The sequence below is a fragment of the Coturnix japonica genome, chromosome 1 (genome assembly GCF_054131305.1).
Source record: "Coturnix japonica strain WE chromosome 1, WE-NBRP24, whole genome shotgun sequence".
Lineage (NCBI taxonomy): Eukaryota > Metazoa > Chordata > Aves > Galliformes > Phasianidae > Coturnix > Coturnix japonica.
In genome coordinates, this window is record NC_140663.1 from 4467349 (window position 1) to 5549635 (window position 1082287).

Genomic DNA, 1082287 nt, shown 5'->3' on the forward strand with positions numbered 1-1082287 from the left:
CCTTCCTTTCCTTCCTTTTTTCCTTCCTTTCCTTCCTTTCCTTCCTTTCCTTCCTTTCCTTCCTTTCCTTCCTTTCCTTCCTTTCCTTCCTTTCCTTCCTTTCCTTCCTTTCCTTCCTTTCCTTCCTTTCCTTCCTTTCCTTCCTTTCCTTCCTTTCCTTCCTTTCCTTCCTTTCCTTCCTTCCTTTCCTTCCTTTCCTTCCTTCCTTCCTTCCTTCCTTCCTTCCTTCCTTCCTTCCTTCCTTCCTTCCTTCCTTCCTTCCTTCCTTCCTTCCTTCCTTCCTTCCTTCCTTCCTTCCTTCCTTCCTTCCTTCCTTCCTTCCTTCCTTCCTTCCTTCCTTCCTTCCTTCCTTCCTTCCTTCCTTCCTTCCTTCTTTTTTTCCTTCTTTCTTTTTATTTTTTTTTCTGTTCAGATAATTACCAGTGAATTAGTTGCATGCATTTTTTTTTGTGGAGGAGAATTTGGGGATGGTAAGGGTGTGTGACAGCAGTTCATGTGCTTCAAGCTAGCTTCACAGAGGGGTAAGGATTAGCAAGAATCTGGTACTGAAGCTGCCTGATATACAAAACAAAACTGTTTGCAAAGGATGCTGTGAAAGAGTGGAGAGAAGGGGGAGATTGAAGATGTGGCTTACTGTATATCCTAAATCTGGCTGGAAGATGGGCTTTGAACAAGCTGTTATTTTCCACATGGGAGTAGCATTGCTACAGTAAAATGCCAGATTTCATCCATCATAATGTCATGGCTCATATTAAAATGTCTTGAGGGACCTGAGGGAGGGATGGGCAAAAGACATCAAATCAATTTTCAGGCAATTGCTACGGTTTTCAGAACCTAAGCCCTATGTGATGGCGTTATGGTTGCACAAAGGGAGGCTATAAATAAGGTCCATGTATCAAGAGAGGAAGTAATTTAGAAAAAGGCAGTTGATTTGACTTTTGCATGAGGCTGAACATATGGTGAAGTACAACCAGGTTATCATTCTTTATATTCCACACAGAGACAAGCACTGACTCATTATTTCTGCAAAATTTGCACATCAGTGCAGTCCTAAAAGTGACAGCTTTGGAGCAGGGCACTTCTTGTTCTTTAAAAGAAGTAATAATTGTAAATAATATTAATAATAAAGAAATGAGTGCCTCCAAATAATTATGAAGAAATTAGTGCTTCCTATTCTGATGAAAATGGGAAGATTCCGGAAGTTCCTTATAAAGATTATTAGATAAAGAGTTTATTTCTTAGGTGTTTCTGGATATTTGCCTCCTTTGTGAGCTGTGCTGAAGAAAGTGATTAGAAAAACATTTATTAAAGTAGTCCTACAAAGCTATTCTTTTCCTTAAGTGGTCAATACCTACTGACCTGCAATGATCTTTAAAGAAATTCTGTCTTTTGGAGTTCAGTATTAATCTTAGGCAAACAAATCTCAAGCTTTTCTATCCAGCAGCTGTTTGTCTTGTATAAAATTAGCAACTGGTCTCAATCCTAGCCAAAATAGACATATGGTTGAATAAAAAACCTACAGTACTTAACACTAATTGGCATACTTATTTGCACTAGAGCTGGGTGAATTCAGTTCTTTTTTTTATTATTGTTATTAATGTTTTGTAGCTAAACCACACCAAATAAAAGTAAGAAAATTTTAGACATTAAAATTGTTTCAGGAAATATATATATAAATATATCTATATATTAATTCATTTTCTTTCCAAGTTTAGTAGATGCTATTATTTGATCTTCTTTCAGCACAGATGATTTATTTAAACACAGAGACCTGAACATTTTATTACAAGAAAATTTCCAGTCAATGGCCTGCTTGTACATACTTCTCAGAGTGATAGAAGTACAGAACCAGGAAGCCAGAAACTCTTTTGGGCCATACACTATTAAATTTAACAGTTCAGATTATCTTTATAGTTGTAGATATGAATTTGGGGTTTAAAGAATGAGTACATCTAGTACAAAGAAGTTTGGCTTTATTATGAAAGAAAACATTGTGGTTTTGTCTGGCATTTGGCTCTCTGATCTTGGGCAAGTAGCATCATTTCCATCAGGGCATCTGTCCTCTCCATTTGTAATCAATAGATAATTATTTAAGCAGTGATTTGTGCTGTGATAATTATGAATGAAAATTTTACAGCTCCAGGTGGGGATGTTATACAGTAAAAGTCTGTAAAAGCCAACAAGAGTTTTATGGCTTTCTTTTTTACTAGGTACAGGCCAAAACTGAATATTTCACTTTATTGCATTGATGAATTTATCCATCAGCTTGATTAGCTGTGCAATAGAATTTTGTTCCAAAAGACAGATACTTTAGTCATTCCTTCACATTATCAATTACTTTTCTAAGGCTAATTTGTATATTTTCTCCACCTTGAATCCTTCTTTGATCTCATATCATTAATACAAGTAACTCTGTTGATTTCTCAGATCTTATTAAACAAAAAACAAAACAAAACAAAACAAAACAAAACAAAAAGCATTTGTGGTTACTTCTTTGTAGGCCTGTTAATATAGTATTAAACTAAATTCAGATACCTGGACATAAACATCTGCCAATCTCCAGCTGCCATTCCAAAGGTCACAGGTTTCCCTTAGGTCCTGCATCATATTTGTCAGGTCTGTACAGATGTCTTGGGTACCCCCAGGCATCTCAAATAGCACCAGATGTCCATGCATAGGTAAATGAACTTATCTCTAAGGATAGGATTCAGTTCCATACTCAGATATGTAGCATGCAAGGGTTTACAATATTTCTTTTTCCTAGCTTTCCGTTATTGTCCAGAGAGTTTTTCAGTCTGCAAGAATAGGACTGTAGCACAGGAACCACCTTAATATCTCAGTCTCTATTGAACTGAGTTTAGTTCTCCATGCAGACATCTAGAGTAACCCTAGGAGCTTGAGAGTATGTAGTACATTTATACGGTGCTTGGAAGGACACATGACATACGGTATTCTATGTCTTCTGGAGTAGTAGATGGTATCTGTAAGAGGTTATTCTTTTACATCATTGTCTCAAAGCTTGCTTCAGTGGCAGTACGTACATAAATATAGACAACTGGTTCAAATCCTTCTGACCATAGCACCAAGGACTTGATTTAGTTGCTAAAGTAGACATTTACTGCCTTTTAAAGTGCCTTGATTTCCACAGAGTTGGTAAATGTGACATAGATCTCAAGAAGACTCGGGACTCTCATGGTCGTGAGTGGAGATTGAGACAACTTGAGTTATATACGTATACTTCATACATACATATATGTCTTTAGGCATATAGAACTGTTATATATATACAGCTGATTAAAGTCCTGGGTGTACCCTGTGTAGAAAAGGAGTAGCAAGCGTTTTAGCTCTCACAGAAGCTCCTACAGCACCCAAATTAATTGTCAAAACCTGAAACAGAATCCCACCTGGACTGTAAAAACACTGAAACAATAGAATGTTTAATTATGCCAGATATCATAAAAATAGCCTTGTAGGCATGTGTTAAAATGCACAAGCTTAAGCATAAGCTGTGCATTAAGTGTTTTCACAGCCTCTTCCCTTTGCAAAACTTTTCTTTCTTTCTTCTTCTTCTTCTTATTTTTTTATTTTTTTTTTCCCCAAGGTAGGAAATAATTTCTCACCTTTTTAAGTGCCACTTGGCTGTGGGTATTGTAAAGATTGTTACATCTTGTGGAAGTTCCAATTAGAGACAATAATTACTTGACTTGTCTGTTTTAGCATGAAAATGCCTAGAACATTTTGTCCTTGGCAGTAAGAATTTTTATTTCTACAGTCATCTGATTTAGGAAACATACTTTTTATGAATCCTGATTTAATGCTTCCTGTCTATGCAGCATATGTGAGGCCATACATGGAGTGCAGAGTCCAGTTCTGGGCCCCCAGTACAAGGGGACATTCTGGAAAGAGTCCAGCAAAGGACCACAGAGTTGATCAAGGTACTGGAGCATCTTTGCTGTAAGGAAAGGTTGAGAGAGCTGGGACTGCTGAGCCTGGTAAAGAGGAGTTTCAGGGATATCCCATCACTGCCTACAAATATCTTAAGGGAGGATGCAGAGAGGACAGAGACACACTCTTCAGTAGTGCACAGGGTCAGAACTAGAGACAGTGGGGACAAATGGGAACACATAATGTTCCTTCTGAATATCAGGTTGTGTTTCTTTACTATATGGGTGATAGAGCTCTAGCGCAAGTTGCCTAGAGGGGCTGTGGAGTCTTCTCTTTGGAGATCTTGAAAACCCAGCTGGACATCATACTAGGCACAAATCTGGGTGTCCCTACTTGTGCAGGGGTTGGATCAGGTGGACTCAGAGGTCCCTTAAATCTCAACCACGCTGTGTGTGATTCTTTATCATCAAGAAGATTGCCCAACTTACAGAATTCCATTCTTTATTAAACAAGTATTTCTAATCTGTTTATCCAGTTTATTTGTTTTTGGGATTCCTTTTCAAAGCAGTTTGTCTGATGATTTTGTATCATTTAAATAATTCACATTTAGTCTAACGGTAATGTAGATTTTATGAACGATGTACTCCTAGATTAAATATTCTAAAATTATATTGAATTTTCCCATCCCAAGAAGCATTTTCAAGGAAAATTAAATCAGTCTGCACTAATGAAAACCTAATTTACTAGAACTATGTATGTGTTAATGAAATGGAGTGCAAAGCAGAATTTTTTTTTGTATATAACTAAGTTTTCTGACGTCGAGGATGAGTAAGTGGAATAACACCAAATCATCTAATGCATTCTGATGTGTTTCTGCTTTTTAACAGATCCCCTATAATCTTTAGGATCATAAACATATGTTTATCTGGAATGTCTTTATGGGCTTTTAATAATTCCCATGTGTAAAATAGAAGCTGTGTTTTAACTGCATGTTAGCTATTTTCACTGGAAAATGCTTCCAGCAGGGTTTTTTTGTTTGTTTTTTGTTTTTAACTATGACAGAGTATTTTACAGATTTTTTTTCAGAACTATTCAAAACCACTTCTGACTAAAAAAAGTGTATTCATAGGTGGGTGTTGATTAATGGTGCTAAAAACACTTTGTGTAGGATCTTATGCTAATTACCCTTTACACCCTAACCTGTGTCAATTTTAACAATCTAAATTAGCATTTTCTCTTAGGACCAAGGAATGTGAGAATTGTGAAATTGGCTCAGTAAGCTGAATTAACAGTGCGAAAATTGAGATGTTCTGCCTCTCTGTATTAACATCTGCTGCTTGTATTGGATGTGATGTTCTAATCTAAGTGACAGAGATGTTACCATACCTCCATGGGGAAAAAATAAATAAATAAATAAATAAATAAATAAATAAATGGAAGAAAAGATGGGGGTGGGGAAGGGGAAATAAAATTCTTGCTGCATTGTAAAAAAATGTAATTGGTGACAATTGTTATTGGCAGTTCCGGGTAATCGTGTCTGGAATAATGGACTTTTGACATGCAAGTCTTGAAAATTGGTTGCATTATTGTTAATGCAAATAGTTTAGTTTCTTTCCTATTACTGCCGTTGTATAATGGAACACAATCTTATAGGCACTCGGTGATACATACAGAGCACTGCGCAGATAAAATCCTGATTACAAATGGTTCCATTTGGTTTATTTCATATTCTAATAGTAACATAAGTCTTTCTGGGTTCATTACATTATTAAAATAAAAACCTATGCTTCTGAAGGGAATAGGAAGTTTTTATTATTGTTTCTTCCACTAAAACATTGCAAGGATTATTCAGATTTTAGGTTGGAGACATTTAGTTGATAAACAACAGTAATCAATGGCAGTGAGAAGAAGCTTGTGTGTTCAAAATATAATGAAATCTCCCAGACTTGTGAACTGCCCATTGTTGCTCATTATTATCATAATCAGCAGTGCCCAAAATATTTCTAGGCAGCCAGAATGGCATCTGTGCAAGAAGTACATCCAGGCAGCAGTGACACGCTCCAGCTGAGTGCAAGTCAAACTGCAACATCCTATATGCTGTACTTACTGCTTCTGGGAGCAGGAGGCTGCAATTAAAAATAGATAAATCCAGTCAGCACTTAAAGATTTTTCTTTGTTCCCAGAATTAAAAAAAAGTATTAAAAGTAACAATAAAAAGTAAAAATGTAAAAACAACTGGAAAGGCATTCTGGGTATTTGGATGGAAAGTAGAGAGGTATAAGCCAGACCAGTGAGCTGTTGCCATGTTAATTTGGCTTTAATGGGGCTGAGCTTGCTCATGGCTGGCTGGGAAAAGCCTGCTCCAGAAGCCCTCCAATGGTATGCCTAGGCAAGGCATAGAAAGATGTCAGTGACAGAGCTTGCTTCCAGCTCACAGATATATCACCGTGATGCTGACAGCCTGAGCTCTTGGAAAGGTTGGAGAGCAAGTATGGGGCCTCAGCACTTATCCTTCCCTATTTGGCAGGAAGAAATGGGAAGGGAAAGAATTTCCCACTCCTATCTTCCTCACTACTTTTGCTCAAACTTGTATGAAAGATAGAAATAATGAGTTTGGCCCCCAGTCATCACTTCATTAAAATAAAAATCCTTCCTGACAGCCCAAACGTGATCTTTAGAATCTTATTACTTGTCAGAATACACTTTTGTCCTATTTCTAGCCAGGAACATTTTAAATGATTTCCTTTCATTATTATTTTTTTCATCCCCATAGCATTGCTATATAGAGTCCTTCAGAATCATTGTATCAGTTTCCAAGAATTCAGTTCAAATTGAATTTCCAGATCTTAAAGGGAGTCCAGACAAAACAGCTTACAAGTAAAAAAGTAAAGAAGGAGGTATAGTTACCCTTGGTTATGGAAGCTATATACTTGATTCTTGTAAACTTGCACAGTCCAGGAGATGGTTTTGAAAAGACTAAACGAGTGAAAATGTAAATGATTTATCATCCTAAAATACCTACTTGATATTTTTACAGCCATAAGACACCTACTTAAGTTTTTATCTGAAATAACATTTCATAACCCAAACATAATCATCGTGATTTTTTCTTGCTAGAACCAAATTTTTGTGCATCTCAAGCAGAAGCTAATGTTTGCACTCTGCTCTTGACTTGCTACTGTAGAATGCCAGGCAATGAACAGTTTTCTGGGAATCCTCAATTTTACTGCTTTTTCAGTGAGATGCTAAGTGACCCAGGCAGAGCAGTGATAACGTCAACAGAAACTGTGTGTTCCTATTGATGAGTTACAGGTCTTGGCTTTGATCTACATAAGTTGCACCATTTGTGCCAGCTAAAGATATAGATTTATGCACCACGACTTTCAAGCCGCCACCCATCTGTATCTCTGAGTTGCTCACTGGGCATGCTATTAACATTTCATTTTAACAATCCTTGAATATCTGCAGTAAGGATGCTGTGATAACCTAATAATCAGATGGTCAGATGGAGACATAGAATTGCTTCTTAAGCACCTGCAAAATTTATCTGGTTTCTTCCACTTTCTCTTAAAGTATGATAAAAGTGATGAACTGCAGCTTAACTTGTCACCAGAAGGGAATGTTTACCTAACAAATTATCATGTGCCATTCCTAATCCACAATCAAAGACAATCTTCCTGACCTATTTTCCTTCAAAACTTTTCCTGTTGTTGAACATTGCAAACCACACTGACCAGTTATTGGTACTGTCAGTCTACTGGAAAAACGTTTTTTGGGGGGCCAGTATCAGCTCATCAGGCTTACCTGCTTTCTCCTTACAAAGTTTACCTGCTCCACTTGGAGTGATTTTTGCCCCTGAAATTAGCTCTGGCTAACATCTCTTAGGAATGGGATCTTTAATCAATTATGTTCAGAGCTGTGACAGAAAAGATGGTTCTGTCAGTGTCACATTGCATGTGCCTGAGTGCTGAATATTTTTGGCAAACTCAACTTTTATTAAGCATATCTGATTTATGTTTTACAGACTCTTGGGGGCGAAAAGGCAAATTAATTTAATAATAGATTCACTTTCTAGCAACATCTGTTTGCAGTCTGCCTAGGCTGCTATGAATATCATTTCCTTGTGAAAGGAATCAAAATGTACTCTTGTATTACTTCAACCCAAGCCATTCTATGATTCTATGATTCTATGATTATGCTGATTCCAGACCCTTTCTCTTGGGAGGGATTTCTATTTATTTATATATTTATTTATTCGTTTATTTATTTTCTAAAGTTAAATAGTATTGTGTTTTGACCTGCAAAACAAATGATATACTATTCCACAAATAGTATATTTGTGCAATAATATTATGTTGCAAAAGGCTGAAAAAACTGGGAGATGGAATGGGTAGAGAAAAAGTTGCCAACCAGAAATTTTACATATTTTCCTTCTATTTGAAACCAATGGAATCTTGTTAATCCAGTTGATTTATTTTGTTGTTGTTTTATCCTTGTGGTACTTTGGAAAGACCGATATGTTTAGTGATAGAAGTAGTCCAAGCAGTGGAGCTAGTTCAAACAGAGATACCAAGAAGACAACGACCTCAGTACTTTCAGATGTGGAGCACTGCATTTCAGCAAATCACATCAGCTCATTTTGACAGTACTAGTCAAAAATATGTGCACAAACATATTGTTGGACTGAGACCACAGCCCTCATATCTTTGAAATGTTAAGATATCATGGAGTAAAACAGGAAGAGCCACAGCTAGAGAGAATATTAAAAACAGGGAAGAGCACTTTGAATTTTGGATATTGTTTCATGGTGGATGTTCTGCATTCTTTCAAAATGACTGAAGGGATATCTGTGAGCATTTAATGAAGAAATTCACCTGTTGGTATTATTTGTTATTTGTTCACCAGTCTTTTTGTTAGTGGATGTGCAATGAGTGTTACTTAGTGGGTCTGGTATTTTAGAAAGATGGCTTTGTCCTTCATACAGAGGAATGTCAAAACAAAGTCAGAGAGTAACAGTGCACAATAACTCTGGGAGAGCTCATTCCATAGCCCTTATTCCACACCTCCTGCCTTCTCTTCACCAGTGTAGCAATGTTCCATCACATGGTGATGGTTGCCTTCCATCTGCAGTTAAAATACTCTGCATTTGAGCCATTGAGCTGGCAATGGAATGGGGTCTGAATTCACTGGGAAATCACTGGAGAAAAACAGTTGAGGAAAACAACCCGAGATCTTTATCATCCCTTTGAAATACTTGCTATATTTTTTATATTAATTTCTTGGGTTTTTTTATATATTTTATATAATTTATAATTTCTTGGAATTTACAAGGAAATACGGAATTGCTACAAGGTATGTGGTCAGGTGCTGGAATGGCCTACCCAGGGAGGTGGTGGAGTCACCATCCCTGGCAGTGTACAAGAGGCGGCTGGATGAGGAGGTATGAGAAATGGTTTAGTGGTTTGCTGTAGCTATGATAATGGGAGGACGGTTGGACTAGATGATCTTGTAGGCCCTTTCCAACCTTGTGATTCTCTGATTCTATGATTCTACTACAGCAGAACAGTTTTGACATTAAACGTGGTAAATTACTTTGGTCTCTCAGTTTCTTTCTTTGTCCTCTTTGCAAATTCCCTCATCTGATTTCTCTATCCCCTTAGATAGATTCTCACCTCTAATTGTAGGAGAATTAGAGGTATAGTTAGGTCACAGCTTGAACTGCTGATTGAGCACCTGGCGGAGAGGTGTGATTGGCCTGGAGAGCATAGGCAGACTTCATGTGTGGTCCCCAAATGACTAGGAGTGTACCCAAGGTGGAGCCACCCTGGGCTTATGTAAGGGCCAAAGGGAGAACAACACTTGAGTCTAGGCTGCTTTCTGTGATGAAGTGCTGCATAGCTAGAGATTCCCCACACCAGTTGGGTGAGGTCAACTCTTTTTTCTGTATGTGACTATTGGCCTGTATATGATTATTGTGAATACCTTGCCTGGTATTGCCAAGAACCTGTCAGAAGCAATTTTGTTTATTTGTGAGCAGAACACTCATCATTTGATGCTTTTCTCTCTATTTTTTTTATTTTTTTTTTTCCCCCAATGTGAAATTCATGTCCCTCTTCCATCTATTTCAGGGTCTGGAGGAATCAGCACCAGACAAGGTAATTGTTACTCCTAATTCTCTTTAAAGTTGTAAATGTTATCAGTTCTTTAAAATATTTCTTTCTGGACATGTATTTGCCTCTCATACAGGCAATTTCTTGTCAATTTTCTTTCTTTTTTTTTTTTTTTTCCTGAAAATACTTTTCTATTTCTTCAATGCTCATGACGCTTGACTGATTTGAAGGGAATCTTTCAATTTATTATAGTAACAACAGTGCTTTCAGTGTTTCTAAGGTTCAGGTGAATGTTCAGAGCTACCTCATCTCCTAACTTTCATTGTAGTTCTTATTTGCACATTTTAACCATGTGCAAACTAGTATAACACTTGCCTGTGAAGCTCTTTCTTTTCTGATACCAACTTTCCTCTTTTATCTTCTTTTATCTCAGCATTGTGTTCGGTGTCTATATGCTCCCATCTGAGTTGCTGATTAGGCAGCATGGACAGTGACAGAGACAGAAAGACAATCCTGCCAGTTCTCATTGACATGGAAGATTGGGACCATCCTTTTCCATGTCTTTGTCTTGTAGTGCCAAGTCAAAATTAACACCTCAACAAGCGTCTCAGACCAAACCCTACACAAAAAGAAGCAAAAGAATAGGACCACGATGCACTTTAAAACTTATGATTTCTTGACTCACATCTCAGTACTGAGATGAATGAATGGTTTTGTGCTGTTAACATTATGTGCTATTTAAAATCTTTTTTCCATTTTTCTTATTCCTGAATACTCAGTTGCCTTGTCAGCAAAACGTATCCCAACATGGGGCTGACCACTGAACTGCATATGTCTTACCAAACTCAAACTGAGTATGGTTTTCTACCTCTGAGAGTAAAATCCCAGAACAGAACAAAGCTGCGTAGATTACTGCAAAAGCTGAAAATAGCAAGAGAGAAAAAGATGAAAGATTATTTAGTTCCTGCAAACTTGATCTTCATTCCCACATCATAAGGAACAAGAGAAAGGAAGGAAGTAGTTGTTTTCTTTGAATCAGAAAAGGAGCATATATCCCAGGTTAGTTTCTCTGATGAACTACCACAGTGAAAAATCTAACTCTGAATGAGCTTTCATAAGGTTATCTCCTTGCTCCTTTCCTCACAATCTTTCTTCAGGGCTACACTGCACTTCCAAATACCTTTCACCTGACAGACTGGAAGAGAACAGAGGTCATAAGATTATGAAGCTGCAAGATCTGTCTGTAAGCAGATAATATTAATTGCCAAATTGTTGAGGTATGTCTCTTGACAGGTGCTAACCCGAGTTTCTCTCTCAAACAGTAAGATTCCAAAATGCAAGGATCTCTAAAACCCACCTACCTCCTGCAGCCCATCTGCTTAGCAACAGTGAGCACTGAGCTCAGTGTTTAAGGTTGTATTTAACATGCATTTGAACAAAAGCAAACTCCTAAATTCATGCTATCAGAACTGGGCTTGCTTATTTAGGGTTCATCTTATAATCTTGAAGAATGTTTTATCTATAAATGATTTTGCTCATGACCACGAAATGTGATGCTGATTAGTAATGTAACACCAGAACTCTGAATATTTTGTGAAGTGTGTAGAGGTGTAGGAATACACTTTTGTTGTAGAATTCTTCAACAGCCCCGGCTCTCTCAGCTTGGAGAGGTATTCCATTCCATGGATCATTTCTGTGGCCCTTCTCTGAACATACTCCAACAGGTCTGCATCTCTCCTGTACTGAGGACTCCACATCTGGACACAGTAGTCCAGGTGAGGACTCACCAGTGCTCAGTAGAGGGGCAGGATTACCTCGTTGGCCGCACTTCTTTAGATGCAGTTCAGGTTATCATTGGCTTTCTGGGCTGTGAGGGCACAATGCTGGCTTGTGTCCAGCTTCCCATCCACCAGTATCTCCAGTTCCTTCTCAGCAGGGCTGCGCTCAATCCTTTCATTACCAGTTTGTATTGGTAGTGAGGGTTGCTTCAACACAGGTGCAAGATCTCACATTTTGGATTTGTTGAACTTCATGAGGTTCACCTGGACCCAATGTTTAGGTCCCTGTGAATGGCATTCTTTCCCTCTGGTGTGTTCACTGTTCCCCACAGCACTGTGTCATCAGCAAACTTTTTGAGTCTGCTCAAGCCCACTATCACTGTCACTGATGAAGATATTAAAGAGTATCGGTTTCAGCACTGACTTCTGTGAGATGCCACTCATCGCTGAACTCCATCCAGATATTAAACCATTGACCACTACTCTCTGACTCAATCCTGCAGCCAATTATTCATCCATTAAACAGTCCACCTGTCAAATTCTCATCTTTCCAATTTGGAGAGATGGATGTTGTGGGGTATAGTATCAAAGGTCTTTCCGAAGTCTAGAGAGATGACATCAGTGGTAGATGGCCTAGCTGTGGAGACATTCAAGGTCAGAATGAACAGAACTCTGAGCACCTGATTTAGATGTGTGTCCCTGTTCAATACAGGGGAGTTGAACTAGATGAACTTTTAGGATCCCTTCCAACTCAAATAATTCTATAATTCTGTTTCAGTTTATTTATTATTGAGGTAAACTTTTCCTGTGCAACTTTATTCTTCATAAGATGATCTGACTTTGCCATAGCCAAATGCTTTGACTTGAATTTCCTTCCTCAGTATTTCTAGTCCTCACAGACCATAATTCTATAAGATGCAACCTGACTATTCAAGGCTAGAAAAATGAATGTGACCTGAGAGTGCAAACACTTGGAAACTGATGGAGCTTAATTACATGGGATTATGAAGAAGTAGATGAGGAACTAATTGAAAGTCAACAGACATGGATTTGACCCTCATTTCCCTTGTCTGTACAGTCTGTAGTACAGGTAGTTTCAGTGTTAGTAGAAAACAAGTGGAATTGCAAGAATAGTAATTATGGAGTCTTTGTTTCCTGTTTCACAAGACCTTAATGAGTTAATAGAGAAGTGTCAGTATTAATATTAAAGAAAGGACAACAGATTCAGCCAGCAGGGGATTAAAAAAAGAACTTCAGTGCCTGAAAAATCTGTAGTAGATGAAGAGTTTCTTGTGGAGTCTGTTTTATTTAGACAATAAGACATTTGTTCAAATTACAATAGACATTCTAACACTTCTTATTAGAAATCTTAAAATCCTGAAGGAAACTTTCCTTCTCTTTTTTTCCATTGAAGTCAGAGAGAAAGGTTCTTGCTTTCTTGTTGCTCTGCTAGAGACTTTTGTATGAGCAAGTGAAACATTTGCTAAATATAAGGTTTTATGTTTTATTTTGTCAAAGTCTTTTGACTATACTCATTGTTTCTAAACAGTTTCCACTTTCTATAGTGTCCTTCCATTTTTCTAAAATGCCACAGTAATTCAGATTGGAAACTAACAATGGAGCTTTGAGCAGTGCAGTGTGTCAAATGCATTGTACAGAATATGTGTATATTTGAGAATGATGAAAATGATAGAACCCAAGTTTGTACTGCTGAAAAGAATAGCATACATCTGTGCAATTCTATTGATATAGAAATGTTCCTTGAGTTCACAGGCTAAGCCTGGTGATGGGGAATGAATGTGTTTACATATCTTAATTTCTTTGAAGCAGAATGTTTACCATTTTAGCTCCTCACTATGAATAGGAAGCAGGGCTTAAATGGTCACTGTAAGCAACAAAGGAGTTTGTAGCATAATTTCCCAGAGGTTTCAGCACCAGCAGTAGAAAATAGCACAGCCAGTGCTATTTTGTAAGGAAATGAGAGTTAGGAAGACATTGGTTAGGAGAAACATCCTGTGAATACTGTCTGTGTAAGTAGTTCTAATTCTTTCATGGTTCAGGGCCAGTAAAGTATAAAAGCAAGATGAGTTTGAAAAGTTCAGTTCACTTCAGATGGACCATGGAAGTGTTTGCATTAGATATGTGTTTGGTATATTGCTGGTCAGTGTGCTGAACCTGATAATTGCTGTGAGAAAGGAGGAATGAATTAGATCATCACAAAGGAAAACAATTTCTAGGCAAATGAGATTAGATGGAAGGAAGTGCCTATGCTTGTGGATAAAAATTAACTTTAAAAGTCTCAAACAGCAGCATTTTCAACACAAGAGTGCAGTGAGGTCATGATAACTGTTACAAAAATATTCTTCTCTGCCGTTGTCTCTGATAGCTTTCTGCACCTCAGACAATATCAAAGAAGAAATATTTTTTGAGATCCACTTCTGAAGACACATCCATGTCATGCACACATCCCGCATTACAAAATAGAGTACATACAAGGTTCTACTACATCTACCTTTCTCCTTCTATGGTAACTAAATAATGCCATGTGATTTATCTGTTGATGTACGTTGCATTTCAAAATACAGGTGGTCATATTAATGCACTGACTTGGAAGAGTAAAAGCACTGGCTTGTAAGAGTAAAATAGATGCTTGGGCAGAATGAGAGTGCCCAGACTTTATAGAGCACAGTCTACTTTCCCTCGCTACCTAGGTTATGAGATATCTAAATTAAAGTGCTGTTCACATTATAGAGTTTCTAGATTATGAAGATATCTCAAAAGCATAGTTTCTTGAAGTTGTGGAAAAAACCTACTGTAAAGCATTTTGTGTTTGCTTTCACCAGCACTTCCAGCCCTAGCATTGCCAAACTGCAACATCCTTGTCATACCAAGAAGACTATGCATGCATTTGCCCCATTATTTACTGAACTGCATTCAACATAGAGTCAGAATTGGGAATATATGCGAAGTGTCATACCTCTTGAGTATTTTCTTAGTCCACAGGGTAAGTAAAAACTACTATAGATTGATGTGGAATGTCCACATATAACCACGCTCCTGCATTCACCTGTGCTTCTTTAGTGTCTAAGCTGCTCCTATGGGCAATTGCTCTGAAGAGAAAATTCAATCGGATGATGATAAAATCTGTAAAGAAAGGGGGCCAAAGCTTGTAGGCTTGACTCTTCTCCAGCAGTGTGTATGAAGACAAGAAACATTCATGTCCTTTGGTCCCTGCCCCAGATTTTCACTTTTTATCTTCACAGAATCCCTGAAGCATTTGTGCTAGAAGAAATATTCACTCAGCTGTTAAGGCTTATACCTCCAGGATGATAATTTAGTGATTTATTTTCTTTCTTTTTTTTTTTTTTTTTTTTTTTTTTCTTTCAAAGGCATGTAGCTTTGAAATGCCAATCCTGCATGAACAGTTAAGTGTCCTATGTCAGTGTAACATGCTGGAGATCCTATAGTATGCATCCATGGTCCTGTTCTCTTACTCTCCTTCACAGAATTGGAGAATGAAGTCTGCAGGTAGTTTTGCTTTGGTTTTTAAAGATATATAAATATATATATTAATTAACTCTATCTGTCTGCAATGCATTTTGGAAAAGCAATTAGCTTCACATTCTTAGACTGTTCTCTACAGACATCAGATGGTAAGAAAAGAGTTGTAAGAAAATTCACAAAAGCTATCCTGCAGAGCACCTGGCTGAACAGATAGAGGGTTAAAGTTTCTTTTTGGAAGTGGACAGGCCTTTGAAGTCAATGAAATAACTCTCCTGGTTTAGATTCAATTTTCAGTCAATTGCTGGTTGCATTAGTTGTAGGCCTGCTAGTGTCTCGCTGGTGATGAGCTAAAGCAATTAGATGCCTGAAGCTTGTCATCTCCTTGTTAGCAGGCTTCTGGGTATGCCTGCAGCCCCCTTATTTGCAGAAGACTGTAATTCAAATGACATCTGTGAGTTATTTATAGAGACCCAGTGCAGGAGCTGTAACCCATATAAAATCAGCTACTATTTTAGTTCCTTGACAGACATATATTTTTCAAGATTCCTTAGGCTTCAGGATTTTCCTGATTTCAAATATATGGTCAAGGCAGACCCACTATTTTTTTTTTTTTTTTTTTTTCTAAATTCAGTCTTTTCTTCTTCTTCTTCTCCGTTTTTTTTTTTTTTTTTTTTTTTTTTGGAAATCTTTCTACTACTCTGTGTAACTTCTGTTGAAAGCTCAGTTCTAGGCACAAGCAATTAAAAAGGGTTTAGAAATACACATTAGTCAGTGAGCAGCTTCAAGACCAAGCGATACGAAAGTTTCTTGGAGTATTTTCACAGACTGAGGACACGGCAGAGCTCTTATGGAAAGCACTCAGGTATATCTGCTTAGTCAGCTGCAGAGATGGAAGCACTGTGTAAAAGCAAAATTAACTCTGAGGAAGGAGCTTCATCTGCCCTGTCACTCATAAGCATGCACGTTTTCTCTGCCTGCTGAATTCATCCACTGTTGTCATTATTCTGAGTATTTTGCCTGTTACTTCTCCCTGCAGCATTGCCAAGTCAAACCTTTGCCCTGAAACATATAAGAATCCATCATACCAGTTCAATGCTGTCTAGTACAACACAACACTTTCTGGTCCAAATTCACTGAATCACTGTGGTGAATTTGGTTGTTATTACTTATCAGGCCCTCTTTTCTCAAATTTCCCTAATTTCTACTTCATCTTTCCTTTCCTTGCAACAACAACAAAAGAATAGACATATGGGGAAGATATACATATGGGGAAGAATTTATCTTTAATCATAGAGAGAGGTTAGAGATCTCATTAAAGAGATTAGGACTGAGCAAATTTAATTAATGTGTAGAATTAAGAATTAGAATAGTGTCAGTCCCTTGCGATTAATATATGTTAAAATTTTTATTTAAGAGTATATGTAATTTAATTCAGAGTCTAAAATTGACCAGATCTGTGTGTAGCAAAATGATACATGGATGCTGAGATTATGGTGATTAATCACTTAAATGTATGTTTAAAATGGAGTTTGATAGGTAAGAGCCTGAAAGTTTTAAATTAGTAGTCTATATAAAATGCAAAATATTTTCAGCATTGTTTCTGTAAACATTTTGTAATTCTATATGAATATTAAGAAAACAAATGTATTTTGACTTCAGAAAATAACCTCAAAAGCATACTGGGCTCCATTTTCATTACCACACAGCTATTCCAAGGATAAATGTGTTTCTGTTATGCTTAGCAAGATGCCAGATTGACACATCCATTCAGGAGTGCCAAACTGTGCTCATTCTGACTGTTATATTGCTTCTTGTGAAAGGTTCTGTCACCAGATCTTAATTAAGCATGCTGTTGATAAAGCTCAAACCAGATTACACACAACACATTTTTTGTTGCTACAGTCATTCCTCAGTGATATTAGAAATCAGAATTACATATAATCTTGATTCTGTAAATGAATTCATCTTTTGCGATAAGATATGAATACCATAATTTACCACTTCTACAATTATATTTCATTTCCCATATTTGTACAAGTGGGAATTTATATATTTGTTTTGATGTATCCATGCATTTATGTGTAAATATGCGCTCTGTCTCTAACCTTCTTATACTATAGAAATCTAATGAACGTTGGGGTTAGAACTGGATGATCTCTGAGATTCCTTCCAACCAAAGCCATTCTATTACAGTCTGGAAATGAACTTTGACGTGGAGTAGACACTTATACTGATAGCTACATAGGTTTCTAGTCTATGCTGACTGCATCATGTGTAGGTTCACTGACTGTAAGGAGAGCTGAGACATCTAGCTCACATACACAAAAGTCCACCTTAATGCATCTATTGAAACTTCTCAGTATGTTGAATATCACACTGACCCTTCAACAGTGACATTTTTCTCTTGATATATGATAATATTGGTAACATTTTCTTCTTTTTCATAAACGACAGATCCTAGAATCTGAACTTGACTTATGCATATATTTCTTTTCTGGACATGAAGTCTGAAAAGCACAAACACAGAAATAACTCATAGCTGAATATGTGATGAACACATGAACGTACAGTAAGTTATAAGAACTCAGATGCAATAAGACTAAAAAGAAATAAAACAACAAAAATGACTTAAAAATAACTAATTGGGAACTTCTGAATATTTTTACCTACAAAGTAGATAATTATTTAAAGTTTTTGATAAAACACTTTTTTTCCCATCTGCTCCTCACAAAATGACCATGGAGGAGGTCTGGTTAATGCATTTTCAAATTCCAGGAGAAAAATTCCTCTCTGTTCATTTCTCAGAGAAGTCCATATCACCATGTGTGTACAATGAATAAACAAAAATAGTACATCACAGGTGTTATAATAATCCCAATATTCTAGATGACAAGATACAGGTTTTGGAAATTCAGGTGCCTTAGAACTGCATTCTCAACTCTCCTGACAGACAATTGTGAACCATTAAAAGGTCATTCCATATTATGAATGCAGCCGTTTCCCAGCTTCAAAAGTCTTTCCTTTTATTTTGGAAATCTTGTCTGCTTAATCTGTTAATTCTCCAGCGTAGAGACTACCTTGTTATGCACAGAAAGAGGTCTTGATCTCACAAGACCTCCACATTTTATGATAATACAAATAACATTAATCTCATACATATTTGCCCCTGTTTAACCTAGTTATGTGAATGGGCAAAGCATCTTACTTGGTATGTTTTGAAAATGAGTTATTTTCTAAATTGCTTTCAGGAAATTATTTCAATCCATTTTATGGTCATTTAATGATAAGAAGTGAGCTTCCCTTTAAAAACAGAACTGTTTCACTGTCAGACTAGTGCATCTAGAATGCAGTCACTAAGTTAAAATATTTATAATTGTCTCCAGTGGACAACTTGGTGTGGCCAACATATTAAGGATCAACACATTGTCCACACAAGTACAAAAATTAAAGAGATCCATAAAAAGATTTTTACATAGCAATGCTGACATCCTCTAAATACACCTCTTCAAAATACACTTCTACAGCTTAATATATACAGTCCTGTCTGGCTGTTTGATGAAAAGCTAAATGTTTAATTTGACCCTAATAGTTCTGTTTGAGTCACTTGGGTCTGTCATATTAATAAGACCTCATAAATCACTTGGCTATAACTCAGAAGTCATAACAAAGATGAGTTGTGTATAAACACTGCAAAGCAATGTACAGAATGAACTGTAAGCTTTCTGGGGTATGTTCTTCCCTTGTTGAAATTGTACCTCATTGTGTGCAGGCAATGAGTGGCAGAGGACTAGTGGTAATTTGATACTTTTTATAACCTCAAATCTCAGTTCTCTAGCCAGTTTACTCACAACAGCCCTGGCAAAATGAAAATTCAGGCTTTCTGCTATAGATGACAAATTGAAGATTTGATGAGCTTGGTGCTCACAAAAGGAAAAGAAACAGTAGTTATTCCATTGAATATGGATGGTGATTTGATAGCAATGTGCATTGGTAGTCAAATGTTGGAGCCTATGATTAGAGTATATGTATTGGAGAATGGACATCTCCATAGGAACATGAATAAATTTGATCAAGGATTGGAAGAGATATTATACAATCTCATATACAGATATATTTTGCATGTGCATTTATGCATTTGCTTATGAAACAGAATAGAATAGCGTGTCTACCCCCCCACCCCCACCCCAGAATCATTTTTGTCATTGGTGCTGAGCTGTTTAGTAAAGTCATTGAAAATAAAATGTAAACAAAAAAATAAAATTAAAAAGGTTGAAAGATTCATTCAGGCACCATATTTCCAAGGCAGTGGAATTCAATATTTCTGAAGATTTTACTGCTGCCCTCTTACCAGCTTAAACTATTGTCTTCCAAAATAAGAATTATCCCAGACTATGTAGCACAGAAAGAAAAAATAATGTTAAAGCATAAGTGATAAAATAGCAGACAAAGTTGATGCCAGGAGCAGGGTCATGTAAGTTGCCACCATAATTATAAAATTAAACAAAAGATAACTTCCCAATTTGGAAGTGATTATTTTTTTACTTCATTAAACTACAAGGATAATTCATTCATTGCCCTTTTCTGCTCCCATTAATTAGCATTTTCAACAAGTCTCTTCTTCATCATCAAAGTTGTTATGAAGATTTTTTCCTCCAATTCATTGTAGATAATTTTCAGGTAACTGAAAATATTCCACCATTGAGAATCTCACCTTTTTTTTCCTTTTTTTCTTTTCTTTTCTTTTTTTTTTTTTCTTTTTCCACATCTCTATCCAAGATGATGGCAAGTTTGGGGAGGACAGGATAGAATTTTTCATGCATATATAAAATTACATAGTGAAAAAGGCTCTAGCATATTTTCAAAGATCTAAATGTTTATCTGGATTTATTTATTGCCCACAGGTAAGTTAATAGTAATGAATGAGTGAAAAACAATAAAAGACCTGGGAGTCAATCATAGATGTCTAGAGTGTCTAAACTGCTTCTAGAGCAATGTAGTGCTTAATCACAGGTACATTCATGGATCTAGTACACCTTAAGGTTTACACCTGCTGTGCTGATTTACAAATCTTCTCTCTTTTAACTTGATGCAGTTAAGAAACACACAGCAAGGTCTAAAAAAAGTTCTTGTGAGGAATCAGAAATACCCTGAACCTCATGTTGAGGGGAAGTAATTGTTTCTTTAGCTGAAAATCTCAATTCATTCTAGCTTGTTGCAGCAAATGTTCTCTTGGAACAAAAATATATCCAAGGCAATGGTCATAGTCATCCCTGCTGCTTACATAGACTTTGTTGGGAGGGAGAGTACAACCTAATCTAGAGAAGAGCACCTGGAATCCCTATTAAAGACAAATTACTCAAAATTCAAAAAAATGAATGAGTTGAATGAAATGTCTCCTTCTAAATGAGTCAAGTAAAAACACTGTAATGAAATTATTAAGAATGTGATATATATCTGCTTACTTTTATTAATTTGTTTAATGGAAATATTTTTCATGCTATTGAATCTTGGCACTGAAAAATAGGTAATGAGAAGAAGAGCAGTGCTGGTATTAGTTTCTGGGTTGTGTTTCTTTGGGGTTTTTTGTTTTTTGTTTTTTGTTTGCTTATATGTATGTTTGTTTTGTTTTTTAATAATCTATTACTTTAGTGGACAAATAACTTACTGTATTTTCCCCATTCCCCCTAGATATTACAAATATAAGAAATTACCTCAAATAACAAATTGTCAGAAATATTGCATAGGATTATAGGGAGAAAAATTAGTCTAGGTATCTAGATCTATCTGTAATGGTTTATGATATGTAAAACCTGAGTGCCACTACCATTCTGCTATTATTGCTAGAGACAGTAAACCATTTTCAAATACAGACAAGCTCCCCAAATATCTAAAATTCCTATATTTTTTCTCAAATTCGAAGTCAGTTAGCAAGTATACCATATTCTAGCTGAAGGAAATGTGTATTGTGAATTTAAAGAACATGGTCAGACTTTAATTTTTTTCTTCTGTTTTCTAATTTTCTAATTGTATCCAAAACAAATCATTATGGTGTTCTTTAGTCTGAGGTTCTTACCCTTGTAAGAATGAGAGAATGCTTTCAAATTATTAAACATAGGCCATGTTTATATATTTCAGTGTACATCTTTATGTTGTTGGTGGGGGAAGAGTAAAAAAAAAATCCCAAATGTCAAAGAAAATATATACACATTAAAGCTCAGTATTATTCTGCTGGTAGGATTGTTCTGGAAAGCTGCAAGTTAGTCAGTGATCATAATTCCAGTCCACTAAATAAGAAAAATGCAGAAAAATCTAACTTTTTATGTTTTCAAAGAACATCAGGTCGAAATACTAGTTCCTCTACTGCAAATTAGAAGCATGCTAAGGAGTTGGACTAGATGATCTTATAGATCCTTTCCAACCTTGTGATTCTATGATTCTATGATTACACGATAAATTTGAGCCTAGTATTTGAGTTTGCTGCCAATGATCCTGTGCAAAGCCAAAGCTTTTTTCACAGTATCTCTGTCAGTGTAAAACAAGCTGTATTTTGTACAGCAAAGCTAAAAATGCCCGATGTCTGACAATTTGGTGTCCTGCCTCTTGCCAGTTCTCCACATTGTAATGTGGTGGATACAATACAGTATAACATCTTTTTTGCAGTACCTCCAGCCTTCTGAAGCAAGAACTGTCATAGCTTCATGGTGTTACTGATTGCTCAGTAACAGGAATGGTTACTGCTGAATTTAGCCCCTGTCAGCTCTTCTTTGCTCTATGGAATTTTGTATTTGAGACTGCACTAGGCTGTCAAATTCCAGTGGGTCTTGAGTTATTAGATAAATATAGACGGCGGGATAGTTCTATAAACCTAGTTTTTAAGTAAATCAAACTTTAAGTGCTAGAACTTCATCATTTTTTCTGTAGATTTAAGAGATTAAGATATTAAAGAGATTTAATGAAGTATGGACATCTAAATCATTGAAACATTTAGACATCAACTTTAGATTAAATGCATCCCACCTTGATCCAGTTTTGCCTATTGACCTTATGTGCGAATAAGGCAGTAGTGAAACTCACACTGTTCTCAAATCATATTTCTTCAGAAAACTCATAAACACGTTTTCAGTGTGGTTAGTACATAGAGAGGTAGAATTTATACTCTTCCATCCATTTTTTTCCAACCTTTCTTTATATTTCTCTTCATCTCAGCACGAGAAAGCATTTGAGACATCAGAGATGCTTTAACTCTTGCCAACACATTAATCTTTTGTCTTCACTGCAAAATATTCAGCAGAGTCCCGTCAGTTCATTTCCTAAAACTGCATTTATGTAATGGTTGAGTAATAAAAGTCAGCAGAATGACTAGATGGTATTTCATCCTTTTGCATTATCATTGAAAAAGACATTACTATTCCCCTATCAAAAATATCCATCAACCAAATTACATCCCTTTCCTTCACAAAGTTTTAAAATAGGATATCTAAGTATGATAGACAAAGTGCAGTTATTATTTAATGACCATAAGGGAGTTACATTTTGATTCATTTTCTTATGTGTTAAAAATTTATGACAAACATAAAACCCTGATATAACGGCTGAATCATTTGTAATGGTCATAATTTTATTTAAATCATATATAGATAAAACATTATGTACATTTTAAAGCATGCCATCCTGAAGCACTGAGGGAAGTAGATGGGGAGATTCGAAACGGTAAGCATAACCTAAGCTAAAAAGAAAAAAAAAAAAAATTCCTTTGAAACTTGCCATCTAAAATAATTATATTTTTGCATTTTTTTAAATCAATTTTAATTGTCTTTCTGAAAATGTCTACTTTCTCCCTGTCCAGTATAGAGATTTAAATACTGATTTTGTTATTGCCTTGCAGTATTATTTTGTTGTGTTTGTATATCTCTCCACCAGTTCTGTTTGCCTTACCATGAAATACCAAATAAAAAAAAAGAGAGACACTAGGGGAAAAAAAATAATAACAAAGAAACAGCAACAGTAGTTGAAAAAATTGAAGCAGATTTTTGAAGGGCACAGATCATCTGAGAGCAAAAGATCTCAGTCACTCCAGACCAGGGGGAAAATGGAATTGCAACACTCTTCTCTGCTTTGTGGGTGTTCTAAAAGATTTTAAACTAGACCCTGATGCTGTGAAAAAAACTCTTTTATTGCAAAAAAAAGTAAAAAGTAAAAAGCAAATTCTGAAAAGAAAGAAAAAAGAAAGAAAAAAAGAAAAAGAAATAATTTTATGAAGTAAAAGACATTTATCCTGGCATCCTCCTATAAATGGTGGTTGTAGATATACTTCTCTTTCCAAATTATGGTTTAATGGCTTAGTTCTGGTTAAATTGTTTATGCTCATGGCTACTCTTCTGCCAGGTAATTGTGGTTCCAAGTATTTTCTATATATAGTTTTTATTTCAAATGAAAAGCACTTCCTCTCATGGAGTACCTCTCATATGAAGATGTACAGCAGGAGCTGCTCTTGTTCAGTCTGGAGAAGAGAAGGCTGTCAGGAGACCTCATTGCCAACTTCCAGTATTTAAAGGGAGATTATAAACAGGACATACATAGTTTTACATAGTTAGGTAATGACAGGACAAAGGGAAATATAGAATAGAATAGAAGAGGGGAGATTTAGGTTAGATGTCGGGGAAGTGAGATGTTAGATGAGGGAGTGGTGAGGTGCTGGCACAGGCTACCCAGAGTGGTTGTGGATGCCTCATCCCTGGAGATGTTCAAGGACAGGCTGGACAGGGCCCTCGACAGTCTGTTCTAGTATTTTAGTATTTAATCTAGTGGTTGGCAATCCTGCCTGCAGCAGGAACTTGATGATCTCTGAAATACCTCCCAAGCCAAGCCATTTTGTAATTCCGTGACTCTATGAAAGCAGGGAACAGATTTTCCTCTTAAACGTACTTGAGTTTCCACTTTAAAATAACCAGTTGACATCGATGGGAAATAAACATGTATGGAGAAATCAGGCCCTATAAGCATTTTTCAAGTTCTATAGGAGAGCTATTTCACTAGAAAAATTTGATTTTTTTTTTTTTAATTTTTATTTTTTTTAAGTCAAATTAGGCAGTGGCCATTTATGGTTAAAAAGATCCTCTTTTCTGACTTAGATAAATTATTGTCCTCCCCTATAGTTAGTTCTGGTCAATTCTGTAGTGTCATGGAAGCTGTCATGATGACTATTTGAGAGGTCTTTCTTGGAATCTGTATCACATTTTTTTTAATCTTACTTTAAATAAAGAAACAGCAAATTTATTAAGAAATAGTAAGCTGTACAATAAATCCTTAAAAAGCTCTTTCTCTTCTTTTAGAGACAAAAGAACTATAGTACAGATGATCCATGATTTCTATTATAAAAGTAAATTATCACAACTAAAGTCTTCACACAGTACCTTTCATTTTTAGAATAAAACAAAAGCATACCTTTCACTTGCTTCATTCTTTGATTATATAACATTTGACAGCTGAAGGATTTCTTTTTCTTTGGGGATTATCCCAAAATGAATGTTTGGGATCCAATTTTTTCTTTATTTTTTTATTATCCTATCACAAGGTTCCTTAGGAAATACTGGATCTCTAATAACAAGATCTTTTTTTCTAAGACAGATGATAGGATTACATGTCTGTGATTCAGGAGAAGTTTTTTGTGTTATCAAAGGAATTTATTTTGATGACATTTATATTTTTTATGTATATATTTCAGAATTAATTACATGTAATTACCTTTAATAGCTATGACAAGTGTGAGTTTGTTTAACTAACAATAACAAGAAATAATGATCAGGAAATTAATTGCATTTCCAATACTTATCTGCAATACATATGAGTAAAATACGTATATTACTTGTATCATTGCCATCAATATTAATTACAGAAATAAAACAGACTCAGTTATTGCTGTCCTGAAAAGATGTTAATGATGTGGTCATCACTGAAATAGCTAAATTGGCTAATATGATGGCACAATAAATTTAGACTATAATTGGCTTGATTCTCTTTTCTCTGACATCTGTGTAAATTAGGAGCTCCCTAAACATAAAACTCATGTAAATGAGATAAGATTCAGATCTTTCCTTTATAGCTGTTGAGACCTGTTTGTAACAGTTAGGTCATTTCAGTTAGTCAGTCTGCACTCTTGTGCTGCATTAACTGGCATTTATATTCCACATACATAGCCACCTGTATCTTCAGGCTGCTAAGCCCCTGTAATATCCAACTTACTAATGTATTAATATTCTTGCAACAGTAATATTTTTCAGAAAATAAATAAATAAATAAATAAATAAATAACTTCATGATGAATAAATATAATCATAAGAAAAGTAAACTTATAGCTTGCAGATATGAATTATCATGCAAAATAAACTAAATTCATAATTAAAAAGATAAGTGTTTGTTTGTTTTGTTTTGTTTTTTTAATCTTTACTTGCCCCTGCTGTCTCTTTTATTTTCTCTACATGATTTCTTTCCTACAAGTTCTCAGTCTCGATTAAAGAACAGACTGGACAGTCAGCTATTAATGAACCACCAGGCAATAACTTTGTTTTTCCATTTTGTTCAATGTTCTCAAGCTTTATTTACTGTACAATATTCAGACTTAGCTCTGCAGACAGAATGATTGATTTCCTCCTAGCATTTCCACACAGCTTGTCTTTTGTAACATCCATTGGCTTCACAAAGATTATTGAATTTTTATGCATAACACTTCTGTTAGAGAAAGAGATTATTCCCATTTTGGATGAGAAGGGGAGATGGTGGTTGACCTGGGTTTACTCCACTTACTTTAGTTGCATAACTCTGATACCTAACTCAACAACCTACTGACTTCAGATTTGACCTATAATCAGTGGAAAGAAGAAGAATCTTTACAGAAAAACACAAGCTTCACCTTCCTTTCTGTGTTGTCTACCAGTAAAGCATAAGGAAACTGTGACCCTAAGTCTAATAAGTATGCAAAATTATCTGGGGTAGATGCAGCCTCCCATTTACCATTGAGTTATGCAGGACTTAATTTTTCATTCGAATCACAGAATCACAGAATTTTAAGGGCTGGAAGGGACCTCCAGAGATCACCTAGACCAACCCCCGGTCAAAACACGCTCCCTAGATCAGCAAGCAAGCCCATCAACAAGCTCTTCTATTTCTCTTTTTTAAGGTTCTGACCACCACTGCCTGCAATTTCTTTGATGCCTGCAGAGCAGGTGAAACCAGATCACACATCATAAAACTGTTTGAGTTGGAAGGGACACTTAAAGATCATCTAGTTCAACTCCCTACAACCAACAGGGGCACCTACAGCTTGATCAGATTGCTCAGAGCCCCATCCTGCCTGACCTTGAGTGTCTCCAGGGATGGAGCATCCACCACCCTGCTAGGCAACCTGTGCCAGTATCTCACCACACTTGTTGTAAAAACTTTACTGATATCCAGTCTAAATCTCCCCTGTTTTAGTTGGAACCATTTCCCCTTGACCTATCACAATAGACCCTGCTAAAGAATCTGTCTCTTTCTTTCTTGTAGACTCCCTTTAGATCCTGAAAGGCTGCTATCAGGTCTCCCAGGAGCCTTTTCTTCTCCAAGCTGAACAACCCCAGCTCTCTCAGTCTGACCTTGTAGGGGAGGTAAAATGACTACAGTGTGTGAAAGACGCATATAAATGGACAATAATTGGAACTTTGGTTGAAATTACTTGCTAAAATAAAGATGGTGTCCTGAAGAAGCAGTTCAAGATAGCTCTGTCTGCTGTCTGCTCCTTAATTTATTATACATATTAAAATTTCTGCAAAGCAATTAAAAAAAAAAAAAAAAAAAAAAATAAAGCAAAACCTCACCACTTATCCCCTGGACCAGGCCCATTCTTGGGTCTTGGTGCTTAAGAAATTTAAATGTAGAATTCAGCTCTTAGCACACAGTCCCTGAAATACTTCGGCACTCTGCAGTTTTTCACCACTTGACGCCCCTTGTCAAAACATTAAGGGGGATGTAGAGAAGCAGCATGTCATTATGTAACATTTTTACACATCATATTTATAAAGAGTCAAACACATTTTATTCTTGATCTAGAACTCTGCTAATTAGATGCTGCTGACAGTTTGACTGCAGGCTTTGAATCTGAATTCTGTCATGCTGTTCCCGGCTGGCATTTATAGTTGGCTGGTCCATAGAAGCATGGGCCATTCTGCTCGGGTTTTCAAGGCAAGACAGAAGCGTTGAAACTTTTCACCACTTGTTCATCATCTCTTGCTTGTTAATTAACGTCTGCAGTGTTTTGAGCATGTGCTGTCAGAATCTGTCTTTTATTTCCTTTGCAAAATATAAAAAATAAAAATGCCTAGAAAATGCTATCGTAGTTTCTCTACATACAGCTTAACTATCCTAGCCGGGAAAAGAAAAAATCCAGGACTAAATTGCCTGGGACTAGAATATTTTCTAAAGCATATAGACTGCAGTATTATCATAGCAATGTAGTTTATTGCTATCATGATTATAGAATAAATAGATCTTTGTAGCTTAACTGGTTGAAGTTCAGCAAAACTGGGAAAATGCAGAGTTCAGCAGCCAATTTAAAACCCCTCCCAAAGTATGGAAAGATAATGGACAGCTCAATGTGTACTAAATTAGACCCCAAACATGTCTTAACTTTTATTCTTGGAAATTACATCTGGAAGATCTCTCGAGACATACCTCAGGCAGCTGAAATTTGTGCTTCTATGAATTTGTGCCTCTGTCTGCTATGAACATACTACTAAAAAGACTATGCCCTGACCACCCTCTTGGAATACATACCAGTCAACTAAACATGGCAGGCACTTTGAGGGGTAGATGCGTCTGTCACACTTGTTAATAAAGGAGTCTAATAGATTTTCATTCTACAAAATCATCATCTTTCTAGATTGCTGGTTTTATTTACAGTCTACTTGTCACATGTCTACATAACAAAGGGATTAAGTTCTCTTCAAGGAATGTAAATAGAGATTTAACTATGTATAGCCCTAGTTTGTTATATATACTTTACAGAACTATCTGCTCCTAAATTTACTGTGATTTTTTTTTCTATTCAAATTTTCCTGCCAAAATTTAAGCACAACTATGTAGGGAAGTGAATGCCTCTTAATGAAAACACCATTGCAGTACATACTAAAGGGAGAGGAAAAAAGAAGTAAAAGATGAGTACTGGGAGAATGTCTGTATACAGTGTTTTCTCTTACATGGTTATCATTTGTTTACAAAAGTTCATGCAACAGGCTTTTTTTACTAATTATCTATAACTACCTCTGCTAAGATTCAGTGAAGAAAAAGAAACGGGATAAAGAAAAGGAAAACAAATGAAAAGAAGAGGAAAAAGAAAAAGAAAATGAAGAAGAAAATAGAAAAGAAAAAGAATATAGCCATTCCCGACTCTTTGAAAAATTCATAGTGTTTCATGCATCTTACTACCAGCCAGGCATACTTATGAAACTTCTGAGACAGTATACTTTTTACTTATGAGGGCTGTTCTGAAAGTAACGTCTCCTACTTTATTTTGTTGGTCCAGACTATCAGAGGTTAATGTTGGTATGGCAGTAGAGGCTGAACCTTCCCACCAGTATCCTGTCATATTTTGTTGCCATGTGACAGATGGCAGCAGATAGGCAGTATGGCAAAATGGTATTAGACACAAAAGTGCATGCGAAGTAAAGGTGTGTCACTGAATTCTTCCATGTGGAAACAAGTGGCACACATTGACATTAATTGACATTTGCTGAATGTTTATGGAGACCAAACAGTGGATGTGAGCACAGTGAGGTGGTAGGTGGTGCATTTCTGCAGGGATGATAGCAACAGTGGATTACCTTCACTGTGCAGACATTTATGAGCGTGGCTTGCAGGGTCTTGATCATCTCTCATGAAAATGCATACCTAATGGTGGTGACCAGGTTACAAAATAGTGTTTTCTAGCTGAGAATTTGCTCCACCAAACAGTGTAATTTTGCTCTTTGTATCTATTGTATTTTGCATGAAAATAAATAGAAGGCATTACTTTCAGAGCAACCCATGGAGATGTCCATGTACACACAAGCTCTTCAAAGCCATGGAAACTTACTGACAAGCAAAGCTGGCTTTTAAAATGTGGAGTTTTGTTTGTTAGTTTGTTTTCCCCATTCTGTTCTGGTATGAATTACTCCATGACCCCAGACAAAAGGATTACATCAAAAGCTCAAGGTTATCCACTGTTTGTGAGGAAATGACCACCTGCCTCAGAACAGCAAATTACAGCTTTATATAAAGGTATACTTTACCCTTTTCTGTTCAGCAGTCTTTATCTCAGTCTCCTCCTTTGACGACCTGTGGTAAAGGGGGAGGAGAGAAAAAGCATGGGGGGGGGGGGGGGGAAACAAGGAAGAAAAACAAAAGAAAGAAAAAAAAACGTGGACATAACTGGAGGGGAAAATGACAGTCTCTTAGTTTCACTGTCTTTGCTCTTTATAAGCAAAAACGACATTAACTTTCCTCGTCATAAACCAATATCTCCCTTAGCTGTGAAATTCTTGCCATAGAAATCTTACATAACAGTAGTAAATAATGCACTACAGTGTAATGACTGTGACACATTAGAGCTTCATTTGAATGTGTGCATGATGTAGAATTCGAGGAACAGTGATCCGAAGCAGGGGAAGAGCCCTGTTTATGTTCAGATTACATAATCCACTTGTCTTTGTTGTTACCATTTTAGGCATTTTGTCCCAAGCTGTTCTACTTCTCATGAAGTGCATTCAGCCTTATCTTGAGCTCAGAAGCCTCAGGCTTTGTAACAGTAGTTATTTATAACTTAACTATAAAATAAAACAACAACAACAACAAAAACATAAACATAGCTGAACAAGAAAACACTCCTTCAATCATAAATAAATTGCTCATTTGTACCTAGGGAGGAGAAGAATGGCTTTCAAAGAACTTCCACTTCAGCTGAAGAATCACGACTTCCAGGTAGAAACTATTAGAAAACAGCTTTCTAAAACTAGTTTTGTTCTGTTTGGTTCTGAAAGTTTATATCTGAGATCTCCAAATGACTCTGGAATTTTAGTAACTGTGCATTTTTTAGGTTCCAGTTTGGCACGTCTCTGAAGAACTCCTTTATGATAGTAAGCCTTTTTAGCTCCATGAAACATTTTTGTCAATAATAAAAGATTAAACATATAGGAAGGGGAGAACAATGTTTTTTGTCTATGAGAAGACAAATGTCAGCTGCACACAGAAGTACACATTCATGTGGCATAATTTAGTCCTGAAAAACAGACCTACAGAAAAAAAATATTGAAAAGTTTCCTAACAAAAAGTTAAATAATAATTTATGAAATGTCTTAAATATAAATTTTGTCCCCAGAAGCTTATTTCAGATAGGGGCCTAAGTCACCACTGAAACAAACGAAAAAAGAAACCGTGCAAATTTATGATTATATTGGTAGATTGACATCAATTATAATGATTGAAAATAGAATCATAGACCCATAGAAACATTACTGTTGGAAAACACCATAAAGATCATCCAGTCCAACCATCCACCTACCACCATATTTTCCCGCTAAACCATAACCCTCAGTAGAAGAGCAACCTTTCTTGAGCACCTCCAGGGGCAATGACTCCACCACCTCCATGGGAAGTCCATTCCAATATCTGAACATCCAGACAAATACAACACAGTATTCGTATTGTATCAACCATGTTGATGGTGTAGTAACAGTACAATGGAAACACAGAAAATTGATATGCTCGCAAGATCTTACATATTTGCTCCAGTGAAACAGTGGTATAAACCTAAAAAAAGAGTTTATATTTCAAAAATCAGAAGAAAATCCCAATTGTATTTTCTCCCTTGAGTGCAGCTTAGAATCATAGAATCACAGAATCACCAAGGTTGGAAAAGACCTAAGAGATCATCAGAAGTCCAACCATTCACCTATTATTGATAGCTCCCACTAAACCACGTCCCTCAACACAACATCCAGTTGCTCCTCGAGCACCCACAGGGTCGGTGACTCCACCACCTCCCTGGGCAGTGCATTCCAGTGCCTGACCACCCTTTCTGAGAAGTAATGTTTCCTAATGTCCAGCCTGAATCTCCCTTGCCTCAGCTTGAAACCATTCCCTCTAGTCCTATCACTAATGACACAAGAGGCCAACCCCCAGCGCATTACAACCTCCCTTCAGGAAGTTATAGAGAGCAATAACATCTCCCCTGAGCCTCCTCTTCTCCAGGCTGAACATTCCCAGCTCCTTCAGCCTCTCCTCATAAGGCCTGTGCTCCAGACCCCTCACCAGCTTTGTTGCCCTCCTTTGAACAACTTCCATGGCCTCAATGTCTTTCTTGCAGTGAGGGCCCAAAACTGGACACAGTACTCAAGGTGCGGCCTAACTAATGCTGAGTACAGGGGAACAATCACCTCTCTGCTCCTGCTGGCAACGCTGTTTCTGATGCAAGCCAGGATGCCATTGGCCTTCTTGGCCACCTGGGCACACTGTCGGCTCATGTTCAGCCGAGCATCAGTCAATACCCCCAGGTCCATTTCCTCTATGTACATTTCCTCAAACTTTTGCAGATATGTTTTTACTTTTCATTTCAGTAGATTTCCTTTAGTTTTACAGAGTAGAAAAAGGAAAATCAGAGTTCTACTGATTTGAGTTTGAACCACACATAAGCAAGGTTTGTTACTAAATTCAGGTTGAGGCTGGTTTTGCGCCTCCTGCCCTGCTTTGTTGATCTCTCTGATCATCATCCCCGTTACATAGAACATTTGCAAACCTCTCAAATAAACAGTTCTCTTTTTCTTTTCCCTTTGTGATTATGCTAGAAGGCTACACCACCAATTTCCCCAGCAAATAAGATTTCTAAGCAGCAACAGAAAAGCCTCCTGAACTCTCCAAAGCACATGCTGAAATGCAGCATTTCTCTACTTTCAAATTCCTTTCAGTGGGAGTTGAAACCTTTTACAGTAAATTGCATTTTGCATTTAGGAACTTCAAAAGAAGTTGTGAATATAATTGAAACATGATAAGTTTGACAGCTGGTGTCATTATATGAGTTTTACTCAGCAGCTTTCTGAAGCAAATATAACAATAATAATAATAAAAACTACCTAAAGGAAGGAAGTTTATGCTGTAATGATGAAATAACTCCCTAATAACCTGCTTTAATCCATAAAGCACTTGTCCCACTCCCAATATTCAGCATTTTAAAGTAGATTAAATGTAACTATTCTTACTCTCATAGTTCTGATATTATTTTTAAAATTGATCATTGGCAGCTGTAACATTGTATTCTGTGGTTATTATTCTGGCTAATATTTGTATAGAAGTACTGATGAGAAAAATATATTGTAATTGGCTACTGGGCACTTATATTAAATTTCACTGCCCTTCAGTGTGTATCCATTGGATGTAGTTCTGCTCTAAATTACTATTCCTATAATAATTTGAGAGGCTGTAACTATTATTAAGTATGTTTCTATGTTTGTTGAATATCAAGCCAAATAACAAAGAAAGGCCTGGGGACAGAACAGAGCTGCCAGAAATGTTATTTGGAGAGCCTGGAAGCCGGAGAGACTCAGATATAATTTAGTTGATTCATTTCCTGCTGAAATCTTGGTCATTTAAGTGATTTAGTTTATCAGCCAGTGTTAGGATTCAGACTGCTAAAAACGATAGGGAGATTTTTTGGCTGCTTGAGGCCTTTGAGGATAACCTACAAAATTGATCAGAAAAGTTAGAATGATGCTAGATTTTCAAAGTTCACATTTGTTAATGCATGATGGAACTGAGAACAAATCCGACCAATAAATCCTTGGGGATATTCTTGGATTGTCCTATATGACACTGATACCACTTTACAAAAAGCTCCATGAATTTGCAAGGTTTGCAACATCTCTCCATATTCCTTGCTGAAGCACATTTTGCTGCCTAGTTTGCCCCTCTGTTCCTTCAGACCTGTCTTTTTATAGATCACTTCTCTGGAGGCAGTAAGAAGTTTTGTAAATTCTGAGTATAACATCTTTTATGCAGTCCTCTCATTAGACTCCTAACATCTAATTTGTTACACAATCATCAATTGTAACACCGAAAAGGTGTCTGCAAGAGCTAACTGGAAATTTGTTTTCATAAATGTTGGAGTTTAAATTCCAAGTCAATCACATAAACAAGGACTGAGATCCCTAATGTCCTATTAAAGCTATGTGACACTAGGATGAGTCTTGGTGAACATCAGTTTCTGTGCAGGCTGAGGCCTTAATAGAGAAATCTGGAGTCATTGCTTCAGAGTGTTTAAACACTGAAGTGTATAAGCAGTGAAATATTTATGGAGAAGAAGGTGTACAATTGTGTTCACTCCCAATTTGACCATGAGCTGTCATGTTTGATCTTCCTATGGATCACAAAATCACATCCCTACTGAAAAGGGATACTGGTAGATGGTAAGCCAGACATGAGCCAGCAATATACCCTAGCAGCCCAGAAAGCCAGTCATAATATGAACTTCATCAAAGGAAGCCTGTTCAGCAGGACAAGGGAGGTGAACCTGTCTCTCTACTCTGTGCTGGTGAGACCTCACTTGGAGTACTGTGCCCAGATGTGGAATCCTCAGTAAAGGAAGGACATGGACCTGTTGGAGTGCATGCAGAGGACAGGCAAAAAAATAATTCAAGGAATGGAACAGCTCTCCTACAGGGACAGGCTGGAAGAGCTGGGACTATTCAGGCTGGAGAAAAGATGGCAGTAAGTTGACCCAAGTGTGGCCTTTAAGGATCTAAGGGGGTCTGTAAAAATGAAGGGGACAGACAGACACTTTATCAGAGTCTCTTGTGATTAGGTAATGGGAAATGGTTTCAAACTAAAAGATTCACCATTCTTGGAGACTTTCAAGATCAGGCTAGACTTTGAACAACCTGATCAAGCTGTAAGTATATCTGTTCAATGCAGGGGAGTTGGACTACATGACCTTTGGCGGTCCCTTTCAACTCAAGAGATTCTATGATTCTGTGATTCAGTGATAATCACATCATGGTTAAGGCTGGACCTCTGGTCCAGTGCTTCTAATTTAAAAGACCCACCTAGTGAAGGTTGCCCTGGACCATATTTAAGTGGCTTTTGAAGATCTTCAAGGAAGGAGACTCCAGAGTTTCTTTCATAAAAACAGACATCCAGTTAAGTATTGCAGACACCTTTTACAAACAACAATTATTTGTACTGTATCCATCTCTGAAAAGGAGGACAGTATCTATATTATAAATTCTACTTTTGAACAATTTGAATCACAAAGAGAAGGGATATTGTGTACACTTGAAACTGAGGAGAAGTATAGAGACTGAATCAATTCATCCCAATACATTTCAAAGCATTTATGAACTGCAGGTCATCTCACTCATTTTAGATGTCTTATCCTTCATGTATTACAAATGAGTTATGCTTCAGTATCTACAGGTGTTGTGCAAGTCTGTTTTCTTAATTATCTGCTGGTAGTGGAATCAAGTACTATGCAAAGTGGTGCTATATCTGGGCTGTTTTGCATTCTTATTACTTAGGTTAGACACTTCTACCTCTCTTGGACAGAGAAGTCTGCTACTGTAAGAATTCAGGCCATGACAGGTCTTCTTAAGAAGTTCAAAATAAAAGTTTGTAAACTTTAATATTAAGAGAAGTAAAAACGTTTACTTTACACAGTTTAAGTTTTGAATTAGTCTAGGAAAGAGGAGAGTAGAAATGCAGAAAGATTTTGAGATCATTATCCTGAATCAGGTCTCTGGGGTAGTCACAGAGTTGGGGAAACCAAGAAGGCCTACAGAGACTGGTGGAGAGAAGCAGGGACAAGAACACTTATCTAGTGTCAATGATGGCTGAGCAGTCAGGATTAGAACAGTTTTGTAGATGGACTTTATTGATAAATGGGCTGAGGACGTATTTGATGGAATAATAGCATGGATTACTATTCTCATAGCTCTCATACTTTGTTCTTTAAGCCTCACCACATCAGCACCAAAACTTACTCAGGCTCCTCTAAAAATGTGATTCAAATATACCTCAAGTACTTCAGACAATCTCATGCCTTCCCTTTCTTGTAATAGTGTTTGAACTCACATCTTTCCAAAGACCACAGATAAGAATGTACTAATCTTCCAAAGAATTTTCCAAGGTTTGTCTGGATTTAGGAGTGATCTTTAAGCAGTATTTTCACCACAACCAACATACAAGTCCTGGAATACACACACACAATGTCAGTCTTTAATATATTTGACATTCACCAACACTTTCATGAGGTTCCTAGGCTGGTCTCCAAAGTTCATGACCTGCTATAGAACAGCTTATGTACTTATCATTGCATCAGTCCACCTTCCTAGAAATAGTTTTTCAATAAGCACCTTTGCGTCACTTTTTTCGGTAGGTTTCCTTGCAGAGGATTTTGTATCGATTCCCACAAAACAGCTTCACATAAAGTACCACAAGTGACCTCATCCTCTTGAATGAATATCATAGAATCATAGAATGAGTGATAGACTGCCTTAGGTTGGAAGAGACCATAAAGATCATTGAGCTCCAACCACTCTATTGTGGGCTGCTTGGCAACCACTAGATCACACTGCAGAAAGCTGCAGCCAACCTGGCCTTAATATTTTAGCCCTGCTTGATCTGCTCTGATTCTACCATCTCAAACCCTTTTCACTTTTAGTAGAGATTAAAGCTGACTTTTCCAGTCTTCATTTGTTTCATCCAAACCTGAAGATATAGGAAAATCAGAGTACCACAGGGAGAACAGACTCCATCCACTCTCCATGTGAGAATATGAGGCATAATCAAATTACAGCAAGAGTAGCTGAAATTTGATGGGAGAAGGTCCATATTATAGCACTAGTAAATTAAATGTACTTGTGTTGCTCTTTGCATCTTACACAGCCTTGTAGGAATGACATGAGGGAAGATGACAGGCAAGCACAAGTCTCAGTTAGGGAGAAGGGAAAGAGGGTGAGGAAGCAGGAGGTGTTGATAGAGCATGAATAGTTTCACAAGGCATCCCCAGACAATCAAGTTGACAGAAGGAGTGGGAGTTTGCAGGCAAACTTTCTGCAGTCTCATTAGATTGAGAGCAGGACGATGAGAACCGTAAATAACAGGTGCTTCATTTAAGAAGAGGGAGAGAACATGAGAATGAAATGAAAGAAAATGTCTTTTATTTCACCAAGCGTGTTGGAGGCTGAGGATGTGACAGGGAATAGTGTGGAGCTCTACCTTTCCCTAGTCCTTTGGCTCAGAGGCAAGAGGCCTGAAAGTCTTCCGTAAGTGTAGAGATTTGCAGTAACATGCCCATCCTTGTGAGTATCTTTAGCTTTCCATGGTTCTAATAGCAGTCCTTCAAGTGTAGTTTAGTACTGTCATAACAGAGCCTGGGATAAAGGCCATTAAAGGTGGAGCTACTAGATCAGGTGCCCAGTACAACATATTATGACCTCCATGTTGTGACCAGAAACCATGACTGGCCCTCTCTCAATCACTATGTAAATACAATTTGCCATGTTGTTCTTTCCAGACAATCAAGGAAATTCTTACCAAAGATAAAATGAAAGTGTTTTCAGAGACAGCAGAGCAGAAGTATCCAGGAGGTACACAAGATGTGCAGTAAGTCATACATTTCTTTGTATTTCTTATTCTAACAGAACAAGAGTGACAGTCTTCCTTTTTCACATATTTAATTTCAATACAAGTTAAGAAATAAATAAATTTTAACTTTCCAGTCTTCATTTTCAGAATGGGATGCACATAGCAGACTAACACTTTGCCTTACTAAAATTTCCAGTGGCAGCAATTTCTTAAGCTAACCCTGAAAGAACTTGAATCTTTCTCTGCTTGTTTTCAACACCTCATAGTTATCACTTTCCAGAAAAATTGAATTTTGTTATTACAAGAGACAGTTTTTTCAACAGCAAGTTGAATAAGTTGGCAGTAGGACTGGCAATTATACCCTGTGTTGGTATTTGGTCAAGAAAGCCGCCTGGAGACTGTTTCCTCTCTCAGAGTCAGAGTAACATTGCTAAAACTGACACAAACTGACAAACACTAACTTGTATTGTCCTTAATAGCATCCAGCTCCCACATCTACTAGTATGCTGAAAACAAAATAAAATAATAATGAACAAATCTACTTCATACTGCAGAAATTTGTGCCTTTGTGGTTGAACAACTGAATTTTTGTTTTGTGGAGAGGAGAAGAAATTAGAAATAATTTTTAAATCAGTAGATTTCATTTTCCTGGTCAAGATTACGTACATACTGTAAGACATACAGATGCAATTATTCATCTTCTCTAACTGAATTTATCTCTTAGTTGCTTTGACTACATTTGGATCACCTTGTAATCAGTTCAGAAAAATAAAAGTCCTTATGGTACAAATCATTTGACCTATTTTAGACACTGACTACCCCAGGAAGTAAATTTCACTCCAGAAATTTTCCCTTCTCTACAAAATGAATTTCTGGTGACCAGTTCAACCACAACTTCCCATGCTGTGGCTGTCTACAACTTTGCTAAACCAGTCCTACCGGAGAATCTCATTCAGTGCTTAAATCCAATGAAATCAACTCTTTTAGTCTTTGAGTGCAGTTCTGCCCCATTTCATCTTTAATAAGTAGGAAGATCTGCTTGCAGATGTTAAAACACAAGGTGGTCTTACACTTTCCTAAAGATTTAAGATAGCTTTTTAAAGACTCATTAAATGTCTGTATTGAGTTGCTCCTGTTCACTGACCTGTTTGAAATTAAAATTAAGTTAATGTGATAGGGTTGAAGTTGTAACATTCTTCTGCAAGTTTGAAAGTGTTGAGGTAATTGTATTATTAAAATATTTGCTCTTTTGCTCCCTACAAGGTTTTTGATGGCCTGGAAGTCATTGTATAGCATCATGCTAGCTGTTAGTGCTTTGATTTCCACAATGCCTTTCTTTATTTAATAGGCCTGAAATATTGATTAACATTTACAGATTCAATTCCAAGCGTTTGCCAGGGGTTACAGAGAGCCAGAGAAAGCTGCTTGTGCCAGTCAAATTCTGAGGTGTAATGAAATCCCCTACTGTGCCTGTCAACTTATCCAGTGTACAGGTCATTTCCCACAAGGTCTGCAATGTTGAAAGAGGCAGTTTTCACTTGAAACATTTTATAGGCAAAGGGAAAATATGTCTCCAGTATTGTATGCCTTATCCCTTTGTCTAATATTGAATAGGCTCATTGCTTCACACAATTTTTGCCCCCAAAGCTTTCTAAGTCAATAGAAGAAGAATGTTTCAGGTAGGCACGAGTCAAGACTCTCAGTGTAAATGCTTTATTACTGTTGTCAAGGAATTTCACAGTAACTAAGGCTAGAGATAGACAAACCTCAAAAGAACTGGAATGTCATTTCATTTGGTTCTTTTATTCTTTAATTCTTTTATGTTTCCAGTTATCACAAAGCTCCTTTTGAAACACACTTGCATCCCTCTTCCAACACTGTTCTCTTTCCTCATTTGATCCTAGGCCACAACTTCTCCTCAAATTCAAATCTCTTTCATATTTCAATCCAGCACAAGATAGAATTTGTGCTATTCCATCCATGCATTTATCTGATTTGTTGTTGTTGTTGTTGTTGTTGTTCTTTATTTATTGCCAGTATTAGAATGCTTTTGTCTTCACATATCCTACAGAGAAGATAGAGAATGTGCAGCAGCACTTTTTTTTTAGGATTATTTTTTGCTTCTTTTTTTTTTTTTTTTTTTTTTTAATGATATTATTGTGAAGTGTTTTGTGATGTTCTATGGTCAAACTCATTATCTAGGTTGAAAATAGTCCCCAGTACAGTAATGCCTCTCATAGATCTATTTTTAGATAGACTATAACAAATGTTGTTATGTTAGGAGAGTAAAGGTGTTGGCTGTAATTTCTCAGGTGAAACCCTAGTATCACAAGATCAAAATGTCTGAGTGTTTTGTTTTGTCTTCTTTCTCCTTACAGGGAGGAAGTGTATATTAGTAACAGCAAATGCTTCCACTGCCAAGATCTGACCTTACTTCAAAATGTTGGCTTTTATTTACAGGTTTATGTGACTAGTATTTGGCTACTACCAGCTTCATTTGCAAAAGGAAATTTGCCCTTTATGCATAGTTGAATAGAAATATTCATGGATTCAGTTTCTTCAATGCTTTCTGAGTATACTTGAGAGAACAAAGACAATATCTGTCTGAAGATAATGCATCAGGTATTTCAGATGTGAGTATCAATGATTCAGAAGGGATCAAGTCCACCAGTTTGATTTAAAACTTTAGCTACCTAAATGCAATGGGTATCACAAAAGCCGAGAAGGCTTTTTATCACAGATGTCTGATGAGCAAACTTTTACTGTTTGTCATTTCACAGAAAGTACACATTTTCTCCCTCAAATATGTTTTTATTTATTATTTAGTACATTTGCTCTAAGGTAAGTTGCAAACATGTAGGACTGATAAATAGTTTACCACGGGAGCCTTGTTTCCAGTCATCAAGAATGACCTTCAGTGAATCTTTGGCTACAAGGTTCTTTGGGCCCGCAATAAGTGCAATAGCATTTCCAGTCCTGTTGCTGAGAATCTCACTCTGGTCTGTATAAACACTTACGATTTTAAATTCTTCAGTAAGTTCACATTGCTACAAACAAGGTCTTTGCTGGAAAGGAGAATGAAAAAAATCTTTTTCTGCTCAAGATTAACACACAATTTTAATGATTCATCAGTGACTCCTAGGGATGTATTACATCCTACTCATGGGAAAAGTGGAGTGCCTAACATTCACAAATCCCTTTGGGCTGTATTAAGGTGAAATAACACTCAAGTCCATACACAAACATCAACTTTAATGGGAAATTTACATAGAACAGCTATCTTGGTAGCATACAGGGGTGGGTGTGTTGAGAGCTTCTCCTTGGCTTGTATATACACCTATTTATTGGCCCCAGTTCCTTGATTTTTGAAATCCTCTCTTGTTCCTCTTCCAGGATTGGCTGAGTGGCACCAGAACCCTCTTGATGACTTGACTGTTTCAAGAACATTGTTCTGAACCATTCTTTTGCTTCATTTCCAGGAGTGGAGTGATGAGGCATAGGCTAAATCAAGGGAAGACCAGGTTTTTCCCCAAACTTAACCATCTCCCAAGGAATTGTCTGGAATCACAGTATAGTAACTTGGTGTAGAATCACATTTAAGATTAAAGTACCCACATATAGGTGTTTAATTTCCTGATGGTTAAAGTCAACAGCCATTGTAGCTAGAGAACAATTTAGCTGACAAGACATGAAGAGCAGAATTCAACTGTTTAAACTTTCTAAAGCTTAAATATCTGGAGCTTTTTGAAATGCCTAAGGCATTCCTACAGGACTGACATATATAAGATTTATGGCAGACAACACTATTCTCAAGCAGCAGCTAGATTCCAAGAAAGATATTTCTCAGAATATAAAATGACCCAAGACTCTCCATTTGAACAACTGAATGCTTCCCTAGATAACTACTTTATGGTGAGTTGATAATCGGAGCAATACAAGTATCTCTGCTCTCAGACAAGATATCCTAGAGCATTTCAGATATGTAACATGTGCATCACCTAGACAAATGACACAGCCCCAGTGCAAATGCAACTGTTAGCCAAGTGGCATACACAAGAGAACTTTGAATAGCAAAGATCACATTAATATAGGTAAATTAACTTAGTTCTAGAACCCCCTGACTGACTTAATTACACTTCCTTTAACTGTAACACTTAGTAGTTGAGTAAACACTCAGAGACAAACTGTTCTGCAACTTTCTTGGCTCATCGTGTCAATACAGATATTGAAATTTCTTAGAGTAACACAGATGAAGTGTCCCAGAATAAGTTTAGCAATAAGAAGTGGTTTTATGGATTGGTGAGTTTATAGTAGCTCTAAATCAATATAAAATCCAAGTTACTTTATCACCATTCTCTGTCAAGACCTGAATTAAACTGAACAAGTTGTCTTACCTTAGGCTCATTTTTTCCATTTGATGTTTTCAGGAAAAAAATTATTACAATTTTCCTCTTAGCTGTAGATGGCTGTGTAGGAGGAACACTTCTCTATTCCTTAGATGTACTATGTTCAGATTTCATGTGCTCTGCTTCTCACTAATGCAGAGATGATGTAGCAACAGATAATCTGTGAATTTTGAATTCAGGGTTATCTTGTATATCTATCAACAGAGAAAGCTGGATTTCTCATTTTGTAAAAACTACTGCAATATTCCTCTACTCTTCATGTGTATTGTCACTCTTTATTTCATAGTCTAAGTAAACTAGATCACAGAATCACAGAATGGTAGGGGCTGGAAGGGACCTCCAGAGATCATCGAGTCCAACTGCCCCACCAGGTTGCACAGGTAGGCATCCAGGAGGGTCCTGAACATCTCCAGAGAAGGAGACTCCACAACCACCCTGGTTGTGGAGGAGAGCAATAGTTTGCCCTGGTTTTGTTATTCCTGATCAACCTGATCAATGCTTCTTTGTCTCCCTGCTAGAGGTTTAATAGCCTTATCCAGGATGGATGGATGAAACTTATTCCATCTACTGTTCATGTGCTGTGGACACCAAGCCACTGCAGGGCTTGTAGAGCCTGCTTATTGTTTTGAGTACCTTACACCTGAGATAACTTTCATCTTTATTCTAGGGTGGTTAATTGTCTTTTGTTCCTGATTCCCAATTCTCTGCTCTCCTGATCTCTAAAACAATGAAGAGAGAGTAAAATTCAGAATGCATTCTCATCTTATGCTGACCCAAATGATTTGTGATTCAGTATCCTCCTCAGATGAACTGAATTTCTTGATACATGCTATTCTTTTGTCCAGGAATGTTGATCTTTCAGTACTGTTACCATTCTGCTCTATATGAAGTAGTTAAATATTAATTAATATGGGACTTGTGACACATACTTCACACCTCATGAAAGTCCAACCAGCAGTATGATGGAGGTCTGCTTGTTTGGTTTTGATTGTTTACTCTGTTGGATTTTGGTTATGTTTTTTGTTTTGTTTTTGTCTTTTGTTGCTTTTGGTTTCCTATAGTCCACTGAAAAAGAAAGTCATAGAAGGAGACAAGGCCAACAAGAGATTTTGCAACAAGAGACTTCAGCACTCAGCTACATTGCTGCATGGGTGGACCATTTACCTAAGTAGATTAACAGACTTAATCAGGTCAGTGAAAAAGGAAAACAAATAGAAATATAGAATGCTCTGTGTTTAGAAGTTGGGAGAGTACTCATATACTTTCCCTCTCCTGATTCAAGCCTTCATTTTAAAAAGAAAACACTGTTTCTCAATGAAGTAAACCTTTTTAACCTTTATTTATTTATTTATTTATTTATTTATTTATTTATTTTTACAAGAAATAAGAAAGCAGAAAAGAAAATGTACCTCGGTTCATATCAACTCAAACATGGTTCTTCTAAAAGAGGGCAAAGAGAAAAAGTAATAACTTAGTAGATCCCTAATGAAAAGAAGATAGCCTTATGACGTTGAATTTCACCAGAATATCTGTGTCTCCTCATTTAAACAGTCTATGTCAGACCTATTCTATCCTGATATTACTATGCATTGGCTTGCAGTTATCACTCCCAAGTGTCTTCAACACCTCCCTACACCATCCCATTCTCAACTCTGTACATCACAGAAACTTTTCAGCTACCTACCTCTATTTCCTCAAGTGTCTTATCATCCTCTTGGTGAAGAACCTTTTCATGCTATTCAACCTGAACAAACACATCACAACTGTTCTTTCAGGTCCTGTCACTATCACCAGTGCTGCTCCTCCACTCTGTGAGGAGTTGTTGGCTGCCATGAGACTTTCCTCAGTAACCTCTGCTCTGTGCCTAGAAAACATAGAGACCTCAGCCACTCCTCACACATCTTGCACTGTAGCCTCTTCACCTTCTTTGTAGTCCTCTTGATAAGCTTCATGTGCTTGGTGATTGCCCAGCCCTCTAATTTGTCAAGGTCTCTCTGCAAGGCCTCTTTACCCTCAAGGAAGTCAACAGCTTCTAACTTAGCATCATCAGCAAACTTGCTCAAAACACCTTCTAGTCCTCTATCATAGATAAACATTTAAGAGAACTGGCATTAGAATGGACCCCTGTGGAACCCCGCTAATTACTGGTCACCAGACTAATGTGACCCCATTTACTAAAACCCTCTGGACCTGACCTGTCAGCCAATTGCTCACCTGTCACATTATATTTATGCCCATCTGTATGCTGGACATTTTTTCCAGAAGGATAATGTGAAAGATATCTGAAACTTTACTGAAATCCAAAAAGCTGACTTTCATCAGTCAACTAGATGGGTGACCTTGTCATAAAAATAAATTTAATTAAACAGGACCTCCCCCTTGTGAATCTATGTTGGCTGTGATCTAAGATCACATTGTCCCTCATGTTTTTAAATTACTCCCAACAAAACTTTCTCCATAATTTTACCCAGCTGTGAAGTGAGACTGTAATTACCAGGGTCTTCTTTCATGCCTTCCTTGAAAATGGAACAACCTTTGCCAGCTTTCAGTCAACTGGGACCCCTCCAGATTCCCAAAAGCATTGAAAAACTATTTGGAGAGATCTTCTGACATTGGTCAGCTCTCTGAATACCCTGGGATGGGTCTCACTGGGTTCCATAGGCTTATGCGTATCCAAATGGAGCAGCAAATTCCACACAAGTTCAGGGTTGGCTGGTAGTTGGTCATTACTTCATACACAGTCCTTCAGCAGGGGGCCTTGTACTTTGCTTAGGAAATAATTTCTATTGAATTTTATTAAGCATGAGCAGGCTCTAGTGCTTGGAAAATTAAATTGTATATTTAATATTTTTTTGTTGTTTCAAAGCTGTACCTGCTCTCTCAATTGCGTTTCTAGGTTCCTACTAATTTTATCACACTACTGCCAACATGAATATAACCCCCTCCAGAAAAATCATTTGCTTTTTACAGTAACTTTACAGTATTAAAGGCAAATCTGAAACACTTTTATCATGTTGACATAACAGCAACCCAAGATACCTCCGACTACAGCAATGCTGGGGGCATGAATTCTAACATTTTGCTCTAGGCTAAATTGTAAAATAAGCTTTAGCAGCGGTGGTTGACCATATGTAGGGTGAACCAACTATGTTGTATTTTAACTCATGGCTTTTAATTAGTCATATGAAGGAGTGGGGAAAGAACTGAATGAATGCAATAAGGAAAAATCTCTGTTGCAAGTCAGAAATGATGTTGACATTTGCATTTCCTCATATCTGATTATGACACCTCTAACTGGCATCTCTGTTTCTGCTTTCCATATGCTATCCACAGTATATCTCACTGATCCCCTCTGCTGTGAATCTCTTCTTTCTTCTGTGGCTTTGCCCTATTATTTTTAGAAGCCTTCATCTTTCATTCCTCACGTTTAACAGAGCTAATCATCACCTTTTTTGAATTAAAATAAGTTAAACTAAGTATGTTACTTTCACACTTAGAAAATTATTTATGTATTTATTTATGATTTTGTCTCAATGTAAGTCAATCAGAAAATTAGAAGCACAGATCTTACTGACTTCTGTGATGGCATTGTGTTCACATATAAAATAAGAATGCTTCTGAAAGTCTCCCTCTGGGTGCTTCAGCAAATACTTAGACTGTAGAAACTTGTATGGAAGCAAAGATGTAAAAACAAAAAAGGCTGAACGCTCACAGATTCCTCCAGCTTTGCTAGTAATGGAAGGTGCTATATCACTTCCAAAATTTGTACATTTTTACTCAGTTTGGAAAGGCCAATACATTTTAAAGGTGAAATCTCTACCCTGAAGTGTTTTTTGTTTTGATAAACATGCTACCAAGGGAAAAAGAAGACAGAAACCACAACTTAGCTCAGTAATTTCAGCCTCCCATCACAGGAGCCTTTGCTTTAATGCTCCATGACAAATTCAGTCTACCATTGATCAATTCCTAAACCAGAAGCAGGGAATCTATATCTTCTGGACTATACGCAGCTTGAGATTTCATTTTGCATGACTCACGGTCATTTTACAGAGTGCGAATGTGAGGTGCATGCAAGGTGTTTGTCAAATCTATTTCTCTCTGAATAAAGGAAAAGTTCTCACGTCTTGTTTAAAAGCTCCACTTGGGATTTTTCTACTGACTTCCATCAGATTAAATTAAACAGTGAATCCTGTTGGAGATTTCGAAATCCAATACGGTTCTATGGATTCGATTCATAAAAATGTTGAGGATTCTATATCTTGTGAAGAGCTGACTCTTTAGAAGCTCAGTAATCTGTGAAATTAACTGTCATTTGATAATCCAGTTTCCAGTGCACACAGAAAGCCAACCTTACATTTAAACATTTACATAAATTGTTTCCTTGGATTGGTTTTCTTTTGGACAATTAGTATATTAGAGCATTTTGATTTTTGACCATGTGGATTTATCTTTTGAAAGTCAAGCAAGAAATCTAGAAATCTAGAAATCTGAGAATACGTCATAAGATTAAAATGAAGATAGAACAAATACCAAAAGGCTCCTCTCCAAGTGGGAACTCTGGACTTATTTTACAGTTCAGGGAAATAAGAAGTCTTTCCTTGAGAAGACATATTCTAATTGGACATGAGTGAAACACATCTTTAGGAGGGCTCTTTAGTTTTTACCCTTTATCTTAATAAAAAATTACACATATTATCCAAATTGCATTAAAGAGTTGTCTAAATGAATGTTAGACTTAATTATCTTAATGGCTTAACCTTCTCAAGTGCTTGTTCACAGTTTATGGAAGTTTACATGTTCTGTATTGCAGAGCTAGGTGTTCAGTCATTCCATAAAGATTAAAAGTGAGGCCTAAACATAGCCAGTATGGAACCCTTTGATTATTCATTTGCATTGTTCAAGTTGGTACTGATGTGTAGATCCAAAAGTTAGAAATTTAGGATCTTTATGTGCCCTTCCAGCTTGGGATATTCTATGATTCTATAATTTCATCATTGTTGAGGATATAGGAACTCACATTTTACAGATTTTCCCTACATCCAAGAAGGCCAAGAATCCTTTGAGGTGAAAACTGAGATGCAATAGTGGATGTAAAAAAATAAATAGAAATAACCACAGCAAAAAAGATGTTCAGGATGAAATCTTACAATTTAAAAGTAGAGTGATCTGGACCATCACAACTACAGCTGTTGATGAAAGATTTAAATTTTCCAGAAGAGAGTGTTTCTTTAATACTATGCCTTTAACAGATACAGTGGTGAGGGTGATTCTAACATAACTGTAAAATCATATAATTTTTTAAAAAATAGAATTTCGTTCAGAACTAAAGAAATTAAGAAGTTATCAAAAAAGTGCCTCAATCACAGAATCACAGAATCACAGAATGATCCAGGTTGGAAGGGACCTCAAGGATCATGTAGTTCCAACCCCCCTGCCTGGCAGGGCCACCAAACATACACATTTACTAGGTCAGATTGCCCAGGACCCTGTCCAACCTGGTCTTGAACACTTCCAAGGACGGGGCATCCACAACCTCCCTGGGCAGCCTGTTCCAGGGCCTAACCACTCTCCTAGTGAAGAACTTCCCCCTAACATCTAACCTAAATCTTCCCTCTTTTAACTTAAAACCATTTCCCCATGTCCTGCTATTGTCACCCCTTTTGAAGAGTTTACTCCCCTCGTAGGAGTAAGTTCCCTCCAGGTATTGAAAGGCTGCAATGAGGTCACCCCACAACCTTCTCTTCTCTAGGCTGAACAAGCCCAACTCCCTCAGCCTGTCCTCATAGGGGAGGTGCTCCAGCCCCCTGATCATCTTCGTGGCCCTCCTCTGGACCCTTTCCAAAATCTCCATGTCTTTTTTGTACTGAGGGCTCAACACCTGGACACAGTACTCCAGATGGGGCCTTACAAGAGCAGAGTAGAGAGGGACAATCACCTCCCTATCCCTGCTGACCACCCCTCTCCTGATGGAGCCCAGGATCCCATTTGCTTTCCATTCTGTCAGATTGCACTGCTGGCTCATGTTGAGTCTTTCGTCCATCAGGACCCCCAGGTCCTTCTCTGCCGAGCTGCTCCCAAGGACCACTCCTCCCAGCCTGTACAGGTGCCTGGGGTTCTTCCAGCCCAAATGCAAAACCTTGCACTTTGCCGTGTTGAACCTCATTAGGTTCACCCGAGCCCAGCTTTCCAGCCTGTCGAGGTCCCTCTGAATGGCATCCGTTCCCTCCACCATATCGGCCACACCACTCAGCTTGGTGTCGTCAGCAAACTTGCTGAGAGTACACTCAATTCCCTCATCAATGTCATTAATAAAGATGTTAAAGAGCACCAGTCCCTAGACAGACCCTTGAGGGACACCGCTCGTTACCAGCCTCTACCTGGACATAGAGCCATTGACCACCACCCTCTGTCTGCAGCCTTTCAACCAATTGCTTATCCATCTAGTTGTCCACCCATCAAAATTAGACCATAGCTGAGGCGATTTTGAATTCGTACATCTTCTTGACTCTTACATATTTGTTTTGCTCTGATGTACCTGTGGTCATCAGGCGATATTTATAAATTGGGTGAAATTTCTTTACAAGGTGATAATTTGCAGACATAAATTTACATGGTTTTGATATCTGTGTTGTTGGTTTTCTTCACTCATCATATAGAAATGTTAGTTTCTCTATGTACTTATGAAAAAATTATAAAACTTTTGAAAAAATAATGAAAAAATTGAAAAAAATATGAACTTTTCCTAATACTTTTTTCACATTTTTTAAGGTGAAACAATGAGGAAAAGCAAAAGGGTACGGTAGAAAATTTGTGTGGAAAAGGGAGAAGGAAACTATCTTTAAACGTTCATAATTTCTGTACTGAACTTGTTTCATACTAACTTTGCACTTTCTTTCAGCCGTTTATTCTACATCTAGTTTTAATTCCTAAGTATGGGTCAAGTTAAAGAACATGTATACAGCATTAATATTCAGCATTCCCTTTTTTTTGCAAAATTCAAATGAAATATATTTGGTAATGAAAAGTATTTATATGCAAATAATGAGTTCAACTATTTTTTCATTCAAAAGTTTGAAAGATTAATATTATAACAGAGTAAAAGGTATTGCTAATCATTTTGTCAGCTCGATCATCAGAACAGCACAACTTTTGCTGTTCTGTTTGGTAGATCTGGAGTAGATCTACCAAACTCAGAAATCAAAACATCAGCCTTGAACTTAAGAGTAAAGCTGAAATCCAACTTCAAATTCATTGCTTAGCTTTAGCTTTACTCTTTGCCATGTCATAACTTTATAAATATTTGTTGAAAGAGCTCTTGGGAATTCTCATGTTTGTTGCAAAAGACTGGTCATACTTATTCCAGTAAGGGAAAACATTGCCCTAGCTGTAAACAAAAAGCAGCTGGACTTTGCTGATGAGCTCCAGTGAGAGCGCAGTTTATGCACGTTTTGTTGTAGGCAGGCATTTGTGTATTGTCTGAATCTCTAGCAAAGTTTTTTTTTATCTTGGAGGTGGTACTCTGTGCACCAAGATGCATGCAAATAATCTTCCCATGAGCTCTTTGAAAAGTAAATGCACCACAAATAGAAGTAGTTGCAAACATACTAAGATGCCTGAAATTTGGTCTGAGAACTAGTTGAGGACTGAAGAACAGCTGGACTGGGCAAGTGGTGGCCACTAAGGCCCTTGCTGGAATCTGGCATATTTTGTTTCCAAGAGACACTTCTTGTCATCTTGTTCATGATTTGCAAATGGAATCGCATGATTTTTATTTATTTTTTTATTTTATTTTATTTTTTCAGGAAGAAAGAAGAAAAACAAAGCAAAACAAAAGAAAACAAAGCACTAGCAATCAAAGCAAACAAGCAACAACAGCAACAAATAAAAATAAAAAGCCTTTCATATATCATTTTTACCGTACATTTGATGACAAAAATAATAAGGCCAACTCAGTCTTCAGAGCCAAGTGAAGCCAGGAAGATAATTTTCTTCATCATTTTAAATGAATCTATTAGGCTGTCTTCATTATGAATCTTTCTACATTGTTCGCAGCGGGAAACATGATGCCAGAGTAACTTGTCTGTCAGATTTGTTCTGGCTTAGCAGCATGAAGATCAAGTCTTTAAATTAACGTAGGAACTAGAACAGTCCAAATTTATGAAAAATGCTTTGTTTATTACAAGTCTCTGCTTGTGAAACAAAATCTTGATGTATCTTGGCTTTATTTAGACATATCTAATTGTTGAAGCCTTGTGTTAGCACAACTCAGATCTGACTTGCAGTCCTAAAACCTCTATTGTCTGTAGCAGAGAAGTGCAATTACTGTCCTAACATGTTTGCCTCAGTTAAATTTGAAAAGATTGTTTAGATGAATCTGTGTATCTTCATCCATGATGACTATCCTAATAGCATTCTGAAATGATGAATGTGTATATTTCAGAATAAATCCTTTTAGTTTCCCTGATGTGACACTTTTTTCTCAGTAGGCTACATGGTTTTTCCAGGGGGCAAGTTCAATCACCAAATAAACTGTAGACTGTAAGAATGCTTGTGCTTCTGATTTCTTGCCTAACTGAAATGTTCTAATTTAAGCAGTATGAATGCACAACAATATGATCATTTGTTGTGAAAAAACAAACAAACAAAAAACAGTCAAAGTTATGGAATATGGTTTTAAGGTATTATTTTTACCATTTATTTTCTGATCTGAAGCTAATATACAGGTATTGCTAGACGAAGGCATTGATTTTGAGGAACAAAGCGAAGAGATACTATAATGGTATATGTGAGCTACATTTACCCTGAGGCATTTACCATAAAGAGCAGTTTACTTTTTATTACATCATTCTGACAGCTGTGAATAGGAAAAGTGAGCATATTGGGATTGTTACTGGCAACAATAATTTGTGTCTTTTGATCCGTGTGGTAGAGGGAGTAAAGTAAAAAGCTAACAGGATTTGTGACCACATGCACATACACATACATATATACATACACACACAGAGAGCTCCTTTGTTTCCATTTCATTTGTAAATCAAGGGAGACTAAGTATTTAAATGAAGTGCTATTTTTTTTAATAGGGGAAGGAGAGAGGGAAGTATGCTGGGAAGAAAGAAAAGGAGGATGAAGGAAAAAAAGAGAGAGAAGAAAGAAAGAATACAGGAAGGAAGAAAGGGAGAAAGGAATGAAGGATCGAAAGAACGAAGGAACAAGGTGAAAAGCAGAGGAAACTAGAGGCTGAGCTTTTTCTACATACTTGCCTGGAGAAGTACACATGGGTATGTTTGATGTGCAGACACAATTTAAAATGACCTTCTACAAATGCCCTGGTACACAAAACAAGAAAAATCCATCACTTTAAATGTCTGGAAAAGTTCGTTATGATTTGTCTAGTCTCTGAGGAGCATCTTTCAGCTAAAGAATGGTAAATAATTGATCAATTTTCTATCGCCACCTATGAGTGAAAATATAGAACTGCAAATTATCCTTCCATGTGTAACAAAGAAGATATATGCGCTGCCTGTAGTTCACGTATTTGAAGACACATATACATCTGTTTGAGATGAAAATGACAATCTTTTATCTTTGAAGGAGATATGTCAGTTTTCAGCACATTCAAGCTTTAATGTCTATTTATCTGGGTTTATTTGTAATATGAAGTTTCAAACCTAATTCAGTATTTCTTCTGTCCTCTCCTTACTGTCCTAAGCTAAAAAGTGGGTATTCAAAGAAAGAGAAAAGCTTCTGTTTTGGGTAATTTACAAAGTAGGTAATACATGACAAATAGCATAAAATGTAGAACCCAGATTCCAACTACCCAAATTCTGTTTCCAGAATGTGAAGTCTAAGAAACAGGTAGGAACTCAACAGTCACCATTGAAAGAGGGGAGGAAGAAACAGAAGGGAAATATGGGTGAAGAATTGGTAAAATCAGTGGTTGTTTAAGTGGGATAAACCAGAAGACTTGAGAGAATGTAAAATTCTTAGAGTGGTTGGACAATGCAGATAAAATACATCTGGAGATGGGGCAGGACAAGCAGAAGAAAAATGGGTCTTGCTGCTTAATGTTAATGGTTCATATGGTCACTCTGTAGAAAGGACTGAGTCCTGTGATGTTGCAGCAGCAGGACTTTTGGAAGAGCTGTGTATGCTTAAGATAAGTCAGGACTGAACCACTCCTATAGAATTCAGAAAGCCTGGATATAATACTGAACCACAAGTTTCCTGTGTGATTCTGAATGAAATAAAATAACTGTGGGCCCAGTTAATGGAAGAAATCTGTCAGGATTCATTAACTGAATGAAACATCTACAACAGAGACCTTTTTCTGAGCTAGTCTTCCAAAGCTCTTGAATGCTCATTGAGGAAAAGAAGATGTAAGTAGGGGATGAATCATCTGTATACCTTTGGGTAGATGACTTGCTTTTGAAAAGCGCCTATTTTTCCCATTGTCTGTGAAGGACATAAAGGGTCATGGGCTCACATGGAGACTCCTGAAGCAGTCATTTGGACACCTCTTTTCACAAATGGAGAGAAAACAGCACTTTCCACATATGATTCATTTCAGTTATTCCAAGCATTCGCCTAAATTGCCTTCTAAAGTTGTCTTTTAATTCTGCATTTAAAGAAGTCAGTCTGCAATCCCTGAGTGAATGAAAGACTTTGTTAACTCATGCTAAGATGTTAAAAGTTAGGTGAGATTTATTCCACCCATGAAATGTTAACTCCCAGTGAATTCCTTCATTCAGACTGGATAGGAAGCTAAAAATCAGCAACACTGAAAGTTTTTATGTTACAAATTCTGTTCAGTTTTATCCCATCTGTTTTAGGCAGGTTGTCATCTAACACAACATTACTACAAATGGAGGTCTCACTGCCCATCTCAACATACCATATACAGAATGTACTATGGAATCCATCCTGGAAGGTGAATATCTAAATGCTCAGTGTTTTGGCAGCTCAGGAGCTATTTCTACTGCAATTCCTGCTTGTTATGTCCCTGTGACTCAGTTCATGGCTGCAATACTGCCTTACTTCATAGTAAGGTTATATACAGTGCAAGAAACGGGAGCTCACTGAAGGACATGGAGAAGCTGAAAATAGGTGTATAGTAATGATGACTAGAAAAGGTGTATGCATATGGTTCCAAATTTTTCTTGCAGTAAGCATTTTTTAATGAAATTTATTTTTGTCTCAAGTCTAACAAATGTTTCCAAAATAGAAAGAGAAAAAGTGCATTTTCAGAAATCTTGGGTGGAGAGAATTAGATATTTGTCATTTCATAGTGTAACAACAAATATTTGTAATAAAGTAAATATTTCATTTAAAGAATTCCACAGAACTGACAAATGAGATTAAGAAAATGTTTTTTAATTTTTTCAAACTTTATTCTTATTAATTTTTTTTTACCACTTTCTCTTTACCACTAATTCTTAAGGTCTGTTTTGAATGACATATATTAGCTCCTAAAGGTTGGAAGTAGAAGTGAACCATGGAAGAAAAAAACAGTACCTTGAACAAGTGCTTATTTTTAAACGCTGTAGAAATACATTTAGGATATGAACTTCAGCAAATCATTTCATCTCTACAGCTTTAATTTTCTTGCCGTTCATTCAGGATGTTTCACAATTTGGAATATAAACTTGAGGTACCTTAAAGAAAATTTTCAGAAATCCAGGACTTGTGTCCTTTGAGACAATAACTCTTCAAATTACCTGACTGAACAATTAAGAATTTATATTTCCAGGCGTTATTTTTACTACTGAAAAAAAAAAAATAAAATAAACATTAAAAAATTACAATTGTTTACTTGAAAAAAACATTCTTTTGTCATTGGATATTCTGATAAAACAGTGCAATTAATAATTGTGCAGATCTTGGAGGATTTCTACTGCAGTGAAGATATAAAGAACTATATTTTAATTTGAGTGAAAGGATGTTAAAGATACAATAAGAGACTTTGACAAGTTTCCCAGAGAGAAAATGAAATTTAACTCTGCAGATCCTACAGGCAAAAAGCAATTGATTTCAAAGATCTTCTGTTTAATATGCTTCACTTCAGAAAATATGGCCTTATCACTAATCCAGGTAAAATAAAAGCAATATTTTAAATAATCACTCTACAGTCTAAGTTGGTTGTCATGGGATTTTTGAGGATAAAATAGTATATGGAAAAAATTTACTCAAGTCAGATATGATGTCAATAAAACCTTCAGGGAGGAAGTGGGAAATTCACATGAAGGTGCATTAAAAAAACGATTATTAGGCAGTTTAACAACTAAAATTGATGCAACTATACATATTACTTTTGCTTTTCTTCCTTTAGTATCTATCCATATATAATATTGGAATTACTGTGTGCTGTAGGTAGCATTTGCTATGAATTGTATTTAAAGCTTATGACTAATGTAACAAGTCATCCAAAACCAAACAACAACAACAACAAGAAAATTGACCTTTGGCAATCAAACTGAAAAGGCAACCCAGAGTCTGGAGATTGTATCATTTATTTATTTATTTATTTATTTTCCTTATTTCATATTAAAAAGTAAAAATAAATAAATTTGCAGTGTGAAGAGGAAGAAGGCTCAGAAATTAGGCGTAAATTTGTTTTAACTGATTTAAATCTGGGTGTCATGGTTATTAATTGATTGAATTAAATATCTAAGTTAAGGGCTAGCTTACAGTCTAGAAAAGTGATTAGAATTAAATGGAAAATTATGATTCGACAGGGAATCCATGGAGCCAAATATAAGTTGTCAAAATCATAGAAGTTTCACTTTAAAAATCACATATGGCCATATTTTATACATAGTTACATGGCCATGACAGCATACAACTATTAGTTAAAGTATCCAATACCTTTTAACAATACCTTCTGGGAAAATGCTTGTGTCTCTAATTTCCTCCTAATGACAAATAATTAAACATATTTTTTCACTGTTTTCATGAGCAGAAGTTAGTATTTACGGTTTTGGGTTCCCTTGAAATATTACCTCAAGCTCCAAGCTGACATGAGTTTAATGATATTATATAATGCTCTTGATGCTCACAAGGCTCAGCATTTACCTTATTATTCCAACACACTTAGCTTCAGGAGTCCTGATAGGCAAGGATCAATTTTTATTTAGTGAGAGGTTAGCTTCTGGTTCTTACTATACAGAAAGAAGTCTGAAAATGTAAAACAACTTTTAAAACTAAATGGAAAACAAGTAGAATTTGTTCTGTTATCACATTATATTTTTAGAAAATCTTTTGATTTTTTTTAACACTGTACATTTTTACAAGGAGGAAACAGACAAGTGACTTCTCAGAGATTATCAAGGCAGAGCTCTCCTGATGCACAAATGAAACCCACAAGTAGTTCTTACTGAGAGAAGCCAGAAAGGAGAGGAATAGCCTAAAAGAACAGATGGGCGTTTTCTCCTGCTTTCTCTTGCTTTTTTTTTTCTGGATGGGTCTTTTTCTCCCTCTTTTATTGTCTCAGTCCTGACTTAGGCAGGCAACTTGCTTATCAAGAAAGTAGCTAGCTTGTCTGAGGAATGTAGTTAGGTAAATTAGGTAAAAACCAGGACTGAGAAACTCTTGAGAGGCAGTGATCAGAGATCTAAGAATACAAATGAACAACTGCATTTTCTGATTTAAATATGTTGTTATCATTATTCATCTTCCAAAAGCTCCTGAACAAATGTCTCACTGAGGTAAACCATCATAGCCATAAACATTCATTCTGTCCTAAATAACTTCCATTGTAATTGAATGTTTGTAATTTAAAACACTTATCAGGAAATGGGGCTGACTCATACAGAGAGTCAAACCATAAAATGACACATTGGTTCCAGCTTATTTTCAAAGTTGAAAAAATGTTCTTTGTGTTGATGCTGGGTTTCTTGAAGAGAGGTTGCTTTTTTTTTAACACTCTCTCATGCAGTTACAGCTGCTAGAAAACTTGAATTCCAATAAATGTTCAGCTGTTCAACAGCCATCTTCAAAGAGCTTTCAACAAGAGGAGGAAAAGTTTGCAAAGCTTTCTGATTTCTCTGAAAACTCATGTTTCTGTACAACACAGGAGATGAGAGCATCACTGGGACTAAGATCTGTTGCAGCAGCTGAATGAAATCTCCCTAAGTCCATTGCCCTGCCCATACCACTGTATTATAGTGCAGTGCAGAAATCTACTGTCTTTGCTACTCAAAGTTAACATGGAGTTTTACCCAGGACCCACAAAGCACTTTTGTAACACAAAGCATTTCAAAAGATGCCTGAAGCATCACTTTAAAAACAGGCAAACACACAGTATCTCTGCAAGGCAGAACCATGCTATTATACTAATTTCACAGATGGATGAACTTGAACATGGTAAGGTAGAGGGCTAGATCCTGTGTGGTGATGTGCTGTGATATTTTAGGGGATTAAGCAGCAGAGACAGCCTTTTTCCCCTAGCATCTGGAAGACAATCTTTGCAAGATTGGAGGAGTGCGACTGTAACTGTATTAGCTCATAAAAAAAAAAAACATCCACAAAGGAGTGTTGTTTGCCAGCAAGAGGGCATGCTCATCTGTTCTAATGAGCTGCACAGGTAACAAAGACCCCACTGCACATTTTCCCAACATTAACACTTTTTTTCCCTTTTAAGCAGCAGTAAAACACAACCCATCTGCCTCCCAGCCTTTCTTTTATGTTCTACAGGCTGGGATGAGTTCAAGGCAGATGTTACCTCTACTCCACTCCTTTCACCCTTATCTCACCAGCAGAGCAGGATTTGCCCATAATAACCATATTCATACACAGACAACACCCAGATGTCCTCATGGTCACACCCAGTTATCTCACCAGACCTTCCTCTGATTATTAATGTCCATCTTCTTGCATGTTCCCTGCAGGAGACTACACTTTGATGGGCTGAAGGATCTTTTGGCATCTGATGGGCAAAAGGGATGAGGAGTTTGATCCTATGTTTTTATTTTGCACAACATCAAAATTATAATTGTCTACTTGAGAAAGCATGGCAGCTGACAATTATTTTGGCCAGACTCTGAGAGCTGATAACTCTCTGTTCATGAGACTGGAGCTGTTAATGTTTCATGAGTTGATATCTCCTCACACTTGACCGTGCACTGTATACTTCATAATCTGACCTTGTCATTTTCATTTTGTGATATATTGTGAGAGTACACTGTTTTTATATCTATGGATACTTTACACAGGAAAAGTGTTTTTAAAGCAAAGAAAAGTTATGGACGTCACTACCTTCAAGACTACTACAGAAGGAATTGACTTTCTATTTCATTAAGTAACTGTTCATGTCCATGCCACAAGGATGATAGCAATCTACTGAAAGGAGTCTTCCAAGTGCAATAAATCTTTAATAATTTGGCCTTCAATGTAAAGTCTAGTTTCAAGGTCACACAATAATAAACAGTTCCAAATCATGCATCACCCATCCACTGTTACTGTGGCTGGATAAAATAATGACTGAAAGACAGAAGTTACTGCCTTTTAGGGCATTTTGGGTTCCCAGAGGGGATGGAAGGGGCGACATCCCTGGAGGACTTGGCACGAGAAGGAGGCGGGGTGAGACTCCAGAATGGACCCCAGCTGCACATGCTTCCCCCGCACTGTCGTGGTTTGACTCCTACTTTGGGTACTCTCGTCTATCTCGTTTTCTTTGATTTGGTTACGTTTAGTAAATTCCTGTTCCTCCTCAGATCGTTATATCGATATATCGAAAAGATATATTAATAGGAACACGCACACACTGCAATAAAGCAGCATCATATTAAGATGTATTTCTTAGGTATCAGCTGTGGTACATGTTCTGAAAGTAGTGTGACCATCATTATTGTTAGCAAATCTGCACTAAATGCATAACTGATGCTCACTTCACTCCTTTCTCTGCCAATGTTATGCTCTTGAAAATCAATCATGCAAATATCATTTAGATGATTTGATTTAGCAAATCTGATCTGCTATGTTTTAAAGGTAAGTCGTGGAGTACTTTAAAAATCATAAAAGACAATAATCCCTGTATCTAAGTGAATGCATTTCATTACACAGATGTAGTTATGCGCTTTTGGATATCCAATGGTTCCTAAACTTGTCTCAGCTATTAAAAGCACTGAAATATTCTAGATTAATTTCCCACAGTACTGCAGCTAAACCACCATTAGATGTAACTGCTATATAATAAAGAAACACACAGAATACTATCTCAGTTTAATACATTCAGATTTATCCATTTAAAACTTAGACATCTAGTATGCTTATCTCGTGGTTTTCAAAAGCCAAAGAAGAGAGAGAGAGAGAGAGACTTTTCCAGAGTGTGATATATCCATCTATCTTAAATACCAATCTCACTTTGGAAGCTGCTGCATTTTCTCTTAACTCTTAAGAAAAGATGTCTTATTTCTAATCTGAATCTGTCTGGTTTCAGCTCCCAGCTACTGGATCTTGACATGTTAGATTAGTGAGCTGTTTACTGTAAAAAAAGAAAATCTTCTCTGTGTTCATGAAGAGGGCAAGTAATCTACTCTTCAAAGAATTAAATAGATGGAGATTCCTAGTTTTCCACTATATGACATTCTGGCTGAACTTCATATAAGTCTATAGAGATAATATTTCTTATCACCCCAACTGGCAGCTGGAAAAAACAGACAGGTTTCTGTGCACATAAGCTCTTCTTTAGGTCTCACTGAGCTCAAAGTTTCTTAAATAAACATAAATTTATTTTGATTTTTGTAAAACCATTTAACGTGATAAATTAAAGCTTTGCAAAGGAGAAAGGAATTCTTACATATAGCAGACATCTAAGGTTTTAATTCAACAGAAAGCATCACAATAGTAAGATAATTTGCCTTTAAGTGCTACGAGCCTTTTTTCAGTATGTACACAGCAAATTTAATACATAAGTGCAGTGATTTAAGATCACACTCCTCAAGTTTACAAGAGTCAATGGGAGCTTTTCCACAAAATGACTTTCATTCAGGCTTTTGACTCAACTTTTTAAGCTTATAGAGACTGAAAACTTTCATGGGCATTGAATAGTAGTCATTAGGAAGCTATAGTGTACTTGCAGGAATAAAGTTCACATAAATGGTGGGAGAAAGCACACTGGTAATTTGCATTTTACTTTAAAACTCAATGTGTATTCTAGAAACTCATGACCCTATTATCAAAGGCTAGAAGAAGATAATGAGATTCTAAATAAGGTTCTGAATAAATGAAGGTTTTTTCTCAATTATGAATGGATACAAGCTTACTATTATAGAGGTGCTCTCATGTCACTTTTCTGAGGTCCTTGTCACAACTTTCAGTTTGTCAGATGAAGGTCAAGAGGACATTTTTATTTTCACAATTACAAGATCACTGTGGAAATAATAATAAATAAAAATAAAAAAAAAAAAAAGGGTCTTTAATACAAATCAAATTCAGTCCACAAGCAAAGAGATTCTGATGACCACAGCTTGTGACCAATTGAAATTCTCAACCACTTGGAAATGGAATTCAGTAGTTTATTCTTAGTTTCCAGTTTGAGCTTCAATAAATTGATTAACTTAAGACAGGTTTCTTAGAATCCAACAAATTAATCTGCTAAAGAAAGTAAATGTGAAGTTGTTAGAAATTTGCCAACTTTTGGGATTCTGAAAAATGATTCACCTCAATTTCACTTTCATTTTAAAATTTCTTATATTTCACAACTTGGCTTTAATATACATATATATATATATATATATATATATATAAGTATCTGTTTGAGGCAGCTAAAATAATAACAAAATAAAATAATGCATTTCAAATGTCATACACTTCCTGATATGAAACAGAGAATACTGATTCAAAATCTAAGAACTAATGATAAAAAGCAGTATTTTGTTGTTAAATATTTTAATTAATTCTATGAGATGCATTTTTTGAAGTAAAAATTTTATAGATGTTTCAGTATTCAACTGTTCTGGACAATATCCAGTATTTGATGCTTCATAAAGTTGCCTGTAGTCTACTGATAGTTTTTCTGTCCATATTACAGTGAACCAAGAATTTGGATATTAAGCAGTGATAACATTCTGTACCCATAGTAACAACTAGGTTTTCCTAAAGCAAAAGATCTCTTTACTCTTTTGTCATGGCATAAATAATATAATTGCCTCATTATTCCTTAAGTCAACATTGGGCCTTCCCTAGGGCACGTCAGATGAGACATGCTTGATTCCCTTTACATTTCCTGTCACTTGTCAACAAGCTAATGCAATTAAGAATTTTCATTCGTGGTGGTCTGTGTGTGTGCTCTGAGTGACTGACTATATTCATTTAAAGATAGACCAGATTCAGAAATCTTTCCACTGAAGAGCTTCCCAGTCTGAAGAAGTGAGTTGAGTAAGAGTCCAGTCAATACCAGTTTGAATTCTGTATTTCTTTGAACCGGCTCTCTGGTGGAGTTATGTTATTTTATAAATGGAAACAGGCTGTTGGATTGAAATAGAAATACGTAAACTTCTTATGAAGAATGCCTACTCTGAATAAAGGTTCATATCCAAGAGTTCACAGGAGCCGTCTTTCCACCTGAATGCTTTTTTTTCTCTTCTTGATCATACAACACAAACAAGAATGCTTCTTCTGAGTTAGAAACAAGGCTAACCTCTTCAAGTCTGCCAGTTTTAGCAAAGAACAAGCCATTCATTTCTATCCATTTTTATTTTTTTAATACAACATTTATAACTCTGATGAAATACTCAGCTTTGTTCCACTGTCAGTTACAAAGCCTTTTTGTACTGTTATCTTACTCTTTGTATTGGTATATCTTTCTTTTTGAAAGATAACAAATGACAGATTTTTAAACTGTCTCAAATCTTTTATACTCTCATGAACATCAGTCACTGGAAGCTGTAAAAACTGGAACTAGGATTCATATTTCAAGTTTACCATCACATCTTGAATTTCTGATTTACATTAGAAATTACATTCTGGCATCAAGATGGGCTTCGTTGAATGTAGCTTATTGTAGTCAGAAATTTATTTCATTGGTTTCTCAAGGCTTAGGTGCAACATCTTAACCATATTTTCTATTTCAAAGCATGAAAACAAAATCAAAATCAAAACCAGATTTCGTTCATTCACAATAATTCTTGTTAATTCAAGATTTTTAAATGTAACATTTTTATACAGTCTTTCTTAGATATGTGGTTCATTTCTTAGGACAATATTTGTAGTACAATACATGAATCCCTAACTCCTTTTTATGATACTTGAATGTTATCTACAAAACAGTAAGTAGGACTTCTTTTGTTTTGGATGGAATTAAAATTCAGGACTAAGGTAACAACACTTTACTTTGCAGAAGTATGTGATCACCATTATTTACTCAATCTCAACCCCTCAAGTTATCAGATATCTGAGGAAAATGTTCACAAATCCTGGGAGTGCCTTATTTTTTCCATGGGCATTCATGCAGTTATGCATGTTCTGTCAGATATAGACTTAGCCTCACAGTAATGTTTGCCACTTATAATCATTCTGTTGATCCTCATGCCACTTAGGCAAGACCTTGATTTTCCTAAGAATGTTTTAAATGGCAGTAAATGTCAATCAGCAGTGAACCAAAAGGTGTTTGGACATTAGAGAAGAGGGACAAAGAGCAATGAAGTTATTTGCCTGTAGTTATAGTATGCATTATTTGTATACATGAAAAGTAGAGCAGGGAAGAACACAGTGTTGCTCATTTCAGGAGACAGGAATAATCTGTGCTCCATTCACACCATCTGGATTGCACAAAGGAAAAAGAAGAGAAAAAATATGCTTTTAAAATATTGCTTGGGTTAATTGTATATTTCTGTGGACACTACCAGTGAATCAAGCCATCCATTCCAGATAATGAACATGGATAGAGGGAAGGAAGATACAGAGGAAAAAACAAAAATGCCAGGTGTGAAAAGCCGACCACAAAACACTCAGTGAGAAGTGAAGTGTGGGGAAGCTGAATAAGGCTTGGGTAATAGCTCCCAATAACACTGACTATGTCAAAAATAATCAAATAGCAGAACTAACTTCTGCATGAGACAAAACAGTGCATCTGTGAAGAAGCTGTCATTATTTTCCAGTGGAACACTAACATAGCATTCTGTCATTTCAGTTTCGAACAAATTAATTTTTAAAAAATAATTCCACATGTGTAAGAAGAGGGTTTTTGTAATACTTTTCTGAACTGAATTATTCACTGCCTTGCAAAACTTCTGCTTTTTCATTTGGAAAATATCTCCTTTAAATATTTAGAAAAAATATCCATAAACAGCATGTAGTTTTAATTACAATTTACACGCTTGCATTTTAATTGCCTTTTAAACTAATTTAGCTTGTTCTTAAAGTTAATTAAACTCATTGGGGGGAAAATGTTCCTTAATTCAGTTGTGAGAATGGAGCAGATGCAGAGATGTATTTGTGATTGTGTCTATCAGTCTGAACTCATAAGAACCCTTTTTTATCTTAAACTCCCTAATAGATCTCTAAAAGAAATTGTTTTCCATGTGAGTAAGATCTCCTGTGCATTTCCCCTGTTTTTTCAACATTAAAATTACATGTGTTCAGTACATAGTTTTTAAACTGATTTACCCCCTCTAAAATACCATGAACCAAGATATAGATGAGGATGCATCTATGTCTTTATTGTTCAATTTTAAGGATCTTTCAACTCTGAGTTTACACGTACTTACATAATTAAAATTCTGACTTTTGCAACAACCTTCTGGGAGGACAGAAAGCATTACAGAAATTAGTAGAGAGAAAGCAGATTATTAAAAAGGAAAAACATTAGGAATACACATTGATTGAATTAGGGGTCATTGTGGCAGATACAATTCATTGCTTGACATAGCTTTAAAGTGCCTAACTTAATGCTCACAGCACTTCAGTTGTTGAAGAAATCATTACTGGTTGTCTGCAGTGTCAACAAATCAAGAAGGCTGAGAAGCTAGTTCACGCTGAATGTAATATTAAGCCATTTGTTCACAGTTGTTTCATGCACCAGGTGTACCTACAGCTGTGAACACTGAAAATGAAATTATTTGTTTAACAAATTATATGGGAAAAATTAACTTCATTAGCATCACTTTCTCAAGGGAAATGCCTTCCAGCAAGTAGCCCTACAAAATGGTACTATACTAGGAGGAAAGACAGTGCATAAGTGTAGCCACCAGACAGCCAGAATGTTGAAACAATTCGACGAATCCCAGCTTTCAAAAACAAAACCAGCATTAAAATGGTTAATTTAGTTAGAAGTGACTACCCTTCAGTGTTCATTACAGCAGATCTTGAATCGCGTTTAACAAACACAAGCAAAGAGGGATTTAACACTAGGGCTAAGGAAGAAAAATAGCCAGTGTTTCAGACACTTCAGGATGGAGTGTAGATACCTAGAAATTCAAAAAGAATGAAAGAATAAAGGGGTGAAAATAAGCATCTTTCATGCTCACTGTATCCAGCATCTGTGGGTCAGTGATTCTGAGGTCACTAAAATAGCCTTACAAGTTTTAAAAAGAAAGCCTCAGTTAGCCTATGGTTCTGTTATTGCAGCAGAAACAAGCTCACTGCTGGTTTGTTAACTTGTTTTGATTCTGCTCTACTCTTGTTTCATTGACGTACACAAGGCTGACATCCAGAGACACTCTTCTTGGGCAGTCATGTGTATCAGGCCCGGTACGCTCACTGTCAGCTTGATAGGACTACTAAATGACTGTGCGCTGATCCAGAAGCAACTATTCCTCATACTGTGCAACTTCTTGGAGCTTATATGAATACTATACAGTGTGTGACAGCTACTTTTGTGCTTGTGTAGCTAGTCATTATATGCACATTTAAATTCCTCTGCAGTAGTAGGATTTTTTTAAAGCTGTTTCTTTACTGAACATCCATATTTGTAAGAACTATTTCATTAACCGTTGCTGCATACAATCCTCATTAGTCTGTTCTTTCAAGTCCAAAAAGTGAACTGAAGTCATCTTAGCAGCTTCTGCAAAATGTGACTGAGCTTGTACTTTTGTAGAATATTATCATGCACGGAGAGGTGTGCATGCTCTGTTGTAAGAGCTGCAAATTTCCACAGGCAATATTCTTTTTCACCTTTATTCTTTTCTTCAGTCTTTCTTCTCCAGTACTGCAGTCTCAGTCACACACACACAAACAAAAAAAATATGATAATGACTATGACAGTGTGCAGCTGTCTCTGATATAGCCAAATGCGACTGGGATGTTAGGTGGGTCCCTAAGCTAAAGATCTTCTGGAAGCAAGGACGACACAGTCCCATGCGTGATAAAACACTGTCAGGTGCTTCGAATCATAGAATCACTCAAGTTGGAAAAGACATTAAAGATTATTGAGTCCAACCATGACCTGACCATACTACCTGAACTCTAACAACCCTCTGCTAAATCATGTCCCTGAGCACCACATCCAAATGGCTTTTAAACACATCCAGAGATAGTGACTCAACCACCTTCCTGGGGAGCCCGTTCCAGTGCTTTCTGGAACCCTTTCTGTAATGATTTTTTTTCCTGATATTGAGCCTAAAGTTACCTTGGTGCAACTTGAGGGCATTTCCCCTCATCCTGTTACCTGTCACCAGTGATAAGAGACCAGTCCCACTCACGCTGTAAGCACCTTTCAGGTATTGGAAGAGAGCAATAAGGTTTCCACTCAGCATTCTTTCCCACAGACAGTGGGACAGTGGGAAACAGTTCACTCAGCTTCTCCTCATAGGGCATTATTCTCCAAGCCCTTTACAAGCTTTGTTGCCCTTCTTTGGACCTGCTTCAGCACCTCAATGTCCTTTCTGTTCTGAGGTGCCCAAAACTGAACACAGTACTCAAGGTGAGGCCTCACCAGTGCAAAGTACAGAGGCAGGATGACTTCCCTAGTCCTGCTCACCACAGAATCACAGAATGACCCGGGTTGGAAAGGACCTCAAGGATCATGAAGCTCCAATTCCCCTGCCTGGCAGGGCCACCAAACTTCCACATTTACTAGATCAGGTTTCCCAGGGCCCCATCCAATCTGGTCTTGAACACCTCCAAGCCAGGATGCCATTGGCCTTCTTGGCCACCTGGGCACACTGTTGGCTCATATTCAGCCGACTGACTGTCAATCAGTATACCAAGGTCCCTTTCCATCAGGCAGCTTTCCAGACACTCCTCCCCAACCCTGTAGGGTTGCCTGGGGTTGCTGTGACCAAAATGCAGGACCCAACACTCGGCAATATTGAAACTCATACAGTTTGCCTTGGCCCATCAATCCAGTCTATCCAGGTCCCTCTTTAGTGCCCTTCTCAGCTCAGGCAGATCAACACTCCCTCCCAACTTGGTGTCATCTGAAAACTTATTGAGGGTGTACATTCCCCTCATCAAGATCACTGATAAAGATGTTAACTAGAAGTGCCCAGCACTGGCTGCCCATCCAAACAATGGACAGCCAGCTTGTCCACAAGTTTGGTGTGTGGGACAGTGTCAGAGGACTTAGCAAAGTCCAGGTAGACCACATTGACAGCCTTACCCTCATGCACTAAGCTGGTCACCTTGTCATAGAATGAAATCAGATTTGTCAAGCAGGATCTACCATTAGTAAACCCATGCTGACTTGGCCTGATCCCCTGGTTGACCTTTAACTGGTCCATGATGGCTCCCAAGATTATTAGTTCCATAAACTTCTCAGGAACCAAGGTGAGACTGATAGGTCTGTAGCTACCAGGATCATCTTTCCAGCCCTTTTTGAAGATGGGCGTCACATTTGCCAGTCTCCAGTATGCCGGCACATCTCCAGTTAGCCAGGACTGCCAAAGAATGATGGAGAGTGGCTTGGCAACCACATCTGCCAACTCCTTCAGCACTCCGGGGTGCAATCCGTGCTTCATGGATCACACCAGCCATATGTAGATAAATATACATGGATGCCCAGAGCAGGATGTCCAGGACCATGTCCATGCAGCTTTTGAAGATCACCAAGGAAGAAAGCTCTATATTACAACCATGAGTGGTATTTAATTCAGTCAATCATGTCATTATAAAACTAGACATATGATTTAATAATCCAGGATGCTTCTATAATAAAATTCACGAATAAGCACATCTAGAAGTTATTAATCTCATTTAATTTAAGCAAATTTGATTTTTTGTACCTCTGGGGAGATTTTCTATGGTGCATTTAGATTTCATAGGAAATCCAATTCAGGATTGTAGCTTTGCTACTTAATGTTTATATTTTAAACAGGTTTGCAAACTTTCATTATCCTTCTTGATCTGGAGATCAAGAAGTCCATCTAAGATCAGCACAATAGGGCAGTTGTTTTCTCAGGTCCCTAAACAATGTTAATTGTCTTGAATATACTAGCCAAAGGTTCCTTTATTTTGTTATCATTATAGGTTTCTTTACAATCTTCTCCAATTCCATGCTTCTGACATCCACATTTACCCTTGGAAAAAAAGTTTCTTAACCTTTCTAATACCCATATCCCAGAGCTGTCACAACTATGCAAGCAGTGAAATAACCATAAAGTCTCTGTAGTGTTTTAGATTATTCCTTGTTTGCACATAGTTTAACTGTGTTATGAAAGAAGAGAGGAAAAAGTGAAGCTGTTCTGATATATAAAAGAACTGGTAAGAGTCAGGAAATAAGCCTGCACACTGCTGAAAAACAAGCAGTATAATATTCTTCTGTCATAGTTTAGTAATATCAGTGAAGTTTCCATTTTCTCTTCTATTTCTGATCACGTAAGTTATAAGTGAAGTTAGCAGTTCATGAAGTACAACAGTTAGACTGCTGCATAGGGCATTCTTAATGGGAAGGATTGATCTCATTTAACTTTGGGTAATCTACATCTGAGTTATACACTTATGCTGATTTCTAACAAATGAGATGGAACTGAAGTTTTTAAAAAGTTCATTCTCTTACTAATATGTGTGCTGTAATGTCATATAAATATTATCTGAAAATGTGGTGTTGTGTGAGCAGTAAATGAAGTCTGGACATTCCCCAAGGGTTCCACTGATCTTGGGACCAGTATTCTTCAATATCTTTATCAGTGATATAGACAATGGCATCAAGTGTACCCTCAGTAACTTTGCTGATTACACCAGTCTGAGTGGTGCAGTTGATATTATAGAAGGAAGGGATGCCATCCAAAGGGGCCTGAACAAGCTTGAAAGGTAAGCCTAGGTAAATGTAATGAGGTTTGAAAAGGCCAAGTGCAAGGTGTTACACCTCAGATGAGGCAAACGCAGATGTGAAACGTAGAATCACAGTATTATAGAATTGTGAAGATTGGAAAAGATCACAAAGATTATCTAGTCCAACCATTCACCTATCATGAATATTTCCCACTCCGTCATGTCCCTCAGTACAACATTTAAATATTTCTTAAACATCTCCAGGAACAGTGACTCTACCACCTCCCTGGGCAGCCTGTTCCATTGCCTGACCACTTCTTTGGAGAAAATGGTTTTCCTAATGTCCAACCTGAACCTCTCCTGGAGTAACTTGAGGGAATTCCCTTTCATCCTATCACTGTGTGATAAGAGGCCAACACCCACCTTGCTACAGCCTCCTTTTAGACAGTTGTAGAGAGCAATGAGATCACCCCTGACCCCCCTCCTCTCCAGACTAACTAATCTCAGTAATCTCAGTTGTTTAGTTGAGCATCAACAGATAACCCCAAGGGCTATTTCCTCTACACAGACCCAGTCCTGTAGCATTGCCTGGGGATGTGATCAAAATGCAGGACTCAGCACTTGGTCTTGTTGAACTTCAACTCATTGGACCCAGCCCAGGTATCCAGTCTGTAGAACCTTCTTACCCTCAGGCAGATCAACATTTCTTGCCAACTTGGGGTCAGAAGAGGCTACAAAGATGACCAGAGAACAGGAGTATCTCTCCTATGAAGACAGGCTGAGAGAGCTGGGCTTGTTCAGTCTGGACCAGAGAAAGCTCCAGGGAGACCTCATTACAGTTTTCCTTTTCTTAAAGAGACCTTATGAACAGGAAGGAAATTAAGCTTTTATGTGGGGTAGATTGTGACAAGACAAGGGTAGATTGTGACAAGACAAGGAGGAACCACTGTAAACTAAAAGAGGTGAGATGTGGGCTAGATGTCAAGGGGAAATTTTTCATTGGGAGTGTGGTGAGTTGCTGAAACAGGCTGCCCAGAGAGATTGATGAGATATGAGGAGGGACCGAAGGAACTGGGGCTGTTTAGTCTGGCAAAAAGGAGACTGAGGGGAGACCTTATTGCTCTCTTCCAGTATCTGAAAGGTGCTTACTGTGAGAGTGGAGTTGGTCTCATGTCATTGGTGACAGGTGACAGGACAAGGGGAAATGGCCTCAAGTTGCACTAGGGTAAGTTTAGGTTGGATATCAGTAAACAATTCTTTACAGAAAGGATAGTTAAGCACTGGAATAGGCTCCCCAGGAAAGTGGTTGAGTCACCATACTTGGATGTGTTTAAAAACCATTTGGATGCGGTGCTCAGGGACATGATTTAGTGGAGTTAGGGTAGTACAGTTAGGTTGTGGTTGGACTCAATGATCTTTAAGGTCTTTTCCAACCTGAACAATTCTATGATTCTGTGATTTCCCCATCCTTGGAGATGTTCAAGGCCAGGTTGGATGGGGCCCTGGGTAACCAGATCTTGATTTAGCAGTTGGTAACATTGCCTGCGACAGGGGTGATGAAACTAGGGGATATTTGAAGTCTCTTACAACCTAGGGCATTGTAGATTCTGTGACATAATGATTAAATTATTGTATAATCTAGTTCAACTGTAGGTATGGGACAATTAAATTTAGCAGAAAGTAGTTCTTCAATGACTTATTAGCACAAAGGAAGCAGCATAAAAGACGTAGAGAAGTAATTCAGAGAACAAACACAAGGGTTTGTTACATACTGTCTTTGTTCAAATGAAGAAAATGTTGCCTGAGCAGAAAATACCTGAAGTAGCATTTTCATCAAGCTCATATTGCATAACGTGCCCTGAGTCACACAGGAAATGTCAATGTTTTCTCTCTCCATTAACTTTAGAAGGCAATTAGAGGACTAGTTTACACTAGACATTTCCCTTTTTGAAAGTGGGAAGTAAAAGAGATTAATTATATCCTATTTATTTGTTCTGTGATTTTTACTTTTTTTTTTCCAAAAATCAGGCATATGCTGTCACTCAGTGCATAATACGGCAAGATCTATATCTTTGAATAATACCATTAAGAGTGTATAGACAACATGAAATTCAAAGGTCCAGGTTTCCCTGCTGATGGAAGTTGCTACCAATAAGAGATGCATTTCTGCATATTCTCTTTGTCATTCTAGTAAATGCCAGAGCAGAGATCAGAGACACTTCCAGTGTTTCTGGAGCCAGTAACTAAGCAGAAAAGATATCTACCATCTTCAGTATATTCTACATAATCTATCTTTATGGCCACCACTCTGCTGGTATCTGGTAGGGCACTTTCCACAGGCATACGTTAATTCAGGCTTCAGGCAGCCAAGAAAGCATTATAAACGCATTCAGCAAATTTCTTTTTGGTGAATATGAAGTCTTGGTTAGTAACAATTTTCCAGTAGAGCAACAGCAGACAACTGATAATCCAGTATTTCAAATATATTGTTGTTAATTAGTTTCATAGAGGAGAGAGACTTATTTGGAGTTAGGCCAGAGCTGATGTTAATATTTTTCAGATGTTTCAAAGCAGACTGCAGAATTCAGTTCCTCCATGTGTAAAAAAACTGTACCTGTTGACATTCATCAGAACTTTCTGAGCACTTATGGAGACCATACAGTTAATATGAAAACAGTGAGGCAATGTTATTGTGCTCCTTGCATCTGTTCTATTTTCCATGGAAATAGAAAACATCACTTTCACAGCAACCTACTTTATTATAATATACCCATCTGCTCATTATTTTAATTCTAATTTTGATTCTATGTTGTTATTGTTGTTGCTAGTATTTCCTAATGTCTGTGCCACATTACTTATTTTTCATTCTTTACTTTAAATTAATCAAAGGATCTGTTTGTGACCAAATACACATATAAAATGAGTGCTTTGTTTTTGTTGGGTTCAGTGGAAATCACAAGTGGTGTTCCACAAATTGGGAACACTGGAATAAGGCCCTTAAAATCATAGAATCATAGAAACATAAAAATGAATATATATATATATATATAACTGAAGTTAGAAAAGACAGCCAAAATCATGTAGTCCAACTTTTTACCTACCACCACTACTGCCCATTAAACATGTCCCTCAGTACAACATCTAAAAGCTTCTTGAACACTTTCAGGAACAGTGATTCTACCACTTCCCTCAGCAGCTAGTTTCAATGTCTGACCACTCTTTCAGAGAATAAATTTTTCCTGATATCCAACCTGAACCTCCTCTGATAGAACTTGAGGCTGTTCTAGTTCTATTGCTAGTTACATGGGAGCAGAGGCCAACTCCCATCTCGCCACAAACTCCTTTCAGTTACAGAGAGCAGTTAGATCTTCCCTGAGCCTCCTCCTCTCCAGACTAATTAATCCTAATTCCCTCAGCTGCACCTTATAAGACTTGTGCTTCAGACCCATCACAGCTTCCTTGGGTCCTTCAAACAGGACCTGAAGAAATGGCCACAGGTTGTATCAGATGAGGTTTAGGCTGGACATAAGAAGGAACTTTTTCTCTCAGAGAGTGGTCAGGCACTGGAATGGTCTGCCCAGGGAGGTGGTGGAGTTGCCATACCTGGCAGTGTTCAAGAGGTGTCTGGATGGGGAGTTAGGAGATATGGTTTAGTGGTTTTCTGTAGGTATGGTAAAGGGATGATGATTGGACTAGATGAGCTTGTAGGTCCTTTCCAACCTCGTGATTCTTTGCTTCTATGATTCTATGATCATCCCCTTGTCCCTGCTGGCTGTGCTATTTCTGGTACAAGCCAGGATGCCATTGGCTTTCTTGGTCACCTGGGCACACTACTGGCTCATGTTTAGCAAAGCATCAACCAACATCCCAGATCTGCTTCCTCTAGAGTCTTGCAGCCACTCCGGCCTAAGCCTGTAGCATTGCCTGAGGTTGTTGTGGCCAAATTGTAGGGCATGGAACTTGGTCTTGTTGAACTTCATCCCATTGGCCTCAGTCGTTTGATCTAGCCTGTCCATATACCTCTGAAGGGCCTGTCTATCCTCAGGCAGATTGACACTTCCTGCTTTGTGTCATCTGCAGACTTACTGAGGGTGAGAAACATGTTCAAAAATAAAGCAAACTTTGAGTTAGGCGAAAGTGGGTTTATTTCCTTTGTTTTCAAGAATGCAAACATTCTCTTGCCCTCACAGTCTTCCTACTAACTGGGTTAATTCTGGGTTGTAACTGATGCACTAAAGTTAATCTCCTGTCGTAATACAAAATATTGTGGCTTCCTATAAGTTGACCATGCATTGACAGTTAATATACATCCTTGTACTAAATTCAGTAGAATATAATAAGAAAGTCTGCAGAAAAATGTACTCTGATTTACACACTATTTCACTTTTTAGTTATACAAAATTGTATAAAATGTTAAATATTGTTTTGAACTGTTATTCATTTCTTTCAACTTTATCAGCATTACTAGTAACTATAAATTTCACCACACCGCTTTAATAAAATTGTTCAAGGACTACTGTACACACACTTCCAACATTATCATTTTAATTATCATAATAGGTAGTCATTAAATAAGTTCATATATCATTAATGCCTAGATTCTTTCTTTAATATTTCTTCTGTATTAAAATAAGGCTATCCTGTGTCATCTTTCTGCATTAACTTCTTACAGTTTGTAAGTGTTCTGAAATTGTTCTAAGCAGCAACGATCCAAAACAAAACATATTCATTTACGTATATTCAAAATTTAACTAAAACCCCAAGGCTGCAATTGAGCTGATTACACTAAGTGGAGAATGATAATCAGTTCTGGTGGGAATGTTTGCTACTTACAGCTGTCCACTGGAACAACTTTAACTCCAAAAATGGTAATTTCAATTACTTAGCAGAAACACATGGTACAGTGAAGACATGAAGTTCTTTCTCACAAATGTTATAAGAATTACATAAAAGCAATAAATGTTAAATGAAACAAGTTGAAAAAGAATGCCCCAGTTATCATCTGACCCAAACACCAAATGTCTTTTACAAGAAAAGGAATGAATCAGAGGATTTCTATTCCACGTTTCTACTTAGAAGTGCATGTGGAGCCTTTAGACTGTACAGTGTTGATGGAGTGACAGATCTTGAAAGCTCATCCTGGCATTTCAGGTCTGCACATTTTGTTCTGTGGTTGTCTATTCATAATTTTTTGCTTTGTTGGTGCTTTTCATTATAAGTGGTCAAAAGCATAAGTATATAATTATTTTCCATTGGAGAGAAAAAACAAACAAGCAAATAACAACAACAACAAAACACAAAAACAAACCCTGATCTAACTCGCATTGGGAACTATTCCTTCCATTGACATCAGTAGATTTGGATAAGATCCATACTGCACCATTTAATACAGCAGTTAAAAGTGCAAGAATCTCATTGACTATAGGAAGACCTTAAATATGTTCTCAACAAATGCCCTCAGTACTGAGATGTTCTTGCAAGAGAACATTTGTTGAGGGCAGAGTGCTAAGGTAAGAAACAGAGGGAAATGAAAGTAACAAATTGGTGAATTTCTTATGATGTTCCTCTAAAACCGAGAAGGTTATAGGTCTGAGTGGGTAAGTAGTAAAGTTCCTAAACAGCAGAAATCTTTTCTTTTTGTATGAGAGTTTCTTCTGCTTGGGAAATGCACATTGGAGTGTTCAGAAACTTGTGCTTGGTTCTGTATTCATACAGTGTGTCCAGGGATGTATGGTGCCCAATACAAACTGTCAGACTCATTCAATTTTGGGGATTGGGCCTTACTGGATAGGTGTACATTAGAATATTAGCACTGAGATGTTATTAGGAACCACATGGCCTTTCATTTCTGAGTAGTAATGTAAGACTTTGAAAATAAACAAAATCCTCCTACATGCACTAGAAGTTGTATAAAACCATTAGACAGCAAAGGTATAGTCCTATGAAATCTCGTTTTGTGATTTGAGATACTTGGTCATGTAAGTAACCCTCTGAAACAAAATCAGGCAATATGCATGAAAATCAATTACACAGTGGATGTCAGGACCAAATCTGTAAAATCCCAAGAATTGCGGTTGCAGTGTTAGTGGGAACTGGATATAGTCAGCCTTTGGATAGACATCTATCCACGCTGACTATGCAACCCATGAGAAGAAGTGAGTGCTCAGAAGGGTCTCCCAATAGAAAACACAGATATTAAATCCCACATCTATCCCACATCAGTTTACTTTAGGCTGCTGGGGAGGATTTTCAATCTGCACTGGAATTTTATGTTTGACATGTGCCTTTCATAAACATCTCCACACTTCAGTTCCACTTCTTCATCTTCGTACTTTACACCACTGGTCACAACAATTATACACTTCAAGAATTTAAATTCTTTGCACTCTGGATCTTGCTTTTTCACTGCTTGGATTTATATTGTTGGCTAATTTCATTTGTATGTGCAGAGGGAAATCGCTGCTGTTTAGGGGTGATAGACATCCCTGCATGAAGCAGTTAGACAGAAAAATAAAACACTGAAACACACACCAAAGTGTTGTTGCTTTGAAGTATTTAATAAACTGGTGTTTATGAAAGGTAAGACTTGGGAAATTTACTTCTGTCTCCTTCCATTAGTATTTTAATTAAATAAATCTCAGTCTGACCATAGAATTCTCAAGTAGGAAAAAATCAGATTTCTCTACAGATGGTTTTAACAGAGACTAGGGGAAAAAAAGCACTAACCTTTTATGAACTGTTAAAGGAGAGAAAATTAAAAAATGTCTGATCAATAGCAAAATGGATCTTTTCTGAGTCTCACATCTTCTCTTCCTTAAAGACAAAGAAATGGTAACGAGTACACATGCATGCACAAAAAAAAATACTGAGGGTTGTATTAACATTACTTACACTATAGAAAACTTGTGCAAAGTATCTGACTCCAAATTAGTTCTGTCTATGCCAAACTGGAAAAATGAACTTAAAAATACATCTATCCTTTTAATTCTTCTTATTATTGCATTTTGTTTTCTTCCCCAAATCATCAGGGTTTAAATACAACGCAAGGAGACAATCCAGACACAAACAGAAGAGTGTCCTCAGGAAAGTCTGAGTCACTGAAGGTTTGAAATCTAACTCCAAAAAGTAAAAAAGAAAAAAGGAAAAAAAAAAGAGAGAAAAAAAGGGTTTTGAATGCTTACTATTTTCAATAAAAAGTATCAAAGGTCATCAGCTGTTTCAGTTCTACTAAAATATTTACAAGAGAGCAATCTGTAGAGATGTACACATTTGATCACTTCTCAGGTTTGGTTTTGAAGCTGCCTATGGCACAAAGAACATTTTTATCCTTAACATACCTATAAATCTGATAAACAGCTGGGAATGTGACAATCATCTTTAAGTCACAGCCCCCAATGGACTCCATGTATTGAGTGGAACCTTAGGAATTTTTCAGTGGGGTTATCACAGGTTTCAGAAATGCTTTGCTTTCTCCTGGGTCTTTCTAAACAGAGTGTATGTCATCTATATGACCTGGACATAATAAAGTGAATATTTCTCTTAGGCCTTGATTGGAGCAGTTGTTTGGACAATGGTAAATCATGTAAATACTGATGTCTTGTCACATTCTGACATAGTTTTATACTTCCTCAAAAATAATAAATATTCATTAAACATTAGTGAAATGTTTCCAAAATCTCATGTACTTTTTCTTTTCTTGCAAAGCTACAGTAAAAAGACTCAAAATGCAATTTAGTGTATTAATATTCTTTATTACAGTAGTAATCAAGGCCCAGCAATCACTCTCTCACACGCAAATCATTCTGCACTGATAAATGACCTTTATTTGGCTGTCACTGCAAATTGTATCCAGAGATGGGAGCAGCAGATGGTCCAGCACAGGCTTCAGAATATGTAGATGTGATAACTGCTGCTAACTCATGTTTTCTTTGGTAGTGCAGTGCATCTCTCATGATTAGAATGGAGGATGACAACGTCATGCTAGGGAAGCTATTTGAGGTCCCCAGTTGCCTCCTTTCTATTTTCTCTGAAATTTCCTCCTTTCTATTTTTTTCAGAAGATTCTCCCAACCTACAAGGAAAATACAGTGTATACAAAAATCAGAGTTCATATTGACTGATACCTTGCCTGAACATTTTTTCACCTTGAGTTGTTGCAAATTAGGCCAGGCAATGATTTAACCTGTGCTCTCCATAGATGACTGCTGGAGACTTTAATGGACCACTCCTTCCTCCATTAATGCTCTGTCTTTTCTCACTTCTTTTCCCTTATATCGTAGACAACAAATATTCTATAGAGATTAATTAACTGATTTCTGTGCTTTACTTAATTGTTGCTATTGATGAGAAACTGAGAAGAGGTCTGAGGAAGTACATGGACTGGTGGCTGAAGCAGTAAGCCAGGTTTCAAGGGACGAGATTTGTTCAATTCCTGGATAAATTGGAAACATCCTAAGCATTACTATTAATTAATTGTTCTTTGTCCTTTTCCTCACTCTGAAAAGTAGAAAAGAAACAACAAAACAAAACGAAACAAACAAAAAAACAAATGACCTTGTTACCTCCTATAAGTTTCTTTATTGATTATAGGGCTGCTTCGAAAATAATATCTCCTATTCTATTATATTTGCCCACAACACCAAAGGCAGTTGTTGGTGGTATGGTAGTAGAGACTGAAACTTTTCAACAGTATTCCATTGTATTCTGTTGCCATATGAGAGATGTCAGTAGAAAGGCAGTCTGACAAAACAATGTCTGACGTGGAAGTCTGTATGAAGCTAGGGCATGGAATTGGATTCCTCCATGCGGACAAAACTGCACTCATTGACACCCATCAGTCTTGATGGCAATAATAGATCACCCCTACTGGTGCAGATTTTTACCAGCATGGCATCCAGACTCAAATAGTAACTGAGAATTTTCTCTATCAGGTAATGTTACTGTGCTCTTTGTATCTGTTTTGTTTTCCATGGAAATAAATAGGAGGCATTACTTCTGGAGCGATCAACACATATGAAGACATTTGTGAAGTTTTTGTTTATTGACATGGTATATTTTCTCACATGGAATTTAGTAAGTAGAGTGAAGGTGGTGAAGGAAACAAGATCACCGGGGAAGATTGTGGTTGTTTAACTCAAGAGGGCTTTGAGAATCTACTATAATAAAAAAAGGGAAAGGATCAGCTCCTTAATAGAGGTGTTTCATGCCATTTAACATTCCCTGGGGGGCTGATTTTGTAGTTTTTTTGATTTTTGTAGTCTTCGCACTAAAAAATACAACTCATCAAAGGAGACCCACTGGCTGGTCAGTTTGTCTCTTAAGGCTACTGGTTGTATTGGCTTTATAGCAGTGAGGAAAGATAAAACTCAGCTTATCAATATTCAAAGGAAAACACATAGACACATAAATTCCCATCTACTAGTCTGGAATGGAATCCCACACCATATTTTTAAATAGCTCTATTTAACACAGGTAAGCTTTAAAACTAATCCCTTTAAAAGAGAAGATCCCACCAGCAGGTTTGGCTCTGCTCCAGTGTTTTCAGTCCCTCTTAGGGACCCAGGCTGAACTCTGTGTTTATAAAGCCAGGTGAGTTACAATAGCTCTAGGCATTCACATGTCATGCTGCTTTACTAATTGCTTAAGCAGCTGTACTTCTCTATCTTCTATCCTTTTTGAAAAGATAATCTATTTGAACTTGTTTTTTTATACAAAGAAACTAAGAAAGCAACAACAGAGGAGAGTAGACAGGTGCAGAAACAATAGACAGTGACAAATAAGTAAACAAAGTTCCCTTCTTTCATATTGGAATGATAAAGAGCATGGGCAGCAGAAGCTCGAAACAAACACTGATATTGGCATGGTGAGCAAGGTGATTATATTCCACTGAATTGCTCATTGCTACTCTTGTTCAGCTCAGTAGGAGTTTATATGAAGGTAAAGGAAGAACAGAAGTGAAAAAAATGGGATATAAATGATATAGAAAATTTGATGGAGGGAAGTGAATAAGCATCGCTTTGAAAAGCAGTATTTATATTTCATGGTATGAACTCTCAAACTCCAGAGCATAAGATGGATTTTGAGTAATGAGACCATCGAAGGTTGGAATGAACTTACAGAGAGGTTCTGACACCTGGGCTCCTGTTCCACTTCACTACTGCCATCATTCAGAATTTCATTTGAGATTTGCCAGGAAGAAGCCCACTGCTCTGACCATTAATTAAATACAGGTCTTAGCTAAAGATAACATTTTCAATATAATTTTATTCTATTTGTTAATACCCAAACCCCTTTAAGTACAAGAACTCAGCAATAAGATATCATGGAAATGGGGAGATAGATTTATTACAGAAAAAAAAAAAAAGAAAGAAGGAAAGAAAAGAAAAGAAAAGAAAAGAAAAGAAAAGAAAAGAAAAGAAAAGAAAAGAAAAGAAAAGAAAAGAAAAGAAAAGAAAAGAAAAGAAAAGAAAAGAAAAGAAAAGAAAAGAAAAGAAAAGAAAAGAAAAGAAAAGAAAAGAAAAGAAAAGAAAAGAAAAGAAAAAAGAAATTAAAAAAGAAATTAAAAATAATCTCTCTAATCCATACAAAAGAAAAATAAAGGTGTGTTACAAAGTTTCTGTGCTTTTGCCTTTATAAATGGCATTTTTTAGTATTTACTGTTTTGTAGGTCATTTATATAAGATGCCAACATCTTAAAGAGTCTCCTGCACACCTGATATAACAACTAGCATTGCTTGCTGGTTTGTACTCGTTGGGGAACTTTTGGACATGTGGCAGAGCAGCAAGGGATAAGTTTAGGTGTTTGGGGTTTTTTGTTGTTGTTGTTTGGTTTGGTTTTTTTTCTTTCCTTTTCTTTTTTTTTTTTTCTTTTAGTCTTGACTAGCCTTGACTCCTAAGAGAGAACTAGCAATGGTTAGAATGGTTCAATAGCATCCAAACAATCTACAATTGGATAGCAAAGTACCTATGCCTGCAAATTGACTAAATTAAGTGCTCAATTTCCATTTTAACAGGGAACATTAAGTATTTATTTGTGGAAGTATCCTTTGGCTTATCAAAAAGAAGGTTGACAGGTGGCTTGAGCTAAGAGCACCTAAAGAGTGGGTAGAAGAGAGCTCTTTAATCAAGTGGTCAGACAGAAGCCAAGATCCAACAGCTAGAAACTGAAGATAGGAAATAAATGCAGATTTCTACTCTGGAGCATAATTAGCTGTTATTTCCTATTGGTTATTAGACTAAAGAAAGAAGTGGTTGATCACAGAAATACAGTATGGTAGAAGTTGGAACTGGCTGCTGGAAATACACTTTGTCCAATCCCAGTGCTTAAAGCAGGGTCATTGCAGAAGGCTGCTCAGTTCTTTGTCCAGTTGGGATTTGAGTATCAAGGGAATCTACCAACTTTTTGTGCATGTTTTCTAAGTATTTGATCACCCATACAATAAATATCTTTAAATGAAATGTCTTGTATTTGAATTTGTGTCTCATTTCTGAGCAAAGTGTAAGAAAGCTCTGGGATTATCTTTTATAATCATCCATCAGGTGTCTCTAGACATTGGTAAGACCCTCACATGCCTTGTCTTTCCAAGTTATACAAGAGGCCAACTCTCTTAGCCTCTACTCAGCATGTCAGTTCAGCATTTTACATAAAAACTGGAGACATTCCCAAGAGATGTGCTATAGTTCAGCAATAGAAGATAAATCTTAAGTACAGGGATTATAAAGTGATATTTGTCATGTAGGAAGTCAGATAACTAGAATAACACTTTTTGCTGTAAAAATCTTTTGAATAATACTTTTTTCTTTCAGAACGAACAACCTTCACTGAAGACCTGATAGATATTCTTTCTACCTCAAAGAACAGTGATTTTCAGTTATAGGGGTATAAATTTAAATACTGAATTTTCTTTTGGATAAAAAGTTTTCTTGGGTCAAACCTTTAATGACTGGTAGGATTGTGCTGTACTAACGGTGTACCCTTGGTCTACAGTCACTTGACAGTCTTTTATAGGCACTTATTTCCGTCCTGGAGACACTGACATTTTGGATTTTATGGGTCAGCAAGAAGGCAATGACTTGGCAGGAAATCCAAGACAATTACAGCCTTTACCTCCCATTAGCAATGTGGCTGCATCAGGGCTGCACAGCTTGAGATGCTTTACAAAATGGTTCTCAAATCGTGGATTTTTTAATTTATTTTTTTTATTTATTTTTACATGACTTATTTCTTTGCTTAAATAGGAAATCTCTTTAGGATCTATAACTTTTATTGGCACAGGGTTAATGCTATTTTGCTTCCAGTCTTCCTGAGTATTTTTTTATTTTATTTTCTTATTTTTGAAACCTTTCACAGGAAATCAAGTTGTAGGTGTGGTTCATAAGTATGTTTTGCTAAATCTCTCTCCCTTTTTACTCCCAAAATAGCATAGAATGAATTGAGAAACCAGATGACAAAGGGCTTGTTACTTATATTGAATTCAGGTAGACAAAGATCTGGGCATGTAATGGGAAAAGTTTACAGTCTGTGTTAAACTCCAGCAGAGCTCCAGCTGGTGGGATCATCATGGATGGAGGAAACATGCTTCTTCCTCACCCAGATCTTTCACCTTTTATGGCCCTCTCAGATATTTTAAATGAGAGAGTGAAACCAAACAAGTTGTCTGGGTACTTCAGGACTCTCCTACACAAGAACAGATAGAAAAGGTGATTCAAGGAGCTGCAGTGTGCAGCACATCTGCTTGTGCTGACGATACCTATTGTTTGCGTTCAGACATGCTCACAATCTCTAGATATGTACAGTTCTCTGTCTGCTTGCAGGTATCCACTCATAAGTAGCTTGTATTATTCCTTTTCTTAGCTTTGGGCTGTCTATAATAAACTGGTCCTGAGAACCTTTGTTAGAAATTAGCTCATCGGGAAATGAATTACTCTACCCGCCAGCTAAATAAAAACACAAACTGGACTAAGAAAGTTGTTTATTGATCTTTCTTTAGTTAAAGTAGATTTCAGGGTGCAAAATACTAACTTGGCTAAATCAATACCCCTTTCATGATCAAGTCTGTCTTTTAGATTACGGACTGTTCTAAAGAGTGGAGTTTAATTTCAAGACATGTCCCTTACAGCCATTGTTTTAGTTAAGGCTATGGGACAATTATTGTGTATACATTGATGGGGAATTCTAAAAGTATATGTGGCTCTTCCACAACCAATTCCTTAAGATCCCATTTGCATCTGAAGGCAGAACTGGGTATATTACTGAAAGCTGAAATTGCTTCCAAGTACAAAGCAAATTCAAAGCCCGTATTAAAGACTATAGTTGCAAAATCCAGTTTAATATTTTTTCTTGATATGCATCCTTAAGTGGTATATAGCAGCATAACTTCACTGAACGTTGTTGAATCTCGTAGGAAATATGGCCCTCTTTTTCAATATTGAGGAAATATTTCTTATTATATCTGTGTAAGCTGTCAACTAGATGATAATTTATAAAAAGTTTACATTTTAAAACAGTATTTTATAAGAATCTAAACAAAAAAAGAAAATATCTTAAAAAATCATATACATAAACATTATTTTAGCTTTGCTAAGAAATCTTTAGATATCAACTGTGACTCATATCTTACACTTATCGGCATAACTGCAAAGTGTAATGTAATAATGCAGCATTTATCTGGGAAACAGTCAAGTAAGGAGAGAAGAATAAGGAGGAAAGATGTTTTTTGTTGTTGTTGTTATTTTGTTTTGTTTTTCAGCAAATTATTCTACTTTACCTAGAAGAATTAAGAGCAACCTAATCACCCCTTACATTTTATTCTTTCCTAACCCACAATTTAAGAATTCTCTGCTTTTTCTGCTCTTTTTCCTTTCTCCCCTGCAAGGAAAGTTTAATGAGGCATATTTGCTTGTTTCCATGGTATTTCAAAGAAAGATTACTTGCTGAAGGCAAAGAAATATATAGAATAAAGCAAGGAACAAATGTCTGTTCTTTAGTAACAGATTCAAACCTTACTTTCTGAATTAATTATATAGAAATATTTTTCCCTACTTGTAGCGAGTGAAATAATCTCAGTCATTTTTTACATTGATGTAAGTTCTGATGTTTCTTAGAAAAATAAATAAATAAATAAAAATTGTTAAATAGTATTTCTCAGTTCCCCTGTCTGGAAGACATACAAATGTCTGGCTCTAAATAGCCATTAAAACATCCTTTGCTGCTGAAATATTTCATAGCTAAGTGACAAACAGGATTCCACTTGCACTATTCATACTGCACAGCATTGGTTATGAAGTTTGAGTTTATGTCTGTCAATAACACCTGACTGAGAAAGCCAAGAGCACTCTCGTGCACCTCCCCAGTGGGCCCATGTTCTTTATGCATTATGCAACTACTAACTTCCTGTGCCTGGTACAACAGTTGCACAAATGTAGACAGGAAAGGGCTGTTGCAATCAAATCCAAGCATTAATAAAATCAGAAACAAAAGTTAATGCATATTGGGATCATGCATATTGCTCTCATTCACAGTCTGAAAAGAATTATCCTTCTTTATTATTATGCTGTTAATTAATCATCTTATTTTTAATTGCCACAAAATTTCAGATGAGGGATAAGATCTTGACCTGCTGCACATAAGTCAGTGCTAAAATATCTATTTATTTCATTTCTCCAGACTAAAAAACACATAAAATAATTAAATTACAGACAACACACATGCACACAAAATATTTATAAAAGTATCACATTTACTGCAATAACTAAGGAAAAATATAGATGTGTGAAGCATGAATAAAAGATAGATGTTCATCAAGAACCCATGACTTGTATAACCATGAGCAAGCTACTAAAGTTTAGATCTGTTTTCTTTAAAATGATGTACCTGGAGTAGGAGTCCCAGCTTTTCTCCTGCCCAATAGAAAAAGATCAGCAACTTCAGAGGACACTTTAATGCATCTAAGACCTGAATTTGCCTCATGACCAGCAGCTTAATTTAAGTGTCTAAAGCTAGGTGAGATGATATAGGAAGAAATACATAAAATAAATAGTAGCAGCAGTCAGGGCAAAACTGCTGAGGGCTTTGCAAATCCTCTTGAAATCTAATGTACCGTATGTTTTACCTTTAAATCAAATTGCAGTTACTGCAGCATCTCCAGAGATTTGTTAATACAATATGCTTTGTTAGCATAAAGCCAAAAAAAAAAAAAAAAAAAAAAAAAAAAAGAAAGAAAAAAAGCCTTCTATATTCTATTTCTCTTTGCAATCCTAGGAATAGTATTATGTAAAGCTCTGGTTTACTGTTTGAGGTTTTGTTAAACCTTTTCAAATATCTTTTTGAGCTACATGAACTCCACTTGCTGGTGCTTGCTTTGTTTAGGTTTCAGTGGGGGATCAGTCTGTCCTTGCAGATACAAGTTACAGCCATTAATTATCCAGATACTATAAAAATTGTTAATTCTACTCAATCTCTATTGGTTAACTAGATCTAATCCTCAGTCTTTTTATTTGAATTATTCTGAATCAGTCAAGAAGTCATCTTTTAACATGAGGGTCTTTCTACATTAATACAACCCCCCAGACAGAATATCAACTAAAGCAACATATTTCATAAAGTATTTTTGTTTGAATATGTACAAATGAAAAACAGGCACAATTTGCCTAGTATTTTAGTGAATATATATACATTTTTTTTCTTGCTACCTATGTTTCAGAAATAGCTGCTGCATCTGTCGTTCATTCAACTTCATACATAAACTTATAATAAAAACACTACTTCTTTTTCTTCCTACCAGTTTTTTCTAGCCAACAAGAAGGGTTTATTATCTTCATCTTATAGGTGGTAAATTATTGTTCACAAAAATTAAATGATTTTCTTCAAGTACAGAATGTTGAGAACTATTGGAACCTGCTTTAGCAGGATGCTGTACTAGACGATATCCAGGGGTCCCATCGAATCCCTACAGTTCTGTGATTCTGTGAACTGAGTTCTCTTGAATTCCTCCCTACTACTCCAGAGCTCAGATATGAATATTCTATAATCTTGTACCTTGTGAATATTTTCATTTTGCATATCTACATGTCTCTGTGTTATAACAGCATATATATTGCCCGTAACAGTCAATGTGAACATGAGAGTGTCACAAGGGCAATACTTTCCCTTTAATAGAGGCTGTTCAACACTTTGTGTTTCTGTAGTTTAAATAAATTCACAACATCAGTTTCAGCCTCCAGGAGGAAATTCAGTTCTTCAGTTTCCAGCTATAATGTTTAAACCACATTCCATAATTAATATAGAATTCAGGTACTTGTGCATAAACAAACAAGGGTTGATAACAAAAGAAGTGATCATATCCTATTCTTGCATTCACCACGTTTTCAGAACTGGATCACCTTAGTTTTTAAAAAGATTAAAAAGTCTCTGCTCAACTAAAGTGTTAAAATATTATCCCAAATATTCCTCCAGCCAGCAACTTCTCGGCATGGGTTAGGCTCTACTTTAAAAACTATTGTCATCCAGGAGACAACCTGTAGTTTTAAATGACTAGCCTGTCAGTTCTTTAGCTCTCTGCACTTGCTTTTTCTGCTTTAGTGAATAGTAACAATTACACGACAAACAGTATGTTATTTCCAACTGCGCTTTTTGGACAGAAATTTTTGTGATACAAATATTGCAAACTTACATTCATTTGCACGATTAACTTTTATGTAGATTTTTAAAGCCTGAAGAGCCTTTTTTTTATAAATCCTGCAGCCTTTAGACTTTGCTACAGAACTGAGCAATCTTTTGTAAAAGCCTTGTATTAAAGTGAATTAAAATGAACTCCTTTCTATAATGCAAATTTGGGATCTTTTTAATCATTTTGCTATATTTGGGGTGAGATTTCCAAGTAGTTTATTTCATAGCATGAAAAAGATGTTGGAAATAATAATTCTACCCAAAAAATTCAGACAAAATATGCTTTTTCCCCCCCTTTATTTGTTGATGAGCACGTGATGTTACACTTAGTAATTAAACATGGAAATATTACGATAAAGTAAAGCTCAAGTGTCATTCTTGAAGGGTGATAGCAGCCATAGACCCTCTGGTTTGGCAGAAAGTGTTCTTAAAAGTTCCCTCATGTACTTAATTTTTGACAGGCAAGTATTGATTTAAATCATTCATCAGTGTCAGATTTGAAACATATATACATGCATTCCTTTCCTCTCTGCTCTGACTTTTCTCCCAACTGGAACATGAAATGTACCTCAGGTGCCATCTTCTCCCAACCTACTGACAAAGCTGAACCATCATGTAGCTCTGAAGGAACCCCCATCATTTCAGGTGCTGCTACCAGAATGATGATCCATAAGTCTCCTGATCCCCAACATTTTGTGACGTCTTCAGTCTCTCATCAAAAATTTCAGTGGTTTAAACAACTAACTGAGAACTAAGGCTACCATAAGGATGTCTGTGAAGCTGTGGATATTGACAAAAGTGAAATTGTGACCTCAGCATGGGAGTTTATCACTCACTCATAAGAAGATCCAACTTCAGCATAATTTTGCAGTTTTGCTCAATTTTTATTGAATCTGCCCAACTTTCTCTCACTGTGCATCCATTAGACTATGCATGAGAATTCATCGTTCCCCCCCCCCCTCCTTTTTTTTCCTCATAATTTACTGTCTTCTCTTTCCACAATCCAAACTATTCCAAATGAGAATTTTTCATCTTTTTTTGTGCCTGTCATAATCTGCAGCAGCAGTTTTTACAAACTAAAGTATTTTATATTACAATTGCATGCATTTTATAAAAAGATCTTTTGACAATACAGTTAGTGGATGTCACAGCCGTGGTAATGGACTTTACATGGAGGGCTAGTTTCCTTATTAATAATCTTCTGCTTTTATGGATATATTTTAAGCAATAAAGAGGAGTCTCTGTTTCTGCTAAGTTTGTTTGATTTTCTACTTAAATATTAAATTTATCTCATTTTTTTCAACATATGCTATTAGAGCATACATCTGATATCTTTGTATACTACCTCTTAAACACGCACACTAATTAACATTTTTATTTAAAATGAAATAATAATTATCTTGCCAATTTTAATGACAGTTTCCTAGCAACCAAGCCTTCTCATATGATGACCCTTACAAGATGCCCTTTATCATTCACAGTCCCCTTTTCTGTTTGTTTTCAAGAATTTATTAAAACCTTTTCTTTTAAGACTATACTTCTGTATTTGCTATGCTTTTGTTTTATTAATTTTCTCAAAGAAATTGGAATTATAAAATGAGAAATTCAAAAAAGAATCATAAGTTTAGACATCAAATTACAACAATCAAAAGAAACTGTAACATTCTGATAAAGAAGCCAATAGTTTGAGGTAATATTGTCTTTCATATTCCACATTGTATGTAAAATACTATGATGGTATCTCAAAATGAAATGCTTTAGTCTAAAATAACACTTGTAATTAAAATTAATGTCCCCAACACAATCTATACTTTAAATGTTTTATTCTGGGTTGAAACAGAAAAGTGAAAAAATTAAAAGAAAAATCAAAACAGCTTCAAAAGTTATTGTGCTTTAAGCTCAAACAGAAATATTTTGGTTAGGTGGAAGTTTCAAGCAATTGATATTATTTACCCAGTTTCTTCCTGTTTTGTCACCTACTTCTTTACTGGAAAAACCGTGGAAAAGATAAAGAATGTATATCTGCAAGGAAAAGTTGTGTGGTTTTTTTTGTTTTATTTTTTATGTCTCTGTTTTTTATGAGGCAGAAGAAATCAGTGTGTGAAAGAGAGAAAGAATAGAAAGAGAAAGGAGAGAAGAAATTGAAAGATATATTTTTAATTCTAATCTGAATTCAGAAAGTCAACAATTAAGTAATTTACTGATAAAGCTAGGCAGTACTTTTCAATCCTATCACTGTAAATATAAAATTTACTAAAATTGACTGCTTACTGTAATATCCAGCCCATTGGGCTGAATCAAGAGATACCATGTTGCTTGCATTGAGCATGCTCAGTTCCATGTAAAGTGTGTTCTCTGAGTCCCCGTAACAGGCAACATGCAATGGGGTCTCAAAGAACACACTCAAAGAGACCCCATTGCATGTTTTCTGTTGTGGGGACAACTTATGGATGCATTAACACCACTGAAAAGCAATAATTAATTGAACCACATCTTCAGTCAGTTGTTCTACTTTACATCATTTGAGCTGCAATAAGGATATTAAGGGAAAACTATCATTTTATTGGAAACAAGAAAATTTAATGATCACAGTCAACGTGTTAAAAAATAAAAATTATCCAATATCAAGGGAAAAATGTCAGCCAGCAGTAGTCTGACATTAGCAGGAGAATAGCTTCTTAAACACTGAAATTCCCTCATCCATGCAGCATTGCAAATGTTTTCTGTTATTTGTATGAACTCAGCTAACAACACAGAAAAGACCTTTCTCCAAACAGCTTTCCGCAGACAAAGGAGAGATAAAGGGGTACTGAAGAATAACTCACAGCATTCATACAGATAATGCGACAGAAGCATTTTATATATCAACACAGGCTGGTCAGAACAAAGTGTGATACACATCTCCTATCAGTGAGGTTGGAAGTGTCTTCTATGTGTTTTGCACAAGAATCAAGTAGGAAATCAAGGAAAACTGTAGTTAAGGGTAGGAGGGTTTCACCTTCTGTCCACAGCTCAAAGGAGTCTAAGTCAGAATAATGCCTCAAAAAGGATATTAAAGTTTGAAAAACTGTTTGCACCCATAAAAATTCTTTAGAAGAAACTGATTGTCAAGGTCTGTGGCAGATATCAGTGAGGAAAATACATTCCATTGACTCCCCTCGTGTCCTGCAAGTGCACTGTAGTATTTGTTCATTCTTTTCCCTTATTTGAAAACTCCATGCTGTAAAATGGAAGGAAGCAAAGAGCAGAAATCTCCTCTAAGCTTATACTGTAGATATATGGACCTGGCTGTTGACCACAGCATGGCTTCTCTGACCTGAAAGTTTCATCTGAAGACCTCTTGCCAGTCAGGAGAATTCGGTCTTTAAGTCTGAATTTTTGGTGACTACTCAAACCTTTCTGCATTGCAGCAGTCCAGGATTCTTTCAGTTTATTTATAGCAATAGAACACAGAGTGCATTAGGTATTTCAGATCTTAATTAATGAAAATACTGTTATTGTGCATAATCAAGCTGCAAAATATTTATTTATTTATCTATTTATTTATTTATCTATTTATTTATTTATTTATTTAAAGGCCCTATTTGGAAGCGGAGCAGAGATCAAAAGATCAAGAAACCAAATTAGACCAGAAAAAAAGTAATCTATCAATTATCAGTTACTAAAATTCACTTTGCCATTTGTCAGTTTGAAACTTTCTCCCCCTTGAGAAGTGCTGCTAATAAAACAGATGTAATTTAATTATCTTTAAACGTTTTTTTGTTGTTTTTGCTGGTAAGTTACTAGTTCATTCCTATGTGCGTTAGAGGAAGTTTAACTCTAGCAGATTGTTCAGTAAAACAGATGCTGTTTATCACTTTCCCTTCCTTTTCCAAGGTGGCACTGGTCTCACAGTCACAGAGAAACATTAGCTTAAAAAGACTACATCCTAAATCAAATAATTGTGGCTAAGAGAATACCAGAACTGCAGGAGTGTATTAAAGTGCATCCATCCATTGGCTCTTACTCTTGACTGGCTGTAAAGATCTCACTACTTATGAATGTTCCCTGTTTGCTTACTTTGAAATCTATAAAATATATCCATATCTGTCAGTTTGACAAATGTTTTAGCCAATATAGCAAAGGAAAATTTGACCAGTAGGAATTTAATTGTAAGTATTGAAACACACAGAAAGAAATGCATTAACAATCTCTTTTTAATACTCAGTATTGTTTTAAACAATATAGAGTACTACAACTGAAAGTACACGATCAGTATCTTCCTTTATAATTAGATGCTATTAAAAAAGAAATACAGAATTACAAAACTGAAGATACCATTTTGAGGACTTTCACATGGAGTTTTTATAGACTGAGTACTTAACATCCACAACAGCGTGAAGAGAGAATAATATTTTATCTTCTAAAATGGCTATAACTGTAACTGTTTGTATCTAAACATAGAATCACTGCACTTGAGTGTTCAGCACCAATTGTATTGAAGGAGTATCCAAAAAACCCATTTGCTTGCAATTTTCACTAACACAGATTATGCCAGCACGAAGGAAAGAAAATTCCAGTTAACTCCTGAAGAGTATGATTGTCTGTTAGAGAAAAATTGGTAATAAAAGAACATCTACCTATGTTAAATCTCAACCAGTTCTAAAAGCTATAAGGCATGTTTATACACATTAAAATGAAGTAATAACTGTAGTACATCTACAGTTAATCAGATAATTAATCAATTGTTTAATTGTTAGCTAATTGGATAACAGCAGCAGAGAAAACCCAGCTGTCTGGGTTTTGGCATAAACATGGACAACATCATGAGTCTTGGGGCTGTTATCACTTGCATTTTACCTATATAATATGGAGTAAAGTTAGTACTGATATGCCTACAATCAAGCTAATCTTTTACTGTCTGTGCCTTAAAAGGAGATTAGCCAATTAACACATCAACTACCACAGGAAGGAAAGTCCTAAATCCTAAATGAAGGAGGAATTTTGAGAGCTGGAACATGCAAATGTATAAAGTACGGTTTAATAGCATGAATACTTCTCATCCTTTCTAAAATATGGTGCAGCAAAATTCTCTGGGTTGTTATGCCAAATGTAAAAATGGTTACAGATTTGCAAATTATTGCTTCTGACAGCAAGTTGGCTCTATCAAAGCCACCCACTCTTCCACCAACACTATTGTTCAGTTGAACCACTAAAGTTTGCTGGGCATTTTACAAAACAAATAAATAGTTCTTGGCTCAAGACCTTGTCAAATAATTTTATCAGTACTGTAATGAGTGACAGCAAGGAGCAGTAAAAGAGAAAGAAAGGACTGAGCTTGAGCCTTACAAGTATTCCTATGATTATGCAGCCTGAGCTGTACATTCAGACCAATGTTCAGTATGCGTATTTTTACTTTTACAAGGCAAGACAGAATTCAGAACAGTCATTTTTGTAAGCATTTGCAAACTAGATTTCCATAGTTTTTAGTAAAAATCTGGTAAGATGAAGAAATATCATGCAAGTGCCCAATTTTCAAAGTTTATGACAGAAAAATACCAGAAAAGAAGGAAAAAAACAACCATCCAACCAAACAAAATAACCCACATAGTTGAATGTATAGCATTCAAATGAAAGTCCACAAATAACTGCTAAGGAAAAAAAATAAATAAAAAAAATAAAAATAAAAATAAAAAAATTATATATATATTTAAGAGTTAAATGTTGAGGAGTGATTTCTTTTTTCCACATCAAGAGAAGTGCATAACTTTTGAGCTGGTTTCTTTTACACTGCATTAATGCAATGAATTTCTGTTCAAGATGATATACAGCAATATGTCCATACTGTGTCCTGTGGGTCATGTGGGGCCCATCACAGCTTGCTGTGAGTCCCATGCCCATTGTTGCCACATCGTCTTGGTGGTGGCTCATTACTACCAAGTAGCCTGGCCTAGATATTAAACATGAGAGGGTGCAGTGCTGTCAGTTAAGTAAAACACAGTGATTGCTGATACTGATATTCCTACCTGCCTAATGGCATCTCAAAAGAAAATAGAACCCCAAAAAAGGAAAATCATGGATGAAGAAGAGGTGTTCAAGGCAAATCAAACAGATGAGTATTCCTTTAGAACGACAAATAATATGGCATTATACTTATTTGGCAAGGAAATCATGCCAGTTTTCAAAGATTACAATACAAAAAGACATTGTACACAGAAACACAATGCCAAATTCAATGCATATCACAAAATGCTTCATAAAGTCAAAATAGCTGAACGGAAAGAGTTCTGTCATCTTAAGAAAATCTTATTTAAAAAGTTAAAACTCAAACTGTTATAAAAGCTAGATTCATGGTAGCAAATCTGACAATAATAATAAAAAAGGAATTAATTAAAACCATCTACTGATGGTGAATTTATTAAGCAATGTATGAAAAGAATGAGATATAATGTGTCCTGATAAAAAATAGATTTTTCTAAAATCAGTTTATGTCAACATAATGTGGCCAGGCTAATTAAAAACAAACAAACAAACAAACAAACAAAAACACACAAAACCCCCAAAAAACAGGAACATCTATCAAAAGAAATTTGGAGAGTAAAGTTGCTAACTTCAAACTTTTTGCACTGGTGATAGATGAATGTATTGATGCTATGGATACAGCTCAGTTTGCAATCTTCATTCGAGTTACTGATAACAAATATAATGCCATTGGCTTCCTTGTGCCATTAAAAGACACAATAAATCTCTTGATTTGCATGAAGCAGTTAAAAAAATACACTGAAGAGATTTTCTTCTACTGTTTATATATATGGTATAGCTATTGAATGTGCCCAAGTGGTGGTTGGTAAAAAAAACAGGAACTTAGAAAATGAATAGAAGACTTGCCACTAGCAGCTCACATTTGATGAACTGTCACTGCATTGTATATCAAGAAAATTTATATGCAAAAGATTTAAAAAGGGATAATGTCATGCAAATCATCATCAAAGTTGTGAATTTCATAAAGTCCAAGGGATTGAATCATGGCCAATTCCAGGAGTTTCTTAGAAGTATAAAGAAGAATAGAATGCTGACTAGGAAGACATCTTTTACTTTTCTGAAGGAGGGTGACTGAGTTGGGTACAACACTAAAATGATTTCACAATTTGCAAAGTGAAATCAAGTTCTGTAGAGAATTAAAAGGAAAATTTGTGCCAGAATGTGAAGATTAAAAATGGTTCAAAGATTTAGCATTTTTGGAGGATGTGACAGCTCATTTAACTGAGTTAAACATTCATCTTTGAACCAAAAATCAACTTATCTGTGCAATGTTTCAAATCATAGCAGCATCTGAAATGTAACAAATTATGGCAAACACAAGTTATGGCAAATAATTTCATACATTTTGATGTGACGGCTTAACAGTTATGTGATCAGTAAAAAGTATGCAGCTGCGCTTTCTGTTTTGATAAAGGAATTTGAGAAAAGGCATCAAAATTAAAAAATTTAAAAAATTAAAAAAAACAAAAAAACCCACAATTTTAAGTACATTTCTGACTCCCTTTTCAGTTAACATAAATACATTAATTGTGATTTTTCTGACAGAATATATTGAGTTGCAAACAGACATTCAACTCAATGAAAAATTTGGTCATGTCTCTTTACTAGACTTTTATAAAGCCTCCCTTAACAGAGAAAAATATCCCTTGCTTCACAGTCAGTCTTTATTCATGCCGTTACTTTCTGCCAGTATGTGCATTTGTGAAAAATTATTGCCAAGGATGAAGTACAGGAAAAATAACATTTCATTAAAAACCTCTGATCAGCACCTTGAGAACCTGTTAAGAACTGCAGCTACTTCAGTTGAACCAGATATTGACGAATAAGTATCACAAAAGCAGGACTGAATATTCCACTAGTTTCAGACATTTGTTGCTTTTTTCACATTTTTATTAACAAACAAAACAATCAAACAAAACAAAAACAAAAAAAAAGTAAGTTTTATTGCTTATATACATTAACTACATATTTTCTATGTGGCCCAAGACAATTCCTGTTTGCTCACTGAGGCTCAGGCAAGCCATAAGTTAGGACACCTATGATATACAGTAAACACAGTGTTGAAATATGTAGATCCTGTGAGGGGAGCACGCAGACAGAAATCAATGTTCATTAACTAAGCATATGAAGTTATATCATAATAGCTATTCTGCACCAGTTCTTAATGCAGAAGTAGCCTTTGCTATATCTCCCCTCATGTACTTGAGGGAATTAAATTATAAACACAGTTGTCTTAATTTCTTCATGTGTGAATGGGTGGAAAGAAGTATGTCCAGGAGACCCAGATGTCAAGTGGGCTGTTTAGATGCTTTGATCTCACTACTGCTTTTACAGGGAGAAACTATACTGAACCTACTTCTAATAAGAATGCACTCTTTTTAAAGGGATAAATATATATATTTTTTTTTCTTCAGGAAGTCTCAATTTTGATAAGACAAGGAGATGTGTCTCACCTGCCTATAGACATTTGGGATTTGAGTTTGATAAGACTTTGTCATACCAAGGACAGTACTTTTTCATCATATTTTTGTTATTATTTAATTCCAATGATACTGGGATCTGAGGCCAGGGAGTATAACAGTGTACATTACCCACACAAAACTTCTAAAATTCTTATCTTTCGATTTTGAATTTATTGTTGACCTCAGCCAAATGTGAGCTTACATTTAGCCTGTTCTGTTCAACATCAATACTGATTACCTGGATGAGAGCATTGAATGCACTCAGTGTGTTTCTTCTACACATTCTTCCAGACCCCCTGCCCCAAGTCTGTAGAGCTGCCTGGGGTTGTTGTGGCCAAACTGTAGAACTCAGCACTTGGTCTTGTTGAACTTCATCCCACAGGCCTCAGCCCAGCTATCCAGTCTGTCCAGATCCCTCTTTAGGGCCTTTGTAACTTCAGGCAGATCAACACTTTCTACCAACTTGGTGCCATCTTCAAACTCCGCCAGGCAAATTAAACCTGATATCATACAATATTTTAGGCTGAGATGACTTCTGTAGATCATATAGTCCACTCCATAGACATAGTCCCATGCACATCGGAGAGTTAATTTCAACAGCGCATAACGTTTGTGAGGATGCTTTCAAAAACACTGAGACATTGGACACAGGAAAAATGTCCCAGAATGAAGATTCTGTAAACCCATTCAAACTTCTCCAGTCTATATCTATTCTTACTGTGACTATTTCTCTCCATACATCCAAAAAGTTCACTTATTTTCTTTAATGCTATTTACCTACTTTATTTTACTATGGAGAGATGGTTTTATATCAGAGGACTCTGAGAAATCAGCCCTCACATCTTGCTTGAGTAGAATCAAGGCAATTTGCCAGTGAGCTGTGAAGATTTTCTCTCCTTCTCTTGGGCTAACATGACTATTGTGGTTTGTCATGAGTGTCTAGATTATGGCTAGATGTGGAAATACAGTAATAGATGCCTTCACACAAAGATGGAGGGTTGTGACATCAGTGTCAAACCAACTATTTCAGCATTCCCCAGCGATGCATCAAAATGTCAAAATAGTGACATAAGTTGAAAAGCATCTCTAACAGAGGAGGACCCTGAACACACCTTCCAAAGGAAGAAAAAGGCAAGGCAGTTTCAGTTGTATTCTGAAACAGAGTGTTCCCTTAATGATACAGCATTGGTTCTGGTAATGTCTAGTTTAGAATGGCAATCAGCTGGGCATGCAGCCATGTGCAAACTGCTCATTTCTTTGTGGACAAATAATCAGCAGATGCAAATAATTAACTATTATATAGTTCGAGCAAAATGAAAGAGGGTTATGGAAGTAACAAATATTCTGGAAGAACAAAATAGAATTTTGGAATCTGGAAGAATAAATTAAAATTAAGAATCAAGAATGCCTGCTGATATTTAGTCTTCTTCTGGGGACCCAAATTACCTGTAATTTTACTGTTCTTTGCTTATACTGTGGTAGTACAGTTATGGTCAAATGTGCCAGATGAAAAGCATATAATAATAATTAATCCCTGCATCACAGAATTTGCAATGCAAAGTAACAGCAATTAATGAAGAATGGAAGATTTGCTTTCGAGATATGTAATCTTACTTAGAACTAAAACAAGCCATAACCCCAGTTACACTTATAGACATTAAGATACAGAGGATCAAATAAACAGCTCAGTTTTGCAGAGCAAGAAATGTAGAGATTCCAGAAACTGAGTATATATTTCTCAGTGCTATAATGGGTTTCAAACTGAATGTCATTTCCTACTTTTTCTTTCAATGACTACTGCAGAGCATGAAGCTGGATTTTATTTCTTTAAAATATTCAAATGTAAAGAAAATACTTGAAGTCTTAAGATTCCTGTTCACTGAGGACATGTTTCCTAATCAGACTGCTGATGCACAGCTATGCGCATCTGAAATAAACAGGGTGCTAAGAATTGAATTTACTCTTCATGTGACAACTCACAGTTGAAAGTATGTCAAGTATTTTTTTGGGAATCTACATATCAAGAATAATAAAAATATAAGTCTGTATTATCTATCAGTGTAGATGAAGGTCTGGATACCTCCTGACTAGGTTTGCTTCAGATGAATCATATTGGAACCAGCTTATAATTCAGTGACATATTTATGTAGTGGTCTTTATTGAGGAGATCCACGTAGTTTTTTAACCTGTTTATCTTATGTTTTTTGTTGTTGCTGTTGTTGTTGTTTTTAACGTGCCTTTTCAAAAAGAATTTCTTCATATAATTTTCCAGTATTTTAGGTTTAAATTATGTTAATTACTGCAATTAATTTCATAGGCTTACATCATCACTTATTATTACTAGTGAACACTGGAAGAGATCTATTGTTAAAATACTACTACTACTTACTGATGACCAAAGACAGCTCTAGAAAACAATTGAAGGCTTCTATTTCATTAGAATTAGCACATTTTCATTCTCCTTTTCAACTAATAAGAGAAGGTTCATCACAGCCATGCTGTTAGCAAGATGATTACTATACCAAGTAGTCACTGTAATCCACTTATGCCCAGAAAGCTTCTTAGGTCTACAGTTTTCCTAGTTATACTTTTGCAAAACTAAAATACTTCAGTAAGATGTCAAATTAACAGTCTCAAAAGAGTCTTGTCAAAGTTAACAGTAAAAATCCTGTTACGTTCAATGTAAGGAAGGTATTTTGGAAGCTAAAAAGACTAACCTAATCTCAAATACCATACAGGTACTTGTATGTTACTGTTTCCTACAATTATTTCAGCTAATCACGAAAGAGTGTTTTCACTGATGGAGTACTAGAAATTCATTAACATTTATTTTTGACATGTGACATTGCTCAGTTCTCTATTGACAGATTCCATTTCTAAAATGTCTGAGTGTTGCTATATGATGCTATTTGCATTAGACTGGATGTTTGACTTATACAGCCACACAGGAGACAAATCAAACATTTTTTTTATTGGAAGAGCAAGCCTCTGTTGGGCACATCAGGGGATGATTCACTGTGCAACCACCTTCCATTACTGAAAATATCAAAGGTCTATTTCAAAAAGAGGGCAAAGAACTTTGTCTGTTTCACAGCCAAAAACTACTGTGAGATTAATTTTCTTCTGTAAAGGTATAAAGTTCAAGTTGCTAAAATTAGTAGTTTTTTCACCTGAGGCTCTTCTCTATGGTCCTATTCAAAGCAGTATTGTTTGGTGTTTTAGTGCCTGCTGCTTAAAATGTGATGTTCCCTATTTAATGTGTCAAAAAGCTATAGTTAATTATTCTCATAGCAAAGATAATCGTACCAATTATGATTCTTTAAAAAGAATCCTGGAAACAAAGTAGAGATAAGATTTAACAATGACAAGACAAATGGGGGAGGCAGGAAAATCTAATGCTTGTATCATATGTGCCTTAGTCTAACAGGAGACTGAATTTCAGTTACAGTGTACTGAAGGAATTTGGGAATTCGTCATTCCCAAAGCAAGAACCTAATTTCTCATAGTGGTGCATGAAGAGAAGCAGAAAGACATAGGATTGTCTGTACTTCTTGAGACCATAATTTGCCCCAGGAACACAGGTATTTCTATTCGACAATTCAAAGCACCTAGGTTAGATCTATTTAACATTATTAATGCAGAATGTAAAGACGTTCACATGTTTTTAAATACCAAAAAAGAGCATATCCAAATCTTGTTGAGAAGGAAAATGGAGCTGACAATGAGATTTATTGCCCCTGCTAAAGTGTATAACCAAAAACTGGGAGATGAAGGTTGCTGTCGCAAAATGTGAAGAACTCTTCTCTATGACATAATAAATAAATAAATAAATAAATAAATAAATAAATAAATAAATAAAAATAAAATAAAAAGGCAAAATGTAAATCAGATACCCAACAATAGGATGTAATACAGGTACACAGGTACAGGGAGAAACATTCTGCAATCTTGGTGAAAATGACAATTTATTATTAAAATGACATAGGATAAACGCAGCAGAGCAGTCAGGTCTGCCTCCCTGCCAGAACAAACAGGTAATATGTTGGCCTTTCAGCAGCCAGTGGTCTGCTCATGCAACTATTATAGAATCACAGAATCACGAAGGTTGAAAAAGACCTACAAGATCATCCAGTCTAACCGTCTACCAATCACCAATAGTTCTCTCTAGATCATGTCCCTCAACACATTGTCCAAATGTTCCTTGAACACCCCAGGGTCAGTGACTCCACCACCTCACTGGGCAGCCCATTCCAATGCCTGAACACTCTTTCAGAGAAGATATTACCCAAGGAGCAGACAGCAGGTCTGACAGTAATGACTTTTATCACATACTTATGGGTATTGTTAATCGCTTGAAATGGTTTTGCTGCACATTTAGATTTCTCTGAAAGCAGTCATAACTTTGGTCAAAATATCACAGAGCCCATGGTTCTGATCCAGATCACACAGACCTTTGAACATTCTGTCACGTTTAAAAAAAAAAAAAAAAAAAAGTGAAGAATAGCACTGTACAATTGTCCTCTTATACCTGATAAATTCAAAGCCAGAGATTGAGTTCAAATGAGTGATGCCCTGTTCTGCAAGCACTGATAATAAGACTTTGACACAAAGGAAAACAAGTCAATATACACATCCAGACATGACAAAAGATACTGATTCACTATTTATAACCTGATATTCCAGCACTCTTGGTGAAATCATGTTAGCTACAACCAGTTCTCCAACTGTTTCTCAAACAGAAAATATTGTCTGAGTGTTAAGGAGATATTTCACCATCAGGATGAAGCGTGGCCCTCTCTGAGAGGTGTCACAGTGAACCCAGTTCTCCTTCTCCTGTATTGCAAAATCTGAAACATTCTCTGCTGTTACCAGGCAGCTTTTATATCAGTTCCAAGGCTAGTGAAAGAAGTGGGTGGAATGAAAAGAAAATCTATAAGTATAAACGCTGCTGAGGCATCCAGGGAAAAAAAATAAAAAAAATAAAAAAATAATTAAATAAAAAAAAATAATAATGATAATAATAACAATAATAATAAATCTGAACAGACTACTGAAATGAAGTTTTTTGCTTAGTAAAGTTTAAATGAAAAATAGTCATTAGGGGCCATCTCATCATAAGAAAGACTGGTTTTCCAAAAGAACAGTGGGTTGAAAACTTACTTAGCAATTGTCCCAGGATATTAATTGTGGTGAGGGTTATTCCACGTTCCTGCTTCCAATCACTAATATTGTTTAATTCCTGAAAGACAAAGACATTCAAGCAGTCAATAGAACTTGAACTCCATAACCAGGTGCCTGTTGCATGAGCTATATCTACAGACTTTGAAGCAACAGCACTATTAGATTGTTCTTTGTTGTGCAGTAAGATGTGTACCTGGGAGTAAGTACTTTGCACTGAGAGAATCAATGATGTAACAATGAGTTTTGGATAATCAAAGGCATTCAAAAACATCTTAGGTTTCAGGATCCATTTCTGCATGACTCCACAAAGCTCCAGCCAATAATTCCCATTATAAAATCCATTTTTTCCAATGGATTTTCCACCTATTATATAGAGACAAAGCAGTACCAATGAGACTAGTTACCACTGCTTGTGAAATATTTCTTTGCTTGGAATTTTCTTAAGATGGTTCTGTAAGGCAGAAAGGAACTCATGGTTTTGAGAACTTATGTATGAGTTTCATTTAATCTCATTTAATCTATGCAAAATTTATTCATCTCATATGTGCCAATTGTCTGCACTCTGTCTTTAGGAAATTGAATGAGATAAGCACTTCCAGAGGATAAATGTTTCTGCTCATGCTGAACATTTATTTTATATCAATACATGTACTCTGGAATGTTATTCTCCCTCTCCATTAGAAAGGTCTAAGCAGCTTGGACCAAATGTATCCCTTCTTCAGCTAAATTTAATAAGAACTCTGTGAGACTGAACCTGAAAGCCTTTTTATACTAAAGCTGGTAAACAAAACACCTGACTGTGAGGTTACATGCGGCACATCCTCTTAACATTTCTTTAGAAGCACTGTTCTCAGTATCCTCCATAACACAGCTCTAACTCTCACAAGCCATCATGCACACAGCAGAGTAGGCAGTTGGGTGGTTATGAATGATTCAATCACTGGTCAATTTATACGTTCTTGGCAGGATTCAGGAATATCACTTTTGCCAGTAGCATACCTATTTTGACTATGCTAATAGTTTTGCTGAATTACTTTAGGTTTGCTTTTGCATATTGTCCTTTGGGGTCCTGTACTAAAACCCAAGGTGAAATCAGGTGACTGATGAGAGAAGCATCTAATGATGCCATGGCATGGATATGGTTTTGCAGGGACACTAGCCCAAATGACTTTATGGGACTGTTCAGAGATTCTACTCAAAGATGTGAAGGTTAAAACTAGAACAGAGGCAAAGTCTTCACTTGTGAGAAAATAATTTGGTTTCCCTTCTGTTCCCAAAATGAGAAGCAATAGTCCATTTCCAGTGTTTCCTTGCAAAAAGCAAAACATAAGGAATTGACGAGGTGTGAGATGGAAGTTTCAGGTCATTACTAATCTGGTTGACATGCAAAGTGCTGAGGTAGAAATTGAAAGCCCCATTGCACATCTCAGCCCCTGGAGACATTTGGTCTCCCAGGAATCATTATTTTCTCAGTACAAACTATTGTTTCATAAAGAATATCATGTTTCAGCAGAAAAGTCAAATGTGTCCTCTCATAACTCCATGTGGCTGTTAGCTTACTGCTGAGTTAATACTTTGCCACATAAATAAAAATGTACAAAAAAGAGAGAGCAAACTTGCAAAGGAACACGGGGAAAAATATAATTCATTGGTGCTCAGAGCTGAAAAGCTGGTGAGCTTTTCCTTTCCTTTTTTCTTCCCTTTACCCTTACATGTTGATGTGTATCCAAACAGCTTGAAAAGTGCTTTGAAATCCAACTTTAGTCAGCTATGATGAAGACATAAGAGGAGCTGACTTTTCCTTTGTGATGCTTTGTTTTCTTCTCTCTTTTATTCAGTGTTCGCTTCAGCGCTGGCTGCAGGAGAGAAGCCAAGTATTTTTTCTTAGAACATTTTTTTCTTTTTTGGTGCAGCTAAAGATATATTTCTTGAGTTACACTGAACAATAGTCACTAGCTATTGCTATTAAGCCAGGTCCAGCTAGTGAGCTAAGTCAGGGCTTTAAGTAAACTGCAAGACTTCTCAGAGAAGGGGTATCACAGAATTTTTCTGGAAAGAGGTTAAATAACTTTTTTATTACATGAATTAATAAGTAACACTATACCTCTTTTTCTTTTTAAATAAAAACTATGATGAAAATATCAATTCTATAAACTCACTAAGGTAAGTAAGCAAGCTTTTTCATCAAACTGTATATTAAGTCATTGGGTTTAAGAGTAAGGCTTCCATACAGGGGGATCTTGACAGGTTGAAGGACAAGGACAACAAGATCTTCATGAAGTTTAACAGGGGAAATTCTACACACTTGGTGTGGACAAACTATATAGGTAAGGAGCATCCCTGTTGCAAAGGCCATGGAAATTCTAGTGAGCAACTAGTTGAATATGAGCTAGTAGTGTGCCCTGACAGCAAAATACAGCACTATCCCAGACTTCTAATGCAAGAGGAGTGGCAGAAGATGGAAGGGAATGATTTTCCCCTCTAATCAGTAGTCATCAGACCACAGCTAGCATACAGTATACAGTTTTGAGCTATCCAAAACAGAAAGACTTTGATCAGTGAACATGAACTCAGTGAGTGGGGATGGAGAACTTACCCTTTGACAGGGTGCTGAGACATGTAGACGAAATGGCTTCGGGAGTACTTAACAGCATTCTGCCTGTACCTGCAAGGAAGTCATCAGGAAGATAAAACCACGGTCTCATCAGAAATGCATGGTAGAATGACAAAAGGCCACAGGTGTATCGATAAAGAGATGGTACAAATATACAGAAAACAAATAAACAAACAAACAGAACACTCAGACACTTTAAAAGGTCTTGGAGGTTTTCAGGACCTGAACGGTCCGGTAAAGTTATGAGCCATATAGTCAGATCCTCATGTCTAGCCCCTGTTCTGGGGGAGCAGTATTGGTGTCTGAAACCTCCTGACATTCTTCCCAACCTGTGCTATTCCCAGACCCTGTGAATTTTCTGCTATCAATTCCAGTGTTTTTTGTCAGCAGATTTGAAAATGTAGGCCATTAGCTTGCCATTCTGCTAGTGATATGGTAATTTTTGGAAAAAGTCCATAAAAGCAGAGAAATTACTAATGCTTTTTAATACAGTATTGGTAGATTGAAGATATGCAGATAATGAATTTCCTGAAAATTAAAGTTAACACTAAAGACATAGTTAAGGAAAAAGTACTTAAATTCATATTTAAAATCAATCATATCTTTATTTCCTATTTGTTATAATCTCCCTGCTAAATTTGGATATTTTTCTTATTAAATTAGATATTAGGAAAGGTGAAGCACAGGAACAGATTGCCCAGAGAGCTGAGGAGGTTCCATCTCTGAGCGTGTTCAAGGCCATGCTGGCTGGGAACTTGAGCAACCTGCTCTAGTGGGAACCATTAGTTCCTATCACAGATGGGATCGAACTCAATGGTCTTTAAGGACCCATCCAACCCAAATCTTTCTATGATTCTAAGATGAAAAGAGAAATTAATAGGAATGTCTAGCCAGATTCTCAGCAATCAGTTGGCAAATGACGAATGAATCCAAAAATACTATATAACTTCACAGTATTAGAGAGTCTTATACTCTTGAGACAATCAAAAAGCAAAAAATAAAAATAAGCATAATGATGAATCTTAGTCCTGAAATACTTAAAAATGTTATATGGTATTAATACATATTCAGATAACAAGAAAATGAGTGTTGTAATATTGAGTGAATGCAATACTGAACAGTGTGAGTTAATACTAATTACTGTTTTCACTATTAGTCCGTTGATGTTCTAGGAAAAAATCTAATGAAAGACTAACAAGATTTTTTTCACTTACAATGATATACAAATTACTTTTCTATGTAACATGAATTCTCATGTGGCAAACTTCATTCTTTATTCTTCTTCCATCACAGCAGAAAAAAGTACTGAGAGCCTGAGGTACGCAATCAAAACCTGTGACCCATTTCATGCTTATGAATCATAGTGGAACTCTGAACTGTATCTTTCATAAGGGGCAATTATACTCTGTTTTCATGCTGTTTTCTGTTTTATTGTTGTTCTTTAAATAAATATATATATATATCATATATATATGTATATATGTTCCTTATAATACTTTTAATTATTTCTACAATGTACTTTTTGGCCATCACTGTTAACTAAATCTGCGTTTTGGTAGGGCTATGCACTGTAATTTCAGGACCACATACCTCAATGGCAACAACTCATTTCAGCATTGTGTGTGGAAAAGTTAGAAAAATTTTTTCATATATACCAGTTAACATTTACTCTTAGTATCATTTGCCCATTCATTACCTGCTGATTATCAGGTGTTGTACATCACTTGTATCATAGTGCTAAAAGGTACTAAGGTGTAGAGCTGGAGGTCAAGGTAAGGTTTTAGTTTCATTTAAACACAGTTTCTCAGCATTCAGATCCTAGATATCCCATAGATCTTCTCTGTGAACCGTTCTCCTGTGTGATTTTCCTTCACAGAATCGTGAGTATCAGAACTTCGATACCTCTGAAACTGAGTCTTTCATACTTTGTAGCTGTGTTCTCCATGTATGACCTCTGATATTATTCTGAACCTTGGGTAACATTTTTCTCCTGGAGAACAGAAACTATAAAGAAAAAGATTGTTGAAGTTTTTTGGTATCTCAGGCAGAATTCAACTCACCCAGTTTTAAATGTCTACAAAGTAACTGTCTGCACTTGAAGGGCGGTAGGACTTTTTATCACTTCAACATCAGGGAGAGAAATGGACACTTACAGAATCTGATTAATCTCATCCTGTGTTGTATCTCCAAAATAGGTTAGATAAAACATGTCATTTAAATGCCTGTTCTATTAATAAATCAAACCTAAATAATGGGGGAATGATTTCAGAAATACATCAGTCTTTAGCAGATAAGCAAAGGTTCAATTCAAGAAAATAATTGTTATGGGATGAGGAAAACAGAAATCTCTCAACAATCAGTGATGAACTAAATGAGGAACAATAATGAATCACTTCCTACAGGATAACTCAGTACTACCTAAATATTTTAAAAACATTAAGTTTAGAAGAAAATTGTTACATTTTTACTTAAAATCAAGCATTTTTATCTGCTGGTGTCTAAAGGGCTATCCACAGCTATGTCCCATTAGTCTTCAACCCATGGGACAATTTTCTGAGACTTATCCATATATTCAGTCAAGCTTACATACAAACCCCTAGTCTGCTGTTCCAAAGTTCTTCTAGAGGCAATTTAGCTTGATTCAATAGAATTAACCTTAAAATCACAGCTATTTTCCAAAACACCTCAAGGAAGTCACACATTGACTCTTTCTCTATTGAATGTTGATGGTTAAATGTCATATTTTTTCTCCATATAAAAAGGTTTAATGGCCTGCTGTGAAAATATGTTCATCCTAGAAAGCTCTGATCTCAAGTTTTCTAACCTGCAGATTTTTACATTTCCAGTTCCCTGTGGATTGAAGGGGAGCAAGGAGTTTAGATATTACTAGAACTACATCTGCACTGCAATTACCAAAGTCCAGGCTTCCTTCTTGCTATACCTTTCAAGAGCTTTAAGATTAGGAACCTGGAAGGTTTTTCTGATTTTTCACCTACTTCTTCCCACAAGTGGCCAGTGAACTTCCATTCAATTTCAGTGTATGAAGAACTTTTTTCTTTCTTCTTTGTCTGGAAAGAAAATTTCTCTTCATTTGATTTTAAGAAATTACTCTGGACTGTAGATTTTCTAGAGACGAGTCTTCTTTTTCCAGCATGAAGTTACAGTGATATTTCTGTCTATTACTGCACATAAACAGTTATCTAAAACTTATCACTACATCAGTCTTGCAACATGTCATATCATGATTACATCATAGAATGGCCTGGGTTGAAAAGGACTATAGTGATCACCTAGTATCAAACCCCCTGCTATATGCAGGATCACCACCACTAGACCAGGCTGCCCAGAGCCACATCCAGCCTGGCCTTGAATGCCTTCAGGGATGGGGCATCCACAACTTCCTTGGGCAACCTGTTCCAGTGCATCACCACCCTCTGAGTGAAAAACTTCTTTCTAATATCTCACCTAAACCTCCCCTGTGTCAGCTTAAAACAATTTCCCCTTGTCCTATCACTATCCACCCCCACAAACAGCCATTCCCCCTCCTGTCTGTATGCTCCCTTCAAGTACTGGAAGGCCACAATGAGGTTTCCCTGGAGCTGTCTTTTTTTCCAAGATAAACAAGCTCAGTTCCCTAAATCTTTCTTCACAGGAGAGGTGCTCCAGCCCTCTGATCATCTTAGTGGCTCTCCTTAAGACCTTCTCTTAGAGCTCCACACCTTTCCTGTACTGGGATCCCAGGCCTGGATGGGGTCTTACAAGAGCCAAGCAGAAACGGACAATCATGTATGTGGACATTCCTAAGAACCTACTTAGCCATCCTCTACTGAAAAACAATAAATGAGGAGCCCAGGTGGGAAAGAATGCAGTCTTAAAAGGTGTGCGCAGGTTCTGAGCGGAAAGGAGGAAGAAAGAAAAAAATAGATAATAACTGTGATTATGCTGCATCAACTCCCTTTCTCACAGATAACATGGTCTAGCAGTTTAGGAAAGCAAGACTGATGCTTTTACAACTATTTATATTTTAAAGTAATAACCTACATACAGGCATAAACTCTTTTCTATGGATATTTAATGCCATTTGAAAGGAAGACTTGAGGTCACCGCTGCCTTGGTTGCATCAGCTTCTCTGTCACTGATCCATGCAGCCTCTTCCAAGGAGAAGGAATAGTGTTTTACAATATCTCCAGCTAAAAGGAGTCATCCTTGACAGTTAGACTTCTATCTTTTGGGACAGAGTCTCAGCTGTGAAATTGCTTGAAGATATCCAGGAAAAATAAGAAAGCACAGCATGCACTGAGGAGGAAGAGGAAGAAGTAGACCACAGATCTCAGACCTGTTGATGTAGCTTACAGGAAATATTCTGCGTAAACCTGTGGGAAACAAATTTACATTTTACTTCTAGATGTAGCTATCAGTGATTTTTTTGAATTTGAATGTTATTACTGTTAAACTAATGACTCATGAAAGAATAAATATAAATTTCGTTAACTGGAGTGACTGTTGGTTCAGTAGTTGTCTCCAATATAAGAATCTGCCAATGAGTTACTTCTGAACATCTTTTGGTCACATATTAAATTATACTAACTCCTGGAACAGTATTTTTTAAATATCCTTACAAACATTAACAATTATTTTCAAAGTGCTGTCTTCTGCAAAGATAAAATGAAAGGGTCCTGGCTTGCATAAACTGTTACATACTATGGACTTAGCACATTTTAGATTAGCTGAGCCTCTAGTATTAACCAATATTATTTCCAATTTTAAAAAAAAAAAGACACTCTAAATTTTCCCAGTTATTATTCATACAAACATTTAAATCCTAAGGGGTCTAAACTAAAATATTTTAAGCAGCTCAATCTTCAAATAGAAAACAGAGACATTTCCATTTCATAAACTTTTTTTTTTTTTTAACAGCGTTAAAATACTCTTTCTATACATGTCAACAAGGATCTGTAAAGATGGAAGCCAGAAGTTCCTTCTAAAATAAATTTAGATTCACTTTTCATTTTTGGAATATCTACGATCAGAGTTTGTGTAACAAATGAGAACTTACCCTTTTAGTTTTTCTATTGCTAAAGTGCAAGAAAACTCAAGAGGGAGCGCAGAGAAGAAGGAATATATGAACAAGTCTCTGCACAGCAAATATCACCTCCAGTCATATTCATACAAGATAACGAGGTGACCCCTCTGCCACTTTCCTTCAAATTTGAAAGAGAGGTTACATTTTTGAACATTTAAAATAAATGTCTGCCTTCTGTAAAGAAAAAAAAAAAAAAAAGAAAAAAAAAAAAAAAAAAAAGGTGTTGCTCAAGGGAAACTATCAGTACTTGAGAGAACCATAATCCCCACCATCTGCTACCACAGAGACAGAGCAACTATTCACAGCTTTTGTTGCAGTCCTCAGGCTGCAATTGTACTGCAGCTGAGGGTGGTCACAGTAGACCTGAGCAATTTTATATCTTTACTGCTTATTCCCATGCCTACTGCTGCCTTTCTTCCTCTCTGCTCTGCCCAGTTTTTCACTGTAATAGGCAAAATGAGGGCAGGGAAGAGATTGTATCATTCTGATCTTTAGGCCACCTGCTGCCACCAACAGAAACATGAAATACGTATTGTATTTGGGCCTGTAGGAGGTGCCCCCTAAGCTGAGATTCATTTCCTTTAATTATAGTCATCTAAGAAGTATCCAGACTAAGCTAAATATCAAGGCTCCTCCTACAGACAATAAAGAAGTGGCACTTCCAAAGGGTGAATCATTGTACCCTACAGTTGTTATTAATCCCCAAACAAATGCTTTGAAAAATGAATTGTCCTATAAGCTACAAAAGGAGCTGGATACCCAATTCAGAACAAATATTTAGGATGAACTTTTTGGTGAAGCAAATAGAGATAACTCCAAAGCAGATGTACTTACCTGATCCAATCATTTAGACTTTTCTAAAGCCAATGTAAAGAGCAGGAACTTTCTACTCATCTCCTCTTAATGCAGGTACATAAAGAATGATAAGATATTGAAAAGTTTTCCTCTGCACTAATCATAGAATCATAGATCATAGAACCATAGAATGGCATGGATTAAAGGTACCTTAAATCCTATTCAGTTCCAACATGCTGAAGTGCACTGACTGCTTCCCACTCAATCAGGCTGTCCAGATCTGGCCTTGAACAGTTCCAGAGATGGAGCATTCACAACTTCTCTAGGAAACCTGGAACTGCCTGGAGTTGTCCAGTGTTCCATTCCCTCGCTGTCTCTTCTGAGTAAAAAATTTCTTCTTAAAATCTAGCCTAAAACTCTCACCTTTCAGTTTAAAAATGTTCCCCCTTGTCTTTTCAGAATTTTCCCATGTTAAAGACTCAGTTGCCACCTTGTTTATAAATTCTCTTTAAATACTATTGCCAGTGACATAGACCTTTCAATAAGGATTTATATAGCTAGAAGAAGTGACTTAATTCCTCCTTTCCAGATGACTGAAATTATGTGTGATGAGTCTAGGCTTTACTGTCTGACCCACATAATGAGAAATCATACTTTGAGATCACTGCCAGTGTCTTCAAAATAATAGCTGACCTAAGGAGTGTGTTTGGACAAACAGCTATTGACCAACCATAGCACTTTCTGTTTCTGGACTATGAGGCTTCTCATGAGCTTTCCAGAAAACTTCACAGTAAGCTAAAGACTGAAGGTGCTTCCTTCCTCTACTACACCATCGCCACTGTCAAAGTGACTCCAAAATCTTGAGTAATAGAAAGAGAAGACAGTAAAATTTAATGCTACAGGTAAAATGTGTGCATGTTACATGAAATGCCTGCAAGTATTTGTAGATAGATAGTTCACAGAACTTAATTTTTGTAGACTTGTTAGTTTATGATAAATATATTACACAAGCTACCCATTCATAATAATGTTTATTTACCACAGTGTGCATTTAAGTAAGTACATGTTCATGATAACATTTATAACACAAGCATCTTTACTTCATTGGCATTTAAGCATTGTATTGAGTTTTATCTCAATGAGCTTATTAGAGGGAGTTGAATGTATGGGAGGATAGATCTTCAGACTCATTTCATTGCAATTTTTGCAGTTAATTGCTGGAACAAAACACTAAATAAGAACACAATCAGTATTAAAACTTAAAATGGAAGATTAGGTGGCAGATATGGAGATATAGGTTTATAAAAAAGTTTGAGTTAAATGCTAAGAACTCATTCATAACAGAAAGTAATTTCCCAAGTATTATGTGCTATCTCCACTATGGTTAAACATCACAAATTAGCAGTGCACATTCCTATTCCAATGTCTTGTGTTCTTCAGTATTCTTAAAAATCAGTGGAATCAAAAGTCCGCTTGTGCTTCAATAGAAGTAATAGAAGACAATTTAATTGTCAGAAATGTGCTTTAGATAATACTTCTTATCTTCAGGCAACACATTTTATTACCTAAAACTTCATTACTGTGTAGAAAAAAAAAAGAAAAAAAAAAAAAAAAGGAGAAAGGGAAACATATGTTTACTTGTGGTGAATCATACATTTAAAATGATAACAAAATTGATTTCTTCCTTCATTTTATCCTTGCTGCATCCATCATGAAATACATGTTGAAACAAGAAAGCTCAGAAGTTTCTGACACACTATTTTTTTTGTTATTTTCTAGCAAAAGAACAAATATGTTTGCAAAGTAATGATATTTTTGCATTTTTATAATGTGCATTGTTTTCCTAAGATAAATCTGAAAGAATACTGGCTCCTATATCACTCAGTGTAGTGCTTCTTTCAGATCTTATAGTTATATTTTCTGAATAAAGATTTTTCAGATTTTAATGGAAATCCACTCACTCCCAAAAAGTTAGGAAGTGGCAATGTTAGCTCTCATAGGTAATTACAATGTGTGAAGTCTACTTTAAAAATAATAGGGTGACATCAGTCATTTTGAACCTGTAATCAGTGGGCGACAGAATAAAAGATCTGAACCCACTGTCAATGAGTATCTGTAGATTTTTGTCATTGCTTTCAAATGGAACAAGCTGTTGTTCACTTCCTGTACTGTCAGTTATTATATAGCCTTTCAGTGCTCCATGTCAATACAGTAGAGGGACAAAGGATTAAATGGCATGTTAATAGTCAGAATGAGGAAACAAACCAACAGCTCAACAATCTAACATCCACCTTTTCCAAGTTGCTGCTTATATTGCTTACAATCCAGTAGTTCTGTAAAAATGCTTAACATTCTTCAAAGTATTTGAGTTGGGTAAACCATGTCCTCTAAAAGCCATTGGAAAAGGTTGAGTACAAAAGAATGGTCTAATTATTAAGACTGTGAGTCAGTCAAAATCTGTTTTTGTTTTACAAACTGAAGCTTGAATAAACAAGTCCAAATTTCCAATTCGCAGATGGAATCAGGATACTCGATCCCTTTAGAATCAATTTATTATGTCCTTCTTACAAAAGCCTTTATGGATCTGGATGTAAATTCTTATAATTAATGATAGCAGGACCACTCAGAGTCAAATAGATGGTCACTAATTTTGACTGAGAATAATGAAGAATTTCAGCAATCACTAACGTAATGTATTAGAATTGTTAATAAAACATAAGTCCTAGTTTGTATGGAAAAAGAAAGAAGCTATTGCAGATAAGACTATAAATACTCATAAAACACAGAGGTGACCTAGATTGCTTGGAAAGCTGTGCAGAAGCAAACAACATGGGTAGCAGCACAAACACTGATCTGTGAAAAAAGTATAAAGCTTCTGCATAACTCAGTCTTATAGTGGGAAGCAATGACTCTGGAAGCACAGCAAATGATCATCTGTTTTATTATAGTTAAAAGATTAGTACAATCCACAAATTGATAGAAAGAAATACAGAACTAAAATAGATTGACAGTTCTATAAAGACAAATTGCAAACTCCACTACTTCCATAGTTCAAGAAGCCATAGAGAGAAAAAAAAATGCCTGAAGTTTATAAAAGGTTAAGAAAAAACAATTACAATAAAAGGACTGGAAAAATAGTGAGAAATTAAATTCCTATTATGTTTACAGTGCATTTACCTATTTACAGTTTTTGAACTAACTGATTCCAGAAGCAATCTGATTAGGTATGCTCCTGATTCACGATTATATGCGTTATTAAACATGTTGGTTATTTGGGTTGAATTCTGTTTGCTTACAAGGACTGCCTATTTCTATGTGATTGCAGGATAGTCTATCTGGTTGACATCAACCATGGAACATTGCAACAACTCTTCAGGCACAACAGTAGAAAAAGTGCATGAAAGCAGAGACTACTCAACATTTATCCTTTGTGATTCCCCTCAGGTGCAGTCTCTATGCTGCTCAAATGTACTCTTAGGAATAAACACTAAGAACTATTTATCCATTTGAACTCAAGCTGCATCTTAAGGACCTCTCCAAACATAATGTCTCTAAAGGAAATGTGTTTAATGGGCTCCCAGAGTGCTTGCTTCCATTGGCCTAAAGCTCTAATGAAGGCTGGGCAGTTGATCTGCAGAAAATATAGTTAGGAGAAATGAATCCTGCTCTGAGTAAGCAGTTCAGTTTGCTTTATTTTATTTTCAGGTCAGTATTTTTTTTTTTTTTTCATTTATGTATCTTTAATTTGTGGCATTCATTCCTCTTTTTTTCCCCCTTTTTTTTTCTTTCTTTTTTTTCTTTTTTTTTATTTTTTTATTTTTTTTATTCTGATTTTTAATTTAGTATCTTAGGAGAGATCTAAGAGAAAATAGAAGAATATCAATAAAACTATTTATTTTCTTTCTCCCAACATGCTTATTCAAATGTCTGGAAAGAGTCTTCCTATCTCTAATATGCATTAATAGTCCATTCTTTTTCCTTCTGTCCTGATTTCATCCTCTTCAAATAAATGTACTCCTTGTACATATTATTACTGGGATGAAAGAATAACATGAGTTGATGGAAAAACAAATAAGTAACTGTAAAATGCTAGCCTTGCAAAGCACTGTGCAAATATCAATTAATTCTCATTGCAAAAGTCCTATGCAGCTGTTAAACTTCCTTCCTGTAGATGGGAGTTCTAAGGCAAAAAGTAGCAAAGTAATTTATACCGTGCTGGGACATTGATTCAGCCAGTTTTGAGGCAGCTCTGCTTGACTCTTTCCTCAGAGTGCTTTTCCAGAAGACTCTGAAAGCTCTGGAATTACTATTATATTTTTTAATGACAAAAAGTAGATGCAAGATTTTTTCTTCTTCTCTGAAAAAAAAAACAACCAAAAAACAAAAAACTCAGATTGTGACAGAATACAAATACCTGAGTATTAAATAAATCCTTCCCTGCCACTGCTGTACCTATGGAAGAAGTGATTTGTTTCAGGCTTTTCAGCAGTTGATATGATCCTACCCTGTACCTTCTGAATCTCCTATATCTGCCCATTTGTTGCTAAGATTTCATTGTTCGTGTGCAACTCCTTTCCCCAGCAGCTCACAATCAAACAGACTCTGTGTCTTCCCCCTGCCTTAACAGCCTTTTTCTCCATCATGTGAAAATTCACTTCCCTTGAAGCGCCCAACTTTCCTCCTTGAACCTCCTCTCCACAGCCCAGGTGAAGCCAAGACATTGCTTTCTGTTCTCCTTGATTCTTTGTTGCCGCCTTTTCAAAGAACAGAACATCTAAGGTACAATGGGCTGCAGGCAGGCAAATAACCCAGACACCATCCATCACACTAAATCACAGAGCTACTCTCTTAATTCTGCTTGTCCAGTCCACTTTGGGGACAGAAATAAGGGATGATGTTCCTAAGGAAGTCTGAACAATTTTCTTTCATATAAACTGGGTATGTTTACAGTTGTTTATAAAAGTAATTTTACACTGAAATCTATGCTAGAATTGGTTTCTGTATGTGCAGCTTATTGCTGATGGAATCATCATCGCAGTGACCTGTTTAATTTACTGAATTGGAACAAATCATGTCTTTCTTAGCAGAAATAAACACTTGTTCTTAAAGGACAGATGTCTGCTAGTTGGGCAATGTTTCTGGTAGTGTTGAAAATTACTGCTTGGTGCTTCCTCTTCTTTCCTTCCTATTTCATAGTGAACATGATTTCCTTCTCAATGGGCCCACAGCCCACTGTGGATGGGGAGAGGCAGCACAGATCTAGGACTTAACAGTAGTCGTGATGAACAGAGAAGGGGCAAGCAAGGCTAATGCACCCAAAGCCCAACTCTCAAACCAAACATCTCCCTAGAAACACCCAGACTCAATCTACATGTGTTAACACAGCTAGTGAATTAGTGAACAAGCATGTATTATTAACACAGTGGTATAATACGTAAGCTGAAACTGAATTTAATGAAAAGAAAGTATTTGAAAGCTTTTTGTTTTTCCTTTTTTATTCTTTTTGAGAACAAATCTTCCTTTCTTCTAACTTTTTGTCCCCATGCTGTCAAAATGAGTCAGTCAAATACCTAATTTTCTTACAGATCAAGCTCTCTTCAATAGGACTAAGCCACATCCTGCACCATTCTGCACAGCAAATGCTGAGGGGGCTGGAAACAAGCTCAGCACAGAGAACATTGGAGCCTAGTCCTACTGAAAAAATTTCTTTCCTATTTTGCACCTGGTATGTAACTGACTCAACCTGACATTCAGCTACCATTAAAATGAAAAGTGAAGAGGTACTATAGATAGGAGTTTCAAACCAAAGCTGAGATGAAAACTTTGGTCTCTGTACATTATTTGCATATATTTATACATCCAGTACATGATTTAGTTCATATACATATTCTCAAAATGTTTGATTTTGTGAGGTAACCACTTATTTGAGCCTTTTTAAGAGTTAAGAGGTTTTCTATGGTTATGCCATGCTCAGATTACACAACTTTCTGTCTTCATAACTATTATTAAGAAATTCATCACATGAAATCTCCAAAGCAGTTTAATCATACTAGTAGCCAATTGGAAAACTTTATAATGTATATTTCATCATTACCCGGAGTTAATGTTTCTTTTATTTTATTATTATTATTTTGATACCAGAAGTATCTATTTATTCAGGCACAAAAAATTTGAAATAAATGCCAGTAAACAGCCAATTGTGCTGCCAAATATTGGGAAAAAAAAACAAAAAAAAACAAAAAAAAAAACCTCTTCTATGAACTTTGTAGCAGGACTTAAATCTTCACATCACCTAAAGTTAACGCTAAGCATTAAATGGAGTTATCTATGTGCAAGGAATTTAGTTATTAGATTTTCTGTTTTTTTCTCTAAGAGTGGATGTATTCTTCATTAGGGAGTAATTCAGATTTCATGGTGCTCAGATCAGACCCTGGAAGAGCCACTCTCTACATGAACTTTACAGGAGGCCTAAATCTACTAAACTCTTAAATTAGGTCCCTCAGTTGTAGTCCTTAAATTAAATTGAATAAATCGGAGTTCTTTGGTTGGTTTTTCATTGTTTTTTTTTTTGTTGTTGTTGTTGTTGTTGTTGTTTTTTTCCACCTGTTTTTTACTTCCCGCGTCTCTTCCATAATAAATAGCACAATTTTTCAGTTTGGTTGCTTTTCTCACAAAGCCCATACACTATCCATCATTACAAGCTGGATTCTGAAACTTTTTCCCTAATGAGAACATTTTATTTAAAGTAATATATTACACACAAAGGAAGATTGGACCCTACATACAAAGGCATAAATTTGAAGGAGAATGACTGTACTCAAGAGCAGCTTACCTTCCATGTGCTTGTGGCATTTGAGATCACAGGGACAGTGGTACTGAATGTTTTCCCTTCATTTTTGCCATGAACTGGAGAGAAAATTGCCAACTGGTTAATGCCATTAGTGAAATACAGCAAGCGATGAAAAATATAGAGCATTAAGATTCTGACAAATGTCTTCAGATTGCAGCTGGCAAGGTCACAAAGCCTGAACTGAGCAACACAATTACAAGTATTTACTTCTTATAGAGATAATATGGTCTGAATTTTTAAAGAAAAGCTGTCTGGTTTTGGAATCAGAATGTCAAGGCACCACAGAACACAAAGGCAAGCTTTTGAGCTCACTTTGAAGTGGTTTAAGACATCACTGCCTCTTTTAGAAAGGTACCATTCAGTGGGTGATTACTGCATATCTTGGCGCAGTGCAGGAATTCATACTGACAAATACTACTGGTCTCTGTTATGCTGAGCAAACAGTGAATGTGCAGAACATCTCAGCTGGCAGATGGCAACTCAAACAACTATAACTTATCAGGATGTTCATATTAGATGTGCAGAACTGTACCTAAGCTTTCAGCAACCTGGATGCTAAAAATTTGGTTATACGTACCAGGAGGCTTCTTGTTGGATGTCATTCTTATTGCCATATTTTCTGTCCCAATGCATCAACCACCATAAGTACAAAAAACACATATGAGAATGCCCTTTTTAAAATAAGGTGTTATATGGGAAAAAAAGCAGCTCAGTCTGAATTATCTGAATTGCTGATGTATTCAAGTCCCTGTGATATTAAACAGATCATATCCTCTACATCTATTAATTACATTGCAATTTCCCCTGATTGTGTGACTCTCTAACATATTCAGTGTCATGGCTCTAAATTCTGTTAATTACAATTCTGCCAGATGGGTGACAGAAAAGAGAACATACTCCAAAATTTTGTAAAAAGTTAGAAAAAAAGAAATGTCATTCTGTTTTTCACATAGCTGAGCCAGATACTGGTTTATGTAAACTGACCAGCTCTTTTGCTGGACTCTCTGCTGGACTGATTAATACCAGCTGAAGATATGACCCAGTGTTAAATGAACAGATGATTCATGCAGTTTTTGTGTTATACTTAAAAATGATGTTCTCTAACATAGTTTAATAGGTACTTATTGAGTGCCAAGTTTCCACTGGTGCCTTACAAGTATACTGACTAATAATAATTAACAGATCTTCTTGGAAAGCAGTAATTTTCATATTTTCCCCCGAGAAGATTTTTAACTCTTAATGCAATAGTAGCTGTTGCTTTAAAGAGATCTACAGCCCTTGCCTTTTTCCTTTGTTTTCTCCTCCTTTTAACATGGCAAATGAACACTCCTGAGACACTCTAGTTTCCATCACAGGGGAAGCAAAGACTCCCAGGGCGGACTACAACAGGTACTTTCTTGGGTACAGCAGCCCACCGTTTTTTGCTATAGCAAGATGATAAAATATGTTGGCATCTTAGTTCATGATGTTTCTTGCCATGCTTTTACTTCACTCATTTTGTATTCTATGATTACAGAAATCCATTTTAGAATGTGTGTGGACCCAGAATCACTGAGGATTTTTCTCACAGTGATGATATCTCCAGGCTGGCTGCCATTGAGTCTGAGCAACCTGGCAGAGGATGTTGTATAAACCTGCGAATTAAATCCTTAGATTGCTGTCTGCATTGCACTGAACATGGGGATAAAGCCCTCAGGACAACAGAAAGGATCTCTTATGAATAGGCTTCATACTTGGGCATCACTTGCTATTTCTGCAGCATCTGAGAGCACCATCATTTGAGCAGAACTATCCTTTCTCTAGCTGTCAACCTTCTGTCCTGAGATGTGTTGACAGCATGGAGGCACACTTGAAATTTTATGACAGTGAGTCAGAAATCACTGGTGAAACAGAAAAATGTTAACAGGGAAACTCAAGGGAAATAGTTCAAAGGAATTCCCCCATCCTTGGAGGCCTTCATGGACAGAGTGAAAGGGACCCTGGACCGGATAATCTAGTGGGTGATGACCCTCCCCACAGCAGGGAGGTTGGCACTAGATGATCTTTAAGGTCCCTTCCAATCTAATTCTATGATTCAATGAACTAAGGAGTTATCCTCCAAGTACGCTTAAAGACCATGTGACCTTCTGAAGTGCCTCTAAACTGAGAAGGAAGGGGAAGAGGAGCTGCTCTCTACATCAAGGATGGAATAGAATCTGAAGAGCTGTCCCTGAAGAATGGTCCCAAGCAAGTCAAAAGTTTACACGTGACACTTAGAGACAGAGGCAACAAAGAGAACCTTGTGGTTGGTGTCTGTTACAGGCTGTCTAATCAAGCAGAGCCTGCTGATGAAGGCTTCTTCCTCCAGTCACAGGAGGAGTCATGATCACAAGCGCTTGTCCTTCAACTACCCTGACATCCCCTGGAAAATTGACATAGCATTTTGTAGTCAAGCCAGGAGGCTCCTGGAATGTATCTAGAATAATTTCTTTAGCCAGATGATAGACAGCCCACCAGTAGGGATGCAAAGCTGGACTTGTTACTCACCAACAAGAGAGAACTGATTAGTGACACCAGGATTGGAGGCTTGCCTGGGCTATAGTGGCCATGCAATACTTGAGCTCATATTCCTGAGGGATATGGGACAAAGAAAGAATTGAGACAGTAAATTTTAGGAAAGCTAACTTCCAACTCTACAGGAAATTAGTTAAAAAAAACAAACAAACAAACAACAACAACCCTGGGAAATTGTCATCAGATGCAAGGAAGCAGAGCAGAACTGGCACATCTTTAAGGAAGCTTTTCTAAGTGCATAACAGATCTTTATACATAGGTGAAAGAAGTCAGGAAAGTAAGGCAAGAGAGCAAGAGACTGTCAAGGATGAACTAGGGTCTGCTAGTCAAACTGGAAAGCAAGAAGAAAATGTAGACAATAGAATTGGTGGTAGATACCCTGGGAGGATTATAGGGATGCTGCTAGACTGTGTATGGTCTCTAGAGTGCAGTTAACTTTATACTATATAAGGGTGGTGACACAGTGGAACAGACCAACCAGAGAGGCAGTGAGTGCTCCATCCTTGGAAACATTCAAAGTCAGGCTGGACCTGGCTCTGAGCAACCAAATCTAACTGTAGATTTCCCAATTCATTGCAGAGGAGTTGGACTAGATGACCTTTAAAGATCCCTTCAAATTGAAATGATTGCATATTCTGTGATTCCAGTGGAAGTTCTGTTAGTTCAGCCTTTCCCATGAACAGTTCAAATTAATGTTTTTGTTTGTTGTATTTTTGTTTTTGTTTTTGTTTTTGTTTTTGTTTTATTTTATTATTATTGGTGCTTTCATACCTTGTGGTCTGCAAATGCATCAGAACTTTGCATATTTAGGGTCTGCAAGGTGCTTAGTGTGCTTATAATGACTTTTCTCTTATGTACTATTATTGCTGTTTCTACTGGGCTCTAGAATTGCAGGATAATTGCACGGTTTATTGTTTAAAACTCTAAAATGCACATCAGCAGAGCTTTTTACAATATAATGGTCACTGATTAGCCAGTGCCATTTAATATGGCAGGAAAAGTTTCACCACCCAGTGTTTGCTTTTAGTTCAGGAGAATTCTGAATGTAATCCAGGAATAAAACAGAAACTTGTAGGTTTTGTTGTTGTTGTTGTTGTTTTGTTTGGTTTGGTTTGGTTTTTTTTTTTGTTTTTTTTTGTTTTTTAATTGGAACAAAGGATTTAGAAATCACACTGCGTGAATGTATGAATGATCTCTCCTTCTCACTCCATTCATCTCTCTGTCACGTTTTACTCATTTCAACACCTATTCCATTGAAAATACGATTTGTCATTTAGGTTGTCCCATGTTAATGGTGCCTCAGAATCTTTAAAATCCCATCTGAATCACCTGCAGTGCAATCCATCAAATAAAATTAAGGTTTGATCCTTCAAGATGAAATAAATTCACTTGCATAGTCTGTAAAAATATGTAGCCCCAGTTTTTCAAAATCCCGATGGCAAAACTATGTTAATGATGGTTGCAGTGGAAATATTCAGATGACAAAAAAATTTAGATCTCAACTTTACTTGAATCTAGAGCTTCCCCTCCAAAAATTCCAAGAAGGCTAATGCTGAATACATGAGGGAGGTGCTCTGATACTAGATGGCAGTATAAAACCTTAAAAAAAAAAATAAATTCGTTTTAATAGTGATATTCCAAATAATCACACAGAGCACTGTCGATATATTCACAGGCTTAGCAAAGAAGCAAATTTAATTTCACTGCCATCTTGTATATTGTGGACGATGAAGGATTCTTTTACGATGGTGATGCTAACTTTTGCGTAATTAGATATTATCAAAAACCTTCAGATAGACTCCGTCTTCTCCCTAAGTTTACTAAATTCTGTCAAAAGAAAAACAGAATGCTACTTTATATATTTATGTAAAAATAGTCAGAAGAGTTACTACTGCTCTCTAAATATAAAACATCTGAATTATTGCCTTCTCAGAAATGCTTTCTACTACAAACTTGAAGTCATTTCTATTTTCAACCATTTTTCCCTGCTTTGCCACCCACTGTGAATAGAAGTAGCATAGAAAAGAATTTGCCCCAGTAAATCCAACACTAAAATAAGGATTATTGGTAATTAGTAATCTTACATGTTTGTTTGTTTGTTTCTCATTTATACAACCCAGTTTTATTTCTCCAGTTTGGATAATGCATAAAAAATCCAAGAATTATTTTTAAACACTCATAACTGAAAGATGTATAGAATTCAACAGATATCTCTTAAGTTATATAATAGAACTGTGTCTCTGGTTAAAGAGATTTGCAGTCTGCTTTTAGTTTTCATTCCAGGGAATGCAGGCATTCTCCTTTTATGTTTTTCTCATGATAACATCCATTGTGCATAGATTAATTCTGAAAGCATTGTTATGGTTACCTAATCCAACCTCCTACACAAACAGGTCAGGGCATTTCATTAAGGGTTCCTTGCACCTAGAAAGATACTTTTATAGCAGCTATCAGAGCAACTATAAACTGTCAGCACCTTTCTATCAATTTATGCTCTGTTACAGTGAACTCTCATTGCCCCAGCCCAAAATGCTACAGACTGCCATTTACTCTACACAGTTTCTAGTTGCACTTTCACTCTTCGAGACTGCTTATTCTTTAGATTTATCAGCTAAGTCTATGTAAAAGGGCAATGATAGAACACACGTGATGCTAAGTTCAGATACATATAGAGTAAGCAGGAGGAAAAAAAATGGTATAATAAGTAAGAAATATAAGACCAACAAGCAGCAGTTGAAGGGCTCTTGAGCATTTTGCCAGGAAAAGTTCTTTAATCTTTGTGTATAGCGGATTGTGTATTGTGCATTTCAATTTGATGTCAAAGCCATCTGGACCATTGCTCAACTGAACACAAAACAGTCAACTTGAAAATTACATTAATGTAAGTACTTATTATTAGCATTGTGGGTTGTCTGGTGGATCCCTTGTTAAAACATCTAGATGCTATTGGCATACAAATAATAAATGACAAAAAATTATTCTGATGAGTCCAGTTTCTCTCTGTCTTACCAGATCAACGTTCACCATTGTACCTGAGCACCCCAAGATCATTCATCTGATATCTGCAGAAATGTATTTTGTTTTTCAATGAATGATAAAGGTTTTAATTTGTAGAAAGTGAATTTCCATGTTCTTAGACCTGGAAGTATCTCCTAAATCCAGATAAAGCATTTTCATTGTTCTTAAGTGAAGTTGTTCTTAAAATGCCATTAATAAAGGGCTGATTTCAAAATATTTAGGGTATTCTTAAGGAAACAGTCTTTGTCTTACCAAATGCTGGTAGACATTGCCAAACCTCATAAAATTAAACTGAAATGGACAATTTGAGTGAGTACGTTTGGACTCCAGCACAAGATATGCTGGATTTCATTCTGAAACCTCTCACAAATACAAAACTAATGCCGGTGTCACCTTCATTTCCATTCACCTGTATATAATTTCAGAATGATCAAACAGATTATCAGCAGGAAAATATGTTTGATTTTTTTTTTAATTTTTATTTTTTTTATTTTTTTTTTCCCACCAGTGTGTTCAGTTAAGTTTATCCTCTTCTTTTAAATGCATTGTGAAGAGGTAGAAAGAAATAATTGCCTTTACTTTTTTTTTTTTTTTTCAGTTACATGCCATTAAGCTTACCACATCAATGCATTCTCTTTCAGTTTGTTCAAGAAAAGGTAATTAACATAAAGCCCAAATGCTAAATGGGCAACCAAGGCATATTTTTAATTGCTTTTGGTCCATCACAAAAATAAATAAATAAATAAATAAATAAATAAATAAATAAATTCCTCCAAATCCTTGCCTAATCAGATTTTAGATTTTCAACACAAATTACAGTCAATTTGTATGCAATTTTGACTTTCCTTTTTGAGACAGCTGGACAAGACACTGTTAACAAAGTGAAGCCAAGTAGTCCACACTTCATGCTGTATGTGGTTTTCAGGTTTAAGAGAGGAACATAAAAGGGCGAAGCACTCCATTTTCCATTTTCACCAAGCAAGCTTTGCTCACAATGGCAGAAGTGATCTTCTAAGACCCTGTAAAAAATTTGTGCACTCACAGAGAAGGTGACAAATTTTGCACTTCAAAGATCAGTGCTATACGACAGCCTCTGTAAATATAAATTTAATTTAATACTCAAGGTACAGCCAAGTCCCAGGGCTAGACATAGAAATAAGACAAAGACAACAGAGGAAGGGCAAGATTTTAACGATAAAGCTAATTAATCACTCAAATGCCTACCTATGGAAATTGTTAGCTTTCCCTCCCATTGAAGAACTTTAAAATCAAGCATCACTATCTTTCTGAAAGATTCTCTCTAGCTCAGCCAGAAGACATTGATTAGTCTTAACGCTGAAATTATTGTGTATGTTTTTGTGTTATGTAGGAAATTGGAGGAACCAATCAGTTTTGGGCCATAAAATATAGTTTGTGTGTGGTGTTGTCAAAGTCTTGGTTCATTAAACCCAGCTGTCTTAGAGTGGTCGATGGGATATGGGATAAATAAAATGATTTAATGTGAGAAACCTAAGCCATGGGATCTAGTGATTAGCTAAGCTCCAAATGACCTCTGTCAGGGAAACGACTCTGATCTTCACATCTGACCACTCTCCCAACCAGGGCTGAATGAGATGATGCTTTTTCTATCTATTTAGCATAGTTTCTATGATGTTCATCTGCTGAGCTGTTTTCCAGTGCAATTAGGTGCTACAAAGAAAGCCTCATATGGCATACAGTCACAAGCTTCTAATAACTGCTGCTATTTGCTTCAGAAGAAATACGAATAAAATAGGAGATACTATCAGGTTCATGCTGAGATTTAGAAGTCCTCCATGTAGGCACAGTCTGAGGGAAGTGGGAAGAAGAATAAGAGACATGATAAATAACTATTCAAAATTAGTGCTTGATTGGACTTGGGAAGGCCAGTGGTCCATCTGACTGTGTGTCCTGATTTTTGCCACCAAAAATAATTTCCCTGAGAGTAGATACTTTATGATGATATTTATTTGATTCTAGACCTCGTCCCTGGCTTATTGGAAATCTATATTTCTTACAGATTGTCTGCTTTGTGTCTTGACTTCCTCGATGTCATAGAATCATAGAAACATAGAATGGCTTGGATTGGAAAAGACCCCAAGGATAATCAAATTCCAACCTCCCTGCCACAGGCAGTATCAACAACCTCTAGATTTGGTACTAGATCAGGTTGCCAAGGGCCCCATTCAACTCTGGTCAGCCTGTTCCAGCACTTCAGCACTCTCTCTGTGAAGAACTTCCCCCTGACATCCAATCTAAACCTTCCCTCCTTGAGCTTAGAACCATTCTCCCTTGTCCTATCACTGTCTATCTAATTAAAAAGTTGATTCCCCTAACGTGGGACCTCATGAGGGCAGAAAAGAGGAGGATCTACTCCATGATCTTCCCAGGAACAGAGGTGAGGCTCACTGGCCTATAGTTCCCTGGGTCCTCCTTCCTCCCTTTCTTGCAAATTGGAGTGATGTTTCCTTTTTTCCAGTCCCCAGTGACTTCACCCAACACTCACAACTTTTCAAATATTCAGCAATGACATCAGCCCGCTCCTTTATGAACCTGGGATGCATGTCATTCGGCCCCATAGACTTGTGTACATTAAGTCTCATGAGATGGTCTTGGATTTGTTCTTTACAGTTTGGGGGACTTACTCCCCCAGTTCCTACCTAGAGGCTCAGGGATGCAAGCTTCAGGGACAGGAGAAATACAAGAATCCCGTCTGCCAGTGAAGGTTGAGGCAAAAAACTCATTTAATACTTCAGCCTTCTCCATAGCTGTTGCAGCCAGTTCTCCTTTCTCATTTACCAAAGAAGGTATGCTCTCTTTGGCCTGCCTCTTCTGGCAAATGTACCTACAGAAACCCTTCTTGTGTTTTTTTAAATCCCTTGCCAAGTTCACTTCCATCTGTTCCTTGGCTTTCCTAATCCCTTCTCTGCATGTCCATGTGGGACATTTAGCATTTGTCTACAGTGTGAGCAAAGCTGGACCAATGCTGAGAAGAATCTCTCTCCCATATGCTGTAATGAAAGGCCCCCTTGTGTTTATGTGCTTTTAAGTAATTATGACAGGGCAAAAACTTTTAGTATATACATTTGTAAAAAGTGACAGAACATTTCAGAAACCTCCTGAGTGGGTAAGAATCCTGAACCAACTGTTATTTCTTATTTAGTCCCATTCTTTTTCTCCCCAGAAACAGGAAATCCTGATTAGGCCCTGCTTTTTAATAAAATAACAAATGTAAATAACAAATGCACGTACAGTAGTGTGCTCCATGAAATTTACATTAGACCTTTTTGGAGGAAAGCTTTAATGCTGTGTTTGAAGTCATTTTATTTTTACAGAGTGCAGCTCGTTAAAAGTTGTAAATCCGTTTCTGTGTTACCAGGGATGTGTCTAGCTCTTAGATAAATGGAACTGTATAATCTGGTTCATTCATTTGCTCGACTCCTGATGCTCTTTCTGGGCTCAGTCCTGGAAGGTGCTGTGTCCTCCCTCATTACCAGTCAGTAAGAGCAAACCACAGCCTAATTATCTAGGTTATATTTCACCTTCCTGAAGGAAAATCATCCCTTTTGCCCAATTTCACATTGTGTCTTCCTGTAATTTGGGGCAGACCTATGTTTTCAGTCCTCCCGTTGTCATGCACTCACCAAGCAGCAGAGCTGAAGCTGCAGAATGTGTATAGGCACATCTCATCTGGGTTCAGAGAAGAACATGAGGAAAACTACTGGAGGGCCTCAGTTTCCTTCACAGCTTCTTCTCTTCTAGAGACTGTGCCAGTGGGTGTGCCTAAAACAAGCCTCAAATCTCATATTTCACAGACATTTAGCAGCTTGCTCTCACTGTGGGACTTTGGTGCCTAACTACTTCAAATCCCACTAAACTGTGCCTGAAAATTAGTAGCAACTGGATCCTCCCATTATTTGTCCCTTCAAATTTCTACTGCAAAAATAGAGCAACAGTTTAAACAGAAGAAAATCACAAGGGTAAGGTGACTCCTTCCTTACTAGCCAAATCTCTTTAAATGCTGAATGCCTCCTGCAGTTGCATATTTCAGACTCATACCTGTCTTGAACATTGCTGGACTGGTCCTGAGGCTTTGGAAAGAAAAAACTGTCCTGTAAACCACAGAAGCCATAATCCTTAAAGGGATCTTCCTTTTTCTGAAAGGATCAAGTTCCCTCCTAGTTGCATTTTGTCTGAAGACCAGACAGCATAAAAGCTGAGTCTTCTAGGTTAATGTGACAGGTGTCAGAAGTCTGATTGGGCCCTTATGTGAATATCCAAAAAACAAAACTCCTTTAAAATATGCCCTCTTTGCTCAACAGAACCAACATCTTTGTATTAGTCCTTCAGGTCTTTCTTTAAATGTAAATTAATGCAAGGTTATCGCATCCCTTCAGCATCTCCCACTTCACTGGAGTTACTCTTAATTTACTTTGATGAAACTTCCAGTATTAGTTTTAATTAGAGGCCTTGGGGACAGACCTGTGCAGGCTCATTACACAGACACCTTGCACTCCTGTTGGAACTTATCTTTTTTGTAATTTGGGATCTAGGAATTTGTCTCTCAGCAAACGATAGCTCTAGTATTTCCAACTAAACTGATCAGTTAAGTGGTTCATGTCAGAGATTTCTGGATAGTCTCTGACTTACACTTAAAAGGATTTGCTGTCAGGGGAAAGACAGTTCTAGTTAGTTGATCTCAATGACCAACTCATGTTATACATCCATTACATACCTATAAGCAAAACAAGTAGTTAGAAGCTCAACAGAACTGGCCACTAACACAATGAGTAAAACAGACCACAAAACCTTCTGGTTTTTTGTTGTTGTTGTTTTGTTTTGTTTTTTGTTTGTTTGTTTTTGTTATTTGTTTTGTTTTTTGTTTGTTTGTTTTTGTTATTTGTTTTGTTTTTTGTTTTTTTTTTTCTCTCTAGTATATATTGCATGAAGAAAGGGTCTGCTTGACAGGCTGCCTTTGCTGTTGTTGAGCACAGGCATGTGACATCCTACTTGGCATCAGTTACAAATCTGCTGGTTTCCTTCCAAAAACTGGAGTAGAAAACTGGCATTCAATCTGCTGCAGCGAAATATCACTGTATTTCATTATCTTTGAAGAACAGATTTTTTTTTCTTTATTATATATACAGGTATAGATCAATTGCAAAAGATGTTGGAAGAGGCAAAATTGGTATATGAGTGGCACAAATGTTACTTGGTGAACCTCTTCTTTTGAGGAAATTAAAAGACTGCAGCTCATCCTACCACTGCTCATCAGCAAGCTTGAAGATATAATAGGTGGCTCTAAAGAATGTTTAAATTGATCTCTCTACAGCTCTCCCTCTACAGCTAACACTCATACAGCCACATGTATCAAACCCCAGATGTTTGAGATCTTGGCAGGTGTGCCTCGCTCCTGAACCTTTGCCATCAGCTGTAGCAAATGGCTGTTACTCAGAGCAGTTGTTGACCGAAACGTCTTCTGACAGCAGCTCGAGCCTGCTCCCATGACTGGCATTTCCCAGAAAGCTGATGTGTTTGATGGACTGTATCAGTTTCAGTACTTCATGTTTCAGATTCAGTAGATGGTAAAATGAGTTCAGTCCTCACTGTGCATAATTCAGGAAATGCTGCATCAGCTTTAGCATGTTCTGCATTTAATTTATTAGCAGAAGAGTTAGTTTTCATACACACAGATTGATCATTATTTTACTAGGTGATGTGTTTCAATCAGCAGGTGATGTATGTCATTTACCGCATTAGATTGTTTCAGTGGGTAATGATATATGGTTCAGTGAGAGACGTACTTGATTTAGAAACATTTTCTAATGCATTTCTCAGCACTTTTCAGTAGCACATCCATTTATTTTTTTTTGAATTGTGTATGTTTGTCAGATTTCATTTTTTTTTTAATTTCTTCTTTTTAAAATATGTGATTTATGTATTTTCTCCTTCATTTAAATTTTTTATCCCACCCTCGTTCTGTCCTGCTTATTTACACATCAGAAATGCTTGTGCCTGTAAGCTCTTACACAAGTAAATGGCAGTGTACAAAGTACATTATTAATTTCTTAGAGACATAGCCTTAGAATTACAAAATGTGTATAACAAGTGAGACCTTAAAATCATAAATGTGTATAACAGGGGAGACCTTAAAATCATAATATCATTAAGATTGGAAAAGACCACCAAGATCACCTAGTCTAGCTGTCCATCTACCACCAACACTGCCCAATAACCATGTCCGTCGGTACCTCACCTACGTGTTTCCTAAACTCCTCCAAGGGTGGTGACGCTACCACCTCCCTGGGCAGCCTGTGTCAGTGCACTACCAGTCTTTTTAAGCTGTTTTCCCTACTATCCAACATGAAGCTCTCTTGGCACAACGTAAGGCCATTGCCTCTCACCCTATCACTGTAACCTGGAGAAGCTGTAGAGAATGACGAGGTCTCCCATTAGCCTCTTCCAGACTCACTTCCCTCAGCTGCTCCCCATAGGAGTTGTGCTCCAGTCATCTCTCAGCTTCATTGTCCTTCACTGGACACACTCCCAGGCCTCAGTGACTTTCTTGTAGCAAGGGGCCCAGAACTGAACACAACACTTGAAGAACAGCCTCACCAGAGTTGAGTACAGAGGGATGACCACTTCCCTGCTCCTTCTGGCTGCACTATTTCTGGTACAAGCCAAGACACCACTGGTCTTCTTGGCCACCTGGACACACTGCTGGCTCATGTTCCACTGTGCATCAACCAGCACCCCTAAACATTGCTTAAACATCACTGAATTTATAACCATTTCCACCACCTTTCCCACTGTGACTTCTGGCTTTCAAACTCTGCATGAATATAAGTAGAAAAACTTCTGTGCTGAGTCTTGCAGACCCAAGTAACTCTATGTATGTTTACAAAGAGCTCACAGTCTTGACATAGATATTTAGGGAATGGCTTGACTTCCATTTGTGTTGGAGCAAGATTTTCTGTATCTTGAAGGTAATAGCAGACCTACTGCTTACAAACAAATACTCTTGCAGAGGGTGAGAGCATTTTTTCCTTGTAAAAAATGGGCTGTGTTCCTCAAGATGCATCTGTATGCATTCAGTAGTAGGCTGCGGATAAACATTTTCTCTGAAGAAAGATGAAGCATCAGATTAAGCTACAGCTTCTTAGAGCGCGTTGCAGATGGAAGTTCAAATGAGATTCAGGCAACTTTAGTTCTGTCTTTTGTTATTCTAGAGTGGATGCTATGAGAGACATTTTACGTGAATCATGAGGCTTATCATCCTAACTACACTCCAGTACTTTATGAAACATTTCACAGACAATACCGAATCCTTAAAACAACTTTCTTAAAAGCCAAGACTGTCACTATTCCACGCAATTATTGATGATCACATGACATTCTCAAGAGCAGCAGAGATTTAGTCCAGAAATAGTTGAAAAGCTTGTCTCACCTTTGTGTGCTTCAGCACTGCGCTGCAATCCTTCAAATTACAGCTGCAATTCACAATATTCTTTAATGTTTTTGCTGTGAATGATTTTGCTAATGTATTCAGGGTGCTTAAACTACGTTTCTGCTCTGAACTGCTCTCAGGAGAAGGCTTTCTCACCCCTGCAATCATAAAGGGAGCCAAAGTATACAAATCTCCTAACACAGGTATGTACATCCTAAATACCCTCTGAGGGACTGTTGCCACGGAATGCAGCATTAAGATGTGTAGTGATACCTAGAAGAATTACTAACGTGTTGTCACAGGCAGGCAGCTACCTATCATTTTTCTGTCACAGAGCACCTTTAGAGCATTAAAAATGTTTTAAGTGTTCAAGCTATGTGTGAAGTGAATTTATTGTAAACCAAGCCAGGTAGCACAAACACTAACATTTCTGGCTTTTTTTCTTGTTTTTTTACTTATTTTTCCCACATCAGACAAGAAGCATTTGTGTGGCTGTAAAATGCTGGAACAATAAGACAAAACGTTGTAGCAGTATAAAAACTGTTCTTCTGGAAGGATGAGGCATATATGTATATATATACATATAGAGAGAGAGAGATGCAGTTTAGGTGTGTTTTTTTTTCTTTTTCACATCGCTTTTCTGACTCACAAAACACTTTAGCTCATTGAATTTGTTACCAGAAAATTGTGTGCCAGTGTTTGTGATCCAGCGATTGGCTGAACTTGTCTCTTGAGAACAGTAGGAGAGAAGAAATCTGTATGCTTTGTTTTTGCGATGTCATCTCAGGAGGTAGATTGAGAATATTGACATCAAGAAACTCTGCTAAAGCTTATTGAAATCAATAAAAAGACTGACCATGGTGATAATGATACATGTGCTAGACACAGTTTTGGAAAATTCTTAAGCAATACCCTTATACTGCAACAGGAGTTGATTAAGCACTTTACTGCATTGAGATTACATCCTGGAACTTGGGTTTATATATCTGTGTTTATCAAACATGGCGTGTATATGTGCTTGCAGGTGTGCCTGTGTTTGCCCAAATGAGGAATACATTTAGAGCTACTATGCCTTTCGCATCCAGACAAGCTATCTGGGAATCCATCAGCTGGATAGGATCATAGAGACCTGCAAAATCACACTCGTTTCTACAGCTGCATCCTTCCCACTGTCTCAGGGAGCCTGCTGTGTTGTCACATTTGCCAGGCTGTCACTGGCTATTTCTCCAGTGTGGGCAGATCCTGACACCAGCCATCAATTTATCACATTTAACCTTTGCTGTGCTGAACACTTGTTATGATTTTTGAAGTTAGTTCCACGATCTGCATTAGATGAGAGCAGTAGTATATCTGTAGTAGATATACACCATGTAATGAAATGAATTACAGTAATCAGAGAATTTTTATGCCTAAATTTCTAAAGTTAAAGCTTTCTGCTCTTTTCTTCAGACCTTTAAGTTTCATGGAGATATGAGCTGATCTCTCTCTTTATCCAAATAGGATATTCAAAAAAAAAAAAATCCACCATTTGTAAGGATAGGGTTAAAAATTAGTTTGTTTTCAGAAGTTTTCCCATCCCATGTCAGCATGTAAGTCATGAAGAAAAAAGAAAAGTAATCTCAGTGGTCAAAGAAGGAGTTCTGGTAAATGCTGTATAACAAAAACTGCCAGTGCCTATGGGTCTGAGAGAAGCTGGAGCATGTCGATCTCAAACAAAACTAGAGCAGGAAGCTTGAGAAGCAGAGTCCAAAGCTGATTTAGATCTTTTTCATGTGTTTGTTGTTTTGGAACTGTGAAGTTCTTGACAGTGATAATAGGGATAAAGATGTTATGTTACTCCAGAGAGTTTTTCGAGGTAGCATTACTTCTGAGTTTATTTTGTACTGCAGATATGTATTGTATTATGAGTAGTGTGGAGATTCTTTTCTTTTCTTTTCTTTTCTTTTCTTTTCTTTTCTTTTCTTTTCTTTTCTTTTCTTTTCTTTTCTTTTCTTTTCTTTTCTTTTCTTTTCTTTTCTTTTCTTTTCTTTTCTTTTCTTTTCTTTTCTTTTCTCTTCTTTTCTTTTCTTTTCTTTTCTTTTCTTTTCTTTTCTTTTTTTCTTTTCTTTTTTTTTTTTTTTTCTGTGGGATTTAGTTTGTTTTGTTTGTTTGGTTGGTTGGTTGGTTTTTTGTGGCTGTTCTGTGCCATATTAGTGCAGTACAAAAATTTTGCAGCTCAATTCATTCAAAAAATGCTACTTCAGTAACCAGCAGGAGGTAACTTGCTGATGAGTCCTATTTTTTATTTATTTGTTTGTTTGTTTATTTTGGTTTGATGGTTTAAAATAAACAAATCCTTACTAGTTGGTATATAATTGTTTCCAGTAGCTGTGGCACCACATTGCTCTGAAATATTTCTGTCTGAAATATTAGATGTGTAAGAAACTGCACATAAATAAAATAGATTTTGGTGGAAAATTATGGGAAACTGCAGGACAACAGGAGATTATTTTAGAGATAGAAATGACAGACCAACCCCAGTATTTATCTATGAATGTCCAGATGGTGAAGTTTTGCAATCTGAGCTTAGAAATGTATGAGGAAAACTTGTGATTTCTAATCTGGGGTCTAACACTACTTCCCTCTGTGGCCTAAGGCAAACCACCTAACTTCTCCAAGCCTCAGTTCACCATTTGCCTCTAACTTGGAGTTTATAACTGCAGCTGTTTTCACTTATTTTGGTAGTTATGCACGTAGTCTCTTGCTTGAGGCCTGACATTAAACCCCATCTTACCTGTATAAAGAATATAGGAGATTTTTGACATTGGTCTCTCTTTTCTCAATTCCTCATACTTTTTAAAGGTTTCTCTTGACATATATTGCATACAGTAATGTAATATTTTCATTTAGTTTCCTGTAGATGTAGTACCTGAGCATCCCCCACTCGCTGGTGCATTACATCTGCCATTCCTACAGCCCCTAACAAAGTGAGAGAAATGCAGTAGAGGATTTCAGGTCTATCATCAAGACTCTTTTGTCTGAGACATCAGCTACTGGATTTTGTGCAAGTATCTACATATCTGAACGAAACAGGGAAGGGACTATTCTCTGCTATCAGGAAAAAGCATGTGCCTTGTAATCATACAGATAGACTGTTTTTCTCCCCACACAATAGAATGGTTATATCCAAACTGATATCCAACTGGTCCTGTTCACGTACTGTCCCTCAGACAACTGGATATCATCCGGGAAAATGTTTGTTTGAAAAGGCCTACAAAAAACTATATGAGGGAGAAAGCTGTATGCTGCTTGATGATTACAGGTCATTCTCAAGCCACAGACCTGTTTTGTTGGCCCAGACGGATACAAATATGTACCAGGATAGTGTCCTGACTGCTAGACGAGAAGATAAAGAAATAAAATATTTTAGATATTTTAAGTAAAGGTTACAGTAAATTCTCTGGACGTAACCAAGATACTTGCATTTTTTTATAGAAGTAACAATACCTAAGAGATTACTCTTTACCAGCAGACCTCAACAATGTTTATTAGGTAATAAAGTATTGTTATTTCCACATCACATATGTGAAATCCTGACCAAAAGAGAAAAACTCACCCACGGTCCATCAGACCTACAAGAGGGAAAAGACTCAAACTCAAACCTCCCAAGACCTATTAGTTGTTCTGTACTGTAGGAAACACGACTTCCCAAATTCAAACCATGGTTTATCTAGACACTTATGTTGCATAATAAACTCTTTTTTATAAGAGTTTATCCAAGAGTAGCTGTTATTAAAACAGTTTTAGAGCAAACTAGTAAGTCCCAGGATGACTGGGGACTCAATTACTCAAAAAGCTTTTCCCAGACCTAAATATCCTCAGATTTCCACAGTGTTCCTGTAATTGGGAAGTTTATTTCTTGTATACATCTTTTTGAGAATGCTGCTAAAGTTCAGCAGTGCCTTGTTCAATGGCATTACCTAACAAGCGTTTGAGTAACTGTTTATTTAATTTTTTTTGTGGCCACATCAAGTTACAACCTTGTCATAAACAAGTATATCCAACAAAATCCTTCTCCTCCCTCGTCATTTTTAACTGAGCACTTCATTTATGGAAGAATTTTTGTTATTGATCCCCAGACACATGCACTTGCCCTCTGTACTATTGAATTTCATCCAATTTCTATTACACCAGTTTTCAGACATCCAGAGCAGATGCTCTGAACATCTCTGTATCACCTCCAAGCTTTATTAATGTACTTTCACTTTCCATGCCAGGATTGTTAGTGAAAGTATTAAGTAGTATTGCTCCCAGGGCTCCTCCATCAGCCTTCCTCCTAGCTGATAGCTTCCAGACTCAGCAGTACATTTGCTGTCCCACTGGTTAACTGATCTATAGGCAAATCCACGTGTCTCTGTCCTCTTCCCAGTTCAACATATTCCTGCTTTATACTTCACTGTTGTGCTGAATTTCATGTTATTTTGCTGAGGAAATATTTTTTTCTTGTTTTCTTTTGTTTTTATCAATGAAAATCAATCAGACTGCTCCAACAGGAGCAACTACTTGGCTTCCCAAATAGTGTCTTTACCCTGTATCCATTTTTCTCTATATTTTTAATTATCTTTCTTTTCCTTTGAGAATAGTTTCAGAGTTGTGATACTGTTCAGGTAGGACTAACTTCTGTAGAGTGTGTTTGATCATCCATCTCTTTCCCTTCTGAAAATAATCTCTATAGCTACAGCTACCTGTGTCTTAGAGATTTAGAGCTATTAGCTCTGCAGCTTCTTGATCTTTTGTAATTCAGGCATATCAGATCACCCTAACTTTTCTTAAACCCCGCAAGTTTCACTTCTTAATAATTTCTATTTCTTGGAGTATACTTGCCTCTTTTACTGTGATCTGCAAGCTCCAAACTAACAATTTTGTGTAGGGATATTCCCCACTCCATTCTTGATTCATTCACACTGAATGCACATGCCCAGCTCAGGGATTGATCCCATTAAGCAATCTGTGATGTGGGACCATACTGCTTTGGGAGGTGTAAAAAGTTTAATCATACTAATGCCCACTCAAATTTATTTTAATCATATCATTGTTCACCCAAATTCAAGATTTTACGTTCGTTTTATTCATAAGCTCCTCGTTATCACAGCTGTATCCACTGAAAACAAGGCACAGCATTCATTTTTAAATCTTTCCTCTCTCCACAAATACATTTGTGCTGAAAATAGAAATGAAGACAGATATGCTCGGTAAGTTCTGCACTGTCCCCAAAACAGGGTGAAATGAAACAGGGCTAAAAATGCAAAGGGTGGATTTCTGTATGCCTTTGTAGGTGGCTTTGTTTGACAAAACTCTGGCACTTAAGCACCTCCCTGCTTGAGGCTTTTTTATTCACTCCGTGTGATTTTATCTATTTTCTTTTCTCATTCAGACAGTAGGCTATTTAACTTCTCCCCACCCTTCTTCCACCCCATTCTGTTGGCTCCCTTGTCTTTCTATAGCTTTGTTTTGCTGATTAGGATTTGCACAATTTCTCCCTCTAATAACCTCTTCCTACAAGGATGACAGGGAAGGTGCCATGGAGGGTGGAAAACTCCTTTGTTTTCATCTCCTGTGCATCTGACAGGCTGCAAGAGGAACACAGAAGTGGGAGGGATGGAAATGGGAGGCACTGCAGCTGCCAGAATTCCCTCCCCCCCCCCACCTCCACCCTCTCCCCCTCCTTTTAGTATTTCTGCCAGGTTTTCTGGAATTGACAGGTTCTTCCACCCTTTTGTTCAAGACATTCAAGGGGAGAGGGTGGGACTGAGAGGCAGCAGCATGAAAGAGTGGTTGGAGAAATAAAATAGGTGTGGGCTCAATAGATTTTCAAGGGCTTCACCTCAGGTGGGTTTCTTTTCATGCTCTCCAAACTAGTGATGGTTTGGCTTTAGGTGCTATTTAATTCGGAATGGTTTGTTCTAGGGGACTGGGGCGAGAGGAGGGCTCACATGGCTTTTCTGGTTTATGGTCTATTTGGTCTCAGCAAGAGAGAAAAGACTCCAAGAAAGGACAAAAAGGAATGAAAATAACACTAATGTTCATTCTTCTGTGGCTAAGAAGATTCTGAGCTATTACAACATCAAATATCACAGCCAAGCCCTGTCACTGTTTTTAAGCCAAGCACAGAGCAGCTGCAGACCAATGGCCTGTTCAACTACTTCATAGCAGCTTTGTTTCACCTCCACACTGAAAAAGAAATCAGAGCCTTCATTTTCCCAGTTATATCACAATTTTTTCCTCATTTTCTCTTTTAGAGCTCCTCACTTCATCCATTTGCTGATACACTGCTTGCTTTAATATTCTGTTTTCTTACCTCATTACTTTCCGCCACTCCCATGGTGCTGCTGTTCTTCAGATACATAGTTTTTTATCACTTTTTTTTTTTTTCCAAGAATTTGCCCAAACACACTCTGGCTCAGCAGAGCCACTCATCTGCCAAACTGGCTACTTTGACTTGAATTCCATGGGAATGTTTATAAGCTTTTTAAGTTAAAAAAGTTCGCTTTCAAAACTGATTTAAAACCCAGTACTTCCAGTAAGAATGAATTTAAATCAGTTTTAGGATTAATAAATAAATAAATAAATAAATGATTAAAATGAAGACTATATGCTGGATTTATAACACTAAGGATTTTTATTTTTTTTTTTCCATGTTACCATCTCAATCTGTTCTTGCAGCTCTATTTTCAGGGACAATGCCGTCTTCATTCAATTCCCCTCTTCTTTTGTTTTTGTTTTAGAGCAGATAAAGGTGTTGTTTTAGCAGTGACCATTAAGTCTATCAGGTCTGGTTCAGTTTGCCTTCTCTTTCTTCATCCTCTCTGGCACTTAAATGGATGTTCATTTCTGGACCCTGTCCTTCAATAGCTGCAGGTAACTTGACTAGTTCATGGGAGAAAGGAGAAAGCACTCTCCTGAAACTGCAGTGTTCTGCTCTGCATGGCAGCTACACCTCACAGACATTTAAGATGTATATAAGATAGGCTCCGTGTGGCTTTTTATCTATTTATTTGCATAGTGTAAGGCCCACTCTGCCTTCTGTTACAGGTAGAAAGAAAACAGGGAGAAAAATATTCTTCTCAAAAGAACCTTTCATTGCAGACTACAAAAGCAGAGTTTGTGAGATACTAGAGACATAATCAGAAACATCCTTCTTTTGTTTTCCAAGTATTTTAAAAAGTATGTTTGGGATGTCTCATTCCACTTCTGAATCCATAGTTCTCTGATGCTTTGAAGTTCTTTCTGTCAAACTGCAGAATATTACCCATTAAAGTAATTTCTAGAATACTTTTTTTTTTTTTTTTTTCTAAATATAGCTCTGGCTCTGACTATGATGTGATTCGATAATAAATTCAATAATAAAACCTCAGGTTATTGGAAATAATTCAATATTGAAGTGTAGTTTTCTATTCCATAATAAGTCTTGCACAAGCCCAAGATACTTATGCTCTACACTGGAGTCCCATATCCCAAGATAGTAAATCCATCAGTCTGCAAGATGATTCAGGAGTCACTCCTGTTGACATTTGATGGGTGTCACCACCTGACTATGAGCTTGATGTTCTTTGGAGACATCCGTAGGCGCAGGGGTAAGGAGGCCTTTCTCTGAGTAAAATACTGCAGATCTCTGCTAGCCCTACTGATTCAAGGATCCTTTGTGTTTGTGGGAAAGAACCTTCAGTCACATAGTACAGCTATCTACAGCTCAGCAAAACACTTGGTGTTTTACATTACTCTCTAATAATGAATCATACCAGGTGGCAGCCTTTGGAGCTTGTGATCCAGTACCTTTAAGTACTACATCATCAGCTTCAGAAAATATTGTTTGAATGAATAAGATACAGTGAACATATTCTGTAATTCCTAAGCCATCTAACGAGGATAGACTTAAAGATTTTCTGCAGCATCTCACTACAGTGCTTGCAAATTAATTCTACCTTGTTTCTGAGACTAGATAATTATTTCTTATATTTACATTATTACATTTTCTTGGTTTCTCCAAGTTGTACACTCTCTGATCCAAACCTGGACTAAACATATTTTTATACACAATATTGTCTTTATACTCCTGTAACTCTGAAAGACTCAATCAGTTCCACTTAAAGATAAACTTCAGATCACATAATCCTTTATTCAGTTTCATGCTATGTGTTCTCAATTACACTAGTCTTTCTTCTACATCTTTACATTTTCTATTCATTTTTCTTTTTTCTAACAGAAAGCTTTGTATAGTTTATAATTTATAAATACTTTGTTATTTTTAAATGAAAATAAAGTAATTCTTTGTTTTAACATCTTTCAGATAATCACCATGCAGAACTCCTCCACACTGCTGTTTTGCTCTGTCTCGTAGAAGGAGGCCTGGTGTGCAAAAGAGCTTGTCTATTTTTCTGGCACTGCTGGCCCTCTGAAAGGTACTACCTGTCCCTGCAAACCTTGTCACTTTCTGCTCTCCAGATCAGTGAGTCGTGAGATGTTCTTTTTTGCTCCTGTTGAACTGGGCTGGAAACTCTCACAAAATGGTTGTGTATATTTTTAAACGCTGGATGTTTCCTAGGTTTGCACATGTTTCCACTTCTCAAGTACCATTTTTCTTTGACATTTTCTTCCTATTTATTCTACAGAATCTCATCCAAATACCTCACTTTGCTCTGACCTCCTGCTTTCCAGCTTTCTCTCCTGCTGGTCATTCTGTCGAGAATAGCTGCAACTAGATTTCCTTTTAACATTTTAATTCTGCCTTGAGAATTTCTGCAGCTTGGCACATTGTGAGAGCTTTTTCCCTAAGTCTAAATCTGTGTCTTCATGCAGACCTTTCTCACAGCCTTGGAACTTTGATGTTTGTCAATATCTGATCTCTTTTAATGCAGTCTGACAAAGTACTACAGATGTACACCTGACTCATTAGTTTAAAAATCTTCAGAAATACTTCTTTTTTTCCTTACAGACCAATGAAATCTCTCCCTTTCCGAAATTTCACTTTTCTTGGGAATTTCAGTGTTCCTCAAATTTATGAAGCTTACCCCCTATTTTTTTTCCTCCTTACTTAGTTAAATATTACTGAAGCCATCAGTACTTTCAGGTTACACTGTACCTCACAATTACTTTTTTCCCATTCTTGGTCAATACTTAACACTCAGTCTCCACCTATTCCAGTCACCATATTGGCTGGGCACAATTTGCTCTTGGTGAAGTCACAATGGCTGCCTTGAATCACATCCTTGTCTCGCATGTATCTTAACATATGTTCCAGAAGGCCCACCCTATTTCATTATCTTCCCAGGCTCAAACGTGAGGCTCACCTTTGTGAACTGACCTTTCATAATAATATTTGCCCCTTCTCCCTAACTCATGTTTGTACTATTAAAGCTTCTGTTGCATTTCTTGTTGTGCTATAACATGGTAGAGATCAATGCTCTGGATTTAGTTCACTATGAAATATCTTTAAGAGCAACTAACACTGCTAAAGAAGGACTATTGTGAGCATTTTCAGTTCTTGTTTGAAAGTAACTGAAAATTAAGGATTTGGGGAAAGCAAAACTGTTTTCCCGATTTCTGAATTCATGACAGAGGAAACTGCAATATATAACCAAGTTCTCATCGGAAGAACTACTTATTTTTTAGGGAAGTTCTTTGAAACTTGCGCTGCAAACCAGGCAGTTGGAAAAACAAACAAACAAACAAACAAGGCAGAAAAAGAAATAAATATGATGAAAATAAATATAAACCAAAACTGAACCAAGTCTAATCTCCCAAATTGTAGCTTATAAAGAACTTCAGAAAAAAGCAAACAAAGAAAGAAAATGGATAGAAAAACAAAACAGTTCTGATTACATATGGGCTTTCGACTGCAACTGATATACAGATAAAAATACTTTCTATGATTCATAGTAAAACTGTGATTCTAATTTTAAGGTCAGAACTGGAACCTGTAGTTTGCTTAAATATGACGCAAGTTAACCACAGAAAATACTGCTCAGTTAAATACTTAATAACATAATTTCACCAAAACAGTATTTGAAAAAAGAAAGATTCCCAATATACAAGTTCTGATTCTTTGAGATAAGACTATTGAAGTAATCAAACAGAAAGCACAGAACAGACTGTTTCAGCCATGTTATGTTATGAACTACGCTGGGGATCAGTTAGAAGTCTGGAAAATTGTGACATCAGTTTAGGCTGGCTGAACTTCTTGTATCAAAATTGATAATTCATAGGTTCCCAGCTTAGATCTGGACTCTCCATAGGAGCTAAAATGCTGCAAGAAATTGCTTTCCATGCTATTTCCATGCTTTCACTTTCTAAATCCAAAGAAGATTCTGTTGTGAAATAAAAATGCAAAGAAATAGTGCAGGCAAGCAGTTTTTGGGAGGACTTCAGTAACCTTCATGCTTTTCATTATACAGTGCTATCTAACCAAAAGAATATCTCTTTGGAAGAAAAAACATAATTTTGATTATATTAAGAGAGATTTTAAAAAGGTACTTAAACCATCCTTTTAAATATACATTTTAAATGCATGTTTTCTTGACTAAAAAACTGTGCTTGTGATTAAATTTCAACATAATTAAAAAAAAAAGAGGAAGAAAAAGAAAAACATATCTAAAAATAAATCTGTGTGCAATTACCTCAAGCATATCCTTTTTAGTGGCTATCTATATGCTGTTCATCTTTCATGCATTCATTGTTTGTTAATAGGACTGATAAAGAATGAAGATCAATAGTACATGCTAAAGATGATATCCATACCAAAGGAGCATGCACACTTGCTATCCATACTTAACTACAGTCAATAAAAATAAAATAATACAAAATAAAATGGCATTGAAATTTGTTAAACATACTCCCTTAATTAATAACAGGGGACAGGACAAGGGGAAATGGCCTCAAATTGCGCCAAGGTAAGTTTAGGTCGGATGTTAGGAAACAGTTCTTTACAGAAAGGGTAGTTAAACACTGGAATAGGCTCCCCAGGGAGGTGGTTAAGACGCCATGGATGTGTTTAAGAGCCATTTGGATGTGGTGCTCAGAGATATGATTTAGCAGAAGGTTGTTAGAGTTAGGGTACTATGGTTAGGCTGTGGTTGGACTTGATGATCTTTAAGGTTTTTTCCAACCTGAGTAATTCTATGATTCCATGATATTTTAAAAATCCTTTACCTATGTGCTGTAAGTGGCACTGATAGTTTTGCAGCATGTAAGATGGATAGTTAAAAGGAATAATAACAATAGAACACAATGACTAAGCTTAATTGTTTTTATTTTTATGATGTTCTTGAGAAACTATCATCCCAGTAGATGATTTTTATTGATATATTATATCAATATATAATATATATTGATTGAGTTGGTGTTTCCGAATAGAGGAGAGTTGGTGCATGGAGGTAGCCATATAGATTTACATCTAAACTTAAACATTCCTGCTAATTGTGAGGTTAAAAAGAAAAAGTTAAGAATTCAGAACTGTGTTAAATTGTTCTCAAAGTCCCATTTTGAGCTTTTCTGTATGAAGTCTGACACAGCCATTAGCCAGATGATTCAGAGAAGAGGTGAAACAAACTGGTGAAATGGTGGAAAAAAAAAAAAGAGCCTTTGCCTTCACTAGTTTGAAGCATTATTTGTTTTTTGTTTGGTTGGTTTTGACATAGGGTAGAGGATATTTGAGAAAAGAGATATGTAACAGAGACGACTCAAGCTGGAATAGCTTAGAGAGCTGAGATTATTAACTGAAAGGGATTTAACATAATATTTCTGAGAAGCTGAGAGTGAACCACAAACATCCCAAGGGAAATATGAATGATTACCTCACTGCCAGTAACTCAATAGTATGGTCCAAACTGACACTTAACATATGGATACAACAGGAAAAAATGCTCATGGTATGACTAAATGCTAGAGGATGGAGGATCTCAACAAGAGACTAGATCTAAAGGAGAAAAAGATCTAGCATGACACGTATCCCCATACAAGATCTGCAATAAAGCGTTTTCTCATAGCCATAGAGAAAGTGACAACTCTCTGGTATGATTTTTACCTGACCCTAAATCATTTTCCCCCATTCAGTTTCTCAGCTTGGAATAGGATGTGGAATTATTTTCATCAGGCAGTTTGTACAGGTATATTGTTTTGTGGATAGTGAGTTTAAGTTCAGCTAAATACACAGAGAACACATCCCTGATCCATTTAACTTTCTATTAAAGACACAGACACTAACACTATATTTATGATCAGTTGCTATCTCCATATATGCACCAGACATGCAAACCTGGCTCCAGGCACAGCTGAAAGTTGCCTTCCAGAGCAAATAGGCTCCCATGGTAAGCAGAGAGTGTTTAACGAAGATGAACGTACTCAGAAAGTACATGGTTAGTGATGTAGTCATATAAAGCCTACATCTACTTTTGCATACAGATATCAAGTTTTCATTTGAGGAAAACAAATAATTCTAAATGGGGAGAAAAAAACAAAAACATTCATATTTGAAGGAGATCACAAGCCTAGGAACAAAAGAGCCTAAAAGCTAGGAACAAATACATAACTTCTTGTAGCATTTCAAATGTTGTTAAAGGATGGACATAATCTACCAGAAAATGTAGGGCTAAATTCTGCACTTGTTGCATTTTAATAATGAAACATTCATTGATGACAGGAGAGGTTTTGTTTCAATCTTGGTTTCCTTCTCCACTTTTCTTTCTCAGTCATCCCTCCTCATCTTGCCATTTGGTACCTGCCTCTGTTTAATATATGTTCATGTATTGGACTCAGGCTACTAAATCCTCACACTTCACTACTGCACCTCTGATGCTGAATCAGTCAGCAGTGGGAAAAAAAGAGAGGGGGAATTAATTATTCCTGGAAAACTTTAAGCTTCACTGCAGTGCCCACAAAGCCTCTCTCATAACAGCAAGTTTCTTATAGGTTTTATTGCAGAAGTGAGTTCCTTTTCAGTCTTACAGACTTCCTCCTTACCACCAAAAAGAATAAAAACCAACACTTGCCAAATATATATATATATACACGCACACAGACTTAGGCTTGTAAGCCTCAGAAGTATCAACACATCACATTTTATTTGTTTCACCTGCTTATGGTATGTAGACACCTGTGACTTATTGGCACATAAAAACTAACTTTGTTCTCATCTGGCTTAATGTATTTATTTTGGATTCTCTCTTGAATATCTCATATCTGTTTGATGTAATTCTACATGTTTAAAATCATAATACTTCAAAAAGAAAATCTTTCTTTGGAATCTATAAAAGCTATGTACAGAAAAGCAAATGCAACTTAAAAATATGTAATGATTCATTTTTCTTACTGCACTGTAGATTCACTTGTGGCAAGTGGAATTAGCAATGTGCAAACCGAGCAAGAGATGCTATTAAATGGTATGAGTTACTAATAAAAAGACATTCTAGCAGTGGTTACTAGCAGTTGTACCAAATTAAATTGATACAACTGGTAACTGGGCAGAATAGGCAGAGCATTCCATAGCTGTAGGAGATACCAACTCCCACTGTTTCTTATAGAGTTCCACACCTGTGTCTCCAGCAGAGTACAACCTGCCTGTTAACTCTGAGGTACTAGTTGTGCACCTACTGAAATTTTCATTTGGTCTAAATATTTTGAGTCCTTAATGGATTAAAAACTTGAAACCAACTTCTGGTTCAGCGTCCAAGTCATCAAACTTATTTTTTATTGCTTAAGAAACTAAAGTGTTTTATGCAATTCAAATGGCTCCAATAAGGACCACTCAGATAATACATTTATATATATATATATATGTACACTGTATATATATAGTATATATAATACTAAACTATATATAATACTATTATATATATTACATATACTATATATATATATTATATATATATATTCCAGATCTTTTGTTTCAAGCAATATTCTGAGTGGCATAAAATGTGAATAGGATAAATTTTAATCTCAATGTTGTTTTCCTTCCTTCTGAATTTTTATTGCAACCACAGACAGATCTATTTGTCAAAAAGACCTACCACCCGTTCCCAGCACTGTTTTGCTAACCTGTTTCAAACTGATATACCCCATCCAGACAGACATGGCAAGTTCAGCCTGAATTTGGAAAGAACATTTACAAAGAACAGTTGCATTTCTTATGCATGTGTATTCATCAGCTCTTCTTTCAGGATAATGGTGCAAAGACAACAGTGTGATCTTTTTGTAGCAATGCAAATGAGTATTTGGAGACATAATTGGATTTTTGGCTTAGATCCATACATTGGTGATCATTAGCAAAACAGGTCAGAAGGCATGTAATCACTTAAATAGGTAGCAGAGGGCTAGGAATCTTGGCTTGTAAATGTAATTACAGAGCCTGTCAATTGCCATTGATATCCTCAGATGGATCACTTGAAAGCATTCAGAAAGCAGGGAGAAAATGCTACAAGGCCTGCAGCAACATAAAGGAGTGTAAATCTTTTTCCCATCTCTTCCTCCTTTTACGTGGTGAAGCTTTCTTCAGAAGTATTCTTTGTGTATTTGGGTGAAGATGTTCAGCATTCCTTATGTTTTCCTGTATGTGTGCAGGGGTATTTTTGTGAATTTCACTGGACTTTGAGTTTAAAAAGCCTGAATGAATTATCTAATATAACATGATTACTAATTTCTGCTTTTCCATTCTCATAAGTCCATCTGCTCTCTCTTGGTCTACTGTTTTGCCATCATTATCTAATATTTCTTCATATCATCATTGTTGATACTGCCCTAAAATGAACCAAAAATTTACTCCTGCAGATTTTCTCTGCCCTCTTGTTTCTTCCTTCTTCAAACCTTGTGTCTGACCATAGAATCATAGAATCACCCAGTTTGGAAAGCTCCTCCAAGATCATCCCACCCAGCTGTTCACCTATCACTAATATTTCCCACTAAACCATGATTGTCATTACAGCATTTAATGTTTCTTGAACACTTTCAGGGATGGGGACTCCACCACCTCCCTGAGCATTCCAGTCTCTAATCACTCTTTCAAGTTTTTTTTTTATGTCCAACCTGAATCTCTCTTGGTGCAACTTGAGACCATTCCCTCTTGTCTTATCCTTACTTACATGGAAGAAGAAGCCAGTACGCACAGTGTCACAGCCTTCTTTCAGAGAGCTGAAGAGAACAGTTAGGTCTCCCCTGAGGCTCTTCCAGACTAAATAATCCCAGTTTCTTCAGCCATTCCTCATAAGGTTCATGGTCCAGACCTTCCACAGCTTTGTTGCCCTTCTCTGGACATGCTCCAGGGCCATTGATGTCTTTCTTGTAGTGAGAAGCCCAAAACTGAACACAGTACTCGAGGTGCAGATTTACCAGTGCTGAGTATGGAGGGGCAATCATTTCCCTGCTCTTGCTGGCAACACTATCTCTAAAATACTAATTCTAATGTAAATGAATCCTATTCCATCCACTTGGTGCTACTGAAATACAACAACATGGCTGAATATCAGGTGGAAATAACCAGTGGAAAATTACCTTCCCATAGAAGCTTTTCTCTGTTGACATGAGGCTGCTGTGAGCTGCTTCACTCTCTTGCAGCACAAGGCATTTGGAGGGTAGGATGAAAGGGCAGATGGTACAGCAGGTTCTGCCAGCACTTCGTGGCTTTTCTTCTCAGTGGATGAATTAAAGTAGACTTTGGACTGCTGTAATTTCTTGTAGGTGAAGGTTTAGAGAGAGCTAATAATGCAGTTATATAGCTTAGACATAGCAGCCTGACCCAGTTCCATCCCTTTCTGAGGTCTAATAGCGAGTATATGAAAAGTTGTATGTCAACAATCAAGAACTCAAAAACTGCCTCATCCTGAGGAATCAGTGAGATCCCTTTTTCAGATAATTCAGTGATGTCTTCTGAGCTGTGTTTAGAGACATCCAAGATTCTGTTCCTTGCATTTCTGACATGCTTCATGGCATGAAGCATTTCTGACATGCTTGATGTTTATCTGCTTTTAAGGAGTTTCTGCTCACAAGTCAGGAGTAGAGGAAGAAAAGAAGAACAAATGCTTAAATTAAAATCACAGAATGAATCATGGAAAGGCTAGGTTGGAAGGGACCTCAAAGATCAGCTAGTTTCAGCTGCCCTGCAGCCTCTGACATGAAATAGCATCCAGGACAGGAATTTTATACTTCAAATTTACATATAAAGCATGAAGTTGTCTGGTCTTAATAGTCTGGGGCAAAATGGAGATTACCACTATATTTTGGCTGGTGGACCAGGTATATGAACACACTGGAAGAAGAATTCTTTGAGAGCAACCATTTGGAGTAGGACCTGGGGGTCCTGATAGATGAAAAGCTGGACATGAAGTAGCAGCATGTGCTTGCAGCATAGCAGGCAAACAGCATCCTGGGCTGTGTTAAAAAAGGAGTGGCTCTGCTCTGCTCTTTTGAGGCCCAACCTGCAGTACTGTGACCAGGTCTGGAGCCCCCAGCACATGAAGGACATGGAGCTGTTGGAGTGAGTGCAGAGGATGGCCACAAAGATGATCAGAGTGCTGCAGCACCTCTCCTGTGAAGAAAGGTTGAGGGAGTTGGGTTTGTTCAAAGGGAAGAGATTTAGATTGGATTTTAGGGATAAATTCTTTACTCATATTGTGAGTTGTGAGGTACTGACCCTGGCTGCCCAGAGAAGTGGTGGGTGCCCAATCCCTGGAGGTGTTCAAGGCTGGGTTGGATGGGGCCCTGAATAGCCTGAGTAGGTGTTTGGCAACCAGCCCATGGCAGAGGGTAGGAACTGGGTAGTTTTTAATGTACCCTTCAACTTAAGCTATTCTATCATTCTTTAAACAGTCTGGGGGAAGATTTTGGCAACACAAGTGCTATAGAGGTAAAGCAAATAATTGAAATGTGGTCAAATAGGGTGCATGGACATTCCTTTATTTCAATAACTTCTGTAAAATAAAAAAATTGGGGTTATATGTCTAGGAAATAAACAAAGAAATACCATGACCCTGCTGTTCTTTGTATAGATGAGAATGAACACTTCCAGAGTGCCAGGTGCCCTAAGATTTCAGCTGTTTTCAGGCATGCTCTTTGAAGCAGAATGTTTGTCGTTGTTACTGTTTATGAAGTTCTCTTCTGTATCAGGCATGCAGAAAGCAACAGAAAACAGCAATATACTGAATGTGCCACCCATATTTGGGAACATGAAAACTAGGGAAAAATAAACACATATATACAAACAAAAAGCAATGAAAATAAAGCTTATTTTCATTCTCCAGCATATTTCAAATCTCTGTAAGTATGGAAGCTGCATGGTCATGGATTTTTCTATGGATTTCTGCAGACTTTGCAACCACGGTGGGTTTCAGGAGGGAGCACATGCTTTCTAGCTGTCATCAGTGAGTATTGCTAACCAATAATGTTTGTGTTTCTCAGCACCTTTAATATTTTTATTCAATTTATCATTTTCTCTTAACTTCTATTGAGCTAATAGTAGCTTTGCATTTGCCAGCCTGATGGACTTGAAGACGCAATTGTTAAGTAAAGCAAGCTTATCCCTTGAGAGATTCTCTCACAGTCAGATAACAATTCTAATAATAATGGTGATATGGGGAAGGGAGGAAAACAATAATTTGGGCATTAGAATATAGTGTTCATTATGTTAATTTTGTCCATAGCATTTATACAGTGTTACTTGCACTAGGAAATGAAATTCAACCAGTCTCACTCACGTAAGGAATATGTGAACATCATGTGAAGTGTTTAGGGTTTCATTTAGGGAAGGCCGTGAGAAAGTGAGAATGAATAGTGGTTTAATCCTTTGTCACATAATACTTACATTCAGAACCTTGCATGCCACAAGTGAAAATAATGACCCTTCAAAACTGATATATGGAAACACTGTGGTGGTAGTAGTTTAGCCTTTGACTTTTCAGTTGTTTTTGTTGTTGTTTTTGTTTGTTGTTGTTTTTGTTTGTTGTTTTGTGTGTGTATCTCTTATCTGATTCTCTTTGGTGGAGATTTTGCTCTGTCAGTAATCACCAGCATCCAATACACTGGACAGTTTCTGGATAACTCATACATTCTTCTGGGACTATCTCACAGTGCATCAAGAAGTGAGATTTCACTGTTTTATTAAGCTTTGTGGAAGTATTCAAGTTTATCCTGTATATAAGCGTTGACATGCCATGAAAGGTCTTAGCAGTAGAAGACTGTAATTCATACACTGGAGCAAAGAGACTCTCCTTTAAGTGGTATGTTTGCATCAGAAGGATTGCAGCAGATGCACAGGTTAAATGGAGTTATATGAGGGTCCTCCGGGTATGAAAAGAATGAGTCTGCCCAGTCAGTGAGAGGGAAAAGTTTTCCTCTGTGTCTTTCTTTCTCTTCTGTTGGTCATAATAGTGTGACATTACAGAATTTCAGGTTTAAAAGTGCCAAGGCATGGCAGAGGTGATGAACAAATTAATCTCATTCTTACATAGTGCTGGATCACATTCCACCCTGCTACACTAGTATATTCATCATGGTGGCTTAGAAGAGCATGCAGGACTACTAGCCCTGCCCCGTGGTCCTATGGCCTCAGGCAGATGCACTTCACTGCAGAAACAAGGGGTGAATATTCCATCCGAATTCTAGGCAGGCTTTAGGAAGGAAGTAATAGAAAGAAAAATAGGAGAGAAAGAACAGGAAAAAAAAAAAAAAAAAAAAAAAGAAACATCTTTCCTTCATCTCCCTGTCCCCCCCATCAGTTTCCAAGAAGGAACTGAGCAGAATCTTAATTCCACTGAAATCAGTAGGAGTTGATTACGCTCCTTTTGACTGCAATAAGTCTTTACTGTATAATACAGATAATCCTTTTTTATTTTTTTCCTTCTCAAAATTTGAAGAGGAGGAAAAAAAGTAATCAAAAGGTGACATAATGCTAGGAGAAAGAGAGTACTGATTAACTACTTAACTAAATGAAAAATGTCTTCTGCTGCCTAGAAAAACAAACAAACAAAACTACAGACAAAAACAAACAAACAAACAAAAAAACCAACAACAATGAATAGAGCAAATCAAACAAAATTACAATTAATAAATGTACACAGCAGAAAAACAAACCAGTCTATCTGGATCTACACTTGATTGTATTCTCTCTACTAAGAAGATGAGAGAAGACCACGTAGGACTTCTCAAAAAAGTATGCTAAATTTTTTTAAGTGATGTAGATTTAAAAATGGGGACTGCTTAGAGGACTGTTGCATTGAAATACTGATGATGACCATACCAAATTGTTTGTTCATTTGTACCTATACTCATAGGTGCTTTATTCAGATACTGGACCTCAGAATGTTGCTATTCAGCATACACAATATTAACTTGGTCATGGTGTTTTATAGGTGCATGGACATTTGGTTTGCTTTCAGCTCCATAGTGCCACAGCTCCACTGCACCTAAGCTAGCTAATTGAAAGCAAAGTCAAGCACATCTGTGGTTGCTACAATTGCTGCTGTTCCTTGCACCGCAACATCTGCTCAAATGGAAAAAATATGGGGCTGATCACTGCAGGTGATTGGTGAAATCTCAGTGGTGGTACTGGTTGGATTTCAAGATTGCCTGGATGATTTCAGTTATATTTCCACTGATAGTCTGCCATTATAAATAAAAAAAGTAAAATAAAATAAAATAGCGTAAAATAGATCTTTCCTAGAACCCCAAGAAATGAATGTTGGGGCATCTGAACTCCCTAACGTCATTTCAATTCTTGAAATTTTATTTATTTATTTAAGTAGAACATTGTCACTGAAGTTATTTTCAACACATCATATGGATTTTTCGTTGAAACATCTGTGTTAACTTTTATCATCCTTGCTCTGCTTTGTAATTTTGGAAACAGATATAAAGAATGAGCAACCCAGAGCACAGTAATATAGTGGGAAGCATCCTTCATAAGTCAATTGAGGAATTTAATAATCTCTTTAGAAATAAGCTCTGCAGCTATGAGAAAAATGTGTGGGTTAAAGGCCTTCCAATTAAGAAAGGTTTCTCTGTGGATTTATAGGCTGGTGGTTAGCTCTTCCTGTTCGTGTTTCCATGGCAACTGTCAGGTAGATTTTCTGCTACTTGCTAGGAAGTTGGAAATGTTGAGTCTGGTTGAGCCTTTCAATTCACTGAAGCTTAAATGAAATTCTTTGCAAGGAACTGGCATTTAGCCTGGGTCATTTATTCATATCTGGAAGAGAAATCAATTACAGTAATCAAATGTGCAAATTTATTTTTTTTTTATTGGAATTATTTTGGGTACACGTTTTATTATTATTATTGTGCCACAATCTATTTTTAATGCTAGGAGAGGGAAGGTTTGAAATGCTGCAGCTGGCCTCTTTGCTACCGATGGCTTATGGCTTTAATTATAGCCCAAGACACACACAGGCACGTCTCTTCCTGGTCTGCTTTTACAAGCTATAATCACTCCCAGTGATATTCATGGTACCAGCTTGAATCTTGTAGACTCATTAAAGTTGAGACACCTGTATTGCAAGAAACACAGCTTACCACCTTTTCTCCTTTCAATTTTCTTGTCTTGTTGATTTGTTTGAATTAGGAAAGCAAATACCTTGTACGCTGTTATTCAGACGTTCTGTGTACATCATGTGTTAATTCCACATCAGAATCTCAGTGTGTTTGCGCATTTCATTGTGCTCCTTATATTTCGCATCCCACACTGACTGCTGCTTGACAGCTCCATGCAAGTTTCATTCTTTTAATTCTCTAACATCAGATACGTAGGTGTACACGGCTTGTACCAATAATTTCAACCTTTCTGTAAAGCATAATCTGTACCAACCAACGAGCTATGTCCTGCAGGCTTTATGTGAATAATACTGGGTAGACCTCATTGACTTTTCTTGCAAGAATAAAGCCAGCATGGCTTGGCGAAAAGACCACAGATTATCTAAACAGAGGGAGGACTGTCTTCTGGGTAAATTAGTTAAGACCTTGGAAAACCTAGGGGTTGACTTCCTTGCTCTTCCCCAGCATCCAGCGAAAAGGAAGATTCATTTAGTGGCAGATCCTATACTGCCACAGCTCAGCTGAAGTTCTCTCATCCCAGAGTTAATGGAGCTGTGACAATTTATGCCAGCTAAGAATCTGCTCCATTACCCAAGTCTCACTCCAGCTGTATAATAGAAATAATAGCACTGCCCTGCTTCAGAGAGGTGTCGTGAGGATAAACAGTTAGATGGGAAAGTGTTGTGATACTATGATAATGAGGAACAGAAAAATACCCACGATAGACAGAAATCAGCATAACTGATCTGACATTTACTTTTATTTTTTCAGTCCTTCTGCCACATAGAGACAGTAATAGCTTGACGAGGGAAAAGAGATGCTCATCCCCAGTTCTCCTGTCTCTGCTATGCTTGTTTTGGTTGCTTACTTTCATTCTTTCTTCCTTGGGATTTCATTTAACATTCCTTAAAAGCTTTTAAAAACAGCTGACAAATATTTTATTTCATTTTCACTCTCACCTTTTCCAAACTTACCTAATTGTTCCCTTTTGAGCTTTTCTGCTTATCTCAGTTTTCATGAATTAAGTCAAATCCCAAAAATTGCACATAGAAATCCAAACAGGCTTAGTTAACTTTCAACAAAAAATCATTTCATTGTCATTGATATAAACAGAGTGCTGTAAATTCTAGCAGTCACCTCTGGGTAAAGTTACTCTCTCAGAGAAATAATATATTTGGGTCTATGGAGGCATAGAAACTTGTGCTAGGGTGCCCTACATGAGACATTGAAGCCATTTTTAGACTTAAGACTTCGTGCATTACACAACTGGTTGCTGTAAGTGGTGTAGGAAGGTTACACAAGTGTCTGGTTTCTGTAACTGCCTGCTTCTCACAGGCAGATTTAGTACCCCAGACTAATCTAGGTTTTGAGCTGCTACATGATATAAAGAGCCTCAATTTGTAACTGTCTTTAAAATCTCAATATGTATCCTTCCTTTCACTTAGGTCTGCCCAGTTGCTGGCCTTAGCCTTTCTGTGCCTTCCTCAAAAAGGGTGTATCACTCTGACCACCACTGTGAATGGGTTGGTGCTATCAGAAATGCATCCATAAGGTGAGAGCCTGGATGAACTCCTGCATGTGCACATGGAATAAGTGTCCTCTGTCACACAGATTTCAGAGGCCACTGAATGAATGCCTAGTTCTTAACATTATAAGGTACACTTGGATAAACCACTCTGACCTTCTGCAGTAGTTTAGGATTGAACACTTCACCAGAATAGGGAGCTGGTTCTAATGCCTGAATCATATTACAAATTATCTCAGTCCTGAGAGACTGAATTGATTTGCACCACAGAAAGATAAGCAGAAATCTACTGCCAGTTCCACCAGAACATATTGACAGTTCTGATCTGAGGTCTGAATCGACAGCCCTTATAATCAGGATTTCAATACTAGTTTTAACCAGCTGTGCCTGCTCAGAGCACAACCTCCACTACAAAACATCTCTGTTGGACTTCTAAGATTATGGCCCTACTCCAGTTCCCCAGCAAAAACCACCTGGAATAGTCAGGACTGATTTTTCATTGTCATTGTAAAACATGGCTCGTGTGATCATGAATTTAGAAAGGTTTGAAAATATTCCTTTGTTGCCATCATAATTTAACAGTGCTAAGCAAACAGAAGACAGGATCTCTCCATTATGTTTTGGCATATTTCAATACATTAGAGATCACAGTTCCAAGATGTCTGGGTTACAACCTGGATTTTCACTGCTTTTATTTCCTGTGTCTATTCTGAGTTAAGTTTCACAGTGAAATAAGCCAAGTACCTACTTAACCTCACTCTGGCACGGCACATGGGCAAGAAGAGGCTGGGCAATAGCTTTATTTAAGTGCTCACAGGTAGTGCATCTGACCCAAGAAATGGTGATTTTACAAGTATGGTGGTACTGCTGTGCTGGAAACTTTGGTTCACCCCAGCATGGTGCAAATAAGCAAGGAATCAGGGAGAACAGTGACTGCAAAGCAGAATGTGTCTTGGGTAGTTATATTTATGCACCGGCCTTTGCTGACAACTGTGTATAAAACAATTGTTTTAAATCATCTTTATGAATTCATGCAGAATACCTGACTCTAAAGCAATGCTGTGGTAAACTGCAAGTGTCAAAGTGGCAAAGGGCTGAAAAGCACCTATGCTTGTTACATAAAATCTGAAGTAGTACATTCCTTCACTGCTGTGTATAGACACTTCTGTTTTAAATGTAAAGGCTGCTGTTGCAAGTGACCTTATATACTTTCAAGCATTAGGGTATGTTAGCAAGTGTGTTTTGGAAAGGTTAAAAAATATGTAGTTTCTTTTTTCAGAAGCTATTAGTTGAATACAAGCTGAGTTTTTCAGCCACATGTTTTACTGCAGGAGATTTGGAAATCACTTCAGATTCAGTAAAGATTTGTTCTTCCTGACATTGTGGCAACTAATTAATGACTATAAATTTCTGTCATCATTTGAATATAGATTCATATTTCTATATGTGTGTGGGCTCAAAGGATTATCCATACACAATTCCATTCTGTGGCTGTTCTCAACCATTCTGTTACAAGGAGAGGTGAAGATTTACCAAGTCATTCTCTTTCTCCCAGTAAACAAAGCAAAAGAATGAAGAAACAATGAGCTTTTCTTTAGGTGCACCATTTAGACTTCTTTGAGGAATGAGGACTGATAGCTAAAGATAGGACCAAAACTAAGAAAAGTAAGAAAAAGCCCCACCAGATATCTTTCCAAAGAGCTGGTGAGGGCTTTAAGCTTTGTACAGAAAGGGACTGTGATAAAAACTTTAATTTGGACTAGCAGGGACACAAGGATGATTCTTCCCTGAATAAGTGCTTTTATTAGAGCTATCTTTTAATTCTTCTCCTATTTACAGTAGTATAAATCTCAAATAACTCCCTGTAGACCAGTGCAGTGATCCAAACTTACATTGCTTTCACTTTTGTGGTTCAAGAGCTTTACAGACTGAAGGTTTAGAAAGATGGCTGGGGTGGCAAATCATAAAGCTAATCTAAGATGCATTTCATATTCTCTATATGGAGAGACCTACTTTTACAGCCTGGAGAACATCTCATGAACATTCAAATGCTGTCTGGACACTGAAGGGCTACTATTTCTTATTATTGCATATGGGATCAACGTACTCCCTTTCAAGCTCTCCCTCTCTACATCAGCAGAAATGGGCCCATGCCACATAATTCCCCTCTCAGGGAGAACAAAAAGAGACAGCTCAGCCAAACCACAAATATGACTATTCCTTATCTTACACCCTTTCAAATATTAGCAAGCACGCATCGCCAGGAAGATCTTTACACTGCATAATTTAAAACTGTGAGAGAAATTTATTTGAAAATGTTTCAGCCACTGCTGATTGTTCTTATTATTATTAAAAAAAGGAAAAAAAAAAAAAAGAAAAAAAAAAAAGAAAAGAAAAAAAAGAGCTAGTCTTAATTGTTGCTATGGTAACTGACACATCTGCCAGGATATGTTGCAGTGGGAAAAAGAGTGTGAATTCTGTGAACATTTCCTGTTGTCTTTCCATGGAAAGACTTAGAGCAGGGCTCCTCAGTGGCAACTTTACAAACTCGACTAGAAGGCACTGTGAAATTGAAAGGCGAGCAGTGTGAAATGAACGGAAACGAGCACTCTTGTTTAAGTAAGCGAGCAGAAAGTACACAATCAACCAGTAGAATTCATTGTCTTATTGGGAAAAAAAGGATTTGTACAGTTTAAAATCCTGTCAGACATTTTATATAGATGATATCATCCGCACTTGGTTAGAATTCAAATACCTATATTTTCAACACACTCCACAGAATTACCCCTTTTTGTTGAGGCCAGGAAGGAAGGAAAGAAGGAAGGGAGCAAAGGAAGGAGTTCGGATCCTTTTGAGTTCCCATCACTCAAATGTGGCCTTACACAGCATGAGTGAGAAATGCTTGTGTGGATGTTTGTTTATCCCATATTGAACAAAATAAAAATAAGCCAAATATTTCTCAACATTTATCTGTTGTTGTCAAGAGGTGACCTGAACCTTCTCTTTCTCACCCTGCCCACTTACCCACATTTTTGTGTTCCACTCTGAAAGAAAGTGATGCATTGCTCCTCTATTTATAGTTCAAACGATTCAACTGCAAGGTGGCTGGTTTCATTCAAAGATAAACAAACTTCTAACAAAACCCCACTGATTCGGAAATGACCAACTCTGCTGACACTGCAGGCTGCAGGGGACTTAAACAACCCTGGGAAGTTGGTCATTGGTACTACAGAGGAAGAACCCCTGTTGTTTCATTGGCCAGGGAACAGCTGCTTTATTTATTTATTTTTCTCTCTTACAAAAAAAACAAAACAAAACAAACAAACAAACAAAAAACCATCAATTTCTGTATTATTTTATAAAATGATGAAAATCTGAGGTTCTGTTGCTGTTTTAATTTAATGTATAAAACACCATCGCTTCCACCATGTCCTTTGCCTGGTACAATTATTGATTTCAAACTGCTTATTTGGAAGATCGTTAACATTTTTTCTCCTTTTAAAATATACCTCTGAATCTAATGGATTATTCTCTTGTGTTCAAGACTTCTGACCTTTAGCACTGGGATTTCTTCCCTTGATCTTGCTCTTCTTGATGCCTCTTTCTCCCAGAATTAAAGCAAGTTTCTGTTCCATTTGCTTTTTTCTATACAAGGGATTGGAGAGACATACATTTTGTGTTCTGTCCATCTCCTTTCAGACTTGAAGGCTTCTGGCTGACAAATAAAATTATCCAATATTCCAAAGCTAAAATGAATGTTTGTCAAACACTACAGTTGCATGTTCAGAGTCTTTATGGAAATGGCTTAATATCAATGAAATGTAGCTTCTGTATTGCTTAGAGAAACCAAGGAGAGGAGATGACTACATACACAGTCAACATTTCTAAACGTCAGGGCTGCTTCCAGTGCAGATGTGAGCAATATCTGAACTTGTTCTCTCTCCCAGTGTGTATTCATTTCCTTTATTAAACTCACACAAATTGATTATTCTTTTACACTTTTTTTTTTTTTTTTGACCTAGAGATATGATTGATTTTTCCAGTAAAGACTTTGCACCAGCTACCTCCATCTGAGTTTTCTTAATTGTAGAACTGACTTGAAGAAGTCATTGCTTTATCAAGAGAAAGGTATTTCTTTTTTTGGGGGGGGGGTGGAGGTGGGGGTGGGGGAATGAATAAAAGTTTTTAGCAAGTTTGAATAGCAAAGATCAGCATTTTTCAGTTTTGAGAGTTGTATTCTTTAATGGAGAACTCGGTAAGATCAACTATATAACTGTATTTTCCTCACAGACTATATCTGCATCTGTAGTCATTTTGTACTACCCTTTGTCCCAGCGTCACACAGCATGGACTGAGATTTCAAGCCTTTCCAGTTCCAGAACCTTCTTAGTCAGGATGTGATTTAGGGAAAGCATGACAGATTTATGACCTTAAGTGTTTCTATTGACTTGTTCATGAGGATTTTCATTTTCTCAGTTCTTAATGCCTGAAATAATGGAACAACTACATACATCACAGTGCCTCAGAGAGCTGTTTCTGTAAAATGACACAAGAACTGCACAGAGTTGTAGGCCTTGAATATAGCATGAGAGCTGTAAAGGAAGTCTAAGCCTTATGAAGTAATAAGGCCATGAAGAGAAGAGAGCTAAATAAGGAGCAATTTCATCTGTATTTCATACAGGACACGATCTGTGGAAGGAAAAGTCATCTGAATAATATCTGGGTGTCATCTGTGAGGCATGTAGCTGGTTTCCTTCAGAGGAGAAGTCCAGATGTGAACTAACTGATGTTTGACATAGAATAGAAATGGACAAACGTTACAATTGAAGAGCACATATAGTTCAGTTAAAAATAAATTGTTGGATAAAACCAAACCTATTTACATTTTTTGTGTTATCTTTTCCTGACGATGACTCCAAATTATGTTAGCTGGTTGGTAGCACATGTTCTTTGGGATATACATTTAATTTAAAAAAAAAAAAAAAAAAAAAAGAGGAAAAGTAATAGGACAAACAGAAAAGAAGGAATTTTCTCTGAATTTCTGGGTTTCATATTCAGCATCCCACTGTGTCCTATGCAGAACCTCAGAAGCTAGAGATGGTAAAGAGATTAGATTATCCAGTCTCTCTTCCTTAAAATGCAGAATTCCATTTGCTTTGATTTCAAATAAAAAGAAAATGAAATTGAACTATACATAAAAAATTAAACCATTTGGTCCTGGCCTTAGAATTCAGGTTACTTTACTATTTTATATTTCATGTCTCTAAGGGAGGATTTTCTTAAAACACAAATGGGAGTTGGATTCCTGAATCAATGGAGACTGGATACCTGGTTCCCGTTTTGTGCCTTTGAAAATCTTTCTTTCATAAATCATTGTGGAATTCCTACACTATGATAGAATGTAAAAAAGGAGAGAAGGCTTAGAAGTAATGCTTGAAGTTCTGAAGACTGTAAGGATACACTTTCTACTTTCTCGCCTTTGAAACCGATATTCTTGGTTAAGTTACTCTATTTAAATATAGCTGTTCCATTGCAAAGAATTATGGTTTGCAAATTATGATAACCAGCTTTCCTAGTGCTGGTCATTCAAAATACTGTTTCACGATCTTTAAAAAAAAAAAGAAAAGAAAAGAAAGAAAAAAAAAAAAAAAAAAAAAAAGAAATCCACTATTGTATGCACTCATCTTTTACTAATAATCTGAAAAGCACAGGGAGATGAAAGCGTTCTGTAGCTCTCTGGGCGACTGATTGCTGTAATTATTACAACACTTTTAAGTTACGTCTGTTGCTTTCAATTTTTTTTCCTTTAATTTAGATTCTTTCTGACCAGTTATTATGCTATCCTAACAAGAATGTACAGAAAATCAATGACTTGAAAAGGTCAACATACTGTAATATGACTTAACTTGGAAACATTGTGCAATGTGGTGTTCTTCACATTCTAATCCTACCTGAGCTTTTTTTCTTTGTTGTAACAAACCTTCCTCACATTTTAAAAACCTGATCAAGTGTAACTCCTTCAAAGTAAAATCATTTCTGCTAAATACTGAGTAAGCAACACCAAGGGATATTCTTCCTTCCCATCACTTGTTTTTTTCATCACATTGAAACCCAAGAGAAATGTTATTCTGTCTGATTTACAAGAAGATTTTGAAGGTTTGTTTGTATTTTCCCGCAAGATAAAATGTGCAAGGTCTTAAAACCAGGCTGGAATTCATTCATAAGTACAGGCAATATGTTCAGGGAAAAGGAAGATATGGAATAGGAAATTCAGTTTGAGGAAGATTAAACATTTATGAATACATTAACAATTGAAGAGTACATAAAATAATACCTAATGGATATACTAATTTTTATACAACATGTTGCATATTTTACAGTTCTTTAAAAGCTATTCAATTAGATATGACTTAATTACTAAGACAATCTTTATAGATCCTGGAATAAAAGAAAAAAGTTCTGAAGTCTGAAAGAAACACTAGCATGAATATATACAGAAAGGACATGAAGAATCCTGCCTGGACGCCTACCTGTGCGACGTGGTGTAGGGAGCCTGCTTTGGCAGGGGGGTTGGACTCGATGATTTCTAGAGGTCCCTTCCAACCCCTAAAATTCTGTGATTCTGTGATTCTGTGATCATGTAGTAAGCTTCAGGGTTGTTAGAGTGACATGAAGTTGCAGAAAATATGTAGAAAAGAAAGAGGAATTAGCTTGATAGAAATTCAAAGAATTAAGTATCAGCCAAAACTAATTTATGCAAAAGAATATCTTTTGCAAATTTGAATGTCATCTTTGATGAGATTATGAGTTTGGTGAGGATAATTGAGATGAAACATTTTACTTTGAGCATGCAAATTAGGTATTACAATGCCTGAAATGACCTCACATGGTGATTTACAACACCTGCTTAAAATAGTACTTCAGCTGGGCTTAGGCAGTACATAAATACTTGGTCCATGATAGCTGTGTAAGTGCACTGTCAAAGGTGCCCATAGTTGGGACCTCTAAGTTAATCTAACTGTTTCCTGTTGCTGAAAGAGGTAGTACTGGCTCTGTCTCCCCTCTCTTCTACTCTTTTATATTTCAGGCCATTCCATTCTGCTGTCTGCGGTACAGCTATAGCAGCTTACTTGACTTGCAAACTACATGAATTTATTCACTATTTCATTGGGCTGATTTTCTTTCTCATTAATAGGTAAAAGTGGCTCATCAGATAGTCAGGCAAACATCAAAACCTGCACATGGAAAACATTTGGAGCACAGGGACAGAAGACAGCTATGGGAGAGAGAAAAATGGGAAATGTCAGAATGCCTTCTTTAGGTGAAAGACCTGCTGAGTTCACTCTGGCCAACCCATCCAGCTGTACTTTGTGACTGCTCTTCCCTAACAATCTCACTGCTGTGATGCCTACATCACACAAAATTCTGCCGAAGCATAAAGTGAAGCATCTTGGAAGAAGCTCCATCATCTGATACGTTTAGGTAGATGAGTTCTGAATTTCTGCCCACTCTACAACATTATTGAGAAAAAGAGGGGATGGGCCTAAAATCTACCCTGGAAATCCACTTTCATTCTTGGAGATCAGATTTAGTAAATGCAGTCACCAGGATCATACCTAGAAAATAGGAAGCAGTGGGATATGTTTGTTCGTATTAATGATTTTAGAAAATAACCAATATTGTTTAAATAAATAAAAACAAGCAGAAACAAGAAATGGAGATGATGGTTTGTGATTCAGTAGTCTTGAATAACAGACTGAGCAGCTCTCTTGCTCCCACATGCTTAAAAGTGATAAAGTTCATACTGGGTATTCAAACGGTCATATAAATGCAGATTATAATTTTGAGATGTAACAACTCATAATTAAAGAATAGCTTCACAGAAAATCATTAAAATGTTGAAGATTAAACTCAACATCAGAAAAAGTACTTAATGGAAATGATTTGCTCTGTGAAAGTATTTCTAGTAGGATTCTTCAGGAATCTATACTAGCGCTGAGACAATTCAGTGTTTCCATAGTGATGTAGAAGTAAACAGGATACAGCTGCCAAAAAAGATAGGTAATTATTGTCGGAATGATAGATAATGACAGTGACAAGGAAATCCTGCAGAACAGTCTGATGAGCTGGGTCCATTCAGAGAAACACCTACAGATATTTGCATCTGTATTGCTAGCTGCACATATAAAAGTGATAACACTACAAATTCAGAGATTGCATCCTGGTCAATCAGTAACCCTAAAGTTACAAAATGTTGTACCCTAATAGGAACCTAATATGAAATCCTAACAAGTTATTGTTCAAGAAGGACAACTGTAGATCTTGGAGGAGCAGATTAATGCTAAATTGCCTTGTTTTCATTTAAACAATAAATTATTATTATTTTTTAAAAAATAATTAAAAAAAAAAAGTTGTTTAAAATAGATATGGCACAAGCGAAGATACAGTGGTTATTTAAATGCTCTAAAAACTGGTGGGTTTTTTTGTTTGTTTGTTTGTTTGTTTTCCCTATTTAAAGACATTGGAGTGTCACTTCTCTCTAAGTCCACACATGCAACGAAAGTAAAGGTTTCCTTGCCATAAGAAAAAGGTTGTGACTGCAGGACAAAATTCCTTGAACTGTGGAAACCTACTTTCATGAAGAAAATATTACTTTGTTTCAAATTGAAGGTAATTTCTTCCAGAGATGTTCATCCCTAAAACAGCTTCCTGGGCTAATTTGTGTATGGCTGTCCTATCTCGATTAACTCCATGCTCTTCCCTTGGAGCAACTCGACATGCACAGCCACAGCCTGAGGGAAGGTTGAGAGGCGACCTGATAAGGACATCCAGGAACAGAAATTCAGAGGTTTTAAGCTCTTTAAGCTAGCAGAGGTTGTATTAGTGGAGATGAAATACAACAAATTCAAGTTGGAATGTAGGTACCTGCTGCAAACAGTGAAAAGGAGTAATCTCTGGAACAAATTACTAACTGAAGTGTTGGTTCCTTTCTCCCTTGATGTCTTCACATCAAGTACAGATGCAATTGTGGGAGTCAAACAAAGTTTTCTTTTAAATCAGACAAAATTAAATGGTTTCTGATATACAGAAGGTCAAAAAATATGAGATGAAGGCTTTACATGTCTGAATAAAAGAAAGATATTATGGAATTATTACATGATAATTATTTTTATTTATTTGTACTTTCTTTACATTACTGATACATTTATATATCATATATGTATGTAAGCTAGCAATGTAATGATATATATATCAGAATCAGATATTCCATAGCTGACTGAACATTAACATAAAATTTAGTAGGTTTGTTTCATTTTTGTAGTTTGTTTCTTTTCTGTTACTTTATGGTCAAATCTATTGGAGTTCAGGTTACTGCAAAGAAGCCAATGAAGATGTGAGTATCATAGAATTTTGCAAGACTATGTTTTTTCTCCTCTTCTTGATGCATGTGGTACATGAGTGAATGCCAACTTCAGTCTTTTCAGTCTTTTTTTTTTTTTTTTACCCAATATAAACAAACTCTTAACACCTGTTCTCATAAAATCAGCAACAAAACTAATATTTGCATCCTGTAAGATTATTATCAAATTTAAGTAGAGAGAGAATGACTTCAAAAGAATCTAGATATGTGTCTAGTCACCTAATTCATATGAGAATTTTCCAAAAAAATTTTTGCAAAAGGGGTTAATGAAGAGTCAACAATAAATTAGGGAGCAGCAAATAAATACTCCTTCAAACATTTATGCTTGACAATTTTAGGATTTATAAGGATTCTGGCAAAACATCTGGCTCGGTAAATACTCAAATAACATGACCCCTCAAGAAGCAGTAGGTTGATGAATTGTGTTCATTTATGAAAATATTCTTGACTGTTTTTTGTTTGCTTTAGTTTTTGAAATCAAGCATTTCTAAGAGAGAATGTAAAGAGATCTTAATTAAAACATGTTGAAAAAATCAAATGGTCTTTATTAGAGTATGGTAATACAGAATGCGTAGTGAAAGTGATTTATAATGTTCATTTGCTCTATATGTCTTTCCACTTGAACCTTCCATCTTTTTCTCTGAAATTTACTCAAATCCTGATGAAATTTTATACCGCTTGAGAGCTTTCAGATTCTCTGAAAGACGGTAGTGCGTGCCAGCATATGCTTGTGCTTAACAAAATATTTAAACTTGACTTTGAGAAGAAATTTAATTAGGGTAAGTCAATTAAATGTCCCCTTTTCAGCTATTTATTTTTTGTGAAAAAAGCTATTTACCGCTTTGATTAAACTATGATTTGACATGCAAAAACCACAGGTAATCATCAAGGAATCACTACATGAAAAGCCATTTTCAACTTATGGAGTGATTTGGGTGGATTGGGTTTTTGTTCTTTTGGGTTTGTTTTTTTTTTTGTTGTTGTTTGGTTTTTTTTTGTTGTTGTTTGGTGTTTTTTTTGTTGTTGTTGTTTTTTTTCTGAGGGATGGGGTAATGGTTTTGTTTTTTGTTGTTTTTTGTTGTTGTTTTTTTTTCATTTACTTACCTGAATCATTTTAAAAAGATTGATAATTTGTTCCTCAAACTTTTTAATTATAACATGTAATTGAAACACATTTCAATTAAAACAAAGCAGCTTAAAACCATAGGGTCTTAGAAGCTTATAAGCAGGGTATAATTTATTGCCATTTTGATGAGTTGTAAGACTTCAACTTAAATCAATTATAAATAACTCATTTGAAAAAAGATACAGGTGAAATAACTAATTTGGTATGTTTCTTTTTGTGATCTGAAAATATATGCATGAATGCAAGAAAATGTTAATTGACCTTAACATTTTCTGTGACAAGGCTCTTTGGCAATGTAGTAATGCTTTGCACTTACATAGTATAGTACCTCTTATCTTAATATCTCTAAGAGCTTTACAAAAGTTAATCAAATCTCACACCACTTCTTTGACGTAGGAATATTAAATATTAAATAGGTGATTAAAATGTGGAAATTAGAGACAAAAGACAACATTTTCAAAACTGGGCTCCTAATGTTAAGAATTAGGCCCTATGTCTGCTTATTGTGCTGTTTTATTTTCATTAAAATTACATTTTCCACTGATCCCATGCCTCTAATGACACACAACACACTGAGCTTTGGACCCACAATATCTTTGATATGTCTTTCATAATGCCTGGGAAATCACAGATCAGGTACATTAAATCAATGCACTAAATGATGGTTGGTGGAAAGAGACATCAATTTGTCCTTAACTCTCTTGATTCTGTTAGCTCACCACACAAGAGAATTTACCCTCTTGTGAGGGTAAATTGTACTGAAATATTACCACTGTTTTAGACATTATTGAATATGCTTCTCTCCAACAGCAGCAGAGATAACTAAGAATCTAGCTAACAGAAATGTCTAATTTTTAGACAGTTTTATTTCACTCTAATTTGGGGAAATTCTTCTTGTGTGGACCTGATTAACATAGCAATGCTATAATTCCAGTTTTAAGAAAGCACACTGAATGGGTAATCTAACAGATAACTTAAGTAGAGCTCTTTAAATAGCGTATTTATTTTTCACTTTGAGACTCAAGACATATATTTATGGTTAACATATGTTACAATATGGATAACCATATAAACTTGCTGCCTAACAAAGTTTACAATCACAGATCCTGGAAATGCAAGGTGTTTTCAAGCAATATGTAGCTACATATTTTCAAAGATTAACATGATGAGGCAGTCAGACATGGTACCTAATATTGAAGGTTTTCTTCCTAAGGAAGCAGAGCGGTGTCAATTCAAACAGGTACCTGTACAGGGTGGGCTGTCCCTCTCATTTAATTCATTAGTGACGAAATTAAGAAGGATGCCTTCTTTCCACTACCCAAGTATTCCCCTTAGAATTAATCAGGATTATGAGTGGTGAAAAAATGTGGTAGAACAGTCTTCTAATTCCTGGCTGCCTTCTCAGCTATAGTAAGTAGACACTTGAATTCTAGGTTACAAGTATATTATACCAGGTATTTCCAAAACAGAGAACAGAAAACAGACAACAATTTCATAGGAGAAAATCAAACAAGAAAACAAACAAACAAACCAAAAAGCAATTACAGAAGTTTTTAATGATGTATGGATTTTCACGGGAGGCTATGTACATAAATTCTTGGCAATATTTCCTGGGAAGATTTTTAGCTTGTATACTTTTATCCGCTATATCTTTACTACCTGTCTGTCTTCTTGGTTATAAGTTTCTTTTTCCTTTACGTTAATCTTGAACATAAGTGACTCAGACTAAAGCAAAAGCGAGAAATCCATATCTATACAGCACTAACCAAAAATATAATCATTTGACATCCAATCTCAAAAGCACTTTACAGGAGTAGGCTGCCTATATGTGTTCCATGTAGGGCATCAGTGAAAAAAAAAATGCAAGAAATATAAACATGACTCATCTTCCCTTTCAAGCAATGGAGCTATCTCAGCTTATTTCATTTGAAGGGTCTCTAGACCTACTGTGTGACCTTGTTGTACCTAATGAAGAAATGAAACTATCAGCTTTTAAAAGGTTGCATGTGTTTGTGGGTGAAAGTCACTGAAGTGAAAATCTTTCCAAAGAACCAAATTTTCAAGTTGGTTCTAACTATTGGTTCTAGTTGGTTCCAACTATTTTCAAATTATTTATTAAATTAGCAAAATGAGAGTTCAGAAAATACATTTTGTCTGCCTGACACTCTCAAATCCTTGAACTGGAGGCTCCCTGGTAGAACAGAACTAGCTGCAGGTATTGAAAGTAATTTTGGTTTAGATTACTGTTTTTATAGCATACAATGCAAATTTGTCACCACTAAAGACAATATTTAAGCCCATTTTTTTGTTTAAAATATGTGTATATATTTTTATTCAGCGCATAGACAGCCAATGCTTTTTCTTGGTGTCTCAGGTACACAGTCATGATGACTGCATTCCACATTATTTAGAATTTGACTTTTTTATTTTTTAAATAACAATTTATGTACTTCTGCTCAAGCTAAGGGCCTATCCCTGGAACAGATTAAAGAGAAAAGAGAAAGAGTGAAAGAGTCAAACCAAATGTAGTCTTTTCTCCCCAGGTCACTTTTTCTTTTCTTGTTCTTGCAGTAAGAGTAGAGTTGGAGTATGTTGGCAAACTGAAACTATTGTATTTACCTGTCAGATCTTGAAGGAGATTTTTAAAGTTAGACAGCTTCTCAAATGGATCAAAGCAACTTCTATGCACCACACAAGTATACTCTTAATGTTTACAAAAGATCATTCTCAAATGAAATCTTGAACTTTTTAGAGAAGATCTCATGAAATGCTACCATCTGTACCAGATGCCAGTTAATAATTGCAAACAAACAAACAAACAAAACACGTGCTGGTTTGGTTATTTAGAAAGTTTTGTTTACAGTCTGAGAATGACAAAATCCTGGGTCTTAGTTATGACTTCAGCTAGGTTTTGCATTGTCCATCCTGTTGCCTTACAAGCAAAGTCATTATCTGTGCTGATTATCAGCACCTATCTGCAGTAGCAGGCTCCTCTGCTCTGAGTAGCTCTGATTCTGCTTGACTCCAAAGACCTTCACAATTCATCTATGTGTCCTACTTGTGTGGGCCTGATTAGCATAGCAGCAGAGTGCTTTACAAACCATATCTGTTACCTGAGATACTGCCTTCCTGATACATTCATATATCTTCCAGGGAGTTCTTTTTTTTACCTCTCTTTACAGCTGCTTCCAGTTTCTTTCTGGTCCCATCTAACTTGTGTTTTGCATTGCAGTGTGAGTCTCTCTACAGCTTATATCCTAATTCTCATTTCACTGCTTTTCTGTGTGCATTGTACTTGCTTCACATTTACTTTGAGGAAAGTAACTTTAGATTTCAACAAAAATAAGCTAAGTGAATTTTATGAATATCTTAAATAAGCAACATTTTTCTGCCTTCTGTTCAGCCGTGAGATTTGCACCTCAAATGGGACCAGACCTCAGCTGACACAAATGACCCTACCGACATCAGTGCCGCTTGGTAGACTCATGTCAGCTAAGGAACTGGCTTTCCAAGGTGTGCTGAAGGCCTGTACTTTTACACAGGCTTTAACTTCTCAGATTGTCAGAAAGACACTGAGATTAACCTTCACTGCTGACTTGACATTTAAAGCCTAGTCCCAGGTGATGCTCCTCCCCATCCGAAATGAAGAGCCTACTCAAGTTCCTTCAACCTGAGAAGGGCTGAATAATATCTCCCTCTGTACCTTGAGCTCTGGCTCTTACACAAGACCAGGGATAACTGAGGCAATTGCAGAGCTCATCTATGTCCAGTGGCATCCAGCAAGAGGGATTTGACTTGAACTACAGACTTATACAGCTGGATTTCTCTTCTTTTTCTTTTTACTGATACATAAAAGCCTTTGGCTGATAGTTCTATCTGTACGTATTGATGTGTTTTTAAGTAACTGTAAGGACACTGTAAGCTCAGGGAAAGACTATAAATAGGAACATTTAATTTTTTGCTTTGATCTTAAATGTCCAGCCTTAGAGGGATTTTGTGATCACAGATTGTTTAATTTAGTGACTCAAGTGGAATGACCACTTCTTACACTCCACAGTAATAAAAAAAAAATATGGATTATTTTCTCTAATATTTTTCCTCATGCCATTTTTAATGTCTATGTTACATATCCTTTTTTAATGTTCAATACATCCCCTCTGATGGTTTTAGAGTTTAGACATGGAGTGGTACATTGCAGAAACTTGGAACCAAATGAATAGGAGCCTTATTTTTTTTACTGCTTGCTCGTCTCTACTTGCAGTAATAGAGAGAGGACAGTAAACTTCATCAATAGAAATAGCAGTTTTAGGCAACCATCCCATACAATCCCATTCATAAATCTATTAAAATCTGTTATAAACCAGCTAAGTTCCTTTTCCTAACTCCTGTTATTTGAGACACTGTACCAAGCTCCTCTTGTCATAATCTTGCATTTTATTCTAGTCTAAATGCACTTGTTTCTATATCACATACATTCAGAGTTTGTAGTGTCCAGTATTGGAAAGTAACAAATATATATTGATCTGCTTTGTAAAGTTCGTAACTAAAAGACAAAAACCAAAGGATGGGTGTGCTGTGTGCATTAAAAGCATGAAAGGAAATACATAGCATGATGGTTGAAGAGAGCCTAAACTCATATCAACTGCAGAGATAAATTTGCTGAAGTATGTGGCAATAATCTACACAATTATCTAATGCAATAATGTACTGTGCAATTTCTTTAATTTTTAAAATTTTAAATTTTAAATAGCATGCTCTGAAAATTTCTCATTTAGCCTTCTCAAACATCTGTACAATACTATTAACAGTTTCCTAAATTCCAGTAAAGCCCTACATTGCTCTTTCTGAAGCACACCTTAGTCAGGTAAAATTCCCTACTGATGCATGAAAAGATACAGTTTAAACATTACCATTTAATTTAATCACATTTCAATTAATTCTGTCACATATTTCATGTCATATGAGCTTTCTTCTTACCCCTTAACATGTTCTGTCAAAGATTACAGTTGTTTTATTTTTGTTACAGTGCTATTATGCTTTCAGTAATAGCAACAGATACATTAAATAAATCTAGAAAATGCAGCATATGTGGGCACCCATCATCACTTGTAAAATATAGTTGTCATGTAAAAGAAACAATCCTAAAATACTTGGAGAGTCAACAAGCAACCTTGTACTGGGTTTCCTGGGTTTCGCTTTTAGTTATAAGCTTAGGGAAGGAAGTTGAGTCTCATAAGTGGGGTGCTAGGCAGGGAACTGAATTGCTTGTTATAATCCTTGCTCTTCTGCTGGCTTGGAAGATAGTATTGTGCTTTCATTTGTGAATTTATGCTGAGATCTTTCCTTGTTGAATGTGTGGGGCATCACCTTTGACAAGAGTCTTTCAGTATAATACTGATATGGACAGTGATGTTTAACACTAAAAAATGTTTTTCACATTCTTGACAAAAAAAAAAAAAAAAAAGGCACTATAGTCAGCAGTATGCAGCCAGTAACACACAGCATAAAAGTAGGTTGATACTTAGATGAAATGCAATGGACTGTCAAGTATTTCCAAAGTCCTCAGTGTTTATTTTCTGCCAATGAATTTCATATGCCATGAGGTCTTTGCTAAACTCAGCTCAGATTCACATACTAGGTAGCTTTATTGCTGATCACACTAGAAATAGACCAATGCTTTTAAACATCTTGCACCAAATGGGCAATAACAGAATAAATCACTGGATATGAAAGCCTCTTGGCTTTAGCATGAAGTTGGATTGAAGCTCAGCACTGGTTCTCTATGAGCATCATTAACCTTTCCTTCTGTTGCTGAAATTCTGAGTCTGTGGTAGAATGTTTCAGCCTTGTTTGAATTTGCAGACTCTGAGCGAGTACTTTGCAAATGCCATAAATTACTTTACTTAAAATGGCTGAGATCCTTATAATGTAATGAGGTTTGCCTAGAAAACATTAATGGTGAGTCCAAAGATTTAGATCAAGGCTTAGCTCCTTTTAGGGTAGGGTAAAGAAGGTTGTTTAATGTCTCCTAATATGTCTGTAGAACTTAGCAGGGGAAAAAGATCAAGGAAATAATCTTCTTTTCCTCTCTCTTATTTGTCTCCCTCATGTTAACGAAATAGGCCGTGCAGCTGAAGAAGGAAGTAGCACAATGCTACAGGGACCAGAACTGATATCATAAGAGCAATTAGTAATAATTTCCTTTGAACAGAATTATACACAGCTATGACTTTCCAAATACACAACTGAATATACAAACTGAAAGATCACTTCTTGGAAAGCTTAGATGTAGATTTCAGTTACTCATTTCAAGCACTGATCTTCTTTTAGTACTTTTACACTTATTTTTCCTCATACTGCTGTCTACCTCCAGCCAAACATATCAGCAGCTGTCCTTGTAGAAATAGATAGATGGCACTTGACACATGGAGAAACCAACAGGTATCCAAGGAAATAATTATAAGAGTCTTTTGATTTGTGTGATTCCACCTACATTCCAGTCCAGAGGTAGGTGGCTATACTGTGTAGAAATACCCAAATTAACATCAGTCTAGCTGTGTCTCCATGGTAGCAAGGACTTCGTGATGTACAGTCATGGAAGACGAGGGGTGTGCAGGAAAAGTTGAGCCTCCTAAGTTTCACAGCTAATACATTAAAGCTCACCTGGATATGTCTACACAAGGCACATATCAGGACCACAAGATTTTTGAGTGTGTTTTTTTTAATGTTGAACACTGTTGAGAGATGTCTATGTTGCTTTTTGAGTTGATGATTCAAATCTTTACAGCTTGTAGATGGAATAAAAGTTGGAAGTGCTGACTCACTGGGGGAAAACCTTAAGAGCTCTTACTGGTTCTGACTTTCAGAGAACTCTGTGGAGACACAGACTTCTGTAGCCTTCATTAAGGTACCTAATTTAAGAAGAATTTCACAGAATGGCCTGGGTTGAAAAGGACCTCAAAGATCATCTCATTTCAACACCTCTGCAATGTGCAGTATTGACAACCACCAGACCAGGTTTCCCAGAGCCACATCCAGCCTGGCCTTGAATGCATCCAGGGATGGGGCATCCACAACCTCCTTGGGCAACCTTTTCCAGTGCATCACCACCCTCTGAGTGAAAAACTTCCTCATAATATCTAACCTAAGACTTACTTGTCTCAGTTCATTCAGATCATTCCCCCTTGTGCTATCACGATCCACCCTTGTAAACAGTGGTTAAATCAAGTTTAACACTCAGTATTTTCTTGTGAATTGGTCAGATCAATGTCCAGGTTCTAATCATTGCTTTTTAAAGTTACTATGTCTTCAAAGTCATTGCATGGCAAGACGTATCTAAATCCAAGTCGGAGGGTTTACTTTTCAGCCATATTACATTAAAACACTGATGTTGCAGGACTTAGAAACATGAAATTTTATTTTATCATATCGTAAATTTTCTCCATGCTGCTTATCATCAAACACTGATATATTTCATTGTATGCCATGCTTTTTCTCTCTTCTCAGTCAGGATTAATTCATATCCAGTTCTCTAAATAGCTGCAACCTGACTAGCAAGGGTAAGATTCGCTCTCAGAAAACTTACCGGGCTGAGGATAATATAGGTATTTCACATGTCACTGTCTTATCCTTATCACAGAGATCTATATAAACGAGTTTCTGGCATTCCCGTACTTATCTGTTTTGCAGCATTATAGATTTGTAAGATTACATTTTCTGTGGGCTCTTAGATTCCCTCTTGAATATAGATATTCAGCATTGTTTTCATCACACTTGGACTTCCTTCCACTTTAGTAGCAGCATGATGTCAGTCACATTTAAATCAGATGAAAACCTGAATTTTTCGTATTAATTAAATTTCAATGGATTCTTTATAAAGAATAGATGAAAGGAGCAGCAGTGACAGGGGAGTCATGTAGGCCGGATTTTCTGCAGATTAACTAAAGCTGGTATGAACTTCCTCCCTGGCTTTCTGGAATGTTTCCTGATATTTTGAAGAGATTGACAAATGAGGTTTTGCATAATAGCAGAGGAGCACATTTCCAAAATGTAAAGAAGATAAAGAAAGAAAGAAAAATTAAAATAATTAAGCAAGTAAACAAAAGAAATAGGACTGATTCTCCACATTTTTTTTATTGAAATGCTGTTAAATGCACAGAAAGCAAACTCATCTCCCTTTCTATTTCTCTAATCATATGGGATTATAACAGTGAATTTGACTTTAGTGTGTTTAGGTGTAGTGTCCTGGAAAAATCACTAGCAGAATCCCTTAGAACTGTCAGCTTTTGGAGGGTGCTCATGACTGTGATTTACAAAGGAAACACCCCACCTGGTTGCCCACACTCATCCCTTAATCAGCTCTCCAGAGGACAGCAGCTCATGACACTGATGGCATTTGGTCACCTAGAAGACTAGGAGCTACTATAAGCTACTTTACTTTAGCAGTAAGGACAGTTTCCTCACCTATCCAGTGTTAGTCTGAAGCCTGGAACAATGGACACTCAAGGCTAGGTTACTATGGTTCACTCTGGACTTTGCAGATCTATTAAATTGAGTCATGGGGCACTTAGTGGACTGGGCTGGGACACCTTTAGAAGAAACCTTACCTATCACAGCCTCTACAGAATTCCCCAGAATAAGAATTTCAGGACTATACTAATACTGAATCCCACCAAAGAAGGCCACATTACTACCTTGTTCCATCTAAAAAAGTAAATCAAGAATGAGATCTACTTCATGTCCAAAATGGTCACTGAGAGGAGCAATGTCAGGCAACCAAATTTTGCCCTTTCAAAGAAGTGAGAATGGCAAAGACAGACAAAGAGCCAACCTAACTGAAGTCCCCTAGAGACTCTATTTCTTTAGAGGTACAGATTTCTGATATACATTCTAGCATGACAATTTTTAGCATATTAAGAAGTAACCCAGACTGCTAGGCAAAAAATCAACAAGGCAGTGATGTTTCTAAGTAGATTAATTTCTTCCTCCATCTCTGCCAGAGCTACATTAACTTTACCTTGCTATAGACAACAAAGCTAGGCTGAAAACACTGCTGCAGTGATTCTTCACTAGTATTTCTGCAAAGCAACTGCTGAAATAGCATCCACTAGATCATAGTTTTAGCATTTACTATCACCTTTTCCCTACAGCTGTCCATGCAACAAGGTTTAGCTGGTGTAAAATTATGGAAAGCATGAAAAGATATTCTCAACAGGCAGCTCACATCATGCTCCTACATTTGGCTGTCCCTTGTTCCCAGCCAAATCCTTCCAAATTGCCTTTTAGGTCTAGCATCTATTTTGAGGAGGTAACTTGTCATTTCACAGACTTTACATCTAAAAGGGTTAAGATAGGCTAGGCCAGGGTATAGACTGAGGTTAACCTATGGGTCTGATCTAGCTCTTTATGTAAAACAGCTTGCCCAGGATCCTCTCAGGCATCAGAGGAAAGTATATGCAACATCAGTCATGGTGTGTGGGCAAAATAACACTTCCCAAAATTGAAGAGTCGGCTCACTTTGAGGATATGCAGATCCACAAAGGCATATAACTGCTGTACAAAGTTTTAGAAAGTGTTGGAAAGACACATCAGACTCAAGCAATACTTCTCTCATGTATGTGCTCTTCAAAATTGCCTGAAAAGACTCATTAGAGTGCACTGTAAGCATCAGGCAATCACTACATGCTTCTCTCATTCTTTGTACAGTGCAATTATGACATTGCCATGTGCATTCTAAGGAAAATACAGCATGGACTATTGGGAATTTACTTATTCTGTGTCTTGGAGGAAGGTTTGGATCCACAAGAACCATTCAAGTAACAAACTTCAAATTCAAGGTACAGGTCCAGGAGCTCCAGTAACTCTTTCTATAGCACAAAAATTCAAATCTCCTTCAGCTACATGGTAAACACTGACTATTTATATGTTACTATCTACTAAAATTATACTTGAAGATTATATAAGTAAGCATTAGTGTCACACATTTCAAAATAATTTGGGAAGAATGTTCATTTTCTATCCAGAAAGAGAATTCCTGCAGAGATGCATTTTAATAGACATAGCAAGTTATCTACTATTCTATTAGAGTTTTGGTGGTTTTAGTTTTACCTGTCAATGTTTATAGTAGGTATTCTAAGTCTGGAGAAACTGATTCATATTGTCACTCACACTGAAAACTATCTAGAGGCTTCTAATAATGGGTAATGAAAAATAGATTTGAAAGTTGCTAGGAGGTACCTAGCAGGAACTGCAGTAGTCGGGTCAGGCCTTAATGTCTTCATTTTGGTGCAGGGGAAAAGAGTAAACAGAATACTAATGGAAGTTGCAGATGGTACTAAAATCAGCCAGGGTTATCACCCCTGTGAAATAATGCAAATAATCTGAATAGGTTTGGAATATGGGCTTAAAGTAAAATTATGTTTAACCTGGAAAATAACAAGATAACCTCACTAGAGAAAAAATAATGTTGCATAGCAAAGAGGAGAAGGGAAAAACGAGCTTGAAATGCAGGGTTATTGAAAGAGATCTAGGGTGAAAGAAAACTTAGAGATAAATTTGCAGAGTGAAGCAGCTAAAAAAAACCAACAAAAAACAAAAAAAAACCTGTCAAGTTAAAGACTTAGGCAAAAATCACATCATCAAACAAGATGAAACATTCTAGTTGTGCACATGGATATATCTGGCAAACAATCTGTAAATGAAAGCATCTCAGTAACAGAGTGTAAGGTACAAAGTGTGATTTTTTCTTTTTTCTCCCCTTTGGGAATAATAGTTTTAGAAGGACACAATAAAGAAGTTCTTGAATAAGTAATGTGAAAGTGAGCACATCCCTCCAGAAATAAATATTTTCCCATTCTGCTGATATCTTCATTGTAATTGGACATAGAGAATTAGATGAAATTAAAGACATCAAAATCAAGATCTAGTAGCCAGAGGAACAGCTAAGTATAGAGAAATTATAGCACTCCAGGCATCTGAAGGAAGGCACAGGCAATTTTAGAACTGTGCAATAACAAACTTTGATAAAATTGGAAAGTAAATTAGATAACACAGAAGATCTTTCCCACTTGTAACCTGTTCTGTTTCCTACAGCTTCTGATAAAATGTAATTTCTGGAAAAGCATATCAAAAACTCGTTGGTTCTCCTGGTGACACCTGCTTCAGTGTTTTCAAGTAGGGTAGGGATTGTTTTTATTATCTCTTAGGAAAAGGTTCTCACCAAAGGGCAGTGGACATGGAACAGGCTCCCCAGGGCACTGGGCATGGTCCTGAGTTGCCAGAGCTCATGAGGCATTTGGACACCACTCTCAAAAATATGTTTTGTTTTTCATACAGTCCTGTGTAGAGCCAGAACTCATCAGTCCTGGAATGTCCCCTCCCAGTTAGGATATTCTATGATTCTACAATTATATTTGATAGTTTGGTTTGGTTTATTTGGTTTTTTTTTGTTTGCTTTTGTTTTTGTTTGTTTGTTTGTTTGTTTGTTTTTGTTTTTGTTTTGTAATTGTTCACAGAATCACAGAATGTTGGGGTTGGAAGGGACCTCCAGAGATCATTGAGTCCAACCCTCCTGCCAAAGCAGGTTCCCTACACCAGGTCGCACAGGTAGGCGTCCAGGCAGGTCTTCAATATCTCCAGAGAAGGAGACTCCACAGCTCCCCTGGGAAGCATGTCCAAGTGCTCTGTTACCCTCACCATAAAGAAGTTTTTGTGCACATTCATGCGGAACTTCTGATGTTCCAGTTTCTGGCCGTTGTTGGTTTGTCTGTTTCTGTTTGTCTGTTTTGCCTTATTTGACTAGTCTAATTAATAGGACATGTGGCAGAAAGAGCAGATCAGCCCTAGCATTGGGTAATTCCTGCTCCATCTAGTCCACACTGGAAATAAAACTGTAGTAGTATTTCCTGTGACTGTATTCTTCACTTGGAGATATGTTCTTCCTGTCCCTGACTTGCTCTGTATCTGTGGTGATATCTTATGCAGTTTCCTTACTTACTGACAACATGCAGTGCAGATTTTCACAACTAGCTATGAAGATAGAGTTTCTTGTATCAGTGAGATATATCATGAAATATTATATCTGTATATATGACATTTTATTAAAAAGTAACTGTATTTTGCTCAATTAAACTACTGACATCTGTTTCCAAGAGCTTCATTCTGAACTGAAAGACTTTTGATTAAATACATTTGAGTCCTGAAGTCTTCCTCAACCAAAAGCAGTTTTCAGATCAATCTGCTTTACATGGCAATTTAAAGCAAATTCATAAATTTGCACTGGAAACCTAAACAATACACTGTGAAGAAATATTGCAGGAATACCTGGGAATGTCTGTGCTTAAGTTCATTGATTTTTTTTCTTCAAGGAAAACTATCATTTAACATCTTACTAAAGGAGTAGTCTGACATTGCAATGCAGGCATGAGGCAGGCTGGGTGCTGATTAACACACTTGTCCTCAGGAAAATCTAGTCCTGCTCTTATCTCATTAGACAACAAAGGGATCTAGGAAGAGAGTTTGGCCGAAATCCTGGGAGTATTAAAGATAAATTTTGTTCAGACAGACAGTCATGTTTTGGCACATATTTTGACCCCTGGGCATCTCTCCAGTACTGTACAGGAGACCATCACAATACTACTGGAGGACAATTCTTCAAGCAACCAACATACAGCCATTCTGGCTTTGGGAATGTGCCTGTAGCATAGGATTTTTGCAAGGCAGAGATGCACTGCAGCCTGTTAAGTGACAGCTAGGGAGCACTGATACATAAGTGCCTGGCAACTGTTCTGATTTATTGCAGTAGCTGTTATGGCCCTCTGTGAAGCCTAAAATAATCTATGAGCATTTCACATTTTAATAGTATTCATGTTGAGGGCCTCTGTTTGAATGCAGCTATATGATAACATATGCCCCAATTGGATCTGCCCTTAGTGTACAAGATGACACAATTTGTACATAGTTAGCCATGAGGGAGATGGAGATTATCCATTTCCAGTTCAAGAAATGTCTGGTCTCCCAGCCCTTCATATATTAAAATAAATAAATAAATAAATAAATAAAACAGAAGCATTTTCCTTCTTAAGAGCATTTACAGCCTCAGAACTCAACAGATGGGATGTTCTTGACCTTCAAGGCAAATCTCTGCTGTCAGAAGAGAAACACAAAGGAAAAACGTAACTAACAGGCTCAGAAACTAGCTAAGAATTGAAAGGGATTTGACTGGCTATTACATACATTTCATTCATGATTATTATCTCAGAATTTTTAGTAACACCGAGGACCTCAAGCAAGGGATACAATTAGGAGTGCACTCAGTTCCTAGAGAAGTAAAATTGTCCATCACCATTTACAGAAGCTGAGTGCCAAAAATGTTAGAATCAAAGAATGAATCACAGAATTATAGAACAGTTTGGGCTGGAAGGACCTTAAAGGTCATCCAGTTTGAACTCCCTGCCATGAGCAGGGTTGCCACCTACTAGATCAGGCTGCCCAGAGCCACATCCAATGTAGTTCTGGATGCTTCCGGGAATAAGGCACCTCACTCACTTTGAGCAGCCTGTGTCAGTGCCTCACCACCCTCTAAGTAAGAAATTTCTTCCTAACATCTGACCTGAGAATCCTCTCACTTAGTTTAAAATTGTTCTCCATTGTCCTATCACTGTAAGACTGTGGAAAATGTCTGTCTCCAGCTTGTTTATAAACTCTCTTTAAGTACTGAAAAGCTGCATAGAGGTCTCTCTGGAGATTCTTCTTCTTCAGGTTGAACAACTCCTGGTACCTCAGCCTTTCTTTGTAGGAGAGGTGCTGCAACCCTCTTTCTTCAGGGTTGGAGAGATGGCACTCTTGACCCACTCTAACAGCTCCATGATTTCCTTGCCTGGGATGATCTGTAAGGCCCAAATAGTAGGGCAGAGTAGAGGAGGAAAATCACCTCTCTCACTCTTCTGGACAAATTTCAATTCTCTTTTAGAAACCTGGAAAAAACAAAACAGTTCTCCTGAAAGAAAATACTATTGTAATCTTAAGATGCTTTTCCCCCAGCCTGGTTCTCAGCAAAGACTGGGTTGATTTGCCTGAAGTTTTCCAACAATCAGCTGCACACCTTTAGCCAAGAAAATCCCAAAATACACTGTGGTAAAAAGCCTAAGCAACTGAAAATTGGCTTTTGTAAAGGGAAGAAATGGGAAACTTTGGTAAATTCCTAATCCTGCTTATATTACTTTTTTAACTGGTCTGCTATTGCTTGATCCTCTGATGATTACAAAAGATAAAGAAGATTTTACAGACAGGCTCAAAAATGCCAATTTGTGGCTTTGTCTATGTATATTCATACTTCTTACCTGCTAAGTTTCTAACTAGAAAGCAATGAAGGTGCTACTGGTTCAGGAGCTGCCAACTCACGCTTTCTGAACTTATCATGCTGGATCCCTCCCATACCCACACAGTAAGCTGTGAACACATAATTCAGATGTCAGGGTCAGTAGATACACAAATGCCTTCTTACCATGGAACCCACAGAGCACACTCCTATGGTGTGTCAGGATTTACTGAACACATTTAGGGAAGCTGCCAAAGTGTTTGGAGTGCTTTGGCAGCAGAAGAAACAGCTGGTCCCATCAAAGTGATCATATTCTTGGGCACTAATTTAGAGTCTGAGAGGATGGAGTGATGCTCGCCAGGGGATAAGCTTCATAATCCTAAAGGGTTCATGACTCAGAAATCATAGACTTGTAAAGGTGTGGTTAAAGCAGTTGCAACTGCTTTATGAAAAAAATCCTTGAAGAAAAGGATACTTCAGTAGTGTATAGTCTCCAAATTGACCAATCTTCTGAATGGCAGAAGCTATAGATGGACTGAATTGTAAGTCATCAAACTCTGAGAAGTGGGAGCTGTTTTATGGAGTATCAGCATAACAGTAAATAATAAGTCAGTGTTAGTGAAAGAATGAATTATTCATCACTATGAGAATATGCCTGAATATGCCTGGAAGGTTTGCTTTGGAGGAGCACATGCTGTAGTTATGTGGAGAAGTGTATCAGAAAAAAAAAAACATATGTCTTCAGATTAGATAAGAAATTACTCTCCGTGAGGGTGGTGAGGTATTGGAATGGGTTGCTCGAAGAAGTTGTGGATGTCCAATCCCTGGTAGCATTCAAAGATAGATTATTTGGTAGGTTGAACAGGGCTTTGGGCAACCTGCTGTAGTGGGAGGTGTCCTTGCCCGTGGTTGGGGTGGTGGAACCAAATGATCTTTAGGGTCCTTTCCAATTCAGTCAAGCTATAGTCCTATGATTTTTGGTAGCCTGCATTAAATTGTATAAAGAACAATTACTGTCTGATTATGGCATTTCCTAAACACAAAATCAATACTTCCTGTGAGGTTTTGGTGTTGAGCTCATAATGGCCATCAGACACTTTTTTATTCTTCCAATCAATATCAGTGAGAAATGTCTAAATACTTTCTAAGACAATTTATAAGCACCTTTCTGATTACAAGAAAATTTAACAGGAGTCAAGTTTTGGCTGCTCTGATTATCTTTTTCACTTATTGTGTTTAACACTAGTATAGAAGACATCTTCCAGCTCAGAGCCAAGGCTACTATCGCACAATCACAAAAACATTGAGTAATTTACTCTCTCTGCTTAACTATTTCCAGATTTAGCACAAGGAGTTTTTCACCAAATAATCAATTAACTGTCCACTGAATGTAAACAAACAGCAAAGCATGCCCCAAAATGCTTAATGGACAGAGATGGCACTCTCATCTTCCACATTGTTTTTCCTGTGAAAAAAGAGATAACTTGGATACACCATCTCTCTCTCTTTCTTATCTTATTGTTTTATTTCTACCCCACAAACTGTCTTAAGGCATAAAGGTTAACACACAAAAATGGCTTAATTTATCAAAGCACTGAATTCTGAAGAGATATTTTTTATGTTAGCCTCCTTTGATTGTAAGGACACAGGAGGATGTACAGAGAACAAGGCAACATAGGTATGAAAAATGAATTCAACCATAGGCAAGGTAACTCGAAGGATTAGGATATATAAATGTTATTTACCAAATCACATAAATTACATAGATTTTTCTTTCTCAATAACAGATTTTGGTAAACAAAACCAGTTATAAAATGATGCTCTTTTAAAAGAAATGTAGAAATGTGGTGGTTTTGGTTTTTTTTTTGTTTTTGTTTTTTTTTTCCTGCTTGGAAAATAAAAAATAAAGCCATGGTTATTATTCACAAGGCAATCAGAAGTTTACAGTCTTACTTTTTACTTCACCAAACCATTTATTTTAGAGGGACTTTGAAGGGGAAAGCTGAGGTCTTCTGCTGTTCTGTTATTAATCTTTTTTGTTATTTCCCCATCATACAGTAATTTAACATATATAGGTCAGCGTATCAAATGTAGAAAGCCTCCAACACAACACTTCAGAAATAATGCACCAGATTCAAAGACTGTACATAATGGTTCATAAAGAAGTTCACTTAACAGCAGGTGCTGTACAAAAAAAAACCAAAAACCAAAAATAACAAAAACAAAAAACAAAACAACAACAACAACAAAAACCCACCAACAACAAAAAAGCTCTCTTTAAAAGTGCTTTTAATTACTGTATATCTTTGTTTAGAAGACACCTTCAACACCTTTTCCTTGTGAGCTGCAGGGAAAGCAATTAGCTGTATGAGAAAGCCACTCGATTTAAAGCTGCAGGAGGAAGCAATTAGTGTAACAGAAGTCTTAACTTGTACACAAGGTAATACGGTACACGAAGTCGCTGGATGCTGAGTATTACTTTGACATAATAAATACAGATTTTAATACTTAAAATGTGGGAATGCAGAAAGGTGAGAGTTGCAAATAAGACCAGAAACATACATACAGTCTTATTTGCTGTTTTTTGTGTTTATAAGTCTTGATTTTAACATTGGACTACATCCCTTTACTCAGCCATTTTCCATTTTACAGTACAGCAGGGTCTGCTTAGACATAGTGCAAAAAGATTGTGAATGTTTGTGAATCTGGGTTTGCTTGGGATGCTTTTTTGTTTCTATGGGTTTTTTTTGTTTTTTTAAAGGAATAGCAGTTTCTGAAATGATTTGTTTTTAGGACCCAATCCTTGAGCATCAGTGACAATAAAACTTGTGAAAAATCCCATTCAGTATGAATTCCATTGAATATAAGGGCAAAAATATTACTAAAATGAGATCAGAGAACATTTTGCTTGGTGGTATTTCATAATGGATGCACAGGTTAATTAGAACTTTTATGTTGTATTATGTGGTAGTAAACCTCAATTAATTACCACATCTTTAACAAATTCATTAAGAACTGATTATAAAAACACAAAGGAAGTGTTGATCATAGTATCTGAATTGGTTAATTTGTAAAGTTTGAAACCTATGACATTTAATAAAAATTAAATTTTAACAGAGACATGGGATGGTTAATAGTAACATACAGCATTATTAAATTCGAAAATGAATGAAGCTTCCAATGATACCAACCATACACTTCTAAACAACTTAATGTTAGCCTCTGTGTTTTCTCATGACGTACATTATAGGATAAACGACTGATATTTACAGTTTACTTTTCTACTACTTTTATTTAAAGTTAACAGTACAAGTGAGATGATTTCTATAAATGTTTGATTTTATGAGCTCTTGTGCACTTTTCTCAACCAATTAGTCAAATTGCATTCTTGACTCCATCTCTTCGCTAAATCTAGGTTTGTGGGGTTTTTTTTTCTTCAGATTTTGTTATTTAGTGCACTACCCTAGTCCATTAAAGGCAAAATTCAATTATTTGTCTTTTGAAGCTCTAAGTGCCTTGTTTAAAATGCCAAGTGCATTAAAAACAGGCCACCCTTGACTTTTGCGGGGAGATATAGAAGAATAATAAGTTAGTTGGATATAACAGTATTTTGAAATGGACTATGTGTATGCATATGCACATGAGTATGTGCATGAAAATACCAAAATAGAGATGAAATGCTTTCAAGTCATCAAGAACACGTTTTTGTTTATTTGTTTGTTTGGTCCTGTTTTCCATTCTTTCTCTTAACAAGGAGAGAAGGAGAAAAGGACAGGGGGGCAGAGAACAATGAACTTGGAGAAAAGGCTATACTGAATCATTTTTAAAGCTAAAAAATAAGTATTCATAGCCACAGATGCTTAAACAAGCACAACATTCTAGTGGAAAAAAATGCAGCATTTTTCTAAGAACGTGGGGAATCTGCCATTGTACCTCTTCCAAATTCTGTTCACTGTTCTTATCTATTCATATTTCCATTTTGAAGACAACTCTCCATGCTGCCTTTTGCCTCCATACTGAGAATGAACACACAGGGGATAACAAAAATTCTTGTCTACAGCATGAGACTGCTAAGAGAGCTTAGTGACTGCAAAGAAATGGAACTTGGGTATGTCAGTTTTATCCTCATCTCTGGAATGGTGAGAGATTTCTAGCCTCTGTAGAAAAGGTTTGGTATGGTAACCTGTTGAAGGACTCTGGGGGTTATAGAAGTGAAGCAACTTGAAAGCTGAATGTGGTAATTTAATAGGGTAATCATCAGTTAATGAATACAAGTCTTATGATGGCTATAAGACAGACCCTATGCACTGAGCTCTGTTACATAGCTCTTTACAGAAGGAGTCATCCAATTGGAGCTACTTTGATGAGTAAAGGCTGAGGAACATGTGAAGCAATAGTAACAATATTTTTTGTGAAGTTTAAAAAGATCTATTTGGAAGACAGTTTTTCATGTCAGACATGTTCTTTCTGTGTAAATGGCAAACTTTGAGTAAAACAGAGATTAATTTAATTAAGTTTAAACATTTCAGCTTTTTATTTTATGGCTACACACATAAGTGGAGCAATCACTGAATAAAAATGTTGCATATTTACTGTTGCATGATCCAAGCAATTACTACTAAAGTATTAAGGAAAAGCATCATTTCACTCTCTTAATTTTATTTTATAATTAGGTGGGAACCATATTTTGGTGAATACAATTACAGTTAGAAGTTATAGATTATGTTTCTCTTTGTTGTGGAAGGATGATTTTAGCCTTGTTGCTAAAAGCCTGTTAGCAACAATTAAATTTTCAATAAAAGTGCATTTATAGTTTTTGTACTTGATTTTCATGTTGGTTTCCATCAAATGTTTCACACTCTTATAATGTAAGCAGACTGCTAATAGCCAATAACACAGACATTCAGAGTGATTTTAAACATCTGTTTAAAGACAGAGCTTTTTATGTGCTTTTGATTTCAGTTTGTTCATTTCACATAAGCATTGTGCAAGTTGTTCATGCCTCTGACTTCTGTTACTTTGTGTTCTTAAAATACGATTTTAAAGTATAGAGGGAAAACCTAAAAGCATACACACACACAAACACACACACACAATTTAGCAACTTTTTTGTGTGCCAGAGTTTTAGCCTGCTGAAAGCCTTTCCTGACTTCCTATTCAAACATTTTTTGCACACAGTATTATACAAAGGGCTGAAAGCAGTCTGCTAAATGCAACGTGGCAAACGCCTGTATGTATTCTACATATATCGTACTACTAAAATCAATCTGTTGAGGTTAGTTTCCATTTCAAGGAGAGTAGAGAATCACAACCACCAGCTCCTATCATGTGCTGCATCGTATCAATTAAAATTAAATTAAATTAAATTTCATGCAAAGAACACAACTTAAAAAAATCCCAGCAAATAACAACAGAACCTTTCCACTAATGATTTTCAGTCATCGGAAGTAGAGAGAGACTCAGACAGCAGACAGCATGGTCCCAGCATGCTTTTTGCCTTTTTTTTTGTTTGCACAGTAGCTGTCAGTTGCAGCCCTGCAGGTAGTAGAACCCAGTGGGAAGAGGGGCGGGACAGAGCGATGCTGCCTGAACTGACAGCAAATTTAAATTACTGAGCTTTCTTTTTCTATTATTTTTTTCTTTCTTTGCGTGATTTTTTTTCCTCTTCTTCTATTTTTCTACTCTGCGACAAACTGAAAAGATTCTAGCACACGCTAATTTAACAACACTGCTTCTTCGTCTTCTTTTTTTTTTTCTTCCCCTCTTCTGCTTTCAGGATAATTAAAAGAGAATCCTGTAAAGGCAACATTCCTTCAAGCAAGTTGGTGCTGTAACGTTCTGGTAAGACAAATTTAATTTTTTTGTTCCCTTTCTCATCTTTTCTATTCCTTTTTTGGAGCTGAAAGCTTTTGTATATCTAACGCAGTCATAAGTGTAGTTCCCCTGCTGTGGAAGGTTAGGATGTAATGAAAAGGTGCAACTGCTTGATATGTGACCTTCTCCTATTACTTAAAATGGATAATAACAGCTTTCATGTCTGTCCTCATGATGCTTTTCTCTCTGAGAACTGACTATTTGCTCAACAGAAGCGGTGCTGTGATTGTCGCACTATGACAATGAGGACTTGATTGTTTTTTGGGTGCTGTTCCATGTTCCTATCAGAAAAGATATTTGAGTTGGGTGTTTTGTGTGTGTGATTATTTTCCAAATGCTGCCTTTAGCACTGATACGATGGGGGTGGAGACGGGGGTGGAGGAGATGATCTTGGGCATCATTCTGCCTGTTCAGCTGTTTACTCAGTAGGGAAGAGCAACACTGAAACTTTTCAAAAATAAATAAATATTTTTTGGTTTGCATCAAGTGGGATCAGTGTCTCCAGGATTTATTTTATACTGGGTAAAGTTCTTGCTATCCCTTGCATTGTTCTTCTGGAGAAACAGGGAGAGGGCTGTTTTACTTCTTACCTTGACATACCTTTCTAGCAGCTAATTGTAAGAAGGTGACAAACTTTGAGATGAAATACTTGGCATTGCTTTTGTAAAGAATTAGTCTGATGCTCTGGCTAATCTCCTATAAATGCAAACCTGCCAGAAATAATCAGATCTGTGTTATACACGTTGCTGTTACTGCCTTATAAGTCCCCTGATTTCTGAGATCTGCCTTCTAGTCTTTCTCTGACATTAATGCATTTTATAAGGAATTAGAGGTGTTCTGTTTTTGATTTATTTAAACCTTTATGAAACTTGTGATATTATATATATATATATATATTATATATATATATATAATTTGGTTTTATTCTCGAATGTGATTTTGAAAAGTATGAGATGCTACAGCACCTACTAAAATCAACAGGAAGGCTGAGTTTGTTCTGTATTTAAGAGGAAATTGCTGAGTATTCCCAGGACGGAATCTTATGTTTGTTAAAATCTCTCTCTTCCTAACTGCAATTTGTTGCCATTACACTTAAGATCTGATCATGTAAGCTTTTATTGAATTATATAGAGAAAACTGTATGAATAAATACTGCTTTTACAGTTGGTTGTTGAAAGCTTTGTGGCTGTACTGAGAAAAACTTTTTGTACACATATAAGGATTTTTACAAGAAATTGAGTGGAGTTGGAATGCCAGTGTGATTCAGTCCTCTAACTTCCTGAAAACTTTTTTCCTTTATTTTTTGTAAGAGGTGTCTTGAAATTAATCACCTTCAATGTGACACTCAGAAGTCTGTATTTCAACTGTAAAAGAAGATCACAAAGGGCAAAACTGTGCAGGGGAGAGGGGTATAAGGGCAGTAGGAGACTGAGCACAGATTCTTTTTTGTTCTCCTGAAAAGAAGAGGAAGATGTGGCAATGCCATGTGGATAGTCATATTCTTTCCCAGGAACTTTGTTAGGATTCAGGGTTAAGGGTGCCACACTTCAGGGGTTTGTCATTCCCTATTTCAGCCTCAATTCCAAGCACTGTGATACTTTTCTAAATATTTAGTTTACTCATGCAGAAAACATTGGTATCTTGTTAAATGAGGTCATTGTAGCTCTCACACCTTGCTTTTGCCCTTATAACTTGCCTCCCATCCTCCCCCGACACCAGGAGCCAAAAATTTAGGCTTTGTCCTTTGTAATCCTAAACTCCCATCCATTTATAACCAGAGAATAAAAGGATTGAATTCAGTGTTCTTGTTATGGAAATAAGTTTTTATTCATTCAGTATCAACTGACACTTAGAAGCGTATCTGATGTAATATGAATAAACTGTAGGCTGTTGACAGTAAATTATGCAGCTATAGTCTCACTTTATCTTAGAAACAGTGCTTGTACAATGCTCAAGTGGCCTAAAGAAGCGAAACAGCTGCCAATGTGCTCATTTGAGTTTTGTGATCACCCAGATCCATGAGAAGTCCTTTGTGGTTGATAACCATAGCCCATGGTGGGCAACACAGTAGTGGACAGGGCTGCAAGGAACAGGGCTTGGGTGTAATCAAGGGTATATACAGTATTAGCGGTGATGCCAAATTTACTGTAATGAGCAACAGGACAGTAAAGTATAGCCACTGTGAGATTCTGAGTTTGACAACAAAAGTTAATTTCTAAAGCATTAAAACATAAAATGTCATCTGTATCTTTAAAATAGTAATAATCAACCAGCATCAGCATCTTTAAAATAATAATAATATTTTATATTTATGTTTACGTACTTTATATATACTTAAATATATATACTTAATACTTTATGTTTTTTAACTAATCTGTACACTTTGCTGTTGGCTTCTAGCAATACCAAAAGTTTGGAAATTTCCAGTTGAATAGAATTACTTTCAGCGCAACACAAAAAGGCAAGGCAGAAAACTTGCTGTAATTTCCTGTCAGTATCACTGAAATAAGAAAACACTAGGCTAATAAAAATGATAATCTGAGTTTACAACTGTTAACAAGATTCCTGAATAGAAATGGTGCCATTATGTGCAGAGAACTTCTATCTTCACTAGAGGAATATAGTATAAAATTACGAGTTTTATTATTAGGGCCTTGTCATCCAATCAGAAATCAACACATAACCTTACTCTGTGAAATGCCATAAGTTTTGGCATCTTCCCTCCCCTCTGATTAATAAAATATTAAAGGCATTTTATAATTAGAAACTTTGATAACATAGCTATGAATTTCCTTTACATAATTCAGTATTTCTTCCACATCCCCAGCAAACAAAGTCACTGCAAGTCTCTGCTACATACAGTAGCTACTATCGAGGCAAATTCCAAACTTGTCATGGACTATAATAATGGGTTTTTACAGGCTTCTTAAGAGAGATCAGATTCTCAGATTTTTCAGGTCTATTCAGAAGAATTTACAAATATGTTACAGCATTTCTTTCACAATCCATCCATCCACAGAACTGTATAATAAGGATAGGACATAAAAGATGGTACAGTTCCAACTCCCTGCTATGGGTAGGAACACCTTCCAGAATATCAAGTCACTCAAAAACTTCATCCAACCTGACCCTGAACAAATCTAGGAATCAGATATTATGTCTGGATAACCTGTTCCAGGGCCTCACTGGGTGAAAAGTTTCTAGCTCATATCTAACTTAATTCTACTTTTTAAAAATTATTATTATTATTTTTATTATTATTGTTACTCCTTCTCCTATAATTACACTCCATTAGAAACAGACTCCCTCCTTCTTCTGTTTAGGCCCACTTTATCAGCATTACATTTCTGGTCAAATGAATTAATGCATTATAGAGGCATGACAAAACTCTTAGATCTTAACCTTTTATGATATTTTATTTCATTCTAGTAATAATAGACTTTTACCTCCCAAACACAAATAATTTACAACATTATTAGGGTCTTGCTGTATTTCCATTTAATGAATTAGCTATGGTCTTATTTCAGTAAGAACCACTCTGGAAGCTCCACATCACCAAATCAAGCAAAACAGCTGTATCTTTCCTCAATGGCCCAGGTCTCCAGTCCTCCCCGATTCACTGATTGACAGCAGATTGAGCCAACACTGGCCAAGACACACTCCTTCCACAAGGCTGGTAGCCAGGAACAAACCCTTCATCTCCTGATGTTGAGTCTATGATTCACTGTAGACTTCCAGAGAACCCTAAACCTGTGCATAATACATGAAACCCTAAAAATAATCAAATGCCTCCTTTCATTACTCCCAACGAAATACAGCATACAGTATTTATGAGGTCACTAGACATAAATTAAGAATATAAATAAATGCCTTATTCCAAGGTAAAAATTAAAATATTAGAAAAAGATGAGAAATGCTAAGGGAGAAGCAGAGCCCCATAGAGTGTGGTTCTAGACTAACACAATCACATAAAGACATCCCTGCCTGGTTTGTGCCTCCCATGGTCTGTGAGGTTGATTAGCTCCCATCCTAAGGGTGATGTCCTGAAGGAGTCCTTGGGGCTAAATCTTTTCTCCTTCTACTTTTCTACACTTGCTGTCTCTTCCTTGGGGAAGGTAACAAAGGGGCAGAAAGCCAGAAACTCTCATTTTTTTATTTAGTTTCACAAATAGGAATCTCAAGATGCTTGTATAACCCCTATATAAAAGCCTGCTCTCTGTTCGTGGTGTTCAGACACCAGAGGTAGGATTAATTATATCCAAATTTAGATACTTATGCTGTACACACCTACATCTGAGCTAATCACCTTGTGCCCCCCAAAGGAGATGAGCAGGTGCTTACAGGGAGTGATTTATCTGACCTATTTTATATAAATGTTTTGTTTGATTCTCACTGTAGGACATCACATCCAAGACTCAGATCATTTAACCTCCTCTCCTCCTCAAATTTTCTTAATTAACTGCACTGTTGCATTGCTTAATTTAGACATCTTTTCTTCATCCACTTGGAGTCTCGAGTAACTGCGCCGTGAAGACACTGAGCTGAAAACTGTAAATTACATACCCTGAAAAAAAAAAAAGAAAAAAAAAATCATAGTATTTTTGACATACTGAGCCTAATAGAACTGGCAGTGTACTTAAAACAAGGCTAATCATAGTGAAATTAGGATTGGATTGCATAGACAGGGCAAAGTTGCTCACGTATATCATTAGTCCTCAAGGGCTGCTGGGGGATGCTGTCGCAAGTGCATTCCAGGCACTGTGTTTAATGTACAATTAATCTTGTTCCTCATGGTTTTATTAGGCTGAACTGATCTAGTGAAAGGAGCTGCTGTGATTGTTTTATTTGTTCTATTTTGCAGACCAGTGGCATTTAAAAGTTATGCTGCAATGCTTTAAAAAAATGAGAGATTCGTGAAACACCATGAGTACGCTGAAGTCCACCTAATTTAGGCACAAGCATTTTAATAAGCTGATGCTCCAGATATAAGTCCCCTTACCCAGGGGAAGATAAGTGTATTTGAAGGCTTCCAGAAAGAGAACGTGTCTTCCTAAATCTGTACAGCTAAGATTGCATTTACACTGCTAAAAGTATCTGCTACAGAGATATCCTTTGCTCCCAAGTGTTATGGCACAGCTCACTTCCATGTCACACCTGGCCATCTGTTGAGGGGTTTATTGCATCCACTGAGCCCAGTGCTGGGCCCCAGCTTTTTGCTTTTGGGAAAAATGGATGTTGTGTGTGATGCTGATGGGCTCACACTGGAACAACAGGTTGAAATGAGCAGAGGTAGACAGGGATGAAGCAGTCTTGTTCATAAAGCCTAGAGAGAGTTACCTCTACAGATGACCACTGCCAGCATCACAGTTTTCCAAAAGGAAAACTTGTTTAATTTCAAAATAAAATGTGTCAGCACAGAAATATATATTCCTAAAAATGCAAACAATGAATATGAGTGTCAGGAAACCGCACTAGATAGCTGTTATCCAGCAGCATGGACACAACACAGATCAGTCTCCATTAGGATTCATTTCTTCATTTTCCTAAAGACTAAGTGCACATTTGGTTTAAGTCAGGAAAAACTGGATTCTGCCATTCATTAAATATGAAACATTTGATCATTAGGCATGACTGAGGTAAGTCTATACTGAAACTGAGCTTGCGTCTACAGTGCTTTGCAAAAATAGTCTTTAGTTAGGCAAGGACATTGAACATACTTTGAAACATGAAGAAAATGTGACAATAACCAGTAGAACTGCTCATAAAATAGAAGAGCTCCCAACATCTGATTTTATCTATTATACTTATGCTATATTCCGTGATTAATTTATAGGCACTGTGCATACCATTGACACAGTAAGCAATCTGGAAAGCCCAGCACCTGCATTTTGGATAACAAAGGGCAGAAGTAAAGATTAATAGTGCCTCTTAATCAATCTAATGTAGTCAGTGTTTTCCATAGGCACTCCATAAATAAGCTGCTCTGGTAAAGCCTTTCTTTTGCTATATCCTAGGTCAACAGCAATTACGAAGGACATATGCATACTCAATGATGCTTTTGCTCTTGTGGGAAGAGGAATAGCAGCCACTCAGTGTCAAGAAGTAACAAAGACCACATTCAAAGGACATGAAAGGCTGGGTACTCTTGCTGAACAGGTTTACACATTTAAGCCTTGATCCTGCAAGGTCTTACACACATGCTTAACCTTGCACACTGTGATTGAAATCCTGGGCCTCTCAAAATCAATGACAAAACTCCACCAACTTCAAAGGGCTACTCTGTGAATGGCCTTTTTGGCTTCACTGCAGCCATACAGAGCATAGACATGCATGAGCTGATCTTCCAAACCTTTCTGCTTGCATAAAGCTTTATGGGATTGAGGAAGATGCAAAATGTAACTTTCAAACCACTTATTCTGTCTCACAACAAACCACAAATATTCTAAGATGTTTTCTTGATCTTTGTGCATAGTCAGTTAAGTCCATCTTCCAGCTCCCTACAGAGTCCCACTGGGTCTACAGGCAGTGCAACACACACTGAACCTTCATGGCTTTACTGGCATGGTCAAGTTGCCAAAAAATTGCTTTTGTTAATGCAGCTGTGAAAACATATGTCACCTGCCATCTCTTAGCGTAAAGATTTTAAATATGGCTAGGAAGAGTTTAAGAATGCCCATAAAATGGGGTTTGGCTGTATCAGTTCAGCTTTAGAAAGGAGACTGCTATAAAATCCTCACCCATAATTGGACACGAGTGACAGATTAACTTGTGTTCACAAATGAAGCAGTGAAAATGCTCTGCCTTTCTCACCCCAGAAGAATGACCATGGCAGATGTTAACACTGTTGAGAACAGCTTTAGTGTAACTACAGGTGAGACAAATGGGAGATTTATTAGACTGGGCATTGAGGAAAGGGGAGTGAGTTGTATCCAGCCCTGTTACAAAAAAAAAGCAGTGCACATTAGCAGACACGTTGCATGGCACACACAGTGGACTATAACACAAGCTATTATGTGTCTATGAATTAATGAGCCTGCCTGCTTTCTTGTTTGCTTTTCAAGCACCCAGAACCCAGAATCAAACTACTCATGATTATACTTTCTTCATGGCCCACCCATTTAAATTCAATGGCAAATCTCTAACTTCATTGATGATGCAATAAAATCAATGACCTCAAGGCTGGGAATTCAGTGACCTACAAGTGAGTAAACAAGGGAGAATGAATTTTCTGTGGTGCAAGTCCTGAGACAAGGCTTGCTCCAGTATAAGCTTGATCCTTTCTGTTCATTTTAATGAGCTTACAATGGGTCCCTAACATAATATGTACTCAACACAAATCTGCACTGGTTGTTCAGGCATCAAATAAAGCCCTTAATTATGTGCTTAAGAACATGGTATTGGAATAGTCCCATAGAAGCCGCTGCAACTGCAGAAATTCTTTAAGTTCAGTGAGTGAAGGTGTTGCTGCAAAATGATTATAGTTCTCTTCAGTCAATGCCCTCCTCCAGGCAAATGAACAATACAGGTCCTGTGAATCCAACACCTTGAGATGCCATAAATGTGTTGGTATTTAGATTCTTTATATTCCTTTATTCCCAAAATCATTTACTGCAATGATGATAAAAGTAGGAATATTTGCTGCTTCATATTCAAAGGTCCCTTCCATACATGATTTAAAGTACACTTGCAAATGGTGCTGATGCCTGTTCAACAGTCCCACTTCTAAGTAGAATAACGTTTTAAAATCTAAAAGAAAGAAATAAATAGTAAGCTGTTTGCAATGCAAGTAGGAAAATATTATTCTCTGCATTTAAAGTAAATTATATTTACCCCAAACTCTTGAACCAGGTACTTAGAAGAGATGCTTAGTAGTAGTGCCACGTAGAACAGATATTGTTCAACTGCTTCCCTGCAGCTCATCCCATTTAAACAGGGGGTATAGTATTTCTGCATTATCTTGCTCTCATGAAACCTGCGATATTCACCTTTTCTTTTTTTTTTTTCAGGCAAAGCTGTTTACAGCAAACACAGCTCATGGTGTTTCCAAAAGTTTCCTGCAGTCAGAAACACAAGGGCCAAATTGAAAATATTGGTTTGGGAGAATGTAATCTTTCCAGTACAGACTTTGGTCAGTGTGATTGTATTCAGTGTAAGTGCCCAATAGTAATGATGTCCAGGCATAGGGCCAAATGCTAAAACTGCCCCCAGAGTGGGTAGACTCATACTCTGCAAGAGAAGCAGTAAAGTGTGTTCATATTCTGGCCAGCCACATCCAAAAGCACTGCTCCCCATGAGGATAATTCTTGCCAGAAGTATGAATAAGCTGCATCAAGGCTATGCATTATGGCAACTGCTGCACTGGGGACTGCTAAGTAATTCATAAATAAGCAGTCTCTGCTGCTCCCAATTCCTGAATCGAGCTTGAAAATGTACTTATGTAGATCCAAGTAGGAAAGACTTGCATAGTGGTCTCACTGGATTTCAAGTGCCAAAACAGAGGTGGCTACTTTCCATCTCCTGCTCCTTTGACTGGCCATAATTTTTCTGGCAAGCATATATATACAGTGCCTAGAAGGATTTGGCTTCTGTTCTTCAGCTCATATTCATCGTTTGGGTTGCTTCAGTGAAGTTATGTATCCAGAAGCTCCTGTTATGGTAGGATAAAGAGTCCACCACAGCTGAAATCTCTATTATTAAATGAATTATGAATAAAACCAGAAAAAAAAAAAAGCAAAACAAAACAGACACACTTTACAAAACCCATCAGCCATGTTTTGGACACACAAGCATATTTATGTCCACATAAAAACTGCAGTATTATATAGGACTTTTGCATTTGTTTAACAAAAGCAAGTGTAGAGTCTTACACCTAGGGAGGAATAACTGCATGCACAAGTACAGGCTGGGGCATGACGTACTGGAGAGGAGCTCTGCAGAGAGGGACCTGGGTGTCCTGGTGGATGACTGGTTGGCCATGAGCCAGCAGCGTGCCCTCATGGCCAAAAAGGCCAATGGCATTCTGGGGTGCATTAAAAAGAGCATGGCCAGCAGATTGAGGGAGGTGGTTCTCCCCCACTACTCTGCCCTGGTGAGGCCTCATCTGTCCAATTCTGGGCACCCCTGTACAAAAACAATAGGGATCTCTTAGACAGAGTCCAGAAAGATGGTAAAGGGCCTGGAGCATCTCCCCTGTGAAGAAAGGCTGAGTGAACTGGGTCTCTTAACCTTGAGAAAAGAAGACTGAGAGGGGACCTGATCCAGGCCTATAAATATCTGAGGTATGAGGGGCAGAGTGGCAAGGACAGACTCTTTTCAGCAGTGTGTGGAGACAGGACAAGGGGAAACAGGCAGAAACTGGAGCATAGGAAGTTCTGCACGGATGTGCGCAGTAGCTTCTTTACGGTGAGGGAGATGGAGCACTGGAACACGCTGACCAGGGGGGTTGTGGAGTCTCCTTCTCTGGAGATATTCAAGACCTGCCTGGACGCCTGCCTGTGTGACCTGGTGTAGAGAACCTGCTTTGGCAGAGGGGTTGGACTCAATGATCTCTGGAGGTCCCTTCCAACCCCAATGATTATGATTCTGTGATCCAGTGATTTTGTGATGAGTACTCATTTCATTTTGGGGATGTTTTGTTTTTTTTTCTTATTTTGAGAATGATCGAAGTTCCACTTGTTTAATGTAAGACTTCCAGATCTTTGGCTCATAAAAATCAGTGACCTCTTGAAGCCTTTTCGGCACTGAGAACAGCACATGATATTTTCTAGAGCCTGAATAGCTCTCAAAGGCAATAGAAGTTACTGATCCAGCATGTGCAACACTTTTAACAACATACAAAATAATTTTAATCAGGAAGTCCTATATTAGCACTAACCATATTCTGTAAGTCTGTAACAGAGGTAGACTGTATTATTACAGAAAAGCATCCTGTCTTGTTTTGGAAGTTTCAAATTTGCTCATTTGAAGCATTAGTTCAAAAGAAATTTTTGCGAACATGTAGTAGTCAATATTAAAAAAGAATGTAATTACTAGATTTCTATTATCCTTTATAAGGTATCACTGCACTGGAAGTCCCAGCTCCAACTGCTGACCTACAAAGATCTAGATAATACTTCTTTGCAGAAGAATCACAAATTATGCATTCTAATGAGCCAGTAAAATGATTTCCTGGAAGACAATGCTCTATCCACATACTCTTCTTCTTTAGATACATATTTTTGTCTTTCAGGACAATTTATAATCTACTTCACAGATGTTACTTCTTGGAAAATTGTAAAAATCTTGTCAGCTGATATATTTAACTAAACAAAGAGCTATATAATGCAGAGCAAGGATAATCAACCATTTCTGCGTGTAAAAACAAGCTGATCATCATAAAATAGAGCAATATTGTCATAGTTTATTTTTTTCTGATTTCTTCTTTCAACAGCAAAGAAATATATTTTAATGCTGCAACTGCTTATCTTTGCTTGAATCCAAGAGTGAAAATGCAGAAGCCGTGATTTTTCCAGCTATTTCCTATCAATTTTGTACCTCAGACTACTGAAAACCTCAGACAAATCTTTCTCACAGGGTCAGAATCAAGTTTAACTAGAATATGGTAATCTGTGGTCTGTACTAGTGGTTTGTCTTATCTAAATTTATATCTCTATACAAGGTTCACAAAATACATTAGGGGAAATCAAATGATACTGAAGCAGGACAGAAAACTCTTCAAATAGAACTAATTTTCCCACTTTGCAAAATTAGTCAGAGGAACTCTCTTACTCAAAGCATTCTGTATGCCTCAGAGTTTCTTTACAGAGCTTCATTTTCTGCCTTAAAATTAATTTTCCTAAAAGAGAAAACTTGTTCTCAGAACTGACAAGTAAAACAGCAGGTAATAAAATAGTTCTGAAAGTTCTGGTGACAGTGATCTATGCCACAGCATTGTCTATATCATGCTTGTGGGTACACATCTCTGATTACATCAGTAGTACGGAATAAAACAGTCAAGAACTGTCCTACAGACACAGAATCTCAGAATGACCTGGGTTAGAAGGGAAGGATCATGAATCTCCAACTTCCCCTGGCAGGCAGGGCCACCAAACTCCCCATTTACTAAACCAGGTTGCCCAGGGCCCCAGACAACCTGGCCTTGAACACCTCCAGGGACGGGGTATCCACAACCTCTCTAGACAGCACCTCACCACACTCATAATAAAGAACTTCCCCCTGACATCTGACCTAAATCTTCCCTCATTCAACTTAAAACCAATTCCCCTTGTCTTGCTGTTATCCACTCTTTCAAAGAGTTTACTCCCCTCTTGTTTATAGGCTTCTTTTAGGTACTGCAAGACTGCAATTAGGTCACCCCACAGCCTTCTTTTCTCCAGCCTATCTTTGTAGACCCAAGGACTGCATGGCAATCTGCACACATTCCCTGTAACCCTAGACAGACCGGCAGCATCCAATCTTGCTGCTGGCACAGACCTTATAATTACTGTCTCTCAACCCAGGCTTAGGTATTTTGAAGAAGGGAGCTAGTTGGCACAACCCAAAGCTCTGCAGGGGTGCACAATATCCATTAAACATCTAGGAATGATCAGGTAGTAGTGCTTGGACCCCAACCATGGCCTTGTTGTGGGTTTTTTGTTTATTTGTTTGTTTGTTTATATATTAATGTATGTATAGCTAGTACAAACACAGAACAGAGGAAACCTCTTCAGAGAACTCAGCTGCTGAACTTTGAACTTCTGGTGCTCCCATTCACAGCTTGTCAACCCTAATATATGGAACTTGAAAAGAGGACAAGGGAACAATTAGTAGTGGGCAACTGTACAGATTAAGTAGAACATTTTCAAATACAAAAGAACACCACTAAGCTGAGCAATAGAAGAAATGAAATGTATGGATATATCTACAGGACATCCTTGAATGGTCAGTTTTTGAAAGATGGGAAAATACTGCTTTGCTCTTAGAGCCTGTTCTAGGTTTACACTTTTGGCCACTGGTGGAAACGGGGCACTGGGTTAGATAGGTATCCATACAATCTGTAGCAACTCTGGTGCAGAATCCTTTTGTTACATGAAGGTAATATTCAGAGGAAACTAAACTTTCTTCCTTCTTTGGTACTGAGCTATGGATACCTGATGATGGCTGCTGGAATAGAGCTGACTTTCAAATCAAGCAAGCTTCCATGCCTGTATCTATCCAACTAAGCACAGCAGGTATTCATCAGTACATCCTTGTCTAGGAGAAAATTGGATTCTGAACATGCATCCAAAGATATAAAAGTGCAAATATACTGATGCAGTCCCTTTGGAAAACTTATCTGCATACATTTAACGAAGTGGGGGAAAGGAGGTGTTATTTGACTCACTTGAAATGTCAGTTTAGATAATTTTTCTAATTGAGTCTTAATATTTCACTGCTTCCCATATCTCCCAAAATGATTATTAACAAATAAACAGATCTTTCTCAGTTGTCTCAGAAATAATAATAGAATAGGCTTCATTGCATATGCAGGAGCTCCAATTTAGGTGAAAATTATTTCTGGTAATTCAGCGTGTGGCATCATGCAGATACATCTGCTAACAATGCTGCATTGTTCAGTAAGTGTTATGCAAGCAGCTATGGCAGGGCACGTCTGTAGCTTGGTTTTATTAAATGAACAATACACACCACCAATGAGTGCTACCACAGAGGAAAATAAATATATACACTATGCATGTGGTATGGTGTGAAAACTCGTGTAGAAGACCACATCCACTGTGTTTCCCTTCCATGGGACTTTGGCAAGCTTCTTCTGTAGCTGTCCAGTTTAGATCAAACAGGGTCAGAAGAGATGTGCCAGAATTTAATATAATTTGGATTTATCAATACCAGGCTCCTCTGAGGAAAAAATAAGTCCTCTTTCCACAGGTTGTAAAAGTCTTCCCAGAATATTTCCCCAGACAGATTCTCTCTTCCGCATCCCTTTGCCAATTGGAACCTTTTGATCTCAACATCCTTAACGCCAAATTCTTTAATGGTGTAAATGAGTAAAACTCTACCTAAGGCAGCAGAAAAGATCCCATTTACACCTGCAGAGAACTTGGCTTTGATTCTGTAGCCAAGGAGAGATTAAAACCATTGGTTCTAGCAGATTAGTTAGCCTGTAAAAAAAAATGCTTCTCAGTTCCTGTTGCAAATAGTTCTGTTATCCAACCCAAATCCTAGAGGGAAACACAACAGAAAATGCTCTTGAGGGACTGAGTGTTGGGCTGGGAGGATGACACATTGGAAAATTTAAAAGGATTTTTTGATCTTTATCATATGATCGAGTATACATTATTAGCATTTTTATTCTGATCTCTTCACTTGCTCTCTATGCCACATTTTTTTTTTTTTTTTTTCCCCAGATCTCCTAATATGAATCACTTATTCCAGACTGCTCTTTGAAGAAGGCATCCACTGATATATCTGAGATTAAATGAGTCACTCATGATGGATTGTGCTTCATGGCTTTATATACCACAGAAAATTATGCATTTTACACTGCCTTGTAAAATAACCATTTATCTAAGTAAACATATTGACTCCTTTTGGGTTCATATGAAAACTATCCTGGGCTGTGAATCTTAATTTAGCAAGCTCATGACAGGCAGGAAAAAGGACAGCTAACAATGATGGAGAAGAATCAGTTACTTAAATGTCAATAGAGGGAGTTTAAAAAATGAACTCAAAGTAACAGATCAATTTGTTCCCAAGTGTCCAGTCAGAGATACAGGACTGGCAACTTCTACCACCTTTATATGCTGATATGCTGATATGATGTCAATTCAAGCTCAACAACAGCTTGTGATGGAGAAAGAAATGAGGCCAAACAGAACAAAGACAACTGGCTTGATATCACTTTACACAGACTCTATCTCTTTCCACAATTGCTGTAAGAGAGATATCTCATTTCTGAAATACATCAGTTAACACATGCAGTATGGAAATTATGCTTCTCAGTCAAATTCTTTTTTGGAGTTGTTCCATATTGGTGCCCATAATGGTTAAATAACTGAATCTTTGGTAATGCTGGATCAATATATATGCCCTCCAGTTCCTGCACTGAAAAGTGTCAAAAGGTGAAAGTGTTGTGCAAGAATTCAGGCTCAGTAGCATATAATGGCCTTGTCCCAGACAATTTGGAAACCCCATATCTCTCTGCTTAGGAAGCAGGAGTACAAATTAGCAGTAAAAGAATGTGATTAATCTTTCAAATAATAACAGGTTAGATGTTTTTGTACCTGACCATTTCTACTTGCTACCCTAGATTGCACCTAATTGGTGCACCTGTCTGATTTTATCCTCTTCATTTCCTTCTTCCATGAAGTATATACACTCCTCTCACTCATGATAGGGTCAAAGAGGATGACCGTGGCATTGACTTCAGCAAGTTCTGGATCAGAGCAGTAATCACTTAAAACCTTTGACTAGCAGTCTCTACGTATTTAAGATGAATGATCTCAGAGACAAAGGAGCTTATCATAGCAAGATATTTCCTTGTATATTCCTGCATCCCCAAAGCTTTACTCTTCAAAAACAAAATCTGTTGTCCTATATGTAGTGTAAAATAATTCACCATGGAACAAAGCATTGTATCATGGTACAGATCTGGGCAGTGATTGAAATAATAACAGACTGTTTAATTGCTAAATTGCAGTGGTGATATTATGAAATAACATATTATATCCGCATTTATAATAAATTAATCCATCATGATTAAAGGTCTCTCAATGAATACCAAATGAATTAATACATGATTGGCCTTTATAAGTATAAGCCTTTAATATTATGCAGCGTTCTGCAAGCAGCCCACAAATTAAAGCTGCAATGAGAATTGGTGTCACAGAAAACTTTTCTACATTTCAAGTGAAACACCTTTCCTTTTGGAACATGTTAGTGTTGAATTCATTAGTAATTGTGACAGATAGATCTTTAACAGGAGAATCCATAATCATCCAATGTCTGGGGGAGAGGAGAAAATTACCACAGTATGACAAATTTTATGAAAGACATCTGTCATTTTTTAATGTTGCAATACAAGCTGTTTATTAAGTAAATTTAATTAACCAGATTTCTCATTTAAAAAAAAAAAAACAAAAAACAAAAAACAAAAAACAAAAAACAAAAAACAAAAAACAAAAAACAAAAAACAAAAAACAAAAAACAAAAAACAAAAAACAAAAAACAAAAAACAAAAAACAAAAAACAAAAAACAAAAAACAAAAAACCAGCCTGCCAGGAGCACATCCCTTGAATACAGTTTATTTAATGTGTACAATTAGGTTGAATCATCAAATTTTCTGAACCTTAAATATTTCAGATTAATTTGTCTCCACACTGTTTTGCTATTTGCTACATTTGCAGCCATTTGTATTGTGAAATAGATGTTGTTGATACTACCATTATGAAGACTCTGCTTTGAAATGAGGCTTTTGTGGGCACAGTGAAGTACACAAAGAGAAAAGTCTCTACCAAAAAGTTTTCTTTTGAAAAACATAGACATACAAAGAGTGAAAAGGGAGAAAGGCAGAGAGAGCAGGTGTGTCTGCCCAGGACTATAAATAATTCAGCCACCATCTGAGTCTTGGTCTAGTGTTATATCAACCACTAGAATGCACTGTCCTTTTGGTTTATAAGGGATATGATTGGAAGTTAACTGTAAACTCCTGCACAGGAGTTTGAAAATCCACTTGTAACTCTGGCAATACTTTATTACCCTAATCTCATGGTAGATTTGGGAAGTTAATTGTATATAATATGTGTCTGGTATTCAGAAAGCATCATTCACTTAGCTATGTGAATGAAATTGTTAAATGTGAGGAATAAGGCAGCCTAGAAGACAATAAATTGCTTACTGCAGTGGAATAATGAAGAAAAGTGGACTGGGAAAACGGAAGGACTTTATTTGTTCTCATGTAAATACACAAGGTGTAAATCTGCTAAATCTGTAAGCCAATACATGGCATGTAGCTCTTCAGATCAGGGTATTCCTAAACATTCTGTTGCAGAAGAATAGATGAATAACTCCAGTAAATGTCCCCTGTCTCCTGCATTTGAGCCTTTAGGTGAGCTGCAGTGGGGAACAGTCAGAAAGCTGGAAGAAAATTACCAAGCTAAGTGTTGATATTTGAATTTAAGCATTGCTTTTGGTGTAGATTAATTGTGTCATCATAATCAAGACACTCATGGCTATAGTCAGGCAGCATGAAGCACCCATATTTGGTCAGATGAGAGAGCTGGATGCTTGTGGAGAACTACAGTGACACCTTCATAAGGCACCATATAGGGAGATGCTTAGAGAAGCCAGGAGAAAATATGATATCAAAAGCCCTTGTTACAATTCAGGCCATTTTAATATGATTCTTAGGTTCCCTTTGCTTTAATTCCTCATTAATAAAATAGCACTTTCTAAATGTTCAGAACACATAAATACAATAGAGGTTAGTATAAGGGGGCATGAATATCTGTGCTATGCAGATAGAAGATATAGGGGCGTGCACACATAAAACAAACCCACCTCTGCAGGGTCAGCAGCAGAGGAGGTGTTAGAAGCTCAGGGGAATTTTATCTCAGCAAAGGTGGCAGGATCAAGCTCTGAAACTGATCAGCTTTTAAGTGAGCGCAGACAATCCTGCAATTAATGGAGACATATCTACTCAATATTACAATACAGCCGACCTGCATCCTTGGCTTATTAATTTCTCCCACTAGTACAAGTAGGTTGACATCTTCTAAATTAAAAACAGTTCTGCCTTAGGAAGAATTGCCAAAGAATTTGTACATTTGAAGTCTCAGGAGATGCAACTCTTGCGTGCTGCCTTCACTGGGGAAGAGTACATGCTTATCCTTCAGGAGGTGTCATCTGCCAATTATGACAGCTACCCATTTGCATTCATTTATGAATTCAAAATTTACAACTGTGGCTATTTAACACAACAATTCCCTGGAAAATCCTTGGACTCTATTTTTGCATAATAAGAAAAAACTTAGAAAGAAGAAAGAACAGCTCTTCTCCTTCCTTCCTTCCTGCTTTTATTATTTTGTATCCAAATAATTTTACACATGAGAATAATATAGGACAGCACTTGTTGGGGTTGTTCTGACCTCTCTGTACATAGCATGCTTGTGAATCTCTTGCTGTTGAGGACAATATTTCTGATTCTAGAGAGCTGATGTTGTTACTCCATAGAGGGAAAGAGTAGGCTGCCACCAGGGCAGATATAACAGCTAAGTGGAGCAGGACTCCAGATACCCAGACTCAGTTCCTCACTCATCTACAAGTGTTCTGAGTGATGCTAAATAAATCACTTAATCTAGTGATTCTTCAGCTTTGTATAATGGCAAAATAGGACTAGTATTTATTTTTCTCCCAGGCACACTGTGGGAAAACAAACTGTCCATAAATATGAGATGTTCAGGTACGTCATGGTCAACTCCATCATGTGTTTGGTCTACAAGATGCATTACTGAAAGTGAACCATAGCAGATGTGAGTCCATTGAGGCTCTTTCTCGGCTGCTTCCAGGTGTATATCCTCTTGACAGCTGAGGTGATCTGAGATACTACCTCATTGAGTTTTTAGACAGACAGATTAAGAATGAAACTAAAGGCTGTCTAGCTGTCTCAAAACAAAAGAGGTAAGAATAAAAAATACTTACTCATGATGAGGAAACAAAAACTAAATTTGTATCTTTGTAGCACTGAACTATTTCAGTTGATTTCAACAACTGTATTTAGATACCTATATATTGATCCAAGGAGGATATTTCCTAGAATCATCGAAGCATAGAATGGCTTGGGCTGGAAGGGACCTCAAGGATCATCAAGCTCCAACCCCCCTATCTAATAGTAGACCAAGCTGTCCAGGGCCCTGTACAGCCTGACCTTGAACACCTCCACAGATGGAGCATCCACAACCGCTTTCTATTAGACAGATAATTTTTTTCTTGACTTCTTTCTCGTTCATTACGACATATAGTGAGGAAGATTAAAAAAGTGTTGTAAAATTTTGAAGAAAACAAACAAACAACAACAACAAAAACAACAAAAACCTGAACACTTGTGAGATGAGAAAATTCAGCAAAAAGTCTTTAATAAATCCTGAAATCTGTAAGTACTGCAGATGTAGTGCATGCTGCTGAAGCCTTCCACACAGCTTGGCAGTATCTTAGTAAGACAGATTAGGCTCATCACTAGCCATTGGATTTTATTCTGCATCTGAATTTCTTTGCCTTAGTGTACTGCAAATATTAACTCTGTTAATCTACGATTTTCAGTTATTATTAAAAATATATTTGCAGTACTGAAAACTCTAAGCAGATAGGGATCACAAACTCAATGGAGTCATTTTTCTTCTACAAAGTAGTAGCACTGTCACAACAGCAAGATTGTATTCTATCCAGGGAGTAAATATATTGATTGCTTACTTAGTAGAACTAGTGCACAACACACATGACACCTATTCTCAGCAGCTTACGCTGACTTCCAATTTGCTTTTGGATGTTGGGTTTGATGTATAAAGCCATGGGTTTTTGTGCCTGTGACTGTATTTCTTATTTTTCTCCTTCCTGCATCCCACCACTAGAGTTCAGCTGGAACCCATTTGTTAACACTCTCCTTTAACTCAAAGGTGCTCAAAATTCTGCCATAGAAAGTACCATCTCATATTTAGTACCTGATACAGAAGGTATTTACACAGATGTTTGCCTGGTAAATGAGTGAACACTGAATTGAAAATCACATAATAACTGAATGGTTAGAACTGGGAGGGATCTCTGTGCATCATTTGGTCCAAATTCTGTTCCAGAAGGGACACACAGAGCAGGGTGCCCAGGACCATGGAAAGATGGCAATTGAAGATTTCCAAGGAGAAGACTCTGAACCTCTCTGGGCGCTGAAGCTCTGTCACCCAAGGAGCACAGAATCCTTTCTGATGTTAAACAGAACCTCTTGTGTTCCAGTTAGTGCCCATTGCCTCTTGTCTTGATACTAGGCATCACTGACAACAGTTGTTCTCCATCTTCATTGTATCCTCTCTTCATTTTTATACACGTAGGTGAGATTCTTCCCTGAGCCACCTCTTCTCTAACCTGTAATGTCACTCTCAACCATTTCTCACAGGACAGGTGCTCCAGTCCCTTAAAAATCTCTAGGAGCTCATTGTCTGACATCATTCTTGTTTGTGCTCTATGTCCATGCATCTGTAATATGGTAGATTTTTGTTTTGTTTCCCAAAATAAAATGAATATTACAGGGTTTATCAGATAAACTTGAATTTAGGTGAGAAATGACCATATGTTGTCCAGATACATGGTTCCTCAGTTACTGCAGTGAAAAGATTAAAGTTCTTAATCTAAAACCAACATCTGTGAAATCTTATGTGACTGGTGGTATGAGCAAAGAATTCCCAGATCTAAATTCAAGATAAATCCCTCATCTGAACAGTCTTTTCAGCAAAGGCATTGGCTGGTCACTTTGGGGAGTCTTGGAGGTTTTCTGCTAAAATTGCTGTGCTCTTTGTGGAAATTTAGAGCTTCAAATGCTCTGTGCTGCAGTACAAACATTTAAATATGCAGTTGTCTAACTAAGCAACATACACTAAAAATTTTATTAGGTTTGCCTTGTCTTCATGAGTTTTGTTCACTGTAAGTATGGCTTCTTTCATGAATTGATATGCCTACAAGACGGGACTGCTAATCTGTGCCTGTCTTGAATTTAACATACACGGATAAAGAAATCTTAGTAGGAGTACAAGGTTTGGTATGGTGTTTCTGATTGTACCACCTACCAAGCTGTGGTTAGCATCCATGAAGAACCCACCCAGTTCTGCCCATTTATCTCATTCTGATGAGCCAGCTTCTATACTACCCTGTAAGCTTCAAAGTAATTAGTAAAGTCAATATTATTTAACATTTATTTCATTCACAGGTGGATGCAGATTGTGATTCTGGGGCTTCCCCATAGTTTGCAGTAAAGCCAATGTGTGTGTGGCTGCACAGACTGTACCCACTCCAGCCCATGGCAGAGCTGGTTACTTCTCAACAGTGTGAGTTTGTGTTAGCAGATGCTACACTGCAAAGTAATCTCTTTCTAAGGTTGTATATAGATTTTGACAGAAACTTCACTGAAAGTATTTCATTTGGATAAGAAGTGGTTGCCTCAAAATAAGAAAAAGAAAAAGAAAAAAAAAAAAAAAGTGTCTTGCTTCTGCAATACTCACTTGATTGTGGAAAACAAGACTTTCAAAGAAGAAAATGAGTTCAGGTCTCCCTCAGCAGGAAAAACTTAGACTGGTCATGTTATGATCCTAAAGAAGCCAATTTTAACCCTCAGTATCTTCTGAAATGAAGAATCAAGCTATTCCACTGCTTACAAATGCTTGTGTAAACTTAAAAACAAATAAAACTAAAACTAAAAAACTTTGCTGTTGAGCCCATTTCTTCCAGAAAAATAGATTGTATTTAGGTCTTGCAGACAGAGATAACCTTTATCTTGGTCTTCTTAAGAAATAAGTCTTATGTGATAACAGTATTGTCCTCTGAGCCACCCTTCCTAATAGCTTCTGAGCCTATGAGCATAAGACTGCAGTCTGGTTTGCCAGTCACTCTCGTTTACACCAGCAACTGGTTCTGCATACACGAAAGTCACGTCTTGTCAGAGCTCTCAATGTCTCTTGCTTGCTCGGATTTCACAGGGAGGACGAACCTAGGCATTAGAGTGGACAAACTCTAGTGACAGCAGGTATGGGAACTGGTGGGATGCTGGACTTCATTAATTCCGTGACTCACACAACATTCTGAGGTGAAGATGTAGATAGGTGAGAGAGGATTAAATATTTTGCGTTTGGAGAACTCCTTGAAATGGCATGCAAAACAAATCCTCCTCTGCTCTGCAGAGTTTCCTAGGAAGTGCCTGCCCCTGTCTCTTTATCGCAGCTTATCTCGCAAGCAGTGTCCTTTTAGCACTGCACACCAGGCCCAATCAGACAGCTGAGCAGCTGCGTTATCACAAACGAGAGCCTTCTCCTCCTTATTCTGCAGGAACAGATAAATGGGAAGCAGGTGCGTTGTATCCTGCATGCTAACTGAGTGAGTGCTCCCCAAATCTGCTTCTTCAGCTCTTGCTTTTATCTTGTCTTTAACACCAAGCAACCACCACTGATAACAAGCAGATTAGAAACACTATCAGATTAACATTTTTATGTAATAAATGGTCAAGAACCTCACATTAAAAGAGTATCTTCCCTGGCATTAAGCATCCTTCGCTCACCCAGGAAGCCTTTATCAGCCTGAACCTACTCTGCTCGTTGCATAATAAATCTCCTAACCCTGATTTCATCGTAAGGAAATTCTTCATGAGGACAGCAGGGAGCTAAATGGATGACTGTGTTTAAAAGGAAAATCAAGCAAAAAGATTAAAGTGCTGGTCTTCTTTAGCTTAAAACTAACTCTCTGTACTAAATCTTTTAGCTGGAGGATTGGTTCATTTGGTTGTTTCATAGTGTGACACAGTTTTTTCTTTCTCTGAGGCAGTTCAAATTTAGCTCAGGTCAGATTTACTCCAGATAGGTCTGGTTGTTTTTTGTGTGTGTGTGTGTGTGTTTCTTTCTTAATTTTTTTTTTTTCACTCTCTCTCTCAAAAAAAATATTAGCTTTCTTTCATTTTTCACTCCAGAATCCTACTACTGCTATTAACACTTTTGTTTTATTCTTCATTTTAATTATGTTACATTAGAAAAAGTTGAAAAAGAATCATAGCTTTTTTTTAATGGGACCCTTCATGGTTATCTAGTTCAACTCCCCTGCAATGAGCAGGTACACCTACAGCTAGATCATCTTGCTCAGAGCCCCATGCATACTGACCTTTAATGTCTTCAGGGATACAGTACCCACCATCTCTCTGGGCAATCTGTTCCAGTACTTCACGTGCCTTACTGTAAAATACTTTTTATATCAAGTTGAATTCTTCACTCATTTATTTTGAAACCATTTCCCCCTGCCCCTGGCAACAGACCCTAGAAACGAGTCAAATAGCCCCTTTTTAGGTACTGGCAGGTTACTATTGGATCTCATAGTTTCTTATTTCCTTTGTTAAGTAAGGAAGTATATCTCAGGGAAAAAAAAAAAAAAAGAAAAAAAAAAAGTGGAAAACCTAAAAAACCTAGTTTGATAAACATGACCATGATAAATGATTCACTGAAAAGCCGGTGGAAACTGAGCAGAAATCACTTAACACTCTGTCAGATGGAAATACCCAACTTAGTTAGGCCTGATTACATCTGGGACAAGACTGACAATAATACTTCCTACCAGTTTTCCTGGAAAAGTACATTTACTGAGAACGTTCATCCTTTTCTTTTGATGGTAAACCCTAAAGAAAACATCACAGCTGTTGTCACTAATTTCCATTTTTCTGGTTGCAACAGAGGTTAAGATTGGGGATAAGATTTATGAGAAAAAGGCTCTAAACACAGTCCCGGGGAATGAGGGCAAGAAGTGATGTTGAAGGACTGACATCCATAGAACACCTGCTGCACTTCTCATGGACAAACAAGGTTCCCATAGTCCAGGCACCTTCTGGTGAACACTCAGTGAAACATAAATGAGAAAAAGCTTTTTGACTGAAATTGTTTTGCACAGAAGCACTGATTTGTTACGTAGTGTTTCCATGTTAAATTACAATAACTTGATGAAGCTTTCAGCAGCTCCTGTCCCAGATACAGTTTTATATTCATTTAGTGCCCAGTTGCACTTCAATACATTCCTTGAAGATAATTTTCAGTCTACTTTAGCTATACTTTAAAACAGGCTGGCTGACAGGGTCCCAAGCTGCTCAACTGGTATTTCTTGATAGATTTGATTTTCAATCCTGAGATTACTTTTGAAAAACATATAGTGCCTGAAGGAATCCAAGCTGAGTTTTCTCTTCAGGTTACTGGACAGCCTCTATCTTTTATTATAGAGCTGTACAATACTCAGACTCAATCATTAATAACTTTCCTATAAGATGTCCTTAAAACTGCATGTAAACTCCAGTACAGTGCCATTTAATATATATATATATATTTACTTTTTTTTTTTTTTTTTTTTTTTCCCCAACTCAAATGTTCAGAGACACCTCTGGCAGAAGAATAAATCCTCATCTGTGAAGAGACTCTTTTTCCATTTGGTTGAAAACACCTCCAGGAATCCCTGGATAAAACATTATGTTTGGCTGCACACCAGTCATAACAAGGGCAGATGCCCTAACCAGTACAGTAAAAAATGGTTTAATTTTTTGTTTGTTTGTTTGAAGTAAACTGCCCCTAGGATCATGTCTAAATTAGTGAATTGCCCATATGCAACTTAGCATAAAAATGTGGAGGGAGCCAAACAAAAGGTTGTTTAGGTCTTTTGAGCGAAAGATAGGCTGCCTTCAGTTAACAACCAGTAATTCCTACAGCAGTGCTCCTAAGTCTGGGTTTCGTAACCCATACTCACGCTGGTTGAAATGTATCTTGAGCTAAAATCTGCAGCTGTCCTATAAATGGAAATTTTGTCCTTGATTTAATAGCATTAGACAGACTTGACAGTATTTTAACCCTTACCATTTCAGAATAAATGGTAAGGAGTTAAGCTTTTGTTTGCAGAGCACCTTTCATAAAACCAGTTACTAAAGTAATGGGCAAACATAACTGCCTGTCTGAACAATGCCATGATTCACTGCAGCCAAGAGCCAATTTCAGCAGCAACTGATTCTGAAGAAAACATCCACATAGAAAAAAAATAAATTAAAAATGGCATGAGGCAATAATGGTTCAACAGAGGAGGCTTTTGATTTTTAGCGTGAAAGAGTATTGTGGGTGGAATAGAAAGATTAGGCATGGAGATTTCAGCAAGTCGGAAACTAAGAGGTGACATGACCATAAAAAAGCAATGATTGGGCAGGAAGACCAAACAGTAGAAGTGCCCTCAGCATCAGATGCCAATTTCCAATAAATTCAAGCATCACACGGGGTTTTAGCCACATGACTCCTGTTGACTTTAATAGGAGTCATGCAGCTAAAAACACTCACTGCTTGGAAAGTTGCTTATTAGAAAGTGAATACAAAAAAATAATTCAAGACAAAGAGGCTATTCTGAAAGACCTGACTTGGAAATACTTTGAGTTATGTTAGCAGAGAATTTGGGCTGATAGTTATATTTTTTTCCTGGACACTTGATATTGTACTTGTGCCTTCCTCTAGAATTAGATACTGAACAAAGGGGAAAGCAATGCTTTGGTCAAATGTCCAATACAACTTAATACAAGTCAATAGAAACTAATCCAGATTTAGAAATTTTCAGGATTTGCTCCATCAATTAATGCAGCCAATGTATCTTTAAATACCATATTTCAAGAGGAAGATATAATAGTACAGGCAGCTGAATGCACTCAGGTTTACACTGCCTTCTGTAATCAGTTTATCTGTATTCTTTTTAAGATGTGCAGAGATATTCTATATTTTTGAGCTATTTTACCAATAGCTCTCATCCAGCAACAAGTATTGTCCCATAGAGAAGATGCCCTGAAAACAAATTTGCACTTGGTTTTGATCTCTGTTTGCATTCCCACCATATTTATCAAGTCACATAGAAGAAAATGAAGTGGTTTGGACTCAGGATCAGTAAAACATTTTAATTCAATATGTTTGGTGATAAAAATTGTACAAAAAAAAATTAGAGAGATGGCAATTTCCTGAAGATGCAATAATGAATCTTTAGTATTCCATCAGACCATTCTCAGAGTACCAGGTCTGAATGATCCTCATGAGGAAAATTAGCTCAGGTCATTACTGAAGATATGATTGTTATATGTGAAGCTATTGTATCAGTTTGTTCTTGATAAACTGAGAAGAGGAAAGTATCCAAACTCAGATAATTTTTGTTTCATGGGCTAGATTCTCCTTTGGAGGAAGAAAACATTCCCAGGAGCAAGAGCATATTTTACCAGCAAGTGACTTTCCACAGATAGAGTAGCCCAGCGCAACCTCAGCTGTTTAACATGCAGATCTCTTACATGAACCCCTGCCTAATCATTTTTTTTTTGAGGAGAGTATTATGCATTGGGTATCAAGCTATGATTGCAAAAGGCAGCTGCAATACTGAATATTCCCATATTAATATGGCCATGCTATATGTCAGACAGTTCAGTTTTTTAAGGTGCAAGCTTTACACAAAATGCTTCCTCTTATAAATACAAATCAGGGACCATAAAAATGCTGAATTCTAACATCTATAGCTCAGTACATCTGTCAAATACACCCCTTACTAAAGTTATATGAATCCCAAAATATAAAAGGTTTCTGTATTGAAACAAAAATTTCTTAAATTTTGCTCTCCTTAAGTGAATTCACCTGTTCACTTCCTTGGCAATAACAGGTAAAGGTCAAGGCAAATTTTAGAAACTTTAGCATTTAAGTCAACTTTCAATTACAATATATATATAAGAAAGCATACATTCCCTTACGTATAGGTGTAATTTCTATTAAAAAATAGAAACAGAAAGCTTCAAAAAGAAGCCATGTGAAATACACAGAAATGTGTGTCATTGATATTCTCATGTCCAATAAATGGATAATTCACTTATATTGGATAATGCACTACCAGCATATACTGACATTTCCAGCAGCATAAACAGTCTTTCAGTACAGGATGTAGGAAATCTGTTAGATAACTGCAAACTGAGAAAAAACACAACCTACATCACCTGTTTATATTCTTAAGAGACACATGGGCAAAATTTTAACACCTTGATGCATTTCCATTTGTACTTCTGGTTATGCTTTACAGTAGCGTACTCTGCTGAGCTGAGAAGTCCCACCTCAGAGGTATTTGGTGTTCAAAATAGGTATCCTCATGCCTGAGTCCAAGGCAGAGTGACAGTACTAGAAGGTGGGAAGGCACCTTACTAGTTTAACCACCACAGTATTGAGCAGCAGTGGAATCGCACATTTTTTCCACAAATGTCATACATATTAAAATATTTTCCATAAAATCTGAGCAGAACATTTCTCTGACTTGTAGAATGTTCTGGGATCAGAGTGCCTACTCTCTGTCCCTTCAAGTGAGATAAATAGGCCAGTATCTATGAAAGTGGCAAAAATCAGTGTCAAAAAGAAAAGGAATATGTAACCTCATTGTACAATACAGAATTCAGAACAACCATGAGAGGCAAATTCCCAATTTCCCTAAGCTATTTTTGCTCACATCCAAAGCTAACTATGCATTAGACAGTAGTTTATATAGAATGGGATTTCTATTTCTTCATAGTTATTAAGTTGAATCACAATAAATTATCTTCATGTGACACAGCCATACCACTCTGTTTCCAGGGTTTTTTGATAATATGTTGTCTTCTGTTAACATTAACTCTTTCTCCTCTTTTCAGGATCTTAGATGACTGAGTTACCTCCTTCAAGTAGGACAACTAGCTTCTTAACATAGAAATGCTAAACATCTGTGTACAAACAGCCTCTCTCATCCAGATTTCTATTTACTTCCAGGACAGAAATAATTACCTGGAAAACTCTTTCCAGATCTCAGTTATTTTCTCCACTTGTCCCATTGTTATGAATGCAAGAAATACAAGACCACTACTTGTATTTGGAGAAGGCTTTGAGCTTCTTTTCTTTGCTTCCTAAACTTGAAAGTCAAGGCAGGAGCTCCATCACATTACCATTTCTCCCTCCTCTGTAGCTCTGCAACAGAGGTAACCAAGAGAAAAAAAGAGGCAGCAGGAGGGAGTCATAGAATCATAGCATTGTTTTAATTGGAAGGGACCATTAAAGGTCATCTAGTCCAACTCTCATACAATGAAACAGGGATACCAACAGCTAGATCATATTGCTCAGGCCTCCATCCAGCCTGACCTTGATTGCCTCCAAGAAGCAGGCATCCACCATCTCTCTGGGCAACCTGTTCCAGTGCCTAACTACCCTTACTGTAAAGAGTCAAGAAGGAAGAGATGATGTCAGAGGATTGTGTTCAACTTTGCCATACTGGATTTTCCTATGGTAGCTGTAGCAGTTTGGTTCCATGTTAAGCCTGATCTAGCAGATGGCAACCCAGCCCATGGCAAAGCATTGAAGCTAGACGGTCTTTACAGTTCCCTCTAACCCAAGACATTCTGTGATTGTCACCTAGGGTGCCCATTCAGGAGAATTCAGGAGACCTTTAATGGTCTTTAACATGGGCTGCAGAAAGTTGTTGAGATAGGTAAGCGAACACAGTGTATAAGTGCTTATTTTTCACTTCACAGTCATTATGAGAAGACTGAAATCTTTTGATTCTTTATTTAAGATGCTCTCCTCCAGTGATTTTGAGGTCTTCAACTTAAAGATAAATGTGTTCTTTAAAAGCATAGGGGGAGAAGCAAATACACTAATATGCCATCCCTTGAATGCAGCAGATTACTTTCCTGCACTCAGACATCTTTCTCTGTGTCACTAAGCATAACCTTTAAAACAAAAGAGGGAAAAGAAGTCAAACCACATAAACAACATGCTGATTCTCCAGGGTCAATATACAGAAGTATATCAGAAGTCCAGAAATATGTTAATTGCAAATCAAAGAAGAGAGCACAATGCACTGAAGAATTGATCCTCCGCAGGTTTCAGCTGACACCTGCATTTAGTTTACTTGTTTTTTTCCACTTTAATGAACATATGGAGACTGCTCTATAAAGGGAGCAACATGTCATAGTCTCTGTAAGTAGTTTTGCACAGTTGCTGAAATGAAATGAAATAAGTGGCTGTGAAAACACCTTTCATTAATCAACCAAATGCTGCTATGACAGTTAAGTTAGCAGTCTGATTATGAAAAGCCCATATTACTAGTTATCATGTACATGCAAATTTATGAAATTCCAACAAAATATTAGGAAAATAGTCTGTCAAAAGGAAATTAATCAATCAGTTAATCAATCACTAATGACTGACTTGTTTTCCTTATTTATTTCCTTTTTCAGCTGAAATTAACATATTCAAACATCTACCTAAAATCGAACAGTGGAATAGGACTGAGTGTGCCCACATTCCCTGTGCACAACAGTGCGGAGACTCAGAGATTTGGAGATCAGTTTTGGGCCCCTCACTACAAGAAAGACACTGAAAAACCAGATGCAGTGGGGGAGTTCCTTTCTTACTTGCACAGAGTGGTGACATGACAGATCTTCTTGGGCAATCTTAAGATAACATCAATGTACTCTTCATGAGTGACAGTTTTGAAGTACTGGTTCTCTAATACATTAAATCAAATGCAAATATTTAGAAGGCAGGTTACAATAAGTACATGTCACTGGTCACATGTTCCTCAGTGCCAATAGGAGTCACAGATGAGTTGGTCCTCCCGCACAGTTAGAGCTTTTGTTTTTTTTATTTCAAGCTGCAATTGTAATTTTGGGTTTAGCTCTGCTGATGTAAGCACTTCTAAACAGCAAATCTAGCACTTTGAGGACCTTTTTGTAACCTCTGTTATGTGAACCCTAAGGCAATCAGGCATTTTGACTTTCAGAAACAATTGTTGCTCTAACTCAAGATCAAATGACATGTAGATTGAAGTTCTTAGGGCATTTACCAATCATACCTTAAGTGTTTCAATACTGAATCATCTGGGCATTTCTTGTGGGCTGTTCACCTAAGTGTGCAGATGATCACACTCAGTGTCCTAGAGAGAGCTAGCTTAGCTAGGAGAGGTAGATTCAAAGCTATAGTTGACATTATAAGATTTCCGTTCCTTTCCTTGGGGACTGTAAAGTATTTTAACCATAGTGTATGTAATTCAAAAGTTCAGACTTCCAAGACAGGGTAACTGATGTACTTTCCCATGACTTGTACCAATGGCAGTATTCCCATTAACAAGACCTGCATGCATATATTGGAGGTAATGTATGTAAAAACATTTAAAATAGTGTTTTAAAGCATTGTCTCCTAATTTGTCTTGAATTCAGAGGGAAAAAGAAATTCAGGACCAAATCCAATCAAATCCACCTCCCTCCAATTTGGAGATGAGGATGTGATGGGGGACCATGTCAAAGGCCTTGCTCAGGTCCAGAGGTCCAGGTAAACTGATTTATGCCATCTAGATTGCTAGGAAAAAAAAAAAAAAGAAAAAAAAAAAGGCTATGACATCTAGCAGTCACTGCTTGGCTTTCTATATTTCCTTGTTAATACAATTAACTCCCACACAATCCTTCATAACACTCCCATTAACCCTGTCCAAACAAGAAGAATAACATGAACTTATCCTGCCCATCCTGTCTTTCTAGCAAAACCCTGAGATATACTGGCACCCATTTAAAATCAACCCTAAAGCCATTCATTCCTAATGAGTCAAAACTGACAGATTTATTCATATACTTCACCATATACACTTAGCCCCAGAGGGGCATTGTGTATTTTCTTCCTAGGTCCTCGGGGAATTGATGCAAATGCTAAGTTTTCTGCTTAAGAGAGTTTTGGGAGTGAAATAACAAGGATAGTGTGGCTTGGGACTGAGGAACTCTGATGCTGGGGAAGATTGCATAACACCTGCTAATATTAAAACTGGATCTTTCTGGTATAATGAGCATCCACATTTATGACAGTGAATTTTCACTAGAGAGCTTTGGGGGTTAGGTTATGTCAGTCCTCCACACACTTGCTACTGAAAGCAGGATAACAGTTCCTCTTGTTGACATCAGGGCTGGGCATATCATATTCTGAGAAATATTTTATGTAGTAGAGCATTTCACCACAAATTTTTGGAAGAGCCAACTTGAAAATTTCAAGTTGCCATTTTTTAGGTACTTAGTCCAGGATTACTTGATTAAAATCAGATTTTTGTAAAAGATTAAAGAGAACCTATTTGGGTCTACTAAGGTGGATTGTACATTTGCAAGGCAGTGTAAAGGCAATGCATTGAGAAGATGCTCCTGATAAAAAGCTTGGTTAGAAATTGTAACTTAAGAATTTGTCAAGAATCTAAAACTGGGAAAGACAAATGATGAAAAGCTTCTAATGCAACTGGTGATTTAAATCTGGAACGTAATTCTCTAAAACTCTCCTTGAACATCAAGCAAGACAAAATAAGGTCAACCAACTGGCAGTATCGGTTGTGATCTAGATATAAATGTGGGGGAAATCTTGTAATTACGTCTGCAAAATACAATAGTCTGTAAGTAGTGAGGAAGAAAGAAAAGATACCATAAAGAAAATGGAGGATCACAACAGAGAATATAATGTAGAGGACTTCTGAAAGATTTTGAGAAGGTAGAAATTGCAAAATATTGGAAGCCAGTCCTCATGTTATTTCTACAGTTACAACAAACACATCAGTCATCAGAGATAAAACAGAATCTGAGACAGCCAGGAAGTTCTCTGATTTCTCTCAGGGAGGACACAAGGTATAAGTATTTCAAGATAGCTTTAAAGAGAAGTCAGAAATTAAAGCCTCTCCTGAAGAAGAATATGTAAAATACAGGTGAGCTTTCCTTTTATATTTATCTCTTAGGTCATGAATGATAGAACATCATAAAATCAAGCAAAATTTGGGTTTATATAGTGTCTGAACTTTTTAGGAAACCATGTCACCCACAGTAGGGTTCATCTCAACTGAATTTAGAGTACTACAGTGGAGGTATTTTCATTCAAGTTAGTCATGCTTTGTTCCCTTTTATAGTCTGTAGAGAAAATCAGACATTCTTAGGTGATTATCTATTTTAAGCATCTACTGTAGATGATATTAATTGGTCCCCAAAAGCACCTGCCTTTGACTAAACTGAGAGTCTAGACTTCTGGTTCAGGTCAGATGCCTGAGCTATAAATATCTGCCTTTGTTTGAATGAATCTCATGCAAAAAGGCAGCATTTTACTATCAAATGCGATGTTGTTAAAGCCAGAGTTTTGCTTTCAGATTTTTGAGTCCGGAGGGGCTTCTGTTCCTCCTCTATTTGTATGGCTGTTTACATGGGACTAGTAGTTTAATTCCATTCTCTGTCATGAGGAGGGAGAGAGGTAATTGATATAAAAATGCCTAACTTTAATCTACTTTCACAGAGCTTTGACAAACAAAAATCTGTTTGAATTAATTGGAGAGCTAGACCAAGTCCTACATTCTCAGAAAAGCCAAGAGAGTGCAACACTATGTTTCTTGAGGATTCACATGGTTGGGAAACTGGACTGTGGAAATCCTAAAACAAAGCTTAAGGACAAGCATCCAGCCTAGACAGAATCATAGAATCAGAATCATAGAATCAGAATGGCTTGGGTTGGAAAAGATCGTAAAGATCATTTAGTTCCAACCCCTGCTGTGGGCTGGTTGCCACCCACCAGATAATGGCTGCCCAGAGCCCCATCCAATCTGGCTCCAGGTATGGGGAATCCACAACTACTTTGGGTAAATTATTACAGTGAACTGGCTTGTTAAAAGTTCACTGTCTAACTAGAACTTATAAATGCATACAAGCAATCTTGGTAAGTGACTTAAATGTAGCAAATGAGCTACAAAATAACCTAGAAAATCTTTTTATGTGTTAATGTTTTGTTGTAGTTGTTTTTTTTTCTTTTTGTTTTTCATCATGATGGGCTATCTATAGGAAATTTTTATCACTGTGTTTGGTATTAACTATAAATTCAACAATATAATATAAATATTAAATATAACTGTAGATTCAACAGTATCATGAAGATCGAAGGTGACAAGAGAGGAAATAAATATATTCTAAAACAAAACAAACAAACAAATAAAACAAAACAAATAAAACAAAATAAACAAATACAAACTAGAGTCCATCATATCTTATTCACTTTTGTAAATAAAACAAATCAAATAAAAACATTTCCAAGACTATACATAGACATTGTACTCAACATTCAAAGTTCAGGGAGTTGCCTGATTAGTTACATATCTGCTCTGTAAATTTATCCTTGAGATTCTTCGGTAGAAAATCTATCTTCTTCAGACAGGTTATGATTAGCAGAGTAAAGACTGACCACAGAAGTAGCGCATGTGCTCTGGGTACATATTACCGTACTGCTCCTACCTGGCTTGCCTCACATAGACAGAGTCATCTCATTGAAAGTACTAAAAGATGGACAGTGACACGAACACAGAGCTGTTCTTTACACAGATGATGTATACCTTTTCAAATTAGACCTACTTTACTCCTTTGAATGAAGTAACATGGAAAAGGTGGAGTGAACTTAACTAACAAATATGAAATCATTTTTGGGTAAAGCAGTGTTACCAGTTTTGTTTCTACTTTAAAGACTGTAGAGTTCCTCCTAACTGTAACTAATTTAAACATTTAGCTGCGTATTTGTGTTAACCTTACTGAAAACCAAGAGGAACTTTCAGAAGTTAATTATATATCACTCTGAGCTAAAATAACATGCCTGTTAGAATGAGAAGAAATAGGAATCTCTCAGAAAAGCAAAATAGATATCATTACAATGAATTAATTCTCAAAATATACCATCTATATCCTTAGATACAAGACACTATTATATGAATTTAACTAATTGTTTTAATGAAGGTAAGTGCTATGATAGTTTTCTAAAAGAGGATGTTTCAAAGCTGCCAACATATTGGTAAGCTGTCAGCTTGTTCAAGCATGTTATTAACTGCTAAGAGTGAAGCCATACTCAAAGATATTGATTTTTGTACCTGCTGAATGGCAGAAGAAAAGGACTCAAGGAACTGGCATAGAGCTACATCATGAAAAAGTTAAGCTGAATACCGGGAAAAAGTTATTCACCAGAAGGTGATCAGACATGGGAACAGGCTCTACAAGGCAGTATGCACTGCCCTAAGCTGTTGGAGTTCAAGAAGGATTTGGACAACACTCTCTAACATAGGATTTGAATTTTGATTGTGTTGGGTGGAACCAGGAGTTAGACATGATTACCTTTCCAACTCATTCTGTCATTCTATGACTAATTTTATCAACTAATTTTGTCAAAATAAGAAATTGACTTCTATGTATGAAACATATATCTCTGTTTCTGTCACTGTAGATTAAAGTTGCCAATTAACACAGCTCATTTTAAAGGAGGATCTGAAATCTTGACAACAAATTTGAAGTTGCGAAGATGTGAAAAAACTTTTTTTTTTTTTTTTTTTTGTAAAATTCACAAACCAGAAATATTATAATAAATGCTAATAAAACATTTCATAATGGACATTTTATCCCTTCTAAGCATATGAACTCAAGAGAAGGCAGCAAATTTCTAAAATAAATACCAGTTAAGTGATAGAAAGAGATGTAAGATAAGTAAGCAAATTAAGATTTGAGAAAGGCTGAAAAAAACACCAAGATGATCTGGAGGAATGGAATGACAGAAGGCAAGTGGCTGTTCCATGTATTTTTATATTGGCCTTTTTGAGAATGAAATGCCACACAAATGGCACAGACTTCAGCTGATATCCATTGCTATCTTAGAAGTGATGCATTATGGCAAAGAGGTTTTAAATATTGGTGTACCCAATAACCTTTTAGATTCACCTCGTACTTTAATATTTTGTCCACTGAATAGTCTTTAGAGGATTTTTTACCTTGTACACACTCAGTGAGATTCATTTTTATTGTTCTGAATATGAATTCAATGAAATGTACCAGGTTTTGTCTTTATAATAATGAAGATCAAAAGTAGTTCAAAGGGTAAAGTGGTCCATTCTCAAATTTCTTTGCAGTGAATATTTCCACCTCCATGACAATCTCATGTGGATGTGAGAATGAACCTGACCATAGCCACTCACCTAACCAGGCTTGCATGCATGAAAATCTTTGTGCCCCTGCATTTTTTTATCCACCCTTCCATTCGGTCAGGAGTCAATAACAGTAAGAAAATGAGCAAATATCATGACATAATGGGGAAACAAATTTTCCACCTTAACTCTTTAAGGACTTGAAAGAAAAACCTCAAAATAAAATAAAATAAAATAAAATAAAATAAAATAAAATAAAATAAAATAAAATAAAATAAAATAAAATAAATCTTAAATATTAGACAGGTTCATTTTACCCTTAAAGACCACCTCCTCTCAATTTTCTGGTCAACATAAGTAGAAAGATATGAACTTAAAAAGAAATAGGAATAAAATAAAGAAACATAACTTTCTGATATTTTCTGTTAATCCTCTCCCTCCCATGCTGCCTCTATTCAAAATAACCAAAATAACTTTCTTGGAACATAAAAGCCATTTGCTGCTAAATAAAAAGCATCAATGGTTTTAATATCTAACTCATGCTGAAATTTAAAACTAATGCTAATATTTAACTGAGTTCAGCAGGTTTTATTGAATGGGAGCCAACCAACACATTATATTTTTCTTCATCACTTCCTGATTCCACAAAGACTGATATTTCTGCATCACCTTAAACATAAGAATTATCTCACTATGTCAATAAAATTTGTCTTATGTTTAAATTTATATGAATACATGCAACATTTCCACCTTAAAGAAGGATTCTAGCAATGTCAGGGACAAAAGTTTGGGACATTATTACTATTATTATTATTATTATTATCATTATTTTTAAACACCGTGGTCTTTCTATTTAAGTAGTTCTTGTCCCTAGAATTTAGCTCTCTTTTTTTTTTTTTTTTTTTTTTTTTTTTTTTCTTGCTTATTGCGCTCACTTGAGGCAGCTATCATATCATAGCCAGGAAAAGATAATTGAATGAAGAATTGATTTTTATTGCCTGTAATAAAAAGCAGTTCTTATTACTTTTACAAATTATTCATAATTACAATTGTCTAAAGAATGGCTTATCACCCTGAGTGGAGCTGAAATAGGCTGGATGCACAATAGTACTTCTGTGTCTGTGATTTAAAACTTGTGTTCTCATTAATGGTAGTGTAAATTAATACTATGTCAAATTTACTTCACATTATTTTACTGGATGGATTCTAATGTTGTTGGGGAAGAATCTTAAGCAGATGTGTAATGTATTTCTGAGTGGCATTATTTCTGTTGGAGCATGTGTACTGAGTTTTAGAGTTTCTTTAATTATTAAGGAATCGGAGTTGTGCAAGTTACAGTTCATAAAACATTTTGATTATATGTTAGAGCCCAAATGCTGGAAAATCTGAAGTGTTATAACTAGGTATCAGATTTGCTACGTCACAGACATGCAAAGCTGATTTTATCATTAAGGTTGTACTGATTAGGTTCAGCAAATATATATTGAATAGACTTTCCTAAAGCCTTGTCTATGATTTTTCAAGAAAAGCAAAAGCAAGCTTGCATCTGCCACATCTGAATGCTTTTTTTTTTTTTTAATTGTTTATTGTTTATCATTCAGTAAGGCTAATACAGAATATATCTTGCTTTCTTTCCTGATTATTTATTTATGTATTTATTTTTAAAGTAGAGCAGGTAATTCTGGGTAAATTTCATACACCTGATCTGTTACAGGACAGAGGAGGAAAAGCTAGAATTAATCACAAGCTCTTTTACCTCCCTAAAGAGAAAATGAATTGTTAAAAATCCCCTGGGAAATCAGTCTTCATTAACTTCTTTTACAGAGTTTTGCGCCTTGCTTAAATGTGCCATTCTGATAAGTCAAGTTATTGATCTCTCTTGATTATAAAGAAAGTGTCTTTCAAGAAGAATGAGGACCAGTTCTGAGAGAAGTTGATTTTTTTGCAGTGATGAGCTGGTATGTGGCTGGGACCCATTTGGCTTCCCCTTGTTAAGTAGTGTGAGCATGGAAAAGGGCTTATTTTCTAAGAAATATCTCAACGCTAAAGAAAACTTGCTATTTTTCTTCATGTTATACTTCATATTTTATGTGCATTAACATAGTCATTTAAGGCAAATATTTATACTTAGACAATACTGTGTAAACTAAGATTCATTATTATCTTTACCACTCAACAAGTGCTATTAATTCACTAAAATCTGCCTAAGGATATAATCAGCAATTTAAAGAGCAGTTCATATACTCAGCTTGCATGCCAGATACCTAGACATATCCTAAGCATACCATGCAACAGAAACTGGCAGTTTATATAGGCACGTGCTCGGCCTTTGCATTTATTCAGTAGTACAATGAAATTATCAAGCTGTTTATTAATGTATATGGTATTTCTAATGCTCTTTGCCTGAAGCTTTCTTATGAATAAAAACCTTTCATTTCCATCATTTCCCAGAAAAAGAGAATTTAAACTGTCAAACATATTCATATATAAACACATTAAAAACTTGTAAGGCTACTCTCAGGCCATCCTTCCTGAATTTTCAGTGAAGAAATGCATATTTAGACCTAGCTAATAAAATCTTGAAATGTCATTCTGCACTCAACAGGAGGATTTTTGGCTGCTAATTTTAAAGCAAGCATGAATAACTAGCCTCAGAAAGGGGAACTCTTCTGGTCTACATAGTCTTGGGAACCCTGGACAAGACAAACTGCTCCCTTGCTGGATCTAGCACTCTTGTGGATTTTGCAGCTTTTTCTGAGGTTTCCTATAGCAACCACCCACTCTGCATCCCTGTCACCTGCAGCATCTGAGAAGACAAACCTTTCTTGGCCCTCATGAACAAGTGCCACCAGGTTCTCAAGTATCATAGGTCATATATATGTGAACATGTATATTTAGATTTCTATTTGCACTACAGTCTGGACAGCTCATTTTCTTTTCCTTTCTGCTTGAGCCTGAAGTGGCCTAGGCAGGCAAGGTAGCAGAGAAATTTCTTCACAGTGTTGTCAGTGTGCTCACATACTGCTTTCATATGTACTGTAGTTGTAATAGCTTCATTGTTCTTGTCTTGCAAGTCACCCCATCCCAACAATACTTTCAGGAGGTCTCTGCAGTAGAACTATCATGACTGTGAGGCAACTGTTCACCTACTGTTCTTGCTAAAACAGCTCACAGGCAAGGACTGTCACTGACAGTTAGGTGTAACCATGGTATAGGTTACTATCTGAGAAGCCCTATGGAAAAACTCTCTGGGAAACCCTTTGAGATGCCAAGATGTGTCTGAGTCTTGTGTCAATAGGGCAGCACTCAGTTCAGAAATAAAAGGTAACAAATATTTTACCTAAGAGAAATGAATGAGCCAATTAGGATTGTAAGATGTACTTTTCCTTTTTAAGATGATTTTCACAAGATAATTGGATGGCTGGTCACCAGGGAGTGCTTAAGTGTTCCCAGACTCTTGTCGGCAGGGCAGAACAGAGCATGCAACAGAAGTCCCAAGACCAGCTCTGCAAGGGCTCCACACCAAACTGCAGACTGAACCCACTTCCAAACTCAGACCTGGTGGCATCCTCCAGGATATGATCTTCTCAGATCTCTCCAGACCTATTCTACAGCCCAAGAGCTGTCCTCTGGTGAGTAAATTTCTGCTGGAGGGGACAGGGCGTGGGAGCATGCAGATGGGAGAAAGATGGATACTGCTAAAGGGGCCAAATAGTGCATGTGGCACTCTGGGCATTCCTCTCCATCAGTTCAGGAACTGATGTCTTCTCTAATTTGCCGTGGATCTCTAGCCATAAAAATCCAGAAACTCCTCTTAAATCAGACAGCAGAGTAACCTGTTAGAAGTTCTCCAAGCAGGCAGCTATGTCCTGACTCGAAATTATATTTCCTGATTTTGCCAGCCCTGTGCAGTTAAGTGTTTGTACCTGTAAAATAAGTCTGCTCTCTCTGGCCTGTACAGATGACCCGAGCCTCCAGTGTCTTCCTATCTCTCCCTCTCTCAACAACAAAAGTTTGTCTAATCTGAGCTGAGTTTGTCTGGTTCTGCCTGTCAGAGCTCCTAAGAGACAGGAACCTAGGATCCAGAAGTCCACAAAGTCAATTAGCTGTAGAATTAGATCATCACCCAGTGATACATAGCAACAGCTCTTTCTCACTCCATTTTCTCACTCTTCTGTCATGTACAATGGAGTCATCTAGCCCATCAAATTCCATCTTATACTGTCATCCCCCAGGCCAATAGTGACTGAAGTCCAGTAGGAGCTCATCCCATCTCAGATCACAGTCTTGCATATTGTTCCCTTGACAGGATCCAGATTTGTTCTGAAGTCTTGGCCTACTTCTGCATATTCCCTGAACAGGACAGTGGTTTTACTAAGCAACTGAAACGTAGCATGCCAAGAATGGGGCTGTGGGGATGTCTGTTCCACCCATTTGTTTCATGTATTTCTCTGAAAACACAAAAGCAGATCAGACTCATCACTTTCCACTCTAACCCCAAGAACAAAACCAACAAATTAAAACAGAGCGAAAGGTACACAGCCATTCCTACTAGAGTCTTAGACATTCAACCATAATTTTCTGATGTCCTGTTCTTCATATGGTCTCCAAGGTGACACATTCAGATTAGGGCTACAGGTGGGAAGTTACAAAGTTTAAACTGTGGATAGATGTCTGAGTAGTCCATGCCTTGATATTTATGTATTGTGCTATCTTCTGTCTTCCTGGTCATGAAACAGAATGGCACAGTGTTGTTTTTTCTCTTTTTCACACAGAAATACGTAAGGAGGCATTGACCCCAGAGGACCACGCAATATATGAACACAGTCTGACTGTTGAAGTGGACAAAGATTAGAAGTCATGGCAGAGAAGTGGCAAGAAAGGTAGAAGACTCAAGTGAGAGGCTGTGCTCAGAAGGACTGAGACGACTGAACTAAAGTCACGCAACAGCCACCAGCTCTCAGCCTAACAGTCAAGACACCTCATCAAAAATATGTCTTGTAAAAAAAAATACTAGACAGCGTAGAGCTGCCACCAGCTCACAGTACAAAAAGGGACAAAATCCCATATCCACCAAAGTCTTTTTCACTGCATGTTTTATACCATATCTTCAGTACACCTTCAGTCATTAGCAAGACTGATGGTAGTCTGGTTTCTCTTTCAATGACTGTGATGGGTGGGGACCACATGCACATTCTCAGAAACTTGCCATGTTTGTAACGTTCCCCTCAGTGATGTAATACCTCTGTGAGCATAAACATTTCTTGCTCTTAATGTTCTCATAAGTTACCAATATTTATGTTTATGAAAAAATAAACATATTTTAGCTGATGATGTTCTCTGTAGAGCCTTAAATATCTAAGATTTTCTGGGCCCTATCAAATTTTCATTTCATTTGGACCTCCTTGCTAACTAGAAAGCCATCTGTCCTTCCTAAGTGGACAAGAGGAATTGCAGTTGTTAGAAATATATTCAACACATATAATTGCATCTTTAAATATTTTTACATCCTACATAATCTTTACATTTCTGTATTTTGAAGATAGCACTTTATCACTGTGAAAACTGAGAAACGGTTTTCAGATTTTCAAGTTCTCAGTCTTTTCAAGATACCAAGTCTTGCAAATAAGAAGTTTAATCTTCTTTCTCTTTACCTCAACTCCAGATCTTCATTTTTTTCTCTCTAACATGACTGATTTTTTTTCTCCCTAACATGAGCCTTTCTCTGGCTCTTATCACTGTGCCCTCACAGGACCGATCCCTCTCATGTGAACTCTTGTGCTAATTCATCCATGCTTTTGTTCACTCACAGTTAACCTGAATTGTGGCACAATGAACTGGCTCATAGATGAAGTCTAGAGTTTTTCAGCTTTCATGCAAAATAAGGCATGTGATTCTCCACTATTCCAAAATTTCCCACTTCCCTCAGTGATGGCATTGTCTTACATACACTGGGATTCCACAGATTTCAAAGGAATGAGAAATCTTCATCTTGTTTCTTTAATGTCTTTAAAGCACAGAAATAATAGAACAGGCTAATAACTTCCTTATCATGAAAAGTCAGTCTGGCAAAAACCGTCATCATTTTTCCAAAATTTCTTCTCCACCCCTAACCATCAAAGTACCTCCTTTTAAACATGAATCAATTATTCTTGCAAAGTAAGCAGGTAGGATGTTAAAACTAGATGTCACTTTTAAAAGTAGTCTGAACTATCTGGCAATACAAATAAAAATAAAATCATAGGAATTATTCAGTTAAATTCTTTATATTGTTTATTCTTACCTTCATCCTCACTGATGCCTTGAAGGAAAAGTTCTTCATAAAATGCTTATCTAATGCTTACCCAATTATTTTACAAATACTGTTCTGGAATGTATTTCATGATCAGTTGTGGTTAGCGTTTTAATTAAACTTCTACAGAGTGTCTGCATGAAAATTTAGCCAGTGAGACAGACATACTTGTTCTATGGGAGTTGATTGACAGAAAGGAACAGATTGACTTGGCATGTTAGTAAGACTCATTAATCTTCTTCAAGTACATACTGGGAAAACATGGAGTTCTCTCAACAAGCTGTTACCAAAACAGTTTCTGTCTGAACAGTGGGAAAACTAGCAGTATGAGTGGAAGCTTTAAGCAAAGCTGGCTTCTTAAAAAGTGTAGATAATGCATTTTTCTATTTACTTAATGTGACAAAAACAGGGAAACATAAATACCTTAAATAAGTATGACAGAATCTGCAGTTATCTGAACAGAGTCCTGCAGAAGCAAATTAATTAGGGGTACAAGAAATAATAGTTTCATAGGCGGATTTTTAACACGCCTCATATGTGACTTGTATCAGGATAATTTTTCATGTTTCATATGCTGTACACCAGTGAGGTGTAATTTTTAATAGAGATTGTGGAAAGTCATTCTAGCTGAGCTATATCAAGCAGAACAGTATAACAAAGTATTTTGAGGGAGATGCATACACAGGCAAACATAAATTTCTGGTCTGCTCCAGGAATTCTTCTCTGATCCAGATGGAAGAAGTGTAAAGATGCTAATCTGTCAAGAGGCCGTGAATACCTTTTTTACTCCCTTGAAACTCAACAGGATATTTAGTACATGACAGAATTCCCTCAGGACAGAATAATACTCGAGAGCCCATCCAGGAGTGGCTATGAAGAGGAAATGAAGTTAAAGTTCTTTCCAAAGGCCTCCTTTCCCCATTATAATTTTAATTTATGAACATAAAGGTTGAAAAGCTAAGATGATCTGAAAAGGTGATTACAAGGAGTCTGTCAACTGATTTTTTGTATAATTCATTTTTACATTGCATTTCCCTGAAACCATGAAGGGGACTGAACTTACAGAATTCCCTGCTATTTCAAACATAGGACTTAGTTCTCTGATTTATTTTTCCATTTGTAAAATTATGGACACTTTTTCCTGATGCTGTAAATAGCATAGGCAAATTAGATTCAATTAAAAACAAACAAACAAAAACGACCCACAAATCATTCAGAGCAGCATCAGCAACTGCTTTTCATACAATGTATTATAAAAAGGATTTTCTGCTTCATTTTTACAGGAAAGAATTTTTATGTATATTCATTGTATTTGCAAAGATTTCTTTTGCAGTGCAGTGTCAATTGGATGGTTATGCACTATAAATCTTAGTAGACATACAAATATACACAGAAATAATGCAGACTGCAATACACTTAAGCATGGGATATGTATATTGGCGCAAAATTGGACAACCTTAATAGAAGTTTCCTCGTAACAGAGCTGTTGTAATATGAATTTTTATTTCACATTGATTTAGCAGGCGTGCTCAGTGCTATGCTGAGTTCTGCAATGTAAAGCTGACAGCAAGATACAATGTGCAATAGTGCCATATCTTCCTTGGTCTTCTGTTAGCATAGCTGTCTGTGGTTCTTTACATTGAACTTACCCTTCTCCCAAGAGGAGTAAGTGTCAATGGAGCAAAATTTATAAATCAGGAGAAAAACATGGATTTTTAGTGATGTTCATCAATACTGGCTACCTCCTTTGGGAACATTCAGTTGAGTTTTTATATCCTGAATATCATCAAAGGTCTTCAACTGTCTGTAATCACCATGACTGTGCAGGTATTCATTACTTTCTGAAATTAGGTAAAAATTTTCAGCTGAGCAAACTCATATACATTTGGTAAGGGCAATTCAGATTTGCTTACCAATGAGAAATGAACGATATCAAAGATGTTCTTGAACATATTTGATTATAACTTTCTGGACAATGTTGAAAAATGTGTAATCTACTTGATCCTAAATCTTTTCACAAATGTGTAGATAAATTTTCCTTATGTGGGTTTTATAAATGTGCTATACTTAAAAGGGGGGAAAGAGTAGGAAAAAAATGTAGTCCATTGTTGCTCAGAAGTATATGTCTATGTGGACACTTTTATTTTACATGGCAACTTAGTAGACAGATAGTAATTGATGCTAGATCTGTTGACACCATAGTCTGGATAAAGGCTTGGAAAGAATAAAAGACAGTTTGCAGACCCAGCACTGCCTGATTTGGAAGGGTTTATTATTTCACATCTACTGCCAATGCCTAATCCTCTACACCACACTAGACATCAAAATCAGAGCTGTTAGGAAAATGGTCATTGCCATCCAGGAAGCTTCATCACAATTAGAAAATTAAGCAGTATTTGAATCTATCCTCTCTGCCTCATGCCAGTATCTCATCTTAAGTCCAGTATTCATCTATTTGGATTTTGTCCTGGATCCTCTCATCCATTTATTATGACAAATGTTGGATCATTCCCTTCCTACCTTCTCCTTTCTGAAATATAACCATTTCTTCCTTTGATAATTCAATGTTAGTCTGCCACAAAGCAAAGAACAGAAATGCCACATGCATTTTGTAGCACTGATCCAATGCATTTTGTTGCACCTACAACCAGCATTTCATACAGGAATAAAAAAAAAAAAAAAAAAAGCCCTGTTGGAACTCAAGATCCAGAGTTAAGTTTCGATGAATTTCCACAGAGTTGAAAAAGGAGGTTCATTATTTTGGTTGCATTTCAAGAAATGTAACAGTGTGCTATAGGCACAAGTGTTGTAATTCAAACCCTTCAGGACAGAGGTTGACACTGATACCAATCAATGAAAGAAAGAAAGAATGAAAACACTTTAAGACAAGATCCACGTCAAGAGCCCTTAGCGCTGTTAACCCAGCCAAAACACCAAAAGCTCCGTACATACCAAAAGTTCCAAAATACACCAAAGCTCTACCAGCAAAAGTAGTGCTGTTGAGTTCTTACAGCATTTTCACAGTTTGATGGTACAGCCTGCTACATTAATTCAGAAAGTGCACTGTAATGGTTTAGTTATTACCAGATAATTCCTGTATTGCTAATTCCATGGAGTATTTTGAATAAATTATTCATATGCAATTTAACCTTTTAAAATAAATGTTTTTAATCTGTTGTTTTTTGTTGTGTTTTGTTTTATGTTTTTTTGTTTTTTTATGGAAAACTGCCTGTTTAGGTGCTGAGCACTTTTGCAATGCAGGACAGATTATCTCAAAGGCTTACCAGAGGTTTACATATATATTTACATATGGTTGTTTTTCTAGTATTCTGACTTTTGAATTTGGGTTATTATTTCTTTCCTCATATCTGCAAGAGAAAGCAATATTTATTTCATGTGGTTGGAAGCAATCACAGAGGCTATCTAATCTATCCACATACATCCTACACTAAGCGACATGAACAGCAGATGCATTAGACCTGATAGATGTTTATTTAATGTCTTCTCATAGATTTCCAGTGATGGAGTCATAACTTCTCAGAAATAAAGTTTAGTGTTTCCCTCACCTCAAACTTCAATGCATGTTGCTTTTTGGTTTTTTTTTCTTACTGTATATACATTAAGTATCCTTGCTTTAGTCTAAATTCATTTTTGCTAATCCTTTCAGCATTGTCCCAAGGAATAGTTTTGTTTTAGAGTCATGAAATCCTTTGACTTGGAATGGAACTTTAAGGAGAATCTAGTCCAACTTCCTGTAATTAAGTGGGTCACCTACAACTAGATCAGGTTGCTCAGAGCACCATCCAGCCTGACCTTAAAAAAAAAAAACAAGAAAAAACCCCTTATATCCAGTCTAAATCTCCCCTGTTTTAGTTTGAAACTACTCCCCTTTGTCCTGTTGCAACAGACCCTGCTAGAGAATCTGTCCCCTTCTTTCTTACAGCCCACCTTTAGATACTGAAAGGTTACTGTCAGGTCTCCCCAGAGCCTTCTCTTCTCCAGGCTGGACAGTGCCAGCTCTGTCATGTTTTATGCCTTTTCCATGTGGTAGTAGTCCTTTGAGCACCTGAAGGCTGCAGTCATTCCAACATTAGGTTATTGCTTCATTCAGTCCCTTCTCAGAGTCCAAGTTTTCTGATATTCTGAAAGTTCAGCATTTGACCCAAACCTTGTGAGCAAAATATGGACACTGTGTGGTATTACATCATGCTTCTTTCCACTTCCTATGGTGCGCACCATTGTATCTTCTCTCATCAACTTCTGAGACATCACAGCTTCCATTTATTCTCACCAGAGAGCTGGTCAGTTCCTTAAAATCAGTAAAGTTCAATACATAATTTGTCCAATCCCAAGGCAAGTATTTGCTTTTAGATGAATTTATTCAAGACTTCATTGCTTATGTTGGGGAACAGTTTATTGTGTACAGCCGCTGTGTACACGGCTCATCTCGTATATAGGAGAAAATGGAAAATGATCAAAATATGATTTCCCTTATCATCCACAGATGATTGCTTTTAGTTGTGTGCAGGGCACAGGTGCTCATTTAGTGCTCATAGAAGTAACATTTTACACCTTCCTCTCTAGAAAGAGTTCCTCTCTGTTACCTATTTGTCCCATGCAAAGTTGTTAGGTACTCCTCAGTGTCTAAAATAAAACTACCTGTGTACATTTAGGCAACTAATTCCTTACAGCCATGTCTTGTGAGTTATGTGCTTATATTTCCCAGGGTAACAAAAGCCAAACTCCTTTGCTATGACAAATCTAGATAGCCAGTTATAATACATATAATTATGTATTATATACATCCATGTAATATTAATTATTCCTTCTGACTTATTTTATATTACACGTGTCAATGCCGATTATGTCAAACTAAATGTTTTTGGGAGTCTAAATGAGTATATTTCTATTGCTTCTGACTGAATAGGTGTATATTTTAACAATATATTTTTAATGAACACTGTGAATTTGTTCTTCAGAGCCATAGACCTTGATTCAGTGTCTGTGCTTCATAGTAGAGTAGCACAAAAGGCTTCTATGAGTCACATGCAGAAAAGTGAAGGGCGACAGAAAGTCCCTGGAGACCAGGATGCACAGGGTCTCACCCAGCCTCACTCACCATTTCAGATCTTGAACAAATCTCTTTATGTTTATTTCTGTTTTCTATTTACATCCTGGCAGGTCTCTGAGGCAGAGATTATCCCTTCTTTTGCATTTCAGTCTCTGCTGGGACTTCTAAGTACTCCTTGAAACCAATTAATAATAACATATTTGTGTTTATAATGAACAGGATATTCACAGAATTTACTCCCTTTTTGTTGCGGAAACACGCTGGATATAAGGCCAACTGTATCCTATGCTATGAGTGCTTTTGAAAAGGGAGAATTTCCACCCCATTGAAAGAAATAAGATTTTTGCTACCAATATTTTCATTCTGCTATTAAACTCAAACAGAGCAAAGTATAATGGCAAGGTGCAACACACCATGCTTTTTATAACTGCAGAATGAGAGACAGATTGGACTTCTGATAGGATTTAGAGGATATTTTTAATGGACTGTTACTCTGGCTGATTTGGCAGTATGGTATCCATTTCTCAGCACTTTGGAGTTCATCTTGTGTCATTGCTTGTGTCTGCCTATGTTAAAGAATTTTTTACACTGTTTACAGATGCTGGGCTTTTTTTCCTTTATTCATGGAAATGCTCCATAAAGTTTCATTTTTAAGGATTCTCTATTGCAGACAAACTAATGCACTTTTCTTTCTCCAGCATTTGGTATTAAATGCAGATAGCAATATTTGCTTTTTTTTTTTTTTTTTGTAGAAAAGGTTATTATTTATCTTTTTATCACACAGATAACCGTAAGTAACGTGTAAAATTATCTCTACTTTTCTCTTGTAAGATTGCAGACACATAGTGCTTTACTGCAAAGCTCTGTAATTTTCATGTTGTTTTTTTTTTTTGTTTTTTTTTTTTTTTAATACCCTGCATTTAAAGTTTCGCATCTGCAGATCTGAAGAGGAGGATGTAAAATAAAAAGCACACAGTGTTCTCAGGAAAACAAAAGAGGAGTGGGAGGCTTTAGATAAAACGATTGCCTTGTACCTCTGACACTGATTATTTTGTTTGGTGGTGCTTAAGGCTCTAAAGGAAAGAGTCCATTTGAGAGAGGCATGTACACATTGAAATTGCCCAGTACAATGTGATACAGGTTAGTCTTTGGCTGAAGAAACAATTCAAATAAATTCAGATAGAAATGAATGTTCAGTGTTAAGCAAAGAATACTGCATTTCTGAATGGATGTTAAACGATATGTCAGGCAGCTCTACAGTATGCCCTTTAAAAAGAAAGGATAGCATTGCCTCTATGTCCTAGTTGCTTATTTGCACTGAAGCATCAATGACAAAATATGGATTGTTTCTCTGATTTTATCCAAAACAAGGTTTTGATTATCCATGCTGCCAGGCAAACTATTCTCCTGGTATTATAACAAGATGGAAATATTTTCAACATAAAACCTAACTTACACAGAATTCGTCGTCAAAACATTTATAGCTGACCTGGGCATAGGCAGAATCAAAACTGAGGCATACAGGGTATTTTTCAAGTAAGAGTAAATTTTTGAATTTCTTGCATATTTCAATCCAGACTTTGAAAGGAGTATTTTTCTACATCATAAATTACAAGGAGTTCCCAGAGAAAAGGGGATCATTTAACATGTAGAAATGAGGAATTATGAGATTTCATTGTAGTAAAGCAAAAATCCTTTTTTTTCTTACATGTCAGTGAAAACAGGGTAGGTAGAATTTCTTGTTGAATAACCAAAAAGCAGTATACAATATACATCCACATAAATCTTGTCTGATTCAGTATTTACTTTAATTAGGCTTGCTGCAGCATTTACAAAGGATAGTGATCCCTTCAGAGAACCAGCATTTCAGATTATGATTCCACTGAAAGACTTGCCAAAGTTGTCAATTAAAAGAAAACTCCCTCCCCCCTCTTCTCCCATCTTTCTTCCTTGCAAAAACTGTGGTAATATATTACAGTTTTTCACAAATCTAATCTAAGAGACAGAGACTTTACGATTTTATCTAGGTAATGTATGTGACATATTAAAGGAAGAGCAAGGACTTCAGTGTAAAAAGTTAGCTTTTTAAATACTGGGAAAAAAAAACATTATTATGATCATACATTTGAGAATAGATTGAGAAGTGTCTGCTGCTTTTTTGGATTTTTTTTTTTCCTTGTAGCTCCAAATGGAATTTAGACAGGAAGCAATGCTTCCAACTATTGGAAAAAAAATCTTCAGCTTTCAAAAAAGATTGAATTGGTCTGAAAATGCCTTGCACCAGAATATTCTACAGAGTAGAAGTTCTCAAGAGGCATTGAAATTGGCAGTCTGGCTACATGCATTTCTAAAATGATATCAGGTTTACGGAGCTACAGAAGGGATTTCATAAGTTCCCCAGCTTTAGGGAAAATCACTCAGAAGTGTGGACCTTATATCTCCAAGGTGTTCAGCCTTCAGTCCTGTTCTGGCTCACAGCTAAGCCAGATCAGAGGTGTCCCATTGAGGAGTGCATTTGAAGCTTCAAGTATATTTTTCTAACTTTGCCTAAAAATTTCTGATCACTGCAAGCATGAAGGATAATAAAAAACCTTCTTCCTCTTCTTGGATTGGAAATGACAAGTGAATAAGCACTGAAAATATTCAGCAATTTACCTTACAAAGATTCCTGTCACCCCAGTGTCTGATGAAATAACATTCATATTTAACAACTTTAAATGACACAATAAGCTTCACCATGTTGATTTTTATTAATCTTTTTTTTTTTTTTTTTTTTTTTCGTATTATTGTTAGGACTTTTAATATTTATAGTTACAATATCAGACAGCAAAGAATAAAATCTATGGATATGAGTTTTCTAAGGTTTCCAATGCACTACACAGGAAATGTATATGCTACAAGGTAATTATTTCTGCTTCTTTTGGGTGAATAAAAATTCTGCTTTAGAATTAAAATCATTGTCCCTGTAGATATGTAGATATTTACAGGTCTGACATTGAATAGTATCCTTTGGGCATGTTATTCTTTGCATTTCCCTTTCTAAACATGCTGTGTCAGAAATACCAAGGGACTGGAGATTTTCCTGGTGGTTTTAAGCAAAGAAAATACCATAGACATTGTTTGTCCATTCCCTGTCACTACTGATGCATAGCAAAAATCAGGTAAAGCAATGGAGATAGAAACAAAATGGGAAAGATATAAAGGGAAAGAAAAAGAGAGCCTGAATAAAAGCCAAAGATTTGGAAAACCACTGACAGTAAAAATAAAAAATAGAAGCTGAGCTAACAGCTCAAAAGCAGAAGAGAAAGAAAGATGCTGATTATTTTCAGTGTGGTAAATGAATGGCAATTTTAAAGTGTAAAACTTCAGGAAGATACATGAAACCAGAAAAAATAAGCCAAAAAATGATGAAGAAAAATACAACTATGAAATGCTGTAAAAACTCCAAGCATCTTATTTACAGGAAAAGGCTTGTAAATATTCCTTCCATGTGCTTATAAATATTAATGTTGCATGTCGGACATATAGTAAAAGGGCAAACAAAGAGAAGAATCTAGCTTTAATGGGATTGTGATTTTTTAAGCTGTGACATTTGACACAATACACCAGGAACCTAAGTGAGTACGAAACTTAAGCATATACTGAGTACAGAATTTAAGCATTTCAAGAATTCCCGTCACTGCAGTACATGATTAAAACATGTATATGCTTACGTGTATTGCCAGATTAGGTCTTCTGGGGGCTGCTTACCACATAATGCCACTGAACGATAATGTTTTAAACAGCTTTAATTTTTCTCATTCAAAGCCCTTCTATGGTAGCATAGGTCTTCATGCAGATGCTCTGGATCTCTTTTCAATGGCTTCGCTTTCCACATTCATTGATTTTAACTGAAACTGAAAATGAAAATCAGGTTCCTGTTTGCAAATTTCTCAATTAAGAAGATAGATTTACAAGAGAAAACTGCAGTAGACAGAGAACATTTTCAGCATTACACACTGAAAATGAATGAGAATGTGAGGCTGTATTGCAGAGATGCAAAACTTGGAAAACACAGAGTAAAATTGCACATACATAAGACTATTACTCCAGCATACCCACTGTAAACATCCATAAAAACAAGGAGATGGCAAATACCAGATTTCCTAGTCTCTATTCTTGTTTGCTAGCAGTTATCTCCTTAAATCCCGCTTATGTTATGACTTTTTTTGACACCGCACTCAGTGATACACCAGCTGCATCAGTGCCAAATTGCACAATTAATCTAAGGTGACCTGAGTAATTCAGCTAAATGAAGCATGATCTGAATATGACAAGGTAGAAGATACACATGGAAAAAGAGAGCAGAGCATGAAAGGAGAGAGCCTTAGCTCAAAACAAGACAAAAAGATTCTCATTCACTGTTTCCGTGCACTTTTTATATTTATTTGCATCCCTTTGCAAAGTGGATGTTACAAGTAAATGAAAAAAGCATCTCAGTGGTAATGTTCAATGGTAAAGTAGGACAGGGCTATAATATCACTTACAGGGATGAGACTATGCTAAAAAGCACCAAGAAACTCCTGCATTTTAGCAGCTCTCTCTCTCTGCTCTCTCAGACCTCTTCACTATAACTTCAAGCCTGACTCTCACAGATTTGTATAAAGATGACACTCACTCAATTGAATTTCCCTTTCAACAGCCCTAATAGCTCATCATCTTTTTTTCTGTCTGATTCATTTATGTCGTTCCATGATACATTTTCTCCTGCTGAAAAGCCTGTATAAGACTTTCTTACCCCATCATGCCCCAGGCACCTCTAGCCCATGTCTCACCAGAATAATTCAATATCTCTGTTCTACCAATGCAGCTTTAACAGAGCTGCACTATAACTCGGATTTCTGAAACGAGTTGAGTTAAAAGAATATATATTAAAAAATAGTCCTACAGTTGTATGGAGAAAAATGTGATGCATGGGAAGGGATAAGGAGAAAAAAAAAAAAAAGAAAAAAAAAAAAAAAAGGGGTGGAAATTGGGGAAAAGCCGAAATTACGACTAACTTTACACAAGGCAGAATGTTTAACCAGCTGTGTAATATCTATAAAAGTCTAATTTTGTGAATCATAGGGTCCTAATAAAAAATCACCATTCTTTCAAGGAAACAAAAATTCTTGGGTTTTTATGCTTCAGAAGCAAACATGTCCAAAACCAAAAACATTAAATACCTTTGATGATGTTGGACAGTTTTCAGTTGATTGTCTCTTTTCACATCACTGTTATTATGATCACAGTTTAATTAATTAGGAATAATTTTGAAACTGTCTATCTCCTTGTATCTCTCCAATAATTCTTATCTGCTGGCTCAGGGGATGGGAGAGATACCTGGTTGTGGTCCAAGGTAAGATTTACAAGTTAGAATTCATACAGTTGCTGGAAACATGCCTTTATTCACACTCATTTCAGTAAGACTTTTTTCCAATGTTTTAATTTATTTTTAATGATGAGAAATCTTGCAGTCCAGTATAAGCTACTACCAGAATCAATTAAATATGGCACAGTAAAAGTGCATAACAAAAAACTAAAGCTTTGCAAGATACTGTGTGTTCAATTAATTATTCCATTGTGAATTAGAGGCAATTAAGATTGAAATCTTTTTCATTGATTTGTGCTAGTTTATCTGTGATTGAACCAGTTGATGAATTGCATAAAATGACATGAAGGAAAAGGAAAATTGCATCAACTTTTAAGGAAGATTTAGCTTCTTTGAATTACCTTAAGGTAAGAAGCTGTATCACACTGAGTTGAAGAAGGGTTTGGGAATGTCTGAGATGGAGAAGATGGCTAGCTCTTAAATACAGAAATCTAATGCATAGGACAGGAGTGGGACTGATACAAATACAAATAGGGAAATACAAGGTTCTTCTTGTGGCGCTTTGTGTTCTGGAGCCTATGAGGGTAACAATTATTTTTTCCTGCATACACTCCCAATGTGGAGAACATCTAGTCTGTTAAAATGTACCTTCATGTGTGGTATCAAATGCTTTCAAGAAGATTGAGACAGCTCATCTGCAGCTTAAAACTTGGAATTTTTTCTTTCAGCTGGAAGGAAACCATGAGACTGACATTAGAAAATGTTTGTAATAGTCTTGGAATGAAGCTAACGTACTCTAACTTGCTTTTATTTCTTCCAGAAGCACGCTGTTTGTCAGATTAGTTATCTCTGACCTGTTCACAGATCTCCAAAATAAATATTCTGGATAGGCTATACTGATAGGCTTAGGCTGATAGGATGAGCTTTAACAAGTCCAAGTGCTAGGTCCTGCACTTTGGTCACAATAACTCCACGCAACACTACAGGTTTGGGGCAGTGGCTGAAGAGTTGCATTGAGGAAAAGGGTCTGGGGATGTTAGTTGACAGCCTGCTGAACATGAGCCAGCAGTGTGCCCAGGTGGCCAAGAAGGCCAGTGGCATCCTTGTTTGTATCAGAAATAATGCATCCAGCAGAAGAAGGGAAGTGATCGTCCCTCTGTACTCAGCACTGGAGAGGCTGCAACTCAAGTACTGCATTCAGTTTTAGGCCCCTCACTATAAGAAAGAAACTGCAACGCTGGAGTGTATCCACAGAAGAGCAACAAAGCTATGAGGGAACTGAAGCACAAACATTATGGGGAGTGATGGAAGGAACTGGGATTATTTAGTGTGGAGAAGAGGAGGCTCAGGGACATTGTAGTTCTCTACAACAACCTGAAAGGAGGTCATGGCAAGATACGGACTGGCCTCTTCTCCCACATAATGAAGAATAGAATGAGAGGGATTGACCTCAAGTTGTGCCAGGGGTGGTTCAGTTTGGATATTAGGAAAAATTTCTTCTCCAAAAGAGTGTTGAGGCACTGGAATGAGCTGCCATGGAGGTGATGGAGTGACTATCCCCGGAGGTGTTCAAGGAAAGGGTAGATGTGGCACTGAGGGAACTGGTGGTGGTGTGCTGATGGTTGGACTTGATGACTTAAAGGTCATTTCCAAACATTATGACTTTCTAAAAAGAGATTTTTTCCCTTATAAAACCTTGTTTTGGTAAACTATAATTTATTCAGCTGTCCTGTCCTAGATCCTGAGAACTGGAAAACAAGATCAGGATTCTGCTCTTGATGAAGATACATGCACAAAGGCAGTTCTCAAAGACAGCTACTCTATCTCCAGAGAAGGAGACTCCACAACCCCCTGGGCAGCCTGTTCCAGTGCTCTGTCACCCTCACCATAAAGAAGTTCTTGCGCACATTTGTACAGAACTTCCTATGCTCCAGTTTCTGGCTGTTTTTCCTTGTCCTGTCTCCACACACTGCTGAAAAGAGTCTGGCCTCACCACTTTGCCCCCCACACCTCAGATATTTATAGACCTGGATCAGGTCCCCTCTCAGTCTTCTTTTCTCAAGGCTAAACAGACCCAGTTCACTTAGCCTTTCTTCATAAGGGAGATGCTCCAGGCCTCCACCATCATTGTGACCCTCTGCTGGACTCTTTCCAAGAGATCCCTGTCTTAATGTATGTGTAAAGCACTCATATTAAAATGCCATCATAGTATATCAGGCTTTTTGTGGCCCGTGTAATCGTTTGTATGTAAAAGGAATTACAACACTTCCAAGCACTGGAATGCCCCCAGTTTTACATTCTCTGAGAATTCACTAATGACAAGGAAACAAATGTTTTAGGAAGTATTAGTCACTTAAACAATACAATATTTTTGAATGCAGAAGGAACCAGGGTACTAAAAAATTTATAGTTGGCCCTGGAAAGCTATTAATTAGACAGAAGTTGTTGCTGTCTAGCGATTCATTAAGAAAGTAAGTGAAATACTCCCCATCACTGTAGACAGGAAAACATTACTAACCTTGGTCTAGCCTCTGCTATTCCTCCTGTTACAATTCTCAAAGCTCAAACATGGAAATGATGTTAATTTCCTTTTATTTAGGCCATGTCTTCAGATCAAGTATGAGCTGCTTTCATGCATCAGTGTGGGAATCTGTGCACTTGCCATGATATATGCAGCTCATAGAATAGAGCAGGCATTTTAGGCTCCAAAAGTTAGCAGCATGTTATCTTCTACAATCGCTAGTATCGCATACAAAAGAATCCCATCTTTATGGATGTAAAATGTGTTTATCTACAACTATAAGTTTGAGAAGAGATTTAACACGGAAGATTTTTAAATAATCTCTGCAACTGCTTTTTCACTTGCCTGTCTTTCTTTCTCTCTGCCTCCTTATGTGTCGGTTCCTCATCTCTGAAAGCAATGGGTATGAGTATAACATAGATGTCAGAGCAGCAAAACACAGATGGATCCATTACAGCTTGAATGCACAGATCCACTCAGAGATTCTGAGTTATATAACTACTCTGCACACACTTTTTTGGATCATGGCAGGAGTAAAAGCACCATAACCTCATTAACATTTTAAGTGAAAAGAGCAATACTGTCTTGCTGAAAGACAAAAGTGCAAGCATAATGAATTGTACTAAGCTGATATATTACTGCTCCATTATGCTTTTGTAGAGATGGGGTTTTTTTTATGTTAGTTTTTCATAAGTCATAACCATTCTTACAAATATTTAGACCTTCTATACATACACCTGTATCTTTTTAAGTAGCTCCCATCTGTATGATCATATATAGATAGGAATATCCACAAATGATACATCTAGATGGTACATAGAGCAACATCTAACAAATAAGTGGTTTTGTTTCCTAGATGACAATACATTTTTGTGCATTCTAATTTGCTTTTATGTGTTTACTTTTATATATTTGTTAGATAACAGCATTGCAATTGCAGAGTATGTTTTAGCATAAATAGTGTTTTCATTTCACAGACACATTATGATACTCTGACTAAGAATAACAGGATTTAGAACATTTTCAGCACTGGTCTTTCTATGCACACTGATGTAGCTACAGCTCCTACTGGGAAAATAGAATATAAAGGAAGAATAGAGTAGAGTAGAGAAGAGTAGAGTATCACGGAGTAGAGTAGTACACTTGGAAGGGGTCTACAAAGATCTAGTCCAACTGCCTTATCATTTCAAATATTAATATTAACCAAATATTAAGCATGTTATAAAGATCATAATCCAATGTTTCTTTAACAGTCAGATATGGGACATCACTCAGCTCACCAGGAATCTTTTCCCACTGTTTGACCACCCTGACAACAAAATAATTTCTCCTAATGTTCAGTCTGAACCACCCACTGTGCAGATTGGAGACATTCACATGTGTTTTATTTTTGGTGACCAGTGGAACAGGCTGTCACTTCACTCTGTGTTTCTCTTCTTCATGAAGCTGCCTCTTGTCCTCTTTTTCTTCAAGCCAGACAACCTAAGTGCCTGCAGTTGATCCCCAGAGTGCATGCCTTCCATTTTTTTTATTCCAGGCTCTCACCAGAGTAGCCATAGCCAGTGGGATACACTTAAATTCTTCTGTGGTCTCCAGAGTGGCCCAAGAAGGCTGGATAACAGTCAGGATCTCCTCCTCCAAAGCCCATCTCAATGAAAAAGAAGTCAGGCAAAAATGTGTGTGTGGGGTGTGGGGGCTTTCATTGTTGCTGTTTTGTTGCTTTGTTGTTTTGTTTTTGTTATTGTTTGGTTGGTTTTTTGGTTGTTATTTTTTGACATGTGTTTTGTATAAAACACAAAAAGTCCACAGACAGAGGATGGAAGCAAGGAGTCCTGAGTGGAGTACATGGACATTTTTCAAACATTCAAGATTAAGTTAGGAAAGCTAAAGACCAATTTTGCTGAGTATGTCAAAGACACAGAGAAGGACTTCTATGAATTTTTCTGTGACAGATGGAGGACTTGGAAAAACATGGACCCACTGATAAACAAAATGGAGTCCTTGTTACATGGGATAGAGAAAAGGCTGACTTCTTTAAAATGCCTTCTTTGTCTTTCTTAACCAGCAGGACTGGCCTTCAGGAATCTCATGTTAGAAAGTTTGAACCTGGGTGAAAGAGAGTCTGGCCAAGGCTAAAATTATGATAAGGTTGCAAAAGAAAACAAACAAGTGAAAACAATGCATTTATATGAAGTGGTTTGGTTTTTTGTGTGTTTTTTTGGTTTTTTGGGTTTTTTTGTTTTTGTTTTTTGCGGGGGTGGGGTGGGGTGGGGTGAGGGCTGTTCAATCCTGGAAGTGTCAGTTTGACACACTTCCCATGAACATACCACCCTGGGCAAATAAAAGAGCTCTCACATTAATTTGCATAGATGTTAGTAAACTGATGTTCAGACTCCAGCAAATAACTGCACATGATGTCTCTGGTTTAGTTCAGAAGAACAATTACAATTAAGAAATCACCTTGGCAAAAGTAATTTTCTGCAAATAGTGGGTTTAGACACGGCTAGATTTAGGCAGGCACTGAACTATAACATCCCAGAACTTTAATTTTCAGATGTAAAAAAAATAAAATAAAAATAAATGTAAATATCTATTTCATTTAACTTTGATTTTAGAATTCTGGGGGAAGATGGTTCCCAAAAAAGACACTTTTAAAATCAGTTCCACTTCAACAGCTATGGATCTCTGACATCAGAATGAAGCCTTGTGTCTTCAGTTAATCCTTTGCTTAAATAGAGCATTCTTGAGTCTGCTTTCATTTCACTGGAGGGAGCTAATCGTTCTGCAGCAGGAAAGGCAGCTTACCATTTTTTAGTGTTCTCACTATAAATCTCAGAAATCTTATTTTGAAGCATCTTAATTGTGGTCACTCATTCCATAGCAGAACGGCCCCACAGAGTGTATGTTTTATTGGATCATTCCTTCAAGCTCTGACTGCAGCTCCCAAAAAGTGCTTGTAGTCTGAAAACTGACAATAAAAATGACACTGTGGGTTCCTATATGACTTTTCCCAATGGATTCCAGATCCAATTTTCTCACTTTATGAGTGAAAAGATGCTTATTTTCTTTTTCCCACTTGCAAAAACAACTGTGTGATCTGAAAACCAAGTGAGGTCCTTTTGCCTCTTGCCTCATTATCACTAATAAAGATTCTGCAAGCAGAGCTTTACCTTTCTAATGATGAGAATAAATTCTAATTTGGTCTTCACTTTTGGCTTTGTTCTTCTAATCATACTGAGTCTTTTTCCTGTCAAAAGGATAAACATAGTAAGAGACATGAATAAGAAGAGGTCACAATCACAAAGCCATGTGTCATAGTACAACAGCATTTCACAGAGATTTGTTAATGTGTCAAGAGAAAAATTGTATGTGGAGGACATCAAAGTTTGTTTTTGAATTTCTAGGCTTGAAAGATCGATTTGAAATAGCATCAGAGTTAGATTCTAATGCCAGCAGGGAGTCCCGCTAGTTTGTGAGATTATAAGGAAACAAAGATCTGGAAGAAAAAGTAATCCTTTTTTTTGCCTTTTTATTCTCCCCATTTTTTATTTATTTATTTTTTTTTTTAAGAACACAGGATAGTACAGTGTTTGTCTTTAAACAGTTGACAGCATCATTTTTTTATTGAGCCACTCATCATTTTTCCCCCTATTTTTCGATGAACTACTGTGGAGACGAAGAGCTTCCCTTAGGGCAGCGTAGGGTAGCCAACCAGAATAGCTCTAATGGGATTACAAGTGACATTTCACTGGCCTTCATTCCAGGTAGATGTTTCTGCATCAGCAGGCTCTTTTCAGTCCTTCTCTCATCTCTCAGAAAGCCAAGAAGCTGTTTCCAACAATTACCTTGACCATAACTGAGTAGGCCAAACAGTAGTCAGTTCATATTACCCTGTCATCTTGTGAGTACATGTAGGTGAAATATAGATTTGAGAGCAATAGAGGTGAGAATGCAAACATTAATATATTGTATTGTTATTAACAATGAAATATTGGCCTAGTATAGTGATCATAAAGTAGTTGAGAACTATTAACAAGGTGGTGTAAAACGAATCCTGTAATCTTCTCTCTTTGCATCACAGCATCATGCTTTTATTTTATGGTAGATTTCACTAAATGCTCTTTGTGCTCTTGCAAATGTAGGATATTTTTATTTTTAATGTGAGTATTGTTGTTAACCTCACTGACTCCAGAAAATTCCATAATTCATTACAAAATTTACTGTAATGTTCCTCACTATTCAGATTAGATATGGGTGATTATAATGAAATAATTGTGAGCATCTGCTATACATCTATATGATGAAGTCATTCTTTTTTAAATATAAAAAGGCCTCTTGGGGCAAAAAGTAGGTTAATCAAAATAATGCTGTCAAGTAGCGAGTACAGACCTTTTTTATAAGAGAAAATTAAGTAGAATTGATAATTATAACCAGTGTACAACCTTTCTATGTAGTCAATAAGAAAGTCAATTTGCTTAAAATAATGAGGCATTCTGGCAGGAACAATCTGTTCATACTTTGTTCCCAAGAGCCTCCAGTGGGAATCAGAGCCCTAGCTGACATTTGATACTTTCTGTCAATTTATCAGCTCTGTGTCAGTCTGAGTTTGTAAGATGGTAGTAGGAGGATGCTTGGGGACTGATAGAAAACTAGGAAAGCGCAGTTGGTTTCTTGTGCCTGAACATGTCCTTATTAAAAATAAATAAACCTCTCACATTTCCATCCACCCTCACTCCAAAATTTACTTGGGGTGTTTAGAAATGATATCAAACTAACAAGAATAACTAGGGTAATAATAATGATAAATTCTTGCTATATTTGGGAGAGTTGAGGTTATCATAAGCTTCAGATTTTACTAATGGAGATTTATTTGAAAACTAGTTAGCATGGGAGAAAGCAGACTACTTCCAGTTTGTCAGTTAGCTCGGAGTTCATTCCTATGCTGACAGGGAAGGTGCTAAGTGCTGGTCATGGTAAGACAAGATACTTGTTAAGGTCAATTTGGTGTCAAGCTGAGAACGGCATTTTCTATATTTTGCAGTTTCTATGAATTTAAGCCCAAATTATGGAGGCTGGAGTTCCTTTCTGCTACCTTCCCTCCAAATGCATTCACTTTAGAAAGTTTTTTTTTTTCTTGGAGGATAAGGTGGACAGTCAAATAATTTAGGAAAAGCTCAAGGTCACAAAAAATATAGGTTTTAATTTTTTTTCTTTTGTTTTGATACATTTTTGACACTTGGTGTTGAGATATTCCCCCTAAAAATCAATGAGGCTACATTAGTAAACGGGCTTATTAGTATGTCCCACATATGACGTAGAGATCACAACTAAATAATGGGTTGTGGTTTAAGGAGAATTCATAATGATTTGTACAAAAAAAAATACTGTTGATTGTTGATTGATTGGGACGCCTGTTCAAACAGTTAGGAAGTTTGCAGAATCATAATCTGCAAGTCCTCAGATCACCAAAATCAGCCTTTCAGAAGATGAGATGCAACCCTAGATTTTGTTGAGACTGATAAAACAGCCCCCCGTTTATTATTACTGAGCAGCAGGCCAAAGGAAGGGCAGTAGCTGGTCCAAAATCTCCAGTTCTGATCAAGAAGGGCCAGGTGAGAATGCTATATTATTTGATGCTAAAGGAACTCACACTGAACAAGAGAAGTTATTACCATCATCACATTTTAAAAATTACCCCTGTGAGACCAAAACAAGTAAAGCTGCATTCTACAGAAATGACAATATTACAACAGAAGAAACCCATCCAAACAAAAAGTCTTCAGTATTGGTGATCCTACTGACATTGACCCAGAGTGTCTAATAGCACAGAGATCTCACTCAGGGCAAAAAAAAACCAAAACTGCTGAAGGAAGAGATGAGCAGAAAATCATCAAAACTGAGAAGACAGTAAGGTCATATATATCCATTTCAAAGGCTGTCTAGTTAACTGAGCAATTGAAGTGTCATTTCCAGAAAGGCTTGTACACATTTGTAAACAGTTCTGGGAGAAGTGCCTGATAGCAGGTATCCAGGTGCAAGATAATTCACTTTTGGACTACAGAGCCTTACCCAAATATGCCAGGTGTTGCCAGCTTGCATGGTGTACAGGGCAGAACCAGAGACCTGGGGAAACAGAAATATCTTTGCTTTAATGAGTGCCCTGCCATATCTGCAACAAAACTCTGCCCAATTTCATTTGGCCTCTGACAAGCAGAATGTAGAAGGTTTGATTACCCTGGCAGGGTAGAAGGTAAAAGAAATTGTTTCCCCAGGCCTCCACACAAGGAAAGAGAAGGCTCCGTACATGCCAAGCACTCCCAGGAATGTGCTGAGCCATGGAAAATATTACTGCATTTAACCCTCTCTGAGTGGATGCATAAAGTCTCCCTGAGACATCCCTTCATGAAATCACAGGCACATTTCTATGTGTCTTCTGGATACAAATATGGATGTAGCTTATTTGATAGGACAAAAGGGAATGGCCTCAAGTTGCACTGGGGAGGTTCAGGGTGGATACTAGGAAAAACTCTGAAACAGTGGTGAGGCCTTGGAACATGCTGCTCGAGGAGGCAGTGTGGTTACCACCTCTGGAGGCGTTCAAGAAACACAAACATGTGGTACTGAGGGACATGGTTTATTGGGCAGTATTGGTGGTAGGCGGACTGCAGCCTAGTTGATCTTACAGGTCTTTTCCAACTCAAATGATTCTATGATTCTGTGTTCATTGAAATTGAAGTGCTCTGTACAGAGAGTACACCCTAAAAATATCCCTCAAGGAAGCCTTTAGAAACACCCTATCTCCAGCATTTTCAAGATTATTTTGAAGAGATGTATTTGCTTTTCTGAAGGGGTTTTAATGTCTTCTAAATGTGACTTCCATTTCAAGAAATGCTGGCATTTTGTCTAAAGATGATATACATGTAGTGTATCTATTACAAGTTCTTTCTAAGAATGTTCTTCAAGTGACTGACAAAGAAATTCCTTAAAATAAAGTAGCAGGTAAGTTAAAGAATGTTTAGAAGATTGAGATTTTGGAAAATGAACTTGTCTAATATTCCAGATAAAGGAACATTTGCAGTCTGCGTATTCCAAAGTAAAGTGGAATTAAAATACTCTTGAAAATGTAACATTACTTTTTGTCAGCATTCTCACATTTTTTTTCAGGAGTGGCCAAACACAGAAAGGAGCAGTTAGAAACTTATTTTGTTACTGCAAATATGAAAATGTAAAATGATTTGATTTGTCAGATAATCCTTTAAAAGCTTTCCACATGAGAGAGCAAGGTAATATTAAAATGAAAAGTGAGTTACAGTGGGAAACAGAAATTCCTGATGCTGTCAACAGCATACATTGCTTCCAATAGAGAGCCAGATATTTGTCTGCATCATGATGTCCCATCTACAACTGCAGTCTGATCATCTCCTATGAAAACACGCTGTCAGGATGCAGCAAGTCACACACTCTCTCCTAATTAATTCCAAGGAGAGGCTGAAGTTTGACAGGAATTGAGGTGATAGTGGGAAATATTTCCTATGTTCACTACCATGGGGAGATAAAGAGAGAAAAGGTTAAACCTTTCCGCTATTCTCACAAGTCGAACATGAACCCTGAGTTGAGCAAATGATGGAATTATTTTCTACAAACACTTGCTCAGATATTTTTAAAATGAAAAATGAATCTTTTTTTTTTTTTTTTTTTTTTTTTTTTGTGTGTGTGTGTGTGTGTGTGTGTGTTATGAAAGTTCAAAGGGAAAGTTTATTTGGGTAGGTAAAACTGGATTTCCAGGGGAAACCATTATGCACTACACAGCTGCACAAAGCTGGTAGTGGATTCAGATTCCAGCAATTAATCTGATGGTGTAGTTATACTCATAAGTGAGTTTATGTCCAAATCTAGAAGTGAGCAAAATAATTCTGGAGAGCTTTCACCTGTACCTGCACATATGATCCAAAATGGCCATTAATTTAGAGTTGGAATACTTTCTGAAAATGCCTTAGATGTTTTTATTTCTTAATAACAGGTCTCCACCATTGGTGACTGGGTCTCCCTGAAGTGTCTCAGGTTGACTACAATAAATACTTACTGAAAAGTACAAGCAGATCTTAAAATGTTTATGGTATAAGCTAAAAGAAAGGAGAAAAAAAAGGTTTTTTGTCTTTCATTATGTGTGTGTGGCACAGGGAGGATTTCCTCTGATAAGACAAGAGTTACTGAACATGAGCAGACACATGTAAAATTTCAGTCCTAGCACTTCAGCAGTTAAATATAAACTCCTTTTTTAGAGCAATAGTCAATGCATGTGAGAGTCTTAGTCTACTTTAGAAGGCTACATTTCATGATATACATCTCCATCTAATCATCTCCACACCTTCTGTCACAGATCACATTCTCATAGCTCTGACACCTCAGTTCAGGCATATTCACTCAGCTTTAGTTACACGATTCCCAAGTCACGTTTCTGACTTTTGAACTTAGTATTTATAAGATGTCAAATTTTTAACAATTATTTTTCCCTCTTGCTGAAGTTAGAAATTATACCGTTTCCCAGGGTCAGGATTCTCCAGTTCCAAGAAAACACAGAGCTCAATCTGTTACCAGGGAATATTTTGTGCTGTCAGGTGTAGTTGGTTATGGACCACAGTTCTAGTGTGTTTTGAGCAAAATTGACCCTATCTTTTAATATCAAGCAGGCTGATTTCAGCCTCTTTCACCTCTTCACTTTTTCTATTCCCAGTACATAACTTCGTATGTAATTCCCTATAGGGAATTCTGACACTGGCTTACATAACTTCAATGTCTGCTCATACAAGTTTGTTGATAATAATAGGTTAAGTGGTTTCACATGTTCACTTACTGAGACTGTACTGTAAAGTCTACATATCTCCATTCTCCCTCCTATGCCTCTGACAGCTAGTGAACTCTGCTTCTTCACGGTATGATGAACACAGGCATTCTGCACTAAGAATCATTAACTACGTCCACAATCCTCTCAAAGAATGTCTTTCACTTTGCTAGATCTCATTGCTCAATTATACCCCAGTCACTTATATTTTGCAGTTCATCTTCAGAGGTTTCTTATCATATGTGGCATTTGCTCATTAAGGCTGAGATGTTATTCCCAAGATTCAGGCAGGGGTTAAAATCAGTAAGATTTGCATCCTTGTTCTCCAGAAAAGTCTTTCAGAAGCATGACTAAAATTATCATCTCCCATTAGAAACTTATTTCTTAAAGAAATAAAAGACATTGTCAAAAAAAAAAACAAAAAAAAACCCTTCCTAAGTTTCCAGTTCAGCACATATACCAGGTATGCAATAAATCAATTAGCTGTAGCACTAAATAAATCAAACTATATTACTTTTTTTTTATAAGGACCACAGAGACTCCCCTTCACATTTTCTATGTAGTCTGAATATTTATTATACTAACAGTGCTGAAATACCTAGTGATAGATTTGTGAAACTGAAGATAAAAGGGGGAAAAAAAAAAACCAAACAAACCACATGCACGTTGTCATGAAATATTTTTTACAGATTTGTCAGTCACCCCAAAGACATTCACATTTAGCATATTTCTTGAGGGACTTAACACTGTGCTGCTTGGAGGAACTTTGACTTGTGCTGGACTGCTGTAAAAATCAATATCAAAGCACTGAATGTACCGCAATGGGAAATGCTTATTAATATGCAATTGAGGGGAGAAGTGAAAATGACCTATCTTAATGCTGCTGACAGCACATTTGTCTTGGTGTCTTATTGGTTTTAATTTGTCATCTGATAAATGTCCATTTATGTAATGGAGAGTTAAGTGCTCATTAGTTTACGTTTAACTTTGTGTCTAGAGTCAGGTCAGGCTGTTGAAACTGATGTTACAGAAATGTTATTAATAGCCACAAAAGGTTATTTCAATAAAAACAACAGGAAGGAAATATTGTATTTGTAACTGTTTAAATAAATTCATCATTTGGCTACTTGATTAACTCTAATGTCAACACAGTATTTTTTCTTGGTATTTCTAGCAGATGTAGAATTTCACCCCTTAGTTTCCAATAAGTTTTGCATAAAATTTCGATCAAATCAATTTTTAGATATCTGAAGATAAGTCTAGAACCTTTCATACAATCAAGCTATGGAATGCAATATAGTATACGTGCAAAATTATTAATTTACTGTGGTGGTGTATGATCTCTGATGCTAAGCCACCTATCTTCTTCCTCTCATCTCAGTTCCTCTTTGTGTTTTCTCAGTATTTCAGTGGAGCCATCAATGCCACTGAGAGTTAAGATATTACGATAGAAGTGGTTATTCCTAGGGTTTTATCTCAGACCTTCTGTACCTGATGAACAGCAAGAGATGTATAAACAATGGGACAAATTAAATTCATTCTTCAATGTTCAAAATTGGGCAGAATTTTCTCCCCGAAGTTTTTGTATCTGTGAATATTTTATTATCTTTCCCTAAATACCTTAATGAGATACACTCAGCTGTTCTTGTAATGTTTTGGCATGGGTTAAGAATGTGGATAAGATTAATTTACATACTGAACTGTAGTCTAGGTGGCAACTGAAGAATTACAAGGTCTTTTAAAACCAGCCTTCCAAAGTGTATCTGTTCAGAACTCAGCTACTAAAGCCACTGAATCTGTTAAGATCCTGTAAAGTCTCTTTGACAGCATCTCCCTGTAAATTTTTGCTTCTTCCACCTTGCAACAAGTTATGATTTTGCTGTACATGTGAACTCTGACTTTTGCAGCTGAAGTTAAAGTAGATTTAGTCTCAAAGCCTTTAAAACACAGAAAGGCATGGGAGAGCTTAGTGTGTGTTACACACTACTAACACTTTAATACAATACATGTTTTGCTTTCAAAGCAATCCTAGGCTAAGCCACACACTGACTTCAGAACCATTCTGCAGCTGTGTTAATCATACAGAAAAAACCAAGATACTTCTTTACATCCTTGAAAGGTGAAAAATGAACAATGAGAACAGTGAACAGCAAGGATTTTACTTTTGTCTCTGAATGTCTAAGAAAATAATTTCATCCCAATAGGACCACTGCAATAAGTACCATACTGCTGAAATCCTAATCTCAACCTTGACATATATTGAAAATGGTTGACATCCCCCATAATGTCTTGTTTTTCATTAGTGAAAAACACAGTGTAATAGTTGCATAGTGTTATTTTATGTCCCACAGATTAGCAAATGCAACTTGTGCCTTGTGCAACCAACCCACACTTACACAGCTTATACACACAATACAGTACCTGTATTAGCTTTCAAATCTGTCCCTTTGACTTAATTTCTCTGCTCAGAAGGCTTCTTAATTCTGTTCCAAGTGAGGCGAAAACTGCAGTCATTAGGTTTCCAGTGTCTCAAGCTGCCAAGTTTTCTGTAGTGTCACAAGTATCATTTCTTTTTTGAGTCCTGTATTTTCCAGACAGATATACTGAGCAAGAACAGAACAACTGAGGAAAGCCTGGACTAACAGAGAAGAATAGTATGAGAGAGTTCTTTCATGAATTAGTCCATTATGTTTCAGAGATGGAGAGTATTCAGACAGAGGACAATTTTGGAACAGTATTATGTTGTCGTCCACATTTCTTCAAAATAAGTCCTGAACATAGTTAAACCAAGATGCAGCTGTGATATTTTTGTTTAGTTTTCAGTAGAGAGGGATAGGTGGAAATACGAGAAATCAATAACCATTTATCATATTCCAGTGCTACACAGAATTACTTGACCTGGATTGCAACACTGAATTAAGGGGCAGTGGTTAGGGGCTGATCTGCTGGAAAGAAGCTCTGCAGGGAGGGACCTGGTGGCCATCAAGTTGGCCGTGAGCAAGCAGTGTACCTGTGTGGCCAAGAAGGCCAACTGCATCCCAAGATGCATTAAAAAGAGGGTGGACAGCAAGTCAAGGGAGGTGATCCTCCCATATACTCTCATATGGTGAGGCCACATCTGGAGTACTGTGTCCAGCTTTAGGCTCCCCATTTCAAGAGAGATAGGGAACTTGTAGAGTCAGGTGTAGGATGTCAAAGATGAAAGATGATTGGGAGCTTAGAGCATCTTCCTTATGGGAATAAACTGTGAGATGTGTGACTGTTCAGCCTGGAGAAAACTGAGAGGTGATCTTATAAGTGCTTGTAAATATCTACAGGGTGGGTGCCAGGCAGATGGGGCCTGGCTCTTTTCAGTAGTATCCAGCAACAAAACAAGGTGTAGTGGGCACAAACTGGAACACATTCCATTGGGGATGGGGGGGTGGGGGGGGGGGCAGATGGCCTATATCTCCATAGGTTCCTTATAACCTCTGCAATCCTATGATTCTGTGTTTGAAATACCTAGCAGTAATCAAACCTCAACTAGTCCACTGATTATAGTTTGGCAAAGTAAACTTAATTATGTACATCAAATTCTTCTGAGAAATATCAAAAATTAACTGAACTCTTGTGATGCAACATCCAACTTCAAATAATGACTATCTTCAACATATTTTGCTGTATATAAACTGTGCAATTTCCTGGAATCAAGCAGTCATTCTCCTTCCATGAATTTGTGAACAGGGTGGTATTTCTTAAAACAGACTTTATTGTTTACCAGCTACAAAATATCAAATGATTTTAAGAAGAAGTTTCTCTAACTTCTTGTGAAAGTTAAAATGAAAATGATCTTATTAGAAAATAAGTGCTCTGAAGCTGAAAATTCTTGATGCCATGAGTAACAACAAAATCCAGATCATATGTAAGTTTCATAGAATTTAATTATCACACAGAATCACAGAATCACAGAATTACCCGGGTTGGAAGGGACCTCAAGGATCATATAGTTCCAACCCCCCTGCCTAGCAGGGCCACCAAACATACACCTTTACTAGATCAGGTTGCCCAGGGCCCCGTCCAACCTGGCCTTGAACACCTCCAAGGACGGGGCATCCACAACCTCACTGGGCAGCCTGTTCCAGGACCTAACCACTCTTCTAGTAAAGAACTTTCCCCTAACATCCAACCTAAATCTTCCCTCCTTCAACTTAAAACCATTTCCCCTAGTCCTGCTATTATCAGCCCTTTCGAAGAGTTTACTCCCCTCCTGGGAGTAAGTTCCCTTCAGGTACTGAAAGGCTGCAATGAGGTCACCCCGCAACCTTCTCTTCTCCAGGCTGAACAAACCCAACTCCCTCAGCCTGTCCTCATAGGGGAGGTGCTCCAGCCCCCTGATCATCTTTGTGGCCCTCCTCTGGACCCTTTCCAAAATCTCCATAGTTACTATGAGACAATAAATAAGCATTTCATAGAATAGGGTACTCGGAGAAGAAAGTGACAGAAAACTGTGAGGACTGTCAGAGTAACAAAACATCAACTGCAAAAAATTGTAAATGGTCTCATGGTATTAAAAAAAATGATAATAATAATAATAAAAAAAAAAAAAAGCACAAAAGCAAGGCTAGACAAAGAAAGCAATTATGTTCTTATCTACCGACAAATGTGTAAGAAGTCAAGTGTAATACCATGAATTAGGAGGCAAAATTCCAAACATGAGGCCACAGCCATAATTTTTGTTTCAGATGTGTAATTACATGAAGTCATAAGAGAAAACAAAACAAAACAAAAAAGATATATATACATATATATATATATATACAGGCTCTGTGATTAATTCTTGTTAAATCACTGGGTTTCTTTACGTTCAATTCTGAATGGAAATAATGTTTCATCAACAGCTATGTTTCTTAGTTTTCGCTCTGCAGAGGTCTGATTAGTTTTCCACTTATCCATGCAACAAATAAAAAAATAAAATAAAATGTAGAAATCAGCTTAAGAAAGATTTGCTCACTCTGAGTGGAATATGAGTTTCTTCTTTTTTGAATAAGAATTCCCATGATATTTTGAGTACTCTGGAGAAACCTAGCTGCTATGAATTTAGTGTAGGCTTGTTGTTCTTGTTATTGTCCTTATTTTGCACTCTTTGTTGAATAAAAAAGTTCCAGAAATCATATAATTATCTGACACCTATTTCACAGAATCATTAAGTCACCATGGTTGGAAAAGACCTCAAAGATCATCCAGTCAAGCTGTCCACCTATCATCAATATTTCCCAGTAAACCATGTCCCTCAGTACAGCATTTAAAGTCTCTTAACACCTCTGACTCCATCATGCTTCCAGGCACCCTGTTCCAGTGCCTGACTGTTCTTTTGGAGAAGTTTTTCCTAACGTCCAATCCTGGTGCAACTTAAAACTATTCCCTCTTGTTCTATTGCTGTTACATGGGAGAAGAGGCTGACCCACTGTGCCACAACTTCCCTCAGACAATTGTGAAGAGCAATAAGGTCTCCCCCAAGTATCCTCTTCTCCAGACTAAATAATTCCAGTTCCCTTGGCCATTCTTCATGAGGCTTGTGCTTCAGACCTCTCACAATCTTCTTTGCCTTTCTCTAAACAAGTTCCAGGGCCTCATTGTCTTTTTTGTAGTGAGGTGTCCAAAACTGACTACAGTACTCAAGGAGCTGCCTTGCCAGAGCTGAGTACAGGGGGATGATCACCACCTTGCTCCTGTTGGCTGTACTATTTCTGATACATATGGGGATGCTGTTGGTCTTCTTGGCCACCTGGGCACACTGCTGCCTCATGTTCAGCCAATTGTCAATCAACACTCCCAGGTCCATTTCTTCTACACAGTCTTCCAGCCACTCTGTGCCAAGCCTGTAGTATTGCACAGGGTTGTTGTGACCAAAGTATGGGACCTGGCATTTGGTCTTATTGAATTTCACCTCACTGGCTTCAGCCCAGCTATCCAGTCTGTCCAGGCCTCTTTTTAGGGCCTTCCTACACTCAGGTAGATTGACACTTCCTGCCAGCGTGGTGTCATCTTCAATTTCACTAAGGGTGCACTCAATGCCCTGATCCAGGTCAACAGTAAAGATGCTGCACAAGACAGGCCACAGTACTGAACCCCTAGGGAACACCACTCGTGATCGTAACCAACTAGATTTAACAATATCCAACACCGATCTCTGGGCCCAGTCATCCAGTCAGTTCTTTACCCGGGGAAGAGTTACCTGTCCAAGACATGGGCTGCCAGCTTCTCCAGGAGAATATAGTCAGAGACAGTGTAAAAGGCTTTGCTGAATTCTTGGTAGACTACATCAACAGCCTTTCCCTCATCCACCAAGAAGGTTACTCAGTCATAGAAGGAGATTAGGTTGATCTGCCTTTCATGAACCCCTACTAGCTGGACCTGGTCCCCTGGTTGTCCTGCACATGCCATGTGATCTCCCTCAGGAAAGGGATTTCTTTTCCTGTCACTGAGGTCAGGCTGATGGGCCTGTAGTTCACCAAAAGCCAAGAAATCTACCATTTTGTGGACACTCTGTCTTTAGCTGGACTAATATCAAATTGGTCCCTTATGGTCTAGCTGACAATAATTAATATTTTGATGAGTATGATTGCTGCTTTTAAAAAAATAAATAAATAAATAAATTGTTGTGCAACACTATTTTTTTTCACATTTTCTTGGATATGAAGAATATATTTCCTCTTCCAAGCTCCATGCTGTACAAGATCCTAATCTGAGAGTTCCTATATAGTGATTTACATTCTAATACAGTGATTTACATAGATACCAAAAGTCTCCTTGACAAATTCACAGGATATCTCTGACAGCATCTCAGAGACTGATAATCAAGTTGACAAATGTGGTCTTCTAAAATGCTGCAGTAGAACAAAACATTTGTCAGATTATATGTGTGTTATGAGAAAATATTAATTTTTACTTGGCATTAGTAATAATGGATCGGGATAAACATTTGAACAAAATTATCATGGAATAAACTGAAAGACAGGAAAACAGGATTTTGTAGGAAACTGACATAAGGTGGCACCTGTGAACATGTAAAATAACCAAGAAATATCAAGACAGTTGCATCAACTGATGTAGTTTTGAGACCATACTGTGCCACTATACCAAAAAAAAGAAAAAAAAAAGTGAGAGAAAAATATGTAGTAATGCCAAGGCCTTTGATTCTATTAAATAACAAGGAAGTCATTTTTTTGTGTGTCTTATTACACCAGGGGCCAGTGACAAGGACAAGACTTCAAAGCACTAGTCTCAGTACAAACACAGGAGATAGAGACTGCCTGGGTGAGGAATTTACATTCTAAATATATGTCTTGATTATGAAAGTCAGGGTAAAACTGTCCAAAGTTCAGTCTGGCCAGTACTAGTTTAGCATGTGCATCACATTCTTTTCTTTCCATTCTGCTTTCCATGACCAATCAGGAGGGATAAACTAAGAAGCATTGCTTGGGCAGAATACACTTACTATTTTCATTTTCTTCTACGTAAATAATGCAATGCTATTATGGAAAGGAATAGAAAAAGATTATCCTCTTTTTAGTTCCAGTCTCTGGATGAAGGCTGAAAAAATATATTATTGTAGTTTGCAATGTTACACTTGCAGAAAGAATTTGAATATCAATAAGCAGTGAGATTTTTAAATGGATATTTACATATAATATCACTGTATGTTTACATTTAATATCATATTGGATTTAATTTTCTTATGTTGAAGAAAGCAATTGGGTGAAGAATAAACACTGTGGGATGTTATCTCATTGATATGCAGAATCAATACGATAATCAAGTTGCTGATATAAACTCATAAGAAAAAGCTTCTGACATTTCATCTAGGAACCCTAATTTTGTATTTACAGTGTGGTATGAAACTAACTACTGCAGACATATTGTTTAATTATGAAGATTACTCTTGTATCCTTTTTTTTTCTTTTTCTAATTACTTTTAGTTTCCTTTCCAATGACAGAAGACTAATACTGGCATCTACCAAAAATCATGAATATTTTTTCAAAAAAAAAAAAAAGTTTTAATTAACTAGTATAATGTGAATATGTAAAATAAAAGATCATTCTAAACCTTTGCCATAATTCTTCTAAGAACTATATTTGTCTTTACAAGATAGAGCCGTTAGCATGCATTTCAAATCATTGAATCATAGAATTGTTTGAGTTGGAAGACACCATTAAATGTCCCTTAGTCCAGTTCTCCTGCAATGAACAGGGACACCAATAGCTTGATCAGCTGCTCAAAGCCCCATCCAGCCTGACCTTGAGTGTCTCCAAGGATGGGGCATCCACCACTATTCTGGGCAATGTTTTTCCAGTGCCTCACCACCCTTATTGTAAAAAACTTTTTTCTTATATCCAGCCTAAATCTCCCCTATTTTTGTTTAAATAATTTCCTCTTGTCCTGTCACAATATATTCTGCTAAAGTGTCTGACTCTTTCTTTCCTAACGCCCCCTTTTAGATACTTAAAGGCTGCTCTCAGGTCTCCCCAGAGTTTTCTTTTCACCAGGGTAAACAGCCCTAGCTCTCTCAGCCTGTCCTTGTAGAGAAAATGTTTCGTTCCAAGGACTGTTTTTGCAGCCCTCCTCTGCACAAGCTCCAGCAGATCCATATTTGTCCTGTAACTGAAGACTTCGCATCTGAACACAGTACTGCAGGTGAGGTCTCAGTGAAGCAGAGGAACAGGATCACCTCCCTCACCCTGCTGACCCTGCTGATACTTTTGGTGTAACCTGGTATATGGTTGGCTTTCTGGGCAGCAAGAGCACATTGCTGGCTCATGTCCAGCTTGCCATCCACCAGTACCCTCAAGTCTTTTTCAGCAGGGCTGTACTCTATCCTGTCCTTCTCTAGCTTGTATTGATAGTATGAGTATTGACAGCTGGGTGGGCTCACCAGGCTTGGGTGTTTCCTAGTGACTTCCACCTGAATTCCTAGCATGCTTCTCCAAGGAAAAGGTCTGCTCAGCATATTGGGGCCCCAGTGTGCTGCAGGGAAGAGTTGCCTACTGTTGTTCTTTTTCTCTTCTTGGTGGACATAGCCTAGATACTAGGGGAAGGCTTTTTCATTCTGTTTTGTTGGTTCCTCTACTGTAAATGGGCCATTATTACACAAAGATGGGCATTCCTGAGATGGGTGAAGTGGGCAAGGGGGGTTTTCATTTGTAGCCCCAAGCATGAACTTTCAGCCATTCACTCCATTCTTTTGGACTGTTGCCTTCAGCCCAACAATAAGAGGATATAAGCTGCCTTGGATCTTGTGTTTTCTCTTGTGATTGACCTCCTTTCAGAGACAGTTCCTCTGTTCCTTCTCTTTTTTTGGTCGCTTGACACTTTTTAACTTATCTGTTTTGTAGTGTAATCTTGTCATCAGGATGAGCAGATCTTCCATCTGCTTGCAGCACACACTCCTGTTCTCATTGCTGCCCTACAGTGCCAGTGAAAGGCTCTGCGTTGTCTGCAGCCAGGGGCCTGGATGTTTACAAGTTTGCCTGGGAGTTTGGTCTGGGTTCCTAAACAAATCTACATTAATCAATGCTAAATAAGTGTGAATTAATGAAAAAGTCAGATTCAGTACCTTATATTCAGTACATTTAATTTTCTTTCTCCTCTCTCTCAAAGAAGACATTATTGCCCTCTACAACTACCTGAAAGAAGACTGTGCAGAGATGGGGGTCAGCCTTTTCCAAGTAACTGCAATAGGGCAAGAAGAAATGATCTGAAGTTACACCAGGGGAGGTTCAGGTTGGATATGAGGAAAAATTTATTCTCAGAAAATGTAGTGAGGTACTGGAACATTGAACTCAATTGTGTCCATTGCCTCTCGTACTGGTACTGGTTATGACAAAAATGATCCTGACTCAGTCCTCGTTGCACCTTCCCCTCAGGTATCTATAGATATTGATAATACACTGATAGATGCTGATGAGACTGAACAGCCCCAGCTCTCTCAGCACCCCTCAGAGCAGAGATGCTGCAGACCCTTTATCATCTTGGTGGCTCTCTGTTGGACTCTCTCCAGTATGTTCTGTTGTAATGGGGACCCAGAACTGGGCATAGTACTGCAGGTGTGGCCTTATGAATCCTGAGATCAAACTTATACCTGCCAAGTAGCTCACTTTCTACCTCCAGATAATCCCATAGGGCAGTATGACATACTAGGCAGAAGTTTAATCCTGTTACAGACTAAGTAAAGATGACAGTGACAAACTGTCTTTCACACACGTACTCAGAGATGTGAGGGCACCATGAAATATGTTTCTCTATCTGAATTAAACAATTGTCTCCTTTTGCAAACTGTTCTGTAAAAAGTTATGAGTTGAATGTCTCTAAAACTGATATATCGTTAAAGCCTCTATAACATTCCAGGCATTGCCACTAGTAACTTTGTGGGTTAGGATTGATTTGGTCTCTACTCAAGAATAAAAATTGAGTCGTGTGCCAAGAATGTTGATGAGTAGGGATATGAATCCAGTCTTATCTCAGTGTTATTGCTCTTGCCAGTCACTATCTTACTATTAAGATAAAGCAAGATACCCTGATGTGTTAGCTACTGATTGAAGGCTGGATAATGATTTCTGGATTTCTCAGCACAACTGCTATATTGGAGAGAGTCTGGAAGAAGATGGATTGGCAAATTGGAAATTTATGTTTCAGGATGTGCACATAAAAAGCAATTTAATGAATTTATATTATATACCTGTTCATATATGTACTTCTTCTTGTCTTTTATTGTCATAAATAAACAGCATCTACTCTTCATAAGAGGATGCACATAAACATGCCATTTCTGCCAGTTTGTATAGCATTTTAGGTGTACAGGGATGTTAAAACATATATAAAAAAAGACATTACTTCCATTCTGAATTGTTCTGTTAAAGTGATTTATACATCAACATAGGGGAATACTGATGCTACTTACAAATCCATAAGCAATGTCTGTATATGTGTGAAATATATATGTGGACAATTCAGTCCCTTAAAATGTTTCATGTGTTAAGTGACATTTGGTTCAGTTCCCATATGTATTTCTTCTCTAGCTATAGGAGAATTTAATACCTCTTTCTTGTCTGCTGTCCAGTAAGTTATGGTTACTACAAGCAGTAGTTACTCTAAACTGTACAGAGGGAAAAGAGCTTATGAAATTCCAGAAATTTATGTGTTCCAAGCAAGAATGAAACTAAGTCTGTAAAGATTTTCCAGGAGAGAGAGAAAGACTTCATATAACAAAGAATTCCATTAGTGTGCTAAAATCTGATTCCTCTTATACATACAAATCCAGGAATCCAAAGCTCGGTTTCCACATCTAGGGTTCAATCTCTAACCACCAAGTTAAAGAAGAGTTTTGGAGTGACACTTGCTTTTACTTCTTCTTTGAAAGTTTCTTTCCTACCAAAACTGCTGTGTTTCAATAGCTCAGCATTTTTTCAGGAAAATTCCACAAAACAGCTTTTAGTTTCAGTTGAATCTCACCCAGGTTACTCCAGCTTTATATTACAAGCTATCTGATGAAGCACGGGTGTGTTCAGTGTCCCACACATCTTTATAGAAACTATGTAACAAAACAGAGAATGGACTGAGTTAAGCCTTCAGGTCTTTGCATAATACTTGCAATCTTATAAACCCTGGTAGTAATGGTCTCACTTTGTATCCAATGGACAACAATGGGGAACTCATTGGGCTAATTCCTCTGAACTCCTATGCTGAGATAGAATCAGTCTTCACCACAGAGTCACAGAACTCTTCTATAAATACATTTTGGGGAAAAATATGACCAGAAGTCCAATATTCCTTAAAACCCTCCCACAGTTCTTGCAAAATTCATAAACCTCCACAGCTGCTTTTCCTTTCTTTTTGTTGTCTTAAACATACATATGTTGAGTTATTTTTAGTATTAGAAATGGTACAAATGTTAACATACTCAGAGGAAAAAAAAAATAAAAAAAATACAAATGTCTTCAATGTTCAGTATATACTGAATTAAAGAGAGAACAAAAAAAAAGTGCTCATGATTTATGAGTAATTTGCCTCATCCTCCTGTTATATTTTTTCAGGTAGTAACTGTTGCTCTTGTTTTATGGTAAACAGATTAGTTACTTTTTTTTTTTTTTAAATAATGATTATTATTTTTTACTATTTTTATATATGAGCACACACTATGAATTCCAGGAAAAAAAATAATAAAAGGGGGGATTTTATTGTTTGTTTGTTTGTTTCTAGTTTTATCACCTAGCAATGAAATCAACATATCGACACTGATCTACATGTTAGTCTTGTGCTTGGTAGGTGACAGCATTACCCCTTCACCTTTGTTTAACCTGTCTGAAATAAGTTTTAGTGTCAGAGAGCACTTGTTAAATCAGAGATGAAAAAAAAGTGAGTATACCATATGGTATGAAAGAATAAATAAGTAATGATTGCTGCCAACTTTTATAATTATGACAGCTTTTGGATTTATTTTATTAATTGATTACATTATAATACTGCCCAATCTCAATCTTTTCCAGTTTTTAATTAGTGTTTAATGAGTTTCAGTCAAAACAATAATTTAAACTGCTCTGCCAGTGATTATATATAGTTTGGGGTGAAAATGAGAAAGGTAAATTAAGCCACAAACTACCTGCCATATGCAGGTCTAAGTATTTCATAAAGTCTTATGCAGACTTTGTTTGCATTACATATATCGTACTTACAAAAACTGGCATCCTCTACAGACCTCAAAATCCCTTGTAGACTGTAAGCAAGAAATATTATCTCATTTTTTACACTTGGAAATTTAGGCATAGAGGCTAATCTGAAGTTCTGTTTAGCATAAAAGCTTTTCATCCAGGGTTTTATATTAGCTGCATCTCTCTAGTGTGTTGGTATTTCTAAAGAATAATACATACATTATACACAGAACACAAGGATGAAATTTTTTCTTTGGTGTATACATAACTGAGGAATAAGGAAGAAAAGTGACTTTGTTAAAGTTGGGCAGATGATGTGTGGCAGACCCAGAATTTAAAGTCTCCTTCTCATCTCACATGGAATCCTGGATTTACTCTTACCTTTCTGCTTTAACCAAGGGCTTTCTATTTACTTGTTAAATGCTGAGATATGTCTTCACATCTGAATATCACTTCTGCTGTGAGGAGCTTATTCTCTAAGTAGACAGTGTGAAATGGAATGCCTAAATCCCCGTTACACATAAATTGGGACTAAGGCTTCAAAAACGTAAATCCCGCTCAATGATCCAGACTGCCTCATTTCCAGGAGAAGCTACTGGTAAAGATACACACATTCATTAAGCATCTTTTTACTCAGTACATGACCTTAGTTACCCAAATACACTCAGAAATACTTGCTATGCAGAACTGGAAAACATCCTTCGCTGTACTTTCAGTGTTATCCTGGTTTAGTTAATCATGCAGACTGTGCTGACATGTCCAGAGAAGGAAGCCTGAAGGCTTCCATAATGTTAGTGTATGAAACATTTTGAGTGAGAATCCCTTCCATTCTTCCTGTTGTGTTACCGTATGAACAACAAATACAGGTTCAAATAAAATAAAACAATATAAATATTATGTATAACATTCTCAAGGTAAGGTCTGAAATCCCTTGGCTATCCGCTTTTAGCTATCTCTCCTCAATAGCATGTATTCTCATTTCTGGTTCATTGTTTATATTTATAGGCACACAGTGATTTACCCTCAACATGTTCTTGTTCAGAATACTCCAAAACCTTCAAACTGACCATTCAAAGTTGAACTGAAGTCTGCTCTTTACCAAGTAACTCTTTGTCCCCACTGACCATATGCAATGGGTACTAATTAAGGCAGACTCAGTTTCTTCTCTCTTCCTATTTCCTTTTATCCCTGGGTGTAGGTTCTCAACTTTTAGAAAAACAGTGTTAATATTTGACAGTGTAAACCTCCCAGCAAATATCTGTCATGAGACTCCAAAGTCTCATGTTCCATCATCTGCTATCTTCTATGTTTTTCTCCACTGACACTTCCTAATTTAATGATTTGGAATAGCTGTTTTGAAAGATGAGCTTTGGGTAGAAATTCTGAAGGTAAGAATGTTGTTAAGCATCCTCAGCCTGAGGGAGTTCAAACCTACACCACAGAATGCCCTAATTAGTCAGTTCTTGAGTAGTACAAGGAATGAAATATCAAAATGGTAAGTGATGAAAAAGCAAGTGTTTTAGGCAGTCCTACAAAATGCTAATAAGAAAGGACAAGAGAGACACAAACAGCTCAGAATCTGAAGAGGTAAAATCCAAACATGAAACCAAGAGAGACACTGAGGGGAGGAGACTTCATTACCCAGCCTAGATCCCATTGATGTTTTCTGTTTACTTTATTCCTTTAGAATTCGGAAGTATAATATACCAATACTTCACAATGCTGGCAGTTTTCTGCTCAAACCACAGTCTACTCTTTTCAAATGTGCAATGACTTGTAAACTATTGATCATGAAAATGAGATAAATGAAACATTAATGCCAAGTTTTATCTTTCTGGACCAATTTTTATTAATCTGGCATACTCATGTGCCTATGCCAAATTATAAAATATACCAGTTGTTTTACTGATTTACAATGTGAATTACAGAATGTCACAACTTAAATTACTTCAGAATGTGCAACAGTGCTTAGACTCAGTTTCATCATTCAGGATTAGTCATTAAGATACTGAGATAATGTTAAAATTCCAATCCCCCATATGTGCTGAATGACTTGTGTAGTGCAATGTGTGATATAAATGAGGTAAAACCAAACTAAGGGCTGTAAATCTTCAGGAGTTTAGTATGCAGTTAACAGCATGTAGGTCCGTGAATGTGATTAACTGTCTCATGCAAGTAAGGCAGCTCCTCTAGCTGTCAAGATTTTCACAAAGCAAAACCCAATTACACATAAACAGATCTTGAATTCTCCCTCTGGGCTTGTGCTTCTCTTAGCTATAGATTTTCATTTTTACTTTCTTTTTTTTCCAAATGTAATATTTAATACATCTAAAGGTTGCCATTTTATTGAGGAATTCAGACAGTGTAATCCCCTGGGTTGCTTTCTTTGATCGTATGTGGTACATTTAAAATTGAATATATTGACAGCCTATTATAACATGCTTTGTCTTGTAAATTAATATTCAGTTAGTTTTTAATGTATGTCAAATACAGACTGCAATCACTTCTTGTGTTTGTGCTTTAATATCATGACAGCTTTTCTCATGAAAGGACAAAAAAAAAGCTTAGGGCTACTTTCAAGAAAAGCAAGTAATTTCATCTCAAAGGGCACAAATGTCAGATCACTTGGGACAACGTTCTTGTGCCTTCAGTTAGGCATCTAATGATCTCTTCTAAATCTGAACAAGATACACTCCCTGCATAGTCTATGGAAATTATTACCTTTTAAAGGTTGTTAATTTCCTGCAGAGTAGTTAATTTTATTACGACAAATGAATTATCTTCTGAAGGTGCCTATTCCTCTCTAGTAACTCCAGAGAAAGCCTGTAGTCCAGTTCAGACATCAAAAGCTTGCATTTTGAACATGGAAGGTACAATTCAGTTGCCTAAAATATTCGCAGGGTCATTTGAGAAGTTCTCTGGTATCCAAGTCATGTACATGGGGCAGCAGATATGACACTGGGTTTACAGTGGGCTCCAGATTTTGCAAAGTATCAGCAAGAGGCCCTACAGGATAATCCACAACATGAATCTCATTTGAAATGTCTATTAGAAGCAGATGAATCTTATCCTTAGTTTTAATGAATGCTATATTGTGTAACACAGACTACTTCTCTTCTAATCCTCTGTAGACAGGTAACTCCATTTCTAAATATTTAGTCAATATCAGTATTAGAAAACTGAGAAGATCAAGGATTCCTCATTTGGCCACTATGACACCTCTGCTGAAAGCTGTGGGTATAAATCTGACTGCTTTCAAAAAGTTTAATAAATGGTGCCTCATTCTGTCCCCTGAAACAGTATTATTTTGACTGCAGTATGATTGAGAAAAATCACTTCTTTCCATAGCACTGAAGAAACCAGTTCAACACTGGCAGCAGCTTTAAAGGAATTCTCTTTAACTCTCAAATGAACAGATTTTAAAGTAACTTAAATCACAGCCTCTATTTGCACAAGTACTTATGTGGAGTCTGGAGGGGCCTTTAATCTAGCATACAGTGGCAGGATAAGGTCTAATAATTGCATGCTAAATTCAAAAAAAAATCCAACTAGAAATAGAAGGAAACTAATTTATTTCTTAATTATATAACAAGCTAACGTACTGGGGCAAATTATTAAGTGTCACTGTAGTCCTTAAATCAAGATCAGATGTGCTTGTAAAACATACATCTTAGTTTAACAACATATAGTTGGGCTCCCTGGATGAAGTATAGCCTGTGCTATGCAGAAATTCAGACTAAACAGAGGTTGAACTAGTTAATCATAATGGTCTTCTCTGGGTTTACAATCCTTGAGCTTATTCATTTCAAAAAAGAGGCAAAATGTTCAAAGAAACCTTGATTTCCACAGGGTCTTTAACCCCACCGTCTATTGTACATTTGCTTCTACCCCTATTTGCTTTGTAAGAGGCTTTAACACTTTAACAAATAGAAGCCAGGGTTTAACTTATCCCTCACTAGAAGTACTAGGATTTATATTCATTTGAAATTGTAACTATGTGGAACAGCAGACAATTTCACATTTACTTTCCTTAGTATTTCATGGCACAAATCTGGGTTGCTATTTTTAGCAAGAAAGACATCTTCTCTTTTAACATAGATAATGCAAAGTAGCACTGTAGAAAGACATGCTGACCACACACAGAGTCCTGGTTCTAGAGGTTCAGGTGACTAAACAGTGTTTAGATAGCGCTGGACTCTTCTAACTCCCCTATCCACACCTTACAGAGAAGTATTGTTTCTGTGGGACAAAAAGTCTACCAAAGGCTCAAACCATTGTGGACACATTACACACAGAATGGACATACCCATTAAAATGAAAGTGGCTATGTATCTTCTCAAGTCTTCTGGTCTCTCTGGCTGTTCTGTTGTCAGAAAGAATTGCCTTTAATAATGAGCATCCTAGTGCCAGTAACCTAACAGACACTCAGAAAATCACATTAAAATTGGTATACAGTGAACACTACTATTCCATGTATTCTAAAGACATATGTCATAAAAAACTTCAGCATTGACTTATGTCAGGAGAACAGTGTATTTTGCCAAAAATAATATGGAAAGAACAAGAAAACTGAGTAATATTCTACTATACACCTCTTTTTATATGAGCTCTACCTTGGAAAAAAGAAAGTATGCAGAAAATACATAGAATCTGCCATTACCAATGTAAAAATATCTTACCAGTGTATCAGCTAGGATAAGTTGTCCTCAGAAAGAAAAAAATCATCATTTTTTTTTCTTCTTTCAGGCACCCTACAGTCTGGTCCATTTCTGCCTGTGTAGTATTTTCTATCATCATCAGTAGACTGCAGTTTGGAATGTGGATGCACTGTGAAATCACTATGCATTATATTCATGGTTTTGGATACAGTACTTTTGAATTTTGTGAATTTTCCTGCAGAATACTCAAGAATGATAGTTTTTCTATAATGGCAATTGGAGACCAAAAAGAGGTCTTTTTCACTGCATGTCTTTGATCTTTAAAACATGTATGTGCAGGACTAGGAGAGTGCATTTGTCACTATAATCTCTTTTTATTTTCTGGTGAAAACGTGGACGTGAAGACAGCACATCAGTTCTTGTTAATGTCAGTGGTCATGTAGAAGCAGTGACAGCAGTTTTCATTGCAGACAGGACTAGAGTGTGAAGACAGCAATTTTAACATCTTCATTTTCAATATTTGTTTCTTACAAAAATAAAACACAAAGTCTTTATTATTTTTTTCAGTGATTTATGCCAGAAATGCTTATCTTTTTGTCTCCCTTTATTTGATCCACTGATTTCTTACTGCATTCATAGCAGTTAGTTAAAAGCTTATACCAGTAGGAATATGAAGCATCTATGACTTTTAGGGGACAGTAATAAGCTGAACCATCATCCACACCTCTCAGCTTCCTCCTTGTAAATAAATCTTAGATTCTTTAGGGGTGAGAATGTTTATTCTTTTTTGATTCATTACAAACAGTATGCAAACACCAATTTGCCACTCTGCCATATGCAGTTCTGGTCACTCAGTTGTCTTCATGGAGGATGCTGATGCAGAGCTGAATCTGATTATGTGCAAAACATCTAAAATGAGATGAGTCAGACTTAACTATTTCAAACTTTCCTTTCCTAGGAAATCTCTTTATATGGATTATTTCACATTAGAAGGGCTCATCATTTATGAAATCTGATTAGATCATGGGGAGACAATATATAGCAAATTCTAATTTCAAATTAGTTCCCTTAGATTCACTGAAATACAGATACAAGAATATTATTGAACTCTTTGGAGCATTTAACCATTTATCTAGCAATTAACTCCATACAAATCTTAGTACTTCATGCCAGGATTTCAGAGGAAAACTAGTAATTTAATGTTCAACCTTGTCTTGAGTGTCAATGGACTTCAAAACCCCTAGGAAAAGATGAGCATTTTAGTTCTAACCAACACATTTGTAATCTCAAATCTAGCAAAGCTTTCAATCCTGGATTCATAGAAGTGTCTGGAATCATAAGTTCCATGGAAATCAATGGGAACTAGCTGTCTAAATGCCTCATGGTTTTAGGCTGCATGAGCATATCACTTTCATCTTGTTCAGTTCTCATCAACCCCTATAGACTTTGATTTTGTGCTTATAGTTGGGCAAATGGTAACATTATTTCCCTTAGACCAATTTTATTTTTTCTTCTAAAGATTGCTTTTAATTGCTTTTGAATTTTTCCCTGCCAGTTATCACTATCCCTAATTTAAATGTGGGCTGAAAAATATTTATAAGAACTCCATCCATCATCAGAAAGACAATTTCTAAAGGTAAGTCCACATGGCTTGCTGTGATACAGACCTAATAACTGGCTTTTCAACCTGCAATAAATATTCTTTTGCCTGTCCTCTTCTGATTTCTCCATAATTAACACTAGGCAGACACAGATTTAACTATCTGACAGATATTTATTTAAAATACCTTCTGCTGCATATATTAACATTTCCATATCTACATTTTTAAAGCAGCTTTGAGTTTTGCAATAAAATCAGATCCAGAGTTTGGTTATGTTAATAGCTTTGCATGGCAGTGGCATACATCAATTTGGAAAAAGAGATGAATCAGTCATCTGCAATATAATTGTATATGTTTACACTGTAGAAATGTTTTTAGCATAAAAACACAATAGAAACATATGACTCACATCCGTATCACTTAAACTAGATAAATTGTGTAAGGAAGTTTGGTGAAAATGAGGATTTAATGCTCTCCAAATACACTTACTGATAGCATAAGGATGAATTAATTATGTCATCCTCCCTAACCTCTGCAAAATAAAAGGTAGAACTGAAAATAATTGCTACCTATTCAGCTCTGTGGTCAATGAGTGCAGCTCAGCCACTCAAAAAGAAGACCTCAGCTCCCACACATGAGGTCACTTTTGTCTGTAGCTCTGGCTATCTGAATTATTTACCTACTAAATGTCCAGAAAACAACTGATTGATAGGATTGTCAGTCTCCTTTCCCTTTCATTCCCATTCCCTTCCTTCTTTATGTCAGGACTTCCCTTTCATGGATAAACCAACTATGGCTTTTCTCTTAATTCATTATGTTTTAAATACCACATTACTGATCGCAACTACAAATACTGGTACATATATGGAAAACTAACTTTCTTTGCTATTGACAGTTCCATATAGTCACAACCTGATTCTCAGCTGACCATTGAGCTGCACAATTGATGCTGTTATCAACATGAACCACAAAATCATGGAATCATTTGAGTTGGAATAAACACTTACAGGTCATCTAGTCCAAACCCCTGCAATGAACAGGCACACCTACAGCTACATCAGGTTGACCAGGGCTCCATCCAGTCTGATCTTGAATGTCTCCAGGGATGGGGCATCCAACATTTCTTTGGGCAACCTGTCCCAGTGTACAATGTGAACAGTTTTTGGGTTGCTTTTGTTGTTGTTGTTTGTTTGCTCATGTAGTTTTCATTAACATTGTCCAAGCAGCTCTGAATCATTCAAGCTGTGGCTGCTGAGCAATCTAGAGTACAGGAAAACCCCACTGGGATAGCCACTGAGGTCAGCACATGGGTATTTACCCCCTGTGGTAACTCAAGGTTCAAGAAATTAGTGAGAAAATATTTGCACTGTTTGTGCACCCTAAAGCGTATGATGGTGAAGCTGTAAACCCAGCCTAGGTGTGCCTACATGAATCTCTGCAGATTAATGCTATCCAAAACCTGTAGCTTCTGGGCAGTGAATGGTACTGGGACAATGTCACTGTTCTTCATTTCACACCTGTTATACAATGAATCTGTTAGTGTACCTGTAGGAGCCAAAATCATAGTATCATGTCAGAACATAAATGAAACATAAGGAAAATATAAGTTACTGATGCCAGGGTGCATAAAACCCAATCTTGCTGATTTGGGTCAATCTGTCACTATATCTATCTAGTGTAGTTAATTAGGAAAACAGTAACAGATTTTATGTTCCTGAGCAAGTGACTTAAAAAGCTGACATAGGTTAAACACTTCTAGAAATGTTTTTTGTGCTCATATATGTGTGGATGCATCTGGAATGCAAGCATCTCTTATACAGATGTTCTAATGCTACACCACAATAAAATCCAGGTACTTTCAAAACAAGCCTTAAAATCCACAGTGGAGATCTACAATTTGTAGCTCAGTTTCTCCCAGGGAAGCATTGAGTGTGAAGTAAAGTGCATTGTTTTGAGAGGATTGTATTCTGTTTGGGGTTTATTTTCAGCATATATGCTGAGGTCTGACAAGTTGAACGCTGTTTTCTAAAATAGCAAAGTTGCAGATGGAGGAAATGATTTGTTTATGGTATTCTCTATCAAAAAACTGTCACAGATAGATGGGTTTTAGTCAAATATTAGAGTTTACAACCAGTTCTCTGATTTTGCTGGATAATAAGTACATATTCAGGCAGTAAGACAGCTTGCTGTTGGCTACATATATCATGCTCAAAAGTACAGGGGAATCACAACAAATTCATTTGTAATTTGCACTCACTAAATTGGATACAAATCCACCTTTTTTCAACAGTAGCCCAGAAATAATAAAGGCTTTGGGCTGAACATTTTTTCTTGTTGGCTATCTGCCACCACAAACACAGAGGGGATATAATAACAGTCATTTGGAGTTCTGTAAACCTTGTCATCTAAGGACCTTAGAATGCTTTCCAAGTGTTAATTAAAGACTCACAACATCCATGTACCCATGCATAGCATAGTTTAAGGCTGTTAGGCTCTCCCTGTGACTACAGAGGCTCACTAACTCTATTGCTCTTGGGAGACTTCATACCCTTTCATACCAGAGACACAAGCAGCATCGCAGCTGCTGCTCTGCCTAACCAAGCACTTGCACTTCCGTTTCCACCCTAGCTCTTTCAAAGCCAAATTAGGTAAAATCTGGGGGGAAATAGAACTTCAAGACTGTAAATACAGCCAACTTTTAAAAGATATTAACGTGTTTTTGGAATAATGCTGTATTAGAAGCTTTAGAGACAGCAGCTCATAAGAGCAATAAGATCAGTATAAGAGAAATTGTTCATATAATCATAAAGGTTTTAGAATCATGGCCTGGGTTGAAAAAGACCATCTAATTTCATCCCCCCTGCTATCTGCACAGTTGGGAAGACCACCAACATCATCTAGTCCAACCAACTAAGACAACAGAGTCAAAGCCATCCCCACCATGCTCACCAACCATGTCCCTCAGTGTCACATTCCGCCTGTTCTTGAACACCTCCAGGGACAGTGACTCCACCATCTCCATGGGCAGCTGGTTCCAATGCCTCATCACCTTGTCTGAGAAGAAATTTTTCCTAATGACCAATATGAACTTCCCCTGGTACAACTTAAATTACCTCTTGTCCTATAGTTCCTATGTTATGAAAAAAAAAAACAACAAAAAAACAAAAAACAAACAAACAAACAAAAAAACCAAAAAAAGAACACCCTACAATATCTTTACATGCTGTTGATTCCAAGTTTTAATACTTCTTTTGTGAGTAAGCTTTCTGCTCTCTGAGCAATTTCTGAGATACTAAAGAGCTTCAGGGTGAGAAAAGATTTCTCCTACAAGAATGAAGAAATTAAAACAGATTTTCTTTTCAAGTTACATGAGGCATTTAGCTAGAATAGAATAAATATTGCAAGTCTTGATATATAACCTTGAGAATTAGCAGTGCTGTTTACCTAACATTGTTTTCTCTAAGCAGTTCTGAAGACAGTCTGAAACTTTGTGTAGAACGAGCTCTTCCTTATTGTATTCTCATAGACATCTTGCAACACATTTCTGAATATATCTGGCCTGATGATCTTACAGAAAATTCCATCAGAATGCTGTTTTCATATATATTTTTTCTTGCACATATTTATTTAATAAGTCCTGCACTGATCTCTAGAAAGTTGTTAGAGTGAGGATGTGACAGAACACACAGGAAGCTTCGCTTTGTTACTGCCTCTTGGTGCAATTCTCATTTGTGATCACTGGCATAAGTCCCAGTGAATCACCCGTGGGGACAAGTCATAGGGACATGCCAGTGACCCATAGGGACATGCCAACAAATTGTAAATACTCTCCAGATAGTCTGGTCATAGAATCACAGAATTGTTTGAATTGGAAGGAATCTTTGAAGACCACCTAGTCCAGCTCCCCTGCAGTGAACAGAGACTTCTGCAAATAGAAGCACTTCTAGAAATGCTTCTTCACCTTGAAATACCAATGTACAGTGCTTTATGTCAGCACTCCAAAAGGCTCCTCTCTCAGCCTTATGGCTGCAGAGGAGATCACTGTGCTCTTAGTGACAACTGTATTGCACAGAAACATTACAGGTAGATTTACAATGGATCATCTGAATGCCATTACAGCTCCACCATGGTAAACTGGTGCACATTTTTCATGCATGAACTCTTCAAGCTATATTGCACATGTAAATCATAACAATATTTCTTCTGTGTTCAGAACTCTGTGCAGCCTAAGAATGGTGTGAAGTGGTTATATAGTATACTTTATAGCTCATGACATGCTGAATAACAAACTAAATTTACAGAAATTGCTTCCTCTGACATTGTTATGTTGAATAAACTTCAGTTGTGCTGCATACAGCACCTTTTCTAGTTTATAATTAGTCAACCACTAAAAGTTGCATTTTCGACAAACAAATATTGCTTTCTTTATATTATCTCTTGGTGATTGGCATGAGAGTTATGAAAGTCTCACTGGGTAGCAAAATGTAATACCTAAATATCTTGATTTGTTTTTAATGGCTAATACCAGTTGCAATTCATGACATGCTGTATTTCTAATTATGACAGAGAGGAGGCCTTCCAAACTGTATTAGGCAAGGCTGTCTAAGACAGTTGTGAAATTTATTGGTGATTTCTTTTTCTGTGAATACTTACTTGAAAAATAATCTAAACTGCGCTCCTCTATTCTATACGTCTGTTACACTACATCCAACATTATATCTGACAGACTTTCAGACACATATCCAGTAGTACTATTAACTTTTTTCATATATTCTGTATTTAATACTCCTGAATTAAAGGTATATGCAGTAGAATGTTTGCTTTGCACAGTAAGGGTACAGAAGATAAGGGTGGGGTTTTTTTTTCTGATATATTTGTTAAAGAATGCAAACTCAATTAAACTTATATAATACATAGAACTGTTCTTGCTCCTTAGATCAGTGATTCACGGTTAATAAACAGTATCTGGACCTCCACCTATTTCATGTAGCCACCAGCCCTATCTTTCCAGAATTACTAAATCTAGAAAATCACCATCTTTCTTTTAACATATTCTTTATTTATCATCTTTCAAATAACACTTTCCAGAAAAATCAAGCAGTTTCTAATTTTTTCTCTTGAACTGGTCTGAAGTATGTTTTCTACCATCCTTTTCCCTGCTCAGCTTATCTCAGGACAAATGGAAACCCTCTCTTATCCTGTCATTCTGCAGCACTCTTGCCTTACCCTTCCAATTTCTTTTTCTCCTCCTGAATAGTTTGAAAGAGATACAACACCCAACTGCTGAACACAACATATAAAATATTTCACATGTTGCTTATGCCTAGGAAGTCCTTGTTTGTATTACGAACACGCCTATCATTTCACCAAATGCAAATTGTGTCTGAAAACATATATGCCACTCTCCAGAGTGAAAAGGTTTGTGGACAGGAGGGAAGCATCTGAAGGCACAACATTTGACTTTTTAGTATATTTACTTTTTTAGTATAGTTTTTTGGCATCTTACCTGATGTCCTCTCAAGGAAAATGAGTAAATGTTCAAAAATGTTAGAATAAATATACAATTTTAATTTGTTAACAAATTAGAAGGAAATAACAGGCAGTGATTCCAAGGAGCTCAGATCTTTCAGACTGTGTTGAGAGTCTCCACCAAAAGCTCAGCAAGGAAGTAAAGGTTATATTCACTAAAACTATAGATGTCTCAAATCCCGGAGGTACAAAAGCACACTGAGTGACAGTAGAATACCCATAAAAATCATTGTTCTTTGGCCAGTTTTAGATCTCCTGGAGAGATCCCAATGGATAGTAACAATAACATCTTAAAAGTATGATCTGTGAGTCTAGTTTATGAGGATAAGGTTGATTTAGCCTAAAGCAAAGTATTCTAAAGGGAATATGAGAGTTGTTCAAAACATGACAGGCTATTTAATGTGGAAGAGTAATAATGCTTCTCCTGCTAATACAAAGGACACAACAAGGTATCACAGGCTTAAACTAAAGCAATAAGAAAGACTTAGATTAGACATTGGAAGTTGTTCCTGAAAATGAAGACAGCAAATCATTGAAATAGATTTACAAGGAAAGGGGTAGTCTCCACAAGGTTAGACAAACATCTACTAGAAATGAAGTAAGGGGAAGCTGGCCACAACTCAGACAAAAGACATTTCCCACTCAGTTTTATTTCCCATTGTCTCCAGTACTGCAGATTTTGAGTGCTTATGAAATCAATACTTCATTTATTCTCACAACATAAAGGAATAAATATTACTCATTCATTTTAAATTGTGTGTCATTGACAGAGGCACAGATTCAAAAGGTACTTAGGAATCTTACTCCTGTTGACTTTCTCATGATCCCCTAGTCTAGATCAGTAACAGGAATTTACTTAAGTCTCTTCTGTTCATTTTAGAATTCAAACTGCATCACTGTCTTTTGTTCCATTTCAATCCCTAAGAGAAAAAAAGAACCAATTCCTCTGCTCCTGACCTACAACACAATCTGACAGGTTAGAAACACCATGTACAAAATAACACATCTAGTAAGTACAGTCTATAAACCAATATATAGGTCTCTCGGAAACTTTACAGTGCATATCAGCTTTGATCATAATTTAAAAGGTGGCATTTATCTGTATTGTGACTACTCTCTTTTCAAAGTCTTGTTTCTCAAGTAAAATGGAATGAGATGTCTTTGAAGCAAACAGCTACCAGGATATTACATTAATGTTATATTGACTCAGTCTTCAATCTTCTAAGGTGCATAAATTGGGTTCCATACAGGCAGGTATGTGATGAAACTTTTCAAGGGAGATAACTGTGTGCTAATTATCATCGCTATTACTCCATGTGTCCTAGAAAGGCATCATTGCAGGCCACAGAAAAGCACAGAATTGTGAAACCTGGAAGATCAGTCTGATGTTCTTATCATGACCTTGGACATGTAGTTTTCCCTACCTGTACCTCAGTTGCTGCTTTTAGAAAATTGGAATAATGATAATTTGCCGAATATATTAAGATTTACAGATGAAAAAGCACTGCCTGAGAGATAGCTATTACCAATGTTTTACTTAGGTAAAATGTTTTCCACCATAAAGTGCCAGGAGTTTACATCTTAAAACAGGTGAGCCAGAAGAAGTGGGAAACAGGAAGCTTTAATCATCATTACAGAGAAGTGCAAACAGCAATCAACCATGATAGCTAGATCAGGGATGCAATTTGCAAATCACTGATTCCACAGGTTTTTCCAAGTGTTCTCCCTGGACATTAATGATTCAGTGCAAGGTTTTATGAGAGAGAGGGTCTGTGCCAATATCCATGGCTAATACTTTTCCCTTCCCTTCCAGAAGAAAACAATTTGCTGATAGCTATCTGGTCTGCCTAACACCCAAATGGTCACCAAATAGCAGTAAAGTTGCACAGATCATGCACACCTTTTCATTCTATCAAACAGCAACAGTTTTTCCATCATTTTTTCCAGTCATAAAAAGTGCAGCAGAAGGATACTCAGTAGTTGCTTCAAGGTGTGTGGGATTCAGAGGAGAGGTTGAGAAAACTGGAACTGTGCAGACTGGGAAATAAAAAAAGAAGGCTTTTATCAGTAAGAGTAAGATCTGATGGAAGGTAGCAATGAAGAGAGAGCCAGGCTCTTCTCAGTTCTGCCCAAGGACTAGAGTCAAACGATACAACATGAAATACAGGAAATTAATTTTAAACACAAGAGAAAAAATACTTTTGCGATGAGTGTCACTGAACACTAAAACAGGCTGCCCAGATAGATTGGTGGTCTATTATTACAGATATTCAGACCCTGAATAGACAGTGTCCTAAGTAATGTCACGTAGGTGACCATATTTTGGACAGGAAGGTTGGATGAGCATTTCCAGAGGTCCCTCCAGTGTCAGCCACCTTATGATTCAGTGACTCTGTGAAGTAAGATATTTTACTGTGAGGAAAAATAAGTCTTATTTTAACTGTTTACACTGGGAATCACTGTATGTTATGATATGGGAGTAGGTAAGGAACAGAGATTTACAGGTTCAGAACATCACAGAAAATGGATCCAATGGGACCTGCATCCAGAAGACTCATCCTGAGCAACTGAGCTCAGTCCCCCACTACTGCAAGTCACTGTGTTAGATAACACCTTTTATAAATGTCTTTATTACAAACTAGATCCAAGTCTACCTATGAAAATCAAGCATTACCAAGCTGAAAGTGGGAACCCAGTGTGGATGCTTATGGAATGTTCTTCCAGTCTTCCTCTGACTTTAGAAAAAAATGTCCCTGAATCAGAATGGCTTCCTATGCGTACAGTTTTTCACAGAACCCCAGGTCAAACTGAAGGCACCTTGGAATTTGACCCTTTGAACTGATAATAGCTTGTAAAATAAAGTAATCTGGAAAGCTGGTAAATGGAGTTCTATGCATGATATCTTCTTTCTTGGTTAAGATGGCAGAAATATTTGGCCTAGCGGATTAAAATTGTGCTTTACTGTAAAATGCTGTGTGGACATTCTGTGCAAGTATAAGTAAAATCTCCTTGGTCCAAAACAAAAAAATTGCAAAATTAGGAAAAGAACAGGAAGGAGTAAAGAATGTTTACAGGCTGTTCATAACACAGTGTTGCAATTTAGACTTCCTTTACAAAATTGTGCCCAGTATCTACTGTCTCATGATAAATAGAAGCTGTATCGTGTGACACTTGTGAACAATGGGTGAAATGGATATTAGAAAAATCTCATTTATCTTCTGCTTTATTTCTTGATAGAGGTCCTTGTCACCATAGCTATTATGTGACTAGCCCTAGAAAGGCCACCTCATTAGTTTTCTTTACCAAGATAACAAGGTCTCCTTTAAAGGAGCAGCACTTACGTTTTCAATTCAAATGGAGAACAGACAATACAGTTATTGTGTGAATGTGTTGCTACCTCTGTTTTCACTACTTAAAGATGTAGGTTATTTGTATAGCTACAATACAAATGAAATTAACACCCTTGTGATGAAGGCAGTATCACTGGAAAAGAAACATAAAAATGGAATTTGATATGTATACTGCTTCATTTGCCACCTGCATTTTTTAAATGCATGTGGTATTTCTTTACCGAATAAAACATAAAACAAGTAAGAAAAAGAGCACCTTTCTAAAATCCTGAAGACCTATTTTCCCCTTTGTCTCTTCCACTCACAAATACATCTTCCTTCTGTCTGACAACCACTTTGAAATTTTTTCTCTGTTGCCACCAAATCAACCGTGTGCATGTCAACAAATCAGTAATGATTTACAATACGTCAAAGGAAATTCAACTTTTACTCTCATTCCAGAAATCTTAATGACAGGCATATAAAGTCAGACAACAACACCTTGATCAGCTTTCTCTTTTTAATGTGTATTTTTCACAGAGTACAGGAGCTTGCTTCCCTTCTGCAGCAGGCAGGGAAGGGGAAGAGTAGCATTCTTGCTGTTGATAGTGCCAAATAGTAGTGTAAGCTTAGTCTAGCTTTATGCATAATTAAGAATATTTCAGATGTGGGGGATAAAGAAGATCAATTATTACTAAATGCTTTAGGTTATTTTGTTTGTTTATTCATTTGTTTGTTTTTAACAGCTCTGAGTTATGATATAATAGTAATTAACTCCCTGAATGTACTGTTAGCATTTGACATCTTACAAGAGAAGAGCCTTAGTATTAAGAGGGCACTGTATGGATCTGACAATACTATTAGCTTATTGTATAAATCACAGTGACTTATCCCACTGCATTTTAAATGAAGATAAAATATTAAAATGGAAAAAAAAATGCATTAATACAATATTGAGGATAGGAATTTTAAGACGTAAGATCAGGAAATGAAAAAGTGGAGGACTGATGCATATTTTAAGTGACCAATATGAGTAGTAAACATTGTATCTGAACACATGAAAAATACCATAGAACTATGGGCCAAATAAATTTTCTAGATTCATGAAGAAGGAATTTTTATTTATTTATTTATTTATTTTTTGCTTCATATTTACAATTTTGAATGGGACAAAACAGCAATGATAGAGTGGATTTTTCCTTATGTTTGTTGCAAGTCTTTCAGGAGTAATTTCTCCATGCATCATGCTCACTAAAGAAATGTAGCAGTCATGTTCGAGGAACTCTTTGTGAAAATGTCATCAAGAAAGGATAGGAAGAGACTCTACTTCAAACAATTTGCAAGTTCAGTGACTGAACTAACAGATGTTAGAGAGAGTTCAGCAAAAGAAGATAAAGTAGATCATGATGTTGGATGGATAGTCGTTGGCCATATGACTGTCCCACAAGGAGGAAATATCCCTTAAGGAAAATAGCTTTAGATTCATTGGCTAAAGCACCAATTTAGCGTTCCTTGATGAGTTGCTTTCATCTAAACTGGATTTGTGCCCCTTTGATGCTGGTTTGCTGCTTCTCTGCTCTCTGATTTTCTTCTTGGAATTTTCTCAGTGCTTATGAAATAAAGGCAACTTAAATAAGAATGAAAAATGAACACTCCCTTGAATGTCCTTTGTCAGTCTGTCCTACCTTTCTAGTTATTCTGATTTTTTTATTTTTTATTTTTTCTCTAGGAGCTCCTTTTATTCTACAGTCACTGAAAGTCATACTCCAGCATAATCAAGCATTATCACTCCCAGATAAACTTTGGGCCATAAAAAACTATATCACATCACTATACATATTACATTGGTGACTATATTATGTTTCTCAGCACGTCACTAGTAATGGATGCATGTGAGCTGAAGAAAAACCTGAATTTATAACTACCTTTTAATTCTTAATGGGAATAGACTATCAGGGCTCTGAACTCTAGTTTACTAGTTTTCAGGTCAAAGTTACAACAGCAGAAAATGATGAGAGACAGAGTCAGCCTCTTGGAGTTTTGTAGGGGGGAGAAATTTTAAAGGTCATTATTATCTGCTGTTGCATATACTGATCATCCCAATTATCTGGATAAAGAGGTGAACCAAGAAACGATACCATAGGCACTTGTAAAATAACAAATCTTTATCTGTTTACCTCTCAGACCATTAAATCGATCTCCTTTGAACTTTGGTCTTTTCACAATCATAACTATTATTGTTTCCCATTCATTGCAACTGCAGAAATAGGAGGGGTATTGCTGATGGAAAGATCATGACCTTAGTTATCGCACCACCTGTGTACTCTTGAGAGCCCTATAATTGAAACATTACATGTTGACTCACCTTTTTCTTATGATGTATTGTAACTTCTCAAGGCTAATGTTTTTAGTTGTGGATTTTCAGTTCTATGAGTGAAACAAATTCGAAATCTATTCTGCTCTGAAAGAAACGGCTACTTTTCGAGAAAGTCTCCATCCTTCCATGTCTTGCTATTTTTCTTTTTAACTTCATTAAAACAAACATTCTAAATTTTAATTTTGTTTCCTATTACAGCCCAGATAATCTTGAATGATATTTTACTAGGAGGTTTTCCATTATCCATTAGAGAAATACTCAAAAGTACTCAAAAGTATAGGTGAGCCATTTAGGACTCTAACTTATCGATACTGCACTCCCTATTCTTCCTATACTTTTTGCACAGCACATATAAATAAAAATATATTCTCCCACTTTCTTACATTTCACAATGTTATTCCCTCTCTTTCACTGCTTTCATGCAAAACAACCCATGAAGCAAATATCTTAATCTCCATTCTGCTTCTATCCCCTAAACAAAGAACAAAGACTGTGTCTGAGATACTCTGACAGTGGACGTACTACATACGTAGTGGCAGTCCATGCTGCTTATGTCTACTGGAGATATCTCCTGATTGAAAACAGTCTGACTTTCTGTAGTCTGTCCTCCAGGACATTCATCCAATATGAATGACAGATCTGGAACTGTGACCTAATAAAGTCCATTAATCTTGTTGGGTAAAATCACTATGGAGAGCAAATATGTTTCTAGCTTAACTAACATGCTTGCCTAAATAGATTTTTGATGTGTTGTCCTTGTCCTATCAAATACTTGAGGGACACTAACAAGCAGATGACCTTCCTCCCAGTGAACACTGCTCACATAATGTCTGCTGTAGCAGTTAAATGCAGCTGAGAAGTAAAGGAACACTGAGAAAGGCACATCTAGATCCAATAGCTTCTAACTCCCATAAAGGAAATGATCTTTCTTTGCTAGCAGAAAAGCGACTAATGCATTTCATACATAGTCTCTTCAGCAGTATCCAGAAGGTGGGAGGGAGTTCTAAGCACTGTTGCTTCTCCAATGTGGATGATCTGTAAATCAATACGTCAAATAGTCCTAATGATAATAAAGCAATGCTTCATATCTTCTGATCACCCTGGCCATTTCTATATTCCATCACCTTATGCTAGATAATAACTTGCAAACTGATGAAAAGTATGTTACCTTTTTCTAGAAATCTTTTACAAGAAAATTTGAAGGAAGCTACTTACAGATGAGAGAACACAACTGAAATATTATCAGATTTCTGACAGCTTGTTCACCAGATAACTGGATAACTAATGATAAAAGGAGGAAGAATTGTTGATAACTGAGTGTCTGGAAGGATTTCCAGGCTTATGTGGATTTTTTTGTGGATTTCCAGGCTTTTTTTTCCTGTACTCCCTTACACAAATTCTCCATGTTGTGACAAAAGTACCTTCTGGATATTTTGTGATCTAGTACTGTTCGAGATTTCAAGAGGCATTCCAAAGACATTTCAAGAGGAAACTAGTCAAAAGTGGTATAGAAAAACTCCTGGCTCTGACAATTGCCTGACCGTTAGACTGGCATAAGTTCTACATCCTCACATATACTTACGTGATTAGCATGTAGTAGTTTCACAATGAACTTGATATCTAGATGACTGAATAGCTTCAAGGACTCTAGATTTACTTATGATAAATGGGACACTGTTACAGATCTCAAACACTTTGAAACCCACTAAGTCTCTAGTAATAATTTAATTTTGATAATAAATTTGAGTGAAAATATTCAATTTCCATAATTCTTTGGGAAATAAAATATAGATATATATGTTTTAAAGGAGAAACGAGTCTTCCCTTATCTAAAATTCCTGGCATCATTTCCAGATTCTTTCTCCTTCATAGAAGGATATTCCAGAATGCTGCTTTCATACTGTAAGTATTTTAAATGTTATCCTCTGAAAGAATAGATTATAATTAAGCTTGAGCTTTGGTTACCAGAGAAGTTAGCATGAGGTACTTAGATTACCATTATAAAAATGTTTCAATGACTTTTATTCATGTAAGTCTATACAGAGAGCTTGATCATGAACGACTTTTGTTCTTCAGGTTCTTTTTAACCTCATAAACCTTTGGCTTAAATTTTTCAGGAAAAATAAATGCACATTGAATAAATCATGCCCTGTATACAAATGATTTTTCATGGCTTGCATAATGAAGGAGTAGTCTTCCTGTTATGCATTGCTTTCTTCTTTTGCTGAAACATTTGTTCACATAAAAAAATATATTTGGCCTTGGATCAGGAAGGTCTTCAGTTTGACAGTGTGTTAAAATACTTTCATTGCAGTAATCTAAAATAGGCTGCACAAATTGCTACTTACTCTGACAACCAGAAGATTATAATAGATTTGCGAAGTGAAAAAGGTCTACCTTGAATTTCTTTGAAGGCCTTTGTACTATTTCTTGTCTAATTTCTACTTAAAAAAAGAGTGAGAGAGAGAAAGTACCAGAAAGTACCAGAAATCCACTCTATACTGTAAAGGCAGCAGCAAAAAAATTCAAATTTTGAAGAATACTGTTACCATAGTAGCAAAACCTGACTCAGGGAAGGGAGGAGACATCTAGTTTAACAACACGTAAGTGCAACGTAACTCACAATGCCTCAGTATGGCTCATTTCCTCCTGTAGAGTTTAACCCATGTAATGTAGTTGGTGAAACTGCTGATGAAGTTAATTGTGTTGGTGTTACTAGTTCATCAGTAGAGATCACTGCATTCAGGTAACCTAGTATTCATTCTCACAGATTATGCTCAGGAGTATTATTATCAGTTATAGTAAACAGCTCCTGGTAATTATAGAAGAAAATATTTCAGATGAAAGAGAGATGGAGAATGAGTGGATTGAATTAAGTCAGTACAGTAATTCTGGAATTACACTATCCAGTTTCCCTCTCATCCCCCAAAGATATTTATCTGCATAGTGTATTCTTCCCTTGAAGATACAAACCACAAATATTACTGTGATACTTATCCTTTGCTGTGGGAATATGGTGGTGTTCTGCTACCCTCTGCTGGAGTAGACATGGTCCAAATAATTTCTCCTCTGCCCCCTGTCTGTTTTGAAACACTATTGAGTTGTGCCAAATTGTCTTTTCTGGTACAGGAGAAAACAAGGAAAATGAAGGCTGATTTGATTTCATGTTAAAAAAAAATAATAATTTAAGCAAATTTCAACCAATTTAAACCCCACCAAAGAGAAATTAGGTCAGTTACAGTTCGTTCTTTACATGAATTAAGTTCTACTTGGATTTATACATGCCATAACCATAAATTTTCTGCTTTGTGGAAATTAGTGTAATGTGACAAAGACTGAGCTGTAAAAGCAAACAAGTAATGTAATTAAATGGACAGGGATACATTATTTATACTGAATCAAGAACTTTGCCTATGTTTATTCTAGAGAGGAACTGTAAGGCCTACACTTCTGAATGCAAATTATTTAACTGAGTACCTCCATTGCTGCTACCCCATTCTGATGTTTTGAATGGGACTGATTCATCAAGGAAAAGATGCTCTCTGACGAGCAAACACCTCCAAAATATTTAAACCCAATACAAAGGAGCTGAAAATCACCAATCCCCACTGAAAACTTGGGTTTATTTTTCTATCATCACAAATACGCAGGATGAGTTCAATTTCTATTCTAAATAAATAAATAAATAAATCTATTAAGATGGAATTCTGACCATATGGGAGTTACAAGAAGGTCTCTGTGCAGGAATATTCCATTATGTTAATTGATTACTGCAATATGTTGCACATGAGGAGAAGGAAGGAAAAAGAATGTTATGAAGATGTTCCAGCAGGTCCCATCTTTGAGTAATGCAGATCAGTGAGGATTTATTGCCGACAAATTTACTGCTTTTATTCACATTTGGCTCTGATTTAAGGATCTGATCCAGACTCTCCAAGCAAATGGCAGACAAAACCTTGACTGTACTTGAGATTGTCGCTTTAGAGAATGAAGTTAACCATTACAAACTATACATGGCTTATCTAGGAAAAACTGCTCTTTTCAGCTAGCTGTATGTAACCGTTGTACCACATTGAGTTATATGATAATCTGACAGGTACTGTGATACTTTCATGATCAAAGTCCCTAAGACTACCAATGTTTTTTGCTGATATCTGATAAATTGGATTTATATTACATAAGCAAAAATAGGAGATTAATGTGAGGTACTCAATAATGTATAATTCACCTTTATTCCTAATCCAGTCTTTATTACAAGTTCTGTTAAAAAAATCTTCACTCTCTATGTTTGATCTTTAGCGGCATGCAACATAAAAAATCAAAGTAGTAGAAACTACATTGTAAGCAAGAGAAGAGCATAGCAGTTTTAGAGATAAAGTATAGCACAATTTGAAAGATGGGTTAAAGCTTGGTATTTCATCATCTTCACAAATAATTTGGAATATGAAATCCATTCAAACTACTATCATGAGAGAAGTTTTTATAAAATCATGGTGACTGGATTAATGAGCCATCTGTGCCATGTAATGAAGCTTAACCGAATTGCTGTGGTAAAAGTGCTGAATTAAAAGGAGTCATGAGGGGGACAAGAGAGGAGAGAAAAGGTATAACCTCTGAAACTTTTATAAATATAACCTACCTCCTTCATTCTACAGTCATTAGATTCCTACTCTGCCACTGAACAATCTCAAATAGGACTTTAGCATTTGACAAATGAAGGCAATTTGAGGATTTTATACTCATGGATACATTGTGGGACTTACTGCAAGACTTAAAAGCATTTTTCTTGTAAATCAAATATTACCTTGGAAAATAACAATACTGGCGAATGAAACCAGTGAGGTGCCACTCAAGACTACAGTTCTGCTTTAATCATGTTTCTCTTTGAGAATTTAAAGCTTTTAATCATACCAGGCTGCCACATTTCGGGTTAAAATTCATGGGATTTGAGAGATATTATTTTGGCCACTGGAGAGATCACTTACTAATACAACAGGGACTCAATTGAAGTCACGGGGGAAAAAAAGTAAAAAATTATATTATTATTTTTTGAATGAACTGCAATGACTGCAAGGTTCAGACCTACCCGAGTCTATGCATGACAAAGTTAATGAAAAATAGGTTTAATTTGCAATGACTTTACCTCTTTTGTTCTTCTGAATTTTGTCTGTGTGCTACATGCTCACAGTTAATTTAGCATTAAAAAAGTTTATATTGAATGCTGTAGTTATGACAGCTGACGTTGTATTAATTCTCTCAGTTTGAAATAATAGCTGTACAAATGAATTCTTATTTCTATGCTTCTTTCAGTATCTGAGCAAGGCCAGTGTTCTCTTATGATAGGACACACATTAACGATAAACAGAACAGAGTCTCATTTAATAAGACAATTCTTTATTTTTCAGATAAATTACCAAATAAACACCAACAAAACAGCAGTTTAAAATGTAAAATTGAAACCATTAAAACTGTTTTTTTATTGTTCTTTTTCTCCAAGGCTTCAGAACAAACCTAAGGGTTGGCAAAACACACATCAAGGATAATGCCTGTCTCTATCCCCTTCTCTGTATATATGTGGATGTGTAGCACCGAGAAGGTTCAGAAACCTTTAGGGGCAGATAGTGTAAATAGCACATCATTATAAACACATATCCAAACAAACTTATAAAATAGTACCCAACATTTAGCAGAAATAAACACTGGGAAAATGTGCTTTAGTTTTATGAGCATGTAAATCTTATTTTACAGAATATATTGCATGGAAGACTAAACCTTTTGCACCTTCCTTCAGCAGTCACATTCTTCCTGTTGAAAAATCTTCAAACATCTTATATAAGCATCATGTTATGCAAATCAGACTTTCAAAACTACCATGTGAGAATATGTGCACTAGGTCCAAATCCACCAGAATGCCTAGGATAAACACATTGATGAATCATGGGAAGATCAGAATAGTTTTAAAGATCAGCCTTTCTAGAATTTAGATTCATTTCTTTACAACGTCATTCTCCAGACAGATTATTTCTGAGTACTCAGTTTTGAATTCATCCTTGTTTGTTTTTCTGAATCCAACACAGTTAGCTAGAAATATGTAACTCCATCAATTTTTTAGACCCTGAAACTAACCAACTAGCTATTCAAGGATATGTATGGCCTACATATGCATATGTAAACCTACTTCCATAAACCAATATCTAAGAAACTGAGTTCTACAAACTTCTAGTAATGAGCAAAACAGTCTGATTTTGTGACTCTGGTGTGTATGATTTGAATTTGGAAGAGATTTGTGCATTTCTCTCTTTCACTTATGCATCTGTGAAATAGTTCATATTTTGTATGGAGAAACAAAGACTTAAATCAGTAGTAAAAATACTTCAATCTTCTTTAATTTCTTGGACCTCATACGTTTGTGAACATAGGCAGCTTGCTCAGGTTCCAGTCAAGAAGGCAGAACTTTAAAAAGGAATAAATAAATAAATAAATAAACAACAAAAAACAACCAAAACATACTCCTGTTAATATGGAGCAGAGGATACATATTAACATAACCCATCTCCAGTGCCAACACGATGCCAAGCAGCACAGTACATGTTATTTTCTCTCAAGATGTTGAAACTGTTAAATTAACCAACTTCAATTAGTTAAGTAAAGCATAAAGGGATGTATCACCATAATTCTAACTGCTTAACCTTTAACAGCTATCAATTATTAGTGTTGCTTATATATAGCCTTAGAGCTCATCCTCAGAATCCCTAGGTGCATGTAATGGATATGCTTGTACAGCTGCAAGCACTACAGTAACTGCAGTCGGGTGGCATACTTCTCAGCTGATGCTGATCTGATGATCTGACGAGGCTACATGCTCCAGTCTTAACGCATTTGTAAAACAGACTTAACTTAACATCGGGATGGCTTAAGATGTTTTACTTGACATTTACAGGAGGTGAGGAATGTGCTTAGTCACATTAGGAGGAAGTTTATCAAACGAGTACAATTCACAATGAGAAGTAATATGTGAACATTATCACACATTGCTCAGGTGCAATAGTTGCTGTGTGGATGTTACGATGCAACTCACGTGTAGGAACTTTCATTTAAATGGAAAGGGAGTTCAGCTACTAATGAACAAGGTGCCCATACCAAAGCATTATTTGGAAATGTCTGTAGCCTAAGCTAGCTAACCAGTTATGCCTCTGGACTGTATGTAGCTTTTATGGCTGTGAAAGAAAGACTTAAATCTTACCTGGTATAAGAATAAATTGTTGAAAAAAAGATATGGGAAAGGAGATCTTACAGAATTCACTGGTCAAGTAAAGCCTATAGGAATGTAGGTTATAGCCCTAAGCTTTATAGGTTTAAAGCTCCTGGATTGTTATTGGACAATTTATATTTTGTAATGACATACTGCTTTTTTATTCCCAGACTGATGGCCTCATCCAGTTTTGAGCAAAACCTTGATCCCTGCCGGACTATGTAGAGCTACCCCAAACTAGAATTTGTCAGTCATAGAAAGAGTTGAAAGCCCCCAGAAACAAATCATAATGCTGGACAATTCAGTTTAACCTCCACTGAGTTTGTACAAAAGAGTCCATTTGATGATCTGTCTCTTTATGAAGAGGCAACGAGGAGGATGGATTTGCATTAGATGGCAGGACAAAGACAGAGATGAGACACAGGGGAAAGGTCAGAAATGAATATACATGAAGTGAACAACCTGCAGGAGAGGAAAAATGTGTTTTTTGGTTCATAGCTTGCTTAATTAATAAAGGAGGAAACAACTTATTGACATCACACCCAGAGTAGTTTACCATTTCTATTATTTGTAGCTTATGTGAGATGAATAAGAATTGTCTTCCTTCTTAACAGTTATTTATTTTTACCTAAATACCTTTAAAAAGAGAGAGAGAGAGAATTTTAAACCAGTCTAAGAATCATTATATGCAATAATTTTGAAGTTTCAATTGACTGTTCAGAATTTTTAGCTCAAGTGTTGGTTATCAAATGAGCATAAAACCACTTTCAGTGGTTATATGGCCTTTTTCTTCTAGAATCAAGCCACAAGTGGAAGAAGAATCAAGTATTTTAGATCAGTTTCATTCCTTCAAGAAAAAGCAGAGCATTGGAAATGTTACAAAAGAATTCCTTGGTATTCTCACTTTTGTTTTCACATTTTCAGTCTGGATCAGTTCGAAAAACAAAACACCAGACATTTGTCAGACTATTTTGACCATTTTTTGGGTCAAAAATGCCCTAGCATTTGGCTGATGTTCAAGTAGGTTGTTGTTCCTTATCAGAAATCCACTGCTTGTGAGTAGGGCAGCCTGAGAAACTACACATCACTATTAAACTTCTTCATCCTCTGATATGAAGCTGGAGAGCAGGTGCAATGCTGTTTTTCTGTTGTTATATTAACTGCAGATAAAGTCTTTAAAATAGTTTGTGTTAACCAAACAACAGTGGTTTTCAGTCACCCCTATCCAAATGCAATTAGATTAGAAATATTACTATGTTATAGTAATAATCCCCCAAAATGACCATTGTAAGAGGTTTAATCCGAACTCCAGTTCTCAACTTCAAGAAAACACAAGAGCTGCTCCATAAGTCATGCCTTGTATTTTATTATGTCGACACCACAGGTGGATATTTCTGATACAGCAGTATTATTAGCTTCCTAAGTTTGGAGTGGAAATATTGAGTGAGTAGTAAATGGCATTTGGAATCTGCAAACGTATAAGTCTTCCTTTGAGCATGTAAATAAACTTTTTGAAGTTGCTGAGAGAATTTGTGTCACACTGTACAAATGCTTTAGCATTGTGCTTTACCGAAGTGATAATAATCTTTACCTTGGCCATTATTTAATGAATATTTCACTATCTGTCATTCATGAACTTCCTTTAACTGACTCGCTCACATGGATAGTTTGGCATTTAACTCCTGTCTTTTCCAAGTCAGGTGCACTTTGCTTTCACCTCTATTCTAAATTTTTGTTGATTACATTTTTCATTTTCCCTGTACTAAATTTCAGTATACTCATTGACTAAACTACACTGTAAACAAACAATTTGGTACTGAGTCACCAAATCTGAGATTCTTTAATCTCAAATCATTATCACTTCAGACTCCCAAAATACAATTTAAGGATCAGAAGATGAGTTTTTGTCATTAAAGCCATTTTTAAAATCAATTCAAAAACAAGGAAGATATGAATGATGCATTAAGTCAGTGTAAAGCTATAACCATTTTTCTCACTTGAGTATTTAGTTTTCTTATGTACTTTTCTTTGCTAGGTCTACAAGTAGAAAGATTTCAAGGTGTTAACCAGTTGCACAGGTAAGAGCCAAGTTTTTTCAAGGACTTCTTAATTTCAAAATATTCTATTTTTCTGCTCATTATAATACAAGGTTATAATAAATATATAAGATCACAATTTAGTTACCAGATCTTGTTTCTAATTCCTGTTCTTATTTTTACTTATTTTTTCTCATTCTTTGCTATGTGTTTTATCATCTTTCAGATAATTATTGTATTACTGATTTGTTCTATTATTATTATTTGTTTTCCTTGTTTTATTTTTGAAACAGGTTTAACAATAAAATATATGGAGAAAATAAAATATACAAAAAAATAAAAGAAAAATAAAGAAGGAAGAAAGGAAGGAAGAAAGGGAGGTAGGGAGTGAGGAAGGAAGGAAAAAAAAGGAAGGAAGGAAAGAAAAGGAAGGAAGGAATTAGAAAGAGAAGAAATCCTGGTTTTATTTTATATGAATTTACCTGTTGGGAAGTAATAAAACTAATATAAAAACCCAAATTATATTGTCCAGGCTTTTGAACACACTTTCTGAGTTCACTCCTTCACCTAAAAATGCACAAATGCACACTTTACTCCAGTGTTCCTGTAATCATGCAAATATTATCAATGCAATTTAATCAATAACTAAAATGTAACAGCAAACACCCAAACTGATCTTAAATTTTTTTTTCTCTTTCTTTCTTAAAATAAACAAACAAATAAACAAATAAATAAATAAATAAATGATTTTGATTACTGGTTACAAAAGCTGAAAAGCTAGAAGATGAATAGCAGGTGGTATAAATATTTATTTGACCATCACTTAGTTGATACATAAATCTTTTCTTCTTTTGTCAGATATACAGCTCTTCTCATCTGAGTAAAAAGGAGTGGGTAAGTTAGAATGATTAATGATTCTTTTCAGTTGCATATTCTATTTATAACCTTTTCATTCATTAGAGTTTTTAATTTGTTTGGGGTATGTTGATTTTCATGCTCGCATGTAATTCTTAAGAAATAATTTATTACAATTCATATTTCTTTCTTTTCAAAATTATAATCCAATTACTTTCTCGGTAAACAAGAATGCCTCCTTTTTATGTGAAATGAACAACCAGCAAAAGTGGATTCTGATTAGACAAGCTAATTTTGAAAGGACAGATGGAATCAAGCAATGAACTGGATAAAAATAGTAATTGAGTATACTTTGTTAAGTAACAAATGGAACAAATTTTAGAGACAACTAATGCAGGAGATACTTAATGTTAAGATATATTAAACAAGTTTTGTCTTACTTATTAGCTGCTATAAATCATAGTTAATTTCCTTAAATAACATGCTAGTGCCATGCTAAAAATATGACGTTGCTATAAACACATGCCATTGTAAGACTTTTTGTTTTCTCCTAATTTGCCTGGAAACCCTAGCATTCACTGCAGGAGTTTTTTGGACCAATAAACCTTTGTGACTCAAATTCAGTCACAGTGGCACAAATACCCCAGACTCATATTATGAATGTTGTTATCAGAAATGGACTCTCAGATGTAACTGTGGTTGTCCTGTTATAAATTCCACAACCACTTCCACCAAGCACACAGTATCAGAAAGACTTGCTTTCGAAGGTTGAAGGACTATAAAATGAAGCATAGCCTCCTGTGTTGCACAAGAATCTGAAAAAACATCACGTTAGACATTACAGAATTCTTCTGGCAGGGTCATCTACAGCTACCAAATTGCTGAGGACCATGTCCAGACATCCTTTGGATGAACGTGACCTTTTCTTTCCACTTATATATTTTTTTTCCAGCATTATGGCTGGAGATCAGCATCAATATTTTCTCTTAAACTATATGTATTCACATATATGTTTGAGCACATGCTTCCTTTCAGAACAATGCAGATGCTAATAGCAGAGCATGTCAATCTCAACTACAGTCAGATGAGGGTATGGAAATTTGCCTGCAGCCTTGTGGTTTCAACCTGCATGGGAACAGGAATCTGTCCAATCACCTGATTTCAGGATTATTGTTTCAGTTATTGACTGTTGCTAAGAGCAGCAGAGAACTAAATAAATTCCAGAAGAGCTTGTCACTTCTTTTGCATAGGAACTGTGACCTGGATGAATATCATGTACATCTTTGATTGTCAAGCTAATGAATTCTGAATATTTTCCTATCTTCTTGTGTATGTTTCTTTTGCCAATTATACCTCCACAGCCTATTTACCACATATATTGCTGTATAACTTTTCTTCCATGGTTCTGGGAAATACACAGCTATATTGCAAGAAAATAGCAAAGATAGAATAATAACTCTGTAGAGTCATTTCAAAATCCACTTAATTGTGATTTATGGTTCTTTTTTTTCACTTCATTATGTTCTGAGGTCAGATTTCTATGTATGTAACTGAGATGAGGAGAGGATAAAACATACAGTCAGAAGATACAGGTCAAGGAGCATTTTATACATATAAACCAATATGGAAAAGTGATCTAATAATATTCAGTATTGCGAGAAAGGTTTTGGTAACTTCATCCTAGTTATAAACACTGTATCTTTTACATTGGTTCTCAGAATGACTTAATTATGCACCTGCTGCAAGTCCCAAGTTGCTAGGATTGATTTTATTTAAAGTCTTACAGTAAGGCAGCCCTTTTCATTGTGTTGATGGAAAATGTGTCAGGTGGTCTCAAAGATAATTTTATGTGTTTACCTATTGTCTGTTTGCTGAATACATTTAAGTTCTGTTTTTTAAGAAGTTTAAATGAGGAGGGCTTTTTAATAAGTACTTTCTGGAGTGGTAGACTTCTGAGAAGAAAAAAAAAAAACAAAAAAAAAACAACAGAATCTTTATTGTTCTTATCCCTTCACGTTCTGGAAATAAGTATTTGTGTATGTATTTCCAAAGAAAGAAGCAAGTTTATATTAAAAAATATCCCTGACCCTCATTAATGACTTGCTCCCAAGGAAGTCAAAGGTCAACAGTAACAGTTTTCAAGAGCTTTAATACAAATATATGCATTGTGTCCATTCAGTTTTGTTTTTTTCAGATGTTGAGCAATTGGCAATTTGGTTTGGAAAGAATACATGAAGTTATCTATCCCTGAATAGTGAGTCTGATGTGTTTTGTTTTATCTAAATCTAAAGTAAATTTTATGTAAGACCTATTTGTCTTACTTTTAAGAAATAGGAATACATTTTCTTCATCCTCCCTTAGCAGTAGTATTTCCTGGGCAGTTTTCAAGGCTGCTTTCAAGGCTGCTTTAAAATAAAAATAGTCAAATATTATGTGCAACTATTAATAAGTAAGTTTGACGTCATTCTTTAATAGTATTATTGCATGATTCCATTTGGTATCCAAGAGTAAAACTTACTGCTGTGAAATACTCATTTGTGGTTCTTTCTCTTTGTCAACTGCCACTGTGTTGGAAGGTTGCTGAAGGTAGCAGGTGATACACAGTGTTTTAGTAAGGAATAGAACAGTAAAGATGCATTTGATTCCTGTTGCCTGGGAGGCAAGATGTATTTTGTCTAAACCCACATCTATGGATATAGGAAATGATTCATTTTCTCTGGGAACTTGAGCCTAAGTTGTGAATTTTATCAGATAATTTTGAGAACAAATTATACTAAAAAGTTAACACAGGATTTCAGAAGCTGATCTAGGCACCGTAGAAGCTTAAAGATACTGTCTTCATGGCTATCTGTTCCTTCCATCCAATATTACTGCCAAATTTCTCCCTCTTCCTCTTTCTGTGGCTTTATCTCATCAGCAGGAATTGTATCTCTTCCACGTTATCTCATGATCTGTGAATGTCTCACATGTGTCACATGGAAAAACGACAGTATAAAATACTTTCAGCAATTTCATAGGGACAGTTCTGTTCTCCTGGCACCATTTCAGGCTGTTTTCTTATTCTGAAACAGAAAAACAAATGAAAATAGCATCCTCCTCCATGTAACATGTAACCACCTTTTTTTTCTTTTTTTTTTTTTTTTTTTTTTTTTTTTTTGATAGCAGCATTCCTTACAATGAGGGACCTCTATGAAAGGTTTTTTTGGTTTTTTTTTTGGATAGAGATGAGTCAACCCAGTGTCCTTCATTGAGATCAATCCTGTCAACTTAAGTCTGAGGAGCAGCTCTTCACAACTTAGTCAGAATAACAAGATAGCATAAATATATTCACCTAGTAGCTTAGTATCTAACTCAATTTAAGAATAATCAAAAAGACTTAATGTAAATAATCTGCTGATTTTTAAAGATGATAGTAGAAAGGTAGTAAATATGACTAGTTCTATAAAGAGCCAGCTATTAGACTTTCAGAAGGAATATATGGGTTTTTATATCTTTCTATCAAATATTCTAAATGAAGTTGATTGGACATAAAATAGGGACTACACAGGGCAGCAGTCCCTGTGGAGAGTACACATGCTGCAACTGTACATAGAATAAACCTTTCTTTGCTCCAAAAAATTGTATGAACCCAGCCTTTTTATTCTATTTGCGCAGTAATCTACAGTTTTACTAAATGCTTGAATACACAAAATGCTAGTTTTATTTTTTAGCACATTAGACTTGTAGATGCTTTATTTTCTTGGTGATTGGTAACTTACTTCTAAGCACTACATATACTAAAACTTATTTTTATTTACTTCCTTACACTTCCTCCCATCCACTTCCTTTATAAGATATACTGCCAAATCCCTCTTATCTCTCATGTCTTTATCTAAAAATCATCACTAACTGTTTTTTTTCCCACTTACTAAGCCTATGCAGTCAAACTTCAGAGTTTCAATGTCTGAAATCTCTTCAGTCTGTTTGTATTATCCAGTCACCAAATCCACTGCTTCCATGTTGCTGTTATTAATGCTGCACTAAAGCTAGTTGCGGACATTCTCACTTTTCTACTCATATGCTACCCTACTACATCAGCTTCTCTTTTGCCATGGTTTTCTGCATTCATGCTGACAGATAAGTACAACATACAATCACAGAATTACAGAACCATAAAATGATTTGTGTTGGAAGAGACATTTAAGATCAACTAGTTCCAAGTCCCCTGCTATAGACAGGTAAACTTCCTATGCTTTCAGGGAGGGGGAATCCACAACTTCTCTGGGCAACCTGTTCCGTTCTACAGAGTGATGCTAGGAGGTAGATCCAAGCCAACTATATGAGCCTTATATTACTTTAACATGATTTACTTTAACATGATTTGTAACGTGTGATGTCAAGATTTTGGTATAAACAGTATCATAGTTTCCTGCTCATTAACTCTTGCCTAACTTTGTTTTTTCTCATGTCTATTCTCAATTTTGTGATAAGGACCTCCTTACTGAAGAGCTTCTCACTTACAAGAAAGTTTTTTCCAAGTGTATTACCCTTCTGGAATCAAGATTTCTCTTTGAGTATGAACTCCAATCAGTGACTATCCTTACTTACTAATAGATATTATTTTTACATAGATTGAAGTCCTGCATTTCAGAATTCCTTAAATTATCAGAGAACCTCTTTCAGAGAATCACTGCACAAAATGGAACTACAAATGAATGCTGCAAATCTTAGTAAATACAACTGTCTGAATTGTACCTTGTCTGTACCTGTTCACAATTATTATATACATACATATTCAGTAAGGAACAAAAGTGAAAAATCAAATAGTGGCCTAAGTATGGAGAAAGACAGGCTTCAGTAAATATTGTTGTTGCATATGTCTGTATATTTTATTTGTAAGCTGTCTTTTCATTTCTCATGGGAGATTCTTAAAACAGCTAACAGTGGATTCAGATGTGAGACGTTAGTAGTTGCTGTAATATTGCCTTAGATTTGAATGCTGCTTTTGTCCTAAGTTTAAGGATGGGTTAGGAAAAAAATATTGAACACACAGTTCTGTTTTCAGCTGACCAGGATACAAAAAATAAAGTATATAGGAAGGGATAGAGGCAAGTTTTGGTGCATATTTCTCACACAGTCTGGATATAACACATAGAAACAGATTGAGAGATGTCTGCATTTTTAGCACAGTGCAGGAAACTCAGTGAGGAAGAGTAAATATCATCCTGGGAAGGAAAAAAGCGTCAGAGGCAGGTTGTAGAAGGAATCAATTGTAATTTCAATCACTCATTGAATCAAGCCTCCATTGGTGGAGAACCAGCCCTGTGATGGTGCTCAGGGACCATGGAATCACAGAATCATAGAATGGCCTGGGATGAAAGGGACCACAATAATCATATAGTTTCTACCCCCCTGCTATGTGCAGGGTTGCCAACCACCAGACCAGGCTCCCCAGAGCCACATTCAGCCTGGCCTCGAATTCCTCTAGTTCAAGTATTGGAAGGCCTCAGTGAAGTCTCCCCAGAGCCTTGGAATGACAGTGAATGACCTAGCCAGGAGAAAATGAAGAATTCAAGGTTCACCTGTATTTCAATAGCAAGTTGAGCAAAATCAACGCATTTCCTGGGAAAAAGTTCTGTACTGATGAATCAACGCCTTCCACAAGAAGTTAAATACTCTGTTGATAGTTTTGACCAGCTTTATTTTCAGCATGAAGGGATCCTGTGCTACTCCCCTCTGTCATATCCACTCTGGTCCTTGATGCAGGAATTGTCATATTTAGTTACATCTGCACATTGCATGCAACAATAGCTGGAGGCATTAGATCACCGTACAAACTGGCACAGAAATCAAAAGAGATCTAAGGTGTTTTCATCTGAATGCCTATATAATTGATGGCCTCTTCAACTAATGCTGCCATAGGTTGATACTGTCACATCACAGATCAAGTCCAAATGTAACCATATGCAAGATTACAGATAATTTTTGGCATTGTGACACAGAAATACAATACAATGAAGCCTCAGGTTACCAAAGGTAGATAATTTGCATCTAAGCAAAAAGTGTAATCACAAGCATTGACACTGCTTTCCTCCGTTTTTTGGTGAAGCTGATTAAAATTTAAGTTTAGTTCACTCTTTAATTTATTTCTCCATTTAATTTCCTCTTTTCATATAGGGGAAATTATGATCTTACAAAGCTGACATTAAATGATCAAATAACATTGAACAACCTAATGAAAATCTTAAGAAAAACTCATTGTGAATTAGGTATTTGCTAAACTGACAATACAAGCCTTTGTAAACCTGATATTGTTCTTATGTAAACTCATGAATAGAGACTTTCTCAAATAAATTACTTAATAACATCAGGGAGTCATTGGCTGTGTAAATATATCCCAGGGGTATATACTAAAATTCCTGGATTTAAATGTTCAATAGAACTTCATATTTGTCACCTCTACTAACAAGTTTTTCTTTATGAAATCATCATTACCATGAAAAAGTTAAATTTTGTATCTAATTTCTTGAATTAATGCTGTTTGTTGACCCTAAGGGCTTGAAAGTTCTTTCACTGGAATGCATCATTTCATAAATTTCATAGCCCCAACACTTTGCTCTCAACTATGAATGCACATTGTGATTCTTTTTAAAAATTAAGGTAGCAACTTCTATTTTTCTCTACACAAAACAATTAACAGAAGAATAACAGGCAATAAATATTTTTAATGTTTAATGTTACATTAGTAGTGAAAAGACATTTCAGGTCTTCCAACACTGCCTATTGAACAATGCCTTTCTGGTTCCTCACTCTGAAGATATTTGATTAGAAAAGGAAAAACAATTGAATTATTTGAAATAAGTGGAGTTTTCCATCATTTCTTGCTTGATATACTTGTGAGTGCACAGCAGCGTGGCCAGATTTTTAAGCAGACTAGACAGTGTTCTCTCATCCCTATGTTATTATAGTTCAAATAGTTCAAATATAATCTATGAATGGGTTGTTTTATTGACATATTTCTTACTGTTGTCAATGTATCTTACTAAATAGGATTGTCATTCTTTTCATAAGACCAGAATTTGGACACCAAAACAACACAGCTTTTGACCAAAATATATCTTGATGTTAACCTCTCCTCTGCCTATTATTACTAATAATCTTTTTTTTTTTTTTTTTTTTTTTTTTTATTGTTGATCTTTGTGAACTCAGTGTCATGGACATATGTTAGGTGTAAGACAAAATATAGGACTGATGGAAATGTGAAAACTAGTATCAGATGAGTAGCAAAGATAGGCTTATCATTTGGGTACAAAAATCACAATGGAAACAGGACTGTTCAGACAGTGTTCCAATCAGAAAAGCTACTTAGGTTTGTGCCAAGGCAAATTTGTGCTTGAAAACAACTTCTTCCATCCAGTGTTTTGCAATAGACTACAAATCAGTTTTACATTGTAGGCATATCTACTGTTCCCCAGTTTAACAATGTGCATGAAAATTTTTATCATTATTATTATCATTCCTGCCTGTGCACAGTGAAAACACTAAAGTGAATAATTAAGTCTGTTTTGTGGCAAGATTTTGATTAGAATTCAATCTGAAATGAAGATTTCACTTTTATATATATTGTTTCATCCAGTTGCTAGTATACAAAAAGCTATTGCACCCATGTAGTAGTCACTGATTCCCCTGATTGCCTCTCCTCTGGCTGTACTGGGAAACTACATACCTAATGCACCAATTACTTCTGTGTTCGCGACATTTAAGGTCTAAGGAGCTGACTGTAACCTTTTGAATTTGATTCATTTGCCCATATGTTCATGTCGAGTGCTACCTGAGAAGCCATAAGTTAACCAATGAATCCTCATGAGATCAGTGTAGATTGTGCAGGATGTATGGGAGTCCCATGGTTTTCCAGAGTACACAAAAAAATCCCAGGTCCTGCTGAAACTCCCATGGCACTAGACCTAAACATTAAGCAAGCAAATTAAGATCTTATGTCTAAAGTGTTATTTTCTTTAATATAATAAAGAATTAGTACCTCTGAAATTATTCCAAAAGGAGGTACAGCCTCATCAATTTTAAACCAAACACAATTTATTCTGAACAGCTAAATATAATGCAGTTTGGTGAATAATGTGTGCCTCTGATTTTTCCAGTCTTTTCCAAAGTTTCTGAAATATGCACTCAGGTTTTTATCTGTAGAAGGAAAATCAAGTGTTTGATTTTTTTTCTCTAGTCAGAAATGACTAGAAAGTTTCTAACCGAGATTCCAACTGTTTTCCAGCACAAATTTTACATGTCGTGTTCTATTTTGAAGTTTTAACTTTACCCAGCCAGGACACAAATAGTTTCAGGGATTAATACCAATATAAACAATCTTGAAAATTTTGTTAAAAATTAAATCCAAATATTACAACTTTTGGTGATCAGTGCTTGTTGTAGAAGAGGGCTTGAATCAAATACTGAAACAGAATGAAGCAAAATAAAACCATTTATGTCTATCTTCTGGCCACCAGAAACTTCCCTGTAAACCTTGTCCCACATTTTCTCTATAGACAAATGACCCTGCTTGACCTAATGGAGCAAATCCAGTATGTGTGATTAACCGAGTACAATTTTAAATTTCCTATAAAACATTATCTGCTAGAGAATATGTGAAACTGTAGGAATTAGCTATGCTAAAGTTATTCATTTTTTACTCCAAATGAACAACCTCAGAACAGCTTGTTGGAAGGTCTGGTACTTATTTATAATCAGATTTGCTGATGACTTGCAATGTGCATGTTGAAATGAGGTCAGCCATTTGAGCTGCTCACCACCAACCTTGCCTTTCCACTAGCCAAATCACTGCTCAGATGCTCATAGAGTCTTGTTATTACCATAACGCCAACATGTTATCCAAGTTAAAATGTCCTTTGCTATTGATCCAAACATATACTTACCCACTGAAAAATTCTTGTGTTGTTCATGAATAACAAAATTTGGCTCAGGATTTCTAATAGGTTATCAGACATTTGCTGCAACCTAAATGACGATGCTGTAAACTCTGGTTTGTATGATATTAAATGAATCCAGATGTCTTTATCTTTACCCCTTGCTTTTGCATGGCCATTTCCAATAGTCAAAGTCCCAAACCAGCACTATCCAATGACTCCCACTGATTTCTGTGGCTTCTGGAGGCAGCCATTGGAAAGCCTGTACTTGACATCTGTCACCCTGCTGACATGCAAGCTGATGTTCCCACTGATCCAACATAACTGTATGATTCTGAATTACAGGACCTCTTAGTAACCTGGGCACCCTTCTCCCCTAGTCATTCCAGAGACACTGGGCACAAACTGAAAAAAAACATTTACAAAACTCAAATTTAAACATGTAACTCAGATCTTTGTGCCACAGTGAGGTTTGACTGGTTATAAAGAAAAACTGCCTGGAGTGATTTCAGGACTTTATGAAAACACATTGTTGCTCTATAAACCAAAGCTCTGAATAATATGTCTAATAGAACCAGAACAACAGGGGCTATATATTCCATCTATTTATCTGTTCTTGCCTGCATAAGGGACACATATTATTGCTGTTAGTGTACTAATTTTATGTTCATGGACCTAAGCTTCATCTATCCATCAGAAGGTCTTGAAGAAATGCCAACTTGTTTTTCACTGAATCATGCTTCAATTTTCATTTATTTTTATTTTTATCTTTATTTGTAATGTATTAGACCTGAAACTGGGAAAAAAAAAAAAAAAAAAATTGTACTAAAATTTTTCTTAATGTTGTGGTTTTCTGTAATACAAGGGGAAATAGCTTTAAGCTGATAGAAGCTAGATTTAGTCTAGATATTGGGAAGAAATTCTTTACTTTGAGAGGGGTGAGACATTGGAACAGGCTGTCCAGTAAAGTTGCAGATGCCCCCTCCCTGGGAGCATTCAAGGCCAGGCAGGGCTGGGCTATGAGCAACCTGGTCTAGAGGGAGGTGTCCCTGCCAATAGCAGATAGGTTGGAACTACATGATCTTAAAGGTCTCTTCTAGACCAAACTATTCAATAATCCTGCAACCCATTATCTTGTGATTTTACTTCTGAGCTATATGCAATCTTCAAAAATATTTTACTCCTTAGTACAGAATTGGGTCCTAGCGTGGAAAATATTCATAAAGAGAAAAATATTTGTTTTATTTCTTTTTAGAGTGTGTTATCTGCCTAAAACTTTGACTTTCTTTTCTTAGAATGCACACAAAGTTTTCCATGCTGTTTATTGTCACCATTGTGACTGCTGTTTTATGACATACATTTTCTATTTCTATTATTCAGAAAAGAAAGAAAAAAAAAAAAAGGTGAAAAAGATTTTTTTTTATTCTTATACTCTTGTATTTTGTTAGTGAGGAAGGTTATATTGTTTTTATGTTGCTGTTTTTTTCTTGATTTGAATTGATGTAACAGGTGCTTGGTGCAAAGAATCAGCTTGTACATTAATTAAAGCAGGACAATCTCAAGTTATCTAACTCATTAAGGAGAAGAACTAACTTGATCAAAGATACTTGCAGAGGCAAGAATTTGTTATAATCATTGACTCTCTAATTTAATGGAAGAAGATATAACAAGACCAAAGCAATCGAAGATTACGCTTGAGAAATTCAGAGGTAGAAATAAGATACTTAAAGTGTAATTAACCACCACAACTTACCTTTAAATGCATTACATTCTTTACTCCTTGTGGTTTTGAAGTCTTAAAGGTCTTCTTGCAAAATCATTATATTCTAACATAATCTGCTGTCTGGCTGGAACACTAAATTGAAGTTCCTAATGTTTATTATGTAGAATAGAAAGACAGTAGTTATACGAAATGTTTGCTGGACTTCACCTTTGTGACGCTGCCAGCATCCTCAGTTGTTTCCATCACATTTTCTATATGGTAGAGCTTCATTCTTCTGCTTTGTGTGTGATGCTTCCATTAAAGTCTTGGTTTGAATTATTAAAGGATCAAATGATTCAGGACCAAAAATTATATCAGGTAGAATAAGTAGCCTGGAATCACTTGGTAGTATTGTGCAACATTTGTGTCACTTTTTCAAAGTATAACCTCTACTGTTTGATTAAAAATGAGGCTACGAATGTGCATTTCACTCATAGATGGAAAGGCCTTAGTAATAAAAGAAAAAGAAATAGAAATAAAAAATTTAAAACACTGCAGAACATTTCTCCTGACTAAATATTTAAGATGAAAATAACACATCACATATGAAGTGCCATCAATAATTCTGATGCTCAGAACATGCTGTTAATGCTTTGGAGTGCATGCGTGTCATATGAGTATCTAGCTGACATTTTAAGTGATTGAATGTTAGGGAACCTTCATTCCATCCCTGTTGCTGCAAATGTGCTCCCAGGGTTCGTACCCTGGAAAAACCCTGGCTCATAGGCAGAACAGTAAATAGATGAAGAGAAAGGGTGAAGATGTTATCCATAACGTCATATAGCTTCTTTTCATTATGAGAGAATAGGTTTTTAAAGTCAGCAAAGGATTTGGAAGATAATGTCAAACCTTTTAAGGCAGATATTTCTTTTTCAGTAGGGAGCCAGAGTAGGGAAAAATGGAGGTATTATACCGTGTTAGGTTTAGAGCCACAGGCATTGCAACTGTAGTTGGTACGATGATACAACCAAGAGGAAGAAAATGTTGCTGAACAATGAAAAGGAAACACAAATGTAGTAGGACAAACTTTATTATTCATTGTCTTTATTACAAAAAGAGGTTAGGGCCAGTGACAACAATCCCAAATGCCTTCAGCTTCTCATCAAAAGAAAAACAGAATCACATATTCATTCTTTGTTTAAAGTACAGTTTTGTTCTTTTTCCGGACTGACATCAAATGCTTCTTTCTATGTTCTACATTGTTCCAAAGGTCAGTGAGCTTAAAGGGGTACAGGTGACAGTAATGTCAGATGTATGAACAGTAGTCACGTTTGTACCTCAATAGCAATCATAGCAAACTCTTTCCCATGGTGAAACTATAATGCAAGTAGATACAATTACATCAAAGTGTGACTGACTCATTATGCTGAAACTTTAAAGATCTTTCCTTACTCATATCTTGAAAGCAAATTAATTTTGTTCAACTCTGCAATTCTGATCAGGTTATCAGTAGTAAGTAGCTTTGAATTTTAGTCTTTATACAGTTGTAGAGCAAAAGCTTCCTAAGGGTTGCCTCTACCAAGTAAACAAAACATGAACTCCAGCTGTGAGTTTCTCTGTAGGTTTGGCTGTTTGTAGAAAATATCTTTTGAAGTTTCCAGATTCATACCCTATCACACTAAAAAGCAACACCAGGTAACATCTCCTGGCAATGTTCATGTACTTGCTAATAAGGACTCCAATGAACTTGCTAATAAGGACTCCTGGAAATTGTGAAGTTGCTACATACAACTCTCAAACGGTGGAAATCTATACAGTAACTATTTGCACTTTATTTCTACAAACTCATGATAAAATTTCACAGTTAGGATTTTTTTTATCTAATCAGGTTGAAACAGAAAAAAAATAAAATGTCTTACCGTGAATCCAGTCATGGCAATTTGAAGTTGGCCTGTTTCTAGGTTTTATTTTCCATTTCTTAGAATGCATCAGAGCTACTAGACTAGGACATATGAAAATGTAATTGAGCTTGAAATGTCATCTTGATAGTAAGTGATACAGTTAATTTTGTTGGTAAATGTTGTGCAGTGCTAATTGCTAAATCTAAATTTAACAACTAGTTTAGAAAATCTGCAGCGTAATTTATAATGGGATATAAGCTGCAGGCTTCAGCTTCTGCTGACTTTTTATTATTATTACTTACACTAGTTTATGAAGATACCACTAAAGAGTTTTAACCAAGAATCAAACTGCATGCCTAATATAATTCCAACTAAATTTGACTATATACCTACTAAATTTCCTGTGGGTACAAAATATGTTCTAAAAAATTAAGTTTGTGTGAAGTCTTATGGATTGTAATTAGAAATAAATACATATTTTCATCCTAGCCTTCATTAAATTATTCAGAATTTTCATTGACACTGTTAGAAAATTTGGTTGGTACCTGTCTGTTTCCTATCCTTTTGAAGATGAACACTACTTCTGCTCTTTAGAAATCTTGAATTAGTCACACAAATTTTACATTGGACATTCTACAGTATAAAAATTTTTAAGGTAATAAAACATCAGAAATAAGAAAATAAACTGGAGATAAACAATGAATTCAAATCTTAATTATAATTTATTTTCTAACACTATAACATTTTGTACTGCAGAATCAGAGGGAAGTTGTGAAGTTGGAAGGGACCTTTGAGCCCCTGATGGTTCAGCAAGTTTTCAGTTCACCTTATCTAGCAAATACTCCATCTGAGTATTGTCTCAGATGGAGACTGATTGTCTGAGAATGTTATGAAAGACTGTTGAAAGTCTTATGAAAGTTCAGATAAACAACATCCACTGCTCTTTATTCACACATTGAAGAAGCTATATCATTGTAGACAGCCTTCTTGCTGGTTAAAGATCCCCCGCAACATCCATAAGTGGACCCATATTTTGAATAGTTTTGCTGATGATGTACTGCTAGGAATATCAACGTGGGGTTTCATGATAGCTTTTCTTAGATGCCCCCAAGCAATTTGGTAGCATGGCCTTGTTTCTTGGGTCACAACTAAAAGCCATGGTAGACAGGAGCTACCACAACTGTCAGGAGCTTCAGCTTCTGAAAATATTTTAGTAATCAATTTAAAAGAGAGCTATAACCTCTCTTCATTAAACATTAACCTTCAATCGCCCAGTGTTCCTTCATGTTTATTTTGATGTGTGCCTTTTAGTAAACCCAATGTTTTCCAGAATTCTTTGCTTTATTTTCTGTTTCAAAACTAGCATGGAAAATTATGTGCTATTTTGAATCTTTCAAACTCATCAAATTTCCCAAATCGATACATGCCTGTGCAAGAAAAAAGCTTTCCACTAATTGATGATATAGTCAAGATTCAGCTATGTCTCTGGAGCACTGTTAATTTCTAAAAACAAGAAAAATAATGAAAGTTGTCACTCTTTAAATATACAAGATGCAAGATGTACTTTAGTTTTCATTCCAGGCATGCTTACCCTTTTGTTTTGTTTTGTTCCACTTATGCTACATCTCTTCTGATTTCTATCTCCTTCATGTACGCAAGTCTGTGGTTAGTCATCATTTTCTGTTCTGTTTTGTTCAGATCTTTAGATACAGTAGTTGTAGAGATACTTCAGTTTTGTCATTAGAAATAAACACAGCTGGAGTTATGGTGTTACATAACCCTGAAAAGATTCTCTTTTGAAAAAGGCAAGATCCTCAGCTAGTATAAACTGCCATGTTTTACTGAAGTATGCCATGCCAGATTTGCATTGGCTGAATATTTGGCTCTCAAAGTCCCTTTTGAAGTGGGGCTGTCACCCATGTGGAATGTGGTGATCTGCACCCATGCCTTAATATTTTTGGTAGAGTTGAGATATAAATTTTCCTCACCAAGACTAATTACAATATACAGAGAACTTGCTGACTGCTTTATAAGATTTAAAATATAGTTACAGAAAAATCACAGAAATAAAAGCAAATAATTTTCCGTCCACTGAAAGAGCATTCTTGCTCTCAGCACAGTCCAAAGATAACTCAAAAATGTGAGACTGATATTGATGGCTTGATTTATTTCTACATTATCCTGAAGTTGGAATGTGCAGTTTTCCTATCATACAACAAAACCTAAATTGCAACAAAGGAATACTGCAGTTCGGCACCCTGCATAGGACTGATTAGGTAAAAATTGCTTGTTCAGTACTGAGAGACGCCAGTCATATGAACTATTTAGCTTCTACTTAGTCTTTCTTTCTTTGAATCAATATTCAGATATTCAATATTCAGATATTCAATACTCTCTGAGACCAACTCTGAAACATATTCCCTATGCCTTACACCGAAGCACAGTATGCAAGGCATCAGAAATACTCAAGCGACGTTAATGACAACTGCCATGTGTTCTCAAGGGATGGGAAAGGTGTGAGACAAACTGAAATGTGGATTAGACAGTCACAGTAGCAGTGGTAGGTAAGGGAGGGCTTTCCCCTATTTATAGAATGGCATGGGTTGGTAGGATATTAAAGATTGCCATTCCATAACTTTTAAATAACAGAAAGTGATTAATAAGTTGAACATTTTTTAAACCAACAATTATAGTGACTGGCCTAGGCCTGTATAGTTTTCTTTCAGTGGTAGGCTTGCAGTCTGACATTTATCTTTAAAAAGAAAAAATAAAATAAAATAAAAATAGGTTAAATAAGTCAAAATGTTTCTCGGCCACAGGTATGGATATTTACATTTCTGACAGTGCCTCTTTCATAGCAGTCTTACATGTGATTGCTGTGGTGTTACCAAACCAAGAATCACATCACTTATTGTAGACATAGTGACACCTTGCCAGACCTCCATAACATAAGCCAGGCAGATGAAATGAGCAGTGAAATAAAAGCAATAAGCTATATATTTTACCTTCTAAGGATTAAATAGAACAGGACTGCATTTCCAGCTATTTTCAGAGATTAAGGTTAGCTCCAAGCATTAAGCATGACTTTTAGTGTTCTCTGCATACTGTACCAAAGGCACAATAAATTAGCTAAATTAGTATGGTCTATAAAATCATTGTAAATGTAATACACCTCAGTTGATATAAATGAACTCAGTTAGGATTTTATATAATAAAGATGAGCCTTTAAATGATAAGTAGTATTTCTGTCGTTTATGAATTGAATTAAAGAAGGTTTTTATCTTGAATTTGTGAAGAGAGAGTTGAGACCCAGCTCCCATGAATCCCATCAAATGGATTTAGAAAGGCAAGGGAAGCAGATGGTCAGCAGAGTTTATCAGACTAATGATGTACAGGTTACAGTAAAGCTTTAACATCAAAAATTAGGAATGTAATTTTCTGTATATTAAAACCTCAGCAAGAGTTTATATTGTTGATATAGAAGGGACACAAAATGTTCAAGACAGAGCTGCAAAACAGGTAGGTGGCAAGTAGTTAAGGTAAATGCAACTGCCATCTTCTGAGCAGTTCATGTATAAAAGAAAATACTGAAAATATTTTCACATTTTATCTGTCAAAAGCAATGCAATATTAAAAATATGTGTTCAATAAAGCCAGAGAGAAATCACAGCTAATAACATACAGTTTGTTCAAGCCCTGGTATGAATCCTGTCACTACTCATTGCTAAGCTCTTGTGCCTCTATGTATACTTATTGCTTTTTAAAGCAATCTGGTCTTGAAACCAATACAAAGTTACACTCTTACATTGTAAATCGATGTATATCATTATATAGCGTTAAAACAGTCATTAGTGTGAAGGGAACTGGGAGAAGACAGAGAAGACATAAATTATTCAGTATAAGGGGAGACCATTTTTTCTATATGCGTCCATTTTTTTAATGTAAAAGACAAACGTGTGCACACATACATACAGATACTTTCTATGAACCTTTCAAGTCTGAGTACCTTTGAAAGAAGTATTACACAGACATAAACCAAATGTCTAGTCCAATTCTCTGCACAATAACATTATAGTAAATAATAAATCTTTTCTGTTGGGTGACTGGAAGGACAGAAAAATACACTCAGACTGGCTGTGACTACAAGTTACCCATGATGACATTTTCAAAAGCTCTCACATTTTCATCTGTTGATTTTAATAAGAACAAAATTTGTTTGAAATGAAATATTACTCACAATATTAGCCATCATACACAGTAGTAAGAGCACAGAAACCAGTGGTGCCCTATCTTTTGTGTCTTCTAATTGTTATCTTACATATTAAACAAATAAATGGCAACATTGTTGATTGAAAAAATAGTTCTGGTGCTGGTAGCTCTTAGTTTAAATACAGCCTGATGTAGATCTGGAAAGTATCAAAACTTTGTCTTTTAAAAGGGCTGTCTAATCTTAGGTTGTATTAAAAGATTTTAAAAGTTTCTTCCATTGTAAAGAAATAGGAAATGTGATTTTTTTTTAAATCTTATTTTCTTTTACTGTTTTACCTGTGTTTAGCAAACAAGCAGCACTGAGCAAAAACTTAAGCTGATTATGTTAAAGTAGGCAATGTAGTTTCCTAATTTTGAATCAATCATAGATTTTGTTTTCTATGTATTTTTGTTGCTACAATGAAACATTTATTAACGTCCATTGTCCACTCCCATTCGCCTGAAATATCTGTCAGCCTACCACCAGCCACAAACTTCAGAACTTAAATTTGCACAGAAATTTAACAACTGTCTTTAATGATATATCTGTGTTCCTAATCAATGTGAGTGAAATGTTTTCATAATTTAATAATAAAGTTGGTACATTCAGAATTTTGAACAGGTGAGGATAAATCATGTTTGCCTGTGAATAACAGCTTTTATCATTTACTCAGTGGGATCGTAATGTATTCTTTCAATCTCCACCAAAGGTAGTAGCAGGAAGCTATTTTATAGATTTCTTGGTAATCTGAGCTGATGTTATACCTGTTACAGGACACTTCCAATAAAATAGAATCACAGCGGGATAAAAAAGATACAAATGGTGTTTTTATACCAGTCAATAAAAGCATGACTCTGTAGTAACAGAAAATTTGTTCATGAATTGTGAAGTACCGGTGGCTCAGTTGGTAAGATATTAAAATAATCCATGTCCTGCTACTGTAACTTTTTCTTACAATTGTATCTTTAATTTGCTATCTCATTTTCATTGTCAATGAGAAAAGGTAAGTCAAGTACATTTATGGCCCATATCAGGCGGGTTTTTACTTTGCAGATAAATTCCTCTAAGAACAAGGAAGTCTAGCACTTTTGTATGTACGAATTTATTTCTAATGAGTCCTTGTCATAGAAGGTGTATTTTAATAAAGCAATAAATTTATTTCCATTTTGATTCCAGACCCACTTAACTAAAGGTACAGAACCACTTATAAAAGAATTAAAAAGTTTAGGATGCAAGCTGCACTGGAATGCATGTTAGCATCCACTTTCCCCCTTCTCACTGAAATGCTGAAGATTTCAGGACTGCTTTCAGGAGGTGTAAAGGTGGCTCAATTTGAAGGACAGAGTCAGTAACACGAAAAAGAAGATCACAGTTATGGAAGTTAATTGGGTGAAAAAGATTCTGACCTCAGTCACACAGCTTAAACTCGAAGTCATTACAGAGGGGGGTAGAAATAATTCCACTTTATGGTTATAATTCATGAGCTGTAATTCTTCTCAGTGGGGATTCTGCATTTCTTTGAAATCTGGAAATAAAAAATTAAATATATTGAACAGAAACAGGAGTAGCCATATGCATCTGAACAACTATTTTGCTGGCTGGCTGAAGAAGATTTTTATAGCTGTTATCCTTTCTGTTCCAGTAAATAGGTGTTTTAACACATTTAGGTGTTCAGCCTCCATCCTCTTATCTGTGGATTTTGCACGGATGTTGTTTTCTTTTTTAATGCCTAGAGGAATATTGCTCTATTACTTTTCTTTCACCATGTATGCAATGTTAATAGCTTCCTGGATAGGGAGTTCTAATTTTTGTAAACAAGTACTTTTATAACATGTGATGCTAAGCACATTCAATAAGGGAATGGTCTTTTTACCTTCCATGAGAAAAAGAAAAAAGAAAAAAAAAAATAAGAAAGAAAGAAAGAAAGAAAGAAAGAAAGAAAGAAAGAAAGAAAGAAAGAAAGAAAGAAAGAAAGAAAGAAAGAAAGAAAGAAAGAAAGAAAGAAAGAAATCACGAGTGATATAAATTTTGCATCTTAGATCTCATTTCCTCTTAGAATATAAATCTTGTGCAAAGGAAATACAGTCTCCATTATCTCTTAAAGATGAAACAGTTTCTAATATGGATAGCTGCATTCCCTCTATCATGTTCCTAGGGGATAGGTTAATAAATAATGAACTAAATGTCATATTTTGAAGCCTCTTAGTTCATGGTAGTGTGGATTTCTTACATGTTTATTAAATTTCAATCTTCATTAGGCAGGGTTAGTGGAGAAATTAGGTCCCTCTTGTATTAGCTTAGTAATACAGAGTTATAAAACAAATAAAAAGCAGACAGTTTTTTGCTTTTTTATCATTTGTGTGTCTTTCCTCGATCCTGAGCATGCCAAGGAAGCTCTCTATGACTGAATAAACTGAAGCATTTAGAAAAATGATTTTAATACAATCCTTTTATAATCTGTAAAATGGATTGAATTGAAACCATTATTCCAAATGCTTCAGTTTATTCACAGAATCATTAAAAATAAATACATACATACATACATACATAGAATTGAATTTCTGGTCCTTACCTCCAAAGGTAATGCTGCAATCTTTAGTGTGAAGTGAGACATTACAGTCCCACTCTCTGGGCACTGAGATCAATGCTTGTAGTGAACTTTAAACACTCTGCACTCTCAGGGAGTTTAGGCAAAACCTTTCCTTCAGCTTTCTTTTGTTTGCTGGGAGCTCTCATTTGCAGTTCACCTCCATAGTATAACAAAAATGCTGATAGTCAGGAGGAAAGTTTTATATATATATATATATAAGTCATATATATATATAAATGTATATATGTATGTATGTACACACACTTTACCTTCATAGAATCCTAGAATAACTCACGTGGGAAGCTACCTCAGGGGTCTCTAGCCTAACCTCCTACTCAGAGTAGGATTGATCACAAGATTGCTTAGAGCTGTGTCAAGTTAGGTATTAAGAGGCTGGATGATGGAAATTGATGTTGTCACATCTATACAAGATTTAATAGAATAAAAATACTAAATAGAGGGCCATTTTTTTATAATTACTAACACACAATTCTAATACAGCAAACGTACAATCACACATGAGAAACTTGTAAAGCCAGGTGAGTATCATATACCTAGAACCTAGATATAATTAACCCAGTAATTATGAAATTGATCTTGGAAAACTATACATTTTGAGATGACACAATACTTTAGAACCTATTCTGTGGAAAATAATTATCTCTTTGATAATATGGATACGGTATTCTCAGTGGCAAGGTAACTCCATGTCTAATTTAGAGAAATCTGGAATTTTCTCTGGTTATATACAAAAAAAATATTTGTCTATCTTGTTGCAAAAAATGAGAAACAATACTGAAACTGGAAGGAAGGCCAGCTGAAAGCAGACTAGATTAGTAATAAAGTGGTATAACAATGGGAATGGAAAGAGGTTACAGGTGAATCACAGGATTATTGGAGTGGTTGGACGCAGCTGTGAAAAAGGATGTGAGGAGTATTTCTTATTAGTGATATTTGGCAAGTATGGTGTTAAAAGATAACTGAGTAAATAAGGTACATTGCTGATTACTCCTACATTAGGAACACAAATGGAAACTATTAGGATGTGCACAAAGACAATATTTTCTTTGCTGAAGAACATAAGGAGAATTTGGCTTGTTTAGCCCAGGAAAACCAGCAAAGACAGGATGTGATTGTTCTTTTTATAAACTTATAAGGTGGATAAACACCAGGGAGAAGAACTACTTAAACTAAGGAACAATGTTGGTTCAAGAACAAATAGATACAATTTGCCCATGAATAAATTTAGGCTGGAAATTAGATAATGTTTTCTAGTCATCTGGGGAATAAGGTTCTGAAGCTGTCTTCCAGTAAGAATAATAATGGAAATGGGAAATCCAGTTGTTTTTTTAGAAGGGCTTTAAATAGTCACTGAAAAGGATTATATGCTGTGGGTGTCTGTTATGAGCAAACTGAATTCAGAAAAGCATTGGACTGTTTTTCTCTTTATAAGTAGATAGCCTCGTTGGACTGATTGCATTGCTTCCTATCTAGCTCTTTACTCAATTGTTTATGGTTTTACTGGATAGTGAAACAAAACTTAGAGTCTTTTCTTGTGGCCTGAAAACAGAATAATTTAACTTTTTGGCATATGTTATGTTAACTTGAAGGCAAAACAAGTATGATGCTCAAAACAGCTTACCTGCTTAAACAAAGCAAAACACAAAGAGAACAAAAAATAAGACACTTGTTGCCCGCAAGTAAATGTGCTCTTCAAAAATAAGGAAACAGCCAACAAAGGAAAATAAGGAAACAATAAGGCAGTATTGGTCAGCATGATAAATGTCGGCTACGTTCACACTTGCCAATTTGTCAGTATGTTAAAGGAGAGTTTTGAGGGGGAAAATGAGGTATCAGTGTTTATGTGAGTCTGTTTTAAGGCTTGTATGGTAGTGAAAATAGAAGGGAGAAGGGAGTGCTTACATGTCAGTGATGGACTTGGAGTTGTATTTGTTCCTAAATCAAATACAAGAGTCAATTTTGTGATAGATGATAGATGGAGTTGAAGCTTCATGAAGAGAGAGAGTGATTCCTGTTTAACAGAAGTTAGGAAAAAAAAAAAAAGAAAAAAAGAAAAGAAAGAAAGTGAAAGTGAAAAGAAATTAGTGTCCAAACTGAAATTAGAAAGGAGTATCTGTAGCAGTGTTCCAAGTGGACTCAAGAAAATTAAAGTCGTGTGTGCCAAAAAATTGGTGTCACAAAAGCAGAGATGCTAATGAAAGATCCAGGTTTGCTGGTGGCAAATAAAATCTACTTGTACAAAATCAGCCTGTAAAACTTGAATGGAAATGAAATTTGAGCCCAAAATTAGACTTTAGCTTGAAAATAATGTTCATGCTGGAAACTCAGGAATTCAGATGGAACGGATAAATTGTCTAGAGCTGTATGACACGGATGATTACAGTCCCTTTTCCTCCCAGTGAGACTCCAGCTCTTTGAGAACTCATGCTGACGTTTTTGAAAATACTGTCCTGTCTTCAACCCAGATCTAAAAATCGTCTTTAATAAAAGACAAAATATTCCAAAGATAAGTCTTTGTTTAGTTTTCTGTACATTTTTCCACTTGTTCTGGAGTTAGGTATTAAAGTATGAACAAGGAATGAACCTATCTGGACAATGACACATTACTTATTTGTTTCTTTGTCTTGGACAGCAAACAAGACATTAACATTGATACTACAGCAAGCCTGAAGTTCTATTCGTTTTCAGGTACTATAACAACATGCACAAAGATTAGTGCTTTCTGTACAGAACTTATAGCATGGGTAGGAAAAGTAGGGGGGGAACAGGAAAACATTTAATTATTATTCTTTTAGAGAGAGAGAGAGATGAAGATGTGAAGATGAGGTCTTACTCTGCAAGCCACTGACTCAAGGAATGCTGAATAATCTGTTTCATATCCAGGACTGGTAGACATTTTTTTAGCATCTTCCTACATCACAGCCTACAGTGGCCTGTCCCAGGATAGAGAGCAAGAATGAATCTTATGAGAGAGGTAAAGGGCTCTTATACTCCAGTCTGGAGTACACACACCCTGAGGGACAGTTAAGAGGTTATGGGCTGAAGGTAGCAGCTATTTATGAAACAGTCAAGAACAGCAAAGCCAAAATCTTCTATTTCTTCAGTGGTCTACAACTGCCACTTATTCATGTGTTATTTAGATCTTAACAGCTTTTCTTTCTCAATTATTTGTACTAAGTAGTATACTCAGAAATATCTGTCACTGTTATTAATTAATGTTGTGTTCCAAAACCACTTGTACCAAATAGTTATCTATAATTATCTACACAAGTGTACACATCTAGTTTGATCCAGGGACATACATATGTAAGATTTTCATACATACACATGACACCATGAATGTCAATGGTGCCTTAAAATGAGAGAGAATTGTGACATTGTAAGAACTCTCTACAAAGCAGTGTACAAGAAAGGGTTATATATTTAAAAAATATTTTCCATCCACTGATCAATTGTAAATTGTGTGTGCTGCTCCAACCAGTGAGCTCAAACTCCACTGAGGACAATAAGTGAAGGCAACTTCTGTCTTAGTAGTAGGAAATCAGCTAAAATCCTATATCCAACATACAGCGTTCCACACAGAACAAGCTGTGCCTGAATTTCTGTTCCATTTCCTCTTCAAAAAACCATTTTCAGAAGTCTCTGTTTTCCAAATTTTACTTTAGGTTTGACACAGAGAAAAAGACTATCTTCTAAAATCAGCCCTTCTGGTACATTGTCTTAGAGAGAGCACTACCGTGCATATGTTGTCTAAGCTATGTATCCTATGCCCTGCTAAATTAGGAAGATTTCAGGAGATAAATCTTGAGTAGCTTCAGGTGTTAGGATACAACTGAATGTAAATGAGGAGATAAATTTGAGTAATAAAATCTTATTTGTGAATCACCACCAAATCCAAACAGCATGATTTATTAATTTATAGTTAAATGTTGACTTTTTCCCTATGAATGCATGCTTCAGCTTCTATACTAGTGCAGTTCATTAGTTAGACACTGTGGTTGATCCAGTTATTGGTGTGCCTTTGATCATTTTCTATCTAACTGAGGACGTTAGAGTGAATACCGAAAGCCTTTGTACTTTTCTTTTCTTTTTTTTTTTTTTTTTTTTTTTGTAATTGCAAGCAGAACATCTACTTTGTATACAAGGAATGGCATTTTCTCAGCTTTAGTTAGTGCTTCTAATGACAGTCCTCTTATATCATTGAAAGTGCTGAAGAATTCTCAAAAAATCTGTTTTGTATCATGATGTTTTCTTTTCCTGGCAGCAACCACACCAGCAAGGAAAAAAAAAAATAGTCTCTTTATCATTGGACTACCCAGTGAATCTTAAAATGAGCAGTTCTTTCTAGTGGAGATGAAAAACAGGTTAAAATAAAACCACCTAATATAACATGTACGCTACTGGTGCTCTAAATCTGAAAGTACTGCAGATAATTATATTTCTTTGCTAAAATACACTGCACAATAAAATTCCTGTTCTTTATCAAACCTTTGACGATAACAGTGTTTACCAGAAGATAATAATGAAGAAAGCCTGAAACTTGTGAAAAGCTTGACCAAATTTAAGTGTCCTTGACCAAATTACCAGTACAGTGTTCTTTACCTTTTTGACTAATTGACTGAATTTTCTTACTCAAATTAGAAGAGGTTCTAAGTCTTTACAATATGTTTTCCTACATTTGTTTTCTTAATTTTTAGTACAAAAAAATACAGAGCTGAAAATACTTTTTAGTGACATTGTCAGTACTGATAATTTGTAGACGATAGCTTGTTAATATGCATCATCAACTATATAAAACATCAATTTCTCTCTTAAATTTCTCACAAGTTTTTCTACACTTAACACCTAAGACTCCCATAACTGAAGGATTAATGTATTTTTAAAACCTGCCTCTTTAATCTTTCATCATTTCTTTGAGCATTTGTCAGAACTGTGTGCTTACATACCTTCATTATCTCCCTTCTATAGTCACTCGGTTAGGATTTGTTTAATCTAACTTCAGCCATCTAGAAGACAGTATCTGGAGTAAACAAGCAATCTAAGCTTTCTGCCAGGACAGCTGATCCCTTGCTAGAATACGTCTGATACAGATGGAATTATTTTCTTCTGAAGTTGTTTGTCTCTCTCTATCAACTATTAGGGAAGCCTATGCAATTACCTCAAAAGAAACATCAAATATTTTAACAGCTAAAATGACAAGATGAATTTCTCAGTCTCCTCATTTGTATATGTGGCTCAGCTATGGTAGTGGAAAACACACTTTTCTTTCTTAACAGGATATCATGAGTTTAAATCTAAGAGTAGATACAAAATTAAAAACAATTCTTGATTAGTATTTTTAAAATAACGGCAGTAGAAATTAAGTCTCTCCTTGGTTTGTGCAAATTACTGCAAAGTACATCTATGACTGTGTCATAGAATCATAGTCTGGCTTAGACTGGAAGGGACTTCAAAAACCATTCAGTTCCTGCCATGGGTTGGTTGCCTCCAACACAACTGGCTGCCCAGGGTCCAATCCAAGCAGGCCTTGAGCATCTCTAGGGATGGGGAATCCACAGCTGCTTTGGGCAGCCTGTGCCAGTGACACCTGTATTGAATATTTAATTGCTGTTTTACACACCTAAGATATTTGACCATTGCTAGCTTTTGTTGTAGTATGACACTGTGGTTGGCTGTGGTAGTGTAGCAGAAATCCTAAGTCACAGCCTGAAACAGTGACTGAGCCTCTGGTGTGAAGTCAGGGCCAAGCCAAGGGAGCTGAGGTATATGCAGAGCACCTGAGTAACTGGAAGGGGTGGAGCCAAGATCTACCCCTTCCCAAACATCATTTAAGGGTTGGCAGTGGAGGTGAAGGTTTTTTGCTGGAGTTCTTTGCCTATCTGAGGCCTTCCAAACGTAAGCAACATTTTTTTTTCTTTGTTTCTGTATCTATGGCTGTTGCATTTGGGCCTGTCCTCACATGCTGTAGCAAGAGACTTTGCTACCCCACTATTATTGCTATACTTTCCATCATGTTGTAGTATTATGGGTGGTAACAAGAACAAAACGTTTCTCTTTCCCATGAGTAGTTCTTCACATGCAATCCCACACAGCTGGTCTACACTATGGCATTGCACCTGGGTTGGCCATGGGAAGAAGAGCTATGCTGTACCTATCTGTGGTCCTCAGCATCTCTAGACGAATGCTAAATCAGATCCTTAGCACTGCTATTTTCATGGCATGCATTGCTTTGAACTTGCATGCGAGATGTATGCAGAGATGTAAATATAAGATTCAGCAAAGCGTTCTTTCTCTTATGTTTTAACAAAAACAAAATACTTTGCAATTTAAAACATTCAGAAGTCTGTACTGACCAAGAAAACACCTTGAAAAGAAGCTCTCTGTAGTCTGGACTGTGACAGCTGACCAATGCAATAGCATAACATGCTGCTGTCCTGCTTTGGGTGTTATGATTCAAATCAGTCTGAGGGATGGAAAACCCAATATTTCTTTAGAAATGTTGGAGGTATAAGAGTGAGCTGTGTGATTTGTAATCAAATTGGTAAAAACCTATTGTAAATCTCAGACACTATTTTGAAAGTTTGGCTATGCTTATGCTTGTGCATTGTTTCAAAGACTTTTATTTTTATTTTTTAATTACTACTGATACTGAGTCTTATATCAGTAATGTTCTATCTTGTTCTTATATTACTTTTTACAGCTTCCATTCATTTCATATTGACTTTTTTTTTTCTGATTTATTAAGGATCTAGACTCAGACTCCTAGACACTCTGCAAACTTAAATTGCTGTATGTAAAATAAAAATGCTAAAATCAGTTCGTGCTTGCCAAGTCCTTACTCAGTAATATCTACTGTTTAGTGAAAAAAATAAAATAAAATAAAATACTCTGTAATATCTACAATAGCTTCATAGGGCATAATCTGTAAATGTTGTAACCACTCCCTGTTTTGATGCATACTTAGTTACTACAGATGCTGGCAGACTTTCTTTTTATAAGCTTTAGTATAAACCTGCTGATCAAAGTAAATCTTCAAAGCTTCCACATACCTAAATACTTGCTGAATGGTGGCTGATCTGCATATAATCTTGCCACCATACTTCAGACAGTTTGTGTTAAACTTCGCCTTGAATATATAAACAATAATGTGTTGCTGTGAGAACCCTGAGAAAACATGGCAGTGTGTAGAACACAAAGATGAGTGTGGAAGACAATCTAGAGGGTAGATTGTCATAGGAAGATGGGAGGGAGTAAGCTGAATCTGACTAGTCTTTATGAACAGTGTCTCAGATTTATGAATAAATTGGTCCAGCAATAGCTTTTAGGTTTTTGTCCCTTATCTGAAAGCACATAACAAATTTTCATTCTGAGTCATTTCATTATAGGTCACCCACAGATAAAAATTCACAGAATCACAGAATGACCCGGGTTGGAAAGGACTTCAAGGATCATGAAGCTCCAACCTCCCTGCCTGGCAGGGCCACCAAACTTTCATGTTTACTAGATTAGGTTGCCCAGGGCCCCATCCAACCTGAAATTCATGTCATTGTGTTTTTATTCCTTATGGATATGCAAATAAATATATCATTTATCATTTTTCCTACTAATTTGGAAGATTGCAGAATACTTTTCTACAAAATCCACTGGTATATGTAAAAAACATTTATATCCCAATATGTAGTAGCCTTACATCAGTTTGAGTTTACTTTGCATAGGAAATATGAGGTATGATGTATGTGTATTATAGTACAAGATGACTCTTTAATTTAAGAAACATCCTAGAATTTAGATAATGGCTGACATATGAAAATGTATAAGGAATGTAAGTATATCCATGAGCTGGAGAACTTATCGTCTACATGGATTTCAATATTGCGAGGAATAACACTAGATTTCCTTAGCATGTCCTACAGGTATTAATCCATCTTGATGCTCAAGACATCTTTTCAATTTACTTTTAGACTAAGAAGGTCGTGTTTAATGAGCATTTAAATTTACTGAAAGCAATTTCACTGCGTGTTTCAGTGGTTAGTAAATGGGAGGAAAACAAGTCAAAGAATCATTTAAGTTGGAAGGTTCCCTTAAAGCAGGAACAAAAGAAGCACAGGATGATTTAAAAAAAAAAAAAAAAGTTGATAGGAGCTGGGCACCAACTGCGGCCTTACACTTCCCACATAGATTCAGACTAGATAGGAGCTAAGAGTTTTTGGGAAGGCCAATCTACACTGATTCTCGTGGGACTCAGGCTGTGTATAATAATATTATTCCCTTCCAGAGGAATGGGAACCCATGTGCGACTCATAGGCAGGCTTCCCCCTTCTGTCCATTGCAACTTGTTTTTCACCCAAGGGATACTACAGTTGGGAAAGCAAAACAAAATGCCAGGAGGTTTTGGGTTTTTTTCACCATGTAGGTGTGGATATATGTTTTGGTTTCTGCTCGCATCCTGTTTCACTCACTAAATTCTTCTGCCTTTACCAAAGTACCTGTAGACCAAGAGCAGTATGTCAAAGCAATTCGATTTCTTGTCTTAGTGTTGATTTTGGCAATTCTTTGGACTGTGATAAATCTGCAGACAAATCTTCCATAGGAACCAACACTGTAATCTATTTTTGTTGGGTTTTTGGAAAAAGTTCTTCTTGGAAAGAGTGGTGAGGGATTGGAACAGGCTGCCCAGGGAGGTAACGGAGGTACTGTCCTTAGAGATGTTCAAAAAACATGGCACTGAGGGATATGTTTAGTGGGCACACAGGGATGGATGGATTGATGTAAAATAAGCAGACAAGATCTAATCTGATCTTTCTTGGGCTGTGCAACCATCGCTGCTAGATGTGAGTTGATGGAACAGCTAGGACATTAATCTGTTAAAGACAACCCTGCTGGATCTCAATTATAAGTTTTTTCCAACACCTCAGGGAACACAAAGAAAAAATCTGATGAGGGGAAAATAAAATCACTTGATGTGAAAACTGACTTATTTGTGGTCACTTAGAAAATATGTAAATTAAAGCTTTCGTTCAGAAGGATTTAAGCACACATGTTACAGAACTTTTTGATGGGCTATAAAGGAAATCTTCCACTTTACAAATATAAAATATTACAAGGAAATGTATAAGTAAATTAAAAGCATTCTTCTGCTAGTGTGAGAGCCCTCTTGCAGACAGACTAAAGTAGCAGAGAAACTGTCAGTGAACCCCAAAGGACAAAGTAGTCAAAGGACTGGGCAAGTGAAAAGTTGTATTTGTGTCATTCTCTAGGTATATAGATGCTTCACATCAAATGATCCACACTGATTTAAAAAACAAAAAAAAAAAACAACATCAACAACAAAAAAAAACACTAAAAGCTTATTTGTGAGTGCTTGCAATTTTACATTTGTCCCTAGCCATACATGCAGTCGTGCACTAAATCTAGTCAGCTGGATACTCAAACTCTACTTACAGCTTCAAGTGACTGGCAGAAAAATTGCACTCAGGGTAAGACTCAGTCCTGCAACAGAAGGGCTCACTTAAAATTCCTTCTCACATTATTGCACTTCTTCGTATCAGCCAGGAATGTGTAAGGGGTAAAAAATAAAAATAACAAATTTTCAAGCATTTACATCTTTTTTTTTCAGCTGCTCCTTTTATTCTTACTAGACTCTTATCTAAAAGGGATCTGGTCTCAAATTTATCTGGAGAAACTCGGTAGATCAGAGTTCAAATTGATCTGACTGTAGATTTCTAGTAAAAAGCACTCAGATAAGGTGATTGGAACTAAGCACAACACAAGAATTTGGCTAAGACCTGAAGTAAAAATTTGAGTTGTTAACTTTTTTTAATGAAAACATGCTTTGTCTGAACTGTTTCATGGAGGCTGACAGTCTTTTAAAAAGTCCAACCAATACTAATTTTGCTGATAATTAAATTTGTATGCCACGTGATCTCTGGGTGAAAGTTATCTACGTGTATATTAGCCACTATTACGAAAAAAAGGCATGTCTTGAAATCTGGAGAATCTTTGAGCTGGAATTGTAGGTTTATCGCAGGAAAAAATAAATAATCAGTAAAAGGTTATGCTTATTCATTGCTATCGTCTTGCTAATGTTCTTAAGGAATTTCTGCGCAACACATTCAAATTCATACACAAGATCTCAAACTGAGGTAGATCTGTGATACAAATGCACCACTTGCCTACCAAATGAAATCTATGCACTTCAACTATGACTCACAGAGTGGCTTACGTTGGAAGGGACCTTAAAGGTCATTGAGCTCCAACCCTTGCCATGGGTGTGGTTGCTAGCTACTAGGACGTAGATGAAATGCATTGATGATGTAGATGCTTGCATCTGGTTGTTCAAAATCCTTTCCCCATCAAGCTGTGTTCCTAATCCCCAAATAAACTGTCATTTTGCTTAGGTATGGGATCTGCAGTGATCTGAGAAGAGAAAATGTTGTTTGGCCAGTGTACAGCACTGGAAAGAGCAAGGAATAGTTGAGGGGGAGAGAAATGAGAACTTGCAACGTTTGGTTCATGGTTTGTGTCTTGAATTTAGTACTCTGGTTCAGCAACTTAAGTTAGGTAGGCAGAGTTAGAGCAGCATTCATATGTCAGTAAATCATACTGCTTAATTCACTTATGCATATTGAAAGTAATTTGGGAAGCAAAATCCTTCTCTGAGGTGTGGTTATTCGAACAGGAAATATATATATATATTCTTCAGAAGTGTTTTTTACAGAACCCCAAGGATAACTTTTCTCTGGCAAAGAGTTTGCTGTAGACAAAGAGGGGGTGGATGCCATCAGGCAGAAAAATCACACCGACTCTTGAGGTGGAGGAGGATTTCTTAAACCAGAGCTCCCAAGAGCCCCCTCTAGCACTCCATTTTATATGTTCTTTGAAGATACATGATGGAGACTTGGAGCCATATTCTTCAAAGTGTAATGAATAGATTTCCTATTTAGATAACTTCATCAAACAAACAGTAAGCCCATTGAAGAATTTTTCTCTTTCTATAAAGATATTGTTCAGTGAAAGAGTTTAAACAAGGGGTTCCCCTGACTGGTGATGGGAATTTTGTGGCTTTGAAATCTAGCATGCTTTGAAGGGACTGCAATATTATCTCCTATGATGAGATGAGAGAATCAGATGACCATAATATCCTAGATGAGTCTGTTTTGTAACACACCCAGTAGAAAATGATGGCATCTCAGGAGAGTTCCAGCAAACATTTCTGAGTATAGTTGTCCTTCTGCTTGACAAAACAAATATCTATGACATGAAAAAAGGAAGACTCAGGATGTTTCAATAGTAAGACTACTATGAAGCTGTTAAAGCCAAAGGCAAGAAGAAATGTACCACTTTGCCAAATAAAAGATTACTTCTCCTCTTGCTTGTTCTCATTCCTGTCTTCAAATCATCATGGCTGCAAAAGGCCACCAGTGCATCACCAAAGTGACCATATGCTTTTAAAGCTGGATGTTAGATATTTTCCTCAAACTTTTTTCACCGAGCCTGAGCTAATACTTCAGTCTTCAAGTGAAAAGCAAATTAATCTCTAGATCCATTTTGTTCACTATTTAGATTGCAAATATTAGTGTATTTGGTATGGGGAATGCAATTTAGTGAAACTCATGGTAAGTGCATTAAACTCATTTTACACAGAACTCATTGACAGGTTTCAGGTGGAAATGCATCCTGTTCATTATCATGCCAAGTTTTAAATCAGTTGTCTCAGGGTAAAAGGCTTTGCTGTACCAAATTTTAATCTGTCTTCCATTGTAGTGTTTGGTCTGCAGTAGAAATTGGGAATTTTACAGGAGAATTTAGTGTACTGCAGATAGATTACAGTGCCTGACACAATGCTTTCGAAAATAACATGCTTTCATAGTTCTGCTGCTCTTCTATCTGAAACAACAAGAAAGTTTTAATTTGTCTTGTACAAGCAGTAGCATCCATCTTGTAAGGTTAGGTTGTAGACTTGCAAGAGCTCCAGTTAAAAAGAATCCAAGAGGAGGACCACAGATCCCAAAGTACTGTTAAGTGTTTTGGTAATTCATTAAGTGTTAGTGTCATTCAAAAGGGAGAAACTGAGGCAATTTGCCCATTACAATCTCATACAGATGGTTTTAAAATTTGTAATGGAATGTGCTGTCCATTAAACTACAGCATCATCAATCTGTTACATCTATCATTTTTGTTAAGGAAAAAGTATTCGTTTCCCTCATGATGAACTCTGACTCTTCAGATACACCTGAAGAATGAAATCATTCATTTTTACCTGTCGTTAAGTTGTATTTTAGCTCTTTATTTATTTAATAATAATAATAATAATAATAATAATAATAATAATAATAATAATAATAATAATAATAATAATAATAATAGGCTAGCGAAACTGTATGCTAATACAGAGAAGCCAAAGCCAGTTCAACCTCACATACGGTATCTTTTGAGAAAAGCAGCTGCCCAACTGAAAAGTTATTAATGTCACCAATGTAATCATGTTGTTAGTATGGCAGTATACCATATCTCGGGAAAAACTAAACCCTACTTACTGGTAGCTAAGATTTTACATATATAGGAACCCAGATAGAAACAGGGTTTTTTTGTTTTTTGGGGGGTTTTTTTGTTTGTTTTTTTTTTTTTCTTTCAGATAAGTTCTCTTCTGATTTAAACTAAGAGAGAAACATTCTGTTCCCAAAAGTCTCATCTTTACTAAGGCGAAGAAAGATTCTTTACCTGACTAAAAAAAGATAAATTTGTTAGAAGACTGACCTGTATTCAGTGTGAAGAAAAAAAAAAACAAAAAACAAAAAAAAAAAAACTGTCTTGTCCCTACAAGTTTTTGCTTAGTTTTAGCTAATACAGAGTAAAAATGCTTTTTTGTCCTTTCCCCGTTCCACAAAGATTGTCATTTGCTTTCTTTGTAAAGAACATTTTATCTTCATTCTGGTCTAATAAAATGCTTAATTTCAGAGTAAATGTAGAAAGAAATCTCTGTTTTATTTATTTTTGCTAGTTTTTATAGTTGGCTCTACACAAAAAGGACAGGTATGGCCTGCATGTATTTGGCTCTCTTTTTATCTAGTGATAATATCTTCTTATATACATATTTATAAACTTTCTATTGAAAAAAAGAAAAAAAAAATAGAAGGGCAGAAAGAAAAGAATTAAAATTTCAATGAAAAATGATATTATATACTTGAAAACTGATCAATACGAATAATGTGTGAGAACCTATATCTGGATAAATATTCCCAACAGTATTTGCTACTAAACCATTCAAATGCCATTGCTAAGATCTGAAAATTCTTAGAAAAAAACTTAAAATTATTCCAGATGGTGAATGAAGCATAGTCCCAGTCTATTCCACTTACTAACCACCCACTTACAGTGAAAATGTAGCCACAGAGGAAAAGCGTTCATGAATATATAAAGAGATTTTTCACATATGAAGTATATTCCAACACTGATCCTTACAAAATTGCTTGGAGGGAATTTGGATGTAGAAAATCAAAAGAGGAATTCTTTGGTTGTGACTTTTTTTTAATGCATGTGACCACAGGGTGATTGGGATGGTCAAGATCAGAACAGAGCTCTTAGTTCTTGATTCTTGACACTTGACCTATGGATGAAAGTGATCTGCAGAGGTCAAGCATGTTCACAACATGGAGGTGACATCTTTGTTGATGAGACTCCTGACTCATACCTCTTCTCAGACCTCTACGCTGAAATAATTGCTCTCTCTGGTTATTTTTAATGTGGACTCTTATTTCAAAATCAAAGTAAGGTTTAGCTTCCTGTTTATTATTACTCCCTTTCTTTACATTCTTCAGTAGAGATCGGTGCCTTTTTTTACTTAATTGAATTATAGGCTTCAGTAACTTCTGTAGTGATTTGTAAAGTATTTCTAAAATACTTTTGCAGCAACTGAACTGAGATTCTGGTTTAAAGCTTCAGGCTAATGTTGAACTCTTTTTTTTTAACAGATCAAAATATAGTCAATTTGTGAACACTTTGGGGGAAAGGCCCTACACCAGTACAGATGGCAGAGCATTCAAGTACCTCTGGAGTCTATAAAAATAATTCCTTTTTATTACTCAGCTGTTTCAGAAGTAATATGAAAATAGGTTTGTTTCTTCATAACTATATTGCAGATAATTGGAAGAAAGTAATAGGGCATCTTCTCATTATTGTCTATGAATTGATGTTCCTCAATTACATTATTTTTATGTGCATGGCCTGTATATATTTTGTCTCTTTTTAAGGCAGCAATTTTGTCTTCCAAGTGTCTTTTCCAAAGGAAATTAACACATATCATGCTTTTAGACACTGCACTGTAACATAATTCATGGCTGCACTATCCTTTCCTAGCAACCCAAAGTAGGAAATATATGCAGCCAAAGTGTAAAGCTAAACAGCTAGCAGGTTTCTATATTTACAAAAATCAAAGCAGTTAAGTGACTCAGCTGGCTCCTAATGTGGGTTATATTTGAATTTGGGGAGGGTGTAGGGAAGAATGGGACATTATTGCTTTAACAAGGTTTACTGCTAAACTGAACATATGTTGCTCATAATGTCACTTTCTAAATCAATGAAATTATCATTATAGAACATGTCGACAAATTAGACGTGTAAAGTGCAGGCTGTATGTGGGAGAGATGTAATTTGGCTCTATAAAAAGAAATTAAACAATAAAATATCAATGACAGATGTAGTTAGCTAAAGGTTTTGAGGTTTAAATACCAATTCGTGAAAAAAAATTATGCAGATCCAATCACGGTACGAGTTAAAAATACCAGCCTTCATGCAACAAGATGATTAAGTATTTGGACCAGATGTTTGGAGACCTTAGCTGTGCCCTTTATTTAACTGGCAAGCATTCTGGCAGGTTCTTAAATTTGTAAAATCCAAGTAACGAAGGTTAGTTCAGATGGAAGTAATAAAACAATCAAATATCAGGAGTCGTCAATGTCTGGGCACAATAGATCGTGCTACAATTCTGAGCTCCACATTTTAACGTGCCAGCATAGATTTTAAGGAAGCAGTCTTTTTTGGCTGATATCTAAGTAACTTACAGATATATGTATTTCTGTTCTAACTTTCAGTTCTCAAAGCAAATGCAAAAATTGAGTAACTTTTGATACATTCTAGATCATTTTCCCACAGGTTTGCAGGTTTTATAACTCTCAAGTTTCAGCTAAAATTCTGTGTCATAATTCCTGGGTTATAGCTCTGTCTCAGATGCAAAATGGTTGTGGGCAAAGTGTTTAATACCAAATAATAAAACATCTGTACATTCAAGGAATGTCTTGCAGGTTAAGATATTACCTCTGTTTCAGACTCTTCCATTGACTTTGTGGGATGATCAGTCACTTTGTGCCTTGGTTTTTCCTATTCACAAGTAGTAGTGGGACACAATCTGATCTTTTTGCTTACTCTGTTGGGGATGGTCTCATTTCTAATATTGGAGCTGCTGTTCACACCTGTGTTGCAGCAAATCAACGTTGTTACCCTCAGCCACAGACATGGGTTCTTGCCTGGGAAATGTTACTCTCCTGTATGACCTGTGCACCAGACTTTCTTTTCTATGGGAGACAGGGGAGCAGATGTGAAGAAGTGCTATTAACAGTGTGTGAAATTGGGGACATATCCTAAACTCAGAAATATTGGATCCTTGCCTTTGATGCACCCACTCTGCTTGGGCAGTGCCTAGCAGAGATGGCCCTGATCTTGTTTGAGCCTTCAAGACATTCCCATAATGTAATCAGTAGCAATTCAGAGGACATAAATAAAAGATAACATTCATGAGGTTTTCAGAGGGATGACATAGTGTGCATAAAACATTTGAATACCACAGACAGAGCAGATGAAAAGGGCTTGAGCTGCAAAGAAGAAATCATGCCTTGATGGGCTGATATAGTTTGGCAGTAGAGGATTGGATACATCTGATCGGTGTATTCATCTACAGTATACAGAAAGTATCTGAGCTCTTCAACTCTACTCTTCACCACCCTTATAGAAAATGAAGGAAAAGATGTTTCTTGGATGCAATTTCTCTCTTCTGAAAATAAATGTTTAGAACAGATTAATATTAGCTGCAGCCTAATAGTGTCTGTACCTCACCATTAAACCTAGGGAGAGTCTATGGTAACTAACTCAGATGTGGTCATCTACTCGGTAAATATGGAAAGGTAAATAAAATCTATCCCAGTAGTTGTCTCTGTCAACTGGTATATTTTCAGCCTGCCTTGATACAAAAACCCCACCTTACATAGCATTAAAACCAGTTAGAAAGTTGGAGGAAATAAATGAAAATAAAGAAAAATATTACTAACATGTAAAGTTTCCTGTTTCTTATTGGAATCTTGATTTGATCTTCCCTACAACTTAGGAAACTGAATCAGCAACGTGAGTAGGAGAGTATGCTCTTGTGTGCCCTGTTGTTCTTGTGTAACATTCTTTGAAATATGAGTTTCAGCATTTCTGTTACCATGGTGTCACTTGCAAAACACTTGTAAGGCTGCTAGGGACATCAGAACTTGATTAATTAATCTCTACAAAATGCTTTGAGTTTCTCTGGGTGAGAGTAAGGGTTACTTTCTTTGGCCTTCTCTTGTGAGGAGCAGCACCTTCAAAAGATGAATGAAGGTATGTGAAAATTATTATTTGCCTAGAGGAAAATAAACTCATCCTGAAAAATGAGTTTTTGTAAACTCACTTTGAACCTGCTTTTTTCCAATTGCTTTTCAAAGGGCAGATCCCAGCCCTATTCAAGAGACTGTCCTCACTTATTACTCCAAGTGGAAATCCTTACTCATTCTTTGCAAGCAGAGAATGCAGCTTTCATTATTTAAAAGCACTCAAATGAACACAAATATCTTGTTTTAAATGATTGTCTAAGCATAGAAGAGAGATAGTACTTGTGGGCAGAAGCAATGTTTTTTTTCCTAGAAAACCTGGTAGAAGTGAAAAGAAACAGACAGTCTTAAACTGTCTTTTGTCCTGGAACAATTGCTGGGGCTTTTTGCCAACACTTTTGATTATTTTAATAAAGGATATTACTTCTCCCTATAAACCATGCTTCTTACATCTTACGTTCTTTATACTGGCCCTTCTTTTAATTCCTGTTAGATTTAGGTGTCCATATCCATCTTCCGCAGTTTCCAAGCGCTTAACATGCTCTGCCTGTAGATCTTATACTGTATATGGAGAGTTCTAAAAAAGCTGCACTTACATAACTGCATTTGATTGAATGTCTTGTTTTCCACATCGAAGTCCAACAGGCTGGGAATCACGTCTGTTGAGAAATACCTGCTTTATGAAAATCGTGAGTCTTTTTTTCCCCTCCCTAATTAATTGCTTTGTACCACCAGAGAGATGCACTAGAGGTGCCAAGTTGCACCAAAGTATATCAGTACACCTAAAAGTGAATCCTGCTCTGTTGAAATCTGCATGTTGCTTGCAGATAACTGAGATCCCATGCTCACTGTTAGGGGGGCTATATATTAGCTTGGCATGTTTTTATTCCCACAATTGTGCTGAATGCATGGAATCATAAAGGCAGGAGGGATCTCTAAAATCATCTAGTCTAACTGCCAGCCCACGCCCACCATTCCCGCTAATCATGTCCCCGAGTGCCACATCTCCCCTTTCCTTGAACATCTCCAGGGTATGTTCCACTCCACTACGTCCCTGGTAGCCTGTGCCAATGCCTCACCACTCTTAATTAGAAGAATTCTTTCCTAGTATCCAACATGAACCTCCCCTGGTGCAACTTAAGCCTGTACCCTCTTGTCCTATCGCTATTACATAAGAGAAGAGGCCATCTCCCACCTTGCCACATGCTCCTTCCAGGGAGATGTAAAGAGGTCCCCCATGAGCCTCCTCCAGACTGAACAATCCCAGTTCCCTCAGCCACTTCCCCTAAAAGTGGTGCACTTGTGCTTCAGACTCTTCACCTGCTCTGGTCGCTCTTATCTGGACATGGTCCAAGGCCTCATACATAGTTAATTTGTTCTTTTCTGGACATGATTAGAAGTATATTCACCTTTGTGATGTGCCAAAAAGAGAAAGCTTCTGAGTCTTCCTATTAAACTTTCCATTCACTGTGTTTATCTGTACAAACTGAAAATTAGCCACAATCATTTGGAAGAAAACAAAATTACCTTGCCTATTAAAATGATTTAAGGAACTGTTCTGTTTTTCCCAACTTGAACTACTTTTCTACATGACAACTGAGATTGGTTATTGTGTCCTCTTTCCCAAACTGTCAGGGCACTGCAACACCAAGCAAAATTAATCTGTAAGAGCTATAACCTCTGTTTTCACCAATCTCCCACAGAAAGATTAGGCCTGGAAGGCAACTACTTCCAAAAATTGAGTCTGCTAGTCCTAGTTTGGAGAAAAAATTAAGCAGAGAGATATCTGCCATCATGTCTTGGAAGCCATCCAGTTAGAGATGAAATTTGCCTTTCAAGCTATATAAAATCTCAAGACATCATATCTGTCTCGCTGAAACATTCAACTCTGGAGTACAGGAGGTGTTCTGCTATTCTGTCATCTCCTTTTTTCATCTCTGGTTGCTGACTGGAGGCCACTGGATGCTGGAGGTCAGATAGACATTTGGCCAAAAAAGTCCAGTAGCAATTCTCAATTTCTAACTGCATTTCCATGGAATTTTTTTACAGTACATTTTGTATACATAAGCAGTGTATGTGACAGAATATATAAACTTATTCTTCTTTCACTGAAGATCATCTGATATGCTTCTTATTTTAGGTGCACAAGAAGGATTACAGCATTTAAGCATCCATTAATGTAGTTTTCTGCAGCTAAAAAGCAGCTTTTTCTAAAATTATTCCTGGTGGAGTTTAATTAAATCAGTTAAAGCATTTTGAAACGTTTTCAATAGAAAGTTATTTTCAGTGAAATGGAATGCACCTATTTGGTAATATTTTTTTGTATTATGCCTGAAAAATCTGTAAAATACAGCAAACAGTTCCCAAAAAATACTTCAGTTTCTGTGGTTATTTTTCCTTAAGGCAAACAAAATCACTGACCAGCTCTCTTTATGCTATGAATTTTGCATAGGAGGTTGTACCAACCTTTTCTCCAATAAGAAATGTAGGAAAATGTAAATTCTTGGCACAAATCCAGGCAGCTGGCCTCAGCAAGACATCTTCCTTGGTCATGCCTTTGAATCTAAATGCTGTGGATAAAAGGCAGTGGTGAATAAGTCACCCTTTTCACACTGGGCTCCAATTACATCCGTTGTTTTTGAGGCAGGGTGTTTGAATTATGTAGACGGTCCTTGGGCAGCTGTTAAGTTTATAGTCATATCTGAGTCTGAATTCTCATGAACTGAAAGTGCTTAAACACAACTATGGTTCCCATATCCACAACTATGGGAATTATGAGGAAACTTAGGCCAATTGATTGGACTCTGTGAGTCATCTTGCTTCTGTCAGGGATTTGAGTTGAGAGAGCCAAAACAAGCTTTCTTCAGACAGGAGTTCACTGGAGAATTTTCTGTGGTGTTTAATGATATGGCTATGCCCAAGAAAATAAAAAAAGCACATGCTTCCTCTTGACTGATATTAGTAAAATTAATTTGCCTTCAGAATAATAACAAAATGTTTCTCCCATGAAACTTATTTTACATTTATTTGTTTTTTCATTTTCTAAATAGATTTTTTTTTGCATATCTTCTGGTTATATTTAAAAATGTTAAACTGAAACTTAAATTAAATGGTTTTCAAGCATAAAAATGTGATATCTGATAATAAGCTCTTGATCCATTTTTCTCTCCTGCAGCCTTAGTCCCATGAAACAACAATATAAGGAGTTATTAGCTCCTTTTCTTTATTGGTTATTCTTATTGTGGTATCTTAATATATTAAGTATTTTTTGTGGAAGTAATGTTAATGTCACAGGCAGAAGGTTTCAACACATGATTTCTAAGGAAACAGAGATCCTACTACCAGATAATTTCTTACAAAAGTTACAAATGGTACAAAATGACATTGACTTTAGTAGGACTATTCCTGTAATAGGACGAGATGGAATGGCCTCAAGTTGCACCGAGGGAAGGTCAAGTATATGGAAAAAATTCTTCTCCAGAAGAGTGGTGAGGCACTGACACAGGCTGGTCAGGGAGGTGGTAGAGTCACTGTACCCGGAGGTGCTGAAGAAACTTGTTATACTAAGGAACAAGATTTAGTGGTCAATATTTGTTGTAGATGGACTATATGATCTTAGAGTCTTTTCAAACTGTAATTGTTATGTGGTTCTACAATTCCTGGCATGTAAAGTTCACTACATTAATTATCATTATTAATTGATTGTTTTTTTCAAGTAAATAAACCCAATATGCAACCCGGACCTTTTAACTTTTTTTATACTCTTTTGCGAGGACAGAAAAAGTACAACTTTACTGCAGAAAGTGAATTTGTGGTGTGAAAACATCTGTGGACTTTGAACATGACCTATCCATAAATTGCAGGATTAATATGGATTTAGTTAACTTCATAATTTGGGGCTGAGTGCACCTCCGTCCCAAAGAGCTAGGAGACCCTCTCTAGTGGGAAGGTAACTTAACACATTCCAGCATTCAATTTTACTACAGTGAGGAAGAAAATGTAACATAAATAATGAGTAAATGAATAATGATGTAACTGAAGTCTAATTACCTTGTGGCCAGCCTTCCTATGTTAAATATGTGAATTGTTGCTCATATTTCCACTGGAGCAAACAGAGGTTTGGCTGTTGCTGTACCATTGTGCCTTATCCCTTCACAGAGGAGGTGTAGGAGGGTATAAGGTTGTACAAGATCCTCAAGACGCAGAACATCCTTGCAGAATGATCAGGGGAAGGAGTGGCACATGATTTTCCAGTGCTTAGCTAGACTGGGACCTGTATGAACTTATTTCCAGGTGTTATTTTCTCAGTTTCTCTCACATATTACCATATACTGGATTTACCAAATCCTGCTATATTAGATTGCAGATGATGTCTTAAATATCACTCATGGTTCCCTGAAGTATATTCTCCGTTAAAATGTTCAGTTTGATTTAAATGACCAAAGCTACAGAGCTCCCACCAATGGGATGAAGAACACACTTTGTGTGATACACCTCACAAGATTTTCTTGTGACTGTAAGATACTAGTAATTTTTTATACCTTTATAATACTTTACAAAGCTATCATAAATCAAAAGTAGTTTCTGCGATTTCAAGCTCTGGTTAGCTTTAAAAGAATAGTTTGGAAGAAGCACCTAAGTAAGGAATTGTGAGACAAAGATAAACTTCTGCAAAAGGCTAAGCTTCCATTGAAGTATTCTCATATGTATTAGATCTGTGTTTATAGCAAAACCAAGCTGCTGGTCTTTGAGACAGAGACATCAACATTTGTTTTCTCCATCTCTTCACCTTAATGGGATCCATCTTGTTGTTTGACGTGAATACAGTATTTTTCATTTTCTCTATTTTACTTGTTGTTGAAATTTGGGAGTGGAAGACATACTTTTTAGGAAGGAACAAGCAAGATACTTATTTTGCTACTATTGGACCATCTATCTGGTTTCTGTTGCATGTTCTTGATTAGAATCAGCATATCCAATTATCATTAAAATCAATATTTGTTATACAAAGCATAGCATGTGATAAAAATATTGAAGCAAATATTGTTATGTTAACTACTAAAAAGTTTATATCAACATGGGGAATAGCAAAGATTTCTACCAAAGAGCTGCACACTACAAGCACTTTCTGGCCATGCCTTCACAAATATAGTGCAACACTTCAAAATCTCCACCTGCCAATTATCAAAGTTCATTAGACTTGCCATAGAGTGAAATGCTGCAGAGAAGTAAAGCTAGTAAAAAAGACTGGAAGGCATCTCCTATGAGGAGAGTCTGAGTTTTGGTTAGTCCTGAAGTGGTCAAGCAATTGGACAAGATGGTCTTTGTAGAACCCGTCAAGATGAACTCTAAGATGGAACAAAAGGAACAAGGATAAACCTGGAGACATGAGAAATTGCTTTGTATTCTTTTCATATTGAAACCAACTCTTTTCAATATTGCTACTGTTCTTATTGTTTTTATTACTATCTCTATGTGTTCTGCAGGGCATTACAACTAAGAATTTCATAACATGTATAATGCTGTACCTGAAGAATTGCATGGAAGAGTTATACCATAACAGACATCTATTTCTTACAGGCATCATTTTAAATTTATAGTTCCATTACTTCCAACTAGGTTTGCAGATTGACTACTGGTTTATGAAGTATTAATTCTTGTTTTATTTTGAAAAATATTGCTTTCTTAGTTTTTAAAGTCAATAAATACAATAGCAAACATTTTCCCACTTGGTTACAAGTAATTAGAATCCACCAAGAGAAAAGTCATCTGTCAGTTGCAAACACTGTACTTAAAAACAAATCCTCTGTGCTGTCTGACTAAGCCAATGTTTAAGCAAACAAATACATTTCAATATTCAAAGATATAGTTGATGTGATAACACTTTTAGCAGAGCTTAATTCAAAAATCATTACAGTGTAGTAAACAGAACAGCCCCTAAAAACAGAGATTAAAACAAGTGATGGTAGAACTGCATATAAATGACAAAATAACCACAGGTATATGAATCTTCATTGCTGAAAGCAACCACATTTCACAGTAAATACAAGAGGCGGAGGTCAGATGGTAGGGAAGAAAATAACGCAGAGTTGAAATAAAAAAATATGTTGATCTGTTGCATGGTTGCAGTGTTTGACAATGCTCAGATCATGCATCAGACCAACACTGTCTCCTTCTAACAGAAATATATTATAAAGGTGTAATATATACATACATAATATACTGTACTCAGCCAAGTCTTATTGAACATGAGGAAAAGAATAAAATTTACTTTTCTTTCTGTTTTTTTGAGTCAGTTGGGCACAATTGAGTCACATTTTCATACTTTTCTTCACAGCCTTATGGACCTGAAAATTCATAGCTTTAATAAAAGATGAGGGGTTTTTGTTGTTGTTGTTTTCAGATGACTCTCATTAAATCACAGGCAATATTGCTATGAATTTATAGGCACAGATATTAAGGATTAGAAAAAAGGACCCCAAAACTGTTGTTTTGAATACATCTTGTACTTCAAAAGCACACACATTTATTTGGAGATATCTGCATTAAGACTTTATTTTTTTCTATTGTGTTTGTTGTTTCTTTCCTATCAGAGTGTCAAACCCAAAAATCCCAGTCCCCAGACTGCTGTTAAGTGTTCAGTACTTAAGGCTGTACTGAATGGTCAGATGCTAACCTGCCTTGCATAATCTGTATGCAATGCAGCAGCTCGATAAGCAGTGGAAGAGAGGTTACGCTGCCCACTGCTTGGTTTAATTGGAGTTAAGTAGATCCATTATGTCCATGTGCCCCATACACTAGCTGTTTGTTTTGATTAATGCATGCATCCCTATGAGTGAAATGTGTGTGTGTGAGTGAGAGAGAAACTTTTAGAAGAAATAATGAACAGTAAGAAGATGCTATATAGACTAAATTTTCCCCAAAGCTCAGTGTATTTTAATGACTCCCCCTAGTGGGGATATCCATTTTCAATCTCTTTGATAGATTTGCTGCTCAGGATGAGAAGTACTCAGCAAATTTATTTTTCTCCAGCTGGGTTGGTAGGAATTGAGGCACGCAAATCACCAATCTTGCTAAATTTTATTACTTCTGTGCAGGACAAAAATAATAGTGATTAATCTATGAGTGGGCACTTGGCCAAGAGAAATGTGAAGACTTGAACTGTGCAGTTTAAAAGAATAAGTTTAGAAATACGGCAGGAAATGAAAGCAGCTGGGAAGATCTTTCTTGAATTTTCTCAGAAGGACATATGGGCTGCAAAGTTACTGTGAAGGGGGAAAGAATTAAGGTTAAGGCATTTGCTGGAGAAAGGAGGAGAGACACTTTTTGCTGTAGGTATCATATTGACAGACAGTGATGTAGTTTCAGGGATGTCATTTTTCTTGACTGTAACCAAGAAGAAAGGGGTTTTACTTTGATAGTCTGACAGGAGAGAAGATGACTTTCCTATAGAACACAAGGAGTAAATGAACCTAATGGAGAGGAAAATGTGAGAATCAGGATAAAACCTTTCCAGATAAGCTCCATAAAGGTCAAGTAAATTCAAGTCCCTTCCAGTGCAAGCTGAACTTTCTTGGCAGTTACAAAGAAAACCTAGATGACTCACACTAAATGCTTTAAAACAAGGCAGCAACTCTCCACCACCTCTGAATGTTAGAACATGTTTGCTGCAGGAAATAGCTGTATTGTAGCCTTGAGCTGAAGGCTATTTAGAGAAAGTCCTTTGGTGGTCTTATTGCACTGAAAAAAATGGTGAGTGTCAGTAGCCAGGATCTCCTCAGGACCTCATACAGCCATATAAGCCACGTCATCTCATGAGAAACAGGGAGATTGTTCGGGAGGTTAGGAGAAAAAGAGACAAGTTCTTGTTAGAAAATAAGTATAACAACCCAAGTTGCGATAATGGCTCATAAGCTTTCAAAGTTTCTAGATTCTTATCTAAATGAAAATTGAACTTATGAACCTTCTGAGGTTAACTTGTCTCGACTTGTAACATCATTAGGAGAGAATGTCAGTGAAATGGAACATTGTTACAGGACAGCAGTTTCCCACTGCTAAGAAAACGCTGAGCGAAAGCCAAGATATTTATTTTCAAAGTGGGAGATATTTACCCTGTAAACATGTTCTGTTCCAGTGACTTTATGTCTATTACACCAAATTGTTAACGAGGTAGATACTGCATGATACGTGTGGTTAAACTAATAAGAGTTTCTCCAGGTCCTCCTATTGAAAAGATGTTTTTTTATTGGATTAGAGAACTGAGTGTTTCAGCCAATATGAAAAAGTTGATGCATTCCAGTACGGTTTTTGATATATATATCCCACTTAAGTGGCTCCTTAGAATGAACAGCTGGAAAACCCTGAGTCATACAACAGCTATAGAGCTGTAAATTACTTGTCTTGCAAGGCTAACAATGTGACATTTGTGACATGGCACTAGTACAGAAGACATCACAGAAAAGAGTGAAGCATCTCATTAATTTCAATAAGGTTTGTAAAATGGTGCCAAGGGAACATGAACAGGTTTTTGGTGATGGAGAAGGGGGAGGATGTCTGGAGCAAGGAACTGCTCTTTGTGTGAACCTCAGCATTCCCATATCCAAGCCTCAGAAGACATAGGAATTTGGAGAACAGCACATGTCTTCAATCAAGCCTAGGTAGTATGGGTCCCAGAAGTGGTAGATGGTTATAAGAGTAGGAATTCTAGATAGTTCTAATAATCACTTACAGTAAGCCAAATATCTGAGCTGTAGACTGATTTTTTACCCACTTTGACAGTCACAGTGCTTCATTGTGGACCACCTGGAGAAAATACAAAAATGTTGACTAAAAAGTGATGTTTTTTTAAATTGTGCTTTTGTTAAAAGAAATCAAACCTCAAAAGAACAACTTCAAAAATTCAAGAAGTTTATCCTTTCTGTTCATACACTAAGGAAAGCCCAAATATTAGTTTATAGGGAGAAAAAATGTCCCATTTAAGATGCTCATTTTCCCATAGGGACCGAGTTTGTAAGTCACATTGATACTAACATAATATTTTTTATTTTAGAGGTTTAAGGCTGCTTAATAATTCTGTAGAACTGGATCCTCAAACCATGAACTTCAAGTTTCTTCAAGAATTAGAATTGAATATTCCATATTGTGAAGGCATGAACTGGAAACAGTAATAAACACTGACTGTTATGGTATACTTTTATACTGCAGTGAAGCAGCATCTTATTATTTACACCTATCACTCACATCCTTTTTACCATGAGGTCTGTTCTCTGGGCAAGAAATCAGCGTAGAATCACTTAAAATACTATTAATGTCTTTCCTATCCATTTGCAGATAGATATTTCAGGTGTTTCTGCTGAGAGCATCTCTGCTCCTTGGTGAGAGTAGAAGATTTATTTCAGAAATAAGCCAGATTTGCAGCATTAAACAAAAATGCAAACTTTTCTCATTCATATTCTATCATTTCTTGCTTATGTTATGAAGTCTCTCAGTTCTCTATTCTGTTCTGAAAATGTTGAAAATAAAAGGGGGAAAAAAGGACTTCCAGGAGCAATCCTAGGCAATGCTGAAGTGAGTTTGGAGTCTGAGTTTGCATTTCTAGACAGGTTTTTTTTCAGCATATAACTTAGCTCAATGACCATCCTTCCTTCAACAGCATAAGACAGTGGTGATGAGCTCCACAGTGTCTTCCATATTCAGGTGGCCTCCACATGTATTTTCTGTAGGTTTGTTTCAATTCATTTTAATATAGCCCTGGAGCAGATGTCATCAGGATCCAATAATCACAGTTTATTGGGTGGACAGAAAGCAGGCAGTGAAGACTCTATTGGGATCTTCAGTGTCAATTTATGAAGTGCTCTGCGAAACTAAAACCCATCTGATTTCTATCAGCCTAGTCATAAATGTAGACATAATGATTCTGTCCACTTATTTTCAAATCATTTAAACATAACTACCTCCCAGAATTAGGAGACATGGATCACTGCACAGTTTAGGCACTAATATAGTGGTTTCTACTCAGCAATGTCCAATAGTCCTGATTAGTTTAGTGTCCCTCTCCTGTATCTCTCCACATCATTAACAACTGTCAGAAAGTGTATGCTTTCACTATTCCGATTTTCCTACACAATCTCTGAGATTTAGAGCAGAAAATTTTTAAAAAAAAAAAAAAAAAAAAAGTTGACTGAAATAGTGAGATTTTGAAGTGAACAAAAATGTTGACTTCGTAACCAAAACCGAACTCTGTTTCAGTTATGTTTTCCTTCCTCATAAGTAACATCAGCTTTGCTATAGGTGGTTTGCATCAATGTAGTTAAGTTGATGGCTGAAATGGGGGCAAATCCTCAATTAGACAATGTTTTTAGTGGAATTTATATGAACATATAAATATGCATAGCAACATTTCAGTGTACACATTATTCCAGAGAAAAATTCATCTCAGAACACGTACAGAAACAATTGAGACATAAAGTTGGATGCATTTTAACATGGAAGTTTAATTTGTACTTTCTGTTTATTTACTGAGAACTCTTTATTATGAACAGGATGTTCATCTGATCAAATGCATTGATGCAATTAAATTGCTGCTTGTTGCAATAGGTTTTATAGAGCTTATTATAAATAAATATAAATAAAGAAATATGTTCAGAAACACCTTTTGATATTAGATGGAAATACTTTAGTGCATGTATTAAGTCTTTAAATACAGTGATGAATGTATTTAACATCATCAGAACAGAGCATTTATTGTAAGCACAACTGACACAACTTCTTTGGCATTTTCAAAAGGTTTTGTCAGAGACCTCATGAGTAATCATGGGCTTTATCAATATTGTCTGGGTCAGAAACAGAATCCAGTGTGATTCCAGTGTATACAGTTGTTATACAGTCAGGCAATCCAAGCCGAAGACTTGTTCTTTGCTTGCAAATGGAGTAAAAAAGATATAGGCAAAAACAGCAAAACATGCCACAGTTTTAATGGTTATTTCATTTTCTGCCTTCTATAAAAAGATTTATACAATCAAATGGCTAAAGTCTTTAGAAGGATGAACAAAGAATAAAAGCTGGAGCTAAAGAAGAAAAGTACTTCTATTAGTTGAATATTTCCATGGCCACTGGGTCTTGAGCAATCCACCTGAAGGACAAGAGAAGAAGAGGGAGAGAGAGATGTGTCAGGGCAATCCCAGAGCCATTACTGGTTATCTTGGGAAGCTTCTGGGGAGGTTCCAGAAAACCAGAAAGTCCAATTATTGTGCCTATCTTTAAAAATAAGGGGAGGGAGAAGAAGGACAGATTTGTCAGCTTAACTCCAATTCCTAGAAAAATCCTGGAGCAAATAACCAAGCAAACAATTTGTAAGCCCTTAGAAGATAGCAAAAAAGAAGAGTGACAGCCAACATGGATTTGTCAGAAACAAATCTTGTCAAAATAACTTCATTTCCGCCTACAACAGGGCAATTGGCTTAGTAGATAGGGTAGAAGCAGTAGATGCTATATGTCTTAACTTTGGTGAGTTGTCTGACAGTGTCTCACCTGGCAGTGTGAGAAACATTGGCTATATTAAACTACTATAAAATGGACAGATAAACATCTGGAATCTTGTACTGAAGGACTATAGAGGAAAATAAAGTGTATTTATTAGGATAGAAGATGCCAAACAACTGGAAAAAAAAAAAAAATGCTTGGAAGGGTGACAATTCATAAAGAGCTTCACACTTTGTAGAAACAGACTGAAAGATCTAAGGTGACTTAAGAAAACAACTGGCTGATCAGCATTTCTGCGGGAAAAATAACTCTCATGGTGAATACAATCTGAGTGGATCCCTGAAATGAATATGATCAATGAAGTGACACTTTTGCAGAAAAGCCAAATACTATTCTGGGATGTGCACGCAGGAATAATATCTCTAAGATGCGTGACAATCTTTCTGCTCTATTTGGTATGCATGAGGCCATAGTTAAAGCCCAGAGCACCCTCTGCAGATCGTGTTTCAAGAAACATTTGAGTCAGCTGAAGGCAGAGCAGAGTGATTAGGGGTGTAGAAACTTGACCTACTAGAAATCAGAAAGTTGAAATTGCTTGCTCAAGAGAGAGGACAGTGTAGAGACAGGATAAGTAGTCTTCAAATACATAAAAGATTGCTGAAAAGGGGAAAAGATTGAATTGTTTCACATGCCCATTTTGTATGTGACAAGCAATAATGAGATCTAAATTGCAGAAAAAGACATTTATGTTAGACACTGAAAGAATTTGTTAATGGTAAGAACGATTAAGCGAAGAAATAGATGGCCAGAGAAGATTGTGAATCTCTATCACTGGAGACCTTAAAAGCAGTTTAGATAAACATTCATTATGAATAGTTCAGAGAAAGCTGCTCCTTTCTGGGGCAAAAGACCTTTAGTGTTCCTTGCTCCCGTTCTTTCTTTAAATCTCAGAAACCTTAACATCATGGTTCACGCGGTTTACTCTTCAGATTTGCAAAAATGAATGCATTTGCTAATGACGTGCATAATGGATAAGCAGGGCATTGGCAGATGACAGTATTTTCTCCAGTTAACATTTACTTGGAGAAACTTTTGATAGTAATAAATGGAAAGAATGACAGCAAACGTAGCTCAAAATACTTATTCAAACATCTGACTAAGACAGCAAACCAGAAGAAGATATAGGTGATTTTATGAAGAAGATATATGAATGGCCTGTTCAGGCCTCTCCAGTGGTAAAAATAAGAATGAAGTAAAGATATCTGCTGTATCACTTAAATTCAGTTACATAAAGACAAATAATTTTATTGCAATTTTTTAATGTGGATTATATATGAATTTGGGTCATTCTTCAGTAGAATTACAGAATTCCAAATATGTATTGCTTCCTAATTACATAGAAACTGGATGACTGGTAAGAGATGAGAAGGGAATATTTAAAAAGTTAACAAAAATAGTTATAAACCAGAAGTGTATTCTGTTTTTGAATTCAAGATCACATAAGCATACAACATCATTCATGACATTTAAAATGATGATGGAAACGTAGCCTTAAAACATTCTTAATTGGAAATTATCTTTTATCTCAAGTAGTCTGACTTGGAGATAGAAGTGTAGAAGCAATATAGCAACACTCATAAATAGGTAGTATACCTTGAACTCTATACATTTTTCTCAGCTCTTTGTACAATATAGTCTTCTACTCTGGTAAAGAGATTCTTCTTCCTTAGTTAATATGCACCATTATTTGCTATTAGAGCCTGCCCTGGGAAACTATTCCCTTACAGATACATAACTGATTTCATATCTGTTCCTTAGCCACTGACATTTGTTGCCAGAAGTACGATTATGTAGGCAGGTTTTACCTAATGGCATTATGTTCTACTTTTCAGGGAAACTCACAGAACCAGATACAAATTTGTTAAAACTTTTTGAATTGACCAAGACATGACTTACCATCATGACAGACCAAGGGAAATCCATGTATACCCAGATACCAGGGAATCCATGTAAAGACTGCTGTCTTCCAAATAAGAAAAGAATGTACCTATTCACAAAACATTATACAAGACTGCTGGGATTGCTTGTTTGTTCAAGATGAAGAAGCAAGACCTTCCTACATGCCTAGAGTGGCAAAGAGAGAAGTCTCACTTTATTTTTCTTATCAAAATGCATTTATCTCATATCAATACAAAATGATTGTTGTATTTACCCCAGCTGCAGTTGTCTTTGCAAAGTGGATAATTGTGCCTCAGTCTCTACACAGTGTTGCTGCTCTTCAGGATATAAACTGCTACACAGATAACTAAAAGATTATCTACTTTCATGGTTTAGTTTAATCATAGAGGAAAGAAATTGCTTGCACAATATTTTTAGGAGGAAATGTTATTAAGAGAGATTAAAGGTGTTACTTGTTGGAGTACAGCAATACAGACTTGACAATTTGAAATTACTCTAAGTGTCACTAAATAAAGTAATGGGGTCAAATCTCCTGTGCATCTAAACTGGTACAGGTCCATGGAGTTTAACAGCACTGTTCTGCTAATTACATCAGTAGAGAATTTGCCCTACAGTTTTCTAAGGTCCACCATAGACAAAAATGCTTTGCACACAGACATTTATTCTCTATTTGATATCCTTGTGAGTGTTTGTTTTCATAAAGATGCAGAAAGTGATGAAAGGACAGCTCTGTGCAGCTCTCTAGCTCCAGCATGGCTACCAGCAATCTGTGTTTTCATTTTGAACTCTGGCACCTTGGAATAAGCTGGAGAAGAACTAATAATTCTGCCTCATGTCTCTGGGTCTAGAGAGATCTGAAATGCCTTTATTGATAGACGATGAACTCTGTTTGTGACAGAGGAGTGTAGGGAGTTTTGCAGAGGGGTTCCACTGCTCAAAAATATAGCTATTGAACTACTTCTATTGAGGAAGGGGGAAAAGTAAGCAAACAAAACAATTGTGTACTGTGTATTAGGTCTGAAATTACCTTAGGCCCTTTATCTACTTTTTTCATTCAATTTTCTCTCCGCTTTATTCCCTGCTCCAACACATAAGAGTTTGACAGCACTGTGGCCCTTTAGCAATCATTACATCAGATGGCAGAAAAATATTAACTAGCTTAATGTCACTCACTGGCATCCTAGAAGAGAAGCATTCATCATCATCTCTTAAGGAAACACCTTACCTGATGTAGACAAGCTCATGCAGATTATTACACCTACTACTATTTCAATGTTATAGAATCTACACAGAGGTTACCAAGAGTCAACATACATTTTACTACTACTTAGCTGAGAATTAATGTATTGAGCCATGGTGCTAGCTAATTATCTATACCACTGACCTCAACACTGTAATGGAAAATATTGTTCACCAATTGCACAGTAGCTCACACAGAATTGGTGTTGCATCAAATATATTATAATTAAGGCCTGAAAGTATATAAATGGTTGGAGAGAGGAAAAGAGGCCAACCAGTTTGTTTTATTTTACTGAGCTGCTCTTGATCTACCTCACTCATCTCTTCTGCTCTTCCTTCAAGTACAACTTCTAATTGGGATCTTAAGATCATGAGATTGTAGGATAATTCAGGTTAGAAGGGACCTCATCTAGTCTGACCTCCTGCTCATGATCAGCAACAAAGGCTGCTCACATCTTTAATATCTTTGGGTAATAGCTTCAGTGCAGAGGTGCAAGCCTGATGCTCCATCTCTCTACTAGATTTTTCCTGTTGATCGCGGTGTATGAGGCCACTGCACTGCTCTGAGTACTGTAGTTCCCCGCTTTCCTGTGTAGTTCTTATTTCATCATGTAGAGCTCGTTATTTGTTCTGCCTATTTCCTTTTAACTATACTCCTCACTAACACCCTATCATTTTTTCGCCACACTCATAATGTTGAGGTAGCAAGTTCCAGAAAGTATGAGGGCTTCCCCAAAAGTAGTGCCATCAAAATTCATTGATGCTTGCTGAACATTTATGGAGACCAAACAGTGGATGTGAGCACAGTGAGGCAATGGGTGGTATGTTTCAGCAGTGACAACAGTGACAGTGGGGCACTTCCTGTGGTGCAGATTTTTACAAGCACAGCATGCAGGCTCTGGTTCATGCCCACTGAAAATGCATAGCTAATGGTGGTAAATTGTATTGAAAAATAATGTTTAGCAGCTGAGAATCTGTTCTATCAAATAGTGTTATTGTGTTTTTTTCTATCTGATGTATTTTTACATGGAGATAAATAAGAGGCATTACTTTTGTAGCAGCATGCATAGTTCTAAATATATAATTATTGTGGTTTCCCAGTCACTGTCTATTTTCTGTGTAGTTGTTTATTTTTTTCCGTTATTAATTTGCTTCCTCTTTGCTTACTATTTAGTTGTCTTGAATATTCTTTATTTCAGTCTCTATGGTATCTGGTGAAAATGACTTCTGAGTGTGTTTTCAGACTTAATCTTGCAATTATCTTCTTCATATTGTTTATCATTATGTCCAGGCTCTCCTTACAAATATTATTTGGCCTGAGTAAATGCCTCGAGGTTTGAAAATTTCATTTAAATATAGGTTACAGAAGTCTTGATCTTTACCAACATTACAAAAACTTTGGAACTGTGATTTTTTAAACGTAGTGACATCATGTCTTTTGTAGACTTGTAACAGCACTTTTGTCCAGGAGTTAACCCAACTGTACCAACTGTTTCATCTTTAGTTTGATTCTTCTTCATTGCTTTCACTGGGCAGTAAGACGTAAGAAAATGTTAAAAACAAAAATCTGAAAAAGGGACATCTGAGTATCATATAGCATGTTGACGGTGGCTGTAGGTCATTCACTAAAGATTTGTTGCCCGGACGTTTACTTTTTGGTGTTTTAAATGTGGTAGCATTTCAGTCTTTACATGAAGTAACTTCAGGCAACCTTTGAAAAATGCTCACAATTTTGAAATCCTTGAAAACTGAATTCCTAATCCCACTTTGAAATGAGAAAATAAATAAATAAATAAATCCTCTTTCTTCTGGCAAAGCAGTCGGATACAATGACGACTTCAGAAACTGAGATTCCTAAGAAAACGCACCATGATTATAAAGCATGAATGCACAGATTTGCACAGGGTGCAGATGACTGTCAACAGCAGGAAATTCCCAGATTTGAGCCTTCATCCAATTATCAGTATGAAGCTTTAGGCACCAAAACATTTTCCACTATGTGCATGTGTGGAAAGGTAAACCTCAGCTGACATGGCATTGTGCAGATTGAACTAAGTGTTTTCTTAGAGTCTCTTCCAATTTTAATTTTCTCGTGATCCTATAAACTGATATATCATGAATAAGGGTGCTTTTAGGGTATACTCTAACATATTTAATTGCCAGCTTTTGTTACTGTTACTGTTGATTTAAAACTGTACAAATTTTCTGAAGAAGGGGACTAAAAAACTAACAAAAGCAAAGTTGTAAAATGAAATTAAATATTACTCTTTAATATCTAGGCCACGGAATACATTGTTTGTAAGGCAAATAGAATAAATCTATGTACATATTTTAGTGGATTAGATGTCTAAAACACGTGGATGACTGTCCTATGCTATGTTTTATTTGCTACGCTGAATGCATCGTATCTTACAGACCACAGAGAATTGTGCAGCTGTATTAATTACATTTTTAAGTGATTTTCTAATCTTTGGTCTATTTTAATATCTAACAGTTGCAGAGAGAGTATATTAGAATTTCACACAGCACTGCTATTTGAAAGAATTTAAATAGTAAGCAAAAGCTCTCATTTTTTTGTGTTCTTTCAGCCATTTATTTCTATTAGTATCAAAGTGGTAGTTTTATATTATGCAAACATTCATTGCAAAAGCAAGCTGGATAGTAGGTTAACTCTTAGAGAAGAAATATATGCTCTGATAACATTACCCAGTGCAGATGTGTTACGCTTAAGACATTAACTTCAGTATAAATCATTCTTCATGTGAAATAAGAGTGCTTTATTGCATTACAGCAAGATCTTTAAACAAGGTAGATGGATGTAGCAGGATGTATTCCAGGTGTTGCTCGTTTTTTAAAGTAAAGGTTGGAATTGCAGACAATGATATCCAAACCAACATAAAAATCTGATGTATGCCCACAAAATCAATGTCTATTGAGAATGAAGCTTGAAAACTTGGTATAAAACATTATCTTTATCTCATCACGCTAGATGTACATCTCGTCCCATTGAGGGGATTTATGGAGGCAGTATCACAGTATCTTTAAAGGAATATGAATTCCCTTATTCCTTGAGATCTAAGGCACAGAGCAGAACATTATGACCTGTTGAGATTTTTCTGAACTGCAGCAAAGGTAATAACAGCTTCACTTAACAGGGATATGGGAAGTCAACTACTCATTCTTTACAAGATTCACTTTGAGCGTGAATAATATATTGAAAGTATGTTTAGCTAAGCCAGGAATTAATCTGTTTTCAGAGCCTGATAGAAATTTTCCACGAATTTTCTCTTTGAGGAAAAGAAAAAAGAAAGAAAGAAAGAAAAAAAAAAGTGTTGAGAGCTTTTATTTTCTGGAAATGTCATTTTTTTTACGAGAAAGTCTTTTATTCTGCCTTAAAAAATAGGGTATGTATTTGGTCTAGAAAGCATATTTACTGTTCTCCATTTTTCAGTCAAGAATTTCTACTCTACATTTCTAACTAATCCTTAAGTAGCTGTTTTCATCAGTAGCTTTCAAATCAGTACAAAAGAGAGAAGTGTCATGGTTCCTTCTGAACCTAAGGCACAGTAAGGGGGAGGAAGGAGATGCTAAGTGGCTTGCATTAATCACTCAGCATGCTAGTGCAGCAAAACCCACCTCCCAAACGCTATGTTTTCTACCTAGTTCTGTATATCTCACCAGTAATTCCTGGATGTTCGGCCTTTTGGCAAAAATCCCAATGAAATGCTCAGTCAAAAATACTTTCAAACCATGGCAGGATGTAGATTTAACCTTCATAACTAAGTGGTTCATTTGCTGAAGGAGGAACTCGATTGGAAGTTCAGTTAGAAAAAATTATTTCCTCCCTTCTCAATTCATCAGTATTTGAATACAGGAAGCCAAACTACATGAATTTTTGTGCCTTGAATGTTATTGTTTTTACTTGGTAGCTCAGCAGATAAAGAAGAGAGCAGGTGTGGAAGGCAGGGAAAAACAGTGGGACTCCTTCAAGACAGGAAAAATGCTCTCAGTCATAGGGAGAAAAAGAAAGAATAAGTTGCTTTGTGCTGCCAGGGCCTACAGTGGAGGAACTAAGCTTCACATTTTTGACAGCAGTTCTGCCTCTTTCTTCCTGTACTTCAATTTTCCAATAATAAGGAAAAGTTATAGTTTGTCATGACATGATAAAGATGATTATCTCCTGCATCCCTTGTGGTTTTTAATAGGTATATAGTTAAACCAGTTACAGTTCTTGATATTTGCACAGCAGCAGGTTTCTTCTATCTCAAAGATGAAAATATTTTCCTGTCCATTTTGTTGTTGTTGTTGTTGTTGTTGCTGTTCCTGAAGTACTTCTTGTTTATCCATTGCTGATCATTGAGTCAGGAAAAGCATGGCCAGATTCAGGAGCTTTGAAAAGCTATAGTCAAGCCTTTGATTAGTTTATATTCTTTTCTTCTTTCTATTCTTGAAAAAGGTCCATGTGGTAGTCACTCAAAATTTTAGTGAGCCACATCATGAGCCAAGCGTTGGATTGTTGATAAGGGGTTGCATAGATTCTAGTGGGAAATCTTTTGTAGGTGACGCAAACTTCTAGGGGACTTACTCTGGAGGTAATGTTAGGTCCAAAATCCTGCAAATCTGCCAATGTGTCTGACAATAGCATGGTGCTGTTGGTGTTCTTTGATACATCTGAATGGATGGCTAACAGATCAAAGTAAGTCACTAAGTGGGACCAGGAGTAGGGCTCAATGATTCTTATGGATGCCTTCCAACTCAGGATATTCTATGATGCTGTGATTCTATCATGAATTAAGGCTTACTGCATGAAAACCACAACAATGAAAGAGATTTTTTTGAAGGAGAACAAAAGCTAACTATACATCTACTACTGAACACAGTGTGTTGATCAGTGGATAATGTAGAAAAAAAGGAAAGCAGCCAGTATTTGAACTCCTGAGACACACAGATCCATTAAAAAACTTAACAGGTTGGGAAATACAAGCCCTCATGCTCCAGCGCTTAAGCACGCAAAGGCTTAGCTTTGCCTGCAAGCCAGCGTGGGTATCATCTTTGTCTCAGAGATTTCTTTCTCAGACTTGCAGGAAAGCAGAGACACATATGATGATAGCAAACATAGATCAACAATATATCTTTTTACCTTATGGAAATATCTAAAACATCAGCTGAAGTTATTGTGCCACTGCGCTAGTCACCATACCAGCACTATAATAAAGTGAAAGAGTCTCAAGCTGCCTATCATTTAAATAGTTGACAGAATGGGAGAGTGTAAATATAATTATTCCTGCTGAGCAAACAAAGGGTTGATATCACTAGAGGGGGGCGGGGGGTCAGGCAAATTAAGGAAGAAAACAAAATCTCTTGACTCCCAGACCAATGTTTGTGCCACACGACTACACCTGCACCTTCAGCAGAGCTGCTGTCTCTGGGTTTTGATCCACACATATTCACAGAATCACAGAATCACAGAATTGTAGGGGTTGGAAGGGACCTCTAGAGATCATCGAGTCCAACCCCCCTGCCAAAGCAGGCTCCCTACACCATGTCACACAGGAAGGCGTCCAGGCGGGTCTTAAATATCTCCAGAGAAGGAGACTCCACCACCTCCCTGGGCAGCCTGTTCCAGTGCTCCGTCACCCTCACTGTAAAGAAGTTCTTCCGCACATTTGTGCGGAACTTCCTATGCTGTACTTTCATCCCATTACCCCTAGTCCTATCCCCACGCACTACTGAAAAGAGACCAGACTCACCACTATGGCTCCCACACCTCAGGGTTTGCTTCAAGCAGTTATATTTCTGATTTCCATATATCTGTTAAATTTTCTATAGATGATGTAAAAGGTCAGGGATATTTAAAAAAAAAAAAAAAAAAGGAAAAGAAAAAAGGTAGGAAGGAAGGAAGGAAGGAAGGAAGGAAGGAAGGAAGGAAGGAAGGAAGGAAGGAAGGAAGGAAGGAAGGAAGGAAGGAAGGAAGGAAGGAAGGAAGGAAGGAAGGAAGGAAGGAAGGAAGGAAGGAAGGAAGGAAGGAAGGAAGGGAGGATATGCAGATGTGTCAAGAAAAATGTCATCCCTTTTCTGAAAGCTTATTGTGAAATAGATAAATAAATAAAATAGTATTAAAGAATGGAAAAATTGCCAAGGGAATCATAAAAAGTTAGCTTTAGGCCAGAGAAATGTTGCTTTTCATTTCTATATAGTACATGAGAATATTTTGTGGACTAACAGTGCATGAATAATGTTTTATTAAAATGTATATCTTTACAGCTTTATTTTATCAGGTCCTTCAAGGCTTGGCATAAAAAAGGTTTAACAAGTTTGACACATGCTGATTTAGCATTTATACCACAAACTGAATCTGCTGCTTTGTGAGGGAAAATAGGCCAGCTTTCAAAATACAAACACTGTGAAGTATTCAAAGTGAAACAAAACAAAAGCAAGAAGAGGAAAGAGGGGAAAAAAAAAAGAAAAAAAAAAATAAAGAAAAAAAAAAGAAGAAGAAGAAGCAGAAGAAGAAGAAAAATGCAAACCATGATCTTTTCAAACCCACTGTGGAAAGGTTTTGGACTAACTTCAAACTGTATTACTTTCGAAGTTGTAACAGATACGGTCTTAACATGCAAGTTTCATAATAAAAAATAAAAGCTTTATCTGTAGGATTCCTCAAAAAATATGTTTTTTTCCTTCAGTGAGCATTTAATTGGGCCTTTCCTGAGTAGCCTTAACACTCTCAGCTACTTTAGCCAAAAGAAATGTCTAAAAGGCAAAAGAGTTTGGTCAGATCATCAGTTGTAAAAGCAGATATTTTAGAAATCTTATGTTTCAGCATTAGTCATCACCCCAGAATCCTGAGTCTGTTGCTTTCAGGTTGATTTACAAGGCAATAATGTATGTATTGCTGTAAACCCCAACATTTAGGAGTACGGAAAAAAAACAAAATGACTTTGGTTTGCTTTGCTAAACTGTGACCTACATTACTGCAACATGGAAGTTCTCAGTCAAAACCCAGCTGAACTCGAATCTAACCTGTCTTGTACAGGAAATTGTTCTGTGTTCTTAAACAGAGTATGTATTTTTGCACAAAACCTTAACAGCTGACACATTTTGTACCTTTGCAATTCCATTATTAAAAATGCCAGATGGAGACTGGCTAAAGCAATTTTTTTATTTGGTTTCTTTGATATTTTTATACTTCTGCTTTTAAAGTAACCAGATGGGGGTTGGCTAAATCCTGAGCCACTTGTTTATCCAAATGGGCTGTAGGGACAAGTATTTAAGTCAGTATATACTAAGTTTGTTTGACTGTAATGATGAAACAAAAGTCCTTTATTTAAGTTCATCTACAAGGAGCGAATGGATATAGAAAGTATATACCAAAAAATCAGTCTTTTAAGTTTTAGCTATCAGTTTTTACCTTAACTGTGTCAGACACTATAAATATGTCCTAAACAGTATCCATAGGCAATATCATAATAGAAGATGGAGGAAACATGCAGTTTCTTGGGGTAATAGGTGTAGTAACAGCAGTAGAAATGTTAGACCTTTTTTTTTTTTTTGCCTTTTAATAGCATTTTAGTATGAGAAAGATTCACACTTTTTCTGAATAAATAGTATAACTCCATACAACAATTACAAGTTTCTTTCTACTGTAGGCTTTATCGTTGGGTGATTCTAAACTGCAACAATGGTGAAGTGGTTATAGGAAAAAAATAGTTATACTGGGTAATGAGGCTAATAGAAACTGATAGCTGGGGAAAACTTTAAAAGCTGGGGAATTTCTAACCTAATGTTAGAGGAACAAATGTTAATTTTGACTGTTTTGCAGTAATCTGTGCAAAGGAAGACTTGCATTGTGAGAGAAATCTGATCAATGAAGAAATTGTCTTGAGATTTTCACTCAAATTCACAAACTCTGCAAATCTGCATTTCCCAGTCACATATTATCCTGTTTGTTCAGTTGCCACTCCAATGAATTTCCATTTTAAATTTAACTTCTAAACCTTTTGTGAATATTGTAAGGTAAAGTTACAACAGAAGAGCAGCACTCTGGATCCTCATATCAGTTTCTAACCAGACCACTGTGTAATTTTGGTGTGGTAATGGCTCCAAAGCATTCTGATAGATTTAATTTACAGTTAACCTCTCTACAGCGTCACCTTATTTGTAATGTCATCTGCTTTATAACATCACCCTATTCTTTAATTTAGTCTTCTTTATTGTGCGGAGACTAGAAATAAGGGCTAATCATTGCAAATGCTCATTGATATAAAACCAGCTGATAGCTGTTGATGAGTGTGTTCTAGGAAACACTGTAGAGCATGTTGTTTTTCTTTGTTCCGTGCTAAGCATCGTGGCAGTCCAATCTTCTCTGCAGGCCTCTGCTCCCACAGAGCTATCCAGATGGTCTGGCTCTGTCCCTCTTCCCTTTCATCTGAGGTGGGAAGGTGGTGGGGGAAGGTTTGTATCTGGTTTAAATGACTCATCCCTTCAGATCCCCAGGCCTCAGCTGTTGTACAATCCTCAGAAGAATGCAACATGTGCCTTCCACAACTGTTTTTTTCTATAATCCTATCACCGCCTCTTGCTCCTTGATCCTGGGAAGGATGCAGGGGAGCAGATGTTGCCCCCCTCTTAGCTTTACTTTGGAAGACAAGCTGGACAGTGGAAAGCAGAGCATGCTGGGAGGGCATTAACTGGCTACTGAAAAAGTATAGCAGATACTTGAGTGATTTTTGCTGGAAAAAAAATCCAGTTTTCTACATTTGTGGAAGTCACAAACAAACTCAGATGTATGAGAAGTCGATCTCACCCCATTCTCCAATGGCCATACCTGTGTTTCAGGCAATCTAAAAGCTATCTGTGCTTAGCACAGCCTGACCCCTAGTTGATTTCCCATACAGTGCAATACCAATTTTCAATCAAATTAATAGGTGGAGCAAACAAGAAATCTTCTTTATTTTTGGGGAACTATAAAGATCCAGACAGTCTAAAATTAAAATTAGTGATTAACATTCAAAAGAGGGGAGATTTAATTTGGATACAAGGAAGAAGTTTTTTACAATAATAGTGGTGAGGCACTGGAAAATGTAGCCCCAAGAGACAGTGGATGCTGTATCCCTGGAGACATTCAGGGTCAGTCTGGATGGGGCTCTGAGCAGCTGATCTAGCACCTGCAGGTGTCCCTGTTCATTACAGGGGAGCTGGGTCTAAGGATCCTTTCCAACTCAATCGATTCTATGATTCTGTGAAAACTGAGTTTATGCAGCAATGAACATTAAATAAGTGCAGCGTCTTATTGCTCACATATGAGTGTCAGCCTTGTGTATTAAAGTCGAAGAGAAGTGGGAATTTAGGTAGCACAATCTGATACATTTATCTTGCTGTAACACTGATTATTTGAATAATCAGGAATAATATTTTCACTACTAGCCAAATTTAAAAGTGTGGACTGCGCAAAAAAATGAATAAATAAAGTGAATGGAGAGTATTTTATGATCATAGGTTGACTGAGGTAGGTGGTCTCAGGAGATTTCTAGTCAAATGTTCTTAAAGTCCGGTCAGACATGAGGTCACGCACAAGTTGCTCAAAGGGAAGAGTCTGCAAAATCAGTCTGTGTAAAGCATAATATATACTTTCTAGAGAGAAAATGCTTGGAATTGACATTTGTGGTGCTAATGTGTGGATGGAAAAGATTTACAGGGACTCAGTGCAGTGGAGTTCTGTGCATATTCATAGGATCATGGACCATAGGACAATAGGAGAGGCATTGCTGTGTACTAAAACTGCTGACTGCATCTATGTTAGTGGGACTGAAGGTATACATCAATTACTGCTATTAACTAAATACTATAAAGGCAGCTCCACTTGACTACTTCAAACACAAACCAAACCTCAGAACCATAGGTGTTATTCCATAAGCACCAGTCAGTAATTCATGGAGAGGAAATGCAGTAAGATGGGAGAATTCAGTTGCTGAGACATAGGTGCTACATCCATGCAGCTAGTTGCAAAATTTAAATGATGATTTGTTTGTTGGTTTGGGGTTTGTTTTTTAATGATTTCAAATATAAATGATATTGTGCTTAATGCAAACAAAGTCTGTTCTGAACTTCATTATATTAGGTAAAGATGAACGTATCACTAGACTAGAAGTTATTTGTTGCCTAAGGACAAATGATCATGACATGATTACATTCAGTGCTGCAAACTGAGTGCACATCCCTGCTAATCATATACATACTGGTGCTTTAAAAGAGATTTTTTTCCAGAAATAAAAGACATGAATTAAACTCATTGGGAATTAGGAAGTTCTTTATTCGTCATTTATTAGATTGTTATAATTCTACTGTTAGGAAAGAGGACAACTTTGGCTAAAAGTTTATGTCATCTCAGCAGCATGGACAAAAATTATAGATATGTAGAGATATTGCAATATTTAAGGAAAATAAAGAAAAAGAAGTAGATGATGAGATGTTATAAAATACATAAAATTGTTATAGAGAATTCAGAGGCATAGTTGGAGGCTGGGAGTGCTTGTCAGAACTCCAAACAAGAGGAAGAAGCTGAAGGTGTACTATGAGAAAACATCAGTGTTGAGGGAAATGTGAGCATTTAATGCCACACACTGGCATTGTTGCTGGCACGGCAGTAACATCTTTTGGCTCTGGGACAGACCACTTTCAGAGACTTGAAAGTGGTTCTTAAATCACTCTTTAATTTGGGAATTCCTGCCTTTAGGAACCTTTTTCTTGTGTTATTGAAAATGACATAATTTCTAAAAATCCAATGTATTTTTCATTCACTAGGTTATTTTCTTAATTATATTTGCTGGAGATAGATTCAATTGCAATTTTGTTCACCTTCAATTTATGTTCTTATTTCTAATGCCTTTGGCAGTCTTTCAGAGAACGTCCATACACACTGAATTTCATCTCTTAACACTAGATGATAACTTCCAGTAAATCCACAAGCAGTGCTTGTAGAGGCAAGAGCACCTTGTCTTTTTTTTCTACCACTGAGGAGAGCTCCAGAATAAATCATAGAGTCATAGAGTCATTTGAATTTGAAGGGACCTTTAAATGTCACCTAATTCAACCCACCTGAAATGAACAGGGACACCCACAGCTAGTTCAAGTTTCTCAGAGCCCTGTCCAGCCTGACCTTGAGTATCTCCTGGGATGGGGCATCCACCACCTCTCTGGACAACCTGTTCCAGTGTCTCGCCACCTTTACTACAAAACACTTCTTTAGATGCAGCCTAGGTTATGGTTGGCTTTCTGAGCTGCAAGGGTACACTGCAGGCTTGTGTCCAGCTTGTCATCCACCAGTGCCCCCAAGTCTTTTTCAACAGGGCTGTTTTCCATCCTTACAACCCCCAACTAGTACTGATAGCAGGGACTGCTATGACCCAGCTGCAAGACCTTGCACTTGGATTTATTCAACTTCTTGTTCACCTGGTCCCCCTACTCAAGCCTGTCTAAGTCTCTCATTCTGTCCCTCAGGTGTGTCAATCACACTTCACAGTTTGGTGTCATCTGCAGACTTGCTGAGGGTACTGCCATTCCCACTGTCAGTATCACTGATGAAAATGTAAAAGAGCACGAGTCCCATTGTTGATCCCTGAGGGACATCACATGTCACTGTGATGTCCATCTGGACACTAAGACAATGACCACCAGTCTCTGGGTGTGACCTCATAACCACTGAAAATCCATATCCTTTAAGTTTGAAGAGAATGGTGTTATAGGGGACCATGTCAAAACTTGAAGTCCAGATAGATGATGCCAATGGCTCTTCCCTTATCTACTGATGCAGTTACACCATCATTATTCATTATCTTCTCTGGGACAGATGTGTGGTTGAAAGTTCAGTACTTCCTGGGTCATCCTTTCTACCCATGATAAAAATGGGTGTGACACTGCCTTTTTCCAGTCAACAGGGACTTCACCTGACTGCCGCGGCATTTCAAATGTCATTCAGAGGGGCCTGGTGACTGTGTCAGCCAATTCCCTCAGGACTCTGGGATAGACTTATGAATGTTCAGGGTTCTCAGGTAGTTGCCTGGTCTTTACTTACAGTAGGAGGGGCATCGCTCCCCAAGTTCCCACCTTCCAAACCACCCACTCAAGGGCTGTATGTAAAACAGATGCTAGTGAAGACTGAGGTAATATATTGCCATGATCCTCAACACTTCATTGATCTTTGTAGAGCTCTTCTTTCCACCAGATTAAATGGCTGATAAAGTTGCAGCTACTGTTTTTCCACTCCTGTGCCAGATTTTGATACATTTTTCGGAGCAGAAATTAAAGTCTGTTAAGGTGTAAGTGTTGCTTTTCCATTCCAGGTGTCCAAAAGCTGTCCTGCTACCCAGGTTAAGGCAGCTTTATGTGACAGCAGTTTTACTCAGACATGAGTCTGAACTATGACAGACATTTCAGATCAAGTGGCTTCACTAAAATGTTTCTGACCTTTAATGGTTAGGGAGAGCTGCCAGGTGGGAGCTGGGAAGGAGGAATTTACATCAGCAAATGTTGGCCAACTTTCAGTACATATGGGTAAGAATAAAAATGGCAGTGCTCTTCTGTGTTGGTCTCCTGGATATGAAATACTGATATAGGACAGTACAAGCTGGAGATAAATTTACTGGTGGTAGTCCAGGAAATATGGAAGGGTACAATATGCTTTTCTACAGGCGATAAGACAAGCTAAACAATTTGAAATATTTTAAGATGATTATCTCATATAATAGAATCATATAATCACAGTCATAGAATTGCTTAGGTTGAAAAAAAGCCATAAAAATTATCAACTCCAACCACGACCTAACCATACTACCCTAACACTAACAACCCTCTGCTAAATCATGTCTCTGAGCACTGCATCCAAACAATTTTTAAACACAGCCAGGGATCGTGGCTCAACCACCTCCCTGGGGAGCCTATTCCAGTTCTTAATGACCCTTTCTGTAATGAAATTTTTCCTGATATCCAGCTCACCTTGGCACAACTTGGGGCCATCTTCCCTTTTCCTGTCACCTGCCACCAGTGAGAAGAGACCAACCCTGCTCTCGCTGTAATCACCTTTATTGGAAGAGAGCAGTAAGGTCTCCCCTCAGCCTCAGTTCCTTCAGTCTCTCCTCACAGGGCATATTCTCCAAGCCCTTCCCAAGCCTGGTTGCCCTTCTTTGGACCTGCTCCAGCACCTCAATGTCCCTTCTGTACTAAGGTGCCCAAAACTGAACACAGTACTCTAGGTGAGGCCTCACCAATGCCAAGAATAAGGGCAGGATGACTTCTGTAGTCCTGCTTACCACATCATTCCTGATACAAGCCAGGATGCCACTGGCCTTAATGGCATCATCTAAAAATGATGACATTTGTTTCCAACTTATTAAAAATGTGAGTTATGATAAGGATCTCATAGAAATGCATTATTTTAAATGTGTAGACCAGGTCAATCAGCACAGAGAGGGAAATATTATTTACCAGACTGTGATCATGTTAATGTTATTTGGAAATCAAAAATAATAGGTTGCCTATACCCATGGGCTGCTCAATCTGTCTGAAGGGCAAATAATAGAAAAGATATGGAGCATTTGACTAAAAAGATTTTGACTAATGTAATTCATAAAAATCAGGAATTTGATCAAAAATACTCATTTCATTCCATTATATTTTATTAATATATTATTGTAATGCACAAGAGAAAAGTAACAACACAGCTTTGGTACACCTAGGTTCTACACTTAGTGCTCCTAGGGAAGATTATGACTTTGTTTCCAATAAAGGACAACTTAATTGATTGAGTTCAAGGCAATTAACATCTCAAAGCAGGCCTCAGATGAAAGATAGTATTTGTGAAGAAGTACTAGGCCCAGTTTTGTGATCAATAATGTCAACATGAAGCCTGAACCCACTACTGATGTCATAAAATACACATGAATTTTAGATGCAGCGTTTTTACTTTGAAAAGTAGGTTGTCTGGAAACAACCTTTGAGGAAGAAAAAAAAAAAATCAAGTACTGAAGAAAATGCCTTTAAGTTGGCAATAAAAAATTCAGTCTGTTTGGAGAGATTTATGTTAGAAGTTAGAAGGAAACTCTTTACTCGAAGGATGGTGATGCACCAGCACAGGTTGCTGAGAAAAGCCATGGATGCTCCATTCCTGGAGGTGTTCAAAACCAGGCTGGATGGGGCCCTGGGCAGCCCTGCATACGGAAAAGGGTTGGAATTAGGTGATCCCTAGAGTTCCTTCCAGCCCAAGCTATTCCATGTTTCTATGATTTCAATTTTTCTATTTCATTACTGGAGCCAAACAAATGTTCAATTGAAGGCTAAAAAAAGAGAAACATTTCCTAGCAAATGTAGGTCTGTTCATTGTTCTCTCTCTTTTTACTTTCCAATGTCCTGGTGTTCAAAAAATTGTGAAAGAAAAAATATGCAAGGAAGGAAGGGAGAAAGGAAGGAAGGGAAGGACGGAGGGAGGAAGGGAGGGAGGGAGGAGGGGAGTAAACCAAGGGAGGGAGGAAGAGAAAGGATGGAGGGAAACAAAATGATAGAAAGGAAAAAGTGTTCAGTATCTGAAAGTAGACTTAAAAATGAGTAGACACAAGCAAGAAGAAGATACTGAGTCTTCAAAAGCTATTTCAAACTGTTGGATATGGATAAGGAATAATTAGCAAGACCTAGGATGTGTCGTTCATGAAAAAAGCCACAAAAGATGGGAATAGAAATCAATTGAACAAAGTATTATGAAAAACAGCAGTGTGTCCACCTTCTGATCTCAGCTGAAGACTGATCATCTTCCTGAATGATATGGAACAGCCAAAACAGATTTGCAAGTCCTCTACAAGCTCTGTTCAGGTGGCAGAGCAGTGAAATTCAAGCAACTATGCATGATAATCCACTGATATGTTCTGGCTTGACACACCAGGAACCTGTGAAGTGAAGAGAGTATGCCAAATACCCCATGAGATATGAGCAAACAACCTAATCCAGGCATAGAGACTTCATCTAGTGTTAGCTCCTACAGCTTCCAGACTGAGAACTGTTCTGCTGAAGCTACATCAACTGAATACCTGAATAAGAATACAAGAATATTTTTCTTTCTAATCTATGGATCAAACCATTCAAAAATGTAATTTTCAAGACATCCAGTGTCTAGAGGGCAGTATAATGTTCTAGAAAGCTGCTTCTATAAATCTAACTCTTTTTGCCGTCTTTATTGGTTGGATTTTGTCAGATGAAGAAATGAATGTTTATGCCCCAGGTTTAGAAAGTAATAAAAATGTTTTATTTTCAACATGGGGACCGGTGCTTGTCTTTATTGGAATCACATCCCAGGCCTTGTCTGGGAGAAAAATCACTACAATGCTATGGTTTTTGTAGAAGAGATCAGCATAAAGGAAAAATGTGACATGAGATTTTGAATAGTTTTGAACAGAAGGAAAGAATCTGTTGTAAACAAACTGCATGTGTGAATACTAGTTGTGTATATAAATAATATAAGTGATTTGGGCTGCAGTAGCTATTAATGCTTTGAAAGATATAAAATTTTCATGAAGATGAAGGAAGTAATGGATTAGCCAGCATGGTAATGAATGATCATTTATGTGACGCTTTATTTAAAAAGTGCAGTCCTCAGTGGTCAGAAATAGAGAAGAAAAAAAAAAAACATACTGGTTTTTTTTCATATTTCCTTACAAGATAAGAGGAAATAATTGTATTTAATTAAAAAGAAAAAAAATCCAAATTAGGAATAAGGAAAATAATGATTTTTATTAACTTTTTATATGGATAAATTGCATTTTAGACCTACATTAAACTACAGCCCTCTACTGATGAAATAACACCACTAGGAAAACTACCCTGTACTGTTTTCATAGTTGACTTTTTTTCTAGGAAAAGCAGAAGTCCAGAAAACCTTGAATCTTGACCAGCGTCAAACATAAACTCATCCCATACTAGTGCAGTTCATACACAGGGTAAAGGAATGCTCCTTCATGCCTTCACATGAAATATGTATGTGATTGCTCAGGCATCTAAAACATTTTCTCTTTCCCTACTTACATGTCACCATCTTTAGGTCAATAGCAAAGCATGTTGTCACTGGGGACCTTGTCTCTCTTTCTCCCTAAGTTTAAAGGATAAAACCTCCATGTACAAGGTACGTGTCTGCAGGTCTGCTGCTGGTACTTTCAAAATTACATCTTAAACTGTAGTTTTGTAAAGATGAAGTTCTTCATGAAACTGAAGATTTATTTCAACATTTTCTTCATTATTCTCATTACTATTTTCCCCTTTATTGCCTTCTAGCACTTTGGAGCTTTGAAATTACTTATATTTGTAAAGACTGTGATATAGGTGACCATTATTTAAAGCTTCAGGGATTTCTAGCTTGGCTACAGCAACTCTTAAATTTTTGAAATGGTAGAAGCCATCTGTCTCAACAGATCATGTTCTTTTACACTGAATGATGAACTAGTATTTCAGTTGATTTAGACTTAAAACAATCTTGGAAAGGAGGGAATTTCATAAAGCTGCCAATTTTTTTTTGTCTTCAAATTTCCTCATGTTCTGCTCTATGGATTGCTAGGGTGGTATCCGTCTCTCCCAGATGGGAAAGTAGGACACACATAAAAAAACAGTTTTATCAATGTCAAGAAGACTGAAAGGAATTAGATAAATATCTTCATCTAGTCCTTTACCAATAAACATCCCTTTTTCTGAGCTCCTGTAATGGATAGAATACCAGAGGTAAATATTAGAAGAGGCTATTTAAAACACATGCAGATATGGGGCAGTAATTGTCCTTTTTGTCATTTGAAATCTCCCAAACATTTTACAGTATACATTCAGCATAATTAAATTACTCTGAGATTTATTCTTCAGCACTGCATGAGATGAAATTCAGACTGTATAAATGCAGCTGTGGTCCATGTGAAAACACAGCCTTCACAACAAAGCACTTATTAAGGTCATTACCTCAGTTTTTGTTTTCTGGACTGCATTATGAAGGCAGCATGAACAATAACCTTTTCATAAGGATTCATAAGGATCTCTTGGTGCTCGCTGTATGACTTGACACCAAAAGAATGGGAATAAAACGACAGCATCAGCTTTGGCATTTCAGTCTACTGCAGCACTGAAAGGGTTAACGACTGCTATTTTCCTCCTTTCCAAATTTGACCCATGACTCCCCTGAATGGAATGAAAGGAGCAGATTGGGGTGTGCAAGTAGCTCTCTTTGAACATGTCTGGCAAGTACAAGGAGCTTTTCTTTCCTTTTATTCTTTCCTTTGGGTTAGGAAGGGCAGCCCCTGCCTTGGACTACAGAAGTGCTCTTGCTCTGCCAATGCTACAGAATGAAGAAACTCTCCTGCTAGCCAATAAAGGGAAATTTACCACAGGACATAAATGTTTGGCTCATATGCCATTTAAAGTAAATTACAAACACCTTCAGAAATCAGGATGATGGGAGTTTGTGGAAGGCTATCTCTTCAAAGGGGCTGGAAAGCATTTCTCTCATAATAAAGCGTGCCATATAGTCATTTTCTGCTAGGTGAATAAGCACAAAACACATCTTTGCTCATAAGACTTTTTATTGTAGCAGTTGTCATGAGCAGAATCAGAAAGTACTTGAAAATCCATTAAAATCACAATCTGTGTACTTAAAACAACAACAACAAACCACAACTCAGAAAAGTTTGTCTCTAAGACTTTGTAAAAGTGAGAATTCGATCAGTATGCAACACATTTATGTAATTCAAGATTAATGATTAACTGTTAAAGTTTGGGCTTTGTACAGCCAAGCCAGCTGTTTAGCAGAGAAACAAAACCCTTAAATCTCTGCAGCTGCTGGATGAAGCCAACTTGTGAGTTGCTCTGTGTGATAAGATGCCCCAAATCCCATACTCTGGCCATTGATTGGCTGTGAATCAGAATTACTGGCTGTCTCCGGGGTGTTTCGGTTACAGCACTCTTTCCCAAAGGGCAATTGTCATTTGGATTTATGCCTGCTTGTAACTGCTTTTTCTCCGGTTGTGTTCAAGTGCTAGTGCATGACTTTGTGCAGTTCTTAAACTTACATTGTGTCCCAGATCATGTATTTTGCCAGGGAAAAATGGAGTCGCTTTAAAGATATGTAATACTCTTATTCAAACCAGTTCTAGCAGTGGGAATTTTTTTTTTTCTTTTTATTTTTCTCTTTTTTTCTTTTTTTAAAACAGAATTTTTATATTCAGCCAGATTTTTTTTTCATCCATCCAGACCCTGAATATGTGCCTGAGTTCCCAAGTTTAAACATCATCTTGCCAACTTTAAAACATTTGGCCGGTCAGCAGAAAAGGAAAAGCTGCTTGTAAAGCACCAGAATGCGTATTCAATTAGTCACTACACTGCTTAAAAGGAGAAGCATCAGGCACAGGGAGGGGAGGCAGGGGGGTGGCAGTGCTGGCGGAGAGGGACAGCGTGAGACAGTCTGGATAAGAGGCTTTATCAGCCCACAACAGCAGTCCTGAAGTTTGAGGCCACTCTTTAACATATAAGCTTTTGTTTAACAACAGGCAGCCGTGGGACAGTGAGGTTTTCCTGGTAAAAGAGCAGTATTTCTTTCAAATAATTTAATATTGCTTTGTATGAAAGTGCAATAGAGATGAGATGATGAGCAATGGAAACTATGTGTTGGGAAGCAGTTAGAAGTTATTTAGTTTGCTATTATTTCCTGATAACTTGGCTGTTGGGCATCCTGACTAAAATACAGTGCTTTGGCAGATCTTCCTTGGCTCCTAAACTATTTTGAATGAGATAACACCTTTGAAAGAGGGTTAAATAACCAACCCAAATGACTTACTACATTTGGTTCTTAATCCTGCCCTACACTACAAAGTCCCCAACTCAATAGGTTTCTGATAAAGAAACAGCTAGAAAAAAGCCTTGTGACATAATAGAATCTCTTTAATGCTCAGTAGTCATCATTGCTTATGCTTTTTTTAAATGCTTTGTCCTGTACTTGACCTTCAAATGTTTGTAGCTAGCTGATCTGGAACTTTTTGGCTCTGCAGCTGTCTAAACTAAGGATGATGATATTGCTTAGAGATTCTTTTGTGTATGTGTGTGTATATACGAATACTGTTTTCAGAAGTATATATATATTTACTTTAACATGACTCAAAATCTTGGAAAGCTTGTACTTCTTTATCATATTAACTAAGGATTGCTAAGCTCTCACTAGTGGGATACGTTTTGGCATGTGAGACCCAAGTTATACAATACGCTGGATTTCAGCAGGTAGAGGAAACTTTTAGAGCTGTAATAAATTTGCCTAAGTAATATTTCACAGATGTGCTGCCTTTTTCTTGGCAAACAGGCTAAAGATCATAGAAAATGTCTTCACTTAAAGTATAAAATAAAAGCTTGGAAGACAAAGTCCTTAACCACAACAGAAAGAAAAAAAAAAACAAAAAACATTTAGCTAAAAGATGAGAGGGAGTACAAGAGCACAAGAGTTAAAATAATCTTACAGTGGGTTTCTGTTTCTGTTTTATTTGTTTTCTCCTACTATAGCTACATGCTATAAGAAATAAGTGAGGCTGTTTTGGAAAATCCATTGCCTGTCACAAGTTTTTCTGTGCTAAACTTAATCTTCCAGTTTTATTTTTAGAAAGCTTATAGTTCCTTTCTTCAATATGGTAGAAAGGCTGGCAAAATGCAGGCCAGGTCCTGCAAGATGAAGGCTTGGCCTTCCTTCCAGAGATGGTAACTTTATGATAAAAATAATTTTAAATAATGGTAAATAATTGCAAATTAGAAAGCAAGAATCCTTGCCCCTACTTTATTGTTTTCATACAGATACATTGGAAGAAAATAAAGGAACGTTTTCCATGGGATAGCTGTGAAAAAATATGTCTATATAAAGTATGAAATATACTTGCTAGAGAGAAAACTCTTAACATGGAAACAGATTATTGGATTTCTGAGAGAACAGCTAAAATACACAGCATCTCAATGAAGTGGAGCTCTGGCCAAGTTTTACAGTGTCCTGAAGTAGGGGGCAGGGACAAGATGTTTATATTGGCCTTGTTTTTTCCATCTACATTACTCCTTGTGGTCCTCCACCATGTGTGTCTACCTTTTTAAGGCTACAGATGTAGGAGCATCCAGCCTTCGTGTCTCTCACCCTTGCAGCTCTTACCCACTCCTTTTCAGCACAGAAACTGAAATAAATATATCCCCAAGTAGGTGTAAATGGAGAACAGCATTGTCCCCTTTACATCCTGATGTGCAACAGCATCTGGACAGGATGTGACAAGGACCTTAAAAAAAAAAGCATAGATAGAGTACAATAACTAATCTCATCCTTCCTGCCCTCAGGTAAGGATTAACCTGTGTAAAAGATGGCTTACAAACTTCTGGGAGGGAAGGAAGGAAGAAACACTGGCCAATCTGGTTTTGTTGTGTTCCAAGCTGACAACCAGTGTTTCATCAGCTCCACAAAAAAACGTATGACAATTGGCAATTGAATTTCATTTTCCATGACAAGTATGCAAGCCATTTATTGTAGGTAAATAAATACAGATCCCCAACGTGTCCACAGGCCGATACAATCCTTATTTCTGAAGAAGTGCTCAGACCTGTACCAGGTGAGAATCACTCTGTGCCACGATGGTTTTAAGAGAGTGGTGGAGTATCTGTAACCCTGGCTATCCCCACCCCCAGATCGTACCAGCAGTCTCACCAGCAGCATTCCCTGCTGTCCTTATCCTTACTGGAGACAAAGCAAAGGTGCTGCTTGGGAGGATGTAAAATCTAGATATCTGAACTTCAAGCCTTGTTTGCTAAAATCTGCGGACAGAGCCCCATACTATTATGTCCTGGCAGATAAAATGGTCACAAGGTGTTTTGGAACAAGGTCATCTTTTATCAAGGGCAGACTGTGCTGCTTTGGTACCATAGAGACACCAGAAATGGGAAGCTCTTGTGCAAACAGCAGCTGAGGTCACCCTGAAAGCAACACCTCAAGTTCCATCTCATCAAAGGAGGTGATGGCAGAAGACTTAATTTCTGCTTCATTTTTACATACATACCTGCTTTTAAGAACTTGTGGTCGGGAAGAACAAAGAGCATATGGTTACACTGTAAATAGCAAAGTGGAAGTATCTGTAGTTTGGGGTAGTTTGGTTCGGATTGTACAATTTAGAAGATACTATTCTGCTTTTACTTTTTTTCTTTTATTGTATTTTTCCCCGCCAGAACATTTAAATGAAAAAATGCAGAAGTTTTCAAAAGCAAAGAAAACAATGTCAGAAAGTGTTACTAAAAAGGGGGGGGGAGGGTAAGCAAATCATGTAGATTTTTCTAAATAAACAGACTCTGGCAGAGCAGTTACACAACTTTTCAGATCACCATAGTGATCTGGAGGACGCTTTACTATTTATTTTTTAAGTAGCAACAAAAAGAAGAAACGGATTTAATGGAATTATGCAGCCACCTTTTCCCCTTTCAGGCACACTGAGGTTATATCTGCCCTCGCATTATTATGCTTTTTATTATTCCACTATAATAGCAGTCTTGCCATAAATTAGAGTGCTTTCAGTCACAGCTTACAAGTCTATCAAGTCTATTAGATTTTAAAGAGAAAAGAGGGAGGGAGGAAAAGACGCTGCTGTATTCAAAGGGTTGTGAACAGCTTTTTCTGTGGGGGGAGGAGGGGTGTGTAGATTGGGGGTGAAGACAAGAGGAGGAGGGATGGGTGGTAGAGGAGTTGCATTCTGAAGTCCCTCCTTTAAAATAGTCAGAATAGGAAAAGGGAGACCCCCACCAATCTTCTGGAAATAATATAAGAGGCAAACCTCAGAGGTAGAAGAAATACCCAAAAGGAGATGACTGCAGCTTGCAGTAATCTGTAAATGATTGCTGGCAAAGACTGGAGGCTTCAAGCCTGAGCTGTGTTTGTTCCAAAAGAAAGCCAAGAAGGACGGTGTTAATAAAGAGAGATTTAACTGAGGGCTGTGCTTGGAATAAAGTGGGCTACAAAAAGGTCACATTTGATCAGTTGGAGCAGATTACAAGGGCTTTAAAAGGTAGTGGTGGAGAAATGAAACTGGGACTGTGAAGCAATATAGCACAAGATTGATTTTGGGGGTGGAGAGAAGCTGGGACAAGTGCTTATCAGCTCGAGAAGGAGGAAGAGCTGTGCTGGGTTTGTTGTCATTCCCACACTGAGTAGAGTCCTTGCTGCTGTTGTGCTTAGGCTTCCTGCCATTTTCTTTTTTATTATTATTTTTATTTCTATTATTGATACGATGGTGTCTATAATCTCTGACTTGGATCCTCTGAAAAGCTGGAAAGTTTTAAGGTAGGCCTATGTTTTCTTCATTGTTTTTTTGTTTTTGTTTTTATGGTTCAGCCCTAAATTAACTGGAGCTTGAGTTATAATCGAAATGTGAGCCCCGGGCTTAAGTAAGAGAGGAGCTTCTGGTAATTAGAGCCCTTTTAAGATACAGCAAACCTTTAAGCAGATGTTTAGAGAGACTCGAGGGAGATTTTTAAGATATACTTCTCAGTGTTACAGTGTAGTGAGGAAGTGTGGATTTTTTTTTCTTACTTTTTTTTTTCTTCTTTGTAATTTAAGGAGGGATCGCTCTGTAAATTCAAGTTAATAGCAAAGGCTCACACCAGTTGAAACTGCTGCATGAACTCGCTGCTTTCTTTGCTGTGCTGTTGCAGCGGAATGGGTGGAAAACTTCAGAGCAGCAAAAAGCAGCATGAAAGGAGAGGGAAATGGTGTTGGGGGGTGTGGAGGGGAAAATGTTCTTTCTGTTCTTTAATTTTGTTGCTGGAATTTCCACTTTTCTTTATCTCTTCTGATGAATGCATTTGATACTTAGAAGTTGTTACTGATTTTTCTTTCAGCAGTGCTGTTGGTTGTTTATCTTTTTTAATGTGAATAGTGATTAACATTAATTCAAATCACCAAAAGCGGTAAATAACCAAAAGCACTGTTATTACCTGCTCCAGATATTAAAAATGTAGTGTCAAGTGGCAGCGTTCAATGCTGCTGTAACTGCACCGCTTTGCTGACTGAGTATCTTGACGTGTAAAAAAGTTTGCAGATGGTTTGCAGAAACTTCAGGGAAGCAGCTGGGGATGTAGTTGGTTAAATTAGAAAGTGAGTTGAATACAAAGTTTGTTTCTCTTAACTGAGATGCAAAATGTGAAGCTGCACCTAATAACTGTTTTGTGTTGCTTTTTGTTATGTTGTTTTTTTTTATTATTATTATTTTTAAGGGAATAACTGCAAAGATTTTGAAGGGGTGTTTGAGTTGCGATTGTTTTAATTTATTTTTTTTTAATATTTATTTATTTATTTTTTTAATGCCTAAGTATAAATGAGGGTCTTGCTATAGTACTTATGTGGCTTCATGCACCACACACCTTGAGCTGAGCAGGCCCTTAAAATCAAACCACAGTATCTACTTACAGGCTGAGGATGTTTTCCCTTACATTCGCAGAGTGTTTAACTTCCTTTTTTGAGAAGTTAAATATTCTCTGACCATCTTCTGAGCCTGTGCACAGCAGTGTGTGCGAGGATCCCTTATGCTCGTCTGTGCCATGTGAGAATTGGCTGAGCAGTTCTACTACAGATTTGGCTTTTAATTTTGTTATTAAGACTGTCAGCACATAGTTTCTGTTTGGCATCTGAAACCTCAGCATAGAGGTTGGCGTGCTGCAAGCAGAGGGGTCTGAGTGGCATCAGGGGAAGGGTGGTCATGTCAGGGTGATCCGCGCTCAGAGTGACTCCTGTGAGTCATCCCCTGCAAGCGAATGCCAGGAAAGTGCTTTTGCAGAGCTCCATATGTGTTGTCTGCTGCGTGTGTGCTCCAGAAGAAGCTATTCTAGGAATTACTTTAAAAGTTTATCCCATTCGGAGAAAACTTCTGTTTCCTCTGCTGGGGTAGTCAGGTGATAGCAGGTTTTTTGCTGACGAGAGGGATGACATGGAGAACTGGAAAGCTGAAGTGATTTAAGGAAGAGAGACTGCTGCTCTTTCAAACAATCCTGTTTTCTTAAGAAAGTGACACGTTTGTATGATTGGAACAGACTTGTCTCCCTGGTGCTCTTTTCCCTAAAGTATGACTGAACAACTTTGTGTGTGAACCTGGAAATAGGAGGTGTACAGACAAAGAGCAGGTCAGGTATGTGATTAAATTAATTTACACAGCACTTCTTTATGTAGTTACTGTATATGATCATGGAAACAACTCTGTATGTAACAAATTAATTTACACAGCACTTCTTTATGTAGTTACTGTATATGATCATGGAAACAACTCTGTATGTAACTGTGGGATGCAGAGGGTTAAAAGCCCCTTTCAGTATCTAAAGGGTGGCTATGAGGAAGAAGGAGACAGACTCTTTGGCAAGGTCTGTTGTGATAAGACCAGGGGAAATGGTTTCAAACTAAAAGAGGGGAGATTTAGATTAGATATAAGGAAAAAGTTTCTTGCAGTAGGGGTAATGAAGTTCTGGCACAAGTTGCCCAGAGAGGTGATGGATGTTCCATCCCTGGAGATATTCATTGTGAGGCTGGACAGGGCTCTGAGCAACCTGATCTAGTTGTAGGTGTTCAGTACAAGGGGTTGGACCAGACAACCTTAGAGGGTCTCTACCAACTCAAGCAAGTCTACAATTCCATGAAAATGCAGGAAGAGGCAGTGTGTAATGTAAGTGAAATGATCATTGATAGCAAAAAAAAAAAAAAAAAAAAAAAAATTAGTAATCAGCTGGAAGCCAACATAAAGGTCATGACTTGAGATGCCAACTGTGAGACAATTCCACCTTTCCTTATAAATCTTATTTCCTGCAGACCACTTTCCATCTAGTTTAGCTTGATGCCTCTGAGCATACTGGCTACTTTTATCAAGGGAGAAGGTTGTTAATATTTATAAGAAATAGAGGTGGCATGAAGTAATTCCTTAAGACCCAGAGTGCAGCAGCAAATATTGCAGTCACCTCAACAATAGGGTTCAGTGGTGGCAAATTCTCAGTCTGGTTTTCGTTCTGCACACCTATTAATTTGTCCTGTGACTTGGTCACAGTTTGAGACTTGGTTAACTGGGGGAATCACAGAATCATGAAATGGCTTGAGTTGGAAGGGACCTCACCCCACCGTGGGCTGATTGCTCCCCACCAGCTCAGGCTGCCCAGTGCCTCATCCAAACTGGCCTTGAGCACCTCCAGGGATAGGATACCCACACCTTCTCTGGGCAGCTGTGCCAGTGCCTTGCCATCCTCTTAGTGAAGAGTTTTCCACTGATATCCAGTCTAAATTTCCCCTCTTTTAGTTTTAAAGCATTAACCCTCATGTATTAAAAGAAATACATGGCATGTGTATAGTTACACCAGACATGCCTCTTCTGTTGTTTCTGACTGGGGTAGAATGGCAAGAGGTGTAAATGCTTTCTGGAGAACACGGCACCCAATAGATTCATGTTAGGACTCAACACAGGTTAGTGTTCAAAGCAACAAAACCCACTTTGGAAAATATCTTTCTTGTCAGTGATCTGAATATTAAAACTATTGGAAAGTAAGTACATGAGAGCTTGGATTTTTTTTTATTTTTTTTTTTTTCTTCTTCTCCTTTTTCTCTTTAGATAAGTTCCCGGAATAACACCTATGCTTTCACACACTACACACTTCTGCCTGATCTTTCTTTGTCTCTCTATAGTGTGACTGGAGTTATTGTGGTGCCTGTCAGGCTCCTTGAAGCTGGGAGAGCATGGCAAAACTTCAGGCCTTTTTAAAATATTTCAGAGCTATACCAGCAAATGGTTTACACTCTGTGGTCAGAAATGCCATATAACTGACTCCAAAGGGATCTATAAGGTGGGTTCTAGTCCCACTGGCATGCAGAAGAGACAGAGACCATCTATTCTGAGGTATCTCTACTCCATGCCCCAACCCCTCCCTTTACTTCTGTGACATCATCTTGGTCTGCATGGCATGGCATAGCATGGCATGGCTTTGGTTCCTGCTTTTGAAGCTGGAGCCTATGCTCTGAGAACAGAGCAAGAACCTTGCAAGGACTGACACAAAAAGGAAATCCCTCTAGGCCACATCTCTGCTTTTGCTTCTGTCCCTTTAATTTGGCTCAGGTAAGGCTAAATACAATGCTATAAATCTCAAGTTACCTGCACAGGGAAGATCTTGCCCCCCTTTGCATTCCTCCCTGAAAAAGTATGTGATGTTTCTGTGGCTTATTGCTTAAATTAAATAAAAATGTTATTTTAAACTTGCCTTTGCAATCTCAAGGTGAGATCTGAAGAGCAGGAGTGAAGGAGCAAATCTTACTGTAATGCTCTCCATGCAGATTTCACCAAAATTTCTCTCAGTTTCACAAGTCCTGCTGAACAAGTGGATACAACTTGGCTAGTGGAATTGGAAATATGTCCTTATGTGGAGTAGATGACTCCAAATTTCCATTTCCCACCGCAGATATCAACCCAACAGCCTGTAGATAGTTTGGCTTTTCAAGTATAAAAGTGCCTTCCCTGCTTAGCAAGTCAGACTTGAAGGAGCAATTTCAGCCATCTTGTGTTGGTGTTATGAGTTTGCTGGGGAAAAAAGGTCCTTCCCCTTCCACCTGTGAAATTACTTGTGAAATTAAATAGGATAGGTAGCTTCAAGGTACAGAGCTGGGGAAGTGGAGAAGAAGACACATGCAATGGCTCAGATTCAATTACTGGCTCGGAAAAACCTCAGAGAACTGTAGCATTGTGAATTCAGTTACTGATTTGACTTCTGGCTTTCCATCTCAGCAAAACTACAGTGAGGCTTCCTCTGCTGAATTCTGTGTCAGAGAAGACTGCTTCAGTACATGGATCTTTAACACCAAACTGCTATTCAGAAAAGGAACAAAAAAATGTTTTCACATGCTTTACTCCAAGGACCCAAACAATGTTGTCTCCACCCATTCCTCAAAAACAGCTTTATTATAGAGTCCCAAAAGTTTGGTTCTGGGACATAATGCTGGACTCCGTCACCACAATGAAATACAAATAATGGAATTTTAGACATCAGTGGAGAACAAAAATTCCCTAATAATTGCCAAAATATGCTTGTTAAAAAAAAAAAACAAAAAAACAAGAGGGGTGTATGATTTTTATTTTTTTCATAACTAAAAGCACATTTTAGAAATAGTTTTTCAGTTAACGTCTCTGAAAATACAAGATTGCACTGAAAGGAATGTTAGTGAGGGTAAAATAAGCCCCAAGTCATCACACAAATGAAAATGAACAGGAAGATGGAGGGTGTGACTAAGTTCTAATATATAAAATATGAGCAGCAGAACATAGTCTGTGTTCCTCCACTTCCAGTCTGAACATGCAACTCCTCAGTGAATAATACTGGGATGAAAAAATAGGGCCAACAAATTTGAAGTACAGGTTTTCAATAACTTTTCCATCTAGTGTTTTCTCTGTGCTTTGCAGAAGACAACATTGTCAGTTTTTCTTATTGCTTTTGATTTGTTTTTTTAGGTTTATTTTTGTTTGTTTTCTTTTTCTTAGAAAGGCACGATATGTGGAGTGATCAAAAAAGTAAAGATAATAGAAAATAGCAGATTAGGGTGTAACACTCTCAAGCGTCATTGTTGATGACTGAGAAAGTCATCTAGTCCTTCTCTAAGCCTTTGCAGATTTATTCTTGCATCTTTATTTTCCTCTGATTAAAATTCAATATAGCTCTTTTCAGTAAGAGGTTATTCTGTACCATTTTACTAAAAACAATCCTCTTTTCATATTGAGCCGGTATACAAGCTCATTACATCTTGTTCATTTGGACATGAGTTGATAAATCTTCCAGGTGCTTCATCGGGGATTTAACCATCCAATTCAAATGAATGCTCTCTTACAAAGAGGTTTACTTACAACTTCTGCTGTACTCCTTTGTCTAGTTGTTTAAAGTGACCTAACCCCTTTCCCGTGTAATATAAAATTACGAAAGCAGTAATGCAAGTGTTTAGCAAGAATGTAAGATAGTAAATTTGTAGTCATACTCATCCCAGCTATCAGGGACTTGCAGTTCAGGGACTTCTAATGTTAGCAGTGTTGTTTTTTCCTTGATGAACAATTCCTCATTGAATTCATCTGAATTTTTTGCAGTTTTAAATTAGAATCAATCCACAATACCTTGCAGCAAAGAAATTTTGTAGTTTGACCAACTGTTTGCACGTATGTTAACAAAACAGTGTGTTGGAAGGGCTCTTTTTAGGTGCAATTTTGTCTTGCTTCTATATGTTGGGACATGCAGTAGCTGTTTGAGGTGTGTTCATGGAGTTCTGAAATGGCTGAGGTTGGAAGCTACATCTGGGTTTACCTCGTCCAACACCTGTTCAAGTAGGGACACCCAGAGCGGGTTGCTGATGTTCAGTTGACTTTGGAGATCTCCAAAGAGGGAGAGACTCCACAACCTCTCTGGGCAAACTGTGCTGGTGCTCAGTTTCCCTCCTAAGACCTTGAGATGTTGAATTCATTCTTCTTTCTTTGAAGGGCAGAAATATCGTGTTGTTTCTACATCTGTTATGCTTCAGAATTTAATTTCTGACTAGTGATTAACAGTGCTCAGTTACAAGGATATATATATATTATGTTGGAAAAAAATCAGGATCCTTCTCTCCTACGTGCATTATTTTGTTATATTTCTTTTCATCTACCATTTCATTGTCTTCATCTTGCAAGTCAATCAAAGTACAAACTACTTCTCTGCATCAATTTGTAACTAAGCCATTGTGAATCTTAAGGTTTGTCTAGTTCTGTGTTCTGTGGATCTACAATGAGGAAATTGCTCTGTAGAAAGGAAAGGTTGTGGAGAACTTATATTATGCTTCAAGAGATAAGGCTGTAATTCAAGCTTTCCCCAAACTTTGAGACAGTTAGGATGAGTTACTTAATCTTTGTGTGCCTCAGTTCCCACCAGTAAAATGGAGTTGTTAATACTTGGCTTATCTATAAACTTGTCATGGCATACGGCTCTATCCACAGAGAGCCCACAGCAATGAAGGTTCACTCTTTGGCTGGACGTTTTAGTGCCTGCCCTCCTAAAAATAACTTCTGAATGAAACTAGAATTTAACTCTTTAGAGAAAAGTAATTCCATGTCCTTCACTCAGTATTTCTGCCTTTGCTAGAAAACTCCTTAAACAATCACTCAAATAACCCTATGTGCAACGTGCAACAGCTTTCGATTTTTCCAGAAGTTGTTAGGCTGAAGCTGGTGGAAGCATGGAATATAGAAATGAATGCTTTGTCTGAGATTTACCCAATAGCAAATTACTTAGTTTCTCTCTCTTTAAATTCTTCTGTTCACTAAATCTTTATCACAATTTGTAAGCTCACTGTTTTGCTTTTTTAATGCCCTCACCATCCACTCATCCAAGTTCTATGTCTCCTCTGTATGCATTTCGTTTTCTACATAGCTGCTGCTTTCTGGTCTCATAAATGCCCATGCAAATAACTTGTCCTAGTTGTATTTCTTTCTCTCCTTAATTTTCATACTCTCCATCCCCCCACCCCCCGCTTCACCCCATCAGTGGAAATGCAGCTCTACTTATCTCTGGTTCATCACCTTCTTTCAGAGATACTCAGGCTACATGGCACTTTCCTGGCCTTTAGTAGGATAGATAGCCACTGTGTCCTGTGTCTGTGTCAGGTATAATTAAAGCAGCGAAACACTTTTAGTACTTATTTTTCTAGCAGTTGTTCTTACAGCATTCTCTAAATAGCAGGCTTTGTTCTGTTCAACAGGGATTCAATAAAGAATAAGATGCTGTACCAAGCATGGACCAGAAGCAGGTGATACCAGGGATATTTGTAGTCTTTTTGCTGGATCTCTGCAAGAGCCAGAGGATTTTCTTTTGATTGACCTGAGCAGGAGCTGAATTTCTTGTGTGTAAGGAAAATGATCCAGCTGTTCCCTGTGGATGTTGTCTGATGGGTATCACCATCTCCCAGGGAAGCTGTTTAGACTTCATGAGCTCTATTATTTGTAGGGGGAAAAAAAAAGCTTCCTGGAACTGAAAATAAATAAACAACCTCTTAGTGTAACCTAAACGTTACCATGCTTCCTCCTTTATTTGAATAGCTGGACCTGCTTATACTGATAGTACACTAATTTTCCTAAATTTAAACAGCAAAATTTTCATACAAATTTTATGTAACTTTTCTTTGATAGTTTTTCCTTGATTGTATGTATCCCTTTGCCTCATCATCAGTGGAACAGACTCCTTAGGTTTTTTTATTCCTCATGATAAAGTCAATGCACCTACTGTGTAGAGCTGACAACTCATTACAGGGCACTTGCTTCCAAGCTCTTGTTAATGCACCACTGTGCTTACTGGACCACTGTTAATCAGCAGATACTGATTTCTATGTATTTATTCATTTAAAACTAATATTTAAATATTAAGATCTTCTGAAGGTAGAAATATTGAGAAGCTCAGCAATTATCATAATAACCGTACTGTCTCTCTCTTCTGTTGAATGTGTAGATTTCAGATTGTTGGGAAAAAAATCTATTGTGTAAGTTCTGCTAGATTATTTTAAAACAGATTTCAAGCTAAATTGTCATGCAGTTATTCTCTTAAAAAGTTTTATATTTGTACCAGTAGTGAAAGACTGGCACAGTGGAAGATTCCAGGTGAACATGCCTGAACTGCAGGCAGTGTTTATCTTACAGCAGCAGATCAGTGGAGCCAGAACTTAGGTGGAACTGGAAATTTTATCTTCTAACAGTTTGTGGCAAAACATTCTTTTAAACAGATTAAGTACATTCCACACAAGTTTGCAAGGGAAAGTAAAGTAGGGAGGTGTTAACTTTTTCTTTAGTTTTAAGATCTTTAGTTTTAAATCGGGGTCTCTGTTTACAAGTCCCAAAGAAAATGGTGATGTGAAAAGGCTGTAGTTGAATATTTTTAAAGCTGTGGATGTTGCAGTTCTGAAATATACGTGCATCTAAAGGTCTTTCTCCATACAAAATATATTGTAAATATACAACGGAGTTAAAGTACAGTGGTCACTCTGCCACTGCATCTCCCATTACGCTCATCCTGAATGAGGAGATATTGGCTGATCCATTGGAAAATCTCAAGCTGAATCTATCTGGGTCTGCAAATAGTAACTAAATGCACCTTTAGGCATTTTTAGAACGGACGTAACATCACTTCTCAACCTTTAGCACTGTAATAAATCTTTACTTGAAGAAATCAAGGGCTTAATGCATGTTAATGGCAGTTGGATTCTAATCCTTGGGAGGTTTGCTTGGCTTTGCATGAGAACCCCTTTGATAGGAAATGTATTACTGATATTATCAAGTTGATCATTAGACTCAGTAGAGCTGCTGGGTGTTTTTGCTAATTTGGTGGACATCCCTTCCATCACTCTGGTTTTAGGGAAGAATTTCAATCCTATCAACTACAAGTACTGCTGTGGCTGGTGGATTTCCTTGTAGACCTTAGACTTGTTACTTCTTGGAAAAAAATGGCCTTGGCAAGATTTGTAGAATGCTGCTGACCAGTTTCAAGTTTCATCTGGATGTGCCAAAATAAGGGATTTCTGTAGGCAGAGCCCAGAGAAAAATTATGGACTTGGAAGGGGGTAAGGTATTAAAGGCCTCAAATAGGATGATGGGGAGAAAAGCATTTAAACACTGACGTAAACTTTCATTGATTCCAAGAGGAATTAATCGAGACAGTATTTTATGTGACTTGGAGTTGGATTTCCAGCTGACATGAACTGACAGTGTTCCTTGGAGCAAGTTGTACTGGCTTAGATGATCTGAGAGCTGGGACCTGTGTGTTTTGGAGAAGACTTGACATCTTTCTTCTTCCATGGAAAATGTTAAGATCTAATGGGTGAAAAAATGTCTTGTTCAGAGCAGTTACTGTATGAATTACTTCCAGCGTGCTGATGACCAGATTTACTCTGTCTGAAGTCTAGACTCTGTAAGGCTCTTGGGAATAAGATTAACTTTGGCTTTAAATTTCTAGTTATTTTTTCCCTCTATTTAAAAGAAATAAATGACCTATCTCTTTGCTCTTTCAATCAGCATTCAAGTAAACTAATAAATTCAGCATAATCTTCTAACAGATCTGACCCTATAACATCCTAGTTTGCAATCAGGCTGTGTAAACCAACTATGTAAGCTGCACAGCAACTTTAAGTCACTGGAAAGTGGTGATAGAGAAAACCAAATTTGCTGCATCAGACTAAAATATCTCTGGTGCCCTTTAGAGCTAGTTGTGATTTTTGCAATTTTTTTTTATTATTCCTGATAAAGCAGTTTGTATTTTTAACCCAGAGCAATGAGGCTCCTCCACAGGGCTCTGGGACTGCTCTTGAACTGAGTTCAGATCTCCTGGCTGTTCGCTGAATGTTAAAGCTACATCTGTGGTCAGTAATTCACTCGCTTTGCTGTGAAATTCTTAAAATCTCTGGTTAATGAGAGATCACGCTGTGTATACAGGCATTACAGGTGCATCTCCAGAATCTAGTTACATGATTCCTCAAAACCGGCAACAGCACTGTTTCACGTGTTCTTCAAGGTCTTTGCTTAAATCTTATGAGAAAAATACCAATGAGATATAAGAATTTAAAAGCAGTCTCTGTTCTCTCTGTTCTGTGATTCTCCATGCCAACTATCTGGAGAAAAAAAACTCAGTTACTCTTTTACTAAAGAGGTTCTATAACTTGAATATACATACTCTCCCTAGCAATATTTTCTATAATAAGCTACAAGAGCTGCTTCAAAATTAATCCCATTTCTTTGGCTCACCATATCAGAGGCGGATGTTGGTAGTATGGCAGTGGAGTCTGAATCTTCCCACCCATATTCCCTTACATTTTGTTGCCGTGTGACAGATGGCAGCAGAAGGGCAGTCTGACAAAATGGTGTCTGACATGGAAGTGCATATGAGGCAAATATGTATCACTGAATTCCTCCACACAGAAAAATTGTCACCCACTGATACTTATCAATACTTGCTGAATGTTTATGGAGACTGAACAGTGGATCTGAGCACAGTTGTGATGACTGCTGATCAACGGTGATGACAACAACATGAAAGACAAGCCACATTCTGAATGGCCACGTACAGCTGTCACACCATGAAATACGGAGTGTCTTGATCAGCTTATCCATGTGAATCAGCTAGTGGTGGCAATTAAGTTGAAGAAATAGTCTATTGTATCTGTATCTGTGAATTTGCTCTATCAGTTATTTTATTGTGCTGCTGTAGTTTCCATGAAATTTAATAGGAGGCATTACTTCCAGAGCAAGGTACATCCACCCAGAATTTTCCCATTGTGGTGTGTCTGCGATGTGGTTATTACACTTCTATATCCTTTTTTCTTTCTGTGATGCATGGACACTGCATAACAACACACAAAAGAGCATCCAACAACAAAAAGAGGTAATTATTCATATGGTGACAAAATAGCAAACAGGATTTGACCTGCTACCAAAAACATTCATGTTGTTCACGGTGGTGTAACTGAACTGAGGCTGAACTGAAACAAGGAGAGTGAGCAGAGATAAAGTTGCAGGTCCAATTCCAAGAGTCACAATTTTATCCTATTACAGGAAGATAAGAAGTTACGGTTGCCAAAATTCTTTTTGGTGCATTTACAAACATTCACTGTATAGACATCATAGGAGAAAAGTACTAAGCAAATGCTTCACTTATGAAAAAATAAATCAACATTGTAGTTGCTGTTTAAAAAATAAAACATCTTGAGATCAAAATGCGCCATAGTGTACAGAAACATAGCTAGAGTACTGCATTAATCTGACTGTAGGAATCATTGTCTTGCTTTCCCATTGAACTCTCTGCAAGTTAATGCAGGCTTGTTTGGTTCTTATGTATTTGCGATTCAGGTTACGGATTAAATTTAAGCAGATATTATGAAAATGCATTTTGTAACAACAGGAAAACAAACAAACAAACTGCAGTGATGAAAATGAGCCATGTACCCAGAGAAGTTGTGATGTGGACATGTAAAAATGTTGGACTCCATGTTGCAACATCGCAAAACATGACAATTTGGAATGCAAAATGAGTTCTGCTTTCCCCCTCCCTCCCATTTGTTCTTATAATACACAACAGCAGTCAGACCACACAGGAAGTTTGCACAAATGTACACGGAGAAAGTGGATGAGAAAGCAGAACTAGTTCAGCAGCAAAAGGCTGGGCATTTCTTATTCCTTCAGCAGCTGGAAGCTTAGTGTGGCACTGTTGAATAAAATCAGCTTTCCAGGGAGGAATCCGTATAATCAGTATGTATGATGCTTTCTTAAGATGTGATGATCTGGAACAGAGTAGTTACCTATATATGGTAGCTTTGTATCTTCTCAGCAAAAGCAGCCAATTCTGAATTCCTTGAGGAAGATGATAAAAAAATATGCTTTGACTGAGGGGTTCCAGCAGTAGTTAGCTAATAATTTCAGACCTATAAGGACTTCCTTATGAGGAGCGTTTAATTACAGAGGCAAAGAGTCATCCAGAATAATGAGCTCTTCTCAGAAATGGCGATTTAGGCTTTTGTTCTTTGAATTTTGTAATAACACAAAGGGAGGGGAAAGTCTTGCAAGAGATTGGAAAGCAATAACCCGCATGAAAATGAGCTTGGAGGATACCATGCCAGCAGATACCATGGAGGCCATATGCTTAGAATTGGGGAGATGAAACTAAAAGAATTTTAATGGGTGATGAGGGCATCTACAATTAGATAGAATTAAAATGGATGGGGAAGGATCTAAGTGCTCACACTTCAGCCAACTATTATCTGAGGACAAAGAGAATCTTTCCTTTTTTGGGAACATATCCCTATCCATGTAGGCTCTTTGTATCTCTCAGGGATAGAAGGTCATATAAAACAAACTCCTGTCTGATCCCATGAGACAGTTCCCATGTTACACAAGAGTGTTAAAATCCTTCTAATTGAATTTTCTCTCCTAATGCTGAATTCTAGCAGTATTTACTTTATTGATGCAATGCATGAGTCAAAAAGCAGAATAAATCTTTCAAGCCACATGTTACTGAGGAATATACATTTATTTGGTGGTATTATATGTGATATCTTTACCACTTTCTGTACCAACGAGTTCCACAGAGTAATTTTGCATTGCATTAAAATAATTATCCATCACTATCTGAACTTCGTGTACTGTCACATAGGTAAATTGTATACTTTAGCAAGCCAGCATGCATTCTGAAATTGTTATGGGAAAGATTTGCATTAGGAAAACATAGATTTCCTCCCCCTCCTTTCTATGACAAAAAATCTCCGTATACAATAGCATTACTGCCACATGTCATGGGGACACTGTGTAAATTACAGAGTTACAAATTTGTCAGCACAACCAAATGTCTGAAAGAATAATGTCATATTAGTTATATTTCAGTTGTAAGCCTGGTCTGTTTTAACCTTGATTTGTGTGGCAGCTAGCCATACCAACAGCTTGTGCATGGTTGATAATAAACAACTTTGTTTTAATGTTACAAGATTTTCATTTAACTCCTGGGAGCTTGATGCATTGACGACCAAAGATAAGATAAATTCAGATGTATAAAGCATCAGATTAGGCTAACCACAAACTACATGGTCCTGAAGGTTCCAAGATCATAAGATCTTTTGTATGTTGTAAAACAAACCTTCCCAAGTTGGATAATGCACTGGAAAATACTGAGACAGCAAACTGCATTATGCACACAGCAAGCCTTAGTATAACTGGTTCTGTCTTGGTTTTCATTTGATTTTACCCTTGTGTGGGAAGATCTGCATGTTCAAGCTAGAAAATTTTTAGATAGAAAAGCTGTATTAATTTGCAATTCTGCATTTTCAGTCCTGCACTATAATGCCATTTTAAGAATGAACATTCATTGTGGAAGAGCTGGAACCATTGAAATTTGCTTCTCTTTGTTTTGTAGATGGGGGAAGGCAAGGGAAGGCTAGCTGTTGTTTTATTTTTGATGGCTTCAGTATTTGGGGAGGGGGGGTTGTTTTGTATTATTTATTATTACTTTATTAATTTCACTTGCTATATGGCTTTGCATAGGTTGCTCCAAAAGTAATGCCTGATATTTATTTCCATGCAAACTACAACTGATAGAAGGAGCACAATAACGCTACTTGGTAGTGCAAATTCTCATCTACAAAACACTATTTTTCAACATAGTCACCACCATTAACCATGACATTTCACCAGCAATGATCTAGAGCCTTTATGCTGTGCTCATAAAAATCTTCGCCAGTGGAGGTAACCCACTGTTTCAGTGTTTCATCACCCACCACCTCACTGCATTCATGTCCACGAGTTGGTCTCCATAAACATTCAGCAACTGTCAGTAAATGTCAGTATTGCAGTTCTTAGCACATGGAGGAATTCAGTGACATACCTTTGGGGTCTGTCAAATGGGATGCAGGAAACTGGAGAAAACTGGAGAGGGATGCTTATCAGTGTAGTATCAAAATGTAGTGTAAATAGGACAAGGGGTAAAGTATTTAAACTAAAGGAGAGTAAATTTAAATTAGGTTTCTCAAAGACATTCTGTATTTAGAGGGTGGTAAAGCACTGGCACTGGTTACCCTAAGAAACCATGGGTGCCCCAACCCTGGAGCTGCTCAAGGCCAGGATGGATAGGGCCATGGGTGTCCTGATCTGGTGGGGGGGCAACCAGCCTATCACAAAGCATCATAACTGAACAGCCTTTCAGGTCCCTTCCAACCCAAACCATTTTATGTTTTTGTTTGTTTGTTTTTTAAATGATCAAAAGTCAGCTCCACAGATATTAGGGATTTGAATAATTGAGCATCCAGATGTGCTGAATCTTTGAGTGGTTCTTTGAATTTGTGGTGAAATTGATCAAATCATAGGAGTGATTCTTAATTGTACAACAAACTCCTCCTTCTTCACAGCTTCTTATTCTTTCTTTGCCAAATGGCTGAGCATAGAATCTTAGAAAAGCTGAGGTTGGAAAAGACCTTAAAGATCATCTAGTTGCCCCCCCCTGGTCTTGAGCACCTGCATGGATGGGGTATCCACAGTTTCTCTGGGTAGCCTGTGACAGGGTCTCACCATCCTCCAAATAAAGAATTTATTCCCAACATCTAATCTAAATTTCCCTTTGGTTAGTTTAAAACCATTTCTCCCTCTCCTGTCACAGTAAGACCACGTAAAAAGTTGGTCTCCATCCTGCTTATAAGCTTCCTTCAAGTACTGGGAGGCCCCAGTGAGATCTCCCCAGAGATTATCTCCAAGATAAGCAAGCCCAGCTCCCTCAACTTTTCTTCGTAGATGAGGTTTTCCAATCCTTTGATCATTCCTATGGCTATCCTCTCATCTCTCTTTTCCTCTCATGGGAAACAAACAAACAACCAAAAACAACAACAACAACAAAAAACAAACCCAAGAAACCAAGCATTGGACATCAAATAGATTCCTGTGCACAAACATGGCTGGTAAGACTGGAAAAATGTTTAGTCTTCTTTTCTTCTTTCACTTGACAAGTTGTTATTTCCTGATTTTTAAGAAAACAACAATACTAGTTATGAAATTTCATCATATGCATGGTGTGGATTTTCTTAATCCCATACTGAGGCTTCCTTTATTTCTACCCAATGATTATTGCAAAATCCTAGACTTCCATAGAGACTTACATTTCTTTTGAGGTTGTCAGTTCAGGATTTTCTGAAACAGGAACATTTCTGCCCTGCTAAGGTAAGAAATGACTCCTCTAAGTTCCTCCTCTAAATTCAGACTAAATGATCACTTCTGCTTCAGCTATGATTATTTTAATTTTCCAGTCCATCTAAACTACATGCAACACAAGCAGTTCTCGTTTCATGACTTCAAGTAGCAGTATCTGTCCTATTTTGGGGAGAATTTTCATGTTATTACAAGTTACAGAAACTAAGGCTGCTGCCCAGCATTCGTAGAAAACATCAGATTGTGAAGTTTTTCATCAGCACACTTCAAGAAAAGACTGGAAGTCATTTAAGTGTAGTCATTCTATATTTTCAAGCTTATGGCTTATGGCAGTTCATAGTTTTAAGACTTCATACCTATAGCGACCCATCTTAGTTGCGTGTTTCCAGTTTATGTGTGAAGACAATGTATTTATGTTTTTATTTGTTCTGGAAGACTGAGCCAAACCAAATGCTTTATAATCATAGCGCTGGGTGGGGATCTTTTTTGTTTAGCTGTGTTTGCCCTGGAGATTGTTAGGCTGATCTATTTGTTTAAAAGAAACAAAATGAAAATGAGACATCTATGGCCAAGTTTTCACATTATTCTCTTGCTCACTGGCCCTCACTAAGACAGGAAAAGTGATGGCTAGTGCTCCGAAATCTTTCATGCTCTCATTTTTTGGAGTTCAAGCTCCTGAGAGAGTTTGGCATTTTGCCCACATCCTGAGTCTAGCCAAAGCACTAGATTTTTCCAGATCTGAGCAGTATAAAATTGAGACATGTATTTGGAACTTTTAAAGCCAGTTCTTGTGCGGGCATCTCATTTGAGGTATTTAGCCACATTGAACTGCTCCTGACTTAGAAGACCATTGATGATGGATTTTATGCTCAATTCTCAGATATTTGGAAAAGGAACCCCAGTTTTGGGACATACACTTCCATTACATTTTTGAGTCTCTCCCAGTATTTCTTCTGTGTGAATCTTAATTGTTTCTAATACTGTGGTAAACTCTGCTTAGAATTTTTGTTTGGCAAAGTAATACATTTGCTTGCTTGGGGCAGGCCGAGTTTTACTGCTTCACTTCAGTTTTCTGGTGTTCTCCAAAATGACAGTGGTTTACCTGGGAATCTTGCCAGTTATAGACTTGAAATAGCAATAGTAAGATTTGTGTGCTCATTCGAGGCTTACATAAGGTTAAAACTAATATTTGTTGGCATGATTAAATGCGTTTGGTATTTCAGGGGGAGTGATGTATCTAGCTTATGTGATACGCTTGCTGTCTTGTGGGTGTTCATATGAAATGTAGCAGCAGCTCAACAAGTTGAGTTATTGCATGCAAATCAGTAGACTAGTGCCTGCCTAACACCTCTTAATGTAAATAAGAGTCATACCTTTATATACATACATGTAATTAGTAAAGAAAGGATTCTATTCTGATGCAAAATAGATTCTGTCATTCCTCTGCTTCAAGCCACGCCTCTTTGCAATTAGACACTTGCAGACGAGTTAATAAGTTTGACAATTCTTACAGCAAAATAAATAAATAATAGTAAATGATAACATGTAGCAAAAATTTGGGGTGTTGGGGGTGAGTATCCACTTTTGAACTGTGATGCAAAAGCCAGCTACATATCTGCAACTGTTGCAGACTGGTGGTAAATGTTGACAACACCAGCACTAAGCAAAAGTAGTATATCCTAAATCCTCTAGTTACTAAAGAGATGTGGCATTGATGCACCCAATAGCAGGCTGGCTAAATGTTGTCCTACACGCAGATTGTTTTAATTGATAAATGGGTACTTTGAGGGCCCAGAAAGAAAAGGAGGCTGAAAAGACAGGTTCCCAGAAAGAAATGATTCTGGAGAGCAGAAGGCATTTCTATGTCTTTCTAGGGGAAGATGATCACAGTTGGAGAAAAGATGAGGAAAGTGGGCCAAATTCTGGAGGTAAAGGATATGTGGCAATGAATGTTGGGAGAAGTCTGGAGATGCTGGCTGGTGTGGTTTAACCCCAGCAGGCAGCTGAACAGCACATAGCCACCTACTACTCTCCCCAAGTGGTAATGGGGAGAGAATTGGAAAGGTATGAGCGTGAGAACTCCTGAGTTGAGATAGCAGACATTAAGTTATCCATATTAGCATCTGTCCTTAATAGGCATTAAGAACCTCATGAAGAAAAGATGACCCATGTGTGACATGATCCAGTAGGGTACAGCTTAATGTCCTTAGTTGCTAAATAGCTCGTGGCGCCCCTATGATATCAATAGATATTCAAGCCGCCATATACAAGGACACTCCTTAGATGTTGGGATGCAATTTTCACAAAGTAAAACATGAACTCTGGCTTCTGAATGTCGTAAATTTAAACATGTCAGAGATACATATGCATGCATGTGCAATCCAGGCTCAAAGATGTTGTGGAATTACTGTAATTCCCTAAATAGTATTTACAGTAGGTTGCAGGACAGTAAGCAGCATTGTAATCATGGGTTTTTTCCAAAAGAGACAGTGGTTGTCATTTCAGTGCTAGTTCACTTCCAAAAAAGCACAAATAAAATATGTAATATCTTGAATTATCTGGTACCCTGTGAAGATTGAATAGGATCCACTACGCACCTTTTGTGCACTTCCTAATTAGGTTTTTGAATACAAATGAGTTTATGTGGTATTAAATAACATATTTTGCTTTGAACTCAAAATTTAATCACCTTCTTGCTTTCTTTGGTACTCCTGGGTACAAATTACTCCTCTTTCCCCCTTGTTTTCATCAGTCTCTCATGGATCATTAGCCATTGGAAGAAGGCCCTTGGAGAAGGGAAGCAAGTCTGTGACATAATTGATTTCCCCTCAAAAATGTGTCTGAATGAAGATTGTATGTTAGTGTAAACTTTCTACACTTTGATTAAGTCTTTTAATTCTTGTGTATACATTTTGCAGCTAACCCATTTTAAGCACAAATTTGACTGAATATGATGTCTGATCTTCATAAAAGTGAGCTCTTCTTAAGTATTTTAAGTAACTGGCTTAACTTTGCAAAAGAAAAACCTGACAAAGCAGGTTTAAAACCCTGGTCTGCATCTTGAAGCTGCAATAAGGGGTTACAGCTTAGTTGGTATTTGATTGTCTTCCTACGGAAAGTTAAAAATCATTTTCCACATGATTTCTCAGGGCTTTGAAACTCCTACTGTAGGCACTTCTCCTTCTTCCCTCCTTCTACTGTAGGCACCTCTCCTCCAGCAGGTTTCCCTGACAGCCTTCAATGCTGAATGCTTGCAAAGTAAGAAAGTTTTCTCTTTTCCCACAATCCTTAGTGAAATTAATTTAAACCATAAATGTGAGCAGAATGCAGGTGTCAGACCCCAACCCCAAAATCTCATTCTTGATGGTAGTTTAGATATATGGTATCTATATGAGCCCAAGAAGGGGAAAGCAATAAAGCTTGCAAGCATGGTTTGTGCACTGAGAACCATTCAGTCTCTATTCACATCAAAGGAGTTCTCAAATTATATTATTAAAAAGATTCAAGTTGTAACTTCAGCTTTTCTTGGTGGAGCTAAAGGAGGATGGATCTCCTGTAGTCCAAATTCCAGTGTTGACTGAGATACCTGACTCCCGAACCAAGGCTGCCACTAAAAGCATACCAATGTTGACCCTGAACAAAGTAGATTAGATTCTGAAGTACATAAATATGCCTGTCTATCAACTGAGATATTTTAAATTAAGTCGAGTGAAGCTATGTTGTAACCACAGGCTTGTCCTTAGAACAGTATTAGGGTTGGTGGGATTTTGTTGTATTTAAGCAAATCTGTCAGACATTGCTCCACATCCAGCTGCTAAAAACAAGTGAGTGATTCTTCCTATCAAATGATTAACTCACTCAAGAACACTTAAATTTCCTCTTTTTCCTTTTTTTTTTTTAATTTTTTTTTTTTTGACTGATTTTATTTTTCTTTCTTTGTATTTGTTTGTTTGTAGTGGTTTTGTTTTGTCTGTGTATGTGGCTTTTCTTTTTTTTCCTTTTTTTGAGGTCTGAGATCTAAACAAGATAAGCAGCCCATTGCTTACAGCTGGGCCCTTAAAACTGATAGACATGGCAAACTGCAAACTGCTCTCAATCACTGGTTGACGTGCAAATATATCCGTGCTGTTACCATTTTCATGTAGTCTGGATGCACTCAGATCTACATAAGCTACAGTCAAGTCGTGAAGAACTAATGGATAGGATGTATATTGAACATCTGTGCTGTAGCTGCTTATCTGTAGGAGTCTGACCTTTGTGATGTGCAGGTAGATGTATTGTTAAACTGGAGGACAATCAGCACCTATACCACGACCATTCAGACATATATACCTGAGAGATACTCCACTGCACAAAAGGATCTTTTATTCTATTAGTGCATAAAATTGGTGCATGAGTGAAGTGTTTGAAGTTTTCAGTATAATTCCATTCACTACTGGCTGGAAATAAATCTTTGTTAACTCCTTGGCTTACAAACCACTTCACTGTGAGTCAGACTAAGTGTGAAGTGTCTATAGGATATACATGCACGCTGATCTGTAATGGTTAATTGATGGAGTTGCAGAAATTCTCAACTTTTCTGCCTACTGTTTCTCCTTTGTACAGAGAAAGTTATAAGAGAAGAAAAACTACTGAATCTCGTTGAGTTGCTGAGGTCATGGAAAACATTAACAGAGACAATGTATGGGTTAATGTGCCTCAAGTGTTGTAGAAAAAACAACCCTTTCTCATGCGCATATTTAGGCTAGCAATCATACATTCCAGAGGATACTCGTAACAAACACCGCATGCACTCTCTTCCTAACCCCTTATTGCCCCGGGGTATGCCCTGCTGTTGAGTTGAAATCTTTTTTCATCATGCCTCGATTAATACTAGGTACTAAAAGCAAATTGGTGATAACTGCTGGTCATGACAACCATTGTGAACGCTCCTGCCAATGGCAGTGCAAGTTCTTTCCTGTTCTTACCTGCAGCTGCCATCGTATTTTAATCATGAGCCCCAAGCAGAAATTGTCAATTAGATTGAGCCTTGTGGTGGTCTTTGAATAAATGTTCTTTAGCAGATAGATTTAGTGCCTTGCTACTCTATTCCCTGGTTTCTATGTGCAATATACCTTCCATATACACTAAAATGAAGTATCTTCCTGGGGAAAAAAAATCTATCCAATCACACACCAGATAAAGTGGCTACTCTGCTGAACTCCAGAAAGAAATGAGAGGGCTTGATGAATGCCTTGAGGCCAAAACAATGATTCTCTTGCTGCTTTCTCTTGGAAAAAAAAGAAAAAAAAAAAATAGTAAGATGGAAAATCTGAGTTATTTCAATTTAAACAGTACAGAGGATTGTGGTGAAAGAGGCAGTCACTTCTTTTATCACATCTACATTTGATCATTTTTTCTTGAACAATTTTGTCCCCACGTGGGACAAGGAAAACTGGGATCTTCTGTGTAACTGGCTACAAATTATTGATTAATGGGACAGGATCTTGGAGGATGCAGTGTCATTCCACTGACTCACGAGAACTCTGGAGGGATGCTGGATGCAAATGCAGCTCAGTTGTGCTTCGAAGTATATGATTGCATAGTGAGGGACTCACCCATCTGAAAAATCGCAGACAAATTGCATGTAATTATATCTTTTAGACTTGAGTGGGCTGTGGAAAGGTAAGATGGAGTGAATGTGGCGTTTGACTGTGTCTAAGAAAAGTCTAGTCCAAGGCAAGGAGGGGCAGAACACCATCATGCATCAAACTAAAGATGTTTTTGTGGTTTCTGATTCTTTTTCTTTTTCTTTCTTTTTTCCAAATAAGTTTTAGTTATATCATTGATTCCACTGTGAAAGGTATGCAAGATGCTCACACTCTGATGCAGGTGAGGGAAAACGACCCACCTGAATGGAGTGTCATGGCACCAGGAGAGCATTGAGGTGAGTTCAGGATCAAGCAGTACTATGGAGCAAAAAAAAGAGGAAGTAAGGAAGAAATCTATCTAACACATGAATCAGTAATTCTCTACCACTGGCAGGAGCACACACGCAGATTGGAATTGCTGACCATAGCAACTTGATGTAGGGGCTTAGAAGGTGAACAGCAGGATTTGTTGTGCTTGGCAGCATTCATGCACCTTCTAAAGCACTCTTTATGTGTAAGTGTATGGCTGGAGGAGGCAAAAGATAAAGGCAGTAGTTGTTGCTGTTATATGAATGGGTATAATTAGGTGCCTTGCCCAAGGTGACATGGAAATCCTCTGTCAAAAATGAAAATGGTAATCCAGGTCTCATAGAGAAAAGCCCACTGCAATAAACACAGTGTTATCCTTCCTCTTCGAGCTGCTGCTTTCCAGCTAAGCCCTCTCCTCCAGGGCCCTGGCCTCTGGAGTAGCAGGCTTTGGTTTTTACCTCTAGTAATGTAATGAGTGAAAAAAGGTGTTTGGGCACAAAGGATTAGTATCTGTAAGCTCCTGACCACAGGCGGTGCATAGAACAAATGTCTCTTACTGACATGTAGTTCAAAGGTCTGTCTAAGGTTGTAGGTTTGTTTTGTGTGTTTTCAATGATAATTCATTTTTTAATTAATATTTGCACTTTGGTTTGGTAAAGTCTCCTCTGTGATGCCAACTCTGGCAATTTTACGCGATCTAAAATGGAGGCAGCATTTTCCCATGTTTCCTTTGCAATTACAAAGCAACTCTCTTGTTTTGTTTGAATTTTCCTTTGTCGTTATGAAACACAATGGGCTGATGGCTTGATATTAAAAGCAATTGTGTTTCCATTCATGCAGATGCCAGCCTGTTTAGGTGAATTTACTAAGTCCCTAGACGTACATTTTTATATTATTGCTGTCTGTGGGCCGTGCTGAGCATTTTAATTCTCTGAAAATAACCTCTGTTTTCCTTTCATCTCTTCATTAGCTCTTTCATCACAAGGACATGAATTTAAATATATATATATATCTTAAAATTGTATGTAATAAAGATGTTTTTATCATTCCAATTTGTTGAGCTGTGCTTTTACAGTTGCACGGCGTTCGGAACCGTAAAATGGCACAATTATTTTTGTGTTGTATTGCTTTGTACCCTGCGGTTCCATTTAAAGCAAAGCAGAGAGACGTGTTTATAGGCAGTACTGAAAGCAATGTATATGGATCTTGATGTCAAGCATATTTTATTGAAGTAAGATTACAAAGAGATCTGATGACAAGTTCTGCACTGCTGAAGTGAAATCAGAATGATCTGCGTGTTGTTAAATCAAAATTAAAGTAATACCAAGCTGTGTTTTTATTTCTCTTTCTTTTATATATATAAAGATGAAACTTATAGCCAATTATGATTGTTTTAAAGTAAATATTCAGAGCTTTTTGGACATGCTGGCACTCTGCAGCATACTCACTCCTGCTGTACCAGCCAGACCTTGGATTTGGGGTAATTGAAGTAGATATATCAGATATCTGAACACAGAAGTATCCTGCTATGTATTGTGTATGCGCGCTCGGGTTTTTAAACCAGATGCCTGTAGATGAGGGTATTTAATATCTGCAATGCAGAAGGAAAAATTGGGAAAGTTCAAAGTTGGATGTTTTTGGTGGGCTTTTTTTTTTTTTTTTTAATTTTATTTTTTGATCAATTGGTTGGATGGGTTTTCTTTTGTATACAGTTCTGAATTTTGCTGGAAGGAGCTTCCTTATAAACACAGTTTTGCTTTCAAATTTTGCACTTTTATATTAATAGAAGTGATTCCCAGCTTCAGCCTTTCCTACACTATTTATGCTTTAGGATGTAAAGGAGTTGCCTATTAAATGATGATCAAGTTAAATCTCTTCCTTCTAAACTTCATGATGAGCTGCTCTGAAGGAACACCTTCCTCATATCTGCACTCAAACTTCAGTGACGTTACAGCTTCTGCAAACTATGGGTACTTGAAGTTCTTTTAAAAGTGAAGCTAGGAAATAGCATGACTCAAACTTCTTTATGGGATACTGCAAGAAATTTGAGTCTATAAGGGAATGCTAGGTTCCTGTTTTAAATGGCAACTAAGCATGTTCAGCCTGGGCTCTAAACATCAAACTGGATTATTATTATTTTTTTAATGGTCACTGGTTTTATCATGTTTTTCACCTCTCTTTTCCATGAGACAGCAATCTTAACAATATATTATCCGATAATAGCAATGTTTTAAAACTCAGGTACCTTTATCTACATATGGTGCAGTCAATGCCTGATATGTTGCATATAGCAGTTGTCTTCCCCTTCTCATTTTGGCTGTTGCCCTTCTTACAGCTTTTTGCTTCCTTTCTATGTAAACTGCAAAAGACAGACACTTTCCTGCTAGTTTCATTGATCTGATTTCCCATTTTAGACCTGTAGATGTTGGCATTTCAAAATTATTCCAACTTTCTTTTATAAATTCTCCAACGTGGAGTTTTATAGCTCAGCCCCAGTCTCCCATCACCCCATAGAGTGAAAAATATCCAACACTGTTCAACAGACTCTTTAGATCAAGTGGGATTTCTAGTTCCAAAACTTTTTTTACTCATTGAGCAAAGTCAAGAAAACACGATTTTAAATAATAATGCGTTCTGTTGTATGGATGTATGAGTTTTGTCTGTGCCCTGCTTAGTGCACTGAAATGTCTTGGATTTGGTTTTATTTTTTGTTATGCTTTCACTAAAGTATTAAATAATTAAATAAATAAATAAATTCAAACTCCTAGGTGAGGACTTGTAATATTTAAAAACACATTTTCCAAGAACATGATTATCCAGGGGGAGGAAGGAAGAAGAGTTGCTTTAATTTAGTTTTACATTCCCAGTTGTTTGGGTGGCACAGCAAAAATGCGTCATGCCAAACTGAGGAGGAAAATGTAGTAAATGACTTACTGTTTTGTTTCAAATTTTTGGCAGCTGTGACTTTGAGTATCCTAGGCCCACAGATTGTTAATCTTTGGAATTTTGCCTTTTGTTTCGGTTTTTATGGAGAAACTTAATATGCGGGGAAATCAAGAAATTTACCACCCAGAAAAGAACCTAGCTAAATATGCTGGTTAATCCCAGCCCCTGCAGTTGGTTTGTCCATTTAGAAAGGGTCGTGTATTGCTTGGGCTCAGAAAAAGAATCAAAAGTAAGATTATATGTTTTGGGGAAATCTCGGCAGACAGACATGGCTCTGAAAGCTTGCTGTGGCCTCTGTCCAAAAGGCACCACAACTGTGCTGTTCAGTGTTAATAAAAACATAAGAACAAAGTGTTTGGGAAGACACTGTCCTCAAAATAAGGAATGTTTGTAAGCAGTATGGGGGGAACGAACAGGACAGCCTCTGAAATCAAATTACCAGCTGTAGCTGAGTTGTCTGTCACCTACTGCAGGCAATACACAGCAAGGAAGTCCTGAGGGAAATGATGCTCTCCATTTTTGGTTTCATCTCTTCTGACAACGGCATGAAAGCAAATGGGCTTTGTAAAAGCTGGGGGCTTCTGTCTCTTCGTTTGCTTTTCAGTGCCAAGTGACCTCTACCCTTGATGCTGAGTACAGTTCTCAGTCAGGCATGTGAGTACAGTACATGTCAGCCATTGCACTGCACACATACATATTTTTTATTTATCCTTGGGACATGCAGGGTGAAAGACTTCTCGAGCCCCTGCTGCAATGCAGCATGTCAACTTGGCAGCCTCTTTCTTACCTCACCCATACAAATGCTTCATTTTGGCACGTGTGTCAACAAGTGTGATCAGGTGTAAAGAGGCATGAGACACAGAAGTGACGTACCTGTCACATTGGATGGACTTCCCACAGCCACAATGGCACCTCCTGTGGCATTGTACTAACTGCCTGTATGAGCCCATTGGCACCCCTGCACTTGTGAGATCTGGCTCCCCTGGTAGGAAGGAACATTTATGTTTTTCAGTAAATATTTATATTTTGACCCCGAAACTGCAATGGCACTGCTGCATTAGCTCAGCGCCTTTCTTGCTTTGCCCTCTTCTCGGCATGGGACTGTACTGTTGTTCATCCCACTTGTATTTCAGAGCAGTTTGGAAGCCAGCCAGCCATAGGTGACTCGATTCCAGCTGTCAGTGTCAAAATCTGCAGAGAACGAGACATTCCCTGTTTTATTGGCTGCTGCTAGGAAATCATCCTGGTAGAACAGACCCTGAAACTAATTGAATGGGACTGCGACATTCCAGACTGCTTAGAAGGCTCCACTGAAGACACGGTCAAAGAGAAACTTCATAAAGCACCGCATAAAGTTAACAGCAGCAGGTACTGCTGCTTGTATTTGCCTTCCCAGCAGGTGAGGAAGCAGTACAAGTGCTAAATGTTGGAAGTTATCAGAGATGAATGAAAACAGGGGTTGATCAGTGGGAGTCTGCTTTGAAATCATTAACAGTCCAGTGAAATCATAGAATCACAGAATCGTTGGAGTTGGAAGGGACCCTTAAAGGCTATCCAGTCCTCCTCCCCTGCAGTGAACAGGGACATATACAGATAGATCAGGTTGCCCAGAGCCTGGTCCAGCCTGATACTGACGGTCTCCAACAGTACCATTTGAAAAGTAGTGTATAGTTGTATTTTAGTGTCTGGGGAGAGTGACAGCAAAAAGGTTTTTAAAGTTAATCATCCTGCTCTGCTCATAGCACATTGGCTGGAGTGGTTTTGCCCTCTTTCACAAACTGATGGATCTGAGACAACTTCTCAGAGGCTGGATGATGAGAGCCCAGGCTGGAAGTAACACACTTTTTGAAATCTGTTCTGTCTCAGTCCTGGGGGCAGATAATCACAAATCAAGCCTGTGTACTGCAGAAGAGGGTTGCTCCCAAAGACAGGTTTTAGCTGCTTCTGAACTGTCAACATTTCTCCGCTTTCTCATTACTCTGCCTGTGATGTACCTATGGAGGACTCCATTAGTAACTTCCAGCCATTGAGCTGTCAGTGTTTCCCCAGCTCAAATTCAACTTGAAAATAAAGTCAGGTCTTCTCTGTAGATATTCAGGCTATTTTTGCTGGCTTCTGCCACGACTGAAGTGTAGGCAGATGTCTGTGTTTTTTTCCAGTGCCTGGGACAAAGCTTTGTGTGTGATATGGAAGAAGGAAGTGAAGAGAGGGCACAATAGGTTTGCATTGTGCTGGACTTGCCTATCCTCTTTCTGAAGTTACTCTCCCTTCACTGAACACAATTCTTTCTGACTTCCATGATGTTGTAAGTGATTATGGGTAAAAGTCCAGAAATCTTGGAGCATAAAAGCTCAGAGAGAAAGTTCAGATCAAATGGTATGGTGACTAAACTGCAGGCAAAGGGCACAGAGCAAAATTCCAACTATAACTGCTGTATCAAGCAGTTATTCGATGAACAATTGAGAAGTTATTCACATCACATTTGCTTAGTCATGTGGCTAGCATGTCACTTTGTCTATTGTCAGTGGCAACCAAAAGCACTGAATAGTCTCTACTACTTGGGAAAGAATTTAAGTCTGGGTAAATGAAAAGCTCATTGTCAGATGCTTCTTACCACCCTATGTTAGACATGGAGAGAGAACCCTACCTGTCCCCTACCAAGTGCTTCAGTCTGCCCATTGCCTGTGTGGAAGGCCAGGGAAAATTAAATTAGAAGGGATTCATCTACTTTTTTGCAAAGTAAAAGCTGAGTAAATTGGATTCAAGCATGACAAAATCAAGGTACAAGATGACATCTCTTGACAGGAGTCTGTGCCTCTTGGGGGAGATTCTTTTCCTAATGTGGATTCAATTCTTTTATTTCTAGCCTTGGATGCAACTGAAAGAAAAGAAATGTTGACTTTGCATTACCTATCTAAAACATGAACAAAAATTAAATCAAACTTCTTCAATCAAAAGAAAGCATCTGGTTCAAATATTTGTTTTGAACTTCATTTATTCTATAGAAACTACCAGCCTTTCCACAGGTCTGACATAGGTCTTCCAAAGTCTGAGGTTTTCTCTCTTCTTTGCTGCAATTGCTCTAAACTCTTATGTTTAAAAACCAAAGAAACACAAATCCACCTACAATAGTAAAAGCACCCAAGTGTCCAAAATCTGTGCTATAGGCAGATAATGTACTGCAGCTTTGTGGAGGTGTATAAGGGAAACAAACTGTTCATGAAAAACTTCATTTGGCTGCTGAGATTTGCAGTCTATGCCAATGCGATTGTTTGATTTTACTATTTCACTCTATGCATAGCAGGCAAGTAAAAGAAAGCTGTTGATAATAATGTCTCCAAAATGCTCTGCTCAAGAAGGATAATTCCTATTTGCTGAAATTATTGAGATGCAGCATACTATGTGATATATTTTAAAAATGGATTTCCATGTTTCTGCTGAGTGAAAATTGCATGATGCCATGCTTTGGGTATGAATGTTAAGAGCCTCTTCTGTAAGGATTAATATGTGGCCTGACACAATGGTTAGCACAAAGGTAGAACATGTCTGGTTGGCTAGAGAAGCTGCAGATGCCCTATCCCTGGCAGTCTTCAAGGCCAGGTTGGATGGGGTCCTGCGCAACGTGACCTGGTGCCTGGTCTAGCGGTTGGCAGCTTCGCAGGGGGGTTGGAACTAGATGATCTTTAAGGTCCCTTCCAACTCAAGCCATTCTATGATTCTGTGTCCCAAACCTTCTACTGTTGCGAGCATTCATGACTCCCCTGGGACAAATAATCAAAAGTAGTAACTAAAAAAAGATGGGAAGCTTTTTCCTGCATTGTAAGAACCAGAGCTTTGTTGATTTTCTTACTAATAAATATGCAGTGTTTAATAAATAGAGCAAACAGGGTGAAGGCAGAGGACTCAGATGCCATAGGTATCAGAGATCCCACCCCAGACTGGTTGTAGGTATCTCACCTGGTCTCGGAGGACTTGTTTAATACCTAGAGAATTTAGCATTAGTAAAACAGGTTGATGGTAACTTAGGTATTACAAAGATATAGCTCTTTAGCAATTTCAGAAAAGAAGACACGTTCCTGAGGTGGTACTGACTTCACAGCTAGAGCCTGTTCTGCGAAATTTTACTAAGCCCACTTCTATAAGTGCTTTTTAAAAAAAATCTAGGTGTGTTTCTTGTTGGTTTTCCTCCCCCTCCACACCCCCAGTTTCTTCTTGTTCCATTGAGAAGGTAGGAGCAAAAGGTTTTGGAAACAAGGGAAACTGCACTTGGTTTGAAACACAGTGTATCGTGCAAGCTAAATTACTTTGTATGAATAACTAACATGATTATGTTTTTATATTAAAAACAGTAATTCACAGTCACAAAAATCCATTCCCTGAAGACAGCTTAATACAAAAAGGCTGATTTGGCAGTTGTATATTCTGCCAAACTGTTTTGTAAATTAGATATTTATTTTGCTTTTTTTTTTTCTTCTTCAGGGTTCTTTGGAAAAACAATAGAGAAAATACAAACTGGGTGTCTGATTCTATAAATTCCTTTGTCAACAGCTAGACTCAGGAAACCTGGATAGACCCATCTGTGCTATGCTCTGCACAATAGCAGCTAAATTCAGTCCATACGACAATTTAATTGAAGTAAACTGCAATGATTATAAGGAAATCATTGAAAAGTGGAGGGTGAGAGTCTCTGGAGATTAATCATGTTTGTCACTTAGGAGCACTTCCAGCACAAGTACAGGGTTTGGTGTCTTTAAAATAAGTAAATCCATGGAGGTTATGAAGTTGCTAGCATCTTCCTATTAAGAAGTGATAGTTCCCATGTCACAGTCACAGAGAGCTTTGTAGCTGGAAAGAGTTTTCTAGGAACGTGTGTTGGGTATAAGAAAGAGTCTAGTCACCCTGTTACAGGCAGTTACATCTCTTCCCAGAGGGCTAATTTGAAGCAGATACTGCATTTTACAGTAGGAATGTGCTGTGATACCTACATGGGAAATACACAAACAGGCAGTGAACACCTCTTCTGATGGAGTGGAGGACATACATGAAGCTTGAAAATGAAAGTGAGGATTACTGTCAGGGTTCTGCTGTTATAGAATAGCTCTCATTTCCTGAACTGAAGCGCTCAAAGTTCAGGTACAAAAATCCATTATTTCATAATATTGTGTTGTTTATGTTCTACAGGATTTTTCATTATGTATTTTAAAAAAAATAAAAAAATAAAAAATCTTTATTATTAGGGAAGAAGGGATTAAAAAAGAATCACGCTGAACTCTTTAATAGCATCCTTGTCTGCTTTCTACCTGCAGCTTGCTTTCCATTCAACAAGGAATTGTATATGTTTATGGAAAGGAAATTAAATTCCTTATTAAATTATGTTTTTCTGCTTTTGGGTCTAATTTAATCAATGTTGTTATATTGGAAAAGTGAAGTTAGAAATACTTACGCTACTACCATGGATGTTCAGCCTTTGTTTTTCAAGGCTGTCCTGTGTGCTTGCATTTATAACATTGAGCATCTATGATCAAGCCACAGGGGAAACAGTTTAAAACGTGTTGCAGTTTCAGAGGCTGCTTCTTTTTTTTATTTTGCTTTAAATTGGAATTGTAGCAGTAGATCACAGACAAACTGGAAGACTAGTGTTTTTCTATCCCTTTTTCTTTACACTTCTTGTCTTTTCACTTCTTCTCTACACTTTAGGCTCAACCTAAACATTTGCTTTGATTTCTTTGATGAGTCTTGGAACCTCCAAGTAGCAAGTCCATCCTAGAAAATTGTCACTGCTATCTACATGAGACAGAAACTAGGGAGGAATCTAAGTCATCCAGATGATCTCCAGCTCTGATGTCTGTTTAGTGTTTCAGGGAATGGAGAGTGGTGCACAGATCTACTTATCCCTGCATTAGAGGAGCCAAAAATGGCTCACGTTATTTGAGACTTGAGCCTGTGGAAACAATTTAGAATGAAAATGCAGGAGGAAACTGCTTGCTTAATCATCATCTTTCCACTTCTTCACTGAAGAAGAAAAGTCAAATAAATCCAATTTGCATGAGGTTTTTCATGCGTGCAGCTCCTGCTGTGAAGTAGAAAAATATTTTCTCTGTATTTAGAGAAGCCACGATAGCCTATCAGTGGCTAGTTTAACACCTGTAAGTCCACCAGCTCTTAACCAAGTCCTGTGAATCCAGGCAAATAAAGCAATCTTATTTCAAAGATAGTAAGTTAAATTCTGGTGGCTGCACAGTGCCTTTTATCTTCCATGCTCAATCCGTTACCATGTTCTCAGCACTTATTTCCAATATCATGCCCAAATACTCTAAATTGAGATATGTTTCACTATAGAGAACCTTTCCAGAGTAGCGAAAATATCTTATTAAATAAGATTAAAAAGAAAAAATTCTATTTTCAGGGTTGCTTAAAGATTTTTGTTTATCATATACTGAAGAAAAAAGTATGACGATACCTGCTTTTACTGACTCATCTCATGAGCAATTGCACAATTGTAGTTTTTCTAAATACTGTCCTTTAAGGACTTCATATGCTTTAACTTAAAATTGTTGCAGTCTGAGGGAGGAGGGAAAGTTAAAAGGGAAAAATTGAGTGTTTTGTACGGAAGTCATCAGCACACCTTTTAGCTTTACCTGCTGCTGGGACTAGAGTGTATATTATTGTCATGGAAAAAAATTGTTTTCCTTTTCCAGAGCTGCAGAGTTTGAACTTCTTTCTTTGTGGGTTCCTACAAAAAGAGTCAGGTTAACCAAGAAACGTTATTATAAACTCAAAGAGCTGGAATTTGTCAGACTTACCATGAATTGGTCATGATAGGAGCTGAAAAGCAAGTCCTTAACTGCAGTTAATTTTGAGATACTGTTAAAATTAGTGACCAATTGTCAAAGCAAACATTGGTCAGAAAGCTTTTTCTACTGGTGGGAGAGGGAAGTTCATGTGCTATGTGACATTTTCCAAAGGAAGGGAAAAAGTACTATTTAAAGACCTTGAAATACTGCTTCAAAACTTGAAAATCATCCTAATATATCAAGGTGAGTTTATGAGAATTTAGCTGTGCAAAGGACTGGTGCTGCACAAAAGGTGATGCTACTTTTGTGGTCAGCAAAAGCAGAGAACTCCTGGAAACTCTCAGAACCTGTTCTCAAACAGTAACCCAGTTGTTTCTTGCCAGTGCTAATTTTCTCTGAAAGGCAAATAAACCCTCCAAGAAATGGAATACAGAAAAACGCAGGCCCTCTGCACGACTTCATCTAGCAATGAGAAAATGTTATTATCTGGAAGTGAAAAAATTGAACTTTGGGAACTTTGTTTAACAATCATTTCTCTTCCTGATTGAAATAAATGAGACCAAAGATTTAGCCCCATGTTCACTCTTCAGAGAAAAGGCTTTTACATTGATTTCTTTCAATGAGCATAATTTTTTATTTTGATGTGCAATTAGGGCAAATTCAGCTTATTTTTTCCAGCTTTTTCTTTCACACAATGCCCCTTAATTAAGCACACTATGCAGAGACGGCAGGTAACTCAATGTGCAAGGCTAAGAATCTGCTGTGATCAGAACTAGAGCCACAGCTCACAGCAGCCAGCAGCACTTTTAAGAGTGTAAAGCTGCAAAATTGCAGGTAAGAAAGCCAAAGCCCATAATGGCTCATTTTAGAGTTAACTGGTGAAAGCCAAGCAAGGGCAAGCCCTTGGCTGTATGTGCAAACTGGTGGATATAGCATCATGTTGACTAGCTAGTGGTTGTGTGTAGCAAAGGATACATCTAATTAGCAACATCCAAAACTTGCAACTTGCTGTTGGAATGAAGCAAAAGTTGTTCCTGCTTGTCAGCAAGAGCTGTGCTAATCGTGTTTAGAGTACTTTGGTTTCCTGTTCTGGATCCTGGGCTGAGAGCCAGCGGGAACCTGCAGCGCCTTCTGCAGCTTTGGGCATTCTCAGTTTCCTTTGCCCTAATAGGTGAGTAATTCTCGTGTCCTGTAACAGTGTGTTAATTCCTCAAAGCACTTTGCAAATCCCTGCTTGCCTGGTTCCAGCTGGCCACTGTTGAAGCATGATGGCTTTGGCAGGGAGCATTTAGGCATCCACCTGACCAAGTGACACTGTAACACAGCTGGATCAGAAATGGTTCCTACAAACTGTGTCCTGAAGTACTTTCTTTGGATAATGAATTCCGTTTTAGAGAAAAGCAAGTGTAAGAGAATATGGGTAATACAAAGCAATAACTGTTTTTACTACTGTGCTTTAAAGAAGATGCAGAATTGAAAAGAAGATTGACCAAGGAGCCATGTCCAAGTAATTCAAGGACCATCCTTTGGCTGAATTCTGCCTGCTTCTTCCAGGCACTTAAATTCCTGACCAGGTCAGGATTTGAGGGTTTTTTTTTTTGTTTGTTTTTTGTTTTTTTACTACAAGGGCTGCTCCAAAATCAGTGCCACCTATTTTATTTTGCATGCCCATGATGTCAGAGGCTGATGTTAGTGATATGGCAGTAGAGGCTGAATCTTCCCAACAAACTTCCGTTGCTGTATGTTGCCAGGTGACAGATGGCAGCAGAGGGGCAGTCTGACAAAATGACATCTGACATGACAGTGCGTTTGAAGCAAAGGAGTCACTGAAATCCTTTGTGTGGGAAAAAATGGCAGTCATTGACATTCATCAGTGCTTGTTTAAGGAGATGAAATGGTGGGTGTGCACACAGTGAGGTGGTGAGTGGTGTGTTTCAGCAGTGGTGATAGCAACAGTGGATCACCTCCACTGAGGCAGATTCAACACAGATGAAAATGTCTAGATAACGATAGTGACTGTCTTGAAAAACAGTGTGTTGTAGCTGAGAATTTGCTCTACCAATGTGTGTTATTGTGCTCTTTGTATCTGTTTTCGTTTCCATAGAAATGTATAGGAGGCATTACTTTTGGAGCAACCTACATGCATAAATAAATGTTTCTTGACACTTAAGAAAATATTCAAAAACTAAAAGGAGATCAGTGTCTGGGAAAGGGAAAACAGGAAGGTAAACCAAGCTCAAAAGAATGGGCTTTAAGAATAAAACCAGGCAAACTTCAAATTCTGGGATGGATTGAAATTCCAGCAACAACCATTGTCAGCTGATGGATGTTTTGCTGAATCTACAGCAGTGATAGTTGTAACACAGGGACAAGAGGAGCCCTGGAGGAAACTGTAGTTGGAAAGACTTCTGAGTTTGCAGAACTTTTTTTCCCTCTCTTTAATATATCCTGACTGCCACAGTCTATATTTTCTTTGTACAAAACTGTACAATAGCTGTCTACAAACTGCTGTAAAGTGCAGTTACCTGTTATTGCCCTGTAAATAATTGAATAACCTCTTCCAGGCAACATGGTCAAGATGCAGATTTAATTTACTTCCAGACCAGGGGTAAAGATGGTTGAATCCATGCTGCTCACTATCTGTGTCTGGAGGTGTTGCGTACAGATACATAGTTTACTGAACCTGTCAGATTCTATGCCAGAAATGAGCATGCCCTCTGGCTTGCTACATGTGCATATATGAAATAGTTCCCCTTCAGTTCTCAGGCATTAAGGGCTAATATATTTTCCAATACTTCTGTGGAAGTAGATAAAAGACATATTGCACATATTGTAGCAGAAGTCAACGTAGAATTTCGGTTGGCTGTTGGGGGTTTTTTGGAGGTGGGAGTAGATAATGAGAAAAATCCTGCTTTTTGTTGTTGTTGTTGTTTGTTTGTTTGTTTGTTTTTCATACCCCTGTGCTCTTTTTAAATATTGTAACCTAATTGTAGAGGTAATGTGTAACTGTCTCTGACAAAATTTTGAAGGTAAGGATCTTGTTTCTCCTTATTGCAAATATCAGTAATGTGGATGGAAAATAGGGTTGAAATGCCCCCTAATGTAACATTCAGGTTGTAAAATCGAGCGTAGCAGAATCCAAACTCAAATTAGTCACCAGAAACACACAATCAGATGCACATGGTCTGCAGTACTTGTGCTGGGAACTAGGTGGGCACTTAGTACCAAACTCACTTTTACAAATGTGCTAAAGGTGCTGCTCTGCAGAACCAATCCCAGTACACAAAGGCACAGGTTTGGCACATTGCTGCTGAGGATGTCACAACAATACTGCTGTATGGAGAATTAATACCGTAATAAGGAGTGTGATTAAAACAAGACCAGCTTATGTTTTATTTAAAGCCAAGATCCAAAGTCAGTAATGTCCCTTGAGTACCTTACCTGAGCCTTTCAGAAGCTTTAATCTCTGATTTTCAAAGTTCTTATATTGCTTTCTGTTAAAAGGAAAAGAAAATGCTTCCGACTCTGATCTGCACTCATTAGATAAAACTTTAATTTATATAATTTTCTCCTCAGGTTAGTATGTTTTGAATTCTTTATTATATTTATTAAAATAAAATTAAAAGAAAAAAAAAAAAAAGAAAGAAAAAGAAATAAAAAGATAAGAGAGAAAATCCCTAAAATAGGGGTGGGAGGTTTGTGTGAGAGGAGAGAGAAGAAAGAAACCTTCCTTTTTTTTGAAGAGAGTTTTAAATAAGGTAACATCCTCTGCAGATGTCCTGTCCTCTAAATTGCTTTTTCAGGATAATTAATAAAACCTTGATGCCGCTGCTTCTCCATTAACACTACCCCTTTTGGAACTGTAGATGCTAAAATCATGTTGACAGCACAACTTTTTCAATTGTTGCCATTAAAAAAGTCCAAGATAACAGAAACAAGAACACTCAATTTGCCTGTCAGTCTCTGAGATGCGAATGCTTTAATGCCTGGTCACATGTATTCAGTAAAATTCCTCTCTGTTTTGGTAAGATGTTGGGTACCTACCACACTGACACACACACACACATACACACACACACTTATACTCTCCTAGTAATGTTCCTGAATGGATAATGATTTTCCTATCACAGTTCCCTTGCAGTTTGGATTAGATGTAGTATTTTTCTGCTCTTGCTGTTGTAAACTCTTTATGTAAAGCATGGCTGCACACTGCTAAACAGCTGTTATCTTCCTCTCTAGAGGTGGATGCATTAAGCTGTTCTGTTTACAGAGATACTTTTGCGTGACTTTTAATGAAAATTGAGTTGTGCAGCCACTGTCCAAAATTATGATCATTGCTTGAAAATTGGCCCTCTTTGAAAGTCATTCAAGATATTTTGATATTGTGAATCCATAGCCACTTAGCATATCTCATTCATGACTGCCTTCCAAGGACAGTGCTTTCATAGAATTATTAAGGTAAGATTGGAAAGGACCACTAAGGTCATCCAGTCCAACCACTGACCCATCCCCATCATGCCCACTAAGCCATGTCCACTGGCGCCACATCTGCATGTTTCTTTAAAACCGCCAGGGGCATTGACTCCATCAGTTGTTCCACTCTTTTGGAAAAGAATTTTTTGTTAATATCCAATCTAACTCCCCTGGCACAATTTAAGGCCATTCGGTCTCTTCCTAAAAGTTGTGTTGCTTCTGCAAGGTTTATATCTCCAGCATGTACCCAGGTGTATAGCCATCACACAAGCAGTTTGCTGTAATTCTGATACAAACATATATTTATATTAGTATATCTGTAGCGGTAGACAAGATAAAAGTGAAGCCCAGTGCTCATATCATAGCAATGTCATAGCTGGCGACCATATCACTACTTGGTGACAATTACTGTGTGACCTGTAAGCTACAGGAGTTGCTATTGCTGCATCAGAGGCCTATAATCTGTTAGTTTTTGAAATAACACTCCTGTACAGATAGAAATAAGTAAAGACGCTGTATCAGTGCATAATAGTGTGCAGCTAGTATTTATAGAAGTGTTCCATGCTGCATAATAGTTTGTCACTTTTGTTGTGAGCTCACATAAAATCTATGGCTGCTGTAGGGCAAAGGTATAAAACTTTCATGAGTAATATAAAATATACAAAACGTTGCTGTTAATATTTAATACAATTTGCAGCAGTCAATGAGCACAATCAATGTTTATTAATTAAGATGTTCAGTTGCAATAGCAATTTCTTCTTTTTGGTGTATGTGTGTCTTCAGGGAGTATTTAGTATGTTTTTTGACCCTTTTGGATTGAAACACAGGGTGCTTAACAGTATTGTTGGTAGCATTTTACATAACATGTTTGCCTTTTCTTCAGCAAGTAAACACAATTCTTTTAGTGACATCTATTTAAATACACTTCTTGATAAGAGAACTGGGCTTTGGCCAAGGTATTTAATAAGATGTGTCGCAATTTGGGCTGTTTGTCAGCCATACTGACGCACTGCAGATAATGTAGTGTTTCAGGGGGAGGGTTGCTTGGCTAGATTTGTGGTTTTTTTGTTTTGTATTGTTTTTTAGTTTTTTAACACTGTTTTTTATACATTATGAGGGTTGCAGATAGCAGTATGTGTGGTAGGAGATTAATTTACTCGGCTGACAGAATGATATGATCTTATGATCCCTTGAGGTATGTCTTGCTCTACTCATTGAATCGTGTCATGAACTACTGAAAGGTCCTGAAAAGGCGCTTTGGCCCAAGATGCAGATATGCCCATTCTGGAGATGCTTTCCCTGGAGCCTTGTGTACTGTTCCCCCTGCAATCACAGTCATTGCTCCCTACGAGGAGATAATTCCCAAACCAAATGCTCTTGTAGATTTAGCAATTAGTTACAAGTATTTTAACTAACCCACTGAAGCCTGGCTTATCAAGATTGCATGAAAGCCATTATCTTTGTGGTTTCTGTAGGTTGCAAGTGAGTAGTTCTGGTGAAGAGGAGCCAAGGGTCTGTTTTGGCAGCAGATGTAGAGTCTGATTTAGGTGGAGGTGGGAGATTTTCTGTCACCTGAAGTAGGTGGTTGATCTCCCACCACAGTTATAAACTTTATCATCTATTTTTCTGTGTTGTGTTTCTCTTAAATAAAACTTGGCAGCTTAAAGATCGCTTCTTGCTGGGAGTCACACTACAAAACAACCTGCTGGACCCTAAAGATGTCTTCTAGCTAAGTGTCACCCTAGAAAACAGCTTAGTGGATTCTATCAGTAAAAGTCAGTGACCATATTTAATGCCATCACCAAAGCTGTGTGTAGTTTTAAGGTTTACCCTTCCATTTTCACACCTGTGCTGAACCAGTTGCAGGTAGCTCAAGTATATTTTATGGTTTTTGCCCCTCTCAGACATTATTGAACTCTCATTAGAACTGGAGCACTTATCACATCGTTATGATAGAATGGCCTGGGTTGAAAAGGGCCACAATGATCATCCAGTTTCAGCCCCCCCTTCACAGTTTGCTGTCTGAACTCTTTGCAAATAAAAGAGGTTTTAAAGAAGAGACTTGAGGAGTAAAATAATTGTTCCAAAGCAGCCAAAAAGTGGTTAAGTAAAATTAATTTATTTGTCTAAAATCATCCCTACAGTAAACATAAAAACCATTATACTTTATTTAATTTGTTCTCTGGGCTAAAAATGTCTTGAGATTACCAATGGTCTTAGATGTAATAACTTTATACATATACATATAACTGTGCCACATTATTTTGAACTGTAGTGCTAGGGATTTATTGAAATATATCAACCCTATTGCTAATATTTCACAGACAGTTCTTCATTTCAGCAATATAGAATTCAATTTAGCAGAAATATGATATTCCTTCTGAAATTTTAAATTCCCGGCAGATGTATAATTCAATTAAATCCAGAAGATTAAAAAAACTGAAGTCATTCTCTATACGTACACTCTTTCTGCTCAGTTCCAAAATAATGAAAAACTACAGCTGTTCAGTTTTGGTTCATCTATCGCTTTGTACAGTTTTTATGGGTTTTATGTGTAATCACATTTGCAGAGAGAATTTTTATACAGTCTGCTCCATTTTGCACAGTTATTATCTTTCCACATTAAAAACAGATTGTAAAAACTGATATACAAGCCTTGGGCCCACTCCTTAAGGAAAGTAAAGCACGGTCATTAATCATAGAAGGGTACAGGGGGAAGAGGAGCTCATAAAACTTAATTGTTCTGTTTCCTTGCATTACAGGATGGCCTTTGTTTTCTCATCTTCCTTCCATCAACACATTTGTTTATTTTGAACTGCTTGCAGTCTGTATATGTAGAACTAAAATTGTCATTTATTTGCGCCTAACCAACTTCAGCAGAAATTGGCCATGTACAACTACCTGAACAGCAGTTTTCCAAAAGCAAAGGGGTCCTTTTCCGTAAGCACTAGCGTGCTGAGGGCCCTGACAACTCCTTCAATTTTGGCTCGCGTTCCTAAGCCAGAAAACAAGGTCAGGACCCACGTTAAATGCTACAACAATGCCCATGAACTGTGTAGATTCCTCAGCCTCAAGTGGTCTGTTTTTGAATGTGGTTGCAGAACAGACCTGCTTGACGGTACTACTTGCACCCAAGGAATAATGCAGTTTGTTGAACTGTAATGCCTACACTCTTGCTGCTCCACAGGTACATATGAGGCAAAGCTTGAATGTATTCCGTATCACCTGTGCCTCAGAGTTCTCATTTCTCTTTTTTCTTATCAAATCAGTTTATTAAAGTATTACCTTGCTCCATCTGTCTGAATTGTATACTTCAGCTCGGCTTTTCAAATAGATATATTTTTATTCTACATTCCAAAGTGTAGGGCATCAGAAGGGTATTAAAGATAAAAAAAATAAAAAAAGTTTACCCTATGATTCCTTCCAGCAAGAAAGCGTTTGTAGCTCTCTCCCTAAGCAGTCAGTCAAAGGTAAATAGCTTAAGCATCAGTGATCACCACTGCATCTAATCAACTACCTGATTGCCCAGACGAATCCTACACTGCTCAGTATTGACCTCATGAAGTAAAAATTGATTCACTGACCCGTCACTAGATTGTTTTCCAGAAAGTGTAAGGGACTTACCCATGCTTCCTAGTGTTGAAGGTGCTTCTTATCTGTGTCTGCCTTTGGCAGATGACAGAGTGCTTTTTTTTCCTCTTCCCCTCCCCCAGTAAAACTGGAATGTGCAGCTGTTGAAATGGGAGAACCCAATTATTTTTTGTTCTGGTTCCAGTTTAGGTTAAAGGAATCTGGCTTTCTGTGGATAAATCAACTGAGGAAACATAGCTAGCAAAATAATTAATGTTAGATGGAGGAGAGCTCTTGGATGGAAGGGTGAGCAAACTCACTAGGTGAGATAGGATAGAGACATTTGCTGTAGCACATGCAATAACAAAAGCGTCTTATCCAGGGTGACTACCTCAACAGATGTGACACTCTGCCTTCATCTGTATTACAAAGTGGTAATCAGATCCCCTTAGTGATTGTAAAAGTAAGCTAATGAAGAAGAAAACAGTATCTTCTGTTGACTTGCAATTTTTACGCATGTTAAGATCTCAGTCATCATTTGGGTAGCATACCCAAATTAACATTCTTCCTTCTGTTCCTCTTAATCTGTGTTTTGCAATTTGAAGTTTGTAGTGATTCAGCCACCACCTGTGTTCATTTTCTGAATGGAGTGGTGGTGGTGATGACCTTTTTGCAAATCCCATTGAGAACCTTAAGAAAAATGCCTGTGCCTTCATTAAGCAAAACTTGTTATTACATAATGTAATTTATAATCTCCTTCTGAACCATGACCTATAAAACATGAAAATCTTTGAGTTGCATGTGGTTACTGACTGCTCCCCTTTCTCATGCAGTCTGTCTGCATTGTGGATACCTTCCTGCATGTACTGAGCCACCAAACGTAAACACTATCTTCTTCTGATGCTGCTGTTCCTTTCTATTACAGTCCAGCAGGCTTTTCTTGTATGCAGCAGATCCAGCTTCCTGCATATCTCACAGCAACTGGAATGTGGACAACCCTTGTTGTTGACCTCTGGGCTCTCTTTAGCTGGCTCATAGCTCTGTTGTAATTTGGTGCCCCAAACCTCAGTAATAGCTGTTGCTGTAACAGCTACTTCTATGAACAAAAATTCTCAGGTTCCACTGGAAAGTGTAAATGCAGTGACACTGACTTTCTGTTTATCCTTCCTGTGATCAAGGTCTTTTCATCCTTCTTGTAGCATCTCCACATCCCTCTCAAAACAAAACACTCTCTTCCCACCATGTCCACACTGTGCTGGTACACCAGGACTTAACTGCCCTGCAGAAATGATTGCTTCAGCCTGATCAGTCTAATCTGCAACAAAAACAAATAAATATTGTCCAGTAGGCTGATAATTTATTTTCTGTTTCCTTGTCAGATTTTCTGTATTGCAAAACCTTGTGTTGTGCTTTCAGTGGGAAGCTGACCCTGTTGGTGCAGGAAAGGCTCAAGACTAGAACAGAAGATGCTGAGAGATTTAATCCATCTGTCTGACTCAGGAGACAATAAAATAATCTGCTTTTTCTCTATTATTATTTTTTTCCTATCTGTGTTTATATATTATCTGCATATCCAGACGTTGTTTTTTTTCCTAATAGCTCTCCATGAGAGAACATTTTCAGTTTCCCCATTGCACTGCAACTTCATTGTCCAGGTGGATGGCAGTACTGAGGTGCTTTTTCTGTATGTGCTGAATTACTTGAATGAGTATATAATATCCATTGGTAAATACTTCTCAGTTTTTGTACAAAATCTGAACTTTCTTCACAAATGGCTTTCCTTCTCATAAATTATGATACAAACAGCAATTTAGAATCATTTGAGTTAGAAAGGACCCTTAGAGGTCATCTAGTTCAACCCCTCTGCAATGAACACCATTATAGTAAAAAACTTCTTCCTTATGTCCAGTCTAAATCTTCTCTGTTTTAGTTTGAAATCATTTCCATTGTCCTGTCACAACAGACCCAGAGCCCGTCCCCTGCTTTTTATAGATACTGAAGGTCCTCTCTCAGAACTCCCCTGAGCCTTATCTTCCCCAGGCTGAACAGGCCCAGCTCTCTCAGCCTGTCCTCATATGATAGGTCTTCCATCCCTTGGAATCTGATTTGTGATTTAAGTGGAGAACAGACTGTGCAACTGGAGGCAGGAAATGGAGCTGGGTTTCTTCCTTACCAGCCTTTCAGTCTGGCTCTTAGTATTGCAGAGAGCATGATTCACTGTCAGCTTACAAGGTTTTCATGGATGATGCCCCAAAACAACCACTTTGTAATTTACAGTTTATCAAGCTTAGTGTAATTTCCTTTTTAGAAAGTTGATAAAAGTTTTTCAAAGCTTGTGAACCTCTCATTGAGTGGACACAGGCATCAGCTTTCAAATAGCCCTCACAAGCTTCAAGTAAGCAACAATCTGGGTTGAGTTCTGAAGTATTTCTTTTGCAAATTCCTGTGGTTAAATGGGACTCAGTAAATGATGAGAACCTTCAGGCAGATTCAGGAACATACTGCCAAATTTGTAATCGCCACAATTTGTAAGTGACTTTCTCCTTTGTTTTAAAATGTTAAATCTTTTATCTCCGCTAACTGGAAAGAATGAGAAAAGGTAAGGTGTCCCGTTATGGGCTTAGTGTTTCTTTCTTCTTTTTTTATTTATTTCTTTACTCCTGGGTACACATCAGGTTTTCAATTACTTTCCAGTTTACACCACGAGAAAAAAAAGAATGCTGATTGTACCTACAGGTAGTCGGCCTTTAGGTAATCAAATGACAGCAATTAATTCCTTCCACGCACAGCAATGCTCTTCCTCCTAATGAAAAATAAATACTGTCCCTTTCCAAGGTGCAGCTGATGGGGGAAGGAAGGATGGGACCTGTCTGTATTCCATCTTTCCAAAGATTTGAGATACATTATAAGCTATTATGGCTTTGACCTGAGTAAGCAAGAAGTCCTACTCACCCCTAGCTTGAAACACTTGCAGGTTTTGTTTGTTTGTTCTTCTTTTGAGTTGCATAGTGGATGATTTGACAGTTCACATTTAGATTTACTTAATTGGCTTCAGTGTTTTTTGGACCATTTAAAAATGAAATTTATTGTATGCTACTATTTTCAAAGGTCCTGAATGTGTTTTCTTATGAACTGGAAAAAAAAAATATCCTCCGCAGGTCATTCTCATTTGGTCTATTTGTATGCATAAATGATGAGAAGGATACAAAAATAGAGATTCCAGCCTATGCATGTACTGAAAAATTCTTTTTAAAAGAAAGTTTAAAAAATAATAATAATTAAAAAAACTCTCAGTGTGTGGCTTTTTTTTTGTTTGAATCTGGGTTTTCTGTTTGTTTTTCTTGTTTAGTTATGTTGTTTCTCCTGGTTTAAGGCAGGAATAGTGTGCTTTAAGTAATACCTTGAAAGAGATGTGAATTTAATATAATCCTTAGTTTAGCGGTGATTTAAAAAAAATAAATAATAATAATCCAACTCCTAAAAAAATCAAGAACAACAGCAGAAACAGGCAGCAAGCAGAGCTCTGTGAATTTATGAGACCTTCTTTTCTATGCTATGGCTAATTTAGTCTTACGTGCCCTCTTACACAAACAAACTTGAGCATGGTATGCTTAATAATGCAAAGAATATTAGTGCTAATCACTTGGTAGCTTCAGTAGCTCTCCGCCACATTTGTCTTCATCATATATATTACAGTGTAGTTTACTTTTTTTTTTTCTTTAATCCCTCAACCTTTAATCTCTGTAGCTGGACAACTGAACCTCCACTCCCAGCACTCTGGCCATAACTAATGTCTGCATTGAGCTGCCTGCTCACCCTATGCCTATCTCCAGCAAGCTTAAGAGAAAAAAAGTTGATTTTCCGTGCAACTTCACCCATCCTGTGTTTAGTTTAGTGTAAAGAGCATAATTATTCTTGTGCTTCAAGTGCAGCTACGAGTGACCAAAGCCTCTAAGTCTTTTTCTCCTTAGCAGGAAGACTGCTACGGTTTGTGCACATTAGCTTTGGCTGCTGCTATCTAATGCATGAGTTGTAAATGTGAAGTGTCCTGACTCCTTCAAGTGGCTCAAGTGTTGGGAATCTGCCTTGAAAGCTGTCAAACCAGCCAAAGTGCTGCTCCTGAGACATGATGTGTCAGTAAAAAATCCTTTCAGTCAGAAGTTGTCTCGAATAGCAAACTTGTTACCTGGGCTATCTGACCAATTTCTATTCATAGCATGGGAGAAAAGGACAGTACAACACTAGGAAAATTACTTGCTGGTAATTTTTTGTTGTTATCCTGTTCTTCTCTTATACTGCTTTCCTTCTTGGGAAGATTATGGAAGATTATGGAACAGATCCTCCTGGACAACATGCTTGATCACATAAAGAATGAGCATGTGATCCGAGACAGCCAGCATGGCTTCACCAGGGGAAGGTCATGCTTAACTAATCTTGTGGCCTTCTATGATGGAGTGACGGCGTTGGTGGATGAAGGGAAGGCGACCGATGTCATTTACCTGGACCTGAGCAAGGCCTTTGACATGGTCCCCCATCACATCCTCATCTCCAAATTGGAGGGAGGTGGATTTGATGGGTGGACAACTAGATGGATAAGCAATTGGTTGAAAGGCCGCAGACAGAGGGTGGTGGTCAATGGCTCTATGTCCAGGTGGAGGCCGGTAACGAGCGGCGTCCCTCAAGGGTCTGTCTTGGGACCGGTGCTCTTTAACATCTTTATTAATGACATCGATGAGGGAATGGAGTGCACCCTCAGCAAGTTTGCTGATGACACCAAGCTGAGTGGTGCAGTCGATACGGTGGAGGGTACGGATGCCATTCAGAGGGACCTTGACAGGCTGGAAAGCTGGGCTCGGGTGAACCTAATGAGGTTCAACACGGCAAAGTGCAAGGTTTTGCACTTGGGCCGGAAGAACCCCAGGCACCTGTACAGGCTGGGAGGAGTTGTCCTTGAGAGCAGCTCGGCTGAAAAAGACCTAGGGGTCCTGATAGATGACAAACTTAACATGAGCCAGCAGTGCGCTCTGGCAGCCCGGAAAGCAAATGGGATCCTGGGCTCCATCAGGAGAGGGGTGGTCAGCAGGGATAGGGAGGTGATCGTCCCTCTCTACTCTGCTCTTGTGAGGCCCCATCTGGAGTACTGTGTCCAGGTGTGGAGCCCTCAGTACAAAAAAGATATAGAGATTTTGGAAAGGGTCCAGAGGAGGGCCACAAAGATGATCAGGGGGCTGGAGCACCTCCCCTATGAGGAAAGGCTGAGGGAGTTGGGTTTGTTCAGCCTGGAGAAGAGAAGGTTGCGGGGTGACCTCATTGCAGCCTTTCAGTACCTGAAGGGAACTTACTCCCAGGAGGGGAGTAAACTCTTCGAAAGGGCTGATAATAGCAGGACTAGGGGAAATGGTTTTAAGTTGAAGGAGGGAAGATTTAGGTTGGATGTTAGGGGAAAGTTCTTTACTAGAAGAGTGGTTAGGTCCTGGAACAGGCTGCCCAGTGAGGTTGTGGATGCCCCGTCCTTGGAGGTGTTCAAGGCCAGGTTGGATGGGGCCCTGGGCAACCTGATCTAGTAAAGGTGTATGTTTGATGGCCCTGCTAGGCAGGGGGGTTGGAACTATATGATCCTTGAGGTCCCTTCCAACCTGGGTAATTCTGTGATTCTGTGATTCTGTGATTCTTTCTTCCCTGCCTGGGATGTTGCTTGACAGATGTTTCCTCCTTATCTCACTCTTCCTTTATTGCTCTGCCAGTAGTATCTGATTGATCGAAAGTGGGCAAGCTGGTACTTACAATAGCATCCCTGGCTGATAACTCTTTTGCCACTTTTCTTAAGAGAGTAGGAGTCATTGCCCTGTTTTGACTGATTTCTGGACAAATAAAGGAAAATAGGATAAGCTGCCTTTTGGTGACTATTACTCTTATTTTGCATGGAACTTTAGGATCATCTGAAAAACATTAGGTAAATCCTTGAGCTTAAAGTCTCTGAGTGATCTTTTTTGTAGTTTAAAAACTGAACTAGATTGGGACATGGGTTGAGCTCTGATAATAATGTAAAAAGATTTAGGGCAGAAATTGAAGACCTTCTGTCATATCTGTATATTCCAATTGCTGATCATATTGGAAATGTAACCCTTCTGCCTGGTTGCTTCTTCCTGTTCATGTGAGCGCTTAACCTAGCAAAATAAGTGCTGGATGTCTGTGATGCTGATTGTAGTTGGATGAAACATTATGCAAATTGACATCACAACTCCTATGCAGGAGGATTAGTGAGGATACAGACAAGACACAGTGGTCCTCCCAGACATGTTACTCCACTGCAATTCAGCGGACAGTTTCTGTCTCAATGGCTCTCCAGACTACCTGGAAAACACAGTACCTGTGTGGGGAAATTTTGCTGTGTAAAGGATGGAGGCTGGTTCAGATCACCACAGTGATGCACTAGAAGTGATCCCTGTGAGGATTTTTGTCAGTGTATTTATTTTACCACTTTATATGCTGTGTATCATTGCCAGTACACCTCATTCATCTGTGATTAACAGAATAATTTCATTCTTGACTTAACCAGGACTTGGCACAGTAAGAAAAATGTAGTGATTGTATTGCTTTACGTGATAAGAGTTGTGTCATGTAAGCAATTGGGGAAATGGTCTTACTGCGTGTGTTTATTACAGTGCAGTACTTTGTAAAGTCCATTTGAATTGAACCAGGCTTTTGAACTATTGATTTAGCTAGCACTTTGTGCACTGAGAATAATAAACAGTTGTACTACATAGGCAGCAGCCTGTAGGAGGTGGGAGTCTGTCTGCTTGTGTATGTAATGCAGCAACTGGTGTCAGCTGCACTGACGGGAGGTAGAAAAGAATACAGCAAATCATGAATTAAAAATAATGATAATAATAAAAAAATACTTAATGACAAAGTGCCTAAGCAGGAACATAGAGGGCATTTTGTCCTGAGGCCAGCTTTAGGAAATTCCATAATATGGTTTGAAACGATGTATGCTTTGCTGAAATAATTCACACTGTTCAAATAGAGTTAGAAATTGATCTAATATAAGAGTACAATATATGTATTTCTGTTGTGTAGATATGTGCTTGTATAGGCAAACCTTCTTCTGTGGGAGATGTCTTAAAATAAAGAACTACAAAAAATATTATCTGGAAATTTTCTAGACAGCTTAAGTATCTGTAGGTTATTTATGAAGCTTGCAGCATGATAACAGAGGATAACTTAAATCTTTTTGTTTACTAGAAGAATCAATTTTTCCCATCTATGAATGTGTGGAAGGGAAGGGTGCAAGCCCAAGGATGGAGCAAACGTAGGAGGTGGAAACGCAAATCTTGTGTGATGCTAAGATCACCAGCAGTATGGAATAATGGGGACAGTATCTTCGTTTCTGAGACTTCCAGCAAGTAATGAATGCAGATCAAATTGTCATAATTCTGTTCACCTAGCTATATTTTCCTTTCTTGCTTTAACCTAAAAACCTTCCTGAAACCACATCCATTGAAAGTGTAGCCACCACTTTGAGGATGACAATAGGCAACTCCATGCTGCTGCTTTGTAGGCAGGGCTCCCGTGGGTCTTGTGAGCACTGCTTGATGACAGCTGGCAGATCTTCACCAGAGACATACAAAGCAAATCACATCTCTTTGGGTAATAATTTTGAAACTGGAGCAGATTTTTGAGGTTTTCAGTGATGTAGCCTTGATTCCAAATAGCAAGATTATTTTTTTTTTCTTAATTCTGTAACACCAGCAAAGCTTTTTTTAGTCTTGCTGATCTGTTGTGACCAGCAAATGGTGCAAAACTCTCACTTTTCAGCTTCATCGCTGCTTGGAGAGTTTGTGTAGTACCTCCATGAAGAGAGTGGGTCCTCTGCTCAAGTTAACTGCAGGTGGAGGGGACAAGCCTATGTGTTGCCCTGGCAGCTATTGCACATGTACATAGGTCACCTTGAAAGCGATACCTCCTATTTATTTCCACAGAAACTACAACAGATAGAAAGAGAACAATAACACTATTTGATAGAGCAATTCTCAGCTGCAAAATGCGATTTTTCAACATAGTCAATACCATTAGCTATGCATTTTCATCAGCGATGAACAAGAGCCTGCATACTACGCTCATAAAAACCTGAACCATCAGAGGTGACTCATTGTTTCACAGTTGCTATGACAGCCTCATTACTAGGAAAACGTCACGTGTCGCCACTTTATGGACTTCTATTTTGACTCTGGGTCATAGTTGTGACATCATGTCTCATCACTGGTAATGATATGATCCAGGAAACTATCACCTTGAGCCTTGTATTGGTCCAATAGGTCCTACAAACTTGCATACAGTGTTCTTTCTGTTCCTGTGTGACCATTCGTGGAACATATCTGGCACAAACTTTATGATATTCCTACATTCTCACCATCATTTCCAATGCACCGAAGCAAATATGCAGCTCCATACGCAGTTCCCTGGTAATAATGTGCTGGTATAGATGGATGAGCTGATTGAGATGCTCTTCATGTTATGGTGTGACAGCTGTGCATGGCCATCTGGGATGTGGCTTGTCTTTCATTTTGCTGTCACCACTTCTGAAAAACACAGCCAACACCTCACTGTGCTCACATCCACTGTTTCATCTCTATAAATGTTCAGCAAACATCAGAGAATGCCAATGGGTGCCATTTTTTCCACGTGGAGGAATTCAGTTCCACACCTTTACTTCATATACTCTTCCATGTTGGATACCATTTTGTCAGACTTCCCCTCTGCTGACATCTGTCACATGGCAACAAAATGTAAGGGAATATTGGTGGGAAGATTCAGACTCTGCTGCCATACAGCCAAGATCAGCCTCTGCTGTAGGGGCCAACATAATAAAATAGAAGACATTACTTTTGGAGCAACCCTTCTACCCTTCTACTTTTATAACTATTTACTTTTAATGATTTATATCCATTCCAATCTTGTGTTAGAATTTGAAGTAACTGATTCTATGTTTGTAGAGAAGCTCAAAATTAACACTGACTTTTTTTCTCTCTTAAATATTTTTTCTTCCCCTTCTGTGAAGTTATGAGCATTTACGTACAGAAACTTTTCCTTCTTCATTTGGGTTTGCCATGTGCCTACATTCAAAAATGTGCTTAAAAGCTTTCTTGAATCAGATTTGGTATCCAGATAGTCTGTCACTTCTAATATCAGTTACAGAAATTAAGGGTTTTTGGTGATCTTTTGGTAGCCAAGGTGTTCTGTGGTTCTGGAATCTCTGTGTGAAGCTGTTGAACCATACTGAATGTGCAGAGTTCACAGTTAACTTGTAATAACTACTTAAAAAAATATTTGATAATATAGCCTCCATCACTGCACGAGATGGTCTTCATTTACCCCTTTATATGTAGCACAGATGAGACCACACCTCACCATTCAGTTTTTTTCCCCCTCTGTTTCCCTGCAGTATAAAGGATTACATTGTTGAATTGTCTGTTGGCCCGTATTTTTCCTCCCGCTTTTTCATCAGCTTTTTACGCCAATGAATGCTTCTTAACTAAATTTGACAGGCAGAGTGGTCTAAGGTATACTTAATTTCTACCAGTCTCATGAAAATAGCAGGCCTTACAGAGGAGAAAAAGTTGTTTCTACAAGGACAGGTCAGAAGAGCAGCCTTTATTAGCTATTCAAATGTCTGTGCAGGAGCACAAATTTGAGACATAAATCAATAGGAAACCGGGCCATGTTGGGTCTGCCACTTACCAAACCACCCACCTTCCTCCCACCTCTGCCTTCAGATGGATCATTAAAGGCAGACAGGGCACAGTTCTCCACTGAGACACTCTGTGGGGTGACAAGAATTGAGGGAGTCTTATGCTGAAGATGAGTGGCAGCTGGGGAAACTCATTTTGGAGGAAACATTATTTTTGGATTGACTTTGAAGCAGGGTAGGGCAGGGAAGTGTCTCTGCTTAAATGGCCTGTGCTGCTGCCTCTGCGCGTGTGTGCATGCTGATTAACTGCATTTCTTTGTAGCTTGGTAGTGACTTCATCCAGGGGAAATGGAAGGACATGCAGTTAAATAACGTTCTTTGTGTATCTGTAATTTCTGGAGCTGCCTGTGAATGCTAATGCTGTTATTCAGTAATCTGTTTCTCAGCTGTCATAGCAGGACTGGAAGTTTTGTGAACTTGTAGGTGAATTGCCCAGTGAAACCACTGCAGATTGGTAAGGGCACTATCTGGTTTTGTACGTCTCTTGGAAAAAAAACTCCATTTACTTGCAGGGAAATCTTAGGGAAAAGGATGGCCCTAAAGCAAATAAATCTAAAGATAAAAAATATTCTCACATATAGGAATTCAACACTGAAGAGAAGTCTATGGCAAGGAGATATTTTTTTTCAGTCTTAAATCTGTGGATTTGCTTTTTTGTTGTTCCCTATTTCTGGCTGCCATTCTGCGAGATGGAGGTGTTAATCTATACATAATGAAACTTCAGAGCGCTCACTTACTGTATCTGTATATAGCTCCAACCGTTCTGACTGTTCTTTGAGCTCCCTGTGAATGCATCTCACATAATAATCAAAGGAAGTAGCAGAAAGTCTGCAATTAGAAACCTAGCAAGTAGAACTTATACAGTGATAGCTAAAAAAGCTAGCATTCACACGCATTGACTTGCTTTACACAATTCAGTGAGAAATATCCATGCCTTTGCTAGGGTAGAAAGCACTTTAAAACAGAGTACAGGAATTTGTGATGTGCATGGATCACTTTGAAAATCAGTCTTTTATTCTTTTTTTTTTTTTCCTACTGAAAGCTGTCCTGAAGGTGAAAGAGCTGTTACACTCTCCAGCTTTTTGGGTTTTTTTTTGTTCTCCTCTATGTAAGTCAGTAAACTGGAAATCTTTCCAGCAAATAGACTGTGAGATTAGCACGATTAAAGACTTTGCTAATACCTGTGTTGAGTCAATAATGACACAAGTTACATAAAGGTACCAATCATTCCTTATAGACCAGCTCCACGCTTGTTCTTACTTTCTGGCACACTGTGTGCTTGTCACTTGCTAGACAAGAGAGAAGCGTAGTCTAGGCAAAAAGTACCTTGAATTTAACACTCAGAGGCACATACGTAAGTGTAATTGAAGTGGCAATTGGCTTTTAGCGTAATATTGGAATATAGTATACACTGAGTTGCTGCTACATACATACTCCGGTTTCACTATTCTAAGTGGCTCAGGGGAAAGTTTGACTTTGTGATGCAGGTCTGCTAAGGGGCCTGAACACCAGTTGAGTGTTTTCTTTTTTTCTGTATCTTTGAAAAGATATGCAAGAACTTATGCATGATGATAATATTGGAGCTTGAGGGGAGAACTTCAGTAGCTGTCATGATAGTGCAACTGTCAGTGTTGTGTATAGGGGTAAACAAAGTGTTTTTAATTCCTATCCCTTCCTATTTAAAATACAAAGCTTTTAGGAACCAAATATCCTCAGCATTACTGTGGAGTGTGAATTTGGCACTGAGCATTACTCGGGTGAGTCACCATCAAGAACATCCTGAAGCAACTGGGGTTCCCTTAGAGGTGTCTCCCATGTTCCCAGCCAAACCTGGCCACATTTTGCTTATGAGACTTGACGAGAACTTAGCCTGGGGTGGGAATGGTTTCTTCAGTGAGCTCCATAGATTCAAGGAATAGGACAGATTGGGGTCAGGCTGATGAGATTTAAGTTGACGTACATTTCCTGAAATGAAAAGGTCATGTTGCATTGAAAAATAAGTGGGTTTTTTGTTTATGGGGTTTGTATATTGGCTTGAACTTCACTGATGGGTAGTACAGTCCTCCAAGGTAAGGGGTGGGGTTATCTTTGAGTACCAGAGCTTGTGTAAATTTTTCAGGTGGTTAAAAATCATTCATCTGATATGGCCCAGTTATTCAGATAACAGTCCATTCAGTACCTCCCTCATCTTCAGTACTTCCATATTTCATGATCCCTGCCCCTGGCTTCAGTAAACTAATATGCAAAAAAACACTGTGCCTCTCTCTGGGATGACTGATCAGCTCCATTACCACCCCCCTTCTTGATGGACCAAGGAGATATGTGGAGATATGACTGAGAAAATCTCATTTTGTCTCTGCTTAAATATAGACAGATGAGGATTTTTAATGGTGTAAAACTTCAATGAAGTTTTGTTGTTTGTTTGTTTGTTTTTATCATTGTTATTATTTATATTATTACTTTATGTTATGATTGATGTTTGTTTTTTTTTTTCCATTGAAAAAATTACAGCATCACCTCAAAATCATAGCTGTGCTCTGTGCTGACTGTAAATGCAACAAGAAGTAGCTTCTAGCACAAAGAGAATATAATGTGCATGTGTGTATATATATCTATTTTTTTTGTGTGTGTGCATAAATATTTATTGATAGGTATATATGTAGGTGTACATATGTATATAAAATTATGACATAAGTGGAGAGAGTTATCACTAAAACTGGCTCCACAGCTGGAAATAAACTGTCTCTACTGTAGATAGTTGGGCTAGAACTTTCTGGTTGTGCCTTTGAGACTGTTTTTTAAAGGACTTCAAGTGATAACTATTTCTGTTCTTCTCTGTATTTTTTCTCTATGTCATTCATTTGTTAACTTGCTCCCAATTTCCACCTGTCATAGAGGTGTGATGACTTAAGTCAGATCTCATATGTAATGTGTCCCTAACATCAGTTCAAAATACAATATATTCTCCCTGGGGCATGTATATTAAAAACTCTAGCAATTGTATTCAATATATTGCTGCATTTTTGCTTGTGCTGTTGGCGAGGTCGCTCTGAGGAACAGAGCAACAGAAAGATAAATCTTCAATTTTCATAAAAACGCCTACGTTATGAACTATTGGAAGCTGTGTAACCAAATGGTACTATTGGCCAACACTGCAGTATAAATATATATTCACCTGTTCTGCAGTACTCCTCCCTAGACAGGAATATAGCCTTCTCCATTTTTACCTTCTTTGATGAAAGCAATTGGAACACAGGTAGCATCTAAAGCTGAGAATATTCCCACTTGAGTGAATGTGAGAGCAACAAATCTCCATTCAGTAGGCAAAAGAGTTGTGCCAAGCATTTTAACAACAAGATAGGTTAACCAGGTTATAATTGTCTTTAATTTGCACTTGCAGAAGATGTAACGTTTACCTGAACCTGCTTGGCATTGGGAAAAGTGCAAAATTCTGCCACTCCTTTGAAAAGAATCAAAGAAATAACTTCAGATCTCACATTTGAAACAGAATATCCTGCTGATTGACCACGCATATTGGTATCAGTAACATTTTTTGATCTACAGAGCTGAATGATCACTACAAGTAGTGAACACGTACACAAAGAAAGATCAGCTGCATGGCAGGGAACATGTAGTTTTGCGTTTTTGTTGTTTTTTTCCTGCTCTTTTCCAGGAGTATTTCAGAAGGCTCAGCCCTTTTCCCTTCTGTATGCTTGCTGAATACTTGTTTTTCTCTCTGTTGTCCTCAGAGACCTGGAAAATTTTATAACTGAGGTTATCTGGGTTTTTGTCCAGTTTAGTTATTCTTAACAATGGAAAGAAGATGCTGTCCTTCCCATCCCACCCACTGTTGAACCCTTTTACTGCAAAAATCTGGTTTGTCTTAAGAATCAGAAATGGATGAACAGCACATTACCTACCATAGTCCTGTGCACTAGTCCTGTTGATTAGAATTACAGAATCACAGAATAGTTTGGGTTGGAAGGGACATTAAAGGTCATCTAGTTCCATCCTTGCTGCCATGGGGAGCAATGCCTTTCACCAGATCAGGCTGCCCAGGATCCCATTCGTGACCTCCTTCAGGACTGGCACATCCACATGCAATGTGCCAGTACTTCACCACCCTCTGAGTAAAGAATTTCTTCCTTACATCTAACCTAAGTGTCTCCTCTTTTAGTTTACAACCATTTTCCCTTGTCCCATCTCAGTCAGATCATGGAAAAAGTCAATCTCCCTCCTGTTTATGTGCTCTCTTTAAGAACTGAAAGGTTGCAAAGAAGTCTCCCCAGAGCTTTCTTTTCTCCACACTGAACAAGTCCAATTCCCTCAACATTTCTTCATAGGACAGGTGCTCTAGCCCTCCAATCATCATTGTGGCGCTCCTCTGGACCCACTCCAACAGCTCCACAGTCTCATGCTGGGGGTCCACTTCTCCTGAACTTGTTAAGTAAGGTTGCATTTTCTTACTCCATTGTGTCCTACAAACTTCCATCTTTCTTTGCAGAAGTTTTTGCAGGAAATACCCGCAGGCTTTAATTTCATAGTTACTGCTGCATTTTTAAGTTATTTTTCAGCGGCTGCAGTGAACGGCTTTTGCTTTCAGTGTTTCTGTTCTGTAGGAGGAAACTGTAGGTGGTTACAGCTGTAACGTGTGCTCCATAATCTCAGAGCATTTGTTCAAAAAATTTCCCATTTGTTCTGTTTCAATTTTTAACCAGTTGAGCAGCATATTCCAGTGCCTTGCTGTTTCAGTGCTGTGGGCTCAGTTGTACCCCACCAACCCTTGGAGCAGTTGGCATTTGTGACAGGACCTTACCAGACCCACAGCCTCCAAGGAGATGGTGGGATGGGGGATGATGGCTATGCTGTAACCCCAGCAATCACTGCAGATGGGATTGCTTTGTGTTTGCTTGGTTTAATTATTTTCCCCTGAGCTTCTGGCCAGCCCATCCACAACCCACATTTCTGCTGAAGCCCCTGGGGCAAGGCAGGTGTCCTTTTGAGGCCGTATTAGGGAGCAGTGTGAGTCTTCATGTTGGTAGCCAGCAGCAGAAAAGCCAAAATATTGATTGGGAAATGTGTAACAAAAGGATACAGCTTCCTAAGAGCAAGCAGAAGGCATGAGCAGCAGGCAGTTTGGATAAGAAGAGGGACTGTGGAGAAGGAGCAAAGAGGGAAGAGACCACCGCTTGTCCTGATTTACATCCATCCTGACTATTTAGGAGCATGTGGATGTTAAGTCCTCATGCTAATGCTCTCTGCAGGTTTATTTTTTTTCCCCTCTTGTTGTGATGATGTGGTATTTGCAATGTAAGTTTACTTGATACTGTTGTTATAGAGACATTTCTCCTCGTGCCAACTATTAAGAGCTATCGTGAGCAATAGCATTTGAGCTTATTCTTTCCCTGGCATTAGGAGAGAGATTTATTCTCTTTGTAAATGTTGAAATGTTTTGCAGCTTAGTTATAAATATAGTGAAATCATGTTGCTTTAGTTCCAGCATCTGGTAGGATCACTTTAAAATATAATTGAGTAAAAATTAGACTTTAAACAGCAATTTTGTTCCTATTTTGCTACTTCAAAACCCTGAAATCCAACTTTTTTGTCTCAATAGCTATAAACAAATCTTTCTTTCATGAAACTAAAAATAACTACAAATGCAGTCTCTTTCCTAAATTACTTGCAATTTATATTAGCAGCGGCTTCAAGACTTCAAGCATAGATCTGCCTATTGAACACTGCCTGAACGGAGGGATTCAGATTGTGGGCTTTGTCAGGATGACAGCCAGACACAAGACTCTGGTTGCCTCTTGTTTACTATTATTAATGTTCAGTTTTGATTATTTGGTAAAGAAATGAAAGCTAGATGAAACATTTATGAACCTTGTTGCTGTACATATAGGTTCCTGCTCCTTAGGGTGTGTGCCTGGGATGCAGGGGTCCATTCTCTGAGCTTCCAAAATGAAGTATTCAACCTTTCTCTTAGGGAAGTACACAGCAGGTCTGTGGTGGAGTCCGAAATTGAAGTAAAGGATCTATTTATTCTCTCCACATCTATTTATTTTTTTAACTCCTTCCCTCCACCCCCCTTTTATTTCCCTCTTTTTACTGTCTTATTAAGGGGAGCCTTTGGACCAAAAGGCTTTTGAAGTTCTGTCCCAGGCTTTGCCTTTTCAAATCTGCTCGATTTTTGTGCAGTTTTGCTCAGTGCTAACGACAGGTACAAACCTCTGTTCAGGAGAAGAGGCTGCTTGGAAGTAGGCCGTGAGCTGTGTTTTTCAGAGCACTTCCATGAACCAGTTCTGAGCTCAGTATCTCAGTTTAACCTTTTCCCTTTTACGAGGTAATTCAAGCTTCTAAATTCCCCACGTATTTTAAACCAGTTGAAGAAATTCCTGTGATTTCTCTGCAAGAAAGAATTTATACACAGAGAGCTGAAGAGGAGAATTGCTTCTCTTGCTGCTGTTTCAGAGATCCTTGTTCATGAAGTTCATTTTTGAAAGAGTGAAATATTTTGAAATACTAAAGTGGAGTCACCTTCCCTGGAGGTATTCAGGAAAAGGGCAGACGTGGCACTGAGGGACGTGGGTTGGCAATATGGCAGGCACGGGCTGATGGTTGCCATAGATGATCTTAGAGATCTTTTTCCAACCTTAATGATTGTATGACTATGATTTTCATTAGCTCGTATTTGCAATTTGTATTTCTGAATAAAAGTAGTAGGAAAAATATCTGAAAAATACCTGAGCTTTAGGTCATTATTTTTCTTTCTTTTCATAACTTGAGGGAGACTGAAGCCAAATATGGGAGAACTGTGGTTTTGCCTTAAAATGCATTTCTTTAGTCCCATTTGGTAGTTTATGTACTTTGGGGAAGGCTCTTCTTGACAAACCATGTCTCTCAGAGGATTGTGGCTGTAGTCAGAAACCTGTTACATATGTTAAAAACACATAAAATATGGACCCTGCAACAAACATTTCCTCTAAACTTAATTTAAAAGCAGATAAAGTGGGCAAAGGATGAATAAGGAAACAGCTCAGCTGTGATCCTGCTACAGGTTTCCCTGTTCCCATGGTTTAGATTACACTGTTCGTAATCTATGCAAAGACTTCAGCCCTTGGAAGACACAGCCAGAAGAAAAATAAAACTAACGTAGCTTAGCAGTACCAGTTTGCTATCTTTTTGCATCACAACACTTATTTTACAGCATTCAGAAAAGATGCGTTGCACAGAGAATTTTACGTGCCATATCTTCATTTAAAAGCTGTGGCACACGTTAAATTTAATTACTCTCCTTCTATGGCTTAAATTGAGGGCAGCTTCAAAAATGAGGGTGGCTTCTATTAAACTTAATTACTTTTCCCTGCAGTCTGCATGGTTAGTAATCATGAGTAGATTCTAAACAAAGATACAGCAGAGAGATTCTTTTATGAGAATAGGGTTGGAAAGCAGCCTATAAAATACAGAGAGATGCCAAATACCTTTTATATGCATCTTTAATTTATTATTGTTATAGTTAGATAATATAATAATAATAATAATGTTGCAGTGTGATTAAGAAGGGATTGTTGGGGAAGGGGTGTTAGTTGAATTTGGCCTTGAAACATTTAAGCAATGAATTCTTCAATTTCTTCAAGTTCCTTTGCAGATTTATGGGGTGAAAGAAGGTTAATGATAGAATTTTTTTTATAATGTCTTCTATTGACTATAGATGGCAGATCTGACAGTTAAAATGAAAATTGTTCCAGAAGAAACTTGAGTCAAACTAATTATTGGAGATGTTATAGGGATGTATAATTATATTCACCTTTAAAAAAAAGAGAGAGAGAGGGGGGAAAAAAGTTTTATTACAACTGTGCTTTTTAAAGAACAAGTGGAGAAATAAAAGCTGTAATTTTTCTTAATTATAGCTAACTGTAATTGCACACGACTGCAATATGCAGCACATCAGCAGCAGATTAAGAGATCCTGGCATATGTGTAATGTACAGAACAACTTTGAGCAGAGGTGTAGTTTTATGAATACAGTTATGTATAATTTCAGTCTCTTACTTTGGATTCCATCCATGTTGATTTTATTTTATTTTTATGGCTATTGTTGCAAGATAATTGTCACTGGCACGGTGCTTCCGCGGTGATTTATCTGCTCCAAATGAATCAAAAACCTTCAAAAGGAAATCTTGTTTTCTTCTACTCCGATGATCTGATGTGACCAGCAGAGATTTTCTGAAATATCCTTGTGTATGTATTGAGGCAGATAGATGGCTGGTGGGATTTTTTTATTATTATTTATCTTTTTAATGCATTTCAATATAACAAGCACCAAACTCCCAGGATTTCACTGTGTGGTCACAAATCTTTGTTACCTATATATCCACATGTTTTGAGATTCAAAACCCTCAAAAATGTAACCCACTGAGTCTTCAGCCTGTGCTGCTTTGAACAAAATCTAGGGATGAAAATGCCTAAAGGTGGTAGAGTGATTTCATCTCTTTGCTTCTTATTTATAACTTACCTTTTCCAGATGTGTGCACACAGCTCCTAGTTTTGGCTGCAATTTTGCATGTAAAACTTTGAGCCTGAATTAAAAAGGGAATGTGGATGCGTGAAGGAGTCTCTGAGCTTCTAGACCGCTGATTGTATTTCCTGTTGGAAATCTGATCATTGCTGAAAAAGTGAGGATCAGTGCATGCTATATTATTGATGAATGTGTGTGTGTTCTTGTGATGGTAATTTCTGCATCTCTTGAGCACTTCAGATACATTCATACTTTGTCTCAGTATGCCAGGATCCTCTGTTCTCAACCTGTTTTAAGCTGTTCCTTTTACCCAAAAATAAACAAAAACCATCTGTCACTGAATGCTTTCCTTCCAGAACATGGTTTTGCAAAATGTTTCAGTCTTGGACCAGAGGCAGGTTTCAGAGTTAATTCAGCTTAAACTTTGAGGACCAGAAGGCATCTTTTGTGCTATTGAGTAGACTTGGGTGTTTGCCCTGGCTTGCACAAACTACTTTGCACTGAATGCAAAGAGTTGTACATCTAAGCTTGTTCAGCAGCCTTGTACTAAAGAAAAATCATATATTTGACTACTGTGTTCAGTTTTAGGGTCCTCACTACAAGAAAGACATTGAGGCTCTGAAGTGTATCCAGAAAAGGGCAATGAAGACGTGGAGGGTCTGGAGCACAAGCCTGATGGGGAGCAGTTGAGGGAACTGGGATTGTTCATCTGGAGGAGGCTCAGTGGAGATCTCATTGTTCTCTACAGCTCTCTGAGAGACTGTGGTGAGGTGGAGATCAGTCTCTTCTCCCAACAGCACGATAAGAAAGAATGGCCTCGAGTTGTGCCAGGGCAGGTACATGTTGGATATTAGAAAAAAATTATTCTCAGAAGGATTGGTATTGTATTGGCACAGGCTGTCCAGGGAGTTGGTGGAGATACCAGCCCTATAGCTGTTCAAGAAATGTGCAGATGTGGCACTGAGGGATGCGGTTTAGTAGGTAATATTGGTGGTCGGTGGACAGTTAGACTAGATGATCTTACATGTGTTTTCTAACCACAATGATTCTATGATATACGTCTATCCCAAAGGAATAGGAGAAGTCTTTACAAAAGAACATCATGCTTTAGAAAAAGAGGTTTCATTAAGAAGAACATGCATGAATGAGAAGTGAGAAGAATCATACAGAAACTGGATAAAATGGGTGATTTGGATCATATCAAAACTCAGAGAAATGGATGGCAACATACACAAGCAAGCATGCAAAGATGTAGTTATAAGAGAGGTTAAAGTCATTCTTGCAAGTATCAATAAGAAATCAAAACTTGTGGTTTCTAAAGATTTAATGCATGGAGAATCTCCTAGTAAGTGCCACATTCTAAATAGAGCAGTCACTTCAAATGGCAGCACCAGAGCAAAAATGTATCTATTACAGCGCTGCTAATAAGCAAATGTGAGCAATATTTTTTGACAGGAGGCTGTGGGTGTTTTCTAATAAATCCATGTTAAGTAGCAAAGGGATAAAAGCTGAAACTCAAATAGCAATCCACTTCAGCTACCACTTCCTCGCTTGAAGTATAGATAGATGCATTGACCCCGATCGGAAATTCTTTAAGGATAATCCTGGTTAGTAGAAGCTAATGTGAAATTAAATGTGTATACATTTGTGCATGTGTTCCTGGAAAAGGTAAGGTACAATTCTGAATGCTGAACATGTTCCCCACTCTGTTGTTAATACAGTGTTGCTTGTGCTCTGCAATAAACTATTATTTCTGTGCTACTTCTGTAATTACATTTAATAATCAGCTCTCACAGTCCAATAGTATTAAACGTAGGAGTCTTTTCAACAAACTATGATAAATAACTCCGTGCAGAACTGCTGTACTTGAGGAAGCTTTATGGCTCTCTTTGTAAGATTTGTCATTTTCTTAATGCTGCTTCATAAAGCTTCAGAGCTTCGCTCCGGACCATCACTATATTTTCCCTTCCCCCTCTCCCTGTGAGTGGAGCTGGGTAAATGAAGCTTAATGTGCCATTTCCAAGCACTGTGACACTCCTCCAGGGCTGGTTACATTTACCATTGCTGAAGTCTAAATAAGCGAGTTTTAATGAGTAGGAATGCTTGCTAATAGCCGATTCAGGTACTTAGTAGTCCATGTTATTTAACTTTGGTGGAATTACAGTACATAAATGGTTGAATGATTAATAGATGTACCTGCTATATATTGCAGCCTAATAGTTTGTGCCATTAAAGAACTACCGTAAAGATCTTCTGTTTTGGATGTGGCTAGGGAGAAAAGAACTTGCTTGTATATTTATTTCCCTGCTAACATACGCCTTAAAACACCTCAATAATTTCACATCATCACCAATAGTTTGCTCAGTAACATGAATAAACTCATTGGAGAAAGTTGGTGCATGTATAATTTGGCTTCCCGAAATGGCCAGCTCAGCAGCTTTACTCTTTGCTTAGGGCTGACAGAAATAAATTTTAAGCTGGCCTTTTAAGGTCACAAATAAAGCAGTGGATGAGATCTGATTTTCTTTCTTCTCCTGTCCCACTGATTTTGGGCAGTGATAGAGGGACCAGCAAGTGCAACTGTTTTTTGTTTTTTTTTTTAACTCTTCTAATCTGTGTTGTTTTGAACTGAAGCTAATGGGACAAATGCTGTCTGGCTGTCTTATTCCCAGAGTCCTTTCTGTATTTTCCTGTTCCATTACACACTTCAACCTGATACTGCTGTTTTTTGGATCGTGAGGAACAACTGTAAAGCAACCAGTAGAGAGAAAGGCAGTGACTCTATCATCAGGTGGATTAAAAGACAATGTAGGCAGACTTCTGAAGGAGACATTGGCAGTGCTACAACACTGATGCTCCAGCTATGGAAGAGTTGTTTGCAGTACCTTCTGAATCCAGCAAAACCTCTTTTAAACATAAGTATCCAAAAGGTGGGCAGGCTTTTCCAAAGTCATCTAATACTGCCTCAGAGCTGGTTTAAGGAGCTGCAGAATTTTTTGAAGCTGCTTTCTGGTTTTATATCTGAGCACATAGGCAGAGTTTGCATCTGCCCCTGGCCCAGCATGCGGCCACATCCAGCATCCATGTTCTGTTGCAGTGCATCAACAAGGGGTAGACTTGTGAGTTTTCCAGTATTAGGAAAAATCTTTTCTCGGAACGAGTGTTGATGCATTAAAACAAGCTGCCCTGGGAGGTGGTGGAGTTACTACTGTTCCTGGAGGTATACAGGGCAGAAGTGGCACTGAGTGCCATGGTTAGTGGGCATGGTGGGAATGAGCTGATAGTTGGATTGGATGATCATAGTAGTCTTTTCCAACCTTTATGATTCTAAGATTTGATGCCCTTTTCTAAGTGGAAAAACAAAGGGAGGTGGCTGCTCTCAAAATGGAAATTAAGAAGTCCCCCAGAACCTGGAAAGCTGTGGTTTTCTAGTTGGCTTTTTTGTTTTGTTTTGTTCTGTTTTGCTTAGTGGTGGTGGTGTTTTTTTCTAGTAGCATGAAGGTATCGTCTTCCTAGATCTGAGTTGTTTTAAGGTGCCTTTGTTTTAGCATCTCACTTTATATCAAAAACCCTCAGCTTCACAAATCTTCAGAGATTTTTACACTGGGTAGAAACATGCTTAAGTATGTGAGTTCTTAACAGCTGAAGTATCCAAGTTGTTCTTATTCAGCTATGCATTTTGGGTCAAGCATGAGATGCCATTTCCAATCTTGGCATCTTCTCTGGGTTACTTCTTTGAAATATGTTTAAATAAAGCTTCAAAATTCTTTGAATGGCTTCAGGTCTGTATTTATTAGTGACAACATCCAACATCAGGAAATCCCAAAGTCTGGAGCTGATAGCATGTGAAATTCAGGGCAGCAGGGTAGGGTAAGGGCATTCAGTGAAAAGCAGTCATTAGGATTTATTTTTCTTTTTTGTCATTCATCATTAAACTGAAAAAGATCAACATTTGACCCAGCCAACTGCAGCTGCTTGATAGAAACCACTTTGGGAGATGACAAATTGAATGGTTCCCCACACCCTACACAAATATGAAGAAGTCTTAAGTATCAAATGTATTTACAGCAGCCCTGCACAACTAAGAGAAGAATCTATGCCATCCCTATCATTCCCAAATAATTGATAAATTACCAGTTTCACAAAGTCATAAATAATTTGTGTCTTTCTTTATATATCTCATGCATCTTTGTGTTCATATGACTTCTGTAGAATCAACATCCTTCAGATCTACATCTCTACATCTGTACAGCTGAGTATGACTGTGAATTAATGCTGAGATTTCAGGCATGATTCCCCTCCCTTTCTCCTTGTACAGTGGAGATGAGGTGGTGGCCAACTACAACATAGCAACTAGTAGAAGAGGTGCCATGAACTACATGTCAGCCAAAAGCCCAACCCCGACATATATTAACTTTAATGGGCATACAGGGAGGACCATATGCTGTTTTAGATAGTCTTTTTTCCCCATTTTATTAAGAGAGAAGGTATATTTCTCCCACTGAGCTCTTACAGCTCCCTGGGGCAGGAGGAGCCTGTGCATCTCTTCTTTCCTTCCCATATTAACAGGGTGAGGATGTAGGAGTTAGTACCACAGAAGATTTCATCTGTGTTCCTCCTGTTACTCACCATACCCCAGAGAGCCAAATTCTGCACCCCTGGTGCCTCCTCCCTTCATTTCCATGTCATTAACTTTCAAAATGCAGCACTTTCCTGAGAAAACACACAACAACAGAAGTCCCTGTGCTGCAGCAGAAATGTACACATCCATGACAGCAGGAGCTGACCTCGGAGGAAAGCAACAGAATAGGCATTTTTTCCCTTGTGCCCATGAATAAATTGGATCCCTTCTGCATCCCTGTCTATGACATGAGTATGCAGATGTTGTAGATCTACTGCCTTGTAGTTTTTATCTTGCTTTTAAACACCAGGGAAGAAGTCGTGAGAGTGAGGCCCTTTCATCTAATGTCCTTTCTGGGTAACTGGCCAAGAGGCCAATCTTGACCTGGGCTTTATAACTACATTGTAAGGAGTGAGAATATGGCCTGAATTATCCTTTAGTTTCTAAGCTATAAGATTGCTGACTTCATAGATTTGGGGGGATGTTAAAGTGAAACTTAAATCTTCATGAAATATAGAAAATAGTCACAATGAAGAGGGCATGTGCTAAAGCATTATTTATATTTTGGATGCCCCCTGGAATTCCATCATTTTGATGACAGGCTGTTATCACTGAATACACAGAGTTTCTATCCTTTTTACCTAAGGAGGAATGAAAAATTCAGAAACAGAGAATTGAGAATAGTGAAAAATGCAGCCTTTAAAAATAATCATGTGAGGAAAGCAACAAGCATGTTTGCTCGTGTCCTTTATCTCTCAGCTAATCTTGCAGAATGTCAGCTTGTATAGAAATAGATTTTTACATATGAACTTGTTACATCACTTCCTAAAAAAAGAGTATTTAGCTTGTACTTAAATAGCACATTCAGAGACTGTTTATGCAGTATTTCTGCTGCAAATGTATGATACTTTTTCATCAGTTAAACTCTGTACAAAGTCTTAAAACTCAATGTATTTATTTGACGTGTGTCATGTAAAAGAACAACATACTCTCTCTTTTTGAAGATTTTATTTTATGTTTGAAAACTATTTTTTTTTACTATTTTAATCTTTGCTGGTTATAAGGTACAGTTCTAAAAATTAAATATATGTATCACAGAATCACAGAATTGTAGGGACCTCCAGAGATCATCGAGTCCAGCCCTCCCCACCCCCCCCCTTTCCCCCCTCCAAAGCAGGTTCCCTACACCAGGTTGCACAGGTAGGCATCCAGGCGGGTCTTGAATATCTCCAGGGAAGGAGACTCCACAACCCCCCTGGACAGCCTGTTCCAGTGCTCCGTCACCCTCACCGTAAAGAAGTTCTTGTGCAAATTCGTGCAGAACTTCCTATGCTCCAGTTTCTGCCCATTTCCCCTTGTCCTGTCTCCACACACTGCTGAAAAGAGCCTGGCCTCATGTCTTTGACCCCCACACCTCAGATATTTATAGACCTGGATCAGGTCCCCTCTCAGTCTTCTTTTCTCAAGGCTAAACAGACCCAATTCACTTAGCCTTTCTTCATAGGGGAGATGCTCCAGATGATGCTGAGAAAGCAAAACCTGAAATCCACCAAATTTGACATAAAACCAGACTTGAGGAGAACATCTAATTTCATGTTCTATCCTAGCAGAGCTTGTTTATTTTGACGTACTCCAAAAAGGCAGGAAACTATCCAATTTAAGAGGAGTGAAATATGTTGCGTCTCGTAATGGTATTTCAATAGGCACTATTAATTCTTCCAAGTCAACTCGGACACAGTGCCCCATGTGATTTGGAGAAGAGCGGAGACAACATGCCTTTGCAGATGCCATTTTTCAGCTGAATTGTGAAATCGATGTCCTGACCACTTGTGGTCATTAAAAATCCCATGGCAGTTTTCTGCAAGGGTAGAGACATTGACTCCCAAGTCTTGGTGAAATTCCAGCTAAGTAATTATATTCCTCCTGATACAACTTTCCTCTTAAAGCTAATTTAATGTTCCTCTTCAGTTGTTCTCCCCTGCTTTAAGTGGAAAATCTTTCATTTCCCTTTGTAAACTTTTCTTTAGTTCTGCTTTATACTGACAATTAATAGCCGTCTTTTCTCTTGGTGCATCACTGATGCATGTCTGAGCAGTAGCAGTATGCATGCAAACAGGTACACATGCAATTTAAAATACTTTTTATTGACAGTCTGGTTAAAAGCCATTGAAATTAACGGGATGCATCCTTTTGAGCTGGTGGTCACAGAATTCATCAGCACTATGAGTGGAATCAAATCACACAGCTGTATGTTGTGGACCCCTCTCAAACCCTGCTCTTCTAGCCCTGATGAGTGTTACACGGACAAACACTTGGTACTATAGAGTGTGCTTCCTCTGTAGACAGGAAAGAGTAACCAAAAGCATCCAGTGCATCAATTGCTCTGGCAAACTGGATTTGCCCATGGGGTAAAACAAAGAACAAATTACTGGTTATGCAACATTTGGAAGTTCAAAGTTGAACTTCTCAGTTATCAACTTTATTCCTGTTTGTTAAACTCACTGTGTCAGTATGTGGCATATCCAGCTACAGCCACAGAGGATATTTCTGGAAAAATATAAGAATTCTCAAGTCTTCCTCTAGATTACCCTATTTCTATTAACTCATACTTACTTGTGTTCACAAATGTATCTTTTCTGTTTTGATTAACAGTTGTGCAACTTTTAGTGTTCTGTTTAGAATCATAGAATCTATGAGGTTGGAAAAGACCTCTAAGATCATCCAGTCTGACTGTCAGCATATCCCTTCCTTGCCCACTGACCATGGCTCTCAGTGCCACATCCACACTTTTCTTGAACACCTCCATGGACAGTGACTCCTCACCACTCATTTGAGAAGAAAATTTTCCTACTATGCAACCTGAACCTCCCCTGATACAACTTAAGGCCATTCCCTCTCTTCCTGTTGCTGTTACCTGGGAGCAGAGGACAATCCCCACCTCACCACAACCTCCTTTCAGGGAACTGCAGACAGTAATAATGTCTCCCTTGAGCCTTCTTTTCTCGAAATGAACAATCCCAGCTCCAGACCCATCAGTGCCTTGTAGCCCTACTTTGGACATGCTAATAGGTTTAGTAAAGGGTTGGAAGTTTCATTCAAGAAAGAAATATCAACTGATCTTTATTGGGTTGAGGGTTTTTTTGTTCGTTTGTTTGCATTATGAGCTTCACAGAAGGTGAGTATAAATGGCAGGAAATAGCTGCTGCAGCTCATACCAGGGAATAAAATGTCCTGTGATCTCTTGTTATGAAGAAGACAGGACCTTCAGTGACTACTGGTTCAGATGCTTTAGACCGTGACCATAGAATATGGACATTTCTCTTCACTGGAAGTCTCTTGTATTCTGCTTTTTGGGAGACTTCTGCTTGCATTTGTGCTGCTTTCTTAATAGCACATCATACAGATCGCTTCTTCAGCTTTGCTCTTATCCTTATGTCCTTATCCTTGTATGCCTCATGTGCCGTGGGTGGGCTTTATCCGCTCTTCAAAGTGTGAGATCTTGAAGGAAGAACACCGACACGATTGCAGAGATGTGTTGCTGCTTTCTTTTTGCATCTTCCTCAGCACCCTGATATGCTGCTTGGCTCGAATGTATATGTTTTTCTTTTCAGAACAAAAATTGTTCTCGATAGAGATGTAAGGCTTTGCAAATCTCTAAGGGCCGTGATCCTGAAGACGCAAAAATTGTTTCTAAGCATAGTCCTGACTCACTGGAGTTGAGCTGAGTGTTTGTTAAATTCCCTGTCATGCATCTAGGAGGATACGTTAAAGATCACCCCTGCCCTGCCTCTTGTGCCTCAGTTTACATCTCAGCAGAAGCACATCTTAAAGCATTAAATCAGACAAAAAACATTCCACTGTTAAAACCTCAAAGCTATGTTGTGCTAAACCCAGCACGTAGGTGGGTAACAACAGCTGCCAGTCAGCCTCTGAGAGAAGATCACCATATGATTTCTCAGTGAACAAAGCATTTAATACAAACACCACACTTTCCAAATATTCTGAACAGTTCTCCTGAGCAACTTTCTCTAAACAAGACCATTAGGCAGCAAAGTCTGTTTGCTCATCTTTATGCAGATCTTCCCACTTCCACTTCAGTATAAGGTTTTGACTAAAATATTTATACTTTTTTGCTTTGGTACACATCCCACTCAGATCCTATGGGAAGGATTTTTCAGCCTGTGGAGAGAAATGGCAAAATATGAGTGTGGGGTGGTATTTCATTTGCCCACCCTGGCTTTCTGGCTTTTGAGATTATCTATGAAGCTCTCTCTGGAGGCTGCAGAGCCTCTGCAGTAGAAAAAGCTCCTTGCAGATCTATAGAACAGTTTGAAAATGCTCATTTTTACTTCAGGACAGCCATGGGATATGGGGCAGCATTTTGAGGTGCAGACCTCCCACCTGGCATCCTCCTAGCTTCAGCACCTTCCATAGACGGGACCATCCTGCCCCAGATCTGTCGTACATAGCTGAATACAAAATACCTGGAAATTATAAATGACCTTCCTGGAAATTATGTGACTGTAATCTCATCTTCTACGTAACAGCTTTTCCAGGCTCTTTAGCCTTGTCCTCTTCTGTCCTTAGCACTGTTATGCATTAGCTCATCCCATTTGCATTGGTACTGATTTCAGTCGGATTTGGGACAGTCTGGATGAAGCATTTAGGTTTATGCCTGCACTCTTTTTCAAGGTTGTCCTTGCATATCGCAGGCAGGGCATGAAAATACATGGTCTTATATTCATTGTCCTTTTGAGTGTAATCCTCCTGTTTTTATCAAGATTTTTTTTTTTTTTTCACTGGTGTTTATTTTATGTGTCATTTGGTAGTAGGAAGGAATCTGAAATTTTGTTGTATAAGTCTAGCTTCAGTTTCTTGAAATACTGCAGAATGAGTACCCGTTATCTTTAAATAAACTTTAAGGGTATTCTTGATGAGTAATTTGCTCCGTAAGATTTTCCTTTTTCAACTCCCATGAAATATATTTATAGAGTAGTGCCGCTATTCCTGATATTTATAGCACACTCACAGTGGACATTAACCATCTTCAGCAGTCAGTGTGCTATTTATTTCCAGGATCATTATGTTTGTTTTCTAGGAAAATAATATTTTTAGCTTATTATTCTGAAGTTTTGGGTTGGTTGATTGGTTGGGTTGTTTTTTTTATGTCTTAAACACTGATGAGTTGATGAGAAACTGAAAACTTTGAATAGCTGGGAAGTAATCAGGCTTCTGCTCTTTTATGTGCAAGTTACAGTTTTATTTGAGCTTGATCTGTATTTGAAAAATCGTTACCTTACACATCTTTGCTTAAAATTGGAATTTGATCTGACTAAATGTGAAACTGGCAATGCAATTAATTACATTAAAAATTTATATGCCAAAGTCCTGCAACCTCTTTGTTTAAGATTGTGGTCACATTCAGATATTTTACCAGAGTATTGACCATTGCATAATTATTTTCATAAGGCTGGCATGTCTTGCAGAGTGGGTTGTTTAACAAAAATGAAAATCTTTAGAAATTTAGATGCACCAATCACTCACTGCTCTGCTCAGAAGCTGGCAGTGCAGTTCCAGTTTAACATCCTCTTTTGAATGTGAATTCTTCTGCTGCTTGCTGCAACCTCTGATTTGCCTGGTTGCCTTTTTAAGCTGGATGACCAACTGCTATTTTATGAACTGGGGTCTCATTTCCTAAAGCAGTAACATTTGTGTCAGTCTGTTACAAGAGTAATAGTAAGTGGCTAAGAGCTAGATAGTCACTTTAGGGGAAGAAACAAAGAAATGCCCAGCCTCACTTTTTAGTACAAAAAAAACATTCAAATGAAAGGAGATGGTGACTGTGGTTAGAGGTGGAAGGGAAAAATTTCCTGGATGTTGGAACTGTTTAGCAATTAAGTTCATTGGTAGTTCTTTGTATGTACAGCTTGGAGAATAAAGTGATACCAATATGCGTGAAGATTTAATGACAGTAACGTGTCTAATGGCTGCATCAAATTCCCCATAGAAACCCAGTCTGTACCGCTCCTCTCTAATTTTATGTTCTTATCTCTTTCCATTCTCTTCCTCTTTCTCCCTTCTCTCACCTTTGATGTCATTTACATCGTGGAGTTTGTTCATCACTAGTGCCTTCTGGGAGCTTACCTGGCAGCCCCTGCTGGGCGAGAGCTGGCACTTCTCATAGGGCTTGTGTATGTGTTGGTCTGCTGCTGAAGGAAGCATGCAGAAAAATGGTGTAGACTGTTTATTTTCTACTTATTTATCTTTGCATCCACTGAGCACCTTTCTGATCTGTACTTTTTGAAGTAAAAATCTAGGATGTTTAAGGAATTTTCTGTGACTAAACTACACAGCTGAGACGTGACGAAAAGTTGTTAGGTAAAGGTCTCAATTTGTGCCAGGGGAGGTTTAGATTGGGTATCAAGAAGAATTTCTTCAGGTAGAGAGTGGTCAAGTGTGTGAACAAGCTACCCAGGGAGGTGGTCGAGTCCCCATCCCTGGAGACATTTATGAGATATGTGGGTGTAATAATAAGCATCATGGCTTAGCGATGGAACATAGTAGGTCAGGTGGATGGTTGGGCAAGATCAGTTTGAAGGTTTTTTCCCACCCAGACAATTCAGTGATTCTATGATTCTGTGTTAAGAGTGGTGACAGGGACAAACCCTGGTGGTAGATCTGCAGTGCATCTTAAGGGTTCTCTATGTAGGTAACGATAATATATTCAGTTGTGCTTTAATATGGCACACCGGTTACAATCGCTCACTTTTGATATCTCACACTTTGTTTCCCCCTAGACATACTGCACACCCACAAAGTAGATTGACATGAGTACACCGGATCAAAAACACATCATTTGCAAAATAACTGTTGCCTAAAACCCAAGATAAGAGGTTCACACATAAGTGCAGCATTTTCTGAGTGCATGACACCATCATAGATATGTCTAATCCCTTGTTGTTGCTGCAGAACTGAAAAAGGGAACTTTTTTCACTGGAAAATTGGCCCAGTGCTGCATTTTAGCTATGTAGGATATCACGCAGTGCTGGCATTTGAAGGAGTGATAATTTTATGCTTAAAAATGAGTAATTGAGCTATTGAGAATTTTATTCTGAGGAAGTCCTTAGATCACACAGCATCGTCTGTTTTTCACATTCCTGTGTATATGATCATACAGACTGTATCCGTCAGTGACGCATTTGCATATAAAATTGAGTGTGTGTGCTTACACTCCTATAAAATACAAATGGTATAAAAATGTTTTTAAAAAATTATAGCTGTTTTAAAGAGAAAATTAATTTCTCCTCACTTTGTGTCTTTCAGGGAGACTGCCACAGAGTTATCTGGAGCATTACCAAGGTAAGCAAGTGGCTCTAAACTGACTCTGGGTATCAGTGTCTGGAAGCTGCTGGAAGACCATATGACATTTTGGGACAGGACACGGTCCTTTTCCTACAGGAAACTGCTGGGATGTTGAGAACTGGGTGGAGAGGGAAATATGACCATGAAATACTGGAGCAAACACACTCCATGGCCTACAACAGGTTGGAGTTTTTTCAAGGCTTAGCGCAGCTGTGTACCTGAGAAATAGAAACCCCAGCTGTGGCCCTTTGCCAGCTGTGCAATGATACCCACTGCAGGTGGTTTGCCTTTTGCTTTAAATTTCACCTGGGGGAAGAGGGGGGGAAACTTGGAGGTTGGGGAGAAAAAAACACTGTGATCTTAAGGCATTTTCATTTGGAAAGCAGAACAGCTTAGATCAAATTCTTCTGTGCTGGGAAAGCTTTTCATAATATAATAGAACTAGACAGGACTCCTAGGCTGCAATCGAGGTTTTCAAAGAGAGACTTGCCTACATATTGTCAAAGGATGCATTAAAATGCAGTTATCATGCAGATAGAGAAGAGGGTGGAGAGAAGGGGGAAAAATCTGATGTGGTAACCTGTCACATAATAGAGATGCATAGTGAGCTAAAAATTATGGTCACATGTTTCTTGCCTCTTCTGCCATCAGTTCTGCTCAGTGTACTGTGGTGGTGTTTAATGAAGTGATGATTTGGGATGCTTTTATATCTTCTGATTAGCAACAATGTTGGAGTTCATATAATAGGTAATGATAAAGGAATAATTCAATGGAAAAATCTGTTTTCTTTAGGCATGGTAATACAAGTGATTTATTTCTGCTTCAAAGGCAGAGAAAAATCATCTACCTTTATGGGACGTGGGGTTTCATTAGTTGACTCATCTGTATTGATAAGCTGCATAAATGCATATCTTCCCAGACTTGGATGTTTTTTCCACCCTTCTGTAATGTATCACTTTGTTTTGTAGGTTCAAAATTTATATCACTTGTTCATTCATTAGGTTCTTTTTTATGACTTATCATCATTTGTGCAAGCAGTTATAATGGTGAAGTTTCACCAAGGATTCAAAGGGCTGCAAAATGACCAAGCCTATTTAACATAAGATTTTATTCATCTTCCATACAAAAGAGACACAATTCTTCATATAAAAAGAAAACAAAAATAGAGATTCAACAGAGTAGCTGTCTCCTTGGTCTGGAATGTCTTTTATTGGCTTTAGTGTTAAAATATTTCCAGTTTGCCTCTATGCTCCTAATCACCTTGGTATTATATGACTAATATACTGGAAACATGCAGTCCTTGCACTGCTGAAATGAATTTCACTTTAATTTAAAGTTAGAATGAGAGATCCAGGTGCCTGAATAAACATCCAGTTTCATTCTTGCCATTAATGATTGCCTAAATGTGTTTTTCGAGTTATTACCACAAGCCTTTAATTTCAACCATGGCAAGATGTCGCAAGTAAAAATCAGATTATACAAACAATGTGCAGAAGGCAATGTAATTATGTTATAAATATTAAAACCGATGATCTTGTCTAGATTTTAAACAAATGTTTGTGGCTGCATGCAGACTGGCTGGTCCTTCTCTGGCCTTCACCTGTTCCTGCATTTCTCTAAGCAAGAGGTTCCTTGGGGCTTTTAATCTTCTGTTTTCATGTATTAATCTAATACTTTATGTTCTTCATTCAAACTTAAAGTGAACCATTTTGCTGTTATTAATTCACAACTGTGAAACGGTCTAATTTCTCCACCACCAGCACATCATTTCCTACCCCATATTCTGAAACTAATATGTCATGACACTGAACAATAGAGTTGATGAACATGGTGGTGATAGGCTGATGGCTGGACTAGGTGATCTTTGTGGTCTTCTCCAACCTTAATGAGTCTGTGAAATCTTAATTTCATTTCAAGGTGCAACAACTAATAACTGCTTTCCCATAGGTATTCTGCTAGTTGTGTTTGATTCAGTGGGGCAGAAAAAACACAGTATTTCTAAAAATCCAGTTTCCATTTATGCAGCAAAGCACCATGCCTTTTCTCAGGGCAGTGATGTGGATATATTTGTTCCCAGGATTGATCCAACACACTTCAAACAGTTGTAAAACTGGAGATAGGACCTTCATTGTAAGCTGTGTGTGTCTGTACTTGAGTTTTGTTTGGCTATCAGAAAGATTTAGGCACTAGCAGTATTAATTTGTTGCTGCTATTAAAAAACAAAAACAAAACAAAAAGCAACAAACAGAAAAAACAGGCAACACCAAACTTCTGATTTTCACATAGTTGAATTTCTGGAGAGTTAGGGATTTTTAATTTTTATTTTTTCCCTAGAAATATAAATAGTAAGAATTTACAGGGAAGAATATTTTCTACAGTAATCAAGACAAGCTCCTTATGTGCCTATAACAAGGTGTCTGTGTAAATGGTGGTTTTTTAATGTAGTCATTTTCTACCAAATACTGCTCCTTGGTTTCTAATGATTAAATTAAAGAGGAAGTAAAAATTACCTTACTTTTTGCCAATGAAGAATGTTTCATTCATAGAAAGAAGTGGGAAAATCTGAGTTAGTGAACATCTATTAAGGAAACTTAATAGATTAACTTTGCCTGTAGAAAGATACAAGAATATTCTGTATGATTATATTGTGTCAGTTCTAATTTACCAGTTATTTCTGATGATTTGGAGAAGCTTTGAGCAGGAATTGGAAATTTCAACTTAAAATATGATGAAGAAGCTTTACCATTTTTATATTAAATGACATTATTATGTCTGTGAATGTATATTGTTTTTTCGAATAAAGGATTTCTGTGTGCAACAGCACATCAAAGAAAGGATCTTCACAAGGAAAACTTTATAATAATATTAAGTTGTTCGTTGCATGACCTATTTAGAGTACTCAGATATTTCTTGTTGTAGACTACATAATTAAATTTTAAATGGAACATGATAAAGAAATTATACTGGTGATCTCTAGAGATTTGAATACCCTATTTGGATCTTTACAAGAGTGTAGCAAAGGCATACTTTAAAATTTAATAAAGGTCTGGCCTATTTTTTTTTTCCCTTTTAGATGTGCTATAGCTACTATGGCAGTCCTATTTCAGACTGTGTTTGCTTTCCATATTATATACATGATACCTATGATAAGAGACCAAACTAAAATTATTAAAAGCATATATATCTTAAATTGAGAAACCCGCCATTTATGTATGATGCAGAATAATTTATGAATGAAGATAATCTCCTAAAGCCTTGTGGTACCCTAGATTGCAACCAGCCCTTCATAGACCATCATTAGAGCTAAGCTGGTAACATTTCCAGAGAGATGTAATTTGGTGAGGTAGAGTGCTCACGAACAGTGCAAAGCCCTGCGGGCACGAGGGAGATGATGTTTGGAGCTTAAAAGAGAAAATACCCCACTGCAATATCAAAGAAATGGCTTCAGTTTCTAGCCCCTTCTGTTTGCTTCTGTGAAGGGTACTTTATATTTAAGAAGAACAAATATTTTAAATACAGAGTAACCACATAGATTATTTATTGGCTTAATACTAGTTTAGTTAGGATAACAGAAGTAAAATTTGTGTTTTCATCTTACATGTAGTGGCTTGATTTTGCTGTTTACTCGGTCAGAGTAAAGTTTAAATGGTCGCTTCCTCTTGGATTTTGAGATGAAGGCCATCTTAGAAGTATTATTTGAACTTTTTGGAAGAGGTGGGATGAAATCTGCAACAAAGTATGACAGCAAAATTGTACATTGGTGTGCTAAAAAGATATAATCACAATTTAAATCTTTAGCTTCTCTTATAATCACAGTAGTTTCTGGAGCTCATGTACTTTAAACCAGCAATCTGGAGTAGGGTACAAACTGTAAGCCCTCTTGATTTAAAGTTTCCGTACATTTCTTTGATGATGTCTAAGTTTCATTTAGTGTAAAGACATGTTCCTGTGTGTCTACAGCATTTTGAAAATAGAATTCGAGTACTGAAGTTACTTTAGTACTTTTGAAAAATGTTAACCTGCAACTTCACCATTATTTAAATCTAATGCAACTAAGCTTTTATCTAAAGGGAAAAGAAGAATTGACAACCCACCATATGACAAGCAAAATGAAATCTCTTGATCACTAACTGTCAGCAGTCTTTCTAATACCATTGTGTTAGAGAATGATATGTCTTCCAAGGAGCTAAGTACACAAGGTTTTGAATCATTTCTGTCTTGACAGCCTAACCCAAGTAACTTGTAAGTGCTTGGATGAATTATAAAATCTGTGTGGTTCTGTAGAGTGAGTTAGTAAAATATCCATGAGCATTTTAATTACTATGAAATGAAAAGGATCTTTTTTTTTTCTTTTTTTTTTTCTTTTTCATTTTTTTTTTTTCTTTTTCATTTTTTTTTTTTTCTTTTTTCTTTTTTGTTTTTTTCTGACAGTAGTAAGGATGTAGACTACATCCAGGTCGGCTGGTATCTTCATGGGTATTGCATAGACCAGGTAACTGGGGCTGACCATCTGTGTTCCTCTGGTCCCCTTCTGAGTAAAGTCTTTTAACAAGCAATTTCTCTCACTCTAACACCAGTTTATACCTTTCCCTGCTTGTGCTTCATGATGGATGGATGGATGTCCTTTTATGACACCTGAACTGCTTTACTAGTAAAGTCAGGCTTGAATACCTACAGTATACATCTCTTTGTCCTGGTGTACAACACAATTTTCCTTACCTTTATACAAGACTTAACTGAAATTTATTCTTCTTTGTATAAAGCAGGGATTTGGTATAGTCCACTTCTGACCCCCTCTTTGAATGCAGACATTCTGCTTTCTGCCTCTAAATCCCTTCATGAAACTCACTTTCATTTAAAGGCATATAAATAATGGGTCATGAAAACTGGGAGGCAGGCACTTGTAGCTGATAACATTAAAATCTCTTGAATGTCAAACTATATGTAGCTAACCAGAGTTAGTCTTTGGAAATGATATCATCATGTATCTTTTCTGAAACTACATCATTAAAAGAAAAATAAAAAGATTTCAGCCATCGATATTTAATGTTCTAAAGTCAACTGTATGAAAGAGCAGGTTTTTCACAATTTGGATGCCAGCCACTTTCTGTAGAAAATGATTATTTTAAATTGAGACTCAAATTTAACTAATCATTTTAAAAGATCTTACATTTGACACTGTCCGTGTCTCAGATGCTTATTTCTAAATTATACTTTGTTTCATCCATTTTGAGCTATTTATTTATTTATTTTTGCAGTGCAAGCAGGACTGCCTATTATCCATTATATGCACTGTATTGGAATACTCTGACACTGTTTGGTCTTTCTGAGGGGCAGTACTGTAACAGTAATGATTTGAGATGGCAATGAGTTTGCTGTGATTGTGAGGTGAATCTGTTTCCCTGAAGAAATAATATTAAAGTTCTCTTGGCTATTCTGATTTTTATTTTTTCAAAGAAAATCTTCAATACCATTAAAATGTGACATTCATCATGGCAGCTGTTGGAATGTATTTTTTTTTAATTTTTATTTTTTTTACATCCCTTTCAAAATATGGTTTTTACAGCTGATGTAAATGTTAAAACGCACTTATGTGCAATCTGATCCCTTTCTGGGGAGATATTTTTAAAATCTTAAGAGGAGTCTAAGGAGCACAGAGGTGATTATCCATATGTGCTTACTGATGACTTGTGTTCAAAAATTACAAAGGTATACCAATGGTATGATGCACACTGCCTAAATTTAGCTATCACAAACACACTCTGTGTAAAGAACCAAGGGAGAAATGAAAAGAAATAGGTGCATTATCTCAGGACAGGGTGAATAACCTTGGGGAATTGTTTTTCTTTCTCTGCTGCCTGAAAGTAAAGCCTGGGGGAATAGCGTTAACTAGATGCTTCACCTGATGATAGCTTTAATTTAAGGTGAGTACTAGCAGGCTGAGTTTTAGAAGTGTTAAAGCAGCAAATGATGTAAGCCAATGCCTGCTGGAGTTTTGAGGACATTGGCATGCTTAACCTCAAAAAACTTTCGATATTTGGTACTTAAGTGCTAAATATAGACTCTGGGAAGGAGGGGGAAAGTCAGACAAAAGTGATTGCTGGACTTGATACAGCTCTGACCCAGAAGGCAGATAACTGTTTTCACCATGCAGAGCCCTCAGAAATCACTCCTCACAGTCTTGAAATGGTTCCTAATTACTTGTAGCTTTTGAATCTTAAAATGAACATAAGTGATTTTGCTCAGTGACCTGGGTTTTGAACCGACCACCATTTCTCACCAGCAATCCTGAGCATCTCTCATAAACATTAATGGATTTGACAGCAGATCTTTATTCTAAAAGTCTGGTATGGCTTTTATTTTTAATCCCTACTGTAAAACTCTAAAGCTAGAGTCATATTCTCTTCTCTTTTTTTTTTCTTTTTTCTTTTTTTTTTTTTCTATTATTCACCTTTACCAGACTTCCAAGAATCTTTTTAACTTGTCTTACAAAGACTTGCCATCCAGATGTGCCCAATGAGGATAATGTGCATCAGAAATGAAAGGACTCGGATCTCTTCATTTCCATTCCTGAAGGTGAATTCCAAGATCGTGATTATTTTTATTTATACAGTGCCTAAAGAGTGCTAAATACTTTATGGAACAAATAAAAGACCTCTTGTAAAAAGCACGCATTCCTATAATCTAATTTTAGTCTCAAATCAGGCAGTATGAATGCTAAGCAGCAAGGCTTGAAGTAAAACGGAAGGTATATAAGGGCTACACTAATAAGATTGAGAAGTTATTTAGGTTCATTATCTGTTCCACTTAATAGTTCTGCAGTGTCTTACTGGTTAAAGTTAAATTTACATTGGTCTAGGGAGATGATTTGCCTGTAGTATTTCTTGGGTTTCTCAGAAAAATGAGCCTCTGAACAGCAGTTTCAATGAAGACAGAGAAGGGATCCATTACTGGTGGGTACTGAGTGGTCAGTCCCTTATAAGAAACAGTAAAGGGAGCAATCTTAAAATACAAATAATTTACCAAGCTTTATTTTCCAGTCAAAACACTTGTTAAAAAGTTAGTCATTTCTGTATCTCCCTTGCTTAAACATTGTTTAAGCATTGAAGATCATCAGAGTAAAGTTATGTTGAAAGTCAGTGGAGAGAACTATACTTTCTGAGAATAACCTCATATGTATATATATACATTTGGGGGGGGGGGGGGGGGGTGTTGGGAAAGCTAAATAAAACCACTCAAAGCACACATCTGTTTCATCTGTTTCTATAGCAGCTTCTGAAGTCTAGGAGAGCTTTGTTAATGTGGAAGAGCTTTGTCTATGCCATAGGCATGTGATTGATATAGAACTTTATCACAGAATAGACAGAGGAAGGGAACTCTGGGTTCGACTCATCCCACCTCGAGCAGGGACACCTAGAGCAAGGTGCTCAGCACCACATCCAGGTGGCTTTTGCTCTCTCCAAGGAGGAAACTCTATAACCACTGTGGGTAACCTGTGCCAGCGCTCCGTCTCTTGTATAGCACAGAATTGCTTTCCAATGTTCACAGAGAACCTCCTGTGTACCAGTTGTTCCCACTGCTTCTGCTCAGTGGTATAGGTCACCACTGGAAAGAGCCTGGCTCCATCCTGTCTGCACCTACCTTTCAATTATTTATAGACCTCAGTGAGATCCCCCTGAGCCTCCTCTTCTGCAGGCTGAACAGTCCCAGCTCTCTCAGCCTCTGCTCTTTGCAAAGGTGCTCCAGAGGTGGACCCGTGCTGGACTGTGGTATACCCAAGTCTCTCTTGTACTGGTGGCCTAGAACTGCACCCAGCACTCCCAGTACAGCCTCACCAATGCTGAACAAATGGGAAGGATCACCTCTCTTGACCTGCTGATGACACTTTGTGTAGTGCAGACAAGAATACTGTCAACCATCTTAGCCGCAAGGGCTCACTGCTGATTCATATTCAACTAGATGTCCTCCAGGATACCCAGGTCATTATTTGCAGTGTTGCTTTCTAGGTGGGCGCCTGAGCATGTCTTGATGCCACGGGTTGTTCCTCCCCAGGGGCAGGACTCCACAATTCTCCTTGCTTAATGAGGTTCTTGTTAGCCCACCCTTCCAGCCTGTCCAGATCCATCTAGATGGCAGAAAGGCCCTCTGGTGCAGCCAGTCTCCCAGTCATGTTCTCTGTGCATTTAGTCTTACATCATATGTTTAATAAATAATTATAAATGAATTGCTGATACACAGTATTTTCTAAGACATGAATGGATAATGTCCGAATACCTATACTAATACTTGTAGGACAGAAAAGATACCAGTTTAGTCCTCTCTTCAGTGTCCTCTGCCTTCTGAGCATCACTTTTTTAATGACACAAGCAATATTGTATTATTTTCCAAAAATTGCAAATATTTGAATGATTTCAAAAGATTTGTTATCTTAGCAAAACTTAGACAACACTTACTAAAATATGTAGAGGTTAAAAACAAAAAAAACCCAACAACAACAACAAAAAAAAAACCCACCAAAACTCTTGCACATTTCCCTCGTGTTCAAGGTTAATGGTTTATACTTCATCTACATTATATTAAAAACATTTTTACTGGAGTCCATAAATGTTAAACATTTTTAAAAGGCAATGATCGCAGTGGGACTAGATACATTACATAAAACCAGGCACAAGACCTGCAAGCAGTAATTGGTGACTGTTTTTTATTCTTGGAGGGCACTGAGTTGAGATTCCTCCCATGAGGTGATGCAGATTTTCACATCTGGAGCTTGCCATTATAACTAGGTAGTACCTAAAGGTTTTGCGGTCAGCAAAAGTCAACCGTGATCCCCAATCTCACGCATTCAGAACAGTCTCATAGTGACTGTTCTGTTGCTGTGACTATTACTAGTGATGATGTTTTACCGGTTCTGAGCCACTGAGGACCTACCCCACTTTCTCTGTATGTCCTCCCAGTATGTTTTTCAAGTTGTGCCCTGTGCAGCACTTCTATTACAGCAAAGTGCCGGCACAGCTTTTCTCCTAGCTGGGCTATAAATGATTCCATATTTTTCATTACAACCATTGGAATTTGTAAGTTTTTTGCACCCTTTCCTGCAGGGAGCTCTTAAGCATCAGAAACGCCATGATGCTGTAGAGAAGATGTCATGCCTGTTTGCCATAATCTGTTTTTAATGAATGACTGTGGAGAAAAGATGAGAGAAAACAAGGTACCAGGCTTCGCTTAGCATAAGAAAATACAGAAGTGACTTTCAGCCCTGTCTGCATATTTGGCCTCTGGACTTTTATGTACTCATCTTGCAACAGTTCATGTGCTTAATTTTCAAAAGAGTCCTGCTGATATCAGAGTAATTGCACCAGTTAGTGCAATGTTAGTGTGAGTATTGCTGCCCACTGTTGGAAAATGAGCATTATCTGATTTTATTCTGGCTTTGTCACTAAGACTACAGGCAGCTGTGCCTGATTAAGAAAGAAGAGGAATTACAGAATCATTAAGGTTGGAAAGACCATGAAGATCATCTAGAGCAACCATCAACCCGTGCCTGTGATGGCTTTAAGCTATGTCACTCAGTGCGACGCACCAGAAACACTGTTTTAGTAGCATATACCTGAAACATAAGAATTGAGGTTTATCTCAAACTGGAAGCTCAAAATATAAACCTAGATAGCTGCTACAGCTATTTAGATTGGTGGTTTGCGTTAATCAAATGCACTGGACAGCTGCAGGTGTTGCCAACATAGGTTCAAATGGCAAGTGAGTGAATCTGACCCAGGCTATAAATTTGGGCTTTTAAAAGGCCATTGTGATAGTTAGGAAATCTGCGAGGGCTTGGAGGTCAGGAGCCCATCTTTCTCCTCAAAAATTATTTACTTTGTTAAGATTTTCTGTTGGAGATGCAGATATAGCTGCAGTGATGCACCACAGATGCTAAAGGGACCATGGCTTCCCGTGTCTCAGTTGTTGTGAGCTCTCATTCCAGGACCACATGGAGAAGGGAGCAGAAGTTCCTGCAACTAAAAACTTCTATTTAACAAAAATGAAATATTATTATTCATGTCATGAGTAATTGAATCCCCAGATGTTCTCATTCTGTATCAATGGCTGAGGACAATATGACTCTAGATAGACTGTGACAACATGAATTGATTTCTTTTTCTTTTTTCTTTCTTTCTTTTTTTTTTTTTAAACCTGCAGAGTGACTGTGGATGGTTTTTTTTTAGCTGATTGCTTAGAGCTGACATTACAAGCTGTGCAGCTGTAAAAAAGATCTTCTCATTTTCATCGAGAATAAATAAAATAAAATATTGCAGAAATAGCTTTCCTTTTCCCTGGTCCTGCCTTTGCAGAAATAAACAGATAACTCGGATCAAGCAATTGAAATTGGAAAGGCATTCACAAGAAGGAATGGCTGCTGCTAACACTGAATATTCAGAATGAAATAATAAAAGTAATCATGTCACTAAAAAGCCACCTGTTACTTTCCTCAGTTTTTCTCTAAAGCAGGGAGTTCACTTTTTGTTTCTGAATTTATAGCAGAGATGGGAAATGTTGCTCTTATAAACCTTATTATATGCAAGGTAGTAATTCCTTGTTAAGGTAGGAACAGAAACCATCCCCGCTAACACTTCTAAAGCTGTTAAAGATGGATGTTTCCACGAAGGAACAGAAGCAGAAAAACTTTAAGTGCTTGTTAAGGCACACACACACGCGGCGCATACAAGCAATAAGTCTGTTCTGCTGAACTGTGAAATTGCACTGAGTAATTTCTCTAATAACAGAACAGATATTGCACCTCTGACCCCAGTGGAGCCACGGGCAGCAGCCAGCCCCACATCAGCACAAATGGCTGCAGCCAAAGCTGTGTGATGAGCAGCAGAAAGAGGAGGAGGAAGGTGGCAAAGAAATGTGGCATACAACTTGGGGTATGCAACCCCAGGATCTCTTTTTCAGAAGAGCTGGACGGTTTTATCCAGAGCGCCCAACTTCTGAAGAAAGCATTTAGTGAGCTATAAGTGCAGAGTACCAGAAACCTCTAATTGGTGTTTCGCTGTAACTTTTTCTTGCAGAAATGATGCAGAGTTGAAGTTTTTCCTCTTCTTTATAGAGAATGCCTGTGGAAATAACAGTTCAGAGTTGAAGCAGGAAAAAATAAAAAAATAAAAAAATAAAAAAATAAAAAACACTCCAAAAAAACCCAGCAGCATCCCTCAGGAAAATAGTGCACATGCTGAAAGGGGAGAAGAAATCACGTAAGAAAAACATTCAGTTAAAGCAGTGGCTTACATCTTCTATTTCAAAACTTGCAAGGTGAAAGGGAGTGATGTGGTTTAAAGGGGATATTGATTTGGTGAAGCTGTAGATGATCTCATGCCAGAACCCCAGACCTTCATCGGTCTCCAAACCTCCTAAAATTAATGCAGAGTTTTTAAATTGACTGCTTGAAGTTTTTCAGTTAAAATAGTGATGAATGGCAAATACTCAAAGTGATTAAAAAAAAAAATGTTAAAAGTTACTTTAAGGACTGAGAAAAACTTTGTCAGTTCTTTCTTCAGGTGCTGCTTACTTTAGAGCAAGGCTCTGCCTTTCATTTCATCTTGTGAGTGATTGACTTTCTTTAGCAGCTCCATCAGTTAATGTGACATAAATGGGAAATAAATTCCCATCATGAGTTTGTCTCACAGTGCCAGAGACATAACAGACATTTTAGAAATTCACCCATTTGAAAAATTCAGAGCTCAGGCAGATGCTGACTTACTGGCAGTCAGGTATTGCTATTCTTATGCAGGTTTTTGAATTTTGGCCTCAAGTAGGTGATGTTTTATTAACCTGCGGAATGCAGCAGAGGCTTGGTAGTGGGTGTTGGATAATATAAAATATGTGGCAGGTGCTGTGCATCTTCATAGCAGCATGAGAGTTGTTGTTCAGGAGGAAGCTGGTGGTTCATCTGGCATTATCTACCAGATGCTTTGAAAGACAAGCTGATAAAGTCTAGAAGAGGCAGATCTGGAAATAAATATCTGCAAGAAAATTTCCTCCTATGCAAGCCAGTTTTCACAGCAGTGAGATTTTTTATCATCTACTCCTTTTCTATGGTGTTCGGAACTTCTATAACTTCTGTTATTCTGTTTTCTTGGCAGATACAGGTGTCCAGTTTTCTTCCAAATTTCAGCTCTCATAATTGATTTGGATGAACAAAAACCAAACATGTTTCCTTTTGCACATTTAACTTTGGATTAGCTCCATTTTATGAGACAATCTTTAAAGAATTATGGTTAGAGTTCACAAAACTGATTACCAATAAAAAATGAAAATAAAATCTTTTTTTTTTCCTGTTTCCTGCATTCTGCGTGCATCAAAAGCAGCCTCGTATGACTCTCTAAAGGCTTATGAGATTCATAGTCTCTATAAATCTTAGTGTGAAGCATCAACTCTAAGATAAGAGAAAGAAAACAGTCCCAGGCAAAGATAAAACCAGGCAAATCTCCCAGCCTGCCCTCAGCACGATTCGTTCAGTGTAAGAAGGTCTCAGAGTAACTGAACGCAGATTTCTTGGTTGATGATTTTTCTGCATCCAGAGCTGCCAGCACAGTGCTCACTGTGCTGCTGCTCTCAGACACACAGTGCACCAGGTATCTTCTTCTCTCACCATCTTTTCTCATCCTTCTTTATAGAAATTCTCAGAATGTGTCTTCATGAAAAATATCTGCACCAACCACCAATGTCTCAATGATCTTTAAGGTCTATGACCTTTATGGTCCATTCCAAACTAAACTGGAGGTGCTCAAGGCCGGGCTGCATGGGGCCCTGGGCATCCTGAGCTGCTGGGGGCAACCACTCCGTGGCAGGAGGTTGGAATGGTCCCATTCTATCCTAAGCTGCTCTGTGATTCAATGATTCTATGTTTCTTACTGGTCCAGAGTACTGGTTTATTATGCTGAGCCTTCACAACTGAGATATTATTTTATAATGAAATATCCCCCCGGGAAGTGTGCAGATGATGTGCTAAGGAAAGATACTGACATTTTGTGTTTTATTTGTAGAAAGGGTATGAACCCTTTCTCTCTTTTTAACATAAAAGAATACTAAATTAAAATAATAAGAATAATTAAAAAAAATAGACTTGTGTATCTTGTAAAGCACCTGAAGATATTCCAAGTACATGTGTTAAAATGGTACCCTCTGATATATCAAGCTAAAATTTGGAAGAGATCACCGATGGTATCAAAATTTTCTTTCTTCGAGCTAAATCTGTAACCTTTTGAATCTGAAGAGAATGCTAGGAAAAATTCAGGAAGACATGAGTAATGGGGGCTATTGATGGCACACTCCATACTGGAAAGCTGTCTTGTTATTGAATGCAAATGTGGCTTAGTTATGTAAATTTTCATTATTATATTCAAGATTTCATCAGTACGGCTTTAATGTATCTAGAAACTATCTTAAAGCATTTAAATAAAATGTTAATTGAAAGTATGGAATAGTATTAGCAAGCTCTTTCAAAGAAAGCTTCAATTCCAGGCACGTAACAAGGAAGCAAGTGCTAGTGGAACAGAACCTCCCATGGTAAAATCCTATAATTGTTTTAAAGTTCTCTAAAAACCTACATCTCTGTTCTCATCTCATCCCACACACTGTGATATTCCTTATGTTCCTCACTCTCTTCTCTGAGCTGACTTTCTTTGTAGCCTTCTCCCACTCCCAGCGTGCTGCCTTCTCTCACCTCCTACACATGGAGCTGCCTCCTGCTGCCCATACAACAAGCACTTTTCTACCCATCCTAGCCCTTTCCTATCCTTGGGCTCATCTGTGCCAAATCCCCCATGATGCCATCAGGGCATCTTGCCCTGCATCAAAATCCAGAGGGTAAACTTTATTTCCAAGCTCAAGGAAAATGCAGTAATAAGCCAAGTGGTGAATTTAGATTTTTTGAACCATCATCAGATGGTGCAAATTACTGTTCCTTATATTAAAAAGTAAAATGAAATCAAACCTATTTTAAAGAATATAGAGAGAGTGGTTGAATTAGATGACATCATTCTTACGGTTAAGTCAGTGCTTTCATAAGATTCAGGTCAGTTCTCAGCAACTGAGGCACTGTGGCACTGAGAGCCATGAGCTAAAATGCATGATGGGTATGTGTTGATGGCCAGACTAGGTGATCTTAGAGATCTTTTCCAACTTTAATGATTCTATGATTGTATGACTGTGATTAATCCTGGGAACTGCTGACTTCTGCCAACCCAGGCCTAATTTCTTGAGTCTTTGAAATTAGTCTTAAGAGCTAGCAGTGCAGGAACAGAGAAGCATGAGCATCTCTTGCTGCTGCTCTGATTTTGATTGTGCCTCCTTACCTACTCATTAAGCAGTGGAATTTTAGAAGTATTTGCTAAGTTACCTTCCTATCTGCAGATGGTCTGCAACAGTGACAGCAGCTGTTCCAAAAGTGAGCATGAAGGGAGATATTATCAGTGCTTAGCTATGTTTACAAATTTATAACAAGAGTACTTTTTAAACTATGTTCTTTTGTGACTAAATGCAATATGTTGTCATCTGAATGTTGCTGCATTGATTGGGGGGGGGGGGGTGCATCAAAGAAATGCAGCACAGAGTTTTCTCTGCTTTGGCGTGCTTTTCTTCTTGCAGAACTTGTGTTGATCTCATAGGCTTAGAGGTTGCATGGATTAGTGCTATTGCGTGTACTTTGTGCTCCCATGACTGGGGAAAAAAACAGGGCAGCCATATGACAGTATTCAGCTGTTGGGAGATCACTGGAAGGATGAAGAAGTGACTGAGCTTGGGAAAGACATAGTTCTGTACAGCAAGGCTCGGGTTGAATGGGGCCCTGGGAAGCCTTTTCTAGTGGTTAGGAACCAGCCCACAGCCAGAGGCTGGAACTCAAAGATCTTCAACCCTTTTTATGATTTTAACATTTTGAATGCACTTTGGATGATAGAGGAAAATTGCAGAGTAGGAAATATTGTTATGGGTTTTTTTTCACAAATCACTATATTCATAGACCTAAGGAACTCAACCAAATGTTGTGCCTCAGGGAGGACAGGAGGTCCTGTGCAGCTTTTAGCATTAGGCATTAAGGAATATTTTGGTCAGTGAAATATAGTTTGCTGTCTTTCTGGAAGGAAGAGATTATCAGTTCTTGATATTGATTATATGTTGGGAGGCAGAACAAGAAAAAGGCATTTAAGAATTGCACCCTGCAGAACTGGTTTATCTAGAGGTCAGTAAAATGTAAATTGGAGAAAAATAGATGGTGCAAGTGTTAGAGTTTGCTTCATTTGGGTGTGAATATTTACACAGAGCTCTGTAATGAAGGTTATAATTGGGTCTGATCAAAGCAAAAGGTGTATACTAAGCGTATTGTCTGCTGTATGGCAGAAAAGAAAGATCTTTGTTCTCTGCCAAGACAAAGAGTGTTTGCAAGTCTGCCTCTGCATGTATTGTAGCTTACAGCTGCTCCATGCAAGTTTTCCTGTGCTCAGGTTTGCTGTCATCCCCCATATCTTTGAATACATCTATGCAATCCTTCCATCATTTACTTCTGCTAATACTCTGGGACAGATTGCTATCTCCTTAGGAAGATTCAGCAAAGTAATTCAAGAACTGTAAGGTGCTAATAAGGCCTGTCTTTAAAAATAGATTGGCTGAGTGGAAAGTCTGGCAAGTCCCCAGGATGGATATCTGGTCACGAGCTGGACTTATTTCTCTGCAGATCTGTGTATCTCTGCTTGCTGTGTTCAGAGGATTCACTTCCATCTTGCAAAGCAGGAGGTTTGATGGCTGCTGTTCTATGAAGAGTTCCGTCTGTGGATTTGACCTGCTGCAGTGATGTCTGGAGGGAGGCTGAAATGCTTGCCCTATTCTGCGAGTACAGTTCATGGGCCAGGGCATAGCCTCATAACAGAGGCATATTCCTGATATGCCCAGCCCTGTGCTGTATTCATATTTCACCAGAGTGACTTATAGGCATCTATCTGCTGTGCTGTAATGCGCTCTCTGAGCTAATCACTGTAAATGTATTATTTTCTATGCATAGTTGGGAGAGGAAGCTTTGGATTTTAAAAAGGGAATGGCAAAGAGAGCTGACAAAATCAGATACTGTGCATTTCACTGAAAAGTGACTGGGCACAGCTCTTTAAAATATGGGATTTGCAGTTGTATGGAATTTATTTGAAGGAGATGCAAATTCCATCCAAGCTAAATTCACATTTAGATTTAATGCTGCTCACATGTGCACCAGCCCATCCCAGGCCAGAGTTTAGCTAATATACCAGCCAAATTCACTCAGTTATTAAGTTAAGAGACTATCAGGTAACCCCAGTGCAATGTATTTACATAATGTCAATAATGAGTCCTTTTTTAGGAAGGTGTTGAGGAAATGCAAGCAGAGTTTGTAATACGGTACCACGCTTCCAGTCTGGCTTGTTTTTCATTTCACAAAGCTTTATGTGATGGATCCATCTGTTCCCAGGAGATGGGTGTGTGTTGATGCCATTTCCATGGGAGACTTTCTAGGCTGAAGATTTCTGAAATCTCTCAAAGTTGCCTTGGACGTGGTATTCAATGCCTGGGGCTAACTATTGCCAAAACACTCACATAGCTATCAGCAGTCATCCTCACAGTCTGGGTGGGGCCTTCCTTAACTTGATCAAGGCTCATTAAAGCTTCAAATCTCTGAATGCACATTCAAAATTGAGTGACAGGAACTTCTGGGAAAGTTTTGTTAAGAAGCCTGGCATAACTGAGTAATTAGAATATAGCAGTTCTTCATATGCAACTTGATTGTCACAGCCTCTGTCAAGAGAACTCATGATTTCTGAAGGATAAGACCATATGTTCCAAAAAGAGCTTTCAGAATGTGACATGCTTGTTTTCCAAGTTTTTTTTTTTTTTTCCTCTCTATAAAAAAACAAACTGTTATGAAAAGTGTATTTCATACTTAATTAAACTGATTAAATTTAAAAGAAGATAAAAAGAGGCCCCGAACCTCTTGGATAAGCGTGCTGGATAAACTGTGGTTTCTAGTTTACTTCAGGATGTAGGTGAAACAAAATGTTGCAAGGTTACCTGAAAAGACACTGTTATCCTAAATATAAATCCAATAATGTTTATTTGTTTTCTCATAATCTAATGTGCTAGTTAGGGACCTCTTCACATAAGATGGCAATCACCTATCCACTTATAATTGGCCCCTGTATCAAAATATGGCAAGGAGAGTCCACCAAATGTCCAGACAGATTTGTGTGTAGCTACTGGAAATGTTACATGCTCTGGATTACATCATCGTCGAATTTAAATGTCGATGACTTCATTGTCTTCCATTTTAAGCTGTATCTAAATCACCTGCATTGTCCTGGAAACTTCTTGCTTCCTGAATGTAATGTGAAAAAGCAGTTAGGGCATTACTGGTATATAAACATCAGCACTGAACCTGAGATGACATTTCTGAGGACAGCCAAATTCTGTTCCAACAGGAAAGAATTGTAAGGAGTAACAAGATCTCAGCCTGCTTTCAGAGTCTCTGAATGTATGCTGTGGTTATATTTTTAGAGTTTAGACTTCATTTTCATTAGCAATAATATTCCAGCAATGGAATAGTGAAAATGAACTCGGGTCAGGTTGGTGGGTTGGGATATTTTTATTCCCCATAAGGGACAAGCACATAGGAAAATGTGATTATAGCCCTGAGAGATTACAATGTCCATAATCACAAGCACATCTTTCCCGTTAATTAGCAATATTCCTGTAAGATTTATTAGTAGACTTTTTTGTATTTGCTATTGAAAAAAAGTGCCACATTGAAACCAGTCTTTGCTTGCCTCACCAAAAAGTTTCACTGCTTGTACTGTTGTGATAAAATGGGATAAATATTTTCATGACCTAGTTTGGAGACCATCTTAGCTCTGCATGCTCAATGTCCTCGTGTTACTGTTAGGTCCCTTTAGATAAGGATGGCTTCAAATAAAGTACATTTTAAATATGTATCAATATCAACTCTGAAAATGTCCTGGATTGGTCTGCTCATACTGCATTTCATTTATGGCAAGTAGAGAAAAGCAGGAACTTTTCCAAACAATTTTTCCCGAGGTAAACATTTAAAATAGATTGCATGGATTGTGTCCTCGGTGGGGAGAGAAACTATTTGAAGTGAAACGTGGGTGGGTACGTGGTTCAGGTGTGGACATGCTCTTTGAAAAGTTCTTAAATCATACAGAATGGATTGTACCAATCTGTCCTTTAACAACTCCTTGTGGAGAGGAAAACAGTCCTCTCCTTAATCCTTTCCATTATGCTGTTTCACAGAATAACTTCTCATGGACTGAGAGATGCTTAAAATATCACTCATATTTCAGATTTTGCCTAAATTCTTTTTATGGTCTGAATCCCATTGATTTGGTTGCCTGAATGTTGCCTGGCCAGCTTGCAATGTCTGCAGCAAACTGTCTCGTCTGTAAAAGGCTTTGCTGGTGCTAAGGAGAAACCTAATTCTGCAGATTGTAGGCATCAGACAGCCCTCTGGTAAATGCTAATGAGGAAGTTGAGAGAGGTGTTCCAGAAGTGATGTGAGCTTCCTTCGCATAAGAAAATACCCACCTTTTTCTTAGTTTTAGCTTGTCCCAGTCCTCATTTCCTAATCTAGACAAACCACAAGAGAACTGTTTAGCTAATGAATGATTGAAAAGTATGAACACCGAATTCAATAAGTCAAGAAGAAAACAAACATAAAACCCCACAGAGATAACAAAATGTATGCTTAAATGCATCATTCAATTGCTCTGCTCACTCTTTGCTTCCCATTACACTCTCCTTTGTCAGTACACAGTGTATCTAAATGGCAATCTCTATGTGACAAGAAGCTTTTCTTCCTGCCTTTACCTGCTGGTGCAGAACGTTGTTGGTACTTTGGAAATATCAAAAAATAAAAAGAATTGATTGCAGGCAATGTATGAATTGTGTGATGGTTAGTGAAGCTTCTCAGAGTTTTCCCTATCCAGTAGTGAACCAAAATTTGTAGATCTGGGCTGTGTTTTTCTTTATGAATGAGAAGGGCAGTTTCAGGTCAACTACCAGTAGGTAATTTAGTTCCTTAAGTCACCGAGGGCCATCCAAGCTACAGAGGGATGGCAATTGAAATGGCATTACTCTTTGTTTTTACTTTCAGGATAAGTCAGCCAGGAATTGTATTGCCACTACTCACTTAGAATTGCTTGTCCCTGAGGATGCGAGTTGTATCAGGCGCTCTCCTAGGGCTTCTCTTCCTTGTGTGTTCCTAGAGAGCTGGTTCAGAACCTGGCACAAATAGAGCAAACCAGATTTCCACTCAGGCCACCCAAACTGTAGAATACAGAAGTTCCCTCTCCGAGTGCTTTGTCTTGCGTCATTTTTAGTGGGGCTTTTTAACTGCTTGTAATGTGAACAAGTCAAAGAGAGAATTAAAGTGTGTATTATTAGGCTGTATGCCATTAATACTTCTTGGGATATGAAAATCCTCATTTTCAGTGTACTAACATCTGAAAACGATTGTATGATTCTCCAGAGACTTTCTTGGATATTGTAAGCAGATGTTAGGAAAAAAATCTGAAAATGGATCGTAGTATTGATGAGTCCCGTCATAAAAAGATGAAATAAAAATGTCATTAGCTTTGCATTGCTGTATAGCTTGTGATGATGAAATGCATCGGTTGTTATGAAAGAAATGGTCTTTTTGCATCCTCCAGCTATAATCTATTGCACATGATTAACACTGAGTCTTTGCTAATTAGCTTTTATGGTCAAACAGATTTTGTGAAGTCAGTTTCAAAGAAATCAAAATTAAACTACTTATATCTCTGAAAGATGGAATTATGAAATATGAATACACAGATAATGTTTACAAGCTAGAGGAAAGTGATCACTGAGCAACAAACTACATAAAAAGACCCAGTGATATCTCAGGTATTGCAGTGTAGTGTGTCTGGATAAATGATGGCGCTAGGATTTTATGAATACTATCTTAGTAAGGGGTGGAAAATACACAGTTATCTTTCATCTCATAGCATCCAGTGATGAAACTTTACATATTGATGCTGTGCATGCAGGTGGTGCATAGTCCATCACAGCAGGATGCAAGACTTTTTTTCCCACTTTACTGATCCCTGTAAAATTAAAAAACGTAAGAATGGGCCGGATGTCTCCCATGAGAATCACTGCAAATCAGAATGAATAATTTCCCCCATGTCCCCCTTCCACTGCTTAGCTCCTTAGTTTCTCTTTGCATTGTTTTGCTAATTTTTCATACCTTATGGAACACTGTCATGCCACACAAAACACTGCTTCCACTCACTTTATCCCACATTGTGCTGCATCTTCTGTAGTGAATATAACAACAAAAGGGTTTTTAGAAGATGCTTGCACTAAAACACAGTGGTTATTTTCCAAGTCAAACTTCCTTCATTTACCTGTGTTCTTCCACAAGTAAGCATTATTAAATGGTGGACCTCCCTTCACTGAGCCTGCAGCAACTATATTGCATAGAAGGAAGATTAAGCACTGAATTTAACACAGATTTCAAAATAACTTAGGTTTTCAGCACAAAAATGCTCAGGTGTTTAGGAGCCTTTTCCCAGCCACTACCAATAAATGTCAGGTTTCTAGAAGATTTAGCAACACAAGTATTTTTGAAAAATCTATCTTTTGCTCTGTGAATCTCACATGTGAATCACAACCATTTAATTCCTTCATGGAATTAAAAATGGGGGAAGATTTGTGGTTCTTTGGCAACATCCCAAAATCAAGACCTTTGCAACGATTCCTCAATCAATGGGGACAAAAACATACAGACCCAAAAGCACTGGATCTCATAACCATGCTCATGAAACCTGGCACATTGGTGCATCATTAATCCCAGATATGATAGCTTTATGCCAAAGTGATCCTTAAAAAATTATTAACTTTAGAGACATACACAAGAGGAAAACCTCTCACAGGGTAACTTTTTTTCAGGATGATTGCATACAAAGGCTTTATTTTATTAGTTGTATTGTGAAGCCGTACAACAGAGATTTTTGCAGTATGTTTTATACATTTGAGATTCCTCAAATGCTGTTTTCTTTGGTCTCGTTGTTAATGTTTGCCTAATTAAATAACAGGGTGAAGCAGAGGATGATTCTGCCCTAGGTGAGATTATTCCAGCTCTGAGAATCTGCAGAAATTTAGTGCTCTGCTGAAGCAGCACAGGATAAGGTTGAGACCCTTACATTCAAATCTCATCCTCTCATGCCAGGAATTTGGTTTATTCATGGTTTTTGATTGTTTGTCTGTTTATGTTTTTATGTGATTTTTTTTCCCCTACAGATATACCCCATCATACAAATTCCCTGTAACATCGTTAAGAAATAAACATGGTAAAATGGTAAACTGAAGGCACTTGAGGCAGAAAGTATATGTAGGCAACATATTTTCTAAGTGACTTACTGACCCCATTTCACACTAGGTGAGACTATCTCTTGGGGCAATGTATTCTCCACAGTCTCAAGGTCTCTTGATTTGCTTTTTGACATTACCAATACATGTCTAATTGATGTAAAATTTCTTTTGATTTTGAGATGCATCTTCTAGAGTGTAAAGTCTGAAGATTTAATACACACTGATTACTGCCACTTTTTAAGTGAGACAGGCGATCTGGTAATAATTGCATCCACTACTACACCAGGTTAAAGGATGTCAGCCCTTGGGAGTGCAACAAAGGGTTAAATTATGTAGTGACCCAAATGAACTCCATTAATAAAAGAAAAATAAGCACTATCTCAAGTGGTGGGAAAAGTTTCTGCAGTGCCTGTAAAATAGATTCCATTGCTCAAGAGACCTAACACAAGAAAAGGAGCTGGCCCCATTATATCATTAAGAGAATCCACTTCTTATTTACACGTAAGGACTAATTTTTGCTGAGGCTGATATGCTATAAACCCCTGTCGTGTGGCAGGGACTGTTACGTTCTGTTACAGGTTAATTTCTCTCCTTGCAAATTAGAAAATTGTGTGACTTGCAAAACAGCTGAGAGAAAGGGGAAATATGCCAGCAGTTCTGCTTAGACTTTTTGCCTTTTGGCTTCGTCTTTCATTTTCTAGTCTGCTGCACTTCTTTTTTCAGTGATCTGGATGCTGGATGCGAATTTAAATTTCCAGTGCATTTAGCATCCTACAACACCAGGGGACTGAAAAGAGAATTAAGAATGTTCGCATATATATATATATATAAACACCACCAACAACAAAAACCAAAACACCGTATTTCTCTCCACAGTCTTTTTTATCTTTCCACCTTTTTGTGATTGCAATGATAGCAGAATCCAGTAAAGTACATCCACGAGAAGCCAGGAGCATATTTATCTATCTGGCAAAGGTGTGTTTCTAACAGGAACTAGACAGGGTTTGCTCATTGCTCATGATCTGTAGAGGACTTTTTCACAGATCAACAGACTATAAGATTGCTTTCCTGGATATGAGCCACTGATGGACCCACACAGGCTAGTAAGAGTCATGTAAGAGTCTTTTATCCTGTCTCAGCAGGGACATCTTCCACATGGGCATCACGAGAGAGTGCTTTCCTAGAAGTGGATTTAATAGAGGGGGAAAAGGGGATGAAAAGAAGATTAATGTTTCTGCCAGCTCCTCACAAGTTCACAGAAAATATTGGCTGGAGCAAGAGTGGCCTGACTCTGTTGTCTTCCAGCCCTTCTATGTATCTGGAGTTGCATATTTTTAATCAAATGTGGAACGTAGCTTTAGCAGGTCGGATGGATTAGACTTCTCCGTAAGTAACTTTGTATGCTTTAGTCAGGAGTGCAACTTTTATTTTTTTATAATGTTTCACACTTAAGGTTTTTATCTTTTACTTTATCAGTTTAATGGGTCTTTGAAGTTTTCATAGAAATGCAGAATCATTTGAGTTGGAAGTGACCCTAAAAGGTCACCAAGTCTGCAAAGAGTGAGGACGTGTGCAGCTAGATCACGTTGGTAGGAGCCTGGTCCTGCCTGGACTGGTTTTGATTGTTAAAGGTGTGAACTCTTCAATAACCATACCCAACTGAGCTTCAGAATGCATGCAGGGGGACAGTAAGGCAAGAAACTTCTCAGCCAGTCTCTTATAAACAGTTGGGAATGCTTGAAACAAGTAAGGATTCTTCTTCTCCTTTTTTAATAGTATATTGGGATTACAGCACTTGTAAATAGTTAATTTTTCCTTGTTTTAGGCTTTCAAATCTAGTTTCATTTAGAATGCCAATGTCCTTGTATGAAAAAGGTGGGTAATCTGTTCATGACAATGTCCAAGAGTGATTTCATTTCTCTACCAATGGTTGTTATTTATCGGCATTGCATCAGCCCGCTGCTCCTACACAGCACTGGTGTTATCCAAGACCTGGTCGCTTGGTGTTTTTTTTTTTAACTGCCTTATTTCTGGGCCTCTGAATTGGCTGTGCCTTTAATAAAGTTAGGCTGTTCATATCAAACCTTAAAGTAATGTGTTTTGAAAGCTGTTCTATCTGGTTAAATCCAAGTGAAATAATAGACTTCAGACCAGTCACATCCTCAGGCTGTTGCAGACTGTTGTTGCTCCACTGAAATAAAGAGTCCAGGTGATTTCCATGTGACAAGATATTGAAGTAAGTATTAGAAATAATTTTTAAAACAGTCTGATTTTCAGAGCAAGTTTCTTTATATATATATATTAGTCACTGCTTTTTTTACATGCAAGATACGGTTTGAAATCGCTCTCAGTTTTGCAGACGCAGACCTTGAAAACAAATTTGTTTGGTTTTGATGCTGTTTGCACATTGCCTTTTATGTTTCTGACCTGCATTTTAATCTGTTTAGACAAGTTTCAAGGGGCTTGTTCATTTTTCTAAGCAAGGTTATAAAAAGGTAAGGCTTTTTAAAAAAATCCATTAACAACTCAAACAAACAGTAAAAAACCAAACACATTTAAAGCTGCTTTTATACGAATTTATAGGATTTGTAAACTAAGGAAAGATAGTAAAATAAAACTATATCTAAAGAGTGAAGGTCTAGGACAGGTCTCTGCAATGATCTAGAGAGCCATTTAACTGAAGATTGGAAAATTTAACTTTCTGTTCAGAAGATACCAACATCACTTTCTTTGAAGACTCCATCTTAGATGACCATCTTCTCATCATTGCTACAAGGTTGAAATTCCTCTTCCCAGGCTGCAGTGTGAGTGCAGATAGCAATTTCTCCAGCATTCAAGATACTCTGTGCAACCTCAGGCAGCGAAGAATGGGATAACATGATAGTCAGACCATATACCATTTGATTAAAAATGTAAGAGATAGTCCTTTGATTCCTACAAGGTTCGTCTTCTAGTCATTGCAGTGTGACAGAATTCATTACTTACCGTAATAGATTTAGATACCTTTATTTTTTTTAAATGAGTGGAGCCCAGTGGTATTGTGTATGCTGGCAGTGGATCCTCTGCTTCCTATTTGTGACACCTTTCTTATTCCCATTCCATTTAATTCTGTTCCTATGCCTGCCTGTCCATTAAGCAGGAGTGAAGCTGAAAGGGTGCTTGGTGTTTTATGAACTTTTTTCTTTATTTAATTTGAATGTTGGTTCAGAGCCATATTTCAGCAAAGCATGACAGCATTTGTTTAACTCTCACCGACTTTAGAGATGAGCAGTGTTTTGAGAAACAGGGTCCTCTGAAGCTATGGGAGCACAATATAATATTTCTTGTTTTATCTGATTAGTGCTGGGCTATTGGTTTGGTTTTTTTTTTCTTTCTAAAGCAAATCCCTATATTTATAACTATCCGAGGACCAATTTGGATAATCAGTGGACAGAAAACAAGGCATGAATCTGTTGGAAAAATCATTTGGCTCGTGTAGTCCTCTCTAAATATACCTCTCTGATCAAAGCGCAGAGTGGCTTTTGTAAGTCCTATCCAAAACAGATCCCAGATGAAGAATATACTGAAGCCTTCAGATTTTTGACTGTGCCTTTTCAAAGGCATGCCATCCTGAATGCAGCATCATGTGATGTTGTTTGAACTGAACAAATGTTTTTGCCTTCAACTTCTTTCTCTAGCATTCATGCCACACCACAGAGATGACTGTATATACAGCTGAAGAATATAAAATAAAATAAAAAAGCATCTTCAATTAAAATGCTGGGGATCTTTGAATGCTGCTGTGGAAATGTGGTTGCAGTGCTGTTTTAGAAGTATTTTTTATATATGTGATATATGTGTAGAAACTTCTGGACATAAATAAACATAAATTGTTTCAGGGTTTTGTATTACATTCATAAACATAAAGGTCCTTGTAAGACCTAACTGTTGAAACGGTATCCTTCTAAAATGACAGCTAATAAAAGTTGTTTGTGATTTAGATGCAAAGCAGTTTATATTGTCACAGTGTCTTTCAGGTGACTTCCAATGTCCTGGGAAGAGAGGCAGGACAGAAACTGGAAGAATATGACTAAACCCTGGGGAATCTTTCCCAACTGTTAGCTGAACATTCAGATTTCATTGCATTCTCTTCATAGAGTCATCGAACAGTTTAGCTCAGAAAGGACTTCAGAGATCATCCAGTTCCAACCCCCTGTTGTGGGATGGTTGCCCCCACCAGCTCAGGCTGTCCAGAGCGCCATCCAGCCTGGCCTTGAGTGCTGAGGCTTGGGGCCATGCATGGCCTGAGAGAGAGCCTAGGAGTGGAAGCTGAAGCTCCAGCAGTGCTAACAAATGCATTAACTTACAAAGTGATGTAGGTCCCACGGAGACAGAATTAATTACTCACATCTCTTTCTTCAAAATGCTACCTGTTTCTAACACTGTGTGATTACAACATGAACCTGACCTACAAAGAAGTGACAGATCTGAGTCCTGGCTCAGGCACCAGGCGTCTGCATTATCAGCAGTGTGAAGATGAGTGTGTACCCACCTGGTGGAATTGGGGAGCCTGCTTCTGAAGGATGTGCCAGGGTCATGTCCTGGAAAGCCCAGCATAGTGAAGGAAGTCGGTGTGCACTGGGGAAGGTAAAACTTTTCTGTGTTAGGCACAGTACAGGGGACTGCTCCCTCGCTTGTTAGTTATTAAAATATGAAGTTTGGGTATTTTGTAAGTTATAGCAACTTTATGATGTTCTTTTTAATCAGAATGTAGAGGGATGCAGTGAACGAACTCATCTGATTTTCACAGAATCAGAGTGGCTCAGGTTGGAAAGGACCTCTGGGTCCCCCTCATCTAATGTCCTGCTCGAGGAGGGACAGCCAGAACAGCGTTCCCAAAGCCTTGTCCACTTTGCTGGACCTGTACTCTCTTGGTGCTGGATTTAGTCCTAAACTACCCACAATAATCCACAGCAGCTATTCTGTTGTATGGATTTTCTTTTTCTTTCTTTTTTTTTTTTTTTTTTACAGATACTTAACTGGGGTTCATGCTTCGAAGACCTCTTTTTAGAGCAATAGTGAACATCAGACCTTGCAGTAGAGATGGGTTTGTAACAGACTAAAGGCTAAATTGTTATTTCTAATGCTGGTTTTATTCTTTGCCCTGCATAGTGATGCTCCTCATGTCTGGAGCACAGATAAAAATGAGATATTGATGATTTTCAGACTCCAAAACCCTTTTGCTTGTCTAGAATGCAATTTTATAAGTGGCAGTAAGTGATGCCTGAATGAAATTAATATGAGCTGCCTTGCTCCTCATTGCTCCAGGTAGGAATGAGAAGATCTAGGGAATGACTATTGAAAGTATTAAACAATTAGGATGGGTAGACTGACTAGACTTTTTTTCTTTAACTTCATGAAAATTCGAAGCAACGAACAGTTTCATTATATAAACCATCAGGAGTGATGATGCATTACATATACTCTTATTTCATTTAGAAACAGCTTCACAAAAACCTGGTTTTAAGCAATCAGAGAATATTTAGTGATACAGATTTATAGCCTAAATGTTTAGATCCAGCTAAATTAGTGAAATTGAAAAGCAGAGTTTGTGCAGTTAGAAAGCAATGTAATCTACCAAATAACATGAGTGTTCAGAAAGCAACTTAGCCTCTGTTTTTAAGGACATGACTTGGTACTAGTTAAGTCTTGGGCAAAATCTGTTCTGTCTTACACCTCTGCAAACTGACAGTGATTTCATTACTGCCATTATACTTAATCTGTGTAATTCAAATAAGAATTGAGACCCCAGAGGTTGAGAAGCACAATGTCAAACTGCAATAACGTTGAAGTCAATCACTGTATAATTTCCCTTAGGTTTCATGGATAGTGAAGTCTCTGGATACCTGAGGAAACTTTGCAGTACTGGGAGAACATATATTCAAGAGTTTGTGCTCAGGAACTGAAGTTTTATGGAGGGGGACATGGGTTTCCTTGTTAGTTTGTTTTTTCTTTTTCCAGAGAAAAAGTTGAGAAGATTACACCGATTACATTGTTTGTAATTGATGTGTGGCAGCCCATTTGCTACCAAATAAAACACCTCAGAAGAAAAAGGATTGCTCCTTTCTTACAAGCATAATATTAAAATCTATTGAACTTAAATAAATCCATTGAATTTCATGGCAGAAGAATAACTTGTTTGAAAAGTTACCTAAGCTGACAGTAACCCTGTGCTGGGAAATGAAGCAACAGAACCAAATTCTGATTTCATTTATACTGATGTAATTAAGGAAGATTGTAGGCCCTTTGGTCTTTGAGGTGGTTCTTGTGCATAAGTAGGGCCAATTGGGGCTGCAGTAATAAAACCAATATATCTGAGGAAATGGCTGACACTGGTATAAAGCTGCTGTGTGCTAAGAGTAAAGCTGATCAACACATAAAAGTATACTCAGGAGGTTGTTCACATGCACTTGCAATACACATACAAGTGTGGGAATGGGAAGAGTGATTATCTTTCATATTAAAGTCTTGTTATCTCTCTCTGGAATATAAAGCAGCTGTGGGAAAGATTTTACCCCTACATTCAGCAATCTATGCATACAACAGTGGACAGACAGATATGAGTGGGAACAAGGCCCATATATACCATATCTCAGTGCTGACAAGGGTTTTCTGCTTTGCAACATTCATAGGAAAACTTGGATCGTAGAATCATAGAATCATTAAGATCTGAAAATATCACTAAGCTCAGCTAGACCAGCTGTGAGCCCATCCCCACCGTGCCCACTAACCATGTCCCTCAGTGCTACATCTACTCTGTTCTTGAACTCCTCCACAGACAGTACCTCCACCACCACCTTGAGCAGCTTGTTTTATTTGAGCACGCGCCTTCACCCATGTGACCCCAAATTGCTCTGGTGCCTTTCCGAGGAGAGAGTTCACTCAAGGCAATACAACCTGTGACCCAGTAACTTCACTTTTACTGAAGATGGAGCAGTGAAGGTGGCCTCCCTTTCTTCTGCAAGCTACTCAGCCCTGCAGAGAGGGATCTGGGGTGTTGTGCTGCCAGATGCTTCTGTAGCAGGTGCAGCCAAGGATGCTGCGGGGGAAGAACTCTGATTGAGGCCAGAAAGTGAGCATCAGGCGAGATAGTTTCTGTGTGTGCCATGTCAGGCAGGTGGTGTCACTGAGCTCCCATGGCATTTATGACTCTTGGAGCCCTATAAAAATATCTAATCTATTGTGTTACATAAATACACAAATAATTAGTCTGTGTCTGCAGTGTTTCTACCCAGAGCAGCACCCTGATAGCCACTTAACCCTTGACTTCTTTAGCACAACTAAAATAGTTTTTTCCCCTTTTCTCAGAAGAAAGAGAAGAGAGGGAAAAGAGAGAAAAGGAAGGAAGGAAGGAAGGAAGGAAGGAAGGAAGGAAGGAAGGAAGGAAGGAAGGAAGGAAGGAAGGAAGGAAGGAAGGAAGGAAGGAAGGAAGGAAGGAAGGAAGGAAGGAAGGAAGGAAGGAAGGAAGGAAGGAAGGAAGGAAGGAAGGAAGGAAGGAAGGAAGGAAGGAAGGAAGGAAGGAAGGAAGGAAGGAAGGAGGAAAAACTGTTTAAATGTCATTATTTAATTTTTGAATATTAATTGTCTTAATTACAGTGTGGCAACTGCATAGCATGCACACCCAGTCCTTTGGAAATACCTAGTTTTTTTGGAAATAGACACTAACTATAACAGTTTTGACCTGATATTTCATACCTTCTGAGTGATTGTTGCTTTCATCGATCTTTAACAGGAGTGGATGGTCAGAGCATCTGAAATTCTGCAAGGCAGGCAGATGAATGTTGATGAACCAGAGGGAGAGTGGGGAAATAAAATGCTTTGTTTGACATTGCTAATTGTTTTGTTTTGGCAATTAAGTACTTTTTGAAGCAAGTGATTGATTTGGTGAGTGATGAAAAGGGATTAAGTGTGACCCACTGAATCTCATTTCTAGCCCTAGCTGCTTATTACAAAATTAGTTTTTGTTCCAGAATAAAACACACAGACAGATTTGGTGGTATGGAAACTAACAATTAGCTGAATGTACATACAAGTGCCCTTCTGTAATATGTCATCTTCTTATGTGAGAGTCTTCTAAATATATTTTTCCAAATAGATAAATATATCTGAGAGATATAATTATTTGGTGATGTTTTTAAAGAGTGCTGATAAGGAAGGTAGATTATGATGAAAAACAACTGAAAATGTTTTCTTACTCCTTCATTTTCCCAAAAGCAATGCTGACCAACATCTTACGGCAATTTCAAAATAAAGCTGTTGGTTTGGCCAAGGGGAATATAATCTTCTGTCCATAACTTTGTGATACTGTTACCATGAAGTATAAACTTCAGTGCCTTTGAGTTAAGTTAATAATACCATATTGTTTGCTTCCTGCTTGTCCCAGCTGAGGAGAACTTACTAAAAAATTAGGTGATAAGACAGAGACTGAAAGTCTTAGCATTGCTGTGGTCATCACATGCACAGCATGAACATAAGAAGACTGTGCAGTATCCTGCCTTTTTCTTTCAGTGCCTTTTCTGCAGTAAATGTCTGCATGAGATGATACACCTATAAAAATCTGGGGCTTAATTTTCCATGCAAAACAAAATTCAACTCAAAATCTTTCTGACTTTATACATTTCTTGTGTTAAAGGTATGATGGAAGATCCCAAATGGCTTAATGATTTAAGGAAGAAAAGAGAAAGGAGGGAGGGAGGGAGGGAGGGAGGGAGGAATGGAAGAACTGAGAAAGGGAGGAAGAAAGAAAGAAAAAGAAAAGAAAAAAAGTACCCATGAACTAAAAATTGCGTAACAGGTCTTTAGGAACACTTCACCAATGGATTTCACAGAGGGCATTGCAGATGTATCTCTGTGTATAAGGACCAGGTAGGTTCCCAGCCACCAGCTCCAGCCCCATCATTTAGAAGATAATCTTTCTTTGTTGCTGCAGCTTTCAGTGCAAAGAGGAGCAGCAGAAGAGCACATACTGGAGGATGCAGTGAAGAAAGAATAGAGAGGAAGGGAACAGGGCTCTTAACAGTACAGCTTGATTTGATGTTTTGCTTGAATCTGCAGAAGTGTAAATATTTGACTGCAGTTTTGGTGCTTCTTTTAATTCCCCTTCAGGTAGAGTATCTGTTTACACAGTATTGAATTTCCTTCTTCCTTTATTCTGTGCCTTCACTCCACGAGTGAAAATCTGCAGCTTTTTGGCACAAGGTTACAGCTGATAGCAGCAAGTGGGAGCTCCAGTTGCTCTTGAAATTGCATAAATTGTTTTCTTTTCACTACAGGCTCATGTGGAAATGGACATTTGAGCTTTGAACCTTTTACTTTTTCTTAAGCTTCACCCTAGTAGAATTGAAATGGGTTTGGAAAGGTTAGTTAACAAAATCATCAGATTTTTAGCCCATCCAGGCTTCAAGTTTTTTCTTGGGTGAGACTTTCTATATGAATGAAGGGCAATCGAGGAGCATATGCTGGAAGTCTTGTACTTCACTGCTATCTACTCCATTCATCTGAACTGATGAACAGTGCACACAGGAGTCAATTCAAGAGTCCTATCCCTAGAAAAAAAAAACCCAACATGATTGTGTTCCTATTGTAGGAGTCATGTTCATGATTTACTGTTTCACCCAGACACGGTTGCCTCCAGCATATGCCGCCTAACATGCACGTGACAAGATTGCTAAAATTCATGAGAGTTTATCTTCTTACTGGAATTTTTTTGAAAAAATAAGAGTGACTACCATAGGTTTCTATCTATGTTGTTTTTTTGGAGGGTGGCAACAAACAGCTAAACATATGTTCTTTCAGATGTGCATAAGCAAGAACATTTGTTTATGAAATTTGACTAATGCTGTATGATGGTTTCTTCTAAATACCATATAAGAAAAAAAAAAAAAAAAAGAGAGAGAGAGAGAGAGAAAGAAAGGGAGCTTAAAAATCCATAAACAAGAACACGTGTTGACATTTGGCAAGTTCATACCCCATTCCTCGGATCTGGAACAACAAAATAGTCACAAAGGAGAGTTATCACTGTAGCATTTCTGGCATTAAAAGTCTCTCTCTTCTCAACAACTTTGCTGAAGTAAAGCAAGTAGCTTAATTCAAGCGTATTGAAAACTGATGATGGAATGAAATAGCTTTTCCTAATGAGTGCCTTCTTTCCAAGATGTAGAAGACAACCTGCATTCTTTTCTTAATGAAAATGAAATAGCAAGGCATTAGGTTTCGAAGGTCTGTTTCAGAGGTGCTAGTGCAAGAAGCAAATCTGTAATGAAAATATAGGTGTTTTTGCTGTGTAGAAGAGTGTTGCTGGACACCTAAAGACTGACAATAACTGGTTTTCGAACTGCTAACAATTTGAAGTGTTACATTATGAAATTATTTGGCACTTAAATACCTTAATAAAATTACCAGGTTTACAAGACCAGCATGGGAGAGTGTAGAAGATGTCATGCTGTCATCAGTGCTTGTTTTCTTTAAAAGATTTAATCCTGTTAATATTGATTAGTGAGTAAAGAAAGATCTTTTCTAGAAAACCTGCAAACACCTGGCAATTAGTTGTTCACTCTCACGACATCTCCAGAGCAGAAGGTACCCTTGAGGTTAATTATTTTTCTGTCATATGGTGGTCATATTGCTTGACATGCAGAACAAAAAATGATTCAAGATAGTAATTTTCCTTTAAATGCAAAATGCAATCATTTGGGTAGCAGTGGAGAAGATGTGTGATGAAGAGTGTAGTAGAGAAGTGGAAACAAATGGAAATTATTTAGGAATGGAATTCCTGGCACCCAAAAATATTTTCTTGAACCTAACTAACTGTAGACGTCACAAATGTTAGGAAGATTTGTTAAGCTGTATTTGGCTGTGCTGACAGGGCCAGCTATCCACGAAACACTGTTCTTCATCTGTGGAGACAGCAATCTTTGAAAGCCATATTTAATGTCCTTTGTTTTTTCATACTGAATTGATCCTTTGGGTGGTGATGTCATTCTCACTTCAGTTCACCATCTCAGTGCTTGGTTGATTTCAGACCATCGGAAGAACTGAATCCAACTTCTCTAACATTGATGTACTTGATACCGTATTATCTTACATAAGGACTGCCTGGAAAATAGTCTATAGCTAGACAGAAAAATGGACAGTGTGGGTTCCCATTAGCTGGAATACCTAAAGAATTTGTTATATTTAGAATTTTGTTCGCTTATGCTTAATAGAACTCCACTTTAAGTTAGGGAAAATTGGCTTCATTTTCTCTTTCTACCATTAATAGCTATTAGAGTTGAAAATAAGGCTTTAAACATATCATTAAAGTACACTTAAGTAACTTGCAATTGACAATTAACTCAGCATGGTAATACATTATCATAACATTTTCCTTTGATAGATTTGTCTCTTAAAATATACAACAAAAGACAAAAGATGCCTTTGTGTGATCCATACTGAAGTTATTTCAGTTTTAATTGCCTGTATCTTGTGTATTTTATCAGTAAAATGAACTCTACCATATCAGTTCAAAACCCAAGTATTTAGTGTTTGATGGAGGCGCATTGTGATAGGTTGTGTTGAGAGGTGCCTGGGTTTTCTTGGTTTTTTTCTGAATTCAGATTCAGTTCAAGCAACATGTGGCTTTCAGCTTTTATTAAAATTCTCTTCAGCAGAAGGCATGATAGGTTCTGGGAAACAACCTCTGATTACCAATGTTTCAGCCATGTGTGTCTTTCGGGACAACAGTAAAATACAGTTCTGCACTTAACCTGAAAGCACAGTGTGTTCTGTCTTTTAAGACATGGCACGGTGCCCAATGGCTGCTGCCTCCCAGAGCTGGGTCTGAACGTTACTATGACAATGGCAGCACTGATGACATTCCCCGTTCTTTGCAGAGCCAATGGGCGCTGACCTTATCCTGTCAAAGCATGTAAAAAGCAATGTGGGCAACACTGGCTTTGTGAAAATTGGACACATTTATCTAGGCCGTTTCATCACATTATCATATATGGAGTTGTGGAAGTGCAGCTAAAAGAGCTGCTGTGTTGTAAGTTTTTTTGCCGAGAAGCTAGAAATGCAACAAAGGCAGCCGTAGTCTGAGCCAGTGTTTCCCTAATCCTTTAAAAGCAATGCCATCAGTGCCAGCCATGCAAAATCCCGTCGGTTCTATGCCCCAGATCTTTTCCTCACCTGTTTTCTTGTAAATCCACTCTCAAACATATCAGTTTGAAAACGGTACATCTTAGGGCTCTGTAGCCCAGCACTCTCAGCAGTTTGTTTTATTTTGAATGCTTTCTGCCATGCTTAAATCTGCAGAACTTAAAGAAATCAAACTGTTTGCATGCATTCCTCTGAAGTCAATAGCAGTGTAGCACTCAAGCGTAGTATTTCCTAGCTCCCTCTCTTCCCTTTTCTCTTCAAACATTTCTTGAAAATTCCTTCATAATAACCTTATCCAAACCATAAATATGAAAGTCAAATAAGCCCAAAGGAGATTTATCATCCTCTGACTCGGCACTCCTTTTATGATTAATAATGACATTGATTCCTTTAGAAATGAAACAAAAATTAATTTAAAGATTCTGATTGGTTTTAGTATTAGGTAAACTTAACATATTGAATGAGCGTAAAACAATTATCAGTCTTATTAACAAAATTAGCTACAGCAAATTTACCAGAAGGAAACTGTTGCTATTTAGCTTCCTAATTATGTCGGTATTCTTTGTGACCAAATGATATAATGAAAATAATTTGATCTACTGGTGCTGCATAGAGAATTTCCTAGGAGCAGCTGAATATCATAATCTATTTTGAACGTATGTTTTCCTTCTCTTCTTCTGTTTCAGAAAGTAGAGGTCAAGGGCTTCAAAGAACATCTCAGTGAAGTGAAGTTGAACTGTGCTGGGAAGAATATGGAATAGATTCTTTACTATTGTAAAATATAAGATAACCCTTTCTTTGAGTCCAGAAACCCTTGACTTCTCCAACAGATTTGTGGTGTATGAATTGCAGGCTCAGGAAAAGCAAGGATTGTCTTTTATTTATTCTGTCTGACATAGAGGCCAAGAACCAGCCTTCCAGTTCTTGCTATTGCCTACAACTTCTTCGCATTGTGTCTCAGTGTCTCAGCTTAAACTAGGAGACTTTTTCTGTTCTGAGAGTTAATGCAGCAGAGAGCTGTTGGATGCCCTCTAGTCACAGGAATTTCAGCCCAGAGGGCCAGCCTTGAGGGCTGATAGGCAGACCTTGGGTTTTGGGTTGCTTTGGTCAACTAGGAGTATCCTGTGCTCATGAGTGAGTAGTACCATGGAGCAGAAGCACTGAGAGCTGATGAAGAAATTGAAAGAAATCACTGGTTGTCTTGGAAGACTTCTCTTTGCTGGTATTGCTGTACCTCCATCCTAGCAAACATTTAAATGCTGGGGTCTCAGAGTATTTCCTTCCTACCAGACCTGTCCCACTCCCTGGCTGCATCCTGACTCTGTCAGGATACGACTCTTGTATTAAACAAATACTCACATTTCTTTCTCTGGTTTCCCATCTGTATCCTCTGCATCGCCATCAGTGAAACTTGGGTTTAGGCACATTTCCTAGTACAGTGTCTCTAACTGCTGTTTGGGGAAAATGGTGTCATTTGCTGGTAGTCACTTTCTCTGTCTCCCTCTTTGTGTAGCTTTATGAACTGGAAATATAAGATGAAGATATTTTGGTACAGTAAGAAATCTGAAGAGCTAGAGCGAGCTGCACATTATAATGTCTTAGGCTGTGACAGTGAACTTGAACATGATCAGCTCTAATATTAAAGGACACTAAAGAAGTGAATGGGAATAGAAACTCCCTGAGTGCATCCCCTGGCTGCTTGATTAACTCCTAAGATGCTCTGAACTACACAACTTGCTTTCTTGCCCAAACTGCAACTTTCCACCTTTACTGTTTGTGTCCTCTGGAAAGCATTTATTTATTTATTTATTTATTATTTAAAGCAAACCTAATATTAATGATAGGATTGCTATACATTAAAGCACTGTGCTACCAATCCACATCAGTGCAAATATTTTGGCTAGGATTTCTGCATAATTTATGTTTGACGGAGCATATGCTGACAAGAATTTGGGGATTTAACCATGTTTACTGCAATGATTAGATCTTTTTATCCTGAAACTACTAAACAAGTATAGCAAGGTGGACCTCTGAGTAACTTAAATTTCTGCTGTTCTTGTAATTGATAAAACATAAAGAGCTTGAAATGTGTTTTGTTGGCTCTTCTTCCTATAGCATAATCAGAAAACCTAAATGCTTTAGAATAAGATATGTGAGTACCATCAGATAGACCAATGGCAAGAACCAGCACTCAAAAATAATGTCGGAATCATAGGGTTTGCCTACTCGTGCCTGTATCTCTTGGGTGTGTAAAGCTTCCTATGGTATTTCTTTACAGAGTTGTATATCAGCTGTGTAAGGCCCCATAAGATGTTCCAAATATAAGGCAATCACAAATTGTTGACATTTTCAACACTTCTAAACATGACTGGAATAGAAGGGGCTTTAAATGAGAATTTGAATCCACACATGCTTTTGTTAACCTCTGGTTGGGCACATTTCAAATCACTACACACATTTCTATGTGCTGTTCCTTCAGCCACACTCTGGCACCTGGATAAAAGTGTTTTTCTGAAATATATGGCTCAGATGGCTCTGAAATAAATTTGAAATAAATAATAAGAAGAATAAAATAATGATAATAATAATAATAATAATAAGAAGAAGAAGAAGAAGAAGAAGAAGAAGAAGAAGAAGAAGAAGAAGAAATAAATTTGTGGAGTGCATGCTTTCAGTGTAAGGAAAATCCAGAAGCTTGAATTGACACCTAGTCCAAATGAAGTATAGAAAGATTATTATTGGGGAACAAAAAGGTAAGAAAAGCTCATACATGCATATTTCCTAAAATCTAGTATTTTAAGTGGAAAACATAGACAATTTTTTCTTAGTGATAGATTGTGATAGAATCATAGGAAACAAATTCACACTCACGCAAACTCATGAGATTTTGCAGAGAACAGTACTAAAAACTTCAATTTCTTGAACAGATAAACTGTAGAAACATTCACTTCTTTGCTTTGTAAAGCATTTTACAGCAGTCACTTGTTCTTATGGTTCCCTCTCACCTTCACGCTCTGTCATTTAATGTTTGACATCACCAAAGCTCTTAAATCCAGAATGGTTCCATCCATCTTTAAATAGCACCAGCTTTAGTAGCAGGTCATTGAAACATAGAATCATTAAGGTTGGGAAGACCTCTAAGAGGGAGACAGTGTCAAAAGTTTACTAAAATCAAGATAGACTATATCCACAGCCTTTCCCTTACCCACTAGCTGGGTCATCTAGTCATGTCAGGAGATGACACTGATCAGGCAGGACCTGACTGGGCCCAGGGCCCATGTTGGCTGGGCCTTATTCCTGTGCATGCTATTTGATCACGCTCAAGATGATCTCCATAACCTTCCCCAGTACTGAGGTCAGCCTGACAGGCCTGTAGTTCCCTGGATCCCCCTTCTGAACCTTCTTATAGATGAGCATCACTTTGGCAAGTCTCCAGTTATCTGGAATCTCTTTGGCTGACCAGGATTGAATGGTGGAAAGTGGCTGGGATAGCACTTCTGCCAGCTCCCTCGGTACTCTTGGGTGAATCTAATCCTGCCCAATGTGACAGCCTAGATGGAATAGCAGGTCATTAACTTTTCTCCTGAGTTGGGGGGGGCTTGTTCTGCTCCTTAACCATGTGTTCCAGCTTAAGGGGCTGAGTAACTTGAGGATAAGTGTTCTGACTACTAAAGACAGAAGATTTCCTTCACCTTATTTCACTTTAGACATCCTCCTCCATGTGTGGGAGGTGGACACTTGCTAAGGTTCCCTTTTATGTGGGTTGGCTTGGGATGCCATTTTTGAAAGACGGATGTTCACTGGTATATGCCACAGATTTCAGAAAAGCCATGCAAAACCAAACAATCTGTAGCATATACCAGTGAACATCCATTTTTCACTTGCATCAGGATATAGAGTCTGCAGAAGCCATGACTTGATTTTGCATCACTGATGCAAAGTGATTAAGAAAAACGGAGTTCCTGCATATGTTACTCCTGTACTTCATTTCCATTTTGTAGTCATATCTACAAGTGAAATGCACTAAAATGCCAAAAAAATGTAACACTTCTGAAGCTGATTGTTATTAATATTGTTCTGTTTGGGATTTTTTTAACTGTAAGCTTTTTTGAAGTGCCTAGTGAACAGCCAGAAGAGCAGCTTTGGAGGGGAAAGACAACTTTGAAATATACAGAGCAAAAGCTTTTATCTCAAGTTGTGACTGGCATCAAACAGAAGTGCAAAAAACTCCCTTTGTTCTTGAGCACAAAGGGTGTGTTTGTTGTTTGTTCAGGGTAAGTGAAAGGCCCCCATGAAGTCCCAGTGAAGATGTTTAATGAATCTGGCAGCCTCCAAGCTCTCTCTCCTACAGAGTAATCCTAACGACAGACCCATCACACATAATTTAACAGCATGTGACATGACAATCTCTGCTCAGCAGAGACTTTGGAAGGGGAATACTTGTGTTATTCGATGACACAAGCCCCTTAGGGTCAAAGTTGTAGAGCAAAGCTCACGTTGGTGGTGGTCTCACATGCATCTTGGAATTGAAGAGATTTGTGTACTCAGGTATCTGTTATTAAGCTTCCTAAAGATAGACTTTGAACTCGTGTTTAAAGCTGAGTGAATTGTGCTGCCGTGATTATGTAGTGTGGGTGGCCTGGATTTTGGCAGTCTTAGCTTGTAGTAGAAGTCGAAGTCAAGAATATCTAAGAAAAGGGGTATGCTACCAAAACCAGGTCAAACGGGGACAGAGGTATAACAGAAGGAAGGGAGAAACAGCATTAATTAGTAGGAAAATGATAATGAAAAAGGCTATTACAAATCATCTTAGGAATCAGGTCATTTTAGGATTACCATATCTATATATGTCATCTTTTTATCAGCTCATCCTACTTGATCAGTAGGATGACTAGGTAGGAGACTTCAACATTCTTGTCCTTTCTATGGTCTGATGTTTATAGTCGTTTGTGCTGTGGCTGTTTGCTGCCACATCTCATGTTTGGTTTCTGAGGTAAGGACATTTTGTGTGTCTGGTAGCATGTGGAGTTAGTAGTTCGTGTGTTTTAAGGTCTGAGCATTTATTGGCCATGAATGGGACAGAACGGACACGAATACTCTGGATCTGAGTGCTCAGTCAGGAGTACAAAATGAGTGCATTGCTCTTCTCTCTGTAAAATCTGTTTTCAGCTCTGCATCTGCTGCATGTATAATTCTGAGCAATTCATTTCTCTTTGTCACAAATTCTTCTGTAAAATGGGCATAATCTTCTTTGCCCACTTTGGGATAAACTATGAAGGGGAACACAACTTCACTAGAGCCTGTGAAGAAGAAACTACTGTGCTCTTGAAGAACAGCACCTTGTTTATTCTTTTTCTCCTGTTTCCTCATGACATAAATCAAATTTTATCCCCACTGCTGGACACAAATACAAAATGCATTTGTACTGTAAACATCAGCCACTCCAGGGATGGCTGAGGAGCTGAGCATTACCTGCTGTTGCATTTGATCCCCATGCCAATTGCCAAGCGGAGCCTCAGTAAACCGTCACACATCAGGTCTGATGACCAGGATTCAATTTCAGTGCCAAAACGACACTGATACCCTGGAACACAATACACTGCCTGTTTCTAAGAGCTTCTCTGCCTGGTATCACAGTTTGAAATAATTCCTTGTTCTCTTGAATTGCAAGAATATTGTAAGATCTATCTAAAATAGCTATCCTTGTTTCCCTCCCTATTTCCCCCACTCCTTATCAAGTCAGACGTCCAAAATCAAGTGCCTGTGTACTCTGCTGACAAGCACAAGGGGATTAGGGAGTGACGGGTTTAACAAAACTGGCTCAGGGTTTTGTAAATTGCATCTTGGAGCTTGAGCTCCGAACGAGCCATAAAATTCCTCCCACGAGGTCGAAGTGAGGTTTCTGCAAGACAGGATCAGAAGTTAATAATGCTTTTTTAGCTTATTTTAGGTTTTTGTGTTTTGTTTTGGTTTTTTTGGTTCTTGCTTTCCAAAAAGTACTACCAAAAAAAGAAAAAAAAAAAAAAAAGAAAAAAACCCTGATTTTAGAAGATGCTGCAAGACTAACAATAACTTAATACAGCCATTGTGTAAAAATCACAAATGTGTTTTACCACCAGCAAAAAGATCTGATTTCTGGGCTGCACGCAAACCATTTGGGGCAATTAGCATGTAATTTAATTTGCATTAATCAGCATAAGGTCAGCAAGAAATTAACTTTGGGTGGAGATTTTACATATAACAGCATGTGAGAAGAAGGGAGGAACTTCTTTTACAGGGTGCTAATTTAGAGTTAAGTGCACTCAGCAAATTTTGCAGGATATGGCCTTGCAGAAGATATAAATGATGTGGATTTGAGAACACCAAAATGATGTGGAGATTTACCAAGCATTTAATGTTGCAATATGTAAGTGCTTTAACAGATTTCTTGGCACTTGTAAAGATCAGAGCGCAGGTTTTGCTGAAGGTTTTGCTAGCACTGAAGAGCTGCATGCAGCTGAATGTGGAAGGGATCTCACAAGACTGTGAGCACTGACCATGCTTTGTGCCAGACAGTCTAAGATGGCTGTCCCAAAGGCAGGGACCAGTGTTAGAAAGAAGTGTACGTAGCACAGCACAGCACTTTCTGAAACAGGACATGATTGCCAAGCCTGAACCTGTTGCTCAAATGTGCTTGAGGAAGCAGGATTTGTGAACAAGAGAGACTTGGAGACTTCTCATTCAGTTATGGAAGGACATGCTAAGGTTGACAGTAGTCAGCTGTACTTGTGTATTCAAAAAGAGCTCTTAGGTGAGAGCAACTGGAAATACTAGGGGAGAAATTTGGCTTTTTCTGTAGACTATAAAGGAAGCCAAAGGTGAGTACCCTCTTGGGCTTCTCCTTTAAGTGCCTAAAGTTTAGTACGATTAATCAGGCCAGAGTACATCTGAAGAAACCAGCTATATGACAAGTATGGTCATGCAAAGTGTGGTCACTTTGGGATTCAGAATAAGGATCCAATTTGTATACGTTTGTGAGTTGGGATCATATATTCATCAGATAACTTGGTTTAGCTTGTACTTTCCTCCCTCAGTGGCTTAGGATAAACATACATCTTCCACTGAAGCATTCAAGCTGGCAGATGCAGTTTACCTTCCACAGGAAAGAGCTCTTGCAAGTGCATATATGCTGCCTCTTACACCGTCTCCATTAATGTAGCAATTTTGGCTTTTAGCAGTGTTTTTCCTGGTTAGGTAGTTCACTACTAAAAAATAGGTACTTCATTTTAAACTTTTATGTCAAGCCAATAAAACAACTTTAAACTTGATGTCTTTCTCTTCAAAATCTTACACTGTGATGTTTTAAAGGAATCATTTAGACTAGAACCTCAGTTTGGCCAGGTTTTACATCAGAGAGTTTCAAATGCCTCCATATTCAGGGTGCTATCACAGCATGATTATTTCTTTCTTCTCACAAATTTACATTCTAATTCTGAAACACAGACTTTATGACTGTGAATCTAGAAACTAAAATCACTAAAAATCACTATTTTTGAGCATCTTGCACAAAATTTTCAAGTGTTGGATGACGACAAAGACCAAAAGATGTACTCTATAGTAAACCTAACTGAAGATTATTATTCCAACTCTTTCTTTTTAATCAGTGCTAATAGACTTTTGAAGAAAATAGAAGTGAAAAGGAGAAGAGTGTCTTCTGTATATAAAATAATGGGTAGAGAATTTGAAGTATGAAAGAAGCAACATGATGTTTTTTTGTAATGCAGTAAAATTAATTATGGAGGGTAAAAGCTGCTGAAACAAGTGTTCATTCTAATTCATTGATAAAGTAATGGAAAATACATTGTAGCTATTAGTTTCATTTTTATGGCAACCAAATAGTAATCAATCCATTATTTTCTTCCCTTCTGAGAGTATGTAGAAGAAAATATGGAATTTGTAAATATTCCTTCCTTCAAAGTCTAGGTCTAGCACAGTATTGTTGGGTCAAACGTTCTCAACCACTATTTGCAACGAAAGATCACTTTTGTGATCTAATTTCCCTTGCATACAGGACAGTGCTACATTAGCTACCTTTACAGCCAACTTGATGAATGATGAGTTGACACAATAAGCTTACATTTCATGTTGGACAGTGTAGGAGTAAGGTCTTTTTCTCACATCACATTCATCGCTAAAGGTTCTCTTGGTAGATGGATCCACACATCTAGACACCAGATCCAAGAAATTAAACCTCTTCTTCATTTTCACTTGTGCATCAGTTTATGTTAAACTTTGCTCTCTCTCCAGATACCTTGTTTTTAAATATCCATGGTCATCCTCAGTGCTAGGTATATTTTATGGATGTGTGAAACGTTCCCTCCACACAAAGCACCATAAGGTCATTTTAAAATAGTCACAATAGAATTGTTAAATGTAGCTTTATTTCTAGGTGTAATTTAAGAGGATGAATAGCCATTAAATTCTCATCTGTAATTATTAACATCGTTCTCATTCCTTTGTGTATGTGCACGTAGACAGCTTATACATCTGTATGTACTGTGGAAGTTCACTTTCTTTAGCTTTTGCTTGTAAGAATACAAGGTCTTTGATTTTCCACATGGCACATCTAAAAGTGATGATCTTGGCATTGCTACAAGTCTGAAATAAAGATATTCCTGTTTAGACAAAGCAGGTTCTACATATATCTCAAATAAATGTTAAATTTAAGCAGAAAATAAAGGATTCTGTAAGCATCTGTGTTCATTCTCTCTGCCGTCTTTCTCTCAGATCTGCTGCTCTGTTGCCTTCTCTGTTTCTCTTTGCTCTTTTGATCAGCTTTCTCCTCCTTCCCTTTAGTTGCTGGCCAGATGTTCTTATGACATGTAGAGCTTTCCAAATAAATTATTTGCTTTGTAGAGTAGCCATGTCTGCAATCACAACCTGGCCGGTTGTAAGTTGTTTCAAGTGATGTATTGTCTTAAAAAAACACACTGATTTGCGTTTATGTGTTCGACTCTGTGATTTGCACAAGCTGCAATTTCTGTCCCTCCTTTGTCAAGGGTGGCGGAAGCACCAGAGCGGATCGTTTAAGTAAACAGAGGATTTTGTTCCTTCTGTGCCCCTGTCTTCCAGATGCTGAGATGCTCTGAGTCAGCGCTGTTGAATGCTAGGGGGAGGCAACACACACCTTTTCAAACAGAAAGAGGCAGTGAATACCAGTCTTGCTTCTGCTTTAAATAGGAAACTTTTTATTTCCCTGCTGCCCAAATATTAATCTTCAGCATTTATACAACATTTTGAACTTCCGTGTTTTCTGTCTGTGATATTTTATTTTCACGATGCTCCCTGGATGTTGCCAGGTAGAAAAAGTAAGGCTAGAAAAGACCTCTTGCATCATTCAGACTGACTTGCATTTTGTAGGTCTGTAAGTAATTGCTACCCCTCATGACTCAGATAGGAAAGGTAGGCATATCATCTAAAAGATCTGCCAAAGCAGACAAAAGAAGATGCTGGCAAATGTTAGACTGTTTTTATTGCATACCTAAAACAACAACAATAATAAAAAAAAAAACAACTATGATTTGCTGCATCTTTACAGCAGGAGCTTGAAAATAATTTTCCTTTTCCTGTGCAGAGAGATGACACCTCCAGATACCATGGGCATGATTAACGCATGTAATGCATATAGTTAGTATCTGTCCAAAAGACAGCATGATGTGCATGCATACAGCTGCCCCTAAAATTGATCAATATGTTTAACTGTGACATTGTATTAAGATACATAGTAGTGAGAAATGATGCCTCTTCATCTTTTGTTATTCTGTCCTATAGTAGTAAAGAAGCTTACCCATCTGTGTATACATGCAGACTACAACTAGCAGGTGTAGTAGATCCATATGATTGTTGATCTCCTAATAAATGGTAGACTCCTCTTGGACCAAATTCTATCTCCCTGTACAGCTGTCTAGGATAAGACTATACAAACAACAACAAAATGAATAAATAATAAATAATCAGAAGAAGAAAATGGAGATAAACACATGATAACTTGTTCTAGATAAAAAATAAAAAACAAGCAAAAACCTCAGGAAGAGCAGAAGGGAGGCTTAATGTGACATGGCCGACAGAGTTAAAGCCCATTTCTTTCTATTCACGTTCTCTGGCAAAGTTTTTGGAATGCTCTGGTTCTAGAAACAGTAGGTCCTTCCTGGTGATGCTGAAGCATAAATGTGGGATTTCTCACCTCAGCTTTCAGCATGTAGGTGGGCTTCATCTTGCCCCATGTGTGTATGTAAAAGTTAGGCATCTAATCCCACGGGAGACAACGGATAGACATGGTAATTCTCTTTAGTACAATTAATCTACCTGCACCAACCGTAGAAAAACCCCGTATGACTCACTTGACTAATTGCTCAGTGTCGAAGGTGGGATTTCAAAAACAGCTTTTCACCGACTTTTTTCATAGACTCCTCCTGTGGGGAGAAGACACATTTTAAATATTTGTGTGACTCTCAATAACACACTGTTTTAAATAGGTGTTAATGTTCTGTGTATTTATTGTCACAGTGCTTTATGCAGTTCATTGGATTTTTCCATTGTAAAGATGGAGGTGTGAGTAAGAGGTTAATTGACTTGCAAAAGATTTGATACAGAGACAAGTGGTAAAATGGGAAAATGAATCAAGGCTTTCTATTACTCTAATGATTGCATTCATAATTTTCAGGCTGTTGTCCACCATTTTTCTGTCATGAAATGTAGTTCATTGCTTGGCTAGAACTATTGCTCACTTAGTGTAGCAAAGAACTATTGCGTTTTGGACTTCTGAACACTTTACAGAATGGCCAAGGAATATTCTAAATTAGAAGCAGAGTGCAGAAGATGGATTTTTAATTGATATAAATCACTCATGTGGCTACTGGTTGCTACAGAAGTTTTAACCATTTTCCCCTCTGTAAGTGACTTTTATTCTTATGCTCTTTCAAGGTTTTGCAATGCCACACAATTAGTTGAACAAACTCGTAGACCGTATGTGGAAGTCTTGGGTTTATCTTAAACATGGGACATCTAAACTATTAAACTTCTAAGGCCCTGTACGTAATTCATGTAAAACATTCTGCAAAATATATGTATCAGTTACAAATCCACAATCAATTTTATTGTTAAATGTTGTATTTAAACTCCACAGCTGGACTTTCATCTTGAAAGAAGCCAGATAGCCCCGTGCATCTGGTTTAATCTTCCCTTAAGCCATATTATTTTAAAGGCACTCCTGCTTAGTATATCTTACAATTGAAAAATAATACTCATATTCCCTCTCATCCTCAGCAGCTGTGATCCCTCTGCAGATGTTGCTCTGTCAGACATTTCATTATGTGTGATAGAAAACGTAGGTTCTTTTTGTCTGCCTGTGTTGCTGCTTTGTGGGTTTTATTTTCTTTTCCTTTATTTATTCCTTTGGCCATAGATAAGTCCTTCCTTAATACTTCACTTTATTTCCTATTGCTGCTGCTTTGACTCCTTTCTAAGTACAGAAACGATGGAGAACTTGCAACTGTGCAGAGCTGCCCAACAGAAGCCCATTGATTCCCCACCAAAGGGCTCTGTGGAAGCCATTCTACTTCAGCCTGAAAAGCAATCTTTGTCCCTGCAGCCGGTGGTGCCTTAAGATGCCGATACTTGCCATATTTTTGGAAAACTGTAGCAGTTTATCAGACCATTTGACACTTCCCATTCAGCTGTATATTCTTGAGCATTCTCTAGTGTTTGCTTCCTCTTTTACATCAGTCTCATGAGTGTTAAGCTGGTCAGAAGCAGCCTGGGCGTTGTGGTGAGTTATGCTGGGCGAAAGTCATTTGGAGGCAAATGCTGAAGGAGGAGAAATCTGGAATGCTGGTGGCTATGCTTGAAAATGGTAGAAATGGATTTAGCATTTGGGGCAGGAGGTATGGAATTTGTCATGCTGGTTTAGTATTTTCCTGGCTGTATTCCAGGACTGTTCAGATATTTTTAGTATGAAGTACAAGCAATGTTGTTTCAGTTGGCCTTGGAGCATGACATTTGAACATGGTATTGGTTTGAATTGCTAATCATTAAAATGATAAGTCATTTTCTTTTTATTACAAGAGGAACTAAAATCCTGGCCATGTTTTGCTGATGAAAAGCGAAGCAAACTGAAACCTGCCTTCTCTTGACTTGCAGTCCTTCACGATATTCGTGTTTCCTAAACTACTGTCCTCATCCATTTGTATGTCATTAAAAGTAGTTATGCCTAGCTTTGTTTTTGTCACTTGTCTTTTGGTCATTTGACAAATATTATACCAAAATGACAGAAATTAATCCCAGGGTCTCACAGCGCTAAATGAGAAGCACAGAACAAAAGGATGCTGCAAAAAAAAATAATAAAATAAATAAAAAAAATTACAACCTTAGTAGACATTTATAGCTGTTATCTGGAAGGCAAAAAGTTGCTACCAGTATATTTACGCCAGTGATTTCTCCTTCTTTGCCTCCATTCCCAAAGTAAAGTTTACCAGAAAGATCAAGCCTCTAAATGCCAAGTTCTGTTCAGCAGATAGAAGCAGTAACACCACATCAGGATACCGCAGTGAGACGTTTTAAGACACTAATGTATAGGGAAGGGAGGAGGGTCAGGCCAAGCACAGACACAGCTGAAAGTCTATGGAAGTTTGTATTCAAGTTTTCGTGTCCAAATCTATTTCAGGCTTAGTATCTTTGACTCCTGATGGTCTTTTTGAGTAGCTTTAATTTTTGGAGACTGTGTTCATTGAGTATCACGTTTGCCAATGTGAACAGGACCTTAGAGAAAATGAGAATCGTTGTTAAGATGCATTTTACTGCCTCTGGTGCAGAAGAGCCTTTGGCTGAAAAAAGCATCAAGGTCTTGTTGACATTTTCTGTCTATTAAATAAGCACCAACTCAAGTATCTGATGTGGATTCAAAGCAAACAGAAACACAGACACAGAAAGAAAAAAAAAAAAGAAAAAAGGAAAAAACAAAAACCCTTCTTGCATGGTTTAAAGATTCACCAAGCAGCGCCAGAAGCTGAAACCAAGATGTGAATATAAACCTCTCTTTGACTGCCCTGGCAACTGAGAAGTCCACAACCAATTTCTAAATCACATGGCAGATCTCCCAATTAGGGCCCAAAAGGCTGTTTCCTTGAAATCAGTGTCATGCTATAGTTCCTTTCATACATCGGAAGTGAGTAAATCATTGAATAATGCAACCCCCTTCCTGTCTGCCAGAACTCTGCCAAACCAAGCGCATGGGGCTGGGTTCAAGCTAACTGTTACTTCTTAAAGCAGCGTAAAGGATTTGTGTTTTGGAGGGGTTAAAATTGCATAGATAAAGGGAAAACTTACAGAACATCCCCAGGTGCTTGCATGAATACTCCCCAGTCTCTCTGATGCGAGCTGGCAGGTCCCATAAAGCCACTCAGCCTTGAACAGGGAAGGGAAGGGAAGGAGGCAGGGAGCAAGAGCTCCAGCTGCGACACCAAAGCCCCAAAAAGAGCCTCTAACCCAATTCCCTTCAAGTGCACAAGCCTCGCAAACTGCAGCATCTGTTTGCCACTGTATTCACTGAGTTCACAGGGCAAACAAAAGATCCATATCAAGCATGCATCCTTCCAGGGGGGGAAATCCTCCCTTCCTTCACCCATATATTTTCCTTTCTTTTCTTTCCGTTTTTTTTTTTTTTTTCAGGGTAGGTGAGGAGGGGGGGGGGTGGGGGAGGTTGGGGTTGTCACTAATTATTTTTTTTTTATAGTAATTAAGAGAGCTAACACCAGCTAGGCTAGAGTGAACGCAAACAAGACCCCTATAGGCAGCACAGTGCATTAATGTAAAATATGCCCAGACAACATAACTTGTCAGAGAGGATTATTTCTGCTTAGTGAATCTGCAGGGGCCCCTTTGCTCCACCACTCAGCGTCTGCCTAGAGAGAGAAAGAGTAGCCATTAGTGAGTAGCTACTGTGGCATTGATGTTTGAGCGCACTTCTGAACTGGCTTTTGTTGAGAATATCGGTGCAGAAAGCATGCGCTGTCCCAAATCCGCTGTTACTATGAGAAATGAGGAGCTGCTTTTAAGGTATGTTGTCTCCTTTGTTTTAACGCGTGCTTTCGAGTTGCCTGGGCCCGCTGCAACTATAACCGTGCTGGGTATTAAGTAGTTTCCCTATTTAAAGGAAAAGACAGGCATTGCTGCGTGCAGGGAGTGTTTCCATGAGTTAGAACCGCACATTTCATGTATGACGACAAATGTACGGAGAGGGCAAGGAGGGAAAATATAATATGTATGTATCTTTGGGTGTTGTTTTTTTTTTCTTGGTTTGTTTTTGTTTGTTTTTTTTTTTTTTTCCCCTCTTAAATGAAAGCTGGTATTTCTTTTATCACCTCCTTTGCAATATTTCTTCCTGCTTCATTATTATGCACTGGGCATGGAATAAGCGTGGAAAAAGCTCACGGAGACTCCATATTAGAGCTAGTGCCCTAAATACCACTTTAATTTTTACTTACCCTATGTAAATAGTTATTAATGCTCCACCACGTACTCTGAACTTGAAGATGTTTAAAAAATATGTAAATACTTCTGCATGTGAGATGATACATATATTCTTTATGCTCCCAGGTTTAGCGGGGGGCCAGCACCGAGTTCTCTTTTCAGAGACACACACAGACACAGACACACACAGACACACACACACACACACACACATGGAATTATGCTGGAATTGGCACCCCGCTTTGAAAAATGTAGTCTTTTGTTTATTTGCTAGCAGACATCATAGCACTGAATACATCTTTTGGTCTGACAATGGGACAGCTGAACAATGGTGCTGTCAAACTAGCTTAATGTATGTCTGGCGATGGGGTGTTTTTGTTGTGTTTTTTCTATCCTTTTCTCAGCCCCTTTTTCATTTCCCTTAATCTCTTAGTGTATGCAGTATAATATGAAGTCTATTGCCTAATTTGTGAAGGTTGTTTCATCTGAGATCCGCTGCTAATAGTGCAGGGAGGGGGAGGTTTGCATCTTACAATAATGTCCATGGCATTAAGTTAGAGATTTATTGGTACCAACCTGTCCTTTAACTGTGAAGAGAAAACTTATTGATTCTGAAAGCTTACAATACTGCTGTCAATCTGGCGAATGCATAGTTGCCAAATGTGCCCTTGCATGATTTTATGCCCGATCATATCAACTTTAACTGCTGTTTTGAAGATACTGCTTCTAATTTTGTTTAGGTAATGAAAATGCAATAAAAATGATAAATCAGATCTCAAAGTGGGAGCCTATGCTACTTTCCATTTTTATATTCCAGCTATTAGCATATGTTAGAATTTTTAAGGTCAGGCAGAATAATTTACCTGGATGATTTCTATTCGTATCCCAAAATCTAACAAATTATTCATATGACATTTCATGAATTATCTATCTATTTTGACAGCCATAGATTAGGATCCCAACAGTTAACACTTTTTGTTTTGCATCTGGAAAAATGTTCACGGACATTATGCATTAGGAAAAGAAACTGTTAGAAAGCTCTTCAAAAATCTGGAGTCGTTACTTGGACAGCAGCCTGTGCCTTAAATGAAATGAATTGTCATCAGTCTCATGGAGTTTCTAAAGCTGTTTAAAGCCTTTAAATAGTTTGCATCTTAAGTAAATGAATCTCTTTCAGTGTACCTGTAATCTTTATTTCCGAGAGAACAGGTAGATGGTTGTCAGTGGGATTTATTTTTTTGGCTTGGACCAATTAATCATAAGGGCTTCGTGATTTATTTTTTTTTTAAGCCAGATCCTAGTGCATGATTTATACAGGGTCAGGACCCCTTAATTTAAAACAAAACAAAACAAAACAAAACAAAACATTAAAGATTTATCGGTATGGATCAGAACTTTCTAAGCATGTAATTTCAACAGCAATGTTTAGTGGGGAGACTCTGAGTGCTTGTTATGCTTCTTTGCATTTTTTCTATTGTTGTCTCATCTCCTTCCCTTGTGTGCTGAGACAATGTAAATCAATAGGAAAGAGTTTACATGAATAATAAGGTAATATCACATAAAACACGCCTGAAGCGTAGAGGTTATGGATTATCAGGTGGTGCCTGCATGCCATGTGCTGTGCATAAACATGAAGAGTGCACGGATGGTGTTTAATACAACGGGGCCATGCAGTAATTCACTTTCTTGGGAGAACTTCTTTGGAGCCAAACATTAACTAGTTCACAACTGCTCTCCGCTGCCAGCACCAAGTGCGTTGTGTTTTACCAAGTTATCCTCCTACAGCTTGTGCTTTCTGGCAGCTGATGCCCTTTGTGCTGGGAAGCCCAGCGAACAGCTTGCTCCACTGACATGGAAATGCCCTTTTGGTGACTGCCCAGAGTAGGGTGGGTGCCACGTCTGTAGCAGACACCCAGAGACACCTGGGCAGCACACCCGCCCTCCACTTACAAGGACTGTTCAGTACAAAAACTCTTTCCCAAGCGCTCTTCTCACAGGTGAGTTCATACTAAACTTACAGTAGCTCCTATGTTTTCAGTTTAAATGTTGCATAAAATCCATACAATCCAGATTTGTTGTCTAAGATTGCCAATTACTCTGTATTTTTCCAAAGGTGTTTTCTGACATTCCGTTCACATTAAAGACTAATTTTTGAATTGGTCTGTATGAATCCTGCTTAAGAAATAAAACAAACAAACAAACAAAGCCACCTATGAATATTTACTGAAATACTGGTTTTTTTTGAGCCATAGCAATTATTATTAACATGAAAGAAAGTGAAGCAAATCTGTAACATATGCTATTTCTTAGCATGCCTGAACAAAACTGTTGGCTTTTGAGAGACTGTATAGGTTTAGAGCTCTCGTGCATTAACATCACAGGTGTCCTCAGCCTTACCTATGTTGAATCTCACCCATTCACAAAGCAATGTGGTGCCTAGCAGTTGTCAAACTTGGTAACATCTGTTTCCATAACAGTGCTAAGAGAGCTAATACAGAGACTCTGCATGAGTTGTTATTTGTTCTTGCAATGACCAGGAGTAATGCCAAAAAGAAATACTGTCCCTGGTCTTACCTGGCAGAGCAAGGTGCTAACCTGGGACTTGCCTTTCCATTCTGCCATGGGAAATGGAATTGAAATATATTTATTTATTAGCCTGGAGTCTTTGTCTATATTTTTTTCCCAGATTCATGAAGCAAAATATGCAACATCAACATGTTAATATTCCCTTTGTTAAATGAGAATAAAACTGAAGTGTTTCTGTTATCAAATTGAAGTATATAAGATTGCAAACTATACCTTTGGGGCTGAAAAACAAAGGAGAGCATTCAATTAATATTCATATCTAGAAGTTTTACTGCAAGTGTAGATTGTGCTTGAATACTTAAGAAGTCATTCAGAAGTGAATCAATACTAATTATTGTAATCAGGAGGGTTAATTAGCTGAAGATGCTGCTGATGGAAAGTTCACTGCTTACACCCCTGAAAACACCTAAGTTGATGAAATCTGAAAGCAAGATGTCGAGGAGGACTCTGTATAGAAAGAAAGGCTTGGCTTTCGTTTGACAGTTGCTCCAAAGGGGAAGCGTGCCTTTTACTTTGTCTTTTGCATGTTTGTTTAGGGAGTATTAGAAGATGCAACTAAATCTGTCTTGATGAAATTCTGTGGTAGTTTCTCATTAAATGCAAGTACCATTTTGGATAACCTGTACCGTCTCCACAGCATTGATTTGCAGATTACCATAAATTAATGTGGATAATCTTATGCATTTGAAATCTTGTTCCAGCACTGTTATGGAAAGCGGATATTTTTATTTTATTTATACCATTTATGTGCAGGCATGGGGTCCTTCCATGTTCTTCCATGTGTACATAAAATGCCATGTGCTCTCTGTCTAACATGCAGGTATACATTGGTGCGTATGTACACACATGCACATTTGCACACAAGTTTAAAATTCTGTTTATTGTGGCTGTTTATTTCTATAATCCTCTTCCCCGAGATCTCCCAGTTAGTTTTCATCTGCAAAAAATTATTCAACTACACATAATTCAGGGATGAGCTACTGAACAAGTAGTTCATGAAATTTAAGTCAGATTATAAGGGATAAAAGCTGAAAACAAACAACAGAAGAAAACCATTATCTTTTCCCTTAATTAGAGAAGTTGTGTTTCTTAAAGTGAGCGTTACTAAATTCAGGAACACCAAACTGTACCAAACCATATCTCACAGGTGAATCGTGGCAAGCTGTTTTCTCTAATGATGGCTAGGCTTTTTGTGTTGAATTTTCTCCCTCTAGTTACATCTGCTAGGGTTATAACCATGATGAATGTCTGGACATTTATCTGAGCACAATGTAAAAAAATAAAATCTCTCTCTTTCACACACACGCTCATGTAAACTCCCTGATGTAAAGTGATGTTTTTAAAAGAAAGAAATTCTGTTTCAAAACATACTCTCCTTCACTCTCTAATACATTACAGATTATCATGTGCAGGTGCTATTTGTCTTTGCAACTGCTTCCCTATGACTGTTTTACTGCTTCCAACACGTTTACTTCTATGTCAGCCTTATAAAAGGTAACTGAAAATGGCAGCTGTTGAGAAAGCATGTCGCCATGCCTGGAATGACATGCATTATCAGGGCAGCAGGAGTTGCTGGCTCCACAGCCCATTCCGACTTGACCTGCCGAATGATTGGCTGCCTGGGATAGTGATGAATCGCTGGAGTTTATGAAACAGGACTGCTGGCATCCTCACAGAGGAAACAAAAACTGGATTTTTCCTCTAACACTCATGTCATGGCAAAAACACAGCTTTTCTGTTATTGTTTTGCTTTTGTGTTATTTCACCCTGCAGCGGAAGCAAATGCAGCAATTAAACTCACTTTAATATTGGTCTTGGCAAGTAAATGCTGCACTGAAGATTAACTCTCTTTCTGGGATGGATAAAGGCAGTGAATATCTATGTAGGAATTTCCCCAAATTTAGGGAGAATCTTGTTTTGGGCCCCAGTTTTTTCATCCCTCATTCCAATCTGGAGACTTACATACCCTAAGTACTAATGAGCTCAACAGGAAGCAAAATGGATTTTAGCTACTCTACAACTTTATTCTCTCTGCTCTGCTGAGGAGCAGTGACCATTTCATGGGCTAATACCAGGCAGATGTGTCTTCAGGCTTTCTCAGCTAATGACCGAAGTGACACTGCTGGAAAGTGTCGGCTCTCAAATTTGCACTCAGTTTCTATGTGGTTCATGAAATTATATTATGCATTAAGACCACATTACTGGATTAGGCTCTTAAGAGTCAGTACATGTAGGAGAGTATTGTGGTCTGTAAACCTGCACTGGTGCGCCAAGGATGGATGACACAGTGTGGATCACAAGCTGCCCTGTAAAACGCAACCAAGTAAAAATGATCCTTGTATTTCAATTAAAACACCCAAGATTGTGTTTGGGAGTGGGGAACAGAGAGGATTACTTGCTTGTCTGTCCATGCAGCAAACTTGGTACTGGTGTGCTAGCCTGTGTCCCTCATTCTGGTAGAATGAACTAATTTTAGGTCAATTCACTGATTCAAAGGAATAGGATTACCAAAAAAAAATTTTAAAAAATTGCTTAGGAAGTTTTAAATATGGCACTTATATGAAGATAATGCTTTCTGCTGTTACATTAGAGAGGGTTTTTCTCGAGTCTAACGCTTTGCTGCCTAAGCTTTTCTCCACCAGTTCTAAAAAGCAATTTGCATGCTTGCATTCGCTGTTAGACTTTTTCACCTTCCTCCAAATAATTCAGCAGTAGCTGCTGCTAGATGCTGGATGCTAGAGAGGCTGAATCTCTTCTGTTATTTAAGTCACAGACATCTTGATGTCCCTGCAGTGATTCTGAAACAGAGGAGGCAAACTTTTACTGTATGGGAAGTGGTGGCATCGGAAACTGTTGCATGTGCCTTTGGGTGCACAAGGGGGAAACACTGTCCTTGCTTCCAAGTTCCCATGGCAGCAAATCAGCAGGTCATCTTCAAGAGCAGCCTTTGAGGATGCCAGACAACAGTCTGTCACGAGGAGGAAAACAGAGCAGAGAGCTGGAGGGGAAAAAATTATAGAAAATCAGAGAGGGAACATGGGAATTTGCTATCCCTTTTAGACAAATAGGGAAGTGAAAAGCAAGGGCACCCTGACGTAGATCATCTGGAAATTGAACCTTGTGAGTGTAGATAGCTGTGGATGATGCGATGGCTGTGCTATGGAATGAATTTAAGATTCAAATCCTGCACCTGCTCTCCCTGGAAGCTGCAGGTCAGCATCTGAAGAATTGAGGCCCTCTAGAAAGGAAATGGTGAATTATCAGTAAACTTAAATTCTCAGAGACTCTATTTTCAACTGTAACAATCTCTGGGTTTTGTTTTCCTTTTCTTCTGCCTAAAAAATTATCTATTTTCAGTTAAAATGAGAGGAAGAAGCTCACTCTAAAGCTTGAAAATTTGCCTGCATCATTTCAGCCCACATTTAATTTTAATGAGAGTGTTATATAACCCCCTTTAAAAATAACAAAACACTAACAGAACTGCATTGGCAACATCAGGTGTTCTGCAGAACTGCTCAGATGAATCATATGGAGATCTGCCTGTGCACGGCTGATGAACATACATTTAACTTAGTTAACCCCCACGCCTGAATGTAGCAATCCAAAGTGACCAAATTTTTTTCTGATGAGTTGTTTTCACAAAAGGATACCAAAATAGTTGCCAGCCTTAGGGGCCTCATGGCTAATCATTTCTGTGTTATTTAATGGATTCAAAAGTTCCAGATGAATTACTGTGACTGTACAAAAGTGAAATATTTTATGATAAAAACTGACCTAGCTGGTTTTTAAAGTCTTTCTTCAGAACAGGAAGCCAATGTTCCTATTTGTTGTACTGAGCCTGAAGTCGCTGAAATTGTTAACAGCATCCCATTTAACAGGCAGCTCTGGGAGAAATAAACATTTGACTTTATAAATGTTCCTTTGGGAGAGAGAACACAGTGAAAAAAAAATATATATATATATCAGAATCAGTGATATTGAACCTGTTAAACATCTTGCTCTGGATTCAGTCTTTGACTTCAGAATGTCCTTAAGCAACTGGTTGCTGAAAGATAGAAAGGATGACAGTACACTTGCCCTACTCATTCTCTATCTCTGCACATCCATTACAAGCTATTATCAGTGACAGGGCATGGACTAGGTGGACCTTCGGATCTGACCTATGTGGCAATTCTCACAATGTAGGTTTAGGGAAAAAATAAAAATACAAACAGGCATGGTGCACTTTTCTGCACGTCTGAATGCCTTACAGTTGCTGAAGGAGCCTTTTCTTTCTTTCCTACATGTCTGATTTAATGGATTCTGTCTGCAGGAAATAACGATGTCAAACAAAGCTAGTTACTTTACATATTATCAGAGTGATTGTTTGTTATTTCTGAGGACCAAGATGCATGCTAGGCACTTCAAGAATAAATGAAAAGAGACCTTAAAGATGTTGCAAATTGAGTGTAAGGCGAGGGCCAATTGTTGGCGGTGAAAAGGAAAGAAAAACACGTAGCAGCAGTGAGTGGGAAGGAACACAGAGGTTAATGTTATGAAGATCCTGCAGTTACTTAAAGGTGCATGGCAGTAGGTTATTTTAGATCCTGTAATAAACCCCACAAATTTGATTCCATGTGGTTTTTAACAAGATGTCTACTTCTGGCTCCCTGTCTCTTTTGATGTTCCTTATCCATCCTTTTGCAACAGCCTTTGCCTGTTGCTTTGGGAATTGCTTCCCTTAGCACTAACTCCAGTTCCAACCCTTATCTGTACCCAGCCTATACCACCCTCTTCCCCTGTCTCTCCCACAACAACCAGCCCCCAAGCTGGACAAAAACCTTCAGGAGTCTCAAAGTGGTGATAAAACGGGGGAGTTTTTATTGTCTCCTAGTAATTGTCACAGTGGGTTTGGGCTAGGATAAGAAATGTCTGGTTATGGTGGGCTTTTCCCCTGCCCAGTGAAGGCATTATTAATGAGAATGGAGCTCCACACATATGAGCACCAGTGTCTGATCCCTCCCATCTTGTCATACAAGCTTATGCTTCTTCAGCTGAAGATACTATAACAGCCAAATCCAACCATATGAACTCTCCATTATCCATTATTATTGGTCTTCTAAGGTTGTCTGGAAAGGTTTTGGGTTGCTTTTTTTGTTTGTTTGTTTTGTTTTTTGTTTTTGGGTTTTTTTGGGTTTTTTTGCTAAACTGCCCATTATCTAGAAGGAAATCAGATTAGCCCAGAACACGCAGAACCCTTTTTACTTTACTGGTTGGGTTGTGGTTGGTGCTGGAATCAGGGAGTGATAATATAGTTCATAAAATACAAAAAGAAAAATAAAAAAAAAAAGTATATATAAAAAGAGAGTAAAGGGGGAAAAGGGAACAGGAAAAAGAAAAAGAAAGAAGAAAGAAAAAGTCAATGCCTGTTGCCAAGTTTGCAGGAGGACTGACTGGGTTGGTCTTGTGTACCTACGCACAAGGCAATACACAAAGGCAACACATATAGATCAAAAGCAATGCTCTTCTATAGGGTTGTAAACAAACAACAGGAAAGTGAGGCTGGGTCCTCAATTGGCCACACAGAGACCAAATAGAACACATGGGATTGGCCAGATGCTCAGCACTAGCCCCAAACAGGATTTGACTCCATTAGTTATAAGTGACCATCCCAAGTATTTGAGTGCTGTTAGCAAAGTTGGGTGTTCCTCCAAAACTCTGTAGAGTTTGTCCATCTCTTGCCACAAAACCTTCCCCCAGTGTTTCACAAAGATTGAGTTATTACCTGTGAAATGGAACAAAGGCCTCATACTCAGAGTGTGATGAAGTCACCCCTTTGGTGGTATAAAATAGAAAGGAAAAAAAAATATATGAGTAGGAAGTTTTACTATAGCAACCAAGTTTACATAATATCAGTATGCTTCAAGTGAAAGCTCTAGAAATGCTTGATTTGAGGTACCTTTTTTTCCGGGGCTAATTTTAAATGACGTTTATTTCTGAAAATTACTGCTTAGCTGCCACTGAATAGCCCATAGGTTCCTCCTCACAAGCAACTAAGATTTTAGTACTCAAAATTCATTGATCACTTCTAGCCAATAATTTAATTTCCTTTTAAAAGGCTTTTGGTTATCTGCAAAATGTTTGATATTTCAAAACATGACGAAGGGAAAGATGTTATTTGTTCTATTTCGTTTCAAGAGCAAACGTAAGGCAAAGAGAAATTCCTTACTGAAAGCTTAATGGTTTTTAAAGCAAAACTTTATTCCAGTGTCAGACCTAACTGCTAAAGATGGACAAATTCTCAAAATACTTGCAAAGGGTAAAATTGTGCAGAATTGGGTCCATTGCTTTGGCCACTCAAGGAATTTTTACTGCTTTTCACATTAATTGCTTACTGTTTTCATGCAATTGTGCAGCTCTGCACAGATGCTTTGTTCAGTTTGTGCTTGTGTGCTTTGCTTTTCTTTCCACTGCCTTTCTTGAACCTCCAGAAGTTTAGCCCATACACTTCCTGGCTCACTGATAGGCAAGCAGGCTCATTTCCTACCACAAAAACAAGATGCTCTATTTTCTTCTATTAGCCATGCTACTCCTTCCCAGCTCGTGGCTTACCCAGGAGGTTATTTCTTTGTGATAGAGAGCAAACACCTGATTTGCATTCACTAGTACTATCTGGACCAGAATTCCTTTCCATTTGCATTAGTTCAAGATCCTGAGTTATTCCACCAGAGTCATTTGAGCCTGCTCCCAATTTGCACCACCGCTGCTGAGATCTGATTCTGCCTCCTCTCCTAGAAACTTGCTTTGATGCCAGAGATAAGCTGAATCCAGAGCATGTTCATTGGCTTAGGGGAGAATAAAGCAGAGGATTTGAACTCTCTTCGTGCTGCCTTGCAGGCTTGGTGGAGAGTGAAGTCACTCGGAAACTTTCCCTTGAAGTGGTTCCAAAGGTAGCATTTCCTTGGTGCAACACTGGGGGGCAAGTTGATTAAAAGAATGGCAATTAAGGAACGAGTGAGGAGCTGGGTTTGGAAAGGTGAGCACTATGCTAGATTTGGCTGTGGAACATGGACAGCAAAGGATGGGAACAGTGGTGGTGACGTCAGAGTGAGCTCATATACTTCTGAGTGATCCGACAAGTCCTTTGTCTTTCTCCAGCCCTACCTCTATTGCGTGGGTTTCTTTTTGCTTTGAAGAGGTGTTCGCTTTCAAAGGCTGAATTGTTTGGAGAATTGCATCTAACATTATCAGTTTGAAAAGCCATTTAAATGGTGACTAATCTGCAAACAGGAGGTAGAACTGCTCTATCTGCTTTGTTAGATGCATGGAGAAACTGAGGCACTGAGAGTGCAACAGATGGGGTCTGGGCCTCTGAAATGAGGGCAGGTTGTGGAAGAGGCATTTATAGCTGGAACTGAGTTAAATTCCCCAGGCTGCTGGTTCCAAATTCCAGGTTCCTTCCTTAAAATGACCATATGCTCCGCTAGCTGAAAATGCTGAATACCAGTGGACAGTGGTTGCACAGCAATAATGAAGCTCCTCTAAGCTCCTGTTTACCTCTATTGTCTGATATATACTATGGAAATTAAAGCAGCTTCATTTCCTATTACCCTTCTTCATTTCCCTCTGTACTGTAGTAACAGACCAAAGCTTTATTTTATTTTTTTACCTCATCAGTATTCCTTCATTTTTAATACAACTTGCTATTTTGCACACCGGTGCCCATCAGGAATGTAGCAATACCATTACAGATAACAGAGCCAATATGCAGAATTTTGTAGTTGATTTGTTTTATTTTATTTCTTCGTGTTTGAGACTTAATTCATACATATGCACTACGTAATTTATGTTTGAGAACCATATGATCAGAATGCAGTTTCTCCCTACAAGCTTTCTTTGAGTCCTATCTCAGTATCTTTTATAGGCTGGGTTTCTTTTTGCATTTGACCCTGTTCCTGCCTCTAACTTTTAAATGGCAAAAGCAAATGTGCTTTGAAAAGTGTGTTACACTGTAGTTGTTAAATAAAGCAATAACCTATGCACTTGTAATGCTTTCTCTATGACCTACTTACATACTACTTCACCCTCCTTATAGTATGATTAAAAGCTGCTTTGAATCCACTATTCCCTCAAGGGATTTGAGGCTAGAATTTAACAAACTGCTGAGAAGGCTTAAGTCAGTAAGAGGGCTTCCCTACAGCTTCTTCCAGCTAATTCACATGTAATTAAAAGGAAAATAAATATTTCAAAAGAACATACGTTCTAATGAAGCATTTTTAAGCACTTACACCTTGTGAAATGGTGAAATGGTAAATTTATAAAGATCTCACTATCTCAGAGTCAGATTTCTAACCAAACTATTTGTGATGCTTCCCCCCTCCCCGTCCTTTCCATCCTATGGCTTTTCAGCCAGCAGCGGTGGAAATGTAGACCTTGAAAGTGGCTGGGGAGAGTGACATCTCTCAGATGTAGCACCAGCAAAGCGATGGAGATGTATGGATCCAGCCACACGGAGTGAAGGGAAGGTGGAAACTTCTTGCAGGAATATCTTCATCCTCACAGATCTGTCTGCATTTCTCCCAAGCTAAAACCTGCCCCTTCTGCAGTGGCAAGATTTTAAAATTGAAAGTTAATCCAACTCTGCTCTGGGCTGGATTAACCACCATGGAGGCCTCAGATCAAAACCCAGGTGGCTGCATCCAGCTGGAGAGAGCTGTGCTGGTTTCTCCTTTTATTTCCACTTTGCACTTATTTTTTTATCCTCTCTCTTAGGCCCACGCTCTGGCGGATGGCTGGCAGAGAGGTATTGTGATCAATGGAGAAAAGGAGAGGCATAGCTTGGCTTTGTGTTTCTCTACAGAGATGTTTAGGTGCCACGGTGCTGAGGACAGTATGCAAACATATAGAACAGAGCAGATTAATAACACCATAGATATCTGTGCAGGACTGCAGCTGTCCTACGGGGATTACACCGAGGGCCAAGCAAACCTTTTCTTTCTTTAGACTTGCAAAGTAGGCAAAAATTTTAGCAGCCTGAGGGGTTTTTCTTCCTTTTAACTGTTTAAAATGGAGAAGTACCTTGAAGAGTGCAATAAACTGGACTCTGAAAACTCACCTAGTCTGTATTTTTAATCATCAAATCGATGATGGTCAAAATGTAACTAACACTTGGTACGATTGATGGTGTGATTGATAGTATATTCATGCACTGGACCGCCTTAATTTTATTCTGAAATACTACTGGAAAGGTTTAAGTGTAGTAGTGCTTAATCAGTGTTTGTTGCTTTTTTCAAGTGCTGATTATCTGGAACAAATGGAATTATGAAACGTGGAGAGAGATTCAGAATGAGAAGCAAATACAATGCAGATAAACATTTTGTCTGTCTAGACTGCTCAGATCTTTCAGTAATCTTTGCAAATATGCTAATATTCTTTCGCCTGGAGCTGCTATGTACTGAAGCAAGGAGATTTTGGAGAGGCAGAGGAAAATTTATACAGATTTTCAGGGGGCGGAAGCGTGGGGGGGTGGGGGGGGGAGAAGGAGGGAGGCTGCTTCTCCTGTTTGTATGTGTGGAATTGGGTGTATGTCTTAGCAGTGTCACTTCTGGGCCTTTGCTGGGGACAGTCCTCAGTGCAGCATGGCTGGGAAGGGGCTTCTGGCGTGTTGTAGATGTAAGGGTTTGGTATGTAGAATCCACCAATACCTACTGAAATCCTGTTTTTTTGAGCAGGTGGGGTCATTGCCCCAGTGTCACCTCACGAAGCAGTGCACCCAGTTTGGGTGCTGAGGTCTAAACTGTTTGGGTGGGCAGAGCCCACTTATACATCCCCTGTGCCCTTTAACGTGTGTCGAGATGCCTTCACTTTCCTACCCCACTGTGACAAACTGGGGAGGGTGGGGAGGAAGGGAAGACAGCACTGGGCTTTTTAGGCATTCAGAATGAGGGCTTCACCTCAGTGCCATCTGCAGCTCCAGCAGGGCAAGGCTTAGCACGACCTCTGTGCCTGATTAAGGGGCAGCCGGCGGAGGCCCCGCTTGCAGCAGCCGCCCGCCTCAAACTTTGCCCCGGTTCTCGGAGACCCGGTGCTCTCCGCGTTGTACCCCGGGGCTCCTGCTAGGCCTCTTCCCCGGTCCGGCGGGGCCCACCGGGGGCTCAGGGGTTAACGGAGAGCTGCAGCGGGGAGGTGGCTCCGCCTCCCCGCTCAGCACCTGGCGCTCCACCGACAGTTGCCTCAGCAGTCGATTTCGGAGGGGATTGGCGGAAAAACCAAGAGGGGGAGAGAAATGTGACAACTGCCGGGGCTGGCGGCTGCTGCGGGGAGGCCTCCGCACCTGTGCCTGCCTCTCCGCCGCCCGGCGCAGTTGTGGGATCCGGCGAGCCCCCGCCACATCCTCCCTGCAGACCGCCGCCGCACCCGGAGCCCAGCATGACTTCTTCGTTCAAGCTGGATTTCCTTCCGGAGATGATGGTCGACGGTCGCTTGCTGGTCTCTGATAGAATGTAAGTGGCACCGGGTTTCTTCCCTCCTCCCTGCCAACCCAGCCGAGTGCCTCGCAGTTGCTTTGTGCTCCCCAGAGGGCCGGGATTGGGGCGGCCGAGGGGGAGCTGGGCTCTGGGGGGGGAGAAACGTGAGCATCGCTGCGTGCTTTGGAATCAAACCCCGCTCCTCGAAGCCCGGTCCCGCTTCCCACGTCCTGATGGAGCGGCAGCATCAGCTGCGAGCGCACGGGACCGAGAGCAGGCAGAAAACAGGGCTCTTTTCCTCTTCTCTCCCTCTTTATTTCCTAAGTTCCGACAGCTGTCTGGTGCAGGCAGTGTTAATTAGCACGGGGCTGTGCTTTACGTGCAGTTGGAGCGGAGATAAGGTTTATCAGGAGGTGCCGAACGCTGGAATTTCAGGCGAAGAAGCGTTTCCCTGTCGCCTGCCACTGCTCTATTAATCTCGATCTGAAAGTTTCTCTGATCATCCTCTTGGGCTTTGCCAATTGACAGGAATTTTCAGGTAACCTCAGCCTCGTGGGGGGGAAAAGAAATACAAGGTAGGAAAGGGGGAATGTCGAAAGATATGAATGCTGAGCGTCGTGCTGTGTTTGTATCGATTCTAGAATACCTTTTATTTTGTCGCTTTTTCTTCTTTCATCAGGGTGACAAATGTGGTTTGAGTTGCATGAGAATGAAGCCAGAGGCTTTAGCGTTGACTCTGCACTGTAGTTATTCCGGTTGAAGCAGCACTTAAGTTACAAACGTAAATAAACCTGGGCATGCAGCAGGGACTGTCACCTGCGATTTGCACAAAGCAGGTTGTGTACTGTGCCCCCATCCAAGAGGATTCCAACTTTTGTTACCTCTTCTGCTGGCAACAAAGTTTCTTCTTAGGTGGAACACTTCCCTTGATGTCTTAGCAGAGACATTCGGTAGTAGGCAGTTGTTTGGGCAGCTAGGATTTAATAAGTGTGATGGAGAGGGGAAAAGGGTAGGAGGAGAATCTCCTTCATGGGAATGGCAGTTTTTTAGTCTTTGGAGGACAGCACAGTGTAAATGCTGCCCATTGCCTCTGGTTAGTGATGTTAATTCAAACGTGTTCTCTGCTGTTTTCCCCCTCCCCCCTTTAAGGTCTGTGTTTTTATTGGTATCGGTCAGCCAGGCTGAGTAGGAAAAGGTGCTGTATTTCTCTCCTTTTGCATAAAAAATAGCGTAGGTTTGCCTGCTAGGGCACCAAGTTGCACTGAACATTCAGTTTGCTTGCCTTGCAGCTCTCCATAGGGACTTGACGCAGCCACACTTTCCCTTGTCTTCACCGTCTCTGCTTTGATTAGACTTTCTACCTGCTGTCCTTCCAGGCAGTGAGAAAAGCTGCCTCTAACAGACATCTGCAGGCTCAGAGGCATTATTAACTGCATCCGATGATGCCATGTTATTACTTGGGCTTATATAACTTTATCTCCAACTTGCCCCTGGAGGGGGGAGTAGCATGTCAGACTCTTCCTTCTGCACACTGTCTGTGATCTTCTTCTCTGGGAGACATTTGTGATGTATTTTAACACAGGTTAAAACACAGTCGGTGTTCATCATGCACAAGTCTTCACGTGTGTCCAAAAAACAAAAATGACTGTAGATCTATGTAATCTTCAAAGCAGGTCTGCGAATACTGGGGTGGGACAGTGAAACTGATGGGGTATTGCTCCCATGTAAACATCCTTGTTGGATTTGATGATGGTTCCTCTTATTTATTGCAGAGAACACTTGTGATTTCTTGAGGAAAAAAACTTCACCTCCTACATCTTCAGTGGTTGTGTTGTGTTGTTCTGGAAATGCTCCCTCGTTGTATTAGCCAAGCTTTGCTTGTCTGCCAGTCAAAGTAATTGTGGAGATTGTATGATTTCAAGGGATAATGTGTCATGCATACAAATTAATGTTGAGAGTAAATTGCTGTTAACTAAGGGAGCGTCCATCCCGAAAAAATCTTGAAACTAAATGCTCTCAGTGGAAGCTTTCCAATGCCACCTTTCTAAAACTGTGTAATTTGCTGTTAAAAATGTTATTTCATCCCTCTAGCAACATGCATTTCCGTGCCAGTCCCCAGCTCTCTGGACTAATCAGTGCTGAAGAGAATGCAGTTTGATTACGCATTAAGGGTCAGGGGCATGTTCACACCTTGCCCTTTGGCTGGCCCACCCCAGACGTGTAGTGAGACACCAGCAGCGTGCTGTGCTGTGACAGTACAGCACAGAGCATACTTGAAGTTATGATGCAGCACGAAACTTTTAACCTCGCCATCTGGTCTAGCCATTGAGTATAGCTTCGTTCAGTCTTTAGCAGAAAGGAATTTCCTATTTTAGAGTGAGGCAATTAGCGAGATGCATGTAAAAATCTCTTCTGTTTTGCAGTGAAAATTTGCAGGACTGGATTTTTTTTTTTCTTTCCTCTCTCTTTTTAATGCCAGTGGCAAATGAGGAATTGGTGCCATGCAGTATCACTTGCACTTCACGTTGTTTACACATTCAAAGGCTCTGCGCAAAAGGGGTTATTTTCAGTATAAGTTCTTTCAACATGCACTAGGGAAGGAGAATTTTCTTTCATATCTATTTTGCAAATCCAATGCTGGCTTGATAATGAAAATACCTCTCTTAAATTAATTCCTCTCAAATGTTGCTGCCTTCTTTGCTTTGCTGCTGCTATCTAGACAAATATAAGTAAAGCAACATCAGATACTTTGAGCATGATTATTTAGTGTAATTAAACTATATGCATAGCATTACTGTGCCTGATTAGTAACTGATTGGCAGTTTTACTGGAAAAAAAAAATCATTAATGGAAAATAGCATTGGAAAAATAGACACTCCAGGATATGAAGCATGAACTTCTTGTTTTTGAGGGAAGATGGCAAGTTGGGTGCTCTGTCCATCACTAAGTATTGCAGAGATCATTTAATACTGTAATTGAAAGATCAGAAACTGTTTGATGTTACTCATAGCTTGCACGTGTTTCCGAGGAAGAACCAAAAATGAAGGTACAAATGGAAGTGAATGTGTGTGTATTTGGGCAGGTTTGGAGAGGGTTAATTGTTCCTAAATACAGTTACAAAGCATAAGTTCATTGTAATTTGCTTAGTAATTTCACTGAGTTATTTGTAGATGACAACAAGATGGTTGTAAAGCGGTTGCTTTGAGTATTAGCTATTCATCGTTGTGAATCCCTACATTGATTCGTGTATTGGTGCAATGCCACAAAAGATTTTTGGTTTTATGATGTGCTTTTTGCTACCTGGGATTTCCTTTAATGTAAATGAGAAATAGCCTTTTTTTCTTTTACTACCAGGGCAAACTCAGTTTTTACTTCAGTAGTTCATATCTGGGTATCGTGTCAATAAAATGTGATACCCTTGTCAGACGGCTTACAGCAGTTCACATGCAGCTGCTTGGGTTCTGTGGCAATTATGCACAAAAGGTATTCACTGTTGAATTTCTCTCCTTTTTTTTTCTTTTCCCCCAAGATAAGTCAAAATCAGATAAGTGCAGTGTGCTGATTTAAAAGGCAGTAACGATCAATCTTCAATACTCTTCGCATGCACTGTTTAATAAAGAAAGGATGTTGTCATTCATGGGTTGCTCTTGCTCTTAACAAACAAACAAAACCTTTCCCCACTAAACGTGCAAAACAGGGACTTTCCCAGCATAAACTGGAGGTCATAACATTTTTTTTTAAACTTCACCTCAGGGGAAGCTCAGCGTACTGTCAGAACTAATTTATCAGCTACCTGTTCCCTTTGTATGTAGAATGTCAAACCATGAGTCGCTCACTGAAAATGGATATCCTGCTATCAGCTGTTTTGAATCCATACCCTCACCTTTGTACTGGCATTTCACTTTACCTTTGGTTTAGCAGTAGCTTTATTGGATGTAGTTATTTGAAGCTATATTTAGGTATTGTGGCTTGTTACTTAACCATAACTTAATGGACCACGATTCCCTGGGTCGTTCTTGAGAGACGGCACAGGAAAAGGAGAGGAAAATTCTCGATCATTGACAAGGAGCTTCAGGAGGGAACACAGATCTTTAGGTATCAACTGAATGATTATGGTTCTGGGCTTCCGTCTCCCTATCCTCTTGCCTGGTAGCTGACTAGAGTCGCATTCAGTATTTAGCCTACCATAACTCTTAGCGCATTAATATTTAAATATATCTTCCACTTCCTATGATGTGATCTCACAAGTTTTTAAGCCTCCCCCACATGTATTCATCATCCAAATTAATCATCACTTATGATTGCTTTAAAAACTTTGACAAGTCTAAATATTTCATTGGCATTTTAGGATGTTTGATATTTTATAAGCATATGGACTATTCAAATTTCATAATTAATTCATAGGTTAGTATAAAAATACTTCACCCAACTGGTATAGGAGAAAGGTGTACAAAATTTAGTAGTTTTTAGAAACTCCTGGAATAAAAGGAATATGTTCTGGCAAGATGGAACCCTCTGGAGAGTATCTTATAACGTAATCATAAAAAATGTTTTCCATACAGATAGATGAATTATTTTATTGTTATTATTTTTACTTTCTTCATTCCTACAGACAGTTTCCTATAGTGGATTGTTTCTTGTGTGCACATATAATTGCATCTTCTGACACTGCTTCCTCTGATTATAGCAAACTTGTGGCTGGGTAAGGCAAACCAGAGGCTCAAGTCGCAATGTACAGAATAAATACGTAGAGCGAGGATCAGCTTCACTTAGCGAAGATGTGGGAAGACAAGAAAAAAGCCTTCATAGGTGCAGAAAAATGCAGGACCTGGAATTCTTATTTGGAAAATAAAAACTAATTAGAGCAATAAATGTAATGTTCTCAAATAATTGTGAAATAATTATTCCCCTTTAGAATCTTTGTACTTTAATTGCTTTTTCTCCTGCATTTTGCATTCCCCTGTAAAGGAATAGAAGCATTCGTGTTCCCTCCAGGATTTCATTTTTCATTTGCAGTAAGCTGCTGGCTTTCTCATAAAGGTTTTCAGAAATATGTTGCCTTAAACGGTGTTGTTCTTCCATATGGTGTTAAATATTATAGGTGAATGGCAGCTGTTGAAGTGATAAATTCTCTTTACTCGTCCAGATAAAGCACCTTGAGATTTAGTTGTGTAGTTTATCCATCCAATGTATCACAGATTTATAATCAATTCCTCATTTTCATTGAAACTGTATTACATAAATAGGGCACTTCAGCAGTGTATTCTCTTTGCTCACAGCTTGATCCTTGAAAAATCAGCTGACAATAGTTTAAAATTATAATATTAATAAAGAGAAGATCATCTGGCCTTCAAAATGACATCTGAAAGCAGCTTCTGTTTTGTGTTAAATCTTAATTACTGTATTTAAATGAATGCCTAAATGAGCCGATTCACAAAGGAATTGCCTACTGTACCAGTAGTGCCTGTTTTTGGTGATTTCTTTATTTTTATTATTATTATTATTTTCCTTTGGATTTAGACAAGTTTAAAGAAAAGCTTATACTGAAGCTCTGTATTCTTGCATCCTACAACTCAGATGAAGTATCCTGAGTCTGGTCCCTGCTATGGGACAGTTTCTCTTGTCTGGATCCCCTTGCCTATAAAATGATGACAGTGGTACTTGAAGCCGAGCTCAAGGCAATGTTTCTCAAGAAACCCCAAGTTCAGCCAGAAGGACTCTTTGTTGACCTCCTGACCATTGTGAGCTCACACACTGCTCCGTGTAAGGGGCAGCATATTTTTTTGCTAGAGGGATAGAGATTTTTGGCTTAGCACCAGGGAGGGGCTTCTATGCCATGCCTGTACGTGTGGCAACCCTGCTGGATCCCTCACCCTGGGAGGAGGCAGCTGTGTCCAGCTGTTCTCCACTTGTCCTTCCTTCTGCAGCCACCTGGGATACTCCATCTGTTGTGAAGAGGTATGCAGGGAATTCATGTCCTTTCTTCCCCTGTTGTGCTGCATAAGTTGAGCCATTTCACTTTGCCAGAAGAACAGCAGCCCAAGTGTTCTGTTCTCATTTTTTTTTTTACATCCAGGTTCAATTCTTGGATTGTTCTCTGAATCTTACTCTGAGGTTTTAAAGTTTACAGCATTAGTTATTTCCATAAATGCAGCCCTTGATCTTAAATGAAATTGTGTTAGTGATCTACTGATCTTTATTTTTTATTTCCTTTCTCAGTGTAAATTACCATGCTGAAGCAAATACAGCTCTGAAAAAAGGGCCTACCACAGAACGTCTCCCAGCAGGGTGATAACAGGTCATCACAATGCTAACCTACAGCTTTTTCAGTTTCTTGCCACTCAGATATGATGGCCTCTATGCAGAGGGGTTATGTGTGGGTAAGATCTACCCCTGTGGCCCAGGTGTGTGCAACTCATTACCCCCTGAGTGTAAGAGTGTAAGTTCAGTAATTCCTACTGAACCAAACTTGAGCCTTTCAGCCATAAACCACACTGCTTTTATTGCTCTCATTTACTCTACCAGTGTTCTTCGAAGTGGTTCCAGACTGATTGCAAGTCACAGCTGACGAGCTATTTTTTGTTTCATAACCTTGAAAATGAATGAAAAGCCTTCATCTTCCTAATCCAAAGGCGTGATGCTGTCTTCTTGTTTGATACATGCTTGCTTTTTCCATTTCTTGCTTCTCTGTGGCTTTGCACTGCTGATTTGATCGGAGATGCAAAAAATAGAAATAAAAATCAGCAGCTCGCTTGACCCACCACCACTCATGCCATTGACTGCAGACCTCGCTGGCACTTGGTCCAGTGGCACTGGTTGGCCTGGCGTCACATAAGTGCACTTCATTTCCCTGAAACGGACCCAGGTAATTGAAAATTATTAACTTCTGGCAGAGGATAACTGTATTTGAAAATCTACAAAATCAAGAGGTCTATTCTGCTCTTTATTTATTTATTTATTTTCTGGCTCATCCAGTTGCCTAGCTCTGTCAGCTTCCCTCTGTAATTCATTGTTAACGAGAGAGACATCTGGCAATGCCCTTTATCAATAAACACTTTTATTTTTATTTTTAATATTTTACCACCAGATGGATTGTAGAACAAGCACTGGGAGTCTGAAACATTGTCAAACATGCTGCATGCCCAGTGGCTATATCTTAAAGAAAAACTTATTTAGTAACTGGTTTTCATACCAAACACTGCAGAAAATCCAAGTAGATGTCTGCATGCCTACTTGATTTCACTACGCTTTTAAGTCAACTTGGTTGCCACATGATGCCTTCTAGGAGGGAAAGTGTATCTTATTGTATCTTATCTGTTGTGTATCTATAAAAACATACATAAAAGCTGGTTTTCATTAGTTGGAAAATGAACATTCAATAACTAAAATTTATACTAAATTTCTTCCAAGTTCTTATTCTCTTTTTTCCTTCTCTTTTATTTCCCTCTTTCCATCCCCCCCGCCCCCCCCCCTCCCCCCACTCTTCCCCCCTTTTCTTCAAACTTCCTTATCTAAACTACTTTTATCCCCTGGTGCCTAAAAAACAATGTACTTAAAAATAAATAAAAGGGTTGGGGGACGGTGGTCTAGGGTTAGAGTTAGGGATGGGGAGGGAGGGAGGCAGGCAGGGGGTAACGTTTGGGGGATTACAGTGCCTATTTGAGATTTGTTGTGGAAATCCCCTGTCCTTTTGGATTTTTTTTTTATTTTTTTTTTTAAAATTGATTCTTAACAGTGTCCTGATTGGAAGTTGTTCTGGAGATTTTTACAACAAAAACCTAAGTGTCCAATTAAGGGATAGCTATAGATCTCTAGGGGGAAGAATACAAACATTATTCCCGTTGTCCTAAATAGATACATGTAATGAAACTTCTTCCTTTAAGCGGTGCAATTCTAGGATTGCAACCTGAGCATTGGCTGTGGCTTCTACAGCAGGTTCAGAGTTGCCAACTCCTTCTGGAAATGAGCATTGAGTGGGAGGTGACCAGGGGGAAAAGGAAGAAATAAAATTAGTGTTTAATTTTGCAAGATGTGGAAAAATACATGACAAGTGAAGCAGTTCTTAGAAAAGGAGAACGTCTCTAGACACGTAAAGCAATATTATCTGATATTTAGTTACAGACTATAGCCTGCAGTCTGTGTTCAAGCCAAACTTCCAGTGCGTTTACAGGAGCTTGGCTTGAATGAGGAATGCATAATGCTCTGCTTTGCTTCCAGTGCCAGGCTGGCAAGCTGTGAACCAGGAATTGCAGCACTATAAATGTTTTTTGCATTCTTTCTTTCCCTATGCTTTACATCAGAGCAAGCTTCAACTCAGAAACCAGAGACAACTAACCTAGGAGATACTGTCCTTCCTTGCTAGCCACACATGTTGCTGTTGTGATAGAAGGTAATCAATTCTTGGGAGGGATGCTCACAGAGCTCAAGTCAGGGTGGAGAGGGGGGGATGTTTGTTCATTTTAAGCCTTTTCACCTTGGCCAGAGAGAAGGATTCTTATCAGTGCCTGAGGGGCTCTCATTTCTCACTGATGTGCATCTCTCTCATTTGGCTGCGGAAGACAGAATACAACTCCTTTTAAGTTGCTTTGCTGCCTGTGAAAGAAAGACCAAATGCAGCAGCTTCATAGCTGGGCTCTGATGTTGTGAAGGGAAGTTCCACAGTGTATTACTGACTTTTAAAGCAACTGTTTTTGCCTGATTTCATTACTGCTTAAGAGTAGCACGCTGGACCATGTTTATTTATCATTAAGACAAGGCAGCGTAGAATAAGTCTTCAGAGTTTCAATATCTTCTCCTTACCATACTCTTGCCTGTGCAGTTCTGCAGTGTGTTACTGGAATGAAATGAAGGTTTATATGCCTTATTATATACTGTAGAGTGTAACATCTTTGAGGCAGGTTCTCTGTATTTTTGAGCTCTTTTTCTGCAGTGACTGTTACAACAGGGCCCTGTAGACCTTGACTTAAGGTTCATGCATTTCACAGTAACAAAGAGAAGCAACTTTTCTGCTTGCTATATACAAACCCTTCACTTGGAGCAAACACACAGTAATTCATAGAGGAGTGTGTTTTTTCAGCCAGAAATATTGTTTACAGTACTTAATTTGGCCCAAGCAGTCTCCAGCAGCAGTGACCCATATCTCTGTTTCAGCATGTTACTCCAGGCTCTTTTAGGTCATTTCTTTTTCCTTTGTGTGTACAGTTTATCGGATTTGGGAAAAGGTCCTTCAGAAACGCCACTGCCCGTGTATCTTTGCCTAGGAGCAGCAGGCTGCTTGTAGTGAGAGACCCACACAGAGATTCAGAAAGGAACAATTTTCAGCTTGCCAAGATGCCTGCATTGCTACCTGAAATCTCTGCAGGAGCTGGACTCTTCTGGGCTGCTTCTGTGCCTTTTTGCTCCCTCTCTCCTCACCTCCACATCAGGGGACACTTAAACTTCTTTACTCTCCTGGCCTTCAGAGGATTTGAAGGTCTCTCAGCATCCCCATGCTCTTGGTTCCTATACAAGTGAGAAAGGAAATGGAGAGGACTGCAGCTGCTTCCATCAGTCAGGTCTTTGATTTTCTTGTCAGATTTGAAGACATAGATATGGAGTGAATTTGGAATTGAGAGATGCCAGGTTCCCATCTAGAAAATCTGGGGAGAAAGGTATGTTTTTAAATAGGCTTTCATAAAAGATGCAAACTCAGGATTACTTAGGGAGAAAATCATTATTTAAAATGAATGTTATTTTTAGAAAGTAGAGCATCGTTTATGTTAACAGGAATAGAGATTTGATTTTTAAGCCAAGCAAAGCCTCAAATCTCAGAAAATGCAAAATTGCTGCTGATAATTTTTGAATGCAAACCTGGAAGGCTTTGCTGAAACTTAGAATGAAATAAATAAACGCCCTTCTCCTTCTTCAAAACTCTTTGGGCAAAAAAAAAAATATCTGTAAATATTTAACAGCAAATAATCACATTGCCAAGAACCAGCAAACAAAGCCCTTTTATCCAGTCCTATAATATGTTGTAAATAATGAAAAACCTAGCTGAATCTTTTTTTTCTTCCTTTTTAATCAGTGAAGAAGCTTAGCATCTAGCTCTTTAAAAATCCATCAACATAGCTAAGACTTTTTCCAGTCTCTTACCACCTCATGTCATATTTTTGTCTGTCCTTGACACATGCAGTTTGCCCCGCTGATACCTGTTTAAAATGCTGGGAGCCTTCAGCATGCACTGCTACATGTTGTGTGCCTGCATGAAGCCTTCCCCTTTTCTGCCTTTCAAGGTATGAACTACCCTGTTATCTGCTTTTAGCTACTGCTGAAAGGTTGCTGTGACCACTGGTTCACCCCGTTATCACCATCCATTAAATATTCAAACAAACACCTCTGTGCTTCCTACCCAGCTGCTGTGGTGGAAGAAGTTCCTATAAATATCTTTATTTTCCTTCTTATTTGATAAGAGGAGTAGGAGGAACCCACTGAACTTAGATATCCTCTTATAAATTATATCAGAACTATTTAATGATTTTATATTCTTAGTTTCCAGCCAGTGGCTCATGTCTTGAGGTTCCCTGGAAGTATGACCGTCCTTTGTAGTCATTGCTCCATTACCCAACACACTGCAATTATCAGCACTGATGATGTTTTTCCAGGTCTTCAGGAGATATGGATTTTTGCATTGCCAAAACAACATTTTTATAGTGGCTTTTTTACTATCAGGTTCTCTCCGCTCATTTATTTATTTATTTATTTTTAAATAGCCTCATATAGGAGTAATCAACCAAATGCTGTTCTACTGTCTGGTGGCTTTTCTTTTTTCTTCTCATAACCACAAGTTGCTCTACTTACCCAATGCAACTCATTGTATATACGTATTGTGCCTTTCCAAGGGCATCTGTTAATTCCAGATGATAAGCTGAGAGTTTCAGCCAGGAGATCTTTCCAATGAAAGAAGACCTGGTTAAGCTCAGTAGGACTTCAATGTAATCAAATGTTAAGGAATCTGCTCAAATTAACTGTGACAGATTTTCTGTGTTGGTAGGTGCTTGAGTGCTGAGGTGTTAGTGAAATCTCTGTCATTAGAGGGAGTGGTATACCTTTATAGAATAGATGCATGAATTTGGAAGTTAGGGGATGCAGTAGAAAGTCATTTAGGGGCTGTAGTAGATGTAGCCCTTCTTAAAGTGCTTGAGTCTAGATACAGTGAAACTGATGGTAAAACTTGGCTAGCGTGAGTGGTTTGGAATCAGGTCAGAGATGGTGATTCCAGAAAGACTGGTTCTTATGTATAACTTGAGGACTGAAGCCAAGGCTTGCTGAAGTTGATGTGAAGGCTCCCTTTGATTTTAAAGGTGTTCTGTGTCTGTAATCCAAATGTACCATGTATAAATAAAGACCAAAAATTTATGTGACTCGGACAGATTCAGTGTGACAAGTTTGGTTGTGTTTTTGTTGTTGGTGGCTTTTTTTTTTTGCTTGCTTATGAAACACAGCTGTATGCTTCTCTCTGGGGCTAGTGGTAGACAAGTATTTTGGTGGCTGTATGTTAGCAGTCCCTATTAGTACAAGTTCTGGCTCCTAAAGCTCAGAATCACAACACTTCATGAGATGGAGACAAAGTTATGCTTGATAGCAATGTGATTTGATGTTGTCCTGATTGGTCTTCAGGGCTTTCATTCCTTCCACTTTTTTCTTTTTTAACAAAAAAATTATAAAGTCATCTACTTGATCTGATATTTTATTAAGTTTAATGGTGTCAAAAGACTTTGCAGCGGAACTGTGGGCTACAGAGAGATGAGAGTTACTGCTTCATTCCTATGCTGGATGTGGGATACTTTACAGCACTGAGAGTAATGGAAGTAGAAGTAGAGTGTATGTATAGGCTAGTATTAAACACAATCCTTTTCGTACTGAATGTTAGCTTGTTGAAATGCCTCTACTCTTGGCAGAAGACAAGCTTCATAACCTAATAGGATGTGATTTGAGTGGAGTTTTCATGCCCCATGTGCTCATTGTGTTCTTGCCACTGATGCAAACATTATCTATAATTACATTTTCAAGAGACTGAAAATTGCTGCCTTTGTGGAACAGAAATGCAGCTGAAGAATGGAATGTATATCCTCTCCACCCTCATTATAAGGCTTATAAAAATCAAACTATAAGGCCCAGTACTGTAGCTTTCAAATGCAGGAAACCAACACAGTTAGCCTGTGTTACAGCACATTTTTTTTCTTCACTGAAATTTATGACTTTTTCATGATAAAGCTATTGTTACTTTCAGTAGTGTGTGGTTGAAGCCAGTCAAATTTGTAATTGAGGTTGATATAAATAAAATAATTAGTCAGTTGATTGTTTATTTATAGTATTATTTGCATGGATCTGCGATTTTGTTTCCAATTGGTAGTATGGTCTATTATGTAAGCCCTAACATGGGTGTTAAAACTTCCTCTCATACCATGTTGTGGAACAGACATATTTTTCAGGAGAAGAAAAATGATACAGAAAATGCTATTTTTTTCATGCTTTTCTTCTTTACACAAAAGGTTCATAGTGTTGCAACTTATTACAACTGACTGAAGTACCTCTTCTTTGCATCAAAATGTTACCATTTTGTGCTTCAATTGCTGAAGAAATGGGAATCATAACCAGTGGGGAGGAGATAAATGGCCTTGATTTCCTAATTATACGGAGCTGGCACTGGAAGCTTAGTCAGAAACTTGGGGGGGGGGAGAGATGACCAATCCTGAATTGTTGCAATGTGATTTTTTTAGAGTAGGAATCCATGAAATCAAATATAACAATTCCTGGCATTAGCTATAGTTTATCTTCTGCCCACCTTGAGTATATTGGACATTGGAATGGTCTCTGAAAGTGGAACTTGCCCTTATGGAGATAACTACAGACTGAATTTGAATAGAAAATAACATGCCGTTGTTGGTCCTGTGATTCACTGCATTGAGCAGAGTGGGTAGAGATGTTTAATGATCACATGAATTCTAATAAATAAGTACAGGATGGTCCTGAAAGCCTATGCACCCATGAGCAATTAATGAGTGCATGTGGGTAGGTCGATGAATTTACTGCCAATAGCACAAACAGTCTGAACTAAAATTAGTGTGTTCTTACTGCTATCCTTTCATTCTGGCTGTTGGTTTTTGTTTTTATCCTGTAGAGAAAATTTGGGTGCTTCTTTTACATTCATTGCTTTTTGTCTATTTTTAAGCAATTTTAAAAAATAACAACAGAAAAATAATGCTAGTCTCATTATATTCATTCGTATGGCCACCTAGGTTTCTGTGGAAGGGGTTCCAGGCCATGTTACACCCAGGGAACACAATAAGGGCAATTAGATCCCATACTTCATGCAGTTACTGCCCATACTGATAATTCTGCCTGCAACTTCTGCTGCCTGATTGCTGCAAGTTATGCACAAGAACACTGTGGTGATTGAGTGCTGGAGATCCCAGGACAGCTTCTATTCTTAGTGGTCCAGCGAAACTTATTAAGAAAAGTAATTAGAACAAAGCTCGAGTACATTAGCCTCCTTAATGCTCTGAATTCTCAGAGCTATCTTCAACACTGGCAACAGCTGTTTCTAGTAGCAAAATTAAAGTAACTTTGTTGAAGTTAAACCCTCCTTTGGTCTGTGCATGGTAACAAAAGTATCTTCTATATAACAGTATCAAGACCCAGACTGATGTAGGGATTCTTCAAAAATCTTCTTTTCTTCTTCCTCATTTCTTAAGTGTGGCAGGCTAGAAATGTTTTCTCTCTGCTTGTACCACTACCCAGTGTTACAATGCCACAAGGAATAGTCTCTGCTATCTTGCCAGAGATTTGTTTCTCTATTGGAATCTGAAAGGCATTTTCAGAACTATTCAGTCTTGCCTGATGAATCAAAATTTTGTTTCTTCAAGAAGTTTTTGAGGGAGAGTTTCTTTAGTCTTTAAACTACTTCAGAAATGCAAGAGGATGCCTTCCTGAGATGGGAAGATTCAATAGAGATGATGACCTTAAACCAAAAGATGGGCTCTACTGTAAAGACTACAGGGAGAGCTCCTCCTGAATTTCCTCATCATATACCCAAGCACATTCAGCTTGCATACTTATATCTTTCAAAGGGTCTCTCTATGCTAATACTGATATAGGTAGATAAGGAGTTAGTATCTTTTGGCTGTAGGATGCTCAGTCAGGTAGGTATAGAGAGTTCAAACCAGGCAGGAAGATGGATTTCTAGGTTTTACAGGCCTGAACTACTCACAGTCACTTACTGATCAAACAGTGTCTGTTCTATAGAAGGAACTACAAGCTATTTTTCTTTCCTTTTGCCAATTAACTAACAATTTTTAGGTCTTCTACCACACTGAGATTTTTTGTCTTTGTTCTCCAGTTGCCTTAGAGAGGTCTTTTGACTGTACTGTTGCTCAAGGTCAGGCAGTCTTGTCTAATGTCAGTCCTGGCAACGTGCAATCTGTCCAGTGAATTTAACTGAATAACACGAATTTGTTCTTTTTAAAAATAAATTCCCACATTCAGGGAAAGCTGATGAATTGCAGGAGTTGCGTGGCAGCTCATATGTCTGTGAGCACCTGGAGGACAGGTCAGAAGGCCCATGGCTGTGACCCACTGGTGCTTTGGTGTTTGATTTCCCTTCCCAGCTGCCTTTAGATCTATGAGAGGGGTGAAAGATTGTTTTCAGTAAGTTGGATTGTTCCCGTGTTGCATTAAATGTGACTCATTTCAGATCTTTTTGTCTTAAGTTTCCAACTACACTGAAAATACCACCTTTATTAATTTTAGATTTTCATTGACGCTTTCTGATAGATCGAGAAGCATCGTCCCAGTACTCCCAAAGCAGGCTGACTTTTATCTGGTACTATAGACCAAGATTCATGTTAGTTTCACAATCAACTTTTTAATAAAATACATTGTTTAAATATAAATATTTCAGTAGTCAGAAAAGATTCTGCTGCTACATGCCTTAAAGTGGCTGCTTCCCCATGCTGAAGAATAGAGTTCCAATCCTCAGGCTATTTTATTCTGTAATGCTAATAGCACTAATACAGTATCATTGTATTTGAGGCTTCAAAGATACTATACAAGCATTTTCTTATGATTCCCTGATCTTTGCATTTATACCCAGCTGTTTGTTATTCAGTTCAGCCATCAGCATCTAAGTCTCAATGGACCATGTAATATGCAGCTGTAGCCAGATGTAATGCTTCCTATTCCTAAATGTTTCTGTTAGAAGCTAAGAGTGGCAGGCTAAAGACTACTGATAAGGGTGTTGCTTGCATTAATTTAAACTCTAGAGCTACACTGATTCTGTTTGGCAAATTCATTCCATGGCCAACAAGCAGAGCAATATTTCCAATCTCCATCGTTGCTAGCAGTGTTGACATTAAATACATCGAGTATGTCTGCGCTGATACAGAATGTACTTATAGGGCTAATTCAAATAGGAGAAGGATGTCCAATCTGCATAAACAAATATATTTTCAGATACAGTTCTATTTAAAAGAGATAAAGACAGAAAGGAGCCTGTTCTAAACAATGACTCCCTATAATGTACAACAGCTCAACAAATCTTCACGCTCTTTAATTTCTCATTTTCTATGGATAGCTGGGAAACCCCTACGATGGCTTGCTTAAGCTGTAGTCACGGCTTGCTCCACTCAGCCTTTTTGCCTCGGGTGCTGGTGCAGTAAGGAACTGGTGTTCAACTTTCCTGCTGTGGCTGACTTTGAAGCATTTGGTTGGCTGTTTTAGTTGGTGACAGGGTTTGTATACCAGCTCAATAGATTTTGGTGCAGTCCTTGATGTTAGTGTATGAGGAACTGTGAAATGCCTGTGTTTTGTTTACTGCATGCACCTCAGGACACTGGGTAATTCTCCTAACCCAGCCAGGCTGCTCGGGTGAACAGCAGTGTCTTGCTTTGGGTTTAATGTGTGCCCAGGATGCTGCAGAGCTGCAGTTTTCTGATTCCATATGTGTTCATGTTATGATTCCAGAGCATTGCACAAAGGATTTGATGCGATTGTAATGAATTACATAGGCAAAATGCTTGTTTGAAATCAACTCCATTAACTTGGAGTACAAACCATTGCAAAGTCAACAGTTTTTCTGAGTGGCTACCGCCAACCATCTCTTTTGAAAACACTAATGGGCTGTTTAATTAGGTGATGAAAATTGTTTACAGTCGGCGATCTCAAGTTTTGTCACTTTAATAATGCTAAAATTCAGACTCTTCTTTGATTCTTGGCTACTCTCTCCTTGTTTCATAACCTGCTTATGTCTACTTTAATTCATTTTTGGGTATTAAAATTGAACCTCTTTCATGCAACAGTGTTGTTTACTTAACTGCACTGTCATTGGAATAGGTGGAGAATTGCACAGCGATGGTTGTTAAACAAGTATAACATTGCCAGAGAATATTTGTATTTGTGGAAGATGAATAGTCAGCTCAAAAGGAACCCAATTACATGAGACCTAAAGAAAATCTTGCCAGTAACATCTGGTTTTCGACTGTTCCTCTGCACCTCTTGATCTTGGGCTGTGCTAGCTTCTGTTCAGCTGCTGGGTTGATAACATGTCACTGAGAATCTGAGAAGGGACAACATACAGAAGTATCCTTGTGTGCTTGATTTTAGTTTTGGTGGTTGCTGTACAGTTATGGCCAAGAGCAGAAGTTTTCTTTTAATTTTTTGATTTTTATTTTCTTTTTTTATTAATCCTTAGAGAGGACAACTGGTAAAATAGGAGAGGCTGAACTCGCTGTTATTTTTTTGAATGTTGTCATCCAAGTGTTGTCTGAGAAAAAAATATAAAGTTAAAAGTGAACTGGAAGTGCACCAGGAGATGCCTGGACCCCTTTCTTCTGGTCCTGCACCATGTCAAATGAACTCAAATTTTGGTTTGCTTTTCAATAGCATTTGCTTTGTGGCATGTATTTTTCAGGTGCTCCCTGCCAAACACAGACAGATAAACTAGCAGGGGCTGTAGGAGGAGTGCCTTTTAGGGTTGAGTTTTTTTGTTGGGTTGGGGTTTTTTGGGGGAACATGATGCTTGGTTTATTCAGAAATCAGTGTTGGTGCTAGGCTGATACAGGGGTATGAATTCCTACAGCAATTCTGAACTTCTCATGTGTGACTGCAGTTAGGTAAAGGTTGTGCTTCAAGAGACCCAGTCCCATTTCCAAAATGTGCACGATGGCTTTTAAGTCCCAATTACTTTCAGCAAGTCCTAATTTCCTAGTATACAGCTGTGCAAGTGTTCTTTAGACCTGAAAGCCTACAGCTAGGGCAAAACTTCAGCTGTGATATTAGAGCAGATGTTATTGTGGCAGTTGTTTATGAGTGACCACCTCAGTATGCAACAACAGGAAAAGTAAGAAGGCTGTATGCAATGGAGCAGGCATTTTCAAGCATGATATTACTCTTTTTAGGGTGTTTTCCACTGCTGTCTTGTGTATTTAGCTTTCTGAAATGGAGGTAAATAGTCAAGCTGTGAATAGTTTTACTCCAGTGTCTCTGACATTCCTGGATGTCTGGAAAGCATTGTGATGCTGGTGTAATTTAACAGGTGGTTTACTGTATAAATAAAATAGGTGAGGAAGAAAGAGTGTTTATGTTCAAGGATTAGGATTGCATAAATAATTCAAAGGAAATGTGCATTCTTCCATCTTCAGGCTGCTGTATTCTTGGGAAGTTCTCTAAATATGCATAGAAAATGCAAGCAAAATGTTTTTTAAAATTTCTAACTGCATTTGCAATTTTCTCCCTAGGGAGCAAACAGATGAACTGAAATAAATAAGGTTTATTTTACAGCTGTAGTGATAAAAAAGCTTGACTTGAATAATAGCAGAAAGTAACGAATGCCAAAGTTTGCAAGAATCTGTCACGTATCTTTATTATATAATCAAACCAAACAGTTGGGAATATGTTCAAATGCTAATGTCACCCCCTACTGAAATGCTATAGTTCAACATAAGCACAGTTTTAAGAGTAGCGCTCAAACTCATTATAAGAAGGGATGTTTTAAGAACCTTTTCCTCCTTCCCTCATGTCTTAGTTGCATGTCCAGAAAGTTTTCTCTTTTCTTAGAACGTTGTTTACCAAACTGCATGAAAACACTTACTTTGTGAAGTTTCTTTTTTTGGCCAATGTAGTCTTAGTTTTGCTGTTTTCAAAGCTGGAAAACAAAGGATGAAAAGGAGATTTTTGTATTTCTCTATTCCCAAAACATCAATTAAATTGAAACATAATTTTACAAACACTACATCTGAATACCATTTTGCTTTACAGGATCTTTTACCTCTGGGACACTGGATTGGATCAATTTTTTCTTCCCTTGCAACAGCTGTTCAGTGCATGAAATAAACTAGTGGATGTGGTCCAGTTTATAGTGGGAAAGTGTCCATGTCAAAACCACCATCTCAGTTGGCACTGAGTAACATCCTTGTCTCAGCAAAACAGCCAGAAATTGAATGAGCATGAATAATGAACCCTTTGCAATAGTCCAGGTCAGGTTGACAGCAATTTTGCCTCTGTGTATTGATAAACTTGGCTAAGGCTCTGTGTTTCCAGGAGAGCAGAAACGTTTCTTGATGATTAATTCCTTAAAACAAAATGCACCAAGTTTAAAGCTGCATTGGTTCTACTGCTGATGAATACCCTGATACACTTTTAGAAACATGCTAATACAGAGGAGATCTGCTTCTTACTCTGAACAGTTTTCATTTAAAAACCACAACTGAAGGAGCAAAAGAAGGCAGTTTTTTTGTTGCAGCAAGCCAGGATATGGGATTTGAATAGCATAGATTGTCACATGACCTAAATTTTCAATTTTGAGTATCTAAAGTTAGACACTGAAAATCAGGCCAATTATTTTAGTCTTCTTACCCATTTTTTTGCAAGCACAGAAATGTGTTGTAAAGCCTCGTACTCATTTTCTATGGGAGTAATGATAATTTAGTTTTAACTTTGTGCTTTTTCTCTGAGGAGCTCAGAGTACTTTTGTGAAGTGTGTCAATGTCTTGGTAAAGGAAGAAAAATTGATACTGAGACAAAGGAGGTTGAGTCTCTGTTCCCATCTTAATGTATAACTGTCCTTTCAATCCAGCATGGAGTCTTTGTTGATATTTGCGAGGAGGATTATTTTTCTTGGCTTCTGTGATTCATGGAGAGTGAGCAGCTCGTTTTGAGATGTGCTGTTGGAACCAAATGTTGATGCCTTATATAAAAGGCATGAGTAGTTTTTTCTGTGGTGTATGTAGTGAGAGCGTAGGGTGTTCTCAGTACCTTCTTTTGTGGGATTAATGAAGTGTAAGAGGATTCTTACATGGTTGCAAACTGGAGGACTTGCCTCCTCTCGGGTCCTGTTTGGTTTTTTTTTCCCTTCTCCTTTAATTGAATTATTGAATCAGACTCCGAAGTCCTCAGGTGGGGCTGCTTCATCTTGATCTTGTCAAGTATTTGTTTGGTAAGAACTAAACTTTTCCCACTGAAGGACCAGGAGGGAGATCCTTCCATTGCCCAAAAAAACAAGGTGATATTTTTCCATCAGATTTGTCTTTGTGTGTAGTCTGTCTTGACCCAAGTCAAGTTAAGTGAAGAATGCTTTTTAATTAGCTAGTCCCATGTGAGCCATTTGTCCAGGCTGAGTCCCCATCCAAGCTATCCAAATAGGCTCAGAGAAAGCAAAAGAGGTGTCCCAAGCATTAGGTTGTCTCAGAAGCTCTTCACCAAAAGCTGAAAGTGAAGACATAGTTTTAGCTGTGTGTGGTTTGGAAAACTTCCAGTGAAAATCTTTTTATTTGCAGATTCTCATGTCTTCGTTATTTTGGTTGATTTAATAGAAGGATGTCAGATTTCTGTCAAGGAATAAACTTTTGCTGAGCAGTAGAAGAGATGAATTAGCAAGTTACCAGCTGGGCTGCCATTTATGCTGACCTGATTCAAGTGAGGAATTTGAACACTGTTATCTTTGTGTGAACCAAGTTCTCTGGTGGCCAGCTTGGTTAGTGGTTTCCTATGTGGTGTTGAAAAGCCAGAATCTTTCCATCTCCCCTTCTGAAACTGAACTCAGGACTTGCAGGGACAGAACACAGTCATTCAGAACTTTCACATTGAACGTTTCCTGGCATGTTGAGCTCAAATAATTCTTATGTGTGTAACTCTTATCCTATGTAGTTCTCATCTACCCTCACTCCAGAGTATTAGCTATTTTAGGATGTCCCGCTGTTCTGTTCATATCTTGACTAACTTAAATACTGCTTCATTAAAGGCAGGCTGTAGATCCACTTCTGCTCTTCTATGGTTATCAGTAGTTACCTTACTATTTATTTACACGCTATGCAGTTCAAAGTCTGCTTTGTTGTGCTCAAACATAGCCATAGAAGATGGCCTATAGACCAACTGCTTACAGTCAAGAGTTTGGCTCTGTCTTGATCTATTATTGAATGAATTTGCTTCTCGTTTCAGACTGTAGACTGTGCAAGATCTTTAGAGAAAAGACCTTTTCCTTGTACTGTGTTCTTACAAAACCTAATTCTGGAAACCCTGATCCATGAAAGTTCTAAACAGTTTCTGCAGTGCAAATAATCATTTGGGAAATACTGATTCAGCCCCTACAAAAATGAATGTATTTGCTGGTTGCTGAAAAGCAGAAGGGGGAGCAAAAAGTGTGCATAAAAAAAATGGCATGTAGTAGGCTGCTGGAAAATTGATCTGTCTATTAGAAATTAGTGCTAACAGGATTCTAAGTTTCTTTCATCAAGATTACTGCAGTCAAAAAGAAAAGAAAAAAGAAGGAAAAAAAAAAAAACTAAAAAAACCCACTTCACATTTGTGCTTAATTTCACCTCTGTTTATTCTCCCCTCCTGTTCCCTGAAGAATGTAGATGAGGTTTAAGTTAGTCTTAATAGTAATAGGTTTGGAATCTAGCACACTTTCACAAAATTAACTTTGCTTCTGTTGATCTGGGAATTAAAATGCTTCATTAATTTAGCAAGTCCTGGTTTGACAGCCAAATAATGCATTTTGTGACTTGTACTCTTAACTCTAAAATTCTTATCTGCAGTTCTCCCTGGCTGTCTGTGAAATTCAGGGCAGCTGGAGAGCTGCATGGCCTGGAAAGCAGGAAAGTGTAAGCAGATAAGTACAAGTAGCGCTTTACAGTTCAGTGTGAGTTACCGTGCTGTGTCCAAGCATTTCTTCATAACTCTGCGAGTTGCAAACTAACAAGAATTCCTTGTTTCTCCCTGCCTTTGCAATGCACGTTGGTTTTATCCTTTTCTTGGTGTTTTGTTGTTGTTTTTTTCCTTCCCTTACCAATGCAACTGTTGATGTTCTTGGTGAAGGGAAAAAGGCTTTGAGGCATGATGGATTGCTGCAGTGTACACTGGCAAAGGGGGAAGGGAACAAAAAACAAAGATGCATCTCTGAATTAAAGAAATATATTTGTCGTCTCCATACTGAACATGATGTGGTACTGACTGCTGGGAAAGCAAGGAGATCATAGAATCACCTAGGTTAGAAAAGATGTAAATGATCATCCATTCACCTATTACCAATAGCTCCCACTAAACTATATATATGAGATATCCTTCATAATTGTATGCCTGAGAACTTGGCGACCATTCAGAGTATTTTTATGTTGGTAGTTCCAGCCTCTCTGCAAGATGTTCTTATACTAAAGACATCACTAAAAACTTCCAGAAGCTATAAAAACTGTGCTATGATCCAGGCGTGCAGACTGTGCTGTTCTGTCATACGCACCTGCAGAGGACTACCATGGTGCTTTGGAGTCTTCCCTCTTGAAGAAAAAATTGTCTTCACATCTCTCATAAATATATATGGTGCTCCTAATCACTTCTGTTTATATTGTAAATTCTCATGAATTACTCTGGTTCTGGGTTGTAGGACTGCACTCAAACTGCTTGGGCCACATCCCATGCAAAGGGCTACTAAACACAACTACAAAAAGACCCCTGGAACCTCAGGGCTCCATAAAACTAATCGTAAAGAACTGAAATATAAAACGAGGAGAAATAGTTTTGTTTTATTGGTGTCTAGGAATGCTCTCTTTTGTCTCACCTTAAAATTGAGTGGTCCAGCAGCTTTCCAATGGTACGATGTAAAAGTAGGTACTGGTTTCACAGCACTTGGCATCCCTGAATTCCAGATTAGGTGAAAAGGTTCAGGCAGTTCAATAACCCCCCTGGATGAATACCCTTTGGTGTATTGTTAGCAAGCCAAGAGTACTGCGGTATGCCAAAACCCAGTGCAGTAGATGCAGTTTAATTTGCACTTTGTTTTTCTGCAAACTCCTATTTCTAAAGTCTTCCCCACCCCTACTCAAATGTCACACAATGCTGATGCAGTGCAAAATTCTGTTTGTGTGCCCTGCTGAGGAAGAGAGATTTTTACCCACACTGAATGGGTGAAATTTTTCAGATTTCTGTTCTCTGTTTTGAATATCACAAGATGAGTCTGTAGGCTCTGCAGCTGAAGCGAGTTGTGTTTTGTTTCGGAAGGGACATGGAGAGTAATGCAAGGGAGGTTTTCATGACACAGCAGCATGAAATGTGTTTTGCCATGCATTGCTTTTTATATATATATAATATTATATTTATATATATATTTAGCTATAGGTTTTCATTAATATGTTTTTGTTAGCAAAATCAAACATCACTGCTTGTTTTGGAAGGGGTGGGAGTTGAGTTAATTTTGCTCTCCTGTTGTCTAGGAAACAGTGGTAGTACTTATTTCCCTTTTGAAAGTAGTGAATTCCACATTCAGGGAGCAATGAATAAGATAAAAAGCCACAGATTAGAAACTTGAATTAGACACCATTTGAGAGACCACAGATAACTTGGTGCTCAGCAGAAACTTTCAGGTTGCACTAAAGTAAGAATGGGGCTAAGATCAGTTTTTAAAGACAGAACTCAGGTTTTTAATGGAGTTTAGGCATTAATTCAGTGAAGCATGTGACTGTATGCTCGTTTTCATGATAAAAATGCTGCCTCCACAACTAAGGGTGTTGTCCAGTTTGTACATTAAGTACTTTGTCTCTCATAGCTCAGAGAATTCAGCTCAGTGCATTTAGTGCATGAAAAGAGGAGAGGGAGAGAGACTAACTGCAGTTTGGGTGCCTGCACTTCAAACATGCCATCTATCTAAGTCGGGGCTATAAATACTGATACTGGAGACGGAGTTAATGATTGGGAACAATGGATCTGGATTTTAAGAAGTGTTGACAGCTGATGCGATGGGCAGTAAATGACAAGTGCATTTTGGTGCAAGGCTGAATTGTTTGGAATTATACATGGAATAAGGAGCTAAAGCATGGGTGAAAGCTGTATGCAACACTGCACGTTTGACTGGAAATGTAGGTTATGTACTTGGTACTAATTCATGTCCCAGTGAACAGAAAAAAAAACCTCTTCAATTCAGACGGGGCTTGCGCTGTAGATTTTTCTGACTAAAAAGCTCTGGATAATTCTTTTCTTATGTATTATTAATAGTTCTATTACATTAAATCTTAGGTGCTCAGAATGATCCTCTGGAGGTGTTCCTCCTTCCCTCTCTCTGCATTGTTCCCAGCTGAAGTCTGTGCTCCCGGGTAGGTGAATTTGGGCTTTGAGAACAGGCAGGCAGAGGCCAATGAGAAGCACAATCCGTGGGACTAATTTCTGGTGAGGTACTCAGCAGGTGTGTTTTCAGGAGGGATTTTTAGCATAGTCAAGGAGGTGCTGCCCTCCAAAAGGAACAGTCTGAAAAATTACAGAGTCCTGGCAAATAAATGGTACAAGAAATGAGTGGAAAGGGAGAGAGTGATAGAAAAAGGAATGCTTTGGAAGCACAAGGAAGGTGTTACGGAGCAAAGAATGGATGTTCTGAATGTGTTTGAGGGTGCAAAGAAGGGCGGTGTCAGAAACTAATGCAGATGAGAAATCTCCTGTTAGGGTTTGTCATTGCTATGTTGTGATTAAAAAGGAACTCCTCTCAAACCCAAGACAAAAAGTAAGTAATGGAAAATCTTCTTGGCTGTTCTTTTGTTCTGCTGTTAATGAGCAGACCCTTGTGAAGGAAGTCAATACTGAACAAATACACATGCCATGCTTCTGACCAGCAAATTCCAGCCCATCCTGAGAGATGTTTTGGAAAGATAAGTGCAAAATTAAGAAAATAAAAAAAAAAAAAAAAAAAAGGAGAATGCTCAAGAGTATTTGTGATGGGTTTGCAGCGTGGAAGTAGGATACAGGCTCCTGGGTTGGGAGAAGTTTGTGAAATGGCGGTCAATTAAAATGATAAGTGTTAGGGAACTGACAGCCTGCATGTTTTCAAATGATCGAGCTATAGCTTGGAGTGCAGTGGTGAGCTGCAGCATTTATTTGGATGTCCTCCTATAGTAGTTGTTAGCCACCTCTTCCCTATCTATAGAGCAGGGAGAGCCCTAATGACAGTGAATATAATGATGCCTTCAGGGATGCTTAAGGAGGAACATGGCTCCTGTAGCAAGGTGCAGCCTGCTTCCCTTCATCTCCTCTGTTTCAGCAGTGTGCAGAGCAGCTGAGGACATGCCTCAGAGGGGCTGTCAGCCTCCCCAGAATCCATCTTCCCCTGAACTTCCAAGAGCTGGTAGACAATTAGCAGTCGCTCCTGGGCACAGTGAGAGAGCTCTACCCCCTTGAATAGGACCAGCAGCCATTTGGCCTCCACTGTAGAGAAAACAGAAATGTGTGTAACCCTTCAGCACCAGCAGGACATTTTCCTGCACAGGGTCGTGGAGCAGGTCTTCTGCAAGAGGCATCCATGCCCATGACAAGCTTCCCAATGCTGCTCTTGCAACGTTTCACTCTGATGTCAACTTTCTTGGGCTGCTGCAACCTCGTGTTACTGCTTCAGTTGTTTTTCAGGGGAAAGCTGCTGATAGACCCTGCACACACATGCAGCATTGCAGCTTTGGTTGATGCTCTCAGGTTGGACAGCACTGAACTCCTCTCCTGGGCAGAGGTGGGAAAGGCAAAGAGGCTGGAGATTGAGGAAAGTCACCCTGCAGCATCTGTGTTTCTGCCCCTCCCTTAGAGATGCTTGCAGGGAAAAGACAAGCTTGATGGATGGCTGTATTTGCAAGAGGATGGAATGTGAAACAGGTAGTACCTGGCACTTAATAGAAACAGTTTTTGAAGTCAAGCTCCCTCATGGACGCACTTGCAGACTTTTTTCCTTTCTGCCACAGGTCATGTTAACAAAACAGGTGGGGTGGCAGAGACCGCAGAATAAACTGCCTGCATGCAAGGTGAATGCCAGTATTGCCACCCTTCCGCTGTTGCATTTGATGTTGTGGTGTTAATTAGCAGAACTAAGTGCCTTCCTCAGCCAAAATGCCAACTCCTATAGTGGTATCAGCATTCACCCTATGTAGTGTTCAGTTATGCTGAACCCAGCAGTAGGTTTTGATATATGGGTCCCTAAATATCAGGTTGGTTGGGTGTTTGTTTTTGGTTTTATTTTTTTTGTTGTTGTTGTTTTTCCTGAGGAAATTAAAACAGGAATTATCTGCCCTTACTCAAGTACCCTTAGAAATATGAGGTTGCACCCTTATGTGTTTGTTTTCTCTGGAGAGGAGTAAGTGGACACCGGGGAGATATGGGGACTATCCAATTCTTTTAGATGCAGATGTGAGATCAAACAAATGGCCCTGAGGTGTCTGCTTCTGTTCATGTATTACAGAGACCTATTATGCTGAGACTTATATAGTCTGTGGCACTGGGACTTCAGGCATCTGAGATGGGACAAGGTGATATGTGGAGATTTCTAATGCTGTGATTAGACACCAGAAAAGAGAGGCAGCTTTAAAATGTGCTGCTTTAATAAAAGGTTTCAAGGCAAACTAAAATTGAAGTCCCCGCATAAGGTGATCCATGAAGGCGCTGGCTTTTAAAAGCTCAGGAAGAGATGCATGGTTGTCTGCATACAAAAAGGGCAATGTATAAGAGTATAGTTTTTTTGGGTTTTTTTGTTTGTTTGTTTGTTTTTTTATATAGAGACCTCTAAAACTTCAGAAATGAGAGTCAATAAAAAGAAAAGAAACAGAAGATGGGCGGAGAAGGAACAGAGAGACTTCAGGGTTTTCTTTGTTTTGTTTTTATTCTAGAGGTCAAAGTTTCATTCAGGGCATCTTCCATCCCCTGCCTTTATGACACCATCCCATACAGTGGCTTATTTCCCAGGGATGAGCTGTTTGTTGTGAACATGCTAATTTCTGGTGATAGTTCTGAAAGACCGTTTCCATCTACATTGATAGAGACTCTATTAGCCAATAAAAATAATTAAATTTATATTATCCAGATCTAAACGGTGATTGTGCCCCCTAGGTAGGAAAGAATGTTTTCTGATGAAAATAAGCCTATATCCTCTATTCAAATGAGTAAATTTCTTTAATTTCTGAAAAAGTGGACTTATGAGAAGGAGTGGTACCTACCAAGCCCCTCAAAACTGGACATCAAAGCCTTTTCCCAGAGTAATTTATAATATGCTTCTCTGTATTTTGCCAACTCTAACAAACTTTCTTCTACTTTATGGCCAGCATGACTGTAATTGGAAAGCTAAATGAGTTATAAATTTTTAAGAAGTGGTGAATATACCTAATCTAAAGGAATATGGGCTCTTTCAACTTGTGCACCTGCTGTCTGGGCAAGGACAGTGCTGCATCATGACTATCAAAACTGGAAAAATCTGTCTGCCTTTTAGGGCAGCTCATTTTAAGTTAGTGTTGATGAGAGGTCATCACCCCAACTGCCAATTGCTCTTGATTTATTCAAAAATTGGTGAAAGCAAAGGTAAGGATTTTGTAGCAGTGCTTAGCATTGACCTCTAAATCTGAGCAAGCTGAATGCTGGTTCATTTTCTTCCTGCAAAAGGATAAATCTCCATCTGCAGAGGGATGCAGAATTTGTTCTGAAATCATGGTAGGTTTTAGTTAGGTCAAACTTCTGAGTTGCATCCTTCCCCAGCACCCTTTCAGCCTGGAAAAACAAAGTCATTCTGGGAAACAATTTGCCAATAGCTGCTTTCCTTCCAGCTGGGACTTCTGGGCAGAAGAGAGCTGGAGATAGAATGCTGCTGGGTGTATTCGTCCCATGGGAGTTAGGTATCCTGAAATGCAGGGACAGGGCATTGATTTCCAAAAAGCTACGGGTGCTCATGAAATTCATGGAGTCATAGAATGGCCTGGATTGAAAAGGACCATAATTATCATCTAGTTTCAACCCCCCTGCTATGTGCTGGGTTAGTAGGCCAGGCTGCCTGGAGCCACATTCATCCTGGCCTTGAATGCCTCCAAGGATGGGGCATCCACAACCTCCTTGGGCAACCTGTTCCAGTGCATCACCACCCTCTGTGTGAAGAACTTCCTCCTAATTTCTGACCTAAACCTCCCCTGTTTCAGCTTAAAACCTTGTCCTAGCCACCCTCATAAATGGTTGTTCTCCCTCCTGTTTGTACACTCCTTTCAAATATTGGAAGAAATTGAAAAAAGATTAAATGATTGCAGGAACATAAGTTGCAGAATGTCAATGAAAAGAATTTCATGTTAATCCATTCACCCATAGTCCTTGCCAATGTCCAGATAAGAACTTCTGTGTTGTTCTCACTTCCCTGGCACAAATAGCACCTGAAGCGGTAAGGAGATCGAGGAGAAGCTGCTCTCTGTCCTGCTTTGGTTGTGTGTCATCGTTGCTAGAGAAACACAAATTCTTGGACTGGGATGCTGGCAGAATAAAAGCAATTCATATTTGATCACATTTAAAGGAGAGAGAAGGAGGGGACATTGTAAAAACCCTGTTCATCCACTAGAGAGCATATAGGCAGTGCTTCTCCTTGGAGAAAATAAAAATGTCAAGCTCTTACTATACAAAATAATGCGACACATTTAAAATGTTTACTGTAGTTCTACCATTTGTTGTCATGTAAGTGAACAGAATATGTGAAAGCTGGAAGAAGTTTTTGTAAATGATATAATGTCCATGTTCCAAAGCCTCTTATCTCCTTGTTAGCATTTAATATCTTCTTGTTAAGAGCTTTCCTATCATTCCTAACCATTTACAAAGCTCACGAGGAATTCAGGAGTGGACTTGAGAAGGTGCAGAACAGATCTTTGCAAGGGAGGTTCATGGCTTTTAGAGGACTGGTGTTTCAGTTTGAGCTGGTGTGGTTGGAAAGAAGCTCCTAAGAACAACCCAGTGTGAGCGCTCACTGCAGATAATCAGTGCGATAAGCTGGTGCTGAGAAGGCGATGTCCTTTGAAGTCTCATGATATTAATGTTGATTCGTAAGTGTTTCACTAGCTGTTACTCTTCTGTAGTGATTTTAGTGCACCTGAGTTATGGAGCACAGTTTTTCTCCCTGATCTGATTTCAGTTTTTATCCTCTAAACTGCTGCTTTGTTAGTATACAATACAAATATGTAACTTTAAATGCAGACCTTAGGGTTTTGCATGCATTAAATGCATGGTGGTAGACCCTACTAATTAATTAAACTTTTTTTCCCCCTTGGGTATCAAATTTATTTTTTCCTGAAGCAATAGTACTGTTTGTTAATGCAGTGCATGTTATAGGCAGTTTCTTCCAGTGGAATAACCTGCTGACTTTCTCTGTTGCCATAGTTAACCTTACTCTGGTTACAGATCACTTTGCTTATACTTGTAACATGTTGTGAGGGCTGGGCACGAAAGACTGCATATATCAACCAAGTAACTCTTGTGGCATATGCACTTTTCTCTGTTTTCTTTCTGTGTGTGTGTGTGTGTGTCTTATTTTGTGAGTGGGAAAATCTTCCATAGTAGATTTGAGATGTTCCTATAGATCTGCATGGTTTTGGTGCAGCACAGGGGTAGGTTCATTCCATGGCCTTTCCTACTATAGGGTAAAATGTTACTCTTTTTCTCTTTTTACTTTTTCATGGACCTCAAATCAGAGCAAATAATTTGAGTGGTATTTAGACCATGAGTGGATTTGTACTGAAAATAATTAGCGGTCTGGTCAGAACTTTATAGATGTGGTTTGCCCTCAGCATCAAGCAAAACTTTGCCTTTTGCAAGTGATCAATTGATCCACTTACGTTATAACCTGCAGTTAGGAGCAGAATTGTTTGTTAATATCTCTCACTGCAATAAAATGATTGTTAAAGTCCATTACTCTTCTGGGGGGGGGGGGGGGGGGGGGCAGGGAATGGGATGTATTCAATTTTAGCTGCTTCGGTAGCATACTGGTGCATATATAAATCCTGATGAATGAAATCAAACAATTAGGATTGGAAATGAATAACATAAGGCATACACTCGTTTCAGAGTTTGCATTTTGATTCTGATTGATTTTTCTAATACTTACTATGTGCATATATGCCAGTAAAGGCTCTATATCTGCTGTACTTTTAAAGTGCCATCGTGTTGACTTTGTGGGATATAGCTCTGTTATTTGACAACATATTCTGATTAAATTTCACTTCTCAGAAGAACTGCACCATTACAACAGCTGGTGTAGAATTGAAGTGTGTCTGTTCACTCTTAAAGTTTGTTGTATTGTTGTTGTTGTTGTTTGTTTTAAATTATACTTGATTCCTAGCAACGCATGGTAAGTTTGTTTCAGACAAGGATATTTTTTCCCCTCTGAATGACAGCAAGCATTATGTGTGCATATATACAAGTGAAAATGTGAAGATATTTGCCTTATGCTTTTTTTTTTTTTTTTTTTTTTTTTTTCTTGTGGTTGCTTTAATTGATATTTGGGTGATATAAAGCAAGCATATAACAATAAAGTAGACCAGCTTTCCCAGCTGGATGTCATATTTTACAAAGTATGTAACCAGAGAAACTGTGAATTATGTAAACTGCTAAATAGGATTCTGGGTGTAACATATTACCAGGCTGACTGGAAGATACCGCAGATCACTTGCACTTTCTGAAACAGTGTTACTCTGTCTGTTTCTCAGAAGTGCTAAACTTTGCTGCTGGGGGGGAAAAGAATACAGCAAGTGCCGTACTTCTGCTTTCATATGGTGAAGAAGTGGGAAGTTCAGGAAGGCTGAAAGCAAGTGATATGGAGTACAACTGAGCAGCTGGTTGCTGTGTGCCTGCTCTGCTGTCTGCAGGTAGAGACGGGGTGAGCAGGCTGGCCTGCTCACAGGTGCTGTTGTCCCAGGCTGGTGAGATAAGTACTTGGTGAGTCAGTTGGGGGTGATGGCTTTGTTTTATGTGCTTTGTTACACCACCAAATAATTCAGTTTCACTTAAAAAGGCAATCTAAATACTATCCTTGATACAAAAGTTTTTGCTTTTCATGCTGCGTCTGTGTCTCCTGCTGTGCTGGCCCTGCTGCTGGATCACATGTAGCACATTGTTGTTTCTTGACCACTCTGTGTTTGTTAGGTGCTGTGTGAAGGAACATAATGCAGCAGCGCTCATATTCTGTCAGAAGATTGTATCTATTGGAGGGGTGTGCACGTTGGTTTAGTTCTGGGAGGAAAGATTCCCTGCAAAAATCAGATCTGGAGATAAGCTTTGCTCCTGTTCTAAATGTGTTGCCATGTAGCATGTTAGGCTGTGCTTGCACAAAGCTCCCTGCTCAGAGCAGGTCTGTTGGAGTCATAGTAGGTATCACTGTTTCTCCTTGCTTTGTGATTAGGACCCACGTCTCAATAAAGCAGTCATGAAGAGGCGGCAGAGGCCAGTCCTGGGACAGGTCTCTGTGCTGTCACTGGCCCTGGAGATGGGGAACAGGCTGGGGAATGACAGACAGGCCTCTCTGTCTGTAGGCATTCCAACTTGCCTGGCTCTTCATTAACTGGAGAGGACACAAGCTGGTCACAATATGTTCATGATTCTTTCTGGGCTTTAGTTCCCTTTTCATATTTTTTGAGTCTCTTTCAAAGTTGGTGATGCCAGGCGTTATGATGACAGTTCTCTGCTCATCAGATCTATTCAGCATTTTCTTTCTAGGTCATGGTTCTCCACACTTCTATATGTGTGCAGTAAGGAAGGTACAGAGAGAAGCAACCCTGCTCACACCTTAGAATCATAGGATCATCTAGGCTGAAAAAGACCACTAAGATCACCTAGTACAACCATCCACCTTGACCTCAGTGAATGGCAAACTTCCTTTTCCCTATAGAGCAAGCCAGAGTTGTTTGCTATTTCAAGTTGCCACAGGCATGTTTTTTACAAGCCCATCATTTTCATTCCTATATGGACCTAAATCTTGTTTTAATGTATGGAATAACAATATAATAGTATTCAGGCACTGCAACCAAGTACTTGAAAATCCAGAAAGTTTGAAATTAGCATCAAAGCTTGTATTCTTCTCTCAGTATTTGGGAAACATGGATTGCCAGTCATTGTGTACCAGGAATTGTTAGGCAGTGGAAAGCCATCAGGCTTAGCAACATGGCTTTAAAAATACAATCAACTTGAATTTTCAGTTGCTCCCATGATTTTGAGCTGGTAGAGCTCAGTATGAATTCAAGTATTTCTGTCTAGGGCTCATCATTTAAAACCTTCCTTCTTATAAATGTAAAAATGTGTTTTCACTTCATTTCACTGTAAGATTATAGGCCTTTATTTAAAAACAAAAACAATAATAAAAGTCTGAGAGATTTTGTTTAATTTTTTTGCTTGCTTCCAGAATTTGGTCTGCATCAAAATTCAGCCTTCTCAGCTTTTCCAGGTTTCCTCTCCAGTTATGTTCTGCAGTGAGTTCAGTACCGCCTTTCCAAATTAGTCAACCTTTTGCCCTATAAATATTCTTTGATGGAATTTTTTGCTGTTTGGCTTAAATATCTGATTGTCAGCAAATGGAAACTGATAATTAAATGCTGCTGGCAGCATGTGGAAGAGAACATTAAACCCCAACTGTACTCCACACCACTCCCATCTTTACCTACCCCTATCGCATACCGTTGCACTCTATTTATCCAGTGTGACATGATCATCATATGAAGCCAAACCAGGCTGTCATAAGACCTTTCTTTTCTAGCTGCCTTCTTCCCAGTTCAAGAAAGAATTCAGATGCAAATCTTGCAAAGTGGAGCCGGTGCTCAGGGTGGGCAGTCTGGATTTGGTTGGGAAAAAAGTGCATTTTTTTTGTCCTCCTACTCTTCAGACTCTTGTTTTCTGTTTGCCTTTATGTAATGTTAGCTGTCTTGGTTATCTGAATACTGGAGGAAACCAGCAGTGGCAGCCAGGCCTGTATGAGCATATCCTATTATCTACATATTTCTTCATTGGCACATGCTCTGGGTCACTGCCTGCAGCATCTCAGGCTTTCTTTTGGGGGAAATCACAGGGGAAAGTTGTGAATTTCCTTGAGGCTTATTATTTAAGAGCTGGGCAAGATATGCATGCTTTTTCCATAGTAAATCCCACTTTCCTCTTCATGAACTCTGGCGTAGAACAGCTCTTGTCATTAATCTTTGTGTTTTATCAAGCTTACAGTAAGTTAAGCAAAGAAAAATATTCACAGGACTTATAGAGTACAGTGAATTGCACCACTGCGCTGCTATGTTCAGGTCATTAAAATTAATACTGTACATGTAAAAGTGCTGAAATTGATTGGGAAAATGTAAGATTTCTGTGAAATACCTGAAACCCTAAAAAGGTGCATATTGGTTTATCTCAAAATCCACAAACCTTTAGCATACTTATTTCATGTGTTAAACTTTTAACTCTGAAAACTTGACTATTTTCTATTTTTTTTTCTTTAAGTAGAGGGTAAAGATTCCTCGTCCTCAAACTGTTTTATATTCTTTCAGTTTTGATTTAGATCTGTAGTTTATGTTTTGGATGCATCAAAAGCGTGACTTGCCGTCAGTAGGCAAGTGTCCTTGTCAGTGTTTCAGTAAGTAGAGGTCAGAACAGAACATGAAAACTTAACTTACATATTCATAATTGCATAAATTATCCCAAAAGAAGGTCTCCTATTATACTTTGTCCATCTACATGCTTAGTTAATAATTTTCTGGGTACTGTGGAGATGGCAGCTTTTGAATCTTTTTTTGCTGGATGAGAGTATAAATGTACTCTTTTCTGTGTAATAAGGGACGTGGGTTTAATACCTAAAGAAGGGATACCAACATTATTTATCTTTTGAAAAGGAACAAATCCTAGAAATACTCCATCCACCTCTACACGTGGACTGACCAGAGACTCAAACAGTCCTCCAAACTCAGGTGCCATTTTATATCATCATCTGTCCAGCTATAAGCACCTGCCACCAAAAGAGAGATGGTGGGAAGGAGGAAGTTTACAAGGTTTAGAAGAGATTTTTTGGAAGTATTTGGAAATGTGGAAGAGCTCTAAGCAGTTAGAGTTAGCATGTTGGATAGGTAGTTACCTTACTGAATGTAAGGAAACTTCATAATGGCATAGAGAAAAGAAATTGAGCATGAAAATCAAACTGAAGCCGATATAAACTTAAAAGCTTATTGCATTTCCTTGAAGAGCTTCAAACCTTACAGGAAAGCAAAATGTTGTGGTAGGGAAGTTCAAAGATGCAGCCATCTGAAGATGAGGATAATAAGGCATGATCCAGTATCTCCCAACTTTCAGCGAGACCTTTTTACTGATATGGGTACAGTGGGAATGTCTGAGACACAAATGAGCTCCATGTTGCCCTGAGCATGGTGTTAAAAATGCTCTAAGTGGCTTAGTTTATAAACAGCAAAGCTTGGCCTAATGGGTGCAGCAGTTATTCATGTCTGTTCCTGAGAAGAGATTAAAAAGTTGCAGAGAAGACAATTATGGAGGTGGAACAAAAACAACTTGGCTGCTTCCTGATGGAAACCAGGCTGGAGGCTTTGCTACTCCTCTTCACTAGGATGGGGTTCAGCAAAATTGCTCGACCTTTGCCACCACGTCTGCAGAGGTGATGAGCCTTTGTGTGCTGCAGCGCTTGCAAACAGCCAAGCTGCACCAGGCATGTTATCATCTACACAGAAGATGACATACAGTTGCTCTGGGGGGAAAAAAAAAATCAATCCAAGAAGCAGCATGTAACTACTGTGAAACACAGGGCTTATGCCAGACTCCTGTGGCCCCGAGAGGGCAAACAAAATGGGTCAAATGCAAATTCAAAGGAAACAAGAGGCAAGCACTGAACTGGGAGCAAGTGGAAGCCTGAGGGAGGGGTGTGGTAGAGCCCAGCAGGGCTGTTACCTTGGGATGTTAGGCATCTCAAAGCTGCTGTCCTGGGCTGGTGGCTCTTTCCCCCAACACGATCCCTTGCCAAAGGGAGCTGTGAGGTTTATGAATGCCTTGAATTGCAGCCAGGTAATTACCTTCAGGAAGTTTTCATTTTGCTAAATATTAATCCAGAGAGAGAGAGGAGGAAAAGGGGGGTTGAAAAAAGAAATTTAATAACATGATAAACAACCATTTCTATTTAGGAGCCTTATAAAGGAAGCTCTAGGTGTGATCTTCAGGGAAATATTTCATTTCTGTATGTGCTAATCCTAGGAGGATACTTTCACTTTGGAGGATATACACAATGTCCACATAAGAGACTAACGCACTGCTCTACCCAAAATTAGCTTTGAAGAGCATTGGCTTACTGTAACAGTGATGCTTGCCAGATCATTGCCTGTGTCTTCTGAAGAATCAAAAAATAACATCTCTGCTGGAGAGGCTGTTTCCTCAAGTTTACTTTCAGGTTTATGTTTTGTTTTTTTGTTTTTTTACTTCTACTATTAATTTATTTCCTGCATTCTGTTAAAAGTGGCATTTACAGGTCAGGGAGCATTTGGAAAGCAAAGCAAAACAAGCATACACCACAAACAACAGCAGCAAACACCCCTCTACCTTTGTTGACTGAGTACTTTACCAAAGATTTACATTTTTCACATCTGCTGACTTCCCTTTTTGATCTTACATGCAGAATCCTCCTCATCTGGAGAAGGAGGCAACATTTCCGATTTTTTTTTCCTCTTTTTCCCCCCAAAAGAATACTAAAATAGTCTTTATTTTTATGATGCCACAACTAGTGGTGAGTTTGACATTATCACATTAAGTGCTAATGTATAAATGCAACACTAATGTACTAGAATTAAAACACTGTATAATGACCTTCCCTTGGTTCAACCATTAAAAATGCATTAATATCCTTTCTTTCAAGTTGGACCTAATGCAATTTATTCATCAATAACTGTTTTGTTGTTGTTGATGATGATGCTTAATTTATGAATATCTGTTTATGAAAAATTATTGTGACTTTGGCTTTTATTTCACAAGGGAAATCAACATATCAGGCTCACTTACATGGCCTTTATTTTATTTAGAAGAGCAGTAGCCAGAATAAGGAAATCACAGAATCATAGAATTACCCAGGTTGGAAAAGACCTTGAAGCTCATCAAGTCCAACCGCAACCTAACCAGAACCCTAACTCTAAGAACCCTACACTAAATCATATCCCTGAGTACCACATCCAAATGGCTCTTAAACACAACCAGGGATGGCGATTCAACCACCTCCTTGGAGAGCCTATTCCAGTACCTAACTACTCTTTCTGTAAAGGAAATGGAGTCTCCCTCATTCTAGTGCATATTCAAGTGGTCATGTTGGCCAGCTTTCCTCCAGTATTGTGTGCTTCGATGTACCCATTTGTAAAATGAGTATATCACCCATCTCACATGCAAATTGAGACTTCATTAACAGATGTTTGTAACTGCTTTCACATCCTCCTAACAGGATTTTTATTTGTTCCCCCTTTTTTTTTTTTTTTTTTTTTTTTTTAATTTTAGCTACTTTTGTACTTTTTTTGTAACTCTTTGTTTTGAAGTGGGTGGGGTATAAGATAGTTTTGGTTTGGTTTGGGCTTTTTTTTTGCTATCTCTTGTATAATAGCTGCTACTTCACATTTTCCCTTCTCAGCCTCTCATGCACTGAGGTTTTAAAGCCTTCAAAAGCAAGCTCAAGAGTTGAACAAAAGGACTGCTGGTACAGCAATAGGCATGTCGCAGCACACTTGAAGATAGCAGCTGTCAGGACACAGGATCTCAAAATGCAACCACATATGCAGGCTACAGGAAAGGTTGGCCTTGGGCGTTTTGCTTTCACTTCACTATTGGTAACCCTTTGTGTGCTGCAAATGATTTTTAAAGTTGGGGGAGCCCAGAGTTGGAGAAAATTCTTTGTGAACTATTTCTGGAAATAGAAAAGCAACTGGTAATAGCTGTATGGGTCACGGTTGTGAAGTATGAGCAGCTCTGCATTTCGGCAGCTTGGCTGTTATCTGATTGTGAGCTTCCTCAGATGGGAACTGCTGCCGACCCAATTTTAATCAGTTGCAATTTTGCCTTTACATCTAAATTAGAATAACTTGGATTGCACAGGAAATGAAATGTCTGCTCAGAAGTGTTTCTGTAAAGCAGTAAATTTCTTGCTTTAGTTTCATAGAGCATCTCCAGTCTGACACTCCTCATTTTATCCAGATGCCACAGGGGCTCTAACTCAAATGTATTTTACGTCATTCTCCTGATTGTGGAGTTAAATAAACTGTCCACAAACCATATAAGAATGTCTCCCCAAAGCCTTCTTTCTTTAAAATATGCAAGTACAAGCATTACACAGGAGTCTGGAGCTAGAGTGGAAACTTTCTCTCCCCTTGTCTCAAATCCACCTTCCTTTGGGAGCAACCACAACTCACCCTTGCCGGTGGCTGCTCAGTGGGAAGGAGTGAGAGAAGCTGATGTATCAGTTACTGCAAGTAAGCAGGCATATATTTGGCACATCCCAGCACTGCCCAATATACCTCCTGGCTGTGCTGAGTTTCGTTAGAAAGACCGGTCTCAATTTGTTGCTAAAATCTGACCTGCGACCCAGAATGCCACTCCTCAGCAAGCTGTTGCTCCCACGCTTTCCACCTGTGTTAAATCCAGTTAAGATGCAAACAACTGTCTCCAAGGTTCAACTAACATCTGTTTGCATGTTTGCTGTCTGATACGAAGGCTAATTATCACAGCTCCTTCTTCAGTGTTTTCTTCTGACTTCACAGATTGTCCACAGTCTTGATATCTAGAGCATAAATGCCAAGGCTGAAACGTGCATTCAATTAGAAGATGACTCTTGACTGACCTACATAACAGTTCATTCATGAGATAATGTGACCTGCAGTCATAGAGATAAAAGTCAGTTGATTGAGCTGGGCTGGCTGTGTATACCGCAAGCTCTCCAGTGATTGAGGAATCATCTAAAATTAGACTTACGCTGTATGTTATTGAGAACCTTTCAGATCTGACTCTGTTTCGGCAATATTTCTTTTATGAGATGGGCGTATAATTTGTCACATTGTAATCCTTTAATGCTTAACTTTATTAGCATGAAGTACTTGGGCATCAAATAAAATGAGCAATTAAGTGATTTATATTTAAGGTCTGCTCTCGGTTCAGGGCTTAGGTATGTAGCCTCCCATGAAGAGGAGAGATAGAGCATTTCCCAGCATTTACTACTTCCTTCGGAGAGCCACAAAATGGTGCTTAGGTAGTTGAACCTCCTTATGTGTGTATTCCAATTGGCTGCTGCCACACCACAAGTTACTATGCATGTTTATATGTTTATACCAAATGTTATTGATTGTCTGTAATAAAATCTACAAGGCATTTTACCCAGCTTTTGCCAAGTAGATTTACAAAAGGGAGAGCTCACTGCAGAAGTACGTTCACCAGTGAGGAAATGGTTTAAGTGTAACAGTGAAGTGATGCTATTGGTATTGCTAATAACCACAAAGGAAGCTCAGATGAAGGTTTGTAGGTCTGACAGAAACCTTCCCGCGCACGCTCACAAAGTAAGACAGTTCAAGAGAGTGCGCGGCTGTCTCTTCCAGATCCAAGGGACGGTGAGGTATTTCATTCTTTTTTTATCCTATTCGTCGTATTGTCTTAAAGATTCATTTACAGAATAATGCAAAATTATCTTTTGTCCTCTAGGACATAAGTTCCTCTTTTTTTATACTCTGTGTGCTAGAAGAAGCCTGTACTCTGTCACACGAGTCCCCAGTTCCTCTCAGATGAAGGCACTCCGGAGCTGACTGCGCATGTCACAAGGAGGAAGAGGGGGACATTTTGTGCAGGAGACAGTGTGCTCTTATAGAGCTCAGTAAGCACAGGATTAAGGTTTTCTCCATTATCTCCAGTGGTTTTCGTACCACTGTGCACATTTTGTGCCATTTTCTTTCTTTCTCATCGGTGTGCTTTCATTTGGTTCATGCCTGTGCCATTCTGATCCTCTTTTGCAAAAGGTAAAACTAATCAAAAAGCACAGGAACTTGCTGTTGGTTCCACCGTCAGGAGTGTCGGCGAGAGTCTTTTGTGAGTTTATTTCTCTGTTTTCAATTCTTTTTTTTTTGCTTTGAACTGTTTAACAAAAATTAAGTAAGCGGTTACCTGAACAAGAGTAAAAATTGATTTAATTTAAATTTTCACTTTGTACATCCTGAAGGGCTTTTGCCTGGCCCGTCTTTCTGTGCTGAATATACGTGGTTTGATTTTACTAGTGGAGGAACCCTTGGATAAGCTGGTAGAGGGAGGTAAGCTCATATTTTTGAGGCAGTTTTGGTGGTGTAGCCAGACCACTTGATATAAGATGTGACTGAAAGTGCACAGGACCCAATTAGTGCCCATTTTCTGTTTTCTCTTGATTGGCTGCAGAGTCAGCAGTTTAATTAAGCAGAAATGGGGAAGTAGAGTTAATGTTCATTATAACTAAAACCAAAACAGCTGTTTACCTTGCTGAAGCCTTGTGAGCTAACATCTATAAATCTTACCCCGAGGAACACTCTCCCTGTAAAACATGCCTTTCCTGCTATCCTCTGATATCATTTTACATACTCATTTTCACAACATTTCCTAATCAGATTAATTAACACATTAGGGTATAATTCTTATTGTCTACAGAAATTACTTCAATTAAAACTATTAACATATTATCATAATTGTTTTATTATTACATCTCGCTTTGTTACTACTCAAAAACTACTCTAGCAAACCCAAATGCTTGCAATTAGCATAAAATTGTCATATCTGCACTTCTCATCTTAACTGAGGGAAAAGGTAATTGCAAACTTACTGAATAATTTGTATTTCTGTGCTGGGGTTTCTGCAATGAGAAGAGAGGAGCAGTGTCTGTCCCACACGATGAGGCTAAAAAGATTTTATCTTGATTGGGCCCTTCCATGCCCAACAGGTGCAGGGACATAAGAAGGTGTACAGAGGAGCAGAAGGCATTGATGGGTATAAAATGGCTATATTAATGCTGAAAATCAGTATATGTTTCTGAAGGAGGTCAGTTTTTGGAATGATTGTCTTATGTGAGAAGTGAAAGCAAGAGGCGTAGCTAGCATTAATATTGAGCTTTGGTGTGCTCGGTCTTCTTGCAGGCCAGATGGAATAGGCTATCTGTCTAAAAGCAAAAACCTACTGTTGATGTAATTAAAATGTTAGCATTTTAATCAATGAATTATTGCCAGTCCAGATTTACTTCTGAAGAGGATGAATAGTGTTACAGGTGTAGCAATAATAATAGGTTTAAAAACAATATGCACACATGTCTGAGTTTCCACTTCCTTTTGTGGTGTTTTGCTGACCTGCATTCTGTGGGCAGTAGCTTTATTTTTGGAGCTGGGGAACTGTCAAAGGGTCTCAGGCACTGAGGCCCTCACTGGGAATGGTATGTTGATGTCAGGGCTTCTTCCTCTGTGCTATAACGTGCACGATGCTGATGTTGATGCTTTCTTCTTCCTCACTCTGGGCTCTACTCAGGCTGTTGCTGTTTTTTCTAATGTGCTTTTACAGCTTGTTTTCTTTGTTGGATTGCAACACTGCCTTACTCCTGAATACAGTGTGGATGCAATGCCTCACATACTTTTTCTTTCTTATCCCTAAAATCAAGGGCTTGCATTTGTTCAGCTGTCTGGGGGTGAATTTTTATCGCCATCACTCTATACTCCATCTGATCATATCCCATGCCTCAGCTCTTCTATGCTGCATCGCTTGTCACCTTTCTGAGGCAGCTATGCTATATCCACGCTCCTCTGCGCTGTGTCATTATATGGTTTTGTAAATATTTTATCCTACACAGGCTAACTACTTGTTACTACTGTCTGTATCAAAATTGCACCGAAACCACATGATTATGCGAAGATAAGCAAAAGTAAAATAAATTAGGCAACAGCCACCTGGTCATTAGGAAAATTGCTGCTACAGCTAAAGCAAAGCTCCAGGCTGGGCTGCACAAGTGTAGGCAAGCCTGATCCAGAGGCTGTGCAGGCTCAGCACAAAGCCTGGGGCTATTTCTGGCAGTGGCAATACAGTATTTACTGGGCTACAGGGCTTGAACTTGATGAATGAGATCATTATTTGGGTTTACCCATTTTTGGCCAGGGACCAAGCCTGGTGACACATAATGTCCTTTTTGGTCTTAGGATCTTATCGACACCTTGAACTGCTGAAATAGGAAAGGAACACTTTACAGAGCCATTTTATATTGCCTTACCAGTAGTAGACAGGTTGAACAGAAAACAAGAAAGTTGATCTAACTGAGGTAGGTAATTGCTGCCATTCTTCTAAGCCATATGTATTCCATTTGTCTTCATGATATCGCTGTGAAAAAGCTGTTATCCTCCTTTGCAGATAGATGGTATTTATCTACAGTTGCCCTAGGATGCCTCTGTAGTCAATGGAGAGACATTGCTGCCTCCATTTTAGTCCACCTGAAGTCTGAATTGCCATCTAAATTGATTATTTCTTTTCACAGGCTAAATAGGAAATCCTGGACACACAGATTTAATAAATCTGAGCCAAAGAGATTAGAGATTTGTCTACAGCAGATGAGTTTCAGAGCCTGTGCTTTCACAGCTGTTATGGGTAACTAGCTTAGCTTAAATTTGTTTCATGTATGTTTTATATAGGCGGCTGACTTAGTTTAGATTGTAGTGTTATTATACCCCAAATGAGATGTGTCCACAGGAAGTCTATGGCTGAGCCTAGAATTCAATACTCGTATTTTAGATGAGAAGATAATGCCCTAATCAGTTCTCATCCATGTAATGTGATGTCAATGGCACTACTAAATTCTTTTCAATTTGGCTATCACTCTAAACTGTTAAACCATCTGCTGGTGGCAGCCGAAAAGATGACGGTATAATAAATTACTAGAAAAAGTTAAGATGCCTAACATCTGCTCACCACCAAGCTCGAGCATCTTCCTTGTATTGATGTTCTGTCATCTCATGACACAGTCAGAGAAGATGCCTGCTCTGAAGTTCCTGCACATTCAAATTGCTTACAGCTGGACCTGCATTCCAGGCATCCATCCTTTTGTAAATTCTAGGACAAAATAGAGAATAACAATAGAAAAGGGCGAAGGTGGAGGGAGAAAAACAAATAGTTTCTTAAAATATCCCAGAATGTTCCCAGCTCAGGTAACAGTCTGTATCTACTCAGTTTTCATTATGATTGATGAAGAAATATCTAATGATGGCAAGCAGAATTTTGCAGGACAGAAATAGAAACTGCTGCTTCTTCAGAACTGCATGACTGTGTGCAATATTATGCTCTACATAATATTTTAATCAAATAACAGTTTGCTTAGTAGTGTGGGCCACGCCAGTTAGTACAAACAGAATGCAAACGTATTTTAGGTGAGATTATGCAGTTCTGAAGGTGCTGGTTGGCAGGCAGAGTTGAGAAAATATACACATAATATTTACTTAAAACATTCCTAGAACCTCCTTTGGTGTTATTAGTCTGTCTTGAAAATCTGCAAACACACACTTATCAAAAACTCACTGCAAAACATCATGCATTTAGTGGAGTCAAATACAGAGTGGTGGATGCCACAGCAGAACACAGTTAATGGTTAAGCAGTGACTTAACTTACATCCAAGTGCAAACATAATTAAATTAGAAGTCCTGAACCAAATGTAGATGAGGCCTGCTTAGAATGCAGAGAAGAGTCTAACTCCCATCCTACTGCTTCAGTCTTCTGAAACAAAACCGTCGAAGTCCAGAGCTTGAGTGAACCAGCCTAATGGTTGCTGTGCTGTGGATCAATAACGTTCTGCTCATTATTGTGACACAAGCTTGCACAAAATTGCATGCTCTAAGAGATAAGACTGTAGGCCTATGAGGCTTGGGAAGGTTGGTATGGCACTAATTTAAGGAAATTTCCTTACATTAGGTAAGCAATATCAGTTGCTTTCCAGTTTCTGCTTCTAAGTTTATTCTGCTCCTCTTTAAGACATAATTTCTGCAGGCATTGTAATTGCTTTCTTCTGTATTCTGAACTGCTCCCCCATGAAGTGTTAGGCCCATGCAGTCAGGAGAGGGGTGAGTACCCAGCACACATCCCTCCATAGAAGACCTCCATGTTAGGCTAGTTCAGTGAAATTCCACTGGTGGTGAATCCACTTCCTGACATTAAGCAGAAGGATAGTCCTTGTCAGTGAATTGGAAGTAATACAATTTAGTTGTGATTACTTATTAAAGAATACAAACATAAGCAATGTAAATACCTACATGCTGTTGTGACCACTTTATTAGTAAAACTACTAGATTTAATCGTGGTAATATCTGACTGGAAATGATCTTCTAGACTGTGTTCGTATGAGTCTTGTGCTGATGCATTTCTCTTTAATAAAAATCAGTTCTTGCAGGTCTAGAGTTAGAAAGTATTCTTCCCTGTTGTTTTTTGTTGTTGTTGTTTTTCCCTTTAGCAGCAGTGTGCATGTTTTGCTTCTCTACTTCTCCTTATCTCTTTCTATCTTGTGGGTAGGGCTTGGAATCTGTGGGTTTGTGTTCCTTAGGTATAGCAAGTCAGCAAGCTACATTTTAGTTATCATGTTTTGGCAAACACCAGCTGCAATGTGGTGACGGCTGAAACAAGGAGTCAGCGGGTTAGCTGTGCATTCATAACGTATAGAGAGCATGATGTGTTGTGGTTGGACTGAAATTCCAGCAATCACTGGGCCAGGAAATGGGCATTCAAGGTCCTGTGACTATTGGGGGATGCTGAGTTGTCCTGAACAGGCTGCTGAGGGAAGTGGTGGAGTCACCAGCCCTGGAAGTATTCAAGAAAAGGGCAGATGTGGCACTGAGGGACATGGTTAGCAATATCCAGTGTGGTGATGGGTTGATGATTGGACTAGATGACCTTAGAGGTCTTTTCCAACTTTAATGATTCTGTGAAAGGATGGGTGGGCAAAAGACACCCCATATAGACCTGATTTATGTATTAAATCTGCAGAAGCAGAAAAAGGAAACCAAATCTGTAGGCATCACTGGCTCATCCCAGGGTGACTGTGGCTGACAGCTTATAATAGGCAGTTAGTTTTCTTTATTAAAGGAATTAGTGATAGTGTGCCTTCTAGAAGAGGGTGTGAGCTGCTTTATTTAGTGGATAGGAGTGTCTGTAGGTATGTCGGCCGTATGGGAAGGATAACATTTCTAAGTGAGCTGGGGTGGAATGGGCCTTCCAAGAGGAGTGGGCTGAGGTTGCTGAACAGCTTAAAGGATTTGTTCAGAGCAGTCATTAATCTGTCATTAGAAAGTGATTGCAAACGCCATTACTTTCGGTCCATCTATAGTGTTTCTCAAGCATGCTCCTGAAAGCCAGACACCATTCTGGAGGTTTAGCAGTAATTTGAATGCAACAAATTGTACCTGGAAAGCACAGATGTTGAAAGCTGAAAATCTGAAGGTGCCGTATGTTTCCTGTAATTGAAAGCAGGTGCCCTGAAGGAAGCAGAAATTCTGTTTCACTTTATGAAGTATCTAGTTGGCAGAGCTGGCAAAAAAATACCCTCTAAAGCTTCATTCACAAGGACTGGATAAGACAGATTAAAGCTGTTGTTTTCTGATAACTCTAAGGGGCTCCAGCAAGGGATTTAGGTCATATAACGTTGGATGCCATAGACAAAAGGAATAAAGTCCTTGTCTGTAGAGTTCAGAGCAGTGAATTAATTGAGCTGTATGTATTTAAAGGATGGGGTGAGTAGGAAGACTATGATAACCATATCATATGTAGCATTGAAAACTGAGACCAGCATCTCCAGCAATTTGTGCCTATTCCACCTCACCTCAGGACAGATGCTCAGTCCCAGGTCTGCAACAAAAGATATATGTTAAAGTTATTCCACTTCTGAGTACTTCACTGGTTGCTCATCTGGTAGGCTAGAAATCTTTTACTTTGGTCACGGTATACAAAGACACCAGTCCTGAAAATGAATAAAAGCTATGAAAGTTTGTCCTTCCAAGTTTAACTCTTTGGGGAGCTGTCTGTGATGTGAAGCCTACAGGATAATGAATGGCAGAACTCTGCCTCATTGCCCCAACTGCAGCTCTGTCTGCAGGTTATACAAAGCTTTAGGAAAGCCTTTTTATGTTATTAGTTTAAGTCTGTGCCTTAGTTTACCAGTGGATGAAGAAAATGACCCGAGGGTCCTCTGCAGATTATTGACTGTGTGTTTTTGGGTTTTGATAGTGGGTATTGTCATAATCCTAAAACAAGGAAGAAATATTAGCACCCCACTGAATTTAGCTGAATTGCATTCAAGCTGAGTACAGCCTACGGGTGTAGGTTGTATTTTAGTTAAGGAAAAGAAAAAAAAAAAAAAAGAAGAAGAAGAAAACAAAAAACACCACACCAAAATGACAGGAAAGCACCCCAAGCTTTCAAATTTATTTACTGCTTCCAGCCAATTTTGTACTACCACACGTTTGCAAAGCCAGGGTTATTTCCACTCACAGTCTGCACTATCGCAAGTGTAGAAAAGAGAAAACAACTTTGATCAAAGTATTTTTCAGCTCTTTCTCCAACATTTCATTCAAGAAACTGTTTCAGCTGCTGCCTGGCACTGTGTCCTTGTGCAGTTATTTCATCTCCCCAGAAGAATATATGTCAGGTTCTGGAAGTGCTGACTGACCAGTGTGTGCAATGCTCAGAACTCTCAGAATCTCCAGCTTCCCTTTAAAGACTTTGCTGCACTTTTTCTCTTTCCTTTTGGATTCCCCGCTATTTTGTTGTTTTCCCTCTTTCAGTAATGGCAGACATTTTCTAGGGATTTTTTCTTATCTTTGCCTGTTGCTCCACCTGAAAGAAAGAAGAAATGTCTTTTGTCTGCAGTGTGACAGAGATCATAAATTTTGCTGAGAAAATTGAGAATTATGTTTACTGCCTTTAACTAATGAGCAAGATTAGATAAGAAAATTTCTGCTTGCAACAACTGAAACAAAAGGCTTGATTTTCAATGGGTATTAGTTTTCCATTCTTTCTTGTTTAACTATTTAACGCCTTTGTAGTGGATTTCACTCCTTGCCATGATTTTAAAAACTAGGAGTTCAGTGTGTACTGAAATGACCGTCCCCACCATTTCTCTCTGCATAGCTTCCTATACAGAAAAGGTCAAAAATGTCAGTCAGATGGTACCATTTGGCATGAAGATGAATATAGAAGCTAAAGAGGATTTAAAAAATACATGATCTGGCATTTGAAACAGAGGGCTGGCAGCTGAGTCCTGCTTTTATTCCTTTATCTGCTGGTGACCTAGCACTTTGCCTCTTATGGGTATATTTCCAGATTTAATAGTCTTTTTGTCTCAGTGTATGGCAGTGGAGAAAGTTCTGCAAGGTCAGAGTCAGACTTTCAGGGGATGAAGGGGGTGTCTGGGTGATGCTACCGCTCTCCACAGAGGCATCTGTGTACACTGAGGGCAGAAGATAGGGTTTGTGCCCTCTGCGCCTCACAGATACTGAAAAGCTTACTGTAAAGTCATGCAAATATCAGGGGAGAGGTAAGTGTCCTTGAGAGGGCAGTCTGGTCCCCTTGTTTCTCATTCTTGATGGTAGAAGGAAGAGAAAGTGGCTGGGTTACTAATGGGACGCTTACTGAAGGCTCAATGAAACCAGCCTGAGCTTTAGTGCCTTAATTTTCCCATTTGTGAAACACAGCTGAGGGCTTACAGAGAAATCACAATCCATAACACTTTCGTGTTCAAACTGCCTGCAGAAAGAAGGCAAAGTTAAAAGAGAAGGCCGTATTCTGATCAGTGTGGTGTTTGCTCTAAAAACTGCAATATATAGTGTGAAAGTAGAGCCACAAACACATACCAGGAAATATGTGGTATGAGAGTGGAGCAAAAAGACTTTTTAAAAAAGGAGTATTGCATGTCTTATGAGCCATATTTATGTGTGCAGTAATGCCTTTATGTATTGTTCTTAAGCATCTCTAGAAAGCAGTTGAATATGAGGGCAGTTTCAAAGGGGACGTGGGGTGTGGTGGTAATGAGTGGTCAGACTAGGTGGTCTTAGAGGTCTTTTCCAACCTTACTGACTCTATGATGCTAAGTAATGACTCCTCTTTTATGTGTTGACCCATGGCATCGGACCAGAGGCAGGTGTTGGTGGCATGGCAGCACTGGTTGAACCTTCCCACCAATATTCTATTACATTTTGTTGTGTGAAAGATGGCAGCACAGCGATAGTCTAACATAGAACAACAATGGCGTCTGACATAGAAGCGTCTATGAAGCAAAGTTTGTGTCATTGAATTCTTTTATAGGGAAAAAAGTTCACCCATTGACATTCTACACTTGCTGAACATCTGTGAAGGCCAAGGAGTGGATGTGGGGGCAGTGAGGTGGGTGATGATGTGTTTCTTCAGAGGTGACAATGGGTACAGGTACAGGTTTTTACAAGTGCAGCATGCAGGCTCTTGTTTGTCACTGGCAAAAATACATGGCTAATGGTGATGTCTTTGTTGAAAAGTGGTGTTTTGTAGCTGAGCCTTCACTCTATGAGGTAGTGTTACTGTGCTCTTTAAATCTGTTGTAGTTTCCATGAAAATCAATGAGAGACATTACTTTTGGAGCATCCAGTTGATTCTGGAACTACCCATTTTTTAATGTGTATTGTAACGGTAAAGGGACCTTTGTTTAGGATGCGACTGTTTGCAAGCAGTGAGGGCTCTATGTCTATTCCCTCTGTATCTGTTGACTCACCATTCTCTGGTTCTAATTGCTCACTTCTACAAGAGGCAGTAACCTGTTAAAAATATGTAGAAATTTCAATTAAGCTTTGTCAAACAGTCAGAAGCCATCAGCAGTTCACCAGCCTGCCAAAATGACCATCAGTTCTTACAAAAACTATAACAAATGACAGCTTTCCAGCCTCCAGAGCATGGAATGAAATCAAGTCAGTTTGAATAACCCATGAACATAATATGAATAATCTTCATATCAGCTATTTGTCTTCTTCTGGTGTTACGCAAAACTCCCTTGTGATGAGTGTGGGCTTTCTACACTTTTAGTGTCATGTGCTTTACATTTTCCTTTGTCCATCTTGCCAGCTCTGTAGTCTCCCCTTCAGGTATGAATTGTAGAGAAAGCATTAAAATAGTCAAATAGGTGGCTTGTATCATGGTGATTAGATTTCTGGGAAATCTCTTTAAGGAAATCCAAGAAGTAGTTTGTTTTTACCTCTATCGACTCATATACCTGGAGATTAGCTGTAATTTTGAGGTTATATATATTTCTGAGGATTTGTGCATTTTGAAGCACATCATTTATTATATCAGTGGTCTGGTGATGTCTGATCATCTCATCATAGTGCTGAAAATATGGAGAAAACTTTGGAATTAAACTGTCAAACAGCTACTAAATTGTATATTTTGTTCCAGGTTGTTTATAATTTGGTCTCAGTCTTTCAAGCTGCATTAGGGCAGGAAGTGGTTCCTAACTACATTTAACATTCACTACTTCCTCTTTGCAGTAATTTCCCTTACAGAAGCAGAGCTAAGAGGTCTGTGAATGGCTGACTTCACTGGCACTTACAGATCCTCCAGAAAACTTACACTTTAATACATTCAAGTTTCATCCCCTGTCTTAGAGGGTGGAGAGTGGAGGATATTTGAGTTACCTCATTTTTATGGTCTTTATTGTGCATGTGTAATACCAACTCTTATGTAAAATGCAGAAATAATTTCCATGTATTTAAAATATGAGCTGAGTTTGCACTTTGGTGTAAATTATACATTCCTTTTTTATTCTGTTTTCTGTTCAGAGAAGTCAAGTATTTGCTTTTCTAGGATGCCTAGGTCATCAGCCATTATAAACTGTCCATCACTCATTTCTACATCCACTATTTTGCCATACGCAGAGAGCAAAAACCTCAGTCTCTAATTGATGTAAATCACGAGTTGTAGTGAAGCAGGACAGTTTTTCTGAATGAAATCTCAGACATGTCAATGACATTTTGCCTCTGCATGGAAGTTGCTCTTTGCTTACTATTAGGTAATTCATAATTTATCAGAACCAAAAGACCTTGATGCTCTCTATCCTGTCACATGAGACTAAGCTGCTGCTGTGCTGAACAGGTAAGGTTATGCTGACCCTGAACTGACTGTTTACATATGCTCTAATATTTCATTTTCTTCCCGTCATGATGTTAAGGCTCTCCACCGTCAGATCTCAATTTTGGAAAGTATTACTAAGTGCTGCTGCAGCCAGTAGTAATGGGACAAGGTGATAACTCAGGGTGGAAGGTCCTTCAGGAGGTCTTGAATCCAGTGTGCTGCTCAGAGCTGGGACAGCTGGAAGATCAGATGTTGTTCAGGGCTTGGTGTAGGCAGTCCTTGAAAGCCTCCAAAGAGAAGAGGAGAGTCTTTCTGGACAGCCTGTTCCAGTGGTTGAATGTCCTCACAGGGAAGTTTTTCCTTCTACCCAATAAAATCTTCTTTTATCAGTGAAAGATGCTTATTTTAACTTATTCATATTGCTTTTTGTCTTCTCACTTTTGGGCTGTGTGAGAGAATTGGGCTTTATCAGCCTGGAGAAGAGAAAGCTCCCCTCTTTTCATGTTGCCTATGGGAGGCTCTAGAGAATGCAGAGCCCAGCTCTTTGCATGGCAGATATTCCCTTACCATTTTATCAAGGATGGTTGGTTTGGAATTATCTCTGAAAAACATTTGAAAGAAGATGTTTTAAAGAAAACAGCTATAGTTGTTGCTGTTATGTGGGAATTAAAGGGATTCTTGCCCTCCTTTTAGCCTTTGACTTGGGGTATCTGGCATTGCATGGCATCTTGCCCTTTTGGTGTTGCCTGTGTGATTGTGTGATATTGCCTTGGTCTTTTGGACATCCATAATTCTTTGGCTGTTTGCTAACAGATGCAGGGAGACTTGCTGTGCTCCAGTTTCCCTTAACAAGTATAAAATGTTTTTCCCCAACTTGTTAACATGTACACAAAAATAAGAACTGATTGTCTCAGTTTTTGCATATGTCTGAATCTTCTCTCCAGTAGCTGCCTCACATTAACTTATTCCCTGAAGTTATATGAATTACTGCTACAAATGGTTAACACTTAAGGAAATGGGGAAATTGCTGTTCAGACAGCACCTATCAGTCTGGTTAGCAGGTATACAAAAACTTATTTCATTGCAGAATAAAGTAACACCCAAAGGCAAAGAATTGCATCCATGTTCTGTAGCTGCTTAATAACACATTTTCTTGTTTAAAAAAAGTCTTCCAATAAATACTCATCTATTTGAGTTGACTTCTTCAAAAACATTTGGGACTGTGCTGTTATTTCTTTGTTGCAGATCTGCGGGTTTCTGCATTTTTTTCCATAATGTTGAGAGAAATAAAAGCAGATTACTAGTCAAGATGGAATCCCTCATTTGTATTTCTAAATCCTTCACGACTCCGTTCCCCCAAGAATGGCAAATTACATGAGCACAAGCTGCAGACCTAAATGAAACAAACTTCTATATTTGATTTCTCATCAGAGAAAAAAGCAGGTGCATGTAGTTATTTAATGAAAAACATCTTTTTTCAGTCCGATCAAAGGAACTGCTACATTTATCACTTTGGGGTGATTGTTACTATTGCTAGTACTACTGCAGAGCCTCAAAAACATACTTGAAGACTTTGTAAAGACAGAACAATTACTCCTCATTCAACAAAAAGTTGGTATGCCTTCTGAATATGGAGAATCAGGGAAGTAAGAAGTGGGGAATAGGAAGAGGGTGTGGGACTTGAGTTTTTATGGTAAGAGTCAGTGGGTTTCAAGAGTAATGCTGACTAGGCAGGCTATGATCTCTTATAACTTAGCATATGGCTTTAAAAAGAAGATTAAATCTTGTTTAAAGCTATTTAAACTTCAAGGCTAGCTATGTAAAGGCATATGAACAGCTTAACAGAACCGTACTGATTGCCCATCTAATCTAGTGTCTTCCATAGAAGCCCATAGAAAATATGTAGGTAAAAATAAGTGTAAGTATGGTGAAAGAGCTCAGGGATTTCTTTTTTTCTGTTGGCTCTCCCAGGTTTTGTTGAACTCTAGCACAGTGACTTCTGAACCTGAAGTTGTACCCAATTTGTCTTAACTAATAGCTTTCATTGGATTTCTTTCCCACCTGTGAAGAATTTGGTGGGTCATTTCAGGTCCTTACGTACTATGCTTCTTTGAGAGAGAAAAGCTACGTTTATTTTGATGATATCACTGCTTCCTGCTGTGTTATTACCATTATTATACCCTCCTGTACGTTAATAGAGCTGAGCTATTAACATCATCCCACACATTCTGTGTTTATGCCAGCGTGGTGAATCAAAAAAACATCTGCCTGGAAGGTAGAAATGTGTTTCAATGTATGAACACATCAACACAAAAACTCTACAACTTCTGCTCTGAGCTCACACTGGAGAGCATGGAAGAAACCGATGGATGTCTGTGGTTAGGAATTGGCCCTTGTGCAAATCCTATGGGGGAAAGCTCAGATGTCGAAGGTGCCTGTCTCCATCAGGGGTAATGAAGAAAGCTGGTACAGTGATCGCTTCCCTCAGGAGTAAAGCTATAGACTTTGTGACACAGGGATGCACACACTGTGTATTTTGTTGGCATCCACAAGGTGTTTTGTCATTAATTTAGGTCAGTGTTGCATTGCTTGAACTCATGATTCAGCGCACGGAATATTTAAGGTAATATTGCAACATGTGTTGTTTGTTTGTTTTCCATAAGTCTTTCTTGGATTTTTGAAATAATTTAAATGTATGCTTTTAGGATGACTGGTAGTTGTGAAGTGTGGTCATACCTGATTAGAATTCAGCTTGAAGAAATTGGTGGGTTGATAGAATAGAGGGAAGAGAATACACTCAACTTCTACTGAATAGCTTAATAGGCTCACAGGTCACAGTGATCCTCCTGTTGATACCATGGAGTTTGGCAGCGAAAGCCTCTCTGGATAAACAGGAATGTCAGACAGTGCAGAACTATCATCCTGACAGATGCATGTCATAATGGCATCCACAGACAGGTCTGATAGCAAAACAGAGCTCACATGTTTCTTAAGAAACTTATCTCATTTCACAGTAACCAGAGGTTTGAAAAGTCTTGTTTTGTAATGCACCTTGCTTGAAAAGCCCAGGGATCTCTCAGGCCATTCTGTCCATAACTTTCATTCTTAAGAGTAAGATGACACAGAATTCCCATTCCTCTTTAATCCCTCCCACCCCCTTTATGTTTTTAGGCATGAAAAAAACTTGCAATGTATGCCAAAATAGAAAGTCATAAAGCAGGCAGATAAGGAATCTCACGGCCAGTGAAGATGCTGTGGGAACAGCAGAGTTGCAAGTATTTAGTAACATCACAGCAGCCTTGTACCACATTTGCAATTAATACACGTCTGTGTTTGCATTTGTTATAGGACTCTTGACAGCACCAACATAACAAGAAAAACGAACAACCTGAGTAATAAATCTCTGGAGGCATTCAGTGAGTGCCATAGGGCTCATTAATCTTGATTATTCCCCATAATAGATAACTTCACAAATCAGCTATTCTCCCCAATCACGCACATAAGGATAATGTATATATAATAGCCTCCCATACTGTAAAACACCAAATAGAATTTCATTTTTTAAATATAAGTCTTGACAAATGCAAGACAAATATTTATAGAAAAGAGATGGGCATGAATAACAATGAACTGGACTGTAACAAGTAGAACAGAGACTTGTGAAAAGAAGGTGGCATCTTTTCTGATTACGTTTTTGTTTTGCTGTGTTTCTCGGCATTATGATGTCTCTATTTGAATCGAGAAATTCATTTATTTATAGCCTTAAGAAGATGGGATTTTCTTCCTGAGAGTTTTGGCCAGGGAGATAAAGGAGACTGCAGCTGCAGCCTTCATGCTTGCTCTGTAAGGAACATAGATGGGAGAAAATAGAAGCAGCTGAGAAATATCCTGAATCCCAGACATCTTAGTATTCATAATTTATGCTACTAATTCCCTCTTTTTCTTGCAGCCTTCCCAGAAATTTCCTTTGAAAAGTGCCAAAATCATCAGAGGAAAGCACAGTTCTGATCTGATCTGTTTATCAGTTTTTCTCAACTACACCTTAAAGATGCTATCAAATTGTAATACATCTGTGAAAGACGTTGCATTTGGAAGAAGAATGTGTGTGATTCTTTTGGTAAGAATAGCAGAGCTGCTCTAATACCCAGAGCAGGTGCTGGACTGCAGGCTGTGCTTCAGCTCACTGATCAAAATACCATGATTATCTTGAATTTAACTCTAAAAAAAATGTGTAAAATATACCATTTTGAATGCACTTGACATTGGAAGAAGATAAACAAAGTTGTGGGAGGGAATAGATGACTTAATTTTGTAGAAGACCAGTACTTTCATATCTTCATAATCACAGTGATCTGAACTTGCTGCTAAAGAGTAAGTTCTGCTGATTGAAGTTTTGCAATTGTAAAGCCGTACTCACAGTTGATTCTTTCTCTCATCCAGGATAAAGCATGAGACGTGATTGCCCTCATCTTTGCCTGCAAATCCATTTCGCCTTCTTTCTTTTCTGTCCCCTCGTGTCCACATGCTCTCAAAACCCGGGATTTTGTTCTGTGACCTGGGGCACCAAAATAGCAATTCTGTGTGAGCGGAAAGAATTTAAAAGACTAACAACTGAGCTGCTTTAGGGAGGGTTTCCTCTTCTTGTTCACAGCCTTCATTCCACTCCTTATAACGAGTCCTGAGGTTATATTTTCTTTAATAGAAAAGAGAGTGCGTGCATCGTCTTTCAGAGTTAGAACAACTTGAGTTTTGGATCCTGCTTTGCACACCACTCCAATTCTACTTCTTTAATTCTTTTGCATGTGAATGCAAGACAGTCTATAAAGTATCACATGCATTTAACAGACAGCATTGCACTCCAGTGCTCTGTCTCTGTTCCTAAATATGTACGCATTAATAACATCCACAGGCAAAACATATTCTGGCTCAGAGATGAAGAATGAGTTTTAACTCATTAATGAGTTTAAAAAAAAAAATGGAGTGTCTTCAACTTCTTTAAAGTTTGGTTGGATGGATTCAGGATCATTTTAGTTTGGCATTTGTGTTTAGACACGTTTGTCTTCAGTCTTCTGCAAAGAACTCACTGAGTGTCAAACAACGGTGCCTTTTGGCTTGAAAACGTTCTTTGATATCTGCACAGTTTGGTAGTTTGAAGCATGGTTTTAGAGTAACTGAGGATAACTGAGTTCTATTTCTAGCTGCCTGACAGAAATTCAAGTAACTCCCTTAATCTCTTTTGGACTCAGTTTCTCGCTATATAAAACTATACTGTTAATACTTCACCGTCTTTATAAAATGTTCCACAGTCTTTTGATGAAAGGAATTATTTTAAGTTCAAAGTGTTTCTCTTAATGAAAGAATGAACTTGCTTATTCTTGAAGAAATACATTATGTAAACATCAAAGAGCTGTTTGCACCATGTGGTAGTCTGCCACAAGGTGCTTCTCCATCTCAATTAGCAATATTTTCTCTTTTACTTTTCCATGTAAAAGAACGTGCGTGGTGATATGGATGCCATGACATACAATTCCATCAATAGAAATGTATGAAGTTGAAATACCTACAGCAATTGGCATCAGCCCTGCCTGGCTCATGGGCTGATTTCTCCGAGGATCAAGGAGCCAATGCTGGAGAGCAGCTTGAGTTTCACAGTTAAGCTTGAAACCTAAAGAGTTCCTGCTGAATTTTTGTTTAGACTTGGAATAATCTTCAAAAGTAGGGGCATCCTTATATCTTGTTGGAGAAGTTATCAAAGTACAGGTATGTTTCTTAGAATAAAGTCATGGAATAGAATCACAGAATTGCAGGGGCTGGAAGGTCCCTCTAGAGTTCATCTGGTCCAACCCAAAGACTGGCTTAGGTTGCATCATAGACTGATTTAGGCTGGAGGAGACATTGAAGATCATCTTGTGCTACGCCCCTGCTTTGGGCAGGGCAATCTTTCACTATAGCAGTTTGCTTAAAGCCCCATCCCATCTGGCCTCAAACACCCCAGGGATGGGGCATCCACAGCATCTCTGGGTGCCTCACTGCCTTCTGACTAAAGAATTTCTGCCTAACATCTAATCTGAATCTCTCTTTTTTTCAGTTTAAAGCCATTATCACTATGTGCCCTTGTCACAACTCCCTTCTTTGGGAGTTAATGCAAAAAGGCACCTTTCCAGATGATGATTGACACTTCAGTCAGCCACTAACAAAAAGAGTTTAACCAGGTGGAAAATATGATATATCCTTAAATGGTTTAACAGTCATTTTTATATTTGTTTTCCTTTTTGTAGTGCTTTTTTTTTTTTTTTCTTTTTTCCTTTTCTGTCAAGTCTCAGTTCTGAGCCTTGTGATCTTGGTTGCTTTGCCCATTTCTGTTTGATAAACTGCAGAATGGCATCAGTCTGTCCCCTTCCTGTGATAACCCAATACAGCAGATGTCAAGGTAGTGTTTTTTTTAGAAGGCAGTTGGAGGAAGCTCTGCATTGGGAAGTTAAAGTGCAACCAGACAGGAGGGTGGTTTACAAGGCATTGCGTTTGAGCAAGGTGCCTGCTCTGCTGGGAGAAAGAACTGTGCCCCTTTGCCTTGCAGATGCACTCTCAGTCTATTGCTTCTCCTAGAGATGTGGAACAGGACAGGGATATGAAAGACAACTAATACAGCAGAGAAGTTGGCCCTGATGGAACACGCACCTCTGGGTTAAAAAGAAGTAAGCCGACACACCAAAGAGGGTGCATAGTAACCATGGGCAACACAAATCCAGAGGGACAACACTTGTGTTGCTTTGAACAGCAACATATCTGGCACTGATACTCTTATCTTTGTGCCTTATGCACTTGGAAAGGTATTAGAATTTATTTATTTGTTTTTCTTTTGAGTTATTGGAGGGGTTAAACTGGAATTGGTGAGTTAAATTGGTAAGGAATGGAGCCAGTCAGTGGTGGAATATAAATGTTGGGACATTTTAACTGATTGGCAGAAAGAGAGGACAGCACTATGTTAAGGCATTTTGAGTTAAAGGTTTACAAGGAAAAGCTGACCGTCACCTTCCCCACCCCCCTTATCATCTAGTATTGTAAGCAAGCAACACTGATCTGCTTTTATAGGTGCAAATATCTCCATAAGCCAGTGAAAAATGTCCATGAGTCAGTACTCCTATGCCTGTTTGTGCAAGATCAAGTGACAAAAATCTGTTCCCAGTGTAAATAGAAAAACAAATTAGCTGGTTTATTTTTAAGTTGTTTGGAAACTTGACTAGTGAAAACAGTTCTAAAAGACATCCAGTTTCAAAAACGTGACTTTGAGTGTCTGAAATAGAACTTGTAGTTGTGACAGACTCCCAGTGCTCACATAGCTGGAGCTCGTGAGATGAGAAACATGTGTTTAAACCTAGATGTCCAATTTAGAAATAAATGCATACAAGTCTCTCAATCTCTAGGCTAAGACCTGTGTTATGGAAACGAGTTTATGTAATGCTGTTTCCATTATAAGTAGAGACTAATTTTCTCAAAAAGACTCTTAATATTAAGCAAACAAGTAAGTTTGTTACTAAAAACATTCTCAGTGCTTCATTGCCTTGGGTTTACAATATCATTTACACGTCAAATTATATTTCATCTTATGATTTAGTAATGCCAGAAGAATAGATCTAATTCTGTGTCTCATGATACCCTTAAAGATGGAAGATTGCTTTCCATGGAGTGTGAAACTCAATTTGTAGTCATGTGTATAAAACATGACTTTATGGCAGATTAGCTTGCTGTAGATTTAGTTCTCTCTGACAGTGAACTGAAAAATATTAGCATTTCACTGAACACAATATTAACGCCAAGAAGAGAGTATTACTGTAATTCAGGAAGTAGAATGACTTCTTTGAAAATAGGGCCAATATGCAGAAGGAAATGTATTTAGAGATTTGCAAGGAGTTTAGACAATGTTGGCCTCACTTTTTTCCTTTCCTCCTCTTTTTCCTCCTCCACCATGAGTCATTTTAAGAAATCTGTGTGTTTGCAGTTGTCCAATTTGACCACTCAATGATTTTCAAGAAAACAACAATTGCAACATAGAAGGAGGCATCTGGATGGTACATGGTTGAGATGACTGTAGGAAACATGAGGGTGGTTTTTGTTGTTTTTTTAAAGGCTTCCATTTTTGATTTGCAGAAGTGTTGCTTTGAGGTCAGATATATTGTTTGCAGTACAAGCAGGGGATCAGAGCATGCGTTCTCTGCACGGCTGGGATGGTGCTGGCATTTGGCTGAACCATCTCTCTGAGTGTCCATTGCCTCTCAGAAATGAAATGAAACAGACACTGTAATTAAATGCTGTTTAAGAAAAGCACGCTATATGGAGATTCCTTCTACTGTTTTGTGTCCTGCACTTGAATTTTTGCGGCCTATCTTGTATGTATCTGCCAGAGTGATCCAACATGTTTGCACATTCTGCTTTTATAATGTGACGGATAATAATGTGATTCTTTGTGCCTGACTCAAAGTTAATATATTCAAGATACAAATGATATGTGAGGGTGTAGAAAGAACTGCAACATTTCAACTGCAGTTTTAGGAATGTACCCCATGCTTCTGTGCTAACTGGATAAGTTTTGTTCATTAATTATGTTCATTTGAATTCCTACAGTCAAATAACATTATGTGAAAACAGCATAATGATTCTTGGATATTTATGCAACAATAATAACTGAATTTGACCTGTTTTTTGATCTTTCAAGCTACTCACTGTATCTGCCCCGTATTCCTATAGTAATCTTTTTTCTCATTGGGTTCTTCAATGATTAGCAGGCAGTGTGGAGCTGCTTGTTTCCTTGGGCCAAGCACACAAGCTCTACTTCCTTCTACAAAGGATTTCAATGTGATTGCTGTCTCTTTGTTTTTATTTAGGAAAGCATTTAAGATTGTAAATGATGTGCTCAATTGCCCCATTCTCTGTAGAGCATTTTCCACATATTCCAGAGGTTGAAAATTATGACAGCCTGTTTGTTCTTAATTATGCATGCTTCTATTAATTCAGATTTTTTACTAATTTTCTTTCATTTTTAGCTACAGCTTATACTGTGTGGACCCAGTCCTACAAATAAGCATACAATTAATTCTGCTCGCCAGAATTATTGTCGTTGCTGTTGCTTTTTGCAAGCTCTGTAGAACTCACTTTACAACATACACTGCATACAGCAGTGCACTCTGTGGGATGAAGGTTGGCACACAGTCACAGCATAGGGTGCTAAAGGATGAGAGAGGAAATTGGCTGTCATCTCCCTACATTGACTGGTTTGTAGCTGAACTGTTTGGAAGAGCAGGGGAATGCCTAGTGACACAAGGACAAGCACAGATGAAGCTCTGAGGAGTCTGAGGAGTTGCTTCTCTGCTGATCTGCAAGTAGCTCTTGAGCTTGTGGGTACCACAAGAGCACTGTCAGAGCTGCTTGGTGGAAGCCAACCCTATGGCCAGGCAGCCCCAGAGGAACAGAAGCAAGTTTCAGTGAGTTGGAGGCAAAGATAGCAAGGGCACCGGGCAGCTTCCTATGGTACCCTGTGGCGATACTTCTTTTAGAAGCTACTGTTAAATATATTGCTAGTAGGTGGATTATGAAATTGTATCATCTTATTATGGTCTGTTTGGTGGTTCTGTAAGAGGATAAATAGATTTGTTTTCTCTAGGAGCCAGGCTCTAACTAGGCTGGAGAATCTGACCCTAGAATTTTATCTTTAAAATAGTTGTTTTTCTGCCAACCAGTAGGAAACTTGTCATTCACCATTGTAACTGGGGAGAAATTCTGGAGGGCTGATGGAAGCTCAGGGATCTGTCTCGTTCTACTTCTTTCTTCTGTCCCCTTCTCTGTCCCAGCAGCTTCTCCTCCATTTCCTCAAAATAAAAGATACCTGAGTTAATGACTGAGAGTTAATGACATCTTATCCTAGATGGGACCATAGTGATATCTGTTGTTAAATCTCTCAAGCAGAATGGTACTTGAAATACTGGATGCGAGAAAGTTGAGAGCAGACTGGGAGAAATACGGAGGGCTGCCTGTGATTTTTCTGCCTTAGAGACATGCTCAAAGTACATCAGACAAGCCTACCCTGGGACTGCAATTAGGTGGAAACATCAAAGTACATCTTATGTCAGTGGTGTCTTTATCCCTCAGCTTTACATCAGAAAAGCTTATACCAGTAAATACGTTGCTCTGTGTTGCACAGCTTACCCAGAAAAGTTGTCTTCATTTTAAAAACCATGCTCTTCAGTGCAGGAAAAGATATTAGAAATGGTTTATCTGCCTACCCAGAGTGAGGAAACATCTCTTAGCAGCACAGTTCTAAGCAGAGCAGCTTAGGTATTGTTTCTGCAGGGTGCAACTTAGCTGTTGTTACTGTGTGTGTCATTTTTTGCATTGAAAAGTGTGATCCTCGCATGCATAGCAGTATTTATAAATACATGCACGTATGCATGTCATGGGTCTTACCATGGCTGACACCAACACCTGTCATCCTAACCATGAATGAAATGCTGGCCTTTTTGTTAAGCACCTACAGATCCCTTGAAGCTTTAACGGATCTTCTTAGGAATTGCAAGAGGCCTTCCAAATGCTTTATTTAAATAATAATAAAAAAAAGACATGGGGTTTAAATAGTTAATGAACACACATCATTTACCTAAACAGTGTTTTTATAGATCTTTGCAAATATGACATTAATTAAGAAAAGTAACTAAAGCTGAAGTGCCACAGAATGTTAATCTTCAGCATCAGTAATTAGCTGAGGATGAGGATTTTTTTTTTAATGTTTCCAGTTTGTACCATTTTGTTTGGGAAGAAACTCAACTATGCGGGTTGAATTATTAAGAAAACAAATGAGCCCTGAAAAATTCTTACGGAGTGATTGTGTATGCACTACTGCAATGAGCCTTTAGTCATCTATGGTTGTTTCGCCTCTGTGTCAGAAAATAAATCCGGGATACCCCCGCCACATCCCCTTCCTATTAATTCTCTCCCTCACCCGTTGCATAGCATTTGCTCCATGTCCTTCACTTGTCAACAAAGGGATTGATGGCCTTGACCAGTTGCAGACAATTGTGTTAAATTCTCATCTTTGCCCATGGCCAACGAGAGCAGGTAATGCAGACGGCCACTCCGTCATTAGCTTGATTGTGTTTTTAACACCCTAGTAAAGGCAGCTCTTTGAATCCATCCCTCCCGCATGCCCCGATAATTGTTTTGTTTATCAGAACAATTTTGCGCTCTGCAGCGGGCAGTGGAAGGTCTGTGTGTGTTGTTTGTCTTCCTAAGTTGTTAAATGAAATGACTCAGAAGATGCAGGAAATTAATTTTGGTCGTCTGGATTTATGGCAGAAAAGCAAGCTTTGAAGTGGTGATGTCAGTGTAGCCGCTCTGAAATTCATGAATGAGCCTTCACAAGATTTTCAGAAGCTTAGAAATTGAGGGTTGCTTTTTTTGTTGTTGTTTTTTAAATAGTTGCATCCTTTTTAGTTAACTATTGATATCTGAACCCTAAGAATTTGTGTCTCCAAGCCTTTATTCAACAGGCATTTCCTATGAAAATGAAAGCAGAAGATGTCTGTGTAAATATGACTGCAAGAATCAGGGCTTTTAAAATAAAGCATAGCCTTATTGTTAGACTCATATTAAAAGTGTGATAATCGCCAGCATTACCCATTCTCGGCTCTCTTTTTTAGGATGGTTAATTTAACAGCTACTATTGAAATAGCCATAAACAATTTAATAAACCTGGTAAAACTTCAGCTGCTTCTTTATTACACATTCAAATAGGGTTCTCTGCCTCTTGAGTCCTACTCTACACCCTTGAATGCTGTTAAATAGTGCCATTAAAACAGCAATACGAGGAGACCATTCTCATTTATGGAGATTGTAAAATAGGGACGAGATGCTGGATTTTATTCAGTTCAAGGCATATTTCCACAACAAATGTTAGATAAAATAAATAATATAGATATAGTACGGGTAGATAAAGCTTTCTGTCTCGTGTTACCAACTTTCACTGCCCTGTTGACATGTGATATTCTGTAGCTGGCTTTTCTATGTTAAGCTTGAGTATGTGTTAGCAAGTGGTAAAAATGGATCTTCATGCCTTGAATACGGACAGAATTTTGGCTAAAAAAGGGATGTTGTCTAAATGAAATATCATTAATTCTTTAGCAGTTGACTTTGAGACTGGCAGGGTGTGTTGGCTGAGGTCATGTTTGGGGGAAGAATGTTAACACTGGTATTTTATATTGTGTGTTATGAAGGAGGATAGCTTCTTGAGGTTCTTGAAATTTATAGTTTCATCTGTGGAAATCTGGGCCTTAAACACATTCCTCTGGTTGAAGCACATTATGCAAGTCCTTACACATTTTGCTCTCATTTTTGTGATTTATATTTTACAAGTAATGACTTAAGCTATGTGACAGCTAGATGAAATGTGTGCCTGTGGTTTTCTCGCCAGGATCAAAAAAAAAAAAAAAAAAAAAGAAAAGAAAAGAAAAGAAAAGAAAAGAAAAGAAAAGAAAAGAAAAGAAAAGAAAAGAAAAGAAAAGAAAAGAAAAAAAAAGAAAAGAAAAGAAAAGAAAAGAAAAGAAAAGAAAAGAAAAGAAAAGAAAAGAAAAGAAAAGAAAAGAAAAGAAAAGAAAAGAAAAGAAAAGAAAAGAAAAGAAAAGAAAAAATAGTGAAGCAGCGAGCCTCCACTTTCATGGTTGTTCAAATATGTAGATGCAGGTGCATCATTCAGAAATGGTATTTCCAGCTGTAGAGATTAGCACAGTGCGTGTCCTGTAACTGAACTTTGTACTCTGGGGACTAAGGGCGGAGGCTACTGATAAAGAGCCATTGGATGCTGCTTTTCTTTCCAAGAAGTCTGTGATTCCTTCCTACCATTTGCACTGTTGCTTTGCATTTTACAGGATTTGGATTTTTTTGTTGTTGTTTTGGTGATGCACAACACATTTTGTAATCAGAGAGTGCAGTACAGCCATGGGCTTTCTACTGCCCAACAAGCAGGTTATGAGTTGATTAGGTCTTCATCCAGAAGGCAGATTTTTAGAGATGGTTTTTGTAGATTACTTATGTCTGCTAAAGCCCCTTCCTTTGTTATGAAATGTGTTGTTCTATGCAGTGACAAGCTGATTAGGAGCAATTTTCTAGAGAGGAAATAAAGCTACCTACTACTGTAGGTGCAGAAGAGAAAAATATTAGGCTCTTGTTTGAATGTTCTTATGTCAGTGGTTGTGCTCCAGTAATTAAATTCTGACAAATAGATGAACAAACAATCTCCGGGGGTAATGAGGCTCAGTCAAGGAACCAAAAGTGATCACAAGTACTAAAAATAAGAGAAAACACAGAAGAAAACCCTGCACATGTTTAACTCAGAAAGTAAGTAAGAACTCATTAAGGGGATTTTTGATACCTCTGCATTTAGATACAGATGTACAGAATATATTCTCCAAACTCCCAGATTCTTTGATATACGCAGGAGATTAAGTTTTATACTTCCTTTTAAGAGGAAAATGCAGTAAATGCAATGAACCCCTTGGCAAAAAGTTGTCACTAGCATTGCAGGCTTCTTTTCAATGAACCTAAAAGCCTGTAACCAGTGAAATCCCTCAAATGCAGTGTGCTTACACTTGGCTCGGAGTGCATGAAATGCAAACTTGTGAAAATGTTGTCATAGAAGTTGAATGCATTTCCTTCTAACTTTAATGACTTCTTATTTCACAGGCCTAAACGTTAAGTATCTTTTCTTCTCTTCAGCAAAAATGATAACATATGCCATCACCTTAACTATGCGGTAAAGCAACTCACAATAGCCGTGTCTGAATAAAACTGTGTCATATGGCATCCAAATTTCTAGGATTTTTAATGTCCTTTTTCTTACAACGTGTGGCAGAGGATTCTCCTCCCACCATCAGAACTGATTTTTCTTCTTGAAGTACGGTTTCTCACTTCTTCGAAATAAAAAAAAAAAGATTGGCAAAATGACAATTTCAAGTGACAACTACAGATGGGGTGTTGACAGTAAATATCGACCTCTCCTTTTGCTGCTGCTGTTGGGCTGAGAGAGTTAATCCCATCAATAATGACAGTCGTGTTAGTCTGATTGATATTTTGTAATCTGTCTTTCTTTTGTCTCCCTGGTCTGCTGCAGTCCCTTCTTGGTTAGTAACCCTCCGTATGTTACTGGGTTAGATAGAAAGTATATTTTCCTTAGCTCTCTTAGTGAAGCTTGTGTTTGAACTGTGGTCATGATGCTGCTGTTCTCTGGTTTCTATAAATGACGGGGATCGGACAGCTGAGGCTTGCAGTTGCTGCAGTGTGAATGACACAGGATATGGAGATATGCTAAAATGCATCTGTAGCCACACAGGAAGACATGGTAATCCTCTGTCACCAGTGAGGAATCTGTAATGGCTACAGTGTGCGACTTTATTTTGTATTGCTCTTTTTGGCAGATGGCCATACCAAGTACCAACCTCTCCAGCAAAAAAAAAAAAGGGGGGGAATTCTTAAAAGAAAAAAGCCAAATTGAGGTTGGTATGCAAAATGTTGAATGCAGTTGACATCCCCATCCAGATCTGTATCTTTGGGATAGTTTCATGCTCATCCTCCCTCTCTGTGAACAGGAAAAGTACCTTGAAAGGAAAGGGAAGATGCATGAAGGTTGGCCTGCAGATGTGGAACAAAATAAATGGGCTCTTTTTTCCTCCATGCTGTAATGAAAGGCCTGTCTTCCTTGGGTGGAAGATGAGAAATTTTCCAGCAGCCCTACACCCTCAGCCTCTTGAAGACTTCAGCCACACTTTCCTTAACACCGTGAGAGCTTTTGTAAGCCTCTTTCAATTGGAATGATTTTGTCTTTGGCCAAGATCAAGGGACTGAAAGGGGCGTTATGATCACTATCTTCATGTTTCCTCTCCTTTCATCCAGAGATGGCAGAACAGAAGGGAAAAATTTAGAGCTTCTGAGATGAGACTTTTTTTGTTCTGCTCTCTATTTTAGGCCTCTTTTTATATGAAAGGGGGAAAAAATTCTGATGTTTATATGTAATTCATTTACACAGGAAAAAGATTACAATGTATGTAATTTTGGCCCTGTACATAATCACTGATGATGTATACGACGTCTCAAATCAGTGCTATTCCTAATCTTAGGTTTAAATGTTATCACTGTGTTGTGGGCTGTGGATTCAGGACATGGACAGATCTGGTAGCACACAGAGATCTCAGAAATGCAGAACACATTTAGGAATGTGGTGTTCATTGATCCAATCACTTTGAATTTCATTTTGTCTTGAGGCTTTCTGCAGCATGGAACATTGCCAGAAAATGAATTTTTAGAAGCAGTATATAACTGGTAATAATGACCTAAGATCTGACAAATTGAATTAGTGCTTTTTAATAGAACCTTACATTTTAAATGTGTGCACTTGAGTAACTTGTAAACTTAGCAATAGATACATTTTTAATAAATTATAGCAACTGTAGTTGCATGGTGTTCGTAGTTCAACTACACAAAATTGTTCTTTAATTAATTTTAATAATACTGGTTGCTATTGTGATGCTGTTCACACAAGAATCTGAAGCCCTTCATTAAATATTAACTAAACCTCAAAAATCCCCTAATGTGGTTTTGTAGTCATTTTTCACATTATTCTGTTGTGGCACAGGGAAATGAAGTAATTTTCCCTTCCTAAGAGCCAGAAATAGAAGTAGGATTCTCCAGCCACCAACCACTTTACTGATGCGTTCCATCAGTTAAAATATGATTGTGTATTGCCTTTGTGTATTCTAAATGCTTTAAGTTTTTTCTGAACTGCTTGCTCTCTAAGGATTTAATTTTCTGCTGCGTCGTATGGTTATGAGTATTTCTTGATCTGTGGAATGCTTCTTCCCTTTTCATTTGTTTATTCTTCCTTTTTCCTGCTCCCTTTTCTTATCTCACAAAAAGATTGTAAACATAAGTCATGTCCGTATGTTTGTCCTGTTGACATTTATACAAGGATTTTAATTTGGCAGAATTCATTCAGAACAAAGTATTTTCTCGACTTCTGTCTCCTGTGCAGGCTGTCCCCTAACCTACACCATTTTATCATCACTCAGAAGAGGCGGACCTGACAGATAGCCATCTGAAGTCTATATACTGGTGCTACATATACCATTTTTTGACAGCCAGAGAAACAGTTTGACTGTAATAGAGCAGTAATTTATGTACAAGCAGATCCCTCTCTCGTACCTGTCAGTGCATGCAGGCGTGTGGGCACAGGCTCCTTTACCCTCCTGCCCTCCCACTGCATTCTTCCTTTGAAGAGCTCTCTGTAGCTCAGAAATTAAGCCTCATTACCTTACATAGTTGTAGTCAATCCTGTTATCATTAAACTCTTGTTATGGGATATCTAAGCAAACTAGCTTGTGTATAACATGTTGTTTTCTCAGCATTAAACAGTCCCATTTGTGTGGTTTTTCTCTCTCTTGGAGCCATAACCAAGAAAGACAAACCTCCCTCCTACAGAACAAGAACAAAGCATTGTTTCCTCTTTGCCTGAAATTATTTTTCTTGAGATAGTCCTACAGGGACCAAAGCCACTTTGCCATTACCCCTTAGTGCTACTTTATGTGGGATTTATAATGAAATTGCTTTGACAATTTGGATAACGATGGAGCAACACAATAACTGATGAAACACTTTGGGGCAGAAAAATTTCCTTTGGGAGCCATCAGCTTTTGTGTTAAAAATACAGTCCTAATGTAATACACCGAAACTTTAAATAATAATAATTAAAAAAATAAAATGGAAAAGTCTTTGACTGCATTACTTAGTGTCTCTCACTGATTTCAGTCTCTGATAGTACTGAAAGGGAAATTGAAAATTGCTCTGGATCAGTAAAAGTCACATAGCTACAGAATTCTCTCCCTGCTAATCAAACGATCAAGGAATTGCCTCGTTTCTATTAGTTCCAAGATGGACACTAATAACACGAGTAATAGTTTTCTGGGATTTTCACTAAGCCAAATAAATTAGCTTGGTGAGACAGTTTTACATTATTCTATCAGAGAGGGGGAGAGTTTTATTGTTTTTTAATAATTTTCCCCAAAATTCTTAATTTAAAGCTTATTCCCTGGGATATTAACATTTTACAATGTCTGTATGCTTTTTTAATTGTCAATCTAATAACTTCTATTTAAAGATCTTAAAACATTAACTTCAGTTGCTTTAGTGATTAGCCTCACAGAGCTCTTAGTACAGATGACAGTGACACATGCAGTTTCTGGAATATGTCTTCATCCATTTGTAGATCCAGAAGACCAAAGTATGTTGTTCTTCATAGCTCCACCTCGCAAACAGGAAAAGAGAAATTCAGAGAGCTCGAGCGCATCAGCCAAGACCATAAAACAAGTCACAAGCACGATATACACTTGCAGTATACGTTAAACTATAGCCACTTGCTTTTGCTTTAGTAGAACAGCCAACCTCTTTCAATTACAAACAGGTTAAAATAGGACTGTTTGCATGGATGGATGTTGCCATGCTAATTCCTAACATGTCCCTTAATATAAAGTAAACTGATCAATTGCTAAAAAAAACCTTTTTACTTTACCTTAGGATATAATATTATATAATATATATATATAATATATGTATATAATATATATATATTATAGCTCAGATGTGAATTTCTGGAAAAGTAAACAGTTGTTGGGAATACAGCAGCACAGCCCAGGAGAATTCCTCAGGCATGTGGTTGTGGGTACATCAAGTCATAATACTTTGGCCAGGAATGCTTTAAGAAGCCTGAACTTCAGGTGTAGCTTTGACACTGTTGTAAAAGAGATGTTGAGTTAAAAAATGTGACATTACACCAAACAGATATGTTAAAAATTGTACTTAAAGGTTAATATAATAAAAGTGTAGTTCATGTGAGAGTGATAGAAGTATTGATCATAAAAATAAATAGTGGCCCAGAAATTCAGCTGAAAAGGAGGAAAAAAACTAGTTGATATATGAAGAATTTGAGTTGTGACACTAAGATCAATGGCTGTATTTTCACCCAGTGAAGCATGAGAGCTTCAGATAAGGGCAGTTAGTCAGTGAAATACTGACTGACATACCCTTTTACTGTTGGCATTTGGTCTCCAATATTGATCTCGCCTGTCACTGCCAGCAAAGTATACTGATGCTATGTTTATGTTCAGATAATGTTGTGATGGCAAAATGTTAAGGTAAATAATGGGTTAATTCGAGCATCTGCCCACATTTGTTTGATTGCACCTTTTATATTACTATAATCCATTATAACCTTTTGCCAATCAGTCAGGAAACAGCATGCTATAATCTGCACAGACTCTAAATTCCAAGATTTCCAATTCTTTTACTGAGAAATAGTGTACAGTAAATGATAATTCAGCACACTTGCTCTTTGACCATCAGGAGTGGGAATATTGTTCCTGTGTGTACATACGGTATCAACTAAACTGCTTAAAGAATAAATCTTTAAGTGAAATGCCTTTATTGCTTCTGTCAATTTGGTGGAGCTTGACAAGTTAAATTCATAGCTTTTCAAAATAACAGTGATATTACAACAAAACATGTTTGCTGAGAGACTTGCATCAAAAAGTTTTCCCACTTCATTTTCCTTTACCTTTCTCTGCTGGGTCCAGCAGAATATCGTGTGTGAACAAAATACTTGCTTCTATTCTGTAAAATCAACAACTTGGCCTTTGAAAGGCTGAGGCAGCTGGGAGCTTTCATGCCAAGCGTGGCGATTTTCAGCTTTGCTTCAGACACTTAAACTAGATCAAGGGTAAAGCTTTTGCTCCACTGCAACCAGGAGCTTTTCCATGTTATGAGTTAGTAGTAGAGCTTCAAAATGAGGGTGGAGCAAACTAGCGAGAGAACAGTAGAGCCATCCAAATTAAACCGTTTTTCTGTCTTTCTCACCATCATCCACAGAGCTGTAATTTCTGGTTTACTTCTTCTGTAGTTGGCCATAGCTACTAGATCCCTTATTATTTTATTTAGCAGAATCAAGACAAGTTTCTGTATTTTATCTCGACAAGTTTAAGCTCCAAGAGACAAGGAAGCAAAGTAGGGTCTAAACAAGAGGTTTTTTGACTGTGGTGTGAGTGTGGTGTGAGTATGATGTGCCCTGCTCCAAGGTAGACAGGGGAGGGAGAGGTGACTTTATCTATGCAATGAAAAAAATATTTATTATTAATCTTAGCCTTTTATCTCTCATTCAAGTTCTTTTGCTCTCTTCAAGCCCCCCAAAATAAAAAATTTAAAAAAGTAAAAAAAGTAAAAAAAAAAAAAACATTCTAGAACAGTCCTAGTCAGTAGAATAAATATCACGAGAGCAATTTTCAGGCAAAATTTTACAGCAGAAGTAAAGAATTCTGGCAGATCACCTACATACTAATAATGAAACAGTGGTTAAGCCACTGCTAACTGCCAGCTTCACTTCTCAACAGCCAGTTAGAAAGAAAAAGTAATTTGAAAATTGAAATTCAGTGTTGTTTCTATGTCTTTCCTTCAGCTTTTGTCTTCTACACCCCATAAAATATTGTGCTGAATAGCAGGTAGTGTCATCACAGGTGGTGGATTTTGAGTTAACAGCTTCTACCCACTGAGCAGAGACTACCTGGTTTTTGAGTAATGGCTGAGTGTTCTTCTGATGGGGTCTTTGAAGTTATTCCTCCTGCTTTGACTATAACAGTTTTAGAGATGCTGAAAATGCTGAAAAGCATAGCAATTGTATTTAAATATATATATATATATATATATCACTTTATATAAGTAGAATGAGGTACCACAATTAAGATGCAGCTGGGATTTTCAAAGTGGATTGTAATGGCATTTGAGTGAATGTAGGTGTTGGTAGCATTGATGAAGATAACTAACCTTTGAGCTTGAAAATGGTGAATGAACATGAGGATGAAGTGCAGTGCCCCATATTACAGAGAAGCATCCCTATTGGATGAAACCAGCTGATGCTCCTTATGCAATCCCTACGTGGACATGATGAAAAACAAGTTAAAACTCAGAATTGTGATTCTTTACTCATTACGGCTTTTGGAGGTATGATTGAGTTTGGGGTTACAAGGGATGTCTTCTGAACCATCAAAAGCAATTCTTTGCACTTTGAAACTTAACCTCTTCCTGTAATGAGGAAATCATTTATGCATATTACCAGTTGCTTCCTAAAAGACAACATGTTTTTCTGCAGTAGGCTTGAAAAATGAGACCTTTTCAAACTTTTTGTTTCAGTCAATCAGCTTTGATTTTAAATTGTGAAATTGCGTAGATATGGTTGAGCAAAACCAAACACCTGTGAAATGCATCTGTTGATGGTAGCCAACAGACTCTTAGTTCAGTACTAATCTAATGCCCCAACTAATGTGAGCCCAAGTCAATCAGAATCTGCCGGTTGTCTGTTTAGACCAAGCATTTCTAAAACACTAATTTTTATATCCAGGGAAAGATGCTTTTATTAGAATGTATATTCAAGAAGGATTTGGACAACGCTCTCAAACGTGGAGTTTGACTTTTGGGCGGTCTTGTGCGGAACCAGGAGTTGGACTCAATGGTCTTTGTGGGTCCCTTCCAACTTGGGATAGTCTATGATTCTATGACTGTTTTGTCTCATCTCTGTGGTATCCAGGGATGCTCTTGTTCTCCCAGATAGCCCTAGTTCCATGTGCACAGCAGTGATGTCACCTGCTGAAAAGGTGAACCACTCTCCCTGCTGGGAACTGGGCTCCTTGGTCCCTGAACACAGCCAGGCTTGTTCTGCTCCAGCCACAGTGCCACCTCCAGGATCTCCACCCAGTGCTTACCCTCTGACTTGGCCCTTTTGTTGAGTGAGATTTTGAGTGTTTGCAGAAGTCTGTAAAGCCTGTAAGTCATGGGAAACCCTATTTCTACAGATAAAAAGGCTTTTTGGGGAGTACTTTGCTTTCAGACAGAAAAGGGGAGCAAAGGGGTATTTATGTGGCTTTGATTTCTGTATCATTTTTCAGTAAGAGCCCTTTTCCTCATATCTGTTCAATGCTTTTCCAAGCTCCTATGCAGCAGGTGCATCTGTGGACTTTGTTTCATTCTCCTTCAATCCATCTTTGTCATGATTTACAAAAAGAACAAAGGTGGCTACGGGTGAATGAAGCCAGGCATCCAAAAAGAATGAAGGTGAAGCACGCTTGGTAATGGTTTGCAGTGATATGATCAAACAAGCTCCTACACGACTACTGACATTAACATGATGACAATTTAAAAGCATTAATGATCTGTATCAGCATTTTCATCAGCCTGCTGAAAAAAAGCCAAAAGCAAATATTAACATAGCGTGTTGCAAGCTGAATTCTCTTCCTGTTTCCCTTGATTTTAGCATTCTGTGGCCCACTGTGATTGTTTGCTATCATCGTACCAAGTCCATTTAAACTTCAATTATTTTTTAAATGTGGCAATATAAATAATTCTATTAAACTTTTGGAGGGTTTAGTGGTTGTTTCCCTTTGTGTATATATATAAATACATGTTATAGCAGTAGCCAGTTCTAATGACTGTTTATCTTTTTTTTTTCTTTAGATCCCCCAATAGGTTTTGATGACTGTCATGTTAGAGGATGATTGTATTGCCATAATTTAGAATCTGAGTCCTGGTGTAAATGTATATACATACACATGTAATTTTTGAATGAACTTATATAGCGATATACTCAGAGTACCCCATGGCTCCCCTTCTAAGTGGATCTGGGGATATAGCCTTAGTTCGGAACCCATCATTTCCATTCTCTGAGGTAATGTCAAAATCATTAAGCTAAGTAAAAATGATAAATTATTTGCTGTTGTTTAAAGATACAGAAGTGTATGTGTTTGATATTGACTCTTGTTTGTGTTTCTTACTGAGCAGCATTGCCTCATATTAGAAGGGTTGTGGTTTCAAAAGACTAATACAGCAAGTCATATTACGTGTGTGTATTAGAGTGTAGCAAAAAGCCTTTGTTCATTTTGACTGCAATGGAACTGACTTAATGCCCTATTTTGCAGCTGTTCTCTAACTCTCACTTCACTAGTTTTTCCTTTCAAACACCAGTTTTGCCAACACTGTGGTTTGGTTTGAGAGTATTTGCAGTAATGTCTTCAGTGGTTTTGCTGGCTTGCAACATGTTTAATGAAACATTTGGATACTTCCTAGTATTTCTGCAGCTGAGAAATATTTTCTGCCCATGAACTTAAGAGAACAGCAGCAGTTTTACACCAGGGTTTGATAGATACTGTTATTTGTGCAGATCAGCCCTCAAGGTGTTTAGAGTGCAGAAGCATTCATGAGTTTACTCTTTGCATCTCCTGCTCCCTTGTTACAACTACAGAAATGTCACATCATTTCTCTAAGGGTTAGAGAATGAGACTCAAAGGGCTCGACTTCAAAAGAGCCTGCCATTTGATAGTTTGCATTTAGGCATCTAAATAAGCAACCTAGCATTGCAGATTCAATTGATCTTGTTGGGATTGTTTGTGGTGAACACTTCTGATAACTCAGCTGCATCTTTTAGATGGCTAATTGGGAGCTGAGTGCTCTGGATCTAGCCTGGGCTAGGAGTGCTTATCACCACGGAAAAGCCATTCCAGGATCTCTGTTTTCCAAATGCAGCTTGTCGATGCTGCTGTCAGCATGCCTGGCAGGCTTCTGGGCTTTGCACATCATCCTGATCACCATCAGCCTGCTCAGCGGTTGCTCCTAGCTCAGTAACTGATAGCAGAGGCTAAAGGTGAAAATATGCTTAGACCTTCTCCTTCTCCCTCTTCATATGCTAAGCAAAGCTAAGTATAAGCAGCTGGCAAGGAATCTATCATTTGTCCTGCGTCTGAAGCCTATAAATAGGCTGATCATTAAAGGTGTCGCTTACAATAAGCCCTTGTCCAGAGGCTATTTGTGGTGTGGGCCTTGGCTCTGCACTGTTTTCTAAGGGTGCCAGAAGCAATGTTAATCTGCTTGTGGCACCGAGGCTGGAAGAGCTGTGTGTAGTGCTGAATCTGGGTCAAGTTTTCTCAGACCTGTGGGGTAATGAAAAATTCATTCAGGTGTAAAGGAGACCAAAATGTGGCCACGTAGTTTTATCACAAAATAGAAAATGGTCCAATAACTTTAAAATTATCTTTAAGAATATTTTAGGTGTGGAGATAAAAATATTCCCTGAGTGGTTTAGTGTTCAAGAGAAAAGAAGAAACTGCACTTCTTATTATAAAGATTTCAGTGGGATCCTGCTTACTGTCTAGGGAGCGGAGAGTGCCACAATCCAAAGCCAAATACATGCACTTTAGATTAGCTGTAATAGAAAGATATAGGGTCAGAGTGTTTTGTGGTTACAGGGCTATTAAGAGACTCAGCAGACCCAGATTAATTCCTTTCCTCTGCCACAGACCTACAGTATTACCTTGGTCAGGTCACTTCATCTGTAAAGGGAGAATTATACTTACTCTTCTCTAAGGGTAACACCAAGATGAATGAATCAAGCTCATGAGACACCAGTACTGAGCTAATGAAGGCCTTTTGGTTTGGATATGTGAATATGTTTCAGGGATGTGAGCACCAAAGGAAAAGGAAGTAACAGAGAACAAAATGTGGGGCAAAGTGAGTGTGCTGCAGTTCATTTAGGGATGGAGTTTCAGCCGGGGAAGCCCTCAGATATGCTGGAATCCTCCAGTGTGCTCTCAAAGGAATACGGATTAGGGGCTGCTATTATTTCCTTATCTTTCTCCCATAATTTCTCTGCTAACTGCACAAACATCATTTGATTTCACTTCAGCCAACGTTCTTTTCCAATCGCCAAAGCCAGTTAAATTGCGAAGATATTCTCTTCAAAAACACAGAAAGAAATGTTGCTCCAATCAATTGTTACCGAAAGAAATGCTTTGCTAATTGAGTTAGGCCAGGCACTGCCCACACCATTGTTTTGATAATTCATTGAAGATGACAGGCTGCTTTGACTAGAGTCAGCCCATGTGTGTGTGTGCGCCCGCGCGTGTGCACAGCACAGCTGATGCTCGCTGAAAGCTTCTGTGCGGTGAACCATGACATATTAATAGTGAAATCAAGGTTCACTAGCTGACAGACATCAATTTGCCAGAGGCCTTCCCTCTTCTCCACCCTCCCTGGCAGATTCGGGTGCTCACACACAGATGTGTATGTATAATCTCATCCACTGTTTTTCTGGCAGATCCTATGGATACTTGGAATCTCCGTTCTCAAGAAATTCGCCAGCCAGCCTCTCATTCATAATGTTTTGTGTCTATTCCTGCAGGCAGGAAAAAGAAGTGAGAAGAATTACAGATGATTCAATTAAACTGATGTTGTGCACAACAAAACTGAGAGCAAATGCAATTTGGGTCCTGTTCATGTGACTTAATTATCTCTTACCTCCCCACTCCACCCCCTATTTTAGAATTTAAAAACAATTATGATATAATTGCCTATCTGGAGATCCCCAGATATGCAGTAAATACCCTTTGTCTCACTGAACGCTCTTTTCCTACATTCAGAAATGGGACTATATTAAAAATTCACACACTCACAAAAAAAAAAAAAAAAAAAGCATAAAGTCATCAAATGACCTTCAGGAAATAAAATTCTGTAATGCTTTATACCCAGAAATGACAGAGCCATATTAAGTGCGTGAATCAGCCGAAGTCATTGAGGATAATTAGCTGTGTGCATTTATAAGATGCGCACACTTTCAGCACTTGAGGCAAATCCCTAGAAGTCAACTGAGACCTCCTCTGATAGGTTGGAGGTGCACTTGAAGACCAAACATGCCTTTTTTTTTTTTTTTTTTTTTTTTTTGCTGGAATTAGTAACATGTTTCAAAATTTACTAACAGCTTTTTAATGTGTAATCAGCTTGACGTAATGGGGAGGGAAAAAATCACGATCATTAAGAAGCCCATATCAAGCTTTTGTATTCACACAGTGGGAAAATGCCTTGCAGTATACAGTAGTTTGGAGTAAGTAGGATCCATTACCCATATCTGCTGAAGTGCTGTCAGATACAAAGTAAATTTAGAGACCTGCTTGTCCCTTCAGCTATTCGTCACCGCTGAGTGGCTCCAGCAGCAGCCCGTGGTATTTTTAGAGAGGAGAACGATATGGAATTTCTTCATGTGCCGAACATTCTGAGCGGCTCTGAGTAATGGGATCAGCTGAAGTCACAGCTGACACTTTGGGTTGGTGGCAAAGAAGAGCAGTTCATTCGGAAGGCGAAGCACAGAAATGTCCAAAGCGAGCACAGCACTGGGGAAACTGCCACAGTGCTCCTCATTGGCCACTGTGTTGTATTGCTTGAAGTCGGCAAGAAGGCACGAGATCATTTTTCAAGTCCACATTTTCTCAGGATTCAGCACCAGGCGTGCTTTCACATAATGGACCAACCTTCTCAGAAAGGGTGGTGAGGCACTGGAATGGACTGCCCAGGGAGGTGGTGGAGTCACCGACCCTGGGGATGTTTAAGGAATGACTGGATGTTGTGTTGAGGGACATGGTTTAGTGGGAGCTATTGGTAATAGGTGAACGGTTGGACTGGATGATCTTTTAGGTCTTTTCCAACCTTGGTGATTCTGTGATTCTATGATTCTAATAGACTGAGTAATAATGACAACTGTGAGCTGAGGGGTGCTAACATTGAAACAGTTTTGTCCTGAGCTTCGAGATATTTCCAAAACAATATGGGCAACAGACTATGTATAAGCTATTTTTCAAACAACCAAAGTTGTCTGTGTTATTATTTGTCATTATTTCATCAAAGAAAAACCATTTAGTTTAATATTCATTTGAATTGCTTCTCTTTAAGACCTCCAAATCCTAATAATGCATTGAACGCACTCCAGAATGTCAAAATAGTAAATTGTATGTAATTTTCTTTGACAGTAAGTGGATGAGTCCTTGCCAGAATTTTTCCTCTTTACACCCATTGTGAAGTCATTGCTTTTTTCATTAAGTGATATTTGACTTTTTAAAACCCACTAACAAGCTCAGCGCTGACCTTCATATAACAAATCCAGCAGAAGGTGAGCAGGGTTGGGAAGCCAGCAGTACATGGCCGTTCTGCTGCAGCCCCAGCTCCACTCCATCCAGAACTGAGGGTGGGCATTTGTGCTGAACACTTTAAAAAATGGACGATTCTCTCAAGAATGTGCTTTTTTGTGCTTTTTTTTTTTTTTTTTTTTTTTTTTTCTTTTTTTTACTAGCTCCAATTCTGACCCCCAAGCACTGTGATACTGAACTTCCAAAGCTTTGGGCTTACAATGAATAGCATTCATCTTCGCTTCTGGTTCTGATCTTGTAAAAGCTAACTCATGCATGCACAACATGATAGACCATGTTACGCCTCAGAGCCTTTTTCAGAGCTATCATCTAATACATTTTTTATAAGCCAGAGTGCATTCATAGAATTCTGCCTCAAAAGGCATTCTGCTTTAATGGCTACACTGAAATGTCTAGTCTCAGTGCTTGTGCTTTCTGGAACAAAAGGGTAATGAAAATGTTGAAATTTTTTTTTATAGTAGACTTTAAATTTCAGGGTTTTTTTATTAAAGGTATGATGTTTAAAGATGGAAAGATGTCTAGAAAAAAAGCCGGTTACTGCTAGTCCTGAATGAAAAGGATAAGAATTTGGGCTGCCAAGAAAGTGAATGCTCTTTGTGGAAATGCTTCTTGTGTATATTTTATAACATACACACACAAATGCATATGTGTATCTGCAGAGAAGCTGATCTTGAAACAAATTAGAATAGAAGAAGTATGAGGAAAAGCCTTCTGTTGTTTTCAGTCCTTTGACTTAGCTCAGGTTAGCTGCTGGCAACAGAAGTGAAAAGCAGAAATGGTTCCTGGATTTGATTTTGTAATGGGTATCAAAGTATACAAACATTTTGATTGAGAAAAGAATATTTCAAAGTATATATTTATGCTTAGGGGGTTCATTCATAGATTTGTCCTCTCGCTGAGAAGTGGATTTCCTAAACTTTTGTAATGTGAAGTAAATAACACTGCTTTTGAAGTTCTGTAGTGCTTCCCAGGCAGCAGGCTTCTCATTTGGCTTGCTTTGGCCCATTTTGACCATTTCCCTTTCAATCAGAAATTGGATTTAGCAACTGGAGTTGCTCTCAGATTTGTCCATAACTGGAAAATTTATTTATCGTTACAAGGTAGAAGAAATTTACTTGTAGTGCTACAACAATTGAGAAGCTTTCTTAGTTTTTATCTTTCAAGATAAAAACTCTACTGAAGTATTTAAAAAACAAACAAAAAAAAAACAGACAACAACAACAACAAAAAAACTTTGTCTTTATTTTAAGATACTTTTTAAAGGCTTTAAGATGAAAAATTCTGCTAACAGTTGGCTGGGTTTGAGTGACTCATTGTAAAAGCAGAGCTTGGATCTGTGTTTGTCCTTTGAAAATCTGCAAAGATGGAGTTTGTCAGAATCTGGGCCTTTGATTCACTTTTGTGTAAGAGATGGAGAGCGTCTTTTGCTTTGTCTTAAAAAAGGATCATTTGCTGATGCTTTGTCCTCAACAGAAATGGGGGGGAAGATGTATTTCTGAGTCAAATTGGTGCTGAAGACAAGATAACCGTGTTGTGTTTGTTCTGGGTGAGGGTAGGGCGTTTGTGTGCTTTCTAAAAGTTATTTATCTATAGCCCTGTTTAGCCACCAGTCCTGTAGGTTTGCTTTGATTCTAGGAGTGATTGCAGTCAGTCTAACCTCGTGTCTTGTCATGGGACTTCAGTATCATTCATTTTGCACAAATGGGATGGGGGGAGAGGGTATTGCTGGACATCATGTTGCATAGGCGTCAGCAATAGGCCCTGAAGCAAAGAAGGGCAAGCAGGTCTTCAGGAGGGCTATTGAAAGGGTATGCAGTGAGCACAAGTTGTAAGGAAGGAATTGCACATATTGATTAGATTTAAAGATTTTCACCGTGGTGGTGGTCAAACAGTGTAGCACACACTCAGAGGAACTGCAGGTCAGAGACTGAAAAATCAGCACAACCCTAAGCAACCTGATCTAGTTTGCCCTGCTTTGAGAGTGGCTTGACCAGGTGACCTCAAGATGTCCCTTCCAACCAAAATTACGCTGTGAATCTTATACAAGCTCACTCTTTAATGTTGTCGTGAAATTTTAATGCTGACAGAAGCGAAGAAGCTTTAAGAACCATTCATCTGAAGTTAAACAAACAAACAAAAAAGCATTGTGTACAACTTGTGGACAGAATTAAGCTAGCTAGGGCTTTTCATGCTACTTTCTGCAGAAGCAGAAACTGCACAATAATGTTTTCTCCAGTGATCGCAGTAGTAATTCAGAGTTCTTGCACCAAATTAGTATTTCTGGTTCACCTTCACTGCACTTTGATTTTGTTGAAGAGTTGTTGGCTATTAACAAGGAGGAACTTCTTGGATCCCATTAGATATGGGATGATCCAGGGACTATGTATGACTTCAGAATCAACTAAATGCCCACATCTTTTCCTTCTTCTAGGTGCAGATTTAACATATCTAATCTTGTAAAGCTATAATTAGCATTAATTTCTATTGCAGCAATATTCAGAGAGCTCAGTGAAGGTCAGTTGCCAGGTGAACAAACACATAAGAAGCTGTCCATGTGTCTCGTGATGATATCCACCCTCTACTATGATAACCCATCTGAGACTCTTCCCCACAAAAGCACTTGCTAAAGACCAAACTTCTTGTACAGTAGCAGGACATGGAAAAAGAGCCAGTTTGTCTTTTGAGTCTCACAGTCCAGTATAAGTTATTTTTATTTTCAGTCCACCATGGTCCTGAAGATATCCCTCTGCCTGCACCACACTGTGCTATTTCATGGCATATTACTTGGTCTGTTTTCTTCAGAAAGTGTATTTTGCACACCTGTATTGCTTCTGAAGCAGTCTGTCATTTTAGACATTTTCAAAAGCAGCCTGCAGCAGCCTTGCTCAACATTTCTGCAGTAATGATGACAACCACTGGAATAATATAAACCACTTACTAATCAGTTTGTGAAGGCAGGACATCTGCTTTACACAATACAGAGGCAAATTAAAGAGGCTTTCACAGTAGTCTGAAATTGTGTGTTAGAGTTTAAAAAGAGAAGAGAGAAACAGAAAGAAACGAATGGTAAATGAATTGAACCATGGAGCTAGTTTTCATCCAGCTGTACGCTGCTCTAAAACAGCTATGTCAGAAAGGTACCTGCTACTTATTAATTCAAGATGATTCCAGAAAGCATTTCCTCCATACATTTTTTCCAACTTCCTAATCTCAGTAATTTGTTGGCAGACATTGTGATGGGAGAGTATGTGATCAATCACAGTCTTCTCTGCTGTAGTTCCAAAAGGCTCTTACCTGGAGACAGTTGGCTTTCAGAACATGTGATTTTGCATCCAGCCTTATGTATTAGATGTGGAATCTGAACTCCTCAGTCCACTCTTGCATTGCAGACAAAGAGGGATTCTGGCTTTTGTGACATCCCAGGTTTCATGGGTTTGGTTTGTGTCTCTTGATCAAGGTTCCCATTTGCACCTGCTTTTCCATCATCCTCCTGGTAGTAACTCCAACTCCAGTTTTCAGTATCTTCGAGAAACTCTTATCTATCATCTCCAGAGCTAAAACTTCTAATGTTTTTCATGCATGGAAGGCTGTCAGCTTGTGTTCAAAGGTCTACTATCTGAGTTGTAATACGTGAGTGTGGAAAAGACTGACTCAGCTACCTTTGGGGATTGTTAGAGTCAGGAGTAAGACAACTTAGATGTAGATTTCATTTAGGATATCCACTGAGCTTCACCTTAGGAGGAGATCTCTCTTTTTTATTTCCTTCCTTGGACATCTATGTCTAGCAAGGTTTAGAATGAACATGAACAGAAATCCTAAGATTATTTTTTATCACTGTCCAGTCCATGGCAGTATGCCAGTTTAGTTGTTCCCTGCTCACTCTGAAGACTGGAAGGGTTGGGATCTCGGGCTATTCTTGAAGCAGTTATCTGCATCAACACTGTTGGGTTAAACGTATTCATTTAGAACTGGGAGAGTGCAATTCTGAACTACATCTGACTGCATGGAGAATCCAGTGGTGGAATATATCCAGTACTGTGCTTTGAATGTTTAAGATGGCACAGCATGTAACAAAAGTCTGACATTCTGGAGAAAATGATTTCTTTGGGGAAATGCAGATGTTAAAGATTTGAACACTTGCAGCCTAAAAGTAGGAGAAAAAATGCACTTTGAATTCATCAATATTTCCTTTTTTTCTTTTTCCTTTTTTACTTGAAGGGAAAGTACTCATTGGTTAAATTTCTGTAGAATTTGATATTTTTGCTAATGTTAAAAGAAATGCTTCCCCACATAAAAGGGAAGTACTGAATCCAATTGTGGAATCCATGTATGTTTTTCCTTTTACTTTTTCCTGAGTGTGCAGTTCCCACACTCCTTTCAGAGCTGGTACATGTGAGAAATACAGCAGAACATAATAGCATTACAAAAGACATTTAAAGCTCTTAAAGAGTTGTTTCTCATTGAAGTCCAAAATGATGTGCAGGTTTTCTTTCATGCATTTATTTTTAAAGGTGATGAAATATTTAGTGCACAGTGTTTCACTTTTCCCCTTTTGAAATTAAGTAATGCAGATAGCATCTTTCGACTGAAATGACACAAGTAGTAGTGAAGTGAGACTCCATCTGCTACAGTCTTATTCTAAACCCCAAAATGTGAATAAGTACAGATGTGAGGGAGCTGCATGGTGTTTCATCCAGGTGATCCTTTCATTAAGCATGACACCAAAGACTGTGTTCCTCTGAGAAACTATGGCCTTGTCTGATATTCTCGAGTCTTTCCTTTGTCTGCTTTTAACCCATAATGGTAGGTTTACTCAAGACCAGAACTCTCAGTACTTCTGAAATTAAGCAAAAATAGGAGGTTCCCTCTCTTATTAGTGTAACAGCTCACTTGAATGTTCTTTTGTCTCATGGCTATTCTAGCATTCGCTGAAAAGTGTGGTTTTGTTGGATCCATTCAGACTTGTTACTTACATGAAATACCACTGGTGTAGCACAATACTGGCTATGACCGCCTTAGGACCTGCTGCATAATTTAGGCTAATGATTCTTTTTATTTCATTTTGTGCAGCCCTCTCTTTCTGCCTAGAAGCAAAAAATACTGAAGCACTCCAAGAGCATCTCTGAGAAAGTCACCATTCCTCCAGACACTCATAGCATCCCTATTTGTGAACTCTCAGGTGCACAGTACAAGATCAATACTTATTTTTAGACTGAGGTTGAGAGCAAGCCCCTGAAATAATATTTCAATAATATTTCTGTAGTAATACAAGACTGAGCTCTGCGTGATTGGGATGCGCTAAGATATTCAAAAGTTGGCTGTGATTTGTGCCTTCTGCAGAATGTTTCTCTAACCTCAAAATGTCTTTCCCTCAGCAATTTAAAGGTTGCCGTTAGCTGAGACTGCAGGCGAGAAGGCATTACTGTTTCTGTGAAGAAGTTAGTTGTAAACATTAGAAGAGCTTCAGTAATTTCTCTAAGGGGAGGCAACAAGCCTCATAAAAATATTGACTGAGCTTAGGCATAGCTCTTCTGAACCATTTTCATTATAAACAAATTTAAGGCACCCGGATTGCATTTCATGGTAGAAAGGAGGTGACCTGAAAAATTTATAAAGGTAAGAGATAATTAAGAATGATAATTTTCAGTTAACATTTGAACAACATGGCTCCATTATAAACTATTTAATGTAAGATGCTAATGACTGCATCTGGAAAGAGAACATTATATCTGTTGGTGTATTGAAACAGTGCAATATGTGTTTGAAGGAGTTTTTAGTAGGTAAGTAAAAGTTTAAGGTTAAATATGTCTCTTTTTCTTGAAAACCCCCAAAAAATTTGATAAGCTAGCGGGAAAAAAAAAAATAAATAAAAATGTGCCTCACAAGCCATCAGCATCCATGGAAAACAGATGCCAACAGGACCTAACCAAAGCAACACCCAAAGCAGGCTCTCAGCTTGTCATTCCAGAGGCAGTATACACCCTATGTCCTGTTTGCTGAGATCAAATTAGCATTGTTTGAGGGACAGAAATGGCACCTATTGTCTGCAGAGCTGTGAACAGAGCAGTGAACCTAAAAGCCCTTTAGAAGTGCCTCCCACAGCAAATGAAATCAAAAGGAACATAAAATCATAGAATCACCAAGGTTGGAAAAGACCATCTAGTCAACCGTCCACCTATCGCCAATATTTCCCCACTAAACCACATGCCTTAGTACCACATCTGTGCATCTGTTGAACACCTCCAGGGACAGTGACTCAACCACTTCCCTCAGCAGCTCATTCCAGTGCCTCACCACTCATTCAGGACATAATTTTTACTAATATCCAACCCACAATTCCCCTGGCACAACTAGAGGCCATTCCCTCTCGTCCTATCACTAGTTATGCTGGAGGAGGGGACAACCCCCACCTCGCCACAAACCTCCTTTCAGGCAGCCATAGAGAGCAATAAGGTCTTCCCTGAGCCTCTTCTTCTCTAGATTAAACAGTCCCAGTTCCCCCAACTGCTCCCCATCAGACTTGTGCTCCAGACTGCTTGCAGCTTTGTTACCCTTCTCTGGGCATGCTTCACAGCCTAAATGTCTTTCTTGTAGCGAGGGTCCCAGAACTGAACACGGTACTGAGGTACGGCCTTACCAGGGCTGAGAAGCAGGAAAAGCAACAGGCCAGAGCAATGGGAAATTAATTAATTAACCTGACAAGTGCTATTCTGACACAGAAACAGCACTGTCCCTCCTACTAGGTGAATCTGGGAGATAAATTTGCCTGGCAAAAAGGCTGTGTAAGAGCTTCTGTTTGCAGATCCAATGAGAGTACTTCAAATCCAAACATTTGTGGGGATATATTTAAGTGCCGGTGCTTTCCTCCTTTCTGGGAGAAGACTGAAAATACTATTTTCTGGCTCAGAACCACTAAGCAGATGTAAGCAGTTGCAATCTATTGCTATTATGTGTTAAAAGATAAAATCTGTATCAGGCAGATGACTAGAGATTTTAAGTTGGATATTATTGAACTAGCGGAGGTAAATATACAGGAATGGATGCTTTGGTCTTTAATTTGTATCCAATTTTAATATCATTTAATTGATTCTAAAGTATTTTTGGAGCTTCCATATAATTTGTAATGGGCTGCCAGAGCTTTAGATACAGTGCATCGTATTTTCAATTAAATAATCCTTATTTAATTGATGTGGCTTGGTCAAGTCCTGATAAATATGGGCACCGTCAGAGTTATTTTTATTTCTGATTCATTTCTTGATCAGGACTGAGGAAACACTGCCTTAAACTGTGTCTTTAATGGTGAACTAATTTCCTGCTGAACAAATACATTGAAGAAAAACATTATTTACATGTATTCTACTAAGGATTCCTTTGCGTGATACAGAGATAAATCACTGCACTATATTTATTCCTCCTAAAACACCTGACTTGACTTTAATAAGCAACATACCTTACAATAGAAAGTCCAACACTGAACATAATGGTAAATATGTAAAAAGTGGAATAAGAAATGAATAAGAAGAATATTGCTTTGGGCTGTACTGTTGTCATAGCATCAAAAGCAGCCTTTATTTCTACTTGACTTGTGTGCTGTTTGGCTATTAGCATTGCTGCCATTCAAGGATCTCTCCCTTTCCTTCTCTCTCCTCCTTCCCCCAGTATTTCATTTTTATACCTGTCATGAAATGGTTGAGGTCGAAAGTCAGCACAGAGTGCATCATTTGTACATTGTGTCTCTTTTCCTTATGTGCCTTCGCTGCCAGAAAAATTGAACTTTTGTCCATTAAAAATCCATTTATTGTGTCTTGACTTCACTGAACTAAGGAACAGGACATTTCATCAAACAGTACAGTTTAAAATCAAATTAAATTGTACTAGGGCCCAGAAGATGTGACAGGATAAAGATCCCAGTCATTTAAAAAAATCTTTGTAAAGACCTCCCTGATTGCACTTATTGATACTTCTACATGTCCTGTAAGGTGAAAACTGGTCAGCGATGTGAGGACTCAGCATGGGACAACTAGAAGGATATTATTTTATTTTTTCCCTCCCATAAAACAGTTGGCGAGTGCTTCTAAATTTGCGCTCACTGAGGTTTGACACGTGAAGCTGAGGTGCCAGTCATTGTTTGTTAGTTTTCTAAGAGCTTTGTGTAAGTGGTCCCCAGCTATGACACTCTTCCCTGTCCTTCCAAGTGAGCCCAAAGTGGGACATCTGCTGCAGGGCAAGGATAGCACAGGGCTGCCGTCTGCAGAAATGTCTGAACCACATGTGTAAGTACACAACTCAATAGCTAAACCCATGGAAATCAGAGGAAGTGTGTTAGATCAGTATACTTACCTCATACCCTTTCAACTTGGTTAAACGTATCCCAGAAAAAGGGGGTTGAAGCATGTGTTCTACTGACAACCTCATCGCTTTATTGCCCAGTGTAACCATAGCAAGTGGAGGAGAGCCTTATTAAATGTTTTTTGTCCTAGTTACAGCTTCCAGAATGTTGATGTGCCACTGGAGTCAGAGAAGTTGGTGTCTCACAGATGGATTGCAGAATTAAATCATGAACTTACAGGGCTACATATGCGCAGAGTCTCTGGAAGTCCAGAAATGAAACAAAGGGCAGAGAAAGCACCCTTCTTCCAGACCCAATCACATGGGCAACAGCTGGATTTTGCACGGCTCTTTATTCAATTAATATTCAGAAGCAACTATTGCATTTTCCCAAGTGCAAAGAGACAGTAAAAGCAAGCTGCTACATCTAGCTCCACTATTTGTCCTCCCCCTTACACAGCATTTGGTTGTCTGCTAGGTTGTTGGTAGTGTTTTCTTTCTTTTTTCAAATTCTTATAAATACACATTGCATTTGGCAAAGAGGAAAGTAGGGACTGAGGGGAGAATGGCAAAGTGGTGCTACAGAAGCCAAGAGAGAAGCATGGTTTAAAGTGTATTGCACCAGCCTTTTCAATTCCATGTGGGTGATGCTTGTATTGGTTTTTGTTTGACGTGCTTCAGTGCATAGTAAACTGCTGAGATGCAGTATACAATTTAAGTCTTTGTAAGGTATGATTTGGCTTTACATGCTAGCCAACAAGAGAAAGGTTTACTAGAGTAATAAATATTTATTTGGATATCATGCTAAGAAGAATCCTAAAATTTATTCAGTTGATTAAATGCAAATATGTTTCCAACACAGTTCATTTTTTTTAGATTCAGTATAGCCTTTCCCTTTTGGAGTGTGCTTTATATTCTAAGTGGAACCAGATTACAAACTGATATTTGGAAACCATTGTTTTGTAACGCCTTCTTTTGTTTGTGTATGCATTGAGCAGTGTCCATTTTGCTTGTGTGTGCAGGAGGAATAGGGCCAGTATGATGTTTTCCTGGCTCCCAAGATGCTCTAATAGAAGATCAGGCCATGGAATGTATTCCCTTAAGGTGCTGTTTCTGGACTGAAGCACTGGCTGGCCCTTCAATTGCTTGTACTGCACAGGCTGCAGAAGAGTAGACTGTCTGGCAGCTTATTGTTTTTTCTGCTCAAGGCAAACGCTAGAGAAAAGGAGGTGAAAGAGAGTTGCTAAGTTGCATAAGTTATTACTTACTGGTATCAGCCTTTTCACTTCAGAAATCGTTCATCAGTTCTTGTGAAATACTGACAAATGACCAAGGTTGAGGAAGGTTGAGAAAGTCAAGTATTTTAGCTTGCAATCAAATCATAGGCTTTGGGGAATCTAGATTCCCTCTTTATCTGACCCACTGATTTCAGGGCAGTGAGAGGTGGAGCACAGCTATGTTTTGTCTTATACTTGGTTTTCCAGTATGTCAGCTCAAATACAACCTTTTAATCTTTCATTCCAATACAGGCCACGGAGATGCAGATTGATCATCTTTAGTCTTCAGCTTTTTGATTTCAGGTTTTTCTTGTTCAACTACTCAGTTGCATCATCTCAGTAGAAAGCTACTTCTCTTTGGGTACCCCATCATAGTTTAAATAATTGATTTTGGTTTAATTTGTACCGTATTTTCCATTTTAACAAATTACGATTATAGTGTGCAGCTTTGTCATTGTCTCATAAATGATACAACTGCTTGTGAATGCCCATAAGATTTTATTGTTGTGTGTGTTAATAACAATATTGTGGAATGGCACAAAGATATTTTTAGCAGGATGATGTTTGCATTTTCCCTAGTAAAATATAATGCTACAGTAGAGTTGCTGTATCGTAAATCCACGTAATCTCTTATCTATCTGCACAAGATGATGATATAAGTACAGAGCTTCTAAACAGAAGCAGTATGTAACACTGGTGATAAGGATAGATAGTTTGGGTTTGAAGCATTGTTGCTGGGATGGAGGGAGCCTTTTCATTACCACCTTTTGTGGGCAGAACAGTCATAATGCCATCTGTAAGGGAATAGTAGATGTTATAAAGAAAGACTGATGTTGGGCCCTATTGAAAAAGGGTGGAGAATGACTCCTATCAGAGTTTTATCGAAGGGCATATAATGCATTTCCTAAAACATTTCCTCTAGTTTCAGCTGTTTTTCTTCTGAGTACCAATGTCCCAGGACAGAGAACACCTCTTACTACGCTTGGACCTCTGAGGCCATCTGCTGTGCCCCTTACCTGAAGCAGGTCCCATTGTGCCAGGGTGGTTAAACAGGGACCTTGCACACAGAATTCTAAGAGTGAAACATGAGCATAATTCTAATTCCTTCTTTTTAGTTGTACTTCACCTCTTCTTTTCAGTTTGAGAGAGTATCAGTATGTGTCTAAATGGGATTAAACTTGTAGAAGCCTTGCAGAGACTAGTGCTTTGGGAAATAATAGTTGGAATGACCGGATGTTGTATTGAGGGACATGGTTTAGTGGGAGCTATTGGTAATAGGTGAATGGTTGGACTGGATGATCTCTTAGGTCTTTTCCAACCTTGGTGATTCTATGATTCTATTTCTTTAGCTGGAAGCTTTGGCTTCTGTGAAATGCATCTAGCAGTTTTTGAAAGCTTTGTCAAAAGCTCAGAGCTAAAATCAGGGAGTGATGTAGGTTGTACTCAGAATTTACCCAGCACTGATTCTAGCCATTTTTTAGAACACCAATGCTTCAGTGAGACTGTTTAGCAGAAGTGAAGTAACAACTTCAGGCACATAATGTGTTTAAATTGGCAGCTTAGTTTGCTGTGGGATGACCGATGTGGGATGGATGAAACCTGGTTTAGGAGATAGGCTTGAATGCAGGGCATGAGCTAAACGTATCTGATCCTACAAGCTCTGCATGGGGATCAACCACTGCATTGCTGCTTTCCTTCCTCCTTTCCCTAGAAAGCAAAAGCAGTGATATAGTGCAACCTAAAAAGCAAAGGCACAGCTGATGGCAATGGCACCCTACCTGTCACCCAAGCTCCTTTTTGCTTCTCAGTCCAGCTGCAGGTACATCAGAGTCCGGCATCAGGGTGTTGATTTCTTTCCTCTCTTCAGAAGCCTCAGCTGTCTGGGAAACAATCTTTGTGCTTTTAACACTAATGAAAGTTGAAAGCAGTAAACAAAACCACGGACTAAATCATCCAGTGCTGATATGTCTTTTGGACAGCAAAGAGCCTTTTGTTCGAAGATCTGAAATAACAGTTCTGTCGTGTTTTTGTTAGCATCGTAATTAGAAGTGATTTAGGATAGCAGTGAAGGTGCTTCTAATGGGCACCTTGTGAGTGTTAATAAAAGGCAGAATACATTAAACATAGTGATTTGTGATAAAGCTGATGGGGTTAATATTTTCTTAGAATATAGCTGGACGTTTTTCTTCCAAGTAACGGTATAATGTAATTATAAGTACCTTAGTAGATGGACTCAATTGCTCCTATCATGGAAATTAATTTCAAGATCATGCTGAGGCTTTCTTTTTCTTTCTACTTTAGCTTCTATGCTATGCAGGGGGAACGCAGACACATACGAATGAAATTATATTAGATCAGACCTACTCATAGCAGCCTGTCTGATTCCCATGAACTCCTTAAATTGAAATCTATGGGAAAGGAGTGCATTTCTTGCTCTATTCCCTCACATTTTCTGTACCTACACCAGTCTCAGTTTGTTCACATGCTGTTTTAAAGTACTTGACAAACGCAGACAGATGTTTCCACTTTATAGGAGAAAACAGTGAAATATGCCAGTTTACCCAAAAGTTAACCAGGCTATGATTAGAGCTTTTCCAAGAAGTTTTGCAAAGCTTTATAGTCAAGCTGCCCCTTCAGCACAGGTAAACGTGCTTAATACAGAGTTTATAAACACTGAAACAAGACCAAGAATTTAAGCTTTTATGTTTTCCATTTTTTAATGCATGGCAAAGTACAAAAGCCTAGAAGTTATAGTCTCAGGATGTACATTCCTATTCTTTTGTGTAATAAATGAAAATCCATTATACAAATCTACTACAAAGGTTTTTAAGGAAAAAGACCAACATCTGACATAAAAAATCTATTCTTAGCGATATTTTGAGCTCTTGCGAGTAAATTTAACCTTGAAGATCTCAATGGAATTAAATCAAACAGGACTTTCAGAAACAGCTCTGAAAATATACATGAATTTAGAGAGAGATCAACAACAAGAAAGTGTTGGATTTCTGCTGTGTGGTTTAAAAACTTAATTACCAATACTCATTAGCAGATACACATCTGACCTATGTTGATTTGAGCCAGATGAAAATAAGTCCTACACCCAGAAAGGAGAGGAATGTATAATACGATGAAGCACTGAATCCTGGTCTCTTTGAAAGCATTGTATTGCATGCTTTTAAGCCCAAAATAGGCACACACAAGGTTTGGGTTTGTTGGAGTGAAATGCGGTACCAATTATGTAAGGTCCGTATTTTATTTCAGTTTGGCAGAATTTCATTGCAAAACTATATAAGTTGTTGACTTTCCAACTACAGGGAATCAGCTGTTGTATGTGTCTGTGCTTCCTCCCCTGGCATGAGCATTCTGGCTTGCCCGTAGCACAGGCTAGGAAGAGTTAATGAAAGAACATGAAAGGCTGGAAATTCCTTCCCTGGGAATCCTTTGCTTGGTGAAGGGGGGAGAAGCACTAATGTGCTTGCAAGTCCAGGCAGAATCTGCACTGTAGTTCATCGTTTCCTTTCCTTCTGTCTTCTGGAGAGGTACTTAATGGTGTTTGAATATGACTGCATACTCCCATTAATGTAACAATTTTTATTCGTACAGTGCAACACCAGAAAGATAATCTCTGTGTTAAGTACTTTTCCTTTCTAACCCCTGGAGAGTCAGAACTCTAAAAGCAAATATTGTATTTACCGTAGACTGCAAAAGGGAAGAAATTAGGTTAAAATGCAAAGCAGCAAAGATAAAATAGAGTTGCTTTTGGATGTCTGCAATGGTGCTATGAATATATACATGCACATTGTTGTGCTTTTTATATTATCTCTAATTTGGGAAAAAAAAACCAACAACAAAAAATAACCGACACCATGATTACAGATTAGATCAATCATGACTTCAGTATTTCTGGCCAAAGCAAGAAAAGACTCCATGTGCCAGCTAACCACATAATTGAAGCAGAGATTGTTTCACTGTTGGTAATTTGTTTAAGGATTTTAATTTACTGTAATGGGTATTCTTTGCTGCGTTGTAACCTGGCTCCCCGTGTCTGCCTTTGGAAAGCAATCACTGCTTGCATACACCACTAAAAGGATGATGCAAGGCACTAACCACCAAACTGGAGCAGTGGCATGCTGCTGCCTGACATCTCTTCTTCAGGCTGTAACAGAGGGAGAAAATTGTGGGCTGTCTGTCTAGCTCTTGGTTTGCACGGGAGCTCTATTGGGAGCTCAGCCATTGTTGGGAACAGGGGAAATGGAAGTGGAGTCTTTCAGCAGTCATCAGGTAAGCGGATAACCAGCGCACCCCAGAGGACAGTGCTGCCTTGGCTACTGGAACGGCCAAAGGATGGATTTCTTCTACATCTGACCTGCGTGTTTCTTACTGAGTTAAGCACATGAGCAGCAGGCAGTGGTAGATGAAGAATGTCGCAGGTGCTTGAAAGCAATTGACAAAAACAGTAAAGAGCAAAATGAGTGAATGTCATACACAACATGTTTATTTTTGTGGATTGGAAGAGAGCTGCTGGGAAGCCAAACTGTTCCCAAATGTTAGAAAATGATACTAAGAGTACTAAATTCATACGCTTAGAAGTTGTTGCTCACACTGCTTTTAGAATATTGTTCAGGAACAAACTGGTAATGAGGGCAACTACCTTAGCTGCTGTCCTTATTTATGTGTGTTTGATGTATGGTGAAATAATGTGTTTAGTCAAGAGAGGATAAGCTAAACATAAAGAAAAGGTGCCTTAAGGACAAAGGACAAAGGACAAAGGAAAAGTGGTAGGAAGAAGGCTGAGGACAAAGGGCAGTAGAGGAACAAAGTATACAATTATGAAAAAATTTGATCAAGGTTGTAGGCAGTTATTTGAATGTCCAGAAAGCACAGATTTGGTTGCCTGTTTCAGGTGGACAAATTATGACTTCTCCTTTGGAAGGGTGCCTTGTCCCCTCTAGGAATACTATCTGTGCTTTCTGTATACACATAAGATGTTCTTGGCACACTCTCTGGGGTGTTTGGCAGCTTAGGTTGTGTGTTGGTTCTTCTTCTGGGCAATTCAGTCAATATCAAAAGTAAGTATCTGTTCAGTGAAAGCTAATGGCACTGTTCCTTTAGTTCAGAAGTGGAGATTCTGTGTCTCGGTTGAGGAACTCACGCAATCAGAAGGATTGTTGTGCTTTTTTCAGGAGGCTTTTATTTGTACCACTCCTGCTGTAAGGTCATACTTAGTTTGCTCATGGATAGTTCAATAATAGGCATATTTATTGTTCGTTTAACTGAAAACTAATCTTTCTGTAGTGTCCATGGTACAGTTCAGCTCCAGCATATGGATTCACCATTCTGTTGTCTGGATAATCCTGTCGCAGGTGGGATTTATGTCATCTGGACAGGAGATAGGAGGAAACCTGTTCTGGAAGTGACATAGAAAAAGAATGGGTTGTATGCTGTAGAAATGTGGATTGTGACCAGAGCCTCAGTTTTGTCCATTCTGTAACAGTAATCTAAATGTGAATTTGTATAGTGTAAACATTTATTATACTGTATGCATGTAGTTGCCAGAAGACAAGAGATATTGATTACAGAAGTCAACACCAGTGTGGCACATTACTGGGAAGTGTAATAAATGACACAGAAAGCTGAAATCTCCAGGGAAATCCAAGTACCTGCTGTGTTACATCCTCGCCTTTAACTTTTAAGTGAAACACCTGGAATGACATCTTTTGTTTTATGAATGCCAAGGACAAGGATTTTATTAGAAAACACTGCAAAAGTTTTTCCTTTCCCAGACTTTTGCACCAATTAGGAATACATGTTGGCTTCTCCAAGAGAAGTTGAGCAGATGAAGGAAATCTTCCTTTAGTTGCTGTTGAGGCTCAGCAACTGAACTTTAATGCTTTTAAATTACAGTCCTTAACCTGGCTAGTGAAAGGGGTTGTATTAAAGCACAAATACCTTAGCATCTGGGACTTACTTGTTCCAAAAGGAGCACTGTCTCCCTTAATTCCCTATTTGTCTCTCTCTGCTCTTATAATATTTGCTTTGTACTGATTCCCCTTGCTAATTGCAAGCCATCCAGCACTGTATCAAAAAAGCCATTTTAGCTGCATGATTTAATGCTTTTAAGTCATCTTGGCTTTGCTGATTCATTGGTCAACCTTGAAAAATCAGAACAGTGCAAACACTGCAATGCCATCAGAGGGCTAGCAGGTTGCGCAGGGGACTCTCACTGATTAGTGTCATTTTTTTTTCTGAGTTGAAAGAGCTATTGTGTTTAAGGCCATGAGATTTAGAATTAGGAGTAATTAAAAGCCAAGACTGCTGCCTTTATATTTTTTTAAATATGAAGGGCCCCGGGAGTCTCTGTAGTCATTAGAAAATCCTATTCTCGTGCTAAGCTTGTCCTTATAAGCAGTTGTTGGCTTTCCTGAATGTAAAGCAGGACCTTGTTCAGAGTGGATGCTGAGAGGGGGGAAAATATCATAAAGGCAGGGAGAAGAAAAGTATGTATGTGTGTTTGGGGGGAGATAGTGGTTGCGTGGTGGCTTTGTAATGCGTCCTTAGCAACTAGCTTACCACTCTGAAGAGAAAATAGGTGGTGGGAAAGCATTCAAGGAAAATGGGTCACATTTGATCCATGACCTAAGAAAAGAAGTGGGGGGAGGGGATGAGCATTTCAAATCATTAATTTGGTCAAAGCATATTCCCTGCAAAGCTTGTTCATCAAACTAAGCAAAACTGCTCCTCTTATGACTTGGTTACGTGCTGGAAAATACAGCTCCTGCTCTCCCAAACACAATTGTTCCACAGCTTTTGTGTTGGGTTTTGTTTTGTTTTGCTTTTTTCAAAGGGAAAAAAAAATTGTTTGGTTTAAGCACGCTGAAGTAACACAGTGATTAGACATGACAGTTTGGCTGTGGGGCCTTCCTTTCAGTTCAGGAAAATATAGAACACAACTGAGCTGTCCTTTCCTGGTAAAAATGAGGTCATTTGTAAAGCTTTGTGTACATTTCTGCGGCGCTCACACGGCTGAGCTCGTAAAGCTTTTCTGCTCAAGTCCAAATCTCGCTTCCACGCATATACCCATTTTTAAGAAACACGAGCCCATTGACCATGTAAGATTAGGAATCACAAGCTGTGATTTAGGCTTAATGACTCCTGGAGGATGCATAGTTTGGATGTAGCTGTCAGTGGCCCGGCTGCTGCAGCCCTGAGTGCGCTGCCTTTGCTGACTGCGAGCTCCTCACAGCTCCATGCGGATAAGGGAAAGCTTTTTGTAATCCTCCTTCCTTTTCCATGTGAGCTGCGTATCTGTTCTGAAATATACGAAAGTTCACTGTCAAGGTTGATTTTTTCTGTTTACTAAACATAGGAAAGCATTGTATATACTGTACTCATTAATCCCCGTTGTTTGCAAAAATCCCCCGGGCAATTAGAATTTATTAAATAATTTATTGTACGTAAAAGCTGACAGCAGTTTTCATATCCAAACTATTTTTGTTACACCAATCAAATGTTATATAGCTGCTAATATTTCAAGGTAGTTATAATTAGCATCTCAGCCTAACACAACTCTGTCCCAGAATGCATCGTCAAAATAAACAGCAAAGGATAGCAGAGGGTGTCCTCAATAAATGACTGGGAAACAGGGAGTAATGTCAGATGTGAACTGACACATCGGATTTTTGTTCCCATCCACCTTCAGACTTCATGGAATATATGCCCATTCGGACAGAAAACTCTTGATACTGACCTCCAGATTATCTGACTATTTTTAGTAAAGCATTGACTATTTCAGTCAACTGTGATGGCATTCAGTCTGGTCATGGAGAGATGGAAATACAGGAAAGTAAGAAGCATTCAGAATGTTGAGCTATATAATAAAACAGCTTGGTATAAAACAGTAGATTAAATATCCCTGACTTTATAGCAGAAGTGAATTTAGATGTGCTTTGTCTCCTTCTCCCCATTTTTTCCTTAACCACCTATTGAAGTCCTCTGGGAGTGCATCATGTTTCCTAACATACGAAAGTAGTAGGAAAACATCTGGGCTAACAAATAAAATTAGGTCTGCTACTTAAAAAGCAGCCAACATTGTTTGGGGCCTTGGAGACGCTCCTGTAATGCAAATAATAATAGTGGCTTTGGAAAGTATTCACTTCTGCTGTGTTGCGTAATTTTCAAATACTGCTTTTAAAAGGGAAATTAGAATTGCATGAAGATAAAAGGAAAAGTATATCATGGAAGGTTGTTTTTAGGTTGTTGGGGTTTTTAGTCTTTAATAATAAAACAGTTAAACTTGTATATAGTGCTTTCCTCTGAATGCTTCAGAGTACTTCACTGGCATGGGAAAATAATGCACTCATTATAAGGTGAGGGAGATGAGCACCACAAGTGGAAGAGACTTATGAAAGACTGTGGCTGACAAGCCAGTTTTGATGCTGCCTTGTTCTCTGTTCTGTACCACTAGAAATGCTTCCCAGTTTCGCTCTTCTAAAAGATTTTGTCTCCCCTGAAGGTGGTTATAGCCTGGAAACAGACGTGCCTTATATCGAGATGTTAGTAATATCCTTCTAGATGAATCTGAAATTGTTTGAGTACAGCTGACCAGTCTCATGGGTGTGAGGCACAGATATTCCTGCTTGTGTTCCTCCAAAGTAAGCATGAGGCCGCAGCTCTCTGTTGTTGGGATTTGGACTAAAAAAACAATCTTCAGGGTTTTTCTCCGTTTGTCTTACTTATGATGACAAGCTCAGCAGGTTCAGGCCTCAAATTATTAAAGCAAATGTTCCTATATTAAAATCCCATTTATGATGCTTGGATTCCCCTGTGTTTCCAGCGTCAAGCAGATGAGACCTGGGAGCTTTGGGTCTGTGTTCTCCCTTCAGCAGTGTCCAGGTGCCTCCACCTGCCCCAGGGCAGGTTTCTTCCCTTGTTCCATCTGCTGAGCAAAGGTGCCAATGTCTGTGCAGAGAGGGCTTGTATGGAGAAACAGTTGGAACAGTGTTAGAGATCTTAGGCATCCACGCGCCTTTAGTAGTCCTCAGGCTTTCCAAAGACTTGTCATCACAAATAAGAGCTTGTCTACTTTCAGGAGGAGAAGGAAAAAAGAAAAAGAAAGAAAGAAATTAACCCTGTGGTGTGATGACAGAGATTTCTCTAAATCATACTACATTTTACACTGGTGATAACAGCCAACCAGAGCTGAGATGGCCCAATTTACACAGGTCGAGAACACTACAGAGAGCTTAAAAATACAGCCAGAAGTCTTTACCTATCTTCTCTATTGCACTAAACTGTTGGAGTTCAAAGGCTTTGTACATCACAGGATGGCCAAAGGGATGGGGATGGTATTCCCATTTTTTCTCATCACCTTTTCTGTGTCTTCTGAAGGGTGCCAGCCAGTCCACAAGACTTGGCTTCATTTTTCATTTGTGAGAAAAAACTCCATGGAAAAAAAACTAAATAACCCAAAAGGATAAGCTTTTGTCCAAAACACACTATTACAGAAGTTATCTCATCCTTTTACATTTATCCTCTGGCAAGTATTTGCTCTGACCTTACATCAGTTTTCACGAGGATGCATTTTCCTGTTGGTTTGGCAAGAGGCTTTAGAATGGCAGTACTTGGATGGATTCTCACCACGAAGTTGAGCAGAGCTGCCTGGCAGCTCACAACAAGAAAATGGAGGTCTGCCTTTGAAGTCGGCAGTGACCCCATAAATGACTGCCACATGGCTTCGGAAGTGTGCGTGTTAGGGTGTGGTTATGTTGGGAGTTTTTACAGTATGTTTATTAGGAACAGTTAAACCAGTTTTCCTGAGACTTTTCATTACTTTGAATGATGCCTTTAAAAGGAGAGTGGCTCCTTTCTGAATTACATGTAGTTTATTTTTTGTAAGCCTCAAAAGAACATTGTAGCCACGTAAACCAGGGAAGCACAATAACTTGGTAATATGAGGGAAAATACAATAAACTAAATATCTTGCACTTTAATATTCTCTATTGACTACTTGTGCACTGGTGCATTTACATAACCACTCTCTTTAGCTTTTAAAGAATATGCTGGCAACTCAAAATACACAGAACAAATCATGTTTTGAAGAGTGTAAAGCGTACAATGTAATGGGATGTAGACCTTTCAACAAGTGAGAAATGGAGACAGTGTGACCCATTTTTGTTATATGCACAGAGCAATACTTCCCATTCTGCATGCATAGTGGTTTTTCTATTAAAAATTACTTAGAATTCTGGATTTGAAGCCAGTATCTCTTTTGTAATCTTTGCATCACAGTTGCATGTGTTGGTTATAGTGAATTTGGTGGGACTTGGTTCTGGGAACATTTGACACTAGCAGTACTGCATAACACTTCCCCAGCTGCAGCTGAAGGCAGGCTCCAGCTTAATTTGTTGTTCTGTCTTCCATGAAGTTATCATGAGGACTCATGCTGTAACACAGAATCAACTACCAGTCATAGTGAAGATTTTGGTTGCTTGGTTCATCTGTGGGTTGTTTTTTTTGCTTTTTTTTTTTTTTTTTTTTTTTTCCCCACAAAAAAAAAAAATGCACTAAGGTGACTTATAATAAAGGAAGTTGTAAGTACACTGGAAATCACTGGGGAAAATAATTTTCTAACTATTGACATTTTAGCAGTAACCTAATGAGGTACTTAGGTTTTTCTAGTACGTAGTATGGAGAAGTGGTTATAAAAGATTCAGAAGTTTGGATTTTTTTAAACTTCTCAGTAATATGACATGAAATATATATATATTATATATAAACATATACTTTAACTTTGTTGTCAAGCAGGCTGATCAGAGCTGATGTCAGCTGTATAGAAAGACTGGGTTCTTCTCGAGCTCCCTTTTCTGCTCCCACAGCCTGGCTAGACAAAGAGATTTCCATTCCATTTAAATGGTAAAATCATCTTGTTTCCTGCCCTGCATACATGTTCAGAAGAGCTACATTTTCATAAGTTTATTCATAAGAGCAATAGTTTAGAGCTTTTCACAGTGTGCACAGTTTTTCCTGCCCATGTGCTTTACCATCTAGTCTTGAGAGGGATAAAGATTTTCTTCGTTTGCCTGTAGGTTTAGGATTTCCCTCTTCTCTGCCACCCTGATTTTCAGTGTCATCGCTTTATCTGTTGCCACTCAACTAATAACAGAACCCAGTTTTCCAAGACACCTCACTCTTAAACAAGATGGATTCCACCTGAAAGAGTTTTGAAGGCCAGGTAGTGATGTAAGAAGAGACAGAACAACCTCTGCTACCTCTTGTCTTTCCAGCCAAAAGCAATGTCACTTAATGGATAGGCAATGAACATCTTAGTACCTCTCATCCATCTGCAGAAATTCTTAGAGATCTCTGGGACAGGACTACCCTATTCCTGCCACACTCCTCCTGGCTTCTAGCAGATTGCCGGAGTGAAACCTTAGGTACCATGGTAGGCCATCCTGCAGCACCCAAGAGCTGTGTTTGTATATATACCATTTATGTTCCCACTGAGGTCTGCATTTTGTCACACCATGCAGAAATGCATCTGCACATGTCAGCTGAGCACTTTTGCAGTGTGATATGTGCAAAATATTTCAAAGGGAAGCAGGCAATTAAATTTCAAACCTACATCTCTTCAGTTTGTTAGAAATTCATCATTTCACACAGATGTGATGTTTCATTGTGTGTCGTGTGTCTTATATGTACACAATTTCATTTTAATTTTTTTATATTGTCTTTCCCAGCTATTGGGAATTTTTCTTCTTCTTCCGGACAGGTTATACATATGCTAATAGAAATATGCCTATTATTTGAAGCACAGTTCTGCTTGTCAATGAAGCTTCATTAACACCGTTATCACTGCCTGACATTTATCTTATAATTTTCCTGAGTTGACTGTTACATCTCCATGGAAACCCAAATTGCAATTGAAACAAGTGAGATAATAAAGGCATACATGGAGGATTGACAGTATTCAAGCCCACAGTGTTTGCAGGCTACATTTGTTTATAACTCCTCAGATAAATCTATTGCAGTGGAGATTTTTATTACCTGTCTCCTGTCCTTCTATGCTGCTTATTGCAAGGTTTAGAGCAAAGCTATTTTTTATTTTGCTTTTTAATTAGAGCAATAAATTTTATTGGGCTCATCAAGGGAAGTTAGAGCATTGGCGATATAAATTCTGGTGTGATTTTGGGGGGGGGGGGGGGGGGGTGAAATATGAATGGTTTCAGGAGATTTTGACACTATATGGACTAATTCATTCTGAGGTTGATTTGGGGGGTTGCTTGAAGCAGCGAGAACTTACAGTTGCAGACTCCTGATTTGCTGACTCTTTCAGTATGCAAGAAGGATCTTTTTCTTCTATACCTAAGGACTTGAGCTCTTTAAGTTCATGACTCTAAATCAATTTAGATGGTGCCTCAAAGCATAGAGTCATGAAACTGGAGTGGGTCCAGAGTGAATTAATCTGAAATTAATTTGATTTTGAAAGGCTCCATCTGGCTGTGTTTGGAAAAGGCATTTAGACAGATATATAAACAAATGATCATCTGTATTCTATATGCCAGATGTGGTGTCAAAAAAAATGAAGAAATGGTTTAAAAAAAAATCAGCTGAGGGGGATTTTGCTATAATGATGCTCAACTTCTTAAAATTACAATTACATCATACTTTGGACAATAATCTTTTCTTATATTGTGATTTGTAGATGGAGGCAAGAAGAGCAAGCCTGATAGGCTATTATGTTTCAAGAATACTGAATACCTCAGCTTGCTTTATTTCAGATCTGCCATAATTGAACAGCTGACTGAAACTAGCTCTACCCTTAGTATGGGCAGAGCTGGGATCTTCCATTCCCTTCATAAAGAAGCTATTTAGATAAAACAGCCCTGTTGGAAGTGAACTGCTGACCTCCCTCCATTTTGGGCACTATGGAAATAGCTCTGAGCTCTGTGAAGCTCGGCAGTGAGTGGGTACCAATGTACACGTACACAAATGGGTGCCAGGCTTGAAATATGTTGGGTTGTAAAGTAGTTACTATATGTGAAGTACAGTGTTTGGTTTTAGTCTGCCAAAACTGCTGATGTGTTTCCGCACAATTGCTTGGAGGACTCTTGCCCATCTCCTCTATCCCTCTTCAGCTCCAGGACATAGTTGGCCATGAATTAGGCAAGTCTTTGTGAACCTCAGAACTTGCAGATGACTGCCAGGCTGAAGATAAGAATGCTGAAATGGTCATGTCATTAATTACTACATTGAAGTTTTTGGGGGGAAATTAAGAAGGGAGTTGCACAGCAACTAAATACGTTTTGAGCAGCGTTTGGGATATAGAGAGAGAGGCTGAGGTTGTTGACAAGAAAACAGATGGTCCTACGTGTCCTGAATTTTAAAAGCCTGATACTGTTCTAATTTGATTGTTGGCTTGTCACAAATATGTGTGCATTTGGGAGTAATCAAATACTGTTGTTTTTTAAAGTAATACCAATAAATGTTTTCTGCCACACAGAAAAGAGTATGCTTCATTGCAAATATGTGTAATCAGTAAAGAAAAGCATTAATAATCCACCTTGTTAATACTGAGCAGTCAGCTAGTTCAGATGCAACTTCATAGGAGAAATCGTGTCAATCGTTTCTCCAAACCTATAATGTCCTTGTGCAAGTGCATGAGTGCTCCCTGTGGAATTGTCGAGCTTTTGGTAATGAGGAGTGGTCCCCTCCGCAATATCAGTCTATTTTACATATAACACAGATATTTACACAAAAGGAAAGCCTCTGCCCAAGGAGATTCCTGTGGGAAGAGACAGTGAAGTGTATCATAGAAGTGAAACACAAAGTCACAGTCATTGTTTGTGAGCATCAGAGTTGTAGTAAACTGCCAAGGTTCTCCTCTTGCCAAAGTAGAAATTCAATGATGATAAATGAGAACCCTTTGCTAATGCTGAACTTTTGAGGTCAAAACCAGATGTGCAGATCTCCACCTGTGAGTTGGCCAACAGAAAAAATAAAGAAGATTTTTAAAAATCACGCCTTTGGTATTTATTGGTAATGTTTAAACTCTTGTGTTATTCTTTTTTATTGCTGCATGGAGCTAGAAATCTTCCAACCTTAATTCTGACAGGGGCAGACCCAAGTTAGTCTGAAGGTTTAATGGCCAGGGAAAATTCTGCTCAGGGAGCAAAGCTGACTTCTTGGGTAGTTCCCTGAGCAGAGCTCTGTCTTACAGAGCGGTGATGCCTGGAGGACATCATCCAGACTTGGATTAATTAGCTCCCAAAGCCTGCAGGAAAGCCTTGAAGACCGGAGCTGGGCCTAATACACAGCCTTTCCATAAACATTTCCAAGCACTGTTAATCATTCTTGTCATGTGTCCTTAGAAATCAGCGATCCCCGTCCATAGGAGGACAAGATGGGGATCAAACTCAAGAAAGTAAGGGGGTGAGCTCAGCTTCGTTCAGCCATTAGGGGGTGGCTGTTTCTACTGAACATTGAGCTTCTACTAGTTCCAATGTAGTAAAATCTATGGGCCAGTGTAGGCAAATACTTAAATATACTGAAAATAGACCACTGTAAGTTTTATCAGCAGGAAAAAAAAGATACTACCCGGTTCTGACCTGTACAGATGGTGCATTTAATTGTTTGCTGCCACTATTGGATGAACTAGTAATGATATTTTAATTTGTTCCTAAAATAGAAGACTTTATAAGCAGCTCTTCCTCTCCCTGTTTACATTCCCTTCTGCACACGTTCCTTCCCTTGTTTTTATACATATGCACGTGCATGCATGTAATCTAAAGTAGGTATTTTAACTTGTGTGAGTTACTCCACTTTCATCTGTGTACAGCACAAGCACGTCACAAAGCACTACTGCATGTTCTACAGAACAATTTTCTAGCTATAAAGCAGGCCCATACACCAGTGGGAAGAGTTGAAACAGTTTAAAGACTCAACACTGAATATCTTTTTTTTTTTAGCTTGATTTTTTTCTTAAAGTAATTTTGAATGTGTATTTTTTTATTTTTTTTTTCCTGTAGAATGTATGCAGAGCTTTTGCGATATTACTGCTGCTTGTCTCTACAGTTCTAGGATATGTTATCAAAAGTACAACATTAAAATAAAGTCATTTGCTTTTAAACACCTATGCAAGGGATCTTCATGCTTTGGTCTGAAACCCCAGGCTTAAATCAAACTGTTTTGGAATGGAGGTGATGCAGTGACCCAGAGGCCAGAACCAGAACAGACAGAAGCCTCTGGAGGTACATAGTTAGCAGTGAGCATGGGGAGGTGACAGCCAGGTCATGATCTCGCTTGCTTTGGTGAACACAGCTCTTAGGGCTTCTTTCAGCAAGGCAACAAGCCTCAGCACAGTGGAGTGAGTGCATGTGCTTTAACGTGCACTGCAAGTGCATGCAGCAGTTGCATTTTAACACAGATATTGTGATTTCCTTTGTATCCTCATTTCCTTCCTGTAATACTAATGAGGAATCTCTGAAAGATAATTCATTTTATCTCAGGTGTGCGCTGATGTTTTTCTTGTATGTGTGTGGTTCAATACTGTACCCAGTTCATGTTACCCTTAGCAGCACGCGTTCTGACCCACCTGTTTGAAACAGGACTTCCCACTGCTTCTCCTTCTCCCAGCCTGAATGTATTCACTGCGAAAATATTTTTCAGCATAGAAAAAGAATTTTTTCCTCAGATTATCAAGAGTCCTCCTCTGTGACATGGTGCCACTTCCCCAGCCTACCAAAAATTTGCATATAAGGCATGAAAGTGATGGCATGTACTAAATTTGGAGCTTATTGGAAAGCAAGTAGTTCTTTCTAGGACCTGTGCTTTACCATGGTTTGTTATACACAGAGAGTTAGCAAAGCTGAGCTGAACACTGACTCCACCAGAAAACAAATGAATGTGAATTTAAATTGCTTGTCAGGACAGTAAAAAAACCCGTGTTTTCTTAAGCAACATTATGCTTTTACAGATAATTTCCACAGGCATAAAGGCAATGCAGGAAAACATCTTTGCATTTACCATTCAGTGCTTATGTGAGCACTTGAGTATTATTAGCTATTGACGAGAATAAAATCTCAGCGTTGGATGCCAGGTATTAAAAGCCATCAGAATCGTTTGTGTAGCTCATGTGTGTGAGTGCAAGTGCTGTTGCTCTCTGCTGGATGGAGGAAGAATTACTTCTCTCTTTGTTTCAAGGATCTACCAGTCTGTATGATGAAGTAAAGGAGAATGTTCTGTGAGCTCAGAGTTTTGGATCCCTCCTGAAATTGCAGTTGGCCTTCAGTGTAGCATGAAGCCAACTTTGCGAGTTGTATAGACAGTAAAAGTTGTCACCTTGCCTATGGGCACAGAGAAACCTGTCGAAAATTGCTTTGTAGACATCACTACAAACGCGGAACCGGTCCCACTGCGCGCTTCTACATTAATTGGGTATGATGTCAGAGTCATTCAGCAACTGCCAGTATGGATTGGTGTAACTTAATAATAATTAGTGGTAGTGGTGGTTTATAGTTCAGCCAAAAACTGTACAAGACATTACAGTGGGTGCAATGAATGATTTATGAAACACCCTTTCCTACAAGCTGCCGTTGAGCTACTGCTCTGTGAATACTCTTCTGGAGGTGACTTTTTTCCTCCCAGACACAGGTAGTTTGTCATTCAAAGCTTACAAAAATAATAATAATATATAAAAAAAAAGAAGAATGGCTTCTATTTTACATTATTTTTTGTCAGAGGTTCTGGCCCTTTTTTTGCTGGCCAAAATCCAATTTAGGTAATTACATTCTGTGTCTCTAAATCCCCAGCCCCCTGCAGTTTCCAATGGAGTATGGTATTGTTCTACCCTTCCTGCCTGAAATTGTTGTGCGATAATGCTCCATGTCATTAAACAGCTGCCGTCTGTCACCTTACAATGAAGTCATTCCTCTCTAAACAATGAGCTTATAAAGCCCTTTTGAGTCTTTCCAGATAAAATTTGCTCGTAATCCAGCAGTTTGGATTTTCAAGCATGGTAAGGTGATGGTTTTTCATCTCTTCTGCCAGCAGTTGAAGTCCTTCAAAGTGATGGAGTCCCTTTGGTGCTCATCCCATATCCTGACAGTGATCACACAGCTCAAATGTAAATATTTGGTACTGTAAAACCCTGATGCCTGCAGATGTCTTTGTGCTAGGCTGGATTTAGTAATCTTTATACTTCCAGCTTCTTTGTCATCATGCTCTTCTTGTTTTTTGGTGCTTAGGTGTTAAATGTTCTTCCAAGGGATGCTGTTCAGTTGTGTACTGTTAACTGCGAAAAGGGAAAATCTCTAACAAAACAGCAAAACAACCAAAGTAGGTTGAGGACTGCAAGAGAAACTGACCAAAACAGGAGACTGAGAAGCAATTTGACTAGGTCTGAAAATGGGTTTGAAACATAGCATTCATGCAAACCTATTCAGTCCCCATAACAACAGGTTTTCAGCACCTGGCTTGGCATTTTGTTCATGAATGTAAGTGAGCGGGGATTAATGCTAAATATATTAATAGTGATGAATTTAAGAGAGTTCCTTTCGATTCAGATTTTGTTCTTTAAGACTGCCCTCCTTAGCAGTCATTGCACTCTAGCAGTCTTGCCATAATGACAGATATGAATGGGAGAGGCAGAGAAGGCGTCTAGTGGGTTTTGCCACTGCCCCTGCTTAAGCAGCAGTGATATTAAAACAATCTCCAGCTCCTCAAAGAGTGGCCCTGTCAACTTGCTGAAATGATGGAATGGTAGTTAGGTTATTAGAAAGAAAATTGGCACAAATTGAGAGAGACGATGCTCTGGCAGCGACCACAAGCAGCCAGCAACTCGGTGGCTTAATCTCTGCCCTGAGGCTGCTCTCTCCAATACAGATGACACCTTGTCAGCAAGGATGATGTGCTGGGTCATCCCATAGTCCAACGGGCTAAATTGGCCGCAGAGGGAAGGGTTGCTGCGGTGTAGAGACAGCAAGCCACATAATCTAATTCCTCCCTTTCTTTATGTATGTCATCATTTGGATACTGACAGTAATTGTCAAGGGATTCTCTTCTTAGTGTCTCCTAGCCACAGCTATGTCTACACTCATGCTTGCAAGAAATGGTCCTAAGGTTTCACACAGACTGCTAGAAATCTCTTGCAAGTTTAATGCATGATTTCTTTTTTGTGTTGTTATTAAAGAGTGTCCAAAGGAGGGGTATGGAGGTAGTGAAGGGCCTAGAGAACAAGGCCTATGATGTGTGGCTGAGGTCCCTTGGTTTGTTTGGCCTAGAGAAGGAGGATGAGGAAAGGGCTCATGGGATATTGGGATATTCTATGGGATATTCTATAGTTCTGTGGTTCTTTTGTGGGTAAATTGGGTGAGGAAGATGGGGGCAGGAAGGAATTGCTCCCTCTGGGAGTGACTGTAGCAGGGAAAAGTGACAAAAACTATATGGCTGTTGGCCACTACAAGGTCTTTGTCCAGAGCAGTTCCTGCCAGAATGGTGAAGATGGAGACTGGGAGAGAAGAAGGGAACTCATCTCTAGCAGAGAGAGTTTGTGAGGGGGTTGAAAATATGTGATTGGATTTTGTATTCTCTTGAACATGCTCAGTGAGAGCTGAACTCTCAGTCAGGTGTGCTTTATACTTGCTGTTCCTCAGTGGATGATTTAAGTATGCAGAAGGGATTTAATCCGTAGACTGTATAAAACTGTTCTGTTTTGTTGGATGTTATTTTTTTTTCATTGTTATCTCCCAATTATCTGCTTGTTCAGTTCATTCAAGTTGGCTGTAGTCCTCTATCTACTGTCAACTGTGGATGAGGATGCTTCTGCAAGTGCTGATGCCCTCCTTAAAACCCCAGCAAAAGTGGGGAACCGTTCTTCCAAAACCTTCAGTAGCATTCATTTGCACTGAAGTCAAACGTAACTTAATGAGGAGCCTGACTATGCTGGCAGAGCTCACTGCCCTCCCTATGGGCTTAACTTGCTTGTCGCCATTTCCAAACCGTTGGCAGCTCGGTACAATTTCAACCCTCTGGTAGGAAGAAATTATAATGAAAAACCTTGAAATTGTGCTTGTGGGTTTTTTTACTCTTCCCCTAAATCTGCAACAGTTAGCAGACTGGCAGAGCTGTCAGAGGATGGTGGAATTAAATCCAGAGAAGTTTTAATGACTTGCCCAAGTTAATTCAGGCAGCGAGTGACAAAACCTGTCCCCTGGAGCGTTGTGTCACAGCATACTATAGCCTACACCTGCAGTCAGAGCGTTCAACCATCTTTATCCAATAAAGCATTTAAGGAATATGATCAATGTAATTGCTCTGCAGCCCCACCAAAGTAAAGAAAGTGTGTAAGCACTGTGTTGAATTAGAAGAGATCTTCGCCTGTGCCTGCACCTTTAGCTAAAAGCAGGAACTTGATGGTAATGGAGCAATTAACCTGAATAAACAGTTAGAAGTGTTAGGTTTTGTGGTTTCCTCAAAATTGTCTTGTTAGCAATGGAAATTGTAGTAGTGCTCTCAGTGGTAAAGGTGGTTTGGGTAAAGGACAAAGCAAAGGAATAAACTTATTCCTTATTAAATACGACCTCTGCTGTAATTTGGGGCTAACACAGTAATTACATGTGGATTTCTTAAAGAAGAGATCCAACAGAGAGAACGGATGAAGGGCATAATTTAAAAAGGAACTCGGCTCATTTTTTAGTGTAAACAAAGCAGAGCACAAATGAAGTGAAAAGTGAAGCGGGTTTCTGAAGGAACACAGTCAGTCACCTGAGCACAGCACAAAGCTGCACAGCACAGCTTCTGCCTTTTCTTGTATTTGCAGGTACAAAATAGTGCAGGAGCATCTTCCACTATTTTAAGCTGTAGGTTTTATTTAATACAGGATTTAATTTTTCTTTCTTCTAGGGAAGTTGTTATGCACTGCATAAACAAATAGAGAATCTGAAGGAACAGCAAAGTGTGTTTTTCCAGAGCTCTGCGTGTCATGTGGGTGCTCGGCACTTCATGGCAGCCTTGAAAGTTGCTCCCATTGAGTGTCATTGGAAAGAGTCAGGAGCTGTTTGTTTCCTAGAGTCTGAGGTGGGGATTGTTTAGGGTATCGATGGAGGTGTCTATTAGTTTGGTGTAGGAAACACAGCTTCTAATGGATAAATCACTATTGGCTGCATTGGTGTTCTTGAGACCTGCAGAGAATCCTCAGAGAGCATCGGTAAAACAAGAAAGAGCATTTGTGCAGGAAACACGATAGAAAAGGCTGGGCCAAATGTTCTGGTCTGTTTTTCAGGCAAGACTCTCACTAGGATCAATGGGAATTTTGTCTAATAATTGAATGTGATAAATCCCATTGCCTGCTGGTCTGTGTTAAAGGCACTTCACAAGTGACGATGCAGCTTCTTGTTGTTGGTTTACAGTCTAAAATAATTTTCTACTTCCTGTAGTAAGCAGAGCAAGTGCATAAGATATTAAGGGCATATTAATACATTTGAGTGCGATGCACTTCCAGGGAGATGGAGCACAGCAGACTAAATAATCTGTCCTGGCACATGTCCCAGCTGTGATGCAGGGGAATGACACAAAGTAGTGTCTTCCTTGCCATTCTTAGCATTTCTTTTTATCACACGTGAAATGATTTTGGTCTTGTTGTACAGATCCTGGGCTCTTCCAAGCCTTCCTGTGGGCATTTTCTCCTGAGCAACTGTCAAATGAAGAAAGTGTAATTGAAGCCAAGTTTTTTAGTAGTGGCAGGTGGCTCTGAGATTCACAAAGGTTGGGATGATCGACTCTCAGCTCTGCTGAACACGTGCCTTCTCCCCACTTCCCCCAGTGGGAGGCTGGGAGGAGTGCACTGAAAGTCGCATCTCATTGGTGTTGCTTCTTGAAATTCAAGCATCCAAATCCCATATCACTTACAGAATCTCTAGCCAAATCGAAATTATCATCCTTAATTATCAGTAGTAGGTGAAGAGTTGGGAGGGTTATTTTTACTTTCATTTAGTAATTAAAATTCCTTGTTTTCCTTACAAGGATGGACTCCTCCTAAATCGTAACACGTCACATCTCAGAGAGCAGGGGATATTTTGGTTTCTAAGTTCTTTCTCCCAGCAGAAGCGTGTAGTTGTTTTGAAGTTAGCTGTACATCTGGAGATCAGATAGGGGAACAATTTACAGGGTGTGAAAAATTTCAAACGCTTCACGTTCTCTGCATGGAGAAAAACTTTCTGAAGCAGCATTTTAATTTTCTGAGCAATTTTACCACTGCTTTCTCCTTTTGAATGGTGCATTTTTGCGTGCCAGGCTGCCATAAACAATGTGCTTTAGACTGGCACTCTCCAGACTGCTTTTTCCTTTTTAAAGAGTGTAGGCAACTAATCGGCAACAACCAGCCGCATAGCTGGAGTGTTTTCCATTCTAGGCAATATCATACTAATTTGATGCACACATGGATGCTTCACACAATCTGCAAATTCATCGCTGGCATCTTGCATTAGTCATCTGACAGATTGCCAAGTGTTTCATATTCCTTTCATGTGACTTTATTACAAAACACACAGACACACACACACACACCAGCACTGCCTTATTCCTGCCAGTAGCCAGTTCAGTGAAAATTCGCAGCAGTTCTGTTTACAACGGCCATGGAGAGAAATCTGTACTTACTTGCCACTCTCCTCTGCTTTAAAATGCAAAAGTACTGGCTTGCGTTGTGCAGCTCTCTTCTTATATAATGACATTAAGCAGCAGCCTGCAGAGAAAACCAGACTCAATGAAAAATGTAATCGCATTGTTTTTTGTACATAATACTTATGCTATTAATTAAATACCGATTTTTTTTTTCCTGCTCTGTGCCAATTGACATCATCTTTTGCATCTAGTGCACATGAAAACTGCGTAGTCTCCTAACTTGCCTTTTCTTTTTCATCTCTTCTTCCACTTTCTAGTAACGGCACAGCTAACAAGATGAATGGAGCTTTGGATCATTCAGACCAACCAGACCCAGATGCCATTAAGATGTTTGTTGGACAGATTCCCCGTTCATGGTCGGAAAAAGAGTTAAAAGAACTTTTTGAGCCTTACGGAGCTGTCTACCAGATTAATGTTCTCCGAGACAGAAGTCAGAACCCTCCCCAAAGTAAAGGTACAGTAGTTGTACTCTGTTTGCTTTCAGGGATTTTTTCAGTGATCTTGCTTGCCTTTAGAATTTCCAAAGAGGCTTGCATCTGGGCTGCCTGTTTTGAAGCATACTGTGTTGAGCTATGCAGCATTCCTAAGAGGAGAGAACTCCTGAATACCTATCGATTGCTGTCTTCCTCTTCTTCTTAAACTGCAGTTTAAATGTCTGTTATCTGGAAGCGAGCATTCCAACTGTGCGAAAAATAACAAAAGATTGCCATCCTTGTTTAAATTATTATTGCCAAGAGGCATGGAAACCTGAGCGGTCACTTTCCCAGGATTAGCTCATGAAAAATATAATTTTCTACTTCCTTTTGTTTCCTCTCTTTGCACCCCAGGTGGGAATGATTTTCAGGATACAGAAGGAGAGAAAGAATAGCAGTGGGTTCTTGCTACGTCATTGCTCCAGAGGCAATAGCAATTAAAAAATAGAATTGCCCTGCCCTTTCTCAAAAATCTGATTTCCTATTTTTGTGGTCATGCTAAAGATTGATTTTTGGCAGTGGTATTTTTCTAAAAGAAAAGGATGGGTTATTTTACTTTCTGCAATTTTTCTGCCACATACAAAGCATTTGTCCTTAACTGTATTGCTTTCTTTAGCTGTATGTCTATGCATATTTAGGCATGTGGCAATTCTGTGTATTATATAATTATAACATGGGCTTATGTGTAGCCTTAGAGTGAATATTTCATCTCACAGAACATGTTTTTTTTTTTTTCTCTGTGTATTTATTTTCACTTACGCTTTGAGATCATCGAGTTTCATATATTAAATTGTTGCTGGCATTGCAAATAATTGGCACCGCTCAGAAGCATTTGTGCTTGGTTGTGAAATGACTCGATAGTTACTCGTTTTCAGTCCTTTCCTACCACTGCATTTAAAAATCCTTTACGGGGAATCTCGCAGAGTGATTCTGTGGGCTAGCAGCTAGCTAATGGTGCAAAGCAGAACCCTCGAGATTTCCAGTTCAGTGAGAGGTGATGGCCGTCACGTGCAGCACACAGCTCAACTCCGGGTGCTCCCATGCTTTGTGTGCAGCGCTGCTCAAGCTCAGCATTTCCACCTCTTTGCTGTCCCAATTTAAGCAGTCTGGTGCTTTGAGTGGTATCTTTTGATATGTTGTTTCTGGTTAAAAGAACAGGTATTTTGTCTCAGTATCACAGTGACATTGGGTAAAAGGCTCTTTAGGGTATCCTGCTGCTTATCAAGTCCCATACTAAATTGCTGTCTTCCACCAGTACTGCAGAAGCTGAAGGTATTTGTTATTGCAGTGTTTCAGTTCTGCTTCCACCTCCTTCCATTCCCTAGATGTGATGCAGCTGAGCGTGCAGCCCCCCCCCTGCTCTGTTAGCCCAGTGCCCTTACCAAATATCTTTTCCTTGGAACACTGCATAGAAGGCAGCATTAAAGGGTCAGGCAACTGGTTTTTCAGCAGTCCGGGCTGCTATGGATGAGCAAACTCTTATTTAGCTTATACCACTAAAATACTGAACTTTGAGACTTGGCCATTTAGGAAGAGCTGATTCCTGGGCCACAGAAATGCCTTCCCACTAAAGCAGTAAATGAAGTGAGAATGATATTGTGGTTAGACAGAGAAAAGTCATTGATTCCCATTTCTGTAGTGTTTTCCATTGTACGGTATCTTGTCCATCAGGCAGCTGAAAGGCATTAGGATTAAGCACAGGTCATGCAAATCATTGTAGACTAATTATGAACCCTTGCAGTCCCTGTATTCAATATTCTCTTTGAAAAGTGTTTTGTTGTTGTTGTTTCGCTAGGATTCTTTTCAGCCACTCAGACATGATGCTTTTATGTCACTTCAGGCATGATATGTTTTAAGAGTAATTGAAATGAATCCCCCCAAAACGACAGAACAACCTCCAGACTTATATTTCCCTGACACAGCAGTGAGGTCCTCCACTGGTCAGCTTTTCCCTTGGAAGCTGTGGAGCAGCCTATGTCCATGCTTCCTCATGGCTGAGACTGCCAGCAAGGCTGCCAGATATAGAAACCTCTTGAGTTTCATGTGGGGTATCCCTTGACCGGGAACGATCTTCATTTTCTTAATCTAGTAGCACAAAGGATTCTTCAGGAGATATCAAGAATCTGTTACAAACAAACAACAAACAAAAAAAAACACCCTGAAAAATATCTGATAGTTTTGTTCTCATCACAGTGCATGAGAAATGCTTTGCCTGTGCCGTATAATTGATATTTAATGACATGAATTGCAATGATGAAAATGCAAGTTGCTGTTACTACGTATTTGGGGTTGGGCTTGTCTCTTTTCTTTGAAGAAGGACATTCTGATTTCTCAGAGATTTTTCTCATACTGGATGAGGGCTGTGTGTTTGTAGCTCGGGCCAAAGGGGCTTCTGCCATTTGCACAGACTTTCCCTCTGATGAGCTGTTTATGAAGCAGCAATCTGAGTGTCTCCCAGTTCTGTCAAAAATAACCATCGGCTGTTTCTGTCTCTCCTGCTGTTGTTAAGGCTGCCTTTCATACCCTCGAACGACAGACGGCCTACTTCATTGCTTTCCTACTTCTCGTATTCCTTGCCAGCTCTGAAAAGCTGAAGCTGAAAGAAGAGAGATGGAAAGCCAGGTTTGATGGATTTGGTAAAAATAGAGAAAAACCATATTACTTCCACAGAAATGCTGCTTCTGTGCAGCTTTGTTAATTGGGTCTTATACCACAGGAATGGCTGCATTTCAGTGGCTGATGGCTGGAATATCCTCTGTAAGTAGGAAGCTCCTCACTGTCCAGAGCTTGCAGCCCTCCAGTTCTTTTCAGATGTGCAAAAGAGCTCAGCACAGTAATTTGACTTCATGTGTTTATCCCCTGTTGTTTTGTAAGACTTCTTCCTCTTTCTGCAACAAGAGAAATCCAGGGGATTAGGCAAAAACTATACACACACATACAGAATAAAATAATTGTCAGGAAATCCTGTAGCACTGAAATAAATGGCACTTTCAGCTTCTGAGGGCTAAGGGGATTGAAAGTCTCAGCAGATCAGCTGTCTCTGCTCCCAGCCCATCTTACCTCCTTTAAATAATTTACTCTGGGTGGATGGATGACTTTTTCAGACCAGTAGTTAAAAAGAGCTCCTGTAATACCACCATCTCCAATGCAACGAGCTCAGTGTGAAGGTAGCATCCAGCACCACCAAGGCTTCTCTTTTTCCCCACTGCTCTCATAAGATGGAAATATTTCTCTCACTGCTTTTGATTCAGAGTTGGAGTTCTGAAGCAGGCAGATGGCACAGGGCTGCTTAGGCTTTCTGAGATGTAGCAGAAGAGTCTTGGGTCTGATCTGCAACACTGTTCTTGTACCTTGCCCCCATTTCCATACCTGTTAATTCTTGCAGGGCTCAACGATCCAGGGAGCATGAGGCTGAGCAGAAATCTCTCTCCAGGAAGCAAGTAAAGGCACATGTGACAACCTTGCCTTGTAGCCTTTTGCGTACCCGTTATCAGATTAGAGGTAGGATGCTGAGTGAACAAGGACGTGCTGTAGTCAAAGGCCAGTGTTTATGATTATCCTATTTAACATGGTAATTTAAGTCTACTGAGAAGCGAGCAGGGGAATCTGATAATGAGGCATTCATCTGCTACATACAGGTGAGACAGGATAGGCAAGGCATATTGAAGGCTGGAGTTATCTGATTGCTTGGGTGTAGTTGTGGCTATAAGCAGTCCCTTCGGAGATCCTCCTGCCTGCAATGCATCCTTCTCTCCATAGAACCCCACACTTCTGCTTACTGCCCCATTCCCTGTGGGGAAGGAGGATATTAGGGGACTCGGGCAGTTCTACACAGGAGTGGAGCAGAAGCACCCTGCTTGGCACACAGATCTACACTAATTATTAATAAAGTTGTTAACCAAGTGCTCCTTGCCTGCCATTTCCACACCACTCAGCTAATTGCACTCTGCCTGCTCCCAGGAGCAATTTCAATGCATTGTGTTTTGCAAAACTATTTTAGAAGTTCTGTTCAACCAGCATTGCAGGAGTCAGGGTTTCTCTATGTATTTTCTATTGACTTACTTTGAGTTTAGGATGCTTTCGCACGTTCCCATGAATGTTGTTTAGCTTTTGAGATCTGATGAGTTGTGTCCTGGGCATGTACACTGCAGGACTCAGGACTGCAGCCACTGTGCACACATATTTTAGACTAAATTTTAGTGCTCACAGCTGAGAGATCTTATGTTACAATCCCAGGCTTGAAATCTGTCATACACAGCATGAAAAAGTATCTGCCTTGTAGTATCGTGCAACAAAGACTGGCAAAAGCCAAATTCAGCTGTTGGATGCAAGCACAACGGGGAGGGAGAGCAGGTGATGAAGTTGAGTTCTCAACTTTTTGGTTTCTGACCTTGGGGTGTTTAAATTTAATCTTTTGAGAGCCTTAATTCTCAAATTTTATATGGGTTATAAGTAGTGTTGTAAAATATACTGTAGATGTGAGCTGATTTTTATAAAAGGTAATTCTTATTCTACAAGTCTGCTGGAGTTTTCAAGAGGTTTTTCTGAGGGTGGACAGGTGTGAAATTGTGTATATAATCAAGCTGGATTTCCCAGGGGCATTTCACACAGCGTCACACAGGAGCCTAATGCACACGGCTGCTGGTGAAGCAGGGAAGGGGGCCCATTTTCATACAGAGAAAGGAGCTGGTGAGATGATCGAGGGCAGATTAGAATGGGAGAAGGTTACGGGCCAGGGGAAGAAAAAGGGATGATGATTGGAGAACCACAGGGACTGGTATTGGAGATCGATACTTTTTCACTCTCTATGTAAATGGATTTGACAGAGAGAACCACTAAGTTGTTATCCAACTTTTTGGATCGCGCAGAAGGCGCTGGATGGGGGAGAAGGTAACCTGGAGAAAACAACCTCATACAAAGGAACTCAACTCGGGTAAAATGAACCATGGGCAGGAAGAGTAAATTTGAGTTTTGAGTGAGCACAGATGTTGAATGAGTACCTTTTTTCAAAGATTCAAGAGCAAGAGAGGATTTGAAGAGTGCACATACCATAAAAGTACTAACATGATGTTTTGTGTCCATGTGGTTAAAAAGGCACAGAAAATGTGGAGCTGTATAAATGGGAACATTGAATATAGCTTTCAAGGAAATGCCATACCACTTAAAGAAGGATTTTTTTGATCATGTTTTAAACTACAGTTACCAATATTTAGCACCATTCTATAGAAAGGGGCAGAGGTCCAGAAAAGAGCAGCATGATTTTGTATGAAGTCAGGAAGGGTTAAGCTATGGTGAAAGGTCTAAGAAGGTTAACTTGTAAAGGGCTTCAAGCACTGACTTACAAGAAAGCTAAAAGAGAAGAAGCTGTGGAAGAATACAGGACTGTACCGTGGTCTGGAAAGAAAAAGTTACAAGGAGATATGATTGAAGTATGTTGAAGTGCAGACCAAAGGCAGGAATAGATCAGCTCTTTCAATTAATATCGAACCCCGGGACTGCACAGCATAAACTTAAGACTGAGAAACAGCAGGCCAAAAGGAAAAGGTATCTTCTTAAGTCAAACTTTTTTCTTCCACATGCAGCGTAGAGAATGGTCTTCCAGAAGCAGCAGTAAGAAAAGTTTTGAAATAATAAAATTTTCATGCCTCTTATTTCATGTTTTGACATAGGCATGCCTGGAGTTGTGTTGGACTTGACTGCTCCCCACATCCCAGCACAGTTTCACCCTGTAAGCAGGGTGAGCTGCCAGGGCTGCGTGCCTGGGTTATCTACAAGCTGCTTGAAGAAGGGCTGAGGTTTCTGGTGACCCCTGATATTTTTGGATGGCTTTGAAGAGGAGGAGCAGATGAGGTTAATGTCCTATTGCATACTTGATTGCAAACCTGTTCTCCACATAAATCAATCGCACTGTATATTCCCATCATTGACTATGGCAAAAAAGTCCTCCGCTGCAGTAACAAAATGTATCCCAGCAAATCCCATGTAGTCAGACTGCAGAAGTCCTGGAAGGTCTTCATGTAGATCCTGTAATGAGAGCAGGGGTTTTGTGTTTGTGTGTTTGCAAAACAGGAACAATAGAGGAAGCTAGTAGAGTTGAGTAGAGAGTGCTTGTTTGGTTATGATATTTAAAGAGAGAGAGAGCACGTAAAACCTTCCATATCTGTGATGTTCCTGTGTGCAGCAGTGAATGACGACAGAATTAAGCTTTATTTTGCAGTACTGTTTTTCTCTGTGTTCTTATGGTATTTATCATAGAGGAAGCTTGGTCCAGAAGTGAGGACTCGAGTTGTTGCTGTAAGAAGTTTTAAAAACATAACATGTCTCTAGGGGCTTAAAGTAGATTGCTTTGGGGCTCATCAGCTGCACTTCTTTATTGCAGCCTAACTGTGATTTGTAACTGCCTGTGAATTTTGAAGACATAGCTAATACTGTATAAGCACATTGCTAATTAAATCTATGCTGAAAAAGTGCATAAACTGGAACGAACTTGAACAAACTACATGAATCAGTTTAGTTAACTAGATAGAAAACCAATACCCAGGCAAGCCCTTAGAAGCGCAGAACTTCATAATCAATTGCAGTTTTCTTAATAGATCTCTAATGTTCATTTCTGATAAACACTTGGAGAAAAGATGCATTATGTAAAAGGATACTCGAGCTTTAGTTCAGACGTTAAATTAATTCAAGCACTTTCAAGGTACCTCTGAAAATGCCAGAGATGCAGCTGAAAATGTGTGCACAGTTTTTCTGATACTTCAGGATAAACAACAATAATAATATTTTTTTTTAAAAAAAGCCACATAAAATAAGGTATTTGTCTTTTTTGTAAATATATCATTATTTTTAAAAGCAAGTAAAGGCTAATGATTGAGAAACAGGGAGTGTCACATATAGTGATTATTTGTTAAGATACTGATGGAAAAGAATATCTTGCATGATCATTAAAAAGGCAGGCAGAGCTTTGTTATAATGTTCACTTCTTCAGCACACCATCCAGCATTTACATATAGAATATTTTAGAACCTCACCAAAATAATCCCCAATGTCTTAAAATATAAACGAGTAATCTGTTTTCAGAGATGCTGTCATTGTATCAGAATGGACAAGTGGGGAGGCAGTAAAACAGCCCGAACTTTCCATAAAATTGAAAAACAAAGCTAATCAAATTTCATTCTTGAATCTGAACAACATGCCCAACCTCTCTCTCAAATGTATAATCTCAAAGGCAAAAATTGTAATACATGGAGAAAATCTAAGTCAAGTCATGCACGCATTTGCACGGAGGAATTCATCAATGGGTATAATCCCCAGACATAAAATCACATACATGTTTAAATATTGTTAAGATTGATGCATACATTTGACACATACACGTTTCAATAACGCAGGGCAATGTCACTGTGTAATTCATGGCATCCAGTTTCTTCAGTTGCATAGTAAATCTCATATCAATGAGTTTTCATCCCAGCACCCAAATTCCCTCTTTCATTTTTTCATTAATTGAATAAACATACATTACTTGTCTGTTACCACATGAAATATGATGTGTGATTTTCTTAAAGAGTGATGGTTTCCAAAAAGCTCTGTCTTCATTATATATTGTTTCTGATTCCATTCACTGCCAACACTTGAGCCATTTGCTCACGACTTTAGTAGGAGGTTTTACGAAGGATATGAAGGTGAGTTTGAAATCTTCACAGACTTTGACATGGAGCTCAAAGAAAGAAGGTGTGCTATAACTGAACAGTGTCAAAATGAGATGCAGTTGTGAGCTAGCCTTGTGAGCATGCATTTCAGCTTCCAAGACTCACCTCCATCTCATTGCTTTCATACTGTACTCCTGTCACACCACAAAAATAAGACACTGGTGCACACACACACATACGTACACAAAAAAAAGCGTAAAATTAAAAGCCACATTTTGAGAAGTTTTGCACATGAAAAGAATCCAGAACAGGAGGAATTTTTCTGTCGCTGCTGAGATGGTGTGAACAACACTTCAATATTACAGTGCAGGGTAAAGAGCCAAAAACCATGTAAAATGGCTTAGTATAAATATGTCATCGATTTTCCTACTTCTTGATGTGAATTTTAAATCCCAGGAAAGCCTTGAAAGGATGTCTGTTAATCTTCGACCTTTTAAAATATGCTACAGAATGGATGGTTGTGTAGCATTTGCAGTGTGATATAAATGCAAGTTCATTGCTTGAATCCTCACTGCGCTGGACCTCACTGCCCTGCATTTTCATTTGGGGCAGGAGACAGAAAACAAGGTCCTGAGTGTGCTACAATGCTGGCTGAACCCATAACCTGCTTAGTGCCTGGTGTCTGTGGTACAGGAGCCAGGAAGAGTTGGGCAGTGCCAGTGGCAGTATTGTGGAGCTTTTTAGACATCTGTCCACTCCATCATGCGCTGTCAGCATCAGCATGTTATTTCAAAGGAGTAGCAAATAACTTCCTAGGGACCGAGTCTGTTAGTGACTTCTAAACCAGGCTTGAGCTTAATTCCAGCCAGCTGTATTATGGGTGGAATGCTGTGCGTGCCATATAAATCTGCTGGTCTGTCTACCTCCATGAAAAAGGCATTTTCAGGAATCTGTGATTCCTTTCATAAGCAATTTTTAATTGCTTATAAAAACACTCAGAAAAGCTTGTGAATAAATTAAACTTGAATGTTTCCAGTGGATCTTTTCAGGTTTTCATTGAACCTAATTACTGTCTCATCTATGCCCATGAGTATGCAGTTTTAAGTGGGACGTTAGACTTCCACTCTGCAGATTAAACTTTGTGATGCATAAATTCGTTATTATTTGCAGTGGAAAAAGCTCCGGTGTCTATCACCTCATGGTTTTAATTTAAGATAATGACTGCGTCCCAGTTATACATTCTTTCAGAAGAGTGAGATGAGCTGGAAAGAGGTGGAAGAGGTGGTTTTATAATAAACCACATCTCTTATTTGCCTAACTGAACTGGGCAAATTTGTTTGAAACAATAATTATCTTTCCTAGCCGCTCAAGATGTCATGCTTTCAATTGCAATTTTCAGGAGCTGTACTGCAACAGGGAGTGGATTAATATAGGGTTCTGCGTGAGTCATTGGGGCTGTACGGCTGTGTGAGGCACCATGTGGAGCAGCACTGCTTAGCCACACTTCTTGAGTGTTTTGCAAAGGGAGACAAATATCATCACACAGTTGTTACCAGCTGGAAAAAGTGAGATACACAGGGCTGTGGGACGTTTCCCAAATTGCTGAGTGACTTGGAGCAGGCAGGCAATGTTCTGCCTGTGCTTGGATGAAATCTGCTGCCTTTGTTTTCAGCACTCAAATCTCTGAACTCTTTCAACACAACAATGTGGTGATGTTAGCACTGCCCAGGTGAACTCATAATTGGTTTGATCATGTATGAAGAGCATCTAATTAAAGACCACTGCCAGAAAAAAAGCATGTAGCAAACACATAGGCACTGAGCCCTGCTCCTTCTATGTCCTCCTTTGTTAAAATGGGTATTAAACAGTAGGCCTCCTTTTCATTTGCAGATCATGGCACATAAAATCATTGTAGATTTAACATGGACTGCATTGAGTAATTCCTCTGGGGATTCATCTTCTGTAGTGCAAAGGGTTTTGTTGTCATTGGCTCAATTAGATTTTTCTCGTTGTCACTTTTAATTCACTTCATGGGCACAGGGGTAATTCTCTAAGGAAGGGAAAGTGCTGAGACTGAGAGCCTCCTCTGTCATCACTCAAATATGAGTTCTCCCCTGATGTCAGCTGTGCCATAAGATCTGTACAAAGTCACTTGATAGGTCCTCATCCAATAGGTCTTGGGCTCAACCAAGGGGATGAAAATCATAGAATCCTAGAATGGCTTGGGATGGAAGGTACCTTAAAGATTATCCAGTTCCAATCCCCTTCCATGGGCTGGTTGCCACTCACCAGATCAGGCTGCCCATGGGCTCATCCAACCTGGCCTCAAGCACCTGCAGGGGGGAATTAGTGAGAGTATTTATTCCCTTTTCTTATTTAATGATGAAAAAGCAAGCTTTGTCATACCTTGATATCCAAAGAGACATGATTACATCAAATATTTCTCATCCTTACATTTGGTTGCACTTAGAGAGATGGAGAAACTAAGCAAAGTTTCCTTTTGCAGTACTAGAACTTAGGCACAGAGAGCTTAATAGTTGTGGTGGAAGGTCTGCCATACAAAAGGGCCTGAAATGTTCACTCTGTATATGTGGGGCTTTCCAGTATACTCCCTTCCATCATGCTCAGCAGGTTTCTCTTTGTATCTCTGTGCCTGCCCTTTCAGTATTGCGTTAAACTCTCCAAAAGGTTATTGCTATTTGTTCACATTGAAGTCTTGCTTTGTTTTAGAAGTCGATTATTTTGTTTTGGAGTTTGGGTGTTGGTTTGTTGTGTTTTTCAACTGATGCCAGTTTCCAGTTTTGCCAGTCATTCTGAGTGCTCTCCTGTTGGAAAGCAGCTGGGAGTGTCACCAACCTCAGTGACCGTGGGTTTTGTCTGTAGCTGCACTCAGTCAGGTGCTGATAGCTGTCACAGAGTACGGTTCCTCACCATGACACTGACATGCCCCATAGCTATTAGTAATACCAACTCTTGTGTGAAAAGTAGATACGAAATTGTCTCAGTGCCATAACCCCTTCATGTCTTTTGGAAGAACTGAGCAAAACACTGCACCAAAATTCTTCTTTCAGAGTGCATTCATTATCTCCCAGCCCTTACATTCTCCATGTTCCCAAGTGTTGGTTTTCCTTTCCAGTCCTCAGCTACTAGCATGCCTTTCTGTGCCTCGTTGCTTCCTAACTCTCACGTGGGTATATATTGAGTTAAAAGGTGCTGTGTGAAAGAGGGGAATTATTGTTATCATTATCATTATTATTTTAGATGCTGCAGTCTAAGTAGTTCAAAAAAATCTCACAACTAAAGGTCAGCATAGCTCGTAGGTTTATACATGCACAGTACAAGTAACCTTCAGAAATTTCCTCATGACAAGATAAGTGCAGCAATTATATTTAAATGAGTGCAGGAGAAAATTTCACTGTAAACTACATTAGCTGAAGAGTGTATGCCGTAAGAGGATTTAATTGAATTAATGTTACTTATTATCAAATGCTCCATCTAGTGTATTGCCAGGTCTCCTTATTACTAAAAATAATATTTGGTTCCTAAAGACCCCTGTTCAACTAAGCACACAGCCCTGATGACTTCAGCAGGTGGTTAAAGTTGAAGCATGTTCTTCATTGCTTTGCTGAATAGGAATAGGCTTGAAGGTAAGAACAAATATCAGTGTATGTACGTAAAATGTAATCACCTCGCCTGCTACAGATGGTTTTCCATGCATCTAATGAAGGAGTGATTTTTGGCAGTTTTAAGTGGCCATCCCATGGCAAAGCATGAGTGCATGTGTACTACAGGAGTGCGGCTGGGTGGTGGGTGCTGACTGCACAGGTCCTGCTAATGAGAGCAGAGATTGGTCGTGGTGGGGAGGGGTTTTGTTGAATAATACTGCCAGTATTTTTACTGCTGCCAGGAATACAGGATTCATACTCTTGCATTATACAGAGATGCCACAGCGACATTCAAGAGGGTATTTTCTGTGGCTTCCTAAATAAAAGCAGAAATGCAAATAAGCCGTGTTAACATATTCACGTTATAGGAAAGCTCAGATGTGTGGAAGCAGAGTGACATGGCCAGGGACATGCTTCCAGCCAGTGATAAAGATATTCACAGTTTTCTCACTCTGCTCCTCTGCTTAAACCATTAAAGAGAAGATGTGGTATATTGGATGTTCCTGCAAAATGTGTTTTAACAGGACAAATATAATTGAAGTATGCAACTTCTTTTTGTTTGATATTACCCATTTTCCTTTCATATTCACTCTTTAAAAAGAATATATGGAATTCTCCATGCATTCAGCAACAAAAAGATAAAAAGTGGGTTAGGACCATTCTCAATGGAAACTGAGAAACAGCGGGCTGGTTTCTAAAGCAACTTTCTTTATCGTTGGCCAAATGAAATGGCAAAAATTTTTATTAACCTACGCATTTTTCATTATAATGATCCATGTTTCACTCCCAAACTTCACCCACCCCTGTTTGTGTATGCAGTTGACATTCTGCTATAGTCAGTAGGGCACATGCCATTCAAAGGAATTACAGTCTCCTCTTTGTATTTGTGTTTTTGGCTTTTTTTGTGTGTGAAGAAATGTAATTGCCCATGTCAACTGATGTTCATTACACAGAATTGTTTAGCTCTCTTAAAAAATCATTGATCTGCTTTTCCCTTGTGAAAATATTCAAGGTCTCAGTTCACAAAAGAGAAATCAGCATGTAAAGCAGGAGAATAACAATCGGTGCTGCAAGGAGTGGGAGAGCAATATGCAGTGTGTCTAATGTCAGAAGCACTTGCTGGCTTAAAAACAAAACAAAACAAAGAAACATGATAAATAATCGGTAAGGATGAGAAACATTATCATCATTGTGTCCAGATGTGATTTTTTGGAACATTCTTGTGTAGAAGAGAGAGTAGGGATTCTTTTCAGACATTTCTTTGTTGTGTTTATGATTGAGCGTTCATTAGGTAGTGCCTGGCATCTCTTTTTTTCCCTAAGTTTTGTGGCTTTGTCTTGAATTTAAAGAGGGTATTGCAAAAGGTAATTTGGCACTGTGATCTCAAGGATGTGGTCATGGCTTCAACTTCTGAAAGCTTCCCTAGAAACACATTGCTTTGGGGATATATTTTTTAGGGATTTTTGACTCTTGGACTATTTTGACCCTAAAAAAGAAACTATTTTATGTGGAATTTTGGCAGTTTCTGGACTCACATAGTGACACATTGAGTCGTTGTGTGCATGCAAAATGCAGCCGCCTCCCCTGTGCCAGAGTCACGCACTGCACACAACAATGGGACCTGAAATCAACGGCTCCAGCCTTGACCATGTGCTCCTATTAACATTTACTATATGTGTTGCAGATGCACTTAACAGATTGTAAGACACGCTACAAACAGATTGGTAAAGTGATTTTCATCCTGAAACACTGATGGCACAAACGAACAAGACGGACTGAAAGCTGCCGTGAGGCTGCAGAGTGCAGATGCCAAAGTTTTGGGCACTTGTCGTCAACAAAAAGGGCTTTGTGTATCTTTACTGAAGCAAAGATCTGTTCCTGCTGATCTTACTGTACAAGGCTGAAATTTTAAGTAAGATTTAAAAGAGAATAACACAAAGCTCGTTAGAGAATGAGTGGGAGAAGAGAATGTGCCTACTTCTGCCTTTTCTTTCTCATCTAACAGCCCTTTTCCTACAGCTGCCAAATTGAGCGTGCCAGAGGAACAGACTTAGAAGTTTGGGTGGTGGATCACAGCATTGGAACAACTCCCTGAAACAAGTCTGGGGCGTGCAGAGCTGAGGCTTTGGTGACCCGAACATGGGATGTACTGCTCATGGAAAGTCTGACACTCTGGAAATGACAACATGAGCAAGACTAAAAACTTGGCTCTGCCTCACTGGGCTACTCAACAGGAAAAATTCCAATACTTAATGTCTTGTTCGTCATCCAGAGCATGTAAAGAGATCATCCACTTAGGCCCTGGGTGGTTAAAAAAACCAAGAATTGCTCATCTTACTTATTGAAGCAGCTAATGTGCATTTCAAAGTGCTGAGATTAGATGTTCGCTTATGGGGGAAGGAGGAGTAAACGCGATGATTAATTTCAGTGGGACAATTTTTGTAGGAATAGGTGTCTCAATGACTGCAGGTCATCTGCAGTTGATATAATAAGGATTTTTATTATCTGCTTCTTTATTAAGTCAGTAAACCGTTTACATGAAAATGGTGATGTCTGGATTCTGCAAACAGCCCTTTCAGAGGAGCTGTGCTTTGGGATGGGATATTTTAGCCATTTTGGGGCACTTCTCTTTCAAATGAAAGCCCTCTCTCACTAAAATGATAAAAGAAAACATTTTTCAACTCTGAAGTATTGCTGATATTTTGGCAGGGGATGTGGCCAGTGCTCCAAGTGATGGGAACTCCTGAGCTCTCATAATTCAAACAATTTGTTTTGACTTTGTGGTTATAAAACAAAAAGTTTTACTACTGGACAGAACACAAAACTTGGAAATAAATGTTTTGTGAGGCCTCAATAAGATGACCGTGGTTAGAAAATGAGAAGGCTGCTGTGTCAAGGTAACCATGACCTGAGTGGTTGGATGTATGATGGAACCTGAACATGCTGTAGCTTTCAACCATCCCAAGGCAGAGCTGAGCCCTCCATCTCCATCTGCTCGTGGCTGGGCTGCTTTCTTCATCAGAAGAGCTGGGCATGAGATCGGGCAAAATGTCTCCCCTTCCAAGATGCAAAGGTCCCATGCTTGGAAAGCTATCTTAATAGAAAAAAAGCCTGCTAGCCCATCCAGTTCTCTTGTCTGCCAAATCCACGTTTGTTCCACTTAGCGCATTCCTAAATGTTTTGTCCAACTTTATTTGGAATTGGACCACGGGATGCTATTTCCAACCCCACCCCCTGCCAATAAGATAATATTTTGTTATTGTACTGTAAACAGACACAATTAGACCTTTTTTTTTTTTCCTTACTTTTGGTCCCCCCACCTCATTTATTTTCTGTTCGTTGTTTTATAATCCCCATTCTGTGCTAATACCAGTGAATGTGAGGGACGCATTTTCTGCCATGTAAAATAGTACTGGGGATAAAGTCTGCCTAAGATTTTGGCTGACCCCATCATCAGGCTTAGCTCAAAAATTAATTTGTCATTACCCAGGTGCTATGCTCTAAGCTTTATTGGCATAGAGGACCTACACATACTGTATGTTCCTTGGAAGGAAAAAAAGTAGTCATGTAATCACTGAGACAGTAAACAGTCATTTCCAATCTAGTAATATTTTATGTGAACTGGCACTGTATGTTGTATATCATCCATCTTGCTAATCCGTGTTCCACATTGCCTCCCACTTGAGGCCAAGAACATTACAGCTGTGCCAGAGAGTGGGTGGAAAAATAGCCTTATTATTAACCTAAGTTGAAAACATAATGGCTTTGTGAATGTCTTCATTCACAAATGCAATCATACTAAAATATTAATATTCTTAAGTTTAGAGAAATAGAACTTTTATTTAAAATCCACTGTCTGTGCATGCTGCAAAAGTGAAAGCCTTAGGAAAGTGTTGTCAGTGCTGTGTACCTTTGATCTTTTCTGTAATTCCAGTATTCTGTAATAAAAGAGCCAAAGTATCCTTCAGACAAGGCTCCGAGCAGTTTTACAGCCATCACTGCCATACTCTTGTAACTGAAAGCACTCTCTCATATCTTCTGCTTCTCCTAAGACACAAGTTATAATCAAATGGATATTGAAGCTCTAATAATGACTTTTTAGTTCAATGCCCATCCAGAGCAGCATTGCCAGTGTCAGTGTTTGTTTAAATCTCCACCCCCGTAGGATCAGAAGCAGTTATATGCATGTGTTTTCTAGGAAGAATTATGAGGAACAGAGGAGAGAATTGCAAGCCTCTACATAGCACTTCAGAATTCTTGGTTTACCAGCAGAAATTAGGAACCTAGAATTGAAAACATAGGAAATTGGTACCAGACATGGACAAAAAAAACATTAAAAAAAAATGATGATGTTGCTCTTTAATTGTCTGCAGCCAACCTTTGGGAATAAGAACCTTCCACAAGTGGCTTTAGGAGGTGTAGGGAAAAAAAAAATCCTGATGTCACTAATTTAAGACTAGCATGAAAAAAATGTTCCCCTTTTCAAAAGCAGGAAAAAAGGATTCAAACCTACAGTGTATCAGGCTGCATGTTGTAAATCAGCCTAATTGTTTTAGAATTCGGAAGTGTTTCATCATTTTAAATTGGGCTTGTCTGATATTTAGTTCCACGTTTTTGATAACTCCACAGGACTAATCTGAAGCCTGCTGTTGCACATGAAAAGCTTTTTTTTATCCTATCTTTTAAGACTAATGGAATAAGAGGAAGTTGACAAGTAATCGCTTAGTTATCTCTGTGTCAAAGCCTATGATATGTATTATAGTGAAAACATGCGATACGCAGGTTCAGAAATAATTTCACTATACATTAAGGTTTATCTTTCTTGCATGCAAAATGTAAAAGTGAACGGTGCTGCAGGCTGATAGGGAATTGTGAATTGCTTGGCAATATCTTCAGATTTGCCTTAATAGTACTTAATGGCAGCTGGCACGTGGTACAGTACATGGGTCCCAGTCTTACCAGCACTTGTCTTCAAGTACCTCCTAACTCTCCTACCCTCCATCTTATCTGGGCAAAGAAACTTCATGTTTCTTGGACATAGCTTTGCAGTTTCTCTGTAGATCTGCTGCACTTCGTGGACAAATAAAAGTCACCTATTAGTAGGACGGGGTTTCTGTTGGAACCAGCAAGAAATGCTTATAAAATCTGGTGGTTGCAAAGCTCTTTCAACAAGCTGACCCCTAACCCATCATTCCTCAGTCCTCCTTCAGGAAGTTTTCTTAGATTTGCTTAACATAGATGCTTCTAGAGATAATAGCACTCTGAAATAAAAGACAGAAGTACACCACAATTTTAAATAAAGGGCAGTGCTTCCTAAATATTATGGTTACTCAGATTGGTCTCCATGCAAAAAAAAAAGCATTAAAAAATCCCTTTGTCAGTGATGCTGAAGACAAAATACGCTACAAGGACCCCTTGGATTTTTTGTTGTTAATTGTTGTTATTTTTTAAGAAGATTTCAGATAAAACTTTGGACTTTGTTCTAAAGCGGTATTAATTTTTGGTAGCAAAGAACCTTTAGGCTGGCATTTTGTTGGATGTGTTCCTCTAACAGCCATGGTGACCTGTGGGGAACTCTGTACAGCATCGTGCTGCACCAAATGTGATTAGATACATTCAGGCTCTGCGTGCTATTGATGCCAAGGAGCACTGAATAGTTTCATCTACTCTGCAGACAAGCTTCAGTGTAAGCCCTCCTGCCACTGCCTGCTCAAGGCCACCTTTGACAGCTGCAGGAGCCAACACAGAGCTGTTTAGGAACTCCTTTTGTTCCTTTTCTCTGTTTTTCTTTTTCCTTCTGATTAAGTTGCCAATCATTCTGCTCCTTTCTCTTCTTGTTCTGAGAAGTTGCCAATCATTTCATACAGCCTTTACCTCTCCAGCCAAGAGCTTGTCTTTTCATAACTTGGAAACAGGCTGCTGGAGATTTATTTTAAGTCTTGATCTGATTAAATGCCACATCTGAGATACAGATATTTGGAGAGCCACAGGGACTATGTATCATGGTAGCATCTTGTTTGAACTGCTTCTATACAGTAACAGAGGGCTTGAGAGGCACCTGTTGGGTGATCCACTATGCACCCAATGTTGCATTCCCTTAATAGATAATAAATATTGGTGAATAGATTTTTAATCAGTTCCAAATCATACATGGTTGCTAGTAGAAAGAAAGAAATCATCTGTAGTGTTAAGACTTGACCTTATCGTTTCCTACTGCTCCCTGAAAGGAGGTTGTAGCAAAGTGGGGATTGGCGTCTTCTCCCAGTTAATAGAGACAGGATGAGGGATCATGGCCTTAAGTTGCACCAGGGGAGGTTCAGGTTGGATATTAGGAAAAATCTCTTCTCAGAAAGAGTGGTGAGGCATTGGCACAGGCTGCCCATGGAGGTACTGGAGTCAACCATTCCTGGAGGTGTTCAAGAAAAGGGTAGATGTGGCACTGAGGGACATGGTCTATAGCAGTGACGGGCTGGTTGATGGTGGGATTAGATGATCTTAGTGGTCTTTCCAATCTTAATGATACTATTACTATGGCTGTATGATTTGAAAGGGGAGGGGGCAGTAGGGGGAAGGGAGATAATATTTATTTTCAAAATACATAGGTTATTATTGTTTCACTCTCTTACTGAGTTGCAAAGTAGTCGTGTTGTTTAGGAAGCTTCAAGAAGTAAATAGCAAGGTGAAATTAAGTGCTTGCTATAAATAAATGTTTAGATGTTTAAACAAGTTTAAATGAATGCTTGTGAGACTGTGAAATAGTTTTATGGGAGATGATGGGAGTTCTGATTCTGGGAAACAGAAAACTTTGGAAAAATTACATATGGAAGCCTAATGTTGTCCTCTCTGAGACACGCTGTCCTAGCTTTTTAAGATAACACATTCCACCTTCATTAGTTCATTTTCCAGCCACAAGAAAAGACTGCATGAGTCATCATAGCTTTTGTCTCTCGTTTTGGAAGCATGTGTGTTACACACGTATTCCTCATCTTCCTTCATTGATTTAACATTAGTTAAATCATCACACACACAAAAATAACAATAATCATAATCAGAGATAACAATCCCTCTCAGCACAAGTGCTTTTCTTGCTTCTCTGAGGCTGTGTAGGTGATATGAGCTATGTGTCTTCTTCAGTCTGTGCAAATCTAGGAGCTGCAACAGCCTCAGTGCTGTACAAGGAGCTGTTTCCAGAAACCTCTCAAACGTCTCTGAGCTTCAGCTTTCGGATACCCCACATGAAGTGTGTTCTTTGCTCTCGTTGCTTGTGCTCATTAAGAGCTGCCATTTATTCTTGTGTGTCTGCACAAATATATGGCTTTATTACTAAAGTGGTTTGTTTATCTTTGCTGTCGCTGCGTTTATTTTCGTACTCATCTAAACAATTAATTAGGGAAACACTTGAGTGCCGAATACACTTCTTCAGATACCACTCAATTGTGGTTTGTTGTTGTTTTGTTGTTGTGTTTTTTTTTTATTTCCAGGAGCATCAGGCATTTAAAAAAGAAGAAAAAAACGTATTTTGCAGCTTTTCTAACCGTGCCTTTTCCCCTCTTGTTTGAAGCTTCCACAGGCAGAATATATTGCTTTGAAAGATCACGGGCCCTGTTGAGAGTTCAAAGCCAAGTAAAGATGCTACTTAAAGTTCAAAGGCTCTGTGGAGTTGCATCTTCATCTGCATAAAATTGTTTCAACCAGCTGGAAAGATGGAAGAGTTGCCAGAAATTTCTTCTGTGTCTTTACTTTTTTGTTGTTGTTGCTATAAAAAATATATATATCTTAATTGGGGAACAAATGTGTCACTGCTAACAAGTTCAGGGAAAGTGAAGCTCCTTAGATGAAAGACTGCTAGAAGGTGTACACAGCGTAGGAAAGATTTGACATGTGCTGTGACCCTGTGAATCAATACGAGATACAGAAGAGTTTATAAAGTTGAAGTCAAGGAAGAATTGCAAGCATTGCTTTGCCACATCTCTGGTGAACAGAACCAGGAGTACAGCTAGTTCAGACCATGGGTTGTAAAGATGGAAAAGAGCTGCACATTTTTAAGAAAACAGGTTTTCAAGCAGGTGAAAATTCGCTCCCTGAAATCAGTGTGTGTATTGTAACATGTCACGACTCAGAGTGGAAGTTCAGTCAGTTCTTTAACCAGCAGTGAATGGAGCCCCTATTAGGCAGTTTGGGTAAATGCATTAAAACGTGAGGTTAGGTGCTGATGGGTGTTGGGAGAAGAATAGGTCTGTGCTGAATGAAGCTCAGGGCAATATGCCGTACTTTAAGGCAATATTTAAGCTAGACTTTCTTCCTACACTGCTTAATTGCCCCTTAAGCCAGCTTGAATGTCTTGTATTGATTTCTTCCATTTCCTATAAGCAAACTTTTGGAGGGAGCATGCCAATCCATAGCTAGTTAGACAGAAGCAGCGCTTGCAAGCAATGCTGTACTGTTACTCACCTCGTTATTATTGCTGTATCTTTTCACTTCTTTTTTTTAATGGTTTCTTCAGAATATTCCTTTGAGCTCAGGACATACTATTCTTTCCATTTTACAAGAAGAAGCTGGGGCACAGGGAGATTAAAGGCCAGATTGTTCAAAAGCATTTAAGCATCTGAAGATTCAGATGAGCATTGAACATTATTTTCAGAAGAACTTCAACACTATTCCTAGAAATGAATTACCCAAGGTCAGCTTTAAATTCTGTTGCAAAAATGGTGACCAAAGCTTCCAAACAAGTGCTGAAATGAACCTGTGCACCGTCCTCTTAACAAGTTTCTGGGTAAAGAAGAGGATTGTTTTTAGTCGGGCTTTTTTCATTTTATTTTTATTTTTTTATTAAGTGCCACCAGTTGACTTTCTACACTGTGCCTTCTTCTACAACTCTTTCTCTGTGGACAGCTTCTGTTTGTGTTACCAGCTTTGGCCTTACCTAAGGCATCTTTACAAGACACAGTCTCGGGGCTTCAGAGCTGCCAGAGCTGTGGGTGAATAAATGGTCTTCTAACATTGAAAGCCTACATTGAATTTTAAAAGCTTCATGATGTAACAAATGAAACAGGACTGGATGTCTTTAGCTTAAAAATGCATCTTAATGATTCTGAACTGATTAATTTCTTGATGTATTTCTGAAGGCAAGATGTGACACACAGCATTTTTATGGTCTTCTATGTCTGTGGCAATGTGCACCATGCTGAGATTTCAATGTTTCTGGTTCTGTTTCTAAAGAAAAGAGTGGCTTCTGACTTGCTATGAAGAAACCTATCTCGTGTGTGAAATTTGCTAGTGAATGAGAGCTGGTTCCCAACTGATGAGTGCAACAGTAAAACAGCAATTTAACTGATGTTGTCTGCTGAAGTTAAGTAAGCTTGCAATATATTTCTGAAGGAGTTGTACTGTGTAAGTAGGGTATTGTGAAAAAGCCTCTTAAATGCTTTCATTGTTTCACAGAATCACAGACAGAGGCTGGAAGGGACCTCTGGGGCTCATCTCTTCTAACACTGTTGCTCAAAGCAGGCTTGTCTACAGAAGGTTGCTCAGGGCTGTATCCAGGCAGGTTTGGAAGATCTCCAAGGATGGAGACTCTACAACCTCACTGGCCAACATGTGCAAGTTTTTTATCATCCTCACATTAAAAACTTTTATCGTTATGTGTAAATGGAATTTGTTGTATTTTAATTTGAACCCATGTCTTCTTGGCCTCCTGTTAGACATCTCTAAGAAGATCCTGGCACCATCTTCTTTACTTGCCCTATCACCTGCTTATACACAATGATAAGACCCCCCAGAGCCTTCTCTTTTCTGGCTGCACAGGCAGCTTTGTCAGCCTCTGCTCTCGAAAGCTTGATTTTGCTACTGGTGAATATCAGGGCTGGAGAGTAAAGGGCTTTTGAAATGTCATTTGTGAAAGATATGTTCCTGTCTACATTAATTTCTGTAAACATGATCTTTTTTGGAGTCTTTTTGAATTGAAATACTGTGTCTCTCCAGTTATCTGCTGTAAGAAAGGATTAAAAAAGGAAGACATCTCAATTTTTCATACCCACCTTTTTGAGCATCTATGCCCTGAACCCTGTTTCTGTACTATATCCTGAAACACATCTGGCAGATAAACAGACCTAGGAGTTCACTTGTACAATGGCTGGGGATGTGGTAATTCATTTCAAAACCAGTAATTTTAAATCAATAATTGTTACTTAGAGAAGGCAAAAAGGAAACAGTGATCATCTTCTGGCAGAAAAGAGTAAGGATTAATATAAGAAAAAGAGAATGTGAATTGAAGATTAAGGAGAATTAATGTGAGAATATGAAGGAGAGCATAAAAGAAGCGGTAAAGGGGAAATGAAGACAAGGCAGCATAGGAAATAAGTGATTATTTGTGTTGTAGTTTCATGTAGATGTTTGCCCAAAAATTCAAAATGTCTTTGTGATACAGTGTACATGCATAATGACATACTTTGTTTAGAATGATTTCCAGTCAGAACAAAAAATATTGCTTGTTTCTCCTACATATATTATTTTCTATACTGTACCAGTACAATGACCACCCAAGAGAGAACCATCACATAACTGGCGACTGGAATGCTCTCTCCTCAACCTTTCCTTTTGCTGTACTACTTTCACAATAATTTTCTTTCCAAAAGCTGTGACAAACAGTTCTGTTGTTTGTTTTTTTTTTTACAAGCAGTTTTTATTGAAAGCAGTATTTTTAGATGCTTAAGATCCCAATTAATCTCTGCCTCCAAGATGCAGAAGTACGAACAGACCAAATGAGAACTGGAGAAGAGGTACTGAGCAATGGCTCTGATTTTCTGACCACTGTTGGTGGAGAACCTTCTTCCTTCTGGTAGAGCACAAGAAATGTCTCTCCAAGGGATATGCACTGAATGAGTGCTTGGAGGGGTGGCAAGGAATGAATGGCCCCAGCCAGAATGGTGGCATTTCCAGCACCAGCAGGCAGGGGCGCACACCTAATGTGTGGGTATGGTATGACTGCTCACAGATATCTCCACAGCACCTTCAGAGTTTACAAGTTTTGAATCTGGTAGAGTCAGTCCAGAGGAAGACAAAAGAGGATGCTCAGAGAGCTGGAGCAATGCTCTCATGAAGACTAGCTGAGAGAGCTGGCATTGCTCAACCTAGAGAAACATCCAGGGAGACATTATAGTGGCTTTCCAGTATTTAAAGGGTGCCTGCAAGAAAGATGAGAAGAGACTCTTTATTAGGGAATGCAATGATAGGACAAGGAAAATTTGTTTTAAAGTAAAAGTGGATTTGGATTAGATATTAGTTAGAAATTCTTTACTCAGAGAATGGTGAGGCACTGGCACAGACTGCCCAAAGAAGTTCTGGATACCCCATCCCTGAAGGTGTTCCAGGTCAGGTTGGATAGTGCTTTAGGTAACATGGTCTAGGGATGATGTCCTTGCCCATGGCAGGGTGTTGGAAGTAGGTGATCTTTCAGGTCCCTTCCAACCCAAACCATTCTATGATTCATTGGCTTGCAAGCACAGACCATTACAATTCACATCTCAGCATGCCATGATGGGTTCTTTAAGGACAGATTAGGTAGTAATGGCATGAAGTTGCCTTGATGCTGTAAACCTGATTTGTATGCATTTATTTACCCTGCCACAAAGTATGTAATCTTATTCTGAACCTGCATTTTTTCCTGACTTTTATAATCATCTACTGCAAATTTTGAACAAGCATTCCCAAGTTACAGATGTGGAAGTTGGCCCCATCCTTCAAAAGGAAACCAGAGAGTCCCAGTGTGCCATACCAACATGCTGGCTGCTCATTTCCTGGTCATTATGCAGGCAGTGTGAGAGCTCAGCTGTCATTGTCCTTTATGAAAAATGAACACTGAAATTCTTCCGATAGTTTTATAGCTATTAGACATTTAAAACTGTTTAATATAAGTGGTTTATTTTGGAGAGCAAGAAAAGCAGATTCTGGCAATTTTGCCTGTGATATCTCTTCTATCTGTGTCTCACTTTAGTCAAGATTTACATAATAATGGGCAGGGAAGTGTTGTGGCACACAAACCAGTGCATATTAGTTCTTAGTTGCTTTCCCAAAAGGCTTGAAAATGCAGCAGATTTAATCTAGGTCAAAAAAAAAAAAAAAAAAAAAGGAAAAGAAAAAGAAAAAGAAAAAAAAATGCCACTTCCATTTCGTAGGCAGAGGACATTTATAGAGAGCATTTGTATTCACAAGGGTGTGGGAATGACAGAGTGTGACTCCTCCAAAAGAGCTCCCCGGTGCAGCTGAAGGCTGACAGCAAACTAGGACTTGTGGCCAATTAACAGAAAGGCCGTCATAACTTGCAAGGCACAGGGAGAAAAAATTGAGCTCCATGGGATCATTTTTCACTGGCCATTTACAGGGCTTTTCCAGGCCGGCAGCGTTTGTGCTATAATGCAACAGGGGTGGTTTGGGGCACACTGGGGCTGCTCTGTAGCCTCCCTGGATGTTATAGGCAGACAAAAAATAGGGCATAGAGTGGAATTTGGCACATCCCATTTGTGAATCCTTCTGGTGTATGAGCCCCTGCCTACCTGCAGCTAATGCATTAATATTAGAAGTGGCATTGCTCTAATATGTGCTGTCATTAGAGTGGCGTTTCAGGTTCCTGGCTGGTGACAGGATTGGTAATAAAGTTTCCATCAGGGTGCCAATTATATCAAACTATTAGCAAACCTGAGCTAATTGGGAGGCGGCATCGTTAAAGGTTGATTTCTGCAGCGTATGGCAATTCTATCAGGGATTGCTTCAGGAGTGAATCATTGCCATCATGCTCAAGTGATTCCACATACAATAGAGCAAGAGGTGTGAGTAGGAATCAAAAATGCCTTAGCTACCTAATTTTTCTTTTCAGCAGAATTGCAGAAACCACTGGATTTTTGTTTCTGGAATGGCTTTTTGTCGTGAATGTCTGTATTTCCTATTCAGCCAGCCCCAGTTTTTCTCCATTTCTGTACAGAACCGCCAAACCAAAATCTCCAAGGTTGGAAACGCCTCTCCTAAGATTAGAATGGTGTCTTTCCCTCAGGTTAACCTATTGCACTAAAATCTATAATAGAGAGCCAGACAGGGCTTCCATTGAATGCAGCAAAATTAATGAATGTGAGATGCTCACTGCCCAACGGCACCTTAGCTCCTGCAGCAGTAGGTCTTCACAGTGCCTTTGGTGCAAGAGGGTTTTTGATGTCTTCATTGCCTTTTGGAAAAGGATGGTGTAGGTCGTGGTGTGTTTGGTTGCAAATCATTCCATTTAGGCAGCTGTTTGTGATTTACAGAGCACTTCTTTCAGTATTGGGAACAGCTGGAATGCAAGAGACCCTTTAGAAATGCAGCCCTGTTAAATCATGGGTGTAATGTTTAGATTTTGATAGTGGAAGATTGAATGTGAAAATCAGGAGAGGAACATTTGGAGGGGGTGAAAGAAAGCAAAAGAAATCCTCCTTAACCTAAAGTAGCTTGAATAGTGCAGCATAGACAAAAAGCTACTGTCCCAATTGAGATTCCAAGTTTGTATGAAGCCAGCACCTGTTCTGCCTGCAAATGCACACACAAAAGTGAGCTTCATTCACAGAAAGAAAGAAACATAGCGGGACTTCATTCATTTAGCCTTCCAGGGCCTTCAGTCCCTTGATCTGTCAGCCCCTTAGAATTCAAACACAACCTTTAAAGGAATTTTCAATTCACAACATGATGACTTTGTTGATGTCCTGAATGTGAATGTATTTTGAATTGAATTTGTCTACCAGGATTCCATTACTTGCTAAAAGAATACAGAGTTCAATCATCAGATAATCATTATAGCTGTTTTGAAGTGTTTATTTTATTAGTCTAGAAGGTAAAGCAAATTTCATACTTTTAAGTTGTTGCAGGCTTTGCAGACGCACTGATAAGCTCTTGTATTGCTATACCCTATGGTTAGGGTTCAGATACTGGCAGCAGGTGATAATACGCACAACACAGCAGAGATCCAAACTGACAAATTTTGTCAGTTGAAAACTACAAAACCTCATAAATCATGCTGAAGAATATCAAGGTTTTTTTAACCTACTTTTTTTTTTTTCTTTTTTAACTCTCAAAAGTTTAATTTCTAGGAAATTGCAGCACATTTTTTCTTAAAGCAAATCAAAAGCACAGAGCACTGCATACGATGATGGCTTTTAATCCCCATCCGCATCTGAGCGTTATTTTGTCCTATGGATTCACATGGATAATTGCTGGTAACTTTAAACTAGGACCCGTTTATTTGTACTGGAAGCTGTGAGGAGCGTTTTCACACTCAAAGCAAGATGGAGGTTGCCGTATTCATTCAAGCATAAAATCCTGGCTGAGGGATTAAGCCTCTTACACAGATTTCAGTGCCGTTAAAAGCTGACACGGAGCACATCCACCACATCTCCAGGCAGAGGAGAGCTTCCTTTTGTTCACTGCTCAAAATTAAGGATGTAAACAGCTCTCATGGAGTAATTAGTCTGTGCTTGAATTGGGAGAAAGAGATAAAAATACCGGTGTGGCTGAGCTCCTAGCGGTGTCTGTGCTGGAGCTTGCAGCCTAACAAAGGGGAGAGACTCTGTTAGGGAGTGCAGTGATGTAGGACAAGGCACAGTGTCTTTAAATTAAAAGAGGGTAGATTTAGATTAGATATTAGCAAAAAAAATAAAATTCTTTATAATGGTGGAAATGAGGTACTAGAACAGGTTGCCCAGAGAGGTTATGGATACCCTATCCCTGTAAGTGTTCAAGGCCAGATTGAGTAGGGATTTGGGCAACCTGACCTGGTAGAACATGACCCTGTGTGTGACAGGAGCTTGGGACCAGATAGTCTTTGAGGTCTAAAACCTTCCCAAATCATCCTGTGATTCTCTGAAGGCACCAGTACAGCTTTGCATGTCCACAATGATGGGTGAATGGAGATGTGTGTTTCACCAGTGCTTAATTCAGTGACAGAAGTCCCAACTGCAGGAGGTCACCTGCAGTTCTTTGAAAGAATTGCCTTGTTCATCAGTGGAATTTCTGAATTGTAGAACCACAGAATCATTAAGGCTGGAATAGAACTCTTAAGTTCATCTACTCCAGCCATTCACAGCTTCATTGCCCTTCTCTGAACACAATCCAGGGCCTTGATGTCTTTCTTGCAGTGAGGGACCCAAAACTGAGCACAGTATTTGAGGTGCGGCCTCGCCAGCACACAGAACAAAGGGACGACCCACCTCCCAGCTTGTGCTGGCTGCACTATATCTGATATAAGCCAGGATGCCATCGGTCTTCTTTGCTACCTCAGCACACTGCTGGCTCATGTTCAGCCAGCTGCTGACCAGTACCCCCAGATCCTTTTTCTCCATGCAACTTTCCAGCCACTCTACCCCAAGCCAGTAGTGCTGCATGGGACTGAAGTTTACTGGTGAAAGCTCTGCAGTATGTCACAATTACACAGCATGCACAAACGTCTTCCAGAAACCCAGTTTTTCTGTCAACAAATAGTGACACATATGGATGTGGTGTAGTGAGAGTCCTTGCCATTTTCTTTCTTTTCTCCACACCTGATTTCTAAACAGTTGTGTTAGTGAAGCTAGGGCTGCACGATCCCCATGCAATCTGTTGCTGCCATCTTTGACAGTGACTCAAGCAAAACTGTTTCCAGCCATGAGTGAGGCTGTTTACCCCTGTCTTTGTCTTGCTAAACAGGTTCCTGTTAAAAAAAGTAAAAATAAAAAGTCTCCACCTCTGGTGTTAATTGGTGCCTTTGGCAGACTGAGCAGGGGCTTGTGAATTGGATGTGTCATGGAAAATTGAATGTGTCAACTCTCTCCCAGTGGCTGGGGACCTCAAGGTCTTTTACTGGCACTAAATTTCCTTTAGGGAAAAAGAAGAAAAAGAAAAACAGAAAAAAAAAAAGAGAAAACATACTGAGACGAGATCTTTTTCCTTTTTTCTAATGAGGTGTTGAAGTTGAGCATTATGGTGTACATAGCACTGTGTTTTATCAGCAGAAGAATTGAGAAGCAGGGCTGTTGTCTACCATCATTTTTCGGACCCCCCACCTCTATCAGAAGCTGCCTGGCACTGGGTGGCAGCTTTTGTTCAATCTATTCAAGCATCTGGCAGGATAGCCATGGAGTTGTTGCCAATGTCCTTAAGGAACTGTAGGGATCTGCATGATTCATTCACTATCATTTCTAGGTACAGAGCAAAGATGTTGTGTGACGAAGTAAATACAGTTCCAGCCCAAGTATAACCAGCATTACAAAAGCAGAGATTTGCTGCTTTGGCAGTACAGGCTGTCAGCATGAATTCCTGTTCCTTCAGTCAAGAAGATTCTAGCTCACGTGGAGTTAAATCAGAGTTAAACTGAGCTGATTGAGACTAGACAGAACCATGTCCACAAACCAATTCACCTCATAAGCCATCCTAAGCAGGAGCAGAGAAGGTTATCACTGTCAGGTTTTGAGGTATGTGGATGGCAGAGAAGTTTAGCTAGGGTTCAAGCTGCTGTTACATTTGCTGGTGATGAAGCCACAATTATGTGTGCAGGGGCCCGCAGAGAGGAGGGTTCAGTTTGGTCTTTTTCTTTTCTCTTAGGAATATACTTTTTAATTTCCAGTGGTGTCATTGATTTGTCTCTGGCAATATTGCATTTTCTTATGGAAAACAGAGAAAAGTCCTAGTTGCCCTTCAGCAGGGGCTACTAACTACCAGTCAGACAGCACACATTAGCCCTGTTTTTTTACACAGCAGTACTCCCTTCTGGTATTTCTGCAGAAACAGCTGAATTTGGTACTTTCTCCTATGGCACGTGATCCTCAGCCAAAGGGATTTTACACTTGAGGCATCTTCAAAGCTGTTGTTGGAGCTGCAGTAGTGTGTGTACCGTGGCAGCAAGCACCTCCATAGGCTGAGCTGCAGCATTTCCTTTGGGACTGTGTGCATGTTCGCCTTTCATCTTCTAGGTTTTCATATTTTCTTTTTTCATCCATCCACCCCAACCTTGTTGTCAGAAAGCTTCAGAATCGAGTGTCCACAATTGGTGTCCATGCTCTCCCCAAAGCATGGCAAACTGTTTTCCTGTGGCTGTGTAATATGGTACAAGCAAAATGAGCACAGGTAGCGATTTTATCCGTGTGCGTTTTCAGATGTTTCAATCTGTGAACCTAGAGGCACCGTCTTTGTCATGGGCTGATAACCCACTGGAAGCATCTGCATGTTTCCCAACATGCTGCTGTTTGCTCCAAGTCTTCATTCAGAGATATTTTTCTGTCCTGCACTATTACCTCCCAAAACTGATTATATGAAGGGTATTTCACCACATATTCATCTTTCAGCTACAGTTCTTTCAAGTAGTGCCAAGAACGATAAACCCAAAGATATCAAACTTCTTAGCAGAATAAACCCAAGAGCTCAGAGCCAAAATGAAACTCTTCAGACCCATAGTAAGGACATTGCAATTCCAAGGTCATGTCCACTACTTGATATTTTTTTCCTTGAAATCGTCTCTCCTGTTAAAAAGCTTTATATTAAAGAGCTAATAAACCAAGTGGAGAGAAAATAGTAGAAGACAGAGACTTTGGAGACAGTTGGCAGGACAGAAACACATTACACACTTGTGTCAAACTTGTGCGATTAAACATCACAAACTGATTTGTTTCACATTTTAATTTTTGAGTCCAATAATCACAATTTGCAGAGTTTACCGGTGGAATAAGAAGCTTTAGAAGTCTTCACAGGAAGCACAAAACCTGCAGGCTCTGTCTGTCTGTAATAGTCATCCCTGCCAAACAATGATCAGTGAAATAATTATCAAGCCTTCTCTTTCATGAACTGTGAACTTTTAAGGAAACTATTGGTATTATGGGAAGTGTTTCTCCCAGCTGTGTTAAGTCAGCATTACCTGCCTGCCCATGTATTACATTGCTTGCAAGTGCTTTTCTGTTACGGATAAACTCTCTGCATTCCAGCTGGGAATACATTATTACCTTTGCTTGTTATGAAGGTAATGGTCGTCACTGGCCCTGCTGCAAAGCCAGAGGGAGCATTCACAGTGCAGTACACAGCTTGAGCCAAACAAGAGGCAGCAGAGGGGGAAATCTGGATTCAGTTTTTCCTTCCAAGGTGTGGGGTGAGCCTCCTCCACACAGACAGACACTTGCTAGCTGTGTTCTGCTGCACGCACATTCTCCTTGGTGCCCTTTGCTGTTATGGCAGTGCTTAGAGGCAGAAAAAAAAGCTGGCATAGCAGGAGTGACATGGTATTTCATGTTGGTAAGCATCAGGGAGTCAGCGCAAGCAAAGGAGAAAGTGTTGCACCTGTGTCATTATCTGAGGGAGCAGGGATGGTGGTGATGAGGCGAGAAAGCCGCACTTTCTGTTTGGTTTTGGCATTTCCCTGCAGTTGCAGCACACGTCTGTCAGTGATTAATACAGTAGGGTTGTTTGCTGGTTCATCAGTAAAATCGGCATCATTCTGTTTGATATGAAATAGGTTTTTACTTCAACAGCCACTCCTGCCTCCCAGCAGGTTTTCTCTGTCCCAGCACCAGGTGGGTCAACTGACTGCAGCTGCAGAGCTCCAAAGGAATTCGAGAATCACTTCTTAGCATAGAGGCTGCCCATGTCTATGGGAGAGGGGCTGCACTCAGCCCAACCTGTTTCGCTTACAGGGTCGCAGCAGAGTGGGTGCTAAGTGAGAATTCACCTTGTTTTATTCACTGAAGTGCACCAGGGATGATTTCAGGGTGGTTTCCCTCCTGCAGCCCTGAGCTTTGCACTCTGTGACAGTGACAGGGCCCAAGGGAACAGCATGGAGCTGTCAGGGGAGGGGCAGGGGGTGTTATGGAAGGGTCTACACCAGAGGGTTGTGGGCATGGAAGAGCCTGCCCAGGGCAGTGGGCATGGCCCCGAGCTGCTTGAGTTCAAAGGGTGTTTGGCCAATGCTCTCACATACTGGGTTTGGATTTGGAGTGGTCCTGTGTGGAGCCAGGAATTTGACTTCATGATTCTTAGCTCCTTGCTTATAGGTAAGGCAAACCCTCTAAATAAGGTCCTTCTTGAACCTGATTTTCTGCCTGGGATGTAACAATGAATGCCTGCTGGTTTGAGCTTGCCTTGTTGTTCATATTCAAAGCATAATGGGGAGCCTACAGAAAAATATAACCTTATTTACACCGTACAAAGCCAATTGGATTTTAGTTAACTTAATTTCTAAGTGATTACAGTTCGCTAACAATGTAGGTGTGCTATAGATGCAATGCACAGGGGGTGACTTTTTATTTTAAACCATGCAAGCTTTCTTTTATTCATGTCATTCAGGCAGCCTCGTGATAATTCACATTTCCAGCTTTCATAATGTGTTGTTCAACCACTGTTTTTTCTGCCTCCCTATTGTACTCTCACAAATCATACTCACTAATTTCTGAAAGCTTTTCATTTCTCTCTATAGGTTGTTGTTTCGTAACATTTTATACAAGAAAAGCTGCTCTTGAGGCACAGAATGCACTGCACAATATTAAAACTTTACCTGGGGTGAGTACATTTACTTTTTGATCCTAAGTATTTTGTTGCCAGAAAATAACCCTTTTGCTTGAGATGCTGATTAAGTGGCCCACGTGACCTTGGGCAAACCTGATGTCCTTACAGAATCACAGAATTACCCGGGTTGGAAGGGACCTCAAGGATCATGTAGTTCCAACCCCCCTGCCTAGCAGGGCCATCAAACATACACCTTTACTAGATCAGGTTGCCCAGGGCCCCGTCCAACCTGGCCTTGAACACCTCCAAGGACGGGGCATCCACAACCTCACTGGGCAACCTGTTCCAGGACCTAACCACTCTTACAGAAGTCCTGTCCTGTAACAGTGCCAGTCCTGTAGCAATGGCATTATCTCTAAAGACAGTTGCTGTTCTGTAGAAAGTCCCTTGGCTGGAAACACTGCTGATTCCTGCTGACTAGAGGCAGTTACTGAAGTGCAAGGTAGATCCAACTTTTTTTTTTTACAGGAGAAGGAGGGGGAGAAACATATGGCAGAAAAACACTGCACCACTGAGGATTCTAGATCCAAAAGGGAGAGGAGAGGAAAAGACAAAATACAGCCAATTTCATTAAATGCAGCCTTTGTACACATGGTTTCTAAGCAGCCAAGCGTATTAGCGTGGTGACTGCACATCAGGGGACCACAGAGCACAGTACCACATAGCTGCTTGCACATAGCCATCCCTGCCACCACCTCTGCTCAGCGCCCTATTCCTGCTCCTACATTGCACTGGTGGTTAAATCAATTGTGCTCGTGTTACTGAGCTAATCGTACAACCTGTATTGTATGTTATCCCATGGTAGTTCAGATGTGAGTTATAGGTTTCAAGAGAAGATTATCACTGGTAATTGCATGACTTAACTCTGAAGGCCTCTTGTTCTAATGTTTTCATTTGTTCTGCTGTTTGCAACCAAATACTTTGGGGACCAGAATGGAAGAGTATAAAGAGTGGGGATATATTCCCCCTTGATGCATGGCAAATGTTCCAGTATATGCATAGAGTGTGTTGTTACAGACACAAGAACAAATTATACAGCACTGTATAAATAAATGGAATATTGTTTGGACTGGCAGTTATGATGGATGGTTATGGACTGATGGCCAATATCTTTTTGAGTTCATAGATGCCATATGTGAAATCAGACAACACGTGTTTGAAAACTTCATGTCTGGCTGGTCTACTTTATGCAGGTCCTGTTAGAACAGTCACCTCTTTTGTCATGGAAATGACCAGCATGGAGATGTTGGATAGTTACCCATGAGCCGTGCTAATTCACATAGGTAGAATGGAATTCTTTCATCATTTGGAAATGGAAATGGTGGAAGGAGTGAGAGGAAATCTGCAATGACCAGCTAGCTACAGGAGAATCTATGAAAAATTGTGCCACTTCAGATTTCAGTAAATTTTTCCAGGATTGATGTCAAGTCTCATAGTGGCAGGTTCAGCTTTTGAGGATGTACAGGATGATATGCTATCACTGGACAGAAAGAAAAGTGTTGAGGGACCTTCAGAGCTCCAGCTACATCACAGCATCCCTTGGCTCTGCAGCTCCAGTTGTTGGTTCCCATCCCTACTGCCAGAACATGATGAGCCCTTGGATGAATGCTCTCCAACATGCTTTCAGTTAAGCAGCTGTGCTGAGTGGGATGGGCACAACAATGGAGGGGGTCCTGAGCTGTTTCAGCATCTCTGAGTGTGTGGGCCCTACCCTGGAGCCCTATAGTTGATCTGTACATCACTCATTTCTGCAGCAGGGAAACTCCTTTTGCTTGCACCTCTCTTCTTCCTGAGCCCCAGAGCTGGCTGCTCCGTTTCGAAAGGTCTTGGATAAACCAGCAGGTGACTCAGAGGGGAAGCCTCTTTTCCTGACCTGCCCATGTACAAGTGGCAAAATGGACTCAGCGCTGCAGAGCTTCTTACTTCAACAGAGCAGCATTTTCTCCTCTTTATGGTGAAGGAGCATGCCACAGTTAAAGAGGTTGCTGCACCTTTATTCTTTTAAATAAAGACCAAAACTATAACATTTTTTTCCAATGAGGCCTCTGGCTCTTGGTCTTTTAAAATGTATCTTTTTCAAGCTGTTTTTTCATCTTGAATGTGAAGTAACAAACTTTAAGAAAGTGTGAAAATTACATTCCCATGACTCTGGGCTGATCTGATCCTGATGCTTCCTGAGATGTTAAGATTTTATTTTGAGAGGAGTTGTTACACCTAATACTTAAAGGCACATTTCTAATAAGGAGAAAAGCTCAAACAGTTCATCACACTAAAGAAAATTAACCATATATTAAATAACAGATTCCATATTTTGAATGTGCTATATGCTGACATTTAGCGTAAATTGCAATACTGTTATGATGCAGCAGTATATTCCCAAAACAACCTTGTTTATAATATATAATATATAGTATATAATAAAGTTGTGGCACTTCATTTGAACAGGATTCTCCTTCTATGAATTTTAGTGATTTCCATGCTGTTAGATCTGGCCCACTAAGCAGCTTTCCGTGAGCTAGCAGGGATTGGTAGTGGATAGCCTGTGTGTGAAACAGTCTCTTTCAGAGCAAATGGAAGCAATCATCTGTCAAGGCTACAAGGGATGAATTTGGATCAGGTTCATTTGGGCATCAGCTTGCTTCCAGTAAACAAGATGTACTGTGTAGGAGCTTCAGAACGGAGGTGTATTCAGAAACAAAACAATCTGTGCCTTCCACTTCTGCTGAAATACAACCATGCATCAGATAAGAAGCATCTCTGAACAACCCAGGATAAAAACGGAGTTACAGGCAGGTGGTTTGTTAGTTTCAGATACGGAATTATGGCAGACACAGAAGCAGGGGTGCAGCAGCTTGCCTGCATTTCATGTGTGCAAAGGTATCACTCATCCTGCTGCAAGGCTGCATGCACTGAACAATTGTGAGCGGCATGTTTCTGGTTTATCTCTTTGTTTCTGATATGCAGACTTCCTCCATGTTGCTCAGTAAGCAGGTTTAGCATGAGCACTTACAAAGCCAAAAAAGCATTTTTCTAGCATGAAACTGCCATGCTATCCCACTTCTGCACGTTCTGTTTAATTTGGGTGGGTGTTTGAGCAAAGTCTGCCATGCTCAGATTCTGTATCTACTTTCTGTGCGGACCTCATCCTTAACAGAGACATGAAAACACTTTATCTGCTCCTTTGAACTGCACCCTTTTAGTGGACATGAAGAAAACAAGACCAGACATAAATGATTAATGCAGAATCTTGGAAGAAAATATTGCAGGGTGCCTTGCTGTTTGATTACAAGCCTTGGAATTAGTCAACATTTCCATAATTCTAAACCAATATACACCTGTTTTCCCACTGTGATGTGAAGGCACAACTTAATTTAACAGAAACCCTGCTGTGCTAAATCTCTCATTAAATACCAAGCTAGTTCTGTAATTTAAAGTTGCAGCACCACTATTTTAACGGAATTGCCTTTGTATTATGAAATTAATAAGAAGTTAATGATGCACTTTGCTGTATTCTCTCAGCTTTGCTTTTTTTTTTTCACAGCAACAACAACAAAAAAGAAAGATAAAGAGGAAAAACGTGTCACCAGCTGACATCTCAAGGCTTTTCTTGTTTTAATCATTTTCCTGAGGATAAAATTCATTTAAAGGATTTTTTTTTTTCTAATTTTTAAAACTTTTGGCATAAGTGGGATCAAACATCTTCTTTTTACTCGTGATTATTATAATCTCTCTGTTAGACATAATATTCCTTGTCACACAAAGGAACTTTTATCTTTCCCCAAATATGTATTTAGATATCACTTGTCACAGTAGCACTGCTGCTAGGCAGAGAAAATGATGCACAGAGTTTGAGAAATGCAGGCATATTGATATATATGATACATATCAATGAAATAAGAACAATTCTCTTCTGTTTATTTGGCTTCACAAGTAGCTTTTATGTCTTGTAAATGAGCAAAATGAATTTCTAGATATGTCTTTTCAAATATAGCATGCAAGCACATAGCTCATACCCTGGCTCCGTAGGGATGCGGTTGGTATTATTCAAGTTACAGTCAGGTTCTTCCTGCATGAATGTCAGTGTGGATTCTATTTTAAAAGGCAGAGGAGAGAAAAGGGAAAACCTCAATATGAATACAGTAATTGAGATGAGACATAGAACCAAGGTCTTAACTAGTCTCATCTTCATTAAGAATCTCTTGGCTTTGCTGGAGATGCTTAGCTTCTATTCCCTAAACAAAATAATCCAGTGAATTCTTCCCATCTAAATTTATTCTGTACCTTTAGTTAGATGTAATAATCACAGTCCCCTCACGCATAAGCACACTAATATGCTGCTTTGTGAAAATTGGCTTTTATGCAGAGGCTGTATGCAGACACTGCTCTCAGCCATGTTGGCGGCACTGACATATTTTGGTTTAGTCTTTAACACGCATGCCAGTTAAAGAACAGAATCTACTCGATTTGGCTAACTAGTTCATTGAGTAGGATTTCATGGCAAGAGATAACATGGCAGGTGAGTAATGAGGACTGGTTTGGGTTCTTGAAGCCCAGCAGCTGAATAAATGGACCTTCTCATGCAGAAGCTATTTGAGATCAGGAATCAATTGGAATCATTTAGTAAAATCCTTTTGGTAAAATCTAGGCCTAAGTCTCTTCGTAGTCTGTTTTGCATTTAGAGTTAGATTCACCTGACATGACACGGATCATTTGTTGCCTCAGTACCTTTGCTTATATCCTCATAGGAGAAGTTATCACAAAAATAATTAACAGCCTGCGCTGATTAAGGTGTCAACACTCCTATGCATTTAACAGGCTAATGGTTTACGTGGTTCTTATTTCAAGTGGTTATACATATTCCAAGTAGCAGCAAGTCCATTGTATTGAAGTTGTAGCCGAAAATAGGGACATCAACTGCACCAATCGATTTAATTAAGAATGTAACAACAGAGAAATACAGTTTTAAGAAAGCTCTTTAAATTTTAACAGCAAGGTGGAGTTTGTAGGATATAACTGTCTTGTAAAATATTAATGGCCCCCTTTTTGCCAGATGTTGTCAAGGAAAAGATTTTCATTTTTAGCCGTGTAAGAATCACTACCAGCTTTATGAAATGTACTTTACGTGACAGGAAAACAGGACTGCCTTAGAGAAGGCTGTTCCTTAAGTGTTCTTAAAACCACAAGATAGCTTGGGTTGGAAGGAACCTTCAAGTCCTCTGCCATAGCCAGGGTTGCCATGCACTACATCAGATTAGATCCAACCTGGCCTTGAACACCTCCAGTGATGGGGCATCCACAGCTCCTCTGGGCAGCTGTACCAATGCCTTGCCACCCTCTGAGTAAAGAATTTCCTCCTCACATCTAATCTTGCTCCCACATCTAATCTAACTCTCACATCTAATCTAACTCTCTGTTCATTTCGTTGAAAACCATTCCCCTTTGTCCTATCGCTGTCAGACTGTATTCTGTGCTACCTGTAAAGAAACCTTAGCGGTGCAGCTTTAGGGGTGCAGAATAAGTGCAGCTCCATTTTAAAGAACGTAAGTCACTGTCCTGTTTCACAAGAGCATTCCTTCTGTCCTATGGTGGGCTGATTGCCCACTGGCAAAGTAAAAGCTACTTTGGAGCTTTCTCTCTCCTCTGTAGACTGGCTCGCGTTTCATACTGTGTGTAGAGTACAGGTTATTTAACCTTAATCACAATAATCTATTACAAAAGGCAGGTATCTACAATGGCTTTGTTTGCATCCATGTTCACTCACTGATAAGACAGTTTGTCCAACAAGAAGCAAACAAAAAAACCCACATATATTTCTGATTTGTGCTTTATGTCGTGAGTTCCGTACATTTCTAATGAATATTGCACTTTCCTTTCTTAAATATCATTTTAATAACCAGCCCATTTCTCTGCTTTAGGCTTTATGAGTTGTCAGTATATGAACATTATGTAAAAATTACCTGTAATAAAAAGGTAATCATCCAATATGACTTGAATTATAGCCTGAATATGGGATATCAATGACTTTGAGAGATTTTGACAAACAGAAAGGGAATTCAGAGAGTAATTAAGCTAGTTAAGGACTTGGAGTGATTGATTTATGATGACAAATTAAACTAATTCAGTGCCCATATAGCATGGCCAAATGCTGTTTAATGAGGGATCTGAAAAGTGTAGAAGTTTTTCAACGATAAAAATAACCAGATGGGAAAGGGAAGAGTCCCCAGGGAGCACCTATTTCTAGGAACTGGGCTATAAGACATTGAGTGATGTTGAGAAAGTGAATCTGGCCTATTTCTTCCTTTAAAATACTTCACGAATAGTACCACTCAGTGGTAGATTTTGTTAGTTCAGAAGTTATTTTTTGTTATGCAAATACATCACTGCCACCTCTGCCCTCCAAAGATAAGTTGCGCTGACTTTGCTGCTTAAATAATAAATCAGTATTTGCACCTAATTCAAATACCTTAATAGAAAGGTTGGATTTCTGTTTACACATTATTGTGAAACACAGAACATAGAATCAACCCTAAATTCAATTTTACCTAAAATGGTAAAAAGTGACAAATTGTCTTAGAAGCATAATGAAATTCCCTGTAAGCAGCTGACCTTGCAGCTGAATGGCAAAATGATAGGTGTTGTGCAGGCACAGGGAGAAGGACATGTTGACTAAGTGAAAATAGCTTCTCTAAATTGAGCAGAACATTTCATTCATAATTATAGTCTCTTTCTCTCAATGAGGGATGGGGGCCAGATTTACCTTTTGTCACAGCCTGACCATCAGGATAGCTTTCTGGCATGCAGGAGAAGGCAGTTCACACCTACACTGAATTACCTGTTGTAAGTGTTTAACTTCAGTTGACCCAGAAAAGCCATCACTACTGGACTCAGCAGAGATTGGAGGTCTCCTTCTATCCTACTGAATCTGTTCCTCAGTGTGTGAAAGCATTAACCTCTCATGGGACTGAAAGAAAGCAAGTGAAAGCACTTGCTTGCCTAGTACTGAGAGCAGGGACTCAGGAACTGTGATATCTGTATAAGTATTTTTATTATCTGTTTGGAAGATACTCACCCAGAATGGGGAAGTGCATAGAATAATAAACTGGCAGGAGTATCCGTTGACCTGAAGTTCTGGTGGGAGGACGTAAACATTGGTCTGCCTTATTCAGGTGGTGATTTAGCTGGGAAGTATTGGTAATGGTTGGACTAGATGATCTTCTAGGTCTTTTCCAACCTTGATAATTCTGTGATTCTGTGATTCTGTAACCTTGGGGAATGTCAGGAGGACACAAACCTGCAGACTGTGTGGGCTAAACTATTGCCGATCCTAGGTGTTCAAATCAGAGACTTGCTTTTCCCAGAGAAGCAAAAGCACATCAGCCCAGCTGCAAATGCAGTTAGATGCAAGCTAGCTTTTTCAGATACCTCTTTTGGAGTAGCTCAGGGTTTTTCCTGCAGTTTTGCAATAATAATAATACTGGGATGGAAACCAAGTAACACATAATATTGGATTAACCTCAGCAAGTTTTCCTAATGCGAAGCCCATCCCTAAAAGGCCAAACTGTAATGACATGTGACATTGCTTTGCCTCTATTTCCATAACTCTGGACAGCTGAGGTCAATACTCTGCAAAATACCTCTGGGTTTTACTGTCCAACTTAGAATATCATACCCTACTTTTCAGTGAGGCTTGAGTATCTGTTTGCAGGATATCAATTTCAAGCTGGGTACCCCAAAACCACTGGCTGGAGAGCCTTCAGAATGGAAAACTGCACAAAACTGAGAGACCATTGCAAAGCTCACCAAGATTTAGGTGGGATGCTTAGCTAGGGATAATAGCCCAGGCACTTTCTTAAGAAGCAATTTATCCTCCTGCTAGTGTTAGCTGTTTTCTGTTATCCAGAACAGAAAGTACAGGTGCTTCAGTCAGCCTCATTAGCACCATGACACAAGCTATTAAAGTTGTCTTAGTAATGAAAAAATAGTTCAGGGAGTCTTCCTAGCTGTCTGACTGCTCCTACAGCAATGAAATTAGAAAGGCAAATCATAAACAATGTTGCAGGCGTCAGGAAGTAACATCATTAGAGATGCCCTTGGATGCCATTTACCTGCCTCAATAGCAATATTTGGTGTCCGTGGAACTGAGTTATGTTATGACTAAAGAGCCAGAGCTTCATGGCATGCTTATAACAGAGAGACTGTTTGTTCTGCATCCTTTCTGCTGTTGTGTCCAATCCTGTGCACTGTGCTGCTTCTTTCTAAAACCTGTGCAGTGTGCCCTGTAGCTCCATGCATTGTCATCAGAGGGTTGAAATGTCTCATTTTGTGCTTGTGTTCCTATGGTGGTGCCAGGAGCTGAGGCATCCTTACCTAGTTTTTCCCCATCTCAGATGGGTAATGAACCATACAGTTTAGATGCACAGTGCTTTTGTATGTGCCAAACATGGGATTAGAGGGAAAACATGAGTTTTGTCTTCTTTGTGGTCATTAAAAATCCTATAATACTTGCTGAAAAACCAACTGAAAATGGATGGCTTGACTGAACCTCCTGCTCAAAGCTTACTTTGGGCAATTAAATTCTGCCTAATTAAAAATACTCTTTGCAGATCCAGAAGGATAATTGATACTTTACTCATTCTCCTAAATAAATCATCATCAGCTCAGATGGGAGAGCCACTGCTTTGTCTACTGTTACTCTGTGGTGTGCAGAGCAGTCCCGTCTACTTTTCCAGTCTAGAAGGCACTCAGGCACCTTTTTGCTGTGCAGACATGTTCATAAGTTTGTTGTGGTAGACATCCAAAACCTTCATGGGCACTGAAATGTGCTGTGAATTCATACCCTCAAAAGTTCAGGAGACTGCCCCGATTGCAGAGCCTGTATTTCAGACTGCCAGTCTGAAATAGCATTGAGCTATTGGCACCCTCTGAAGCAGAGAGAAAATATCATTATATGTTATATAGCTTTTAACTGGAAAGCAGTACAGAAGTGGACAAGGCTAAAGTTTGGCTGACTTTTGGAATAGTGCATCTTTTTATTTGCAGCTTTGCTGAAATCCGTAATGGCTTTGCTTTTAGAATATAGCCTGAATATCTTCAGAAGCAGAGAGGAGCAGTCACTGAAAAACATGCCGCTATAACTCTATCTATGCACAAAAGCCTCCTTCTGTTGCATTGTGCCAGTAAAGTTAAAAAGGCAAAAACTGCAAAAGAAAAAAAAGCATTGGACTAAACAGAGTCTTAAAGCAGCGGTAAACAAAATGTGGTTTCCTTTGTGGCTGATTTTTATCCAGCTGCAGCCAAATATCAAAGTGATATCAAAGGAAAGATACCCATTAATTAATTCAGACTGACTTCACAAAGCAAGCTGGAGCTTTTGCTGATATCTGATTCTGACAACTTCCTAATCTTCACAAGTTGTCATTAAGAGTGGCATTAAAGCAGTCTGCAGTCAATCCTGGCTCTCGCCCTATTGTAGCTCAGAGATGGGCTATCTCTCAGCACAGGAGGGGGCAGGATATGCAAGCGAGGGTTAGAATAAGCAACTTTGCTTCTTTGCAAATGGAATTTGCAATGTATCAGGGAATCTCATGAATACATTGCCTCTGTCATTCATGCTAGGAACGCTTGCCCAGTTCCACTTGCAGCCCTTACAAGAATCTGTTGCTGTGAATGGAAATTTTCACTTCTGAAGGAGAAACACTGAGTGGGGGGGGAGGAGAATGAAATAGAAAGAAAGAAAAGGAGTTAGTGTTTAAAAGGAATAATTGGAAGTCTGTAACGATTTTTTTTAAAGTATGAATAGAGCCTTATCATTGATTTCAAGATAGAGAGCATAGTGAGTTGTAGAAAATAAGATTGAGGAAAATAAGACACTAATCAGAGAGTAAGATTAGTTTTTAACTAAGAACTGAAAGGCAGGTACCTCTGTAAGTGAAGCTTGTAATGCCACCGTGAAAATAAACAAAACACTCTAGTGTTCCTTACTGCTGCCAGCAGCTCTCTATGGGATTACAGCCTCCTGTCGAGACTGGAGGTACGTGATACCTTTGTATTTCCATTCAGCTGTGAATGGCTCCGATGATTGAATGTGGTTTGTGTTCTAGACCATCACTTGAGCAAGTATCCACCAGACAGCGACTAATACTATTTTGTGGCCAATTCGTGACAATACCTTAGAGGAAAATATGCTGTGTTATTATACAGTAGGTTCATTTCAAATACTGCAAGAAAAACAGAGAGGATAAATGCTGTTGCGGGAGTATGTTGCCAAGCATCCCCAGCAGTGTGGATGTTTCGGTGCATTTATTTCCTCCAGGGCCAAGTGTTTGTACTGCCCAAATGCCAGTGACAAATGGGAATTATTTTTGATTGTACACAGAATTGAGGATTTACAGTCATAAGAGGTAAAATAAAACTTAGATCAAGTATCAGGAAAAGCCATATCTCTCCAATTAGAATAATCTTCTAAAGGAAACAAAGTTAAATCCCAGTCCTTAGAGGCGTTTGGAGTAGGAAAAAAATTAGAAAATATACAATAGGCAATAATCCTATACTGGCATTAAGTCATTTCTGATGAGTTACCGGATTTTTTCATTTCTAATTTCTACAACTGCTAAGAAGTGAAAGAAATTGCTATGCTTGTCTTGATATAGTGTCCCCCTGTTTGTACAAAAAATGTATGATTAATCAAAGAAAGCAATTACTAAGTAAGAACTACAGTCAGTTTAATTGCTGTGCTTATATGCTCATGTTTGGAGGGCTCTGTTGGGCTGCTCAAGCAAGCATGTCCCTTGCCTCTAGTGACCCCATCTATTTTGTAAAGAAAACAGAGATTGATCCCAGTTTAGAAGGGGCATGATCGCTAACAGCCCTCATGTCTGGCACTTTTCTTCCTCCCTGTTGACATGAGAACCAAAAATAGAGGGTGTGACTTGGTGAATATTTCTCTTCTTCATCCATGCCATCTTCCCCTCTGCTTTCATTGCCTTCTGCTATTTCATCAAGTCGCAACAGCACGTGGGCTGAATTAGCCCAGTTCAGAAGAAACAGAGTAGACTCAGGAACTGGGAGTTCAGTATTCCCAGTAGCTCAAAACACAGCCTCTGGAGCGAGTAGGATGAATGATGAGAGAGCTTTTAGCTCCATTGGTTTTACCAGAGGACCTTCCTGATAGCTCTCCTTGGACTCCAGCTGTTCCACCTGAAGCCATCTCTGCAAAGAGATTTCTTTGACCTTTAGGCAATTTGTGCATGAAGATGTTACTCCTGGGGCATAATGCAGAGAAAACTTCTAAATGAATAGGAAAGCAATATGAAGAACAAGTAAGGGAAGACAGCTTTTCACATACTGGCATTTATAGTCACTAAATGAAGCGTGATGGTGGGATTTTTTTCGAGGCAGTCTAGGGCCCAACCTCTGGAAAAATACATGAAGGTTCATATTCAGGGTGAAGCGCTAATATAGAACTTTACAGATGGGTGGAGGCAGGTTGATTTTGGACTTATTGTTCCTGTTACTGTCCCTTTTACTAATGAAAACTTAATCACAGCTCTGTCCAAATAGCACAGCCAGCTGGAACTGACTCATTCTTCAAAAATATATGTTTCTGCTAATGTTGCCCATTTAATATTTTAACTTCCCAAGCACATATTGAAAGAAATATTTAAATACATTATAATTCCTTAGGATTAGCTGTATGAGTACATAGTGTCTGTTTAATATTGGTTAAAAATATTGTCTTTACTCCAAACAAAGCACAAGCAAAATACATTATGTATGTAGGTGCTGAGAAATTGGAGGGAATGAGTTCATGCAAAGAATGGTTCAAAATGACATTGTTACTTGGCAGAGTGTTCTTACTGCTTTTTGTATGTATATACATATATATATATATACATATTTATTATTTTCTTTCACATGGACGGTGTGTGTCCTTGCAGCTGGAGACTGCAGTAACGTTTGTTTTCATATGTGGATAAAATATTGAGCTATCTCTTTCAGTCATTCTCCACAGCCAGATTATTTCACCACTGCGGAGTATTGGCATAACATTGACAGCTTTTATTTGGATGCTGATACTGGAGAGTTGTGGAAAAATCCTGTAACTTCAGCTCATGGACAACTTAAATAGAATTTATGAGCCATGTCCTCATTTGGCATAAAATATTATGGCTCCGCTGGTTTAACAATAAAGCTGTACTATTTACCCAGCTGATCTCAGTCAGGAGAGCAGAATTTTTGACATCTTCATTCAAAATTGCTTTTCTACCTGAATGTTTTGGCTGTTTTCCACAATATTTAAATAGACGAGTAGTTTGGAGCCCATAGGTGACCTCTGAAGAATTCTGTATTAGTTTGCATTTGGTAACAGGGAGAAATGTGACCAATGGGCTGTGACTGCTGGAGAAGTGGGAGTTGTGAATAAAGAAATGTATTCTGGACCCAGAACTACCCTGAACTAAATCAAATACCTCTAAATCAAAACTGCAGCAGCACAGCATCATTGACACCAACTCTTTCTATAAATTGTCCTCTTTGCTCTAATTTAAAAGGTAGTATTTCAATAGATGCTATAATTTAGATCCTTTGGAGGCTTATTTTAGACCTACCTCAATCACACTTTTTAACTATAAGATATTCTTGCTGTTACATTGTACTGAAAATATGAAAGCTTTCCAGCAAGAATTTTAAAAAAGCTTTACATAAAAAGTCTCATAGCCTAGAATTTGAGTTTTATGCCAAATAATAGACTCTAGTTTTTATAAGAAGAAGAGACCAAGTGCGTTGTTGGATCAAGGTGACCTTATATGCTGCAGAAGGAGTCAAGCTGAAGGTACACTTTTTAAATGAACAGAAAAATCTGTGATGTGAAACTGGAGGAGCAGTAAAAGCCGATTTCTCTCCTGTTGAATGAAAGCCAAAAACTGAGGACCTAACTGGAGATGAGATAAAGTTGTGAAAGAAGTGGTGGAGCCCCTGGCTTTGCTTTCTTGCTTTTCTAAAGCTTTGCTGTTGCTGGTCATTCCCTTTAAAGGGTTATTTCCTGAATTTTGTCTTGGCAAAGGTAGAGGATATTGCTGAGCATAATCACATGGTGTTTTCCCAGAGCATAGTTCACAGAGGAGGCAGTACACATGAAGTACAGAGTAGCATAAATCTTAAAATAACACTTCTGCAAAACAAGCATTTAATATCCTGGTAGCCATGCTCTCAGTCACAGCTGAGTTTGTGTTTTGCTTTACAAAAGATACTGCATGTTTTTAACAACCTTTCATTTAAACTAAGTTTCCTCGTGGTCATCAGTAGCCTTAAAGAGAACTTATTTCATTTCAACTTTGTTTGGGACTGTGTTTTTGAGGGGAAAGGAGAAGAGGGAAGAGGTCTGTTTTGTTGATGATTTTCTGAATGTCATTCTAGATGTTTATGTGGAATCAGAGAGACATATTTGGAAAGAGTGAGTTTTCATGTGGACCAGACTCAAACTTTAGCACCCTAAATGGTGTTTGTAGCCTGAGCTGCTTGAAGGTTCCAATTCAGCAACAGGAAAGGTTTTGTAAGATGGAAATTTGGAAAGTTGAAATTGAAAGCCTGTGGCAACATCATCTTGAGTCTTCGAAGTTACTGAAGTCATAACTGCAAAGAGTAAATGTCCCTGAGCAATAGGAACCAGTGCATCCTAAGCAGACAATTTGACTTGTACTAGGGAAAGAGAAGTGAAATGTGCCTCTCCAGACCACTCAAGTAAGCAGGAGCTTCTGCCATGCTGCTTTCCCACCTGAGGGGCCTGTTTCATTCTCATTCAGAGGCTGGGAGGTGATGAGCTAATAGGTACCATGTTTTGGCTTTGCTCTGGTTCTGTTTTCAAATACTAATACTGAAGAGTGGAGGTGTGTTTGTCTTACATTTGAAGGAAAAAAACTTCCTTTGAAGTCTCAGCCTCCTGTTGGCTTGTGAAAGACATGCCAAAACCTGAATTAGGAAAATGGAAGAAAGTACGACTGCAGAACACTTGAGTCATGTCCAGTGAGACATTGACTTTAAGACTCATGTCATTCTGGGAACTGAGTCCTGACATCTTAAGTCATACTGGGCAAATCTACACAATGCAGTGCAAGGCAGCATTAGTTATTAGCTCAGATCTCCAAACTGTGAAGGCTTGGCTGATGTGTGGTTCTCCCAGCTATCCTGGAATATTTCTTCAGGTTCTTCTGTTACTTCTTGGGCAGAATATCTAGGGAGTAGTAATGTAAAAACATTTGCATAAATTATACCTGCTCATCACTACCTTATGTACACTTGGTCACAAAACTACAAGATTTTGTTTTGAGATATTTAAATTTCATCACAGAATAACTCTAAGTGAATCATATACAGCCTCTCTGCTTTTTTTTTTCCCCCATCATCTTCCTTTCTGCTAGAAAGAGATAGCAGTAGTAAGCACCTCACAGTTTTGTTAGGAGGAAATATCAATTAGAGCGTGAGGAGCTTGGGTTCTGCTGCTGTGAGGCCAGCATGGCTGCTTCCTTTCATTCTAGTCCACACCAAACCACGCTGCATGGCTCCAGGCAAATCACTGCTTTGCTTTGCTTCCTTTCCTGCTCCGAAACATGGACAGTAATTTGACTTCTCACAGTTTCCTTGGATCGGTGTTAAAACTCAGTCAAATAATGTTGTGGAAGCACTTTGTTATGTTCTCATGCCTTATCGCTTTAATGCAAAGGGAAAAAAAAAATGCTGGCATGCAAACTTCAATTGGCAAAATGTCAACAAAAGTTATTGCTGCTGCAGATGAGATGGATAACTCTTGCTGTTAAAATAATATCTGGTGTTTTGCTCAGATGTTTAATGGGTTTGCTTTTTAAGCATGGATGATGCAAAATATCCCCAGGGCATTATTCCAAACAAGATGTAGAATCCCACTTAATGTCTATTTTTAGGACTGAATAGGTTCTGTAAAGGCTCATTTGTTTGAAGAAAAGATAGTTAATCACTCCGGTTTGCATGTGATTTTGAGGAGAGAATTTTTGCTGTACCTCCCCTTCTTTATCTCCATTCCACTTGGCTTGGATGTGTCCTAGAATTGTTGCCATTTGTGTGGGTGGTAAGAAATAAAGGAATTAAATAAATGGATTAGAACTGCTAACTGAGCAACAGTAGTTACTTGCACCAAGTTGTCACTTCTAAGACTGACAACTTATTCATTTCTATGTATGATTACAGTTTTTAAAGAAGACAGTGTTACAGGCCAATTAGTAAACTTAAAGGAGGAGGAGCAGCAGCAGGATGTGGAGGTGACTGTGGAAATAATTGTTAGAATATTATTATTTTAAAGTGTAGCATTGTTTTTTACTCCCTTGAGCTAATGTGCAGTTTAACTTGAATGTAAAAAATGGAATGTGGTTGCATGCAAATGACTGGCTTGGAAAGCTTCCAAAAGTTATTGAATTTCAGCAGTTTCACTGTTCTCCTGGAAAAGGAACAACTTGTTTTAAGCAAGCTATATGCTTGTTTCTGTGCTCTGAGCAGAAAATAATGATGTTATGCATTACCTCAGGAACTATATTTGGCACCCAGTAGCAGTATTCATTTTCTCTTGCTTCTCTTCATCCCTAATTTCCTCCTTCTCTTTCTCCTTCTCTCTAAAAACATATATATATGTATGTCTGACAGTAGTCTAGGAGACCACATTCTTCTATGACTAAAATCTTATAAATACCTAACAAGATTTAAATCCCTTAAATTGGAATTCATGAAAGAATGACAGAAAACAATCTTCAAGCTATGCCTTCACTCAGGTAGTTACATCTCCTGCTTTGCATTTGTTTGTTAGACTTTATATGATGAAGAATGCACATCTAAACTCCTTCTACAAATGAATAAACTAAGGCAAATGATATAAAATGGTACTGGGAATACAGAGTCCATCTCTGCATTGGTCTCAATGCCAGTTAACAGTTTCCCACCCAATATGTGGGCATGTCTGGGAGAATAACGTGGATTGGGCACTGTTCCCAGCAGGCAGTGTTGACAAGAACATCCTACTTGGAGAGGAAGGAGAGTTATAGCTGTGCAAATGCAAGCTGTGTCACACCACTTCTCTTAAGAGCCAGAGAGCAGTCCCTTGCCTCTTTTATTCAGCAGAATTTATTTGGCCTAAGAGACTGTCCCCAGTTCCTGGAGAAACCCCTGAAGCTGTAAGCAGATATTGACTGTGTAATTCAAGTTAGTTTGACCCTAGAGAAGTCATTCTAAAACAGTTCTCTGTGATAGGAAAATACACCTCTTTCACTTCTGGAAAACTTGTGTTACTTGTGAGTCACAAGGCTTTAAAAAAGCAAAACAAGTTTCTGTTAAAGTGATACGAGAAATATGATCAAGAATTCCTCCAAAAGGACCCTGCTGAGATATCTGGGGGCCAAGAGCTGAAATGGGGGCTGGGAGGCCAAGGTGTCTGCACATGATAATCAAGAAAGACAAAGATGCTGGAAATTATTTAATTTTCTGGTGCTTGTGAACCATTTTTCCTTTTTCCCTCAGTTTTTTGATAGGTTTGTACTTTCCTTTCTGACCTCCAGATTTAATGAAGGTGTTCAGGAAAGTGGCAGGTAGAGATGAGGCTTCTCAGTTTCCTTGCATTATTGGTCTAATTCAGCTGTATGCACTAATTGGATCAACCTGGAGAAGTTTTTGTACTCATTTCTAGCCTAGAGTTTTTCCATCCTCTTCAGTGCTGGTGCCTCTTCAGTCACTTTTCTTTCCCTGTGCCCTTAGCTTGTCTCTGATGCTCCTTCTTATTTTCTTTAGCATTCATTTTCCTACTGGTTCAAAAAAAATCTTGTTGCAGGTTGTATGGTTTGAGTTAAATCATCCAAGTACTTCAAATTTACCCTCAGCTTGGTAGAAGGTTGAGCTTGTGTTGTGTTTGTGGTCTGTGATGTGGTCTGTGTCTGTGGCAGGTAAGGGACAAACTGAGCTAGGGCACAGCTAGACACATACAGCCATAGCAGATAGCAGAGAAGAGAAGAAGTGGACAGGTCTGAAAAGGGCTAAGGGCTCCAGAAATCTGGAGCTCTGTAGAGGCTGGCAAGAGGAAATGTCAGACAACTTCAGTGTGGAGTTGTTATTGGCATCCTCCCCACATACTCTCTAGGTTCCCTTGTTGTTCAAACAACTTTTAGGTCATGATAATGAATGAAGTGCTAAGGCACTGGTAAAGGTGCAGGCAGGTTTATGTTCCTCCAGAGTCCTTTCTTGATCAGGGCTTTTCTTCTCTTGAGGCATCTGGAATGATGCAAGCGAGCTGGCCTGTGCAGTCTGCAGTGGCAGGAATAGATAATCAAATCTGCTAATAGGTGCGCTAATCATGCATGAAGGTGTTGTTGTAATGGATTGTAAAATACTGATTTTTCATAGTTTAATTACGTGGCCAGATTTTCTGAGGTGCTGAGGGTACTGAAATTTCAGAGTCAACACAGCTGCAGCAAACCGAGCCCGTCTGCTCCTTTTATTTCCCTTAAAGGTATTTCCCGATCTTAAATCATCACCGTCCTGTGTAAGACAGCCATACTCACATAAATAACAAAATACCTCTCATTACACCAACTGCAGATAATTTAAAGCGTTGACTTCCACAGCTTACAAACCTCACTTGTCTCACATCAAGTGCTGTTCGCAGGGAGCCTTTGGCCTGCCTAGAACATCTGAGTGCCCATTTCCCCTTAGAAAATGAGTGGAAAGCAGGTGCCCATTCTTCCACTAAGCATATTGACAACTGGAAAATGAGATTTAGGCAATCTCTGGTAAGATGGTGGTGGCTCAGTCCTTGCCAATGATGGCCTTCCTGGGCAGAATTCTTCCCAACTCACCCCAAGAGCTTGGTGCTTAAGATTGCACCTGATTCCCAACATCCTCTGAATAAATAAAATGAGCTGTAAGCTGATGTTGTTGTGCAACGTGAAAGCACACAATAGTAATCACAGCTAATGACTCTGCTAAATGCTAGGCTGCACACACCTCCTTGTTTGGTGTTTGTTTTGTATACAGAAGGTAACATCAGCTGAATAACGAGGATGCCAAGTTACAGATGGGGTTGTGGAATCATATTTGACAGCCGATTAGAGTAATCTGACAGAAATGATGACTTAATCACCACGACAGACTCCAAATTCCCAGATAGAATTCCACCCAGGTTAATCTAATTTCCTTGCAATATTTTTGCCAGAAATAGGCTCTTAGCTGGCTTGTTTTCTCCCATGCAGATGTCACATGATTTTGACAAGAATGCAAATAGGTAGCATTATTGTTGTTCAAAAGATGATGGTGAGGCTGTGAAGCTGGAGAGGATCCATGCCTTCTTTTGGTTTTTGTTTTGCTCTGTTTTGGTTTTCTTCTCTAATGAATTTACATTTACGGACAGTGATATGTATTCAGAAAGAGGTGGAAAAAGTATATATAAGTCCTCAATTATAGTTGTAGGCCATAGACTGGTTCAGCTGCTGTGCTGGACGTAGCCACTGGGTGAATTTCAGGTTTTTTTCCTATCAAGATTTCATGCTTTACAACTTTTTCTTTCCCTTTCGAATTTTGGTTACCCTGTGAGCCATACCAACACCCCAGATTGGGGTGAGTCCATGCAGCAGTGGTGATATGCATGGCCTTGGGCTTCACATGACCTCCATTATTGCACCAGCCTCACATGGAGCCTCTCACTGCTGGTGCTGCACCAAGGCACTGCCAGGCTTAGCCAAGGCATCTGCCCACTCTGTTCTGAAACAGGGCAGAGGAGAGCTGGGCTGTGCTGTTCAGGGTGTTCGACTGCATCCAGTAGAGCTCTCTAACAAGTTGCCAAGGAGAAATTCCTTGCAGCATGTTCTCCAGCTGGGATGTGATAGCCCCATGCACAGTGCTTTCAGGGGAAGCTGGTCACTCCTGAAAAGAGTTTGCCTGAGAGCTGTGCTTTTCTCTTCCACTGTTGGGTCTGAGTTCCTGAAGATGTTCATGTCTATTTGCTGCAGTTAGTTTTCTCACTTTTCCCTATTTGCTAATTGCAAATACACATTCTCACATGCTGTATTTTTATAAGCAAAGCTTTCTTCAAACACAGAAATAAACACTTCCTGTTGGATTTTGGGTTTTGAATTTTTTTTATTTTTTTTTTTATGAAAACATGACACACTGAGAAATCACTTACCTTGAGATCCATAAGTGTACAGCTTTGTGATGTATAGCTACAATAACAGCTTTCTGATAAGACATGAAATCCTTCATTTCAGAAGATGACATGATTCTAGTGGGTGGCATCTAATTTGAAACAGGTTTATATCTTCTATAATCTTTTGGAGGGGCTGAGAAGGCACAGCTATTTTATTACTTTATAGCCTACAGTTATACAAGCAAGATATAAAACGCGCAGATTATTTTCTCTTTTGCTCAATGTAGAGTGAAAGAATAGTACCCTTTTAGCCATTGTTTCAGCCCCTTTAATTTTCTTACTCACTGCACACCTTGTGATTCTTTTCCCTCCCCTCCCCTCCATTTCCTTTCCTTTCCTTTCCTTTCCTTTCCTTTCCTTTCCTTTCCTTTCCTTTCCTTTCCTTTCCTTTCCTTTCCTTTCCTTTCCTTTCCTTTCCTTTCCTTTCCTTTCCTTTCCTTTCCTTTCCTTTCCTTTCCTTTCCTTTCCTTTCCTTTCCTTTCCTTTCCTTTCCTTTCCTTTCCTTTCCTTTCCTTTCCTTTCCTTTCCTTTCCTTTCCTTTCCTTTCCTATTTTCTCTTCTCCTTTTTTCTTTTTCTCTCTTTTCTTTGTTCTTTTCTCAACACCTACTTTTAAATATTTTATGGCTAGAGTGCTTATAATATGTATTGTCACGGCACTTGTCTCTAGAGGTCAGCAATGAGTTCAATAATGAGATGCGAACCAGTGACTCTGTAAAACCCATTTCAGGTTATAAATGGCATGTTTTATTGAATCTAGTGTTAAAGGTTGTTAATATATCAATTGGTGATGGTCAGGGTTAAACAAGCTTCAACATGAGCCCTCTCATGTTATCAAACTGTCAGTAACATATTTTTCCACCTTCTTCTTGACTGAAGCCATGTTTGTGTATCACATCCATTTTACCATGGGTATTCTGCGGTTTAAACCCTTCAGGCCTGACCTGAATCTTTTATTAGTTTTGCACTGCTATAATTCTGTTAAGCACAGTGGCATTCCTCCTGACATAGGCTTACTGGGGAGAATTTGGACCATGATTTTTTAGCAGGAACCTCTGAAATCAAGTCAATGTCCAGTTGAAACATCTTGTTAAATCTTCCTTCTTTCCTTGCAAATGTATCAGCTTACTGATTTAATGAACTTGAAGTAATTATGCAAAACAGAAGAGGATAATTTCTGATGTGGTAACTGTGCTTGCCAGGTAACACTGATCTTTGCATGGTAACCATGGTACTTCAGGAATAACCCGTGCACATGAATTTGGCCCAAAGACCTCCAGCTCAGGTGGTTTGAAAAGCGAAAGATTGTTAGCATTGTTAAAATTGCATTTCTCTAAAGTCTGTCTGATCAGGGGCATAAAATGCAGGTATGCAGAGTGACAGATTCTATCTAAGGCCTGGATTTGAGTGGATTTCTTTTCTATAGCTTTCATATTCCCAAATTTACAGTGAACGAAGAAGCGATGTTTCTAGTAGTCACTGGAAATTATCCTACATCCTTCTGAGCCTCCAGTATCAGGAGGCATGTCTAACTACCTCATTTTTAATTTATTTGCTGTTCTTAATTGCATCTTCTTACATGCATCTGAACAACTCCATTTTATTTCCTTGATTTCTTCAACTTTCCTTGGTTCTGCAGAAACGTACCAGCAATGGGCTCACTGCAGCAAGTGGCACCTTCTTTCAGCTTTTGTTTTCTCAGTGGACATAGCGCCTCACATTCCATGAATTTAAGGTCTCCTGCAGTGCCCTGCGTATTGCTGATGCCAGGATAAATGTTAAGCACTAGTTAAAACTAGAGTACAATCTGAGTTCCCTTTTTTTCTATAAATTAGATCAAATAAGACTGGTGGCAGACAAGTGCAGGGCTACTTAAGTCCGTTTGGGAAACAAATGATTCAAGGAGAGCAGAACTGTTAAAATTGAAGCAAATTTATGCATCCTGGTGACTACATCAACCTTGTGGCTTTGTCTTTTTCCTTAGGGCACAGTAGAGAGTTTTGCAAGCAGCACGAGGAATACGTTGATTTGTAGGGGCAGAGAGCATTATGGATTTTGAATAAATCTTACAAAGATATTCACAGCAATATTTTATGTTTACTAAAGAATCCAGCAACTATGTCCCTGGAGGTTAAGTGACTCCACCAAAAGCAATGTAGATGTGGTTTTCTGTGGTGCTTTGAAAGTGCATTTGATATGAGTGCATGGATGCTCATGCTCAGCTGTTTTTGTTTTCCAACATCAAGTTTGTCATGATACTCTTTTATAAAAAATACAGAATTGCCACTGACATTTTCAGGCAATGCTCAGCTTTACTGCACTGAAGGATGTTACAAAAACAGAAGGAGCATAGATTTTTTTACATGCTTAGGTGAAATGGAAAAGAATTTCTGAAGAGAGAAAAGACAGCAGCCTCAGTACTGCCTTAAGGTTTGTGCAGTCAAAGACTAGCAGTTCTGTAGAGCTCTGCAGAAGAAAGTAAGAGTTGGGTTTTTTCCAAGCCTAACCATCTCCCACATTGAAACACAATGCAGGGTCCATTCCGAGGGTATCTGAGAGACTATAGCAAAATTTCCATGAGTCCATCACACTGGACACGTAGCCATAACCAATGTCCAGTAGAAATCGCCCTCTAATCAGAGAGGACTCATCTGTTGTTGTGTCAGTGTCACTGAAAACACTGTTGGTGAAAAGTCTATTGGAGCTGCCAGCAACTGAAAGTGGAGGGAAGCATCACTTAGCAATGAGAGTGAAACAAACACCACATCAAGTGTGTGAAGGTTGGATGTCATGAGTTGTCCAGCACATGGGAATTGATTTCATTTCAGTATAAAGGAAACAAATGGAGGAAAAGATAGAAAAAGAGAAAATGTTAGAATTCTTCATGTTGTTGTTTTTTTTTTAACAGAAGACAGAATTGTATTGTGCTGCAATGGAAGCTTTATGAATGAACGTGCAATTTACTCTCTCAAAAAAAAAAAAAAAAAAAGAATGAAAAAAAAGAAAAATTAAAAGAAAAAGAAAAAAATATATTAAATATCTATAGCAAGCTATTAGAAGAGATACAATTCTTCCTCTTCAGACCTGGAAGAATCAGCACGTGTTTTTTTTAATTACATGCAAAGTTCATTTGTCAACCTAAAGTCCTCTGTGTATATTTGAAGTGCTTGATAGCTCTTCAGTTACTTGGAAGTTGCATCTCAGCCTCAGCAGTGGTAGAGCTGGTAAAACAGAAACCAAGCATGCCATAAAGTAATGAGAGCTGTAACTTTAGAGGTCTTCTGAAACTAGATACAACAAATTAAAGTTTTATATGAGTCCTGTGGGCACAATGATCTATTTTTTTTAATCTTCCTCGTTATAAAATGCTCCTTTACCATTTTTTTTTCTTAAAAGCCTATTATATGGTGTCATTTTGAATTTATACCATTGCAATGTGTTTAATATTGACCATGTATCCTTTTAGCCCCTCATTAAAACCATGATTCTTGATTTTTATGACTATCCAACCTGCCTTACTCTTTTTCATTTTTGTTTTTAGATGCATCATCCTATTCAGATGAAACCTGCAGATAGTGAAAAGTCCAATGGTATGTGCTTAATTTATTTGTACGTAATTGTGGATCTCTTTTCACTAAAGAAAACAAAATGTTGTGGGACTTTTTGCTTTATTCCTTGTGTGGTGAAAATTATATGAGGCTGTTTCGCTACATCTGACAGATCAGGAAAGATGTTGACCTATTCTCAACTCCCATTTATCTTCAGCTTTAAAGAAGGAAGGAAATGTTCTGAAAAACAGTCTCTCTTTGTATCTGTTGTATGTTGTGGCCTACCGTGCTATAAACTTCTTTCACTTGTGTTCTGACAGTGAAGTGATCCAAAAGCACCTGATATTGGTGAGGTGGAGATGAAATTTTAATAGCAAAAGGGATTAAAAAAAAACAAAAACATTCTAATGTTAGTATAAGCAGCTGATGGACCTTAAACATTTGCCTAAACCTGCTTTTTATAGAATGATGCTTTTCTGAATATGAACCAAATTTAGGTTTAACTGATATGCTTAGTTCTGAACTGGGAAACCTACCTTGCATCTCTCTGTATGCTTATTCCTCTCAACGATTGTAAAATGAATGCCATAATGACAGTAATATCCATTCAGAATACTGGGTTACTGCCTAAGTGGATGTATATGACATGCAAAATAGACAGCATACTAAATCTGTTAAACATGCCAGGTTTGTATTCAAGGAAATAAGATAATCGGGTGGTAACACAGCCTGACTGTGTGTGATTCTTTAAAAATATATACATGTATATTTTGCCCCTTGATTTGTTCCTGTAATTTTCTAAAATATATGTTAAAGATATCATCTGCCTTCTTAGATTGCAAGAGCTTCTTTTTCCCATAAGGCCCACATAATCAGAGCTGGTTCCTCCAACAGGCATCTTTGCACCTCATTAATTAGTAATCAGGGCAGAAGCCGTGCACTTAGAGATCTACATACCTGCAAATGTAAATTATGATTGGGCTCTAAATCTCTCCGCAAGGCTTTTTTAAGGTTTCTTTTGTGCTAATTGTAGTGCATCCCATTTTCAGACTTCTCCAAGGATTACAAAGTTTGGAAAGAAATTAAAACTTCACACGATACTAGCTGTCCTAAATGACAACTTTCAAAACAAAACTGGCCACAAACATGAGAGATTGGAGCCATCATCTGTATGCAAAGGAGTGATGTTCTTTCTCTTGAGTTGTCCACAAATAGTTTTAGCAAAAATTAGTTGCTGTCTTTGAATGCTCAGAAAAGAGGCAAAGGAGGACCAAACTTTTCAGTCTTCACTCTAGCAAGTGAGATGGTTGCTGTGGGAATCAAAATCTCATTCCATGGTATTTATTGCACTTAGAGCGGGCAAAGTTTTCCTTTAGGGAAAACAGAGCTCCTTATAACCTCTATGGATTCTTCTTTCAAGAACAGATTTCACCTCAAGTACCTTGGCAAGTTAGAAACCTAAGAGGCAATGGGTCAAAGTAAACTCCAAAAGAATTACTAGCTCATTCCACATTTTTCTTCCTACAGAAGATTGAACATATCAGCAAAGTATTGTGGGGAATTGTGCAAGTCCTGTCCTGCTCTGCTGTACTTACAAAGCAGTGTACATTAGCCCCTTGCTACTGCTGTTAGACCAAGGTTATCTTCGTGATACTCCTGTCTGCACTGTGGGATTATTAATCTTCAGAGTATTGTCTTGCACCTCTCCCCATCTCTAGCATAAAAATCATGAGGGACTGGAATTTTGTTGGTTTTTTTCTTGACTTTCTTTGTATTTTAAGAAAAACGCATCAACAAATAAAAGATAATCAGCATTGTCAGATCAAATACCTTTTTAAATTTAGACTTCTGGAGATCATATCTGCTTCTGATAGGCATTTTCTGGGGGAGATGAACTCTTCTGTTGACTGGGGAAACAGACGGTGAACTAACACCATGATGATGGGAACAGCAGCGCAGCTTCTCAAAAGGACAGGGCGTAGGAGTGGGATCCATGGAGGAGGTGAGAGTTTGTAATCTTGGAGGATGTGGAGGCCTGTGTGGCATATGTTTGTCATATGCTTCAGGCTATCCATCTGAGATACATTATCTGCCAGGTTATCTGCCAAATAGCAAAGTGATAAGCAGTTCAAACCTTCAACAAGACCGGTAAGTTCAAAGGGGAAAAGAAAGTATCTTAGTTTTCATGATCCGTAGCATTCGAGCTTTTTAGAAATGCTTGAAACACTTTGATTTCTGCATAATGGGGGAACCCACTACAATTTACAGGTTAAGTAGTGTTTTCATGTTTCAGAGAGGTTAAATTAACTATTTTGTCCAAATAACTTGAAGAAAGATATGTGAAAGAGGGTGAACACTTGTTGCAATTCTGAGATCACACACACATTTCTGGAAGACTAGATAGCTATGTTCAATTTCCACAGACAAGAAGGAGGTACCTGTCATTCAGCTTGCTGAGGTTTTCAAAGAGAACAATTTTCTGGGTGATAAGGTGCCTGCTGTACATCCTGAATCACTTGCAAAAAGATTGTAATGATCATCCAAGGCCAGGAGTGCTAAGTGGAAATGCTCCCTCATTCCTCATCACTGTTCCTGTTTTTATTAGATCAATTTATTAACCCACACCTTAGCACAAAAGGCCAAGTTTACCGTATGGAAACGGGGAGAGGAATTTAGAACAGGCATCTTCTGCATGTTTGACTAAGTGTGTGGGTTCTTTTGCAGTATTAGGACTTTATTAGCAACCTGAAGATGAGTTTTCTTCTGGGTAGGATTTATGTGGCTGATGGATCCATGTAGTCATCCCTGTTCCTTCCCTGCATTGAGGAGTGAAGGTGGAGAATGGTAGCTTGTGTATCTGAGTCATCTCTGCTCATGCAGATGAAGCAAAGCTTAATAGTTCCACTGAGCTTTTAGCAGGTGGAGTTGATGGAGGAAGACTTTCCTTTAGATCTAATTAGTTTGTTTGCCCTGGAGGATTCTGAAAAGGCTTTCCTTGTTGAGAAATGTAACATTTTCAGATGATTAAATTTGTAGCGTGTCCTGTGCTTCTCACCCATCGCATCGTCTCTGATCAGCTTTATACTGCTTGACCCACCTACAAACTTTCAGTTAAGGAATACCTACCAGAAAAATATGGCTTCAGTATTTCAAAGACTCCACTATTGATAGATTAATCTTAACTGTTAATCACTCACAATACTTGGCTGCTTAAGGATATTTTTTATTTTTCAAAAAGGAAAGAATATCTGCATTCTAATATGAAAAACACCTACATACGTGCTTGGCTTTTAGATGTCAGTGGCCAGTAAGATGCTTCTAGTTAGCAAATGCTTAAATGTTTCTTGGATCAGCATTTGAATACTGTTAATACTATTGGGCACATATCCTGCAGACAGAATAGTCTCAAATGGATCAGCACTTCAACACTTGTGGGAAAATTACAAAATTTATCATAAAAAAAAAAAAAAAGAAAGCAGGAAAGAAAAGAAAGGCAGAGAGTTAATCGTGTGATCGTATCATTTATTTTTACTTATTTTATTAGTGAAAACCTGAAGAAATAATTTTGAAATTCTACATGGCATGAATTTGCCGGTTTGGAGGGAGTAATTAAATGCCATATGTTAGCACTAACACATAGAAAAGTTGATAATTAATGCAGGCAGCTCCAGATCCAGGTGTGACTTTGACAGATTGTGCATAAGGGTTTTTCACAGGCTTACAAGTAGGGATAAAAAGTCTGTTTTTCCCTCTTCCCTTCTGTGTAAAAAATATATATATCTAACCCTTTGCACGTAATTAACTATTTCATGATTTGCTCAAAAGAGAGGCAACTTCTGGATAGAAAACATGTTCTTTAACTGACTGAAGCCCTCACAATATGTAATAAGCGGACTGTACAATCATGCAATAGAATTATGTAATGCCTTGGGTTGGAAGGTACATTAAAGATCATCTAGTTCCAGCCCTCTGTCATGGACAGGCATATCACCAGCTGTATGAGGTATGTAACTGATTTTTCAGGACAAAATTTTTGGTGTTTGAGATGGAAGAAAAGTTTCCGCAGTCTTAGGAGAGATTTCCTATTATTATTACAGGATTTAATTCTTTTGTACCATGCAGGAAATATCCCTATTCCTTTATTCTCCCAAGTTAGCACAACTGATCTAATATAAACTGCAAACTCTGAAATCATAGAATTATAGAATCCTTAGTAGGAAGGGACCTTTAAAGGTCATCTGGTCCAACTTCTCTGCAGTGAACAGGGACATGCGGAGCTAAAACAGGTTGTCCAGGGCCTGATCCAGACTCACCTTGGAAGTTTCCAGGGATGGGGCATCAATCTCATCTCTAGGCAGCCTGTTCAAGTGCCTCACTACCCTCACTGTAGAAGACTTTTTCTTTATATCCAACCTAAATCTACCCTCTTTAAGCCTGAAGCCATTTCCTCTTGTCTTTTTACCACAGACCTTGCTAGATAGTCTGTCCCTTTGTTTCGTGTAGCTCCCATTTATGTATTGAATGTCTGCTCTCAGGTCACTTTGCAGCCTTCTCTTCTACTAACTGAACAGCCCCAGCTCTCTCAGCTTGTACTCGTATGAGAGGTGTTCCATGCCTTGGATTATTTTTGTGGCCCTTCTCTGGATGCAGTCCAGCAACTCCATGTCTCTCCTGTACTGAGGACTCCCCATCTGGATGCAGTACTCCCTCACCAGCACAGAGCAGAGGGGCAGGATCACCTCCTTGCCCTGCTGGCTGCACTTCTTTTGATGCATCCCAGGATACAGTTGTCTTTCTGGGCTGAGGAAACATTGCTGGCCCATGTCCAGCTTCATATCCACCAGTACCTCCAGATCTTTTTCAGCAGGGTTGCATTCAATCCTTTCATCCCCCAGGTTGTGTTGGTAGTGAGGGTTTCCTTGACCCGGGTGCAAGATCTCACATTTGGATCTGTTGAACTTCATGAGGTTCACCTGGGCCCACTGTTCAAGCCTGCCTAGGTCCTTCTGAATGGCATCCCATCCCTCTGGTGTCTTGACTGTTCCCCACAGCTTCATGTCATCAGCAAATTTGTTGAGGGTACACTTGACCCCACTGCCAAAGTCATTGATGAAGATATTGAAGAATATCAGTCCTAGCACTGACACTGGTGGGACACCACTCATCACTGATCTCCATCCAGACACTGAGCCGCTAACTGTTGAAATGGGGAGTGATCTGCTCAGGCAAAATGCTTATTAATGGAGCAAATGGAGTAAAGCTGCTGTTATTCTGCAAGTGGAATGTAGTGCTGTCAAAAGGCAGGAGGCTCTGGTTTGAAAGTAGCCCTGTGAGCAGAAGCAGACTTGATATCTGCCAGCTTCTGATGGCTGCCATAACTCTCTTCAAGCATATTAGCAAGACACCTTTGCAAGTCACCATAGAACTAGTCTTAATGGAGCTAAGAAAACAACTTGTCTGCATTTAAAAAAGATTTCTGCCATTTGTCACACAGGATTCCTTCATTCAGAATCTCACCTCAAAGCCTGCAAGAGATCCACCCCAGATGCAGCACTGCTTATGTCACACTAACTGCTCAGGTTGTATAGCTGACCTGCATTCACTGTGTGTCTGGATGGATCAGAGGTGAATCCCATAATTATTTGATCAGAATGCTCAGCAGTTTCACACCTTCATGTAACTGGAACTTCAGGCCTTGTTCACTGTCACCTTCTTACTGTTTCTGCTCCATCTCATCGTACTCTCTGCTATGGCCAGTGGGATCTACTTTGCATCAACACAGAGGTGTGAAACAGCCAGAAGGTACAAGTAGACCTCTGAGAAGAATAAGAAATGTGGTGATATCAAATGATTGCCAAAAAATAAAAATTAAAAAAAAAAAAAAAATTGCATTTATTTTCAAGATTTTTAATTATTGAAATCATCATTGTGTGTGAGTATTCCTTCCTTCCCCGAGGCCAGAGCTGAGGATGTGTATGTTAGGGTTGGGAGTCAGCTGAAGGGTTAAAGCCCTTCATGGTAGGCTAATGGTAGGCTCCCGTGAAACAAGTCATCCTGCCTTGCTGTGGGAAGAGACTTTGGGGGAGCTGATCTCTTGACCCTGGTAGCAATAGAACACATTTTAGCTGAGACTAGGACTAGAAGCTTTAATTTTAAGTGAGTAAATATAGGGGAAATAGCTTCAGAAACTGCTGTGTCTTCTCCAGCCAGCAGTGAGTAGCACGTTTCTAATCTCCATGCTTTGCTGCCTTCCATGGACTTGATGAGCTAACTGTATAGTCTATGGGTTCAACACAGTGTGCACAGGCAAGGCAACATGCTCAGAATACACTTGACCCATTCTTCTTTCAATCCTTTCTCTGTTTTATTCTCACACCACACCTGCAAGACAGGGAAGTATTCGTTTTAGGAAGAAAGGGGAGAGAAGTGGCTGACCAAGGATGCAGAAACAAATTCTGACAGCCAGTCATGTGCAGCTAAAAAAGCATTCCTTTCTCCATGTGAGAATATATAGTTTAAAACTATGTCAGCCTAATAATATCAGATGTTCCATGAGGTGGAGTGAAAACATGTCATTTTGATGCCGACAGTTGTCCCTTTAAATGTTTTTTATGCTGGGCCCCTGGCCAAAACAGAATAGCAATTTTCTTAAGCTTCAGTGCTGATCAGCACTGACTAATAGCACCAAATGCAGGGCACGTTATCATATCAATATGTTTTCTGTACTCTGAGCATTCTTTCTGAAATCTGCATTTTTGCAATGTAAAGTACACAGGAGCTGGATGTTTAATTTACTGTAAAATCACCCTGAAGCTGAAAACCTGCAAATCGTCTTAGTTCAACAGTGTACTTATGGGTTTACTAGTGATACTGAAGGAGGCTGGTGGGGAGTTAGTTCTCTGTTACTCTTTGGAAAATTAAAACAAAGCCTTCCCATTTACTTTGGAGGGGGAAAAAGAAGAGGAGCTCCTTGGCACCCTGACAGCTTCTTCTTGCTTGTAATGCAGGGGGAAAAATCTCTCCTTAATTTCGAGTCTCTATGAATTTCTTTAATTTGATTTTTTTGTCCTTGCACCCAAGCAGAACCCTCAGCTCCTTACTGCGACCACATTGCACATATTTTTCCAGCTCTGCCTGAATATAATTCTAAGAGAACACTGGGATCCAATCACTCTTTGAGAAGATCTGCATTGGACTTAATGTCTAAAATTGACTCAAATTTTAACTGTGTGTCTACTAAAAGACACAGGCTTCTGTTAAGAGATCCAAAAGGCAGAACAGAAGGCACTGTTTGTGCCTGGATTTCCCCAGACCTGGCCTCAGTTGGTAGTATAAGAAATCCTTAAAATTCAATTCAGCCCAAGCTGTCCAGGGACCTTCCTTAAAGAGATCAGTCAAGTAAATATGGGCATTTTAAGCAGCCAACTTATAAGCACCTTCTCACTATCAAAGTACCGAGACTCTCCTTATGGCTGCAAGCAAACCAGTTCAGTTCCACCATCCTCAACATAATTATCTATACTACCAATAGTAATTATGCATTATGAATCAGGTGTAAAGTTTCATTGAAAGACATGCATATATATGGATCCCAACTTGTATGTCTTATTTGCAGCCCCATGATTCAGCTTCTGGTGTGCGCATACCTGGTTCATCCTGTTACATTCATCATCTGTTAGCTCTTCCTAAAAGGTTAACCTGACAGTGGAACTCCAAAGTAAAGTGTGAATGAAAATGTTGAGACTTGAGGAATCTGCTGAGAAAAAAACTTCTCCCGGGTACTAAATTCACACCAGTTTCCTTGCAGGCTTCTTGAGTGTGAGGCTGAGAATGTAGGGGCTGGTCTTTTGGATTCTGAAAAATGCATGGTCTCAATGCTTGCTTGCATAAAAGCTACAAATATTTTTTTAAAATTCAGCCATTCTAAGGAAAAATTACTTCATACACCTCTCTCGTGATCAATAAACATGAACCTCTTCCTTTTATTGTTGAAATTATTAAATGCACTTAAAGTGTTGAAGTATAACATGAATAAAATCCTATGAAAATAGATGCAGTTTCTTCTTCCTCAGCTGCGGTTTCTTCCATTTGACAAACACACTAATACAAGGAGAACAGGTTGGGGAGCAGAGGAAGATTCATTTTTATTTTTCTTTTTTTTTGGTAGGCCCAGAAATGAAAATACTTCATTACAAAAATAATTTGCACAATAATAGAAATAAGTAAGTGCACTGCAGACTCTCTAGAGTAAAGCTTTCCTTCTTTCTTTGCATCCCTGCAAACTCTGACAGTCTGTTCATTAACAGTGAATTGGATTTACATGCCATTTCAAGAGAAGAAGAAAGCACTGGTGTATATGCTGTATAATAAGCACTTAGATTTGGGATTTAATATAGATGGGATGGTGTGTTAACATTTTAAGTCTTTCCAGGGTGCATTAAGTTTTGATGACCTATTTCATTTTTGACAAGAGTCTGCATCTTTAGACCTGTGCATTTGGGTTTGATTAAGAGGACCGGCAAGTCCTGCCACTGCAGTTTAGCTTGTACTGGTTTGGGTGACAGTACAGAGAGAAAATATTCTACCAATAATTCAGGTAAAGCACCTTTTTCATGTGTTATTTTTTCATGCAAACTCAGCACCATTACAGATCAAGGGGGTTGCTTCTTGGAAAGCACTGTGCAGCCTCCTTGATGAAGTGCTGTCCTAGAATATGTCTTGTGTCCCCTTGGAGGGTAGAGGACAGTGTCACTCTGAAGAATGCAGGAAAATGTAATGCATTCCTTTTCCAGAGCAGTGGTTACACATCTGCCTTTTGAGTGCCATGCATTAAGTTGGATGAAATTGAAAGCAAAGATAGGAGCCTCTCTCTGAAAACATTTCTCAGGAATATTTTTCATTAGCTCATATCATTACGTGCACAATCCCCTCTTTACCCTCACCCCTGTCATGATTTCTTTCATACATGAGGGAGGTGAGGGAATTTATCTGAATTAAAATCTATGCAAAGATATTTTTACTCTTTCTAGCAGAGGATGCTTTTCTCTTAAAAGCAGCGATGAGGAGACATATGCAGAATGACGAAGGCAGCCAATTAATCTGTTATATAAACAGCAACCACCACTAAAAAAAAAATAAAAAAATGGAGAGAGAGAAAGAAAAATGAGAGATTTGGGGTGGGGGCTGGAGGGGGGGAAGGGATGTTGTAAGTATAAAGTGTTTGCCTTAGGACTTGTCTTCAGTTACAGAGCCAGACTCACATGACTGGAGCTCGGTTTGATGTGGTAATGAAGCATTGATCACAGGAAAAAGATGAAATGGCCTTTGCTCATTCATTATTTTTATCTTCTAGCTGTGGAAGACAGAAAATTGTTCATAGGAATGGTTTCGAAGAAGTGTAATGAGAATGATATCAGGGTGATGTTTTCTCCGTTTGGCCAGATAGAAGAATGCCGAATCCTTCGGGGACCTGATGGGCTGAGCAGAGGTGAGTGTGCAGTCTGTAAAGTCTCTTTCCTTAAGTGCTAATTGGGAGCTCTGTGTCGCAGTCAGGGTAGGCACAGCCGCTGTCTGCAGCTAGAGGTTACGCCGTAATACGTCCCACGTGATGAAGGTATCCGCATGAACTTTTCACAGCAACTGAAATTATCACCTTTTATTTCCAGTGTCAGAAAGGTCTTGGTGCCAACATATTAACTTGTGTTATCGCACTGTTTGTCAGCTGGAAAGGTTCCTTTGCACCCTGAGAAAACACCCTCCGTTTTCTGCTCTCACAGAATCAAAGATACTTCCCTGACCCCATTTCTGCTTTGTACCATAAGGCCAAAAAAAGAAAAAAAGGACTGTAAATGACTGGTTGAAGACATACAGGGTCATGGGAACTGGCCCGCGCTATGGCACTATCTCCTCAATTCCTGTGTTTTTTATAACACAATGCAAAACATAGGTCTGCTGATACTCAGAAACAAAGAGGTTAGCTTGAACCTGAGAGCTTTACCTTGACAAAAGTTTGTTAAAAGAGCTTGTAAAGCTTGTGCCTCTATCACAAAGCAAAAACCAGGGAAGAGGTGTTACACAGCACCACCGAGAGTGGTCAAGCAGCTGACCTGAACCTTGGAAATGGAGTGCATCACAGGCTTCGATAGCTGGTGACCCCTTCTGAGTGCAGAAGTGCCTTTTGGAAAGGCTCTCTGAAAACATATCGAGAAGAAAAATAAATGTATATTGATGTTGCAGACTGTGTATTAAGTCTATGGTATGTGGACCTGAAATTATTCTCAGGCTGTGAACCTTTCCTCAAACTCAGCACCGTGTGGTACAGAGTGGAATAGGGCATAGACCCATCTTCAGCACGGGAAGCAGCTGTGGCACAAGCTGCTATCACGTAGTGGCACAGGGAGTCAAGTAATTTCAAGTGCGGAGCTGTGAGGAACATCACCACTTCTGTTTCTGTAGAAATAAATAAAAGAAACGTAGAAAGCACAGTTTATGCATTTTATTACATTTTCAAAAGTCACAAAAGAAATAATTGGATCCATCTTGCATGGAAATGTAGATATATATGTGTGTGTTTGGTTTTTTTTTCTTCTGGATTTGCTTGTTTCCTTCAGGCTCTAGAATCCTCACTATTTCATGCAACAATTTGTGCTTAGATTTGAAAAGCAGAGGGTTTTGTGTGCAGCCCAGCTTGTTTGAAAAGCCTATACATTTCAGCAGGGGAAGCTGAGTGGATTACTGTGTATTTCACAGCACTGAATGAAAACATATCCTATAACATTTCTGAAGGGCTTGTTGAATGGATATTCTGGCAATAAATAGGTAGCCTCAAGAAAATCCTGCATTTGCATTTGTACACAATTAGACTGCAATCCCAAAACTTTTGGGGCTGGCATACAGCAGTCCCTTCAGGCAAGAGCAGCATCAGGATCATGGCTTTTGCCTAGGGGAAGACCAAGATAAAGGTCTGAGGTTTGTTCCTGTGGCTCAGTAGTAAATGTTAACTGATGGAGTCCAGTACTGTCATTATCTGCTAGACCCTACACTGAGGGAAAACAAATAGTTCTGATTTTTAGTTATTTTGATTTGTGACTAGCACAGAGAAAGGATGATGGAAGGCACAACTGGGAAAGGTGCTAAGTAAGTGCTAAAATTACATAGATCTGGGCATGAGATGTCTTGAGTCCCAAAAGAGTTAATTGACTCTTTGGAATCACCCACCAAAGAAATGGATCTCACCTGGGATCTGTAGAAAGTCCACTGCATCATTTTTTTTATTCATTAGGCACTGAATACACTCCAAGCACAGAAAGATCATTATGAAATTGAACAGTGTAGAGTAGTTTTATTCTACCGTAAATAGCACTATCACAGTAATCAGAGGCTGAGATTTTGAGCCATGTCACCAGTGTACCAGGCAGAGCACTGTTGTCTGCCAGCCAGCATAACCGTAGAGTTAATGTGCTGCTCTCTCCTGCTGGAGGGTGAAGATCTTAGTGCAGGTAGGTCACACACCAGTAGTCTCTGCAGTGCTGTATCCTCCCTGCCACTCGGATTTATTTCGGTCACCATCACAATTGATATTCTGTCATGCCCTCATGCATCATGGCTTGTTAAACTCGAATTGCTTTCTACACACCCATGTTCACACTTGAAAATGAGTTCAGCTGCGCCAACCAGGTTTTCAGGCAGATGTTTATCAGCTTCACAAAACCACCATGCCATGAGAGAAGGCAAAGTGTTGGTATTGCAAAGCTGAAATGAGAAGTGCTAAGGGAGATCTGCAGTGGAGAGAGCTTGGCTGAAAAAGCACAGGGTGAAAAGCTGCTTCGCTAAAGCAAGGAGGAGAATTATATAGTTAAATCTTAGTAATGAATTCTGATACTTAACGAGCTTTAATTCATGTTACCATTTTCAAGATGTTAGTTCCCTCTGTCATGAACAATGTTTGTTCTCCCAGCACCAGTCCGGATGTGTTTCCCTCCCAGACACAGGGGGGTGGATGAGACATAGTCACTGTCTTAGGAAAACACTGTCCTTATGATGCCAGAGCCTTCGGGAACTCACAGTGCTCACAGCAGTGAGATGGAAATATGGTCCAATAAACTCTGTTTGGCATCTCTTTTTCAGTTGCATAACGAATGTACATCATGGTATCTTGGAAGAAAAGAGCTTGAAAAGTATACTCATTGGTATCTGTGCCAACTTTTGAGCTTTGTTGAAAGATTCAGGCAAATAATCTTCGTTACCCACAGATAATTGCAAGGAATAGCTCGAGGTTACAATGTTCAATAGAACAATTTTGGTTTGTGCTGCTAATTTTTGTTGTTGTCTTTTCTTTCACCAGAGTAAAAAACTTTCAGCTGACTTTTTGGTCTGCACTACAACAGCAACCATACCATTAGCATGATAGAAGTCTGCATAAACCCATAGGCAGGATGTAGGATCTTAGGGTACCATGTGGTTCCAGTAGCAAGAAGAAATCCTTTCCTGCAGCAGCAAGAGGAAATGTAACACTCGTGATGAGTGCAATATAAGTGCTAAGATAAAGTGAGGAGCTGAACTGGTTGTTTCTGTTGTAGCTTATAGCCAAGAGCTGACAGAACTTTATTAAAGTCGCACCCATTGCTGTCACTACTGAAAATGGACCATCAGCATTTCGTTTCCAAATTCCTATTGTCAACTATTTGAAACTTGTCTGTAAAACGAGAGTAAAATAATGATACAAAGCTCCAGAGGTGGAGAAGTTTCTTACTGAGATTTTTTTCCTTAAGCCATCTTTTCTTTTTTCCCAGTGCTTGAGTTGGGTTTTTTCGGGGGAGGTTTTGCCCCTCCATGTAAGAAATAATTGTTTATAACTTCTTATATTCTGACCAGCTACAAGAAGTAGGCAGCCACCAAGAGGCACTTCCTTCCAAAGGCTCTAAGGTAGTCCCTGTGGAATTAGTTGGCTGGTAAGGAATAATTCCTAGCTGTGCAAAGTATTAAAAATAAAAATTAAAATTTAAAAAAAAAAAAAAAGCCCTGTTGGCTGTGGAGATAAAGAAGCCACGAGCAGCCATGCAGGCTGGCCTTTGCTTTAGCGGGGTTCATAGGACTATCTAAAGAAGCTGCAGCTGCCTGTGCTATATTCATTATTCAAAGAGAAGGATTCAGCCTGCAGGGTTGTTTAATCCAGCACTTTTTCTGAAGAGCTAAGTATGCTTTACAGAAATTCATGATTGTGATATCATGTGCTAAGCTTCATTATCATGAAAAAGCAGGAGTGAACTGCCTCAGATGATTAAGATTTTAAATCACTTATTGTGAACGGCTTAAAGAAACTTTCAGACCTCCTGACTTCTAGCACATGGCTGCATGACCACAGATGCCAACACAGACAGCATTCAGTCCAGAAAGCATTCAGATAGCCGGACTGCGCAAAAAGTAGCCAGAAATACCTCCGGTTGATTTGTAGCTGTGCTACTAGTGTGTAATGTGACTGTAGGTTGATTTCTCAGCATCTATTTATCCATTCCTTAAAATAAGGATAGCAGCGCTCCTCAAGCTTTATAATTATCTATTTATTTATTTATTTCAGATAAGTGGATCAATATCTCTGTATCACTCGAGGAATTATTACCATCCATAATGATGATGAAAAAAAAAAATCCTCTGATCTTCATCACAGGAGCACTGCACAGCAGATTATTCGGTTGTATTGCTAAGAGCAGATTTATGTAACAGATAGCAGAAACAAGTCAGCTGGGTTAATAGGGTGCTCTGGAGAAAACCTGCTAATAACATGTGCAGAGGACTGGATATACCATGAACATTGCGGAAAGGCCCCAAACATACATTCGTACACCTCCCAGGTTCCTAATTGTATGATTTTATAACAAAATATCACCAGGCACACGGGACAAGTAAATGTTTCTGGGCTCACTGACTGCAGGGTATTGTTTTTCTTTGTTTGCCTTGAGAGCAGGATGATATGGAGAATTATACCATGGTCAGGCAATTTATTGTCACAAAAAAAGCCATTTATAACTTTCAGATTTAGGGATTTAATGAATGAATGAATAGAAGAAAATTAGTGTTTGCATCATAGCTAGCTGCACTGAAGGACAGATTTCATGCCTGTTTGTTTTTCCGTTTGGGTATTTACTGCTGCTTGGTGAGCTGAAGTAATGCAAAGTGCCACCATGGAAGCAGCCTGGGTTAGGGGGCACCTTTTGACTTCTGTATCAGTAGGTGATGGGAAAAGAGCACCGTGGAAGTGCTGCATTTTTTACTTCTCTATATTTTACTTCCTTACTAAATAAGGCACCCCCATGCCTTATTTATTTTGCTGTAAAGTGGTAACGTTTTTCAACTCATTATGTCGCATTTCATTTTCTTCCTCCAATGAAACCTTTCAAGAGCTGGGAAGGATTGAACACATCCAGCTGACCAGTGTCTGCTGACCTATAGCCAGTAACCCTCAGTCTCAGATTTCCACTACTGCATCTTCTCAGCGATCCTTCTCCAGACTGAGGTCTGAAATGAAATAATTCCAGTGATTTTATTTTATATTTTATTCTGGCAGGAAAGACACTGAGGCTGTTAGAGAATGTGGTCTTCAGTACCCGTTTGACTCCGGGTTTCTGTTAATTCCATTCACTGACGTCTGCTCTTTTCAGAGCGGTTAATTGACTGTCCAATTAGAAATACTTGGAGGAAACCTTGAACTTATCTAGAATCTGTCATCTGGATGACAGTCAAGAAAAGTCAGTAAAGCTAAAGGGATCAGGCATGTTTACAGAATGTGCCTGTTAGTGTTATGTGCCTAATATGTATAAACTACAGAGCTTTACTGTGACTTCTTCAAAATGTTTTACATTGGGCTGAGTTGTTGCACTTGTTCTCAGACCTGCCACTGTGTATATTCAGCAGTCATTAACAACGCAGTGTCTTTGTAGTAAAGTGTCTGAGGATTTCATTTGTAACTGAAATGTGTGTAAGCCACAGAGATTTTTGTGTGATCAGTTTCAGTAGAAGGCTGTCTCCCACACTGGTCCTTCCTGCAGGCTGTGCTGTAGTATCAGTGTAGAAAAGGGAAAGTCTACTTCACAATCTCAGCTGGAAATATTTTTGCCCAACCAGAACTTATTTTTATCACACTTCATTTCCATAGCCTTTTCCTTGAGCCTTATCTTTTACTTTTCATAGCGACATCCAATGCAGAGGATCCCAAATGCTTCTTGCAGGAGTATTTTGGCAGCTTTTCACTATTGTTTCTTTGCAGAAAGTGAAGAAAAAATTCATTTATGGTTAACTGAGAAGTTGTAGCAAAACCATTACACCACCAGCTGTGCAGCCTCCATGCATCAGGCTGCAATTGCTTGAATGGCTTTGAAAATCTCCTGAGCTGCCTTCTGTGTCAGAGGGGTCACTGTATATAGATTTATTTATTTATTTATTTATTTTAATTGATTGTTTCTGCCTTTCTTTCATCTCCAGAATTCTAATACCATGTTTTTTAAACCTCCATTTTTAACTCTTGGCCTGATTCCATATTGCTTTAAAAGCTCTGGTAGATGCTGGTAGCTTTATCTGGGAGCTTTCTTGTGCAGGTATGAAATCAGACCCCTCACCTTGAGGCCTGCATCCTTTAAAATGTTCTACTTCACTGACAGCTGTCTAGTATTGATGTTATGTTACTATGTGCATGAACAGGCAAACATTTCAAAACAGCCTATGAAAGCCTGAGATGAGAAGAACAAAGTGAAGCAGGAGCTAAAATGGGGTAGTGCTGGGCATTGTAAAATATTTCTGATAATTCAGTTGCTCAAGCATCAGACCCTAGTTAATGGGGTGGCATGGTTCATGAAGGAAGCCTTTTCAAAATTCTCTTTAGCTTTAGAGATAAAAGAAGACCAACCCAGTATATCTGGATTTTGCTTTAGCTGAGGTGGCTGATGCAGTAATGCACTCCAAAATTTGCTCTGTAATGGGGCTGGGTGCCTCCCTCCAGTTCTGCCTGAAAGGTGGAAATTACTTGAAGAAACCTGTCCCAAGTCAACCACTTATCTGTTGTACAGGGCAAGAACACAGCCTTGGAGATACAACTAAAGCTCCTAGCCCTCCTTTTTCCATCCCTTTTGCTTCTGTTAGTGATCCCTGACATTTTGAAACCAGAGGACATAAATAATTGGAACGTGACTTTTAGGTTGGTTGTATTTACAGAGAGATCTTTTTCACAAAACAAAAGTAATTTCAAAGCATTAGCTATAGAAATATCCCCTCTCTGTGTTTTTGCTCTCAGTCTGAGCTCCATAGCTCCAGAAGGAAGGCAGAAATTGAAGTAGCATGACTTGATATGGTAGAACAGAAATAGTTTGCTTGTAGCCATTGATGCAGAAGAGCTTGGCCTATGGCATTACAATTAATGCAGTGTTTCAGGTGATGAGGTAAGAGGCCATGGAAATCCTTCTTGTTTCCTTGCACCGTGAGGCATGGAATCTGATTAGACTTGTCCTGTTATAATTGTGATCTACAGTCCTAAAGCTGCTGGCATTTTCCCAAAACACCACCTGGATCCATGAGATAGAGAGTGAAGTATGCTTAAAAGGGAATGTTTTCCCAGCCCCTCAGATACAAGGGTGCGTATGGGATGGTTCAGGGCTGCCAAAGCTCATCTAGCTGAAAAATGTGAAATACAGGGTGCTTAAACACCAACTTCTGATGAAATTCAGTGTGCCTAAGAAAAACATCCTTCTAAAATGCTTGTGTTCCCCATACAGAAAACATAAAGGAGGCAGAGAATACAAGCATCCAAGAACAGCTTTTCTCAGTAGCTCAGTTGCACGTGCAAGTCTAGCAGTGAAGTGGATCGAATTCTGTTATCTAGGCTTAGCTCCTCTCCAGTGTGGCGGTCTGATTGTGTAGAAGGAGGGGATTCCATTTTTCATGGACAATAAAATTCATAGGATCCCATGTTTCCCACATATACACATGTGCACACATAATATATACAAATATTTTATATGATTGTTTGGGTTTGGTACCTGGAAAAAGAAACCACAACCTTTAAATGTGAATATACATAGCATTTTAGTCTAGAACAACATCTGGAATGGAAATTGCTAAATTTGGACAATGGAAAATAATAATAAACAAATAAAATAAAAATAAACAATGGAAATAGCTAATTAAGCTACCATCTGATTGGAATGCTTGATGGTAATAACTGAAAGTCTAGGTTATCAGATGATTTAGGAATGAAGTTGTCTACTTAATCTTTACCATGATTATTAAAGCAAATTGGGTATTTACTGTGAAAATGGCCACTGTCCATTGGTGGGAAATGCTTTGCTGACCAGAGATAACAAGGGAACCTAACCTTATAGCCTCTGGATGGCAAACCGTAATTAAAATGCAGTCCTGTCTTCTCCATGGAATGCTGTTTTCAAATGCTTGTATTCAAGCTGCATAACCTCATTTATCAAGCATTTCCCTTGCCCAGAGAACAAGTTTCTTTTAACTAGGTAGCTTGCTGTACAGCACTTTGCGGAGATCAGCGACAAGTCTTTTCTCTCTGCAACAAAGGAAAACGGGATCCAAGCAAATGAATTTGGGCTGGGCGATGAGGAAGGAGGTTTTGCCATATCATTGGGCACTGAAAGTCCCCAGCAGCTGAGCTTTGTGCTTAAAATGAGAAAAAAGCCTAAGGGAAGGAGGAGCCAGTCTCCTTTGTCTTGAGAAGAGTACAGCTTTATTTCTCTGCTGATTCACATTTCTTTTGAGACCTGCTAATTGCAACATCTCTCAGTAAGTTACTTACAGCAGTACCGCTGGGTAGAAATTGTGATAAATGCATAAACTGTGTCTTATTGATTTTTGTTGACATTTTACATGTTTTTTATGCATTCTAAGCCTCCAATTCAGTAATTGTCACTATGCTACACACTCCTGGATAATGAGAGCAAGAGAAGTGAATGGAGTAGATTCTTGACCGTTGTAAACAATATTACTCAAGGCTCTATGGGGTTTCTTGCCTGTTCTCTGGTATATCACTATTTGTACTCACCCCCCTTTTGAATTTGCAAGAAAAGAAATGCAAACCCTTGGTGATATTTCCTCTTCTAATGATAATAACAAAAATGTTTTTGTTGGAGAGATTACTTCAATGGTAAATTTGGGCCTCTTTCATTTTAGTGCACAGCAGCATTATGGAAGCTAGCAGAGGTACTGTAATTTATTTACCCTTCTATGCACATTTGGTCTAGAATGCCGTACAGAAAGCCATTCATTACATCATTTTCTTTGACAGGACTTTGTTGCTGAATAACGGTAGTACAGTAGTTGTGTCTGAACAGCTGTAAGACATCATCAGTAGAGTCATGACACTGCCATGATGTTTGTGTTAAAAAGAATCCTTCTTCTTATTTTCTAATGCTGGTCTATCAGACAGAGGTACATAAGCCAGTTTAGGTTGTCCTGTACCAAGGGCTTTGACATTAATGAGAAAAAAAGTATCGCATGATGCAAAAATGCATTGACTTTATTTTCATGAGTAGATGTAGTGCTTTTGGGTAATGATCAGGCATTGCTTTCTCTTACTGTTGTTTGATTAAAATGTGAATACAGTCTTGACTTGATAATCTCACCAGGTACACACGGAGCTAAAAAGAAAAGGTATTTTATGCCTCAAATTGATTTGCATAAACCAAACAATCTGTTGCTTGTTGGATTGCAAAATTGTTAATTTTTCCCATTGGCCACAGGGGCAACAACATTGTATTTTTGATGCCAGAATGCAGCTTTCATGTATTAGCTCTAAAATGACAATATGCTTTAGCCTCTCAGTGCTTAGATTTGCTTCATTTGGAAATCTTTTAAGTAGTAATAATAATAATGTTTTGAGGAAATTGAGTGGAACACTAAATTATTCTCTGAAACCTAAGTTCAAACTGTGCAAGGCTAAGGGAGCTGAAAATCAATGCACTTTTAAAGTCATTAGAGATCACAAGTGAAATAAGTCTGTGTTGCTTTAGCTAAGCTTTTAGTGTGCCATGGTATTATTACAAAATCAGCCCGAATCTGCATTAATTTCACAGTCTTTTTCTTTAAGATGCCCAAGGGTGCATGAAGAATAAAATGTAAATCTCAGAAGGCACTGTTTTTATTAGTCAAAAGGGCAGTGAGTCATGCACTAAGAAAGTTGACCCATACCATGCCCAGTATAGGTATGACTGACAATAGTAAAAGAGTGGAAAAATAGCCCAGGCATTCGCCTACTGGCTTTTCATTATGATTTAAAAGGCTATAGAGGAAGAAAAGTGATTTTTTAGTTATTCATGCACACAGCTTTTGAATTGTTCAAGCTCTTGGTAGCTTTCATAGATCAAAGAATTATACTTGTACCTAGGACTCTGAGAAGCAAAAATCATAAAGATTTTTATTCTTAATATGTTATTTTCTTAAATGTTGAGATTCCACCTACGTTACTGAATTTTGTCTGAGTCTTTTTGCAATTAGTTGCAGGGTACGCAGACGAGCTTTTCTCATCCTTACTTGTACGGTTGTTCTTGGTGCATCACAGTAATATGTAAGTGAAATTATGCTCTCCTTTAAATTCTCAGCTCAGCTGCCAGTGGTGCCAGTTGTTTATTAACTGTCTAGTATTTACCTACAAAAGCCATAGCAAGCAGCTATTAATGCATGGCCCAAATGGACTAAACTATGCAATCCAAACTCTGCATTAAAAAAAAAAAAAAAAAAAAAAAAAAAAAAGCCTTAAGTGTGTTAAACCTGTGGCTAAAGAACAAAAACAAACAAACAAAAACAAAAACACCTAAATTAAGGAAATAAATCCTTTTTTCCTCACCCATCCCCACCTAATTTTGTTTTTTCTTTCATCTATGGTCGGATTAGCAAGTCAGCACTGTCGATAAATAAACTAGAGAAGTTGTTTATTTTTATGTACTACTGAGAACAGTGTCGTCTTGTGGCCGTTCTCGTAGACTGTGTTGGTTTAACAAGCGTCCAACCCTTTTGTCTTGTTGTTTTTTGTCTTTCCTGCTCCCTGTCCCCTTGTTCCCACAGGCTGTGCGTTTGTCACATTTTCTACAAGGGCAATGGCACAGAATGCAATCAAAGCCATGCACCAGTCTCAGACCATGGAGGTACAGTACTGTATCATTTGCCCTTTCTTTGTTTTCTTTGTGCAAATGATTGCGAATGGTAAAGCCATGCTCTCCTGGACCAGATCAGACACATGACAATCACAGATTTAAACTTTTTGCCAACTCACTCTACCTCTCCGTGTGAAACGTGTTTTTCTTAATGGCCTGGAAGCACACAATCAAGCTGCAGTATCCAAACACGGCTCTGTATCCAGTTTTCAGTGGCATTCAGAGAAAATAAAATCGCTGTGAATACCACACTTCACTCATACTCAAGAGTGTACCTAATGAGTAAATTACAGTTAATATTAGCACCTTCCCCCCCCCAAAAAAAAAAAAAAATTTTTTTTTAAATCTTAGTTTCCTTTAAATAGATTTTTAAGTGTTCTGGTTTATGCTGCTCTGAGAAAATGCTCAAGAGATTTAACGTGGCCACACTGAGTTACTAGTGCATGTGTTTTCCTGCAAATAGAATCTCTTTTTAAGCTAATATAATTTCTCCTTCTTCATATAGCCAATAAAAATGCTAATGATGACAGAGCATATCTAAGCTTCCTACAGAGCACCACCGTGCCTGGCCCCTCTCAAGCTCTATCTCCTCCCACATTGCCTCTACGGCCTCATATTTTATAACAATGAGCAACATGAAACTTGAAACCCATTCACTTAACGTGAATCCAGCAGCAGGCTAACGATCCGGTCATTGGAGTGGTGATCAAGTGCCACGGCTTGTCTGGCAATCTCAAACTTTTGTCAGTCTGTGATTTTTGTCATGGTCTTTCAGAATTTTGCACAAAAAACCGCACAAGTATTAAAGTCTTTACTTACTCTGGATCTTCTAGCTTATCATTGGAGAGTGCATGTTATACTGTATTATGTATATTGTATCTTTGTGTAGTGATGATTTTTCTCAGAGGTGGCATTGATGTTATGTGCACTTGTTTCTTTTTATTTATTTTTACACCAGGACCTTTCGATTTCTCTCAGTGATTTTTCTTTGCAATGCCCTAGTCTCCCAAAGCATGCGGGGTGCTAAACAATCATTATTGCGTCATGTCGTTAGCTGCTTTGTGTAACAAGCCAGGGGGGGAAGAGCAGGGGTGGGAGGGTGGAGAGAGGAGGAAAAGGAAAAGGAACAAGAAGGCAGTGCATGAAAATGTCACTAACTGTTTCCTGTATACTACAAGTAATGATGCTGGCATTGCAAAGCTATTGTCTCTCCAAGCATCATGTTTGAATTTGGTTGCGCTTATTTTATAATTGATGTGTTTTTCTTTTCAGTGCAATGCATTTTTAGACCCTAAGTATGCAGTTTTAGATGAGAATCCTCCAATGGAGACAAGAATGTTTGAAATTACCTTTACTAGAAAGCCAGTGCTATACAACATATGCAGTCTGACAGTATATTGTGAAAAAACTGCCACTTTGAGTCCTTGGAATAACACTCATAGTAATTTGTCTGCCATGCACTGCTCCATTAATTCAGATCTATATATTCGGCTGGGTTTGATTCCATGTAAAAAGAAAATGTTTATTGGTAATATTGTGTTTTACCTATATTTTTTTCTATGTGCTTTAATGTATTTTTCTGTCTAGCAAGATGAATTTTACACAGGTCTACCTCAGAAGATAACATTAAAGAGATAATACATCCCAGACAAATTCACCTATTCTGTTAAATGCAGTACTCCAAGTGAGGCTGTATTTTGTTTTAATACTCCTGCTTACTTCAGTTCTATAGAATAATTACTCTTTGAGAACCCCAAACTGGCAAGTCAAGGCAGTTACAAGTATTTTGCAATTGGATCATCTGGGTCTTTGTGCTAGCTGAGCTTAGGCTGGGAGTTCCTTCTTGGAGAGAAGCAGTACACCCTTCAGCTCCAGAGGTGATGGGCTGAACAGTGTCTGTACACCGTATGGCCAACACAAAGAAAAATACGAAGGCAGGACCAGCTGTCAGGAGTAAAATTGCTCTAGATGGGGTGCAGATGCCAAGCCACTGCATGAGAAAGGGGGGTGCACCTTAAGGATGGAAAATGGAAAAACGGAAAGCAGAAGTCACTCTTTAAGCAAGACAATTTTGCCAATGCTCTTCTAGCAAAAAGTTTGCTTACATTACCTAGTGTTAAATCTTGCCTCTCAGCCTGAAACTGTGGTCCTTGGATGCATTTGTTTCACACTGAATGCAAAAAAAAAAAGATGGGCTTTGGGGAGAATACGTATTACACAGTCACATCTCAACTCAGTTACTGCAGATTTTTTTTTTTTCTGATTTCATTATTTTTGGTTTCTTGTCACACATCATTGACCAAGATGTATTTTCAGAATGGGTACAGAAAGAACAATGGGGATGTTAATGTCCAGATGAATATATCTCTTAAAATAATGAGTTATTTTACTACTTTTTGCATCTGACTTTCTGGCCTGGTTTAATCAGCTGATCTTAAAAACATAACTGCTGTTCTTCTGTCTCATTTCCGTGGGTTTTGTTTGTTTGTTTAAGGCATTGAAATGCAGCACCAGTAGAAGACACTAATTTGTTATCGTGGAGTGAATTTGATGCAACAATAACAACCCTTTGCTCATATAGAGCCACTTGCTACATATAATTTCAGTCTTCAGAATGTTTGCTCTCTTGAAAATGATGAAGTGATGAAATATAGAGCAGACAGTGAAAAAAAATGAATTATAGATTCATAAATTGCAGAGATATTGTTTTTATACAATTTACTGACATTTAAGCATTCATAAATATGTCAGCTGTAGTGTCAAGTGCTGAGCTGCTGAACTGAGAACTGAAATAGCCATAAAATATTTCTTCCTTTAAAATTCAGTTCTGTTTCTTTGGAAGTAGATTTGATTCTCCTGTACATCTAGGTAGCAGTCAGTAAGTTCTGGTTTTGATTAGCCCAACACTACCAAAGCTCATATTAAATACGGTACAGCTTGCTTTTTTGTTAGCTGAAGCAGAAAAATTTCTTCCACACCCTCCCACCCCCAGCTCCTTTTCTTTCTTTTTTTTTTTTTTTTTATTAAAGGAGCTTGTTTTTAATACTAATATAAAAATCATTGAAGAGAGGTAATTTTGTAACAAGCTGACACTTTCATAATCTTTATTTGATTGCTGGAGAGGTACATTTCTCTTTTTTTTCTCGCTGAAACACCGAAAGACAGTATTACAATGAAACACACAGAGAAGGAACTGGAGGTGGAATAATAAATCAGAAGTGATGATTTTCTATGATAATTCTAAAGGAAGAGTATTGATGGGAGATCTTCATACGAGAGATATTATTATTGTGGTTTATTTCATCATTTTCTTGTTGATTTTGAATGTTCTTAGAATTTGTCCTGGTGTGAGGTACTTCAGAGAAAAGGTACTCAACTGTTCTCTGTAGATTATAGAGGACATAAACTTTGCTGCAGATGTTCCCAGTGTTGCGAGAGCAGCCATGGGAAGCGTTAGCTAAGTATAGCCGCCCTCCCCATCCCACATTGTACACGTTGGCTAAAATGCTGCTGTCTTTTTTGGACTTGAGTCATCTTTCACTCCTACCATTATGTGCAGATTGAAGTTAGACACAAAATTAGTATAATAAAGCATGGCAGGTGGAGGGAAGTTATTCATTGGTTCCTGTAGTTAGAAAACAGTAAGGAATGGATTGGCAGCTTCTGTGACTCACAGAATGCCTGAATTAAGAACTGAATGACTGCAGTACAGAGTTTGTTCTCTTGATCTGAAAAAAAATGAAGTCTAAAAAGGTTAAAATATGAAAGCATTTGATAGTGGGGATAAAAAAAATAGGGTAAGAGTAATAGGGACATCTTTCACATTCACGTCTCGTTCTCTCAGCGACTTTGCCCAGGAATACCCAACTTGAGGTCCAAGAGAAATGTTTAGGTGCCTCAACAACCCACCCAGTCCACTGCTTCTCAAGGATCCCTGAGACGGGTGAGGAGCAGGCTGCAGACCAGATCTCAAGTTCTTTCCTACAGCCTGTTTCCCAAGGTGTCTTGCAGCCTTCCTGTATCATGTAACAAGAGGCTCATTGAAGCAATAGGAAAATAGAATAAAACCTTAAAAAATGGTGTAAATCAGGAATGGGGTGCTTCCACCAGAAGTAGTCACTTTTGGTTTACATCCTGCCTTTTGTTCACACCTCAAGGGTGCTCAACACAAAGTGTGCCCAGGAGCAGGCTGCAGTTGGGTGAGTTGTCCTCATAGCATCGCCCCTGGTGTTCATTCGAGGTCCTTGATATGGAAGGAATCAATGACCCATCACGGATGATGCTGCAGTAAATCCAGTGCTCGCAGTCCTATTTATTTTGGGTAGACAAGACAGCTGCACCAAGCACAGGGAGCCTGTGTGACAGGGCTATGTTGGCTGTGTGGTCACTGGCAGCAGGGAGGTTGGACACCTCTCCCTTTGGCGATGCCTTGAAAACAGACTGCAGACAAAGTAACATGTCCATCTCATCAGCTGTGAAGCTTAATTAAAGAGGACTGGTACACTTGCTGTCTCTGGCAGCAGTTTTGATAGCTGGAAGGAAAAGAGAGCCTGAGGAAAGGTGCTTTATAAAAAGAAATGGGGAATCAATAATTTCTCTACAGCCTCTTTTCCTGAGAAACTGAAAATCTTAGTCCTCATGGTCCTACACACGTCAGTCACAAAGAGAGAAAAGCTATCAGGTCGAGCCATTGCCAGCGGCCCTAGGGGATGTGGCTGAGCTCATGGTGCAGGGTTGGCTCAGTGTGATTTAACACTTCTGTTTCCTGATCTGTCTAACCACAGGGCTGCTCTTCGCCAATCGTGGTGAAATTTGCTGATACCCAAAAGGACAAAGAGCAGCGGCGTTTGCAGCAGCAGTTGGCACAGCAGATGCAACAGCTCAATACTGCCACTTGGGGAAACCTCACGGGTCTCGGAGGACTCACACCACAATATCTAGCTGTAAGTTCACATCAGAGGCGGTGCACCTATAGCATGCTGTATTTATTTTATACCCATGAAAACTAGCAATAGTAAACTTCCTTCAGTGAAATGCTAAATTCTGCAGGACGTTTATTATGTTTACTTCTACATTAAGAAAACTTTGCATGTTTATTGCATGATTTAAAAGTAAATAGCAAAGAATAAAATCTGAATAACATTTCAATGCATCACTGCTGTCCAAGGCAAGCATTTAAAGTTTACTCATGCTGAAAAATAAAATTTTACTCCATTAGTTTTATTGTTCTTTTTAACATTATATTCTGTTATTCATTGCGGGAATAAAATTTAAGTTATTCCTTAGGGGAAGACAGATAGGCATCTGAACACAACACTGAACAGTCCATATCTGTATGATGCAGCTTCTAAACTAGGATGTTGTGGTTCAGTGCTCTAATTTTACATATTTTCATCTGGAAATTACTTCTACTTTAATGCATGGTCCCTTCAATGCTAAACACGCGTGATTCATACTATCTTTAACAGAAGGGAAGGTGGCAGAGGAAAGCAATTTGTCTCTCATAAATTTAAAATGATATTTTCTTTGATCTATATGTAAGATGAAAAACATGTGCTAGCTGCTGCCCCTGATGGAGAAAGCTAAAATACACAGCTGTGGGTCTTAGGTCCTGGATTGCCAAGTCTCCCTTGCAGCATTGCTGTAAGGGATTTTCTGCTTTTTATGGAGCTGAGTGTACAGGTTGGGTAGTTTTTCCATAATTTGGGGAGTTTCTGATGATTCTGAGACAAATAGATGCATCTGTATCTGTACTGTATACGCATAAGTGCATAATTTGTATGCATAAAATTTGTTGGTATAGTGATATAATGATAAACAGCAATTTACCTGGCAATTAAATATATATATCGGTATTGAGGTAGGCTAATTAATACTGAGGTGGGCTAAATTGCTGTATACAAATACCTGTCTAATGAGTATCTGTGCTTGATTCATATAGATAATAAAGAAAAAACTGAATTCAAGAGGGTGGTGGAGAATGGACCGTGATTGACAGAGATGAGTTATAGTAACTACTAGACTACAGAGGGTTGTAATTAGTCATGCTATGTTGGTTTAAATAGATTTAACACCTGGTTGTTAAAAAGAATAAATTGATTAATTGTTTTAAAGCAGCGATGTTATTGAGTTTCCCTTGTGCCTCTGTGTTTCTTAATAGAGATTAGACATTAATATGGATTTACAGCATTGACTCTAGGGATGTTCATTCCAACAGACAGAAGCAAGAGACTATATAAATGTAAAGGAAAGCATAAATACTCCAAATGTGAAATGATTGCTCATTTTACACTTATCTTCATTTGTTACACTGATGTCAGATAGATTGCTGTTTTGTGTTGTTAATTTGCAGCTTCTGCAGCAAGCAACTTCCTCCAGTAACTTGGGTGCCTTCAGCGGCATTCAGCAAATGGCCGGTAAGTTAAAAGTCATTTCATTCTGTTCCAGCTATGTTTTGTATTCTTTAGCCATCAAATTCTGTATCTCTAATAATCACATTGTCGGGCAGGGGGCTGTTGTGTATTGAACGTGGCAGATGTACTGGCAGAGGACAACTCACAGTTCAACATCAATAGAAACACTTTCTCCCCTCTTTCAGAAACTGAAATTAAACCCAGTGCTCCCAGGTTGAGCAAACAGTTTGTCTTGCATTAGTCACCTGCCATTTGTCCAAAGTAACCAATTGTAAATTGCAGGAGAGCTCTTGGTCCCTGCAGCTGTATCCTTCCCTATGAAAAGTGTCAGTAAAGCAACAGCAGGATTATGTTCTAATTTCCAGCGAGATTTCTGTGTCCTGAAAAATCAAATTAATGGCAGTCCTCAAACATTTTAATAATAGGTGGTGAGTAAAAACGTTCTGACCTTTTTAATGAAACCCAAGATTACAGGCCTACCTTCAGTATGGATTTTCAGGCTCCGTTTATAATGATGGAAAATTAACTGGGTGCCTTTTTGACTTTGGAGCCCTAGTTGACAAAATTACACAACAGAAGCTTTTATGTAAAAGTACAATCTTTAGTCTGGGGGAAAAAAAAAAAAAAGAAAAAAAAGAAAAAAAAAAAAAGAAAAGAAAAGAAAGAGAGAAAGAAATAAAAGGAAAAAAAAATCAAAGCGTGAGCATATTTGAAAGCCAGCTCGTTGGAGGGTTTCTTAGTAATGAGCTGCGTGCCAGTAGTAACTGATGTGTAGTGATTAGCAAAAGGTCGCTCCCACTGTGTGACCTACCATGCTGATACCCTAACTTAACATGATGCTGGAGAAGGCAGCATGTGCAGTAAATCAGAGCACAGATGCACATTATACCCACCGCGAGAAACTGTTAGAAAAGCTTTTTTTGTTGTTGTTGCTGTTAGAAGGGGGAAAAAAAGGGGAAGCACAACCCCCCCAACCCCCCAAACTGCTGCATTAGTTTGTTTTAATTGTGAACCCACTGAATCGATAGCATACAATATTATGCTTGCTTCATCATCACAAAAGACTAAAATATTCACAAGTCTTTCTGAACGCCATTTCTCACTCTTCTTCTAATCCTGGTCTTCTGCTTCTTCTGATTTGGCTTTGAATGAATTCTGAAATACTTTTAACAGGTACAGATCTACCACACAGCATTGCTGTACCCCACAGGTATCCTTTGCTCAATCGTTACATTATGCCATTATTGCAGCAACATCAGAGACTAATGCGAACCTGCTGTCTGACAATATAAATTGGCCTACAGATGACAATATCTCTGAATTATTCTCTCTTCCTCAGACCTGCTGGCAGTGCTTGCTGGTTCTATTATGTTATGCTTGCAATCTAGCTTTTTTTTTTTTTCTTTTTTTCTTTTTTTTTCATCTAAAAATGTATCTTAATATGATAAACAGAACAGAGCAATTCAGTAACAGTTTTATACTTGGCAGTTTTGGAAGTGGCTTTGAGCTCAGAGATTGTGTTTAATGTTTTCATATTTGGTTAAGACTGTGAAATGAAGGAACTGAGACACTGAAGAAAAATAATGCAATCTCTATTGCATTATGTGCACCTTAGAAGTTTTCTGTTGCCTTTTTCTGCCAGGTAGTGTAGATTCAGCTTTGTCTCAAACAACTGTGTGAAAACTAAGAATTTTAGTCGAGTAACTTGAGGGTGGGCTTTCGATCCAGGATTCACTCTCTGAAAGTCATATGGTCTTGATGCTAATAAAGAAATCGTAGCAGCACATCACTTTTACTTGAGGAATATACCTTCTTGACTAAAGATTAAATTGCTAATGTGTTCAGATACAGGGTGATTTAATGACTGACTGCCTCTCCTGGAAAACAATTTTAATTTATAATTTCATTATCAACACTGTTCTAAATTGACTTCTTCCTTTCCCCAAAACATGTAACTCGTAAACCTTACTGTTGGAGATCAAATTAGTGATATTAAGTTTTCTCTCCAAGTTCTACAAAGAAGCACAAAAGACTAAATGTTATTTCACTGTTAGGACCAAGAGTTCATGTCCTCTCCCTGGAAATCAAAAATTCTTCAGGACTTTATCTTCAGTGCTGTGTTATTCTGTGCACTCAGTACTGAAGACTCACATAGTGTGTTTTATAGAAGGAATAGAAAATGCTCCTGTGTCTCCAACAAGGTCTCGGCTGCAGAAGCTATTCTTGAATGTTTGTTCTCACAGCCCACAAAGCAGCATAAAGGCGCAGTTTTTTTACATAAGCTATTTGCATTCATTTTACAAGAAAATGAACCCAGTATGTATTTTTCACATTGTGTATGGCTTGCTTATTAATAGAATATTTCAAGTTGAAGACTGAAGTCTACACACGACTAAGATGCTTAGAAGATAGGTTATTGATGCTTGCATGTTCTTTGAGCTAAAAAATGTGCTTACAGTCAAATATTTGTTCTGGTTCTTGTGCTGAATTTAATGGGCAGGCTTAGGCATTCCTCGGGATAAGTAAAGACAGAATCTGCATGCTTGAGTAGTTCTGCACGCCAGAATTTATTCAAGCACGTGCAGCGTGTTTGAGGGGTCAGACTTTTGTCTTTGAAGTCAGTGAGTGTGCTTACCACTGAATCCAGGCACTAAAAGTTTGATCAAAAGCCGCAGATCCTGTGGAATTCTCACTTTTACTTATGTGTCAGGCCTCTAGTGCCTTTTGAGTGCAGAAGTCCCAATGAAGTCACAGTTTGCTAAATTGGGATGCTTAATGTAGCTGCTCCCTCATCCAAAATTAAGGACCTCCAGATCTACAAGTATTAACTTGTACTGCTAAAGCTCATGTCTTCTCTGAGCTACACAGAAGGTATACAGCACACACTCTATACATGTATATAAATATACATGTAAAGAAGTATTTCCTCATCAACAGTATTTCTTAAATAAATTTTCTTTGCAAGCAGAAACTCAGAGTATTTGAATTATTTTTTATTCTTTTATAGTTTATATCTTTGGCTTTACTGGAAAGGATGTTTGCATAGGCACTTTTAGTAACACAACTGGATCTTGTTTAAAAGACAAGGATCTGATCCAAAGAAAAATGAGGACTTGTCTCAAGAACTCACTAGCATACAAACATTAAACACTCAAAGCATCAACTCCAAACGTGAATCCTGTTCTTGCTGTAGCAGCCCACTAGCACTGCTGTGTGTTCAGTGTTTCCTTTGTCCTGTGTTCATGAATTAATTTTAATGTCCAAGTAAATCGTGATTCTGGCCTTGCTAAAATTTGTGATATTTGAATTTGAGAGGCAAAAAGCAGTAGGTTGCCATTTAGCTTTCCAAACCTTAAGGTTGCGCACTCAATTCCCCAGCTTAGATGTTCACATTTTTATTGAAAAATGATATTTTCATGAAATCATTTTATTTCAGGAGCCAAACCAAAGAGAATTTGCAGTTTTGCCTTGACTATTATAATCCCCCGGTCTTGATTACAGGAGCTCTCTCTACCTTGCCAAACTCTGCTTTATCACTCTTTGTAAAACATGTAAGTGCATACCATCACTGGGTGTATATTTTATAGTGATTACTTCCTTGCTTTTCTTTCCTCCTCCAATATCTGCTAATGCTAATTTAAAGACAGCGTTTTCCCTCACACGCCTTGCAAGCTTCAGTGTCTTGCCTGTCTTTGTCTTTGGGGAAAGCTAATAATGTGGATGAATTTCATTATATGATTTGATTGTCTTATTTAAGAAAGACAATGTAAGCTGCATTAAGCACTAGCAAGCTTTCAAGAAAAAAAGATTCCTTCTTCAAATATATACAAATTGCATGGAAGGTATAGTTCAAAGGTGATGGATGTCGCTTGAATGCTTGTATTGAATTTGTCTGGCACTGAGTTGGATCCAAAAACAGAAGTTTTTTAAGCAAAAGTGCCTGTGTAAGAAGAACCTGGGAAGCGTAAACACGGAGGCTTTTATATTCTACTGGATTACTGTAGAAAATTTGAATGCCCCCAAATTATATTATCTATGAAGATTTTCTGTCATTTATTAATGCTTTGGCTGGAATAAACATTTCCTCGTGCAGCAATATTTCAATGTATATGACTGCTCAGAACACATAAATTTGTACGGTGCTCATTAAAAACACAAAGAAGTTCTCTTAATTTTAGTAGACAGCCAGTGTGTTTTGCTTTCTGAAGTCATGCAGGAGAAGAATCCATGCTTTTGGCTTTTCAGATCCCTAAATCCTCTACAGATGGGGCTTTTTATATTTTTTCAATATATCTTCTTTTTTTTCAATTACATTCCAAACTCTCTTACAGTTTGGTTGCATTTTGGGATGAACTTCTGGCCCATTCTGAGCCCTTTTCAATTCATTTCACCCTTCTTCTGCAACCCAAGCCAGATTTCCTCCTGTTGCAGAGTCTGTAGGAGCAGATGGGTGAGAGAAACTCTGTGAGATTCTGCTTTCTGAATATTTTCCTTTAATTGTTGTATTGGCTCAGTGGATCTGGAGGGACCAGTTGGAAGCCAAGGGCCATCTGCACAAAATCTCTATACTTTTGCATTGGCCCAAGGATCCTTTATATCCTCTGACTCGTTGGTGGCTTCATTCCAGCAGAGCCATACTGAAGGAGGACTTCTCCTGCTATGACCTCTTTAGGGATATCATATTAAAAGTAAAGGTCAGCAAGAAACTCTTTCCAACTCAAGGGAGATAGCTGTTTTTTAAAGATAACTACCAGTTTTGAAAATGTTGACCTCAGGGACTGAAAGCATTGAGCTTTTCTAATACTAATTCCATCGAATGTCCTTAATTTAACCCCTACAATTTAAACAATTTGATTTAGCATTCTTGGAGAACCAGAGTTTGAAGCAAGTGAGGCTCTTACCAATCCACACGTAGCTCCTATTCATGGGAGAAGGAGAAGCACCCTGAGAGGAAAGCCAGTGCCCAAAAGCTTACGAGATGTGCTTATTCAGATGGTGAAAGTGTGTGATGTGGAGTTTGGCCAAGTCTGGATACAAGATCTGTAGGTCTGGCTGGACTTTCAACAAACAACAGAAGGAGGGAGAGAGGCTTTTGATTCCCTTGGCCTCTCTGAGGTTGGAAGTCATCTCGCTGACGTGCAGCAGCTTGGAAATCAGGCATCCAGACTGCCTACAATGTCAGTGAAGAGGATTCATTCCTAGGCAGCAAGTCATCCTACCAAGGGCTTTGGTTAGTCTTACCTACTTTAATTTAATTAATTTTAGGACCAATCATCCAGGCTCTCTCCCCTGACTGTAACAAAAGCCTGGGTGAATAACTTTAATTCTCATAAAGTTAGATCAGATGGATCTCTCCAGCTAAGACAGGGAAAGTTTCAATTGAAAAAAAGCACATTTCTTGCCTGGAATGTGTTAAGAGATTGTGTAACTTGGAAATGGACTGAAATCCTGTACAAGTCAACTGCTGGTTCTAACTTTCAGTTGGATTTAAGCATGTATTCTTAAATAACATGATTACCAAGGTGGAATCCAATGTGGACTTATAAGTTGTTTTAGGGGATTTCCTAAGTCAAACAGTGAGTAGTCAGGATACCTTAAGCACTTCTCAGATAAGCAGCTTTCTGAAGGTAAGCACACCATATATATGATTTAATGGAGTAACAGTCTCCCGTCCCCTTTAATTCTTTAAATATTGTGGGAGTAACATTGGTCTTTCAGACTCAGTCTGGAAAGACTTTCCCCCAGTTTTTAACATGAGCATCCAGAATGGTTGGCATCAGTGCCAGCAAATGGATGCTTTTTGGCCTAGAAATGATGTATTATTTTACCTTATCCACAATTTTTAAGCTGCGATCAGGATATAACTCAGAAGGAATAAATCCTATTAATTGGGATATACAATTTCCAAAGGAAAAATAGGCAGTGGCAGAGGTCATGCTATTGGAAACTGCTTATGAGTGATTCAGATTCAACTCTGATAGTCACCACCCATTCTGGAATTCTCTGTGCATATCTTGTCACTAAAATGCGGTCAGTGCCTTCCTTTATCACCATTTGTTAAGCACGCAAATTAAACTATTTCCTAATATGATTTTACTATGATATTTGGGAACCAAGACCTGTAGAGATCTTGGAAGACTTCAGGAACAGTTTGTGATTCTGCTGCCTCCTCTACAAATAACCCAATAATTTCAAATTTACAGATATCACAGGAGAAAAGCTGTGGCAACTGAAACGAGGCAAATTGCCTCATTGTATGGGAGTTTGCGACGGAGGCAGCGCAAGGAGTTGTAGAATGTAAATCTTGTGCTCTCAGATTTCCCCGTGTTTTCACAGAGCTGCATCTGTGACTGTGCAGCACTACAAAAATTTCCTGCGAATGTGCTAATAGGCCTTATGAGAATGTTCTATCACCATCCATCTGTCACTTTTTAACAGGCCTGATTGGCAAGCACTTGTAACAACTGACATCTGTTCTTGCTTATTGATATGTAGATTTATGGTAATTGCTGTGAACAATAAGACACAAAATTACCTAAGGTGAACATTAAATTAAATTTTCATGCCCCTATCCTTATAAATAATTTTTTAAAAAATCTTAAGTTTCAAGCAAGGCATACTGTGCATCTGTTTTGCACATTATTTAATTGTTTTTTTCATCTGCCAAATAGCAAAATGAAAGTTGAGTTTCCTTGCAATCTTGAATATTTGCCAAGCTAATAGCACACTGGTAAATACGTGTTATTAAAAACGGAATCAAACTGTATTGTGATTCCAGTTGGTTTTTTTAATCATTTCACTTTAATTCCCAACATCATCTCTATCATGAAGATCAAGAGTTATTCCTTGCCCAGAAATGTTTTTTTCCCTACAGGGGGACTTCCATTTTTCATGTGTGACTCTGCCTATCCAGCTGCTCTTCAGCGTTAAGCAATTTGCATCTCTTCAGAGAGAGGTGCATTTGCTGAGTGAGCAGCACTTTGAAATGAGAACGATCTACTCATTTTTGGTCCAGCTCCGTTGCAGGATTTGGGACTGTTTGGAAAAAGTTGTAGGATGTGAAATGTGTGAAGACAGAGTGTGAAAGAGGAGAGAATGACCGTGCAGATTAGTCCTGCAGAACTATACCTTGGCTGAAGCTCAATTGAATCAAAATCCCCATTTGAAAGTATGTTTTGGGTTTGGAGCTTGAGAGTATTTGGTTTCCCTTCTCCAATTCTGTCCTAGGAAGTGGGATATTGACGCACTTGACAAGTTGATGGGCAAAGCCAATGAAAGGAGAGCAGTGTTGATAAACTGCCTAGGGAACATAAAACTGTGATGACAAGAGTTGGGGTTTTTTTCAGACTTGGAGCAAAATGGGTCCTAAGAAGGTTGTGCATTAAATGATAAACTGGTTGACACAAACAAATCCCAAATGTGGGATTTGGTTTGAGGAAGCTCCTGTGCTGTTCTGTGTGATTTGCTCACCGTTATTTAATTGTGCTGTATGTGCTGTTTAAATGTTTGAAGTGGAAACCTCACCACAGAAGAAATATAAGCTGATTATGACTGGTCCTGCTGATGAATTACTTAACAGAGGTTGATGGAAAACCATGCTGCCATGGTGAAGAGCCAACCCATTGCTTTATCAAATGCTCATTACAGAGACGCATGAAAGAGGGGCTCTGAGATGATCAGCAATGTTTGCTAGACATTCTAAGGTGTATTACATATACGTCTTAGAAAAGAGGAAAGTAAAAGGTAATTAAGGACCAAATATCAATCCAGGATAAAAATGGATCCATGTCTCATTCTGAAAACGTGTTGGGTTTTGAGGGTTTTTTTGCAAGCAGCAATGCCCTGTGATCACACTATTTAGTTCTTACATCTAATTCTCTAGATTAACAGTGACTTGTGACTGGGTTAGCTTTACTGTGCCTTGTAAAATAATTTGGGTTGTGTCATGGTTTTGTAATTTTGTAATTTTGCTATCAGTATTCCACATCATAACATCATGTCAAGTATGGATACTTCTGTTGAATGTGCAGTCCACAGAAGAAGACTACATATCCCAGAGAACAACAGGAGTAACAATAAGTCACGGGACCAGGACTCTATATAATCTCGTTTCCAGGCTGGAGTGCCCTCCTTCTTCTCTCGAACTTCTCGGAGAGTGGGAAGCGTTCCAGCCGTGTCGCCTAGAGTTCACAGTAGGCCTCTCGGTTTTCGGAGACTCTCTCTCTCTCTGTTTCGTTCGATTTTGTTAGCCTTAATTATATTATATTGTGTTATCTTGTATTTCGATATCATATTTAGTAAAATAAGTTTTTCCTCCTTAGATTGTCGCTGTTTTATCCCACTCCCCTTTTCCCCCTCCTTTCCGGGCCCCGGGGGGGGGCGTGGGGTGGCTTCCCCTGTCACGGGCATAGGTAAATCTAAGTAACCCGTGACAGATTTTTTGGTGGAGAATGCGGGCATAGAGCTTTTTAGCTTTTAGAACAACTCTCTCTTTGCTCTTAAAGAGCTTCGTTACGGGAGTGTTGGGAGTGTTATCTTTCCGTAGCTGCTCACGGAGAACGTGACCTTGAAATACCAGACAAATTGTCAACATTAAGGGCTGCTGCACATTCTCAGCACTGCTATCTAATTTTTGTGTAGAAAACAAAGGGATTTCTTTCTCCCTTAGAGCAAAGCTAGCTAGCTCTGACTTTTACAGAGCCTGCCAGCTATGAATCCACTCTTCATCCCAGTTGCTCTGTTTAAGGGATTGAAAGCAATTATGATCTTCTTAAAGTATTGGTCAACTATTAACACCATAATTTGGTGTTGTGGAATTGTGCAGATATATAGCCTAATAAGGTGGATACTGATGGAGACACCTGCCTGGTACTTTTACGAGATGTGGTATGGTCAGAATTTTGGCATCTACACCCCAGATGGAATTGTGAATCTTACAAACACTTGCATCCCAGATGGAACAGGCAATTTTACAAATACTTGCATCCCAGATGGAACAGGCAATTTTACAAACACCACCATGTTTAATTCATTGTACAGGCTAAAAAAACCCTTTTTATTTAGGTTGTACTCTCAGATTTCCACACGCTTTTCAATAACTGAGATAGGGTTCATACTTGCATTCATGTTATCACTATCAATGCATGCATATATGTTCCTATGCATTCGTTCTATGCGGAAGTCTCCTCCAGAACCAGAGAATGATGACTGGCAGGGAATATGGAAAGGTTTAGGAAAAGTCTTAGAAGCATGGGGACCCGCAGTGTCATGGGATTTCACTCTTGAACACCTAAGGGACCCTAAGAAATTAAGTGAGTATTTGGGTCAGAGATCTAAGGAGGTAAACCTTATGTGGGGTTTGGCTTATGCATACCGTGCTTTGTATCATACTATTCTGGAGAGAGAGAGTTTCCGATCTGAGATTCAAGCCCAAGTTAATTCTGATCAGTCACAGGAGGCATCAGTAGCAATATCAGTTGCCCCTGTGGAAGGCAAGAAATGGAAACGGGTGTCCACGCGTCTAGAACGAAAAGAAGGAGAAGCACAGGGGGGGGCTGCAGAAGACCCAGGTGCCGGGCATGGAGCAGTACCAAAAAAAGCAAAGGCAAAAACCAAGAGGCATGAAGAAGAGACTGATGATGAGGAGGAAATCACCTATTGTCGACCTCTGAAGCTGACTGAAATCCAAGGCTCAAGAAAGGAGTTCACACGGCGTCAAGATGAAGGTATCCTTGCTTGGTTGCTTCGCTGCTGGGACAACGGGGCCAACAGCTTGTCTCTAGATGGTAATGAAGCTCGCCAACTAGGAAGCATTGCCCAAGATGCAGGTATCGACAGAGGGATTAGCAGATGTTCGGATGGAGCTGCCACTCTCTGGTTGCGGCTGTTAGAAGCCGTGAGAGAAAGGTACCCCTATAAGGATGCTTTGAAGCCTAAATTTGATAGTTGGAATACCGTCCAAAAAGGTATTCAGCGCCTGAGGGAATTGGCCATGGCGAAAATGTTGTACAGCCCTGATCCAAGCGAACTTGACCCTGAGAGAGTGAGGGCCGATCCTGACATGTGGCAGAAAATCACAAGTACAGCACCAGAGAGAATTGCACAGTCATTGGTATCAGGATCTAAAGGATTCGTGGACAGATGGCCCCGAGTTGTTGAGCTGATTATAATGCTTCAAACCACCGATCAGCAGCTCCCCCAACTGCATGCCGCAGTTTCTGCCATCTCACGGCTAGAAAACCGAGTAGATGAAATGTGCAAGAAATTGTTTCCATCAACTAATTGTAATGATCCCGTAATAGTATCAGAAACAACTGATGAAGGTCAATCCTCGTACGGGCCACCAGGTCTAATGAAGGATCTGATCAAACTAGTCCAGTCCTACTCCCCACCTGCATCATCAAAAGTCTCAGCTGTTAAACGCACACGCTTCCCAGCTCGAGCAAAGAACAACAGTACGATTGCACCGCGTGTTTCCATGTGGCGCTACCTACGTGACCGTGGAGAAGACATGAGGAAGTGGCATGATCAGCCCACGTCTGCACTACGAGCACGGGTGAAAGAACTACTAGACATACCAACCACCAGTGGAGTTGCTCCAGTCATCACAGGTAACCAATAGAGGGGCCCTGCCCTCAGTCAGGGGAGGGAAAGGGATAATAGAGTTTATTGGACTGTGTGGATTCGATGGCCTGGCACATCAGAACCACAGGAATATAAGGCGCTGGTGGATACCGGTGCACAGTGCACCCTAATGCCCTCCAGTCATGAAGGGACAGAATCAATCCATATTTCTGGAGTGACTGGGGGCTCTCAAGAATTGACTGTGCTGGAGGCTGAAATAAGCCTCACTGGCAAAGACTGGCAAAAACATCCTATTGTGACTGGCCCAGGGGCTCCATGTATACTGGGTATTGATTACCTCAGAAGGGGGCATTTCAAGGATCCTAAGGGGTATCGATGGGCCTTTGGGATAGCTGCTGTAGACATGGACAACATTAAGCAGCTGTCTGTTTTGCCTGGCCTGTCAGAGGACCCGTCTGTTGTGGGGCTGCTACGAGTAAAAGAGCAGCAGGTACCGATTGCTACAAAGACAGTGCACAGACGGCAGTATCGCACCAACAGGGATTCCTTGCTCCCCATTCATGATTTGATTCGCCAGTTGGAGAATCAGGGAGTGATCAGTAAAACTCACTCACCTTTTAACAGTCCCATATGGCCAGTGCGTAAAGCCAGTGGAGAATGGAGGCTGACAGTAGACTACCGTGGCCTGAATGAGGTCACACCCCCATTGAGCGCTGCTGTGCCGGACATGTTGGAACTCCAGTACGAGCTGGAGTCAAAAGCAGCCAAATGGTATGCCACCATTGACATTGCCAATGCCTTCTTTTCTATTCCTTTGGCCGCAGAATGCAAGCCACAGTTTGCCTTCACCTGGAGGGGCATTCAGTATACTTGGAACCGTTTGCCCCAGGGGTGGAAACACAGCCCAACCATTTGCCATGGGTTGGTCCAAACTGTACTGGAACAGGGTGGTGCTCCTGAACACCTGCAGTACATTGATGACATTGTTGTGTGGGGCGATACAGCAGAAGAAGTTTTCACAAAAGGAGAGCAGATAATCCGGATTCTCCTACAAGCCGGCTTTGCTATTAAGCGAAGCAAAGTAAAAGGACCCGCCCAGGAAATTCAGTTCTTAGGTATAAAGTGGCAGGATGGACGTCGTCACATCCCAGCAGATGTGATCGACAAAATCACTGCCATGTCTCCACCAACTAGCAAGAAAGAGACACAATCTTTCCTGGGTGCAGTGGGCTTTTGGAGGATGCACATTCCAAACTACAGCCTCATTGTAAGCCCCCTTTATCAGGTAACGCGGAAGAAGAATGATTTTGCATGGGGCCCTGAGCAGCAGCAGGCTTTTGAACAGATTAAACAAGAGATAGCCCGTGCTGTAGCCCTGGGGCCAGTACGGACTGGACAGGATGTAAAGAACATCCTCTATACTGCTGCTGGAGAGAAAGGCCCCACTTGGAGTTTGTGGCAAAGAGCCTCAGGAGAAACCCGAGGCCGACCCCTGGGATTCTGGAGTCGATCATATAAGGGGTCTGAAGAGTGCTACACTCCAACTGAGAAGGAGATCTTAGCCGCGTATGAGGGGGTTCGGGCTGCTTCCGAAGTAGTCGGGACTGAAACACAGCTCCTTTTGGCACCTCGACTGCCAGTGCTGAACTGGATGTTCAAAGGACAGGTTCCCTCCACCCATCATGCTACCGATGTCACCTGGAGCAAGTGGATTACGCTGATTACACAGCGAGCGCGAATGGGAAACCTCAATCGTCCAGGAATCCTAGAGGTAATCATGGACTGGCCTGAAGATAAAAAGTTTGGAACATCACCAGCAGAAGAGGTATCACGTGCTAAAGAGGCCCCACCATACAACGAATTACCAGAAAATGAAAAGAAATATGCCCTATTCACAGACGGATCATGTCGCATTGTAGGGAAGCATCGCAAATGGAAAGCTGCTGTGTGGAGCCCCGCACGACAGGTTGCAGAGGCCACTGAAGGTAAGGGAGAATCAAGTCAGTTTGCAGAGGTAAAAGCTGTCCAGCTGGCCTTAGATGTTGCTGAACGGGAGAGGTGGCCAATGCTGTATCTTTATACTGACTCATGGATGGTGGCAAATGCCTTATGGGGGTGGTTACAGCGGTGGGAACAAAATAACTGGCAACGGAGGGGAAAATCTGTTTGGGCCGCTGAACTATGGAAGGACATTGCTTCCCGAACAAAGAATATGGTTGTAAAGGTGCGTCATGTGGATGCACATGTGCCCAAAAGTCGGGCTACTGAAGAACAACAAAACAACCATCAGGTAGATAAAGCTGCTAGAATTGAGGTGGCTCAAATCGACTTGGATTGGCAGAATAAGGGCGAATTATTTCTAGCTCGATGGGCTCATGAGACCTCAGGCCATCAAGGAAGAGACGCAACATATAAGTGGGCCAGAGACCGAGGGGTGGACTTAACCATGGACGCTATTGCGCAGATTATTCATGATTGTGAAACATGTGCCATAATTAAACAAGCCAGAAGGATGAAACCTCTCTGGGAGGAAGGGCGATGGCAAAAGTATAAATATGGGGAGGCGTGGCAGGTTGATTATATCACCTTGCCACGATCTCGCAGTGGTAAGTGTTATGTACTCACTATGGTAGAGGCAACCACTGGGTGGCTTGAAACATACGCAGTACCCCATGCAACTGCTCGAAACACCATATTAGGTCTTGAGAAACAAGTCCTGTGGCGACATGGCACCCCAGAAAGAATTGAATCTGATAATGGGACACATTTCAAAAATTCTCTTATAAATACTTGGGCCAAAGATCATGGCATTGAGTGGATTTATCATATTCCCTACCATGCACCAGCTTCTGGTAAAATTGAACGATATAATGGGTTGTTGAAAACTATGTTGAAAGCAATGGGTGGTGGAACATTTAAGCACTGGGAGAAGAATCTGGCAGAAGCCACTTGGTTGGTCAATACTAGAGGATCTGTCAATCGTGATGGTCCTAGTCAATCTAGCCCACTACACACTGTAGAAGGAGATAAGGTCCCTGTTATACATGTAAAGAACATGTTGGGAAAAGCTGTTTGGGTCCTTCCAGCTTCTGGAAAGGGCAAACCTATCCGTGGAACTGTCTTTGCCCAGGGACCTGGATGCACTTGGTGGGTAATGCAGAAGGATGGGAATGTTCAATGTGTGCCACAAGGGAATTTGATGCTGGGGGAGTGCAGTCAATAATTTTATGTATCTATGTATATATATATATGTTTGCATGTGTAGTGTATTTTAGTTATTATAGTTGTACATTTAGTTATGTTACATGCAATTCTACTATTTAGCTATCACAATTTTACATACGTGTATATATATGTATATATATGTATATATTAACCATGATGTAATAATGTAGAATAAGGGGTGGAATGTCATGGTTTTGTAATTTTGTAATTTTGCTATCAGTATTCCACATCATAACATCATGTCAAGTATGGATACTTCTGTTGAATGTGCAGTCCACAGAAGAAGACTACATATCCCAGAGAACAACAGGAGTAACAATAAGTCACGGGACCAGGACTCTATATAATCTCGTTTCCAGGCTGGAGTGCCCTCCTTCTTCTCTCGAACTTCTCGGAGAGTGGGAAGCGTTCCAGCCGTGTCGCCTAGAGTTCACAGTAGGCCTCTCGGTTTTCGGAGACTCTCTCTCTCTCTGTTTCGTTCGATTTTGTTAGCCTTAATTATATTATATTGTGTTATCTTGTATTTCGATATCATATTTAGTAAAATAAGTTTTTCCTCCTTTTCCCCCTCCTTTCCGGGCCCCGGGGGGGGGCGTGGGGTGGCTTCCCCTGTCACGGGCATAGGTAAATCTAAGTAACCCGTGACAGGTTGGTGGGGTTTCAGAAAAACATTATTTTTTGATGTGGTCTTTAGCCTCTGAATGAAGCCTGAAAGAGCATTTATGCCACGTACTTCCTCAGAGTGCATTGTGCAGATTTTAGAGAGGTGAGTCATGGTTGAAATATATTCCTAACACTGTTCTTGTGCTACATTTTTAAAAGCTCAGACGTGTAAGCTGATTCTGGACATGTAACTGAGGCACAGAACTTAGAACCACAGCAATCCTGCATGCTCACCTTGGATCTCGCTTACTTTTAGAAACAAGCTGTGTCTAAATCCAGGCTTTTATTCACAAATAGATGCTTAAATCAAGGTTCACCTCAGAATTCCCTGTGCTATGACAGCAACAATACCTGTGCATTCAGCTCTTTGGGGAGCTTGTTTGTTGCACACAGCAAGTCTCTGACATGTGTTCTTGAAAGTATTGTCGGTCTATTCTTGAAGAAATTCACCAAAAAATATCCCTCTGTTTCATTTTTTCCTTCTCAAACATATGTACAAAGCCTTATGTTTGACCTTCTTTTTTTCTTCTTCTCCAAGCTGATATGAGGTTCACCTGGTATGAAAAACAAAGTGTGCACAAAGAAGTAATAGCTTTCTCTTGTTAGGCTCTTGAACTCTTCTCTGAATGTTCCCCAAAAGTCAGGTAGTCTTCTGAGCTCTGCCACTTGATCTAAAAGAAAGTATTACTCTTCATATAAGCTTCATATAACTCATATTATGAAACTGTTGTAGTATTTTATGGCTTATGGTCTATTTTATGGTCTATGTCTACTTTTTCAATTCTACCGAGGCCTTAAGCATGTGGAGATCTCTCATGTCCAAACAAACTTAGTAAACCCACATTGCCATCCAAAACATCTCTTCCACAACAATATGTTAACATTCAGCCTTGTGATCACCTCTTCGGACAGCTGTGTCTTATCCATTGGATTCTGAGAAGGATCCAGTCTGGTTTATATTAGCACCTGACTTGTATCTGCATTATAGTCTCACACCAGAACAGTTCTCTGTAGAATAAGAGCCTAAGTACTTGGCCTAGTCCAATCTAAAAGGTAGGTACCTTAGAAGAGACTCCCAATTGCTCTAAGTCAAATGAACATCATTTGCTGTTCCTTGTTCTTCTTTTTTTCCGTTTCACATAATTTGTATTTATTGTTTGTCCTTTGTAACTCGCCATCTAAGTTAAATCCTTTGCTGTTTAAATGAATGCATTTCTTGAAGATGTTCATTGAAATGCAGGTGTACCTCCCCCATATCTTCTGAAATAATGAAGTAACAGCTGGCTGAGTACTCTTGCTATCACAATGCAGAGGTTATGGTCTGAAAGCCTCCACTTCAGTGATGGTCCTTTGATCAGTCTGATACTAATTTGATGCTCTTAATACATGCCTGGTTTTAGAAATGAACTATCCAAAGGAAAATCAGTGCAGCTATTGGCTACTGCTCAGTGCAGTCCTAGTAGATACATTCAAATGGGACATGGGAAACAAATTATATTCATCCTAATTATATGACCCTATATTGAATGTGTTTTAAATGTTAAGTTATCTTCATTACACCCCCTGTTGTGTCAGGGAATAGTATTGCTCCTGGGATTCACACAGAGCTTAAATGGCTTCTAATTCCACATTTCCCTTATCAAAGTGACACCAACTAGACTTAATTTTCCTAACTGTAGGCTGGTGCCATTGCCATATTTTCTCACTCTGAAGGCAGAAAGGTGAGAGATGCTATCTGGGGGCTTTAAGTGGCTCCCAGAATATAATTGTTTTGGGAGTAAAAGGAACTGAATCTCATGGTAAGGTAAACCCATTGAAAATAGTTTCTTGGGTTTTGGGGTTTTGTTGTTGTTGTTGTTTTTTATGACACCTTTCAATTAACTCTATTGCTTCTCCATGCAGGCATGAACGCTTTACAATTACAGAATTTGGCAACTTTAGCAGCTGCAGCAGCCGCCGCCCAAACCTCAGCTACTACCACCAATGCAAATCCTCTCTCCACAACGACTGGTGCTCTGGGAGCCCTCACAAGTCCCGGTAAGAGCAGAATGCTTGCTTTCAAAATGCAAAAATGAGAGCAAATAGGAAGTAAATATTTAAAACCGATACCGTGCTGTGGCTAAGGTCTGTGCTTGTGTAAGTTCTGGAAACCCTTTTAATAACTGAACATATTTCTGTTGCTGTTATTTTAAAGAAAATAACTTCTTTTTCAAGCTGTCAAATATGGACTTGTTCTCTGTTCCAGATACATTTCAGGGGTCATCAAAGCCTAACAGACCTGTCTTGCAAAACTCTTCATGAAGTTTACAAATGAGTGATGAATTTCAGCTAATTTTAACTTTTCAGAAAGTGTTGAGAACATGATCTAATCCTTTCCATCCTTCAGAAAGTTCAAACAAGGTGGTACTGCTTAATCCCCAGGAGACAGATCTTTGACTCTGAGCCCATCGTGCACTTTTTTTCTTCACCCATCATAAATTTTTATGCAGTCCTTCTCTCCTTTTTTTCTTCTCTTTTCCTTGCTGTAGCCCCTATGGAGCTGTCTTGTGGTCCTAACTGAGAATCAGAATTGATATCAGGTGCATAAGGAGTGCACAGCCACAATCTGACTTAATTACCCCAAACTGTGGGGAAATAAGGAATAGGCTAAGAGATAGTGGTGCCTCCATTATCATCATGTAAACTTTCATCCATGAACTTCCCATGCCTGCAAAGCCTTTGTGACTGAGGCAGGGCAGATCAAGAGTTTAGTAACACTTCAGCATCTCTGGAGTCCATGGAGAGAGATGTTGATTCAGTGTAGTTATACTGGGTTTACAGTGAAGTAGCTGAGTGAAAATCTGGCCGCTTATGTAAAGATAAAGGCTGTAGGGTGTAATTATTTGCATCATGAAGTGTGTTTATTGCTGTTCTAAAGAACATTCATATTATTTTAGACACCACTAAAGAACATTTGTGTTTAATCTTGTTTAAGTGTGTATTTATTCCCCATGAAAAAGTAATTCATGGCAGACGGTTTGAGCACATCAGTAAGGAAAACAGCCTTCACTGCACAATAGAAATGGGACCGAACGTGGTGCCGGGTGTTAAAGCTGGCCAACACTTACCATTATATTACAGTTTTATTGTTCATTTGGGGGAGAGGTTAAATGGAAGGCAGCTTGGCTGAATAGTAAGTTTGCTTAGCCTTTTGCTGTTTCTTATGTGAGCCTCATACTGACCTAGAAATAATCTGTCACAACAGCCGTGAGATGCAGACTGGGGCAAAATGATTTGGTTTTGCTGATCTTTTATTTTTTTTATTTTTTTTCTTTAAAGTCTGAGCTTACTCTTGTCTCCATCCTGAAGCTGGATCTTAATATATTGCAGAAGGGTAGCCTGAGTGTCTGTGCTTCTGCTCTACTGTCTTCATGTCTCCTGTTTAGAGAAATGTTGCATTTCCTGCATGCTGTGTGATATACCTGCAGTTTATTTGTTAAGTGTCTGGGCAGCATGTCCTCCCAAAGCATGCTCAGCATCTCTTGAGCTATGCGCACTAGAACTCTCAAAACAACTAAACATACTGCAGAGCAGCGCAGAAGGTCTAGAAGTGAACTTTCTTATGAGTTCTGGGGCATGAAAATCTCAGGCAGCAGCATGCTTCTGTTGTGGCATTTCCCCTTACCATGTTAACACAAGACTTATATTCACACTTCAGGTCCTTATTTTCCTCTCTTCCTCTCTAACACAATCTCCTCATCCAGCCTAGCTGAGTTCATGGTCCCTCCTAACCCAGGCTCCTGAATGCCTGGATGGATGGATGAATGATTTTAGCCAATGTCCAAGCTTACAGAAGCATCTTCTTAGGAAGATGCTTTGTTTGGGAAGGTACTTTTTTAAGATAGGAGCTCTTGGAGTACCATCCTAGAGCAAGTAGCAAGGTTTTTCCAAAGATATTAATGTTTCTGACTCACACTTTAAAGGTGTGATATTTTCAAAAAATCTAGGACATTTAACCTCTGAAATGGTGTATTCTGAATGACGGTTGCTTCTTGTGGACAGTCTTATAGACAGGTTGGCATACCATAATCCAGATCTAGTAGCCTCCTTAACCTGTTTCTATTGCACAACATGCCTAAAAACAACCCCTGATAAAATGTCTTTCAGTTTGAGCTTTCCTACCTGGTTCTACATTCTCTACCCTATTAAGCATTTTTTAAACCTAAACAGTATCTTCTATGGTTCTTCTCTGCTCTGTATGAAATGAATTTAGTTCAATAAAGCTTGTAACTCAAAGTATTTCCCTTAGATCTTGAAATATGTTGGCAGAAAACATTTAAATGTGCCTTTCAGAGTGTGAATGTTTGGAGGCCTTGAGGATATTTTTTTGTTCTAGTTTTCTTTTAATAGAACACTTCAGCTTGTTGTGTTTCAAAAGTGTAAATTATTTTGTCTGATTTCAAAGCTTTCACAAAGCTCGGTAAGAAATGTTTGTGTCTCTCCAGATAATGCATTAAATTAGTATTTCTCAGTTCAGAAAACTACCCAAATTTAGGAGAGTGTAAAGGTACGTGCTTAAATTAAATCATTTCCTTGATGCTGTTAGAGCCAAAATGCTACTCTGAACAGGAATGGACTTGAGCATGTACTCTAATATGCCTCAAACTGTACCAGCCACATCATAAATCACATCCACATTTTTACCCTTATGTAACTGCATCCCTCCTGAAGATCTCTTGAATGTGTCTTCGACCAAAACTTAGAATCACAGAATCATAGAATAGCCTGTGTTAGAAGGGACTCATAAGGATCATTGAGTCCAAAACATGGCCCCACACAGTATCCCCCGAGCTCTCATTTTGACTTTTGTCTGTGTCTGTCATAAGAATCCCAGATCACTGTTACTTCCATTCAAATTCAGCTTGCAGCTTAAGTTTACATAGATAAGATTAGCAACCTTCAACACATCAAACTGTTAATGATCGAAGTCAGACCATCTTTGATGCATTCGCAACTCAGAAAAACAGGCTAGGAGGTGAGAAACCAGCATGGTATCTGATGTTTGAGCACGTCAAATTTTGCTGCTGACTTCTAAATGCAACGTGCTTGCAAGAAAAATATTCACTGTGATTCAATACCAATTGTTCAATTTGTATGAAACTCTTTCTTCAAGGTTCACATATTTCCAAACAAATTAAATTCCAGTGATCTTTCTCTCATATGCGCTGTATACTTACTAAAAAGCTTTGACCGCCACAGAGTCTAAGGACACTCATTCGCCTTCATGTACTAAATACTTTCTCTTAAGCTTGAAACACTATTCATTCAGAAGGAACAGAGACAATGCAATCCCCAAAACTATTAATTTTTTTATAATTGTAAATTTATAATTTCAATTTTGCATACCCATGGAAGTCTCTCCCTACAGCATTGTTAGAAATGATTTTTTAAAAGCCTTTGCTTAAAAAAACATAAAAGATTAAGCTTTCATTTTAGTAAAAATTCCCTCAGGCAATAAATAGGTTCTTTTGTCTCTTGGCCCTGGAAAAAAAAAATTAAAATGGTTTAAATTGCCCATGGTTAAAGTAACTCTTTCTTGCAATTATCAGATGGTATTGAATAAAAATGAAAATGAAATCATGAAAGAATAAAAACCAGGTAAATGCATATTATGTCTTTCATGAGTTTCTCACGGGTCTTTTGAAGACTCATTTAATCATCTTCCTTGTCTTTTATTTTGATATGATAATTGTTTCCTTTATTTACTTTAATCACCTCTATTTGGTTAATTAATTCTTCAATTTCTTTTCATTTCACTCACTTAGAATATTTTCTTGTTTTAAAGGCAAGCGCCTGTAGTACTTCTTAACGTAATGGTATGGCCTTGGGGTAACTTTTACCCAACTCTATAGAGCCATGAATTTTGTCTGAGCCAGTTTGTCTCAACTTAGCCCTGGCTTCTTCCCAGAAGTTTGTATTCCTCATTATATCAATAAGGAGTTTGAAGGAACTATGTCAGTTGTAGATACTGGCACTTAATTTGGGCATGACAAATCGCAGCTGAGTGTTAAGAGACTTTGTCCTTTTCTCCAGAGAATATTTTTGTTGTATCCTGCAGAAACTCTGACTAGCACAAAGCCCACAGAAAATCTGCTCCTGCAGGGGTGGACATATGAACTCAGGATCAATGCATCTCCCTCTAACACTGTGACATTTACTTTGCTTTACTTGACCCATTACCCTAATTTTACAAGGATAATGTTTGCGGTTTTTTTTCTGGCTTTTGTGGGTAGTACAACTTTCATACTGTAGAAAATTTCCCTCTATCTAGTATTAAGCAACAGCAGAACAATATCTGCACTCTGAAAAGGAAGAATATAGAACTTGGGTTTCAGATGTCAACTTATATTATCATCTTGTAGCTTTCCACCATTGCACAGATTTTTACTGTTGAATATCATAGCATGAAATACACAAAATCACAGAGTTTGGAAGGATCTCTACCCAGAGTCTCTGCTCCAGGCTCCTGTTCAAACCAGGTCCACTTAGAGCAGGTTGATGAATGCATTCCAAGCAATGATTGAGCATCTCCAGAGATGGAGATTCCAATGCATTCATGGGCCTGAAAAGACTGAAAGTCTTTTTTTTCTTAAAATTCATATGTAACTGTTTTCCAATAGCCAGTAGGGAAACTCTTCTATGTGCAAGTGAACAGACAGAACATCTGATTATACATCCAAATTTGCCTGCATAAACATAGTTGCTTAGTGCGTAGTAACGGTGATAGGAGGATGGTTGGACTAGATGATCTTGTAGGTCCTTTACAACCTTGTGATTCTATGATTCTGTGATATTTAGAATAACTTCTGAACTGCTAAACCAGAAGATAATTCAGTTGCAAACTTAGGAGCCTTGATTTTCTGTGACATTTTCATGATTATTTGATTCTCTAAACTATTATTTATTCACACCACTGAACTAGCTATTCATGCTTCAGTAACAGAACTCTTCAGGTTTATCTGCTGTGTAAACCTAAAAGGAAATCTGTGCAAAAAATGCTGTCAGTGTAAAAAGACGGACTTTTTCATTTAACAACCTCTTAAAATCAAGCCCAGCTTTTGCCACGTTCTGTCAGAATTCACCTGTTAATTCTTATGTTGAAAAAAGCCTTCCTCACATTAAAAGTGTAAAAATACTCATTTTGAGACAGATGCTGACACGGAAGTATTATTGCCTCCCCACTAAGAAAAGAACTCTGTGAAGTATGGGATAATCTGGAAAGGAAAAAAAAAAAAGAAAGAAAGAAAAAAAAAGAAAGAAAAGAAAAAAAAATATTACCATTAGTGTCTGTCCTGGAAGAATTACTTCAACTTTTCCTCCTGCTAAAAGCAGAGAATTATAACTCACAGTTAACGTCTGTGGTTCATTATTTTTTCTACCCCCTAATATGGCACAAAGATTGTCTTTGTTAGTTGAAGGTATTCATGTTGTGAACACAATTGTTGAAATGTTAGCGATTTTATGGAATATACAAGGTGCTTCAGCTGAGAAGCAGTGGAGAGTGTTCAAATAATCATTCTTAGAAGATTCTCTTTTTGTTCACTTCAGTACAATACCTTTTTCTCCAATCAGCAGTGCAAGGCTGCCGCCGTGACATTCTGTTAGAGGCCAGTACACCCACTGAGATAGCTGTGATTTGCTTCCAGGATGATCCAAAAATAACCCTGCCAGTAGGTGTGTAGGAAGGTCTGACAGTTTGCTGAAGAATGAATTGGAGTATATGTTTCATGTTGGAAGAGATCGGTTTAAAATGCAGAATGGAGCCCTTTATACTGTGGTACAAATTGATTATTTTTGTACCATTTCATGTGGAATTAATGCAGGTTCCATTGTTATAAAAACATTTAAACTAAGCTTTGTTTGATTTGAAGTACACGGGAAAGTTAGCTCTCAAAATGTTAATTGTTTCTAGGTTAAAAAATCAATTGTTAAATGTAACAGGTATCTTAAATAAAGGTTTACTTGTACAGCGTACCTATCAAATGGATGCCTCAGGTGAATGGCTCCTTATACATCCCAAATATATACTTTTCATTGTAAGATGTAAGTGTAGTTTTATTATTAGCACCATTATCTTAGTACTCTGAAACAGAGCAGTTCAATGTCTTAACCCTGATCTCAGCACCATTTATTGTTTTTTTACAAATTATATATTTGCAAGGAAGACAGGGAAGAAAATGTTGCCTTGGCATCACAACCACCCAGTGCCCATCACTTACTTAACTGCATAGTTCAGTAAGATTGCTGTCTGTGATGGAGTATATCGTCAAACTATTGTTTATGATTCAGTCCTACATGCATTGTGTTAAGTGTCTGAGTCTGTGCATGAGTTTCTAAACAGATGATTGTGACAGCTCTTAGTGCCCAGAGATGATGATGCTCCTTGCAGAGATACACTGGTGCTAAGTCCATCTGCTAATTAAGTCACCCTTAAGTAAGGATCCAAGCTTACGTATTAGAGCCAAAACTAGGGAACTGGACACGAATTTTTGACCTTTATTTGTATTTTTAATGATGTTTCAAAACATCTAAAATGCCTAAAAGAGTTTGAACTGTGTCCAAAATATCCTTGAGTCTCGGTGCAGTAAAAGGAGAGGAGAAGGGTAATTCATTCACATGGAGCATCCCTGGAACAGTGATGGCTCCTCATTTGGAACAATGAACCTGAAGGATGCAGGTGGCAGCAGGCTGGTGAATGACCTGTTTGCAGATTTGTCCTGTAAAATGTATCAGGTCATTGTATATTCCCCTGGCAAAGAAGTTTCTAAGCAGGAGTGTATTAATTCAGCCCAAGGGATATTAGGGAAGTTCAGTTATTGAACAGCTGGGATTAGAGTGGGGCAGAACCTGTCAGTGAAGAAGTGTGAGGCTGCTGGACAACTTCAGGAGGAGACCATTTCAAAAATCACCTTGATTCTTTTTTAAAATAAACATCAAATATTGTAAAAATTCTGGGCACTGAAAAATATCTGTTTCCTTAGAACTGTGTGATCTCCAAAGCTGAAGGACAGAAACACATGTATATTTTTCAGCAAGTAATTCTGCTGGTTAATTCTTCGGAGTTGTTTTTAGGAAACCATGTACAGTACTAAACCATGGATTAGTAGGATCTAATTCAACAGGAGACATGTTTGTTTTTTAAACATTAGTACATTATCATCTTCCTAAAGTATTAAATTCATTGCCTAAGCACCTTTTTGGATTTACTTTGCTTGCAGTATACAAATAACACTTTGTAATACATTACATTTTGAAAGTGTTCCTCTTCCCAACTCTTAATCTTTATTGCAGGCCACAAGAATCCCACTTTGTAAAATGCCTGTTTTTCTCCTTTTGTTAGAAGTATTATTTCAAGCTCATTCAGGGCTATTTTCTACTAAAGAAATATGATACTACCAGCTTGGCTACACAGGTAGATATGTGAGTTTATATGCTGTATATCCTACAAGAAGTCCAAGCCAAGAAAATGTTGGAGTTCGTAGTATTCAGGAAACGATCCAAGTCTTAGCAAAACTCATGCAATCAGAGGAGCTTTCAAATATCTAACATTTACTACTGCCAGCACTGCTCCTGCAATCCTAGCAAATTGTGCATATGTCCAAGCTAATTATGGCCTGTTTTCCTGAAGCAGGATAGACTGTGGAATACAGTGGGAATTGGAGTTCGTGAATCTTACTTTATCTGAAAAGATCTAGTTAACTGTTAATATGGAGTTCCTGGTTTATTTTATGCATTGGCCAAACATGAGCATCTTCAACAACTGCATGAATTTGAAACCAAGTAAATTAAGTCCTTGACTGCCTTACTAATGGCCTTTGCAGTTTGTGAAGTAAAAACGTGTCTTCACCCTATAATGCATTTCAACAAAGCAGAAGCATCAGTGTGGAACTGGCCCAAAAAACTCTTCTTACTCTCTTCTTCCATCTTTATAATTTCAAAGGAAAATGTACCCTTAAACACAACATAGCATAGATTCATATAAGCGTGCTCAGCAACCCTGCAAGTACACCTGAAGAGTATGGATTTAGGAGTCTGACTGAAGTCTCTACTTTGCTTCTTCTGTCTTTGCAAAGAATTTGAATGAATTAGTTCAGTTCTCTGTTTGGGTCAGTTTTGTTTCTTTTTTCTTGTATGTGAACATGCATGCACAGGACACTGTGAAATGTAATGGCTGAAGTCACCCTCAGCCAAAAGGATCACCATGGGGAAGAACTCTTTCCTCTTCCTCATTCCTGCTTAGTCTCACTCGCACATGCATGCTTGAGACACACAGATGTGACTGGGTGTTGAGAGGCTGCTGTTCTGCCTTCCTCCATTACTCTGTAGCGTTTCTCTTTTCCTGTATCCTGAGAAGTCATAGATAATCTTTCGTAGGTATTGTTCACCTGTGAGTAATGAAGAAATAGAGGGACACTGACTTATTCAGGAAAGGCTGTGATATCGGTATATGTCTCTCTATATTGTGTATTGTCATTCTCATTTCTGCCAGCTCTTCCTCTCTTGTTTTTCTGGTTCTCTGTCCCTGGAGTACATCTGTCACTTTTATTTTATTCTTTCCAAGCACAAGCAGAGCACTTAAACTTACTAGAATTTTCCTTTTTGGCACGTCAGACAGCACTTCCTGATAGCAGAAAATGATCAAGTTTCTACTCATCCCTCCACGCCACGGGCAGTATATTTGTCAGAGAACTTCATGGAGAATTAACCTCCCAGACAGAAAAATCCACATTTCCTCTGCCAAAAATTGCCCTGAGAAGCAGGATGAGTGCATGATGGCACTGTGTTAGTGACTGGCAGGCCACCAGTTTGTATGAGGGTGGATACTCATATTGGTTGGAGATCACCATAAAGGGCAGACAATTTAATGCCAATCACAACACACTAGTTAGATTAGAATACTGATGAGCCCTTTTGAAAGGCCAACTGCATCTTCTTTCAGCAAAAATATTAAAATGCCCCCTTTTCTCTTACTCCCCCCCCCCATCATCCACAAGAATAAATTAAAACTTGGAGGTGTGGTTATTATCACAGAATAATTAGACCCCATGGGATTAGAGACACTCAACGTTTGTTAATGCCCCTGGGTTGTGATTATCTAATAATGATGATGCCTCTGTCATCGCTTAATTATTCTTCCTCTTTAAAATGTTCCTTGTGCAGTCGGAGCCCTTAGAGTGTGCTCATTTCAGACAGAAGCACAACTGCAAATTCCTGAGAGCAGTGTCACATGGGCAGTGTGACTGGCTTCCCAATTCTCTCCCACACCCATGTTTATAATGCTCATTTCATAAGCTTCCTCATCCCAGTACTTCAGTTGCTTAGCTTTTCCACTGGAGGCATTTAAGTCACATTTAGGAGTGAACTTCATGGCTTCCATCTCCTTAAACCACCCAGTTATTGTTAGAACTATGTGAAGAATGCACTGACCTTATACACCTAGTATCAACTTTGGCCAGAATCCTGCATAACACCAGGCTGGTGGTGTTGATTCATTGCTACACAAGGAAATCCTACAGCCGAGTGCCCTTTTTATCTGTTTAAAAGAGTAACACAATCAAAACAAGATGCTGTAGATCAAAACAAAGTTGGAAGCTTTGCACAGACTTTGTTGAACACAACTAAACTGTGGCCAGTATCCTTGGGCTTTCACTCAAGTCAGCAGGCGTTCATCTTGTTTAGATAAAGTTTGCATGACATCATTGCAAACATCATTCTTTTTTGCAACTAAAGCTTAGAAAGGGAAAACAGAGCTGTAATCTGATTATCCTTAAATCCTGTGTTGTCTGTTGGCTTTATTATTCCTCTTGTACTAACAAAGGGACAAAGAATATTCTGTTTACCCAAGTGATTTTGAATAGTAAACAGAAGATTTTAAATTCAACTTGCTAAAATTAGAGATGTTTTTCTTACAGTTAATATTTCTTTTCCATTTGTCCTCAACTCTTCGTTGTTACTGACTGGGGAGATGTTAGAATAATTTTGATTTTCTTTTCTTATTGCTTATATTCTCTTTTCATAGTTTTTTTCTTTGGTTGGTTGGTTTTTTTGTTTTTTTTTAAATCCATTCTTTGCACATTCTGTTGCACATTGCTAAATCAAAAGGACACTAAAATGAATCTAAAATCCATAGGAATCATGCAAGGTCATGGCCTCCTCTGGTTAAATGTAGATCTAGCCCTGGAAAGTTTACATAAGAAATACTTTAGAGAGACCAGGATCATAAACACAGTGTTATGTTAAGTGTTAAACACAGAGTTAAGTGGCATGTTCAGCCTCACCCTCTGTGCCTTTAAACAGGCCTATAAACAGAAGCCAGATCTTCTGTTCCATTTTCTCCCAATCCATATTCATTTCTCATCTTTCTTTTATTTTATTTCTTTTTTTTAGGATCATAGGATATTGGAAGTTAGGAGGTCCTTGATGAGGTCTCTTGTCCAACCCAAACTCAAAACATGGTCAAGTGTGAGATCAGATCAAGTTACTCAGAGATTTACTTGAAAAACCTCCAACAACACAGACTGATTAGTCTGGGTAATCTGTTCCAACGCATGACAAGCTTCACATAGAAAAGGTTTTTCCTTGTATCGAGACTGAATCTATTTTATTTCAATTTCCCTTTCTTCCTCCTGCCATATACTGCATTGAACAGCCCAGCTCATGAGTCCTGCACGTCATAGGTGCAGAGGTGCTGCTGTGCCCCCCTGAAGCCATCTCTTCAGCATGAACAACTGCACCTCCACTGGCATCTCCTTGCAGGATGAGTCCTCCAGTCTTTGACCACCTTGGTGGTCTCCCACTGAGCTCCATTCAGTTGATCAACATTTTTCTTGCAGTGAAGAGCCAAAAACTAGATATAGTACTTAGATGAGATCCAACAAGTGCTGACTAAAGGATCGGTTGGATCTCCTGTCGCTGCTCCTTTCTGTTCAGCCCAGGACACTGTTGGCTTTCTTACCTCCCAGAGCATACTGCTTAGTTGTGCTCACCTCCCATCAGAACCATTAGGCTCTTTACAGCAGAGCTTCTCTCAGCCTATCCATCCTATGGTTGTGTCATTGAAACACACTGCTCCTCCCCAGGTGCAGGAGTTTGAATTTGTACATTCATGTGAAGAGCCTTTAATAAGCTACATGCTGGCCAACTCTGCCTCTATGGGTCCCTTTGAATGTCAGCCCTTTAGATGTCAGCAGAAAATCACAAGGCAGCCTAATTCACACCAAGAGAGAGGATTCTAGATTCAGAAAAATGCCAATATAAATTTGACGGGAGACTCTCCAAAAAGAAAGTATTGTGTTCTCTGCAGCTTCTCATGGTTAGAGTCACAGAGATGCATAGCCTTACATTTTTCAGTAGTATTGACCCCTAGCACACAGCTGTATCATTTTAACTGGAGCAAAGTACTTCCAATGCTGAATTATTTTAACTCTCCATTAAGTATCTAAAACTAAGTTGTGTTTCAAAGCTGAGTGGTGCTTTTTAACATATGCATGTCCTCTACAACTGACTAAGCAGGAAGTGAACAGAAAACAGATTTGCAGGTAACTGGTAGCAAAGTACATGTTGAGCTTCCTGTTGTGCTGTGCATTAGAGAGTGACAAGCAGTTGTGGAGTGTAACTGAGAGCTGAACAAAGGAAAGCTGTCAGTAGGGTTGTCGTTGTGGATCACTATTTGAGAATTACTGATGTAGTTAAGCCAGTTTTGGAGCTGCCCTGAAGTCCTACAGCACCAGAAAGCTAATTCTGCTCCAGAAGTATTGTCTCTTCTCTTGGGTAGACTGGGTGAAGGTCTACAATAACCCTCCATGAAGGCAATGAGAGGAAGCCAGCCTTCCTTTTTTTGGCCAACCTGCCCACAGCAGGGAGTTGGAAATAGATGATCTTTCTGATCCCTTCCAACTCAAGCCATTGTATGATTCTATTATTTTATTTGCCCATTCTCTCTCATAGTCTTGCCCTGAAACAAGAACAGTGTTTCCAGAAAGAAACCTTACTTAAAATCTTGGAAATGTCTCTTCTGATATCTTCAATACTTAGTACCAAACTGGCAGTGTGTGTATCATTTTCAGACAGTATTCTGGAAGGCAGGAAAGGAAATAGGATGAGGCAAAGAGGAATGGAGGGAGTGCACAGCCTAGTGGATATCACCACTCAGAAAATAACACCAAGTTAGCAAATATCATTTGAAGTTTCCTAGAAGCCCTTTTATTCGTGGAATATGGCTGTATCTCTCACATATTTACCAAGTAAATCAAAGAATGGTGTCTAACTCACACTTGAAACAATCTCTTTGCTAAATCATGGTATTGCATGTGTGATTTAAATAGATCCTTTTATTCAGAGCAGCAGTGAGAGGATGCGTTCCTATCATATCCTCTTTTCTCAAGTGCCTGGACAGCTTTTCTGGTCTCCTCTGTTGGGAAACAGGATTTTATATGTTGGCTCAGAGATATGGATGAGGGGATGAGGGGTTTTCCCAACTCTCTACTGCAGAGGTCTCTGATTTTCTTACTTTAGTATACCTAGAAGACCTGTCAAGAGTGTTCCTTGGCCTGAAGAACAGGAAATAAATAGGCATAATAGAAATATACCTGCACCTCAACGATGCAGCCTTCTATAAAACAAGCCAGCAAGTGGGAAGCAGCAGAATCAACCCTATCTTCCGACAACAAAAACAAAACAACCACAGTGAATACTTTATCCAAGGAAGCACAAGAAGTCTGACACAGAACCAGAGAGGCATCATCAGCATCTAGTAGTCTAGCTCATTGTGCATGCTCACATGTGAGGCCATCCTGCTTTGTATGACCTGCACTGTGACACTGTACAAGTCCCTGCTGTCTTGGTGTGCTTTACAGAAATATGCACACTCTCTGCACATTGGTTCAGGATTGCTCAGCATCAAACTATTCCATGAGCTCTAGATTTGATGGAGGTGATTACATCCTGCATTTTCAAAGAATGGCACCAGTTTTGTGCAAAGGACAAAAGCAAACCCTTCATTTACAGATCAGTAAGGGCAGGATCCGACCCCCTTCATGTGACTCATCTGTAAGGCCTATGTCTACCTCTGTCTGTGTTTATGGTCTGTGTTTACCATCTCAATTGGTGGAAATAGGAATCATAGAATCATAGAGTCATAGAATTACTTGAGTTGGAAAAGACCTCCAAGATCATCAAGTCCAACCAAGTATGTCCAGAGCACAGTTCAGCACATCCAAAGGTAGTACACTGAAGTTAGATGTCTCTTTATCTGAGAGACAGTCCAAAAGAACAGTTTTGGCTAGACTAGCTTAAACTGACTGTGAGACTGCCAAAGGTGGAGAAATTAATCCCATCCACAGTGTGCAATGCAAAGCCAAAAAATATTTCCACATCATTGACTTTCCTAGATGCTGTTATCGTGAATCTAGTTTTCCAGCTGATGCGAATCCAGATGTAAATCATCCCGACTCTATAGATTTAAGCTTGCCAACAGAATGGCCAAAAGTTTATGTATTAGTACTGCCTGTTTTTCTAGGTTGGCATGGTTTTTAGGAATTGTGTTGAAATGCCATTTAAATAAAAAGGGAAATGTCTCATTGCTTACTTAAGCTTTTTGTATAAGAATCTCTGGCTTAGAAGTTGCTATAATCTGCTACATGCAGAAATTAAAATGCTGAGAATAGATGAAGAATAGATGAAAATACCAGATAAATCAATCCTTATAAATCTCCACAAAAACAACAGTGGTAATTAAATAACTGTACCGTGTACAACATTCATTCCAAATCAAAACATGTTCACTATATCAAAGGGAGCTCTGTTAAATAATATGTTAATCAATGGCCAAGTTTCTTTATTTATAATGAAGGTCATTAAAAACTTCATTTAGTAGGAGATCAAATTGCTGAGGCTGGAAGGGTTTTGGGAGTGTCACGAGGGAGTGCTGCAGCTCTTCTCTATTCCTCAATTTCTTAATAATATTATTTATATTATTTGGGAGTGTTTGTTTACTAAACCAAAGTTGAGTAGTCTGGTAGAAAAAAAATAGGCAGAAAGTTATGAGGCTGACCCAGAAATATGGGAATAGGGGGATCAGTGAAGAAGCATCTTTAGTCTCTAATAGTTAAAAATACATTTTGAAACTTACCTTTCATGGTTGAAGATTCTAAAATGTTCTGTAAAGTCTCTGGATGTGTCCTAGATGGAGGAAGCAACAGCTGACCAGCACATAGCATACCTTCAGGAAATAAAGCAGACTTTTCTACAGGTCACCAGACAATTCTTTATTCTTGCAAGTCTTCATTGACCTTTTTCCAAAGCTGGAATATTATATTTCACGTATTAATAGATTTTTACGGTGAGTTGAAGATAAGGTGAGCATCTGGCCTGAACTCTTGCAAAAACAGCCAAAGGATTCAACCCCATAACTTCTCTACTAGGGCCGGGCAGTGCTGCTGTCACTGAGCAACAGTCTCTTTGAGAAAGCTGTCAGCTTATTCCAGTGACTGATGGTGGAGAGGAAAAAGTTCCTTTGAGCAGACAAAATCTTATCTGTTATATTCTGATGTTTATCCAGGGCTTAAAATTGTTAGGGAGTGGTAGGTGCAGCAGATAAAAAGCAGCTCCGTTCTTCTCTGCCTATTGTATATGCAGCTACTGTATAATCATCAGGCTGAATCTCTCCCCCTGACTTCAGTATCAGTTAATTCACTTAACTCAGCCCCTGGAACATCACCCTGCCATAGGGTTTAAGGAGGCAACTATAAAATTACCAGTATAAGGAGAAAAAATATATATACCAAATGTTGTGGAAAAAAAGGAGTGCCATACAGGGGGACTCCAGAAGCCTAAGTCATAGGAATTGGACTTGATGATCCTTATGGGTCCCTTACAACTCAGGGTATTCTATGATTTGCACTTTTTCGTGTGTTTTGATTTTCCTCACTGTTGCATTTAACAGTGGTGCACCAGTGGGACAAAGAGGGTGATTCCTGGCAGCATTACAGCTCCATATACATCAAGCTGTCTGTGTATCTGGAAAGATACCTGGTGTTAATTAAGCACCACTATGAAGTGATTCGATTCAGGGCAGCTATGTGCTGGTCTTGAGGATGGAGAGAGCTGTGAAATGTTTTCCTTTGATTTACATGGTGCTAGAAGAGCCTGGTAAAAATGAATTTATGAATTCTGTAGGTATCCAATCTGTGTTTGTCATGTGGAAAACGAAAAGCCATAAATATAGAATAATACTGTTCCAACAGTGCATTATACTTCCTTCGCCATTACACTGAGCAAGTTGTGGGAACCCAGGAGCTTTGCTGACATGAGAGAAATATACAGGTTCCCCCAAAATAGTGCAATCAACTACTGTTACCACGAGGCATGTAATTTTTCTTTTTTTTCCCCTTCGGTTCAGTAGACATTAAAACTTTTAGTTGAAAGAAACTAGAAAAGGGCAAAAGACAGGAAAGGCATAGTCCTTGCCTTCAGATGATTTTCAACATATTCTGGGAGTTCATAAGGTAAAAACTTTCAGCTGGCCTAAGCCTCCACATGTCTCTTGTAAGACTTTCAAAGTCTTGAAGTCTTCGTTTCATCTTCCTATAAGTTTTTTGAGGACAAGGAATACCATTACTTCAACTATTGATTTTTGCAGCATTTTGTGACAGATTTTCAGCTCTGTCTAAGACTTGGTCCCATTCATAATAATGTCTTAGCTCATCATTGTCTTCATTTCATATGCACAGGATGCAGTAAAAGAGGAGAAGGTGTGGAGTCTGCCAGGATATTTCATCCAACAACTTGCTGGATCTATCACTTACAAGTGCCCTAATGAACAGAACTTCTTTTATTTCTGTTCAACACACATTCAGTAAGATAATGGAAACCACACAACTTATTCCGTTCCTTTTTCCTCAAAGAAATAATAAGCCAAGGAGTAAAAAAAAAATGTTGTATCAGTGGATCTGTGAGACAGATAGCTGCTAAGCAGAAGAAATAGCCACAACAACAAAATGCTGATTTCTGAGGTTCTTCAGTGCTCCAACTAGTATTTTACATTGATTATGTGCCAAGTCATTATTTAGGCAAGCTAGATAATCTGCATTTCAACTTCAAATGGGAGAATTGCTGAGGCACCTGCTCTGTGTTTGTCTGATGAAATAGAGAAACTTAAAAAGAATAAAAAAGTAAATGTTGGCCCCAGATATTGGCCATCCCCAAGGCACATGTTTGAGCAGTGAGCCTGATAAGAACCACCACGATGAGCTTTGGGCTTCGCAAGAGGATTTAATCAGATTTTTCTCCCTTCTCCAACAGATGTGTTGACAATCCATAAGCGTATGGCTCTCACTCACAGGAGTCATTTGCCCCCAAGGGCTTTAATGTAATTTTAGGCAAACAATTTGCTAGCCCCCATTTCTCTCATTTCTTAAATATATGTGTTTCCTCAAGAGAAATGAGTAATATAATCCTCTGAAAGAGAAATGGGTGGAATTCAGACCAGTCATAACCAATCAGATCCTTCAGATGTAAGTGCTTCATTTAAATGATCTGATAACGAACAGAAACACAGAGATGTGTTGGTCACAGGGAATTCACTGACATTCATTCACTTTGATTTTTTCTCTCTTCTCTGCTGGTGTTTGCGTTATCCAACTAAAGAGGGTTTTTTCACTTGTTTCTTGGATTAAGTTTTTTGGTTTTTGTTATAATCAAAGACATTATTGGCTTATTGCTTTGCAGAAGGTGATTGATCAACCAAGCAGCTTCCATCTGCAACATATACAATTATTCAAGAGAACACTGCAGATGTGGTGGAAATAGGGACATGGAATGCTCCAGAGTCAAGAAATCTTTCCTTACTCTCATCAAGAGAGTCCTTTGGACTTTGAGGCCCACAGGGGGAAGACTTGTCTTTGGTGGGTCTTGAGGTTGTAAAAATTGGTTCTTTGTAGATTAGGCCTTTGAAGTTTACCCACAGCTTCTTTTTCCTTCCTGGATGCTGCAAACTGTAGATATTCCACTTTCTTGAGGGTTTGCTGGGTATTCTGATGTGTTCAGCAGCCCAAAAGATCAAGATAGAAGTCATCTTAACCATTTCTCAGCTATGTAATGGGTAGGAACAAATAAACGTGGTGTAGACATGGTGTGTGTACAGTAGATCACCAACAAAACACTGACTTTGAAAGTTCACTTTTCAGAACAGAGTGCAATTTTTAAAGAAAAAGAGTCTTTCCAATCGGTGTACTAACATAAGGCTCCAGAGACAACCTAAAATCAAGCTAAAAAGTGTGATTTACCTGATATAACTTCTCATATCTGTAAGTTAATGTTTTAATTCATGCAGACTATTCAAGGCCCTTCTACAGGTGAAGTACACCTTTCTAATTCATCCCGCCTATCCTAAAAGATAGTAATTTCTACAGTGCCTTATTTCCTGTGATAAGAGATTGAGTCTCTTTCACTGCCTGAGCATACAGGTTAGATGGATTTATCTCTCTCCTACCTTCAGAACTGTCTCAACATCACAGCAGCAAAGACTTTTTATCTACCTGAGCCTCAGCTTTCCCTCTGACTGAGCTTTGGTAGAAGCATACAGTATCATCTATGTATATGACTGCTTGCATATACAGACCAGATGAGAAGCCTGAAATAAGTAGTTACTTTTAGTGTGTGTCCTCTAATTCTTTTTGTAAACTTCAGGCATTCTGATCGTGTTCATACAATGCCCTGTAACCATAACTGGAGAACAGTGTCTCACAGAAGATTTTAAACTTTACTTGAAGGGTCTGCAACTAAAATCTGTTGTATGACAAAATTGCTACAAGGAATTCTGTTTTTTCAGTGATGGTGTTTAAAAAGTGGCAATATCTTAGCTGGTTAGCTGATCACCCTGGGATGCTAGCCTGGCTGACAAACTTTTGAAGAGGTGACTGTGCTCAATCTTACTGTTTCTGTATTATGTTTGCAAATAGCACAGCGCTAAATTTTATCATCCAGACTTTGCAGTTCAAGGCTCATCGACACTTTCCATGAACAGCCAGAACAGTAACATTTTGAGCAAGGTTGGTCTATTGGTCTGATGTTTTTACTTTCTTTATTGCAAGTAGCCTTGTTGTTCCACTTAATGTTATTGTAAGTAAGCTGTTTTGTGATCAACTAACCTAACCAAGATGTGGACTTAATTTTGACTACTTTTTTTTTTTTTTTTTTTTTTTTTCCTTTTAGTGGCTGCATCAACTGCTAATTCCACGGCTGGTGCAGCCATGAATTCTTTGACTTCTTTGGGTACTCTCCAAGGACTGGCTGGAGCCACTGTTGGACTGAATAATATTAATGCACTAGCAGGTACCGTAAACAGTGAGTATTTATTGCTGTGGTGGACAGCCTTTCCCAATAATCTTGCCACAAAAACTACCAATCGTAAAGTGATTATACAGTTATTTTTAATCTATATGCACAAGTGGTCAAGCTGGTCTAGTCCCATTCATGTTACATACGCAGTCCTGGAGTCTTTAAGTTTCACGTAATTTGCTCTGCGAAGTGAAGTCTTTTGGGTCCCTGCAAAAAGATTCCTTTTCTTGCAAGCAAATGGAAGGTAAAAGAAATGTTACCAGGGAATTTGGCTATCTAGGCTATAGGAAGGGCTCCTTCTTCATTTTGGGAGTCTGAAAACATACCACATGAGTGCACAAAACCTTGTTCAGAAATGTCATGCTAAGAGAGGCACACTTGCCACAGAGGTGGTTCTATTAAAATGTTTGTAGGAATTATCAAATTGATGTGAGATCAACATACTTGGCTTTTAAAATGAAGGCAACTTTTTGACATTTAATTGGCAAGTATAAGAGAGCAGTGACATCAGTCAGCTGTAATACCAGAACATGAGTATCTACCCTATGGCATCTTAAACCCTGACATACCAAGCGAAGTAGACCGCAATAGCTGTTAGAACATCCTTGTTCACAGCCTCAGTCAACTTTTTCCCTAAGAAGAATTTTTTAATTGTATCTGTTATGACAACTTCACCTTTGCCTGAAATGGAAGAAATTGGTTCAGCTGCATTTCCCCCTCCCTTTTTTTAGTTGCTGTTGTTCCTTGCATTTCCTTCAGCAATGCAAGGAATCTTCTTAGTCATTGACGGTCCATGACCCATCATAATGTGCCCCCAGGAATGGATGTCCTCCTCAGTATCACTTGCTCACTCTGATGCTCTGCATGATGTCCTTTTTGTTACTGTTATTTGGCTGCTCACCCAGTCCTTTTGTTCTGTGATCTCTGGTTGTCATTGTTGGGAGCTGGGAAGGAAGGGGGCTAATGGCTGTCCATGTAGCAATGATGAGTGATTGCATGGGGCCTTGTGTAAAACAGATCTTGCTTCTGGCAAGGACATGCATATTTCACACAAACAACCTTATAGCAAAGATGACTTCAGAACAATTGAAGAAAAGTATGCATATTAGGTCCCAGAATGCCAAAGCTAGCTTTTTTTCTTATTCTAACTTACTATTAAAACAAGCCACTAACAATGGCATGCATGAAAAGCTAATTTATCTCCTCTTATGAGCTCTCTTAATAAGAGAATTACACGGTCATAAGTAAGAAAACATTAAATGTCCTTTCCCTGATAAGCATTCATTGTGCTTTCCATCGTTTTCAAGAGGTCACAATATCAAGAGCAGCATATAGCATCCCACTGCTTCCCTCCCACAAATACACACTGGAGCACTCCAAGATAACATTCCCTTCATCAACACTGAGCAGGAATGAATCACCAATGAGCTCTTGACTGCACATGGAAATCCTTCTGTTGTGTTACTTTTAACACTTATTGCAAGGCTGGAAGATAAGAATTGACATTTTCTCGACAAGAATTTTCAGGTGTTGTGTGTGCGAATTTACCTGCATGTGCCGTTTGAAGTATTAATTTCAGGTACTAAATTCTAGCTTGTTAGAAGCCACCATTGCTTCCATAGACTCATAACAACAATGACTTCAGTCCCAAATCTTCATGGATTACAGAACATGTACGTGACTAGAATATTTCTATGTTTATAGCACTCGTACATAAAAAAATGTATGTGGGTATGTCTGTCTATTTATATACATAAATATATTCATCTGTGAGAGAGATATAAAGAGGAGAATCATTTTCCTCATATGCTGTGTTGTGGCATGTGTTCCTTTCAGGAGAACACAGATTATCAGTTTCAGTTTCTTGCAACACTGATGATAGCAAAATGCTGTCCCAGTGCTAACAACCTCCCGTCTGTTTTAATGATAAGCCAGTGCATTTCGTAGTGACCATTTCTGATCCTGTTTTTCACATTCTGTCTTCAAGAAACCCAGAGCACAGTGGGTTTGATGTTTCACAATATGCTGTGTTCAAGAGCAAAACATTGTTTTGTTGAGAAGGTTCCTGAAATAATTATGCAGAAAAGTTGGAATTAAATGATATGCTTTCAGCTGGAGAATTAATGAGAATGACCAAAGCACCAGTCAAGCTGAGCATAAACCCAGAAAGAATCAGAAGGTTGCACTGATCTTGCACATTCATTCACACATATGTTTTGAAGGAGATGTTCTTCTGTTAAAACCATGTCCACGTGTGTAATATTCACTGGAAAAACATCTTCTAGGCTAAGTCTGGATCCTGGCTGGGTCTGGGGAAATCAGACTGAGCTCTGGAAACTGGTAGTGCTCACGTTGTAGAGAGAAGTATTGTAGAAAAAGTGGAGTATGGTGAGTCAGATGTCTCCAAGGGTTCTGCAGCAGTTGTGCATACATGGATTGCTCCAAAAGTAATGCCTCCCATCTATCATCTATTTCCATAGAAACTACAACAGATACAGAAAGCACAATCACACTATTTGATAGAGGAAATTCTCAGTTACAGAGCCCTATATTTCAACATTGTCAACACCACAGCCAGTTCATGCAGATGAACTGATGGAGATGCTCTTCATTTTGCAGTGTGACAACTGTGCTTGGACATCCAGACCGTGGCTTGTCTTTAATGTTACTCTCACCACTGCTGAAATATATCACCCACTGCCTCACTGTGCTCACATCCACTGGTTGGTCTCCATAAACATACAGCAAGTCAATGAATGTCAGTAAGTGCCATTTTTTTCTGCACAGAGGGATTCACTTCCACACCTTTGCTTCATACACACTTCTGCGTCAGACATTATTTTGTCAGACTGCCCCTCTGCTGCCATCTGTCACACAGCTACATGACGTAGTGGAATATTGGTGGGAAGGTTCATCCTCTATTGCAGTACCACCAAAATCTGCCTCTGATGTCATGGGCCAACATAATAAAACAGGGGACATTACGTTTGGAGCAGCCCTTGTACATTTGGTGATTCACCCAATCATCTTTTCTTCTGCTTGAAACAACTAAAAATGACAACACATTAGGCTGTCTCCTTTGAGACAAATAAATTTAAATAATCAAGAAAGAAGACCATAAATTCAGCACACAGGACAGCTATGACAAAATATTTGTATGTGAAACAAGGACAGTTAGCCTTTCTATCCCCATATTTACATCTGTAAATTGGAGGTAAAATTATTTGTGATAGATTTGAAGGTGCTTGGAAGGCACTTTGAGAGATCTTTGGACTTGCCAGGCATTGTCATTTCTGTGTTATGCGGCTCAGAAAAGTAGAATGCTATGGATGAGAGACTTGAAATGATTATTTCACAGAAGTGAGGAAAAGACTAGAGTTTAATATCAGTCTGAGGTGCATTGGTAGATATAACAGAGAGATGGCAGAAATGTGTAACTGCAGCTGGACCTTGAAGATCTCACAACATGTGAAAGGGGAGAAGAGAAAAAAATCAGAGACCTTTGTGCAGATTTGCTTTGCTGAGGAGGGAGGCATATTTAGACTGTGGTAGTGGTAGAACTGCCCTTCCCAGAAGCAGTGTGCTGAGTAGGAGCTATCTGCTGGCTGATCTGAAATCATTTGGTGTGTAGGGGCTATTGATTCTGGGTGAAAGAAAGGGGGAGGATGCTGCCCACAGCAACACAAAGCATGTTAGTCTAATAGGCTGATGACTCACAAAAGATAACATGTTATCCTAATGCTTCTGCTATTATCAAGTTATTTCAACACTATAATAAAGGGAGAGATACAAGTTGTTTTGTTTTTTTCTTTTTTATCAAGAGACTTTACTTCAATCAGTGCTGTGTGTACACAAGCAAGCCTTGACACAAATTAAGTATAGAATCATCGGAGTAAGTTAAAGTCAAGCTCAGAATCAAATTATTGCTTTATCACTATTATTAGTTTGAACTTTCATTTTCATAATATCCTGTATTTTAGACTTCTTAAACTATATTGGTTTGCAGGTTTTGTTTTACATCTGGAACCATTATATAAGATATAGTTGGCCCTGCTCTGGCAGATTTTTCTTCGTAGTGGCAGACCGTATCTCCTATCAGGATACAGCAATGCTCTGAAGTGTGGTGGAGGGGAAAGAGAAATCTTCAAAGTGCAAGACATTTTATTAAGCAAAGCTAGGAATATCACATCTCTGTCAAGTGTTTAGTCACACAAATTACAGTAATATCAAAAGGTATAATTTATGCAGTATGATTCTCTTAATTGGCACAGACTCTGGTGGAGCCAGAAAGGTGCCACTTGAACAATTGTCCTGATTATCAGAGACTTGTAGGAATACACTTTCTGAATCTACATAAGAGAAGGAAGAAAACGAGTGGGTCAGCATCTTTATCCTCCTCTGTCAATTCAGAATAATTCCCTCCAGTATTTTTTCTATCTCCAAATTACATGTGATAAGGTTTATACCACTTTCCTTGAAGAAGATTGTTTCCTAATGTAATAGATTTCATTTTTCATTCACTATAAAGTGTCTTCTGCTTAATTTCCTTACTTTTCTCCCATTTACATAGAAGCCCTTTATTGTTGCTCTGAAGTTAAGCCCTCTTTTCCTTTTCAATATTCCTATTTCTGGGTCCCAGTACAACTCCACCAATTACCTCCACCCATCATTTTGCCAACAAAGACTGTATGCAGTCAATGACTAAGAAATTATTGGTCGTGGTTCCAAGTGCCCCATTTTTCTGGTGACTGTGTTCCTTGAGGGGCCTGATTAAGCCCTAATAAGTTGTTTGTGAAGCGTTCTCCTAAGAAACGGAGGGTGCAGAGTAGTTAGTCACACACAGAAGGTGGACTCTCAGACTTGCTGAGCACTTACTCTCTATTTGACAGAAGTCAAGGTGATGAGGAGGTTTCTGAATCTTGCTACCCATTTGACTGACAAAGGGGAAAAATAGCTTTTTCTGGAATTTCTGTGTAAAATAAATGTTAACGTTGTTAACTTCGTTGTGGCTCATCTCAGAGCCATGACAATGCACGGAAGTATTGAAAAGAGGCTGTAGTCCAGGAGTTAGTCAGAGTTCTTTTGCAGACTGTGCTGTTTGCATGGATGAGGGGTGTCGTTTTATGCACAATCCTGTCTGAAATTTCTTTCTTGGCAGACATCCTGGTGAAATTATTCTGTTATTTATCAGGATGTGGAATCGTGTTGAAGAAAAAAAAAATAAAATAAGTTGTTCTGCCTCCATTGAGGAGTAAAGAAACACACTGCTAGAACCAAACACCACTGTTACTCTGTAAAAGATTCTTGGTTTGGGTAAAGCACTTGTAGTCACTACAGATGAGCTGCTGTTCATCCATTCTGCCCAAAGAGGAGTAGGTGTGGGAGAAAGATTGAAATGCAAAGCATCACCATCCATCTTCTGACTGCAAATCCAAGAGAGAAAGCCTAGAGTTGTGTGGATAGTTGTTTCAAAATGTTGTGAATCAGGGTTCTATACTGATTCTGCATGAGCAAAGCATCCTTGGTACAATATGGTCACCTCCTCTTGATAAAGACCAGTTCAGAGAGAGCGGGTTTTCTCCCAGAATGCTTTTTCCCATGTGGCCAGCTCATGAAGATGGAGGATGAGTGGGTCCTGCTCTTGGACATCCCAAGAAAGTTGGAGGTTGAGGATGATGGGCAGAAAGGGTTTGGGGAGCACAGACCTGTAGTACTTGCCAGTAGCAGGCTGCATGTAAGTCCGTTTGACTGTGCAACCATTGTGCTGAAGTGATCCTGATGCCAAAGTCGTGTTTCTTTGTTTTCAGTTTCATTTGGTGCCACGCCGAGCTGCATGCACTGCCGTCTTTGTCAGTGTCAGTATATTACCAACAACTTTCGGAAAGCACTAATGAACAAGTGCAATTTCTTTTCTCTATTGTTGGGTTTTTTGTAAAGTTGCTCAAATGCTCTCAGGTATGGCGGCCCTGAACGGAGGACTCGGCGCAACAGGCTTGACGAATGGTACGGCCGGCACAATGGACGCGCTCACCCAGGCCTACTCAGGAATCCAGCAGTACGCTGCCGCTGCGCTGCCCACCTTATACAGCCAGAGCTTGTTGCAGCAGCAAAGCGCCGCGGGCAGCCAGAAGGAAGGTAAGCATCTGCCCCATTTTAGGATAAGCCATGCTCCAACAAGCATGCGGTATTTCCTGGAAGACCCAGAAGGCCAACAATATCCCAGGCTGCATTAACAGAGGATGCAGGGAGGCCAACAGGAAGAGGGAGGGGAATGTCCCCCTCTACTTTACCCTCATGAGGCCTCATATGGACTGATGGGGCCCCAAACACAAGAAACACATGGAGCTGTTGGATTGGGTCCGGAGGAGGCCACGAGGATGCTCAGAGGTCTGGAGCATCTCTCCTTTGAAGACAAGATGAGGAAGCTCAGTGGAGACCTCTTTGTGGCCTTCCAGGGAACATCTAAACAGAAGGGAGACCAGCTTTTTACACAATCTGAGAGTGACAGGACAAGGGGGAACTGAGAGTGGTGAGGTGCTGTAACAGGCTGTGCTGCAGATAGGCTGTGGATGCCCCATCCCTGGAGGCATTCAAGGCCAGGTTGGATGTGGCCCTGAGAAGCCTGAGCTGGTGGGGGGCAACCAGCCCATGGCACAGGGTTGGAACTAGATGATCTTTAAGGTCCCTTCCAGCCTAAGCTATTCTATGTTTCTATGGTTCTGTGACTCTGAAACAGTCATGTCTTGGGTGTATTTTTTCACAGTGGCTCAACAAAAGATCTCAGATAGCCTTGTCTTTAAAGTTAACACTTTCTCCTGCCCTGATTTAGTGTTTTTCATTTTTTCAGTCTCTCTGCAACTCTCTTTTCTACCATCTCTTCTTCCAGCTATACCTTACTGACAGTTCTGCTCTAAAAATGCCACTGCATAAAAAGGCATCAGTAGCAAAATTCATCCCTTTACAGGTGACCCTCACTCACACTCTGGGCTGGTTTCCATTTTCCATGATAATGGATTTAATCTGATGATGTTTAAGTTTTCTCAGTCAATGACATGAACTGGCTTTGCTCTGAGTGGTTCTTAGCTTAAATCTGGGTTTTGCAAGGATGCAACTTAAGGGAGTGATTGCCCCTCTCCCCGCACCAGTAGAGCAAAACAAACCTCGGGAGTTTGCTGCTAAGAATAAATAAATACTAATTAATAAATTTTTAATAAAATGAGGTTACCCTTTTCCCCTCTTCCATTCTCTTGCACTCATTTTGGGGTTTTGATTCTGTTTTCATTGCTTCCCCTCCTCTCATCCTAAATTCCAGCTAATTCTAGAAGAACAGGAAAATACTGCATGCTTTCTAAGATTGTATCTGTGCTCCCACTACTGCTCTTGCCAGAGATAAGCTTTGGAAATAAACCCACTGTAATATCCTCAAGAGAAAGATTTTTATCCTCTTTTAATATTGTATCTTGCACTGTTATGGGATGTGGTGTTTCCTAGGAAGATAAATTTGGCATTCCCACAGCTGGTTGTTATATGAGGACACTGTGGAGTTAAAAATGCATATTTCCTCTAAATTTGTTGTTTCATTTACTGCTAAAAGCTTGGACTGTAGTAAATGAAAGTTGAGTTTTTTGGTTCTTTGTTTGTTTGTTTTTTGTTTTTTTTTTTCCAAATTTTGTTATGTTCTCTGTTCTTGTCCTTCATCTCACTCACTTTAGTCGGTGACAGTCAACTGACACCAGAAATTGTTTATCTGGTGTCATTCTAAGATACTTACTGAAGGACAGCTGGATTTTCTTCTATTTGTTTTCATCAGTATATGAGCTATCAACTGTAGTCTTGTTTTTTCTTTTTGAATTGGCAGTGTATTTTTAAAAACACAGCCTGTTTTGTTGTGTCTTCGTTCTGTAAGTAAGGAGTTAAGCTAAAGTGAATAAATTCCATCTTTGTATACTGACAACTCTGTTTTACTTCTTACCATGATTTCCCATGGCATGGTGAAGAGTGGTCAAGGATAACAAAATACCAAAGCAAAACACAGTATCAGCACTCAATGCTGAAGCAGAGTGAACTGCCTCCTGCACATGCTGTAAACCACTGTTGAATAAGTTCTGCTTGTTATTTAAAAGAAAAAGAAATAGCAGTATTTTTAAATAGTATTGTTTAAAAAATGGCTTCTTTTTTTTTTTAATGATATTTTACTTTGTGTCAGAAGAAATAAGCTGCAGGTGAAATTCTTTTTCCATCTTTTCTCTCACCACCAAGACCATTTTCTTTTTTTCTTTCTAAAAACATTTTTTAATAAGCCATTTGTACCCCATGTTGGGCAAACACTGCAGCCTTTTCCTTCAGGCAGACAGAGGGCAGCAGCCTGGTTCTTCTGTTATGAGAGGTGGGTCTTTGTGACTGCTGCAAAAGGTACTCCATGAATGTGGTTGTGCTTCCAACTCCAATCCCGAAACCACAGACAACCCTTCATATACACCCCTAGGCTCCATTAAGCAAGGGAACATTTAAGTGAGTTACTTTATACATGTTTTTATCAGAAATGTTTGTTCCCTTGTGCTCCCGGAGTTTGTGTGGGAAGGTCACGTGTCTGGTTCCATCATAGGTCACATTAATGGCTCATTCCCAGTATATGACTATAAAACAGAAACTGAGCTGAGGAAAAATAACACTATAATTGCTAGGGGGGATGCTTAAACCAATAGCATCGATAGTATTTATCTCAGACTTAGGCTATAAGAAAAATATTCAAAGCACCTTCAAGCTTGTACCTTTCTTTTCACATTCCATTTGTCTAAAGCCACTTTAATCTCAACCCAGCAACTTCAGATTGCACTTCTTAAAAACAATTATTTTACAGAGTTTTTTCCAGGAGGCAGAGCTTTCTCAAGGATATTTGTATTTTAAAAAAGGCCAAGCTCTTTAGTTCTTAGCATCTTTCCCTCTCTGACTTCCCTGATTTCCAAGTCAAAGGTTTCCTGTGTCTTACCCTTTCTGTTTCCACCCCCACCAACTTCCTACCATTTTTGTTTAAATCTGCGATGCACCAATCTGAGCTCTGCTCACTGTGTTTCCCTAAATTCCTGCTACTGAGAATTAAACCAACAAACCCATGTAGGTGTTTGAGGCAGCAGAGGGCTCTTTGTGCAGATCTGGGAGAATTGTGAGAGAGTAAATACATTGTGTACCTGCTTTCCTAACCCTAATTTTACTGAAAGACACTCGAGTAAATTGAAGAAAGAGTCTGCAGTTTAACTTCTTTTGTAGTAGAGGTATCAAGTGAACACTTTGCAAGATAGGATGCTCTAAAGAGCTCCATTTCAGCTCTATTCCTTTGATGATCTACTTACTTTTCTTCCTTCAGAGTTGGAAAGTGAAATGCTTTCTGACCATCACCTTCAGTAAGTACTATGGAAAAACAGATTAAATCTAGCTCTTGTAATAGCCATTTTCGTACTTGTTTGTTTGTTTGTTTTCCTAAAGGTCCAGAAGGGGCAAACCTCTTTATTTACCACCTCCCCCAGGAATTTGGAGACCAGGACATTCTGCAGATGTTCATGCCTTTTGGAAATGTTATCTCTGCTAAAGTCTTCATTGACAAACAGACCAATCTGAGCAAGTGCTTTGGTATGTCAAATTTAATAAATTTAATAGTAAGAAGCACATGCACTGTGCTGAAAAGGGGTCAGGAAAGAAAATTAACAGCAGTGTGAGAAATGTCATACTGGAATCTCATTCCCAAAATAATGGACTCTTAATCCTCAAGTGAGTGGAAGGATGCACAGGCAAACTAGTTCTAACTAAAAACTGGATGTGAAAAAACAATAATAATCTTCCAGTCTGACATCTCGCATAAATGTGTCAAGTACATGAAACTAATTACACCCTATGTGGGGGAATGTCATTTAGTATACTATTAAGCTGCCTTATTATGGATAACTAATTATTCTCTATTGTATAGCTGAGCCACTTAAGAATGCTCTATGTTTAACCCATTACTTCTACATTACAGGAATTTCTTTCTTCTGAATTAAGTACAAGATTGTGCAATTAGTGCTTGGATGGCTTGCACATGTAGTTCAGAACACTTTACATACAGTTGATGTCTAGATATGCTGCTTTAACTGCTTCAGGCAGGTGCCAGTGCACTATGGAAGGTAGCATATCCCCTTACCCTAGGGAAGGGATGAAGGCAACACCGACTGATCAGTGTCAAGTTTCCCAAGGAATGCTCTGAGCTACCAGAAAGCTAGATTGCAGCAGAGGAGAAGGTGATGTGTTTGTTGTTATAAAACAAATTCTAAGGTTAGTCAGGTAGGCTGATGTTCTTTGAATGACATAGGTGCATCAGTTATAGTGACTTGAAACCTGAAAACAGAACGTTAGCAAGTGGTAATCTGTTAGATTGTAGTCTAATAACTGTGATCACAATGCAAGGCATGAGGAGGGGATGGAGGAGGACAGAATATCTGAAAGATAAATGTGTGAAGGTTTGACCCAAAATACTGACGGCTCTTTCCCAGAACATAGAAAAATGGCTTTATGTATGATAAATTAGTCCCTTTAGTTTCAAAAACTCCTTTGTACTGGCACCATTGCTCTTTGCACAGCACCATCCCTTAATTTTCAGGTTTCCCAGTTAACCATAATACATGTTCCTTAGCTTTCCTATCATTACATTTTTCTATCTATGTTCTATTAAAATGTGTCTGTCAAAGGTTTTGTCTACACAAGAGCCATTCAGGAAAAGCTGTTGGACTTCAAACCATTTTGGAAGGAGATGAATTTATCTAAACACGCAGTACCCAAACAAAAGCAGCATTTATCACACTACTCAGAAATACCTACTGCACTGGAATTCAAGTCATACCACGATCTGAGTGTTTTTCACCAAAAGACAAATCCTTAGTACACCTGGAAAGTTAACTCACATTAAAGAAAGGGTGCAACATTCTTTCTGCATTTTCCCACATATTTTTTGGTCCCTGTTTATGCTTTACCAAAAATTGTTCAGATTTGGACTAATATAGTCCAGCGTATTTCTGCAGTGGGTTAAAGCAGTCCCTGAGGCTGTAGCAAATTTAAAAGTGGAATTGAAAATGACTCCCTATTGATCTGGAACCAGTTCAGTTAGTATGTTGGGGTGACAAAATCATTGTTGAGGTCTCCACGAATCTTGATGAAATGTCAAATCAAGCTGTGTTAATCGAAACGCAGCAATTGTGATCACTAATGAAAAAATGTAGATTAGTTTGAGCAGGCAGCTCAATTCATCAACTTGCTTCCCACACTAGCTTTTTGTGAGTTTCTTTTTACTGTTTGATTACCTACCTACACATTCGTCTGGATTTATGGGACACAATTACCTAACTTAGAATGATGAACTGAGGCAATCTTGTTTGAGGGAAAACAGAGGGGTCAACACCCAATGGATGGAGCGGTCCTCTGTCTTTTTGGCATTCGTCAGGTTTCACTAACATAGCAATTTCTCATTCTTCCTTCCCCAGATATTCTGCCACCAGTGAGAAAGTTCTGCTTTAAAAGCAAAAAGTACTGTGCTGGCAGAGGAAGTTGAGATGTTCAGATTCAGTAGGTGACTACCTGTGTGATGCTGCTAATCACGGGCCAGAATTAATCCTGCGAGTTTAGCATATTTATCTCTGTCTGCATTGTCCCAGTTTTACTAAGCAAGATTCACCTCATCTCTTTGTTGTTTCAGCTCCATATATGTATTTCAGAAGCTCTTTTATTTTCTCTCTCTTTGTACCCCAAGCCAAAAACCAGGACAATATTGCATCTGAATTACCTGTTTCTGACTTGTAATGACCATTGCTCATAGTACAGTTTGGGTTTGATTCTTTTTTGTTTGGCTGGTATGGTTGGGGCTTTTTTGGAAGTCAAATTACAGATGAGGACAGACTGAACACTAGAATGGTAAAAAGATTGTCCAAGGCCATCCACTTATCAGTGGAATTGGAAAGGGAAGGTACATTCCAAGTGAATCTCGGGGTAGTGATCCAGAATGATAAGCTTTTATGTAACACTGCCTCACAAAATGAAAAATTACTTTTCTTTGCAGAAAATGAGCTTTGGTATTATTTGCTTTCTTGTCCAGCTCAGATGAATGCTCAAGACATTAAATGGTGATGAGGATGACAGGACAGTCCCTCTATCCCTGAAAGTACTCTTCTGTGAGCTCTCATGAGCTGCAGTTGATTCTGCAGACAAAGGATTTCACTCTCCAGGCTTCTCTCTCATTTTTCATAAATCTTACAATACCAGAAATGAGAAAATGTAAAAGGCAGGGGAGAAGGGATCCAGTGACATCCACGTGTAAATGCAGTCTGCCAAACAGCAAAATTGCTACTCCAGTGATTAAAAATATTTATCCTGGTTACAGAGGTACCAAGAGATTTAAAACAAAAATCAGAATCATTGTGACATGTGCTTTGAAAATTGGTAAGGAACGTAATCCCCACCTAACCTGCAATTTAAGCTTCAGACAGAAAAGAAAATGATAAACGGTTGCAATCAGAAACAGATAAATAAAAGGAGAGAATGCCAGACTCCTCCACGAGCTTTAGAAGTGAAGGCTGATGATAAGGGACAAGATGAAAGTGTTACGGGTTAATGTAGATATAGCATTCTATGTATAGAGACAAATTGTGAATCAGAATAACAACTGAATGATAAAGGCTGATTCCACTGGTGCAGCACAGAGGATGTATATTTGAATTTGTGGCTGTGTCAAGGAAACTATTAAAGAGACACTGAATGAAGTGACTTATTACATCCCTCTGGAAGGTAAGCATAGGCTGAGCTTATTGTTCTTCTGTCAGAAGGGGAGCGTCTCATTTTGTGGCATGAATGGTGAGCAGAAAAGCCGCCTCTGGGTGTACTTACTTTTCTTTATTCACCATTCGTAGATGCCACCTGATGACTGGTTTAGATCAGTTGCTTAACTTTTAGGTCACTAAGACTAGCTAAGATAAAAAGGAACTAAGGTAATGGGAATTTGGTAGCTGAAGACCATTCCTGTTGCTCTTAAGGGAGCAATGTGAAGGTCAGGAAGGCTGTGCAGGAAACTGCTGAACTGTCAAGGAAGGTAAGAGCTACTACACCTTGGTTATGGAATATCTGCCTGGAAGGTGCTACGGCTGCCTTTCAACTCATAGTAGCTATCTCTTCTGTCCCTAAGGAAATTCTAGAGCTTAGACTGAGGTCTCTGAGCTGATGGAATTAGACAAGAGAGTGCAGTGCTAAGGCAGTGAGTGGAGTCGTGTGGATAGATAAGATCTCCTAGAAGAAGGCAGGGGAAAGAAAGAAAGCGATTAAGCTCTTCAGGATATGGCAATGATATTAAAAGGTAATAATCAAGGGAAGAAAGTGAGGAAGTGACCAGTTACTAGAACCAAGGAAGGTATCAAGGAACATTTGTTATCTCTTAAGTTGATGACTAATGAAACACATGAAGCAACTGTACTGACTTTGGCCAGGAGAGGATTTGCAGAGATTTAAGTGAGAAGTGTTTTTTGAGTGGAATGACCAGAAGTGAACCTGAATTGTTACAGGAGAGACGTAAGTAAATAGTTTGGTGAAGGTGATTTAAGGTGAACTAGAGGGAAGGTCTGTGAAGGAGGGAGGGCAGACAGGGACAAAATCACTTGTTAAGAGGGGTTCTTTTCTTTACACTGAGGAAAGTGTATCTGACACTGAAGAAGAAAGAGGGCAGTGGTGTGAGGTAAGTAAGAGCCATAAAAGAGCAGGTTAAAATGATGGTAAAAAGAGGTTTTAAATCAGAAAAGGATGCAGGCACTAAGCACAAATGAAGAAAGCTGATAGAAGAGAGCAGCTGAGAAGCTTCTGTGTTAGTATTGAAAACAAAGTGTATGGGAGACACACTTTAACAGAGTGAAGGGATGCGTATTAAGGCAAAATCAAGTGGAAAGAAGAGGGAGCATTGTGAAGCCAGTGCATAATAGCAGGCTGGAATGCAGAAGTAATTAGCCAGAGCAGAGACAGAGCAGCAGTTAGACAAGCTTTGCAATTACAAGTGGGAGGCCCAGATATGAAAATGAATTTGGGGCTTCCGGAATCAGGGAGATTTGAGACCATTATGAACAGAGTTTTTTGAGTCTCACAGGGAAAAGAAAGCTGAGCCAGGCCAGCCATTCTGAATTACCCGAGCAAGCATTATCCCCTCTAGTTAGTGCTGACAACTGAGGAGCAGAAGATCTGGAGTTCTCATCAAGCCCTGCCATCGTCTTTATGATGTTGCTTAATTTCAATCCTTGCATGCCCCTTTTGGGACCAACAGGCTGAATTAATTAACATTTAATGTACCTTGAGATCTTGAACTGGAAGGAGCTGCAAAAATACAAAATATTAACATTGCAACTGTCCTAGCCTGGGCCCAAGGAGATGGCTGTTAAATACCACCCAGGACCAGTGCTCATGAGCTTACATTCAGAAGTGCAAATGCACACAAGCATCCAAGTTTGGGTTTTCGTTCCATAACCAGGTATTCTATTTCAGCTTCAGATCAGCAGGCTGGGCTAATACACCGGGATGTATGTAGATATTACAGTGAAAAGTGTTACAGTGATAAATATCTACGGTCTCTAAGGTAGGTGGATTAAAAAGAAAAAAAAAAACAAAAAAAACAGATTGGGAAACTGCATTGCACCAAAACAGGACAACCACATCCGAAATAGAAAAGAAATATTATAAAAGTAAAGGAGAAGGAAAAGGAAAAGAGAGAGGAAATAGGATATAAACTGTGATCAACTAATTGAAAGAAAGATGAATGTGTTGAACAAATAGCAATAATAAAATCCTAACAAAAGCATTCTGAAATTTGTTCTAACCTACAGTTCGCTTTCTCTCCCGCCTCCGTTCTGTGTCTCATAGGTTTTGTTAGCTATGACAATCCAGTCTCTGCACAAGCTGCTATCCAGGCTATGAACGGCTTTCAGATTGGCATGAAACGCTTGAAGGTTCAGCTGAAACGCTCCAAAAATGACAGCAAACCTTACTGATCTTAACCCCAGATGCTTACTGCTCTTATTTTAGCTTTCTTAGGGTAAGTCCCATGAGCAAACCTGTCCTCTGCAGGGGGGTTAAGAGAGAACATATAGCCAACCTTCACCAAGAGACAGTTATTTTTACAGTTACCACTTCCATTTCCCCACTTGTCCTTATTACACTTGGCTCACATTTCCTCGCCAAGTAATTACTGAGTTGTGTTACTGTATTTTGTTTTGCAGCATAATTTATCTCCTTTTTAAAAAAAATAAAATGTCTTGAAATTCAAAGCAACACACACACTCTCTCAAAAAAAAAATGTGCAATTTAACTCTGTGAACCCTGGTGCCATTAGCACACAATAAAAGTTGTTTTCTATGGATGGATCCTATTTTACCAGGGTGGCACCAGCAGTTTATAGGTTAAAGAAAATGGCCTCATGCCAGTTGAAGCACTTATTTTGCAACAAAAAAAAAACAAAAACAAAAAAAAATTGAAGCAAGTCTTTCCACTACATCAACTTGTTTTTTGAGAAGATTTGATTTTTGTTGTTTGTTTTTTTTCTCAGTTCAAAACAACGTATTGTTATATATTAGTCTGATTTTACACTGGTCGTCTTTATATTTCACTTTTTTTTTTAAGTTCTGTTTTTTGGTGTTTTTGTTTGTTTGTTTTTTGAAAGGATTAATGTAAAAAAAAATACAAAGATTTAGAGATCTGTTTCTAAAGCTACAGGGTTTAAAATAAAAAAATAAAATAAAAATAAAATAAAACAAGTGACAATACTTGATGTTTCTTGAGAGATAAATTTAATAATAATAATAAAAAAAAGAAAGCCACAGGCCTGTAAATTTTATTTGTAAAAAGCATTTCTATTTTTATACAAAATTTTTACTGCCTCAGAAATAATGGAAGTTATTTATTGCCTATTGTTAACTTATTGGATACCTAAAGAGCAGCTCTCTATGCTAGCTAGATCCTTTGAAGTAGTCTCTAGAGTAATTGTGCCAAGAATGGGCGCTTTTTTCATTGTTGAACCCTACACCCTTTACAGTTCATGCTTTTATCCTCTTGTTTGTATTTGTCTGGTTATTTTGTTCGTAGTTTCCATTACCGAGTTTATAGTTCAGTCGTCTGGCCCTTTTTTTCCCTCCCCGTACCTTTATGTTACGTTTGTAGAAACTGGTTCTTTCCTCTCCTTTCTCCCCAAAGATGAATCCATTCTCTCTGACTCCTCTCAGATGGATTCTTTTGGGGTTCCATTGTGCCATTGTTGACAAGTATTGTAAGTTAATGCAAATTGTGCGAACAACTCCTAGACTCTACTGATAAAAGATTTGCATTAGTTTTCTCCTGCACCCACAAAAGTGATTTTCTTTGTGCTGCATAGATTCTGTGTAACTTTTTTCCTCTTCCTTGTTTTTTCCCTAGACATCTCCATGCCCGTTAGCCCATCGTTTGCCTAGCATGTCCCTGTGGCGTCTCAAAAAAAAAAGTTTCATCGTCCCGTCATTGTTTCTGATGTCTTTCTGACCTCACATCACATTTGGTTCTCCTACTGACCTTTGATCTAGTTTGACCTTTGAAATTTGCATGTGACCTCATCTAGCTATGAATTCTGGGAAGTCAATGTGAAAACAAAACATTGCTGCATTCACGCAAGACTGAAATTTATTATTAGATAAATTAACGATAGGATTTAAAGACAACCTGTGGCAAAGTGTTTTTTCTTTCTTTCCTTTTTTCTTTTGCTTTCCTCTCTTTGTTTGTTGTAATTTTTTTTTGTTATTCTTTTTCCTTTGGATTTCGTTTTCTTTTGGGTTTTTTTTGTTGTTGTTTTTTTGTTTTTGGTTTGTTTGTTTGTTTCCTTTTGTTTTCATTTCGTAAAAAAAATAAAAGAAAATAAAATAAAAAAACAGACTTGAAAGTATTATACAGGGATTGGCATTCTGCCTGGTCACTGGTGACAATAGCAATATGTGTCCAGAGGCACAGAATGTTGGTTTCTAACAGACTACTTCCAAAACAGTTTGAGAAATAAAACTGTCTGATTTTAAGTCTCTAGAGGTCTGTAATAGTTTTTACATTTTTCAGGCAGTGTAAAGTTTTTTGATAAGGCCATTTTAGGTGGCTCACTTTCTCATTAAAGTATATATATAGAACCACTTTTTGTAGATTAGTATAAGAAAATATTTACCCTGTTTTAGGGCAAATGCTACCTACTTGTGTCACCTTTTGCTGAACTGACTCACAGTTAGACAATCCATGGTTTAATGCACATGAAATTACCTATATTTTATACTGTTTCAATGTACAGAAGAAAGGTTACTGTAAAATGTGTTACGTTGGTGCTTCTGTGAATTAAGTTGTGGTTTCATCATGAGTCTTATGGTCTTAAGTGTTCTATGTTTATAAAAGACGAGTTTAAAATTGGTTTACTTGAAGAAGGAGAACATAAATGAGATTCAAAATAAATAAAAAATAAAAAACAAAAAAAAAAAAGTTGTTTGCTTAAAAAATAAAAATAATTTTAAAAAAAGAATTTCATGTGAAAAAATAAAAAAAATTACAAAAAAAGTTACAAACTATTCCAGAATAAGTTTTGTGTTGGCTTGTGACGCATTGATGTCATTTTTTTATTGTGGACAATTTAGATGTGTTTGTGTTCAGCAAAATGTGATCGGTTTTTCTTTTAAAGAAAAAATAATAAAAAAAAAAGAAATCAGTGAAACTATAGTGCCAAATTCCAAAGGTACTTTCTTCCTAGAGCTTCAGTGTGTTTCTTGTGTGAAGTAATTTGATAACATGGGTATTTTATTATGTGTTTTGTATAAATCCCTAATATTTAAAGAAAAAAAAGAGGTTAAAAAGTTTGTTAACTTGCTATCCTGTGGTCTTGTTGCCTGAAATTGTTATTGTTTGTTATTTCTCTTTGATGTTTTTTGTAAAACATTGTACAAGTGCCCATGTTTCACTTTTTTAACCACTCTGCACACATCAATGCTGTGAAAGCAAACCTCACAATGTATTTTCTTCATATTGTATGGAAACCTCTAAGGTGAGAAAGTTTTGAACTTTTAACCCTTTCCACCCAGAGCTGTCTTGAGTGTTGATACCTTTTATACATTCACCATTTTGCTGTTTATTTTTATATATATATATATATATATAAATATATATATACTTAGTTTTTTGTGGTTTATTTAATACATGGTTGAAATCAGAACAATGCACAGGGCAGATCTGAAGGACAAAATTATTTTACTGCTGTCTAAATTTCTTCTGTATCTATAACTAAAATTATTTAAAACGATAATTAACTTGTGGTTTTCCTTTTTAGATTTTGGGGATTTTGTCTTTTTCTTAAAGAGCTTTTAATATGCTGCTGGAATATGCTATTCAGTATTAATAAAATAAAAAGAAAAAATAAAACAATTCTTTAATTATCTATCGTGTGAACTACTCCCAGAAAGGAGTGGTAAATCCACCATTTGAAAACCTTGAGGAGAAAAAGAAAAAATAATAATAATAATAGTATTTTTGTAATTTAAATAAATGAACTTTTGCTTAAATCAGATGCACTAGATCTTCCTGGGTGAAAATTCAGCGTGCACTGCAGTTAAACTACTTTTTATGGATAAAGTTTACATACACTGTAATGTTTGATGTTATCTGCCATTACCTGTAACGGCGATATATCGGCTTGCTCCTGCAGACACTCATGTAGAGAGGAGTAACTTTACTCAACCAGTAGTCCGTGGGAATACAGTTGTGACTGATGTGGGTGTTTGCTGGAGGAAGCTGTGTGTAAGGAACCAGAAAAGAGATGCTGGTTGCCCTTTCACGGCCTTGTAAGTCTAATAAGATTGCATTTCTACCGCACAAGTAGTGACCAACAACCAAATTCGGTTCTATGCTACCGGTGTAGTGAATTTGTTGCCAATCCAATGTGTGTGAACAGCAGCACCTGCTAATGATGATAAAGTGCCATGCCTTCTTCCTAGCTCTATCTGATTTTATTCAATGCCATCTCAATTTAAAAACAAAGCCCTATTTGAACAACATCAGCTGGTGCACTCTTGTCTCTCATCCCCAAATTAAATGCTTCTTTATGTAGAGCCCTGGGATGGAAAGGACTAGCCTCTAGTGATGCAAAAAAGTTTCCTTCTTATAGCACATGCACTTATAAATAAATGATCTATACTTTTCTCACATGTTTTTACTACTGCTGGGGCCTTCCTACACCCTTTGAGGGCTATTTTGTACTACTTGCAGCAATTTTGCATATTCAAAGTTATCATCTCACGTACGTTATATTATATATATGTACATATATATATAATATGAGATCATCATTTGGATTGTTTAGACTGTTTCACTAATTTTTACTCATTGTACCCATCATATAAATTTCCAAAGCTTTGTTAGATGCCCTGGTGTGTCCTGCAGGTTTACCAGTCCGCTGAGAGCGGTGACATCTCTGGTCCTTGGGCAGTGCAACTCAGCATTGGCTGCAGACCCAGGCAGGTGCCCCCAAATTATGCTACGTGAGATACTGGCTTAGCAGTGGGAAAGGAAAGACAGTTTGGTATTTCCAGACAAGTGAGATGGGTCCATATTGAAATATTGATTTTTATTTTTATTTTTCAAAAAATCAGGTACAAAAATGAAAGGCCAAACATATGCCTCTTTGGAGACAAATTATCTACCAGTTCTCTTTCAAAATATATTGAATGGAAAAAGCTGCAAGGGTGCAAGGGCCTAATAGGAGAGGAAGAAAAACAAGGGAAATTGCTTTACAAAATTCTAATCAGAATACTAGACTAGTTGCTTTTTTTCCAACAAATTAGCTGATTGCAATGAAATGGCAGTCCTCAAAGGAGTAACAAGTTCATCTTTCTTTCACCATAGGGGTTACAGTTCCTTGGCTTGTGCTACTCTGGAATCATTTTACTGTTTCTGTTTTTATTATCTTAAGTGCTAATTAACAAAAAAAAAAATAAAAAAACTATCCTGTAGTTTCATTACCTTTTTGGATAATGTCATACAAAAATGAGGAAAAAAAAAAAAGAAAAAAAAAGGAAAAAAAGGACAAAAAAAAGACAAAACTATGTATTCGTGTTTTTTTTGTGCTGTGAGAATTGTTGTTTGTAGATTAATGATACTATCATTTTGTTTAGAATTTCAAACTAGTTTTTAAGTATTGTCTGAGAAAAGCCAAAGTTAATGCAATCTAGTGGAAACTGTAAGACCATTTGAGTATTGTTTCTGTTTTATTGATGCATTTGAATTTTGTTGTTTGATGGAATTTGAGCCAAAAAAAAAAAAAAAAAAGAAAAAGAAAAAAAAAAGCAAGCTTTCCTATTTCTACAACCTGATTGTACTTAACGCATTTTGTACCAGTGGAACTTTTTATACTGGAGATTAAAAAACAAATGGAAATTTTTGTGGCTTACTCTCGTGGGCCCCCTCGATCATGAGTGATTTTCAGGTTTGATTTCTGGAACGGTAGAAAGAGAGTTGGTTTTGTTTAGAGAATTAAAAACTTTGGCTTGGTTTCTTTTTTTCCCTTTGCTTATATCTAGTGTTTAGAATTTTGTCTTAACAGAAGCGGTAAGTTTCACTTTTTATTCTGTATCGTGCAGTTACACAATAAGGTAATTAGAATTAGGAGTACTCGGTCACTTTGCGTGGATAAATGTATTAGTTAAAACGTTAGGGGTTTGCTTTTTTGCTGTTTAGATCAGAGTTTTTTCTGATTCTTCTGTCCTCATTGTGAACATAACCGTGTAGTTGAAACAGTCAGACTTATTTTTGTAACGTATGTTATTGTGTGATGCAGTTTTTTGCTTCTGTCTCCAATATTAAACCATTTTCCTAATACTTGTCTCTCTACTTTGTGTCTTGTATTGTTGGTGGTCATTATGTGTTGGTAATACATCTACACACCTCACTGTTTCACGTTCCTGTTTTTTTTATTTATTTATTTTTTATTATTTTATTTTATTTCTCCTCTATTTGTTGGTTGTGTACAAAAGATACAGTCGATTCCACCTAAGTGAATATCTGATTGGGGGGGCAAAAGAGGATTTGTACATTTTTAGCCATGTTACGGTTCCTTTGATTTTCTTCTCTCTCCCCCTCCCCCAATAGTCATGTCTTATCACTTGGATAATCTGAGCAGGAAGCACCTTAAATGAGCTTCCTGCAAAGTCATACAGAAGATAGCTTTTGTGAGCCTTCTAACCGTAAAAGCTTATGCACACAAACACACGGAGAAATCAGAAGCCATGTGAAAAGCTTTTTGCCGACATGCCAGTCAGTCTGCAAAATGCAGATTATGGACATCAATTCTTCTCAATCATTAAAAAAAAAAAACAAAAAACAACCAAAACAAAACAAAGATTGTGCCGCCGCTTCGCAGAAGCGTATGAAACATTCAAGAAAAGGAGAATATAGCCCTGGGATTCCTTCCGAACTGCACAGTAATCTGATGGCATATGGTGTTTGTCAAACTCCTTAGCAACTAATCACATCTTAACTAGGGCTGTGAGAGCCTGCCGAAGCCCACCAGGTGAACAAGCTTGTTACATGCAGTTATACATATCGTAATCTAAAAAATAAAATCCAAGTGAGCACAGAGAGACTCTGTTAAAGCCAGTGGGAGAAGAATAAACAAAACAAAACAAAACTCAACTTCTCCTGTTGTTCGAATGGGTGATGATGTTTTTGCTGTGGGCTTACAAAGCAGCTCATTCCCAGCACTGGCTAATAGCATTACAAATATATATATTTGTTTGTATATTTATTTTGTAAAGGTGGCTTTCAACTTTTTTATTCACTTTTTCATTTCTTATAATCTTTCTTTTTTATTTTCCTTACGAGAATCTCTCTGCTCTTCCCCACGTCCGTCACGATGGAATAAAAGACACGACAAATTCTCTGTTGTTCTGGTTTACAAAGTCTCTCTTCTCTCCTCTGTCTGATCACAAAGTTTATAATTTGGAGAGGGAGAAAAAGATAATAAAAAAATAAAAATTAAAAAAAAAAAAACAATAACAAAAACCAAACCCAAGGAGGAGAGAGAAGCACTGACAAGTGCTCTCTGGAATTCAAGCCATATGCCCACATCCCTTTCCTTTGTCCCATTTTCTGTGATGCTCAGGAAACGAAGACCACTTAAAAGTGCTCTTATGAGACCCAATGGACACTCCTTCCTCGTGTCTCCTGTCCCCTGGTCCCTCTGGCACTCTGGCTCTGGCTCACACACACACACTGCCCCAGGCACGGGGTATGGTGCTGGGTGCTCTGTGGTTTGCAGCCGTGACCTTGGCTGCTGTGTTTGGAAGAGTTTTGGAATTTTTGGGTGGAGAATTGGCCTGGTTGATATTGCTAGAACTATTTTTTTCTTTCTTTGTAAGGTTGGCAGTTGTTTGTTTTTTTTAATTAAAAAATACCCCTTTTCTACAGAAGGCATAGAGGTGATGAATCTGGCATAGAACCTTCTAGCCCAACCGTCAGCCTGACCTGTTGAGTCCCATCACCAAGCCATGTCCCTTGGTGTGTCCCAAGCAAGCTCAAGTGTAGGGCCTGTTCTCAGGAGTCCAAACTAACACCTTCCCTGCAGCCCTAGGTTTAATCCAAAACCACAGAGGCCTATAGAGGACAGGGGAGCAGGACGTGACAGTCAGACTGTGTCCTGGGTCTTTTACACCTCTAGATTTTGTGATCCTGGTTCTGGTTGTGTTGATGCCAGTGGATTAAGTTAAGTCTGGATTTGCATGAATGATAAATCAGAGTTGATCTCTGGGGTTTTGTCGTCATTGCTGTTGTGGATGTTTTAATTTATTTTTATTTTTTTTCCCCAAACTTGATGATTTTAGGAAAGAAATCCGAGATTTGTGAGGGGTTCTTCTCCCCAAAAGAAAAACCAAAAAAAGAAAAAAAACTTTTGCCATAGTTGAGTTTCTTTCAAACACTCAGGGCTAGAAGAGGCAGGTTTTTCTTTTATTTTTTCCGTCTTTTTTTTTTTTTCTTTTTTTTCTCTTTTTTTTTTTTTTTGTTATTTCAACAATGGGGAAAAATGAGTTCCTTAAAGCGATGCAGCTGAACAGTTTGTCCTGCTTAAATGCATGCTTTTAATTTCAATTATGTAAGGCACCTTGCAGTGTTAGCAAAATGTCTCTTTGTTAGCTATATGTGTATCGCCATGGGAAATTACCAAACTGTCACCAGACTTGCTGATTAAAGAATAGCCTGCCAGAGCGTGTGTGCCTTTGCCCAGTGTGACTCTTAGGTATTAGGCTAAGGAAAACAGTTTAACAAAATGTAGTGTGAATCATTCCTGATAAGTGAATAAAGCATTGTGACCAAGCAATCAGATTATTCACTTATCAGGAATCGACTGTACTGAGAGTTTGCCTGATTGTTTCTGTTCCTCATCTCTGTTGTAGTTTCACTACTTTGCTGTGTTCTGTTTTTTCTCTCATGCTCTTAGCAAAATCACTGGGAATATCCCTTCGTGTGATCATGAAACATGCTACTGAGTAACAAAAAAAAAAAAAAAAAAAGAATTACAATATAAAAATGATATCTTAAAATCTATGCACTTGCTATCAGGAACACAATACTGGATGTGTCTTATATATATTGAACTATAATAGTATTCGATTTCTTAAATAAAGCTTAAGAAAGGATTCTGTTGTCTGTAAAATTTTATGAGCATTAAATGGAAAAAATAATAATAATAATAAAAATGTTTATAGGGTTGGGCACGTTTTTGTTATATGAAACCTTACTGGGTATGTGGTCTTTAACCATACCCAGGCAAATGTTGTATAATCCACTTAATATATTTCATTGATTACTGAGACCTTGAAAATTAGTGTGCGGGGAGAAAAAGTCTTACCTCTCAGTGACCTTCAGCAAAAGATGCTAAAATGCAGAATTTTCTATCCTTACCAAACATGCTTGCTTTTGCACTAATTTATTTATGAAATAGCTAAAATATGTAAATTGGAAAATATAATGAAACAATACTATATTTCTTCCACAAACAGTAATATGCTTCTTTTTGGTACGTGACTTTTTTTCCTCTTGGTTCTGGATAGGTTTAGAGTAAAAAAGAAACTTGGTATTCTCAATCAGAGATTCAGCACTCGAGGTCAGAGCATCTTTTTGCGGAGGACGGGTGGTTTTACTGTATCCTGTATCTGAGCCTTCTTGTAGGAAAACATTTCCGCATCAAAACCCATGCATTAAAGTGGGAGCCTAATAGCGAAAATTCGTTGGGTACAATGAAAGAAAACATTTCTTCCTTTCCGGCTGTACATTTGCCACAGAATTGTACTTTTTTGCACATTCGGATCTTCATGGAAATGCCTGGACTGCTTGTATTTAGTGAACTTACAGTAATGTCAGCCTTTGGCAGAAAGATCCAGGAGAGCAGTGGGGGTTGCTTTCCTTTTATTTTTTTCCTTTTGAACTGCATTACTGCCTCACTTTTCATATGCCATTATATTATCTGGAAAAAAGAAAAACAAACAAACAAACAACAAAAAAAAGAATATTAAATTGTGGAAATCAATCCTCTGCTTGTATCATTCTCTATTCACGCACCTTGAGACAATGGTATTGACATGGGGTGGCCAGCCTTGCTGGACGAGTAACCCTAAAATACTGCTCCCAGAAAAGCCATGGGGGAGAACTGACAACTGTGGGCAGCAGGATGCTCCTGTCCATCTCACCTATGCACTGAACACAGATGGGGACCACCCAGCCCTGCTGATTGATGCATTACAGATACTAACTAATAGCGGTGATTAGTTGGCCTATTCATATTCCCCCTGATTTTCCTCATTAGCAGACTTTATTTCTTGTCCATTAAAGGAAGGTGGAAAGTTGCAGTCATTTTCTAAATCATTCACCCTGTTTATAATCTAATTGTTTTACATGAATGCTAATATTTCTCTCTCACATGTTTATATCTATCATCTAAATCAGCAGTAATGTAAATTCTTCTGGGATGCATTCCTATATCAATTAGCAAGGATTTATGCTCTAAAGCACCATTAACATTAATGAGAGTGTGCTCTTTAGCATAAACAACTGGCGATAGGTCTGGTGGACTTTATTTCATAAACAAAGAAACATTTGAATCCCAGCGAGTTGTTTCCTGAAGACAGTCCTTGAGGGAGTGATGTCCCAGCCTCTCCAGGCTGCTCTGGGGACATCTGGTGGGACGTGCATCAATTGCAAAAGGAGGAATCGTTGGTTTGGAAAACAGGCTAACGTCTGGTACAAAGTTTAGCTGGCCAAGGTTTAGTCTTCTGAAAACCTGCCTGAGAACACACCAGGTAAAATCTTCAGCATTATCTCTGGTCCCTACAGCTGATGGCTTCAAGATTTTACTCTTGGCTTGCCCACACCACATGGTGCCACAGGGTGGAGTCCATGGGGAGAGGGATTTGGGAAGGAGGCAGAAGGAAGACCAGAGGTGAAGCCCCATTGAGCCACTGGTGGGTTTATCAGCTCCCTAAACTAATGTTTCACAGCTCCATCGCTTTTAGTACTTAGTGAGAGACCCATAAATAGAATAATAGAATCACTGAAGCAGGGAAAGACCCTGAAGATCACCAAGTCCAACCATCCGCTAACACTACCAAATCTATCACTAAACCCTGTCCCTTAAAGCTGCATGTCACTTAAATACCTCCAGGGATGGAGGCTCCACCACTTCCCTGGGAAGCCCATTCTAATGCCTCACTACCATTAAATTCTTTCAAATATCCAGTCTAAACCTCTCCCAGTACAACTTAAGGCCATCTCCTTTCGTCCTATCACCTATCAGCTGAGAAAAGAGACCAACATCTTCCTCCATGCAGTCTTCTTTCAGGGAGCTGTAGAGAGTGGTGAGGTCTCCCATCAGTCTCCTCCAGACTGAACATCCCCAGTCCCATTCAGCTGCTCCTCATGTCTTGCCTCACCAAGTCTCACCTTTCACATCTAGGATATTTTCCCCTTGCTTGATCAAGTCAACAAATACATAATAAAAAGTTTTCAGTCCTTTTGGTCCCTGAATAATTTTCAAGACATTTCTACAAAATTTTTTTTCTTCTTTTTTTTTCCTGACGTTCTTTCTAGATTTCAGGTTACTGACCTGGAGGCATCATTTCAACGTGAAGTGTAGTGATGCAACACACAGAAAGTAAAGATTTCACCCTTATTCCTCTGAATTACAGTCAGAGATTGCATCAGCCCTTGCAAGGAGTAACATTCAAAAGCCACACAATATTGTCTCAGAAGAATTACTTTGGGTTGCATCTCTAGTATGCATAAATCCCTGTGCTCCAGGACCCTGCGTGCGTGATCTGCTTGCTTGTTTTTGGATATAAAAGCTTGCTTACAGTGGTACTAAGAGCACTTTTGTGTAACTCCTGCTCCTCTTCATTATTTTCCAGTGTTATCAGCAGTTTTAATATTTACTTTCAGGTCATTAGTGAAAACACTCAATAGCATTCAGACCTATTACTGATCCCTGCAGAACCCCTCTAAAAAATACTCTCCTATAGTGATTCCTCTCTGACAGCTTCTTTGTTGACATGTCAGACAGTTCTTAATCGATTTTATGTGCTTTGTATTGGTAGGGTAGAATGTTAATATTTTAATCAGGATCTGCTGTGCTGTCAAACATACCAAAGTCAGAATATACTCAATCTTTTCAATTACTTTTATCAGCCAAAACATACAATCACATCAAAGAATGAAATCAAGTTTGACAACTTTTCCTGCCTAAAAAGGATGTTGATTGGCGTTAATTGTTTACCTCTTCTTTAATATCTTCTATTCCTTTACACCCATATTAGTATTTCCTTTGTTTTGCCAAAGAGCAATGTCAAACCAGCCTATTATGAGCTGGATTATCCTGTTTGTCTTTTATGAATGTGAGCATCAGAACAGCACATCCCTTGTTGTCTGGGATGCTGCTGCAGCGCTTAAGGGGTCCTTGAGTTTTCCATGAATGAATCAGAGCACTCTGTTCCATTCCCAGTCCAAGGCACCCAGGGCAACGTGCTTGAAAATACCATGTCTTTAACAGCACCAGTAGCTAATTAAATGCTACAAAGTTGGTCCAGAAGATATTTTATCCTTCTCCTGAAATGTAGGTATGTAAAAGAAGACAATTCTTTACATTTTCTCTTTTCCTGCATTAAGGCTAACAGTTTTCCCATCTACATAAGCCTAAACTCAATGCTGAAGAGACCATACTGAAAGAAATTCTGGATCATATACCCACTAGCACTTGGGGAATACCTGGATGTGGAAATCATAGAAAGCCTGAGCTTATCAACTGACCCAATGCTTGCCTTATTACAGAGGTAATATGATGAAAACAGATATGCAGCAGCAAGAGAAGGAAGGCAATAAGTTGATGTAAGCTTAAAGGCAAAAGGTATTCTTTCATCCCACAGTGCTACCACATAGGTTCCCAATCCCATCTCTAGGATGTAGACCATAAAGGTCTGAGGAATCAGTGTAGCTGCTCAGGAACCTTAACCTCAGTGCAGCATCTCTACCTAACTCCATAAATGTCTCTGCTGCTTAGGGGTAACATAAATTCATCCTGCCCTATGAGACGTGGCTAAGACAGGGAGGGGAGGAGATGTCTGGAATTGTTGCTGCTTGTCCACAGGCTTTGAGAAGTGAGTAGGAGCACTTCTGCTTAGGCAAGTCAGTCAAACCCTGCATGACTACCCAGCCTTCCAAGACAAGACACCAATTCAGAGACCCTTCCTGATGTGTTTATAGATTCAGCAATCACAGAATCATAGAATCAGACAACAGTCTTAGCTCTTATGTCAGGCAGTGTTAAACAGAGTTATTCTGCTTGCCTTAAAGTGGGCAAGTATGGCTCGATTTGTTGGTCACACTGGAGGAATCTAGTGCTGTTTGAGATGTCCTGGAACATCTGTGAGGGGCTTTGAAGTGATATAGGCTAGGACATTCCAAATAACTGGCTAAACACTCCTAAGGTTAAAAGTATGTGTTTGTGTGGTGAATCCCACTTTCAGTCCTTTATTCGATTGCTTGAGCCCATCCATGTTGGATGCTCCAGGGCAACTCAAATGGCATTGGTGCCTGTGTTTAGAAAACAGAATTGGGCTCTAGGGGGTCTCATTTGCAGGTGTCTGAAGCTGAAAATCTACTGTTAACAAATGAGTCCCAGGTGATGTCCCACAGGTCCTAAATGGGAACTGTACAGAAAAGAACCACTATCTGCACTAAGACTGCTTTCCAGGGAATAGATGTATGCAGAATATCCCTATGGCAGAACAGCTAGACCCCAAAGAGTTGTGCTTACATGATTCATAGAGCACCTCTGGAATTAATGCCATCATTATTTGACTTCAAGTGCTATGGATCTTCAGAAAACCCTTGCTTGCCTCAAAAGTAACCGAGGTGAGTTGCTTTGCCACCTGGGTGTACATCTGTCCCCACACAGAGGCTGGAGGTGGTAGAGGAGTTTGATCCTCTCAGTGAAGAGCCAAAAATTAATTAGCTGTGTGTTTTTTATTAAGAATAGTTCTAAATTAGGTTGTGATCTAGTGACTGCACTCTAGACGAGGCTGGAGACTCTCACCATATCACTTTTGCTACTCCAGCCTTGGTCTCTGAGCCCTGTACAACTGTGCCAGACACTGGAGCATCCCCTTAATCTTCTTGCTGAGGAGAAACAAACTTGGGAGCTTCCTGCTCAAAGGAATAATAAAATAAAAAGCATGAAACTTCACAGCCTTTTGGGGCAATTTGTTACACTGCTTGATTATCCTCATGGTGACAACTCCTGCTTCAAATTATGTCTCTTGCTTCTCATACTCCTGCCATGTGTCACTACAGAAAGTTGGGCTAAATCTTCTTGATAAGCTCCTCACAGACCCTGGGGCTGCTGTTATGTGCCTCCAACCTCCCTCCAGTTTTTCCACAGCTTTCCTAAAGTGAAGGACACCAACAGATGTAATATGTGTCTTGTGGTAGGCGTCACTTCCCTTGTCCTGGACTGTTCAAGAACTCCAAGATACTGTTGGCTTCCATTCCTGCGGGGGCTGCTCATGGTCACTTCAGTGTACACCACAACTGCTGGGTCCCTTTCAGCAGTTGATCCCCAGCCCGTCCATCTCCAGCCTGTATCAGAGCAGTGAGGTCTCCCTTCCCAGTTGCAGGTCTCTGCATTTGTCTTTCTTGAGTTTCACAGGGTTCCTGCTGATCCCATTTCCTCCACCCTTGAGGTCCCTCTGCATGGCAACTCTGCAGTTGGTGTCATTTTCCATCATTATCCCCCCCCTCCACCCTCCTTCCCCCCCCCCAGTTTGATGTCATCAGCAACTTTGACAAGAGAGATATGGATCAGTGAACAGTAGATCTTGCACTTGCCTTGGCTTGCATTTGTCCTTCTGCAGGTAGCTGAACCCAACACGATTCCAGTCTGAGGAGACAGACAGTACATTATGGTATTCCACCCACTCATCATCTTATTTTCATGACAAAATAGGAAAAAAAGAAAGAGGCAAGGACTTTCCAGAAGGTGCTAAGAAAGATGTTCTCCAGAAGATACAAATTCTTGCCCATTTAGTTTATGCACATTATAACTAGTTACACAGCAGTCTCAGGATATACCCTGGGGGGAGGCTTGTATTTGTGCTCATATCATGCTCTGAAGCACATACTTGGACAACATTCCTGCTGGTATAAAGGGCTACTGGTGCTTCTGTATGTCCACCATAATGACAAAGCCAAAGCAGTGACTGCAGCAGCTCCAGGATGGCCAAGATCCTTCCACTTGCAGGTGATAGGAATTCACCACCCACTCATTTTTTTCTCAACCAGGTGTCAGTCTGATGCCAGCAGCCAAAGACATGGGCTTTCCTTTCCACAGGCATGAGCACACCCTGTGGCACAACCCCGAGGACCTCATCATAGCTTGTTTTGCAGCTCACCCTTCCCCAGCAAACCTCAGATTTCCATCAGCCTTGTGGGTAGGAAAAGGGAAAAATTAACATTCGTGCTTTGTATGGTCTGAGAAAATGATAAGAAAATTCACAAAGACTTTGATCAGCATATGTGTAGGGAAAAGGAATGGGTCATGAACGACCCTTTCTCCTCCCCCTTCTCATGTCACAGGCTCCTGTCTCAAACCATGGCCATACATGGGTGGAGGAGGGGAAACAAACCCAGCAGATGAAATTACATAGGCAGGTTTGCTTTCTGTTACTCTTTCTTTCCCCAAACACCAACTGCCAAGCCAGTGGATTCTGTGTTCATCTTCAGTTCATCTTCATGGGCCAAGTGCCACCACAAAATTCCATGCAAGATGTTCCCCTTCCCCATCCCTTTCCTAGCACCTTCTGTGTGCCTGGGGATGTTTGCTTACAAGACAGCTCTCATTTATGCTGAAATATTTCCCAACAGAAAGAAAGCCCTAGCACTGTCCCATCCAGGCCCACATGATCCCTTTGGGTGTATCTGTCACCCCACATTGGAGTAAGAGATACAGGTGCTGAGCAATGACTTCAACAGCTCAGAGAAGCTGAGGATGCCCCATTCCTGGAGGTATTTAAGGCCAGGATGGATGGGGCCATGGGCAGCCTGAGCTGGTGGGGGCACTCAGCCTATGGCAGGGGATTAAAACTTGAAGATCTTTAAGGTCCCTTCCAACCAAAGCCATTCTGTGATTCTGTGATCTTGGCTGGGTATTCAGCTTGTGGCAGTTGGACACAAAGTGCTGGGATCTGCCTTCCGCTGGGAAGGAGCCCTTGCATTCAGGAATGCACTTCAGGGTTCACCTTTCAAGTTCTAAGGCAAGAAAACAAACAGAGGAAAAGAAAAAAGAAAAAAAAAAGAAAAAAGAAAAAGAAAAGAAAAAAAAAAAAAGAACAACATCAAAATAGGTTTTTGTGCAGAAAAAGCCAGCCTTGCCTTGTGACAGGCCTCTGGGAAAGCAAAGCAAGCTTGTGATGAATAGCACTATTGATGCTGGAAGTTCTCGAGTCCTGCTTGTGCATATAGGCAGAGCTGTCTTTCCCTGAGCAGCTTTCTTCTGCTCCCAGAGACTTGCAGGGCATTTAAATGACTGCAGAGCTGATGTTTGTGGTGCATTCACCAGTGTTTTATGTTCTGTTGCCCAGCTAAGCCTGGGGAACCATTTGATGCTGCACTGCTGCTGTTTTGGACTGACGGGCATCTGAGAAGATGCCTTCTTCTCAGCAGAACATTTCAGGACCCCATGAGGAGGTGAATTTTGCCTTCTTAAATTAATATGCAAAAGCAAGCAGCATAAATCAGGCACTGCAGTGCTCCTGTATCCCTTCTACTCTTACCAGCATCCTGAATTGTATGCTAGGAGCATCATTTTCTCCCCATTCCTCACCTTTCCACTGGTCCTTTTCTCACCCAGTTCCCTTTTCCTCCTGGGAGTAATTCTTGTTCTCTGCTCTGTATGCAACAAGTGTCTGAAATGAGTGAAGGAAGCGATTAATTGTTTAGGCTTGTACAAGGGAGCCTAACTGGGTTCGGTGGGGAGGAATTAAACAAGTGAGACATAAAGGCTGAAGATCAGAAAAATATTTCCTTACAGTGAAATGTAATAGAGGGCAAGTCTGCCTCGGGGGCAGCATGGGAAGTTTCTCCTCCCCTGGGATTTAGGACTGCAAGGAGTAGAAAATGGTCTTTAAGAGTAGCCCTTCTGGGACAAGGATCCCCAGAAACTATAGTTGTCTCTCCCTTCTAGGCACAGTGGTGGGACACTGTGTGAGAAATCACTCAGCACAAAGAGATTTATTTACACTGGAAACTCAGAATGCAGTGCACAACTTCAGTGCAAACAACTCTTTTTATAACCCTGTTCGAAGATTTCTGTATATGTATATATATCCTTATTCCTCAAGTAATTAATTTTTTCAACAGTGGATGTAAGAGGACAGTGCATTAGCACAGCAGGTAAATCTGGGACTGCAAAGAAAGAGCACTGACCCTTAAAATGAAAATTATTTGTGAAAACGACATCTAAGATCTCTAATATTACCCCAAGCAATATCAAGGTTTTCTACTTTCATTTGCTGTGCTGTCTTCTTTCATTAAAGAATGTCTTGGTAAAAATCTATCTGCCACACTCTTGAATCTTTTTATCTCTTCCTACCTCTACTGTTTCTCAGTTGATCACTTCCTTCTCATGCAAAGACTGTTGATATGTTTAACCTTCATCATATTCCTGCTTTGCAGTCACAGGTCTGTAATTATAGGCAGTGTTTAAGGGCTCACCAAGCAATAAATCATGTTGTGCTAGTTGAACAAAAACTTGTCCAAAAACCTTCTCACTGAATTGATCATTTTGCCATTTGATGAGGATTTTAGACCTCAGAAATAGCACACAAACTTGTTGTTTACATGAAAGCTTAGGTGAGGCAGGAGTTGGTCTGTTTTCCCGGGCAACCTGCGATAAGAGTGAAAGACCTCGAGCTGAACCAGAGAAGGTTCAAGTTGGGTATTAGGAAAAACTTCTTCTCCAAAAGAGTTGTCAGGCACTGGAACAGGCTGCCTGGGGAAGATGGTAGTCACCATTCAAGAAACGTGTAGATGAGGTATTTAGGGACATGGTTTAAGTGAGTAATATTGGTGGTAGGAGGATGGCTGGACTAGATGATCTTAGAGGTCACTTCCAACCTTATTGATTCTTTAACTCAGTGATTCTAAGGATCAGGATGATTTTAGCAACTCACAGAGTCCATTCTGGCTGTAGATGAAGTGATAATCTCAGCCTGGCTAGGCTGTGGGCTACGGGCAACTGAAGGAAGCTGTCAGTAGCCAGATGGCTTGGGTGAAGCCCATTGCTAGTGGACAATTTGGTTACACACAACAGCAGAACACCCCAGTGCTGCACACATCCATTCTTCCAGTGCATCTGAGGACCTTGCAGCTTAGCTGGTTTAGCAAACTTGCTAAAATTTGGCTTCCTCCTAATGGCTTCATTAACTATGTTCAAGGCTTAGAATTACATCTGAGACATAACATTGTCTCTGGAGCAATTCCCACACTAGAACTGAATTATGTACCTTGTGTTCTGGAAGCTGCTGGAGTATCATGTTCTTCTTGACCTAATTAGAAAGGCAGAGAGCTTGATCATCTCACACAATAAAGCTGACACATCTGGACCTGCTGTTGCACCTTCTGCAGAGCACACAGAGCCTGCAGATGGGGGCTTGAGCACACATGGATCTTGTGAGTTTAACGTGGCCAAACCTTCTGTCAGCATTGATGCAGTCATCAGACATTTGCCCAAGTAGAGGCATGCATATGGTGATACTCACAAGCCTTTAAAGCTTTTGAGAGCCTGTTTGCTGAGTTGATGGGAGATGATTACTGCCAGCACTGAAGTTCTTTTCTACATTGGATTCCAGAGTGGTAGCATCTAACTAATGCTTTATAATTTTCTGGTAACACCAAAGTAGTTTCTCCTTGTTTTCCTTTGACTGTCACCTTGCGAGGCACTGCATGTCCTTCTCTTTAATTTATCACTGCTGAGGTGTGCTTTCAAACATTCAGCACTCCAAAGAGCTGACAATTATTTCAGATCACCACCAACAGAGGCTGAGGAAGGAAGAAAAATAATTTTACAGCAATTTTAGAGTACAAGACCCCGATGCTTCAGAACTGTTTGCAGACATGGCCCCAAGAGTGGGAAAGTGTAGAAGTAAGGGGGGAGGTTTTCATCACTGCTTTTCTTCCCCCTCCTCTGGAGGATAGTAGTTGCACATTGATGCCAAACAATATTGTGCATGTTCTTTAGTTTGGCACAATAGCTCCTGCCTTGCTCTTTGTCTGATCTCCTGGATAAATCATTTGACTCATCTTCTACATACTCAGCTGGAATTTCTCAGTGCACCAGTAAACAAAACAAAGCTTGTTCATGTCCCAGTGGCTTCAGATTCTTTCCCTCCCACTTAATTAGTTCTTGTAGTAGTTAAAGGCCACAAAGTCTTCTCTCCGTAGGTTATGAGAGTCTCATTTAGAAATGATCTTGGGAGGCATCAGGTTGAAGAGGAGGGGCTTTGCCACTCTGGATCTCACCATTTTATTTTCTTCTTTTGCTGAATATTCATTCCCAGGCTGACACCAGGGGAGGATAAACAAGTCAAAGCTTTTCCTGCATAGCGCCATTTCTGAGGAACAATTGGAGCTTGTTAGGACAACTGCAACAAATTGACTTTATTTGTCATTGGGTCTGGGTCTCCCACATCTGTTAAGCTCCTCGCTGACCAATGCATGGTGCACCTCGTGAGGTCAAATACAGAGGGACTTGTGGCCACCCTGGAGTTGAGCAAACAGCCATAAGCTTCAGAAAATGGCTACATCCCCTGGTGTCCCCACATATGCTTGAGTGGCATTTTCACTCACAGAACATCAAGAAATATTAGTGGGAAAATTTGTGCATCTCTGCAAAGACTCCTTGTTGCAGGTTGGTAAGCAGACTTAAGAAAAAATGGCTGCAAAAAACGCACTGGCAGAACTTCACAGAACTGAGATTGTGTCCATATAAACATTTCAGTGAGCAAAGTCATGTCAGCAGAAAGAAGAGGGAGAGGACTAGCAGTGAAAAAATGGCAACTTTAAATTGTATTGGAAAGGAAAAATGAGGAGTAGATTTTGATGAAAGCATTCCTATTTTTTACAGGGAAAAACTTCTAATGAGTCTTTCCCAACTGGTGGTTTGTTAGTTTTTTTTCATCACTAAATAAGCATATGATTATTTTTTAATGTTTTCCCCATAGGATGTTAAAGTGTTAATAAGTGATGCTGCTTCCTCAGCCTCTATTTTTAAGACCTCACCATGATTGCTTTACAGCAAAGATATGCCAAGGCTTGCATTTGACTCTGTAGTGCTCAAAGACTTCAAGTTCTCATTATCGCTATGGCAACTATTAATCACTAGTTTGTTGTAACATGATAAATACATGCCCTCAACTAGAAAGTGTGTTATAAATCACTGGTGTACCCTCAGTGCTGCTGTGTGTAGCACTAAGTCACCCAAAGGAAAGCACAAGTACAACATCAGTGTATGAAAGCAAACCATCTGATGTGGGTCATCTGAAGAACAAGGTAGTAATTGAGTTCTCAGATTTTCATTTGATTTCTGAATAAGAGCAGATGGTCTTAGTGTAACGGAAGAATTTATTCTAAAATATAGAAGCTTAAGATTGTGATAGCCATCCATGTCTCCGCCATGCACTGTTACACAGCATAGTGACTCATCCCATTACCTCCTTGAAGCAGGATCCACCATGCGAGAATGCACATTCTGGTCTTGAAAATAGTATATGCTCACCAGTAGGAAACTCCATCTCCAGACCAAAGCTGATCAATCTTTTCTTGGGAACAGAGCTACATTGACACAGCTACTGAAAGTGTCATCTTGGTGTTAACACAAGAAAGCCTTCATTTTGTTACTCAGCATAAATACATGGGCAGGCTTACAACCACAGAGCCAACTTTTCTTCTCCTTCATTTTTTCTAATCACCCTCTAACCCCTATTAGTCTCTTTCCAGTCATTAGTACCAATCACAGTGACAACATATGCAGAGAAACTTCAGCAGCAATGTCAGCATTAAGCAAGACTCAAATGTTGCTTTCTTGGCCATAGTACCATGTTGGTCACAGCTTCCTCAGACATTCTAAATTTGACTGTCTATGGCCCTGAGCTACCTGACCTAGCATTGAATTTGGTCCAGCCCCGAGCAGCAGATTGGACCTCCTGAGGTTCCTTCCATAACTGTATTATGATGCTGTGATCTTTTACTTTGGTGATTCCTACCTAGCTAATCCCCAGCAGCATGCCACTGCAGAATGTGCACTGCTTAATCCCCCGCTCTTTGATCTTTAGGACAGGAGTTGGTGAGGAGATGACTGGATGAGCCGAGCTCTGGGAAGATCTTGTCTCCAGAGATTTATGACAGCTAACTACATTCCTCACTCAGCCTACATGACATTTTTTTTCTTTTATCATACCTCCCACATCCCTGTGCCCAGTATAACAGTTCTCTGTGTTGCACAGAATCTGAAATAAAGCATTCAGGGATAGAATTAGCTTGTGGCTGAATGATTTATATTCAGATTCATCAGGAAAATAACCACATACAATGTTCATAAATAGACAGATTCCATACTTGTAGGACAGGAAAAACATATTAAAAATAATAATAATAATGATCAAAGAATGGTTTGCATCCAAGAACAGCAGGCTTAGCGGATGGAGGAGGAAATCTCACAGCATTTCTATTCCAGTCTGGCCTCAGCATAAGGTGATCACTTTCTATTTAAAAATGAAAAACTCCCATTTTCCTGAAAGGAGCTTTACCACAAGGATTATCTACAAAGGCTGCACAGAGAGATGTCACAGCAAGGAATAATGTGCCATTCTGGACAGGAGCAGCAATAAAGGGTCTCCGTGATGCCCAGCACAGTCAAGATACAGAGATAATGGCCTCTTTGTTCCATAAATGTTTTTCCATAAAGATCATTGCTGAACTACCAGAGCACTTTCAAGTCATGCACTAGGCAATATGACTAACATCTGTCATGTGTTTTTTTCCTCTCATGCCACCCCCAAGGGCAGATGTCTGTGCAGTCACGGGGAGAGGGAGCTGATTACATCATCTATGTAGGTTTATACACACATACATACCCATAAACATGGGCCCATATGTGCCAATGAAATCTCTTCCTCACACACATTTCTTTGTGTCAGCAATAGGAAGAGCCAAGAGATGTACTTTCCACCACAGTAGAAGGAGGGGAAATTTGCATCACGTTTAAGCCAACAGAGATGCTTTTCTTTGAAGCTTTGAAATCTAAAGGTAGTGTGCTCAAAAATACACCCTTGAAGTAAAAGACAAAAAATTATCTTCAAAACCCATAAACAGAGTCTCCGCTCCTCCAAAACCTCCAGCTCTCCCTCCTCCCTTCCCTCTCCCCAAAGCAATGTGAATGGCTGCAAAATCAATGTGGGATGTGGCAATGCAAGAGCTCTGACGGTGTTCTCTTCCAAAGGAAACACTCGGTGCCTTTATTACAATGAAAAATAATAATGGGAGACAGAGTGAACACGGTGTAAACACCTTTAATGCAATTCTAATTTTATCGTTGCTTCAAGATCACAGATTGTTATGGCAACTAAAGAGGGAAGGGGGGGAAACCTGATCGCAGCATTAATTTGATATCAGATTCATTTGTTCCACATTTGTGCTTCAATGCATGCATAATAAACAATGCCAGTTAAAGAAAAACAATAATACTGAAGCTGTAATAATGGCATAATGTAGTACCCACTCAACCCCCAAATCTGTTAAAAAATGAAACTAAAAAATTCTTATGAGTCTATTATAGTTCCAGCTGCAACAACGTTCACATTATAACCATTAACACTTGAAAAGCGGAACGACCAGTTTTCACAACTGCAGTCTATCAAAGCACTGAAAACACCTTCAGATGGGATGTGGGCATTGCAGTACCAAATGTGGGGGTGAACTCCTGGGGCTGAGGTGCCTCCTCCCATGGAAGGACCATAAAAGCCGTGATTGAAGCCCTGTATCCTGTGTTTTGTCCAAACCATGATGTTTGAGCCTGAGATTTGGTTCCTCAGGTCAGACAGAGCTTGAGAAAACTCATTGCAGGTAAGCAGCTCCCAAAGGTGGTTAGATAATATGTCACAAGGTAATAAGCCAGGTTCCAAATTTGTCATTGGCCATTAAAGCCAGGAACTTGAGTATGATACATCAGGTCCCCATTCACAAGGATGGGACAGTTTCATCTGTGACAGAAGAAAAGCCTTCTGCATGGGATGTGCAGGGGGCAGGAGAAGACACTGAACACCCCAGGATGAACCTGCAGGGCTTCTCCTAATAAGTTTTGGGTACTGCAAACTTTACTCACCAGCAATGCTGGACATTTAAGTTCTCAGGTCTTTTTGTTAACTGACAGGTGCTCAAGGAGGCAGAGGGTATCAAAGTACTTTTGAGGTTCTGAAGCATTTTCATTGTTAATTTAAAAAGTTCTGGAGGAAAACAACATAGAAACAAACCTGATCATGGGCTGTTCAAAAGCATGGAGTCATTTCCTACAGCCACACACAGCAATACCCACACAGCTGATAAAGAATTGTTTCAGGAGGTACTCCCAAAGTGGGCAATGAAGACCAGGGACAATGAAATAGAATATGAGATCATGTGAGCAATAACCCCAACTTCAGCCAGTGTCAAATCTGGAACCAGCACAGATGTTGCGGTTTATTTTATTCTGCACATAGTAGTGTCTCTGTGACCCACCACATACAGAGATAGAACAGGTGAGAAATGGGTTGTGTAAAGATACTCACACTCTCTGTCATCAGGAAATTTTCCAAAAATCCCATTTTCATCTTTCTGAGAAGAAAAAATAACTGCAAAATCCTAAAATTTTCCACTTACCAGAAAATCCGTCCTGCCCATAATCAATAAGTGTAAAGCTGGAAAGATTGAAGCTGCTTTAATGAGGATTCTTAAGGGAAGTGGATCCATCTCTGATACAGGTAAAAATAAAAACAGCATCAGAGAAATAGAAGGTACAAGCTATTGCCCTCCAAGGAATGTGATGTCTGCAGCTTATCCAAACATAATTCCAGAGGCTTTGGGGCATGAAGTGTGGCATCACTTTCAAAAGGACCCATTATTAATAGTGTCATGGGTTTGTGGGATTACAGTGTCTCAGTGGTTTATTGTATGTTCATTCTCTCTGTTTACTAGCAAAATGTTTTTCCTCCAGATTCTCATCTGCCAGGGCTGTAAATGCAGCTTAAGATCTGAAAGTCAAGATGAGCTCTTCCAGGCTCATCCATCAAGAGTAATAAAGTGTCTCCTGGAGGTGACACATCAATAAGCAAGAGCGCAGTCTGATGGTGGTGGGGTTATACTGCGTGTCCTACGATTAGAAATTAACGATCAATTCTTTTGGATAATGCAGAAGATAGAAAAGGACTGAGTTCTGTTAGTAGAGCAGACTAAGAGTAGTAAAAATTCCATGTTTTTCCTCAGCCAGAAAACATAACTTGACACACGCCAAGTATCCAGGCTTACAAAGGTACGAACACACCATTTTTATGTCCACCATTTTTAGAGTAGAAGTGTGCTTTACTCATACTTCATTCTTTGAAGAGCTAAAAACCACTAAAGTAAGACGTAACCTGAGGGTCGTAAATATGGACATTCAATTAAGGCAGACTGAATTAATAGGTGAAAAATGGTTTCACACACTTGGCTAATAAACAGAAACCAGAAATTAGTTAATTCTGTTTCCAACCAATAGCCTTGTTCAAACAAGAGCCTGTAGTGCAGTGTTCAGAAGCATCCTCCTGTGCCTGGGACTGAGGTAGAATCATGCTTTAGCCCGGTTTTCCCAAATGTGTCCATATTATTCTTTTAATGACAAAAGGAAAAGCAATAGGTCTCTTTACAAAGCTTTCCCAGAATCAGCAGCACTTGCATTTACGAACCATAAGTGACCAGTCTCAGTTCAGCAGAAGCAGAATCACATCACAACTGGCTTCTGCTTGTTATTTAATTATTGTCAACATTGTTCCATTTTATTATTTTTTTAAGCTGATTTCTGGCTATTCATAGATGACAAGGAAAATCAATGTCAGAAAGTAACTACATATTATGTTCACTGTCCTCGGCACTTAGTGCTTAAGATGCAGCAGTAAATTCTTAATTAATCAGAGCTACAGACAGATCTTTTCATCTCCTGCACTGAACTGTCATCAGGCACTCCAAAGTACAGAGACAAAGACATTGCATTTCTTCAGTGATCAGTTGTGACTAACGTGGGTTGAAAAGGCTCCCATCTTTCCAAGACAATACAAAAGTGGCTCCTGGGCTTAAGCCCTGGCACAGACACAGCTTTTCTGACCTGCCAGAATAATCTTTATTAAGAGAAATGTCATCGTGAGTTGTAGGAATTTGTGTGCATGGTTGAACCAGATGGGGAGCTGAAGCCTGACAAAACCTCAAACAGGAAATAGGGTGGAAACAATGGGTTTCCTACAGAGGATGCTAAAGCAGATAAGACAATGATCATTTCTGGGCCTGTAGGCCAGGAACTGATTATTTTTTACAAGCAAACATGCAGTCTGTGTTTTGTTCATCCAGGTACTTGGATAAAGCTTTTTTTTCCCTTTTCTTTTTGCACACAGACCATCACCCCAGGCTAACAAGGACAGGTTATTTGTGCAGAAATGGAAATATTTGTCCTTCATAGTTCATTTCTCATTTGGCATTCTTTATTCCTGATTGTTCTGCTTTAAAAGATAGAAGCATCCAGCCATGGAGAAACAATAATACCTAGTGACAGAGGAAGCCGATGACACAGCACAAACCTTGTACTTGGTGCTTGGTGCCTGGCACTCAGCAGCGCTGCAGGAGCTGAATCCCAAGTTGTTGTTTTTTTGCACAAACATCGTTAGCAGATTCTTCAGACTGACAAACCCACTTAAGTGAGGATTGGCTGATAAGTAAGGGGTAAGCAATTAAAAAGAAGGAAAAAAAAAAAGGCACACTGACATCCACTGGGAGTTTGAAGATATTGTGTCATGAATTTTGGCCACACGGCCATGAAGGGAGACACCGAGTCTTCAGATACTGTTCTTTCTCATCTCTGAGAAACAGACCTCTTAGGACCTCCCATAGTGCCTACAGAATCCTGTATTCTTTGGACAACCTGAAAATGCCTTGCAATACAAAATTCATTAAAGTGGCCAAAAATAACAGGCATGACACATCCTCCCCCTCTCCTATCCTCCAGGGACACTTCAGCATAAAGGATCTATTTATTTGAGTTATAAAGGATATAGTTTCTATACTGCTGTTTCCCATCCTGGCTTATATCAGAAATAGCACAGCCATCAGAAACAGAGAGGTGATTGTCCCCCTGTACTCAAACTGTGGTGTTGTGTTCAGTTTCGGGCCCCTCACTACAAAAAAGACATGGAGACCCTGAGTGTGTCCAGAGAAGGGCAATGGAGTTGTGAGGGTGCTGCAACACAAATCTTATGAGGAGTGACTGAGGGAACTGGGATTGTTCAGTCCGGAGAAGAGGAGGCACAGGGGGTACCTCATCATACTCTACATCTCCCTGAGAGGAGGTAGTGGTGAAGGGTGGATTGTCTTCTGCTCCCAGGTTATAGTAATAGGACAAAAGGGAATGGCATTAAGTTGTGCCAGGGCAGGTTCAAGTTGGGTATTAGGAAACATTCCTTCTCAGGCATTGGCACAGGCTGCCCAGGGAGGTGATGGAAGTGTTCAAGAGACGTGTAGAAATGCACTGAGGGACATAGTTAGTGGGCACGGTGGGGATACGCTGATGGTTGGACTAGATGATCTTTGATGTCTTTTACTACCTTAATGATTAAATCATTCTACGAATCTATGTTGTCACTGATCTTTCCCAACTATCCATCCCTACTGTGACACAAGCCAAAGGAGAACTAATCCTAAGTGAGGGTTGTCAGGCAATTTGGGAAAACTAATCTTTCTGCTGCTTCACTGTGGATATTCAGACTCCACTCGTGTTGGCATTTTAAGGTATGGATGACCAGACCTGAAAATGTGAATTTAAACAAGGGGCTGGGCTTGAATTTGGTCACTTTTGACCACAGTGCAACCTTCAATGTTTTTATAGTTGTATGTCTTGGATGACATTGATTTCACAAGAGTGAGAAATGAGGTAAATACAGTGAGCCAAGACAGCCTCTATCTGTTAACCTTTATCATTCAAGAAATCCCAGTCACAAGCAGCGTACAGTAATTATACCTTCCAATTCTGAAGTTGATTTTTTACAGCAATTTTGAGCTTTCCCCGTTTAAGTTTGTAACGTTAAGAGTATTTTGCTCTTTCAAGTGCTGTTCTGCCTATGCTCTTTCAGCAACTTATAGTGATTAATGGAAGCTCCAGTATACTCTCATATGATAGAAGAGACACAGTATTACTGCAGTTTCTTCTTCAAGAAATGAAAATTGCACTCTCTAAACCACTATAATAAGGTAACTGCTGATGAACGTTGACTTTAATGGCTACTGGGATCCCTCTCTTCACTACTAAAATTCAGCCACTTGCAGTATGTGAGTGCAACTGGCACCCAGCCACCCACAGCCACAGAGATCAGCAGTTCCTGCCTCAAAATAAAACAGAAACGGTAGCAGAAGGTTGTTGAAATTCCCTAACCAGCAATTTCTTTAACTTGAACATAAATTTTGTGTGAAATAAGAAAAAGGAAAAAATAATTTTAGAAGGAATGACCTCCTTCAGATGGGAATGGTTCAAAGTGAAATGTTCTGATCAAGCTGAAATTAATTATTTGACAAGATTATTTAAATATAGCAGTTGGGTTTAACAGTTGTTGATCCATCTCAGAAAATATTTCCAGACTTGAACAATTTTCAGTGCAGAGAAAATGTTGCTTATGACGGTAACAGCTCCAAGGCAGTGTGCAAATGAATGGGGAGAGATATTCCATGTCCCAAAGAACTTGGAATTCAAAGGGAGGACTCAGGCAAATGCAAAGGAGCCAGTGGAAGCTGGCCTGATTTCTCTCAAGTTTTCAGGAGCCCAGTGGCTAATCTAGTCTTCCCAAATCCCACTCCAACGTCTCTTCTATTGAATCCTAACCATCTCATGGTGTTTCCATACTTTTTTTCTCAGGAAGGGTGCTCAGAGCTGTGCTCCCTCCCAGACTACCTTATGCTGCCAGACATGAAGGCAGAGTTTCATCTGATCTTTCATTCTTTTTTATAATTAACTCAGGCTTAGATTGAAAACGAGTAAGCAAATGATTTGTATTTTGTGTATTTGGTGTTCATTATCTCACCCAAAAGGTAGCTCAGGTGAACTTTCTGACACATGCAACCTGTTTTCTTTAAAGGTATAAAAGCCATTATGCAAATCTGAAGCCAGAACTCATTTCTCCCTCAGCCCATAGATACAGCCAGCTCTACTGAGTCCTCAGCACTGTGGGATGCCTTGTTATCATGCTGTTCATGCCCCAAACCAGCCACATGACCATTATAATGAGGTACAGATTAAAGGCATCCTTTGCTAGGCAGCTTTCAGCCAGCATGGCAGAGCTCACGTTGCCTGAAGACAACAGTGCAAAATCACCTTTAGTGACCCAGGCAATATCCATCTACCTCATGGACTTGCATGAGCCGTGGCCTAGGGAAAAAAACTCTTATCTGTGAACAGTGCACACAGTTGGATCAGTTTTAAATATGCTAAGATCCCTCTTAACATAACTGAACACAGCTTGAGCCCTTTGGCCAGGATTTCTAGGATCTCCAAACATCCAGCTCAGGCAGGGTCTGCAAGGAGGCAGTCCTTCCTTACCCACCTGTCAGCCTTGCACCTCTGTGTGTTGCAGAGGGTAATCATAAGTACACATACTGAAAATTAACCAGAATGTGCCTGTCCCTCCATTTATTCCAGTCTCCCCATGCCTGCAGAGATGCTGGATGGCCTTCAGTGCCCATCTGCCCATCCTTGACCATGAAGGGTATATAGGGCACCCCTGATGTGTCTTGCATCTACATGCCCATCTAAATTCAACCCAGTGCTTCTGTGACTCAGTGCACGTCAGCATCTATCTGCCCCCATGCTACACAGTGACGTTGTAGAAACTGCACCATCACTTGTCACATCACTAATGAGATGTCATTTGAACTTGTCATTGAACAAGGAACACGTTCCCAAAGCTCCCATGTCTTCAGGAAGGCTCAGGCTCTGGGAAAGAGCAACTCTCTGTATGGATGGGTTGTTTAAGCTGAATGCATTTATTTGTTGCAACCAGACTCCCTGTGGACACTGCTGACCCAGGGCAGTTTGAAATAAATGGTGTATATAGGAGCTGCATGGGACTTACACGGTATCTGTGGCTCTACAGCTCATTCCTCCCCACTTGTTTTGGAAAAGTGCTGTTTCACTTCCTGGTAACAAGAAGCAGAACCCAATGGCCAGATACGGGCTAATCTTGGATCAAAGAGAGATGAGTACGGTGGGAAGAACTTCACTGTCCTTGGCCATTGCAACTGCAAACAAGCAACAGCTAGCAAAAAAAAATAAATGCAAAAAAATGACCTGTGACATTTGGGATAGCACGTTTCCTGACAGATGAAAAATGTCACCACCAGCATTTTGTACATCAATGACAGATGAGCTGGCAACTGCTCCAGGTCACAGCCAACCTTTGCTGAACTCATGCTGGCCGCATGAAAATGACACCCCCGGCCCTAAATGCCTTCCTGCAGTTCCCCACCCACTGTTCCTTCTGTCAGCCCGTGAGCTTAAGGGGGACAAGTTGTTCCCAGAAAGTGCAGCAACAGGCAAAGCAATGGCACGATTCAGATTTGAGTTGAATTCAACAAATGGGTTGGAATCAGAAGGGAAAATTTTAAAAGAAAGAGGAAAACATGTCCCAAAACTTGCAATAATTTAGTGTTTCCTTTTCTGAGATTTTCTGAATGAAACCTTCTAGTTTTCTGTTGTGAAATGAAAAGACCTCAGGCTGATGTAATACTGTTGGGTTGATGAGAAATTTCTGCGTGATCTCTAACTATCTAAGAAAAGAGTGAACTGTTGTGGTGAAGGAAGGTAGTTTGTTGTTGGTTGGGACAGACCTTGGAAGAATGTCATTTTGAGTTATTGCTTTTGTCATTCAGCTGGGTGAAATAGTTGAAAGGGAAGTCTATTTTTTTTAAACTTGCCACCTGTTCTTTTTGCAGCTTGTTGGTGTCAAGCCAATGAAACTATTGAGAGACGTATCACAGCCGTAGACAAATTTAGAGGAAATATTTTGTATACGAACTAATGACATGATTATGCAACCTTTTAAAATGGCAAATGACAGCTATTGGAAGTAAATTTTACTGAGAGTTCAGGCAGAAGAATAGGATTACAAAATCAGTAAGGTTGGAAAAGATCACTGAGACCATCCAGTCCAACCATTAACCCATCCCCACTACGCCCACTAACCATGTCCCTCTGTGCCATATCTATTCTTACCTTAAACACCTCCATGAATGATGACTCCATATATTCCATAGACCATTAATAATGGATTTTAAGTGAAGTGAGAGTGAAAGATCAGTTCTCCATTCACACACTGAGTTCTAGAACAAATTAGAGATAACTATTTTTAAAAGTAACATTTAATTTCAAAAAGTAATGCAGCATTGTTCTATTATAATATATAAATCTGTGTATACATAGTGCATATATAGACATACATCTGTGGATATAATTGCTTATATATATGTGTAAACAGTCACAGACACACTCATGTAACATAGAATAATAGAATCATTAAAATCAATGAAATCATAAAATCATCTAATATCCAACTCATTACAAGCAATAAAATCATCTAATCCAACCATCAGCCCATGCCTGTGATCTCTCTGGGCTATGTCACTTGGTGCAACAAATATCGTATTTAAATGATGTTGGTGGAGGCCTGCATCTTGTGCACATACAACTGATCATATTTTGACATAATAGATTTGTAAAACAGAACTAAAAAAATGAGCCCTGCTCCAGGGAAAAATCAGGATACTCTGAGATCCCTGCAGAGGAAATTGGCATCTACGCATTTCAGCCTACTGCTCCAACAAAGAGATCTCTACAGATGCCTGCAGCTGTATTTTTAAAGATGAGTAACTAATTAACAACTTTATCAGCATATCTTTATCAAAAATTCATTATCTTCTCTGGGTTGCAGATTGCTGTGCACATGGAAAGAGTTGTTTTTATTAACATAATGAGAGGACATCAGTTGGCTTTTGGTCAAATTATAATGATAATGATAGCAACAATAATAACAACAATAATAATACAGAGATAAGATAGGTCTCCCTTTTTATATAGTGGCTGACATATAAGCCATAATTTTCATCCTGATTCCATACCTTTACAGACCTGCTAAATCAGCCCAGTTCAGCACCATGAGCACTAGGAGTCAAGATGGAAGAGAAACCAACAAGATTTCAATGCTGCCTCTTTACTGCCTTGCTCCTATGTCATCCCTGCAAAGGAAGGCAGCAGAACAGATTTCACATCATTCGTACACAGTGCTTCTCACTAGATCTCAGTCAGGGCACTTAAAAATAAATCAATAAATAAAAGCAATTAGCAGCATGGTTCCCAGCCACAGAAGCTACACCTTAGACTACAAAATGACCCATCGAGTGCTGTCCATAGTCAGTGACAGATCTCAGGTCAGCGATATCAGTTCCTCTTTCTTTGGCAAGAAACACAAGGGCTTTAAGTAACCCCATCCCAGTTTGAGATGGAGCGTAGGGGTATGAAAGCATGAAGGTTGGCTGGAAAGAAAGAAATGAATAGGGTGGAGAGGGCCAGGTTTTGTGGAGTCAAGAGAAGACTTGAGAAGGAACTCTTGGAGACACCTTTAGGGCTGCACGCTGGGGAGGATGAGCTGGCTGAAAGTCCAGGAATTAACTTAAATTCATGCACAAAGTACAGGTGGACCAGGGGCAACTAAAAAATCAAACACTGTGCTGATGCACCTACAGGCTGAAAAAAGGGGTCTTTCTCTTTTGCTTCACCATAATAGAAATGGAGAAAACTTCATAGTCTGTCCATTGAGACCCCGCTTAGCAGGAGTCACCCTCACTCTTTGTATGGGTCCATCAGAGAGTTACCCCATCTACATTTTCACAGTTGAACAGAGATTTTGCAATTACATGTCATTATTCAGGCCACGGAACTGTAAACAATGTTAATATAATCAGAAAATCAACTGTTTTAATGTAGTTTGCATTTGCTGCTCAATGCTGTCAACTGCCATGACTTTACCAAGAAAATTACAGTAAAGGTTTTCATTAATAACCACCATTCCTGGAGCTGTAGGCATCTATTTTTTGTATCAATGAAGCTTAAAACATTTAGGCCTATATTTATCTCTACCTGAAAGGAAAAGTAGTTTTGATTTTCATTTTAATCTTCATTTTTAAGCTATTGTTGAGATTTACAGGGGTGAGAAAGAATGCTGGCGCTGAGCACAAATGACTGGAGTTTCCACTATGGGTTATGAAGTTTTACACAAGGAACTTAACCCCACATGATGCTTGCCATGAGCTGCAGAAGCCAATGTATTCACTGCTGAAGGTCGAAGGGCCAAATTATCCCTGCTGGGATGTGGTCTAGGGCAATGTAGATACTTGAACCTGAGGCTCCAACAACTAGACTTGGGAAATGTCACTGAAGCCTAAAGAATAGTAAAAAAGTGGAAAAACTCCCCAGGGAACGTGTGTCGCTCACTGCTCCTGTCAAGGAAATTGCACAAAAATTTCAACTGACAAACGTGCATACCCCGGGAGCTGCACTACCACAAATGACAAACCCATCACGCAGGGAACAGTAATTGCTGTACCCCTTCAAACAGTGTCCTCACTGCTCCAGGACAAAGCAATTTGTAGGAGAAAAACAACCCTCAGCCCATGCAAATTGCCATGCTCCCTGCAAAAATATCCTTCCTAAATCCCAAAGCAAGGGATAGCCCTCCCCTGCCAGAAGAGGAACAATGTGCTCTTACCCTTCATCTCCCACTCAGCTGCTACCCAGAGAAAGTACCCAAAACTACCATGGCATTTTTCCATCCAGAGAATATAAGACAACTAATACCATTTATTGAACAGTGTTTTGAACTTCTGGGTGTTATGTCACCTCTGAATGAAATGAAACAGGTCCAGAGGGTGCTTGTATTGCCAAAAGTAATCATAATCATCATGGTAACTCTGTGCTCACTGTCACATGCACACACAAAGCACTCTTTCCTCAGTTTGGAGGCTACCAGGTAAAATGAGCCCACCGTGCTCCCTGCAACATGGCCAAGGAAGGTGCAAGAACTTGAGAAAAACACATAGATTTATTCACCTACCCCTGTGCATTTTGCCCTGTATTGCAGCCCAATCGTTGGCCAAAAGCTGAGTCTGGAAGTGTGCCTGGTTGAAGGGCTGCAGCAGGACTACAAACATCACTAGACACATACGTAAAACATATGTCGTACCTAAAAAGCTTTCAATGTGGATATATTCAAAGCATCCTCCAAGAGCCACACATTAAAAAATGAAGTTGGTAATTTGATGCCTGGGATGCATCTCACCTCTGAGTCACCAGATTGAAATGACTTCATGAATTTGGTGCCTAGGCTCCCATCAGAGCCAGTGGAGACCATGAAGCAAGTCAGCTCTGCTGAAAGCAGAAGTTAGGCACAGGTGTGGCAGATATGATACAGATCCTAAGCGCCTAAGCTCTTCTGGATTGACACCTGCATTTGGTCAAAGAAATAAAGTCTTGAATGTCTGGTCTGCTCTTCTCTAGATTGTCTTCCTCTCCACTGAAAATAATGGGAGATTAAAAGCTTAAGCCTAAACAAAGACACCAAATGTAGGTGTCCCTTCAGGCTGAATCCCACCTTGAGTGCTAGAAATCAAACAGCAACCCAGTATTTGTAACTTACCTGCTTCATGTTACAGATTTCCATTTTGTTTATTCCCAAAGATAGGAAACCAGCTGACAGATCTCATTTGGATGGCCACAGTCCAGCAACCTTACAGACATAACAGATAGACAAAAAATTGTTCACGGTGCTTCCCAAACAAAATCAGCAAGTCCTGGAGCTGCCTAGAGCCTGTGGCCAAAGCTGAGACAAAGCTGCTGACTTCCTGATCCAATTTGTGACTTTTGGTGAGGCCAAAAAATGCTTCTGATGCAAAGATTGATCAACCAACTTCTGCAAGTGGGTGCCAGTATCTGTTACATATCATAAATGTTCTTTTAAAACATGGTGTAGAAGCAAAAAATCAGAAGCTTGTCTAAGGGAAGACTGTATAAGGAATACTGAGAACCCTGACTTCTGGCACTCCTTTGGGTTGAGAATGATCCAGCCAATGGCATGTAACTACAATGTCATAGAGTTGTCAAGGTTTTACATATTGCAATAATGAGTCATAAACAAGCTGCCTGGTTCTTTCTGAAGCTATGAGCTATGAATTTTTATTTATCAAAATACTGTGTACAAGATTAACACCAAAGTCTGAAATAAAAAATAAATCTGTGTGTTCCAAGAGAACACGATTCAGTCGGGTCTGAGATTCAGCCAAAAAAAAAAAAAAAAGGCAACTTCTTATGCAAACGCTGTTTGAGGGCATACTATGTGAATAACAGCAGCCTTGGGATATGAGATCTTCCAGCAACCTGCCCACCTGCCCCAGTGTAATTCTTCACTTTGGTAAATCTTATTTCCTTTACATATAGATAGAGGCACACATATATGAATAAAGATATTTGATGTCAACCCCACTAAGAGGAAACAAAGAATGTTATTTGAGATGAGCCTAACAGATTGGATTAAAAAAATAAATTAAAACAGCAACAAACAGCCCTTGAGAACCCATGTGCCAAGTTTAATCCCCTCGTTAATTAAAAATGGCCGAATTATAACCCCTTTCAAAAATTAGGTTTCCAGTGGAAATGCCAACTGAACAGACCCTTCACTGTAATGGCCCTGCTGGCACCCGCAGAACACAATTGCAGAATAGCAAAACATATTGGCACCTCCTGTACGTGCAATTGAAATATTCGTTCGGTGTCGTCTCTTCCTGTTAATTGCTGTGTGGGAAGTGGTCCCCATACAGCCTCTTTATCTATCTGTTTCAGAAGCATTGCCTACAACTACGGGCACTCTAGGGGCGCGCTTGGCCAGGCTGTTGGGCTCGCGTGCCAAGCATGGCAAAGTCTCTGAGTCCATCCCTCCTCCTCCTTCCCCAAATGTGGCAGCTGGATCTGCGCTTGGCTCCCGGGCTGGCTCCTTGGCTTCTTTCACTCTTGGCTGGTCGCAGGGCTGTGCAGCAGCTTGCACGCCTCGCTGGGTGGGATGCAGGATGGGATGCCTGCTTCTGTCACTGCAGCCTTGACTCCCTGCTCACCCCCCCTCAGCTCTTTAATGCTTGCTTTTCAGGAACTGAATTCTCCAGAGGACCCCACTTCAAGCACTGTTTTCTCCCCTTCCAATACCAGCAGCATAACACCATAAACCTCACTTGCATTGAAAACCAGTTTGCTTTTCCATGCATGGCATCCTCTCCCATCCAGTTTCTCTGTTTTCCACTTTAACCGTGAGCTTTTTGCTCTTTATTATGAATTTCTTCAATGCCCTGTAGGATGCAGCAGAGCCCTGGTGTCAGCCCTGAGAACCCATCACACTGACTATGTGCAGGGTATAAAATAGCTTCTCCCTTTGCAGATGGATTCCCTGTGCAGATTCATGACCATGAACCAGATCTCCACTGGGGCCACCCCAGCTGTCAGCACGACCATTGACAACCACATATTTCCAATGCACTTCATCTCCACAGCTATCTGTGGCCCACTACAGAATATCTACTAGCAAACAGGAACACGGATGCTTAGGCTGAGTTTTGCAGTCAAAGCAATGAAACAAGTTGGGAAAGATAAGGAAAAACCTTTGGTTGGGCTTAAGGGCAGGTTGGCTTTTTGGTTTAATGAAGGACTGGCAAATAACTTACAGTGCAAAGAACCTGACATCTTTCTGACCTGCAGGCAGAATTAGGAAACAGAACAGTCTGTGAGAGCGTGGAAGTATGGGTGTGTCTGTGGGTCTGATCATGTAGAAGTTAGAAAGTTATGCACTGAGGGTTCCTCTGTAATGAGAGACAGTATAAGTCTGCATTTGCATACCAGCTGTCGTCAAGGAACAACCAAAGTCTTTCCAATTCCCTTTTATTGTACTTTGCATTGGAAATTGAGTTACAGATCCTGCAAGTCTATGTGAAAAAAAAGAAAAGACAAAGACTGAAATAAGCTGCAAGCGGAATTTAGGTGCTTAACCATTCAGAAAACAACAATTAAAACTCCCTGCTCTGCCGCTGTGTAGGCTCAGAGATATCTAAGCATCCAAAGCAGAACTGTTCATTGAACATTCCCTTACTTCTCTCCTATAAGACACTCCAAAGCATCAACAGTTCTCACAGGTGGGCACTTGGTCCAAACCCCCACCAAGCACAGCCCTCACCATCCTGCCCTCACCATCTCACAGCACCTCACTTTCCTGACACACTGGGATCAAGTCCAAAGCAAGAAGCAACAGACTTCCCATATCCCTGTCAGTGGGCCATTGCTGAACAGCACTGACCAGTGGCCAGTGGGCCAACACTGATGAATGTGGCCCTCTGCAGTCCCTAAATCCCCACACAAATAATGGGGAGTGGAGACCTTTGGGTTTCCTTCTGTGGGGACACATTCCAGGCACCCCATTTGGACCACATCCCCATACACTCTGCCTTGGGCTGCAGAAGCACCCCATGCTGGGGCTCATTGCAACTGACTTCTATCCGGGGTTGTTAATAAGAACTCCCCTGACTAGGAAGCCAACATTTCTGAAAACAAAACCATCTCCTGCCAAACTGATTATATTTACTGTACAACACGGAAGCAAATGAAATCTCTGATTGAAAGAGAAGGAGAAAGCTTTTAATCCTGCTCTGCGATGCTTGCCAGATTGACAAGTCTAGGAATATAAATGGAAGAGTAATTATACAAGGCTCGCTTATGTCGCTGCTCAGATTTATTTTTTCGAATGTAAGAAAGAGAAAGAGACAGAAAAGGCCTGGCTTGTTATATTGCTTTCCATAGCTATTAGTGCAAATTGATTAGAAATCTACATTTATGACGCACCAAACTACTCAGAAGATCTCTTTCTAGCTGTGGTGTGATCCCAGCTTTACAGACTGACATCAAATGAAGAAAAGAAGGGAAGAAAATATGAACTTAAAGCAAAGTCATATTTTCATTGTTACATGTCCCATAGAGGAAGGGGGAAATGTGTGCACTGCCTGATCCCAATGATTACAGAGTAATGGGAGAAATCTGTAAGGATTTAAATCTGTTAAATCTTCGAATCAACAGAATTGTAAAATTGTTTGAGTTGGGATGGGCCCTCATAGGTCACCTAGTCCAACTCCCCTGTAATGACCAGGGACACCTACAGGTAGATCAGGTTGTTTAGAGCTCTGCCCAGCCTAACCTGGAGCATCTGAATGGATGGGCATCCACCACCTCTGGGTGCTGAATTCAATCAGCAAACAAAAGTGATGGAGGGGACCAAACACAGAAATGATGGTAATTTATAACCACTGAATGTTAGGAAAAGGTACATCAGAGCTTTGGGTTAGGCTGTATCTCAGCACAAATATGCATTTCCTCAGGAGCCTTAAGGACACCATACTTTTAAATTGGACAGGTACTTCCAATCAGAGGCCTGCTTATCCATCACATACAGCATTTAAAAATAAATATATTAAAAAAAAAAAAATGTACAGCATAGACAGAATTTGTCTTGCTTAATTTAAAACATTCACACCAGAGACATTTGCATCTTACTGAGCCTCTGATCCTCTGTGAAGAGGAGCAGGCACTTTTACAGCGTACTCATTTGACCTATTTTAGATACCTTCTTCGGGGCAAGATGAATCATGCCTTGAATGTGCCAATTTCCCTGCGGTGCCCAAGCAAGACTAGACAACCAGTTTATTTGCTCAGATGAATCCCACGTGGCTGGGGCTGATAGACTTGTGTTATGATCTGGCTGAACATGAACTGTCTTTGGTCCCAAGTCTGATATCATTCTGCAGAGAATCCTGTGAGTCGGATATATTAACTCAGAGTCGTACGCTAATTCTGTTATGAACCAGAGCTGCCTTGCATCTCACCAGATAAAAGTTAGGTGGTGGAAATCAGCTCTGCACCTACCTACCTATTCACATACCTTCACTGCAGCAAGGAGATGATCACTCCTTTGGTGTTGTCATCCAAATGGGAAGCACCGTGGGAAGCTTAAGCATCTTGTCCAAAGCCTGTGATCAAACAGAAAGAATTCAGAGCTAGAATCTCCTTTTTCCAAGCCCCTTTTTGATGAGTTTCTTATTCGTTAGCAGGAAGTTGGATTGTTTTTTAAATGCTTTCACTACCTTAGGAAATTCTTCATGCCTCTTGGGAAATGTAGTTCTTCATCTTTAAGAGCAGATCAGCTATGAAAAGCCTTCAGGAGCCTTTGGGCTTCTTGGAACGATCACATCCCTCATCCACAGCTTGCAGTGAATGTGTGGCTGCATCTTCATACATCCTATGTACAAATTCTACAACCCTTTAAAAAGCAGCAACTATCCCCAGATATTGTCATTGCTGCAACGATAGTGCTGAGCTGACAATTACCGTGTTCTGCTAATGAATATAACTGCTTTCATTTGAGAAAATAATCACCATAAATTTTTAGGTTGTTCCCAAAGCCTGGAGAAAACAGTGGCAGATTCAGCCTAATTCCAGCAATGTCAGTACAGATGTGTAGTAGAAATCACCTGCATTTTAGCTTTCAGTTTGTGGTGGATGGATATGGATGTCCCAGATAGAAGTATCGAGAAAATAATTTACATTCTAGTCTTTCCTCCTTTGGTGAGGACTTTCTCTGAAAGGCAGCTGTATAGGTGAAGATTCAGATTGCACAGGGACATTGAATATTGAACAGGAGCTTTCTTTCCAAATTTTGTTTCCAGCAAGGCTCAAGAAAGATAACAAGAGTTTTATACGTCTGATTAAAAAGCCAACACTCCAAACTGTGCGTGTGCAGGTTTTTGGCATGATTTCCATTATGGTCATAATCAGCTGCTTGCCCATTCCAGCTGCTAAATCACAGTAGACAAGATTTGAATTCCAAATATTATTCTCATCACCATGGTATCCTGTGCACAGATCCCTGAAGGTACTTTAAGACTTTTGAGGCTCTGACTCCGAGGGCCAGGCCCATAAATAATTTCAGCTCTCACAATTAGCTGACGTTGAGTTTTGTTTTGAGGCTTTTGCACCATGGGGACCGAATCCAGAATCTGCCTCACCTCCAACAGGCTCAGGGAGATCAGAACACTTCAGAAAGGGAATTGAAAATATTCTTCCCAAACACACATACACAGCGGAAAGTTTAGACTTCAGACCAAGTAGACGATAAACAAGGTAACTAAGGACTTCAGATCCTACCTTTTCATGCTTTCACTCAACATATGAAAAACCAAAGTGGTGACACTGAACAGAAGCAAAACTGTAGGCACGGAGGACTCTCTCAAGAGAGAATAAAACTACCTGAAGGAAGTTTGTAGTGAGCTGCGAGTCTGCCTCTTCTTTCGTGTAACTATTGATAGGATGAGAAGGAATGGCCTCAAGTTGCACCAGGGAAGTTCAGGCTGGACAATAGGAAATTACTTCTCTGAAAGAGTGGTCAGGCACTGGAATGGACTGCCCAGGGAGGTGGTGGAGTCACCCTGGAGATGTTCAAGGAATGTTTGGATGTTGTGTTGAGGGACATGAGAGCTATTGGTGATAGACAGATGTTTGCACTGGATGATCTTGAAGGTCATTTCCAACCCTAGTGAGTCTATGGTTCTAAGAGACACATAATCAAAAGTCAGAACTTCCAGAATCAGGTGGTGGTAGTTGGAGGTGGATATGACATACTGTCATATTGTTTTTTATTAGCCTCGTTGTCGCTTATATTTTACTTTACCACTCAGTCCCTTCTGGATGTGCCCCTTGTTGCTTTGCATGCTGTAAGAACCTCTTGAAATGAACAATCTAATATTCAATCACAAGAAGATTAGCTTTTGACTATACTTCACACTACACCAAGCCCCTCAGCATGGAAACTGTTATCCAGCAAGAGTTTAGAAAGAAGATGGAAGACCGGGTAGTGCTGGAGACCTAAATGATAAAGGTTTATTCTCCGTGAAGCATTACTTTTATTTTCTTTTAACTTCAGGAAGCAACATGCCTTGAGACAAAGCGCACAGCGTGAACTGTTCAGCCTCGTCATGCTCGAGGGCAGGCATGCTGCTGAGTCACCACACACAGAGCTCCCCTCACACTGAGCTGGGGCAGCCTGTGAAGAGGATATGGGAGAACCGGGATTAGCTTGGAAAAGTTAATTCAAAACTAAAGCAGCATGCCCAGACCATGTCCCAAGTCTCTGCCCATGAAGGCAGGAAATGAGGACAGAGTTCAGGTGTTTGAGTATAGAAGTGCAATCCACAACACATTTATCACCTGCGGCTCCTGAAGGGACATAAACACATAATTTTTGCCACTGTAATTACCCAGCTGTCTGGAGTTTTGCAACTGCTCTCAGTAATGTTGTCTTCTCAGCAGGACTGCACGGATAGCATCTATGTCATGTACATACCTGTTGGGATCTACAAATTAGGGCTTTCTGTGCAGGAGTTCCCTGAGCAGCCTTGTTTATTTCTCAGTGAGGCCATAGACACATTGCTTAGGTTTCCTCTTGTGTCCTAGATGCTAAGACAATTCTTTTGGAACAGGAAACAGGATCCCACTGCCCCTCCACAAACCACCCCAGCACAAGAGGAGCTCTAAGGCTTAAGAGAGAGTGAGAAAGTTGACAAATGCTCTGACTCAGCACAAAGGATGTGCCTTGTCCAGTTTCTTTCATTATGAACACATGGCATTTTGCACTGAACACCTCCAGGGACAGTGACTCCGCCATCTCCCTGTGCAGCCCATGCCAACACCTCATCAGCTCTTTCTGAGAAGAAATTCCTCCTAACATCCAACCTGACCCTCCCCTGGCACAGCTTCAGGCCATTCCCTCTCATCATATCATTGTTTCCTGGGATCAGAGGCCAACCCCCATCTCACAAGGGCCTCCTTTCAGGCAGTTGTAGGGAAGGATGAATTCTCTCCTGGGCATCCTCTTCTCCAGACTGAACACCCTCAGTTCCATCAGCTGCTCCCCATCAGATCTGTGCTCCAGAACTTCACAGCTTTACTGCCCTTCTCTCAACACGCTCAGGGCCTCAATGTCTTTCTTGTAGTGAGGAGCCCAGAACTGAACACAGTACTGAGGTGCTGCCTCACCAGAGCTGAGTGGATGATTCAGCAAGTAATGTACTGATTCTGCACATTTGCTGCCTTGGCAGTAGAGGTGTGATTTCCTACAACATTAGCTGCCCTCTTAGGATAAAGTCATCACATTTTGCGACGTGCACAGTCACATGCCTTCTAAACCAACGTTCACGTCTCTGGAAAACAGAACTAACTGATGAGCATCATTAAATCCCCAAGTAACTCCACCTGCTCCACAGTGTCCTTCCTGAAGCCACAGAGAAGGGCATCTGATACACACACGTGTCACTGCGACTTACGTCAGTGAGCTAACAGACGAGACCGTGAGATTGACACGACGGCCACAGGGCCTGAATTCAGGTCACAGACAAAACAAATTAAAAGATTCTCTTTATCGCAGTGCAATATCACTCTCTCACTCATACCCCATGTCTTTGGCACAGCTGTCTGTATGCAACACAGGCAGGGAAAGCTAACCCACTGTTTGCCAAGCTGCTTCTCAGCACAACATCTCCTAAATCAAGGTACCGCAGCTGGGTCCAGGCACAACAGCAAGGCTCTGTACTGTTTGTGCCTGTGGAAGGCTGTCATAGGTTTGTGGAGAACATTTGCAGGTCAGGGAGGACAGGGCAGGCCAAACCTGGGGCTGAAAGATGCCCACAGAGGCCAGCAAAGGCAGCAGGCAAAGGTGATGCAGGAGGAAGGAGAAGCCATTGAAACTTTTGGTCTCAGCTTCATGTAATGCAGGTCATGGTCAATAGGACATGCATACAGACAACAGGCATACAAAGGATTTCTCTCCTGCATTTGAAAGTTGATTAGACCATGGATTAAGACAGACAATTTAGTCATGCCTTTTGTGGCACTTTAGCCTGTTTCGTAATCACTGTAAGATAGAATTTGGCTTTACACCCCTCACTTCTCACCCCAGGGACAAAGCCTGTTTTCACCCAGCGTGCCAAGACGTTCTATGAGATTAAAATTATATCTTTTGCAAGATTGTCAAAGCTCCTGCCCTCAAGGGCCTCTTTGTAACTGCTTCTGGAGACTGCCAGCCTCGCAGGGAGTAGAACTAACTTCAGAAGATGTGAGGTGGGAAGTAAAAAAAAACACTAAAAAATTATTCTTAAAATCAGAGACAGAGGGAAGGACTACTTAATTCCATACAGAAATCATTTCTCCTTCCTGCCAAGCAGCAGTGGGAGCTCAGGCCTTGGAGTTCACGGTTCAAGAGTGCAATCATTTGACGCACAGTCGTTGCCAGGAGGGGAGGCCAACCTAGGCAGACTGTGCAACTCTGAATTTCCAAAAGAAAATCCCAATTTGCAGAGCTATCCTTCAAGGACCTGGCTCCACAGGCATTCCTTGTGTTAGCCTTCACCAAGGCAATCTGAAAATAATGATAACAAAAGCATCAAGGTTGAGAAGTTTGGACTTAAGCTTTGCGAGGCTGAGGAAAGAAAAGAGGGATATTCCCCACCACCATTTCTAACACAAAAAGCTCTTGTCAGAAATGGCACATGGATTTTGGAACAAGGAAATAATAATAAAAATAACCCTGTTATTTTTCAGTCTTAATATTTAATTAGCCTGCTTAAAAATGCAGGGAATCAAAAAGACAACAGCAACAAAACACACGCGCGCATGGGGATTAGTCTGATGTTTGGCATTGAAAAAGCCACCAAATGACAGAACATACTGTGGTAATTCATGCCCGTGACATTACAGTGATTGGCTTTTAATGCACTCACCAATAAATTACCACTATTCAAACAAAGCGTTCTGATGAGACAGATGGGCAGAGAGGAACATTCAAGGTTCTTGATTATTTATCAGTTGGCTGAAACATTCGGAGACCAAAGGGAGCATTGTATATCCTACCCCATGAATCACCTTGCACTGAATAAGTTTATGTTCACATAAACGCTAAAGTGACATTTCCACTGCAGGACAGAGGGAAAGGATGAGCAAACTGCAAGTTAGCCAAGGCAGCATTACGGGGCCCCATGATCCAGCTGTGAGAGAAGACAGCAGGTTTGGGACAAAGCATTGCTCATCTTCTCTGCAGACTTTGATGCACCTCCACAGTTGACATAAACCTAATTCAGAGAAGGCCTCCAGTTTGAAAAGTCTGAAGTGTACCTGGTTTCCACAGATCCCAATGGAAACCTGGCACGTGCTTATAGTGTTCCCCCAAATCTGGGTCCTGGATCCATCAGTCCAGCTCATAAACCAATTTATGCCAAGCCCCACATGACACAGCTTTCAGTAGTGCAGAAAATGAACTCAGATTCCCAGAACCCACAGCAAAGATGCTTCGTTAGAGGGAAGCTACCAGGCTGAATGCCTTTCAAATTTCAGTGCTACTAACCTCAATTTAAATTAAGGGTATTTAAACCATCTAATTTATTCTACCTCTTTTCCCCGTACTTTTTCCAGTATGCTCTATGTAGCCACCTAAGCAGCTTAAAGACTTTGCCTTTTGTGAGCTCTCAGCTTGGCTCTGCTGCACTTACAAATACTGAGCCATGAAAATATCACATGAGAACAGCTGAACAGAACCTGGTCTCAGATGACATTTTAAACTATTTGGGAAATTCTGATTCCAATTAGATTATTTTTTTTTCCCAGTATTCTTTTAAGTTCAAAATACATAAATAGAATCTGTGTTTTTGCCACAAAATATGAGGACTGCTCTGAAAGTAACGCCTCCTGTTTTATTATGTTGGCCCACAATGTCAGTGGAGCTGAATAGCAGCTTCAGTGCATTGGAAACGATGGTGGCAACATAAGAAAATAGCAAAGTTTGTGCCAGACGGATCCCACAAATGCCCACACAGGAACTGAAAGAACACTGTATGCAAGTCTGTAGGACCTACTGGACCAGTACAAGGCTGAAGGTGACAGTTTCCTGATCACATCGTTACCAGTAATAAAACATGGTGTCATCATTGTGACCCATGAATCACCAAGGTTGGAAAAGATCTCTGAGATCATCCCATCCAAGCATCCATCTATCACTGTCCTTCAGTACAACATCTATATGTTTCTTGAACACAAAGGCAGTCCATGAAGTAATGACATGGGAATTCCCCATTGATGGAAAAGTTCAAAATGCAGCCCTTGGTGAGTAAGGTGATGCACACTGTCTTTTGGGATAGGAAAGGGGTGATCCTTGATTTCTTGTGCCTGGACAAACTATCAGCTCTGACCACTACATCATGATGCTGTCTAAGCTGAAGGCTTGAACTTCCACCATGAGGCCAGAGAAGATGACAACTTTCCTTTTGCAATGCAATAACACCAGGTTCCATACCACTTTGAAGACCTGCTGAAAGCCACACCTGGTACCACACTTCTTACTGACGCCAATGATTGCAGCAGCTCAGGCTGTATTTGGTTTGCTCTTAATGACAATATATGCAACAGTTTCTGCATGAAAAATAGGAGATAAGGACCCCTGGAGCTCTGAATTGCCACCATAGTGGACTGCATTTGAGTGATAATTCAGCGCTAGCATTTCTGGACAGAAAATTATAGCTTATTTTTACTTTTTTTTTGTAACCTCACCTCCATCTTAAACTGTCTTTCATATGATAATTTGAAATATTCTCCCTAGACTTCTACCTTTTATTAAAGTGAGATAAAGCCTGAAATATCCTGTAAGCTTGGTAAATGTTTTGCTGTGGATGCATTTTTAAATAAGCATCATACTCAAAGATTCCCAGTGCGCAGTGCTGAAGTGGGATGCTGCTGTTGTTCTGCGTATTTCTACCCAAATATCTCACTATGTTCGTGATGTTGCTGCATCACCTAACGTTAGCATGTGTGATGTATGGGCAAGAAATTGAGATAGAAAGAATGTGTTGAAATAACTCACCTATAGCAACATGCAGCGAGAGCCAATTTGAGAGTTGGGAATTAGGGCTCAGTTTCTGGTATCCAGCCCCTTGTATAATTCAGAGGGTCACAGTGGCAAGGTTTAAACGTGGCACTATCCCTGAGCAACATTCAGCATGAGTAGCTTGTGCTACATAACAAAGCTCCACTGAGCCTCTTTGCTGCATACATAAGTGTACATACACTATCAATATTCCTACTTCTCCCAACAGGAAAGTCAGGACCAGCCTCAGACTCCTGAGACCTCCATCATTCTGCAGGAACTAACTTCACCACCTGCCTTGTTCCTATGGTTGAGCCCCAAAGCAATTGGCCAGGTCTGATTATACACCTCTGGAGCCCCTGGAACGCTCAGAAAATGTTCTTCCAGGTATGTTTCCCACCGTGGAACCAGCAACAACGCTGGTTTTCCTGCTGCACCATAACAGCCACCCATCTTCCATCTGCTCCCCTCTTTGGATCTGGGCTGTCTACTAGATGCTTCAAAGCAATACAGCAGGGAACAAATGAGGCACATAAGGAGGTCAAGGCAATGCAATGCAGTTGGCTTTCCAAAGGTAGTCAGAACTTGCAATTGATTCTCAACAGCTCAGTTTTCCAGTAGCCCCATTATCACTCCATTACCACTATCTTCCTAAAAGACCAGTTTTTTCCAGAGAATCCCCTTTGATGGACTGCCCTATGTAAATACCCCTAAATGAACTCTGACAGGTAAAAAGTGCAAACCACAGTTGTTCCTAAAAGCAAAGGTGAAGGCTCAGCTACCAGTGTGCAAGGCCTATTCCAACTCTGCAATCCCCATATAGAAGTCTTAATTCAAATTGTTCAATAATTAAGGTCAGGGTTAAAAATGAAAATCCTCAGTTTCCTTTCCCCTTACCACACCATAAAGACTCCTAGTAATGCTAACCAAAAGCATGGAAATAAATACATATGTGTATATATGTTTAAAGAAAGAGAAATGTTTTTGGTATTTTCCCTTGCAGCCCTTAGAATCTTCCTAATCCATCTGCCCAAATGCATCCATCAAGATCATTTCAGAAAAACCAAATTCAAAACTTTGGTCAGACCAAATCCTTTTGTTGTTGTTGCTTTTAAAAACACAAACGTATCCCTCAGAGCCAGCAGGAACGAGAGGTGAATGGAAGACACTGCTTTGTGTCCTAATTGTGTGCCACCACTTCGTGTCCTCATTATTTGCTACCACATGGGGTGTCTGCCCTTTTCCCAGCCTTTCTGAACTATGACTTCTGAACTGTGGATGCACCAGTGGGGACATCCAGTTCTTCCAGATCCTTCATGATCAGATGCTTTCTGAAGGTGGTATCTGAGTATGGAAATGACAGTCCTTTGGCTTGTTTACAAAATGACTCCAAGTGTCTTCTTAAGACACTGACCAAAGCCATTACAAATCATGCTCATCTTCACAAGGTTATTTTGTGATGCACAGACACAGCTTGCCTTTGGGCTGTAGCTGTAGCAATATTAATAAATATGAAAAATAACTTCTGCTTTGCACAACACCACAAATCTACAGTGCCACATCTGGAATTAGCCTTTTCTTGGTGACAAATTTAAACCATAAACATCCATAATACGACTGTAAGAGACAATAAATCCTTCAGCAATGTGAAGATAGGAAAAAGCTTCCTGGTACAAATATTATTAGCTCTGTGCATTAGAATGATGAGCTAAGCTAGCTCTAGTTAGCAAACACAATGAAACCTTTTATATAAAGGGCTTTATAGAAAGGGAAAATGTTCAAAATATAATGCAGGGCTATTTGTGACAATGAAGAAAGGTGAAAAACAACATAGTGGAAATGTGCACAGGACTGTTCCCAGAGCCAGCCAAAGGAGAAACAGCAAGAGCCTACCTATATCCAGACATGGGATCAGCATTGGTTGAGACACCACAGCAGGGAGCAGTGGTAGATGAGTACTTTCAGCAGCAGTCACCTGGAGCTCTGAATGCTGTAAGGGCACTGGAATCAATATACCAATAGCTCAAGTTTGCACGGAAACTCTGATTAGGGTTGAAGTTCACCCAGCAATTGTTATGAAAAGCATTTTGGATAAGTATTAGTTGAGCCACAAATCCACATACAGATGCAAGTAGTTTTAAAACAGAAATTGATAATTATCTTTTCTAATATCAAATATGAGGCCTCTCAAATTTGCGTCACAAATTCATTATCATTCAGCCTCTTCGTGTGCTGGTGTCTACCCTATAGCACTCAGATTTCTAGGTGTCTGAATACTAAATGCTATAAGAAGTAAAAGGTTGGCATCCATAACACAACTGTTTATCATGAGAGAATAACCTGAATTATTCTTTAGAAATTGGTCTATAAGGTAGAGAAAGAAAAGCTAATCTATCACAAGGAGGCACTGCTGGACATAGCCTGTGGCCAACTAACAACATTTAGAGTTTCTGGAGGAAGAGGGGGGAAAAAAAGGTTTCATGATGTGAAACTGAGGGACAGTTTGATTGGATTACATTCCCAGGAGTAAATCTTTTATCGAGAAATTAGAATTGGCCGCGGTGCTGGGGACTGAAACTGAGCGCTGCTCATTTCGTGCGGTTTGGCACACCACTGACAGGTGCACTGGGAGCTTCTAAAGGACACGTTTTTCAAAGCATGAGGGAATTGTTGGCGTACCTAACTGGGAACATAGCTTTTAGAGCAGGAGATGTTGGAAAAACCCGTAAATTGTTCAACGTCTTCTATCAGACAGCAAGAATAAACAAAACCAAAACCAACCAAAAGGACCCAGCAGGTACATCGGAACACACGTTCTGCAAGAAGTCATCTGGTTAAAAAGAACAAATGCTTCAGTAAGCAGAAAATGATAGAAAACTAAGAGAAGTGGCAATGAGTGGCAACCAGGCTTAAAACATAAGACAAATAATAACGGAGACTACGGAATTCAATCAAAACACTGTGAACTCCAAGAATAATCAGAACTTGCTTTTACAAAATAAACTGGATTTTTTTTTCTAAAAGATCCTGAAACAATCAAATACGTTTGAACATAACCAGACACAAGGAAATCCTTCTGGGAAGTTGGAGATGTGACTTTGGGATATTATCGACCAAGAATTAGAAGCCAAACCATTGTGGATTCTCTTCTCTCATAGGTATCTCCATCCAATTTGTTTTGTTTTGTTTTCTGTGAGAAAAAAAGTGTTTAGTTTCCTGATTACTTAATATTAAAATAAATAAATAAAAAGCACTAAAAAATAAACAGTTAAAAAGGACAGGAGAAGAGGCAGAGGTTTTGAATTGTAAGTGGGAGGAGGATAAATTTATGATGGTTATAAAGAAATTCTTCTCTTTGAGAGTGGTAAAGCACTGCAACAGGTTGTCCAGAGAACTTGTGGGTGCTCCATCATTGGAAGGGTTTGAAATCAGACTGTATAAGGCTTTGACCAATGACACGTGGTCAAAATGTATCTGCCAAGGCAGGGGCGGGTTCCTCCCAGCTCAAGCTGTTCTATGACTCTATGGTTTTAACGCACTCATTGAGCCAAAGGAGTGCGTTGGGGATTAAAAGTAAAATGCTGAGGGAGGAAATAATGAAAATAAAAATCAGTTTTAATTACATGTCTGAAAAGAACAGCTCATAGGTATAGGAAAGAAAACATCCTGTACCTTCAAAAATGTCTAGAAGAAGGAGGGTTGGGAAGCAGCCTTGAAGCGTGCCCAGGTGAACCTCAACAGAGCTGCTCTCTTTAGGCAGTTACAATGCACACGATCAATTACTCTCTTCTCAAACATCCACATACCCACATGAAAAGCACACACACATCCTCAACTTTGCAAACCACAGGAACAATAAACTGATCATTAAATCTCACAGCCACGAGATACCTCTTTAATATTCCTTTGTTTTAAAGGAGTAGGACACCATATTCATATCTGCATGTGAGAAGCAGCTCTTTGCAAGTCAGTGCCTTTGTACATTCGCTCTGTCTTCTGGAAATACATTATCCAAGACTACGTTTAAGATCTCTAGCAATCAGTTTCAAGATGCAGCAATTAAAAGGAGAAAAGTGGAAGATTTCTAAGCTCCCTTGACTTGTTCCCATTTTCACAGCTGAACAATAGATCTTTTCTTCAAGGATTTCATTATCCATAAAAGTAACATCAAATACTGCTGAGAAACAACTGATACCCATGGCAGGCCAATAATTTCTGTGTATGCATATACACACAGCTGGATCCTGCCTGTACAGCATCAAGTAATGGAATCTGCAGACTACCGAAGTCACACGCTCTACTCATACAACTGCCCATGACTATATTTAACTGTCAATGAAGAAATCCTTTCAGTCTTGGAGGCCAGAGAGTTGCTCAGCCTTTGTGATTAGAGATGTTGCTGAGTGCTGTTCTCATTATTACCGTTATTTCTCTGAAAGAAGCCTGAATGAAGAAGTCTCACTTTCACAGGTCTGGGTCCGCTATCTTCCCTCAGTCTTTGTTGGCATCTTCGTCCTTGATTTCAATGCTCCTTTATACCTGAGACCTCTGAACCAAAGCTGTAAGGAATTTTTCAGAGATATAATAAGTTTCTTGAAGTTTGTCAGAATTAATACGATTCATTTCCCTTCTGCTACATCTTTGCATTATTCTGCCACTTCAAAAGGAGCCCACTTAGCTTCTTCTGGAAGACTTCAGATGTCAAGGCTACGAGGTTTCTGAGCCTCTTCGAGCAGTTACAATAGCAATCTCGTTTCAAATATACGCTTTCAGACAACAACTTTACAAAAGAAAACTCCTAAAAATTGTTCTTCAGAGTGAATTAATAAGTCACAGAGTGGGGGCCTCATCTAACTTGAAGAGACGGAAATGTTTGATATCAGGCACAGAAACTCACAGAGAACCAACACTTGGCTCAGCGGTTCTGAACAGACAAAAGCATCATCCCAGATCTGTGCCTGCAGAAAGTAAACATCTTCCCTCAAAAAAAAAAAATAACCAACAAACCAAACCCAAAAAACAAGCAAGGAAACAAAACCCCCCAAATACAAACCTGAACAAAGTTAAAGGAAAGGGAATTTCAAAGAAAAAATGTAAGTTTGTTGTATAGTGCCAACACAGCACAAAAAAAAAAAAGGTATGAAGCCCTCTGCAAAGTGTCTTATCTTGAGACCAAACAGGCAAAAACTGATGGATTTTTCACCTTGCTGATGAAAAATTCTCTCACACACAGTGAAGTTTTGGCTTGGCTCCTACTGATAGCTGTTCCTGTTCTGCTCTCAGTGGGTTCAAGCACTCTGTATGTAGTCCTGGAGGATTGCTGATCCTTCAGGAAGGCTTCTTTCCCCCCCCCCCAGGATAGACCAAGCACAAGCTGAAAAGCAGGAAAGCTTGGACAGAGATTAAGAAAGAAAAGCCATTCTCAGAGCTGCACTTACCATGGCTGTGCACTGATGGTTTCTCAGTTTGCATGTTTAAGATGAGTGTGATCAGGGCAGGCAGCAGAAGGGCCTGAGAGTGAAATCTCAGCAAGAAAAGACAAGGCGGGGATGCTGAGAAACCACAAGGCTGCTTTAAGTCATGGTAGAAAAGCCCTGCACAGGAAGAGACATCGCAAGCAAGGGCAGGGAAGACACAAATGTTAGCAGTTCTCTTAGTCACTCTGAATTCTAACTAAAACAACTAAGCATTGTAGCTGATGTTCTAGTAAAGCTTTTTGAACTTAGAATGCCATTCTCATCTTGTTGTGCAAGATCACTGTTGTGAGAAACTGAGGGACACCCATCTCATAAATAAAAATCTCGTAAATAAAAATACAGCAGGATTTTGGTATTAACAACACCAGAAAATAAGCAATGGACAGACGATGCAGACTGGGAAGGTTTGGTGAAGCAACACATCTATAGGATAATGGTAAAACTGAGCATCTGTTAAATGTCAAGGATATACAGACAGGATTTCTTTCTTGCCTTTGAAGTAGTTTGGACCTTGGCTCCTCAAATTCCATGAAGAATAGCAAGTGCTAAATCACTTGAAAAGTTGGACAGAAGCTCTTTCCCCCACTTCAGTCATTTGAAATAATTAGACCCAACTTCCTTATAGGAGCACTGACACGGAGAGCTCTCCTTCAGCGCTGCATCATCGTTGAGTACTTGCTTTATGGCTGGAAACAATTCCAACCTTGTGACAACTGACTGCCGCTGCCTTACTTAAAGACAAAGAGAAAAGAATTGCAAGTTCAGGAGTTCACCTTCCTTACTCTAAATATAAAGCCCGTAACAAATTACATATTGTCACCCGGTGACCTCTGCAGCTTGTGGCTTAGGCTTGTAGATGGAAATACAGTCTCAAGCTTACCTCTGGAGACATCTCCTGACGTGGCCAACATACCAGCTAAGATTTGCTGAACCCCCTCTAGCAAATGATGCACACAAGGACATCCTTCTGCATAAGGTTCTCAGAGGACCATACAGTCCAGGACAAATTTAAAAGCCACTAAGTTCAGCTGTGTTGTTAGCAGCTGACATGCAAGTCTTTTTGAAGTTATAACTAAATCTCCATCTGTGGATGGGTAGTTAAGTAATTTTCTTTTATTAATCCAATCTGATGGTAATTAGAAGCCATGGAAGTTTGGCTTCCCTCCTACAAGCCCCATCAGACCAGCTGGAAATCTGGAGTCTCTGTTTAGGGTCATTGTAAATAACAGAACATGATTCACTTCTAAAAGGGGAGGTAGACGAGGGAGTCTACATTTAGAGCTAACAATAAAGTAATCATCAAGGTGGCATGAAATGTTGTTTTGGAACTTGAAGGTCTCTGTATGAAGCCACTTAAATGAAGAGGGAAAAAAATATCACCTGACCATTCCTATTGAGTATAACAAGAGGGTTACCAGAGTGATCCGCTTATGTGCCCAAAAATCGCAGGATTTGAAAGCGTTTCAAAGCATTTCAGGCATAACATTTACAAGGGTAAATGTGTGCACAGTGTGACACCCCACCCATCCACTGAAGTCGTGTGTTCTTGTTGCTTTTTTTTTTCCTAATAATGGTATTTAAAGAGCAACACTATTTTTTTCCTGTCCAAAGTTACCAGAACTTTTCTCTGGGGACAGCAGACTGAGTGCACAACTTCCAGCAGCCTGACTGCAGATGTTTAAGCCAGAAAGAATTTACACTCTTCCCCTTTTCACGAGTGTTTGGTGTCATTTGGACACAGCATGGGGAGGCTGGGAGGCAGTTGTGAAAATCCTTCCAGGATACAAGGGAATGGTTTCATTCACTGTAAGACCAGGGCATGCTCAACAGAAATTGAGCACATCAGTAAAAGTACTGCCAGAGGCAGAATGTACGCTGCCAGCCGCGCTGCAGAACTGCAATGGAAAGAGAACACCTGAGGTTAACGCTACATTTTTACACGTTACAGAGTGAAATTATGATTTACAGCATCAAAAAGGTTGAAGGATAGCTTTGAACAATGGGTGAACTCCAGCAGCTACAAATGACTTTCTATAGCTGTGAGCATACTAATTCTGTGTTTGAGAGACTGTTTCTCCTTTCTTCAGTGGCTTTGTATGATTAAATATTTACGGAGAGCACCGAGTCCAGCCAGCCAACAAAGGTGGACTGGTTCCTATGTGCTGGCCAGCAGAGAGCTCTCAAATCAGGGGCAGAACTTCCCTCTCGCACATGGTATCGCCTAAAGATAAACACAGCAAGCCACTTAACATCCCAGTCCTTCAGATTCAGCAGATGTCACTCTCCATGATGTAGTTACTGCATACAGTAAAGCACAACACAACCACCAGATAAGCCAATTATAAGTGCTTTCAGAAGGCCTATGATACTCATATTGCTCATTATCTGCTTTACAGCCTCAACTACATATGCTATATATATTTTTTTTCTTTTTGTGATTCATTTGAAGGAAAGCGACAGCACTACAAAGAACAGACTTTGAGATGGATTTGAGAATGCTATGAGATGATACAGAGCAGGTAGCCCATGACAAGATGACATCAGATAGAAACGTCATTCACTGAAGTAAGCAAACAGGTGGACACCTCTACTGGAAGTGAAATATCAAGGAGTTACAGAAACAGAATGAATAAATGAAGGATGTCTGATGGCCTTAATATTAATTGACATCAAATGAAGACTCTCAACACAGCCATGTTCTTTGTAAGTTGACTACTGTGTCGCCTCCAAGGAAGACTGAAGTCAGTGGCCTGTTTTAAAATCACTTTCAGGAAAGACATCCAGTTTGCTCTGGGTAACTCATCCCAAGCACGTGTCCAGTAATTTGAGAATGAGTGACCTGCACCACTGACGCTCAGAAGAGGAGTGAGATTCTCACTGGATTCTCCAGCGTTCCTTAACTTTCAGAGGAAGAAACGCATTACACAGAACTCCCACCTCCATTCCCAAACACAAAGGCAGCAAAGTACCACCACCTTCAAGAATCCAAGCCTTTTGCTTGAAAGCTTTGAGGTTTTTTTAACATAAAACCCACGCATTTCTGACGGATTCAAGTAGACTCTTCAGCAAGTAAAGCTTCCCACTTACCCATACTGCAAAACCTCAGTTCTCATAGTTGGGTGCCAACTTGCCTAGAAACGCTACATGACCCCCCTGATGCTGGCACTGCACATCCCTTATTGACTTCAGCATCACACTCAGGGACACACGGCCCATGCTGTCAGTTATCACTGGGGGAAATCATGGGAATAGAAAAGCTAAAATAATAATAAGGCATGGGTTGGACTAAATCATCTAGCAGAGCTCTCTTTTCTCCGTTCAGAGAGCTGCTTTTTCCTAAGGGACGATACTGCAGATGATTCAAGAGGATACTGCTGAACTGTAAAATGCAAAGCTTTAAGTCTGGATGGCGTGAATGAGAAAGTTTCACTTCCAGCCTTCCTAAACAAGAAAGAGAACTCAGATATCCTGGCTTAAAGCACCAGCTTCAATTCTCTAACTCATTTCAAATAGAAAAATCTGACAAAGCAACGTATCACTAAGAAATCAAGCCTGTTGTGGCTACATCTGACCTACTGCCAGTCTGAGCTGGCACACTCTTGTGGCACAAGACAGCACTCTGCAAAAGCTTGATTGGTCCTGAATGTAATACAGCTTTTGGTGCTCGATGCTGAGCAAAAGCAAACTATGACTTCAGAGACTGTACAGGTATCTACACTACTGCGTCCTTCACCTACCGCTAAATTAAATTGCTTTCTGTAAGAAAAACTTTCCTGGAGACTTTCTGACCAACTATAATATTGAGAACACAAATTATTATTGTTTTTTAATTTGCACATTGTCTGGAGAGAGGCAAGAGAACAGCAATCTCTGTTATTAACTGCTTCATCATGTTCCCAATGAAGAGCAGCAGAAAAGGCACCGCAACGCTGCTGAAAAACAAGAGTTGGCACAACATCAGAGGAAGGAACCAGACAGTAGAATCAAGAACGGCTCACCTTGACAAGGCTGACAGTAAAATCTACACTAAAATAAACATATTCCACTCTCTCAGAAAAATAAAAAGGAAAAAAATCTAGAATGAGTTATGTTCATTCTCAGGTTATTCAAAATGCACATTTCTAGAAGCACCATTGATTTTCTATTAACTCCATAAGCACTAAGGCATTTAGTGTAGGCTGAGAGAATGAAATCACTCAGGAGAGGGATCGCTGTGTTCCCTAACATGGCAGGAAGTCCTCTTGGCACAAAGCAGCCTAAAAATGGCATTTTTCCCTAGCTCACCAGATTTGGAAGCCATTTGAAGACTACACAAACAATCACAATTATATTCCCAATTTCATTTGCTGGCCTAGTCCTCTTCTCGTTGCAACTGGGCCATTCAAAGCATTTGGAGTGTCTTAATATGCCCGCAAAAGAAAAATAAACCTTCAGCAAACTAACTATGCAGTAACTTCGTATCATCTAAACAGAGCCGAACTCCACTTAGTCAAGTAACTGCTGAACTGTAACTATGCTACATTTACAGAGCTCTGCAAAAAATGCAGCATTTCAAGGGCTACAAAAAGAAAATGCACGCTTTCCTCTCAGTGAAATACTGAAAGCAGAATGTACTCCACTGGAGATGGAACAGTGGGCGTTCGATGGCATATTTTAAATAGTATTCCTCTTTGTGAATGCGATGTAATGCCACCCAAGGGGGAGATTAAGAAAAAAAGTCTGTAATTTGCAAGTCCATTTCAAAGTCATATCGAGGATGATGTGAAATTCAAGATAGGATTCTTGAGAGAAATCTCCTTGGAAAATGTGTACGTACCTCGGGGAATCTTTGGATTTGCTTCTTCACACTGGAAGGCTGTTCTGTCTTTTGACATTTCAGTGTTGTTTACACTATGCATCTAATTTTGGAACTAGCAACTGGTTTATTACAAAGGTGTATCTTTGCCTAATGATAAAACAGTTCTCTTCTGCAACCTCTGAGGTTTCTAAAATCCCTTACTATTAAGACTTTTATTCGTAGTGAGGATATAGCAGTTGCTTTAAAGTTAGGGATTAATCCTGCTGTCAGGTGTTACGGAGGTAACTGATATTTACATCTGTGAAAGACCTTCCTTTATGGCCCTGGGTTAAAAAAAAAAAAATAGAATTGCCTGCATTGATCTGATCGTTCTCAAATAATTGCAAAGAATATCATGCTCTGAGGCTTTCGGTAGTCATCAGCAGGGATTAGGAGGAAATACTCTCTTTAATAGACTTCTGGCGAAAGGGGTTTTTTGTTTCCTCTGTGTCACCTTCCCTGAAGCATTACAGGCAGGCCACAGCTGGATCTGGGGAGAGGAAAAGATTAAGATCATTTTCCCGAAGTCATATTTTCTTCCTTAGATGCCCAAGCGACAATGATTCAAATTCATCACCCAAACTGATGTCAGGAAAGAATCTTCCCTGGGTCACAGCAGGAGTAGGAAGGCTTCTGTCTTTGCTTATACAATGTACCTGGTTTGATTAGAGAGAGAAACAGTTTGATCACATAATCAAATCCCATTCAAGGAAAAGCTTAGGAGTGTCAGCAAGACTGCAGTCTCTCCTAACTTCTTCCCAAGGCCCCAGTAACTCGAAGGATTTCAGTCTTCTGCTGTTCAGGTCTGCCCTGGACTCTTTGTATTTATTCTAGTGTGGTATCAGTCAAAGGAAAAGCAAACACAAAAGTCAACAGCATAATACTCACTTCCTTTTGCTCTTATATTCTAGTTAGCTTAATTTCACTTATTTTTGGCCTTGCAGAAGTTAGGCATCCAGCCTTATTTAGTCTTCTGCATTCCTCTGTGTTAGTGGAGAGAGATTACTTGTTCTCCAAAGCCCTGCCTTGAAGCTGCCTTGCTAACCACAGAGAGAGTCAGACAAGAAAACTATGGTTTACATGGCACAAGGCAGGCAAATGTTTTAAAATTCTTACGAAGAAACTATGGGAAAGAAAGGTCTCAAGTATTTTATGCTGGTACTTACTGCTCGACTGTTTTCAGATCAAAGCAAACAGTGACAGAAAAGCTCTTAGGAGGATATCTAATCCATTATGTGGGAATGATTCTCTCCACCATCAAGACACAGCAAGTTACTGGCACAACACTGCCTTGCTTCACTCTACACCAAGGGTGTCTGTTACTGGCATCAGTACCTTCAGCTTGGTAAGCCCAGCTAAACAAAACAAAAGCAGACTCTGCACTGCAAGCATGTGACACCAGGCTTTTGTAAGCTGAAAACAGGTCTCTAAACACGCAACAAACACCACAGCCACAGTCAGGCAATCATTTTGCACTCTGATCAATGCAACATCGCAAGTCTCTCATCCCAGTAATTCTCTTCTTTTGAATTGATATTGGGTGAGATTATTAGAACACAGCCAGAAAATTATGATCGCAGTTTATACTCCTAGCTTTCACAAATGATAGGTTAAGGTTTAGCAGTGCAGTAAACTATAATCGATAGCCTTGTTACTTCTGTAATAATGCGAAAGCGCTGTATAGATTGCATCCATATTGCTCAGCCTAAAAATAAACGTGTACAAACAAATGAAATGCACCAGGTAGATATATATATACACACAACTCATTTATGAAAAGCCATCATTTGTGCTGAGAAGAGAAAAACCGCAGTTCTGAGCTAACGAGACAATGAAAAAATAAAGACAAAGCAATAGGAGCTTAATTATTATTATTTTAACATGTTAAAAATACAGTCACATCAAAATAGGATACACAGTTATAAAACTGTTGCGGATGACATAAGAAAATAGTGTGTATATATTTTATATATAAAAATCTACAGTATTTACTACCGCTGATACATATTTTGGAGCTTCGTGTTGCTTGCACAAATGAATTGTACAGCTTTGTTATGAATTACAGAACCATCATTAAACACAGAGATTATTACACTTAGCCACAATATTATATACATACATTTCTAAGCTGCTGTAAGCAATCAGTACTAAGGTAAGCCCAAGTTGTATTTATCTTCACAATTTTAGAGTTTCAGTGTAGTGCTTTGCTACTGTTACTTCGCTGCAGTTTGCAACCCTTAAAATATAAAATTGCCCAGTTCATTAAAAATTACATCAGACACATCATATACACAAAAAGGTTTTGAAATATACTAAGTAAATATTACTTCCATTTGTAAAAATTGTTTTTACTTCTGTACCTTAAAACTTACAGAGCCAACCTGCAGCAATAATAGGCACTAAAGCTCATCCTTTAAAGGAAAAAAAAAATAATAATAATCCACTTCTATGTCTTTAATTAGCAAATCTTACGAAACAAAAGATAACAGGACAACCTTCTAAACCATCCAAAACTGATGGCGATACCAATGCTTGGTCCTTAAGCATCAGAAAATCTCTGCTAAGCACTCCAAGGACCTCTTCTGGCAGGATCCTTATCTGCCTCAACTCCCATTGGCTTCAATGAGACCTCAGTACATCCAGCGCTTCCTACCCAGAGCTCACCCTACACGGGCCACTTTAACCTGCGTTTTTGTCACCCCCATTTCACAGTCAATGAAAGGAAAAGAAAACACAAAGAAGAAGAGGCTGCAAACAATCAGTAAAAACACGTTACCAGGAGTCTAAGCTTCCTATTAACAGTCGGGTTGGTATCAAAGTGAAAAAAATAAACACCCGCATTCTCTCAGCAGCCCACAGCCAATCACAGACACGAGTCTTCTGGCTCTTTGGGGGGGAAGAAATGAAACAGAACTGACATGACAAAGCTTAAGAGAAAGGACACTGCATATGCACACAGCTCAGGGGATATCAAATCACAACCAAGTCTCAGACTCCTGCATGTACTTCTTGAGAGCGTCAAGGAGCCGGTAATTCTCTGATACCTATGAGATTTGGCCTTGCAACCGATTTGCTTAGTTTGACAGCACAGCATGGCAAAAAGTGAAGGGTGCAGCACCATTTCTGGATGTGGCATTACTCTTACTGCGCTCCAATGTTTTGCATATATGACATTCTGAAGGTAGATTTAGGTGCAAAGGTAAAAATTATCCACTTTCAATTCACCTAGGAAACTAAAGACTGCCCTGAATTTTAAGCACCATTTCTTAGCCAGATTATTGAGATGTTTTTGGCTTTCTGCTCTTGCCTGTCTGCTCCTTCTTGCTGAGGAAAATGACAAACAGTAGTCAAAGGAGAGGAAATTAACTCTCACATAAATTTAAATTAATAATCCCAAAGTATCTCTCCTGCCCAGAACAGATACTGGGATACTGAGGCAGCTGTATAAAAATGACAGAAATTCCCATTCAAAATGAATGGCTTCTCAAATAAATTATAAAGAAAAATTAATACAAAATAAAAGTACTTCACATCATCTGTCCAAAAGTTAAATGCATTTAAACTCTTTAGTTCTTCTCCATATGCATTTGTGTATGTAAGCGCACACTCACACACACATACTTAATACAGTGCATTAACAATGTCAGTCAAAATAAAACTCACAATTGTGTTAGGTTTTAGGCAGAAAGATCATAACACAAGTTATTTCAATTTGAGGAAAAATGACAGTATTAGCCATACTGTGTATATGATCTTATTGCTATTGCTCTGTCTATGTGCATCAGATCACTTTCAGTAGCTTCAATGCAAGCCTAAGAACTCACCTATCCTTCAGTGATAAGTCTGAAACACCTCTAAAATAGTGTTGTTATTTTTGATGAGTCACATGGACTGTCCACATTTCATAGAAGAAATGAGGTGGACTACTACTAACACAGTAAGGTATAACTGGGTTTAGATCTTGCCATTTTAATAAGAGCAGACATACTTCAGAGAAGCACAGATTCATGCATAGATAATCCATCATTTCTATTTCGGTAGTGTTGAACTTGAGCTGATGGATTTGCATATTGGTATTGTGGTGAACCATGCTCTTCAAAGGTTGGTGAAGTCCTGTATCTTATCGGGCTATCCACAGAAACAGCAGGAAGACTATGGTCTTGAAAAGGTGTTGACTGAAAATGCTGGTATCTCTGGAAATTATCCAAGTGGCCCTTGTTAACGTCTTGGCTCCAGGGCTGCCTGTACGGTTCATGTCTATACATGTAAGCAGCATCTGGCCACTTTCTGTCTTCTGGTAAATAATCCACTGGAGGCATTATAAATTTGACACCTGTAGGGGACCTCAAGTTGCTGGTGTAAGCATCGACAGGGGCTACATCTATCCGAGTAGGGGCTGGTGAAAGAGGATTTTGGCGACCGGCAGGATAGGAATTCATTTGTAATTTATCAGGAGAATAATCTGCTGAAATAAAAGTGCCATATGGCCTACCAGAAGGGCTGGTTCGATTCCCATGATAATGAAGAGGTATAGAACTTGTATTGCTTATGCTGGAGATGTGCTTTGGAGAATTTCCATGGTAAGTAGGAGGATTGCTATAAGAGGGCAGCGGCTGCTTTGCGTTTAGTCCACGAGGTGGTCCGTCAGACTGCAATGAATATTTTGGAGATCTGGGCTGCGAAGTAAAGGTGTAATTGTTGGGCATTTTTAATGGAGCAGGTATTCTTTCAGTTTGTTTTCTTGGACTATTAGTATATGCTACATGCCTAGGACTCTGTGGAAGAACTCTCTCAAGCATCTCTTCTACAAGATTCTCACTCTCATGATCAGCTTCTGGAACGTTGTCATACTGTGATGCATTAGACCCACGCTTACCTTCATCAGCATCCAAAACCCTCATCTTTTGTTTTACATTCAAAGGCTGTGTTTCTGTAGGACTTGGGGGTGAGCTTGAAACAGAATTATTTATTGGCCTTCCTTTTACTTCTGCAGTAAGTTTCATAGTCTTTTCAATTATTTTGATATCAGATGGTTTATTCCACTTAGGTACAAATTCCCTTCTTGTATGTGAAGTAGCATTAGAATTTTGGTTAGCAGCTGCATTATCATATTGTTTTGAGTTGTCTTGCCCTGTTGGCTGAGGTTTTCTTCTGGCATCAACCTCATTTTTAGACTGAATACTCTGAGTGTCTGTTGGGCGAGACTTCTGCTGTTTTAAGGAAGGCTGTTTTTCCAGTGAGTTAATTCTTTTTCGGTTATTTGGTGAATTTTCTGGTTCTTCTACAGGAGACGGTCTCCTCTCTGTCCTTCTTATTGTTTGTGTACCAGTGCTATTTTGTCCATTAAGCATTGGAGTGGAATTAAGTATAGCAGGCTGAGGACCTGATGGAATTTGCCCCAACGGCTTCTTTGGAAATTCATCTTCTTTACCTAAAATGAGAACAGTAACAACATAAATTCACATTTGAACTTCTCTGATCTATTGGTCATGCAAGTAAAAATAACTAATTCAATTATCTAGGCCTCCCTCTGGGTCACCATTCTGTCAAATCTCAAAGGTATTTTACTGAGATTGAACAAAGATTTTGTTTAGGCTCTCATCTTAACCAGTTATTCTATTCTTTCCCTCTAAAGCTGATGCACTATTGGCAAGCTTCTGCTCATTGACAACACTGTAGCAAAAATAAGTAAATAATAATCATTTCCCTCCACAATATTTTGGCTGCATTACCTATTCTGTACCCTCCCTGTCACTACAGAAATTGATAAAGATGTGTTTCATTGCTGAATTTTGTTTGTAGAACAATTTACATTGAATTTTCCACACCAGACTCTCCTTAGCAGGCAACACCTTTCCTGATCTTAGCCAAAGTCTTTTATCACATCTATTGCACACAACTTCTTTAATTGTATAATGCACTACTTTCCCCATTACAAGTAGAAAAGGTCACATACTTCTCATTACATTTATTAATCTGCATTTTACTTGATGTTCAGCATTTCCAAAAACAAACAACCTTTTAAAGTCAGCACCGCAAAACAAATCCTACTGTGCACCCATTAGCAAAAGCTCTGCTGCAAAGAAGAAAAGAAATATGGCTACCCTTAAATGTTATGTGAATTAAATGACATAAAATGGCTATAAATAAGTTTAATTTCTTCTCCTTCCTCCTATAAAACAAAAACCATCAAATCTTCCTCCATCATCGAAGACCTCGAAGTTACTTAATTCTTGAAGATTTTAAAAATAACCACTTTTTCTAGTTATTTGTAACTAAAATTCCCTTTAATTGTCTATAAGGGTTAATGTGAGTGAAGACACAAACATCTCAATCCCTGATGTAAGTGCTGCACTAAGAAAGAGAGCCATATTCATTTTTGCAGTATGAGTTCAATCACTGGTGACTGGTTCGTGCTAGAGGTACACAGAGGAAAGCCAGCAGCCAAGGTCAGTGTTATTTATTATAGCAGCATAACAAATTATCATCATGGATCAGTTGCTATATAAACTAAATGAAAACTTACAGTTTGTGCCAGCTAGGATGTAGCAAGAAGACAGCAGAGAGAAATACAATGATGCTATGTGTCATGACAAGATAGCTAAATAAAGAGTACTTTAAAAATATAGCCTCATTTAGCCAAACAATTAAACTACCCTTCTCTTGGTATTCAGAGTCTTCACGGGAGGACAAAGTTCATATGGAAACATCCTTCCCTTTAGAAAAACACAACTTCAGAAACTTCGTTTTATGTATAATAAATCCTCCCTACCCAGGTTTTCCATAGAATAAACTTTCCAGTCTTATTTTCCCCAGGCTACCCTCAGCTCAATTAAAAACATACATATATTAGGATACACAAATCTAATCTCTTACATTGGAAGTACTCATGGTCTACCTTGCTATGCCTTAGCAAACAAAATGACTCAAGAAAAGCCCTCCACCCCTCCAAATGTAAGATTCTACATGTTAAATACTCATATAATTACACACCTGGCATACTATTCTCTGTAATGCACAAGATACACAAGAGTGCTAAAGTTTACGTGGTAGGGCCAGTGAGGCACCAGTGAGTGGGTCTTGGAAATAAAGCATCACAGTTTGTTCTCCATCTCCGTGGGGGCCCACGATTCTCAAATCAGGCTAAAATGTGAAGCAGGGATCTGTAGATTTGCACTCCCCAGCAGTGCATCGCTAGCAAAACAGAAGATGAACGAGTCGCATGGATGCTGCGAATGAATGATTTAACAGCTCTGCAACATACTCTCTTCTGCACCAATCTCTTCAAAAATTGTCCATTACTGTCAGTTTGGCAAAAGGCATTTGCACTATTTAGGTTCCATTTGTACTCGCAAGCACAGTGGCAAGCAAAACTGAAGATCCTATCTTCTAAATAAAAGTGAATTTTATCCATAATAAATATTCCCAATGCTGAAACTGCACGTTACATTGCTTTCAACCTCACTAATCCTAGCTGTTAAAATAGCATGAAGCCTGAATTAAGAAACAATACTCAAGGTACACACCAGATATTTGTCATCTAAATTACACAGAATACAGCCCTTTGTATGCTGCTATGTGTGCAACCTCCATGGCACTTACAGTATGCTATTAGAAAATGGCTCCTCAGCATCTGTACTTTATTTAATTTCTCCCTGTGTGTACCATGACTATTTTAGTAAAATGATTTTTAATTCCATCCTTATAATTCAGCTATTCAGCCTATATGAGGAAAAAAAAACACACCGAACAAACACGAACACAAGATCAATAGCTCTAGTTCCTGCAATGCTTCCTTCGTTTGTACAAAGATATTAAAGGCATGAACGGATTTCCTTTCTTCCAGCTTTTACTCTCTGAAAAATGCACACGGAGCAACACAAGATCCTTTGAAATATACTTGGTCATACAATTAAGGGGTTTTGTGGGAGTGTTTCGTTGTTGTTTTTTTTTAATTTCACACACTTAAGGTTTCTTAATTACCATTAAGCTCTAATAAAACCCAAGTGAGAACACTGCAAATGTTCTTACTGCATTCTACCTCGGCTGCTTTGAAGATTGCTTTCTGTCATCTTTCCTTTACATCTGAAGGTAAAAGGACATGTTACAATTAGGTACACGTGGTCCACCCTGTTTAGACAGCATATGTTATAACATGAATTACAGGTGTAAAGTACATAACAGAAGTCTTAGCATTTCTGCTGTGAAACTTTTAAAGCCTGGAATTAATCCATGTACTGAGCAATAAGCAAAGCATTCCAAGACAACAACAGATCATGTAGAAGAAAACCTTTGCACTCTAACAGCACTATATCAGGCCTCAACCTTTTAACAGGCTGGTAATATCGGAGCTTGGAGCTCTCGTAGAAAGCGAAATTATGGCACAATGCTTATGTGTGGAGGGAGGGGTCAATGAGAAGAAGGAATACAGCTCTAAATCCTAGCTGCAAAGCTTCCACAGAATTTCTTTCACCTTGACCTCAGATTGAAGCAACTGAGAAAGGTTGCTTAATCAACCACATTTGCATCTGCAATGTTAGGAAAGACCACGCTGCTAGAGATGCTCAGTTGAACGGCCAAAGCTACAAAGCACATGCTTAAGTCTGTTTCAAGAAATGCTTCAGCTCTCACCACCTCCTGCCATAGCAAACATTGGAAGGAAAGAAGTGGTATAAGGATCCATGGTGCTGCAGCACAAAGACATCTCCCAAACTGGTCACCTCCTAAAGGAAAACCAGTTTGTTTTATTAAACTGAAAGGAAAAAAAAAAAAAAAAAAGAAAAGAAAAAAAAAGATATTTAATTCTAATTTAAATATACGGATACATACAAATGTCGAAGCATGCATGTAGCTGCTACTCTCAGAGGAACTACCAAAGTACTTTATTCTTTAAATCTCCTGAAGCTTAGAAAAGTCCACACAATTAAACAGATAGAGGATAACCACATCTACAGCATGCACATTAATACAAGGAGACATTCCTCAAATGCACAGAACAGCATGCAGTCTATGTCCATGAATGCTCTAAGCAGTCTGTTATAACCCACACTGGGAAGAAAAAAAACATGATGCTGCATGGAGGCAAGAAAGAAAGAAAGAAAGAAAAGGAATTGAAGCAATAAGCAGAGGAAAAGAAACCATGGTACAAAAGTAAATGTAAGAAATTAAATCACAACAAACATCTCTACTGTTAAGAGGTACACAGATACCTTGCCAGAGAAGCATGCAAAAGCACCAGTTCTTCTGACAAGCTGCGTATCTTTTATCTCCCCATTTTCCACTCCAAATATGTCTAATGCCTCTCATGCAGCTCTCAGTCATCATCTTTTCTATGACAGCTAAACCCATTGTTCACATTTCTGAGATCTGAACATGCAGAAGTTTTATTTGGATGTTTTCAAGGGCATTAAGTTGAATCTGTTTGTGCTGTTAACCCCTAAGTGTGTGCTAATTCACATTGGAGGCATACCTCCCTGTCTGAAGCCATATGAACAGAGGGACGTCTGAATCCAACTAACAGAACTTCTGTAATCTTCTGTACAAAGTCTGATGTTTACATACAGAACTTAAAGACAGTTTAAACTAGAATATAAGACAAAGTAGTCCAGCTCAGCCGCTGGTTGTTTTGACAGCAGCCTCCACAATCAGACGTGCCTTTATCTTTTGAAGCTAACTGGGCAACCAGTTCTTTTCCCAGGCTGACAATATTAGGACAAGATGCAGAACTGCATCATCTGTCTGCATATTCCTTCAGTAAAATAGCTTCCTAGATGCCGTTTAGTTACTGGCTTTCCCCAAAGAGAGACATAATAGCTTCTATTAGAATTCACGGAGCTGGCACGACAGGATTTTCTATTTTTCATTCAAAAGAAAGGTAGTGATTGAGTTGGTTTGTATGTAGTATAGTACAAAATAAACAAATGACAAAGAAAACAGGGCAAAAATGTGGGAGAAAGGAGAAAAAAATGGAAGTGGAGGGAATTTAAATGGAAAAAGAACAATCAGGTGCTTGTTTGCTGCTGATAAATATATTGCCTAACATGAAAAGGAGCAAAGCAAATATAAACAGATCTGACTGTTCCCCCAGAAGATACAAATTTCAAGTCATATTAAAGAAAGTTTTGGTCTGCTCACTCCTGCTCTAGCAAGCCTTGGTCACCACCCAGTGGAAGTCGATCACAACTACAAGACTTTTACAGATAATTGCTTCAGGAGGCATTAACAGCCTCATGCATTGAATAGCAGACATATAATTGGAGTAAAGTGCTTTAAGTGCTCTCTCTGGTGAATAGCAGTCTAGTCCTTAATTTCAGGACCAGAATACATGCACTCTGACTGTTCTAACACAGTTTTCAAGGCTGGTAATGGTCATAAAAACAACTCTTAAAATGACATCTTGATATTTTGCATTTATTTTCCATCAGTGACTTCCCATCTTACTTGTTCAGTTTACAAGTCCAAGTAAATTTTAAGGTAATGTAAGTGCCTGAACCGAAAGCTCAAACTGCTGCCTGAAAGTCACTCTCTCTTCCTCCTCTTTTATATGCCAGGAGGAGATGCTCAAATGAAATCTTGCTTGACAACTTGATAATGGTAGAAACAAAATACACTCCTCGCCTTTCCAATATGAGGTCACTTTTGTAACACTGACAATAACAAATATGTATATATACATATATAATAAACATCTACATTTAGAGAAATAATAGAAATGTCAACAAACTTGGTCACTGAGGTGACACATTTCTAAGTGGTCTCTCTAAAAATATTATTTTAAAAAAAAAAAAAAAGGATAAGTAATCTCTTCAATTTTTATTAACCCTGACTCCATGTTTCTTCCAGAAAACACACTTTTCTATGCTATGAACAATAACCAACAGAATTATCTGCATCATATCCAACAACAGCATGCAAGTTTTAAGCAGTAAGTATTTTTTAAATGATGCAAAGTTTGTGCCCAAAATTGATGAAAATCATATACTAACTATATTAGTATAATTCTATAAATGCCATTTGCCTTCATAACACTGCGAGCCCATATCACACAAGAATCAAGGCAGAAAAATTAGTTGATTAAAACATGAAGTGCATTGCATGAAATGCTACTTGTCTGTTCTTCAAGAACAAGTGAAAAATCCAAAATTTCTCTGAAACAAAACACAACCAAAGGAGATTTACCATCAGAAACACAAGTCGACTTACGTATTTGCAATATTTTGGCTGTCAAAAAAAGAATTAAGAGCAGAAAACCAACATTATTTAACAGAGCATTCATATATTTCTGCGCTGTCACAGGTGAATATTTAAATTAGATAAATACCTGTATAAGAAACACTCATAACAGATTTACTGAAACATACCTCTAAAGATAAGTAGCAGGTATACATTTACCAAATTAAGATGTAAAATCCAAATTTTGCTAATTGCCTCCAAATATGGAAAAGACTGGGAGAACTAGAAGAATGTAATCAGTTGAATGCAGGTGTTTCCAGGCACTAAAATAGTTCAGATGATCAAAAGAACAATGGCAGATTCCAAATTAGGCAACATTTCCTTAAAGTTAAGATGTAAGACCTTTATCTCTGACTTAAGACCTTCTCCATCGCTGTAAGGTCTATTAAACTTTCATTTAACAGAAGAAGCCCATCTCAAGATCTTTCTGTACTTTCTTTCCAGGACACCTTGTATCAAAGACAAGAAAAGGCTCTGCATCAAGAAATTCAGAAAAGCAACAGTATGTGACAGCGAAATTCTTTTCACCATCTCTGAATGAAGGGAGAGATTTGTCTACTCTGCCTCAGATCTGGCTCCTTGAGAAGATAGAAACTGGAATCATGAAGTTAAGTAATTGTGCTATTCAAGAACCTGCTGTGGACACCCTTTATAGTGTTCTAGTTAACCTAGAAAATGTTTATTGTCTTTTCTCCTAAATCTGCTTGAGAATATGTCAAAGTATCTTAAAGGACTGTCTACTGCATAAATGTCACAGCCTACCCCTCTGAGGGCCTGACAACAAGCAGCATGCTTATCCACTCAGATTTCTGTCTCCATATAGTCACTGGAACATAGATGCCTACCTTGGGTTTTGAGAAGAGCAGGTAATGACCCATACTGTGAAGGTTGCAATTGCTACGTACACACCATCCTACATAGATCAGTACTTAAAACTAGAAATTAGCAGAGAAAGGCATGAAAAAAAATCTGTGGTCTGCTTTATGTAGAACAGTCCCAGTGGTGGCAAAGGCATTTAGCTGACATCCAAAATCAGGCTGATCAATACAGCTGTGCTCCTGGAACATCAAATGTTCTGGCAACGCACGTTAAGCGTTTTATCAGTGACAAAGTGTTTAATGAAGTCCCTTCTCTCCTCTGTGCTCTGAAGGTAAAAAGGAACTCCTTAATACAGTGGGAGAAGCCATGGAAGAAGCAAGGCAGAGAAAGCTACATTAGATATAAGCAGCCATCTATTTTAAAGTAACACAAAAATTACCTCTTTTAATACTCTACCACTGTTTATTAGGGCAGGAAAATCCATACAGCCTAATAAATGATGCCAGATGGAAAATTCCACAGAGCTCAATTAGCTCTCTGCTATTCCAGGATGACTGATACTGAAGCAACTGTAAGATGGATATATTTTTTTGATCATTTGTTTTTACTTTAGTTTTAGAGATGTAGTTGTTGCTCAGTGCAAACGAGGCAGCTTCACCTGACCACAGATAACAGCAGAAAAATCAACTAGATTTCCAAGAATTAGGATAAAGTTATTTCATACTTATTTTGTGAGGCTTTCCCAGGATAATTGTAAATGGAAAAAAGAAAAGCGCTCACTTCCTCATCTAGCAGTAGAATATACTCCACTTTAGCACTGTTTTTCTTATTTTTATTTTACTACTCAACCTTCCTCACTCATGTTGGGAGAAAAAAAAAGACATTCTTAAAGCAACTGATGTTCCTTTAGCTTTCCAAAAGAAAGAAACAATATGGGTTAAAACAATGACTGTCCTGCCAGTTAGTCATATCAGGACTCACACATAAGAAATATGAAACCATACAAACCACATTCAGCTTCAAGAAGATGTATTCACTATTCACTGACTTTCACTTTTGGCTTCCATAAGATGACTCCCTGTGTCTCACACAAGGTATCCATCCACTTTGCAGCCTTTAACATCATGAACAGCTTCCTTTAACTGTTTTGCTAAGACTCAAAATTCTCAATCAAAATTTCACTTGAAGGCTTTTTACATTCTCCCAAAAGAAAAACCTTAAAACATAAAACAGGAACTGCCTGCATTTATTTATTTACATTTCATTCAAGAAAACTTACAGCAAATTCTGTATTTCCCACAGAAACTCTCACCACAACTCATGTCTATGTAATTTTCCAAGCTGGAAAAAACATGAATTACATCACATAGTAAACTACAAAATCTCCCATAACTCTTCAGCTACTGCATTTTCAAGTAGAAAACAGACAATCCACACCGGTGACATTTACTTGACTACATCCATAAACTAAAAATAACCTGAGTTTCTGAAAGGCAGAAAAAAATCTTCACTGTTCACATGCAATCACTGATAACTCAGTATTTACATTTTAACAGAGAGCACTCCAATGCACCTATCTTCCTCTACCACTACGGATGGGAATTGAAGCTAAAAGACAATGTTGTTCATTAACATATTTACTCACATCTAGTCACTGTGATCAAGCATCAGCTGAGACAAGATGTCTAACAAAATCTGACAACTGAAGAGCAGTGCTGAAAAGTGCAACTTGCTCTGAAGAATAAGAAAACGTTCCAGCCTAGCTTAGGAAAATGGAGAGAAGCAGGATGGGAAAGTTGTGATTAGAAAGGGGAAGAAGCAGGACGAGTAGTAATATGAAGAGCTGCAGAGTCACTAAAAAAAATAAGTGTATGACTAGAAGAAATGAGAATGACGAGGAGACAATGAAGAGCAAGACTTACACCTCTAATCTGGGTAGGAGAAGGCATAATGGAAACTGGGAGAAGAAGCTGAGGTGATGGGAAACAAACACACAGAGTGTCTGACTGAATGTCTAAGAGACAGATCTGGTAAGAACCAGGAGAAACATATATATCTTTTCCTGATGAAGAGCCCTGAAACTCCAGTAGTGCATGCAATAAGATGCACTGAAACAGAAAAATGAAGTTCCATAATGAAAGAGCTTCAAAAGGAAACTGTCACCAGACTACATAGGCAACCTTTACTCTGACATTTCTTAATTTCTGAAAATTAACCATAACAACTTAAAAGTTAAGGCTGCTTCTGTCTTTTTATTTTTATTTATTTTAAAACAGGTTTCTTTCTCACGTACTATTCTATGAACTGACAAGGATAAAAAAGAACTAAGCATAATCACAACAAAACTCAGTTCTATCCTACACTGAGGATAGCAAAGTGATAGAAAAGATGATAGAATCTCAGTACAGGAAGAAGAGAACCTATAGACATTACTGAAGTAGTGTCCTAAGAAACAATACTCACTGCTCTGCAACTGAACACAAAGCATGAACACAAAAGGAAAGCAAAAATGAAGACAATAATTCACCTAAATGCCCAGAGAGGGTGTATCACTTGCAAAGAATTAAAAAACTGGATTGGACCAACTATTTGACCTGATTTATAGCTATCCCAAGCTACAGAATCATTTGTCTTCTCAGACAACAATATTGCTTCAAATAATCGGAAACTGTGATATTTATACATCAAAGTTATCAGATCAGGAATGTTTTATAGTGCTGAGCCATTAGCTTGTAACCCGTAAAAAAAACAATGAGCAAAAAAACCCAGCAAACTCATGGAATGAAGGTTGTTGCTTCTCAACTGTAAAATATTATGGAAGAAATAAGTATGTAGCAATGAAGAGACAACCATTCCCAGCCTTTACCAGAATGAATTAACACTTTAAAAATGGACAAGGTGTAAAAGCCTACAAGTATCTAAATCTGCATCTATGTAAGTATCTTACCAGCTACTGGTAAATCCAATTTTGCTCGTTTCAATTCTGATATAGAATTTTGGAGCTGTTCTATTACATAATCATCTTCATAGAAGAAATCCTTAGCTAGCGTCTCCTGCAGAAATTCTACAAGCTCTTCCATTTGTAATTTCATCAGATGTTCTACACAAGAAGAAAATATTATTATAAATAAAAATATCTTGATTATGAACATAACATTTCAATTATGAATGTACAATATCAGATGTTTCTGTTGTTAAAATAGAACAAAAAAAGGCCTATTTGTTAAGCAGAAAATAGAATTCTACACTAAAAACCGACAAAATGCATCAGAAATTCACTTGCAAATTAATACAGAAATGCTTTCAATTTAGAACAACGTTTTCCAAAAAGGGGCATCTTCTAAAAGTCACCTGCCTTTGGTCTGCTTACGTTACATCCAGCAGTTTCAGCCTACATCCCCAACTTACAAAACACTGCTACAATACACATCATTTATTTAAAAGCTTTCAAAAGCAGTAAAACAGTTTAAGATTTGACATTTAAGGTATCCTCATTCACAACTGAATTAACTTCCAATGAAATGGTTATGGCAGTTCAGAACCATTGCTTCAGGCATTATTTGCCACTTCAATTAATTCAGGTCATATTCTGAAAGCCATTTTAGAGTTATCAGATTCTTTCCCATTTTACACAGCTGTAAGGCCATGTTTCCCACATAAACGTTTTGCTTTCAAGGCTGTAACTGCATGCTTATACAGTTTAATAAGGATAAGCTAGTGAGCAAGTGAAGACATCAATTCTGCAAAGAGTTCCACATAGACTTCCAAATTTACATAGAATCAATTGATTTCACTAGGAAAATGCAAAAGTACCACAGGTAAATTGTATCAGACTACAAGGTATCACCCAGAGAAATGTCTAAGGATATTTAGAAGCTAACATTCATTCTCAGAATTGGAACTTCATGTGCTATGAGGGCAGGCACAGATGGGTAGGCACTATGGGCAGGCATAAATGCTTTGGACAATGCTTTTGTTCAAAACTCCAAATCTTAATTTTTTCAGCTGGAAAAAGATGGAAGAAAAGACTGTTCGGTCACACTACTGAAATTCTGAATTTTAATGACATTCTTGGACAGACAGCACTATATAATGAGATATAACACTGGTTGTTCATTGTTGCTGAATTGCTTGCTGATAAGAGTTTCAGGTATTTACAGGCACAAGATATCAGCCTTTTTCTCTCTGGATTCTTTTAACACATTTTAAAAACTTATGGTGGATAGAATGCAATTGACAAAGCATGCAACTAGAACATTTTTGCCCATTTTATAACCAGCAACAAAGCTCAACCCAGCCTGATGTTTAAATAACTTCCTTATTTTTCTGAGTAACTTGCATTAAAACACAAATACAGCAGAACATGCGCTGTTAAATTTGTATGGTGTGACTCTATTTGTCTAATTATTTATGATTAAGTAAATCAAGTATGATTTTGGGGCAACTGTAATACCATCTGGAAGCCCACTTTTCTTTGACAATCACTCACGTTAATAAAGGAAGGATTTTGCTCTGCTTGTTCATAAGGAGAGAAAAACACTTGTCATGAATTGCACAAGGCAAAGAGGAAACTAAGATTTTTCACACAAAATAAGAACAAAGCCTATTTAGCATTCAAGCACTCAAGAGGTTTCTTACTTCTATGTATCTTCAGAATTGTGTACGACATAGCAGTGAGAACCCGCTCTCCTTCAAGTATGTAGATATCCCATATCCTGAGGCTCAATGTAAAGGGAGTCTGCAATGAAAGAATCAAGAGTGAAAACAGTTTGTTCAAACCCATAATTAAAAACAGAGAAAGAAAATGGAAAACACACTCACGCGATCAAGGAAACACTGGAAAAACCATTTTGTGGTGTAAAAGCTAGTGGACATCTCCTGAGAGTCCTGTAAAAAACACAGAATTTTTAAAAATAAACATAAAAATCAAGTAACACTTTATAATATCCATGAAAAAAACATTTTATTCCACAGCCTTGTGGGCAATGAAATCAATATTTTTTGGCTACATGAAATACTTTGTTTTAATCAAACAAACATGATTTCTATCCTTACAGTTTTTCTTCATCAATTTCCAACCTTAAGAAATGCTGCTCTTGTGAGTACTCACCAAATGCTGCTTAAGTTTGGACAAAAACTTATTCAGTATTTTGTCATGATGTTCTTGAAACCTCATCAGTTTCGGAAAACCAGGAATAAAAAAACCTACGAAAAGAAGCCAACCATGAAATGTGTTTATTTACTATAAAGACAGTGACATGTAAAAAAAAGGAGAGGTGGGGGTGGGAAGAAGGGAGAATTCAGAGCTCTGAGGATATTGTTCTTCTATAGACCAATGGATCTGAACAGATATTCATAGCAATATTCTCATGTCCATGTATGGATATGCACATATTTCTGCTTAAGTGACTACAGCAAAACATCACTGCCTTCCCCTAGTGACTATTATTAAGTTAGTAATGGTAGATAACATCAGTCTGAACCGATCCTATGCTTGTCTCCCTGTATGTCTTCAAATCTGAAAAAAAAAATTGTGTTTCATTGACTATGACATCTTTAAACTGTTGCCTATGCAGAGCTCCCTCTCAGGTAGCAAAATCAGACCCACTGATTCAACACAGAATTAATTGATTTAAACTCATTCCTCAAGACACCTAAAATTTTCTGTGATCACTGAGGAGCTCAACGTTCAACACAGCTGTATTTTTATGGCTTTTGATTACTACTAGATGTAGAGATACAGGCTTATGTAAGATTTTCTTAGTCCGTGTTATCATTGCGTAAAAGCTCCAAGCAAGTCTTTGATTCTTTATAAATTCAAATTTCTTGTATGACATTGATCCCTGTTTCAGATAACTTTCTTTTTTTCCTCCAAAAAGACAATGGCTTTGTAGAAGTACAAATAGAACAAAAGCCAACCTGCACACTGGGTTAAGAACACTGTGAACAGGATAGGAAGCTACCACGGTATAAGAATGTCATAAGGGAAAAGGAGCCAGAGCCTGCTGAGAATTTAATAAAATAAAAACCCCACAACTAATTTCTAGATACTATTTTCTTTTTCAGGTGTTCAAGTATTACAGCTTTGTGAGCCACAAGGTCATTAACAAAAGATGCTGGAATTCCTGTTGTTGTTCTATCTCTACGGATATGCAGTATGCAAAGGTGATACTAAATCTGACATGGAAAGAGAGAATAAGCAATAATAGTAGTGTAACAACACTGAGAGTGCAGGAAATGCTGTGTGAGGCAAAGAGAAAACCCAGGAACTCAACATTAATGCTTACAGTGTGATTTTTTTTTGTTGTTATTTTTTGTACTATGGATTCCTGTCCTGCCATGTGATAGAATAGCTGCAGAGTTACACATTCTGTATTAGTTTTCCAGTAGTATTTTATTGCTATATAGACATGTACATAATCAGCTTTCAACTAGTTACATGCCTTTAGAGCTAACTGGAAGGGTAACATCTGATTTTCATTAAGAACTACTTAAAACCACATAGAAAAACAATTATTAAAAAGTATGTGAACTTCGGTAACATCCAATGGCATCCCAGTATAAAGCTCCAATTATGTTTTATACTGAACATACACACATAGCAGCATGGTTCCATTTTCAAAAAAATCACAGCCTAAATAATCAGGTTGAAACCTCATATATATACACTAAGTACTGTGACACACCATACCATGCATAGCATGCTTGGGACCAGAGAGAAGTTTCACCAAGGCCCAGAAGGCATCTTCTTCATTCATGTACATTAGGAGTAAAGCTGTGATCTGGCTCATTCCCTGACAGTATCCAACTTCCTGAAAATTACACAGTGAAAAATATTAAAATTAATATTAAAATCCCAAAAGCAAAAACCCCACACCCATGAGCTTATAGCTTTTCTTTGAGTTAGCACAGCAAAGAAGCTGCCTGTCTTGATGGCATGCAGCGTTCCCTAATTATGGCACCACCACAAGCATCTGATTTCTGAACATCTAAAATACTGACAGATAGAAGGGATGATGCTCAACAACTCATCTGAAAAATAACCAGGAACTCTCATTAGAACACTCTACCAATGCACTAAATCAGGTTTAATACTAATGATTTCAATTAATTAGAACATCTTATTCCAGAAGGGATGAATTTTCCATTTAGACACACTTGGCTCTGGAGAGGGGAGATATTCTTTTGTCGTCTATTACAATCAAGGCACCCTCTGATAAACATGGCAGTTTTCAGGAGAGACATGAAACTATAAACCTGTTCAAGTTCAGCAGCACACAGAAGGGAGATGTAATTAAACATGAAGGGAAAAGTCCTGTTCCAATGCTAAATCTGAGCAACTCCTCCGCTATTCATTTTGACTTTCATGGCAGGAACCAATTGTCACCATCATTTCACTGCTCAGGTAACTCCGTTGGTAAAATATTTAGGAGAATGAATTAATAATTGAATAATCGTTTTCAGATTTAAAAGTTCTTTTCAGGAACTTTGCTCCAGCAATAAAAACAAAGCGTAAGAACTGTGACACATTAAGAAAAAAAATATAAAAACATTAAAGCAAATTAAAACCTCACTGCAATATTCCCTTCATCTGTATTGTAACAGCTGACTTTAAACAATACTTTTCATACAGCTGGCAGACATTAGTCTAATGCTACACAAAGAATATACGAAGGAGATCCTCCCTTCCAGAGTTTTCTCGGCTGATACTTAAGAAGAATAAGTGCTCAATTTCACTCTTACTCACAACTTTGGATATTTTCACATTGAATTGTAAGGAGTTGCTGATGGATGTAAAATGAAAGTTGTTCAAAAGCGATCAGAACAGGCACAGCGAACAAAGGAACAGAGCATAAAACAAAACTAAGTCTGAACCTAATAGTATTTTTAGCATGCAGTCGAAGGACATTACAAAGTAAGCCAGACCCTAACCCTTATGATGTGTCCAGAAACTCTACTTCAAAAAATCCTCATTCAGGACTACAGTCAAGACCGAATTTAGCACCAGAATGTATTTCAACATATACATTGGAGCACATTTAAAATAGGCGGTAAGTGAGGAAGATGCAGCCTTCAAAACCTTCCATTTATTAGAACACTCCAAGTTATTTAGTGCCTGCTTACTCCTACATGCACTTTTCTGTAGTTTTTCCTCCCATTATTCAAATGATCTTAATTAGAAGCAAACAATATAATGGAAAGAAATACCAGTATTATGAAACTCCAGCACAGCACAAATTCATTATTCTTACTGAACACTATACCTAATCTCAGTTAAACTCTATGTACTGTTCAGTCTGTCCGGTAAGACATTCCTAATCAAGATGCTTTGTTTCAACTTCAGTAGCTGAAAACATATCAGCAGACAAGTCATTTATTTCTCTGTGTTTCCAAACGTCTCTGAAATGCATTGTGGGTTTTGGGGGTGGGAGGAAGAGGATAAAGAATTGCAAATAAACTTACAGCATGTTCAGAGAAACTGTACATGAAAGTACACAACTTACCGTATTATATATAGAATATGCAGCTAAAACATGGAATAAAGATTGTTGCCTGAAGAGACAAGAGTGGAGAAAGAAAGTGCTGTAATACTGGGTATTGTAAAAACAGAAAACATAAACTTAGTTAACTGCATTTTGGGAACTTGTTTCACCATTTTCATTTGTTTGGTTCTAAAGAGCAGTGATATGTGCTTCTGATTTCAAATTAACATTATATTTCACACTTTTCTGATTTTTGCTTGTTTAAAAATTACAAAATATATTTAAAACAATCTGAGATGCCAGTGGTGTCAGACCATTATTATTACAAATAAGAGATTTGAGCCATACACGGTATATGTGTCGAACACTGATTTATTCAGAATGACAGACTTTAAACACACCAAACCTAATTTCTGTTTGCAGAATGCTAACAGCTGTTATTGACTGTAGTAACACAGAAGAGACAAAACACAAAGCAGGTACAAAGATCTTAATCTTGGCACCCAAATTAAAAGCTGCCTTGGTGACTGCTACTGCCAAACAATCACATATCCAACACCCCATCCTATGCTCAGTCCTTCAGAGCATATCAAACCCTGCAATTCTAGAAGTGAGGTACATACATACGTATAAAGACAGCTTAAGTCATCTTGTACCAAGCTGTGAATGTAGCAGGACAAAAATATACAAGTTCCTTCTCAAGCTGGGACATCAAACTAATGGAGAATTCTCATAGGATGTTTTTAAACTCACACCTACTTCCTGTGATTTGCTGGGAAGGGAATTTGCTGCTTATTTTCTGTTGGGAAGGAGGATGCACATTTGGAGAATTTTAACCAAAATATGATTTTTTTTCAGTCTCTTGCAGAAACTGGAGCTTACTTGTTCTTAGGTAATTTTTAAAAAAATGTAATATGAAGTACAAGTTATTAATCTTCTTTACTAGGAGAGTGGTTAGGCCCTGGAACAGGCTGCCCAGGGAGGTTGTGGATGCCCCGTCCTTGGAGGTGTTCAAGGCCAGGTTGGATGGGGTCCTGGGCAACCTGATCTAGTAATTGTGGAAGTTTGGTGGCCCTGCCAGGCAGGGGCATTGGAACTTCATGATCCTTGAGGTCCCTTCCAACCCAGCTCATTCTGTGATTCTGTAATCTTCAGTCTTATTTTACAAGGACAAAATGAGATTAAACAGTTCAGTTGCAGATACCCATCCATGAGAGCCTTCTGTGATCAGTTATGGGAATTTGAACTATATGAAACCCAACACAAGAGCAAATGTCATTCACAGTATGATATAAAAGTAATGGTAATCTTAGTACGATTTACGATTTTACTAGATGGTACCACTGAAGACTTGTAAAAGAATGACCCCTCAAAAACGTACAGTCCATTGAGAATTCAAACAAGCTATTGATTTACCCGGAAGACTATTTCATTGCTATACAGAATGATTTCTCAGCTTTCATCCACATCACTGGAAATGTATAATGCACATACAGCAATTCCAAGTTCTATTCCAAGTGTGAAATTGGTACAGTCAAAGGCCTTTCTGTACACTCTGAGGACATGCTCACAACACAGGCACAGGGAATGAAGCAGGTTCTGCCTGTGTTAACCCCAAACCTATGGGGTAGTGAGCTTCTGCTTAGACTTAAAGTGTGTGGGTTAAATCTAGCTGAGGCTCAGATGCAATATAGCCATTTTTGCACGGCACTGTGGCAGTAGTACTGACAGGCAAGGGCACATCAGCTCCAGTGTAGATAGCACAGCACAAACATATCCAAACTATAGTGTCTGCATAGATTAGAGCTCTCAGCTTTGGGAATTTTTGCCTTGTACTCCATCCTGTGTTGCAGCCATCACAGAAATTTCCCATGCCTACTTAGAATTTGTCTGCAAAATACCTAGAGGAATAATAAATGAAAATGTTTCTTATCACATTAAAGTCCATAATTCTTTGAGTACTGCTTTTTGAAATTAGCGCACTACTATAGATGACGTCACAGAAAGAAAGAGACTAAAAATATTCCCTATCCTTTCCATCAAAGCAGGGCGCTGATGTGGCATGCTAGAAACAATCACAGAATGGCTTAAGTTGAAAGGGACCTTAAAGATCATCCAGTTCCAGCCCCCTGCTGTGGGCTGGTTGCACTGGGTACACTGGTTGGTTGAAAGTAACTATTTTGCTTTGAAACATTAATGGTGACTACCTCTATGTCACACAGACAATTCTGCTTTGAAAGTCGGGAACTCACATTCAACATTCTCTTGCAAATCAAAGAGGTTTGAGGCAAATCAGAAACCAATTACAAAACAAAACTTCTAATTTACTTACTTAACACCATATCTGTCTCGAAACATAATATGATCTCTGTACGTTCGATTTACATCAAGATCAATTTGCCTAATATCTGGTGAAGACCCTCGTGCTTGACATTTCAATTTCTAGAAAAGAATAAAAAACGTTAAGTTACATTTTTAACCTTCTGTTCCTTATTGTAAACTCATAAAAAGGAGAAACCTACCAAACCATACACTTAAACTCATGATTTAAAATCTTTAACATAAAATGGCAACTCAAAAACTCATTCAGAAATATACGTGTATGTATATATGTATACAAATATATATTATATATACAGTCAAATGAACATTAACATAGTATAAATGTAAAACGACCAACCGCACAGCACACACTTTTGTGACAACATTCACTGCCAGACCCCTATGTTTCAGCACTTAAAATTTCTAATTGCCATTTTTCATGTAAGTACACGAGTGGAGAAAGACAGCAAGTGAATTTCACTGCTCAGAAACAACAACAGCTCCAGTCTGAACTCTGCAGAAATGACAGAAGGTGGATTTCATGCTTTTGTCGTCTTTTTCTTTAGGCAGAAGAAAAAGTTACATCGCTGCCAGTTTCTATCTAAATACAGATTATGGATGTTTCTGGACACTTCCCTAGTCATTTCCTCTGGCCTTCTGTTTTAACTAATTGAATGGTAGAATAGCTCAGGAAGCCTGCAGTGGTTGGACTGTCTTCTTACTTTTCACACCTGAAGTAATTTTTTCTTGACATTCACTCATTCATTCTTGCTTCTGTCCCTAAAAGTGAAGTACATGAGACACTTCCATCTGTATTCAATATGGTATTTTCAAAACATTATGTTGGTAAAGGCACTTTTACAGAATATCATGGGTATTCATAAGGAAGAATTGTACAGCTTCTGGTTGGAATAAAACAGAAGGTTTGAAGTATTAACATCCAGAGTTTTCTCCTCCAGTCAGAAAAGAAGAGATAAGGAAGTTTTTAGATGGTTTGAGGACCCAAAGCCCATGATTTATCTGAACTACAGGAAAATTAGTACCCCGAGTCCTAGTCATGATGAGAGCCTCTAGACTGGGCACCTGGAGTCTTGGAATCAGAAATGTTAACTAAGAACGTTAAGTTAAGAAGGGTAACTTCCTTGCACCAAGGACTGCAAGAAGCTGTTTCACCTCCCTCAAAAAACAGGCATCTTCCTTCTAACTTTCATGTGTGCAATTTGTAAATGAGAATTATTATGAGCATTAATATAATTTCAGGAAATGGGAAAAGTGGAAAGCAATTAAATGAGCTTACTGCAAATAAACAAGCTAGGATTATGATGGAAGGAACTCTTTCTACTACCATATTTGAACTGAAAAGACACTTTTTTGTTTTGCACTAAATGGCATCAATAATCTCTTAATATGAATTAACATTTTTAAATGCTTTTAGTTATACTCAGTATTCTTTCCCACAACTACATTACTCAGCATGAATTCCATTCTGTCCTTTCTGGATTTGCCTCTAGTCTCTCTTATGAAGTTAAAACAAAATCTAATAGTCAGACAGAACATCCTGTCAGACTGAGGAGTGCTAAAAAATTCAATAAGAAGATCACAGAGACCAAAATTTAGATAACATCAATGCCAACATCGATCTTCTTTCATGACCTTACAAGATTCCATGTCTGCTCAGATCCAAAGTGTTGGCTCCTGAAGAGTGCCATAAAAATCAAACCTATGCATTTCCTTGAAATTCTGGACATTTTTTTCTTAAAAGGCAGTGAACATTTCAGTTCCAGTGGGAAAAAAATTAAATACTCTACAATGTTATCTTACCTTTCTGTTAGCTATGCTGTCTTCCTATAATCTCCTAGCACAGAAAGATTGATAGGAAAAGACAACATGACAAGATTCAGTTCCCCTTCTGCCTAACTTACTGGCCTGCTTACAAACCTCAGTCTACAGTTTGGGATCTGAAGTTGAGCTCAGATGGCAATCAGCACATCCACAGAAAAAGCAGAGTTAGAGAAGAAAAGTTTAGAGGAACATGACCAGAATAATTCAAAGATGGCTTTAACTGCTACCCAGCGTGTGGGTGGGGACTGAGGTCTAACACTTTTTCTTCGCACGCTAAGTAGGAATAGGCTTAAGTGGTCAATTTTTGCCTGCAGCTTTCTGTGGGTAATACATTGGTATTAGTTACACCTCTGAGAATACAACAAACTAAATGACAGTACTTTGTAACAGGTATCTACGCTTCAACCCGGAGATAACACAGCATAAAGTTTGCCAACTTGCTCTCCCAGAGGCCCTCTTGGCTTTAACAAAATGGAGAAGGCGACGATTCCTCACCCCCTCGAGAACACTACAGATTCCTCTTACTGATATTCAGCTGATATGGCACTTCCTTAATAGAAATTTCTCAAAGAAGAGTTGTCGTTTCAGAGGAGAAGGGTTTTGTCTTATGTTGTTTCACTCCGCTTTTAAGGGGGCTTTAACAAGGATTTAGGAATGAGAAAAGAAGAGGAAAGATCAAACTAATTACATCAGTACCAGAACCAAAAGATAAGCTGGTAAAGTGCTTTCCAGTACATGGGGAAAAAAAGGAAAGAAAAAAAAGAAACAGTGAAGTTCAAAGTAATTTGTAATCTTTTGTGTTTTTATTTTAATTTTAGAATTAAGTGGAAATTCTAACAACTCACACTGTACAAGTCTTTCATTTCTTCTTTCATTTTAGGGACATCAAGTAGTAAAGACCAAACTTGCCCTCTGAACTGCAGCGGTATTCCTTTATAAATTCTCCTGTGAAACTGTAAAAAGAAAAGAAAACATAAATGCATCACAATTCACAAAGTTCTGAATAAAAGAAATGGTGAGACAAAATGTGCTAAAGACAAAAAGGCAATTTTGTCATTATCCTGGCAAAGGGACGACAGGCTGGGGACAAACCATCTCAGTCTCTTAAGATCCAGCGATACCTGCATTGATGGAATCAGCAAAGGAACAGAGAACAAAATGAACACAAAGGCAATGCTTACAAATCAAGATTTCAGTAAGTCAGAAGGCCTATCGAAATTGTAATGCCTTTGCTATGTAGTATTTATTCTAAAAGTACTGGAAAGAGAACTCTAAATTTTATAATACACATGGAAAAACAGATTCTTAGCAACACAAGGTTTCAAGACAAGCCACAAATAACTCACTGTAATTATAAATGGGAATGGTAAAAGGCAATCAGCAGTACTGCAAAGCTCTAAAAACTAACAGTACAAAAATGCATTGCTGATTTTTGCATTCTTGTAAAACAGCAATGTATGTATGTGTATCATGAAAGTGAGCTTGCTGCAAACACAGGAAATGCCAAAACTAAAGACTTCAGACCACATTTCTGAATTAACAAACAAATGTTTAAATATGCATTTAGGAAAAAAGTGCTTGCACAAGAACAACACACAAAAGATATTCCAGCTATAACTTCTAAGACTACAGAATGACATTACAACACCACATAGAATCCTTGGCTGTGAAACTGAACATCAAATGCTCTGTTCCTGACACAGTCTATACTGACACACACAGCTTGTATTAGAAATGGGTCAGAAGGGGACAAATCAGTACCTGTGCAAAGCTAGAGTAGTTATATAAACTATCTCATGTCACTGCTCTTCCATTTTGATTCAGTGGCTTGATTCTCACTGGGTTTATTTGAGAAATCAGGAGCACTGACAGCTGTCTTCCTAGCTTCTCTTCTGATTTGCATTTCTTTTTACTGCAGCATTTAGGAGCACAAACATCTTTTTAAGCAGAGAAGGACAGACTTCTTGTTTTCAGTCTTGGCTTTATGCAGCTGGGAGAGACCCAAGGTAAGCAAAGCCTCAGACAGTCAAACCTTACTCACTCTTTTTTTAGCCACACACAAAGAAAAGGTTATCTTCTTAAAAACATTGCTGAGCAAAGGAAAATCAGAGAACTCAGAAAACAAAGGTATCTCCAGGCCAGAGAAAAACCATGTCTGGATGTAAGAATGCCTCTCTCTTACACAGGTATTTTATGGTCATCTAAGGGAAACACAACCTGGTAAGGTTACATATCTTTTCTGTTCCTTATTCATTTGTACAAGATAGATCCTGGAGGCGACCCACACAGGAAACATCAGATGTGGCCCTTTTAAGGAAAACTTTGGTGCTTTTAACGCTGTTAAAACTGTTAAGTAGCAGAATGTCCAGCAGGAGCATAACAACACCACTCCAGCTTTTTCCTGCAAGCATGAAGAAGCCACAGTGCTACAAAGCAGACTTCTACAGATGCACATCCAGACTTCAGCTCGCGCTGGGGATTTCAGTGTACGTCAACCCAGACACAAGGGTAACTGCCTGAGAGAAAGGATAATTCAGTCTTTTGAAAGCCAAACAGCACCAATTGCAGTGGTGTCATTCTGCAAAAAGATTAGCCTGTCTATTGGAAACCAGAACGAGCTAAATTTGCCAACCTTATCTGCTAACCTGAAAGGAGTGTTACAAGTCCCCAGTGACATTTAGCTGTATTCCTCAGGCCCAAACTACAATAGTGTATCTTGATAACAAGGCTTTTTGCCAGACCACTATCATTTTGTGACTCATTACCAAATGTCTCCAACAACTGTCAGGTTGCTAGTGAACAGAATAGGATGAAAAAGAAATTCTCAAGAAGAGTTTTGTTCTAAAAGAATATTTTGGGAGATGGCTGGGTAGACTTTAAAGGCCAGAAATAAGGATGCTATTCCCAAAGCTAGGGACTTTCACTGTCTGACAGATATAAGATGAGACTCTTTCATGGCACAGGCTCCATTATACAAACAACCTGGAAACAAGCATTAATAAGTTTTTTATGTAAGAGCAAACCACACTGCAGCACTGTGTCTCAGGGCCAGAGGGGGAGGAAATACAAGCTTCAGAGCAAAACTCGTATCTCACCATCATTCAGTCATCAAACAGTTAAAGAACATACCAATGAACAAACTGATTATTAGCCAACTGAAGATCTGTACCATACGCACCATACTACTGCCCTCTGCTGTCTTTTATTTCTATGTAAGTTTAATTTACGTTGAGAACTGAAGGCTAAGTCTATATACTTGCAGAACCCTAATCAAGTCTCTGCTTCCTCTGAATTAAAAATTAAAATAAGTAATAGAACATTCAGCAAGATACTTTATTTCATCTCTCTGGAGGTAGAAGAAAAAGCAAACAGTCTTCAACAAATTCATTAAAATTAAGGCTTTCTTAAGATAGTAGCTCAAAACAAAATACAAGCATATTATCTTGCAATTCAGATAAGCGTTCAGTGAAAACAAGAGTCATAAAGAGAGTGCTACTGTGCTGCCTGGAATGCTTCCATCATTAGAGGACACTGAGGTAAATATAGTTCTGTCTACTGAGGATATCTATGTGAACACAACTTTAAAACATAGGTTCAAATTCTTTGTCACATCAAAGCTAATATTCAGCTAAAAACACTCACTATAAACTCTTAAAATTATCACTGATGTTGTTGATTCTGGTAGATAGGACACCAGGGCACGCGTGGTGAGGATCCATTACTTTGAATCCAAAGGAGCTGCTCATGCGAAAAGAAACTGGTGCTGCACATTGTACTTTCCCACTGTGATACTAGAGAATAAACACAATACATTTTCTAAAGTTTATAAAGAAAAGATAAATGATTAAACAAAATGACTACCAGATTTGAAATACCCCAAATCATAGCCATCATCTCAAATAAAGATGATGTTATCATCCAACGTTCGATATGGCCTCTATGCAAAAATAACTGGAAAGTCTACAACTGCCCCTTTATTCCTATACCCCAGACTTTAAAGCTCATAATCCAGTGGGTACCTGGCCAAGAAATGAGGCCACCACCACACAGTTCAGGTTTAAGAGCAGGGCCTGGCATTCTAGCTTCTGCTAGATAGAAAACTGGCTTTCCTGAAGATAAAACTTCTTCAGTTATGCTAGGAAGAGCTGCACATGACGCAGAGGGACTCTGCCACCTCAAAAAGAATCAGTGATGAGAAGCATCAGAATTAAAATCTGAAGGCCCACAAGAAAATATATTTATAATGAAAAGAAAATATATTTATAAAGGCTACTGCCTTTAGAGGTTCTTCAGCTTCCATGGATTGCATAAAAGGAAGAAAAAGCACAAATTCAAGAGCTGCTAGATCTCATTCAAAAAAATCTGAGGAATGCAAAGAGGGTTCTTCATTAAGGCTCTGTGTTCAGACTCCAAACTAAGTGGAGACTTGATTATTATATTCTGTGTGAATGCCAGAACAGCTGGAAATTGCCAGCTACCCTGATTGTTTCAATTCTTCCTTTTTCTCTCAATTTAAGTGACTTCAGTCACAGCTAGATGAAGGTAGACAGCAAAAGACAGAAGTGCTTTAGTTGAAATACTCAAATGGGAATGTAACAGTTTTATTTAATCTTTTATGAAAGTTATGATCATACTAAGCAGGAAAGATTCAATATCCATGGTGGTTGATAGTACCCTGGGCTATTAAGCACTAGAATACAAATAGAAAATAAAAGCATAAGCTAGAGAAATACAACAATGAAAGACAAACTCTGCTACTCTCTGGTACTTCCTGCATAAGAAATGACTGATGGGGAGATGAAGGCTTTGTGTGATTGATATTTGTCAAAACAAAGACACAAAGACAGGTCCGTATTTCAGAGGCTGGTGTCTGTAAGAATTACGATCACTCCACAGAAAAGATGTGTAATAATCACACAGGAAGCAAGAAGCTCACAGTTATGAAGATGAGCATGTGCTTACTTCCATTGCGTCTTCATTCATTACATCTAATTTATTGCTCAAAGACAGAAGAGACTGACACTTTTCCGGTTCAGCCTTTCTCCAGTTTGTTGTGGTCACAGGCTGCTGCCCTCCCCCTACATTTTTGTTGTGAAACTTTAAAGCACAGAAGTTCTAATGGGAAAGCACGATGAAGTCTCCAGAGTTCCCACTTCTCCTGAGATATTCTTCTGCAATAAAGATTAAGGGAAGATGTAAATTGAAGCATCTCACACACACGTACAAACACATCAGTGCGCGAATATCTTCTCATTAATTCTCCTTGCAAAGTTAAGAAGGAAAGAATTAAGGAAGCAGCCTCCAGGCAGCTCTGCATAAGAGAATTAAAAGAAAACTGTATTCTGCAGTTAGGTATATGACAGCTTTGGATAATGTAATCAATAGCACAGATTCATTTATAGTATATGTATGATATGAACAGGTTCCTTCAAGCCCAAACTAACATAGTTATGAAGGCTCGTTACAAAAGGGCTTTCTGAAGTCCAATACTTTGTAATACCTGCTCCAACCCTGAGACCACTATTTTCTCTGCCTCTTCATCTCACAAGTATGCCATTTCCACAACCAAGCCAGTATTACAATTATAATCTGTAACTATAAAACTATTACTGTTCTTTTCATCGTTGCAGCAATGTTTCTTTCAGTGCCATTTCCAAATAGCTGTGATTTCAGGAGCAGTCTGACTGCACAGAAACCATGGGAATGTCAGGTGAAGTGAATCCTTTAATGACAGGCTGTTTGGGGTTATTTTCAGTAATTTGCTCCTCTAGTGTTAACCATGTTATCCAATCAAGTGAAGACAAAGCAAGAGTCAGGAACTGTTCTTGCAACTCACAACTTACTGCTTCTGCTCATCAAAAAAATGAGGCTGGAAATTGGTGCATTCTTCCAACATATTGAAGTAAAAACTGTCTTCATTTGCAAACTCTATACAATCATAAGAAAATCACTTTCCATAAAGAGAAGCAGCAAATAATGTCTGATTTTCCACTGCATGCTGGCTGGGAGGAGGGGTTTGATTCTATATTGTTTATGTTCTGATGCAAGAAAATAACAAAAATATCCCTGTTTGAAAATATCTCGTGTGCTTCATCAGGGCCCAACGACCAGTGAAAATTCCTAGCCTGAAGCAAACTTTATACCCTTCACAAACATACTGAATTATTCCTGCCACTATTTATAGTTCAGTCTATAATTTGTTACATGAACAATGAGCTCTTTCTGTTCAGCTGATCTGCTTTACCTTCCACATGCCTGGTGAAGAGGATCATTCAGTTAAATCAATGAACAACGGACTGATGTCACTGGCAGCTGAAAAGGAAGACCACTGCTTCTCCGACAATGCAGAGCTGTTTGTGTTTCCTGAAGGGTGGTATTTGACATACTCACTGCAAACTAGGTTGCTGTTCTACAGCTTTGTTTTTTGAGCATCCCTTTGATTTGCGAACATATCTTCAGATCAGTCAGTCACCTCAATAAAGAAACAAAGCCAGACCTGCTATGAACAGAAAGAATAAGAAAAGCTTTGGGAAAGAAGTTAACTTCTTATGCATTCGCTTTGGATTTAAAAAGTGATACCCTGAAAGACAGCAACAATTGCTTTTGGTATGTTTAAGAAAAGCAAAGGAAGGCACTTAATAGCCTCAAAAACAAAGGACTGCAGACATGAGTAGGGGACAAGTAAATTCCTTCCTGTCTCAATAGTACTATCTCCTATTTCTCTGCTTATCATTGTAACAGATATCCTTGTCTCAATCTATCCAACTGAAGTCTTTCCATTTTGCAAAGAATAACTTAGTGAAACAACTGGATGTAAGGGAGCAAGCTAACTCTGTAGCACATTCATCCAAGCAGTAACCTGGAATGTGGAAAAGTTATCCTCTGTCCTCAGCAAAACACAGGCAGATCAGCAGCGCCAGAATCTCCTCAACAAAATATAAGTTTAAACAGATCTAAGATGGCCAAGACTACATTTATTGCAAAGAAAATATGCACAAGCCCCACTTACCTTTTAAAGTGAGTAAAAACACTTGCTGCTTATTGGCATGCCTAGCATTGCTAGACTTCTGTTACCCCCAAACCATTACTTGTTGTCCAAGTAGGTTCAAAATAATTCTGTAACTAAAAATCTCCAAAGCAGTGCCAAGAGCCTTAACAGGTAATTCATTTACTTAAAAAATCACCTGTACCTTCACATAGAAAATCATTTTACTCCTTTTATCTGTTTATTTCTTTAAATCAAGAAATGTTGTAGCACTGTTGGGCATGGTTATATAGCTGTAAGCATATTTCAAGGATTTATCCCTGAATGATTCTTCCATATTGATCTCAAGACAAAAGCCCATCTAGCCAGCAGGTATTCTATTAAGAAGCAGATCCCATCCATACTATCAAAAAATGGCTTCTCTTGGAGACTATGAAGGGAGTTGCATGTTATATAATGAGGTAAAATAAAAATAAGGACTTATCCCATGGAGGACAAGGCACAGAAAAGCTTCCCGTACTTTCAACTTGAAAACTCACTCAATGAAATTCTCCTCTTAGCAAAGAAACCATGCGTTTTGTGATATTCTGAAGATATCTTTGCTGGCAAGCACGATAATTTAAACATCAAACTGTATGCCCCATGTTATGACTAATCAGTTTCCTTGGAGAGTTATTCAAGGCGGTTTCCACGGAACAGTGACTGCAAGCCATCCTAGGCTGTTCATCAGTAAACTCGGGTTGCAACAACATTAAGAAAAACAGAAAATAGAAACCACTTAAGATTAGTTAATAAAAAAAAAAAATCCTCAGATATAAGTACCTCAAAAGAACAGCTTTACATTTAAGTATGTTGAATGTATTATGGTTTTTTGGAAGAAAAAAACATTTTCCTTTCCATGTGTAATTTTTCTGATCAAATATAAACCTAACTTAAGGTTATACATTCATTCTAAAGTAATAACTAACAAAAAAGGATGCTTAACTTTACCTTTTCAGTATTCTTGTATTTTTCCCAGCTTTTCAGCATCTTAAGCCATTTTGTGGTTCTTTCAATTTCAAGGTGTTTTTGCTGAAAATAAATTACAGTATGTTAATCTTCTCAAAATGAACACAGTTGAAATTATTTATTTAATGTATTTCTGAAAACACTGAGAAAAAAAGTTAAGTGTAACATTTACAGAAGTTTCTTCTCTATAAATAATTAAAAAAAAAAAAGTCATTTTGATCTGTTTTCACACTGATTGATTTTTCAGGCAAATAATTTCTGTTGCAAACATTTTAAGTTTGCTGACTCTGCAGAGATATCTGTCCTTAAGCAGACTAACCTAACACACAATTAGCTACTGCTTTCCAGCAGCCATACAAACCATCCCTTCCTAAAAGGCACAACTTAAAAATGCACTATGTACCCTGAAAGAAACAAACTGGTTTACTTCCACTGATGCAGCAAACCAGTATATGTTGACCTCAGTAACAATTAATAAGCTTTAAATAAAGCATATGCATGAGTATATGCAAGAAAATGTATGGCAGCAAAAATGGGACTATTTCTGGTCTTGAAAAGCAATAAAGTTTTGCTATACTTCACTGTTGGAGGGATTACTGACAAGAATATTTCAGCAATAAAAGTATAAAATAATTTTAAAAATACTATATTTTCAAAATAAGCAGCTGAAGTAGAATAACATAATAAATGTGATTTTCACATTTCTATGTTCCACGTGGCTTTAAAAGCACAGGACAACGCTGTAACCTTAAGGATAGCTACACTTGCCATCAATTTCTTGAATATAGGAACCAAGCAAGCACTTGCAGTTAGCCATTTTAATTCCTGAATTCTGGCTTTTCAAAGTCACAAATGCACATTTAATTGGCTCTGACGATAAGATGATTCACAAAGCGGCACTTTTACAGCCATGTTCTACATGTTGTAAAGTAGATTTTGTATCTCTGATTCTCCTAGAAAACTATTATCTCTGTAATGGGGAGGAGGGGAGTGTTTGGGTTCTGTGGTTTTGTTTTCATAATGCTTTGAAGCTGAGGATCAACACTGAAAAAGCCAAAGCAGAAAGGTCATCTGTGTCTACTGCTTTCTCTTCAAACATGAACATAAGCAAATACTCAGGTTTTTCATAAAGGCCCGTCCCTCTACCTCCCACTTCAAATTCAGGTCTTGATAAAGACAGGGAAGATCTTCTGTTTCCTACAGGTAGTGATTAATGAATGTAAGAATATAAGTCTAATTTCAAAGCTCTGCAAGATTCTGGAAACTTATTTGCACTTTCATTAACTGTATCTGAAGTGCCGGGGAAAATAAACATGAAAATTAATACTTATTGTCTCAAGTGAATCATATTTCTGCTTCCAGCTTTTACTCCTTGTCGGATTTTATGCATTCTTTCTTAACAAGATAAGCACAGGAATTCTTTAATTCAGGGGCCCAAAGCATTGCACTGACAGAAGTGCAGCTCGGTAACTGCTTAGATCCATTCCAACTGTGATTCAGTCCATAAGGTGCACAGGAAAGAAGGGGTTTGGTTTGGTTGTTGTTGTTGTCCTTGAAAAGTTATTTTGAATTCAACCCATCTGACAGAAGCTTATGCTATTTGGAAGTAAGTGCTACTCCTATCTTAACCTTACTTATCCAACTCCTCATGTTGCAATCAATGGCCCATGTTCTTGTTCAGGTTCCACACCATATTTGGTAATTCCTAAACCACCTTTTAAACATATATGTTTACGTATGTGTGTGTATATGTATATATACACACATATATGTTCATATATATATTTAACTCTTAAGAAAGTGGTTGATTTTATTTTTAAGTAAGAAGGAAACAACAGATAAATGACTGCTTCCCAAATTTCTTAGGTTTCACATTATTGGCTCTGATTCCCCGCCACACATAGAACCTCCTTAAGAAACAAACATTTTCAACACCTCAGAAGCAGATGTTCTCCAAGAATAGTTTATTCTCCTGAAATAACACTGCTATTAAGTTAGAAAAGGTCTCTGCCCTCAACAGGTTTTTCAGATAATTGCTAAGAAAAATGAAACCCCATCTGCTCTGAAGTCTTTTTGTTTGTATGTTTGATCTACTTTCAAGATATCTGGTCTTTTGAGCCAGAAGCTCACTTCAATTGTATGTTTGTTCAAGCTTTTATGTCTCCTGTGTCAATTTATCCCAGTTCTCATGTGAACCTACTGCAGTCAAAACAGCAATTATTTCTGTGTTCAATTGTTGAACTCTTTTTTTTTCCAGTCAGAATTATGTTCACTTTCATGTTTAACAGGTGCAACACTGGAAACACGGATGGATCAGAGGCAGCTCATTGCAGAGTAGAGGGATGCTGCTGCTGCTCTTCTAGACAAATTCCACATGGTTGTCACAAAAATACATTTATATATATCCATTTATTGGTCTTCTGACTATTTTTTATACTTTGAAGCATTTTTGCCACTGGGACTAACAGAATCCTTAACTGTAAAAGAGAAGGTCTCTCACTCTGGTGTCAGTAAATAATTCAGTACAGAAAAGAAGAAGCATGAAGCTCTGTTGGCAGGTATCCACCTTGTGTGCAGCACTCTGCCTTCAGAGACAATAAAGTGTGCTACAGCCGAGGCTCACAGCAATGCCTCAGCAGAAGCTTCAGACAAAACCAGTCTGACAGAGACTCCAAATTTCCTGAGGTCTGTTTTCTGTCCACTTTTCTATTCTGGATCATCTCTCCTCCTTTAGTTTTATCGTAGCTGTACTGTGCAATATGAAGTTCATACTGTAAAGACAACTGCTTGATGCATTTAAGTTATCAAACATCCAGCAAGGTAAACAAACCATTGAAAATACTCTGTAGTCACAGCAAAAATGCCTGTGCAAACTTTGCTTGAGCTTTACATTAGAACACATATGAAAATAGACTCAAAATTCACAAGGATATCCAATGCTTTGCATAAGCTGCAAACTTCAAAGGGTGACTTAAGAAATTTTATTTTTAAATTCACAGTAAAATCAAAAGGAAAGCATATGTAATTCTGCCAAATATGTGACTTCAAAAGATCTTGCCTAGAAAGCTTCCAGTGTTAGCCTACATTAATGTGAAGCTTTCATTGTTCTGTAAACGGTATCCTGAAAACAGCAAAGACTCAATCACCACTGATAGAACTGATACACTAACACACTGATAAACCTCAAACCAGCAGAGGTCAGGATATCATCAGAAGTATAACCAGGAGTCTAACACAGGAATATGTAGGATAATAAAAGTAAACTAGATCTGCAATTTAACACTATTTCAATAAATACAGTTTCTACACTAAGATTTTGTCTGAGACAGCATGAATAAAGTATGAGACAAAGAACTGAAGCACCATTTTCATGCAATAAATTAAAGTTTACTACATAGTCACAGTGAAACAGAGCTCCAGAATACATATACCATAATAACTGCAAGTTGTCCAATGTTTACGCTCATAGGCTTGCTACCCTGCTGTGTCCACCGGATGGAAATGAAATTATATGTTGCTTGCTATGTTATTAAACATAATGGAACATGGAAAGAAAATGCAACTACTTCATGCTGCAAATGCAGAAATATATATGCGAACTGACACAAAACAGAAACTCAAAAGTTCACTTATTTGATGAGAAAGACTTCTTGCTAGCCCTGTACTGACTCCTTAGTTTCTGTGGAGAAGGAAATTGTATTTAAAACGCTGCTGTTAATATTCAGAGTTGAACCTCCTTAAGATGAGTCACTCTTCCACATCTCTCTTCCATGCACTCTACTGATTCGTGCAGCCAAAAGAGATAACTTTAAGCTCACAATTTTAAATATTTCAAGAGTTTTCTGATGATACAGAAGATTGGTATGGAACCGATAGTCTTGGAGACAAAAAGGGCCTGACAGAAAAGGTCAAACGTATTGAAAGGATCTCATCTGGGCCAATACAAGCAGAAATGCAGTTGCAGTGGTTTTAGTAAAAGATTTCCACATTATTAAAACATGAGTTCCTAAAATTGCCCTCCAGCATGCTCCAATAGCAAGAGGCTTTTTGAATGAGTGCCTGCATTGGCTGCTGGCATGTCTTAGAGTTGTAGAACACACCTGGCTTGTCAACTCAGCACTACAACGGAGCTCATCATACCGCAGTGAGTGACAGCCTGGTTATCCGTCACCATTTACCACAGGAGAAAAGCATGCTCCACTTGTCAGGGGAAAGCAGCAGGTGCCACCTCACCTGGACACTGCATCCACCCTGTGCTGCTGGTGACAGCCTGTGATACAAACAGGTCATCTCAACCCAGACACAGGCCTGCCAGCTCCGTCTCTTCCAGGACAGACCTGGGTGTGTTCTGTTAAACAGCTCTATTTGCTTTACAGAGTCATGAGATGGGTGAAGAAAGCCTATACCTTACTGCAATGAGTAATTAATTACACTATTGCATGGGATCCCAAGGGATCTGCGTGTTCGTTAATATGGCCTCAATGACCACATTCCTTCTGGGACTTGGAACACACATGTTTGGGAACGCAAATCGCTAAAACATTTCATCTCTTGATTTCACAATAATTCAGATTAAAAAGTCATAAATCTTTAAAAGTAAACAAAAAACCTGGAAGACACTGAACTTACTTTTTCTATTGCTGCATCATGGACAGGAAGCTCCTCTGGACTGAAAACAAAGAAAAAAAAATCATGTTACTCTGGGTTTATCTTGGCACAAAATCATTTTTCTATAGGCACTTACAAGTAATCATTTCCAGTAGCAATATGCTGTAGGGAGTAAAACAAGAACTTCCAACATCAGATCTCTATCACAACGGTATATGGAAACCTTTGGGATTTCATTTTTTAAACACAATAAAACTCACATTTTAAGTAAGAAAATGTAATTACTTAATATTAAACCTTCTAAATCAGAACAGACTGAATAAAAAGAAGCGTGGCCAGCAGGGCAAGGGAGGTGATCCTGCCCCTCTGCTCTGCACTGGTGAGGCTTCACCTGGAGTACTGCGTCCAGATGTGGAGTCCTCAGTGCAGGAGAGACATGGACATGTTGGAGTGCATACAGAGGAGGGCCACAAAAATGACCCAAGGGATGGAACAGCTCTCTTATAAGGACTGTTCAATCTGGAGAAGAGAAGGCTCTGGGGACACCTGAGAGCGGCCTTTCAGTATACAAAAGGGGGCTGAAAGAAGGGGACAGACTCTTAGCTGGGCCTGCTCTGATGGGACAATGGAAATGGTTTCAAACTGGAAGAGTGATTGAGATTTAGATTGGATGTAAGGAAGAAGTCTTCTACATCGAGAGCGATGAGACACACTGGCACAAGTTGCCCAAGGAGGTGGTGGATGCTTCATCTTTGGAAACACTCAGGGCCAGGATGGATGGGGCTCTGAGCATCTGATCTAACTGCAAGTGTCCCTGTTCAGCACAGGGAGGTTGGATCAGATGGCCTTTAATGGTCCCTTCCACCTCAAACAACACTATGATTCTATGAATAGCTTCAAGAGAAAACGACTTTACTAAAACAAACAATCTTTTTTCCTGTTAAAGCACCCCATACTGTACTACTGACATGAAACAAACTTTCTTTAAATGCACAAAGCAGTTTCAATGCTTCTTTAAATGAAGATTTTTCACGCTACTGCACACTGTATATTTTTACTTTAGAAATCCAGCCACTTCCAGAGTGAAGAATCCTAGCTCCACTCCACGTTTATTTGACCATACAACTGAAATACCCCTAAGAAAAGATCTCCTTCCTTACTACAGTACCATGTAAAAGGTGGAGACGCTTCATTTGATCTGGGAAACTTACCTTTTAGGTTTCAAAAAATGTAGATATCTCACTGATTAACAGACAGAAGGTAGTAAAAACACACTCCAACTTTTATTAGTAGGCATCTAATATTTTAAAACAGTTTTCCACTTCTAAGCGCAACTAAAAAGACAGGTTATGAAGTGAACCCTTGAAACGCAGCCTTTAAACACATACACTTTCAGATTCATTTAAATTCCATTCTGAGGGCTCTAACTTACGTTTTTCCTTATCAAAGAAAACTTATGTTTTTCATATCAAAAGTAACTGGGCCACTTTGATGCCAAATGAGACTTCCTTCCTTTGTATGCGTCATTTGCAGCTTCTGAAAGCACAGCAGCTCATCTAAGTAGCAAGGTTCCCTTTTTCTGCTCTACAGATCAGATAAATAAATAACTCCACAAAATCCTTCTTAAAAGGGCCTTAGAAGTGTTGTATGAAATTCTTCACAGAAAGAAGAAAAAATGAACAGTTCCTATTAAGTCTTAATATTTTTACTCACATCACCATAGCTATCTATGGTGAGGACACCAACACCCTCCAGTTTAGACCAGTATCAAATCTGTGCAGGTGTGGAAGAAAATAAATCCTTACCAGGAAAGACTACAATAGTGGAAATGGAAACTGAAATCCACCTTCTCTTCTTTGTCACTGCTGTTTGCACAAGAATGGTCTGATACAAAATGCTTATGTTATATTTCATCTCATTTATTTTGTTTAAAGACTTCAAAGATGCCATTTCAAAAGCAGAAGTTTTGTCTGAATCATTAAATACATTTGAATTACTTTGCCTAATAGAAAATCATGCTCCAATCAACACCTCTTTGGAGACATCCCCTCATTCACCCCCCAACTCTAAGCTTGCAGCACACACTTTAAGAACTAATTTAATAGCCAATATTATTGGCTCTGCTGCCAAATGATTGAAGTAACAAACTGAATGTAAGTCCTGCATTTGCCAAAGACCATCTAAAAAATCCCTGAAAAATAATAATAATTAGCAAAAGGGAAGAAAAAAAAAAAAATCAATTTGTAAATCTACTTCAGCTTTTTATTGGTTTGTTTTTAACTATGAAGATTACTAAGCCTTTCAAATTTTAAATGTTTGGTTCTTTAGCAATCCCTTCTTCTCTCCACACAGCAAATTTCTGAGCAGTCTCCCCAGCTGCATGCACTTGCACTTGGATTCAGTCTCTTAAGGTCCCTTCCAACTGAGCTATTCTATTCTGCTCCATCTCCCACAGAAGTGCCAGCCTCACTGCCACAGCATGGGGAGCATACAGTCACTGCATTCTTTGTGGCCCTGCAAGAGATCTCACAAGCACTTGGCTCCACACACAAGAGACTTTTTCTTTCCCAGTGCTGTCAGCAGCACATCAGACAGCAAAACTGATGGCTCTGTAGCTCCACAAGCTCCCACAAGGCACAGCTGAACTGGTACCACTTGACAGCTTATCTTCACATCTTCTAATCTGGCATGGAAACCCATCACGTGAAAGCTTAGTCAAATTTCATTTTCCTCACAAAGGAGCGGACAAGACACAATTTATTAAGGACACGTTCTCTGCCAATTTTGTGAATAACCACTGATGTACAAACAAAAGGCATCACTGCATGTACTGAGTAATGGAGGAAGAAGGCTCCTTTGTGCTGGGAAGCAGATACCTAACTGCCTTGCTCAATTATCCCAGCAGCAAATCGATGATAGCCTTGCTTGTTATTTCTATAGCTACAGAATAATCATAAAATCATTAAGGTTGGAAAAAGACCACTAAGATCATCTAGTACAACCATCAATCCATCCCCACCATAGAACCATGTCCCTCAGGGCCACATCTACGCCCTTCCTGAACACCTCCAGGGACGGTGACAATTTCATCTCAGAAAGAATGGTGTGGCTTTGGCACGGGATGCCCATGGATGTGTTGGAGTCACTGTCCCTGGAGGTATTCAAGAACCATGTGGATGTGGCGCTGATGGGCAAGGTTAGTGGGCATGGTGGGAATGGGTTGATGGTTGGACAGGATGATCTTAGTGGACTTTTCCAACTTTAATGATTAATTTAATCATATAATTCTATGATTAGTGAAGTACAGAGGAGAAAACCATAAACTTACTTTGTGATACTTTTGAATAGCAAGGAGAAAGGGAAGAATTCAGTTATTAAGAAAGGCCTGAGTATAAATGGAAGAATTTTGCTGTATAACTCAAATTGTTGGTTTACTAATTGATACAACATTTCAGAACTCAAATGTATTAGGAAAAAGTAAATCTGCCCAAGCATGAACAGTTATTAGACAGTCACAATTAGTCAAGAGTGAGATGTAGGAGCATATAGTACTATTAGACAAAAATTAATATCTTCATGTTGGGAAATGAATTCTGACTAGCTGTTCTCTTAGGTCTGCCTCTCCTTCAGCTTCCGATACAGTGCACATAAAACTGCCAAAGCAATAAATGATTTTATGAATACATAAAACAGTGCATTGCAATAGAATGCAACCTTATTCTATGTTTATACCTATCATTTCCACGTTATTGCCTTGTGTCATATATTATATCTATTGTATCTACATCAAAAGTTAGGTTATCTGTGTTCCACAGTCTTATATTAGGAAACATACATAAGTCCCTGAGAATCAACAGATACATAACGTTGTTACTTAGACTGATTATTTGCCTGTGTGCATGAAATTACTGCCACAAAATGGGCTACAAAGCAAACTATTTTCTGAAGTCAGCTTAAGAAAATAATTAACCATTATAAGTCCACATCAAACAATATTTCAATTTTACACCTTTCTTTAGATGCAGGATTTAATTATTCTACTCCTTAAAGCACAAAACTAAAGCACAATTCAGACGCACTGAATTCAAATCTTTCGGTCCTAACAAGTAAATTTTCAGATAAGTTCTGATTTCAAACAACTGATTTCATCTCCCAACCCTGAGATGGAAATGAGAGGTAACAGGATAATCTTCAAACCAACAACATGCAGAAAAATCTGAGAATATTAAAGAAAAAGCAAGCCATGTTTTAAACTAAATAATGAATTTTCCACAGATAAAACTCTCTGGATCCCTTCCTTTTTCCTTCCATTAGATATTTTATTTATATTACTTCCAGTTTTGACTGTGTGTCTACCAAAATAATTGGAGCTCTGCTACTTTTATCTTCCACTGAATTTCAGGAAATAACCTTTGCATAGTTTGGGGGTGGTGACTACAGCAGATTAAAAATCAGATTTCAGAAGTTATGTTAAAATTCATAAGCAAGCCAAGGCAATTAATGAATATACAGGGTAGGCCAGTGTGATATTCTGCAATATAATTATCAGGAAATATGCAAGAAATAATTCTGTGCTAGCAAAAGATTGGCTCAGATGTGATTTCGTGACCAGATTCTTGATACAATTGTTAGTTGTGGATCCTGTTGATGTTGCTGCCAATACACACAGTGCAATGCCATGAATATGTAGCCCCTATCCACAAGTCTGCAGTATTGCAGACTCTCAGAGATGAAAGATCAGATATACCAAATTCAATGAAATCTTAAAGTAGTGACTTTAAAAGTACCTTTCTGCTTGGGATGAAACACTACAAAGTTTTTGTTGCCAGTATAAAAATTGATCAATTTATAGCAAAAAAAAAAAGGTACCTGCATTCCCACTGCCATACACAGAATACATCCCTGTACCATCAGCAAAAGCTGTATATGTAAGCTTAAAGTTTTCCTGGTTTGGGATCAGAAGACCTTTGATGAAATCCATAATCCACATAATTGAGTACAGCAGTATCTGTAGTTATCTCTGATGCCATCTTAATTAAACACAAACACTGAGGTCAGAAAAGTCTTCTCAATCACATTCCAAGTATCCTTTAAAAAAAAGGCTGAAAGCTAAAAACCACTTTACAACACTAAAGTGGTTTAAAGACTGGTGAAAAAAATACAAATTTCTCTGCCTTGCTTCTGAATTGTACTCAATACACAAACACATAAACTCATTTTCCCTTTTAGCATATACATGCAGATTGCTTCTAAGTATTGCTTAAAGGGCAGTTACTGTATAGCTCATTTAAATTATGTATTAATAATTGCACAGGACTTACATTTTAGCAGCCTCATCTGAGCCAAAATTCACATGCTAAGCAAAGTACATTCCTATAAATTAAATACGGTGGTAGTCTTCCAGCAGTTGTACTTGGTGAAGTTTATTGCTTTATGTACCTGCACATGCTTCTCCCTATATAATTATCTTCTGCAGTTTAAAATTCCATGTTGGTGGGTTTGCCACTTGGGTCAAGATCAGCAGCACCTCTGCATTTTATAAAGCCCAACAACCTGTCATCCAGACCTCCCTGCAGCATTCTTAATAGTCAGTGTCAGTGAAGCACACTCAGGCTATTCCCTGCTTCCTTTAATAAATGCTAAATATAGGGGGAAGTAAGTATGGTGATAATGACTGTGCTAAACCCTTATGTTTTAGAGCTTAAGCAGTAGCTTAAAACCAATTCATACAACTTTATAATGTATTATATGAATTAAATCCCACATTACCATATTCAAAGAGGTGTGTTTTTTGCAATTCTGCTCTCTTACTCCCCTTCTCATAAAAACAAGTAAATGAATTCACAATATACAGTGGGCAATCTTTCACTGGAATCAGAAAACAGAAGCTGCTAACAAAACCACGCTGTTTGTACATAGATGGCAGATTAATCCTGCAGCTTTCTTTCGTGTTTGCAATTATATCTGCCAGGTTGCATTCACTTCACTCCCTTCTGAATCTTCAGAGAATTGTGGAAGTGACAGCCTGCACTAACTCAATTCAAGGCAAGGATTTAAAATTCTAATTTCAACTCCAAGTCTTAAGAATAAACAGAAATAATGAGCACATTTGTGATACAGTTTTATGGGGGAAAAAAAAAACCACACTGTTCAAAAAGCTGAAAAGTAAATAAACATTCCTTGTTTCCTTGCCAATCACCTACACGCAAAGCAGCAACCACATACCAGATTGCCATCTTGATAACAGAAAGGAAAAAAATACACAACTTTTCAATCTTCCTTGAAAAAGCAAAAACAACAACAAAACACATTCACTAAGATGAACCTCAAAATAACGGTCCAAATGCATGCAAGAACTTAGCGGTAACTTCTAAACACAAACATATTAAAATGCTATTGCAACACAAAGAATGAGGGCATAGGCAAAGTTGTCCATTTTCCAGTGGAAGTTCAAATTAGAATCCAAAAATATGACTGAGAAAGATGCACAGAAATTCTACTGTTCTCCTTTTGGGTCAAGGAACGCAAATCCAGTAGTTAAGAGCTTCAGTGCTGTTCCAGTTACAGATAGTTGACTGCTTCTCTGCGAGGCTCACAAATGATCACCTGGGAGAGAAAGCCCACTTTCCCCTCACCTCTCTCCTAGGTCAGTTCTATACATTTCCATGGAACAAATTTTGAATAAATGATAAAATTATAGAATGGCCTGGGTTGAAAAGGACCACAATGATCATCCAGTTTCAACCCCCTCTGTTACGTGCAGGGTCACCAACCACAAGTCCAGGCTTCCCAGAGTCACATCCAGCCTGGCCTTCAATGCCTGCAGGGATGGAGCATCCACAGCCTCCTTGGGCAACCTGTTCCAGTGCGTCACCACCCTGTGTGTGAAAAACTTCCTCCTACTATCTAAACTAAACCTCCCCTGTCTCAGTTCAAAACCATTCCCCCTCATCCTATCACTATTCACTCTCATAACAGCCATGGACCCTCCTATTTATAAGCTCCCTTCAAGTACTGGAAGGCCGCAATGAGGTCTCCCTGGAGCCTTCTCCAGACTAACCAAGCTCCGTTCCCTCAACCTTTCTTCTTAGGAAGAAATATTCATCAGACAAAAAAAGATTCAACCTTTAAAAAAAAAGCATGAGAAAAAGTGCACAGCAAAAGCATTGAAGTGTTCTTCATAGTAACCACAAATCTTAAAGCAATGCTTTTGACCATGATATTGCAAAACATGGCACTGACTGAAGATGACCATTTCTGCACAATGCTATACACACACTGAACTTCCAGAAATGATTCCAAATGCATCAATGGCATAAAAAGAGGTCACGGTGCAACCGTGAATGGACACTGGAGATCATGTCCATCACATCTCTTACAGAGCTGTAAGCTCAGTGTGCTGCTCAGCTGCCAGATCTTTTTAAGTAACATTACTGACTTACTCAGGTCTCTGACACGGCCCCATCACTCTGCAGCTGTATAGCATGTAAAGATCCACTTCAACTTATCAGGTGTTCCATAACTGATAAATGGTACCAAGTCCCAAATCTGTAAGATTTCCTCATTAATGTTAACTACATATCTATTTTAAAATTCTGTCATGTTTTCAAGCCAGTTAACATATGGAAACACCACTAGTGTATTATTTTAGAAGGAGCTCCCTGTGAAAGAAAACAAGGGAAAAATATGTATTGGTTTTGCCTAATGCTTGGAAGATTAATCTAAATATAGCATTCTGAATCTCAGTTACCAAACTCAATAAAACTCCATTTCTCTCCTTAAATAAAAAAAGAAAGTCCTCAGTGTACATCAGGGCAAAAGGGGAAGAAGTTGATTTAAACAGCAAGTCCTCAACATCTTGATTAGCAATGAATATTCCAGGGCAAAACCAGTCCAGGGAAATGGAGCACATATTAGAGAGGAATCCATCGTACTCAATGCAAGACTATAGTAGAGTTTTCATGTGGTCTATAAAGATTTACTATGGAGAAAATTTACAGACAAAATGAGGTATATTCTTCTGTTTAGTAGAAATCAGCAGAAATGTTACTTTAACATTTGATACTTGAATGTTTTTATTTTAGCTTTTTAATAGCAATTTGTCTTTGCCAATAGGCTGAATCCATCACAGCTCCTTCCCAGCAGAGGTAAGGGTACAGCCACTGCCCTAACAAAGGTGGGTCTGAGCCCAGCTCAGTTGCTGGGAAGGGGAGAACAGAACAACGCAAGTCCCTGATGAATGACCACAGCATGTAGAACAAAAGAACATTTGCATTTATAATTGAAATGCTAAGAATAAATATTTCATTGCTTTTCTAATGCACCACTGCATTAATTGATGAGTTTGGCAGTACTGACTGTGCCTAGAGAATTAAGGATACCGGCTGCGTGTCAGTAGGAACAGTACTTTTCTAACCTTCCTAACAACCTCAGTACAATCTGGTTAAGCCTTATGCAAACTAAAAAATACATTAAAAAAATCTCTACTTTTTGACTACTTATTTCATTATTGCCAATTATATTATATATATTATTATATATATATAATATATATATATATTATAATATATATTATATATATTGCCATGTTTCTCTGATTTCCATTCCCCAGAATGTTTTGGCATCTCAGTAACTCTTATTTTTTGCTGCTGAAAATAGCTGGTGACCTGGCCTTAAACCCCTTATCTGAAGACACTTCACCTGTGTACCTACTCAAATCAGCAGGGTCTGAGAGCTGTTCTGGAACATGATGTTCTACAAACACACTGTAACAGCTATTAAGGAATGCATGGAGAATATTTTAGAGACATAGTATTATTTTCCAGTGAAGCTCAGTATAAATGGCCAAGGACTTGAAAGACATTAACTTGTTGCTCATCCTATTACTCCCTCTTGAAAAGTTAGGGAGAAAAACAACAGTAACAGCAACAACAAAATATCGATAGCTTCATTTGGAGACATTTAATGGAGTTTCTCAGAGTTCTTCATTCAGCTCTTAATTTCTTTGCTCTGCCACCTCCTTTTTGCAGCATGCCATAGAAATGCATTGCAGAGCTAATAAAAACGTAGTGCAATTGAAGAATTGAGTTTGATGGAAAAGAGCAGGTAAGCTACATAATCTTAGTGAAAGAAAGAATGAATTCCGCTATTTGAGATTATTGTGCTGCCAGACGCACATTTCCAGCATTAGCACACTCTTTGGAAAGTCAGCTCAAAGCTTTACTGGACCCACGGGACAAAGAATAAAAGTATGAGTCAGATTTTCAGCTGCTGTAAATTGGTACAATTCCATGAAAGCCACTGTGGAGCTACTGCAAAAGTAGCACAAGAACCTGACTCAAACTATTAAGAGGGCTTTATGATCAAAGGGGGAAGAAAAAGAAGTGTATTTTCTACCATTAAGGCTTTTATTGTACTCGTTATCCTTTGCTAGGAAAAAAAGTACTAAGCAGAATAAACCTCAAATCTACCCTACATCACTATAAGGGTCCCTGCAGCATTGATCAGGCCACACAGACATCCTCAACTTCTATCTATTGAAGAGTGAGGAAGATAAAAACCTGTCTAACCTAAATCAATCAAGTTACAGCAACAGTGAATATTAACAGGTTTTATGGTCTAAGACATTTATCAATGCAAATTAATTTGCTAAAATCTTAAAATAATTTGTATTATGTGGGTTAAAGGAAGGAAGAGTCTTTAAAATAATTCATTTTCTTTTGTGTTGTGACAGCTTATGCTTTTCACAGCTCATTATCAGAAGAGCAACAGGACCAATGAACAACAAAAAGGTTTCTGAAAAATCTACAGTGATAAAACTGTTTTTACTCCTGTTATTTCCAATTTGTGCCTTAAGATCTAACTTACTATTACGCTTTCCACAGTGCTAGTTGACATATTAGTCATCATTTTGTTCACCAACTTGGTTTAGTAAAAAGCAGCCTTGAGTTGTATATGCACTAAATGCCACAAAGTAATGACGGTTTTCTTGCCAAGAATGAAAGAAGTGCAGAGTCTTTAAGAGCTTCCTGATAAAAGACAATGGTAATACATAGAGACAGATACATAAAAGAATCAAAAGAATATACACACAAGCCTGCTAATACATACAAGACTGAATAATATAAATTGTAACTGCTTGCTAAAAACACGTGATTTTTTTTTATTATACCTTTGACTTTGTTGACTTTAATCTTTCATGTCACCCTAGGAAGATGTGAGGCTGCTGCATTCACCCTACTCTGACTTTTGGCCTGGAGCTGAAAGGCTCAAAACATGATCAGCTACTGCAGGAACCGGGGGGTTGAGCTTTGGAGTTGCAATATGCTGCTTTCAGCTTCTCTCCTATTTTGAGAGCAAGCACAAAGTTCAGACATTTTGCAAACCCCGGTTAGTCAATGCTCACAAGACCATTAACCTTAACGTAATACAAGAAATAAAACAAAAGAAATTAAGTTATTTCATCGTTTTAGCTAGTTTGAGAGCTTTGCAAAAAGTAAATAGGAGAATACATTCACAAAAACAGATGTTTACTTATTTCTTTTAAATGTTCTTAAGAGTGATAGAGGATTCACCATTGCCTCATGAACACCATATTAGTTCTCTTTCTTAATTTAAGCATCCCAAAGCAGTAAGAAATGACCTGAAGAATTCAAGGAGGAGGAAGGGGGAAATCCTAGATCCCAAAGCATTACTGGAATGTCTGCTATTCACCTCTAAACAGGAAGAACTTCTTTTCAGTTCTTTATTGAAGCTATTACCCTCTCAATGATTGCAAAAAGCAAATGGAAGAAGTATGTGTGAGGTGATGTTTCTGTGACAGAAGAGATCAGAGTGAAAAGACTAAGAATACTTTAATGTCTAGCCAGATTACAAGATAATAGAGAAAGGAATTACTTTTTCTGCTGGCTGCATGGTGTCTGGAGCTTGGTTTCCTGGGGCTGAGTTCTTGTTTATGTTTTCTGTTCAATCTTTTTCTTATTTTCTCTTAATTGCTAAGCTCTGGTCCCTTAATTTCATACTTCATATACAATTAATTTTTTCCTACTAAATCTAGAGATCAATAATCACATTCCGGCACACAGTTGATCCAAAATCCACAACATATCCCATGACAAATATATGTACGTGTGTGTATATATGTATATATATGACACAACCTTCTTCTATTCCATTTCCAGGGCTTGTGTGTGAATACCTGTGAAGACACATGAGATGTTTTCTCCCCTTCCTAAACTACTTCCTTGAAAAAGACATAGATTGGAGTCTAAGGTTTATCTGAGTACTGAGGTGGTCTCTTGAGACAGTATGCTAGATTTGTATTCCAACCACAAGTACAGAACAAAATATCAGTCAGATACAATCTCAAGCACAAGTTTTATAGCCAAGAATATCCAGTATTATCTAAAGACTGGCAGACTGCATATAGAAACACTGGTGCTAGACTTCTTGGAGGAAAAAAGTTCTTTTTATGAATGACTGGTATTTTTCACGACAGTCCTCCTGTTCAGCATTCTGGCACAGTTAACATGAAATCAGGAGTCTAGGAGAATTTACAGAATGGGGACTGTGGCTGCAGTTTTTTGGAGTAGTCCTTCTAGGATTACAAGCAACCAGATCACACCTAAAAGAAATGTACTGGTCTGTTCTCTCAAGACTAAGATAAGCTCCCTGACACAAGTTTCCATAGACAAACATGATGTACCTGAACAATGAAGCTGCAGTTGGCACCAATCCACGTACACCAGATGACACTGAGAAAGACCATAAGCACTTGATGGAAAACAGTCTCTATTCGTTTCTATGATGAAAAATGCTACTGCAATTAAGACTAAATTTAAAAGTACTACAAGGAACCAATGTTAGTTCACCTTTCTTGTGCTATTCAAACTGAGAATGTAACAGGACTGGAAGTGTTGCACTGTAGCGCATGAAGAGCTACTGACCAGGTTGAAATAGCACATGTGCAGTATAGTCCCAGCTATGAAAAGGGACATAACCTCAACTCCCTCACAGTCAATCGAAGTCATTGGGGAACTCTGAAACAGCCTTTTTCCCCTGGAAGGCAGGCACTGAAAATATATCTTTACAAATATATCCTCAACGTTACAGAGCTAAGCAAATATGCTGTCAGGGTGTACAACAGACAACTTAGTTCATACTAGGCACCAACACGCCTAGAAAACATCAACCCCATTGGTCAGTGCCTCAGTTTCCATCCTCACAAGCGACTTTCCAAAGCTAGACTGTACTCAGAACATGGCACATCCCTGTATGTCCGTCCCACTGACCGCATTCCTCTTCAGTGCATTGCTCTGCTTTGTACAATCTGGTGTTAAGCATCTCAAGAGAGATTCCTTCAGCTTCTCAGAGTGTTATGTCACAGTTTAGCATGCTTGCTGGAAATCTTTCTTCACATCCAACTTCCCATTATTAATTTCAAACAATCCACACTTGTATCTGCACTTTTCACTGTACTTTGTTTCTTGTTCCCTGAATTCACAAGGCATTAACTCCATTTTGTTCTCTTTAACAGTTGTTTTAATAGCCTGTTCACACCAATTTCCTTTTACTATTCAAGGCCAAATACAACTTCCACACTCATTTGTGGAATGGCACTTCAGAGAACAATTTAAATTGCATTCCTAAGGCATATTTATAAACATTTTACAGCACATTGTTAAGTGAAGACTGCAAACATTAATGCCACAATGGCCATTACAAGTGACCAAAACTGCCCAACACAGATTTCATCGGTGGGTCTTACAAGGTTAAGGCTACCCTTAAGTTAAGGTTAGCCCAAGCACAGGAAGACAATAAAAGTGTAAATGCCTTCAGACTCTCTAAGTTTACCCCATCCTACTTTGAGGCACAAATGAAGACACCAGAACAACCAAAGAATCATAAAACAAGACCAAAACTGTTTTTTTTAGAAGAAGTATCTCATCTTCGTTTTCTCCATCATCTTCTCTGTCCTGACAGCTCAGTAAGGAACTGCTGGCAATACACACCAAGGAAACGGCTGAAGATTTTATAACTCTCTCACTAACTGCTCACTGTAGTGCTGATTTGGCATCTTCAAGGTTGCAGTGAATAGTCTTGGATGAAAACCACTGAGGCAATTTTTGAGGCTTTTGGTATGTGTTGCATTCATGCTGTTTAGTTTCAAAATCTGTTAAAAGCATGGAAGATCAGTACTACAGGGGGGTCCCTGCCATGCAGTAGGGTTGGAACTTCATGATCCTTGAGGTCCCTTCCAACCCAGGTCATTCTGTGATACAGTACACGTAAACTCAGACCATAGTCAGAGTCTATACTTGTAATGTAGATCATCTTTCCCTGAAAAGACATCTGATATGCTTGTCCTAACTGTAATTTTCCTATCAGGAGAGATTTTATCTCTCAGGAAAACAGAACTGTCGTTTGCATTGAATTTGCTTTACAGATAATAAAGCAGCCCTTAAAAGCACTCTCAGGAGAAATCTGCCATATAAAGAGACACAGGTCAACATGTAAGCATGAGTATCACAGAATTAGCAAGGACATGGAATATCCATATACATCATTAAATTGTGCAGTGTTCATGTATCATAAATCTTTCCAAATTCAACCCTTGTAGCTGGCTATATGAATACTGCATGGATTTCATATTAGTGACTAATTATATTAGTGGAAAGGAAGTATTGCCTAATGACTAAGGTACATCTACATTGTCTAATCACAAAAAAAGGCCATGGTGTGATGTAAATGTAGAGTAGTAGTTTAAATTTAGCCTTAATTTAAAGCAGTCTGGAAATTGCCATATGTTATTTTGCTAAGCAGCATGTCCATCGCTGCACCTCAGATATATGACATTGGAGCCACAAAATCCAAGACTCCTAAACAGACCAATAGCAGTGGCAATTGTAGCAATCAGTAATAACACTCTTCCATGCTTTGCTTATAGAAAGGGAAATACTGCAATACAAGTAACAGGGAAGTTTCAGGAGTCGCTACCTAAGCCAAGAACTCACTGGGAAATCTGAAGGTATACCTGTTCCCACTGAAGACAGAGGTGAACTTAGCAGTGACTTCTTTAACTGCGCACAAGAAATCATTCTAATGATTGATTTTCTAATTCTAAATCATTGTCTACAACAGGAATGCCTACAATGACAGCTACATTACCAGATATGTAGTAGTAGAGCTATAGTTTACCAACTATTTGCAAGTCATACACCAAACTGTACAAAAATGTTTAGTTAGAAATTAAGTTTTATACTCATCTCTGCTTTCACTGGAGAGCCTCACTGCACTTCATATACTCGAATGAATGCCAAATACCAAGAATAGCAAACGCTCTCAGCTGGATATTACCAGCAGTGGCAAATCCATTTGAGTTCAGTTTCTGCTCATTGGATTTTTCCATTTGCCAGACACGGAAATTCTAATACAATTTAATGCTATCATCTTTATTTGCAAAAAGTGAGATCACTGGGAGATTAGCAGAGAATCTGACCAGATTGTGGTGTTTTCTCACTTTTCTTAATGATGCAATGTTTGGTCCAAAATCAGCAAGAGGTTTCAGTAGGGTTAGTTAGAAAATGAAGTCAAATGAGATTCATCTTTGAAGGATATATAGTTTTTCATTTATAGCTATTATGTAACCTTTAAGTTCTTTTTAAAATTAAAGGTCAACGTATTAATTAAATTCTAAAATTTCCTTCCAAAAATCTAAAGTTTGTAACACAGTTACTTAAAAACAAACTTGATCTGCAATTTAATTGAACTTAAAATTTCTACACGGATAATCAATTTTTATCCCCAAATAATTAAAAAACATTTCAAGTCCCCAAACAGGATCACATCACAGAACTAAAACAGCTAAAACTGGAACTAAAAAGTACAGTGAAAGATTGCACAGCAAAAAATCTGCGCAGCAAAGTTTACAGAAAATTTACAAAAAGGTGTAACAAACACTTTCACTGAATAGGCATTACAATAAAGAACACAAACAGTAACAAACTCTTATTCTCTTTTCAGTATAGCTACTTACTGTAGAAACCCAAATCTATCTGTAACCTTGTACAGGCGGTAGTCAGCATCTTCCCATGGTTCAATCTGTGCACCATCCCGTCCCTATTAGGAAGGGGGGAAAAAAATAAAAGAAAAAAAGAGCCAAATTAAGTTCCAAATTAAGTTGCACAATACAATAACCTAAGACACAGAAAGACAGGATTGAGCCATAATGTTTGGGACGCTTGGGTAGTAAGCTAGAGCAGTAGGAGAAGAACACTAGTACTAAACTGACCAACCAAAAACAGCAAAGTAGCACAGCTCTATCAGCTGCTGGGAGCAGTATTTTCATCACAGGAAGCCTCTCTCTGACACTGCTGTATGCATTCATTCCTTTTCCTTTCTCCTGCTCCTACCAAACTACATACAGGTTGCTGAGCATGAAGAGAGGCCAGCACTCAGAATAAAAGTCACATACACATAGTTTCCACATCAAAAAAATAAAGCTACTCTAAGTACACGCTGTGCAGGACATCACACCAAGTCCAGCATTAAAATCTTTCATCCACTGTACAAAGAAGTCTATGGCACAGCTCTCCAAGGACACTTACAAAGCCCACAAGCGTTACTGGAATATATGAACATGGTGCAGGCATTCCAGACACGTGGTGCATCAGGCTTTTACATGACAAGCAGTTTAAGAGATAGGTTATGCCTGGGATATTTCTTTAATTCCTTGTCACAATTTGACAAACAAAGTAAGTCACTTATCAAGTTTTCTGTAATGATGTGTTGCTATAGCCATAAAAAGAATAAAACAAAGAGCGTGGTGAGAGTTCCTCTGATCCTGTAGATACACTCAGCAAACTCAAACACAATGCTTTCATTACATCTAAAAGCATTACACTACCTTAAAGTAGCCCCAGTGCAACTTGCCATGCACCTGAAAAATGAGTTGGTTAACCAGAATATCCCTGTGGAGGGAGAATTTAACCCACCCACAGGCCAGAGCATCCCAAAATCACGAGATCAGAAGTACAGAGGGTATTTTAACAAAATAAACAAAAGCTAGTGGGAAACTATGATTCATTTTTAAAACAGAAATATTACTAAAATTAATTATAATATATCATTATATTATTATTAAATTCACTTACTCTGTCGTACTTGGCAACTATGTCTGCTCGTTCTTGGGCAAGTTTGACAGCAGCATCCTGCTCGGCATCTGCGCCTGTGGAGGATTATAATAAAGCTGTTCAGATTCTCTCCCTTGTGAGCAAAAAACTGCAGTTAAGTACTTAGAAATAATCTTGACTTCAGAGCAATTATTCGTATGGAGAAATGCCAAAACAACTGTATCAAAACAAAATACGATCGTGGTACACCTCCTGAATACTGATCAGAGTAAAATATCATTATTGGACAATAACAAACTCTGAGTTCAGAATGTTCCCTCCTTTCCATTAAAAAAAGCAATTAAATAAATTTATTTAAAAAGGAAAAAATACCCCACAGCTCACTAACTGAAAGACTGAAGAGAAGGGCCTCACAAGAGCTGAGCAGAGGGGGAAAATCACCTCCCTCTCCCTGCCAGGCACCCCTTTTTTAATGCAGCCCAGAACCCAGTTGACCTTCCAGGCAAGAACATACTGCACTTCAATATTCCAAATTTTAAGGGGCAAAACTGGAGATGACATGAATGAGTCATGACAATGATAAGCCCGTAAAAGATTTTTTCAGCATATGGCATTAGCAGGTTTATTTGTTCAAAGGGGTCACCTACATATTTAAGTTGCTCCTAAGTGGCTTTCAAAGTTGCCTGCTAGTGAAGTGATTGAGCACATTCTCTATGTGTTTCCCCTTGAAGTTTCTTTAGGGGAATGCAAACAGAACCGCAGCATGCCCCAATCGCAGACACAAGCCCCAGTGCATGGGCAGCAATTATGTTTGTCCCAAATTTCCCCTATTGAGATGTCTGACTGCTTCGTTAACTACCAGATATCATAAATACACACTCCACACTTTGCTCTCCTCATTCTAGCTCCCCTCTGCTTGTCACTATCATTTCCAAATCATACTGCTCCCATTTATTAGTGAGGACATCTGGCTTTGTCATTTTTTCCCCAAAGTACACCCAAACCAGCATGCATTTATTTATGTAACCATTTAAAATTTAAGAACTGCATCTGCTACATTTTGAAGCTACGCATCTCTATGCCACATCACTGATAAATAATTTCCTCCCTGTAAGGCGATAAGTGAGTTGCTTCATTTCATGTTGTCAGCCTCTAGTGCTGTCTGAGCACAGTGATGTTCCTGCTGCTCCTCACGGTGCTGGATCCACCTTCGTTCATTCCCAAGCTTAAATAAGACAGCAAGAGATGAAGCAGTTTGGTTTCATGCTTGGTTTTCTCTGACAATTCTATAGTTACCATGGGCCACTTCCCAGCTAGCTGCCTAACAGCCAACAAAAATCCCCTTCTGGAATGTCCTCCCCAGCAACATCACCACACAAGGACACAAACAGAACTCCATGCTACCCTGAGCACAACTAAGAAATATATATTCCTGACACAGTTACACCAATCCATTTGTTAATCCTTTACTCGTTGACACACTATGCTTACCAAACTGCCAGCACCCACACTTAAGCCACTAATCTACACTGACAAAGTAGTACATGAAGCCAGGCATTACTTCCAAAGCGAGAAGCTAAAGGAATCATAACCAAAACTAAATTGTATTTTCTTTTGTAAGTCACAAACAGATTGTGCTTACACTAATTCTTTAGAGAAGACCAATTATGAGTTTTAAAAAGTAAACATATACTTGCAGAGCGAATTCTAAAGTTGAGCTGTCCTAATCCTTACTTCTTGTCATGGTCTCATGGGCAGATTTGGGGAAAGCCTATTTATTTACATTATGATTACTGCTGAGAAATGGGGAAATACTTCTATCACTCGTTTCCCAGTAAAGGAGAGATGAGATCTGATTAAGAGAATAGCAAAATAAGTAGCTAGCACCATGGTATTTTTTCATTAATAGAATGCAACAAAATGATTATTGCTTGCGTTCAAAAATATACTCAAAAGGAGAAGCAGAGCTCTTCCACAACACAAATGGATTAAACAACAGAAGTTGAAACTGAGATTAAATATAGGATTAAAACTGTATTTGCGCCAGAAACGGGGTCCAGATTTATGCTGAGTATATCTCTGTGGGTTACCTTCCTGTTCTCCACCTAAGTAACACATATCGTTGTTTGACACGTTCAGTGCCTCATGACAATTCAATTACATTTAGTGTGGAAATTATCATATTCATTGCCTTTAAAGTAATCCTCTTCACTTCCTGCCAGAAACATCTTAACCTTCTAGCTGCACTGACATACTTGAACATCACGTTAATCCATTCACAACAAGAACTCAGAGAACAGCTTCAAACAGGGACAAGAGGTTATATTTCAAGAAATAAATAGATCCTATTTTTTCTTGCAAGGAGAATTATTTAAATAACATCAAGTTAGAAACTACACACTGATTCCTGATTAAGTAAAAGCTAAATACGGGAATGAATTCTGCCTCCTTGGCAGAAAAATACATAGAATCTTGGAATGGTTCAGGTTGGAAGGGACATTAAAGCCTTACCTCAATGGAAGTAGTTAAAGCTGTGAAACTAAACTGGTTACCTTTCCTAGTTCGAATCAGCCTTTACAGCTGGTCAACAGCACATGATATAGCAAAGACTATAGCCTAGTCTCAGGTGAGGCTGATACTAGCATATGATTCAGGTAGGTAGTACAGAAAACTGATTTTGGCTAAAAACTGAGGAATTATTAGCAATCAGAAACACAGTATAATCAATGATGATAGAAACTACCAATGGCAGCTCAATCAGAGCATGCAGTTCCCTAATATAACTGGAAAGCGTAACAGGATATAGCAAGTGTAATGCTAGCAGCGTCATGCATCTAGCATGCAAAAGAGGTAAATCATAGAAAGAGAGGCCAGGAACAAAAGGATCAGGTGATGTTACTTTTCAGCACTGCTGGGATGACCAGTAAACAGCTGGATTTAAAGGATACTTGAGTTTGGGGTAAGATTTAGCCTCATTTTGCCATTCACTTATTTTAAACTCATAACAGATCAGGTCTGACAAATTAGACATCCGTGCACTGTCATCAGCCCCATAGCGTGAGAAAAAAGCACTATGTATAAGCTTTGCTCCTTTGTCACATCTCCTTACCTCACCGGTTGTTCAAGAATTGAAAACAATCTCTTTGGAAACAGAAAGATGTGATGGTATGTAAAAAATGTAAGTGGCAAAGGCAAAAAAAACAAGCTAGCCCTACCTACTGCAAGCACTCAGTCCTAATTTGTCTTCTGTATTTATCTTCTGATAAGGGAAATTGGTCATCTGGAGATGCCAGAGCTACTTAGAAGCAAGAAATCTACAGAAGAATTACAGATATTACCCCGCTGTTCACTATCAGGTGATGTGCATCACAGTCACATCGAAAATAAAACCCCGTATTTTCAGAGGTTCTTCAGAATTTCAAAACCCTTGTCTGAGCTTCGGTCTGTTGGTACAAGAACTGAAAAATATCACATTAAATTAAAAATAGCTCCTCAGTTGGCAATAACCAGGTTTCTTTAAAAAGCTTTTATTAAAAATTAACTAGAAACAATCTGTTCTACTAAGCAGCTACAATTCTAAGTATCTTATGCAGAAGTGTTTGTTTTTCCTGAATTCCACATTCTTCCAATCCTAAGGAATTAAGTCAAGTATAGTGAACTTACAGGAAAATGAACTAATTATAAGATCTAAAAGGCAAATTAAAAACCATAATATTCTGCTCCCTTTTGTTCCACGGGGAGAAACGTTAGTTGCCAGACATGTCACCTACAGGCAGCGCAGAGCCTTAAAGCTGAGCTCCCTGGGCTTGCTCAGAGCAGAGCAGCTGACGGGAGGCCTCATGGTGGCTGTAGATCCTCATGGGGAGCATAAGCATCAGCAGCATAAGTTATAGATGTACCATGAACTTCAGTAATGCCTCTTGCTGTGGGGACCAGGGTTAGTTAGTGGGTTAGTTTTAGTATACTGCTACTGCCCTGTGCAACCTCATCCCTTATTCTGAACAGGAGATTTCTCCCTGCTTCGTTGTCTAACCCACCCTCAACTGCAGAGCAATCTAAAACCCCCCAACGACTTGGAACACAATCATTTGTTTTCCATTGCTTCACTCAAATTCTTGCTTGTTTGCACAGTGCACATTCCACTGCATGAAGAGCTGCACTGGCACAAATTCCTGTCCGCAGGCACTACCAACAGCTGCTGTGCATCTACACATTCAAGGCACATTATCAGAGCAACAAGCAAAAGTTTCAAGTCTGTGGTCATATCAGAAGGTCCCTTTCATAGCAGTGCTGTTTATTTTCCTTCGAGTCCTTCCTCACAAACAATGAAGGAAAAGCCATGACCCATGATGTATGCTGAACAGTATTTTGTTGTGGGTAGACAACATTTAAAAGGAAGAAAAATGTGGTAAATAACTACACGCATATCAGATATTCTACTTTGCAGGAAACAAAATAAACATTTACAATACTTTATTTCTCTTCCCATGCATGTTATTTTTAGGATGTGAAAGAAGAGTTAAATAGTTAGAAAACACTACGCCTTTTACATAGTAATAGCTTCACATGAAGAAAATATCACCAGTAATTAAGCGAGTTATATTTCTTCCGCCATTAAGCATAAACTCATAACTTAATCATACTGGGTATTTGACACTCGAAGTTGACACTATACAGAAATTAAAGAGAAGGAAATTAGTACATGATATATCCAGCAAGTTAAAGTTCAGTATATAAAATAAAATGACGTTTTACCATTCTGTAGATCAAGGTTTTCTGCCCAGTCCTTGTAAAACTCACTTTTAGTCCTCATGAAGTAAAACTGTTTATTTCTAGATCACATTCTAAACTGCTGCAGCCGAAAGTAAAAGGGGAAAGTTCTCCTCCTCCGCTTGGAGCAATTGCTGCATGTAACTGAGCTATTTGGCATCAGTTCGCTGTTTTTCAAGGCATGGCCCCTCTACAGCTACACGAACTGCAGATACTCGAACAAAGATGCTATTTGTTAGCAAGAAGTGTCATGCAGGCAACATAGCAGTGGTATCCATTGCAGCCTACAGCCCGGCTAATAATAAACAAGAGGATTTGAACAAACAGCCTCACAGGACGCTGCTCCTGTGCACATCACTGTTATGGTCTGGGGTAAGAATTCAGACTGGTATTTGCCAAGGAGCTGCGTGAAAAGCATCTCAATGAAAGAACTTACTGGAAATGGGGCTTCAAGTATCTGCTCCTGGCTTAGTACTTGAGATACCATGAAATGAAACCTTGTTAAAATACAGTTTATGTTTCTGAAACTGGTTAGGTATTTCTTGGTTACAGGGTGGAAAATACTTCTTTTATGATTATTATTTAGAACTACTTTACTGTTAAAGATAACTTAGGGACTTAAAATACTTTGGATGTCAGGAGGTGATAAGAATGTTTTCCTGGATGAAAGCAGTACAAACCTAAGATTTAATATTGTTGGAATTCATCTGCTTTCTGGGCAGCAGTCAGCACCCCTAACACTTGAAAAACAAATCTCCATATCAAATATGCAAGGGCACACATACCAACCTGTTCTCCTGCTCAGTGTCTAGGCCTCACACAAAGGCTCTTTTCAAGCAAAATGCTACCTGCTATGAAATGAATCAGCCAGGACCAGCCCACAACTACCTATTTAACTTCTTAACTTTAACAAGTCAGAAGCATGCACTGTGCCAAACCTGGCTTGAAAGACGCGTGGCCTCCCAGACTGCTGTAAATCTGACTGTCATTGGGACTCTTCAGGCTAAAGAAGGTTCAGGGGAAACTAAATATATAGAAGATACCTGAAGGGAGGCTGCAAACATGATGGAGCCAGCGGTGACCAGTGCCAGGACAAGGGGCAACAGGCACGTATGGGAACTCAAGAGGTTCTTTGTAACATCAGGAAGCATTTCTGTGCTTGCAGGTGCCAGAGCATTGGCACAGGTTGCCTAGAGGAGCTCTAGAGTCTCCTCTATGGAGATCTTCATGAGCTGCCTGGACATGGTCCTGGGCACCCAGCTGTGGGTGTCCCTGCTTGTCCAGGGCTTGGGCCAGACGGACCCAGAGGTCCTTGCCAACCTCAACTTGTAACTCTGATTTCCTTGCACTCTGTAAAGCATTAAAATGCCAGGAACAGGAAGACAAAACAACCTACAAGCCACAAAGAGAAGCACTCACCCCAGGCTGACTCTCCCAATAAATACCTTATGCACCTGACAACAGTCATAGTTTTTAATGGCACAGATACCCTCCTACCACACTTCCTTCAGGCAGCAATAGGATAAGAGCCAATTTATTCTGGTATTTTTCTTGCATCTTTAACTTCTTTTCATGTATAGAATGTATATTTTTCTGGATGTGTTGAAGTAAACACCTTCAGAAGAAGGGGAAGATTTTGACTAGGAAGCTTATCTCCACCCAGAAGCAAAAATTAGAATAGCAAAATCTAAAGATAAAGCTATTAGGAAAATCAATGCACACAGCCACACTTGGCACACACATGGAAAAATCCAACTGCAAAAAACATACACTCCTTCCCCTTCAGCGTTTAAAAGTCAGCATTTCTTCAGAGTAGAACTTGTTGCAGTTGTATTACATGAGGAGTAACAGGTGGAAGATAGGAAAATAGGGACTGAACTTGACTAAAGAAATATAATTGAACTCACACCTTAATGAAAACTCATGGCTTCATTGCAGCAGAACACTCACAGTTCTGCAGGATCCCCTGTGAGATGCTGCACAGTCACCAATGGAAAATGGTCACTTTGGAGATTAGTAGAATTAACTGCTACTAAAAAGCTATCTCAAAGCAATTTCACAACCATCCTCAAAGGACTCAAAGTAAGAGCAAGGAAACCAAGGCAGCCCATTAAGTAACGTTCCATGGAGAAAGCTTGTGTCAAAACATGAAATTACAATCGAGGAGCCTTAAATATACTGCAAAGAATTTTAAACAACCATTCTTACTATCAGCAATCAGTAAGCAGTAATTGACTACGAGACTTACAAGAACTCCACGAACATTAATCAATCTTTGTAATGTGGCTAGGACCATATTTTTAATCATATGGCCTTATTAAAGCTTACTAGTTAATAAGAGCACTGTAAGAATAAAATTCAAATAAAAAGGCAAGAAAATTAAATAAGTATATAATCTAATAAAACACATTTGGGCCGTCTGCTTAGATTTAATTCACAATTACTTCCACATGTTTTGCTTATAATAAGCACACCTTAAAATTAAATCATCTTCATCAGCCGTGCGCACGGCCAACCCAGCTGGAAGCTGCAGTCTGAGTGTGATGTCACCTCCATAGCACATCCTCAGAATGTGACAAAGCAGAGTGACAGGAACTGGCAGGGCGCTGCAGTAATTCCACTTCACTAAGTGTTGTGTGTGCAGCCATGAGCCATGAGATAATTAATCTGATGAGGGTTAACACAATTAGTCGCAGAGCCAAAAGAAACTATAATCGCTAATTTCTGACAAGCAACAATTAACAGAGTGTGGCCAATTTTGAACAATGCTCCTTTCTTGAAAGGGGGGAAATAAAAGAGCACAATATTCTATGGCAGCTTTTAATAAACATAATCTTAAAGGTTTGGGCTGGGTATAATTTCAGGCTTGCGAATATCTAATGACTGGTTTGACTTGTGCAACAACTGATGTCTTCTGTCTCAGCTTAAGTCATCTTTTGTTCTCCTCCTTCTCTTTCCCTAGTTGATGTCTGGCTTTTTCAAGCGTTTATTACTGTTTTTTCCCTCCTCACCATTCCGACCATTATGAAATGGTCACTCACACATTTCTTCTTTAAGGAGGTGTAAACACAAGTCTCGCTTTGTGAGACAGGGCCTATAAACAGCTGTTCAAGTGATGATCAAAGCAGATTTGCATTCTCACTGCTCAACAAGACAGAGTAAAGCCTCGTTTCTGTAACGCATAGTTTCTTTGCTGCCAGTATTAATAAGGACACGATATGTCTTCACCAAAGAGCACAGGAGGATTGCTACTACATGAAAGTCATTTTACAGACTGGCAGCCAAAGATTCTATCTTCTGGAACTCCTACTCTGGCTACAACTGACTGCTGTGCTGTGTTATGTTTCAATTACAGCCTATGTCTATTACTCCCACACTCTCCTTCAAATTCATGACCTTTCCCAGCGCTAGTCCCAGTCTTTGCAATTATGTCTTAGAATAATATTCTGCAAGTCAGCTGCTGTATTAGAAGGTAAAATCAGATATGTGGCTGTAGCAACAGTATCAACAGACAGAAAGCAGAAATATTTCAGGAACTTTAAGCATGACCTAATGTAAGTCATCCTCTACACACTGTTGAGAATCCCTCATACCTTACTACAAAAGCACGCGTCATTCCGAATGTACTACCTCCTATTTATTTCCATGGAAACTAGAACAGATACAAAGAGTACAATAACGCTATTTGATAGAGCAAATTCTCAGCTACAAAACACTTGTTTTCAGCATAGCCACCACCATTAGCTACATGCTTTGAGCAGCAAGGAATGATGTAAAAATCTGTACCAGCTGAGGTGACCTGCTGTCGCTGTCACCATTGCCTCACTGTGCTCACATCCACTGCTTGGTCTCCATAAACCTTCAGCAAACATCAATGAGTGCATTGTACATCTTAATTTGCAGTATGAATGTTTTAACAGCACTAAGATATGCAGTATCGATTTAAACAGAAAAACTGGTTGTAATATTTTAGGTTCTGACACAAGCAAGAACATTTCCTAAGAGTTATGCTTATCACTTTTAGCAGACTTATATTTAAGTAGTCTGATGCTACACTGCGCTAATTAAGTCTCTCCATTAATCATTTTTATCTCTGCATCAGTCAGAATTAATGGAGCAAACAATAATGCTATTTTAAAACTCATCATTAATGATGTGATGTCTGTTCCCAGCTCCACCAAAACAACATTCAGGCACACAATGGAGGAAGCTTTAAAAAGAGGCTCTGTTTTCATGGAAACTGCACTTCTTCACTGTGTCTAGTTACAAAAGTCATCTATATTTGTATCGTTTTACTCAGTAAAATATAAAGTTTTGTTCCTCTGCACAATCCTTGAATACTGACGTATCTACTCACAGTGACTCAAAGGTACATTGGAGCAAGTCCACCCAAAGACATCAGGCAAATTCTGATACCTGCCTGCTTTCAATAGTTGTGTCTACACAACACAAACCTACTTGGAAAAGTTCGAGTTCAACCAGCTTCTTACAATATCTGTCATGCATTTTATTAAGAAATAAACTGCACTTTGGTAGAGAGGAAAAAGACTAAAATTCCCTCTGAACATCTGAAATTATCTTCATTGCCTGCATCCATGGTTTCTTATGTTTATAAAGTAGTCGTCTTACGAAAGACAGTCAAATGAAGGGTAAACCAGTTTGTTCAGCAGCAGCAGTAACTGGGGAAGAAAACACCATCAGTCTCTTCATCTCTGCTATGAGAAGAGGAAGTCAGGGACACGGAGCAAGTTGCTGTTATTTCTAGTTTCACTTCTTGAGGACTGGTAAACACAACACAGCACAACAAAACAAAGAACTGCAGAACTTCCCAGTCAAGATCAGAACATTGGCTTGAAGGCTACCCTGTATCCCCAACCTCCAGCTCATGGAAAACACAGAGGAGCAGCTGCAATAAAGCCTGAGATGCATCTCTACCAAATTTAAATCAGATTATATTGATAGTTACCAGCAAGGAGTACTGATGTGTTGGTACCCATTTAGTTTGCATCAGCTAAAATATTTACCGATGTAAAAGCACTCCTGTTTGGTTAAATCAGCATAGAGCAAAAAAAGAAGATTCATATTCATCAAGCCTGTAGCCTTTTATCCACCAAATACAGTACCAGTAAGATAAACCTCCCAGCTATGTTCTATCCATCGCCTTTACTCCAATTCAGTTTTGACTTTTATGCTTGCCATGTGCAACAACTGATTAGTCTTTGGATGTAATCTGTGTACCTTAGGACAGTGAAGCAAAGCAGTTTTGTTTTCCCCCATCTCCTTCTGAGAAGAGAAACAATGATTTCAGTAATCAATACAACAGCAGGTACGTAATTAGTAATTTCTTCTTACATGTTTATAACCTCTTTATAAACCGTATAGTACCTAAGTATCACTTAGAAACATACCAGCAAGCTTTCATTGCTACTTCTCTCAAAAATCAATACTTATATTTCAGTATTAACTCAAGACGAAGAGCTGCAAACATGCTGCAAAGACCTTAAATCTGTTACAACACAAACATGAGGTTAATTGTAGCCCAGGCCTCACGCACAGGCATTAAACAAAGAATCGATGTAACAAAGTCAATGATGCAGTAAACCTACTAATGAAGATCAGTTTCTCACCACTATTCTCTGCTTACAAAACCAAAGCAAGATCTGACCATTTGTCATAGACTCAGCAGACTTATAAGGGCAGACACAAGCAGCCCAGTGACACAAACACTTCCATGACCCTTTACACTACATCAAGAAACTCATCAACTTTGCATGGATGTTCAACAAATTAAAGTCTGCAAACTTCATTAGTAAAATTAAATCCAGAATAACTTGGGAGAGGAAGTATTCTAAGAGATTTTGGCTACAAATTGTAGTTCCCTTTGTACTTTACCACTACAGGCAATTTTTAAGTACACGTAAGAATCCAAACTTCTATTTCTAATGTTACACTAAAGACAGACATTTATTTTAATAGAAACCACACTAAAGCAGACAACTTCATTGCGTGCTACCCACAGGTACAGGAACTTCTGCATTCAGTCTCAAAATGCAGTTCAATTTATTTCCCCTTCCCTATCTCAGTTTCATCCTTGGTATCGGAACGACCAATGAACTCTATAAAGTTAATCGCACATCATCTATATGCCAACAGCTGTTTTGGAAGAGCACATCAAATCTCAAACATGACAACTGGGACCAAACAGTTCACATTATTTTGGTATGGGCTATAAAAAACAGAGAACCAAAAATGAAATAATACTTTCTACCTGATGGTACAAAAGGTTGTTTAATCACAAGGTAACACCCACACTTGGTCAACAGGTTTCTTGTAATAAATGAATCAGATGCACCTCCTGTGCAATGTTATCTCTTTCATTGCAGCAGCATCACCCAACAGCCATTCCTCAAGTGTTAATGGGTTGAGGTGGTGGTTCATTGAAGAAAATGAAGTAATTTTTAGATATTTTACAGATAAATGACCCCATCTTTGAGGACTTTAAGAGGATGTGCAAAATGAATGCATGCATTTGTCACCCATCTAAACAGGTCTTACCAAGTCAGAAGTCTTTGGTGGGAGTGTAATGAAATGCAATTACGGTTCTGGAAGGTCCAAATCTCTTCTAAAGCTGTGGAGGCAAGCAATAATTGTACAACACTGCCGCAGCATCCAGAGTTTGGGGGCTGATGGAAGTACAGCCTGAGCTCTGTAGTTTAGCTCCAACAACACAAGCTGCAAATAGCCACTGGCCATAGCAAAGCTGCTTTCTGGTAACATTAAGCCTTCCCAGAGCAGAAGAGCAACAATTTAAAAGTCATGTCTAACCAACAGCACAAACGTGAACAATATGGAAAGAGGATACGGAAGGGGTGGGGGAGGAAGTGTGACGCATTACTTAGGGAATGGTAGTTTAAGAGGATGAGGTACAAAACCACTAGAATACAATTAGCTGCCAAGTTAAGGTATGCAAGGGTCATCATACTAAGGGATATGGGATTGAAAGCAAAGGGGTTTTACAACTGTGTGTGCATCATAGGTATTTTAATGCATGAAGCTACAGGTATGCAACAGTCAAATTAAATTAAACATAGAAATTATGGAGCTGTTCCAAATTTCCACTAAGTTGTTACACACGTATTTCCATCTTACACAAGTACCAATTTTCCTATTACCTTGCACGTGTTTTCCTCGTTTACACCTGTACTTTAGATCAGCAGCATTTTGCATCACCCTGCATACACAAACAGTGCTGAAACAGGGAGGGGGAGGGAAAAGCCTGAAGGAAAACTCATGAACATTTCCTTTTCGTGAACGTGAAGGAAAAACAATTTCATTACTTAAGAAAAAGAAGCAACAGGACACGAGATTGTTCCAGAATTTAGCCCAAATCGAGTCTACGTGTGGAGAACCTTCTGAATGATGGAAGTCCCATAAAAGGATAGAATAGCACAGCTGTTCTCCAAAGCCCACACGACTGTGAAAAACTTACCAGAATGAAAGGGATATACATATAGTGAAACTACATGGTTTCAATTTGAAAACATAAAAGCCACCTTTTACATATCTCGAGTTAATTGATTAGCTCTCCTTACAAGTAGAGAGCTACTGCAATGGTCAGGCAGCAAGATAAAACTGCTACATGGCCACTCTGGGGCAAAAAAGGTACATATAATATTCTTAGACTTGAGAAGGAACTATTCAGTAAAAGTCATTTTAAGACTTGTCTCATAATGAAGAAAAATCTCTGAAAACAAACTCATCTGTGGTTAATTGTGGGGAAAAAAAGTCAGAATAATGGAAGAACTGAAACATTTTTCATTTATAGTGGCAATTCTGTAACATCTTTGGATTAAAATAAATTCTCAAATCTGAAGCTTGAAAGATTTTAATTGGAAATGAATGTTTTCCTGCTAGTAATAAATCTATAAATTCAAGTGATGGAAGCTGTATGACAGACAGAAGGCAAGCAAACAAGAGACTGAGGAGGAAAAGCTTTTGCAAAATGAGACAGGAAAGTTGTTTTAAATTAAAAGGGAATCAGAAATGGCCTAAGTCTGCAGCTAAGTCAAACACAACACACAGACCAAATCACGATTAAATTACACTTTTGAAGCAAGTTAAGATATGTTAAATAAATGCTGTTTCCTCTGTGCAACCCTGATTGCTAACCCCACCATTAAAACCCCTGCACGTTCCAGTGTATTTCCATTCAACTACTTCTTCTGAAAGCTTCTCATATCACTGCATTTCTGTAACTAGGATGCACAGGATAATCTGATTCCTTAATGTCACTGATGATTTCAATATGAGTTCAACATACTGCCACGTACCAGATCTACACTTATCTGGCAATGCAATAAATCCCATTTCAAAACCAATTACTACAGATGGGTAGTTGGAAATTTCAAAGAGTGTTTGGGAAAAGCCCATTCATTTTTTTTAAACATGAGAAGATTAGACATAGTAGCACATGAAGAGAACAGAAAGTAAGATGTAGAAGGATATCATGCAAGCAACCTGTTCTGCATTTACAGTGATTGTTGAACACGTCAGCACTCTTTTTCTTCAGCTCTGCTGGAAGTTATTGCTCTGAGCTGTGTTGGTAAACAGGATCGTGTGAAGGGAATGTAATCCAAAAGAAGAAAAAAGCAGAACTGTCAAATTAGTTCATGCTCGCATTGCTGGCAGTTTAAGGGAACTGGGACTGGAGAGAATTCACAGGAACACAACTGCAAAGTTCAAGTTTGTTCATTTGTTCAGTATTGCTGTGGTGGGGAACCTCAGCTCAGTGTCAGACCCCACCCAGCTGCTCCTCACACTCCCCCTCAACAGGAGGGGGGAGAAAAGGAGAAGAAAAAGCTCCCAGGCTGAGATAAGGACAGGGAATTCACTCACTGATTATCATTACATACAAAACAGGCTTGAGTTGGAGGATTAATTTACTGCCAATTAAAAATAATGTAGGATGATGAGGAACTAAGATAAAATGAAAGCCATCTGATGCCACCCAACCCTTCCTCCTGGCTGAACTTCACTCCCTTGGCTTTCACTCCTCTGCCTTCACACACAGAATCACAGAATGAGCCGGGTTGGAAGGGACCTCAAGGATCATGTAGTTCCAACCCCCCTGCCTGGCAGGGCCACCAAACATACACCTTTACTAGATCAGGTTGCCCAGGGACCCATCCAACCTGGCCTTGAACACCTCCAAGGACGGGGCATCCACAACCTCCCTGGGCAGCCTGTTCCAGGGCCTAACCATTCTCCTAGTGAAGAACTTCCCCCTAACATCCAACCTAAATCTTCCCTCTTTTAACTTAAAACCATTTCCCCGTGTCCTGCTATTGTCAGCCCTTTCGAAGAGTTTACTCCCCTCCTGGGAGTAAGTTCCCTTCAGGTATTGAAAGGCTGCAATGAGGTCACACCTCCCCAAGTGGAGCAGCAGGGACAGAGAAAGGGGCTGCAGTCAGTCTAGAGCAGTTTTCCACCACTCCTTCTCCCTCACGCTCTTCCACAACTCCATTGTAAGTCCTTCCTATGGGCTGCAGCTCCTCACAACCACTGTTTCAACATGGGTCTGGTACAACAGGGCCATCTCCCAGAACCACAGCACAGATCCCCCTGTGCAGCAGCTCCCCCAGCCCTCCTGCCTCACCACATGTTCCTCTCCACATCTGTAGTTCAAGCCCAGGCCCTGCTCCTTCTCACTCCTGCAGCCTCCATTACTACAGGGCCTTGCTGCGTCCTGACATGGTCTATAGGCTATTGCTGTTAAACACACAGCACATCCCAGCACAACCAGTCTTGCTCTGATTTGCCTAAGCGTATTTGCTCATTTTTCCCTTCAGAGCCTATATGAACTATTTATAGAATGGTTTTACATTCTTATTAGTTACCAGACAATGATTTTTGATGCATGCTCCGGCATTCTAAATACTCTTCTCCAAAGCTTTATACATACTGTAAAGTAGGCAATTATCACTGTGCAGTTTAGAAGGTCATTCCAATGCCTGTAAGCTAAGTAGTAATGCAAACTTGAATCTCTGTAGCTTTAATTTCTGTGTATATATTCGACAAGCTATGAACTCGTGTTCGTTCCACTTTTTTAAACCCTAACCAGGGCAGAAATTCATAGCACAGAAGTAGCAAAAAACGCTTCTATTCTATATTCTATATCCACGTGTCTTTGCGCTCCACACAACCATCTGTGAATGTAACATTCTCCTTTTAGTGAGTGCTGAGACAGTGTCTCCGGGACTTGATGCAGCTGTAGCATAGATGAGCACATTTTTTCAGTACATGTTAAAGCCTTTTCAGTGCACAGCTGGCAGGACAAAAAGCGAAGAGCTGGTTGTCGCCTTTTATTTTTCTTGAAGGAGAAAAATGAGGACACAGAGGAACAGCGGTGGCACATTAACTATTAGAGTGCAGCGCCTGCAATCAAGGGAACGTTGAACACTGGGGAGCCCTGTGAGCAACCCAAGAAAAGCCCGTGTTTTTAACAGGTCCTTCTAAATGGCAAAGAATTGTTTCACTGAGCCAACGGTGGCTTTAAATGAAATAGAAAATATTTATTGCGGCACTTTCCTGTTATCAAAGGCCTCCCATTAGTACAGAGTATTTCCTTTCTCACAAAGAAATGAAGTCTTGGATCGGGGCTACCTCTCAGCATTCCAGTTGAGACCTGTGAACTGTACTGTAATTCCTTCCTTCAAACTATTGCTGTTTCCCACCCCAAACTTAGGCTTACAAAACAGAAGCCGTATTTCTACGTTAATCATGACATGAATCAGTGAACTCAAATTATTAAACTTAAAAAATAGTTCTGCACACAAGCCAAAACTTAGCCTTAACCTCTAGAACATACCACTGACCAAAGAGAATATGTTATATAGACCATACTGATATAGATCATACTGATCTAAATAACAATCAATATATCAATCATATCAATATCATATCAGCGGCAAAGGAAGCAGATACATCAACTGATACTCACAACTTGATCTCCCTAAGGACAAATGGTCTCAGTTTCATGCATGAAGATCATTCGTGCCTTAAAAGGAGTTGGACTTTGTGATTCTTGAGTCCCTTCCAACTTGGGATATCCTATGATTCTATGACTAAAAGCCCCCAGAGTCCTCACAACACTCTGAGACTAAAGGCACAATTAAATTCTACACCAAACTTCAAGTTATCTCCTATAAATTGATCGCACAGGCTGAAAACTCAACATCAAGCACACACTCGATTTATTTCCAAGCAGCAGTAGAAAACACCTGCAATCCAATGGAGATACTGCAGTAATATTTGGCAAAGAAATCTACCAGAAGAATTCTGCAAGATGAATATCAATCAGCTTCTCCATATGGACAGTCTGCTTACGAGCAATGTGGTGAGTGAGCCTGTATTCATTTTAAAACGAAGCCCTTGCACGCACACAGATCCCTGCAGCTGCCAGGTTGTGGTGTTTATATCGCACTCATCGGCTGCAGCCTGCAGTGAAGAGTTAAGTGACCGTGACTAATAACCACGACATCTGATACAGGTGTCTCCTGGAGAGGACTGTGAGCAATCAGGCATCTCCGTGTATGTTTTTCTTTTGTTTGGTTGAATACGTTGCCATATAATAATGTGATAGGAGATAAGAGCAGCAAAACGAAACCTATCAGCTGGGACCTGACGTACAAGGGAGAAACTGCTCCCAGCTGGACCCGCTCTTTCCAGGTACAGCCAGAAACTGCTTCGTTAGCTGCTTTATTAGCAAAGAGACAGCAGCAGACTTGGGCATCTGCGTAGTTATTTTCCCATTTCCACCAAGAATTTAATTAACTGACATTAATTAAGTTTTCTGTTTGATCTGGAAATTCAGTTCAAATTAACATTTTTATGGCTAGTTTAATACTAACACTGACAGATCATTTCAGTTGAAAGGAGCTGCTTGTGCTTGCAGTGAAAGGGACAAGACAGCCTATTCCACTGGGAAGCAAATAGTTTTATTTGGTGTTAAATATAACTAATTTAAGGTGAAATAAAAGTAAAGGATATGTTATCTCACTTGAGAAGTCTGGATGCTTTGCTTACCAGTTATGCCTACACATCTAGAAGCTCAAGAAGGCATAAAGAAATACCTTACAGAAACCAGATAAAACGTCCAGGGAATCTGTGAGTAGTGAATATACACCAAAACATTAACTGAGCCACCAGCCTGCAGTAATTACCTCCTGTAGAACATGTCCAGCTCAGGCCTTGTCACTTAGGAACATTCACTGTATTTTATGTTACTAAAAACACACAAAGTTCCTAGCATCCATCACTGCACTGTTTCTTATCCCCATCCACTGCAATTCAACAAACAAAACTGTCACCTTTTTAAGCTGTAAGTGGATTAAACATCTGTAATAAATAATTCCTGTGCAACTGATAAGCATAGAGGCTAACACTTGTTTAATGTTATATTTATATTATATTTATAATTTATATAAAAATCCAAACACGTTTAACAATAACACAGCACAACGGACACATTCTTACCAAAATCAGGGTAAAAATCAAACTGTATTTGCTTGAACAATAAAAAATGCAAGGCCAAAGGAGGTTTGTTTTTCTGGACCATCCACACAGAGCAAATGTCAGACACTGATTTCTCAGTTCTTTCTCAAAAGCCTCCACGCCCCAGAACCCCATGATGGGAGGACACCACTATAAATTCATGTCACGGTAAGAACAGAAGAGCTACAGAAGGAAAGGTACACAAACACCTTCCCACCAAGTTCAGATCCAGGCTGCAGATCTCTCTGCTCTTAACTTACTAGACAAATGCTGCCAGCAGTGCAGAATCGCAGCCTCCACTGCAGTGTCACTGGAACAGAAAAGCAAAAACAGCCCAGCAGCTCAAGCTCAAAAGCATGTAACCCATTAACCTTTTAAAATGTTAAGCAAACACTTGCATAAATCACTAACTCCACAGACACAGCTGTCCTCTTCTTTCAAGAAAGCCAATAAAGCCACCTTGTTTCCAGCTGCTCTTCAGGCTCAGCCGCCAGGTTTCCTCAGCTCCAGTGGAATCATGAAGAAGAGTTCTGTGTTAGCACAGCTCCAGGCCAGCAGCTGCCCCACAAGTTACCACCTATGAAATCTAGATGGATTTAAAGATGAAACTGATTCTCCAGGCCAGAATATTCATAAGGAATTGAACAGGAGGCTTTGCCTTTCTTACCCACAACTCAGGCAGCAGCTGTAACCAAATCAGTGAATAACAACTGCAAAAGGCTCTGTAGGGCACAGAGGCATCCCACTGCCTGCATGATGTAAAACCACACGACAGCCTCCTACCAAAAGAGGATAAATAGCAGCTTACAGCAGTATATAATCACACAGTCTTTGTAGCTTGCAGGTAGTTCGCTTCCATTTATTTATTTTTTTCCATTTTTTTGTCAATAAAAACTTAAACTAAAGCAATACCTTCACTGGAGGTTTTTGACATTAACTAAAGAAGAAAAATTTGATAGATTTACTACATAAATGAATATAGTCCCTGGCTCGAAGCTTATTTTTACTTTACATTTGACTATTCCAGATACAGTGCAGAACAAATGATAGAGAGGAGGGAAAAAAGGAAAAACAGAACCACAGCAGTTGGCACTTAGAGCAAGTGAACCAGAAATCCAGCTCTGACTGTAGTTCCAGGCAGACATCCTACATTCAGTTTCTAATCACTACTGAAACTTGCTCCAAGATGAAGGGCAGCCAGCGCAACCAACTAAAGGCATTGCAGCTCACCCCAAAAAAAGACTGGAATCAAATTGGAGATGGAACCACAGAATCATTACGGTTGGAAAAGACCACTGAGTTCATCTGCTTGAGCAGAGCAGTTTGGTTTTCTTCTTCCCTTTTGCCCTTTTGGCTACATAGGACTGTAGTTAACTTGATAGGCATAAAAAAAATGGGTAACTTCACCATCCTCAAACAACTTCACATTCACACACCTTTGGGGAGTAAAGGAAGAAGAGGTGGCAGTGCCATGGATTTAGGAACCTGCCTCTCCACCCCCCTCCTCCCCCCCCCCACAAAAAAAAATATATCAATTCCATATTGGAATAAAAATTCAGAACATAAATCTGTAGAGCAGCCTTCTTTACTTCAATTCTTGTACATTAGCTCATTTCAGTTAACTGACATTATTACAGAAAGGAAAATGTACCTCATTTTTTTCTATAGTTCCTCTATTGCTAAATCAAATTCAAGCTGAGTCTATTTTGCTAAGTCATAGATCAATTCCCAAGATACAACATCTAAGTACTTTATTACATGATGCTAACTAACTAATAATCAAAGACCAAATAAACAGACACTAATATCAGTCATTAACAGCTACATGCGGCTAAGTATCACTGTGACCTTTCTTAATCACTGCATCTGGCACTACACAAATGAGACATTTTAAGCATTTTTAAATGAAGTAAAAACAACAATAAACCCTCAAGATAAGAAGGGAAAGAAAAAAAAGCCACAATATATGTATATCTCATGAAAGTTACTAGTATTCAAAGTAGGAACAGTGAATGCCAGCTTCAGAAATAGAGCATATCTGATAAAAATCATGCTGATGAGTGTCCAGCTGTACTAGTACAACTGTACTACTACTTGTATAGGCAACATTCTGAGGCAGAACACCTCGTACTCACAATTGCCTGTCAAAATTCAGCAGTAATTTGCCCTTGTACGAGTCAGCATCAGTGTGAAGGAAGCTCACCCCCGCGTTTATTCACACCCCTCCTGGGAGCTGGCATGCACATTTGTGAGCCTGCCTCAGCAATTAGGGTGGTAAAAGACATCAAGATTAAAAGTGTCTCAACAAGAAAGAAATTTATGGTAACGTTCAGACCACTTTCCCAATTTAAATCAACATGACTATCCAAACTGGGATGAGGAGAAGCAGCAGAAGTAAGGCAGGACTACATCATTACGAAGAGCCGCTGGTGCTAGTGTTAATTACCTGTAAAACCATTGCCAAAAGGCATAACTTCAACACAAAAACTATGAAGTCAGTAGATCTTGTTGAACTACAGTCCAATTTTGTCACATCAACACAACCTTATTGATGGTAGATAATGAATTAAAACTGTTTGTACGTATTGATGAGGTGTATAATATTATATGTATATGAGAGGCAGAACTTCATATTTCACAAGAAATACACAAGTAAACAAAGTCACAGTCACAAGGGGCTGGAAGCGACCTCTGGAGATGGTGGAGTCCAACCATCCTGCTACAATTAACAGCAGCTCAGTCTTTTTTGTTACTGTTATTTATGATCCGGATGAATGGACTGCATACACCAGCAAGAGGTCATGCTAAAAAGTGTAGTTGGGATCAAGATAAATGACTTTCACATCAGGTTCTTAAGGGCTTTGCAAAGAAATCTTAACTAATAGAAGGGCTGGGCAGTCACCAACCTGGTCAACCAATGAAGTTTAACAAGAGCCAAGATCTATATTGAGCACCTGGGACAGGAGAGAAGTTAACACTGAAACCTCCCATAAGAGACAACCATCTCAGCATGCTGAGCACCCAAATACCATGCAATTAGAAAAAAGAAAACAAAGAAAATAACACCACAGGTAGTTGCTTTATTTTCTTCATCACAACTAATCAACCAATCAACCTGCAAAAGAAATTAACCAATAGAAAGACTGCAGTTTTCTTGCCAAGTCTTGGTCTGGAATATAAGGTTCTACCAGAGTACCATCTGCCAAGTGAATTCAGGCAGAATCTTCCGAAGCGTGAACTATTATTATTGGCACATTTATACACAATTAGCCTCGTCTAGTCCAACATTTACATACCCTGTATGCCCACATTTCCAGAATGAAAATTATCTTTGAATATGAAGGTATTTATAAGCTTTTTCTAAAGGCCTAAGAAGACTGAGATAAGATGTACACCTCAAAGAAACACAAGGGATTCCCAAAGAGCATCACTCTCTTTGGCTTCCGGCCTAGTTCATTGCAGTGATCAAATACACACACCCTCAAACCCAAGTTTTCCATTTAGCATCTCTTCCTCTACAGACTGCATGTCATTGCAACACTGTGACTTTGATTTCTTTATCATCTGAACACATTTCAGTGCAGTGCCTTCATTATATTCTAACTAAAGGCCATCTGTGAAAAGAACAAGGGGAGGAAAGGTAGAACAAGAATACGTCTTCATTATTTTAAAACAACTTTGATTTCAAATAGGATTCCAATGGTAGAACAGATTTACACATTGATTTCTCCAGAAGAAACAACATGCAAACCATTTTTCTTCCCCCAATTCAAACAAGTCTCAGATCTTGTGAAATACATGGCATTAAATTAGAATGCTTATCAAGAGAATCTTATATGGATATGATTCGGGACTTTATCCAATGCCACGCTTTCAAGGTTATGATTTGTTTAAGAAAGCCAAGCTTCAAGAAATAAAACAGTGACGGGTCCTTTAGTATTTCTCTACTTTCTTTACAACTTCACGTTTACCCTAATCAACTAAATTACACACACAGCTTTCACTGCAATTGGAAGCTTATGGAATGTCACTGTAGAGGATTTTGGTTACTGGAAAATCTTGGCATTCAAGTTTTAAGCAATGCATTAAGAGAGCATGAAAGTGTACCTTAGACATTACATACCAGAAGTTACTGTTTGCTTACTGCATGCCTTGCTAACAAGAACTTCACATGGCTACTGTGGAATTTTATGATGCGAGCCTTTGCAACAGCCAAACGCTACATAGAGAACCATAACCTAAGGACTTGCAGCTGGGAGACAAGAATAGCACTATCTGCAAGGAGTTAGTCTTGTATTCATAAACTATTTATCACATTCTTCTGATACAGTAAATGAAATCTAATTTAGCTACCGGTCTGGGTCACAGCTACAGTGAAAACTAACTCTGGCTGTAGCAAACAATTAGACTCAGCATCTTTGGCAAGCTGTTCAACTACCCTATTAAATCCATATCTAAACCCATGAAATGCCAAGAATGGGTTCCTTTAAATAACATTCTGCAAGACTTTCTTCTGCAGGGATTGAATTTTCCCCTCCACAGTAGCTACGCTTTCTTGTCTTATAATAAGCTTCTGTTGTCGAAGCACAGATGCAAATTGACATTTTCTTGGCTAACAACTGTGTTTCTAGGTCTCAACTGAAAATAAGCTTTGGTTAAATAGGAAGCTAGGGCAATCCTTTCCCCCACAGCCCTGCATACTATTTATAAAAGTCATTATAAAGTTAGAACGTTCAACTTCAAAGAGGGAAATGTTTAAACCAGGTAGAACACAAGAAATAGGCAATTACTACATTATACTGCTGTGTAATATTTGTCTCCTGAGTGCCAGTTAAGACCCTAGTGAGGAATACAGCCATCCTCCACCCCACACGTGCACTGGCTCTGCAAGCATCTGCCCAGGTTATTTTTTAGGTTCCCAGTTCTCATGACAAGGGATAGATTTTAAAGCAAATTTAGATCTTAGAATTTTACACATTGCTCAAAAACACGTTCTAATGAAAAGTGCTTTTTGTAACAGGAAAAAGAGGCTGCACCCAAGGAAAGAGATTAAAAACCTCTAAACTTAACACTAACTCGAAAGCACATTTGCAAATACTTCACGTATCATCCTTCGTGTCTGTATGAATTCACCTCACATTCACACTGGGCTTCCTAGCAACTCTTCCTTTACAAATTCATTTTTCCATTTACTGAAAACAATTTTGAGAATGAGTCATCTCTGTAGCATACAGTCCTTCCCATACACCAGATGCCTAACATTGCGTGCTGGGTGAAAGAAACCCTGCTGCCTACTCTGATTGCTGTACTTATTACAGAAGTCTGTCAGCACTTTGCATCTTTTATTGATGTTTTCTTCCATATGTTTGAGATTTTTTTAATGTTAGGATCTTAATATTGTCTGTAAAATTTTACAACCGAATTCACTAAGAGCTTACAGCTAATTAGCTCAGTTACTAGCAGCCTGAGAATACTGCCCCAACAATGACCAAAAAGGGTCCGAAATAAAGAGGGGAAATCAAACAAATCCCACAGCTTTACAGTCCATTTCTGAGTATTTCGTTACGTTTTTCAAGGCTTTTGTTTCCAATTCAAATGCATGAGATTGAATAAACATTATTTTATATTTTTGCTGGTAGCTTTTTAAACCAATTCTCACACGCCTCCTATGAAAACCAAGCCTGACTCGCTAGCTGCACTCAGAACAGGCAGCAACTACTGACCGTCCCCTTCATTCTTCTCTGTAACAAGTGAAGCATAAGTAAACAAATCAAAACAAGAAGATGTATGGAGAACTGATAGCAAGCAATTCACTGTGACAAAATTATACAACTGTTGGGTGGGATGTTCAACCACTCATTACAGAATTTAAGGAAGCAATTCAGAAGTGTGACTTCATGAAATGAATGTCTTTTATTCTGACCAGAGATAACACAGTGGGCTCCAGTTCTGCCTTTAATCATTTTGTTTTCTTAGAAGTGTTTCGTTAACTAATTCCTTAGAATTACAGCAGCCTGATATTTTTAGATCAGCGATGTAAATTACAGATACTTGCCTTTAGCCGCAGATTACATGTAAGAGCAGGGCAGAACATCGGCACAGCAGCAGGCGCACACAGATGCTATAGCCTCTAAATTATTCATGACCTATTCACTACAAAATGAAGTGGACCCTGAAAATTAAATCCCAGTAAGAAAGGAATGCAGTTACAGACAGCTTTATGAATTAGTTTATTCCTCTACAAACTGTATATCGAGCAACTGCAAATAATGGAAAAGTAAAAATGAACAGTAGAAGAAAAAAAAAAAACTGTCTAATGAGTTTCTAATTAGATAAGCATGCGAGATAGCACAAAAGATGGAACTAGTTTATGAAAGGAAAAACAACAAACATCCGGCATGCTGAAGAGAACAAAAAAGCATTTAACATCAATTCATTTCAAACAATAAGTATTAAAGTAATGTTTTGTACACTCACAAGAGCCGTTTTGGATTTTGAAGTTAGTTGTAATCTCAAAATAATCTAATTGTAAAACCTAAACAGCAGAGCAGCTGTGGACTTTCAGTCCGTCTCATTTCCATAAGCACTGAAGAAGTCTATTTTTGGTTTTATTCTCATTTAGAATACTTAAGATTCTAAGTGTTGTTCTGATGGTAGATTATATAGAATACAGTTGCTATTTTCACAGCCTGAGCAATCCAGATACAAAAAGCATTTTTAGTACAGAAAAATAAGGAAAAGATCTTCAGAACAATAGAAGCAGTTAGAAATGCTGACAAAAACTCCATCCTCAGCATAATAAACGTCATCGGGATTCTCTTTGGGAAAGCTGCAGTTGCAAGACGATAAGAATTAGGCTTAATAATTCAAAGCCAAATTACAGCAGCTCTACACACCACAGAATATTTTAAATACGTGTCTGAGTATATCAAACTCCAAAAGATTTCTGACCTACAGCAAATCACTCACAACACTGAATATATCCCAGTGCTGCTCTTACCTTTCTTAGCAGCATCTGCTCTCCTTCTTGCTGGCGACACTAGATCTTTCACAATCTGAAGCACTTGAATCATTGCTCCTCAGCAAAATCAAAGAGACCAGATACCCCCCCTACAATTCCAACAGGTTTCATCACTGCATGTCATTAGGGGGCTGCCCTCAGCGTGCTCAGGCACAACGGATGCAGGAACAACTCCTCTACCTTCAGAGAAAGATTTCTGCCTGATGACTCTACAGGCTGGGGGTGATGGATTTAAAGTGACTTCAGCACAAGGAGACAAAAACCTGCAAGCAGTCCTAAATGCATTTCTGCAGAACACGTTAAGAAATTATCTGTAGAACAGAATGCACACTGATTTCTCTAAACAACATCCTATATGTTCTCTAAAAAAAAACATCCACGCTGAAATTAACTGAAGAAAATACCTCTTGAAATGGATTCTGATAAAAGCAATACACGCTCCCCCTAAGCTTAGTATTTAAGTATAGTGTCTGCTTCCTCTTTTAAGGACTGTATCAACTCATGAAATCTCATGTAATGTTTTGAGAGAGCTACTGGTGCACTGTAGAGCCAGCATCAGACCTACTAACAGAACTCAAACCTACCCTGCTAAACACATTCGGGCATAAAGAAGCACCTGCTAAAACGAGTCTTTCTGTTCCTTGCACATGCACCTCTGACACCCCGGTACGTGACTGGAATCCCCACACATCAGGAGCTTGCTGGAAATCCAGGGGGCATTTCAGGCATCCTTCTCTCTCACCACCAGAGGCCCAGAGAACAGTTCCAGCTAAAGTACTATCATTACTTCTGGCAGGTAATTTTAAACAGACAAATTGCAGAATGTGCCCCGTAACATTTTTAATGCCATTTGGAAAATGTACAAAGGCACATCAGAAAGCCCTTCTGTCAAAGGCACTACAGAGCTAAGGGAAAAAAAGTCATCAGAAATTGTGTTTTATGCTGTTGCGTTAAATAACTGTCAGCCTCTGCGAATGTTTTCGGAAAGTGAATTCCTACAAAGCATTTTAAGGCCTCATCGATACAAAGCAATTTAGGAAGCCAACTACATCTTCCAAAACACATTAAATTAGAACAAACAGGCCCAACCAAGGCTCAAAATGTATTCTCTGGCCTTTAGACCTTCTGTTCCCATCGCTTAAGTGTTAGATGTGGGAGAGGTCATTTCTTTCCATTCCAGCTGCTGATCACAAACATCTTAGATCTTAACATTGCTGGCATATTTATCCACATTCATGTTGGTCTGCTGAAACACATACAGGGTAGGCACAAACTGTTTCTATTATGTTAGGCTCATTTACATCCTGCCCATTAACTCACCCCTGCCAGAAGTAATAACATTCTGGAGCACTATTGTATTTGACTTGGCAAAACAAAGATGACTAAAAGCATCATCTCTGACAAGCCATCCCATTTCTTGTCCCACCCTAAAAGTATGTCCACTCAATTGAAAGCTTGGAGACAATTACTGAGCAACTATCAATTATCTCTTCCCAAAGAAAGGATTCTTCAAGTCATCTGGAATGGAACATTAACTCTTTACGAAAAGAATAATTTCCCAATTCTGTACATAAACTTAAATGCCAGGTTTCTAACAAATAACTTCATGGTCATTTTTTCCTTCCATTTTTATATATGAAAAGGTATTTCTGGGAAACAGCTGTAATTTCAAAACATTTAAACAAAACTTAGTGTAGAATTGTCTAATTAAGTTGACCTGCCTGTTCTTCAGATATACCTTCAACATACCTACTGTAAGAGCTTTCCCATCATTATCTATCCAGGATGTATTCTTTAATTTAGTTGGGTTCTCAAACGACTTGTCTTTCAGTTAAGGATATAAACTCAAAGGAACACCATTGCTTACAGCGAAATTGCACTGCAAATTTATTCTGAAAAGTTGCCTAACTTTACAGTTCACATAAGCATACAACTACCTTTAAAGCATTAAAAAACTTCTGGTCTTTGATATAAACGTACTAAGGACAGAAATTAAAAAGAGGTCCATTCAAATCTTCAGTAACAACTTGGTTGGTTAAGTGTTTACAGCATGAGCACACCTTATAGGTACTGAAGGCAATGATAACTGAGGCAGATCATCTCCTTTCTACAGCAAGGTTCTCAAGTGTCAGTGTAATGAGAGGATGGCGAACTGACAGAGTAACAGCAGGGAAGAGGGAGAAGGGCAAGAGAAAAGCAAATATATGATGCACCTTTTCTACTGTTGTTTTTATAATTCAAGAAATGAGCCATACTGATAGTAAATAAGAGAAATACCACACTTCAAATGCACTGAGTTAACAAGTATAGAAGGGTTACAGCTAGTCACTACTAGGAATAGAGAAGTTGCTCCCTTCTCTACAAAGCTATCCCCTCTCATTGGCAATTAAGTGGAAAAGGTTTCTTGCACGATTTCCAGGCCAAATAAAAAAAAAAAAAATAAAGAAACCTACCTACTAAAGTCTGTAGAACTGCCCTTAGAAACACTTCTATCCCATGGTCACCAATATCTCCCTTTCCCAAAGGGAGCTGTGCAAGAAGTCCAGGCCTAGAAATCATTCTTACACATAACTGCCCTTCCTCGGTATGAAAAAACTGCGAAGATGCACATGCAGTTGTTTTCCTCTTGTTTCCGTTAGAAAAACTGTGATTTATAACAAAAAAAGCAAGCTTTAAAATGAACTCGGGAAAACATAAACAGGATTATTAAGCATCTTGTTTACAAGACAACACTGATAAACAAGATAAGTTGTTACACTAGAATCATAACACATTGATTTAAACAGATTCTCTTTGAGTCATGTTGCAATACTCAGTGCACACCGTGTGGATTTCCACTAATCACATGCATTTTTAGCATCCAGTTGGGTGAGCAATGGACACTTCTTAATGTTCTTGCATTCTGCTTTTCTCCCTTAGCTTCAATAATTCAGGGCATACAGCAATTGCACCCATTACAATTCATTTCATCAAGGTGCTAATGAGAAGGAGCAGTTAACCAGCATTAGATTTTATGGATCACTGTGCGCAGCCCTTGACCTCTCTCAACCATAATATAGAGTACAACTTGCGACCCGATTAGTTGGCTGCCATCACTCAAAATAAAAACGTGTCTATTAACGTAATTATAATTAACTGGTGCTTGAAAGCAGATCGTTTTAATAAAGCACACTGCCAGGAGGTAACACATACACAGCACGAAGGATGCTACAAAAATTACAGCTCAGTGGATATACGGATTAGCTTGAGCAAAACTTAATTCTACTTCTCTTATTATAATCTGGAGTGTTTATATATTCATGGCATTATATCCAGGCTTGGAAAGAAATCATGAACCCTTGAGGTAACCCCAAGCAGCACTGCAGCTATCCCAAAAGCCACCAGTTTGTTCTGCCCTCATTTGCAGAAAAGAAATTGTACAAGCTAGGAGAAAAAAAAAAGCAAAAAAAAGAAACCTCACCACCCAGACAGCTCGAGGGCATTTATGCATATGAACAATCGCCCTGCACACATTTATTTGAGATGCAAAGTTATCGTGACCATTCTTTTCCTATCTCACATCAACCTGACCTGGTTAGAATTCAGCCTGCATACAGATTATTCTGCCTCATCTCTGCAGGAACACAGGCAGTTCTGTCTTCATAATCCTAAACTACGCTTTCAGTACAGAAGACCAGAATCATGTATGTCCTTTTCCCTACCTGCTAAGCTCTAAACATGGTTAAGATACTGAGTGTTAAGGGCCAATAGACCCAAAGAAGCAGTTAATAACACAAAGACAGAGGGAAAGCAGCCGTGGCAAGGTATCAGGCTGAGCTCCATCCTGATGCTGCCTCCTTCAATAAATGCAGAATCAACCATGAAGTTCAGGCACTGTTATCCAAAAAGAAGTTAAACGTATCTATGAAACTTTCTGATATCTCCCTAGTACTGCAAAAAGTGCAGTCTGATGTTATGGGCAGTAGATGGGGATTTTAGTAAATGGGATCCGCGTGCTCTTTGAACCCATCTTTCTACACCTGTAAAATACACAGATTAAATAGCTCACACAGTCAGCAGGACTATTCATAACAAGGGCTAGAAAAAGTCAAGCACCAGAAACAGCAAAGGCAGTTGCTGCAGTTTAAGAAGCTACAAAGTGCAGAACTGCTTTGCCTGCCTTCCCATGAGCAAAACAGCTCAGAAAAGGAAGCAGATTCTTTCAAGTACTAACAGTAATTTTATAAACAATTTTTAGCATTAAAATAGCTTAAAAAAATTAAGGAAATGCAAATAAAATATAGTATTTGGGAAAAGACTCTTGAAATATTAAAAAGAAGGAAAAATACATTATAAAAACATCTGCATCGTGAATTCCCAGTATGTACTTGTAAAAAGTGATACAGTTGAGTACAATCTACTCAGCAAGTAAGTCACAACAACACCTCAATTATCAATAGCGTTTTGTTTTACAATTACTCCTCCCTGACTTTTCCTGTCACAGTTGGTCTTCAAATGAATAACTCAAAATAACAGGCATTGAGCTCGAGGACAAGCAATATATCTTCCCACAAATAACTGTTAAAGCAGCAGTAAAGTAGGTTCTCCATCCTTTCTCACTAATATTTTAAATTAATTTTCCAACCCGTGAAATGAAGCCTACAGTTTTCATCCATCAGGTATTAAATAATCCACTCTAGTCAGAACAGGAGAATTCACATCGATACATCGATAACTAAACACCCCCCAGGTCCTTTTCTCCCAGGCCACTTTCCAACTACTCTTCCCCCAAGCCTGTACTGTTGTATGAGGTTGTTATGAGCCAGTTATGAGTTGTTATGAGCTGCAGTCCTCCTATACTCAAGGTCATCATTCCCTACCTATTTAGGATTCTACAGAGTAACAGAGTCAGTAAATGTTGAATCCTATTGAATTTGCACCGTTTTGTTTGTTTTTTCTGAAGTTTTAAAGAAAGAAACTACACATTACAAAGCCCTGCAACAGCACAATACTCCCACTGTTCTCCTTGTTACTCAAGTCATGCTTTCTTACCCCTTAGCTCTTGCTGAAACACGCTCTGCTTGTGGATCCAGATGATAATGAGCGGACAGCAACTTTCACAGGGAGCTACAATGAAGAAAAGGGGACTATGTGTGTAGATCACTTTTATCATCTTCCTGGTAAATGGACACCACATGGCAATGAAGATGAACATTAGATATCTGTGTTCAAATCACAGAATGACCTGGGTCGGAAGGGACCTCAAGGATCATGTAGTTCCAACCCCCCTGCCTAGCAGGGCCACCAAATATAAGCCTTTACTAGATCAGGTTGCCCAGGGCCCCGTCCAACCTGGCCTTGAATACTTCCAAGGACGGGGCATCCACAACATCCCTGGGCAGCCTGTTCCAGGACCTCAACACTCTCCTTGTAAAGAAGACCTCGATGCACTGTTCCAACAAAATATGATTGTAATAATCAAACAGAAGAAAGATATCAGCACTACAAAAGTAACTGAAGGAAGTTACCCCAAAGGTCACGTTACCTGAAGTGATGCACCTTCTGCAAGGAAGTGTATCTGGATATGTTTGCTTAGTGCAGTTGTGTTTTAATGCCTGGCACCATTACCTGCTGCCTTTCACTCTCCTTGTACATCCACTCAGAAAACATGCTTTTAAAGCATATTTAAGCAATGCATTTTAAAAGCCAAGCACGGTGATTAGAGTTGAAAATGACAATTACATTAACCGTGACTTCTCATAATCCTAGAGTTTTAGTAGGAATATGTATTCTGGCTAAGTAGCTAACTTTGTTTTGTCTCTGTTCTTAAGAATGGATTTAATTTAGTTGTGCACGGTAACTAGAACGTTAAACTTGCTTTGAATCCAATCCTGTTTCCTACTAACTACATATACCACAGCAAACCTGTACTGATGCATACAGTTATTCCTCCTCAGGTATAAGACTACACTTAACTTGTTAAATCTCATCAGGCTCCTCCCTCCCCAACTGTCCTGTCTGTCCAGGTCTTGATGAATGGTAGCACAGCATCGTGGTGTGTCAGCCAGCTCTGTATCATCACCAAACTTGCCGAGAGTAGACTCTACCCTTTCATTCAGGTCCATTGATGAAGATGAACAGGACACCGACCCCCTATGGAACACTGCTGATATTAAGACAACCACACTATCCAACTGAAGAACATCATACCTACCTATTACAAGAGCAAAACTAAAGAACGGTACATCACTTAGTGCCTCTACCAAGTTCAGAAGCCTGAAGACAGCAGTATATTTACTGTTCTCCATGCCCTCTCAATTTAAAATCATGCCAACAAGTTTTAGCCAACTGGTATCCACAGAGTGAGCAAGAGACAGACCTTCAACACTCAGTGCCATACTTGTGAGGCAATCTGATACATTAACTTCCAGTGATACTACATCAGAGCTGTAGGTACAGAAAAAGCAGTACAATTTACCCTCAGTTTAGCCTTCAAGTTGCTCTATTAGGTCTCACTGGGCAACACACAGATAACACTGCCTTGGCATACCATCGAGTAGGGCCTCTGAATTTCATGTGCTGAATGTAAATCAAGAGTTAGTGCTCTGACTTTCACGTTACACTTAATAACCAATGGAAGAAAGAAGAAAAAACAACCTCCAAGAGTTTCACAGTGAGTTTCATATTGTTTCTTTTAGTTTATTTCCATGAATAGAGAATAAATAGATCTTAAAGTAACTAATGAGCCTTTGATATAGGAGTTATTTTCCTACCTCTTAGCTAAAGGCCAATCTGTGGACATTTTTGTCACTGCTTCTGGCACAGAAAATAATATATGGGGGGGGGGGGGGAGGAGGCGGATTTTTGATAAAAAAGAAAAAAAAACAAATAAACCAACAACACAGAATTGACACTCCTTAGCTTACACCTAATCTTTTCATGACTAACTATAAACCAGTGTTTCCTCTCCCATCTTCCAGACCAGCCTTTATGTATTTCAGGTACTCTTGTGGTAACCAGATGTAACTGGGGGGAAGGGGAAGATGCTAAAAGCTTGTCTAGCTTCTACAACCAGAAGTAAAGAAATGCAAGATCCATCATCTCCTAGGAATGCGAGGAATCAGGATCTGTAGAATTGCATGGCTTCCAAGTATGGCTACAGCACAGCAACGCTGATAAGGACAGCTACACCTGGTGAACTCACTGCCAGGAAGTCTGGGGGAGAGCAGGGAAGGAGGGCAGTGACATTGTAGTGTTTGTACAACTCAGAAACAGCAGCGTCACAAAAGAAAAGTTCTCATACAAGGCTGTAAAAATTCTGGGGGAAAAATAATATATAAATAAGCTTCTTCATGAAAGCAGCAAAGCTGATTTAGAGACTTATTTTCCTGTCCCTAACAAATTCCGGGAAATCCAAGTCCTGCTCAAAAAAAAAGAGCTCTGAGTGAACCTTTCAGCACCCTGCCATGGAATTAGGCAGATTTTCTAAGAGCTTTTCAAGGGTAAAACAGAAAGGCTGCATTCAAGAATACTCTCCTATAGCAAACCAGAGCGCTTTATTAAAACAAAGTGCCCTTTTATATTAATGTTCTTTCAGATTGATGAATGTATTGGCCAAAAGCACTGCAGATTCTTCAGCACATTGATGTGCTTTCTGTTCCAGATATTAATTGATTATGTTACACAGCTTATAACGTGGAAAGGGGAAAAAAAAGAGGAAAAAAAGCCCCACAAGGCATCAACTGTGCAAGTCCTACACAGCTCCTTTAATACTTGAGCAATCTGGAACAGGGTAGTACATGGATACCAACAGCCTGGAAAAAACACCAGCGCTATCTTGTCCAGTTCCAATTTTAAGAATGAAAAGCTCTTAATTACAGAGGAGTGCTTTTGCAATGAGAGAGTAAACGAACCTTATAATCAGCTGCTTGATATCATCTAAGCACAGCTACTTTGTTTACACAAACATCTGCAAATACCCTCTGACTACTGAAGAGACAACAGATCAGATAGTTTAGGGAAGATCTTAAATATAAGCCCACTTTGCCAGTCACAGAGCCAGTAATTCTGCAGGGATCGCTCACATTATCACACCCACGACAATAACCCAAAGGATTTTCCATCCCTGCTACAATCCAAAGTTGTTCCCTGTTAAAAATTACGTCAGAGCAGCTTTTTAAAACACCATCAAATTAGTTTAAAATAACTGCACATCCTGCCAGGCATGTATTTTGCTTCTTGAAAACAAACATCTGCACCCATAGCTCTTCTTTTTTGGCTGTATTTTAGCTCGCGTTCCTCCATGCTTTTCCTTCAGAGTAGACTTCAACACCACACTTGACTTATCACAGGAATGAATAGGATTCCAGACCTACGAATTGCTTACATAGTGATGGATACTTGATACTCACTCCAGAGAACAAGGTTGCAGTGTTCCTCGCTACTTGCTCTTTCTGCTGCAAGAATACCAACAACCCGCAATAAAGGCATCATTGTGTGACATTCTATTTAAGGAGAGACAGACCCAAAAGAGACTAAGACTTAAATCTACAAAAATAAAATTAAAATCTGCAACAGAGGAGTATTGTCCCGCCAAAGGCAAACATTCTGTATAAAGCAACTTGTCATAATTCAGTAGCCCTCACTGGCCAGGAATGAAAACAGCAAGAGGCAAGTTTAGAATTAGGACTCTCTCCTTTCGTATGTGCACAGATATAAAATAAGCTGTATGTAATTTATAAACAGGACATAATGATAGGACAAGAGGGAGTAGTCTTAAACTAAGCCAGGGGAGGTTTAGGTTAGATATCAGGAGGAATATTTCACACAAAGGGTGGTGATGCACTGGAACAGGTTGCCCAAGGAGGCTGTGGATGCCCCATCCCTGCAGGCATTCAAGGCCAGGCTGGATGTGGCTCTGGGCAGCCTGGGCTGGTGGTTGGTGACCCTACACACAGCAGGGGGTTGGAACTGGATGATCATTGTGGCCCTTTTCAATCCAGGCCATTCCTTGATTCTATGATATCAAAGAATATTGTATATTTAAACATCCATTACATGTTAGATGTTTATAATATATGTATATGTATTACTGCAAGTTATATTTATCTTGGCTATTTTGGGGGCACACAAAGTTAATTTTGAAGTAAGTTTTAAATAACTTAACCTTGCTTTTCATTGATAAAAATGACAAAGAATACATTTAAACAGCAAGTAACTAAGAGGGAATAGTAGGGAGCAGCAAGTGGCTTTCTCTAGCAACATTACACAATAGGATTGAGGAGAATTATTTTCAATTGAAAGAGAGGAAATTGATGGTAGACCTTAGGGGAAAGTCTTTCATTCAGAGGTAAGTGAGGCACTGGCACAGCTGCCCAGAGAGAAGCTGTGGATGCCCCATCCCTGGAGGTGCTCAAGGCCAGGTTGGATGGGCCCTGGGCAGCCTGAGCTGGTGTGGGCACCCAACCCATAGCAGGGGTTGGAACTGGATGGGTTTAAGGCCCCTTCCAACCTAAGCCATTCCACAATGGTAACTCTTCTGCCACGGCTCTCCTGTCAGTTCATAGCCAACAACAGTTTACTGACAGCACCAACAACTTGGTTTACAAACAGAAATTATGTTGGTTTAAGAGTCGGTGTCACAATGCACTGACTTATTATAGAAGCCCCATCAACCATCAATTTAAACCCACAGGGAAAACAATGATAGATGCCTTTTTTTGCAGCCTCCTGCAAAGTTTAACAAAAGAAAATGACTTCACTCCAATCTGGGGAGACCGATGATGTATTTCATCTCATTTCAACTGATAGAAGAGCCCGACAAACTCAAAAATGTTTGTCTTCCTCTTCCAACCTGAAAATAAGGTCTAAGTGCAAGGAAAGCCACAAATTAGCAGTCCTAAGGATCCTGAAGGGATCAAAAATAAAAGGATTATGGAAATATTAATCCATGAAGGCTGTTTAAGTGCAGCTGGATTTCAAGAGGTTTTCTCCATTTGCATTTAAATAACCAGACACTCCACCAAAAAAAAGAAGTGACATAATGATGCAACATTAGAGACCTCCGTAATGTATTAAATGAGCCAATGTCACAAAAGGTGAACACTGAGGAAACAAGTTGTTTCTACATCACACCGATATTTCCTCAATACTGTGCATCAGTTCTTTAAGTGCAAAATATTGTGGTTTATATTTTATTCTGACTAGTGAACGCTGTATTTAGACAAGAGGTTTAATTACAGCATTGGTGAGAAACTGGGTCATCTAGGATCTGATTAGCCCTCTGGAGATGCCTCTCCTCGCTCAATATCCAGGATGATTACTGCATTCCTAAACAACTCAGTTCTGCACACACTACAAGGGAATAACAGCTACTACTGGACACAACCATTCATTCCCACTCCTGTACTTCGCGCTCAGTGTTGCAGCAGTACAAGCATTTCTGCAGCTGTGTGGTAAGCAGATGTGGGAGCCCACCCATCCCAAACCAACCTCATGTGTTTCACCTTGTAGCTGTGAAATCAGAACAATTGTCTCTTCAAGATTGTACTTTATGAATGAGCATTTATGGTTCTTAGTTGAACGAAAATAACCCTAACAGTCTTACCTTGCAAGGTATTAAAATAATCTGACATCCCTTAGCTATTTGTTATAAACATATTTCTGCTTACTTTTGCATTTTCTATCCCCAGCACGCTATTTTCTCTATGAATCAGAACTTATCCCTTCTCTCAATCTCAGCTCATTGAAAACAACCCATAACTACTAACCAGCTTTACAATTACTTGCAACACCCTTTGCACAGTGCACAACCACTTTACACTTTGTGATGCCACAGAACATCACCCATTCCTCAGCATTTGTTTTCTGAACTCAGTGCTCAGTCACTACAGACCCATTCTGGCACACAAGGAGGGCAAACTGGTTCCATTTTTCACCCCTCACTTCCAACCTCAATCAGACTTTCCTTAGTCTAGGAAGTTCTGTGCGAGTTCTAAAGTCTTTTCTCAGTTGGAAAATCAGAAATAATAATGCACACTTACATCACAGAATCACAGCATCACCAAGGTTGGAAAAGACCTACAAGATCATCCAATCCAACCATCCAACTATCACTGATAGTTCTCACTAGACCACGTCCCTCAACACAACATCCTAATGTTCCTTAACACCTCATGGGTCAGTGACTCCACCACATCCCTGGGCAACTTATGGATAGTTGACCTTTCCGGGTCATTTGTTTTACATCCCAAATTTACTACTCGGAACAGAGAAACCAACAGCCAAATCTATTTCTTTACACACTCTACAAGAAATCAAAAAAGAAGGGAGAAAAAAGAAAAAAAGTGTTCCATTTCTTGTTTTTCAGTGACAAAACCAATGGTTTCCTCCATGAACACAGGGTAGAGAGCCAGCTCTAATGAGAGGTCAAGAGAGACAACCTGCCATCAAACAGAGGCAGCCTTTAATCACACCATCGTGGTCTAGACTTGAACTGGTAAAGCAAAGTTTCCCACCTCATTACCAAACCACATTGACCGATTCCAAACTATAAGGTTACGCTGTACAGCGTCTCTCCAAACACACAGAACGTGTTCCTGCCCTCAGACAATCACAAAGAAAACAAATTACATTAAAGCACAAAGAACAGCAGGTTTGGTGCCTAGCGGTGAGCGCTGCGTAAGTTTTTAGGGTGTGAGAAATAAAACAGAAGAAGTCAGAAAAGAATTATTATTTAGAATTGATTGTGACAGCAGAATTAAAAACAGAAGTTGGCATCGCATCCTATGCATTTAAAGGGAAAAAAAATGAAGATGTCAGCAGCTTGTTGCAACAGTATACGCTAACAATTACTTCAGTTGTCTGCAAATTGAGCTCATTGCAGCAGCTCAAACAAGTCCATTGCACTGACCTTTCTTCAAAGGAGGAAGCACAGGATAACTCCCAAACATGAAGAGCACAGTTTATAATCATAAGAATTTATCACGATACCACAGGGTTTCTAGTAGCTAAATGTCAACAACTGGAGAAAACAGGAAAGATTAAAACAACTCCTTCTACAAAGTGACATTCCTGGTAGGTCAGACACAGCCAGGATTGTTCTGACAATATATATTTAAGTATAAAATAAATCAGGACTATTTAACTTGGCTACACTCTATACTCTCACCCACCCTTTAAGCACGCGACCTCATTGTCCTACAAGGCACAAAATGTCACAGTGTAATCTGAAATATGGATTAATCTTAGTGTGATTTATGAAAACAGGCATTTATAAAGGCATTTAGCAGAAATTAAAGCTTTAAAAGAGTCTACACCTTTGTTTGAGCACTTTTGAGATTCCATGTATTGTCCAAAACAAAAAAACAACTACCATGAATGCTCAACTGCACAACTGGATCAATGAGCTTCTCTGATACTGAATAATATAGGATAGGGATAATGTATGCTACAGGGAAAATGTATGCTGAATCAGATGAAGGAAATGGAAGACTTGAATAACAGAGGTAAGACACCATCTTCATCAACAGCATGGGCAGGAAGACCAAGTGCATATATTCTTAAGATGATAAATACTTTGTAGATTGAGGTACTTAGTAAAAAGGAGCCTATAACTACGCATGCTGAGCTCATAGTTCAAGTTTCTCTAAAGCAAACTTAAGTTAGGAAGTCCAAGAGCAGCTGAACATAAATACCTGTTATTTTTAACCCATGTTTTTAAAAGGCAGCATCTTCTGCTGTGTCCTTGATGCCCACCAGTGAGGATAGACTTAAGGATCCAGTCTAACACAGGAACATGACATTTTGCTTAACATTATTATAAATCACCATGAAAGCCCTGCTGTATTGCCATCTTCCCTTTCAGCAAAGGTATTCATTCCTCCTAACACAAAGCAAACCCTCCATTCTGAAACCATGTCAAAAATCTCATCATAATGAAAGGCGTTTTACACAAGCAATGACAGCATTTGTTTTGCTCCATCATCACGGCAATACCTCTATGAGTCACACATAACAAAGCAACTATGACTTAAAAGCTAAAAAGACCCAAATGTATTTGTTATGTTTAAGACCATAAGGCAGTGACAGCACATGAGACACTCTACAAATGAATTATGATTAACATAGCAGTGTTTGGCAAGTCAGGATATACAGGTACGTGAATAAACTGCCTGTAAAGAGGTCATTTACGCAAGACTGCAAACATTAAACATCAGGAAATAAACAAATGTGAACAGCCATATGTGAAACAGAATTCTATTTGCTCTCAGCACGAACCCTCAAATTCAGCAAACATCAAAAAACACTACTGAAAGAATTGCTAATCACCAAGATAAAAGTAGTTTTACCCCATGACTTTCTTCCTTCAGATGTCAAGTACAATTATTTTCATTTAGTTTGACAAGAAACAAGCTTCTTTGAGTCACTTCCATCCAGACAAGCAAATTGTCCTTATTTACTAACACAGGATAGAATCATCTCACAGACATGCTCATTCTTTAACAGATTCAGTATATTTGTGTTGAAACTAAGCTGTTATTTACATATAAACCCCTGTGCATATGGAGTTAAAGCATTATTCCTATGTGATGCAAGGCCAGGTAACGCTCCTCCCAAGGTTTATATTGAGTTCTCAAATCCACAAAACTCATGAAGTACGTTCAAATACTTAAAGCAGTTTGATAAAAGGAAATCATCTTAACCATCAGATACAGCCAAAACAAAACTTCTGGTGTCTTTCATGCTTTTTTCAATCAGAAGGATCTTAAGTCACACTTTTCTAAGGCTCAAATCTTTCCAGCACGTGCCAAAATTCCTTTGGAATCAGAGCTCCATACTGGAATTTGAGCAATATATACTTTCCCATAAAATGAAACCCATTCACTTTATGTTGGATTTTCACCAGCTATTTGAATTTATTGGATGTTTACATCTTTTGGAGATTCTAAGAAACCCAAGACATTCCCCACTCAGAGTTGTATGCTTTATTTATATTGAAAAGAAAGAAAACCCCACACACAACAAACATCAGCTTGTTTTAGAACTCACCTTCATGAAAATGACACCAGACTACCAACACACAAGCCTTACAGAGCACGTATTGATCAAGGTTTTGCAGGTTAAAAATAGCACCTGCCAGATCTCAGCTTTTATTACTGAATAAATGAAGAGGCTGAATAAATTCACAGACTCTTTTTAATGCAGAGCTACCACCCAAAGGCCATAACAGATGCACAATTCTTCTGAAATGCAAACTAACAGTTTATGTTTTCCTTAAATAAAGGAATTTACTCACTCATGACTGGAAACTTCTTCGCATGTAATCCAAACCAGGTCTCGAAGCAAGGTATCTTGTTGGAGAAGGTTTCTCAGAGGTATACATGTCCTGGTAATGGTAAGAAAATAAAGAGACTAATCACTTTTCAACTTCATATAAATAACACATTTTTATATAACAAACAGACTCTCCCATTATCTTTTCACTAGTCCAGTTGTTTTTCTAAAGGAACACAGATGTATTTGTTACGATTGAGGAACTTCACACTAATGGATAAATTGTGAAGTATCAACTCACAACGTGTACTTCCTTTAACATTCAGATTATAACCTTGTTTGCATGGGCTGGTTCATGAAAGCTTCCACTTCCAAAAGATACCAAAGGTTCTTAAGATCAGAAGAAACTACACCGTGGATGTAGTAACTGGAAATAGCATCAAAGGCACATTTTCCTTCAGCAGACCTTTCCTCAGCTAGCAAAAAGATGCAGAGAAAGCCAGACTTATTGATATATATAAGAACTACAAACTTATTAACGAAACAAAAAACACAGATAGGCACCAGCACCCAGCACTTCCTTGGAAACAAAACCTGCTACTAACGGGAAACCATCAGATCAGTCGGTATCTAACCAAAATGAGACAAAGTAGGTCAGATATGGATTCACTAAGAACAGGCCTGGATTTCCCCAAAGTGAAACATACAGGGCTTAATCTTCAACACTGATAACCCAGCAAGTACATTTTTAATGTTATTACGTATCTCCATCCTGCTGCTGAAAGCCATCGGGTAGAAATGTTACATTCAAATAACTTCTCATCGCAGTTGTGATTAAAAGAAACAAACTTATCTATCATGCCATGAAGTTCCCCTCTAGTATCAGCACAGATATCATTTCTGTAAATTAAAGAACATGACGTGACTTATTTCCTCTCTTCAGGCCAATGAGAACTTGCTGAACCTGACCACCTGTGGCAGCCAAGCCAGATCACATCGATCATATCTTCTGCTGACTGAGATTTCAAGTCTCAACACTTCTGATTTCTTAAGGCTTAAAAAATAAATTCACACACAAAAAGACAGAAGAGAGCTGACTTCAGCATCCTACAGCACGGCTTAGCAAAAACGCTGCCAGGTTTGCAGCCAAACAAACAGAGGACCTATCATAGGCCTGGATTCACATCACAAGAAAACTGCTGATCAATTGCTACAACATGCAAAAACAAAAGTTCTGAGAGCCAAAAGGAAGGCATCAGTAACACTGCACACTGCAGAGTGAAAATTACAAACTACTTTTCTGCACTGATAAAGTAGAGGCACAACAGGGGAAGAAAACCTAGACAGGCTCAACCAGAGGGCCCAGGTGAACCTCATGAGGTTCAGCACATCAAGTGCAAGGTGTTACAGCTGGGTTGCGGCAATCCCTGCTATCAGTGCAAGGTGGGGGATGTAATGATGGAGCACAGCCCTGCTGAAAAGGACTTGGGTTACTACTGGTGGATAGCAAGTTGTACACGAGCCAGCAATATGCCAAATATGAGCCAGAAAAGCTAAATGTATCCTATGCTGCTTAAAAAGAAGCCAGCAGGGCAAGGGAGGTGATCCTGCCCCTCTGCTCTGTGCTGGTGAGGCCTCACCTGGAGTACTGCATCCAGATGGGGAGTCCTCAGTACAGAAGAGACATGGAGCAGCCTTTCAGTATCTAAAGGGGAGCTACAGAAAAGAAGGGGCAGACTCTTTTGCAGGGTCTGTGGTGATAGCAAAAGGGGAAATGGTTTCAAACTAAATCCAGGGAGATTTAGATTGGATATATGTAAGAAGTTTTTACAACAAGCATGGAAAGGCACTGGAAAAGGTTGCCCAGAGAGTTGGTGGATGCCCTGTCCTCAGAGACACTCAAGGTCAGGCTGGACAGCTCTGAGTATCCAATGGAGCTGTAGGTGTCTGTGCTCACTGCAGGACAGTTGGACCAGATGGCTGCTGGGGGTCCCTTCTATAAGAATAGTAACATAAGAACATAAGAACTATAAGAATAGTAACGTGAAGTAACATGTTTACAAACATTAAATTTAAAGAAAGACAAACACAAGGCCATGACATGGTTCAATCACTGATGAACAACAGTTGGAGCTGCAGGCCCCAGCAATTCTCTCACAGTAGTTGCTAAATTAAACATGGATGCACACACAGCTTAATCAAAAATTAAGTGTCCGGTTAAAATGTGTCATTAGAACAGCATTCTTGTCAGTTTTCATTACTGATGTCAAAATTAGCGAATACAACTTGCACAACATTTAATCATTTACTGGACTAATGGCAGTTATTATATTCAGAACAACAAATGAGTGTTACAGACAGCACTCCACCCAGGTCCAAAGCACTTCTGGCCAGAGTTCCATATACCTCCTGTGCTCAGGTTGTTCTTCAGTGTTATGTAGAATCAACTGGCATCTCCAGCTCAACATGTTTTTCCTAAGGCATCGTCTCACCTTGGTTTTTAAGTATGAGCTCAGCATACCTTGCCTCAGAGACATCGCATTATGTGCTGTTTTATTGTTTGTACGTACAGGAAAAAGGCTGTTCATGAGGAAAAAAACAAAACACCAGCTCTGAAAAGCACTTCACGCTAATGACAGCATAATCATCCATCACATCACTTCTAAGATCCAGTCACACGAGACTAAGGAAACAAGGTGAAGAATACAGCAGTTATATCCCTAAATTTAGGGGAAAAAGAAAAACTTGCACACATCCCTTTGATCTTTCCCTTTTCCTGGAGAGCTAACCCTTGTATCCAACCCAGTATCTCACCTACTAACAAGACCATTAATGGCCCTTAGCGCTACTCAACTGCCATGGCAGAAAAACTATCAGCATTTGGACTAAGGTTTGAATGGAATGTCTGAGGTGGGAGGAGCCCTTCACAAATCTGAGCACACTAGAAACCTATTCAAGTTTCCACACCTAACATCGGTCCTCCTTTTTACCATCTACTCTGTCTCATAATAACGAATGTAAACCAGGTTGAAAGTAAGTTATAGCATGTAATAACTCTGTGCAGAATGATTCTAGGCAATGAAGGATTCAAGTCTCACCTGTGATTACGTTATTGTAGTATCTGTTTAACTTGGATACTAAGGAGTTTATGCTATGGATTTATATCCCCAGTTCCCAAGACACAGAAGTTAAAGGACCATCATAAAGCCAAGCATGTTTGATATAGGATATATCTAAATAGAGCCTGCCTGCACAAAGCTGTGTTTTGTTTGTATTTACTTTCTTCTTTAAATCAAAATGTTACTGTCCCCCAAAGAAAAGAGCCAGAGATTTCAGAAGCATGGTTTAAGGTTTTGAAGATAGCTGGATTGCCATCAGTGTGTCTGGAACGATTGGTTTCCATGCTGTATGCTTAGAGGGCAGCACAACAGCTGCTTAAAAGGCACTACTAAATCACAGCAACCAAGCTGAATTAATTTCAGAGTTATAATCAGCAACAAGAGAAGTTACAAGGAAGCAAAACTAACCCGTGTAACAGCACAGCTATTAACAAAACAAAACATAATAAAAATTCCAAACATAGCACCTGGCTTCCAAACACATGTCCACCACAGCAAGAATGTAACACCAAACACCAGTACCAGATGATCTGTGCCGTCCCTTCCAACCCAAGCCATCCTATGATTCTACTTCTTAAGAGGCTCCACCAAGCCATGGACTGGCCACAAACGAGGAAGCACACGGAGGTACAAACGAAACAGCACACGGCACACCCTCTCCTTTGTTCGGAGCAGGAATATTTACACTACAAAGCGAACTGCCTCAGTTTCAGGCAGTGCTGATTGGCCGCTGCCTGCACTACACACCAGTTTGAGTTTCGGCTGTCACACAGCAGCTCCAGCTCCCAAGATAACACAGCGACCTCAAAACCACACCGAGCAATTGGTTTAAAGGAGCGTTCTGACCGAATGGAGCCTCCTCAAAACGTCGTGAACGAGGCTTACAGACTCAGTTTTGTCTCACTTTAAAGCTACAAACTTGGCCGTGCCTTAAGGGCAGCCTCCTGCTCCAAACTGGGAGCTGCACAAAGCAAGTTATTATTCGTGCAGCCGCCTGGTACAGGAGCTGGGATGAAGTGTTGTATGTCAGCACTTGGCTCTGCCTGTCCAGACACTTGGGTGGTTTCCTGCAGACAGAGGGAAACACAACACGGGCTGCTTTGCTGGTCGTCCCCGTTGGGATGGAAGGTGAAGAAAGGGGCTGTACAGGACAAAGCACCCGGGGCTGCAGACCCACTGCCTCGCACTCCGGCTCTCAGGTCGTTGCCTTTCAGCTAAAACATTACAGAAAGCGCAGGAGGGAGCAGGTACAAAACGCACCAGCGCCTGCAAGTCTGATAAAAACAAGTTGAAAACATCCAAAGCTCCAGACAGGAGCCATTCATCGGCCTTACCCTGACAGGGAGGGGGGCCTCGAGGAGCCCACAACACACAGCACTGACCCCCGACCCCACAGCGGCGCAGACCCCACGGTCCCTCTTTGGAAGGGCCGGGTGCCCCTCCTCCCCCACAGCCCCTCTTTGGAGTTCCCCCCCACCCGCCTCATTGGAGAGGTCCGACGCGGCGCTTCCCCCCACACAGCGCCCCGAGAATGGAAGGATCCAACCCGCGATCCCGGGGCTCGCTCGTACCTTTGCTCGCCGATCCTCTTCTCCCTCCTCCCAGGGCCTCCGTCCGCCTCCTCCCCAGCGCCACTTCCCCGCTCTGCTGCCCCAAGAGCGGCGGCCTCCAACCAGGAAGTGCCCCGGCGTGACACCAACGACCGCCGCTATGGAAACCCTGCCTACCCCCGCCCCTCCCCGCCTGGCTCCGTCCCACAGGGCCGGCCCGCCGCCGCCGCCATCTTGAACTCACACCGGGACGAGGAGGTGCCCGACCCGGCCCCGCTCCCAGCTGAGCCCGCCGCCATCTTGGGCTCCGAACGAGGGCTGGTGTGTTGGTGCTGACACACCGACAGTAGATACTGGAAGGACAGTAGTAGTTCAGGCTGGACATTAGGAAGTATTACTTCTTGGAAAGGGTAGTCAGGCATTGGAATGCACTGCTCAAGGAGGTGGTGGAGTCACCGACCATGGGAGTGTTCAATAAACGTTTGGATGTTGTGTTGATGAATATGATTTAGCTGGCTAGCCCAACCATTAGTAATGGACTAATTTCATTAGTAATGGTTGGACTAGATGATGATCTAGGTCTTTTCCAACCTTGATAATTCTGTGATTCTGTGAAGGTTGAAACACAACTTGATGGGTGGAGTTCGTAAGCTGGTACATGGAAATACATATAAAGGGACAGACCGGATTGCTCATTCTAGCACATTGCTAGAGGGACAGCTTTGATCCCAACCCTGCCCCTTAAGCAGCTTCCATGTCTGAGTCCTCCCACCTACAAGTAACACATCCATATGCATGGCTGTGCTTTGCATTGGGTGCTCACCTTGGTTACAAACCAAACCAGAAGGGAAGAAGCACAGAAATGTGACAAAACAGCTGTTTGAGGATATGAGACATCCCCGGTGCCACAGTGATGTCATTACCAGAACGCGGTTAGTTTGGTGTAAAAAGAAAACCATTGTGGTTACGAGGGAATGTGAAGTAGCAACATGGTCCAAAAGGATTAGATTAAAATAAACAATCTCGTCTCTATTGCATACATTCACAAACTCTACATCATTGGGTTTGTTTCCCATATGCTCATTGTTTCCTGTTGTAATACTATAACTGGGCTGTGGAACAGATCTAAAATCACAGCTTCCCAAGTGGTTGACAGTGATGTTCTACTTGTTTTATCACTACTCCCACATACAAATCCGGCAATATCATTTCCAGCAACACTCCATTTTTGTTGTAGTTCTTAGTCTGGGGAATCTGTATCATTATTATTTATAATGCTTAAAAAATCTACATGGCATTTCAAGGATACACATGAGATGTTGCATGAGATGTTGCACTTAGGGTGGATGTACTGCAGAAGATAATGAGCCACTGTTATATAGTGTTTCCAGATCTGCTCGCAGATCACTTTTAAGGCACACAAGTCTCTGTCTTTATTGCGTCACTCAGAATACAAAGCATTTATGCACAGTCATGTACCCTAGAGAGTGAGAGGCTCTGATCTGCAGGTATCCAAACAAACACAAGCCTGTCTCAGTCTCAGATTCAAAGAGTTCCACCTTTGAGGCCTGTCACATCTAATCCTTACAAAGGATGTCACTCAAAGCTTCTGATTTGATATGAAGTGTTCATAGGACTAAGAACAATAGGTGCCAGATGGCTATTCTTTCCAGTATTGTGTGGTAAATAACATCAGTATTTTAAAAGATTAGCTATACTCAGCTGCTACACCGCCTGCTGCTTTTGCCTGTGTTTATTTTCCCCCAAAGGAAAGTTGTGAGTGACTGTGTTTCAGGTGTTACTTTCAGTCCATCACTTGCTTGATGTTGTCATCGACGTTTGCAGGATCTCAGCATCATCCAGTCCTGCAGAACCGATGATTGAGGCAGCGGTTTTCCTGTACGTGTATGGCAGCTTCAGCCCACCTTGTATTGAAACGCTGCACTGTACTGAGAAAGAGACGTGTTAAATCTAGGGATGGAAGTCTGACTCTAAGCAGGAGGGTTTGCACTTTGCTGTAATTCTTCTGGCTGCCAAAAATACTGTTTTCTGTTCCTTTTGGTTCTGATTGTTCTCTTGCCCTCATTCAGTCCCATTGCCTACCGGCTCTTTGTTTTCAGAGTCTCAAGTTTCATTGATTCAAGCCTCCCTTCCTGCTTTTGGCGGCTCCTGCCATGTGAATCAGGTAGGAATGTATACAGTGCCTTCTGTCCCTGCCTGATGAAAGGGGCTATTTCTGTCCCCTGTCTGTCAAGAGAGATTTTCTTCATCCCTTTCTTTTGCCCCCAAATTTTCTGTCTCCTCTGGCATGTGCTTGCCTTTTTCCACTTGTCACCTTGTCTTATTCTTCCCATTGCTTCAACAATTCATTTCTCTCTCTGTGTCCTTTGTAAGCATTGATCTAGCTTTCACTATTCTTTAGTTACCCATAAACACACACAGAATAGAATGAAGTATCATATTCTGGCACACCACAACTTTTTAACATGTCTCCTTCATACCAACTAGTTTTTCAATGAGATAAAAAACGACACAGTACCAAAAGTGTCACTTACCTGTACATACCTTGTAGTAGAACCTTCCTGAGATCCCTTTCTAGATTGAACAGATCAGATAGACTGTGCAAAATGGCTTCATTTAGAAAATGCAAGAATTAGCCTGACTGAAGAAGCTGTGGTTGGATGATGGGTCTGAAACATGAAATCGGGCTGTTTTCATGAATCAGTGCTAGACTCTTGTTAACCAGATTTGATCCTGCTCTCAGAGCAGAGGGGATAGGATCTGAAAAGCAAAAAGAAAAGCTATACTCAAGTAATTTACTTTTCAAACCAAGGATAGAATACAGTCAGAACAGAGAAGGAAAAGGAACAGATAAGAAGGCAGAAGATGAAGTCTTACTGGCAATGATGCACAACAGAACAACACATTAGCTTCATCTTTTCTTACCATTTATTAAATACCAGCAAATTCAAAAACCTCTTAAAGCTACATGTAGTAAATGCAAAGATGCTCTGAGCTGTAATAGTGGATCCCGCAAAAGGTGTAATTACTTGTCTAAGGTAGCGTGAAAGTTAAATGTTTATGACCTTTTCCATTTACTGCTGAAATAAGCAGACAGAGAAGTGTAAATGTCTGATGGAGAAGAAACATATTCCATTTGTTTAAGAAAAGCTCCTTATAGAAGATCAATATATATATATATATATATATTTTCAACAGTGAAAAGTATTTTCTTCCATGTTATATAGAATGTGTATAGAACAGCACAAAATGGGGGATGTTTTAAAGCATGTTATTCCATCCCTGCCAAGCTCTCTCAGGGCGTTTAACAACAGTGGCATCCAAGCTCATTTCTCACGGTGGGGCCATCACGTGTGGGCAGTAAGTGCCCAAATATGGGACTGTTGGGTAATTCAGGCTCCTGGCTGATGAAGAAAGTGCGCTTTTTGCTGAGGTCGGTGTTTACACCAGGCCTTACTAGGAACCAGTTGCTCAGTTTCATCCTGCAAAGAAGCTGCAGCACTCTCGGGACAGGGAGACTGTCAGAGGCTGCTGTTATTGAAGGCAGCCCTCAGCTCTGGCAAACAAAGCCAGCTTTACACTGTAAAGCAGTGTGAATCTTCAAAAACCTTTGTCAAGTGCCTGTGGAGCGCTAACAAGCTTTATCCTGTCACTAAATTATTATGCGAAGAAGAGTTTTAGGGAAGATGAGGCACTAAACATCACATAAAAGGCTTTGTTTTCCTTAAAGGAAAGTTTCTTATAATCCAATTATTTACTATCATACTTGGAGGTTTTGCTCCATCCCTAACCTCAAAATGATACGCAGGGTTCAATACTACACTTCAGATCAATCAACACCATTAAAGGTGGATTTTCTTAAATACTGGGTTGAGGCGAAAGTGAATTTGTGCAAGGACACACATACCTTGAGATATATGAGTCAATCGGCTTAAAATGTTGTTTTGCCCTGACCTGACAGGGCTTGCTGTCTCTGGCAAGGCATAATCTCTTTTAATATACTACCAGGAAGGTGATGGCTCTTTGAAAATACTTCTGAACTGCAGTTTATCTTGCAGGCTGACACCTTAATAGAAACTGTGCCATCTCTTTGGGAACCCTGTTACAAGCAGCTATTACTGAGGGTTAATGTTGATTCAGGGGAGAAATGGGAGACGTGGGTGGGGAAGGACTGAATCCACATGTTAAAGGTTTTGTGCAGAAGTTATAGAGAACATGTCAAGGTTTTTAATGCTTCTGAAGGCAGAAACTGCCAATGGAGATACGTATTTTACTTGATCAACTCCTAAACATCGACATGCTTTCATACGACCGTGCTTCTTTTATTCATCGCCATCAGCACGATTTAAAGTTGTGCATTTAAGACTCAAGTAAGCTTCTTTGCAAACACTCTTGAGAATGGGATCAAAATGGGAAGAGATTACTTGTAATCTAATTACGTTCCGTTCCGTTTGAAACCCTTCAGTCTAAAAATTAAAAGAATACGACGCAGCTTCACGATGTGCTGTAGTTCACGTGGAAATTATTTGAGCCCACATAAATGAGACAACATGCAGGAAAATGCCCCGTGTTGAGCATTTGCTTTAAAGAATCTTAATCCAAGGACTAGAATGGTTTGAGGGACTAAAAATAAATTATAAGAACTTGACACCCGATGCCATTCATGTGAAGCTAGCCTTCATTTCTTATTATCAGGCTACGGCTTATGTGAAAAAGCTGGTGATCAAAAGTTCAGTATCAAAAAATGAACACCAAACGTGCTACGGGTCAGCAGGGTTGTGGCTGGAGCAGCTGTGACACAGAAGATGAAGCATTCGCTCATGGGACAGACAGTGCGTTTCTGTTGGTGAGTGGCTGTAATTGAGAAGACAACATTCGCTGTACTGTGAGTGCTGCAAGGAAACTCATAATCACCAGAGACTGTTTTGACTCATTCTGCACTTTCACAGTCTTCTTAACAGCAGACAAGTGAATTAAATGAGCCCACAGAATCTTCTTGACTGGCTGCACGTCCATTACTCTGAGTTACAGTAACTCAGCAATTAAAGAAAAAGCCACAGGAGTTGGATCTGTGAGCTGAGGAAATTCCTGCAGAGTCCGTTTATGCAGGAGAACGTTGGATTTCTGTTCATATTCTCCTCTGATTTCAGAAAATGACTCAGGCTGCAAAAATCAGTCCTGTGTTTTGCTCTCCACCACAGGACCCACCTTCCAGTTCTCTGTGGGACTGATGGTCATTTTCCAAAGCTGTTCGCAGCCCAGTTCCAAAAGTTTGGGCACCCCTTGACGTGATGTTGTAGTGTGGGTTTGTCTGATCAGAACAGCACTGAGGGAATCCTCACCCTATGTGCTCTGCAACCAAAACAAACACACTTGAAACAATGAACGTACAGGACCTGTACCAGTTACTGGCCAGATGGTATTGTGAATTGTTGTAATTCATCAGCAAAACAGAGGAAGGAAGTGTTTTAAAGCAAGATTATATTATTTTCCTTAAGTTCTTATGATGAAATCTTCCTGAAGTGAACTTTCAAAACTTCAGAGGGGGTGAATGAAACAGGGCAAAGCAGAACCTCGCTGGGGAGCTGTTAAAAACAAGGGGAAAGTACAGCATGCCATTTAAATAAAGGAAGAACTCATTACCAGTTCTCACTTTAGAAAGGCACGAAGAAGAACAGAAGTAACAGGAAAAGAAATAGCCAGTAAATTCAAACGTGTTTGTGTCTTCTCATTGATTCCTGGGAAGCAACCAGGGTCTTCCCTCACAATGGAGGCTGAAACCTGAGAAAAGAGAGAAGGTAAGCAGGGACTAGATTGGGATACAGCAAGATATAGCAAATAACTGCCAATAAATTGCCTGGAGATACTTAAGAGAAGAATGCATTTTATTTTTACTGTCATTTAGGAGACAAAATACGTTTGCAAACCATGAGAGAAAAAAAAAAAGAGTCTTAAATGAAAATGACCCCTGACCATTGCGCTCACAGCAGCCAAATAAAATACATCCTGTTTTTGTAACTCTCAGACAGGCAGAGCCTGGTCTGTATACACTCTTTCAAGGCAAAGCTTTGAAGCATTTCAATTAGAAGCAGGGGAGTTGATGGGGAATTCAAGGCGCTGCTCCCACTGGAGTTAAGATTAAGGTGCAGTGTGCATTTGGGAAAATGAGTCAGTTCATTGTACAGTCTCTCCACTACAACTGGATGACACAGAGCACTTAGAGCACTCAGGATACTCTGACAAGGCCAATGTACCCACTGTATCACTTAATTGAATGACGTACAGTTTGGCACTTAAAATACATCCTGGACTTTCCAGACAACTATGAACATCTGTCACGCAGGCTGCATCAGATTGTTCTTGATTGTTTTATGCTAGAACATTTGCACTGAGATATAAAGGCATAATAATGCTGCGTTCTGGATCCGTCCTCCCCAATTCCTTTAAATGGGAAGGAGGGATAGTTGGGGCACCTCACTGTGCTGTGCAGAAAGGAATACTACTGCTCTATGTCTAGACTAGGTAGAAGAGCTTGGACATGCCTGTAAGGGCAGAGACTCTGAGTTAGCCATAGGGAAGTGGAGTCACAGTGACCACCTTCTTGTAGACTGCTGAACTCAGCTGCACACCTGCCTGGTGCAGAAAGTAGGAGTAGATGATCTGATCATCTTGTAGCCACCTGGGCTGGGCTGATCTCACAAACTTAAGTGTCTACAACGTCTGAGCCCGTGTGTAAGCCAGGTGTCTGGGCGCCCATCATAGTAGCTGCAGAGCCAGACAAAGGAGTTCAGGTCATGATTCACTTCATTATAAAACACTCTTATTTGATAAGATTAATCACGCTCTAAGCTCTGCTGACCAGCTTTTCATTGATTATGCTGGGAAGCTACTCGATAAATACCTGCTAAGATTTAGCTGTCTGCTTTATAAATACCTGAGCTCAAATTCCATTTGCATTTTGAGGCTCCCGATAACACATTTTCAAATAAGTATCTAGATGGAAGTCGGGTGTCTAAGCTGCCTTTACATAGTGGTGATCTGATCAATACTCAGTGAATCCCAGGTGCTATTAAGCTAACCAGAAGCAGGTACCTCCACTGACTGCAATGGGAGCTGCGACAGCGAGCTCACAAATAAACACCTACGTGCAGACATCTAAATTTAGGCATCTTAATCTGCGTGCTGAGCCGAACCATCACATTAGGTAAATGAATTTGCTCCCAGCCAACTTTGTAGAAACACAGGTTTAAAATTCAGATTTGAATAACTCTGATGAGGAGCAAAGGGTTTAGAAATTATAATCTCAGCTGCACTGAGAACTAAGTAAATTCTAGTATAAGAGCCAAACCGGAATCTGTTCTGTGTGTCTGGTCTCTTGTCTTTAAATATACAGATACCTCCTACTCAGCTGTTCAGATGACAGAACAGGATCTGCCTTTTTAGAAATAGATCAGGATCATTTGTTGTTCTCACAGTTAAAGCTGATTACCTGTTTTTGAGTAGATAAAATACACTTCGTGATCATCCATCCTTATTGAAAAGATGCTTACCTTGTATTGAAAGACTCTGTAGGGTCGATACTTTCAGTTAACAATTAATCTTAATGATTCTTAGTATTTCTGTTGCAAATGAAGGTCAGGGATTGATGGGTTCTGATGTCCTCAGCTGATGATCCTAGAGCCTGTGTAGCACTAAAGCTCAGCATTTGGTGCTGTAGAAAAAACATCATCACCACAATCTACTTTTGCCATAGATAGACCATGTAACTGCATGTTTTCAGTGCTCATTAAGGCACGCTCATACAGTGACAGTGAGTGTTAGACAAATACCTTGTAATCAGGCAGCACTCCAAATCTGCTCCTGTGTTCACACTGGATATTGCTGATAATTGTCCTCTTCCCCATCACATTACCATAGAAAACATAGCTGGAAGGGATACTGAGATGGGCTCATTGACTGCATTCTCCCACCCCCCAGCTGGATCAGCTCTACCTAAAGATTCTAATGATTTTTACAATGTATTAAAGCAGTATATTCTTCTTTTCAGTTTTCTAAGCAGGCCCAGACATTGTTTTATTTCCTTTTGGGACAGAAACTATTTAGGTCAAAGGAATAAGGAGAAAAAAAACACCACCTTTTTGGTCTATTCTGCCTCTTGGACTGAATGCAGATACAAATTACATCTCTATACAAAGAAAATATATGAGTTTTGTTTTGTTTCCAGCAATCAAGTTTGGAATAACTAAAAGGTCTTAAGGATATGAAGAGAGGAATTCATTTGACAAAAGCCTGTCCTAATCATAGCAACAGGTTTGCAAAAGCCAGAAAACTATTTCTGAGCAATGCCATGCTATGCAGATCTGGTAATGTAAACAGGGCCAAACTACCGCCTTGGATGCACATCAGTGTTCTATTAGCAGTGAGCAGAGCTGTAGGGGTACAGCTGAGCAGGGTATGATCACAGGCTGCTGCAGTTCTCATACCTGAACCCCTCACCATGGTGAATCAGCACAGCTATAAGAAGAAAATGGGGATTCCTCAAGGCAAATTCTAATCCCCGCACTAGAAGATACGAGCAGATGGAAGAAACAAATAGGCAGCTCAGTGTGTTACATGAGAGCTCCCTCTGCGTAGGATAATATGTGAGGTGGCCTAGAGCTGATGGAGTGCAGGAACAAGGGACAGCAGAACACCTGTCTGTGCCACATGAGGCCGTCTGCAACCATGTCTGATTTAACCAACATTAGACTTGCTCTAGTTTAGCCTCCAGATAAACCTTAGGTCCTAAAATTAGAGATCTGGGCCAATACTTTCAGTCTATTACTGGAAATATAATATGCAGATAGCCTGCTTGGATAGAAACTTCAGACAGAAAAAATAAGTAAACAGCAGATGCTCCGGGTGACATCTAAGATGACAGCAGACTCCTTTTCTGGTGCAGCCAAGTCTCAAATGTGAATAAAGCAGCTCATGAGAGAATCTGCAGAGACAGGAGTGACAGCCATCCCCACAACCTTCCTAGTTTGGGCTCAGCGTTCCCTCATGTTTATTGGCTGTTTGTTACAGCCTCTGCCCTCAAAATGTCTTTCCGTCAGCCTTGCTCCACTCCTGATACTGCTGATACCCCTCATTATCTCTTCTCCTCTCTCTCTTCCATTTACATTCTCACAAGTAGTCTCACCTCACCACAATCCTGCATCACATGCTTATTACTCAAATCGCTGCCTTCACTGTGTACGTGTAAATCAAGCTGCTTTCTCCACACCTGAGATGTTTTGGAGCTGGAATCAGAGCGTCCTGTATGGAGGAGCCGCATCCTTTCCCAGGCACATGCACTCATGTAATAGATATGTTTTACCTTCCTAATATCCCTGTAATTGCTCTTCTATAGATTGATTCAGACCTGTGACTGCACAGTTTTAATTAGCGCTGCACACCCAAAAGCTGAAAACACAGCCTTCCTGGCCTGCAAGGCAGATCTGTTCATGTCCTTAGCAGTTAAAATGAAACCTCATGCCGCTGTTAACAGCCAAATTTGTATTTTCATGCAAAACATGAAGAACCTGGAAAACCTTACAGCCATAATCCATTTGTATCAACATACCTGCGCTACCTCAGATGTCCAAATACACGCTGTTCATCTCCGTGAAGGTTCTTGCTGAGGCCAGCAGTAGCAGTTGAGATGCCCAGGTTCCTAGAGCTGAAATGTGCCAGAACCATAAAAGTCATGTATGTAGATAGCACAGAAACACGTTGGCAGGTGTGTTAGTGATGGTGATGGGGCAAGGAGGAAGCCAGTCTATGGTTCTATGAAATAAGAAGAAAAAAACCTGGAATGTTTTAAAATAAGAGATATAATAAATTACACTATTTTAAAGATAACTAGCCAAACCCCCATCTTTTGCATACCGTACAGGACGCCCAGGTCCCTCTCAGCTGTGCTCTCAGCTTCCTCCTGTGCCCCCTGTGAGAGCAGGGCTGTGCCTGGCTCTGAGCTGTTCATTGACTCGAGATGGGCCGTGGATCTCAGTCCTCAGAGCAAACTTTCATTTCTGCCTTTTTGTTCTTCCCAGCAAAAATTGTCCAGAAATCATCCGGTTTCTCTCCCAACCTCCCTGTCTGCATGACTGGCAAACATCAGAATTCACTGCAGCTTCTTTTTCCTTCAAAATGAAGACTGAAATAACCCTTCCTCATTAAAACTGCCCCCTTTTAATTTGTGAGTTTGCATTCTCTAAACACAGAATCATTTTCTTTGCTCATTATGTATTAATATTTCTTCTGCCTGGAAACAGGAACCATCAGCACTTTGACACAGAGAGGTACAGGATGTTTCCCCACGATATCAGACAGCTGTGTTGAATCACTCGCCCCTTTCTTAGTGCCAACACACTGTGAATTTAACATGTGTGGCCTTGAGAAGATAAAACAGCGCAGCAGTTCCAGGCTCAGAGCACTGAAGGCACCGGGTTGGACCACATCACTTCATTTGGCACTGGTGGGATATCACGTGCCCAGCATCACAGCCAACATCTCCAGCAGCAGGGCTGGGTCTCAGCACTGGGAGCTGAGGTCCCCATTTCCATTTCCCCCTAGCACTGTGCATGTAGGATGTCAGCGAGGGGAAATCAGACACAGCACAAGGCAGGGAGGATGTACAGCAGGTTAAGTTGCTTTGCAAGTGGTTAAGCCCCTTGCAAGAAATGTTTTGCCTGAGGACACCTGAAAGTAGGCTCCCCCTCCAGCCCCATCTAGTACTGATAGACTACAGCTTCTCACTGAATTCATTGGGTGACTCCATCAGCTGTAGAGCCAAAGCAAGTGTTACCTCCACGGAACATGCTGGCAGTGCCTACAGCAACTATTAACCACTAAGATTCTGTTGCTTCTCCCATACATCTGTAAAAATGTTGATATTCTTATCAGATAAAAGTCCTACTTCACTGAAAACAAATGAATACCTTCCCTGGTTATAATGCGGTATCACTGGTGGCTTTTATAGAGAAATAAGAAAAAGAAAGAAAGAATACGCAGAGCTGAAATCTGGCCAAGGGACAGGAAACAGGTGAACAGGAAGAGTCCAGAAAACTGAATGCATTCCAGTATGGAAAAAAGTCTGGCAGAGCGGAGGACGAGGTGGGCAGAGGGTGTAATTTTGCAGTGAGAGCTGCTGCTTGCAGAACTGGATGGGAACAAAGCCAAGCAAGCAAAGCGGCTACTGCCAAGGAGGGAGAGGTTTTAGGTCCTTAATGGCAGCTCCAATTCATGTCTTCTTTCACAGCATCTGAATGGTTTCCCTCGGCTCCCTGTGCAATCCACAGAGGGGAGAGGCAGCTCTGAGAGGCTTTGGGAGCACCAGGTGCAGGTGCTGACCAGCTCTGTCGTGTTTAGGGAGCTTTGCAAGATTAAGTATCTAAATCCGGAAACAAAAGTTACATATTCTTAGGACAGGAATGAATGCTTTCTTTTCATCATTTGTTACTGCGTGCCACCTATTTCACAGTTCCGATCATTGCTCCATCTTAAGGATCTCATAATTGGAAGGCACATAAGAAAACTCTAATGCTAAAGCCAGGGAAATATGAATCGCTTAAAAGCCTCTGAGGGGAGGACAATGAAGGATGAAAAATGAGCGTGGGGAGGATGAGAGAAAAACAGCAAATAAAGAGGAGCGGGGAGAGGTCCAGCAAAAGGGCTTTGATCGCTGCCCTGGTCTGCAAGCTGGAGGCTACAGACAGGCGTTGTGTGGAGCAGTGCTGCCACACAGTGACAGGGAAATGAAGCGCTGCAACAGAAACAACACCAGCTTTATGTCTGACGCTAAAGCCTGGCAGGACACACTGCCTTGTTCGCTGAAAGAACGCGGAATGGAACTACAAGAGGCAGTGTTATCGCCAGGCAAAGAACTCCTAGCTTCGTGACCTTAGAAAATCCCAGCCCAAGTGAGACCCTCAACCAGGACTTTCCAACCAATTCCTCATCCTTCGAAGAATCCACCCTTCAAACCCATCTCTCTCCAATTTAGAGATAAAGATGTGGTAGGGGAACATGTAAAAGGCTTTGTAGAAGTCCAGGTAGGTGACATCAGTTGCCTTCCCTTTGTCCACCAATGCTGTCACTCCATCACAGAAGGCCACCACGTTGGTCATGCATGACCCTCCCTTGGTGAAGCCTTGGCCTGGGTATAAGAACAGGGCTTTCCTCTCCCTCTTAACCCTTATAAAGAGAGAGGCTCTATGTGCTATTTTTGTTGTCTGTGCACCTTATCTAGCAACATTTGAATGATGATCCAAGAGTGTATTATGACACCGAAATGCGCTTGAAAGTCAAAACATCTTTTGCTAGCGCTGTGTGATACCCTGCAGAGTTTCTGTCACGATCTAACAATGAAGCTGCATTGTGGCCCTTATCATTTTCATTTCATATGAAAGATCAATAAAGATAACGGTTAGAAAAGCCCTGTCCGATGCTTGCAATCCCGGCTCCTGGTTGTCTCCAGTCAGAAGTGTGAGCTCAGTCATAACCTCAATGCTGCTAATAAATGCTATAAAAAGGAAAGCTGCCTGAAATGGGGGCAAAGAAAAATCAACACTTTCTCAGAGAAGGCAGTAGCAGGTCTGCTTAAAGCAGAGTTTTAGGTAATGAGGGTCTGCAGAGGGTTTAGGTACTGAAAGGCTCAACATGAGCCAGCAGTGCACTCTGGCAGCCCGGAAAGCAAATGGGATCCTGGGCTCCATCAGGAGAGGGGTGGTCAGCAGGGATAAGGAGGTGACTGTCCCTCTCTACTCGGCTCTTGTGAGGCCCCATCTGTTGTACTGTGTCCAGGTGTGGAGCCCTCAGTACAAGAAAGACATGGAGATTTTGGAAAGGGTCCAGAGGAGGGCCACGAAGATGATCAGGGGGCTGGAGCACCTCCCCTATGAGGACAGGCTGAGGGAGTTGGGCTTGTTCAGCCTGGAGAAGAGAAGGTTGCGGGGTGACCTCATTGCAGCCTTTCAGTACCTGAAGGGAACTTACTCCCAGGAGGGGAGTAAACTCTTCAAAAGGGCTGACAATAGCAGGACACGGGGAAATGGTTTTAAGTTAAAAGAGGGAAGATTTAGGTTGGATGTTAGGGGGAAGTTCTGGTGGTTAGGTCCTGGAACAGGTTGTGGATGCCCCATCCTTGGAAGTGTTCAGGACCAGGTTGGATGGGACCCTGGGCAACCTGATCTAGTAAAGGTGTATGTTTGGTGGCCCTGCCAGGCAGGGGGGTTGGAACTACATGATCCTTGAGGTCCCTTCCAACCCGGGTCATTCTGCGATCTGTGTGACTCTTGTGAAAGGGCTGCTGGCTCACTCTCTTTCAGCCCTGAGACGCCTCCAACCTGAGCCCCGCGGCTGCAGAGGCAGCGGCTCTGGCCTAGGGGTCAGCATCGAGCCGCAGCCGCACGGAGCTGATGGCGGCGGTGGCCGCGCTGTGGCGGCGGAGCGGGCTCTCGGTGCGGCCCTTGGCCGCGGCCTGCAGCAGCGCGGCGGGAGGAGCGGCGCTGACATTACGGCGGCAGGAGGGGGGTGTGCGGTGAGACGGCGGGGCGAGGTGCTGGGCCGGGTGTGAGGGGACGGCGGGGGTCGGGTCCTTCAGCGAGGCGCTCGGTGTTTGCTTTGCAGTAACATCATCCTGAACAACCCCGGGAAGCGGAACGCCCTGTCCCTGTCCATGCTGCAAGCGCTGAAGGAGGATCTGCTGCACGACGTCAAGAGCAAAGAACTCCGAGTGATCGTCATTTCGGGTATCGCCTCGATGGGAGCTGAGGGAGGAGGAGGGTGGGACGTAGAAACGGGGTTACGTGAAGTTTATTGTTGATAATTAACACGGGTACAGAGAGGCGCTGTTGAAACACTTGTCAGAACGCTGGTGTGTCCGTCAGGTCACAGACTGTGTTTGCAGAGTCAACAAGCCGGGGTCTGATGGACCAAAGGGAACAAACATTGTTGGGTACCGAAGAAATCTCAGCTGACCCCTCAGGGGTTGCTGTCAGTCTTTACAGGCTTTGCAGCCGATTCCTCTTCAATGAAGCTCAAATGCAGATGTGATCAGTCCCCAGATGGTGTCGCTGCGATGCAGTGAGCTGAGGGGTGCTGAGCGTGTGGTTATTGCTGAATGCTTCGTAAAGAGCCTTCTTTTTAACAGTGTTAACCTGGAATGGAGGTAGAACAAGGCCTTTCAAAATGTTCATCAGCTTAGCAGTTAAATGCTGCATTTGGCAATTGCAAGTCATTGCGAAACCCAGAAGGAAATAATCAGGAACTGAGTGCAGACCTCCCTCCCCAGCCTCCTTTGCTTTGACTATTGACGCTTCTGTGCCCTTAATGGGGTACTGACACAAAACTTGGTTTCTTGATTAATTCAGTCTGATTTTTGTATGAAATTCTTCACAGCTGAAGGACCCGTATTTTGTTCTGGTCATGATTTAAAGGAGCTGGCAACCCAAGATGACGTAAAGCACCATACCCAAGTATTTGAGCTATGTGCAGAGGTAAGCAGATCTAACGTGCCACCCCAGTTTGCCTTCTATGAAGAGCAAAGTGAGACAAAATCTGATGAGATTCAAAACTGAAGTAACATAACATTTGCTGAACTTCATCTACCGGAGATTTTGAGGTAGCAAATGACGATTTATCTTGCTTTGCTGTGCTAATGGTATTTTTTTTAAGTCCAGATAATGACAGTAATGAGTTAAATAGCATTTTCTATTTAGACGTACTGAAACTAGTTGAGTTTGTTGATCTCCGCTGTAATTAAGGTGATCCAGAGTTAGAAAAGTTAGACAAGTTTGTGAAGCAGGTGCAAGTTTTAATACAGCCACTGCTTCACTATGAGGACTAACCGGTCCTTTATTTTTGTGTGCATTCAGGTTATGACTTTAATCCAAAGACTTCCAGTACCAGTGATTGCCAAAGTGAATGGCCTGGCCACAGCAGCAGGCTGTCAGCTGGTGGCAAGCTGTGACATTGCGGTGGCAAGTGAGAAATCACGCTTTGCTACTCCTGGAGTTAACATTGGATTGTTCTGCTCCACACCAGGTGTGGCCCTGGGCAGATCTCTTCCAAGAAAGGTAGGCTTCTTTCTCAGGTACTTTGCAGTGAGTAGGATCCAATGCTGGGAGTTTCAGTTCCGCTGCCTTCACTTCATCTTCCTGCAGTATAACATTCAAAATACTTTGTTGCCAGAAACATGCTCATAATGCTTAGGACTAAGGAAAAAATGAGATGACCTCTGCTTAGGGAAAGCAGCTTCACACTGGTGTGATTCCAGCAAGCAGGAATTCATATCAGCAACGCATCAGCTCAGCAATCCCCCCTCCTTTCCAGCAGTCAGTGCTTTAGACTACGATGTTCTCCCCTGATGAGAAGCCTCTGTGAGCTCAGGATACCCATCCCACTGAGCTGTCACTTCATGCCGGGCACTGACATTTCACTGCCAGCATGATCTGCCTGCGTTTAGATCAAGTTGCTGTAAATAGCAAACCTCCTGCACCTTCTTCCTTATTTATTTCCTACTGCTTGTACTACACATCTCTCAATGCATAAGCAATAGTGTGATCAGTAAAGACTCCATAAATGAGAGAAGAAATGTTAAGTTGTGATCCACGTAGATTCTTGAGGTGCAAGTGTAGGACTGCTGAGATATGAGGGCAAAAGAATGAAAGCTTCAACTTCAGATTTCCTGTCCTAAGGCAGATACTTTCAGAAGCTCTACATTAGACTTGATTACTTATTATTCTATGCACAGCTTAAAATACTAAGCTGGGTTGTTTGACTTTGTGGAGGACCATCCATGTTTTTCTCTATTCCTATTGCAGTTATCAGAGATTCTGAGCTTCTGGAGAAGGAAGAGAGCAGTGAGCAGTTGAATTGACTTCACGTGGTTATCTTTTCTTGTTCAGGTGGCACTGGAGATGCTTTTCACAGGTGAGCCCCTTTCTGCCCATGAAGCTTTAATGCATGGGCTTGTCAGCAAGGTGGTACCAGAAGACAAGCTGGAAGAAGAGACCATGAGAATCTCTCACAAGATATGTGAAAGCAGCAAATCCATCCTGGCATTGGGGAAAGCCACTTTCTACAGACAGATGGCACAGGACCTTGATACTGCTTACAAAATAACCTCTCAGGTCATGGTAGACAATTTGACTTTGAGGGATGGGCAGGAAGGTATTGAAGCCTTCATTCAGAAACGCAAACCTGTCTGGTCACACGCTCAGGATAAGAAGAAATGAATCCTGTTGCTAAGCTAAGCTTAGCTGTGCTTCCATGATTCTTCACACAGTTGCCTTTGGGAAATATATTACTATTCTTTTGAAACTTTTAATTTCTTATCATACACAATGCCAAAGCCACGATAAATTCTTTCTAAATATATGTAATAAATTTTAAGAAAAATCAGACCTAATGCTTGTTTTTTTCAGCAGTTAATCTCATGTGTGGTTTCAGAAGGAACTCCATGCTGCAAAAATCAATTAATAGATCCCAGGTGATATATGGATTCACAGGGACTGGGGGAGAACTCAGATCTGCCTGTTAAGTTACTTGCCTTGCTCACCACTCCTGAGCATCCTCAGCTCTGTGCTAACAGCCGTCCTGCTGGCAGACTTGGCTTTTATTTTGGGCACTTTGAACTGAAGAACTGCCACAGTGAAAAGTCAACAGTTTTGTCGTTGAGGTACCACATGGAGCTGGAGGAAACTCAAGCCAAGTTTTATTTGATGCAGTTGCAGCCAGTCTGTTTCAGAATGTTCCTTAGTTCTGAATGAGAATGTCTGCTTGTCTCTATTAATAGAGAACTAAAGGGTTTGGACACACTCCAGAGATGGTGGTAAGACTTATTGTAAATGATTCCAATTCTGTTCAGCATGTTACAGACAACAGCCTCTAACAATAGCCCGTTACTTCTTATGAGTATTACCTACTAATGAACTGCATGCACTATTAGTTTGTCTCCTTCAGCCAGTCCTGTTGTTTCACCTTCAGCTCAAAGTAGCGCTTGCCTGTTCCTCCACCTCCTGGTCACACTGAGCCAGCCAGTATTGCTCATTTTGCCTTTGGTCTTATTTGTGATGAGTGCTCTGCTGGCTCAAGTTCAGCTGGGTATCCCCTGTAAGTGGGACTATGGCTCTGCCTGCCTGATCCTACACTGGTGCTTGGTGTTTTTCTTCCCCATGTGCAGAATCTTTCATTTCCCTTTATGGTCCTTCTGGACTAAAGCCAGGCCATTCAGCCATTCTCCCAATTTAGCATCATCTGCAGATCTGCTGAGAGTGTGCTATTGGTGAAGTGAGATCAATCCATAATGACCAACTTGGGATGGCCTCTCAGAGAAGATGTTTTGTCTGAAATTCCACACAGCTACATTGTGATGGCTTACCCATTTCATACTTAAACAGTTATCTAAGAAAATCAGATGAATCTCTTGTGTGGGCACGTTTTCTCTCTTCACTCACAGCAGAAGTAACGTAAAGTCTCAAGCCAGACCGGATGAATCCTACCCATAGCTACTAAAACTACAAGGTGGGAATATCGTGAATCAAGAGGGATTTAGTTGCAACACATCTTCAGAATGTCCCAAGCACGAGGCCTTCTAGGAGGGCTGATTTTGGTAGAGTCTCCTTGCAATGAGAAGTGGTCTCAGAGATCTGGTAGCCTCCCTCCAAGACAGCAGCAATGGGCTGTCCTCTGTCAGGTGCACTGCTGGATCCAATGGGTCAAATGACAGTTGTATTCCTAAGTAAGCATCACATTCTGTTCTTTATGCTATCCTGATGGTTTCCCTCACTGAACAAAAATATGGAGGTGCTGGCACTGCTGCCCAGAGAAGCTGTGGATGTCCCATCCCTGGAGGTTCTCAAGGCCAGGTTGGAGGGGGCCCTGGGCAGCCTGATCTGATGGGGGGCAACCAGCTCATGGCAGGAGGTTGGAACTGAGTAGGCTTTAAGGTCCCTTCCAACCCAAGCCATTCCATGACTGTACAAGGGAACTACAGCTGGAGATTTTGGAGCAAAACTCAACCTCTTCTCATGAGCCTACACATTGTAATTCAAACCAGTGATGCACCATTCATGTGCATGCAGCCCCACAAAGCAATTCTTTTCTATCTACAATCAGCAGTCATGATGGGGGGAAAAAAAAGTGATTTCCAATTCTGCAGCAGTTTTTAATTTGAGAAGCTTCACCGTTAAGAACAGTTTGTTTCTATAGGAATGTGAAAAATGCAGATGGTTGGGAATAGATATCTTCAAAATAAAATTTCTACTGCTATCACTGAGAAGATTGAATAAGTTTTATGTATAGAGGTTGGAAAATGTTCTGAACAGTTGAGATAGTGAAGAGTTAAATCTGGAGCCCAATAACCTTCATCATGTCCTTTTTAATACGGTAAGATGCTGCACTCAGACCGTTCCCCCATGCTGCTCTAAAAGCATTAGGAAAGAGTAAATTGTTTAAAAATATATTTATATTTAATGGCTATGTTGCAGCTACTCAGCAAATCTCTACTGGCTCTTTGTTCCAGGCTTTTAGAAATAAGTACATTATCCGATTTTTGCAGAACAGTGCTCTTTCCAACTAACTGCAGTAATGGAATGGTTTCGGTGGCCATCTCCAGAAATGAATGATAGTTGAGTTGAGCACATTCTTTCAGAGCGTTAGAAATTCGTCTTCTGAAAGTGACTGCCTTACACACAAGACAGGGTTTGGTGTAACTCTTAATTCTTAGTTTTAAGTTTTGAAGCAAAATTCTTCATTGGTAAAGAATGATCACTTCAGTTGAAACGATTATGCTGGAATGGAGTTGGATCTGCTCATCTTATGTCTGCGTGTGGATTTGTTGAATCTGAATGGCCTCGTGAGACTCTTAGTGTCACAAAGACATACGGGCATCCTCAGCATTACTCACTGCGGCAATAATGGACATGCTGCATAAAGAATGGGCATACTTTAGCAACATGAAGTGCTGATGGGAAGAGAAGCTAGCTATCAAAAATGGTGCACTGCTTGTTGGTAGGGTAGGCTGAGGGTCTCTCCTTATCACTGGCTTTCCATGTAAAACACCAAACCCCTCAATGCTTCAAGTTCCTTCGCAGTTCAGATCCATGGAAACTGAGGAAGCTGTGGATGGCTGCATTCAGGTCCTTAAGGATACTGCTTCTCTATGGTCATGGTCTCTTCCAGTCAATGGTCTCTTACAGAGCGCAACAAATGTTTGTGCTGTACTTTCAGATATGTAAAAGGGAAATATAAGTACATTTTAACTCAGTTTCCAGAGTATTCATATTATTTCATGCAATAAAATAATTGTGTAATTAGTGGTCATTAGTTTAACAAATGATGGCTTCCATAGGAGAATCTCCTTCTTGCTTGAGCTGCTAGAGAGGCTTTAGAACAGTCCTGCACTGGCCCCTGTGCACTGACAAAGCAACATCATTTTTCATTTCTGATGTGTGTAATTTTTACTTTTGCCCATATCTGCCTCTATTGTTTAATTTAATGGACTTGAAGGCCATCCCTGGGAAACAGCACGCTTCCAGAACTGTTAATTAAGCTCTAGAGCCAAGAAACAGCAAACCAAATGATAGAGTGGGAGCCTTTCCACTGCGGCTATCTAGCTGTTGCCTAAGGGACAGTTTGTCCTAAAATAGCAAGGAGTCTACCCCTCATCAGCCATTCATTTTTATTAAAGAATCTGCTCTCCAGTGGTCTGCCAGGTAATTAGCCTAGTTTTGAGTGACCCTAATAGCATGTGGCATACACTCAGCCTTCTCTGTAAACTAAGAATGATTCCATCTGTGTAGAGCTTCTGGGATGCAACTTGTCACTTCAAATGACAGAAAGGGATGAGTTTTCTGTTCACATACACAGGAACAGCAGGAATGGAAATGCAGGAAACACAAGCAAGGAATTGCCAGTGTGAATGTAATTACGGAATCATAGAATTATTGAGATCTGGAAAAGATAGTAATGAACCATCTGGCCACTGACCTCAGAGTGTCAGTGAAGTAGAGGCATTACAAGAATGTTTTTCAGCCTTTGCCTGGAATTTTTATAAGAAATACATAGGCAAAATCTAGAGGATATTGTCATATAATCACTCGTGCTGTAGCCCCAGTCTACCCTCATTAACAAATTTCAAGCCAGGATGCAGAGACCTGTGGAGTAACACACAGAACAAGGTCATTCCTAAATCAATCACTTGGCAACATTGTGCCTTATCACATCATTTATGGGTTGAATGCTGAAGCTAGAATCAGACTCAGGAGGTGGGCAAGGTATTCCTAATGTTCACAGTACACAGAGCTGACAAACAGAATGGGAGTCTACGTCATCTGGAGTTATACATAAGCTTCCTGTGGTTCTCATAAGGCAGACCAGAGCAGGATTCAGCAGACTGAGTAAGAATTAGTTTTGTGATGTTTTGAAGTAACCTCCCAGAGCTGCAGAGGAGAGAGCTTGAAAATGTGTTCTAGAAAGACACTAAAAGCTGGGCACATTTAACATTAAAAATACATGGCTATCTCATTGGTAAAAGGCAGTGCCATACTTTTATGGTTCAGCTCATGATTTCTGAGCATTTGGACAGCAACACCGTGTCCTTCACAGAATTGCCTTTGGGTAATTCCTGTACTGTCATGCTTGTGTTGCAAGGTGGGGAAATGGAGGCCAAATGTGTTCCATTTGAGGTCTCACTGTGAGCCAGTGGCATCGTAACAATGACATCCAGAATGCAGACACCTGCTCCTTGCACTTCTTCAGCAGCAAAGGTTTCAGTAAAATCAGCAGAAATGCAGGGTAACCATGGGCCCTGACAGCCTGCAAAGGCTTCTTGAGCAGGAATTATGAGCTACTGCATCAAAGGTCCCACGCTTGACATTTATTGGCTTTTTGATGAATGTTGGGGTAATTTTATTGTCAACAGTTTCTCATTAGGAGCCTGGCAGTGTTCTTTCTGACCATTATCTTGCTCAAAATCGTATCAGGTTGCTACAAAGAGTGGAGATTTTATGTAAAGCCCATCTGTCTCTGTAGCTACTAAATGCTTTAATAATTCTACATTAAAATAATTCTGTGGAAATGCAGGCTGCCTTCTCTAAACAATAAGGAGAACAGACAAATGGTGAAACTTCAATGAGGACCCGAAGCTATAGGACAAAACTCATACTGAGATGAGTGGGATTCATTTTTCTTCATCTGGATAGCACTGCACTTAGATTATACTAATTCTGAATTCAGCCAGTAATGCATAGCCATCCTTGTTCTGTGTGTTTTGAAAAAGAGACCAAAAAGTGTAAAAAAGCACTGGAGCAGCACCTTTCTCACTCTCCGTTGCATAATGAACCGTTTCCTGGCTGTTTGTTGTCAGTATTACAGCTGTTTGTTTGGATATTTCTGGACAATTTTACAGCTTTTATAAAAAGAAAGCAGTGGAAATGTACTTCTAATTCCACTGTGTATTTAGAAAGGGAAGACTCATTCATGAACCTTCACTGTTGCCAACTAATTTTCATTCTATGACTTTTAAAACATTAATATTAAATATTTGGATTCATGATAATGGGAGCATCACAGGGCTACCCTATTTTTTATTGATTATGGTTGTTATAGAGAAAAAAAAAAATGGAAAATAAAACCAGATGATGAAATAACAAATGAAATCTCTACTACTAAAATCAAAGTTCTGGGCTTTGGAATATTGATTCATGACTGCTAAGCAGGGCCAGCAGCATGGGCACCTGGATGTTTGAACATAGTTTTGTCATAGCTACTTAGTAGAATAGATTCTAACTTTTCCCCCTTAGGTGTGACACTGTTTTCAGGCTTTTAATGCTTTGGAGTTAATTAAATATATATATATATATATTGTAGACTAGGTCAAATAATAAACAAACTCTTTAAACTTACTTCCTCAGCAGTGCAAGTTAACTTGTCTGACTTAATACAGGGACCGGTATTGATCTCTACCACCAGTTCTGTTGAAGTAAAGTCATCCCTGGAGAAGGCAGAACAAGCATGTGGATGGGAAAATCTTAGACTATCCGCTACTTGGCTCATTAGAGACATATGTCAGTGAAGTCTGAAGTAATGGGTCATGTTTAAGGTAACAGAAGCTCCAGCCATAGTCTGCCTTCTGAAGGAGTTTTTAAGGACTAATTGACTGCAATAGGAGAACACTGACATTCAGGCTGCCTCAGCTGCTGATGACAGAAGAGGTGTTAGGTCTTCCAAAAGGCATTCAGGTTTTGTTCCAGACTCATCCTCCTATAAACAATTACAGTGGATGAAGTCATTTTTTAAAAGGTTTGTGATATTTTCCAAGTCATTTCTCCCCTCTTTACATCAAGGGTAATGTGCTATATACCTGCTCCAGTCTTCCTCACTTCCGGGCCCACAATCATGCTCACTAAGGACACACACTGAGTGATTCTTATGGAAAGAAGCGATAAAGAATAAGTAACACATATACAGAATATGGGGATAAGGAGAAAGCAAACAAACACATGAATTCATTCTCCTGGTCTGGCCTTCGATCTACAATCCTTATACCTGTTCAGTGAGATTTACATTTTATGCCATTAAAACTTTGTCATCTTCTCTCTTAATACCTCACTCAATTAGGACTGGAAAATTGACCTACCTTACCCCTTTTTTACTGGGACCAGCAAGAACATTCATGCAAGGACAATCATCCTGTTCATTCATTGGCTTGAAGCTTCTATTATTCATTATTATAATAACATTATCACTGCAATAACCTGCTTAATAAAGTCAGTCCACAACAGTTCAGGAACTGAAATTTTGATGTCTCCTCTCCCTGTTTGGCTTTAGAAACTGCTGTCCTGATTGCTGCCATCAGAAGGCTCTCCTGTTTGAGTTGGAGAATAGCATTTGTCTGGCAGTGAATGTAGACTTCTATCCTTTAACACAGACTGTTAAAAAAAAAGACCTTTCTACCTTGTTCATCACTACATATTTAAATATGTATTTACAAGCCATTTGTTAGATGATTCTGAAACATAAACAAGAGGAAAAGCTTTATAAAGTGCTGGACAAGAACCAAAAAAGAAGAGATTCACCATCTGGCTTACTCACAAAACTGCAGTGTGACCTTGGGGAAGCTGCTGAAGCAGTGACTGTCTTGCCCAACCTCTTATTTACCATAGGGCTCTACTTCTTGGCCTGCTTACCCCACACTGGTATTTGACTGAATTGCAACCTCGGTTGAGCTAAGGAAATATCTAAAAGGAATGTGTATATATAGAGAGAGAGGTTCCTTCAGTAAGCTGCTGGTTCTCAGAAATGCTTCTTTGCACCTTTGCAAAAGATACTTGAAGTGATGGCACTATGCAGCAAACGGTCAGCAGAGGGCAATAATAGCTCACATCTTGCCATTCTTGGTAATTGAGTGGCTTTGCCTATGCTATTTTCCTGTTTGACTGCTGAAGGGCAATGGGGCCTTGGTTCAAGAGCCCTCTAAGTCATGCAAGGGATGGGCATAAATTCTCTTCTGTTCCACTTTCACTGCAGCCCCTGTCGCCAGCACCATCACCATTACCTTGTAGGATCAGTTGTGATCCAATAATAAAGATGAGATACTTGATACCAAAATCTAGGAAGATTTTTTGAAGCAAAAGGGGGAACTTGTCATTCTTTAAGAAATATGTCTATGAAATACAGGTGTTTTTAGGGACCCGGGCCATTCGGCTGAGCACAGCTTCAGAAAGCCTGGTTGTCTTACAGGGAACTGTATTTTAGATACAAGGTTCTGCAGATTGCTATGAGGTTATGGAGGAAACAAGCTACTTGCAAAGACCTTCCAGAAGACTGGATATGCAAGACAGGGAAACGAGGAGAGCACAGTGTGACAGTCATGCCTGAGATTCTCCACAGTCAGTAGCAATGCAGGTGGTTGTTCTCCCAGCCAGACTGCAGCCAAGTTCTCCTTCTCACCTCCTCACAGGTGACCTAAGGGACCCCATCTCGGTGACTCACTTTCCCCCCTACCTGTAAAGGAAGTTACTAAGTTAGTCTGTGACAGACTGAATGATAAAAACTAATCAACTATGCTACTCACGGCTCAGTGATGAACTCATACGCTTGTCACACTGCTGAGCCGGTCTGCAAGGCAGAGGTGAAAACTGCTGACGGTGTTCCTCCAGAGGGACTGTAAATGCCAAGGCACAGCAGGAACTGGTGGAAAGTAAAAATATTCTCTCAAGTCTTCTCCCAGCAGGAGCAATATTCCAATTGTAATGCAGACATCTTGCCAAGTCATTCCATCCCTCAGGGCAGGTGAACACTTTGCAAGAGTCTGCAACAGAAATCATTAGACTATAGTAAATATTAAAGAATACAAATGAAATCTTTTTTTTCCCTGAACTTCAGTTCTAAGCATGGCTTCATGAATGGTAAGAAAGCATGATCACCATATTGATACCATTAATAATGCTTGGGATTTCTGGGAGCACTGGTTATCAGCCTCAATTAACAAATCCTCCCTCAGTTCCCACTCTGTAAAAAAAGGATGGAGAGCAATTACATCGTTCAAAGCCACCACAAAGAGGGAAGCTGGCAACTGCTTCATGCACCAAAACTGTGAGTATACTGGGCCATGCTGAAACAGCAGAGGAATTCAAACAAACAGCACTGGAATGCAGTGAACACAGCTAGGTCAACAAGCACACTGATAAGAGCACAGGGCAACAAGCAGGGTCCCAACCCAGGAGCCCACGGCAATGGGGTAGAGGTAACATCAGCTTTGCAGCAGGCAGCTTCTGGACAGTTCTCAGCAGCAGGTAGAGTGGAAGATGTCGTCGAGATGCACCTCTGTTATATTTTTGCTGTCAAGTCTCCATTCAGAGTAGAGTCATTTCTGTCAGTCATGACTCAATGCCCTTTCCACTAGACAACCTTCGGTCCCGCTGTACAGCTGTGCTCCTACGCAGCTGAGACAGAGGTGATCTGTGCCCTCTTTTATCTTTGATTTTCCTCTGACTCAGTGTGGCATCGTAAGCCAGTTCAGACAGAAACCATTTCAGACTACAGCCATCTGTAACCACAGAAATTGAGCCAAGGCCAATAATAATGCTACAAGCAAGCAATTAAAACCACGAAACAACAACGAAAAACCCAAATATTACATAAGTGTCATAAGCAGCTTGAATAACTAGACCTGGCAAGACCTGGCAAGCAAAAAATGTATTGAAGAAACATTTTTGCAACCTTTCTCAAGATCTTTTCTTCAAAGAAGGCAAAATGTTGGTGTTATTTTGGGGGGGAAAAGGTTCTGGAAAAATGTTTTCAGCAGATTTCTTTTTCTTAATGTTTTCATCTTTAAAAGTTAAAACGGAATTGCATGCAAACATTCCCATACAGATGAAAACTAACCACATTCACGTGGACAGAGGGTTCCTATTAAGATGACTGCATAGAGGATCCAAAAATAGATGGTAATAGAAGTAGATACAAGATACCCTTAAGAAATCAGGAGCTAATGAGACTCTCAGGACTGATTCAAGGCTGCCTGGTGACAGTCCTTGCAGGTGGTGTGTCTCACAGCCATTAGTCAGATGTGCTGCCTCTGTGCAGCTCCTTCCACAGGAAACTCCCTGCAGAAGAGCTGGCGGGTATGTCCTTAAAGGCAAAGCAAGTGTGCCAAGGGTCTTCCCATTTTCCAGCTATTCCAGCTGTAAGAACAGATTACAAAGACAGCTTGGAGCACAGGAAAAATAAAAGCAGTATGAGAAGGTTGTGTGCACTGGGACAGGCAGGAGCCAGTCAGCTCTGTCAAGGTACAGAAGATGGCTGTAAGCCAGCGTTGGTCCTGCTGGTCCTTGAACTGATATTAGCTCCGACATTCGTGTGATCTTGAACATTCATGCCTGGAGGACAGGCTTTATACTGCATGAATTAAAATCCTGCCTTCAGCTACTCTCAGCAAGGTTAATGACTGTAATTTATTAAAAGGCCCATAACAGTTTGTTAAATGATGTTGAAAACAGAAGATTTGTGAAAACAAGTTACAAAGCACCCAGACAAACAAGGGGTTTGCACCGTACTTCCTTTTAAATGCAACTAGTCGGTCACTGAAAGTCAAGTATATACCACCTCTTTTGGGCCAAGAACAGCCCATAAGCTACATACATGTGCACCTACAGTCAATGTGCAGATGTTCCATCCCGTACTGTTTGTTGATGTCCCAAGTGACACTGCGTGGTGGTTTCCTTCCTGTTATCTGCACCCCACAGACTTCACAAGAATAGCACACGTGGCAAAGTATGCACAGAAAGCAACCCATGAACTGGCTGTAATCTGCCCATCTCGTTGCCATTTTCTTCCAGAAGTGTGGTTTCAGTGAAGCATCCTTCTTCATTAGAACCAGCAAATGTTACCTCTTGAAAGGCAGGGCTGGCAAGGGAGGAACAAGATTTTCTCTTGTTCTGAGGGTCATATTCTCTCAGTAGGTTGTTGTTAATCTCCCGATATCTGGTGTCTGCAGGTTGGGTGCTTGGCATAAACGGAATCCAAACCCACAGCAAATGTACTAAGTTCCTCCTACAGTTCATAAAGAGAATTAAATGTTTTGAAAGAGTCAGCTAAAAGCCTTGAAATACCTGGGGTGTGCAGAGGTGCCGAACTGCAGCCAGTGGGGAAATGATGCTTGTGGTGACCTTGGGAGCTGGGGTCTGGCATCCTATCCTGAGCACAGTGACGAGGAAATGGTTTTAAGTTAAAAGAGGGAAGATTTAGGTTGGATGTTAGGGGGAAGTTCTTCACTAGGAGAGTGGTTAGGCCCTGGAACAGGCTGCCCAGGGAGGTTGTGGATGCCCCGTCCTTGGAGGTGTTCAAGACCAGGTTGGACGGGGCCCTGGGCAACCTGATCTAGTAAAGGCGTATGTTTGGTGGCCCTGCCAGGCAGGGGGGTTGGAACTACATGATCCTTGAGGTCCCTTCCAACCCGGCTCATTCTGTGATTCTGTGTGATTCTGTGAGAGAACAAGGCTGCTGCTTTCCTCTTAAAACCTCCAGAAAAATAAAGCGTAACATACACTTTTTAAATGTCATTTTCTGTTTCTTTCTGGTGACTGGAAAGGACTTGAATGTTGCTCCCTCTTGATATGCACTTTATTTTTTAATCAAGATTGTCTCCCATCTTGTTCTGGAGGTACACGTGATGCAGCATCATAACCTTAAGAACGGAGCTGTTAGTGCAGGATTATTCAGCAATGCTAACCCACCTCTTCCATCTGTCTTTGCCCAGCACTAAGTCTGGAGAGGGGTAAAAAAAAGGTAGTAACAAACGTGCTTTCTTTCCTCATTTTTAAGGATGAGATTTCCCTTTTATGGAGATATCTCTCAGATTATTTACTATCGGAGTCAGATATCTTTAATGGTACCTTCTATTACCAAGAGAACAAATTCTCCTGTAAAAAAGCCAGTTCTTTGCTCATTGCCACTGCCAGCTGCATGCAACTTCAAAATGACAAAGCACTCACTTAGATGAAGTGAATACTTCATTAAACAATTAAGCAATAAGGCAGAACAAAGGCTGTGGTTTCCAGGCCTTGTTCTGTAATTGTATCCTACAGCATTAGGAGAACCAGTGCTCAAGCACAGCATTGCAATTTAGGCTGGGATTATCCTCTAATAGCCTTGTCCCATGGTATTAGAGGATTGCCACAATGGGAAATTTTTTTATCCATTGATGGTAGCATCAAATACACGATTTGTCCTTGAAGGTCTAGAGGTGATAAATTCCATCCCTCTTTCCTCCTTTCATCTCCTTCCTGTAACATCACGATTACAAGCTTTTATCTGTGCTTTCACTTGCTGAACCATGAAGGTTATCCGCCAACCTGATTTCTGCAGAGGTGTATTACACTGAAGCCCAGTTCAGAAGTAAATATCACCAAGTATCCCAAGCGTGCTGTGGACTCTCTGAGCCTGAGTTACACTAAGGATAGAAAAGCTGTAAGCCGTGATGTTGAACCAGAGTAAATTTGCGCTGGAATTTTCTATTCATCTCATAGAGCATATGCAGCTAGTGAGCTTTCAGTTCAAACAGAGAGGAACCTACAGAGATAAGGCAGATGCCTGTTCAGACAGCCGATAAGTAGCAATTGCATGGATTGCAGAAGATATATAAATGTCTAAAGTCCAGATACATTCTGCTACAGACATCTAAACTCATTTCCTGAACAAGTAAAGGCTTGATGAGGTTTCTAATGAAATTACCGTGATTTGTTCCACTAACTTAAAGCTGACTGCACACAGCACACAGCCCTACCTACCAAAAAAGCTCTGACAGAATCCCTTTTCAGAACTGTTACAGCACATCCTGGACAACAACATCAAGCCCTTTTCTCAAGCATAAGGAATCCCTCCGTGCCGTCCTTCTCCATAAAGCATTCTGTTCTGCTGAAACAGAAAATAGAGCTTGAATGCAAAATGCAGCTCGCTGTGTGACAGGACACTCTGTCCTTGGGAACTGGAATTGCGATCATCCAGACTCGTGTTATGGGCCAATGGAGGCCATTAGTGAATTAACTTTCAGTCTGAACAGGAATCAAACCAGAAATCTAAAGAAAATAAATACATTTTTAAGGTATGTATGTTATGGTGGTTTTTTTTTTCCTGAATAAATCCTTTTTCTGTGTTTCTTTAATTATACTTGCATTCCTCTCCTTTGGAAATAATATGATTAATATTTAATTCATTGGCACATTTTTCCACTGCCCATAGGAATGCAAGTCGTATCCATCTTGTACTTGCTGACTCTGGAAAATAACCAGCTGTCTATTCTCACTGGGATGTGTGGGAGAACAATAATCAAATGACAGAAAACACGACATTTAAATAGCAGAAGTCAAAGACCAGCTGTTAGGTTTACTTTTCTATAGCAATCATTCTTTAGGAAGCTGATACAGTTGGGCTACTTGGAACCACATACCGCAAAACCAGGCAGTTCCACCCGTATCCTAACAAGCAAATCAAAGGGAAAACCCAAGTGTTTGCTCAAGGAGTAAGATCTGCTGAAGAAAAAGATTAAGAACTAGAGACAGTAAAGGATTATGCTTTTAAATTAGAAGTGTAGCTGAGTTACTGAAGACCAAAAGTACATCCCAGCTCTACAAGGAAGGCACAACTCACTGGGTAACATCTTCTGTGGACTTCTTCACATACCTGCAAACTTGTCTCACAGGTGAGGTTTAAAATTAAGACCACCTTACTAGACAACTTACTAACAAGTCTGTCAGATTGGGTTCAATGTATCTGGAGCCTGCAGCACGGACAAGAAATAAGAAGAAAAAGGCTTGAAGGTGTTAAAAGCCAGAAAAGAGTTCTGGCATAGACAGAGGGTCAAGAAGCAATGGGGTGGAGATGATGAAGGTGGCAGAAGAAATGGCCTGAGGACAGCGATGTAGCCTCAGCAACACAGGGAAGGGATCAAGTATTGAAAAGAGAAGGAGGCAAGTGTGAATCTGGGACTCCAGAAGACAAAAAGAACACTGCAAGACTTGGTTAGAGAGAGCCAAAGCTCTCAATGCCTGTTTCTGTACAGGTACAGAATGGCACTGGCCACTGCAGCTTCAGAGTTATTTCCCAATTAAGCTAGAACAGCCCTCAAAAACTGCATATCCTTGTGGCTTAATACCAAGAGGACTAACTGCTAAAGGCATTCCTAGAGAACACCTAATAAATGCTAACTGCTCTCCACAGATCCTATCATGGCCATTTTTTTACAGCTAGTCATGGAATCTCAAATGCTTCTCTAGGATGCGTGTGTCTAGGAGACCCAGTTGCACCTTCACCCTCAGACTGTTTAAACTCATCTCTCTCTTCCCTTCCTGCGGAAGGAATGGAAGTTGTTCGTTATAGCTCAGAGAAGAATAGGATTTTAGACCTTTCACCTTTAGAGAAAGTTAATATTTTTATTCTTCTGGAGCCTGAATCGTCATTTTTGGAATTCCACGTTTCTGTTCCCATGGCAGAAGATCCAGTTTCTGATGCTGATGTCAGTCAGCTGCTGAGGCACAGTCAAATCCCACAGTTGATCACTGTATGTTTCTAATCACTGTTTGGACTTCATCCTGGCAGCTCGATACTGAAAAGTAAGGTGTGCTGGGGTACCAAGTCCTTCAGTAGCATTAGCTGGGAGTGCCTTGCCAAAAAAAACGACACGGAGATTCATGGGGAAAAGTTGTACAGATGAATCATAAATCATAAAGAATATCTCGTGTGGGATTACGGATTGTAAACCTGAATTACAGTCAGTGTAAGCTAGTTGGTATTTGTGATGTTATGCTGTGTACAATAAGCCACAATCTTGTCTTGAGGTTACTAATTGGCAATCTGTATAAATAACAAATCACAATACCACGCTTACCACAACAGAAAGTGAACTGTGATGACTATAAAGTAACTCAAAGTTCACTTCAGCTTAACCCACTTTTTTTCCAGTGCTATCTCATATCCCAGTACACGTTTATTACCTGTTTAGTCTGCTGCCTTCCAGCCAAAATGTAAAACACCAATGTTCTAAAACAGGAGTGTTTTTTACTTTATAAACAAAGTCTAGCGCAAGGGCGTCCTGAATTTTGACTGTGGAGCTTTCTAACTCCATTGAAATTCAGATAAGTAACAAATGCCTTTCCATCTTTAGGCACTTCTTTTTCGTGACTGCTCAGTTCTACCAATTGCTTTTTAAAACCAAATCACATGTAGAGAAGAAAAGACCCGAGATGAAAACTATTTGTGAAGAAGGTCCAGAACAGGTGAATAAGATCCTCTTTGGCCACAGCTCCTCAGTACAGTGTGCCTGGTCTCAGCTATTTGCAGTAATAAATACAACAAAGCACATTCTGTGCGAGAAGAAAGTTGAATTTCGGGCTGTAACACAAGGAAAAGGTGTTCGATTGCCAAGAAGAGCTTTATAAACACAATCCAGAGGCTCTGGTAACATTTCCAAACGGGCTGCAAAATGGCCTCATAAATAGGACTGTGCTGATGTTGAGCATGCTGTGCTGTTGATACTGGAATATGATAGAAACGCTCATAAAACACTATCTTGCTTTATTGAGTAGCAACCTGAAATGTCAGTATCACATGCTAATTAATGATTAATGTTTTAGGAAGGAGATGCATACTTGAAATATTTTTAAACTGGTATAACGAGTTTTCAGGCTGCAGAGGAGGGAAGTTCTCTATAATACACAGTAATGGGCTGTGTACTTGGAAATGTGTACCATAAATTTCCCCGCCTTAAGGACAGAATGTGTCAACACACAGAATAAAGTCAGTGCCAGCATTAGCAGTCAATAATGTTGAAGAACGAGGAAAGAAGAAAAAACATACAGATGATGATTAGAAGGACAAAAACCTCTTTCAGACACACCTGGGGCAGGAAAATGCAGACAACACATTTCCAGTGTGAGACTAGACCTTCTATCACAAGGTGCTGAGGGTAAATCAAGAGATAAAGAAAATAACACCGTGGAACTGACAAAACTCTGAACTACATTCCTCCTCAAGGTGATGTACTCAGCAAGTAGAGCCTGAGCTCCGGCAGGGTGAGTTAGCATATACTTGCACATAATGCTGTAGGAATAACACATTGACGTTATCTAACATCCCAAGTCGATGAATTGCAAAACACTTTGCATCTGTTTAACGATGCTCCCAAACAGGAAATCAGTAAAGTACAAGCTTACATTTAAGTATATTCTTCAATTAAACGTGTTTTCCCCCCTCCAAAATGTTTTCCTCAGCCACTGTCTGTTGGCTGTACTTAGTAGATGCCACTCCTGCGTCCCTCCTTGATGAAATGAAACACTTTCCTCTCCCATACTGTTGTGTAACAGCTGCAGGTGAGTCCTATGATCCTATACCAAGTCACCAAGAATAAAAGATAGAGCTGGGATCCATCTAACCTAATATTGGCAAGATGTAAAGTCACTCTGGTCAAGAGAGACATGTAGGACTTAAGCAAGGCTCAGCTACTGCAGCCACCAGAGATGTTTCCTCATAATCATCTGTCACAGAATCACAGAATGGCCCGGGTTGGAAGGGACCTCAAGGATCATGTAGTTCCAACCCCCCTGCCTGGCAGGGCCACCAAACATACACATTTACTAGATCAGGTTGCCCAGGGCCCCGTCCAACCTGGTCTTGAACACCTCCAAGGACGGGGCATCCGGGTCTCACTGCTCCCAACCTAAATCACACATCTCCCTCATCCTGCTTCTGTCACAACACTTACTGTGGGTAGGGCCACATCATTCTCAAACATCTCCTTCTTCCACGTGTTCAGGCACTTTCTGCTCCATAAATAACTGCCACCACAGCATGGACAAGAAATAATGATTCCTGAAAGAGCTGTTTAGAGCCCCTTCCTAGAAACAGCCTGAAATTTTTACAGTGGCATGGGACATTAAATCAAACCATTCAGCTGATGGCTGACACAGCCTTGCATGTACTTTCTATAAATAAATACCAGCCAGTATGGTGATAAATTAGTAATAAAGAAGAGTAGATGGAACGTGTTATCGAGCCGCTGTGGGCAGCAGCGCTTAACACAGCACAGACCGCTTTCCTCCTTCAAGACGCGCAGCAAAGAGGCAGAAAAAGCTGCTGTTAACTTTGTACTGTTGTCACCCTTAACATCTCAGAGCAGAGGGAAGGCCCTTGAGAAGTGAGGCACAGGGTGAAAAGTGGGAACAAACCCCCATCATTAGGGATAAAACACCGCACCCCAATGGCGGGGCGGGAATTCACCTCAGGGCTCCAGGGCGGCACCTCCCTCACACACCGCGGGCGGAGATGGCGGCACCCCCCGCCCTGCCCGCCCTGCCTTCCCTCCCTCACAGACACCTCCACCCGGCTCACTCGGCCACGAGGAGCGGCGGCACAGCCCGGACAAAGGCGGCCATCCCGCCCAGGCGAGGCGGAGCCATGACGAAGCACCTCTCCCAGCCGGGACGGAGCGCTCCGCCCTGTCCCCGCTCAGCGCTGCCGCTTTAACCGCCCGCCGTGGGTGTTGGCCGGGCGCAGTGCGCATGAGTTCGGTGCTTGGAGGAGCCGGTGTTTGGCTTGAGAGCACTTGGAGAACTTGTTGTCCTTCGTCCTTCCAGCTCATCTGTTGTCTCTATTAGGAGAGGAGCGGGTTTACTGCCAGCAGCCGGTAAGTCTCCCTCAAATACCCCCCCGGTCGCTCCTTCTGAGGGGACTTTCCTTTGCTTCTCTATCGCTCCCAAGAGGAGCCATACCCTGCCCTGGGGGTCTTTCCCACCGCTCTTGAGGCGCTTATCAGCGCTGTGTGGGAGTAATACCAGCATTGGTCTTATTCCTCACGAATGGGTGACTGCTTAAGAAGTAATAGGAGGCTGCCCCGCTCGGGTTTTCGCCCTATTGTTTTCTAAACTTCCTTCCAGTCAGTCGCTGTGACGCACCGTAGTGCTCTCTGTCTGCTCTCCGGTTTCCAACGAAGCGGTGTGTAATGTTAGCAGCGAGCAAAGTGAGAATCGGAGAGGTGCTGCTGGGCGGGATGTGGTTCAGAGCACGGGGAAAGGGAGAAAGAACTTCCAGCAGAGCCCTCTGCTATCGTTGGTGCCATAAAGCTCCTCCAGCTCCAGCCCCTTCCATGGGCTGGGTGCCCCCACCACCTCAGGCTGCCCAGGGCCCATCTAACCTGGCTTTGAGCACCTTCAAGGATGGGGCACCCACAGTTTATCTGGGTGCTCTGCCAGTGCCTCACCTCTGAGTAAAGAATTACTAACCTGTATCCCCCCTTTTTTACCTTGAACCATTTGCTCTTGTCTTATCCCTGACAGACAGTGTGAGAAGTTGCTCCCTGCCCTGCTTACAAGCTCCTTTAATTCCTTGATTTTTTTTCTTCCCCGTCACATTCTGTTTAAAAATCCACAGGCAGCAGCGAACTGTTACTGACCAAAAAAAAGAAAGAAAGGAAAAAGTGAAAGACTTTATAAAAGGGTTGGTGCCAGTGCATTATTAAACTTCAGATGTGCTGATATTCATTGTTTAGGAAATCCATTAGGAAACAATTCTGCTCAGATAGAGCAGTGAGGCACAGGCTGCCCAGGGTGGTGGTGAAGTCACTGGCCCCGGAGGTGGTCGCAAAACATGGAGAGGTGGCACTGAAGACGTGGTTAGTGGGCATGGAAAGGTGGGTCAGTGGCTGGTCTAGATGCTCCTATGGGTCTTTTCTAGCCTTAATGATTCTATATGTAGTGCTGTGGGCTCGCTAAGGGTGATGGTAAAGAGCTGCTTCATTTCTCCCTGACTTTCCAGAATGTGTTTTTACCACTGGAAAAACTATTGGCTTAAACAGCAGCAGATTTTAGCTCAAAATATTTTTCCCTCCCCTCTGTCAGGTGCCTGTTCTGTCTGGAGAAGGTGTGAGACAGCTGGTGCTTCTGAAGGTTGTCAGCCTGGGTAGTTCAGGCGAGGTTTAGGATGTGAAAGAAAAACCACAGCCTTCCAAAGGCACTCCAGATTTTCAGCAATTGAAGATCTTAAGGGCATGTTTCCCAAGTAGGTTTTGGTTGGGTATGGCACCCGGAGGAGGCGGCTGGAAATCTGTTGCGTTTCATCCTGCATGTGAGCAATACCCAAGAGATTATGCAGGCAAAAAAAATGTGGAGGGTGACTGTCTTCTTGTTATTATGGCCAGGATTTTAAACTGTTACAATGAAGTACCAGAAATGTAGTGATTGCTTTCTCTCCTCTTTCCTTATATGAAGGGAACAGAAGGGGAAACTTCCTTCTAAACTGAAGCGTAAGTCTTTGAAGCTGTTGCAGTTTCTAGCTTAGGTTAACACAAAGATATTTTCAGGCTTTTCTGCAGGTCCTTGGCTAATGCAGCATTGCAGATGTTCTTCATCGTACAGCTATTACTGTACAGAATAACGATTGTAGGCTTTTTCCTTCTTTTGCAGTGATAATACCTGTATGGGGATGGGGGGATGGTGTATAAACAGGAAAGAAAAACACCGATTACTCACAGCTCAAAGAAATTGAATACGTATTTGCAGCGCTATCGTTCTCACTATGGGCTTGCTTTGAGTTCTTACAACAGAGAGTGAATGAGTAATACGAAGTTTTGACTGGAAGTACAAATGAAGTCTGAAATGGGGAAGGAACAGGGAGATGCTGTGTTGAATCTCTGCGCTTTGTGAGTAGTAAAACTCTTCCCCTCTTGATCATAGTTGCTTTTCCTTCTTTATATGCATACCTCTGAGAGAAATATTAACCAAGAATGCTGGCAGAAAGACTGGCTCGTTGGATATAGTAGTGAACACTGTAACTCCTTGGTAGTTGACAAGTCACAGACTGACTGACCTTCTAAAATACCGGAGCGTGAAAATAAATGCCAATAAAAGTGGCTCTCAAAGCCAGCCAGACAGGCTCTGTCGAATTCTGTTGCCACATCCTTCCGCTCGTTTAATTAGAAAATAGAAGCAAGTGATTTTATTTTCCAGTGTAACAAACTGCTTAAAGATCTCCCTCTCAATTAGGAATTTACTGATCATTCCTGTACCAATGAATGTATGAGACAAGCATTTACTGCTTTGTTTTTCCAATGCTGTTTTCAGCTCAGTTCACCTTGGGCAGGCAGACCTTTATGTGCTTATGTAGGAATTCAATGATCGTTAAATTAATTTCTTTTTAAAGTAAACATCTGCTTAGTGATTTCAATGTCTTCTGCCCTCTTCCTTGTACTGTCACAGCAGTCACTGATGAATGCAAGAAAGCAGCACCAAATCCCCTTGTGAGACGTGACACAGAAGCACTGGGGCGGAAAACTGTCCTGTCCTTGTGTGTTCTTCATAAAGCAGGATTTGGTTCACCTTTGCCATGACAGTCATTATGTAATGCAGCCTTAAACCCTGGTGATGCTACACCTGTAACGAGACAGAAGTTGACTAATTATTGTGGTGTCTGTGCCTAAAATTCTTGGTGTAGATTTCATGTTTCCAAAGTGTTGGCTGTCATAGCACCACCCTGATGTCGACTGACTTTACTGTAAGAGAGATGGACACCTTCTTTGCTGCAGTTTGTGCAAGATCACTTGAAGTCAAGGGAGACCTGAGCCATTACCTCCAACTGTTGGAAGCCCAGGTAGTACTGGACTGGATGACCAGAGGTATCAGATGTAGCTTTCCCACTAAGCAGATACTGATCATCAAATCTCAGACTACCAGTGAGAGCCCTATCCTTGTGTAAGATGTTAACCTAAAGAACAGTAACTACCTGCCACTAAGCAGAGTTTTATTTTTAGTTGTGACGGGGAGGGATTAAGAGTACATCAGAGATGTTTCTCTGGTAGTTCAACCTGCAGTGCTATGCATAAAGCTTTCCCAGTGGTGTCTTAGCTGTAGGCGATGGGATTCAGCTGAAGTTACTGTAATGAACTGGGAACACAGATTACCTCCAAGGAGTGAGGCAGAGATGCATAACGACCCATTTTACAGTTTTCCACCTGCCAGGTTGTCTTCAGATTGGATGGATATATGTGATGTCGTCAGAGCCTGCAGTGGCGTTCCAACCTTCTGTTCAAAAGAGGCAGCATTTCCCTAGCAGTGGAGAGAGAACAAGGAGACAGATACTGACAGGCAAAAGGTTGCTTGTCTTGCTTTGTCTTAGCTGTGTACAGCAGGTAACAAAATTCCAAAGGCATAGTGTCTCAAAAAGGCTGTCCTTGAATATCAAGAAAAACCAGTTAGAAATGAAGCGTGATACCGAATCCTTCTTTCTGGTTGTTTGAGGCTTGGATTAACGTACTCAGAAGTGGGACCTTAAGTGTTGTTTCTGAGCAAAACATGATTTGGAGAATTCAGTACGACGACTCAATTATTGTTTAGCAGCTGATGAAAACGTTGCTTTGTGGTCATTTCCTTTTATTTAAAAGTGAATTGCTACGTTTATTTGGGCTGTAATTCGGTGTGTGATGAAATGAAGGCAGCTGGATTCCAGCTCTGCTCAACTGGTGCCTTACCCATCTGGTTCTTTTGCTACCAGTGTACACTGGGTTAATTATTTAGTTGTTGGCAGTTCTTGCAGATTCAAGCACAGGCTGTATGAATGACATCCAGTGTGTTTCTTGAGGCTCCGGCTTCCAGATTTAGAGGACTGAGAGAATCTTTGTTTTATAGTTATAAAGCCAACGGATTTTGTAGCTCTCAAATCGATGGAGAAAAGTCGGAGAGTTTGTTACGAATGTACCATAAAAACACAGAACTGCCTCTGGTTTGGACAGCCGGAATTTTTGATGTGAGACTGTGCATTGAAAGCATCTGTGCTCTTGATATGGAGAAGAGTTGAACTCTTGGCTGGTTTTGGTTGACTTCTATTCCTAAAAACTAACATAGTTGGTTGTTACTCCAGCTGTGTTAACTCTTTGTGAGAATAGAACCATAGAATCACCAAGGTTGGAAAAGACCTAAAAGATCATCCAATCCAACTGTTCACCTATTACCAATAGCTCCCACTATATAGCCCACAAACTTACTGTTTTGTTAACTATGAGAAGAGCCCAGAAACGCACTGTTTGATTCCATGGCTTGTCTCTCTAGCAAAAAGGGTTAAGCATCACCTCAGGCCATCCTGCATGCTCCTAGTTGGCCAGCTTGCCTGTAGAGTTCGGCCATTGTAGGCAGCACTGTCACTTGGTCTGTTCCCATGCAGCTCCAACTTACTGTATGTGACAGCAGCAGGAAATAGCTCACCTCTAAAGCTCAATAATTTCCTCTATATTTTAGGCAGTGAAGAAGAAGGCAGCTACTGAGTAACCTTTAAAGAGGAAATATGTCCACCCTACTGGATCAGTCAACTTGGAACAGTCTGCAGCCACAGTGTTACAGCAGGGTGTCATAGGTTGGTCTGTTTTGTTTAGCTGGGATCTCGTATGGCTGGTTCTGAGGTATGCTGCAGGAGCGCTTAATACAAGGAGATTTTCATCGTGTTGTTAGACACAGATACCTGCCCTGTTTTTGAAAGTCCTTGACTGCGGCGTGCAGGAGGCTGAATGAATTCCTGCTCTGTTTGCTTTGTTTTAGATGCACTCTTCCCCCGACATCTGCTGCTAGCTGTTGTCAGAGGCTAATAGCCTTGCAGGGTCTCTGGCATGCAGGGGCCATCATTGTTCATATATCATTTTTTTAATACCGTTTTTACCATCATTTTTTATACAGTGACTCTCTGAATGACCTCGGAGGGCTTTCAGATGTTTGGGTTTGTTGGTTTTCTTTTAAAAAGCAAACTTTTAACTCGAGCGCTGCCACTGAATGCAAGATGTGACTGATAGAGCACAGGGAGTTAAGCTCACATGTTGGCATGGATGTGTACAGTCAACAGATGAAATGAACGTTCAGGTTCACTGGTCAGTTCTTCTGTCCCACTTGTATCACTGCAGAATAGTTGCTGAAAACCAGGCAGTGTTTGTGATGCTCAGAGTACAGCCTTGGCTTAGGGATCTAACTTAGGAATTTAGCTGCTCTCACAAAGCATGCTCTAGAAATTCGATGTATAGTGAGGAGAGGGAAAGACTGATATTGTGCCCTTTAAAAAATGTATAATAAGCTCCTAAAAAAAGATAAAGAAGTTGACTCTACTCGCCTTAATTGTATTGTGCAGTAAATGGGTGGTGCTGGCTGACACAGTGCTTGTCTCTGCCCTCTCAGTGGAACTGATCTCTTGTTTATGAAGCTGGTCTTCACACAGGGTTATTAACATCTTTTTCCGTCTCCTAGTGCAGGAGCAGTCCCTTCTAAATACTGGAATTGAATTTCAGTCGGAAGTAATCTTAGTCAGCAAAACTATTTAAAAAAAAGCCCACGACTAAATTGTTTTTCCTCTTAACGGACAGGCAGCACCTTATCTTTGATGGCACTTTATTACAGCCTCTGAACTACGTGCCCCTGCCAAAGCAAAATTAAATCTTGGAAGGTAAAACTCAATATTTCAAGTTTCTTCCCTCTTACCCTCTGCCAACATGCATATGTGAATTGTGTCCTCGTGGATACCTTGTGAAAGCTGGTTCTCCTATGACAAAGAAGCAATCATTTTCACTGACAGGATCGCAGCTGCCCAGTGATGGCTGTTTTTAATATCCTGTCATGTTTCTGTACCCTTGTATCAATAACAAAACATCCAAAAAACCCCCCAGAACACTGTAATGTGCTGAACAGACCAGGAAACAAATCCTGTTGTGAGCAGGTTTAATTTGTAGAGCATCTCTGAAGGTCAGGAGGAGCAGCCGTCTGTCGCCCTGCTGTTCTTGCTTCCTCTGATGCGGGCTACCTTATTTCTGAACCCTTATTGGTTACCTTGGCAATCCTACTGACACAGCCTGTGGGATCTCCTTGAAATTCATTACATCACTGGCTATTTCTGTCCCAAATCCACAAAATGAACAGGGGACATAAAAAGGGTGAAGAGCTTTCTGTGTTATCTATGGTAAGGAAGGGAACTTGTTTGTAAAACGTGCTGTGTGTATTGCAGCAGTGCACATCAGCTGTAGCTGCATTAGGCATTGCACAAATACGTGGGAGCAGCTAATCCTTAATGCACAACAATGTAGCAGAGGGGAGAAGTAATGTTTGTGAGTTGCTTATGACTTTAACTGCCCCTAATGTGTGAAAGACAGAAGAAGGGAATTGTTTTCTCATCGTTCTTGCAGGATCTCCATTTATTGTGCCTCTCCCAGGCCTCTCTGATATGAATGGAACCTCCAAAGAAGGCATGGCTTACAGCACAGAGGCAGAAGCAGTGCTTGATCTTGTGTGGGAGGCTCTATGAACCAGCTGCAGTCATTGCCTTTATTCATTGTTCAGGAGCTTTATGGAACATCAGAGTCTGAACTCCAGAACAAGTAACAGGACGTTATTTGTTGGTATTTAGAACTCATGGCTTTGATGGTTGTTACTGCTGAATCTGGGTATCCCTCATTAGGCAGTCTTCATATTTTAATCTCAGCTGTGGTACCTGCAGTGTTCTGGGGCAGTGAGCTGTGACCTCCCCTTGTAGTGCAGTCCATAAACAGTTCACCAAGTTTCATGCGTAACTAAAGAAATCCATAAAGCATCGGTGAGAGACTGATCAGTTGTGGCGTGCCCGGTTTATGCTGAGGCACCTGAATAAAAAGCGATGCTGGCTGGGATTACTACCCACCTCTTGTTGAATGGCAGGAGGAGTGTGCACCTCTAATAGTCCCTTGCTGGAAAAATACTCTTTCACACCCACGCTTCACCTTGAAAGTTAGGATGTGACATATCGAGTCCTTGGGAGGCTTCTGAGAGTTTCAAAGCAGTCAGGTGCCTTCTAACTGTTATATCTGTGTTTTATGTGCTGCTCTTAGACTTAAACTCCACTAATAAACAACAGCCTTCTTCAGTGTGGCTCTGTGGTATGTGGCAACCAGAGGTTTGACAGGTGCTGTGGTGTTCTGGTGTGTGCTTGTCCTGTGTGGTTCTTTAAGCCATGATCAAGAGCCTCAGTGTTAGCGCTAAAAGACCATTATCTCAGGGATGCATTGTGACTATAGCTCATGTTATTAATAGAGGAAAGCAAGAATGTTTTCTTTTCCTGTAAAGAAGCAAGGTTAAATCTTATCTTATGAACATCAGGTCTGGCAATTTTCGCATACTTGTGTTGTGGAAATCCAGCACTCTGTTTACTCGGTTTGTGCTTCCAAGAGTCGTTGGACCACAGCCTAGTTACATTGTGTGGGTGTCTTCCCACAGGACAGATGTTGGTGCTGCAGCATAGAGGAGGGAGCGCTTGTACATAGCTGTGGTAATGCCATAGCCCTCTCCTGGGAGGAAATGATCAGTGAGATGGAATTGTTGCTCGGTGCTGGCAGATGTTATCTCACTGCTATGAAACGCTAATCAGCTCACCGGGAGGCTCTGGTTTCTCAGCTCGGAGCTGACAGTGGTAGGGAGGAAGGAGAAACAATCCAATTGAATTGGAGATGCAGGACTTGCTTTGCTTCTCATGTCACCTCTTGAGCCATCATAAAGGGAGAAGCACTTGGGAAGCGGGACCATCTCATTTCATTTGTGTGGCATCGGGGTCATGTTATCTAATTCCCAGCTGGTGCCATGTAACGTGGTACCTCACAACCAGCTGATTTGAGGAACGTGTCACTGCTATTTCCTGCTCACCTACAGGGTGGTTAAGAAGATGGGCTGTTGAAGAGTGAGGTGTTTTGCTCCTCCATGCAATGCAGTTCCTTGTTGCAAAGATGTTTCTCTGCGGTACATTAAGATGAGCTGGTTTGTGCTGTCCTTCCTTCCCTGTTTGTGCTGTTAGTGTAGAAGGGTGATGTGTATCTGTGTGATGCTTGGAAAATGAAGATAGTCTGCAGTATTTTGTGATCTTATAATTCAGAACCCTATTACAGAATAGAACTCTAGGATGACTTAAAGAACAAGGGCTTTGTTCCAGTAAGTGCTGGTGCATGTCTGTTCCTGTAAGCATCTTCCAAATATGCAAGCGTGAAGTGAAAGAAAAGCTTTGTAAGCTTGAAAATGCAATCTTGCTGTATGATACGGTGGTGCAAAAATGGAACTATGCTTGCTCTGTTCATGGATCTTTAACCAGAAATAGTCAGTGTAAAGCAGCTTGAGAAAACAGTTGAATTCAGCGGTGTTAGAAAATGAACTGGGTTCTGTTTCTCTTATGTGGATAAATACGGTCTGATAAATTGTTACAAGCTTTTAAAAGCTGAAGATGCTTGAAATTGGGTCTGTTATTCTCTCAGTCTGTGGGGTTTTTTTTTTACTGTTGATGATGTATCATAATGGAAACCAAAAACTGAATCTGTGGGATGGATGTTTATGTAGGGTCTGTGCTTGTAAGAGCAGACATCTGGTTAGGAAGCAGACGGGATGGGATGGATCCTGCTACATCGGATAGTTAAAATCACTCTTACAGAGCAAGACTTCTTCTAAAGGTGCCCACATGTGTCAGGCATGTTTCAGAGCATTAAAGAGATACCTCGTAATAACTTGCATAGAATCCTTTTACTTCTTATTTTCCCTTCTATAGATTTAAACCTGCATTTTAAAAATAAAAGATGCTGTTTTCTGCTTTCAGAAATGAATGCAACTAGCAACGCTACGTAACACGCTGATGGCATCCTGTGCTGCGTTGGGATCGATAAGTCCAGAAGGTGTGATGCCTAGAAATCTCCTGTCCGATTTTCCTGAAGCAACCCCTGAAATCTCTCCGAAGCGCACACCTGGGAGCATGGAGAGGGGTGGTGGTGTGGAGAATTGTGGCAACCAAGCCAGATGCAAAAGCCTTGCCATGGTAAGTGCTTAATGAGCCTTGTGCTTGGTGATGCAGGTTACAGGAGTAGCTTGGCTCATAGCGCGGGATTATTATTATTGTTTTCAAAGCCATGATCTGTGCGAGTTCTAGTACCAACAGAGGGCTGTGGTCTTGGGTCTTAATGAGCTGGAAGACCAGAAGTAGCTACTGTGATGTGGTACAACAGCTTGTTATTCTGGTCTCATTGCCTCAGAAAGCCTGAAGAGTGCTTTATTTTATTAGAGAACTGGGAATGGGTATAAGGAACATGGGTAAGTTGGTTGTGCTGCCTGCACGTAGTGTGCAGTTTGTTGCCTCTCTGCCCTCTCTTTAAGTAGTTCATAAAGGAAGGTGAGGATAGTGCTTGGTTCAACGTACTGTTTCTAGCTTAAGTTCTTTGTTGACAGTACTGAGGAAGGTCTCAGCTTATTCCCCCTTCATACAATTAGGTGAGTAACAAATACGTCACCATCAACAAAGCTGTCTTTGGATTAGTGAACATGAGTGTGTGGCCATTTAAATAGTATGTGAGTAATTGAGGGAGTAGGATGCGCTGCTGCATTTTTCTAATTAGCAGGATGATTCAGGCAGTGAACTCAGCAGGGTGGTTTGGACTGTGACATGCTGAGCCTAGAAAGCAGGTACGGTTCCTTGTGCATTTTTTGATTATCACAACCATTTGGAAAGCATCCATTTTTAACTGAGGAAAGAGCACTCCGGTAAACATGCTTTCCCTGAATGGGAATATAAATCTCTGTCTTGCATTTAATATTGAATTAAGCTTTCCATATCTTTCCCTCTGTCCTCCCTACTTGTTTTCTTTAAACGAAGTAGCGTGTTGCTGTGAAAGAAGAAGTGATAAAAATAAGTTGGCAAGTTGAAATCTGTGTTTTTAATGCAACTCAAATGTTTTGCACTGCTTGGTGAGCTTTTTGGCAGCTGAAGGTTGGTTCTAGTAAGAATGCCACAACTTAGTTAATATTCTGCTGTATCCTTCAGCTTGTATTGCTACTTAAAACACAAAACAAATAGTACTACATCTAATCCTTTAACTGTTTCTAATCTGCTCTAGAGGAGAGTTGGGAGGGTGAGGGTAATGGAATTTTAAGAGCCATGTCCACCATTTGGACCTGTAATAAGTAGAGTACCCTTATTAGCCAAGGGAACTAGTTGGATCTTGGAGAATTAGGATGGGAATTGCAATTCTCGTTCAAGAATTATAAGTTAATTTTATGCTTTATAATCTGACTCCAGTTTTCTGGTGTCACAACTCGTGGCCAGTCATGTTTCTGTGAGTTTTATTCCTGACTGTGGTAAAAGGCATAAGACTGGTCATTTGGAAAATAAATTGAATAAATCGGTATTGAATAATGAGGCTATATATAAATCAGTCTGTGCAGTCTCATTCTGAGTCTGCTGTGTCAGGAAATGACATAGGTTACCTTAATCTAACTAGATCTTACCATGTGATAACCCATATGATGATGCATCAGCTAGAATTAGAATCCCTCCCTAGTCCTAGGGAAGAGCCTTCTCTCTTGGGTTACTCTGGACATGGAAAACATTTCACAGCAAATATTTCACTTAAAGTAGTGAGATGCTGCTGCCGATCTCCTTTCACTAGTGGTGTGATCCCAGTTTCTGAGTTTGAGGGGAATCCGTGAGCTGAATAAGAAAGAAATTCTGCCAGTTGAGATTGACTAAATAAAAGCTCAAATTTCCAGTGTTGTTCAGACCATTCTTTTTTGTGACCTGGTGTTGTTCTATTGACTGTTGTTGTTCTATAGACTAATTCGTTTCTATTCATTGCCAAAAATGTCTTTAGGAGTCCTCAGGAAAAGCATAGCACTCTTCAAATCTGTCTCCTATACCTTCATGTAATAGTGACTTAAAAGCTGGATTTTTGTAGTCCACTAAGAAGGTCAGGGTGTTCATATGAGGCAAAAGCAGTTGCTGGAACATGCTCCAAGTGACTTGACCTTCTTCCTGAGCATTTCAAGGGAAGCCAGAGAAGATGAAGAACACCTGATGGCCCAATGGGAAGGAGGTGGTAGCAAAAAGAAATGTAGCAGTGTGTTTTCTTGCAGGCTTGCAGTGCTGCACCTTTCTTCCTGCTTGATTACAGAAGTGAAGCTCTTAAGCTTTTCAGTGTCAAACTACAGTTGTCGCTAAACATAACCTTTGTATTGCATCTGTGGAATTCAAACAAAGCAAAGGATGTGGTAATGGAGGCAAACACTCCGACCAGCTAAAGCCTATGCTGACAGCTCTAAAGCTGGTTTGGCTGACTGCTGGCTGTTCTGTTTGCTGTGTGTGTGTGCAGACATCCCTTCTTGTGGAGCTGGTTATGGGTTTAGGAATGTTTAGGATATGGATGTAAACTTTCCTGTGCCAAAATGTATTTAGAACAGAACTAAGTCAGTGTGACTCTCAGCAGTCAGGTGCTGTCAGTTGAGCTTGATTATGCCAGACTTCCCAGTTTATCTACATACACAGTGTGGGCTTTTATTTAATCTGACAGTTGTGGTCAAATATTGCTTTCCTGAATGGAAAGTGAGGTGTAGATGTTTGTTCTGTCACGGTTTCAGTAGACTTTTCTCTGTAAAGCATAAATACGCAGACCTGATTTTTATGCTGTCAGATTTATCACAGCAGCTGAAGGCAAGTGCCAGAACCTATGTTGAGAAGGGCAGAGGGTTTGCTTTGATATTCTCATCTCTCATCACCATCTAAACCTGTTTCCTTTCTCTCTGTCTTGCAGCCATAAAAGCTCTTCCATGAGGATGTGAATTTTCATGTCCGTTCTGGCTTCTCTGTAATGAGGGTGGTGTTAGAACAAACAGATCCTCAACAAAGGCATGAGACAAGTGTACTCCTCCATGCAGGGGACTGGTTGTGCTATGCAAGAGAGAGGGTACACAAAGGTGCTGCAAGGATGAACTCACAGTGAAATACAGCTGCAGCAATTTAAGGACACTTACTCTGGAGATAAAGCTCTTAGCTTTACTCAGTTAATTTGTCCTGTCCCTTAGATGAGGTGTGTGCAGGCTTCTTACAGACAAACCTCACTTCTTCACTCCTACAATTGTACCACGTACCCATTCTCAGCCATGAGTAACTACTTCGGTTTCTAGGTGTGAATTACATGCTAGGACAGTATCGCCTGCTAAGGTCATACCAGAGGATGATGAGTGCTGAAGTGCTGATTTGGAACTGCTCTGTAATAAGCTGGATGAGTGCTTTGGATGTTGATGACTCCAGTATGTTTTGTATCTGAATGCCTCTTATTGAGGGCTAGGTGTGAGGGTTAGTGGGTTGCTTGGTGCTCTCAATGGGCCGTGCTGTGCTTTTTGGTTTTTCACCTTCACATCAGACCAGTCCTTGGTTAACGCCCCAGTTATCACTGCTCTTTTGGAATAGTGATAAAGTCAGTCAAGTGACCATTTCTTTTGGTCACTAATCAAGTAACTTAGGAATCACAGCCATGTAGCAAATTCGAAAGATATCTTACTCTGTTATTTCTTGGAACAAGGCTTCTCTGTGTCTCTAACAAGATCTGCTTGTCATTGAAAATGATTCATCATCACAGATGCCTTGTATAGTACTGATGACACTTCCAATACTGAGTATGCAGACAAGGCTGAGTAAGCATCTTGTGAATGATCTGAGCTATTTTAGTGTCTTGTTCCCCACGTTTAACTTGGGGCTCACCTAGTCATTTCACAGTTATCTCTTACTAGTCGCTGTTACCTTTATCTTTTATCAGGCAGTACAGATGATGCAAATACAGCAGACTTGGTTTTAGAACTGTTTCTTGCTGCTGTCTCTGCCCCAGCCCTTCTGAAGAGGTCCTGGGATTCCAGTGTGGCTTTAGGAGTCCAGGAACAAAGATGGATTGTGTCTCTGGGTGACCCAGTCCCACACAGCTTTATTTGGTTGGGTGGCAGCTGTTGTTTGCAGGGCACGAAGAGAGTTATGCTGTGCTTCATACACTTCAGGGTTGATGGTAGCATGACTTAAGGAAGTCATTCTTACTATCAGCAAGGCAAACAGCAGGGAGGAAGAAGAGCTTGGGGATTGGTTCCTTCAGTCTGGGAGTACAGGAGTAGGGATAAGGAGCCTGTCTCCTAGCAAGGAATGACCTTGTAAAATGTGATGGTGAGAATGTTGTTGCTGTAGTGCATACATTGCTTTCAAGATTTGTAAACTGCATTATTCTGCTTCAAAGCAGAATCAAGTGGGTGATGATTATTCCAGCAGGTGGGTAGCTCTGCTCTCATAACCTTGCTGATAGGCACTCCTGAACCTCCAGAGCAGCCTATCTTCAGCCCTATTAGTTTCTCATTAAGTCAGTACTTGAATTTGAGTTGCAGTACTGTGTAAACTGATTTCCACTTGTCTTCACTTTAGACAACATAGAGCAGTTTTGTTGTAATGAGCCTGGTGGTCAGCCATTTACAGACTGCAATACATACAAGGCTGTGTCTGCCTTCCACCCATTCTTTGCTGTATTAAAAATAACACATTGCATTATTCCAACCTTCCTGCACAGCCAAACATACTTCCAGCGCTCTGTGGCTTTGCTAAGGGTCCAGTCCAGCTCGCCTTCAATCCTTCCAAAAGTTCAATGGCTGGATCAGAACTCTGTGTTCTGTGTGAGGATGTGCTGTGATTTCATCACCCTGGTTAATATATCCCACGATGACGTTTGCATGCCTCAGTGGTGCTGTTTCTGCCCCACCCCCGCCCCTCTTTACAGCACTCAGACTGACCTGCAGCTGCTTCTGTTTTCTATTGCTTGTTGGTCCTCACTGTGTTTGTGCAGCCTCTTTTCAGCTGAAATAATGTGTGGTCTACCAGCACACCATATGGGTCATGAAGGTGTTATTCTGTCCCACTCTGTTCTCAAAGCTGTGCATTTTAGCAGGAGGCTGCCAGCAGATACCGAGTTTATTGTTAGGGAAGTATCGGATAACAGAGGTTTGGGACTAAGTCTGTTCAGGGCTTGTCCTATTTCATTATCTGATTTGGGATGCATCATGCTGCTTCTCATAAACTTCAGTCTTTCCCTTGCCTTTCAGTTATATAGACACCTTTCAGTAATTTCATCTAAGTGTAAGTTCCCAAGTACAAGGCTGTGGATGCCCCATCCCTGGAGGTGTTCAAGGCCAGGTTGGATGGGGCCCTGGGCAGCCTGGGCTGGTATTAGATATGGAGGCTCGTGGCCCTGCCTGCAGCATTAGGGTTGGAGCTTCATGATCCTTGAGATTCCTTCCAACCCAAGCTGTTCTGTGACTCATTATTCATCCATTAGAGTATTTTGGGGGGAGGACTATATCATAAGACCTTGCAATCAACATGAATCACATCTTGTGCTTACACCTGTTGCCTAATGTCAGTGAACCTATTGGGAGAAGCTAGATGCGTATGAAATGATTTGGTTTTTTTGTGTGAAGTGTGAGTGACTTCAGTCTGAAAGCTCTTCTGAATTTTTCCAGGTCATTCTAAAACAGAAATTAAGGGGATGAGCTGAAATAAGCTGAACTCTGATACTCAGAGAGAGGTGTTCAGAGTTTAAGTAGCTTCAGTATTGCTCGAGCTTGCCTTTTTTACAAGCAGGTAGGTCTTGTTGAATCCAGTATTTTAGTTCATCCTGTTTATTTCTTTTCCTCATCTACAATTGATTATATGCTCTGCTAATCATTACAAGGCATGCAGGCACAATTATGCTAACAGACTGAACATAACAATATTCTCTATTATAGTCCTCTTCCAGAAATGAAGTGGTGTTATCAAAATCATCAGATAGTGGGTTGTAAAGGAAGTGCTTTTTGACACAGCTCACAAACTATGGAACTCGCTGCCGCAGAATGCTGTGAATGCCAGCCATTTAAATGGGCTTAAACAATACCATGAATTCATGCTACAAAGGCTTATTATGGGCTATTAAGCACATAGATGCGGATACAACTGGGAAGTCCTTAAGCAGTGTATTACTGGAAATGGGGAGGATGTAGGGAAGGAAAGCACAAATGCAGCGTGCTGCAATATTCTTCTCCTGCCATCAGCTGGTGCTGGCTGGGGGCTGCTTTGGCTGGATGTTTGAGAGTTCTTGCTCTCATCTGTATCTGACTTGATTCAAGCTGAAGCAATGAGCTGCACAACCCCTGCTGTTTCACTTTCCTACAAATGTAACCAGAACAACTTTTTTTAATCACTGAAGCTTTTTGCACCTGTCCTGATGCTGGTTTTATACTCAGAGCTTTTGTTTTTCCCCACTTATTGTACAAGAAGAACTGTCTCATGTTATTAGCAGGCTCAGGTGTAAGTGGTGCTACACCAATCCCTAAGTATTACGATATCTTGTTCCCTTTGTGTTCTGAGAGGCACTCAGTTATTTCTCTCCCACGGAACTGTACTTCCTAATTCTTTGGCACATTAATCCTTTCTGAAGTGGCTAAGTCAGTTGAATCCAGTGTTGTGGTGTTCTGCTGAACAAAATGAAGCTGTTTGACGTAGGAAATAGTGTTTGGTTCTGAAGATTGCTAGAAAACCATTAACATATAAATATTTTTAACTATTGTGGATGTCTTAGCAGTTTGCTTTGAGTCAGAAGATGCCAGGGTCTGGCTATGATCTTCTGAAGTGTCTTCGGACACTAACGTGGATCTTTATTTTGCTCCATTTTTCTCCTTCAAGGGCCAGTAGGTGTAACCAGCTCAACTTTGTTAAAAGGCAGCACAGTTATGAATGAACTTCAGATTAATTGCCTGTGACCATCAGGCAGCTTCGTCTTCCGAAGGAGCGTTGTGTCTGAGGTGCCTCTTACTAAACAAAAGTCAGTGACAGAGGTCACAAATTGTGCCACGTGCCTTGATGTGTGCAGCAGAGTCAGTGCTTGAGAGCTTTTTGTGGCCCTTTGATACAAGTTGATGCTTTTGGACAGGTAGGAAAGGGATCTTTTCTATGAAATGAGAAGCTGGAAGAGTTGAACAGGACAGGAACGGGAGGTTGCCCAAGGAGGTCGTGGATGCCCCATCCCTGCAGGCATTCAAGGCCAGGCTGGATGTGGCTCTGGGCAGCCTGATCTGGTGGCTGGTGACCCTGCGCATAGCAGGGGGTTGTAACTGGATGGTCTTCAAGCTCGTTTTCAATCCAGGCCATTCAGTGATTGAAGCGGGGGGAAGAAAGAAAGAGAGTTATTTTTCTTTAGGCAATTTTCCTGTTTGGCATAAGCAGGAAATGTTAGGCTGCTCAGGGCTGTAAGATACTAGTGCCAGCTGAACATACTTGGCCATATCAGCATCTGGAATTATTTCTTTCTGAGAGTCCTTTTAATCCTCAGCAAGGCACAGCTTTTACATTTAGTCTCTCTTTAAGCAGTAGCTGCTGAAGCAGGTGGTTTTGTATGTGTGTATGTGAGACTTGGTTTGGGGAGGTGTGTTTACGTACTGAGTTGTGAGTTACTGGAAAGAATGATGGAATAGCTTGAGTAACTGGAAAGATTCTTCCTGGACTGTTACAAACCCAGATTGTTCAAGGAGAAATGAGGCCTGGAAAACCTGGAAAAAGAATATGAACTGTTCCATTATTTGGAATATGGGGAAAATGAACTAATTAGAAATAGACCTGGTAGTCTTAATCATAGCTGGCACCACTTCACCACAACAAAATTCTTCCCATCTTTCTGAAAGCTCTACTGCAGTATGTGATTTCCTCTTGTGTTACATACAGTGCACTGCTGTGCTCAGACCTGGGGCTGAAACTGCTCACAGCTCCATCCAGCCTGGCCTTGAGTGCTTCCAGGGATGGGGCATCCACAACCTCTCTGGGCACCCTGACAGTAAAGAATTTCTTCTTAATATCTGGTCTAAATCTGCCCCCTTCCACTTTAAAGCTATTTCCCCTCATGCTGTCACTACATGTCCTTATTAAAAGTCCCTCCCCAGTTTTCCTGTAGGCCCCTTCAGTTACTGTAAGGCTGCTACAAGGTCCTCTTGCAGCCTTCTCCATGCTGAAAAGCCCCAGCTCTCTCAACCTGTCCTTTTAGGGGAGGTGCTCCAGCCCTCACATCATCTTCACAGCCCTCCTCTGGGACCTGCTCCAACAAATGTAGGTATGCCATATTCTGCAGATGCATTTGTAAAGGGATGGTTACTTGTTTCATGTAGTACCACACACTGGATCTGCTGCCACCATGAACCTCTTAAACAAAAAACCCTTTTTTTTCCTTTGCCTGCGGATGTCTGGTTCTTGCGATGAGCTCACCCACAACAAAAGCTTCTGGGAGTCCTGTTCAGCTGGAGCTACCACCTACCAAACAACAGCTCCTTTCCTGTCATTCTCTCACTTGCTAGACATAGCAGCCCTATGAGTATTTGGGTGGGGAAGGAAGGAGATTGCAACATCCATAAAGGGGAAAAAAAAAAAGAAGGCTTGTCTGTCTCTCACTTTTCGAGTTTAGCTGTAAAACTTTCCTTGGACCTTGAGAACTGCGATTTCCCATGCAGTGTGTGTTGGCTGTGGAATATGTCAGCCTTTGAAGTTACTGCTTTAAATAGGCAGCTGCAAATGGCATCCAGCTTCAAGCTGTTGTAGCAGTTCTGCTGGAGTCTTCTGTATTTTGTGCCTTTATTTACAGGGGAATACAGCAAAGAGCCCCACAGCACTTATTTTTCTCATCCTGTACTGTTTGAAGTGCTTGGAAACTAATTGGTCCTCAATACAATGCAGTGTTTCATAGTTCTTAATCTGTGGGCATTTCTTTTCTACAGAGGTATGTTGTTCTGCTTTTAATGCCGGAGATGAGGGTAAAAGCTTTGTTTGCAGGAGGAGTTAACAGGTAGAGCTAAACGGTTGCTTTTTTCCTATTCTAATATAAGGTCCAAACATGCACAGTGAGTTTGATGCACTTTCTGTTGCCCTAGCAAGAAGTCTTCAGTATTTGCAATGCCTGCCTTTAGCTACGTGCCTAAATACCCCTGAATGAAGTAGCCGTGTTAGGTGCATGAACAGCCATATGTCCTGGGAGAAGTCAAAAGCAGAGAATAGAATGGAATCCATCTTTAACTGCTTAACTGGTGAAATTCAGTCCAGAAAGGGAAAACCTCACTTCCCGACAATGCTTAATTACATTCCAGTACTTACTTAGTTCTCTTGGGAAACGTCCTTCCTGTATCCATTGTCTTCATGCGTTGCTTTTCTTAATCATTCTTGGTCATCTCTGAGCTTCTGGAAAAGTGTTTCCCAGGGTGGAGGTAAGAGTTTGCACGTTGCTGCCTCGCCTCTCCCGGTGATGTTGAGTTAATCAGGAGCACTGACTCACAGAAAATAAGGATTACATGATTGAAGTGATTATTTATCACTTTTCTGCTCTACAGGATTGTTTCCTGCTGGACAATGTAGCCCAAGGCCTTTTACTGCTAGGGAACACATCCTCATGATGGTCTGATTTCTTTCTTCTCAAGAGCTTTCCAGAAACCTTTTCCTTTCTTCTTACTACTTTGTTGTAATCTATGATTGAATTCAGGATAACTCAGTTTGCAGTGATGGAGCCATATTTCAGCTCCAGCTCTGCCTTCCTAACGGCCACATCAACCCACTTTGGTCTAGAGCAGAAAGGGAACAAACTCTTCTGAACTGTCTTGAATGCGCCCTTTCCTTCTGCTGCTCCAGCCCTTGTCCCTAAACCTGACACGCCAACTGAAATGGCAGCTCTGCTCTGGGGTTAGAAGATGTACTCAGCACTTGTAAAGTCACAGCGCTGTGGGGTTTGGTTTAGTTTGTAACCAGCTGTTGTGATCTTGTTAGCGGTTTCCTTAGTCCGACTCAAAAGGACACCAGTCTGCTGACATTGAAGTTAGTACTTCAAATGGGATGAAATACCAATTGCTGCCCCTCAGCCTACGCGAATGCACAGTGAGCTCCTGGCTGTGTGATTGGATGCCTCTTTGGGAAGGTATGGCACAGCAAGCAGGGGATCCTTCTCATGAGACCACGATCTGTTGTGTTCTGCTGCTTTTCCTCTTTCCCACCAGGGTTTTGTAATTACTATCTGTGTACTTACGTGTATTTCTCTGCAGGGCATTCATCTTTATGTTTATTCCTTTTTCTTTTTCCATGTAGGATGATGAGAGTATGAAGTACTTAACTCATGAAGAGCAGGATGTTCTCACCTTCTTTGAGGAAACCATAGATGCCTTAGAGGATGACTTGGAGGAACCGGTCCTACGTGACAGTGGCATCCACTGTCAGTCCCCAAGGTCAACAGAAGAAAATCTGTCCAGTCATTCAGAGACTGAAGATATCATCGACTTAGTGCAGTCGACACCTGAGAGCAGTGACCATGAAGGCCCTCCCAGCAAAGATGCAGAACCAGGTAGCAGTATTTCCTGAAAGGTTTTGTTCCTTTTGACTTAGCTGTCATGTAATCTGGTTTTGATCAAAAATCGTAATGTGCAAAGCTTACAGAAGCCTTTTAAAACACAGTGAAGCCAGCGTGCAGAGTGAGCAGTGGGAAGAGGGCTTCTAGCAATTATGTTGTAAACACAGTGATTTGAACTCTAGGATCTCCTATGAGATGCCATTGCTCAAAGTTCAGTTATAGGTGAGGTGGGTCGAGTTGTTAGAAAGTTTGGGTGAGGTGGTACTGATGTGCGCCAATCCCTCGTGAAAGAAAACCTTTGTGTTCTGTGCTGTGTGAGGACTTACTGAGGTTAGTGTTGCTTTTTCTTTTAAGTGTTGGATGCCACCCAGAGAACTGAGAGCCCCGAGCCGGCCGTACCTGCTGACCTTCCCCCTCATCCCTCTGTACCACCACCGCAGACATGTGAGACGCTCCCTCCTCCGCCTCCTCCCGCAGTGCAGCATCCAAAATTGCTTCGCTCTGTTCCCACTCCGCTCATCGTGGCCCAGAAGATTTCTGAGCAGCAAATGGAGAGCAGGGTGCGTTTCCCCAGCGCTCTGAAGGAGGGGAATTCTGACAGGAAGAAAACTGTGGTAGCCAATGGTGATTGTTTTGTAGCTCCGAAGCACCCTCCTGTGCCTGCACCCAAACTGCACCGGTTTCCAAGCAATATCAATATAACAAACGTCAGCGGCAAAGAATTCAATGAGACTATCTCAAAAGCAGCAGTCAACGTACAGGAGCGGAGAGCTCAGGTGCTGGCCAACATCAATGGGGGATTTCTGGCAACTGAATTGGAGGAGAGGCAGCAAAAAAATGATTTCTTGTCACGCAACAGAAGTTCTTCCTTAAGGGATCTCTCCTCTGAGCAAGCGCGCTACGAGGCCCTGACAAAACTTGGCCTTGTTAAGGGAAAGCCAGCTCAGGACACAGTGGTTCATGCCCCAGGTACTCAGCAGCTTGATATGCAGCCCAAACAGGGAGATGCTGTTCCCAATGGATACCAAAACATCCACGAGGCTTTAAAAAGTGAGCCCAGCCCTTTCCTTCCTATGGGCAAAACTGTAACAATCAAACCAGAGGCAGCACTTAATGCTAGCAAGGTCACTCAGCAGAACACAGCAAAAGGTTTTAATGATTACAAGCAACCCAACCTAACCCTGGATATGAGGAGGAGGTCAGGTTCGCTACCCAGACCTTCAGGATTTCGATCGCAGGGAATAACAGTGAAGTTTTCTGGCCGTGGCTCAACAGAAGAAGCGAGGAGAGAGGCGCTGCGTAAGCTGGGACTGCTGAAAGAGACTGCGTAGTTTGGGATGGGAATGTGACAATGGAAGGGAAGTCATGACTTTGGGCTGGAACAGTCCTGACAGGATTGGGATCAGAGTGGAAGGAGATATGGGAAGATCTCTGCTTCAGGCAAGATAAGGAGATGCTGGTACTGCAGCATGGCTGTGAGTTGCAGACTGGCACTGTGTAAGGCTGTGTACGTTGGTGGGTTTCAGCCCTGCTTCCTGTAGAGACGCTCATCTGTTGTTCTTTGTGATTCAGAAGAATTTTATTTAAGTAATGCTGGACTGTAGCAGAGGACAGCTTGTTAATGAAGTGTACAGTGCAGTATTGTTGTACATAGAAAACTGAATGGAGAATCTTCCTTTTGCTCTTTTTAAAGCCAAAAAAAAAAAAAATAACCAACGAGGGCTCTGTCCTGCACACGTCTGTGCTGTGGGAGCTCGAGATATGTCAAAACTGGAGTTTCTGACTAATGGTGACACTTCAGTGACGCTGTCTGTATTATCAGGCTTTGCTTTCATTCCCTTCTGGTGGTGACCTTCTCTGCTCCCTCGCTCTGTGCCCACTCAGCTGAACGCTTTGCAGAGGGCAGTTCCAGTACTGACCTTCTCACTGGAGCAGCCTGAGCTTGGAGTGGGTGACTGCATCATTCTGCTGCTTTGCTCCAAGCTGCCTTCCTTCCTTCCTTCTTCCTTCCTTCCTTCTTCCTTCCCAGCTGCTGCTTCCTGGCCCTGCCCTCACACCCCGTGTCCAGTGAAAGGCACCAGACAGGCCTCAAGGATACGCACCGTGTTGCTTTCTGCACCGACAGCCAAAGAGCCTCCTGACAATCTGCGGCCCCAGCTGCTCTGTATGAGAAGCCATAGGAATGAGTTGAATCCATACCAAATGTGAGAGCATTCTGGCAGAGGTCTCACCTTTCACCTGTTACTTCTTTCAGCTGTTACTTCTCAAGCACCCGCTGTGCTGCGCTGCAAAGGTGTAAATAAACCACGTTTGATCTTCCTCCAGGCTCACAGACCTAATAACCCTCTGCTCAGAGCCTTATTTGATTCTGCCCTGCCAATACATAACAGAAATAATAGCCAAAATTCCTGCAGGAGAGAGTGAGAGGCAAAAGCACATTGCTCCTGGAGGGTCCACGGTTGTGTATTTTGCCTTTGTTCAATAGACATGATGGTCCCAAAACGTGTGCTGGTATGGTTTGGGATTTTGTTTTATAGGTATATATGGCAAAGCTGCTCTTCTGTAATAAAATTCTCTTTCTTTTTTGAACACCTGAAACTATCAAAACCAGCCATTTATAAACCCCAATGCCAAACCCCAGCCCGCCACACGGGTAGGAGTTCTCAGACTCTTTCCTTAAAGGAGAAAACTCCCTTATTCTCTGCACTTTCCAAAGCCTCCAGCAGCCCCCTCTCTTCCCTGAGAAGCTGAGTAATAAACCTTGGAGGGGAGTGGCAATAATAGAAACTGCCGCACCCTTGGTAGAGGAGCTCTGACATAACTGTGATAAACAAGCTCGTTATTTCTTGTGATCGAGTATTTCGAACCTGCTGAGCTGTATCTGCAAATGAAGCTGTTGTGAAGGAAGATCCTCTTTGTAGCTGTGAACCTGCCTCATAAGTTAAAAGGTTTTTTGGTTGTTGTTGTTAATTTATCTGCTTTGAAGCTTTAATTGTGTTGTTCCGGTGTCCACATGGTTCTGTCACGCAGTAATTCTTTGCAGCCTTTTAGCTGGGTAAGTAAAAACACTCCTCGCTGTGGCAGCCGCACTGTATATAAGTGCAAAGTAACTAAGAAATGTGACCGATCCTCAGGCTGGCAGAGCAGTCAGCATCCAGAATCAAATGGGAGAAGTCCTGCTGGAACAAAGGTGGCTTCTTGTTTGCGGGGAGGAAATTGTTCTTATTTGACTGGGATTTCAGTCTCCAGTCCTGAATCTGAAAGAAGGTGACAGCATGTCTCGCGTGTGGACAGTGTGGGATGCATCATAATGTATTAATGTAACCTGCTACGTCAACCTGAATGTTTCATGGCCTCTGTGCTTGAGAATGCTGTTAAAGACAACTTTACATTACACGTGTGGGGGATGTACAGAGCTATCGATCTTCACATCTAATCATTCCCTGCCAGCTCTTCGCTTTGGGTTGTTTACAGCTGAGGATCCACACTGAGAGGCAGGGGGATGGGACTTTAATTGTCCTCTGAAATGCAGCCCCTTCACTGACTCTATTGGAACCCCACTCAAAGAAGAGTCCGTATCAGTTTTAATGTCCAATAGCTAAAGCTGCAGTGTGCTGAAGGAGCTGGGCTGTGGCCTCAGCTGCTGGGAATGGGGACTCAGCTTTTCAGCTTCATCCTGCCCACGTGGATGAGGTGTTTGTTGTAGCCTTTCACCATAGCAGATATCCAGTTGGTGAACTCTTCACTGTGCCTAAAACTGTAGTGAGTAAAGCCATGTGCTGTATGAAGCTATGAGTCTAGCTGCTAATAATCTGTACATAACCTCATCTCTGGTTTGTGTGTATATGTTGCTGTGATATTTTTTTCCAGTGTTAGAAGTAACTTGTCTTGCCCAAATCCAATAAATCCTCTATTAAATCGAGATAAAACCAATGAGCCCATGGCTGACGGGAACTGGAACTCCATTCATTCTCCTTGCTTCCTTTTGATGCGCTACTTCTTGCTCCCCTCGCCTTCTGCTGAGCAACCCCTGCCTGGCTTGCATGGCGTTTCTTCCCTGCAGAGCTGACTCCCAGCCTATTAATAACTTTCCCACTGAGGTAAAGGAGGGTCCTCAGACTGGATGGAGCCGAACCCTTTCCATGAGGACACACCCTTCGCTTTCACATTTTTCATGTGGGCTTTTTCTCTTCCCAAGCAAACTGACCTCTCCCAGAGGAGGAAACGCCGCACTTCAAATGGAGCTGAAGGGTCAGCGGTGTTCTCAGCTGGAAGGACCTGGAAGGGAAGATGGGTGGTGGCACCCGCTGCTTCTCAGCCTGCAGGTTTTCCACTGGGCCTTAATTAACCTCCTGCTGTTTGCAGCCAGCAAAACAAAAGCAGAAGAGGCTCAGGTAACTTCAGGATTAAAGCCAACAGGTGTGAGGAACAGGAGAGCACCCAGCTGGCAGGCGAGCAGGGCTGTTCAGCTTCACTTCCTCTTCCATTTTGTTGTGAGGCTTTGTGCTTTCTGTGAGCAGTAATTAATGTTCTGAAGAGCTCTGGGTGTTCAGAGGCACCCCGAGCTCCCGGTGCCCACTGGAGCTGCAGGAGTGGCAGTTCTAAGCAGCGTGAAAGAGAGGAGGCATCACAGCAGTTCCAGTTTCCAAAGCCCCCAGGATGCACATCTCCATTCACCATGGAGGTGCTCTGGGTGCTGCTTCAGTCCCCTGCCGTCACAGTGGCTGCATCCTCATGGATCCAGGATCCCAGCACCTGCAGCCACCTGAGCAGCTGAAGAACCCCAGCCTGTGTAAGTCGCTTCCCTCTGGTTCAGCCTCAGTCCAGCGATCACGATGAGGTCCTGGGAGGTCACCTCCACCCATGTAAAAAGCCCCTCTCTCTCCTGCTCATGCCTTTAAATATAGGCAGGCTGTGACGAGGTCTCTCCGTAGCCTCCTCCTCTCCAGGCTGAACAAGGTACTGCAGAAAGAGGGAGATACTTCTTCATATTTAAACTTCTATTAGGAAACAGTTGTCAGCACATTTCTATTTCCAACATAGAAGCCAGCACCAGGGCAGTGGCTTAACAGGGTCGTAAAGCTCCACAACACAGACAAAATCCATTACAGTGGAACATTTCCTGCCTTCCTAACTGGATTTCATTTGCCTGATTAGGTTTATTTTTTATTTACAACAAGAGTTATAGTACATTCGAGCCCAGGAAATGGGCACTGTCTGCCCAGCGCAGCCTTTCCCTGTGCATCCCATCCCAAATGCTTGGGCTCTGCCCCGTGGCATCACCCTGCAGGCAGCAGCTGTGGAGCCAAAAGGCTTTTTGCTTTGATATGGGGTGAGCCCCCCAGGTTAAGGTACCCAAACTGCAGCCTTCATCCTGCACACAACACGTTTCTTTCATACAGGTGCACATCAAACAACCTCCCCCACCATTTTTAGCTTCACCACCATTTTTGTTTGCCTGAGAGCTCAGCTCCAGGGACAAGAGAGAGGAAGGAAGGAGCACTGTTGTCATTAACAGCTCAGTGTTTGTTCTTCTGACAGCGACCACAACCATCGTGTTTTAATGTCACAAACCTACCCCAACCATAACAACCTACAGGCAAAGTTTATACCTCAAACAATGCAAGTCAATGTTTTGACATCGAGGCACTTGTTTGATTCCTACCCAAAGAGCTTCCTATGCGCAGCATGTGGGGAACCACTCAGCGCTGGTGAGGAAATTCTATTCATAGAGTTATGAGGAGGGGCAGCAAAGCACAGGAGAGGGAAAAGGCATCATCACAGAACAAACAGGTTATGAAGCTCCAAAGAAAAGGGAGAACGGAAAAGAGCACTGAGCGAGGCAATGATGGGCTCACAGCGGTGCTGTGATGTGTTCCTTAAGATTCCCCTCTTGGATAAGTAGCCTTAAACTACAGCATCCCCTCTTGAGGACAACTGTAGGGAACTAGCGAGCCCCTTAATGACTTCCCCATTTATCTGTACCTTCAGACAGAAAGCAAGATGACTGCAGGTCGGGGCCTGTATCTGACCGTGCTCTGTGGCGGGTTTCTCTGCAGCTGAATGTATGTGGGCTGTTTATTGACAGCTGCTTGCACTCAGCTGTCCCCATCCAGATCCATGTAGGTGCAGCCCAGCTGGAATGGCCAGAACTGCCTCCAGCTGACCAAGTCCATCTTTGCAAAAGAGCAGGCAAGTCAGTGCATTCCAATGGCACAACGTTTACTGAAGTCAGATAAGGTTCCCATTTAAAGCAAAGAGAATTCGGCATCAGCAAACTGCAGGAGCGCCTCTGCCAAGCACACAATCACTGCTGCGAGGGAACAGGGCGGCTAATAAAGGGAAGAGATGAGCAAAGCAGGCAGCTCTCACAATGCAGGTGTCGTTATCTGCGCCTTCACATGCACCAAATTACCTGGGGTGCATCAGCTGCGGCTGTGCTTGGCAATTCCATCTGCAGGACAGACAGAACAGACTCCTTTCTTGGGAGGACTTCAGAGTTAATAAAATCGTAGCAAGTCTGAAAACTCAGCAATTCATAGTAATTATATATATACATATTTCTTTCATTTTATCACATTACAGCATTGCAAGGTAGAGAAAAAACGGTGTCCATCTGCTGCACCTCGAGGCGCTGCCCATGTCTGCAGTCCCCAGTGAATCTCAGCCTTAAGGGTTTTGGAGCCTCACTACCCTCAAATCACACCATCACTAAGGTTGGAAAAGACCACCAGGATCATCCAATGCAACCATCCCCACCCCCAACCATACACCCTCCTCTTAACCACAGCCCTCAGTGCCACACCACACTGATCCCTCACCACTCACAAGCATCATCTCCTACCACCCAACCTCAGCCCCACGCTCACAGAGGCTTTCAGCTGCGATGCCGTAAAGCACACAGCACACTTCCTGCTCACCAGCTCAATGCGAGCATCAGTGAAAGCTCAGCTTCAAATGCCTGGAGCCAAGTCCAAATTCTTTCCAGAGGAAGATAAGATAGGGGAGAAAAATCCTTTATGCAGTCAAGGACATGAAGCAATTTCTCATCCACCTACGTCCGCTTTCCCGGATGGGAACACGCTCTGCACTTAACTGCTTCCCAGCACTCCTGGGACTGCTTGCTCTGATATCCTCTGGACAAGGACATCCTCCATCTTCTGCCCGTGCACTGAGAGCAGAGCACAGACCTGTCACACAGCTGTCCCCAGTGACATCGCAGAGCACCTGGGTCAACGCACAGGAGGAAAAGAAGAGTGACTGTATGAGATGTGAGGCTGTCAGCTAGAAATAAACATCCTGCAGCGCTGGCAAAGCAGTGAGACGTGCAGATCACAGGAGAGCATCGACCAAAGCGTTCAGTTCTTGAGCACTTGGTTTAGGGTAAATTGGCTGTAAAGATACAAAGCCACCGCTGTGTGAGCTGTGCTCTGTTCAATGGAGTCACCATCCAAAGCAGAACCACCAAACATGGGCTGCTGTAATCCATGGCTTCTGTAAAAGGGCACTTCTCATCCCACATCCAGCCATACCTCGGTCCATACCTCATGTGCCCCAATCAGCTCAGGGCTTCCCAAGCCCTAAAGGCTCCTACACCACATGCCAGTACAGCTCTGTCTGCTCCTTCACATGCAGCTCCACTTTTCCACCTTCCCTGCTCAATTCTTGGATTAAAGACCATCATTCAAGTGGTCTGCTTTTACAATCAGGAGTCAATGTAAAGAGACAGACACCACTCCTAAATTACAACACTTTATTGCAGCATTGGCAAAGGTCAGATTTCTGAAGCTGGTGAAGATCGGGCGGCATTTCGTTATGAAATGTTACAATTGTACAAGTCTCCCTTCCTACATGCAGAAACCAAAAAACAGTGGTAAAAAGAACTTCAAAAGAGCTAGAAAAAGAAAAACAAAGGAATTAGTAATAACATACAGGTGAGCTCCTTAACTGAATCAACTACTTCTACCTGAAAGCCAACAAAAACCTACACTAATAAATAACAGATTGTCAGGAACAGACCAAGAAACCTCACTTCTACTAAGAAACAAAATGAAAATCCTACTCGTTTCCAGACTTAAATCTCTTTTTTTTGTTTGTTTTTAAACTTTTTCATGTGTTTGTTTCAATAGACACAGAGGTTTACCAACCCATGGAGATCAACGCAACATTGGATCCACTCCTCAACCTCCCCGTGACGCTGACTGGCACGTTTTGGTTTTCAATGGTACATACAATGGGCTCAGCTATATATCCCTGTCCTTAGGCTGGTGTCAGGCTGTTCTAAGCAGGATGAGTCAACACCCCGTGTTAATCAACTTCACATTCTATTTTAAACCTTAACAAACATTTTTAACTCCTTGGCTCCTAAGTTTTCCATCCCTCCCCACTCCCCAACCCATCTTTCCTGCTTGTCTGGCAGCGAAAGGTCACTCCTTAACCAGAGGTTTGTGAGGAGTAGCTGATGTTCCACAACAAGCTCTCCCACGTCATCAGAGTTTTCTTTTGCATTTTGCTGTTTGCTCCACATTTTTCAGCTGTAGATTCGCAGCCCCCAAAGAATATCCTTCCAACACAAAGAGAATACAGTTTGCATCAAGCGTAGAACTTTGTTTTCCCCCACACTGAGCCATCGAGACCTTTTCCATTCCAGTGTCATCCATCTGAGCTTCAGGTTGATCGCAGTTTTCACTGAGCTGCTTTGCTGGTCAAGCTGACCATTTCATTCATTGACTTCTGGCTCCTATGAGAAGAGTAACCCTCACATGGTTCCCATTGCAAAAAGCTTTTTTTGTTTTGTTTTGTGTTTTTTTTTATTTGGCAGGCCATGACTGGAAGCTTCCACGTGTTCTGTGTGGGTTTTGGGGGGAAGAGAGGAGGCTGCTTCTGCCCCGCGGCCCCAGCCTGGCCCAGGTTTCCATTCCGAACGCTCTAGACTGACATGCTGAGATGTGTCCACTGCTCTCATTTAATTGCTGGAGGACTCCACTATCCACAACATCAGAGATACAGGACCTAATGAAATGACACTTGCTGCTGGATCAACGTCTCCTAAGAAAAGACCAAAAAAAAAAATAGTTTAATGTGAAATATCCCCTCCTGCCCCCATTAGCAAACACTGCAGTACACTGATATGCCTGTAGCCTCCACGTACTGAAGTCATATACTTCTATTACCAGTACACATCTTACAAGAGACCACGCAGGACAAACTCCCACAAGGAAGCTGCATCATCACATATTCAAACCTTTTACAATGTAAATAAATCAGGCCGTATTCTTTACATTACTGCATGAACCTCAAGCTTTTGTTAAACAGTAAGTTAATCTAAAACTAGCTTACAAGATACAGCACTTTTCACATTTATTTGAACAGAGAAGGTTTCCGCAGTGGTTTGGTACTGTTATGTATCCTCAGCTGCACTGCTGGTAGTGGCCACATACGCCACACAACACAAAGATGTGGGGTTTTACCTGGAGCAGAAACCTGGGACTTGTAACAATGCTCAGAAACACTAAACCTCAGTACATGTGAGGAAATGAGAATGAATCCGTTACAGATGAAATGGGAAGAATTTAAGTTAGTGAGAAAACACCGATGGGAACAATTTCACTGTCTTAACCATGAGCAAAACGACACAGCTGAAGTGATGGTCTTCCCATATCTTCAAAAAGGATGGAGAAGACTGTAAAGAAATGACAACTGAAGATTTCAGAAGATAAAGCAAGGAATACATCAGTCCACCCCTGAGACACTGCCACACCTGCATAGGGGAATGGCTGCCAGCCGGGCTGAGGTGAACAGGATAAGAGCAATCTGATTTACACTGCCCGTGGCTTCTGACATTCCATTAATAAGTGAATGGAAAGCTTCATAATGTAACAGTGGTCAGTACAACAGCTATGAGAGGATGATGTAAGAATTATTCTCATCCAGCAGCTGGAACAGGAAATCATGAGCTTAAATTCACATTTTTCCTTATTAGCCATACTCTCTTTTTTTCAGCATTAACAAATACTGTTATGAGAATATTTGGCTAATAAAATCCTAACATCCTGTTATTACCTTCATGCTTCATTCTTCTTTATTAAAGGGAAATAAGAGTCAGATGCAAACTGGAGAGCTGAAATTACCAATTAAGTATGATTTAGTTTGTCAGCTTATGCACGCATCCCAGTGGGCCTTTTGACGATGACAGGTCCTCTATCCTTGGCTACACTTTCAGAACAGCAGTCAGTTTTGAGATCACTGGGTGTTTTTAAGACAAGGCTCAACTCTACCAAGTGCTTTACATTTGCTGAAGACTCCTCTCAGTGTGATTCTGTTTTCTGTCTTGGGAGCTTATGCTTGAAAGAAAATCATACAACGCGGTTATTTATTTTTCCTTCTTTGAGCTAAGCTGTTTAATGGATCTCAGTCCCCTTCAAACATAGGAAAAGCACTTCCCCAGTGCTGAAGAACAGCCCCTCACTTCACTAAAAGGAGTATTTTCCTGACAATATCACACAAAGAAACACTGTTGTAAATTCAGAGTTGCTGAAGTGTAACAGTTGGATAACCAGAGTCCTCTTTCAGTGCTACAGACCTGGAGGTAAGAGTGAAGATGGCTGTCTACCGAGTTCTGCTGAAGCAAACTGAGGAATTCCACTTTTAATTGGAGTCACAGTAAATTACCTTTAAGGTCAGTCAGCCTTACATGTTTGTGTCCCAGAATGAATCCTTTCCATGCAGGATTAATACATCCTAACGCTGGAGGCTACAGGAGCAGGCAATTACAAACAGCAGTAAGCTGCGATTTTTGATGCAGCGTTCAGCTCCAACCAAATAACAAGAGATGTGACGAAAGTGGGAAGGCTGGCTGATTTCACAGCAGAAACAGGTTATCAATAAATAACAGTAAATATTACAAAAAGATTTTTCTTATTTCTGTGACGCCTGTGTTACAGCCACTGGCATCCACTCTCTCTCCCACTTACTGCAGTGTTATTGCAGGTGAAAGGGCTACAGATGTGTTTGTAGTGGGGAAACTGCTGTCAGGCAACAGGGTTATCTTTATCATTTATTTATGTTAAGGCCCTGCTAGACCAAGATAGAATCACAAAAAACTCGAGGTTAAAGAGCCCTCTGGAGGTCACTCAGTCTGCTGGGCAAGCAGGGATACCTGCAAAATCAGATCCAGCTGTCAAGGGCCAAAAAGATATAGAGATACAAGAGAGCTCTGGCACCTCTGTTAATTTTTGAGTCAATTATTATGATAGAAAGACTTGGATGCACTTTCCTGAAGGATGTTTGAGATGTTGGTCCTTAGGGGGATGTTTAGCAGTTAAAACACCAAAATCCTCTCCTACTCTTAGCCAAGCAATACCCTCATCTTGCCATTAACTTTCAGAACCTGTCAGACTGTACTTTACAGTGGAATCTATGAGAGTTACTCACTCAGATCTTCCCTATCCTCATACAACTTCTCATTCTAGATTTCCTCTCTCAAAGAAAAGGACAGTTATGTATAACCTATACTGTGCTAGTAAAACATGGGCACACTCAGTCTTCAATAACCAAAGCTATGCTTAAATATCCTTTGCTGTGAGTTCAGTTTTCCTTCCACAGACTAACACGGCTCAACCAATGCATAACTACAAACCTGATTGTTGCACTACGCTGCAAATAGTTTGCCCACTAAAACTAACTTCCTGGTCTTTGCTCTAAGGAGCTTATAGATTAAAGGGAACAAAGAGCAAATTGCATAACACAAAATTTATCAGAACTGCAAGCACGTGGCACAAGTATCCGAGCAAGCAAACACTGATCAAACTGTTCTCAGGACAATGTCTGACCCAGCTTAGGGTAAAATCCTATATTACGTTTTCCCTAAAACATTTGGGAAAAAAAAGCTTCAAAAAGAACCACATAAACTGTTCAAGTATCACATCTGCTGGGCATGCTGCTGTATTTAAGCAGTAACTTCAGAGTACTCCTTGCACAGGCTGCAAGGTATGAGAGACAGATGACAAAAGTCTACAAGAGACGACTGCACAGCCAGCTATGAAACACCTGCAGGTATTATGGCAATTCAATGCAAATCAATTGTTTTTATTTCTAGGGCAGTATTAGGCCGTAGCGAAATAAAAAAGGTGAATAAGCAGCATTACTCATTTTATTGAGCTACATTTAGTTACTTTAAAACACAGTCCTTTATCAAAAAGGTTTTTCTATACAAGCAGGAGGGGACCCAGTGGAATAAGAGATCAGGATGCCATAAAATGCTTACAAGAACATACCAGAGATGCTGGTGACACTGCCGTGATGTAACACATTATTAACTTATTTCTAGCTTACAAAGACAGACCCACTTGGTAGGTGAAGTTTTCCCCTGCTCTTCATTGCTCCATTTTTCCACCTCCAAAATATATGTTTAAAAAGAGAAATGTGAAAGTACTGCATCTCATCCAAACCTCTGTCTATTTAGTTTTGTGCTGCAGAGCTCATTTTATAGCTTACTCTGAAGATTACTTTGAGTGAGAAAAGAGACATGGAGATTATATTAAAGCCATGCAGCAACTATTAAGGAATGGTTAAGGAATGACTACTAAAGAATAGTTCTCATGTTAATCCTCTTTTTGGTACGCTCCTGTGCACCACAAGTGAAAGGTTTTCTTATTCCTTCCCTGTCTTGGCTGTATCTTCTTTCCCTTCAGGCTTTTAAATACTGGACAGAGACTTCAAGGCCACCAAATTAAGATCAGAATCATAGAATGGCCCGGGTTGAAAAGGACCACAATAATCACCCAGTTTCAACCCCCTGCTGTGTGCAGGGTCGTCAACCACCAGCCCAGGCTGCCCAGAGCCACATCCAGCCTGGCCTTGAATGCCTGCAGGAATGGGGCATCCACAACCTCCTTGGGCAACCTGTTCCAGTGCGTCACCACCCTCTGAGTGAAAAAGCAGCCCCCTCTCACTAGGGAAGTGGACTTGCATCTTTTCCTCTGTAACAAGAGGCTCAGCTCTAATAACCACTTCATAACTGACAAACAACCCTCTGCCCTCCCAGCCTCTGCCAAGGACGTATTCACAGGTTCTACGTTAGAAGCACAAAATGCTACTCAGGATTTTAACAGAAAGGAAGCAACCAACAGATCTACTTGAATTACGTAGATCATTATCTGTCTTGATTATGGAGGTAATTACTTGCCCAGAACCAGAATTAAAACATTTAAGAAGAGTGTCCTACCTCCCACCAGTTTTAAAGATTAGATCTGCATTAGGTGCTCCCTTTGGATGCTGGTAACGAGGCCGCCGTTCACGATTCGTATTTGCTGGAGCTGGACGCTGTGCCAGAGACTGCAACATTTCTGTAATGTCACACAGAAAGAAAGTTAAACACATTTTCTATACATCTTATTGAAGAGGAATTTATACAGGCACATTAAGTAGAAAAAAAAAGGCATCTTATTTACACTTCATTACGACTGGGTCAACATTTTGCATGCTATTCTACCACAGCTTTTTGTTTTCTGTTTAAGAAACTGCACAGACAAATGCACAGTACCCCATAGTGTGAACCTGCATTTCCAGATGTTCCTGTAGAAGGAATTGCCAGCAGCGGCTTTCATCACAGGTGCTTCATAATGGAGCTATGACAGTTTCTTTCCAAAAATATCAGCCATTGACTGCATCAGTAAGGAGGGTTAAAGGTTCACAGCACTGTCAGGAGCCATAGCATAAAACTGCCCTGAAATAGCAACACTTGGACAATGATGCTCTCAATTAAAAACTCAGTGAGAAACTTGTCCTAAATTAGCATCTAGAAGTCGCGTCTTTGTCTAAAGAAGCCCTAATAGGATCGTTTTACAGAGAAGAGACACCTGAGGAGGGTGACTCAGCTGACCTACATTGCACCAACTGTTTTCTGGCTGGGATTTTTCACTACATGATCAGTGGGAAGAAGCAGGTGGATGAAGGAAGAGGCCGCAACAACCACTTTATCCCTGGATACTCAACTTTTGAGCAGTTCAAGAGAGGTAAAATATGATGCGTTGGTGATTGGCAAGACTTCATTTCATTGTTGTTAAGACACAAAATTACTCTTTAGGAGTTAATGGTTATTAAGTATCCAAAATAATTACAAATACACAGCAGGAACTTTCACATGATCTCTGCTTACATGTTAGTGCACTGAACAGAAATACTTCTTACAATCTACCTGTGCAAGACTCTTCATTGTTCAATGGAATAAGAAGTGGAATAAGCTGTTAAACAGATTACATTTGAAAGTCTGCTCTGTCTGGTTCTCTAATCTCTGCCAATCTCCAATTTGGAACTGCAGACACATCGCCTGTAGGAAACAAACTTCCACCACTCTCCCAAAGACTTGCACAAGTCAGAACTGGAGTCTCATGGGATTGTACGCTCATGTACGAAATGCATGCAAAGCTTTCAGTGAGCTACCGTCCAGTATTGGAGAAACTATGAACCTATGAAAGATTTAAGGCGCAGTATTGGTGTCAATAGTTAGCAAACCATGTCAAAACCTGGAAAAAAAGGCAAAGAAAGCCATTCAGGACATTGAATGGCCATGTTTGTGAACATCAGAAAGTAATATCTTACAAAGCAATTCTGTATACAGGATAGATCTCCACAACAATGCAGTGATAAGATCAGGTAGAAAATAAGAGATTATGGTACGCTGTCAGGCTGGTGCTGGAAGCAGTGAACCATGTACACGTCTGTCCTCTTTGTGAAAAAAGAACCAGTGGAATTTGTGGAAAGTCAGTAACTGAGAAACAGAAAATGAGAAGCTAAAGGAAAGAAGAAATGGCAGAAGAACACAATGGATTAGCTGGGCTGAGGGTGCGCTGCCCATCTTCTAGAGAAGCAGCATCTAATTCAGACTTGTACTTTGGTGTAGAGTCACCCAGTACCGAATACATAGCTACATTAATTTGCCTGTAACAATAATCAGCACTACAAAATGTGATTTATTTAATAGTACTCTGAAGTACTTCACACAGGTGAATTTTCATTCATTATGGCTTTTATCATTTACATAGGTTAGGTACATATGCAAGGACGACCTTGAGGAACTCTATTAGTTCTAACTCCCTTGGTAACTTCAAAGCCTGAAACAGAAGCTTAAAACCAACCCTTTCTTTCATGTCTGTGTATATGCACCAACTTGTTACAGGCAAAGACTCTTCAAAAGGACCAATCAACCACACAACATTTTAACACACACATATATACTTAAAATTGTGTGTACACACACACACAAATAGATTTAAACAGGAATGCTACTTGATTTGTGTTACTTATTGGGAATGAAGAGAAATGAACCAATTTTAAAACTGAGATCAGTTGCAGGAAAAGCTGTTTCTTCGTTGTTGATTTCTCCCTTGAATGAACACCTTACAAACAGCTCCTAGAAAGAAAATCATCTAAGAGCAAAAAGAAATTGCTTACTGGTTAATAATCAGTATTAATCCATTAATATCAGGTGCCTTATTCATTTCACTACGACAAAATGAACGTGATCTTTTTCTGGATGGGAAGCATAATTAGAATAAAATAATACATTAAACAGACTCATTCTTAGAGATACCCACAAATTCATAGGCCAAGTTGAAATAAACCAGGAATACAAACACCCTGACCACTAGAAAAGTAGTAGAATTGTCATTAATGAGGGAAACTCATCAGAAGTCTGAAAAAAGCATGTAAGAGTGTAATTCTGACATCTACTGCTTCTTTTCAATAAGGGGGCTTTATAAAAGGCAGCGTCTTGGAGGTGTTAGATACTGTGGGTTGATTTTATGGGGATTTTTTTTTCCTCCCCCCTCCCAATTAGAGCTGCTTTAATTTAAATTTTTCCATTTCATGATGAATAATGACCTTTCACTAAACACATTAAATGAGATTTCCTGATAATTAACTACTCATCCTGTGATTACCACCAGATTGCAACATTCTTACAATAAAAAAATAAAGAGCAGGAACTTCAGAGACGTTAAATGGAAAAAGCGTAAGAACTGAATACCACCAATTTCGTTTTGACTTTGTTTGCTGTTTGAGTAAGCCAAAGAAAGCTGAGCCTGAAACAAAACTCAAATATATTCAGCGCAGTAGTTTAGGGGATACATAGAGTTTGTGGTACTGTTTCCATTTGCCCCCTTTCCAAACTGCTTGTCTCTGTATCCTTAAAAAGGGATCATGAAATTGGTATGAAACTTTGTTAATATGTTCTTCCTGCATTCCAGACTTGTAGAGCTCCTGGAACATCCAGCAACATGAAGCTGAGGGGACAGATTCCATTTATTAGGCAGAGGTTTCCACTTAACATTTTCAAGTCTTAACTTCAAGACTCAAAATACTTTTGTCTATTTACACCTAAAAACAAGAGCTTTAATTGTATAGAATTAACGTTTCTTGCATCCAACTCAATTCTCTTCCAGTAACTGAGACAACGCCACAAACAGCAGATTAATGTTGTGGTAGGCCTTTTTGAATTGTTATTAAAGGAAACGGTAATCCCAGTTCTTCTACTCTTCCAAACTAAACAGAAACGCTCATATTTATTGAGACCCACTTTAAAACTCTCTTTCACTGAAGAGCTGCAATAACTGTTGAACACAGAGAACAGGGAGAATGTAACAAAGGATGAACCAAAGTAGAGTTTTTCCATTAAGTGCAACAAATGAATATTCAGAACTTGTACTGCTAATTATCACAGATATTTCTGCAAACCTTCTGATGATAAAAATGAGGTATGCTCTTATTTTCTTACCCTGGTAATCTTCTTGTTCCTGGCGTTCATTGATATCCAAAGTGAGCTTTTTCATCCGCATTCTCTCCTCCTGCTCAGCTTGCTGTTGGTTCCAGTGGTTTGCAGCAAGTTGGGAAGACATTGGTACATTTAAGATCTTAAACTGCAAATAAAAATATATTTAAGTGCCCATCACAGAACAACAACCTAACAAAAAAATGCCCTACATTAAAAAAGCCAAAAGACAGAAGGAGTGAACAGTGGTATCAACTTTAATTGTTTTCTCCATGCCAACAAGCCAAACATCTACATATGCACACTGAACACATTTCATCCATCTTAGGTTACTTTAAAGGTGAGCTCAGTACTACCCCCTCAGAAGTACTGTCTGTCTGAAAACTACAACTGAGATTTCGAAAGCTGTCCATGGAAAAGATCTTTGTTAAGCTTTTATTTCCACAGGAGAACATTCTAAATTTATTTCACCCATTTGTGTTCATAATCCAATGCTGTTACCATCTTGGATCTCTCCCCTTACGATGCCAACGCTTATTTCCCCTTGTTCTCTCATGTTTTGTGGCTGATGCTAAAGGGTGATTTCCAATAATGGTGTTTATTTCTACTGCTACAACTTCTGTGAGTTTTGTCACACAACTTCTGTGTACAGTGGCAGGACAACTATTGTTAGACTGGTCTATCCAAAACCTTGTAGGCAATGCCCCATAACATCAGGCTGAACGCTGGCATGTGAACTGAGCTTTTAATGGGTGGATGTCAACTATGAAAAATCAATCCCTAGAAGGAAGCCCATCAGATTTCATTTTCATCAGTAAATACTTCCTTAACAGCAAAGATTTCTTGATGCAGCACTACCTTTAGCAAAGAGCAGGAGATCAAACATAATGATAGGAAATTATTAGGTTGACACTGCAGTGAGGTGGTGATGCTTACCATGTGATTCATGATAAAAAATTACTTTCAGCCCTCCAGGTTGTCTGGATAATCTTTCTGCCTGTGTTTAGAGTTCTGAAAGCTTACGGCTAGAAGTTACGAGTAAATCAGGTATCCAATACTGCCCAACTCAGTGCACATTCTGCTCACAGATGTTAGAACAGAATTATAAGAAACAATTATTTCCAACTCCACCTCTTCTTTCCTGCACAGTAGTCAGTTTTAACAGGAAAACAAGCTTTTTTTTCTCCTGAATGCACAACTATGGACAAAGAAGCCTTTCACTGACTCAAGAGTTGGAGTAGTTTGGTAGTCCAGACTTCTTTTTTTTTTCCTTTTTAAAACATTTCTAGAAACACTTGGAGGAGTTTTGGCAGGAAGAGCCTACTCCCAAAAGCAAACAGTGGGGGAAGAGGGAGGGAAAGCTACTGAACAAGTTCTGCTTTCTTTTTCAAGCCACAGAATGCCAGCAATACTTTCCCCTCAGAGTACGAAGACCTTAAAATTGTTGGTAACTCCAGGTATTCCCTGTAAATTACCCTGACAGAGCCAAACACTGTGGGGATTTAGTTTTCATCTGTTTGTTTTCAGAGTTCTCTAAATCCCTTTCCTGCTCAATGACAATAGTTAAGAATTCCCTAATGAAACTTGTTTAAAGCTTCATATGCAACTTTCAAGCCCCAGAAAAACAGAATTAACCCAACAAATGCAGTAAGTTAATCAGTTAGCCAGTACTAAACTTAAGTTGTATAAGCCTACTCAAGCAGGTAACACCATTTTTGCTCCAAAAGAGCTTAGGCACAGTATTTTCTTAACTGAATAATGAAGCTTAAAAAGCAGATATGGAATCACACTTACTAGTTCCACTATTTGTGGTAACAGACCTCACTTTCCACACAGATTCGTAAAAAGCAGAAGATTCTGTTTCTGCTTTATATACCTCAGCTACTTCAGACTAGTGCAGAAATTCAGGTAACGAACATCAAAAACAAAGTAAATAATTGAAAGGTGCTGACTGAGGGAATGAAACAAAGCCTTATTTTTGCAGTTCACAAACTCACTAGAGTCATTCGCTTTCATCATCAGTTTACACAATTGAAAAGACAAGTTTTGTCCTGATTTAGGTCTTTTAAAGACATATATGTGCATATTTATTTGTATATTGTGCATTTACTGACCTAGCAACATTCACACATACACATGAGAAAAGAGCTAAGACAAATGTGTTTGGCTGCATAAAGCAAGGTGTGATTTCTGTTAATTTGTTTTTTTAAAATCAACAAGATTTCATAGAATTACAGAGATGGCTCCGTTTCCATATAAACCCTGAAAAAATTCATCCAGTTCATTCTGGAAGATACCCCTAAAACAGCCCTCAGAGATAATGACTGTTCTGCAAGTTGAACAGATTCAGCCAATTGACTGTTACTTAGGAAAGGAAATTTAACAAACATTAGATATGCTGATTTGAAGCTGAATGTGTTCTCAGCAATATCTGCAGAATCTGAGATTTGCAGTGATTCTTCACCTCTCCTTCCCCTCCCCTTTCAACTTTCAGTCAGTCTGCCAACTGCAAGCATTCATCTTCAACAGGATTTAATAGACAGAAAACACTGTCTTACTGTAACAGTAAAGTGTAATCAGCAAACAAAATTAACAATGGTGCAATTTAACTACAGAACTGTTACACCTGATTTCTGTTTAAAAAAAAGAAAAAAATTCCAGGGAACTCAATATAGTATTTTCTGTATTTGTAAGTTAAGAGGTCTGTACCTTACTCAGAGAAAATGATGAAGAAATAAAACATCCCCTGTCTGTCAAAGTTGGTCTATGACTTAAAAAGTGAAAGTTCCCTCCTCCCCATTTGAAGGGGAGAATCTATACTTGACACAGTCTCTTACCTGCTGTTTGTTGCCTTTTCGTGTTAACATGACGAAGGGCATGGTGTCTCCAGACTCTGACTCTCCTTCCCCACTTCCAATTGGGGGACCCTTCTTCAGTTGGCTTTTGAGATGCAGAGGAATAGCAACATCCAGCTGATGCACTTTAACTGATTCACCACTCCGTTGCTATTAAAAGAAAGTAAACTGCATAAATGATAAATGCTTAAAATGTCAGTAAGTCTGTCAATGTTCACGTGTTTATGAATGAGAAAAACTTTAGCATTCCAAGAACGCAGAGTACATATAAATAAGTTCACAGGGCATTACTGCATTTTCCTCTGGCTTCCTTGCTTGTGAAGAAGGAAGTTACAAGGGCAGAATACTTAAAATTTAACTGTGAAGGAAAAACAACTTGAATGGACACTTGAGAGCAAACATTATGTATTTTGCAATTTTTGCTGCATACTATTAATGTATTCCTGCACTCAGGGTTTGCAGTATATTTAGTATATTAATATAGTATATTTTCAAATATTTACCTGATGTGATTGACAATCCTATACAGCACTTAGTTACATTAAATAAGTGCAACTACATTTTAGACCTATTAATAAAGCTAGGCTTGGGTAGTCTATATTAAAGTCAAAAGCACTGCCTAATATCTGATGCAGTTATTCATCCAATAAAATACCTGTGACTATGTCATATTCACTGGATGAACTATTAAATATCTGAAAGCAACTTATCCAAGCGCATCAATTGCAAAAGAGAGGTCACAAGGAAAAAAAAAAAAGTCATTCTTTAGTATTGCTAGATTTGCATTAATCAGTTACTTAAACATGAGTTGTACAACTACATCAACTGAAGAAAATGAAACTTATACCTGAAGATTTTCCAACATCATTTTATCTAACGCCTGAATGAAGTCCTCATCTTCTGCACAAGGGACGTGTTTAAGTCCTCCTCCTTTAATCATTACTTCCTATTACAATGGCGGTTAAAAAAAGAACAAACACCATTACATCAGTATCAGAAATATGAAGATTCAATTTAGAAGTAAAGTGAAAAATACTGATGTAGCTTCCATGACATACACAAAAGTCTTTTGAAAAGTTACAAAAAGTTGAAGCCTGGATTATTTTCTCAAAGTAATATTCTCTGAAACTTGCTGCATCCATCATTGTTACGAAGGTCGGTCACTCATAACATTCTGAACACACAGCATGAGCATCCATAAGACTATACACAGAGTTGACAACAATACAAGGAGATATCTACCCCCCAACACAACTAATGTAACTAATTTTCCCTTGAGGTCCATGAAGTTACATGGTGTTTTCAGGACAAATACCATTCTTCAGTATTTGGAAAGCATAATGTGACAAGAAAAATATTACTTTAATGTGTCTCTCAGTATAGCTCGCCACTTGGAAAAAATAACTAAACTTTTTTTCAAGTGAAACACAAAACTAGTAAAGAAGTCCTTTCTTAGTCAGCAATACCTAAAATTGGAACTGGGATTCATCAGAGCAGCAGGATGTCATGAGCACCATTTGTCATGTTCCAATGCCCTAATACTTAAAACAGCAGACTAGTACTAAGTATAGGCCACTATCCACACAGTGCTGGAGCTCAGTTCAGCTTCTGGCAACAATGCTACTTGTCTCTTCGCTATATTCAATGCTGAAGTTTATTCTGCTCAATATAACAACATGGATTACAAAAAACTGCTTTTATATGCTGCTTTTTAAACCTAGCACCACAATATGCTGTTTTATAGTGATCATTACTACAATTTAGGTTTACTCAGGTTGTTTGGTACAGATATTGCCATTTGCCATCTGAAAAACCTGTATTTTAGGTGTTCTGCACTTTTTCATTTGTCTCCTTTTTAGTTCTGAGACAGACTGCAGACTAACTAGCTTACCCTGTACCGTACCAGCTTGCTACCATTGCAGGTATTGCAAAACCATCACTTATGCAATCTTTTCCAGTCTACCTACCTGTGAAAATACACAGTCCTGTGAATCCATGTTGTAGTAAAGTTTATTAAATGAGTATTTTCAGAAACTAATAGTGAAAGTCTGCAATAGAAGATCTAAAACACATCAGAAAGAATATCAAGGAGCATTCTTGGTGTGTTTTCCCAATTACATTATGAGAAGCACTGGCTAAAAAAAAGCATTTACTAAAGTAAAACAGAGCAGCATAAATCACTTTCCTAAAGCAATGATACGTACTGTATTTTCCTCATCTGTTTCATTTTCCTTATTAGAATCTGTAAGATAATCAGTGTTTTCTTCCTCCTCTTCTTCGCCTTCCTCTTCCTCATTGTCAGAGCCCTCCTGAAATATTTTATGTTTATTATTTGAGAATAAATTTTTAACTGTTTTTAAGATTAAAAACTTAAGACTTATTTGCTAGTTGATTTATGAAGAATACAAGGCCCTACATAACTGGTTCTATTCAATCATCATAACTTCATAAACTTCAATGCTGAGAGTCATCAACTGGAAGACAGCTTATTGGTATCCCAAACACAGAAGAAAAAGCATTGCCTATTTCCTTGATACATTTATTTTATCATAATACTAACATTGTCATGTCAACTTTGCTGGGTCATCGTGACAAGTTAGAATTTTTATGTACATGTCTGCTTTTTTATTGGCTGCGCCACTTTTGATTCAAAAGATTACTGGCACAGTAAACAAGGAAGGTTGTTTCTCTCTATAAATATTATTTATTCACATTATGTTGGCATACTCTGAATACCTGCTATTTTTACTACACGACTGCTTTGTCATCCATCCAGTCAATACATTTGCTTCTACAACAGATAAAGACAATGATCTGAACATATTTTCATGCCAAAATACCAGACTTCCTGCTAGAGAGCAGCACACTGAGTAAAAGTGACAGTTCAAGTTTCTACCAGCTTCTCTTGAGTCTCAGACACTCTGCATTCCAGTTTCTGTATATATAAACTGGGACAGAGATACCCTCAGTGTACTGACCTGGTTGTGCATACCCTACCTCACCAGCTAACACCTTGTGACATACAAGGGCTTCAGAAAGCACCAAACTAAGATAAAAGTATCAAAATTACTCCTTTCTTTCTTTTTTTCTTTCTTTTTTAAACACAAGACAAGATAAATCATTAAGTTCACCTCTTCTTCTGGCTCATTGACTTCACTTTCATTTCCAGACTGTTCCTCTGTTTCTGCTCCACCTTCTTCTTCTTCTTCATCTTCTTCCAGATTCTCTCCTTCTGTAATAGTATCTTTGGAATCTTTGTCATTCACAAGACCTGCAATTTGAAGAAACAATTAGAGCACTGCAAAAAAAAAAAAAAAAAAAAGGAACTACTGAAATTGCACTGAAGTGTAAATCTTCAAGCCATTCTAGTTAACTCGGTGTGCAAGGAATGAAGTGCAAATCACTAAGCCTCTGCTTTCTTTTCAAGAAGCTGCAAAATTAAGGCATCCACTGCAAACCAAAACAAACTTTAAGAGCCTGTATGAGATAAAGCAGTATGTGCTAATTTTTTTCTTCCCCCACATTAACCTACAAAGCCACTAAATCCTCCAGAGGAGGCTCCATCAACCAGAAAGTGATGCCAACGTCGGCCTTCCAGAACTCAGTAAATCTCGTTTTCTAAGGAGTCAATCCAGTTGCCATACAGTTTAACATTCGTACTTCAAAATCTTACTAAGCACACACTAAGGGCTGACTGTTAGCTTGAAGATTTCTGAACAGCAAATGAACACATCACATCTGTGCTCGGGGCATTCCTCATTCATTCCCTGCCACACACACACAACAAATGCAGCAGTATGCAGTTCTTAACCAGAGGGCTGAATTGTGAATAGACAAGTAGTTTGGGGCATACCAGAGTTTTGGTGAGGTTTTTTTTTGCTCCGCCTCCAGCTGCTTTTAAAGATCTCTTCACAAGATCTCAAAAGGCAACAGCTAAGATCAGGAATTGCAGCTTAAGAAGAGGTGAATCTTTACAGCTATACTTCAATGAGACAAAATGAAATGATCCGTGTATATGACTACATGGCAGATAGTTAAGATTTCAGCTGGGTGTGAACACATACACACAACCTTATTTCACACTCAAGAGGTTTCTAGAGCATTATTTTGCCTTTCTTATAAATGCTGTGCTCTTCAAAATCTGTGCTGCTTCATATAACTGCGCAAAAAGTTCTTCCAACCATTCTTATAACAAGAAAACAAATCACTAGAGTGGTACAAGAAGGGGCCAAACCACAACCCAAGGTCTGCACACAACATGATGATCAGGGGGCTGGAGCACCTCCCCTATGAGGACAGGCTGAGGGAGTTGGGCTTGTTCAGCCTGGAGAAGAGAAGGTTGCGGGGTGACCTCATTGCAGCCTTTCAATACCTGAAGGGAACTTACTCCCAGGTGAGGAGTAAACTCTTCGAAAGGGCTGACAATAGCAGGACAAGGGGAAATGGTTTTAAGTTAAAAGAGGGAAGATTTAGGTTGGGTGTTAGGGGGAAGTTCTTCACTAGGAGAGTGCTTAGGCCCTGGAACAGGCTGCCCAGGGAGGTTGTGGATGCCCCGTCCTTGGAGGTGTTCAAAACCAGGTTGGATGGGGCCCTGGGCAACCTGATCTAGTAAAGGTGTATGTTTGGTGGCCCTGCCAGGCAGGGGGGTTGGAACTACATGATCCTTGAGGTCCCTTCCAACCCGGGTCATTCTGGGATCCTGTGAACACCGTATCCCGCTCTTCTGTCTGAGTTACACATGAGACTGAAAAAAAGCAAAGCACATCATGATCTTTAGCACAACACGCTCTTGGTGTTGTTGTTCATGGACCAATGAGTTGTGGAAACAAACAGCTCATGAACTGTAGTTTTAGTAAAGCTCTTACTGAAGAAAAAACCCTAGTTTCCTGCATACACGTTCACATCTGTCATCACAGCCATCACAGACCAAAGAGGTAGATGTGACCTTCCTGAGACCAACATCAAACAGTCCTAATAGCAGGCCTTGGAACTATCCCACCTCATACAGAAGCTTATCAGTAAATAAACAGTATCACAAAACCAGCACATTTCAGTAGGAAGAGAGGGGGGAAGGTCCCATTTTAAAAGGTTGGACTGTTGAGTTTTGCTGGTGCCAGAACAAACACAATAAAATGTTGTTCTCCAGCACTGGCTCGTAGTCAGTGAACAAATCCCCCCCAAACACACTTAACTACACTGAATTCCACTGTTACAGCCACAACAACTCTGAGAAAAAAAAGTCCTTATGATTTGTACAAAGGAATTCCTGTGTGCCTTGCGAAAGAATATTACAATTTATGCAATGAATGAAGTTACTTCTTACTTATCATACTGAGAGCATAAAACCCAGTAATTTAGATCACACCATATCAAAATTTCTGTGTTCCAGTTACTACCTACACAATTCTAAGGCACATTAATTAAACAACCAGCATATCAAAGACAGAAATGCATCTTAAAATATAACTTGCAATGTATTTACCCAGGAATTACACAAACTCATCCCACTGGATTAAAGGATATTCTGAAAATTTAACTTGTCTACCCACATGAAATGCTTACAAGGCTATAATTAACATATAAAATTTAAACATAAAAGCTCGTCATGAAGAAGCTGGTCTTCAAATAAGAACTGAAGATTAAAGAACAACTCTATATAATGAGAAATGAACACAGTAGTTTCCAGTAACTAATAAGAAAGGCTGGCTATAAAATGTGTTGAAATTAACATGATGACATGATGACAATAGTTTTAGACAAATACTAACCAGTTGTTGGCTTTTTTTTGCCAGCTGAGCTGTTTTGCAAGCCTGGCATTTTTACCTGAAACGAAGTGATTTTATACACATACATGGAGCAAGATTTAAGAATATACATTCCAGTACTCTGAACAGGAACTACAGGTTAGTGTTCAACTTGCTGACAGATACTTCAAGGAAAAAAAGAAGTTTAATCATCCAATCAAAGTAAGTCATCCTTTGGTCTCTGCTAAAACTAAGACCCGTCCAGAATTAATTCCAAAACAAATCTAAGGATAAAAATACCTGACAGCATCTGGAAAGCAACACACCTCTTTTCTACTGCAGTCTTACACTAATGCTTACTTTGACAACAGCAGCTTTAGTCAAGTCCAGATGTGGGAAGGAACAACAGATGCAAGCAACCAATCTACCAGAATGATTCAATTGGCCTTTGTCAGTGCTCACCAATCATCAGGCTACAGTAATAGTGTGTGCAGGAACTCCCTGCCTTTTGTATTAGGTAATAAAGTTATATACACTTGGGTGATTTTATGTTTTTCTGTTTTTAAATACTCCATCGTTATAAAAGTTATGGAGATTATGAGATCAAAAGGAAGATGACAAAAAACATAAATAAGGTAGAAGTTTTATCAGGATAATAAAAACATCATCTAATGAGAACAACAGTACTTACCTATCACCATTGTGATATCAGTAACCTTAGAAATATACAATTCTTAATGCTCTTACCTAGCTTTATTAAGAATTCTCGTTCCAAGTCTTGCACCTGTCTGATGGCTTCTTCCAGAGAACTGCAGAGCTTTATCTTTGGTCTGAGGAGTTCCAGTGTATCACTTATCATATAGTCAATGTCTATAGGAAATGGGTGGTCTTTTGTCCAGACATCCAGACTTTTCTTCCACCAAACATACCGCTAGAATACAAAATATACAACTAAGTTGTATATACACTGACATTTATAAACAGTTGAACTTACTAAGATCATAACACCTGGTCACGTTTGTACAGTTGAAAATGGAAAAGATTTCACATCACTACTCTACTTCATACGGCTACTATCACTAAACTATGACTGCTATCACTAAATTATGATTGACAACACTGGGCATCACAAATGTTAAGGATATTCTTATTTCATTACAATGACTCTTAAAAGTATGAAAACTGAGCACAAAAAGCACTGGTAAAGGAAGAGTCTTGAAAGGCATATTATGGAGGGGAGGGTGCAGTAAAAAATACACAGATATATTTCAAATATATTTTCCCCCTTATATCCATCAGATTCTCCTTTCTGCATCTCATTGCCATTACCTCTCATTCTCTCCCTATGCATTTCTTCTTCACTAGCTCTATTAGGCACTAGGTCTATTAGGCAACCTAATTACTCCCTATTTAATCTTCCCCTCCAAACTGAGCAAATTCACAAGGGAATCACAAACCCCCTGGTCATTTTGGTGACCCTCCAATAGATTCGGCTCAGTTGCAAGGCTCACATCTACCAGGAAGCCCTCAGTTGGTAAAAAAATGTTTTAGATGTGGCCTCAAGCATCAAGCCAAAGGAAAAAACAAAATCACTTTCTTCAATCTGCTGGTTACACTCTTACCAAGGCAACACAGTGATGAAATTCAACAGCATACTACAATGATGCAGAACTGACTCATGTTCACATAGTCTAGGATGTGTGACTTTGTTCCTCCAAAGCTTTTTCCTAGGTAGCTCTTAGCAGACTGCAGTGTCGCATATAGCTACACCATTCCAACTCCAATACCTGATACTTAGCTCCACTGGATTTCATAGGGTTTCTGTAAGGCCATTTCTCCACTCACTGAGACACCCTAAATGACAGACCTAAACCCCCATGAATCAAATGTTAGGCCAGTCTATTGGAACAAAAATAACATCTATGTATGGACATACAGTTTTCTTTAAAATAAAACAGTTACTAAGTGGAAAGGACTTGAATAACTACAGAACAATTAAGAGAAATAAGTAACAGGCTGAGCTGTCAAAGAAACCTGTGGAACAAAAGTTTAAAATACCTGAAAGTATACGAGGAAGCAGTCAAGTTTTCGTTTGCTGGATCCTCTGTCAAAATATTGCCCACAGGTATCAAGGATTGTACATACAAGTCTGATTCTGAAAAGATGCTCTGGAGGATCCAGTGGACTAGGACTACCATCAGGGTTCACACCGAATGATGTGAATGAATATAGAGTTCGAAATATTACAGCTGATTCCACCATTCGGTAATTGTAAAGCTCCCCCAGAAACTTGGCACTGCTGATTCGCCGCTGGTTAAACTTTGGCTGGTTAACCTTTATGAATAAAAAAATTAAACCAAAACCATCTTAACACACAGCCATAACAGAATCTTTGTAGTTTTTTTTTTTTTTCTTTAAGAGAAAAGCAGTATAAATATCTGATAAAAGTCATCACAACACAAGCTGTAAGTATTACACAAAACTAAAAAGCAATGAAGACAATTATGAAAGCAAGTCAGCAAGGAGCTACTACAAATATTCATGCACACTTAACATATTTTTGTTCTGAAATCTAATACTGTTTTTTACTGGCCAGAAAACTGTAACTTTAGACTGTCAAAATACAGAATAGACTCAAGTGACTTAAGCCCCAGCAATCTGACTATGCTACGTAAAGACAAACTGCACATCCCTATTATGACAAAGGAGGAAAACAACTGTCCTAGGACTCTTTATAGACTTTTTAATTAGTTTTTAAATGAACCTACCCAAAGAAAACAGCTGAAAGATGGGTAGAATAGTCAGACAAAAGAGAATATAAGAATTCTTTCTTTTATGTAGGATTATTTTATTGTCTTCCTTCTGACATAAGTAGATTTGTATGGGTTAAACTCGAATTTAATTTTTATACCTCCATTCCTAGTCGAATATCCTCCAGCACTCCGTCCACAACGTGAATTCCAACATCTTCCTGGTAAAGCACCAACCCTGCCAAGAGGTTGGCTACACAGTGAATGCTATTATATTTCACATTCCAGATGTTGATCATGCAGCATATGACATAGTCTTTTACTTCTGTATCCTGCCAAGGCAGCTTGCGCATCTGTCTCAGGACCTAAGCAAAATATTAAGACGAGCTTCACATTTTGGCACATAAAAATTGCAAAATATTCACTGTTACCAAATGTGCTCTTCAAACATCTTCTGTGTCTGTAGAAGCAATGGAAAACTTCATAGACACAATCAAACTGCTGTTCTCTAGCTACTAATTAAACTATTCCAATCTGCCCCATGATTTCCTTATTCTTACAGTCTGTATTAAGCTGCTACCTTTTACCTCTGACCCTGAATGTAAGATTTTTAGCACAAAAATTCTAATTTCATTCTGTTTGGCACTTAATGTGGAGAATGCATGTCTATCTCTGTATTTGGAGAAACAAAACAGTCTTCACAATCAGAGGTACCAAGATTATTCCTATTCCTTGCAATTACGAAAATCCCCATTCCCAAACCTTCAAAATGTTGTAGTATATCACTTTCAGCAACACCTCTATAAAATACTTCAAGAGGATTTACCTTCTCTGTGGTGACTTTTGAGAGATCCTTGTAAAGAAGCTTACGAATGTATTCCTGCAAAGGAGGGCGTTTCTTCTTCACAGTTTTTTCAGCTGGAGGGGGATTACAGTAGTAATAGGCGTTTTCTACCATTGTAACATAGCGTGCATCAAGATGCATTGCCTGCTTTTTTCTCATCATTTGTTCCTGTAAATAATTGCAAATGATCCGTTAATGTGAATCCACTATATTCTCAAGCCACTTTCAAGACTGTTATAGTTAAGTTTGCAACAAAGGAAACAAAAGATTGCAAGAAGTGATCCAAAAGCTTGGCTGGACAGAAGAAAGCATAGATGATATGGTTCTATGCTGTTGTCAGTGTTATTTCTCTTAACTTTTAGGAAGTTTCTCTCTCTACTTTTAGGAAGAATAACCACAAAAAAATAAAGGTTCTGAAAACTTACTTACAGTTTAACTTAAAACGTAAAAGCTATGGCTTAGCTCAGTGAAGTAGTATTTCAAATAAAGGGGTTCATTTCATTAATCATGTCTAATCTAACATTGCTGAAATACTGATTTCTTGACATATGTGGCGTAACAACATGAGAATACCAACCTATTTCATACAGCAATGTGCAACTGCAGAAAGTCTGTACTGATGGTTTCACGGGAATTTTCAGTGGTTTAAGCAATGGCATTTAAATGGAATGTAAACACATCTGAACAGCTCCCTAGCCTTGGGTTTCAACCCTTAATTCAATGACAAAGAACACTTTTGCGTAACAGTAACACCACAAATACTGTAATTTTCCTAGATCGTGTCTATCTGTTGCCTGGGAGGTCTCAATATGACACTAGCCTTAATGCACTTCATTTTTAACCTTTTCTATGACACAAATGGCCTCCTCTTTGATTCCCTAAGAGCGTTCCTCTCCAAATGGGAAATTCCTGTCAGACAGCAGAAAATTTACAGATAGTGAATAGATGCACAGCACTTTAGCAATTGGGAACGGAAATTGCTTTATGTGCTGTTTACACTTTGGAGGGAAAAGGCACTTAGAGCAGAAAGTTTCAAAACCTCATTGTGTAATGCCTGGAATATTTTGTAATTTTTCTGGCTTCTTCTAGATGCATCAGGAGAAAGCACATTTGTTGTCTTATGACATTTGCTGTGTTCTACTACAAGCTGCTATCCTGCCCTTCCACGTGTTCCAGCACTTCAGAAACAAGTTTTTATCTTCCTTGTAAGCATTACTTTTATAGTGAGTTAATATATTCTAGTTCTAACTAGAAGTAACTACTTCATCAAAGCCTCTGTCTGTACAATCTGTATTCTACTGTTTCAATGTGATCAATAGAAGTCAAACTAAGAATTGAGCTACTGGGTAGCGTCAATCCCAAATGTTTACAATAGTAAGTGATACTGCTTTAGAGCTTTAAAAAGAATTTGACATCATTCACTACATCTAAGGACTAAAATCCATAAGACTAATGCAGTCTTTTGGGTACCAAAAACAAAGCGACAAGTATTCTTTTAAAAAACAAAAAAGAAAACACCACCAAAAAACAACAGTGTAACACACAAATGGTATTTTACCATGATTAAATCACAGAAACATATGTCAAGATAATGCTGACCTTTGTTCCAAAGCAGCAAGTGACCCATTTATTAACATACCAACCCTATAGCCAAGTTAGTGTTATGTTTTATTTCTTTGTAATTACATACAGTGGGTGGAATTTGAAAGACTCACTAGACTTAAAAGAAATAAAAATTGCTCTGATAAAAGATGAATCTGTAAATCATCAGTAATGTATCACAGTAGCTCCACCAGCTGGATGATCCTTAGAAAATTGAAATATTCCTCCTTCCTTTCAGAAAGGACTCTGCAACAGAGATTTGCAGTTAATTTACCCATTTCTTTCGTCTTGTGACAGCACCACAGTAATAAATGGTGTGACGTTCAAAGAGGCTCAGAAAGAAACAGTGTTTTAGTGTAAAATAGGCTGTACTGTACTATATCCAAGTACACAACAATTGCTGCTCTATTAACTCTGTAGGATAGAAAGGCAGGCGATAGATTTAAGAGAAACACCTATCAAGTGTAAGCCTGTGCTTTGGTGAGATAGGAGATGCATACAGAAGGCAACGATATTACATAGCTTTTAAAAGCCTTGCCTCTACAATGAGACTCTGAACCTGTAACTATTCCATTCCAGGAGAGCAATCTACGTCTGCTTTCTCCTCCCCATGCAGGGACTACTTTCATTACTGCAGATGCACATCTATATTCTTGCCACAGTGCAAGGATTTGAAGGTCAGCAAGGAACATTAAAACATTTAGTCAGACTTTAATTAAAAAAATGGTTTAGTCATTGGATTGCATCTGCTTTAGCTGCTTTTAATTTAATGCCATTTCCTACTGCTAATGTCTACCTTTGAAAGACTTCAACATCACCTTAGGATCACCTTACAAGACAGGAAATGTTACTATAAGGAATCAAATTCATAGAGAAAAAAGGAGCCCTAAACCAGCCCATTACTTTTAAATCTTTGCCAGTACTGATCTAGCCATAAGGATAACACTTGCACACTTATCTCAATTATCATGAACCTCTATTTTTAAAATCCCTTCCTCTAGTGTCTTCAAAAACTTGTTCTTCAAATTCAGAACTGCAAATCGTCATTCCAAGCAAAGAGACCACCATATTTCACAACTGTCACCATCTCCCACTAAATATCCCACTAAAATATTTTCTCCTGTTCCATTTACTAATGCTTTCCCACAAACAGCATCAAATACATTATTTGTAGTTCAAGAGCAATAGCTTTTTGTTTCAGAAACTCTTTTTTTTCCCTTTTAGATCATGAACAGATTTAGCAATCAATGGGAGCTCTCCAGAAAATGCTCATAAAGCCATTCTCATAGTAGGCATAATCAGAGTCTGCCCAGTGTTGTGTAAGCTACTAATAACAACAGTTGCAAGTCCACGAGACTACAAAGGCTGATATCAGCAGAGCAGACTAGAATGTAGTGAGTTCACCTCAGCTCAAATCCACAACAAGGATGCAGGATTTCAGGAAGACTGGTTCATCCTCTCTCACACCAACCTTGATTTTATTAAAAGAGTTCAGGAGGTTATCCTCCCTGTGCACTCAGGATAAACTTGAATGGAAAGTTTCACTTCCTGGTACCCAAACATTGTAACATCAAAAACACTATTCACAAACCCTGCTAAGTCAGACCCACATCACAAACACAGAAAATAATTAGTTGGTTTAATTTGGTACATGACAACTCCCCTCACGTATAAGTCAATGCACTTCCCTCTTACCAAAAGAACACTGGTTCTTAAGTGAGATTCTGGTGATCTAAAGAGAAATCTTCCACAGGTTTCCAACAGAGTACAGGCCATCTCAATATGGTGATGAGAAAAGTCCGACAGAAGCATCTGGAAGGCATTTATAGAAAAACACAAGTGTTAAATATCTTTTTTAACTGCAGAAAGCAGTAAGTTTTAGCTACTTTACTTCACACCACTGAGGTGTTTTACAGTTAAAAAATGCACATTAACTTCACTGTTAGCAAAATTCAACATCAAGAGCTATCTGAACGGAAATACAATAGGGGCATAACATTAGCATGTTCAATATTTTATACAACTATTAACCACCCACCTTTAAGCAGTGGAGAGTATCATTTTTGGAGAACATCTTAAACTTGGTAAGCTCTCCAATAAACCTCACAGTTTTATTCTTTGTTTCAATGTTGATCTGGTCCTTTTTTCTTACCTGAAGAAAAAATAAAAAAACCCACTTGATTTTAAGCTGTCAAGTGTGCCGACTTAGAAAATTGCCTTCAGCCAAACCTTCTTAAGTAGCAATGGAATTTGGAAGTGTTTTGACATTTCCTCAGTTTCTCATGCTCTATCCATTCTTGCACTTCTTTCCCTTCTGACTCTGACCCCCCCAGAGTTCTTTAATATCTCTGTATTTACAGGCACATATCAACCATTGCCATCACACTTTGGCCACGGCAAAGTATTGGCTAGATTCTATTGTATTTGTTGACTCAGTAAGTACATGAGTAAGATGGCGACGAGTATGGAGATTCTGAACACTGACAGCTTTTTCCAAGTATGGTTTAGCAAAGAGCAGACAGATGCTGCTTTCCACTTGGTTGGTTAGTTTGTTTTTAATAAGATATCCAACAACTTCAGTGAAAAATAGCTTCAACTTCAGCTCTAAGCGTAATCATACCAAACAAGACACAATTTTATTTCTCCACAACATAAATAACTCCTTATTCTCAGGAAAAGTTAACTGTGATTACTTAAATTCTAAATGAACAACTAATATATGTTTTACGTCAATATTATGGAAAAGTTTTTAAACCTGTGCCATAAAACTCAGAAAACAGAAGGAACCAACAGGGTAGTACAGGGTAACTAAACCTATTATACGAACTTCAAATATTGTAGATGGAACAAGAGTGAAAAATAGCACTCAGTTTGTGGTAAGGCAGTGGAACAGGCTGCCCAGAAAGGCTGTGGATGCCCCGTCCGTCAAGGCCAACTGAATGGGGCTTTAAGCAACCTGATCTTGTGGGAGTTGTCCTGTCTATAGCAGAGGGTTGAGATAAATGATCTTCAATGTCCCTTCCAAACCAAACCATTCTATGATTCTATGACAGTTTTGTGAGGAATGAAAACTTTGGTTGGTGAAAACTGTAAAAACCAAAATGTTAGAAGTGCTATATTACAACAGTAACCGCTGCATTACAACAGTAACTTTGTAATGGGGTTCTGGTTAGAATTAAGTCAATTCTCATTCCTAGTGCAAGTTACTAAATTACAGAAAGCTAAAACCTTCATTTGGAGTAGAGCGTTTGAGATTTGCAACTTCCAATCATTACAAAGTTTATTTTAATTACTATTTAACATGGAAAATAAGAAATATACCACAAATAATGCGTATATTCAGATACTTGATAAGTCAAAAACATTTAAAATATACAAATCAAACATTTAAGAACCTGCTCAGATGACAGAAAACTACTCTAGCTTGAGTTGCTGAACTTAAGTATTAGCCCCTACATGATTGAAAGCATTATTCTTTCCCAAAGTATTATGATTATTGAATTAGCAAAATTGAGTGCAAAAACCTAAACCAGAAGGACATACATGAAATCTGAAATCCCCTTTCAGCATGGAACAAAGATCCTCTGCTACATCAGACATACAGGGATGCAATGTGGCAACCAGCCTTGCATAAAATGGTAGCAAATCCAACCTGCAAACAAAGGTGACACACATATATAAAGTGAGATTATAAAAACAGACATCCAATTATGTTCAAGGTCATAAAAAAGTGTTTATGTCTACAAGTACAGTTACTGCTTTGCTTGTGAAAAGAATGACTTTGAAATGGAAAACACCATCTTAACCATGGAATCTGACCTCTTTCCTTCAAGCAATTTCCAGATACAAGGAATATTCAGAAACTTCAAAATATGTAAAAATTAAGATATCCTTACAGTGAACTCTACTAGTTACTGGTTGTTTTTCAGAGGGGATGATTTTTCTTTTGTTTTGAGTAACAGCAAACAAAACTAGGAAGGTAAGGATGTCTTAATTCTTACAGCAGTAAACTCATAAATGAATGTAGGAATGTTATTACATCAAGGAAATCTCAACAGACGATGTGAAGTGGGTGAAGTGGCAACCTCAACTAGCAATCACACTAATTGCAACACTGCAAAATGTAAGAACTTTCCTTATTTTCATTCATCTTTCCTTAGTTGTATTCCTTCATAAACACTTCATAGCATCACCTGTTTTCCCTTAGGGAATTCTGGCGTGCAATTTGTATTCTCCTGAGCTTGAGCTTTGTTTCTCCCCATTACAGAGTATCTGGCTGCAAAAATGGAATAAATGCCTTCAAACTTGATTAATGACATCACAAAAGACTGAACAACAGATCTGCTTTGCATAACTCTGTATATACCACTTTTAAATGCAGAGGAACAAACTGCAGATATCACACTTCTGCCTTAAACCATTAGGAAATCCTTATAAAAAGGAAACAAATACTTTCTTTGACTTACTTTCAGAGTGAATACTGTAAACAGGAGATAAACCCTAAAAATCTTCTTTTATATAACTGGAGATAAACCATCTTAACTTGGGATATTGTCACAGGACAAGAGAGAAGAGGCCTGTGAAAGGAAAGACCTTCACACACACACAAAAAAAAACAAGAAAAAAAAATAGAGCTTGCCCTGAAACAAAGCAGGACTGAATTCAGGAAGAAAATCAGGCTGAAAATTCAAAACCAAAGCCTACACAACAGCAGCAGCAAAGAAAAAAATGGGTCAAAGAAAATGGAGAATTCCACATTTAAATTGTGGAAGAGAAGCATAAAAATGCACCACTTGAAAAAGGCAAAGCTATGTGGCCTTCTGCTAATGTATAAAACTCCTGGTGAAACATTAGAGGTATCCCAGTTACCTATTTAACAGTTTTATTCTCTTGTTAATCAATAACTGAAGTAGTATTTACATTTTTTGAGCTTGTTGGAACATACGGTCAAGGATGACTAACTACTGCAAATTACTACCAGGCTTATAAGCATTTAGTCATTAAGTCAGAAAAGAAGTGAAAGTCTTGTTACTTCACACATACACGCATGAACTAAATTAAGAAATGACTCTGGCTGAGTTGAGGGGGTGTACTTTAATTGAGGGAGTTTCTGCGTGGGATCTCTTACAAAGCAGCACAAGGTTTTATTCTAATCTGAACAAGTAGCTGCCTGCTGAGATGAATAATTCCATCTCTGTAAACTGAATATACCTGAGGGAAAATTAAGTCTTACAGTGCATTGTTGTTGCTTCATTGCAGGATACAAAAGGTTTCTTCACGGGGTAAAATACTAAATCTGAGTGTTTCTAAATAGGTGAAATATTGTAAGGAAAAGCCTGGGGTCAAATACTGTAGAACTGGCTATCAGACACTGAATCTGTTCACTTGCTCCATGGGAGACAAAATCAGCATTCAAAAGTGGAGAAACTGCAGTATACGTGGCACCACCTACTGGTACCTGCATTTAGATAAGATAAGTTCTAGGACAGAAACACTGAGTAACTCTGGATCTCACAGACTGCACATTAAAAATCAAAAGTCTCTTAAATACTTAACTATTTTTTTTCAAGAATTTCAAATGTCAATTTACAAACAAAACAAAGATTTTGTTCAATTAATGCCTTAAATGCAAAATTTAATAAGAAAGACTGAAGTGCACATTTTGGACATTTATTATCTGAGATCCTACTTAAAAGGCAGCTTAAAGCACAAAGCAATAGTGCAAGACAGAACTGCCTTGAAAGCACAAACATAACATAATCCAGCTAAATGAAATGTGTTCGTAGGTAAAAACTGCCACCTGCACTGGTCAGTGGAAAGAACATGACGCTGTGGAATTTTCATGCCATCAGTTCTGTTTCCAGTTCATGCCAACAGCATTTGTCTATTCAGCTTTGGCATCAAAACCCTGTCTTAACCAAATCTCTTGTTTTTATCTGCCAAAGAAAAAAGCTACTGAAATGTTGAGAAGCCAATTTAAATTGAACAAAAAGGGCCCTCTTACTGAGAATTCACAGGTCAGGAAGCTGAACAAAGACAGATATACAAGAAGTTTACATGTCTGAGTCAGAATGCACAGAGCTATTTAACACTCATGAAGCAGTTAACTTCTGAATTAAGAACAGGCACCGTTAAAATGCAAAGAACAAAACTCTTTGTTTAGTACATGTTCAGCTTCACAGATCACCATATATAGGAATAGGGAAGAAAAATAAGTCAGAAACTACAACCCTTCTTTGAACATTTACCTAAATAGTTCAGAACTTAAAACACATATGAAGTTTAAAATACCTTTTTAGAAGTATTAAAAATAAATAAATAAATAAACAGTCTTGCATAGCTTGCTATGTGTGTTTCCATGCAGGAAATTAATTCAGATAGACAGCAAAGAATTGCACATAAATAACCGAAAATTGCAAACAATGTTGGTCAAATCACTGTACTGTCACTTCAGTACAAACCATATAGTCCTGAGTTAAAAGGCTCATTCTTAGTTTTAAATCAATCCTTCCACAAAGATCTGAAAGGTACTTTTGTACTAGCATTGAAAAAAAAAAATAAATCTTTAAAAAGGACTTTCTGTTCTGTTGGTTTGCAGCTTAAAATTGAAGCTGGAAGTTCAAATGTGCTGAATTTAAAAGTATTCAACAAAGCAAAGTAATGATGTTGTATTCTGACCCCAGCCTACTGACAGCTGAGGAACAGCTGCCTTCCTTTCTCTGCCAAATTAAGTTTGCATTTGTCCCAACCTACGCAAGGCAAGGGAGAGCAAGAAAGCTCCCTACCAGCACTACATAATAATTTTGACCTTAAAGACTTTTCACTACTCCTCAACAACTTCTCCTTCAAAGTTTTCTATGTTCTTGGTGCAATTATGATGCTTTCATATTTCTTGAAAATGTGATCACTCCAGAGAACAAACAGATATTACTGTGCTTTGAGATACCTTTATATGGCTGCAAACATAGTAGCCAGATTGAGACCACATTATCTACTATGCTTGGAGACTAAATGCACTTAGAAAATACACTGTTTTACCTCCATCTTTTAAGGACACTGTTCCTTTTCACCTTCAAAAAACATCATTGAGAACTTAACTATAACAAGTTTTCCTGTAATGCTTCTCCATCCTGGAGGGATGCTAAAAGAACTCCTGTAATTAGTAAAAACTATTGTGCAACAGTAATGGAAAATAAAGAGATATCTGTACAGCTCAGAGAAGGGATACACAAAACAGAAATACTGTGAGCATGACACTTCTTTAAAGTTTGTATCTATGTTTTTCTAAATCAGTTTATAGCATTTTGTAGCAGCTCGTATGCTATACAGACATACAAGAAATTCTTCCACAGGGATTGTAAACGGTGATTTCAAGGAAGAAAGCAAAACTGCTCCTTTATCAAACACAGTAACAAAGCTAACAAATATTAGCACAGGCTGTCCTTTAAAATTGCCTGCATCAATGGGGCAGTCAGCTGGTATTTTTTCATTGCAATTGTTTGTGGTTCCGAACAAAACACTCAGCCAACATCCTGTGGCTCTTGTTTAATAACCTGGAGATAGGCATTGCTAATGCAGGCAAAAAACAAAGGGAGATATACACTACTGGGCTGATGGTCATACATTGGAGGCTGATGCACTTATTTGTGCAGAGGGTTTCAGAGCAGGAAGCAGAAGAAGGCATCAAAATACAAGAAATTAAGATATTAATATTTAAAAATAATATAATTAAAGAACAACTGCAAAAAAAAAAATAAAAATCCGTTGACCCAGTTGTTTCAGTATTAGTTCCAGATATTAAGAAGGTAACAGCCCTTGGAGCCAACCATACCAACATTATTGGTCTACTGAGTTCCTACAGACAAATTAAACACTTACTAAAAAAAAATAATAATTACTTTCAAAACAAATTATTGGATTACAGAGTGCCTACTGGTAAGATGATGAAGGAGCACTCTGTTCTTTGCCTCACAGTGTTAAAAAAGGACTGGAATCAAAGCAGTGTGAAATATAACAGGAAATCCAAGATGACAATGAGAGTTGGAGCTAGAGGCAGCATCAAAACAGCCTCTGAGGAAAACTAGGATGAGGAGGAGCAAGAAAAGCAATTCCACTATAACTGCACTTATTTAAGTTGTACCTATTTAAGGTACAAGTTTACCATAAGGAAAAGAAACATTATTTTAAAGAATTTATCAATTCTATCTCCAAGCTTACAAACATTTCTAAAAGGAAGGCTCTTCCTGCAAATGCTGATGTCCATCTTATACAAAGACAAGGAAAAAAAATGTAGGAAAATCTTACAGGAAGGAATTTATTGAGCTAAGAACTCACAGACTCCAGTTTGTTTTCCCTAAGCAAACTTCAAAGTAGCTCCATACCAGAACATAAAAGGCTGTAATTGCCAGGTATTAAAGAAGAACTAGCATGTCACAAGAAATACTCCTTCCTTGTGCTCTAATTATTGATAGATTCCCATATAAAACTACAAGTTCTCCTGAAAAGAGGTAGTTTTTGCTGTTGCTTTTATTGTTGAAGAATATGAGAAGACGCACTATAAATTCACAAGCTCCGAACAAGAGAAACTATCTAATAAAATTTTGCAATGCTATGACAAAGTACTTAGTTGAGTCATTATATATAATATATCATTTTATTTTTAAATATCTCTTTTGAGCTCTAGCATATAAATCATTCCAGAAGTGCACATCAGGAGTAAAGAGAGCCAACAAACATGACTTGGAACGTGCACTTGATTTCACTAATTTAAACAGTTAAAAAGACGACAAAACACAGATGTTAAGTTAAATAACAGAAGGGTGAATTCATATTTCCCCCCTCCGCTTCTTACCTTTGCCTAGGAACTATGAAAAGTGCTCGTACTAGTTTTCTTCTGTTGGCTTTTGTATTCATATTCATGCAAAAATCCATGGCTGCCTATAATCAGAAAAGTCAATATAATACTTCACCTTAAAATGAGGGGTTGTCTCTCTTTTAAAATATATTGTTTGCAGTTTAGCATTCTTTCCAAGAGTACCATTTACAGAGTCATGCTTATTACATAAAACTGCTTTAAAAACTCTATTTTTGTCTAGAATAGACACTGACAAACGTACAGTTGCAAGAATACAAACCAATTCTTCAGACCAGCAGAATAAAGAAAGTAGCTTTAGGAAGGTAAATGAGGAAAAATTTGTCAGGGAGCAACAGAAGAAAAAAAAAAAAAAGACCAAAATTATCTAAAAAAAATATACAAAACCACCAAGACAGATCTACTCCTTTTAAAACAAACTATAGGCTGAGAGAATGGGTAGAGAAAACATGATAGGATGAGAGGATTATCAGCTCACATGACACCTGGGCAACAGTTTACTATGTGGGAGAGAAAAAATATTTCCTCCAAATTAAAAATAAATTCAGTTACTGACAGACTAAACAGCTTCAGTTTTTATCACTAATCAATCTGAGGAAGCACGATATGGTTTTAAGAGTTAGAAACAAAAAAGAACTACGACAATACCTTGTCTATGAGGTCTCTGTTCACACAGTTTGGAAGCTGCTGAAGAAAAGCATCAACTATAAGTTTTAAATGAGATCCAGTACTGGCTTCTTCATCTTCTTGTTCTAACAGAGTGAAATAAACAAGCAGCACACATCTTTAAGCTACAATACATAATGATTTACTATCACATTCCCCAAGCACAGTACATTTGTAATGTTTAAATGTTGAATATTTATCTACAGATTTAAAAAAAGAGAGAAATAATAACAAAATTAATTTTTAATATTAAAAAAATCCATTGATTGTTTATGCCAGCAAGAGTCCAAAGTATCACCTTAAATCTTATCTTCCTATTAATTTATAATAAAATTATTCCCTATCTCCTGATTTACAACAAATGCATATTTCTAGAAGACTGTGGTAAATTGTTAAGGCAATAAAACAAGGGCCACAAGAAGGCCCAAACATGGGACAAAACAATACAGCAAAAACACTTCAATTGCAGATTCTACTCTTTACCTTCACGTGTACAGAAACTGAAGTGGAAAGGGTATGAAGAGGATGAAGGTTTGAGCACACAGCAATTGCAAGGCAAGTAGCAACTTGTTTTCTCAAGCAAATGTCTGTGTATTTTACAACACAGTAAGCAGAGACAATGACCTGTATCTACTGGTTGAGTCAGTAACATTACCGAAATAAAGGACTCTACCACCAAAATTCAGACTTTTCAGGCATCAGCTGTGAAGATTTCCAACCAATACCCCTACAGCTACACCTTAACTGGTGTGAAGAAGAAAAAACAAGTTAAAATCCAGATATCCAGATTTAACTGAAGTGCTAGAGAAGAGTCCAGCTTGTTTGTCAGCACATGAGCCTAAACACCGAGTTAAATCAAAGATTTGGAAGATTTCTTCCTTGGCCAAAGCAGTGCAAAAGAACACTGCTTTCTAAAAAAGGGAATACAGTGAATTTTTGTTTCCTCTCAGCTCAAGGACGTACAGCAATAGTTAGGAAGAATCTGAAAGGAAAACACAGACACACAGGCAAACTTCAAAGAGCAAGAATATGGGTAGGTGAGGAAATCACTTCTGAAAAACACCAAGTACTACCCAATGCTTGGCAAAACGTCTTTGTCATTACAGCCTAAACATTAAGAGAAGACTGAAGTTTCCTCTCAAGTTACTGAAAGCATTTTTGATTTCTCTTTGCTTATGTTGTAGGCATTTTTCTTTGTTTTGGAGATGTACAGGACAGCAGTCTTAGAAGAAACAGTAGAAACTGCTCCAACAAACACTGCCAGCTATCCTGTCTCCAAGATGCTAGAGATGGAAGCTGATGACATTGTCTCTTTTCTTCCTCAGTCAATTAGAAAGTGGAAGAACAAGACAGAAGGGTTCACTGAGAAAGAAGGGGAAAAAAAAGTTCCATGTGCTCAGCCAAGAGGATGTTGAGGTTTTAAATACTTCATAAAACACTGACTCTCTCATTACTCACATATACTCAACTTTTACTAGCAATTTAGAAAGAACCAAAACATTCCATCAAGACATTTACAGAATATTCCTTCCTGTCTCCCTCAAACACTCTTTTTGTCTTCCCTTTCCTATTGCTCTTTGTTGCCTTATTTCTGTTTTCTGTTCAAACTGACTCTGTTGTTGAAATAAAATAAGAACTAATCTTAACCAATTCAGTCACTTCTCAAGGCAATCTTTCAGAAGGCCCCTACGATCACACTCAATTTCCACACTTCCTAATTGTATCTCTTCTTTCTCTCCCAATGGAAGATTGCAAATATTCTTATACCGTATTTCTATATTTCTTTCTCCTTGCAGTAAAGACCCTTTCTAAGTGAAAAGGATCTTTCGTAATACCTAAAATATATTTGTGACTTTAAGACTGGAAAAATAAATAAATCAAAGTAAAATCAAAATAAATAAATCAAGAATTTGACAGTGGCAGGAAATGAGAAGGTTAAGGGCTTCTTTCTCTGAGGTAAGCAACTATGCTAACTATGCAATTAAAACAAAAGAACTTCAGCTTTTGCTTCTCCCTTTGATCCTCGTGAGTTGCATTCTCACCTTCACGTTTCAAAATCGCATTAATTCTTTTAAAGAAATCACGGGAAATAGCAATACGTAATAACTGACATTTAGGTATTTTTAATAGTTCATCTGGGAGTAGATCAAATCACATAATGAGATCATTGTAGAGACTGAGAAAAAAAAACACACCTTTTTGAAACACCTTTGCATTTAACCAAAATCTCATGCAATCCTGCAATTTTCAGGGGCTAGAACTAACCAGTTATGAGAAGACACTGCAGCACTACTGAAGTCCTTCTCCTGCAATGGCTGGTGCTGAGCAATCACCTATTTCAGTATCAACAGTTATTTGTCTTCCCATCTCCCCATACTCACTTCCTGAGAAAGACCTGGATCCCTGATAATAAACAATTTATTTGTACAAAACTATAACCATAGGAGTGTCCGTGTCTGAAAACTCCATTCTGTCAGAAAGTTTTGCCTGCTTTGTACTATCATCCAGACAGTGTGAATTACTGAAACGTTTTCACAGTGCTTCCCCTCTATAAGGTGAACATCTGTAACAAGTATGGTCATAAGGAAGCAATCACATTCAGCTGATATGAACCAATACAAATTGCTGGCCCTCCTTCTATAGAGAATACAGATATAAGCATAACATTCAACATTCCTGCTGAATCAAGGCCTCACTGAAGAATGTATTCAGAATGTAGACTCACAAGTCATTCAATTCCACAAAACACTTTAATGAGAGCATGCATGCATATATTATTTCTGCTCATCTGCTAGGAGCTTTACTAGCTCTCTAAATAGTGTAAGCAAATAACATCATGGAGTGATAGCACTCATCTTCTATACATTCTTTCTATTGCTGACTAACCTTACAAAAGTATATATATACATATGTATTATATGATATATATATATTTATATATATGATTTATATATGATATATATCATATATATCATATTACAATATATGTGTGTATATATACATATAATATATATATGTATGTGTGTATGTTAATATAACATCATATGTATGTATGTGTTAGCATCAGACTCCCCCTGCTTCCAATATCCTTGATGGCTTCCACCCTATCCATTCCTTCCTCAGCATCTTTGAATCCATTCACGCAGCTCCATTTTTCCCCATTTTCTCTTCTCTTTTAAAAACAACCTGAAAACTCACTTCTTTCAGCTTGCTTTCCGTCACTACTGTCAGCTCCGGTGCTATCTGCTCCCTCTCTCTTGCCTGAGCATATTGAAAATAAGAAAATTAAGATTCACTCAAAGTTAACATAGTAGAGAAATAAAATAAATTACCTGAATTCCTGATTAATAATAGTCTTCAACTAACACATAAGCTTTCCTCTTACAAGTTGTATCTCAAATTTAACTGACTATAGACCCAAACTTATAGGAGGTAAGTTAAAAAACATGCATTGCAATGCTGTGAAGGATGCTATACCAAGACAAACATGCTTGGAAAACACGCATTTTGAAGAAAAGTCTTGTCTTCCTTGTATTCAGGCATAGAAAAGAGACTGAAGACATCAGAAAGAGATGCAGAAGTAGTACAAGACTTATCCACTCAGTGGACTGCCTGCTTCATTTATCCTATGTCCTGCTTCATTTCCCCCCCCATAACTCAGCCTGTCCCTTCTGCCACTGAAACTCACACTCCCAGATTATCACAACTAAAGCTGTTTCTTCATCTTTAGACCACTTAAAGATGCAGCTATAGCTCTTTTTATACTGGCACCCTCTTTTTATATCAAAGTTCTATCTCAGCCAAGAACACTGGATTTTTTTGTTTTCAATTGTATTATAATACAGTGGTTTCAATCTCTACTGGCTATCCACAGAACACTAATAATAACTTACTGCAAGCAAAAATGCATGAAATAATTCCGTAAGTATTAAAATTTAAAGCTGTATTTTATGGCTTAAGGACACGTGATCTCAAACCCAAGTGATTTTTATTCACAAGAAAAGGCTGTTAAAAAATAAAACAAACCAAACACTACCAATTCACTCAATGGAAACACACAAGTTTAAATTTTCAACAGCTGGTATCACCAAGTGTATAAAACTGAGAGCATCAGAATTCCAGATAGACATCACATGATCACTCTTTCTTTGTATGCTTCAAAGAAAGTAACACGTACACGCTGCTCACTTCTCAGATTTCTTTATCTGCCCATTCACTGAGTACTTTTTACCTAACTAGCAGGCTATGACCAATCTAGAATGAATTGCTCCTTTTAATTCCAAGATACCATCTATGCGTATCTGCCTCCTAGACACAAGCACCAAACTCCCTGTGGTTTTGTTTGAAATGTATGACCAAGCATTAACAACCCACTGTCCTGGAAGTTTATTAGAACTTAAGATCTTAAGCAGCTTAATGAGCTGATCATGTGACTAATCAGAAGTGCAAAATGAAAACTGATTCCAAAGAAGGTATGGCTTATAAAAAGAAAAAAAGAAGGAAATTTTATCCAGAATTATATCAATTCTCTTTCAGAAAAAAAGTTCTGCTCTAGAGCTGTTCATGTCACTTTCCCCCCCCCCCCCACTTGTGAGGTTTCATAGACAAGTCAGGAAGCATCAAAGAACTCCCAAGCCCAGTTCTTTTCTTTTTACCTTGTTCATCAAGAAGCTTTTTTGTAAGATCTTCCGCTTCATCTCCACAGTCCAGTTCCAGCGGATCATCATTAATATCCAGGTTCTCCAGCTCCAACTCCAGATCCTCACTTCCAGGAGCTGCTTCCTTATTATCTTTGGCATCTTTTGAATCTATTTATAATTAAGTAGAAGTACTAAATCATTAAATACATCGATCATAATTAAAATCCAAAGACTTGCACTGTTAAACTTATGACTCTCTCGCAATGCCTTTTTACCTCATTTCCTTTCAACAAGTCTCCCTAATTCTTGAGCCTACACTGTCTGACCTGCTACGTCTCAGAGCTTCGACATCCTTCATATGGCTTTATCCATATGCCTGGAAACTACAATTATTTAGTCAGATAATGCTCTGTTGTGTATTGCCAACAGTTTTTACTTCTTTCATTAGCTCTGAACTATACTGGAAACTTCATTGAATGATATGCAGACATTCAAATACAATAAATACATTTAGAAAAGCAGCAGATTAAGTCTGGAAGTGTTTGAAACAGGTTGCCAAGCAAAACTGCATGCTGGAAGGCTCAGATACAATGACCCAAATGAATGAATGCATCACAAGCACGTTGCAAACATGACTTAACAGACATTTAAAGGTAGAAATTCTAACTTAACATTTGCACAACGCATTCTTTATAAGTCAACTGATAGCCAAATCAACATAGGAAACTGAAGTATTTTATGAAAATCTCCAAAAAAGTAACTAAAAAACAAATGCAGATGATCTAATATGAATCTTACAATCACATTTCTCCTTGGGATAAAAAAAACATCATGAATTTCAAGTTGCAGATTCAGGAACCCTCAGGGATTTTCTTTCCAGTTGTCTCCAAATGCCCTTTAGACAAAGTTTCCAACCTCCCCTGGGCAACCTGCTCCAATACTCAATTCCCCTCACAGGGAAACGTTAGAAACTAGAAAGAAGACTGTGAGCTAGGAAGCTGAGATTCCATTCTGACCCAACATTGATCTGGCACACATTCATCAGGAAACTACCAAGTTAATGTCTTTGCTCACAATCTAAATGCTCTAACAGGGCTCTTATTCAAAAATGCATCTTCTGTCACATTTTGAGTCAGTGATGGTAAATATCACTTTTAACCCATTATACCTAAAGCAGATTATAACTAAAGGGTATGAACCTGGAGTCCCATCAGAAGTAAGGAAACATCCAGTCCTCACAATCTACTGGAACTTTATGATCAGATGGCCATAATTAACAACCTAGTGAAAACACAGAGTGAACACTAACATCTCTCTAAGAAGGTAAGGTCCTAAGTTTCCCCACAGAAAATGTAGCATTAACTTACACTGTTCACTCATCAATTATTTTAAATTTTTAATTCTATTAAAAGTAAATGCAATTCAACATTTTTCTTTAAGTAACACTTAGGTAATACCTATCCCCACATACACAACACCCTAAAAAACACACCTAAACCTGCGTATTTTCTGATGACCACATATTTTATTACAGACTCACTACCTGCATCGATTTTTCTTATCTGTCAGAAAAGATATATAAAAATAAACAAAAAGCAAATATGCAAAAAAACCTCATGTTTAAGTATTCTACCTCTTGATTCATCCTTGCTGGAATCCTTGCTCTGAGAACACTTTTCGTTATCTTTAAACAAAATTGCTGGCACAAAAGCCTTCAAGTCAATGAGATTCTCATAGAAGTTTCTAGCATCCTCATCTTCCCAGATGCCACCTTCCAGGTCATATTCTCCAGGCTTTCCTGGTGTGAAAATATCAATGCCAGGTCCATGTTCTGCAGAAATGCAAAACCATAATAAAGTTATTTATGCAAATTTCTCACCTTAATAAGGAAGGAGACATCTTCAAAAATTAAAAAGCACGTTAACCTGCTCATCATTGCCATTATTTTCTCATAAATGTAATACTTTATACTTTAAGTTAACTTGTAGTAATCTGATCTGATATTTCAATATGCAATCTTCAAGTTTTGAATTTGGCATTCACAGAAAAACAGGCAATCTGTTTGACAGTTAAATCAGGTAAAGGCAATAGACACATTATGTCCTGCATGATGGACTATACCCAGTAGTATTTAAAGAACAGAAGGTTACAAAGCATAACGAAAGCAAAGCACTCATGAAATACAACATTTTAAAGCTCAAGATCACTTCAGATGGAAGGTACACTCGTACCAACAATATCTCTGAGTATTCTGAAATAAGGCATTAAATAGCTTTTCATATGAAATGCTGCATCTCTCAAGAGGTCAAAGAAACACCTACTGAATTACCTGCTGTAACAGTATGTTCCTACTCATAACATCATGACAAAACACATTTCAAATTCATTTCAGAACAATACTGGTTTATAAAATATATATAGCTATTTAAATATTAAGAAGGCATTATTATTAAATGGATCAGTTTTGAATTTCCATTTATTCCAATATTACCTAAAACAATCTAAAGATATTACTTCAAACACAGTATGTTATGGTTACAGTTGCATGTTAGGTTTAATTACTTAAATAAGCAACACTATTATTTATTCCTTGATATCTGTAAGGGGGGAGGAAAGGGAATAAATCAAAATAAATGAATGGAAAGAATGCATCGGTAAGAACGTTCAGTCAGCTTCCCCCCACATCCAAACCAGCTCCAGCATCCTGTTTACTTGCTCTAGATGATGGCCTACCCTCAGGTGTTGGTTTGTCCTGGGGAAGGTCAGGCATATTTTCATCCAGAATATCAGCCAGAGACTGCGAATTTGCCAACAGTTTCTGATAAGACATCGCAAATTCCTCATATTGCTTATGTCGGTCTTCACTCAGTTCACCCTTGGAGTGAAGAATGCGCCTATAAAGATCAAAGACAAAGTGAGACAACTTTCTTAAAACATATTTGAGCTACGTTGAATCACTACCAATTTATCTATGAAAGCTAATCCTCCCTCTGAGGGGATTGCAAATATACAGTAAGCATTTGGGCAATGCTTTCCAACACCCACCCCCTCCAAAAGCTATGCTGATTAAACGAGTTCAATATAACCAGATGTAGTATAGTCACAGGAGCTCCACCTTCCAAAGAAAACAGCTGACAAACAAACAAACTCCTTGTTTTTTCAAACACGATTGTCCTGTAACAGTTTTGCACCAGGAACTCTTGTAATAAAGTACAACATTCAGCTAACACAGAAGTTGGATAAAAGCTGCGGTACATATGTAGCAGTACAATTCCTTGCAGTTCCAGTGATTCATTGGAGGACCACTGCCAGGAGGCTCAAAACAGCAAAAAACAGTAGGACACTAAAACAAGCTGAGTTATTTCAAGGCTATCAGTCCAAGCTGAGAGTAGTTACATCTGCTTTTTTTCTCCCTTGTTCTTTCATTTCTTTCATAAGAAGTACTCAGGCTAATTTTAAAACACCCAGAACTGCTTTCAAAAGAAGCTTGTGTTTATAAGAGTATGAGCACTGCCTGCAATCTCTTCTGCTTATATACTTTTCTTAACCAATCTAAATACAATTAATACCCAACAATTTAGTCAACTCAGCACCTTGTACCAGCTTAAAAATGGTCACACTTTTTTTAAAAACAGAGTAGACAGTGAAATTCAAAACTCTTCTTCATTTATTTTTTCCTTTAAAGAGCATTGCATCTAAGTATTAACCTTATACACATCTGGTTGGAAGGGACCTCTAGAGATCATCGAGTCCAACCCCCCTGCCAAAGCAGGTTCCCTACACCAGGTCACACTGCTCGGCATCCAAGCGGGCCTTGAATGTCTCCAGAGAAGGAGACTCCACAACCCCCCTGGGCAGCCTGTCCCAGTGCTCTGTCACCATCACTGTTAAGAAGTTCTTGACAGAATCACAGGGGTTGGAAGGAACCTTCAGAGATCATTGAGTCCAACCCCCCTACAACCTTCCCTACAAAAACATGCTATTCAGAATGGGTTGAGACCACGAAAACCTCAGGTGCTTTCTGAAAGGTGTTTTAGATTGACATCGCTCAGCAAAATCAGACACCAACTACCAGGGATGCAAATAAAGGACTTATTTCTCATTTTAGAAAGAAAGCTTTGCCTGAAGTTGGAAAGGATTCCCCCTTCTGCCTGCCCTGATCCACTTTAACTCCTGATTTCAAGAAACAGAGGTAACCTGAAGTCTCATATTGTGTCAGAAAACATCAAAATCTGAGGTTAATTTCATAGAAGTTTATAAAGTAACATGAAGATTTTCCCCACGGCAACTTCAGTAAATATCAACCAGTTACCATGTGTTCATCTATAAGTTAGAAACAAGCAAAAAGTACACTCCTGATTCTAGTAGAGTGCTATGCAATTTCTGAAGCCTAATTTCAAGAAGAAATACAACCAAGTACTCAGAGTAGCGCCCCTACAGAAGCTCGAAATTCCAAGTGTCCCAGACTTTAAACAAGAAATCTCAAGAAACTTCAGCAGTTCGAACCAAAGGTACATAATGCTGCAGTCTCTGCTAGAGCTAAGCTTGCCACAGAAGACTGATGATTAAATTATCATCAGGCTTTTATTAAGCAGATAAATACACAAACCAACCACATTCTTGCCAACACACGCCACTGTGTTACGGTCTAAAAGTTCTCTAACAGTCTGAGCAATATAAATTCAGGGATATCAATACTGGCGTTTTGGTTTTACTGGTAACTTGGGACTAGAAAGTCATCTTTTTATACAGGACATTCACAGGGCAAGAAGATTTCTTTTGCTTACTTGAATCAAAACATGATTTAGATATCTTGCTAGAGAGCAAAAGGCATTAACAGTAGCAAAAGCTCTATTTCTCATCCCCTCTCACAACGGCACACCTAAATAACATGCACTACCAAGCTTCAGTTAGCATTAAATTCAAGCCAAGCTCGAGTCAGTTTATGATCCCCTTAAAGACAACAGTGGACTGAGACCAGCTAGGACTGCAGCACAGTATCTATCAGCATAGAAGGTCAAAGTTGAAAACCTTGATTTGGGAACATCGAATTTGGGTGTGTTCGAAGTATCACTTGGCTCTGTGCTAATGATCAGCATTTTGACTGAAACCTGTGTACACACACAGTACCACATCACATATCATTTCTACTGGCCTGAAGTGCTTCCAAAAGGATACATAACAACTGCAATCATTTAAGACCCACAGCTGGCTTTAGCTTCACTCTAATATAATGTCATCTCAGGATGCTTTAAAGAAAAAAAAGCACTTAAAAAAAAAACAAAAACAAAACATGTTTATAATAAAATTATTCCGATTTTTAAAAGTCTGTGTATTAATCCTTCAATATTAATATATATTAAAAAAGGATTTGAATCATATTGTCTATACCTTTAAGCTTCTGCTTATACAAAAAATATTAGATGAAGTTTGAGGGGTACTTCGTTATTCCAATCTTATTTTTCCTCCATACCTACTACTGGCAATACTGGTACACTAGAAGGAATGTGAATGAGCCAAAAACACTGTGGCAGATGCTCTGTTAGACAGGTGTGGGTGGAAAGGGAGAAATCAGATTATGTCAACTGGAAAAGGCCAGTACCAGCTGGTAAATAAACAAGACACTCAAGCAGCTATGGGAGCACCACCAAAATAACTGAGTTAAGAGAATTAAAGTTCAAAGTCAACCTGCATTGTCTTCAAAGATTCTTGAGGGATCTGGGTTTTCAGTTGGTTGGATTTCTTGACACACTTTTTGGCATACTGCAGAACAGACATCTCCTACACACCTCTAACAAGACCTTCTTGGTGACAAATACTACAACAAATCTAGGCATTTCAAAACCAAACTATTGTTTCCTCCATAAACGAAAAGCAACATTTAAATGTCACCTGTTTTGTCTTTCAATATTTTGTAGCTCCCTGTGGTCCCTTTTCAGGTGTTTGGTCAAAGACGTAAAGTATTCCTTCAACAAATTCTGGAAGGGCTGTTGTTTCTCTGGGCTAATTATCTCACTAGGAGGAAAGCTCAAGTTAAACTTCTCTGCAACAGTTTTTACTTTCCTTGGTACCAAACCAGCAATGTCATCTCCACAGTGCCGACAAAAGCTGATCACCACAGAAACATGAGTGTGCGATTCTCGATCAGCGTTAATAATATTTTTAAGTTGCTCATAGATTAAAGACAAACCTTCCTTGTCAGTGAAAATCCCAACTATAGTCAGTTCTGCAATAAAACGCAAATCAGTTCTTAGCTTTGTAATGTTGGGAGTCTTCTCTTCTTTCCTTGCTTCAAAATGCTTTTTCCAAGCCTGAAGTAATGAGGGGGCAAAATCAGCATAGCGCTGGTGAAAGAGAGAACACAAGTGCACAGCGCAGTTCACGTCTGATATTTTCAGTTTGGCTTCCACAATAGAAGCTACTGCTTCCGCAATGTATTTGCTTAAATTCAGGCTATTAAAATCGTGGGACAAGGAGTCCCTTTGTTGCTCTGTAATGGTTTTTAGCTTCTTAACAAAAGCCGTGTTCTTCTTCAGACTGGAGTCTAATCTGCTGAAGAAGTTTTCCTCAGGGCGATTGTCCGGTGCGTTCTGGTTTTTGCTACGAAGCTCTTTCCTTGCCTGATGGCGCTCCCAAGCCTCCTGATGCAACTGGTGGGCTTCCTCTTTTTCTCTAGGAAAAGAAATAGGACTAATTATCATTACAGCACCTTACTCCCATGTTAACAGGTCAAAGAAAGTGAGTTTGAAATCCGCCAGTAGTGCTGAAAAGTACTAAAAGACTATTTTTCACAAGTTAATCCTAGAATGCTAAAGCATCTGCTTGATAAACCACTGCTTGAATTTATTGCTCCAAAAAGCAAGTCGCATTTGTTACAAAACTGAATTTCTCATGTTCTTCTATGTACAACATCTTAATCCCATCAGACCTGCAAAATATAAACATGAAACTTCATTTACTCCAGACTAAGATAAGTTATTACAGAGCAGGACAGCAACCTCTTAAGAAGTTACTGTACTAGACCTAAGGGAGATCTATTCCCAAACCACTGAAATAAAGGAAAATCTTAAAAAACTGAATTACATCTGCCCCAGCTGGAATTTGGCTATGACTCTAGGTAACAGGTAATAGCTATGACATTGTTCTCCATCTTCAAAAGTAACATACTTCATATACAAGAATGTCCAGAATCTTGGCTTTACTGTTCTGAAGATGCTATCTTCAACACTGTAATGCCCTCTGATATCATACTAAGAAATACTGTCTTGGTAAGATCACATATTGAAGTGATGGGTTATGTTCTGCCTTTGCCATCCATATATCAATTGACTATGAATGGTGAAAAGCAATTACAGCCATTGCTCACTGTAGATTTGCTCCCTTACAGTCTGTGGACTCACAGACCTTGTGCTTCCAATTTTACAACGCTAACATTTCTCTACCAAAATAAATTGTGCTTCTTTATCATCTATCTGTGCTTCACACGATTATCATACAGAAAACACCACCAAAAACCCATCCTAATGGCTAACGTAACAGAGGTTGAGAGATGAAAAGTCACAACGATGTAAAAATTAGCGTTCTCACCCAGGCACATACAGTTTGTAACACTACACACAACTCATTAATTCAAACAGTTCATCTTCTGTAAGTGCCCACAGTCCTCACAGCAGGACTACAGCACACAAGTATTTAAGTACAACTTACTTCAGCTGAGCAGCTGCTTCTTCTTGTTGACGTTTAACTTCCTCCTCTTGCTTCTTTTTCTCTTCCTCTTCGTGTTTCTTTTTTTCTTCCTCTTCTTTCTTCTTTTGCTCTTCTTCTGCCTTCACTTTATCCTCTTCCTTTTTCTTCCTCTCTTTGTCTTCTTTCTTTCTTTTATCCTCATCCAGTTTTTTCTTTTTATCTTCAGGAACCTTTACAGTCTCTCTCTTTACCCCAACTTTGACATCATCTTTTGGCTTCTCCCTGGTGCTCACCGGTCGCCTTTCAACAAATTCCTTTTCTTTATTATTTAGCAGAGATTCTTTTTCATCCATATTTGCTGACTTTTTGCGCTCAGCTGGCATCGTGTTACCCAGGTAAGTCTGCAGAACCACAGGAAAATAAATATTGTTAACGTGCTGTTGACATATCAAAGTCACTTTCACAGCCCACCCATATTCAATTCTTAACCCAGGGTTAGGGTTAAGGGTTAATTGAGGTCAGACAAGATAGCCCCTGCTCTGGGCTATCCCAGCACATCCTAAAAGCCACCAAGGAAAGAGACTGCACAGCCCTCCTGGACAACCTGCTTCAATGCTCCACTGCCCTCATGGTGAAAAGCATCATCCCATTTTCCACCCTCCTCAACCCTCCCAAGATGCCCCCAGTTGCTGGGAGCATTCATCCACACAGCACAAGTAGCAGCTGGAAGAATGCAGTGCTGAATACGATGTATGTACAAGCTTCCCTGCCAGTAGTACAAATGTAAAAGATAACAGAAAAGCTGTAATTAGCAAGAATGATCAAAGGCTAAAACACCTTGACTCTACCCAACTGACTTCTCTTTTCCTCCCATATGTAAGAGCTTCATCATCTTTATGGCTTCCAGCCCTTTATGACTTAGCTCTATTTGGTGAAGGGATCCATAGACAACATACACTCAACAAGAAAGGATAGACTCACAGAATAGTTAAGAATTGAGTGAGAGTCTGGATGTCATCTATTTCAAATTCTTGCTGAAAAAGGGGTCAAAATTAGGAACTTGTCCCATAAACTTTTGAGTATCACCAATTATGGAGATACAGCAGCCTCCCTCTGTCCTCACTGCAGCAACTGGATATTCAGTGTTGAAAAAAAACCTTCTCATATCATCCTTGAATTCAGTATGGTCCAACCTGTGCCCGCTTGTTCTCATTCCTATCCATGTGCTGCTCCAAGGACAACTTGGCTCCACCTTCTCTGTACTGTCCCACTAGGTAGCTGCAGCCAGTAATAAGACCTGCCCTTCTCTTCTTACAGATGAAGAGACTGTTCTCTTTGCTGGTAGCTCTCACAGGGTCTTGCTCCAGTACAGCAATGACTTCCTTGGAACAGAGAACCCATGACTAGAGCTGGTATCCAGATGTGAATTTGCAAGTAACAAATAAAAAGGAAAAAACTTTGAACCTGCTGGCTTGTTACTACAGTCCAGAACACTGCTGGTCTCACTACATGGGTATTCTTGCCTTTCTATATCTCAGTGATGAAAATAAGCTGGATTCACATATTCCATGCATCTACTTGAGAAAATGGATAATGAGATGCTTGCATCTCAGACCAATTAAGTACTTCCAATATTCAACTACTTTGAAAGATTTTGAAAGATAACTATGACATCACACTAAAGAAAGCTTATTTCTTACTACATAGTTCACATTCCCTGGCCCCACCACAAACCATAACACAACAGATCCATATATTAACAGTCTCATGTGGAACACCTGCATTATCTCAGATGTTTGCATGTGTCTTATGAAAAGATATAGCTGCAAAAACTGGCAGTGTTCACATACAGGCAGTGAAACTTTCGTGGTAAAGAACCCATTGGAGCTCAGCTACTGGTTATTGTAAGATCTTTATATAGTTGATACCTTCAAAACATCTAAAACTGGTTCACAAATAAAGGGAAATAGAGAAAAAATTGTACCAGGCAGTGGGTTTGCCTTGGTCTCATTCCCACATGAAGTCAGGCTGCAGATACAGTTTGGACCAGGTAAACACAATGGTAAGGTGACATTAAGATACACATTAACACAGCTTCTATTCTGTACCGAATGCTTATGTGAATGTACTTGTGGAAAGGCAGGATAATGACAAGAGCTTCATAAGGTAACAGAAGAAATTAATGCTCATAGATGACAATCAGAAAGGACGAGACACACAGGAGACAACGGGTCTGTGAGCTCTTCATCTTTCAGCAATATAATTCCATATCAATATTTGAACTCTCTGAAATTCTTCTTAGTTCCAACACTTACAGGTGCTGCTTTCAGAAAACCACTGAACTTTTTCACTATTTGAACTACCTTAACTCATCTTTATTTTCTCTTTTAAAGTTGTGGCTGAATTTCTTACTTGGCTGTTTTTCATACTAACTTCAGTATTTGAGAAATCTATGGAATGGGGTTCAAAATACTCCAAGATCAAAAGCTTTATTAAAACAAAAAAGAAAAAACAACCTTGAAATACAGAGGTAACATTCATGATGAAGCATCTACGTAAATACTTAATCTGAAAGGAAATAAAAGATACATAAAAGTCAATCAGCATCTCTCGCCACCATTCACAATAGAAGGATAAACATCATCACCTTGGCCTGATAAGCTGAATACTCACAAAGCAATAAAAATCTGTTGTTGAAGACTGCAGTACCAAGATCTCAATCCTTACAGACACAGCTTTGGCTGGAGGTGAAGTGGGGAGGACGCACAGACATACAATTTATTCATTATTATAGTGATTTAATTCACGTATTTTTTTGTACTGGTACTGCAATTTCAACTGATCACATCAGCATTCCTTTATGCGGGTGCTCTGTTAGGTCAGGGAAATAAAGAACAAAGACAGGAAGCCCCATTTCTGACACTCCAAAAAACCTTAAAGAGCAAAAACTTAGTCAGAAAGCACAACACCAAAAAAAAACCGAGAAGTTTGCAGAGAACGTGAATTGTAATTAAAGTTACTCTTAACTTTAAGGAGACAAAACGAGATGCAAAATATAAGAGAATCACACAGAATGACCTGGGTTGGAAGGGACCTCAAGGATCATGTAGTTCCAACCCCCCTGCCTGGCAGGGCCACCAAACATACACCTTTACTAGATCAGGTTGCCCAGGGCCCCGTCCAACCTGGCCTTGAACACCTCCAAGGACGGGGCATCCACAACCTCCCTGGGCAGCCTGTTCCAGGACCTAACCAGGAATATAACCAGAAATAACAGGAATATAACCAGAAATAACAGGAAATCTGAGCGTACAGAACAGGAGGGGGGAGGAAAGAGGAGGGTAGGAAAGAGGGGAGCGATAAACAGGAATGCTGAGCCAGGCGGGCAGTTTTACTTTCGATTCCGCTCCTAAGAGCTGTCAGAGCTGCAGGAACACCCCCTTCCTTTAAGGACCAAAGGCCTGAAGGTACATCGCGATAGAGATAAGGAGCCAAGCACTTCTCAGCTAACAACCCTCCCCTGCCTGCGGGGCGCTCCTAACCGCGCACACAGGCCCTCCAGCCGCCTTCCCTTTAAGCCTGAAGAAACCACCGCCTCACTCAACACCTCAGCCCTTCCTCCTCACCCTCCCCCTGCCACCACAGGCCTCTCTCTCAACCTCCTCACGGCTCCCGCTCCCTCCAGCCCCGGGCCCTCCCTCACATACATAAAACAGCACCTCTCCACCCTCCGTGCCTCTCACCGCCCCACTTTAGACCCGCTACCTGCTCCCGGTGCAGACATCGGCCCGGCCGCCCGGGCAGCGCCGCCTCCTCCTCCAGCCGCCGCCACCGCCCCCTCCCGCCGTTCGAGGCCCCCACTCTTCGCTCCCGTCACGCCGCCCGCCGCGCTCCAAGCCGGGCAGACCAACGCGCTGCCTGATTGAAAGAGACGCTCAAAGCGAGGTCGTTCCGCGTTTCTTCCGACGTTCAGACGAGAAAGAACGGGAGGCGAAGCCAAGCCGAGTCGCTGCGGTGATTCAGGATGGCTCAGAGAGCCGCGCATCCCGAGCGGCGGGAGTCAGGCGTCGAGGCGGGCAGCCCCAAGAGGGGTCCTGAGGGCGGGCGGCCCCGCTCGGGTTACCGGGAGGCTGCGGAGGCGGAAGTGGCTGCGGGCGGAGGGGAAGAGCGCGGCGGGGCCTTGTGGGCATGCGTGACGTCACCGAGTGACGTCATCGAGTGACGTCGCCGAGTGACGTCATATTCCTCAGCACCACATCCAAGCGTTTCTTGAACACTCCCATGGTCGGTGACTCCACCACCTCCCTGGGCAGTGCATTCCAATGCCTGACTACCCTTTCTGAGAAGTAATACTTCCTAATGTCCAGCCTGAATCTCCCTTGGCACAGCTTAAAACCATTCCCTCTAGTTCTATCACTGATTACACGAGAGAAGAGGCCAACCCCCAGCTCACTACGACCCCCCTTCAGGAAGTTACAGAGAGCTGTAACATCTCCCCTGAGCCTCCTGTTCTCCAGGCTGAACAATCCCAGCTCCCTCAGCCGCTCACAGAATCACAGAATCACAGAATGACCCGGGTTGACCACTTTCCTAGTAAAAAACTTCCCCCTAACATCCAACCTAAATCTTCCCTCTTTTAACTTAAAACCATTTCCCCATGTCCTGCTATTATCAGCCCTTTTGAAGAGTTTATTCCCCTCCTGGGAGTAAGTTCCCTTCAGGTATTGAAAGGCTGCAATGAGGTCACCCCGCAACCTTCTCTTCTCCAGGCTGAACAAACCCAACTCCCTCAGCCTGTCCTCATAGGGGAGGTGCTCCAGCCCCCTGATCATCTTTGTGGCCCTCCTCTGGACCCTTTCCAAAATCTCCATGTCTTTTTTGTACTGAGGGCTCCACACCTGGACACAGTACTCCAGATGGGGCCTCACAAGAGCAGAAAGGGACAATCACCTCCCTATCCCTGCTGACCACCCCTCTCCTGATGGAGCCCACGATCCCATTTGCTTTCCGGGCTGCCAGAGCGCACTGCTGGCTCATGTTGAGTCTTTCGTCCATCAGGACCCCCAGGTCTTTCTCTGCTGAGCTGACGTCGCTGTGTGTCTGAGTGTCACGTTGCGTCACGGCAAGGGGCTTTTATCATAGAGCCCTTTGGTTTGTGGATGGCTGCAGTAGTGCTATAGCATGGAGCTCCGTTTCACCTTCCTGCTGTGTCAGAGCTGCGAGCGTGAACGATTACCGACATTTATCCATATAAGACCGGCTTCAACTGCTTTGTTAGCGTGGAGAAGATGAGAAAAAGGGGCTAAATGGGGAGGACACCCACATATTAGTGCCTTGTTACATGGCACCACTCATGTAACCTGTCAGTGGATTCCTTATGGTTTAATAATATGGTCTTTGCTTTATATGAGCTTCACATCTCACTTTCTGCAGCATTGTACCTACGTACCTCAGTTTTTGAACTTTTCCATTTATTATCTAGCTACAATATCAAGTAGAACAGAATTGAAACAAGAATATCTTCTAGGACAACCTCAGCATCTACTGGGAGAGCTGGGCCAGGAGAGTTCCCTTGTGGAGCCAGAGCACGTAAACTTAGTGGTGTTTCTGCTGGTAATGCTTTATCACACTCAAGACATGATCCAAAGCCAATAAAACCTCTCTTTAATTGACATATATTGTTACAGCAAGAGTTTTGCCACGTGTAATCATCCTTGTCAAGATGGTTATGCTGGCAAATCCCATCAAATACATCTTTAGGAACTGAATTTTCAATCACGCACACACGCAAAAAGAAGTAATTGAGGGGAGTTTACTGGGAGTCTTAACTGTTTTAATGTTCATATCAGTGTTAACTGAGAAATACTCAACTAGCTCCATCTGTTTTAAAGCAAAACCGCTTTGATACCTGCTATTAGGCTGATATTTGCCTAAGAACTGTGGAAAAGCATTTCATCATCCTTCTGCAACATCTGTGTTTTTCCCTCTGCGTGGAATAGAAATATTTAACCACGCCGACCTTTTCTGGCCTCTATCATGTAATGTAACATCCTTCTTTGCCCTTTTCTGGACATGCTCAGGGCCTCAATATCTTTTTTGTAGTGAGGTGCTGACAATAGCAGGACACGGGGAAATGGTTTTAAGTTAAAGGAGGGAAGATTTAGATTGGATGTTAGGGGGAAGTTCTTCACTAGGAGAGTGGTTAGGCCCTGGAACAGGTTGTGGATGCCCCGTCCTTGGAGGTGTTCAAGACCAGGTTGGACGGGGCCCTGGGCAACCTGATCTAGCAAATGTGTATGTTTGGTGGCCCTGCCAGGCAGGGGGTTGGAACTACATGATCCTTGAGGTCCCTTCCAACCCAGCTCATTCTGTGTGATTCTGTGCCCAAAACTGAACAGGTAGTACTGAGGTAAAGCCTCACCAGCGCTTAGTATTGAGGGACGATCACCTCCCTGCTCCTACTGACTACAGCATTTCTGATACTTCAAACCCCCTTTCTGGTCAATGATGTGATAATACATCCATCCTCCATAAGAAACAGCAGACTAAGGGCAGAAAACACTCGTGCAGCACGTTCTACACGCCCCGTTTAACCGCACCGCCCCTCCCCGACCGGGGGCGTTGGCGGCGGCGAGGCCGGCGGTTGGCGGTGGGCAGCGGAGCGGAGCGGCCATGGCGGCGAGCACGGCTCGTTGTGCTCTGTGGAGATGGTCGTGGCGAGCCGGTTCGCGGCGATGGTACCGCACGGAGCGGGGGGTGTACGGCTACAAGCCGCGGAAAGCGGCGGGAGAGGGTTCGGCGGAGCCGCGTGGAGCTGGGGCGAACGGCAAAGCAGGTCGGGGCCGCCAACACACCGCCGGGCTGAGGGGAGGGCGGCGGGGGTGAGGGTGTGGAGCGAGGCTGTGAAGGGGCTGGAGCGTAGCAATGGGGTTGTGCTGTATCTATCTTATCTATGTCTTTTCTGTATGCATACGTAGAATTGTGCTAGAATTAACTAATTACAGGGAATTCTTTTCGCTAGCAATGACTGTAGTGATTTTAGGTCGCTTTTATAGGATGGGAAAAAACAATTCCAAGCAGGAGACTTGAAGTTTTGAAGAAAGGTTGAGGGAGCTGAACTTGTTTAGCTCTGGGGAGACCACACTGCGGCCTTGCAGTGCTTGAAGGGAGTTAAGCAGCAGGGGGAGCGACTCTATACACGGGCAGGTAGTGACAGGACAAGGGGAATGGGTTCAAACTAAAGAAGGGAGATTTAGGTTAGACATTTGGGAGTCATTCTTTACTCAGAGGTGAGGCACAGGTGCCCAAAGAGGTGTGGGTCCCCCATCTCTGGAGGTGCTCAAGGCTGGGCTGGATGAGCCCTGGGCAGCCTGAGCTGATGGGGACACCCAGACCATGGCAGGGGATGGAGCTGGAGGAGCTCTGAGGTCTCTTAAAGTCAAGTGCATGGAGTATGATTAGTTGGAAATAGGGCTTTGTACATCAGTACCTTGCCATTCTTGAGTTGGGTGTACCTGTTATTGTAATGAGATTCAAAGCAAAACAAGTTAGCTTTACATATACAGGCTAGCAGGGGAATCATTGGGAGACATGGACTTGTTGGAGTGTATTCAGAGGAGGGACACAAAAAGGATGGAACACCTTCCCTGTGAGGACAGGCTGAGAGAGCTGGGGCTGTTCAGCCTGGAGAAGGCACCAGGGAGACCTGAGAGCTGCCCTTGAGTATTTAAAGGGTTGGACTGTAAGAAAGGCAGTAGACTCTTTAGTAGACTCTATTGTGATAATACAATAAATTGGTTTCAAACTTAAGAGGGGAGATTTAGACTGGATGTATGGAAGAAGTTTTTTACAGTAACGGCAGTGAAATATTGGGATGTTTTGCCCAGAGGGGTGTTGGATGCCCCATCCCTGGAGACACTCAAGGTCAGGCTGGATGAGGTGCTGAGCAAGTGTCTGTGTTCATTGCAGGGGAGTTGGACTAGATGGCCTTGAAAGGTCTCTTCCAACTCGTGATTCTATGAAATCTTGAGTAAATTTGCTTGAAAGTTCCATTAGTAACAAAATATAGCAGTCTGATGATAGAAGCTTTTGTAGGATGATAAAGATGAAAAACATCTTTCCAGCCAGAACCTAGAAGATTATCAAAGGACTGAATACTCATGTGATGGTGCTATAAATGCATTAGATGTGAGCATGTGCAGTATTCTGCTTTCTTTTTGTGTTTAGTTGACCATGCCCTTGCTCGTTTAATAACTGCATACTCTGAACATGGACACAAAGCAGCCAAAATAAACCCACTGTTTGCTGGGCAAGCTGTTATGAACGTGGTACCTGAAATCCAAGAGTTGGCTGAAGTTCTTCAAGGACCTCTCATTACCACAGGTAAGTGCTACCCTATCACAGCAAGTTTTTGTCATGGATGATTTATTAGGAGGCTGTGTCCTCTGCACAGGAGTCAAATATTTAGTGGAGGTTCAGTCAGTAATGTATTGTTGGATGGAAAATCGTTAACTTCAGCCTACTTACATGTTTGTGGCAGAGATCATCATGTAATGAATGGATACCTTCACACATCTTAGGATACCATGAATGTTTTTAGTTGTACTTAAATCTACTGATGTTATACATTAATTTTTTGTGTTGTTGTAACATTCTATGATTTAGTGTAGTTTCTGAGATTGTAATGAAGCTTCTGTAGCCCTTGATTATTGTCTCTCACTGTGGTCTTGAATAAATGTGTGTCTCTCAGTGCTATGTATCTTATCTATCTACAAAACAAGTGCTTACTAACTTCTGATGCCCGTGGGGTTGGAGCTCATTTCTCTGAGCCTCCAAATGAGTGCTGTACTCAAAAGCAGTGACTTGGTGTAATTCACATTAAAGTCTTTCTGAAAGACATTTTGAGTGCCTTGCAAATAAGCATGAGACTGTTGCATTAATATAATACTGAAGTATTTTATTAATGGTTTTAAATGAAAGAAAAGAAGTCAAGGGTATGAATTTGTACTCTCAAAATTTTAGTGTAATTGCAAGATACTGGTTTACTTCTTAGTGCTTCCACCCATCTCCCCACTAATAACATTTATTTTTGACCAGGGCTTCTCAACATGGGAAAAGAAGAGGCCTCTGTAGAGGATGTGTTGGCTTACCTTGACCATGTGTACTGCGGGCATATTTCCATAGAAACAAGCCAGCTCCCAACCTTGGAGGAGAGACAGTGGTTTACTAAAAGATTTGAAGAACTGAAACAAGAAGCATTTACAACGGAAGAGAAAAAGCACTTGTGCAAACTGATGTTGGAGTCACAGGTACCTTGTTCACTATTGCTCAGTTTAATTGAATTCTGCAGTTGTGGACCTTCTAATGCTCTGGACATCCCTATCTGTTTTACTAACTTTGAAGCACACGATGTCCTTCAAAGTTTTGAGAGCACAAACCAGAGTTGAACTGAGCCTTTAGCCATGTAGCTCTTCAGCAAAGGAACTTTTGTTCATAGTATGAACAAGAGAAAGGTTTATGGACTTGCAAAGTAGAGACAATTCATTCAAATATTTCTGTATTGTGAAAAACTTTCTTTTTCTCCCCCTTCTCTCCCTGCTTTATCAAGGACAGAAGGGTGGAAGAGCAGGACCTGTGAAGCTATCCCTGTTTCCAGTTTTCCAAGTGGTTATAGCGTTAAATGTAACATGTAACAATAACTAAACAGAAGTATACGGCACATCTTGTATTTTGTATTGCCTTCTTGGCAGTCAAAGGAATTTGTCTCTGAGAAAGGAGGGTGAAATCAGGACCCTTAAGAATCACACGTTGTTCTGAGAATGATCAGAACTGTATTTAAGTGTGTGGAATTGAACAAACACTTCTGACTTCTGTGTGTGATTAGTTTTGTATCTGTAATTCCTTAGAATTCAGTGTTTGCTAATTGAAAGTTGTTCAGCAATTGACTTGGATCTTTGGCTGTGGCTCAGTCTTCCCTTCTCAGTTACAGTCATCTTCTATTTTCAGTTTTCAGTTGCAAGACACTGCAGACACTTTGAGTGCTTCCAAAACTTTGTCAATTAAGAGAGCTGTCTAGGAGTTGGTGAATGGAGTCTTGTACTCATCATGGCTTCTGATCTTAGACAGCTGGGGTGGAGAACTAGCTGAGATTTTTCAAGGGTTGTGCTTACATAGGTACAAATATAAATGATATTTCAGTTTTACAAATGGAAGACTGCTGCTTAAAATTGCTTAATACTGAAGTTCCCCTGTTTTTAATAGGAGTTTGATCGCTTCTTAGCTACAAAGTTCGCTACAGTGAAGCGATATGGTGGTGAAGGAGCAGAGAGCATGATGGGCTTCTTCCACGAATTGTTTAAGATGTGTGCGTACAGTGGTGTGACAGATATCATTCTTGGAATGCCTCATCGTGGAAGACTTAATCTTCTCACAGGCTTGCTTCAGCTTCCACCAGAGGTAAGGGATTCACAGTCTTAGTGGCAGTTTATATGTGTCTGGTTTGTTTGCAATAAATATATTAGGTAAATGTTTGTCTTGTGAATGCTGAAGCAGTGAAAAAAGTTACCTTTGTGAGAGTGTATTCCCTTCGTAACAGTATCTCTGCCAGATTTCCCTGGGAGATTTATAAGAGAACTCTATGAAATGAGTTTATATGTTGGTATTTGAGGCATCCTGGCTGTCTCAAGAGTGGGAGAACATATATTTCTGGGAATGTTTTTCTTTTATCGTATCAATTAATCAGAAAAGAGATTTAAATAAGTTTGTTTCCATGCAGCTCATGTTCCGTAAGATGCGTGGTTTGAGTGAGTTTCCAGAGAATTCAGCAGCCATTGGGGATGTTCTCTCCCACCTGACATCTTCTGTGGATCTTGACTTTGGTTCGCACAGGCCTGTGCATGTCACCTTGCTACCAAACCCCTCACACTTAGAAGCAATCAATCCAGTGGCCGTGGGCAAGACACGAGGAAGACAACAGTCTCTGCTCGATGGAGATTACTCCCCAGAGAGCTCTGCACAGCCTGGAGACAAAGTTATTTGCCTGCAGGTATTTTGCTCACAACTTGTAGCTGCACTTTGTATGCCTTCCCAGACCATCATGTGAACAGAAATGGTGTATATAAAAAAAAATACCAAACAAGAACGACAATGTAGAATATGAGGAACTGGGATCCTCTTTATGAAGAAAGTGAAGGGAAAGGAATAGATCTAGGTGCCATATATGAAAGTATCGGCCTTTAAACAATTCTAGTTTCTAGATTTTCAAAGAAATGATTCTGCTTCCTTCCTTGATTTTGATACCTTGCGCTGAGGGCTTTTGTTTTAAACCACTTAAACTACCACTGCTAGCCTTCTTTTAGTTAAATGGGTTTTGAGAAGAGTTAACAACAAGGTTGAAAAATATACAGCAGGACTTAGAATTTTGTCATTTTATGATGGTACTGTTGAAATAAGTATTTTTGTGCTGTCTGGAATTGGTTCTTAATCTCTTTTTTGAGTTTCTTTTCCACTTCTTTTCCTAGTGTATCTGCTCTTGTCTCTGTTTGACTAGGTATAAGTCATGATTCACCACTATTTAACTTGCAGCAAATCCTACAGTGAATGGCTTGCTGTTGTTCAGTGGTCACTGGGTTGGTACTTAATGCTGCAGCTTTGCTATAGCTGTGATACTTGCAGTCACCAGAGCACCAGTGGGTCAATTTAAGACATTATGGATCTGTTCCAAGTAGATCAGGCAATCATGTGCCCATCCTCAAAGCAGTAATCTGAAAGGGATTAAGTACTGGACCCAGCAATAGGTATTGCATAGTGAATTACTGTTTCCTCAGTGTTGCTGTTCCTTCAGTGTTCCCTCAAATGAGACTTTTCCACCTTCTTCCCTAATGTAGGTTCATGGTGATGGTGCTTTCTCTGGGCAGGGGATTGTTCCTGAAACACTGACCCTCTCCGGTCTACCACATTTCAGAGTTGGTGGGAGCATCCATTTGATTGTTAATAACCAGCTGGGCTACACCACTCCTCCAGAGAGAGGAAGATCATCACTGTACTGTAGTGACATTGGTATGTATCAGAAAGAATAAGGAAGGCTTTTAAACACCAGTATGAATGTTTGCTATTGCAGTGGGATTTTATAGCAAATGCTAACAACACTAGGGAATTATACTAATCTATATTTTTTTTGGATAATAGAATATCAGATTAAATTATTACTGATTATTGCCTCCTACTAGCAAAAGTTCAAGTGCTGAAAGTATTCCCTTTCCTACCTACTCTGTAGTAAAGACTAACTACCGAGGGAAAATCCTGTTATATTTTTACAGAATGTAGTGAAATATTTGCAAGACTTACATGAATTCTTAATAATAATTTCATTTGATTTCTGCCGTGTCTTTGGCAGCTTTTAAAAACGTGTTGTGATGGAGTTTGTTATAGATGTGTTTTCAGTATATCTTTTTAACTTCAACAGCTTCTCCTTCATTTTAATGGTTAGTTTGTTATCAGGTGAACTTGTTGAGCTTTTGACTGAAAGATGAGAATTATGCCATTTCTAAACTTAAACTTGGAAGACCTTTGGCTTTGGGCTAGTCTGTCTTAACGATAAACAGATGTATTGCAATTGACCAGAGCACAGACATAGCACTTAGTTCCTTTGTGTATGTTTCCTAGAATTTAAAATGCACTAATATATACGTATAAGATTTAATGTCAGGTATTTGTCTTACGGCTTCGTCAAAACAGGCAAGTAGATTCATTAAACCTGTATATAGTCAGTAAATTACTATGACTTCTTTTTTTCTCCATTCTTTGTGTTTTCTTCTTTTTTCTTAGGTAATGAGTGGTCTTTCCCATTTGGTCTTCAGGATTTTGTTAGGGAGGAAATATGATATTGGTCAGGAGTGAACCATCCTAAATTTCCAGTATTTGGTCAGTTAAATAGGAGAAGAGCACTCCATTGCTGAGAACATTTAAGTCCAAATTCTCAGAATTCACAAATTGTCATATGGGAAAACATGTTAAGACATTTGGATTTTGCAGTGTTCTGTTTAATGAGAGCTTTCCTTCTGGCCAGAATGAATGTTAACAAGTAAAAACCTTTTGTCCTAGTGGACAAAGCTGGGCATGAGCCAGCAATATGTGCTTGCAGCCTGGAAGGCCAATGAGATGGTCTTTAAGGCCCCTATCAATCCAAGCCATTCTATGATTCTGTATGAATTCATAGTGGTCATAGTGAAGAAAGAAAGAAAACTCAGTTTTTGTTTAACAGAATCAATCAAGTAGCTCTTCCTCATTCCCTGAAGACTTTTTCTTCTTGTGAAGTAGGAATTTACTGCTGATAAAGGAGTTGTATTCTAGCTATGACAAAGGCAACAGCTTGAGCCAATTGCACTTCCTTTCAGGGATGACTCCTCCTTATTCCAGTATTCATCAAAAAGAACATCTTTTGTAGATTTGCTAAGTATGCTGAGTGCTGGTGCCTGTAGTTTTCTGCTGGATATGTTTGTGGCTGTTTTTCTTGGAGGGGGGGTTGAGTGTGATTACTGATAACTGTTTTTAATCTCTGGGCAGGTAAAATTGTTGGATGTGCAGTTATCCATGTCAATGGGGATGATCCTGAAGAAGTTCTCCGTGCCACACGACTGGCAGTTGAGTACCAACGCCAGTTCCGCAGAGATGTGATAGTAGACTTGCTGTGCTACAGACAGTGGGGCCACAATGAACTTGATGAACCATTCTTCACCAACCCTAGCATGTACAAAATCATCAGGTAAGAGTAACACCACCCAATGGGAGAACACAAAGTGTGTTTTTTATATATCTCATTGGTATTGTCCACTACTCTAACAGGAACCTCTGTATACTAGAGATCCTTTTGCCATATTGTCAAATGTTGAGTGTAGTTATACTGTCAGCAGTCCCTGACTAAGGTCTGATAACATGTTAATAAAGATAACCACCAGTGTCAATTCTTGAATATGCATTTTGATGCCTCTTGGAGAACAACATTGCATATAGCCCTTGGATTTCAAATTCTTGATTGCTCGTGGCAATAAATCAAGTCAAGAAATCCTCTCATTCAGACTGGCCTTTTACCTGTAGTTGCCAGCAATAGGCACTGTCTTAAACAAAGGACTGTAAAGCATGAATCCAAGGGAATTTTAGTTATTCCGGAAATGTCAGGAAAGAAAACTTGACCCAAATGAGTATTATGCAGTAGGTCATAATTTATGTTAGTTTTCCATTTTATCTGTCAGGAAGGAAGATGGTATTTCCCTGTTCTGAAATGACACTTTTCAGTCTTAATGTCTATGGGGTGTGATTCCTTTCCCTACAGATCCCGTAAGAGTATCCCAGACACATATGCAGAGCACCTTGTAGCTACTGGGCTCATGACTGACGTTGAAGTATCTGAGATAAAGACAACCTACTATTCTAAACTAAACGATCATCTTGCCAACATGACTTTGTATAGTCCACCTCCTACCAACCTGCAAGCTCACTGGAAAGGTTTGGTTGAACCTTCTGCTAAAATCACCACTTGGGACACAGGTATGCCAATACCACTCCTACAGTTTATTGGAGTCAAGTCCGTAGAGGTGCCTGAAGAGCTCCAGATGCACAGCCATCTTCTAAAGACGTATGCACAGGTCAGTAGAGCATGAAGATACTTCTATACGTGGGCTGTACATGGTTTTGTGTTCAGCGGAGTAGCCTTCTTCAGGATGTGCTGAAATTAGAATGCATGTATTTCAAACCAACCAAAGTTGGCTGTAGGAAAAACAGTACTTCTCTCTGTAGATCTTTGTTTCCTTTTGCTCACTTCAATCTATGCTACAAGGAACACAGACTGGAGAATGTAAAATAGTAATTTTTTTCCTTTTTTAATTTTTCAGTCAAGAGTTCAGAAAATGGAGGAAGGAAACAAGCTGGACTGGGCAACAGCTGAAACTTTAGCATTTGGTTCCCTGCTGAGCCAAGGTAAGAGGCAACTAGATAGCGAAAATATTATATTATTTACTTTTGATGCCATTTAGGTATTCCTGGGTTCAAAGATTGACATGATGAACATGTGTGAAAATTTATATGGGAGTAAGAGAAGGTAAATATGAATCCTGTATGTTACTGCTATCTGAAGATTGGACAATGAATGTCATTAATAAATTGTTTCTTCCCACCCCACCAAGAAGACAGTATTTAGTGCCAAGCATGTGAGCAAAGCATGTGATTTCAATTGGGCCTCATGTCCTTCTACCTTATGTAGCGTATTTCATGCTGTGATTAATTTTCCTTCTTCTCAAGGAGATGAACTCTGTTTACGTGTGATACAGGATGCCTGATGTATATCAAAATAATTTTTGACTGATAGGAGGAGAAATGAGACCTCTCTGCAAGTTGGAGGGGAAATTCAAGAAAGAACTTAACAAGAAAAGTGACATTTTGGAAGTGGAGACTTATTTTTCTGTGTATTTTCTTGTATGATTTACTAAATCAGTGTTTTGCTTTTTGCTTGGAAAGGGTTTAACATCAGACTAAGTGGACAAGATGTTGGCAGAGGAACCTTTAGCCAGCGACATGCGATGTTGGTTTGCCAAGAAACAGATGACACCTACATTCCTCTGAATCATATGTCCCCAGACCAGAAGGGTTTCTTAGAGGTAGGTTCTGTGGTACATGAGACAATCTTCTTCAAGTTGTGCTGAAGGAGAGCGTATTTTGAAGCTGCCATATAGCCTGGCAATCCCCAGTTATGGAGGCCTAAAACCTACCTGGATTAAGGAGAGACAAGCAAAAGGCAGATTACTGGTTTAAGTTGACCTGTAGCAAGTTTATAATTGTAGTGCATGGTTAGTTACCCTCCTGAACAACGAATTCTGCTTTTCCGTAAGAGATCAGCTATTATTCTTCTTCCCTCAGAATCTTTATTCAGAAGCAAAAAAGGTGTGACCATGAGTTGTCTTTTGGAGTACGTGTCCTGAGAGTGCCTAGCGCCAATGTGCCTGCTTCCCAAAGTTCTTAACCTTAGTTTGTTACAGAGTCACAGAATGGCTTAGGTTGGAAGGGACATTAAAGATCATTGAGCTCCAATCCCATCTTTCTCACCTGGCCCTCCCAACAATTTCCTTTCTGTTAGGTGAGTAACAGTCCCTTGTCTGAGGAAGCTGTACTTGGTTTTGAATATGGAATGAGTATTGAGAGTCCTAAGTTACTGCCAATTTGGGAAGCTCAATTTGGAGACTTCTTTAATGGAGCCCAGATAATATTTGACACTTTCATCTCTGGAGGTGAGTGTACAAGTAGCTAATGTATTTACAGTTAATTTTTTGTATTATTAGAAAATCCTTTAGCTTTGCCCATAAAAAGGCAGCGTGTTGAGAAAAGAATTCTGTTTTATCCAGAAGCCGTGTGTGCTTGCCTATGAGATCCCAATTTCGATGCAGTTTTCCTCTGATGGCATTCCATCTAAAATGAAAGACCCCATCCTTGGCAGGAGATAGTCATTCTAAATGGACAGTTGGTGTTAACAACCTTTCTTCCCCTTTCTTCTTCTTTAATTTACGGTTTGTGCACGTGTATTTGGTAGCTTGTTAGAATGTACCTTTCCTTTGGGAGATCTCTCTTAACATTCCTGGAGCAAGACAAAACAAACAAGAAAAAGAAAATGCTTTGCAATTAATATCTCAGTTTGACTAACATGTATTCTGAATAATCAGAGAGAAAAGACTTTTCACAGGTGGAACATACTGAGGATATGCTGACTTTAATCTCTAGAGTGGGATTTCTGGTGTGTGGGGTCCACAGTATTGGTATCTATCCTCAGTTAGGCCTCTGCGTACAGTTCTTAATCACAGATGGGAATTGTTAGATCCCTTGTATATCTCACACATCCTCGACATGTATTTAAGGTCAGGATTAATTGCTTTCTGGATCTGGCTGTAATCTCTTAGCCTACGAAGCTATCCTCCTGCAAGCATTGCTGTATTAGCTAGACAGGATGACAGGATGCTGCCTGCTTCATACTTGCACAGAACTAAATGATAAGATGTACAGAAAACATGCAGTGAATTATGCTTGGAGGACTTACTAAGGAGATTTAGCAGTGCCAGTGCTTGTTAATGAGGAAGACAATGCTGTTAAAGAGATTTTTTGCATAATTTGGTGATGTTTCTGACAGAGTTTTACAAGTTTCACTGTTTGATGTGATGCCATGAGTTTTCTGAAAGCCCAAATTTAAATGAGTATTTCAGAAATTTCAGATGATCTTATGTGTGCCATTTCATGGTTGTGAATCTCACCGCTAAATACAGATACGTGTTTCACGTCTGTCCTTAATGGTGTGGAAACTTAGTTATGTTCTATTTTCCTGAGCAGTTCATGCAAAGTACAAAGTCTTTTAGGGCTTTATGTTCTATTGAAATATATTTTTTCCCTTCTTTCTCATTCTGTGTTTTAGGTGAGGCCAAATGGCTTCTGCAGAGTGGGATAGTAATTCTTCTCCCGCATGGTTATGATGGTGCAGGCCCTGAGCACTCGTCCTGCCGGATGGAACGTTTCCTGCAGGTACCCTGCTTCACCTCTCAGATTCACATTCTGCAGCCTGTCCTGTGGGAGTTCTGTTGCAAAATCCCAAATTCACGATGAATCTGCTAGTAATAGCAGGAGCTGGAGACAGGATCGTACAGCAGGGATGGGCTGCTCTGAAAATGGAGAAGTAAAAGGAGCTGTGATGAGGAGGTGCAGGTCTGGAAGTGGTGAGGAAGCAGTTTTGGTTTAGATGTTACAACAGCTCTAGTGTACAACTCTGACTGAACTTTGTAATAAATGCTTGTTGTTCCCATTAGGTCTCACTCATCTGCCCAAGTGAGTGTGGGGTAATGTGAATGTTTGTAATGTAAAGTTTCATAGTGTTTGTGAAAGTCTCGTGCCCTCTGCACATGTGCTTCATTGTTGCCTGCTATTTTCTGACTGTCACTCTTCAGCAATGTCACCATACCACAGAGTAAGTCCAGCAGCAAGCCAGAAGTGCTGTATTGCAAATAGCAGGCCTCTAATGGAACTTCCTACTTAAAGCACTTTGGCTTGGCATTGGAAACAGGCAGCCACCTTCTTCTTCAAGCCACTCACAGATGTTCCCAGTATGCATAGAGCATATAAGCAGAATACTGGGCACTTAAGTAACAATAAGGAAATTTGTTGCACAAAGAAAAGATATCCACTGTAGTGCCATTGTGATTGTAGTGAATGAAAGCTTTTCTGGCTGAGTAATGGTTTAGGGAAAAATTTGCAACATACTTAGTGGTGCTGTTGTTCTGGTGGAGTGGTTATGACCTATAACTGCTAGAAGAACTGTCATGCCTTGGTTACAGAGTAGTTAATGAAGGCAGTTCAGATGTAATGGTACTGGGCAAATGCTAAAGCCTTTTCTTTTCTGAAATTGCTCTTCCCTAGCAATCAGTGTTTTAGTTGGGATATTTGCTCTTCTATTCTTATAATAGTGAAGTGCCTTATTTGCCTAGACACTTGTACATTTGTATCACTGCTTCCTTGACAAAATACTGCTGTGTTCCCCTTAGATGTGTGACAGCTCAGAAGAAGGAGTTGATGGGGACCGAGTGAACATGTCAATTGTGCATCCCACCACCCCAGCACAGTATTTCCATTTACTCCGGAGGCAAATGGTCCGAAACTTTAGGAAACCTCTCATTGTTGCTTCTCCGAAAGTGTTACTCAGGCTCCCTGTAAGATGGAAAACTTTATCTTCCTTTTCCTTATTTTTCCTCCTCTTCTGAGTTCTTGTAGCTTTCTCTTTGTTTTCCTCTATACGCTCTGCCAGTTTTAGGGTCAAATCAATGGGGTTTTGTCTGTTTGAGGTCTGATAGGTTGAGGGCTAAAGGTGGGTGCATGTGAGCCCAAAAAAGGATTGATTCTTGGTCCAGTGGTGGTCTTCAGAATGTTACCATTCTGTCTATCTTCTGTGGGAGGGAAAATGGGAGGAAGAGGGAAGACTGTACGTTTTATATTTAACAAAACCTCGTCTCCAAATCATCTTCCCAGCTTTGACTGAGATAAAAAGCAGCTAGATTTGGTAACATCCAATTCTTCCCCATTTAGGCTGCTGTATCAAGTTTTGAAGAAATGGCTCCAAGAACAACATTCAAGCCTGTCATTGGTGACTCCTCGGTAAATCCTAAAAGGTAGCTCTACTTTCTTATAAGAAAAGCTCAGAAAGGAAGTCCTGTCCCTTTCTGCTACCTACCAGCTCGGGTTTGAGGTGATAAAGAGGTGACTGTTGGGGTAGGGGAAATACCTGCATGATGGGTGACTTAAGGTTTTACTTACTCCTCTCCTTTTCCTCTGCTTCCTTGTTGGTAGTAAAGCTAACTGCCTGCATAATAGTAAAGTGCTCAGACTTCCAGCCCTTGCCTCCAAAGGGAGTCTGTTAGACTAGTTGCTAATCTGATGGATGAACCATGCCCATTAGTTAGCATTGCTGGGACCAGCTGTTAGGTGAAGAGATGGGTTGCTGTTGGGATGCTTGAGCTGCTGAAGTGAAATTAGGGCAATAACAAATCTTCCTGTGTGTATTGTCTTTTTCCCTTCAGATGCTATTTTAAAGAGTCCTGCTCACAAAAAGCAGTTCTAGCCTTTATATTTTTCTCTCCTTCTTACTTAATCCCTGTCCTAGTACTACTCAAGTCTGTCAGCATCTCAAATGTTTGCATTCTTGCCCACAGTCATAGTTGGCTGCATTGCAGCATCTTGGTTTTGTAAGTGGAATGAGGAGGCACAAAGTATAGGGTTTCTTACTGCCTTTGTCTAGTAAGCTTAGACAAATGAGACCTCTCTTACTGCTGGAAACTATTGCATATATCCTAAAGGTAGTTCCTCTTATATCTGGAAGACGGTTGTCCTCTGGGGTTTATTCTCTACAGAGAGAGCACAGACGGCTACCTTTGACTTTTAATTTTAAAGCAAAGTTAGAGCTGAAGAAACTGGACTTTTGGGTTCTGGTCTATTGTGCCCAGGCATTAGTTAGTCAACTGTTGGATAAAAGTGGGAGAGAAGGGAAAGCAAAGGAGAAAATATGGTTTAGGGTAGTAATTTAGTTCAGTTAAATTGTCTTTAATGTTGGCTGGTTGTTTTTGTTAGAGGTGTGAAACTGTTCTGCATGGAGTTTCTGTAAAACACTAAACTTGGAAACACTCTTATTTTTTTTCAGTGTCACCCATGTGGTGTTCTGTTCTGGAAAGCATTACTATGCTCTGGTGAAGCAAAGAGAGACACTAGCAGAAAAACAACACAACACAGCTATTATAAGACTTGAAGAACTGTGTCCTTTCCCACTGGAAGCTCTGCAGCAAGAGCTGAGCAAATACAGCCATGCCAAAGGTAAGTAAATTTTTACCTTCTTCTTTCTGAACTCTTAAATCTTTTGCTTGCCTTCTAGGATGAAAAGCTGAAGTGCTTTTTTCTTTTTTGTTCTTCCCCCAGTGCATCCCTATACATTTAGTGTTTCTAGAGAAGGATGATAAAAATGTTTTACCACTTGTGGTATAAAAGAGTTGTTCTCTCTGCTGTTGTTAGCTTCTGTAAATCACTACTGAAAAATAGTGTGAGACATTATGTACTCTAATGGTGGACATACTTTTGATTTGACTGCAGCAAGGTGTCACCTGCAATGAATTCTGTCTGTCAAGATACCATTTCAAAGACAGTTACAAGACAAAACAAAAAGCAGCAGTGCAACAATAGCAAAATGTTTTACTGAGCTGCTGAAAAGATGTGCCTTTGTAATGTACCCCTATCCTTTCTTTAGTCTTCATCTGGAGCCAGGAAGAACCACAGAATATGGGTCCTTGGTCCTTTGTATCACCACGGTTTGAAAAGCAGCTGGGAGTTAAGGTAAGGTGTCCCTGTGATGCTCTATAAAATGGGCTATAAAATGAAGTTTGAAGCTTTTGACTGCAAAATTCTGTGATGCTCACACATAAAAGTAGGTCTAATGTCTAAACTGTGTATTCTAATTTCTTAGCTTTTTGTAGAGCCCTTTACTAGCAATGAACAAGCCCGGAGCATTCTTTTACCAGGTGTTTAGTCTAAACAGACTGGATGATGAAAGATTCCAGATTGAAAACAATGTATTTAAGGTACCACAGCGAGTAGGGAGAGAATATGAAGCTGCTGTTTGCTGTGGCAGATCATGCATTATGATGTTCTTGGAACTGAAGTCTTCAGGAAATGGAAGATAACTTCCTGCAGTACTTCCAACTGGAACTGCATAGTTAGGGATCACCATGGAATCAGAGAACCTCAAGATGTGGCTCTGTATTTGTGCTTCATTAATCACTTCCTCCTGGCTCTCATTTCAGCTCCGTCTTGTGAGTAGACCTCCTTTACCAGCCCCAGCAGTTGGCATTGGAACCCTGCACCAGCAACAGCAGGAAGACATTCTTACCAGCACATTTATCTAAATTTTCAATGGAAAGACTACTGCAGTCAGTCATGTTTGTTGCCTTCCTTCTGTAAAGAACAAAAGCCAGATCCTTAAGACTTTTAATTCTCCAAAACAGGGAAAAGAAATGGAACAAGTTCTTTAATGGTAAAGCAATTTTTTAATGTAGAGACAGGACATACCTAAGGGTGAGAGCTGATGCCTGTTACTCTGGGTGGCTCTTGTTCCTTTTTAGTATTTTCTACGTGAGATTTTTAAAACATTTAAATAACAAAAATGCAGTCTGGGGAGGCCAGGTCAGTGAGATGGGTTAAAAATACCTTGTATCAGGTTGCTTAACCACACTGCGCCCAGTTACTTGGTAATGGTGCAGGTGTGGAAATTGTTTCTTGTTTCCACAGAGGTGTTAGTGCTGTTTGGTTGAATAAATGCCTCCCTGTGCCTGAGAATGAGCCATTTCTATAGCAGAGCATTGTGGATTTTCTCTTCTCTTATGGACCTGAAATTAAATCTGATGCAATTGTTATTTGATAGCGAGAATCATTAAAACCATATTCCTGTGGGGACCTTGCAGGATGACCCCTTTGGGAACTGCTGTTTCTGCCACCAGGAGAATCAGCGTTATTACATCAAGCTTGCAGAGTGGGAGGTGTGGTGTAAGAGCCTTTCTGCCTTATTTCAGGGCCGTGTTTTGTAGAGGCCAAACCAGTTTCTAGAGGCTACCTTAGAAAGTGATCCTGTCTCCTACCCAGGAAATTCTTCTAAGGGCTCCTCATCAGTTTATTTGTTGTTTTTGAGGGCTTCTGCTCAGTTTCTTCTCTGGTCCCTAGTTCTCACACAGAATCTTACGCTATAAGAAGGCTGACGTTATGACCAAGAGCAACACAAAGTCCAAAACTGTGTCAAGTGAAACAGAAAAATGAAATAGGACAGGCTATAAGGAGTTCAATGGACACGTACTGAAAGCTGTAATAGTGAGGCCTCTTTCAAATACACTACAAGCTTCAGGGGTGAAGGATGGGAGAGTTTAGAAAGTCAAATGGGCTCATTAAAAAAAAAAATCAGTATCAAAACAACAACAATCTCATGACTTATTTTGGTTTTGTTTTCTCTTTGTGTGAGTTCCCATTTGGAGGCCTGATGGGAGATTCCTGAACAAACGGCTTTTATTTGCAGTGGAAAAACGTGACTGAAACAGGCTATAGAAGAAATAAGTGAAATAAATTGAAGCAAATGACAGAGAAAGATCATCATCTGAGCTTTATGAAAGAGCTCAAATAGATACAGGTGTTAAAGCCACATGAAGTTGCCAAAATGCAGACAGCAGACAAAAGCTTTTCGTGGCACATCTCAGAAATGTTGTGAGAAAATGGTTTTTTTTGCAAATTGATGTATGTTTATTTTAAAATAACTATCGTTTACTGCCTTCCAATAGAGCTATTAGCTAAGAAAAAGTGAGTGATAAACCAAAGTGGAGGAGTAGGCTATGGTCAGGTATTAAAGTTATGGTCTCCAACTTGTTAATTTGAAACCTTTCTTATAAAGTATCCTTTAAAGGTTACTTTATTCCTTCACTTGGAGTAGTGGAGACCTTGGAAGTGTGTACAGTTCAACAAAAACGTTTGAGTCATCTTTCAGTTGCATGGTCAAGGTTGTTTCTACGTGAAAGGAAAACCTTTACAAATGGAAAAACTAATTGTGACTCAGAATCAGAGTTAGAAAAGTCAGAGAAGAAGCCTAAACACCACAGACAGCAGAAAGCACAAGAGTACGTTGTGATTCCACAGTGCCAATTTGAAGGCTTTGAGCAGCCTGGTCTAATGAAGGCATCTCTACCCAAGTGGGTTGGACTCGATGATCTCAAGAAGTCCCTTCCAACCCCTACAGTTCTGTGATTCTGTGATCTGTAAGGATCCTTCCACCTCAACGCATTCTATTGATGGCAGGTGCATGGCTTTGGAGAACCTCTGCTCCAACAACAGAGCAAGGTGAGCAGGAAGAGAGACAGCAACGCTGGATAGTGATCAGCTGAGCCTTTACATGCAAGGAATGACCACAAAACTCCCCCTTCTGCTCACTGCTTCTCCTCATACCCAGCTTCTCTCTCTAACTACAGTACTTCTCCTTTCCCTACAGATGGTGGGGACTCGGTGTCTAATTAGAAGTGTTTAAGATGTGTTGAAGAGCCGTTTGGATGTGGTGCTCAGGGATATGATTTACAGAATCACAGAGTGACCTGGGTTGGAAGGGACCTCAAGGATCATGTAGTTCCAACCCCCCTGCCTGGCAGGGCCACCAAATATAAGCCTTTACTAGATCAGGTTGCCCAGGGCCCCGTCCAACCTGGTCTTGAACACCTCCAAGGACGGGGCATCCACAACCTCCCTGGGCAGCCTGTTCCAGGGCCTAACCACTCTCCTAGTGAAGAACTTCCCCCTAACATCCAACCTAAATCTTCCCTCTTTTAACTTAAAACCATTTCCCCGTGTCCTGCTATTGTCAGCCCTTTCCAAGAGTTTACTCCCCTCCTGGGAGTAAGTTCCCTTCAGGTATTGAAAGGCTGCAACGAGGTCACCCCGCAACCTTCTCCTCTCCAGGCTGAACAAGCCCAACTCCCTCAGCCTGTCCTCATAGGGGAGGTGCTCCAGCCCTTTGATCATCTTCATGTCCCTCCTCTGGACCCTTTCCAAAATCTCCATGTCTTTTTTGTACTGAGGGCTCCATAGAAATGAAGATGGCTGTAAGGTTGCGCTCCCTGAGGCAGCACTAACTCGGCTCAAGGCAGAACCGGGGCCGGAGCGACGCCTGCGCGGGGCCCTGCGCGCCGCGTCATGTGACGGCGGCGGAGGGAACGCGGTGGGGGAGGGAAGCGGCGCTGACAGCGGTGAGGCAGCGGCCGGCCCCGCCGCCATGGGCAGTGAGTACGGCCGGGGCCAGGGCAGGGAGCGGGGAGGCCGGTCACCTCACGGCTTGGCGGCGGGTCGTGCCCCTCTTCTCACATCCGAGGGTCCGGGCTGGCTGTTGTGGGGGCACTGGGGGCGGTCGGTACGGGAGGAGCCGGGCCCTGCGGTGTGGTGAAGGGCTGATGGCTGTGGAGAGCCGCTTGTAACGGGCTGCGAGCGCTGCGTGAGGTTTGGTAGGGAAAACTACCTGCCTGTGCTGTGGGTTATTGGGGTTTTCATATAGCGAAGAGCTCGCTGTGCTGCGTTATGAACAGAGAGACTGCGAAGGGAGTTGTAACAAAAAGTTAAATCCCACAAACTTCGGTCGGAATATGTGCTGTAACAATTTAAGGTTTGTAAAGATACCTCAGTGATTTTTTTTTCCCATGTGATGAGCGAGATAGATACGTAAAGCTATTAGTTCTCAGGTAGGTGCATTGTGATGTCTGCATCCATTGCTTCTGTGCTTGACAGGCAGACTGCTACTGGGTCGTGTATGTTTAGATGGGATACGATTTAGTTAGGGAGAAGAACTCATTGAGAGCAGCTCTGTGGATGTGGGCTTGGGGTTCAGGTGGATGAAGAGGTGGACATGAGCCAGCTGTGTGCTCTTGCAGCCCAGAAGGCCAACTGTAACCTGGGCTTCAGCAGAAGAGAGGTGGCATCAAGGAGAGGGGATGTTCCCCCTTTATTCTACCCTTGTGAGGCCCCACCTGCAGTACTGCATCCAGGTCTGGAGCTCAGGGAAGGTGTGGAGCTTATGGAGCAGGTCCGTAGGAGGGGGACAAAGATGTTCAGAGGGCTGGAGTGCCTCTCCAGTGAATCACAGAATGACCCAGGTTGGAAGGGACCTCAAGGATCATGTAGTTCCAACCCCCTGCCTGGCAGGGCCACCAAACATACACATTTACTAGATCAGGTTGCCCAGGGCCCCGTCCAACCTGGTCTTGAACACCTCCAAGGACGGGGCATCCACAACCTCCCTGCGCAGCCTGTTCCAGGGCCTAACCACTCTCCTAGTGAAGAAGTGAAGAATGGCTGTGGAAACTTGTGTTGTTCTACTTGGGGAAGGCTTAGGGGAGACCTGGCAGCCTTCTGGTACATAAAGGGAGCTTATAAGCAGAAGGGAGATCAACTTTTTATATAGTCTGGTTGTGATAGGACTAAGGGGAATGGTTTCAAACTAGAAGAGGAGAGATTCAGTTTAGATGCTGGGGTAAAAACTTTCACTCAGAGGTGAGGCACAGGCTTAGGGTTGCCCAAAGAGGTTGTGGATGCCCCATCCCTGGAGGCGTGCAGGGCTTGACTGGATGGAGCCCTGGGCAGCCTGATCTGGTGGGTGGCAACCCTGCCTGTGGCAGGGGGTTAAAACTAGATGATCCTTCCAAGTTAAGTCATTTATGATTCACGTTCATTTTTCATTTGCTTCAAGAAATGGGCATTACTTCTTACATGTTTAGTTAGCGAGCATTGATGAAGTAATTCACCTGAGGTGTTCATACACTTTAATTTTTTTCTTAGAAGTTATATGAAGTATGAAGTTTTATAAATGCCACAAATTCATTAAAATATCTTCTTCTTTTTTTGTTCATTTCTTCCACAACAGTTAAATTTTTAGAAGTTATTAAGCCATTCTGTGCAGTTTTACCCGAAATCCAGAAACCAGAAAGAAAGGTGAGTACCACATTGTTTTTTACTTTAATTTGTTCTCAGATAAGAGAATGCGTTCAACTCCACACCCCAATACACATGCAGATAGTGGGCCCTAAGATAGGGCATATCCTTTGGAAGAAAGGAAGCCCACATTAAGGTAAAAGATTATCATCATAATAAATTCTTAACAGTCTTCTGACAGATTAAATTCTTCTATGTGCTAACAGTACTAACTCATTTTGCTTTTTAAATGTCTTATCTCTAGACTGACTTTATTGTATTCAGTTCTCTACAACTACATCTATTTTAACATACTAGAACAGAATTTTCAAGCATTTTTTTCCTGTGGATTTCTTTGCCTCAAAATATTTTCTCCTCCTATGGCCATTTTTCCATTTCTTGAGGTAGGAAGGTGATTTGTGAGTAGGTTCAAATAACCTTCTACCAGTGACACTTGTCTTTATTCTGAGATTAATGAAATGAGCTCATTTACATCTTATTCTATCCCTGTAGCCTTAGAACCCATTTCTCTGCCTGTTTTCTAGATCAAAATTAGTTAACTTCTGTACATAGGAAGAGCCTGTTCCTGTCAAATAATAATAATGACAATAAGCTTTTTTTACTAATACTCAAGCGGCCATGTATTACCTAGGTGACAAAGGTTCTAATTAGAGTAGCAAGTTTTTGGAATCTTCATGCCAGCAACACCAGAAAATATTAGATAAGAGACAAATATTGATTTTTATTGTTAGAAAGAAGTGCAGAACTGTGAGCATGATACCGTCTGGGACAATATTCTCACACCATAGAGATATTCCTGAGGCTTTGGGCTGGATCTTCAGGCAAGTGATATCAATCAAAGGCCTCTTGAGTCTCCAGAGCCAGACCTTGTGCTAAGATCAGGATGCACCTGATTGAGTGGGAGATAACCCACTGTGTTTCTGCAGCTTTCAACTTCAGTGCAATCTTCTCATGCTTGTTTGTGGCGTATTTTTGATGAGTTTGTTACGTTCTTCTGTCCCATTTCTTCTAATGAAGTGGAGTCGATGAGAAAGCTAAGACAAATCTACAGATGCTGAGGTTTCTGTAAAGCTCAGCAACAGTTGTCATTTTCTCTTGGTTTCTTTCTCTCTCTGAGAAAAGAAAGGGTAGGGAGAGAGACTTGGTTTGTCAGTGTCCTCCATCAGCTGGTGAAGGATGCCTGGAGCATCCTTCTTATTCTCGTCCTTGCTACTTGAGTCACTTTGTCTCTTTCACTATCTAGGTCACTGGCTGAGCAATGATAGTCTGTTGCCAGCTTGGTACAAATTTGAAGTGAAGGATATACTTGGGAATGTCCTTCCTAGACTGAAGAGTCTTTTAACCATTTTACATAATGTTTCTTGCTTGTGCACAGTCTATGAAGTGACAAGTCATTTTGATTAACAAGTCTTTTTTATTTATTGTTTTCTTGCAAGCTGTCACTGGCAGGCATCATTAGTAATTATTTAGTGGGCTGGTTAGCCTGGAGCAAGAAACAAATATAACAAAGTAGAACAAAAATCTCTAAGCTTAATGTTCTGTGATTGTTGACTGTTCAGAGAACATAAAGTTTTCATTCAGGTGGGCTCTCGTTGAAGCTGTTCCCATTATTTTTGATGAAGGAAATGGGCTTTTTCTGTCACCGTGCTTTTGTCGTTTGGCAGTGTTGGTTGACAGAAGCAAGTGCTGCTTTTTTCTAGTTGTTATGTTTGTTCATGCTACATGCACAGATTTCTCAGATACTTCACGGACATGGAGTAGAACACCGTGTTCAGAACACCAGGATGATGGGGCTCACGGCCATTTATTTTCACGAGCTGTAAGTGAGAAAAATAGCAAAAGAAGAAAATGTCCAGTTGGATCTGATCAGATGGTGAAATGTACTCTTTTTGTGCTTGTTATCGTTTGTGGCTGGAATATTTTGGTACCAGTTGGTATTTTGCTGTTTTTGGCATATGGATTCAAATGCCTCCTTTTTCTTTTCTCTGTTTTTTACTTCTTTGAATCACAGAGGTTGTTCCTTGTGAACCAAGCGTGATTTATTACACCTTATTGCTCTCTATAACTTCCTGAAGGGAAGTTATAGTGAGCTGGGGGTCAGCCTCTTCTCTTGTGTCATTAGTGATAGGATTAGAGGGAATGGTTTCAAGCTGCGGCAAGGGAGATTCAGACTGGACAGTAGGAAATATTACTTCTCAGAAAGGGTGGTCAGGCACTGGAATGCACTGCCCAGGGAGGTGGTGGAGTCACCGACCCTGGGAGTGTTTAAGGAACAATTGGATGTTGTGTTGAGGGACATGGTTTAGTGGGAGCTATCGGTGATAGGTGAACGGTTGGACTGGATGATCTTTTAGGTCCTTTCCAACCTTGTTGATTCTGTGATTCTATTATTTGGGCGTTGCAGGATTTCTCTAATGCTCATGTTTGCTTTAGTTGAATTGAGGGCCAGGGTAGTTGAGGAGACTGATACCCCAAAGCTATCATTAAGCTTTGGGCTGCAGAAACAGTTCTGCTCAACGTTTTTTAAAGTCTGTACTTTAAATCTGAACAATGGAATTGAAACAGCGCTTGGTAAAGTGGGTCAGCACTTCATAAAACCTAACACAAGACACTGGATTTATTTGCTGCTGTCACTGTTTTTCTTTTTTTAACTTTGTACTGTATGTATTTTTAGCATCTGGCCTCTTTTAGAAGTGAGTCTATATCATTAAATACATTAAATTACTGGAACTCCTTTGCCTCAAATTAAGTGTATGCCTTTGCTCACAAAGTTGCAGACCTATTCCAAATTTCTTTTGTCTGGGGAGTTTCCTGCTGCCTCAGTTTACAGATTCTTTTTTGTGGGTGTTCAGAGCCTATAAAACTAGTCACTAACCTCTTCTCTTGTTACTTCTCTATAGGCAGCATCATTGGTTGGAAGCAGAAATGTATTACTTACGCTGTATCTGTTTTGTGTGTCAGCTCGTGTCTCCTTTTAGTAACCACTGTGCTCTTGTCTGCCATGGACACACTTATCCCAGTGTCTACGGTCCATGGAGGAGAAATGGGAGTTTGAACATAGCACTGCAATGGTGCTCTCTTTTGGTCTCTTCAAGTGCTTTTCTTTATGTCTTTGAGTAGTTCTCAGTTTCATATTTAAACCTCGTGATTCTTCTTCTGTGGAACTAGTTACAGCATTCTGCCTCAAAGCATGGACTCATATATAGTATCATAGAGTGGTTTGTACGTTGTGACCATGGGAATCTCTTAATAGCAGTATATTAAGTATATATAATAGCAGTATGTGACTGATGATTATTATCAATCTTTTAAAAGTAATACCTGATGTACATTGATAGAAACAGGGGAAAAAAGCCTCTAAAATTTGTAGTCTGTGTGAATGGTGAATTTAAGCTTCCTGTAACAACTTTCAAAGAACTTCTTTCTCACTGCTCTGATTTCTTATCCAAAACTTGTGGTTCTTCTGGTTTTTAATCACTGCAGTTAAATCTCTAATAACTTTGTAGCACTCAAGTAACTTTCAGCCCTATAAAACAGTTCTGTCCATCTGTGGAATCCTAGAGATAAAATCACAGCAGATATGTCTTTTTGCATTAGTCTTTCATGTTTGTTCTGATTTGTCCACATTTAGCCATGCTGTTGTTTTCTGCTAAATATTCACTGTGTTAGAATCCTATATATAAAACATGTTCTACTCTCTGAATGTCAGGCACACTGCCAGATCCCATACAAGCTGTCTTTGACTACATAGAAGCCCATGGCTGTCATTCTAAGAAATCTGAAATCATATTAAAAAGAATTTCTGATGAGATGTGTTGCTGTCTGGCTCAATATCTGCACATGTAGTTCCAAATAATACAGCATCTAGTTGTAGTGTGAAGTAGAGTGAAAATACCAAATGCAATTAACTCAGTACTGTCTATAATTGATTCTGTAGATCCAGTTCAGAGAGAAGGTACTATGGACAGCTATCACTCTCTTCATTTTCTTAGTATGCTGTCAGGTACGTATCGATGTATTCTGTGTTTCAGAAAGGGTGAGTTCTGTATATAAAATGCTGAAAGTGTGAGAAGTTCTCATTTCATGTTGATCTGCTCTGAGTTTTGTGTTTTAATTGTTATTGAATGAAGACTTAGTATCCAAAGTAGTCTTTATTATTCATGGATATGTTTTCAGAAATTAATACATTGTTGTTATGATGTGAGATATACCTGATGGGAACTTACTCCCAGGAGGGGAGTAAACTCTTGGAAAGGGCTGACAATAGCAGGACATGGGGAAATGGTTTTAAGTTAAAGGAGGGAAGATTTAGGTTGGATGTTAGGGGGAAGTTCTTCACTAGGAGAGTGGTTAGGCCCTGGAACAGGCTGCCCAGGGAGGTTGTGGATGCCCTGTCCTTGGAGGTGTTCAAGACCAGGTTGTGTAAGTTTGGTGGCCCTGCTAGGCAGGGGGGTTGGAACTACAAGATCCTTGAGGTCCCTTCCAACCCGGGTCATTCCGTGATTCTGTGAGATATCCTATGAAATAATGATACTGAATGCAGGATAAACAGCAAAGCAAATAATTCATTGAGTAGCCTGGACAAGCCAAGCAGTTGTATGCATTCTTTACCCTCTGTTCATAGCTAAATATAAACTTTAGCAGTAATGAGCTTGAACAGAAATGACTATTTTTATCTGATCCCTCTTGAACAAGCTAAAAGATTTGCAAAGGTTGTGGGAAAATGTTTGTTCTGAGTTGTTGAGGTTCACATTTAGAAGGGGGTTTTTGAATATATTGATGAGGATACTACCTGTACCCCAATGTCTTTGTAAACATTTATAGTTTCATTCACTCTTAGTTGCAGGGAACCCTAGGAACTAGGGTTATAAACACATAGTATTGTTTGTTGAATATTTAGATACTGCAGAAAATGAAAATCCATGCATTACTTTATTTATTTTAGCACTTTTAGACCTTCCAGATCCTTTAAAATGAACCAGACATCTTCAACCTTAGGCATCTTATGTTCTGTTTTATTTATTTATCAACCTGAGCTTACCCACTGCAGTCAGATTCTGTAGCAGTAGTTTAATAATTTGTATGTTTACAACATTGAAGGGCTGTTAAAAGGCCTGAACCTGTTTGTTTTTCAGCAGAGGATGTGGGGATGATAGAAGAGTGTGGATTTTATTTGTGTTTCTTAGCAGCAAGATATCTGCATGATTATGGATTTGAATCTGTACAGAAGATGATAGTAGCTAATTGAAATAGGGTGGAGTTTTCAGGAAATAATCTAAAGGATTGCATGGACCTTCTTTTGCATTGAGTTTTAAACAACTCAAAATCCTTCAGTGCTGACATATGGAACACTGATGTCTTTTTTTCAGTATAAACTTGGCTAACTTTTACAGTTCCATATAGGGCGCTTTAAAACACATTCCCAGCTGTAGAATTGGAGTATTTAAAGTTGATGGAGAAAAATATATATGTTGGAATTTATGCTTCATCTTTAATTTGTTCTGCAAAGGAATTTTGCATAGGGCTGTTTAAAATCACAATGAAACAATCCTGCTTTCTTATGTCTTTTCAAAGATGTTTGTTCTACTGCAAAAAATGTGGTGAAATAAGTACTGGAAGATCACATATTTCATGTATTTCATAAACAATGGAATATTGTGGTCAGGGGTGCTGTGTTAATCATTTTTGGTATCTGATTTATTTATTTTGTGTTTCTTTCCTTGAATATTTTTCCAGGGCTGATGTACTCTATGACTGCTTATGACAGCTATTTACATCTTCATCTGAAGTAATCTGGATAGTCATTTAACACTGTTGTGTTAGTCTGGTTTAATTTACAAACAGAAGATAGTTGGAATACATTATACTGAACAGCGTAGCAGTTGAATCATTACAGGTTAAGGTTCTTAGATTGATGTAAGCTCTCTTTGTATATCTGTGTAATGCTCCGTGCTTTGGCAGATACCTTTGTTCGGAATCATGTCGTCAGATTCAGCAGATCCTTTCTACTGGATGCGAGTCATTCTTGCATCAAACAGAGGTTAGTAAATAATTTGTTTCTCTTCTTTTTATCAGTATAAACAGACTGCGAGGAAAAATGATTGGGTGTTGAATTCCATAAAGCCCAGGTGTCATGTTGAAGCACTGTAATTGAATGATACCTGAGATGTATTTTGTCTTAGGAATGGGGCCGCCTTTGACATGCAAATGAGATTCATCTTGATTCTCTACTTCCAGGATGGTTCTGTATCCAACTGCAAAGCAATGTTTCTGATAATATATGAAACATTGTGTCTTTTCTCCTCTTAGTTATGAAGGAAAATACTTTGTGTGTGTAAGTCTGTTATACCTCCTAACACTTCTGCAGCATTACAGATAATTGTGTAGGTTGGAAAGCTAAGGACAGAAATGGTTAAGCTTACCTTGTACCAAACTCAAAGTAATTTACTGTAGAAAAGACAAATGGAGACCAAACTAATGTATAAAAGAGCTAAACTAATGCTGGAAGTCTAAAGCTTAAGATACATAATGTATCACATGTGACTAAGGGAGGTCACTGACCTCATCTGTACCTTGGAAAAGTGGTTGGAAGTGAGAGAAGCAGTGGGACCCGGTAATGTGAAGGAATTATTTAGGAAAGGGAAATGTTGTCATACCAGTGAAGATAATCAGACATTATATTACACCAAGTAGTGGCACAAGTTGTCAGCAGCAGTTTCTGAACAAATTGCTAATGTATGTGCAGGAAAAGGGGAATAAAGCATGATGCATCCTGCACACGAGGAGTCTCTTTGAAGTAAATGTGAGGGCAGATAAGCTTCTTGTCTGATTATATGTTATATACTATTTCTATTTCCTTTGACCTTTCACATGGCCCTATAGGCCATGCTTCCCCTGTCACTGATTCTTCTTGATACTTTGCAAGTCTCTAGTGGCTTAATACTATTTTCTTAACAATATTCATGCTAATTTTAGGATGGAACACTGCTGTGCTATAGGCAAGAGCAGAACTGCTCTGAAGCTTGCTGAGTTGCAAAGAGAGGTGCTTTAATTGCGTTTGTATTTTCTTCCTGCTAGGTACATTGATGGAATTAGGTATCTCTCCCATTGTGACATCTGGTTTGATCATGCAGCTGCTAGCTGGAGCAAAGATCATTGAAGTTGGTGATACGCCGAAAGACAGAGCCTTGTTCAATGGAGCTCAGAAATGTAAGCACTGTTCTGACTCAAGTTATTGAATCACAGAATGACCTCGGTTGGAAGGGACCTCAAGGATCATGTAGTTCCAACCCCCCTGCCTGGCAGGGCCACAAAACACACACATTTACTAGATCAGGTTGTCCAGGGCCCCGTCCAACCTGGCCTTGAACACCTCCAAGGATGGGGCATCCACAACCTCCCTGGGCAGCCTGTTCCAGGGCCTAACCACTGTCCTAGTAAAGAACTTCCCCCTAACATCCAACCTAAATCTTCCCTCTTTTAACTTAAAACCATTTCCCCTTGTCCTGCTATTGTCAGCCCTTTCCAAGAGTTTACTCCCTTCCTGGGAGTAAATTCCCTTCAGGTATTGAAAGGCTGCAATGGAGTCACCCCGCAACCTTCTCTTCTCCAGGCTGAACAAGCCCAACTCCCTCAGCCTGTCCTCATAGGGGAGGTGCTCCAGCCCCCTGATCATCTTCATGTATATTGAACATAGTTTTATTCATGGGAAACTGGTCTACTTTAGAGATGCGGAGTGTGAATTTCTTTGATAGGTGAATTCGGGAAATCTTTCATTCTATAAAGGATTTTCTTCTTGTCCTATTGCAGTATTTGGGATGATTATTACCATTGGGCAAGCCATTGTCTATGTTATGACTGGAATGTATGGAGATCCTGCTGAAATGGGTGCTGGCATTTGTCTTCTCATTATAATTCAGGTTTGTAGTGAGCTATTCCTTGTGTAATTAAAACGGGTTAGATGTAATATGGCTGGAAGGGAAAACCTTTCTGTGTCTGCTTGCCTTTATTTTAACACTGTGCAGCATCTTTTATATCTGTCTGTCTGCATATGAGAAATAAAGGAGGAGAAAGTTGGGATAATTAATATCATAAATATTTCAGATAGGGAGTGGCTGCTTCATTTCAAATATGGGAATCTTGCAAGCAGTAGCTGCTGTACTCTGTGGTACTATAGATTCAGCTTTGAGACATAATCCTGCACAGCAAATCAGTAAATGCATAAATGTAAACACTTAAGAAAAAGGTTTTTACTGTATAATCTGTTCGCTTGCATCAGTGCTGAAAAGTCACAGAGATTATTGCCAGGTGTGATGCACATGCGAGGGGGCAGAAATCTGTATGAATGATACTTAAATGCAAAACTTAATGATCTCTCTCCAACATGATGAAAATACTGAAACAAGATTAATATGTGATTCTGGACTTGATTTATTCTTGTTTCTGCTCAGTTCTGTTTCTTTTCCCACAGCTGTTTGTTGCTGGCTTGATTGTGCTGCTGTTAGATGAGTTGCTACAGAAAGGTTATGGGTTGGGATCTGGTATTTCCCTCTTTATTGCTACCAATATCTGTGAAACCATTGTCTGGAAGGCTTTTAGTCCCACTACCATCAACACTGGCAGAGGTATCTGTGCTATTACAATTAGTTATAATGTGTTTCTGTGGATGTATACCATATGTACACTCGATCAGGTGTGTATCAGATGGATTTTGAAAAGATGTGTTAGTGTGTGACAGTTGGCTTCTAAAATCCATTATCTAACACTGAAGATGAAAGCGTTGCTTTACTCACACGAAGATAAATTTACCTGCATGTTTGCTTTTGTTGATTCGAATTGCAGTAGCTAATACAGGGGCTACAGCCCTTTGACTGAAACCTTGATTTCCAAACTGAAATGACCTTCTTTTAGCATGCCTTGAGAAATAGGGGAGTTTAAATTCTGTTTGTATGGGGGAGTTGTTTATGACCCAGCTGTTTCTGTGGCTGTGGGTTCCAACTGTTCCAATTGGAGCTTCCCAATTACCTTAAGGCTGTTTGATTCTTCAGGGTCTGCCATTCCTCAGCCAACATTTGGTTGTGCTGAAACTGAAAATAGAGAGTTAAGATGCATCCCGTGTTTACATCCTGAAGTTAATATTAAAATGCATGTATTTGGAATCCTAAGCCAGGATTTGAGTTAGCTCTCATCCTTACCAGACTATGAGTTTTTCTGCCTGCTGTGGTTTTTTTACTACGTTTTAAAAGTTATTTTTCCCTTCTTTATTTTTCCTTCTGATCTTCCTCTTACTCCCAGAAAAGACTCACAGTCTGTGAGTTCAGGCAGCGCACTGCGGTGATACATCTGTAACAGGACGGATGTCGTGTTGCATCTTACTTTATACCTGTCACTTTGCAAAAATCTTGAAGAAAGATGTGATGGTCTTTTTAAAACTCTGTTATTAATTGACAGCTTAAAGTTTCTTCTCCTGTTCTGCTTTCTCCAGGAACAGAGTTTGAAGGTGCTGTGATTGCATTGTTTCATCTTCTGGCTACACGAACCGATAAAGTCCGTGCCTTGCGGGAGGCTTTTTACCGACAGAATTTACCCAATCTCATGAATTTGATTGCTACAGTATTTGTATTTGCTGTAGTCATCTATTTTCAGGTAAAATGAGAAATTTCCTCATAGTAGCTCTGATATTGCATTGGTAGAAGTGAATGGACTCTTGGTAGTGTGGTCACTGCAAAAAGAAATTGCCAAAGTAGAATAAATGAAGTATCTGATCTTGATATCTTGATCCGTAGATAATGGCAGGACAAGGGGAAATGGTTTTAAGTTGAAGGAGGGAAGATTTAGGTTGGATGTCAGGGGGAAATTCTTTACTATGAGAGTAGTGAGGTGCTGGAACAGGCTGCCCAGAGAGGTTGTGGATGCCCCGTCCCTGGAGGTGTTCAAGGCCAGGTTGGATGGGGCCTTGGGCAGCCTGGTCTAGTATTAAATGTGGAGGTTGGTGGCCCTGCCTGTGATGGGGGGAGGGGAGGGGGGTGGAGCTTCACAATCATGAGGTCCCTTCCGACCTGGGCCGTTCTGTGATTCTGAGTAAGGAGCTCTTTCAATCTGAATAGTGTTTCTTCAGTAACGTACCTGTGTGACAGTGCAGCTGTTAAATGTTATGGACACACATACTTGTACTCAGGCAGTGATGTCGTCTCACTTTCCACTAAATGCCATACAAGCTATTTGAGTATTTTTACTAAAAATGGATTGTGAAACTGCTATATGGTTCTATCATACAATTAATATACTTGATATTCATAACTGAGTTCAAAAGAGAATACTGCATTTGGAAAAGAGCTAAAGAACCTTGCTGCTTTGTGGCATGTGTAATACAGATTTGTTCCAGAAAACAACAGTGTAATTAATGTGTGGCTTATTGTTCCCCTTCCCTCCTTGATTTTTCTTTAGATCCTTAGCTAGCGTTTGTCTTTAAACTTGAGTATGTCCTAAAATGTACATTAAAGGAGACCTGCCTATTAGTCTGTGTTGTTTTGTTTGTGTATCTAACGATGCATCTTTAAAGCTGTTCAGACTGCGTGGTAGCAAAAACAACTTGAATTCTCTGGTGTTCAAATTTCTTGGGTCTGCTTGGATAGAGCCTGTTGCAAAAAGCAGGACTTAACCAACACGGGAGATCTGCTGATACTTACGAGTTAAAAGCTATTACATAGTTTCATCAAGACAAAAGTTATAAAGTAGTTATAATTTAGAGTAATGTTACTTAGAAACTACTTAGAAATCCTTCTCTGGTGTTTGCTATAGAAAGAATGTAAAACATCCAAGCAGTAACACTTACAAATCCTCAAAATCTGTAGTTCAGTCTGTAGCAAGAAGCCTTGGGGCTTTACTGTCCCGGACTTCTCACTCCTTGTTTATCTAACAAATATCCTCAGGAAGAACTTGTAGACAAACTAGGAAGAATTTCTTTCTCAGAAATAAATTCGGTGTATTTGTGTTCTTTCTTGTAGGGCTTTCGTGTTGATTTGCCTATCAAGTCTGCTCGGTACCGAGGGCAGTACAGCAGCTATCCCATCAAGCTCTTCTACACCTCCAACATTCCCATCATTCTGCAGTCTGCCTTAGTTTCAAACCTTTATGTTATTTCCCAGATGCTGTCTGTTCGTTTTAGTGGCAACTTCTTGGTGAACTTATTGGGACAGTGGGCAGTAAGTATCTTAATCACCTTATTAAAAAAAGAATATATGAATATATTTACGTTACTTTATAGTGAAACTCAAGTATTTAACCATCAGAAGACCGGAATACTTAATTTCTAACAATTGTATGGAAAAGTCTTTTTTGGAATGTTGATGAGGAATTTGTCTACAAATGCAGGATAAGAATGTGAGAGGTCTGTGAGAAGCACCTAATTGTCTGTATTCTTCCCCTTCTGTAGGATGTGAGTGGCGGTGGCCCTGCTCGTTCTTACCCTGTTGGTGGTCTGTGCTACTACTTGTCCCCTCCAGAGTCCATGGGTGCAATATTTGAGGATCCTGTCCACGTAATAGTTTATATAATTTTTATGTTGGGATCCTGCGCTTTTTTCTCGAAGACTTGGATTGAAGTGTCTGGTTCATCAGCAAAAGACGTAGGTGTTCTGATAAATGTGCCTGATGACTGTATTTTCAAACACTGCCTCAGATTTAGAACTGACTGATCCTTCCTGATCAGTTATTACTGTGACTAAGTATCAGACTGTGGAAAAACTGCAGCAATTTCATCAAATTATGTTTCTGCAGGTTGCCAAGCAACTCAAAGAACAGCAAATGGTGATGAGAGGCCACAGGGATACATCAATGGTTCACGAGCTTAACAGGTAAGAATATGCTGACTTTCAGCAGTGCTGTTCTACTGGGCAGTTAAGAGTGATGGAAGGTAAGGTGTCAGCAAGAACAAATGTTCTTATAAAAGTCAGGGGCTTGTTTCTGCTATGAATGTCAAGATATTCTTCTCATCAAGCTGTCTTTCTCTGTAATGCAAGAGATGCATATAGGATTAATGAAGAGATTAACTTATAATGTCTTTTGCGTAAGCAGAATAACAAGGGAATTTGGGTTCAATCTCTTCTCTGTTTTTAAAAGGAAGACACCGTCACTTTTACAGTTGTCTAATTTACCATTATTGAGCTGAAACAATGCTGCAAAAGTGGGATTTCGTTCAGTACAAAACCTGAAGATCTGCATTGCTGGGTAGATTTATGCCTCCGTATTTAAGCCAAATCAGTTGGTCTTAGTCCCGTAGAGGTTAAATAGCATACATATATTTAAAAATAATAATAATAAATTTTTCCCTTGTTAATCAAAACCTTCACGTTCTTTCCTATCAATGAATATTAATTTTAATTTTTATTAATTTCTATTAATATTTAATTTCTATATCTATATATATTTCTATATATTTAATTTCTATGTTGTGCAAACATAGTTTAGAAACTTTAAAGAGTTAATGGTAGAGTCGCAGTTGCAGTGCTGAGCTTGTCTCAGAATATTACAGCTGGCTGTTTTAATAGTAAATGTACTGCTGAACTCTTGTGTGAAACTGCGTGATCATGAATGTATGTTTTGGTTCCAGGTATATCCCTACAGCAGCTGCGTTTGGTGGTTTGTGCATTGGTGCCCTTTCAGTTCTGGCTGACTTTCTAGGAGCCATCGGGTCGGGCACTGGCATTCTGCTTGCGGTCACCATAATTTATCAGTATTTTGAAATCTTTGTAAAAGAACAGGCAGAAGTCGGAGGAGTAGGAGCGTTATTTTTCTAGATGTCCAAATATTTCATGGTTTGTGTGAAAGGGAAACTATTTTGACAACATGAGTCGTTTAGTCCAACAATGCTATTTTCTTTTTACTTGTTTTCAAGTGCTACGTGTCCCATTGCTGTAATGGGCCTTGAGCAATGCCTGCGTGCAGCATCAGTACCAGCTGCCTTAAGAATAAAGTTTACATTATCTTGTTTGAGTATATCTAACGTTGCCTGTAATGCTGGAAACCAATTCATCTACCTTGCTGTTCAGACTCTACAGTGAGATGGTAAAACGTATCAGTTTGGCGCTGGTCAGTATTGTTACAAACAGTGTAAAAATGTTAAATTTATTTCCCTGTCCTTAACAGGAAAAAAAAATAATCTGAGTTCAGAATGCCACGTGGCAGCATTCTTGAAAGAGTTTATTTGTAGGCTGTACCTTAATTTTTTTATACTTTTTTAACTTGTATTTTGCCACTGCTGAACTCAGCACTCCTTCCTCCATGGTGGTGTCTCCACCCTGTCACCTGCCCCTTAGCTCCAAGGCTGGGCAAGCAAACATTGTACCAGACTGATACCCATCTCACCTGTGAAATGGATTTGTGGTGGATTTGCTGCATTGCAAGGACTGGGGCACATCAGTTTCTTGCCCTGGGCTTCCTGTGAGACAGCACGGTACTGCTGTCATGCTGCCAAGCCAGCCCGGTAGTTTTGTTTTAAACACGTATTTGTGAAAACTGTGCCACTGAAACTTCATGTCCACTTTGCTTTTGTGAGTCTAAAGAACAAAGCCTGGTTCCTAAAGCAGTGTTCATAGAAGGGAAAGGGGGGGGAACGTGAAGTTCCTGCTGAACATTTATTTATGTTGTTGCACTTTACAGTGGCAACGTAACACGTGTAAACATTAGACAATAAACTTATTTAATTAAGCTCTCTCCCGTGTCTTACCTGTGCAAGATCCATGATTCACATGCAGTAGTTTCTAACACGCTCTGTTAGTGAGGTTGGTCTGGAAGGCTTCTCTCCTGTTTTCCCTTTCTCTTGTAGTATAACTAAGGCTGCTGAAAGCTGATCTGAATTTAAAAGGTGATTTACATAGAAGTGATTGGATTGAACTGCAGTGCAGCCTAGCTGTGTGCATATGCCCAAGGGAGCTGAACTGCAAGGCTTTTCTACTAATCCCATACCTTAAACAGCATCACTTACCTGGCTCCTACACCATTCTAGCTTGCACCAGTTTATGTTTTCTTACCATCACCATTGTTGTCAGATTCTGTGTTTCTTACGTTAAGCAATGCTTGGATCCAGCGAATTCATTTTCTCTTACCACTTAATTTGGCATAAATGCATAGCATGGTCTTCCTGTTTTCTGCCTCATTTTGAACAGGTGTTGCTACTGCATCAAACACAGTTGCTTAAGCATCTTCCTTATATTGAAATATCAACTTAGGGATGAATAATCAGAAATGAGTCATCTTGAAAATTAAGCAGCATTTTAATTTTGATTATTCTGTCGAGGCTAGATAGGCTAAAACAGTTACAAGAAATGCTTTCTGTCAGTTAATTCCAGGTAAAAATATCAGAATCATTCCTACAAGTATTGTTTTTCTTTTTACTCTACAAGTAAGGATCCTTTATTACAAGAAGAGTTGCACTTCTAGGCCATCTGGACTGGAGGATTCTCAGCAGTGTTTATTACTGTGAAGTTTTAGAACTTCATGAAAGGAACTTGGAGCGGTTTCTCTGTTGCACGCTTCAGGGCCAGTGCGTAAGTATAAACCCTGGCATCCACTGCAATGTGCTCTTCTGCTACTAGTTCTGAAAGGCAAGGGAAAAGAAGAAAAACAAAGTATGAGATGCAGTTACAGCTTTCCACAAACTTCTATGTCCATTATTAAAGTGAACCATGGAATTATTCACGCAAACTCAGGCCACCGGTAATTCTGTCATAGGACCAAGTCTCCTGCAGCTTTTTGTTTAAGATACAGAATTGTGAAGAGCTATGAGAAGAGATGCTAATGGTTACTTGAAGCTCACATTAGTGCATTTAATGTGACAGAAAGCTCTTACCATCAATTCTTTGCAGTAAGTCGTTCTTTGGAAGTGAAATAACTTCCACAAATTCTAGGCAAGAAGAAGAAAATGTTAAACGTCTCTAAAGCAGTGAACAGTAGAGGATGCCTATCTCAGTGACCTTACAACCTATGGGAGGAAAACAACTAACTTAATGCTCATCAACATCTAAAAGCTGTGGACCTCTATGTACCATAAAAAGGCTCAATGCCTGAAGGAAGGCAGTGACTGGGATCATTAACAGATTTGTTAGAAAGAAACTGGGAAAAAGTCTGGCAGCTGTGGAAACTGAGAACCCTTCTAAAAGGACTTTCTTCTCAGAATAGAGAATCTGTCAAATTGGACCCTTGTCTGCCTGAACTGGCACAGTAAGGGATTTCAGATGCATTTGAAGACCAGAACAGCACAGTTTCTAAAGAAAAAAAGGTTTGCTATGGGTGAATATATTAGCTTACACCTGCCTGCTTTGAATTACTTGCTTTTCAAGGCTTGAGTTATGGCTGTTGAGGATTGGGTTCATATTTCTTGAGATAATGGTGCCTCTGTTGTAATACAGTGATAGGAATTTTCATGTCCAGGCCATAGACAGTCTTTGATCAAACAGCATGTTTGATTTGGGTCAAGAGATTAACCAAGCCCTAAAACCCCACAGTTTTAACTGGCATTTTCTAAGTAAAACATACACTTGACCTTACTGTTACTGGGAACGCAGCTACGTGACATACCTCCATCATCTGTAAGAAACAAAAACAACAACATGAGGGTTTTGAAATACATTTACAACTAAGAAGCATTTTGTTACCGGACTGTGAATGACATCATAGTTACTTCCAGGGTCAAGTCACAACTAAGAAAATCTTTTGTCACTCACTGAAGTTTAGCATCTAAATTTCTTGCTGTGGATAAGCTGATACTTGAGATTTAACATCTAGGCATTCCCTGTGAATTTAGCAAATAAACATGGGTCTGCTTCCCTGTGCTGCAGGGTATGAATTGAAGACTTTATTTACAGAGACTAAATCATCAAGGATGGAAGAGAAGAATGTGGTGGTATGTGTAGTTCTATTAAACATGTTCTGTTATCTTCAAAGAATTTCCATCTAAATGGTACAGGACTCACCAAGCTTTTGCTTAGGTCTTGTATTCTCGGCATCGTCTCCATTGATGGTAACACTCACGATGTGTGTTGTGCTGTTTGACACACCTGGGTCCAAGCAGAGGGCTGAAAAGAAGCAAACATTAGATGTTTGTTTTTCAGTAGCAGAGGCCAGGCACCTCACCATTTCGCAAAATAACTTCCATCCAGATCACAAGTTTTATGTAAAGGATCATAATCAATAGCAACACTTTTCCCTGTAAATGTCAACCTTTAGTCCTGTACCTTTAACAGGAGCTCAGCAACTGATTCATCAAAGAACAAAGTCTCATTGGTACAGCCATGGGATACAACTCTGTTAATTACTGTAGAGTTTTCTGTGTAGTTTTTTTCCTTTAATTTAGAGTGTTTTGTATCATCCATCAGAGAGAATTGGCTTTGGGATGGAAAGAAAAAAAAGAAAAGCACAGACCTGGAGTACACTCAACAACTTCCCCTTTGTAGCCAGTTTCTTCCTCCAGCTCTCGCAATGCGGCACTTTCTGCAGTCTCATTTTCCTCAATGAGGCCTGTGAGATAAATAATAACACAAGAACAACTTAACAGTTAGCACTTACCCACAGTATCCATCCTGCGATCAAATCCAGCTTTGCAAGTGAGGTGAAATGTCCTCGTTGCCCTACTTTTACATAGGAAGAAACTGAGGCTTTAGGAAGGATTCAAATTCCTGGAGCCACAATAGCTGATGATCTTCAACTGACTGGCTACAGCACTGTGCTCTCTTCCCATAAGATGGTATTAATATTCTCACGAGGGAAAGAAGATGAGTGCTGTGGCTCTTACAGATAACAGGAGAGGAGCGAAATGCAATATTCTTTTACCAAACTTGTGCACAATGCCTCCAATCTCCTAAAATGAACTGCATTCCCTTTGTATGCTTCACTATCAAATAGTTCTAAATAGTTCTGTTTCCATCACTTACCTGCAGGAAATTCCAAGCAGTAGCCATTAATTGGAGGCCTGAACTGTTTCACTAGGACGATGCAGTCATAGTGGAGAGTTCTCTGTAGTACAGCTATCACTGCCACACCTAGGAGCAGTGACAGAAGCTGTAAGTACGGACTGTTTGAGTATAACAAAGTGAACATTGAGTGCTAGATCCAGGAATTAACCTAAGGACACCAGCATTAGGGTGGCAAACAGTTAGATCACTGCTCTGTAGTCCTGAATTGTGAATTTAAACTCTTTGTACTGTGCATGATCAGAGATAAAAGCCCAAAATGGGATCCTCAGAATACTTCAGCCAACTAGAAGGAAATCTAAACAAGACTGAATCTTATCCCCCAAATAGCTTGGGAAGCACTGTTCCACCTGCAGACACTAACTGGAAACCACCAGACAGAACCCCTTCCTACGCTCCTTTCATGTCTGATTTACCTCCATCTTTTGCCTGAAGAATACTGTATACTAAGCCCCCACAGCAAACCCAATTCATGAGTCTGTGAGCTGATAAACACCAGGGCATCCATCACATCTTTGCAGTTCCCATAAAGTGAATACAGCCATCTTGGGTAAACAGTCCTAGCAGCAAAGTTCTGATTGCTCAGCTCTCCAGTCAGTATTTCAAGAGAGCACACTTGCTATGGCTTACCCTGCAAGCCCTGCTGAGCTGTCTATTCACCAACATATTTGCTCTCAGACTGCACCATGAGTTTATCAGAACTGTCACAAGAAAAGATGCTAACAAACAAAAGTCAGCACAGTCTTACCATCAGCTGAAACACTCTTTTTCTTGCCAACACGCTTTACAGTTTCCCAAGTTCTGTTCAGTATAGAGAAAACAACAAGTTGATAGATTAAAAATAGTCATGTTTTGTAAGTTGTCTTCTACCCTTGCAGTTGTAATTAGAAAGCAAAACATGCCATTGTTCATTGAGGCCCAGCAAGAAAACAGCTGGCTATAGGTAACCCCTGTCCTGTTTTGGCCATGTAAGATGTCTGATAGAATTTCATTTTGCATCCTTAAATGAGAGAGAAAATAGATACCTGGTGATTGCTTGGGCTCACTAAATGTCAGGGAAAGATGTCAGTGATTGTCACAGAACACATCATATAAAATGACCCTGGGAATGTGCAAGATGGAGCAGTTTATGTATTTAACATGACAGATTTTGTTAGTATTGAAAAAAGACCACATTCATTCTTTTGTCCTGCTTTTATACAATTTGTAATGTCATTGTGAACTCATGGCTCACTTACACAGAAAAGAAAGATGAACTTTTCTCTCAAAATAAGCCATGGAATGAATAAAATCCAAAAAGCCATCAGCTATAAAAATCCTTTCACAAAAGCTCCAGTCTTTAAAAGGATACTTTGCTGATAAATTGGGAGGCACTGGAGAAAGCAATCAATGTGGAATGTAATACATTAAGGGGTGGTAAAGTAAAGCTATGTCACATCTAGATAAATAAGGCATACAAATGAACTAGACAGGCCTGATAACATACAAGAAAGCAGTAAGTTTTCAGTAGTATGCAAGGTCCTGCACCATCAGCAGTGAAAACGAAGCCCTTAATGTGGAACCAGAAAAGCCAAAGGACAGATTCACTGATCATCTGTCTATTTGCATTGCTAGAACATGCTTCTGTACAGCATCTGTATAAGGAACTGGAAATGCAAGGTAAATGAAGGTCTAATGAGTCCTCATAAGATTCAGGAGCCAAATATGATCCCACATGCTAGCATGCCTGCTAGAGAAGGACTTCTTTCTCTGAACAGAATGAACTATAAAGGAACTGCGCAATAAATATTGTGTCATGTGTTGGGCTTGTAGGGCTCATATTCTGGCAGGCCCACACAACTGGGAACGTTACAGGAATCTGAAGAGAATCCAGAAGGATGATTACCTGGTTTTACCAAAGGCATCAGTGTAAGTTGTTTCCTCAAGCTTCAACCATTTCCTTTCTACGATTACCTAAAAATAAAGTGTTATTTTTAAAATAAATTATAAGATTAACCTCAAAGGTACTTGGGTTTAGGGAGAGAGAAAACACAACTTCATTATAACTCTTTTGGAAATAAAATCTCAGCATCAGAATATATGCAAGAACACTTAACAACTTTCTGTAACTGTCAGGGAAAAAGCATTTATGCCAAGTTCTTGAATTGGAATAGAAAATAATCCAAGTAACTTCATTCAACTTTTAGCCACGTTTCAGTGAATTCCTATTGTCTAATTAGAAACATTGCTGATAGCAATGGAAGATGTATCAGCAAGGGGAAGAGAGGTTCTGGGAAACAACAACAAACAACAACCTCACAACATTAAATTGTAGCAAAGGATTAAGACCCTGAGGCTGTTCATGTGGTAGGTGTGTCACCACCCTCTAGTGCAGGACAAAAAGCAAACAGGACATGTGTAGCCATGAACCTAAATTGAGAGGTTCATCAATCAAAAGAATAATAAAAAGTGAAAAGTAGAACGTGATGCAGCTGTAACCAGGGTACAGACACACAGTGTAGCATCAGCCGAGTGCAGAATGGAAACCAGGAGTTACTCAGATATCCAGTACATTATAATGGAGCTGAGTAAACTCATGTAATGCTTAAAATATGTTCTTCAGAACAACTTTTGTCATAGGCATTTGAAATATCAACAGCATCTCTATGGTTGTAAATGTGGACACAGGTATTTTACATAGAGGGAGCTACTTTTGTTTTGAAAAGTGTTATTTCCAGTTAGCAAGAAGTGAAGAAGGGAGATGCATGTTCTCAAAAGGGCTTTTTTTCTAATGGATCTGTGGCCACATAGCAGGAAGTTTACTATGTCTGTTATAGGTATGAGAAGTAGTTCTGTTTGGAAGCATTGGGGTATATTTTAAACAGCTCCTAAATCACTGCAGTATTGAAGCACATTCTCTTATCTGACAGAGATGAAAATCGTATCCTGTTGGCTGTCCATATACTTAAGTTAAACAAACAATAAAGACAAATATTTTGTATTAATGAATTTTGTTAAGCACTGCAGAAAACACAAAGAACTATTTGTTATGGCTTCATAATGCTGAAGCACTCAGCGGAACTGACAGATCACGGCCCCATCACCAAGTTACTATTTGCTAAGCAGAAAGGGGAAAATAGCTGAAATCAGATTCTGGAGTCTGACAGGAAAAAGAAAGGACTGGCTGTAAGAAATCACACAGCCAAGCTCCAAAAGGACAACCAAAGGAAAAAATGTAGATTTTATGTGTACAAAACAGTGTCAAAGTGTTGTGTTTTTAATCAGCTACTCTTTTGTCCTCTGCTGTTGTGGAGAAACAATTGAAAAGTATTATAGGACATGCAGCATAAATGTTGACATGGGCAGTGTTCTACAATCTCCTGGAGTCAGGTAAAGCCGTTCCTGCTAAACGTCTTCAGGGTGAGAAACCTGAAAGCTGATAGGTGCCTCTAGAAGAAATATAATATTTCACTGTCACCCATACTGTTGGGTGCACAATTAAAACCCTTTAGGAGATGGCCTACAAGCATAACTCTTACTTTGCAAAATGCTTTATCTATGGCTTAATGGCACTTTCCATGTTCTATGAGCCATACTCAGTTTTAGAATAAGCTGTATTTATTGCTTCGCCTATTACTTTGGTGGGCAAAGAATGTCATCTTTTGCTCACAGTTTTGACTGTGGCTTCCCAGAAGCAGGTGGAAGATCAGCAGCTACTTTCATGCAAGATACTCTGCCATCAAATCATTCAGATGCTGAAGATGTACAGAAACACTTCAAGTATAGGGGTGACTGGCAAATGCATGGTAAACATTCCCCTCAGGACAGCCCAGAAAATTATTGGAAGAGATAAATCATTTTGAGTACATAAGACCTAGTAGCAAACTTCTGAATGACTCTGAAGAACGCAATATTAGGGAAAAAAAAGAGGTATGATAAATTATAATAATAAAAAAAGCATAAAATTAATATGTGACCTGAAACAAAGCATGTTGTAAGGCCTAACAAAAATTGGTAATGAAAGGTCAAAACGCTTCTAATAAGCACACAGAATGACCTCTGAATTCCCTTCTGATTCAGTGAAGGTAAGGTGCAAGTACCATATTTTCAGAACATCTTACTATCTCCTTAACAGCACCTATAGAAAATCAATCATCTCAATTCAAATCCTTCCAGAAAATGTAAAGGAAGGTATCGAAGGTATCGTTCTAAAGTTTAAGGCAACTCTCTGCGGCTCATCTTAGAGGAACAGATAACAAGGCTCATTTTCACAACCCACCCATTTCTACAAATATCAGCATTATTTCTTAACGTTGGTAACAGCCTGAACAGAAAATACAAGAAACAACTGTAAAATCAGGAAAAAAAAACCCCAGAAGCTTAAAAATACCTGAAAACTCTGTGACCTTCAGGAAGAAGCACTTCCTCTGAACACACTGTAAAAACCTTTAGCATCTATCACATTCCTTATTCTGCACTCACAAGTACCTTGATCAGTCTCAAATAGCTGTTATTTAGCAATACAACGTGTCAAAACCAAACGTGTTGTACCTCTTCTTTAAGGACGAATTGCTTAGCAGTTTTTGGAACTTCTGTGGATGTCTCAGCTGCCATTTTCAGGAACGTCAGGCTTTTCTCCTCCTGTGCAAAGTCCAGTCTTCTGTAAAGCAAAGTCAATATTTGCTTTCAGAGTAAAGTTAAAAGGTTCATTTCTGCCTTCTAAATTAACAAACGAAACTCGCTAGAGAAAGTCAGCAACATGTGACAGCATGTGCATTTCACATTTTCAGCTCCACCTGATTGATTCAAAGGAAGTCTGGATCAAAGCCCTGACTTCCATAGTTGGTAAAAGTCCTATCATAGCTGTACTGGAAGATACCAGGCTACCCCTCAGTTGATCCACCTTCTATGTTGTGAACTACACCACTCAGCTTGGTGTCATCAGCAAATTTTCTGAGGGTACGTTCAATCCCACTATCTGTATAATTGATGAGGATGTTGAAGAGTACTAGTCCCAAAACAGACCTGTGCTGGACACCACTTGTCACCGACCTCCACTTGGACATAGAGGCATTAACCACGACCCTCTGGCTACAAGGATCCAACCAGTTCTTCACCCACTGTATTAACCACCAATCTTTCCATCACAGAGATAAGGATATTGTATAGAACCTTATCAAAGTCCTAGCACAAGTCCAGGAAAATGACACCAGTTGCTCCTACTTTGTCCACTGATGCCATCACTCCATCTTAGAAGGCCACCAGATCACCTCCTCATCTTGCATGAGCCTTAACATAACTTCCAGGAGGTTATCACCTGCTCCATGATCTTCCTATACACAGGGTAGGGTCACTAGCCTGTATTTTCCCAGGTCTTCCTTTCTCCCTTCCTTAAATCTATTGGAGTGTTGTTTCCCTTTTTCCAGTCACTGTGGAATTCACCTGGCAGTCCTGACTTTTTGATTATGATGGAGAGTGGCTTGGCAACCACATCAGCCAGTTATTTCGGGACACTGAGCTGTATGTCATCAGGCCTCAAAGGCTTGTACACATTCAGTCTCATCAGGCGGTCTTGGACTTGCTCTTCTCTTGCAGTGGGAGGGATTTTGCTCCCCCTGATCTCACCTGTGGGTTCAGAGACATGAAAGACATGGGAAGCCTGTCTGCCAGTGAAAAGTGAGGCAAAGAACCATTGAGAACCTCAGCCTTCTCCTTGTCCACTGTTCTCAGCACCCCTTTCTCATTTAGCAGAGGGAGTACGCTCTTCTGGACCTTTCTCTTCTGACCAGTGTACCTACAGAATCGCTTCTTGTTGTTTATCATTATCCCTAACCAGACTCAGTTCCATCTGTGCCTTGGATTTCCTGATCTCATCTCTACATGTCTGGATGGCATCTCTGTGGTTGTCCTTTCCTCCTTGGTCTTGACTGTTACTGGCCATCTCTGCTTTTGCCAGTCCCAGAGCCTGTTCTGCTCTGAGCAGAAATGAGTCCAGTCTCCCTTATCTTGCCTGTTACTGTAGTCTGTCTCCTTATGGATGGAAGCTGGCTTAGCTTCTTTCCCTTGCATAGACTTAAGGCAGGGCTGTCAGTCTGCCAGTGTCACTGCACAGTCAGTCTCTCTCAGATTCCTGGATACTACGCTGCTGGGTGATTTCCTCTCACAACGTGGCCACTTGCTCCAAAGAAAGCTTGGCACACTTGCACCAATGTCACTGCAACCCCTCAGTCAAAGGTCTGGATGGCTCCTCTGTTCATTGGGAGGTGTTTGGGTGCATGCATCTGCCTGAGTAGATTGTGGCCTGCAACTCTGGGTTTCTGCTCATCTGCAAGACATTGATAAGCATGAATCTACATCGGCTTGACTAACTGAATCCAATTCTGTCATTTCAAAAACATAACATGAACCTTTCTTAGACAAACAAAGCTTAAAACGATGTAGCTTTTCTACCTTACTACTACTATGAAAAGCTGTTCTACGGCCTCCCTTTCTTACAATGTCTGTCTTATATTAGTTCACAGTGAGCTGTTACTCATTTGTTCTTAAGCCACAGTGTCTCAAGCCCTCCCTCACGTAAGGTTTAAGAGATGTGGCTGGGCAATAACCATGTTATCCTGCCGTGACTCTAACATGCAATATCAAGGTTTCCACCAAACACATACAGCAGTACATGATATGAACCATACATGATATGGTATGAACCATATCACTCTGCTTTTAGCAGACTGAATAAGTCTTCCTCTCTTAGTCTCCTCCCAAAGGAAATCCCATTCCGTTCTTCATCACAGTACACTGACTTGCCAGCATCAGTGTATCACCCTCTCAAACATAGATGACCACAACTGTATCCAAAATCTCCCCCCCCACCCCATGCAGCGTTATTAATGCTTAGTATAACTGCATTCATACTTACTATATCAATTACAAATACATCCACAGACCTTATCTCATGCCAGCAGCTCTTTTCAACGCAGCTTGTTCTTCTCTGCAGCGGACAAATTAAGGAATAATTAATTCCTTAGCACGAATCAATCATATTCAAACTACAAATTACAGAAGTTTGGCCCATTTCTACCTTTGTTGATGACTTTAATAGCTTACCGCTGGCAAACTGTGCTACTTGTTCCACTCACGTCACGTGGGGCTCAAATTCAGACCATACTGTCTATGAAACATAGAACTTTACTCTCATTATTACTTGTTCCCTTACTGAGTGCCTCCCAGTTGTGGCTTGTAAATCAGCTTACAGAGTAGCCAAGCTCCTGGGGCCTATCCACGTCCCAATAGATGGATTACCTTTCAACCAACCCACAGCAGGGCTTGGATTCAGGTGATCCAACACCATCCTGCATCTCCCTTCCAACCCATGCCACGATGGGCTGGTTATGAGCCACAAATCCATCAGCACACGAGGTAGGCATCACTAATGTGACCAAAGTGCCTTTTACCCACTGGTTTGTGTCACAGCAATACCTCCCCAGCAGCAAAATCAATCAGCTTCTAGCTGAGAAACGCTTTATTTCTGCTATTTATCTGTACGGATGGCTGCTGAACACCACTCAGGGCTAAATAAAACAGGGACAACTATCTGGCTCTCGTCCTACAGAGTAAAAAAAGATAAATAAATGGAGATCAAAAAAGCAAGTTTGTACAAGCAGAAGTGGGTTAGAAGAGTCTAAAGACAGCCTCAGGTTTAAGGAAAGCAGTGAGAAATAACAGGTTGGCTTTGTGTGGGCACAGGGCTTACAGGGAACGGCGGCGGCCGAGGCGGAGCGGGGCGGGACTGTGCACAGCCGGTAAAGGCCCGGGCGGCTCCGGGAGAGGATGAGGAGGTTCCGGGGTTAAAGCTGGAGCTTCCGGAGCGGTGAGGGAAGGAGAGGGGTTGTGCTGTGAGAGAGGATGAAGAAGGAGCAAGTGGTGCATTGTCAGTTCTCTGTGTGGTACCCGCTGTTCCGAGCCGTCACCATCCGCAGGTGAGGGGCTGCGTGGGGTGGGTTGGGGCTCTCGGGGGTTTGGGGCTGAGGAGGCAGGGCTGGGTGGCAGGGATTCAGCCTCAGGAGCCGGGGTTTGTACCAGAGATCCAACACAGGCCAGTCTATGATTCTCGTATGTTTACACGGCAGAGGGATGGGATGCCATTCACAGAGACCTGGGCAGGATGGAGCATGGCCCAGCTGAACCCCACGAGGTTCAGCCTTGCACACCCTGACAGTACAAACTGGGGGATGGAAGGATGGAGCTCGGCCCTATCAAAAAGGAATTGGGGTGCTGGAGGATGGGAAGCTGGATATGAGCAGAAAACCAGCTGTATCCTGGGTTGCATCAAAAGAAGCATGGCCAGCAGGGCAAGGTGATCCTGCCCCTCTGCTCTGTGCTGGTGAAGCCTCACCTGAAGTACTGCATCCAGATGGGGAGTCCTCAGTACAGGAGAGACATGGATGTGCTGGACTGCATCCAGAGAAGGGCCACCAAAATAATCCAAGGCATGGAACACCTCTCCTATGAGGACAGGCTGAGAGAGCTGGGGCTGTTCAGCATGAAGAAGAGAAGGCTGCGAGGTGACCTCTAAAGGGGGGCTGTAAGAAAGAAGGGAACAGACTCTTTAGCAGGGTCTGTGATGACAGAACAAGGGGAAATGGCTTCGAGCTTAAAGAGAGGAGATTTAGTTTGAATGTAAAGAAAAAGTCTTTCAGAGTCAGGCTGGATGGGGGCTCTGGGCAACGTGGTCCTGCTGTAGGTGTTCCTGTTCATTGCAGGGGAGTTGGACTGGGTGGCATCTGGGGATCCCTTCCAACTCAAAGGATTCTGTGATATTCGGAGCACTACATTGAGATAGGCAAATAAATCTTTATTTATTTATTTTTCCTAGTGTTATACTTCCTCTACCAGAGAATGTGAAAGAATATTTGCTGGATGATGGAACGCTTGTTGTTTCTGGAAGGTAAAGAGTGTTTGCTGTCCACCGTGCAAGTATTAATGCTATTTTGTTGTCACAGTGATATTTGTGTTCACTTATTGTAACTTACTTAATTCATTTTATGATGTTGGCCAGTCTCACTGCAGTAATCCTTGTACTGTATGAACGTGTGTGCACAAACTGTGCGCAAACTTTTCTTGTCTATAATCAGTGCGTATGATGAGGCTGAATGCACTGCCTATATAACTGTGCTAACATTCTGAGTAAAGGGTGAGATGGGTGCCTATGAAAAGCAATTGTTACGAAGCCAGGCTTTATTTGTTTTCAGCTTAGAATCTCACCATATGACTCCCTTATAAGATGATTATTGCATGCTTAGGTCTTGTTGGTAACCAGACTCAGAGGAGTTTGTCTATCACAGAGCAACCAATTAGACTATGAATATAAGGGAGTTGTGTCTATTTTCTCAGGAACCAGTTTACACAGAATTGAAGCTGTTTAAACACCTTGTAAAGATGAAAAGTGGGAATTGTTTTTAAAACCATTTTGGATGAGAAGTGATGTTGCCTCCTTCTGCAGAACTTTGTAACTTATTTAATAACAGCCATTTAATCTGTGATCAGGCTTCAGAAAAGCTGAAACAGAGGGTTTGAGTTCACAGCTGTGCTGCATGAACAGGTTTGGAATCTCAGTGGAATAATGGACATCTGTATAATTGACATTAGTTATACTAAGACAATTCCAGTATAAAATTCCCTCTTGAAAACTCATTTTTCTCTTGAGTTGAACGTTCTTAACTAGAAGTGCTAAAAGTCGATGTGATCTTCTTACAGTCAAGGCTGATGTGAATTGTAAGCCTCGATGAGCCTCTGATCTGAGCTTTAGATCTCAAAAGCTGAATGGACAGTTTGATCCTTGTGAAAGTGCATTTAGGAATGTACTGCAGAAATGTGGCTTGTTGAAGGATTGAATTTTTGCTAGCAGCACTTAACTGCAGAGATTGGAACTTAACCAGATTGCTCTGCTGACTTGCTGCCTTCTTGTTCTTCTGCCTTAAAGACCACTCAGTCATATGGACTAAAAAGCTTCGAAAGTCACTTCAAATTTCAAGGGAATGTTTGAACTCAGGTGCTTTCTCCCAGAGCTGCTGGTGTGTACAACAGCAAATCTCATCTGTGTAGAAAAAGTAACTTTCCAGGAAGAAGCTTATGACTGTGTAACCACTTGCAGGGTCTTCTGTGAGGATGTTTTGTTTTCAGAACCAATAGTATATAGGTCAGCATTAGAAACACATCTACATGTACAGAAAAGATCAAAAAGAATGACTAATAGGGTGTGGAAAAGCTTGGGTTATGGTGTTTTCAGAGCAGAACGTGATTTCTTCATTGGAAAGAATTCAAGTGTTTTGGACAAGGTGCAAGTCCTGTCCGTTTTTCTGTACTGGTTTGCTCCATTTTGTTTCTGTTGGGGTTTTGAGGCTTAATCTTCTTAGGAAAGGATTCTGAGATCAACAGCTGGTAGTTGCTATGGAATTATAATACATACAGTCAATTCAAACTCCGGTGCTTATTTGTTTTTTTTCTCTGCTCATTTTTTGTCTTAGAGAAGATCCACCAACTCAAATATCAGAGGGGAGTGATGATGCAGAGGAAATACAGGTCAGTAAAACCTCACTTTGTTTTTCCTTTAGAGACTTGATGTTGATATGTAACCATTTCTATATGCTTTACAAGTGAAGGTGGTACGATACCAAAATAATAATCACATGATATTTGCCTTGGAAAAAGTTTACCAACATCATTATCTATACTGTGACATCAAAAAAAAAAGTTTAAAGTGTTTCTGTGCTCTATCACATACTTCTTGTTAATTACGTTTCTAATAATGACTAGGGAATGCTGTAAGATAATAGAATAAGTATAGATAATGGCAATAAGGTCTCCCCTCAGCCTCCTTTTCCCCAGACTAAACAGCCCCGTTCCATCAGTCCCTCCTCATAGAGTGTATTCTCTAAGTACTTCACAAGCCTTAATGATAGAAGTGTGGGAGGCAAAGACAAGGTTTAGGTAGGAAAGACTCCACAGAGTTTTGTATTGTCCAAGTCTTGCGTATGAATCGCAATCATCTTATATAGGTGTTGTCTCTTATTTGTACTTCACAATGGTACTTTTGTTGAATGTACACAATATTTCCTGTCTTAATTCATAATTGTAATAATTAGAGGATGGGCATATAGTTGTGAAGAAGAATCAAGGTAATGCTTTGTCCACATTGTAATAAGCTGTATAGATTCGGATGTTCTCATAAGTTATAAATGACATCACGGGTAACCATTAACCCTGGGTTTATTCTTATTCTTAACAGTGGTCAGATGATGAGAATACTGCAACACTTAAGGTAAGGTCCTCTAAAATCCCAGCATGTGGGTCTTTAAGCAATATTCTTTCTGAGCCTTGTGATAGAAACTCGTGGCCAGTTATTGGTATCTGCTGTAGTTAACATTTTTCTTCTCACTAGATGGCAGTGTAGGTATCTGCAACCTTAAAAATGTTCTGCTAGCTTAGTTTTATTTAACTAAAAATAAAGTGCTTCTTTTCTTCATTCCCAACAATCACATGCTTTTAGAATATAGGAAATGAACTGGAGGATTAGTCTAAATATAGCTGCCTTTTATTTTCACTACTTTGAATATCTTCCAATTACTTAATTGAACTGAATGCGGAAGAAATGAAGTCCCTGCAGCTCAGTTTTCACAGCTCTTCTCTTATACCATTGCCATTATTGCCCCTAAGCACCTTGCTTTCTATTGCCTTGTGTCTCCTTTTTCCTGTTTTCATGCTCTCTCTGTGCTGTGTCCAGCTTAGAATCAGGATCATAGACTTATTAAGGTTGGAGAAGACCACAGAGGTCATCTAGTTCAACCATCAGCTCATCATGACCGTGCCCACTAAACCATCTCACGATGGATACCAGTTAGTCTTCCCCAATTGCTATTGCCTTGCTGTTGTCAGATTTAATACAGCTGCTCCACTTGTCTGCTATTGTTACTGCTACTTCAGTCCTGTTGCTCCCTAATGTTTATTATAGTGTACAGCACCATATGAAAATACATCCTAAGATGTATTAAATCCACTGGAAGGCTACAGGCCAAGTGATTTCAGTTTAGCCACATAAGGAGTTGAGTACTGTGTGTGGATTTCAGCTCTATACCTCCAGCTCTACTGTGATTGGCTGGGATGTAGTTTGCTGTCTTCAGAGCTGCCCATATGGTGCTGTGTTTTGGATTTGTGTCTAAGACAGTATTTATAACACACAAACATTTTGAGTGTTGTTGGGCAGTCCTTGCATAGCATCAAGGCTTCCTCATTTCAAGGACCATGATGGAAGGAATCATGGTCCTTCCATTGACTATGTCCTCATCTTTTGCTCCAATCCCAGCCTAATTGTTGGAAAGCATAGAAAAAGGGACAGAGTGAGGAAAGCTGACCTAAACTGTCATAAGGTATATTCCATTCCATAGGATATCATACTTAGCAGCAAAACAGGTAGAGGAAGAAGAGAACTTCAAGCTTACAATGTGGCTTTTGATCAGACTGGCTGGGCTTTGTCTTCATCAACCTTGAAACTCTGAAAATACTTGATTATGGGTGAGGGTTGTGCCTGTGGCTATTTCCAACGAAAATACACCAAAAGCTCTAAAGTAGAAATTCACAGTGTGCCCTGTACCTTCTGGTAAGTTTGGGAGGAGTTGATCACTCTGCAGACATCATAACAAATATGCTTCCTCTATTTGCAAACTAAGGGCTGTTCTGAGGATTAAGAGTGAATGGGAGTAGTCTCCTATGCTCCCAAGTAATGCATGTTACCGCTCTGGCAGTGATGAAAAGAATGGAGAAACAGCCTGTCTAGAAAGCACGAAGCTGGGAGCTGCACGTGGGGTTACTGCAGAACATAGGGATGGATTGAGCAGCAGTGTGGAAGCTGAACAGGGGGACATTAGGAACTGTGATGTATAAAGAAAAGCAGGGGAGGCTGGAGATTTCTGCATTTTAGGGCACTCTGTTTTCCTAATGGCAGTGGAAATAATCACAGCCTGAAAAAGCAAAACCTCCTGGTGGGAAGGCAAGGCCAACCCAGGGGAGCTCTGGTACAGGCAGTGCACTTAAGGGACTGGAAGGGCCAGGATCTACTCCTTCCCAGTCCTCATTTAAGGGTTGGCAGTGGAAGTGAGGGCATCTTTTGCTGGAGATCCCTGCCTCCCTGATGCCTTCCAAAGGTAAGCAGCTCTTTTCCTTCATTTCTGTGTCTGTGCCTGCTGCATTTGGGCTTATTCTCATTTGCTGTAGCCAAAGACTTTGCCACTCTGCTATTATCATTCCATTATAGCATTACATTACACTAATGATAAATCCTGGATTATGATTGATTTCTCCTTTGCTTTTATTGTCAGGGAGCTGTGAGATGAGTTGTAGTTATATTTCTGTTTGCTGCCCTACCTGAGTCTTAAGGTAGAACTAGTTTCCCTTGCCCCTTCTATATTCTGAAGGAAGAATTAGAATTTAGGATTATATAACTTAGTGTTTAAAAATATCCAACATCCAGAATTTGATCAGCATTAGAGTTTAGCTTATTTATGCTGCCTTAGAGCTGTTCTTTTGTGTAATGTATTTTCACTTGTATTAATCAAAGGAGATGATAGCAACATTTTCTCAGTGAGTTTTATATGTACTGGCATTACATATGTGGTCCCATCAGAACAGGAGGAGAACAGAATGCACTGCATGAGGAGTTTTACTTCTTACTGAAATGCTTTTTTCCCCCTTCCTTATTATTGACTGGAGCTCTAAAAGTGAAATAAAAGAACTGCTTATTTCAGTTTTTCGAGTGTGGTTTCCCACAGAGACCAGATAATGTACTAAGGAAAGATAGGGTTGTCTGAAGCTCAGCTTAGGTTGCTGTACCTCTTACCTTTTTTGATTTATTTAAAGCTTATGCACTTTGTGAGGGACTGCAGGAAGGATATACAGCAACGTATAAAGTTTTTATGATCACTTTTATGGTTGTGAGGGCTTTGTTGTTTCAGATCTCACAGAATCACAGAATGACCCGGGTTGGAAGGGACCTCAAGGATCATGTAGTTCCAACCCCCCTGCCTGGCAGGGCCACCAAACATACACATTTACTAGATCAGGTTGCCCAGGGCCCCGTCCAACTTGGTCCTGAACACTTCCAAGGACGGGGCATCCACAACCTCCCTGGGCAGCCTGTTCCAGGGCCTAACCACTCTCCTAGTGAAGAACTTTCCCCTAACATCCAACTTAAATCTTCCCTCTTTTAACTTAAAACCATTTCCCCTTGTCCTGCTATTGTCAGCCCTTTCCAAGAGTTTACTCCCCTCCTCCCCTCATCTCAGTTGGCTTTAGCGTAGGAGTTACCTCTGGGTTGCATTTGCAGATATAGGTAGAAATATGTAGAAATCTAAAGTGTTGGCTTTAGACCTGTACATCTTTAAAGTGCCTGCAATACATACAGATATTTTCCTATTATTTTAAAGGTCAGCAGTCAGATTTTTTTTTTACTGCACCACATTAGGAGTGGAGTTTTATAGCTTCTTGGCCTTTTTTTCTCCTATCTTATGTGTACTGTTTTTGCAATATTCTTCATAAGTCAAAGTTTTCTGTTCCAGCATGGATCTTTGCAGCATGTCCTGTGTTTTGATGCAAGTTGGCTTGTATTGTTAAGCTACTTTAAAGACTTCATTCAAAGTATTTCCATAAACACTTTACGAAACCAAAAGTTGAGTGAGCTGTCACTCAAGCTGTCTGCAAGTTATTTTTTTACTGTTGCTCTCTTACTACTTTTTTAGTTGGTATTTAATTCTGAACAAACTATTTTTCATTGTGCATTAATTACATGTATTATTTTCCTTTTCTTGTTCTTGTCCCTTCTTCAGGCACCAGAGTTCCCAGAGTTTACAGCCAAAGTTGAAGAAGCCATAAGTTCCTTGGGCGGCAGTGTTTTTCCTAAGCTGAACTGGAGTGCTCCAAGGGTAAGAATGCTGACTCCTAAGACTTGTAACAGATGCTATCACACAGAATTTTGGTTTATCTTAATGCATTGGAAAATTTAGCAGACTAGTGAGCCCGATAAGGAAGAGAGTGATAAATGATAGCAGTTTAGTTTGATACAGCAAACTGTTCTGGTGAATTAGAGCTCAGTGGTGTGTTGTTTGGTGAGCCCAATGCGAGATAGCACTGTCTTCCTTGTATAACATTTAGTTATCTTTGCTCTAGGTAAGACTGTGGTGGTCATACTCTCTTCTTTCAGGATATCAGTTGAAAACCTTAGATGGGATAAAAAGAAAAATGATCATTTTTCCTTATTTTTAAAAAGCAATACATTTCCCTCAGGTTATTGTTAGGTGCTCTAAATAGACCTTAAGAATGGGTGCCCCTAAGTGATTCTGTATTATATTCTCAAGGGAAATTAGTATTCAAGCATTCCAGGAAAGTGCTTGGAAGAAGTGAGGTAGACACTCTGTTTTTGAATAGATTTGGTCTACATTCAGCAGCTTATTCATAATAGACCTAACTATTCTATGCTAACAGCTGATGAAGCTTTCCTCAAAATCCAGAAATCATTTTCTGTGTGTGTGTCAACTGTTGCATAATGTTTCATTCAGATAGATCAATGCCTTGTGTTACTCTGTTAGAAAAGCTGCATTTTTGGATAATCCTTTCTTTTTCCCCTGTGTAGGATGCTTACTGGATAGCAATGAATAGCTCTCTGAAATGTAAAGCTCTAAGTGACATTTTCCTCCTCTTCAAAAGTTCAGACTTCATTACTCGTGACCTCACGCAGCCGTAAGTAGATTCTAGCAGTCTTACCTAGTCATAAAAAACCTCAAACCCACAGAGGGTAGTTTTTCAGTACCTTGGAAAGATGTTGCTCTTTACTGAAGTGTAACAGTAAGTATATGAGGAGTATTCATAAGTGTTCATGTTCACATTTAAAAGCTGTGAATCAAGTAAATCTCAAGTACAGTAACTAGTTGTTCTTTGAAATGTTCTTTGAAATGAAACACGAAACCATTTGTATTAATGCAGTGCAACTGCTGCCTTCCTTTTTGTTCCTGTAACTCCAATAGCACTTTTTTCCCCTGTGATCTGTTGGTGCATTTGAAATAATGAATAGGTAACAACATCCTCATCCTTATCTCTGCATTTATGGAGTGCTAGCAGTGCTGTCAGTCCAAGTCTGATACTAGGTTTGATGTTACATCTAACCTATAACAGTATGAGGTGGAGAGGAGGAGAATGGGAAAGAGCGGAGAAGATGTTGGAGTGATAAGATAGTTTTAAAAGGATATTAGACTGGGGAAACAGTTGGAAGCACTGAGGATTTGAAGTTCTGGGATCATAGAGAATGGAAGTGATAAGAGAGATGCCATCTGCATTTCAGAGCTGAGTGCTCAGTGTTTCCCTGGTGCCTTACTGAGGAGCTGTTCATGATTTCCACTGCTGGGAGGCCAGGCTGTTTGGCATGGTAACCCTTGGAACAAACTGTCTGGGACACAGTCAGTTGTTTAGAAAGCACTGCGCACTGTGGCAACTAGGTTTGTGTGTGTGTGCAGTCTTGTGCTTTTAGGTTATGCCATTTATATGGTAGAATGCATTGGCTTGGCTACCTTCACTGGGATTGCAATTGGTGCATTTTCTCTCAGGGTTGTTATCTTGTATCAGGCCAGGTTAGTGCCTCAGCTGTTCACCTTGCCCTTGGCAGACAGCCCTGACTTACAGAGGAGGCAGTGAATGCATTCTATTTCCTGTATTGTGAAATTTCACAGCATGGGTGTTAACTTGAGCCATCAGTAATTTCACCTTAGATTCACACCAGACTAAAAGCAGTGTTGGCTGAGCAGCCCGTAGCGGGTATGTTCTCGTTTACTGATACTGCTTGGGGAGAAGTGACCTCCAATAGAAAAGCAGTACCTCAGGTTGTACCAGTTCAGTCCATTTGCACTCCTCTTCCAGGGTGCTAAAATGGGGGGCACAATTGGGTAATGGTACGTAAACCAACCTCATGATGTGTTTGTCAGATAGTTACCTAATCCCAAGGTGAAGGTGAAGTTTCATTTGAGAAGCACTGTGTTTATTTCCCTTCCTATAAAGTCTGTGAATTTGAGTGGAAATGGTCCTTACAACACAAGATGAACATCACGTGTAAAAGCACTTTGGTTTCTGTGTATCCTGTGAATGTGTTGTGCTCGAATAAAGAACAAATTATTGCCCAGTTTACGCATGATATATCTAAATTGCCAAGTTATTAATACAAAATGTCCCCATTTGGACACAGAAATTATTGCTGAGTTACAGAGGTGGGCTTAATTATGCGATTGATAAGCTGCCAGCTCCCCAGTCCTTAGCAAGCAGAAAGTAAAGTTGGCAAAAGAACTGAAGTGCTGAACAAACGAAAATTGAAAACATAATATATCTAAAACCTTGGAAGGGCTGATCAGAGCGAGGAGAAGGGATAGAAGTGCTATATTTCTGTTTTTTCCATTAATATTCAGTGTGATCTAAAACCTTCTTGGCCTGCATAATTAACAACTGAGATTTTTGTTTACTCTTTTTTTCCTATTCGGTGGTGTTAATTTAAAAGTACACTTCCTGGGTTGTGGCACAGAGAAGACTAAGTTGAAGATCTGTTTCTAGACGTAGCATTGTCAGTGATATGGGACTTAAAGCACTTTCCTCTACCTCTTTCCTCTCTCGTTTCCTGTCTGCTCTCTGATATCTGTTGTTCAGGTCAGGAAAATGCCCTTGCTGCAATCCTTAACTGTCTCTAGATCTGGGAATATTTCACCTATGCAGTACCTCGACACAAACCATGAACAATACGGCCTTACTGCAGATACACTGAGTGTGACTAGATAAGCTTTGACTATTTAAATGTTTGGATTCTCTCATCATGTTGACACTTGTTTGGTTTAAAAGCTCAGAATGAGTTAACTTTCCTCTTGGAACAGCCATAAATTAGCAAACACTTCAGAGCAACGTTCTCGTTAACGTAGTCATTGTTTCTGCTTCAAGTAAGCACTACATTTTACTTTGCTGAGTTCACAGAAAACTTGCGGGTGGTGTGATCCTTAACTTTCCAGTTTTTAATGTAGGCTTTCAAGAACTTATGTTGTGGTTATGTGACAGAAGAAATCCCTCCCTAACTGGGATTTCTGTTAACGATTAACACACCTCTTTTGAGCAGAAAGTGTACAACTAGCACGTAGCTTTCTTGCTAATTATTAGAATGTTTGGGCTGCTATAAACAGTAGCAATAGTTTTAATGATGGAGTAATGCCCTTTCAAAGATAAGCTTGTTGTCACTAACAAGCAGAATATAAACTTTGGGGATTTTGTTGAACTTTGGAGGTGGTTCCTATGATTCTGCAGTGCAGTGCTGAGCATTTTAGATCTGCAGATGTCACTGTTGGGATGTTGAACCTCGCAGCATTCTTGCAGTTATTAAACAACCATCAGTAGAGATGAAATCAGATATCTGAAGTTCAGCCTTGGTCAAAAGCAACCTCATGCTAAAGCTGTTCTTGGCAGGTATTACCCTTTGGCCCAGGCAGGAGCAGGTGAAACACCTTCCAGTGGGATCACAGGGTTCTCTTGTTGACCAAAACTGGATACTTGTGAAAGTGATCACTTATGAGTAACAAAATGCTTGACTCAAGGAGCGTCAGATGTGACTCTGCTGACACTAAACTTGATTTGTTCGACTAGGAAGTGTTTTTCTTTTTAGTAAGAAGTTGTAAAGCTTTTTTTCTGACATGGGATAACAGCCTGTGTTCTCCTGATGGAACATAGGAGGCAGCATTGGCTCATGAAGAAGTGACTTGGCAGTCAGGGTGCCTTTTTTTGTAAGGTCAGTACCTGTTGCTTAAGACTTGAATATAACCTATAATCTAATAAACAATTCCACGTGAGGTGATATGAAATATGAGGCCTTTGATACTTTCTTTTCTTGAGGTTTAACTCACGTGCCTGTTTTTTCCCTAGGAATGTGCAGTGCAGGTGCTACGAGATTCTCTTTCAGTAGTGTGTGTATTTCCTTATAGCTTGTAGTCCTTGGAGCTGAATATTTCTTGGTGCTAGAAATATATCTTTGATTTTTCTTTTTTTATTAAGGTTTTAAATTAAACTATGAGACGTCAGCCGAACCGTCTGGTACAAAGTGATTCTTGCAGTTCTCATGTTGGCAACTGTTTATTCTGTGGATAATAATCTCTGTTCATTGTTCCCATAGCAGGATGGGCACTGGAGATTTTACAGACCTTCTTAAGTCATTTTTCTCAGTGTTGCACGCTGAACTGCACAGCAGCTTCATGTAGTGTGTGCTGTTGTCAGGTGTGTGCATTTGGAGATTGACGTGCATTTGCTACTTAAGCAAAGCCCTTGATCCTTCTCTTGTTGATATCTAAGCATAAATCTGTAAACAAGCTGTTGACCACACCACAAGGTCAGTAAATGGTAGAGTTTAATTCCTTCTCGCTTACTAGTATTTAAAATGCTAATTTCCAGAGGTTTCAGAAGAGGAAGCTGGTGTATCTTTCAATTTTGTGGTCCTCACGTCTCTCTGATGCTCTGTCAGTTACCTCCAAACCTGAAGACGAAGGAGTTGAAAGAAATCCTGCTTATCCTTCTGCCTCTTGTGTTGGAAAGGCTCTGTGTAATGGGTGAATTCAGCTGTCCAGACAGTTAATGCTGGAACAAGTTGCTAAGAAATAAAGAAGAACAGAAAATAACTGCCCCCTTCACCCAAAATATCTGAATGCTGAGCAAGGGATAGTTCTGACTTTTTATAAGACTGCTTTTTGACAGCTGGAAAAGGCTGTATCTAATTGAAATGGAGCAGATTACAGATACCTCAATCTAAAATATAAAAATACCTCTGCAAGGTAATGCAGGTCCTAATGTGCAGGGACTGTGGAACACTGTGAGTTAGGCTTCATCTGCCTTTTCATCTGTTGTTTATGGTTATTTTGGTGTGTGGGGAATATTTTCTTGAGCACGGTAAGCAGATATGATTGCAGTGGGGGGAATTTTGAGGACAGCAAAACTGCAAGCCCTTAGGAGTGTTTCTATTGCCTTGACAGATTTGAAATTGCTGGGAAGATGGACTGTAGCTGCTATCTGTTTACATAGGCTTACAGATATGTGGTCTCTGATTACTTTTGAAGAGCATTCTCTTCTCTTTGTGGTGAATATTAAAGCCTAAACTAAAAATTTATTTCTTCTGGCAGTGTACTGAGAAAGCTCTTAGGAGAGCCCTTAGCCTCACATTGAAGGTTGGGCAGTGTGATGCTTTGCTTACAAACAGTGAAGGCATTGAGCAGCCACATCTTACAGTGCTTAGGGGAGAGATGTTACACTTCTGGATTGCTTAAGTCCAGTGCCAAAAGGAGACAAGAGAAATGTTGCCATTTGAGACTGTTGCTCAGTAGTGACTCTTTGCACAGTTCTGAGCATTAAAGTAGTTTGTTGCCAGTAAGGTCAGGAAGTGTGTTTGGATGGGTGATACATGTTCTCTTGCAAAAATTCATGTAACTTTCAAAGGGAATTATCAAAACTTGTGGTATAATCGCATATATTTTATATGTAGAAATTGTCTTGGATCGCTGTCTCTGTTCTTGGTAGTTCCTGGATGGTGGCACACAGTGAGCTGCTCACAAGGGACAAAACCTCGACATCTGCTTGCAGTTATGGAAGTGGTTTTGTTCATTTTCACTCTCAGGAGATTTCTGAGAGTATTTCTTAAGGCTCTTAATTTAGCAAAACACCACGCTGTGGGATCAGTAGTGTTGAGTAGCGCTGCTTTGCATCTCCTGTTCACAGAAATGAAAGTAATCCTGAACTGCTGCAGGGCACTGTGATGTGTCTCAGTTATCTGGTTTGGGAAGTTAAGGTTAACAATCTCTTCAAGTTTCATTGCAGCATGTTTTCCCTAGTGCTTTTAATGTTCATTTTGTGCTTGAGAATCCAGTTATGCCTACATATCAATAAAGACAAAAGGAGCAGCACTGTTGATTCAAGCAAAAGACTCAGTGTTGAATAAGCACTCACATTTTAGCCAAGTTCCTGTCCAAATTTAGGCTCTTCCAAACTACATCAAAAAGAAAAAAAGACTGTTTATAATTGTGAAAAGTAGTTTTGTTTTGTCTTTAACAGACTGAAATCGCCTGCTTTATCTGTCTTAGAGGTAATTTAGCTGTGGTTTTGGAATGACCATTTTAGGGTTATTTTTCCTCACTATAGGTAGAATCTTATATCTAAAAGCATATTTTGATGCCTGTGACTTTTCCAGGTTTATTCACTGCACTGATGACTCCCCTGATCCTTCCTTAAACTATGAGGTAAGACTTTCTGTATGATTTCTAGGTGAACTTAAGTGAATTATATGTGGGCAGGCGGCCACTTGTGCTTGAGTATGTGCCCAAACATAATTTTTAGTTTGTTTTGTGTTGCTTGGGAAGTGTGGTTAAGAACTGGAGGCCATTAGGTGTTCATTTAGCTGTGGGTCAGAGCCAAGCTGAAGTTCAGATGCGTGAATCTTCCTTGCAGCTTTCTTTTATTGTCTGTCTAGTTTTGCCAGGAAGGTGAAGCTCAATAGCCAAGAGTCATATGTTCCCTATAACATGCTTCTTGGGAACATCACGGCTGAAGTTACTAAGGGAAGCTAGCTGTAGTGGCTGGGGTTTGTAGCTCATTAATAAGAACTGAAATGGTCTATATTATCTCACTAGATATGCTTTCTGCTGCATTAAAATGTTTAGTTAGCCACTCAGATATTGGGTTAAACAGTTCTGGTGGTACTGTCAGTTTTATGATAGCATCTAGTTATGTCTCTAATCATTTTTATGTAAATACAGCTTTTGTCATCATCCTTTGCGATTAAAAGGGCTTTAGGAAAGTGCATGAGTGCTGTTTTGAAGCACTATTTTGATGGGCTTTAAAGATACAGAAGAGTTTCTCATGTTTGCATTGTAGTTTGGAACATCACCTTTGGTTACTGATTTGGTTTTTTTATACTGCAGTTAATAGTGCTGGGAGTTTCCAGTGCCCACAAGCAGTAGCTGAGACCCATGAAAGAATGGATGCATCTGAATGCTTCAATTTAGGAAAAGCAGGGACTGTGTTGGAGATATGTTTTAATTACCAGGCATTCTCTCCTATTCACGATAATAGTTTAGTTACTATATTGTTCCTGTGTCCTTATTTTAACCAGTTTGTGCTTTCAGAGGCAAAACAGTATTCTGCTTGGGCGTATGGCACAATAGGGGTTGATCTGGTTCAATTTAATTCTACCCATCAGCTCTTTTGACTAGAGAGCAGCTTCTTGCCAACTCTGTGGCAGATTTATTGTGTTGTACAGTGGGGTTTTCTGCTTTCCACGCTTTATCATTAATGGAACTTAGAAGTTGTTACATAAATAATTTCATGTTTAAATTCTGTACATAATGGAAGAGCACAGGATAACTAAGGTATGAAGGGGCCTCCTTGGTTCTCTAGTTCATTCTTGTGCTCAGAGCCAGGTAAGCTGTGAGATAAAATTGGGTTGTGTGATGTGCTGTCAAATGTGGTCATGAAAACCTCAGTGACTGGAGGCTGTTCCACCCCACTGAGGGGGCTACGAGATGCTGGACTGTCCTTGTGGTAAAAAAGTTTCTTCCTGTGACCAGTCTGAACTTTCTTCCTTCAACTTGCAACTTCTCATTTTCCCTTGAAGGACTTCATGACCATGTGATGCAGTCAGTGCCAGTGGCCTATTTCTGAGCAGTCACCGAGAGCTTATGAATATAACAACTATAGTCAGGGGTCTTGAAACGTGGAACTCCTGATGTATATATTGACAACATAGCATGCACCAAACATGTAACTGTGAGAAGAAGTGGCATTTAATAAGTTGCTTTCTGGGCATCAGTGTTTAAATACATTGGTTTTCAGAAAAGGGGGCTCTAAATTGGGAAATTATTGTCTATTCGGATAATTTTTTGCATTCTCATCATGTATAAATTAATATGAAGTCAAATTCTTTTGAGTATTTCCTAAGATAATTCTATGAATTGATCTTGTGGGTGGCAGCCTTGCCAATGGCTGTGGGTTCTTTAAGGTCCCTTCCAACCCAAGCTGTTCCATGATTGTATGAACTGCAGGGTAAGATTGTTTTGTCATCTTAAATTAGAATTAATATCAGAGGTTGTCTTACTATTGCAGCAAAACAGTTGAAAGATCTAGAAGATATCCCTGCTTTAAAAAAATGAAAATGTTACCCTCTGAAACAGTATTTTGTCATTTCTTTTCCCTTTATAGCTTGTTCTTCGCAAATGGTGTGAACTAATTCCTGGTGCAGAATTCAGATGCTTTGTCAAGGAAAACAAGCTTATAGGTGAGAATTATCTTAGAGATTAAATTATTAGATGGAGTTCTTAGAAATTTCTCTGATTTATTGAATCAATACTGAATCTAAAGACATGTCTTCCTTAGCACACTCAATTTGGGAATTAATATTTCTCTTCTGTCTATAATTTTAAATGTGGCAAGCCTATTTTCTCTCTCCACAGTCTTTGAAAGCCTGATGCCATAGTAAGCCTGATATGACAGTGGGAGTACTCTTGGTTCTAATTGTTAATTCAGAAACTTCACCCAAAGGCTGTTGTGGAAGGGATTCCTTTATATTCAGGAGAGAATTTAAAGCATACCCAACTTGAAGAATGAATTAAGAGGCAGTAGGTTGTTGATTAAATGTGACCACACTTGGATGTTAAGTACAGAAAGTTGTGGAGGTCAGCGTATATCCAAATGTGTACAGTGTGTCTGATTGAAACTGTATTTCATGTATTTGTCCAGATACATCAAGTAGTCTGTCCTGGAGCCTAGACACCTAGTGCATATACAGGTGCTTGACCTGAGGGGTTTAATTTCAGCCAGAGGACCACTCTAGAGTTTGATTTCTATTTGATGTGTGCTACCATGGGATCTTTAGAGGATGAACAGAAAAGAGAATGGTACAGGATTGGACAGCGTAATAGTCCTTAACAAGAAAATTCTGCTTGAACTCTTCTTACAAGAAAATGTTATAGCTGTGATGTCGCAAAGCTGTAATCCAGAATTAATGGGAAGGAAAGTGATTTTCTTTTTCTTTTAAAGAAAAGCAAGTTTGTTCACTTTCTGTCCCATATCTACGTATTCACAAGCACCAAGATGGACACATGTAAGTGATATGTCCAGGATTCCTCATAGTGGTACAGTGGTGAAGACATATTATGTAGTCCTTGTTTCTTCTGGCATCTTTGAGCACAGCACATGCCTTTTTGTACCTCTTAGGAGTTGTCAATTATTTCTCTCCATCCTGCCCAACCTTATTCAGTCATTAGGAATTTCTGACCTTTGTCTCTTGATCAGGGTGTTCTATGAACTGCATGAAGATTTCTTTGGGATCTGCTAATCTGGGTGCTGTCCATTCATGCCAATTGCAGGCTTTACTGTACTTCCTTGAAACAGATTTTATTTTGCTGATAGCTGAGATTGTCCATTAATCCTCTATTACTTTGATGTATTGATGGTATTGATGTAACTTCTTGAAAGAGGAAGAGATGAGTCCTGTCCTGTTGGGTAATTTTATGATTCTGTTCAGCCTGGAGAAGAGAAGGCTTGGAGGTGACCTGAGAGCAGCCTTTCAGTATCTAAAGGAGAACTACAGGAAAGAAGGAGACAAACTCTTTAGCAAGATCTGCTGTGATAGAGCAAAGGGAAATGATTTCAAGTTTAAAGAGGTTAGGTATATTAACCTAATATTAGGTTAGATATACAGAAATGTTGAGGGTGGTGAGGCACAGGAACAGGTTGCCAGAGATGTGATGTATGCCCCATCCCTGGAGACATTCATGGTGAGGCTGAGTGGGGCTCTGAGTGACCTGATCTCACTGTAGATGTCCCTGTTCATTGCAGGGGAGTTTGACTAGATGACCTTTAAAGGTTCCTTCCAGCTTAAACAACTCTAAGTGCTGCTACAACACAACTGCCAGTGATGTGCATCACTGTAATAAATTCCGAAACATTTGAATGTAGATCTGTTGCAGAATGTGTATGTGCACATAATATATATATGCTTGAGAGAGAGTGGTATTTACTTTCAAATACCCCCAAAGCGTTTGTACTCTGTCTAATTAAACATTCTGCACATTGTATTCCTAAGTTTTGAAACCTGGGGAATTTACCAGTGTGTTTTGTTGGTTTCTTTTTTTACAAGCACGCCAACTGCATTTCCTAAGATACTTTCATGGCTTTTTTTTCCCCACAATATGTTCCCATGTTCTTAAAATTAATGAGCCTGTCAGTCAAGCTAAGCTGTGATGCTTGCAAAGTGTAGTGAATGCTTTTCCAGTTAGACATCTGCATCCCCTGCAGTGCCACCATCTCTTGCTTTTTTGTTTTTAGGCTTAAGTTTTGCCTAATTCAAAGTTCCACCCATGATATAAACTTCATATGAAGTTTTGAAGGAGCTCCTCTTTGGAGGTGGTCAGCCTTGTCCTAAAGTAAGGCTTAGTCTCTGTGTTTTGTGTGTGGTTAAAAGAGTACACTGCCATCACCAATGCATCTTCTGTGGGGGATTCTGGCTTTTTTTCTCCATGAATACTATACGTTACTCATCTTGCAGTGAGGTATAGGGCTGAATTTGACATTTGCCCAGCAGAGTATTGCAGTGACTTATGTTGACATATCCTGGATGAGAACTTTTGTCATTTAAGATGTTAGTGTCTAATCCTGTTGATGTTGACAAAAACTATCATCTTGTATTCAAACAAATGCCTGAAACGAAGTGCTTCTGATGTCATTGGGATGATTTATCTAAGAAGGCCCGCAGATAGGCTCAGAGATACTAGACTGTATGTCACTTTGTTGATTCTAGGATTTAAGGTTTCAACTCTAGTGTCTTATCAAGCAGGTGTGTGTTATTCCATGCTTAATGAGTAGGTTAAATGAGAATCTTTATGGCACATTCAAATCTCTCCTCTTTGCTAATGTGCAAACTTGGCCTCTTCCCCCTTTCATTTAACTCTTCCAAATGGAAGTGCTGAACAAAAAGTTTTTCACCCGAGTAAACAGGGTGGATGAAACTGAAAGGACAAGGCAACAACTAGAAATGTAAACTCAGCAAAGATTACTTCAGAAACTCACTTAAAAACAATGAGAGTAAGTGCATGTAAACTGAGGTTCACCACACATAGGGCAGAACTGTACAAGGAGAAGGTTTATAATGGTGGTGCTTCCAGTACTAGAGAATAAAACCAAACAGCAGGTCATTGCTAATGGTTGAAACCTAGGAGAACCCTGTCTTTTGAAATAGTGATGATAATGCGTGTACTCTGACAACTGCATTCTATGTGATTGCTCTTTGTATTTGTTTGCTTTTTCCGCGTCTAAAGCTCTTCATAATCAATTAAATTTTTTGACAGGTATATCACAGAGGGACTACACTCAGTACTACGACCACATCTCTAAGCAGCATGAGGAGATATGTAGATCAGTACAGGAGTTTTTCAAGAAACACATACAGTATAAATTCTTGGATGAAGACTGTAAGTATCTTCAGACTTCAGTTAGAAAAGGGAACATAGGGAGGAGAGGAGGGTGTTGATGAAGGTTTTTAAGGACATTCTGCACTTGCAGTCAGGAAGACTTAAAAAGAAAGAGTTTTTGTTTGTTTGCTGGTGTGTTTGCTTGCTGTTTGTTTTCTTTAAAGGCTTTTTGCCCCCCCTTTATGCTTGTTTCTAAATTAAAAAAACCCAACATCTGAGTAATAGGATAAGAAATACTTAACAAAAAGCATTCGATATTAAGGAAACATATTTATAAAGATGTTTTGTGCTAAATATTGGTGTATTCTCTGAAGAAAAGATCTGGAAGTTTATTTTCAAGAACTTTCACAAATTTCTATTAGAATATTGATGTATAGTGTTTTGTCTGCTCAAACTTTTGAATGGTATTTGGTGAGGTTCTGCTATACCTAAACAACCTAATTCAGTTGTCTCAGTTTGTAAGCATGAAATCCTTTACAAATTCTATCAGCAATAGTCTCACTAAACCACGTCAGGAAATTAGGGTAGTGTTCTATTGTGACGTGTGATCAGGATGGGTGAAAAATAAGATGGAGAAAGTGAAGTTGTTCAGGCTTGGTCCAACCCCCAGTTTAGTAAAATAAGAATAACATAATAATAACATAAGAATTGTCTGTCAGTTGTGCTGTCTTTCATGAAAGTTTGACGGCTCAACCATTAAGTAAGCTTTGGGCATGGTTAGTAATTTTGTTGAGTAACCATGGCACTCAAATAGATCTGTTCTGACTTTCTAAAAGGATTCCTTCTAATGCCAGTCTTTTTTAATTGATGTTTTAAAAAATGTGGCTCTGCACGATTCTTTTATTTCAGTCTGGATAGAATACATATAATTATTATACTAATTTATCACATCTGTAGCCCTAACATTTTGAAGTAAAAATCAATCATACAGATCTGACATTATGATTACTGTTTTAATTTTCCTCTGTGTCCCAACATAATTTCAGCCTGTATATAATCAGCTGATAGATAATAATTCAGGACACTATTTTTAGAAATTGATGCCCAGATTTCAGTTCTGAAGCTGCTGCCTAGTGAACTGGAAGGTCTGAAGTGGTATCCTATGTAAAGTAGGTTAAATTGTGCTATCTGAATTACCTTCTAAGGAAATGAGGCTTCAGGGCCACCTTCTGGAATGGAGATTTGTTAACCTTTTGGTCTTGGGCACTAAACGTGGGTAACCCTTCCTGCTGTAGAGAAATGCCATGCAGAAAACATTTTCTGCAGGCTGTTTTTTCCCATACCTTCCCCATCCAAAACCATATCTCCGGATCCACCATTTAGTAGCATATGTGTTATTAGTAATGAAAGTCTGCATTTGTTTGCCTTCAGAAGGAAAGGTATTGTAGCTCTTTCCCTGACTCCTTGCTTCAGCTGGGGCTTTCAGTGCTGTTTGCTCTGCTTTTTCCAGTTGGTCTGTTAGTATCTCCAGATGGAAGAATTGAGTCAGAGCAGCTGAAGCACTGCAGAGTTGGAGCTGTAAGATAACAGATGGGCAAATGCATTCTAAATAATTTAAAACGGTGTTAGAACCTTCTAAAATCCTTTCATAGGAGCCCAATGAAAACAGTCCTCCAGATGTATTGATGCTTGCCACAGAGCCACACCTTCACTTGCCCTCAGTTCTGAGCAATTGCAGGTGAAGTTTTACTCCAGTCTCACTGGCACGCAGCTCACTTCTTCTAAGGTGGTCCCTAAAGAAGGAACAGTGCAAGTTTTCCTCTCTGTTTGCTGTTTATCAGTCACCAATTAGTCACCAATATGCAATCAGTCTTAATGGGGTTGTAAATCCCACTCAGCCTCAGTGATTAATGATCACTGCTGCCATAGGCTTGCAGGCATTGTTTTATAATGGAACTCAGATGAAAAGGTTTTCTGTTGTGCACAGTACAAGCAACGAGTTCAGTTGAACAGCTGTGGAAGAAATCTGGGGCTGCTCTGTTTATCCTGGCATTGGTGACTTAGCCACTGAGGGCTTGTCTTACTGAGGAAATCACAGCACTTAATTCTAGAGCATCATTTTAAATTGACGTAACTGAGCTTGTGCAAGAAGATTTTTAGGCCTTATGGTCAAAAACAATGGTGTGACTGGTTTTGGCCCTGAGTTTTGCCTTAGTGCAGCCAACTTTGCACAGAGCATGAGGTTAAGCTGCTGAGTAGCTTTACATGCATGGACGCCATCTATCAACTTCTCTGCTACTGACAGGCAGCTTCCTGAGGAGCTGCTGGGTCTCAAGTGTTCTTCAGTCATATCCTGAGTTTAGTTTATCTGATGTGAATCGGGATATCTCTTAGCTGAAATATTCCCTTCCTCATTTGTGAAGGAAGTGACAATACAGCATTTGTCTGAGTTTTTTCTAATCCTGGCTTTTCTTTTCCTCTGCTGAACTGGTAGTTTGTGTGTGTGGTCGTGCTTGAATGCTTATCTGTAGATTTTTCCTTAGTTGGATAGAAAGACAAATCAAAAGTTTGCTTAACAATACAGAGCAGAAGCAAATAGATTGAAGTGTGTACAGAGATTTATACTTAATTAACCAATGGGTGTGGCAACGATGTAACTACGCAAGGCAGCTTGACTTAAATCACTGAGCAGCAGAGATTCTTTGAAAGAGCTGTTGATAACCAGTAGGAGCGCAGTGTCTGCTCTGTGTTACTTTAAACATAGCCCTTTCAGTGCCTCATCCTCAGCACTCCCACTGACCCCTTTGTTCCTGCAACCTGTTTGTCTTGTTATCTGTTGAAGTCCTAATCGTTTTGAAGCAGGATCTTTCTCTCAATAAATGTTTGTGTGATGTCTAGCACAGTGGAGGCCTATCCTTCTGTGAAATGTCTCAGTTCTGCTGTAAAACAAACAGCAGTACTGTAGGTGATAAGCTTTTCTCTATGCTAAGAGTTTATCTTATGATCTCCATTGAGAGGAAAAATGAACAAAGCGAGCCAAAATTAAATGAAAAAGCCCAGCAGACACTCTATCATTGTATTAACAATAGTTCTTGAAATTTTTCAACTTCCTTTTGGAAATTAACCTAATTCTGGCTTGCAGTTCTTGAGATGTATCGACTTTGCCAATCGTCTAGCGTACACATGTATCTATTTAGAATCATAGGATGGCTTGGGTTGGAACTGACCTCACAGATGATCATGTTCCAACCTCCCTGCCACAGGCAGGATTGCCAACTGATAGATAGATCAAGTACTAGATTGGGTTGCCCAGGTCCCCATCCAACCTGTCCTGAACCACCCCCAAGGACAGGGTATCCACATCTCTGGGCAATCTGTTCCAGCACCTCAACGTCCCCTCAAAGAAAAACTTCCCTCTGACATCTAATCTGAATCTCCTTTCATTTAAAACCATTTCCCCTTGTCTTTTCATTATCTGTCCGTGTAAAAAGTTGATTTCCCTCCTGTTTATAATCTCCCTTAACTTATTGAAAGGCAGTAACGAGGTCTCTCTGCTGCCTTCTCTTCTCCAGGAGAGTTTTAGACATCATCTGTGAAATTGTGTCTTTCAAGGTTAACTTTTTTTTTTCTCTCTTTTTCAGTTGTTTTTGATGTGTACCGAGACAGCAGGGTAAGTGAAAAACAGTTTATTTCCTTAGCAATTAATTGTTTCTTCTGTGGAAGCTATACCTGAAACCCCAGAGAGAGGAATCAAAGAATAGCTTCATCTTCCTAGAAGTGATCCTGTCAGGAAAAAAAAAAAAGCTATCTGGTTTTATCATGCTGTTCCTGAATTCCTTTTCATTGTTTGATGCTGTCAATGGGAGGAAAGTGATAGACTAAGGCTTGTATGTCTTTGCCAGTGATGTAATTATTTAGTAAATATCTTATTCCAGACAAGTAATCTGTCTTCAAGCACATAACTTTGGCTTCGGCTACAGCTGTGTCTGAATTTGTGTCCAGAGGAGGGCCATGAAGATGATCAGAGGGCTGGAGCACCTCTCCTATGAAGAAAGATGGATCTCTCCTATGAGAGAGATGGGCTTGTACAGCCTGGAGAATAGGTAGCTCTGGAGAGACCTCTTACTAGCCTTCCAGTGATTGGAAGGAGCTTAGAAACAGAAGGGAGACTGACTTTACAGTCTGCTAGTGATAGAACAGGAAGGAATGTCTTTAAACCAGAAGTCAAATGGTAGGAAGATATTCTTCACTCAAAGGGTGGTGAGGCTCTGGCACTGCTGCCCAGAGAAGTTAAGGGATGCCCCATCCCTGGAGGTGTTTAAGATCAGGTTGGATGGAGCCCTGAGCAGCCTGATTTGGTAGGTGGCAACCCTGTCTGCACCTGGGCTTGGAACTAGATGATCTTTAGGGACCCTTCTAACTCAAGGCATTCCAGGATTCTCATTCTCTGAATTGTGTTCTATTGAAGGCAATTTAGATGTCTTTTTTTAGGATGGATACTTAATATTGTACAGTATCGCCAGACGAGATGCCATTCAGAGGGACCTTGACAGGCTTGAGCAGTGGGCCCAGGAGAACCTTGTGAGGTTCAACACGTACAAATGCAAGATTTTGCACGAGGGTTGGGGCAACCATCACTACCAATACAAACTGAGGGATGAAAGGATTTAGCATAGCCCTGCTGAAAAGGACTTGGAGGTACTGGTGGATAGGAAGCTGGACATGAGCCAGCAACGTGCCCTTGCAGACCAGAAAGCCAACTGCATCCTGGGCTGCATCAAAAGAAGCACGGCTAGCAGGGCAAGGGAGATGATCCTGCCCCTCTGCTCTGTGCTAGTGTGGCCTTACCTGGGGTACTGCGTCCAGATGGGGAGTCCTCAGTACAGGAGAGACATGGAGCTGTTGGAGTGCATCCAGAGGAGGGCCACAAACATGATCCAAAGGATGGAACACCTCTCTTATGAGTACAGGGTGAGAGAGCTGGGGGGCTGTTCAGCCTGGAGAAGAGAAAGCTGCAAAGTGACCTGAGGGAGTTGGACTAGATGGCCTTTAAAGGTTCCTTCCAGCTCTAAGGATTCCATGATAAATAGTTTAAGTGAAGTACTGCTCACTCTATTTAGTGCCTACTGTAGATGCTTTAGGCAGAAATGTATCTGAATGCTCAGCCAGAATTAGTAGGATATTTCAGAAAATGAAGAGGGTGATGTTTCGCTCGCTAAAAGAAATTCAGTAGATTCTTAGCAGTTTTGTTTGAAAAAATCATGCCTATAGCATCCCAACCCATCAAAGTTCATCATTTCTTCAGAGCGTTCTTCAGAAGTTGAAAAATAACTCTTAATCCAGGATACAAAGGAGTGATCATCAAAAGAGTATATGATTGTTGTATTCCCAATTTGAAGCAGATGGAAGCTATTTTTTTTCTGTTCCAATTGTTCCAGCTGTGGTTCTGAGTGCTCAGCAAGTTGGAACACTGAACATCCAGATAGTGACAGAATGGGGAGAAACAACCCATCCTAACTTGAAATGCTGGCCACCTTCACTTCTCCTAGTGTCAACTGAGTTAGGAGTATTTGTAGTAGGTCCTTATACAAACTTTGAATTCTGCTGAAGTATTTTGTAATTGTGTAATAGTAAATCATGCCATACTTTGTGAAACAGAAACATATGATGTGGAAAGTTACTGTATTGTTACTCAGCACAGCTTTCACTGTAAGTACATAAAATCAGGCTACAGGCTAAAAGCAGCCATGCTGAATGGCATGTGAAACTAACCTGCCTGGACTCCATTTGTTGGACTTGAGGATGCTGTCAGACAAAACAAGAAGCAGTGCTTCAGCATCTAACCAGGTCCTGCTTTTGGGTACTCTGCCTCACAGCTGAAGCGCAAAGACAGTTTATTTAAGTAAGAGGCTTCAGCCCCTGTGATCTCATATGAACAGTGTTTCTTCGTCTGTCAGGATAAAATACATCTGTTTGTAGATAACTCTCAGTGCCTTCTACCCTTGAGTCTTGTAAACTGCCAGATAATCCTTTGTGTGTCAAATCCTCCTCCTTTCACACAGACTTCTGTGTTTTGCAACTGTATTATTCATTGCTCCCTTTGTATGTGAGATATAGGGAGCAAAAGAATATTGAGCGTTGCTGATTCTGATTAATTTCCACAGCCCATGCTCTTCCTCGGGCTGGTTGCATGGCAACCTCACCTACAGAGTGAGAGAAATGTCCAATGTCTGCTTATTTTTTTAAATTCTTTCAACTCTAAAATATTCAGCTTGGAGAAGCTTGTTTCCTTACCATGGTTGTGAAACAGAGCAAACCACTCCATGCGTTCTGTAGTTACTTGAGAGGCTGCAGAGTAGTCTGCCACAGGTCCAGCTTATTGAGTTGGAGCATGGCAGTGCCTTGGTTTGAGAGCAAACTTTTCTGTGGTTGACCTTTCCTTTTACTCTCTCTTCACTGAGCTCTTCTGAGCTAGCACCTGGTTTGGCAGACAGTCCGTCTTTTAAGGCAGAAATGCTGTCATACAGTTTTCAAAGCTGGATGATCTGGATACCTGATCCTGGAGAGGTCATGTTGGAGGACCAGTAGCCTGTTTCCATTTGGATCTGCTTTTTCTTGTGCGGCAGCTGATGAGCCTGGGATTGAGCTCTGCTGTTGCTCCTGGTAATACCTCTTACAAGTTCTACATCTTGTAACCATGTTCAAGACAAGTCACTGTGCTGTGGAAGATCAGTGCAAAGCTCCAGGCCACCACTGCAAATTCACATCTCTTCTTGTTAACATGCAAACCAACACTAGCATCTATCTGCCTCATGAGCTTTGTCACTGTGCTTGCAGGTGCAGCTGGAGCTAGGGAAATGTAACAGTTTGGTTTGCATTTTTATCTTTTAGCTTTCTTTAAACAGTCTTTGTCATAAGCATTTCCTTTCAGTGTGCTGCTTAATGCTTTAGAAAAACAAAACATGAAGCTGTCATGATATGGTAAATCTGTCGGTTCCTGTTCTAGGATGAGGAGAAAAAGAAATGTTATGTAATAACATGGTTGTTTTTTTTCCTCTCCAAACAATAACAGCCTTGCTTCTCTGGCTTGTGCATTTCTGTTCTCTCATATGATAAAGATTACTCATGCCAGAAGACTGCAGATAAATAGCTTTACTACTGCTCTTTAGATACACTGTGCGTATCACCTCAAACAACATTTAAATCAAAGTCAGACTTGAATGAGTATTTAATCTTGAGAAAATACGGTTTAGTTACTCACCCAGAGTGATGTACATTCCCTTTAATGAAGCCTGAGATAAGGACGTTTAGTTTGTTTGCCACTTTTCATCAGTTTGCAACTAATGGAGCTCAGTGTAGATTTAAGATAGTCTCGAGGTGTTGTAGTTGGAGTACCGCTATCTGCAGACAGGGAGAAATGCTGCTGGGGGGCTCACAGAAACCAGATGGTGTTTCCAGTAGACAAAAGCATCTACTAAGAGCATGTACCTCTCTCCCCTAAGAAAACAATATTGAATTCCTATTTAAGAAGAAGTTTCATGTGTTTGGGGTGTGGAAGAGTCTCTGAGAAAGCCTTTCATAGGAAAATACTTTCTTGAGTGTAAACATGCAAGGAAAGGTTCTCTGAACTGCAGAATGAACTTTGCCAGCCGTTGCTTCTGTCTGTGATTAAATTGGTTCATTAACTTGTTTTTCTAGAGTGATAGAATGAATCTGAATTTCAGATTCCTCTTCCTGATGCCTTGGAGCTAACAAGATGTCCCCATTAGCAAAAGTAAAACCTTGCTTATAATGAGAATTTGTGACTGTGTTTCTGGGAGGAACAGAGATGGAAAATGATAGCAGAGCTTGCCCCTTTTTACTGTCTGTGGTAGTGGTGTCAATTTTGATTCAGAGGTTTTGCAATTTACCCATGCGGGTCTGTGCTGCGTCACTCTTCCAAAACAAGTAAGAAATAGTTCATATCTGTTGACCTTGCAGCTTCCAGCTTCTTTTGTAGCAGTCCGGTTTTAGCACTGCTCTTACAGTTCACTGGCTTCTTAAAACTTGCTTTGGGACAGCTGTTACCCCATTGAGCTCCCCTGGGAGAGGGAGAGCTGTGTAGGTGTGTATGCGGTCAGATTGCTGTGTTGGCACAGCTCCCATTTACAAGAAATAGCACTGGTTTTATCTGTGGTGGGACTTCCCCAACCTGCATTAGTGACTCAGTATAAATGGTGACAGACTGTTTTTAGCCCTAGCATTTCTCTTCTCTCCCGTTGTATGGGTTTCTATTTGTTTTTTACTCTACAGCACTTAAATGCATGTGAGCGTGGCTTAGGTGATGTGGGTGGGAGTCTCCATGTTACTCTATGACTGAAGGCTTCAAAGGAATCTACGTGTTAGAAAACAGATGGCTGTAGTATAGTAGCTAAAGAAACATTGAAGTTTGCATCAAGATAGGAAGGATCTTTTAAAGACAGAAGATCATTCAGGAAGGAGAGGGAGCAAATGAAAGCAAAACTTTTTAGTAACTGCACGGTTCTCGGGTGTGATTTCCACTTCCATTTGGTCTTTGATCAACAAAGTAAATCCTTTCATCCCCACTGATGTTTCAGAAACCTTCATCTCGCTGTTTGGTAGATCTGCTTTCTTCTGTATGTGGCAGGTGTTCTGCTTGTTCTCAGTACCACCCGCATTCATATTTCATTATGAAGTTTTTGTTTTATTAGATGACACTTCCTTGGGTAAGAAGAGGTACAGCTTCAGCACAGGGCATCTTGAGATGGCTCGAGGAACACAAATTCTTTCTTGCTCCTTGGCAGACTTCTGTTAACCTTTAATAAGTCATGTCAGTCTCTCTGCTTACATTCTTCAGTTGTAAAGTAGGCACGCTCTTGTGCACACTACCAGAACTATCTGACATATGAATATGTTAAAAATATGGCAGGAGAAATTAGTCAGGACTACTAAGGGTTATATTAAAAATAATGATCTATATATATTTAATCTATGTCTATGCAGCATCTTTCAGCTTTCATGATCTCCACCAGCATATTTCAGACCTTGCTCTGTACTGTTCTACAATCCCTTCTGAGAACAAGAACAGCAATCCTTTTAGGCTGCTGAAAGTATAGGAGTGGCAGGGTGGCTTTTGATAGAAAGCAAAATACCTGGGTTTCATTTCTTTATATTTTTTTTCTCTTCCTTGTTCATGCTGTCCGGGGATCGTGGGGGCCTTCTGTGGTTTCACCCTTGCATAGAACTGCACACTGTGTAGAGATGGATTCAGCTTATTTGAGCTGTCTGATCTTCTGCCTAAAATAATAATAGTAATGATAAAAACATTGTCAGAGCCTTTTTAAAAAACTGTTTGCCTAATATAAAGTATATTACAATATTTTCAGACTGTAAGAACTGATGCTTTCAGTTCTGACATCTGTTTTTGTCTCTAAAGACCAGGCATGTTACAGTAATATAAGTGCATGTGTGTTCTGGATTCATTTAAAACTATGTGACTTGTTTTAATTCCTCTGTTGTTACGTTGCAGGGTAAGATTTGGTTAATAGATTTTAATCCATTTGGAGAAGTAACAGACTCACTGCTGTTTACGTGGGATGAACTGACCTCTGGGAGAAATCTGAAAGGTGACCAGAGTGAAGGAGAAGCAACAGAACAGGTACAGCTCTGCTGCTGGGGAAGCTGGCTAGCAATTCCAGAAGGCATTATGGCCTCTGCTCCTTCTTTTTTCACAACTGAATTATGGTGCTGGTCCCACCAAAGTAAATGAATGTCCTCAGCTCTTGAAATGTAAACTCTTTGTGAGTAGAGTCAATCTATCTTTCTGGCAGTAGTTTATCTCAATAAGTAGCACCTGCTAGTATTAAATACCTACAGGGGGATTTGTAGCTCGAACCATACAAGCTGATATTGCAGTTTTGACCTCATTCTGGGGAAGATGCCCTGAAAAACTTGCTTTTACTCAGTTCTAACGCATTTTAAATTTCTTCCATTCTTTTCAATTTCTTTTAAAATCTGTTGCTTTTCTGTTTACTTGCTTGAAGTTCTGTGTTGTTTCTGGTATCTGTTGTATAATCTCCCCAAGTTCTAGGTATGTGTTTGGTGGGAAACAAGAAGCAGCTTAACTTCTGTGCCTTTTTGATACTGAATGCTCTCTGGGACGCTTTGTCCTTTGGTTGCACTCACTGGACTTGCAGAGCAATGCTTTTTTTTTTAATCCCTGTTCCAAGCTGCATTCTCTGTGTGAAAACAAATAACTTCCCATTAATTCGGAGAGAGGAAGAATCTTTTATTTGCTCTCCAGCTTCTTCGTTATTGTGTGACTGAGACGAGTCCTCACATCTAAATGGGTTCTTGAGTGGCTGGATAGAAGGGAGAAACGTAATGCATTACTTGATCTTGTGAAGTACTTGCTATTTGTTTGAGAGATGGCCAGTCAGATGCTGTGGGCTTCTCTTTGTAACCATACCAAAGTGACATTATTGAGCTTATTTGAGCTTTGCTTTAGTTCCATCACCATTTTTGTAACACATTGAAAGGGAAATAAACTGTACTATTTTCTCCTAGTCTCATGAAAATCCAGCCAGCTCCTCTGCTAGGAGTTACATCTCCCATATTAAAGCACGTTCCCAGTCCCAGCTTCGCATGCAGCCCCTGAATTTTGTTTTGTTGATTTATTTTTCTGAGTGCCAAATGTTTTATATGATTTTCCTGGTGTAAGCCTGAATGAAAAGTGGAATTACTTTTCATGCTGGAGTGCATCCGTGTAATAAAATCTGTTGTAAAGTTACTGAGCTTCCTTTAAAATGAAATTACCCACTGCCATGCAATTAGCAATTGTGTTGCTTGTCAGTTCTAGAGTATCTTAATATAAATTTCAATTTAATGTATTATATATTTAAGTTAAACCTGTTGCTGGACTTGAGAGTTGAGAGATACTTCTGAATGTTGTATAGTGGTATTTTTTACCTTCCATTAATAAGTTGGTCAGAAAGCTTAGATCATAGATTTGATAATGCAAACATGGATTTAAGGAAAGAACGTATTAACAGGGGCTTAGAGGAATTACTGTAAACTTTTTCTTTTACACACAGTCACGTGGATTTCCTGATAGCTCCATTGCTATGGCACCATTATAAATATAAACATTAAACACATTTCTACAGTGTTTCATTTTTTTTAAGCTTTGAAGTGAGGAAATGAACGTATTTGACTGTTAGTAACATTTTAACTCTTGCTTTTAATTGTACAGTTTTTCATGACAAAATATTAAACTGTTAAAAAGTGCAAGGTTAGTTGATTGAATGCTAAATAAGCTCTTCTGCAAGGTGACTCAGGCACTATAATGGAGGAGTTCAAATGATTTTCCTGGTTTTACTCATGGACACTTTTTGTATTATCCATCATCCTTTGCTGAAGGACTGTCCAGTTTTCCGTTGTACAAACAGTCAAGTTACTGTCCAGCCCAGCCCATACCTGAGTTATCGACTGCCGAAAGATTTTGTGGACCTGTCTACAGGAGAGGATGTTCACAAATTAATTGACTTCCTTAAGCTGGTAAGAAGTACCAGAACATTTTGACTTACTATCCCTGTAAAGTGGTAACATTTAAGTGCCTGCAACTGCTTTTGTAATTAGCACAGGTTACATATGTGCATAATTGAAGCCACCCATACATTTTATGTATGCGTGCGTGTATTTTCTTTTATTGATGAAGAGCAAGCTTTCTTTTTGATCTTGCTTCATTTAATTAATGTTATCTTTAGGGGAAGCAATGAGTGTAGTTTGACGAATCATTCTCAAGAACCTTGTGGGTTTTTTCTTATTGAAATGTAAATACAAATGTAGTCTAAATGGAAATGTGTTTTTTTTTTTAATAGCTGAAGTTGATGCATCTAAGAACTTCTTTAGAAGTTACAAGATAAATATATTAGGAAAAATGCAATTCTGTTTTTCCTTTAACAACAGTGACAAGAAAGTGTGGGGAGAGAAGGCAGATCGCCTTCATCCTGACTACTGACTTCTAACAGTTAGTTAACTGAGGGTGAGGGTGCAAATCTTATTCTTTGCTGAAAATAAAATGCGGTAGTTTGGGATGAGCAAGAGCGCTGTTATCACTGGAAACATTCTCTTATATCTTCCAAAATTAGCTTAGAGACATGGTCATTGTCTGATACCCATTTTATCTTGGATATTCGTGTGGTATATTACTGCTCTTGCTTCACATAACTGTATCCTAACATTGTGAACTTTCTTTTGACAGAAAAGAAATCAGCAAGATGATGACTGAGATATCAAGAAGCATTGCAATGAATTGTGGAACAATTCAGTCAAGAAATGAAGAAAAAGTTATGTTTAGGTCAACTATTAAGCTAAAGAAAAACTGTCTTTTATAGTCAACAAAAGAACTGAAGAGCTGTTCATCTTTGTATATCTATTGGTTTATGTAACAGTGTAGAAAGCTTCTTCATGGAGACATGGAGGATCAGGGTGAGATCTCCTTGGATTCCAGCTTAAAGGCCATGGTACAGTGATGCAAGCAACAATCTGAGGCAACTGACTGCCTTCATATCATATAATGTGAAAATGAATGCTATTGAAATATGCCTTTGGACTCTTTGGTCACAAATATGACAGCATTTAATTCTGCAGTGAAAACATCAGGAGTTCTCTGAATTTAGACACTGTCTTGCTTAAAATACAGAGTGGTTACAAGGAAAAAATTCATTGTGAAGGCTGTTGCTTCCTTCATTTCATGGAACAGATGTAACTACTAAAGCTTTCTTGAAACTTATTGTTAACGTTATCCACCAGGTATCAGTTTTGGCTTTAATATAAATAGTTAAACATAACATGAACCTGTAATTTTATGTGGACTCAGTCTCATTTCTTTTGTGTGTTTATATGAAGTTATTCATGTTTCTTGCCTTGGTTTTGCTGGCAAGTTGATGTGGTGCTCAGTTATCATCTGTTCTTAGATGTTAAACCTGAGTTTAGATGGTAAATGACTTCTTACTGTCACTATTTAGCTTCAGTTTTGAGTGAGAAGTTTGATTAAAGATGATGTGGAATAAGAGTCCAGTTCTACCAAATATAATTCATTAAGCATCACAGATTTACAGCTCTTGTAATCTGCAGAGAATCTTCCCTACTCTCTCACTCTCAAGCAGTGGAATCTCCTTCTCCATAACTTTTAGTGCACAAATTAGATGGATGCTATTTCCCTGTGTATTCTGAAGCATCCCTATAGCTGAGTAAACTGCAGTAATAGCCTTTAACAGTCCTTTACATCTTGAGTTTATTATTCCTCTTGAAAATAGCATCCTCAAATGAACTGATTATAATGCAGAACTCTTAAACATGCTGGCATGATGTTTTTCTTTTCAGTGCTCCGAGTTTATAGTTCAGCTCTTGTAGAACAAATCCCAGTGGAACTGAACACTGGCCTAGGATGTGTGTCCCGAAATAGCTTTGCTTGTTTCCAGCCTGAGCAGTTTGTTTTTCTCCCCTATGCTAAGAGATGACCAGTCTGAATTAACAGATTGCTCAACCAAGCTACCAAACACTGATAACTACCTTTATTTCTAGTTACAGGAACTTAAACTTCCTCTGGCCTTAGTTAAGAGCCATAAAAGGAAGCAGTGCAGGAGGACTGTGGTTAAGCAAGAAGTATCAGAGAAAAGTCTTCATTATTTCACAGCCAATGGTTGTGGTATTTAATCTCTTAGATGAATAGTGGGAATCAGGATTCCAATGACCCCGTAAGTATTATTAGCATGTAGTGGCTTAGTTCAGTACAGTTCTACTCAGTTGGCTCTTTTCCAGTGCTGTCCTCATCTTTTTGACTACCAACATAATATTTTGAGTGAAAGTTAAGATTAGAATAAGCAGCATCATGGATAATACTGATCTTAATTCAAAAACTCCTCTCTCTCTGTCGACTTGTTTCCCCTTAAAAAGAGATGTTCTGACTTAATTTTCTGAGCAGTGCTCTATTACGGCTGAAAAGGATCCTAAAAATAGGATAATAATTTTTCCTCAGCTCTGAGTTTCAGTAAATGAATAGCACTTGTTGGAATCCTGTTACACTGTATGGTTTGTTAATCCTCATAATTTCATTTGACATTCCTAGCTAGAAATTTAATGCATCTTATTCTTAAGTGCTTGCACTTAGCTGATGTCGAGGGTGTAGTGCTGGCCAGAGAAAAGGTACCCAGTGAGTCAGTTCAGGTGTTCATTTAAGCACTGCAGACAAACAGTTGCAGTTAAAGGCTTTCATGAGACTGTTGCCACATGAAAGGGTTCAAAAGCAGATGGGTGGTAGTGTGGAGGTGGGTGACAGCGTGGCACAAAGCTGCCTAGAAGCACTTCCTGATACTTTTGTGTGGGCTTCAGTTAGTTTAGCTCTTACAAACTGTCCTGGTTCTGAAGTGTTGAATAGTTGGAGAACAGAGGGATAACTGTCAGTGAATGTAATTGCACAAATCAGCTTGGCAGCCAGCAAATAATTTTAACCCCAGAGGTGAGAGTTATGCTACTCAGTTTGTGTTTGGATGGTGAATCTGTCACTTGAGGAAATTGTACTGTGTTAAAATATGTATCTCTGTTTAAGAGAAGGTGGGGCTTTAAAGTATAATACAGGGAGAGACAATAGGACGTGTGGTTTGTGTCAGATACTTTATAATGCTGATATCTGGAGGCTTAGCTGTCTTAACAACAGAAGTTTGCCTGGATGTTGAATTCACAGTGTCTTTGAACTTGATGACCTCTGTAAAGATAAAGTCTGCTTTAACTTGTGGCCATCCTTGAATTTTAAGGAATTAAAATGATTTCTTGCCATAGCTGGCTTACTGTGTGCAGTCTCGAAGCTTTCTCAAAGGTACAGAGTCCTTAAGCAACAATATGTAATTACAGATTTTTATAATAATAAAAGGATTAGCACTGTGCTAAGATACTATGGTTGTTCGGGTTTTTCTGTTTTTCTTTTGAAAACTTGCTTTATTTTGGTGTGTTAACTATCATAGCAATGTGTTCCCTGGGCACTGAGAGTGTTTTGCCTACCCTGAGGTCCTCTGAATAGCTGATGAGGCATTTTCCAGCAGTGTATTTTGGCAGGTTGTGGGGAAAGGTTGGTTGGTCAGAAATGCTGACTTCTCAGAACCTTGCTCTGTGGGAGAGAATTTATGCTAGTTACAAATAAACATTCAGGAGAGACTTTGGATTCTTTCTGAACAACATTTCTGTCAAGAGAAATAACAGTCAGTACCTGATATTTGTAATCTTCAGGGCTCATGTCCGGGTGCTGGAGTGGGGCTTAAATTTTTGCTTTCTGTCTTATATCAACCAGGGTCTCTGAATGTGGGTTCCTGTCTCCTGAAGTGAAGGATCTAGCTTTTGCCTGTGGTTCTGGCATGGAACTTGGTCCTGACAGACTGCTGTATTTCATTGATGTAAATAAGTTACTCACTGGAGCTGAGACTTAAGAGGCAGGAGAGAGAATGAAGAAACATACTGGACTAAAATACCTTTACAGCAGTATGGATAATATACGAGAGGATCTCAGGATACCTCAAAAGTCAGGTTAGTGGGCATGGCAGAGATTTTTGGAAGACAAACTGGAACAAAGAGGCATGCAGTTCATTCAAGAAGGATGAGGCATGATGTTGAAGTGTGCGTGTCAGTGTTTCCAAGGCTGGGGAAACTAGATGGTCCCACAACAGAGTCTGACGTCCAATCCATGGGCCATATGTGGCCTGACATGGCTCACAACACAGCCTTCCCCCTGGAGGTGGCTCTTCCCCTTGTGTGGCCAAGTGTGCACCCATTGCTCACAACCACCAAACATCAGTGTGCAATCAGAACTACCTGGGCTGAAACCAGGGCACAGCTGCAGTGCTAACTTAAGGCATGGCAAATAATGGTATGATTTTCATACTTCATGGCTTCACAGCCATGCCTTATTTGCACCATCACTCCATGCCTTATTTGCACCATCGCTTTTGGAAGTATGTAGGTTTGTAAGCAACTGTTGTAAAGAATAAAGTACAGGAAGAGTAAACCTCTGATAAGCACCTTGAGAACTCACTTAGAATTGCAATCCCTGCCATTGGATCAAACTGATGCATTAGTTTCACAAAAACAAGGCTACATATCCCGTTAGTTTTGTTTTTGTTGCTCTCTCTATTGTATGTATTTTACAAGGGCAGCTTTTAAAGTAATGCCTGCTATTTTATTATATTGGCCCAGAACATCAGAGGTGGATGTTGGTGTGGCAGTAGAGGTTGAACCTTCCCAACAATATTCCATTACATTTTCTTGCTGTGTGACAGATGGCAGCAGAAAATGGTGTCTGACATGAAAGCATGGGAGAAGCAAAGGCGTGCCATTGAATTCTCTCATTCCAAAAAAGCAATCGTGCCTATTGGCATTCATTGATGCTTTCTGAACATTTTATGGAGGCCAAACAATGGATGTGAGTGCAGTGGTGTGTTTCAGCAGTGATGATAACAGCAGTTCACCTCTGCTGCTGCAGGTTTTGACGAGCATGGTATGCAGCCTGTTGTCATAGCTGGTGCTAGTGGTGCTGGCTCTGTTGGCAAATACTGTCTTGTAGCTGAGAATTTTCTCTGTCAAGCAGAGTTACTACACTCACTGTATCTGATTTAGTTTCCATGGAAATAAATAGGAGGTGTTGGTTTCAGAGTGACCTACCTATATGCAGCCCAAGATAATTCTTTATTCACTGTTGCCTGGGCAAGCCAAAATGTTGGCCACCCATGAGGTAGTCAGATGGAGACTTTAGACATTTAATAGACAAATGAAGCCTGGTGGAAATGGGAAGTATTTTCTACTTCAGTGTCTGTTGGGAAAATAACTCTTTCCATGTTTTCTCATGTGAATGTATTTATTTCAAGAGAACAGAGTTTGTATTTCAGAAGGTATGGGGAACTGTACAAGACTCAGCTATTTTGGATTACATTCAGGCTGATTAGAAGTGGTTAAAAATCTTCAAGTCAGAGGTAGTTCAGGGCTAAGTGTCTGCACAGTTGTTATTTGATGCTCTTGAGAAAGGAGGGAAATAAGAGAAACAGAATAAGGACCTGTGGAGGTAGTTTCAGTCGGTCAGTTTGGAAGATGATGGGTGGGATAAGGAAATAGAAGAGAGCTGCTTTTTAATGGCTCAGCAGCAATCTCCTAACGTGAAGGAAAAATAGCATAGCAAGGACTTCTAAGGATCAGTCAAAATGAAGCTACAGAAATTGGAAGGGAAGCACATGATTAAGTGTGAAAAGATGAGGGGATGGAGAAAAAATGATGAATGATTCTGAGAAAACGGATGCATTTAATGTTTTCTGCTCCTCACTTTCTTCTGATGAGCAAAAGGAGGAAATGGATTAAATTATCACAACGTGGTAGAGAAACTGCACTCAGAATAGCTACTGGTATGTGGTCAGAGGGTATTTGAAGTGAGACCACTATGCAATTTACTGTGGTGCCTGCATTTTCAGATACAGCCCATATTAAAAAAATTATGGTTGTCATCAACTTGAGAATGCATGGAGATGCTTCAGAGGGTTGCAACAGGGTTTGAAACAGCTGTAAAGTGCAGGAAAAAGTGCCTGAAATGAATCACTGAATGAGAATCGTAGGGGTTGGAAGGGACCTCCAGGGATCATCGAGTCCAACCCTCTGCCAAAGCAGGTTCCCTACACCAGGTCACACAGCTCAGTGTCCAGGCAGGTCTTGAATATCTCCAGAGAAGGAGACCCCAAAACCCCCCTGGGCAGCCTGTTCCAGTGCTCCGTCACCCTCACCATAAAGAAGTTCTTGTGTGCATTTGTGCTGAACTTCCTATGCTGCAGTTTCTGCCCATTTCCCCTTGTCCTGTCTCCACACACTGCTGAAGAGTCTGGCCTCACCATTTTGCCCCACACACCTCAGAAATTTATAGACCTGGATCAGGTCCCCTCTCAGTCTTCTTTCCTCAAGGCTAAACAGACCCAGTTCACTCAGCCTTTCTTCATAGGGGAGAAGATCCAGGCCCTTCACCATCTTTGTGGCCCTCTGCTGGACTCTTTCCAAAATGGAATGGGCAGAAATTTGATAAAGATGAATGCAAAGTGCTGTTCTTAGAAGGAGGCATCAGACATTCAGATACAAAATGGGGAAATTGCTGGCAGAGCAGCAGAGCAGTGGGAGTGGATAAGTTACAGCAAACACCATTAAATGTGAGGCAATAGTAAGCTGCAGGGAGGAAAAAGGCAGGTGTTGTTGTGGGCTGGCAGGAGAGATGCACACAAGAAATGAGATCATGTTGTTTGATCTTGGGATGGTGGACTGCAGTGCCCAATTTTAGGCACGATATTTCAAGAAATATATCAGTCGTTGGAGAGTGGCCAGAGGGAGGGAAGATGATTATAATAAGCAAACACAGCTCATTAGAAGAGACAAGATGGGAATCTTCTAATAGGAGAGTGGCACTGAGGTCAGCATTGTTTCTAAAAGAAATTGGCTGGAGTGTAGCAAAGATGAGCATGGAGAGATCTCAGATGAAAGTCATTCTACTCTGAGCCCTAAAGTGAGCAGTGTGAGGAGGCTGGGGACCCTGCAGGAGTCGTATTGCCTTGGTATGATCTTCCTTGAGACCCTTATTCACCTCGCTTCTTCTTCAGGACCTGGTGAAAATTTCAGCGTTTCCCACTTGTATCTGCACTTTATTTCATTGACATCAGGTGGAAGCTTTTGGTGTGCTCTTATTTGTGTGTAGCCGCCTCCATCTCCTTTGAGGACACAGTGGTTCTGCCCCTCTTAGAGATGAGTAAAGGGTAGAGCAAATTCAGCTCCAACTGGGGATGGATTTGGGTTTTCTCCCTTGTCAGAAGGCAGCGAACAAGTGAAGTAGTGAAGAAAGCCAATGTCAGGGAACAGCAATTAGTGTCTCCTAGAAACCATGTGATTGGCATCATTGAGCTGCACAATGACCTGGTGGGCTTGATGATAGAATTTGTTTGCTTGGAGATCTCACAGTAAGGGGAAGAAAACTCACCTGGTACTTTTTGTTCTCACCTACATCTGGGTAAGGGACAGTGTTTGAGAGCGAGCAGAAAATGAAGTGTGTTGGATGGCCTCTGTCTTAAAGTGTTTGCTTATTGCTTTGAAGGATTTGGTGTTCTTTGGATATCCATAGTAACGAACAACAAAGAAAAGCATTATTTTCTGGTTGGTTTTAATTATGGAATGCTACGGGTGATGATATTCTGTGTGTTCGATGTGTGTTTTCTTAACCCCTTTGAATGAGTCTGAGGTTTGTCAGGAATATTAGACTCAAAGAATTTAGGTTGATCTGGGGACTTTTGACTTGGTTTTTGGTGACCTTCCTAAAGAAGACTTGAAGCCAAGTAACAATGAGCACTAATTGCTGCTTAGTCTCAGACTTGTGAGATTTTCCAAATATATAAGTAATTGTAAATGAGCCTCCTCTTTCCTTTCTCTCCCCAGATCAGGCTTAGCAGTTTACCCAGGTTACTTTCCCTGTCTTCTAGGGAGAAGGACCTTCTCTATAAAGCTGAGAACATCTGAGGAGCATTGAAAGCAGTCCCACCACATGGCTGCAGCTCTCCACTGTCCAAGCTCAAGGGAGAAAGCAGAGAACTGCTAAAAGGTGGCAGCTGCTCCACACTGAGTACTCAAGGTAGTTTTGTACATAAAGCAAAATGTAAAACTTAGGCATTTTGTTCTCATTTTCCTTAGAATTTAAGTGCAAACTCACTGTGGTAATAATTCAGCATGAGATTCGAGATTCTTCTAGCCATGTAAATAGTTGCTCCAAGCAGATTATCTGTGTCTCTCTAATATGGACGTATAATTTCTTAGCTTCAATTATGTTGTTTCAATGCATACACCAAAGATAATTCTCCCTAATTATTACCTTGAGCACATGGCTGCAGATGCTGTTTACATACTTCATTTATTTTTGTTTCTATAGGGAAATCTGCACTAGACCTAAATTTTGAAGTGTTCTTCATTTTCTGGGGTACTAATAAATTAGTCAGCCCACAGCTTTCATGTGCCAGGAGATGAGGGATGTGGTGACTTCATGGTTGCAGAACCCTCTTTAAAATTAACACGGGAGAAAAATAGGACCCAGCCCTGAAATAAATTAACTGGAGTAATTCCAGACACCTTGCAAGTGCTGTGTGTGACTATCAGTCTCACGCCTGATGTTTATAGATAGAGAAACAGGTTTCTCTTTGGAATGGTGTTAACCAGCTGAAGGCTCTGAAGCCCATTGGTGGTGGTGTGCACAGGTGATGGCCTTTTCTTCTGAGGTCTTTTCAGCAAGGACTTCTGATTCCCTGAGGCTGTCCCTCATGCTCTGTGCCCACTGTAGGGATGTCCTCCAGCAACAAAAGCTACCTTAGGTGGTCTTTCAGTCTTCCTTGAGGCTGGGAAGGGGAGGAGGCTTGATGTCAGATGTGATATTACACCAAGACTTAAGCCTGAAGAGGCTGCTGTGGAACAAGAAGAAACACTGGTTTTCTGTGGCTAAATACAATAAATGTTTCTTTGAATGGTAGGGCTCACAAAGTATTGTTTCCGAAGGATTTATATCCTCTACATGGACATCTGTTCTTTTTCAGCCTCTTATGGTCCTCAGCCACGGGCAAGGCAGGAGACAGCCTTCAGCTTGAACTGGTTAATTATAATAATTTCGAGCTGTTCATGGGCTCAACAGCTCACGTGCTGTCTGGTCAGCCAGAAGGACAAACAGAACAGATAAAGGCTACAGCCTATAAGAGAAAGAACTTCAGACTTTCTTTCCTCTATCCAATCATTGTTCTTCACAAAACATGCCATTATTTCATATCTTTGATTTTTTTAGCTGTCAGAGCTGGTAGAAAATAGCTGCTGGACCACAAGTGAGGACAGACAGTGATCATACAAGCCCTGCACCAGTCAGGAATTCACACAACAAGTTGGTTTGCATTTTGCATCTCAATGGAGATGCATCTGGATGGAGTCGCATCCATCACGCCGCCCTCAGGTCTGTGTGTGTAGCCCATAATATTTCATATAAGTTTTCCACCAGCCTCCAACAGCTTGTTAAACAAGATAATCCTGGCTGCATACTTCCTACAAACGTTTCCTTTCATAGAGCCAACACGTGTTTTCTCCTGGTTAGAGTCAACGCTGCTGATTCAGATATCAATTCTGTCATCAGTAAAGTGAAGGGCATCTTTAAGTTAAACCAATTAATCAGAAACACAAAAGGCTCTTAATGTGTGTTACTAACGCATGGTAACAGCACAGAGAAAGCTGATTTCTCCCTCTAGAGAACATTTTGTAGAGTTTGGCTCCTAGCCAATAATTTTTTAATCTTCCTTTTGGATGAATTTTTTCAGACCTATCCAAAAGGAATCTGCATTTTGTTGGTAAATATTTACCTAATAGTGCCTGCTGGCAAAACCAAATATAATACTTTTAGGGAAAATTAAGATAATGATTTTGGATTCCCAGTGACTTAATGCTGAATTCTGTCCAATATTTGATTTCAGTAAACTTCGTTTGAAATTCAAATGTTATTTATTATTAGGTTTGGAAGGGACTGCTCAGGAGGAATAGAAAATAAAGACAGGCAATTACTAGCATGGAACACTGGGGTTAAAAAGGAGGGTTCAGGAGGGAGACAATCATCTTGACCCAACCAATATTTGTCCGTAGGTTAAACACAGGGTTTCCTTTAAGCTGTAACCTGTTACAGACAGTGACACCGTGCACTTTCTATTGGTGGATTTGAAGATTTTGAGCTAAGCCTTCTAATGGTGAGACTCCTTGAATGTCAAGCGCAAACTTAAAGCAGAAATATACCATGCCAGGTCCAAGGCTTTGCTATAAAAAATAAGTAAAAAGGAGAAAGAAAACATTCCCTATTACCGATATACTTGTAATTATGTGTCTCTGAGGTGATGAAAGGCGATTTTTCATTCCAGTGTGAGTGTTGTTGCTGTGCTGTATGGGTGTGTGGGTGGAGATGGTTTGTGAACACGTATGTTTTGCTTTCTGCATCCTTATGCAACAGCTTATTGCTTGAATAGAGGAATCTGGGGAAATGGAGATTGCAGGTTCCCTCCCTGGTGCTTCTGAAACCTCTGTAGAAACCTCACACCTCCTCTGAGAGTCAGGGAGGGAGGGAGCAGATTGGCATGGCCCTGTGCTGCCTGGTGTTAAAGTTGTTGTCATCTGATTTATGAATAGAGGCTCTCCTCGAGATGGCATCAGCCTGCCTGGAGATGCCAGGAACTGACCTGTCTTTGAGATCAGGGAAAATGAGCTACAAAGATTGTTCCTGGTTCAGTATTCAAAGCCAAACCCAATGTAATAGGATGGGACCAGGGGATTCATTTGAGTTATGGAGCAGCATCTTATGTTTTGCCAGGGGAGGTTCAGGTTGGGTATTAGGAGTAATTTCTTGTCTGAAAGAGTGGTAAGGCATTGGCGTGGGCTGCCCAGGGGTTGGGTGGTGTAGATGTGGCACTGAGGGACGTGGTTAGTGGGCATGGTGGGGATGGGACGACAGGTGCATTAGATGAGCTTAGCGCTGTTTTCCAACCTTTTTGATTCTATGTTTCTATTTGTGCTTGATCAGGCAAATGAGGTGTACACGGATCCAACTTCAGCTTTAGAGAGGGATGAGAGAAGAAGCAGAAGGAACCAGTAAATATAATACTCAAGTAACAGTGGTAATACTCTGAGTGGTAATACTGGTTACTCAGGTAATAGGTAATAGCTCAGCAATTAGCTCCATCCCACCAGGCTGTCCTGTGTAGGAAGGGGCTTGACAGAGAAAATACACAAAGGGGAAGTATTTTAGCCCTCTTTCTGCCTCTTTCAGCAGCGCTGCTGGAGCTCCTAGCTGGGGCTGTCTTGTCTGCAGGCTGGCCCAAATGCTGCCTGCAGAGGGGCACATTGGGTCTGAGATTGCTCTGCAGTGGAGGACTCCAGAATTTGGGGCATCCCAGAGGGGTCTGTCATTCCAACAGAAGCACATAGCAGGTATGGGCTGAGCGCTGCAGCTGCTCACATCCAAGCAAGGGCATCAAGCAGTTATGGTGGGAATCCCCTCTCTTGGCACAGTCTGCTTCCCCTTAGCTTCAATATTGAGCATGTTTGAGAAGCACACCTACACCGTCCCTGTTCCAGGTCTTGGAGCATGCATGGGAGCCCTTAAATCTGGAGTATATTTGGGGATACATAGCACAGCTAAGTGTAGTTGCCTAAAGCAAGCCCAGGGAAACTGATTCTCCTTTGGGGGCCTTTCTGATGTATGACTGAAGGCTCTGCAAGCTTCCATAAGTACAGCCTTGGCTGTTTCATGCTGTGAGGCCACACATTTCTCTGCCCTCCTTCGTCCCTCCTCCTGGCTTCATTCATTTCCTTCCACAGAACCATTTCCGTCCTCCAAATGTCAGCTTTATTAAATTGCATTCATAGCTCATTAGGGCTTGCCAATTCATTTAAGGAAGCACAAAAGCTAATAATCCTTGTGAAAACCCATTAAAGCTGAAGAAGAAAGGCACCCATGGGCCTGCACAGATGTTTTGTGGTGGTCTGCAGCACAGAAGTCCATCTGAACCTGAAATACTCCTTCACTCAGTGAAGCTGTGCTGAATGTACAGAGCCAGATTGTGGTGGGTCCTGAGCACCACTTCTGTGCAGAACCACCTGAAGCATTTTTGCCAAGCAATGCCCTCACTTGCTTTTATGGGATCTGCCAATGGAAGCCACCAGGATGGTTGACAACAGAGAGCTCTGCAAGAAAATAGGGTTTGAGGCACAGGAAGGTGCCCTGGAGCTGGGGCTCAGTGCAGGCTGTGATGCCTTTGTGTGCTTATTGTTACTCCATCAGCTGGAATGATGGAATGATGGTATAGGAAGATGAGAAGATGTGCTTGCAGCAGTGCACAACCAGCTGAGGGATGCGGTTTTAACAACAGCGTAGAACTTCTCAGCTGGCTGTGATCTTTGTCTGCATGATAGGAATTAATACAAACATCACGGTGTTGTGCCGTTGCACCAGTTGTGCTGCTTTTCTCTGTGAATTAAGGGCTAAATCACAAAAGCACTCGCAGGTTTTAGATACTTAGAACCCAATGACTCCTTTTATAAAGGCTCTCAGTTAAGTAGCATCTAATACAATGGATATTCCTGTCTCACTCCTGCCTCGGTTACAGTCCTTGGGGTGCTAAAGCATCATAATTCCTCAGAAAGCTTCTATATACATAATGGGAGGCAGAAAGAAATATTGTTCTCGGTTGGGCAAAGAATACCTGGGGCTGCAGGCACGTGGCTGTGCGTGCTGCACCAGCAGAAAGGCTTTCCTGCAGCATGCTCTGATGAATGCATGGGCAGCACAGCTGTGGGGTTTTGGTGTTGTATTGTCCCTGTGGCAAGAGCTGGGCACCCGGTGTACAATAAAGGGGAAAAAGAGCTTTTCATCTTTTTGATGGGGCATGTGGATAACACAAGTAATTAATTCAGGTTTTCAGTTGTGCCAAGGGAAGGGAGAAGAAACGATGTTTTCTGATGGCTGGAAGAACAAAAAGTGATTTTGTGCACTGAGAGCTGCTCGCCGGCCTTCAGACTTTCTCCTCAAACAAGAATGGTTGCCCTTTGACTTCAGATACAAAAGTAGGAACACGTGTAGTTCTCAGTACATACCTTCTTCATTCAGACAAAAGAATAGAGACAGGTTCTATGCTGATATGAATCGGCACAGCTCAGGCTGTGTGTAGTCTGAGTAGCTGCCTTTTGCTGTACAAGCTCTGTGACTCCTTTAGGATTTGCTGCACGGCAGTGGGGAGGTTGCAGGCAGGGTGGCTTTGATGAACCCATGCTTATCTCAGTGCTGCTTTGGGCCATGCTGGTGCAGCCCAGGGCGTCTGCACAGAGATGTGCCTTGGATGCCAAGGACATGGACAGGGTGTTTCAGCAGCTGTTCACTCATGCTTTCAATTTGTCTAGGTAAAATTAATAATAATAGTAATAATAATAATATCATAAATAGTTATCATCTTTTACATGTAATGCCACCTGCCTTGCAGAGAAATCCCTTTGCCCCTGATTTTCTTCCTACTTTTAAGAGCTGGTCAAAAAAATGATGCATTTCTTTCTTTAAACCCTGAAGAGTTGCCAGGAGATGCACAGCTGGTTCCGTGGGGGGGGAATGAAGCAATCCAGAGAGGACAGCATCGTCAGGGTGGTGAGGAATTGGCACAGGCTGCCCAGGGAGGTGGAGGAGTCACTTGTCCATGGAGGTGTTCAAGAAACGTGTAGATGTGGCACTGAGGGATTTAGTTAGTGGGTGTGGTGGAGGGTTGATGGTTGGACTGGATGATCTTAGCGGTCTTTCCAACATTTGTGATTCTATTTCAGCACAGAAGCATCATAATTAGGGTGACGTTTCTTGAAGCTATTGCAGCAAAGGAGGAGGGATTTAAACACTGCTACTTTGATGCTTTATGGAATGCTTCAGGGAGCATCTCTTGCAGGCAGGGCAATGTGGGAGGAAAACTGATCATTGCTTAGTTGAGCTTTGCACTCATTTTGCCAAGGCTGGAAACTGCCTGATCAAAGAGACTCACCATGGCAGGAATTTGTCAGGAGCTGCTTGAGGGTCACATTGAGATAAGCACAAGTATGAGGGAACCTCATGGCAGATGGGCTTTGGCAGATTTTCACAGAATCACTGAATCACAGAATGACCTGGGTTGGAAGGGACCTCAAGGATCATGTAGTTCCAACCCCCCTGCCTGGCAGGGCCACCAAACATACACCTTTACTAGATCAGGTTGCTCAGGGCCTCGTCCAACCTGGTCTTGAACACCTCCAAGGACGGGGCATCCACAACCTCCCTGGGCAGCCTGTTCTAGGACCTAACCACTCTCCTAGTTAAGAACTTCCCCTAACATCCAACCTAAATCTTCCCTCTTTTAACTTAAAACCATTTCCCCTAGTCCTGCTATTGTCGCACATTTTCAGTGTGATAGGGTTTATGTGGGATGGACGTAGCCTACAGATAGGTTGTTTTCTGTTGTTTTTGTTTTTACTTCTCTTTCCCCCTCTCTGTCCAAGCCCCTTGCTGCAGTGCAGCTCCTGTTCATACAGCACTGTACAGATGGGTTGCAAAGAGGAAAGCCCGCACCATGGCTGGGTGTCCCAGGATGGAAGAGATGCTGGCTTCTGTCCTACAAATAGCACCTTTTTAGTAATTATGTTTCACAGACCATCTCTTGTTTCTGTACATTGCCTATATTCAGAATGCACTGCCAATTTACCTTCTGGATATCTCAGCAATTTCCCTCTTTTTAGGTCATTGCTCTTGTAGGAGAACCCCCAAGCCGCATTGGAAATAGCTGTATTTTCACTTAGCATTGAACTCTCCCATGAACTGCTACCAGGGACGCACTGTGCTGGCTTCAAACTGACCTTCCATAGGGATGATGGATGACCTCCACAGAGGTGCCACCTTCATGTTTTTCGGTACACTGAGTGCCCATGCTGGGAACCGTTCCATGCAACTTGAATGTGTTTACCAAAGTCTGATGTGAAGTTCCTTGGGATTAAACCACCTGTTGTACTTGCTGCCTTGATTTAGGGAAGCTAATGCCCCTTTGATGCCATAAATCACAGCACTGTAGAAGCACTGAGGTTGGAAAGGACATTAGCTGTACATGTCCCTGTTCACTGCAGGGGGACTGGGCTAGATGACCTTTAAAGGTCCCTTCCAACTCAAAGGACTCTATGATTCAAGATCAAATCCAACTGAATAAACCCCACAAACTCAACTTAAGGAGAAGTTGGAAAGACAACAGGGAAAAAAAAGAAAGAAAAAGAAAAGAAAAACCAACATGAAAAAGTCAGTTGCTAACGAATCTTTCTGTATCTAAGATTTTTAGCCCCTTCTCCTACTCTGTAGGAGATCCTCACCTTTGTAGATCCTCACAAAGAAAGGATCTCACACTGATCCCTATGAGACCTATCTCCATATCAGCAGCACTTGCACCCATTTCTCCCTGACAATGACAACTCTATGGGGCTCTGAATAAAATTTGCTTCCTGAAAGGAAAACATTCCCATTGCTTAAACACCTGCATGCCCTTCATGCTCTGGCTTTTCTACCTGAGTCCAGACTCCCCAGAGGGAGGAGGCTTTTTGTTGCTATTTTTCTCACGGCAATGTGGAGGTAAATGGGGTAGTGGTGAAACAAATCGAAGAAAGAAGAGGAAATACCTTTTTCCCCCCATAGGATACAGCATAAAGATGGCTTTATTAGAGGGAGAAGTTGCATGGAATTGGAGGGTGGAGGAGCTGTTGTTCTATGAGGTAAAATGGAAAATAAACGAGCCAGAGCTGGGTGCGTTGGTGGTTGGACTGGATGATCTTAGTGGTCTTTTCCAACCTTAATATTCTGTGATTCTATGAAATCATCATGGATGTGGCTGCTACAGGCTTGTTGGTGAGGCTGGTTCCTGGAAGTGAGCTGTTTGTCTGAACAGCCCCTGGCAAACACGGAGCAGCCCAGGGTACAGGGAGACCTGGGTCAAGGCACTCTAATAGGACACGTGGCAGCAAGAACAACGTTGCCCCTTCCAGAACAGCAGGCATTCCTAGTGCAATGCTTTTCATTCAATAAAGCAGGTCCTTTTTTTTTTTCTTTTCTTTTCTTTTTTTCTTTTTTTTTTTTTTTTTTTAATAAAAACCTGCTGAAAGCTTCATTTTCCCATTTGGCACATAAATTAAGGATTGGAGAGGCTGGGTCAAACAGATTTCTTCCCATCCACCTCTTTATGTGAATAATGGAGGCTTGAAGGAAGAGGCAGTACTGCTCGGGTGTTAGCAGAGGGTCTGGCTTAGGTGTGCTCTCTTTCATGCTGTGATTTTCAATTCATTGCCTTTGGTAGATCTGCTTTGCTTTGATAATCTGAGACCACCTGACAATGGTACTGCATGAGATCTCCACCAGGTTAACCTGCCCTGACCACAGCAGGCCAGAGGGTGGAAGCACGATAGAATCACAGAATCCTTTCATCCTTTAAGGCTTCCTAGTCCAACTCTTCTGCAATGAACAGGGACACCTGCAGCCAGATCAGGTTGCTTTGAGCCCTGTTCAGCCTGACCTTGAGTTTCTCCAGGGATGGGGCATTTACCTCCTCTCCAGGCAACCTGTTCTAGTGCCTCGACACCCTTACTGTAAAAAACTTCTTCCTTATATCCAACCTAAATCTCCCCTCTTTTAGTTTGAAACCATTTCCCCTTGTTCTACCACAACAGACTCTGCTAAAGAGTCTGTCCCCTGTCCTAGAAGTCCTAGAATCATAGAATCTTAGTCATAGAACCATAGAATAATGTGAGTCTGAAGATGGGTGCGTCATCTCTACCATTGCCAACTCTGGCTTTGCTATTCAGTTGATGCTGAGCAATGGGCATCTCCATCCCACTTCTGGGTGTAGGAGCAAGTTGGTTGGACCTAAGCATGACAGCAAGCCCATGCTTGGTGTATGCATTTGAATAGGTGAGATGAGTTCAGGTCTTTGGCTTGTAGGCAAAACTGCAGATGTGTTGTAGTTTTTCTTGGCCTTCGTCCACAGCATGAGCGCTCCATGTAACCACAAAGGCAGGAGGGCAATGGCCTTGACTGCTTAGTGAGTGCAACCAAAGTCTAAGGGTCAGTGCACATCGTGTGTATTGTGCACACAATACACAATCTCCAAGAGGTCTGAATCTTTCCAGGCAGTCCCTGCAATGCTTGATGATGTTGGTCTGTTTGGTCTGTTTGCCTTTGCAGGAACAAGAGGAGTCAGCAAAAGGTGGAAGCAGCTGCACAAGAGCAGGATGAGCTCAACCTAATTGCAGGGTTTTGTTCTCATTAGTGTCATCCACTCATGGATCCACGGCTATCTGTGATAAGGTTCCTTTTCCAGAGTAATGAACCTTTCTGTCACTTCCTTACTACTTGACCTTGGCACAGGTTCTTAGTTGGGGCTAAATAAAGCTGTAAAAAGCAGTGCACCAGGCCCATGGTGTGTGTGATCAGCTGGCTAAGGAGGTATGACATTACCAAGGGTCTGCACACTGCAGTTTAGCGCATCACTGGTCCTGAAACAAGAAGGATTTGACCACAGCAGCTTACATGAGAGCTGTGCTTGCAGACATCATCACTCTCCTCTCATTTCTTTAAGCATACAAATAATTGCAGTGTCATTGGGATTGCACATGTATTCCTGGCAGGTTTACCCTGAGATCTACCGCCAGAAGCTGGATACTCAGCATCCAAAGTTCATCCTGGGGTGGAATGGATACAGTCAAAATGCTGTTGCAAATACTATCTTTATTTTTCTTAATGAGAACGCATTTAGCACAGCATAAGCTTTCTCAGGAGATGAGAGGAACTGATGCTATGGGAAATATTTTAAACTGCAACTCATGGAAAAATACGTATATAGATATCATTCATTTAATTGAATAATTTAATTTAATTCCAGCCTGAGCTGGGAGCCCTGCCACAAGGAGAACTGTGACGTGGAAAGAAGTGCCAAACTCTATGGAGTTCACTAAGGACGATGTTATTGAAACTTCAAGGAAGTAAGTGCTTAGAGAGGAAGACGATGATGCGCAGTGTAAAACCTCAAGCCAGATGGTGTTTTCCTGTCTGCAGAGTGTTGATTAGATCTTATCTGAGAACAGCTGGGAGCACATAAACATGGCCCAATGCTGCGCAGCCCCACTAGAGATGTGCCACAAGGGAAGAAATAGTGGCCAAGCTGCTGAGAAGGTCAGCAAGTGGATGTTCTGGGAGATGCAATGTGCAGATAAAAGCCAAAAACCACAGCTTATTTTGGGAGTGGAAGGAAGGAGGCTGCAACTGGAAGTTGTCAGTTATGGGCATGGTGAGTGGGTGGGAACGCAGGTTGAATTTCACTTGGAAATACCTTTGGGGCAATGGTGGGGTCTGCACAGCTAAACTTCTCAGCTGTTTCTCACACCAGACTTTTGTTTTAGTTAGAGACATCAGCCTAATTCTGGAGACTGAAATTTGTTGAGGTGAAAGTCTGTGACAAGGTGCAGGAGTTGCAGTTGAGATGCAACCTGATCAAAACATCAGTGATGTGGTTGTTCGGTCCAACTGCTTATCTCCACCTCTACAATGAGGATTCTGCTGCTTATCAAGAAGCATGAAGCAAGGATAAAATGAGACAAGAGCTATGATGACAAATAGGACAGAGTTTTCTATGTTCTAATAGGAAATGCTATAAAATCAAGGTGAGGAGACTCTTTTGGGCACCTGTTTGAGGATAATGTATTTGCAGAGTAAACTGACCACAGCAGTCACTGCTCCCAGCCCTGTGCAGGTGCAGGAGGTGAGTGAAACAAAGAGCAGAGAGCTGGGAATGGATTTGGCAGCTCCATGTTGGTGGGGGTTCAGTGTGCTGGGGAAAATCGGTACTGCTGAATGAAAGGAACAGGGTTCAGTAAAGCAGTCTGGCTATACTTGCTTTCTAAGCAAATTTAATTAAAAGAATGTGCCTAAAATGAACATCAGTTTTCAAAGAAAGCAAAATGAAGTTCAGTTCCATTGGAGAAAGCCACCTGCACTGTGGTGCAAGGCTCAGAAACAGCTATTTGATTAAATGGTCTGTAGCAACCTTTGAGTGGCTTTGGCTCTTGTGTCAGTTAGATGAACACACATTTCTCCAGCTGAGCTATAGATAGAGCTATAGAGCTCTGAAAAATGAGATTCCACCTTCTCTTAACCAATCCACATAACTCATCTTCTGGAGTTCTCCTCCCAGTCTGCTCACATCTCAGTAGACACAGATTTGGACAGCTGGAAGAATGACACCAGCTGATGCTGGTGGCTTGGAAGTTGGGAAATCCATTAAAACTTTCCAAAACACATCAGCTTTTGCTAAACACTGGCAACTTTTGCTTTTGTCTCTGGAAGTGAATGGTATTTTTTGACAAGACTATAATTGCAAAATTGGACCATTTCTTTGCTTGGCATCTCAACTGCTAATTCATTTTGTTGTGTAAATAGAGGGTAGCTTGCAAAAAGACATCACTGATTCAGCCAGTGGACAACTTTAGTTCAACTCCATCACTCTTTGCTTACTGAAGAATGAGATAAGCCTAGATCCAACAGATCATCCCAATGCCACAGACCACATCTTTGCCTGGGGCTACTCTGCAAGCAAAGAGTGGACTTCTGATCAGGACTGCCTCTTGCATTGCCCTCTATCCACTCAACAAATAGCTTTGAGTTCAGATGTTGACCCTCTATGCAGAAGGGCTCAACACAGAGCAAAGCCCAGGGTGGTCCTGCTGGCCTCTCATGGGATGAGAAAAGCTTCATGCTTTCATTAAAACATGCACTGAATTTTGGGTTTGAGGGTCAGGAAGCACTATGGCATGGCCTAAACCCATGGCAAGAGCATGTTTTATGTAAAATAACAAAAATTTGGACTTGTGCAAGCTCATGCTGAAGGGAGTATTCATTTCCCTTTCACACAGGTGTGTCCCATTTCTCCAGTACCCTTTGATAGGGACTAAAACACTTCAGCTCTGATCTGGAATGAGTTTGGGCAGCTCCAGATACTGTCTCATGTGCTGATCGTCCAATGGCACAGTGCCTTTCCTTGCACGTGAGCGCAGTGTCTGCCTGGACTTAATGCAGTGGCTGTGGTTAATTAACGAAGCTGCTTTTCCCTTCATTATTCAGCGATGTTAATGTCTGTGGAAGAAAAGAACAAAACGAGCCAAGTTAATTTCAATTCTGAGAGAAACACAGGAAAACAGAAATGGTCTCCAAATGGGAAGGACAGAAAATGAGGAGATGATAAAAAAATTAATTTCCAGTTTCTAAGAGGACTTTACCAATAACAATATAAAAGATAGCTGAGTGTTCTGCTTAAATGAAAAAAGTGATTACTTTCACAGGCAAGTGAATGGCTTTCTATCTCTTCTTCCTCTGCCTGTGTCATTTAATTTCTTTTTCCTCCACTTTTCACTTATTTGACTCCATCAGTGTGCTGAGATGGTGCTGGAGACTGACAAAGTTTCTCCTTGGTGGAAGGAGAGGAGACACACACACTAAGTCCTTTCCTTTAGCTGGGAGGGCTCTGGGCTGTCTCAGTGCAATGAGTGGTGTCTGTGCAACGTTCAGGTGGTTCAGACACACACGTCAGGCTTGAGAAGGTGAAAACTTAGTGTACACCATAACAGTAATAATGCATGAGGCTGAGGAACTTTTATCTGTCCTTGGGGCAAATGCAGGCCCAGTACAAGTGTGAGCTGAGAGGAAAGAGAGGTTCCTCTATGATGTCGGTGAAGCTGCTTGCTTCATGGCAGATTGGATTTGGCCTCTATGCAGCTCTTAGAGGTCTGCAAGCCTAGTTCCTCTACGGCTATATCCATCAGATGAGAGATCAGCATGGTGGGCAGCTAAACTAGTGGTGCCCATGGCCTGCAGGGTTGGGTTTTGAGTTCTGTTGAAAAATTCTATTCTGTAGCCCTTACAGCATCATTATTTGGCTGGATCTGGGTATCAGATCAGATCAAACATCCCACCCAGCCACCCTGTGGGCCTTTGTGCACACGCCGTGCAATGTGTCCTTTAATTATCCAATCACCTATGGTTTGTGCTTATTTTAATGCAGTGAAACGCTCCAGGCCACATTAACACGCGCTATTTGATCCACATGCTGAGATCAACATTAATTTCCTTGTGAGCTTCTCTGTAGTGCTTCAGCATCTGATCAATATCACTGCGTTTATCTTCACAGCGCTCCTGCAATATCACCAGCTGGTGTGACCGACGCATGGGGAGATTAAGACCAAAATAATCAAACACGTTTGCTAATTTTGGGTGCTCAATTTGTAATGCTAGGGATCATATCTTCCAGGGCTCTTGGCATTTTATGACTACTGGTGAGCACAAAGCATGACTCCCATTGACTTGTGCCTGTCTTTGAGCACAAGTTCATCCTTACAGGGCGTCAGGAATTTGGGAAGACTATTACAAGCAGCTCCTTTGCCGTATGAATGAGCTCCCTATGTTGAACTCTTCATAGTAAGGGAGAAATCCACTCCAAATTAACCTGGAGCAGGATTCAGAATTGAAATGATTTGAGCAACTTCTTTGTTTTTTGGTATTTTTGCCTTGTCACCTAGCGTGCTTTCAATAGAAACTTTATAGGTGGAATGTCCTGATTTATTTCTCCCTCCAAAACACAAGCGTGCGAAGCCAAGCCATCTAGAAGAAGATGCATTTCTTGTCATGACCACAACTTGGCTCATTGGCAGGGCTCAGACCATTGAAACCTCAAACTGAGCACTCAGGGATGCGTGTGAGCAGGATTTGTGCCGTGCAGCCCTCTCAAGCTACAAGACACGGTAGGACTGGATGATCTTCTGGTCCTTTCCAACATTAAAGATTTGAAGATTCTGTAACACATTTTGGTGGTGATTTTATACTGACATTTGGGACTCCAGAGGTGAACACTAGGAACTTTGTGGGATGGGTGGTTTTACTTTCTCTACTTTTGCCCCTTGGAGCATCTCCTCTCCCTTGCTCCTTTGTCCTCATTGACTCCCCACTCTGCCATCCTATTCCTGTCTGTTGTCCATTGCTCACATCCATCTTTACCAACATATCACTCTTCTTGCTTCTGCTTTGGTAATGATTGTGGATTTTTCCCCCTCATTATAATGTTGCATGACCGTGATTTACAACCCTGAGTTTAAAGATTTATTGTGATACACACATGGCATGGCAGACTTAAAGTGAGATATTCAGCCTGCCTGTTACTCTCTTAAATCCCAATTTTTCCATAGTCTAACAAGCCGCCTTCACATCATCTTGTCAAGATTTTCATCCTCCAGTTTCCTCCGTTCATCCAGATGAGAATAAAACCAAGGAAGAAAAGTTGGCTGATATCTCCGAACCTTCTGAGTAATAAAAGCACCCAGGGGCTTAGCGAGGCACCAGATGGTCTTCAGACAACTGACTGAAGGCTGGGAATTCATGTCTGGATCAGCACTTGCTTATTCTGCTTTATAGAGACAGTTAAAAACCCTTCAGCAAATTAAGCTCCCACCTCCCCATGAGAAAAACAGCAGACAGAAAAGCACCTACCATCTCCTCTCCTTTGCATTGGCATGCTTTTGGGGCAGTGCTTTACCTGCTAGTATGAGCAAGAGCCTTAGGTCATCTTAAAGAGCTTAAACTGATCTCAGGCTTTAAAGTGCCTAGAGGTGGTTTAAGGACAAGAACACAAAACACCATGTATCTGAGACCTGCAGCAGCCTCAGGTTGTTTTGTTTTTCCTTTTCTTTTTTTCCTTTACATGCATCCTTTTCCCATACAGCCCCGAAGTCACCATAAATTCTATGACAAGCTCAGAGCTTTGCTGGTGGCACAGTTTAGTGGGCATGGCGGTGTTGGGTTGGCAGCTGGACTGGGTGATCTTAGCTGACTTTTCCAACCTTAAAGATTCTGTGATTCTATGATTCTATGGGTTGCAGCACGGTCAGCCTTGGAAAAGCGTGCTGCTGTGGACACGCTTAGAGCTGAGCCTGTAGTTTTGTATCTTGAATTTGTGGTGTCAAAAGAAGCCTGGCAAACATTAACACCCAACCACAAGTTCCACCCACAATGAAAGCCAGAAACCCCAGATCCCCTACCACAGTGCACCTTCAAACCAGTGCTTTTTAATAACTGTCCTGAGGAAAGAGCTAGCACGGAGCCATTATTTCTTTAAACAAACAGTCTTCTCATATGAATAAACATTTAAATTTCTCATTTTAAATAAGCCATTTTCTCCCTTGTTTAAATAAGCACTTCTTGTCATGAGTTAATTATTTTTTTATGATTCAGTGTAATTCCCAGGAGGATTTCCTCCCACTTACCAAAAGGGACTGAATCTACACCATTCCCGTCACTGCAAATCATCGAGTCACAGAATCATTAAGGTTGGAAAAGACTCCTGGGATCATCCAGTCCAACCATCAGGCCATCCCCACCGTGCCCACTGACCACGGCCTTCAGTGCCACATCCACACATTTCTTAAGCACCACCGTGGCTGACAACCCCACCACTCCCTGGGCAGCCTGTACCAATGCCTCATCACTCATTCTGAGAATAAATGTTTCCTGATATCTAACCTGAAAATGCCAAGAAGAGCTGTAAACATAGATATATAAGTAGTTGCTTTGGAGGGAATGCTTATCATGCTAGTCAGACTATAATTAAGATAGTAACCCATATTGCCAGTCTGGAAGATGTTTTGCTCTGGGATTTTCTTGTGTCTTAGGCTCGTTCTGGAGACTGGGAAGCAATGGGGATGTCACTTTGCTCTGAGAATAGAATCACATGATTCTATAATTCTATGAGTTACTTGCTGAGCCCTACACCTGTTCATGGCATCATTACTTAACAGCATCCATGTGAGTGAAGCCTGACCAGCGCCAAATGACTTTGCGCCTATAGTGCGTACATATACATGTGTGCAATGTGGATGTGACTGTTTATGTTCATTATAGAACTGTGCCACACTGAGGGCCCCAAACAAATGTGGCTGTGTGCATCCATATGGAATTTATGCAATCTGAAGAGGTAAAAAACGTAATTTTGAATATCACTCCAAAAATAAGGTCGTTTTTATTTAGAAACGAAATATCTCACATAAAAGTTTATT

At 39.1% G+C, this 1082287-nt stretch overlaps 9 protein-coding genes and 3 long non-coding RNA genes across 90 annotated transcripts; 6 read left to right on the forward strand and 6 right to left on the reverse strand.

Annotated features, from left to right (window-relative positions):
- Positions 1-177648: 177648 nt before the first annotated feature.
- On the forward strand, positions 177649-724995 carry CELF2 (CUGBP Elav-like family member 2). 50 transcript variants are annotated; one of them, XM_085511900.1, is made up of 17 exons: positions 177649-177943; positions 279236-279278; positions 280095-280130; positions 422456-422491; positions 589634-589830; positions 620608-620690; positions 643443-643491; positions 652802-652936; positions 663514-663593; positions 668387-668545; positions 669955-670018; positions 686390-686524; positions 704738-704857; positions 710819-710998; positions 714347-714490; positions 719774-719945; positions 721319-723319. In XM_085511900.1, exons 5-16 carry the CDS (start codon positions 589653-589655, stop codon positions 719899-719901), a joined length of 1455 nt encoding a protein of 484 aa, XP_085368026.1. In that variant the 5' UTR covers positions 177649-177943; positions 279236-279278; positions 280095-280130; positions 422456-422491; positions 589634-589652; the 3' UTR covers positions 719902-719945; positions 721319-723319. The 50 variants fall into 50 exon arrangements, with proteins under 50 accessions (XP_085368026.1, XP_085368021.1, XP_032297872.1 ...); XM_085511895.1 differs by having other exon boundaries at positions 719774-724995; XM_032441981.2 differs by having other exon boundaries at positions 704738-704869; positions 710801-710998; positions 719774-722621.
- On the reverse strand, positions 464489-469748 carry LOC107316770 (uncharacterized). 2 transcript variants are annotated; one of them, XR_014932953.1, is made up of 3 exons: positions 469451-469748; positions 466468-466539; positions 464489-465233 (listed from the first exon to the last, which is right to left on the reverse strand). It is a non-coding gene; the product is annotated as an uncharacterized LOC107316770 (long non-coding RNA). The 2 variants fall into 2 exon arrangements; XR_014932954.1 differs by lacking the exon at positions 464489-465233 and adding an exon at positions 465915-466042.
- A 17038-nt stretch (positions 724996-742033) lies between the features above and the next one.
- Positions 742034-753745, reverse strand: LOC107316809 (uncharacterized). Its single transcript, XR_014932965.1, has 2 exons — positions 750015-753745; positions 742034-742986 (listed from the first exon to the last, which is right to left on the reverse strand). It is a non-coding gene; the product is annotated as an uncharacterized LOC107316809 (long non-coding RNA).
- Positions 753746-777003: 23258 nt separating this feature from the next.
- Positions 777004-872111, reverse strand: USP6NL (USP6 N-terminal like). 12 transcript variants are annotated; one of them, XM_085512079.1, is made up of 17 exons: positions 833334-833711; positions 828600-828673; positions 827483-827565; positions 812470-812509; positions 807823-807903; positions 800693-800800; positions 798016-798125; positions 795705-795753; positions 793892-794012; positions 792311-792405; positions 792022-792087; positions 791839-791938; positions 790148-790300; positions 786256-786296; positions 786173-786176; positions 783784-783864; positions 777004-780580 (listed from the first exon to the last, which is right to left on the reverse strand). In XM_085512079.1, exons 1-17 carry the CDS (start codon positions 833389-833391, stop codon positions 779139-779141), a joined length of 2706 nt encoding a protein of 901 aa, XP_085368205.1. In that variant the 5' UTR covers positions 833392-833711; the 3' UTR covers positions 777004-779138. The 12 variants fall into 12 exon arrangements, 9 of the variants coding, with proteins under 9 accessions (XP_085368205.1, XP_085368161.1, XP_015724620.2 ...); XR_014932961.1 differs by lacking the exon at positions 833334-833711 and adding exons at positions 867197-867286; positions 871865-871969 and having other exon boundaries at positions 780398-780580; positions 783781-786296; XM_085512035.1 differs by lacking the exons at positions 783784-783864; positions 786173-786176; positions 786256-786296; positions 833334-833711 and adding exons at positions 867197-867286; positions 872088-872111.
- A 13175-nt stretch (positions 872112-885286) lies between these two features.
- On the forward strand, positions 885287-888291 carry ECHDC3 (enoyl-CoA hydratase domain containing 3). Its single transcript, XM_015869247.2, has 5 exons — positions 885287-885425; positions 885515-885636; positions 886286-886383; positions 886762-886962; positions 887794-888291. The coding sequence occupies exons 1-5, from the start codon at positions 885304-885306 to the stop codon at positions 888121-888123; spliced, it is 873 nt and encodes a 290-aa protein (XP_015724733.2). The 5' UTR covers positions 885287-885303; the 3' UTR covers positions 888124-888291.
- Positions 888292-904931: 16640 nt separating this feature from the next.
- PROSER2 (proline and serine rich 2) lies at positions 904932-928538 on the forward strand. Of its 3 annotated transcripts, XM_085512155.1 has the most exons (5): positions 904932-905069; positions 909667-909781; positions 914006-914221; positions 924347-924599; positions 924960-928538. In XM_085512155.1, exons 3-5 carry the CDS (start codon positions 914012-914014, stop codon positions 925934-925936), a joined length of 1440 nt encoding a protein of 479 aa, XP_085368281.1. In that variant the 5' UTR covers positions 904932-905069; positions 909667-909781; positions 914006-914011; the 3' UTR covers positions 925937-928538. The 3 variants fall into 3 exon arrangements, with proteins under 3 accessions (XP_085368281.1, XP_015725237.2, XP_085368283.1); XM_015869751.3 differs by lacking the exon at positions 909667-909781; XM_085512157.1 differs by lacking the exons at positions 904932-905069; positions 909667-909781 and adding an exon at positions 906844-907079.
- A 3806-nt stretch (positions 928539-932344) lies between these two features.
- On the reverse strand, positions 932345-980871 carry UPF2 (UPF2 regulator of nonsense mediated mRNA decay). Of its 11 annotated transcripts, XM_085512097.1 has the most exons (24): positions 980798-980871; positions 979549-979600; positions 977054-977433; positions 975239-976018; positions 972080-972240; positions 970980-971177; positions 969362-969514; positions 967905-967967; positions 964689-964792; positions 964020-964105; positions 958712-958820; positions 957207-957320; positions 956864-956980; positions 953549-953734; positions 952884-953087; positions 952031-952306; positions 950720-950903; positions 947360-947499; positions 946433-946537; positions 945076-945174; positions 944211-944378; positions 941380-941521; positions 937831-937951; positions 934772-934948 (listed from the first exon to the last, which is right to left on the reverse strand). In XM_085512097.1, exons 2-24 carry the CDS (start codon positions 979567-979569, stop codon positions 934891-934893), a joined length of 3969 nt encoding a protein of 1322 aa, XP_085368223.1. In that variant the 5' UTR covers positions 979570-979600; positions 980798-980871; the 3' UTR covers positions 934772-934890. The 11 variants fall into 11 exon arrangements, with proteins under 11 accessions (XP_015724847.1, XP_085368227.1, XP_015725017.1 ...); XM_015869361.3 differs by lacking the exons at positions 934772-934948; positions 979549-979600 and adding an exon at positions 932345-933653; XM_085512101.1 differs by lacking the exons at positions 934772-934948; positions 979549-979600; positions 980798-980871 and adding exons at positions 932345-933653; positions 978226-979517.
- Positions 980872-983690: 2819 nt separating this feature from the next.
- Positions 983691-999553, forward strand: DHTKD1 (dehydrogenase E1 and transketolase domain containing 1). The gene is made up of 17 exons (XM_085512143.1): positions 983691-983867; positions 985259-985414; positions 986129-986340; positions 987293-987487; positions 987807-988076; positions 988918-989089; positions 990596-990794; positions 991362-991674; positions 991921-992005; positions 992543-992682; positions 993159-993309; positions 994479-994585; positions 995599-995763; positions 996137-996219; positions 997245-997414; positions 997842-997927; positions 998395-999553. Exons 1-17 carry the CDS (start codon positions 983705-983707, stop codon positions 998494-998496), a joined length of 2769 nt encoding a protein of 922 aa, XP_085368269.1. The 5' UTR covers positions 983691-983704; the 3' UTR covers positions 998497-999553.
- A 1782-nt stretch (positions 999554-1001335) lies between these two features.
- SEC61A2 (SEC61 translocon subunit alpha 2) lies at positions 1001336-1016799 on the forward strand. Of its 4 annotated transcripts, none has more exons than XM_015869989.3 (12): positions 1001336-1001771; positions 1003026-1003093; positions 1007031-1007096; positions 1009055-1009133; positions 1010171-1010302; positions 1010903-1011012; positions 1011564-1011717; positions 1012578-1012738; positions 1014100-1014297; positions 1014528-1014719; positions 1014871-1014947; positions 1015703-1016799. In XM_015869989.3, exons 4-12 carry the CDS (start codon positions 1009073-1009075, stop codon positions 1015887-1015889), a joined length of 1272 nt encoding a protein of 423 aa, XP_015725475.1. In that variant the 5' UTR covers positions 1001336-1001771; positions 1003026-1003093; positions 1007031-1007096; positions 1009055-1009072; the 3' UTR covers positions 1015890-1016799. The 4 variants fall into 4 exon arrangements, with proteins under 4 accessions (XP_015725475.1, XP_015725551.1, XP_085368291.1 ...); XM_015870065.3 differs by having other exon boundaries at positions 1001336-1001394; XM_085512165.1 differs by lacking the exons at positions 1009055-1009133; positions 1010171-1010302 and having other exon boundaries at positions 1001336-1001394.
- Positions 1016800-1017346: 547 nt separating this feature from the next.
- On the reverse strand, positions 1017347-1024692 carry NUDT5 (nudix hydrolase 5). 3 transcript variants are annotated; one of them, XR_014933014.1, is made up of 9 exons: positions 1024590-1024692; positions 1021945-1022012; positions 1020808-1020860; positions 1020021-1020128; positions 1019512-1019607; positions 1019064-1019165; positions 1018627-1018677; positions 1017941-1017994; positions 1017347-1017688 (listed from the first exon to the last, which is right to left on the reverse strand). XR_014933014.1 is itself a non-coding variant. In XM_085512180.1 (9 exons), the coding sequence occupies exons 1-9, from the start codon at positions 1024650-1024652 to the stop codon at positions 1017579-1017581; spliced, it is 693 nt and encodes a 230-aa protein (XP_085368306.1). In that variant the 5' UTR covers positions 1024653-1024692; the 3' UTR covers positions 1017347-1017578. The 3 variants fall into 3 exon arrangements, 2 of the variants coding, with proteins under 2 accessions (XP_085368306.1, XP_085368307.1); XM_085512180.1 differs by having other exon boundaries at positions 1018639-1018677; XM_085512181.1 differs by having other exon boundaries at positions 1018634-1018677.
- Positions 1024693-1025955: 1263 nt separating this feature from the next.
- On the reverse strand, positions 1025956-1027854 carry LOC146762255 (uncharacterized). The gene is made up of 3 exons (XR_014933018.1): positions 1027786-1027854; positions 1026952-1027023; positions 1025956-1026363 (listed from the first exon to the last, which is right to left on the reverse strand). It is a non-coding gene; the product is annotated as an uncharacterized LOC146762255 (long non-coding RNA).
- A 33-nt stretch (positions 1027855-1027887) lies between these two features.
- CDC123 (cell division cycle 123) lies at positions 1027888-1061489 on the forward strand. Its single transcript, XM_015870198.3, has 13 exons — positions 1027888-1028011; positions 1028908-1028979; positions 1030559-1030613; positions 1031320-1031352; positions 1034909-1035004; positions 1035712-1035818; positions 1041322-1041370; positions 1043328-1043403; positions 1046474-1046596; positions 1050178-1050206; positions 1056066-1056194; positions 1057955-1058092; positions 1058799-1061489. The coding sequence occupies exons 1-13, from the start codon at positions 1027938-1027940 to the stop codon at positions 1058823-1058825; spliced, it is 1008 nt and encodes a 335-aa protein (XP_015725684.2). The 5' UTR covers positions 1027888-1027937; the 3' UTR covers positions 1058826-1061489.
- Positions 1061490-1082287: the final 20798 nt, after the last annotated feature.

Coding starts and splice junctions, on each gene's coding strand:
- DHTKD1 (XM_085512143.1), top strand. CDS start 983,705: ATGGCGGCGAGCACGGCTCGTTGTGCTCTGTGGAGATGGTCGTGGCGA. Junction 989,090..990,595: donor ACTGTACTGTAGTGACATTG/GTATGTATCAGA, acceptor ATCTCTGGGCAG/GTAAAATTGTTGGATGTGCA. Junction 992,006..992,542: donor TGGTTCCCTGCTGAGCCAAG/GTAAGAGGCAAC, acceptor TTGCTTGGAAAG/GGTTTAACATCAGACTAAGT.
- SEC61A2 (XM_015870065.3), top strand. Junction 1,003,094..1,007,030: donor TCCAGAAACCAGAAAGAAAG/GTGAGTACCACA, acceptor TTGATTCTGTAG/ATCCAGTTCAGAGAGAAGGT. Junction 1,011,718..1,012,577: donor TACCATCAACACTGGCAGAG/GTATCTGTGCTA, acceptor TGCTTTCTCCAG/GAACAGAGTTTGAAGGTGCT.
- NUDT5 (XM_085512180.1), bottom strand. CDS start 1,024,652: ATGGCAGCTGAGACATCCACAGAAGTTCCAAAAACTGCTAAGCAATTC. Junction 1,022,013..1,024,589: donor AATTCGTCCTTAAAGAAGAG/GTACAACACGTT, acceptor CTTTATTTTTAG/GTAATCGTAGAAAGGAAATG. Junction 1,018,678..1,019,063: donor AAGACCTAAGCAAAAGCTTG/GTGAGTCCTGTA, acceptor TGTTTCTTACAG/ATGATGGAGGTATGTCACGT.
- CELF2 (XM_032441915.2), top strand. CDS start 470,073: ATGTTTGAGCGCACTTCTGAACTGGCTTTTGTTGAGAATATCGGTGCA. Junction 470,180..589,633: donor AATGAGGAGCTGCTTTTAAG/GTATGTTGTCTC, acceptor TCCACTTTCTAG/TAACGGCACAGCTAACAAGA. Junction 710,999..714,346: donor CGCGGGCAGCCAGAAGGAAG/GTAAGCATCTGC, acceptor GTTTTCCTAAAG/GTCCAGAAGGGGCAAACCTC.
- ECHDC3 (XM_015869247.2), top strand. CDS start 885,304: ATGGCGGCGGTGGCCGCGCTGTGGCGGCGGAGCGGGCTCTCGGTGCGG. Junction 886,384..886,761: donor TATTTGAGCTATGTGCAGAG/GTAAGCAGATCT, acceptor GTGTGCATTCAG/GTTATGACTTTAATCCAAAG. Junction 886,963..887,793: donor GCAGATCTCTTCCAAGAAAG/GTAGGCTTCTTT, acceptor TTTCTTGTTCAG/GTGGCACTGGAGATGCTTTT.
- PROSER2 (XM_085512155.1), top strand. CDS start 914,012: ATGCAACTAGCAACGCTACGTAACACGCTGATGGCATCCTGTGCTGCG. Junction 914,222..924,346: donor GATGCAAAAGCCTTGCCATG/GTAAGTGCTTAA, acceptor TTTTCCATGTAG/GATGATGAGAGTATGAAGTA. Junction 924,600..924,959: donor CAGCAAAGATGCAGAACCAG/GTAGCAGTATTT, acceptor TTTTCTTTTAAG/TGTTGGATGCCACCCAGAGA.
- CDC123 (XM_015870198.3), top strand. CDS start 1,027,938: ATGAAGAAGGAGCAAGTGGTGCATTGTCAGTTCTCTGTGTGGTACCCG. Junction 1,041,371..1,043,327: donor ATCCTTCCTTAAACTATGAG/GTAAGACTTTCT, acceptor TTCCCTTTATAG/CTTGTTCTTCGCAAATGGTG. Junction 1,058,093..1,058,798: donor TAATTGACTTCCTTAAGCTG/GTAAGAAGTACC, acceptor TTCTTTTGACAG/AAAAGAAATCAGCAAGATGA.
- USP6NL (XM_085512079.1), bottom strand. CDS start 833,391: ATGAGGACTAAAAGTGAGTTTTACAAGGACTGGGCAGAAAACCTTGAT. Junction 812,510..827,482: donor GATAGATTTGGGTTTCTACA/GTAAGTAGCTAT, acceptor CTTTGTTTTCAG/TCCAGAGGAGCTTCCTGTCC. Junction 791,939..792,021: donor TCCAGTGTTTCCTTGATCGC/GTGAGTGTGTTT, acceptor CTTTCATTGCAG/ACTCCCTTTACATTGAGCCT.
- UPF2 (XM_085512090.1), bottom strand. CDS start 978,255: ATGGATAGGAATGAGAACAAGCGGGCACAG. Junction 946,538..947,359: donor TCAATGAGCCAGAAGAAGAG/GTGAACTTAATG, acceptor AAAATATTTCAG/GAGGGCTCTGACAATGAGGA. Junction 945,175..946,432: donor AAACAGATGAGGAAAATACA/GTACGTATCATT, acceptor CCATTGTAATAG/GAAGTAATGATTAAAGGAGG.